Source organism: Thalassophryne amazonica, chromosome 20, assembly GCF_902500255.1.
Source record: "Thalassophryne amazonica chromosome 20, fThaAma1.1, whole genome shotgun sequence".
In the NCBI taxonomy this organism is placed as follows: domain Eukaryota; kingdom Metazoa; phylum Chordata; class Actinopteri; order Batrachoidiformes; family Batrachoididae; genus Thalassophryne; species Thalassophryne amazonica.
Genome location: NC_047122.1, coordinates 65,690,683 through 66,839,619, shown reverse-complemented (window position 1 = coordinate 66,839,619; position 1,148,937 = coordinate 65,690,683). Strand labels below are relative to the sequence as shown.

Here is a 1,148,937-nt window from a genome sequence, read left to right as displayed (position 1 = left end):
GGGCCCTTGGGCAAGGTCTTTAATCCCCTATTGCTTCCGGTGTGTAGTGAGCGCCTTGTATGGCAGCACCCTGACATCGGGGTGAATGTGAGGCATAATTTGTAAAGTGCTTTGAGCATCTGATGCAGATGGAAAAGTGCTATATAAATGCAGTCCATTTACCATTTACCATACTGTTTACAATAGTACACTTTTGCCATTTTTCATTTGCACAAATGCATAATACTGTTATACTTACACAACCTGCACTGTTTGTACTGTTTTATATTATTTTTATTTTGTAAATCAGTAATATTTAAGGTAATTTTTTTTTTACTTAGCTTAGTAGTAGTTTTTATTCTGTGCTCTGCACCGTGGGTCTGAGAGGACTGAAATTTCATTTGTGCTGTATGTCGAGCATGTATAGCATATTTGACAATAAAGCTGACTTTGACTTTGAAAATATCATGAGTCACTTTAGTGTGGATTAAAGTCACTAACTGGGACTCTTGTCTTGTTGCAGTCAAGAAACGAGAATCGCCCTCTGTTCCGTTGGCACAGCTCCAAAAACTGTGCAGCTCTCTGCTGAGACAGAGTCCAGTCGGTATTAATAACTTCAAAACGAATTGCCGCTTTAAATAAAATGACACCTCTTACAAACGTTGTAATACAAACAAGAAACTACAATCGACTAAAATGTTTTTTTCCTACCAAAATGAGACGTGCTGTATTTCTTTACAAATTCCTGAAGTGACTGCAAGAGTTCAGCTCAGATGTATGGAAAGACATTCATGCCAATAATGTCTGAAAGGAAAAGCTTTTGACAAAAACTACAGATTTTGTTTATTTCTATTTATGTCCAGAGATCAAGGATCCACCATGTAGAGTTTATTATGTCCAAAGTTTAAGGATCCAGTGACCAATTTCATATTTATTGACTTTAAGACTCAATAAAATGTTGTTCAATTTCAATTTAATCAGCTTATAAAGCGCCAAATCACAACAAAATCTAAATATACTAAAACAAATACATCACAATGTGATGTATTTGTTTTAGTATATTTAGTCATGGACATGATGAATATTGTTACCTGCTGGACTGTTTCTAATTTTGATTGGTATCAATGGAAAATGTCTTCTGTGAACTGTCTGTATCTCAATATATTATTATTAAGAATATATGCAGTCATCTTTTTATTGATTTTATCAATTGAAAAAAAAACATATATAGATTCAGGTATAATCGAAAGATTTTGGCAATAAATCTGATCCTGTTTACAGTCAATTTTTGTTATAGTGTTTGTTTGTTTTTTTTTAGGACATCATATTTATACAAATAAGAAGTGTTCACTATGGTCCATGAAGTATAATAAATATATTAAAAGAAGTGTGACAGTGTATGTTACACACGAATAAAAGAATGAAGAATATTGAATAACAATGCGCGTACAATTTTTTATTTTATCACTGGGCAAAAATGCATCTGTCAGATTTTCACTCTGGGTCCAGCCCTGAGACCGCTGTGACAAAGTTCATACCTGGGCATCGAGTCATGATGGAAAACACTGTGCTCACTTCACTTCACCTGAGAACACTTTGTGTTTTGGACAAAGAAACAAAAGTGTCACTTATAAGTTAATTGTCCCAAGAACACACAGTAAGTATAGAATGGGGACACAAAGCACACAAACGTCAACACTGTTGATTTGTCTGCGTGCGTACACACATAAATGTGCTAATAATGACATATCCTCCTGACTACCAGGACATGTATATATATATACACTCAACAAAAATATAAATGCAACACTTTTGGTTTTGCTCCCATTTTGTATGAGATGAACTCAAAGGACTAAAACTTTTTCCACATACACAATATCACCATTTCCCTCAAATATTGTTCACAAACCAGTCTAAATCTGTGATAGTGAGCACTTCTCCTTTGCTGAGATAATCCATCCCACCTCACAGGTGTGCCATACCAAGATGCTGATTAGACACCATGATTAGTGCACAGGTGTGCCTTAGACTGCCCACAATAAAAGGCCACTCTGAAAGGTGCAGTTTTATCACACAGCACAATGCCACAGATGTCGCAAGATTTGAGGGAGCGTGCAATTGGCATGCTGACAGCAGGAATGTCAACCAGAGCTGTTGCTCGTGTATTGAATGTTCATGTCTCTACCATAAGCCGTCTCCAAAGGCGTTTCAGAGAATTTGGCAGTACATCCAACCAGCCTCACAACCGCAGACCACGTGTAACCACACCAGCCCAGGACCTCCACATCCAGCATGTTCACCTCCAAGATCATCTGAGACCAGCCACTCGGACAGCTGCTGAAACAATCGGTTTGCATAACCAAAGAATTTTTGCACAAACTGTCAGAAACCGTCTCAGGGAAGCTCATCTGCATGCTCGTCGTCCTCATCGGGGTCTCGACCTGACTCCAGTTCGTCGTCGTAACCGACTTGAGTGGGCAAATGCTCACATTCGCTGGCGTTTGGCACGTTGGAGAGGTGTTCTCTTCACAGATGATGCGAAGGAGATGTGTTGCACTGCATGAGGCAAATGGTGGTCACACCAGATACTGACTGGTATCCCCCCCCCCCAATAAAACAAAACTGCACCTTTCAGAGTGGCCTTTTATTGTGGGCAGTCTAAGGCACACCTGTGCACTAATCATGGTGTCTAATCAGCATCCTGATATGGCACACCTGTGAGGTGGGATGGATTATCTCAGCAAAGGAGAAGTGCTCACTATTACAGATTTAGACTGGTTTGTGAACAATATTTGAGGGAAATGGTGATATTGTGTATGTGGAAAACGTTTTAGATCTTTGAGTTCATCTCATACAAAATGGGAGCAAAACCAAAAGTGTTGCATTTATATATATATATATATACACACACACACACACACACAACAAAAATAAATCCCTGCAAAGAAATTTCTATTCATTCTCAACAATAATGCATATGTTCCGGTGTCGCTGACCGAACGTTCCCCCTAAAAATCGGTCCCCCCTGCTGTCAGTGCGCGTGCATCATTAGCCGCGATTCACTGATTATCACATGGTTTCTGCTTCAAACTGCCTCCAGTCATCATCTACAGTGAGGAAAATAAGTATTTGAACACCCTGCGGTTTTGCAAGTTCTCCCACTTAGAAATCATGGAGGGGTCTGAATTTTCATCTTAGGTGCATGTCCACTGTGAGAGACATAATCTAAAAAAAAAAAATCTGGAAATCACAATGTATGTTTTTTTAATAATTTATTTGTATGTTACTGCTGCAAATAAGTATTTGAACACCTGTGAAAATCAATGTTAATATTTGGTACAGTAGCTTTTGTTTGCAATTACAGAGGTCAAACGTTTCCTGTAGTTTTTCACCAGGTTTTCACACATTGCAGCAGGGATTTTGGTCCACTCCTCCATACAGATCTTCTCTAGATCTTTCAGGTTTGGAGTTTCAGCTCCCTCCAAAGATTTTCTATTGAGTTCAGGTCTGGAGACTGGCCAGGCCACTCCAGGACCTTGAAATGCTTCTTACGGAGCCCCTCCTTAGTTGCCCTGGCTGTGTTTGGGGTCATTGTCATGGTGAAGACCCAGCCATGACCCATCTTCAATGCTCTGACTGAGGGAAGGAGGTTGTTTGCCAAAATCTCGCAATACATGACCCCATCCATCCTCCCTTCAATACGGTGCAGTCGTCCTGTCCCCTTTGCAGAAGAGCACCCCAGAGTATGATGTTTCCACCCCCATGCTTCACGGTTGGAATGGTTTTCTTGGGGTTGTTCTCATCATCTAAACATGGTAAGTGGAGTTGATTCCAAAAAGCTCTATTCTGGTCTCATCTGACCACATGACCTTCTCCCATGCCTCCTCTGGATCATCCAGATGGTCACTGGTGAACTTCAAACGGGCCTGGACATGTGCTGGCTTGAGCAGAGGGACCTTGCTGCCCTGCAGGATTTTAAACCATGACAGCATCATGTGTTACTAATGTAAGCTTTGTGACTGTGGTCCCAGCTCTCTTCAGGTCATTGACCAGGTCCTCCTGTGTAGTTCTGAGCTTTCTCAGAATCATCCTTACACCACAAAGTGAGATCTTGCATGGAATCCCAGACCGAGGGAGATTGACAGTCATCTTGTGTTTCTTCCACTTTCTAATAAATAATCATAACAGTTGTTGTCTTCTACCAAGCTGCTTGCCTGTTGTCCTGTAGTCCATCCCAGCCTTGTGCAGGTCTACAGTTTTGTCCCTGGTGTCCTTAGACAGCTCTTTGGTCTTGGCTATGGTGGACAGGTTGGAGTGTGATTGATTGAGTGTGTGAACAGGTGTCTTTTATACAGGTAACAAGTTCAAACAGGTGCAATTAATACAGGTAAAGAGTGCAGAATAAGAGGGCTTCTTAAAGAAGAATTAACAGGTCTGTGAGAGATAGAATTCTTGCTGGTTGGTAGGTGTTCAAATACTATTTCATGCAATAAAATGCAAATTCATTATTTAAAAATCATACATTGTGATTTCCGGATTTTTTTTTTTTTTTATTTTTTTTTTTTTTTTTTAGATTATGTCTCTCACAGTGGACATGCACCTAAGATGAAAATTCAGACCCCTCCATGATTTCTAAGTGGGAGAACTTGCAAAACTGCAGGGTGTTCAAATACTTATTTTCCTCACTGTATCTCAGCAACAGATATCTGAAGCTTTTGTACAACAATCATTTCCACATAAATTCAGCATTATTTCATAATAAAAGACAGAGGAAGCACTTAGAGCGCCGCAGCTACACAAGCTGCTAGCTGATGCTGGCATGAACCGGAAAAACATGAAGAACGTGGGAACTTGAGGGCGTAGAAAAAACATTAAGCACAGCGGTGGAATCAGCACATATGTACAGTTGTATGTCAGTTGTGCCCTCCTGATGATTTCCATGATTTTCCTTTATAAAATCACTGGTTGTTTGGATCAGCTATTTCAGTTAAATATATCATACAACAGACAAACACAGTGACATTTGAGAAGTGAAATGACATTTATAGGATTTACAGAAAGTGTGCAATAATTCTTTAAACAAAATTAAGCAGGTGCATAAATTTGGGCACCCCAACAGAAAAAATACATCAATATTTAGTAGATCCTCCTTTTGCAGAAATAACAGCCTGTAAATGCTTCCTATAGCTTCCAATGAGAGCCTGGATTTTGGTTGAAGGTATTTTGGACCATTCTTCTTTACAAAACATCTCAGGTTTGTTGGTTTCCGAGAATGGACAGCCCGCTTAAAATCACACCACAGGTTTTCAATAATATTCAGGTCTGGGGACTGAGATGACCATTCCAGAACGTTGTACTTGTTCCTCTGCATGAATGCCTTAATAGATTTTGAGCAGTGTTTAAGGTCGTTGTCTTGTTGAAAGATGCAGCCCCGGAGCAACTTCAACTTTCTCACTGATTCATAAACATTGTTCTCAAGAATCTGCTGATATTAACTGGAATCCATGTGACCCTCACCTTTAACAAGATTCCCAGTACCTGCACTGGCCACACAGCCCCACAGCATGATGGAACCGCCTCCAAATTTTGCTGTAGGTAGCAAGTGTTTTTCTTGGAATGCTGTGTTCTTTTTCAGCCATGCATACCGCCCCTTGTTATGTCCAAATAACTCAATTTTAGTTTCATCAGTCCACAGCAGCTTATTCCAAAATGAAGCTGGCTTGTCCAAATGTGCTTTAACATACCTCAAGCAACTCTGTTTGTGGCATGTACGCAGAAAAGGCTTCCTCTGCATTACAGTATCATACAGCATCTCTTTGTGCAAAGTGCGCTGTATAGTTGAACGATGCACAGAGACACTATCTGCAGCAAGATCATGTTGTAGGTCTTTGGAGTAGGTCTGTGGGTTGACTATGACTGTTCTCACCATCCTTTGCTTCAACTTATCTTAGATTTTTCTTGGCCTGCCACTTCAGGCCTTAACTAGTACTGTGCCTGTGGTCTTCCATTTCCTCACTACGTTCCGCACAGTGGAAACTGACTGCTGAAATCTCTAAGATACCTTTTTGTATATTTCCCCTAAACCGTGATGTTGAACAATCTTTGTTTTCATGTCATTTGAGAGTTGTTTAGAGGCTCCCATGTTGCCACTCATTAGAAGAAATGCAAAGAGGAGAAACATTTGCAAATGACCACCTTAAATACCCTTTCTCATGATTGGATTCACCTGTGTAAGTAGGTCAAGGGTCAGTGAGCTTACCAAACCAATTTTGTGTCCCAATAATTAGTGCTAAATGTATTCAAATCAATAAAATGACAAGGGTGTCCAAATTTATGCACCTGCCCAATTTTGTTTAATTAATTTTTTAAATAATTGTTTAAATAAATGTTTAATTAAAAAAAAAGCATTCTATTCTAATTATTGCACACTTTCTGTGCACTAGAAACGTCATTTCACTTCTCAAATATCAGTGTGTTCGTCTGCTATATGATATATTTAACTGAAATTATCAGGGGTGTCAGTATCTTTGAGCAGTTATCATCCTGCTGAAAGACATTTGACAGTTTGACTTTTCCGTGTGTTCAGTCTTTTTTGGTCCATTTTGCCTGAGATAAAGAAGCTGCCTAAAAAATTATGCACACCCTGATATCACATGGCAGTCACTTTATTGGTGGCCACCTGCTGGCTCTGCCCACTAACTGGACAATAAACAGCGCACATGCACATGTTTCTGTCATATCAACGAAACTTCAGATCACCTCAGTGCCAGTGACCTCAGTGCCAGTGACCTCAGTGTCAGTGACCTCAGTGACCTCAGTGTCACTGACCTCTGTGTCAGTGACCTCAGTGGTCTCAGTGTCACTGACCTCTGTGTCAGTGACCTCAGTGGTCTCAGTGTCAGTGACCTTAGTGACCTCAGTGTCACTGACCTCAGTGTCAGTGGTCTCAGTGTCAGTGACACTGAGGTGACACAAAAAACATAAAATCCAAGTAGAAAAAAGTTTTTTTGTTACTGTGAAAACCACAAACGTGTTTAATGAACCATTTTCATAACTTCAAATGTAAACATAAATTGTAAACTTCAAAAACGTATGTACAAATGTAGCAAAAAAACAAAGATAAATACAACGGAGTTGGAACAGTACACAAGGATGAACAACGTTATTATTACAGGAATTCATATTAAACCTCGATCCTACGCACGGGCGGTGTCACAAGACAGCGGAGGGGAGGCCAGTGAGCAGGAGGCCAGCTCAGTGGAACAACAGGTGGCTGACTTCCTGCAATCTAAAGGTATTCAAATGGACTGTAATAACATTGAAGCGTGCCACCCCCTGCCCAGGAGAGAGGATGGAGACAAGCGAGCAGTTATAATGAGGTTTGTCAACAGAAAACATAAAATGGCATTGTTAAAACAGGGACGGAAACTCAAAGGAACAAACGTATTCATCAATGAACATCTGACCAAAAGAAACGCAGACATCGCCAGGAAAGCTCGTTTCTTAAAAAAGCACGGAAAAATTCAACAGACATGGACATCCAACTGCAAAACATTTATCAAATTGAATGGAACACCAGAACAAGCGAAGGTTATGGTAATCAGGAACATCGAGGATCTGGACAAATACGATCAATAAGGTATGAGGACACAAACACATCACAACACCATGACACAGACCAGAGGAACCTATTCATCTACTACATCATCTACATCTGGAGACAAGAAGGATATAACTCAAAGGATTGCTGATCATGGAAAAGTAGAACTGAGAACATTTAAATACACAGACCACAATGTACTGGACTTGGAGCACGATATAGACCCGGACAATAATTTCTTCTCAAATATCAATGACAGTTGTTGCTATTATACAGATGAACAGTTTAATCGGATCATTAAAACAGATAACAAATTATCAATAATCCATTTCAACAGCAGAAGTCTATATGCAAACTTTAACAACATTAAAGAATATTTAAGTCAATTTAAAAAAATATTTAACATAATTGCTATATCAGAAACATGGATCAATGAAGATAAAGGAATGGATTTTGAACTGGATGGATATGAATTTAATTGTGTAAACAGAAAAAATAAGAGTGGAGGAGGAGTGGCTGTGTATGTGGATAAGAACATGGATTATAAAATAGTAGACAATATGACAACTGTGATTGATAACTTATTAGAATGTATAACTATTGAAATATGTGAAGAAAAAAGCAAAAATGTATTAGTCAGCTGTATATATAGAGCACCAGGATCTAGTATTGAAACATTCACTGACTGTATGGGAAAAATGTTCTCAAAAACTAATCAAAAAACTGTGTTCATTTGTGGTGACTTAAATATTGATCTGCTCAATCCAAATAAGCATAAAATAACAGATGAATTTATCAGTATAATGTACAGTATGAGTTTATATCCAAAAATCACCAGGCCAAGCAGAATTACATCCCATAGTGCCACCTTAATTGATAATATATTCAGCAATGATATTGAGAATAACACTGTGAGTGGATTATTAATCAATGACATTAGTGATCATCTACCAGTTTTCATCGTTTATAATAGAAACCATCGGCGGAATCAGCCAGAGGAGAAAATAAAATACAGGCGAATGCGGACAGAGGAAAACATGAACACACTAAAGAAGGATTTACAGGAGCAAAACTGGGAAAAGGTATACAGTGAAAGTGATGTTGATAGTGCATATGAAACTTTTTTACAAATATTTACATCATTATATGATAAAAATTGTCCAATTAAACAAGACTACAGAAAACAAAAAATCCAAGCTCGACCATGGATGACGAAAGGGTTACGAAATGCATGTAATAAGAAAATACACTGTATAGAGAATTCATAAAACTAAAGACTAAAGAGGCAGAAAATAGATATAAGAAATACAAAAATAGATTAACTAATATTATACGGGTATGTAGGAAGGAATATTATAGTAACATATTATATAATAACAAAAACAATATTAAAGGAATATGGGATATATTAAATAGCATTATCAAAAATGGTAATAAAAAACAGAGTTACCCTCAGTATTTCATTGATAATAATGTCAAGAAGGAAAATAAGGATGAGGTAGTCAACGGTTTTAATAATTTTTTTGTAAATATTGGACCAAGCTTGGCAGAAAAAATTCCCAATTCCCAACCTGATGATTTGGATAATAATCTCATAGAAAGAAATCCCTGTTCAATGTTCCTCACAGCAGTGGATGGAAAAGAAATTATAGACATTGTGAATAATTGTAAATATAAAACATCTACCAATTTAAATGAAATTGATATGGTGGTGGTAAAACAGGTCATTGTGTTGGGAAGGTGTCGTAGCACGGACCCACAACAGGGGGGGCAAAGGAACGGACAATGAATAAGCCAAATAGTAACAATTTAATGTTGTGACAACACACAACTAAACACACAAGATCTGTAAAGTCAATTAACACCAGGTGACGTGTGGGCAGGCTCGAAGATAGAAGACCCCCGACGAGAGATGAGCCGTGTCCCACACGGCTTCCACCACCAACGGCCTGAAGAACACCGGAGCAGCCAAGTCCCGAGTCCCCAGGTGGCCTCTGTCTTCGGCTGTCGACCCTGGTACTGCTGGCAGAAAACAAAGACAGGATGGATGAGTGTGAAGTCGCACACTCAGTAATCCACAGTCTGCACTCAGTTAGGAGGGAGCACCTCCACCTCCAATCACACACTCGTGCAGCTCCTGTTTAACCACTTATCTTGGTTTGGGGTGTGAGGCGAAGCCGTCGCTAATCACACCAAACGCCAATCCCACAGATACGGCAGACACAACAGGATAACGGCTGCAAAAGAAGTTCAGATTATCACTCAACGATTTGAGTCAGCAGAGAAAATTACCTCTTCGGTAGTTGATTTCTCGGCGAGGAGGTGGAGTTGCAGTCCGGCCTTTATGGTGATGGTGATGATGATGAATGAGTGACAGCTGGTGCTGAGGATGAGTGACAGCTGTCACTTCTTCTGGGTCTGGCGCCCTCTCGTGCTTGGAGCCCGCACTCCAAGCACGGCGCCCTCTGGTGGTGGTGGGCCAGCAGTACCTCCTCTTCAGCGGCCCACATAACACATTGAATGGATTGTAGAACCGTTAACATACATCTGTAACTTATCATTTCAAACCGGTAAATTTCCCAATCAAATGAAAATAGGTAAGGTTGTGCCGCTGTATATGACTGGGGATAGACACCACTTCACAAATTATAGACCTGTTTCTTTGCTTCCACAATTTTCCAAATTATTAGAAAAGTTATTCAATAATAGATTAGACAAATTCATAAATAAATATAAATTACTTACTGATAGTCAATATGGATTCAGAGCACATAGTTCAACATCACTTGCATTAATAGAATCAGTTGAGGAGATTACAAACGCCATAGACCACAAATTACATTCAGTTGGAATATTTATAGACCTTAAAAAGGCTTTTGATACAATCAATCATGACATATTAATCAATAAACTTGAACAGTATGGGATTAGGGGGTTGGTGTTGCACTGGGTGAGAAGCTACTTAAGTAACAGAAAACAGTTTGTGAAGTTGGGGGAATATACATCATCATGCTTGGACAATGCTTGTGGCGTCCCACAGGGGTCAGTATTGGGTCCAAAACTGTTTTTAATTTATATAAATGATATTGTCAATGTTTCCAAAATATTAAAATTAGTATTATTTGCAGATGACACAAGCATTTTTTGTTCAGGGGGAGATTTGCAGGAGTTACTGAGGAGGATCAGTATAGAAATGGGAAAATTGAAAATATGGTTTGACAGAAACAAATTATCATTAAACTTAAGTAAAACAAAATACATGTTATTTGGCTATTGTAATACAGACATACAGGTTCAGTTACAAGTCGAGGGGGTAGATATTGAAAGGGTACATGAAAATAAGTTTCTGGGGGTGATAATAGATGATAAGATAAACTGGAAGACTCATATAAAACATATACAAAGTAAACTGTCAAGAAGCATTTCAGTTCTAAACAAAGCGAAACATATTCTGGACCACAACTCACTCCGCATTCTTTACTGCTCACTGGTTTTACCATATTTACAGTACTGTGCAGAGGTATGGGGTAATACTTATAAAGGTACAACACAATCACTATCAGCAATGCAGAAAAGAGCTATAAGAATTATTCATAATACTGGCTATAGAGATCATACAAATCCACTATTTTTACAATCCAAATTCTTAAAATTCACAGACTTGGTTCATTTTCAAACAGTACAAATCGTGTATAAAGCAATAAACAATTTACTTCCAGCAAATATTAAAAATATGTTTTTTAACAGATCAGGGGATTACAGTCTGAGGGGGAAATTTAATTTAAAGCATCAGTGGGCACGAACAACATTAAAAGGTTTCTGTATTTCTGTCTGTGGGGTGAGGATGTGGAACAGATTGGGAGTGGGGCTCAAGCAATGTCCAAGCATGAACCAGTTCAAACAGCGGTACAAAAATATGGTTTTTTCTAGGTATAGGGAGGAGGAAGGGTAATGAGGGTTAGGGTGTTTTTGTTTTTTGCTTCGGCTTGTAAATATATAGTATTTTGCATGTAAGTAGGTATGTGTAGGTGTATATTTATGTTTGTGTATTTATTTATTTATTTATTTATTTATTTCATTTAAAAGAAAAAAAAAAACAAAAAACAGAAAAGCAGAAATAAAGCATCTCCATTACCAGAATGAAAAGGAGTAGAGAGAAGAACAAGTCTTATATTTTCTGCCCCTTTTTACAATACAATCTTTCAATATCCAGCGTCATTTTTCAACATTATTTAACAGATTGTATTTCTTTAACTTGTCACATACCACTGACTTATTTCATAATTATGACCATTATTAAATAGATTACATCTCTGACAGGTTACATTTTTAAACTTAAAACATTTTATACATTATTAACAAATTACATTTTTTTTTAACTTCCTTACAGCCCACTAACTTATTTTATAGTTTCATACTTACTTAATACATCTAGTTTAATACGTTTTTTAAATAATTTAAGCGACCTTAATTCTTTAATTTCTTTGTTGAGATTGTTCCATAATTTTACACCATTTACTGCAATACTCCGTTCTTTTACTCTGGTTCTGTATCTTGGTTTTCTAAAGACTTCTATTCCTTTCAGTTTATAACTACTTACTCTTTTCTCAAACATATTTTGAATGTTTGTTGGTAAAGTATTTTTATTTGCTTGGTACATTGTTTGTAATATTTTCAAATCGACCAAATCACGAAATTTAAGTACCCTGTACTTAATGAACAATGGATTAGATGGATCTCTAAAAACACTGTTGCTAATCACCCTTAAAGCCCTTTTCTGCAGAATAAACAAAGGTTGTATATAAGTTGTATATGTTGATCCCCAGATTTCTACACAATAAGTTAAATATGGGAAAATCAATGAATTGTACAATGTTAATAAACCATAACTATTTAATGAATATTTTACTTTATGCAAAACAGCAATGGCTTTCGCTATTTTTCCTTTTATGTAATTTATGTGTGACTTCCATGTAAGATCTTCATCAATTATGACTCATAAAAATTTCATTTCTTTTACCCTTTGTATATCCATTCCATCTATTTGTAATGACACGTTATTTTTTTTTGCTCTGTCATTAAACAATATGAAATTTGTCTTATTAATATTTAGTGACAGTCTGTTTATATCAAACCAATGCTTAACCTTTTCCGATTCTGTTTTTATCACTTGTGCTACTTCCTGTATATCTGATCCAGAGTAAAACAGCGTTGTATCATCAGCAAATAAAATGCTACCAAGCACATTAGATACATTCACAAAATCATTGATATACAAAATAAACAGTTTGGGTCCAAGTACTGATCCTTGTGGTACTCCATAAGCAATATTACACAATTCTGATTTGATATTATTTATCTGAACAAACTGTTTTCTGTTTTCTAAGTAGCTTTTTACCCACTGATGTGCAACACCTCTTATTCCATATTGTTGTAACTTGTGAAGCAATCTTGAGTGGTCAATAACATCAAAAGCTTTTTTCAAGTCAATAAAAATACTTACAAAATAATCCTTATTTTCTATTGTTGTTGATATTTTCTCTATTAATTCCATAATTGCCATAGCTGTCGAATGTTTTGTTCTGAATCCATACTGAGCATTATTTAAAATATGATGTTTCTCAATAAATTTATCCAATCTTGTCACAAAAACTTTTTCCATAATTTTAGAAAACTGTGGAAGCAATGATACTGGCCTGTAATTAGAGAATTTATGTTTGTCTCCATTTTTATATAATGGGACTACCTTGGCAATTTTCATTTCATCTGGAAAAATCCCTGTTGACAGAGACAGATTGCAAATATAAGTAAATGGTTCAATAACAGTTTCTATTATACTTTTTACAGTCATCATGCCTAAATCTTCATGGTCAGTTGATCTTTTGCTTACACAGTTTTTTACAATATTTCTTATTTCATCTTTTTCCACATTGTCCAGGAAAATACTATTGATCGTATTTACAAGTGTATGTAATGTATCTTCTACTATTGGTTTATTTCCCACCAGACTTGATCCTACATTTGAAAAATAATCATTAAACCCATTTGCCACTTCTTTTATGTCATATATCTCTTTATTTTCTTTGACAAAGTAATTTGGAAAAGTTGCTTTCGCTCCATCACTTTCAATCACACTTTTTATAATTCCCCATGTTGCCCTCATATTATCTTTATTCTTATTTAATTGTTCACTATAATAATCTTTTTTTGTTTCCTAATTATTGTCAATAGTTTATTTTTATATTTTTTGTATCTGTGTTCTGTTTCCTTTGTTTGCATTTTTAAAAAGCACCTGTATAAATAGTTTTTCTTTGCACAAGCATTTTTTATTCCCTTTGTCAGCCATGGTTTATTTACTCTTTTCTTACTAATTTCTATTAATTTACAGTTTTTATTATATGATTTCATCAATATTTTCATAAATGAGTTATATGCTACATTAACATTACTGACATAAACTTCTTCCCAATTTTGATTTTTAAGATCATATTTTAATGCCTCTAAGGCTTTTACTGACTTGTCTCTTTTAAAGTTTATAACAGTTTTTTTCTTGTACCTATTTTTATATTTAAATATTGAAAAGACTGGTAAATGATCACTAACATCTGTCATCAAGATCCCATTCCTGATAATTTCATCTGTTCTATTTGTAAATATATTGTCGATTACCGTTGCACTTTGCGATGTGATTCTGGTTGGTTTTGTTATCAAGTGGAATAACCCCAAACTATACATTGAATTCACAAAATCACTTATTCTTTGGCAACTGGAGCTCTCTATGTTAATGTTAAAGTCTCCACATATAAAAAGCGTTTTGTTTTTAATTTGATGGAATAGCTCTATTATTCTATCTGTAAATTTCACAACACAAGTGTCTGGTGCTCTGTATACACAACTGATTAAAATATTTTTAGATGTTTCATGTACAAGTTCCACTGTTACAATTTCTATGATGTCATCCACAGTTGTCATTTCTTCTACAATTGTACGTATCAGATCTGCCTTTATGTACAGAGCAACACCACCGCCCCTTTATCTCTTTACATATGTGTGTATGTGTATGTATGTATATATGTATATATATATATATATATGTATATATGTGTGTATATATGTATATATATGTGTATGTATGTTGATATATATATATATATATATATATATATATATATATATATATATATATATATATATATATATATATATATATATATATAGTGACTAAACAATAGCTCATCAGCAGAGTCGTCAAGGGAGCCATTAGGAGAGGGTCCGTCCCATCATTAGGAGGGACAGCTGCCCTGTCATTAGGAGGGTGCTAACTAGAGCACAATAGGTGCTAATTAGAGCTATTGTTTAGTCACTAGCCTATAGCAGTCTGCCTCTCGGTAGGAGGGGTCTGGTTAGGTTTAAAACTCCAGCTTTTGTGACTTCATGATTATTCTTCTCTACAAGAATCAAGACATAAGTCAGACCACCAGAGCAAGAATTTTAGCTGAGCAGCAGTACTGTCCTGTACAAGCGTGTGTATCATCAGCAGCGGGTTGTTCAGCAAAATGTTTTTCTGAACCTATTGATTAAGAAATGTTGGATCTTTTTCACAGAATCTGAGAAGAATTTCAGTGCACTGGAAAACAAATGTTGCCTCATCTTTAAAGGTTTGACTTTTGCAACATCCCTTGTGTCAGTTTCTGTGACGTTACAGGAACCTGATATCACAACACTGTCATTGGAAGGATGGTGGTCGTCCTCGTCCACAGTGTTGCAGTCATCGTTAGGCATGTGGTAGATACCATAAAATATGGTCCTGAAGCCCCTGGATAAGAAATTTTGGATCTTTTTGAATTGTTGGGAAAGTATTGTGAACACACGGGAAAAGAAGCTTTGGATCTTCTTCAGTGGGTGGATTTCTGTCCCCCCTCCGTCAGCAGCAGCGGGGGAATCTGTGGAAACCATGGAGTCTCGATCTTCAACAGGGATGACAAAAGACTCAGCACCTGATGCTTCATCACCGATGCCACCTGTGGACACCACACCCCCCTTTTCATCGGAGGTGAGCTCATGTGGTGTTAAATCACTTGCTGAACTCCTGTGAGAGTAACTGGTGTCCACAGTGCTGTCCTCATCGCCCGTGGGGACAGAGTCACTCGAATTATATGTCCTCTCAGAGTCCAGCTCCATGTCTTTTGTGGAATAATCCATAAGCCTCACAGCCTTCTTGGCATATGAACTGGATGTGTTCAGGTGGTCCATGGTGATAAAACTGTGATGGAGAGCCTCTGTGGGTGTTATTCTCTCTCTAGGTTCCACCTTAAGCATCTTCCTCAGCAGGTTCAAAAACTCTTTCAGGTCTCGACGCTCCCACTTATTTTTTGGCTTATAGGCAGTTTTCATCAGATGCCAGTTACTCGTCATCAAAAACCTCCAGACTTTGTGGTGTTTGGCGTAGAACTCCTTGGTGTCTTTCCCAAATGTTTGAAGGTCTGTTGGTTCATTCCCCGAGTTATATTTATCACAAACGCTGCCAATGCTTCCACCCACAAACAAGAAAGCCATTAAAATACCTAAATCCCACATATCACTGGCCTCTGTTTTTGGGAGACCCAGAAGATCCTCTGGAATCCTACAGTTATGAGACAAAGGAAACCCTGAGGTGCTGTCATTCTCTGTTGTTGGTGCAGTAATGCCATAACCAAAGTCAATTAATTTGACCCTGAATGGTTGCTCCTGGTGATTCACCAGCATGACATTGCACAGGTGCATGTCACAGTGAACCACGCCAATGTTTTTCAGACCCTGTAAGGCTTTCAGCAGCTGTTTCAAGACCGGTCTTATTTCTGCCACACGGAAAGAAGACATCTCAACCAACAAGTCCATCAGAGTCTTGTCCAGACACTCCAGCACCATACAGGACATATCACCCTGCTGGAAGCACTCATATAAGCGAACTATATTATATTCATCTGGGTCAAGTGTTTTGAGTTTCATCATGATGTCAAATTCTTTTGCAGCAAATGCGTCGCATTGAAACTTTATGGCAACAGGTTTTCCAGTACTCAAGTCAGTGCACTTAACCACTTCGCTGAAAGCACCTTGTCCTTTCACACTCCCCATCAGGTAACCGCAGGTGCTGCTGAAAATCTTGCCACCACAATAATCCTTGGTCTCCATGGAAGACCCGCTGTCCAATTTTACCACAGAATCAGTCTCACGGGAACCTTTGGTGTCGGAGGAAACGCTCCCACTGACGCGTTTCTGGCTCATATTTATCTGTTGAAACCAGCAACTCTCTTGCTCGTGTTTTCTGCAAATACAAGTGCTTACGGTAAAAAAAAAACTTTTTGCAATTCACAGATTACAAGTAAGTTGTCCTACTGGCAATGGGCACCACTATGAGTTGCTATACTGACTGTCAGCTGTTAGCCCACACACTAGCACATTTCATAAATATCTGGATATATAAAGATGAAAAGACAAAGGTACAATAATTCTAACTTTAAAGTACAGAACATCAAAGCAAGATCAGTACATTTGAAAAATATCTGGATACAATGATGAAATGACAAAGGCACAATAATTCTAACTTTAAAGTACAGGACATCAAAGCAAGAGCAATGCAACTGTACATTCATGACAGAGAACCAACGTGATGAAACCACAAGGGCACAAACCTAACCTAACCCTACTTAAAACCCGGGGTTTAGGGTTTAGGATTTGGGTTCGGGACAGAGGCTCAGTTTAACTGAGCCTCTGTCTTGAACGCCAAGACAGACAATAGACTTCATTCAGTAATATGAACACAGAAATGTTCTTACTCTGCAAAATATCAATCAATCAATCAACTTTTTTCTTATATAGCGCCAAATCACAACAAACAGTTGCCCCAAGGCGCTCCATATTGTAAGGTAAGGCCATACAATAATTATGAAAAACCCCAACGGTCAAAACGACCCCCTATGAGCAAGCACTTGGCCACAGTGGGAAGGAAAAACTCCCTTTTAACAGGAAGAAACCTCCAGCAGAACCAGGCTCAGGGAGGGGCAGTCTTCTGCTGAGACTGGTTGGGGCTGAGGGAAAAAACCAGGAAAAAGACATGCCGTGAAGGGGGGCAGAGATCGATCACTAATGATTAAATGCAGAGTGATGCATACGGAGCAAAAAGAGAAAGAAACAGTGCATCATGGGAACCCCCCCACAATCTTCGTCTAAAGCAGCATAACCAAGGGATGGTCCAGGGTCACCCGATCCAGCCCTAACTATAAGCCTTAGCGAAAAGGAAAGTTTTAAGCCTAATCTTAAAAGTAGAGAGGGTATCTGTCTCCCTGATCTGAATTGGGAGCTGGTTCCACAGGAGAGGAGCCTGAAAGCTGAAGGCTCTGCCTCCCATTCTACTCTTACAAACCCTAGGAACTACAAGTAAGCCCGCAGTCTGAGAGTGAAGCGCTCTAATGGGGTAATATGGTACTACGAGGTCCCTAAGATAAGATGGGACCTGATTATTCAAAACCTTATAAGTAAGAAGAAGAATTTTAAATTCTATTCTAGAATTAACAGGAAGCCAATGAAGAGAGGCCAACACGGGTGAGATATGCTCTCTCCTGCTAGTCCCCGTCAGTACTCTAGCTGCAGCATTCTGAACCAACTGAAGGCTTTTAGGGAACTTTTAGGACAACCTGATAATAATGAATTACAATAGTCCAGCCTAGAGGAAATAAATGCATGAATTAGTTTTTCAGCATCACTCTGAGACAAGACCTTTCTGATTTTAGAGATATTGCGTAAATGCAAAAAGGCAGTCCTACATATTTGTTTAATATGCGCTTTGAATGACATATCCTGATCAAAATGACTCCAAGATTTCTCACAGTATTACTAGAGATCAGGGAAATGCCATCCAGAGTAACGATCTGGTTAGACACCATGCTTCTAAGATTTGTGGGGCCAAGTACAATAACTTCAGTTTTATCTGAGTTTAAAAGCAGGAAATTAGAGGTCATCCATGTCTTTATGTCTGTAAGACAATCCTGCAGTTTAGCTAATTGGTGTGTATCCTCTGGCTTCATGGATAGATAAAGCTGGGTATCATCTGCGTAACAATGAAAATTTAAGCAATACCGTCTAATAATACTGCCTAAGGGAAGCATGTATAAAGTGAATAAAATTGGTCCTAGCACAGAACCTTGTGGAACTCCATAATTAACTTTAGTCTGTGAAGAAGATTCCCCATTTACATGAACAAACTGTAATCTATTAGACAAATATGATTCAACCCACCGCAGCGCAGTGCCTTTAATACCTATGACATGCTCTAATCTCTGTAATAAAATTTTATGGTCAACAGTATCAAAAGCAGCACTGAGGTCCAACAGAACAAGCACAGAGATAAGTCCACTGTCCGAAGCCATAAGAAGATCATTTGTAACCGTCACTAATGCTGTTTCTGTACTATGATGAATTCTAAAACCTGACTGAAACTCTTCAAATAGACCATTCCTCTGCAGATGATCAGTTAGCTGTTTTACAACTACCCTCTCAAGAATCTTTGAGAGAAAAGGAAGGTTGGAGATTGGCCTATAATTAGCTAAGATAGCTGGGTCAAGTGATGGCTTTTTAAGTAATGGTTTAATTACTGCCACCTTAAAGGCCTGTGGTACATAACCAACTAACAAAGATAGATTGATCATATTTAAGATTGAAGCATTAAATAATGGTAGGACTTCCTTGAGCAGCCTGGTAGGAATGGGGTCTAATAAACATGTTGATGGTTTGGATGAAGTAACTAATGAAAATAACTCAGACAGAACAATCGGAGAGAAAGAGTCTAACCAAATACCGGCATCACTGAAAGCAGCCAAAGATAACGATACATCTTTGGGATGGTTATGAGTAATTTTTTCTCTAATAGTCAAAATTTTGTTAGCAAAGAAAGTCATGAAGTCATTACTAGTTAAAGTTAATGGAATACTCAGCTCAATAGAGCTCTGACTCTTTGTCAGCCTGGCTACAGTGCTGAAAAGGAACCTGAGGTTATTCTTATTTTCTTCAATTAGTGATGAGTAGAAAGATGTCCTAGCTTTACGGAGGGCTTTTTTATAGAGCAACAAACTCTTTTTCCAGGCTAAGTGAAGATCTTCTAAATTAGTGAGACGCCATTTCCTCTCCAACTTACGGGTTATCTGCTTTAAGCTACGAGTTTGTGAGTTATACCACGGAGTCAGACACTTCTGATTTAAAGCTCTCTTTTTCAGAGGAGCTACAGCATCCAAAGTTGTCTTCAAAGAGGATGTAAAACTATTGACGAGATACTCTAACTCCCTTACAGAGTTTAGGTAGCTACTCTGCTCTGTGTTGGTATATGGCATTAGAGAACATAAAGAAGGAATCATATCCTTAAACCTAGTTACAGCGCTTTCTGAAAGACTTCTAGTGTAATGAAACTTATTCCCCACTGCTGGGTAGTCCATCAGAGTAAATGTAAATGTTATTAAAAAATGATCAGACAGAAGGGAGTTTTCAGGGAATACTGTTAAGTCTTCTATTTCCATACCATAAGTCAGAACAAGATCTAAGATATGATTAAAGTGGTGGGTGTGTTGTGAAAGTGTAGGTACACGGACCCACAACAGGGGGCGCAATGAACGGACAATGGAAAAAGGTAAGAACAAGTTTTACTGTTGTGAAATTAGCACAACTGATACAATAATTCACAATTTGGAGGTGTAAGCCGAAATCTGCTGGTGTCTTGTGGGCAGGCCCGAAGGTAGGAGACGTCCGTCCTAGTCGAACCGGAACCACCCAGATTTCCTCTGCCACCGAAACCCAGAAGTACTGGAACCGCCAAGTCCCGAATTCCCAGGTGGCCACTGCCTTCGCTCGTCGGATCCGGTACTGCTGGCGGGAAAGAACACAAACACACAGGTTGGGATGCGACCGCACCCAGTAGATGAGAGGGGCAAGCCGCCTCCACCTCTTGTCACAATAAGCAGGAAGGTGAGTACTTATCCGATCACTCGGCTTTCGGTAGTCAGCTGTCCTGAAAGGTTTAACAAGTATTATAGGATTATACTTAAATAAGCTGCAGAGAAGATTACCTTAGGCTCAAGGCGATATCTCGGCACTGAGGTGGAGACGCTGTCCTGCTGATATACCTCCGTCCTGAGTGCAGTCAGCTGTGTCCAGTAATGGGTGACAGCTGTCACCCTGGCAGCCTTCGTCGGCGGCAGCGCCCTCTGGTGCCTGGAGCCCGCACTCCAGGCAGGGCGCCCTCTGGTGGTGGTGGGCCAGCAGTACCTCCTCTTCAGCGGCCCACACAACAGGGTGGACTCATTTACTTTTTGAGCAAAGCCGATAGAGTCTAATAATAGATTAAATGCAGTGTTGAGGCTGTCATTCTCAGCATCTGTGTGGATGTTAAAATCGCCCACTATAATTATCTTATCTGAGCTAAGCACTAAGTCAGACAAAAGGTCTGAAAATTCACAGAGAAACTCACAGTAACGACCAGGTGGACGATAGATAATAACAAATAAAACTGGTTTTTGGGACTTCCAATTTGGATGGACAAGACTAAGAGACAAGCTTTCAAATGAATTAAAGCTCTGTCTGGGTTTTTGATTAATTAATAAGCTGGAATGGAAGATTGCTGCTAATCCTCCTCCTCGGCCCGTGCTACGAGCATTCTGACAGTTAGTGTGACTCGGGGGTGTTGACTCATTTAAACTAACATATTCATCCTGCTGTAACCAGGTTTCTGTTAGGCAGAATAAATCAATACGTTGATCAATTATTATATCATTTACCAACAGGGACTTAGAAGAGAGAGACCTAATGTTTAATAGACCACATTTAACTGTTTTAGTCTGTGGTGCAGTTGAAGGTGCTATATTATTTTTTCTTTTTGAATTTTTATGCTTAAATAGATTTTTGCTGGTTATTGATAGTCTGGGAGCAGGCACCGTCTCTACGGGGATGGGGTAATGAGGGGATGGCAGGGGGAGAGAAGCTGCAGAGAGGTGTGTAAGACTACAACTCTGCTTCCTGGTCCCAACCCTGGACAAAATATGTGTGCATGCACGCACACATATTTGAGTTTCACACACACATGCATACTGACACTTAAACATGATAGCAGCAGGAGGTTAAGCAGATAAAGTGAAAGTATTACTAAAAACTAGAAGCACTCAGAGAGTGCAAACCTCCGCCAAGGCCATAGGGTCACTGACGCTAAAGAGATTCCCTCCTTGGCACAGTGATCTAGTCAATAATTCAGTGTTACAACCAAAACTATGATACATACACTTTTCTTTCCTGTATATTTGACATCCTTGACCATGAAAACATACCACTAGAACTTGGAATCACTTTTATGTCTTTATTAGTTCAAAAGTTATTGTATAAAAACGATTTTTCGGTAATGGCGGTTTTCTTCTGGATCTAGCTCCATAACATTTGAAGCTACATCAAATCTGATGACACCTTACTAAATCAGTACAGATTCAGCTACAATTTGGTGTTAGTTGTCTCTAGCTTCATTTGTCACCTCACACTGACACATTTTCTATTTTCCCTATATTTTTGCATATTCTGGATCACCAGATCCAGAATTCGGATCCGATCATCACCAGACTTTGTTCTTTGATAGAACATTTGACTATGTTACACCCTAATTTTTTTTCAAGCCTTTCTGCCTTGTTTTTGTGGAGTTAGAAACTAGAATGTCAAAATTCCTCCTATCCTGCAATGGTGAAGAATCCTTTAAAAAATTCCTGGATCCGGTTCATGATCCGGATCACCACTAAAATTTAATCACTTGTTCCTCTTGTCATTTCCAACCACTCCACAAAAATTCATCAAAATCTGTTCAAAACGTTTTGAGTTATCTTGCTGACAAACGGACAAACAAACAAACTTGACCAAAAAGGTTTAAATTGTACACCTAAGGTGCAGTAGGTCGCAAAGTGTCAAGGGCACATTTTCAGAGACAGAACCGATATTCTTCTTCAGAACAGATATTGCACAGTGAATTTTTTTTCTTTCCACTGTCTCCTGTGTTCTTGCTCACGCGGGGTTGGTGAGGCCTTACTCATGAGAAACGCCTTGAGGCAGCTTTGTTGTGATTTGGTGCAATACAAAAACAAGTAAGTCCCTTCGGCTGCTCCCTTGTTTGCACTCGTGGTCGCCACAGTGGCTCCAAGGTGGATCTTCATGTTGATTTGGCACAGGTTTTACGCCGGATGCCCGTCCTGATGCAACTCCACATTACATGGAGAAATGTGGCAGGGGTGGGGTTTGAACCGGGATCCTTTTGCACTGAACCCAAGTGCGCTAACTGGTATACAAATAAAATACAATAAATTGAATTGAATAAATAGAACTTATCAATTTATGTTATTATCATCTTGTTATCTGGCAGGGGGTGCTGTGCTCTGCTTTTCCAGCACCCCCAATTCCCACAATTTGTAACTATTTGCAAGAAGTAGAGGCTAAAATCAAATATCAAGCATAAGATTCACAAATTTTTCAACATTTCTTCTTTCAGATTAAAACATCTAACTATGTGCACTCTTAGAAACTGATCTGAAATCACATGGAATTATTTTTATTATTATTTTAAGCATTAAAAAATCATGTGATTTTTTTTTTTTCAGCTGAACCACAGTTCAGAACTGCTGCAGTTCCATCTTCACTCCCTGTTATTTGCATCTGACACATTTAGTTATTGTCACTACATTCCCAGAAGATGAGATCAGCTGAGTCGGTTTTGGACCAAATCCTCCTGTGAAGGTGTTGAGTTGGAAGGAAAAAGTAGCAGCAGTCCTTTAACTTGTGAAAAACTGTGAACAAGAAGTGTTCCAGACTGAGTGAGGAGACAAGACGAGGAAACCAGATGGCTGCCACGGTCCATTACTCTATTCAATCATCTGTTTTTTATGAACTATTTAAGTTGTCAGAAACGGTACCACAACTAACTATTAGAATGTCTGGTCTCTTATTATTTTACAGCGAGTGAGTAATTCGATGTCTGTCACAAAAGAGAAGCAGCTCAAAAGTGTTGGGACAGCACAGTGACACCAAAGCCACCGAGAAAATAATAACAAAGCCATCTGTAAAAAAAAAAGTAGATGCAGGACGCGTGCAGCCTGGGACCGCCGCTATGCTACAAATATGTGCTAACCTGCACGGTGCTTTTACCAGAGTGAGGAGTTGACCCTCGGCATACAGCTGCACTAATCCACCCCACCACCACCCCCATGTAAAGCCACTACCCCCCACTGCTGCCCGCGCCGGTCAATGAAACTGTTTGCTACAATCTATACTGTATGTTAATTTTAGTCTTTAATTGTAGTCTGGCATCAAAATAACTGAGCAGTCAAATCCACATTCAGGCATTGGTTATTTACTTCAAGATTCACTGATGAAATAAGAAACAAAGGCAACTGTCAAATGAAAGTGAAAGATGCATATTATCCCTGTCTGAACACATTAAATCCTTTTCAGGATCATGATGTGTCCAAACCTCACACACGTTAGTCACGTTATCATCCTGATAGATGTTTATTTTTTGAACCAAAAAAAGTGCACAATCAGGTGTCAAAAATCAGCAGTAGACCAGCTTAACTCATCAAACAATCAAAAAAAAAAAAAGTGATTGATTCACAGATTGTGAAATAATCTTATGTGAAAGTTTAAGTTTACCTGGAGGTGCTGAAAGACAAGAAGCCACATTTAATGACAGCACAATCCCCCATACAACCACATCGGCCTCACAACCGGGAAATTCACCCGAACTGACCCTTCATGACTTTTCAATGAGCCGGGCTTCCAGGTCAACTTCTAAAGACACAATGTTGTTTCTGGGAGAATTTTCAACCTATTACAGGAAACACTTTCTGTAACTTGTTTCCTCATCCAGCTATGGTGTTTGGATTTCTTCAGAAGAATCCAGCCACCGGCGGTGACAGGTTTGTATCAGATTACAGGCCAGTTCAGGTTACCTTAGGTTTAGATTTCCAGGAAAGGTTGGGTGACAATACCTGAGTGTGTCTGTAGATCATCGTCTTGGCAGCACTGAATGCGCTCGTGCCAGTTAAAGGTTTTGGATCTTCTGTCTTGTAATTGGTGTTGTTCCAGAATGCCAAGAGCACAAAGTCACTACAGTTTGGTTTTGGATGACGATCAAATCAGATCAGCAACAGAATAAACACAAATAAACAGATCAAGTAGGCCTGTTCAGGTGAAATAAGGTAGGGACCTTGTGTTCCCCGTGGTCTTCATGGTAACCATGAAGACCCAACACGAACCCTGAACATGAAATGGTTCACGAGGTTCTGGTGAAACAAAAAGTCCTCAGTGGCGGATCAGGCGGAGGAGGTGATGGTTTGTAATCCAACAGCTTCGAATGCCGCAGAAGATCCTCAGACCCCAAATGTCATCACACTGGATGGAGATTTTCTAGCATCCACCATCTCGTCTGGGAATCAATCAAGCGACAGTCTTCTTCAGCGTGGAGGGATCAGAACTCAGAACTCAAAACTCAGTAGAAGTTTATTGCCATTGCCAGTGAACAGGATTCACAGACTAGGAATTTGCTTTGGTATAATGGTGCAACATTAAACAGAGAGCAATACAAAATGCTAAGATAAAATATGTGCTAAAATAAGATAAAATATAAGGTAAAATATGAAATGTGAAATATGAAAGGCTGTGTGCAACGACACAAACAGAACAACAGTGCAGTGGGAGGAGTGCAATTAAAAACCAAAGTACATTTGTTTAAAGTGACCCGTGATAAAATGATAAAGTGACAGAGTTAAGCTTAAGGTGACTGAGTTATGAGGTGTTCATGAGTCTAACGGCAGAGGGGAAGAAACTGTTCTTATGGCGGGAGGTTCTGGTCCGGATGGACCGTAGCCTCCTGCCCGAGGGGAGTGGTTTGAATAGACCGTGTGCAGGGTGAGAAGGGTCAGCTGTGATCCGACCTGCTCGGCCCAGAGTCCTGGAGACGTGCAGGTCGTGGAGAGATGGAAGGCTACAGCCGATCACCTTCTCAGCAGAGGCCACAATGCGCTGCAGTCTGTGTCTGTCCCTGACTGTGGCCCCGGAGTACCACACCGTGATGGAGGAGCAGAGGATGGACTCGATGATGGCCGTGTAGAACTGCACCATCAGCTATGCCACGATGAATGACGATTCAGCCCATGACGACATTAGTGTTCAAAATCAGTCCTGCACTGAATAAAATAAATTTTATCCTGAGCGAAATGATTAGAAATAAGAATAAAAAACAGGTTGATAAGAGTCGTGGTTCCCCTTTACAGAGCTTGAGGCTTCTGTCTGAACTCTAACTGATGCTGCTGTAGTTTGGTCACCTGGTGAGCGAGTGTCAATTGCTCTGAAGAAACACGTTCAAATGTTAAAAATGTTTCTTAAAGGGTCTGTGGAGTCAGAAATGTGAGCTGTCTCAGCTGGAAAGCAGCTCACCAGACATTTTTCAATAAAAATATATCAAAGGTAATTTTAAACACTTTTTTTTTTCTGCTGCACCACAAATATGAAGCAGGTTTTTTCTTCTATGTGAAGGTCTGATGTTTGCACCATGCTGAGCTCGATGGGCAGACGCGCACACGCTGAGTCTCTTACCATCGTCTTCCACCGTGCTGGACTAAATGACGAGACGAGTCCTTAAAACGCTCACTGTGCTGATTCAGACTCCGTCCTTCTGCCTTCAAACAGTCAGAACAAAAACCAGAGCGTGTTGAGATCCAGCAGGGCACCTTTGCTTTTAGTGGAGCTGATAATATCAGTTCATTCTTTTTTTTTATACTCAGCCACTTGTTTGCTTTGCCTTTATGTATTTAATTCATCCCAGTGTCTTTGGCCCACTTCCTGTTTTATTTTGATGCTCTTGTTTCTATGGTGTGTTTGTGGCTTTCTTCCTGTGCTTCCTCCCAGCTGCATCTCATTCATCTAAATCGCCCTCACCTGCCTCCTGTTTCTAATCTAATCCTAGTCTAGTTAAACCCCCGTGTGTCTCTTGTCCTTTGCTACTTTTTTCTTGCTGTTACTTCCAGTGTTTCCTTGTGACTGTTTTCTTTATTTGTCTCTTATGAGTTTTTGCTCTTGTTTGCTGTTATTGCACATCATTGCCCATTTCTCTAGTTTATTGCAGTGTTTCCACCTCTAGCTCTGTTTTTTGGACCATTCTCCTGCCAGTTCCCTCACAGAGGCTGTCACCACTTTCACACTGATAGCCTGTGTATTTATTAACCTCTCACCTCTTCCTATGTGACTCATTAAAGCCTGTGTTTTTGAATTTGCTTGTGCAATCTCTGTGATGGGGTCTGAGCTGTTCTCCACCTGTGACAACAGCATCCAATTTTTACATTAAGCACAGAAAAAACTTAATCCACCAGAGCAAAAATGGTTCCCTGAATGCTGCGGTGTGACAAACGTGGTCACGTGCCAATGAAGCAGATGTTGCCCTGCCAAAATAAACTGTTTTTACCACTTTATATGCAGCCAAGTCTGGACTAAAGATTCAGGAAGTTCAAAAAGTGTCTTTAATTATTTATCAAATGGTTTTCACAACTTTTATTATTTGTTTATTTACAGTAGTGTTCAGAATCATAGTAGTGCTTTGTGACTAAAAAGAGGAATCCAGGTTTTGAGTATATTTCTTATTGTTACCTGGGAAACAAGGTACCAGTAGATTCAGTAGATTCTCACAAATCCAACAAGACCAAGCATTCATTATATGTACACTCTTAAGGCTATGAAATTGGGTTATTAGTTAAAAAAAAAAGTAGAAAAGGGGGTGTTCACAATAATAGTAGTGTGGCATTCAGTCAGTGAGTTTGTTAATTTTGTGGAACAAACAGGTGTGAATCAGGTGTCCCCTATTTAAGGATGAAGCCAGCACCTGTTGAACATGCTTTTCTCTTTGAAAGCCTGAGGAAAATGGGACGTTCAAGACATTGTTCAGAAGAACAGCGTAGTTTGATTAAAAGTTGATTGGAGAGGGGAAAACTTATATGCAGGTGCAAAAAATTATAGGCTGTTCATCTACAATGATCTCCAATGCTTTAAAATGGACAAAAAAAAAAAAAAAAACAGAGACGCGTGGAAGAAAACAGAAAACAACCATGAAAATGGATAGAAGAATAACCAGAATGGCAAAGGCTCACCCATTGATCAGCTCCAGGATGATCAAAGACAGTCTGGAGTTACCTGTAAGTGCTGTGACAGTTAGAAGATGCCTGTGTGAAGCTAATTTATTTGCAAGAATCCCCCGCAAAGTCCCTCTGTTAAATAAAAGATGTGCAGAAGAGGTTATAATTTGCCAAAGAACACATCAACTGGCCTAAAGAGAAATGGAGGAATATTTTGTGGACTGATGAGAGTAAAATTGTTCTTTTTGGGTCCAAGGGCCGCAGACAGTTTGTGAGACGACCCCCAAACTCTGAATTCAAGCCACAGTTCACAGTGAAGACAGTGAAGCATGGTGGTGCAAGCATCATGATATGGGCATGTTTCTCCTACTATGGTGTTGGGCCTATATATCGCATACCAGGTATCATGGATCAGTTTGGATATGTCAAAATACTTGAAGAGGTCATGTTGCCTTATGCTGAAGAGGTCATGCCCTTGAAATGGGTGTTTCAACAAAACAATGACCCCAAGCACACTAGTAAACCAGCAAAATCTTGGTTCCAAACCAACAAAATTAATGCGAACTCACTGACTGAATGCCACACTACTATTATTGTGAACACCCCCTTTTCTACTTTTTTTTTTTTACTAATAGCCCAATTTCATAGCCTTAAGAGTGTGCATATCATGAATGCTTGATCTTGTTGGATTTGTGAGAATCTACTGAATCTACTGGTACCTTGTTTCCCATGTAACAATAAGAAATATACTCAAAACTCATGAAAAAGTCATGAAAGGTGTCCTAAAGTGATATTATTGCAGTTTGAGACTAAATTTGACTTTTAGAAATTGTTGCATCAAGTTACTTTTTTAAAGAAATCGTGCAGGTCATTTCAAATAATTTAGTTAAATTTTTTTAACCAAAATTTGCATTAACATTACATAACTGGTGGATATGCAGAGACCGTTTGCCCCCCACACCACATGCTCTCTACATCTGGCCTCTCTGTCATTTCTGACCTACTGACCTCCAGCCTCATACTTGGATGTGGTTCATGGACGGTGAGGTTGATGGTGCAGTGTGTTCTTCATGCTGCTCATCCTCTTATCTGTGGGATACGTCACCTTGTGCTCAGAACAGAGTCCTTCCAGTCCCAGCTAAGAGCTAAATGCTTTCCATTTGCTGCGCTGCTGTTCGCAGGCTCACCTGAGCTTCAGGCCCCCTACCTGGCTGCTTCTCCTCTTGAAGAGAACAAAGGCTCCGTGATCCTCCTCACACGCCTCGCTGAAGATTGAGCACAGATGTGAGGCCGTTTACACTCAAATCCTTCTTTTACAGCCACATAAATTCATCAGTTCGTACAGAGCTGATAAGACGTCGCCTTTGAAGTGGAGCCTTGATGAAGCTGTTTCTTGCACGGGGTCACTGGATGAAACCGTTGCTCCTGTGAGTCACTTCAGTGTGTTTCAGTGTCATGTGCACGTTCAGATGCTTTGCATGTAATCAGCTGTGGTGCATTCATTAGCCTTTTAATAAATGTCTACAATCAGGGAAAATTGGAAATGTAATAATTGCTGTGATTATGCACGTCCCTGCGTAACTCTGCCACAGTGCACCTGTGTTGAATTTGACTGAACTGCAGGGTCTTTTCAGGGGTGGTCTTCCTTCATTAAAGCTCCATACACCATCAGCACACTCTCTCGGGCCTCATGGGGTCGACGATATGTGTGTGCTGCAGGGAAAAGACCTCCCTGACAGCATGTGGTGTTGCTGTAATTACACGTCCATATTGCACATATGCATTCATTTAGTGAGTCATGGCACAAATCCAAGTGCAGCGTGCACAGAAGTTTGGAAATAATACCGAATTAAAACTGCCTTATATCTTACCTCGTCCTGGCTCCTACGCTGTTCCGTGTTTGCACAGACTGGGTTTGGGGAAACCTGTAGTTTAGGTACCTTTGATGGCAAGGACATGTCTAAGTGTCCTTGACTCTGTGGATGATGCTGCGCTCTTTGTGGAGTCGATGGACACCCTGACTGTAGCTCTGGAGAAGCTGAGTCAGGAATCCTGGCAGAGGCAGGATGAAGTCACCATCAAGTGTCAAGTCATAATGACCACCAATTGTTTGCAAGCTGACTTGAGACTTGACTTGGGAATTGCTGATTGATGACTTGACAGTGACTTCGTCCCACCTCTGAATCCTAGAGTCTGGCTTCGTGATTGTTCTGGATCAAGACAAACCCTTTTATCATATTAGTGACAAGAAACAGTGGCAAAGCGAGCAGCTGACATTCATTTTCAGAGTGGACGTTTCACAGCAATAAATGGTCATTTTACCGCCAGCTAGGTGGGGCCAAAATTAATGAAGTCTATTTTATACAAATGCTGAGCAAGGAGACTTTGTGATTGACTGGACAGCACACTGCAGTCTGCTTTTGGAATGTACTCTTCCATGAAGGCTGCTTGTGCTGTGGTCCACTGAGGACGTGATGGATGGACACTGGCCCTGCACCCCATGGTAACCACGGCAGCCAAGACGCCCTACCTGAGGCACCAGTGACTGTCTGTCTGTCTGTCTGTCTGTCTGCTCATCTCAGTAATGCACTTTTGTTTTGGTGCTATTCTGGTTTTCCTGTTTCTTCAGCTTTGTAAAAACCTTGTACAACCCCACTTCCAATGAAGTTGGGACGTTGTGTAAAATGTAAATAAAAACAGAATACAATGATCTGCAAATCCTCTTCAACTTATATTCAATTGAATACACCACAAAGACAAGATATTTAATGTTCAAACTGATAAACTTTATTGTCTTTGTGCAAATATTTTGCCTGCAACACTTTTCAAAAAAGTTGGGACGGGGCAACAAAAGACTGGGAAAGTTGATGAATGCTCAAAGAACACCTGTTTCCAAACAGGTGAGTGTCATGATTGGGTATAAAAGGAGTATCCCCAAAAGGCTCAGCCATTCACAAGCAAAGATGGGGTGAGGATCACCACTTTGAGAACAACTGCATGAAAAAATAGTCCAACAGTTTAAGAACAATGTTTCTCAATGTTCAATTGCAAGGAATTTAGGGATTCCATCATCTACAGTCCATAATATAATCAGAAGATTCAGAGAATCTGGAGAACTTTCTACATGTAAGCAGCAAAGCCAAAAACCAACATTAAATGCCCGTGACCTTTGACCCCCTCAGGCAGCACTGCATTAAAAACAGACATCATTGTGTAAAGGATTTTACCGTGTGGGCTCAGGAACACTTCAGAAAACCATTGTCAGTTAACACAGTTCGTCGCTACATCTACAAGTGCAAGTTAAAACTCTACCATGCAAAGTGAAAGTCAAACATCAACAACATCCAGAAACACCGCCGCCTTCTCTGGGCCCGAGCTCATTTGAAATGGACAGACACAAAGTGGAAAAGTGTGCTGTGGTCTGATGAGTCCAGATTTCAAATTGTTTTTGGAAATCATGGACGTCGTGTCCTCTGGACAAAAGAGGAAAAAGACCATCCAGATTGTTACCAGCACAAAGTTCAAAAGCCAGCATCTGTGAAGGTATGGGGGTGTGTTAGTGCCCATGGCACGGACAACTTCTGTGATGGCACCATCAATGCTGAAAGGTACATCCTGGTTTTGGAACAACACATGCTGCCATCCAAGCAACGTCTTTTTCAGGGACGTCCCTGCTTATTTCAGCAAGACAATGCCAAGCCACATTCTGCACGTGTTACAACAGCGTGGCTTTGTAGTAAGAGTGCAGATACTAGACTGGCCTGCCTGCAGTCCAGACCTGTCGCCCATTGAAAATGTGTGACGCATTATGAAGCGCAAAATACCACAACGGAGACCCCGGACTGTTGAACAACTGAAGTCGTACATCAAGCAAGAATGGGAAAGAATTCCACCTACAAAGCTTCAACAATTAGTGTCCTCAGTTCCCAAACGCTTATTGAGTGTTGTTAGAAGGAAAGGTGATGTAACACAGTGGTAAACATACCACTGTCCCAGCTTTTTTGAAACCTGTTGCAGGCATCCATTTCAAAATGAGCAAATATTTGCACAAAAACAATAAAGTTTATCAGTTTGAACATTAAATATCTTGTCTTTGTGGTGTATTCAATTGAATATTTTTTGAAGAGGATTTGAAAATCATTGTATTCTGTTTTTATTTACATTTTACACAACGTCCCAACATCATTGGAATTGGGGTTGTAGCTGTTAGAATAGTCTAAGCAGTGGGTCACCCCGCTGAGTCTGGTCTGCTGGAGGTTTCTTCCTCAACATCATCAGAGGGAGTTTTTCCTTACTACTGTTGCCTGTGTTCTTGCTCTGGGGGTTGGTGAGGTTAGACTTATGTGAAGTGACTTGAGGCAACTTTGTTGTGATTTGATGCTATATAAATAAAATCAATTAAACTGAAATTGACGTTTTCAATCCAGCACCAAATGAGGGTCCATGGTGTTGTGGACATGGAACCAGCATGTTCTCCCAGATCTGACCTGATCTATCTTACACCCAGCAAAAAACACTGCACTGGTCACCACAGAAGCTCCTTCTCCCTCTACCTGATGTCTTTCTGATGTAATTCCATCTTGAGTATTGTTGTATTCAGAATGGACTGTCTTTCCATAAATGTGAGAACTTTGGGAGTAGACCTCAACTCAGTGGAAATAATTATCACCAAATTCACATCTTTTTACTTTTGGCTGCATTTGCAGTTGGTGCACTAAATAAAATGGAGATTAGTGTGTTAAAATGTTTTACTCATTTACAGAATTAAAATGTTCCCAGTATGAACTTTGGAAAGGCATCTCATATTTGTGTTTTATTCATAAGTATCATGAATTTCCCCTAAAATCATTGAATTACTGAAAGACAATCGTAAAGCTTATTGAAGGTATTGTGAAGTTGCAGTGCTGTTTGCTTGTTGACCTCTGGACAGATTCTGCTATTGAGAGTATATAAATGGGCCTGAGTCTGTCAGGCCTGCTGTGTAGCCGACCATGGACCAGAAAATAAGTGACTGAAAATAGAGCAAAAGACTGCAATTCTGTCAATGAGCCGGTTTGTGGAAGTAAAAATAATCCAATGGGAAAATATAATCAAAGGGCTCTTGACTCCATATCTGCATTTGAGTAAATTCAAGTCAAAATAAAGTGAGAAGAAAGGCGGTGTTGAATTTCCCACAATGTTGTCTCCAGAGAGAAGCTAAAAACACCACCGTCTGTGCCCTGAAACCAGAGGAAGTGCTGCTCTGGTCCAAAACGTGACGAGGAACTAAAAGCAAACATAAACACAGAACGTCAAGGTAAGGTACGTAAAGTAAACTGCCTGGATCCAGACCTGGCTTATCTTCCAGAAGAGCCAAACCATGATAACAGCCGAATACCACAGTCACACTTACAATTTTGACATAAACATGAATTCTTCTGAATGTAACTCGTAACAATCCATGGAGCTTTTCCCACTGAAACTCTATTGATATACTGACTCAAGAAGATGACCATCCAGATAGTGTTTGTCAAATTCAATATTAACTTTCACTAAATGTCCAGTTAAAAGCAAACGCTGTCACAGATTTTCATTTTAATTTCCAGAACCTTACTGGCAGGAAGAGTTGGTCAGTAAGTTAGTTATTCAGGAGTGTGGTTTGAGCGGAGGAAGCGTGTAGGTATCTGGATAGAGATGAGATCACAGACACAGCTGGGGGTTTGACCATTCAGGATTTTGTAAGTCAGGAGGAGGACTCTGAATTTGATCCTGTAGTGGACGGGGAGCCAGTGGAGTCGGGCAAGTCAGGGGGTTATGTGGGCTGACTTTTTTTGAGCCAGTGAGGACTCTTGCCGTACTATTCTGGATTAGTTGAAGAGAGTTGATTTGATTTGGCTGGGAGAGCGGAGAAGAGGTTTATTGCCGTAGCAGATACATGAGAAGATCAGTGCATGGACCAGTTTTTGGGTGTCATCGGGTGAAAGTGAAGGCTTCAGTCTGGAAATATTTTTGAGGTGAAACAAGGAAATCTTGGAGATATGTTTGATATGGGCTTGGAATGAGAGAGTGGAGTCTAACTTAACACTGAGATTGATGACAATAGAGGAGAGAGAATGAGTTGACCATCAAGAGAGGGACTGATATTGGCCGCCTTGGTGAGCTGGTTGGGGGTGCTGATCAGGATTGCCTCTGTTTTGTTGCTGTTGAGCTGGTTGTAGCTGTTGTTCATCCAGGAGCGGATGTCTTCCAGGCAGGTGTTTAGGGTGGAGATGGCAGTGGTGAGGTTGGGTTGTGTTTTGATGTAAACCTGGGTGTCGTCGGCGTAACAATGGAGATTGATATTAGATAGATAGATTTTGTTGTCATTACAACAATGAGATTTCCGCATATTGTGTTGTCTGATGATAGGACCAAGTGGGAGTAAATAGATTAAAAACAGGATAGGCCCAAGCACTGACCCCTGTGGAACACCGCGTGTCACTGCGATGTCGTTTAACCTAGAACCTCCCCAGTGACACATGATGGCTCCAGTTGGTGAGGTAGGAGGAGAATTTAGTCACCATAATATAGGTATCGATGAGGTGGAGGAGAATGTTATGGGCCACAGTGTCACATGCCTCACTCAAGTCAAGTACGACCAGGATGCTGGGTGACCCAGAGTCGGCTGCCATCAAGAGGTCATTAACCACTTTTACCAGGGCTGTTTCTGTGCTGTGTGCAGGCCGGAAACTGGATTGGAGGGCTTCATAAAGTTTATTAGTATTTATTAGTTTATTATTTTTAGTATTGTGACAAAAGTGAACCAGGGTTGATGCAGTGAGGTGGGTATGGGGTTGAGGGAGCAGGTGGCAGGCTTGGGTTTATTAATGATGGCTAAAAGTGTAGATGTTGTCACCTCGTTGAAGCGGCACAGGGTGGACGGAGTCGCAGCTACTGTGGAAAGTACAATGTTGACATTAATATCTGCGACCTCGGCCTTGAAGACAGCAGAGAAACAATTGCAAAGATCTGAAGAAGCAACTGCGGGGTCCGTGTTGGTGGGGTTGAGAAGGCGGTTGATGGTGGAAAATAGGGTTCTGGGATTGCCTTTGCCACTGTCAATTATTGCAAAGTAGTAGGATGAGCGGGCAGCCTTTAGAGCAGCAGCAGCCCACGTAGTTTGATGTTCTCTGAAGGCCAGTAGATGGACAGTGAGTGCATCCTTCTTCCATGGCCTCTCCACCTGTTGGCCGTGGGTTAGAATCTGGTTTCCAGACTAATTCGGTTTTTTGACTTTAAAACGATTCAGTGAGATTCTTCTTCCATTTTCCTTGGATTCATGACAGGTGTATCAATTTGAGATCCACAAAACCAATTTTTTGGAAAAGACTGTAAACGTTTTATTTCTGCTGTGAAGTTGGATATTTTAACATTGGCTTCTATGGAAAGTGACTCTCCTTTGGAACCAGCCTCAAGTGGCTACAAAATTTTCCATTTCCATGTTGGATTATTTTATCAGGACCAGACGTTGGGATTTGATCACAAGCCATACTGCTGCTAAGAACCATTGAGGGGACAGAAGTAAGAGTGACACAAAATTGCAGGACTATTGTGTTAGCTGGCTGCATCATGCGCTATAATTTTTTGAAACATTCTGTCTTACTGAACGGTAAACTATTACAGAAACACATCATTAGAGTTTCTAGTCATGTGTAAGATAAGACTGGACAGAACAAATTAATTCCTGTACATAAATATGAGGTTATCTGAGTAGTAATGTGAAGCTAGCCTAGCTCATAAAGCAGGCTTGGCTAGTTAGCATTGATCTGTCGAGCTCATTTTCTGATTAAATAATGTATTTTTACATTAAGTCACATCAGCCTGCCAAGTTAATGTTTTATGAACCAGTTTGACCTTGACTGTATCCATTTACGGATGACGAGCTGCAAATTGCAGAGGAATAACCGAAGTAGCTCCGTGTCAGCGGCTCATTGTTTGACCGCAGAGATACAGTTTTCATTGTCAATCATTCATAGAACCTCAAGAAAACTTACATAAAAAATAAACTGAAAGCAGTCATTTTAAAATTCTGCACTCAGACAGATGGACAGAGACACGCGGGGCCGATGGTGGTGTTGATCCCTTGGAGGTCGGTCACTGGTCAATACGTCCATGGTTGATGGTACATTAGAAAATACAGTGTTTGTGCACCAAATCTTTCTCTCCACCAAAGGATTATATATCAAAGATAAAGACATGGTCTGACATTGAAATAGCACAACAGATAATAGAGGGAGAGTGTTGTGGTCGTGTCTGCGGATGAGCGCGCTCTTTGGCCTTTAATTCACAACTCGTACAAAGAACACACGGGTGAGTCAAGTTTTAATTTCTGGGTAAATGTTTTGCCGTTCCACCATAACCAAAGCCTCTCCCTAAACTCAGCCAAAACTGTTTTAGTTGCCTAAACATAACCATAGCCTGAGCCTGAACCTGAAATAAAGTTGTTTTAGTTGTCCAGCCTGAACCCAAACGTAATTATGCGTAAAGTTTGGGTTGAAGGCCGTCTTGATGTTTTTTTGTTTGTTTGTTTGTTTGTTTGTTTTTAGGGATTTCTTGTCAGATCTGTCCAGGGGGGCAGAAAAGCTGAAAAGCAGCAGGTGCTTCATGAAGTGCTTTGAGGAAAATCTACGGTAACTTTCAGCACAGATTCTTTTACATCTCGGAGGTGAATAAGTCAGAGTTGATTTGAACTCTTAAAGTTTTATTTTGACACTCTCGACCCCTGATTTATAAGGTTCCTTGTAATAAGTTGTAAACTGCATGAGCCTTCCAGAGTTTTGCTCGTTGGGTTGTTGAAGGTTTTTGTTGGTGATTTATTGAGAATAACTGACATGACAGCGGGCAGTAATGCGGCAGTGTGTTCATAAAATTCAATCCGCCACTCACAAGTACATGCGACATAAAACAAACACACACATTATGACTGAAAATGTTATTAAACATTTACCAAATCAATAATAAATGTGGTTTCCTGCCATAAAATGGGCCTGATTCTTATGAATAACTGCTTCCACAGAAATATCACCAACACTACTTTTGTAAACTGGAAAAGCAGTGATGAGGTGTTACATCATCTTCTGCTCTGGATAGAAGAAAAAAGAACTGGAAGAAAACATGAAAGAACTGGAGAAGATCAAAGAAAGTAATCCAGCAGAGGTGTGTCCCGTCCAGGGTCTACTTCACCTTTAACCCAGTGACCTCTGGGATAGGCTCCAGACCCCCACGACCCTTAACTGGAAAATTCATTCATTACAAGAGATATATATATATATATATATATATATATATCCTAAATTAACTTTTTTTTTTTATTAAACTTTCTTAAACACCCACCTGAAAATAAATTCATTTTGTGACCCATCCATCCATCAATCCATTTTCTTCCGCTTTATCCGGAGTCGGGTTGTAGGGGCAGCAGCTCAAGCAAAGCCACCCAGACCTCCCAATCCACACACACCTCCCCCAGCTCCTCCGGGGGAACCCCGAGGCGTTCCCAAGCCAGCCGAGAGACGTAGTCCCTCCAGCGTGTCCTGGGTCTTCCCCGGGGCCTCCTCCCAGTGGGACGTGCCTGGAACACCTCTCCAGCGAGGCGTCCAGGGGGCATCCAGAAAAGATGCCCCCACCTCAGCTGGCAAATTTCGACGTGAAGGAGCAGCGGTTCGACTCGGAGTCGAGCTGTTACCCCAGCACAGCATAAAAAGCAAAAAAGAGTTTTCACTTTTTTCTGGACTCTTCCATGTCTTACTTGAGACAGCGTCATCACTGTGCGCTGGAAGTCGTTGCATGACACTGATGTCAGTTTGAAAGTTTGCAGTCTGGGAGTTGATCACACAATTGTCCTAAAAGGGTTTATGTTGCCAGAGGTCAAGTTGAACCAAATTGTGCATACATGTCAGCAGGTTCTGGAATTGCTCTGGCAAGGTCAGTCAAAGGTCAATAATTCAGGTGAATGTCAAGGACACTGGGGTCAAAAATCTGTTTGAATTGCACCGTTTACCAGGAAATTCCATCTGAAACAAGGTGACCACGTCCTTTATGATGCTACAGATACGTGACCCGTCGGCCATGTCCACGGGTACCGCAGGCAGCTGACTTAGGACAAAATACTGAATAATTTAATGGTTTAAAGTCGTCTCTTCTGTCTCCAGCCACAGAAGCCTCTCAATCCTTCAGCTGTCTGGATGGCTTCACACATTAGTCTTGTTCTTGCATATTCATGCAGTTTTTGAGAACTGCAGTACCGTACAGTACCACACTATATTTCTTCATGGTGTCCGGGGATGTATCGTCAAAAGAAAACCAACTGTAAAAGTGATTATTTTAGTTGCTATACTTCATAAATTTATCTATATTTATGCATGCCATCATTTGGCTTTTAAGATTTTTATTTATGTCGACAGTTTACACTGTGGGATTAAAATACATCATTTAGAAATTAATATAAAAAGCCTGTTTGTTTTGTTTTCCATATTTGACATCATTACAAAATTCAGGTGTCTGACAGCACTTCATGCGTTGCACCTGCAGACTTTAACTGAAGTTTGTTTCAAGGACCATAAACCTTCTGACTGGTAAATAAATACACATTAGGTCACCACTGCCACCTAGTGGCCATCTGTTCATTCACATTTCTTGCAGTTAAAAAAAAAACCTTCTTATTTAGCAGCACAACATTCTCGAGGTCACTCAGGTTTCTTTATTTCATAACGTCACAGTTCAAACAAATACAGCACAGTACAGTCCTCCTCACACAGGTGTTGACATCCAGAAAGTCTTGGGGTTGATGCTCACACAGTGAAAGGTGCCACTTTTCCTCAGCAGGTGGTTTTACTGATAAGCTCCTCCCCTCTACTTAAATTCCAGGACATGAGTTTTTTGGTAACGCTAGAAGGTTTCAGGTTTTTAGACCAAGATTCCACATCAGACTAAAAAAATAACCGTGCTGTGAGCTGTTTTAAGGTTCCTGAACTCGCCAATTTGTATACAAATTAGTTGTTGAAATTTCCTGAATTTTCTCGTCCTTTAAGCACGATCAAGAACGTGCAAACACGTTGTCTCTGAGGTTTTGTTTTTGCATTGATCAGCACACATTCTGGGGATGTGAACCTCGTCTTCAAAAAAAAATCAATGAAAATGATGCAAACAAAAAGAGGGAAAAGTGAAAATTTTACCAACAGTAACATTAAATTGTTAAAATTAAGCACGAACCCCCCCCTCCCCCCACAAAATAGGTTAGTTGTGTATTGTTGAGTTAAAATAGTGTTAACAAAATACTAGTGGATTCTTATTTGTGGTACTTTAGAGAACATCATAAGGAAAATTTGACACTATGGGATGAAGTTCCAGAACCAAAAAGTAAAGTTTTAATTGCATTTTTTTTTAACCCTCTGCAAAATTTGCACGGTGATTCAGATGTCAGTTTTCTGCACTGGCAGCCTTAATGTCACATGGATGTTACTGTAACATGCAAAGAATGCATGGCGTAACGTCCCTGAAAACAGTACCAGGAGATAACCCCCCCAAAAATAAAATAAAATAGAACAGAAATGCCACAGGCGTAAGAGGTTTGAGGGAACCCTGTCAAACCTGAAGTGATTTATTATTGAAGCCCAACAATCGCTGCCATCTTGGCCTTTGACCTGAACTAAACAGGCTTAAACCACCTGAGATGGGTGGGCTACGTTTTAGACCTTTGGACTGGAGTTAGACGGGTCTAACGTCTGCTCCCAGAGTACACAACCTTTTTTAGTCTTTGACTAAAGTTTGAGTGGTAAACCTTCATCTCAGTCTGTATAACTTAATCCCTGATCAACTGCTGAGAGAAATCTGCTCCATCTTGGACCTTCATGTCCACTGCTGTTTAAGAAGAACCCCAAAGGTTTGAGAACTGCTGATTGAGCTCAACAAGTTATTGCACACGGACGGCTGTTCAGATCGTTCCGTTGGAGGACGATCATGACGTCGCTCATTCAGGTGTGGTCAAATGTTTACATACACCCATCTTGGACCTGAAGTGCAGGGCTTTTGATATTTTTGTTAGTTTTTAAAATGACAAATTACAAACAAAACCCTAACATTATTTTTGAGTCTGCCGTGCTCAGATTTTTCCCAGAGGGGAATAAATAACAAAACCCAAGATGGTCACCATGCCAATCTGAAATATCTTATACATACTGTCTTTATGATGTCATACACGTTTGTTTGTGCTAAAATCAGCACAGCTTTCGTCTGTATCAGGCGGTTACAGAAAGGTGAGTGCTGCTGATAAACGGTGTGATTCTTCTGCCAAAACCTGGAAACAGCCTCCATCTCACAGAGATGGTCAGTGTCTGAAGACATTGTGTGAGACATCAGGCAACAACTGCGCATACTGTAACATTAAAGAACCGCTGTCACAGAGCAGGAGGAGGAGGAGGAGGAGTTCCTATTTTACCAAGGTCACAGACTAGGAACTCATCTTACCTGGGAGTCAAACACACACGTCTGACTGAGGTGTGAGAAAAACAAACTGAATTCTATGTTCAGGACGGACTTTTTCTCTGATCCCATGAAATCATCAATGCTGCCATCTCACGATATTTGGTGCATCAGAAGTGCTGGTATCAGTGGAAGATCATCAGAGGATTAAATCAGCGCCTGACATGATGCAGCTTCCATAGCAAAAAGAAACAACATAGTTTCTCCTGCGGACCACAAAGTAAAAACAACAAGCACCTGCTCGCCTCTCTGACGGTCGCCCATGTGTCCGACAAACACTTCACAGGGACTGTGTCCATTACAGCATGCACGTTTCAGTCAGTGCATCACAGCGCCTGTGTGGCTCCTGGCTGTGGAGCTGAGGCGCGGCTTCAGAGAGGTAGGGGAGGCCGGTTTCCTGAGGGCCGCCGGGTTGGAAGTATGCAAAGCCGCTCGTTTCTTCCTCTTTGATTGTGCTTTGGTGTGATGGTGATGATGATGATGGTGGTGATGATGCTGTGGAGGAGGAGGGAAAGTGTCGCTTGGGGAGGTGGCAGGATGGCTGTCCTCTCTGCTGTTAGAGAGCACCGCTGAAGGGTCAGAGTTCACCGGCAGGTTGCCATCTGTCTGAGGTTTCCCCTGTGGACACGGCGTGGGCAGGAGAGGCGAGCGAGCAGCCGACTCCACCAGGCCTTTAGTTCCCTGTGTGCACTGAGGAGGAAGGACACAAAGGAGGAGAGGAAACAAGAAGTGATGACAGGAGCTAGTGGACAGAAAAGCAGAAGCAACGTGACGTGATGAAGCTAAAGAGGAAAGTCTCGAAGGGCGTTTCCTCAGAAATGGAAGTGACCGGTGAAGGCAGCCAAAGGCCCCACAGACATCAGGGTTCAGAACCTTATGACCACACAGACCCGCCGCCACGTGGCGGTAAGGCTCAGAGGATGACCCTCAGTGCGCCGCCAAACAGAAACAATGAGGTCAGTAAGTCCTCATGTACATTTCCACACTAAAAACTATCAATGTGGTTTTGTGGAACTGGCTAGTTACTTTTTGCAGCGTAAAAAGGCTAATTTTGCACCTCTTACTTTTATTTCTTATAGTTTCTCTGTAATGTTTTGGCCGTGGCAGCAGGAATAAGCCAGGGGCGGGCGCTCCAGGGGCAGGCGCGCGGGCTCTCCTTTTCTTTCTCTATACGTTTACCAAGCTCAAAGCTTCCTTTTCCTGTGCTAAGATTTTTTTTTTTTTCCTTCATCAGCCACTGCAGGACCCAGCAAAGTCCAGACATTTGTCCTCCTGGTGTTGACAGTGAGACGGCCACAGACACAGCAGATGCAGAAGGTTAAAGGTCAGACGGGGGATGTTTACCGACAGTGGGATATTTGAAAATAACAAACACACGGGGATGTGGTCGCAAAACACATGGACAAGTATTTATGAACATTTTACTTTCAAAAGCTGTGATATAGTATTTAAGATTTTGACAAAGGAAAACTACTCGTACTTAAAAAAATTAATATGTAAAAAACACACCCGATGGACAAAATGACAAATGATACAAAATGGTTTCATGGCAGCCGTTTCAAATGTGGCACTTTTTGTCGAGCAGCAGCTACTGTTTAGATACACAAATGTTTCTAAATGAACATTTCTTGGTTCAGAAATCCAAATGTATGGCAATCTGTGACTGTGTACAAAGGAGATGGCTGAGGGAAGCCACCAAAACACCCATGACAACACTGAAGTTACTACACTGAATTTTGCCTGACCAATCACAGCTTTGTGGTGCAGTGGGAAAGGGAAGCTCTTTGTCATGGCTGTCTTGGTGGCTTCCCTCACTCGTCATCTTCACATCACAACCTACTGTCACTGTAGTATCACAGATATTCTGTTCACTAAAATGTTCTTAAATCCATTTTCTGACTTGCCTAAAGTCAACTGGCTGTAAAAGTAATAATTTAGGAGAGTTATATTAAAGTGTGCGCACAATTACAGAATCCAGTATTTTGAGTTTCATTTTTTAAATTTAATTTAATTCATGTTTTAAATATGCATTTTCACCATAAGGTTCACAAGCTTAATTTACTTCCCATCTATGACAAAAATGTCACTCAAATTAGATATTAAGAGCCGAGGATTCGGCAGCTAAAGGAATAACGGTTCTATTCATCATAACGAACAAAGAAACCCAGCTCAGTTTAATGAAGTAAAAAATATATATATATACACACACATATCTCAATACCTGCAGATGTAACATTACTAAAGTTTTTTTAAATCCATCAGATGTAGTTAATTAATTCACTGATGTTATAATCATTACTCACAAAACACACCCAACTTTGTATGTTAAAGCCAAATGGGAGAAAGAGGGCGAGAAAATCATATCACAGAAACAACAGACAATGACATGAACGTTTCAGTAGAAGAACTGGATGGAGTTTAGTTGGAAACTCTAATAAGGTACTTTATTACGTCCTCTGAGGAATCCCGTTATGATTTCCCATGAAGAATCTAAATGAACATGATTATCCTGTTCTCTGGGACCGCTCTGCCACATGGCACCTTTTTTATGAGGGTACTTTCACATGTCGTGTATTCGTAGAGAACAAGTGTTTTGGAGTCATACCTGAACATTGGTTGGAAGGAGATAAATATTTATTAAATACACTGCTGCTGTTACTAAGAAACAGTACGTATTAATAAAAGGAGGACGACCTCAGCACGTTGAGCACAAACCTGAACTGTTTCTGTCATGATGGGAGACGTGAATTATCGATGTTATACAAATAATGAATGTTTATGAGTTCCCTCGTTGAGTTGAATGGTTTGTTCCAGCTTTCACCTCATGAAATATTCGTACCATTGAAAGAATGTAAAAACATTCATTATTTGTTTTATATAACAGCTAAAATAGATCATTGTCATTTGATATTTTATTAATTTATAAACAGAAAAGGGACTTACATTTTGGTGTTCCACTGTGACGTGGACAAGGATCCACTCAGCCGTTAAATAAAATGCACTGATTTTGTTTTTTTAAATGTATGTCAAGGAACAATGGGTTGTTTTTATTTTCCCTGAGTTTGGGCAAAAAAAGCTAAGAAGGGGGAACTCTGGACAAACGTTCATGGATGCTGTGTGCATGTATTTGAAACTCTGTTTTACATTAAAATGTTTGTGTCTCAAGTTTAAAATAACTAAATCTTAACTCCGTGAATGAAGACATTAAGGTGGTGGAGCTGTCTGTGTGCAAACATCATGCTGGCAGACATAAGGCTGAAGTTGCAAGAAACGGTCTCCATTTGTATTTGAAAAAGCAAAATGCTTCTGGTGCCCCCCCCCCCCCCCCCCCCCCCCCACCCAAACAGACAGACAGTGTAACACATCAGGTGCTTCACAGCCTCCACAGTCACAGTCTAAATGTCTTTGTCCCTACAGTCCTCCCAGAAAGCAGCTGATGCTTTCAAATCTTTGTAAAGAGACGTAAAAGACAAAATACTGCATGTAGATTATTTTTATGGCACTTCAGAGCGTCTTTAAAGGACTGCATTACGTGTGAATCCACTTACAGAAACGACTCCGCAGATCGTCCGTTTTATTGTTTTACGTGGCTTTTGGTGCTCTGATCACCTCAGAGGCTCATGATACAGACGCGTTCATCCGGTGCCCTTCAGTGTAATCAGCCACTGAGGTGACCGGCTGGAACAAAAACTTTGAAATGAACTGGTTTTAAAGTCTTACCCGTCGACATCAGATTAGAAATACGTAGATGTAAGATGCTGAACTTCAGTCAAAAAGTAACCCTGTCATTGGAGGGACTAACCCTCACACAACAGCCAGGCAGACGGCCGGTTAGTGGTCAGAGAACAAAGGTTCAGGCACGGGGGTGGGGGGGGGGTGTCCTGCAAGCCAAAAAACGAGTGGGAAAAGTCTTCCTACCACATTTATGTCTCTTTTAGCAGCTGGAGCAGGAAGCTCGATGTCTGCTCCTCCAGTCTGGTCTGAGTATTCAGCAGGCAGGAAACCTCGTCTGTCAATCAAACTGGGCAGAGGAGAAAGTGAAAGTCCTCCATCATTACACATGCAACTTCCTCCTTCAGGCTGACAATGAAGAATTATTGATCATGAACAGTAATCGGACAGACAAAAGTGGGAAACCATGCTGGACTGAAACAGGGCTCACACCCCCTGTTCACTCAGCTGACTGACCATGTCGAGCCGCGACTCGTAACTGTGGCCCAAAAAGTAACATGTGACACAGTCGGATTTTATTACCTCATTATGTCATCCACAAAAAACTCTCACATGGCCCCGATCTGCACCCATTCAGGTCATATCTGATTGAGTTGCAGCTCGGTGCAAATCAGTAAATTTCCCCCAACTGGGACTGAACCAGCTCTCAGACCGGACTGGTGCCAAGTTTACCATCATAGTTACATGTGGCATCACACACACACACACACACACACACACACACACACACACACACACACACACACACACAAGCAAGACAAGATGTCCAGTATACTGTGTGCTGTACACAAGGACAGGACATAAACAAAGGATCATTTTGTCAAGAGAAACTCTAAAAATGGCACGAATGGAACATCTGACACACCCTGTGAAACCAAATACACTTAATGACAGCTGCTGAAAGTCAGCTTCAGGGCTCACCTCGGAGGCATAGGGCCACACAGCACAGAACAACAGTTCCGAAAGATGTTTTTATGACTGTATGGGTTGGTGACATCTTCTCCAGTCTTCCCTGACCAAGAACCTTTAATCTGAAAAATACAAGATACATGATGGCGACTGCTAACAAAAAAAGGATTCATTTTTGTTTATTCATTTCAATATTCTCATTAGAAGTAAACCACTTAACAAAATCTTAGGATACATCTTTTTAATCAGTAAATTTTACACATAAAATGGTTGGACATAAGACTTAACTCCCTCCCATCTTATCTTCTAAAATGAAACTCAAATCTTACTATGGTTATTCTTGGCAGTCATATTATTATAAGACAATACTAACGTCTTCATTTGTGGTCAGGTTGGAAGCGACCAGGTATGTATGGAAGCCTGAGAGGCCCAAGATAGACCAGACTGAGAAGAAACAGATCACCACTTCCACTGCGGTGCAGCGGAGGTTAAGGAGCACGCCGTGGAGGAACACAGACGAAACAAATCAAACAAAAATCCTTCAAGGAACTCAGTCCACATGAAGCAAACAGGCAAGATTTCTGCTTCAAGATGCTCCTCATCTTGGGTATGCACAGTCGGTACAACATCACCCTCTGATCAGTATGCTTCATATGCTAATAATATTAATATTCTCCAAAGCATTTCTAAATACTCCGCCTCTGTGTAAGCCAGGGGGTCCTACTAGTGGTTAACTACCCAAATTACAGAGTCAAACAGTAAATATTGATTACCACAAACAGAATAACTACATTTATTATCAACTTAACTTGAAATGTCTTCAGTAGGATACTTGATTAATTTATGAGGCTATGAAGCTTGAGAAGTTTCAGTGTCTCGCTCAGGCAGTCCTTAAAGCAAAACAGTCAGGAACTGATCCAACAACCTTCGGTTAACAGACCTGAGCCACAGTCACTCCCGACAGGCAAATGAAGATTTGTAGCCCTAAAACAGGTGACTCACTGACTCTCTCTGTGTGTGTGTGTGTGTGTGTGTGTGTGTGTGTGTGTGTGTGTGTGTGTGTGTGTGTGTGTGTGTGTGTGTGTGCTTCGTAAAGACATTTTTGTGGAAAGGATATCTGCCTGGACTCTCCTGAAGAGCAGACACCAGGCCTTTTCCACCTTGAGCCCCTGAAAGAAGAAACAGTGGCAGAAAAAAAGAAATGCTGTCACAGCGTACAGATGACAGCCGAACATTCAAAATATGTCTCAGAGAAAACCGTGACATTTACTTATGTACATCAAAATGAATACCTCTTAAGACAGCGTGGAAGAGTCCAGAAATGCCTTATTTCCAGAGTAGAAGTTACAGGGTTTTGTTTTTTAACTACTTTAGGAAGCCCTGCGACTGAAACTGTTGCAGTTTATACAGTAGTGTTCAGAATAATAGTAGTGCTTTGTGACTAAAAATATTAATCCAGGTTTTGAGTATATTTCTTATTGTTACATGGGAAACAAGGTACCAGTAGATTCAGTAGATTCTCACAAATCCAACAAGACCAAGCATTCATGATATGCACACTCTTAAGGCTATGAAATTGGGCTATTAGTAAAAAAAAGTAGAAAAGGGGTTGTTCACAGTAATAGTAGCATCTGCTGTTGATGCTACAAACTCAAAACTATTATGTTCAAACTGCTTTTTTAGCAATCCTGTGAATCACTAAACTAGTATTTAGTTGTATAACCACAGTTTTTAATGATTTCTTCACATCTGCGAGGCATGGAGTCAACCAACTTGTGGCACCTTTCAGCTGTTATGCCACTCCAAGATTTTTTAACAACATTCCACAATTCATTCACATTTCTTGGTTTTGCTTCAGAAATGGCTTTTTTGATGTCACCCCACAAGTTCTCAATTGGATTTAGGCCCAGGGATTGGGCGGGGCACTCCAAAACATTAATTTTGTTGGTTTGGAACCAAGATTTTGCTGGTTTACTAGTGTGCTTGGGGTCATTGTTTTGTTGAAACACCCATTTCAAGGGCATGTCCTCTTCAGCATAAGGCAACATGACCTCTTCAAGTATTTTGACATATCCAAACTGATCCATGATACCTGGTATGCGATATATAGGCCCAACACCATAGTAGGAGAAACATGCCCATATCATGATGCTTGCACCACCATGCTTCACTGTCTTCACTGTGAACTGTGGCTTGAATTCAGAGTTTGGGGGTCGTCTCACAAACTGTCTGCGGCCCCTGGACCCAAAAAGAACAATTTTACTCTCATCAGTCCACAAAATATTCCTCCATTTCTCTTTAGGCCAGTTGATGTGTTCTTTGGCAAATTGTAACCTCTTCTGCACATGTCTTTTATTTAACAGAGGGACTTTGCGGGGGATTCTTTCAAATAAATTAGCTTCACACAGGCGTCTTCTAACACAGCACTTACAGGTAACTCCAGACTGTCTTTGATCATCCTGGAGCTGATCAATGGGTGAGCCTTTGCCATTCTGGTTATTCTTCTATCCATTTTCATGGTTGTTTTCAGTTTTCTTCCACGCGTCTCTGTTTTGTTTTGTTTTTTGTCCATTTTAAAGCATTGGAGATCATTGTAGATGAACAGCCTATAATTTTTTGCACCTGCGTATAAGTTTTCCCATCTCCAATCAACTTTTTAATCAAACTACGCTGTTCTTCTGAACAATGTCTTGAACGTCCCATTTTCCTCAGGCTTTCAAAGAGAAAAGCATGTTCAACAGGTGCTGGCTTCATCCTTAAATAGGGGACACCTGATTCACACCTGTTTGTTCCACAAAAGTGACGAACTCACTGACTGAATGCCACACTACTATTATTGTGAACACCCCCTTTTCTACTTTTTTTTTTTTTTACTAATAGCCCAATTTCATAGCCTTAAGAGTGTGCATATCATGAATGCTTGGGCTTGTTGGATTTGTGAGAATCTACTGAATCTACTGGTACCTTGTTTCCCATGTAACAATAAGAAATATACTCAAAACCTGGATTAATCTTTTTAGTCACATAGCACTACTATTATTCTGAACACTACTGTATACCCCCCCAAAAAAATCCCATATTCGTTTTTCAAAATAATAATTTTATTATTGTTATTATTATTATTATTATTCAAATTGGGCTTTCCCAACAACAAGCACTGAACAAAATAATTTCCAATAATAAAAAGCACACTACTATGCACAAAAATCCTAACTTAAAGAGCTGACAATACAGAAAAAGATGTGACGTGTTTTTCCCCTCTTTCTCTCTTCAAGAGGCATTTTTTCACAAATGCTGCTTATATGGTAAAATATGGCAATTCCATCAATTGTTTTGAATTGTCTGTGCTGTTTAAAGATGATTAATCTTTATGTATGTAAACTGGTGACGACATGAATATGTGACAAAGAATAAAAACTGGAAAAAATTCTTCTAACTCTATTACATAGTATTTTTAAATAACTTTATGTCGAAATAAAGTTGATTTTTCTAACTGGCCTAAATGGAATGTTAGATAAAATGGAATATGTGCAAAGAGGGAAAATTGACTTGCTTTTAGTCAAGGTGCATGTAAACTTACAGTATGTCCAAAACTGCAGTTACCTTCAGACAAAATGCGAATTTTAAATTTTTTAAAGCTGTACAGCTTTCAAAATTCACAAAACTGACAAAATTTAGTTTCTGCTCAAAGCTAAATATTAGAATTTCAGTTTATTATTGAAATGCATTATGAAATTACAGCTCATTTTAATCAACAGAACAAATTTATCGGGGGGGATTCCATAAAGAATAGTTAATTTGCTGTCTGCAGGAGGACGTACATATGTGCATGCATGAGGTTTTCAAGTTACCTTTGACCTCACGTGATGCACGTACAGGGGTTGTGCATGCTAACATCTGTAGGATGTCTTGTAAATCACTTCATAGGTTATATTTGGTTACAAAAATGGCATTTGTACATATAAATTATGTAGAAATGAGCTGTTTTTACACTGTTTCCACCATGTTGGAATACAGAGCAGCCAACTGATGTCACTATGCATCTGTAGCCTTGTGCTTCCCAGCATCTCTTGCACAAGTCAGGGGAAGCCCCCACATGATCTATGATAAATGGACTGCATTTATATAGCGCTTTTCCATCTGCATCAAACACTCAAAGTGCTTTACAATAATGCCTCACATTCACCCCGATGTGAGGCTGCTGCCATACAAGGTGCTCACTACACACCGGGAGCAACTAGAGGATTAAGGACCTGGCACAAGGGCCCTTAGTGATTTTCCGGTCAGTCTATGATGTCACAATCAGACTGTACAGGTTGCTGCCGTACGTCGTTCAAGGCAGTCTGTTGTTTTGAATTTTTTCCCCTTCAGGGGAATTATTTATTACTTTTTTCCTTGATAACTCATATTGTGATCATACTGGCAGTGTCATATTATGAAACCCATATTTAAAGGCTAATAAATAAAATTCTAGTGGTGCCAAAGAGAATTCTATTTATGACTTAAATCTTAAAAATTTGAAAGGCTGTACAGTCTTAAGAAAGGGAAAACAAATTTGTGTTGTGCAACATTAAAAAAATAAAGAAATATGAAATTGTGGCAACTGGACATACAAAGCTTACCATACTTTATGGCAAACAAACAGAAGACATTCTCAAAAATTTGATGCTATTTTGTGGACAGGTTTGTGCAAATTTAGTCAACCTTTAATGTAGTCATCATACAGTGGTCATAGAAAAAAAAGGTTCTAGACTGACTACAGTCACAAACGTTTCACCTTAGCAGACAGTTCTGATAGAGTAAAGCCCGGCCGTCTGGCACTCTGAGAGATAAACACTGAGAATTCCTGGCAGTCTGCAGTTGTGTTGACAGTTGCTATCGCTCAGATCCTGCCTCTTTATAACCGTCAAACATATACATGTGGAACACAGCAGTAAAACTCACTCATTGCTAGATGTGTAGTCACACAGCCGAAGATGAACGCCGTCAGGAAGGAGAGCGACACGATGAAGGTGTAGAAGAAACGATAGTTGCGCTTGCCAACACAGTTGCCCACCCAAGGGCAGTGATGATCAAATCGCTCTGCAAAGAAACCCACAGCAATGTGAGACCACAGATATTCTTCCCCATTTAAAACATCTGGCAAACATAAAATCTGAGACCTCAGTGAGGCAGCATGTCCAGGCTGTGTGGGTCTAACTGAGGTGTTTGGTTTGTGACCTTCACTCCTCAGTGATAAGTGTCAGTGTGTCCACAGCTCACCCACACAGTTGTCACACAGGCTGCAGTGGGAGGTTCGTGGAGGCCGAAACATCCTGCAGGTGAAGCAGTACTTCAGCTTCACCACCTGCTGGTTGATGAGGACTTCTTTGGTGCGTGGTGGAGGACGATAGCTGGTGTTTCCAGTGCTGTCTACAGAGGAGCAATGAGACCAAACGCACAATTCAGCTGACCTAATAAACCAAAAAATACTCATTTAATTCAGGTGACATTTAACAGAGGAGCAATGCTATGAATTACAACCACAAATCAAAAAAGTTTGGGGTGATTATAAAAAAAAAGTGGAGGGGGACCCCGCAGTGATCCTTACATGTAGTCTGACTTCTATTTAATCGCAGACCATATGAATGTAAGATATGTAGGGGTGGTGTCCAAGTGTACTTGTTTCCAGTGCGGAAGGTTCCTGGTTCAAACCCCATCCCCGCCCATTGTCTATGTAATGTGGAGTTGTGTTAAGAAGGGCATCCAGTGTAAAACTTATGCAAATCTAACTCAGATTTGCTGTAGCGACCCCGAAGGGACTTAGTTTTTATGAACCTAAGATGTTTTATGTCAACTTTTAACATTTAATTTGTTAATATCCATCCAGTCCTGCATTCAAGACCTGCAACACATTCCAAAAAAGTGGGGAGAGGATCAATTTATTCCAACTATAAGGAACAAATCATCACTTTTACAGCTAGTTTTCTTCCGATAAGTCAGTGGGTGGATACATAAACATTTCCAAGCCACAGAATACATCTTTATTTACATCAATCATTAAGAAATACAAATAGTACAGTCCTTGTATAGCATGTCAACATCTGGTAGGCAGTTCTCCTAAACTGACTGACCATCCTGGAAGGAGACTAGTGACAGACGCCACCAAGGCAACTGTGACACAATTATTTCATATTTATTTACTTATTTATTTAGCATTTTCCATATTTCTTCCAGGGAGCAGAAAACAAATCAGAAAAAGAAATAATCCAGCCCTTTTTCACTGTTTCAGATTTTAATCTAAGTACACTTAGAAAGTCAACAGGAGATGTCTGAAGAGACCTGATTAAACCACAGTAATACAGCAATAAGACTGATACAGCCACACTGGACTGGGACTCCATGTCAGAAATACAATCGTGACCTTGTCCATTTGACGGTTACGTATTCAGGACAAACTACTTCACTCACTCCCATATGAAATTAGATTAAAAGTACATCCAGAATGTTCGGTATAATTAAAGGGCTGCACAGTCCTTCACTCTCAGTCATTCTTAACGTATAACCAATTGCTTTTAATATTAATATAAGCAATCTCATGGAAACTGCTTTTTAACATTGCCTTTTTTAAAACTGTCTTTGTTTAAAAAAAAAAAAAGCTAAAATGGTTGAACAACAGCCTCAGGTGAGATTACATAAACGGCTTACATCATCCACGTTCAAGCTTCTGTCACATGTAGGCGTTTATAGAGTTCAAGCTACTGTAGATCGAGTTTAAAAGACTAAAGAAAGCTTCAGAAACCAAGGCTGGAGTGCTGCAAGCAACAGCTGATGGGCCTCTGAGTCACCGAAAAAAATAAAAAATAATTATTAGTCCATTTGCAAGCAAGAACTGTATGTGCTTCTGCAGAACCTGCCATGATTGACAGGTGTCAGTGGTCAGCAAGTGGCAGCACAGAATTTGATGTCTTCGTTTTGATATGGAAACCAGAAAAATGATTGAAACACAGGTGTCGCAAAGACTTTGAAATGTTGCAGACCAGTTTGCCATCATCCTGAGCCGCATGTTCTATCCATTCTTTAATTCCAGTATAAATGTCCTGTTCTGTGGTTTATTTCCTCTCAAAAGAGGCATCATATCCCCCACCCAAGGTTTCTAGCATCACTTGTTGGCTGACACTCACATGAAGGTGACCATCACATCCAGCAGGTGGCAGACACATCAATGGAATATTACATAGGCAAAACAAAGATGCTTTATCAAGTCCTCAGGAGCATCAAAGTTAACCACCTTCTACTTACTCCATCACCATTATCTCCTCTTTCAATATGGAAAGCTACAAGATGATAGCATTTATCATTTTTGAGTTACTGCTTATTCAAAAGTGGCTGCGATGGACTAAGATGGCAGTAACTTCATCAAGCCATGTGGAAAAAGGTCACATGATACCTGCTCAGCCATAGTAGCTGCTTGCATGCATTACAGAAAATCTTGGGTGAAAATATTTTGTGATTAAACACCCAAATTATCAAACTGGTCAACCTGTGAACGGAAGAGGCCAACAGGTCTGGTTTAGGTCCATAAGTAATTGGACATTGAAAATTTCTTTGTATTTTTGTCTCTGTACCCCCCCCACAGTGAAGCTGACATGAAACAACCCAGATGTGCTCACAGTGTCGACTTTCAACTTTAACTCAAGGAGCTTAAAAATCTCAACATTTGTTAGAATTTGTCTCATTTCTTTATAGAGATGTCAGATTTCAGACTGAGCCTGGATCCAGTTCAGACCTCAAATGGGACACAGTGTCGATGTGCTCTTGAGCAAGATGCTGAACCTTTAACCCACTCAGACATGTGCCAAACTGTCTCTGACCCAACAGCACAGAGAAAAAGAAGCACGAAGGCGCCGTCAGCTTCTTGAGATCTATTAAAGCCAGAAACTCTGATTCTTACCGATCTGTTTCTCAACTTCTGCTGCCTCGTCTGGCGTTGCTCTGGGCAGGATGCCTGGGTCGCTGAAGCTGGTGTGCAGCAGGGTGACCATCACAAACACAAACAGGACTCCTCCAATCAAAGGAATGCAGCCGGTCACATGTTTGACCAGGAAAGGACAGCTGCCATACAAAAGGAAAAAGAGAAACAATTAATTAATTAATTACCGTCTGTTTTGTTAAAGGAGCGGGGGCACCTTTGCTCAGGTACATGCATTAAAAGTGGGATCAGGTTTCAGTCCATGTTTAGTGCTTTTAATCCCTGAGGAAAAGACACATCAGAGAGAGTCTGTATATCCAAAGCAATCAAAACCTCTTAAACCATTCTAAAGTCAGTTTTAAGCAGAAATGAGACAATAATCGGTGAGTCTCTACTGATGCTTTGAAATGTCAGTGGACGCTCGTGCTCTGATCGCTTTCTCTGTCTTTTATGATGAAATAATGCTGAATTTATGTGGACACGATTGTTGTACAAAAGCTTCAAGTATCTGTCGCTGAGGTAGATGACGACTGGAGTCAGTTTGAAGCAGAAACGAGATGATAATCTCTGAACTGCGGCTAACACTCCGAAATGACGCATGTGCAGTGAAGGCAGGGCGGACCGACTTTTATGGGGGACCGTTCGGTCCGACACCGGGAACCGTACCAAGCGCACTAACCACTTGGCCACTACCCCTGCCTAAGCAGGATGGATCAGGCTGTAATCATGTTCACTTCTGCTCTAAATTTTAACATTTTAACATGAGCTTCTAGGAGAATGCTGCTGCGTTCAAAATCCTCAGACGGTTGGAGATTCCAACGTCTAGCTTGGGGAAAAATGCCTTTAACACTTCTGGGCCAGAATTTTCACTCGGAAGCTCGTGAGGATATTGAGCAGCCCCAGATATCAGAGTTGATGTCATAGCCACGGCAGTCGTGTTTACAGTTAATGAGACAACAATGTTGCTAATGTTGAAAATGCATCTTTAAAACTAATTTTTAATGTTACTGCTATATGTAATATATTCACATTCTGTGTACAAATTAGCTAAATTTCCAGCACCACACATCAGCAAAAACATCACTGGCGATTTAATTTAGGCCAAAAGCTAATGTCACCCTTGCTCTACAGCGATAGGCTAAATAGTAGGGGTGCTTGAAAAAAAAATAGATTCACATCCGAATCGCGATTCTTATTTCTTACGATTCTGAATCGATCTATAATATCCAAGAATCGATTTTTAAAAACCATTTGTTAAAACATTTTCTTGCTTACTCGCTGTGTGTACTGTTTGTCAGGCAATGGCTTCCATACTACAACGTCCCCGCGAGGGGAGGGTCCGGCGTAGAGTTCAGTGGCTGCAGCTTAGCACGGCGGACGAAGAGCTAATTCAGCCAGCACCGTCTTTGCTGAAGGCAAATGTTTTGAGCGCATTTTGGATTTTATTATTTGCTGCGTAAGAAGGAGCTTGACATGACTTATGCAGTGTGCAAAAATCTGCAAAATGAAAGTCAAGTACTTCAGAAACACTTCAAATCCGCAAGCCCACATACGACGCCATGACCCGGAGCTAAAAGAAGCGGAGCAGCAGTATCTGCTGACTACTGACCAGCGCTTCACTAAACTGCCAACCAACTCTGCACGAGCAAAGCAGATAAGTAAATTTACATCTAGAATCACTTGATTAACCTTGTAAAGCTGCATTTTCTTAAACAAACATTTTTAAGTAATATAACTATTTCTCAGAGCTCTCTGAATCAAAAATCAATTCTGAATTGAATCGTCACCCCAAGAATCGGAATCAAATTGAATCGTGAGTTGTTGGACGATTCACATCCGTACTAAATAGCTGATACATATTTGTCATTTTCTGGAAGTAAGGGCTTTTTTATGCCAGGTCTTTCCAAGCTCCCAAGGATTCTGAACACAACATGTGCTCTGTTATGGAGCCAGCCTCCAATGGCCAATCAAGGAACTGCAACTTTCTGTACTTTGGGGAGGGCCTCATCTGACGCTATTGAAGTTTACTGCTTGGTTTCAACACACCTATGTTTCAAACATTGTTCTGTAATCCACGTGACAAAAGGAATGCTGTGCCGCCACCTGCTGGATGGTTCCGGAATGTGCATCTGAGTCATATTACGGATTTCATATTTAAAGGCTACAGTCAACACAGGATCTGCTGCTTGTAACATGGCAACATAAAAAAGAGGATCTAGTGTGAATGCACTCACTCAAAAATAAAAAACAGTCCACTGGTGACCAGAATGAGGCCCACTGTGAGTGGGAGGACCCCACTCTGCCGGGCCCCGATGATCCGACCGTCGCAGTAGAAGCGGTTTTTTCCGGGGAAAACTTCCCACTTTCTCCGGGCTCTTTCCGTCTTCTTACCCTGACAGCACTCATTTCCAGGCTGAGCTGGACGGGTGGCGGCGGGTGTCGGGAGTGTCTGCGGGTCGATCTGCTGATACTCACAGCTTTTCATTCTTTATTTCTGCTTCTGTCGGACATCATCACCGACAGACAGCCGCAGTGACGTCACTCCGCCGGGGAAACGACATCATCATCCCCCCGGAATAAATAAATAAAGAGCCCGTACGGGCTTCACGGAGACGGCTGGACAAGCTGCTTCCCACCGGCACGCTTCAAGACGGGTCCTTTAAAGTCCGCGGTGTCCGTGTCCGAGTTAGCCTGTTAGCTGGAGCTGTTTAACATCAGTAAACACCGGCGCCAGGCAGCATCATGTGCACACGCCACATTTTACAAACCAGTGAGGAAATGTTCCGAAGCCCACCACGCTCATTTATAAATATAAAAATAAGAACTATATAATATTCAGGTTTACGCTTTACAATCCGTAACAGTCTCCTAGCGACGGCTAAGAGCAGCATCAAATGAGATGCCAAACACCGCGCAACAATCCGATCCATATCCGGTGATATGTCGGCTTCGAAATAAATGTTCGTTTTAGACCTTTTTTATTTTACGATGGGGAGATCCTCGTAATGGCATGTACTATATAGAAACTAACACACTCAATAAAGAATATGAATATATTTAATGCCTTGAAAGAATGATGTGTCTTTTAACTTATAAACCGTGGGTTTTATCTGGAAAAATTTCCAAGGTCAGATTTGTTGATTTCTTCCGAAATTATCACCGGAACACTTCAAAATAAAAGCGTAAAAGTAATTAATTAGGAAAATTCGAGCATAAATCAAAGGCTGAGTAACGCGGATATACATATACATATATATACATATACAGTAACGTATGTATTAGGCTAAAATGGGATGTAAAGTAAATTTTATACTTTGACTAGGGTAATACATACAATACACACACGTGTGTGTGTGTGTGTGTGTGTGTGTGTGTGTGTGTGTGTGTGTGTGTGTGTGTGTGTGTGTGTGTGTGTGTGTGTGTGTGTGTGTGTATACATATATAAAGTATGTATTTTCCTAAGCTTTGCAAAAGTCTATGCATATAGAAATAGAGAAATAGAGATGGAGATAAAGATATGGAGATATAGATAGATACCAGATAGATAGATGTGATGAGGATAAGCTGAGTAAAATGGGCAAACTTTGATTCATCAAATCACTCCAGAAAGAAACATTGTTTTGCCACTGGTTCTATGATTGGTGGATGCTTGATGGATAATTGATTTGAAGCAGGTGTGGTTTTCAGTGAGGTCATTTTTGCACAGAAAAGTAAACCGTGTGTGTGTGTGTGTGTGTGTGTGTGTGTGTGTGTGTGTGTGTGTGTGTGTGTGTGTGTGTGTGTGTGTGTGTGTACACACTGATGCACTGACTCCACCCTCAGTCCACTTGCTTGTGAAGCTCACTCAAGTTCTTCAGTCGGTTTTGCTTGACAGTCTTCCCAAAGCTGCAGTCATCCCTGTTGCTTGTGCATCTTTTCCTACCACAGTTTTTCCTTCCATGAATATGCTGTGACACAGCACTCTGTGACCAGGCCTCTGTGACTTTCTGTGGCCTCCCTGACTTGTGGAGGGTCTTCTGGACAAGTCACCAGTGTCCTCCATGATTTTGGTTGTGTGTACTGAACCGCCTGAGATATTTATGGTATTTATACTGCATAAATAGTGAGTTACTTAAACATGAAATGATATGGGTTGCGGCAACATCACTTTCAGTTTACTTCCGTGTGAAGTTCCTCACTGGCATGAAAACACACGCCTGCCGTCTTGTTATACCATAGAGATCCAGTGTATATTTGCGAGTGTCATTTGCTGTTGAATTGAAACAGTGGCTACAATGTAAGAAAATCACATCAAATTAAACTTTGCAGTACTTAAACAATCCACCCCAGTTTGACTCTTTTCTTGCCAGCCTGCGTTGTGCCCGCATGTGCAACTGACAGAATATTTTGAGATACATTAATTTGTTTGAAACATTTTAAATAATCTTTTCATTTTCTGAAATATCTTTTTCACGAAATTCAACATTTAGACGCACCTGTGTGTCTTTTTATTTTTTAATACACGTGAAACAGGAAGTTCAGGTAGGTATTGCACTTCCTTCAACTTGACGCTCAGGTAAACGATCGAAAAGTTCACTTTGGAGATTTCGAAGTGGGATTGATACTGGAGGTGTTCAAGATTAACTAAGAGTGTAAATGTTTATTCGTATGTGTAGAAGACCTCATTAAGTCGGGAGGTATCGGTGGCTGAAGCGTGCACACTGTAAGTAAAGTGTAGTCAGAAATTCGTTATTCGGCTAATGGAGGAAAGACTTGAGTTCTATGACAAGTCGCCATTAAAGTGGAAATAATTCTACCAGGACAGAAAACGAGCTGATTGAGCTTCAAACGATAAATCTTATTTAAAGTAAAGGTTAAAATGAGTAAATCTGTAAAATTATCTCATTTGAGTTTTAGTCCTGGACGTGGTTGTGCTGCTACTGTAAACAGTCTCTCTGACACGGAAAAACCAGACTCCGTTCGAGAATCTATTCATTTAAAGATCACTTGCTTTTTTGCGATTAACAACATAAGATATAAGAAAACTTTCGAATGTTTTACGGTGGAAATGATATTGTCTTCAATTCGGCCTGCGTGAAACCGCCTCATACGGACAGTAAGGTTCTTATAAATTCGGATATTTATTCGTGTTTTTGTCCTGAACCTGTCTGTCACAGCAAATATTGACAGTCTGCTCACTGTGTACATTATTCTTTGTGATTTGAAAGTTTTATTTCAGGGTAACTGGGGAAGACATGTAAAACACTATTTGTGTATCCTCCGCCCCCATGTACAGGGCCCAAAAGTAATTGGACAAAGGTTAACTCAGCTCATTATTTCAATGTCATGTCAGCAAATAAAAGATCAAGTGGAGGTGATGGTCGAGTGGTCGACTGGAAAATCACTCAGGGCCCTTGGGCAAGGGCCTTAATCCCCTACTTGCTCCCAGTGTGTAGTGAGCACCTTGTATGGCACCCTGACATCGAGGTGAATGTGAGGCATTATTGTAAAGCGCTTTGAGTGTCTGATGCAGATGGGAAAGGGCTATACATATAAATGCAGTCCATTTATCAAGATTTCATCAGAAGTATTGCACAGTAGTACATTTTGTTGACCAGAAGGCACACGGAGTACTCACCTAGATTTCAGATCCCCACTGTGTTGAAGGAGCAGATGTACACTCACTGACACTTTATTTGATACACCTGTTCAGTTACCTGTTAACACAACTTTTATTCAGCCAATCACATGGCATTAACTAAATGGATTTAGTTATCTAGCCATGCTGAAGATGACTTGCTGAAGTTCAGACCATGTGTCAGAATTAGGGATAGACCAATAATTGGCTGGGCTGATAATCTGCATCATCCGATAAATCCCTCTGGGTACTCGTAGGGATAGGCCGCTAATTGGCATTGTCTGAAAATCTCTCTGGGTGCTCTGTAGGGATAGACTGATAATCTGCTGGGTGACGGGCGATTATCGACCGATGCCGATAACTGGCATAGCCAGTACAGTCAGAAAGGGGATTTTAGTGTCTTTGAACATGGCATGGTTGTTGGTGCCAGATGGGCTGGTCTGAGTATTTCACAAACTTCTGATCTACTGGGATTTTAACACACAACCATCTCTAGAGTTTACAGAGAATGGTCCAATAAAGAGAAGATATCCAGTGGGCGGCAGTTGTGTGGATGAAAATGCCTTGTTGAGGTCAGAGGAGAATGGTCAACTGGATGAATAGATGACTGCGCGATATCATCATGTCAGTATGAACCAACAAGTCTGAGGAATGTTTCCAACACCTTGTTGAATCTATGCCACAAAGAATTAAAAGGGGGTCCAACCTGGTACTAGTAGGGTGTACCTAATAAAGAGGCCAGTGTGTGTATATGGACAATCTCTCCAATCACAGCCACTGAAGTTTGTAACTGTCAGAGTTGTCATGGTATTTTGAGGTACATTTTCACAACCTGTCTGATGCCAGTTCTCATTTTCTGCTTATGTCAGATTTTTTTTTTTTAAAGTAGCAATGTCTGCTACCTGGATTTCCATGCTTTTTATCTGAAACACCTCAAATGCAACAGTGCTGGTTTGTGCATGTACAGATTGTTTAAAGTCTTTATAAGTCCAGTATGACTTACGTTTGCAGATGGAGGTGGATAAATATGGTTTAGCACTTGTTGCATCTTGAGTGTGTAGCAGTAACTGTGCAAGTGAGGACTTGAGATGAGTCACAGTGAAAAGGAAATCCCCGTCTCTTTATAGAGATGGCAGTCACAATAGTAGATATCTGATACGTGTCTGACTTATTTCTGTTTGTGCATGTGGCCTTAATCGGATCTGAGAATATCTTTTTCACTAATTGTATACTCACAGTGGATATCTGATATGTGTCACGTGCAAACAAATGAGCTGTATCAGGTTTCTGGGTTGTAGTAGTGTAAATGTTGCTTCCCTCACCTGTTTCCTTTGTGCACAGTCAAACATGTTTTGAGAACGGCTCACTGATGGCAGATCTACCCAAGGTTGTTCTTGTGTAAAAATGCCAGTGGGCCAAAGGCTCACTCGTCATAAAAGCAATGGGCCTTTTTCACCAACATATAGGCAACAATGTGCACACGAGCAGTCTCAACACCTGTAAATAATCAGTGATTGCAGTATTTACGTACATTATCCTTTTAACATTTTCTGTTTTCATCTGCATGCATGTGCTATCCGTTCACCAGCTGAGTAAGAAGAAATGAAAACAAATATACTGTGTCCATCACAGCTGCTTAATGTTTGCACTTCTGAAGTTAACAATAAACCAGGTAAAAAAAACTAAACTTGGTTTCAAAGTCAACATGGTTCAAACTGCATTATGAATTTGTGAATATTAAAAACAGTAAATCAAATACCCACAATATGCACTGTGAACACCATTCTACAACTTTGAAAAAAATTCAAAATAGTAGAATGCTGCTGCTGCTGCTGATGATAATTATTATTCTGTGCAAAAATGTCCCTTAATATGTTTTCAAAAGTGGACCTTTACTTGTGAGCAGCAGAACAACAGACGAGAATGCGGGTGCTGTGGCTCTTTTCACTGCGTCGGCTCCACACTATGAAACAATGAGACTGACACACACTGTTGATGATCTGTGTGAATAAAATAGACTTATTGTGTGTTTAAAGTGAAGCATTGTGTTGATTTGGGTTTAAAACATGCACAGCTCCCTGTGCTCAGCAGCAGCACATGTTGTTTGCTCCTCTGTCGCCGCCCATATGAAATAGCGCCCCTCTGATATGGATTTTTTGGGGCAATGATACCATTATTACAGAGGGAAAAAAATTATGGTAAAAATATATCTGCAGATATATACATAAAAAAATTGCAATAATTCCTAACATTTCATTATCAAACCCTTATGACAAAGAAATGCAACTGAAGCTTGATATGATATAGCTGAAACATAAACTTTACTAAAATAGCAATAAATATAACCAATTAAAAAACCGAGGTACACTGTAAAACTCACTCTGATTGAAAATAAATGGTGGCTGGTCACTTTGCCTCTATGTTTTTTTAGCTAATATGACCAAGGGGTGACAGGGTCCCAGCCATGCTTGACAATATAATAAACAATGCAGTCAAAGTCCCTTTTGCTGGACAAATTTTGTAATGACAGTTTTCAACAACCAAAGTTTATTTTTGTTTTTACTTTTTCTGCATTGTTTATTTAGTAAAATAAACATTTTTAATCTCAGCAAAAATAACACTGATATTGTAGTATGTTTGTGAAAGGCTCATATCTCCAGATATTATTGTCCAACCGATGTATCAGTTGGGCTACAATGTGAAACAAAGCGAGAGGAAACACACACTGATTTAGTGAATCAGGTTTAAGTTAATCAAAAAAATGCCTTAATCAACTATATTTGGTTTAATGGAACACTGACACAATGTAAAAACAGGAAATGGGTTTACAACGAACACTTTGCTGTAATTTCTTGGTTTCTTTTTTCCAGATCTTGGGCCTCTTCTTCTGTCTCTGCTGTACCTGCATATCCTCCTTCAAATTCAGATTCAAACAACTTTATTGATCCCTGAAAGAGCAATTCATCTGCAGTTCACCAGCACATCCATTCATTATCCGAGTACCTCCTCTTGGGTCTTCCCATTTTCTTCTTTCTCAGTATCTCCATTCCTAGTGCTCTTTACCCCACATACCCAGGGTCCATCCACCTCAGGGTCTATGTGCCTCAGGGTCTCTCTGTCCCAGAGAATCTCTACTTGAGATTCTTGCTGCCTCTTATTCTTTCTGTCTCAGGGTCTTTCTACCTCAGGGGTGGGCAATCATGTGCCATGAAGGGCCGAAACACTGCAGGTTTTCTTTTCTACCAATCACTTCAGCAGGTGATTTCATTAAAGATCAGGTGTTTATTTTCAGGGGAGAAGCTCATCAGCAACTCACCTGTTGAGATGAGTGGTTGCAAGGAAAACCTGCACTGTCTCGGCCCTCGTTGCCCATGCCTGATCTAGCTCGAGGCCTCTGTGCCTCAGCGTCTCCCTGCCTCATGTGTACCCTTCCTCTCTCAGGTTTTTGCTGATCTGTCCCACGTTGATTATAGCCTGAATGCGTTTGTTGCATTTGTTGACTTTCTTTTTCATTCCAAGGTGAAATCTGAACATTATCATCTGCGTCACCTCCAAGTGTTCATTAAAGTCACCATCTCCAGCTTGTACCATTTTCCAGGCCTCACCACGGTTACATTGTTCTGTCCTGCTGCTTTCATAGAAACCTTCTTAGTGGTGCAGTGGGTCATAGTTGATCCACAGTGGGCTGCTCTCCGTGGGTCGGCACGCCTGTGGATTGCAGTTTACATAATGGTGTGAAGTGTAGATTTGTTGTCACAGTGAGTTGCTCTCAAAGTATTATAACTGCATAAATCTCAGTGCAGAGTCGCAGTTCGCGTTCATGTGAGCGGAGCCTGTTAAAGACAGACAGCCTCCTCCTGCTCCACTCGAGGCAGCGCGGTGCAGACTCGGTGCACTTCTGGTTTAAACATGAAAGAAATCTCTCTAAAGCATCAGAAATTATAACAGGGCAACGTGTCTGTTGCCTCTTCCTTGTGCTGTCATGAGCACTTCACTTGAAGCTCAGGTGGAGTCCACTGAGCTCTGAGGAAGGAAAAAAAATGACTTTTCCTGACTTTTTCCAAGTGGTGTGCTTGTTCAGGAGGGCAGATGTATTTGTGCCAAAAAAAATTTAATAATCATGATAATTGTTGTTTTCTTTTATACCATTAACAAAAAAAAACAGGGTTAATAGGTCAGGAAAAAATGTATTTTTCTTTTTTTAATTTTATTTCATGTTATATGTCTGCTGACAATGCCAACTTGACTGTTTTTACTCCAGATTCCACCAGTTCAGTGACCATCACATGATTGCGGTGATACTCCGCCGATGCTATGGTGCGTTGTAATCTGGCACAGCTTCAGATCAAATGATGGGCGGTGCTCTTTAAACTCGTGTCTCATCATATGGTGCCTCTGGGAAATGCTTCACCGTCCTTGGTACTTGCTAGTACACAGTCGTATGTTTGGACAGTAATCATTTTTTCATGTAATGTGGAGTTACGTCAGGAAGGGTATCCGGTGTAAACATGCAGATCCACCGTGGATTTGCTGTGGTGACCCCGAGTGCAAACTAGGGAGCAGCCGATTTAATCATTTTATGCACAGCTTGTGCGGATAAACACTCGCTAGCTGGTGCCATCTGTCCTCACGCTGAAACCAATAGAAGCTTTGGTTCCATGAAATTGTTGTATCAGCAAAAATGCCCGTTCTGATTGGTCATTAGCGTAGGCACCCAAAAAATAGGATTGGTTGGGTAAGCAGGAATGAGCAACTTCTTTTTAAACTTCTTTTTGCCTTATTGCAAAAGTGTTATATCGATATCATTGTAACTGTTACCTGCCCACCAGTATTTGTCTCTCTTGTTTTTTTGTGATCTGTAAAATGATCCAATCCGTGACTTAAAAACTGTGATCCAATCCCAGCAGTTGGTTTTGTGATCATTACACCCCTACTCCTTTGATCTTCGTGGCCATTCCTTGAGACTGTTGATAGCTCCAGGCCACCTTCTCCTTTCTGTATTCAGTCTGACTGTTTTGTTTTTTTTTTAAAGTTGCCTCCTCACTAATGCAGAGCTTCAGCTTTCCAACTCTGGTAGGTTTGAGTTGTTTTGCCTTTTTGCAATCCATCATGTTGGTTAAATTTGCCAAATCATGAGTAGATTTGATCTGACATCAGCGAAGTGTCTTTTTCTGCACACCTGCACATCTTCAGAGCAAACTGGCTGGGTTACTTTACATGCCACCTGGGGGCAGAAGTTTCACATTTGTTTGCAGGAAAGATTTAATGTTTTGCACGATTGATTGACTTGATAAAAACAGCACGTTGCTTTGTAATGCTTCTTCAGGCATATTAAGATGAGACTTATCTGCATTTAAAATTAACTTTGCTCAAATGCATTTCCAGAGGTTTGAGCCTAGAAGTCATGGCAGCTGGTGGCGCTGGGAGCCAAAGACACAGCACTGGTGGCAGCTCCAGACATGGACCGAGCAGGAGCAGCAGCGAGAGGTCGTCCTATGAGGAGCGCTGTGTTGACCCGGTGGAAGATCATCCCCAGGTGGTAAAGACAGCCCACAAAGCTCATCTCAAAGATGCAAATGGAAATGATTCTGAGATCACTGGCTTCATTCCTGGCTCCGCTGTCCCTGCTTCCGCGGCGCCAAATTCCTGCAGCCCTTGCACCTTTCCGAGTAGCTGTCGGACTTTTCTGTGCAGCGTGCTGACCTGTGGCCTGTACAGGGTCTGCCAGCGCTCTGTCCTCGCTCCGTGCCTGGTGCCCAGCGAGAGCTCCACAGATGAGCCGGAGAAGGTGAGCCTTCGAGCCGTGAACCCAGGAGACAACAAAGGGGAGGAGGGGACAGAGTGGCTGGAGGATGTCCACATTGCTGGAGTCAGAGTACAAAGTCCAAGAGAGTATTTGAATGATGAAGCCAAAAGTCCAGCGTTTGTCCCTGGAGGTCAGACGCAGCCCAGCCACCCCAGCTTCCACTACACCATGACATGTGATGACTGGGAGGACGGCATTGAAGATGTGGACTCGCTGATCACTAAGAAGCTGCTACAGCTCTATTCTGAATACCAGATTGAAGAGCTGGCCAGGTGCACCTCAGACTCTGTGTTTCTGAAGAAGAGCAAGGCAATCAATCATCTTATCAATTCACTTGCAGAAGAGCACCAGATGGATGAGCAAGAGGCCGAGTGTCGATTGGTGCGGGGCATCATCCGCATCAGTACGCGGAAAAGTACCAAGAAGAGGACGTTGGCAGACAGCGGTAACGAGACCATGAGGGCCAGCGAGTCTTTTCCAGTCAGCAACAACAGTAAGTCTGAACTACCTGCTTTCCCCCATCTTCTGAAAAATTTGTATCACTTTGCAGAAAATTATGTATCTGTTGCCACATGTACTTTTTTCACGAGGGTAAATTCACCTCAGATCACCAGATTAAAAAAAAAGAAGTGCCTACTGACTTTCTACAATTTGCTTCATACTTTCACAAGATAATGATATTATTTGTGCACACACACACACACACACACACATATATATATATATATATATATATATATATATATATATATATATAAAATGGGACCTCCACGCTTAGTGTATCTGGATCTGCTCACCTAACACATCATCTCTACGCTCTCGATCTTCCCATATCCTCTGTAGTTACGGACGCACGTCATGTCTCTTTCACAAATCCCCTTAATTGCCCACATTTTGCAGTTAATTAGAACCGCCTATCTGTGATATACCGCCAATTTCCGCCTGATGGTGATTTTGCCTTGCGAGTATGAATCCATCCAGCTTCCATGTCTGACATTCAGTGAATTCTCACTGAGCAATGCTTTTTATCGTCCATATTACATCAAGGTAGGTCATTGAGAATTATCTGAAGATGTTTTCTAGGGCAAAAACATCCACACATTCCAAATCTGCCATCACATTTGCGCCTGTTGTGATAGATAAATTTTATTGACGGCTCATAACATAATCGGAAAAATTAAAAGTTACATCCATTTTCAATACATGACAGTCAGCCATTTCATAATTATTATGACTTAAAAAAGATCAGGTTTAACCTAAATAAGGGCTCACTGTGTCTGTTATAGCTGCTAATTCAAAATGCTTTGAAAGCTTTCTCTTGGAAGCGAATACGCTGCCTCAGTATACTGCTGCACACTTTCACGAGGCTCGCTCACGACTCCACCACAGTGAGAATAAGTTTGAGCTTATATGGAGGAGCAAATGCGCTGGATCTATCAGACAGAACAAATTCAAGCATTTTTGTAAAATGCACACCATGAAACAAACAAAACAATGTAAAATGAAATGATAGATATGTTTCTGTCATTATATGATACATATCAGCATATTGCACAGGCCTAAAGTGAAAATACGAAGCATTTTGGAAACTGTTGAGTTCTGGTGATTTAACACGGACTGACCTTGTGAACTGGGTACACATTAGTTTGTTCATTAAAGGTGAGCGCCTTGTATGGCAGCACCCTGACATCGGGGTGAATGTGAGGCATGATTGTAAAGCGCTTTGAGCGTCTGATGCAGATGGAAAATCGCTATATAAATGCAGTCCATTTAAAGGTGCCTTCTTTCATATGTTGTGCCTACAAATCATTAGAATTGTAACGTTCTGTCGACAAGTCTTGTTTTCTTTTTCTGTTTCAAGATGACCACAAATCAAATCCAAACATCCAGATATCAGTAGAAAGCCCATCTGACAAATTTGCCAGGGAAATGTGGAAGAATAATGGAGGTAAGAATACACATCCTGTTCCATTCATCAGCCACTCTAACTGAAAATGAAATATCAAATCCTACTGATACTCACTGAGTAATACAGGTGTTTGGTGAAGCCGATATCTTTGCAGGAGAATGAAGGGCCACGTTTTTAATATCCTGGGGCTACGGCTCTTACTGTATAGTTGTAAGACTTGGACACTAACCAGTGACCTAATGACTAGATGTCTTTGGAACTCGGTGTCTTTGGAGGATCCTTGGAATGACTTTGTGTCAAATGGAGGGTTACTGAGGGTGATTCAGATATGGAGTATCACTTGGTTGGTCAGGGAACATCAGCTATGACATGTTGACCATGTGGTTGTGTGTCTCTGAACATAATCTGGCACACAGGTACCTCAGTGTTGAGGACCCCACCTACTGGAGAAGGCCGAAGGTGGCAGCTGGCTGTGTCAGATAGATGGCTACTTTCAAGAGGTGGGGATGGACCTGTTGCCTGCCTGGGTGGTTGATATGCAGGATCTGAGGGGGTTCTGTGGTGATGGTCTTCACTTGACTGACCGATAGTGAACTCTGCAGGTATTGACTCACTGACCAGGTTTTCCTAAAACAGGTTATCGAAGTCAAATGCTGCAGACATTCAGGTTTGAGGGTATTTTGTATAATCATAGATCATGATATTATTATTTTAGTCATTGCAGGCTGTGGACATCACCAGACAGTGGCCTTCTTACCTGGTGATGTGGTGTCAAGCTTCTACTGCATCTGTCTTCAGTTCAGGCCTTTTTTGGTGTGATTTTCACTGAACACTTTAAATGTTTCAGTGGATTAAGGTTAAGCTGGGTTTACACTGTGCGAGTTTTGGCCCTTTTTGAGCCGATTTTTCACTCGTGCGAGAATTTTTTGGATCGTGCCGAGTTTCATCTTAATCGCACATCCTGCATCGTGTAGTATACATGAAGTAACGAGCTACGTTTAACCTCTCACCACCACATCCTGATCGGCAGTCGTATGGTCGGATGAAAATCAAACCTGTTTGATATTCTGGTTGGCCATCGTGAGCGTATCACGCTGTTGAAGCAGCGCTACAAGCGTCCAACTGGAGAGAGCATAAACAGTGACCATGCTTTGGGAGAGCAGCTTCTGTTTCTTTTTCTCCCTTATTCTTCAACTCATGTAAAGACGTGTATTGTTTTTTGTTGTTGTTGTTAAAAATTTGATGTCTCCCATCGAGAGTTATTGTAAATAAAGTTTGGGGAAAAAAAGCTTCTGTTTACGTTTTGCTTCCAGAAACACGAGTCTGATGTGTGGTTTTTGAACGTACAATGTGAGCAGTCAGATCGCATCAGAGCATCGGGCCGTATAGTGTGAGAACATAAATCGTGCGCTCTGAACTTTTACACCATGCAGTTTTGTCGTACAGTTTGAATTGGAGCCGATTGAAAATATCGTACAGTGTCTGCCCAGCTTTAGATAATTGACTTGATTGTTGCAGAATATCCCACTCTGAAGTCCAATCTAAAATGTTTAGAGTTGCCGTCAGAGTGTCCAGGGTTTCTCGTACCGTGGCGTAGTGGTGGTGATCCACAGCACCAAAGCCTTAGGCCACTGGACCTGAAGTGTACTCTATATAATGAGAGATTGAAAGTCAGGAAGTCATTGTGACGCTGAAGCATATGTACCAACACAGCTTGACAGTAGTAGCTGCAGTTTTCCTAATAAGTGGCATCAGAAGATAATTTTCAGAGAAACACCAGGATACCTTAGTCATTATCCAACTTACCTATGTGCCAAAGCGTCTTCATTCCCTCGTGTCCTGTTGCCTAGTAACTCTATGATGTTGATCCATCTAATCTGGAAGAAGCTCCAAGTTATGAGAACACGTAAGGGCCCTGTCCCACTGGCGTTTAGGAGGATTTGCGTATGGATTGCGCACAAAATTGGCCCATATTCACCAAACATCTGCAATATCCGTGTAACATGCCTATATGAGTCGACCGTCATCCGAACATGTCCGTGATCATCCGCAGAGGCACGCATGTCCGCAGCGGACCGGGACAGTGTGTAAAACAGATATATATCGTGCCTATCATGTCCACATCACAAACTAAAATATGTTGTAGCAAATGCATACAAACTGGCCACGAATAAAGCTTTTTTATTACATCTGATTTGTGGACAATCTGTGAATGCATAACAAACATGTCACGTAAACCCAAAGTGTGGCAGAAAGCGACATACCTGCCAGTCAGTGCCGGTCCGGCTGTGTAAATCCACAAAGACGTAGCTGCTGCAATCCAGGACTTTTATTTAACACCAACAAAAGGAAGTGTTGCTGTTTAGCCACGGCTCACACTGGAGTCTGTTTTCTGTGACACTCTCAAAAAAGAAAAAAAAAAACACCATCTCACACCCCAAGCGGCTTCCCATCTCCGGCTCCCCAAACTCATGAACAGTTAACCCTCGCATGACAAAATGAACATTAACTCTGTGATCAACTTGTCCGAGTCCAGCAAATGCTCCAGAGGCTGTATTGTTGGTGTGAATAGTGATGCCGACGGCCCGAGTGCGCTTCTTTTATGACCGCAATGCAGATGCCGTGCACACGCAACACGTGCGTGATGCATTCGTAATACACCCGTAATACTGCTGTGATAATCTCAATGTGTCGGATCAGTTTCCTCACTACATGTGTTATATAACCGTGGTTGTTCATCATATATTCGCTATATATTATTAATATATCTGTAATTCATAGTGGGACATTTGTCATTTTTGGCCATTTTTGTTGCGGACAACAACGAACGCCCGCAATTTGTATACTCAATTCATGCGCAATTAATCCTCTCCCCAGTGGGACAGGGCCCTAAATGCCACAAATACACTTCTAATTGTTCCTCATCAGTTGACCAGATTGTTAAATAATGATGATTTATAAATCAAAGCGTCATATGTAAATTTGGAAGGATTCTAGGTGCAGTGAAAACATTGTGGATCTAGCAAGCAACATGAATGTTTTATGTTTGGGTTTTTTTTCCCCAGTTTAAACAGATAAGTTCAGATTAATTAACCTGTTGATACATATATACTTTTTTCTGTCCGGTTTGGTTTTTCAGGTCATAGCTCTCGTTCTCCAACGGCGAACTCGCCCTCTCACTCAAAGTCGAATTCTTCAGGTGTCCCGCTGTTTCACTCTGATGTGACAACGTGATTGGTGCTCCTCGCTGGTAATCTGTGGTCTAATCTTACACGTGGTGTCCTGAAGGTCACAAACACTGAAAGCTTGCTGCCATCGTCAGCTTCTTTGTAGCAAACACAGCTGTGCTGTGGGAAAAAAAAACAAAAAAAAAGTCACATTGTCTGAAGGAATCATTGAACTCAGGACTGTGTGTACAGATATTATAGTTGATAAATATTTAGTTGATAATTGAAGGATGGCCTGATTGAGGAGTTTCACCCTGCAGGCAGGATTCACCATCTTCTTACCTGATTAAGGGCCCCTTCACACATAGTGTAAATTTGGTTGAATTGTGCATGAAGCAGGAATCGTATGCAAAACGTGTAAAATCGTAGCTGCCTTGTACACCCTTGCCTTGTGCGACAATATTTGCGCACACCAGCAGCTGTAAGACAGGGTGTGTGCTGTGAAAGCCCATCGAACCCTCTCGCGGCAGGTGTCGGCCAAATTCCAGCTGACACATGCGAACATCTAACACCGCTCACATGGCACTTAGAAAATGTGTGGCCAGTCCGTACTATCATCATGAAAACAGTCAGCAGGCAATCACTGTCGAGCTGGATGTGAAGTCTAAGTGCCCCCAAGAGTGTGAGTTGCAAAAGCAACACACTTGTGGTACATGTCGCACACGTGTGGCGTGTGTCGCACCCCCACTTCCCCCACAACCATCTGGCGTGCCGTGGGGGGGGGGCACACATGCATAAAATGCTATATGTATGTACAGATCTGATCAGATGGCGTCCGGACAGGCAAGGTCTGATCACACACAGCACGGGGAGGGGCGTGTCAGCTGATCACAGCACACTGACAGCTGGATGACAGCTCAGTGCTCACATTACAAACACAGACCACCACCGCCAGGACAGTTATGTAAATAATTACAACAATACCTACATACGCAATTACATAACAAATAACGAAAATGGATGATCACATAACAGGGTGGGCGTGTCTGCTCACAGCCACGGCTGTAAAGATCTCTGCTCCTGGATGTCCCACATGTTCCGGAGTGCACGTTCCGTGTTTTGAAGGACATGAACTCACAACATTCCTCCGTGAGGAGCGTGTCTCTCCCTGCTGGCCTCACATGGAAATACATAAAACATCTTTTGCCTTTGCGCCGGGCTGCAGCAGCTGGACACAGCATACCTCTTTCATGTCTTTGTTGATTTCAGGCATTTTTCCGCACTACTTACAGGCCAGCGATGGTAGGGCAGTGGTAATGTTTCCATCTGGTAATCAGAGCTTATGGGTTTGAATCCCGTGTGTGACTTTTTTTTAACCAGGGTTATTTAACCGCGGGGTTCTGTATTGCGTCCCCTTTTATGTATTATTTATATGAACCCAGTGATATTCACTAATTATACAGCTGGTTTTTATTTTATTGTACTCCACATCAGCAGTGTGATGTGGTGCAGCTGCTCACACTGTGTTCCTGCTTGAAAGATAGTGTTGCATGCACGAACCGTCGCACCGGGATTGTGCACGCCTGCCCGACGGCGCAATGTTTTTGTGGTTCACTCATAAGAGCTTTTTTGCTGTGACACACCCTGAGTTGTACTTAGTCGTACTGTGTGTGAAGGGGCCCAAACTCGACATCATCCATGAAGGAAAAGTGACGCTGGGGTTTTTCTTCTTCTTCTTCTTTTTTTGTCACATAATTGGTATTATCCCCCCCACACACACACACTGTTGTGTGACGTGTTGAGCCAGACTCCCTCCAATATTCTGTCCATTTTAAGTTTGTTTTATTTTTGTGCAAATGACGGCGTCTCATAAAACGTCACTCTGTTAAAATTTGAAATCATTGTTTGCAGTGTGGGCAGCATGGTGGCTTAGTGGTTAGCACTGTTGCCTCACAGTGAGAAGGTCATGGGTTCAATTCCCACCTGTGGTCTTTCTGTGTGGAGTTTGCATGTTCTCCCATGTTTGCGTGGGTTTCCTCCGGGTGCTCCGGTTTCCTCCCGCGTCCACAGACATGTAGGTTAGGTGGATTGGAATCTTTAAATTGTCCGTAGGTGTGCATGTGGGTGTGACTGTTTGTTTGTCTGCTTGTGGCCCTGCGACAGACTGGCGTCCTGTCCTGGGTATACCCCGCCTCACGCTCTATGACTGCTGGGATAGGCTCCAACCCCCTGCGACCCTTAATTGGACTAAGCGGTTTGAAGATTTGTGTGTGTGTGTTCCGCAGTGTTGCTATTTCGGCGACCATCACATCCTGAAATTTCACCTAATTATATAAAACATCAGTTTATAGTTGGTAGTGTTTTTCTGTGTAACTCAAATGTGCACTGATCTCATTCGAGACAGTGATTCACACAAACACATATCTGTACACTTTCCTGTCAGGTCCATGTTTTGGAAGAAAAAAGGTAAATTAACCAGTTCCAGTTATGGTTCGCTGTTTTCTTCTTTTTGCCTCAGAAAACAGACAGCAGACTCGGGGGGTGTGGCCACACCTCTTGCATTGAGGGTCTGGCCACGCCTCCACAGCATGAAACTAGAGTGACACACAGTCTAATGGAAATGAGATCTATGTTTATAAAGATGTTGTATGTTTTATAACTAACTTATGATTCTTCTGCAAGAGATCGTTCTTTCTTGTAGTCGACGTTTCATGGTGTCACGATAATCATTTCAAAAACGATATGTGACAATGCAATACAGGACACAAGATATGATCATCGCAGTACCTGACGTGTTGTTCCACCCCTGTTAAATATGCTGTAGGTTTGCACATACATCCTTCATGTGTTTGCTCTTTAAAAAATAGATTGGGGGGAGTGTGTTTCTTTTTCTTTTTTTAGGTTATATTCAGTGCTTTTGGCTCGTTGAATTTGTATTATGTATTGTATATTTACTGTTAGTAATTCAAGGGTAATGTTTAAAAGTTGGGGATTGATCATTTGACATGTTCGAGTACGACTACAAGTTGGAAAATTCTGATCTCATTAATTGGAGTTTAATGCGTTTTTGTAAGTACGTTAGATTCCAAGAAGGAATAAAAATATGGTTTTAAAACAGAGGGTTTTGTTTTAATTGTGTTTTTCAGAAGCTGATTGTCAGTTGTGTGACATCATTGATGGGCTGTATCTACAGTATCACTCAAATGTCAAATAATTCACAGTTGTATCTCCTCTCAAGCACTGCATGTTGTCTAAGTTGATGAAAAGAGTATTTCCTCTTTTGGCCTTTTAAACTCATAATGAAAATACATCTCTACAACATAAAATTCACTAAAAATAGCAAAGCCGAAATGGTGACATCACATAACATCTTTGGATAAGATGAATACATGAACATGTCCAAGTCACTGAATATGTCTGTCTTCTTTTACATCCATCATAAAGAAATCAAATATTACAGTGCTAAATTTTAAATGTGTTTGAAGCAGGCAGTTGGCAAAAATTCAGCAACTTTGCAAGTGAACGTGCACAAAGCTGAATAGTGAGGGAAGCCACCAACACACTCGGACAACTGAAGGACTTTTGAGGCTGTCAGTGGAGAGCTGTTTGTCAGACCTCACAAACCTGGATGTGACCTATTTTCTTGAATGCAAATTCTTCTCTGTTGTATTTCACCATGAAGCGAAAGGTAGATTCAGTAGATTCTCACAAATCCAACAAGACCAAGCATTCATGATATGCCCACTCTTAAGGCTATGAAATTGGGCTATTAGTAAAAAAAAGTAGAAAAGGGGGTGTTCACAATAATAGTAGCATCTGCTGTTGATGCTACAAACTCAAAACTATTATGTTCAAACTGCTTTTTTAGCAATCCTGTGAATCACTAAACTAGTATTTAGTTATATAACCACAGTTTTTCATGATTTCTTCACATCTGCGAGGCATTAATTTTGTTGGTTTGGAACCAAGATTTTGCTGGTTTACTAGTGTGCTTGGGGTCATTGTCTTGTTGAAACACCCATTTCAAGGGCATGACCTCTTCAGCATAAGGCAACATGACCTCTTCAAGTATTTTGACATATCCAAACTGATCCATGACACCTGGTATGTGATATATAGGCCCAACACCATAGTAGGAGAAACATGCCCATATCATGATGCTTGCACCACCATGCTTCACTGTCTTCACTGTGAACTGTGGCTTGAATTCAGAGTTTGGGGGTCGTCTCACAAACTGTCTGCGGCCCTTGGACCCAAAAAGAACAATTTTACTCTCATCAGTCCACAAAATATTCCTCCATTTCTCTTTAGGGCCAGTTGATGTGTTCTTTGGCAAATTGTAACCTCTTCTGCACATGTCTTTTATTTAACAGACGGACTTTGCGGGGGATTCTTTCAAATAAATTAGCTTCACACAGGCGTCTTCTAACACAGCACTTACAGGTAACTCCAGACTGTCTTTGATCATCCTGGAGCTGATCAATGGGTGAGCCTTTGCCATTCTGGTTATTCTTCTATCCATTTTCATGGTTGTTTTCAGTTTTCTTCCACGCGTCTCTGTTTTTTTTTTTTTTTTGTCCATTTTAAAGCATTGGAGATCATTGTAGATGAACAGCCTATAATTTTTTGCACCTGCGTATAAGTTTTCCCCTCTCCAATCAACTTTTTAATCAAACTACGCTGTTCTTCTGAACACTGTCTTGAACGTCCCATTTTCCTCAGGCTTTCAAAGAGAAAAGCATGTTCAACAGGTGCTGGCTTCATCCTTAAATAGGGGACACCTGATTCACACCTGTTTGTTCCACAAAATTGACAAACTCACTGACTGAATGCCACACTACTATTATTGTGAACACCCCCTTTTCTACTTTTTTTTTTTACTAATAGCCCAATTTCATAGCCTTAAGAGTGTGATATCATGAATGCTTGGTCTTGTTGGATTTGTGAGAATCTACTGAATCTACTGGTACCTTGTTTCCCATGTAACAATAAGAAATATACTCAAAACCTGGATAATCTTTTTAGTCACATAGCACTACTATGATTCTGAACACTACTGTAAGACCCGTCCAAACCCAGTTAACATCAATGGAACAGAGGTGGACATTGTGGACTACTACAAGTACCTGGGTGTCCACACAGACAACAAACTGGACTGGGACTGTACGACTGTACTTCCTCAGGAGGCTCAGATCTGTCAGTGTCTGCAGAAATATCAGTGGTCTCCAGCATCATCTTCTATGCTGTAGTGTGCTGGGGCAGCAGGCTGAAGGCAGCTGACAATGAACAGACTCAACAAGCTCATCAGGAGAGCTGACTGTCCTGGGGGGTGGAGCTGGAGTCCGTGGTGAAGGTGTCAGAGGAGGATGCTGAGGAAACTGCTCACTCAGCACCTCCCACCCCTGCATGCGGCACTGACGTCCTGTCAGAGCACCTTCAGCCACAGACTGAGACCGCTGAGGTGCAGCACAGAATCAGACTGTATAACTCCTCCCCCTTCTGCAGGATGAATACATGTAGCGGCTGCACTCTGCATTGTGTTGTTATGACTCTGCCCATTCGCTCCCCTCGGGACCCGAACTCACGATCTCCTGCATGGGAGTCGGACTCTCTAACCAGAAGGCTAAAACCCAGGGCTCTGGCCTTGTGACCAGAGAATCCTTTTGAGCAGTTGCGAGTGAGGTTTTACTAACTACATCTGCACAGTGACACCTGCTGGCCTCCTTTACATACATAATGAACAGAGTTATTCAGAGTTATGTGCAATTATGTCAAACATCTTGTAGAAATGCCTTCATTTGGCATGAACTTGTACTTATGGTAAAAATAATAAATAAAAAGTGTTCACTGTTTATTTATCCAGAATGAAGTTATTTTGCCAGAGTACAGAAACAGTAAAGTTTATCTTATCTTCTATCAATATGGTATAAGAGAGATCTGTTTATTCATCCATCCATTTTCTATACCCGCTTACTCCAGTCACAGGGTGCTGGAGCCTATCCCAGTGGTCACAGGGTGTGATGTAGGGTACACCCTGGACAGGATGCCAGTCTATCTCAGGGCTAGAGAGATATATATTTATATAGACAGAGAGATGTAGTATTGATGTATATTTGTTGAACTCCTGGCATTGTTAATTTCTGGAGAGACTGCATTACGCCTTCAGAGTTGTCATGGGTGTCTTGTTGGCTTCCCTCACTTGTGTCTTCCTGCGCGGCACTTAGTTTTTGAGAAGACCCTACTCTTTATAGATTCACCACAAAGTGCTCTGGTCATTTCCCAGTTTTGCCACATTGACTAGCATGAATCTGAGCCTTGATATGGCACAAGTATACACCGGATGGTCTTCCTGACGCAGCTCCAGATGTACATGGAGAATGGAAATGGATGGCCTTGAACTGGGGACAGTCTAGAAATGAAGTCCAATACGTATTCTCTGTCCGTCTACTGACCTGTTCTCAATAAAACCAGCTGTAGACGTGATGATTTAAGTAGTTTAATACTATCGGGGCAAATCTTTATACAACACCAATTCCAGTATTTTGACTTTGATATTTTAATTTAATTTAAATCATGTTGAGATTTAATTTCATTGTGAGTTGTAAGGTATCATTTTATTATAAAGAAGCCTGAATTCCTTGTCATTAAAAGTTAAATTGTGGTAGAAGTTGACCCCCCCCAAATACCAGAACAGTAAGTGGGAAGTCGTGTCGTTTCTTGTCACTGACTATGGACGGAGCTGCCGGAAAATGTCCATCATTAACCTGAAATGTCAAGTCACTTCTCTGACATGAGTCATAAAGTGAAAGCACGTTGTTTGTTTTCAGGTTGTGATGGGACGTTTGCCAGAGTTTATTCTGCTCCTTATCAGCTCGTGGTTGCCGTTGGTAACGTTGGTGAGTCCAGTGGCTCTCTGATGGCTCTTCCACTGAGGTTATGCTTTTGGCTTTGTTGTTTGTTTGCAGAGTATCTCAAGAAACATAAATAGGAATTAACCTGAATGGATTTATTCGAGAGGTCGGCCCATGGGCGGTGCATATGGTTAGCATGCTTACCTCTCAGTAGAAAACTCAAATGGGTTTTTCCCAAATGCCGCCATCTTGGCAGTGCCTGACTACCTGACCGCACTAGTCAACCTATAAATGGGTAAAGAGGTTGAGCAAAACTGGCATGAACTAGGCGGGACAAAAGAAGCCCAAACACGCCCCATTCTGAAGTTACCAAACAGGCTAAAGCCACCAAATTTGTGCAAGTGTCAAGGTGGCTAAAGTCTAACCTAGGTTCGTTAGCTAGGGTGGGATTTTTTAAAACTGTGTTGTCTCATATGCTACATATTACCTCAATATAACCAAGGTACCTGTTAATTAGTACTAACATAATAAATAATACAAAAATTTCATTCAACAGAAATACCGGAGCACTGTCTTCTTCAGTGGCCTGTTAGTACAATTAACCATACAGCAAACCACATTATCTCAGGTATTTATAAGAACAAACACAGTCGAGTTCTCAACAGCTAGCTAGTGTCCTCCACTAGCAGGACTTTGGACATTAGCTGTCACTCAAAATGACAATGCTCCTAAATATTCATAAGCCTGTGGTTTAAAATAACTTTAACTGATGGTTTATTTGAATCAAAAAGTTCACCTGCGCCCCTACAGTTGTCATGAACTAGCTGTTGAGACCAAAGCATGTTGTTTGTTTGAACTGGGTGGGAAACATATTTCCCTCTTATTATTTTTGTTGTTTTTTTGTTGTTGTTGTTTTTTACCCCATAACTACATAAGTTATATATATAACTTTGATGAAATCCCTGTGATCAAACAAATAATGTGGATTTTTAAATTCTGACCCCTGTGTAATCCCTCAGTGACCCCTGTCTGGTTGTAGCTGCCACCCTGGATGGCCACCATACATTTTGTGTAGGGCATCATACACTGAGGCTGAAGTGTTAACCTGAAGTGGTACCAACAACTGCTTGGCTCAGGGACTTTTGGGGCCTTTGGTCAGTCGATTCTATTTTGATGCAAATTATTTTCTTAGAATCTCATTAATTTCAACATTAGGACATGAGCAGTACAGCGCCCCCTGCCTGCACTACAGCTCAGTTACAGACCGATCAGAGTGTCTGTGGGGTCGTGGCAGAGGTACGAGTGCTGTGTAGTTTCTCCACTCTGCCTTCTTGATATTTGTGCTCCACTTTTAGTGTTTTTGTACAAACTAAGTAATGAAGTCCTTTTTGTAAGTCTTGAAAAGCACATTTCGTATATACACACACACACACACTGAAGTGTGCTGGGAACTTGGTGTAACTGTGGTGGTTCATTTAAATTATTGGGAAACTGGTTGTTCTGGTTGGAACCAAAGAGTCTAAAATACAACGCGTGTGTGTGTGTGGTGTGTGTGGTGTGTGTGTGTGTGTGTGTGTGTGTGTGTGTGTGTGTGGTGTGTGTGTGTGTGTGGTGTCATAGCACAACTGTCGAGACCGCAGCCTTGTTGAACCATACAAGCTAAAGCAATAATAATATTTGACCATTTTATTTTCTGCAAAAGTGTTTTTAAACAATAAATTTGAGGCTTGGGATTTTCACTAAATGGAATGTGTTGTATTTTTTTGTCTGTTTTATGTCTTTGTCACTCTTATTTCCTTTATTCCTGAGTGTCTGCGTGCTGCTGCAAAAACAATAAAGTCAATAAAGTGAAACCACAGCAGGAGGCGTTTGTTGTTCGACACATTTTAGCCGCGTGAGGGAGTCAAAGTTCACCGTACTGAGTGACAGTGGAAGGCTCGGTGCTTTTTGCTTTTCAAAGCGCACATTACTACAATTAAAATATCTGAAGGCGTTTGCACAAAATTAATTTTTGATGTATTATGGGGCTGTAAATTTAACTTGGAGCTTTGAGCTTGATTGTTGACTGATCCTAACCAAAATCAAACCACCTGTTCTCATCCAGAGCCTCAATGCACCTGCCAGCGTTGATCAACACCAGCTCAGCCATTGTGTATTTAATTTGATGTTGACCTCGTAGGGCCTGGGGTACACATGGGGACCTGTGACCAGGCCATTTGCTTCCCTGCCTGTATCACAGTTTTTTGCAGCACCTTTTCCACACATTCCACAAGCATTCTTGACATTTGTATTCACACAGAAATCATTGCAACAATCATACAATGCCTTTTCTGTCTGTTACCCCCTGTTTAAAAAAAATAAAATAAAAATAAAGGGGCAGCAAATCAAGTCAGCTTTGTGTTGCCAGATACACCTGATGATGACTGTCTTAACTGAGAGTGACATAAACTCAGAACACGGCGCCATTTTGGTTCCAACTGCACTGAACTACTAAATGAACCTTTCATGGTTTCAACATTTTTTTAATCATTTAACCACATACAGCAACACATCCAGGTACAGGTGCTATGGAAGTAAATATAAAATAGTTAAGCTATCAAATTTACATAAATGTGCAATTTATGATTTATTTAATTATTTAAAGCCTGATTTATGCAGCTGCTGCTCTGTAACTCTGTGTCATGCAGTGACGTGTGTGACAGTTTTAAAGTTCTCAGTCTCTGGATCATGCTTTATTAATTTGACCTTCAACAGGCTTTTCTTTGTACAATCATCGCCTCTAAATCAAAGAGGCGACTAAAGTTGCAACTTTTCTGGTCCATTTTTAATCAGTTTGCACACTGTAAAGACTGTTATGATAGGAGAGAAGGAGTGAAAGCAGCAAAGTGTCAAATCACAGCCTTTTGTGTTTGATTTAACAGGTGCACGTCAGGCTGCGGGTTCCAGTCAGAACACAGCATGAAAAAAATAAACAGTCGGGCTTTTAATCACGGAAATGACTCTGGTCCCACATAATTGGGGTTTTAATGGTAATACATTGCAGTCAGATGGGACATTTTATCCGATGTGAGCGAAAACCGTTATTCAAAATCCGTTAAATATAGTGTTTATTACACGGAAAACAATACAAAAAAAAACATTGGGACTTTTTTGTCCGGTGACTGTGAATATCTGGTTTATACGATGACGGTTTAGGTGAGTTTTACTGTACATGGGACTGAACATTAAATGTACCTCTCAAAGCTTTGATGATGAAGTCACTTCCATCCCACACAGCTGACTTTATTTTCCCAAATGTGTCTTCGGTTTGGATCTGAAGGGAATCTGTACATCTTGAAGCCCTTGTTGTGTCTATTTGTGCCTCCAAATGCACATCAACCCGCCATTTTCAGTGAATAAATAACTAAAATAGCTGGATTTACATGCAGACAGATTAACAGCCAACACTATTTTGGAACCAAGATGGCACCAAGAGTCACATGACCCATCAGACTGGGTTTCGCTTCAGATTAGTTTTAAAACCTACTGGGGGAAAAAACTTTGTTGGCCTCTCCAATTCTATTTTTACACACAAAATAAAATTCAAAACCGGCCCAATCTGGCAACACTGACTGGAGCAATATAAACAAAGAGAGGGTTTAAACAACAACTACAAAAAATTGGATTACATAAACTACAATGTGAAGGCTTTAGTGCCATCTGGTGGTGAGGTTGCAGAATGCATTCTGTCAGGGGTCAATCTAAGATCATCATCGATTGGTATAAATAGGAATCAACAAAAAAGGTAAGAATGTTACATTTTATTCAGAACGCCCCTAAATCCTGCACACTGCAGCTGTAAGGTGTCTTTATATTTACATTCAACTCCAACCAGAAAAAGTTGGGACAGTATGGAAAGTACATGTAGGCAGGCATTTGAGCAGGTTTTTGTGTAATTGTAGACAAAGCTAACCCCTCGTCCACGTCGTGTCACCTGGGTGTCGGATCAAGCAGAGGATTGGCTGTGGGGGTGGAATACGGTGGGGACCTTATGTGCCCCGTGGCCGCTGTGGTAACCATGAAGACCCAACAGGAACCCTGAAGACGAGATGGCTGAAGGGACTCTGGTGAAACAAAGTCCTCAACAGCACATCAGGGGGAGGAGGTGATGGCTGAGAAGGCAGATGAAGGTCACAGCAGGTCCTTAGGCCCCAGTCATCTGGGATTTCCCAGCCACCGGACCAGACTAAGGATCTGTGAAGGACGGTGTGTCTGCGTGGAACTCCATCCCCACATTAAACAAACCCACATACAGGTGTCTCTAGATCAACCCTGGATGGAGATTTTCTCTGTGTCCACCATCCCGTCCTGGAATCGATCAAGAGATGATCTTCCTGGCTGCTGAGGGGTTGCCACGACGATGAATGAGTATGACTGCAAAGTGATGAAAGTTGTTCTTGAATTCAGTGTCCAGTTCAGATTATTTATAGACACAAAATCACAACACAAAGGCACTTCACAAGGGCAAAGTCCAAATCAGCGGACCAGAACCAGTAAGGTGACCAGTCGTCAGGCCAACTCAACAAACAGTCAACAATTAAAATAAAAACAATTAAAAACCATATATATATAAAAGACAATAAAATTAATGTTTTAAGTCTTGTTGCAGTATAAATGTCTGAAGTGTTATTTTATGTTGATCTATTGATTTAGAAAATATGTACTAATTTTTAATCATATTTCCATTAAAACAGTTATTTTGTAATATTATGTTATATCATAATTTAATATGTCTAGAAAATTCTCTTCTGTAAAGCGCCCCAATCCGGCCTTGAGCAAAAAGCTTTCATTTCATTGGATATCGTAGCTGTCATTTAAAAATCACTATCGTTGTTTGGTCGAATCAGGTGTAGGCGGGGTTTGTATCCAGGAAATGAGAAACGTGATTCCCGCAGCGCGGCCTCATATTTTTGCTTGTCATTTATACATTTTTGTGTGCATTAGTTATTTTTAATTTTTAGCAGAATGGCAGATGACGAGAAGTATGATGGCATGTTGCTCGTTATGGCGCAACAACACGAAGGAGGCGTACAAGAGGTAGGTTAGCGTGGTGCTAAATTAATGCTAATGTAGCTGAGCACAGCTCATCAAACAGCTAATGTACTACTACAAATAAATTAAGCACTTACACATACTCTAATGTTTAAACGTTATAGTTAGTCACATAAACAGTAGACGTTATAGTTAGGAAGTAAGTGTTACTCCACAACACACGTGACTCAGCTCTGTTAGCACAGTAAAAATAAAAGTAGAAAAATACATTTTCTACTTTTTAGTGGACCTACTTCTTAGTAGTTCTTACTGGAAGTGGAAGCAAAAAGTTACACTGGTGCGAGGAATAGACAAAAATTAACGTTTTAAGTCTTGTTGCAGTATAAATGTCTGAAGTGTTATTTTATGTTGATCTATTGATTTAGAAAATATGTACTAATTTTTAATCATATTTCCATTAAAACAGTTATTTTTGTAATATTATGTTATTATATCAAAGGATCCTCTGTTCAACCCTGAGTCTGACCGTCACAGTTTATCTCTATTATATTTGTAAACTGTTAACTGAGCTAATGGCTCACTCGTATTGTGTTCACAACACAAAAAAATGCACAAAAATAAACACAAAATCCCAACATGATCATCTTTATCAAAACAGCAAATCACAGAATTAATAGTCAGTTTATTGCTGTATTATATATTTATAAACTATTAATGTACCTAATGGATCACCTGTATTGCATTCACAACACAACACAAATGCACAGAAACTAATTAAATAAATAAAAAATACTGACTTTGACCTGCTTACTAGTGATGCTCAAATGAAGCAATAAGGCAGTATTGAACCACTTTGCCAATTGTATTGAGCAGCTTTAAATATCTGGGGGTCTACATCAGTAGTGACCTCACTTGGACACTCAACACCACAGGTGGTAAAGAAGGCTCAGCAGCGGCTGTACTTCCTGAGGAGGCTGAGGAAATTTGGCATGTCACCCAAGATTCTCAGCAACTTCTACAGCTGCATCATTGAGTCCATTCTCACCACCTCGATTACTACGTGGTATGGCAGCTCAACGGTGAATGACCGCAAACGCCTGCAGAGAGTAGTGAAGACCGCATCAAAGATCACGAGGACGCCACTACCATCTCTGCAGAGCATCTACCATCGGAGAGTCCACAATAGAGCTGCCGCCATTATAAAAGACCCTACACATCCCCAATACGTCTGAGATCACTGGCTTCATTCCTGGCTCCGCTGTCCCTGCTTCCGCGGCGCCAAATTCCTGCAGCCCTTGCACCTTTCCGAGTAGCTGTCGGACTTTTCTGTGCAGCGTGCTGACCTGTGGCCTGTACAGGGTCTGCCAGCGCTCTGTCCTCGCTCCGTGCCTGGTGCCCAGCGAGAGCTCCACAGAGAGCCGGAGAAGGTGAGCCTTCGAGCCGTGAACCCAGGAGACAACAAAGGGGAGGAGGGGACAGAGTGGCTGGAGGATGTCCACATTGCTGGAGTCAGAGTACAAAGTCCAAGAGAGTATTTGAATGATGAAGCCAAAAGTCCAGCGTTTGTCCCTGGAGGTCAGACGCAGCCCAGCCACCCCAGCTTCCACTACACCATGACATGTGATGACTGGGAGGACGGCATTGAAGATGTGGACTCGCTGATCACTAAGAAGCTGCTACAGCTCTATTCTGAATACCAGATTGAAGAGCTGGCCAGGTGCACCTCAGACTCTGTGTTTCTGAAGAAGAGCAAGGCAATCAATCATCTTATCAATTCACTTGCAGAAGAGCACCAGATGGATGAGCAAGAGGCCGAGTGTCGATTGGTGCGGGGCATCATCCGCATCAGTACGCGGAAAAGTACCAAGAAGAGGACGTTGGCAGACAGCGGTAACGAGACCATGAGGGCCAGCGAGTCTTTTCCAGTCAGCAACAACAGTAAGTCTGAACTACCTGCTTTCCCCCATCTTCTGAAAAATTTGTATCACTTTGCAGAAAATTATGTATCTGTTGCCACATGTACTTTTTTCACGAGGGTAAATTCACCTCAGATCACCAGATTAAAAAAAAGAAGTGCCTACTGACTTTCTACAATTTGCTTCATACTTTCACAAGATAATGATATTATTTGTGCACACACACACACACACCACACACACACATATATATATATAATATATATAATATATATATAAAATGGGACCTCCACGCTTAGTGTATCTGGATCTGCTCACCTAACACATCATCTCTACGCTCTCGATCTTCCCATATCCTCTGTAGTTACGGACGCACGTCATGTCTCTTTCACAAATCCCCTTAATTGCCCACATTTTGCAGTTAATTAGAACCGCCTATCTGTGATATACCGCCAATTTCCGCCTGATGGTGATTTTGCCTTGCGAGTATGAATCCATCCAGCTTCCATGTCTGACATTCAGTGAATTCTCACTGAGCAATGCTTTTTATCGTCCATATTACATCAAGGTAGGTCATTGAGAATTATCTGAAGATGTTTTCTAGGGCAAAAACATCCACACATTCCAAATCTGCCATCACATTTGCGCCTGTTGTGATAGATAAATTTTATTGACGGCTCATAACATAATCGGAAAAATTAAAAGTTACATCCATTTTCAATACATGACAGTCAGCCATTTCATAATTATTATGACTTAAAAAAGATCAGGTTTAACCTAAATAAGGGCTCACTGTGTCTGTTATAGCTGCTAATTCAAAATGCTTTGAAAGCTTTCTCTTGGAAGCGAATACGCTGCCTCAGTATACTGCTGCACACTTTCACGAGGCTCGCTCACGACTCCACCACAGTGAGAATAAGTTTGAGCTTATATGGAGGAGCAAATGCGCTGGATCTATCAGACAGAACAAATTCAAGCATTTTTGTAAAATGCACACCATGAAACAAACAAAACAATGTAAAATGAAATGATAGATATGTTTCTGTCATTATATGATACATATCAGCATATTGCACAGGCCTAAAGTGAAAATACGAAGCATTTTGGAAACTGTTGAGTTCTGGTGATTTAACACGGACTGACCTTGTGAACTGGGTACACATTAGTTTGTTCATTAAAGGTGAGCGCCTTGTATGGCAGCACCCTGACATCGGGGTGAATGTGAGGCATGATTGTAAAGCGCTTTGAGCGTCTGATGCAGATGGAAAATCGCTATATAAATGCAGTCCATTTAAAGGTGCCTTCTTTCATATGTTGTGCCTACAAATCATTAGAATTGTAACGTTCTGTCGACAAGTCTTGTTTTCTTTTTCTGTTTCAAGATGACCACAAATCAAATCCAAACATCCAGATATCAGTAGAAAGCCCATCTGACAAATTTGCCAGGGAAATGTGGAAGAATAATGGAGGTAAGAAATACACATCCTGTTCCATTCATCAGCCACTCTAACTGAAAATGAAATATCAAATCCTACTGATACTCACTGAGTAATACAGGTGTTTGGTGAAGCCGATATCTTTGCAGGAGAATGAAGGGCCACGTTTTTAATATCCTGGGGCTACGGCTCTTACTGTATAGTTGTAAGACTTGGACACTAACCAGTGACCTAATGACTAGATGTCTTTGGAACTCGGTGTCTTTGGAGGATCCTTGGAATGACTTTGTGTCAAATGGAGGGTTACTGAGGGTGATTCAGATATGGAGTATCACTTGGTTGGTCAGGGAACATCAGCTATGACATGTTGACCATGTGGTTGTGTGTCTCTGAACATAATCTGGCACACAGGTACCTCAGTGTTGAGGACCCCACCTACTGGAGAAGGCCGAAGGTGGCAGCTGGCTGTGTCAGATAGATGGCTACTTTCAAGAGGTGGGGATGGACCTGTTGCCTGCCTGGGTGGTTGATATGCAGGATCTGAGGGGGTTCTGTGGTGATGGTCTTCACTTGACTGACCGATAGTGAACTCTGCAGGTATTGACTCACTGACCAGGTTTTCCTAAAACAGGTTATCGAAGTCAAATGCTGCAGACATTCAGGTTTGAGGGTATTTTGTATAATCATAGATCATGATATTATTATTTTAGTCATTGCAGGCTGTGGACATCACCAGACAGTGGCCTTCTTACCTGGTGATGTGGTGTCAAGCTTCTACTGCATCTGTCTTCAGTTCAGGCCTTTTTTGGTGTGATTTTCACTGAACACTTTAAATGTTTCAGTGGATTAAGGTTAAGCTGGGTTTACACTGTGCGAGTTTTTGGCCCTTTTTGGAGCCTGATTTTCACTCGTGCTAGAATTTTTGGATCGTGCCGAGTTTCATCTTAATCGCACATCCTGCATCGTGTAGTAGTACATGAAGTACGAGTCTGACGTTTAACCTCTCACCACCACATCCCTGATCGGCAGTCGTATGGTCGGATGAAAATCAAACCTGTTTGATATTCTGGTTGGCCATCGTGAGCGTATCACGCTGTTGAAGCAGCGCTACAAGCGTCCAACTGGAGAGAGCATAAACAGTGACCATGCTTTGGGAGAGCAGCTTCTGTTCTGTTTCTCCCTTATTCTTCAACTCATGTAAAGACGTGTATTGTTTTTTTGTTGTTGTTGTTAAAAATTTGATGTCTCCCATCGAGAGTTATTGTAAATAAAGTTTGGGAAAAAAAGCTTCTGTTTACGTTTTGCTTCCAGAAACACGAGTCTGATGTGTGGTTTTGAACGTACAATGTGAGCAGTCAGATCTGCATCAGAGCATCGGGCCGATTAGTGTGAGAACATAAATCGTGCGCTCTGAACTTTACACCATGCAGTTTTGTCGTACAGTTTGAATTGGAGCCGATTGAAAATATCGTACAGTGTCTGCCCAGCTTTAGATAATTGACTTGATGTTGCAGAAATATCCCACTCTGAAGTCCAATCTAAAATGTTTAGAGTTGCCGTCAGAGTGTCCAGGGTTTCTCGTACGTGGCGTAGTGGTGTGATCCACAGCACCAAAGCCTTAGGCCACGGACCTGAAGTGTACTCTATATAATGAGAGATTGAAAGTCAGGAAGTCATTGTGACGCTGAAGCATATGTACCAACACAGCTTGACAGTAGTAGCTGCCAGTTTTCCCTAATAAGTGGCATCAGAAGATAATTTTCAGAGAAACACCAGGATACCTTAGTCATTATCCAACTTACCTATGTGCCAAAGCGTCTTCATTCCCTCGTGTCCTGTTGCCTAGTAACTCTATGATGTTGATCCATCTAATCTGGAAGAAGCTCCAAGTTATGAGAACACGTAAGGGCCCTGTCCCACTGGCGTTTAGGAGGATTTGCGTATGGATTGCGCACAAAATTGGCCCATATTCACCAAACATCTGCAATATCCGTGTAACATGCCTATATGAGTCGACCGTCATCCGAACATGTCCGTGATCATCCGCAGAGGCACGCATGTCCGCAGCGGACCGGGGACAGTGTGGTAAAACAGATATATATCGTGCCTATCATGTCCACATCACAAACTAAAAATATGTTGTAGCAAATGCATACAAACTGGCCACGAATAAGCTTTTTTATTACATCTGATTGTGGACATCTGTGAATGCATAACAAACATGTCACGTAAACCCAAAGTGTGGCAGAAAGCGACATACCTGCCAGTCAGTGCCGGTCCGGCTGTGTAAATCCACAAAGACGTAGCTGCTGCAATCCAGGACTTTTATTTAACACCAACAAAAGGAAGTGTTGCTGTTTAGCCACGGCTCACACTGGAGTCTGTTTTCTGTGACACTCTCAAAAAAGAAAAAAAAAAAACACCATCTCACACCCCAAGCGGCTTCCCATCTCCGGCTCCCCAAACTCATGAACAGTTAACCCTCGCATGACAAAATGAACATTAACTCTGTGATCAACTTGTCCGAGTCCAGCAAATGCTCCAGAGGCTGTATTGTTGGTGTGAATAGTGATGCCGACGGCCCGAGTGCGCTTCTTTATGACCGCAATGCAGATGCCGTGCACACGCAACACGTGCGTGATGCATTCGTAATACACCCGTAATACTGCTGTGATAATCTCAATGTGTCGGATCAGTTTCCTCACTACATGTGTTATATAACCGTGGTTGTTCATCATATATTCGCTATATATTATTAATATATCTGTAATTCATAGTGGGACATTTGTCATTTTTGGCCATTTTTGTTGCGGACAACAACGAACGCCCGCAATTTGTATACTCAATTCATGCGCAATTAATCCTCTCCCCAGTGGGACAGGGCCCTAAATGCCACAAATACACTTCTAATTGTTCCTCATCAGTTGACCAGATTGTTAAATAATTGATGATTTATAAATCAAAGCGTCATATGTAAATTTGGAAGGATTTCTAGGTGCAGTGAAAACATTGTGGATCTAGCAAGCAACATGAATGTTTTATGTTTTTGGTTTTTTTTCCCCAGTTTAAACAGATAAAGTTCAGATTAATTAACCTGTTGATACATATATACTTTTTTTCTGTCCGGTTTGGTTTTTCAGGTCATAGCTCTCGTTCTCCAACGGCGAACTCGCCCTCTCACTCAAAGTCGAATTCTTCAGGTGTCCCGCTGTTTCACTCTGATGTGACAACGTGATTGGTGCTCCTCGCTGGTAATCTGTGGTCTAATCTTACACGTGGTGTCCTGAAGGTCACAAACACTGAAAGCTTGCTGCCATCGTCAGCTTCTTTGTAGCAAACACAGCTGTGCTGTGGGAAAAAAAACAAAAAAAAGTCACATTGTCTGAAGGAATCATTGAACTCAGGACTGTGTGTACAGATATTTATAGTTGATAAATATTTAGTTGATAATTGAAGGATGGCCTGATTGAGGAGTTCACCCTGCAGGCAGGATTCACCATCTTCTTACCTGATTAAGGGCCCCTTCACACATAGTGTAAATTTGGTTGAATTGTGCATGAAGCAGGAATCGTATGCAAAACGTGTAAAATCGTAGCTGCCTTGTACACCCTTGCCTTGTGCGACAATATTTGCGCACACCAGCAGCTGTAAGACAGGGTGTGTGCTGTGAAAGCCCATCGAACCCTCTCGCGGCAGGTGTCGGCCAAATTCCAGCTGACACATGCGAACATCTAACACCGCTCACATGGCACTTAGAAAATGTGTGGCCAGTCGTACTATCATCATGAAAACAGTCAGCAGGCAATCACTGTCGAGCTGGATGTGAAGTCTAAGTGCCCCCAAGAGTGTGGAGTTGCAAAAAGCAACACACTTGTGGTACATGTCGCACACGTGTGCGTGTGTCGCACCCCACTTCCCCAACACATCTGGCGTGCCGTGGGGGGGGGCACACATGCATAAAATGCTTATATGTATGTACAGATCTGATCAGATGGCGTCCGGACAGCAAGGTCTGATCACACACAGCACGGGGAGGGGCGTGTCAGCTGATCACAGCACACTGACAGCTGGATGACAGCTCAGTGCTCACATTACAAACACAGACACCACCGCCAGGACAGTTATGTAAATAATTACAACAATACCTACATACGCAATTACATAACAAATAACGAAAATGGATGATCACATAACAGGGTGGGCGTGTCTGCTCACAGCCACGGCTGTAAAGATCTCTGCTCCTGGATGTCCCACATGTTCCGGAGTGCACGTTCCGTGTTTTGAAGGACATGAACTCACAACATTCCTCCGTGAGGAGCGTGTCTCTCCCTGCTGGCCTCACATGGAAATACATAAAACATCTTTTGCCTTGCGCCGGGCTGCAGCAGCTGGACACAGCATACCCTCTTTCATGTCTTTGTTGATTTCAGGCATTTTTCCGCACTACTTACAGGCCAGCGATGGTAGGGCAGTGGTAATGTTTCCATCTGGTAATCAGAGCTTATGGGTTTTGAATCCCGTGTGTGACTTTTTTTTAACCAGGGTTATTAACCGCGGGGTTCTGTATTGCGTCCCCCTTTTATGTATTATTATATGAACCCAGTGATATTCACTAATTATACAGCTGGTTTTTTATTTTATTGTACTCCACATCAGCAGTGTGATGTGGTGCAGCTGCTCACACTGTGTTCCTGCTTGAAAGATAGTGTTGCATGCACGAACCGTCGCACCGGGATTGTGCACGCCTGCCCGACGGCGCAATGTTTTTGTGGTTCACTCATAAGAGCTTTTTTGCTGTGACACACCCTGAGTTGTACTTAGTCGTACTGTGTGTGAAGGGGCCCAAACTCGACATCATCCATGAAGGAAAAGTGACGCTGGGGTTTTCTTCTTCTTCTTCTTTTTTGTCACATAATTGGTATTATCCCCCCCCACACACACACACTGTTGTGTGACGTGTTGAGCCAGACTCCCTCCAATATTCTGTCCATTTTAAGTTTGTTTTATTTTTGTGCAAATGACGGCGTCTCATAAAACGTCACTCTGTTAAAATTTGAAATCATTGTTTGCAGTGTGGGCAGCATGGTGGCTTAGTGGTTAGCACTGTTGCCTCACAGTGAGAAGGTCATGGGTTCAATTCCCACCTGTGGTCTTTCTGTGTGGAGTTTGCATGTTCTCCCATGTTTGCGTGGGTTTCCTCCGGGTGCTCCGGTTTCCTCCCGCGTCCACAGACATGTAGGTTAGGTGGATTGGAATCTTTAAATTGTCCGTAGGTGTGCATGTGGGTGTGACTGTTTGTTTGTCTGCTTGTGGCCCTGCGACAGACTGGCGTCCTGTCCTGGGTATACCCCGCCTCACGCTCTATGACTGCTGGGATAGGCTCCAACCCCCTGCGACCCTTAATTGGACTAAGCGGTTGAAGATTTGTGTGTGTGTGTTCGCAGTGTTGCTATTCGGCGACCATCACATCCATGAAATTTCACACTAATTTATATAAAACATCAGTTTATAAGTTGGTAGTGTTTTCTGTGTAAACTCAAATGTGCACTGATCTCATTCGGAGACAGTGATTCAACACAAACACATATCTGTACACTTTCACTGTCAGGTCCATGTTTTGGAAGAAAAAGGTAAATTAACCAGTTCCAGTTATGGTTCGCTGTTTCTTCTTTTTGCCTCAGAAACAGACAGCAGACTCGGGGGGTGTGGCCACACCTCTTGCATTGAGGGTCTGGCCACGCCTCCACAGCATGAAACTAGAGTGACACACAGTCTATGGAAATGAGATCTATGTTTTATAAAGATGTTGTATGTTTTATAACTAACTTATGATTCTTCTGCAAGAGATCGTTCTTTCTTGTAGTCGACGTTTCATGGTGTCACGATAATCATTTCAAAAACGATATGTGACAATGCAATACAGGACACAAGATATGATCATCGCAGTACCTGACGTGTTGTTCCACCCCTGTTAAATATGCTGTAGGTTTTGCACATACATCCTTCATGTGTTTGCTCTTTAAAAATAGATTGGGGGGAGTGTGTTTCTTTTTCTTTTTTTAGGTTATATTCAGTGCTTTTGGCTCGTTGAATTTGTATTATGTATTGTATATTTACTGTTAGTAATTCAAGGGTAATGTTAAAAGTTGGGGATTGATCATTTGACATGTTCGAGTACGACTACAGTTGGAAATTCTGATCTCATTAATTGGAGTTTAATGCGTTTTTGTAAGTAGTAGATTCCAAGAGGAATAAAAATATGGTTTTAATAACAGAGGGTTTTGTTTTAATTGTGTTTTTCAGAAGCTGATTGTCAGTGTGTGACATCATTGATGGGCTGTATCTACAGTATCACTCAAATGTCAAATAATCACAGTTGTATCTCTCTCAAGCACGCATGTGTCTAAGTTGATGAAAAGAGTATTTCCTCTTTTTGGCCTTTTTAAACTCATAATGAAAATACATCTCTACAACATAAAATTCACCTAAAACTAGCAAAGCCGAAATGGGTGACTCACATAACATCTTTGGATAAGATGAATACATGAACATGTCCAAGTCACTGAATATGTCTGTCTTCTTTTACATCCATCATAAGAAATACAATATTACAGTGCTAAATTTTAAATGTGTTTGAAGCAGGCAGTTGGCAAAAATTCAGCAACTTTGCAAGTGAACGTGCACAAAGCTGAATAGTGAGGGAGCCACCAACACACTCGGACAACTGAAGGACTTTTGAGGCTGTCAGTGGAGAGCTGTTTGTCAGACCTCACAAACCTGGATGTGACCCTATTTTCTTGAATGCAATTCTTCTCTGTTGTATTTCACCATGAAGCGAAAGGTAGATTCAGTAGATTCTCACAAATCCAACAAGACCAAGCATTCATGATATGCCCACTCTTAAGGCTATGAAATTGGGCTATTAGTAAAAAAAGTAGAAAAGGGGGTGTCTCACAATAATAGTAGCATCTGCTGTCTGATGCTACAAACTCAAAACTATTATGTTCAAACTGCTTTTTTAGCAATCCTGTGAATCACTAAACTAGTATTTAGTTATAACCACAGTTTTTCTGATTTTCTTCCACATCTGCGAGCATTAATTTTGTTGGTTTGGAACCAAGGATTTTGCTGGTTTACTAGTGTGCTTGGGGTCATTGTCTTGTTGAAACACCCATTTCAAGGGCATGACCTCTTCAGCATAAGGCAAACATGACCTCTTCAAGTATTTTGACATATCCAAACTGATCCATGACACCTGGTATGTGATATATAGGCCCAACACCATAGTAGGAGAAAACATGCCCATATCATGATGCTTGCACCACATGCTTCACTGTCTTCACTGTGAACTGTGGCTTGAATTCAGAGTTTGGGGGTCGTCTCACAAACTGTCTGCGGCCCTTGGACCCAAAAAGAACAATTTTACTCTCATCAGTCCACAAAATATTCCTCCATTTCTCTTTAGGCCAGTTGATGTGTTCTTTGGCAAATTGTAACCTCTTCTGCACATGTCTTTTATTTAACAGACGGACTTTGCGGGGGATTCTTTCAAATAAATTAGCTTCACACAGGCGTCTTCTAACACAGCACTTACAGGTAACTCCAGACTGTCTTGATCATCCTGGAGCTGATCAATGGGTGAGCCTTTGCCATTCTGGTTATTCTTCTATCCATTTTCATGGTTGTTTTCAGTTTTCTTCCACGCGTCTCTGTTTTTTTTTTTTTTTTGTCCATTTTAAAGCATTGGAGATCATTGTAGATGAACAGCCTATAATTTTTTGCACCTGCGTATAAGTTTTCCCCTCTCCAATCAACTTTTTAATCAAACTACGCTGTTCTTCTGAACAATGTCTTGAACGTCCCATTTTCCTCAGGCTTTCAAAGAGGAAAAGCATGTTCAACAGGTGCTGGCTTCATCCTTAAATAGGGGACACCTGATTCACACCTGTTGTTCCACAAAATTGACAAACTCACTGACTGAATGCCACACTACTATTATTGTGAACACCCCCTTTTCTACTTTTTTTTTTTACTAATAGCCCAATTTCATAGCCTTAAGAGTGTGATATCATGAATGCTTGGTCTTGTTGGATTTGTGAGAATCTACTGAATCTACTGGTACCTTGTTTCCCATGTAACAATAAGAAATATACTCAAAACCTGGATAATCTTTTTAGTCACATAGCACTACTATGATTCTGAACACTACTGTAAGACCCGTCCAAACCCAGTTAACATCAATGGAACAGAGGTGGACATTGTGGACTACTACAAGTACCTGGGTGTCCACACAGACAACAAACTGGACTGGACTGTACGACTGTACTTCCTCAGGAGGCTCAGATCTGTCAGTGTCTGCAGAAATATCAGTGGTCTCCAGCATCATCTTCTATGCTGTAGTGTGCTGGGGCAGCAGGCTGAAGGCAGCTGACATGAACAGACTCAACAAGCTCATCAGGAGAGCTGACTGTCCTGGGGGTGGAGCTGGAGTCCGTGGTGAAGGTGTCAGAGGAGGATGCTGAGGAAACTGCTCACTCAGCACCTCCCACCCCCTGCATGCGGCACTGACGTCCTGTCAGAGCACCTTCAGCCACAGACTGAGACCGCTGAGGTGCAGCACAGAATCAGACTGTATAACTCCTCCCCCTTCTGCAGGATGAATACATGTAGCGGCTGCACTCTGCATTGTGTTGTTATGACTCTGCCCATTCGCTCCCCTCGGGACCCGAACTCACGATCTCCTGCATGGGAGTCGGACTCTCTAACCAGAAGGCTAAAACCCAGGGCTCTGGCCTTGTGACCAGAGAATCCTTTTGAGCAGTTGCGAGTGAGGTTTTACTAACTACATCTGCACAGTGACACCTGCTGGCCTCCTTTACATACATAATGAACAGAGTTATTCAGAGTTATGTGCAATATTGTCAAACATCTTGTAGAAATGCCTTCATTTGGCATGAACTTGTACTTATGGTAAAAATAAATAAATAAAAGTGTTCACTGTTTATTTATCCAGAATGAAGTTATTTTGCCAGAGTACAGAAACAGTAAAGTTTATCTTATCTTCTATCAATATGGTATAAGAGAGATCTGTTTATTCATCCATCCATTTTCTATACCCGCTTACTCCAGTCACAGGGTGCTGGAGCCTATCCCAGTGGTCACAGGGTGTGATGTAGGGTACACCCTGGACAGGATGCCAGTCTATCTCAGGGCTAGAGAGATATATATTTATATAGACAGAGAGATGTAGTATTGATGTATATTTGTTGAACTCCTGGCATTGTTAATTTCTGGAGAGACTGCATTACGCCTTCAGAGTTGTCATGGGTGTCTTGTTGGCTTCCCTCACTTGTGTCTTCCTTGCTCGGGCACTTAGTTTTTGAGAAGACCCTACTCTTTATAGATTCACCACAAAGTGCTCTGGTCATTTCCCAGTTTTGCCACATTGAACTAGCATGAATCTGAGCCTTGATATGGCACAAGTATTACACCGGATGGTCTTCCTGACGCAGCTCCAGATGTACATGGAGAATGGAAATGGATGGCCTTGAACTGGGGACAGTCTAGAAATGAAGTCCAATACGTATTCTCTGTCCGTCTACTGACCTGTCTCAATAAAACCAGCTGTAGACGTGATGATTTAAGTAGTTTAATACTATCGGGGCAAATCTTTATACACACCAATTCCATTATTTTGACTTTGATATTTTAATTTAATTTAAATCATGTTGAGATTTAATTTCATTGTGAGTTTTAAGGTCATCATTTTATTATAAAGAAGCCTGAATTCCTTTGTCATTAAAAAGTTAAATTGTGTAGAAGTTGACCCCCCCCAAATACCAGAACAGTAAGTGGGAAGTCGTGTCGTTTCTTGTCACTGACTATGGACGGAGCTGCCGGGAAATGTCCATCATTAACCTGAAATGTCAAGTCACTTCTCTGACATGAGTCATAAAGTGAAAGCACGTTGTTTGTTTTCAGGTTGTGATGGGACGTTTGCCAGAGTTTATTCTGCTCCTTATCAGCTCGTGGTTGCCGTTGGTAACGTTGGTGAGTCCAGTGGCTCTCTGATGGCTCTTCCACTGAGGTTATGCTTTTGGCTTTGTTTGTTTGTTTGCAGAGTATCTCAGAAACATAAATAGGAATTAACCTGAATGGCATTTATTCGAGAGGTCGGCCCATGGCGGTGCATATGGTTAGCATGCTTACCTCTCAGTAGAAAACTCAAATGGGTTTTTCCCAAATGCCGCCATCTTGGCAGTGCCTGACTACCTGACCGCACTAGTCAACCTATAAATGGGTAAAGAGGTTGAGCAAAACTGGCATGAACTAGGCGGGACAAAAGAAGCCCAAACACGCCCCATTCTGAAGTTACCAAACAGGCTAAAGCCACCAAATTTGTGCAAGTGTCAAGGTGGCTAAAGTCTAACCTAGGTTCGTTAGCTAGGGTGGGATTTTTTAAAACTGTGTTGTCTCATATGCTACATATTACCTCAATATAACCAAGGTACCTGTTAATTAGTACTAACATAAAAATAAATAATACAAAAATTTCATTCAACAGAAATACCGGAGCACTGTCTTCTTCAGTGGCCTGTTAGTACAATTAACCATACAGCAAACCACATTATCTCAGGTATTTATAAGAACAAACACAGTCGAGTTCTCAACAGCTAGCTAGTGTCCTCCACTAGCAGGACTTTGGACATTAGCTGTCACTCAAAATGACAATGCTCCTAAATATTCATAAGCCTGTGGTTTAAAATAACTTTAACTGATGGTTTATTTGAATCAAAAAGTTCACCTGCGCCCCTACAGTTGTCATGAACTAGCTGTTGAGACCAAAGCATGTTGTTTGTTTGAACTGGGTGGGAAACATATTTCCCTCTTATTATTTTTGTTGTTTTTTTGTTGTTGTTGTTTTTTACCCCATAACTACATAAGTTATATATATATAACTTTGATGAAATCCCTGTGATCAAACAAATAATGTGGATTTTTAAATTCTGACCCCTGTGTAATCCCTCAGTGACCCCTGTCTGGTTGTAGCTGCCACCCTGGATGGCCACCATACATTTTGTGTAGGGCATCATACACTGAGGCTGAAGTGTTAACCTGAAGTGGTACCAACAACTGCTTGGCTCAGGGACTTTTGGGGCCTTTGGTCAGTCGATTCTATTTTGATGCAAATTATTTTCTTAGAATCTCATTAATTTCAACATTAGGACATGAGCAGTACAGCGCCCCCTGCCTGCACTACAGCTCAGTTACAGACCGATCAGAGTGTCTGTGGGGTCGTGGCAGAGGTACGAGTGCTGTGTAGTTTCTCCACTCTGCCTTCTTGATATTTGTGCTCCACTTTTAGTGTTTTTGTACAAACTAAGTAATGAAGTCCTTTTTGTAAGTCTTGAAAAGCACATTTCGTATATACACACACACACACACTGAAGTGTGCTGGGAACTTGGTGTAACTGTGGTGGTTCATTTAAATTATTGGGAAACTGGTTGTTCTGGTTGGAACCAAAGAGTCTAAAATACAACGCGTGTGTGTGTGTGTGTGTGTGTGTGTGTGTGTGTGTGTGTGTGTGTGTGTGTGTGTGTGTGTGTGTGTGTGTGTGTGTGTGTGTGTGTCATAGCACAACTGTCGAGACCGCAGCCTTGTTGAACCATACAAGCTAAAGCAATAATAATATTTGACCATTTTATTTTCTGCAAAAGTGTTTTTAAACAATAAATTTGAGGCTTGGGATTTTCACTAAATGGAATGTGTTGTATTTTTTTGTCTGTTTTATGTCTTTGTCACTCTTATTTCCTTTATTCCTGAGTGTCTGCGTGCTGCTGCAAAAACAATAAAGTCAATAAAGTGAAACCACAGCAGGAGGCGTTTGTTGTTCGACACATTTTAGCCGCGTGAGGGAGTCAAAGTTCACCGTACTGAGTGACAGTGGAAGGCTCGGTGCTTTTTGCTTTTCAAAGCGCACATTACTACAATTAAAATATCTGAAGGCGTTTGCACAAAATTAATTTTGATGTATTATGGGGCTGTAAATTTAACTTGGAGCTTTGAGCTTGATTGTTGACTGATCCTAACCAAAATCAAACCACCTGTTCTCATCCAGAGCCTCAATGCACCTGCCAGCGTTGATCAACACCAGCTCAGCCATTGTGTATTTAATTTGATGTTGACCTCGTAGGGCCTGGGGTACACATGGGGACCTGTGACCAGGCCATTTGCTTCCCTGCCTGTATCACAGTTTTAATTGCAGCACCTTTTCCACACATTCCACAAGCATTCTTGACATTTGTATTCACACAGAAATCATTGCAACAATCATACAATGCCTTTTCTGTCTGTTACCCCCTGTTTAAAAAAAATAAAATAAAAATAAAGGGGCAGCAAATCAAGTCAGCTTTGTGTTGCCAGATACACCTGATGATGACTGTCTTAACTGAGAGTGACATAAACTCAGAACACGGCGCCATTTTGGTTCCAACTGCACTGAACTACTAAATGAACCTTTCATGGTTTCAACATTTTTTTAATCATTTAACCACATACAGCAACACATCCAGGTACAGGTGCTATGGAAGTAAATATAAAAATAGTTAAGCTATCAAATTTACATAAATGTGCAATTTATGATTTATTTAATTATTTAAAGCCTGATTTATGCAGCTGCTGCTCTGTAACTCTGTGTCATGCAGTGACGTGTGTGACAGTTTTAAAGTTCTCAGTCTCTGGATCATGCTTTATTAATTTGACCTTCAACAGGCTTTTCTTTGTACAATCATCGCCTCTAAATCAAAGAGGCGACTAAAGTTGCAACTTTTCTGGTCCATTTTTAATCAGTTTGCACACTGTAAAGACTGTTATGATAGGAGAAGAAGGAGTGAAAGCAGCAAAGTGTCAAATCACAGCCTTTTGTGTTTGATTTAACAGGTGCACGTCAGGCTGCGGGTTCCAGTCAGAACACAGCATGAAAAAAATAAACAGTCGGGCTTTTAATCACGGAAATGACTCTGGTCCCACATAATTGGGGTTTTAATGGTAATACATTGCAGTCAGATGGGACATTTTATCCGATGTGAGCGAAAACCGTTATTCAAAATCCGTTAAATATAGTGTTTATTACACGGAAAACAATACAAAAAAAAACATTGGGACTTTTTTGTCCGGTGACTGTGAATATCTGGTTTATACGATGACGGTTTAGGTGAGTTTTACTGTACATGGGACTGAACATTAAATGTACCTCTCAAAGCTTTGATGATGAAGTCACTTCCATCCCACACAGCTGACTTTATTTCCCAAATGTGTCTTCGGTTTGGATCTGAAGGGAATCTGTACATCTTGAAGCCCTTGTTGTGTCTATTTGTGCCTCCAAATGCACATCAACCCGCCATTTTCAGTGAATAAATAACTAAAATAGCTGGATTTACATGCAGACAGATTAACAGCCAACACTATTTTGGAACCAAGATGGCACCAAGAGTCACATGACCCATCAGACTGGGTTTCGCTTCAGATTAGTTTTAAAACCTACTGGGGGAAAAAACTTTGTTGGCCTCTCCAATTCTATTTTTACACACAAAATAAAATTCAAAACCGGCCCAATCTGGCAACACTGACTGGAGCAATATAAACAAAGAGAGGGTTTAAACAACAACTACAAAAAATTGGATTACATAAACTACAATGTGAAGGCTTTAGTGCCATCTGGTGGTGAGGTTGCAGAATGCATTCTGTCAGGGGTCAATCTAAGATCATCATCGATTGGTATAAATAGGAATCAACAAAAAAGGTAAGAATGTTACATTTTATTCAGAACGCCCCTAAATCCTGCACACTGCAGCTGTAAGGTGTCTTTATATTTACATTCAACTCCAAACCAGAAAAAGTTGGGACAGTATGGAAAGTACATGTAGGCAGGCATTTGAGCAGGTTTTTGTGTAATTGTAGACAAAGCTAACCCCTCGTCCACGTCGTGTCACCTGGGTGTCGGATCAAGCAGAGGATTGGCTGTGGGGGTGGAATACGGTGGGGACCTTATGTGCCCCGTGGCCGCTGTGGTAACCATGAAGACCCAACAGGAACCCTGAAGACGAGATGGCTGAAGGGACTCTGGTGAAACAAAGTCCTCAACAGCACATCAGGGGGAGGAGGTGATGGCTGAGAAGGCAGATGAAGGTCACAGCAGGTCCTTAGGCCCCAGTCATCTGGGATTTCCCAGCCACCGGACCAGACTAAGGATCTGTGAAGGACGGTGTGTCTGCGTGGAACTCCATCCCCACATTAAACAAACCCACATACAGGTGTCTCTAGATCAACCCTGGATGGAGATTTTCTCTGTGTCCACCATCCCGTCCTGGAATCGATCAAGAGATGATCTTCCTGGCTGCTGAGGGGTTGCCACGACGATGAATGAGTATGACTGCAAAGTGATGAAAGTTGTTCTTGAATTCAGTGTCCAGTTCAGATTATTTATAGACACAAAATCACAACACAAAGGCACTTCACAAGGGCAAAGTCCAAATCAGCGGACCAGAACCAGTAAGGTGACCAGTCGTCAGGCCAACTCAACAAACAGTCAACAATTAAAATAAAAACAATTAAAAACCATATATATATAAAAGACAATAAAAATTAATGTTTTAAGTCTTGTTGCAGTATAAATGTCTGAAGTGTTATTTTATGTTGATCTATTGATTTAGAAAATATGTACTAATTTTTAATCATATTTCCATTAAAACAGTTATTTTTGTAATATTATGTTATATCATAAATTTTAATATGTCTAGAAAATTCTCTTCTGTAAAGCGCCCCAATCCGGCCTTGAGCAAAAAGCTTTCATTTCATTGGATATCGTAGCTGTCATTTAAAAATCACTATCGTTGTTTGGTCGAATCAGGTGTAGGCGGGGTTTGTATCCAGGAAATGAGAAACGTGATTCCCGCAGCGCGGCCTCATATTTTTGCTTGTCATTTATACATTTTTGTGTGCATTAGTTATTTTTAATTTTTAGCAGAATGGCAGATGATGACGAGAAGTATGATGGCATGTTGCTCGTTATGGCGCAACAACACGAAGGAGGCGTACAAGAGGTAGGTTAGCGTGGTGCTAAATTAATGCTAATGTAGCTGAGCACAGCTCATCAAACAGCTAATGTACTACTACAAATAAATTAAGCACTTACACATACTCTAATGTTTAAACGTTATAGTTAGTCACATAAACAGTAGACGTTATAGTTAGGAAGTAAGTGTTATAAACTCCACAACACACGTGACTCAGCTCTGTTAGCACAGTAAAAATAAAAGTAGAAAAAATACATTTTCTACTTTTTAGTGGACCTACTTCTTAGTAGTTCTTACTGGAAGTGGAAGCAAAAAGTTACACTGGTGCGAGGAATAGACAAAAATTAACGTTTTAAGTCTTGTTGCAGTATAAATGTCTGAAGTGTTATTTTATGTTGATCTATTGATTTAGAAAATATGTACTAATTTTTAATCATATTTCCATTAAAACAGTTATTTTTGTAATATTATGTTATTATATCAAAGGATCCTCTGTTCAACCCTGAGTCTGACCGTCACAGTTTATCTCTATTATATTTGTAAACTGTTAACTGAGCTAATGGCTCACTCGTATTGTGTTCACAAACACAAAAAAAATGCACAAAAAATAAACACAAAATCCCAAACATGATCATCTTTATCAAAAACAGCAAATCACAGAATTAATAGTCAGTTTATTGCTGTATTATATATTTATAAACTATTAATGTACCTAATGGATCACCTGTATTGCATTCACAAACACAACACAAATGCACAGAAACTAATTAAATAAATAAAAATACTGACTTTGACCTGCTTACTAGTGATGCTCAAATGAAGCAATAAGGCAGTATTGAACCACTTTGCCAATTGTATTGAGCAGCTTTAAATATCTGGGGGTCTACATCAGTAGTGACCTCACTTGGACACTCAACACCACAGGTGGTAAAGAAGGCTCAGCAGCGGCTGTACTTCCTGAGGAGGCTGAGGAAATTTGGCATGTCACCCAAGATTCTCAGCAACTTCTACAGCTGCATCATTGAGTCCATTCTCACCACCTCGATTACTACGTGGTATGGCAGCTCAACGGTGAATGACCGCAAACGCCTGCAGAGAGTAGTGAAGACCGCATCAAAGATCACGAGGACGCCACTACCATCTCTGCAGAGCATCTACCATCGGAGAGTCCACAATAGAGCTGCCGCCATTATAAAAGACCCTACACATCCCCAATACGGACTGTTCACACTGCTGCCTTCAGGACGGAGGTTCAGGAGTTTGAAATGCAAAACCACCTGCTTCAAAACTCTTTCTACCCCACTGCCATCAGACTGCTGAATGCTGCTAAGGACTGAGCAGACCCCCTGGGGTCACTTCACACTATTACTGCACCTTACTGTTACTTTACTGTTAACTGTTAATACTTGAATCTTGCTATTTGCACATTATTTCATTTCACTTCATACTGTAACTGCACCTTTATTGTTACTTTACTTTTTAATGCTTTTTTTTTTTTTTTAATTTTAATGCTTTTTTTTTAATGCCTATTTTGACTATTATTATAGACACCCGGTGAGAGCAGCAAAGAAGAGAATTTCATTGCACAGGGAAATACATTTCTTACTGTACATATGACAATAAACCTTTTGAACCTTGAACCACAGGTTCATTCATTCAAAGTTTCATTTCAGTGACATCTAGTGGTGAAATACTAGACAACACTGTCAAAATACGAGGTCTGTCCATAAAGTATCGTACGTTTTTATTTTTTTCAAAAACTATATGGATTTCATTCATATGTTTTTACGTCAGACATGCTTGAACCCTCGTGCGCATGCGTGAGTTTTTCCACGCCTGTCGGTGACGTCATTCGCCTGTGAGCACGCCTTGTGGAAGGAGTGGTCCCGCCCCCTCGTCGGATTTTCATTGTCTGGAAATGGCGGAATGAAAAGGACTTTTTTTCCATCAGAATTTTTTCAGAAGCTGTTAGAGACTGGCACCTGGAAACCATTCGAAAAATTTATCTGGCTTTCAGTGAAAATTTTACGGGCTTCACAGAGAATAAGGACTTTAACTACAGGTTTAAGGACCCCTTTAAGGATGGTCGGTGCGCCGCGCTGCGAGCTGCGACGATGCGACACAAACCACTGGATCATTTCTAAGCTGATGGCTCTGTGGATACGAGACCGTCGTGTGCTCTTTCTCTGGTTATCACAAGACCTGAACCTCAGCCTTTTTCCGGCAGATTTCACTTTTAACAAGAGATTTTGTCATGGAAAGCCGCGCGGAGGCTTCGCGCGTCACGACCGATTCGCTGATGAAGCGAGACAAAGGAACACCTCCGTTTCGGAGTGTTAGAGGACAAGTTGGGACATGTCCAGCTCTCCACAAGTTCTTTTATACTCACTCGACTGGTAAGCACTGAAAGCCGAGATAGGCATGTCCCAACTTGTCCTCTAACACTCCGAAACGGAGGTGTTCCTTTGTCTCGCTTCATCAGCGAATCGGTCGTGACGCGCGAAGCCTCCGCGCGGCTTTCCATGACAAAATCTCTTGTTAAAAGTGAAATCTGCCGGAAAATGGCTGAGGTTCAGGTCTTGTGATAACCAGAGAAAGAGCACACGACGGTCTCGTATCCACAGAGCCATCAGCTTAGAAATGATCCAGTGGTTTGTGTCGCATCGTCGCAGCTCGCAGCGCGGCGCACCGACCATCCTTAAAGGGGTCCTTAAACCTGTAGTTAAAGTCCTTATTCTCTGTGAAGCCCGTAAAATTTTCACTGAAAGCCAGATAAATTTTTCGAATGGTTTCCAGGTGCCAGTCTCTAACAGCTTCTGAAAAAATTCTGATGGAAAAAAAAGTCCTTTTCATTCCACCATTTCCAGACAATGAAAATCCGACGAGGGGGCGGGACCACTCCTTCCACAAGGCGTGCTCACAGGCGAATGACGTCACCGACAGGCGTGGAAAAACTCACGCATGCGCACGAGGGTTCAAGCATGTCTGACGTAAAAACATATGAATGAAATCCATATAGTTTTTGAAAAAAGTAAAAACGTACGATACTTTATGGACAGACCTCGTATTTTAAGCTGATTCAGTATATGTGCAGGGAAGGTGGTCTGTGCTTGTGTAACTCAGGACAGTCATGAATTTTTGGGATGGGAATTCAGAGATTGTTATTTAGGACACAAAATACGTAGGTGCAGGGAAAGTGGGTTGTGCTTGTGTAACAGACTGTCATGAAATTTGGGGATGGGAATTCAGAGGTTTTTATTGAGGAATAAGAGTTTTTCCACTGTTTGTGGACTCAGGCGATTTCTTTTTTTTTTTTTTTTTTTTTTTTTTTTTTTTGCTGACAACTTCTCCAGCTTTTGAAAAAACACAAGAGATCACAGGAATTATACATCGGATGCCACGATTGAAGTTCAGAGATGCATGACTGATCCCCCTTGCAAAGATCGGACGATCCTCTGGTGTACTGGAATGACCACAGAAATGTTTACCCACATTTATGCTTGTTGGCTAAACAATATTTATGCGGCCTTTATAACCACACATGCAACTGTACCTAACTTACAAACTGCTACATTACTACCTTTTAAGTTGCTTGTTTAGTAATAAAGTACTCACCTTATTAGGACTGATCAGCTCAAAGTGTTCCCACATTTGAGAACTGCTTCTCTTCCTGGTTGGCTCCATGTTGATCCAAAAGCAGTGATGATGATAGCAACAAACCCGCATGTTGTTTGTTGTGACGGGTGCCTTTAAGGTGTGTTTTGGTGCGCAGAAGCTTCCTGAAGCAAGTCTCGCGTCAACGAATTATCTCGCGATATGAAGCAATTCATTCAGGACTGAAGCAGTCACTGCTTCATACGTTCTCGCTTACGTCATTTGCTCTGCGGCAAAGCAAGCTTTAAAGCAGTGGATCAAAGAGAACGCAACTTCGAGTTTGAAGCAAGGATCGGAGCTTTGGTGTCAGACTGACATCACTACTGCTTACATACCCTTTTTGTCCACAGTGTAACTCATTTTGGCTCCTTAAGCCTTTGTGTTGCTTCAAAAACACTGTCTTCTTGCCAGCGTAGGCAGTTTGTTTTTATTGTATTGATTGTACAGTTGGTGATTTCTTATAAATCATCGTGAAATGAGAGTAATTATGACATGATTACATTAGTTCTATAAAATGGCTGAATAAAACATTGTAAAGCAAGTGTTGTAAATCAGTTTCCAAAATACTAATAATGTGCCAGTTTACCTCCTTCCTGTGACACATATTCTCTCTAGCTGCCAACCTTATGTTTTCCCATTATAAACAGTCTGTAAACAAACAAGTCTGCAATTACCAAACATTTATAGATGGTTAAAATAAGGGGTACACAGTGAGTACATGACAATTTAAATGTAAGTTTATACCAGAGCTTCTTAGTTTTCACCAGTTTTACACGTGCTAATTTGGCTAAAACTGGTTTTAGAGAGGTTTTTGTGGGCTTAAATGGTGAGTTTTAAACAAGCTGAAACCCAAAGCTGAAGTGCAATTATAAATAAAGTACACATGCACAAGATGAGAGTAGATGCCACCTGCTATGATTCCTGCAGTTTAAAAAATTATCTAAATCAGCAATGCAAAAGTAAAAACAGTCCTTTCAAAAGAACTTAATGGAACTTTGTTGCTATAAATGAGTATGACCTCATTTACAAAATGTGAATAAAATGTAATTTTTTAAACTGGTTAACTTGTACTGATTTGAATTATTTGTGTGGACAACCTGCATATTTTTTTTTTTTTTTAAAACCATCATTTATTCTTCTGCGGCTGCCGCCTGCATCCCCTTTCTATCTGATGCCGGGTTTATTCTATCCCTGAAGTCCTCTCCACCCTGCAGGAATAATTCTTAATGACAAGTGCAGAGTCTGAATGTGTGACCAGTGACCACCCATTTTTCTCTCAACAGCTAGTAAACACATTTTTCAGCTTCCTTCGACGCAAAACTGATTTCTTCACTGGTGGTGATCAAGGCGCTGCGGAGAAGGTGAGCAGCATTTTTCTTTCAACCTGCTGCAATGACTGCGTGCTCCTACTTAACATGAGTGTTGTATCTGTCAGCTGGTGAAGGACGCCTTTGCCCATCACAGTAAACTGGCACTGAAGATCCACCGAGAGAAGCAGCTGAAACAAGAGAAGGAAAAGAAAGAGAAGGCTGAAAGAGCTACCAAGCTTGCAGAGGAAGAGAAGAAGAAGAAGAAGAAAAATGCAGATGGTCCCAGAATCCAAGAGCTGACTGATGAAGAAGCAGAGAAACTTCAGTCTGAACTTAACAAGGTGAAAAATGTGGATGATTTCATGGTGTTTCCTATGTGAATAGTTTATAATATTTCATCACATTTGTCTTTTTTTTTTTTTTTTTTTTTTTTTTTTTTTTTTTTTTTTTTAGAAAAAGAAAGAAGAGGAAAAAATGGAGGGCGTAATGACAAATGATGAAAAGGCGCCTGAAAAAGAAGAAAAAGCTGAGAAGGGGGTGCGGGAAATATTTTCTACATTACTTGTCAATAATGGTGAACGTGACCTTATGTGAAATATGTCTTCATTTGCTCAGTCTGACTCAGAAGGAGAAGACGACGAGAAGGACAAAGACAAACTGAAGCCTAATGCTGGAAATGGAGCTGACCTGCCTGGTTATAAGTGGACACAGACGCTATCTGAAGTTGACGTGAGTCTTTGTTTTCAAAGGAAATTTACTTTGGGAATAGTAGCCTACATTAAAGAAGTTTGGTGTATTATTCATCACATGATCACTTGCCATTAGGGCCTGGGTTAAAGTCACCACACATGTAACTCTATCACCACACACTTGATATTTAATCACTCTGATTGGGACATTCCTATCAGAAAATCTGAACTTCTCACCAAGTCATCACTGCAGCGCCCTTTCAGACAACTAATCAGACAGTGCAAAACGTGTCACTCTCACAGAAGGTGGAGCCTGTTTTTGTCATCTCTGATTACAGTCAGTTACACAAAGTATTTCACAATAGAAACACAAAACCTTGTGTGTGAAAGTAGGTTGGACAGATGCTATGTTCCTGTTGATGGTGAGTGCTTTTATCACAGTACATATTATAACCTAGTCGTTATGTTAATCGTTTATGACATTAGTCATAGCTTTTGTTAACTTTATTTTAATAAGTTTGAAGACAGACTAGTATTGCTTTGAGCCTGATTAATATATTTTATACAGATAAATGTTTACATGAGGGCTGTCATGGATCACAATGTTTATATACATTCAACAAAAATATAAACGCAACACTTTTGGTTTTGTTCCCATTTTGTATGAGATGAACTCAAAGATCTAAAACTTTTTCCACATACACAATATCACCATTTCCCTCAAATATTGTTCACAAACCAGTCTAAATCTGTGATAGTGAGCACTTCTCCTTTGCTGAGATAATCCATCCCACCTCACAGGTGTGCCATATCAAGATGCTGATTAGACACCATGATTAGTGCACAGGTGTGCCTTAGACTGCCCACAATAAAAGGCCACTCTGAAAGGTGCAGTTTTATCACACAGCACAATGCCACAGATGTCGCAAGATTTGAGGGAGCGTGCAATTGGCATGCTGACAGCAGGAATGTCAACCAGAGCTGTTACTCGTGTATTGAATGTTCATTTCTCTACCATAAGCCGTCTCCAAAGGCGTTTCAGAGAATTTGGCAGTACATCCAACCAGCCTCACAACCGTGTAACCACACCAGCCCAGGACCTCCACATCCAGCATGTTCACCTCCAAGATCGTCTGAGACCAGCCACTCGGACAGCTGCTGAAACAATCGGTTTGCATAACCAAAGAATTTCTGCACAAACTGTCAGAAACCATCTCAGGGAAGCTCATCTGCATGCTCGTCGTCCTCATCGGGGTCTCGACCTGACTCCAGTTCGTCGTCGTAACCGACTTGAGTGGGCAAATGCTCACATTCGCTGGTGTTTGGCACGTTGGAGAGGTGTTCTCTTCACGGATGATGCGAAGGACTGTTGCACTGTATGAGGCAAATGGTGGTCACACCAGATACTGACTGGTATCCCCCCCCAATAAAACAAAACTGCACCTTTCAGAGTGGCCTTTTATTGTGGACAATCTAAGGCACACCTGTGCACTAATCATGGTGTCTAATCAGCATCTTGATATGGCACACCTGTGAGGTGGGATGGATTATCTCAGCAAAGGAGAAGTGCTCACTATCACAGATTTAGACTGGTTTGTGAACAATATTTGAGGGAAATGGTGATATTGTGTATGTGGAAAAAGTTTTAGATCTTTGAGTTCATCTCATACAAAATGGGAGCAAAACCAAAAATGTTGCGTTTATTTTTTTGTTGAGTTTGTATATATATATATATATATGTGTGTGTGTGTCATGATTGTTTTTTTTTTGTGTGCCATGTTGGCCTGCCCTCACATAACGAGGTGCATTGTGCATAAATTGTGATGCACTCAGAACTTAATAAGCTAAAGTAAAGTGATATGCATTTTATTTTGTCATTCTATCATAGTCCTGCGAAGCTTGATCACTGTTTTAAAGCATTTTTCTGTAAAATGTATCACTTTTACCCGTGAGTGGATATATCATGTAGAAAAACACATGAGCATGATGTGTGATTAAAGAATAAACAAAGATGAGGCTCACTCAGTTTCAGCATCACTAACCTCCTGCCACCAGCTACATGGGTGCAAGAAATATATTTGCCTGCTCGTAGAGTCTAATGTGCATATTTATGATCTGACTTCCAAATCAATGGATATTTATCATTTTTTTTCAGTGGTGTTATTAAAGAATAAAGAAATTCTGGCCTGGCGGGCTGCCCGGCCTGTAATACTGTGAGATAGACTCTTATTTAATGTATTTATTCTACAGTTGGCTGTGCCTTTTGATGTGACGTTCCGCATTAAGAGTAAAGACGTGGTGGTGGACATCCAGCGGCGCTCCCTCAAAGTGGGCCTGAAGGGACATCCTCCTGTGATCGATGGTCAGCTGTACAATGAGGTGAAGGTAGAAGAGAGCTCCTGGCTCATTGAAGAGGGCAAGATTGTAACCGTCCACTTAGAAAAGGTAATAAATATTTGTGCGCCACACTGTGGACTGCAGCAGGGCCATTTAACACTTTGTGTTTTTGCTTCACTTTAGATTAACAAAATGGAGTGGTGGAGCAGAATTGTTCCCACAGATCCTGAAATCAACACCAAGAAGGTTTGCCCAGAGAACTCAAAGGTAAGTCCTGAAGTTTAGATGTTGGCTTCCTGTTCCTGAGCTTTAGGAAGAGCCGTAGAATGTTTAAAATATCTTGTGTGCTGGTCCACACGGCCTCCTGCTGAGCAGCTGTCAGATCTGGATGGAGAAACCCGTGGGATGGTGGAGAAGATGATGTATGACCAAAGACAAAAGTCGATGGGCCTGCCCACCTCTGAAGAGCAGAAGAAACAGGACATTCTCAAAAAGTAGGTTTACATTGTTGCATCACTGCCCGTAATCTCCTTCAGCAAGCAGTTGATGTGTGAATGTCTTCTGGTAGTTTAAGAAAAAACACGCCCCCTCCTGGACATCTGGCTTCTCACAGCGAGCAGAGTGCTTCTGTTATTTCTCTTCTTGATACCTTGTTGGAGTCCATCCCAGCATGCGGTGGAGAGATTTAGATTTTACTGCTGACACAGACACATCATTTTATTTTAAACTATTAATATAATAAAGTAGTAATTTGGGATGTCACGATGTGATCAAAGGGATCAGAATCAGCCCTAAGCTCATGTGTCCAGGGAACATAGACGTAAATAAAATCAGAACTTCACAAACATCATTAAATTTTTACACTCTGGCTTCAGTTTAATAAAGCAACAGCGTTTATTCAGACATTTTTCATCTTTGTATTTGTTGTCAGGAAGCTGGAACTGTTTGAGGTGGGAACACTGGAGTGAGAAATTCCAGCCTTTTGCTTGGTTTGGAGTGCAGCGTAATGTCGCCATTAACTAGCAGGCAAATGTGTCCTCACGCTTTAGTTGGAGGACGTCTGCGTGTAAACGCAGCTTTGATTAAATCTTTAGCTGCTGCTCGTTGAGTTTGAGCAGCTCCTCAAACGAAACATCTTCAGAGGCTCAGATTCAGGTTAAAAGTACTGCAGACAAAACTGTCTCTGTCAGATTTACTTCAGTGATAAGTCCTACGTTTAGAAATGTTTCTCTAATGGGCCTGTTGGGGGCGCTGGGGCTGAAATCAAAACAGTCTTCATTGAGTTACACATTTAGTATAAGTAAATGAATAAAAGTGAGGAGTTCCAGTTTGAGGTGATATTGTTGATTGCTGTGGTCTTTGTGCAGATTTATGGCTCAGCATCCAGAGATGGATTTCTCCAAAGCAAAGTTCAGCTGAGGCACCGAGACGTCGGCCTCTGAGATCCATCCCATAATGCCCGGAGACAACAGTTCCTCCCTGTTAAACCTCTGTGCATGTCTGAACAATATTTAAAGATGTGTCTGGATTTCTGTCTTGTTTTTTTTTAGATAAATAACTGAAATAAAATTCTTTTGATGTTACAGCTGGTCGTCTCTTTTGTAAGACGAGTTACTTAAATGACGTAAATCTGCCTGACAGCCAGAATCATGACTTGTTCTTTAATTTAGTGTCTTGACATCAAGTGGGGCAGATTACGAAGGAGTCGGCAGAAAGTGTTTTTTAATTTATAAATGATCAATTCTGTTGATGTTTCTGAGACGGATGGAGAACCTTCAGGAAGTCGGTGCCTTCAAATGAGCATCTGAACAAAAGAATGTAGATTGTTCCCAAACGAGCTCAGAAGAAAACAAAATAAGATGGAAGAATGTGTGAAGTGATTCAGTTGAACGGGCACCTGAAGAAGCCAAAATAGTCTGAAGAGAACTGAAAGACAGATACAGATGATGTTCCAGATCCTGTGTCATCGTGTGTATTTAAACAAAAAGTTTGGAGGTGGTTGTCTTTGTTTTTGGGTCAGACTCTCTGGAGCCTGATCCGTCTGAGTCTTAAAATCATGGACCTTGAAGACGATGTTCCCATTTAGAAGTTTACTGCTTCAGAAATGAAATGTGCTGTTTATTGTGGATTTTGACTGAATTCATATGTAACAATAAAAAAGCTGAATATTTTAGGTTTTTGTATTTTATGTTGATGGAGGTTTTGTGATTAAACTGGTGTTTTCATCTTTCTTTGGTTCAATATTTCACCTGTTCAGTTTTTGTAACACTTTAAAAATCAGTTAAAGGGTTATACATTAATCATTAGTTGCATATCTTAAAAACTAGGGCCAATCAACCATTTCAGATGATTTTCATTATCAGTGGCCCAAAATAAGTATTTCGATTCAGTTTCATTTATATAGCGCTAAATCACAACGAAAAAAAACTGCCTCTGATTATTTCAGGAAGAAACTTCAAGCAGACCAGGCTCAAAGGGGCAACCGTCTGCTTGGGCCATGATACAGACAAAACGAATATACAGGAAATGCCGGTGCACAGGACAAGAGGGTTTCAGAAACACACCACTCCCATCTCTGGATGGAGCCGCACCTCAAACAGACAAAAAAAAACAATCAGGCATCAGAAAGACAACAAATGCAGTATAATTTTGTCAGAATTAAACAAGAAATACTAAGGTGATCACGGGCCACTACCCCTAAGCTTCACTAAAAGGCCGCGGCCTGCTCCGTTTCCTACAACCCCTGGCAAAAATTATGGAATCGCTGGCCTCAGAGGATGTTCATTCAGTTGTTTAATTTTGTAGAAAAAAGCAGATCACAGACATGACACAAAACTAAAGTCATTTCAAATGGCAACTTTCTGGCTTTAAGAAATCAGGAAAAAAAAAATTGTGGCAGTCAGAATCATGAAAAACGAAAGAACGCTCCAACACATCACTAGTACTTTGTTGCACCACCTCTGGCTTTTCTAACAGCTTGCAGTCTCTGAGGCATGGACTTAATGAGTGACAAACAGTACTCTTCATCAATCTGGCTCCAACTTTCTCTGATTGCTGTTGCCAGATCAGCTTTGCAGGTGGTTGGAGCCTTGTCATGGACCATTTTCTTCAACTTCCAAAGATTTTCAATTGGATTAAGATCCGGACTATTTGCAGGCCATGACATTGACCCTATGTGACTTTTTGCAAGGAATGTTTTCACAGTTTTCACTCTATGGTAAGATGCATTATCATCTTGAAAAATGATTTCATCATCCCCAAACATCCTTTCAATTGATGGGATAAGAAAAGTGTCCAAAATATCAACGTAAACTTGTGCATTTATTGATGATGTAATGACAGCCATCTCCCCAGTGCCTTTACCCAGAGGTGTCAAGTAACGAAGTAAAAATACTTCATTACTGTACTTAAGTACACTTTTTAGGTATCTATACTTTACTCCATTACTTATTTTTCTGCCTACTTCTGACTTCTACTCATTACATTTTCACTCAAGTATCTGTACTTTCTATTCCTTACATTTTTAAAACAAACAGCCTCGTTACTCTTGGCTTCAGTTTAATGTATATATATATATATATTTCACGTCATGTGCGTCTGTAATCAACTTTTCTGCAGCGCAGCTTTGCTTTGAACCGTGAACCAATCGAAGCAGTGGTTCGCAGATTGAAGCAATGCTTCGACCTATTGCTTCGTTTATTCTTTCTTTCTTTCGCTTAATTTTCCCCCGCTAAAACCCTAAAGAGCATACTTCTGTGAGTATTATTTACCTTTTCTATGTTAAACCGACCTGTTATGGTCTTCTGAAACAGTTGATAGATGTATTTTATAACTTAAAAACGGGAGCGATGCTAATGCGTTAGCATGTCTATGGCATTTTCAATGTTAAAAGTTAGCATTAAGCAATTGCAGCTCTCATAACGTTCGGGTGCATTTGTTTTCAAATTGTAATATTTCTTAAATTTATTTTTCTTTATATATTAATAATCTAATTATTATTATTATATACAATTTTAGAGAAAGAGACAAAACGAACCTGAATAGAAACACAACAGAAAATCTAAAAACAACTAACAATGAACATACATAAATAAATACATACATACATACAGAAATAAATGTTTCCTGTGAACACCTAGTGACTCTTACTCCTCCATTTCATCCCTGTCTTATTTAAGTTTAATGACAGTTTGTTTCGGTCAAACCATATTTTCAATGTTAATTTCTTCAGTGATTTCCTCCAGAACTATCTGACAAACTAGAAAACTGCTGCATCCCTGTAAGAGCAGAATACTGCTGGAATGAATTTGAATAAGGAAAGTTGTGTTTTTTGGGGTTTTTTCCCACTAAATAGATGCTGCACTCACTGCAGTTTATTGTCTGGAATAGTCCCAGATTGCATTTCAGACCTTCTAGAATTGAAACATTTTCATGCAGGTGGTGTTGGGGGTAATTTTGGGTTTTGGTTCTTGGGCCACATGTAGAAGGAATCAGATTTTAAATTAAGCTTTCAATTCATATAGTGGCATCTACCTTTTTTTTTTTTTTTTTAAAGGTTACTTTATACTTTTATACTTTAAGTAGGTTTTGGAGCACATACTTTTTCACTGTTACTTGAGTAAAGAGGTCAAGTTGATACTTCAACTTTTACCAGAGTGTTTTTAAACTGCAGTATCTATACTTCTACTTAAGTAACAAATGTGTGTACTTTTGACACCACTGCCTTTACCTGACATGCAGCCCCATATCATCAATGACTGTGGAAATTTACATGTTCTCTTCAGGCAGTCATCTTTATAAATCTCATTGGAAAGGCACCAAACAAAAGTTCCAGCATCATCACCTTGCCCAATGCAGATTCGAGATTCATCACTGAATATGACTTTCATCCAGTCATCCACAGTCCACGATTGCTTTTCCTTAGCCCATTGTAACCTTGTTTTTTTCTGTTTAGGTGTTAATGATGGCTTTCGTTTAGCTTTTCTGTATGTAAATCCCATTTCCTTTAGGCGGTTTCTTACAGTTCGGTCACAGACGTTGACTCCAGTTTCCTCCCATTCATTCCTCATTTGTTTTGTTGTGCATTTTTCAATTTTTAAGACATATTGCTTTAAGTTTTCTGTCTTGACGCTTTGATGTCTTCCTTGGTCTACCAGTATGTTTGCCTTTAACAACCTTCCCATGTTGTTTGTATTTGGTCCAGAGTTTAGACACAGCTGACTGTGAACAACCAACATCTTTTGCAACATTGCGTGATGATTTACCCTCTTTTAAGAGTTTGATAATCCTCTTCTTTGTTTCAATTGACATCTCTCATGTTGGAGCCATGATTCATGTCAGTCCACTTGGTGCAACAGCTCTCCAAGGTGTGATCACTCCTTTTTAGATGCAGACTAACGAGCAGATCTGATTTGATGCAGGTGTTAGTTTTGGGGATGAAAATTTACAGGGTGATTCCATAATTTATTCCTCAGAATTGAGTCCATATTTTTTTTTTCCCTCTGCTTGGTCTAAAAAAGTAACCGTTACTGACTGCCACAATTTTTTTTTCCTGATTTCTTATAGTGTTTCTTAAAGCCAGAAAGTTGCCATTTGAAATGACTTTAGTTTTGTGTCATGTCTGTGATCTGCTTTTTTCTACAAAATTAAACAACTGAATGAACATCCTCCAAGGCCGGTGATTCCATAATTTTTGCCAGGGGTTGTAATAAAATTAATTTAAAAGAGTAAAAAGCATAGTAACATACTATGCTACCCATACGAAAGGGAAAATAAGTGCATCTTAATCTGGTCTTGAAAGTCTCCACAGAATCTGACTGTTTTATTGATGCAGGGAGATCATTCCACAGAACAGGGGCACGATAAGAGAAAGCTCTGTGACCCGTAGACTTCTTATTCACACTAGGGACACAAAGTAGTCCTGCACCCTGAGAACACAGAGCCCAGGCCGGTACGTAAGGTTTATTTAGGTCAGCTAGGTAGGGAGGTGCCAGTCCGTGAATAATTTTATAGGTTAGTAGCAGACCTTAAAATCTGATCTCACTGGGACAGGAAGCCAGTGAAGAGACACCAGAATGGATGTAATGTGGTCAAACTTTCTGCTTTCTGTCAAAAGTCTGGCTGCAGCATTTTCAACCAATTGGAGAGCCCTAATGCTAGACTGCGGTAAACCAGAAAATAGAACATTGCAGTAGTCCAGGATGGGACAAATCATCGCTATATTTTGCAGGTGGAAAAAAGCAGTCCTGGTAATATCTCTAATGTGGAGGTCAAATGACAACATAGGATCAAAAATTACCCCAAGGTTCCTCGCTTTGTCAGTGTGATGTATGACACATGAGCCTAGGCTGAGTGTTAACTGGTCAAATTGATGCTGATGTCTCACTGGACCAAGAACCATCATTTCAGTCTGATGAGAGTTTAAAAGTAGGAAGTTGCTGGACATCCAGCTTTTCACTGATGCCTAAAATCTAATCAAAAAGTCATTCCCATTTATAAAAATGGAGATAAGCATCAGTAGATTATTACAGAGCTATTTCTTTGCTTTCACAGTTCTCAAAAATTCTATATATAGTGCTGCTTGAAAGTTTTCTAAACCGCTTGAGCTTTTACATGTGTGAATTTTTTAGGACATTAAAAAAAAATCAGGCTTTTTTATTTTAAATTTTCTAAAATTCTGCCCTTTAAAGTCACGGTGAAAACTAATCTCTACATCATGAATTAAAAGAAATAAAAATCTAAAAGCCAAAATGATGATGTGAATAAGTAAGTGTCCCCTTTAGTATCACAAACCAACACTTTTATGTTGTCTTCAGACAAGTCAGGGGATGGATACATGAACATTTCCAAGACACAGATTATGTCTTGGACTTTATGTCAGTTATGAAGAAATACAAACAGTATGGCACTCTGTGGTAAGTCTGTGTGGAGCAGACGGTTCTCAAAAACTAAAGGGACTGTGCAAGAAGACGAATGAGGAAAAACACTCAGACACTCCAGTAGAAGTTATCTGTGGCTGTGACTGGAGAAATAATTTGTGCACAGTGCAAATTCTGCATTTTGCATCAGCAAAATTCAGTCAGTGTCATAGTGGAGCAGAGAAGAATTTTCAACAGCACAGATAAACTGGGCTTTGTGCCTTCTGGAAAATTAAGTTTTCTTTAAAAAAAAAGTCCTCTAAACCACTTCATCATGAAGCTGTCTGATGGTTGATAACTGCTAAGTATTAACAGTTTATTTTTGGTACAATCTCTTAAGCAAACTAAATATATACTCATTTAATTTCAATTTAAAATAAGTATACTGCTTGTAAACATGGATGAACTTGTTTTTGAAAAGGGTTCCATATTGTTACACACTTCCAAAAAGCTAAAAAAAAAAAAAACTCTTGTGTAGAAGAGCCGAACAGGCTTTCCCTGTATGGAAGGAAGGAGTCTGCTCAGAGAACATTCGGCCCGTTTACTGCGTGTCATACTCGAGTGTCTGCTTTCACCTACTTTCACTGTCACGGCACAACGGTAACTCTGATCTGCACCATTTAAATCCGACTGCACATTTTGTGGATCATGATTTATCCCAACGTCACAAATTTTTGAAACATGTTAAAGACTTATGTGGTTGCTCGATGTTCTACAATATATCTTTTACCACCAATTACATCTGTTTTCAGGCCTGATTAAGTCATTTTATTTATTTATTTGCCCCAAAAAACATATAATCAGGTACCCAAAAAAAGCAATGGTAGATTGGACAAAAAACTGGAGAAACATTATGAAGAATTTAGTGGAGACGTCCAGAGAGCAGATGTGGATCTCCACAAAGTCATGTTCCTCCTGAGGAACCGTCTGGAACAGATTCTTGGTACCACAAGCATCTGTACAATCATCAATGATCCAAATATGAAATGTTGGGGTGTTGCCGGGTTCAGTGTTGTCCAGTCTAGCTGAAAAGAAAGGTCAGAGGTCATGCCAAAGGCCTGATGGCTTTGAGGATGGGCGGGGCCACTGTGTTCAGCTGACAGCAATGTCTCACCAAGGTAACAGAATGTCTTCATTAAGTAACGCACACATCAGAGGCACGGGGTCGTCCCGGGGGGGGGGGGGGGGGGGGCTGTGCAAACACACCTCCCATCTCCAGACCTGAAGAGTTTTTTTTTGGCAGCAGCTCCTCGTAAATCACCCACAAGGCCTTGCTCCCTGCAACTGTCATAATCTCGATGTTTGCAGAGGTGGCTCCGCCCTTTTTCTGAGGCTGATGGGTCACTTATTCCTGGAAGCAGAGGAGGGGTGGAGGTCCGCCACAGGACAGAGAGATGAAGCCGTCAGATTTATATTTTTACGGAGCCTGATTGGATGAAAACACGTCTGGATTCCTGACTGAGGACCATGTGTTTGTGTCCAGCAGGTCCTGCGTCCACACCTGGGTGCCAGGCGCTCCGCAGAGTGTACGTGGAACAAACACACACTCCCAGGGGCGGAGGCGAGGCCGGCATGCAAAACCAAACTCCAGCCGCCAATTAGCAAAGGTCAACACGAGCTGCAGATCAGGTGGACGACAAACGATTCAACCACAACCATGAGGGTGAAGACGGACCTCAGTCCAACAACCTGAAAAAAAAAACCAAAGGTTTTTATGGACTAATCAAGTGTTAAAGACTTTGAGAACAGAAACAAAAAACTTCACATTTTATAATGTTTCAGAACAGAAACCTTTACTTGAAATCACAGTAACTGGTTAAAAATGTTATTTTTGGGGGTTTTTAATATTTCAAATTAAGAATATTTTCTACTTCACTTCCTGTCTTTGAACGTCACGGCGGACAGACACTTAGCAGCGGCAGTCTATTAAAGTAAAATGTTGCAGTCTTCCTGTTTCTGACCAGAAGACGTAAATAATGTACTGTGTTCTTTACATCAACTTCATCAGTGTCTGAAGGACAAGCTAACATATAAAGAGAAATAACATTGGAAATAGTTAGCTAGCTCCAGTTAGGCTAACAGTGTGCCCAGTATAGCCTAGCTTACTAACTGCTGCTTTATTGATTTTTTTTTTTTTTTTTTTTTTTTGATTTTAACATCAAGTCACCGTGACACAAAATCACACTTATCTAATATTTGCAATTAATTCACAGTTCACACTGTGGAAAAATGTCCAGGCCTGGTTTAAACGTTAACGTGTCGATGCAGCTTTTGCACACACAAGCGGTCAGAACAATGCATTATTGATGCGGGCCGTGCTGGCTGATGAAGAACGAGATGGCAGTCATTCATGTGGAACCAAGGAGCAGTCCACAATCCTTTGCTTTTTTTTTTTTTTTTTTTTTTTTGGCATTTTGCATTTTGTTTTCACAAAAGCGGAAATCTGCATTTCTGTGGAAAACTCCTTTGGAAGCGCTCCGATAAAAATTCAGTTTAATACAGGACATAATGAAAATCTTGAAGTCACTCTTGAGTCTTGAAATTTTGGGGCGGTACAGTAAGCATTCAGCGGGAAAAAAAAATAATAAAATTTGCCCCGGGGAAATGTTTTTCATTGAATGTGCAATTTTTAGAGCCGTCAATGGATCCATAAACTGGTACATCCAATAATTATGAGCTGGTCCATGAATGTCAACTTTCGGATGACTTCCAAATCAGGTAAACATGGGAGGAATTGCAACATGTTTTCTCTGCTGTTTTCTTTTTAAGGTCCAAACGTAATTAGATGATTGTTCTGTTGTTGTTGCATGTGAGCAGATGAGACTTCAGAGTTCATGTGTTTCAAGCTTGTTGCTGTTAACTGTCAATATGAGGTCCAACAAGCCCTCACAGCCAGTGAAGAAGAACCATTCGCAACAGCTGGCCAGATCAAGAACACTCTGTTCTGTGGGTCAACAAACCTTCAGTTTGAAACCACATGGGGATGAGGACTGGTGGTGCGAACGCTCCTGAACTCACTTTTTATCTTCTCTGTGTTTGACCCCATGAGAGGTAAACTGTTGGCTGCAGGTTTTGGAAGATCTTGTTCTTCTTGAGGAGCTTTTTGTTTGTTTGTTTCCAGCTGCAGGTTTCAGTTTGAGGTGTGTTTGCATGTGATCCCGTGGCCCTGCAGCCTTCATTTACACCTTGGTGAGGATCGTCCATCACTGCTTCTGAGGTCAACACGCAGACGTGTCACATGACAAGGCGCAGTCACATCTTCAGAGAACAAACACGGTGGTTCACTCATCGAGGGTCTCAGCCGATGGGGCAGCAAAAAAAATATGGGTTCCTTAAATTTTAGGTTTTCAAACATACGTTACATCCAGATTCATCATTTTGTCCTTTTTTTTTTTTTACCACATTTAGAAAATCTGAATTCAGGCACAGGACAGATGGTGTTGTTTTGTTTGTGGTTTCTGAATGCTGTGATTGACTGTGACATCAGTTTCCTTTCAAAATATTTAATCAGCCCTCAAAATGTTCACTGTGCAGTTCTGTCAAATACATTATTTTCCTCAGTAAATCAAATACCATAATTTAAAAATGAACAAACACAAGCACTCCCCACAAATCATTACAAAAATGTAAACTACAAAAGCTTCCTTCTCTTTATTGTCAATCACTAAACTATTTGAATGTCACTCAGGACCATAATTTTTGTAATTTTGGCATAATAAGGTTTTAAAAAGTAATAGTTTGCACCATCTGTTGTGCCTAATTATGACATTACGGGTTAACATATATGTCCTAGAATCCAATTGACATCGACCTTGTTTGACCTTTACTTTGGAGAGCAAACAGTCAACATAGTTAAAATTATTCCATTTATTAATCTTATTAGCTCAACCAATAATTTTCATAAAAACTTTTTTTTTCCAAAATTGGAGCAACTTTAACCTTTGACCCCTGTACAAACTGAGACTGACCTTTGTTACCATTTTTGCTGTTTATAACTCCAGAACATTCAGTCATAGATAGTCCAAACAATACCTTTTTGGAATCTTTATGACCAGAGTAATAATATGGTTTACTTGTCAATAAGACTGGAGCATTTTAAATGTTGACCCCTGTGTAACTCTTCAGTGACCTTTACCTGGCTACAGCTACCATCCTAGTTATCATACATTTTTCTGTAGGTCATGGTCTACAGAGGCTGGATTCTTAGTGTGGTTTAGTCCCCTTTAGTGGTACCTAAAAGCTGCTTGGCCCATAAACATAATGCTGTCCTCCCATGTGCACTAAACAAGTTGCAGAACATTTAGAATGCAGCAGAATGTGATTTACCAAGTCCAGAAGGAGAATCCACAGTCACACAGAGAAGAACATCAGTTCTCAGGTCTCATCATTAGCTGCCTGTTAACTTCAGAATGGATTTTAAAATCCTTTTGTTGGTTTTTCTGAGCTCTCAGTGGCTCAGCGCATTAATACCTTTTAGGTATGATTATTCCTGTAAGATCCTTCTGATCCACAGACTCTGGTCTCATCGTTGTTCCAAAGGTGAGGACAAAGAGACACGGGCAGGCAGCTTCTAGTGACTTTGCCCCTCACCTTTGATCACACAGAGAAATCTGGACACATACATTTTAAACCTATTTATTCTTATTTTTAGTTGTTTGTTTTTTGTGTGGTCTTGTATTTGGTCATTTTCCTTTTCTTTTTTAAAGCACCTTTTATTGTTATGTGGCACAAAAGGCTTTATATGAATATAGCTTGATTGATTGATTGATAAAGCCCACCTTCAGTGTAGCAAACATCAATACCCTTGATGTGGTGAGATGTTTCTAAAATCAGTTTTCATGTTGAATTGTTACGTCCTCATTTTTGCAATGAAATCTGACCTTCGTTAGGATCAAACACCATTAATGGGTTAATCATTTTTCACATTTGCTGACTTTATACTCTAAAAATGCTTCATGGGGTTAGTTAAGATAACAAATTGAAAAGTATTTTTAAAGGTTTTTATGTACGTTCACATTTTTATTAAGTTGATAACTGACAAAATGTTGGAAGAGAATTGTTCAGTTTAAAAAAGCAGTTGGAGAAACTGCAGGTTGATTACGGCTTTAAAATAAACAGTTTGATTGTCTAAGTGGAAATCCAACAAGTCATTTAATCTCATTTAAGTGAAAAAAGTTTGTAGTTTCAAAAATAAAAATGAAAAAGGTAACAGTTTGTGTGGACATTTCTGAGTAGTAAAGTAAAACTCTTCAGCTGCTCCCTTGTTTTCACTCGGGGTCGCCACAGCAGATCCAAGGTGGGTCTGCACGTTGACTTGGCACAAGTTTTACACCGGATGCCCTTCGTGACGCAACTCCACATGACATGGAGAAATGTGGCAGGGGTGGGATTTGAACTGGGAACCTTCCTCACTAAAACCAAGCACACTAACCACATTTGTGAGTTGAATGGAGGTAAAAGCTGAGCAGTGCACCATTTTTTTTTTTTTTTAAGAGTGTAATGATGGTAAATGGGCTGCATCAGAAGCTCAAAGCACTTTACAATTATACCTCACATTCACCCATTCACACAAATGTCAGGGTGCTGCCATACAAGGCGCCGGGAGCAACTTGGTGATTGAGGACCTTGCCCAAGGGCCCTTAGTGATTTTCTGGTCTGCGGGGTTTTGAACTGAGGATCCTCTGGTCTGAAGCCCAACACTTAACCACTAGATCATCACCTCCCCTAATAAATCTCCTAAATCCAATTTGACTGTTAATAATAAACTTGTGAATAAAATTTGAGAGCTGTAACTCGTTTGTGTGAAGTGTTTTGTTTTTTGGAGACCGACAGATTAATGATCTCTGAGTTTGGACCAAAGCCATAACATTTCCGAACAGTGCCTACGCATTTATTTATTCAGTATCCAATATAGAATGTAGGCTGTAGAGTACACTGTAGCATCTGGTAGCATCTTTATCCTCGTAGCATCTTCAATATTCCATGTCATTTATCTGTCTATTGTATGTTGTGTAGGGCAGCACGGTGGCTTAGTGGTTAGCACTGTTGCCTCACAGCGAGGAGGTCATGGGTTCAATTCCCATGGCATTTCTGTGTGGAGTTTGCATGTTCTCCCCGTGTTTGCGTGGGTTTCCTCCAGGTGCTCCGGTTTCCTTCCACATCCAAAGACATGCGGGTTAGGTGGGCTGGAATCTTTAAATTGTCCGTAGGTATGCGAGTGGGTGTGTCTGTGTCTGTTTGTGGCCCTGCGACAGACTGGCGTCCTGTCCTGGGTGTACCCCGCCTTGTGCTCTATGACTGCTGGGATAGGCTCCAGTCCCCGCAACCCATAACTGGACTAAGCAGTAGAAGATGAATCACTGAATGAATGTATGTTGTGTATAATACACAGATACACAGTTATCAATAGTTTTTTTTTTTTTTTTTTCCTCCTGTTTATCACTATCACACACCTTGGACGGGTATTCTTTGCTTTATTCTGTGTTTTTATCTATTCGTGCAGAGCATCTGTATTTTATTCTGTGACAGCATCTGCTATGTTTTTTACTGAATGACAATAAAAACGAGTCTAAGTCCAAGTCGGTCACTTCTGGGTTCAAATCCTTCGAACTTCTCCTTCTAGTCTTTTAATTCAAGCCTGTGTGTTAGATTGTGTTTCCGTGTACGTTTATGAACATTGGCTGTATGTTGCACTGTCATGCAGATTGTAACAAATCGGTGTCACTGATGGAAAACGTGACGATGGATTTCTTCTCCGTCGCCACGTCGCCTCATGTCAACCAAGCGTAATCACTTAGCGTCGGTGTGCGAACGGACGCTGAGTATTTTCAGATGGTTTGTCCTGTGTGGACGAGTGTTTGAGGACTCTGGTGTGTGCGAGAGGCTAAATTTGTGTTTTCACAACAAGATGATAAGAAATGTTGCGATGGATGACGTTTATCTCGTAGCTGACATTTGGCCTTTTCACCTGAGACACCTCGTGACACACATACAAAAACATTTTTAATTTATTATTAAATGGCATAAATAAAACTCACAGCAAGTTCAAGTACAAATAGTTTATGTACACGTGTGGCAGAATGCAAAAAGGCACTTATGTCGTTCACTGGAAGCTAAATGTTTGAACTGCAACTCGTAAAAGATGAAACCGCTGAACTGCAGCGTTAATTTATTCTATATACACACATATACACGTTGATGTCAGAAAACACAAAGTTTCATCCTGATACATTTCAGCATAACAACAAAATCATCAATGATGGTTCAGATGAGTTCAGCGTGGTAAAGGTGTAATGGACATGTTGTACATGTGTAATAAGCAAGTACACGTGTGACTAAGAGCAGAGAGACGATACAGCTAACGTAAGGTTTTTTGGTCCAAAGTGAGACGTGTGAAGTTTTAGATATCGGAGATTTAATTAACTTTACAGGTGAAATATGTTTAATTTAAGGAGGGACTGAACTGGAAAATTTGAAGCTTGGTGATGTTCAGGTCCTTACAGGTCCTTAGAAGTCATGTGACATGTCAGATCAGCCCCAGGACACGGATGTGGGGCCTCAGTAGCTCTGAGCTACAGGCGTCCAGGACGCGGTCAGCCGAGCGATGGAGTTCTCAAACTGGGCATCCCCCACCGTGACCTCACTCACATTGGGGTCGTACATGGGCGAAGGCGAGGAGACGGGCAGCGAGGAGGTCAGGCCCGTGAAGGAAGAGCCCCTCAGGAACTGGGAGGTCAAACCGCCGGGGATGGAGCTGGAGGCGGAGCCTGAAGGGGCAAGGGTGGTCCCGGCCACAGACCACAGGCTGGGGTACTGACTGTGGACAAGAAGGACAAACGTTTTCTCAGTGTTCAGCACCTCCTGTGACACTTAAAGCTGCTTCCTACCTGTGCAGAGAGAAGGGAATTATGGGTAATCACATGACTGACTTGTTGATGGTTGGGGTCACCACTGTGGATTCAGTATTGGAGCTGTGGACTATTTTGGCACATGTTTAACACCGGATGCCCTTCCTTTTTTCAGGGAACGACACCTTGTGATGTAAAGGTCAAACTGCAGCTGAGGAAAGGACTGAGACACTGGACTCAATCCTAAACCATGAAGACCTGATTCCTTTACAGACGTTAAAACTATGAATACTTTTGTTTGTTTGTTTATATTTATTAATTTGTTTGTTTGTTTGTTTGTTTGTTTCTCCAGCTACTCCTGTTTGTTTGGAAGAACCAGAGTGGATCATCTGTCTCCATCTCTTCTGATCCCTTATTAGATTAGATTAGATTAAACTTTACTGAGACATTATGGATCTCTAATTTGTCCAGTGTTGTCCCTGAACACACAGAGGTCCCTCTGATGCTGCTGTCCATGTCCTGGTCCACAGAAGACAGTGAAGAGTCCCTCTGCCTCATCCTAATGTCTCTTACGGATCATGTTTGTGAGCGTGGGCTCTTCTGATTGGTCTAACTGTGATCAGACTCTGCTGGCTCTATGGATGGAACAGTGTGTTTGGATTTTTGCCTAGGATCCGTCAACGATCAAGGTCTGAGAAGGTCAGGTCAAGTCTGGGAGCACCACCAGTGTTACACTTGCAGCAAAGCCATCCAGAACCACCCAGACAGACAACTGCTCCATCCCCACCTCTCGAACATAGCCGTCTATCTGCCGCAGTCAGGTGAAACATGACCGTCCTCTTGGACTTCTCCAACCACTGGGGTCCCCATCACTAAGGCACGGCCTTACTGTGCTGGATCATACATGTAAAAATGTGTTAGTTGATGCTCCCTCATAGTATAAGTGATCCTCCTCACCTGAGTCTCCCCAAGTAACTGTCTGTGTGACACAAAGTCATTCCAGTGGTACTCGAGGATCCTCTGAGAGACCTGTAGTATCATCTCACAACCACACAGTAAGACAGGATGCACCAGTACGCTAAAGACTTGGACCTTCGTTCACCTGCAGAGGTGTCAGCATCACCAAACGCCTCGATCCAGGCACCTCATCACTCCATAAACAAGGCATCTCTTGATCTCAAAGGCCGAGGACCCTGAGACGTGTCTGTCACTGCCGAGATCAGTGAATGTCTCTACAAGTTCAACACATACAGGTACACGTCTGATGGCTGAATCCAGGAAGTCAAAGCCTAGATCTTAGTCTTCGACATTTTGGCCACATGGCCGGTTTTCTTTGTACAATCCAGCACACGTGCCTGAGTGTTGAGGACCACAGTAGCTGGAGAAGGCCAAGGACACGCCCACATTTCACCTGTCTGGCAGATAGATGGTTACTTTAGAGATGTGGAGATGGACCAGATGTCAGCCTGGGTGGTTGCCCTCCAAAACCAAGGCAGTTTTGTGGTGCTGTGATACAGTAAACGCTCCAGTACTTGACTTAACTTGACTTGGTCCTGATCAAGGACAACGGCAAACCCAGACACTCTTATTCCTCATTCAGCTTCTCAAGGCTGCAGTCAGAATGTCCACAAAGATCAGAGCATCGTCCACGAAGTCAAGGTCAGTAAACCTGTCCTCGCAAAAAAAAAAAAAAACAACAACAACCCAACATCCAGTCCATGCAGGCACTGAGCAGTGCAGGAACCAGAACACATCCCTGATGAACACATGATGGATACATGAACATTTTCTAGTCAGTGACTATTTAAATCCATCTTAATACAAACAATAACTCTGTCTGTAGGAGACACATCCCAAAAACTGAGAGACACAGGAGAAGAGTGAGGGAAGCCACCAAGACAACCCAAAAGACGTTCTGGGCATCTGTGGTTCTTATTGGAGTTCACCTTTGAACCGTTGTCTCACAGCTTCATGGTGGACTGACACAGAGGAGCATTTTCTTATAAACAAGATGTGAAATTTCAGCTACAGTTTGCCAGAAGGCACATGGGAGATGAAACCTGAGATTTGATCTGTTTTGTTGGATGATGTTCTTCTCTGCACCACTTCACTATGAAGGTGTGAGCGGAGAGACAACAGACAAAAGCTGCAACAGTTGGTGATGTTCGACTTTTGCTCAATCTTGTGCTCAATCTCGTGTGGCTGCACCCCAATCCCCATCACAAGTGGGGTTCATCGGGTTACCTACGCCTCTCTGCGAAGGGTAGGCACACGCTTTTCTCGTGTGAAGCACCTTGAGGTGGAATTGTTGCGATTTGACGCTGTGCAAATAAAATGAAGTGAAAAGTAAAAGTTGCACAATGTCTTCAATCAGAGCCACAGAAGCCTGTAGCTCCTTTGGAGCTGTCTGAGTGTCTCTCTGTGTCCTCATTCACTCACTCACTCACTCACTCACTCACTCACTAGGCTGCTTCTTGCAGGGTCACTGCCCCTCCAGACAGATTTACCTGTCAGTACTTTACTCTATATTTATTAAAGACGGCTGTAAATGAAGCTGAAGATGTATTTAGTGACTTGGACTGAACACATGACTGTTCATGTGTTCATGCCCTAACTTGTCTGAAGAAAGCTTGCTGTAAAATTCAAATTTATTCATTTATATAGCACCAAATCATGACAAGTTGCCTCAAGGCGCTTCACAAACATCATTTAAAAGGTAGAATAAAATGAAATAAGGATTAAAAACACAATAAAAAATTAAAACATAAATAAGTAAAAGGAATAAAAGAAGACACACAATTGTATAAAATGCTAATGATGAAATGGGAAAAAAGTGTCAAGTCTCTTTGTAAAAGTGATGACGTGGTTGTGTGTACTTATGTGGGCCTTTGTTTTGACCTTTATATTTTTATTTAATTAATGTCATGCTGCAGCCTGAATTATTATTATTATTATTATTACTATTATTAGTATTATTGTTGTTATTGTTATTTGGCAAATTTATGTCATTCAAAAAGTCAGATGTGTAACAGCTCAAAAGCTCACAAACGTTTGAGGATCACTGTACCTACAGGGCTGTTGTTTTTCATTTGTTTGTTTTCTTCAGGTTGCTGAACTAGCACAATTAACTGGAACAGCCAAACAGGAAATGAGGTCATATCTCAGCAATGCTTTGATGTATCAAAGCCAAATTTGCTACAAAGCTTCAGGACCCCACTGAGGACACACACAAATTGTGGTGCCGTTGAACCTTCTGGGGGGATGGGGGGTTCTAAGCCATGAGTTGACTTGTTGTTTACTAAATATATGTGCTAACGGTTTAGCTTGGTTCTTCTCTTCAAGGGTCAAGACAGAAGTCAGACTACCAGAGCAAGAATTTTAGCTGAGGAAGCTTCTGCGATTTGAAGCGAAACGTCTCCGCGTCAAGCAACCCAGACCAGTTGCTGTAAAAAGGAGTTACACCGTGGCTCATTTAAGAAGGCACTCACCTGGAGTTAGAGGAGGAGTTGGTGCTGTGGGACAGTGTTCCCATCCCAGTTGAGTTAGGGATCTGGAGAGCGGACCAGCTGTCGTGGGCCGGCAACGCCCCCGATGTGTTGTCCATGTAATTGTCTGTAAACAAAGCAGAGATTCATCAGAAATGACACTTCTTCCTTTGATGGGGGTTATGAAAGTTGTGGTCTTACTTGTGCTGGAGGATCGGTGATGGTAGTGTCCGGGGTACGGGGCGGCCCTGTGGCTCCTCAGACTGGAGTAGCGCTCACAGTAGGAGCCCGAGGAGTGTCCCGCTGTCCCGCTGAACTGAGGAGGACTGCTGCTGGGACAGATGGGACTCTGACCTGGCAGGAACCAACCTCCTACTGCCGATTCAAACACAAGTTCTTCAACACGTCATAAAGCGTGACAAGAAAGAAAATGTCAGGAAGGTTCTTCCACAATAAACGAGACTCACGCTGAGAGTATCCAGACTGCTGACTGTCTGCGCTGTGATCGGGGACGTCTTTGTGGTCACTCCTGCAACAAACACCCAAAAACAGTGACACATCACAGGTCTAACACATGGAACACGCCAATATGGTCGAGCTGAGGGTTTGATTCCACACCTTTCCTTGGCATCGAGAAAGGCTTTAGCAAAGGGATTGTGCTTTATCTTCAGAGCAGTAATCTGTGAGGAGCACAGGAACAGCTGTTAACTTTTACACTTAACATCCAACTCAGGCTTTACTGAAGTCAAACATTAAAATGTTTGGGTCACCTCTTCGTTCTGGTAAGCTGTGACAGCAATGAACTGTGTTTCAGGAAAAGACTGGCTGCTGATCATCTTCTGGATCCCTCCCACCTTCACTATGTGGATCCTCGGCTCATATTTGTGCAAAGAATTCAACATGATCTGTAAAAAAAATCAGCTATTATTACTTTTTATCACTGTGTTCTGTAAGAAGCAGGTGAGGAGCATTTTAAGGATTATTCGCCTTTTAATCTGAAATTAAATGATCAGAACAGAGAAGGTGGATCCACTTGTTTTTAGAGAAAATGAAGTGATTTATGGCGTCATTTTATTCATTTTATGGTGTTGTAACACTTGCAGATTTCATATTGTACAAGTTAATTTTTAAAGTTAAAAATAATCTTTTTACATTAAAAAAATCAAAATGTTTATATATTTAAGGCGATTTCATGAGGTCCAATGACCCGCTGCGTAAAAGCGCAAAAAAACTGGTCGCGTTTGCATTTTAAAATTAAATTCTTTGCAGATAAATAGCGCCTTTATTTGTTTTATTCTATTTTATTTTTATTATCTCACCTGTCCGCCACCGTTGAGTTTATTGGAGAGTTTGACTTTACTGAAGGAAACCGGCGCTTTCATCCAGTGCGCTCCGAAGTTTGGGGAGTCCGGATGGATGTAGACGCAGCTTGGGCTCTGCGGCTCCGGTTTCCCACCGGGGACCCACTCCCCGTTGACGTATTTCCACCGGTTGTTGTCTGCGGCCACGAAATCCAGCAGCACCGAGTACATAGCGTTCGGGTCCAGCCCGGTGACGCTTGCCCTGAGCACCGGAAACATCCTCCTGGAAAGAAGCAACACTGGATTAATGAGGGCCGGACGGTTTAAAACGCCCCAAGCGCATCATTTCTGGCTTAGCACCTGTTCCAGGAAACTTTTTTTTTAACAATCTACAAATGTCGTGCGTAAAATCCCCGGCAGGCCTGTGCGTAAAGGCCACTCCGCGGCCTCCGCTCAGCCTCCCGCTCTGCACCTACCTCCCGGTTTTGGTGACGATCATCTCGTTGGTTAACTCTTTGAACTTGTTCCATAAATCTGCGTCCTCCAGAGTCAGTTTGATGTCCCTCTCAGACGCGTCTCCTTTCTCGCTGCCCTTCTGGAACTCGATCTCCACGGCGCTGAGGAGATGCTCCAGGCGCTGATCCGGATCGGAACTAGCCATATTCCCACCACGCTCAGAGAACCGGATTCCGTTCTGAGATAAGGTCCAAAGAACACCGGCCTCAAATCCCTCAGGCCTCATCCTTTAAGGCCCTCAGGGACCACATGGGGATAAGAGGCGTGGTTTTTCACGGGTTCAACTTCTCTAAACTCCGCCCCGGACCGGGACGATTCTGTATTAGGGGACAAAAATTTAACAATCTTATCTATAACGAGAAAGTTTGCCTTTAGCATCCTCGGCTTTTGGTTTCTTTTGGGGAAAAAGTCATATTTGAGGCACCTGAAACTTTGCCTTTGAGGTTTTTCCACTTTTGAGCAGACGAACAAAAGAAGGGAAGTGAGGACGCAGAGCCGCGCCTTTGAACTCAGCTGTGTATTTGAAAAAAGTGGAATCTTTTGTTGTCTCAGACCCACGCGGGAGAAGAAGGCCTGTGTGGACTCAGGGCTCGCTCCGGGGGCCTGTTGAGCCAAAGTGTGGCTCAGCCAGAAGCCACTCCACAGTTTGCGTTGCAGGCAAATACTTCATTGATCTGCATCCATTTAAATACAACATAAATGTTGATTCAAAATTAAATGTTCAAAATTCAGGATACAAAAATGTGACACACTGTTGACCTTTGATCCTAAAACTGGATTTCAGTGTCACAGCAGTAGCAAAAATCTGGTTAAAAAACCTAAAGAAACTAGCTCCAAAGACATAAAGAGACACACCTGGACAAAGGTAAATAGCAAATATTAATAAATAAATACAAAGACGTAAAACTTGTGACCACTTTTTGCTTTTACAGATAACTTGATCATTGATGTGTTCATAACCTATTTATGAATGGTTATGTTTCATTTTATTGTCATGTTTGAGGAATGTGCTTTTTCTTTTTTGTGGGTGTTTTGTCTTTTGTTGCACGTGATGTTGTAAAGCACTTTGTAGTAATTGTTTGGAAAGTGTGATACGAATTATTATTATTATTATTATTAACTGAAAACAGAGTTTCATATTTATTTCTGTAAGTACTGGAATTTCAATATTAAATTTTGTATTGGCCCAGAGATGAAGGAATAAAAAGACCTGTTATTAAATTTTTATTAGTTATTTTAGGGGATATTTAATATGTTTGGAATATTTCAGAAAAGGTAAAATATACAAATGTACAAAGTTCCAGTTTCCTCTTTATTTTTTACTTTCTATTTACTCTCCACAGCAAAGTTACATTAAATATGAGCATTTTAACATTTTACTTTAGACTCATTTCTTCAAAACTCTCGAGCATCATAAACTGCTTCAGTATTTATTATGAGTTTAAAAATTAAACACTTTATCTTAAGATGTCACCGTTTAAAATGAACAAGCTGAAAATGTTGCATTCATAAATTTTTACTACAATAGCCTTAAATGTGTTTATTGCTGTGATATGTTGGTTATTTTGTGATTTGTTTGACTATTTTGTCCACTAAAAAAAGATGATCTCTTTGTGTTCACATTTGAGTTTGTTTGTTTTGAAGGAACTGGATTCACCAATCTTCTGTTCTTCTTCTCCTTAGTAGTAGTAATAATAATAATAATAATAATAATAATAATAATAATAATTTGGAAGAAGAAGAACTTGATTTGTAGATATTCTATATAATCTGATGTCAGATATAGTTATGGTCTTTGTTATTTTTTATTTGTTGCTTTTTGTGTCTATTTAAATGCTACTTTTGCATATTATAATTTATTGTTACTGTGTTTATTCATACAAGGACACCACATACAGTACTGAAAAAAAAACTTCCAACACAACAGTAAAAACATACCTATATGAAATAAGGAGTACAACACATTGATTTTGGAAACTGATCCTTCAGTTATGTTTGAGAAATTAAGAGTCTTTCTGCAAAATAAGTAAGAACGCTGTACCCAGTAGATACAATTTACTGGTCCAGTTGTCTTTGTGTCTTGCTCACTAATTCAACCTTACAGAATTTTGACACAAAATCTAACAACATTTACTTATGTCCACATAAAGGACAAAAGTTCAGATCCCATGCCCGTTGGTTTGGTGTCGCGGTGTCAGGTTGCCCGTGCACATCGTATCAACATGACACTATTCAGAGATCGTGGCGTCGACACAATGACACGAGCAGCACAAACATGTAACTACAGCTCAACAACAAGACCATATCCACCACCGACACTAATGACATCACTTCCTGTCCTGTTACTGTAGCAGAAGCCCGTGTTAAGTTTATAAATGTGTAAATCGACTACGCAGCAGTGATTCTGAAAGCTGAATTGGCACTAAACTGGATTAAACTGTACATATTACTGCATATCAAGTGTATAAATTTTTCAGGATACGTTTGGTGAAACTGGTATTGTGTAGAAATACATTATCTACTATTTGAATATTTGACTCTTTTACTTCTTATAGAAGTGTTTTTTCCCCTTTTCCTTTTTCTTGTTGTTTATGCACCAGCGACACCAGATCAAATCCCTTGTATGTGAGAACTTACTTGCCAATAAAACTGATTCTGAACAGATTTTTTTTTTCATTTCATGTCAAATCAACAAAGAAAACTCACATTCTCAGTGTATTTTCTTCCCAGCATTACAGAGCATCCAGAAAGTTTTCACAAAGCTTCACTTTTTCCACATTTTGTTATGTTCCAGCCTTATTCCAAAATGGATAAAATTCTTTTTTTTTTTTCCTCAAAATTCTACACACAATACCCCATAATGATAATGTGAAAAAAATGTTTTGCAAATTTATTGAAAAAAAAAAAAGAAATCACGTGTGGGCAGGCCTCATTCAGAGGAAGGACAGCTGTGGATTTAATCCAGGTTTCACATAATCCAAGCATATCCAGACGATGATCCACAATTAAGTCATTCACCAGCAATGACTTCAGAGATAATGCTCTGATGTTAATGAGACCCAAACTAAGGATCTCGGTGGGATCAGCAGGTTTTAATGAGGTCATGCGGAAGTTCTGCTCCTCAGCAGCCAGTGACGCAGCATGTTTCAGCAGCTGGAGGAGCTCAGGTGAAACGCCGCGTCTGAGAGCCTGCAGACGACAGCACCGGCGTAAAAACTCCGCAGCCCGGCGAGAGGCAGCAGCGGGACAATCGGACTCTCCCGATTGCTCAGTTGAGATGGGCGTCCAGCTCTAGGAAGAGTCCTGGTGGATCTGAAATTCTTCCATTTACAGATGATGGAGGTCACTGTGCTCATTGGGACCTTCAAAGCAGCAGAAATATTTCTGTCCCCTTCCCCAGATTTGTGTCTCCAGACAATCCTGTCTCAGAGGTCTACAGACAATTCCCTTGACTTCATGCTTGGTTTGTGCTCTGACTGTCAACTGTGGGACCTTATATGTAGACAGGTGTGTGTCTTTCCAAATCATGTCCAATCAACTGAATTTACCCCAGGTGGACTCCAATTAAGCTGTAGAAACATCTCAAGGATGATCAGTGGAAACAGGAGGCCCCTGAGCTCAATTTTGAGCTTCATGGCAAAGACTGTGAATACACTTTAGTTTCACGTGATGTGAAGAAAGGCGGGGGTGTTTTTTATTTATAAATCCAGGTTTACTTTAGTGATTGTTGGGGGTCATAAATATAATTCATTTGAGCATCTGATTCTCCATTATGCCCATGATGCTAAGTACTGTCAGGGTCATAAAACTGGAAATCAGCTATGTTATATTGTCACTGTCTATAGGCCCCCTGGCCCATATTCTGATTTTTTTAGATGAATTTGGCGCGTTCATTTCTAGTCTTTCAACTAGTGTAGACAACATTTTGATTATTGGTGACTTTAACATTCATATAAATAAGCTCTCTGATCCCCTCGGTAAATCATTTATGGAAATCATGGCTGCACTAGCATTTCGGCAGTTCATTCATGGTTCAACGCATATCAGTGGTAATACTCTGGATTTGGTTCTTGCACGTGGCCTTGCTGTCACAAATATCGACATCCTGCCTCTTGCATCAGCGGTCTCTGACCACTCGCTTGTTAGGTTTACAATTACGCTGCCGCGTTTAGTGGAGCAACAACCTTGCCTATCATTGCGGTGACAAATTAAACCTTCAACTTTGACTGAACTCGAAGCAAGACTACCAGAAATCCTAACATCAAGCTTGATGAAATTTCAGTCAGTAGACAGTCTTACAGATAGCCTGAATTTAGTGCTAAAAACCACACTTGATAAGATTGCGCCTCCTCTATTAAAGCCACGCCTTCCCAAAGCACAGACACCTTGGTTCAACAGTTATTTGCGTGACCTTAGGCAGAAGGCTAGAGGGTTGGAACGGAAATGGCGTAGTTCCAAACTAGAGGTGTTTCACCTTGCGTGGCGTGAAGCTATTTTAGATTATAAGCATGCTTTATTGGCTACGAAGCAGGCGTATTATTCTGAATTGATCAACAAAAACAAGCATAACTCAAAGTTCTTGTTTGATACGGTGGCATTTCTTATTCATGGACAGCCACCTGTTGGCTGTTCTCCTTTTTCAGCACAGGACTTTCTGGACTATTTCGAAAAGAAAATAGAACATATTAGGTTGAGCACATCTCAGCATACTTTGCCCCAATCATTGTATCCAGCTACTGAGCTGGGGACTACTACTGAGGTGCTACCTAGATTCACAGAATTTAACAGTATCTCACAAGGTGTGCTGACGAAACTCGTGATGTCTACTAGAAACACAACTTGTTTATTTGATCCTATACCAACAAAATTGTTTAAGGATCTTTGGCCCATTCTTGGGCCGACTGTGCTGGAAATTGTTAACCTTTCACTAAACTCTGGATCTGTTCCAAATTGTTTTAAAACTGCCGTGGTTAAACCACTACTCAAGAAATCTAATCTTGATCGTGGTGAATTGAAAAATTCTAGGGCGATATCAAATCTATCATTCTGCTCTAAAATTCTGGAAAAGGTGGTTTCACGGCAGCTTGTGGACTATCTTACTGAGAATGACCTTTTTGAGCCACTGCAGTCTGCTTTTAGAAGACATCACTCCACAGAAACAGCACTTATTAAAGTAGTTAACGATCTTCTGCGAGCAGTGGACTCAGATACTACTACAGCATTGGTGTTGTTGGATCTCAGTGCTGCGTTTGACACAGTTGATCATCATATTCTACTTGATAGGCTAGAAAACTGTTTCGGGATTACTGGAACTGCTCTTGTGTGGCTGACATCTTATCTGTCTGGCCGTTCCCACTGTGTTTTGTGCAATGACACTACCTCTGACTTTAAGGGCATGAAGTTCGGGGTTCCGCAGGGATCCGTTCTGGGTCCCCTGCTTTTTTCCCTGTATATGGCACCCCTTGGGAACATTTTGCGGCGTTTCGGGGTTGCTGTTCATTGTTATGCTGATGATACTCAGTTGTATATGTCGATAGCTGCTGGAAATCCTGTCCACATAAAATCTTTACAGGACTGTCTTGCAGCAGTGAGAAGTTGGATGTCTAGCAATTTTCCACTTTTGAACTCTGATAAGACTGAAATGATGGTTCTTGGTCCAGCAAGACATCGGCACCAATTTGATCAGCTGGCGCTTAACCTAGGTTCATGTGTTATACATCATACTGACAAAGTGAGGAACCTTGGGGTAATCTTTGATCCTACGTTGTCCTTTGACCTCCACATTAGGGACATTACGAGGACTGCTTTCTTTCATCTGAGAAATATAGCAAAGATTCGCCCCATCCTGTCTATGGCTGATGCTGAGACTCTGATTCATGAATTTGTCTCTTCTAGATTGGATTATTGTAATGCTTTATTTTCTGGTCTGCCGCAGTCTAGCATTCGAGGACTTCAGTTGGTGCAGAATGCTGCTGCCAGAATTTTGACACAAAGTAGAAGGTTTGACCACATTACTCCCATTCTGGCATCCCTTCATTGGCTACCGGTTTCTGCCAGATTGGATTTTAAAGTTTTATTGTTGGTTTATAAAATTGTTCATGGACTGGCGCCTTCGTACTTGGCGGACTTGGTTAAGCCCTACGTACCTGCGAGGCCTTTGTGTTCGCAGGGCGCAGGGCTTCTGTGTGTTCCGAGGATGAACAAAAAGTCTGTGGGGTATAGAGCCTTCTCCTACCGTGGTCCGGCTCTTTGGAATGATCTACCTGCTGTTATTTGGCAGTCTGACACGGTGGAGATTTTTAAATCAAGACTGAAGACCCACTTTTTTAGACTGTCTTATCATTAATTTTTTAATTTGTTTGTGTTTGCTTTGTAATTTCTTTTTATTCTACTGTGTTTTATCTTTTAACTGTGCTTTTCTTGCTTTTAATTTTGATTTTACATTAATTTGTGTTGTGAATTATGTGAAGCGCCTTGTCGTGATTTGGCGCTATATAAATTAATAAATTAAAATTGAAATTGAAATTGAAATTGAGAGAAGGACCTTAGTCAGGGAGGTGACCAAGAACCCGATGGTCACTCTGTCAGAGCTCCAGCATTCCTCTGTGGAGAGAGGAGAACCTTCCAGAAGGACAACCATCTCTGCAGCAATCCACCAATCAGGCCTGTATGGTAGAGTGTCCAGACGGAAGCCACTCCTTAGTAAAAGGCACCTGAAGGACTCTCAGACCAGGAGAAACAAAATTCTCTGGTCTGATGAGACAAAGATTGAACTCTATGGTGTCACATTTGGAGGAAACCAGGCACCATCCCTACAGTGAAGCATGGTGGTGGCAGCATCATGCTGTGGGAATGTTTTTCAGCAGCAGGAACTGGGAGACTAGTCAGGATTGAGGGAAAGATGAATGCAGCAATGTACAGAGACATCCTGGATGAAAACCTGCTCCAGAGCGCTCTTGACCTCAGACTGGGGCGACGGTTCATGTTTCAGCAGGACAATGACCCTAAACACACAGCCAAGATATCAAAGGAGTGGCTTTGTTTTAAGTTATTATCTGGACCACTTGCAAATGGTCCAGAATGTGGCTGCAAGGCTGCTTTACTAGGTCTTCCAGACGTCCCACATAACACCAATTTTGTCCTCCTTGCATTGGATCCCCATTCAGTTCAGGCTGCAGTTTAAGGTATTGGTGATGACTTCTGAGCTCTGCACGGTCAGATGCCACCCCGAAGTCCACAGAGCAGAACCTGCTGGTTGTGCTGAGGTCAAGACTGAAAACCAAGTGAGATGGTAGCTCCAACCCTATGGAATGCATGGCCTTTCTGTCTGAGGACTCTGGACTCTGTGGACTCTGTTGGAACTTTAAAGGAGAAGCTCAAGACCCACCTGCTCAGGATGACTTTTACTTGGTGTTATGTTGTTGCTTTTTTTTTTTGTCTTTATTTTAATCTTACTGTGAAGCAAAAAAAAAAAAGGTAAATGGACTGCATTTATATAGCACTTTTCCATCTGCATCAGACGCTCAAAGCGCTTTACAATTATGCCTCACATTCACCCTGATGTCAGGGTGCTGCCATACAAGGCGCTCACTACACACTGGGAGCACACCGGAAGCACTTTGTGATTGTTTCTTGAAAGGTGCTACATAAATAAACTTTACTTACTTACTTTCTGTAATTTTAAAACAAACACAAATAAACCCCATAAAATAATAAAAATACAGGGAATCTTTAAAAAAGTGGACCCGTCCTTCTTCACGGGTTCAGACTGTTGGACCTGTAAAGTTGCTATTTCTGTTTCTGTTTCTCAGTGAGAACAAAACCCGAGGACAATTCTGGCTCTTTGATGCAGAATGGTAAAAAGGTGACAAACACATCTGGACGACTGCGTTCAATCAGAAAAAAAAGAAAAAATACAACTGGACTGAGTCTTTGATGCTGTGAAAAGTGTCTCTTCATTCATGTTGTTTTGGTGTTTCTGTGATTTAATATGTTGCTCTGTTAACCCTCTGACATTGATGATGACATTTTATTGCCCCCCATCCTGACCTTCCAGTCCCGATTGGCCCCATGATCCTGAGTTGTTGTGTCTGAGATCTGAAGCCTGTGATTCTGTCTCTCATGTACTTGGAATTGAGTGAAGGCTTTGGAGTGCGACTCGGCTTTACTGCACCACTTCCTCCGTTCCTACAGAGGCCATAAATGTGGAGGGGTCCTCTCACACCTTTCAGCTGCCTCTTCCTTCTCCCTGCTGCCCTTGTTTTTAAATGATTTTGGACGCTGAGAGAAGGAGAGCGTTAAAGTGGCTGCAGACAGGACGCGTCCTCACTAACCAGTCTGTTAAACCAACCACACACAAGCTGCTTCTTTACTTCAATTTAATTTATTTAAAGTTGCCTCAAGGTGCTTCACACAAGTAAGGTCCAACCTTACCAACCCACACTAATACTAAATCCACATTTCATTCTGTGCAGCGTCTCCTGCAGCGCTTGGAAACGTCTGCCCGCTGATACCAAGCTTGTGAATATGAAGCCTCAGTACCGCCCGGCGAGACGAGGGTTAACCCGCCGGGTCCTCGCTCTGGATCCGGCACCGGCACACCTAGGTGAGAAATATTACAGAGGCCTGGTGCTTGACAAAGCCACAGTCATAACCACGCATATTTTCCACAGGACCTGGTCGACCGAAATCAGTAAACACAAAGTGAGGTGGGAAGAAGATGAGCTCGAGTGAAGACTGATGAATGATTAGTTCATGAATTACGACAGAAGATGTGAAAAACAACTTTAATTTGTCAACATGAGCCAAAGGCATCTCAAAGATACGATGTGACTGTAGATGGTGTTGGAGAAGAACAGCACCTCGTCAGAAGAACATTTCTGCACAAAACTTTCCTTTATAACAACTAATTAGATCCCAGACTGATGGGAAATATGGAAATGATCTGGATTTATGCAGAAATAAAAAACAAAACTACAGCAGTGCTCAGGAGGGTGAAATCACTCACGTTTGCACACAGATTCATGCAAATTAATTCCCTGTGATTCATTGATATCATAATATAATATTTGGTTTTCTGTGACCTCAATATGTGTCCAAAATTGAACCACTTCATATTTGATTAACGCACAAACCTTCAACCACGTTTAATCCATTTTGGCCCCAAAATGTTTACATTAGTCGGTTATGACCTTGTGTTTGACCTTTCAAGGTCATCAGATGCCATGTGACCAACAGGAGGGTGATTTGTGAATCGATGTTGGTGTTTAATATTAATCACAGGTGTATGTTGAACCCTTTCCTTGGTGAAGTCCTGCTGGCATGCTCCACAACTTCTTCTCTGTTTTTTGTGGAAGTGTTACAGCACCACATACAGGCCTGGCATATGTACTACATCATTTTCAGGCCGTTTTAGTGGATTCGTGCGGACACAGGTATTTGTTGAAATGCTGCCATGTTTATGGAACACTTTTTGAAAATGACAAAAAAAAAAAAAAAAAGTTGTACAGGGAAAGTTGTGTTTCCATGTTGACAGAAGGGATGAATACGATGAAGAGGTTTCATCAAGATCAGTGGATTAGGCTCTTTATTTATTTATTTGAGAAACTGATAGAAATGTTTGAAGAAGTCATATGTCACTGTGGGAGAAAAAAACATTTATATATATTTATATATATATATATATATATATATATATATATATATATATATATATATATATATATATATATATATATATTTCCAGTGTTTTCCTTTAGAAAAAGCCAATCCTGACTCCAGATTTCCTGCAGGTTAACTTTCTTTACAGATTCTGTGCCTTTTAATTTTCCAGTTTGCTTTTCCAGATTATTACAACAACTTGTTCTAATGGTGTAGATGCACCTGTTTATGTTGAGATAAATGAATGAAATTCAACTTATTCATTGGATCGTCATCTTACATGTATCTATAATGTTACGTAAAAGAACTACAGCATCAGTATTCGCACACAGACAAATTAAATAAGTACTGTGTTGTACTTTTGTGGGCAGTGAAACAGTAAAACAGTTAGAAACCTGCCCAGACATCAAACTCATCAATAAAGAGTCACTGTATTTAAATCAACGCGTGAAGAAGAGAGCAGCAACCACCTCATACACACACACACACACACACACACACACACACACACACACACACACACACACACACACACACACACACACACACACACACACACACACACACACACACACACACACACACACACACACAGCTCTGATGTGGATTGCACCCTGAGCTTCGTCTGTCACTTTTTTGGTTTCCACTTCAAGTTCAGGAAATCTAAACTTTCCTCTTCTAATCACTCGTCCCTTTGAAAAGGATAAAAAGAATTAGCAGGGTTAGTAATTACCCCCGTTTCTGCCCCTGGTGCCCCACAGCAGACCTCAGGGTCCTTTGGCATGCTAACGACAGGAGGCTCAGCTTGGACTGAGATTTAAGGAGCGCTGTGGGAAGAAAAACACAAAAACATTTTTGCTGCGTGTGTCTTCATTTATCAGTTTACTGCTGAAAAGCAAGTATTAGGGTTTTCTGTCTTCAATTATTTTCATACTTGTGTGAATACCATGTTTACTTTAGTTGTTTTTGAACCAACACAACACTTTATAGTTCACCCCAAAGTTACCAAAACTATAATAAATACTGTTAAACAGCAAGACGACTGTGGTATTTAGTTTAGAGTGCACGAAAAAAAACACTAATACCTTCAGGTTCTGGAACCAGTAAGTCCCTTCAGCTGCTCCCTTGTCTTGCACTTGGGTTCGTCACAGCAAAGCCGAGGTGGATCTGCATGTTAAATTGGCACAAGTTTTACACCGGATGCCCTTCCTGACCCAACTCCACATTATGGAGAAATGTGGCAGGGGTGGGGTTTGAACCAGGAACCTTCTGCATTCAAAGCAAGTACACTAACCACTTGACCACCACACTGTTTAATAACTCAAGGTACTGCAACATGCATATAAATAATGTTGCTGCACATATAATCAGAATCAGAATCAAATTTATTGCCAAGTTCTCACATACAAGGAATTTGATGTGGTGTTATTTGTGCAGAAACACCAATAACATATGACAGTAACACGTATCCTCCACATCAGGTGGGTCAGCGACCGTACCAACATCAGCATCCTGGCTGAAGCCAAACTCCAGAGCATCAAGTGCATCATCATCAGGGACCGGCTTCAGCGAGTCGTCACGTCGCAGGATGGATGACAGCCGACTTTCCAAACACATCTTCTCCTCCCAGCTGAGTGAAGGGAAACGGTGCAGAGATGCCTTTTAGCTACTGTGTAAGATTAACTTTAGTCATTAAAGTGTCACTTCATAACAGAATAACATAAATATGTGCTGAGTGAAAACATGTCTGACTGTGACTGCAGCTGTAGCTCTGCTAATGCTAACAGTCGCGCCTACAAATGGTCATAATTAATGACTAATCTAACACTGAGCATGAACCAAACTGATCACAGACGGCGAGTATTTATTGTGCATGTTTGCTGAAGCCTTTTGCTAGCTGGTGTAGCGGTGCAATAGTTTGCACTTGCAAATGAAAGCATGGAGGTGCCGTTCCAACTGAGGCCTTGGTGAATTTGCATCTTTTCCCCGTGTCTGTGTGGCATTCTTCCAGGTATTCTGGTTTCCCTCCTGCAGATTGGACTAATTGATGACTCTAAATTAGCCACAGGTGTCAACAAGCATTCAGAGAATCCATAGTCTCCGTAGTCCATAGTCTTGCCCCAAGATACATCTCTCCAAGATACACCTCCCCAAGGATGATGGTGAATACTGTATAGGAATATTCCATTATCAAATGTTCCATTCAACGAACGATGGAACATTCCAACTTTCACCTCATGAAATATTCGTATCCATTGCACAAATAAAAAACATTCATTATTTGTTTTATATAACACCTAAAATAGATCCTTGTCATTTGATGTTTCATTAATTTATAAATAAGATTTTCTGACTTTATTTTACTTTATTTTTGTCTATTTTTTCAGTGTTGTCAGATGTAAATATGTGCAGCTGAGGTCAGCAGACACCCACGTGTGAGAAAACACTGTTAAATCTCCTCACTGCACCTTCCAGCTGTGTGCACGTGCACGCACGCACAGTCGTGAGCTCACACTCGAACCCGTCTCATTTTGACATGAAGGACCATCCGCTCTGGCTGTGCTGGGAAACTGTGAGAGACATCAGCAAATATTAGCAGATATTAATCATGACTTTGGGGTGGCCGGGCCGTCTGCTCAGGAAGACGTTTTATAACCTCCTCAGTGTCTGTGCGATGACTCGGGTGGGTGAGGCCTCAATGGGCAGGAGATCAAAAGGAGCCAGGCCACTTTCCACTGACAAACAGTAAGTGTTAAAGGCAGAGGATTAATGATAGGTGCAGCCAGCATCATTATTTACCCAAAGACAGTGAACGTGTCGCTTCATCACCCTCTTCCTCCTCCACCACTTCCTCTCTATAAATGCACAATTAAAATGAGATGTTCACACAATGTGGCATCACCTTCTGATGCGTGATCACTAAGCTCTTCTTGTTCATCACCTTAAGAATATCGACGACTAATAATAGCCGACCGCCGACATCACAGGCACTCATAATAAAAATGACCCACAGAGGGAAAAGCAGTTAATAAAATGACAAAAATAAAGATGACAGTCCTCAGGGGGCACCACAGCTCCTCACGCTGGAGGTGCTGGAAAATGTTAGACTCAACAATATTTCACACAGAAACTGGTGTTATCTCTGCAGAGGAGGTTATGCTTTTATTGTGACTGGTGTTTGTTTGTTTGTTTGTTTAGCAGCAGTCCTACTCACAAACATGACAAAGAACCCATTAAACCTCGACAGTGATGTCTGTCTGTCTGGTTTTCCGTTCTTTTATTGCTAAAACAGGATATTCTTAGTTTCCTCAAACCAATACACTGACCTTAAAGGGGTCATATTATTATTGAATTATTATTATTATTATTATTATTATTATTATTCAATGAGGGTATAATTCCAGTCTCGCTTTCATGGATATGCATGCCGGAAGGTCAAGGGTGATGAAATCTTGTCCATACTTTGGAATATTTAGAAGGTCCATGAGAGTGTTCTTGATGAACTGCAATATTCCATCATTATGACACCGTCTTTTTTATCATGGGAAGATACATATTTGAAAATTAATTGTTCTCCATTGCAAACTTTGACAGGCTTCATTCATCCCTTGCATTGTTATGCAGATAACTAAATCGGACCCAAAATTCAGACAACCACACGAGGTGAAATGAGTGATTTTATTTGAATGAAATGGTAAATGGCACTTATATAGCACATATATAGCGCTTTTCCATCTTCATCAGATGCTCAAAGTTCTTTACAAAAATACCTCACATTCACCCCAATGTCAGGGTGCTGCCACACAAGGTGCTCACTACACACCGGGAGCAACTAGGGGATTAAGGACCTTGCCCAAGGGCCCTTAGTGATTTTACGGTCAGGCTTGGGTTTGAACTGAAGATCCTCTGGTCTCAAGCCCAATGCTTAACCACTAGACCAGGGGTATTCAACTTTTTCCAGAAAGGGCCCAGAGGGTGCAGGTTTTCTTTGCAAACACCCACTCCAGCAGGTGATTTCACTGATTAACGTCACTTTGAGGAGATGGAATCAGTTAATTAGTGAAATCACCTGGTGGAATGGATGGTTACAAAGAAAACCTGCACCTTCTAAGCCCTTTCTGGAACGACTTGAATACCCCTGCACTACACCATCACCTCCCCTAACCAAAAACAGAAGACTCAGAGTCCAAAAGCTAGGGATCTGTCCAAACAGTCCCAAGTGTATCAGACGTGGGTGGAGAACCAGCAGGTCTGAATGCTTGACATGAGCAAAATGGTAGAAAAGGCTGGGCGTGGCCAGCACAGGAGGTTAGTCAACAAAATAGCAAGGAGTGGATGAATAAGCAGGTCTTTTAAACTGTACCAGAATAGATGATTGATTGCAGGTCAGCCACACCCAGCCTCACAAGACTAACAAGACAAACAGAACTTCAGAAGGAGGGCAGGAATAGCAGATGATACAAACAGAAAAAGGGAACATCCTAACGTGCATTTCTGCAGAGTCTGTAACATCATACATGCTGAAACATCACCTAGAGGTTTTACAGAGCCACAAGGTTGTGCTAAAGTTATACTACAGGCGTAGTACAGTTGTTTTTGCATATGTCACATGGTATAAACCCTGTGCATTATGTCATCAAACTGCACGCTCAGACACATTTGTGGGCAACTATAACCCTCACATGCCAGTTTGCTACAGTTACTATAGGCTGCAACTTTCCTGGATGTGCTTATATTACTGTTACATGTCTTTATTAATGTAGCAGTGTTTTTTCCCATGAAAAAGAACATTTATAAAATTAAACAATGATATCCCATAAAAAAGTTTAGCATTATGCTGAGATAATATGTTATATGAGCGAAGCGCCACACAGCAGCACAAAGCTCGCTCATAGTACAGGGAATCCCAAACAGGAAGTGCCAAATTTTGAGTCCACAGTGAAACAGGAAATGTTAAATGTTGAACACTTCCTGGATCGACACTTCCTGGATTGACAGATGAGATCTTGTGGGAACTCAGTGGCAAGTTCACACTGAAACAAGAAGTGCCCAATTTTGAGTCCGCAGTGAAACAGGAAATGTCAAATGTTGAACACTTGCATGGTTAGAGCTAGAGCGGAGGCCAGGGTTTCACTTGGCTCCAGTGAAATCTGATTGGACACAGATGATTGATATGTCACAGCACCGCTGCATTTTGAAATCAGTGTCACATTAACTGCTAGGTTCCTCCTGTCCAGTAGTTGGTGCTGTGTACCACAAAAAGTCCTAATCCACTGTAGAAGAAGAAGAAAAATGTTTGATTCACGGACTCCAAGTGACACCAAAGTTATGTTGGTGAGTAAACGATATTATTTTATGCCAGAAATGAGGTCCAGGTTGCTAAAAGTGGCATTTCTCCTTTAATTTGGGTTGCCTTATATGTGTTTTCACAGTGATTTTAAACAAGCAGGCAGCTATTGTTTCATGAGATACAACGTGAAGATGCTCAGGCTGAAAGAAATACAAGTAATTTATTCTTCCTCTGTTCTGTATTAAAACTGTGTAAGTTTGCTCTCTGAAGGATTTATTTTTAAATATCTTATTTATTTATTTATTTATTTATTTTTGTATCTCTTGTATTTAAAATGGCATAAACAAATTAAAATGTGTGAAATTCCAAGTGTTCCAATACTTTTGGAGGGCACAGTATCCTAACCTTATGATGAGTGCAAAATGAGTGTGGAATTATTACTGTTTGGTTTAAGGTTTAATGTTCACTGTTGCTGCACTTTGTGTCAACTCATAGTCATATCATATATAATATTGATATGATAATATTGAGATACGATAATTTGACCATATTGTACAGCCCTACTGTCAACTAGCTGAAAACTTTGAATATTAATTTACATCTACATTTAAAAATGCTTAAAGTGGGAGGGGGTTAAGAGGGCTGTAATTAGGGGTTCTGAGGGGGGGCTCCACTCCCCCAGAAGCTGAAAGGTTTTAGCCATGCTAATGCTCCCCTGAAGCATTTGCTCAAAAAAAAGTCTGAAGGACCTCAATGACATGGTGAGATGAAATTTGGAATTTGGGTGAAATGAGTTTTTAATGCCAGATGTACTTGCTCTGGTTATTCACATTCACTTCTTGCTCACAGAAGGATGTACAGTCGATGTGAGTTACACCTCGATGGGCTGCAGAGAGTCAGCCAGCATCTGCATCCAGTCTGGAGGCCCAGCAGCACCGGGGGGGGGGGGATCCCAGCACACCATAAACTAGAAGGGGTAAACAATGGGGGCTCCTTTTACAGCCTTCCCACGCCAGGCAGCAGCAGCTGAGTGAAGAGTGTTACCTTACCTGGAATATGCCGCGTGCTCCCCCAGCCCCCCTGGCAGCAGCAGACAGTCAATCTGAATGCAGGCACAGTGACCCAGGTGTACAAACAGTGGGACCACTTCAAAGCTTCTCATTAAAAGACAATACATACGGCCCTCCTCCTCATCTCCCTTACCGCCTCTTCCATCCTGCCGAGGTCTTTTTTTCCACAGCACAGACACCCCCCACCCCCCACCCCCACTCCACAGCACCCCTCTGAGCTCAGAAGACTGCCCCCTTCTGTTCAGTGTGGGTCTAACAGTACTTTTTTGGTACATTGTATCCTTTATGTCATAATCTGTTCAAAGGTCTGATCCATCAGCATCAAGTTACAGACCAGTTCAGCCCTTGACCCACTGCAGTTTGCCTGTAGGTGTGTGAGGGGTTCTGTCAAGCACTTAGAGGACCCCAAAGCCTTAGAGGACCCCAAAGCCTACGCACGGATTTATTTGTTGATTTGAGCTCAGCATTTAATGCACTCCAGCCTCATCTGCTCATTTCAGAGCTGAAGCAAAATTTGAATCTTTTCCTAATTAAATGATATTGTTCCTTTTTAAGACATCGAAGTCGGTGCATCAATCAATGTCAGTCACGAACCCACCCGAACCCACCCGAATCACACTGTAAACACAGGGTGAGGGCAGTGTGGATTCATGCCTTGCGCTTATTGGGGGGGGTTTGCTGTTATCTGTTATTTGTACCATGTTGTCTGTGTATTAGTCTACTATGCTGATTGTTTTTTTATTGTACTCTGAAAGCAGCACGAGTCCAAGAAAAATTTCCTAATGAGACAAAAAGGGGGTATCATATCATATTGTATTGTATCATATTATATTGTATCATATCATATTGTATCCTATCATATCATATCAGATCATATCACATTGTATCATATCGTATTGTATCATATCATATTGTATCATATCGTATTGTATCATATATCGTATCATATCGTATTGTATCATATCGCATCATATCATATCATATATCATATCATATCGTATCGTATCATATCGTATTGTATCATATCATATTGTATCATATCATATCGTATCATATCATATTGTATCATATCGTATTGTATTATATCGCATCATATCGTATCATATCATATATCGGATCATATCGTATCATATCATATTGTATCATATCATATTGTATCATATCATATTGTATCATATCATATTGTATCATATTGTATTATCAGTTATCAAGTTGTTTTACCAATGAATATGGCTTTATACACCCTGAAGAAAATCATACACCCTGAGGCCAAAGGTTTTCTGAGGCCAAAGGTTTTCTTTAGGGTGTATAAAGCCATATTCATTGGTAAAACAACTTGATAACGATTTTATCATATACCTATAAATGATAATAAACACAATGCGCGTGCTCTCCCTTCGCTCACTGCCTCCAGGGGTACGGATGTGGGACCCGCAAAGAATCCATGTCATGGCCATGGAGCTCTGCGGCTGTGGTTACCGAGACCATGCAGCAGGTGCTGCACATCAAAACAGTGAGCGTAGTCTCTGGACCTGGTGCTGCACGCAGCTCGGCACAGCAGACAGGGGGGCGGTGTGAGTGGCCCGCTGCGGTGCTTACGAGCCCGCAGACTCAGTAAGCGAATTGGAGGCAGTGAGAGCAATTGCCCACCTGATAAGGATGCAGAACACAATGCGCTGTAAAGAAGAAGCATGCAAAATTGCACAAAAACAAATCTGCGAAACTGCGAGGCCGCGAAAGGCAGTTACGTTCTAAAAATAACCCACAATAGGCGAAATCAGCGAAGTAGTCAGTGTTATTTTTTACAATTATTATAGATGTTTTAAGGCTGTAAAACCCTTCACTACACACTTTATACATTTTTCAAACAGGCATTAACATTTTCTCACTTTTCTCTCCTATGTAAACACTTAAAGTTCAAACCTTAGTAGAAAAAAATAGAACGTTTTCCTATAAATAATTATGATGGCTTTTAGAACTAACAAATTTAATTTTAACGATCAACCTACGAGGTTGGACACGTAAGAAATTATTAATAGTGACTCACCAGTATTTCACAGTTCCTCTGACCACGCCTCTTCGTTGTGGCGCCGCTCTGCTGTCCGGATTGGCTGATTACTCAGGTGGTATGAAAAATATTACCCGTCCGCGAAAGGGTGTATTGCTATTTATTCTTTAGTGTTTTATCCAATCATATCGGCGTATCATTTATAGGTATATGATAACATATCATATCGCATTGTATCATATCATATCGTATTATATATCATACTGTATCATATCGCATCGAATTGTATCATATCATATCATATGATACTGTATCATATCGCATCGAATTGTATCATATCATATCATATGATACTGTATCATATCGTATCATATCGCATCGTATCTTATTGTATCGTATCGTATCAAATAAACATTAAATGTGAGCTGAACAGTTGTCTGGTGGTCAGGGAAGAGGTCAGTCAGTCTTTATAAAGACCCAGGGTGGAAACGAGTATTTTAATACAATGTCAACTGTTCCACAGAACAAATAACAATCTCTTGCACAAGAATCATAAATGATTTGTAAAATGTGCAAATAAGAAAAAAATGGCACCAAGGATTATAATTTATACTTCATAATAACTGAAGTATAGATGACTGGTTACTTTCTGCATCATTGGTGTGAATAACAATGTAATTACATATTGTGATATGTATCAATTCACGATAGCTGTATCATATTGTGTAGAAAGTGTATTATTACAGCCCAAATAAACATCTTTCTAAACATCACCAAAATGATACGTCATAACCTCAAAATTGAAGATGAATCATTTATGCTATGAATGATTTATTCAGTTCAGTTTAAATCAGTTCCTTTAGGTCTTTATTGTTATCGTACACTGAATTCAGCAGAATTCCCTTGTGAACAGTTTTGATGTTCATTTGAAACGCTGTCATCCAGATCACTCTTAAAAACTGTTCAGCTGAACCAGCAAATGAGAAGGTGGTGAAACGCACATTACATCAACCAGCTGATGGTCCGACTCGGCCCGTTATAACGCAGTCCCGGTGCAGCCTGGGAAAAGCCTGTCAGGCCTCGGCGGACAGCACAGACCTCCAGCTTTGATGGGGGACGCCTCTTTGTAGTCGGCTTGTTAGTCAGTAAAAGTGAGGGCTAAATGGCTCCCTAACAGGAAGCAGTTTACACAGCGACGCTCGGCCCGCCTGCAGCCTCCCATTGTCTCAAACCGCATGTCCCACTTCATTACCATTTCCATAAGAAAGCAGCAGTAATGACCCCTTTTCTTCTCTAGTCCCTTCATCTTCTCCCCCCCCCCTCTCTCTCTCTCTCTCTCTCTCTCTCTCTCTCTCTCTCTCTCTCTCGGTTTTCAGATACTGTATGTTAAAATTGTTTGCTAATATTTACATATTAAACTATTTGAGGAGAAACGTGTAAAAGTCCTCATTATTTTCATCAGTATACAAACGTCCCAAACCCAGTCACATATGTTGACCTTTGATCTGACCTCAGTGGCAGCACATCTGCATAACAGCACGACTAAATGTTCATGTGAATACACATAATCATTTTCTCATACATCTGCTGAATTATTGGCTCAGTGGTTAGCACTGTTACCTCAGAGTGAGAAGGTCCCGGGTTCCTTTCTGTCTGCGGTTTGGCAAATGGAATCTGTGGGACATTTGTTAAATAAAGGTTCAAATTTTCTATATATATATGTTAAAAAATGGTTGACATTTTCTTGATAGGTGTGGACAGTATTCCTGTTTTGTGCTGTGTTTTTATGTGTCATTCTTAATCTAAATCCAGCACACAGTTGTAGTGTTAAAAATGACAATGTCACTAATGCTTTCATACTTTGATCCTGCAGCTCAAATGCTATTCAGGAATGTTGGAAAAAACCTCAGTTTTGCATATATGGTATGAGATTTAAATATATATATATATATATATATATATATATATATATATATATATATATATATATATATATATATATAAATGTGTATTTAACATCAATACTCAAAACATCTTAATAACTGAGATTTAACATATCAGTAAGTACATTTCCAATCAAATTATTCACATTGTTAAGTATTCACCTTGAAATATATAAACATAAATAATGAACACTTTATAAAATTACATTAGATGAGATTAGACAGAATTTTATTGATCCCTTGGGAAAACCCCCTCAGGGGAACTGAGGATAAATATTATCATCTGTCAGCAGTGTTCCTCCACATAAAACAGAAATCCAGCCACCAAAGGTCATTTCATGAAGATATTCCACATGAACGTTTCTCCTTCTGCCTGCTTTATATGCACTTCCTGTAGGTGGCGCAGGTTGCCAAAGAAGTAATGACTTTTGTCCTTTAATCCAGTGGAAATAAACGATGTCTCTGACCAGCTATGAAATATAATGTCACTTTCTAACATTCTGCTGTTCTTAGGTACACAGTAAACTGTTCTATGAACAAATCGACACAGTCGTAAAAACAAAAACTACTGGAGAGTAAAACACACACTAACTTCCTGGTATCATTATTATTTATGTGAAGCAGCTCTGCGCCTCACAAAACAGAAAATAATGAATTTGTCTAATATGTGTTGGTGTGGTAAAGTCATGAAGATACCCAGTTTTTAATATTATTAACTTTGCAGTTTTAATGCTAATGCTGCGTGTTTTTTTGTGATTGACAACACAAACATCCAGCCCCTCCCATTCTGAATGAAAAAGTCATGTTTTCAGTGTTCCTGATGTGACAACAGCATTAAGGGGAACAATCATCTTTAACATCTCCAAGCTTCAAACATTTAGCAGCATCAGAGCTCATGTCACCGACACGTCACCACATCCTGAAAGTGCAACATTTCTTGACTTCCTTACAGTTTCTCGTAGCTCATACTGTTAGTCTCCTATTCTTCCCATCTGTGTTGCTGTTGTTTTGTCATGGCACAGCCAATAGGCGAGACATCAGTGCATGTAATCAGTCAGTTAGTCAGTCAGCCAACCAGTGGGCAAGACATCAGTACATGCAGTCAGTCAGTCAGTCAGCCAGCCAGTGGGCGAGACATCAGTACATGCAGTCAGTCAGTCAGTCAGCCAGCCAGTGGGTGAGAGATCAGTACATGCAGTCAGTCAGTCAGTCAGCCAGCCAGTGGGCGATAAATCAGTACATGCAGTCAGTTGGTCAGTCAGTGGGCGATACATCAGTACATGCAGTCAGTTGGTCAGTCAGTCAGTCAGTGGGCGATACATCAGTACATGCAGTCAGTCAGTCAGTCAGCCAGCCAGTGGGCGAGACATCAGTACATGCAGTCAGTCAGTCAGCAGCCAGTGGGCGAGACATCAGTACATGCAGTCAGTCAGTCAGCAGCAACTGGGCAAGACATCAGTACATGCAGTCAGTCAGTCAGTCAGTGGGCGATACATCAGTACATGCAGTCAGTTGGTCAGTCAGTCAGCCAGCCAGTGGGCGAGCCATCAGTACATGCAGTCAGTCAGTCAGCCAGCCAGTGGGCGAGCCATCAGTACATGCAGTCAGTCAGTCAGCCAGCCAGTGGGCGAGAGATCAGTACATGCAGATAGTCAGTCAGCCAGTGGGCGAGACATCAGTACATGCAGTCAGTCAGTCAGTCAGTCAGTGGGCAATACATCAGTACATGCAGTCAGTTAGTCAGTCAGTCAGTCATTGGGCGAGACATCAGTACATGCAGTCAGTCAGTCAGTCAGTCAGTGGGCGAGACATCAGTACATGCAGTCAGTCAGTCAGTCAGCCAACCAGTGGGCGAGACATCAGTACATGCAGTCAGTCAGTCAGCCAGCCAGCCAGTGGAGGAGACATCAGTACATGCAGTCAGTTGGTCAGTCAGTCAGCTAACCAGTGGGCGAGACATCAGTACATGCAGTCAGTCAGCCAGTGGGCGAGACATCAGTACATGCAGTCAGTCAGCCAGTCAGCCAGCCAGTGGGCGAGACATCAGTACATGCAGTCAGTCAGTCAGTCAGCCAGTCAGCCAGCCAGTGGGCGAGACATCAGTACATGCAGTCAGTCAGTCAGTGGGCGATACATCAGTACATGCAGTCAGTTGGTCAGTCAGTCAGCCAACCAGTGGGTGAGACATCAGTACATGCAGTCAGTCAGTTAGTCAGCCAGCCAGTGGGCGAGCCATCAGTACATGCAGTCAGTCAGCCAGACAGTGGGCGAGCCATCAGTACATGCAGTCAGTCAGACAGCCAGTGGGCGAGCCATCAGTACATGCAGTCAGTCAGTCAGCCAGTGCGTGATACATCAGTACATGCAGTCAGTTGGTCAGTCAGTCAGCCAACCAGTTGGCGAGACATCAGTACATGCAGTCAGTCAGTCAGTCAGCCATACAGTGGGCGAGCCATCAGTACATGCAGTCAGTCAGTCAGCCAGTGGGCGAGACATCAGTACATACAGTCAGTCAGTCAGTCAGTGGGCGATACATCAGTACATGCAGTCAGTCAGTCAGTCAGCCAGCCAGTGGGCGAGCCATCAGTACATGCAGTCAGTCAGTCAGTCAGTGGGCGATACATCAGTACATGCAGTCAGTTGGTCAGTCAGTCAGCCAACCAGTGGGCGAGACATCAGTACATGCAGTCAGTCGGTCAGTCAGTCAGCCAGCCAGTGGGCGAGACATCAGTACATGCAGTCAGTCGGTCAGTCAGTCAGCCAGCCAGTGGGCGAGCCATCAGTACATGCAGTCAGTCAGTCAGTCAGCCAGCCAGTGGGCGAGCCATCAGTACATGCAGTCAGTGGGCGATACATCAGTACATACAGTCAGTCAGTCAGTCAGTCAGTCAGTCAGTCAGCCAGCCAGTGTGCGAGACATCAGTACATGCAGTCAGTCAGTCAGTCAGTCAGCCAGCCAGTGTGCGAGACATCAGTACATGCAGTCAGTCAGTCAGCCAGCCAGCCAGTGGGGGAGACATCAGTACATGCAGTCAGTCAGTCAGTCAGCCAGCCAGTGGGTGAGACATCAGTACATGCAGTCAGTCAGTCAGCCAGCCAGTGGGCGAGACATCAGTACATGCAGTCAGTCAGTCAGTCAATCAGTGGGCAATACATCAGTACATGCAGTCAGTTGGTCAGTCAGTCAGCCAACCAGTGGGCGAGCCATCAGTACATGCAGTCAGTCAGTCAGTCAGCCAGCCAGTGGGCGAGCCATCAGTACATGCAGTCAGTCAGTCAGCCAGCCAGTGGGCGAGAGATCAGTACATGCAGTTAGTCAGTCAGCCAGTGGGCGAGACATCAGTACATGCAGTCAGTCAGTCAGTCAGCCAGCCAGTGGGCGAGACATCAGTACATGCAGTCAGTCAGTCAGTCAGCCAGCCAGTGGGCGAGACATCAGTACATGCAGTCAGTCAGTCAGCCAGCCAGTGGGTGAGACATCAGTACATGCAGTCAGTCAGTCAGCCAGCCAGTGGGCGAGACATCAGTACATGCAGTCAGTCAGTCAGTCAGTCAGTGGGCAATACATCAGTACATGCAGTCAGTTAGTCAGTCAGTCAGTCATTGGGCGAGACATCAGTACATGCAGTCAGTCAGTCAGTCAGTCAGTGGGCGAGACATCAGTACATGCAGTCAGTCAGTCAGTCAGCCAACCAGTGGGCGAGACATCAGTACATGCAGTCAGTCAGTCAGCCAGCCAGCCAGTGGAGGAGACATCAGTACATGCAGTCAGTTGGTCAGTCAGTCAGCTAACCAGTGGGCGAGACATCAGTACATGCAGTCAGTCAGCCAGTGGGCGAGACATCAGTACATGCAGTCAGTCAGTCAGTCAGCCAGCCAGTGGGCGAGACATCAGTACATGCAGTCAGTCAGTCAGTCAGCCAGTCAGCCAGCCAGTGGGCGAGACATCAGTACATGCAGTCAGTCAGTCAGTGGGCGATACATCAGTACATGCAGTCAGTTGGTCAGTCAGTCAGCCAACCAGTGGGTGAGACATCAGTACATGCAGTCAGTCAGTTAGTCAGCCAGCCAGTGGGCGAGCCATCAGTACATGCAGTCAGTCAGCCAGACAGTGGGCGAGCCATCAGTACATGCAGTCAGTCAGACAGCCAGTGGGCGAGCCATCAGTACATGCAGTCAGTCAGTCAGCCAGTGCGTGATACATCAGTACATGCAGTCAGTTGGTCAGTCAGTCAGCCAACCAGTTGGCGAGACATCAGTACATGCAGTCAGTCAGTCAGTCAGCCATACAGTGGGCGAGCCATCAGTACATGCAGTCAGTCAGTCAGCCAGTGGGCGAGACATCAGTACATACAGTCAGTCAGTCAGTCAGTGGGCGATACATCAGTACATGCAGTCAGTCAGTCAGTCAGCCAGCCAGTGGGCGAGCCATCAGTACATGCAGTCAGTCAGTCAGTCAGTGGGCGATACATCAGTACATGCAGTCAGTTGGTCAGTCAGTCAGCCAACCAGTGGGCGAGACATCAGTACATGCAGTCAGTCGGTCAGTCAGTCAGCCAGCCAGTGGGCGAGACATCAGTACATGCAGTCAGTCGGTCAGTCAGTCAGCCAGCCAGTGGGCGAGCCATCAGTACATGCAGTCAGTCAGTCAGTCAGCCAGCCAGTGGGCGAGCCATCAGTACATGCAGTCAGTGGGCGATACATCAGTACATACAGTCAGTCAGTCAGTCAGTCAGTCAGTCAGCCAGCCAGTGTGCGAGACATCAGTACATGCAGTCAGTCAGTCAGTCAGTCAGCCAGCCAGTGTGCGAGACATCAGTACATGCAGTCAGTCAGTCAGCCAGCCAGCCAGTGGGGGAGACATCAGTACATGCAGTCAGTCAGTCAGCCAGCCAGCCAGTTGGTGAGACATCAGTACATGCAGTCAGTCAGTCAGCCAGTCAGTCAGTCAGCCAGTGGGCGAGACATTAGTACAGTAGTGGGGGAGGTGATGGTCTAGTGGTTAAGGTGTTGGGCTTGAGTCCAGAAGATCATGGGTTCAAATCCCTGCCTGACTGGAAAATCACTATGGGCCCTTGGGCAAGGCCTTTAATCCCCTGATATCGGGGTGAATGTGAGGCATAATTGTAAAGCGCTTTGAGCGTCTGATGCAGATGGAAAAGCGCTATATAAATGCAGTCCATTTACCATTTACATGCAGTCAGTCAGTCAGTAAGTCAGTGAGCCAGTAGGCGAGACATCAGTACATGCAGTCAGTCAGCCAGTCAGTCAGTCAACCAGTGGGCAAGACATCAGTACATGCAGTCAGCCAACCAGTGGGCGAGACATCAGTACATGCAGTCAGTCAGCCAGTGGGCAAGACATCAGTACATGCAGTCAGTCAGTCAGCCAGTGGCTGAGACATCAGTACATGCAGTCAGTCAGTCAGTCATGTGCCATTTCAATTGTGAGCGCCATAACTTCATTTTTAACTGCCTGATTGTCACCAAACGTGGCATGTTTGTTAGGTATAATAACACCAAGAAGCTTATTGCCTTTTAGGTCAAAAAGGCAAAAGTTCAATGTCACTGAATTGCCCCTTTTAAAATTTTTGTGAGCTCAATCACACACACCTTCAATCGCTTAACCAAGATCAGGTCCCGGGGGGCTGGAATCTATCCCAGCAGTTACAGGGCGTGAGGCTGTTATGGTTAGTGGTCCGGACAGGACTGTTACAGGTGATGGACTTAAAGGCTGGGAGCAAGGAACAGAACTGGTTGTGACCAAAAAGAGATTTATTTACAATAAACAAGTGAACAATTCTGCGCTGGTTAGACAGCCTGCTGAGCCAAGACAGGCCTGCTTGTAGCAGTGGAACATCTGGGAGGTGCAGCGCACACACGCACAGAGTTGGGAGTCTGAGAACAAGCAGGAATCCTGGAGTGTAAGGTTCTGGAGCCGGGGCCAGGTGGGACGCACAGAGCTGAGAACAGGAACTAGGAGAACGGAGGAGAGTAGAGGTGAGTGACTGCACTCATAACACTGAAGCCTTTAACAACAGACAGTTCATTCCTGTTTTGAGAAGGCTCAAAACAGGAATGTCCACAGTTCTGGAAATAATGTTCACAGTCTAAGAAATAAGGTTTGTTGTGTGGGCCGCCAGAAGAGGAGGTACTGCTGGCCCACCACCAAGGGCGCCCTGCCTGAAGTGCGGGCTTCAGGCACGAGAGGGCGCTGCCGCCACGGACACAGCCGGGAGTGACAGCTGTCACTCATTAACTCCTGACAGCTGTCACTCATTCTTCATCATCGCACTCCATAAAACCCAGACGTCATCTCCACCTCATCACCGAGATATCGTACTTCATTGGAGGTAATATCCTCAGCCTTTGTGGTATTTTCTGAATCTGTCTATTGTGAGTGTTTGCAGGAGTACCGGTCCTTCGTTTGTGGAGGCTGTGCAGGACGGCACTCTTTTTCCTCTGAGGGACCGCTGCAACACATATTGAGTGAGAGGTGGAGGTGGCATTCCCACCGTTGTTGTTACTGGGTGTGCACACACCTACACTTGACTGTCTTTATTTTCGCCAGCAGTACCAGATCCGACAGTCGGGGACGGTGATCACCTGGGAATTCGGGACTTGGCGGCTCCAGTATTCACCAGGTTCTGTGGGGGCGGAAATTGTGTGGTTCCGGCTCTTCTCAGGACAGACGTCTTCTATCCTCGAGCCTGCCCACACGTCACCTTTGTGGATTGACTGTAATTATATTCTGAGATTGTCTGTATTTCGTTGTGCACATTTCACAACATTAAATTGTTACTTTTTGGCTCATCTATTGGCCGTTCATTTGCGCCCCCTGTTGTGGGTCCATGTCACTACACTTTCACAACAGGATATCTCGGCCAGCGTCATGGACTCCGAGGGGCGTCACCCGGCTGTTGAACGACCAATGGGAGAGCAGGGAGCGCAGGCGTCTGCAGGAGGAGTGATTGGTGAGCTGCAGCACATTCTCACCGCCTTTACGGCTCGGTTGGATCAAATGACCGAGCAAAACATCCTCCTGAACCGCAGGGTGGAGGCTCTCTCCGCGCAGGTGGCGGCGAGCGCTCAGGGCGCTGCTGCAGCTCCTCCTCCTGCCGACCCTGTGCAGGATATGGACGTTCCAGTGGTGGTTCAACAACCCCTCCCACCATCCCCTGAAGCATACATAAGCCCTCCTGAGCCGTATGGAGGTTGTGTGGAGACGTGCGCGGACTTTCTCATGCAGTGTTCGCTCGTCTTCGCACAACGTCCCGTCATGTACGCGTCAGATGCTAGTAAAATAGCTTATGTGATTGCTTTGCTTCGGGGTAAGGCACGCGCCTGGGCTACGGCGCTCTGGGAACAGAACTCACGGTTGTTATCAGCATACACTGGGTTTGTGGGGGAGTTCAGAACAGTGTTTGATCACCCTAACAGAGGAGAGACCGCTTCAACAATGCTGCTGTCAATGCGACAGGGGCGCCGGTGTGCAGCCGAATATGCAGTCGACTTCCGCATCGCGGCTGCGAGGTCCGGCTGGAATAACGTTGCGCTCCGCGCCGCCTTCATAAACGGACTGTCATCGGTCCTGAAGGAGCATCTGGTAGCTAAGGAGGAACCGCGGGATTTAGATGGGCTTATCGATCTCGTTATACTGTTAGACAATCGGTTGGAGGAACGCCGTCGGGAGCGAGGCGAAGGACGTGGCCGGATACGCGCCACCCCTCTCCCTTCCGGGTTCGAAAAGGGGCCGCCCTCCCCACGCTCCACAGCCGCAGCGCTCTGTGGGGCAACAGCTCCCCCTGCTGACGTTGTTAGGGAAACGCACAGGGCCAAAATGAGGAGGCTGATCCGCGGGGAGTGTTTTCTCTGCAGCTCAAAGGAGCACACACAGAAAAACTGCCCCAAACGGCCACAACAACAACCGCCCTCAGAGACTGGGCTAAGGGGGGGTCAAAACATTCACGTGAGACACACACAGATTGCCACACGACTCCCAGTTACAATCCTGAGCGTGGATTTACCCCTTCAAGCCCCAGCACTGGTGGACACGGGGTCAGAAGGGAATCTGCTAGACAGCAGATGGGCAAGGGAGGTAGGGCTCCCTCTGGTGGCGCTTCCTTCGCCATTGCAGGTGCGGGCACTAGATGGCACCCTCCTCCCTTTAATCACACACAAGACACAACCAGTAACTCTGGTGGTGTCTGGAAACCATCGGGAGGAGATTGAGTTTTTTGTAACTCCTTCTACCTCCCGCGTGATTTTGGGCTTCCCATGGATGTTGAAGCACAATCCCCGGATTGATTGGCCGTCTGGGGTGGTGGTTCAGTGGAGCGAAACCTGCCATCGGGTGTGTTTAGGATCCTCGGTTCCTCCCGGTTTACAGGCTAAGGAGGAGGTCAAAGTCCCTCCCAATCTGACGGCAGTGCCGGTTGAGTACCACGATCTTGCTGACGTCTTCAGCAAGGATCTGGCACTCACCCTTCCCCCGCACCGTCCGTACGATTGTGCCATTGATTTGGTTCCAGGCGCTGAGTTCCCGTCCAGCAGGCTGTACAACCTCTCACGACCTGAGCGCGAATCAATGGAGACCTACATCCGGGACTCATTAGCTGCCGGGCTGATCCGGAACTCCACCTCCCCGGTGGGGGCAGGTTTCTTTTTTGTGGGCAAGAAAGATGGCGGACTCCGTCCATGCATTGATTACAGGGGGCTGAATGAGATTACGGTTCACAACCGATACCCGTTGCCATTGTTGGATTCCGTGTTCACCCCCCTGCATGGAGCCAAAATCTTTACTAAGCTGGATCTTAGAAATGCGTATCACCTGGTTCGGATCCGGAAGGGAGACGGATGGAAGACGGCATTTAACACCCCATTAGGTCACTTTGAGTACCTGGTCATGCCGTTCGGCCTCACCAACGCCCCCGCGATGTTCCAAGCCTTGGTTAACGACGTCTTGCGGGACTTCCTGCACCGATTCGTCTTCGTATATCTGGACGATATTCTCATCTTTTCTCCGGATCCTGAGACCCATGTCCAGCATGTACATCAGGTCCTGCAGCGGTTATTAGAGAACCGACTGTTTGTGAAGGGCGAGAAGTGCGAGTTTCACCGCACGTCTTTGTCTTTCCTGGGGTTTATCATCTCCTCTAACTCCGTCGCCCCTGATCCGGCCAAGGTTGCGGCGGTGAGAGATTGGCCCCAACCAACAAGCCGTAGGAAGCTGCAACAGTTCCTCGGCTTCGCTGATTTCTATAGGAGGTTCATTAAGGGCTACAGTCAGGTAGTTAGCCCCCTGACAGCCCTGACCTCTCCAAAAGTCCCCTTCACCTGGTCAGATCGGTGCGAAGCCGCGTTCAAGGAGTTGAAACGACGGTTCTCTACTGCGCCAGTTTTGGTGCAGCCCGACCCTAGCCGCCAGTTCGTGGTTGAAGTGGACGCCTCTGACTCAGGGATAGGAGCCGTGCTATCCCAGAGCGGAGAGACCGATAAGGTTCTTCACCCGTGTGCCTACTTTTCTCGCAGGTTGACCCCAGCTGAACGGAACTATGACGTCGGCAATCGAGAACTCCTTGCGGTGAAAGAGGCTCTTGAGGAGTGGAGACACCTGTTGGAGGGAGCGTCTGTGCCGTTCACGGTTTTCACTGACCATCGGAACCTGGAGTATATCAGGACCGCCAAGCGGCTGAACCCCAGGCAAGCCCGCTGGTCACTGTTCTTCGGACGTTTTGACTTCCGGATCACCTATCGCCCCGGGACCAAGAACCAGAGATCGGATGCCTTGTCCCGGGTACACGAAGACGAAGTCAAAACGGTGCTGTCGGATCCACCGGTGCCCATCATTCCGGAGTCCACTATCGTGGCCACCCTCACCTGGGACGTGGAGAAGACCGTCCGGGAGGCCCTGGCACGGAGCCCGGACCCCGGAACCGGTCCGAAGAACCGTCTATACGTCCCACCAGAGGCCAGAGCTGCAGTCTTGGACTTCTGTCATGGTTCCAAGCTCTCCTGTCATCCATGGGTGCGAAGGACCGTGGCAGTTGTCCGGCAGCACTTCTGGTGGGCGTCTATGGAGGCCGACGTCCGGAAGTACATCCAGGCCTGCACCACCTGTGCCAGAGCAAGGCAGACCAAAAGAGGTCCCAAGGGCTTCTCCAGCCACTTCCTGTACCTCATCGCCCCTGGTCCCATATCGGCCTGGATTTCGTCAAGGGCCTCCCGCCGTCCCAGGGCAACACCACCATCTTCACGATAGTGGACCGGTTCTCCAAGGCGGCCCACTTCGTGGCCCTCCCGAAGCTCCCAACAGCCCAGGAGACAGCAGACCTCCTGGTCCACCACGTCTTCCGTCTGCATGGGATACCCACCAACATCGTCTCTGATTGTGGTCCCCAGTTCTCCTCACACATCTGGAGGAGCTTCTGCCGGGAACTGGGGGCCACTGTGAGCCCTTCGTCCGGGTATCACCCGCAGACCAATGGACAGGCAGAACGGGCCAATCAGGAATTGGAGCAAGCCCTGCGCTGCGTAACGTCCGCACACCCGACGGCCTGGAGTGAACATCTGGCCTGGATCGAGTATGCACATAACAGCCAGGTGTCCTCTGCCACCGGCCTCTCCCCGTTTGAGGTGTGTTTGGGGTATCAGCCCCCATTGTTTCCCGTGGTGGAGGGAGAGGTCGGTGTGCCCTCGGTCCAGGCCCACCTGCGGAAGTGCCGTCGGGTGTGGCGCTCCGCCCGTTCTGCCTTGTTGAAGGCCCGGACGAGGGCGAAGACCCATGCGGACCGCCGGCGATCCCCGGCCCCTGCTTACCAGCCCGGGCAGGAGGTGTGGCTGTCCATGAAGGACATCCCCCTCCAAGTGGACTCCCCTAAGTTGAAGGACCGTTACATTGGACCATTCAAGATCCTCAAAATCCTCAGTCCTGCCGCAGTGAAGCTCCGACTCCCAGCTTCACTGCGGATCCACCCGGTTTTTCATGTGTCCAGAATCAAGCCTCACCACACCTCACCCCTCTGTGCTCCCGGTCCGGCGCCGCCTCCTGCCCGGATCATTGACGGGGAGCCGGCTTGGACAGTGCGCCGGCTCCTGGACGTCCGTCGAATGGGCCGGGGGTTCCAGTATTTGGTGGACTGGGAGGGTATGGACCCGAAGAACGCTCCTGGGTGAAGAGGAGCTTCATCTTGGATCCGGCCCTCCTGGCTGATTTCTACCGTCGACACCCGGACAAGCCTGGTTGGGCGCCAGGAGGCGCCCGTTGAGGGGGGGGGTCCTGTTGTGTGGGCCGCCAGAAGAGGAGGTACTGCTGGCCCACCACCAAAGGGCGCCCTGCCTGAAGTGCGGGCTTCAGGCACGAGAGGGCGCTGCCGCCACGGACACAGCCGGGAGTGACAGCTGTCACTCATTAACTCCTGACAGCTGTCACTCATTCTTCATCATCGCACTCCATAAAACCCAGACATCATCTCCACCTCATCGCCGAGATATCGTACTTCATTGGAGGTAATATCCTCAGCCTTTGTGGTATTTTCTGAATCTGTCTATTGTGAGTGTTTGCAGGAGTACCGGTCCTTCGTTTGTGGAGGCTGTGCAGGACGGCACTCTTTTTCCTCTGAGGGACCGCTGCAACACATATTGAGTGAGAGGTGGAGGTGGCATTCCCACCGTTGTTGTTACTGGGTGTGCACACACCTACACTTGACTGTCTTTATTTTCGCCAGCAGTACCAGATCCGACAGTCGGGGACGGTGATCACCTGGGAATTCGGGACTTGGCGGCCCCAGTATTCACCAGGTTCAGTGGCGGCGGAAATCGTGTGGTTCCGGCTCTTCTCAGGACAGACGTCTTCTATCCTCGAGCCTGCCCACACGTCACCTTTGTGGATTGACTGTAATTATATTCTGAGATTGTCTGTATTTCGTTGTGCATATTTCACAACATTAAATTGTTACTTTTTGGCTCATCTATTGGCCGTTCATTTGCGCCCCCTGTTGTGGGTCCGTGTCACTACACTTTCACAACAAGGTTTGCTGTTCAGGAAGCGTTCACAGTTCATGAGTTATCTTGAGAGGTCAGGTGCGTCTTGTGATGCAATTCCAATTAAGCAGGACTTGACTTTAGAAATGACTTGGAAAGTTCTTAGTGGTTCAATATCAAAGTTCATACAGTTCTAAGAAAACAGTTCTTGGTACGAGTTCTTGGAAATAGTTTTTGGAACAGTTGTTGGAGACAGTTCTTGCAACTATTCTTAGTCATACACAGTCACGGACAGGAGCAGCGTGAGAGTGGAATCTTGCAGAACACGAAGGAACTTAACTGAAGTGTGGCAGAGCTACGCGAACTGTAGCTGAGAGCCGTGGTGCAGATAGTCATGGAGCCAGGAGCATTTGCGACAGAGAAAACAATGAGCTCTAATACAGGAATTAGAGTTGATCAGGTTCCCTTGAAATGAGGTGCGAAAAGCTCCAACGTCAGAAAGCATGGAAGCGGCAGGAAAGACGAGATCAAGGTCATGGAATCTCAGTGAAGTTCTGGGAAGCTCCTGGAAGAATCTAGCCTCAGGAAAAATGACCTGGCTTCATGGCACAGAAAATGAAGAATCTGGCAAAGACTGAGCTTAAAACCAGGGTTTAAGTAGCCTGCTCCTGCTGAGCCACTCATAAGCTTCAGGTGTAAGGAGAAGATGAGTTGCAGGTGTTCCTCAGCTCTGCAGCGTGCCACCTGGGGGAAAAACAGACAAACTACACACAAGGTTAAAATAGGGCAAAGGACTAGGGCAGACCATGACAGAGGTGGGTTCACCCTGGACAGGACACCCGTCTGTCACAGGGACACAGACAGACAAACAAACACATTCACACCTACGGACAGTTTAAAGTTTCCAGTCCATCTAACCTGCATGTCTTTGGATGTGGGAGGAAGCTGGAGCACCCAGAGGAAACCCACACAGACACGGGAGAACATGCAAACTCCACACAGGAAGGACACAGGTGGGAATTGATCCCGTGACCTTCTTGCTGTGAGGCAACAGTGCTAACCACTAAGCCACCATGGAGCTCAGTTACTTCATTCCTAAATTCCTGATTTTCACTGAACTGCGCGTGTGTGTGTGTGTGTGTGTGTGTGTGTGTGTGTGTGTGTGTGTGTGTGTGGAGAACAGCCAACAGTTGTCTGTGTCAGTAAACCCATGGAGAGCGGCGTGGAAACACGGCGTCTCGCACACATTTGGATGCAGACCTGATCCCACAGGAAATCCTGAATCCTGAACCTTCAGGGTGTCGTTTGTGCCTGAGCTGAATATTTCCTCCTGAGTCTCCTCAGCTCGTGGGAAGGCTGGAGGTCGTGTGGTTGTCAGGGGAAGCGGCGGGCCACCGGACCCCCTCTGTGGCCTGAACTGTTTTAATCAAAGCCCCACGTGGACCCTGACAAAGGAGCCAGGTCAGAATCACCGTCTGCTCTTTTATTGCAGGGGGAGCCGCCGAGGCCGTAAGCGGGTTGGAGGATCTCATCACCTCAGCATGTCTCCTGTTTATTTGCTTTGGAAATTGTTTTATCCCAGCTGATAGTAAATGCAGCAGCTTCCTGGATGATGTTAGACTCCGTGATCATTTTTACCAGTTGGACAGTAACTGCTGTCATCGGGGTCACCGTGGGACTCGTCCAACATCCTCCATCCACACACACGCAAATACAACAACAGCAACAAGCCAGTACAGCCGCGCTGCCGGATGGACCCCTGCAGCAGTCGACCCAGTTCAGACAAATATTAAACATGAAGATGGTTTTGGCAGAATAATGTCACATTCATGTGATCATCATGTGATGTTAGTTTATGTGTGCAGACAGCACGTCTGTCTGGGAGTGTGCGTGTGTGTGTGTGTGTGTGTGTGTGTGTGTGTGTGTGTGTGTGTGTGTGTGTGTGTGTGTGTGTGTGTGTGTGTGTGTGTGTGTGTGTGTGTGAGAGAGAGAGATTCACCACATTATTTTGTTTGATGTCGTCACATGACATTACTTATGCCAGACGTCAGCGCGTGTCCAAGACATGTCCCTGAGACGTGTCATTCATGTGTTTTGAAGACGTCCCATATTTAACATGTTTATTAACCTCCCATCAGAAAACCACTTTTCAAAAATCTTACCCATTGTAGTTACTGAGATACAAACATGAACGTGTTTTAGATGATGACCTCTGATTTGATTTTGACCTTTGATTGAAATAATAGTAAAAAAAAAAATTGTGGTTTTGGTGTAAAAATATACTGTCCTATGAAATGTGTTATATTGTATGTAGATAAAGTGACGTAGCAGTTTAATCTCCTGGTTTGGGTTCATGGTGGTTTGTGTCCATTGCTCCTTTTTGTGTCACAAACCTTTCTGCTGTGTTTGCTGTACTTCAGCTAACAGATAGTGAATTTGTCGATGTTGCTCTCAAAGTCTGTTTGGGTGTTTGTGATCTGTGTCTCTGTTTGTGTCTCTGATGTCTTCGGGCAGGTGGTCAGGAAGTGCAGCTTGCTCTCCACCTGGTGTTGTGAGCAGTGGGTGCACAGTTTGTCTTCTCTGGAGAGCCAGGTCTGTCTGTGGTGGCCTTTCTCCACGGCCAGGCTGTGCTCACCGAGTCTGTCTCTGCCTGTCTTTCTCTGTTTCAAATGTCTCCCTGAATTTTCATCTGAACATTTGTCTTCTGTGGACAGTGTCTCATTTGTACTCTGTGTTTATCTTCAGTGATTTTGATTTCTTCAACACAAATGGTTTGTAAATGTCTGTCTGTCTGCACCATTAAACCCCGTGGACACATTTTAAAGGTGGAATCTGCTGATGCACTGAAGACAAATCCAGCAGATACAGCAGTGATGGCAAGGACAGTGAATGTGGACGAGTCCTCTCTGTTCACAGCTGCAGGTTCTTGTTTGAGGTTTTCATTGATCCCTGTGGTAATCTGTGTATAAATGGCCTCCTGGTGCTTATTGCCAAAAAAGGCAGCTTGGAAAGCATCTGACAAGATGGAGCGTTTGGACAGGAGGGGACTGGAGCTCAGACACCACTGGATGAAGTGTGCTGGGAACAGAAAGGTCACACTGTCTGTCAGAGAGGTCAGACAACATCCAGACAATGAGCTGTGATCGCCCTCTGGTGGCCACAATATGTTACTGTGTGTTAATGTTGGATAAATAAAATGAGTGCAGTTACTTAAAAATCAAAGAGCACACCCAAAACTGACAATAAAAATGACAGAAATTACATCATGAGGCATAAAAACACAAAAGAAGCACATTTCTCTATACAGAAATTAGTTTCTGGCCTGTTACGTTGTCACGCTGAAAATCAAATGACAGTGAATTTGTGAAGGATTGATGCCATGCAGCGGCGTGCAGCAGGAAGCAGCAAGATGTTTTATTCATGAGAGCAGCAGATACATTACCTTCTTAAGTCATCCTTCATTCTCACTGTAAACACGTGCAAACATGAAAATTCCACTTCTGAATGTTGTTTTCATTCTGACGTCAGCAGCAGGCGGTTACACGACGTCGCTCTTTGCTTTCACGATAATTAAAGGGCCATTTTGCACAAATCCCATCGCTTTTTAATGCAATGCATCTTTTATGTTCGTCCTCTTTTCCCACATACTTTAAATCAAATCCTTTTCCTTCTCGCCACCGTTTTGCCAAACTGTGACAGAGGCGTTAGCGCCCTAATTGCTGAGGTTACCAATGAGATTTCTCATGAGTTACCGCCCTAGAAATGAAAGCTCAGGCCAATTTTCAGGGGAGGTAATTGACTCACCTGCAGTGATGGAGACGGGGGACGTGCTGCACATTACAGCCGGGCGGCTTCTCTGAGAGCAAGACGTGAAAAGCCATTTTGGAGCAGCAGAAGCCGAGGGTTTGCTCTCTCATTCATGTGGAGTCCACCTCTCGGGGCCTTTCCATCCACTCTGCCGTTTCTCCGGCCCGGGTGACGGCTTATTGAATGGGATGCATTTAGGGGCCCTCACTCTTTTGGGAAAATAACCAATCACTCCTCCATCTGGAAGACCTGACAAATTCAAAATTGGTGAAGTGGAGGAATAAGATGGGGTTGAAAAATGCACTGGGACAGTATCAGGACACACGTGTCATAGGTTATATTTATGTGCAAATGGAATGAGCTGATAAATTGAAGTATTTTTTTGCACCATTTTTGTCTTTGCATCAGTGAAAGTTGCATTATTTTCCCATCATCTTATAAAGACATAAACATTAAAAGCCATGTGTTGATCTATACCCGCAGATTGTTTATAGTTAGTTTTACAAGTTGCAATCTTCACGCAATAAATGAGTAAAGAGGCGGAGCCTAGGCACGGCAGCGTGACCTGGGCGGGACAAATGAAGCCCGAATATGAACATCTCATAGTTACCAAACAAGGCTAACAGGCTAAATTTGGTTCAGGTGTTTGATTGCTGTGTATTTTTGTGAACTTTGCGGTGGTTCTTGGGTGCGAGTATTAAAAATAAGACCAGCATCCTGCTGCCTCAGTAACTGTGGCATCATCAGAGGAACTAGCATCACCATGCTAGCAGTAGCTGCTAATTAGTACTAACAGTGCTAACATACAAATTTCATTCAATGGAAATACCGGAAATCCTGATACCTGAACTGGAAAAAAAAAAAAAGAAAAACAGTTGTGTTGACTGCCGGGATTGGCTCCAGCCTCCCACGACACTTGATTGGACTAATCGTCTGAAGATATGAGTTGTGTTGTTAACTTAAATATGCGACCACATCAGGATTTGGGCCAATACAATTTTGACAGTTCTGCTTTCAAAATTTAAAGCTAGAATGTTTATAATTTATGTTGACCAAATAATATGCATATGCCGCGGACATAAATGAGTGAAGCTCGTCAGCATCTCTGCATGGCATTTAGGTTCTTCGGACTTTATATTGAGTAAATGCTTCAGGGGAGCATTAGCATGGCAAAAACCTTTCCCCGCCTTTTTAAGGATTTTACTTATTTTGCCTTTCAGTTTCTGGAGAGGCTCTGCCCTCCATACTCTCCACCTTTTTAAGCATTTTTCTTTTTCCTTTTCAGCTGACGCCCCTCATTACAGCCCTCTTAACCTCCTGCACTTTAAGCATTTTTTTTAATGTAGATGTAAATTAATATTCAAAGTGTTCAGCGAGTTGACAGTAGGGCTGTACAATATGGCCAAATTATTGTATCTCAGTATTGTCATATAAATTGTCACATAAATGTCACTTATATACATGCTGTCCATATTCTTAGGCCGCTTAGGTGGGTAGGGAGAGTTCCCATGGGATAAAAAGCTTTTCAACCGACCATCCCTGGTTCTCGAGAACAGGCACCTATCAAGACTGGAAAACGGGTGTGACAGGATGCAAATGCTGGACTCAAACTCAAGGCTTGGTAGGCAAAAACAGTTTACTTGGGCAAAAAGCAGGGTCTGGTACACGGGCAGGCAATCCAACAAAGCGAACAAGAGCAAATACATCAGGCAGGTGCATGGTCGAAAATACAAGCAAGAGGTCAAAGCACACGTGAAGCAAGCAGGTCGAGAACAAGACAAAGAAGGCTGGAGAGAAGGCATAGAGCGCATCAATCTGGCGGGGTAACAGAACAAAAAGATGATCTTAAATACACCCAAGTGATGAAGTGTAGATTGGGAGCACGTGTGCATGGAACTCACCAGAATGCAGGTGTGGCCAGAGAGAGGGAAACACCCACCACCAAGAGACAGGAGATACAACCAAGAGAGACAGGGACAGAAAAACCCAAGGAAGGAAAAACCCAGACAAGAGAATAAGACTACAGCGAGGCAAACATAGCAAAAGCATGAAAACACAACCAGGCAGAACCTCACATCCTGACAGCACCTAAGTGGCTGTACTCTCTTTTTTTATTTTTTAAAGATATTTAGGTGTACTTTAGTAAACACTAGTAGAGTTCCACCCTAGATTTGGAATGTATAATAGAATTACTGAATTTTCATATCAGTATGATAAACGATATGACTATGAGTTGACACAAAGTGCAGCAACAGTGAAAATTAAACCTTCTTAAACAAAACAGTAATAATATCACACTCATTTTTCACTCATCATAAGGTTAGGATACTGTGCCCTCCAAAAGTATTGGAACACTTGAAATTTCACACATTTTAATTTGTTTATGTCATTTCAAATAGAAGAAATCAAGTTCAGAACCTCCATGACCAGTGAAAGATCAAGGACCGAGACGTCGCCCGGTATGGCGGAGCCGGGGTCCCACCCTGGAGCCAGGCCTGGGGTTGGGGCTCGCGCGCGAGCGCCTGGTGGTCGGCCCTTAGCCCATGGGGCCCGGCCGGGCTCAGCCCAAAGGAGCAACGTGGGCCCGCCCTCCTGTGGGTTCACCACCTGCAGAGGGGGCCATGGGGGTCGGATGCAGAGAGGATTGGGTGGCGGTCGAGGGCGGGTGGCCCAGCAGCCCGGTCCATGCTCACAGCCCCTGGCTGTTGGGACGTGGAATGTCACCTCGCTGGGGGGCAAGGAGCCTGAGCTTGTGCAGGAGGTTGAGAGATACCGACTAGAGATAGTCGGGCTCACCTCCACGCACAGCATGGGCTCTGGTACCCAACTCCTGGAGAGGGGCTGGACACTTCATTTTTCTGACGTTGCCCACGGGGAGAGGCGGAGAGCTGGGGTTGCATTGCTTATTGCTCCCCAGCTCAGTCACCATGTGTTGGAGTTCACTCCGGTGAACGAGAGGGTCGCGTCCCTACGCCTTCGGGTCAGGGACAGGTCTCTCACCATTGTCTCGGCCTACGGGCCGAGCGGCAGTGCAGAGTACCCGACCTTCCTGGAGTCCCTGGGAGGGGTACTAGATAGCGCTCCGACTGGGGACTCGTTGTTCTCCTGGGGGATTTCAACGCCCACGTGGGCAGCGACAGTGAGACCTGGAGGGGGGTGATCGGGAAGCACGGCCTCCCTGATCTGAACCCGAGTGGTGTTCAGTTGTTGGACTTCTGTGCTAGTCACAGTTTGTCCATCACGAACACCATGTTTTAACTATTAGAGAAAAAATTACTCATAACCATCCCAAAGACATATCGTTATCTTTGGCTGCTTTCAGTGATGCCGGTATTTGGTTAGACTCTTTCTCTCCGATTGTTCTGTCTGAGTTATTTTCATTAGTTACTTCATCCAAACCATCAACATGTCTATTAGACCCCATTCCTACCAGGCTGCTCAAGGAAGCCCTACCATTATTTAATGCTTCGATCTTAAATATGATCAATCTATCTTTGTTAGTTGGCTATGTACCACAGGCTTTTAAGGTGGCAGTAATTAAAGCATTACTTAAAAAGCCATCACTTGACCCAGCTATCTTAGCTAATTATAGGCCAATCTCCAACCTTCCTTTTCTCTCAAAAATTCTTGAAAGGGTAGTTGTAAAACAGCTAACTGATCATCTGCAGAGGAATGGTCTATTTGAAGAGTTTCAGTCAGGTTTTAGAATTCATCATAGCACAGAAACAGCATTAGTGAAGGTTACAAATGATCTTCTTATGGCCTCAGACAGTGGACTCATCTCTGTGCTTGTTCTGTTAGACCTCAGTGCTGCTTTTGATACTGTTGACCATAAAATTTTATTACAGAGATTAGAGCATGCCATAGGTATTAAAGGCACTGCGCTGCGGTGGTTTGAATCATATTTGTCTAATAGATTACAATTTGTTCATGTAAATGGGGAATCTTCTTCACAGACTAAAGTTAATTATGGAGTTCCACAAGGTTCTGTGCTAGGACCAATTTTATTCACTTTATACATGCTTCCCTTAGGCAGTATTATTAGATGGTATTGCTTAAATTTTCAGTTACGCAGATGATACCCAGCTTTATCTATCCATGAAGCCAGAGGACACACAACAATTAGCTAAACTGCAGGATTGTCTTACAGACATAAAGACATGGATGACCTCTAATTTCCTGCTTTTAAACTCAGATAAAACTGAAGTTATTGTACTTGGCCCCACAAATCTTAGATCTTAATCTTTGTAAGAGTAGAATGGGAGGCAGAGCCTTCAGCTTTCAGGCTCCTCTCCTGTGGAACCAGCTCCCAATTCAGATCAGGGAGACAGACACCCTCTCTACTTTTAAGATTAGGCTTAAAACTTTCCTTTTTGCTAAAGCTTATAGTTAGGGCTGGATCAGGTGACCCTGAACCATCCCTTAGTTATGCTGCTATAGATGTAGACTGCCTGGGGGTTCCCATGATGCACTGTTTCTTTCTCTTTTTGCTCTGTATGCACCACTCTGCATTTAATCATTAGTGATCGATCTCTGCTCCCCTCCACAGCATGTCTTTTTCCTGGTTCTCTCCCTCAGCCCCAACCAGTCCCAGCAGAAGACTGCCCTTCCCTGAGCCTGGTTCTGCTGGAGGTTTCTTCCTGTTAAAAGGGAGTTTTTCCTTCCCACTGTAGCCAAGTGCTTGCTCACAGGGGGTCGTTTTGACCGTTGGGGTTTTACATAATTATTGTATGGCCTTGCCTTACAATATAAAGTGCCTTGGGGCAACTGTTTGTTATGATTTGGCGCTATATATTGATTGATGTTCGAGCATAAGGGTGTCCATAAGTGCACGTGACACCAGGACACCCTGAGCCAGAGGTCGATGATCGACTTTGTAGTCGTATCATCTGACCTTCGGCCACGTGTCTCGGACACTCGGGTAAAGAGAGGGGCAGAGCTGTCGACCGATCACTACCTGGTGGTGAGTTGGATCCGCTGGGAGGGGAGGAAGCCGGTCAGACCTGGCAGGCCCAAACGTATCGTGAGGGTCTGCTGGGAATGACTGGCGGAACCCTCTGTCAGGGAGGTCTTCAACTCCCACCTCCGGGAGAGCTTCTCCCAGATCCCGGGGGAGGTTGGAGACATGGAGTCCGAGTGGACCATGTTCTCCACCTCCATTGTTGATGCGGCCGCTCGTAGCTGTGGTCGCAAGGTCTCTGGTGCCTGTCGCGGCGGCAATCCCCGAACCCAGTGTCTTGGCTGACACTCCTCTGCAACATCGCGTGGCGATCGGGGACAGTGCCTCTGGGTTGGCAGACCGGGGTGGTGGTCCCTCTGTTTAAGGGGGACTGGAGGGTGTGTTCCAACTATAGGGGGATCACAGTCCTCAGCCTCCCCGATAAGGTGTATTCCAGGGTACTGGAGAGGAGAATTCGACTGATGGTCGAACTTCGGATTCAGGAGGAGCAGTGTGGTTTTCGTCCTGGTCGCAGCACACTGGACCAGCTCTACACGCTCCATCGGGTGCTCGAGGGTTCATGGGAGTTTGCCCAACCAGTCCACATGTTTTGTGGATCTGGAGAAGGCGTTCGACCGTGTCCCTCGGGGCACCCTGTGGGGAGTGCTCCGGGAGTACGGTGTCCGGGGTCCTTTGCTAAGGGCTATCCGGCCCCTGTACGACCGCAGCAGGAGCTTGGTTCGCATTGCCGGTAGTAAGTCAAACCTGTTTCCAGTGCACGCTGGCCTCCGCCAGGGCTGCCCTTTGTCACCGGTTCTGTTCATTATTTTTATGGACAGAATTTCTAGGCGCAGCCAGGGTGTAGAGGGGGTCTGGTTTGGGAACCACAGAATCTCGTCTCTGCTGTTTGCGGACGATGTGGTTCTGTTGGCTTCGTCAAATCAGGACCTTCAGCATGCACTGGGGCGGTTTGCAGCCGAGTGTGAGACGTCCGGGATGAAAATCATCAGCACCTCCAAATCCGAGGCCATGGTTCTCGACCGGAAAAAGGTGCTTTGCCCTCTTCAGGTCGGTGGAGTGTCCTTGCCTCAAGTGGAGGAGTTTAAGTATCTCGGATTCTTGTTCACGAGTGAGGGACGGATGGAGCGTGAGATCGATAGACTGATCGGTGCAGCATCTGCAGTGATGCGGTCGCTGTATCGGACCGTCGTGGTGAAGCGAGAGCTGAGTAGGGGGGCAAAGCTCTCGATTTACAATTGATCTACGTTCCAATCCTCACCTATGGTCATGAGATTTGGCTCATGACCGAAAGAATGAGATCACGAGTACAAGCGGCTGAGATGAGTTTCCTCCGCAGGGTGGCTGGGCGCTCCCTTAGAGATAGGGTGAGGAGCTCGGTCACTCAGGAGGAGCTCGGAGTCGAGCTGCTGCTCCTCCACATCGAAAGGAGTCAATTGAGGTGGCTCGGGCATCTTTTTCGGATGCCCCCTGGACGCCTCGCTGGAGAGGTATTCCGGGCACGTCCCATTGGGAGGAGGCCCCGGGGAAGACCCAGGACACGCTGGAGGGACTACATCTCTCGGCTGGCTTGGGAATGCCTTGGGGTTCCCCCGGAGGAGCTGGGGGAGGTGTGTGTGGATCGGGAGGTCTGGGCGGCTTTGCTTGAGCTGCTGCCCCCGCGACCCGACTCCGGATAAAGCAGAAGAAAATGGATGGAAGTTGGAGAGATTTTCTTTCAGTTTGCATTAAAGGAGATAATTTTAGAAAAAAATGTATTTGAAATGGAATAAGCAAATTAAAATGTGTGAAATACCAAGTGTTCCAATACTTTTGAGGGCAACTGAGAAACACTGAGGTGCAACATCTTACATCTCATATATAGTGCAGCAGATAAGAGAATATTTAGAGTGGAATCCTGCAAATGGTGATACAAACATCACATTCAGCACCAATAATCCATAGACATGAACTCTTTAAAAAAACTGATTGTCCATTTGAATTTTCAATAGGGTCAATTGAAGAATCACACAGAGGTCAAAATCAGGGGTGGGCAACTTGTTCCAGAAAGGACCAAGAGGGTGCAGGTTTCTTTGCAGCCACTGACTCCACCAGGTGATTTCACTGATTAACATCACTTTGAGCAGATGGAATCAGTTAATCAGTGAAATCACCCTCTTGGTCCTTTCTGGAACAAGTTGCCCACCTCTGGTCTAAATTAAAAGATGCTCCAATCATATAGAAAACTACACCACATTATTTTCCTGACCATAAAGATTCTAAAAAGGTACAGTTTGGACAATCTGTGACTGAATGTTATGGAGTTATGAAGTAAAAGCAGTAAGAATGGTGACAAAGGTCAGTTTCAGTTTGTACAGGGGTCAGAAGTTAAAGTTGCTCCGTTAATTTAGCTCCAGCTGTATTTGTGCTGAATTTGATGCTTGTATCACCATTTGAAGGATTGTTTCAGTTATCTGCTGCACTAATAAGTCAACAACAATAAGCCACCTGATTTAAAAGAGAAATGCTGCTTTTAACAACCTGGACCTCATTTCTGACATAAAATACGGTCGTTTACTCACCAATACAAGTTTGGTGTGATTAGAAGTCCACAGTTCAAACGACGTGTTCAATTCAAATCTGGAGCAAACATTTTTCTTCTTCCACTAAGGTGGATTAGAACATTTTGTGGTACACAGCACCAACTACTGAACAGGAGGAACGTAGCAGTCAATGTGACTCACTGATTTCAAAATGCAGCTCTTTCATCCAGACGTGTGGTGCTGTGACATGTCAATCATCTGTGTCCAGTCAGATTTCAGGAGAGTCCAGTGAAACCCCAGCCTCCACTCAAGCTCCACCCATGCTGGGAAGTGTTTGACATTTGAACATTTCCTGTTTCACTGTGACTGATAAATTGGCACTTCCTGTTTGAATGTGAGTTTACCACGGAGTTACCACGAGATTCCATGGGATCTCATCTGTCAATCCAGGAAGTGTTTGACATTTGAACATTTCCTGTTTCACTGTGACTGATAAACTGGCACTTCCTGTTTGAATGTGAGTTTACCACGGAGTTACCACGAGATTCCATGGGATCTCATCTGTCAATCCAGGAAGTGTCTGACATTTGAACATTTCCTGTTTTACTGTGGACCTGAATTTCGGCACTTCTTGTTTAGGACGCCCTGTACCATGAGTGAGCTTTGCGCCGCTGCGCGACACTTCACTCATAATATTTATTTCTGGTGGGGGGGGGGGGGGGGGGGGGTGTTTGTTTGTCTGTCTGCTTGTTTGTTTGTTTGTTTTTTATCCTGTGCGCCGGGTATTGTAATCAGTCCTATGTGTGTCCATCTGTCTGTCTGTGAACAAGATAACTAACAAAACAACTGGACAGATTTTCACTTTTTTTAGTTATCTCGGAATGATTAACTGCTGGAGAGGACTGGACAAAGGTCAACATCAAGGTCAACAAAAGCATGGTGGGAAAACATGGTTTCTGTTGTGTCTCCACAACCAAGAGGGCTGCAGAGATGATCTAAAGTTCATACTGATCAACAAAATATTTGTGATTGATTGATAAAAGTAGTGTCGTGGTGAAACCAGAAGGAAGTGGAAGTCATAATAGGAAATCATGTTTTTTAATGAAATTAAGTTTTTCGTCATCACAGAAAAAGTCCTCATTAGTGTGAGCTGGTTCTCTTTGAGGTCACCATGTTCCCTGCTTATAAATGAGTCTGGTTTGGAAGTGAGAGAATAATACGGTTTTGCTCAATTGCTAAGACACATTTCTCGAAAGCTGCTCCCTTTTTCCCTAAACTGAACACAAAACCCAGTTTTCAAGCTACATTCACAAAACCCCAGACTGTTCTTGGAAAAGCAAACTTTCACCTCAAAACAGTTCAATCTGTGCTCAGAACTGAACTATGTTGTCAAATTGAGCCCTGAGTCAATCAAAATTAAAAACCACTACTGAGCAGCCTCTAAACACGACATAGAGAAATAGAAACTACAATGTTGAGGACATGAAGCTGTAGAAATAAAGGTTTATTGTTCACTGGAGGCTAAAGGCAGGTTGCAAAACAAAACAAAAAAACCCTGTGCATTTAGCACTTGTATACAGTAAGCCTACATAAAAATAAAGTACAAAAATATACAAATGAGAAGAACACGGTCAATCACAGTAGCTCTGATTTCATCAGATGTTACTGTTCTTTGTCTTCGTTGACCACCATCTCCTCCTCTCAGATTTCTAACCGTTGTCGTGCCTCACAAACCAGTGCTCTCTGAACTGGATTATACGAGGACTGTCAATAAAGTTACGGTCCTTTTTATTTTTTCAAAAACTATATGAATTTCATTCATATGTTTTTACGTCAGACATGCTTGAACCCTCGTGCGCATGCGTGAGTTTTTCCACGCCTGTCGGTGACGTCATTCGCCTGTGAGCACTCCTTGTGGGAGGAGTCGTCCAGCCCCTCGTCGGAATTCCTTTGTCTGAGAAGTTGCTGAGAGACTGGCGCGTTGTTTGATCAAAATTTTTTCTAAACCTGTGAGACACATCGAAGTGGACACGGTTCGAAAAATTAAGCTGGTTTTCAGTGAAAATTTTAACGGCTGATGAGAGATTTTGAGGTGATTCTGTCGCTTTAAGGACTTCCCACGGTGCGAGACGTCGCTCAGCGCTCTCAGCCGCCGTCGTCAGCCTGTTTCAAGCTGAAAACCTCCACATTTCAGGCTCTATTGATCCAGGATGTCGTGAGAGAACAGAGAAGTTTCAGAAGAAGTCGGTTTCAGCATTTTATCCGGATATTCCACTGTTAAAGGAGATTTTTTTAATGAAAGACGTGCGGACGGGTCCGCACGTCGGCTCGCAGCCACCGCGACGCTCCGCCACAGGAAAAACACCTCTGCTGGAAGCCTTAAGGACAAGTTGGAACATGTCCTGCTGTTAAACAATTTCTCATATACTCACTCCACTGAAAGCCATCAAAAGCCGCCTGGATTTTACAAATGGTTATCAACACAGAGGTGTTTTTCCTGTGCCGCCGCACCGCGTCGGCTGCGTCCCGACGCGCGGATCCGTCCGCACGTCTTCCATTAAAAAAATCTCCTTTAACAGTGGAATATCCGGATAAAATGCTGAAACCGACTTCTTCTGAAACTTCTCTGTTCTCTCACGATGTCCTGGATCAATAGAGCCTGAAATGTGGAGGTTTTCAGCTTGAAACAGGCTGATGACGCCGCCTGAGAGCGCTGAGCGACGTCTCGCACCGTGAAAAGTCCTTAAAGCGACAGAATCACCTCAAAATCTCTCATCAGCCGTTAAAATTTTCACTGAAAACCAGCTTAATTTTTCGAACCGTGTCCACTTCGATGTGTCTCACAGGTTTAGAAAACATTTTGATCAAACAAAGCGCCAGTCTCTCAGCAACTTCTCAGACAAAGGAATTCCGACGAGGGGCTGGACGACTCCTCCCACAAGGAGTGCTCACAGGCGAATGACGTCACCGACAGGCGTGGAAAAACTCACGCATGCGCACGAGGGTTCAAGCATGTCTGACGTAAAAACATATGAATGAAATCCATATAGTTTTTGAAAAAAATAAAAAGGACCCTTACTTTATTGACAGCCCTCGTATATGTTCCCTCACATCACTGGACACGTGTGATCAGTTTTGAGTTGTTGTGTTCAACCGGTGACACCAGCGCTTTAACTGGGTTTGACTTTTGCCACCTGTGTTCACCATTATGTAACAGGTGCATCACAATGAAAATGTGATGGGAAGTTGTGTCTAAACAGGTGAAAAGTGCTGATGGTTTTGACAAAACAGTGACTGATTCAATCAGTGGGTTCAGACGACAGTTTAGTGTTTTAGCACCTGAGAAAAACTGTAAATACAGAAAGTTGTGTGATCTTTCAACAAAATGTTGACGGATTCAAAGAAACAAATTATCACCAGAGGGTTTTGTAATTAAGACGTTGTGCACATGGACATGGATCCCAGCGTGCAGAGCGTGTGCAGGGTTCACACTGACCCTCCAATGCCTGTCATCTGTTCTTGTCGCTGTTGGAGGGGTAGCGGTACCAAAAACAGCTGAGTCAGAGGGGCAAAACTGTGGAGATATAATAGATTTCAATAATCAATACTTTGTTCAGTGAAGTAGTTTTGGTGAAACACTATCAGGCTCAAACTCTGACTGGTCTGAGACGTCTCATTTAGAATGTCCAGTACAAATTTGGTGGAAATCAGAAACATTTATTACAGACAAAAGAAGCAGTGCTCCGTGTGGTTAAAGGAGGTGGACCTTGGAGCGTTTTGGTGAAACCTGATTGTGCTCAAATTCAAATTTATTTGTGATCCCATCATCTGGGACGTCCCACTTAAACTGAGTGAAAATCCTATTAATTTGTGTGGAAGAAAGTGTGACTGACACACAGACGGAGGGTATTTCTGTGTTACCGCCAGCAGGGAATAAAAACTAAACTATTAATTCGACTCAACGCACCAGCAGAGACACGACAACACTTAAGATAAATGTTAATTTCCAGAGATGCCTGTGAGTTATTGTGATCCGACGGCACACGCGGCTCTGTGTGCGTACAGTTCGCTGTCTGTGCTTCTCTTGTCATCTGACCACTTCAAAGGAAACAAACCCACTTTTTATTTTTATCAAATGGGAATGAAGCCGATAACACATCCGAAGATTGACAATTTTATGCTGCCAAATTAAAAGAAGCCTCTGAATTAGTGAGATAATTGCATGCAATCTCCCTTTAATGGCCTGTCAGTGATTACTGGCTGCCTCAGCGGCGGCAGAGGGGACGGCGCCCAAATGAAATGTCAATCATATTAGCATAAATGAGTAAATTAGAGCAGGCAGCTCATTGTCAGAGCGAATCAGCAATGACGTGCCACCCTTTGACCCACGGTGGGAATAACGCTGTGAGGGAGGAAGGGTGAAGAAGAAAACGCAGGGAGAAGGAGGCCAATGGGAGACAAAGAAATTACATGTGAGCATTGTGGTGCCGACAGCACGCGAGATCTACAATTATTATTGTAGGAGCAATAATAGAGGAGCACGTTACTGTGACAAAGAGCAGCTGATAGTACCTTCTTCTCTTCATCCTCTCTGAGGGTTTGTATTTACCCTGCAGGAATCAGAGAAGCTTCAGAGAAAGTCTTATTTCCCGTTTTTAAGGAAGATTTAACTCCTTCTCGTTCAGACACATCTTTGTTTCAGGTGTCATTTCTCAAACACAACCTACAATCACAAAGTCAACATAGAGTTGGGTTTGTGAAGCCATTTCTTTGAAATTTTGTGGAAATTAGTAAAACTATACATTTTTGGAGTGTGTATACTGTAACTCATTTTTACGTCTGTCAAGAACATAATAAAACTAGAAGCACTCGAAGAGCACAAACCTCCAGCAAGGCCATAGGGTCACTGACGTCACATGGAATAGCCTTTTGCAAAGAGACTTATTCCACGTTGTTTCACGCATCTACCGTCATGTTTCAAATTCAGATTCATCTTCAGCAAATGTATTTATAAAGAGAAACTGCATGAACTACACGTTTTTTATTTTCTAATAAGTTTATTCAATGAGGAGAAACAAATGCTAAATTATTGTTGTGTCATAACTTAATTTCTGTTTAGCCTTTGTGACCCGTCTTCATGAAGTTAGATGCAAAAATGTTGAAAGTGGCCCTATCCTGCAATGATAAAGAATCCTTTAAAAAATTACTGGATCAGGATCGTGTTCCAGATCATTACCAAAATTTAATGACTTCTAAGTTAGGCCAAGATACACCCCTGGTAAAAATTTCATTGAAATCTGTTGAGGATTTTTTGAGTAATCCTGCTAACAAACAAACAAAAAAAACAAAAAACAAACGGATGCGACTGAAAACATAACCTCCTTGGCAGAGGCAAAAAATCATCTCTGTTTATTTATTTATTTGTCTGTCTGTTAGTAGGATTACGTCAAAACTGCTGCATGCATTTTGACAAAATTTTCACCACAGATAGATGTTAGACCAAGTAAGAACCTGTTAAACTTTGTAAGTGCTAAAAATCCAGATTCTGGATCAAGATTTCACTTTATATAGGTTTGAAGGATTACATTAAAAACCTACTTCACAGATTCTCACCAAATTTGCACCACAGATGGACATTAGGACACAGAAAACTTGTGGTTTACTACTTTGTGAATTATCACATTGCAACATCTTGATCAGTTGGACCATTCTGGATCATTCATTCATTCACCTTCTACCGCTTAGCCCAATTAAGGGTCACGGGGGGACTGGAGCCTATCCCAGCAGTCATAGAGCGTGAGGCGGAGTACACCCAGGACAGGACGCCAGTCTGTCACAGGTCCACAAACAGACAAACACAGACACACAAACACACACACCTATGGACAATTTAAAGACTCCAATCCACCTAACCCGCCTGTCTTTGGATGTGGGAGGAAACCGGAGCACCCAGAGGAAACCCACGCACACACGGGGAGAACATGCAAACTCCACACAGAAATGCCACAGGAATTGAACCCACGACCTTCTTACCTGTGAGGCAACAGTGCTAACCACTAAGCCACCGTGCTGCCCCATTCTGGATCAGTCTGCAGTTATTGCACTGTGTTGTGGAATCTGGATCCAGGTGAAGTCCAGGTCACAATGTGAATCACATATCGTTTATTTTGAGTCCTCATCAACACTTGGCGGACGTCAAAAATCTCAGATTGGTCTTGTTTGTAATTAGCACCACTGAATTCCTTTGCCCTGAAAATCAGTATTTAGCCAGTGGAATCAAGATCGTAGGTCATCTAGAAGCTGAGATATTGCAAAACTCCCATTTTAAGCTGCCAATTTTACAAATTCAAGATGGCCAGAGTGGCTTACAGGAAAATGGAATCATCCTTTTTTTTTTTTTTTTTTTTTTGATTGGCTAATGCATGCACTTTTCCCCCAAAACATGAGCAGTTTTGTAAATCTCTGCAGAATTCCAGCAAAAGCTCATTTCTACCAGAAGACTCAGCTGCTCATAGAAAAGGAGTTTGTTACAATAAGTTGCTATAAAATTCAGTGTTTGGTTTTGCCTCAGTCCCTGTCATTGTAACGGAATGAACAGAGTGTCTCTCAAATCCCAACAATGAAGGAGGCGGGGAGTGTAGCCGATCCTCCGAGGGGAGCAGGGACCGACTGGTGGCAGTGGGGTGGTGGAGGGAATTTCAGGTGGCAAACTGCAAACATAAAGAGTTAAATAAGACAGTGAACTTTTAATGGTGGATCCTGCGCGGTGTTGGTTTCAAGGCGATGTTAATGTGCAACAACTGCTTAGGATTAGGGTGGATTTGATTAGGTGATCCAGTTGGATGCTGAATTGTGAGACTTCTGCCAGAACGAATGCTATGCTTCAGTTCCTGAACATAGTGAATGTGAAAAATGAATAAAAATACAGATTCTTCATGCAGCTTATCCATATATGATTATCCTCAGGAGACGAATCCAGGCTCCTACCACACGCCTCACACTAGACTGAACCCAGGCTTCTACCACAAACCTCACACTAGACTGAATCCAGGCTTCTACCACACGCCTCACACTAGACTGAATCCAGGCTTCTACCACAAACCTCACACTAGACTGAATCCAGGCTGGTGCCACACACCTCACACTAGACTGAATCCAGGCTTCTACCACACACCTCACACTAGACTGAATCCAGGCTGGTGCCACACACCTCACACTAGACTGAATCCAGGCTTCTACCACACGCCTCACACTAGACTGAATCCAGGCTGGTGCCACACACCTCACACTAGACTGAATCCAGGCTTCTACCACACACCTCACACTAGACTGAATCCAGGCTTCTGCCACACACCTCACACTAGACTGAATCCAGGCTTCTGCCACACACCTCACACTAGACTGAATCCAGGCTTCTGCCACACACCTCACACTAGACTGAACCCAGGCTTCTACCACAAACCTCACACTAGACTGAATCCAGGCTTCTACCACACGCCTCACACTAGACTGAATCCAGGCTTCTACCACAAACCTCACACTAGACTGAATCCAGGCTGGTGCCACACACCTCACACTAGACTGAATCCAGGCTTCTACCACACACCTCACACTAGACTGAATCCAGGCTGGTGCCACACACCTCACACTAGACTGAATCCAGGCTTCTACCACACGCCTCACACTAGACTGAATCCAGGCTGGTGCCACACACCTCACACTAGACTGAATCCAGGCTTCTACCACACACCTCACACTAGACTGAATCCAGGCTTCTGCCACACACCTCACACTAGACTGAATCCAGGCTTCTGCCACACACCTCACACTAGACTGAACCCAGGCTTCTACCACACGCCTCACACTAGACTGAATCCAGGTTTCTACCACACACCTCACACTAGACTGAATCCAGGCTTCTGCCACACACCTCACACTAGACTGAACCCAGGCTTCTACCACACGCCTCACACTAGACTGAATCCAGGCTTCTGCCACACACCTCACACTAGACTGAACCCAGGCTTCTACCACACGCCTCACACTAGACTGAACCCAGGCTTCTGCCACACACCTCACACTAGACTGAATCCAGGTTTCTACCACATGCCTCACACTAGACTGAACCCAGGCTTCTGCCACACACCTCACACTAGACTGAATCCAGGTTTCTACCACACACCTCACACTAGACTGAATCCAGGCTGATGCCACACACCTCACACTAGACTGAATCCAGGTTTCTACCACATGCCTCACACTAGACTGAACCCAGGCTTCTGCCACACACCTCACACTAGACTGAATCCAGGTTTCTACCACATGCCTCACACTAGACTGAACCCAGGCTTCTGCCACACACCTCACACTAGACTGAATCCAGGTTTCTACCACACACCTCACACTAGACTGAATCCAGGCTGGTGCCACACACCTCACACTAGACTGAATCCAGGTTTCTACCACATGCCTCACACTAGACTGAACCCAGGCTTCTGCCACACACCTCACACTAGACTGAATCCAGGTTTCTACCACATGCCTCACACTAGACTGAACCCAGGCTTCTGCCACACACCTCACACTAGACTGAATCCAGGTTTCTACCACACGCCTCACACTAGACTGAACCCAGGCTTCTACCACACGCCTCACACTAGACTGAATCCAGGCTTCTACCACACACCTCACACTAGACTGAATCCAGGCTTCTGCCACACGCCTCACACTAGACTGAATCCAGGCTCCTACCACACACCTCACACTAGACTGAATCCAGGCTTCTGCCACATGCCTCACACTAGACTGAACCCAGGCTTCTGCCACACGCCTCACACTAGACTGAATCCAGGCTTCTGCCACACACCTCACACTAGACTGAATCCAGGCTTCTGCCACATGCCTCACACTAGACTGAATCCAGGCTTCTGCCACACGCCTCACACTAGACTGAATCCAGGCTTCTACCACACACCTCACACTAGACTGAATCCAGGCTTCTGCCACATGCCTCACACTAGACTGAACCCAGGCTTCTGCCACATGCCTCACACTAGACTGAATCCAGGCTTCTGCCACACACCTCACACTAGACTGAATCCAGGTTTCTACCACACGCCTCACACTAGACTGAACCCAGGCTTCTGCCACACACCTCACACTAGACTGAACCCAGGCTTCTGCCACACACCTCACACTAGACTGAATCCAGGTTTCTACCACATGCCTCACACTAGACTGAATCCAGGCTTCTACCACACACCTCACACTAGACTGAATCCAGGCTTCTACCACACACCTCACACTAGACTGAATCCAGGCTTCTACCACACGCCTCACACTAGACTGAAACCAGGCTTCTACCACACGCCTCACACTAGACTGAAACCAGGCTTCTACCACACACCTCACACTAGACTGAATCCAGGCTTCTACCACACGCCTCACACTAGACTGAATCCAGGCTTCTACCACACACCTCACACTAGACTGAATCCAGGCTTCTACCACATGCCTCACACTAGACTGAACCCAGGCTTCTGCCACACACCTCACACTAGACTGAATCCAGGTTTCTACCACATGCCTCACACTAGACTGAACCCAGGCTTCTGCCACACACCTCACACTAGACTGAATCCAGGTTTCTACCACACACCTCACACTAGACTGAATCCAGGCTGGTGCCACACACCTCACACTAGACTGAATCCAGGTTTCTACCACACGCCTCACACTAGACTGAACCCAGGCTTCTACCACACGCCTCACACTAGACTGAACCCAGGCTTCTACCACACACCTCACACTAGACTGAACCCAGGCTTCTACCACACGCCTCACACTAGACTGAATCCAGGCTTCTACCACACACCTCACACTAGACTGAATCCAGGCTTCTGCCACAGGCCTCACACTAGACTGAACCCAGGCTTCTGCCACACGCCTCACACTAGACTGAATCCAGGCTTCTGCCACACACCTCACACTAGACTGAATCCAGGCTTCTGCCACACGCCTCACACTAGACTGAATCCAGGCTTCTGCCACACGCCTCACACTAGACTGAATCCAGGCTTCTACCACACACCTCACACTAGACTGAATCCAGGCTTCTGCCACACGCCTCACACTAGACTGAACCCAGGCTTCTGCCACACGCCTCACACTAGACTGAATCCAGGCTTCTGCCACACACCTCACACTAGACTGAATCCAGGTTTCTACCACACGCCTCACACTAGACTGAATCCAGGCTTCTACCACACACCTCACACTAGACTGAATCCAGGCTTCTGCCACACGCCTCACACTAGACTGAACCCAGGCTTCTGCCACACGCCTCACACTAGACTGAATCCAGGCTTCTGCCACACACCTCACACTAGACTGAATCCAGGTTTCTACCACACGCCTCACACTAGACTGAACCCAGGCTTCTGCCACACACCTCACACTAGACTGAACCCAGGCTTCTGCCACACACCTCACACTAGACTGAATCCAGGTTTCTACCACATGCCTCACACTAGACTGAATCCAGGCTTCTACCACACACCTCACACTAGACTGAATCCAGGCTTCTACCACACACCTCACACTAGACTGAATCCAGGCTTCTACCACACGCCTCACACTAGACTGAAACCAGGCTTCTACCACACGCCTCACACTAGACTGAAACCAGGCTTCTACCACACGCCTCACACTAGACTGAATCCAGGCTTCTACCACACGCCTCACACTAGACTGAATCCAGGCTTCTACCACACGCCTCACACTAGACTGAATCCAGGCTTCTACCACACACCTCACACTAGACTGAATCCAGGCTGGTGCCACGCGCCTCACACTAGACTGAACCCAGGCTTCTACCACAGGCCTCACACTAGACTGAAACCAGGCTTCTACCACACACCTCACACTAGACTGAAACCAGGCTGGTGCCACGCGCCTCACACTAGACTGAACCCAGGCTTCTACCACGCGCCTCACACTAGACTGAAACCAGGCTTCTACCACACACCTCACACTAGACTGAATCCAGGCTGGTGCCACGCGCCTCACACTAGACTGAACCCAGGCTTCTACCACGCGCCTCACACTAGACTGAACCCAGGCTTCTACCACACACCTCACACTAGACTGAAACCAGGCTTCTACCACACGCCTCACACTAGACTGAACCCAGGCTTCTACCACAGGCCTCACACTAGACTGAACCCAGGCTTCTACCACACACCTCACACTAGACTGAATCCAGGCTGGTGCCACGCGCCTCACACTAGACTGAACCCAGGCTTCTACCACACACCTCACACTAGACTGAATCCAGGCTGGTGCCACGCGCCTCACACTAGACTGAACCCAGGCTTCTACCACAGGCCTCACACTAGACTGAACCCAGGCTTCTACCACAGGCCTCACACTAGACTGAACCCAGGCTGGTGCCACACACCTCACACTAGACTGAATCCAGGCTGGTGCCACGCGCCTCACACTAGACTGAATCCAGGCTTCTAACACACACCTCACACTAGACTGAACCCAGGCTTCTACCACACACCTCACACTAGACTGAACCCAGGCTTCTGCCACACACCTCACACTAGACTGAATCCAGGCTGGTGCCACGCGCCTCACACTAGACTGAATCCAGGCTTCTAACACACACCTCACACTAGACTGAATCCAGGCTTCTACCACACACCTCACACTAGACTGAACCCAGGCTTCTACCACACACCTCACACTAGACTGAATCCAGGCTGGTGCCACGCGCCTCACACTAGACTGAACCCAGGCTTCTACCACAGGCCTCACACTAGACTGAACCCAGGCTTCTACCACAGGCCTCACACTAGACTGAACCCAGGCTGGTGCCACACACCTCACACTAGACTGAATCCAGGCTGGTGCCACGCGCCTCACACTAGACTGAATCCAGGCTTCTAACACACACCTCACACTAGACTGAACCCAGGCTTCTACCACACACCTCACACTAGACTGAACCCAGGCTTCTGCCACACACCTCACACTAGACTGAATCCAGGCTGGTGCCACGCGCCTCACACTAGACTGAATCCAGGCTTCTAACACACACCTCACACTAGACTGAACCCAGGCTTCTACCACACACCTCACACTAGACTGAACCCAGGCTTCTGCCACACACCTCACACTAGACTGAATCCAGGCTGGTGCCACGCGCCTCACACTAGACTGAATCCAGGCTTCTAACACACACCTCACACTAGACTGAATCCAGGCTTCTACCACACACCTCACACTAGACTGAACCCAGGCTTCTACCACACACCTCACACTAGACTGAACCCAGGCTTCTACCACACACCTCACACTAGACTGAACCCAGGCTTCTACCACACACCTCACACTAGACTGAATCCAGGCTTCTACCACACACCTCACACTAGACTGAACCCAGGCTTCTACCACACACCTCACACTAGACTGAATCCAGGCTTCTACCACACACCTCACACTAGACTGAACCCAGGCTTCTACCACACACCTCACACTAGACTGAATCCAGGCTTCTAACACACACCTCACACTAGACTGAATCCAGGCTTCTACCACACACCTCACACTAGACTGAACCCAGGCTTCTACCACACACCTCACACTAGACTGAATCCAGGCTGGTGCCACGCGCCTCACACTAGACTGAACCCAGGCTTCTACCACACACCTCACACTAGACTGAACCCAGGCTGGTGCCACGTGCCTCGCACCTTCCATGAAATAAAAGACAAATCATTTTCAAGGCACACTCTTGTTTGATTTGGTAAATGATCAACAAAAACTATTTTGAGTTGAAATATGTGTTTGTCTTATTTTGTGCAAACTTACAAGTAGTTGACTGAACGTCATTAACACACATAAAAACTTCTCTTACACACTGCTGTCCACCACCTGCTCTCATTTGTGCACTTATTCTTAGTAAATCAGGCAGCAAACCAATGTGCAAAATTTTAGAACACCAACACCATTTAATACTTGGAATATTAGTTAATCAGAGCCTTAGAGGAGGAAAATACAGAACCTGATGACTTCCCATCATGCATTACGTAAAATAAAAAGAAAGTATTGCTTTGCTTACTTTTTTCTGAAGAATTGTGAATCTGAGAAGTTTTTGTCTTTCTTCTTACTGAAAAGCACTTCTATTGCTTTTCTGTTATCCCAAGTTTCCCCCAGGTTTTCCCGGCCTCACTCTCTTTCCCCAACTGTGTCCCACAGCCACCAGGAACTGAGCGTAAATCAAGGCAAAATTCCTTGGCTTCAACAATTCATTTGTCCACAGGCTTGTTAGGCGGGAGGACGGACTGTGTGCCAATAAATCATCTGACGCCCGGCTATATTTATGCCTGCAGCAAAGAGTTAAACAAGGCGAACAGTCCTTGAAGCAATATCCTAAGTGGCACTTCATCCCTCCTGTCTCCTTCCACTCCTCCACCACCATCCATCCTTCCCCCTCATCTTGCACCATCATCCCTAAGGAGGCGTGTGATTGTGAAGCGGAGGAAGATTCTCCAGCCGCTCACGGACAGAGCGAAAGAGAACGACAGGCCGAGACACCTGCAGGTGTCGCTTGGCTAAAATTATCCCATGAGCCAAAGATCTGGAGAAGTTCATTTCCTTGTTCTTAATTAAACTTCTTCACCTTAATCTGACCCAGTCGTTCTCCTGCTGCAGCTGAGCTGAAGCTTCCTGCAGAGCTTATTGAGTCCTGATTATTACACGGGATCAGAATCTATCCTCCACTTCAGCTGCCGAGTGCAGGTCGCTCTATTCAATTATATTTTCTGTCCTTGCTTTAAGAGATGAGAGAACCCACAGATCCTGCCGCTGGAGGGAGTGCAAGCTCTGCTCTGCCGGGTTCAGCAAAGGTACACAAACTCCCCCATCGTGCACAAGGTGCCGTCGCTGCACAACTCCTTTCTATGCATCCATCCTTCCCCCTCATCTTGCACCATCATCCCTAAGGAGGTGTGTGATTGTGAAGCGGAGGAAGATTCTCCAGCCGCTCACGGACAGAGCGAAAGAGAACGACAGGCCGAGACACCTGCAGGTGTCGCTTGGCTAAAATTATCCCATGAGCCAAAGATCTGGAGAAGTTCATTTCCTTGTTCTTAATTAAACTTCTCCACCTTAATCTGACCCAGTCGTTCTCCTGCTGCAGCTGAGCTGAAGCTTCCTGCAGAGCTTATTGAGTCCTGATTATTACACGGGATCAGAATCTATCCTCCACTTCAGCTGCCGAGTGCAGGTCGCCCTATTCAATTATATTTTCTGTCCTTGCTTTAAGAGATGAGAGAACCCACAGATCCTGCCGCTGGAGGGAGTGCAAGCTCTGCCGGGTTCAGCAAAGGTACACAAACTCCCCCATCGTGCACAAGGTGCCGTCGCTGCACAACTCCTTTCTATGCATACATCAACCAGAAGGACACTCAGCGGAGTGTATATGTTGGCCATACAGCACAACGGGCCGATCCACATGGTGACTACAAACTGTACCACACCCGCGGCAACGTCTGAACCTGCAGTCAGAGTCACAGGACGTACAGGATTTACAACATCCTCTTGAAATGATAACAAATGCTGTATAATCAGAATATCGTACTATAATTTGAGCCACGTTTGTCTATTCTTTTAGTTCCCTGACTCCACTCGGGAATGCCAACTCTAGAGTCGCCCCTAAAGCATTGACTTTGGCAAAGGCAAAGGTTCGGATGGGGGTCAAACATCAAACGTTTGACTTTTCACTCCAGTTTGTATCAAACTGGGAAAATGTTGGTGGGTCCAAGAACTGAGCAGGTGAGCTCAAATTTACCCAAACGTCACTCTTTGGGGTTCAGCTCAAGGTCATGTCTGTCTGTCTGTCAGCATACTTCCCTCAGGTTCTTTGGCCAATTTATACCAAAACCTGGCATGTATGTTAATGTCCACCACAGAAGTTTGCTTAAAATGGATTATTTTAGCAAAGGTCAAGGTCACTTGGGTCAAGGTCAGTGAATTGGATTTTAAACCAGATTGGGATCTAATGTGGTGCACATATGTAAGTGGGATTGCGTTGGCAAGATCAGCCAAAGGTCAGTTATGTCTGTCTGCCTGTCAAAGTCACTGAAGTCAAAGGTTAGATTTTAACAAGGTAATAAAACATGTTGTTTGTCTGGACATTCTGTCCTTAACAAGGTGTCCACATCCTGACTGATGCTTCTCTTTGACCTGACCGAACTGCCTCAGAGACGTCATGGACACACGTACTGTGACCTGGTTTATACAAATTCATGAGCAATTTCAGCAATAACAAAGAAACATTAATATAATTAAATAAAAACTAAGATCAGAATGTAGAAGGTACGTTTGACACAACTTTTAACAGCCTTTGTTAAACTGAGAGTAGATCTTTCTCAGCCAGTTGTCTTGAGACAAGTAAGAAATTCAAACTGTATGATGTTGTGTGGAAAATATGTAAAGAAGAGTTTATGAAGTCATGAGGTCACTGGACAGAGGTGTCCTAGTGCTACCTGGCTTATTGTATGGTTGTGAAGTGGCCTAAGGCGGCAACTTTAGTACTAGATCTAGGTCTAATTCTTTGGTACTAGATCTAAAAATCCTTGAGGACCAATGGATTGACTTTGAGTCAAACTAGAAATTACATCAAAAGACTCAGACTGAGGACTTCCACTTGCATAGTGAGGGAAAGTCAGGTTGTGTTGATGATTATTTTTGTGTACTATCTGTCACACGGTCCTATCTTGGCTCCGCCCAGGATATGTATTGTAAGTAAGTTCTTTCAGCTTCTTCCTTTTTGCTTGAGCTCACCACAGCAGATCGGGTATGGATCTGTATATTGATTTGGCACAGGTTTTACATCAGATGTCCTTCTTGACACATCTCCACATTACATGGAGAGAATAACAACCAGAGGAAAAGAAGACATGGTCAGCTTTGATCATGAGGTAACCTCAGATCGGTAGGTAGCTCAGTGGATAAGGACCTGGCCTGTTGATATGTAGGTGTAGGTTTGAATCGCACTCACGCTACCTGTCTGTGTTCTTGGATAAGATACTTAATCTATGTTGTCTCAGCTGTAAACGGTTGCTGGCCTTGGCAGGAGAAGTAGCCTCCATTGGACTGACGTTGTATCCAAGGACAGTTGGAGGCCCTCATTCGCTTGACACTGCAGAATCCAGAGCTAAGCACCAGCACCAACGTGTCTCAGGCCCTGGATAGGGCTTACTTCTACTTCAGAACTTTGCTGGAACCTTATATACCCCAAAGCCCTTGTATGTGTGATTAGTGTTTTTGGTTTTGTACCAGTGTAGGTAGAGTATGTAGCGGTGTTGTTTTTGGTCCTGTATGTCCGTCTATGTGTGAATATAAAAATCAAAGAGTTTAGATCTGGGTTAGACCACACTTGCTGAAATATTTGAGGGTCAACTAAGCACAAAGTGATTTTATTTTACAAAAAAAAAAAAAAAGATTAAAAGTCACATTAACAGACCAAGGTCAACGTCTGGACCCAATACATCTATATAGGGGATATTTAGAATGGCTAGTTTGAGGAACTGGTTAAAGATATGCCTGTGGTTATTGCTGAAGACTAATAGGAAGTCACACATCACCTTTCTATTGGCCACATGACTTTTGACCTTGGGTGACATGGAAAAGGCAAACTCATGGCCATAACTGTTTAACTCAAACTATTTACAGATACTTCATTTGTCATTGTAACACAAAGTAAAACAAAAGGTAAGGGTGCCCATATGGACTAATGATGGTGGAAGGGCTGTATGTTAGTTGAGCGTAAAATGGTTCCGTTTTGGACAGTACTAGTGAAATGTCCATATATTATTGAAAGCATGAATCTGATTGAATTGATGAATTTGATTGATTCTTTGTTGAGATATTTCCATTATTTTGTGAGAATGTTGTGGGTCTGTCCTTGAATCTCAATCTACCCAAACATTCTACAGGTTCTTTTTCAAGCCATGTTGCTCCCGTCCACCATGTTTTGTTAAAATTGCTCTTTACATTTATGAGCGACTATCAAACAAACCAGTAAACTTAAGTTAAAATAACATTATTTTTCAGGTAAAGGTTTGAAGGAGAGCTCAGCATGCTCGTTCCTGTAATGTTCTGGAGTGACCACTAGGTGTCAGTCCTGAGCTGGCGGTGTGTTGTTGGTTTCTCACACTCTTCCACCCAGTGCTGCTTTAATTACTGTCATAAACGATGAGCTGTTTGTTCTGTTTGCTCCTCATCATGACGATAGACTCTCTTGTTTTGCTGTCAAAGCATTTTCCAAATGAAGAACGAGGCTCGGCTTAATCGTTAAAAGGCAGCTTGCAGGAAATCGTCGCTGAAAATAGCAGCTGCCCCTTCCTCCTGACTCTGTCTGCCAATTATCTCATTTCAAACTGATCTCATGAAGAAGAAAACAAGGAAGTCAAACACGTATCTGTTGGTTTTCCCTCTTGAATAAAACAGCTCTTAATTATCTCGGTTTTTGCACCAATCTAGAGATAGAAGAACAGCATCTTATGAGGCGCCATTAAATTCACAGGTAGGTAAAGGTGTCATAATCACTGACGGCTGAACCCTGCGACCTACGGTGGCAGATGTCTCAGGCGGAGGGAACTGTGTAGGTTATCGGGCGTCTTCAGCAGCTGTGACAGCCTGGACGTGTCTCTGACACCGTGTCTGTGTCAGTGGATTTCTCAGTGTCAGTCCCGGTCACCCGGCATCGCTTTAAGACCCCTGAAATAACAAAAGTGCACGTCATCGCAGCTAACCATCCAACTGTGTGTGGGAGGGAAGTGAAACGGGCACCGCAGCCAGATGATCTGCTGTGTTTCCATTGTGGTGCCGCCTTTATGGAGCTGATTTAGTGTCAGCTCAGAAGTGTGTCCTGTGCTCGCCTACATGATTTTAGTGAGGGTGGAGAATGGGATACAAGCTTGGCTCCATACAAAAGCCCTGCACTGGGGTCGTGGCGGTGAGCCTCTGACCTCTCCGGCTCAATGAGTATTGTGCTGCTGCATGGACTGCAGAGGACCGCCGCCCGTAGGATTAACAGGCATGAAGGAAGACAGCTAAAGAGACACTGCAAGGAAAAATCGTCATCCAAGCAAAAGGTTTACGACCTCAGCCTGCTGCAGGCGTAAAGGTCACTGATGTGGAGAAAGGATGGAGGTTGAAGCCCATTTACCTGGATTACAGCTCTGAACACCTTTAAACTTCTACAGGGTCCCTAATCTCAATTTTAGGAGACAAACCCTGTGTGACATCACCTATAGGTTTTCTATAGAGACCTGGAAGAACTGTTTAGAAGCCCAAAAATTGCTCCTATGGGAGTGTCTACGTCACGATGAAGCCATAAGTGAATAAAGAGGTGGAGCCTGTTGTGAAAGTGTCGTGACACGGACCCACAACAGGGGGCGTTAATGAACGGACAATGGATAAGCCAAAAGTAACAATTTAATGTTGTGAATCACACAACGACGTACAGACAATAACATATAGTGACTGTCAATCATACACCAGGTGACGTGTGGGCAGGCTCGACAATAGAAGACGCCTGGCGAGAGAAGAGCCGGATCCACACAGCTTCCACCGCCAACGGAGCTGAAGAACACCGGAGCCGCCAAGCCCTGCGCCCCAGGTGGCCGCTGTCTTCAGCAGTCAGACCCGGTACTGCTGGCAGAGAACAGAGACAGTCCAGATGAGTGTGAGTTCGCACACTCAGTAATCCCACAGTCTGTATTCAGTAAGGAGGGAGAACCTCCACCTCCAATCACACACTCGTGCAGCTCCTGTCTAACCACTTATCTGGTTGGGGTGTGAAGCGAAGCCGTCGCTGATCACACCAAATGCCAATCCCACAGACAAGGACACACCACAGGAAAACGGCTGCAAAGAAGTTCAGATTATTACTCAATGTTTTTGAGTCAGCAGAGACAATTACCTGATTGGTAGTTGATTTCTCGGCAAGGAGGTGGAGTCGCAGTCCGGCCTTTATGGAGATGGTGATGAGTTGGCTGAGTGACAGCTGGTGCTGATGAAGAGTGACAGCTGTCACTCCCAGTGGCTCCGGCGCCCTCTCATGCTTGAAGCCCGCACTCCAAGCAGGGCGCCATCTGGTGGTGGTGGGCCAGCAGTACCTCCTCTTCAGCGGCCCACACAACAGAGCCTGGGCCAAAGCCTATGAGACCTGGGCAGGATGAGCTAACAGGCTAAGGCTAACAGGCTAACCTTGTTCAGGTGTTCATTAAATCGTGTTTTTTGGGACTGGGCATTGTCTTCGTAATGGTTTTGTTGGGTGTGGGCATTAAAAATTAGGACCCACTTCTTCCCCTGCAATCATGAATAACTGGACCGAACATCAACAAGCTGCTGTTACGGCACTAAGCTAGTCTCTTGATTACTGTTGACCCCCACCAGTCCTAACTCACCCATAAACTTGAGTCTTTCCCATGGGAGTGACCTAATCTTCCCCTACATTGAGTCAGTCTCACCTACCTGTCCACTGTCCCCAGGACCAGCTCACTCACTTGGCCACAAACTCCCAGACATGCTCTCCACAGCCGCACACAGCACCACCTGCTGGCCAAGATGAGATTTATCATTTTCATTAATCAACCGTGTGTTTTGGGCAGAACGAGGTTGAAAAATGGCCGTTTGTGCAGTGACGCCAACTTCCTGGACTCAGCCAGTCACAGGGGTAGAGGTCAGGTCAGGTTTGGGACCATGAGGTGATGCTGCACGCTGCCACATCTATGACAAAACTGCCTGGATCCTGAATGGCAACAACGCAGGCAAACAACCAGTCCGGCTGCCCTCTCAGAGGTAACCGTGTCTCGTGGGCGTTTCCTTGGCATCAACACGGTCAAAACCATCCCACAGAGTGCAGGTGAAAACCCTCCTCCAAGTTTCCCAAAGTGCCTATTTGTTTGACACAAAGCATTCCATCAGAATCCAAGAACCCGCAAGACCAAAAACACCAGGGGGACGTGTCTCCTGTCTGAGGTGGACACTCTTGGGGGTGTTTTATGTATTTTGGACTGTTCATCATGAAAATCACCTCACGTTTTTTCTTGTCAGACAACATTTTATTTTTATTTGTCTGTGGGTCACGTTTGTGCCTCCTTAAATTTATTTACGGCACCAAATGTTTTAAAAAAAACCCTGTCTTCCTTTTACTGTGTTTTCTAAAATGACGCCCTTTAAACTCACAGTGAAAACAAATTTCCACACTATGAAATAATTTCATTACAAAATGTCACAACCAAACCAACAGTGTTCATAAGTGCATATAACATAACTAAATCATATAATATCATATATCATAATAATAATATAATAATAATAATAATAACAATTATATATATATATATATATATATAATCATATAAATCATCACTTTTACAGCCGGCACGTCAAGGGATGAATACATGAACAAGCTCCCCGTCACCTTTAACTTACTTTCACAAAAGTGTAACATTTCGTGTCACACTTTCGTGATAGTATCAGGAACTAATAGATTCACTTTTTGTGTTGCCATCACGAACTGTCCTGAGATCACGCTGAAAACCTCATATATAAGTCAAACTGAAGTATAAGTCGCACCTTTTTTCCGTAATATCATTGCTTTAAATAGAAAAAAATACCTTGCATTTTGTTGTAATAGAAATCTTTTAGCTTTGGTAAAAATTCTAAATCAAACACCAAATTTTAAACAAAATTCTACTTTGGCTATAACATTTTTTCACAGATTGCAATTAGTGTTGTTAAAGTTACCTTGATACCATATTTTCTGTACTATAAGTAGCATTTTTTAATATATATTCAGAAAAATCACACTTTTGTTATTAATAATAATTACAGTGACTAGTTATATAAAACTTTCACAGGAATCAACTAACACAAAACAAAATCAACTCTAATAATAATTAAAGAATAAATGACAATAATAAAAAATATGCTACAACAATGCACAAAAATCCCTAATTAAATAAAGGGACTGACTTGCAAAGGATTTTTTTTTTTACTTTCTTTGTAGGTGTATTACCTTGTTGTCAAAGATCCCTCAATAATCAAATGGTTGTAAAAACCTGATTAAATTCAAGTTTTTTTAATTGCAGAAGACCTCCTAAAATAAACTAAAATAAATGTGTTTTATATAATAAAGTGAAGATGTTGAAAGTGTGTGCAAAATAAGCTTTTATTTCAGGTGCTTTCAGTCGTGTTAATCATGAATTTGTGTTGATAATTATTATATTTTTTACATGTTTTACACGTTAATCTATAAATTTGCCTCGATGTGTGTTTCCACAGTTAGTTATTAGGTCAGACAGGAAGTTGTTTTATTAACGTGAAGGTTGAACTTAAGAGTGTTTGTTTAATTGTTTTGTCAGGACATTGGATGTTAATAGTGTGAAATAAAGTCTGAGGCACATAAAATGTGAATAAACATTTGTCAACAAGGAAATAAATCACAACAGAAGCACTTTAAGAGCCCTTTGGGTCCATAAGGTTTAATTATTAAAGCTTCACACAGCATGTAGCAGCAGCTCCAGGTCGGCTCCAGGCACCCCGTCACCGTGTCCACCACCCGACTCAACCAACCTGAAGTCTGGATGACAACCACCCAAAAACAAATCCATCCCGACCTACCAAACATACCCACCTGTCTGCTGCAGTAAGATGAAACAGATATTACAGTGCTTATTATTGACTGGTTTGGGAAACGCTGGTCTAATATGATGATTTTCTCGGTTTTGATTAGTTTATGTTCATCTCTGCTGTGGTGGTGTTTTCACCCACGTCTGTTTGTTTGATTTTGCTAGAACGATAACTCAAATGTTCTTCAGCCAGTCAGTATGAAAGTTGTTAGAATGATCAAGCGGAACATGAGGAAGAACCCAATAAATTTTGGTGTTGATTGGGACTCGGATGTGGATTCTGGATCACTTTATTTACACTCTTTTACTGAGTAAAAGTGGATATTAATTTTTCAAAGAGTTTTCACAAATCTCGGTGGAAGAATGACACTAATCATGAGCAGCAATGCATTAAATGTTGGTGACGATCAGGACCGTTGTAGATTCGGGTTTTTTTGTCCTGGATGGCAACCACTAAGGATGAGAATTTTTGAGATTTTATCGATATCTGTACCATTATCAGTTTTGATTATTGGCCAAATACTTTATTAATTCCCTAACCAATTACTGATCAGTTTTCTGTGAAAATGAAAAATGCAGATCTACACAAATTTTCAGCATCAATGTAATAATTTTCCTTCCTAGATTCAGAGTTTGCCGTCATGACTGTGCGTGCAGAAAAAAACATGTCGACATTGACATGGATAATTGATAGTCTGAGGCATGTGAGTCAATGTATTTAAAAAATTTGGAAGTAGTTATCGATTCCCATCCCTAGTAATCACTCAGGCAGACATCTGCTCCATCCCCACCTCTCCAAAGTAAGCATGTAGCCCCCACAGCGAGTAGATTAAGACAGGATGCATGAGCATCCAAAAGACTTGAACCGTCATTCTTTTGCAAAGGTATCCGTATCACCAAACACCTCTGCTCTGTGACGTCATGATTCCATAAGGTCTTCCCGGGTGTCTCCAATCTCCAAGGCTGAAGACCCAGAGGCTTGAATGTCACTGCTGAAATAAGTGAATGTTAATTCAATGCTTTCACCACACGCAGAAATAATTCCAATGAAGTTGGGACATTGTGTAAAATGTAAATAAAAACAGAATACAATGATTTGCAAATCCTCTTCAACCTATATTCAATTGAATACACCACAAAGACAAGATATTTAACGTTCAAACTGATAAACTTTATTGTTTTTGTGCAAATTTTTGGTCATTTTGAAATGGATGCCTGCAACAGGTTTCAAAAAAGTTGGGATGGGGCAACAAAAGACTGGAAGAGTTGATGAATGCTCAAAGAACAGCTAATTGAAAACAGGTGAGTGTCATGATTGGGTATAAAAGGAGCATCCCCAAAAGTCTCAGCCATTCACAAGCAAAGATGGGGCAAGGATCACCACTTTGTGAACAACTGCTTGAAAAATACTCCAACAGATTAAGAACAATGTTTCTCAACATTCAATTGCAAGGAATTTAGGGATTCCATCATCTACAGTTCCTAAAATAATCAGAAGATTCAGAGAATCTGGAGAACTTTCTACAAGTAAGCAGCAAGGTCAAAAACCAACATTGAATGTCCGTGACCTTTGATCCCTCAGGCTGCACTGCATTAAAAACTGACATCACTGTGTAAAGATCTTACTGGGTGGGCTCTGGAACACTTCAGAAAACCACTGTCAGTTAACACAGTTCGTCGCTACATCTACAAGTGCAAGTTAAATCAACAACATCCAGAAATGCCGCCGCCTTCTCTGGGCCCGAGCTCATTTGAAATGGACAGACGCCAAGTGGAAAAGTGTGCTGTGGTCTGATGAGTCCAGATTTCAAACTGTTTTTGGAAATCATGGACGTTGTGTCCTCTGGACAAAAGAGTAAAAAGATCATCCAGATTGTTACCAGCACAAAGCTCAAAAGCCAGCATCTGTGATGGTATGGGGTGTGTTAGTGCCCATGGCATGGACAACTTACACATCTGTGATGGCATCATCAATGCTGAAAGGTACATCCAGGTTTTGGAGCAACACATGCTGCCATCCAAGTAACGTCTTTTTCAGGGACGTCCCTGCTTATTTCAGCAAGACAATGCCAAGCCACATTCTGCACATGTTACAACAGCGTGGCTTCGTAGTGAAAGGGTGCAGGTACTAGGCTGGCCTGCCTGCAGTCCAGACCTGTCGCTCATTGAAAATGTGCAACGCATTATGAAGCGCAAAATACGACAACGGAGACCCCGGACTGTTGAACAACTGAAGTCGTACATCAAGCAAGAATGTGAAAGAATTCCACCTACAAAGCTTCAACAATTAGTGTCCTCAGTTCCCAAACACTTATTGAGTGTTGTTAGAAGGAAAGGTGATGTAACACAGTGGTAAACATACCACTGTCCCAGCTTTTTTGAAACGTGTTGCAGGCATCCATTTCAAAATGAGCAAATATTTGCACAAAAACAATAAAGTTTATCAGTTTGAACATTAAATATCTTGTCTTTGTGGTGTATTTGAAAACTCATTGTAGTCTGTTTTTATTTACATTTTACACAACGTCCCAACTTCATTGGAATTGGGGTTGTACCTGAACTATCGGGGTTTTTTCTCCTCTACACCACTTCATCAGGAAGCTGTATTTTATATTTTTAATTAATTTATGTCAAGTTGTAGACATTTGCTTTCAGTTTGAGTTTAAGGAAGATAACTTTAGATTTATTTATTTATTTATTTGTATTTGAAATGGCATAAACAAATTAAAATGTGTGAAATGCCAAGTGTTGCAATACTTTTGAGTACACTTGAGAAACACTCCGTGGCATGTGTTTTTTAAATGAAATGCATCATCCTGGTGTCACTCAGAGAGCAAAATTAAGAGGTTATTTAATCAACAGCTGCCTGCTCATTTAAAAATCACTGGAGACACACTCATATATAAGACAACCCGAATTAAAGGAGAAATGCCGGTTTTAACAACCTGGACCTCATTTATGGCATAAAATCGTTTACTCACTGATATAACTTTGGTGTCATTATTAGTCCATGGTTCAAACAACGTGTTCAGTGCAAATCTGAGTCAAACATTTTATTCCTCTTCTAAGGTGGATTAGAACTTTTTGTGGTACACAGCACCAACTACTGGACAGGAGGAACCTAGCAGTCAATATGTGTCACTGATTTCAAAATGCAGCTCTTTTTAGCCAGATGTGCTGTGCCTTGACATGTCAATTGTCTGTGTCCAATCAGATTTCAGGGGAGTCCAGTGAAACCCTGGCCTCCGCTCTACCTCCACCCATGCCAGGAAATGTTCAACATTTGACATTTCCTGTTTCACTGTGGACTCAAAAGTTGGCACTTCCTGTTTCAGTGTGAACTTGCCACTGAGTTCCTGCAAGATTCCATTGGATCTCGTCTGTCAATCCAGGAAGTGTTGATCCAGGAAGTATTTTACCTTTTATATTTCCTGTTTCAATGTGGACTCAAAATTTGGCACTTCCTGTTTGGGACTCCCTGTGCCATGAGGGAGCTTCATGCTGCTGCACGGCGCTTCGCTCGTATTAGATCGTTGTTTAGCAGCCAGTCCGCTCTGGGTGACCCTGATCCCATCAGATCTTGAAGGATAACTGTGTCCTGGTTAGTACTTGGATGGGAGACCTCTTGGTTGAGTTGCTTCAGTAAGGTGCACCTAGCGTAAAACGTGTGCCAAATCCCAAAGCGGATCTGTACTAGATCTGCTGTGGCGACCCTGAACAAATGGGAGGCGGGAGCAGCCGCAAGCCCAAAAACAACATTAGATCCTTGTTCAGTCATTCTAAAGTTTCCTGGTTGTTAATACATGCCTTTTTTTTGTGGAAAATTACCACTCAGCAGCAGGAGCGTTGGTTTTGTGTTGGCACTTACATAACGTTCAGTGAGAAGTAGATGAGTCGATACGTCGACAGTTATTTTGGGTGAACTGATATTTCTCCACCACACTGTGTGAGACATTATTGTATTATATGATTACTGTGTTCATTAAAGCCAACAAACTTGATGTGCTATAATGGAATATGAACTCCAGCTTGTTTTAGGGTTTTTCCTCTCTCTCTCTCTCTCTCTCTCTCTCTCTCTCTCTCTCTCTCTCTCTCTCTCTCTCTCTCCTCCATTCTGTCTCTATGTCTCTCGCCCCCTCTCGCGCTCATTGAGTCAAGGCGGGAGTTTACAGGAACAGCAGGCAGGCAGGCAGGGCCTCATCACACCGCGGAGCAACACAGGAATGTATTGTATGCGATAGAAAGACAGAACAGCTCGGGCAAAATAGTGCCTCAAGTTCCTCAAACCCACCCCACCGACGTAGAAACGCCTGACGTTTGTTATCCCGTGAAATAAGGATCAAAATGAACTATGACAATTAATTGAAAATGGCGTGCCGGCAGAAAACTCGGTCGTTTAGTGCTGTAAAACAAGATTCATACACGCACACAGAAGTGAGCCGCGGAGGAATCGCGGAGGTTGCCAGTGAGTGGTTCGGCGCTGAAAGCACACACAGTAAATTGAGGCAGCGGCTGAAGGTAAAACCCGGAGTGGAGTTTCAGTTCATCTCGGCCAAAAATACCGTGTAAAAGTAAAGACGTCTAACGAGAAAAGTATGATTATGACCCACAAAATGCTGTTCTAACGTGTATGTGTGAAATCTTTGCTAACTGTTCTGTTTTGCCGTGTGTATTTTGTAGTTGCTGTGGTGCTCGACGATGACCTCTGTCTGAGAATCTGTGTGAGAACCAGACAGCAGCAACAAAGGCACTGGAACTGGTTTAACTGGTGGTCAGTAAACTGGGACAGCAGTTTGTGTCACCACAATAGGTGAGTTAGCATGTCAACAGAATGTCCCACAGATCCAAACTATCCCCATCAAATAAAGGGCCTTTAGACGACAATAAGTTTGATTGATTGGAGGAAGATGTTTCCTATTTTGATGATTGAGCCAAATGGACACAATAAGCAAATGTTGCACGTTCTCAGAATTCGTTGTCCAACGCATACAGCTGGAATGATGAAGTTAAAAACACTTTCACAGTCCCTTTGGGTTCAGATTATTCTGGGATCTCGTTAAGGTCATCCTGCTGATACACAATTTTTTTTTTCTTAAACAAAATCATCATTATGCACAGACATCCCTTATGTTTGTTTTTTGTGTTAAGCCTGTCCTCACATTTATGCCTATGAATCTGGGAAGGTCACAGTTTGAATCCTTGTCGATATCTTGGAAAACCTTGGAGGGTTCCTTGATCGTATTCCATCACTGCGCCTTATTGGCCGTGTTTAAACCATGGAGGTGTTTTGAATGTGTTCAAAAATTCCCTTTTTCCATGTCAAACTTTGACATGTTTGATAAATGCCAACATCACTGAGGTTTACCAAGAGTGCCAATAAAGCACCATTGTTGTACTAAAGCTTTTCTACAGGCATCTTTCAGTAGTTTTTGGTACAAGTACTGCATGTTACTTCAACCAACGTGCTACATCACATTCATAGATAACCATGCTGCTTGCACGCTGATTTGTCACAGTTATAGACCACATTCTTCCAGAATGCATATAAATGTGAAAATGGGCTTTATGTATTCAACAGCAACAGTTATAGTGCTTTAATAACTAGATGAATAATTGAATAATTTCACTGTGAATATTACATTATTTTGACAACTGAGTTGAAATAAGTGAAAAATGCCAAACATATCATCATGGTTATAATCTGTAGTACTGAGGGCTGACCCTCATTTACAGTTTAGCCAAGTATAAAGTGCAGGAAAAAAATAGCAGTACAGTACAATAACGTGGACAGGTGACACAGTACAGGACATTTTTGAATAAATAAGCAAAGAAACAACATCTCCAAAGAGGTGCACTGCATGGAACAGTAAAGCAGTTAACATCCAATCATGCTCCGTGGCATTTATAATAACGCATCTCGAATCAGCTGAAGACTGATGGGAAATTTTGGACCAACTTCTTAGACAGCACTATCTACCACCATCATCAAAACACAAAATGAGAAAATATCTTTTGGAAGAATGGTGTTCTCTCCCTCCAGCAGTTATCTGTCTATCTACACACACACACACACACACACACACACACACACACACACACACACACACACACACACACACACACACACACACACACACACACACACACACACACACATATGCACTCTTTATTTCTGATGATGATGATGCTATCAGTTGAAATTGCCACATCTACCACAGCTGCCATTTTCTGCTCCTCGTCAGCCACCACTACATCTGGTTGATTGACCATCACCTGTTTGTGAGAGTAAAACCTGAAGTCCCTCAGCATCTTGGCTCTCCTGTTCTCTGCTACCTTTAGTGGTGCTCCCCACTCAGGCTGTTACACGTCCTGTCTGTATTTGGCACAGATGTTACTGTACACTGTACTGGTGCCTCTCAAACTGAAAGCACATCTCTAACACTTGATAAAACCTGTAAATAATAATCAGTTTTATTGTCGGTTTTCTTCAGACAAGTCAGGGGATGGAAACATGAACATTTCCAAGACAATGAATATGTCTTTGACTTTATTTACATCAATTATGAACAAATACAAATGTTTCTTTCACCAAAACATCAACTCTAGGTTTTCATGTCAGATTTCCTGCTCAGATTTGCATTGAGTCATAGGCTTTCTTGTAGGCAGCCAAATGGTGCTTTGATGCACTGGTGTTCTTCCTGATGCTGTTGTGGGCTTTGGTGATATCTACTACTACTTGTATAAGCAACAAGTGTTATGTGTCGGACGCAGCCCGGAGAACCGACCAGCGTTTGAAGGACCCAGTATAAAATAAGCAGAGCACGGTACAAAGGATAACAGAGTTTAATGAACATAACAGTGCTGTGGAAAATATAAAAGTGCACGGTCTGGCGTGGTGGATTGCGGTGCGCTCCCAGCAGCGCTAACGGTCCGGAGCCAGAACTGGTTCGGACCCAAGGACCCCGCCGACACCCCCCAGGTGGCCGCGACAAACCGAGTCTGTGAAAGAAGGAATCATTATGTGAGTCCACACTCAACACACAGAGAGAACGCTCAAAGGTGTACAAACAGCAAACACTTCCTGGCTTAATTGCAAATCAGCTTCCCACCCTGCAGGCATAGAACACCCTGTTCACAAAACTCCACTGCAGTGGAAGCTGATTTAAACGACCAACATACAGCTCAATATAATAAGGTGTGAGGGACACCACATTTACTGACTGTATAAATGTTAGTCACAAAATCTAACGTACCTCAGGAAGTGTGCTGACGAGCGTGAGACCTCACCCTCTCCTCTTTCACAGACCGTGCATCAAACCTGGACGTTCTCTGCATCCACTGATGATGAGATGGCTTCCGAGACAACAATCTCACCCGTCTGGTCACAAGGTCGAGTCTCTGGCAAATACACACTGTGTACTCCAGTCTTAAATGCCACCATGTTCCAATCCATGTAGATGCACCACAGCTGTGAGTCCTGATGAGCTGCAGGTGATCAGCCTCAGGTGATCAGGGTGAGGTCCTGATAAACTCAGCTACACAGCCACTCAGTCCCAAATGCAAGCCACCTGGAAGGAAAAACAAAAGACAGGACAGAAAACAGAAACAAAAGGCAGCCAGGCCCCCCCAGCCATACAACAACAAGTTTGTCATCATGTCTCATAGCAGCCTGTACTCAAGGTTCTTGAAATGCAGTAAGATCTCTACCTGGTGGGCATTTACCATTCATGCAGGTACAATAAAATTTTGCCAAGAGCTCTAGTATGTATAAATTTCTTGTGTTCATGATAAGGAATATACGTCATCAAATTTATCTAACTTTCACAAAAATCGAACTCGATCTCAGACATGTTGAGCATCACTGTCTTTCACCCAAAGCCACTCAGGCATGTGTGTGTGTGTGTGTGTGTGTGTGTGTGTGTGTGTGTGTGTGTGTGTGTGTGTGTGTGTGTGTGTGTGTGTGTGTGTGTGTGTGTGTGTGTGTGTTTCTCAGTATCAGTGGGCTCTTTCTTACATCTACCTGAACCAATCAGCCACAAAAAAAATAATACACTGTAGAATTAACATTTCATCAAAAACTGAAGCAAGTATTTAAATGAAAAAATGATTACAAGACGTGTGTATTTTATTTTGATTGTCCACAATTTGATGTTTGGATGATATGTGTGCTTTAATGAGAGCTGCTCAGATTTGCATGTTATTGTCAGGCATTTGGCTTAAATTTGACTCATGTCCACTTAATTTCTCTCTTTGTTCTGGTGCAACAATCTAATTTCCTGTGGTTTTAACATCATTAGCAAGTTTATGGACTAACAGTCCTCTTTTAGTTGTTAATTTTGGGTGTTATGAACAAATCACAAAATAAGTTATGAGTAAGTTCTCGAGGTCACCCACCATGTGAGCGAGCACATTGACAATGCAAGGAAAAACTTCTGCAGTGGTTTTTTTCTTTTTGACTAAAGGAAGAAACCTCAACCAAGCAATCTTTTCCTGAAGAGCACAAAGGTTATGTCTATGTGACCACAGACATGTTTCGATGTACAGGCGCCGCTCATCCTGTACAATCTCTTCAGTCTGTCTGCCCTGGAATGCCGCCACTGACAGCAATTCTTCCCTGGAACAACAGGGAATTATTTGGAAAGTGTGGCAAAATCAACACACCGCCTGTCGTTTATCCCCTGCTATTCTGGGTCCTTTGGCTCTGATGTGTGTTCAGAGCATCAAAGACTCTTTGGAGATGTCAGTGTAAAGGGGGCTATTCATTTTAATCAAACATTTGGGAACCTCCATGTCCAAGTGTCATGTGCCACCATTTCAAAGAAATGACATTATGAAAAACAACGGTGGAAAATGACCCCTGTAGGTGCCACGAGACTTCAAACACATGATTGCTCCCAGTCGAGAACAGTTTTGAGTGTACGTCAGACAGAACAGTCCTCTTGTCCTCTATGGTACAGATAACAATCATTTCTGTTACTCCAAGCAAGAACTGTGTTACCATATCCAAGGAAATGCACAGCTGATATTACTTGCATTAGTATTACACCATGGCCCTGCACTTGTAATCAGGTGTCACAGTGACAGAGCAGCTTCCATGTGTGGGAAAGGTTCGCGCCGCGCTGCGTTGGTTTGGACTGTATTCCGCTGCCTGGCCTGATAATACCCTTCCTCTACCCAGGCCCTTTCTTGACAGTCACGTCTGGCTGACACAAAGTGCGTCCACACGGATGGGGGTCACCCCTCCCTTGAAAGCCCAGCTGTCAGCAGTTACATAATAGCAGAGTCTTGTTGGCTTGTCAGATGTCTTTGTGTGCCTGTCACTGAATGTGATTGTGGGTAAGATTAAGCAGTGGGTAATAAGTCACACTTTTATGGGGTTCCTACCTGGTAGAGAGGCCAAATGCAATCAGACATTTGGAGAGTGCATAAACGCGGCTCGCTTATAACTATTCCCCCTTTTCAAGTGGCGCACTGCGCTGACGAACAAGGTTTCTCGCTCACAGGCTCGATGCTGTACGGCCAAAGTGAGAACCTCCAAGGGAGACGCTCAGCTGCGTGACTGACTGCTCAGAAGAGATGTGCTTGAACAATAGTAATTACCCAGATGCTTGTTTAAAAAAAAAAAAAAAACATAGTACACATTATAATGCACCTCTTCATGTAAACCGAAGATGATGATTTTCTATCACACAGTAAATTTATGCTACAAAATGTTGGAGGCATCCAGCTTATGTTCCAGTTTGTGGTGCTGTGTGGAAAATGGAACACATTCACCTCTGGTGTGACGTCATTCTCAGTCGTGACTTACGACTTCAGAGGAAAATGGAATGCAGCATTATAGCCATTTGTTATGGGTGGTTGCCATCCAAGACCCAGTACGGTTCTGTGGTGTGAACGCAGTGATGTGCAGTACCACAGCATGTTCACAGACTTGACTTTCTGTTCACTCCCTCCTTTTCTGGAGGCCATAACTACTGAGATAAACTAAATATAAGTTATTTTATGAAGAAATCATCACTTTTTCAGAAAATTTTACTCAGATTTTTCTGTGCTGCTTTTACTTTGTTGTGTGTGTGTTTTATTTTTAGTTTTGTGAATCTGTGTTTTCCTGTAAAGCACTTTGGACACTGTCTGGCTGCTTTATAAATAAATTGTGATTGATTGATTGAGATAAATTGGGATGGATACACAAACTTTTCCAGATCACTGAATATGTCTTAGTAAATTTGCCTGGGGTGTGCAGTTCTACTATTAAGACTCAGGAGACTAGAGACTGTTAATTTGTTCCATAGATATGTGTTTTACAAGAGAAAGTCAGTCTTTGAGGCCAGTCCTGCTCCTGACAGTATCAGAGTACATTGAGCTCAAATCCTACTGTCAGAAGAAGGCAGGGGTGGAGCTTACCCCGGGTGTCAGACAGGGACCAACTGATGGCAGCAGGGTAGAGGAGGGTGTGGGCCTGGCCAGCAACCTGGACATTCCACAGGTTGCGGAGCGGAGGAGGCAGAGTCCCAGTCAGCAACTACAATCAGAGGTGATTGCAGAAGTAATTGCACCTGCTTGATTCTGGTTGAACATCTGGTAACTTGCTGCTGGACGGATTGCTGGCCCAAATGATGCTGTTCTAATCATTTCTTCTATTTCTGTTTAACACTTCTTTTAGTTTTTAAGTGCATCTGCTGTGAATTTTATCTAACTAATTTTCTCCTGTGTGAGTCTTAGGAGTGGTTAGCATTTCTGTTAGCAGTTAGCTTGTGCTAGCTTGGTTACACGCTTGGATTTTTTGGTGCACCAAAGTACTTTACACTCTACATTAACCTTGCGTGATGCTGGCAGATGGGGTGGCTCTTTTTGTGAGTCGTGCCCGTAAGTTAGAGCAGCTTCTTAGTTTAGTGCAGTTAGATATTATGGGCACTCCAGACGAGGTTAGTGTTGGGCCAGCTAGCGTGCCCGTTAGCATTAGCTTAGAAATGCCGGCTGTGGACAATGGCTTTCAGACAGTCCTGAGGTGGAGAAAGTCACGTAGGGCTTGTGGTACCCTGATCACACTCTCCACTGCAAACTGAACTGGTCTGTTGGTTGCATTCTTCTCTATGGAGCTCCCCCTACAGTTCTGGAGTACATATGTCACAAAGCTGTCTTTAAAAATCACTACTGCCCATCCCCACATTTTGTTTTCAAAGAAGTCGGTGAACGCAATCCTTGGAGTGACAGTACACGGAAATGCATCGAGAACAGAGTTACTTACTTACAGCAGGGAGAATGCCAGGTCTGCATCCATTTTGCACATTACTTTATCTTTCAGCTCTTGCTTTTTTCTTTTTCACAGGCTGTGCCATGACAATGAACATGGAAGAAATAAAGCTTTTGTTGGATTGTTCTTACAGCTGCTAGCTCGCTGGTGCTGTAAAGTAGTTTGTGTTTCTTGTGAGACCCAGGCTTTCATTCCAAGGACACTGGGTCGGCGTCCCTACATGCACTACGAGCACACGTATTGTTTAATACATACAGTCATAGGATTGTGTGACTTTGGGGATGTTTAAAGGGACATAAAGACAGACTTTTCACATTATTGTGCTTTTAATAACAAGAGTGTTATTACCAAGAATCATTAAAAAAGGAGGATAGTGGGTGGTAATGTCAGTTTAAAGCGGGAAGCCTTGATTTCCCGTGTGGTCTGGTGCTGTTTATGCAGGAGACGCCTCAGTCAGGCTGACATCCTTCTGACAGGTGGAGGAAAACGGTCCACTGGACTCTGGGCCGCTGATTTCTCAGATTGGACTGAAACCTTTGAAAAGCTGCACTGAGTGAAGAGTCCATCTATGGACAATGTCCCTGAGCTGCTAGATGGGACAGTGGCTCCCCTGCGTTGTCCTCTACTTCCCCCTCTTCCTGCCAATCCAGACCAGCTTTTTCCTCTCTCCCCCGCTTATATCAGAGCCGAGCCTTACATTAAATCTGTGTTTCTGCATAACCGGCCTTGTATGTTCCCCCACCCGCCCAGTCTGCTGGGCCTGCTCTCTTTCTCTCTTTCTCTCTCTCTCTCTCTGTCGCTCTTCTTTCTCTTGCAGTGGGAGTCGTGCACGCCGAGCCTCCTGGTGCCTCACTATCAGTCAGCACTGTGCTCTTTTTTGCACAATCTGAGTTGTTGCACAGGCCGACACTGTGCACAGCGCTCTGTGGAAACCCCTCCATCTCTGTGTTTACATTACCGCCTTTGACTGACAGATAAAGGCACATTGGGGGAAGAACCTCCTTTAAAATTCATTGTCTTCAGCACCTCCTCCCTCTTTTTATTTTCTCTTAAAATAGGTTTCTCCAGCAGGTTAAAATGAGCCCGAATAAATTACTGAAGCTTTATTTTGCCCCTATTTTCCTAAACATCTTGGACAGTCTCAGGACAGAAATTTCTCTCCCTGGTGCCTGAAGTTAAGCATTACTGTTGCCTCTCTTTGGAAATGCCTTTTTATTGTAACAGTCTCACTGAAGATTACGTCTGTGGCGCCTGCTGCTATCAAAAGCAGGATATCAAAATTTCTTGGACAGGCAATCTGATATATCCTCCAGCAAGGAAATTCACAAAAAACACTTTACCACCCCTTTAAACGTACAGTGTCACTTTAATTGTGGACAGTGTGGCAATGTGCAAAATCTATTTAACATTTGCAGTTGAACAAGAATACGGTTTCAGAACATCCTCAACAACCTACAATTCTGTTTCTGTGCTCCAAGCAGTATTTAGTCCTGGAACAGCTTGTTTTGGACGTATGATACAGAGGTCCGCCTTTGGATTCCTGCTTGTCCTGTTGGTTAGACTTGATGAAACTTGTGCCAGTTGTGAAAGTGATAAATAATTTTGAGATCTCAGATGAACTCTGGGCTACCTTGCACTTATCTTAAGGCCAGGTTCACACGGCAGGATAATTAGGCCGATATCGGACCCGATCTTTCCCTTCCGACAATCTTAAGGATGCCCCGACAATCGTGATGATGCTAAAGATAATCTTATCAGATATTCCTGCCGTGTGTGGTGTGTTCAGAGCACTCTGATCTGCTTGGAAGGACGTCAGGAGCGCTCCGATCTCAAATCGGGGCTATTCAACATGTTGGATTTTTGTGGCCCGATATCGCAGCATGCATTGTGTCCCTCCGACCAAAACGAACACGCAGCCTGCTGAATGTGATGTGCAGCCAATCAGAAAGCGAGGTGACGGACGCACGGAGCAGAAAATAAAATCAAAACAGCTGTTCTGACTTACGAGAAAGTCCGGTGGTCGCGCTGTCTCCACTTCTTTAAAGAACGCCTTTTCTTTTTCTTTCTGTATTGTTTTTTCCTTCTGTTTTAAATAGTCCACAAAGTACCTCTGTTTGTTTACTCTGAAGTCACATTTAATCTCGAGAGATTTTGCGAGATTTCCTGTCTGAGCTGTGAATGTTCATGTGTGAAATCTGTTCGACTGTACAACCAAACCTGTTAGATCCATGATTTTTTATCTTCACATGTGTGGTCTCTCAGGTTTTGGAAACCTAAAGATAATTTTAAAATCCTGCCATGTGAACCAGGCTTAAGACAGCCCCGTACAGGCTGGACAACCCAGAGGTATCGAGAGTTGGGCGATCTGTAGGGAACGTGGACTTTGCTGACTTGGTCTTCGGAGTGAGATTGCATCAGAATTTTGGCTCTCTGTTGGGACTGTTTACACAGAGACTGCTACCTGCTGCTTTGGACTTGAACTAACAGTCTTTTTCAAGACTTTTTTACTTTTTTACCTTTTTACTTTTTTTTTACTTTTTTGCTGTGCTCCAGCGCCTAAGGAAGACCTCTAACGGTCGAAACATCGCGACGGAGCACTTTTATCAGCTAACTTTCATTAGCGTTGGCAAGCTAACTAGCTTGCTAACGCTTTTGTTTTTATTTTTTTATTTTTTTTATTTTTATTTTATTTTAGCACCGTTGTCGTGCGTTCGCTGTTGTCGTGCGTTGCCTGTGCTGCTTCATGGCCTGTTTGGTGCCTTGATTGGGGCACTCCTTCTGCTGAATCACCTCTGGATTATTTGCACATTATTCACTTTGTGTGTTTTTGGGAATCCGCTAGCTTAGCGCAGCTACTAGCTCTTAGCCGGTTTAGCATGGCGGCTTCTCCTGTCTCTCCCGTACTTTTCTGCTCTGGGTGTGAAATGTTTAGTTATTCCTCGGCCTCCTTTAGCAGTAACGGTACTTGTAATAAGTGCAGCTTATTCGTAGCTTTGGAGGCCAGGCTGGGCGAATTGGAGGCTCGGCTCCGCACCGTGGAAAATTCTACAGCTAGCCAGGCCCCTGTAGTCGGTGCGGACCAAGGTAGCTTAGCCGCCGTTGGTTCCCCCCTGGCAGATCCCGTGCAGTCGGGAAAGCAGGCTGACTGGGTGACTGTGAGGAGGAAGCGTAGCCCTAAACAGAAGCCCCGTGTACACCGTCAACCCGTTCACATCTCTAACCGTTTTTTCCCCACTCGACGATACACTCGCCGAGGATCAAACTCTGGTTATTGGCGACTCTGTTTTGAGAAATGTGAAGTTAGCGACACCAGCAACCATAGTCAATTGTCTTCCGGGGGCCAGAGCAGGCGACATCGAAGGACATTTGAAATTGCTGGCTAAGGCTAAGCGTAAATTTGGTAAGATTGTAATTCACGTCGGCAGTAATGACACTCGGTTACGCCAATCGGAGGTCACTAAAATTAACATTAAATCGGTGTGTAACTTTGCAAAAACAATGTCGGACTCTGTTGTTTTCTCTGGGCCCCTCCCCAATCAGACCGGGAGTGACATGTTTAGCCGCATGTTCTCCTTGAATTGCTGGCTGTCTGAGTGGTGTCCAAAAAATGAGGTGGGCTTCATTGATAATTGGCAAATCTTCTGGGGAAAACCTGGTCTTGTTAGGAGAGACGGCATCCATCCCACTTTAGAGGGAGCAGCTCTCATTTCTAGAAATCTGGCCAATTTTTTTGGATCCTCCAAACTGTGACTGTCTAGCGTTGGGACCAGGAGGCAGAGCTGTGGTCTTATACACCTCTCTGCAGCTTCTCTCCCCCTGCCATCCCCTCAATACCCCATCCCCGTAGAGACGGTGCCTGCTCCCAGACCACCAATAACCAGCAAAAATCTATTTAAGCATAAAAATTCAAAAGAAAAAATAATATAGCACCTTCAATTGCACCACAGACTAAAACAGTTAAATGTGGTCTATTAAACATTAGGTCTCTCTCTTCTAAGTCCCTGTTGGTAATGATATAATAATTGATCAACGTATTGATTTATTCTGCCTAACAGAAACCTGGTTACAGCAGGATGAATATGTTAGTTTAAATGAGTCAACACCCCCGAGTCACACTGTCAGAATGCTCGTAGCACGGGCCGGGGCGGAGGATTAGCAGCAATCTTCCATTCCAGCTTATTAATTAATCAAAAACCTAGACAGAGCTTTAATTCATTTGAAAGCTTGTCTCTTAGTCTTGTCCATCCAAATTGGAAGTCCCAAAAACCAGTTTTATTTGTTATTATCTATCGTCCACCTGGTCGTTACTGTGAGTTCTCTGTGAATTTTCAGACCTTTTGTCTGACTTAGTGCTTAGCTCAGTTAAGATAATTATAGTGGGCGATTTTAACATCCACACAGATGCTGAGAATGACAGCCTCAACACTGCATTTAATCTATTATTAGACTCTATCGGCTTTGCTCAAAAAGTAAATGAGTCCACCCACCACTTTAATCATATTTTAGATCTTGTTCTGACTTATGGTATGGAAATAGAAGACTTAACAGTATTCCCTGAAAACTCCCTTCTGTCTGATCATTTTTTAATAACATTTACATTTACCCTGATGGACTACCCTGCAGTGGGGAATAAGTTTCATTACACTAGAAGTCTTTCAGAAAGCGCTGTAACTAGGTTTAAGGATATGATTCCTTCTTTATGTTCTCTAATGTCATATACCAACACAGAGCAGAGTAGCTACCTAAACTCTGTAAGGGAGTTAGAGTATCTCGTCAATAGTTTTACATCCTCATTGAAGACAACTTTGGATGCTGTAGCTCCTCTGAAAAAGAGAGCTTTAAATCAGAAGTGTCTGACTCCGTGGTATAACTCACAAACTCGTAGCTTAAAGCAGATAACCCGTAAGTTGGAGAGGAATGGCGTCTCACTAATTTAGAAGATCTTCACTTAGCCTGGAAAAAGAGTTTGTTGCTCTATAAAAAAGCCCTCCGTAAAGCTAGGACATCTTTCTACTCATCACTAATTGAAGAAAATAAGAACAACCCCAGGTTTCTTTTCAGCACTGTAGCCAGGCTGACAAAGAGTCAGAGCTGTATTGAGCTGAGTATTCCATTAACTTTAACTAGTAATGACTTCATGACTTTCTTTGCTAACAAAATTTTGACTATTAGAGAAAAAATTACTCATAACCATCCCAAAGATGTATCGTTATCTTTGGCTGCTTCAGTGATGCCGGTATTTGGTTAGACTGTTTCTCTCCGATTGTTCTGTCTGAGTTATTTTCATTAGTTACTTCATCCAAACCATCAACATGTTTATTAGACCCCATTCCTGCCAGGCTGCTCAAGGAAGTCCTACCATTATTTAATGTTTCAATCTTAAATATGATCAATCTATCTTTGTTAGTTGGTTATGTACCACAGGCCTTTAAGGTGGCAGTAATTAAACCATTACTTAAAAAGCCATCACTTGACCCAGCTATCTTAGCTAATTATAGGCCAATCTCCAACCTTCCTTTTCTCTCAAAAATTCTTGAAAGGGTAGTTGTAAAACAGCTAACTGATCACCTGCAGAGGAATGGTCTATTTGAAGAGTTTCAGTCAGGTTTTAGAATTCATCATAGTACAGAAACAGCATTAGTGAAGGTTACAAATGATCTTCTTATGGCTTCGGACAGTGGACTTATCTCTGTGCTTGTTCTGTTGGACCTCAGTGCTGCTTTTGATACTGCTGACCATAAAATTTTATTACAGAGATTAGAGCATGTCATAGGTATTAAAGGCACTGCGCTGCGGTGGGTTGAATCATATTTGTCTAATAGATTACAGTTTGTTCATGTAAATGGGGAATCTTCTTCACAGACTAAAGTTAATTATGGAGTTCCACAAGGTTCTGTGCTAGGACCAATTTTATTCACTTTATACATGCTTCCCTTAGGCAGTATTATTAGACAGTATTGCTTAAATTTTCATTGTTACGCAGATGATACCCAGCTTTATCTATCCATGAAGCCAGAGGATACACACCAATTAGCTAAACTGCAGGATTGTCTTACAGACATAAAGACATGGATGACCTCTAATTTCCTGCTTTTAAACTCAGATAAAACTGAAGTTATTGTACTTGGCCCCACAAATCTTAGAAGCATGGTGTCTAACCAGATCCTTACTCTGGATGGCATTTCCCTGATCTCTAGTAATACTGTGAGAAATCTTGGAGTCATTTTTGATCAGGATATGTCATTCAAAGCGCATATTAAACAAATATGTAGGACTGCCTTTTTGCATTTACGCAATATCTCTAAAATCAGAAAGGTCTTGTCTCAGAGTCATGCTGAAAAACTAATTCATGCATTTATTTCCTCTAGGCTGGACTACTGTAATTCATTATTATCAGGTTGTCCTAAAAGTTCCCTAAAAAGCCTTCAGTTGGTTCAGAATGCTGCAGCTAGAGTACTGACGGGGACTAGCAGGAGAGAGCATATCTCACCCGTGTTGGCCTCTCTTCATTGGCTTCCTGTTAATTCTAGAATAGAATTTAAAATTCTTCTTCTTACTTATAAGGTTTTGAATAATCAGGTCCCATCTTATCTTAGGGACCTCATAGTACCATAGTACCCCATTAGAGCGCTTCGCTCTCAGACTGCGGGCTTACTTGTAGTTCCTAGGGTTTGTAAGAGTAGAATGGGAGGCAGAGCCTTCAGCTTTCAGGCTCCTCTCCTGTGGAACCAGCTCCCAATTCAGATCAGGGAGACAGATACCCTCTCTACTTTTAAGATTAGGCTTAAAACTTTCGTTTTCGCTAAGGCTTATAGTTAGGGCTGGATCAGGTGACCCTGGACCATCCCTTGGTTATGTTGCTTTAGACGTAGACTGTGGGGGGGGGTTCCCATGATGCACTGTTTCTTTCTCTTTTGCTCCGTATGCATCACTCTGCATTTAATCATTAGTGATCGATCTCTGCCCCCCTTCTCGGCATGTCTTTTTCCTGGTTCTTTCCCTCAGCCCCAACCAGTCTCAGCAGAAGACTGCCCCTCCCTGAGCCTGGTTCTGCTGGAGGTTTCTTCCTGTTAAAAGGGAGTTTTTTCCTTCCCACTGTGGCCAAGTGCTTGCTCATAGGGGGTCGTTTTGACCGTTGGGGTTTTTCATAATTATTGTATGGCCTTGCCTTACAATATGGAGCGCCTTGGGGCAACTGTTTGTTGTGATTTGGCGCTATATAAGAAAAAAGTTGATTGATTGATTGAGTTGAGGACACAGTGTACATCAGGTTCAACTGGAGTTACATTCAAATCAAATCAAATCAATTTTATTTATATAGCGCCAAATCACAACAAACAGCTGCCCCAAGGTGCTTTAAATTGTAAGGCAAGGCCATACAATAATTACGGAAAAACCCCAACGGTCAAAACGACCCCCTGTGAGCAAGCACTTGGCGACAGTGGGAAGGAAAAACTCCCTTTTAACAGGAAGAAACCTCCAGCAGAACCAGGCTCAGGGAGGGGCAGTCTTCTGCTGGGACTGGTTGGGGCTGAGGGAGAGAACCAGGAAAAAGACATGCTGTGGAGGGGAGCAGAGATCAATCACTAATGATTAAATGCAGAGTGGTGCATACAGAGCAAAAAGAGAAAGAAACACTCAGTGCATCATGGGAAACCCCCAGCAGTCTAAGTCTATAGCAGCATAACTAAGGGATGGTTCAGGGTCACCTGATCCAGCCCTAACTATAAGCTTTAGCAAAAAGGAAGGTTTTAAGCCTAATCTTAAAAGTAGAGAGGGTGTCTGTCTCCCTGATCTGAATTGGGAGCTGGTTCCACAGGAGAGGAGCCTGAAAGCTGAAGGCTCTGCCTCCCATTCTACTCTTACAAACCCTAGGAACTATAAGTAAGCCTGCAGTCTGAGAGCGAAGCGCTCTATTGGGGTGATATGGTACTAAGAGGTCCCTAAGATAAGATAGGACCTGATTATTCAAGACCTTATAACTAAGAAGAAGAATTTTAAATTTAATTCTAGAATTAACAGGAAGCCAATGAAGAGAGGCCAATATGGGTGAGGTATGCTCTCTCCTTCTAGTCCCTGTCAGTACTCTAGCTGCAGCATTTTGAATTAACTGAAGTGTTGTGTGTTGGGTGGTTTGGCTGGACATTTGGGTGCTGTTTTCTTTTCTTTGCTCTCCAGGTGGTATGCAAACTGTTTTTTTCTGTGGAGAAGGTGCTGGCGGAGGAGTCCTTCACCCTCATCAGAACTATTGGCTGCACCTGTGGAGGATGTTCACGTGCAGGCCTAACAACTTGCAGCACCTGTGGATGATGCTCACGTGCAGACTTAAAGACTTTCAGCTGAAGCAGATAATGAGATGGCGTTCTGCATTTAAGCCATGAGTGATTTGAGCAGAATTGCCGGGAACTCGACCTTGTGACGTTCGGTTGTGAGACGCTGAGGACCGCGCCAGGGTTTGACACATCGTGCCTGTGAAGGAGGACGGGTGAGGGACACATGCTGTCAGCACACATCGGAGGTGATTATCGTCTGAATAATCGTTAATAGTAATTTGGCGTTTTGTTACGCAGTATATTTGAACATTGATGAGAATTGTGCAGTTTGCTTCTCACTGCCGTGGCGTACGGATTGATGATCCTCCAACTGTTGTGAGAAGCTGCTCATTTACATAAAGCTTAAATTCAGACCTGAATGTGTTGCTGATAGTGTGTGCCTCTGAAGGATATTTGTTGTAGCTCTGTTGACTTACCTCACCTTTTCCGTCCTTCACAGAGTCAGTTTGTCGTATCCACCTGGGGGGTGTTCGGCGGTGAATCTGAGTCCAGAAGTGCCGGGCTTTGATCCATTTGGGCGCTGGAGAGCGCGCCGTCCTTCACCTTGCCCATACAGCTGAATATTTATGTTATACACGAATTATCGCACATGAGGGGGAATAAATTTGTTTCTTGGAACCGCTTTCTGGTTATTTAGCGCTGGGCCATTGTCAGATGCTGGTTCGGTTCTCTGACCCGCGTCAGCACATAACATGAAGGCTTTTCAGGGAACTTTTAGGACAACCTGATAATAATGAACTGCAATAGTCCAGCCTAGAAGAAATAAATGCATGAATTAGTTTTTCAGCATCACTCTGAGACAAGACCTTTCTAATTTTAGAGATATTGCGTAAATGCAAAAAAGCAGTCCTACATATTTGTTTAATATGCGCATTGAATGACATATCCTGATCATAAATGACTCCAAGATTTCTCACAGTATTACTAGAGGTCAGGGTAATGCCATCCAGAGTAAGGATCTGGTTAGACACCATGTTTCTAAGATTTGTGGGGCCAAGTACAATAACTTCAGTTTTATCTGAGTTTAAAAGCAGGAAATTAGAGGTCATCCATGTCTTTATGTCTGTAAGACAGTCCTGCAGTTTAGCTAATTGGTGTGTGTCCTCTGGCTTCATGGATAGATAAAGCTGGGTATCATCTGCGTAACAATGAAAATTTAAGCAATGCTGTCTAATAATACTGCCTAAGGGAAGCATGTATAAAGTGAATAAAATTGGTCCTAGCACAGAACCTTGTGGAACTCCATAATTAACCTTAGTCTGTGAAGAAGATTCCCCATTTACATGAACAAATTGTAATCTATTAGATAAATATGATTCAGTCCACTGCAGTGCAGTGCCTTTAATACCTATGGCATGCTCTAATCTCTGTAATAAAATTTTATGGTCAACAGTATCAAAAGCAGCATTAAGGTCTAACAGAACAAGCACAGAGATGAGTCCACTGTCTGAGGCCATAAGAAGATCATTTGTAACCTTCACTAATGCTGTTTCTGTACTATGATGGATTCTAAAACCTGACTGAAACTCTTCAAATAGACCATTCCTCTGCAGATGATCAGTTAGCTGTTTTACAACTACCCTTTCAAGAATTTTTGAGAGAAAAGGAAGGTTGGAGATTGGCCTATAATTAGCTTAGATAGCTGGGTCAAGTGATGGCTTTTTAAGTAATGGTTTAATTACTGCCACCTTAAAAGCCTGTGGTACCTAGCCAACTAATAAAGATAGATTGATCATATTTAACATCGAAGCATTAATTAATGGTAGGGCTTCCTTGAGCAGCCTGGTAGGAATGGGGTCTAATAGACATGTTGATGGTTTGGAGGAAGTAACTAATGAAAATAACTCAGACAGAACAATCGGAGAGAAAGAGTCTAACCAAATACTGGCATCACTGAAAGCAGCCAAAGATAACGATATGTCTTTGGGATGGTTATGAGTAATTTTTTCTCTAATAGTTAGAATTTTATTAGCAAAGAAAGTCATGAAATCATTACCAGTTAAAGTTAATGGAATACTCGGCTCAATAGAGCTCTGAGTCTTTGTCAGCCTGGCTACAGTGCTAAAAAGAAACCTGGGGTTGTTCTTATTTTCTTCAATTAGTGATGAGTAGTAAGATGTCCTAGCTTTACGGAGGGCTTTTTATAGAGCAACAGACTCTTTTTCCAGGCTAAGTGAAGATCTTCTAAATTAGTGAGACGCCATTTCCTCTCCAACTTACGGGTTATCTGCTTTAAGCTGCGAGTTTGTGAGTTATACCACGGAGTCAGGTACTTCTGATTTAAGGCTCTCTTTTTCAGAGGAGCTACAGCATCCAAAGTTGTCTTCAATGAGGATGTAAAACTATTGACGAGATACTCTATCTCACTCATGGAGTTTAGGTAGCTACTCTGCACTGTGTTGGTATATGGCATTAGAGAACATAAAGAAGGAATCATATCCTTAAACCTAGTTACAGCGCTTTCTGAAAGACTTCTAGTGTAATGAAACTTATTCCCCACTGCTGGGTAGTCCATCAGGGTAAATGTAAATGTTATTAAGAAATGATCAGACAGAAGGGAGTTTTCAGGGAATACTGTTAAGTCTTCAATTTCCATACCATAAGTCAGAACAAGATCTAAGATATGATTAAAGTGGTGGGTGGACTCATTTACATTTTGAGCAAAGCCAATTGAGTCTAATAATAGATTAAATGCAGCGTTGAGGCTGTCATTCTCAGCATCTGTGTGGATGTTAAAATCGCCCACTATAATTATCTTATCTGAGCTAAGCACTAAGTCAGACAAAAGGTCTGAAAATTCACAGAGAAACTCACAGTAACGACCAGGTGGACGATAGATAATAAATAAAATTGGTTTTTGGGACTTCCAATTTGGATGGACAAGACTAAGAGTCAAGCTTTCAAATGAATTAAAGCTCTGTCTGGGTTTTGGATTAATTAATAAGCTGGAATGGAAGATTGCTGCTAATCCTCCGCCTCGGCCCGTGCTACGAGCGTTCTGGCAGTTAGTGTGACTCGGGGGTATTGACTCATTTAAACTAACATATTCATCCTGCTGTAACCAGGTTTCTGTAAGGCAGAATAAATCAATATGTTGATCAATTATTATATCATTTACTAACAGGGACTTAGAAGAGAGAGACCTAAGGTTTAATAGACCACATTTAATTGTTTTAGTCTGTGGTGCAGTTGAAGGTGCTATATTATTTTTTCTTTTTGAATTTTTATGCTTAAATAGATTTTTACTGGTTATTGGTAGTCTGGGAGCAGGCACCGTCTCTACGGGGATGGGGTAATGAGGGGATGGCAGGGGGAGAGAAGCTGCAGAGAGGTGTGTAAGACTACAACTCTGCTTCCTGGTCCCAACCCTGGATAGTCACGGTTTGGAGGATTTAAGAAAATTGGCCAGATTTCTAGAAATGAGAGCTGCTCCATCCAAAGTGGGATGGATGCCGTCTCTCCTAACAAGACCAGGTTTTCCCCAGAAGCTTTGCCAATTATCTATGAAGCCCACCTCATTTTTTGGACACCACTCAGACAGCCAGCAATTCAAGGAGAACATGCGGCTAAACATGTCACTCCCGGTCCGATTGGGGAGGGTCCCAGAGAAAACTACAGAGTCCGACATTGTTTTTGCAAAGTTACACACCGATTCAATGTTAATTTTAGTGACCTCCGATTGGCGTAACCGGGTGTCATTACTGCCGACGTGAATTACAATCTTACAAATTTACGCTTAGCCTTAGCCAGCAGTTTCAAATTTCCTTCGATGTCGCCTGCTCTGGCCCCCGGAAGACAATTGACTATGGTTGCTGGTGTCGCTAACTTCACATTTCTCAAAACAGAGTCGCCAATAACCAGAGTTTGATCCTCGGCGGGCGTGTCGCCGAGTAGGGAAAAAGGGTTAGAATTGTGAACGGGTTGGCAGTGTACACGGGGCTTCTGTTTAGGGCTACGCTTCCTCCTCACAGTCACCCAGTCGGCCTGCTTTCCCGGCTGCTCGGGATCTGCCAGAGGTAAACTAACGGCGGCTAAGCTACCTTGGTCCGCACCGACTACAGGGGCCTGGCTAGCTGTAGAATTTTCCACGGTGCGGAGCCGAGTCTCCAATTCGCCCAGCCTGGCCTCCAAAGCTACGAATAAGCTACACTTATTACAAGTACCATTACTGCTAAAGGAGGCCGAGGAATAACTAAACATTTCACACCCAGAGCAGAAAAGTGTGGGAGAGACAGGAGAAGCCGCCATGCTAAATCGGCTAAGAGCTAGTAGCTGCGCTAAGCTAGCGGATTCCTAAAAACACACAAAGTGAATAATGTGTAAATAATTTAGAGGTGATTCAGCAGACGGAGTGCTTTAGTTAAGGCACGTGAAGATTACACTGTGAAACAAATCGTTATCTAGATCAATCTAACTGCGCAGATTAAACAGCTAACAGATACAGCAAAATACAGCTGTGCTCCGGAACAGGAAGTGATACAATACCGCAGTGAGAGCCAACCATTGAGCTGCCCAGGCCATCCTGACCTGAGCGCAGGCAGAGTGGCTGTGAGTCCACTGAGCTCTGGGATTTTTTCTAGGTGTTGTGTCTGCTCGGGAAGGCTCGGCGCTAAACGCAGACATGCAAGAGCTGGACTGAGTTATAGCCAGAAATTATATACACTGGACAAACCCTCCGTGAAGTCGCCTATACGTTTCCTGAAGAGGCCTGGAACAGCCATTTTAAAGCACAAAAAGTTCTGCTCACCATGTTGACAGTGTTTACACCACCTACATCCTGGCTAACCTATAAATGGGTAAAGAGGTGGAGCCTGGGGGAGACCCTGTATGATCTGGGCAGGATGAATGAAGCCCAAAAACACCCCATCTCAGAGTTACCGAACTAAGAGCTAACAGGGTAACCTTGGTTTTGTTGTTTTTCTTAAAGCACATTTTAAGGAACTGGGCGTGATTTCCATAGCGTGTGACTTATTGACGGCTTATTTCATTAGTCATTATTAACTGGACCTAACCTCATCGAGCTATCAGTAGCTGCTAAAAGTGTGAACACGATTTACATACAAAATTAAATAATACAAAAATTTCACTTTTTGGAAATACTGGAGCACAGACATCTTAGATGACCTGCTAGTTCAGTTAACATGGCCTTCTATGGAAAACTACTGGCTTTTGAAGCCAGCTTCAAGTGGTCATTCAAGGAACTACAACTTTTTTTTGCTTCCTGGTGTGCCTCATTTTTGATGGTTGGAGATAGAGGCGTGGTTAGAACCTGTACTCAGTCAGGTATACGAGCAACTTTAGACACTATAAAATAATACGTGTGAAGCAAATGAGCAAAATATTTTTGTTTGAATAGTAATTTTCAAGTTATTAAAATTCAAACCAAATACAAAGTAGCAGATTGACATGAGTGCAGAGTGATTGTGAATCTCAGATGCTGCTAAAACCCTGTCGACAGTAAGAAATGCACAATATTTTATATTTTTGGGATGTGTTTATTTATTGATCTGGTTTCCTGCAACGTTCAACTCACACACATGCTGAAAAAACACTTTGAGTCTGCAGTGCTTCTGTTGCTTCACGCTAAATAAGTTGTGTTTGGGCCAGTTGTCTGGAGGAGACAGCCGTACTACAGAGGCACATGCCAAACAAAACCCTCGGTTGGCGCTATGATGTGGGCAACATGCCTTTGCCAGCCTTCACTCTGTAGGGCCTGTGCCAGCCTTTTATAAATGCCCTATTTGGCATAGCTGTGCCCAGCAGTGTCTGTTAAGGTTCTGGTTCAAATACCATCTTCAATTGTGAAGCCTGTCCAAATCTTAAATGATCCAAATAATGTGTTCCAAATTGCAAGCACTCCTGTCATATTCTGAGGAAATCGTGGATTACGTTTTATCAAGTCGACTGGGGGAAAAACTGGAAAGCCATATGTACGGCCTTGTTTTACTTTACTGTCACACAGTATAGTGGATTTTTGTTGATTCATCTCAGCAACCTGCTCCTTTTTACTCTGCGCTGAGGAAAAGGTGGCAGCATTCACGGCTTTTTTTTTTTTTTTTGTATTCAGCTGGAGGTGTTTCAGCAGGCATGACAGCAAAAGAGCAGTTAACGCTGAATGTCGTCTCTTTCATCACCATTTTAATGCACTGATTTGAAATCCTACCCCCAGTGCCGCCCCCACCTTCATGTTGCCCTGCAGCCCTCAGGGCACTAATCAGCCCTGTAGAATTGTTTCTGCCCTCAAAAGCCACGTAGCCCCACTATCTGAGAGCCTCCCCACAGAGTTCAGATAAAGTTTTGTTTTCACAGTTGACTGGTGGGTGGAGTGGGATCCACGGCAAACCCCTAACTTTTGTCCTAACATGGAAAAGGTCATTCTCGAAGTGTGCCGCCCATCCTAGCAGCACCTCTCCCAGGGAGGGAGGCACCCCAGGAACCAATGCCATGTAATCCCTAAAGCCACCAATATCTTCAAAAGAAATCAAAGCATAGGTTTAAAGTACTTGTAGTAGCTAGCAGAGGTACCTGTTTTCATATAAAAAAATAAATAACATTTGAGTGATTTATGATTGTGCTAAAGCTATCAAACGTCTGCTGTTTTCTCATAGTGTTAACATAGATATTGTACATTTGGATTATATTATTATTCATTTTATTGTTTGATCTGGTCTCGGTCACGATCAAACTGAGCTTTGGTCCAATTTGTTTGCAGTGTGGAAAAAAACCCTAAAACAAAACAAAACTTTTTGAATAGTTGAGACCCTTGGACCAGCTACAGGAAGTTGAGGAATTTGTAACAATGAGTGCATGGAGGAGATGAAGTTTTAATTGCAATTTCGTCTGAAGAAGTAAAAGTCACGTTGAATAGATGCATCAAAATGATCTCTGTTCAAACGGAACCCGACACATTGAAAACAAGCCAACATCGGATGCCTGCACGTCATGGAAACTTCTTTGGTGCAAACATTAAATTACAGTGTGAAACCAAACTAACTGACCCAAAGATACACTCACCGGCCACTTTATTAGGTACACCTTGCTGGTACTGGGTTGGACCCCTTTTGCCTTCAGAACTAAGCAGAAAGGATGAGTTCATCAGTGAAATCAGCTGGTAGAGTTGGTGATTACAAAGAAAGCTGCACCCTATTTGCCCTTTCTGGAGTCAGATTGACACCTATGGAAACATTCCTCATGTTGGTCCATATTGGCATGATGGCATCATGCAGTCGCCAATTCAACCAGTCTGTCCATTCAACCAGTCTGCCCATTCAACCAGTCTGTCCATTCAACCAGTCTGCCCATTCAACCAGTCTGTCCATACAACCAGTCTGTCCATTCAACCAGTCTGCCCATTCTCCTCTGACCTCTGACATCAACAAGGCATTTTCATCCACACAACTGCCGCTCACTGGATATCTTCTCTTTTTCGGACCATTCCCTGTAAACCATAGAAATGGTTGTGTGTTAAAATCCCAGTAGATCAGTAGTTTGTTACAGTTTGTCAGTTTGTTACAACCATGCCACGTTCAAAGACACTTAAATCCCTTTTCTTCCCATTCTGATGCTCAGTTTGAACTTCAGCACGTTGTCTTCATCACGTCTAGATGCCTAAATGAGGTGCTGCCACGTGTTTGGGTGATTAGTTATTTGTGTTAAGTAATTGAACGGGTGTACCTATTATAAATATAAACCATTACAAGTATAAAAACATGAACATTGGATATTCCAGACTTTCTGGTGTGAAAAGGCCCTGACTAAGATGGCTAAGTTGTGGACAGTGTTGACGGTGACATGACATTTGACATATGACATTCCGATGTCAGCACAAGTTTTTTCTTTCATGAGTTTTATACATAGAATAATCTTGTCATGAGGTATTTAACGGTCTCATAGACCACCTCTGTCTATGCCGCTGCCGAGGGTATGTCTCTTTTGTAGTATGTACATTATTACGACTTCTTAAGGCATAAATAAGCCTTAAGTGTCCTCTTCGTACTGCAGATTTTGTCATGTATGACCTGGTTCATTTTGAGAGTCAAAAGCTGGAAGTCTATTAGATCGACTGTCTCAGGCAGCCTGTCTGAGGTCCAATACAACAGCCTTAATACTCTTGGCTTTAAATCTCACCTCAGTTGGATGGTGAGGGTGCATCAGTTATGACATTTTGGGCATGAAGTGTGTTTCTCTGGGCATGATCCAGCATGCAGTGGTCTGAGTGTTGAGGAACCCACATATATATATATATATATATATATATATATATATATATATATATATATATATATATATATATATATATATATATATATATATATATATATATATATATTCAATGTCCCATCATCGACATTGTCAGTTGAGGCCCCCATGTTTGAAAAAATCTGTAAAAGGCAGTCGCCCTTCGGAGAGAATAGTTCAGGCACAACAAAAGGCGCATCTGTAAACAGTAGACTCAAAGAGCAGGACAAGAAAGTGATTCTGTCGGTAACAGCTGAAATACATCCAATTTCAGTATATGAAAAGATTGGTCTCTTGAGCATATCAAGGCCCACGGAGTGAATTACACCAGCCGTTTTTCAATATAATGCCTGGTATCAACACACTGATATTACACGCAAAGAATGCTTTCTCCATAAAATGCTCCTTTGGTTTCTCCATAGACTCTATTTTCCACGCTGGGTAAGTACAGCTGCTTGCCAATCTGTTTTCACATTCATTCATTCACGTCCAATTCATCTTCACAGCCTGCCACACTTGGTATTGATATTTACTCTGGGGCTGTTCTGTAACAGGTAACTTAATCACTCACTTTTCAGCGTGTCACTTTTATCCGTCGCTCTGCTCGCCCGCTCTGCTGTTCATCATATCTTTACTGCACTTCACTATTTCAGCTCAAAACAAATGCAGTCCCTCGACTGCCATCATTGATTGCAAATCTATGACTTCTGAATCATGTGATCAAATGTGCATATTTGGCTCAATTACCGTTTTAAATATTTATAGCCTCGTCTAACTTTCTGCCTTGAATCGGTTGCATGAGCAGAATTTAAAGGCCCAAATTCAAAGCAGCTACCATAAACAGAGATATAAATACAAATGCATAGATTTTATATAAGTGTATTTTCATTTATAAAAATTTAAATTCTACTCTGGTAAGTATTCATATGCGGGATAAGGTATATAAAATCATAACTTATGAACATCTTGATATGCATAATCATAGACTATGTTTTCATTCAGGATTTTTACAACAGAACCGCTTCAGTCACTGTGGATTTTCTGCATTAGACCAGTGTTGAACAATGTGGATATACTCTGATTGGTTCCAAAATGTATATGCATTGTAATGAATCAAGGCAAAGACCCCAGTGCAGAGAACCACAATGTCTGACAGTTTGATCAGGTTTTATTATCCCACAAGAAGTGACTTGCCAGCTACAGCAGCAAAGAGCAGGCAGGTATGGTTGTTATAGTGGGTTGGGTTTGGTACACAGTAATCAGTCCAAAATAGCCTCATCTTCTCTGAGGAGGGGGAACACAAAACTGTAATCCAATGCCAGGCAGAGTCCAGTAACCAGAGTTTAATTAAAGACAGCAGTATTTCAAGGAGATGATGGGAAATTGCTTTTCATTGGTCACAGGACCTTGAAAGGTCAAACTCAAAGTCATTTTTTAACTCAAACTTTTTGGATCCACTTTGGATTTAACATGGTAGAAGGGTTGTGTGTTAGTTGCGGATTTTGGTGAAGAACATCAAGGCCACGCCTGGTTTTTCAGAGTCACAAATAATTCATTTGCATCAGTTGACATCAAACCTGGAAGAAGCAGCTGTCACACTCTCTGAGTACCGTCGTGTTGTTATTATTAAAGGTGAAGAACCTCGTTCTTACTGACGTGCCACAAAGCATGTAGACAGAGTTGCCAGGTGCGCCTCGCCAAACGAAACCCTTAAAACATGAGCCTCTGTGGTGTTATCCACGACTGAAACAAGACCTTTTTGTTATGTTTCGGACGTGGTCGGAGGACCGACCCAGCGTTTGAAAGGACCCAGCATAAAATAAGCAGAGCACGGTTCAAAGGATAACAGAATTTAATAAACATAACCGTGAGTGACGTGCTAAACAACCAAAACGTCCGCGGTCTGGTGAGGTGGAAACACGGCGCGCTCTCAACAGCGCAAACGGTCCAGAGCCACAGCAGTTCGGACCCAGGGACCCCGCCGACACCCCCCAGGTGGCCGCGACAAACCAAGTCTGTGAAGAAAGAAAACATGGAGGTGAGTCCAACTCCACACAGAGAGACACAACTCAAAGGTGCACGCAATCAGCAAACACTTCCTGGCTTAAATCTATACATCAGCTTCTTACCCTGCAGGCACGGAACAACTCAGTTCAAATCTCCACTGCAGCAGAAGCTGATTAGACAATTAGCATAACGTGACAGCTCACTAACACAAGGTGTGAGGGACACCAAATCCACTGTCATTACTTCATAAAAGTCACCAAAACCAAATTACCTCAGGAAGTGTGCTGAAGAGCGTGAGACCTCACCCAATCCTCCTTCACAGACTGTGGCGTCAAACCTGGAGCGGTCTCTGCGTCCGTGATGGTGAGATTGTTCTCCTGACGTCGATCTCACACGTCTGCTCACAAGGTCGAGTCTCTGGCAATCACACACTGTGCATTCAAGGTTTAAATGCAGCAATCTCTGATTAAGACAAAATACACCACAGCTGTGAGTCCTGATGACCTGCACGTGATAACAAGCCTCAGGTGTTCAGGGTGAGGTCCTGATGCTCAGCCACTCAGTCCTGAATGCATACCACCTGGTGGGAGAAACAGAAAACAAAAACCAAGCCAGCCAAACACCCCAGCCCACAACACTTTTGGGGTGAAGGCTGGTCTCCCATTGCTGATTTTTGATGCTGTATTATGTATGTTTCTGGTGCAAAACCCCCCACTTGCAACCCCAGTCAGGCCCTGAAAACAGGTGTAATGGTGGTAAAAGTAGTGCTGTAGAACACTGAGCAATCAGGAACATGTTTAAAAAATATACATGATGTTTGGAACAATTGTGATCCACAAAGCCTGAATAGTCTGATTGAACTCGTGCAGTCCAGTGATACTCGTGCAAAAGTAGCTGAAAGTGGACAAGTGGGTACAATATGTAAGAATAGTGACCTAGCATTAAAAATGCAGAAGTCTTCTGATACTTCTCCGCAACATGATACTAAGGAAAAGCATGTCACGCCCTTCAGCAGATGTTGAGATTTAATAGAAACACTTTAGTTTTATGGAAAAGTGTTCCCAAGATGCAGAATTCACATTTAGCACGTGTGATGGTAATGCTTGGGTAATGGGAATCATGCGTGCTCAGGTGTATTCTGCAATATTTGGTTACACTTTTATGCAATCGGATATGAAGCCACATAAAATATAAATTTTGCCTACTGTTTAAACATTTGGTCCTGATGTCATCAATTTTGAAATGGGATGGACATGGGATGGAAATGGGTGGCTAACATAGACATAGTGGTGAAAAAGGCTCAGCAGAGGATGTAATTCCTGAGGCAGCTCAGGAAGTTCAACCTGCCACAGGAGCTGCTGCACAGGAACAGACTGCAGAGGACAATCAGGGCCATGGAAAGGATCACTGGTGCCAACCTGCCCTCCATCCAGGACCTGTACTCCTCCAGAGTGAGGAAGCGGGCAGGTGGCATCATCCAGGATTCACCCTCTTCTCACTCTTCCCCCCTCTGGATCACTGTACGTCAAAACCACCAGGCTAAGAAAGAGTTTCTTTCCTCAAGCCGTCAGTATGTTGAACAAACATGTTCGAAGCTCATAATGGACAAACCTGCACAAAAAACCTGTGAATTTCTCTTCTGTGAGATCAATAAAGTTTATCTTTAATACACACTGTAAATAAAATGTAAAGGTATCTGTAAAACTGTGTACATTTAGGCTTTCCTTTTTCCTCTAGTGTTTGTTGTTATTTGTGATTTCTCATGCCTGGTTTGTTTTTCTGGTGGTGTCTACCCATGTTCATTCTGCAGCAGGAGCAAAGAGAGTCTGGAGACAAATTCCCTGTATGTGCATTCATACTTGGCCAATTAAATCTGATTCTGATTCTGGCATTGGGACCAAAAATAGGCGAAGGCAGACTGAGCTGAGTTTTCTGAGAGTTGCAGAGTTTCTACACACAGAATTGTGGCACTTTGAGGATATTTATCATCAAATCACAGCCGCATTTAACTGTCAGGTTTCATCCACAGTCTGACTGCTTTACTACTGAAAAGCACATTTATTTTTCTGGACTTGCCACATCCATTTTTCCATGTGAGTTTGTTGCACAGCCTCCTTCTCCTTGTCATTGTGCCTGTGCTCTGCTGCTGAGATGATGACAGCAGCTCTGTGTGATTTACAGGACTGGAGCTGTGCCGCTTCAAGCTCACGCTGTGGGCACTGTGACCCACAATGGAGCAGTTCCTGGTACTTGCAGTAACAAGTTCTCACTGCACAAACAATTCCCCTCATGGTTTCTTTTCATCTCCGCTGAAAGGAGAAGAAGTACTTCTCCATCCTTGCAGACTGGACACTATAATTCTAAGTGTTCTTAACCTTGGCCGGCTTTGGTGAGCTTGCAGGTCCTTTGTTCAGAAACTGTGACTGTGTGGACTTCATCAATTCAGGGGATTTTCCGAAATGCTCATAAAATGCCTCCTAGCAAATTATCCTCCCCCCGAAAAAAGGCACTCTGATATGAAAGTGCTCCAGTGTAATCTCAATGTGTCCAATCAGCTTTGATTTGAAAGCCTGTGGAAGGCCGCTGAGGTCTGTTTCCACCTGAGGAACAGAGGATTTCACCGTTTGGTAAGACGAGGAGAGAGGAGCCACTGACTGGATGTCAGATCAGCGTGAAGCACTGCTGGGGCTTCTAGAAGTCTGATCCCATTTTGGTCAAATCAGGTAAGAACAACAGCTGAGAGATTAATCTAAAACATGACCGTATAAGGCAACGGAATAATTCCACAAGTGCTTTTTAATATCTTTTCATCTATCAAAGGTGTACATTTGAATTAAATTTAAATCGAAGCAGCCAATATCAAATCCGCCGTCCAGTTATTAGGAGGCCCAGGAGAAAACCTGACGGGACCATTTTGGGAATTCATTATTCCTGTGCTGTTCAGCGGTCGTGAGGTGCGCCAGTACGGCAGCTTCTGTCTGGGAATGAGCCGGATGCCTATTGCACACAGCAAAGTAGCACTTCCTTCCTCTACACACTCTAGGCTACATCTTGAACCGCTGCCTGGCAACCATCTGGACATGACCCGACTGTTGTGATTGTACGTGTGTGGCCGGGACGGCCTCACTGTGGGACCGCCGCTAATGTTTGGTGCAAGTGCGCCTTAATGACAGACTCTTGACGGTCATAAATTCTCAGTGTGTAAATTATTGTCAGGTATGTGCTTGTGTTTGGCTGGATTGTGTGTGTATCTGAATTCAGCTCCACACTTGTTAGGAAATTCCACGCCACATTATTAGGTTGTCTTGGTGATTGCATGGTTCCATTCCCAGACTGGATCCCAAGGGATTAAAATAAAAGGAAAACTCCTGAGGGGTCGTCACTATAAACGGCTCAGCAGGAGTGACACTTTAACTGTCTGATGCTGAGATTCATTTACGAAAGTTTCTTCATTAAAAATGTATATTTAAGAATATCACAGGCTTACATGAATTTAAAGGAATTGAATATTTTGGCTTTGTTAATTCAGTGAAATATTTATGGCCTGAGCCTGTCCGGTGGAATTTGTGTTTTTCATTTATAATGAGTCTGATTGGATGACATGAATAATGAGCACTTTTCAACACTGAGCTGCTTATTTGTTCTTTATATGTGCAGCTTTCCAGCTTGTCAATTGTTTCTTCATTTTGACTGCTTTTAATCGGGCTCTGATATCAGTTTAATAGTGATTAAAGGAGTAAACGGGTCCCTGGCTGCGGTCCAAGACGCTGCGGCGGCAACTCCAGGGGGAAGCCACAGCGCTGGTACAAAGGTGATGCATCATGATCATCGTCACAGGGAGGAGCCGGTGGGGCGCAAATAAACATTCTTAAATCATCATCCTGGGACAGAATGTGTTCCACCTGCCTTTCTCTCAGGACACACACCACATGCAACAAAGAGACCAGGAATCATTTGTGCACAAATTTGAACAAAAATAATATTTTTTGTCAGCGGCTAAGGTGGATCAGTGGAGTTCTTGGATCTCAGCAAGGTCCCCGGTTCAAGCTCAGCTGTGCCCTAAACTCCATGCACATCTGGTGACATCAAGAAGGTCTTCTGCAGTTTTGGGGAGGTTAGATTTGAAATGTCAGAGTATAAATTGCAGTGTAATAATCCAAAACTGATTTTTGATGGAGCACAGAGTCATGATGAGTAAGTAATTAGACAGTAACAAACATTTGGTGATTTTTCGGTGTTTGTTGTGTCAACTGTCAGCTTTAATTCAAGGTTTTTCAAAACTATCACATTTACTATTTAGGAATTACGGCCATTTGTGCCAGAAGTAATTGAAAAACTAAATGTAATGATTATTGATCATACAAATCATGACTTTAATACAAATCATCAGTTTTAAAGCCAGTTTTCTTTAGACAAGTTGCGGAATGTTTTACATCAACATTTTCAAATGACTGAATACTGTAAGTCTAATCATTAATAAATACAAACATTATGGTACTGTGTGTTTAATCTGTCTGCAGTACGCAGTTCCAGCGAGTTGACTCAGGAAACTAGAAACGGTTAAAGATTTAATCCATAGTGATATTGTCTGTGATGTTTAGATAGATAGATAGATAGATAGATAGATAGATAGATAGATAGATAGATAGATAGATAGATAGATAGATAGATAGATAGATAGATAGATAGATAGATAGATAGATAGATAGATAGATAGATAGATAGATAGATAGATAGATAGATAGATAGATAGATAGATAGATAGATAGATAGATAGATAGATAGATAGATATTGTTACATGGTATTGTTATATGGAGTGCAACAGATAAATCGGAAATAGCAAAGGCTTTTTAGTCTCGTTCAGAGACCACAGGTCCAGCAGAGACAGATATATTAAAGAGTCTGATGGCACTTGGCATGAACGAGCTCCTGTACCATTCACTTAGGCAGCGTGGTTGTATGAGTCTGTTGCTGACAGTCCGATCTTGACTGCGAAGGGATGTGTTGATCTCAAATCCTGCTGCCAGATGAAGGCAGGGGTGGAGCTAACCCTCAGCCTTTGACAGGGACCAAATGGTGACAGCAGGGTGGCGGAGGTAGCGTTTCAGGCCAGCAACTGCAAACAGCAGAGAGGTGAGTTAGAAGTGACATTTTAAAATAATATGCACATTTTCTATTGGTTGTGTTGATGACCAGCTGCTTCATATTGGATAAACAGCTGTTACTGATTGAGTGACTCGGAATGAAAGCTTTGAAATATGAGTCTTCCTGGTAGAATGTGTGCTACACAACATTTCTTTAAAAACTGCGCAAGCAGGAGATGAGTGAGGGAAGCCACCAAGACAGCCAGATGACTCTGAAGGAGACTTGTGTGGCTGTGAATGGGGATAGGAGGACAGGACCCTGTACAAGGAAGCCAGAAACACACTGAGGGGAGATCAAAGACACCAAAAGAAGCTGAAAAACCAGTTTTCAGCCAGTGATCCTATATCAGTGTGGAGACACCAACAGAACATCACAAACTAAAAGAGGCTATCCCCTCATCTGAGGCAAAGAAAGTCCTGGCTGATGACCTGAATGCCTTCTACTGTAGATTTGAGAAGGACAAATCCACACTCCTCACCCACCCCTGGTAACCTCAGGAGAGCACCACACCCTCCCTAAAGGCCTATGGTAACCAACCAGCTCCTATCTTCACACAGCTCTTCAACAGATCCCTGAAGTGGTATGATATTCCCTCCTGCTTCAAACACTCCATCACCATCCCAGTCCCCAGGAAACTCTCCATCACAGGACTGAAAGATGACAAGCCTGTTGCTCTGACATTCGAATGCCCAGTGCTGGCCGACCTGAAGGACATCACAGGACACCTTGTGGACCCCCTGCATTTTGTCTACTGGGCAAACAGGTCTGTAGATGATACAGTCAACATGAGACAGTAACATGTACGCCATCCAGGTACCGATGGAAGGATCCTTTTTGTGGACTTCAGCTGGACATTCAATGCCATAATTCCTGAAATCGTCTCCAATTAACCTGTTCACCTGTGGAATGTTCCAAACAGATGTTCTTTGAGCATTCATCAACTTTCTCAGGCTTTTGTTGCATCATCCCAACTTTTTTGAAACACATTGCAGGCATCCATTTCAAAATGAGCAAATATTTGCACAAAATAAAGTTTATCAGCTTGAACATTAAATATCTTCTCTTTGTGGTGTATTCAATTGAATATAGGTTGAAGAGGATTTGCAGATCATTGTATTGTGTTTTTATTTACATTTCACACAATGTCCCAACTTCATTGGAATTGGGGTTGTAGATTACAGCCCCTCATTCTTCCACCAGCCCCCCGTGGAGTGTGGAAACCTGCAGGTTCCTAGTAAAGAACAACTCTCACAACATGAAGTATCTGTTGTGTGTGGGCCGCTGAAGAGGAGGTACTGCTGGCCCATCACCACCAGAGGGCGCCCTGCCTGGAGTGCGGGCTCCAGGCACCAGAGGGCACCGCCGCCTGATGAGAGCAGCCAGGGTGACAGCTGTCACCCATTACTGGACACAGCTGACTTCACTCAGTACGGAGGTATATCAGCAGGACAGCGTCTCCACCTCAGTGCCGAGATATCACCTTGAGTTTAAGGTAATCACCTCTGCAACAGATACTGTATCTTTGTGACGATACTTTATAAACTGTTCAGGACAGCGGAAGGCCAAGTGTTCGGATAAGTACTCACCTTTCCTGCTTCAGTGTGACAAGAGGTGGAGGCGGCTTTGCCCCTCTCATCTACTGGGTGCGGTCGCATCCCAACCTGTGTGTTTGTGTTCTTTCCCGCCAGCAGTACCGGATCCGACGAGCGGAGGCAGTGGCCACCTGGGAATTCGGGACTTGGCGGTTCCAGTACTTCTGGGTTTCGGTGGCAGAGGAGATCTGGGTGGTTCCGGTTCAACTAGGACGGACGTCTCCTACCTTCGGGCCTGCCCACAAGACACCAGCAGATTTCGGCTTACACCTCCAAATTGCTAATTGTTGTATCAGTTGTGCTATTTTCACAACAGTAAAACTTGTTCTTACTTTTCTCCATTGTCCGTTCATTGCGCCCCCTGTTGTGGGTCCGTGTACCTACACTTTCACAACAGTATCTGCTCCATTCTCAAAAAGGCCCAGCAGAGAGTCTCCTTTCTGCAGCAACTCAGGAAGTAATGATCTGCCACAGGAGCTGCTGATCCAATTCTACACAGCAGTCATCGGATCAGTCCTGTGCACATCCATCACAATCTGGTTCTGAGCCGCCACAACACGGGACAGAAACAGACTACAGCGAAATGTAAGATCAGCAGAAAAGATGGTTGGAGTTCCCCTGCCTACCTTCCAGAAGAAGAAGAAAAAAATTATTGAGGATCCCACAACCTTTTCAGCTCCTCCCCTCCGGAAGATGCAACAGTGTTCACAAGAACTGGTCGACGCGGAAACACTTTGCTTCTCCACGTCATCACCTTCATCCACAGCTGACCACAAACACATCTCCTTCTACGCACCACACACTTTATTGTTGGTCTGCACCTTTTGTGCGTTGTTCATCCTTTATTTACACTCACCAGCCACTTTATTAGGTACACCTGCTCAACTGCTTGTTAACACAAATAACTATTCAGTCAATCGCATGGCAGCAACAGAATCACCCATGTGCCTTCTGGCAAACTTGTAGGAATTTCACATATTCTTTTGAAGTGAAATATTCAACTCCATGATGAATCTGTGTAATTGCATTAAACATGAGGATTATTTCGTAAAACAAAAGTGCTGGAGAAATATTTAAAAAGCTTGAACAGTAAACACACACACAAATAAATAAGAGTAATAAACTAACAAGAAGGCACTCAGACACCACCTACCTCCTCCAAGGCCCCACACATTTCCCACCACCAACATAGATCCATCATAAAGTTCTTTTCATGGGTCCCAAAATCCCTGGTGGCACCCCTGCACACAAAACACACTCACTCAAACACACATACACAAACAAAAATCCTCACACTGTCACACTATATTTTGATCATTTCAATTTATTTTCAGTTCAATTTATTTTCATTTATATAGCACCAAATCACAACAAAGCTGCCTCAAGGCGCTTCACACAAGTAAGGTCTAACCTTACTAACCCCCAGACCAAGAACACAGGCGACAGTGGTAAGAAAAAAAACCCCTCTGATGATTTGAGGAAGAAACCTCAAGCAGACCAGACTCAGAGGGGCGACCCTCTGCTTGGGCCATGCTAACAGAAGGTTTTTACAAAGTCTTACAAAACAGAACATAACACAACAAAAGAAGATGCATTTGATGAGGAGTTCATGCAGGCATCCAGACCACAGGCAGGAGCAAAAACTCACATGGTCACACCATACTCTGATACACAACTATTCAGAACACACATACACACACACCAAATTTTCTCTCTCTCTCTCTCTCTCTCACACACACACACAAGAAGATGTTTGTATGGAAAACTACATGAAATTGCATTTAAAAAAAAATATACGTATAAAAATCTTTTTTTGGTACAAAATAAAAGTAAGTCCCTTCGTTTGCACTCTGGGTCACCACAACAAATCCAAGGTGGATCTGCATGTTGAATTGGTACAGGTTTTAAGCCGGATGCCCTTCCTGACACAACTCCACATTACATGGAGAAATGTGGCAGGGGTGGGATTTGAACTCAGAACAAAATGAGCATGTCTATTTTGTGGAACAGGGGAAACAATAGTCCCATAACTGTTTTATTCCCAGTTCCTTCAGTAATTCCAGATATTTTTTGCATTTACAGTTTACATATTTAGCAACATCACAAAAGTTAATCCAATAATCTGGTTTATTAATTACAATTTCCTCTTCCCCCCAATTTTTTTAAATGTATTTTTATCATCATTGTTGAGGCTGAGAACGCCAAACGTTGTCAACTTATTTTTCCTTAAATTTTAAAAGGTTTTCTGTCAGTTGTGATTAAATAAATAACTCCTGTTCATGATAAGCTTTTACTTATGGATACGAGGTCTGTCAATAAAGTTACGGTCCTTTTTATTTTTTTCAAAAACTATATGGATTTCATTCATATGTTTTTACGTCAGACATGCTTGAACCCTCGTGCGCATGCGTGAGTTTTTCCACGCCGGTCGGTGACGTCATTCGCCTGTGAGCACTCCTTGTGGGAGGAGTCGTCCAGCCCCTCGTCGGAATTCCTTTGTCTGAGAAGTTGCTGAGAGACTGGCGCTTTGTTTGATCAAAATTTTTTCTAAACCTGTGAGACACATCGAAGTGGACACGGTTCGAAAAATTAAGCTGGTTTTCCGTGAAAATTTTAACGGCTGATGAGAGATTTTGAGGTGATTCTGTCGCTTTAAGGACTTCCCACGGTGCGAGACGTCGTGCAGCGCTCCGAAGCACCATCATCAGCCTGTTTCAAGCTGAAAACCTCCACATTTCAGGCTCTGTTGATCCAGGACGTCGTGAGAGAACAGAGAAGTTTCAGAAGAAGTCGGTTTCAGCATTTTATCCGGATATTCCACTGTTAAAGGAGATTTTTTTAATCATTTTCTTCTTTTGAAAATTAGTGAAAAACATCCATGCCAACACATTTTTTTTATTTTTTTTATTTACCAACCATTTTGTCTTAAAACAAACAAACAAACAAAAGCAAAACTGCAATGACTCTTGGGATTTTTTGAGCCTTGAATGGCACGCCTGTTGTATTTTTTTGGGAGTAAGAAGGCCGCATTCCAAGAAGCCTTCGAACTGAGACGGACTGGTCACACTACGATGAAGTATGTGGTCGAGGAATGCATCCTTCGAAGGATGCGGTCCTGAATGGGGGCACAGCCGTTGTGTATGTGATGGCTTCAGCAACTTGGGGCTCAAAATCACCAAAAAACAAATAAACAAAAAAAAACCTCAAACATGTTTAATATCCGGTGCATCCAGTTCTAAATGTGACCAACAGGGTGCAGACTTTCTGAAACCTAATGCGAGAGCAGCTCCACACAGTCTTCATTGATCGTGATCAAACGTACTAATGGAGATTATCTTTTATATACTAAGAGACAACTCTGTGTGTGTGTGTGTGTGTGTGTGTGTGTGTGTGTGTGTGTGTGTGTGTGTGTGTTTGTCCCTCTCCTGTACAAACGACACCTCAGACTTGAGCCAAACCTGATACACATATACTTAGACATAGGGAATGACATTGGGTATTGAGCATTTTAGTAGTAGTAGTAGTAGAAGTAGCAGTATAGTAAAGGGGAGATTGTTGGGAAGGTGTCGTGACACGGACCCTCAACAGGGGGCGCTAAGGAACGGACAATGGATAAGCCAACGAGTAACAATTTAATGTTGTGAAAACACACAACGGAATACAGACAGAAATATGGATTGCCAATAATACACCAGGTGACGTGTGGGCAGGCTCGAAGATAGAAGACCTCTGGCGAGAGAAGAGCTGATTCCCACACAGCTTCCACCACCAAAGGGCCTGAAGGCCCTGGTACTGCTGGCAGAGAATAGAGAAAGTCCAGGTGAGTGTGAGCCCGCACACTCAGTAGTCCACTCACAGTTAATGTTCTTTTTAGGAGGGGGATTCCTCCACCTCCAAACACACACTCGTGCAGCTCCTGTTACCACTTATCTGAGATGAGCGTGATGCGAAGTCGTCACGGTCACGCCTTTACGCCAAGCTCCGATAAGGACACCACAGGGCAAACGGCTGCAAAGAAGAGTTCAGTTGTAGTTTAGCAGAGAAATCACAATAGAGACAGGTTACCTCTTGGTTGCTGATTTCTCGGTGGGGAGGTGGAGTGGTTTTTAAGGGTGAAGAGGTGATGAAAGACAGCTGGTGTGTAGGAGTGACAGCTGTCACGGCCGGTGGTTCCAGCACCCTCTCGTGCTTGAAGCCCGCACTTCAAGCAGGGCGCCATCTTGTGGTGGTGGGCCAGCAGTACCTCCTCTTCAGCGGCCCACACAACAGGACCCCCCCCTCAACGGGCGCCTCCTGGCGCCCGACCAGGCTTGTCCAGATGATGGTGGTAAAACTCAGCCAGGAGGGCCGGGTCCAGGATGAAGCTCCTCTTCACCCAGGAGCGTTCCTCGGGTCCGTACCCCTCCCAGTCCACCAGGTATTGGAAACCCCAGCCCTTCCGACGGACGTCCAGGAGCCGACATACGGTCCATACCGGCTCCCCGTCGATGATCCGGGCAGGAGGCGGTGCAGGTCCAGGGGTGCAAAGTGGTGAGGTATGATGAGGTTTCAGACGGGACACATGGAAGACGGGGTGGATCCGCAGTGAAGCTGAAGCTACCAGCTTCACTGTGGCCGGGCTGAGGACCTTGAGGACGGTGAACGGTCCGATGAAGCGGTCTTTCAGTTTAGGTGATTTGACCTGGAGCGGTATGTCCTTGGTGGATAACCAAGCCTGGGCTGGTAGGCAGGGGCTGGGGAACACCGGCGATCCACATGGGCCTTGGCCCTCGTCCGGGCCTTCAACAGGGCAGAACGGGCGGTCCGCCACACCCGGCGGCACCTCCTGAAGTGGGCCTGGACCGAGGGCACTCAGACCTCTCCCTCCACAAGCGGAAACAATGGAGGCTGGTACCCCAAACACGCCTCAAATGGGGAGAGGCCGGTAGCAGACGAGACCTGGCTGTTATGGGCATACTCGATCCAGGCCAGATGGTTACTCCAGGCCGCTGGGTGCGCGGAGGTTACGCAGTGAAGGGCCCGCTAAAGCTCCTGGTTAGCCCGTTCTGCGTGGCCATTCGTCTGAGGGTGGTACCTGGACGAGAGACTCACGGTGGCCCCCAGCTCCCTACAGAAACTCCTCCAGACCTGCAAGGAGAACTGGGGACCACGATCCGATACGATGTCCGATGGTATCCCATGCAGATGCACGACGTGGTGGACCAGGAGGTCTGCCGTCTCCTGGGCCGTCGGGAGCTTCGGGAGGGCCACGAAGTGGGCCGCCTTGGAGAACCGGTCCACTATCGTGAGGACGGTGGTGTTGCCCTGGGACGGCGGGAGGCCCGTGATGAAGTCCAGGCCGATGTGGGACCAGGGGCGATGAGGCACCGGCAGGGGCTGGAGGAGGCCCGTGCTCCTCCTATGGTCTGCCTTGCCCCTCGCACAGGTGGTACAGGCCTGGACGTAGTCCCGGACGTCGGCTTCCAGGGATGCCCACCAGAAGCGCTGCTGGACAACTGCCACGGTCCTACGCACTCCAGGATGACAGGAGAGCTTGGACCCGTGACAGAAGTCCAAGACGGCAGCTCTGGCTTCCGGTGGGACGTACAATCTGTTCTTAGGGCCGATCCCCGGGTCCGGGTTCCTTGCCAGGGCCTCCCGGATGGTCTTCTCCACGTCCCAGGTGAGGGTGGCCACGACAGTGGACTCAGGGATGATGGTCTCGGTTGGGTCTGACAGCTCAGCCTTGGCTTCCTCTTCGTGCACCCGGGACAGCGCATCCGATCGTTGGTTCTTAGTCCCGGGGCGGTATGTGATCTGGAAGTCAAAGCGCCCGAAGAACAGAGACCAGCGGGCTTGCCTGGGGTTCAGCCGCTTGGCGGTCCGGATGTACTCCAGGTTCCGATGGTCCGTGAAAACCGTGAAGGGCAACGCCGCTCCCTCCAACAGGTGTCTCCACTCTTCAAGAGCCTCCTTCACCGTGAGGAGTTCCCGATTGCCCACGTCATAGTTGCGCTCGGCTGGGGTCAACCTGTGGGAAAAATAGGCACAAGGATGGAGAACCTTGTCGGCCTCCACGCTCTGGGACAGCACGGCTCCTATCCCTGAGTCAGAGGCGTCCACCTCCACTATGAACTGGCGATTAGGATCAGGCTGCACCAGAACTGGCGCAGACGAGAACCGGCGTTTCAACTCCCTGAACGCGGCTTCGCACTGATCCGACCAGGTGAAAGGGACTTTAGTGGAGGTCAGGGCAGTCAGGGGGCTAACTACCTGACTGTAACCCTTAATGAACCTCCGGTAGAAATTCGCAAAGCCGAGGAACTGTTGCAGCTTCCTACGGCTTGTTGGTTGGGGCCAATCTCTCACCGCCGCAACCTTGGCCGGATCAGGGGCAACGGAGTTGGAGGAGATGATGAACCCCAAGAAGGACAAAGACGTACAGTGGAACTCGCACTTCTCGCCCTTCACGAACAACCGGTTCTCTAACAACCGCTGAAGGACCTGACGTACATGCTGGACATGAGTCTCAGGGTCCGGAGAAAAGATGAGTATATCGTCCAGATATACGAAGACAAACCGATGCAGGAAGTCCCGCAAGACGTCATTTACCAAAGCTTGGAACGTCGCGGGGGCGTTCGTGAGGCCGAACGGCATGACCAGGTACTCAAAGTGACCTAACGGGGTGTTAAATGCCGTCTTCCATTCGTCTCCCTTCCGGATCCGAACTAGGTGGTACGCATTCCTAAGATCGAGTTTAGTGAAGATTTTGGCTCCATGCAGGGGCGTGAACACCGAATCCAACAGAGGTAATGGGTATCGGTTGCGAACCGTGATCTCGTTCAGCCCTCTGTAATCGATGCATGGACGGAGTCCGCCATCCTTTTTGCCCACGAAAAAGAAACCTGCACCCATCGGGGAGGTGGAGTTCCGGATCAGCCCGACAGCTAAGGAGTCCCGGATGTAGGTCTCCATCGATTCGCGTTCCGGACGTGAGAGGTTGTACAGCCTGCTGGACGGGTACTCAGCGCCCGGGATCAAATCGATGGCACAATCGTACGGTCGGTGCGGGGGAAGAGTGAGTGCCAGATCTTTGCTGAAGACGTCAGCAAGATCGTGGTACTCCTTTGGCACCGCCGACAGATTGGGGGGGACTTTGACCTCCTCATTAGCCGTCATGCCGGGTGGAACTGAGGATCCTAAACACTCCCGGTGGCAGGTTTCGCTCCACTGCGTCACAACCCCAGACGGCCAATCAATCCGGGGATTGTGCTTCACCATCCATGGGAACCCCAAAATCACTCGGGAGGTAGAAGGTGTTACATGAAACACGATCTCCTCCCTGTGATTCCCAGACACAACCAAGGTCACGGGCTGTGTCTGATGTGTGATTAATGGAAGTAGGGTGCCATCTAGTGCCCGCACCTGCAACGGTGACGGCAGAGCCACCAGAGGGAGCCCTACTTCTCTTGCCCATCTGCTGTCCAGCAGATTCCCTTCCGTTAAATCCCCACTCAGGATTGTTACTGGGATTCGTGCAGATTTGCGGGGCTTCCCCGCGTGTGTGTTATGGCCCACCCTTAGCCCAGTTTCTAAGGACGGGCGTTGTAGTTTGACCGTTTGGGGCAGTCTTTTTGCATGTGCTCACAAGAGCCACAGAAAAAACACCACCCGCGGGCCAGCCTCCTTTGTCTGATGTTTGCTTTCACTTTGGCCCTACTCGTGTCCATAGCTTCATCAGCAGGGGGAGCTGTTGCCACACGGAGCCCTCTGGCAGTGAAGCGTGGGGACGACGGCACCCTTTCGGAACCGGAAGGGAGAGGGACGGCTCGTGCCCAGCCACGCCCCCCGGCCTGCTCCCGACGGTGTTCATCCAAACGGTTGTCTAAGCGTATAACCAAATCGACAAGCCCATCAAAATCCCGCGGTTCCTCCTTAGCCAGCAGATGCTCCTTCAGGACCGGAGACAGTCCGTTTATGAAGGCGGCGCGGAGCACAACGTTATTCCAGCCGGACCTCGCTGCCGTGATACGGAAGTCGACTGCATATTCAGCTGCACTCCGGCGCCCCTGTCTCATTGACAGTAGCACGCTCGAAGCAGTCTCGCCTCTGTTGGGATGATCAAAAACCTGTTTGAACTCCCGCACAAACCCAGCGTAAGACGTTAGGAGCCGTGAGTTCTGCTCCCAGAGCACCGTAGCCCATGCGCGTGCCTCTCCTCGAAGCAAATTGATCACATAAGCCACCCGGCTAGCGTCTGATGCGTACATAATTGGACGCTGTGCAAAAACGAGCGAACACTGCATGAGGAAGTCTGCGCACGTCTCGACACAACCTCCGTATGGTTCCGGAGGGCTTATGTATGCTTCAGGGGACGGTGGGGGGGGGTCGTTGAACGACCAGTGGAATGTCTGTGTCGGGCCCAGGACCAGCAAGAGGAGGGACTGCAGCAGCGCCCTGATTGCGCGCTTCCACCCTGGCGGTGAGAGCCTCCATCCTCCGATTAAGGAGTACATTCTGCTCGGTCACCAAATCCAACCGAGCCGTGAAAGCGGTTAGAATATGCTGCAGATCACTCAACATGCCTCCTGCTGACGCCTGCGCCTCTTGCTCTTCTATTGGCCGTTCAAGCTCTGGTTGACGCCCCTCAGGATCCATGACGATTGGCCGAGAAATCCTGTTGGGAAGGTGTCATGACACGGACCCACAACAGGGGGCACTAAGGAACGGACAATGGATAAGCCAACAAGTAACAATTTAATGTTGTGAAAACACACAACGGAATACAGACAGAAATATGGATTGCCAATAATACACCAGGTGACGTGTGGGCAGGCTCGAAGATAGAAGACCTCTGGCGAGAGAAGAGCTGATTCCCACACAGCTTCCACCACCAACGGGCCTGAAGAACACCGGAGCCGCCAAGTCCCGAGTCCCCAGGTGGCCTCTGCCTTCGGCTGTCGACCCTGGTACTGCTGGCAGAGAATAGAGAAAGTCCAGGTGAGTGTGAGCCTGCACACTCAGTAGTCCACTCACAGTTAATGTTCTTTTTAGGAGCGGGATTCCTCCACCTCCAAACACACACTCGTGCAGCTCCTGTTACCACTTATCTGAGATGAGCGTGATGCGAAGTCGTCGCAGTCACGCCTTTACGCCAAGCTCCGATAAGGACACCACAGGGCAAACGGCTGCAAAGAAGAGTTCAGTTGTAGTTTAGCAGAGAAATCACAATAGAGACAGGTTACCTCTTGGTTGCTGATTTCTCGGCGGGGAGGTGGAGTGGTTTTTAAGGGTGAAGAGGTGATGAAAGACAGCTGGTGTGTAGGAGTGACAGCTGTCACGGCCAGTGGTTCCGGCGCCCTCTCGTGCTTGAAGCCCGCACTTCAAGCAGGGCGCCATCTTGTGGTGGTGGGCCAGCAGTACCTCCTCTTCAGCGGCCCACACAACAGAGATACAGTTTTGTGTGCATCATCAGCAAGTGTGCTAAAAGGTTACATACTTGTCTATTGCAAGGTTGTATACTTTTCTATTCTCTTTATTCCTTTGAACTTTTTACCTCTTCATTTTTGCAAGTAGTACTAGTACTAGTAGCTGTCTGTTCTTGAGGTAGCTTTAGTCTCACCCTAACAGTTCTGTGGAATTTGGGTTAGGTGGGAGGTGATAGCTTTGTTGGTGAAGATGAAGTTTTCATTTCAGTCTGAATGAAACCCGTCCTGAGGCGAGTCATCAGGTTGTACCTCGACAAAACCTCTGCAGAAATTCAATGGCAGGTTTGGCAGTGCAGATTTGGGTCAGTATTGTTGCCCTTTGTAAATTCAAATTTTGATACGTCTAATTTGGTTTAAATGAAAAAAGGAAAAAGGAAAAAAAGGAAAAAACCCACCAAATCCCACTGATACAAAAACATGAGGGTGTCTGAGACGTGTCACAGTATTACACGTAACATTTCGATGTCGCTTGTAGAAAACCCGTAAGAAAAGAGTACAGAAAGTGTCCTGCTGTGGTCTTTCCTCTTTTTATATCAGGGAAAGAGGTTTGAAAAAATATATGTGGAAAAAAGAGCCTTGTACCTGGTAATAAACAGCAAGTTTATGCTAAAAAGCAAAAGAAGCTCCCTCCCCCTCTTTCTCTGCCTGGTCTCTTTCTGCTGCTCTCTCTCTCTCTCACACACACACACACAGCACACAGACACACACACCTCCCTCAGACAGCAGCTGAGCTGACCCCTCCACCCTCATTTAAATACACAAAAGCTGCCTTTGCAGCTATAAAATGCACTGGGATGTGTTTGTTGGCTTATGAGTAAAACTTAAAGTAAAAGCGGATCTTTCAGTGTGTGTGTGTGTGTGTTTTTCCGCGGACTCAGGCAGCAAAAAGTCCGCATTCTGAGGAGGCGGAGCCGCCGCCCGCGGCCCATCCCCCACACTCACAGAGCAAAGTTCTGCTGCTTCTGCACGCGGGCTGCTGCGTTCACAGGCACCCGGCGAGCTCGGCAAAACGCGTTGTTAATGCACAAGAAAAGAAAAGAAAAATAAATACTGGTTCTGATTGGAAGTAATTAAAGATCATGTGTAAAATTTCTCAGCAGGGGTATTTTTATGGCTTAATCAGATAGATTAATTAAGCTTCATGAAGTAAATAGATAATATAAAGCACATTCCTGTGACAGGCCACAGTGGGGACAAACTGACCTGTTTACACTGCACTTATTAAAAGCTGTGCAAACGCTCATATTTGGTGCATTTACTGTCAGTAAATTCTAATTTATAATAGCTGCCTCATCTGTGTGAGTGAGTGTGTGTTAGGTGTTTTCATGAGTTTCTTTCACTGCAGAAAAATGAAATTCTGAGAGTGGTACAATAAAGACTATCTATCTTAGTACATTAAGGCCTCATATGCGCTGTAACAAAAATCTTGACGTTAATTTTTCCTACTCTGCAGCTGCATACAGCGCACGTGTATGTGTGTGACACACTCAGCGTGCGACCGCAATAATTCTGACGGTACATGAAGGCAGCACACAGGTTGCTGCGAGGAGAGAGCGAAGCAGCAGAGAACGAAGGGAAGGGGGTGGGGAGGGAGAGAGGGAGGAGAGGGGGAGAGAGAGAGGGAGGAAAAGAGAGGGGGAGGGGGACAGAGGGAGGAAAAGAGAGGGGGAGAGAGAGAGAGTGGGAGGGAGAGAGGAAGGAAAAGAGAGAGGGGGAGAGAGAGGAGGAGGGAGAGAGGGGGAGGGAGAGAGAGAAGGAGGGAAAGAGGGAGGAAAACAGAGGGAGAGAGAGGGGGAGGAAAAGAGAGGGGGGGAGGAAAAGAGAGGGAGGGAGAGGGGGGAGAGAGAGAGGGAGAGACGGAGAGAGAGAGGCAGGGGGAGAGAGGGGGGAGTGAAAGGGAGGGGGGAGGAAGAGAGAGGGAGAGAGGGGGAGGGAGAGAGGGAGGGAGACAGAGGGAGGAAAAGAGAGAGGGGGAGAGAGAGAGAGTGGGAGAGAGAGGGGGAGGAAGAGAGGGAGGGAGGGAGAGGGGGAGACGGAGAGAGAGCGAGAGGCAGGGGGAGAGAGGGGGGAGTGAAAGGGAGGGGGGAGGAAGAGAGAGGGAGAGGGAGAGAGAGGGGGAGGAAAAGAGAGGCAGGGAGGGAGAGGGGGAGGAAAAGAGAGGGGGAGAGAGGGGGGAGGAAGAGAGGGAGGGAGGGAGAGGGGGAGACGGAGAGAGAGCGAGAGGCAGGGGGAGAGAGGGGGGAGAGAAAGGGAGGGGGGAGGGAGAGAGGGTGGGAGGGAGAGGAAGGAAAAGAGAGAGGGAGGGGAGAGACAGAGGGGGAGGGAGAGAGAGGGAAAGAGAGGGGGAGGGAGGGAGAGAAAGGGAGAGAGAGCAAGAGGCAGGGAGGGAGAGGGGGAGGGAGAGAGAGAGAGAGAGGGGAGGAAAAGAGAGAGAGGGAGGGAGAGAGAAAGGGAGGAAAGTAGAGAGGGAGGGAGAGAGAGGGAGAGGGAGCGAGAGAAGGAGGGAAAGAGAGAGGAAAACAGAGGGAGAGAGAGGGGGAGGAAAGGAGAGGGGGAGGAAAAGAGAGGGGGGGAGGAAGAGAGAGGGAGGGAGAGGGGGGGAGAGAGAGAGGGAGAGACAGAGAGAGAGAGGCAGGGGGAGAGAGGGGGGAGTGAAAGGGAGGGGGGAGGAAGAGAGAGGGAGGGAGGGAGAGAGGGGGAGGGAGAGAGGGAGGAAAAGAGAGAGGGGGAGAGAGAGAGTGGGAGGGAGAGAGGAAGGAAAAGAGAGAGGGGGAGAGAGAGAGGTGTAGGGAGAGGGGGAGGGGAGAGAGAGGGGGAGAGAGAGGTGTAGGGAGAGGGGGAGGGGAGAGAGAGAGGAGGAGGGAGAGAGAGGGGGAGGGAGAGAGGAGGAGAGGGAGAGGGAGAGAGAGGGGGAGGAAAAGAGAGACAGGGAGGAAGAGGGGGAGAGAGGGGGGAGGAAGAGAGAGGGAGAGGGGGAGACGGAGAGAGAGCGAGAGGCAGGGGGAGAGAGGGGGGAGAGAAAGGGAGGGGGAGGGAGAGAGGTGGGAGGGAGAGGGAGGAAAAGAGAGAGGGAGGGAGAGACAGAGGGGGAGGGAGAGAGAGGGAAAGAGAGGGGGAGGGAGGGGAGAGAAAGGGAGAGAGAGCAAGAGGCAGGGAGGGAGAGGGGAGGGAGAGAGAGAGAGAGAGGGAGGAAAAGAGAGAGAGGGAGGGAGAGAGAAAGGGAGGAAAGTAGAGAGGGAGGGAGAGAGAGGGGAGAGGCAGGGAGAGAGAGGGGGGAGGGAGAGAGAGAGGGAGTAAAAGAGAGAGGGGGAGGGAGCGAGAGGCAGGGAGAGAGAGGGGGAGGGAGAGAGAGGGAGTAAAAGAGAGAGGGGGAGGGAGCGAGGGAGGGGGAGGAAAAGACAGAGGGGGGAGATAGAGAGAGGGAGAGGGAGGGAGAGGAGGAAAAGAGAGAGGGGGAGGGGAGAGAGGGAGGGAGAGAGAGAGGGAGGAAACGAGAGGGGGGGAGAGAGAGAGAGGGAGGAAAAGAGAGAGGGGAGGGAGAGTGAGGGGCAGGGAGAGAGAGGGAGGAAAAGAGAGAGAAAAAGGAAAAGAGAGAAGGAGGGAGGGAGGGAGAGAGGGAGGGAGAGAGAGAGAGGGCGGAGGGAGAGAGAGGGAGGTGGGAGGGAGAGAGAGAGGGGGGAGAGAGATGGAGAGAGAGATAGAGGGGGAGGGAAAGAGAGAGAGAGGGAGGAGAGAGATGGGGAGAGATAGAGAGAGGGGGAGGGAGCAAGGGAGGGGGAGGAAAAGACAGAGGGGGAGATAGAGAGGGGGAGAGAGGGAGGGAGGGAGATGGGGAAAAGAGAGGGGGAGGAAAAGAGAGAGGGGGAGGGGGAGAGAAGGAGGGAGAGAGGGTGGGAGAGAGAGGGGGGAGAGAGAAGGAAGGGGAGAGAGGGAGGAAAAGAGAGGGGAGGGAGAGAGAGGGAGGAAAAGAGAGAGAGAAGGAAAAGAGAGAAGGAGGGAGAGAGAGAGGGAGGGAGAGAGAGAGGGGGGAGGGAAAGAGAGGGAGGAGAGAGATGGGGAGAGATAGAGAGAGGGGGAGGGAGCGAGGGAGGGGGAGGAAAAGATAGAGGGGGGAGATAGAGAGGGGGAGAGGGAGGGAGAGGGGGAAAAGAGAGGGGGAGGAAAAGAGAGGGGGGGAGGGGGGGAGGGGGGGGGGAGAGAGGGGGGGAGAGAGAGAGAAGGAAGGGGAGAGAGGGAGGGAAAGAGAGAGAGAAAAAGGAAAAGAGAGAAGGAGGGAGGGAGAGAGGGGAGGGGAGGAGAGAGAGAGAGGGGGAGGGAGAGAGAGGGAGGTGGGAGAGATAGAGAGAGGGGGAGGGAGCGAGGGAGGGGGAGGAAAAGAGAGGGGGGAGATAGAGAGGGGGAGAGGGGGAAAAGAGAGGGGGAGGGGGAGAGAGGGAGGGAGAGAGGGGGGGAGAGAAAGAGAAGGAAGGGGAGAGAGGGAGGAAAACAGAGAGGGGAGGGAGAGAGGAGGAGGGAGAGAGGGGGAGGGAGAGAGAGAAGGAGGGAAAGGGAGGAAAACAGAGGGAGAGAGAGGGGGAGGAAAAGAGAGACGGAGGGAGAGGGGGAGGAAAAGGGGGGGGGAGGAAGAGAGAGGGAGGGAGAGAGAGAGGGGAGGAAACGAGAGGGGGGAGAGAGAGAAGGAAGGGGAGAGAGGGAGGAAAGAGAGAGGGGAGGGAGAGTGAGAGGGAGGAAAAGAGAGAGAAAAAGGAAAAGAGAGAAGGAGGGAGGGAGAGAGGGAGGGAGAGAGAGAGAGGGGGGAGGGAGAGAGAGGGAGGTGGGAGGGAGAGAGAGAGGGGGAGAGAGATTGAGAGAGAGGGGGGAGGGAAAGAGAGAGAGATGGAGAGAGAGGGGGGAGGGAGCAAGGGAGGGGGAGAGATAGAGAGAGGGGGAGGGAGAGGGAGGGAGGGAGATGGGGAAAAGACAGAGGGGGAGGAAAAGAGAGAGGGGGAGGGAGAGAGAAGGAGGGAGAGAGGGTGGGAGAGAGAGAGGGGGGAGAGAGAGAGAAGGAAGGGGAGAGAGGGAGGGAGAGAGAGAGAAGAAGGAAAAGAGAGAAGGAGGGAGAGAGAGGGAGGTGGGAGGGAGAGAGAGAGGGGGAGAGAGGGGGGAGGGAGATAGAGGGGGAGGGAAAGAGAGAGAGAGGGAGGAGAGAGATGGGGAGAGATAGAGAGAGGGGGAGGGAGCGAGGGAGGGGGAGGAAAAGACAGAGGGGGGAGATAGAGAGGTGGAGAGGGAGGGAGAGAGAGGGAGGGAGGGAGAGGGGGAAAAAGAGAGGGGGAGGAAAAGAGAGAGGGGGAGGGGGAGAGGGTGGGAGAGAGAGGGGGGAGAGAGAGAGAAGGAAGGGGAGAGAGGGAGGAAAAGAGAGAGAGAAAAACGAAAAAAGAGAAGGAGGGAGGGAGAGAGGGAGGGGAGAGAGAGAGAGGGGGGGGAGGGAGAGAGAGGGAGGTGGGAGAGATAGAGAGAGGGGGAGGGAGCGAGGGAGGGGGAGGAAAAGAGAGGGGGGAGATAGAGAGGGGGAGAGGGAGGGAGGGAGAGGGGGAATAGAGAGGGCGTGGAGAGAGAGAAGGAAGGGGAGAGAGGGAGGAAAAGAGAGAGGGGAGGGAGAGTGAGGGGCAGGGAGAGAGAGGGAGGAAAAGAGAGAGAGAAGAAGGAAAAGAGAGAAGGAGGGAGAGAGAGAGGGGAGAGAGGGGGTGGAGGGAGAGAGAGGGAGGTGGGAGGGAGAGAGAGAGAGGGGGAGAGAGATGGGGAGAGAGAGAGGGGGAGGGAGATAGAGGGGGAGGGAAAGAGAGAGAGAGGGAGGAGAGAGAGAGGGGGAGAGGGAGGGAGGGAGAAATGGTGCCTATATTAATTTCTTGTTCTGCATGTTGTGGTGAGATTTGACTTTGACAGATAACGTTTAATGTTTGGTGTCACTTTTCTTGTGTCACTGTTTCTCTCTCTGACTCTCTGACTCTTTTTTTTTTTGTATCCAGAGTTCCTACTCTGGCTGTCTCAGTCCATCCTCCATCCCCGTTAATTTCTAACCTCTCTCTCTCTCTCTCTGTCTCTCTCTCTGTGTCTCTGTCTCTCTCAAATTAAATTTCAGTTGATCTTTATTGACAGGGGAAACATATGTTTACATTGTCAAAGCAAGTGTTACATAGAGCAAAAAATTAAGAAGATGTACATACAGTTAACAATATTCTACAGTAAATAAATGTGTAAACAGTAGATGTGGGATTGAAATAATAGTAAAAATTGTGCTTTCAGTGTAAAAATATACTATCCTATAAAATCACACTCACTCATCTTCAACTGCTTATCTGAGATCGGGTCACAGGGGCAACAGCTCCAGCAGGGGACCCCAGACTTCCCTTTCCCGGGCCACATTGACCACCTCTGACTGGTGGATCCCGAGGCGTTCCCAGGCCAGTGTAGCGATATAATCTCTCCACCTAGTCCTGGGTCTTCCCCAGGTTCTCCTCCCAGATGGATGGCCTGGAACACCTCCCTAGGGAAACGCCCAGGGGGCATCCTTACCAGATGCCCAAACCACCTCAGCTGACTCCTCTCAATGCGAAAGAGGAGCGGCTGTACTCTGAACTCCTCACGGATGACCGAGCTTCTCACCCTTTCTCTTGTGGAGACACCAGCCACCCTCCTAAGGAAGCCCATTTTGGTCACTTGTACTCGTGATCTAGTTCTTTCGGTCATGACCCAACCCTCATGACCATAGGTGAGAGTAGGAATGAAGACTGACCAGTAAATCGAGAGCTTCCCTTTTTGGCTCAGCTCCCTTTTTGTCACAACAGTACGGTAAGCGAATGCAACACCACCCCTGCTGCACTGATTCTCCGGCCAATCTCACGCTCCATTGTCCCTTCATTCGTGAACAAGACCCCGAGGTACTTGGAACTCCTTCACTTGGGGCAAGACCAAATTCCCTACCCAGAGTAGGCAATGCATGGGTTTCCTGCTGAGAACCATGGCCTCAGATTTAGAGGTGCTGATCCTCATCCCAGCCGCTTCACACTCAGCTGTGAACCGATGCAGTGAGTGTTGTGGTGTGTCACAGGTCGATGAAGCCAACAGCACCACATCATCTGCAAAAAGCAGCGATGAGACCCTGAGCCCACCAAACTGGAAACCCTCCTCCGCCCTACTACACCTCGATATCCTGTCCATGAATATCACAAACAGGATTGCTGACAAGGCGCAGCCCTGGCGGAGGCCAATCCCCACAGGAAACGAGTCAGACTTACTGCAGAGCACCCGAACACAGCTCTTGCTTTGTGAGTACAGATTGGATGGCCCTGAGAAGGGACCCCCTCACTCCATACATACTCGATACAACACCGCCCACAGTATCTCCCGGGGTACCCGATCATACGCCTTCTCCAAGTCACATGTAGACTGGATGGGTATACTCCCAGGCCCCCTCCAGGATCCTTGTGAGAGTGAAGAGCTGGGTGGTTGTTCCACCTCCAGGATGGAACCCACATTGTTCCTCTTCAATCAGAGGTTTGACTATCAGCTGAACCCTCCTTTCCAGCACCCTGGAGTTGACTTTACCAGGGACACTGAGTAGTGTGAAGCACCTGTGGTTGGCACACACTCTTTGGTCCCCTGTTTTAAATATGGGGATCACCACCCCAGTTTGCCCCTCCTTAGGCACTGTCCCAGACCTCATTGCAATGTTGGAGAGACATCTCATCCAAGACAGTCCCTCCACACCCAGAGCCTTCAGCATTTCTGGACGGATCTCATCAACCCCCGGAGCCTTGCCACTGCAGAGTTGTTTGACTGCCTCAGTGATTTCCACCAGGGAAATTGATGATAATCCTCCATCAGCTTCCAGTTCTGCACCTACTATAGAGGGCACTACGGTCTGATGCAGGAGTTCCTCAAAGTGTTCCTTCCAGTTGTGGATTACATCCTCAGTTGAGGCCAACAGAGTCCCGTCCTTACTGAAAACAGCTTGGATGGTTCCCCGTTTTCCCCTCCTGAGGTGCCTCACAGTCCGTCAAAAGCACCTCGGTGCCGACCGAAAGTCCTTCTCCATGGTTGCTCCTAACTCCTCCTACATCTGCTGCTTTGCCTCCCCCACAGCAGAGGCTGCTGCCCTTTGGGCCTGTTGGTACCTTGCAATTGCCTGCGGAGTTCTCAGAGATAACATATCCCAGAAGAACTCCTTCTTCAGTCCGACCACCATGGTGTTTGATGGTTGCTGCCCCTTGAGGCACCTAAAACCTTCAGGCCATAGCTCCCCACTGCAGCTTCAGCAATGAAACTTTGAACATTGCCCATTCTGGTTCAGTGCCCCCAAACTCCACAGGGATGCCAGAAAAGCTCCGCCGGAGGTGTGAGTTAAAGATCTGTCGGACAGTGGGCTCCTCCAGATGTTCCCAGTTCACCCGTACCTTCCGTTTGGGCTTATCAGGTCTGTCCAAAGTCCTCCTCCACCCTCTGGTCCAACTCACCAGCAGATGGTGATAGCTCTGCCCCTCTTTTCACCCAAGTGTCCAGAACATGCAGCCTCAGATCAGATGATATGGTCACAAAATTGATCATCAATCTTCGGTCTAGGGTGCTGTGGTACCATGTACACTTATGAGCATCCTTATGTTTGAACACTGTGTTCATTATGGACAGTCCGTGACGAGCACAGAAGTACAATAAGAAACAACTGATCGGATTTAGATCAGGGAGCCGTTCCTCCCAATCACGCCTCTCCAAGTGTCTCTGTCATTGCCCATGTGTGCTTTACAGGACTCCTTTCGGGGACTCCAAGAAGGCTGAATACTCCAAACTGCTATTTGGTGCAAACGCACAAACAACAGTCACAGTTTTCCTATAAAATGTGTTATATTATACATAGATGAAGTGACATAGCAGTTTAGTCTCCTGTTTTGAGTTTACGGTGGTTTGTGTCTGTTGTTCCTTCTTTTGGTGTTGCAGCGGCTCACAAACCTTGCTGCAGTGCTTGCACATTGTTGTACTTCACCCATCAAATAGTGACATTTGTTTGTCATGCTCTCAAAGTCTTTTTGGGTGTTTATAATATGTGGGAAGTTCGTGTCTCTGATGTCTTGGTGCAGCGGGCAGGTGGTTAGGAAGTGTAGCTCACTCTCCACCTGGTGTTGTGGGCAGTGGGTGCACAGTCTGTCTTCTCTGGGGAGCCAGGTCTGTCTGCGGTGGCCTTTCTCCACTGCGAGGCTGTGCTCACTGAGTTTGTACATGGAAAATGGAATGTTCCATTCAACAAGATGAAGCTTTTCCAATGTATAAATGTAAAACAGTCATTATTTGTTTCATATGACACCTAATTTGAACCTGATGTTGTATGGCTGGGGTGCCTGGCTGCCTTTTGTTTCTGTCTTCTGTTCTCTGTCTTTTGTTTTTCCTTCCAGGTGGCATGCGTTCAGGACTGAGTGGCTGTGTGGCTGAGTTATCAGGACCTCACCCTGATCACCTGAGGCTGGTCATGTGCAGCTCGTCAGGACTCACAGCTGTGGTGCATCTTTATGGATTGGGGCATGGTTGCATTTAAGTCTGGAGTACACAGTGTGTATTTGCCAGAGACTCGACCTTGTGACCAGACGGGCGAGATCGACGTTTGGAGAACCATCTCATCATCATGGACGCAGAGACCGTACCAGGTTTGATGCCATGGTCTGTGAAAGAGGAGGGGGTGAGGTCTCACGCTCGTCAGCACACTTCCTGAGGTACTTTAGGTTTTGTGACTAACATGAGTACAGTCAGTAAATGCGGTGTCCCTCACACCTTATTATATTGAGCTGTTATGTTAGTCGTTTAATCAGCTTCCACTGTAGTGGAGAATTGAACTGGGTGTTCCATGCCTGCAGGGTGGGAAGCTGATTGGTGATTAAGCCAGGAAGTGTTTGCTGTTTATGTACACCTTTGAGTGGTCTCTCTGTGTGTGGAGTGGTGGACTCACATGATGGTTTCTTCTTTCACAGACTCGGTTGGTCGCGGCCACCTGGGGGGTGTCGGCGGGGTCCTTGGGTCCGAACTGTTCTGGCTCCGGACTGTTTGTGCTGCTGGGAGCGCACCGTTATTCCACCTCGCCAGACCGCGCATTCATTTGTTATTATTCAACACTCACTGTTATGTTATTAAATTCTGTTATCCTTTGTACCGTGCTCTGCTTATTTTATACTGGGTCCTGTCAAACGCTGGTCGGTTCTCCGCCCGCGTCCGACACATAACACCTGATAGTGCATCACTGATGTGTTTTTATCAGAGGCGTCAAATCCAGCTTCAGAAAGTAAAAACCTTCCCATGTGTTGCTTCTTCCTGTGCACCTAAAACAGGTGATCTCAATAATTAGTTCATCCACCTGCCTGAACAGCTGAACTAATTACAATCAGCTGGTTTATTGGGAAGATGGAACAAATATGTGGCTGGACTTTTACTTTCTGAAGCTGGATTTGACACCGCCGGTTTTTATGAAAAGGTAGTGAAGATGTTTAATGGAGTGAAATATATGGAACTAAAATGAACAGTAAATGGAACCAAATTGCACAAAAACACTGCATAAATCATACAATGGGAAAAATAATGAATCCCACATAATGTACAATCCACCAAACAAATAAGGATCTATTTAAGTGTTATATAACATAGCCTCTATATATATTTGACAAATCTGTGACACATAGAGGTTTTCTGAAAAATGGGTTTGAAGCTCATCTGGGATGGTTTAGATATCACCATTTTGGCAGTGCCTGACTCCGCCTACCTGTCAGGCAAACCATCAAAGTGTAAAGAGGTGAATCCTGGGCATGACGGGGTGATAACTGAAGCTAGAACATCTCTCCTTATCTTGAAATTGCCAAGCTAGATAAGCCTGTGTCAAATTGGGTTTGCATGATTGATTGATTGATTCAGTCATTCATTGATACATATTTCTGCAGATTAGGTGGTGGTGGCCAAGCAGTTAAGTGCACTCGTTTCCCGTATGGAAAGTTCCCTGTTCCAGGCCACTCTTGTGACATTTCTCCATGTAATGTGGACTTGGGTCAGTAAGAGCGTCCGGGGTAAAACTTGTGTCAGATCAACATGCAGATCCATCTCAGCCCCCCCCCACTGAGATAAGGCAGAAGCTGAAGGGACTTATACTTACTTAGGTGGTGGCTGTAATAACAGGTGATGTTAAAAATCTATTACTGGCAAATGAATAGCTTCAATAACCTTGACAATAGCTGACAATATGCAGCAATTGATACCTGCGAGCTTGCGCTAACGAGGCTAACATACCAATGAAATAATACTAAAGTTTGACTCACCAAAAATACTGTAGCATAATCATATGATCTCATATCTATATTAAAATGTTCAGGAAAGGAGCTAGTGACCTGTCTTTTAGTGGTCGCTTGTACCTGTCATTCAAATTGAATATGTTCTTAAATATGATTAACTTTCTGGCTTAAAATGATGTAAATAATCTTATATTCTCCAAATTCACCTTAAATGATCATGAACAGGCAAACTAGTGATAGCGAGCAAAACCATTTTTTGGACCAGGTTATGAACATGTTGATTTCTGCTGTAAAGTTGGACATTTTAACATGGAGCTCTGTGGGGATTGATGCATCTTTGGAGCCAGACTCAAGTGGCCATTCGAGGAACTGCAGGTTTTAACACGTCCATGTTGACTTCATACGTTTTTTTAGCACTGAAGGTGGCTGCTTGGTGACTGTGCAAGAAGCAGAGTAGTGAGGGAAGCCACCAAGACACCCATAACAGCTCTGAAGAAGCTACAGGCTTCTGTGGATGTGATAGGCGAAACTGGAGATTCTGCAACATTTGTCTGTTGTATCACACGTCACAGCTTGGCAGTGAAGTGGAGCCGCAGCTTTAATACAAGAGATTCTAGCTTTGAGTCTCCCATGTGCCTTCTGGCAATCTGTAACTGAAATGTCACCTCTTTTAAAGAACCTCATGCAATATTTTTGTTAAACCACTTAAATTAAAGCTAAAAGTCTCCACTTCAAGCACATTTGATTGTTTTATTCACACTGCTGTAGTGATGTATGGAGGCAAAATGACAAAAACTGCATCTGTCCAACGACTTATGGGCCTGACTGTAAGTCCGGCTTGATGATGACATTTCTATTATTTTACTTTTCTTTCTATCGCAGTATATTAAAGTTTAAATCAAATCATGAAACAAGCTTGAATAACATCCAAATCTGCTTAACAGTGTAGAAGTTACAGTTTTGTGTGTGTGTGTGTGTCTGTGTGTGTGAGTGTGCGTGCGTGTGCCTGAGTGCGTCACAGCCGGTGTGTTGCTCTGATTGTTTCATTGACTATTCAGCAGATAAAAGTTGTAAAGTTGATTTAAATTGTGTCATATGGAGTTGAGTTAAATTAGTTGTTAAGAAATATAAACTTTGTGGCAAAGTGCCATCTAAACTGACATCTTCATAAACCGAGTGAACGTGCACAAAACACTACTGAGACAACTGTGAAAGGGTTATAAGGTTTAGTGGCTGTGACTGGAGAGAGTGTGTGTAAAAATAAAAATAAAAACCCTGTTAGACCTTTATGGTAAAATCTGACTGTTAAAAACTAAACTTATCAAACAAATGAGAGATTCCAGCCTCGGCTTTGTACATTTCGCTCCATGAAGCTGTGACTTTCTGTTCCTTGGATCTGTTTGCTGAGTTCTGTATTAATTGTAAATTCCTGCTTTAGTTCAATGTTCTCTCATTTCTATAAAAAGCTGCAAAAAACTTCCAGCATTGATTCAACAGAGAGTCAAATGATGAGTTGTGGCTTTTTGTGCCAGTCAGACTATAATGTAGCTCGATGAACACGTGACTGCAGGAGAATACTCAGTCATTTTTCATTCTCTTGAAACATTTTTATTGAGACTTGTTGAGTCACAAAGCAAACTTCATTAGTCACAGAGATATTTTTGTGAAAAAGCAAAATGAGGAAAAAGTATTATTGGTTGTTGCCAATAGTAATACGAGCGAAGTGCTGGGCAGCGGCTCTAAGCTCGCTCAATGGTAGACACAAATAGGACAACATTGTCACAAAGAAAAAAAAGAATCCTAATGACAGTTGTGAAGTAGCCTATCATTACTTTGAGGTTCTGCAAGAATTATTCAATTTTAAATTATTGTTTGATGATATATAGACAGATAGTGAAGAGCTTCACTCATTAATGTCAGTGACATCGAACAGATAATGTGTGAAATTCCAAGTGTTCCAATACTTTTGGAGGGCACAGTATCCTAACCTTATGATGAGTGTAAAATGAGTGTGGTATTATTACTGTTTTGTTTAAGAATGTTTAATTTTCACTGTTGCTGCACTTTGTGTGAAAAAACATTCATATCTTATACAACCCCTGGCAAAAATTATGGAATCACCGGCCTCAGAGGATGTTCATTCAGTTGTTTAATTTTGTAGAAAAAAAGCAGATCACAGACATGACACAAAACTAAAGTCATTTCAAATGGCAACTTTCTGGCTTTAAGAAACACTATAAGAAATCAAGAAAAAAAGATTGTGGCAGTCAGTAACGGTTACTTTTTTAGACCAAGCAGAGGAAAAAAATATGGACTCACTCAATTCTGAGGAATAAATTATGGAATCACCCTGTAAATTTCCATCCCCAAAACTAACACCTGCATCATATCAGATCTGCTTGTTGACATTGACCCTATGCCATGACATTGACCCTATGTGTCTTTTTGCAAGGAATGTTTTCACAGTTTTTGCTCTATGGCAAGATGCATTATCTTCTTGAAAAATGATTTCATCATCCTTAAACATCAGAAAAGTGTCCAAAATATCAACGTAAACTTGTGCATTTATTGATGATGTAATGACAGCCATCTCCCCAGTGCCTTTACCTGACATGCAGCCCCATATCATCAATGACTGTGGAAATTTACATGTTCTCTTCAGGCAGTCATCTTTATAAATCTCATTGGAACGGCACCAAACAAAAGTTCCAGCATCATCACCTTGCCCAATGCAGATTCGAGATTCATCACTGAATATGACTTTCATCCAGTCATCCACAGTCCACGATTGCTTTTCCTTAGCCCATTGTAACCTTGTTTTTTTCTGTTTAGGTGTTAATGATGGCTTTCGTTTAGCTTTTCTGTATGTAAATCCCATTTCCTTTAGGCGGTTTCTTACAGTTCGGTCACAGACGTTGACTCCAGTTTCCTCCCATTCGTTCCAAGATTTTTCAACTTGGACTCAATTTTTAGATGTTTTTAAGTTGAACTTTACACTTGGGACTAAAGCGATGATAACTGGTCCAGTACCAAGTTATAATCCCAACACCATCAGCAGCTAAACAGCTATACAATGTAAACCTCTGGGGCAAGCTAAAAGTCATTACAAGTGTCTGATAGCATGGATGGGATCCCTCCAGAGGTTCAGGTGTGTATGTTTACCTCTGCAAATATAAAGAATTTTTTTAAATGACAGATTATACAGGAAGCTATTTAATTAGCCTTACTATTTGGCGATGCAACTCTCGACCAACCCAATACAAGTTGCTCCTTCCTGTTGTAAGGATGAGATTGAACCCCTCATCGGCAGTCAACTGCAATCACACGTGAGATTTTGTTTACTCCATGTGCTGGGAAGACTGAACAGACCCTACAACATTGATGGGTCTCTGAGATAATCCCAGTCAGTTTCTTTAAGCAAGACATCAGACACCACAAAATGTGGTCATTTTTTACATCTCCATCTTAAAAATGTACATAATGAAGACAAACTGGTTGAAATCTGGTTAACTGGTTAACTTTGATCCACCTGATCAATCACAAATTTGTTTAGCCTGTGTAATATTCTAAAGATGTACTGCCACCTGCTGCCCACTCTGTTGCTAAATATGTGCCAAAATAGACAACAAATCGGGAATGTTAAGCTGGATGGAAATGATGGACAAAACAGGGATGATCCCAAAACTCCTCATCTGTCCTACAAATTACTGACAGCAGACTTGACATACTGATCTGAAACCTTTGAAACACATGGGTTTTAAACATCGTTCAGGGTCCGTATCAAAAGGAAACCATCACGCGTTCTGCTGCTCCTGGGGACAGTCTGGGGGAATTTTTGAGTTGGTGGATTTTTATGTTTTGTACTTTAAACTGTTTTGTAGGGATGGTAGCCAAGTGGTTTAATGTGCTTGTTTCCAGTGTGGAAGGTTTCAGGTTCAAAACCACCCCGGCTCATTCTCCATCTGACGTGGAGTTGTGTCAGGAAGGGAATCTGGTGTAAAACCAACATGCAGGTCCACCTCAGATCTGCTGTGGCGGCCCCGAGTGAAAACAAGGGAGAAGCTGAAGGGATGGATGGATGGATGGACGGACGGACGGACGGACGGACGTGCTTTAAACTGTTTTTCATCAGCTGGTCACCATGAACCCAAAGTCATGCAGCCAAATATCTCCATGGTAACGCATCTCAAGTAATTTTTAATCAGCTGATGCGAGATGTTCCACACAAACTGGTCAGTTTGTAAATAAAAAATTATAAAAAGTTACAAAAACAAACAAACAACAACAAAAAACAAACCTAAATTACGGCAATATATTCCCCACCAACCTCCATCAAAAAACAAACAAAAACTTCAAGAGAACAGAATGCAGCGTGGCAATAAATACGTAAACACAAAAATCTTGCCAGGAGTCGATATTGGCTCTCTGAAATGTCACTCAAAGTCACTTGATTACATAGTCACATAATTTGAATATGGTGGGAACCTGAGCGGCATCTTTTTCTCTTAAAGGTTGTATTTTTTTGCTGATTTATTTTTAGGTGGTGTGGAGGTGGACAGACGGGGACTGTACAGTGGGCATTTATTTATTCTTGCTGTTTTTGTAATTTATTAGATTCATCTCATGGAGCACTATGGTGGCTCAGCGGTTAGTGTGCTCATTTGCAGACCTGAAGGTTCCTGTTTCAAGACCACCTGCACCCTTTCTCTGTGTAATGTGCATCAACAAAAATGTGCCAGTAACATATCCGATTTATTGTGGAGACCCAGAGTGAAAAAAGGTGAAGTGAAAAGAACTTATCAGATTCAAATGGTAAATGGACTGCAGTTATATAGCGCTTTTCCATCTGCATCAGACTTTCAAAGCACTTTACAATTATGCTTCACATTCATCCATTCACACAGACACACTCACACACCGATGTCAGGGTGCTGCCATGCAAGACGCTCACTACACACTGGTGTCGCCGACTGAACGGTCCCCCATAAAAATCGGTCCACCCTGCCTTCACTGCACATGCGTCATTAGCTACGGTTCACCAATTATCACCTCTAACTGCCTCCAGTCATCATCTACAGTAGTGTTCAGAATAATAGTAGTGCTATGTGACTAAAGATTAATCCAGGTTTTGAGTATACGAGTATTTCTTATTGTTACATGGGAAACAAGGTACCAGTAGATTCTCACAAATCCAACAACACCAAGCATTCATGATATACACACTCTTAAGGCTAGAAATTGGGCTATTAGTAAAAAAAAAAGTAGAAAAGAGGGTGTTTGTGGCATTCAGTCAGTGAGTTCGTCAATTTTGTGGAACAAACAGGTGTGAATCAGGTGTCCCCTATTTAAGGATGAAGCCAGCACCTGTTGAACATGCTTTTCTCTTTGAAAGCCTGAGGAAAATGGGACGTTCAAGACATTGTTCAGAAGAACAGCGTAGTTTGATTAAAAAGTTGATTGGAGAGGGGAAAACTTATACGCAGGTGCAAAAAATTATAGGCTGTTCATCGACAATGATCTCCAATGCTTTAAAATGGACAAAAAAAAACAGAGACACATGGAAGAAAACAACCATTAAAATGGATAGAAGAATAACCAGAATGGCAAAGGCTCACCCACTGATCAGCTCCAGGATGATCAAAGACAGTCTGGAGTTACCTGTAAGTGCTGTGACAGTTAGAAGACGCCTGTGTGAAGCTAATTTATTTGCAAGAATCCCCCGCAAAGTCCGTCTGTTAAATAAAAGACATCTGCAGAAGAGGTTACAATTTGCCAAAGAACACATCAACTGGCCTAAAGAGAAATGGAGGAATATTTTGTGGACTGATGAGAGTAAAATTGTTCTTTTTGGGTCCAAGGGCCGCAGACAGTTTGTGAGACGACCCCCAAACTCTGAATTCAAACCACAGTTCACAGTGAAGACAGTGAAGCATGGTGGTGCAAGCATCATGATATGGGCATGTTTCTCCTACTATGGTGTTGGGCCTATATATCACATACCAGGTATCATGGATCAGTTTGGATATGTCAAAATACTTGAAGAGGTCATGTTGCCTTATGCTGAAGAGGACATGCCCTTGAAATGGGTGTTTCAACAAAACAATGACCCCAAGCACACTAGTAAACCAGCAAAATCTTGGTTCCAAACCAATAAAATTAATGCCTTGCAGATGTGAGGAAATCATGAAAAACTGTGGTTATACAACTAAATACTAATTTAGTGATTCACTGTATTGCTAAAAAAGCAGTTTTAACATAATAGTTTTGAGTTTGTAGCGTCAACAGCAGATGCTACTATTATTGTGAACACCCCCTTTTCTACTTTTTTTTTTTTACTAATAGCCCAATTTCATAGCCTTAAGAGTGTGCATATCATGAACGCTTGGTCTTGTTGGATTTGTGAGAATCTACTGAATCTACTGGTACTTTGTTTCCCATGTAACAATAAGAAATATACTCAAAACCTGGATTAATCTTTTTAGTCACATAGCACTACTATTATTCTGAACACTACTGTATCTCAGGGACAGATATCTGAAGCTTTTGTACAACAATCATTTCCACATAAATTCAGCATTATTTCATCATAAAAGATGGAGGAAGTGATCAGAGCTGCTAGCTAATGCGTTTACTGCACGTTGGTCATTTCAAAGCGTCACAGAGTTTCACTGAGTTTCTGCTTAAAACTGACTTTAGAATGATTTAAGAGGTTTTACTTTGTCATCTGGTGTTTAATAATCTCATTAATCCATTTGATTGCTTTGAGTGAAGAGACTCCATCTAAGATGTGCTGCTGTGTTCCCAAATGATGAATGCTCAGTGGAGGCAGGATGGACCAATTTTTAGTGGGGGACCATTTGGTCTGCGACACTCGGTGAACTCGGGGATTAAGGACCTTGCCCAAGGGCCCTTAGTGATTTTCCGGTCAGGCTGGGGTTTCAACCGAGGAGCCTCCGGTCTGAAGCCCAGCACTTAACCACTACACCATCAACGCTTTTCAAACTGATGAGTTTATGTGGAGTACAAGTTGCCAGATTTGTCATTAGTCAGTAGGGAAAGTCAAGAAAAATCACCAAAGCCAGTTGCAAATCTGGCAAAACTGGGGGGGCTGTTGCCCCCACTTCCACCGCCTATGTTTAACTGTAAATATACTTCGAAGCTCCGGATCTGCTCTGTGTCAGCCTGATCCCGTCAGATCTCAGAAGCTAAGCAGTACGGGACCTGGTTAGTACTTGGATGGGAGACCTCTTTGGAACACCAGCGGCTGTGTGTGTTTCTCCAGGTAACACTGGAGTTGCGTCAGGAAGGGCATCCGGCGTAAAACCTGTGCCAAATATCAATGCAGATCTGGTTGTATATGCTGTAGCGACCCCGAACACAAAAAAGCCGAGCAGCCGAATGGACAACCATACTTCGATGCTCCAGAACTGGTGCTGTGAGCTCAAATCCTCAAGTCAAAACAATAAAAAGTCTGAATTGATGGCCGCCGCGTGTTTTGGCGCTCACACGCTCACACTTTAGCGTCGCAGCGTTTAGACACTAAATAACGGCGCTTATTAGCTCGAAATAACGTCCTCACGCACTCCGGTTCCGCGCGCGAGGGCGCTCCACTCCGGGTTTTGGTTTTCTCGCGAGAGGTCGCTAAGATGGCTGTGTCTCGCGAAGCCTCGTGCTGGTTCGGTTGATTTGGAGCTCGTGCTGTGTAACAGAAGCCCCCCTCCGCCGCGTGCACACACGCACACACACGGTGTGGGTGAAGTCCAGCTCCCCGGGTCTCTATTTACATGTTTTTCTCTCTGACAAACTTTCCCCTCCGTCTTTTAACTTGGCGCGGAGTCGCGGAGGGTTACCGGCCACCGGGTCCGGGCGGAGCGCGACGGTGGGAATGAACCGGAACAACGACGGCTGCGCTTTCTTCTGCCGCTTCCAGTTGTATTTACACTCGATGTGGATTCGGAACCGGACTGCTGAGTGAGTCGCCGTTCTGAGAAGGAGCGAGTGAGAGCGAGAGGGAGCGCGAGGAGGCAGCGAGGAGCCGAGGGGCAGCGCGAGGAGGAGGGATATCATGGCCGCTCAGGTCGCCGCTCTCACCACCAGCCCGCCATCCGAACTCAAAAAGCCCGAGCGGGACCCGCAGGAGGAGTCGGTACCGGCAGAGAAGCAGCATGAAAATAAGGAGCAGGGACCTGACGGCGGATCTCCGGGACAGAAGGAGCTGCAGGACGGGAGCGATGCTGGGGGAGGAGGCGGAGGAGATCCTGACATGAAGAACGGCAACGGGAATCTAGTCCGGGTAAATAACAATAATCAGAACGATACAGGCGGGCCTGAAGGGAATAACCACCCCGGACTGGGACACCACCACCCGGGCGGCTTCCCTCCTCCACCTTACGGCTACAACCACCACTACAGCCGGGCCCCTTTTCATCAACATGGCGGACAACAAAGCCCTGGCATGGCAGCTGCATCGGGGCCGGGCATGATGGACCCTTACCCCCCTAATTCACACGAACACGGCTACCCCAACCATTACAACAACTACGGCCCCTTCCCGAACAGGACTTCCTATCAGGGCCAGGCCTACGGGGCCATGAGCTCCCCCCGTACCAGCCAGGCTCCGGCGGCTGGGGGGCAGTCAGGCAAGCAGCAGGCAGCCGGAGCCCCCACAGCCATGGCTGCCTCCTATAACAACCAGCGGTACAACATGGCAAACCAACAGCCCACCTCCACACCAACTTTAAACCAGCTCCTCACCTCTCCCAGCTCCACCAGGAGCTACCCCACGTACCCCCAAGGAGACTACAACAATCAGGAAGGGGCCAGCAAGGGAGCAGGAGGAGATCTGGGCAGCAGCCAGTATGGTGGGGGCCATCCTGGCTGGCAACAAAGGAGCCACCATCCTTCCCCCATGAGCCCGGGGAACACCGGACAACCTCTGAACAGAAATCAGGTAAAGTTCACTCACAGCACCGCAGACTTTGCGTTTAGCAGCCATTGTCTAGGTAGTAAGAGCTGTAAAATGGCTGCCTGTGCTTCTCCCAACACCTACCCCCCCGCAAGAGTCTTTAGACCGACAAAAAGAGGAGACACATTCTGTCAGGAGCAACTTTTCTGTGTGTGTTTGACACCAAGCTCAGTGGAGTCAGTCTGGAGAAAGTGCACGCCGACAGATCAGGTGTCATTTCTGTGATTCCTCCCTCTCAGTGCGGAAGGAAAGTGCAGGAATCCGGTCTGAAGCCAAAAGTTACCGGCGCCACTCGACACAGATCGACAAACAACAGCCATCTGTAGCTGTAAAGTCCAGCAAAGATGTTGGCAACAGTCACATCTGCATCGTGTTTACTTCTGTCAAAGTCTGATCAGTCCATCTTCTTCCGTTTCGGTGTTCCTGCCCGTTTTTGTGCCGCCTGGTAAACGCCAGCCGCCAGCAGGAGCAGGCAGAGTGCAGATTGCCTTTGCTTTGGGATTTGAATTATGGAGGTAAAATCCTGCTGTCAGAGCCAGGAGACAGTTGGTCTTAGGTTGACATGCGAGCTGAGATCTGATTGGCTCCCCGTCCCTCTCTGCTCTTGGGCATTTATAATTGCTTCTAATGGCAGGCTGCAGAAAAACAGCCCCCCCACCCCCGCCCCCTCGTGTTCTTCCACCGTGCCAAAACAGCACAAGTGTCCTCATGGTAAATATCTTCATTTTGAACCATAGCACATGCATTTGTATCAAATGAAAACATTTGCTTTTAATCCAAGTTCATATTGTCTCATTGTCAGACGGGTACATCACAAGCCACAGTGTTGTTTGGAGTTTAATGCTGGACTCGTCTCTTCTGTTTATTAAATTCATCTTCAGATCACATTTTGTTCTGTTCCCCTGTACTGCAGTAATTTGCATGTTAAGTAGATGTGTTATTGTTTTTTTTGTTTGTTATTAAACCGTGTATGTTCAGTCATGCTGAGTCACATCTATGCTGTCACTTTATTTTAGCCGTTGACCTCAGCCATGTGACCTGAACTTTTGTTTTTTTTTTGTTATTTTGCTTTTTGGGAACACTTTGCACTGCTTGTACAAGTCGGCTGACTCTGGTACAGCAGAAAGGGTAGGTGTGGTCATGGGGCCCCGTTGTACAACCATGATTTCCACTGTTTCCAGATCAGACGTACAGGCCGTGGTTTTCCCACAGCACGTGAGAGCCTTCAGGGCTGCAAGTTGTGTTTACAAGCAACCAGGGTGTCAGCCAAGTGTCAGTTTTGTTTCTTTTTTAAAGCAGGTTTCCCGTGAACTAATTTGCTGTCACATGCAGAGTATAATCAAGTCAGCAGAGCTTAACGGCATCCTTGACTTCAGTGATGACAGCACAGTGGTGTAACCTGGTTTATTCTTAGTGTACAGTCACATGAAAACTGTTATGTTTGCTACTCTTATGAGCCCCTCCAGTGGTTAAAATGACGTGTATTCACATTTGAGTTATCAAAGGGGGGAAAAACCCAACAACAAACAGTTTAAAATATCTCACAGTGATAAAAGAGGATGTTGCAGTTAACTCCAAGATCAATAGAAAGATTCAGAGTACCTCAGAAATTAAATTTTTCCTTTTCAGAATGGTTTTAAAGAAAAAAGATGACAAACTGAAAAACTACAAGATTTATTTTCTACCAAACTGTAGGCTGTATGCAGTTTAAGATGTTTTTAATGTGATTATTAGGGGTGTGCTGCAACTTCTTATAAAATGATGCATATGATATGTATCTAGAAATACATGAGTTATGATACGATTTAGGAACAATACTTTTTGTTGTGGAAGAACTAGATTCGGTGTAGGGGTGCAGCTGCCGAATATTTTGGGACTCGAGTATTCTGTTGATTTTATTGAGTAATCAGATAAAAAGGACTTTTGTGTTTTTAAAGAGCATCAGTTGTGCCAGGACTCTGCCTAAGCAATGGCATAATGTCACTGTGCCATCATGTAGATTTTGAAATTTAGGGTGTACCCTCTGTTTTCCTGGGTAATAAGGCAAGTGCAGTCTCGTTTGAACCCCTGCGTCATATCACAGGATTTGACCACATCCGGGGACAGTCTGCACAGATACGGGAGAGACTAATGCCCAGTCAGAGTGTTGGAGTTTCAGCACAAACTGTTCGTCCCGGCTCAGTAAACATAAAAGCATACTCGCCGCCACCTAGTGGACGTGCCAGTTTAAGATGTGCCGGTTTAAAATGCTTTCCGCTGAAACCCCAATCCTCCGAATGGTTTGTGCTGACACTTCCACACTCCAGCTGGGGATTAGTCTCACCCCACAAACAGCATTTTCTCTAATGGAAAAATGGTGTACGGTTTGGTTTTTGGCCGCAGTCACCAAAGCAGTCGCGAAAAGTGCAGTTTTTTTCAGTTCCCAGTGGAGAAGGGAAGACGAGGCAAATGGGAGACGTCGTGCTGATAAGTGTTAGCACATACAGCTAACCAGAGTAGCTGCGTTCTCTCGCCTGTACAACTGCCTCAAGATGTTTGAGCTCCGGGTCATAAACAAACTGCAACACATGTCCACTTTCCACTGCATTGTCACTTTTTCCTTTGCATTTTCACTTTGTTTGCCATGTAATTTGCCCAAAAACTCAGAGAAACTGCCATGTTTCTGATGGGGACAGATTAGGGCTGTCCCCGGATGTATAAAAAAATGCATCTTATGTGTCATATGTTATCCCTTTAGCGCCCGCCCTCAAACGAGACTGCAGTGCCCAATTATTGTCACAGCGTTACGTGTTTTGGAGCTTTCCCAGGCAGTTGCTGAAATCCTCAATCAGCGGCCAGACTACATGTGAACATGAACGCAGCCTGTCCCGCAAAACCTGCATTGTAAATCCACTGTGCGCCGTGTCGATGAAAACTCAGATCAAACCCAGGTAAAGGCATGTTTTTGAATAGTTAAACTTGATTCATTTAAAGCGAGCATCCTTTCATTTCTTCTACGAGGTGGAGAGTGACCACAGCGCTGTTTAAGAAAAAAAAACACAAACACACTGCTTCGCTTTAAATATGCAGTAAGTCTATTTTAGATGATCATTGCAAACCCTTGTTTTACTCAATGTGCTGCTTTGCACAGTTGTAGCACCTGCTGCTACATTGATTAGCTTCTTATGGCCCTGTTACACCTTGACAATTTAACCTGTGTATGTCGACATATTAAAAATATGCTGGCATACGTCTAACAAGTTTCAGGTAAGATAAGAACATGTTGAAGCATACATCGTAGAACAGCAAGGTCATTGAAAATATAAATTTTCAACGCGTACTGGCGTATGGCTCGTATGTCACAGGTCATAGGTTGTAGGTAACACACCTTACTTGCAAATTTCTCATAAATCGCAATATGTCGAGATAATGTCTGTCTTACCAGAAACTTATTTCTAATCTACGAGTAATTTGCTTTGAACCTATGTGTACCTTATATTGAAGTTATCTTCAACGCATATTGACATATGTAGACGTATTTGACGTGTTCCGGTGTCACAGACCGAACAGTCCGCTTTGCCTCCATTACGCATGCATCATTTGGGACCACAGCAGCTCTTCTGAGTCCGACTCTCTTCACCCAAAGCAATCAAATGGATTAATGGGATTATTAACCATCAGATGATAAAGGTAAAACCTCTTAAATCATTCTAAAGTCAGTTTTAAGCAGAAACAAGGCGATACTTGGTGACGCTTTGAAATGACTGACGCGCAGTGAACACATCAGGTAGCAGCTTGTGTAGCTGCGACGCTCTGATGGCTTCCTCCATCTTTTACGATGACATAATGCTGAATTTATGTGGACATGATTGTTGTGCAACAGTTTCAGATATCTGTCGCTGAGATGGATGATGACTGGAGGCAGTTTGAAGCAGAAATGAGGCAACAAGCAGTGAACTGCGGCTAATGATACATGTACAGTGAAGGCAGGGCGGACTGATTTTTAGGGGGGGGGGGGGGGGGCGTTCGGTCAGCGACACCGGACGACCGCAGAACTTACTGAATGTGACAGCTACCGTATAATGGTGTGTTGGCAGCATTGTTGATACGTTAACATACGCAGTGGCTAAATTGTCATGGTGTAACAAATGCATAACTTATTCGACGTAGCCAGTGTATTCGCCAAATTTTTGATAAATTGGCATGTGCTAGCTAAATTGTCAAGGTGTGACAGGCCCATTACACCGGTTATAGGCATGCTCCATGTCTTCTTCGCTGTCTTTTGTAAGAGTGCTACAGCGCCACATACAGGCCTGGTATATGCTGTGTTTTCTGTGGTGCCATGTTTACGGAGCACTTTAGTGACAGGAATTAACAAAAGTCTTGAGGCAAAGAAATTGCGCAAACATTTTTGTAATTGAGTTATTCGAGTTACTTGAGTAATTGTTTCATCCCTAATTCGGCGTGACACGATGCAGTCCGATACAGTTCTTTGCTTAACAGAGACATTTTCCTTGATAACTCGGAGTCTGAATGTGGCGTTGCTTGCCTTCAAATGCATATTTCATGAAAAACCAAGATGCTATTCGGGTTTTTACTAGAACATGTTAGCATATCGGCACTGCTTCTGCTTGTCTTTTTTCACCACTGGGGGCAACACCACATACAGTTGTAGAAAGTGCAGCATACAAAAAGCCCAGAAGAAGAAGCTAGCTATTGTTAGCATAGCTTAAATAGCATAGATGATCTTTCCCATTTTGTGCTGGTAGGACAGTGTTGATGAATTGTGAAGTGAACATAAAGTTCAAATGGATGCATTTATCAGTGACACCGCCCACCTCTATCGGACGTGCTGAGTTTGTTTTTACCTCATAAAGTTACTTTTCTTGCAAGAGCCTCACGCCAACCTTTGAACTTTCAAGAGAGATTGAAAACACGGAGGTAGCAGTGAAACAAACTTAACTCAGCTGATTCATAACTTTAAAGCTGAGCCATCACCTAGTTCATAGTATTTTTAGATTGATTCAGTATACCTGCCAACATCTGAATTCACAAATACTGGACACCCATGCGTGGCCGCAAGTGCCAAGAGCGCAAATTGTAATTAGGGAGGTCCATGGGTGTGCCTGGACCCCCCCACACACACTCATGATTTACGTGGGACATGGAGGTAAATACTGGAACTGTCCTACCCAGTGTGGGACGGTTGACAGCGCTGATTCAGCTGTCAGTGTATCGATCTTCACGTTTTCATTTTCTGTACATCATGAATCCAGCATTCATCTGATTCTTAATCAACATGCAACATTTCAATGACAAAATACATACTTTAGGCTAGGCCAGATGACTCCAAATCAATATCATGGTTATTTCAACGTTTTAGCTCTTTTGCAATTAATGAATGATACTTTTTGTTTTGTTTAACACTTCCCTTATCTTAAGTCATCACTGGTATATTGCCAGCCCCTTTTTTCTTGAAAAATGAACTCCATGCATCAGATTAACGATCTCCTGTCCATCTCTTACTAGAAAATCACAGCTTGGTTCACATTAAAGATTGAATTATTATAGTTTTATTTGTCCCACACAGCACTAACACTCGCATGAAAATGACTTCAGCAATACGGCTGTCATGTTCACACAATGCTGTGCAGCAGGTGTTTATTGAGAAGGCATAAATGCCGCGCCGATGTGTGACTTTCAGTAGCACCTTGTATCAAGCAATCAACGAGGGAGCATTTCATGGGTAAAGATGTCGGCAGAACAAAAATATGTTCTGGGAGGGAGAGGTGGTAGTTACTTGTTTATTTGGGGGTGGGGTGGGGGGGTGATGTCTGACTTTTATCTCAATGGGCATCAAAATTTAGATATTGGATACTGATGCCTTCTGTTTAAAGCCCTAAAGTGTTTCAGCCACATTAACAGACATGCACAGCATTAAGTCAGTGAGAGGTTCATATCACTTATGATTAATGTTCAGTTAATTTTCCAGTTCTAAAAGTACAGAAAAATAATTTACACATGCCATCATTATGAATAAACACAAAAGGATTTGACTCCTTGTTGTTGAAATTTTTACTAGAAAGTTGCTTGTACACTTCATGTGTTACTAGGTAAGTTTTCTGACTATGACGATTTCCCACGTGGCCTCACAACATGTCTGCAAGTGCAGTTTGGTTAGGAACCATTTCTGGTGGAATATGGATTCTTTATCGATGTATGCGGTTGTTTTTTAAGGTATGCCTTTTAAGTGACAACAACAACAAACCTCACCCCCAACATAATTGCTGTGCTTGTTACTGTGTAGGGGTTGTACAGCAAAAATGCAATTGAGTGGGTGGGTTCATCCATCCCAGCCAGATAATGCAGGGGTGGCCAAGTTCGGTCCTCGAGAGCTACATTCCTGACACTCTTAGTTGTCTCTCTGCCCAAACACACCTGAATCCAATGAAAGACTCGTTAGCAGACTTTTAATGAGCCTTTCATTGGATTCAGGTGTGTTGGAGCAGGGAGACAACTAATAGTGTCAGGAATGTGGCTCTTGAGGACCGAACTTGGCCACCCCTGAGCTAATGCAAGCAATAACTCAAAAAGAACTACTGTCATCTTATAACTCACCAACTTAAAAGAACAGATAATGAGGCTGAAGAGGTGGTTGGTAGTTCGATGGTGGTACTTTGATGCATTAGATCAGTTGAAAAAGCATCTTTGTTTTGCCTTTGGAATATCTCATAGTTGTACCTGCCACCTGCTGGATGTGGTGCCTGCCTTCATGTGAGCATCAGCTCACAAATGAAGCTAGCAACTGTGGGCAAAAAGATGATGACCAACCCACTATGTGGCCAAATACAGGACAAAATACACAGCAGACTGTGAAAGTAAAATAGGAATTAAGCAATGGATAGAATGTGTGGCTGGAAATGATACCATTATTGGGATTTTCTTTGAGCTGGCAGCATTATTAAGTTATACATCTTTATGAGGATCAGTCAGTATGGAAATAAGCTTATCCTTTTTGCCAGCTCTACTGGAATGCAATCGTCACATAATGGCAGAGGTGGTGTCATAATGTCTGTAGCAGGATTTGATAGTCAGGGCAGGTTGTGGGTCAGTTTCTTCTGAGACGTTATCAACATCCTTAATGTTCAGTGAATAATGAGATAAAGTGCTGGACTGAAGTTGTTGCACAATTTTAGATTTATAGAATTACTGGATGTACAGCATACAAAGGGAGAAAATGTATGTACAAATATGAGAATTATTGTAGTTGTGGTCAGAGTCAGGTGTGTATAAAAATAAGAAAGAACTTTATTAATTCTGATGGAAATTGTTTACACAAAATTGTGTAAACAGTTTTGTGTATTGTGTATACGCATTACACTGATTAACCATAACATTGGTACCACTGACAGATGAAATGAATACACATTGATTATCTCTTTACAATGGCACTTCTCAGTTGATGGGATATATTAGGCAGCAAGTTATCATTTTGTCCCTGGAAGGTGGTGTGGTGGAAGCAGTTAAAATGGGGACACATAAAGATTTGACTGACTTTGACAAAAGGCCAAATTGTGATTGCTAGATGAATGGGCCAGAGCATCTCTAAAACTGGGGCTCTTGTCATCTGTACTGACCAGAAGTGATCCAGGGAATGTAAACCAGTGAACCGGTGACATGGTCATGTGGAATACTGGACAAATAAGTCATCTTAGATAATTTTAAAGATCTTCTGCCAACTTCTTGGTGCCAGATGCCACAGCACACCTTCAGCGGTCTCGTCGAGTCCATGTGCCAAAAGCTTAGGGCTGTTTTGCTGGCAAAAATGAACCTATACAATATTAGCCTAGCTAATATCTGTAGTTTCTCCAAAAATATTAGTTCTATCAACTTTACGTTTTGGTGGCATTCATCGTTGACCCAAAATACATTAGCATACCAAACGGCTAATATCAGCTCTTCCCAGTTTCTCTGTGATCAGAGACACACACACACACACACACACACACACACACACACACACACACACACACACACACACACACACACACACACACACACACACACCACTTGGCAAATTATAACAGATGGTGCTGTACATCTGGGGAGGGTGCAAAGCACCTGAGGTGGTGCTCGAAAACATATCAGTGGTCTTTTAAAATAACATGTATTTTTGCTATGACTTTCCCCTTAATGTTTGAAGCTTTTTTTTTTTTTTTTCTTGGAATAGAAGTTTTATTTTCAAAGTGTTTGGGTGCAAACAGCACTGTGTCCAGTACCATGTCCACCTGTAGGACTTAATCACTTCCAGCCGTATGGTGTAAAGCAGACCTGGGCAAACTGCGGCCCGGGGGCCACATGCGGCCCTTTGCATGTCTCTGTCTGGCCCTCATGAGGTCTGTGATTATTATTACATATATTAAAAATGTCAAGCTTGTGTGTTGCAAATCATTAAAGAGGTTTATTTAGGTATATTTAAATATTTACATATTATTACAATAATAAAAATTACCTATAAAAGCTATTAAATAGGTAATTTTTTGTAAAATTTGTAATGGGAGACAGCCGAGTTATCGATGGCGTGGCCCTCGGACATAATTCAGGTTCCCTATGTGGCCCCTTGTAAAAATTAATTGCCCACCCCTGGTGTAAAGGATTGAGAGGATGCAGGGTTTTGTTTGGGCCACACACTCTGTCAGCTGGTTGAGTTCAGCTCAACAGGCAGGTAGATGAGCTAATCAGAGAAATCACCTGTTTTAGGTACAAAGGTAGAAGCATTACTCTCTGAAGCTGTGGTTCCTCACCTCAGCGTTCATAAATACAAGCAACTCCTTGTGGGAAAAGAGCTCATAAGTGATGATGGAGAACATAATGTGACAGAAAGGATTTCTAATCAGCTCAGGCTCAGGTGGTTTGTATGTGTCCCACTCCTCATCAGTTGATGGATGTGATCCACAACTTTGTCGTTTGCTGTCGAACAGAGAGGGAGAAGATATTTAGCACTTTCCTGACTGGTTGTTTCAGTGTTTACAAAAGACTGCACCTATTATTTTCAGAATTAAGTATTCTAGCGGTCATTATTATGACAGTCAATTATGTCTTCAAAGAAGTGACAACAAAAAACAGTTTTTATTTGGGTTAATCTGGGTGGAGATAACTGAGCTGTGGTCAGTCATGTGTCTAGCTTTTTACAATTAGAAGTTGCGATTGTCAAGAGAAATTGCTCTCCTTCTGTCCGTCCGTATCAATCAATCAATCAATCAACATTTATTTATAAAGCGCTTTACAGCACCGACTGGTGTCCAAAGTGCTTAACATTAAAAACACAAATTTACAAAAATAAAACACATATAAAATAAAATTTTTAAAACAACCCATAAAAAAGAACATAAAAATAACAGAACATGTCACCTCTGTATGGCAAAACCTTCCACGTCCTAAAACTCATGAACCACTAAAGTGTGAGATTTAAATTTTTGCTTGAGGAATATTGTGGACTAAAGATATGCGTGCTAAATGTTCATTCATTTCTGATTTTTTTCAGTCATATTTTTGTTGTTTCATTATACAGAATTAGTACAGAGTTCTATAGAAATGAATGTCACTGTTTTCATGGTAAAACGTACTGCTTATTCTTAAATAAATAATGTTTATTTCTTACACTAATGTTTTAGCATGGGTTAGGGGCTGACAGTCAATGTATCAACTTACAGTTGTGTTCTTCGCCCTTAGGGGTGACTTACTTAGCAGATTGTAGAATTAAAACAGGCTACAAAGTCCAACGAAAGGATAATCCACATTAACACTGTCCCAAAGGCTAGTGTGTTTCAAATGTTTGTATGTTGTCACATCGGGAAGACTGGAAAAAGGTCTGACCCAGCGTTTGTGTTTGTAAAGGTTTGGTCCGGTTTGAACTAAAGAACTTTTCATTCTGTACTTATGGTCTGACATGATTTCTGTCAGCTACGTCTCTCTGTACTTGACACTCTTTGGTTTGTAGATGTACATGTGTCTGACGTTAGCTTGTTGATAATTTGGAGGATAGTTCTGCTTGAATGAGAAAAAACTTCATTTTTAACAAAGAAAAATGAGTTAAAAGAATCCTTTTGTTGTAGCTACGCTGTTACTGTTGTGGTATTTTTACCAGTAGCATGTGGCTTACTTGCTGTCAAAAGTTAAAAATCTTCAAGTTTTAATGCGTGCCACAGTGTCAAGGACAAAAGGAGGTGTTGTTTTATCTCTGAGGAGGAAAGACAGACAGCAAGAGGTGGACTATTTTAAGTGCAGAGAGTTTTAATCTGATAAACGTGAATAATGTTTGTGATATTGCAGAGAGGACTTCAGCTATAACCTCACAATATGTTAACCCCTTCAGAACCGGCACATCATGTTTTTACGCTGTGCTAAACATCAAAAATCTTCCTATTTTTTGAATGAATCATATTATTGTCAATTTCTTTTCTTCCTCTGCTGTTTCTGATGGGTGATAATGACCTCCCTGAACTTTCTGTAATTGTCCATGAAGTGTTCTTACACTGCAAATAAACCAGGCCATGGTTCAGTTTGAAACAGACTGAGACAGACTACTGGTTGAAGCAAATTTGGATGGACCATGATCCCGATCAGAGTCATGTAATATTGAGTATCTGCTGAAACTGACTCCTGATCTGGCATTTGTGTTTTCTTAGATAATACACTTGCACAGGCTACACTGCAGTCACATTCAGGTCAGTCCATTGTATATGCTTGACAGTTGAACAGTTCTGCATTTCATTTGAAAAAGAAAAAAGTATGTGCAACCCAAACTTGTAATTTGTAAAAAAAACAACAAAACAAAACCAAAAACATACAAAAATAAAGAAAGTGAACACATACAGTTTTTATGGGGCTGTTATCAGTCCACTTAGTATGTCATTGTAGCAGTAAAACTAGAACAATCAGACTGTTTTCACATGTTGGCTGTAAGCAGCAGACACTACACTGGGTGTTTCATTCATTTCAGTTAGCGGGGCAGCCATGCTCCGCAATGACACTTGCCCTCAAAAGTTAAGAATTTTTATCTTTTGCCACTTACCGCAGTAACAAGACCAAACTGGATGATGTTTTATATTTATACAGGTAGAAAAACAGACAGCAGGAGATAGATTATTTAAGTGCAGAGAGTCACCTGGTTTTAATCAAGTAAATGTGAATAATTTGTGTGATATTACAAAGAGGAATTAATCTATAACCTTACCAAAAGTCAATTTTTTTTAAAGCTGCTGTAAGGACCAGGGCTTCTTGTTTATTATAACGATGTGCAAAATGCTAAAAACCTGTTGTATCTTTCGGTTAAGTAAATTATTATCCGTGTTGTTAGCAAATGAAATTTGGCTGTGGCTCACATCCTCACCTGCAGTCTGCCGTTGCACGTGATAGAAATTCCGCTGTAACAGCTGCTGCGATGGTTTTTCTGCTGCCGACGTGAATGCAGCATCAGAATAACTGATTGAACAACATGAATCAAAGCCTGTTGGCTGTTGTAGTTGTTAAAAATATGTTCATCTTCATAATATTAATAATAATGTACGAATTATTATTATTGATATACAAAATGTCTTTAAATAGGTCTTCAAAAGTGGACTTTCATAGTTGACGTTAAAGCTGTTTGTCAAATAAACTAATTATTAAAGTGATTGCATTGTGTGAAATCTTCATATGTTTGATGTTGCACATCTTCAAAGCTTTGTGATTTTATAGCAGTGCATACTGACATTTTAATGCTCCAAGCATAATTTAGGCATAAAAAGGTTAGTTTTAGACTTCTGTGACATATGTACAGAAGTCCAGATCTGGACCCCTGTTATTCAAGGGGTGATTGAGAGGATTTGAGCCTGATCCAGGAAATGTAGGTCGTAGTTCTCCATCTTTTGCGTTCTGAGAAACAGACATTTCTCCAGTGTGAAGGTTTGACTCACTGGGTGCAATGTAGAGAAATGTTGGTTTCTCAGAATGCAAAAGATGGAGAACTACGACCTAAATTTTCTGGGTCAGGCTCAGAACCCCTCAATCACCCTTCGTATTTGAGTGATTTGCTCCATGTGGTAGTTTGTGCTCTGATACATTCATGTTGTGGGTGCAAGAGTAGTAGAGACACCCACAGTGACTCGATTAATCTAAATTTTCTCTCCATATTTTGGATTGGGTATTGCCTTTATAATTGTTATGTAGTTATGGATTAGCTTCTGGGTCAGTTTTGGATCAGGTACTTCACTATAGCGTACCTCAGTGTGGTGATACACTGCATGTACATGGATGTACTCTGTTTGTAGTATCTAATACTTTCTAGGTTATTTTGTGACTACACTAGATTGTTATTAATATTGGGTTTCATATTGAAGTGGGTCATATGAGTGGGTTGTTTTGTGGCGTGTACTAAAAAGGTCTTCTTTCTTATTATTGAAGATTGGAAAAGTAATTGGGCACTGCAGTCTTGTTTGAGGGCGGATGCTAAAGGGGTAAAATATGACGCATATGACATCATTTCTCTACTTCCAAGGATGGAAACACAGCATTTTCTGAGTTTTTGAGCAGATTACATGCAAACAAAGTAAAAATGCAAAGAAAAAGTGATGCAGTGGAAAGTGGATATGTGTTGCAGTTTGTTTCTGACCTGGAGCTCAAACGTGTTGAGGCGGTTTTGCAGGCGAGAGAACGTAGCTACTCTGGTTAGCTGTGTAGGCTAACACTTACCAACACGATGTCTCTCATTCGCCTCGTCTTCCCTTCTCCACTGGGAACCAAAAAAAACAAAACGCTTTTCGTAACTGCTTCGGTGATTGCGGCCGAAAACAAAACGGTACACCATTTTTCTGTCTAAAGGTATGCTGTGTATATAGTGCACAACGGCAGCGGTGGTCCCCATAAGTCGTCAAATCCAACAATATCATGCAGGGTTCAAACGATACTTTGGTGCCCTGTTGGACATTTTGGATGATGAGCATACTTAAAACTGTTTTGCAAAAGGACTATTTATAAAATCTCGATGGTGTCAGTGGTTTTGGAACAGTGTGCACCATTTTATTTCACAGCATCACAGCAGCTGATCCTCGGTGAAGTTTGGTGTGCAGCAAATGCATCACACTGGGTGGCATATTGTTGTAGACAGTCCACACAAATGGGCAGAAAGGTGATGTGTTCAGCTATTTTTGTGACATTTACTGAGATTGTGGCATCTTGAAAAAGGAGGACTGCATTTCTATACCGCTTTCATCTAACACAAGTTCAGATCACTTTACAGCGGTGGCATGGTGGTGTTACACAAGGCCGGTGCAGTATGTGTGTTACGCTCAGTCAGAGAACTTGTTGTGTGTTTGATGTTTGACTGCTGTGCTTGATGTGGCAACCAGGAGACCAAAGTTCAACTTGAGAGTTTTTCACAGGTAGTACGCTGCGTGAGCTGCCCGTGATGAGTGCTGCTGGCTGTATTATGCTGGAGTATATTAACATTCATTAACAGCAGCACGACTGGCCGTTTAATTGGCTGCTAATGAATCCGTGGATGGGTTTTATGGAGGCATTCACCTGCCTTGAGCCACCTGCTGAAGAAGAATGTGTTAACTGAGTGGCGGGTGATGTCTAATATAATGGGCTTCTAAATGTAATGAAGTAGATTGTTGTTGTGTAAGTTTGAATACAGTGCCAGGTGTTTTCCCAAATTACAACTAAAATAAGCCATAAGGAATGTCCCATTCTTTTGCAAGCTCCAAAATTCAGTTTAATCACCACTGAAGGCACATAAATATTTTCTAAAGAATTTGCACAGTTGGGGGAAGAAAACACAAGAGTATTTATTTCACTTACTGTCACCGTGAAATAATGCAAAGTATCTTACAAATCAGAAATTTTAACGATGATATTTTGTCCTGGTGTGTCCTGTCTAACTGTCTAACTTTGCTAAACTGGACCCAAGTCGGTTCCTTGTGTGGTGGAGGTGGTAGCGTGGGTCATTTAACATGGTCATCTCAACTGGTAAACACATGTACATGTGCAAATACCAACAGATTACTCAACATCCCTAAAATACCTCAAATTATAAAAATGCTTTGGCAAATAATGGTTGATAATCACTGACTCTGATATAAGAGGCAAAAAGAGAAATTAATTATGCTATAAAAAAGCAATTTAATGAATTGATTATTTTAAATTGACGGTAAGGTGTATGTGCAAGTGTGTCTATATGTGGCATCCTGATACACTGGCATCCTGTCCAGGGTGAGCCACACCTCCCGCCCTGTGTCTGTTGGGATAAGCTCCAGCTCCCCCCGTGATTGGAGTAAACTGGTATAGAAAATGAAAGAATGTTTTTCATGTGTGTATAACTACATTTGTAAAATGACACATTTAGGGTAGAAATAAACATAAACATTGTCATCTTGTGTGTTTGCAAGTTGGCAGTTACAGAGTAATGGGTTAATTCTGGTCCAGAGGAGAATTGATGTTATTCTCTTCAGTGCCATAAAAACGATGTGGAGATAAGTTTGAAAATATCAGCATTTTCAGTATTGAAAGAAATCTAACATTGTGCACTCACTCGCTCATTCAGTCATCTTCAACCGTTTACTCCAATTAAGGGTCGTGGGGGGGCTGGAGCCTATACCAGCAGTCATAGGTGTGAGGCGGGTTCACCCTGGACGGGACACCAGTCTGTCACAGGGACACATACAGACAAACACGTTCACACCTACAGACAATTTAAAGTTTCCAGTCCATCTAATCTGTGTGTCTGTGGGAGGAAGCCGGAGCACCTGCAGGCAACCCACACAAACAAGGGGAGAACATGCAAACTCCACACAGAAAGGCCACAGATGGGAATCGATCCCATGACCTTGCTGTGAGGCAACAGTGCTAACCACTAAGCCAACATGCTGCCCTAACATTGTGCATTCCTCATTAAAATGTAAAAAAAAAAAAAAAAGCTCACCCTGATTACTGTTGACAGTCGACAGGCTGTTCACACCACAAACGTACAGAGCTCAGAGTTTGCCTCCTAAATTAAGCTCAGCACTAACTAGTGAAAGACCAGTGGTGTAGGAGTGCAGGAGGCTTCACTCTGTTGGTTTCTGGAACAGAAAAAGCTGTCTTCTGTGTAGACATCCATTCCTCTTTTCAAACCGCACAGATGAACAGAGTGGTGCATCATTTGCCATTGACCATCTTTGTCTAAGCCACAGACACCACCAGACAGAGACACGGAGCACACAGACATCAGGCAGTGATTTATTTGTCCTTTGAAGAGTTGGACAATCATGAATAGTCATGGATATTTTGTTTTGAAAATCACACTCTTTGCAATCATGATTTAAACCAGCAGCTGCTTTGACTCTCGTATGTGGAGGTTTGTGCTGTTCAGAAGAGGAAGACTGAACATTCAAAGAGGAAGTTCTCTCTCGCCTCTTTAGCCTACATTGCTGAGTAATGACTCTCTACAGGCCACATGGGCAGCATGCTGCCTCCCGGCTGGCTGTGCGTATGTGCGTGCTTGTGTGAGACTGGATGGTGCATGAGGCAGAAATGGTGTCAGTGATACCCAGAGGAGGGAGGAGGGTGTTTTGTGAATGATCCTCCTCTGCCCCTGACAGCTGTGTATTTGTGTATGAAGTGCACATGTTACTCAGTGGGCGTTGCGTGCGTGCGTGTGTGTGTATGTCACTGACTCAGGAGTCTCTGACCTGTTCTTCCTCCACGTGTCACCAGACCTCCGTCTTTCTTTAGCACCATGTCGGCCTTTTTCATCCATCTGACAACCCCAGTGTTTCCCAAATCAGACTTTTTCCACGTTATTCTCCTTCCATCCTCGGTTCGGATTAATTTTCCTTAAAGGTGTTTGATGATCACAGTAGCAGATTAGATACATTTGAAATATATTTTGCTTCACCACATTTAGTAGTGAAACATAAAGTCAACATTTGCTGAGCCAGCTGTGAACTGGAGTGAGGGGTATCATCATATTTCAAATATCTGCCAGTCTACTGGTGTATATTAAAAAAATAAGTCAATAAGGGGGAGGTCATGGTCTAGTGGTTAAGCGTTGGGCTTGAGAATAGAGGATCCTCGGTTCAAACCCCAGTCTAACCGGAAAATCACTAAGGGCCCTCAGCCAAGGTCCTTAATCCTTAAGTGGGCACCTTGCATGGCAGCAGCCTGACATTGGGGTGAATGTGAGGCATTATTTGTGAAGTGCTTTGAGTGTCTGATGCACATGGAAAAGTGCTATATATATGCAGCCCATTTACCAATAAAATCTAACTTTACCATAGTCTGCTTATGAAGTTTGACTCTGTCCAGTTTGGAGTGGGTGGGTCGTGGTATGGTTAAGGTACGATAAGAACACAGATTGAACCAGTGGACCAAATCCAAATTGCATGTCAGTTCCACAGATTTTTTTGTTGTAAGAAGACACCTCAGAAGAAGCATGGGCTGAAGGTCAATCAACTTCAATCAATCAACTTTTTTCTTATATAGCGCCAAATCACAACAAACAGTTGCCCCAAGGCGCTCCACATTGCAAGGCAAGGCCATACAATAATTATGAAACACAGTCTACGTCTAAAGCAACATAACCAAGGGATGGTCCAGGGTCACCCGATCCAGCCCTAACTATAAGCCTTAGCGAAAAGGAAAGTTTTAAGCCTAATCTTAAAAGTAGAGAGGGTATCTGTCTCCCTGATCTGAATTGGGAGCTGGTTCCACAGGAGAGGAGCCTGAAAGCTGAAGGCTCTGCCTCCCATTCTACTCTTACAAACCCTAGGAACTACAAGTAAGCCCGCAGTCTGAGAGCGAAGCGCTCTAATGGGGTAATATGGTACTACGAGGTCCCTAAGATAAGATGGGACCTGATTATTCAAAACCTTATAAGTAAGAAGAAGAATTTTAAATTCTATTCTAGCATTAACAGGAAGCCAATGAAGGGAGGCCAACACGGGTGAGATATGCTCTCTCCTGCTAGTCCCCGTCAGTACTCTAGCTGCAGCATTCTGAACCAACTGAAGGCTTTTTAGGGAACTTTTAGGACAACCTGATAATAATGAATTACAATAGTCCAGCCTAGAGGAAACAAATGCATGAATTAGTTTTTCAGCATCACTCTGAGACAAGACCTTTCTGATTTTAGAGATATTGCGTAAATGCAAAAAGGCAGTCCTACATATTTGTTTAATATGCGCTTTGAATGACATATCCTGATCAAAAATAACTCCAAGATTTCTCACAGTATTACTAGAGATCAGGGAAATGCCATCCAGAGTAACGATCTGGTTAGACACCATGCTTCTAAGATTTGTGGGGCCAAGTACAATAACTTCAGTTTTATCTGAGTTTAAAAGCAGGAAATTAGAGGTCATCCATGTCTTTATGTCTGTAAGACAATCCTGCAGTTTAGCTAATTGGTGTGTATCCTCTGGCTTCATGGATAGATAAAGCTGGGTATCATCTGCGTAACAATGAAAATTTAAGCAATACCGTCTAATAATACTGCCCAAGGGAAGCATGTATAAAGTGAATAAAATTGGTCCTAGCACAGAACCTTGTGGAACTCCATAATTAACTTTAGTCTGTGAAGAAGATTCCCCATTTACAAGGTCTGATGACCTTTGACAGAAATGGTGCTTATGTTATCGCACACCTCTGTGGAAACATTGCTTCAGTGTTCTCTTTTGCTTTAGCCACAAATACTCAGTTTGCTACTTGTGTAGAGCATTGTCTTTATTTTTTACACTGATGTTTACGCTGAGTCTTGGTGATAACCCCTGTTAGTTAAAATTAAACACAAAGCATCATGGAGCAGCACATCTTTCATGTTGAACTTCATTGCACATTGGATGGAAAGCATTTTCCACAGGCAAATTAAAGGAGCCTTTGACAGTTCAACAGTGTCATAGATTTTTTTTAATGACGAGAGGTGGGGGGGGGGGGTCTTATTGATGTTGATCTGTTATACCTGCCTGGTTACTGATGGTGATGATGAAAGTATTTATTTCATTATTGTAGCTGTGCTTTACTAACTTTTTGATGACAGTTTTACAATAATGTGACCTTGAATTCAGCAGATGTCTTTTTTAGTCACTCTTCAAAAATGCGATTTGGGTGTTTGGTGGCTTTACTCATTTTAGCTTTGGGTAAGCAAAATATTCCCTGACTCCTTCAGCTATAACACTTAGTTTTTTGTGCAAGGCTCACTGACGTTAGGGTTGTTTACAGAGTTAATGATTTAGAACAGGAAATTATTGCAGTTTTGGAACAGTTCTTTTTTCAAACAGTATACCGTCAAATGGCAAAGTGAATTCTTTTTCCCAGAAGATACAGCCTTTACATAAAGGTTATAAAAACCATAAAAATGCAAACCCACCCACACTGATTTAAAAATTTATTTTATTGGTGAAGTGGACAATATCAAAGAGCTACTTTGATTCAAGTGTATTCGGTTCAGGGAAAAGAACTTTGCAACAAAATAATAGGAATAGGAGTAGGTCTTTATTGTCATTGTCATATGTACAACGAAATTTAAAGTGCTCTCCAGTCAGTGCAACATTCCTATGTATATAAATATTAGTATGTATATTATAAAAACAATTTAAACACTTAAATTACTACTTCACATGCATACATACATAATACATACATACACACCACACACACCTCCACATACATAGTTGGCACAGTCACACTGTTATTAAAACAAAATAAATAAAACTGATTTCTCAGCCAGTCAACCCATGCACCCGAATTCAAAAATGATTCAAAAAAGTTAGTGTTCTGCCAGTGAAAATACTGTGGTTTAAGTCATTATGAGGTACACTGTGTCCGATGTTGCACCTTGAAAACACTTGGAAAAACAAGTCCCTCTTGCGGGCCAATGTCAGCCACAGGCCATTGCATCAGGGCAGGCTACAAAGTAAAGGTAATTCATTTCTTTTGACATTTACCTTCTAAAATGGACCAGATTAGCATAGTAATATCTTTCTGTGAGTCTACAGAGTTCATTTACATGACATATAGTGCGTGTGTTTTATGGAATAAAATTGTTAACCTTTAAATGAGTGCAGTTGTTGATACTGAAAGGTAGAGAATGATGCTTACTCCCAGCTCTCACACAGAACTCACCTTTGCTCTCTGCAAAATAAGCCAATGGCTCATATAAATTGAAGAAAAAAATGGGATGGGGGGTTTAAGTACATATACTGTATAAAAGGAGCAGTTGGGTTTCTTTCTGTGGACAACTGTTTTGGAGAATAAAGGCCCCCTGACATTTGCATGACTTTGATGCACGCACTTGCGTTCCCTGTGTGGAGCAGGAGAGTAAACTCGTCGTAAACGCGTGTAGACTGAACGTGAGAAGGGCGCCAGCGCATGCAATTGTGCAAAGAGAATTTTGACATGTTCAAAAAATCTTTCATGCATGAATGTCATGCAGTGTTGCGTGATCTACTTTCCAACACTACGTGAAGTGAACAGAGCGAGTGATTGCGTCAGCACACCGCTTCAGAGTGCAGCTTGTCTGAAAGATTATAATGTGATGTTAAATCTGTCACAAACATACTTTTACAGGTACACACAAGAAGGAAAGAACATGCAACTGTTTTACCACGCTATGACAATGTAAACATGACAGTTACCTTTTTAGACGGCTCCAAATGCTTTCTCCACATCATTCAGCATCTACTAACTTCCTACTTTTAACTCTTATAAGACTGAATTGATGGTTCTTGGTCCAGTGAGACATCAGCATCAATTTGACAAGCTAATGCTTAGCCTAGGCTCTTGTGTCATACATCACACTGACAAAGTGAGGAACCTTGGGGTAATTTTTGATCCTGTGTTGTCCTTTGACCTCCACATTAGAAATATAACAGTGACTGCTTTCTTTCACCTGCGAAATATAGCGATGATTTGTTCCATCCTGTCTATAGCTGATGCTGAGACCCTGATCCATGTGTTTATCTCTTCTAGATTGGACGACTGCAATGTTCTATTTTCTGGTTTCAGCATTAGGGCTCTCCAATTAGTTCAAAATGCTGCAGCCAGACTTATGACACGAAGCAGAAAGTTCGACCACATTACACCCATTTTGGCGTCTCTTGACTGGCTTCCTGTCCCAGTGAGATCAGATTTTAAGGTTCTGCTACTAGTCTATACAATTGTTCACGGACTGGCACCTCCCTACCTAGGTGACCTAATTAAACCCTATGTACCGGCCCGGGCTTTGCGTTCTCAGGGTGTAGGACTACTCTGTGTCCCTAGGGTGAATAAGAAGTCTGCGGGTCACAGAGCTTTCTCTTATCATGCCCCTGTTCTGTGGAATGATCTCCCTGTGTCAATAAAACAGTCAGATTCTGTGGAGACTTTCAAGTCCAGACTTAAGATGCACTTATTTTCCCTTTCGTTTTGCTAGCATACTGGCATAGTTTTGTTTTAGGCTTTTTACTCTTTTAATTCATTTTATTTGTAAACGGAGCGTGCCGCGGCCTCAACTTTATCTAAATTCTGGGTCTTTCAGTGAAGTTTAGGGATAGTGGCTGGCGATCACTTTAGTATTTCTTCTGTTTTTCTTGTTGTTTAATGCTGACAAATTATACTGTATTTGTTGTCTTTCTGATGCCTGATTCTGTTTTTTCTCTCTGTTTAAGGTGCAGCTCCATCCAGAGATGGGAGCTGTATTTGTGCTGGAGGCCCTCCTGTCCTGTGCACCAACAGCATTTCCTGTATATTCGTTTTGTGAATTGTTTCTGTGAATTGCTCTGTAATTTATTCTGTATTATGGCCCAAGCAGAGGTTCACCCCTTTGAGTCTGGTCTGCTTGAGGTTTCTTCCTCAGAGGGCAATTTTCTTACCACTGTTGCTCTGGGAGTTAGTAAGGTTAGACCTTACTTGTGTGAAGCACCTTGAAGCATCTCTGTTGTGATTTGGCGCTATATAAATGAAAATAAATTGAAATTGGAACAAAGCACTGTTGGGTATTTTCTCCTCCAAACATTCTTAAAACCTTTGATAAGACAAACAGAGTCAAGAACCACCAGTGAGACAGAAAGTCAAATTTTACGCGCGGAGTGCGGCCAGGCTGTACACCAAGGCTACACTAAAGTCTGGCCTGCGCTTCGCTCTTTTTATTAGTGAATCCCTCATCACATAAACAAAAACTTGTCCTAAGGGTGGGGGGAATGACGCAAGACAAGTTTCTTCCCGTAACATAAACACACACGTCAATAAGTGCAGCTGTAACATATATATATATATAAAATCCTTAACAAGCACGGCGTCCAGCTGGGAGCACAGTGGGTGGGATCGTCATGCCGATGTGCATGCATCCAAGTCGTGCAAGTGTCAGGGCAGGGGGCCTTTACAGTTCACTTAAAAATGAAAGTGAGCTTTGCTTTTCATTTGGTGGTCACTGTGCAGGGCTTAGAACCAGGCCATTAACTAGGGATCAACACACGTTGGGTTCTATGCGTGGAAATATCAGGAACTGAGGAATAAATGCAAAGGACTGGGAGCAGTTGGAAATCCACTGAGCTCAGGAAAAATAAGAATTTTTCAGACTTTTGATGTCTTCTATGCCTGCTCAAGCAAATATTTAATGTATCCTGAAAGTAGCATATTAAAGGATTATTAACTGGGCACGAGGTCTCTCCGGGAAAATATCGGAGGAGGTTCTGACAGTACGGGCCGAGCAAGAGAGGTTAATAATTGTTTATTATATGGCTAATATTTAAATACACATGCAAATTCTGATATCACCGAATATGAAAACTGCTGGCAGTTTTGGGCTCGTAATCCAACCTGTTTGCTTCACCTCCATGAGGAACTTACTAACAGATGGTCCGGTCGGTAGCTGGTAAACTTTCAATCTCTTATGTTTTTTTCCGATGCTGTTTAGATATTTGAGTATGTTCCCCTCTGACTTGGTTTTTATAATCATGTTTTTAGCTTTTTGGTTTATAACAAATGTGATGCGTGATCTGGTCTGATTGTCATGATAATGCTCTGATATGGGAAATATCAGACTGGAAATCAGCCAATCAGAGCGTGTGTAGATTAAAGTTATTTCCATCTTCCTGCAGTGCCTATTAGAATTGAGGAAAACGAGTAAAATGATATTAAAATGATATTATAATTTAATTATCAACTGCAGTGAATTCTCCAAAAATCTACAGTTGATGAATGTTCAGTGCCATTAGACAAATTTTGGATGCACTTGAACCTTAAGAAGATGGAGTCTGTTTAGTGTGTTTTAAGTATTTCAGATGTTTTCCACAATTCTTCAGAAGTGTTTAAATTGCAAACAATTGAATGGGTTTGCGATTCACTCAGTCAGTACAGTTGAATTTGTCATTAAATAAATAAATGACACTGCTCTTCAAACATTCCCACTCCGTATGAAAGAAGTAAAAGTGAGATTGGTTATGCTGTACTTAGGATGGTGCTGAATGGAGGCGCTGTGCATCATGGAGGTGTAAGTCATCGTGTAAACAGGAGACAGTCTCAGATAAGAATAATAAATTGACAGACACCATTAAAGAAGTGTGAAAGTGGCAGAGATGGCAGTGCCCACTTTGGTATAATGTACCTATTTCAATGTGAATCCAGTGTTTTTTGTTGAATATTTTTATTTATTTGCTTTTACGTGAAGATGTTTTATTATATATTTATTTATTTTACGGGGGGCAGAGAAGCATTGGATATTGGGCTACCCAATCTTTGCTTATAAAAGTCCAAAGAAAGCCATACGGAAGGTGTTGCAGTGAACATTTGCTCTGCTTGAGTGCAGCACAGTCTCACCGTCCAACTCGGTCTGCTGCTCATTGTGTTTCACCGGGGCCTGACAGCAATTACGGTTTGGAAGCAACCCTTCACTGCAACCCAAAAGCAATTCTCCTCGTTTTGTAGTTTGAACAGTGTAATTAAAAGTGGATGGTTGCTCTCCACTGCTGCGCTTGTCTTACGACCAACAGTGTTTTATTTAAATTACCATTTCCCACTAGTCTGTGATTCAGATTATGACCAGGCATGTTTTCCCTTGTCCGTGTGTGTGTGTGTGCGCGCGCGCACTGAGAGCCTTGTCTGACGTCACCGTCAGAGTTGTGACTCTGACCATGAGACAGGCACTGACCCAGCCAGGTCCTTAAGTGGCTTTGCCTCATTCAGTAGCCAGGGTATTTTTGGCAGAGTACTGAGGGACGCACTGATTGTAGTGGGTCATCCAGGATGCCAGTGGTCAGCCTGAATAAGCATCTTTCTCAGCACTGCACATCGAGCCTCGGTAACATGATGTAACCGATCAGTGCCTGCCTGCAGTGCTGAATGAGGGCTAACTGCTGTTTTTGTGTCAACAGCCCTTTTCAGTCCAGAAGAAGAAGGTTATTTTTTGTATTCTTTTGCACTGTTTGTTGTAGTGCCTCTTTGATTTGAGGAAGGCTGCGAAAGGAACGATTGCTCCTTTTGACCTTGGTTCTATCAGTGCTGTAGCCGTGCACAGTTTGCACTCTGACCAACTCTTGCAGGAATCAGCTTGTATTCCTGATAATTTGGAAGCTGAACGACTTCAGAGACTTTCAGAGAACTGAGTGCATTGAGTCTGAATCCATACTTATTTGGTCTGTTGTGACGTCCACACCAGCTTTTTTCCAGCTCATCTCTCATTTGAGTGCGGGTGATGTGAACACAGTAATGTGTTTATTGGACGGTTGTGTTGTTTTGGGGAGTTTCCATTGTTAACCAGTTTACTGAAATGCAGCTGTTTGTCATTGTTTGTTGTGTTGAAATACATGACATTAATGATGCACAGGTGTGCAAGGTGTTAGGGTCAGTAAAAGCATCATAGTAACTAGTTTGGCTCCAACAGCTGAAGGGACTTTTTTTTTTAGTAGCTTTTACTTGTTTCAGCTATATTTTAGAGTTTTTAGTTTTTTATTTTATCCTATTACAGTACTATTTTAATTCCTGTTCTATGTTCTTTTAGTTTGGTTTTATCTGTTTTATTTGTTTTATTTTTATCTTTTTGTGTTATCCTCAGACTTTTACTTGCACTGTTACATGTATGGTGTTTGGTTGGTCACATTAGACTTTACTTTTGTGAAGCACCTTAAAGCAGCTTTGTTTTGATTTGGAAAGTGTAAAAAAACAAACAAACCAAAAAAAACCCCCACAAACAAATAGATAAAATGATAACAAAAAAAAAAAACTGAACTCGACACCATTGTCTCCCACAGACAGACGGATGCCAGGAGGGATGGTGTTTTTATATTTCGCATTTAAGTACATGTTGAATTTCAGATCAATTATCAATCAGTTATCTGTTCAGCTGAATCACAATCAAGTTGACCAACTGTGGTGCATCCAGATCCAGGTGTGTATCCAGAGCTCAATGCCTGAAAATATTTTTGAATTAACTGCCTTCATTGCAAAATTATAGTGCATTGAACTAAACGTTAAATATTGAAATTGGCTATGTACGGACACTACATGCTATTGTAATAGCTCTCTTGTACGTGATTATATTATCAGTTTTTAGGTTGTGATTGTAGTGTTCTTTGTTTGTATTGTCAGAGATACATGTGACTATAGTTCTTGGTATGGAATGCAATCAGCATATGAGGGCTGTCAATAAAGTATAGGTCCTTTTTATTTTTTTCAAAAACTATATGGATTTCATTCATATGTTTTTACGTCAGACATGCTTGAACCCTCATGCGCATGCATGAGTTTTTCCACGCCTGTCGGTGACGTCATTTGCCTGTGAGCACTCCTTGTGGGAGGAGTCGTCCAGCCCCTCGTCGGAATTCCTTTGTCTGAGAAGTTGCTGAGAAACTGGCGCTTTGTTTGATCAAAATTTTTCTAAACCTGTGAGACACATCGAAGTGGACACGGTTCGAAAAATTAAGCTGGTTTTCGGTGAAAATTTTAACGGCTGATGAGAGATTTTGAGGTGATACTGTCGCTTTAAGGACTTCCCATGGAGCGAGACGTCACGCAGCGGTCCCAGGCGCTGTCGTCAGCCTATTTCAAGCTGAAAACCTCCACATTTCAGGCTCTATTGATCCAGGACGTCTTGAGAGAACAGAGAAGTTTCAGAAGAAGTCGGTTTCAGCATTTTATCCGGATATTCCACTATTAAAGGAGATTTTTTTAATGAAAGACGTGCGGACGGATTGCAGCATCGGCTCGCAGCCGCCGCGACGCTCCGCCACAGGAAAAACACCTCCATTGGAAGCCTTAAGGACAAGTTGGAACATGTCCAGCTGTTAAACAATTTCTCATATACTCACTCCACTGAAAGCCATCAAAAGCCGCCTGGATTTTACAAATGGTTATCAACACGGAGGTGTTTTTCCTGTGCCACCGCGCCGGCTGCGTCCCGACGCGCGGACCCGTCCGCACGTCTTTCATTAAAAAAATCTCCTTTAACAGTGGAATATCCGGATAAAATGCTGAAACCGACTTCTTCTGAAACTTCTCTGTTCTCTCACGACGTCCTGGATCAATAGAGCCTGAAATGTGGAGGTTTTCAGCTTGAAACAGGCTGACGACGGCGCCTGAGAGCGCTGCACGACGTCTCGCTCCGTGGAAAGTCCTTAAAGCGACAGTATCACCTCAAAATCTCTCATCAGCCATTAAAATTTTCACTGAAAACCAGCTTAATTTTTCGAACCGTGTCCACTTCGATGTGTCTTACAGGTTTAGAAAAAATTTTGATCAAACAAAGCGCCAGTCTCTCAGCAGCTTCTCAGACAAAGGAATTCCGACGAGGGGCTGGACGACTCCTCCCACAAGGAGTGCTCACAGGCGAATGAAGCCATCGACAGGCGTGGAAAAACTCACGCATGCGCACGAGGGTTCAAGCATGTCTGACGTAAAAACATATGAATGAAATCCGTATAGTTTTTGAAAAAAATAAAAAGGACCTATACTTTATTGACAGACCTCGTATAAGGAATTATTCATCTCACACCTCCGGGAGAGCTTCTTCCAGATCCCGGAGGAGGTTGGAGACATGGAGTCCGAGTGGACCATGTTCTCCACCTCCATTGTCAATGTGGCCGCTCGTAGCTGTCGTCACAGCAGCAATCCCCGAACCTGGTGGTGGACGTTGGAAGTAAGGGATGCCGTCAGGCTGAAGAAGGAGTCCTACTTGTCTTTTTTGGTAAGTGGGACCCCGGAGGCAGCTGACAGGTACCGGCAGGCCAAGTGTGCTGCAGCCCGTGCGTCGCAGAGGCAAAAACTCGGGTCTGGGAGGAGTTTGGGGAGGCCATGGAGGAGGACTATCGGTCGGCCTCAAAGAAATTCTGGCAAACCGTCCGACGCCTCAGGAGGCGGAAGCAGCTCTCCACCAGCACTGTCTACGGTGTGGGTGGGGAGCTGTTGACCCTGACTGGGGATGTTGTCAGGCGGTGGAAGGAATACTTCGAGGATCTCCTCAATCCCATCGTCACGTCTTCCGAAGAGGAAGCAGAGACTGGGGACTCGGTGCATCCAGCCTTGTTGTTTTTGCATCAGGACGGTGTAAGCATGAATGGTGTCTATGGTAGAGTTACATAAAGATAGACACAATTTTTATTGATCTTGGTCTTGAGCTAGTGACCTGGCACTCAGTTTGGTCCTGCAGCCATGGTTTGACTCCTGTCTTTCACAGTTTGACTGCTTAGATTCTTCTTCTTTTTAAATTTAAAGCCCTCTAATGTAAATGTGTGTGTGTGTGTGTGATCACTTCAAAACCACAATGCAGACACACGTTGGAAGTACATTTCCCATTTAGATGGACACTCAATTACCTATTATTTATTTATTTATTTTTTTAGGTATACATGATTAAACTATCATCCCTTTGATGCAGTGCATCTGGAAAGTATTCACAGCGCGTCACTTTTTCCACATTTTGTTATGTTACAGCCTTATTCCTAAATGGATGAAATTTGTTTTTCCCCCTCAAAGTTCTACTCACAACACCCCATAATGACAACATGAAAACGTTTTTGTTTATTTTTGCAAATTTATGGAAAAAAAAACAACTAAAAAGTCACATGTACATAGGTATTCACATCATTTGCTCAATACTTTATTGATGCACCTTTGGCAGCAATTCCAGTCTCAAATCTTCTTGAATATGATGCCTCAAGCTTGGTGCACCTATCTTTGCCCATTCCTCTTTGCAGCACCTCTCAAGCTCCATCAGGTTGGATGGGGAGCGTCGGTGCACATAAATTTTCAGGTCTGGGTTCTGGCTGGACCACTCAAGGACATTCACAGAGTTGTCCTGAAGCCACTCCTTTGATATCTTGGCTGTCTGCTTAGGGTCATTGTCCTGCTGAAAGATGAACTGTCGCCCCAGTCTGAGGTCCAGAGCGCTCTGGAGCAGGTTTTCATCCAGGATGTCTCTGTACATTGCTGCATTCATCTTTCCCTCAATCCTGACTAGTCTCCCAGTTCCTGCTGCTGAAAAACATCCTCACAGCATGATGCTGCCACCACCATGCTTCACTTTAGAGATGGTGCCTGGTTTCCTCCAAACATGACGCCAGAGAGTTCAATCTTTGTTTCATCAGACCAGAGAATTTTGTTTCTCCTGGTCTGAGAGTCCTTCGGTGTCTTTTACTAAGGAGTGGCTTCCGTCTGGACACTCTACCATACAGGCCTGATTGGTGGATTGCTGCAGAGATGGTTGTCCTTCTGGAAGGTTCTCCTCTCTCCACAGAGGAATGCTGGCGCTCTGACAGAGTGACCATCAGGTTCTTGGTCACCTCTCTGACTAAGGTCCCTCTCTTCCAATCGCTCAGTTTAGACGGTTGCCCAGCTCTAGGAAGAGTCCTGGTGGATCTGAACTTCTTCCATTTACAGATGATGGAGGTCACTGTGCTCTTTGGGGCCTTCAAAGCAGCAGAAATGTTTCTGTACCCTTCCCCAGATTTGTGCCTCCAGACAATCCTGTCTCAGAGGTCTACAGACAATTCCCTTGACTTCAAGTTTGGTTTGTGCTCTGACTGTCAACTGTGGGACCTTATATGTAGACAGGTGTGTGTCTTTCCAAATCATGTCCATTCAATTGAATTGACCCCAGGTGGACTCCAGTTAAGTTGTAGAAACATCTCAAGGATGATCAGCGGAAACAGGAGGCCCCTGAGCTCAATTTTGAGCCTCGTGGCAAAGACTGTGAATACTTAAGTACATGCAATTTCTTTGTCTTTTTATTTTTAATAAATTTGAAAATTTTCAAAAAACATTTTTTTCACATTGCCATTATGGGGTGTTGTGTGTAGAAGTTTGAGGAAAAAATTACTTTCATCCATTTTGGAATAAGGCTGTAACATCATAAAATGTGGGAAAAGTGAACCTCTGTGAATATTTTCTGGGTGCACAGTTCATCCTCTTTTCATAAGGATTGTAATGTTCAGTTTTGACTTGGTCTGTTTCAGACAGGTGTTGACTTATGTTGAGGTCATTTTGGAGGCTGTAATTTGTGGTTTTGCTGAACTGTTCTGTAACAGTCCTCAGCCAAACTCTGGAGACGAGCGGTACTGCCACAGTCGTGGGGTTCCAGGAGCTGGGTGAAGCAGTAACAAATGTCATTATGTAAAACAACATCAGCTGATGGTCCGTGGAAATGCGTGTGTTGAGTAAATGTTACGGTATGTACAAACTGAACATGTCTTGTCAACTAATTAACTTGATGTGAGTCACGAATGTCATTAGTGGACATTCAAAGTGTGTGCTATTTGTCTTAGCATCCTGAAATTTAGTAAAGGGGACCTATTGGACATTTACAGTTGGGATTTCCCAATCCAATTGAAGCTGTCATTGTCGACCTGATCAAGGCTTTTTTTTTTTTCTTTTTTTAAACATTGATTGGTGTTGGATGGGTTGAACCCAAGTCACCAAATGAGTGTCGCTTTATAAGTGTAGTGTCAGCAGATCAAAGAAGTAGTCATGGCCTTTGCTGCTTCACTACAGCGTTGTGGTGCACATTTCATAATCACATTAACACACTCCTTTCTTTAAATATGCAACAAATCTATTTTATTCACACAAATCATCAGTGGTGTGCTCTGTTTCATGAGCACGGAGTAATAGTGGGTAGCACTGGGTGCTGCCACTGTGCCAGTTCTAAAAAATCTATTTCACTCTCCTTCACGTAAAGTACACACCAAGTCAGTTTCTGAAGGATGAAGGATGGTGCTTGTGATATGACCTTCTTACCAGCCAATCATAAGAGTGAAATTTTTTTTTCAAAGTCCAAGCTGTCTTCCGCCAGTTTACAGAGACAGTACAATGCATGTAGTCCACCACCCCCCACCCCTTACAGCAAAGGAACGCTTTGGAAGACATTTTTGCATTTTTGAGACTTTTTCCCAATAATACAACAATCTGAAAGAATGTATTGTAATTGCTGAACCATGCAAAAAAGGAAAAACAATCTTCTTAATTAAAAAATTAATTCATTATTTAATGAAAACACAAAGGAACAGCTTGGATTGAAGGTGTTTTTTGTTTTATTTTGTTTTTTTAACACATGCCAGAGCTGTTAAAGTGACAAACATGTAGAATGGATTGACTTTAAGATGATTGCATTCTGCTCTGTGCAAGTGCTATATCATGCATAATACAATACAATACAGTGGTTCGCAGATTGAAGCAATGCTTCGATCTATTGCTTCGTTTATTCTTTCTTTCTTTCGCTTAATTTTCCCCCGCTAAAACCCTAAAGAGCATACGTCTGTGAGTATTATTTACCTTTTCTATGTTAAACTGACCTGTTATGGTCTTCTGAAACAGTTGATAGATGTATTTTATAACTTAAAAACGGGAACGATGCTAATGCGTTTTCAATGTTAAAAGTTAGCATTAAGCAGTTGCAGCTGTCATCACGTTCGGGTGCATTTGTTTTCAAATTGTAATATTTCTTAAATTTATTTTTGTTTATATATTAATAATCTAATGATTATTATATACAATTTTAGAGAAAGAGACAAAAAGAACCTGAATAGAAACACAACAGAAAATCTAAAAACAACTAACAATGAACATACATAAATAAATACATACATACATACAGAAATAAGTGTTTCCTGTGAACACCTAGTGACTCTTACACCTCCACTTCATCCCTGTCTTATTTAAGTTTAATGACAGTTTGTTTCGGTCAAACCATATTTTCAATGTTAATTCCTTCAGTGATTTCCTCCAGAACTATCTGCCAAACTAGAAAACTGCTGCATCCTAGTAAGAGCAGAATACTACTGGAATGAATCTGAATAAGGAAAGTTGTTTTTTTCTCACCTAAATGGATGCTGCACTCACTGCAGTTTATCGTCTGGAATAGTCCCAGATTGAAATTCAGAGCTTCTAGAATTCAAACATTTTCGTGTGGGTGGTGTTGGGTTTCAGCTTTTTTTGTTTTTCCACCGCTTTCATCCCTGAATATGTCAATTGTGAGTCACGTTTGTGCAGATTAAAGTTACTAACTGGGACTCCTGTCTTGTTGTGAGAAAGAAATGAGAATTGTCCTCCGCTCTGTTCACACAGCTCCAAACATTGCGCGGCTCTCTGCTGAGTCGAGTTAGAACGATAGAATGCAGTCTGAATTAATAACTTCAAAACGAAACACAGTTTTGTTTATTTTTATTTATGTCCAGAGATCAAGGATACAGTGACCAATTTCATATTTATTTACTTTAAGACTCAATGAAATACATAGAAAACCTGTAAAGCCTACTTTTAGTACAAAATTCATGAGGTATCGATAAGGGAATTGATAAGCAGTCGGATTGATAAGCAGAATCGATAATGGCATCGATATCGATAAAATCTTATCAATACCCATCCCTAATGTGGACTCATCAGACCACAGCACACTTTTCCACTTTGTGTCTGTCCATTTCAAATGAGCTCGGGCCCAAAGAAGGTGGTGGTGTTTCTGGATGTTGTTGATGTTTGTTTTCACTTTGCATGGTAGAGTTTTAACTTGCACTTGTAGATGTAGCAATGAACTGTGTTAACTGGCAATGGTTTTCTGAAGTGTTCCTGATCCCACGCGGTAAGATCCTTTACACAGTGATGTCGCTTTTTAATGCAGTGCTGCCTGAGGGATCGAAGGTCACGGGCATTCAATGTTGGTTTTTGGCCCTGCCGCTTATGTGTAGAAAGTTCTCCAGATTCTCTGAATCTTCTGATTATATTATGGACTGTAGATGATGGAATCCCTAAATTCTTTGCAGTTGAATGTTGAGAAACATTGTTCTTAAAGTAGACCTGCATTGAAATAAATGCAGTCAGATCTTTGGAACAAAAAATGACTTATATTTACACATAAGATCCTTCTGAATGTAGTAAAGTAAATCTGCAAGCCCAGATCTGTCATTCAACGGAGAAATCTTCATTTAAAAATGACAAATTTACAGCTAAAATTTTGCCCTCCGCAGAACTGTCATCACATCCGGGACGCTGCCGAGATGTCAGGGAAAAGATCCTCTCCCAGCATGCATTGCGCACGCCAACTGTAATTTGTGGATTTACATCAGTTTGCATCTGCACCTTTTTCTTGTCTCATACAGAAGGATGTACTTTTTTAAAAACTTCATATTGTTTTGCGGCACGTTTGATGAGTACACATTTCTTTTATTTGTGCTTGAAAATTATTTTGGGGGACTTTTCATACGCCCGTTTGATTGAGTGGTGTCGCATTGAAAATCTACTGTCTTTCGCAAATTTGTCATTTTTAAACGAAGATTTCTCCTTTGAATTTCTGTGTAGGCTCTCAGTTGTCCAGGTGGTTTCCATAGTAGAGAAGCTTGAATCTTCGACTGGACTGGGTTGCTTGATGCGAGGACGTTACGCTTCAAATCGCAGAAGCTTCCTCAGCTAAAATTCTTGCTCTAGTGGTCTGACTTCTGTCTTGACTCTTGTAGAGAAGAATAATCAAGAAGTCACAAAAGCTGGAGTTTTAAACCTAACCAGACCCCTCCTACCGAGAGGCAGACTGCTATAGGCTGGTGACTAAACAATAGCTCTAATTAGCACCTATTGTGCTCTAGTTAACACCCTCCTAATGACAGGGCAGCTGTCCCTCTCCTGATGGCTCCCTTGACGACTCTGCTGATGACGTGAATGACTCATTACCATGAACAAAAGACTGAAACTGCTTTGACCTGAGTACCCCATTGTAAACAGGGGATAAAGCGTGTCTCAGACCCCCTCCCCGGTTAAGGCTGGGTTTCAAATGTTTCACAAGGAATGCCGCCTTGACCCCTCTCTCAAACCATTTCTTCTCTCTGGCTAATATTTTAACTTCCTTGTCCTCAAACGTGTGGTTAGTGTCTTTAAGGTGGAGATGAACTGCAGACTGAGGTCCACTGGCACCCTCTCTGCGGTGCTGGTATAGCCTTTTGTGTAAAGGTTGCTTAGTCTCACCTATGTAGTGTTCATTACAGTTTTCCTGACATCTGATAGAATACACTACATTGCTCTGTTTGTAACTAGGGATCCTGTCCTTAGGGTGAACTAATTTCTGTCTCAAGGTGTTAACAGGTTTAAAGTAAACTGGGATTTTGTGCTGTCTGAAGATCCTCTGTAGTTTTTCCCCTACTCCTGCTAAATAAGGGAGAGACACTCCTCTTCTTTTTGTCTCTGTCTCCTGTCTATCTGGTCTCTTTGTTCTCTGGGACTTCTGCACTTTGTCCAGGGACCATCGTGGGTACCCACATACTGTGAGGGCTTTCCAGACAAGTTGTTCTTTAGCCCTTCCCTCTGCAGTTGTGGGCACCTGTAGGGCTCTGTGTTGAAGCGTCGTGATCACCCTAAGCTTGTGTTCAAGGGGGTGGTTTGAGCCAAAGAGCAGATATTGGTCAGTGTGAGTTGGTTTTCTGTAAACCCCTGTCTGGAGCTGCCTGTTCTCTCCAATCGTAACATCACAGTCCAAGAAGGCTAAATGGTTGTTTCTGGCATCCTCACGTGTGAACTTGATATTGGCGTCCACCGAGTTGATGTGTTCTGTAAAGTCATCAACTTCCTGTTGCTTGATTTTAACCCATGTGTCATCAACATATATGAACCAGTGACTGGGAGAGATGCCCGTGAAAGACGTCAAGGCTGTCTTCTCCACTCGCTCCATGTACAGATTGGCCACAATGGGGGATACCGGAGACCCCATTGCACAGCCATGAATCTGCCTGTAGTAATTCCCCCTAAACAGGAAATACGTGGTGTTAAGACAGATCTCCAACAGCTGGCAGATGTGGTCTGGTGTGAGTTTGGTCCTTTCAAGTAGAGACACATCCTCCAGCAGACTCTGCCTCACAGCTGAGACAGCCTCAGCGGTGGGGATGCAGGTGAACAACGAAATCACATTAAAAGACACAATTGTTTCATCTGCCTCCAGCTGCAGGTCCTTGATCTTGTTCACAAAATCTTTTGTGTTCTCCACATGGTGTTCTGAGTTACCCACTAGAGGAGCCAAAATCCACTTGAGGTGCTTGGCCACATTGTACGTGATGGAATCTGTGCTACATACAATAGGCCTGAGTGGCACGTCCTGTTTGTGGATTTTGGGCAGTCCATAGATGCACGGAGTGGCGTCCCCAGGGTACAGTCTGTAGTATGTCTGCCTGTTGATGAGTCCCTCTTTCTCCAGGTTTTGGAGGTAGCTAATGATTTTCTTCTTATAGCCACTCGTGGGGTCTCTCTTCAGACGTTCGTATGTATTGGAGTCACTGAGCAAGTTGTTGATCTTGGCCTCGTAGTCTGATGTGTTCAGGACCACCGTGCATCTGCCTTTATCCGCTGGCAGGATAAGGATGCTTTGGTCCTTTTGCAGTGCTGACAAAGCTTTCCGATCTTCTCCTGTGATGTTGGACGGAGGAGGCTTAGCACTGTTCAGCACTGCTGTGACTCTTAGTCGGAGGTCCCCAGCTTCTGACTCTGACAAGCTGTTATGTTTAATGGCTGACTCTACTGCAGTGATGTAATCTACTGTCAGTATATGTTTAGGGGTCACTGAGAAATTTAGTCCTTTAGCGAGCACATCCTTTTCTGTCTGTGTAAGAACCCTGTTGGAGAGATTCTTTACCCAATTTTCCCCGTTGTCACTAATTTGTCTGGGTGTATCTTTAAAAATACTCCCACTGAAAGTACGCCTTTTCTGCACTAAAAGGTTGTGAAACTTCCTGATTTGCTGCTCCTTACTTTTTTAAATGCTCAGCCATTTGAATTTTAACTATGAACTTTGTGATCTTATTATGGGCCTCTTCCTCCACTAAAGTTTCTAACATTTTGTGCAGACTATCAAGATTATTTTGGAGGTCTAATATTTTAAAATGAAGCCTTCTAATTCTAAGACCCAAAATCCTCCTACGGTAACTGTGCTGGATCTTTTCTGCTGTGTGACCTTCTTCTAGTGCCTTTTGCTTCATGCATTTGGGAATAACATTGTTTTGTTTGCATCTCAGGTTAAATCTTAAGTGGTTTCTAAAGTTAGCTATCTTTTTAGCAGTCTTTTCCAGCTTACGTACCAGTGCCAGGGCCTCATGCCCACAGTTGGTCGCAATGTTTCTGTGTAGGCTCTCAGTTGTCCAGGTGGTTTCCATAGTAGAGAAGCTTGAATCTTCGACTGGACTGGGTTGCTTGACGCGAGGACATTTTGCTTCAAATCGCAGAAGCTTCCTCAGCTAAAATTCTTGCTCTGGTGGTCTGACTTCTGTCTTGACTCTTGTAGAGAAGAATAATCAAGAAGTCACAAAAGCTGGAGTTTTAAACCTAACCAGACTCCTCCTACCGAGAGGCAGACTGCTATAGGCTGGTGACTAAACAATAGCTCTAATTAGCACCTATTGTGCTCTAGTTAACACCCTCCTAATGACAGGGCAGCTGTCCCTCTCGTGATGGCTCCCTTGACGACTCTGCTGATGACGTGAATAACTCATTACCATGAACAAAAGACTGAAACTGCTTTGACCTGAGTACCCCATTGTAAACAGGGGATAAAGCGTGTCTCAGACCCCCTCCCCGGTTAAGGCTAGGTTTCAAACGTTTCACAAAGAATGCCTCCTTGACCCCTCTCTCAAACCATTTCTTCTCTCTGGCTAATATTTTAACTTCCTTGTCCTCAAACGTGTGGTTAGTGTCTTTAAGGTGGAGATGAACTGCAGACTGAGGTCCACTGGCGCCCTCTCTGCGGTGCTGGTATAGCCTTTTGTGTAAAGGTTGCTTAGTCTCACCTATGTAGTGTTTGTTACAGTTTTCCTGACATCTGATAGAATACACTACATTGCTCTGTTTGTAACTAGGGATCCTGTCCTTAGGGTGAACTAATTTCTGTCTCAAGGTGTTAACCGGTTTAAAATAAACTGGGATTTTGTGCTGTCTGAAGATTCTCTGTAGTTTTTCCCCTACTCCTGCTAAATAAGGGAGAGACACTCCTCTTCTTCTTGTCTCCGTCTCCTGTCTTTCTGGTCTCTTTGTTCTCTGGGACTTCTGCACTTTGTCCAGGGACCATCGTGGGTACCCACATACTGTGAGGGCTTTCTGGACAAGTTTTTGTTCTTTAGCCCTTCCCTCTGCAGTTGTGGGCACCTGTAGGGCTCTGTGTTGAAGCGTCCTGATCCCCCCAAGCTTGTGTTCAAGGGGGTGGTTTGAGCCAAAGAGCAGATATTGGTCAGTGTGAGTTGGTTTTCTGTAAACCCCTGTCTGGAGCTGCCTGTTCTCTCCAATCGTAACATCACAGTCCAAGAAGGCTAAATGGTTGTTTCTGGCATCCTCACGTGTGAACTTGATATTGTCGTACACCGAGTTGATGTGTTCTGTAAAGTCCTCAACTTCCTGTTGCTTGATTTTAAGACGTCAAGACTCTCCTCCTGCCTCTCGGTAGGAGGGGTCTGGTTAGGTTTAAAACTCCAGCTTTTGTGACTTCTTGATTATTCTTCTCTACAAGAATCAAGACAGAAGTCAGACCACCAGAGCAAGAATTTTAGCTGAGGAAGCTTCTGCGATTTGAAGCGAAACGTCCTCGCGTCAAGCAACCCAGTCCAGTCGAAGATTCAAGCTTCTCTACTCTCCTTTGAATTACAAATTTGGGCTTGCAGATTTACTTTACTGCATTTATAAGGGTCTTATAAATACATATCAGCTATTTCTTTCTGAGATCTGACCACATTTATTTCAATGCAGGTCTACTTTAAACTGTTGGACTATTTTTTCATGCAGTTGTTCACAAAGTGGTGATCCTCACCCCATCTTTGCTTGTGAATGCTGGGACTTTTGGCGATGCTCCTTTTATACCCAATCATGACACTCACCTGTTTCCAGTTAGGAACTTTTGCTCTGTCCCACCTTTCAGTTGAAACCTATATTCAATTGAATATAGGTTGAAGAGGATTTTCAGATCATTGTATTCTGTTTTTATTTATATTTTACACAACGTCCCAACTTCACTGTTATTGGGGTTGTTATATATATTATTTGGTAATGTGAGTTTGCAATTTGCGTTTTCCCTAATTATGTATTTTGCTCTACTGTGCATTTTACTTGTGGTTGAAAGCATTTTAATGTAATGCACATGGTGTTTAGCTGTAATTAAATGTACTATTTAAATAAGTCAAAATAAAAGGGACTTGAATTGGACTTCTTATTCTTCAGAACAAAAGGTTTCCAGTTTGCTAGTATTTTATCACAAACAATTTACTACTACATAGATACAGTACATGGAAGCAACTGCTCCCAGGTGTGTTATATTGTGAGCTTGCTCAAAGATCCAAAGTTTTATTCCAAAAAGTCCTCACATAAAGTAGTAATGTCATTTGTTGAAGAGCTCACAGTGCCAAATACCTTTAATACCAGCCATTTACAATGTACTATTAGCAAATTCAGATTGACAGGTGCTTCTCTGTGTCGGCTGATGTTCTGACTGTGTGACTGTCTTGTACAGTACTGTGGAAGCTTTGGGCTGTAGGGAGAATATTTCCCATAGCCACATCATTATTACTATTAATTAATTAATTAGTTTATGTTTGTACTCCAGTGCAGCACGGTGGATTATTGGTTAGCACTGGTGCCTCACAGCAAGAAGGTCATGGGATCGATTCCCACCTGTGGCCTTTCAGTGTGTGGAGTTTGCGTGTTCTGCCTGTGTATGTGTGTGTGTTCCCTCCGGATGCTCCGGCTTCCTCCCACATCCAAAGACATGCAGGTTAGGTGGATTGGAAGCTTTAAATTGTATGTGTGGGTGTGAATGTGTTTGTTTGTCTATATGTGGTCCTCCGACAGACTGGTGTCCTGTCCAGGGTGTACCCCGCTTCACACCCTGTGACCTTTCCTTGGAGTAAGCGGTTGATGACGAGTGAGTGAGTGATGTTTGTTTTAAGGATGCAACCGATCTGATCCAGTATTGGGATCGGCTTCCGATACCGACGTCATTCATGTATGGGAAAATACAGATACAACCTGTTTTCCAATACTGGAGAGGAGCCACTGTGAAACCTCTCAACTGCTGCTCCATGCTCTCTGCTTTGGTTGCTGCCGAGCATGAGGAGAGGTGGGGGAAGGTTTCTGAAGCCGAGCTGTTTGAGAAAGCTCTCTTCTGCAGTGTTCTAAGCCACGGGTAGTGGCAAATTTCTGCTTGGCTCCCGTGTTCAAATTGTCTGTGCCGCCGAGCATGGATTTTTCCGAAAAATTAACTGAATTGTTGCTGAAAATGTGTGCTGAAAAGTTAGCCACTTCAGCGTCCCAAGGCTGTGAAGTGCTATGAAACGCCAGCTCAAAGTGCAGCTGAGGACAGCTGAACAGAGATTCTGTCCACTAAAAGGGGAAAAATCTCCATAAAAAAAAATTCAGTATTAATCAAGATTTTTTTCGCATGAACACTGCTGATGATACATTTAGAAATTTACGGTTTATTTTACACTTGAAAGCCTTCATGTTTCCAAAAATGCCAAGTTTGCTCAGCAGGAAACCAGTGAGAGAGAGAGCAAATGAGAGTGTGAGAGAGAGGACTGAATTTTAATTTTTCACTTTTAACACTTGCTTTGACAATGTAAACATATGTCTCCCATGTCTTTAAAGCTCGATCTAGGCTTGCACCTTCCGGCAAATTGTAGCTGAACTTTCAGGTCTCCTTTTTAAGAATAATATTAAAGCAAACAGAGTTCTGGTATCGGAGTTATATTGGTATCGGCAGATAGCCAAATTCAGGTATTGGGATCAGCTGGGAATTGAAAAATGTGTATCAGTGCATCGAAACTCCAAACCAAAACTCGTGGTTTTCCATCAGCCCAGGTTCCAGTTGTAGTTTCAGTTACAGTTTTCGACTTTCTGGTCGCTGTTTGACACGTACGACTTTAAAGACCCAACAGGAACATGGGAACGGGGCTGCTAGCCTGGTTATTGCTGACTGGCTGCGCACTTGTTCATTTCACAAAAGAGTTGCACTGGTGATCACTACTATTTGCCCCTCTTGTGAACAGTACTTCCTCCTTCGTGCCCCCTCAAAAGACGACAATAACACAGTGATGTGTTTGTCTGATGAGTGAGTTAAACAGAATTCCACATTAGGACGTGTTTGGAGGACAGTATATTTATGGAAGTATGACAGAGGTGCAGTACAAGATTGATGCTGAAAAATGCTGCCCAACAATAAAACAAATAAACAGATTTAATGCTCTATGTGCTTGAGCAGTGTGCACCACAGCTCAAACAGTGCACCGAAGCTGGTGGTAAAGCAAACCTTAACTAGAACGAGCATCAGTACTGACAGAGCATGATTATGGTTTCTAGTTGTAGTTACTGTTGCACTGCAGTGGCAAAGTGCTGTGAGATGAACTTCATCCCACTGCTGTACTATTGCATCAAATCACCTCACTCCTGAGGACAATATCAGAGCAGATCGTGTTTCAGTTGAGCTGTAGTTAGCGTTAGCAGCAAAGTGACTCTGGCTGGATTCCATATAAAAAGCCACATCGGGGTTGGCTGTGCTACACTGATGCTATGCTGTTCATTATTTACAACACATTGACCACGAAACTTAATAAGCTTCAGCTTTAGCCAGGATAGGTGGGTCTCAGGGATAGGAGTTTGACAACCAGTATCTATCTATCTATCTATACACAGATGTTTCAATTCCAGGTGTGTCCTTTGACAAAACATTTCATCTGCATTATCTTGGTCCACCCAGCTTTAAATGGGAGCTTCACGTGCAGGTAACCTGGGTTTGACTGACATCCGGTTCATGTGGACTTGATGACTCATGCCCTTCATGTTTTGGTATCCTGGGATTGAAGTACTGGCCCAATGTGCCTCAGGGCCTGTACGGGACTCACCTCTTGTCCTTTAGATACATTTAGTGTATAAAGGGATGATAAATGTGTTTGTTAAATTTCACCTGCAATAAATTAAAATATCCATGTTTGATAGAGAACACATCAACAGTCACGTGTATCAGCTGTGCTTTTCTCTCTAAACCATAGGTTGTCCTTGCTTTTGTAAACACCTAGACACATACCAGACCTGACTGCAGCTCCCTTTCTGTTCTCATGCAGAAGATCCAAGTCCTAGGCAGGTCTTGAAGGATGTTGTTGTCTGGGCTTATCCCCAGATTCTGTTGTGTGAAATACATGAAAATCTATAGCCCTGTTCAGACAGGATTAATTTAAATACAGCAGGTGGGGTCAAGTAATTATTAAGCACCGCAGTCTCATTTGAGGGCGGGCGCTAAAGGGGTAAAATATGACGCATATGATGTAATTTCTCTACTATTCTCTAAGATTTTGGGCAAACTACATTCAAACAAAGTGACAATGCAAAGAAAACGTGAGGATGCGGTGGAAAGTGGACATGTGTTTCGGTTTGTTTCTGACCCGGAGCGCAAACATGTTGAGGCGGTTGTGCAGGCGAGAGAACGTAGCTACTCTGGTTAGCTGTGTAGCCGTGTAGACACAACGTCACCCTTTCGCCTCATCTTCCCTTCTCCACTGGGAACCAAAAAAAAAAAAAACCTGCACTTTTTGCAACTCCTTTGGTGATTGTAGCCGAAAACTAAACGGTACACCGTTTTCCCGTGTCAAGTTATATTGTGTATATACTGCAAAATGGGAGCAGCTGTCCCCATAAGCGGTCAAATCCCACAATATTGCACAGGGTTTAAACAAGCCTGCCTGCCATATTGCCAGAGTTCATCAGTGATTTTTATTCAGCCACTTTTACTCAGTGCACATCCACGTGTCATTAAAGATTCCTGTGTGTGTGTGTGTGTATATCTTTTGAGAATCAGTCATAAATGTTACAGACGTCCTTAGTTAAATGACATTACTCCACCTTCCCACGCCAGATTAATCATGTCCAAATGGGGCTTAAGACTTCGCCTGGATGGGATGCCAGTCTGTCACAGGTCCCTTCCCCAGCCAAATCCAATACCCATTAATAGCTGGATGTACTGGGACAATGCAGACAAGTGCCTTGTCTGAGGACATGGACATGTACCAAGGACAGCATATTGCTTGACCAACTCATATCCCATTGAGCATCCTGCTCTGCTACTGTGAAGATGAACCTAAATAGTTCTTATTTATTTTTGTGCACTTGATTTTCATGAAACATTATAACAGTACTAGGATGTTGTCTGTGGGGATCCACGGGTTCTAGATTGGGTAGCTTTTATAAAATAGGTACCTGACATTTTTCGAGGGTGGTAATAAATTAAGCGATGAGTTGGAATGGTGTGTGAGTTCATAATGTTTTAAGGCCCTTATGCTGCGTTCACACCGGGCGCAATCAGACGCTACAAATTCACGGGGGTCGCGTGGTGACAGATGCGCCACCATCGCCCGGTGTGTCGCTCTGCTTTTGCTGCGAAAATTTGCCCTGGTGCGTCATCAAATAGGAGGAGCTTCCATTCCGCTCACCGGCTCCGGTTGTCAGTCAAGTTAACATGACGGACCTTGATCACATGGGGGGCGAGTTGTTGTGGAAAGCTGACAAACGTCATGAGACGTTCCCAATTCAGGGAGTATAATTATTTGCTTCGGGAGCTGCGTCTGGATGACGGCCGCTTTCAGCGGTCCTTCCGCCTCTGCGGGACCCAGTTTGAGGACCTCCTGTCTCATTCACGCGCGCACATGTAAACAATAAAAAAAAAAAAAAAAAAAGAAACTCTGCTGCCTGCTGTGGGGCTGCTCCTCGCTCTTCCCCCAAAACTCTGTCATAATTGTACTTAGAAACCAGTCACCATTTGTTTTATTATACATCTGTGTAGTTAATTAATAAAATATTCTCCACAGATGATTCAGTCATGCGTGCATGTAAAAAAAAAAAAAAAAAAAAACTCCGCTCCCCCTGCTGTGGGGCTGCTGCTCACTCCAAAAACTCTGTTATAATTGTGTTTAGAAACCAGTCACCATTTGTTTTATTATACATCTGTGTAGTTAATAAGTAGCTAAAATAATCTCCATGGATGATTTGCTCGCGCGCGCACTTAAAATAAAAATAAAAAGAAACTCCGCTCCCCCTGCTGTCATAATTGTAAAATAAAGGACAAAAGAGACATAAGTCCTGCTCACAGGCTGCTACCAGAGACAGGACATGTTCACATCTTCAGTCAAACTCCAGACATCTCCACGTCACTACATATTCAGTCCCTGATTGGTCATCGCAGCACGATGAGACGAGACGAAAAAGTTCTGATTTTTCAACTTGGGGAGGAGGGCAACGCAACGTGACGTGAAGCAATATTGCGCCACAAACGCGCCAATCGTGCAAAATCGCTTCACTCGCGTCGCTTCTTTCGCGTCGCTTCTTTCGTGTCGCGCTGCGTGACTTGGCGCCAAAACGCGTTGTTCCATATGGATTACATGGCAGCCTGTCGCTCACGTCGCGCCCGGTGTGTACACAGCATTAGACCTAAGAGGACCGCAATCCTGAACTGAATGAACATCCTCCGAGGCCGGTAATTTTTACCAGGGGTTGTACAATGATTTTCAAATCCTCTTCAGCCTGTATTCAATTGAATACACCACAAAGACAAGATATTTAATGTTCAAACTGATAAACTTTATTGTTTTTGTGCAAATATTTGCTCATTTTGAAATGGATGCCTGCAACACGTTTCAAAAAAGCTGGGACAGTGGTATGTTTACGTTTAGCCTTAGCTGCTTGTCAAATGACTGTGCTACAGAGCAGCGCTTTATGCTGTTTCTTTCGTTGTCTTTCTGTTGTTCCCTTGAAGCTGAAATAGCTCCAGAAAGGCTGTTTCTTCCCTCGCAGATGCGAAAGCTGAATTTGTCATCTGAATTTGCATCTTTTGAATTGTATGGAACAGCTGGAGGAGCATCTGGGTGAGTAGGGTGGCGTTGTCACTCAGTGATCAGATGAACTTCCAAAGCTCATGCATTGTTTCAGGCAGATTAGTCTCTTAATGGACCTTTGCTTTTTTGTCTCCCTCACCCCCAAGTGTTGTTTGTGTTTTTGGTAAGTGTGTGTACCTTAAAATTGATATTGTAGTAATTGTACCCCTGCAGTGGTCATGTTGAGGTGTTACTCGTGTTGTGGTGTAGTCACAACCCTATTTTCCATAGTGTATGTTGCACCTGTTTAAAAAATGGCTTTTGAAGAGGAAACCCCTGGAGTATAAGTCGCACCTTTTTTCTTTATTTCCAGCTCTTTAATTTGGGATTTTTGTGCATTATTGTAGTCTAATTATTGTTTGAACACCTATTTTTTTTAAATGTGATGAAGCTTTGTCCACACAGACCCTGTCCTCTCATAACAGCACAAAGTTTACCATTCTGTTTGAAGTTACGCCACTTTATCTTTACTTTGGTGAATTTTTGGCAACATGACTGTAACAGCTCAGAGAATGTGAAAGGAGAAAGTAAACGTAGAGCGCTGTCCCTTGCAGCGCACCGCCTCGCGTCTGCTGATACAGCGGTAGGGTCGTGATTCCCCCACCACGTTAATCACTTAGACTAAAACTAAAGTTTCCATTCAGGGTAAGGTGTATGTTCCTCTTTGATGTGTTGTCTGTGTGATGTCATCACCATCATATGTGGGAGGACATCGGTGGTGTGTGTGTTGGTCCTGTGGAGATGCATGTTGAAGGGCATTATGGGAGAACAATGGTGTGTGCGCTGGGCTGAGGCCACGTGGCAGATTAAATTAGCAGCAGTTGTTTATCGTCTGTCCCCCTCCACCTCTCTCCCGTCCATCTGCTCTCCTCGGTCCTGCCGACTCCATCTCTGCTCTCAGGCACAGCTCCAGCCCCCCCACCACACGCGCGCACACACACACACACACACACACACACACACACACACACACACACACACACACACACACACACACACACACACACACACACAATTGCCGTCCCCACGTCTCACACAGACGCACACAGTTTTGAACACTTGCAGTATCCACCAGCCGCCCAGTCATGACACAATATCCTCAGTGTCACCTCTCCTGCCAAGTGTGCTCTGGCTTTCCTCTATGTAGATTAGCCACGTGCTAATTCTGTGGCTTTTTTTTTTTTTTTTTTTTTTATGGAAGAGAGAAAACAAACAGAGAGGAGGCGTTTCCTCCCCAAATTGATTTGATGACTGAGCAGAAAGCAGCTGGTGTTGTGGCTTGAATTACCGTCCAGTCTGTATAGTTCAGATAGCTGTCGAGTGAACACAGTAGTTGCTGCTTTTGAAGCTGAATTTAGCCGATAAAGACACAGTTTCTTAGAAAAATGTTTAATTAAAAAAAAAAAAAGATTTTTACCCGTCACTCACAGTCACCTTTTGTCAGCGGGGCAAACATTGTGTTCAGTACTACAATTGAAGATAAACTGATGAGATAATTTAAAGTGTTGATAATGGATAAAATAGTGGGACACATATTTGGTTTTCCACATTGTGAAATCTTAATTGCCTGTATTAATGTCAGCCGTCATCACGCTCCTCATCTTTAGGATTGTCTTTTCAGCTTGAGCTGTTTGAGACATGCGTCAGTGGGCTGGTATGCAGCTTTTCTGCCTACGTCTTCCTCTGTGTGTGTTGTGGAATCTCCCTCTAAAATCTGACGCTCTTCTGTCACATGTGTTTATGGCGGCATGTCAAAGAGGCGTTCATACTGTCGTCACGTTGTGTTTGATGGTTGAGCAGTAATGTGATGCACGGTGTCTGTGTGTAGCACTCTGCACAGATTTAAGGCACCCTACATTTCAAAAATATTCTATAGCTGCAGCCCTAAATAAATTTAATTGAAGCTTAAAAAAAATGGTTTTAAGCAAGAAAGGTGGTCAACCATTTTACTTGAAATATTCGCTATTTACTGCTTGTCAATTGTTTTTGTAAAGGCTTTAGGTCAGTGGTGTCCAAACTATTATAGAAAGGGCCGAGGGGGTGCAGGTTTTCTTTGCAGCCACTGACTCCAGCAGGTGACTTCACTGATGAACTCATCCCACTTGCTCAAAGGGATGTTAATCAGTGAAGTCACCTGCTGGAGTCAGTGGCTGCAAAGAAAACCTGTACCCCCTCGGCCCTTTCTGGAATAGTTTGGACACCATTGCTTTCGTCATATCAGAACCATCTGTACTATGTTTATCATCGCAGCAGGTGACTCATGGTCCATGTTCTAGTGATCCTGTAGCACCATGTTCTTCCAAACCTGCACCTTGTTCTGTTGCAGTCGTGGCAAGATGACTCTGCTGCACTGTGCCATTGGGCCAGATACTTTGAGCAGATCCATAAGGCTGACTCCCCCCCCCCCACCCCCCATTGGAATATCTGACATCTCCTATGATAGTGTCCTGATGGCTGATCCTCCTCAGCATCTCTAGTTTCAGTGATAAAGAGAGTTTTACATACTTAATATCCCTTGTTTATTGTTTCAACATTCTAAAGAGATGGAAGGAGGGAGAGAGAGAGCGCTTCATGTACTGTTTTGAGAATGGAGTTCATTTCCGAAAATAAATAAAAGCACTTCATTTAGTCATTTGGGGTCCGTTTGGGTAAATTGTTGGAGTCAGTTTGGATCAGTTTGGGTAAATCGTTGCACCCCTCCAAGGGACAAGTTTTTCACAGCCTGTGCACACGTTCACGTGCAGCGTGACTGACTGAGGATTACACCGGCCGCCTGTGCTTACGGTCCGGTGTCAGTAAGCTCCTGATACCAGGAAAGATCCAAAACTTGTAAAGACGTGAAAAAATAAGTAATTACCCAGGAAAACAGAAAGGGACACACTAAATTTGACAATCTACGTGACGGCGTAGCGCCATTTTGCCACTGCTTAGGGAGAGACCTGGACTACGTATTGATGTTGTTTAAAAACGCAAAAGTACTTTTTATCCAATTACTTGATTAATCGCCAAAATAATCAATAGCATACTCAATTTCTAAAATAATGGATAGCTGTAGCCCTAGACCCAAAGGCAACCTTGTGTTTAAAAAAACCCAAAACAAAACAAAGAAAAGCACCTTTATTCTTTCCTGACTGGCCATATCAGGCCTCATATGGCTCACAACAGCCGCAACTGTACAAATGCAGACAGGCAAACCCGTGTGCACAGCGTGAAACTTGGGACGTCACACTGCACGCTGAGCCACACAATGTCTCCCTGTGGGACATTTGACCAGCGTGTGCTCGGAGTGTCCACTTGTTTCAGGATGTGCACGGCTCACAGACTGCCTGGCAGAGACAGTGGAATTAGTGTGAGTGTGGCTCCACATCGTGATGCCAGTCAGTCATTGGTGATGGATGATGGAATCATTCAGCTGCTCAACCCTAGTCCAGTACCAACGTCGAAATGTTCACTCACAGTAATATCTCTGCACTGTTTGCTGTTTGTGTTGCACTTTGAAGTAAAAGGTGCGACAGATTGGGCTGTTGGAGGAACTATAAAGTGATGCTGTCTTTATGAAGGCTTGCAGCATGGTGGCCACAGGGGCAACCTACATGAGCTATGTGGTGGCCACAGAGTAATGTTTTGTGGCCACAGGCCATCGGTCCATTAATGTCAAACCTTCTTTGATCTTTAGACATAAATCTCTGGGTGATTACAGGTTTGACTTGAATACCCATGAAAGTGTTTTTGTTTGGCTAGTGCCTCATTGTGTCCTTTGGAGATTAGCCATAGTCAATAAAGCCAAACAAATGTGCTGGTTATGTGTCCAGTTGTTACTTTTACCAAGAAAAAGCAGAAAAAACAACACTGTACTACACTCACTATGGTATGTGATGTACTTCCTGTTTTAAATTATACTGGTTGGTTGTTTCCCATCTAGCCCTTGATAACTTTATTTATGCTGTTTCAGCATGAGCTTGCGCAGGAAAGCATTTAAAAACTGGGCAAAGAAATACTCGGAGCATTGTAGTTTCCCACTTTGTTGGGCTTCACCCAAATTTAACTTCTCCACCAGGTAAAATAGTCTCTGTTAGCAGTAGCGTATAGTTTCTTTTCTGTTTGGGGATGTGATGGTCTAGTGGTTAAGCAGTGGGCTTTACATCAGAGGATCCTTGGTTCAAGCCCCCATCTGGCTGGAAAATCACTGTGGGCACGGCCACCAATCTCCAAGTTGTTCGCACTGTGTCGTGAGCGCCTTGCATGGCAGCAGCCTGACATTGGTGTGTGAGTGTGTGGGTGAATGTGAGGCATTACTGTAAAGAGCTTTGAACTTTTGATATAGATGGAAAAGCGCTATATAAATGCAGTCCATTTTTCTGAGTCAAACAGCCGCTATAAGTGGCTCCAGGGATTTTCTCTCTCTGGTCAAACAGGCTCTGCAAGCAGCAGCACAGCGTTAGCGGCAGTTTACACATCACATTTTAATTTAGTTATGTTTTTGAGAATTTTGAGTATTTGACGTTAATTAACGTTACTTATTGTTGTAGCTATGTATATGGTGAAACGTGATTTAAATCCAGAATTTCATTTGCTGGCTGGAGCTGTCATAGTCCTGGAAATCCGATGAACACTGGTGACGTTACATTTTGAAAACAGTTGTAGAATGTTGACCAGAAACAACAGAGCGGTATTAAAGTCGAACACATTTGTGCAAGTAGCCATTTCTTCTTGGTGGGTCCCTGCAGAGTGAACACAGAATTTACTGGATATTGTAGCGGCTTGAGTAATAAAAAGTTTCATTTCTTCTTGAAGATTCTACTGAAATGTACCACAGCCTTTATCCTTGCTGTCTGATCACATCGCCAAATGAAAGATTAGTGAGACATGATTTGGACTGTTAGCAGAGATTGTCTATGTGGCTCAGGATTCAACTGCTGGGAATCCTGACAGCAGCTCAGTCCATGGTGATGGAGCCGGAGCTTCCAGACGTCTTAATGAAAAGGATGTGTAGAAATATTTTCAATGCCATAAAGCTAGCACCTGAAATTGGTTGTGACCACTCATCACTGGAAACCTTGTATGAAATTGGAACAGACTTTTGTGATACTGTTGGTAGATTCCAGTGTGGTGTTTGGAGGATGCTGATTGCACACTGTGTATGACACGGACTCATCGGGAGAGAGCTATAGCATAGCAGGCTTACTGTTCCCTTCAGCTCTGTTTTGTTTGTGAGAATTTTGAAAAGTGTTTTCATTGTTCTTGCCTTAATTGGGCAAATATCTCTGTCTGAACGGGCTGAGAACAGGCAGCACTGATGGCGTTTGCTCCTCAGTTGACCACCAGGCTGAAAGCAGTGTGATGATGTGGTGTGCTGAGGGGAGGTGGCAGGTGTGCGGAGCGGTTTGGGCCTGGCTCCTTCATCTACACAGGGGTTAAAAGTGCATTAGAGGTCACAGGAGAGTGCCTACTGGGGCCTGTTACTATTCCCCCTGTGGTGCTGCTGGTAATGGCCCTGGGGAGTCTAGTGACACCCCCCCCCCCCCCCCCCCCCCCCCCACACACACACACACACACACACACACACACACACACACACGCCACATAACACACCTACTCTCCTGAACCTGGAGGAGCTCAGGCCAGAGGGAAAACCTGGAGTGGAATTTGATATTGTGCATAATGTTGGTTGACCGCCACAGCGACCTGTTGATCTCCCCACCGCTACCCAACACCTACATAACAGCACAGCCGCTTCCTGCCGAGTGGCCCCGCTCTCCACCCTGTCCCCCTTCCCTCACAGCAGCACTGTCATTCATAGAGTGCCAAAGCCTGCTGCTTTATTAAAGCCCAGGAAGAGCACGGCCTGGCCCGGGTTCAAACAGCAGTGCAGCTGGGACCTGTTACATTTTCGGCAGACTGCCCTCTCCGTCTCGCAGGCTAAAAATAGCGCTGGTGGTTGTCTGCCTTAACCAAGGAAAAGAGATTTTTGAGGGAGGGGAAAACACACACACACACACACAGATTAATAACCGTGGGAAGCAATGAAAGCTTTGTGTCTGCTGCCTGAGGTCAGAAGACCAGAAAGTGTTGCTACTTCAAAGCTTTTATTGCAGCTTTCACTTTTAGATGCTGCTGTTATGGGTGTGATGGAAATACAGAGGAGCTGCCAGCGGTCTGATGAGTTCATGATATCTGAATGTGCCGACCAGACAAATGCTGGCTCCAAAGAATGATTTAGATTTTATTTTATTTGGAACTATGTGGTCATAGTTCAGTCGAGGTGAGGTTTGTGTGGTTGATGTAGTGGTTTTGTTAACTCTGGAGATGTGTTGTATTTTGGGGGGATTCCACTGGGCTCATCTACTATGCACACACACACACACACACACACACACACAGCGTGACACACTTTATGACCTTGGCTCCAGCTGTTGACAGCTGAGCGTTCCTCATTACGATCCCGCCCTCCCACCTTCACTTCCTCCTTGGCTCTCCAGCCAGAAAAGGCCTTTTTCCAAGTACTACCGCCTGCCTGAGCCATGTGGATCCAAACTGGCCACGGTCTGTCCCACAGCCCACCACCACCCCCCATACTGACGTAGCTCCAGCTGAGGAGTGGGCGCAGCTCCAGGCACCGCACACACTTCCATTTCCTTAAGCTTGTTTCTCCCCAACGTCTCTGCCGTAACAGTATCCGCCCACTGGCACAATGATCTCCTGGGCAGGGAAAACCTCCTGGTGGATATAGTGGCCTCATTCATTCATTCATTCATTCATAGCCAGTTTCCCCTCTTTCTAGTAGGACATTTAAATCCAGTACTGGTTTTGTTTCTTGCCCTTTGTGCTTTTTATTTTGCATTTGCTTAATTATATTATTTTATGAGATTATGCTTTTACAGCATATTGCAAAGGAACTGTAAACATTTGTTGATAAGAATGCTTTAGATTTATCTTTCAAGGAACCCAGCTGATGTAACTGTTTCATTGTATGCTGTCACCCACTGACTCATCAGTAGCTTATTAATGTCTTTCAAGAAATTTTCGTCTTTCTCCACGAGATCATCATTTTAACGCCAGCACACAAACCAGCAAAACCCCAACACATTTACCTCTAAACTTTCACCTTTCTGTGAAAGATCTCCACTTACTGCCGTGTGATTAAAAAGACATTCCTACACCATCATAACATCAAGCACAGCAGTGTGCTATGATGACTGTACCATCGCTGACCAAATGGCCTGCAGTGGCTATTAGAAGCTGCTACTATGTTCCACCAAAGACATCCACCAAAAACGCTGTATCCAGCATGGATGGAGCATCACCCATGACCACACTCACCCTTGCAAGTAGCCTGTCTGATCCCCATCCAAGTTTGAAAGTGTACCGATGTCCTGGGGATTGGACCAGACGGCTCAGGAACAGCTTCCCCCGCCCACCCCGAGCTGTAAATCTGTTGAATAATGTCTCTATGCCCATATGCTTTTAAGCACTTATCAAATGCACTTTACTGAATGCACTGTCATGCACTGTCACTTTATCACTTCACAGAATGACACAGTGACAGGATCAGGGGCTGCTGTGCACGGGCACTTTTATCCATAATAACAGACTACTAATGAGCTCACTTATCTGATTTTATCTTGCCGTATATTGTGTGGTATTGTATTTTATTGCATTGCCTTTTCTGTCTGATTGTCTTCTGAATGCTGCACGTTGTTGTGCTGCTCGGGCTGATACTGCACATTTTGTTGTGCTGACTTTTCTCTGTTTAATCACAATAAACTGGATTGAAATGAAAACATCTCACTTCTGAATTTGCCATCTAAATAGCAGTCTGCTTGCTGGTTGGATCTGTCTCCTAAAGGCTGTTACAGACGGCGTTCTATTTCCTGTTAAGCTCAAAATGTACCTGTGACTAATTACGTGATGAAACGTGACTCTTTTGCACTTTTCACCCTATTTTGCATTCAGATTGCACAATGTGTAAGTAGCTGAGTGGAGTTGGACAAGTTCCAAATATACATTTGCTGTATTTTAGCCTGTGGCTGTAGATCATCGCGGTAGGATCCCATGTCTGCTTTTAGAGCATTGCAACAAAGATAGTGACATATGTTAGATTGCACAACTGCAACATGTCACCAATCTGTGTCTTCCAGCCTCCAAACCCGATTGACCAGGTAGGGAAGATGCGCGGTCAACCATATGGAGGAGCCAACCCCTATTCACAACAGCAACAAGGACCTCCTGCAGGGCCTGGACCTCAGCAGGGGGGCTCTTATCCAGGGCCGGGCTATGGTCCTCCGGGACCTCAGAGATATCCTATGGGGATGCAGGGCCGATCACCAGGTGCTATGGGAGGCATGCAGTATGGACAACAGGTCAGTTATTATTAACCTCAAGGATTTTTGCTGGGTTTCTCTTTGCAACGTTGGAAACTTGCCCCAGTTTTTTTTTTTTTTTTTTAAAGATTCCATTGTCTCACTGTCTGTGGGGTGTTTTTGGCTCCAAGCATTAATATCTGTTTTGACATACCTGACTGTTCATCTTATCTTTACTGAAAAGGTGTAATTTGACCTCTTTAAAACAGGAAATACAAAACTCTGCCAGAACACTAATAAAAATGTGAAATTCACACTGATATTTTGAAGAGAGGAAGCCAGTTTAGCAATTTGAAAACAAATATAATGTGTTTTTAGGGTCAACAGCAATTTATGAATTTAAAATCAAAGTTATGGTTTGAAATTTTGAAATTTCAAAAACTGTACTTCTCTACTGCACTATAAATTATGACCCTTTCAGACAGACACAGTAATGCAGGTCGAAGCCATGTCTGCTGTCACTCAAAATACCAACATCCATCAGGTGATTTTCATTCAATGAGTAATGCAATTCGGGGTTGACAGCGGACCCTCATCAGCTCAGGACTCATGACATTGTCCTTTTAGAATTCATCTGGGACATTGTGGCCTATCAGATCTTCAGATTACTTCATTTTTCATTTTCTATTCTTATCTGGATAGGCATTTCCTGCTGCATGTGTCCACTTTATAGATGGCAAGTGACCAGATCTGAGCTGTGTTTCAGTGTTGCAGTCCTCATCTGACATCCTTTCAACTTTAGTGGCTATAAGTAATGAGTCGCACACAGGGAGAAAGTCACATGGCTGCTGTCCAAATGCCATCAAATCCACACAGAGCTCTGTGACTCAGTGGATATGGATTAGAATAATAATCAAAGGCAATGCAACTTTTGAGTTCAGACTTGCAATCAGATTCAAATGAAATATGCACATGAATCAGATTTTTACTGGCAGTCTGATCAAGGCTCAAAGGTCTTTGGGATCCATTTTAATTAACAACAACAACAAAAATCTCATCCTCTGATATATTTAATTCTGCTGTAATTATAGAACAATTGTGCCTAATGTGTTCTTGCCACAGTGTGTCAAAGTGTTCCAGTGGATGTTTTTGAAGTGTAGAGACAACTGATGGACCCATATGCACAAATTCTATGATTCTGATTGGCTTCATGATTTTTTTTACAAGCGAAAATCACACATTCTGCTCCACCTCACACAGTGGCACACTATCAGCTCCACAAACAAGTGTCTAGTGTGTCCTTCTGTTATTATTCTGCAGTGCTGTAAAGATATCCATGCAGTATTTTGGACTGACATACATGTACAAGCAGAAAACCTTTTTTTGTTTTCTTTGCTGTGATGTCTTTGAAGTAACTGTGTGCAGCGACCGCTTCTGTCAGGACAGTTAACCAAAACTGTGTTTTATTCTGCATGTCCTATGTTCAAATTTACCAAATAATTTGCAGATTTTTTTTCATAAAAATCTAGTATTCTGTGTCCCTCTGCAGAACTGTGAGGCATTAAACAGACACATGACAAAGTTCAGCAAGTCATTGACTGAAGTGCAGGCTGGAGGGCAGAGCAGAAACCAGTTGAGGAAAATAAAAATAAAACACACACACACTTTTTGGCAGGGTGTGATATGTACCTGGTGCCACAAAGCACCTGTACGGGGATACGTTCTGATCTGATACTTTGTGCGATGCATTGTAATACTCTACATAAATTTACGCCAAATTTAAAATCGTAATGGAGAATGCAGCTTGTTATGTACCACGATTTTCCTCTAATACTCACATTAAATTGACGTTCACTCAAAATAATTTCATTTCACATTTCTTCTGTTTTCATCATTCAGTTACACAAGCATAGACTGTTCCATGGCAAACGCTTTTTTTTCTTGCTACATCATTTCAGAAACAAGAAATTAAAAAAGGTAACTGGGCAACAACCAGATGTTCTGTTTTATGTGATTGTTTTTATCATGAAACAGGATTATGAGGGAATAATGATGGAGGCAACAGTTGTTTAATACTGTGGAGAATCTTTCTTCCTTTATTTATTTGTAAAGGGACCATGTACAATGTACAGTAAAGAACATAAATGTTTCCATTTGATGCATTGTACCAGAGTTAGCTTAAAGCTAATTTACATCTGCTGTCCCTTGGCAGGTCACAATTACAACATAAACATAAAAAAAACTTTATTTCAAAGCTGCAGAGCTGTAAATCATCCACACATTCATATACGCTCACATACACACAAACACATTCACACAGTCATATTTTACACAGTGTTTCTAAAATCAGTGGTTACAGAGTTGAGTAGCTTTCAGTAAATTTTTCAGTTTGTTCTTGAAGCTTCCACTAGAATCAGAGTTCTTAATGCTGTCAGGGAGAGTGTTCCACTGAGTCGTGGCTTTCACAGAGAAAGCTGACTGACCAAAAGCAGTACGACAGAAAGGCACAGAACGGGCTCTGATTGACGATATTCTGGTAGATCTTATAGACTGTTCCAGATGAATATTAATAAATAGACGTAATGGGGAAGGAGCCATGCCATTTAACATCTTAAACATAAGACACAAATTAGAAAACAGTTTCTAATTCTCAAAACTAAGCAGATGAAGCTTTTCTAGAATCCTGCAGTGGTGATATTGCATAGACTTTTTCATCTAGAGTTTTTAAAGTTTGTTTATACACAGATTCCAGTGGTGTAATAGTTGTTTCTCCAGCCTGCCCCCAACATATGACACAATATGACAAATGAGAAAGGATCTTAGCGTGCATGAAGGTTACAGCATCCATTGAAAGGCTGCCCTAAAATATATCACATTATATCTGATGGTTTTGGTAATTTTTTTTCAAATGTGACTTAAAGTTAAGATTTGAATCAGTTACTACACCAAGATATTTAGACTCCTTCACGATCTCAATCCTCTCCGCTTTTATAACAGTTTCATCACTCGCAAACTGGTTGGTTTTAGAAAAGATCATACCTTTTGTCTTATGTTAAGGCTGAGACATGACTGGTCAAGCCACTCTGCGATACTTTCCATAGCAGCTCTCAGCTTGCTAGCTGCTAGTTTTTGCATGTGTATATAAAACAGTATCATCGGCATACGTTTGCAGTTCCATGCCTTGACATACCTGTGGCAGATCATTAATCTGGAGACTAAATAGGAGGGGGCCCAAAACACAACTTTATGGCACACCCATTGTACACTTAATATTATCAGAAAAACATCAATAACTTTAACACATTGCATCCTACCAGATAAATTAAGAAGCCATCCATTGCAGCTTTTCTGATGAAATATTAATATTTTGAAAGTTTTGAGATAAGAATATTATGAGTTACTGTATCAAATGCTTTTCTTAAGTCTAAAAATACAGCACCAACTCCGCTTTTATAACAGTTTCATCACTCGCAAACTGGTTGGATTTAGAAAAGATCATACCCTTTGTCTTATGTTAAGGCTGAGACATGACTGGTCAAGCCACTCTGCGATACTTTCCATAGCAGCTCTCAGCTTGCTAGCTGCTAGTTCAGCAGTTTTTGCATGTGTATATAAAACAGTATCATCGGCATACGTTTGCAGATCCATGCCTTGACATACCTGTGGCAGATAATTAATCTGGAGACTAAATAGGAGGGGGCCCAAAACAGAACTTTGTGGCACACCCATTGTACACTTAATATCAGAAAAACATCAATAACTTTAACACATTGCATCCTACCAGATAAATTAAGAAGCCATCCATTGCAGCGTTTCTGATGAAATATTAATTTTTGAAAGTTTTGAGATAAGAACATTGAGTTACTGTATCAGATGCTTTTCTTAAATCTAAAAATACAACACCAGCTACCCCCCCCCTTGTCTAGTTTAAATTTTATCTGCTTCGAACAGCTGTTTCAGTGGAGTGATTGGGCCTAAAGCCAAACTGCAGTGGATGTAAACAAAATTTACTATCTGCGAGATATGCAGTCAGTTGTTTAATTACAACCTTCTCAGCAACTTTTGAAAGCACAGGAAGTATAATTATTGGTCTGAAATTACTGGCTTCATGACGGTCACCAGACTTAAAGATAGGAGTCGCTTCCATGCACTTGGAAAAGCATTATGTTTTATTGATAAATTGATTAAGTGAGTGATTGGTGCCACTAGCGTGGTTTGGTGTTTCTTAATAAACATGGTATCGAGCTGAAAAACATCCCTACATTTTGAGTTTGTTAAAGAGCTGATGATTTTATTCACTTCTGTGACATCTGTTTGAGCCAGAACAAAGGTTTCATCAGGAGAAGTACTGGGTGCAAAATCCAATTCCCTTTCAATGAACTTTCTCCTATTAATTGAATCAATAAAATAATGATTAAAAATTTGAGCAATAGTAGACTTGTCATCTGTCAAAATTCCATCAATTTTCAGTTGAATATCTTCTGAGACAAGTGGCTCATTCCTCACTAGATTATTGATGTCCTGCCATATTAGTTTGCTATTTCCTTTGGCATTATGTAGAATATTAAGATAAAATTGAGATTTAGCCTGCCTCAGTTCATAAATAACCTTATTCCCCAGGCCTTTAAAAACCAGCATGCCTGTGTTCACTTTAGAGTTAATGGCTTTTTTTTTAGTGCAGCATCCCTTTCCTTCATGAGTTTCCACACATTTTCATTTAACCATTGTAGATGTTTTACATTTTTTATGGATTTTTAACAGTTAAACATTCTCTTACAGAGTCAATTTTATTAATAAATATATTGCAACTGCTCTCCAGATCATCAGAGGTTGTTACATCATCCCAACCTAGTTCAGTGATGTCACTGTGGAACACAGCTTGTCTACTTTTGGGTATGCAGAAGAAATGTTTTTGAGTTTTTGAAATAAATTTAAACCTGTTTTTAGTGAGCTTCCTGACCACCAAGGTCAGATTATGATCAGATAACCCAGTAATCAGGTTCTTTCTGGTTTATTGGTAAAGATTAGGTCAATGTTGTGTGCTAGATTTTTTGGCAGTTCTTGTTGCACCTTTATGAGCTGATATAAATTATATTTATGTGCTAAGCCTTTCTACTTTTTCTTCTTACATTATCTGGGGTCTGTACACTCCGATAATAGTAAAAGATATTTGCTGGGATAGAATAATTTTCAATCTGACATATACCAGTGTGTTAACAACTTTAAAAACAACCCGTTCACATTTAATGTCATTTCTTACATATATTAACACCCTCATCCCGACCCACAGGTCTGTCCCGTCTGAAACGCTGATAACCTGCCACCATGAATACATGAGAGGGAGTGGAGGGCTGTAGCCACGTTTCAGAAATACAAAGTCCAGATTAGAATCTGACAATAAATGGATTAACTGATCACTTTTTGCAACAATACTCCTGATGTTTAAATGTCCACCAAAAAGTCCCCTTGGTTTTAACTTCAGGTCCCAAAGGACCTTTGCGTGATTGACAGTTTGAAAAGTTTTGTACAGCCTCTGTTTCCTCACAGCGGTTTGCCGACACGATGTAGCACTAGATGAGTTATTTATATAGTCCACAGGTTCTCTTAGATTCCCAACAAGTAGCTTCGGTGGTTCATTAAAATAATTACTCCCCGCGTTGATCAGGTTTGCACCGATAACGGTGAAGCCACACAAAAAAGGAATCTGAATGCTCACCTCCTCAGGGGAATTACTCAGGTGGAGCCCCGTGCTGGTGTCCTGCACCTGCGGTGTGCCAACTCCAGGTCCAGGATTTACATGTACATCTCCAGAAAGCAGGGGCAACACAAGCAGGAAACCAGGTAGTGCACGTGATGAAATGGCTCGCCGCTGTCCGACAGTAGTTTTGCCCACCGCGGCCCGTCCATGTTGTAGGACAGAAGAATAAATTGTGTAATATCCAAAAAGGTTGTGATGAAAGCTTTCAGAATGACCACTTGGCACTGACGTTAACACCTGGTATTCCAGCAGCAAACAGTCTCGCTGTGTCGTGATCCTGCTGGCGTTCACGGCACAGGTGAGTGACACTAATTGCTCCAGATAAGCAGATGCGCACAGGTGGTGCAACAGTGAGCTGTATTTATGTTGACACTGCAATTGCAAAAAAATAAAATGTTTTTCCTTTGAGTCGAGTGAGCAGCTCTTTCAGACAGTTGTGGAATTGAGAACAAACATGAAATTTGTCATAGCCACGTATTTAAAGCCAAGAGTAAGACCCTTGTTGAACCTTCTCAGTCAGGCACTGCAACTTAACAGATGGGAATTCCACAGAGGGAAGTCTTTCCTTTCACGTCCGCTGTCCGCGGTCTCGTGCCCATTGTGTGGTGTTATTATCTCATACTGGCCGCCTGGTGTCTGACCGTGGACTCCATAAGTGCCCTGCAGAGAAGAAAAAGGCTTCCCTTCCTTCCCCTTGTCAGACACATACAATACAACCACTTGATGTTGTTTTAAACCTGTGGCAGTTCTGCACTATCTCCTCATTTTCTTTGAATTCTTGAGCAGCTAAGCACGCTGCCAAAACAACACATGCCCCTTTTCTTCCTCTTTTTTACATTACAGTGTTTCCTCACAAGGTCAGCTCTTTCTCCTTGCACGCTCCTTGAGGGTAATGAAATGAAAAGGCTGTATTGAAAGGCTTTCATCTGCACTATCAGCTAGAATATGAAAAGCCTCATATTGAAGTTCAAAGCAATGAAGTCAAAACTCAGTATTTTATTTTTTTATGGTTCTAATGTAGAACGGTACACTGAGAATTCCACCAACTTGCAGGGCTGTGAACACTCTGGATCCAAGGAATTCCATGGATTTCATCATGGGGTGGGTGCTAGTGTTGTACTCTGTAATTGTGTTTTTAAAATGCCTCTGTCAAAGCATGGCTGTTGCGACAGTTGTGTAGCGGGACTGGTTGGTTGCTATGGCGATGCTGTGCAGCTGCTCCAAGCTAAACGTAGTATGTGGACATTGCAAACTTTAAGAGCCATCGAGTTTTTAAAAGGATAATTTTGCAGCATGTCTGTGTCACGGTGCAACATCCGAAAGAGGGAAGATGGTGAGAAACACGGTAGAAAAAGTTTAATAAGGACAAGAATTCGTGGAATTGGCGCTGGGTCGAATTTCAACTTTGTCATCATGAACACAGATAAAAGAAATGGGAAAAGTAAACTGCATCTTGTGGCCTGAAGAAACACGGTAAGAAGTTTTTTTTTTTTTTTTTTTTTTTTTTTTGGTCTTTGGAAAATAAACATTGTGCTGTTCAAACAGGATTTCAGACCAGATTAAGTGACTTTTTTAATTAATGTAGACTTTCAGTCATTGGAGGAAAAAAAAGACATTGTGGCTTTGAATGGATTTACAGGAATTTACACAAGGATATAAGTGACTTTTTTATTATAAGGTGTGTTATTGATATTTTACCCTGATTTTCAAAATATTCTAACAAGCTTTAGCTGTGGTTTTTGAAATGGTTCAACAGTCTTTTCAGTCTTCATGAATTTCATGTAATTTAATTGTTCTGAGTTAATGCATAATTTGGTTTACAGTTAAAAGGAAAATCATTCCAGGTCCTACTTCCACGTCATATTCTGTTATTTCAACATCATCATTGACAGGTCAAATAAAAGTCCCCAGACTCCCTGCAAATTTTCCTTGGATTTCACAGCCCTGAACTTGGTGTTTCATGGGCACATTGGCTCATCAGCTTATAGGGGGTGGTGGCCAAGTGGTTAATGCGCTTGGTTTCAGTTCAGAAGGTTCCGGGTTCAAGTCCCACCCCTGCCACATTTCTCCATGTAATGTGGAGTTGCGTCAGGAAGGGCATCCGGCGTAAAACCTGTGCCAATTCAACATGCAGATCCACCTTGGATTTGCTCCCCAAGTGCAAACAAGGGAGCAGCCGAAGGGACTTACTATTGGCCCATCAGCTTATAGTGAGAAATATACCTGCAGCCACACATACATGTTGTTTTATTGCTTGGATATCAGGGGTTGGTTGGAAAAATTTAATGTTAGATTTATCGTGACATGGATTATTCTAAATCGATTCACACATGCCAATAATTGATTTTATAGACATTAATTGTGTGGGGTGCTAATGAACACTTTTCTCCTTCCTTATGTAAACCTGTGTTTCTTCCTTTACTCAAGTCATTTTTTGAACTGGTAATGTACTTTTTATGTAAATACATTTGCCACATGGCTTTGTTACAGTCTTTCTCCGTAAAAGATGGTGCACCGAGTAGCTGCAAAAAAAAAAAAAAAAAAATGTTTTTGGACTGTATGTGACACACCACATGACAGTTTTAACTTCAAAATAAAAAAAAAAAAAAAAAAAAAAAAAAAAAAAAAAAACGAGTAGATTTCAGCTTTTGTCTCCACCCCCTGTAAGCAGGTTAAAGGCTCAGCTGGCAGCAGACTCATTCTGTTGTTTCATAAAGAGCTAATAAAGAATCCAAAACAATTATTTGTCTTAACATCATGGCTGATCATTTCTACCAGCGTTTCCATTTTAATATGTGCTCTGCAGCGCGTTGTGGTGACACAACCAGTGTGCATGTGCATTGCGATGAGGCGCTCATAAAGGCAGAAGGAAGCTGCAGATGTGAGTGTAACCTTTTTTGCTGCTGTGGTAATAATCCAAACATGAGTCAGTCTGAAGCCACACCTACACGGGTGGTTTTAGCAGGTGGGATGTGAGGCAACACAGGGTTTTAGAATTTGGAATCAGTGAATGAGAGCCACACAGGTGCAAATGTGGCTGAGCTGTTAAAGAATGTATTGAAATAAAATAATAAAAGTTAAAAAAGTAGAAAAACTTTGATTTGATAAGTACAAAGTAGTCACACAGTGAGGGGAAAAAATCCTGTTTAGAAAAATAGATGGCATCAAGATTCATTAATACTTATTTTTATAATTGAATCACAGTCCTCTAAATTGTATTCTGAACAAATCTTGAAGTACCTTAAGATTCCCATCCCTGTTACTTAATCACTGTCATTACACAAGCAAGAAACAGCAATGATGCACGATGGCTTACTGGTGAGCACTGTTGCTTCACGGTAAGAAGGTCGTGGGATCGATTCCCACCTGGGACCTTTCTGTGTGGAGTTTGCGTGTTCTCCCTGTGTTTGTGTGGGTTCCCTCCGGGTACTCCGGCTTCCTCCCACATCCAAAGACATGCAGGTTAGGTGAATTGTAGACTTTAAATTGTCCGTAGGTGTGCGTGTGGGTTTGAATGTGTCTCTGTGACAGACTGGCGTCCTGTCCAGGGTGAACCCCGCCTCACACCCTGTGACTGCTGAAATTTTGGGTTGTCATAGAGACAAGTAAACGTTAATCTCTTTTAAGGTTGTCATAGAGACAAGTAAACGTTAATCTCTTTTAAGATAGTTTGCAGTTCTTTGATTTATATATTATATAATGTTGACACAGTGGAATGTGTCTCGCTTTTTCATGCAGTAACTAAGAGTTACTTTGCTGAGTACTCTATCTTAAAAATAACCAAGTTAGATTACTAGTTACCTTATTAGTTACATTCGCAGCTGCTGACAAGTTGTCTGCAGCTGCGAATGAAGCAACTGTAAAGTGTAACTGTATAAACTATCTGATAAAGTAACTTGTCAAAGTTACTGTGGCAACACTGGTCACAGACGTGGAAAATATAAATACAAACTAAAAAAAAAAAAAACATTTCAGTGATTAAAAAAGGCCAAATGACTGCTGTTGGGTTCCAAGACACCACTTTCTGCTTTGCAGTTTTACCGAACGCTCTGTTTTACCAGAGCTCTGTTACATGGATTATACCAAAGGAAAAGCTGATGGTAATTAATATTCTAAAGTTTATAGTATAAAACATTTGACAGGAGCTGTAGCTGATGACCTGTTTCAGCTACTAGTCAAATAAAAATAAAATAAAATATGCATGTCACGCACACACAGAAACACACCAAAAAAGCCTAAATTGAATGTGCTCTGTCAAAAAATACCCCCCCCCAACACAAATAAATGTTGTCACAGAAGATAAGATACAGAGTGTGAAATAAAACCTACACAGCTGTGACTGCAGCCCTGATGCACAGCAGCTCCGTGTTTACCTGCAGAAAAAAAAAACCTTCACTCCTGGAGATAAGAAATGCAGCCGATTATAAGATCATATTTGTTATTGGTGTGAGACGATGCACATTGTGTGACTGTCAGGTTGTCCACCGTATATGCATTAGATCGAGAAAACTGCAGAGTACTCAAACGAGGATATGTCTGATTCATAACACTGATTATGATTGATTGATTGATTATAATTGATTGTATGACATAATCACTCCTGGCTGTTCACCTTTTAACTTCCCAGTTATTAGATAGTCAGTGCCCAAAACTGCAGCTGCCTCCTACGATCAAAGGAAACTGCTTTGATAACATTTGCATCACATTCAGTAGGAACTTGTTGTGATCCTTTTAGAACCCCCACATTGAAAGAAACGCTGGTGTTCAGCAATAGTTTGTCAAAGAAACATTCGTTGGTGGAGTTCCCCTCCTCGTTGACCTCATGGACAGTGAGGCTTCAGGGGCTCTGCAGTTCCAGACCTCATGTCAGCAGCGACACCACAGCACTGGACTTTACTAGGCAGCTCTTCCAGTCTTCCCATGTACACCTGGTGCAGTGCAGAGATGGGAATTGATAAAATATCTGCCCGTGGATGCCAGTATTCTGATTATTGGTTCCATTCTTTAATTAGGTTTCAGTGGGGGAAGAAAAATGTAGCTCTGCACAGGTTCTCAGTGTCAGCTCAGCCAGCCGGGCCAGAGATCTTCAGTTTTATTAGCTGTTTAAATAGTTTCCTTCTTGTGCTGAAATGGAAGCTACAGTCTGCTGTCGCTTGCTGATAGACTGGAGTGACATGGTCATAGTCCTACCAAATATCATTCATTGCACACAGATCGATCAGATTTGACCGGACCCCAGACACTGTATCAAAAACAGACTGGTCATCAAATTGATGTTGCCACATTCTTAAATCCTGATTGTCTTTTTTGGTGGTGTTTTTGTTTTGCTTTGTTTTGTTTTGTTTTTAAATCAAGAAATCATCCATCCCCAGCAAAAATGACAGTGTGACCAGTCACTCACATCTTAAAATGCAAATGATTCCCAATGCAGGTATGTGTCCTAATGAGCCTAATCCTCCTTCTTCCATGTTTAGATGTCAGCCTATGGACAGCAGGGACCAGGTGGCTACAGCCAGCAGAGTCAAGGCTACTATGGTCAACACGGACCCCCGCCACACCCTGGCCAGCAGCAGACACCTTATCCTGGCCAGCCTCAAGGCAGCTCTGGACCCCCTTATTCCCAACAGGGCCACCCTTCACAGTCCCCTAACCAACTTGGGCAGTCAGGACCACCTTACCCACAATCCCAAGGTTCTCATGGCCCTCCTGCAGGTCAGCCCCCCTATAGTCAACCCCCACAGTCTCAGCCAGGGCAGCCACCCTACGTCCCTCCACAGCAGCAACAGCCTCAGCAACAGCAGGCTCCAGGTTCTCAGAGTCAGCAGGCCCCTCAGGGTCAAGCTGGCTACCTACAGTCCAGTGGGCCAGGGCAACCGTCACAACCACAAACCCCACAGCAACAACAGCAAGGACCTGCACAACAGCAACAAACAGGAGGAGGTCCCCCTCCTCAAGCCCAGCAACCTCCAGGTCACGGGCAACAAGGACAACCATCACCGTACTCCCAAACACCCCCCCTGCAACAGCAACCACAGCAGCAACAGCAACAATCTCCGTATCAGAGGTTCCCACCTCCTCCACAGGTGAGACACCACTGCTGTCTGCACGCACGTGTTTAGCACACGTTAGCTGTGACACCCATCTGTTTCACTATTACTATTAACAGCAGCAGGTTCTGACACATGCTCTTTACGTTCCGCTCGTGACTTAATGATTTTACCATTTAGCTCACAGATGTTTTTTTTTTTTGTTTTTTTTTCTGTTCCCCAGTAATTTGTCACCCCTCTAATAAACTTAATTCCCCCATGATAATATGAAACTGAACTACAAGCTCATGCACTGTAAATACAGTTATTTGGCTATTTTTCTTTATATTTGAATTTGACATTCATGAAGGAACTAAATTTTCACACATCAGTAAGGTGAGTAGGCGGCTGTAGTGGTTTGAAACAGGGACTTCGAACTGTAAAACTGTTTAGTGGGAAGGATCAGAATAGACCAGGTTAGTCACACGTCATGTCATTCGAGGCGCTGACGTCTGGCTCCAGATATTCATATTAGTGAGCTGATAAAGGCACTAACTTGACTTGGTAGATGAGCTGAGAGCCTGAGGGCGTCACCGGCATGCTGACACTGGATGAGTGTGATATGGAATGTATTTCTGCAGCACTTTTCCATCTGAAGCAGATGATGCTTAGAGCACTTTACAATGATGCATCACATTCATTCATCCATTCACCCACACACACACTCAAAGTGCTCAAATGCACACCGGGACCTTGCCCAAGGGACCTTTGTGATTTTCCAGTTTGACGGGGATTTGCACCGAGGACTCTCTGATCCACTGCGTTAACCTGTAAACCATTTCCTTGTGGGTTTTTTTTTTTTGTACATTTGTTCTCCTGTCAGAGTGCTTTCAGATTGATAAGACACTCATCAAAGAGAGTCTTATTGCTTCTTAATTAAAGACAGTCTAGATCTACTTTTCTCAGGTCAGTTAATTGATCGTTTTGATAAATACTTGTGGAGGGATGGACTTTTCCACTGAGACAGTCTTACAGATCAGGAAACAATCATTTTCTCTTTTCTTTGAGAACACTGACAGGAAAAAGAAGCTGCAGTCATGAGAATTCCCAGCAGATCCTTGGATAACCAGGTTTGCTCGGAGACTGATGTCCAGCTGTAATTACCATGATTGATAAGATGCAGCAGTGTCACAGTTCCCCATGCTGGATAAGATGCATGACCTTCTTGGTCGTCCTATTTCAGCCAATCAGCATATCTGTACCAGTCGATGACTGCATCATCTAAGCACCCCAATTTCAGATGACATGGTGGAAGATATTCTTAAAATGATGTTGATTGGCTGAAATCTCACTTGCTCGACCATTAAAATTTAGCATGTTTTCCAGAAATGGAAATTGCTACACTAGTTCCCATAATAGAGACGCGTGATTATACTGAGAGTATTGACTGATAAAAGCTTAAAAAGTTCATTTTTGTGTCCACAGATATTCAAATTTGTGTGAATAAAACTAATACTGACACGTGCAGAAAGCAGCATCTGTGATTCTTCTTTCGGAGCAATGTCAGAGGACTGTCATTGTTTTCAAGACCCGTGACCGATAGGAGACGTGCAAATGCATTATGGGAGGCATTGTTTTAGCTTGCAGAAAAGTTTTATTGGCTATCTGAGCGATGGAGAGCAACTTAAATCAGTGATTCATGATGAATTTATTGGTTTATGTCTCTTGAAAACGGTGTTATTTTTCAGAGCTAAATCATGTCTCTAACAGACTAGTCAGTTAGCATGTGGTGCATGACTGTGTTGGATCTGAAGTGAGACGCAGAAAAAAATTGACTGGGAACTGAGGACACTAATTGTGAGTGTCATGATTGGGTATAAAACGAGCAACCCCAAAAGTCTCAGCTGTTCACAAGCAAAGATGGGGTGAGGTAGGGATGGGCGATATGGCCAAAAATTCATATCACGATATACACTGCAACCTCTTGCGATAACGATATTATCACGATACATAAATTATATAATAAATCATTTCAGAACAGGTTACATAGACCCTGAGGAAAGCCAAACGGCTAAATATATTGAAAGAAAGATAGAACATAGAATGTAGGCATACAACATGTATTATGCCCCCACTGTAATAATACAGAAAGCTGTAGACATAATGTTGATATAAATAAAAACAAAAACAAAAGAGGTGTCTTTTTAAAGAACAGACACTGTACTGAAAATCCTTTCAACATAGTTAAATTTAGTTACCTGAACTGGTACTGTGAAGTAAGTTAATACTTCCAGTATTAGGAATAGCCTTTTTAAATGTATCAGTGTAGTATACTTCAAATAAAACCATTAAAGTGCAAAATGAAAACACAATTGGAATACTTACAGTATAAGGCACATATGTAAACTAAACAGCATTTTTTCAAGTATAAAGGTTTAGTTGCAGTAGTGCCATACCATTAACAGCAAAAAAGTGCAAACAGTATAGAAGGCATAAAGTGGCGAAGAACAGAAAATTTGGTGTCTTCTCTGTAAAAAAAAAAAAAACATACTGAAATCCTTAAGACCATATGAATAATATAAATTTCACACCACATTTAAAACTTTTGATCTCAGCTGTTGTATAGTAAGATACAACATAAATGTTAAAGCCGGGAACTCACTGAGACTTGCTTACATCATGTGACATTTGTTACGCTCTAAAGATTATTCGCCAGAAATACAAGCTTGTCTACAGTCTCTGGCTTCAACAGAGATCGGTGGCGTGTAACTATGTTGCCCCCTGTGCTAAATGCCCTTTCAGAAGGGGCACTTGTGGCCGGGATGCAGAGATATTTCTGGGCCAGTCTTGCCACCCTGGGAAAATTAACTTGGTGCAGCCGCCACCAGCCCAGGGGGTCAGTCTCTCCATCAAACGGCATGGTCCTCAGGTAACGTTTTAGCTCCCCTTCGATGGCCTCTCTGTCAGCGAGAGCACCTGTGCCATCAGAGGCCTTTTTGAAAAAGCTTCCCAGGCTCCGTTTGACTTTCTTCGATTCTGTCTCAACAGCAGCTTCAGCAGCTTCAACACCAGCAGCTGCAGCTTCTATGCTTGTGTGTGGCTCTGTGACCATTACAGCTTTCACCGCCAACAGTGACTGAATTTCTGCTACTGCTCTGGTCTTGATGAACATCTTGCGGTCATCAGCTATATATGTATCTTTAAACCGTGGGTCGATCAGTGAGGCCATATCAAGCAGGTCAAAAGTTTCTGGGTCTGAGTACTTCTCATTTAAGTTCTCTAGGATGATCCTTTTCATGTCCTTGGTCAGCTCTGCATCATCATCAGCTGCAGTAAGAACAGTGTTATTGAAAAGGTGGAGAATGGGTTTAATGTATGACACGCTGACATACTGTTCCCCAGACAGCGCGTCTGTGAACTCAAGCAGTGGGCCAAGGGTCTTGCTCATGTATTCCAGGACATCTGTATCTTGCCACGTGGGTACCAGGTGTCTGGTTTTCTTGTCTGCTTTCAGTACCTGTGATAGGGCCTTCTCTTGCTCAAGCACCCTCTGGATCATCATCTGTCGTGACCCCCACCTTGTGGGCGTTTCTGTGATGAGACGCTGTAAGGGAAGATTGTGCTCAACCTGGGCTTTCTTCAGTGCTTTTCTTCTTTTCCAAGAGTGGGAAAAGGAACTTACAATCTTCTTGCATAAGGCAACAGCACGGTCGATTCGGGGGTCCTTCACACTTTTTTCTGTTGATAAGATACTATTTGTTAATTAAATCTCACTCTCCATCTCTCTCATGCATGCACACACACACACACACATGCGCGCACACACACCCGCATACCCACACACACACACTTCACTTAACACAAATGCCACAAATAAAGAGCATTTGCTATACATCTCTAAACAAATGCAACATTACTATGCCGTATTACATGCACATTTGACTCTTACGACAACAAACGCTTGACAGCTGCAACTGCTTATTGCTAACATTAACATTGAAAATGCCATACACATGCTAACGTGTTAGCATCAGTCCTGTTTTTAAGTTATAAAATACATCTATTAACTGTTTCAGAAGAACATAACAGGTCGCTTTAACATAAAAAGGTAAATAATACTCACAACCATATGCTCTTTATGGGTTTAGTGGGGGAAAGCGAAATAAAAAAATTAATCAACGAAGCAATGATCGAAGCACTGGTTCGATCTGCGAATCACTGCTTCGATTGGTTCAAGGTTGAAAGCAAAGCCGCTCTGCAGAAAAGTTGATTACATACCCGCTGCAGGGTCTGTAATCAATGTAGAGAAATCATAATTTTCCTGACAAACACCCCCAAAAACAACGGCCACTCTGAAGGACCGATAAGGGAATCATTAAGTAAAAAGGTTATTGATGTCGGTGGATTGAATCATTTCTTAACGATACCCGAAAGGAACCGGTTCTCGATATCCATCCCTACTACAGCAGGATGTTAAAATATTATAACATTATGCACTAAATATTTAACCTACTGATGGCGAGGTGCAGCCTATGTCCAAAGCACTGCAGCCTGGTCCAGTCATTCAGAGACGCTGCTTTGACCACGTTCGCTCCATTATCAGTGGTGATGCACACTTGGCTTTCTTCCTTAAAACCCCATGACTCGAGCGCGTCTTTGAGTCCTTGTGCTATCTCCTCGGCCGTATGTTCAGTAGGGAAGTACGATGTCTGCAAACACCGGCTGCCAAGATTCCAGTCGTCCGTTATATAGTGAATGGTCAGGCTGAGGAAAGGGTCCATGGTTTGGCTCGACCAAAGGTCCGCTGTAGTGGCAAAGTACTTCAAACCACAAAGCTCTCTTTCAACCTTTTCGCGAAGCTCGGAATATAATCTTGGCATCTCTGTTTCTGTAAAGTATTTGCGGCTTGGCAGCTCGTATCGTGGCTCAATAGCTCCGATCATGGTTTTAAAGCCGCGTCTCTCTACGGTTTGAAAGGGTACCATGTCCTTACACAAGTAAACAATTATAGCCCTCGTAACGTCGTTCCATCGCGGGCTTTTCCGATTGTAAGGAGTACCTTTTGAAAATGATTGTTCAATGGAGGACTGGTAGCTTGGGGCCGCCTGCATTCGCTGGCACTCTTGGTATTCAATGGCGTGTTTTGCAGATTAGTTGTATTGCCGGTCTTAGCTAAAACTGTTGCCCCATACATTCTGCAGAGTATTGTTTTCTGCTCCAAACCAATTCCAAATAATGGAAGTTGCACCGGTCTTTTTCACGAGTTCTTGTCGCTCCGTTTCGCCTTCCACCATGTTGTTTGATGCATGCCGCAGCGGGTCGCGGGTAGTTGACGTCATCAACATGCGTTACCGCGATAGAGCATGTAATTAAAATCTCTATCATAGACCATTTTTATATCGTTTATATCGTATATCGTTTATATCGCGCATTACTAGGGTGAGGATCACCACTTTGTGAACAACTGCATGAAAAAATAGTCCAACAGTTTAAGAACAATGTTTCTCAATTTTCAATTGCAAAGAATTTGGGGATTCCATCATCTACAGTCCATAATATAATCAGAAGATTCAGAGAATCTGGAGAACTTTCTACACGTAAGCGGCATCTGCAGCATCTGTGATGGTATGGGGGGGTGTTAGTGCCCATGTCATGGGCAACTTACACATCTGTGATGGCACTATCAATGCTGAAAGGTACATCCAGGTTTTGGAGCAACACATGCTGCCATCCAAGCAACGTCTTTTTCAGGGACGTCCCTGCTTATTTCAGCAAGACAATGCCAAGCCACATTCTGCACGTGTTCCAACAGTGTGGCTTCATAGTAAAAGAGTGCGGGTACTAGACAGGCCTGCCTGCAGTCCAGACCTGTCGCCCATTGAAAATGTGTGGCGCATTATGAAGCGCAAAATACGACAACGGAGACCCCGGACTGTTGAACAACTGAAGTCGTACATCAAGCAAGAATGGGAAAGAATTCCACCTACAAAGCTTCAACAGTTATGGACCTTTCACACCGAACACGTCAGAAGCGTTAAAAATCGGTCTAAAAAGCATTATTTTCAATGAGACCCGTTGCTTTTTAGACGCGTCAGAAGCGTCGCGTCAAAAGCCGAGCTAAAATGACGCTTCTGACGGGAGCGCGCATTGCCGCTTGTCGGCAGGCTGACGGAGTCAAAGTTCAATCCAATCCAACTTTCGACACTCTGAGCTGTGACGTACCTTCGCATTGTCCAATAGGAACGACGCGTCGGGCCAAAACACGGAGGACGAGTGGCAGAAACCACTGATCTCTACAAAATGGATCGGTGCAGAAACCACTTATCTGTACAAAACATTAACGTGTGACAGGACTGCTCATTTATAGAGCAGTTTTCTGAAGAAAAATCATTGGAAATGTTTTTTGTTGTTGTTTGTTACATCAAAATTTCTGATTACTGTTAAAAAAAAAGGTTTAGAACACTTGTAATTAAAATAGCTAAATAAATCAGTAAATGGTTCTTTAGAAACCTTTCATCTGTAAATTAAAACCACCTGTTATTTCAGATTAGATAATTTCTTGTTTAACATAAGGAACCTTGGACATTTATGTTTAGACAAATAAAATAACATGGAAACTTGTACATTTTTAAAAGTCTGGTAGATTATTTATATCTCATTTCAACCAGAAAAAGACACTAAATAAATACAAATGTTTATTATAAATGCAACAGGAAATAATTTAACAATGACTGCAGTGTGATTGTAAAGTAGGATTTTTGTGACATAAACCTCATAATGATTTTTTTTTATAGTCATTTAAACTTGTAATTTTGTCAAAATATGTAATTGCCCTTAATGTTGTTACTAGGACAGAGTCATTTCTAAAATATGAATTTGAGCACAATAAGTGGAGAGCTTCTACCTGTGCAAATGTCTTTTGACTTTGATTTGTGGACATTTTTAATGATCCGTTCATTTATTGATAAAATATAAAATGAAACAGCTTTTTAAAAAATAATAAAATAGTTGCAGTTGAAAGAGCCTTTTATTTAGAAGCAGGTGATGTTCTGCTGGATTCTTGGGACCAGATGAAGGTCTCTTCTGCAGCTTTGAACTCTGGTGGTTTTGCTTTAGAGCAGAGATATTTTCTTTCGACTGGACTTCGTGGTGTTCAGCTCATCAATAGAAGTTTGGTTGTCTGCACAACAAATGTTCCTGATTGGGACAAATAAAAATATTTTTTTAAATATAAAGAAACACTAAACAGTTTATATATAAAAAGGGGAAAAAAAAAACGGTGGAAAAAAAAAACGCCTGAAAAAATAAGTTATTTAAAGTTGAGCTTTTGTGGTGTCTGAAAAAAGCTGTAGCTTTATTTGGTAAAAAATAAGAGACTGAACCATTTACAAATTAAAGCGTTCACTCCGATCAACTGTGCTAAAAAGCTAAGCTAACGTTAGCCGATCAATAAACATTCACAGCATTGCAGAAACGTCACGTTTTACTTTTATTTTATCCTCACCTCGATAAAGCTGCAGAACTAACCTCCGTTGTGTAAACTGGGACTTCGCATATATCCAAAAAGTGGGAGATTTCGGACTGAGTGGGTTTGCTCCATCACCCCGGCGGCCTGGATCGCTCTGCCCAGTGATGATGCCTGAAGGCCGTCTTCTCCGTGCGGGTCGGCCTGCTGTCGCGGTTCGATCGATATCCCACCAAGTTGTCAGTCCTCCCTCGGTCGGCGTCACTCTGACAAGTAGCTGAAAAAAAAAAAAGCTTCTCCCAGCAGGGTGATGGGAGAATCGTTCTGCTGTTTTTTTTAAAGCTTTTTTTGTGGTTCAGGTGACGCAAATTCAAGATGGCGATTGCTGAACTTTTTTCAGAGTGTGAAACAGGCAGAGTGTGACGTAGCCGCAATCTCCGCCCCCTTGCTGCTTCCAAAGCGACGCGTCTGATGTCACGACGCGTTGGAAAGCATCGGCCTGATGCGCTAGGGGCGTTAAAGCGTCACATTAAAGTGGAGATGACACCTCAAAAAAATAAGGAAAATTGATATAAGTAGCAAAATATACATATTTTATAGTAAGTTGAAAGTAATTATACTCATTATCACTGAAAAATAAAGTTTGTACAGCTTCTCAAAAGTATGTTAATTGGACAGCGGGCTTTCAGCGCGCCTTCAGCGGTCACATGATGCCGTGACGACACAGGCTGGAGAGTCCCGTCTTTGTTCGATCGACAACAGGAACAGATGGACCTCAGACTGTGACAAGATCAAGAACTTTTCTGACTCCTCTTCAAGTGTGGAGGATGTTGCAGCAGTGATTAGACCCTACAGATTGGAGCCGTATCTTTCGGACGAACATTCAAGCCAGGAGTATTCTGGCAGCGAAAATAATGCCGACAGTGTTTATGGCAGAGCCGAAGCAGAGGCAAGAGACGTGCCAGTTCCAATGGATTTTGAAAGGCTGCAGAATATGGAATGGTAAGGGAGGCTTTGATTTTTGTTGCTGCTGTTTATAACACACTAATTACTCTAATTATGTCATGTTTACATGCCGCCGCCGTGTTTACCCTCCGCCGCCGTCTTGCCGCCGCCGTCTTGCCGCCGTCGTGTTTACATGCCGCTGCCCTGTTTTCATGCTGGTGCCGTGTTTACGCCGCCGTGTTTTCATGCCGCTGCCGTGTTTACGCCGCCGCGTTTTCATGCCGCTGCCGTGTTTACTCCGCCGTGTTTGCATGCTGCTGCCGTGTTTACATGCCGCTGCCCTGTTTGCATGCCGCTGCCGTGTTTACATGCCGCTGCCATGTTGCCACCGTCGTGTTTACATGCTGCTGCCCTGTTTACATGCCGCCGCCGTGTTTGCATGCCGCCGCCGTGTTTACATGCCGCTGCCGTGTTGCCGCCGTCGTGTTTACGTGCCACTGCCCTGTTTTCATGCCACCACCATGTTTACGCCGCCGTGTTTACATGCCGCTGCCGTGTTTACGCCGCCGTGTTTACATGCCGCTGCCGTGTTTACGCCGCTGTGTTTTCATGCTGCTGCCGTGTTTACACCACCGTGTTTTCATGCCGCTGCCGTGTTTACACCGCCGTGTTTACATGCCGCTGCCCTGTTTACGCTGCCGTGTTTACATGCCGCTGCCGTGTTTACGCCGCCGTGTTTACATGCCGCTGCCGTGTTTACGCCGCTGTGTTTTCATGCCGCTGACGTGTTTACACCGCCGTGTTTTCATGCCGCTGCCGTGTTTACACCGCCATGTTTACATGCCGCCGCCGTGTTTACCCTCCGCCGCCATCTTGCCGCCGCCGTCGTGTTTACATGCCGCTGCCCTGTTTTCATGCTGGTGCCGTGTTTACGCCGCCGTGTTTTCATGCCGCTGCCGTGTTTACGCCGCCGTGTTTTCATGCCGCTGCCGTGTTTACTCCGCCGTGTTTGCATGCTGCTGCCGTGTTTACATGCCGCTGCCCTGTTTGCATGCCGCTGCCGTGTTTACATGCCGCTGCCATGTTGCCACCGTCGTGTTTACATGCTGCTGCCCTGTTTACATGCCGCTGCCATGTTTACGCCGCCGTGTTTACATGCCGCTGCCGTGTTTATGCCGCCGTGTTTGCATGCCGCCGCCGTGTTTGCATGCCGCCGCCGTGTTTGCATGCCGCCGCCGTGTTTACATGCCGCCGCCCTGTTTTCATGCGCCGCCATGTTTACATGCCGCCACCGTGTTTACGCCGCCGTGTTTTCATGCCTCTGCCGTGTTTACGCCGCCGTGTTTACATGCCGCCGCCGTGTTTGCATGCCGCCGCCGTGTTTGCATGCCGCTGCCGTGTTGCCGCCGTCGTGTTTACGTGCCACTGCCCTGTTTTCATGCCGCCGTCGTGTTTACGTGCCACTGCCCTGTTTTCATGCCACCACCATGTTTACATGCCGCTGCCGTGTTTACGCCACCGTGTTTACATGCCGCTGCTGTGTTTACGCCGCTGTGTTTACGCCGCCGTGTTTTCATGCCGCTGCCGTGTTTACGCCGCCGTGTTTTCATGCCGCTGCCATGTTTACGCCGCCGTGTTTGCATGCCGCTGCCGTGTTTACGCCGCCGTGTTTTCATGCCGCTGCCCTGTTTACGCCGTCGCGTTTACATGCCGCTGCCGTGTTGCCGCCGTCGTGTTTACATGCCACTGCCCTGTTTTCATGCCGCTGCCGTGTTTACGCTGCCGTGTTTGCATGCCGCTGCCGTGTTTACGCCGCCGTGTTTTCATGCCGCTACCCTGTTTGCATGTCGCTGCAGTGTTGCCGCCGTCGTGTTTACATGCCGCTGCCCTGTTTTCATGCTGCCGCCGTGTTTACGCCGTCGTGTTTACATGCCGCTGCCGTGTTTACGCCGCCGTGTTTTCATGCCGCTGCCGTGTTTATGCCACCGTGTTTGCATGCCGCTGCCGTGTTTACGCTGCCGTGTTTGCATGCCGCTGCCGTGTTTACATGCCGCCGTCGTGTTTACATGCTGCAAGATTATTGTGAACATATTATTTGGGGTTGACATTTTATGTGTTCCTGTGAGCAGTGAGAACATGGAGACGGTAGAGGAAAGTGTCTGCTGTCTGGAGCAAATGTGGGTGTGCGAGCAGCAGCCGGACATTTCGTGCATCACACAACACCGCAGCTTTCGATCAATCTGCCTGGACATGAAAAGGCTAAAACCTTTCGCCCTTGTGTTTGTGTAATATGCTGCTACACACTGGTCAGGCATATCGACAAACAAGTCCCTGAGAGCTGTGTTTAATCAAAGTTTCTGCCGCAAAAAAAAAAAAAAGTGTAAACAACGGCCGCCAGGCGCGCAAGCCGATACGGTCTACAGCCTGTGACGTATTTTCGGCTTGGTGCTCAGTGGGAAGCTGTTCAGGGGGTGTGCACATTTTTCAGTGGCGGGACGTTCAAATGTTTTATATAACGGGAGAACTGCGTCCATTTTCCCAAAACGCTTAGGTTGACCGAATTATATAACCTTTGTTACATGTAATAAGACTATGTTGTCTTTAAAGTATCATATCCACTTTAAAGCCTGCAGTGTGAAAGGCCCTTTAGTGTCCTCAGTTCCCAAATGCTTATTGAGTGTTGTTAGAAGGAAAGGTGATGTAACACAGTGGGAAACATACCACTGTCCCAGCTTTTTTGAAACGTGTTGCAGGCATCCATTTCAAAATGAGCAAATATTTGCACAAAAACAAAAAATATCAGTTTGAACATTAAATATCTTGTCTTTGTGGTGTATTCAATTGAATATAGGTTGAAGAAGATTTGAAAATCAATGTATTCTGTTTTTATTTACATTTTACACAACACCCCAACTTCATTGGAATTGAGGTTGTATTGTGTTGTGTCGGTCAGAATGAGTTTGAACATATCGGCAGAAATTCCGTATCATGCGTCTGTGCTACATAACTGTCACCATGATTGTGGTTTAATACCACTGTCAGCACAGACTAGGACGCTTGAGGGGAATTCTTGTGTCTGAAGTTGAACGTTGGCTTTTGGACGTGCACGATATCCTTAAAAAGTGTAATCTCTTTTCTGTCATTGTTATTAGGAACTCTCCCAGGATTCCTTTAGCTCCCAGTCCAACGCTCCCCCCTCCAGTCAGCCCAACAAGAATCAAGAAGACAGCATGCAGGGCCGGCCGTCTAGTTTACCGGTGAGCTCCCTACCTTCAATCCTTATCCTCAATCTTTCTCTCTGGTTGTTTTATTGATAGAGAATTGGAAACAGGCTTGAATTATAATTTGTCAACTCATTTGTTTCTCTCCATTTTTTAATCTGTGCAGATTTTATAGAACATCAGTTTTCAGACTGAAAAAACTTGAGTGATAACAGAATGTCATAGTACGCAGGTCTCATCACAGCATCATTTACAGTGAGCTCCATAAGTATTTGGACAGTGATGCAGTTTTTGTAATTTTGCCATCTTGAAGTTGAAATCAGACAATATGTGCTTGTTGTTGGAAACTTTTTAGAAAAATGTCACCATAATCATTTAGAAATTACAACCATTTGTTATACACAGTCTTTCTACTTTCAAAGCCCATAAATAATTGGTAGTTTTATTACAACTCATCACTTTTACAGACAGTTTTTTTTTTCTCCTGACGAGTCAGGGGTCGGATACAGGAACATTTCTAAGTTCATGAATATGTCTTGGACTTCATTTACACCAACCATGAAGAAATACACATAATATGATACTGTACGCTAACTCTTCCTGGGGTAGGTAGTTCTTAAAAACTGAGTGACCATGCAAGGAGGAGACCAGTGAGGGAAGCCACCAAGACACCCAGGCAACTCTGAAGCAGTTATTGGCTTCCACCGCTGTGATTACAGGAAATGTGCAACATGCAAGTTGTACGTTTTGTGTGGATGAGCTGCAGAAGAACGTCTTTAAAAGAAGCCATGTATTTATGGCTAGTTTGCTAAAAGGCACATGGGAGACTCCAGTCTAAACAGTACGACTGTGATGCAACTGGGAAAGGTTTCACTATTCCCAATTTCTCCAGAAACATCCACAGAAGCCTGTGACTATAATCTGTTATAAATATAATAATCTTTATATTTCTTTTGGCAAATTATTCATAGCCTCTAATAATGTATAAAAATGGTTAAAGCATCATTCTTTTCTGAAACCCATTAAATTATAACAGTTTACAGTTGAAGCGCATATTGTTTTATGTGAATTCTGTTGTGGTGCATCAAGGCAAAATAATTTTTGTTTTTAAAAACTTTCCGTTGTCCAAATACTTATGGACCAAACTGTCTTGGCTCTTTCTCAGGCCAGAAAAAAGGAACATTTCAGAGCTGGAATTTGTTGGCAGTCGGAGCAAATTCAAAGCAAGCAGTGTTGCATCAGTGCAGTACAGAGAAGAAGTGAGGTGTGTGGGAAAAACTGCAGTTTTGTCTGTTAATGTGATGCGGCGCCAATCACAGAACGTTCTAGCTTACATTAGTTATCAAAAAGAATATGCCAACATTTCTTCTGTTCCTGCTAACTGTTAATCCTCCACTTCAAAGAATTATAGTGTCATTTACCTTTAAATTTAAAACAAATTGAAATAAAGTAAATAGTTATGTGTCTCCATGCCAGTCACACAGTGGGCGATCCACTGTGTGACTGATGACACCGTGGACCATTGTCTCGGTTTCATACTGCAAATGCTTCGTTTCAGAAGTTGTTAGCAGCACATTATGGTAATAAACTGGGTAAATCAACATTGTAGTGTGACCACAGCGCACTCAGTGAGAATGTTACACTGAATTAGAGGGTTAATGTTGGATTTTTGGGACCACAGTGCAACAGTTTGGCTAGAAGCTCTCACTCAGCTCCACAATCCTTTTAGAGAAATTTAATGGAGGTTTTATGCTTTAGAAAGCCATATGACTGGATAATTTTTGTCATTTCCCATCTTGGCCATATTTTTCCTGCCTTCTGCCAGCATGGCAATTCACTGAGAGCCAGATTTAATTACTTAAGTTTATTTTTAGAGGTTTATGTATTGTGCTTGTTGCCAGGAGTACTCCCATCTAGTGAAATATGCAGGGAAATGTTTTCCAAATTGGCACAGATGTCTCAAATATTGGAATGTTGTCTCAAATATATTGGAATATTGCAGATGCAGTGTCTCACGTCAGGTATATGTTGATATTGGATCACTTGATGCATCCACAAGATGTTTTTAATCCATGTTTTTGAAATCAGAAACATTTAATTCAAACATTCATGCAATATTGGCGGCATGGTGGCTTAGGCCACTTTCACACTGGGCTTGCATACAGTTGCGCTAAAATGCATATGGAGTACGCTGGAAAATTGCGCACATTTGGCGTACTCCCTGTGTAGGCTGGTGTGTGATGGCGCATGGTTGCGTTCCTATAGTTGCTCTGTCAAACCATTTATTAAAAACGCTGGCATAAATTAATGCAGCTGTCACACCTTGACGACCAGCGTATGCTGATGGCCCCGTTTCCACTGAGTGGTTCGGGTTGGTACTGCACGGTGTGCAAGTCAGAAAGAGTCATTTAACATTATTTTGTTTTATTTTTATTTTTTGTCTTGGTGGATCATTTTCATTGTGTACAGACTGTGGCTGCACACTGCCCCTAGCGGTTGGGTTGTGTCTGAATGTAATTAGGATGGCTAAATGCAGAGGACAGATTTCATTGCATGTATGTACAATGACAGTAAAGGCTCTATTCTATATTACGCTATAGTCTTGTGATTTTTCATTGACTGCCAGAGTCCATCCTAGTCCTTTTTTCTTGTTGTACCTCACCAGTCTTTTTGGATAAATCTTGAAGACCTTGGCAACAATACCTGCATTGTGAATGTACATTAAACATTCCAGTGAATGAAGTCATAACCTGTAGAAAACAACCATCACGATGACAAAACATAAAGTAATAATAGTCTTTAAAGCTGGAGGTTGTCAAATGTATTTGTCATCTGTTTGGGACCGCGTCTCCTTCATGTGTGTGTTCATGTTAGGAAAAGTAACCCAACATTCTTTGCAACCACTTCCTGGGGATTTCCAAGACATTTCCACGATAGGTGGGATAAAGTCTCCAGGTTGTTCTTGGGTTTGTTCTCAGTTGGACATGCCTAAATTGTCCACACAAGGATACATCTGGGAGATGTCTTAATCAGAGCCTCAAGTTCCTCAGTTGACTCCTTAAAATGTGAAAATGTGGTGTTTCTTCAAGTTCCTTCCAGGTATCCAAACCCTTTCCCTTTCAACATTATCCCGCAAGCAGCAGGCTTGGAGATCTCTTGCCTCTACTGGTGGTTGGCTCTCACTGCGGTATTGTATCACTTCCTGTTCCGGAGCACAGCGGTGTTTTTCTGTATCTGTTAGCTGTTTAATCTGCGTAGTTAGATTGATCTAGTTAACTAGATAACAATTTGTTTCACAGTGTAATCTTCACGTGCCTTAACTAAAGCACTCCCTCTGCTGAATCACCTCTAAATTATTTACACATTATTCACTTTGTGTGTTTTTAGGAATCCGCTAGCTTAGTGCAGCTACTAGCTCTTAGCCAGTTTAGCATGGCGGCTTCTTCTGTCTCTCCTGCACTTTTCTGCTCTGGGTGTGAAATGTTTAGTTATTCCTCGGCCTCTTTTAGCAGTAATGGTACTTGTAATAAGTGTAGCTTATTCGTAGCTTTGGAGGCCAGGCTGGGCGAATTGGAGACTCGGCTCCGCACCGTGGAAAATTCTACAGCTAGCCAGGCCCCTGTAGTCGGTGCGGACCAAGGTAGCTTAGGCGCCGTTAGTTTCCCTCTGGCAGATCCCGAGCAGCCGGGAAAGCAGGCCGACTGGGTGACTGTGAGGAGGAAGCGTAGTTCTAAACAGAAGCCCCGTGTACACCACCAACCCGTTCACATTTCTAACCGTTTTTCCCCACTCGACGACACACCCGCCGAGGATCAAACTCTGGTTATTGGCGACTCTGTTTTGAGAAATGTGAAGTTAGCGACACCAGCAACCATAGTCAATTGTCTTCCGGGAGCCAGAGCAGGTGACATTGAAGGACATTTGAAACTGCTGGCTAAGGCTAAGCGTAAATTTGGTAAGATTGTAATTCACGTCGGCAGTAATGACACCCAGTTACGCCAATTGGAGGTCACTAAAATTAACATTGAATCGGTGTGTAACTTTGCAAAAACAATGTCGGACTCTGTAGTTTTCTCTGGGCCCCTCCCCAATCGGACCGGGAGTGACATGTTTAGCCGCATGTTCTCCTTGAATTGCTGGCTGTCTGAGTGGTGTCCAAAAAAAAAATGAGGTGGGCTTCATAGATAATTGGCAAAGCTTCTGGGGAAAACCTGGTCTTGTTAGGAGAGACGGCATCCATCCACTTTGGATGGAGCAGCTCTCATTTCTAGAAATCTGGCCAGTTTTCTTAAATCCTCCAAACCGTGACTATCCAGGGTTGGGACCAGGAAGCAGAGTTGTAGTCTTACACACCTCTCTGCAGCTTCTCTCCCCCTGCCATCCCCTCATTACCCCATCCCCGTAGAGACGGTGCCTGCTCCCAGACCACCAATAACCAGCAAAAATCTATTTAAGCATAAAAATTCAAAAAGAAAAAATAATATAGCACCTTCAACTGCACCACAGACTAAAACAGTTAAATGTGGTCTATTAAACATTAGGTCTCTCTCTTCTAAGTCTCTGTTAGTAAATGATATAAATCAACATATTGATTTATTCTGCCTTACAGAACCTGGTTACAGCAGGATGAATATGTTAGTTTAAATGAGTCAACACCCCCGAGTCACACTAACTGCCAGAACGCTTGTAGCACGGGCCGAGGCGGAGGATTAGCAGCAATCTTCCACTCCAGCTTATTAATTAATCAAAAACCCAGACAGAGCTTTAATTCATTTGAAAGCTTGACTCTTAGTCTTGTCCATACAAATTGGAAGTCCCAAAAACCAGTTTTATTTGTTATTATCTATCGTCCACCTGGTCGTTACTGTGAGTTACTCTGTGAATTTTCAGACCTTTTGTCTGACTTAGTGCTTAGCTCAGATAAGATAATTATAGTCGGCGATTTTAACATCCACACAGATGCTGAGAATGACAGCCTCAACACTGCATTTAATCTATTATTAGACTCAATTGGCTTTGCTCAAAATGTAAATGAGTCCACCCACCACTTTAATCATATCTTAGATCTTGTTCTGACTTACGGTATGGAAATTGAAGACTTAACAGTATTCCCTGAAAACTCCCTTCTGTCTGATCATTTCTTAATAACATTTACATTTACTCTGATGGACTACCCAGCAGTGGGGAATAAGTTTCATTACACTAGAAGTCTTTCAGAAAGCGCTGTAACTAGGTTTAAGGATATGATTCCTTCTTTATGTTCTCTAATGCCATATACCAGCACAGTGCAGAGTAGCTACCTAAACTCTGTAAGTGAGATAGAGTATCTCGTCAGTAGTTTTACATCCTCATTGAAGACAACTCTGGATGCTGTAGCTCCTCTGAAAAAGAGAGCTTTAAATCAGAAGTGCCTGACTCCGTGGTATAACTCACAAACTCGCAGCTTAAAGCAGATAACCCATAAGTTGGAGAGGAAATGGCGTCTCACTAATTTAGAAGATTTTCACTTAGCCTGGAAAAAGAGTCTGTTGCTCTATAAAAAAGCCCTCCGTAAAGCTAGGACATCTTACTACTCATCACTAATTGAAGAAAATAAGAACAACCCCAGGTTTCTTTTCAGCATTGTAGCCAGGCTGACAAAGAGTCAGAGCTCTATTGAGCTGAGTATTCCTTTAACTTTAACTAGTAATGACTTCATGAATTTCTTTGCTAATAAAATTTTAACTATTAGAGAAAAAATTACTCATAACCATCCCAAAGATGTATCGTTATCTTTAGCTGCTTTCAGTGATGCCGGTATTTGGTTAGACTCTTTCTCTCCGATTGTTCTGTCTGAGTTATTTTCATTAGTTACTTCATCCAAACCATCAACATGTCTATTAGACCCCATTCCAACCAGGCTGCTCAAGGAAGCCCTACCATTATTTAATGCTTCGATCTTAAATATGATCAATCTGTCTTTATTAGTTGGCTATGTACCACAGGCTTTTAAGGTGGCAGTAATTAAACCATTACTTAAAAAGCCATCACTTGACCCAGCTATCTTAGCTAATTATAAGCCAATCTCCAACCTTCCTTTTCTCTCAAAAATTCTTGAAAGGGTAGTTGTAAAACAGCTAACTGATCATCTGCAGAGGAATGGTCTATTTGAAGAGTTTCAGTCAGGTTTTAGAATTCATCATAGTACAGAAACAGCATTAGTGAAGGTTACAAATGATCTTCTTATGGTCTCAGACAGTGGACTTATCTCTGTGCTTGTTCTGTTAGACCTCAGTGCTGCTTTTGATACTGTTGACCATAAAATTTGATTACAGAGATTAGAGCATGCCATAGGTATTAAAGGCACTGCACTGCGGTGGTTTGAATCATATTTATCTAATAGATTACAATTTGTTCATGTAAATGGGGAATCTTCTTCACAGACTAAGGTTAATTATGGCAATCCACAAGGTTCTGTGCTAGGACCAATTTTATTCACTTTATACATGCTTCCCTTAGGCAGTATTATTAGACGGCATTGCTTAAATTTTCATTGTTACGCAGATGATACCCAGCTTTATCTATCCATGAAGCCAGAGGGCACACACCAATTAGCTAAACTGCAGGATTGTCTTACAGACATAAAGACATGGATGACCTCTAATTTCCTGCTTTTAAACTCAGATAAAACTGAAGTTATTGTACTTGGCCCCACAAATCTTAGAAACATGGTGTCTAACCAGATCCTTACTCTGGATGGCATTACCCTGACCTCTAGTAATACTGTGAGAAATCTTGGAGTTATTTTTGATCAGGATATGTCATTCAATGCACATATTAAACAAATATGTAGGACTGCTTTTTTGCATTTACGCAATATCTCTAAAATTAGAAAGGTCTTGTTTCAGAGTGATGCTGAAAAACTAATTCATGCATTTATTTCCTCTAGGCTGGACTATTGTAATTCATTATTATCAGGTTGTCCTAAAAGTTCCCTGAAAAGCCTTCAGTTAATTCAAAATGCTGCAGCTAGAGTACTGACAGGGACTAGAAGGAGAGAGCATATCTCACCCATATTGGCCTCTCTTCATTGGCTTGCAGCTTCAGTGAGACCCCCAGTTGTTCTTTGTCTTTTCTGCCTCTCACTTGGAACATGTTGGGTATCAGTAAGCTTTTGCTGCAGCAGAGTTGATATGTTCATGCAATCCAGAGCTCTATTTCTGAAATGCATCTTAAGTCCAGGATGATCTCTGTGCTTTCATGTGTCCATGGTGTAAGATCTTCTTAACCTTAAGATGCTTTTGGGAAACGGGACCCAGGTTTGTGCAGAATTGCTTGAAAATAAATGGAAAAGCATTTCTGCCAGCCAAAGAGTTTCTGAAGGTGAAGTGTGGCTTCTGGTAGCCTCTGGCTAAGATAATGGTGACAGAGCCCCTTACCACCGCGCACCTTATCCTCCCGTTAAAGAGGTGTCTCGCTGTAGCACGCTGCTGTTTCCATGGCAGTGTTTATAGGTCACACTGCGGAGCTAACCTCATTCTGGGCCTTGGGGAAGGCGAGTGAGAAATGAGATCATTAATGAGAGAGAATGAAAGTGGGAGAGAGGAGTCGGCGAGAAAGAGAGGAGGTGCCGGATTGAGGGAGTGCAAACAAATAACTTCAAATGGTGTGAGTGATTGGAGAGAGAGACAGACAGAGAGAGAGAGAGAGAGATATGTGGATTAGAGGCAGTGCTGTCTTTGCCAGTAGGGGATGCCCTCAGGATGTGGTTCCCTCGTCTTTTATTTATTTCTCTTGTTTATTTATACATCTCTCTGTGGGCTCAGCGATTGGCCAAGAAGGCCAGGCCTGGTATGTTCTTATTTATTTCTTTTCTCCCCCTGACTTCTTGGGGATTCCCTAACAGCACTGTCCGATTGGCTGTGAAAGCTGTTAATCTGCCTAAGGTGTGGACGAACTGATCCTTCCCCCCGCCCACCAGGGGGCCTCTTTTTCTCCCTCTCCTGCTCCTCACCCCTGTGGAGTGCAGATGACACTGTGTAGGTTAGACATGCCAGCTGAGACGAACCTAACAGCCGAGAGACTCCAAGTGCACCGGTGGCTTCGGTATTATCTGTAAATTTAGCCGTTCTGATGTTCACGGTGGAGCATCCTGGGATTCTGATGGAATGACTTTATGTGAAGTAAGTGGTTGCTCTGGGAAACTCAGTGACAGTGTGTGTCATATTCAGCGCTACAGACTTGTGGCGTGTTTGGTTGCGTGTGATTCAGCACCGAGGTGCCTTTCTGCTTAGGACTCCATGGTGACCTTAAAACTATTTTGGAAATTACTGAAGATTACAACCTAACTATGCCCCTCTGTTTAAAAAAAAAAAAAAAAAAAAATGCAAAAAGAACAGCAGACTATTTGGCAGACTATTTATCATGATTCATTTTCAAGTTTGAGTTTCAAGTTTGAGTTTTACGACCATTTTCTCAGTTGTTGACGTAACAAATAAACTCTTTCCCTCATTAAAAAAATCAACAAACAAAACTCTAAAGGCCGAAACCATTTTGGCCAAAGTACCATTTTGAAAAGATATAAATTATGTGCAAAGTTTGAACATTCAGCAAAAGCATTGACATGGTTTGAGTTGTATTTTAGTTAAAAAAAAAAAAAAAAAGCTACAACATGTGTAAAACATGGTAAATTTCACAAAATGGTAATACACCATATACTGATGGCCACTTTATTAGGTACACCTATTAAATTGCGCGTTAACGATATCTAATCAACCAATCACGTGGTTGGGGGGGGGGGGGGGGGGGGTCACAGATCTCTAGTTCACTTTAGTGTTTCTGAAGCTTGGTGGAGGTTTAGTAGTCACGTGGTTAGGGGATGTGTTCAGTTACATTCCAACATTCTGGTGGTGTCTGTCATGTGTCCATCCAGTGTTACTGCACCCAAACATCAAAGTAGGATGATTGAAGTTCTATTTATCTCCTGTTGTAAGAAAAGAATATAATGGGGGCGGGGCGTGTATGATAATCAACAAAGTGTATTTTCTGTTTTTGTAGCATTTAACCTGATTTATTAACAGAAATCTAACAACAAGAAAAACCAGGTCTACCTTTTTGTAAGGTCTCTTTTTAGATTTGTATGGATTCAGATGTTTTAATCTGCCTCAGAACTTGTTTGAGTCCCAGTTCAATATCTGCTGATGTTAATTTAGCTACTTCAGTAGCATTTGTTGAGTGGCTGCCAGACATCATCTGATCCAGAGCACAGATGGGTCTGATTGAGCCAGGTGCTAAAAACCCAGCGTCTGTTAGCTCCGTGCTGAGGTGGGAATAAAGGAGTGCAGGTAGGAAACAGGCTGTCGGTGAGTGGGGGAGGAGGCAAGAACCAACAGTCGGACCAGCTGAACAGGTCGAGCTTGTTCCTGGTTTGTTTTCTCACAGCCTCCAGGACACACATGCGCACTTTACCTGTTGAGTATTTGTCATACTGTCTGTTCCCTGGAATGAGTAACTGTCTCTCTGGAAGTCTTTATTTATTGTTACAAATAAGAGTTCAGGCATATATCTCACGCTTGTCTGCACAGCAGTTCATAGACTGTTTACACAATCAACGGCACACTTTAGTCAGCTCGCCTATTGACATTATAATAGAAAACTGACCTTCGCCGTGCTGATTTGATCCATGCAATTATTTTCCATTACTAAACAATCAAAACCTGGGCTCAGCATCATCTCTGAAACCCATTAGCCGTGCTCACGTTATGTAAACACTGTGCATGTACATTACTGCCCCTAGTGGAGGAGTGTAAGTATCTTTGGGTCTTGTTCACGAGTGGTGGTAAGTTGGAGTGTGGCATTGATAGACAGATGGGGGCAGCGTCTGATGTTGTACCGGACTATCATGGTGGAAAAAGGAGCTGAGCTGCAAAGCGAGACTCTCAATTTCACCCATGGTCATCAATTTTGGGTCATCAACGAAAGAATATGATCGCGAATACAAGTGATGCAAATGGGATTCCTCTTTCTGATATCTGGGCTTACACTCCTGGACAGGGTGAAAAGCTCGACTATCTGGGAGGGACTCTTGAGTAGAGCCGCTACTTCTTCACATCAAAAGGAGCCAGGTGAGGTGGTTTGAGCATCTGGTGAGGATGCCCCCTGGTGGTCTCCCTAGAGAGGTCTTCCAGACACATCCAACTGACAGGAGACCCTGGACACATTGAAGTGATTATATTTCCCAGCTGGCTTGGGAAACTTCAGGAAAAGCTATAGGACTTGGCTGAGGATAGGGAAGTGTGGGATGAGCTGCTTGGTGTGTTGCCACGGTGACTCAGATAAGCGTCAGAAAATGAATGAATCGATAAATCGAAAGTTGGGCCAGAGATTCAAGGCCAAACTGTGACTACATGTACATCCAGCCAATAACCCTTTCATAATCAGAATATTAGCAATAACCCGGTTCCGCACGGCCATGTAAACACCCGCAAAAATCCGAATATGCTCATATTCCGGTTTTTAAAAACCCGAATATGACCCCTGGGTTACTCCTTTTCTAACCCGAATATCAGGTCATATAAACCCGCATTGGGATATCCCCATAGAAAGGAACATTATTTTGTGTTCTGCGCAAGTCCTGTCCGCAAGGAATCTTGGTCTTTTGAGTACGGCAACTACTTGTATGTGGTGCGTGCAACCCACCGGACACCACAGAAGCAGAGGTAAACAAGTATGGGGAAATCCAGATGCAGCAGCACAGCACCACACTTTTGGAGTGAGGAGGAAACCGAGTACTTCATTAGTATCGTGAAAGACATGAATATAATGTCTTTTATTGACGGTAGAAAGTACCGAGATAGCGACATTTACAAGAAGGTGGCCGAAAAGTTACGTGAAGCAGGATTTGCACGAACGTCAGACCAAATCAAGCACCGGTGGAAGACGTGTGTCTCTGTTTAGATGGGGATATTCCAAATGATACCAATGACCATGTATACAGGAGTAACTCTGTCTGCTTAAGCATGTAAACGGGTTGTTCCTAATGATTCAGAAACCAGAATATTGACCTTATCCTGAATATTAACGGCATGTAAACGTAGCCTGTGATTGTAGCATTGCCACGTTTATGCCACTATATCAGTTTTTTTCCTTTGGGTTTTTTTTTGTTGTTGTTGTTGTTGTTTTTTAAATTAGAATAAGATTTTATTGATAACCGCACATGAACATTTCTTCTCATCAGTTTAATTCCCGATTCCCATAATGATTTCTGATCTTTTTGTGTGTGTGTGGGTGTAAAACAGTAGGTTTACACAGGTGAAGTGCAACTGTTTATATCTGCTTAATGACATTCAGACATGTTAAACTAATTAAAATGTTCCTTAAAGAAAAGATAATAATTTGGACTTGTTGAGATTCTGGTTCTCCTGTTGAGAAGTTGTGCAAATTTTTCACTTTGCCTTTGGTGACTGTGTGGTGATGATCACAGTGACATACAAGTCTCTGGGTCCTGGACCTTTGAGATCAAGAGACACCTGAGAGGTTTATGGAGGAACTAGATCCGTGGACAGACAAAGACCATTTTCAGAAATACTGAGGTGAAGATCTACAGGTTCTTGGTGTTTCCTCTTCAGCGACGATGCTAACCGGTGACTTAAGGTGATGACTGAATGTCTGTGGTGCTACGTCTCTTCTGAGGATCCTTTGGCACTGGTGGAATGACTGTGTCAAATGAAGAGGTGGTTATAGAGATTTCTGATGAGGAGTAGTATCCCGTGCACTGTGAGAAAACATTGGCTCTGACATGTGGGCCTTCTGGCCTATTTCTCGACACAGTGCGCCAGCACCTTTATGTTGACCATCCCAGCAACTGGAAAAGGCCAAGAAGATGAGCGTGTTTCATCTGACTGTAGCCAGAGTACCTACTAGCCAGGACCCAAGATGTTTCCATACTCTGGTGGATGCAGTGATGCAGGGCACCAGTGCCTGTTCCCAGACCTGACCTCACCTGGGAGAACGAGCATTTTTTCAGTTTGTTTTCCTTCCCTGTGCAGAAAGTCTGAAAGTGGTTTTGCTCGCAGTAATCCAGTGGGAGAGCTGTAGCTTCAGAGCGACATTCTGACATCATCAAAAGAAGTGTTGTTATATGAGGATCTTTACCCTCAGTAGTGGACGTGCTGCCTGTTTGGGAAGCAGTAGAACGAGTGGTGTTTCCACCAAAATCCTTTTACAAACCGGACAAGTTGTGCTGTTGTTGCGGTGGTCAGCAGTTAATGCGCTTGTTTCCAGTGTGGAAGGTTCCCGTTTCAAGACCACCCTTTCCAATTGTCCATGTGATATGGAGTTGCATCAGGAAGGGCATCCGGCGTAAAACTTGTGCCAACTCTGCATGCAGATCTGCTGTGGCAACCTGGAGTGAAAACGAGGGAGAAGCTGAAGGGACTTAGGAGTCGCACTGTTGTCATCTTTTTTCATGGAATGAAGCTACGCCTTGGAGTGCTTCACACCCTGTGATTTCTGGGATGGGCTCCAGTCCCCCTGTCACCATTAACTGGAGTCAGCGGGTAAATAAAATGGATGGATGAAGCCACACCTTGGACCACTTTGTTCTCTCAACTACGACTCCGCTTTGTTGTTTCCAACAGCAGCAGACTCGGCTTGCTGTTGTGACACATTTTGGTAAACGTAGAACTGACGAAAAGCCCATCAGTGTTGACTTAAACTGATCTGTTCAGAGGCATACTATCACGATAGTTGGAACTGGTTCCTGGTTCCCATCCCTGTTGTTGTGATAGTGGGACTAGACAGATGGATCGAGTGAAATAACGGGAGGGTCAGTAAAAAGCTCCCGTCCTCCTTAGGAGTCCATGTTTACCATTGAACTTGGGGAATGTGGACTCCTGGCTCAGTGGGAGATCTGGGAGGAGGAGGAGGAGGAGGAGGAGGCCAAAGTCTTTGCTGTCATCATCGGCTTTTATACTCCTTGGAAGTGACACTTCCTCTTTGTGTCAGCCAACAGGAATGGCAATAGCAGGACCACCACCAGTTCTCTCCCTCCCACACTGCATCTCCTTTAAAGAAAGGAAAAAGTGCTCCTCACCCTCTCCCAGGTCTTTTGTAAGTCCGTTCCCAGCAGTGGGACTAATCCCGTGCGGCCCCGCCCACTGCTCGTGGTGCTCGTTTTTCCTGATGCGTCTGAATGTGCTCCGGACTTCAGAGGAAGGTCACATGTTGGTCACACGTTCGCTCTGCTTGTTTGTTTTTCTTTCTTCTGCGTTTCTCTCGGATTCCTGAATAAGAGGTTTCACCTGAAGTTGTTATATTTTAACCGGTAAAGGGTTAAAGGGTCACGCTGTTTATTTGCGATGGCAACGGACAAGAAATGAGAAATAAACTCTGTAAATGAGCCAGAACACATGTAACAGCGTGTGAGCATCTTCAAACTGAAGTCATTTTATTGAAACAAACACCAACGTGTTTATATTTTTCTGACGCTCTCGATAGGTCAGAGGTCGTACTTTAAACGGCTTTTGATCAGAACTCCTCCCTCAGTGTTTGGAAAGCCGAGGGACCACCCACATCACCATAACACTCCTCTCACGACCTTTAATGTACGTGCCAAAGCTCCTGAGCTGGAACCAGGGGCCTTCCGATCCATGTGCCGATCCGTCCTCCGAGGCTCCTCCCCCCGTTCCCCGCTCAGCCCAGCCCAGCTCTCCTGCGGCAGCTAAGCTTGTTTTTGCGACATAGCTCTGGAGCAATCAGCCTGACAAGGCCGGCCCACTTTTTCCTCTCCTACGCCGCCCAACCCCCCTCTCTGCTCTTCTCAGTGTTACACTGCGTTTGTGCTGCATTTCTCTCTTTTTTACTGCTTTTATTTCACTCCAGTCCCCCTTTTTCTCCTTAAATTCTTATGTATATATATTATTATTTTCCCTCCGCCTCCTCGTGTCTTCTCTCTCTCTCTCTGTAAACCAGCTTTCATAACGCCGCCGTGCAGCACAGCCTTGTTTTGCGAGGCTCTGACGGTACAACATTCAGAGTCTGGGGCCAGTTTCCTGTTGCTATTCTGGGGCCTTTGCTTCCTGTGCGGACGTGTCTTATTCAGATTCCAGGGTGCGTTTTGTGCTCTCACCCCCTCCTAGCTCGCTCTCGTTTGTTTCTCTCCCCTGCTCAGTCTCTCTCCCCCCTTTTTTCTCTGTGATTTTTAATTAATGTACTTGAACAAATTCAATCTGCTGACAAAGTGTGTTGTTTTGCGTTTGCTTTAGTGAATTGTTTTTTTTTTTCTTCCAGCCTGTAAAACCCGGGCCTTGTTTTGCGCGCACACACACACACACACACACACACACACTCGGCCCCTCCCCTCTGCTGAGCTAGTTTTGCAGCACAAAGACTGACTGCAGTAATGTCCGTCCTCTACCTTCGCCTGCTCTCATTGGAACACGCTGCTCAGCCTCGATGGATGAACGCAGCCTCGCTCTCATATTAACTCTCTCGCAATGAAATAACCTCGAATATCTTTATTTTCTCTCCTTAGTTAATTTACTGGTGGTGTCAGTTGCTGTGCTTGCAGCCCCTAGAGAGGGTATGATGAAAAGAGGAGGGTGTTGCTCTGTTAGAAAGCAGGCAGACTGACTGTAGGGGCCTGGAGCCTCCTCACCGCCCCTCAGCTCAGGCAGGGCAGCTGCCTGCCTTACTTGGGCATCTGCGCGGTGCTCTGGGACTCCCTGCTTCCATTGTGATCAGTACAAAAGGGCCTCCCCACGCACATACACCATCTCCCCAATTATTCAGTGCAATCAGACCCCCACCACCCCCCACTCTATATTATGACCTACACACGCCTGCAGTATTTGTGCGTTGCACATCACTGTATTCAACCCCGCAGAGTAGCTCAATTAGGGAAATGGGAAGTGTTTAGTGTAAAATTGCTTACTGATGAAGACTTAAAGGTGGACTTAATCTTTTTAACTGCAGGCCTGTCAGTAATGTTAAAAGGGTCATTTTATACAAAATTATTTTATCTACTTTTGCATTTAATGGAATATTAAACCTCTTAATAATGGCAGTTATTTGTCTGCACATGTAGCAAATCTCCTGATGTGAAGAGGCTTTAGGCCTGAAACAGCTTGTTTTCAACTTGTGTGACATATGTAACAGAAGTCCCTATCTGGAATTCTGTTTTGTTGTTTGTTTGTTTGGGTTTTTTTTTTGTTTGTTTGTTTTCCCCTGTATCATGCCCAGACAGTCTGTGATTAAAAAATAGATACCACATTCTATTTCATTTAATGCAACAGACAATGAAAAGGTTCGATTGATAGATCTGAAATTGTATGTATTTTTGTTGTCTGTCTGTGGGGTAGTTTAGTTTGATAACTGTAATATCCATTTTTAAGACACCTGTTTTCCTATATTAGAGTACAGCTCATATGATCTCTTTAGGTTTACTGCCATTAATCAAAGTATTTTTCCCTCTTGCTCTTTTACAATTTTGTTATTTTTCTGTTTTTGCAGGTTATATTTTTGCCTGCATTTTTTGTATGGATTTGTTAACAGTTTTAATCAAAATTCAATGGCCCAGTTATTATAAATGATAGTAAAAGGTTGGGCCTGGCACAGAATAGAAACTGTGAAATAGCGTAGTAGCTGTAGATTTAGGAATCATAGTTGGTGATCATTTCCATATATAATTTTGATTTTCATACTTACTGGTCAAAAAGCAAAACGACAGCACATCAATTTGGAAATGTTTTCATATTATTCTGGGATGTTTTAGGAAACTTTAGTTTCCAAACATGATCAAAAACCAATATGTATTGACTGTTTAGCAACTTGAGCAGAGAGGTTTAAAGCTAGGTTAGCTAAAGCTACAAAGGGCTGTGCATTGTTAAAAGTCTTTATTTGGGGGGGGGGGCACAGGGGTTGGTTGGAGAGTGATAGTCAAGAGGAATGAATTAAAAAATGATGGAGCCACAGTCAGATGAAACAGTTTGTGAAAGTGTAAGGTTGGTAAAGGGCATCAGCACCTCATGCTCGGCAGCATTTTGTGTTGAGTTCTTCCAAACAGGCACACACCTAAGTCGGGAAAAGACCCCTTTTTTGTAGCTCTATGGACTCCCAGACACTTTGGCCCCGTCCATTCTAAGTCAGGACAGGGTGCGGCAGAATCAGCACAACTCGATGTAACTTTGGGCAAGCTTGGTGTGCGCTCTGTTCTTACCGTTTGATATCTCTGTGGAATTCTTTCTGTGCTCACTGTGAAAATCAGGTGCAGTGAGCGCGCACCAGGCCGTCGGGAGCCGAGCAAGAGGTGGCTGACATCGTCAGGACTTGGGCCATGCTCTTGAAAATTTTCAACATGGTCAAAACTGGCACAAGTTTGACCAGCGTTTCCTTTATTTTGATCGTGAAAACTGCACCAAACTCAGCTCCATGTAAGAGCCAACTTAAAGACAGATAAGCTTTTTAGTTTGGACAAAAGGTCAAATTTTTAACTATATTAGACATGTTATATCATTTACATGGGCAGCACGGTGGCTTAGTGTTTAGCACTGTTGCCTCACAGCAAGAAGGTCGTGGGATCGATTCCCACCTGTGGCCTTTCTGTGTGGAGTTTGCGTGTTCTCTCCATGTTTGTGTGGGTTTCCTCCGGGTGCTCCAGTTTCCCCCCACATCCAGAGACATGCTGGTTAGTTGGACTGGAAACATTATAACTGTCCAGGTCTTCCTTGTAAAAGAGATCTTGATCTCAGTGGGACTAACCTGGTTAGAGAATTAAAAATTCTAGAATTAAACTACATTGTTGGTGTGTGAATGAGAAGTGATTTGTAGTACTGAAGTATTAAAGTGATGTAGTACTTGGAAAATAAAAGTTGGTTCCACATAATGAGCTGTTCAGATTATAAATGTTTGTTTGAAAAATGTCTCCCATCATCAGACTCGTGCTGGCAGAGCTGGATAACTATTTTTAACGTTCTTTCCTCACAAGGCCCAGTGTTCAGGTGCATTTTTGTTAGTAGTGAGATCGTGGGGATCGTTTCAGTCATGCTTGAGTGGCCTTGTCGGGTGTGTGATGTGGGCGGGATCAGGGGTCACAGCGCACCTGTGGAGCGCTGAGTGTGTGTGGCATTTGTAGTTAGTTGGTGCTGTGTGTGAAGCCCTGTAATGGCTGCTGCTGTGTGAGGCAGGGGCCTCGTTTCTCCTCCTTCCTCCAGTTCTCCTGTCATAGTGGGATGGGAGCGCCCCCTTATGGCTGAGCTCAGTCCTGCAAACCTCCAGCTGGGGCTGGAGTTTCCTTCTTAAAAAGCCTTTGCTGGACTTTCCAGAAGCTTCTTCTCGCTCAGCGATGCTCCTGGATGCAGGTGAGACTCCTGCCAGGTGCTTGGACGTGGCATCAGGATGATACTGGACATCTGCTGCTCCTGTCCAATCACGATTTAGCACAGAGTGATGAAAGGCGGAGCCACAAACTCCACAGAGTATGTTCAGTCTGACATGTGCCGTGATTGCAGTCTGGGTATGATAAGATTCTGTGCTTATTTATGTCAGTGATGGAGCAGGTAGAAGAGAAACACGGTGAGTAAATGTGGAGAAGAATCTCTTTATGTTGGGCTTTGAAGAGAAAGACGACCTTTCTGCTGATTGGTTGTCCTGAACGGGGCGTGAACAGGAGTGCTGTCAACACGAGGTCAACAGAAACCCCGCTGACGGCGAGCAGCGCGGCCTGTCATCACCTGCGTGTGTCCGCCCTGTGCCCTCGTCTCTCGGGCCTCGTCGTCGCCGAGCCCCAGAGGCGAGCGCGTAATTAAAGCGGCCGCGGGCAGAACGAAGGGAGGACCTGCGGATTTGGTGTGTCTGTGTTTCCTGCAACAATGACGGGCTTCTTCTTTTGTAGTAGCTGACTGCGCTGTGACCTCACTGGGGGGGTTGTGTGGTCTAATGTGCCAACCACGTGGATCTTAGTAACCATGGCAACCCCGGGGATGCAGTAACCCCCCCTCCTCCTTACTCTCTAAGGTATTATCTCTTTATAGAGGATGTGGGGGCATGTATGTATGCCCCCCCCCGGTGTGTTTAGACCTTAGCCGTCCTGAGCGTAAGGAACCCTGCCAACTAGGCTGTGAAAGACAGTCTGAGGATGAGAGAGAGTGTGACTGAAGGATGAACTGTGCCCCCCCCCCAACAACACCAGATCTACTTCCCTGCCTCCTGGGTCACACATTCCAGCTCTGTTTCATTATCTCAGGCCTGATGTGCTGCTCCTCTTCCACTTTCTGTTTTTCGTACGCTACAAAGAAGAAGAAGGCCGGCCGGTCTGACAGACTAATGGCTCTGGTCGGGCCTGATTGATTCAGTGAAGTAATCTGCAAATGGAATACATTAGGGCAGCGGAGAGGAGAGCAGATGAGTCAGAGACGGCACAGCTTCACTCAAAAGAGCAAACAGGAGAGTTTGAGGATGAAGGAATACTGAAGGAGGAGCAGCATTCCTGACATTTTTACACATTCATCAACAAAAACTGCATGTTTGCTTCATGACTTTGTTTTAGTTGCTTTTTAAAATTCCTTTGCTTCCATGCAGCCTGTTGTCGTTCGTTCTCTGTGTGTTTTGCACTTTGAGCTGTTCTGCAGTTCTCAGCTCTGAAGTTCCATGTTAGGCAGCGCTGGGAAGCACAAAATGGCTGCCGTACAGGGAAGCTCAGAGCTCCACAGAAACGGCTGCAGCTCCCTCACACGACCCGTCCCGCCGCTCGGCCGGCTCTGTTTTTTTTTTGTTTTTTTTCCTGCACCCATGTTTGTATTTTTTCAATAATCATATTTTTAGCTGTTTACATCTATCCCAGATAAGAACACCGGAGCTCGTGAGCCCACAGCCGTGTGATCTGTGCCCACTTAATCGTTTGTCTCCTGTAATGATTGGTTAGCCTGCTGCACAGCAGCGTCAGTATCACCAGCGCCGCGCCCCCGATCCTTCCACTCCTCTCGCTGTCCGGTCTGTGCAGTCAGCAGAACCGGCTGGTGCTGTGCAGTACTGAGCCCAGAAAAATCAATGCCTGCAGAGCGGGAGTCCTTACAGCCCGCGTGTTTGGAAACGTGTGCCAAGCCTCTGCCCGTGCAGCCTGAAGGATCAGAGCTGTCAATCATCACTTATTGAGGGCTTTTATTTCTTGTGTGTTGCAGATGTGCTGATTGAGCAAATATAAATGTTCAGCTGTGTTTAGGTTGAACACTTTTGTCTTTTTTCGGTTCATCAGATATTGTGATAGAGCTTTGACCTTAAGACCTCTTATACAGACACACGGGACTATTTTGGGCTGTTGTCTGGTGTTAAATTGTAAGAATTTCTGTCCAGTACAAAATAAGATTCTTTTGGCTTCTTCAGTTTTTTGCTTCTTCTCAGCAGATCCAGGATGGATCCATGTATTGATTTGGCACAAGTTACACACCAGCTGCCCTTTCTGGACCCCCCCCCCCCCCCCCCCCCCCCCCAAAAAAAAAAACACACATATTAAAAAAATGTTAAAAAGAATGTTAGAACCAAGTACCTTGTGGTCCCATAAGGAAATTAACATTTAATTAGGTCTTTTATGTAACTTTACTCTTTGAATTCCCTGAAATTCTGAGCCTCTGTTTTGTATCAGGGTGAATCATGGACCATAAAACGTGGTGGATGATGTTTCATGTCCTGAAAACTGAAGCCAAAATGTCTTTGTCAGTTCCTCATGAAGGAACACATTTTAGTCCACGTTCTGGGTGTTTTTGGCTCCAGTGGAGGTGCTGGAGAGGCATGTACTTCTTTCTCTTATTCATTTGGTTCTTTGTAAATTCTGTTTCTTTGTCTTAGTTACCAGTCAGGATTACAGGATCAACACATGCCCTGGTTGGGGCACTTGAGATCATGCTGAGTAAAGAGTCTGAATTTCTGGCTTTGTGAATATCCTGGATTAGGATTAAGACCTGGCCTTTCAAAGGCTTCCAGGCCATCAGATGTTTGTATCCAGTGAAACTGTCAAAGTTGTAAAGAAGTTCATTTATCTTGGCAGTAGTGTTCCTGTCTTTTGGTTCTGAGGTTTTGAGGTAGAAGGGTACTTGGGAGAAACTTATAGATTTGCTGTACAGTGTTTGGCAAAGCCAATACGATACCTTTGCAGGAAATCGAATGTCCAAGACTTTAGGGTCCTGGTGCGTCATTTCTTACTGGATAGTTGTGAGACTTGAATGCTAACCAGTCACCTAAAGCAACAACTGGATGTCTTTGGTACTCTGTTTCTTCGGTGGATTCTTTGGTACCATTTGAATGACCATGTTTCAAATCACTGGCCGCCTGGGAAACTCAGATGAGGTGTACTTCTTACATTGTGAGGGAATGTCAGCTGTGACATTTTGACCATGTGGCGCATTTCTCTGAGCATGATCCGGCACACACAGGTGCATCAGTGTTGAGGACCCCAGCAGCTGGAAAAGGCCAAGTGGATGCCCATGTTTCACCTGCCTGCAGCAGATGGCTGTTTTCAAGCAGGGGGAATGGACCAGTTGTTTGCCTTAGCAGTTACATCCAGGACCCAATGTGGTTTGGTGGTGTGGTGGATATACCAACGCACTGCACCAGCACACACTCCCAGATCTGATCTTTACTAGAAGAAATTGTATAGACAACACCAGAGTTTAATACCCGACTGAGACCCCTCATGTACTCTGGTTCTGTTTGACCCTGCTGAGCTCGACTCGGTACGAGCCAACTTCAGACCCAAGTGGAATAAGTGCCATTTTGCCTTGCCTTCATTCAGCATACTGAACTTGTACAGTTATACAAGTTAACAATTCCATGTCTGCCTGAAGCTCAATATGGGAGACTTAAAAGGAACAACTCTTTGGAATGTGTTGTGACCAGTTCAGGTAGCCCTTAGCCACCTGTACACAGGATATCTGCCGAGCCCTTTGGTGGCTTCACAGAAATCTTTGTTGGTCATGCCCCGAGGAAATGTCCAGAGGCTTTCAAACACAATGGAACTATGTTTCTGTGTTTGTGCCAGAGTCAATGGTGGTGACTCACATGGACAGTGTGCTCAGGAAGTGTTTCATATTAAAGGATTATTAACTGAGTGGGAGGTCTGTACGGTCCGTACAAAAACCACAGAGGTCTAATACTTTCCCGTACAGGTACCCCGTACGAGGTTAATAATTTGTTCGGAGCTGTGTTTCCATCTTGTTGGTCTACATGTCCACTTAGAGCTCATTTGCTGTTAACTCTTCCAGTTCAAATTCGTCACTGTAATAAAAATGAAATCAGCCAGTCAGAGCACACATGCTATCATAGCCATATAATAATTGGTTTTATTGGTTTAAAATACACTGAAATTTCTCACCTCCCTTGTTTGTCTGTCTGGGACAAGCCCACCTCAGCCTGTCTGATAGCTGGCACTCTTAATCTTAATGAATAGCAATTATTTTATTTTATTTTTTAGAAATAACCATATTGTATTTTGTATGAGCTAATACTTACTAAGTGATGTTTTTGGGATCAGGGGCCAAACATGATTGGCTGTCATTCTGAAATGACTTTCTTTTGGTGTCTCCCATTTAAAGCCAGTCTCCCAGTGGATAAGTAGCTGGGCTAATAATACGTAGACCTGGGTTTGGTTCTGGCTCGTGTGACCCACCTGTGTCCCACCTGTGTCCTTGGACAGTTCACTTTATCTGCATTGTCTCAGCCCACCCAGCTGTAAATGGGTACCAGCCTTGGACGGGAAGTAACCTGAGTTGGTTCCAGCATTCCAACCAAGAGGAGTCATCAGCTCTGTTCCTGGAATAACCCCAGGCCTCAGGGCCTGTATAGGACTTACTTCATTCTCCTGTTTTTCTTGCATCATGATTTGGCACAGGTTTTATGCCGGATGCCCTTCCTGACACAGGTGCAGGTGTATGCGGAGAAGAGGGTATGAGTAGCCTTGAACCATTAGCATGGTTGCTTCCCAAGTTGTCCATCTTTGATCATTTGGTTTTTCATAGGGCTGTGAATCAGCGTAAAACCATGACGAGCTATTTACAGGGAGGTGATGGTCAAGAGGACCCTCTGTTCAAATCTCTGTCAGTCCGAAAGATCACTAAAGGATCTTGGGTAATATTCCACAAGTTGCTCCCAGTATGAAGTTGAGCGCCTTGGGGTGTGTGTGTGTGTGTGTGTGTGTGTGTGTGTGTGTGTGTGTGTGTGTGTGTGTGTGTGTGTGTGTGTGTGTGTGTGTGTGTGTGTGTGTGAAGGGTGGGGGGGATTGAAGATATTGTAAAATGCTTTGAGCATTAAGGTTTTAGTCTTATTTCATCTGAGTCACTCTGGTCCTTCAGTTTGACTCCAGCTTTACGGCTGCCGACAAATTAGCAAATGCTTGCTTTGTGTTTGTCTAAAACTGCTTTACATGACTTGAAAAAGGAGACTTTGCTGCATTTGATGGTGTGGGTCCAGACTGCAGTGTCCTCTGAGCTGAATCTGATTCCAGTTGACATCACTGAGACAAAATAGCCACAGACGTCCTCGTGGTGTTTGGCTTCATTTTACTACATTATTATATGTATGGAATGTTACTCTGTTTTGTCCAGATGTCCTCAGTGACCTGCTGAGGCGTGACTACGGGGATCGAGTGCGTCTCTTTTTGCCCTGTGTTTGGGGAACGCAGAGGGCGGGGACAGCGGTGTGGGTGTCCGCGGTTAGATGACCGGTCTTGTCGTGTCTGAGGAGAGGTGGCGTGGGCAGGGCAGCAGCAGTGCTGGTCAGCTGATGATGCCCTCTCTCGGCCAATGAGATGCTGCCGTGGCAACAGATGGCGTGCTGTTTGATCTTTTGCATCAGGACTTCTCTGGCCCACACAGCTATTTAAAAAATAAATCAAAAAACAAAAACCTGGTCTGTTTCAAATGTTAACATGAATTTCTTTGAACTCGGTGCGTGTGATCCGAGCCGTGCTTTGCGTAGTCACACAGCGTGCGGTGTTGTCGCTGCCACATCTCACACACAGGTCAGAAAGGCCGGATTTTGTGGACTCGCATACGTGAGAGAGCGGGGAAACTGTGGATGGAGGGCACAGGGAGCTGGGTGGGGGTGGTGTGCGGAGTCTGATTCAGCGTTCTGCTCCTGTCACTCCCTCTGGGGTTCCTCCATCAGGTCACATCCCAAAAATAGCAACGGGCGCTGTTTCAAGTGCAAAACCACCGGCTTCGGGGCTGCAGCCAGCCTGTAAGTGTGAGATTTCTATGGGAATAGTTGGCCACCTTCCAGTAAGTGCAACCCCCCCCCGCGCACGCTTACCCCCCTCCTCCAATGTGACTGGCAGATGAGCTTGCATTTCTGAGCAGCACATGGGCTCCACGTGAGCGGCCAGTGTGTAAACATTCACCTTCCCACAAACATGATCACCGCCAGCTGCCTTGTTAGCATCCTGCCTGCCTGGCGATCTTTGTGTCACAGCCAGCGAGGCTCAGTGATGCCGCTGCCGCATGGCACTAATAGTGCCCAGTGACAGGTATTTCAAATCTGTGTCCTCTTTTCTCATTACGCGCCTCAGAAAAGGTCTGCTGGAGTGGATTGTTATCAGTATCAAGGAGGTGATCTGGAGGTGGAAACGCCCCCTGAAGGTGTTTGTGCTCATTAACATAACACCAACTGAAACACATCAGTGGCCAAATGGATTTACCCATGTTTGGTTTGATATATTTAAATTAGTCACATAAAAAAACAGCCTGTGAAATTGGGCTCTAAATCGCTGACTCTTGCCATGTTTAAAGCACGCGGGGGGGGGGGGGTGGACATTTAGAGACCTGAAATATAAATCGGCAACTGATGTGAACAGTATAAATGTGCTTACCAGGAATCTGAATAAGACAGCAGTATTTTCTTGTCATAGTCCACATTTGTCCACTTTTTTTGGGTTGTCCTTCCGATGACTTGCTTGTTGCTTGTAGAAGTATGAGTCCATCAAAATACAGTGAACTTCATGTGGATAAATTTGCCATATTTTTCTTCCTGATGACCCCAGAATGGACTGTCATCACACACATCCTTCATCTTAAAATGTTTAGGAGGTGGAGGTGAATCCAAAATAACTGGATTTGTTGTTTAGAAACAGCAGATGTGTATTAGTGTCTAATGTCCACTTTGTGCGTCATACCTCATGTTGTAAAATGTGTCTCAGATTTTATTAATTTCTGTGTATGTTTTTCTGTGGTTTTAATAAATCGCTATGATTGATGGGTCTGTAATCAGCCTCCTCCTCGGTCATTGTGCAGCTCTCACTCACTTGCACACTTCATCTGCTGACACGCAGACATTCTTCCAGAGGTCTTCCCCTTCACAGGAACGTTATCGCTGCTGTTTACCCCGAAGTCTCTGTGCAACACAAAGCCGCTTGAGTTGAACGCAGTGCAAATGTTGGGCAGTTTGCACCTTAATGTTGTTGAAGGAACAATGCAGCAGTTTCTGTCAAAAACAAGACAAACGGCACACTGAAAAAAGGACTTAAAGCACAAAAGAAACTAAAACATCTCTGGTTACATCACAGTAGGGCTGCTTGATTATGGCAAAAATCATAATTGCGATTGTTTTGGCCAACATTTAAATTGCAGTTAATTAACACAACTATCCATTGACTTTCAAACATATTTGCATTTTCATAAAACTTCTTTAAGAAACCATGTGTTGTATTAATTACATTTATCTGATTAGTCGACTCCCATTAACCGTCCATAATATAATTCAGAAATTATATTATGGGAAAGGGAAGTCTGGGGTCCCCTGCTGGAGCCCCCGCAACCCGATCCTGGTGTAGCCAACCTGGTGTGGAGATGATTGTTGTACAAAAGCTTCAGATATCTGTCGCTGAGATAGATGATGACTGGAGGCAGTTTGAAGCAGAAACAAGGTGATAATCAGTGAACCGCTGCTAATGATGCATGCGCAGTGAAGGCAGGGTGGACCGATTTTTGGGGGGGACCATTTGGTCGGCAACACCGGATAACTGGTTGAAGATGAGTGATGAGTGATTTATATTATTATTTCAAGGAGACTTTATTGATCGACAGGCTTTAGATAAAATTATGTCTAAAATATACACAGTAAAACTCACATATAATGAATTCAGGTGCACCAGCAAATTTTTGTCCATTATAATCGAAATCCGTTATGTATGTAACGTATTAGTAACAGTCAGGCGACGCTGAACGATCTAAAGGGAATCCCCAGCACCAATTAGACTTACGCATTTCCTTGATTAAAAGCCTGACCTTGAATCAGGATCTGCCACAGGAACAGCGGCCTTTTCTGGATTAATTTGTCCCTCAACGAGCTCCACTTCTTCATACAAACATCAATCTCCAAACCAACAGTCTGTGTAATTTCCCTCCATGAACTGTGGGTCATTTGAGCATCTTTTTCTGACTTTGTGTTGTAAAGTTGGTCATGTTTGCGGACTTTCTTTTCAAACATATTGGATCCATGATGGAAATGTAATTAGTGTGTACACTGCAAAAACTGTTAAAATATGACAGGAGAGGAATGAGTGAAACAGGAAAAGTAACAAATGACAGCTTTTTGTGGTGTCCATCATTTAGCAGGTGTGTAGGTTCACAGCCCTGCAGTGGGCTCTGATCTAAAGTGGTTTGGTTTGTAACACCCAGGGATATGTGTGAAACTTAACACCATATTACAATGAAGGCAGCATGAAGGAGCGTTTTGTTAATAATCACCGACCTTGACTTACACCCTGCCTTGTTTAGGCGCTGTGTCTGAGCACGGTTTGAATCAAATAAATCGCCGGGCTTTTGATCACGTAAATACGGTCCCACGTTCCACGAATCGGTGAGTGTCGGTGCTGACCTTCAGTTCGTACCTCTGTTACTGGGCACGTCCAGACTGCTTTGTCCGGTACATGAGAGGGGTTTTTAATGGAAATACATTATGATGGGATGGGACGTTTTGTCCGATGTGAGTGAAAATCCGCTATTACGAAAACAGTTATATACAGTGTTTATTACATGGAAAACCAGACAAAAGCATTGGGACTTTTGTCTTTGTCCGGTGAACATGAATATCTGGTTCATACGATGACAGTTTAGGTGAGTTTATAATAATTTTGATTATTCTGAAGTTTGCTGGTCTGTGCAGTGAGTGGTTTGGTATGTTTAGTGCAAATACTTTTGTACTTTTATTTAAATATTTTCAATGGAGAGTGTTTTTACAGTGTGGTATTAATACCTGTATTCAAGAAAAGCATCTGAATCTTTTCTCCATGACTGGGTGTACACCTGCAGCTACACCTCTGTGTTCATCATCACCTCATTACGTCACAGACTGCATACAACGTTCATATCGTATCATTGTTTAATGTCCTGTCGCCTTAATTTATCAGAATTAACTTGAATGCCTCAATTTGTGCTGTGTTCATGCTACTAACTGTTTGTGTACTCTGGTTTTATTCTTTTAACCATCTCCTCTGCAGCAAAAAAATTTGTTTCTGTGTGTGATTGTGATAGAGTGAGCGAGAGAGAAATGTGACTCGACACAGCTTGTACCCATTTTAAATAGTTAAAAACAAACAAACTAGAATATCAGAGTGTAGTGGGCTCCTACAAATAAATCAGTGTTGTGCTGCACATGACAGAATCACAGAATGTGTATGAAAGAACTGTCCAATTGCAGCCATGCACCATATCTCTGCACTGAGCAACAAGCTGTTTTTTCCACTTATCACCTTGGCTGCTGTCGTCAAAGATTTCCGAGCCCGTCCGTTATCTCCTGGGTGCTTCATCACACACATGCAGTAGATTAGTCCAAGCAAATGAAGCCAGAAGTTAAAATTCGTACATGCTGCTAATGAGCGTTTCATGTCGTTTTCATGGCATTTGGTGCAGACTGGACATTCTTTATACACATAATGTTATTCTGCAGACAGATGTGAAACTGTTCCTAAACCAGGGTGCATGAACAGTTTCAATAACCTGTGTTCCATTCAGCCAAAGAAGGGGATGTATTGACTCCTAAAAATGCATTTTCCTATTTTTTTAAGAGATGATGTCAGAATGTCCATGCAGGCCTCTTTTGTTGTCTTTGAAATAATACATTTGTTGTCATCTCTTGTTGCCTGTCTTATCGTAGGATTTGTCCGGCTCCATAGACGACTTGCCCACGGGTAATGAGGGAGCCTTAAGTCCGGGCGTCAGCACGTCGGGGGTGTCCAGCAGTCAGGGTGAGCAGAGTAACCCTGCCCAGTCACCGTTCTCACCGCACACCTCTCCACACCTGTCAGGCATACGTGGACCCTCACCATCACCTGTTGGTTCCCCTGCCAGCGTCACCCCTTCCCGCACCGGTCCTCTGTCCCCCACTGCTGTCCCAGGTAAAAACCTGTTACAGGTTTGATTTGACAGGTAGTTTTACTTGACTGCATCATAGAATGTTTGTTTCTGTTTCCCAAAAAATGATAAATGCAATCATCTTGAAGCTTGCTAAATGAAAAAGACAACACACTGTGACGCACGATTCTTAGTCCCAGACTCCAGAGCAGAAGCCCACATCAGCTGAAACAGCAAAATAGATTTATTAAGAGCCAATATATAAAAACAGTTCACAGGACACCAGAGAAGAAGCCCGTACACCGTTATTATCCGGGTGGAAACTGAACAAGGTGAACGGTGTATGAAAGCTAAGGGCCTGGCAACAGACAGGCAGTCCAGAGAGCAAGAACGTCTGTCAGGGGGTTAGCCCTGACAGACTAACCAGAAAAACAGGCTGAAGGTCAGAATACAGGTGATCAACATACCAAGCAAACAGTCCAACAGACAGCAGGTGAGGCTGGAGGGGCTCAGAAAAACACAAGATAATTATCATAATACACCAGAGGAAATGCTTAGAGAAAGAAACCCAGAGATCAGAATAAAACACCAGAAACAAGAACCGTGACCATAAGGATGGGCTGGTTAGTTAAATAGCATCTGCAAGTTCAAACGTCACACACACTCAGGGCTTTTGACTCACGTGGTGAATGTTTCCAGGCTATTTTTGACAACATACACCAGATTCCATTCACTTAGTGCATCTCAGTTCCGTGCCCAAACAGTTGGTGGCAGTAATGCACCGTGTTGGTTTGCAAACTGCCAATAATTTCCAAAAAAGAAGGGTTATTTTGTTTTGGTTTTGAAAGTATATTAAATCATATTTTGCGACACTGCGCAGTGGTTTTTCTAACAGTTTACTTTGTTGTGGACATTAAAAGTTATGAGCTGTGTTTTTCCTCCAGTAATCATACATTAATTTGAGATTTTCAGCAGCTCTCAGCTGCTAAAAATGCTAACGCCATTAGCATACAGACGTGAGGTAAACTCTGTCTGCGAGTCAAAACCACAAGATTAATGAGGTTGAGCAACGGACAGAAATTTGTCTTGAGGTGAGTGAGTGAAAATAATGTGACGTGCTGACGTTTTTCAGCTAAATTAGCTTTTTAGCTGCAGCTGATGTGGAATCAGTCACTGAAAAGCTGAGTGTTCAAACTATTTTTATTTTGTACCAAATAAAACTACACTGTCTTTAAATTGTTACTGACGTAACTACAAGAAAAGTCTCAAGTTTAAATGGCTTAGATTTTTTTTATCTTTTTAAGTCGTTTAACTATCAAGTAATCAAAGAAAATAGCACAGTGCTGTTTCATATTTCTTTATATTTTAAGAAATATATTTCTTGTTCCACATCAGAAATTTAAACATTTGCTGAATGAATGAATCTACCATTAATACATGTAAACATTACTTTTCATGCTATTTCATTTGTCTAAAAATAGTTTTTTAATGTAAGAAAAGTTTTTTTTTTTTTTTACTTGTAATGTACAGTAATCAAATTAATCTTGACGGTAAAACACATTTGTAAGGATTTTAAGGTGGCCAAGAATTTGAAAACAGAGATTATCAATAGCTCCAAAGCACCTGCCAAAACTAGGAAAACCCATAAGTCATTGAAGGTTGAACAAGTTTGTACAATAAATACTCATATTGTTCCATTTGAATTGAAACTGAGAATCATTATTATTTTTTGAATTCTTTGAATTGTCATTTCTTTTGTCTTTCTGTTCTTTTTCTGAACCACAGTATATGTTTTTTGGATTAAAGGCTGGTAGCACAAAAAAGTGTTCTTGTTATTGTTTTTTTTTTCTTTTCTTTTCTTTTTTTGTTTGTTTTTTACATTATTTGGTAGGTAAATAGACCAGAAGGTGCACCAAAATGCATCTGCCGTCTGGTGCACAATTTAATTGAATAGCATTATTGATGATCAGGTCAACCATGACGAATCCCCCCCCCCAACAATATATATATACTCGTATGTATGTATATATATATATATATATATATATATATATATATATATATATATATATATTGTGGGGGTGATTAGGACAGTAACCATCAATTACCTTTATAATCAAGTATCGTAATGACTTGCAGTTAACCACCTATAAGCTGCAACTCTGTGGTCAACTTTAAAACACGTGTTGAGGAAAACATGCTCATGAGTGCAGCGGACAGAACACCCTGGTTGGTGGATTGCAGTGAAGCGTCACATCATGGCAGCACTCCATTTGAAGACGTGTGAAGAAAATGAACGCCAATCTGACTTCATTGTGGAATTGGGAAAAAGTGCCACATCAACATGTTGGCTATTGTGACCCTGTGCAAAAAAAGGGGAGCAACCTAATGAGGTTACTGACTGCTTCATCAGAGGATTTACCACAGATAAATAATACATGCAGGGGTGGAACTTTCTTAGCTTGCTCACAGAACTCTACTTTACATCTGTTAAACTGATAGCATTAATGATACTTGACGTGATAGATGTGGGCTCCTAATTTTTGTTAACGTGTAATCACACTGTGCGATGGAATGAGTGAACTGAGTAGCAACGATTCAAAATTCACTCCTCGCAAGTATTAAAGGAGCAGGTATGCTTTTGTACTGTTGACAGGATTATCAGGAGTACACTAAATCTATGCCAGGAGTGTAAATGCAGGAAGGGGGTTCACATCTTATTGATTAATGTTTAACTTTGGTTTAATAAATGTTTTGTTGGTATACTGAGCTGTTTTGTTGAGGGTTAATTTTCATACTTGATTGATTTTGGGTCATTTTGTGGATTTTAATCACAAGAAAAACTGCCATACCACACAAGAATACTCATAAGTATTGACACAAACAAATTTATACGAAATTTATGTCCATTCACTTGTAATTATATAACATAACCTAAAATTTGTACCTGCTCCTTTAATAAATGTGAGTCATGTAATTTGTCTGGTAGCAAAAATCATTAATCCATCAGTCTCTGGTGGATTTGAGGCTCTGATGGAGTGAGTGGACAGCCGCCAAATGTGGGTGCGCAGCGCTTCTAGACGTGAACAGAAGACAAATAGATAACAAATGAATAAAACGAATGTCTGCTGGACATTCACTGGTAAGCTATGTACAAATAGAGGACAAAACAGTAAACCAACGTGCAACCACTGTGAAGGTCTCCATCTGACACCAAGTTTTGAGCGTGTACAAAACTCCCCGACAGACTTATGTCGACTGACAAGGAACGCGTGTAACGAATGAGAAAAGGATGTTTACAGGACAAAAATGGACACGAACTAATACCTAAATTTCTTATACGTTTACTCCTACATTTCCTCCATCCATCCATCACGGTGTGACGTAGGCTTTCATCTCAGTGTGACACAAACAGCAATATATGCTTCAAGAAAGGTGAAAATGGGGGTAAATATTTATACAGAGGAAGATAAATTATGAAGTAGGGTGAAAGGTTCATGTTAGCCACCATAGGTTAGTGCCAGATGCTGGCAGGCATGTTTCCAACTTCAGTTACTTTCAAGTGTTCTGAGAAAATGCTCCTCAAGAGTCTCACTGTTTTTATCACTCGTTCAATCACTGCTCCAATATGTAATCGTCCCATTAATAAAATGAAGCCTATTGGTGGAAAATTTACCTTTAAGAGTTTTACTTTTCTAATTCCTCAAGTTCCTTCAGTGTTTGCTTCAGCGCAGCCATCTGTCATGAAAGTTGGTTTGCCACAATATGTTTGGTAATTTTAAACCCTTGATATAAAATATTCAGGTATTGACAAAGCTTCAGGAACACGATAGTCGTCATATTGTAAATGAGTATTGGAAGTTGTCTTAGTTTCTTATTTCTAATTTGTGTATTTAGGAACAAGATGTACAGTGCAGTCTGGCTCAGGTACATAGTCATTATAAGAATCAATGCCTTGTAGGTAATCAGATGCCTCCCCGGCCACCCAGCGTCCAATCAGACAGCATCATGCACTCTTCCATGAACCAGTCAGCCATGGGCCAGGACAGGGGTAAGTCCCCAGACATCACATGGTCAAATCATTCTAGAGGTGCTCTTGAACTAAAAGAAAAAAAACAAACCCTAACAACTGTATTCCTGTATGGTACTTATGATTTTACAAGAACGTGTAATGTTCTCTCTTCCTTCCACCTCAACCTCTGGCTCTCCAGTCTATATGCGTAACCCCCAGATGCCTCCTTACGGGTCTCCTGGTCAACCTGGCTCTGCCTTATCTCCGCGTCAGTCTTCAGGAGGTCAGATACATGGTGGGATGGGACCCTACCCCCAGAACAACTCCCTGGGAAACTATGGACCTCAAGGGGGCCAGTATGGCCCACAAGGTGAGGATTCATAGCTCCAGCCAGCAACACAAGCTCCGGGGCTGATGGCATTGGTTCTTTAAGGACATTAACCAAATAATAGAGTGAGAGGACAGTGTTGAGGGGTGACCTGTGCTCCATCACACTGCTGGATAAGAAATATTCAAAATATTGTGATGTACAGCTGTTGTCCTGCAGCATTAGAGTTTCATAAATAGCCCCAATTTAAAAAGGCTTTGAAATTGTCTCTCATTTCATGTATTTATGAAATTCTGTCACTTCACTTTGAAGCCTCAGATGGTTTCTGTGGGCTTTGTGAGTCATAGCAGTGAACAGTAAGGCAACTGCTTCATCAGGCTGCTTGTCAGAACAGGCAGCAGAGAGGTAAATTTAGACAGGACCGCTGAAACTGTCTCTTCAGGGAGAAATGACTAGAAGTTCTTTCACTGATTCCACTGTTTGATAATGAAATGCGATGAACACTGCAGGCTGGCATAAAGAGACTCTTCTTTTTTTTAAATAGATACAAGTCTTATTGTTTGTTGTCTTTGGCACTTCTAGGTTACCCCCGGCAGCCCGGCTACACAGGGCTGCCCAATGCTAACTACCCCAGTGGACCTGGCATGGGTGGTTCCATGAATCCTATGCCTGGACAAGGCAGCGGGACCCCTTATGGAAGCATGCCACCTGGCAGAATAGGACCAGGACAGATGGCTGCTCGGCCCTACGGTCCGGGGATGGGTGCTAACATAGGCGGCATGCCCCCTCAGGTGGGGTCTGGGATGTGCCCTCCCCCAGGCATGAACAGGAAAGAGAGTGGCCCCTCCATGCACCATGGGCCCTCCAACTCCATACACAACAGGTGGGTTGTTCCAGCTGTGGGCTGCATCAATGTTTCCGTGAGACATGAGGGAATATTTGCCTGTCAAGGGTCAACACACCTCATTGAATGAGTTAAGACGCTTGAGCCTGGAGAGTTTTCTTTGAGCAGAATGTCTGTATGTCCTTGCCAGTGACCATTAAAAAAAAAAGTGTTTCTTCCCACACACAACTGAGTTTTTGTATAGTTGGATGCCTGAGTGGGCTTTGGAGTAGATCACAATGGACTAAACACTTATCAATGAGAGAAAAACAAAGTTTAGTGAATGAGAGCGCTAGAGATAGTTCCCTGAGATGAAAGAATCATATCCAAACTCCAGAGAGGAGACCAACTCAGCTCAGAGAGAGCCAGTTATGGGCAGCGTCAACCAAGTGATGTGAAGTCTTGTTTTCTTAGGTGAGGGGCTCAAACAGTAAACACTAGGAGGGCACTCGGAGTGCAAACCTCTGAGATCTAAAAAATGTCATTTTGCATTATCTGAAACACAAACAACCAACCAACTAAGAACCCTTCTCTGAATGTCTTTTCTCCACAGACCAACACAAACAATTTCTAAAAATCTTCTAGAAAAAAGGGAAGAAGTGATCCTTGTCTGATTTGTTTCTTTGACAACAATAAAGAGCTAACGTGTAGCTGATAACGTACAGTAATAAAAAGCACTCACCCTCACCAGGAGCATACCATCTGTCCAATTTGCTGTCACAGATGAGATTTTTTTTCAATTTTGAGTGTCAAATCAGCTGATTGTCTTCTTCTTCAGTCAGCCTGTCAAATATGGCTTTTCTGATTGGTTGTATATGCTTTGTTTTCATTTAGGGCAATTAAAAAATGATGCTGGCGCTCAGAAAAAAATACTGTATCAACACGTAGCCTTATGCTATAGATTAAAAAAACAACAACAACAGTTTTTTATTTCCTGGCTTCAGTTATCTGCATGGAATTGCCCCAAAAGTAATGGTTTCCTTCTGGGCCACAGTTGAGTCTTTTACTGGGTCTAATTATAATTTTGTGTAAATTTACCATTGAGACAGTTAACAGGTACAAGATGTCTTCCTCTGCAGTAATGTGGCACGCTAACATTTTATAATGTAACAGTGTGATACAGTTGTGGACTGTAAGGTGCATTTGAAGATGATACGTTTTTGTTACCCCCCCACAGGCCACCTGGATACCCTAACATGTCCCAGGGCATGATGGGAGCAGGCTCTCCATACGGTCCTGGCATAAACAGCATGCACGGCATGATGAACCAGGGAGGGCCGGGGCCGTACCCAATGGGAGCAAACAGCACCCCTGGTGAGTGACGGCTGTGTTTGCTCACTGGTCTGGTGATCTGGTCCAGTCTGAGCACAGAGGTTTAGTCCATGAATGCCCCTTTAGATTGGTAGTGTTGTTTATGTCACGCTCTCCTCTCATTACCCCTGAATTCCCAGGAATGACACCCAGTCCGGAGTTTGGCATGGACAAAGTAAATCCAGCACAGAAAATAAACAACAAAGTGGATGGCACCCCCAAAACAGAATCTAAAAAGGTAAGTGTTGAAAGTTTTTTTTTTTTTTTTTTATTCTTCCTGTCATTGTTCATGCCACAGACATTCATTTATCTAGGTAGTGACATTCATGTGTCTTGGTCCTCTGGCTCCTAGAGGTCAGGAGACACCTGTGAAGAGCTCATGGAGTCATACGGTTGTTGGGCAGAAGTGTTTGATGATGTCAGCATCACTAGAATGAAGGTTCTTCCTGTCTTAGTGTATGGTGGATGTGGACGCTAACCAGTGACCTCAAGTATCAGCTGGATGTCTTTGGTACTTGGTCTGCTTGGAAGATATTTGGGGACTGCTGGAGTCACTGTATCAAATGAGTGGTTACTGAGGGAGACTAATTTGCATGGTGAGGGAGTGCAAACTGACACTTTGGCCATGTGGCACGTTCCTCTGAGTGCCGTTATGTCAGTGTCGCACACCCCATCAACTGGGGAAGGCCGAGGACGCACCCACATTTCACCAGGCTCCTGCAGATCGATGGTTACTTTCAAGAGATGGGGCCGGGCCGGTGCTCTGCCTGAGTGTCTGCTGCCGATTAGCATGAACATGAGAACTTAAAAACAATACAGGGTGGACATTTGATACTTACACAGTCGATACCACCTGAGGAGCAGATGAGCTGATTAGAATTTCAGGTGTTTTGAAGATACATTTGCGTATAATTTAGGAGGAAGTGGTTTGTTTTATGTTAATTTATTTTTTAATGTTTTGTGGTGAAGTCTTTGACTTAAGCATGTGTTTGTGATATGACAATATAAGCAAATATGCTAATGCTAGCCAGGATGCTAATTTTTGTTGCCATCTTTCCAACAGCCTGAACATAAGATTGATAAGAAACTTCATAGTGTGTGTGTGTGTGTGTGTGTGTGTGTGTGTGTGTGTGTGTGTGTGTGTGTGTGTGTGTGTGTGTGTGTGTGTGTGTGTGTGTGTGTGTGTGTGTGTGTGTGTGTGTGTGTGTGTGTGTGTGTGTGTGTGTATTTGTAGATATTGATGAAGATGCTGATTTGTAAATTATTTCTGTGGAGCTTAAAACTTAGTGAGATGTTCAGCATTATAAGTACTTCTTGTTTTTTGTTTTACACTCGTAGAAGTCGACCTCGTCCACCATCACCAGTGAGAAGATCACTCGTCTGTACGAACTAGGCCCAGAGCCAGAGCGGAAGATGTGGGTGGACCGGTACCTGGCTTTCGCTGAGGAGAAGGCCATGGGTATGAGCAACTTGCCTGCTGTGGGACGTAAACCTCTCGATCTCTTCAGGCTTTACGTATCCGTCAAAGAGATTGGTGGCCTCACGCAGGTATCTCTGACTGACACCAGACTTTAACGGGTTCTGGTTTTGCATGTAGCTGCTGCTGTTAACATTCTCAGCCTCCTCCTGCCTTTCACCCACCAGGTGAATAAGAACAAGAAGTGGAGGGAGCTGGCCACCAATTTGAATGTGGGCACATCAAGCAGCGCAGCCAGTTCACTAAAGAAACAGTACATCCAGTGTTTGTACGCCTTCGAGTGCAAGATCGAGCGCGGCGAAGACCCGCCCCCAGACTTCTTCAACACAGACACTAATAAAAAGAACCAGCCTAAGATCCAGCCCCCCAGCCCAGGTGAGCTCGTCAGTGCCGCCACACGAAAAACAAATCAACGCACACTTACATGGAATGAATGAAAGCTTCATTTTTATTTTCCCTCTCTGGGGTGAAGTGTCATTTACACGCCGTTCATCACAGCCTCCTGTGCGTCTCTTAATCTGCCTGTAAACTAGTCGACTTTACTGTATTCTGTTAATTGTCACGTTAAAAGACGATCTTATATCATTGTTTGTCATCTCCTGTGCCGTTCTGTCATAAATCACTGCTGCTTCGGTTGATGGTGGAGAAGCTGTAAATAACAGCGCTGCAGCTGTACGTTACTGAAGTTCATTTTGTCCTCAGGACAGTTTGACGAATGTCCTCCAGGGAAAGTACTTCCTGGCATTTGCACAGGACGTGAGGAGAGGCTTGTCCTTTTCCGGAGTCTCTTGTCAATTTCTGGGAGAGGAGCGACACCCGCAGCGTGCCAAATGTGCTCTTGAGCTCTGAGTGTTGCTTCATGGGAAACTCTTAAGTGTGTAAACTGAGTCTCATCCTGCTGATAAAGGAGCAGGTAGAACGCTGACTTTGGATCACAGGAGCACGTTTTCACCTGGAAGCTGCTTGTTTCCCCCCAGGAGCAGTAACGTAGTGCGTAAGCTTGGACCAGCGTTCAGACTGTTTCAGCCATGTGACCATAAAAAGACCAAGCACACACATTTAATTAGCAAATCACAAAGCAAATGTTCAAACAGAGAACAAACGGCTGCAGTACTCTGCCCCCCATCCACCAAAAGCACTCCCCCCCCGGCAATATTGTGATGCCATAATAAAAAATACTGGGCATTCTTTACGTTTTAAAAGTCTTTTAGTTTTCCACTGTCGTTATTTATGTAGGTGTTTACACAGAAACCAGTCAGAACGCAGGGGAAAAGAACATTAAAAACTAGAGCTCCAAAATGTTCCATTTCTTTCTCCTAGACAATTGTGAGATCTGTGTGAAACCAAAAGGAGACTATGGGCGTGATTTACTAAATGTACAAATGTGTGGAAACATCTTAGTGCTTGCCAAAAAACAAGCAAAACAAAAAACTAAAGCACATTACTAAGCATACCATTATATCTTTCCAGTGCACAAAACGAAACATTCTGTCCGTTTAACATGAATTCTTGAAAGGGTAGTTGTAAAACAGCTAACTGATCATCTGCAGAGGAATGGTCTATTTGAAGAGTTTCAGTCAGGTTTTAGAATTCATCATAGTACAGAAACAGCATTAGTGAAGGTTACAAATGATCTTCTTATGGCCTCAGACAGTGGACTCATCTCTGTGCTTGTTCTGTTAGACCTCAGTGCTGCTTTTGATACTGTTGACCATAAAATTTTATTACAGAGATTAGAGCATGCCATAGGTATTAAAGGCACTGCGCTGCGGTGGTTTGAATCATATTTATCTAATAGATTACAATTTGTTCATGTAAATGGGGAATCTTCTTCACAGACTAAGGTTAATTATGGAGTTCCACAAGGTTCTGTGCTAGGACCAATTTTATTCACTTTATACATGCTTCCCCAAGGCAGTATTATTAGACGGCATTGCTTAAATTTTCATTGTTATGCAGATGATACCCAGCTTTATCTATCCATGAAGCCAGAGGACACACACCATTTAGCTAAACTGCAGGATTGTCTTACACACATAAAGACATGGATGACCTCTAATTTCCTGCTTTTAAACTCAGATAAAACTGAAGTTATTGTACTTGGCCCCACAAATCTTAGAAACATGGTGTCTAACCAGATCCTTACTCTGGATGGCATTACCCTGACCTCTAGTAATACTATGAGAAATCTTGGAGTCATTTTTGATCAGGATATGTCATTCAATGCGCATATTAAACAAATATGTAGGACTGCTTTTTTGCATTTACGCAATATCTCTAAAATTAGAAAGGTCTTGTCTCAGAGTGATGCTGAAAAACTAATTCATGCATTTATTTCCTCTAGGCTGGACTATTGTAATTCATTATTATCAGGTTGTCCTAAAAGTTCCCTGAAAAGCCTTCAGTTAATTCAAAATGCTGCAACTAGAGTACTAACAGGGGACTAGAAGGAGAGAGCATATCTCACCCATATTGGCCTCTCTTCATTGGCTTTTAAAATTCTTCTTCTTACTTATAAGGTTTTGAATAATCAGGTCCCATCTTATCTTAGGGACCTCATAGTACCATATCACCCCAATAGAGCAGACTGCAGGCTTACTTGTAGTTCCTAGGGTTTGTAAGAGTAGAATGGGAGGCAGAGCCTTCAGCTTTCAGGCTCCTCTCCTGTGGAACCAGCTCCCAATTCGGATCAGGGAGACAGACACCCTCTCTACTTTTAAGATTAGGCTTAAAACTTTCCTTTTTGCTAAAGCTTATAGTTAGGGCTGGATCGGGTGACCCTGAACCATCCCTTAGTTATGCTGCTATAGACTTAGACTGCTGGGGGGTTCCCATGATGCACTGAGTGTTTCTTTCTCTTTTTGCTCTGTATGCACCACTCTGCATTTAATCATTAGTGATTGATCTCTGTTCCCCTCCACAGCATGTCTTTTTCTTGGTTCTCTCCCTCAGCCCCAAGCAGTCCCAGCAGAAGACTGCCCCTCCCTGAGCCTGGTTCTGCTGGAGGTTTCTTCCTGTTAAAAGGGAGTTTTTCCTTCCCACTGTCGCCAAGTGCTTGCTCACAGGGGGTCGTTTTGACCGTTGGGGTTTTTACGTAATTATTGTATGGCCTTGCCTTACAATATAAAGCGCCTTGGGGCAACTGTTTGTTGTGATTTGGCGCTATATAAATAAAATTGATGAAAATTGATGATGAACATGTTTGCCTTTGAGTATGCAATTTGGGATGTGTGTACCCGAGTGCACATGAACACATGAATAGGTAAACTTAGCAGACGCAATAAGATTTATCGAGCTCAAAAGGAGATTTAGTGGTCAGATCGAGTCTGTATGTTCCATAGTTTAAAATCTGGGTGTTAGTTAACCTGTTTCACCTGATAGACTAACACGATGATGCCTCCTCATAGACCAGATAAAATAAAGAAAATCATTCATTTTAAATGTCGGTAGAGAGTTTACGGTTTAGATTGTGCTTGTTTTGTGAAGAACAAATGTCTCCGTGTGTAACAGGTAGACCATAGTTCTGTGCTTTTTAGTACATTTTACTGTGACTCCTTGATCGTCACAGTTATTACTGTACTTCCGCATCTTTCACATGATGGCTGCAGTATATTTCATGAAAACTAGTATAAAAATGTGTTTTTCTCAGGTGAGCTGTATTATAGTTTTGTGGTGCACAGAACTAAATGGACTGCATTTATATAGTGCTTTTCTATCTGCATCAGATGCTCATAGCGCTTTACAATTATGCCTCACATTCACCCCGATGTCAGGGTGCTGCCATACAAGTCTCTCGCTACACATCGGGAGCAATAGGGGATTAAGACCTTGCCCAAGGGCCTTTAGTGATTTTCCAGTCAGGCGGGGATTTGAACCCATGATCTTCTGGACTCAAGCCCAACACCTTAACCATGAGACCACTAGACCTCCCCTAACTAAAATAAAGCAGCAATCAAGTTCCCTTTAACACAAACACATAACAAACATTTTTAGCTACATGTGATGGGCCGATTTGGAGCCAATTCCTTAATTTCGATTAAGATTCCATACATGGTGATTTAAGTCTTCATTTTACATCACTTTCTTTTATTTCACAACTGATATTTAGAACAGTTGATATTACATAAAACCCCTTTGAATTTTTTATTATTTAAGTCAGATATTTTCTTTATCACTGTTATAACTTTGTTTCATCATATTGAAATAAATGTTTGACCGTCTTAAATTGCCAAAATGAGCCAAATTTGCCATTTGTGGACACGACTTTAAGTTTTCAATGGCATCAGTAAAAACTCTGTTTCACATCAAAGGTCACTGCTGCGCTACATATTATTATATGCAAAAGTTTGGGCACCACTGATAATTTTCATGATTTTCCTTTATAAATCATTGGTTGTCTGGATCAGAAATTTCAGTTAAATATATCATATAGCAGACAAACACACTGATATTTGAGAAGTGAAATGAAGTTCAGAGGATTTACAGAAAGTGTGTAATAATTATTTAAACAAAATTGGGCAGGTGCATAAATTTGGGCACCCTTGTCATTTTATTGATTTTAATACATTTAGCATTATTTATTGTAACGTTTCTGTGAAGGCTCTCAGTTGTCCAGGTGGTTTCCATAGTAGAGAATCTTGAATCTTCGACTGGACTGGGTTGCTTGACGCGAGGACGTTTCGCTTCAAATCGCAGAAGCTTCCTCAGCTAAAATTCTTGCTCTGGTAGTCTGACTTCTGCCTTGACTCTTGTGGAGAAGAACAAACAGAAGCCACAAAAGCTGGAGTTTTAAACCTAACCAGACCCCTCCTACTGAGAGGCACACTGCTATTGGCTAGTGACTAAACAATTGCTTTAATTAGCACCCTCCTAATGACAGGGTAACTGTCCCTCCTAACGATGGGACTGACGCCTCTCCTGACGCGTCTCCTGATGAGTCTCCTGATTTGTTCATTACCATGAACAAAAGCCTGAAACTGCTTTGACCTGAGTAGCCCATTGTAAACAGGGGACAAAGCGTGTCTCAGATCCCCTCCCCGGTTAAGGCTGGGTTTAACACAAAATTGGTTTTGTAAGCTCATTGACCCTTGACCTCCTTACAGAGATGAATCCAATCATGAGAAAGGGTATTTAAGGTGGTCATTTGCAAATGTATCTCCTCTTTGCATTTCTTATAATGAGTGGCAACATGGGAGCCACATGGGAACTCTCAAATGTCATGAAAACAAAGATTGTTCAACATCACGGTTTAGGGGAAATATACAAAAAGGTATCTCAGAGATTTCAGCAGTCAGTTTCCACTGTGCGGAACGTAGTGAGGAAATGGAAGACCACAGGCACAGTACTAGTTAAGGCCTGAAGTGGCAGTCCAAGAAAAATCTCAGATAAGCTGAAGCGAAGGATGGTGAGAACAGTCATAGTCAACCCACAGACCTGCTCCAAAGACCTACAACATGATCTTGCTGCAGATAGTGTCTCTGTGCATCGTTCAACTATACAGCGCATTTTGCACAGAGAGATGCTGTATGATGCTGTAATGCAGAGGAAGCCTTTTCTGCGTACACGCCACAACCAGAGTTGCTTGAGGTATGCTAAAGCTCATTTGGACAAGCCCACTTCATTTTTGAATGAGGTGCCGTGAACTGATGAAACTAAAATTGAGTTAATGGGACATAACAAGGGGCGGTATGCATGGTTGAAAAAGAACACAGCATTCCAAGAAAAACACTTGCTACCTACAGTAAAATTCGGAGGTGGTTCCATCATGCTGTGTGTCAGTGTGGCCAGTGCAGGTACTGGGAATCTTGTTAAAGTTGAGGGTCACGTGGATTCCAGTCAATATCAGCAGATTCTTGAGAACAATGATGAATCAGTGACAAAGTTGAAGTTGCGCCGGGGCTGGATCTTTCAACAAGACAATGACCCTAAACACTGCTCAAAATCTATTAAGGTATTCATGCAGAGGAACAAGTACAACGTTCTGGAATCCAATCCAGTTTATAGAGCACATTTAAAATGGAATGGCCATCTCACTCCCCAGACCCAAAATTTTACATACCACTGTACGCTATTATTAGCTTTCATGGAACTGATTAAATGTGGTAGACCATGAATTGTGACTGAAAGTGCAAAAATAGATTAATTAATTTAAAAAATTAATAATTAAATAAAATATTTTAAATCAAATAAATAAATACATGCAAACGGGCAACAGCAGACTGCTGGTATACATAGACCCTGACATCAATGTGTCTGTGTGAATGTGAGGCATCATTATAAAGCACTTTGCGCTTCTGATATAGATGAAAAAGCACTTTATGAATGCAGTCCTCCATTTACCACCAGAGATCCCGTTGGGACAAGCTTTGGGTAAAATCTGGACGTTTCACATGAGCCTATTGCTGGATGTCTGCAGGACTGAGATAAGACGGTGCTCACAGACCTGCTGTGTCAGTTATCAGCACCAATGCTAGCTGCAATTACAAAGTTTTCCCCTGGTTTGCCAGTATGTGCCACTGTTGACAGTAAAGTTTTATCGTAGCTTTATTAAAACTATTTTTCCTCATTGTATCTCGGAAATTCTGAAATTCCAGTTTCCATTGAATGCAGCATGAACTTTGAACCTTTTCCCCTACAAGCTGTAAAATCTCACTGAGCAACTAAACAATATGATTGAAAATAATCTACCAGCAATGAAATTGGCAGCAGTTTATTTTGTGGTTCAGCACAGACGTGAGGGGACTTTATAATAAACAGAGCTCAACATGAACAAAATTTAATCACTTTTGTGAAAAAAAGCTAAAGTTTCTACACCTTTAAGAAACAAGAAGTTTGCAGCTGTCTGTTGAACAATTTAATTATCTTACTGTCATCAAAAAGTGGTTCTAATCCATAGGTCCTGTAAGATTGGTTTTAAAAAAAGGAAAATATTTATCCATTTACCACAAATTATACTCATATTCATAAATATCACATTAAATAAACAAATTACACTTAGAGTAAAATGTTCAGTTTCAAATGAAATGAAAAAATAACAAATTTTCCAAAATTTTCATTAAAGGTTTTACAGAGAAACATGTATTTTACAGACTTGATGATGAGAAAAATGTAGTTTGTCATTATCTCCATAGCACCTAAAGTAAGTTAAATATTAATTACTTTGTATTAAATTAGGATTTTATTTTAATTCATGTATTTATTAATTTATTTCTCTAGACTGCGTAGGTGAATGCTGGTACAGGACTGAGTGAAATTAAATGTAAAAAACAACCAAACCACAAAGCCCCATGTTTATCGTATAAGTCAAAACGAGTTTGAAAATGTCGGCATACTGAATATTGGCAAAAATCCAATATTGTGCATTTGTTTGTTTTTAACAGTTTAGATCATAAGTTTTTTTATGATCTAAACTGGTGCTTTGAATTCATGAGCATTAGAGCAGTCTGGCTGATTCAGACGGTGTCGACGCTCATGTTTTCAGTTAGTGGTTCGCGTCCATCCTGCTGTGCGCGGGTTTGCCTGATGCCTGGCCCAAGGGCTGCAGAGGCACGGCGCCACTCCTCCAGTTCACAGCTGAACTACAAATGATGAATGGGGTGCAAGAGGCGCGCGCTTGTGTGTGTGTGTGTGTGTGTGTGTGTGTGTGTGTGTGTGTGTGTGTGTGTGTGTGTGTAAAAGTCAGACATTCCTCTCCATCACTGCTTCTGCAAAGCATTTTTCCCCTCATCCTCACAAGATCCTCCCCCTACTGCGCTTCCTCCCTCCGCCTTCAGCAGAGGGAAATCCCTGCCCAGAGGAAGGCAGTGGGAGGCGGTGTGTGTGTGTGTCTCTGTGTGCATGCGTGCTTGTGCGCATGATGGGCGACGTGAGAAAATGTGAATAAGTGTGACCTGGCGGTGACCCTGGTGTTGTGTGTGAGTGCCAGATTAATGAATGGGAACCTGTGAGTCATCAGACTGACGGTCCTGAGCTGAAGTTGAGGACGAGCAGCAGCGCCGCATCTCACACAAACACAACACAAACTTCACTCACGTCTCATTATCACTTCAGCTCGTCATTAGTTTTATGACTAATTGCTGAACTCAGAAGGTTTTAAAATAATCATTTGAAACATGACATTTATCTTGTTTTTAGTCAGATTAATCTAGTTTACTCTAGATTGTGTGTAATTGGATTAAGGTCAGTTTAAGACATTTTACCGTTTGCTTGGGAGCTTTTGAAAACCATCTTATAAAACATACGTTTCCAACCTGCTTTAAATGTCTGGTAAAGAACTTTAAAGAATGCATGTTGGTGTTTAAAGCTTGTGATAAATAGACATCTGGTTTGAATTTAAGTGTTTAAAACAAAGTTGTTTCTGTGCACCTCCTCATTAAGAACAACAGGCTTTCATGTGAAACCTTCTCAAAGTCCTGGAGATGTTTTTTTAATGTACAAAGAGCCCTGTTTAATCTGAGGTCATGTTTGCTGAACATGATCCACTGAGGCAGCCTTCACCCAGTGCCACCTTCATGTTGCTCAGGGGTGCCAATTTCCCATTGATCTGCAGTTTCCCACGGTTTTTTTTTTTTTCCTCTCACCAGGAAATGTTTTTGAGATCAGTGTAAATCAGATATAAAATTCAGTGGGCAAATTCCCAGTCTGGTAGGTCTTTGATCTTGTCATATCATGTTTTTGATATAATGGAGCAGCACAGCCTCATTTGAACCCCTGTGTGATGTCGCGGGATTTGACCACAGCATCCCTTCTAACAGTACAATGTGAATATGGGGTTTTATGGAATAGTAATAACACCATGTGACAGACTGTGGAATATAGTTCTGTCATCTTGACAATATGAGAAAATATGTTTTTTATGACTAAAATGAGCAAGAAAATGTGACTGAGAAACAGCTCTCATTTAGCTTATTAATTGCACCAAATTGCATGTAATATTTCAAAATCTTCTGGGGGAGGGGCCCCAGATTCCCCACTTGAGCCCTGACATCATGAAAAATTATTTGTCTTGGGCCACTCACATCACTGTTCATGGTGTTTTTGATATCAACGTTGCTATAAACCACAAACTCCAAACAAAATTGACCTGTTTTGCCAGCGTTTTGTCATTATCCGCAAGATTTGGTCCTGGAACATCCTATTTAATGAAATTTTCTTGGGGGAGGCTCCAAGAAAATTCCTCCTGTTACTGATCTCCAGATGGAGGGTGGACTCACACCATCTCAGAAGAAGAAGTCATTTCTCAGAACTGCTGCCGGAGTAGCAAACCACTGTCCACACTGACTGTTGCCCCCAAAGGGAAGAAGACCAACCGGAGAGGTGCTCCTGGTTTGAAAAAACTCTGTCTTGAAGACAGGAGCAAAAAGAACACCGTGCCTCAAGTCCACTCTGCTTGAATGTGTGACACTGGCACATCCAGACGTCAGCCACCCCTTCATCCTGTGCACAGACACATCATTCTGCACCGTCCCAGGTTCCCGAGAGTGAACCAAGACTCATCCCATCGTCTTTGCTAAACGTTCACTCGTGCCTACAGTATCATCCTCCCCACCATCTAGAATCCCTGGTGCTCCAGTGGGCCGTCTGTGACATGCAACTACAACATACAGTACATCTCTGGAGGCAAGAGTGTGGTTTTAGATGTACTGAGCAGACGGCCGTGTCAGTCAGAGGTCAGTGAACGAACACTTTCCTTCAACATGCGTTCCATCTGAGAAGCAAGTGCCAAAGTGTGGAACTTGTAGATGATGGCCAAGAGCTGACGTGCTGTTGGCTTGCTTCTGATGCAGTGTCAGCGGTGCTGAATGGTCACACTGAGTGGAACATGGACACGAAAGACACAGATGTCTTGTGGCTGATGCAAGATGTACAGAACTTACTGCCAGTAGGGCAAAGTCCACTGCACGAGCTTCACAGTAAGCAGCAAGAAGACCCACTACGTTGTCAGGTTCTGTTCTACACTGTGCGTGATAGGAGTCCATCAAGATGAGAGACGCCAGAAGAGACACTGTGGAGATTTGGGGATTCTTTGAACTTTAAGTGAAAGAATTGGGGCTTAAGTTTCCTGGTTGATGCTTCATTTATTTTTATTTTGTTATTTTTCCTCACAGTGTATTTTCTTGTTTTACAGCTGGTTCCGGATCCTTGCAAGGCCCACAAACACCTCAGTCCACAAGCAGTTCGATGGCAGAGGGGGGAGACCTGAAACCCCCCACCCCGGCCTCCACCCCCCACACACAAATGCCTCCGATGGCTGGCGTCAGGTACGAGTTAGAGGCCAGACTCATGTTTCTGTGATGTTTACACCATCTGGTAAAACCATCGTACAGCAGGCATGAAGACTCTAAGGTTTATTTTGTCATGTCATGTAGGGATACATTCTTAGGCGCACACACACACGCGCAGATGGACAGTGAAGTGAAGGCAACATTTTTTTTCAGTGCTAACAAGGAATTTTATTTGATTTTTTTTTTTTTTTCTTCATCATAATTTCTGCATAATTTCAACCAGAATGTTTAGATGAACTTTGTTTCAAAGCTGCACTGTGGGAATGTTTTGGCTTCAACAAACGAATGCAAGTGTTTCTCAGCTCTCGGCCTCTTTAAGTCCAGTTTTTGCTAACGGAGCCTGAGAGTAGATTTTATCCGTTACTTGTTTATATTGTATTTATTTATTCTATTTTAATATCACAGTTAGCGCTGTAGCGTGTTGTGTACATGCATCAACCTGGAGGTACTTGGATTAACAACCGGGCGCCCAGACAGGTCCAGTCTGAGCTAAACAACAGACCCCCACCGAGCCGTGATGTCATTACTGGGCCTTAAAGTATTTTTAGGGGGATCTCACACAGCTTACCCTGACAGCCTGCTGATTGCATTTTGCCATCTTCAGAAATGGAAATCACACCTCATAGGGTCATTTACACACAGATTTTTCCTCCTGCAGGTTGACTTCCTGTGGCAGAATGTTTAGCTGTTAGCCTTATTCCCAAACACCTCAGTCTGCCTTTTTGTAATTACTGGTCATGATATCTTTTACCTTCAAGTACCCCTGAATGACTTTCAGGATCCATCTCTGTGTCATAAATGTTTGCATATATTGTGACATAGCCAGCTTGTGTTGTTCATCCGGGTATCTCCAGATTGATGCATGCCCTCCACGTGCTGTAACCCAAACTGTGATCAGGTCTATTGTAATGTCTGAATATTCTTAAGAATTAAAAGTGAATTACTCTTTAAAAGGATGTACTTGCATTATCAGTTGTAACGGTGACCTCAAGATGACAGTACTGTTTATTGTAATTATTCTCTGGGCGATATGTCATCTAACAAAAATGGTTGTCATCACAGGCCTAAACACAGTAACACCAAAAGAGGAAATGTTGTAACCAGATTGAAAGGTCATATAACAAGGACGATCTCATTAACATTTGGTAAACTTGGTCTTAACCTTAGTAATATCCTATAGGCATGTCTGCCACCTGCTGGATGGTTAGTGTTTGTTTGTTTCTTTGGATAGCATAACAGGGCATAAAAATGTGTTTCTCCTGTGGCCAGTGTATTCTGGAGTGATGACGGATTAGTATCAGGTGTGGTTGGACTCTTTCAGCACAGAAACGTAACCTATCAGAGGAGTAAACATGCTGTAATGGCAGGAAGTAACAGAAAGCATGATGTAAGTAAAAAATAAATAAATAAATAATAAATGTAAGTAATTTCCTTTGGCTGCTCCCTTGTCTTTCACTTGGGGTCGCCACAGCAAATCTGAGGTGGATCTGCATGTTGAGTTGGCACACATCTTTACACCGGATGCCCTTCCTATTGCAACTCCACAGTACATGGAGAAATGTGGCAGAACTGGGATTTGAACCGAGAATCTTCCGCACCGAAACCAAGTGCACTAGTCACTTGACCACTACTAATAAGCTTCTTTTTTTGCATGTAGGAGTAGTGTCAACGTGCAGGACCCCTTTGCTGATGGTGGTGATCCAGCGTTTCCTAGAAGGAATGCAATGACTCCGAACTCACAGGGTTACCAGCCTGGCATCGGAGGCCCAGAGATGATGGGGCGCATGGGTCCCTATGAATCCAGCAAGGACCCCTTTGGCGGCATGAGAAAAGGTCAATTTCTGTGGAGCCATCAGCTCCTCACGTGCTGCAGCTGTGTTAGCTATGAATTGACAGTAGACTCTGACTGTGCTTGTTCTTCCTCAGCTGGAGAGCAGTTCATGTCCCCGGGTCCCAACAGTGGGATGGCAGAGCAGTATAACCGGGCACCGTCAGGCCCTATGGGCAACATACAGATGGGTCAAAGGCAACAGTACCCTTACGGATACGAACGCAGGTGAACACTTAGCTCGTTATCATTTTATAACGTCTGTCTTTTGAATGGAATTAATGTAGTTCAGATGAGTCCACTGGTCCCCAAGTATGGACCATGAAGACCAAAAAAAAAAAAAAAAAAAAGGGGTGCTAATCAGTGAAATCAGCAGCCAAGTCCAGTAATCACTGTGATTTGTTGGATTTACAGACAGGAGCCGGGTTTGGGCCCTGAAGGCAGCATGGGACCAGGAGCTCCTCAGCCCAACATGATGCCCTCTGGAGCCGAGGCAGGGATGTATTCACCCAGCCGGCCTCCACCGCAGCAACGGTGAGGAACATTCACCTTCCACCATCAGTGCTGAAGAAAAAGGCTTCTTCATTTCACTTCATCCAACCCAAAGTGGAGCGTCTTAAAGATTTGTAATCATAAATGTTTATGTCCGTACGCTTAAAGGAAGTAAATAATCTGAATGCTTTTTCCTGTTTTCAGGCATGAGGCTTATGCTAATCAGTACCCTGGCCAAGGGGCTCCCCCTGGTGGTCCGTACCCAAATCAACAGGCAGGAATGTATCCGCAGCAGCAGCCCGTAAGAAGAGTTTGTCAGCCTGATGGCCATTTTTAAAACACTCCTTTTAAGATGTGCTGCACAAGCAGTTGTACGTCTGATTGATTGCTGACTTACAACTTCAGGCCTAAAATCTCACCCTTACTGTCACTGTGTGCCAATAATCTGTGGTCACCAGTAGGGCTGGACAATTCATTTGTTGTTACCATCAGTCATTGACATGATAAATCCATCATGGGGACCGCGGGCAGATTCCAGCACTGACATGCACTTTCCTTTTCTGGGAGCTTAGCAGTTTTTGGCCTTATACTGCGTTTGGCTATGTTCTTGTCACCTCAAAGGAATAAACAAATCTACATTGCAACTGCACTGCAACAACTATAATAGCATTACACGGCTCTCTGTGCCAGGAAAAGAGCTCACAAGTAACATTCAGACCAGGTTTCAGTCCCAGTGATGATCTGCCCAGTGACCAGAAGAGTCTGGCTTAATGAAGTCAACCATCAGCCGCGATTTGTCTCTGCAAGTACTCAGTGAATGTGAGCACAAAGATAGTCAGTGCTTCAAAACTACAAGTCAGACAACCGGGGTGCTCTCTGGGACACTGAGAGAATCTGTGGGATCCCCAGTAAGTTTCTGGATATCGTGTCTGGTTTGCACCCAGGTTCTGTGAGTACTGTATTCTGACATTCGTCAGTGATGTGCCTTGGCTCCTGCTCTGTTCAGTATTCGTATGGACGAGGTGTTGGTAAGGGTTGTGGAGACCAGCAACTCAGTTCTTTTGTCTTTGAGGAGTGGTAAATGGACTGCATTTATATACTGCGTTTCTATCTGCATCAGACACTCAAAGCGCTTTACAATAATGCCTCACATTCACCGCGATGTCAGGGAAGAATTGTCCTCGTACTTGCGGACACTGTGGTCTTTGTGGCGTTGGTGGATCCTCTGTTTGCAGCACTTGAGAAGCTGAGTGAAGAATGGGAGTGTGTCTGTTTGTGAATGTTCTTCATCAAGACTAAGAGCCATAACTTCACTGACTTCCTGTACTCGGTGAGAAATTCAATTACTCCAGCAGTGACATTGAAGTCTCCGGATCCTCTGCCTTTGAAACTGAGTGATGCCAGGGAAGAACCCGAGATTCCTAGATAGACGTGTTCGTCCCTGCAGAGACCATTGTAGGAGAATGAAGGTGTCCACGTCTTCAGGATCCTCGTTCTTCTTGTCTTACATGGTTGAGACTTCACTGCCAAACCACTGATTTTTAAGGTGATAAGTGGGAGTCTTTGGTAGTAGGTCTCTTCAGACAACCCTTTGGTACTGTTGGAATGAAACGAATTGTTCCTTGGGGAGACACAGATGAAGCATTCCACCTGCACAGTGAGGGACGTCAACTGTGACATTTTGACCATGTGGCATGTGTTTCTGCATGTGATCCATCTGAGCTAGTGGAAGAGCCAAGAGGACACCAACATTTCCCTTGGTTCTGGAAGACCGATGGCTACTTTTGGGAGGTGATGGACCAGTTGTTTGCCTAAGTTGCTCCTGTCAGGGACCCAAGGTGTTGCCAGAGTGTAGTGGATACAGCAACATACGGTCTGACCTGAGACCTGACCTGAGACCTGGTGTCCACCAACATAAATCACTTTATTGTGAATACAAGAATGTTTCGTGATAATCTGGAAAGTTGTTCTAAAATGCTGTAACTCCGTTACGGACACAGAAGCATCTTGGAGCAACATGCTGCCTTCAGGTCAGCTGGTTATTTAAATGCTTATTAAACAGCATCAAACATTTGATAACATCAGAAAGATTTCACTTTAAAAAATTTATACACCATAATGAATGTGAGGAACTCGTCCAGAGCTCTTCATTCAGAACATTTGGATTTGGTCCTTAACGGGATCAGAGGAACCCAACCCGATACAAGCGTCCATCACTGTCTGTGTGCTTTGTCTCAATTCTCTGTGTTCCACAAACAGCATAACTGTCTGCTTCAATGTCATTTTTAAAACATTAATGAAATGTCTGAAGTTACTGATTTTAGTCAGAATTCAGTCTTCTTAAAATCAATCTGTTTTGTTTGTTTGTTTGTTTTTTCTTGACAGAACTACAAGCGTCTTATAGACGGAGGCTACGGCCCGCCTGCCAAACGCCACGAGGGAGAAATGTACAGCGTCCCCTACAGTAGTCAGCAACAGCCAGGACCCCAATCTTCAGGACCCCAGGGCCAACAGGACATGTATAACCAGTATAATGCATATCCTGGCGGAGACCGCAGACCACCGGGCCCACAAAACCAGTTCCCCTTCCCCTTTGGAAGAGACCGAGGACCATCTTCAGCAGGTCCCAATTCTCAGTCTCCAATGCCTCCACAGATGATTGGAAGCTCTATGCCTTCAGCTCCTGATACCCCCCAGGGCTCAATGTGGCAGGGTCGAAATGAGATGGGGTACCCCAACTATCCCAATCGACAGGGTCCTCCTGTACCAGGTCAGGGTCCTGCATACCATGGCATGAATCGTTCAGAGGACATGATTCCATCAGATCAGCGCATGAATCATGAGGGTCAATGGCCTGGACATGTCAATCAGCGGCAGCCACCATTTGGCCCCGGTGGCTCTGGACCACCCATGTCTAGACCCCTTCCATCCAACTACCAGACTTCCCAGAACCACATTCCTCAGGTGTCAAGCCCAGCGCCCATGCCCCGGCCCATAGAAAGCAGGACGTCGCCCAGCAAGACCTACATGCATTCAGGCATCAAAGTGCAAAAAGCTGGACCCCCAGTGCCTGCCTCCCACATCGGCCAAGCCCCTGTGCAGCCCCCACCAATGAGGCGAGATGTAGCTTTCCCACCCGGGTCGGTTGAGGCCTCCCAACCCCACCTTAAGCCCCGAAGACGGCTCACCATGAAAGATATTGGTAGATAACATTTTTCTTCCCCAAACCATCAATTTGAATACTCACTATTTAAGCACTGAACCAAGTACACTTAGGGATTACTCAAAAACTAACTATATGTCTTTTCCAGCAGTAGTGATTATATTGAATAGTGTGAAGAACCTCTACACAGCTTATAATGTATATATGCTGAACAATTAGTTGTCAGTAATAATATTAATAATAATAAGAGGCTTCCTGTCCTTTATGATTGATTTTTACATTTTCACAGGCACTCCCGAGGCTTGGAGAGTGATGATGTCCTTAAAATCAGGCTTACTGGCTGAAAGCACCTGGGCGTTGGATACCATTAACATTTTGTTGTATGATGACAACAGCATTTCTACTTTTAACTTATGCCAGGTCAGTTAATCCACCTCTGTAACGTGTATAAAATGGTCCACGGAGATAGTTGTCTTGATTTGTGGGATTGTTTTGGTAACTCTGCGCTTTGGTTCCTCAGCTCCCTGGATTTCTGGAGCTGGTTGTGGAATACTTCAGACGATGCCTCATCGAAATCTTTGGCATCTTAAAAGAGTACGAAGTAGGAGACTTTGGACAGCGCACCCTAATTGACCCCAGTGCAGCCGAGGAGGACAATTCTGATGAGGAATTTCTGATGCTGGAAGGGGAGGTCATGGACACGGATGAAGAAGAAGATGAAGATGACGAGGAAGTAGAAGAAACACAGGTCAACCCTGAACCTTTGTCATTGGTCCAGGTGAAGCAGGAGGAGGAAAGCTCCCAGCAAGACAAGGGTTCAGAGGACGAGGAAGAGGAGCAAGAAGGGGAGTCGTCTCTAAAGGAATCCAGTACCTCTACCTCAGGCTCTGCCCAGGACTCCAACCTCCACTTGGAAAAGCCCAAGCAGGCCAGCAAATTTGACAAACTTCCCATCAAGATGGTGCGGAAAAGAAATCCCTTCCTGTTGAACCACTTGTCCAGGTTTGGGCAGCGGCAGAACTTTGACAGTGGTCTGATACACTGGAGCATTGGTGGTGGTGACACTACCGAACATATTCAGACCCACTTTGAGAGCCAAATGGACATCCTCAAGCAGCGAAAATGCACCTCAACACCCACTGAGCGCCACAAGAAAGTTCACATGACTGAAAAACCATCAGAAAAGTCGACGTCCATTGGGGAGCACAAGCCTCAGCAGCAACAGCTCCAAGCGTCAGAGTCTCAAAAGTCTCCTGCAGACAAGACCCTTCCTCCTCTTCCCATTGGCACACCGGTGACTGCCACCATTGACGATGTGTTGTCCGCTCGTCCAGGGTCAGTTACAGAAGAAGTGGTTCGTGGAGGTGCCGAGGAGCAAAAGGAGAATGGAAAGTATTTGTTCAGCATCAACCCCGATCTGCAGAGCCGCCGCAACGTCAGGATCCTGGAGGACGAGCCGCACAGTAAGGACGAGGCGCCGCTCAGCACTCTGTCGGACTGGCAGGACTCACTAGCTCGCCGCTGCGTCTGCGTTTCCAACATAGTGCGGAGCCTCTCCTTTGTCCCTGGGAATGACCTGGAGATGTCTAAACACCCGGGCCTGCTGCTGCTTCTGGGTCGTTTGCTGCTGCTTCATCACAGGCATCCTGAACGCAAGCAAGCACCGGTCACCTATGAAAAGGAGGAAGAGGAAGATGAAAGTGTGAGCTGTCAGAGAGATGAGTGGTGGTGGGACTGCCTTGAGGTTTTGAGGGAAAATTGTCTGGTCACACTGGCAAACATCTCGGGCCAGTTGGACCTTTCTATTTATGCAGAGAGTATATGCCTGCCACTGCTGGATGGCCTGCTCCACTGGGCAGTCTGCCCCTCGGCGGAGGCCCTGGACCCCTTCCCCACGCTGGGGCCACACGGTTCACTTTCTCCTCAGAGACTGGTCCTCGAGACCCTCAGCAAGCTCAGCATCCAGGACAACAACGTTGACCTCATTCTGGCCACGCCGCCATTCAGCCGCTTGGAGAAGCTCTATGGTTCTCTGGTGCGCCTTGTTGGTGAACGCAAGGTGGCCGTCTGCCGGGAAATGGCGGTCGTCCTGTTGGCCAACCTGGCCCAGGGCGACAGTCTTGCAGCGCGGGCTATCGCTGTGCAGAAAGGCAGCGTGGGTAATCTACTGGGATTTCTGGAAGACAGCCTAGCAGCGACACAGTACCAGCAAAGCCAGAGCTCCCTGCTCCAAATGCAGGGTGCGCCCCAGTTCGAGCCCACCAGTGTGGACATGATGCGGCGGGCGGCCCGGGCCCTGCACGCCCTGGCGAAGGTGGAAGAGAACCACTCAGAGTTCACGTTGTATGAGTCGCGGCTACTGGACATCTCGGTGTCCCCACTTATGAACTCTCTGGTGTCCCAAGTGATCTGTGACGTACTGTTTCTAATTGGCCAGTCATGACAGCCGTGGGAGGTGTCGGATCCACCTCTTTCTGTTCCCCGCCCCCTTTTATTCCTTTGTGTGAGTGAAAAGACCTAAGAGAAATACTGTTTTTGTTTTTGTTTTGTTTTTAATTTATGCAAAAATCACCTCGATTCCACTGTCTTTTTAGCCCCGCTTCTCACAAAAGGAAGGAGTTTCATGAAGTCTCTGGATTTTTTTTAAAAGTTGAAAGATACAGGCAAGACGTCGGGACTTGGGCGTAGGATGGAGTGCGCTGCAGAAAGACTTTTTTTTTTTTTAATAAAAGTAAAAAACTTCAGGAAAAAAAAACTGTAACCAAAGTTGCTGTCTCGTTTACAGTGAGTTTGGGAGACACGTGCCTGCTCCGCCCCCTCGGGGGTGTCGCCCGCGTGGGGGGGTGCGGTTTGTGTGTGGAGGCTAAACGGACCGGCGGGTTCTGGTGTGGTATAATTGCTGTAACTCTGATGCTACATTCGCAGCCCCACAGGAATCAGATTATTGGCTGTGAACAGACGTGTCATGGGGGGGGTCTGTGCAGTAGATTGTAGAACTTTTCTGTACTGTACACCTTAAAAACTGTAAACATACTGTAATAATACTGTTTCACACTGAGATATGCTGGCTTGGCAGCAAACTGTAGTTTTTAAAAACAGTTTTAGTTCATGTGGAGAAAGAAAAACGGCTTTTCCCCCAAAGTACGGTGAACCTACAACACCCCGACCTCTTTGTCCCTTGATTGTATGACTTGACCCCAATATGAAAGTCACCTCTGAAGACTGGTCCTCGGCTCCAGACGCAGTGTGAGCTGCCGTGTATATAATGATCTTGTACATTACACCTTCTCTCTCAACTTCTGTTGCTCTTCGCTATTTTTATTCTTTGATGATGACCCGTTCAGGCCCCCCCCCCCCCCCCCCCCCCAAAAATCCCGTGTCAAGTACACCATGTGATTACTTGAGGCCCGCCCTCTATTTTGGCGTCACACCTGCCCTGACGGCACTCCGGGGACGTTCAGCTGCTGTCCAACACCACCACAAAATGACACAAAGTTTCAGTTTGTCTTCAGACCAGGTGTAAAATATATTATGACATCATGTCCACGGTTCCGTTTGAGCAACTTCACAATGACAAACTAGACCTTGATGAAGAAACTGTTTTAATTTTATTTTTTCCAGTGATGCGGATTCTGCATATTTGTATTTCAGATGATGTAGCTAAAAACTTGATGTAAATTCCTTTTTTTTTTTTTTCCTTTTTTTTTTTTGGGCTTAATATCATTTATTCAGTATGAAATCTTTATACTATATGTTCCACGTGTTAAGAATAAATGTACATTAAATCTTCCTAAGACGTTTGCTGTGGGTTTATTTATTATTGTTTGTTGTCCTGACATGTCTCTGCACATCACACACACGGACACATTTCCATCAGTCCACTGGACATTTTTGGACAATAGGATTGTTGAGCTGTGACGTCCACCAGCGTTCTCACTTCACCCTGAAGTTCTCAGATGGCTGCCATCATTTCACCTTTTCGTGTTCTTTGGTTTGTCAGATGTTTGGCATTAAACTTTTCATACAGCTTCATGATGAAGAGGTCTGGAGGAGGATTTTCTTTCACCAAAATATCAAATCTAGGCCTGCACCTCAGATGTACCTTCTGGCAAATTGTAGCTGAACTTTCAGGTCTTCTTTTAAACAAAATGCTTCTCTGTACCACTTCACAGAAATCATACTTCAGGTTATGTTAATCTTTTGTAAACTGAAATGTTGGTAGGAAAGCAGTTTTCTGAAATTTATCTCAAGCATAGAGGTGTAACACACCGCATATTTGGATTCAGAACAGTGCGGATGACTGACAGCTGTGTGTCTGGTATGTTTAATACGTAGCCACACCCATATCTGTTTTATATCAAGCTTTCTTATCACTTGCAGCTTTAGGCATAAAAAATTATGAATTAACCCCTTAATGCCCGAATTTATATAGCTGTATATAAAAAAATGTTTTGTGTGTGTTTTTGCCTTTAAGTAGATAGTAAATAATGTTGAGATTATTAATTTCACTTTTGCACAAAAACTACATACTAATATTGGGTATTCTGGTAATGACTTTATGTTATAATAATGATGATGGTATGTTGCAGATTTGCGACAACAGGCATACAGGTCAATTTGGTAAATTGCATATTTGAGAGATTGTAGCATATATGCGACGATGGGCGTTAAGGGGTTAACTTCATCTCCTTATGTAGAACAATCAGCTCGGCCTGAACATGGAGTGCAGTGTGAGTGCAGACCAGCAGGGGGAGCTCATTCCGGCACAGTCCAATTTGATCAATTTTGAGAAGCTCATTAACTTTTAACCAGGTTGCTGTTGGTGTCTGATACATTGTGGTCTGGTGTATTTTTAGATATCATAATTATAACACCACATTGTAATAAAATACACTCAACAAAAATATAAAAACACTTTTGGTTTTGCTCCCATTTTGTATGAGATGAACTCAAAGATCTAAAACTTTTTCCACATACACAATATCACCATTTCCCTCAAATATTGTTCACAAACCAGTCTAAATCTGTGATAGTGAGCACTTCTCCTTTGCTGAGATAATCCATCCCACCTCACAGGTGTGCCATATCAAGATGCTGATTAGACACCATGATTAGTGCACAGGTGTGCCTTAGACTGCCCACAATAAAAGGCCACTCTGAAAGGTGCAGTTTTATCACACAGCACAATGCCACAGATGTCGCAAGATTTGAGGGAGCGTGCAATTGGCATGCTGACAGCAGGAATGTCAATCAGAGCTGTTGCTCGTGTATTGAATGTTCATTTCTCTACCATAAGCCGTCTCCAAAGGCGTTTCAGAGAATTTGGCAGTACATCCAACCAGCCTCACAACCGCAGACCACGTGTAACCACACCAGCCCAGGACCTCCACATCCAGCATGTTCACCTCCAAGATCGTCTGAGACCAGCCACTCGGACAGCTGCTGAAACAATCGGTTTGCATAACCAAAGAATTTCTGCACAAACTGTCAGAAACCGTCTCAGGGAAGCTCATCTGCATGCTCGTCGTCCTCATCGGGGTCTCAACCTGACTCCAGTTCGTCATCGTAACCGACTTGAGTGGGCAAATGCTCACATTCGCTGGCGTTTGGCACGTTGGAGAGGTGTTCTCTTCATGGATGAATCCCGGTTCACACTGTTCAGGGCAGATGGCAGACAGCGTGTGTGGCGTCGTGTGGGTGAGCAGTTTTCTGATGTCAATGTTGTGGATCGAGTGGCCCATGGTGGCGGTGGGGTTATGGTATGGGCAGGCGTCTGTTATGGACGAAGAACACAGGTGCATTTTATTGATGGCATTTTGAATGCACAGAGATACCGTGACGAGATCCTGAGGCCCATTGTTGTGCCATACATCCAAGAACATCACCTCATGTTGCAGCAGGATAATGCACGGCCCCATGTTGCAAGGATCTGTACACAATTCTTGGAAGCTGAAAATGTCCCAGTTCTTGCATGGCCGGCATACTCACCGGACATGTCACCCATTGAGCATGTTTGGGATGCTCTGGACCGGCGTATACGACAGCGTGTACCAGTTCCTGCCAATATCCAGCAACTTCGCACAGCCATTGAAGAGGAGTGGACCAACATTCCACAGGCCACAATTGACAACCTGATCAACTCTATGCGAAGGAGATGTGTTGCACTGCATGAGGCAAATGGTGGTCACACCAGATACTGACTGGTATCCCCCCCCAATAAAACAAAACTGGACCTTTCAGAGTGGCCTTTTATTGTGGGCAGTCTAAGGCACACCTGTGCACTAATCATGGTGTCTAATCAGCATCTTGGTATGGCACACCTGTGAGGTGGGATGGATTATCTCAGCAAAGGAGAAGTGCTCACTATCACAGATTTAGACTGGTTTGTGAACAATATTTGAGGGAAATGGTGATATTGTGTATGTGGAAAAAGTTTTAGATCTTTGAGTTCATCTCATACAAAATGGGAGCAAAACCAAAAGTGTTGCGTTTATATTTTTGTTGAGTGTATTACAGTTCTGATTATAAGACTTAATTCCTTTCATAATAAAGTAGCTTTCTAGTCACAAAACATTTCTTGAAATATGTTTCTCATTGTGCTTCTTGTTTCTTGAGCTTTTTAATTTTTTTACGCAAGATTTTTGGAATTCTTCACATTTTTTCTGGAGAGGCTTGTCTAAACATCTGCAGTTTTATCTGAACCATCTGAAGCATAAATCAGTGGGATCGTTTTGGCAGGGTGCACCTTCACTTCTAGCCCACTATATGGCAGCCCTTTTGTAATAGACACTGCCATCTATTGGCTTCAGAAAATATCAGTTTCAGAGTCTATCAATGAGAGACTAAACATTGGAACCTTTGACCTTCCTCGGCTGGCAGATTTTTGACCGACTTCACCATGTTGAACTCTACAAACTGCAGGACGGTGGTTCTGATTCCATTCAAACTGAACAGAGAAAAGTTATATAAAGCTCGAAAAAAGTTTTTAGATATGTTTAGTTTTCTCAGCTGTTCGACCTTCTGGGCAGCTCAAACTTTGCAGGCTGCTTATTCAGCCCACGTACAGTAGTGTTCAGAATAATAGTAGTGCTTTGTGACTAAAAAGATTAATCCAGGTTTTGAGTATATTTCTTATTGTTACATGGTAAACAAAGTACCAGTAGATTCAGTAGATTCTCACAAATCCAACAAGACCAAGCATTCATGATATGCACACTCTTAAGGCTATGAAATTGGGCTATTAGTAAAAAAAAAAAGTAGAAAAGGGGGTGTTCACAATAATAGTAGCATCTGCTGTTGATGCTACAAACTCAAAACTATTATGTTCAAACTGCTTTTTTATCAATCCTGTGAATCACTAAACTAGTATTTAGTTGTATAACCACAATTTTTCATGATTTCTTCACATCTGCAAGGCATTAATTTTGTTGGTTTGGAACCAAGATTTTGCTTGTTTACTAGTGTGCTTGGGGTCATTGTCTTGTTGAAACACCCATTTCAAGGGCATGACCTCTTCAGCATAAGGCAACATGACCTCTTCAAGTATTTTGACATATCCAAACTGATCCATGATACCTGGTATGCGATATATAGGCCCAACACCATAGTAGGAGAAACATGCCCATATCATGATGTTTGCACCACCATGCTTCACTGTCTTCACTGTGAACTGTGGCTTGAATTCAGAGTTTGGGGGTCGTCTCACAAACTGTCTGCGGCCCTTGGACCCAAAAAGAACAATTTTACTCTCATCAGTCCACAAAATATTCCTCCATTTCTCTTTAGGCCAGTTGATGTGTTCTTTGGCAAATTGTAACCTCTTCTGCACGTCTTTTATTTAACAGACGGACTTTGTGGGGGATTCTTGCAAATAAATTAGCTTCACACAGGCGTCTTCTGTCACAGCACTTACAGGTAACTCCAGACTGTCTTTGATCATCCTGGAGCTGATCAATGGGTGAGCCTTTGCCATTCTGGTTATTCTTCTATCCATTTTGATGGTTGTTTTCCGTTTTCTTCCACGTGTCTCTGTTTTTTGGGGTTTTTTTTTTTCCCATTTTAAAGCATTGGAGATCATTGTAGATGAACAGCCTATAATTTTCTGCACCTGTGTATAAGTTTTCCCCTCTCCAGTCAACTTTTTAACCAAACTACGCTGTTCTTCTGAACAGTGTCTTGAACGTCCCATTTTCCTCAGGCTTTCAAAGAGAAAAGCATGTTCAACAGGTGCTGGCTTCATCCTTAAATAGGGGACACCTGATTCACACCTGTTTGTTCCACAAAATTGACAAACTCACTGACTGAATGCCACACTATTATTGTGAACGCCCCCTTTTCTACTTTTTTTTTTTTTACTAATAGCCCATATCATGAATGCTTGGTCTTGTTGGATTTGTGAGAATCTACTGGTACCTTGTTTCCCATGTAACAATAAGAAATATACTCAAAACCTAGATTAATCTTTTTAGTCACATAGCACTATTATTCTGAACACTACTGTATGTATGTAGATTGCAAAATGTCAGATACATCAAGCCTCAGAATTTCACCATTTCCACAGGATTATTCACCAAAATTATAGCAAATAATTATGTCTGCCAAGGATGTAATAAAATCATTATTTACTTGTCTGTTAGCAAGACTATTGATGTCACAGTGGAGAAATTATGGATCCAAAACTGATTTTCTACCAGTTCTAAAAGCTCCCTCTATTTTTATGTATTTTATAACCAATACACGTTATATCTGCTTTAAAAGAAACTTTAATTTTGGAAGTTTGCAGACAAATCGGAAGGAAAATGTTTTAAGAGGGAAAGAATAAAAAGTCATTCAAAAACTGGTGAACTAGTGCAGGATGAAGGAGAAAGGGCGTCCAAACTGGGGAAAGAAAAGTTGAAGCCAAGTATCAAAGCTGCCAATGTTTTTTTTTGTGAAAAATTAGTATGGTAGTAAATCTGTGCCATCAGTTTGAAATTTAATTTTTAAGGTGAATATTTGTTTTAGCATCAAAAGCGGAGTTTGAAGTTGAATTTGAGAATTTATCAAAATATTCAGCCTCAAAAATTCCAACCAAAAAAAAAAAAAAGAAACTGATGGTACAGATTTACTTCCATTGTTTTTCTGATCTAGTGGTTATTTAAAAATCATAATTGCCAGTCATATATACACACACACACACACACAATTGTTACACATCTAACAAATCGGTGTGCGTTTCCTCCCACAGTCAAAAACAGACGTCTTTTGGGGTCTGCCTGACCAAGGGAGCATCTCTACATCTGGAGTTGGCCCCCGGACGGTGGCTGCACACTGCCCCTAGTGATCGGATTGTGTCTCTAATTAGGAGGTTTTGTTATATCTATGCATGTTCAATGACAAAGGCTCCATTCTGGTGTTTGTGACTTCTGATGCTGGCAGTGCCCGTGCCCAGTTACAGCTGGGTGGACAGACACAATCCAGATTAAGAGTCTCATTGACTGCCAGAGGACAAATTAAAACTTCATTTTTGTGCACTGTTCAGATCAACTTTGAAAACCCTCAAAAGATGACAATTGTGTGTAGGAGTATTTTTTAAATACCTACAACTTAAATCTCACTGGGTGCCTGTTTTGTCTTCCGAGAGTCTCATATGACCTCAGAAACAGTCACATGGGAGACTTTAGTACAGCAAACCTGTTCAACACCTCTGATGGAAATATGTGCAGTGGCTCACAGTCAACACATGTCAAAGAACTAAACTCACTCATGTCTGTTGTACTTTCCCATTTTATTTTAAAATTCATAAAGGATACTTTCAAATTCTACATGACAGGCTGGTGATCTTAATCTGTACACGTTGGACCGACCACTTATAACGGTGTTTGAAGCCCCATTTGTTCCCCAATCTGCCACTTTGACGCCCCGGCCCGCTGCAGGTTTGTATCCCGCCCACTGCCTTGGGGGAACAGTGTGGGTCTGAGGCCTCGTGACACCAGCTGTGTCCCACTCAGGCTGCTTTAGCCTGTGAATGGCGCCGCTACCGAAGTGTGCCGGGATGTTGTGGTTCATCGTCCGGGTGAGGGGCCAAGCTTGAGTACGTCTGCTGCTCTGGAATGGAACCCGACTTTTTACCGTGTTCAGACTGCGAGATGCCTGAAGGTCAACAGGAACACTGTCAGTGTTCATGCACAAAGACACACAAGACCTTCAGAAGTAGACCAGCTTACCTGACTCATTCCACACTTAACATTTCCTGGAGGGTGGCTAAAGCCAGCGGAGGTCTTCTGAGAAGAAACCTTTCTTCCGATGGGGCTGGCTGAGGTTCTTCATTTGGACATCTCTACACCATGTTGCCGCATCAGACTGAAGACTCTGCTCTGGGTGTGAACAGGTAGCTTCCACTAGAAGCTCTTTCACTCTTGGACAGGCGTGCTGCTCCTTGCTGAGCAGGTCTCGTCGTCTTCCTCTCATCAGTAAAGTCGTACGTTTGACTGGACTCACGAGAAGTAGAAACTCAACAGCTTCTGTGGTGGATTCATCACGTAGGAGTTACGTCATGTAGGAGGCCTGGACGCTGAGCCGCTCTGCACAAACGTCACTGAAGCTGGTCTGGTCATGTAGCCGCTGTGTGTCGGACTGTGAAGGCAGCTACTCTGAGCAGAACCAGAGGCGTGTTTGAGTTTATCCCAGGGATATTTAACAAGTGTCGTCCCATCACCATGTGAGATTAATGTTTGAGAGCCAATGTGTTGACCTGCAAGAACAAAGATTCAGCAAGACAACGAATTAAAAGCAGGTCAGAAACCATCAGATCCCCCAGAGAGTCAAACTGAGTCCAGAAAACTCCAAGAGGGTGCAGGTTCTTCTTAGTAACTACCAACTTCACCAGGTGATTATTGATCTCATCCCAGCTGCTTAAAGTGTTAAATCACCTGAATGAGTTGGTGGATAAAGAAAACCTGAGTTTTCTGGAGTCAGTTTGACACCTAAATGCCTTAGAGCCACTAAAACATGTTAGTTAATGACAGGTCTTATTAAAAAAAAAAATTTATGAACATCCAGGCGCGATGTGCATCGTCTCCTGTTAGTCTGAAAGTTGTACATTCATGACATTCTTTCTAGAGGATTTTCTGCATTTAAAGATGAGGCATCAGCAATAAACACGTGTTAGTGTGTTTACATTAAAACAAGAAGCCCAATTTGTTCAGATTCCAATTATTTTGACGAACCTGAGAAACTCACCCAGTTCATTTGTAAACCCTTAAGACTTTCACTCAGATTAAACTCCTTTAAATGTTTGAGTTCTCCTGCAGTAGCTGCATTTATCCACTATGAGGCAGCATCTCAGTACAGCAGATAATTACAACATCTGCTCATCACTCACCTTCTCCACCCCAGAAAGTGCTCACAGCCTCAACTTCAAACAAATCACCAAGATCCTGCACACACACAAAAAACTGCATGAGTTAGAAACACAAAAAAAAGAAACTTACCCCAAATAAACTCCACAAACCATCTCTGTGCAGCAACTCGTCACAGAAATAAAAATAAAAATCAGGAGCTTCTGTGAAGGAGCCGAGTTCGAGCCTTTAAAGGAGGAGCTGCGGCCGGCAGCCAATCACAGCCTGACAAAGTCATCGTCTGCAGGTGCAGCTTCATGCCGTGACCTCTGACCCCCCCGGTTCATCAAACAGGTGAGAAAGTGCAAAGGTGAGTTAGAACATTAAACCAGTAACCAGAATGTTTGTTTTTCAGACGTCTGCGAGAGAAACTGGTCACGTGATGAACAAACGTGCACCTGCTGCTTTGTGACCTCAGACTTTGCTTCGGTTGTTGGTGTGAACTCACCTGTGGCTTCCCTCCAGGTGCTCCGGCTTCCTCCCACAATCCACAGACATGCAGGTTAGATGGTCTGGAAACTTTAAATTGTCCGTAGGTGTGACTGTTTGTTTGTCTGTATGTCACCCTGTGACAGACTGGCATCCTGTCCAGGGTGAATCCGCCTCACAGCCTGTGACAGACTGGGATAGGATGTGTTTGTAACAGCATCACATCTGAATATTCCACAGTGACGTATGGGGCACCCCAAGGTTCTGTTTAAGCTCCACTGCTAGTTTCTCTTTTTGTAGCACCTCTTGTGCAAATTATACATAATGTGATCCAGTGAGATATCTTTGTGGCTAGTGTGGTGTTCAAACACTAGATTGCTTGTACATGAGACCAAAGTTCCACCAGGTCAGCCAAAGGGGAGTTAGTTCCCCATGAGCCACGCCAGGAAGAACATCTGCTCAGTCGGACCTCGCCTTCTTACAGTTGTTGTGATCATAGTGTCCCGCAGAGGTTAATCCTGTTCATTCAGGTAGGTGTTTCTCAGCTAAATCTGGAGGCGGGGCTGGCTGCAGGTTAAAGTAGGACGTCTTCTAATTTTTTACTTATGAATTTGGAGAAATTGGTTCTGCTGGACAAAGACAATTCTTCATGATCAACTAAATCTGTCACTGGTAACTGTGATTTATCAAAGTCAAAAACTTAAAAATCTTGGTTTGATCTTTGATCCTTTGACCTGCATATCAAAGAGGGTGATCAGACCCCCTCTTGTCATTTATGGAGAACTACAGGTTTTCGACCCGTCGTGTCCACAGCTGGTGTTCATACACAGATCCATGGTTTTGTGGCTGTCAGCATTCACGGCTGTAACATTTTATGTTCTAGTTCATCTGAAAGCTATGAGATGTCTTCAGATGACTCAGAATACAAAACCTGGACATGTGCTCATACACTCAACAAAAATATAAACGCAACACTTTTGGTTTTGCTCCCATTTTGTATGAGATGAACTCAAAGATCTAAAACTTTTTCCACATGCACAATATCACCATTTCCCTCAAATATTGTTCACAAACCAGTCTAAATCTGTGATAGTGAGCACTTCTCCTTTGCTGAGATAATCCATCCCACCTCACAGGTGTGCCATATCAAGATGCTGATTAGACACCATGATTAGTGCACAGGTGTGCCTTAGACTGCCCACAATAAAAGGCCACTCTGAAAGGTGCAGTTTTGTTTTATTGGGGGGGATACCAGTCAGTATCTGGTGTGACCACCATTTGCCTCATGCAGTGCAACACATCTCCTTCGCATAGAGTTGATCAGGTTGTCAATTGTGGCCTGTGGAATGTTGGTCCACTCCTCTTCAATGGCTGTGCGAAGTTGCTGGATATTGGCAGGAACTGGTACACGCTGTCGTATACGCCGGTCCAGAGCATCCCAAACATGCTCAATGGGTGACATGTCCGGTGAGTATGCCGGCCATGCAAGAACTGGGACATTTTCAGCTTCCAAGAATTGTGTACAGATCCTTGCAACATGGGGCCGTGCATTATCCTGCTGCAACATGAGGTGATGTTCTTGGATGTATGGCACAACAATGGGCCTCAGGATCTCGTCACGGTATCTCTGTGCATTCAAAATGCCATCAATAAAATGCACCTGTGTTCTTTGTCCATAACAGACGCCTGCCCATACCATAACCCCACCGCCACCATGGGCCACTCGATCCACAACATTGACATCAGAAAACCGCTCACCCACACGACACCACACACTCTGTCTGCCATCTGCCCTGGACAGTGTGAACCAGGATTCATCCGTGAAGAGAACACCTCTCCAACGTGCCAAACACCAGCGAATGTGAGCATTTGCCCACTCAAGTCGGTTACGACGACGAACTGGAGTCAGGTCGAGACCCCGATGAGGACGACGAGCATGCAGATGAGCTTCCCTGAGACGGTTTCTGACAGTTTGTGCAGAAATTCTTTGGTTATGCAAACTGATTGTTACAGCAGCTGTCCGAGTGGCTGGTCTCAGACGATCTTGGAGGTGAACATGCTGGATGTGGAGGTCCTGGGCTGGTGTGGTTACACGTGGTCTGCGGTTGTGAGGCTGGTTGGATGTACTGCCAAATTCTCTGAAACGCCTTTGGAGACGACTTATGGTAGAGAAATGAACATTCAATACACGAGCAACAGCTCTGGTTGACATTCCTGCTGTCAGCATGCCAATTGCACGCACCCTCAAATCTTGCGACATCTGTGGCATTGTGCTGTGTGATAAAACTGCACCTTTCAGAGTGGCCTTTTATTGTGGGCAGTCTAAGGCACACCTGTGCACTAATCATGGTGTCTAATCAGCATCTTGATATGGCACACCTGTGAGGTGGGATGGATTATCTCAGCAAAGGAGAAGTGCTCACTATCACAGATTTAGACTGGTTTGTGAACAATATTTGAGGGAAATGGTGATATTGTGTATGTGGAAAAAGTTTTAGATCTTTGAGTTCATCTCATACAAAATGGGAGCAAAACCAAAAGTGTTGCGTTTATATTTTTGTTGAGTGTATGTTCATTTCTCTTCTTTAGCTGCTTGTTCGGGGCAGAGTTTAAAGTTAAGGTGTTTAACGGTTGCGTCCCATTTTACTCGGCTGAGTTCATGCAGGCCCCGCCCCCTGAGGTCACAGGGGGCGGGGCCTGCTGTGTGTGCCCAATGTTAGGAGGTAACAGGAGGTCACAGAGTGGTGTGGGTTCATGCACCCAGGATGCTGATGTTTTAAAACTAGATTAAATTTTAGTTTTTTAAATTTGTTTTTGTTGTTTCTATTTCTTGTATTTTATTATTTTCTTTTAAATGATGGTGTTTTATATGCGTCGTCGTTTATTCATTCATTTTCTGTACCGGCTGACTGGGCGAGAGGCAGGTTGACCCTGGACAGGACGCCTGTCTGCCACAGGCCTCGTCTCAGACATTTATCACGGAAATGTTCTTTTGTTTGTTCTGTGAGCGTCTGACACATTGTCTTTTGGCGAGAGATGGAGAGATGTCCAGATCTCATCAAGCAGTACATCAAAAATATTTTTAAAAAATGTACATGTGGCTAAAAAGGGTTTAATATGATTTTGAGTTCATATCAAACCCCGACCGCCTCCGTGCGTCTGAACTGAAGTAAACGTTGCACATAAAAACAGTTTTGTTCTCTACAGCTGGTTGCCTCCTCAATAAAAGTCTGAATAATTAGGGGCGGGGTTGCTTTGATTGACAGTTAACGTGTGCTGTGAGGTCACGGCCCGCTAACCACGGCTACTAACTGTGTCCTTTCTGAACTTTTTATTAAAAAATATCTGTAACAATACGGCTCGTTGTGCAGTTATTTATCCTGACGGACCATCTGAGACGTTTGTGCTCCAGTGTTTCCGTCACATCGAATCTTCATGTTATTTAATTTGTACGTTATCACTGTTAGCTTTGGCTGGTAGTTTGGTGACGTTAGCGTCTCTTTTACAGTTACTGAGATAATAAACCGATCAGAATTTTTCATACCCTTATTCAAGCTGCCCTTCATGAAAACCACCACCCAGTCCGCGAAAATAGGCTTTAATAAAACACCCGATCCAAGGTTAGCCTGTTAGCTTTAGCTTGGTGAGTAACTCACACATACAAAACAACATCTGTATGATGTCAGGTTTTCTACAGAGACTGAACGGTTGATATGAAGTCAATATCTGGGCATCGCCGTGTTGGCAGCAGCGGCACTGATTCTGTCTATGTCACGATGAACTCATGAATGCATAAAGGGGTGGAGTCTGGGTGACTCGGTGTGTGACAAACGCCTGAAAACGCCCTCTCTTTCAAGTCTGAACTGGCTAAGCTAACAAGCTAACTTCAGTTTGGGTGTTTATTAAATCCTATTTTTTGGGGACTGCGCATTGATGCACCTGGCGGTTTGGTTTGGTGTGGACATTAAAAGCTATGGGCTGGTTATTTTCTCAGTAATTGTGTATTAAAGGGACCTAATGCATACCAGTAGCTGCTAAAAGTGCTAATGCCGTTAGCATACAACATCAAATCTGAGAGCTTCACTAACTCTGAATATTACAGCAGAGACGTCTTAGATGATCCTTTAGGCCAAACGCCAATCCCACAGACAAGGAAAACCACCAGGAAAACGGCTGCAACAGAAGTTCAGGTTATTATACAACGTATGTGTCAGCAGAGAAATTACCTCTTCAGTATTCGATTTCTCGGCGAGGAGGTGGAGCTGCAGTCCGGCCTTTATGGTGATGATGAACGAGTGACAGCTGGTGCAGAGGATGAATGACAGCTGTCACTTCTTCTGGGTCTGGCGCCCTCTCGTGCTTGGAGCCCACACTCCAAGCAGGGCGCCCTCTGGTGGTGGTGGGCCAGCAGTACCTCCTCTTCAGCGGCCCACATAACAGTTTCACCACAACAAGACAGATTATTCCCGGTGTTTGTAACAAAATACTCCAAAAGCAACAGCACTGAGCTAACAGCCGCATCGAGCTGATGCTTATTAGCTAATTATAGGCCAATCTCCAACCTTCCTTTTCTCTCAAAAATTCTTGAAAGGGTAGTTGTAAAACAGCTAACTGATCATCTGCAGAGGAATGGTCTATTTGAAGAGTTTCAGTCAGGTTTTAGAATTCATCATAGTACAGAAACAGCATTAGTGAAGGTTACAAATGATCTTCTTATGGCCTCGGACAGTGGACTCATCTCTGTGCTTGTTCTGTTAGACCTCAGTGCTGCTTTTGATACTGTTGACCATAAAATTTTATTACAGAGATTAGAGCATGCCATAGGTATTAAAGGCACTGCACTGCGGTGGTTTGAATCATATTTATCTAATAGATTACAATTTGTTCATGTAAATGGGGAATCTTCGTCACAGACTAAAGTTAATTATGGAGTTCCACAAGGTTCTGTGCTAGGACCAGTTTTATTCACTTTATACATGCTTCCCTTAGGCAGTATTATATAAAGCGCCTTGGGGCAACTGTTTGTCGTGATTTGGCGCTATATAAAAAATTGATTGATTGATTGATTGATGCTTAGCTCAGCCGCTGTCACTCAAACTGGCCACACCCCCAATTATACAGAACTTTATGTCTTGAAACGTCTTAAACTAAGAAGTAGAACAGTTGTCATGGAGGAGAAAACTGTTTATTTTTGCTCTAAAGTTGGAAATTTTAACATGGAATTCAGTGGAAAGTTGTTCTATTTTTATTTCTTTCAGCCAAACTGGACGGTCACAGGTGTCGTTTGTCCCCAAATTTTTTGCTGTTTTTCTGCTCGTGCATTGATCCCAATCCTGCTGATGCTCTGATTAATACCATTGGCTCCTCCCCCTGATGTATACATGCGGCGCGCCGCACGCCTCAGTGATGATGCAGACGACACTAACTGTGACAAACTGTACGAGTCCCACAGAGTGACACCTCACTGCTGGCAACAGTGAGCGAACATCCACGCCCACTATGCATGATGTCACAGCAGCATGTGTGAGTGTGATGTCACATTATTTAAATGGGTCACATGGTTCTGAATCAAATCAAATCAATTTTATTTATATAGCGCCAAATCACAACAAACAGTTGCCCCAAGGCGCTTTATATTGTAAGGCAAGGCCATACAATAATTATGTAAAACCCCAACGGTCAAAACGACCCCCTGTGAGCAAGCACTTGGCGACAGTGGGAAGGAAAAACTCCCTTTTAACAGGAAGAAACCTCCAGCAGAACCAGGCTCAGGGAGGGGCAGTCTTCTGCTGGGACTGGTTGGGGCTGAGGGAGAGAACCAGGAAAAAGACATGCTGTGGAGGGGAGCAGAGATCGATCACTAATGATTAAATGCAGAGTGGTGCATACAGAGCAAAAAGAGAAAGAAACAGTGCATCATGGGAACCCCCCAGCAGTCTACGTCTATAGCAGCATAACTAAGGGATGGTTCAGGGTAGGAAAACAGAATGTTGCTGTTAATTTGTCTTTTCAGTTTTTCACCACGATATGAGCCACATTTGAACCCAATGATTATTAACCACTTTCCTCTCAGAACACAAGCCTAATCTTAAAAGTAGAGAGGGTGTCTGTCTCCCTGATCTGAATTGGGAGCTGGTTCCACGGGAGAGGAGCCTGAAAGCTGAAGGCTCTGCCTCCCATTCTACTCTTACAAACCCTAGGAACTACAAGTAAGCCTGCAGTCTGAGAGCGAAGCGCTCTAATGGGGTGATATGGTACTATGAGGTCCCTAAGATAAGATGGGACCTGATTATTCAAAACCGTATAAGTAAGAAGAAGAATTTTAAATTCTATTCTAGAATTAACAGGAAGCCAATGAAGCGAGGCCAATATGGGTGAGATATGCTCTCTCCTTCTAGTCCCCGTCAGTACTCTAGCTGCAGCATTTTGAATTAACTGAAGGCTTTTCAGGGAACTTTTAGGACAACCTGATAATGAATTACAATAGTCCAGCCTAGAGGAATTAAATGCATGAATTAGTTTTTCAGCATCACTCTGAGACAAGACCTTTCTAATTTTAGAGATATTGCATAAATGCAAAAAAGCAGTCCTACATATTTGTTTAATATGCGCTTTGAATGACATATCCTGATCAAAAATGACTCCAAGATTTCTCACAGTATTACTAGAGGTCAGGGTAATGCCATCCAGAGTAAGGATCTGGTTAGACACCATGTTTCTAAGATTTGTGGGGCCAAGTACAATAACTTCAGTTTTATCTGAGTTTAAAAGCAGGAAATTAGAGGTCATCCATGTCTTTATGTCTGTAAGACAATCCTGCAGTTTAACTAATTGGTGTGTGTCCTCTGGCTTCATGGATAGATAAAGCTGGGTATCATCTGCATAACAATGAAAATTTAAGCAATGCTGTCTAATAATACTGCCTAAGGGAAGCATGTATAAAGTGAATAAAATTGGTCCTAGCACAGAACCTTGTGGAACTCCATAATTAACCTTAGTCTGTGAAGAAGATTCCCCATTTACATGAACAAATTGTAATCTATTAGATAAATATGATTCAAACCACCGCAGCGCAGTGCCTTTAATACCTATGGCATGCTCTAATCTCTGTAATAAAATTTTATGGTCAACAGTATCAAAAGCAGCACTGAGGTCTAACAGAACAAGCACAGAGATGAGTCCACTGTCTGAGGCCATAAGAAGATCATTTGTAACCTTCACTAATGCTGTTTCTGTACTATGATGAATTCTAAAACCTGACTGAAACTCTTCAAATAGACCATTCCTCTGCAGATGATCAGTTAGCTGTTTTACAACTACCCTTTCAAGAATTTTTGAGAGAAAAGGAAGGTTGGAGATTGGCCTATAATTAGCTAAGATAGCTGGGTCAAGTGATGGCTTTTTAAGTAATGGTTTAATTACTGCCACCTTAAAAGCCTGTGGTACATAGCCAACTAATAAAGACAGATTGATCATATTTAAGATCGAAGCATTAAATAATGGTAGGGCTTCCTTGAACAGCCTGGTAGGAATGGGGTCTAATAGACATGTTGATGGTTTGGAGGAAGTAACTAATGAAAATAACTCAGACAGAACAATCGGAGAGAAAGAGTCTAACCAAATACCGGCATCACTGAAAGCAGCCAAAGATAACAATATGTCTTTGGGATGGTTATGAGTAATTTTTTCTCTAATAGTTAGAATTTTATTAGCAAAGAAAGTCATGAAGTCATTACTAGTTAAAGTTAAAGGAATACCTTGCTCAATAGAGCTCTGACTCTTTGTCAACCCCTCTACAGTGCCCAAAAGAAACCTGGGGTTGTTCTTATTTTCTTCAATTAGTGATGAGTAGTAAGATGTCCTAGCTTTACGGAGGGCTTTTTTTATAGAGCAACAGACTCTTTTTCCAGGCTAAGTGAAGATCTTCTAAATTAGTGAGACGCCATTTCCTCTCCAACTTACGGGTTATCTGCTTTAAGCTGCGAGTTTGTGAGTTATACCACGGAGTCAGGCACTTCTGATTTAAAGCTCTCTTTTTCAGAGGAGCTACAGCATCCAAAGTTGTCTTCAATGATGATGTAAAACTATTGATGAGATACTCTATCTCACTTACAGAGTTTAGGTAGCTACTCTGCACTGTGTTGGTATATGGCATTAGAGAACATAAAGAAGGAATCATATCCTTAAACCTAGTTACAGCGCTTTCTGAAAGACTTCTAGTGTAATGAAACTTATTCCCCACTGCTGGGTAGTCCATCAGAGTAAATGTAAATGTTATTAAGAAATGATCAGACAGAAGGGAGTTTTCAGGGAATACTGTTAAGTCTTCAATTTCCATACCATAAGTCAGAACAAGATCTAAAGTATGATTAAAGTGGTGGATGGACTCATTTACATTTTGAGCAAAGCCAATTGAGTCTAATAATAGATTAAATGCAGTGTTGAGGCTGTCATTCTCAGCATCTGTGTGGATGTTAAAATCACCCACTATAATTATCTTATCTGAGCTAAGCACTAAGTCAGACAAAAGGTCTGAAAATTCACAGAGAAACTCACAGTAACGACCAGGTGGATGATAGATAATAACAAATAAAACTGGTTTTTGGGACTTCCAATTTGGATGGACAAGACTAAGAGTCAAGCTTTCAAATGAATTAAAGCTCTGTCTGGGTTTTTGATTAATTAATAAGCTGGAATGGAAGATTGCTGCTAATCCTCTGCCTCGGCCCGTGCTACGAGCGTTCTGGCAGTTAGTGTGACTCGGGGGTGTTGACTCATTTACACTAACATATTCATCCTGCTGTAACCAGGTTTCTGTAAGGCTGAATAAATCAATATGTTGATCAATTATTATATCATTTACCAACAGGGACTTAGAAGAGAGAGACCTAATGTTTAATAGACCACATTTAACTGTTTTAGTCTGTGGTGCAGTTGAAGGTGCTATATTATTTTTTCTTTTTGAATTTTTATGCTTAAATAGATTTTTACTGGTTATTGGTGGTCTGGGAGCAGGCACCGTCTCTACGGGGATGGGGTAATGAGGGGATGGCAGGGGGAGAGAAGCTGCAGAGAGGTGTGTAAGACTACAACTCTGCTTCCTGGTTCCAACCCTGGATAGTCACGGTTTGGGGGATTTAAGAAAATTGGCCAGATTTCTAGAAATGAGAGCTGCTCCATCCAAAGTGGGATGGATGCCGTCTCTCCTAAGAAGACCAGGTTTTCCCCAGAAGCTTTGCCAATTATCTATGAAGCCCACCTCATTTTTTGGACACCACTCAGACAGCCAGCAATTCAAGGAGAACATGCAGCTAAACATGTCACTCCCGGTCTGATTGGGGAGGGGCCGGGGAGGAGTTCTGAATGCTGCTACTGGAGTTCTAACCTGGAAAACAAACAACCCCCCCAAAAATTTATATGATCCTGATTTTAGCCTCCTGTTCTTGTGAGGTTAGAATTTAAAGTGTAACTGATGCGGTTTGTCATAATTTACATAAGATTGTACGTAGTGTACAAAGTCACAAATAATACATAAAACATGCAGTAAAGGCACAATTTGATGCTTGTATAAGATTTAAAATTTCCCATGTGAATTCTTCATTACTACTTCCCATTGAAGTTGTGACGGATTTGTGACATCACTCCAGGAACTTTTTGCTTTGCTGTTGCTTAAAACCGTGGACTCATAGTTATGTTGTGCTTGAATGTGCATGAAGTTGTACTGATATGTGCACAGTCTAATTTGGACTTTTTGGTGGATGATGGACCATCTTGGGAAGGGTTTCATGGATTTGTTGCTATTTGAGTAGTCCACCTGATTAGCAAGAACACCGGTCTCGGCCAGCGGATGATGGACTTCTAGGAGTCTTAATAACGCTTTGTTGATCCTCACAACAAACTGGCATCCTGTTCCCCAAATCTTAAAATCTGGACTATGATAAAAATGTTTTTGAATGACTAACCCTACGGCCAGATTAGCTACAAATGAGAGTGACGGGCAGTTTGCGTTTATCACTTGATGGGCGTTCCTGGGGCGTGGCCAGCTTGTGGTTAGTGGACATTATTGTGCACAATGTTTAATGATAGATTAATAAGGATGCGACTTCCCGACACGGTCTCTGTGAATCTTTCCTCCTGTATCGCCTTTGCTGCTGTGTCGCAAATTAGCATGCTAGTGTCTCTTCAGAAGTATAATCTGGTTATAAAAATGGGTTTTTAGATTTAAGTGCTTATTTCTCACCAACATTTACATTCATTCATTCATCTTCTACTGCTTAGTCCAATTAAGGGTCACGGAGAGCTGGAGCCTATCCCAGCAGTCATAGAGTGCGAGGCAGGGTTCACCCAGGACAGGACGCCAGTCCGTCGCAGGGCCACAAACAGACAAACAAACACAGACACACCCACTCACACACCTACGGACAATTTTTAAAGATTCCAATCCACCTAACCCGCATGTCTTTGGATGTGGGAGGAAACCAGAGCACCCGGAGGAAACCCATGCAAACACGGGGAGAACATGCAAACTCCACACAGAAAGGCCACAGGAATTGAACCCACGACCTTCTCACTGTGAGGCAGCAGTGCTAACCACTAAGCCACCGTGCTGCCCCAACATTTACAAAATATGAAAAAAATGCCAAACATTTCAGGTTTATACAGAAATACCACTGTCTTAGATTATTTTGTCTGAGCAACCAAACAGCATTTGTCATGCTGTCATTCACTCAGATTGGAAGTCGTCCTGTCGTGTTGCTTAGCATTGGTATAACATAGATTTCTTGTCTGTTTTGGCTCCACCTATCTGTCAACATAGCAGCCTGTCACTGCTCCTGTCACTGTAAAACGCCCACTCTGATTGAACATGAATGGCAGCTTGTCGCTTTGCCTCTGGTTCTTGTTAGTCCATGAGCCAGTTATCAATTTTGACCTAATCAGTACCGCTTAAGGGAACTAAATGACATGTACAATCCAGCTTCAGTGTACCGTGAACTACCCAAAAATGTATGATACCCATCCCAGGGTGGTAGCTGTAGCTAGGTAGGGGTCAATGAAGAGTTACACGAGGTCAAAATTTAAAAATGCTACAATCATATTGAAAAATATATCACATTATTTGTCTGCATATAATGATTCTAAAAAGATATAGTTTGGACTATCTGTGAATGAATGTTTTGGAGTGAAAATAGCAAAAATGATGACAAAGGTCAGTTTCAGTTTGTACAGGGGTCAAAAGTTAAAGTTGCTCCAGTTTCACTGAAAAATTATGCAAATTATTGATTGAACTAATAGGATTAATAAATGGAATAGTTTTGACTGTGTTGAATGTTTGGTCTCCAAAGTAAAGGTCAAACAAGGTCGATGTCCATTGTATTCTATGACATGTGACATATGTTACCCTGTAACATGATAACTAAACATGACAGGTGGTGAAAACGATTTCTTTTCTACCCTAACCCTATTAACTCAACTAATAATTTACACCACTTCTTACCAAAATTGGAGCACCTTTAACTTTTGACCCCTGTACAAACTGAAACTGACCTTTATCACCATTTTTGCTGTTTTTACCCCATAACTCCAGAACATTCAGTCATAGCTTGTCCAAACTATACGATCAAACAAATAATGCAGTGTATTTCTCACCATGATTGGAGCATTTTTAAATTTTGTCCTCTGTGTAATTCTTTCACTACCACCCTGGGATGGCTGTAATACATTTTTGTGTAGTTCACAGTACACAGAGGATTCTGGATTCTAAGTGTTGTTTCATCCCCTTAAGTGGTACAGAAAACCTGCTTGGTCCATGGACTATGTAGCTAATGTGACCCGGGGTAGATCAGGCTGTGGCTTACCTTAGCCTTGTTCCTGTTTTTACTGATGCTGCTCTCTACTAACGGCATACGAGTTCACTCTCTATGAGGGGCTAATTATTGTGCTTACAGCAAGAATGTGCCCCCCCCCACCCCCCCACTGTCAATGTGGGTTTAGATGAGTGGGGGGGCTAAAGCCCCACTACTCCCAAAAGTAGAGCCACTGAGAGTTTCTTTCTTTGCCTGCTAGTAGATCTGTTCCTACAGATTGCGTAGCTGTATGAATACTGTAACTCAAGCTAACTTGATCTTCAATCCGCTCGCGTATTCAGTTGAATTTTTGCTGTTTTCTCCGTCCGTATGAATCTGTTTCATTCACCTTTAGGTGACTTAGAATTCCCAGCCTGAGTCATCCTCCTCCAGTTTGAGAACCTCAAACTGGAGGAGGATGGTGTCTCTTGTGTGACCATATGGGCGGCGCCACACGAACACGACCCCTCACGCTGTCAGTGCAGATGACGCACACGCGCTTCCTGGCAGGAGTGACTCCTCATCCCAAACTGTGATTGGCCAGCAGTGTTCATTAGCGCGGCTCTCCTGCTGACAGCAGGAACCGTCTGTCTGCAAACGAGTGAACGTGACATTCTGTTCCAGTCTGACTTGTTAACGTCTCCGATCTCATTTAGAATTTTTCAGGCAGTTCACCACCCGTCAGGCGTCGGACATTCACACAGTGTGAGAGCTGATAGCAAATTTCCTTTTTCACTTCAGTGGCTTCGATCTTTATATTTTCACGTCAAAGGAAATGGAGCAGAGGGATGTTTTTGGACCAGTTACAATACAATTATAACTGAACAGTGATAAGAGTAAAAAAAAAAAAAGAAAAAAAAAAGAAAAATGTGAAGGTCCTGTTTATGACACAAGATGCACCTGTGTTTTGAAGCGACTCGGCTAACAATGGCACTAATTAAATAAGCTCCTTGATGGAGATAATTATGATGATTTAACACCCAAACCTTCCTCAGCTGTGATGTTTGTGCTGTCACCTCGAACGTAACAACTTTCAGCCATTTACATCAGCAGCAGCTGTTCAAAAGACCACCAGAGGGGGCGATATAATGATGTTGTTACAGGTTATGCTGATGCCCGTCTGTCTGCAGATGTGACGACTCAAAAAGTGTCAGACTGATCTTTTTTGCTTGCAAAGGATCTGTTTAATATTCTTTCTTTATGATGTCATAAAGGTCTGTTGTGATAAAAGTCATAGTTATGAGTGATTTATTTTCTCATTCGGCTGACATACTGTGATCACGGCATATTGATCTCAGGCTATCACATGGTCACCACATGATGCGTCAAAGACTCACAAACCAACAGGCGACACGAGCTGTTCAGAGATGAAGATTTTCGGCCATCTGATGTTTCTCCACATGCACGACTTCATTTTTCTGTCATTCACCTGCTTTAAATGGGTAAAAAACCCATGTAGGACATTGGGTCAGCCCCAATCACTCTAACACTTAATCTGTCTGCTGAATATATGTGCAAATACAATCTTCATTTAATACAGTGTTGCAGGAAAATTTACAGATAAGACGGGAAAAGATACGGACAGTGAAATGGTTTGCAATCCAGGTTCACTTCCTGATCACACCCAAGTTCCCAACTGGTCCTTTGAACAGAGGTACTCAGGAGGTGGAACCTTCTGGGAATAAGCTCAGTGCTTTCGTTGGCTACACACATTAAATAAAGACCTCTTCTTCAAAGGATCATCACGATGTCTGACTGTTAATTAATATTCGGACTGCTGGAGTTCACAAACTTTTCTCAAATTTTCTGAAGAAAGTCTTTGTGAATTTCTTGGTCTAAATACAGGAGAATGCATTTAGAGCATCTAGAACCCTTCAGCTTCCAGGGTCCTGGACGGGTCCCGGACCCCAGCCTGAGGGTTTTATCTGTTACTGAATCACACCTCTGTCACAAACGTTTGCTGCCAAAGTGCATCAGAATGCATCTTTAGATTAGATAGAACTTTATTAATCCCTTGGGAAGACTCCCTCAGGGAAATGACGTCCCAGCAGCATTGTATAGCAGCACACAGGGTAAGAAGCACACAGAGTATCAAAAGTGAAATTTAACCCCCCCTCCCCCCCCCCCAAAAAATTGCAAATATAAATACAGCCGAGGTTCAGCACCCACAAATATCTTCAAATTAATTTCAAATTAATTTAATTAATGAATGTCCAGACTTTGCTTTCATCACTGGCTGTTACACAAACTACTGTCTCTCCACAGAGTTTTATTTAGAAATGTTGCTGATGGCCATTGAGAGAAAAATGGACTGTTGTGGAAACTGTTGTTGCATTTTTCATCAGGGAACATCAATATGAAAATGTTACTTACGTCAGTCAGATGGAACAGTTTGCAGCTCCATCAGTTTGGTGCTTTTTAAGACATAAAGTTATGCATAATTAGGGGTGTGGTCACTTTGAGTGACAGCGGCTGAGCCAAGTGCTGTCGACTGACATTGCGTCGGCAGCTGTGAGGCTGCTGGCCGTCGCTGTCATTTTGTCAACATAGACCCCACTGATATTTGGTTAAATGTCCCTTAGCAAGCTGCACTCTGAGCAGATCCTTTTGGTCGCATCAACAAGCTTCTGGCAGAATTGACAGAGTTCATTTACATTTATTGGTTTCTTGGCACAGACCAGGCTTTTAAATGTAGTCCACAAATTTTCAATAGGGTTGAGGTCAGGGCTTTGGGAGACAGAAAAGCTCAGAGCACAGAGCGAGTGTTGCTTCATTCTCTCCACACGACACCATCACACCACTGAACTGTCACATAGAAAATACTTGCTGGCAGCTATATTAAAGTTTAAAATGCCATTTGCAGTACCTTTTTTAAAACCCTCCTAAAGTAGTGAGAATGCAGTCAGCAGGATCGGCCTCATTACGTTTGATTGGGACACACTCGCTGTCTGCTGGCTAACAAGTTTGAGATGCCATATTTTTGGGAAATGGAGGATTGCACATATGTGAAGAGATGACATAATGAAATCTGCAATCTCACCACTAGTTGGCACTAAATCTTACACACTGTAGCTTTAAACCAAGTGTGACACTAATTTACCAGTGTGTCATCTGCATATAAACAAAAATAAAGAGAACAAAAAACCTGAGTCCAGTTAAGTTCCATTTTGTACAAACATTTGTAGCTTTTGTTGTTGGTGTGTGTGTGTGTGTGTGTGTGTGTGTGTGTGTGTGTGTGTGTGTGTGTGTGTGTGTGTGTGTGTGTGTGTGTGTGTGTGTGTGTGTGTGTGTGTGTGTGTGTGTGTGTGTGTGTGTGTGAGAGAGAGAGAGTGAGTGAAATAAACCCAGGTATAATTTTATAGCTCTGTCTTACACATCCTCCTCGTCTCATCGTCCTTAATGCAGCAGGACAGTGTAAAGTCAAGGAGACACTGAGGAGACGGACAGTCAGCAGATGGCATCTCCTCTCTGGAAGAATCTACCCTTTGGCCATCTGAACAGTCTTTCTTCTCCCGACCAATCAGGTAGCTCGGGGCCCTGTTGGGTGGGGAGGGCCCCCTCCCGCTTTGGCATCTGGTCCAACATGAAGAGAATAATAATGAGCTTCAGTCTCCCCCCTTTGGGAAAGGAAGAGGTCAAACTACCTGTGGACAGTTCACATGCATCTTCATCATCTTCATCATCATCACCACAGACTGTTTCTGTTCCAGTGTTCGCGCTCTGTGATTATTTTAACTCGGTTGTTTTCTCATTGATGTCATTTCATAAAATTCTTAATACCTTTAGTAGAAAAAATAGTGACATCCTTTGTATCAAAATTATAATGAAAAAAACAAAACAAAACACAGTCTCTCAATTCAACAAGTAAAGAAAACCTTCATTATTACGCTGCCAAGAACATAATAAAATCATTGGCATTTATTTATTTATTTATTTGTCTGTCTCTTAGCAGGATTACGTCAAAACTACTGCACAGATTTTGTCAAAGTTTTCACCACAGATAGATATTAGACCACTGAAGACTCCACTGAATTTTGGAGGTGATCCAGATCCGGTATCTGGATCAGGATTTCAGTTTGTACGCTTCACTTTGTTGGATTTTGAGGATTATGTCAAAACTACTTAACGGATTTTCACCACACATTGGTGTTAGGCCGTGGAAGAGGAAGACTCCATGAAATTTTGGAGGTGATCTGGATCCAGATCCGGAGCCGGATACTGGATCAGGTTTTCACTTTGTAGACTTTTAAGGATTACGTCAAAACTACTTAATGGATACGACATCACAATGTAAAACCAAGATCAGGAAGACACTGTTTTGTTTCATCTTATGAATTAAATATCAGATTGCAACATCTGTATCAGTCGGACCGTTCTGGATCAGGATGCAGTTATTGCATTGTGTTTAATCAGGATCCAGGTGAAGTCTGGGTCACGGGGGAGGCTTGAGACAAGAAGATCCTTGGTTCAAATCATAGCCTGACTGGAAAATCATTAAGGGCAAGGTCTTTAATCCCCTAGTTGCTCCCGGTGTGTAGTGAGCGCCTTGTATGGCAGCAGCCTGACATCGGGGTGAATGTGAGGCATTATTGTAAAGCACTTTGAGCGTCTGATGCAGATGGAAAAGCGCTATATAAATGCAGTCCATTTACGATGTGAATCACATATGTTGTTATGTTGAGTCCTCGTCAACACTTGGCGGACGTCAGAAATCTCGTCTTGCTCTTGTTAAGACTGCATTCATGAATTATGATTGTAATGAGACAATAATGAGCCAGTAAGCTGCTGACTATTTGAGATTTCTGCAAATGTTCTGCAGCTGTTGGTTTTCAAAGAAGAACATGAATAAAACCATCAGTTACAGACGTCATCCACACTGATAAAGAGTTACAACGCTCACAGGTATATGAACTACAAGGACAACTGGGCAGCGCAGTCTCGTTTGTGGGCGGGCGCTAAAGGGTTAAAATACGATGTATATGACGCAATTTCTCTACTTCCACGGACAGAAACACGGCACTTTATTTGAGATTTTGGGCAAATTACATGCAAACAAAGTGAAAATACAAAGAAAAGGTGAGGATGCTGTGGAAAGTGGACATGTGTTGCAGTTTTTTTCTGACCCGAAGCTTAAACGTGTTGAAGTGGTTTTGCAGACGAGAGAACGTAACTACTCTGGTTAGCTGTGTAGGCATCTCCCATTCGCCTCATCTTCCCTTCTCCAGTGGGAACCAAAAAACCCCACTTTTCGTGACTGCTACTGAGTGCAGCCAAAAATAAAACAGTTCACCATTTTCCCGTGTGAAGTTATGCTGTGTACGAGGTCTGTCCGTAAAGTATAGGTCCTTTTTATTTTTTTCAAAAACTATATGGATTTCATTCATATGTTTTTACGTCAGACATGCTTGAACCCTCGTGCGCATGCGTGAGTTTTTCCACGCCTGTCGGTGACGTCATTCGCCTGTGAGCACTCCTTGTGGGAGGAGTCGTCCAGCCCCTCGTCGGAATTCCTTTGTCTGAGAAGTTGCTGAGAGACTGGCGCTTTGTTTGATCAAAATTTTTTCTAAACCTGTGAGACACATCGAAGTGGACATGGTTCGAAAAATGAAGCTGGTCTTCAGTGAAAATTTTAACAGCTGATGAGAGATTTTGAGGTGATTCTGTCGCTTTAAGGACTTTTCACGGTGCGAGACGTCGCGCAGCGCTCTCAGGCAGCGTCATCAGCCTGTTTCAAGCTTAAAACCTCAACATTTCAGGCTCTATTGATCCAGGACGTCGTGAGAGAACAGAGAAGTTTCAGAAGAAGTCGGTTTCAGCATTTTATCCGGATATTCCACTGTTAAAGGAGATTTTTTTAATGAAAGACGTGCGGGCGGATTACAGCGTCGGCTGGCAGCCGCCGCGACGCTCCGCCACAGGAGAAACACCTCTGTTGGAAGCCTTGAGGACAAGTTGGAACATCTCCAGCTGATAAACAATTTCTCATATACTCACTCCACTGAAAGCCATCAAAAGCCAACTGGATTTTAACAAATGGTTATCAACACGGAGGTGTTTTTCCTGTGCCGCCGCGCCGCGTCGGCTGCGTCCCGACGCGCGGACCCGTCCGCACGTCTTTCATTAAAAAAATCTCCTTTAACAGTGGAATATCCGGATAAAATGCTGAAACCGAATTCTTCTGAAACTTCTCTGTTCTCTCACGACGTCCTGGATCAATAGAGCCTGAAATGTGGAGGTTTTCAGCTTGAAACAGGCTGATGACGCCGCCTGAGAGCGCTGAGCGACGTCTCGCACCGTGAAAAGTCCTTAAAGCGACAGAATCACCTCAAAATCTCTCATCAGCCGTTAAAATTTTCACTGAAAACCAGCTTAATTTTTCGAACCGTGTCCACTTCGATGTGTCTCACAGGTTTAGAAAAAATTTTGATCAAACAAAGCGCCAGTCTCTCAGCAACTTCTCAGACAAAGGAATTCCGACGAGGGGCTGGACGACTCCTCCCACAAGGAGTGTTCACAGGCGAATGACGTCACCGACAGGCATGGAAAAACTCACGCATGCGCACGAGGGTGCAAGCATGTCTGACGTAAAAACATATGAATGAAATCCATATAGTTTTTGAAAAAAATAAAAAGGACCTATACTTTACGGACAGCCCTCGTATATGTTTAAAACAAAACTGCATATTAATAGAAAATACTAAACTTTGATTGTTCTGGTTGGTACTTGTCATGGTGTGGGGTTTATAGGGGATTTTGTTAGGGTTTTTTAAGTAGTTATTTCTTGTGTGGGGTTTTTCTGCTGTGCACTCTCTTGTCTTTCGGTGTGTCTTGGTTTTGGTGTGTCTGGTCCCTTTTGTTTGCCTTCTTCCTGCTTTTTCTTCCAAACCTGCGTCTCATTATCTCCTGTTATTTCCAGCTCTCATGTCCCAGTGTCCTTGTTCCTTGTTTTTGTCCAGCCGTGTACCGACCGCCTGCCTGTCTATCGACCTCGCTTTTTGTCTCGTGCTTGGACACTGCCACTTAGTGCTGGTTGTTGGAAACAGACTAAAGCCTTTTGAAGAACCATTCTTGTGTGTGACTCCTGTGTTTGTGTCTTGCCTTGTTCAGTCTGAAACCATGACAGTGCTGGATTTTCATGCTGGTTTTCTTCTTCCTCCTCATGATTGCTGCAGTAAGATAGGAATTACAGGAGCCTAAACACTTGGACCTTTGTGGACATCGACAAACACCTTTGTCAAGTGACTCCAGAAGCTCTTCCCAGGCGTCTCTAGATCTCAAGGACCAAAGACCCGGACAAATCAATGTCACTATAATTTCAACACTTTTGCCATATACAGATACATGTCTGACGGCCGAATCCAGCCAGTCCTGGAAAGCCTGGGTCTTAGTCTTGAACCCAAACAGTCCGATTCCCCAAAGAGAAAAAGAGTCCCAAGTGTTAAAATCAACCCTGACATTTTCACAGACCAGTTTTTGTTGTGTAGTTTCCACCACTAGCTGTTGTAACTGCAGATTAAAAGCTGGCAACATGTAAACATCAGAACGTGACTCATTGTGGGTCTGTCATACAGTCCAGAACAGGGATTTGGTCCCAAATGTCTTCAAACGACTTCCGCTTCCAGCCGGGCCGACGAGGCGGCGGCTCAGTTCAAACATTGATGCATGAAGCAGATGATGAAGTAGTGCAGCTCTGAGCAGCAACGTGTCCTTTCTGAAAGCAGGTCAAGGCCATTTATAACCGAGCAGCACCATGGACCTGGTGCAGGTCCTGGGAGAGGACCAGACCAATGCATCTTTAATGAATCACACCATTAATCTGCCGCTAATCAATCGAAGGGCTTCATTAAATTTGAACAATTCATCTTTATGTGGACCTTCTCCTTTGAGAGCGTCTGCAGGCTCGCGGAGACGCACCTTTTGTTTCAGCGCTTCAGCCTCGGCTGCAGAGGCAGAAGGAAGGAAACGTGTCTCTTTAACCGAAATCTCCCAACGCTCATCCTCCTACGAACAACGGCAGCAACAACAAAACAAAACTTCTGACGGGCCGCACGGACACACAGACCGATTTGTGGCTCGCCGGAGGACAGCGGCGCCCTTCAGGATGAGGAGAGGAAGGCGTGGGCTCCATTTACAGTTTGAGTCAATTCAAAGATCAATGCAGACGCAGTCACAAGACTTCAGAGAGGAGCTGCATTGTTGCGGTCGAGCCTTTCTCTCACATGAGACGGGACTTTGTTGGCCGCATTTGTTTCTCATTTTCCTCGGCTCGGCTGATCCGCTGCGGTCAGGAGTCTGATCCGCCAAGATGGTTTAGTTTAAATTTCAAGAGCATAAAAATCTTATTATGAGATGTGGATGAATACTGGAACAACATGTTGTACAAGCACGCAGGAGTGAGAGAGATTATACAGCATCAAAGTTCATTTTAAGATTTAAAGATAATGTCGAGGAAGATTCACATCTGCTGCATTTTCAGGACCTAAAAAAGGAGGAATTTATAGTTTCAGGATACATGCATAGTGACACCCAAAGAACCGTTTGACACATTTTACATAATGAATAATAAAAAAAGACCTCAGAATGTTCCAGCATTAAACAACTCACACATAACTGGATAAAAACAGTGAAATATCAGCATAAACATGTGTTCTGAGAGGAAAGTGGTTAATAATCATTGGGTTCAAATGTGGCTCATATCGTGGTGAAAAACTGAAAAGACAAATTAACAGCAACATTCTGTTTTCCTACCCTGAACCATCCCTTAGTTATGCTGCTATAGACGTAGACTGCTGGGGGGTTCCCATGATGCACTGTTTCTTTCTCTTTTTGCTCTGTATGCACCACTCTGCATTTAATCATTAGTGATCGATCTCTGCTCCCCTCCACAGCATGTCTTTTTCCTGGTTCTCTCCTTCAGCCCCAACCAGTCCCAGCAGAAGACTGCCCCTCCCTGAGCCTGGTTCTGCTGGAGGTTTCTTCCTGTTAAAAGGGAGTTTTTCCTTCCCACTGTAGCCAAGTGCTTGCTCACAGGGGGTCGTTTTGACCGTTGGGGTTTTTACGTAATTATTGTATGGCCTTGCCTTACAATATAAAGCACCTTGGGGCAACTGTTTGTTGTGATTTGGCGCTATATAAATTGATTGACTATTGATTGACTTCATGTTGCACAATATTTCAATCTGCAAAATCTGTGTATCTCTAAAGTGAAATACTGCATTAATATGATGACATATCATATGGAGGTCTTGTGTTCTTATGCAACACATTTTGTGATCATTCAAACTGACCCGTCACAAAGTGTGAAATGATGCGATGTGATTGGTCGGGTGTCAGACTTCCGAACCAAAAGGCCTTTGGTTCAAATCATAATCACAGTCAGTATTGTGCCTTTTTTTCTACTTCAGGTTTAAAATGCATATATGATAATAATTCATTCACTTTCTATACCTGCTTACGTCAATCAAGGGTCAGGAGGAGTCTGGAGCGTATGCCAGCAGACATTGGGTGAGAGGCAGGGGACACCCTGGACAGGATGCCAGTCTGTTGCCGGGACCACATACAGACAATTTAAAGTTCCTAATCTGCATGTCTTTGAGACAAGGAGGAAGCCGGAGGAACTCCCCCAGACATGGGGAGAACATGCAAACTCCACACAGAAAGGACTGGGAGGGAAGCGATCCCACAACCTCCTCACTGTGAGGCAACAGAGTGCTAACCACTAATCTGCCATAACCATAAATAATGATGAATAATATGGAACCAGAGGAAGTGTTTTAGATTGTCATATATGGATAGAAAACAAAAGGAAAGGTTCGTAGCCTCATAATCACGTGACCGAGATCCAGGGTTAGGTAGGATTACTTTGAAATGTAATCCAAAAGTAATCAGATTACAAGTAATCCAAATGTATGTACATACATACATGTAATCCACATGTATTCTTTCAAAGTAATCCTACCCAACCTTGCCGAGATCGACCAATCAGAAGCATTATCTATGAGTGGAATTGTGTATTATCAATACGGGTAAGTACAGACAGCCACCACTAAAATTTAAAGCAAGGATAAGATAAAAGTTGTTAATGTAAATCTTTAAAAATTAGAGTATTTAATAAACTCATGAACAGGGAATCAGCTTAATGTTACCTGATGAACACAACAAAGCACGATTAGTTTTTAAATTAGTTCAATAAGCTGAATTCCAAGCCAGCGATTTACCAGCTCACAAGCACGTCTGCTGCTTTCATAATAAATTAACAACTGAGCTATTTGAATGGGATTAGTTTCAATTATTAACACGGTTTCTCAGTGACTTTAATCCTGTTTAATGCGTCAGTTCAGTTATTTCCTACAGATCCAGTGTCGGTAAGGATTTCAGTGATTTTTACGTTCTATAGAACTTGAAGAATTTACTTTAGGTTATACTAATCCTGCGCAAATACACCTTTGTAAATATTTTTGACATATCCTATGGAAAAGGAGTTTTCCACAGTTTATCTCAAACATGAAAAATTTCAGAGGCTTTGGAAAAGCCAAAGTATGTACCTACTTGAAGACCAATAAATGGATCTGCCCCCCCCCCCCCCCCCCCCCCCCCCTTGGATAAACTGGTCTCTCAAAAACAATTAAAGCTATCATCTTGTAACTCACCAAATCAGCAAGGCATATAACAAAGACAAAATCATTCACAGGTTGTTAACTTTGATGCACCATGTCAGTCCAAAAAGCAGATTTGTTGTGCCTTATCCCATCATCGTGTCTGCCACCTGCTGGATGGTTTGTGGAAGCTGCACAGATGAGCAGGTGCAGTTGTCAGTGAGAGAGAGCGACTGTTTCTGCAGAGAAGTGATGTTCAGAGAAGTTCATTTTTGATTGTTTCGCAGTAGTTACTTTCTAAAAGTCAAATAACAGTCAAACCGCTGCACAACCCAGTGGAAAAGATCTTGTATGAATTTAGCCGTGATGCAGAAAGAAAGCAGAAGAAATGGTCAAGAGGAACACGCAGCGAATGAAGTCCGTGAGAGAGAGAGCGCGTGACAGCGTGCCACACAGAAAAGAACTGTTATTGTCTCCTGGATTAAAAGAAGTCGCTCACACAACCCTGCAGGAAGGATCTGTGTGTCATGTTTTGACCCTGGCTCGGCCCTGATCTTTGATTTTCTGTTTTTACCACATTAGTCATTCTTTAGCCACATGCTGAGTTCTGTTCTAGTTTAGTCGCTGCCTTTTATTTTTTTTGTGGTTCTTTCATTCTGCCTTTCATTCTTGTCCTCTGTCTATTGATGTCTATTGTCCTTGTGTTATACGGAGCTGCTGAACAGGCGAAACAAATTTCAGATCCATGATCTGACAGTAAAGTTCATATCTATCTATCTATCTATCTATCTATCTATCTATCTATCTATCTATCTATCTATCTATCTATCTATCTATCTATCTATCTATCTATCTATCTATCTATCTATCTATCTATCTATCTATCTATCTATCTATCTATCTATCTATCTATCTATCTATCTATCTATCTGTTGTACTTTTGCCACATTGTAGTGCCGTCCTAGTTTGTCTTAACCTTCCATTTTCTGTTGATCTTGTTTCAGTTACATTTGGTCGCTGGTTTTGATTCTTTGTGGTTTGTCTTACTGCACTCTCTTGCTTCCTGTCTTCACTCTTCTTTGATTCATTCGACCACGCCCCCTTTCCTGAACTCTCTACACCTGTGTCTAGTTTTCCCTGATTGCCACCAGTATATTTAAACTCTGTCTCATGTTCTCTACCAGTTCATTGTGCTTCCTGCTGTGTGTGTTTGCTCTCATTCCAGCCGTTTCCTGTTTGCCTTAGTTCTGTAGCCTCTCTGTTTATGAACCCTGCTTGTTTTTGGACCACACCTCTGCCTCTTGGTTGTCTGTACCTCACCCCGTGTGATTGACTTCCTGAGTGTTCACCTCCTTCTGTGCCAGGCCTCCTCAGATCCTGGCACTGCGTGAATGCAACTGAAGAAGGCGCTTCTTCTTTTTCTCTCTGGCTCTCTCAACATACTTATGTTTGTGAAGTCACACGTAGCTTGAAATGAGCTTGTCAGTTTCCTTTACTTCTAAAGCCGAGGCTGAAGTAACCAGAAACATCTGTTCTGACCCAGTGCGATTACTGCTCGATAACAAACGTCTTCCGCTGAAGACATAAACAAAGTATAAATAATCACACGTCTGTCTTTCATTTGATGATGACGTGATGCAGAAGGGGGACGTTTCTAGATGTTGGGAATATTCTGACACTAAAATCAACCAGTCCAGGAGTTCTACCTGGTTCCTGTAGACTTCAACAACTGCTGTGTTTTTGTTTCAGGTGTGTGTGTGTGTGTGTGTGTGTGTGTGTGTGTGTGTGTGTGTGTGTGTGTGTGTGTGTGTGTGTGTGTGTGCATCAGTGATAAATGGTCCAGTTGGCTTTAATGGAGTGCGGTCCAACTGCACCAAACTGCGCAAACCCAATTAGTGGCATTGATCCGGTGAGCAGCGGAACAATGGGTGGAACCACTTGTGAGGTTTAGTCCCCACCTTCAGACACTGGGCTGAGTGGACATGATGGATAGAGAACACAGAGGAAACGACAAACTCATTGTTGATGAAAAGAAAAGGGAAGGAGGACTGGGTTTGCTTTTGTTTGCAAAGTTGCTTGTGTTCACGTCAGCCGACGTCCAAACGTAAAGAAGAACGTCTCCGGTGACTTTAGCAGCTTAACGATGACGTGGTTTTGTTTTTTTTTCCTGACCCAAGTCGATGCCACTTTGTCGTCACGCTGCAGACTGTTGTGGTCTCTTTTGAACGTGTTCAATCCCTCACAGATGTGGTCTTCACTATAAAGTCTTGATGTCTCTCACCGCCTTTAAACCCGTGTAATGGCACCAAGATGTCCCCGCAGACACGACTCGCATATCAAATAAAAGTCCTGCTTTGCTCCAAACGTTTTTGAACTTTAAACAAATGTGTATTCGATGTTTCCGACAGCAAAAACCGCTGCACAGACACAAGAATGCAGAACACTCGCGCAAAGTGAGAAACATGCAGGTCGGTCCAGATATGTTTGGACGGTTTTATTCTTGGGATTTTCTTAAAGTTACAGTGTGTATGATTTTGGGCACTTATTAAAAGAAATGGAACCATCTGTTTATTAGTGTATAAATTACCAGCAAGAATGATTTCTTGTGTTTTCATGAACATAGAATGAGTCCTTCATATGTACGAGGGAGCGCCCCCTCACCGAAGTCACCATGGTGCTGATACAGTAGCCCAAATTGGACATATTTACTCTGTTCTTTACATTTTGCAGTGTTTGAAAAACAAAATAAGAAGAGGAATCGAAGTTCATGACCATAGGTGTTGACAGGAGAGTAAACCGACTGGTAATTTGAGTCTGTCATTCTGGCTCAGGTCTTTCTTCACCATGATGGTCAAGTAGAGTGTCTGCTGAATCTCTGGCGCTCAACCATCCATCTGTAAATCTCACACTCATGAACAAGACCCCAATATACTTAAACTTTTTTGGAAAATGGTGCAGATAAAAAGTGTGATACACCCATGGGGCTTCATCTGGCTCAGCCTGAAGGAACAACAATGGTGTCACCTCCATCTGAGTTCTCTGTCTGCAGAGAGAACAGAGGTCTGGTGTGCTGTCCTACTGTCAGTTCATGGGGGCAAAGGTCCTATTTTTTGTTGTCTTTCACTACCAGATTAGCTCCATGAAGGAGGAAATGTTTTCATTACCATCTGATGGCAGTGTGGACCACATGTTGGTGACGGGGCTCTGTATGTGAGCGGCTCCTCTGTGTGTCTGAGAATTCAATTTAATTAAGTCACAACAAAGTGGCCCCAAGGAGCTTCACAGCTTCTCAAGCGAGCACACGGGTAACGGTGGGAAGTGGGGGGGATCAAGTCCCAACTGATGGTGTGAATACTTTTGCCAGTTGCCTCACCCGTTGCAGGAACACCGTTGTTGTTTCTAAAAACATGTGAAGGTCTGATTCTCCCACATGCTGTCCAACAAACTCAATCCCAGATTTTCCGCAATCTCCTCTTTACACCAGCATGACAACACAACAGGCGGCGTAGTTTCCAACTGCCCCTTGCAGACGCACTCGCAGCAACAATAACCTCCGCGTCCACACTTTAATGAGGGCAAACAGGAGTAATGGCATGTCTGGAAAATTCTTTCTTCTTTCTGCTCCTCCGGTTGATACCGCGAACCCGCGGCCGGCTTAACGCCCTCTTTCTGACACATGGTGTAATAGCAAATGAAAACTTGTCTCAGGATTTCCTCCCACAGGCAATTATGAAGAATGATGACACTTTAAGCACAGCTGGATCAGAGCACCCGACTTTGTCATCATCAGTGAATCCGATTATGGGCCGACACAATGGCCCCCCGTGACAACAGACAGACGACGAGCATCACGAGGCGCCTTTGTATCGGAAAACAAAGCCCGTTTGAGGCATCTTCAAGTCTCAATTGTTTTCTCCTCAGCGAGTAAATGCCCGGCTTAATGTGGTTCTATGACACCACGGCACAAACCCAGAGTCCAGCTCAAATGTTTGGCGTGGATTTGTTTCCGCTTCTTTGTTGCACGCGCATGTCGTGCATTTTGCAAGACTAAATGAGCCACCAGACACAAAAATCAGTGGCGTTCCTCATGTTTTATTTTGAATTACACACGCAGATAAACGGTTCCACATCAGAGCACTTCAGAGGGCATCTCACAGACATGAAGACTTTAGCACGAGCAAGATCAACTCCAAAACTGTGTTTTCCTTCTAGTTTTACCTCTCCTGAAGGGGGCGGGGTTATTTCCAAGGAAGATTCTCATCAGTGCAGATCACTTTATTACATCACAAATGTTAACAGGCCAATGACAGCGGCAGTGGGCGGGGTTTCTTGATAAAATAGTCATTTTTTATTTGAAAAACATCTTTAAAAATGGTTGTTAAACTCATATATATTTGGGCACGGACAAACCTTTCCCTATTAACTGTCAGTCCCACTCAAATTAATAAGTATTAAAAGAAAATTTAACCATTTGACTGTAACATTAAAAATCCGGTGAACAGTTCAAAATTTTTTGTGGCGTGTGTGAGATCCCTTTTTGGAAAAAGGCCAAATGTAACCGCATAGGGAAAAACAAAGTCTTGTTCTTCCCTCTGCTCCTTTTCATTCAATGCCTTGTAATATATTCATTTCTGCTTTTCTGTTTTTCTTTTAAATGAATGAAATAAATATTGAAGAAAGAAGAAAGAAATATGTAACTGTATGTATGTAACTGTATGTGGTATGTATGTAACTGTATATATGTAACTGTATGTGATATGTATAGAACTGTATGTATGTAACTGTATATATGTAACTGTATGTATGTAACTGTATGTGGTATGTATGTAACTGTATATATGTAACTGTATGAATGTAACTGTATGTGGTATGTATGTAACTGTATGTGATATGTATGTAACTGTATGTGATATGTATAGAACTGTATGTATGTAACTGTAAGTGGTATGTATGTAACTGTATGAATGTAACTGTATGTGATATGTATAGAACTGTATGTATGTAACTGTATGTGGTATGTATGTAACTGTATGTATGTAACTGTATGTGGTATGTATGTAACTGTATATATGTAACTGTATGAATGTAACTGTATGTGATATGTATAGAACTGTATGTATGTAACTGTAAGTGGTATGTATGTAACTGTATGAATGTAACTGTATGTGGTATGTATGTAACTGTATATATGTAACTGTATGAATGTAACTGTATGTGATATGTATAGAACTGTATATATGTAACTGTATTTTGTATTTAACTTTATGAATGTAACTGTATGTGGTATGTATGTAACTGTATGAATGTAACTGTATGTGGTATGTATGTAACTGTATGTATGTAAGTGTATGAATGTAACTGTATGTGGTATGAAAGTAACTGTATATATGTAACTGTATTTTGTATTTCACTTTATGAATGTAATTGTATGCGGTATGTATGTAACTGTATGTATGTAAGTGTATGAATGTAACTGTATGTGGTATGAAAGTAACTGTATATATGTAACTGTATGTGGTATGTACACTCAACAAAAATATAAACGCAACACTTTTGGTTTTGCTCCCATTTTGTATGTGATGAACTCAAAGATCTAAAACTTTTTCCACATACACAATATCACCATTTCCCTCAAATATTGTTCACAAACCAGTCTAAATCTGTGATAGTGAGCACTTCTCCTTTGCTGAGATAATCCATCCCACCTCACAGGTGTGCCATATCAAGATGCTGATTAGACACCATGATTAGTGCACAGGTGTGCCTTAGACTGCCCACAATAAAAGGCCACTCTGAAAGGTGCAGTTTTATCACACAGCACAATGCCACAGATGTCGCAAGATTTGAGGGAGCGTGCAATTGGCATGCTGACAGCAGGAATGTCAACCAGAGCTGTTGCTTGTGTATTGAATGTTCATTTCTCTACCATAAGTCGTCTCCAAAGGCATTTCAGAGAATTTGGCAGTACATCCAACCAGCCTCACAACCGCAGACCACGTGTAACCACACCAGCCCAGGACCTCCACATCCAGCATGTTCACCTCCAAGATCGTCTGAGACCAGCCACTCGGACAGCTGCTGAAACAATCGGTTTGCATAACCAAAGAATTTCTGCACAAACTGTCAGAAACCGTCTCAGGGAAGCTCATCTGCATGCTCGTCGTCCTCATCGGGGTCTCGACCTGACTCCAGTTCGTCACCGACTTGAGTGGGCAAATGCTCACATTCGCTGGCATTTGGCACATTGGAGAGGTGTTCTCTTCATGGATGAATCCCGGTTCACACTGTCCAGTGCAGATGGCAGACAGCGTGTGTGGCGTCGTGTGGGTGAGCGGTTTTCTGATGTCAATGTTGTGGATCGAGTGGCCCATGGTGGTGGTGGGGTTATGGTATGGGCAGGCGTCTGTTATGGACGAAGAACACAGGTGCATTTTATTGATGGCATTTTGAATGCACAGAGATACCGTGACGAGATCCTGAGGCCCATTGTTGTGCCATACATCCAAGAACATCACCTCATGTTGCAGCAGGATAATGCACAGCCCCATGTTGCAAGGATCTGTACACAATTCTTGGAAGCTGAAAATGTCCCAGTTCTTGCATGGCCGGCATACTCACCGGACATGTCACCCATTGAGCATGTTTGGGAGGCTCTGGACCGGCGTATACGACAGCGTGTACCAGTTCCTGCCAATATCCAGCAACTTCGCACAGCCATTGAAGAGGAGTGGACCAACATTCCACAGGCCACAATTGACAACCTGATCAACTCTATGCGAAAGAGAAGTGTTGCACTGCATGAGGCAAATGGTGGTCACACCAGATACTGACTGGTATCCCCCCAATAAAACAAAACTGCACCTTTCAGAGTGGCCTTTTATTGTGGGCAGTCTAAGGCACACCTGTGCACTAATCATGGTGTCTAATCAGCATCTTGATATGGCACACCTGTGAGGTGGGATGGATTATCTCAGCAAAGGAGAAGTGCTCACTATCACAGATTTAGACTGGTTTGTGAACAATATTTGAGGGAAATGGTGATATTGTGTATGTGGAAAAAGTTTTAGATCTTTGAGTTCATCTCATACAAAATGGGAGCAAAACCAAAAGTGTTGCGTTTATATTTTTGTTGAGTGTATGTAACTGTATCAATATAACTATGTGGTATGTATGTAACTATGAATTTAACTGTATGTGGTATGTATGTAACTGTATGTATGTAACTGTATGTGGTATGTATGTAACTGTATGTATGTAACTGTATGTATGTAACTGTATGTGGTATGTAACTGTATGAATGTAACTGTATGTGATATGTATAGAACTGTATGTAACTGTAAGTGGTATGTATGTAACTGTATGTGATATGTATAACTGTATGTGATATGTATAGAACTGTATGTATGTAACTGTAAGTGTATATATGTAACTGTATGTGATATGTATAACTGTATGTGATATGTATAGAACTGTATGTATGTAACTGTAAGTGTATATATGTAACTGTATGTGATATGTATACAACTGTATGTGATATGTATGTAACTGTATATATGTAACTATGTGGTATGTATGTAACTGTATGTGGTTTGTATGTAAGTGGTTGTTTCGGTTTGGAGGTATTGCCTCCACCACCGAGAGAATATTTTCTAACCTAACTTGCTGTTTGTTTGTAGGATTCCTCACAATCATGAACCATTGGGGAAAAGTGGAATATGTCCTACATAGGTTCTGAGGACCACTAGTACCAGTACTTATCTTCAGTTTCTGTTGTGTGAAGTGGATACGAGTTACTGACTCTCACTGGATGGAAACCAGTCTGATGTAGGTTACGTACCCCTTTACAGCTGGATGCACTGGGACTAAACACATGACGTGTCTTGTCTGAGGATGTAGGTAGTGACCAGGAATCAAACCCAAGTTGACATATCCCATATACACTTACCGGCCATTTTACTAGGTACACCTTGCTAGTACTGGGTTGGACCCATTTTGCCTTCAGAACTGTCTTAATTCTGGCATAGATTCAACAAGGTGTTAAAAACGTTCCTCACAGATGTTGGTCCATATTGACATTATGACATCACACAGTTTGTCCATTCACCTCTGACCTCTGACATCAATAAGGCATTTTCATCCACACAGCTGCCGCTCACTGGATATCATTTGGATCATTCCCTGTAAACCCTAGAGATGGTTGTGGGATAAAATCCCAGTAGATCAGCAGCTTGTGAATCACTCAGACCAGCCCGTCTGGTACCAACAGCCATGCCACATTCAAAGTCACTTAAATCCTCTTTCTTCCCCATTCTGAGGCTCAGTTTGAACTTCAGTTAGTCGTCTTCAACATGTCTAGATGTTTAAATGCACTGAGTTGCTGCCATGTGATTGGCTGATTAGTTATTTGTGTTAAACATTTGAACAGGTGTACCTAATAAAGTGGCCGGTGAGTGTTCCATACACACTACGTAATCCAAATCCTAATCCCACTGATACCTGGAACATATTCATGCCATCGCAGGATGTCTCACAAAGACATCAACTGTTTTCTACCATAATTTAGTAAAGATGTGTTTTTGTCCAAGAAAGAGTTGATTTTCAGTCAGATGAGTATATTTTTGATGGAACAGCACCGTCACTTTGAAGAAACGTGGAGGTATTTGGTCTCCAAGGACCCTTTAGTTCACTCTATTATTCTAATGGCAAACCAACACATACAACTCTGTGTAGCGGTGAGAACTCTGTGTTGTGATTTGTTAGCTCCTCCCACTCGCTCCCCTCAGGATGTGAACACTTTCCAGTATGGGAGGTGGACACTCTGTCCAGTGGGCTAGAACTCGGTGTCACAGAACGAACGGTCCCCCCTAAAAATCAGTCCGCCCTGCCATCACTGCGCATGTGTCATTAGCTGCGGTTCACGGATTATCACCTGGTTTCTGCTTCAAACTGCCTCCAGTCATCATGTATCTCAGCGACAGATATCTGAAGCTTTTGTACAACAATCATTTCCACATAAATTCAGCATCATTTCATCATAAAAGACAGAGGACGCGATCAGAGCGCTGCAGCTACACGAGCTGCTAGCTGATGCGTTCACTGCGGATCGGTCATTTCAAAGCATCACAGAGTATCACCTCATTTATGCTTAAAACTGACTTTACAATGATTTAAGAGGTTTTACTTTGTCATCTGATGGTTAATTATCACATTAATCCATTTGATCGCTTTGGGTGAAGAGAGTCAGACTCAGACAAGCTGCTGAGCTCCGAAATAACGCATGTGCAGCGAAGGCAGGGCGGGTCGATTTTTAGAGGCGGACCATTCGGTCTGCGTCTGGAGAAGGTCGATGCCCACGTTTCACCTGGTTGCAACAGATAGATGGTTACTTTCCGGAGGCGGGGCCAGAGTGGTCGTCTGGCTGGTTGGTTGCCGTTCAGACCCCATGGCTCCGTTGCGCCATGGATATGGCAACGTGTAGCACCAGTCCCAACTCCCAAACCTGACATGACCTTGTTGCAGCTCAAAGTCTGCCATGCAGCAAAGCCAGTGTGCCGTCAAAGACCTTCTGCATCCCTTCAGCGCCCATGATTCTCTTATTTCTATCAGTCAGACGACTCGCAGCAGAAAAACAACTGACTGACGTTTGGCCTTGAAGATACGGACGCTGAGGATGTATTTAGGATTCACTCAGGGGCTATAAAGTAATAAAACATGCATCAAACGCTCGTGCTGAATGAGAATTACACGCTGAGAAATACTGTCAGAAACTAACCCCCCCCCCCCCCCCGTACCAAGAACAATTTAAAACACGTTGGTCACATTTTTCCATATCGAAAAGCACAAAAACGAGAAATGACGTTAAGAACATAAATGTTTAGTTTTGTAACACAGACTCTGTGTTTGAGTAAAACATTGAAGGAAACTGGTGTTTGAGAATCATCTGTGTCTTATCACCGGCACAAAACACACACACACACACACACACACACACACACACACACACACACACACACACACACACACACACACACACACAAAAAAAAAACCCTTAAACAGAAAAATGTGGAAGAGCAGATTTTCCTCCGGAGCGTTCTGTGCTCTCAGCCTGCGACTGGTTCTCATCATTCTGACAATAAAACTCACCAAGTTGAAACAAAGCGACGTTTCACCTCCTAAAAAAGGGGGGTAGAAGTGAGGAGGGGGCGCGCCAAGATTTCTGCCGGTCCGCATTAAATTTGTCTGCTTCCAATCCATCAGGACGAGCTGCCTTATTTTTTTTACTTTCTTCTCTTTTCGTCTGCTGTGGCTGCAGAACGGACAGCGAAAGGGTTCGACAAATAAGATGAATGAGTGGTTGTACTTCCTGTCCCCAGAAGTTTTAGTGTTTAGCTTTTAGCTGCATCACGTGGACTCAATGTGAACTCGAGATCCAAAGGAGAATTTCTGGGGTGATCGAAGAGGTGAAGACACCTCAGAGACATCAGCCACTGAACCGTGAAGGTTCTTACTGTGGCTATGACACCAACCAAAAACAGGCAGGAATACCGCATGGGCTCAAATATAAGCCGGCCCTGATTATAAGACAACCCCCCCTTTTACAAAACTATGTTTTGTAAAAATACTTTCTAAAGACCAAACCTAAAGAAGGGATTTTTGTTGGTAAATAATGCTAATAAAAGCTCACTGAGTGCAGCACACTGTCGTGAAGTCCACAGTGACCTGCCTCAGCTTCATGGACCAAGTGGAACTTTCTGTGCATGCAGGACGTTTTAGATGGGTAAATCTAAAAAAACGTCCTCACACATTCTCATGAAGGAATGAGAATGGAAAATACAACGATTTTAAGATTTTAAAAAATACCTTTAGCTATTGTGATTACCAGAAACTTACAGAAAAAAATCCCAACAAATACATCAACCTCAACCCACCCCGGGTACTGGTTGGTACCTGGTTGGTGCTCAGACCCAAACTAGGAGCTGTGACATAACATGCATGAAGTCTGCAGAACTGCTGCCTACTGTTCGGGACAATAAAGACAAACATAAAAATGCACATCATGGTGTGATTCTACTGCTCTGTTTATTATAATAAAATCTCTCTCCTGATGCAGTTTGAGCAGCAAAAATAAAAGTAAGTCCCTTCAGCTGCTCTCTTGTTTGCACTCAGGATTGCCACAGCAAATCTGAGGTGGATCTACATGCTGAATTGACACAGGTTTTACACCGACTGCCCTTCCTGATGTCACTTCACATTACATGGAGAAATGTGGCAGGGGTGGGGTTTAAACCGGGAACCTTCCACACTGAAACCAAGTGCACTAACCACTTGGCCACCACCCCTTTGAGCAGCAAAAATAACTGGTCCATTTTAGAAATAAAACCACCGGAGGGACACAGAAGCTGCTTTGCACCAGCAGCAGTAGTTGGTTAGAGTTCACAGCAGAAGCGATTCTGGGAGAACTGCAGCGGCAAATAATTTAGACATACTTTGTGATTTGAGGATGTTTTCTGCTGGTTCTTGTTGTGATCTTGTTAAAGTTGCATAGAAAAGTGATTAGATGGTAAAATGAAGATACACCATTAGTGTCAACTGTATCTCATAGACCGACTTCACCCTGTTTGTTTCTAGTAGGTGGTTGTGAATAAAAAGTAAGATTTTTTTTTTTGTGATGCCACCTACTGTTGCATATGTAGATATAACATGTCAATGTTTTCTCTGTGATTATAAAACGACCCAGATGTTTCTTCTAGAAAAACGGTACGATAATACAGGATGTTTGTTATCAGAACTCCCAATGTGATGTTTGTCAACAAACAAATCCAGGAATTTGTGCATTAAAAGCATCTATTAGTTGCGTGTTCATCCGATGAGCGGCGCATGCTTTGACCCACACATTCACACACGTAGATATTTACAGACATGGCTGTACATTGTTAGAAAAAAAGAGTCTGTTTCATAAGAAAAAGGGGGCGTGTCCTCTCTCACATGTCGGCACTGGTGGAGACCTGTGATAACCTGGGGTCCGAGTCGATCTCAAAGCGGTAGTGGTAGCCTTCCCACACCTCCCTGCAGGCGTCGCGCATGTCATAGATCCTCTTCTTGATGCCTCTGCGGTTGAGATAAAGCACAAAGAGGAAGACGAGGCCGACAATGCCCAGGACGATACCCAGGAAGACGTAGGAGGTCTGCAGAGCAAAGTCTGCCCCCGGGTCTCTCTGGTAACACCCCAGGGTCAGCTTCCCCACAGCCAGCAGCGAGGTGTTTCTCATGCTGGCGGGGAAGGAGCACACCAGGTCCTCCACATCTCCGAGCCGTCCCTGTGATCTGTTGAGCCACGACACGAAGGCTTCGATTCCACACGTGCAGGAGAACGGGTTCTCCCCCAGCAGGAGCGTGGCTCTGGGCAAGGAGTCCAGTTCCTGCAGACCCTCCTCGGGCACCATCTTGAGGCAGTTGAGCGTCAGGTCGAGCTCCTCCAGGTGCTCCAGCCCTGACAAGGTGGAATTGTGGATGGCCACCAGGGAGTTGTTGGAAAGCTGGAGCCGCCGCAGGCTGGACAGGTGGGAGAAAATATGTGCAGGTAAAAAGATGAGGTTGTTGTCACACAGATCCAGGACCTCCAGGGTTCTCAGGGGGCTCCAGCGGAAAGAAGTGGCCAGGTCGGTCACCGCCGAGCGGTTGTAGAGCGCCCGGCTCAGGTTGAGCTCCCGCAGAGACTGGTTCTGCACGGTGAAGGCCTCGGGGTGAATGACGGCCAGCTGGTTGTTGCTCAGGTCCAGAGAGCGAAGGCTGCAAAGCGTGGCAAAGGTGTGGGACTCCACCTCCGAAATCCTGGATTGAAGGAGATCCAAAAGGTTTCACTCACACAATGCAAACAGAGAAATGTAGAAATATGTTCATATATTTAGACAGTGAGAGTTTTTACTATCCAGCGGTGTACGTGTGTGTGGTCATCTTGATCTCAATGAATGTTAGCAAGATATCTTGAAAATGCTTAATCCCATTTTGATCAAACGTGGCAGGTAGATCAGGTCTGTGAATATGAAGAAGTTATTTAATTTGGGTTAGGATCAGTCAACCAACACGGCCAGAGTTTAAGGTCAAATTTCCAGCCGCATGCAAATATTTACTAGGAAAATGGCTAATTTTGTGGAAATAGATTTTGTTTAACTATTTAAAAGGACATAATATTTTCATCACACGCCTGATACTTTGAAATGTTACTATGCTCAACAGTTTTGACGCAGTTAGCAAGTGAGTATGCGCTAGTACTGCAGACTGACTGCTTTAATTTGAGTACAGCTGCATCCCTGTTGGGGATAAATGTCAAAAAATTACAACAGTTTTATTTGTGATCCCTAATTTTTCAAAAAAAAAAAAAAAAAAAAAACTTGGTTGCTGATGTGTTTTGCATCCAGGTGTGTTAATCATCACCATTTCATTGACAAGTAAACATAAAGTTGATGTAAAGTTTTAGTTGTTAAAAATATATAATGATAATGATGATAATAATAATAATAATAATAATAATAATCATAATGTGCAAAAAAGGTGTTTAAATTGACTTCAAAAGAGTACCTTTAATCTTAGGGGGTTGGGGAGCCGTTCGGACCCCTTGCCCCTTTGACTACGCACCTGCACAGTCTGTGTGATCATTAAGAAAACAGGCATGACAAGAAGAAAAACGTGTTTGTGTGGAAAGCGCTGTCTGATTGACTTACATCACGTGTGCTATCTGTCAGAAAGACTTGCGGCATATTTCAAGCAAAGGAAAGAATAAATATGTTTTTAAAACTTGCACCATGGGTGCGCTGGCAGATGTGGCTGCGTTGGCACTGTGCTATGAAACAGAGTGAGACTGTTGATGGTTTGTGTGAATAAAACAGACTTGTGTTTAAAGTGAAGGATAATGTTAATATCCTCTGGTTACTGCCTGTTCACTCCGCTGACAATGTGTTTAGGAAACAACGCGAAAGTAAATACACATTGATTTAGTGAATTGGGTTTAATGTATTCAATACAATCAAGCAAAAAAATGTCTTGATCGGCGCGAATTCCAATCACTTCTATTCAACATTATTCTGATCACACACAATGTTAAATGGATCTAATTACCAACATTACGCTGAAAAAAAGAGAAACCTAATTAAATAGTTTCATTTTGAGTAAATATGACTTATTAAATTAATGTGGCTCAACTTAATGCATTTGAATGTTAGCAGTTGAAGCATTTTATTAGGTTCGTCCAACAAATTAGAGCTAAAGCAATAATTAATTGTTTAATTGAAGATTAATAATCCATTCATCATTTTCAGTTTTAAAATCTAAAATGTGAATATTTTCTGGTGTGTTATATCTGGCAAGAAAGAAATGAATATCTGGTCTGTTGACAAAACAAGACATTTAAAAGCATCATGTTTGGCTCTGGATGACACTGACAGACACTTTTCAAACGTATTTGATATTTTATGGTTCGAACAACTAAAGTGACTAATAGGAACAAATACTCCATTGATTAAATGACTGAAAATAATCAATCACCAGTTGCAGCTTCTCTTTTTATTTGTCTGGTATATTATGTTACAGCAACTCATAACATTTGCCACTTTAAAGACTGACTTAAATGAATCAATGAGTTTATTATTATTATTTCTTTATTTTGCAGTGTGTTTAATTAAGGGCTGCTGTTTCTTGGTGCACATGCTGCAGAACTGAAGTGAATTTAAATCAAGCTTTAATCTGATGAGCTGTGAATGTTAAAGTGAGAAGAAAAGGCATGTGATCAGTTTTATGGAGCAGAATCCACATGTTGTGATTCCTACAAAACTCACCTGTAATTACATGAAATGAATTCAATAAAATCAAATTCAAACTGACAGTCACGTTCACTCTTTACTTTAACATTCTGTGAAAACTTTCCAGGGACCGACGAGAAACACAAATACACAAAAATAGGTCGAAATAAATAAAAAAAATCACAAAGAAACGGGCGGGATGTAAACTGCCGTTAACGGCCAGCCGTTGGTCTCTTACCTGTTGTTGCTCAGAGACAGGTTGGTCACGTTGTCCAGACCCTTGAAGGACTCCGGACCGAGCCGCCGGATCTGGTTCCCGGTGATGAAGAGGTTCCGGGTGTACCCGGGGATCCCACTCGGGACGCTCCGCAGGTCTTTGGACACGCACTTCACGGTGTGCGCGGCCTCCGAACACTCGCAGCGCGGCGGGCATGACGACGCGTACACGCCGCCGCCGAGTGCGCGAAGGCGGAGGAGGAGGAGGAGGAGGAGGAGGAGGAGGAGGCGCAGCGGCGAACCGGGCATGATGACGGACAGAAACGTGCACGGCGACCACGGACACTCGCGGGAGACGAACCGGTCAGCCGGTCCGAGGTATCACGTGCCGTTCGGTCTTCAACTTGCGCACAAAGTGCGTCTGGAGGCGGCGGGTCTGAAGAGTGGGGGGTCGCAGCGATCAGACGGGGGGTGGGGGTGGGGGGATCAGAGGGGCGTCGCTTCTTCTCCAACAATGAAGTTAAAAAGGACTGTCGCCTCCTGCAGTGAGGAGGAGCTCCTCCTCCTCCGGATCCAGATGTTCCAGCAGCGAGCTCCGGGCCTGAGAACATGGATCAGCAACTTTTTTCTTCCCGTTTTTTAATGCATTCGTTTTTTTCTTTTCATTCGGTGTGATGACTGACAAAAATCACACACCCCCAGCCCAGGTGGTGGAGGGGCCTGAGCCCTTTGATCCCTGCAGGGTAACGCCCACTCATAGCGGGTTACAGAGACCTGACAGCAGTTTATCCAAGGTGATGTTGATTCTGACAAAAGGTTTGTACGAGTCATTCATTCACTTTCCACGGTCACAGGAGGCTCATTATTTCACTTTTTAGAGTTTTTGGAGTTCTACTTAAACAACCTGAAATTCCAACAAATTCACACATATGCATAGGCGGCTCCAGAGTTAGGTTTGATGGGGCCGACCCCCCTCCCCCCCAAAAAATCACTGCTGCTTTGTTCAGACTGCCACTTCAAATCAGCTTTACTGAATATCTGATTTAAATCTGATGACTTTGACTGACTGTCCACAGTATACACAAGCAACCAGACCTGATCTGTGTGTCCGATTGGCAGTCCTGGAAGACAAACAGGTGCGGATTAGTGGTTAGCACTGTTGCCTCACAGAAAGAAAGTCATAGGTTTGATTTCCACCTGTGGCCTTTCTGTGTGGAGTTTGCATGTTCTCCCCGTGTTTGTGTGGATTCCCTCCTGGTGCTCTGGTTCACCTCAATGACAAATATGAGAGTGATTGGGGCACATTTGATTAAGATATAATGTAAAATATACATATTGTACGTGTGTGTAAATGGGCTGCATTTATATAGCGCTTTTCCATCTGCATCAGAAGCTCAAAGCACTTTACAATTATGCCTCACATTCACCCCGATGTCAGGGTGCTGCCATACAAGGCGCTTGCTACACACCAGCAGCAATAGGGGATTAAGGACCTTGCCCAATGGCCCTTAGTAATGTTCCAGTCAGGCGGGGATTTGAACCAAGGATCTTCTGGTCTCAAGCCCAACACCTTAACCCTAATGAGCCTTTCATTGGATTCAGGTGTGTTGGAGCAGGGAGACAACTAAGAGCGTCAGGAAGGTGGCTCTCGAGGACCGAACTTGGCCACCCCTGCACTAGACCACCTCCCAGTCACAGAAAAACTGGGGAGAGCTGACATTTGCCGTTTGGTATGCTTATGTATTTTTGGTCAATCTTGAGTCTGTGGATCCCCCGGGGTGCTGTGCTAATATACATTAAATGGGGTTTTCAATATTAAAATGACCACAAAATCTATAATCTGGATCAAATCCAGATCAAACTTTGTCAATTGATAAAGGATACCATCGTACATAACGCTGTCAAATATGAAAGAAATTCATAGTAACCCTAAACCTTTTTACAGGGTTATGAATTTGGGAAAATTTGTTCAATGTTAAAGGATAGCGATTTTTCCTGAAAATTGCAGTTCTTGACTATCAGGATATGAATCCTCTGTAAAAATTTCATAATATATTTAAAATGGTGGGCTAAACAAAAACACACAAGGGTGTAAAAACAACCCGAAACCATCTTCAACAAAGCTGTCACCTCCCACCTATCCTGGATTCCAAAGAACTTTTAGGGTGTGACTAAAGCCACCTCAAGAAGCAACAGCTGCTATTGCAAAAATGAAGAGAAAAAAGTTTAAAGGAAAAAGACGACAAGAAAGAATATGACACTAATCTTTTCGCACACTTGCTGATGATGATGCAGCAGCACAAAAGTGTCTCTCTCCTTATCTACTACTACCACTACAGTCTTCAACAGCCTATGTCAGTCCCCGTATGTTAGAGTAGGTGTGCACAGTTTGGCTCAATTCTGAGCCTGTGTCTGGACAAGAGAGGGACACACACACATAGTTGTCTCAGTATACAGAAGTGACCAGATCTGATCTGTGTGTCCATTTGGCAGTCCTCATCTATCGTCATATCCACATCAGTTGTTATAGTAGTGAGACACACACACACACACACACACACACACACACACACACACACACACACACACACACACACACACACACACACACACACACACACACACACACACACGTGACTGCTGTCCGGAGTCCAAACACTCATAACAGTCGTAACAGAAATTGAAGAAAAACTCCCACCAACTGTTACAATAATAAACATCTTTATTGGCACTGCAGCTGTAAGTCACAAACACAATCACAGCTCACAGAATTGCTTGAAGGAGTCCAAAAAATGACCTGTAGGCTCAATGATCTGCAGCATAGAAGATTATTTCAGGATTCCAGGAACAAAAAAGCAGAGGTTTTGGATTTGCAGAAGGGTATTTATGGAAAACAGCACTCATAACAGCAGTCCAAGTGTCCTTTGTTAACAGAGTGAATTGCTGGAACTGCAGGTCTCCACATTCCTGAACCTGGCTCTTAGATACAACAAGGCACCGCAGCAGGAAACATCTGAGGCCCTTTCAAACCAGCACCACAGAATATCACATTCTTACACGCAAATAGCTTTGGTGCCGTCTTAGTCATCGCATTGTCCATTTTCCTAAGTTATAATAATATATGGAGAGTAAAAATCAAAACAACGCAAAGGTGCCGAAGTCAAAGGGGCATTCATTCATTCATTCAGTCACTTAAAATATAATCAGTGAGCTGTTTCACGGCAGAACAAGGCTCCAATTCAAGAGCCGCCAATCCAAGCTGGTCTCCAATATACTACATTTACCAAGAAAAAAAAAGATGTTTTCCTCTTGCACAGTAACTTGTCACTGCAGACTCAGCCTGCTGTCCTCCTCATTCTAACCTGCAGCACATTTAAGTTCAAAATCATCACATCCAAGTAACTTAACGTACGGAGTTGTGCAAAAATCTACGACGCCACCGATTTGCTTTTCTAGAAACACATGAATATAAACAAACTTAAAATAATCAGATGTTTAAGCATTAAAGTCTGTAAGATATTTGATCTAATTTGGCGGGTACGCAGGAATAAGTTTTAAGTTGGTTTGGGGTCAGTACATATATATCGGAAAATTGTTAATTGTGTAGAAATAAGTTAAACTAATTTGTGAAACTGTCTGTTTAAACGCCCATTCAGCCTTCTCTCTACAGACCTGGTACTTGTGGGTGTGGCCTCTGGTCTCTGAGTCCATGTTGTCATTTACATATTCATTATTATTACCTTGAATCAGGGTTCTTACAGCTGAAGGCAAGTTGGACTTAAACATTACAGTAACCAAAAATACACGTTTGTGTGTGTGTGTGGGGGTGAGAATATAAATGACTGGGTGTTAGGGACAAATTCAATCAAATGTTTATTGTTATACAGCACATTTAAGTCACGCTGCAAAATCTTTCCTGAAAAGTCAATTTTCACTCAGTTTAGACTTCCCTCTGTCGTCACATACGTCTATCTATAGCCCACGGGCCAAGCAGGTTTTGGTACTACTTAAAAGTGATGAAACGACACTTAGAATCCAGCCTCAGTGTATCATGGCCTACACACAAATGTATGATATCCATCCCAGGGTGGTAGCTGTAACCAGCTAGGGGTCAATGAAGAATTACACAGAGGTCAAAATGGAAAAATGCTTCAATCATGTTAAAAACTATACCACATTATTTATCTGATCATGATTCCAAAAAGGTATAGTTTGGACTGTGACTGAATATCCTGGAGTTATGGGGTAAAAACAGCAAAAATGGTGACAAAGGTCAATTTCAGTTTGTACAGGGGTCAAAAGTTAAAGTTGCTCGAATGATGCAAATTATTGTTTGGGTTAATAGAGTTCTAAAACAGAATAGTTTGCGCCATGTGTCATGCTTAGTTATGTTACAGGATAACATACGTCACAAGTCACAGAATCCAATGAACGTCGACCTTGTTTGACCTTTACTTTGGAGACCAAACATTCAATGCCCCTATTATTCTGTTAGTTGGAAACTTTTATGGTGGGTGTTGCTGTGAGGGTGAGAAATCTTCTTACAGCTCATTAAAATGTCTAATTTGTTGGTCCAAATTAAGAAACAGCATGACATCATGAGTGAATGACCCTATCAATTGGCTTCATTCTGTTCTATGCACGCATTAAACACACACACACACTTGAGCAGTGTCAGACACAGGTCTGCATACAGGTGTCAAAAACACAGAAAAAGTGTGTGTGAGATCAAACTTGGCAAAGTACACAAACAGCACCTGGTGAATCTTGCACGTTCCAGTATCTGCACGCGCGATGAGGTCAGATGCACACGGACTTAGAATTGTCCCCAAAGAGGAGCCGAGTCTAGAGAAGTGGCACTGCTGCAGCTCCAGGGAAAAACCAAAACTGTGGAGCTTTATTTAAAAAACAAAGCAACATACCTCAACGACAACTGGCGTGGAAGTCAGGCCGCATATGAAAGCTTTGTGAAGCAACAGCAGCGACATTTCACACGGAGCATCGACTGATCTGCAGAAGCGGGAAAACACCAGGAGTGACAGCGGTCAGTCGCTCAGGGAAACTGGATATTCAAGAGGGTTCGGTGAGCGTGAAAACCTGAGAATCTCGGCTACCTGCTGCTTCTGGCAGCGCTGCGGACAAAGAGAGCGCTCAACACTTTGTGTGCGACCGCAAACAATGAGGGGATTTAAATCTTCTCATGACAACCATGGCAACCCATTTCAAGTGCCGCCAGGAATTAATGTTAAAACAACAAAAAAAAAAACAATTCAGGTGAAGTGTAAAAAAAAAAAAAAAAAAAAAATTCAGGAAGTAATTTTTAGGCACCGACTCATAAAAAAATGATTTAAACAAAAAAGCTTCAAAAAACTGAGGATTTTACTCCTCCAACAGATAAAGTGTCCGTTACTGAAGATTTCACCAAAGTACAAGTTCCATTTTTTAGGAGAGTTCGACTTGACCAATTTTCCTACATTCAGCATCAATATAAACCCCAAAAGTTCTATTTCATTGGTTTCTCCAAACAACTTCCTACAGCCACATTCAGGAAGGTTGCAACAATCTTCACGTCAATTATAGAAGAAAAGTTTTGAACTTAAGGTAGTACTATGAAGAGATACATGTGAAAACAATGCAAACATCTGAGAAAAATAGTTCTTTTAAGAACACAGCTTTTATCCCGTGGCGTTACGCTGGATAACATGCAGTAAGAAAACACCGGATTACAATCCACTCTGCTTATTTAAAGGTCACTTTCACAGCACTTTCAACCTGACCACAGTCTGTTATCTCAGACAGTTCAGTGTCTTTGACGAGATGTGAACACGCATTTGTTTTCTGGTGTTGAATAAGCAAATGGACCGTGGCGCTCTTTAAAAGGTGGGACTCTGTTTTAGAGTCATGGTTTTATTCCAAACACTGCAGTGTGAAGTGATACAAAACATATTTGGTGAACAACTGTATTAAAAACAAATTATTACCACCACCGACGTTCAGGAGTCCTGAAGCTGCAGCTGTGACATAAACGCAGTACTGACACGTGGTTTTTCCTTCCATGCTTTGGGCCGTTTAGAAATATTGCCATCAGAAAGAAAACTGGTCAAAGGGAAAAGTACAGCACTGTGCCATTTTGGACCCTGGTCCAAGACCAGACAAACTGTAAGGGTGAAACTGACCTAAAGACAGCAGAAGAGTGACATCAAATCAAGCATGTGAGGCAATAAATTTTCTAAAAAAGATGCATCAATTCTCTGCAGTTCTGCTCTCCAGTATAAAAAGGACATTGAGGAAGCACTTAATGGTGGATTGATGCAGTCAGTCTATTACAGATCTTCAAAATCTTAAAGACAGACATGGAGGACTTCCTCACAGAGAGATCTACACTGCTGTTGTCCTTACAACAGCTCAGCCACTGATGGTGTAAAACCGCTGCTTTCAATAATCACATTCCATTAACTGTTTGTGTCAGACGCTCACTCTGAGCTCTTCAATCAAATTACTGTATAGAAATTAATTTCTGTAGATTTTGGGTGCTCCATCTTCACTTCAGGAATGACTCCAGTAACAGGCCACCAAGAATGTGGTGGACGTTTGGCTTTCCTGCTGAACATTCCTGTCTTGGAGACGAGTTGTCTGTCTTTCCTCTGTTAGAGGTCAATCATACGGCCAACCTGCAGGGGGTCTCCTGTGTGCATAAACCTTCTCCCGGGTCACCGGAGGTTAAAGGCGAGTGCCACCGTAAGGACGATACCCATCAGCATGAGGAAAGGCAGCCATGTTTTCAAGAAGCCTGCACAGCTGGCACATCAACAGAGACGAGAGACAAATGAGGACAGGCATGAAGGAGGTGACAAACAAGACAACAGGACAATGTCATTTTCTCTGATAAAGAAACGCAGACGTTTACTTGACTGCAGTAAATCTGGGCCATCTGGATGTTTTAAAAAAAAGAGTTTTTTGTTTTGTTTTGCGTAAAAGCGCAGCCTTCTTTTACTGTGCGACAATTTACCTAAACTGACCCCAAATATGAGCGAATTAAGTACTTCTATTTATGGTTTGGTGATTTATGCACTCTGTTCTCAAAACGGTACATGAAAAGCAAATGGCACTCACCTTTCCAAACGCTCAGAGGAACGCACTGCTGCCTTGTCAGTGCTCTTAATGTCAAATCGCAAAGTTCAGAGAGTCGTCGTGTGTTCCAAAAAAAAAAGAATTGCCAGGACTCACAAGCGTACTGAAACATCACTCGTTTGTCGTTTCAGCATTCTAAAGGTCTATACGGCTGTGGCAGAAGTTTTCATAACATGAAAAACAACCAAGCACTTGATTTTTTTTTTTTTCCCTACAGCCAGATGCATTACTGGTGGCTGCACTGGGACAAATAATGTAGGATGAGTACATTTAAATGACCATAATACTCATAACTTTCACTAATCCAATAGCTGCAAGAACTGATCTGACGTTTCAAGCGCTGACGAGGCAGCAGTGCGTCCCACTGTATGTTTGGAAGGGTGAGTGCCGTTTGCTTTTCATGTACCATTTTGAGAACGGAGCACATAAATCACCAAAACATAAATAAAAATACTTAATTCCCCCCATATTTGGGGTCAGTTTGGGTAAATCGTCGCACCCTTCTTTTACGCACGCGGCCAATATCTCTTGCAATCCCAGCTTACTTTCACCCCTGTAACAGGTGAATACAACACTTGCGTTTTGTTTTGATTTTAACAGGCTGCGTTTATGACTAATAGCATGCAGGTTCATTAAATCATCTCACGGCTGCTGCTTTTACCGTGACTGCATCAAAATGAACAGTTACCACTTAAAAATGTCATCACAACACAACATCACACTTGTGTAAACTTTGGAATTAATTCATGCCTCAGTTCTTAACGTTAGCAGAAACGTCCATTGAAGTGTGCGTTGGGACACTTCTAACAGTTACGTCACCTGTCGGAGAAACACAAATACAAATACTTTGTTTTCGGAAGTCTCTGTAGCTGTTTGCTGTGAATGCCGTATATTTTGAAACCAGTCAGGGAAGTGCACAAAGTAATCCCGGTGGATCATCAGTTGATCACGAACAGCCTAAATCTAAATTATGATTTTGGTGTGACATGTTCTTTAAAAGCCCAAGGATGGGGCTTGAAAATAGAACTCTTGGCTTCTTCTACTCTGCTCTTTATGGTACTGTATATGTTGCTGCCCCCTGTGGCAAACAAACGCCTGTGCACAATACTGATACAGACATAAATACAGTGTAATGTGGACTTTTGGCCACACCTGGAAAAAGAGTTTGTTGCTCTATAAGAAAGCCCTTCGTGAAGCTAGGACATCTTTCTACTCATCACTAATTGAAGAAAATAAGAACAACCCCAAGTTTCTTTTCAGCACTGTAGCCAGGCTGACAAAGAGTCAGAGCTCTATTGAGCTGAGTATTCCATTAACTTTAACTAGTAATGACTTCATGACTTTCTTTGCTAACAAAATTTTGACTATTAGAGAAAAAATTACTCATAACCATCCCAAAGATGTATCGTTATCTTTGGCTGCTTTCAGTGATGCCGGTATTTGGTTAGACTCTTTCTCTCCGATTGTTCTGTCTGAGTTATTTTCATTAGTTACTTCATCCAAACCATCAACATGCTTATTAGACCCCATTCCTGCCAGGCTGCTCAAGGAAGTCCTACCATTATTTAATGCTTCAATCTTAAATATGATCAATCTATCTTTGTTAGTTGGTTATGTACCACAGGCCTTTAAGGTGGCAGTAATTAAACCATTACTTAAAAAGCCATCACTTGACCCAGCTATCTTAGCTAATTATAGGCCAATCTCCAACCTTCCTTTTCTCTCAAAGATTCTTGAGAGGGTAGTTGTAAAACAGCTAACTGATCACCTGCAGAGGAATGGTCTATTTGAAGAGTTTCAGTCAGGTTTTAGAATTCATCATAGTACAGAAACAGCATTAGTGAAGGTTACAAATGATCTTCTTATGGCTTCGGACAGTGGACTTATCTCTGTGCTTGTTCTGTTGGACCTCAGTGCTGCTTTTGATACTGTTGACCATAAAATTTTATTACAGAGATTAGAGCATGTCATAGGTATTAAAGGCATTGCGCTGCGGTGGTTTGAATCATATTTGTCTAATAGATTACAGTTTGTTCATGTAAATGGGGAATCTTCTTCACAGACTAAAGTTAATTATGGAGTTCCACAAGGTTCTGTGCTAGGACCAATTTTATTCACTTTATACATGCTTCCCTTGGGCAGTATTATTAGACGGTATTGCTTAAATTTTCATTGTTACGCAGATGATACCCAGCTTTATCTATCCATGAAGCCAGAGGATACGCACCAATTAGCTAAACTGCAGGATTGTCTTACAGACATAAAGACATGGATGACCTCTAATTTCCTGCTTTTAAACTCAGATAAAACTGAAGTTATTGTACTTGGCCCCACAAATCTTAGAAGCATGGTGTCTAACCAGATCGTTACTCTGGATGGCATTTCCCTGATCTCTGGTAATACTGTGAGAAATCTTGGAGTTATTTTTGATCAGGATATGTCATTCAAAGCGCATATTAAACAAATATGTAGGACTGCCTTTTTGCATTTACGCAATATCTCTAAAATCAGAAAGGTCTTGTCTCAGAGTGATGCTGAAAAACTAATTCATGCATTTGTTTCCTCTAGGCTGGACTATTGTAATTCATTATTATCAGGTTGTCCTAAAAGTTCCCTAAAAAGCCTTCAGTTGGTTCAGAATGCTGCAGCTAGAGTACTGACGGGGACTAGCAGGAGAGAGCATATCTCACCCGTGTTGGCCTCCCTTCATTGGCTTCCTGTTAATGCTAGAATAGAATTTAAAATTCTTCTTCTTACTTATAAGGTTTTGAATAATCAGGTCCCATCTTATCTTAGGGACCTCATAGTACCATATTACCCCATTAGAGCGCTTCGCTCTCAGACTGCGGGCTTACTTGTAGTTCCTAGGGTTTGTAAGAGTAGAATGGGAGGCAGAGCCTTCAGCTTTCAGGCTCCTCTCCTGTGGAACCAGCTCCCAATTCAGATCAGGGAGACAGATACCCTCTCTACTTTTAAGATTAGGCTTAAAACTTTCCTTTTCGCTAAGGCTTATAGTTAGGGCTGGATCGGGTGACCCTGGACCATCCCTTGGTTATGTTGCTTTAGACGTAGACTGTGTTTCATAATTATTGTATGGCCTTGCCTTGCAATGTGGAGCGCCTTGGGGCAACTGTTTGTTGTGATTTGGCGCTATACAAGAAAAAAGTTGATTGATTGATTGAACACCTTGGCAATGAATTTAAGGTTTCAAGTCCAACTCAAATAATCAACAGGGTGCACCTGTCCTTGTATACGAGGTCTGTGAGAAAAGTATCCAACCTTTTTATTTTTTTCAAAAACCATATGGATTTAAATCATGTGTGATTGCATCAGCCAAGCTTGAACCTTCGTGCGCATGTGTGAGTTTTTTCACGCCTGTCGTTTGTGTCATTCGCCTGTGAGTAGGCTTTGTGTGAGCATTGGTCCACCCCTCTCGCCGTTTTTTTATTGCGAATAAATGTCTGAACGATTTGGAGCTTTGCTGCATCAATTTTTTTCCAGAAACTGTGAGAGACCTCCAGGTGGACACCGTTCGAAAAATTAATATGGCTTTCAGGGACGATTTTGTGGGGATTACACAGATTAAGGAGTGTTACTGCCGCTTTAAGGACGGCCCACAGCGTCTGAGAGCGCACCGCGCTCCGAGCGCCGATCGACAAGCTCACACCCCGCTGAAATAACCAGATCATTTCCAACGTGAAGGCTTTGTTGATCCGGGACGTCGTCTAACTTTCACAAAAAGGCAGAAGGCGTGAACATCAGCACTTTTTCAGCACATTCCACTGTTACAGGAGTTTTTTTCATGGAAAGAAAAGTGGAGGGACGCGCCACGGAGCCGTTCATTATGCAGCACAAAACTACCTCCGTGTTGGTCTCACAGGACGGCTTTCAGGTGGATTTCAGACGGCTGTCGGTTGCTTTTCAGTCGTGTGAGTATCTGGGAAATTGAGCATGAGCTGGACATGCCCCAACATGTCCTGTGAGGCTTCATCACGGCGTTGCTTTGCGCCATGCGGCTCCACCGCGACGCGCGGAACTCCTCCACACGTCTGTCTCAATGTGCCGAAAAAGTGCTGATGTCCACGTCTTTTCACAATTCCTGTACTCCTTAATCTGTGTAATCCCCACAAAATCGTCCCTGAAAGCCATATTAATTTTCCGAACGGTGTCCACCTGGAGGTCTCTCAGAGTTTCTGGAAAAAAATTGATGCAGCAAAGCTCCAAATCATTCAGACATTTATTCGCAATAAAAAAAAAAAACGACCAGAGGGGTGGACCAGTGCTCACACAAAGCCTGCTCACAGGCGAACGCCGCAACCGACAGGCGTGAAAAAACTCACGCATGCGCACGAAGGTTCAAGCTTGGCTGATGCAATCACACGTGATTTAAATCCATATGGTTTTTGAAAAAAAAAAAAAAAAATAAAAAGGTCGGATACTTTTCTCACAGACCTCGTAGTCTGAATCCCAGCAAACATTCTCATTTTACTCTTTCCTACCTGACGTGCTTTCCATGGATGAGAGACAGCAGGCAAAGTTTGACCATGTTCCAGGAGCTGCTGTTTTCATATCGCATCAGATTGAGAGCCATGGCCACATGGGAGTGACAGTTGTCACAGCAGAGGTTGTGCTTCAGACAAAAGAAGAGGAAATGTCACTAATGTTGTGTTCTGTAAAATAAAACAAATAAGGATCTTGTCCAAAAAACATTAATGTACCATCCTGTGTTTATACTCTTCTGAGGCCTCGTGGACTGCTCTGTCCCACGCGTTGGAGCCACCAGCATAGACTTTACTAACATCAAGCATCCAGTACCTACATTTAAGAGAAAAAATAAAGTGTGCTGTTGGACACGTAAGGTTCTATGTTTCTCTCCAGCATCATCTAGAATCAAGATACCATCAAGATTTCACTTACTTTGTTGGCCGTCCAAAAGCCATGTTATCTTCCTGCAAAACATACAAACAAACACTTCACCACCTTCGTTTGAAGCTCAGAATGTCTTGCGTAAAACTTACAACACCCAACTCATTACCCACCGACACAAAGTAAGGACCAGCAAAATCCCGAATGATACCCGTCGAAGTGCAGATTCCCATGTGACCAATGAAGGGAAACAACCATCTGAATTTATTTGGGAAAACAAGAAAAAAGTATGAAAGAATAACATTAATAAATACTTTCAGATCAAACCACAGTAAGATTAACATAACTTTACCTTTATCCAAGCAAACTGTGATAATCATTTCTGCCCTGTTCACTGGAGGAGATCCACAAAATACACAGTACCTCCAAAATTACTGTGGCTAAAAGTTTTAACAAAAGCACTAACATTAACTTCCTGAGTAACATTCGCTTGTCCATCTGAGTCGTCAACTCAATCTGAGACAACGAACATTTGACAAGCTCAGTAAAGCCAAATCATTGACATCTAGGGTAGAGCCCGTGTAAGATGAGGTTGCTGGGATTCAGTGACTTTAGGGCATTTATTAAATATCCCGAGCAACATGCCACAGTAAAAACAGGTCTACATATTGGGCAAGGTATACGACGCAGTACACTGTCAACCATTAGTACACTGTTGCAACTGACTGGTGACAATATGTGCAGGCAAGCAGAATGTAGGTGGATAGTGAATCTTCTCATGTCGGGCAAATTTCAGTAATTCAGCATTACTGGACAAGAAGAAGAAAAAGGAAGTCCTACAGAGGCCCTGAGGCTCACTGGCTTTAGTGCTTTTCTTGAGATTCCACCGCGTCAATCGGCTGAGTCGACAGGTCTGTTTACACCAAACCGGCAGTCGGCCATCTGGCCTCATCAGGAGATGATGACCCAAGACGCTTCAGTGTGTCCCGTACCACTGCCTAGTTTGCACTCGACAGCGATTTTGCCACCAGTGTCGTAAGAGTGCAAAAGCTGACTGACTGTTCAGTGTTAGCATATAAAAAGGACACGTTTTAAACATCTCTCATGCCCTGGGACGTGTAATCGCTCCACAGACATAATCAACAAAGTCAACACACATCTACAGACACAAATAGACTTTTTATCTTCTTCAATTTTTGAAGAGTGCATTCTTCAGTGCTTCGTATGACCCCTCAAAGGGACAGCTAGTCACGCTGCCACAGTAATAAAGTTACAGAGCACTGTTAGACTGTTTTGTGTCGAAGCAAAGTTGTTTGGTGAAAGCTTCAATACTTGCATCATACTAGCACCTTCTTCAGTGTGTGTTGTTGCTACAGCAGCTTATCACCACTCTGACATCTAGTGGACAAATAGTTTAGAGCATAATATTATACTATACAGATTAAGGATAAGGACAAGAAGCTGAAGTCATGGTACAGGGTGAGCCCCCCCCCCCCCCCCCCCCCCGGTTGGCAGAACCAGAATGATAATACAACTGTCGGAATGATTGACAGAACAGCACCCTGCTATGCCCCCTACCTCCCAAGCTCTGTGTATTGATAACAAATCTCAAGATAATGTAATAAAATTTTATCATACAAAGTAGAAAGTCTCCCAGTCATGTTCAAAGCACAAACTTATCTCTTTTGGAATCATCGGAATAACAGATCACCATATTGGAAAATTTACCCTCACCAACACTAGATGACAGCACACAAGCTCCCATTCTGCCATTCAATCACTGTTCTGTCAACTCTGGGGCTTCTAATGCCGACATACAGCTTTATGGCTAAATAACTTGATGTTTTAATGGTGAGACCTGACCATCTAATCAATACTTGTTTTGGGTGTAACATAAGCAAAAATGACCCATTCTGCAATTGTCATCCATTCCGCTAATTACCAGCTGTTCTGGTTCCATTTCACTTGTAGTTCCAGTATCAGTAGCTCCCAATATTTACAGTCAGTATGCATGTGGTATGCTGGACAATAGAGGTAACTTGGACACCAAGTACAACAGTTCCAAGGTGAGTTTTTCCTCGTCCACTTCTTCATCTCGGTTGTTCCGGCTTCTTGGTCCGGCCGACCTCTTAGAATAGTTGGATGACATCTCTATTTTGTGGAGTTTAATCAAATACTATTGCAGAGCTGTGAGGCTGGTTATTTAGTATTTGTGTCTTATAAGTAAGTGGTTAAGTTGCAAGTGGATATTTTGTTCTCTGCTTCTAAGAAAGAAAAAAAAACCCGCCCTCCCTCATCACTTTTGTCTGATGTCAAGGACGATAAATTAATGTTTGTTTGTGTCTGCAACAAATATTTTCTGTATTCTTTTCGTGGAGACAGAGTTAAAGTTGACTTCTCACAAGTTGTATTTGTGATGGCATTTAGTCAACCTCGACTCAACTTTCATAATATAAATTAATCTGAAGTGGCCCAGCGGCCGAGATCAACTTCCTGAAGTTCCACTGATTTAAACACAAAGTAGTGTTTCAATTTTTATCTCTCTGCCTGTTCAACCAGCAAGCTACATTTCAGTTAAAAACAAACTTACTAATAAAGTACGGCATTCTGAAGACTTTCTTAAAGTTGTTAATATATTTCGTGTTTAGGAATCAGACAGGTAGTTTTAGGTGCTAGCTAGCCCGCTAGCTGCTACAACCGCCGTCACTTCGCTGCCTGAGGTTTTATGAGAATTTGATCACAAGTTGACAGACAAACATTCGGCTACAACTCACGATAACACGGGAATAGGAGTCCACACGATGCAGTAAGGATAACGACTCGTCACAGGGTCGATTTTCTCCGACGCTAAGTGATAATTCTTCATGCTATCATTCTCACCAACATCCGCCATCACAGCTGTGGGAAACCAACTTCATCTGTCCCACAAGCTACAGCCGCGTCAAGTCACACACAATCCAACATGGAGGAAGTGTTCATGTAAGCGGCAAAATAAATGTCATATATTTCCGGTTTTGAAACGATAATCTCACACACACACACACACACACACACACACACACACACACACACACACACACACACACACATATATATATATATATATATATATATATATATATATATATATATATATATATATATATATATATATATATATATATATATATATATATATATATATATATATCAGAATCAAATTTATTGCTGAGTAAGTTCTTTTAAGTAAGGAATTTGATCTGGTATCATTGGTGCATAAACATAAACAACCATAAAAGAAGTTGTCAGAATAGAAGGAGTCAAATAGACAAATGGACAAATGGACAAAACTATGTTTACTGTCAAATAAATACAGTGGAATGGGGCTGTGCAAGGATGCAGATGTACCGTACCTTTCAGTCCGTAGTTTGTGGGAATGGGGGAATATACACACATGCATATATACTAGCGTGTTACCCGTAGGGATCCACGGGCTCTAGATTGGGTCGTGTTTATAAAGTATGTAGCTGACATTTTTCAAGGGTGGTAATAAATTAAGCAAAGTTTCTATAATGAGTTGAAATGATGCATGAGTTCAGAATGTTTTTAGAACCTTAGACCTCAACAGTTTTTAGAAGAACTCAACCCTTTTATTTCCTTTTAATTGTGTAATTTTTTTTATGTTAATTTGCTGTCTTAATGTATTTATAGATTTATTTGGTTCTTGTTATCATATACACACTATTATTAATTTTTATTTATTTATTTTATGATTACTTCTGTTTTGTCATTTGAATTTTAAATGGACCACAATGGAAATAAATGTTTTCACTTTCTTGTGTCATCCATGTATTTTTAATATATTTACAATTATATTATGTACTTACATTGAACTTACTAAATAAAATCACACACATACGCTTTTAATATATAGATGATTTACCACCCCCTGCTGGACTGATATATGACTGACTAATATATGTAGCTTCTCTAAAAATATTACTCCTATTAATGTTCATTTTTGGTGCTGTTCATCCTTGACCCAAAATATATAAACATACCAAATGGCAAATATCAGCTCTCATGTTTCTCCAGCTTGTCTTTTCTGCATTCTCCTGTAAGCAGATGCTTTTAATTTAACAAACCTGTAATATGTATATATATATATATATATATATATATATATATATATATATATATATATATATATATATATATACATATATGTACGTATTCTTCTTCTTGTATATTAGCCAACTGCCGTTTGCATGTGTGTGTGTGTGTGTGTGTGTGTGCGCGCGCATGCGTGTGTTCGATCACACAAAAACCGGGGAGAGCTGACATTTGCTGTTTGATGTGTTTATGCATTATGTATTTGGGTCAAGGATGAATGGCACCAAAACAGAACACTGATAGGACAATGGTTTGGAGAAGCTAAGAATATTAGCCAAATCAACATGCAGGTCCACCTTGAATCTGCTGCGGTGCCCCCAAGTGAAAACAAGGGAGCAGCTGAAGGGTCTTGTGTGTGTGTGTGTGTGTGTGTGTGTGTGTGTGTGAAGTTCTCCAGATTTAAAAATGTTTGTCATTGTTTCATGAAATTTAAATCTTACGAGATGATAGCATTTATTATATTTCCGTTTTTTTGATCGAATTGATCAAATCAAAGTGATCGAACTGAATTTATTAGACACCAATGCAACAAAATTTCACTCAGATACAACAAAAATCAAACAAAATAGTCAAAGAAAAAAGACAGTAAGAAAAAAAAAAGAACAATAAACTTCCTTCTTTTTGTGTTAACAAACTGGAGGGGACGGACTTGTCTACGGGTGTCCATTCACTAACTGCATTTCTACTTTTGTAAAACTTAGAAATACGTTAACGTTGTTCGAATTGAGTGTTTTATTGGGATGTCCTCACAGTTTATCGCCAAAGAGACTATTAATTTTCACGGCAGCAAAGAGTTCTCCAGAGATGAAGGAGTTATCTATGGCTGTGGAAATAGTAATGAAGATGGACCCACAGGACCTTCTGGTGCCCCGTGCGCTCCACACCGGCTCCCATTAGATGTGACAGATGATATACTGTGTGAAGGCCAAAAACAAACTACTCAGCAAAAGCAGGCAGAGCCTGAGAAAGGAAGGCACATCGGGCTCATCATCAGAGCCCTGAGGGAATCGAGCTACCTCCATATCTGGCTGGACCACTCCACCCAATTAGGCCAGAAGATGTGCGCTTTAGGGACTGTAACTCTCTGACACCGTGTCCTTTTTAGTCAAGAGGTTTAAAAAGGAAAATGCCAAGTGTTCGCTGGTTTCAAGCTCAGCTCCCTGGACTGCGATGATCCCACCCAGAAATGAAATGAGGCTCTAATTTTACAGACTGTCAGTGTGACTTCAGCAGAAAGGTCGCATCAAAGCGGGGAGAAAGTTTCAGAAGTACAAAGATGGACTGTTCTTGTTAAATTAAGGCACATGTTCAAGAAAATGTAACCTTTGTCAAATACACGTGTAACTACAAAATACACAAACAAACAAATGAGTGGATGAATTCAAAGTAATGCGTTAAAACTATGATATAGTCAAAATCAAGCTGTGAGTGAGACCAGCTCATTCTACAGTCTGAAGAATGTACGTTTGGTTTCAATTGTCATGATGTAGAAGAAAACACTGCCCCCTGGTGGACAGATGGAAGAGTCACTTGCTTTGAAAGAAAACAGCTTTTAGCTGAAGGATGATTATTACTTATTATTAACCAACCTCTTTGCTTTGGTTTTGTCGAGTTCTGACATTTTTTAATTATTGACCTGTGACCTGGATTTTCGGCATTTACCCAGGTTTCTACTAACAACAAACAAAAAAACAAAACAAAAAATAATAATAATAATAAATCAACTTTCTACGTTATACGAATGAGGGGAACAAAAATATCAGTTTTATTTTTCCTTTTAAATTTTTCATGCGTTGTTTATCTCAGTTTCAACTTTCAGCTTTTTGTCAACTTCCATACACAGGATTAATCAGACGACAATAGCAGTAACATTTTGTCCACTTTCACAGAACTGATCTTTTTTGTGTCCCGCCTTATGTTGTCTTAATGTTGACGCCCAAATATCAAGTTTTTCCTCTGAAAAACCTCCTTCTTCCTGATCTAACATAAGATGTCGAGCACGACACAAGTCAAACAAAACTGCTTTTCCACTACGTTTTCAAAATAAAATTTCTGAGAAAACAAAACAAAACAAAGAAAAGCAGAAATATTATTTGCCTCCAATGTCTAAAAATCCAACTCTGGAGACTAAACGACTGAGTAACATGTAACACAATTACCACACATAAGATCATATCAATATTTTTAAGTGATTAATTTGCATACACATGTCTATACAGCCTAAAGAACGATGACTGAACACTGAACACCTACTGAACAAAACTTCGAAATAGTTAGGGTTTAAAGTTTTTTTTCATGATTTCATATATGTCCAATTTAAATACTTCGATCTAAGTGTAAAAATTAGAATTTTATTTGTTCAAGCGGGTTTTAACTTCCATTGCGTTGCTTTTATTCTCAAGTCGAAGTCATAACACTTCTGGTTCTGTGGAGATTTCGAGGAGCTTGATGTGAGTGTCGCTTTCGTAAACGACCGACTTTACTATAAGATTTTTCAATTGGGTAATTTTCTTTTTCTTTTCATTTCTTTTACTTTTCTTTTTAATCCAGGCGTCTGAGGTGCAAAAAAAAGCAGAAACTACAAGGTGAGAGATTATCATTTTCCTTAAGAGAAACTAAAGTGAAAGTGAGGCGACTTGTTTGGGTTATCAGACGGTGTCTTTCTCTCTTTTTCCCCCTTTTCCTTCTTTTTCTTGGTTTTATTTTATTGTCCGAACTTCAGAGCAGTTTGACAGATTGACCTGTAGATAAATTAACCAGCCTGAGTGACCAAACCTCCTAAAGTCATTTTAATGTAGAGCGCTCTGTCTCATCAGGGGCGGCAACAGAAAAAAGATCAAGGGGGCCGTGAGGGCCACCGGAAAACAAAACCACACGTATTCGTGTTTAACCACTACAGGGTTTTCAGTGGTGAGTGCTGCTGGGAAGGAAAAACTCCCTTTTAACAAGAAGAAACCTCCAGCAGAACCAGGCTCAGGGAGGGGCAGTCTTCTGCTGGGACTGGTTGGGGCTGAGGGAGAGAACCAGGAAAAAGACATGCTGTGGAGGGGAGCAGAGATCAATCACTAATGATTAAATGCAGAGTGGTGCATACAGAGCAAAAAGAGAAAGAAACAGTGCATCATGGGAACCCCCCAGCAGTCTACGTCTATAGCAGCATAACTAAGGGATGGTTCAGGGTCACCTGATCCAGCCCTAACTATAAGCTTTAGCAAAAAGGAAAGTTTTAAGCCTAATCTTAAAAGTAGAGAGGGTGTCTGTCTCCCTGATCTGAATTGGGAGCTGGTTCCACAGGAGAGGAGCCTGAAAGCTGAAGGCTCTGCCTCCCATTCTACTCTTACAAACCCTAGGAACTACAAGTAAGCCTGCAGTCTGAGAGCGAAGCGCTCTATTGGGGTGATATGGTACTACGAGGTCCCTAAGATAAGATGGGACCTGATTATTCAAAACCTTATAAGTAAGAAGAAGAATTTTAAATTCTATTTTAGAATTAACAGGAAGCCAATGAAGAGAGGCCAATATGGGTGAGATATGCTCTCTCCTTCTAGTCCCCGTCAGTACTCTAGCTGCAGCATTTTGAATTAACTGAAGGCTTTTTAGGGAACTTTTAGGACAACCTGATAATAATGAATTACAATAGTCCAGCCTAGAGGAAATAAATGCATGAATTAGTTTTTCAGCATCACTCTGAGACAAGACCTTTCTGATTTTAGAGATATTGCGTAAATGCAAAAAAGCAGTCCTACATATTTGTTTAATATGCGCTTTGAATGACATATCCTGATCAAAATGACTCCAAGATTTCTCACAGTATTACTAGAGGTCAGGGTAATGCCATCCAGAGTAAGGATCTGGTTAGACACCATGTTTCTAAGATTTGTGGGGCCAAGTACAATAACTTCAGTTTTATCTGAGTTTAAAAGCAGGAAATTAGAGGTCATCCATGTCTTTATGTCTGTAAGACAATCCTGCAGTTTAGCTAATTGGTGTGTGTCCTCTGGCTTCATGGATAGATAAAGCTGGGTATCATCTGCATAACAATGAAAATTTAAGCAATACCGTCTAATAATACTGCCTAAGGGAAGCATGTATAAAGTGAATAAAATTGGTCCTAGCACAGAACCTTCTGGAACTCCATAATTAACTTTAGTCTGTGAAGAAGATTCCCCATTTACATGAACAAATTGTAATCTATTAGACAAATATGATTCAAACCACCGCAGCGCAGTGCCTTTAATACCTATGGCATGCTCTAATCTCTGTAATAAAATTTTATGGTCAACAGTATCAAAAGCAGCACTGAGGTCTAACAGAACAAGCACAGAGACGAGTCCACTGTCCGAGGCCATAAGAAGATCATTTGTAACCTTCACTAATGCTGTTTCTGTACTATGATGAATTCTAAAACCTGACTGAAACTCTTCAAATAGACCATTCCTCTGCAGATGATCAGTTAGCTGTTTTACAACTACCCTTTCAAGAATTTTTGAGAGAAAAGGAAGGTTGGAGATTGGCCTATAATTAGCTAAGATAGCTGGGTCAAGTGATGGCTTTTTAAGTAATGGTTTAATTACTGCCACCTTAAAAGCCTGTGGTACATAGCCAACTAACAAAGATAGATTGATCATATTTAAGATCGAAGCATTAAATAATGGTAGGGCTTCCTTGAGCAGCCTGGTAGGAATGGGGTCTAATAAACATGTTGATGGTTTGGATGAAGTAACTAATGAAAATAACTCAGACAGAACAATCGGAGAGAAAGAGTCTAACCAAATACCGGCATCACTGAAAGCAGCCAAAGATAACGATACGTCTTTGGGATGGTTATGAGTAATTTTTTCTCTAATAGTTAAAGTTTTGTTAGCAAAGAAAGTCATGAAGTCATTACTAGTTAAAGTTAATGGAATACTCAGCTCAATAGAGCTCTGACTCTTTGTCAGCCTGGCTACAGTGCTGAAAAGAAACCTGGGGTTGTTCTTATTTTCTTCAATTAGTGATGAGTAGAAAGATGTCCTAGCTTTACGGAGGGCTTTTTTATAGAGCAACAGACTCTTTTTCCAGGCTAAGTGAAGATCTTCTAAATTAGTGAGACGCCATTTCCTCTCCAACTTACGGGTTATCTGCTTTAAGCTACGAGTTTGTGAGTTATACCACGGAGTCAGGCACTTCTGATTTAATGCTCTCTTTTTTAGAGGAGCTACAGCATCCAAAGTTGTCTTCAATGAGGATGTAAAACTATTGACGAGATACTCTATCTCACTTACAGAGTTTAGGTAGCTACTCTGCACTGTGTTGGTATATGGCATTAGAGAACATAAAGAAGGAATCATATCCTTAAACCTAGTTACAGCGCTTTCTGAAAGACTTCTAGTGTAATGAAACTTATTCCCCACTGCTGGGTAGTCCATCAGAGTAAATGTAAATGTTATTAAGAAATGATCAGACAGAAGGGAGTTTTCAGGGAATACTGTTAAGTCTTCTATTTCCATACCATAAGTCAGAACAAGATCTAAGATATAATTAAAGTGGTGGGTGGACTCATTTACTTTTTGAGCAAAGCATCTGTGTGGATGTTAAAATCGCCCACTATAATTATCTTATCTGAGCTAAGCACTAAGTCAGACAAAAGGTCTGAAAATTCACAGAGAAACTCACAGTAACGACCAGGTGGACGATAGATAATAACAAATAAAACTGGTTTTTGGGACTTCCAATTTGGATGGACAAGACTAAGAGTCAAGCTTTCAAATGAATTAAAGCTCTGTCTGGATTTTTGATTAATTAATAAGCTGGAATGGAAGATTGCTGCTAATCCTCCGCCCCGGCCCGTGCTACGAGCATTCTGACAGTTAGTGTGACTCGGGGGTGTTGACTCATTTAAACTAACATATTCATCCTGCTGTAACCAGGTTTCTGTAAGGCAGAATAAATCAATATGTTGATCAATTATTATATCATTTACCAACAGGGACTTAGAAGAGAGAGACCTAATGTTTAATAGACCACATTTAACTGTTTTAGTCTGTGGTGCAGTTGAAGGTGCTATATTATTTTTCTTTTTGAATTTTTATGCTTAAATAGATTTTTGCTGGTTATTGGTAGTCTGGGAGCAGGCACCGTCTCTACGGGGATGGGGTAATGAGGGGATGGCAGGGGGAGAGAAGCTGCAGAGAGGTGTGTAAGACTACAACTCTGCTTCCTGGTCCCAACAATGGTTAGTCACGGTTTGGAGGATTTAAGAAAATTGGCCAGATTTCTAGAAATGAGAGCTGCTCCATCCAAAGTGGGATGGATGCCGTCTCTCCTAACAAGACCAGGTTTTCCCCAGAAGCTTTGCCAATTATCTATGAAGCCCACCTCATTTTTTGGACACCACTCAGACAGCCAGCAATTCAAGGAGAACATGCGGCTAAACATGTCACTCCCGGTCTGATTGGGGAGGGGCCCAGAGAAAACTACAGAGGTCCGACATTGTTTTTGCAAAGTTACACACCGATTTAATGTTAATTTTAGTGACCTCCGATTGGCGTAACCGGGTGTCATTACTGCCGACGTGAATTACAATCTTACCAAATTTACGCTTAGCCTTAGCCAGCAGTTTCAAATTTCCTTCAATGTCGCCTGCTCTGGCCCCCGGAAGACAATTGACTATGGTTGCTGGTGTCGCTAACTTCACATTTCGCAAAACAGAGTCGCCAATAACCAGAGTTTGATCCTCAGCGGGTGTGTCGTCGAGTGGGGAAAACGGTTAGAAATGTGAACGGGTTGGCGGTGTACACGGGGCTTCTGTTTAGGGCTACGCTTCCTCCTCACAGTCACCCAGTCGGCCTGCTTTCCCGGCTGCTCGGGATCTGCCAGGGGGTAACTAACGGCGGCTAAGCTACCTTGGTCCGCACCGACTACAGGGGCCTGGCTAGCTGTAGAATTTTCCACGGTGCGGAGCCGAGTCTCCAATTCGCCCAGCCTGGCCTCCAAAGCTACGAATAAGCTACACTTATTACAAGTACCGTTACTGCTAAAGGAGGCCGAGGAATAACTAAACATTTCACACCCAGAGCAGAAAAGTGCGGGAGAGACAGGAGAAGCCGCCATGCTAAATCGGCTAAGAGCTAGTAGCTACGCTAAGCTAGCGGATTCCTAAAAACACGCAAAGTGAATAATGTGTAAATAATTTAGAGGTGATTCAGCAGAAGGAGTGCTTTAGTTAAGGCACGTAAAGATTACACTGGGAAACAAATCGTAATCTAGATAACTAGATCAATCTAACTGCGCAGATTAAACAGCTAACAGATACAGAAAAACACCGCTGTGCTCCGGAACAGGAAGTGATACAATACCGCAGTGAGAGCCAACCACCAGTAGAGGCAAGCAAGAGAGCTGTCTATGTCTATAACAATGAACATACATAAATAAATACATACATACATACAGAAATAAATGTTTCCTGTGAACACCTAGTGACTCTTACACCTCCACTTCATCCCTGTCTTATTTAAGTTTAATGGCAGTTTGTTTCGGTCAAACCATATTTTCTATTGAGGCTTTTTAGGTTTCAAATCCTACAAAACTTTGGAGAGGTCGCCGCGCTGCGAGATCTCAGTAACATTGAGAACTGCATTGAGACGCTCTGATCACGCTGCACTTTAACCGCTGCACACAGACAACACCATTAACATCGCAACATAAAACTATTTTTATTTTGTGCCTAAAACTCTTGTGAATATATTCTCTGGGTTTATAGACGTTGTTATTGTGTTTGTTTTATGTAAACGTGAGAATCACAGTCTGTCTCTCCGTTATTTTTAAAGGGAGCTGCTGTGAGCTACAATCGCTTCCTGTTCATGTCGTTCTGGGGGAAAGTGAAGTTTGCTCTTTAACGTCTTGATTATTGTTCTTTACAACACTGTTTGTCCTCTTTGTTCCAGACTAATATATATGTCTGAAATTCGGTTTGCGTTTATTAAATTCCACGCAGATTAAACGTAGCAGACACGGATTATTTGTTATAATTGTTTTAGCAAGTTTTTAGGGTATCATGCAGCAGTCTCTTATTAGCGTGATGAAAAGCATAAAAAAATTACATTTTTGTAGTATAATATTAATTTACAATTGTCATCATGTTGATTCTCTATGTTGTTTTGACTGCAGCGACTCTGGTGTGCAAGGGATTATGGGATACATGAAAACCCAGAATGTGTTAATTTCTTCAGTGATTTCCTCCAGAACTATCTGCAAAGCTAGAAAACTGCTGCATCCTAGTAAGAGCAGAATACTACTGGAATGAATCTGAATAAGAAAGTTTTTTTTTTTTTTTCCTCACTAAATGGATGCTGCACTCACTGCAGTTTATCGTCTGGAATAGTCCCAGATTGCATTTCAGAGCTTCTAGTATTCAAACATTTTCATGCAGGTGGTGTTGGGGATTAATTTTGTGTTTCAGCTTTTTTGTTTTTCACCACTTTCATCCCTGAATATGTCAATTGTGAGTCACTTTTGTGCGGATTAAAGTCACTAACTGGGACTCCTGTATTGTAAAGAGACGAGAATCGTCGTCCGTTCTGTTCACACAGCTCCAAATGCTGCGCGGCTCTCTGCCGAGTCAAGTTAGAACGATAGAGTCCAGTCTGAATTAATAACTTCAAAGCGAAACACCGTTTTGTTTATTTTTATTTATGTCCAGAGATCAAGGATACAGTGACCAATTTCATATTTATTTACTTTAAGACAATTAAATACATAGAAAACCTGTAAAGCCTACTTTTAGTGCAAAATTCACGAGGTATCGATAAGGGAATTGATAAGCAGTCAGATCGATAAGCAGAATCGATAATGGCATCAATATCGATAAAATCTTATCAATACCCATCCCTACTTGCATTGTTGACGTATTAATTTAAAAACACATCCTAAAGCTCTCAAACATGATAACTTACATTTAACCTAAAAGAATACAGATCCACATTTGTATTGAAGTGCTATCGCAGTAATTAGCCGCCGAATCACAGCAGGATGCGACACCACTGAGCTAATTGCAAGAGTTGACATTTAAATGAATTAGTATGAGATTTCACAGATTGGATGTTGGCCTACGATGATTTTAAATCTATTCATTCATTTTCTGAACCTTTTTTTTCCCATTAAGGGTCACGAGGGCTGGAGCCTATGCTAGCAGTCATTAGCGAAGAGGCCAAAAGAATGTTTAGATGTTCATATTGTCATGCAGTAGAAAAAGTCACATGACATAGTTCAGCTCTGCGCCTGCTTCACTCAACGAGTTGTGAAGGTGAAGAACTTTATGTGAGAACCAGTTCTTTTGTCCCGACCCTGGTTAATGTATTTGCCGATTAGCAGACAAATAATGCCCTAGTTTAATGACACATCAATCAATTTTGCATTTACTCATCAAGATTTTTTAAAAACTTTTTAAATTTGCTGATCTTGACATTATATTTATTTATTAATTGCCACTTTTACTGATCAAGATTTTTGTTTGTTTGCTTGTTTTTGCTGCATTTAAACTGCAGCTAAACTGCAGGATTGTCTTACAGACATAAAGACATGGATAACCTCTAATTTCCTGCTTTAAAACTCAGATAAAACTGAAGTTATTGTACTTGGCCCCACAAATCTTAGAAACATGGTGTCTAACCAGATCCTTACTCTGGATGGCATTACCCTGACCTCTAGTAATACTGTGAGAAATCTTGGAGTCATTTTTGATCAGGATATGTCCTTCAATGCGCATATTAAACAAATATGTAGGACTGCTTTTTTGCATTTGCGCAATATCTCTAAAATTAGAAAGGTCTTGTCTCAGAGTGATGCTGAAAAACTAATTCATGTATTTATTTCCTCTAGGCTGGACTATTGTAATTCATTATTATCAGGTTGTCCTAAAAGCTCCCTGAAAAGCCTTCAGTTAATTCAAAATGCTGCAGCTAGAGTACTAACGGGGACTAGAAGGAGAGAGCATATCTCACCCATATTGGCCTCTCTTCATTGGCTCCCTGTTAATTCTAGAATAGAATTTAAAATTCTTCTTCTTACTTATAAGCTTTTGAATAATCAGGTACCATATCACCCCAATAGAGCGCTTCGCTCTCAGACTGCAGGCTTACTTCTAGTTCCTAGGGTTTGTAAGAGTAGAATGGGAGGCAGAGCCTTCAGCTTTCAGGCTCCTCTCCTGTGGAACCAGCTCCCAATTCAGATCAGGGAGACAGACACCCTCTCTACTTTTAAGATTAAGCTTAAAACTTTCCTTTTTGCTAAAGCTTATACAACGCCTGGCAAAAATTATGGAATCACCGGCCTCGGAGGATGTTCATTCAGTTGTTTAATTTTGTAGAAAAAAAGCAGATCACAGACATGACACAAAACTAAAGTAATTTCAAATGGCAACTTTCTGGCTTTAAGAAACACTATAAGAAATCAAGAAAAAAAGATTGTGGCAGTCAGTAACGGTTACTTTTTTAGACCAAGCAGAGGAAAAAAATATGGAATCACTCAATTCTGAGGAAAAAAATATGGAATCACCCCCAAAACTAACACCTGCATCATATCAGATCTGCTCGTTAGTCTGCATCTAAAAAGGAGTGAACACACCTTGGAGAGCTGTTGCACCAAGTGGACTGACATGAATCATGGCTCCAACACGAGAGATGTCAATTGAAACAAAGGAGAGGATTATCAAACTCTTAAAAGAGGGTAAATCATCACGCAATGTTGCAAAAGATGTTGGTTGTTCACAGTCAGCTGTGTCTAAACTCTGGACCAAATACAAACAACATGGGAAGGTTGTTAAAGGCAAACATACTGGTAGACCAAGGAAGACATCAAAGCGTCAAGACAGAAAACTTAAAGCCATATGTCGCAAAAATCGAAAAATGTACAACAAAACAAATGAGGAACGAATGGGAGGAAACTGGAGTCAACGTCTGTGACCGAACTGTATGAAACCGCCTAAAGGAAATGGGATTTACATACAGAAAAGCTAAACGAAAGGCATCATTAACACCTAAAGAGAAAAAAACAAGGTTACAATGGGCTAAGGAAAAGCAGTTGTGGACTGTGGATGACTGGATGAAAGTCATATTCAGTGATGAATCTCGAATCTGCATTGGGCAAGGTGATGATGCTGGAACTTTTGTTTGGTGCCTTTCCAATGAGATTTATAAAGATGACTGCCTGAAGAGAACATGTAAATTTCCACAGTCATTGATGATATGGGGCTGCATGTCAGGTAAAGGCACTGGGGAGATGGCTGTCATTACATCATCAATAAATGCACAAGTTTATGTTGATATTTTGGACAATTGAAAGGATGTTTGGGGATGATGAAATCATTTTTCAAGATGATAATGCATCTTGTCATAGAGCAAAAACTGCAAAAACATTCCTTGCAAAAAGACACATAGGGTCAATGTCATGGGGTCAATGTCAACAAGCAGATCTGATTTGATGCAGGTGTTAATTTGGGGGATGAAAATTTACAGGGTGATTCCATAATTTTTTCCTCAGAATTGAGTGACTCCATATTTTTTTCCTCTGCTTGGTCTAAAAAAGTAACCGTTACTGACTGCCACAATCTTTTTTTCTTGATTTCTTATAGTGTTTCTTAAAGCCAGAAAGTTGCCATTTGAAATGACTTTAGTTTTGTGTCATGTCTGTGATCTGCTTTTTTTTCTACAAAATTAAACAACTGAATGAACATCCTCTGAGGCCGGTGATTCCATAATTTTTGCCAGGGGTTGTAGTTAGGGCTGGATCAGGTGACCCTGAACCATCCCTTAGTTATGCTGCTATAGACTTAGACTGCTGGGGGGGTTCCCATGATGCACTGAGTGTTTCTTTCTCTTTTTGCTCTGTATGCATCACTCTGCATTTAATCATTAGTGATTGATCTCTGCTCCCCTCCACAGCATGTCTTTTTCCTGGTTCTCTCCCTCAGCCCCAACCAGTCCCAGCAGAAGACTGCCCCTCCCTGAGCCTGGTTCTGCTGGAGGTTTCTTCCTGTTAAAAGGGAGTTTTTCCTTCCCACTGTCGCCAAGTGCATGCTCACAGGGGGTCGTTTTGACCGTTGGGGTTTTTCCGTAATTATTGTGTGGCTTTTGCCTTACAATATAAAGCGCCTTGGGGCAACTGTTTGTTGTGATTTGGTGCTATATAAATAAAATTGATTTGATTTGATTTACTGATCAATATATTTTTTTTGTTTTTTTAAATTTACTGATTAACAATTATTGTATTATTATTATATTGTACTTTTTTGGATTCATTGTTAAATAATTTTAGGTTATTTGTTTGTTTGTTCCACTTCTGCAAACTCTTTGGTGATGTGTGTGACATCATTTTGTTTAAAACAGATTTTAAACTGAAGAATAGTTTCAATTACTTTTTAAACAATCTCTCTAATTATGCCAGAAACTGGTTTATTCGAGAAATAGTTTATTTATTTAAAATGGTGACAAACGGAATTTACCATATTTTCCCAAGTGTAAGTCCTGTTTTTTGTTTGTTTGTTTTTCTTTGGGAGGCAGTAGTAGTTTGAAGGTCTTGCAACTTACATACTGAAAAAAAAATCTTGTGTTTGTTATTAATAATTATAATAACTACTTTTATAGGGCTTTCCCAGGATTCAAGGTAGTAAATGCACTTGTCCTGATAATATTAAAGTACTTGGTACCTTAGTTGGCTTTACAAAGGCTTTACAAAAATAATAAAATGACTTATAGTTTGAAAAATTAGCTTTACTCATTTTGTTTTTGGGTTTGTTCATTGTGCACTATTGTTTGTCTGGTTGTGTTTTGAAATTTTAGTTCATTGATTAATTTATATTGTTCATGCATGCTTCTTTTGTATTTGTTTTTATGAGTGTGTGTATGTATGTATATATATATATATTATATATATAGTGTGTGTGTGTATACATTCTTTATTTTTATAGTAAAAAGGGATGGGTATTTATAAGCTTTGCTTCTGCCTCCACCCTTTGGATCACACGGGTATACTGTTAAGTTGTTCTTTTTATGAGTTTTTGTTATTGTTGATTTTTGTGCCGAATAAATAAATTCATTTGTTCATAAACAAAATCATTTCCAATAATAAAACAGTAAATACCAACAGTGCAAAAAGATCCCCAAATAAAGAGTTGATGACACAGAATAAAAGTTGCGACTTATACTCCAGTGCAACTTGTATGGTCCACCCCACCCCACTCCAAAAGAGGATTTTTCTGCCCAGTGCGACTTATACTCCAGAAAATTCCTTCCTTGGCTTGTTTGTCTTTCTGAACATCCACTCTTTTGACAGGAACTACCCCAGTGGTGTCAGTCAGCCGGTAGCCATGACGACGATGGTAATGGAGAGAATTGGACGGCTGTTCATCAGCCTGCAGCAGATCCGACAGGTTCCGCGGATGCTGACCGAGGCGGCGCCCTCCATGCCCAGCACTGTGAGAGACACAGAGGTTCCCTGCCACTTCAGGGAGCAATGCGTCTACACCGGCTATCGACCGCTCCACCAGAATTGGCGCTACTACTTCCTGTCATTGTTCCAGTGCCACAATGAGACCATAAACATCTGGACACACCTGCTGGGGTTTTTAGTCATCTTGGTGAAATTCTGCCAGCTTGCTGAGACTGTGGACTTTGTCACAGATCATCACTCTTGGCCGCTCTTCATGCTGCTGACGTCCTCCTTGATCTACACTTCGTGCAGCACGGCAGCTCACCTGCTTGGGAGTAAGTCTGAGCTCTCTCACTATGTCTTCTACTCTGTGGATTACATCGGGGTGGCACTTTACCAGTATGGCAGCGCCGTGGCTCATTTCTACTACAGCATAGAAGGGAGCTGGCACAGCTATGTGCAAGACATCTTCATGCCGACTGCCGCCGTCCTCAGCTGCCTCTCATGCTTCGGTTGCTGCTACGGAAAATACTGCAACTGCACTTCATCAATGTGGGTGCGTAAGGTGCACCAGGTGGTGCCCGCGACCCTCGCCTATGCCTGGGACATCAGTCCCGTGTTCCACAGATTCTTATCCTGGTCTGCGTCCAGCACAGATCCTGCGATTTCCTTCCACTTTGGCCAAGTAGCTCTCTTTCTCAGCAGTGCCTTCTTCTTCACGTCTCATGTCGTGGAGCGCTGTTTTCCCGGACGGTGTGATTTTGTGGGACAAAGCCATCAGGTATTCCACGTTCTCTTAATTTGTTGCACCCTGGCTCAGATTCATGCAACACACCTGGATTACTTGGGTCGGATGACGGTGTACTCAGGTCTGCACAGGAGCGGCGATGCGGCTCTCTTTGTGGGATTATATGTGATCACTGCGGTTGTGTGTACGAGCATTGCTGTCTTCATATTTAGGAAAGTTAAACGAGTACTCGACTGCAAAGCCAAGTCGAAATAACAGCTTGTGTGCTGAACTGGGAAAAGGGACTTTTTTCTGTAGATTTGTGTTCTATATGCCGACGATATGCACTTTCTCAGAATCATTGTTGCTGACAAGCACAAATGAGCTGGATGTTCTGCATCAGAAATTGATGTGGCCAATCACAAAGTTGAAAATTGAATGACTCAATCACGTGGCTGTGTGTGGGGTTTGGGGACTGGTTCAGTTTTCCTAAAACGGGCTGATAACAGGACTATTCCGCAAGGTACCCTTCTACTACGATCACCCATGATCCTAAAAAGTTAAAAAAACGAGGTGAAACAGCTTAGTCTGGTTTGCCTCCTAACATGCTGCCTTATAAAGTGCAGACCTGGCAACCTGCCCTATAATGAAAGAAAGGAGCTGCACCCTCGGCCAGACGTGATCAAAACTGCAACAAACGCTGGTGTTGCTTCACATTTTTACCCCGATGGAGCACGATCAAGAAGTTACTACGATGCTTCAAAACGTGCCCTGATGTGCTATTTTGAATTAAATGGGATGGAACGGTGCTCTGTGGAATAACCCCGTAATCGAAAGGTTCTACACATGAGTTACATTTTTAGGTGGATCTGGATAAATATAGAATGGATAAGTAACTCACTGGTTTATGCTATTTTAAGCCATAAAATTGTGAATAATTAGGGGCGTGGTTACCTTGAATGACAGCCAGTGTGCCAGATTGAGGACCCGCCACCAGAGGCAGCTAGCTGCTGTTGACCGCGTTTATCGTTTGTGAGTATTTATATCTGGGATAATATGGCTTGATATGTGGGAAACTGTATTAATGGACCATCATAGAAGTATTTGAGGGAAGTTAGTATTTTATTTAAACATTTGTATGTTTGCAATAATTAGCAGTTTGAAGATGTTGGATAAGTGACATTATCACAGCTACTGATACAATATGCAGGTCAAAATTTTTGTTATTCACACGACCCAATCCAGTCGTTATAACAACCAGAGGTCAGTGATTTAAAAAAAACAAAAAAAAACACGAAAAACAAAATGCACTAATCAGTCATCTTAATTCAGGTGATCTCACATGCTAGCCTTGGCCAGCTTCCAAACTTGGAAAAAAGTGGGCTAGTGGAAGCAATATTCTTCGTGCCCACATTCTTCCTCTTTACCCATTTATGGTTGGGCTGGGAGGAGTCATTGCCAAGATGATGACAGCTGGCACTGCTCCTTTAGATTTCCAACCTGCTCTTCAGAAAACCTCCAGGTGATGTCATGGAGGGTTTGTCCAGTACATTATGTGTGTGTGTGTGTCTGTATGTGTGTGTATATATGTATATATATATATATATATATATATATATATATATATATATATATATATATACACGCAACACTTTTGGTTTTGCTCCCATTTTGTATGAGATGAACTCAAAGATCTAAAACTTTTTCCACATACACAATATCACCATTTCCCTCAAATATTGTTCACAAACCAGTCTAAATCTGTGATAGTGAGCACTTCTCCTTTGCTGAGATAATCCATCCCACCTCACAGGTGTGCCATATCAAGATGCTGATTAGACACCATGATTAGTGCACAGGTGTGCCTTAGACTGCCCACAATAAAAGGCCACTCTGAAAGGTGCAGTTTTATCACACAGCACAATGCCACAGATGTCGCAAGATTTGAGGGAGCGTGCAATTGGCATGCTGACAGCAGGAATGTCAACCAGAGCTGTTGCTCGTGTATTGAATGTTCATTTCTCTACCATAAGCCGTCTCCAAAGGCGTTTCACAGAATTTGGCAGTACATACAACCAGCCTCACAACCGCAGACCACGTGTAACCACACCAGCCCAGGACCTCCACATCCAGCATGTTCACCTCCAAGATCGTCTGAGACCAGCCACTCGGACAGCTGCTGAAACAATCGATTTGCATAACCAAAGAATTTCTGCACAAACTGTCAGAAACCGTCTCAGGGAAGCTCATCTGCATGCTCGTCGTCCTCATCGGGATCTCGACCTGACACCAGTTCGTCATCGTAACCGACTTGAGTGGGCAAATGCTCACATTCACTGGCGTTTGGCACGTTGGAGAGGTGTTCTCTTCACGGATGAATCCCGGTTCACACTGTTCAGGGCAGATGGCAGACAGCGTGTGTGGCGTCGTGTGGGTGAGCGGTTTTCTGATGTCAGTGTTGTGGATCGAGTGGCCCATGGTGGCGGTGGGGTTATGGTATGGGCAGGCGTTTGTTATGGACGAACAACACAGGTGCATTTTATTGATGGCATTTTGAATGCACAGAGATACCGTGACGAGATCCTGAGGCCCATTGTTGTGCCATACATCCAAGAACATCACCTCATGTTGCAGCAGGATAATGCACGGCCCCATGTTGCAAGGATCTGTACACAATTCTTGGAAGCTGAAAATGTCCCAGTTCTTGCATGGCCGGCATACTCACCGGACATGTCACCCATTGAGCATGTTTGGGAGGCTCTGGACCGGCGTATACGACAGCGTGTACCAGTTCCTGCCAATATCCAGCAACTTCGCACAGCCATTGAAGAGGAGTGGACCAACATTCCACAGGCCACAATTGACAACCTGATCAACTCTATGCGAAGGAGATGTGTTGCACTGCATGAGGCAAATGGTGGTCACACCAGATACTGACTGGTATCCCCCCCCAATAAAACAAAACTGCACCTTTCAGAGTGGCCTTTTATTGTGGGCAATCTAAGGCACACCTGTGCACTAATCATGGTGTCTAATCAGCATCTTGATATGGCACACCTGTGAGGTGGGATGGATTATCTCAGCAAAGGAGAAGTGCTCACTATCACAGATTTAGACTGGTTTGTGAACAATATTTGAGGGAAATGGTGATATTGTGTATGTGGAAAAAGTTTTAGATCTTTGAGTTCATCTCATACAAAATGCGAGCAAAACCAAAAGTGTTGCGTTTATATTTTTGTTGAGTGTATATATATATATATATTGTATAGAAACACTGGTAGCACTGGAGCCTCTGAGTGCGTTTATCACTTTTGACAATTGCGTGACATGAGAGAAATTTCTTGACACCAAATTGTTTCAAAGGAATAGTGTGGAAATCACCAGGGCACCTGTCGAGGAACTTTAAAGGAATTCACACTAGAGTTTTAAAAAATTGACACGGAATTCATGCATTTTAAGATGAATAAGAACATATGCTGCTGAGGATATTGTTCAATTCCGGCAGGGATTATTTACCCGCTGGTGGAACTCGCACTATTAACTTCAATAAAAGATGCAACCCTCACCGTTGTCGTTCAATGACGTTTTAAAAAGAGAACACATCAGACAAAAGTCGCACTATGGAGTTTCTCTAATCGAGGCCACTTCAGTCTACTTGCCCAAAATACTTCTTTGCCTAAAGTTTGTGTTTCTTCTCACAGAGTTTATCTTCACTGACAGTTTGAACTGACAAATCTGACACAGTCTGGTGGGATGATTATTTTTTAAAATGTGATGAAATGAAATTGAATAATAATCGTGATATGTGAGAAATATTTTAATTGTTTGTTGAGATTATAAAAGTGTGTGTGTGTTTGGGGGGATCAAGGGTTCTGAAAACTTTTTGTGCCACTACATTTTGTATTTATTTCCTGTTGTATGCTGCACTGACTGTTCAGTATGTTATTAATTAGTCTTTTTTGTTTAAAGTATTTTCAAGGCAACAGCTGCCAGTCATGAAGAAACTAAGTTCACCTCTAACACTGGTGAAGTGTTGATTATAATCTGATATATGAGATCGAGTTGGTCTCATTTCTACTGTCAGTGTTGAAGTGCCTCAAAGCTCGACCTCGACCTTAAGTGTGTTTTCACACAGACGTGAAGTGGTCCACATAGAGGATTCTCAAAAGTCTGTGTGAAACACGATTTGCTCCAGGGGTCCAAACTTCCTGTCTTCAACGCAGGTTGACATAACTTAGTGGAGGGTGACATCGTACTGGCAGAGCTCGAAGTTTGGCATTGGTAGCGCACTCCGTGGAGCAGTAGCATAGAGTCGGTGTTTGAAATGTCACGTGTAGTCTATATAAACTCTATCTGTGATTTTGTCACTTGCCACGGGTGCACCATCAAGACAGGTTCTACATAGTCCTTCATGCTCAAGATCCAGACTAGGTGGTGCGTCCAGTCAAGACTCTGGCGTTGGACAGCAGAGGCCGGCGGAAGCAAACAGAGCACTAACGGCTAGAAGTCGACCAATTATTGCCACCGATAATCAGCCAGGCCGATAATTGGTCCATATAATATGAAACTATCAGTCTGCGGTTGAACCCTTATTGGCACTGATTATAATCAGTGCCAATAGTCGGTTGAGCCCTAGTATCCAAAATGGTGACGTACTGGTGGCGGCAAAGCTAAACTCTAGCTAGCGTTTTAACATGAACATCAAAGATTTTAAACTTGTTGAAAATTTTTCTGGGACCACAAGGAACATCAGCTTTGCCCAACTGACATCAATGTAACTCCTACAGAGTCTAGCAGATCTCAGCACTGGTCAACATTAATCAAATTTTCAGTCTCTGTCGGCAAACGCTGAACTAATCGTCAGATAGTGACTGCAGCATAAGGCACTTTAACCCCCCCCCCCAGGCCTTACCTGTTGTCTTCAATGGCTCAGCTTTGACCTTGGTTTTGGTCATGTCATGAAAAATCAAAGTATTTTCGAGTTTTGCTGTTTAAAAATATTATCTTCACAAACAACTTGCACAATATAACGTATTTACATTTTCTTGAATTTCCTTTGATAATACACCATATTTTTGGATATAAAAGTGCTTTTTCTTAGACTTTCTGTGAACATCTGTCTTTCTTTCTTTCTTTTTTTTTTTTAAGTCTTGACCTTGGCCTTGAGTTTCTGGGGCTTGACTACAACACTCTTCCACTAGTGTACCGACAACTACAGAACAGGTCGCTCACATTATTTTGTTGCTTTTTTTGAGCATAGAGGGAGTTTGTGTGTCTCCACGGTGGGTGCCCCATTCACGGACCCTCATTTCTTCCTAATTTACAAAAAGGAGAGAAAGAGATGGATCTGGAAAACTACTAGAGATGTAGCACCTACCCAATGAACAATGCCTATAGAGATAGACCCGTCCTGAACAGTCAGACATCTGGATCAACTTCGAGGAAGCAGATTTACCATTTATCAGCCAATCTGTCAAACACCACCCACAACTTTTACGCTGTGCTGGACATTTTGTAAAATTACAAACTGTTTTATTGCCCTTAAGTAATACTGCAGTTTGGAATAATCCTGAGTGTCTACTTAATATTTAAAAAAATCTTTCTTTTTTTAAGCTTGGATTAACAAAGGAGTATCTCATCCAGATGGACACTTGTTCATACTCTTCACAAGGAGATGTGACGTGTTCCGTGCTGTCTGGAGTGGCACAGCCCGTAAAACACTTCTGGGAAATGTTATCAGTCTTTGTGAAGCTGTTGGTTGCACCATCCCATGCTCCTCTACACTTATCCTGTCAGGAGGAGATCCACCTGTTTTCACCTAATAATCAGCTGTAAGTTACTCCTCATCACTCAAGCTATTGCCAAGAAAATGATCCTTGTGCACTGGAAAACAAATGTGTAAAGATTATGGCCTGGAAGAATCTTCTTGTTGATTACTAATCCATAGAAGAAAATGTCTGCAGTCAAGGAGAACATGAAGACCTCAGAACATCAAGTCCCCTAATTGCATTGCTCCTGCTTATTAAGTAGTGCCAGCGTGCTGCAGCACAGTAGCGCAAACTTGAAGAAGGTTCCTGGTCTTTCATGAAAGATGTATTTGAAAATGAGCAATGCCACTTTTGACTTATTACAGTTACAACTAGAAGCACTCAGAGAGTGCTTCTGAGAGTGCCAATATTACAATTTGAAAATAAATGCACCCGAACGTGATGACAGCTGCAACTGCTTAATGCTAACTTTTAACATTGAAAATGCCATAGACATGCTAACGCGTTAGCATTGTGATTTGGATCACCACTAAAATTTAATCACTTGTTCCTTTTGTCATTTCCAACCACTCCACAAAGTTTCTATAAACAAAAATAAATTTAAGAAATATTACAATTTGAAAATAAATGCACCCGAACGTGATGACAGCTGCAACTGCTTAATGCTAACTTTTAACATTGAAAATGCCATAGACATGCTAACGCGTTAGCATTGTGACCTGGATCACCACTAAAATTTAATCACTTGTTCCTTTTGTCATTTCCAACCACTCCACAAAAAGTTTCTATAAACAAAAATAAATTTAAGAAATATTACAATTTGAAAACAAATGCACCTGAACGTGATGACAGATGCAACTGCTTAATGCTAACTTTTAACATTGAAAATGCCATAGACATGCTAACGCGTTAGCATCAGGATCCAGATCGTGATCCGGATCACCACTAAAATTTAATCACTTGTTCTTCTTGTCATTTCATTTCCAACCACTCCACAAAATTTCATCAAAGTCCGTTCAAAACTTTTTGAGTTATCCTGCTGACAGACAGACAGACAAACAAACCTGACCGAAAACATAACCTCCTTGTCGGCGGTAATTACAATTTATTATGGAATGTGAATGTTTACATTACACAAAGAGTGTACTCCATTACATCGTATCGTTCCATATGAAAAAGTATTCCTGAATTAGTGCAGCAGATAAGAGAATATTTAGAGCAGAATCCTGCAAATGGTGATAAAAGCATCAAACTTGGCAGAAATTGTCCTCAGTCTTCTTTAAAAAAAACCCGATTGGCCACTTCAATTTTCAGTTGGCGTTCAGGTAGAGGTCAATTGAAGGATTATACAGGAGTCAAAATTAAAAGATGCTCCAATCATATTGAAACCTATACCACATTATTTGCCTGATCATAAAGATTCCAAAAAGGTATAGTTTGGACTATCTGTGACTGAATTCTATGGAGTTATGGGATTAAAAACAGCAAGAATGTTGACAAAGGTCAGTGTCAGTTTGTACAGGGGTCAAAAGTTAAAGTTGTTCCAATTTTGGTAAAAATGATGCAAATTACTAGTTGAGTTAACATGGTTCTAAAAAGGAATAGTTTGGACCATGTATCATCCTTATTTATCACGTTATGGGGTAACATATGTCACATGTCATAGAATCCAATAGACGTAGACCTTGTTTGATCTTTTCTTTGGAGACCAAGCATTAAACACTGTCAAAACTATTCCATTTATTAATCCTATTAGCTCAACCAATAATTTCCATCACTTTTTACCAAAATTGGAGCAACTTTAACTTTAGACCCCTGTATAAAATTAAACTGAGCTTTGTCACCATTCTTGCTGTTTTTATCCCGTAACTCCATAGAATTCAGTCACAGATAGTCCAAACCAGGGGTGGGCAATCATGTGCCATGAAGGGCCAAAGCACTGCAGGTTTTCCTTGCTACCAGTCACCTCAGCAGGTGATTTCATTAATGATCAGGTGTTTCAGCAGGTAATTTCAAGACGACCAGGTGTTTATGTTCAAGGTAGAAGCTCATCAGCAACCCACCTGCTGAGGTGATTGGTTGCAAGGAAAACCTGCAGTGTCTCGGCCCTCGTTGCCCACCCCTGGTCCAAACTATACCTTTTTGGAATCTTTATGATCAGGCAAATAATGTGGAATATTTTTCAATATGATTGGATCTTTTAATTTTGACCTCTGTGTAATTCTTCAATTGACCCCTACCTGACCACCAATTGAAAATTCAAGTGGCCAATCGGTTTTTTCAAAAGATGAGGGTCTAAGGAGTATTTCTGCCGAATTTGATGCTTTTATCACCATTTTCATGATTGTTTCAGTAATCTGCTGCACTAGATGTATTGCAACATGTATCAAGATACGTATCATTTTGTGAGGAAGAGATGTACACCGACATACTCCCTAAGATTTTATACCCTATTGTTGACGTGTGTGTGTGTGTCTATCTGGCTGTGGACAAGATAAATCCAGACGGACTTCCTTCATACTTGCTGGGAATATTTCTTGAATGATATCTCGTGGGAATTAGATTTTGGTTAAAAGTCACAGAAAACATGGTCTGAAAAACACCTCTAAAAAAACAAAAAAACAAGCCTAGATGGATGATCTAAAGCATATATTGATCAGCAAAATGTTTGTGATTGATCAGGATGAGTGATGAAGTCACACAGAAGCCATATGATGATGTCATACATACAGATATAAATACAGTATTTACGTGTACATTTGTATGGTGATGTTTACAGCTCACAGAACCTCTGATGTCTTGTATCTTTGCGTCCAACAACAGGTTTTTCATGTTTTTTGAGGTAGTACTGTAGCCGATGCTTGCTGCCTGCGTCTACGGTCGGGATCCAGTTCTATGGATGTGTTCTGATACAAAGTGCACGGCTCAGTGACTCTGAATTCACTGAATCAGCTGAATTTTCTCGGATGCTCTCCGACATTCCTCCACTGTGACTCACTGCAGACCGAGCCGGCCTCATGTTGATGCCAAATTAAATTTATCAGCTCATTAAACTTAACTGACCTCAAAGTGTTGATGATCATATCGGTTGGCTCGGGATGAACTCCATCACTTTCCATTTGGTCAACCTCGCTGGACCAGTAAGTCACGTCTGGACTTCAGGAAAACATCACCAGCATGTTCTTTTCTCCTGATGTTGGTCATTTGAGGAGCAAACATGATTTGAATGTTCTTGGTGTCCAAAATGAGATCCTTTAGACACTCTAGGGGTCATAATGTTAAAACAAATAAACTGGCTTCATATGTGGACGTTTTCCAGTTTTGGTTTGAAAGATCAGGAACCCTCACACCGCCGTGTCCCTAAGGAATGACCTCTGATTGGACTGATGCCATCCTCACATCCTCATCCTTTGTTTTAGACGGGACACCTCAAACAACCCGTAAGGGTGGCCACATTGTATATCCTCTATGAAACCTGTAGGGGGCAAAAGAAGCCCTTTGGCTGAACTGGACACAACAACTGAGTGAAAAATCTGCAAAAATAAATAACTAAATAAAACCTCTCCTCTCGTTTGCTCAAAAAGTCGCTGCAGTGACATCACAGCATCTTGCTGAAAAGGCAGGGTTTTTCAACTTAAAAGAAGCTGGATGATGCAGTTTTTAGGGTTTGTTTTTTCTTTCTTTGTTTCTTTCTTCTTTCCCTGGAAGAAACTGCACGAGGCCACAAATGATCAATTCCCATGCTGAGCGATTAAAAAATAAGAAGTTGAGTGCCTTCTTTTTGGGTTGAGGGGGAAATGGTGCTTTAATTTCTTTTTTGGGGGTGGGGTGGAAATGGTGCTTTAATTTTGAAGGAAGCCCCACCCTGCTTTAATGTTCCAGCTTTACAGAAACGACAGAAAGGTGCTCGGCAGAGACACAAAGACGGTGCACGGACCTGCAGCGATGGGAATCAAACTCTATTACACGACTGTCGCGGCCTCACGCACGGTGAGTTACTATTCCGGGGTGTATTTTTTAATAATCAACGTTTCGGTTTTGATTCCAGAGTTTGTCGACATTCTTTAACGATGTTCCGTCAAAGACACACCCAGCGACAGATTCGCTTCTTTCTGACAGGCCCGAGTGACTGTCTGATGGTTTGTCTCATCCTGTTTAATCACATTATACTAAACTACAGGTGTACAAAAAATAAAAAAAAATTATTTGCTTGTTTTGTCAATTTCTGGTGAATGACCTGCGCATTCGGAATAATTACTTCCGCTTCCTTTGCTTAATCGTGTAATAAATACCCCATCGGTCATGATTAGATTATTATTCTTTACAAATAATAAATTTCCATAACTTAAAAATGAGTAATGTCACAATGTCGTGGTGATAAATAATGTTAGTGTTGAATAAATGTAGCGGATACAAGCTTCTGTTTGACAGAAGTTCGCACCAAACTTCATTCAAAAATCAGTCACTTTAAGGTTTTGTGGTAATCTAAATTCATGTTATTGAATTCAGAAGGGCTTTCAGAAAACTTAGACTTCTGCCAAGACTGAACAGCCCATGAACAGAATTGTTACAATTATTCTATTTCTTGTAAGTGCGTTGATTTTCATTTCAATAACCCCTTAGTCCAGCCAAGTTATTAAATTTAAGACTCCAATTAATAATCAGTATGACTGGACCACCTGATGAAGGTGCAGCCATATGCAGCACCGCACATTTGCATCATGAAAAAGAACATTTTTAACCTTTGACAGCAAGTGCTATCACGGTGTGCAGCTGCCGCATTCACAGCTAGAGGTAGCGGAATTCTGCCATCTCTGGATGTGTTTTGTCTTTAACAAGGAGGAAAAATGGACCGTGAGAGCTGGATTATTAAGTGCAGAGAATCGCCTGGTTTCAAACAGGTAAACGTGAGTAACTTGTGAGACCATTCAGAAAGGAATTAATTTATAATCTTATAAAAAGTTAACTTTTTAAGCTGCCATCAGAGGCAGAGCTTCCTGTTTTTAATGTAACACTGTTGTGCAAAATGCTAAAACTCTTATGTCTTTCACTTAAGTAAATCTTTGTCTCGTTATCAGTGGAAAAATTTGCATGCCTCATGTACCTGCAGTCTGCTGCTGCAGACACTAGAAATTCTTCTGTGACAACTGTGTATTTTTCTGACGCCGACATCTGAACGCAGCGTGAGTCCAGATACCCACACATGCGGATTGAATTTGGCTGGAGCCGGCTTGAGTTTGGATGTGTGTGTAGGATGAGCCGGATTTTAAAAACAGGTCTGAATGCTATCGGGCGAGCAGTCTCAGTCTGAACAGGATCTTGGCTGATACAGCATCTCAGTGAAAGCACACCTCATGTCGAACGTTTTATGACATATAAACTTTAAAAAACATCAATACATGTAGACTCGCAATCAGCTTTTTTTTTTTTTGTTAGTTTATTTTTACAATCCAGGTTCTGAGTCACAGAGGTCCACCTGGGTGTAGTTGGAGTGTTCAGAAAAGTAAAGAGCAGAAAGTGACTTCTTGTATCCAGACAGCAGTCATTTAACTTCTTCAATCATAGAAATAGTTAAAAAAAAATGTATTTCTGTTTTTTATTTTAATTGACTTCTTTTCCAGTCATAGAAACGCCATTAAAAGGTGTTCATTTTTACGTCTGCCAAGGATGTAAGAAAATTATTGCCATTTATTTATTTATTTGTCTGTCTGTTAGCAAGATTACGTCAAAATTACTGCATGGATTTTGCCAACATTTGCACCACAGATAGATTTTTGGGCATGGAAGACGCTACTGAATTTTGGAGGCGATCTGGCTTGGCGGATGTCAGAAATCTCAGATTGCTCTTGTGTAATATTGCTGTTCCTTGCTGTGTGGCCTTGTCCACACGGAAGCTAAATTTTCCATTTACGATCTTTTTTTTTGTCTTTTTCAAAAAGTGGCCCATAAACACAGCACCTTTTCAAGAAATATCGCTGTCCACACAAAAACAGTCAGACTGCTTGAAGATGCTGTGGTGCATATGCCAGTCCTGTATAAGCGCTGTAATGCTCCCAGAAGACATGGAGTGTGCACATAACTGGTGTAAGAAGCTAATTAATGTAGCAGCAGATGCGAGAACTTTGCAAAGCGGTACACAGAGTAAATATAAAGTCTTTTTATCTGACCTGTTGCATGCTTTCAACTGGATTCATCATCACATATGAAAATTGTTGTCCATATAAGATGCCCTTGTTTTGGAAGATGACATCTGGAAATACTTTAATTTCCTGTCATGGAAATTACTTGCGAATAAACAGTGTTTTTAAAGAAGTCCCTCGGTGTTTGTTCTGCCTGCGTTTCTCAGCCTGAACCTGGATGGCGATGCTTTGTCGCACTTCCAACAAGAAGAAAAAATAGCTTATTTTAAAAGGTGAAAGTCCTTTCTGCAATTATTTTATTAGTCACAACGATCCCTTTATTCACATTCAGTGTTCATTCATCTCTTCAGCATTCTGCTAGCAATGAAAATAAATCCCATTAAGGATCCACCAAGACAAAAAAGTATGTTAAATTACTCCATCAGCAACATTATGTTATTCGTTATTTGTGACTGAGCGTAGAGATATGCGGCTATGACATTATTTCAGAAAAGTTTCATATTTCTTGTCCACATATAGATGCAAATTCGACATTTTCAGATTTATCCACTCTGGGGCCTGTTTTCAAAAAGTGTTATTTTAGGCCAATGAAAATGCCAGTTCCATGTGAATACAAAATGTTAGTGGGTATGCCTGAACCCGTCTCTGTGTGGACGGGGCACTGGAGCAGTGCGGTACATGCGTCTGCGACATGTTGCTCACATTAGTGCGCAATGTTTTCAATCTTTTAACTTGGACAACTAAATAGAAATTACCACACGCTGACGTGCATGTGGCACTTGGGGTGTGCTCCAGGCCTTCAGGTCGTCTTTAATAAAACCTTGCTTTGGCTCCCCTCCTGGGCACGTTGGCACAGGTTTGATGCTCTTGTTGAGGCAGTTCCAGATCGATAAGGAGCAAGTTGTTGACTCCAGCCAAATTTAACTCGAGTGTTACAAACAAAATAATTTAACCTGCCTTTTTCTTAACGAGTCTGGAGTCTGTTTCTGTCATCCTGCACTAAAGCAGTCAGACTTCATGAAGAATCAGTTAACTGTTTTTGCCATATTTACTGAAAAAAACAAAACTATCTGCTGTATCTTGTTTGTGTGAGGAATTCTTGCACTGTAAGAGCTTAGTGAGATGTTTTTAATCCTCTCATAAGTAATGTGTTCATTTTTACCCGGTGGGTAAAAAAGTGGTGCTGACCCTGACGCTGCGTGTTAAATGTTGTTGCTCGGTTAACACTTTGTGGTTGAAGCGTCTTTCACTGTTTGTGAGAAAGAAGCAAGAAAAACATGTTTAAGTGTTTGAGTTTGGCAGCTCGCCGGCTGACAGGAAGAGCGTTGCTGAGGTGTGGTCGCATTACAAACAGGCCCTCCCAGCGTCCTCGGCGGCTTGAGAAAGATTGCGAAAGGTCTGTTAATAATCACTCCTGAAGGCCGATAAAGCTGACCTTTTTTTTAAAGGAACAGTCGCTGAACTTCCTGTGCAAACTGGATGTTGAATCTTCTTTTGTGCCTTTGTTTTAAACCCAGAGGAGGCAGCCAGATGTTTTCTGTAGCTAATCATAACCGTAGGAACTTACATTTGTGTTTTTGCGTATTCCGTGCAGCCAGGTTCATAAGTATTTGGACAATGACCTGAATTTTGGTAGTTTTGGCTGAATTTTCAGCCAAATTCAAGAGGATTAACAGAAATGCCACATTACCATTAATGCGCTCTTAAGTCTTTTGTTTGAATGCTTCCTTTCACAGTGACGTGTTCACTGCTGATATCATTAAACTCAATAAGACCAGCAATAACTACCTTTTTCATAAATTTCTCACAGGTTTATCTTGCATGCTTTAGTGCAGTCAACGCATACGCTTGTTTGCCAGATTATTGCTAACAGTTTTTCTCAGTTGCTAAAACACTAAACTCTGTTCTCTGAACCCACTGATGGAATCAGTCACTCTTTTGTCAAAACCATCAGCACTTTTCACCTGTTTAGACACAACTTGTCAACACATTTTCATTGTGATGCACCTGTTACATAATGGTGAACACAGGTGGCAAAAGTCAAACCCAGTTAAAGCGCTGGTGTCACCTGTTGAACACAACTCAAAACTGAACACACTTGTGTCCAGTGATGTGAGGGAACATATATAATCCAGTTCAGAGAGCACTGGTTTGTGAGGCACGACAACGGTTAGAAATCTGAGAAGAGGAGATGGTGGTCAACGAAGACAAAGAACAGTAACATCTGATGAAATCAGAGCTACTGTGATTGACCGTGTTCTTGTCCACGGTATGAGCCTGAAGGAGGACGGACAAAGGGTCCAACCAAACATCAGTAGATTCATTGTGTCCACCAGAATCCCAAGATTTAGAGAAGAGAACAGGTCATGACCTTTTCTGACATTATAGTATGTAAATGTTGACAGGAATTACTGTATGACTGTACTATATACTGTACCACAGTATACTGTAAGGAAATACGTTTCAGTACATCACTGAGCCAGTGTATTGTAATGGAGGGTCAGTCTAACTAGTATTGCATGTATATTTTTCTACTTTATTTTTACATAGGCTTACTGTATACAGGTGCTAAATACACATGAGTTCTGTTAGTTTTTGTTCTGTACAAGTGCTACATGTAAATGCACAGGATTTCTGTTATTTGTACTTTTTTGTATACTATGTATAAGTGCTAAATGCACAGGTTTTTTGTTTGTTTTGCAACCTGCATTTAGCCTACAGTGAACAATAAATATTATTTTCTACAGCTTCATGTCCTGAACATTGTATTTTCTATTTTTCTGTGTAGTGTTTAGAGACTCATCAGTAGTAGTTTTTAGTTGTGATCAACTCAGGGTACGATTTGACAACGTAGTTTGTTTTTCCAAGAAGAGTCTGGGGTTTTGTGAATGTAGCTTGAAAATTGGGTTTTGTGTTTACAGTTTAGAGAAAAAGAGAGCAGCTTTCGAGAAATGTGTCTTAGCAATTGAGAAAAACGGTAATGTGTCATTGTTGAACTCCACTTGTTTGTGTGAACCCAAATCCAAGGACTGTTTGTAGTAGATGGTGAGTTAGCGTAAAGAATTTAACCAGAAAACGATGGTTGATACAGTCCTGTTGCTTTCACAGCACTAATAGCTAAGAGGCTTACTTTACTCAGATGGAAAAATAGAACTCCAATATTTGACCTCCGGATTAAAGATCTTCTGAGCTATCTGGTAAACAGGGTTTTAGCCACGGTTGGCAGCGCCAAGCGGCAGGGCTACAGCTAATTTCCTTTTGTAATTGGTTAATTCTTAAAATGGTGAAAAATATACAGCAGTGTTCCCCAGAGCCCAAGATGATGCATTCAAATGTCTTGTTTTTGTCCACAATCCAAAGATATTTGGTTCACCAACAGATGGGCGTAAAGAGAGTAGTGACATAAACCAGGAAGTATTCACATTTAAGAAGTTGGAATCAGAATTTGGATTTAAAAGAACCCGTATTGATTAATGGGTTATACAAATGGTTGTCTTTTATCAGTCCTGTGATAATTATTAATCCTTGTAGCTTTTTTAAAAGATGCAAACGTTAGTTTTTATGTTTGATAACTAGTGAAATTCAAATTATTATAGTTGTAGTATAAAGAATTTTCTTTCTGGAGAACAGTAAGTCTTTGGGAGCACCCCTAATTTTTGTTGCCCCCCTGGTACAATGACAGACTATTCTATCTGAAGGATTGGAAATCATGAGTTTTCACCTTGGTCTTTTTCTCTTCCCTTTTACACATGGAAATTACTCTGGATTCCTTAAAGCGTTTAATGATACAAGGGGATGTCAAAAAGTTTTGAGCCTTGCACATTTTTCCCAGTTGGATATTACAATGCATCACACCTGATCTACATCAATGCTTTAGCTACTTATTTCATGTAGGATCATATTGCCCACTTCAGTTGTTGAGTCATAACACTGTGGGGGGGGGGGAAACATACTCTCCAGTGTCAGTTGTGGCATTCTGCTTCACCAGGATAACGCACCAGTCCACACCACCAGTGTCGTCGACCGAACGGTCCCCCTAGAAATCGGTCCCCCCGATGATGCGGTTCACGAATTATCCAGTCATCTGTTTCAGTGACAGATATCTGAAGCTTTTGTACAACAATCATTTCCACATAAATTCAGAATTATTTCATCATAAAAGGTGGCGGAATCGATCAGAGCGCCACGGCTAAATGAGCTGCTAGCTGATGCGTTCACTGTGCGTCGGCCATTTCAAAGTGTCATGGAATTTCATTGAGTTTCTGCTTAAAACTGACTTTAGAATGATTTAAGTGGGTTTACCTTTATCATCTGATGGTTAATAATAACATTAATCCATTTGATTGCTTTGGGTGAAGAGACTCCGTCTCAGACATGCTGCTGTGGTCCGAAATGACGCATGCACAGATGCAATCGGTGGGATGATTTTTAGGAGCAGAGTGTTCAGTTTGCGACACCGGGTTGCCATGGACTCTCTGCGTGAGTGTGGTTATGAACTTCTTCCTCACCCACCCTATTCTCCAGACCTAGCCCCTAGCGACTTCCACTGCTTTTCCAGGCTGGAAAAATACCTTCAGGCCAGAGATTTGAGGATGACGAGCTGAGTGCTGCAGCAGAGGGCTGGTTAGGGGACCAAGATGTTGAGTTCTACCGATCGGGCATCAATGACTGGCAAACTAGAAGGAACAAGTGTATGGAGTTGGAAGGGGACTATGTTGAAAAATGAAATATTAGAAATCCAAATATCTTGCTCTAGCTGTTTGAGGCTCAAAACTTTTTGATATCTCCTCGTATTTTGCATGGTAGAGGGGGAAATGTGCAAATCCCTTCCAGTCATTTTTTTTGAGGAACATTTTAATACATTTCTCAGACATTTGTTGACATCCCGTCTTCACTCCTCAAAGACTCAGCGTTTCATGGATGCTGCTTGTGTACCTAATCTTGATAGCCTGTTTGAAATATCTATTTTTAAAATGGCCCATTATTAGCCCTAACTTGGTTGAATTGTTTCTCGGTATGTGATTGCTCACATTTCTAACTGAAGCCAATTTTGTTTTTGTTTGCTTTTCTCAGGTGAAGTCTCAGCAAACAGAAATTATGCGAATCCTCGATAGTAAGGGCATCGACTATGAGCTCATTGATATTTCTGTGAGCAGTGAACTTCGTGATGAAATGAGAAGAAAAGTAGGAGACTCCTTAGCCGCCCCTCCCCAGCTCTGCAATGAAGACCAGTACTGTGGGGTGAGTGCACCACATCTGATTATTATTCAGTTTACATTTAATTATTACATCAAGAATCCACGACCTTCTTTGACAGCTCAGCTATTTACAGTGGTGGGCACAGCTAGCCAAAAAGTTAGCTTCATAACCTTTCAGTTAGCAGATTAACGGTTAACTTTTATAAAGCTAAACCGATAAATACTTAAAAAATTTAGCAGAAGTTACAGATAAAAGTTAAACCGGTAACTTCCAGTATTGACTTCAGTACGCTGGCAGCTACTGACACAAGAACGAGTCAGCACTTCTGTCTTAGATCAGTTTTCTTTCAGCAAAAGAGACCTGGTGACCAGAAACAAAGGAGAGAAGAAGAAAAGATAATTTATCTTTACACCGTACGGACCTGCCAACATATCACTGGAGTCATGCACAGGCAGACAGTTTTGACTTATGGTTAATTTTAAACAAACTAATTCCAGACAACTTATTGAAATTAACGTCACGTCTGTCGTTTTACAAAGTTAAAATATCAGCTGTATGCTTTAGTTGTAAAGTAATGCACTAATTTGGAAGGTTTTAGCATTTAGACACACATGCCGCAATGCATTATTGGAACATTAGTTTCCTGATGTCAGCAGTGGTTGGTTGGTCGGTATAACTGTTAGATATATTTGTGTTCATTTGTGGTTTTCTTTATTTGTTTTCTGTACTTGTTTTGGTATTAAGGTAGTTATATCATTTAGGGTTATACTTTTACTTTCTTATTCTCATTTTCCTTTGTTCTCTCTTGGTATGTGCATGTAGAACTGGATTTAACCAGTTTGTACCACTTAAGATAAAGACAGTTAAGTTACAATTATAAATCATATGTCTCCCCCGTTATTGCTCGGGCCTGGGGCAGGGGGATGGACCTTCCTTGAGTGCCCATGGGGGCCACTAAGAGAAGGATTTTGCGAAATAAGGTCTGCCTCTGTCACACGTATGTAATCCTGTATTAAAAACTGCTTGTATCCATTGTTCTGGGTTCTGTAAGAGTGGATCTTGTCTGTAAGAGAGGTTCTTGCAGGGCCCAGGCCTGATTAGCTTTGATGTGACTTTGAATAAATTTAAAAGTGCAGAATAGTTCAAGTTTGTACTTTGTAAGGGACAGTGTTACAGAAAGAACTGGGGGAAGAAATAACATAACCATATACTGAAACGTGTGGTGGGTTTTACAGATAAATCTGTATTTGTAAATATGTCATTTTTTTCATTTGTAAAAAAAAAAATAAAGGAAATTTGAAAACTGAAAATTCTGTTTGCTAAGTGATTCATCATGTTTAAAATCATAACCATAAGTCAAAACTGTCTGCCTGTGCATGACTCCAGTGATATGCCGGGAGGTATGTACTATGATGTGAAGATAAATTAAACACCCCCCCCCCCCCCCCCCCCCCCCCCGCTCTTCCATTCTCTCTGGTCGTCAGCGCTCTTCTGACTGCAGAGGATAAAGCTCTACCATTCATGGCTGTCTGTCCGCTACAAAACATGTAACAGGTAGGCACTGAAATCTTTGATTTCAGACTTTACAAATGTTTAACCGTTAAGCTTTATTCACTATGCCCACAAAAATATGTTAGCGGTCAAAAAAAGATCAGAACTAAATTTATCAGAAACTAATTGGTCCGCTGATGGTTTTCAAAGTTATCTGGAAAACTAAAATGCTAATGAAAGCATTAGCTTTGATAATTAACGGTTAGCAGATTAGTGGAACTGTGCCTACCACTGGCTATTTAATTATAATATCAGCTTGTCTGAAGATGAGGTTACAGAGACGATAAATAACATCCTCAGGTTAATGTCCTAATTCCAACATATTCCTCTCTATGTGAAATCGGCAGTGTCAAAGGTCAGTCCCTGTTCTGTTTATTTTCTTTTTCACAGAACTACGAAATGTTTTCTGAGGCGGTGGAAGCAGATACAGTGGAACAGTTTCTGAAAATGGTGTGAAAAGGGCAGAGCGAGATCCTCAATCATTACTACGTCACCAGACACCAACCTACCTGCCTTGTGTTCCTTCAGTTTCTGCCCCATCTGCAGGAAGCAACAATTTTCAATGCCGTGAAGAAAAATGCCAAATATGTATCCAACTCATTAGAAGACACACATTCCCTCTACTGCACAATCTGACTGCAATTATGTCTTAATTGATTTTATTTTTACATGTCTTTTTTTTTCAATCCTTGTCGTATCACTAGGTGCTTCTTGTCATAACCAATGGGTTAAATGTGCGAGAATTAGGTTGACTAATTTAGGTTGTAGGCAAATGATCATTGCAGATTAAACTAATCAACTGGAAGATGACATTCAAATAGCATCATCACTCAGTCTTAACTTCTGTGTTGTCTTTTTCTACAACCTTCTTCAGATTCCCATCTCATATGCAAATACACTTGGGCGTAGCAGGGACAACAATGCCATTAACCCCAGCAGTTTAAGCTTTCTTTTTTTTGGTGGGGGACAAGAACCTTTGTTACATTGGTAGCCTTATTCAGGTTTGGACCCTGAGATGGGACCACATCATAGATGTAATAATCCTTAGATATCAGATGCCACTTGCATTGGATGAATTTAGCCATTTCTCAAACATTTCTCAATAGATTTACAAAATTTAAGGGTTTTAAAAAAATGCACACTTGTATGTCCGTCGACAGACAGACATACTCACAAGTGTGCATTTTTGTCTGTAGAGACATAGTCACAAATGTGCATGGATTTCAAGATCTAGTCCCTTTCAGTTTAATACATTTGTTGAATTCTCATTATTTTAATGTACCTTTTTATTTTGGTGGTATACTGCAAAATGAAAGTGAACTTTGATGGTAAAGTACTTACTTCTGGGGGGATTCCATGGTGAGTTTGCACTGTAAGATCTTGCACTTCACATGGAGGAGGAAGCCCATGTACAAGGTTCAACAATCATGCTGCAATCAGTGAGAACTGGTTACTCTGAATTCTATGTCTTATAACTAGAAAAAAATTGCGAAGCTGCGATAAAACAGTCTCCCCATCAACTACTTTTGGCAAACTAAGTAAGACTGTTGTAGCGTTAATATTGATAGCCGACACAGACCTGTGTGAGTGTTGTCTTACCTGCCCAGCAGATATCCAGCAAAACCTTCATGTAAATCTGTCAAGATTTTAATCCAGCATACTTCTCAGCGGGGTCTGTAGTGATGGATGTTTTCTGTTTACATTTTCTGTTCTTTTTGGCACTGTCTAACAGTTGAAAGGGCACCACGTTTCTTCAACTCCATGAAACTAAAATTGTCGCATGTAGCGTAGGGAAAGGGCCATTTTGATTATATTGGTGACCCAAGTTTATGAATCTTCTATTAGAATACCAAGGGACAAAATAATAGTTGTGTCAAAGAAAATTCCTTTTGTGACACAAATGATGGGGGAAAAATTGAAAGGGTCTTTAAATGAAGAAATATTAGTAACACCTGGTATAAAACTGTTACTTCAATTATTTATGGTGTTGTCTTCACAAATATCTTCCTGTGTTGGAACAAAATTTTGTAAAATTCTATTTAGAATTATTTGGGAAATAACCTACTTTTGGCAATCCTATGAGATGGTCGCGTCCATTACTGCTTTCAGTTTTCCTGCTGTGATCTAGCCTTCCAAGAGAATTCTTATTCTCAAAAGGATGAAGAAATACTGGACTAAACATAATTCTTTGGGACACCTAGATCACAGCAGGACTATTGAAAGCCGCGATGGGCCTGGCTGTCGTGGAATTGGCCATTTATTCCAAGGAGACCTGCAGATGTGCATTTTTTTTTTTTTTTTTTTAAGTCTGAGTTTAAGTCATGGTTTCAATTGTGTTCTAATATGGCGGTGTGACGCATTCCTAACTGTTGACTTTTAAATGGGGTGTGAAGCGTCTTTACCCACTGAGGTCCTCTTCTGATGCCGTTTGTTTGGATGAGCGACAGTCCTGATATTTTTTTTCTGCGCCACAGGCACAACATGATAATTGCATAGTTTGTCATCCTTTGGAACCAAAAAGTGATACGTGACTGAACATAATTTTTTGGGATAGATTCTTGTGGTTACCAGGGAAACAGAAGAGCTGAAGAAGCTTTTTTTTTTTTTTTTTTTTACATGTAGTCTGTAGGTACAAAATTAAATCTCTGCTACAAACCTGACATGGTAAACTGCGGCGTCAGCGTGTACACATGGCGGAGGAACATCAAGATACAACATGGAGCCAATGTTCTTAATAGATCTAATTGGCCAAATTGTAAAAGCTGTTGTACTCCTCCAAAACACATTTGGATGAACATTTCTCTAAGTAGATGGTGAGGTTTAGTATAGAGTAGATTATAAACGCACAGTATTTACTAATCCCGCATTTAGTGCCAATACTCATCTGTAACATGCAAACATTTGCGTGTCGTGTTTTCACTGATTTGTCTCTTGTTTCGTAATTGTAAAGCTTAACTTGAAAGTTTCATTCCTAGCACTGACGTGAGATTAATATTGACTGACAAGTCAAAAGATCTCCCAAACATTCCGGGGTGGGGGTTTAGTAATGTGAATACTGTTGTTGCAATTGCAAAGCTAATTTTGTCTGTTTGTTGCGTCACGTATTTTCCTGATTATCTGGAACATGAAGATGCAGCAGTGTGACTATGTCCTGAACCCCTTCCTCAGTCTTTTAGCCTTAGCAAGCGCTAAGCACGTGGAGAAAATTAAGGCATTACTTATGTAATAGTTTTTGGACTTACCAGTTTCCATCTCTGACTGGTAATATCTATAAGGTGCCTCCTGTTCTTCAGAATTGCGTTGTTGCGCTCTGCGGTTTGAGATCCCAAATGTCGGCATTCAGACAGCTTGAGTTTTGTTCTGGAAGTTGATGGTTATCTGTTATGGCTCATTATCGATGCGTGTTATTCACTCTGAACCATGTTTTAGACATTCCATGTCGCTGTGAACTCCTGCTTTGTTTTGGACCAATTACCCTTGGCCAAAAAAAAAAAAGAAAAGAAAATGGGAATTAAAATGCTGTTGTCTTCCAAGAAGATTGTGAAAAGTGATTTATGGGTATAAAATAAATAAATGGATGATTCAGGCATTTTGCTTTATTTTAGTGGTGCTTTTGGAGGCAGACACTCTTGTGATCACTTTGGTCTCTGTGTACTGTAATTATGTTTGTATAGTCCACAGGTATTTTGACAGTGAAGCAGTTTTAGACCTTTTTGCTTCTACGCAAAAATAATGGAGTTGGAAGGAAACTGATGTGCTAGTAGTGAAGACTTTAGTGCAAGAGGTTAAACAAATTTGCCACATTTATTTGGGGAATTGTGGTCCCTCTGTTTAAGAGCCCATAGGTAACTAGCCAAAGTGTGAGAATTATTCATACAATTAATCAATTTTACAACCAGTTTTCTTTGTCTGTGTCAGGGAATGGATACATGAACATTTCCAAGTCGCTGCATGTTTTCCATGTGATTTTAGAGCAATCTTTTGACTGTGGTAGTAGGCTGTTCTCAATCACCTTTTCCAGAGTGAGACACACAAAGTCTGTGTTTCCATTCTGTCATATTATCAACTATAACACTAACTGTGTTCCCTGCAGGTTCTACATCTAATGCACTTGGAATTTTTCTCTACTTTGGAAAAGTTGGTGAAAAAATGAACACTTTCAAATCTTAAAAGTTTTTGTAGCCAGATATTACATGTGATTTTCAGTATAAGTAAGGCAGGGTTTACTAATGCAACAAAGCTCCCAAAATTAGCAACTCGGTACCTTCCTTCATAGGCCAGAATTAATGAATACCTTAATTTATGCAGTCCATAGATACTGATCTAATGGAAGTATTCATCAGTGATATGTCCTTGGATACATTTTGCTCAATAAAGACAGTCATTTTTTTTAAATCCCCAATGAAGTAGTAAATCAACAGATTTTAATCTTTTAATTTGCCCTGAGGAAACTATTAGTGGTTTCCTGGTTACCACTATAAGGATTCAAAAGAATTTTATTGTCATATGCACAAAGGAACATGTTCCCTGCACAATGAAATGTGTTTACTGCATTTAACCCATCCTAATTGCCAGTTAGGAGCAGAAGTTACCTTTAGGCGCCCGGGGAAGGCAAATATTGTAGAAATTCTAAGTTAAACAACTGTCCTTGGACCACTGATTTTTCACAGTTCATTATATAATAGTATCTGTAAATATATATAGTAGATATATTGGTAATATATATTTTGATGTGTTTGGGTACTGTGCTGCCCAAGCAGTTGGTGTGCTTGCTTCAGACCGCCTTGCCCATAGTTGCATCTGGTGAAAATCTTGTCAAATCAGCAAGTGCTCTGCATGATCTTTTCTTCACATTACTTGTCTTTTGATATTAGCTCGATCTCTAACATTTCCAATCAATAACTAGGTATTGTAGCTTAATCTACAGTCATCTTTTTTTGAAGTAGGCTTACAAAAAGCTTCAGTTCAAAGGGTCAAAGTGCATTGAAGATTCCAAAGAGTGTTTCACTACAGTCTTTGCTTTGACTTGTGTGACACGCAAAAGCGCACAGACAAAATAAGAAAAAAGTAGCTGTAGCTGTTTTCACACACTGCAGCAAGGATTTTGTTCCACTCCTCTACAGATCTTCTCTAGATCTTTCAGGTTTGGAGTTTCAGCTCCCTCCAAAGATTTTCTATCGAGTTCAGGTCTGGAGACTGGCCAGTCCACTCCAGGACCTTGAAATGCTTCTTACGGAGCCCCTCCTTAGTTGCCCTGGCTGTGTGTTTGGGGTCATTGTCATGGTGAAGACCCAGCCATGACCCATCTTCAATGCTCTCACTGAGGGAAGGAGGTTGTTTGCCAAAATCTCGCAATACATGACCCCATCCATCCTCCCTTCAATATGGTGCAGTCGTCCTGTCCCCTTTGCAGAAGAGCACCCCCAGAGTATGATGTTTCCACCCCCATGCTTCACGGTTGGGATGGTTTTCTTGGGGTTGTTCTCATCCTCTAAACATGGTAAGTGGAGTTGATTCCAAAAAGCTATTTTGGTCTCATCTGACCACATGACCTTCTCCCATGCCTCCTCTGGATCATCCAGATGGTCACGGGTGAACGTCAAACGGGCCTGGACATGTGCTGGCTTGAGCAGGGGGACTTTGCTGCCCTGCAGGACTTTAAACCATGACAGCATCATGTGTTACTAATGTAATCTTTGTGACTGTGGTCCCAGCTCTCTTCAGGTCATTGACCAGGTCCTCCTGTGTAGTTCTGAGCTTTCTCAGAATCATCAAGTGAGATCTTGCATGGAAACCCAGACCGAGGGAGATTGACAGTCATCTTGTGTTTCTTCCACTTTCTAATAAATAATCATAACAGTTGTTGTCTTCTACCAAGCTGCTTGCCTGTTGTCCTGTAGTCCATCCCAGCCTTGTGCAGGTCTACAGTTTTGTCCCTGGTGGCCTTAGACAGCTCTTTGGTCTTGGCTATGGTGGACAGGTTGGAGTGTGATTGATTGTGTGAACAGGTGTCTTTTATACAGGTAAGTTCAAACAGGTGCAATTAATACAGGTAAAGAGTGCAGAATAAGAGGGCTTCTTAAAGAAAAATTAACAGCTCTGTGAGAGACAGAATTCTTGCTGGTTGGTAGGTGTTCAAATACTTATTTGCAGCAGTAACATACAAATAAATTATTAAAAAAATCATACATTGTGATTTCTGGATTTTTATTTATTTATTTATTTTTAGATTGTCTCTCACAGTGGACATGCACCTAAGATGAAAATGTCAGACCCCTCCATGATTTCTAAGTGGGAGAACTTGCAAAACCGCAGGGGGTTCAAATACTTATTTTCCTCACTGTACATTATCTATCTATATAGATAGATAGATTACTTGCTGTAGGTTACCATAAATTAAACTTTGGAATTAACAAAAAAATAATTAAATATAAAAAAAGTTGGTGATGCTTAGTGGTATTGATATATTGAGATTATGATTGTTCTTGATTAGATTTTTCATGTTTAATGATCAGTCTCTATTCCTTGATTGGTGTTAATAAAAAGCAAAGAGTCCTACAAATAATTAAATAATAATAATGGTAAGGTTGGTAAGGACAGACCTACTAGTGTGAAGCACCTCGAGGCAGTACTGCTGTGATTTGGTGCTATACAAATAAAAAAATAATAATGCTATCAGTAACCATAGTGTTATTGTAAAGATATGATAAGACTTTTAATTATTTTAAGAAAATTATTTTGAATGAGAAGCCCTTCATGCAGTTTCTCATCCTTCAGGGAGCCCTCAGCTCCAGAAAGGTTGGAGACCCCTGTTCTGCATGGGTACAGTGCAGTTTTAACAGATGTATGTGACGCAATGACTCATAAAGGGGAAGAGTGCAGATGCACAGTGTATGCTTTTGTTTTTTACTCATTTCTTTAAAGTGTTTACAAAAAGCTAAAGAGAGATACGAGGAAAATGTTTTCAAAATAAGAGCTGGGGCCAGAAATAATGGTCATATAATGTGCATATGTCAAAATAACAAAAATGACATGTCACATGCAATTCTACTAATATCGAAAATACAAACTAAACACTTTGAAATATTAATTCTATGAATTATTAATATTAAGATATAGATTTTAAATTTAATTTTAGTAGAACAATTTCTAGTGCCGGGTATGAATTCTTTCTTTTCTCAGTGCAAAACTGACGTTGTGTGCTGGTCGTTGTTTTATTTTGAAGGGCATAACACCTTAGAAAAACACCGGTGTAAAAGACGGAAGCTGTGAAATTTGACAGGCTTTGCTCAGGTACTGAAATGTTTTATGTCGAACATGTTTGTGTGTCCGGTAAAGCACGTACAGAGAATATATGTTCAAAAACGACCCGTTTATTAACGTTTCGGACCTGTCTCAATACAGCTAATTCGTAGGATAACTGTTCAGGCTAAGCTAGCTGCTGGACACCACCTGAGCTAAACGTAATTGAGGCTTTTGGCGTTTTTTTCCAAACTGAACAAAATTAAAAATGCTGAACGCTCTTGTTTTAGATTCGTCGAGTTTCCACACTTCAATAGCCTTATCGGCCTCATTTTTTCGCTTATGTTGTTGCTGTTTTGTTTGGCCAGTCGTCTCTGATTAATGTCTCTCATCTCATTTGTCTCAGCTAAATGATTCTCATCTCATTTATCTCAGCTGAGTGTCTCTCATTTGTCTCAGCTAAATGGTTCTCATCTCATTTATCTTAGCTGAATATCTCTCATCTCATTTATCTCAGCTGAATTTCTCTCATTTGTCTCAGCTAAATGATTCTCATCTCATTTATCTCAGCTGAATGCCTCATTTATCTCAGCTGAAGGTCTCTCATCTCATTTGTCTTAGCTGAATGTCTCTCATACTGTATCTCAGGTAAATTACTTGCTCATTTAGCTCAGTTAATTATGTAATAAATCTCTGATGCAGCCCTGAACAGAAAAATGAAGTTAATTTAAAAAAAGTCATTAACATCAGCACAGTGTCAATATGCTGCATAGCAAACTGAGATTAATTTCACGAGATAGTCCAAGATTTCAAGAAACTGATGATACTTTTGACTGATCCTGTTAGGGGTCGGCTATGCAGATAACCTGTGTTCATCAGTGGATCCTAAAACCTGGAAACATTCGTTTTATGATATTTCTGTGTATAATTCATTGTAATATTGTAGAAGATGTTTTAAATGGGGTAATATAGTGGAGTTTTTGGAACAATTTATGGAGACATCTCACAAACAAATCTTCATAAAACAATATCAATCAATCAATCAATCAATTTTTTTATATAGCACCAAATCACAACAAACAGTTGCCCCAAGGCGCTTTATATTGTAAGGCAAGGCCATACAATAATTATGTAAAACCCCAACGGTCAAAACGACCCCCTGTGAGCAAGCACTTGGCTACAGTGGGAAGGAAAAACTCCCTTTTAACAGGAAGAAACCTCCAGCAGAACCAGGCTCAGGGAGGGGCAGTCTTCTGCTGGGACTGGTTGGGGCTGAGGGAGAGAACCAGGAAAAAGACATGCTGTGGAGGGGAGCAGAGATCGATCACTAATGATTAAATGCAGAGTGGTGCATACAGAGCAAAAAGAGAAAGAAACAGTGCATCATGGGAACCCCCCAGCAGTCTACATCTATAGCAGCATAACTAAGGGATGGTTCAGGGTCACCTGATCCAGCCCTAACTATAAGCTTTAGCAAAAAGGAAAGTTTTAAGCCTAATCTTAAAAGTAGAGAGGGTGTCTGTCTCCCTGATCTGAATTGGGAGCTGGTTCCACAGGAGAGAAGCCTGAAAGCTGAAGGCTCTGCCTCCCATTCTACTCTTACAAACCCTAGGAACTACAAGTAAGCCTGCAGTCTGAGAGCGAAGCGCTCTATTGGGGTGATATGGTACTACGAGGTCCCTAAGATAAGATGGGACCTGATTATTCAAAACCTTATAAGTAAGAAGAAGAATTTTAAATTCTATTCTAGAATTAACAGGAAGCCAATGAAGAGAGGCCAATATGGGTGAGATATGCTCTCTCCTTCTAGTGCTGTCAGTACTCTAGCTGCAGCATTTTGAATTAACTGAAGGCTTTTTAGGGAACTTTTAGGACAACCTGATAATAATGAATTACAATAGTCCAGCCTAGAGGAAATAAATGCATGAATTAGTTTTTCAGCATCACTCTGAGACAAGACCTTTCTGATTTTAGAGATATTGCGTAAATGCAAAAAAGCAGTCCTACATATTTGTTTAATATGCGCTTTGAATGACATATCCTGATCAAAAATGACTCCAAGATTTCTCACAGTATTACTAGAGGTCAGGGTAATGCCACCCAGAGTAAGGATCTGGTTAGACACCATGTTTCTAAGATTTGTGGGGCCAAGTACAATAACTTCAGTTTTATCTGAGTTTAAAAGCAGGAAATTAGAGGTCATCCATGTCTTTATGTCTGTAAGACAATCCTGCAGTTTAGCTAATTGGTGTGTGTCCTCTGGCTTCATGGATAGATAAAGCTGGGTATCATCTGCATAACAATGAAAATTTAAGCAATACCGTCTAATAATACTGCCTAAGGGAAGCATGTATAAAGTGAATAAAATTGGTCCTAGCACAGAACCTTGTGGAACTCCATAATTAACTTTAGTCTGTGAAGAAGATGCCCCATTTACATGAACAAATTGTAATCTATTAGACAAATATGATTCAAACCACCGCAGCGCAGTGCCTTTAATACCTATGGCATGCTCTAATCTCTGTAATAAAATTTTATGGTCAACAGTATCAAAAGCAGCACTGAGGTCTAACAGAACAAGCACAGAGATGAGTCCACTGTCCGAGGCCATAAGAAGATCATTTGTAACCTTCACTAATGCTGTTTCTGTACTATGATGAATTCTAAAACCTGACTGAAACTCTTCAAATAGACCATTCCTCTGCAGATGATCAGTTAGCTGTTTTACAACTACCCTTTCAAGAATTTTTGAGAGAAAAGGAAGGTTGGAGATTGGCCTATAATTAGCTAAGATAGCTGGGTCAAGTGATGGCTTTTTAAGTAATGGTTTAATTACTGCCACCTTAAAAGCCTGTGGTACATAGCCAACTAACAAAGATAGATTGATCATATTTAAGATCGAAGCATTAAATAATGGTAGGGCTTCCTTGAGCAGCCTGGTAGGAATGGGGTCTAATAAACATGTTGATGGTTTGGATGAAGTAACTAATGAAAATAACTCAGACAGAACAATCGGAGAGAAAGAGTCTAACCAAATACCGGCATCACTGAAAGCAGCCAAAGATAACGATACGTCTTTGGGATGGTTATGAGTAATTTTTTCTCTAATAGTTAAAATTTTGTTAGCAAAGAAAGTCATGAAGTCATTACTAGTTAAAGTTAATGGAATACTCAGCTCAATAGAGCTCTGACTCTTTGTCAGCCTGGCTACAGTGCTGAAAAGAAACCTGGGGTTGTTCTTATTTTCTTCAATTAGTGATGAGTAGAAAGATGTCCTAGCTTTACGGAGGGCTTTTTTATAGAGCAACAGACTCTTTTTCCAGGCTAAGTGAAGATCTTCTAAATCAGTGAGACGCCATTTCCTCTCCAACTTACGGGTTATCTGCTTTAAGCTACGAGTTTGTGAGTTATACCACGGAGTCAGGCACTTCTGATTTAAAGCTTTCTTTTTTAGAGGAGCTACAGCATCCAAAGTTGTCTTCAATGAGGATGTAAAACTATTGACGAGATACTCTATCTCACTTACAGAGTTTAGGTAGCTACTCTGCACTGTGTTGGTATATGGCATTAGAGAACATAAAGAAGGAATCATATCCTTAAACCTAGTTACAGCGCTTTCTGAAAGACTTCTAGTGTAATGAAACTTATTCCCCACTGCTGGGTAGTCCATCAGAGTAAATGTAAATGTTATTAAGAAATGATCAGACAGAAGGGAGTTTTCAGGGAATACTGTTAAGTCTTCTATTTCCATACCATAAGTCAGAACAAGATCTAAGATATGATTAAAGTGGTGGGTGGACTCATTTACTTTTTGAGCAAAGCCAATAGAGTCTAATAATAGATTAAATGCAGTGTTGAGGCTGTCATTCTCAGCATCTGTGTGGATGTTAAAATCGCCCACTATAATTATCTTATCTGAGCTAAGCACTAAGTCAGACAAAAGGTCTGAAAATTCACAGAGAAACTCACAGTAACGACCATGTGGACGATAGATAATAACAAATAAAACTGGTTTTTGGGACTTCCAATTTGGATGGACAAGACTAAGAGTCAAGCTTTCAAATGAATTAAAGCTCTGTCTGGGTTTTTGATTAATTAATAAGCTGGAATGGAAGATTGCTGCTAATCCTCTGCCCCGGCCCGTGCTACGAGCATTCTGACAGTTAGTTTGACTCGGGGGTGTTGACTCATTTAAACTAACATATTCATCCTGCTGTAACCAGGTTTCTGTAAGGCAGAATAAATCAATATGTTGATCAATTATTATATCATTTACCAACAGGGACTTAGAAGAGAGAGACCTAATGTTTAATAGACCACATTTAACTGTTTTAGTCTGTGGTGCAGTTGAAGGTGCTATATTATTTTTTCTTTTTGAATTTTTATGCTTAAATAGATTTTTGCTGGTTATTGGTAGTCTGGGAGCAGGCACCGTCTCTACGGGGATGGGGTAATGAGGGGATGGCAGGGGGAGAGAAGCTGCAGAGAGGTGTGTAAGACTAGTGGGATGGATGCCGTCTCTCCTAACAAGACCAGGTTTTCCCCAGAAGCTTTGCCAATTATCTATGAAGCCCACCTCATTTTTTGGACACCACTCAGACAGCCAGCAATTCAAGGAGAACATGCGGCTAAACATGTCACTCCCGGTCTGATTGGGGAGGGGCCCAGAGAAAACTACAGAGTCCGACATTGTTTTTGCAAAGTTACACACCGATTTAATGTTAATTTTAGTGACCTCCGATTGGCGTAACCGGGTGTCATTACTGCCGGCGTGAATTACAATCTTACCAAATTTACGCTTAGCCTTAGCCAGCAGTTTCAAATTTCCTTCAATGTCGCCTGCTCTGGCCCCCGGAAGACAATTGACTATGGTTGCTGGTGTCGCTAACTTCACATTTCGCAAAACAGAGTCGCCAATAACCAGAGTTTGATCCTCGGCGGGTGTGTCGTCGAGTGGGGAAAAACGGTTAGAAATGTGAACGGGTTGGCGGTGTACACGGGGCTTCTGTTTAGGGCTACGCTTCCTCCTCACAGTCACCCAGTCAGCCTGCTTTCCCGGCTGCTCGGGATCTGCCAGGGGGTAACTAACGGCGGCTAAGCTACCTTGGTCCGCACCGACTACAGGGGCCTGGCTAGCTGTAGAATTTTCCACGGTGCGGAGCCGAGTCTCCAATTTGCCCAGCCTGGCCTCCAAAGCTACGAATAAGCTACACTTATTACAAGTACCGTTACTGCTAAAGGAGGCCGAGGAATAACTAAACATTTCACACCCAGAGTAGAAAAGTGCGGTAGAGACAAGAGAAGCCGCCATGCTAAATCGGCTAAAAGCTAGTAGCTACGCTAAGCTAGCGGATTCCTAAAAACACACAAAGTGAATAATGTGTAAATAATTTAGAGGTGATTCAGCAGAAGGAGTGCTTTAGTTAAGGCACGTAAAGATTACACTGGGAAACAAATCGTAATCTAGATAACTAGATCAATCTAACTGCGCAGATTAAACAGCTAACAGATACAGAAAAACACCGCTGTGCTCCGGAACAGGAAGTGATACAATACCGCAGTGAGAGCCAACCACCAGTAGAGGCAAGCAAGAATATGAAATGTACAACTCCATATTTTCATAAATTTGGATTTGTTTTATTTGATTTTATTTGAAATTAAACCAGTAGCAGCAAAAAAAGTATCTGGTAAAATAGCAAAGTTAAATATAATATAATCTGCCCAAGATGTCTGAAGGCAGGGTGATGTCTGAGGGATGTATGTTGGTAGGTGAATCAAACAAAGTAATCCATTATGGCTGAATATGTTCTGAGACAGCTGTGTTTCTGTATAGATCTGTACGTTTGACATTTTTTATATTATATTTTGTAAAAGTTGAGATACATTTTTAAATCTGAAAACACTGATTTGTAACCAGATAATACGTCTGAGGTGACGCTTTATGGAGATGTCATTATGCTAACTGGAGATACAGCAATGTAACTGAAAAATGTTGTACTGAAACAAATCAATCCATCTTTGGTTTCCTCAGGCACAGAGGAAAAGTTGACAGTAAAACAGGATGTTAATTGTTTGATGCTCGTCTAATGTCAGTGATAATGAGATGATTTCATTCAGGGTCTTATGGCTTGGACTCACACTGAATGAAACAGGCCACTAACCATAGATGGAGGGCCAATTTTTTGTATTAAAAAAGTTCATAAGTGTGTTACAGTGATCAATTGAGTAGAAGTGCAAGGGAAAAGAGGCTGGTGGGTGGAAGGAGTTATTAATTAAGAGAACAAAGTCCAAGAATTGCCATCATCAGCGCTAATGAGACCCGCATAATACTGTGATTTGGCTGAATTGATTGAGTCCTTATAATGAAGAATATGGTGATGGTACATTTCTTTGTGATTGGGTAGACCAGTTTTATTGTAGAGTCTTTCCAGTTGTCACCATTTAGTTTTGAGGAGGCGGAGCTGAGGTGTAAACCATGGTGCAGAGTGTGTGAATGAAACAGTCCGGGTTTTTAAGGGAGCAAGTGAGTCCAGCAGGGTGTGGAGACTGTTGTTGGAGTAAATAAAAAACAGTTCATCTGTGGTAGACGAAATGCTGGTGTTGAGAAGTGTTTCGATACCTGAAGTGAGAGTTGCCGAATCAGTGTTCTACTGAATGAGATGCTACGTGGCACATGTAAGGTAGTTGATGAATGTTCTCTCATGAATTGAGTGTTGTTATAACAAATACATGGTGTACAGCATCTGTGTTGCTCTGTCCTGTGAAGCCACATAAAGATGAGCGTCCCAGACTACATGCAGTGTGCAGAGGACCATCAGATGGTGCTTGTGGTGGTCCAGCCTGTGGGAATTGTACCAGAAGACCAGTTCTTCAGGATCTATAAGCGCATCGCCAACGTGACCCAGTTGAGCATCAGGGACTCGCAGCGCTTCCTCTACATTCGTTACCGCCACCACTACCTGCCTGAAAACAATGAGTGGGGAGACTTCCAGACGCACCGCAAAGTGGTTGGGCTCATCGCCATCACGACCTGTGCCACGGCCAAGGAGTGGCCACAGACCGTGGAGCGCTTCCATGGCCAGAAGGAGATCTACGGCTCCACGCTATATGACTCACGTTTGTTCGTGTTTGGGCTTCAAGGGGAGATTGCAGAGCAGCAGCGCACTGACGTAGCCTTTTACTCCAGCTTTGATCAGTGTGCTGACGTGGAGAAGAGAGTTGAGGACTTTGTGGAGTCCATATTTATTGTGTTGGATTCTAAAAGGCTTGATCGGGCCACAGATAAATCTGGTGACAAGATCCCGCTGCTGTGTGTGCCCTTTGAGAAGAAGGACTTTGTTGGTTTGGACACGGACAGCAGGTGAGCTTTAACGTTTGCTTCAAACTCAATTTTTTTTCCTCCTTAAGCGTATTTAGAGGAATTCATGTTAACAACGTCTCTCTCTTCGTCTCTCTGTAACGCACAGCACGACTTGGCAACCAGTGAGTCGCTACATTGCCATATTGGAATATCGGCCGTTATAAATGGCCGATATTCTGTGCTGAATATTGGTGCTGAATATAATCAGTCAACCCCTCCTATTTATATATGTCTTTCACAGGAATCAAAGCACTAACCAAAATAAACTCCAATAATAAAATAATAAATGGCAATAATAAAATAATCAAATGCAGTAATAAGAAGAACAGTACAGCAATGCACAAAATCCAAAATTGAGCCGACAACAGACAAAAGGTGCGACCTATACTCCAATGCGACTTGTATACAGTTTTTTCATTTTTAAGAGGCATTTTTTTAACAGGTGAGACTTATGCTATTGTCTCTTTCTTTTGTTTTGAGGTAGCTTTTAGTTCTTGTATTGAAAAGGCACCTGAATCAGAGTTTATAAAAAAAGGGGGGAAAGCGCATATTATACAGTTATGTTGTTATCACGATACACCCGTTGCAATTTGATGCATATCATGATACACCATTCCATCACGGTTCACACTAATTATGTAGAAAATAATCATGAATCTTTAACTGTAAAGAAACAAATTATTCTGATGTTTAAATTAGAATATTTGACGTTATCATTTTCCTATATTGATACAGGCTCCACAATACAGTTGTCACGATTCACGATGTACCGTTACACCCCTATATGCAGTAATTACAGTAGTCTCACTGAAATCTCCTTGTTGCTGGAACACAGCTCTTTATTCTAGTTGAAATAAACATGTACACACATGAAATTCAAATGGCTCATCTGCACATTCAAAATGATCAAAGCAGTTGGTCATGACTTTGTAAATGGACGTTTCTAAACAGACCCTCCAGAAGTTTGCAGTGCCAGAATATCAGTAATTCAATCAATATACATGTACATATATAGATATACAGTGAGGAAAATAAGTATTTGAACACCCTGCGATTTTGCAAGTTCTCCCACTTAGAAATCATGGAGGGGTCTGAAATTTTCATCTTAGGTGCATGTCCACTGTGAGAGACATAATCTAAAAAAAAAAAAAATCCGGAAATCACAATGTATGATTTTTTTAATAATTTATTTGTATTTTACTGCTGCAAATAAGTATTTGAACACCTACCAATCAGCAAGAATTCTGGCTCACACAGACCTGTTAATTTTTCTTTAAGAAGCCCTCTTATTCTGCACTCTTTACCTGTATTAATTGCACCTGTTTGAACTTGTTACCTGTATAAAACACACCTATTCACACAATCAATCACACTCCAACCTGTCCACCATAGCAAGACCAAAGAGCTGTCTAAGGACACCAGGGACAAAACTGTAGACCTGCACAAGGCTGGGATGGACTACAGGACAACAGGCAAGCAGCTTGGTAGAAGACAACAACTGTTATGATTATTTATTAGAAAGTGGAAGAAACACAAGATGACTGTCAATCTCCCTCGGTCTAGGATTCCATGCAAGATCTCACTTTTTGGGGTAAGGATGATTCTGAGAAAGCACAGAACTACACAGGAGGACCTGGTCAATGACCTGAAGAGAGCTGGGACTACAGTCACAAAGATTACATTAGTAACACATGATGCTGTCATGGTTTAAAATCCTGCAGGGCAGCAAGGTCCCCCTGCTCAAGCCAGCACATGTCCAGGCCTGTTTGAAGTTCACCAGTGACCATCTGGATGATCCAGAGGAGGCATGGGAGAAGGTCATGTGGTCAGATGAGACCAGAATAGAGCTTTTTGGAATCAACTCCACTTACCATGTTTAGAGGATGAGAACAACCCCAGAAAACCATCCCAACCGTGAAGCATGGGGGTGGAAACATCATACTCTGGGGGTGGTCTTCTGCAAAGGGGACAGGACGACTGCACCGTATTGAAGGGAGGATGGATGGGGTCATGTATTACGAGATTTTGGCAAACAACCTCCTTCCCTCAGTAAGAGCATTGAAGATGGTTCATGGCTGGGTCTTCCAGCATAACAATGACCCCAAACACACAGCCAGGGCAACTAAGGAATGGCTCCGTAAGAAACATTTCAAGGTCCTGGAGTGGCCTGGCCAGTCTCCAGACCTGCACTCAATAGAAAATCTTTGGAGGGAGCTGAAACTCCAAACCTGAAAGATCTAGAGAAGATCTGTATGGAGGAGTGGACCAAAATCCCTGCTGCAATGTGCAAACCTGGTGAAAAACTACAGGAAACGTTTGACCTCTGTAATTGCAAACAAAGGCTACTGTACCAAATATTAACATTGATTTTCACAGGTGTTCAAATACTTATTTGCACCAGTAACATACAAATAAATTATTAAAAAATCATACATTGTGATTTCCGGATTTTTTTTTTTTTTTTTTTTTTAGATTATGTCTCTCACAGTGGACATGCACCTAAGATGAAAATTCAGACCCCTCCATGATTTCTAAGTGGGAGAACCTGCAAAATCGCAGGGTGTTCAAATACTTATTTTCCTCACTGTATGTCTAAGAATATAGATGTTTTTAGCCTATTTTCTGGCAACAAGAAGCATTTTACTGTGGCTTTTTTTTTAGCTTTGATATTGTGTGCTTAATAATTGTTTAGCCCGTCAAAGTTCCCCTTTAATGTTTTTATTTTTCCAGTGAGCTAGCTAGCCTGTGCTAACATGGCATGGCAAAAATAAAACCTAACACATAAAGTTACACAAAATACATAAAGGAACACACTATCTATGAAATACTGTCTGCAGACTCTTGATAATTTTTTTCTTGAGAATGTGAGGAACAATATCTTCTGGTTTTTGGCATAACTTAGAAGTGTCTTAAACGGAATCTGATGTTTTCAGGATGATGAAAATCTTTAATTGTAGAGCACGTAAGAGTGGACTGTGTGTTGGTAATGAAAGATGTGCAGACTGAAATGCCGACTTGAATTGGTCATCAATTCCACAACTCCTCATGTCTTAAAATTTGATTTATGACCTGTTTTAGAGCTTTGACAATGTCTTCTAAATGTCTCCTTTAAGTTTGCCACATGTCAAACCTTTGCTCCAAAATGCTGTTTGCAAGAATCTATCCATTATTTTGGATTTGTCATTTTTATTTTGTTTACTTTGATTTATTTGTCTTCTTTTTTCTTTCATACTGTCCTGTGAGTTTGTTGTTGGGTACGAAAAGGTGAGATGCCTGACTAAAAACCTGAGTTAAACCATACCGATACCATCAGCTTTAGCTTTCCCCGAAAAAAAAAAAAAAAATAGACAGAGGAACTCTTGTACTGTTCTTAACTCCAAACTTACCGCTCCTCCATGTTTCAGTTTAAACACTAATTTGAAAAGGTGGAACAAAGTTTTCAGGCCACAAATATCTACTGATCTTAATATACATGACATAAAATACATGCGAATTACGTTGGTTTCAGCACCCGATACAGATACTGGATTGATACTGGACGTAACGTTAATTTCTCCTCTGTGAGATCAATAAAGTTTATCTTATATTATCTTATCTTGATGTTACATGATGATGACAGTCAACGTCTAACAAACTGTCTGCTAGATGTTTGTTTATACAGGGTCCTGCAGAGCCTTAAAAACTTTGAAACATTGAATTTGTTGATCTCGAAACAAGGCCTTAATTTCTTTTAAAATGCCTTAAATCAGTTTTTCAAGTCTTAAATGCCATGACATAGAAAGTATTTTACTAATGTTTTCTTCTGACATTGCAATTAAAAATATCAAAATAAATGGCAATATCTATTTTTAAAAAATAATTTAGTGAAAGCCTCTCATAGCACTGTGCAACGCAGACAGCAGAATCAACCAATCTCTTGCTTGCTGCCGAAACACTTGGAGCAGAATCGCTTTCAACTAGCTAGATGTCACATGATGAGATTGTTGATTATTTTTTAAACCAGTAGCCATGTTCTATGTTACAATTTTGTATTATTTTTTGGTTATTGTAATTTTGGTCTTAAATTTCATTACGGCAAGCACTAAAAAGCCTTACGGCATCTTAAACTGTTGGAACACTGGCGGTAGTGATACTCGAGTTATAGTCCTAGTAAAGATATACACGTTTATTTCAGTGTTAAGGGTGAAAAAAGTAAATCCAAGCTTTCTTGACTTGTAATAATATGCAGATTTAAATGATGTAAAGGTAGGCATTTTTCACCGTGCTGTAGTGCAAGGCTCATATACCAAATATTAAAACTGTTTCTGCATTTGTCCATCCAGCCAACCGTTGGGACCTTTCTACAACTGTCGAGTGGTTTCCTTCATATTTGGGCTTTTGTTGTCTATCTCTGCCGTAATGTGCACTGCAAATTTATGGCCATGCAATGTTCAAATTTCATGCTGTAAATTATAGAGTGGACATTTTTTAACTATCCTACTATGAATCTGGTCTGGTTCAACTTATCATGAAGAAGGTTGTCCCTTAGTTCTGACACTGATATTTTTCAGTGACACTTGTCCAGTCTCAAGCATGCACCTTGTATCTGCAAATAGATTTTCATGCCCCACTAGAAAAGAGAATTTGTCTGGAGTTAAATGCACTGAAACATGAAAAACTAGGAGGAGCTGAGGATTTGGACTTGGAACACAGTATGAAATAGTACTTATGAAAGTTTATCCCAGCAGGATTTGAATTGGGAAGGTTTAGTTTCACATTTTGTCTGTATTGCTCCATAAAAAGATGAATTTGAAATGATAGATGGGTGCTGGTTTGTGTTCCTGATTAAAAATGATAGAGAATTTTGTTTTTTGGGTTTTTTTTTTGCCTTGATTCCTTTTTCACCCGCTGAGCCATTAACTTTCTTAGCCCTGTTCAAATCAGATTCATCTTTTCCTCGAAGCACTTTTATCCCTTGCACCCTTTTTGAATGTCAGTCATTTTGTGCACAACCGTCATGTAGCACACCAGCTCCTACTTTGTCCCTGATGACGATATTTTCCTTTGCTTGTGCTGCACCACCTCATACATACGTTTGGTAGCTGAGTGATAAGACTTAGCCGAGTCTCCTCTCCTGACACCCTGGTAAAATAATAAATAACAGTAGAAGAATGTTGGTAATCAAACCCAGCAATGTATTTCTGTTAGCTGCTGTTTTTCTTGGGGAAAAATATCTCTCTCACCCTGCTGCATTTCCCCAGGCATTACAAGAAGCGCTGCCAGGGACGGATGAGGAAGCATGTTGGAGACTTGTGTCTCCAGGCAGGCATGCTGCAGGATGCCCTGGTCCACTACCACATGGCAGTAGAGTTGCTCAGGGGGGTTAATGACTTCCTCTGGCTGGGTGGTAAGTCTGAAGGATGGCAGATGTTGTGAGTGTTTTACAATGAACAGTATAACTTTGGTCATGTCTCCAATTCTTTATTTTGCATTTTTACATCCACTATCACTGGGTTGAATGTGTCTTCTACAGCTGAATCAGAATCAATCTGAATTGTTCAGAAAAAGAAGCAAAAAGGTGAAGGAGAGGCTTTTATTACACTGGTCTACAGCCAAAATCTTTCTGAAATAAAGATACTCAAACTTTATTAATTTTGGGCCACTGAGAATGAAAGTGTTGTTTGAAATTGTTGATTGGCTGTAGTTTTAAGAAATGCTACTGCTGTGCTACTATGGGTGAATATATAACCCTTTTGCTGATTTTTTTTTTTTTTTTTTTTTTTTTTAAGTGTTACAAAAAGAGAACAGGTGAAAAATTATATAAACAATCAGAGAAACATAAAAAAGACCTATGTTTATGATTTTTCAATATAATTATGTAGCCTTATATATCTTGGAAACAGTAGCCAATTAGCCATTGTTATTGTTATATTTGAATTCAACACGCCAAAATCCATAATCAGTAGCACATTTTATTTCTGAAGCAGGCAACTTCTACATATTTGTATGTCAGTGTTAATGCTGTATTCCCCCCCACAGCTGCATTAGAGGGTTTATGTTCAGCCTCTGTCATATTCCACTACCCTGGAGGCACGGCAGGAAAAATGGCAGGACGCAAGCAAAGCATCTCCCAGCCAGCAGATGCAGGGAAACGCCACAGACCAGGTAAGACAGACTGACAAAAAAATAAAAAAAATAAATCTCCAAATTGTCTTGTTGGAACTGGCTGCATCAATAGACAAACAGTTTTCTTCACATTTTGTGTGTGTGTGTGTGTGTGTGAGAGAAATCATGAACGGTTAAAATAATGTGTGAATTGGAATGACAGCCTGCTGCAGAGAAGTAGTACCTCCGATGTAGTCTTCGAGGTGCATTAGTACTTTTGCTTATCTATGGATTCTGTAACATGACACAGATGAGCTTCCATGAACTGACATCATGAACTCAGCACGAAGAGTCCTGGTGGATCCAAACTTATTCCATTTACAGTTGATGGAGGCCACTGTGCTCATTGGGACCTTCAAAGCAGCAGAAATGTTTTGTACCCTTCCCCAGATTTGGGCCTCCAGACAATCCTGTCTTCATCCATTTTAGAATAAGACTGTAACATAACAAAATATGGAAAAAGTGAAGTTCTGTGAATACTTTCTGGATCAGGGGTAGGCAACCTGTTCCAGAAAGAGCCATGAGGGTGCAGGTTTTCTTTGCAGCCACTGACTCCACCAGGTGATTTCACTGATTAATATCACTTTGAGCAGATGGAATCAGTTAATCAGTGAAATCACCTGGTGGAGTCAGTGGCTGCAAAGAAAACCTGCACCCTCATGGCTCTTTCTGGAACAGGTTGCCTACCCCTGTTCTGGATGCTCTGTACATATGTTTGGCTGTGGAACATTTGCAGCAGCTTCACTGCAGTCTAAATGATTTCTTCCACTTGACCCCCTGACTGCTCCCCAGACTCCTCTTCCATCACCTCGGGGGAGTTGATGGTCTAGTGGTTAAGACGTTGAGCTTGAGACCAGAAGATCCTTGGTTCAAATCCCAGCCTGACTGGAAAATCACTAAGGGCCCTTGGTGCCTCAATTTGCTCCCGGTGTGTAGTGAGCGCCTTGTATGGCACCACCCTCACGTCGGGGTGAATGTGAGGCATTATTGTAAAGCACTTTGACCGCCTGATGCAGATGGAAAAGCGCTATATAAATACAGTACATTTACCATTTATTTCCTCTTCATCTTCTTCCTCTTCTTCAAGACCTGTCGCTTCTTGTTTAGTGACAAACTAAACCCAATGCCAAACTTTTTAAACTGCTGTTTAAACTAATCAGACTCTGCTTCTGTGCACCCGTCTCACTGCAGTCACCATTCAAACAGCAAACAGAACACTTGTGTTTTATGAAAGATGATCCTGAGCAAAGCTGTTGAGAGGAAAAGAGGAACCAAAAAAAGGAAGCTGGTAGTCACTTCAAGGTGTACACGACTCTCCTGCTCTGCCGCTCGATGCAGTCCTCCGTCCACGTAAGACTCCGCCTCAGTCACACTCTACCAAGCATGTGGTAGAGGAAGAGGGCATTTCACTTCCACGTTACTCTGCTCCAGTGTTAGATGTTGCAGAAGTCGTCCAGCTGTTACGATACTTGGACGGACGTGGTAAGAAACAGTGATTTCCCCACACCGATGACTTTGTTGTCTTTTCCCACAGAACGCTGGAAAGCCACATTGTCAGATGTTAAACATCTTTCACTGAAAGTGGGGAAAAGAGTCTTAAGTGGTAGATGAAATATGACAGAATGTCAGTGGAAACATAAACTAAACTGTTGGGAAAGTGTAGGAGCACGGACCCACAACAGGGGGCGCAAATGAACGAACAATGGATAAAGCCAAATACAACACTTTACTGTTGTGAAAATGCACAACAACAACAGATTACAATAGTGAATGAAGTCAAATACAAGATGTCATGTGGGCAGGCTCGAAGATAGGAGACATCAGTCCGAAGTCGAACCGGAACCACACGATTTCCTCCGCCACCGAACCCCGGGAATACTGGAGCCGCGAAGTCCCGAACTCCCAGGTGGCCACTGCCTCCGCGTGTCGGATCTGGTACTGCTGGCGAGGAGCAAACACAGTTAGAAGTGGGCGCGTGTGCACCCAGCAACACGTATGGTGGGAAACCACCTCCACCTCTTGTCGAAAAAAGGAACAGAATGAATACTGTCCAACTCACACAAGTAACAGATATTCCTGTCAACAAACACAGTCAGCTGAGAATATTACCTCCTTAGTAGAGCGATATCTCGGCAATGAGGTGGAGATGCCGTCTTGCTGATATACCTCTGTAGATCTGGTGATAAGTGACAGCTGTCACCCCGGCTGCTCCTGTGAGGCGGCAGCGCCCTCTGGTGCCTGGAGCCCGCACTCCAGGCAGGGCGCCCTCTGGTGGTGGTGGGCCAGCAGTACCTCCTCTTCAGCGGCCCACACAACACTAAACTGCATGCTTTGTGTGTCAGACCTGCTGACCTGCTGAAGCTTCTTTTGCTTAACAAGACCCATTTTAATATTTTTTTTTCTTCAAACAATTAACATTGTTGAAGCTGCCTCTTGGCTATTAACATGGTTTTATTTTAACACTGCTTTGTGTGTTGTGAAAGTGTAGTGACACGGACCCACAACAGGGGGCGCAAATGAACGGTCAATAGATGAGCCAAAAATTAACAATTTAATGTTGTGAAGGTGCACAACGAACATACAGACAATCTCAGAATATAATTACAGTCAATCCACAAAGGTGACGTGTGGGCAGGCTCGAGGATAGAAGACGTCTGTCCTGAGAAGAGCCGGAACCACACGATTTCCGCCGCCACTGAACCTGGTGAATACTGGAGCCGCCAAGTCCCGAATTCCCAGGTGATCACCGTCCCCGACTGTCGGATCTGGTACTGCTGGCGAGAACAAAGACAGTCAAGTGTGGGTGTGTGTACACCAGTAACAACAACGGTGGGAATGCCACCTCCACCTCTCACTCAATATGTTGCAGAGTACCGCAGTGATTCCTCAGGGGAAAAGAGTGCCGTCCTGCACTCACTCAGCCTCCACAGAAAGAGGGACCGGTACCCTGCAAACACTCACAATGTACAGATTATAAGTTAACACAAATGGCTGAGGATATTACCTCCAACGAAGTACGATATCTCGGCAACGAGGTGGAGATGACGTCTGGTCTTTATGGAGTGAGATGATGTTGAGTAGATGGGTGACAGCTGTCAAGAGATAATGAGTGACAGCTGTCACCCCCGGCTGTGTCCGTGGCGGCAGCGCCCTCTCGTGCCTGAAGCCCGCACTTCAGGCAGGGCGCCCACTGGTGGTGGGCCAGCAGTACCTCCTCTTCTGGCGACCCACAAAACATTGTGTACAGTTTAACTTTATTAAAATTCTTGTGATATACATTTCAGTGTCCAATCTGCAGAAAATTCTACTTTAGCAATTTTAATATAAATCTCGAAGAAGTAGATAAATAAAGTATTGCTTAATCTATTGTCTTTTTTTAATGAGTATTTATTCCTTCAACTATCACAAATAATTCAAATATGGAATTTGATTTATGACATGAAATTGAGAGTGAGTAAACAGTGGAAAATGCATGTGTGTCATCTGTCTGTTGGTTGTCTCCAACTCCATCAGAGTTGAGTTAGAAACCATGAGAGTGCAGACTGGTTCATGGAAGCACACACTTCTTGATCTTGAAATAAATTTACAAAATATAAATAACCTACAAATGCAGTATTTTCCGGAGGATGTTGTGTTGTTTGTTTATTTTTTTAAGTTTGCAAAACCCTGCGAATTAAACTTTGGTGTGACTTATGTACTACTAATTCACAAGTTTATTAATAATAGTAATTAATGACTTTTTATACAGAACTTTCCTAAGAATCAAAGCACTAAACAAAATTAATTGCAGTAATAAAAGAATAAATGGCAGTAAATACACTACAACAATGTACAAAAATCCTAAATTAAAGAGCTCTTAACACAGAAAATGGCTGATGGGCCGGTGTGACTTATGTATGTTTTTTTTTTTCCTGTTCAAAAAGCAGTTTTTGATGGGTGCGACTAATACTCTGGAAAATATGGTAGATAGATTTTTTTTTTTTTTTTAATCTTGGGGTGGGGGTGGGGATCAGCATATTGTCCAGCTGTTCACTTTGTTCTGGCGAAAACATGCTTAAAATTTTGTCAGAGCTGGTGGCAAACCTCAGCCTGCTTTGAAGCAGAGGTGAGCAGCTTGTTGGGACTAACACTGCTAACTTCATGTTGTGAATGTGCGTTCTTTGTCTCCGTCTGTAGGGGCACAGGAGGTTCTCATTGACCCAGGTATGATACGACTAACCAGCAACACTCTTTTCAAAATTCCTGATTGCTTGTGGCTTACTTGAGGGTATATTTGTCCAAAATACTTACATTACTTTGTCATTTTCACACTCCGTCATTAGCGTATCAAATTCTGCGCTTTATTTCATTGTATTAGAACGTTTTGGTTTGACTCTTCCTCAAAATGAGCTGTGTCATACCACAGGAGTTGGCCTCACTTGTCATTTTAGCACCTACTGTTCAGCCCTATCCAAAGTGTTAGTTTTATTTTATTTTTTATAACCACCTCTTCAAACAAAAAATAACACAGTGTAACTCCTGTTGTGCAGCAGCAGGTGGCAGTCCAGCATCATTGCTGCATACTTTAATTTCACAAATGTGGAGAACTCAGTTGAGCTGAACATGCCATTATGTTCTGCAAAGAAAAATAAAAGATATTGTGTATTTATAGCCCGTAATGTGGATTTCTCAGCAATTACGCTTTATGTAGCTCTGTGCAATTTGTGCCTGAAGCATTTCTCCGTGCCACTTGGCCAAGAAATTGTACAGTGCGACATCTCATTATTCACACATTTTTACACTGACAGTGCCTCATTGTTGCTATGGACACAGCTCCGTTGCTAGGCAATGGGGTCTCAATTGATATTTGTATTCTAATCAGATTTGGTTGCGAGATGCACCTTGTGATTGCTTTTTAAATAGTTGTAACTACCCTGGAAACATTATTTTATTCACTTCTTAGAAACACCAAAGGCAGAAGACTGCTCGTTACTGTGTATTACGTGTTATTGCTTTAAAACACAGTGAGGATAAGAGCTGGACTTGCATTTACAGTGGCTTGCAAAAACATGTGGCCCCTTGGTATTTCATGCATTTTAATTTATTTATTCCATTTCAAACACAAAAAGTAAATCAGGTTTCTCAATATAAAAAATTGGAAAATTACGTATGTTCCTTAAACTGAAAGCAAATCTCTACAACTTGATATAAATTAATAAAAAATATATAAGCCAAGATGATGGGTTGCATAAGTAATCAGCCCCTTTGGTATAATACCTGTATAATTACCAGCTTTCTTCAGACAAGTCAGGGGATGGATACATGAACATTTCCAAGTCACTGACTATGTCTTGAACTTTATTTACACCAGTTATGAAGAAATACAAACAGCATGACACTCTGTGGTAAATCTGTGTGGAGTAGACAGTTCTCACAAACTGAGTTCTCACAAACCTTTTCACTGTATATGATGCCACTTGGCACCATATTCAGAAAATACAACTTGACCCTTCATTTTTATGCCGATGACCTGCAAATCTATCTCCCACTTAAGCTCCCATCAAATTCTTTTACTAACCTGGTAAATTGTCTGCAGGAAGTGAAAACTTGGTTGGCCCAAAACTTTGTAATTCTCAGAGAAAAACACTGAAATAGTTGGTTTTGGCCCTGCATGGTCATCTGGTTAATATGATGTGCTTGGTCCTTTGTCTTCCTGTGTGCATGATTCTGTCAGAAATCTGGGGGTTATTTTTTACAGCTCCTTCAAAATGGACAAGCAAATTAATTCTGTGGTAAAGGCCAGTTTCCACCAACTCAGAATCTTGAGAAAAGTGAAAGCTTACCTCCCAGCATGTGATTTTGAGCGAGTTATTCATTTGTTTATAACATCCCGTCTAAATTATTGTAACTCACTCTACTGTGGACTGGACCAGTTGTCTCTAAAGCGTCTGCAGCAGGTCCAGAACGCTGCTGCACGACTGCTCACAGGGACGAGGAAGCGAGAGCATATCACCCCTGTGTTAGCCTCACTCCATTGGCTCCCAGTCACATTTAGGATTGACTTTAAGATTCTGTTGCTTGTGTTCAAGTGTTTAAATGGTTTGGCTCCCGAATACCTCTCTGAGCATTTTGACTCCTTATGTTCCGGTCAGATCAGTGAGGTCAGAAAGCCAGTTTTTATTAAATGTGCCCAGATCTTGATTAAAAACTTGAGGTGATGGGGCTTTTTCGGTGGTTGCGCCTAAACTTTGGAACAGTTTGCCTTTGCACATCAGAGCTGCTCCATCTCTAGAGTCTTTTAAATCTGTTCTTAAGACTCATTTTTATGCTTTGGCTTTTAATACAATTTAAGCTGTGTGTGTCTGGTCTTACGTGTTTTTGGATATTTTGGAATTTTAATTTTTTGGTATGGTTTTTGATATTGTTTTTACTGTGAAGCACTTTGGGCAGCTGCTGCTGTTGTAAATGTGCTATATAAATAAAATTGACATTGAGTGACTATGCAAGAAGGAGAAAAGTGAGGAAAGCCACCAAGACACCCAGAGAACCCAGAAGTTGTTACTGGCTTATGTGGCTGTGATTGGAGAAATTGTGCACAGTGCATGTTTTGCATTTTGTATCCCCAGTTATACAGCTTCATGATGAAGTGGTACAGAGGAGGGTTTTCTTTCACCAAAAACATCAAATCTAGTCTTGCATCTCAGATGTACCATCTGGCAAATTGTAGCTGAACTTTTAGGTCTTTTTTAAAATGAAACTCTCCTCTGTACCACTTCATCATGAAGCTGTATAACTGGGGATATAAAATGCAAAACATGCACTGTGCACAATTTCTCCAATCACAGCCATAGCAGCCTGTAACTTCTTCTGGGTTGTCTGAGTGTCTTGGTAGCTTTCCTCACTCTTCTCCTTCTTGCACAGTCACTCAGTTTTTGAGAACTGTCTACTCCACACAGATTTACCATAGAGTGTCATACTGTTTGTATTTCTTCATAAGTGTTGTTGTCCATTCGGCTGCTCCCGTTTTTTTTGTTTGTTTTTTTTTTGTCCGGGGTCACCACAGTGGATACAGCCAGATCCGCATTGGTATTTGGCACAAGTTTTATGCTGGATGCCCTTCCTAACGCAACTCCAGTGCAACCTGGAGAAACACAGACAGCCGCTGGTGTTCCAAAGAGGTCTCCCATCCAAGTACTAACCAGGTCTCGCACTGCTTTTGAGATCTGATGAGATCAGGCTGACATTCTTCATAACTGATGTAAATAAAGTCCAAGACGTATTCAGTGACTTGGAAATGTTCATGTATCCATCCCCTGACTTGTCTGAAGAAAACTGGAAATAAAGCTGATTATTTACAGGTATTATACGAAAGGGGCTGATTACTTATGCAACTCATCATCTTGGCTTATATATTTTTTATTAATTTATATCAAATTGCAGAGATTTGCTTTGAGTTTGAGTTTAAGGAAGAAAATTTTAGATTTTTTTTTAATATTGAGAAGCCTGATTTACTCTTTGTATTTGAAATATCATAAACAAATTAAAATGCGTGAAATACCAAGGGGCCAAATACTTTTGCAAGCCACTGTAATTTAGTGAAGAGAACCTTGGTCTCAAATACAAACACGATGATACAGAATGTCAAAGGTCAAAATAGTTTGGTATTGTCTAGTTTAATATTTGCGCCAGTAGGTGGTTTATATCGCATTCTGTGGCTGTTGGTAAAGGGTAAGTAATTTCTTTGTCTTTGTTTTTCATGCCTGTTTTACTTTTTCTTTCGAAATCTGTCAGAACAGATCGATGGGTCACTCCAGCAAGTAATCCTCACTCATCCTGTTTTGGGTGCAGGTGCCCTCACAACCAACGGTATTAGTGCAGACACCAGCACTGAGATTGGACGAGCGAAGAACTGCTTGAGTCCTGAGGACATTATTGAGAAATACAAAGAGGCTATCTCATACTATGGAAAGGTACTGAATGAAAACTACAGAGATAGACTCATTTGAATATCAGCCTTGTTGAAAGTACAGAATGCTTTCTCTAGGATTTATTTTTGTACTCCTCTGCCCCCCGCCCTCCCCCCAGGAACCTGTAAATTGTCTGTAGTAATGTATTTGTACAGAATATCTGGTCAATATGTCTGCCTGAAATCCTGTGTGGTCGAGGCTTTCACAGACAGCCAGAATAGTTTTATCACTTGCATTAATCAGTTATATGATTAATCAGATTAACATAATATGAATGTTGTCGAGGACTGGCTAAAGCCTTCTAAGGGTTCAATAATTTTTTATCCCACAGAAAAGCTGTGCAACTTCTGCTACAACTCCTGGCAGTCTTAATGGGTGTGATTCAGATTTGGCAAAATATTCTTTTGCAGGATGGGCCAGCACTCACTTCAGTTTCATAGTGAACTTACCACAACTAGAATCGCTCTTCACTCCTTTGTCTAGTTTCACCTAAGCCTTGGCTAATGCATGCCTTATTTACATTTCATCCCAACCGCAGTCCTAAAAGTATTTTGGGTCAAAGAAAAATGCCCTTCTACCTATTGGACAGCTCCTCTTTAATTTTTGTCATGCACTTACAGCTCGGCCTGCATTATTGCACGCAGCAGGTTTATCCTGCGTTATTATTGTTGTTTAAATATGTTAATCCTAAAAACAAACATGTCCTCTGTCATCATCCTCCAGTGTTGTCATTGTGTGTCATTCTTCTTGTATTGAATCAGTAATTTGATTTGATGGTGTCGGTGGACGTTGTGATGGTTTTATTAACCAGGCTTTCAATGCAGAATGCTTTGAAGACAGTAAAGTGTTATTTTCCATTTAAATTTTTGTCATGCCAAAATGAATATTTCACATTTAAAGACCTGCTTCTTCTGAAGTTACCTGAAGACGGGTTGTGAAGTGCCCAGCATGTGATAATGTTCCAACTCACAAGGGGGCGGTATTCAGTTTTGTTTCTTAGAGTGTGTGTGTCGTGGGGTAGCATACCAGCACATGCTGACCACCGTTGTTTCACATTGAATGCCACGTGTTTAAAAAGAAAAATGAGCAAGAACGACTGTAAAAACAGGAGTCCAGACAGTTTAAAAGGACAGTAGCTATTGTGTAATTGCTTATAAGAGAATATGCATGGAGGCTGGCAGATGTCCTTTGACCACTTTTGCTTGATCAAAGTAAAAAAGAATAAGTATTAAGGTATCTTTAATGCTTAGTGAAAGCTGAAGAGACTCATTATGCCACTAAGGTATTCAGACGCAATGCTGTGCTTTATCTTCATTTATATAATTACCGCTTAGCACTGACCTCCAACAGCCCTTTTACCTGTAAGTAGTTCTTTCAAAATTAAATTACCTCGCAACATGTCGCCATTCAGCTATTAATTGAATTTTAATGAGGAGACAGTGAGGGTAGAAGTGTTGGGTATTTGGGGGACAGCAAGATAAAAAGTACATGCACTTTACCTGCACACGATATAAAGTGCCATGTCCAGTGGGAACGCAAATGAGGCTGGGAATCCCTTAAAAAAAAGAAGTCAACGAGACGTTATCACATTTTCCTGTCACTCTCCTCCTGCAGTGACGGATGAGCATGATAACATGTTACTGAATAAAACATTCTTTCTGATTGCCAGGCTGGTTGTAGTAGTCAAGGCAACCCTCATTGCTTATTCATTTTGTATTAACAGCAGGACTTTCCATTCTTCTTATCTCTGGCAGTATAAGAACGCAGGTGTGATTGAGCTGGAGGCCTGTGTGAAAGCTGTCAGAGTGCTCGCCATTCAGAAGAGGGCGAGGGAGGCCTCAGACTTTCTGCAGAATGCTGTTTACATCAACTTGGGTCAGGTATCTATCCAACTGCCAAGTAAAAACTTTTTTTCTCTTTAGTGTACTATTGTTATTACTACTGTATTGTCCGGCGTATAAGTCACGCTGGACTATAAGTTGCACCTGTTAAAAAAAGGACAAACCCATATGTACTCAACAAAAATATAAACGCAACACTTTTGGTTTTGCTCCCATTTTGTATGAGATGAACTCAAAGACCTAAAACTTTTTCCACATACACAATTTCACCATTTCCCTCAAATGTTGTTCACAAACCAGGCTAAATCTGTGATAGTGAGCACTTCTCCTTTGCTGAGATAATTCATCCCACCTCACAGGTGTGCCATATGAAGATGCTGATTAGACACCATGATTAGTGCACAGGTGTGCCTTAGACTGCCCACACTAAAAGGCCACTCTGAAAGGTGCAGTTTTATCACACAGCACAATGCCACAGATGTCGCAAGATTTGAGGGAGCGTGCATTTGGCATGCTGACAGCAGGAATGTCAACCAGAGCTGTTGCTCATATATTGAATGTTCATTTCTCTACCATAAGCCGTCTCCAAAGGCGTTTCAGAGAATTTGGCAGTACATCCAACCAGCCTCACAACTGCAGACCACGTGTAACCACACCAGCCCAGGACCTCCACATCCAGCATGTTCACCTCCAAGATCTTCTGAGACCAGCCACTCGGACAGCTGCTGAAACAATCGGTTTGCATAACCAAAGAATTTCAGCACAAACTGTCAGAAACCATCTCAGGGAAGCTCATCTGCATGCTCGTCATCTTCATCGGGGTCTCGACCTGACTCCAGTTCGTCGTCGTAACCGACTTGAGTGGGCAAATGCTCACATTCGCTGGCATTTGGCACGTTGGAGAGGTGTTCTCTTCACGGATGAATCCCGGTTCACACTGTCCAGGGCAGATGACAGACAGCGTGTGTGGCATCGTGTGGGTGAGCGGTTTTCTGATGTCAATGTTGTGGATCGAGTGGCCCATGGTGGCGGTGGGGTTATGGTATGAGCAGGTGTCTGTTATGGACGAAGAACACAGGTGCATTTTATTGATGGCATTTTGAATGCACAGAGATACCGTGACAAGATCCTGAGGCCCATTGTTGTGCCATACATCCAAGAACATCACCTCACGTTGCAGCAGGATAATGCACGGCCCCATGTTGCAAGGATCTGTACACAGTTCTTGGAAGCTGAAAATGTCCCAGTTCTTGCATGGCCGGCATACTCACCGGACATGTCACCCATTGAGCATGTTTGGGATGCTCTGGACCGGCGTATACGACAGTGTGTACCAGTTCCTGCCAATATCCAGCAACTTCGCACAGCCATTGAAGAGGAGTGGACCAACATTCCACAGGCCACAATTGACAACCTGATCAACTCTATGTGAAGGAGATGTGTTGCACTGCATGAGGCAAATGGTGGTTACACCAGATACTGACTGGTATCCCCCCCAATAAAACAAAACTGCACCTTTCAGAGTGGCCTTTTATTGTGGGCAGTCTAAGGCACACCTGTGCACTAATCATGGTGTCTAATCAGCATCTTGATATGGCACACCTGTGAGGTGGGATGGATTATCTCAGCAAAGGAGAAGTGCTCACTATCACAGATTTAGACTGGTTTGTGAACAATATTTGAGGGAAATGGTGATATTGTGTATGTGGAAAAAGTTTTAGATCTTTGAGTTCATCTCATACAAAATGGGAGCAAAACCAAAAGTGTTGCGTTTATATTTTTGTTGAGTATATAAGTGGCACTGGAGTATAAGTCGCACCACAGTATAAGTCACACTTTTTTTTCTCAATTATCAACTCATTAATTTGGGGTTTTAGTACGTTGTTGTCGTGTACTTTTTATTATTTGAATTTGTTCTGTTACCATTAGAGTTTATTTTGTTTCAGGCTTTGATTTCTGTGAATAACTGTTTTGCTGTTGTTGAGAATTAGATAATTGCTGTTTTTTTTTGTTTTGTTTTTTTTAAAAAAACAACAACAACAAAAAAAAAACAAACAAACAGTGACTTATACTCTGGAAAATATGGTATTATGACCACTAGCATCATGTGGTTTACATTTGAAAAAGGGAAGCTACAGAATAAATTGATTTTTTTTTCTTTTTTTTTTAGGTGCATAATCAAATAAATAGTTTGACATGTTATACCTTGAGAGTTTATTGTATTGTTACATTTTTATTCTCGCTGGTGTAGTTATGTCACAATGCTGAGTTACTTTAACTACCCTCATGTCTTGTAGTAATAATGCATTCACGGTGTTTCTCTGCGTGGCTATGCAGATGTTTCACTTTGAGCATGATAACTAATGAATACTTCCACTGAATGTCCATAAATGTTCTGAGTAATCCAGGGTAGGACATATCTAGAAGATCACTTAACAGCATCTGGACTTGTTCTTGGCCTTAAAGACATTTTGTCCATCATCCAAGTGACTGCTCCAGTTTTAAAAAGTAAGATTGTGTCATCTCCAGTATATAGCTTTAACCCTTAAAGCTCTAATGAAGCTGTCCTGCATCCCGATCAACTCTTCACCATATATCTATTCATAGATTATCTTTGCCCAGTATTCTAAACAAATATATGCCTCAGTCAGGAAGCTGAGACTGTTCTAAACATTTTGATATGCACCACATGGGCATTATACTAAATGAAAGTACCTTAAAATGGAAATTTATTAAGGTATGGAGAACTTGTGAAAATAGTTTGAGGGCTCTATGGGTTAAAGGAAAAGAAAACCCACTGATAAAATACAGCTGGGAAGATGGACTGTGCTATAAACTAACGATTGATGCGTATCAATGAAAATGAGCTCTTACAACTGAAATATCCACCTCTGAAAGTCGGCATTTAAGCAGAATTCATCTATCATTGATGATTTCATAAATGCTGCCATTGACACAATTTTAACCAATCAGAAAAAAACCCAGATCGAGTGCAGTACTGCTGTAATGTAGCATGAGCACCGAAAGCTACACATGACGAACATGCGCTGATATAAACCCCTCTCTTTCTCTGTCTCTCTCTCTCTCTCTCTCTCTCTCTCTCTCTCTCTCTCTCTCTCTCTCAATCAGTCTCTCTCTCTCTCACTCTCTTTCCCTTTCTCTCGCTCTCTCTGCCTCGCTCGCTGTTTTCCTGATGAGCAAACATGAAGCCTTTCAGCTGTAAAATAAACAAAATTTCTAAATGTATCATCAGCGGCACTCACTGGGAGTAACTCTGGGTAAACACTGAACGATTTTGGTGTTTGTTTTTTTTCCCCCCATTCAGCGGAGAGAAAGTGAATTTCTCTTTGGCTGTCCTCAGTTGTGCTCTGAGCTGCTGTTAAAGCGTTTCACAGCCTCGGGATGTTGAAGTGGCTGATTTTTCAGTAACGATTCAATTAATTTTTCGGAAAATCTGTGCTTGGCGGCACAGACCACGCGGAAATTTGCTGAACCGGTGGTTTAAAACTCGTCTCGGCTGTGGTGCGCGAAAGAAACAGCTCAGCTTCTGCTTAGAAACCTCCCCCTCCTCTCCTCCCGCCCGTTCAGCAGTAAACAGCAGAGAGCAGGCAGCACGAGAGAGGTTTCATGTGTTTCCTCTCCAGTATGGGAAAATTCCGCAGGTTGGATCGGGAAATTCTGATCCGCAAATTATGTCGGTATCAGAACCCGATATCGATCCGGGACCTGGTATGTTGATTGCTGCATACGTGCTGTGCCCCTTCTATACTGAAGAGCAACACTGACGGAGTTGTGAACCTCCGTTCCCATGTGATGTCACACATGACTGTTATAGCTGCCGGCATGGCTGCAAGCTGGTGGCTTTAGACCAGCCATACAAAAACGCTCATACGTTTAACAGAAATGATCCCACATGCCTAAAACTTTTCATATGGGCTCTCAATATCATAATCTACCAACCCAATCATAAATTATGTTACCTTTTCCATTCCTTTAAGGGAAGAGAGTTTCTGCTGTAGTATAAATAACGTCATTTTGTAACAGTTTCTCTTGAGTTGTGAGTCTGCATGTTTCCAGAGGATCATTGGATGTGTGAAGTATCCTTAGGGTGTACTAGTGCTTTGCTCTGGACAGTGCCCGAGTGCGTTACACTCATAAAATCCAGTTTGTTTGACTTGTGTGAGTGCTCTGGGTTGGGGGCCGGCCCGCTGGTGTGGGTCTGGCTTGACTTGTGGAGGTGGTGTAGGGTGTGGTTTAGGGTGCGGTCCAGCTGTGTTGGGCAGCGGCCACATGTAGTGTGAGCACAAGCAATGCTGGAGCACAAACATCCGAATGACTGAAGCTGTCATTTGGATGAGCGAAACACCTCAAACACTGACAAGACTGGCTCCTGTCAAGTAAACTTTGACATGTTGTAATTAATGCTTCTTGAAGTTTAATGCACAGATATGAGTAGTATTTTGGGTAAATACTACTTACAGGTACATTACCTGGTACTGGATCATGAGTAGTATATGGCAATTAATTTTCATATAATTTGCTACACATCTTTCCAGTTGTATTTTAGAACATGAGCTTGAAATGTTCAGATAACTTTTTTTTCATCATGTGAACTCTACAGCCAGTGGACAACTTTTCAACCTCTTTATCTGACTAACTCCTTCACTTTTGTAATTCGTGCATGAATGCCTGTTTACTCACCTGTGGACTGTGTGGAAGTGTGAGTGTTAGTACTGGGAGTATTATTCTCAGTCCACTAGGATTTCACAGTCTGCACAATTTGTCTTCATAACTGCAGCTGTCTGAGGAGGAGAAGATCCAGCGCTACAGTATCCTGTCAGAACTGTACGAACTCATCGGATTCCATCGTAAGTCGGCTTTCTTCAAGCGTGTTGCAGCCATGCAGTGTGTGGCTCCCACCATCCCAGAGCCGGGCTGGAGGGCCTGCTACAAGCTGCTGCTGGAGACGTTACCTGGATACAGTCTTTCCCTTGATCCCAAGGACTTCAGCAAAGGTAGGCAGGCTATGTGGATTTATTTTTTCCCCCTTCTTTTGATTTTCTACTTTGTGAGGAATTGGAGATGAACGGTTTCTTCTATAATTTATGAAGATCTCAGTTTATTGCATTTGACATTTGACAGTAATTTTTCCAACTAAATCAGTGGGTTTTTGGGAAGATGCCTGCCTTCTTCTTTCGACTGCTCCCGTTAGGGGTCGCCACAGCGGATCAATTGTTTCCATCTCACCTTGTCCTGTGTATCTTCCTCTGTCTCACCAACCACCTGCATGTCCTCCCTGTACACCCCGTGAGGCTGAGAACATGGTTGTATTTTATGGTTATAGTGTGTGATCGTCAGGCTTCTGCAAACTTTATAGCACAGGTGTTTTCCGAGCTTTGTTTTTTTGGCTCTTCCTTGGGTACTCAAGGGTAACAAGTCTATTCTTTTATTTGATGATTTGATGGTCCACTGTAAAAAAAAATAGTCTGGCTCTACCTTTTTTTTATTTTTGTGATGTAATGCTCTTCTCTGAAGTAGTTAAAGAAATGTGGTGTAACATACATGAGGAGTAGCAGTGTCTAAACACTAAGTTTAAAAAATGGTGTCTTTAAGAGCATTTCTTCAGGGTGTTTTGAATTCAAACCACCACTTGGCTCAAAAGGAAGCACAGCTGGGACTTGACTGAGGTGTCTGTAGACCAGAGGTCTCTGATTAACATCACTTTGAGCAGATGGAATCAGTTAATCAGTGAAATCAGCTGGTGGAGTGGGTGGTTGCAAAGAAAGCCTGCACCCTCTCAGCCCTTTCTGGAGCGAGTTAGAGACCTCCGCTGTACACTGTGGTGAGATCATCACAATAAACCTGTTGGTTCTGCTGTCCATTGCTCATTGCACCCACTCGAAGGTAAACATCAGCAGCACCAAAGATTGTGGATATTAGAGCTTAGGGACATCTTATGATCTTCATTCCAGAGTGTTTTTCTCAGCGATGCTGTTAAGCTCTGTCTAGGTTGTTGATGTCAGAATAGATTTTCTCAACAGTAAAAAGTAGTTTAACTGGAATTTGAGATACTTGAATACGATGAATGCACTTTGCAAAAAAAAAAAAAAAAAATCTATGTTGTCCCAGTTAGTTAGGAGCCGTCACAGAGGACACACACACAGTTCATCAGGAAGTGAGAAATATATGTACTTAATGCGGTGGTTGTTTTTAAATTCTATGAAACAAAAGGAGACTGAAGATTGAAAATACTTTGTTGTGGCTCTAGTGCCATTTGCTCCACCTGTGACAAGACAAAGTCTGGGATCTATCCAAAAATGATGGCATGTTGTCATGTGGGACTGGGGCTCACGAGTGTGACAGCTGTAATTTTCCTAGTGCTTCAAAAATGAGCAGGTCAGGACTTGTACAGTTATGTTCAAAAGTTTACATACCCCGACAGAAATTTTGGTTGTTTGGCCATTTTTCTGAGAATATGAATGATAACACAAAACCTTTTTTTCACTCATGATTAGTGGTTGGGTGAAGCCATTTATTGTCAAACAACTGTTTCCTCTTTTAAATCATAATGACAACAGAAACTGCCCAAATGACGCTGATCAAAAGTTTACATCCTCCTGTTCTTAATATGTGTGTTTCCCTCTTTAACATCACTGACAGCTTGGAGTCTTTTGTGGTCATTGTGGATGAGGCTCTCTGATGGTAATACTGCCACTGAGTATGTCTTGGACTTTATTTACATTAATTACGAAGAAATACAAACAGTATGGCACTCTATGGTAAGAGTGAACACAGTTGTTTGACAATAAATGGCTTCACCCAACCACTAACCATGAGTGGAAAAAAAAGTTTTTGTTATCATTCATATGCTCTAAAAAAATGGCCAAAAAACCCAAAAACATTTCAGAGTGGCCTTTTATTGCGGCCAGCCAAAGGCACACCTGTGCTATAATCATGCTGTCTGATCAGCATCTTGATATGTCACACCTGTGAGGTGTGATGGATTGTCTCGGCAAAGGAGTAGTGCTCACTAACACAGATGTAGACAGATTTTTGAACAATATTTCAGAGAAATACGTCTTTTGTGTATATAGAAAATGTTTTGGATGTGTGAGTTCAGCTCATGAAAAATGGGGGCAAAAACAAAAGTGTTGCATTTGTATTTTTGTTCAGTGTATGACACAAAAAAAAAAAAACCTAAATAAAAACCACTAGTAACAGCTGGTGTCATTCAGGCTGTTTTCGATTAAAAGTTGTGTGTTTTATTCCTCTGATTTGTGTGGTTGCTGTGGCAGTCAGCTGGAAATGCTGTCTGCCTGGCAGCTCGGGCAGCGGTGGGGAAAAAGCCGTGTGTGTTCCTGTGAAAAGCAGCCGCCCTGCCTCTGCAGTCCTCAGCGACAGCAGCAGCAGTGTGGCCGCAGCAGACACAGCAGAGGCGGTGGGAGGTCTCTGAACTCGCTGTGGCAAGTCTTTGATCAGGCAGCATCAGGTGGTTGCTCATCGAGCTACAGATAGGTTTGAGAAATTTCACTACCGTCTGTTTTTACTGCTTCCTGTTGCCTTCTTTCTTCCTCGACACATCAACCTCTTTTCAACATGTTCTCTGCTGTTTTTCCGTCTCAAACATTGAGGGTGTTTCTTTTCTTCTGGTAATTTAAATGAGAATAGCCCTCGTGTGTAACATCACCGCAGCCTACACAGTAGTATCATTTCTCCTATTTCATCAGAGCAGCGCGCTGCGTTTTTGTTGAGCATCTGTCTGCGTGACTGGGCGATTATTCAGTCCTGGCGCCACGGCCATTATCTTAGCGGTGTGTTCGACCCTACTTCCTGCTTGAAAATACCACAAATGAAGTCCATTTTTTCTTTTTTCCCTCCTTCCCTGAATGCGCTGCAGTGACATCCACAGAAAATCCCAAGTGTTCTTTGGATTACTGCCCTCCAGATAAGTGCTGGTTTTGGCAGACAGGTGGAAGTCAGCTATTTTTAGTCTGCTTAGTGGGTGCACATTCATTGCAGGGGAAAAACAGCTTTTGAAGGAATAGAATTTTCATTTTATTTCAGAAGGTAGAAGAAGTCAGAATGAATAATAACCGTGGCAGAAAAAATGCTGATAAGTGAGAAGCGTCGTGCCCTTGAGATGACCTTTCTGGAGGAAGTTTCTAAAATGAAGAAACAACTTTACTGAATCCCCTCATCCCTTGGTCCCCTCTCCAGCACATCTCTCCTCCAGTGTTGTTTCCCACACAGTGAGTCAACAGTCGACAGCTGTGACTGGAGTAAAGGATCTTGTTTTTTTGGGGGGTGAGGGACTTAAGTAACACTTGGTGTCACGCTACAGTGATATTGCGATGTCTTATGGTGCTACATATGAAGAATAAATGACACAGAGGGTCCTGTCTTCCACCCTATCATGTTCATGTCTATCATCAACATTATTGTTCCAAACAGAAATTTGGGTGGATTGGTGGTAATATAGGAATCGCCCTGTCTGTTTGTCCATCTGTTCACAAGTCCCCGAAGTGAAATTCCTTAGAAACTCTACAGTCTGTTTCAGTGCAGTTTCATTTAATGTAGCACACCTTGTGAAATAAAAATACAATAGAAAATAATTCTCTCTGTGTGTGTAAAATATTGTAATATTAGGGATGTCACGGATCACAAAACCACAGTTTGTATTGGATGTTTTCTTTTAAATGTATGGATCGGATCAATTTTGCAGATAAACACCCCCCCCCCGCCCCCCTCCAAAAAAATAACAAAAATGCATACTATTTTTATTTTTTAAGAATAACGCGTGATGAAAATGACATTTTGCCCGTGGTCCCAAACAGGGTTCTAGTTGCCATAGTGGGGGTCAAGGGGTCAGAGCCCCTTGAAGCTATAGGGTTTTAAACCTCTAAAACGTCATTGGCGAGCCCTGTTTTAACTAATTTTGAGTGGTTTTAGATGCGTTGAAAGAACAATATACATAAAAATGACATTTATGTTATAATATTCGTAATACCAAAGTTCTTTTTTAAATGTTTCTGTCAAAGTCTTAAGTTAAAAAAATAATGTGGAAAAGGTTGAAAACACATTAATATTTGATGTGCATATAGCATTTGCTCTCTTCTTGAAAAATGACACACTGTACCTTTTAATCCTGTGAAGAATTTTTCTGTCATGACTGTTTTTTTTCTCAACATGTTTGAGTGGGATAGCATTACTTTTTTAAACAATATAGCCTCGAATTGTCTTGTTTGAACAAGAGCTGAACCTAGACTGATTTGTCAGTTTTTCACTTTCTCTGATTCGCTGAGGCTTCTCCCCCACTCCTCTCCTCTTGCTCTCCCTCCTCTGCCCCCCTCACACTCTCGCCGTCTCCGATCTTTTTGGAAACAAGCTTGAAACTATAAAATAAACCGTAAACTTCTGAGTGTATTATCAGCATCTGCCAACACAAAAGCAACTCTGGATTATAAAACATTTTTCTGGAGGATTTTTTTTTTCCTTTAAGTCAGAGCGGAGTGTGTCTTTCAGCACTCTGTGAAGCCATAGAGCTTCACAGCAGCTGACTCCAGCAGCTTCACAGCAGAGCAGCTGACTGCTGATCTCTTTGCTGTTTGTGGCTTAGATAAATGAGAAATATATTTCTTTAATTATTTGGTTGAAATTGCAAAATAAAACAAAAGTACGACTCTATAAGTTTGAAATTCGATCAAATTAGTAGATTTTTCAGCAGCATTTCACTTCATTTTTTTTGGAAAATCTGTGCTGGGTGGGACAGCTAATTTGAACTCTAGAGCCGGGTGGAAATTTGCAGTACTGGGCGATACTACCTGGCGCTGCTCACCATAGCTAGAACCCTGGTCCTGAATGAAAACATGGTGTCCAATGTTTTACGTAATATGTTAAAATAAAATAACTTAATTCTTGTATTAAATTGCAATTTAATTTAAAAGCACTTTATTTAAAAAAGCATTTTATAATCTAGCACATAACTTTTTGATGGTTGTGTACTGTGTATGTTTTTTTTTGTTTGTTTGTTTGTTTTTAAGTCCTTCAAGCTGTCATGCCTTTTTTAAAATTGCCCCTTGGGGATAAATGAAGTGATTTGAATTTTGAATTTGAACTGTATCAGTGAATAAAAATAGCCTTTGTCAAAATCATGAAAAGGAGCAAAACTGATCTGAGTTTATAACTTTTTCCCGTCACAAAAAGTAAGGATGTCTGTATTATCTAACGGGAAGTTAACAGTAATCATTTTATTCATCACCCTTTTCATATAAATACATTCATCCTACCCACAAGGTCATGTTTTTTCCAGAGCTCTCAACTTTGTCACCTCGGCTTTGAATGCACTTCAAGTGCGACGCTTGGTTCAGTGTGCTCACAGTTGCACAGGGAAGAGACGACGGATACTTTCTCCTCAGACCCTTTAATGAGAATGAAGGTTTTTAAAAATGATTATTATTATTTTTTTTTTTCCAGAAGTGTTTGCACCAACTCGGTTGTCATTAGTGGACAATGAGGCTAAAGACTGTTAAAACATGCAGCAACAGCGGGAGCGCCAGTCTCTCCGTGAGGCTTTTTTTTTATTATATATATATAACAGATTGTGTGAGCGCGGAGCAGCTGCATTTCTTCCACTCAGACTGTGACTCTTCTTGTTTACTGTAAAACTGTGATCCATTACACCACTTATATATATACTTATTTCTTCATTAGGCCTTGGTCCGTCTGTGATGACTGTGGATGATGTGTCCTGGTGTTGTGTCCTCTGGGACAATGTTGGCTGTGGCTGTGGCTCTCGCTTCTGAATTTGCCTTCGAATTGTTTCTTACTAAAGGCAATAACAGATGTCACTCATTGTTTTTTCATGCTAAGCCCAAAACGTAACCATGACCATTTAAGTCATAAATACAACTCCTTTCTGCCCTGAATCCTACTTTGCGCTCAAGACTGTGCCATGTAAATACGAAAGAGGATTTACAAATGGGGATGCTAAAATGAAAATGTGTGTGTGTGTGTGTGTGTGTGTGTGTGTGTGTGTGTGTGTGTGTGTGTGTGTGTGTGTGTGTGTGTGTGAGAATGGTTTGACACATGCCAAAATCAGTACAAATTACTGACGGTTCCTCACATAATAGCTGAACTGTTTGAACAATATATATGTAATTTTTATTAGAAAATGCACTCAAAGCCATAATTACGTAGGTGTAATTGGACTGCGTTTGTACTGAGGGTTGACTGCGATGTCAAATGTTCTGCCTCATTTTGGTTTCTGAAGATAAGGTGCTGAAAGCCATTTCCAAGTGGCTCTCATTAGAAAGGCATTTTGTGACAGCTGTTGTATCATAAAACCATTACGGGATTGAATCCTGCAATTGTTTAATTATGTATGTCATCATTTGATGGAATGCCACTGTGGCTTTTTCTCCCTTGAGCTTTTATTCATTTTCACTGGCTTAAAAACTTTTTCTTTACACAAAAACGATAAACTTCCCCACATCTATTTATTAGAATTTAGTGAAATCAGTAAGTCAGGTTTGAGCAAATTCTGAAAAGAGGAGTGTCTGTGCACAAAGAAGTGCCAGACTTCAGTGGCTGTTGCTGGATGAACTGTATATGCAACGACTTTTGCATGTTTTTTTTCTTCTTCTTCTTACTTGATACACTTGATACAGAACATGCCTCTCTCTTTGAGACTGAACCACCTAAGCTAACAGGCTAACCTTAGATCAGGTGTTTTTTAAATGACTGCACGGTGGTTGTTCTAATGATGTACTTTTTGTGGACCTTTGAAGTTATGAGCCGCTTAATTTTTCAATGGGTTAACAGGGCTTAATGGATTAGGCTACCGATAGCTGTTAAAAGTGCTAACACTGCTAGCGTACAGCATTAAAGCTGAGTTTCACTCAGTGTGAATATTGCAGCAGGGGTGTCTTAGATGATCCGTTATGCTGTTTCACCACACAAAAATCCCTATTATTCCAGGTGTTTGGCATAAAACACTCCAAACAAAATGCAGTCCTCCACAACAGCTAGCAGGTGCATCGAGTGAAATCTGAGTTACGGTCACAGTGGGAGGCGGAGACACTGGGCTCAGCCGCTGTCACTCAGAGCAACCACTCCTGCAATTATCTTCTTCTTTGTCTTTCGGCTGTTCCCGTTAGGAGTCGCCACAGCAGATCAATCGTTTCCATCTCACCCTGTCCTCTGTATCTTCCTCTGTCACACCAACCACCTGCATGTCGTCTCTCAGCACATCCATGAACCTCCTCTTTGGTCTCCCTCTTCTCCTCCTGCCTGGTGGCTCCATCCTCAGCATCCTTCTCCCTATATACCCTGGGTCCCTCCTCTGCACATGTCCAAACCATCTCAATCTCGCCTCTCTGACTTTGTCTCTAAACCGTCCCACCTGAGCTGTCCCTCTGATATGTTCATTCCTAATCTTGTCCATTCTTGTCACTCCCAAAGAGAATCTCAACATCTTCAGCTCTGCCACCTCCAGCTCTGCCTCCTGTCTTTTTGTTAGTGCCACTGTCTGTAAACCATACAACATAGCTGGTCTCACTACTGTTTTGTAAACTTTCCCCTTCACTCTTGCTGATATTCTTCGGTCACAAATCACTCCTGCCACCTTTCTCCACCCACTCCACCCTGCCTGCACTCTCTTCTTCACCTCTCTACCACACTCTCCATTACTTTGAACAGTTGACCCCAAATATTTAAACTCATCTACTTTCACCACTTCTACTCCTTGTAACTGCACTATTCCACTGGGCTCCCTCTCATTCACACACATGTACTCAGTCTTGCTTCTACTGACTTTCATTCCCCTTCTCTCCAAAGCATATCTCCACTTCTCCAGACTAGACTCAACTTGCTCTCTACTCTCACTACAGATCACAATGTCATCTGCAAACGTCATAGTCCATGGGGACTCCTGTCTGATCTCATCTGTCAACCTGTCCATCACCACTGCAAACAAGAAAGGACTCAGAGCTGATCCTTGGTGTAATCCCACCTCCACCTTGAATGAGTCTGTCATTCCGACTGCGCATCTCACCGCTCTCACACTATTCTTGTACATGTCCTGCACTACCCTAACATACTTCTCTGCCACTCCAGACTTCCTCATACAATACCACAACTCTTCTCTTGGCACCCTATCATAAGTTTTTTCTAAGTACACAAACACACAATGTAACTCTTTCTGTCCTTCTCTGTACTTTTCCAACAGTATTCTCAGAGCAAACATTGCATCTGTAGTGCTCTTTCTCGGCATGAAACCATATTGCTGCTCACAGATCTTCACCTGTTTTCTAAGCCTAGCTTCTACTAGTCTTTCCCATAACTTCATGCTGTGGCTGATAAGCTTTATGCCTCTGTAGTTACTGCAGCTCCGTTGGAAGCCTTAAGGACAAGTTGGAACATGCCCTGCTGTTAAACAATTTCTCAGATACTCACTCAACTGAAAGCCACCAAAAGCCGCCTGGATTTTACAAATGGTTATCAACACGGAGGTGTTTTTCCTGTGGCGGGCGTGCTGCGTGACGCGCCAATCCGTCCGCACATCTTTCATTAAAAAAAATCTCCTTTAACAGTGGAATGTCCGGATAAACTGCTGATTCCGACCTCTTCTGAAAGTTCTCTGTTCTCTCACAACGTCCTGGGTCAACAGAGGCTTAAATTTGGAGGTTTTCAGCTTGAAACAGGATGACGACGTCGCCTCAGAGCACTGCGCAGCGTCCCGCTCCGTGGGAAGTCCTTACAGCGATAGAAACAATCCAAAATCTCTCATCAGCCGTTAAAATTTTCAACGAAAACCAGCTTAATTTGTCGAATGGTATCCACTCAGATGTGCCTCACAGTTTTGGAAAACATTTTGATGAAGCACAGCGCCAGTCTCTCAGCAACTTCTCAGACAATGAAAATCCGACGAGGGGGCTGGACCACTCCTCCCACAAGGCGTGCTCACAGGCGAATGACGTCACCGACAGGCGTGGAAAAACTCACACATGCGCACGAAGGTTCAAGCTTGGCTGACGTAAAAACATATGAATCAAATCCATATAGGTTTTTTTAAAAATAAAAAGCTAGGATACTTTTCTAATAGACCTCTTATATGTATATATATATGTATATGTATGTGTGTATATATATATATATATATATATATATATATATATATATAAAATGTGTGTGTGTGTATGTATGAACAGTAGTGTTCAGAATAATAGTAGTGCTATGTGACTAAAAAGATTCATCCAGGTTTGGAGCATATTTCTTATTGTTACATGGGAAACAAGGTACCAGTAGATTCTCACAAATCCAACAAGACCAAGCATTCATGATATGCACACTCTTAAGCCTATGAAATTGGGCTATTAGTAAAAAAAAAAAAAAGTAGAAAAGGGGGTGTTCACAATAATAGTAGCATCTGCTGTTGACGCTACAAACTCAAAACTATTATGTTCAAACTGCTTTTTTAGCAATCCTGTGAATCAGTAAACTAGTATTTAGTTGTATAACCACAGTTTTTCATGATTTCGTCACATCTGCAAGGCATTAATTTTGTTGGTTTGGAACCAAGATTTTGCTTGTTTACTAGTGTGCTTGGGGTCATTGTTTTGTTGAAACACCCATTTCAAGGGCATGTCCTCTTCAGCATAAGGCAACATGACCTCTTCAAGTATTTTGACATATCAAAACTGTTCCATGATACCTGGTATGTGATATATAGGCCCAACACCATAGTAGGAGAAACATGCCCATATCATGATGCTTGCACCACCATGCTTCACTGTCTTCACTGTGAACTGTGGCTTGAATTCAGAGTTTGGGGGTCGTCTCACTAACTGTCTGCGGCCCTTGGACCCAAAAAGAACAATTTTACTCTCATCAATCCACAAAATATTCCTCCATTTCTGTTTAGGCCAGTTGATGTGTTCTTTGGCAAATTGTAACCTCTTCTGCACGTCTTTTATTTAACAGAGGGACTTTGCGGGGGATTCTTGCAAATAAATTAGCTTCACACAGGCATCTTCTAACTGTTACAGCACTTACAGGTAACTCCAGACTGTCTTTGATCATCCTGGAGCTGATCAATGGGTGAGCCTTTGCCATTCTGGTTATTCTTCTATCCATTTTGATGGTTGTTGTCCGTTTTCTTCCACGCGTCTCTGTTTTTTTTATTTGTCTATTTTAAAGCATTGGAGATCATTGTAGATGAACAGCCTATAATTTTTTGCACCTGCATATAAGTTTTCCCCTCTCCAATCAACTTTTTAATCAAACTACGCTGTTCTTCTGAACAATGTCTTGAACGTCCCATTTTCCTCAGGCTTTCAAAGAGAAAAGCATGTTCAACAGGTGCTGGCTTCATCCTTAAATAGGGGACACCTGATTCACACCTGTTTGTTCCACAAAATTAACAAACTCACTGACTGAATGCCACACTACTATTATTGTGAACACCCCCTTTTCTACTTTTTTTTTTTACAAATAGCCCAATTTCATAACCTTAAGAGTGTGCATATCATGAATGCTTGGTCTTGTTGGGTTTGTGAGAATCTACTGAATCTGCTGGTTCCTTGTTTCCCATGTAACAATAAGAAATATACTCAAAACCTGGATTTATCTTTTTAGTCAGATAGCACTACTATTATTCTGAACACTACTGTACATACAGTGGGGGAAATAAGTATTTGATCCACTCTCAGTTTTGCAGGTTTTCCCACCTACAAAGAATGTAGAGGTCTGTAATTTTTATCGTAGGTTCACTTCAACTGGGAGAGACAGAATCAAAAAAAAAAAAAAAAAAAAGAAAATCACATTGTATGATTTTTAAATAATTAATTTGCATTTTATTGCATGAAATAGTATTTGAACACCTACCAACCAGCAAGAATTCTGTCTCTCACAGACCTGTTAGTTTTTCTTTAAGAAGCCCTCTTATTCTTCACTCTTTACCTGTATTAATTGCACCTGTTTGAACTTGTTACCTGTATAAAAGACACCTGTTCACACACTCAATCAATCACACTCCAACCTGTCCACCATGGCCAAGACCAAAGAGCTGTCTAAGGACATCAGGGACAAAACTGTAGACCTGCACAAGGCTGGGATGGACTACAGGACAACAGGCAAGCAGCTTGGTAGAAGACAACAACTGTTATGATTATTTATTAGAAAGTGGAAGAAACACAAGATGACTGTCAATCTCCCTTGGTCTGGGATTCCATGCAAGATCTCACTTTGTGGGGTAAGGATGATTCTGAGAAAGCTCAGAACTACACAGGAGGACGTGGTCAATGACCTGAAGAGAGCTGGGACCACAGTTACAAAGATTACATTAGTAACACATGATGCTGTCATGGTTTAAAATCCTGCAGGACAGCAAGGTCCCACTGCTCAAGCCAGCACATGTCCAGGCCCGTTTGAAGTTCACCATTGACCATCTGGATGATCCATAGGAGGCATGGGAGAAGGTCATGTGGTCAGATGAGACCAGAATAGAGCTTTTTGGAATCAACTCCACTTACCATGTTTAGAGGATGAGAACAACCCCAAGAAAATCATCCCAACTGTGAAGCATGGGGGTGGAAATGTCATACTCTGGGGATGCTCTTCTGCAAAGGGGACAGGATGACTGCACCGTATTGAAGGGAGGATGGATGGGGTCATGTATTGCGAGATTTTGGCAACAACCTCCTTCCCTCAGTGAGAGCATTGAAGATGGGTCATGGCTGAGTCTTCCAGCATGACAATGACCCCAAACACACAGCCAGGGCAACTAAGGAGGGGCTCCGTAAGAAGCATTTCAAGGTCCTGGAGTGGCCTGGCCAGTCTCCAGACCTGAACTCAATAGAAAATCTTTGGAGGGAGCTGAAACTCCAAACCTGAAAGATCTAGAGAAGATCTGTATGGAGGAGTGGACCAAAATCCCTGCTGCAGTGTGTGAAAACCTGGAACTACAGGAAACGTCTGAGCTCTGTAATGGCAGATGAATATTTCTGTACCAATTGTTAAGGTCTGTTTTTCTAGGGCATCAAATACTTATTTCATGCAATAAAATGCCAATTAATTATTTAAAAATCATATAATGTGATTTTCTGGATCATTTTTTTTAGATTCTGTCTCTCACAGTTGAAGTGTACCTATGATTAAAAAATACAGATCTCTATTCTTTATAGGTGGGAAAACCTGCAAAACTGACAGTGGATCAAATACTTATTTCCCCACTGTGTATGCACACACACACACACACACACACACATATATATATATATATATATATATATATATATATATATAGGGAGAGAGAGAGAGAGAGAGAGAGAGAGAGAGATACGAGGTCTGTTAGAAAAGTATCTGACCTTATTATTTTTTTCAAAAACCATATGGATTTGAATCATGTGTGATTGCGTCAGCCAAGCTTGAACCCTCGTGCGCATGCGTGAGTTTTTTCATGCCTGTCGGTTGCTTCATTCACCTGTGAGCAGGCTTTGAGTGAGGTGTGGTCCACCCCTCTCGTCTATTTTTTATTGCGAATAAATGTCTGAACGATTAGATCTTTGCTGCATCAATTTTTTTCCAGAAACTGTGAGAGACCTCCAGGTGGACACCGTTCGAAAAATTAATATGGCTTTCAGGGACGATTTTATGGGGATTAAACAGATTAAGGAGTGATCCAGACGGTTTAAAGACCGCCCACAACTGCTGAGAGCGCAGCGCGCTCCCAGCGTCGATGGACAGGCTGACACCCCGCACACACAACCAGATCATTTCCAACGTGAAAGCTTTGTTAATCCGGGACCTCGTCTGACTTTCACAAAAAGGCAGAAGATGTGGACATCAGCACTTTTTCCGGCACATTCCACCATTACAGGAGTTTTTTTTTTCATGGAAAAAGAAGCCAAGGGATGCTCCACGGAGCCATATGCGGGACAAAACCACCTCACTGTTGGTCTCACAGGACGGCTTAAAGGTGGATTTCAGATGGATTCCGGTTGCTTTCCAGTCGTGTGAATATCCGATTGTGATTGTGCATGAGCTGGACATGCCAGAACATGTCCCGTGAGGCTTCATCATGGCGTTTCTTTGTGCTGAGCGGCTGCACCACGACGCACCGAACTCCTCCGCCTTTGTTCCTCTTTCCATGACAAAAACTCCTGTAACAGTGAAATGTGCCATTCATTTCTAAACTGGATGCTGTCTTGATCCGGTATGTCCTCTGAGTAGCACAGGAATTGTGAAAAGACGTGGACATCTGCACTTTTCCGGCACATTAAGACAGACGTGCGGAGGAGTTCGGCGCGTCGTGGTGCAGCCGCTCGGCGCAAAGAAACGCCATGATGAAGCCTTACGGGACATGTTCTGGCATGTCCAGCTCATGCACAATCACAATCGGATATTCACACAACTAGAAAGCAGCAAGACATTTATTCGCAATAAAAAATAGACGAGAGGGGTGGACCACACCTCACTCAAAGCCTGCTCACAGGCGAATGACGCAACCGACAGGCATGAAAAAACTCACGCATGCACACGAGGGTTCAAGCTTGGCTGACGCAATCACACGTGATTCAAATCCACATGGTTTTTGAAAAAAATAATAACGTCGGATACTTTTCTAACAGATCTCGTGTAGAGAGAGAGAGAGAGAGAGAGAGAGAGATGAACCTCAGGATCATGTGATTGGCAACAAGGCTTCATAAATAACGTACAAACAAAAGACCTACTTTACAGATACCAGACACTGTGAGTAGTAACAAGACACTGAAGTGGTCTGTCTGTCTTTATTTTTTTTTTTGCATTTTGAAAATGCCAACATCAGCCAAAATAGGAGGTTCGCTGGTCCTCACCTGTTTATATCAGAGCCCGAAATCTCAGAGATGAATATGTAGTAGTTTTTGTTTAAAGAAATCTTGTGGACCCACTCACTGAGTCCATTATGTCCATGATTACCTGACTAATCACAGCAAATGTACACCCTTGCTTTCATTTATTTCCATATTTAGTGTTTCATTAAAAAATAAATAAATAAAATTAAATAAGATTGTTCACAGAGACCCCTGACACTGTTCACTATAATTGCTTTAGTGTAGGGAGGCGGACTGGAACGGCTCCCCAATACAGAACATGTCAGCGGGTACAATTTGCCTGATAAAATACAAAAAAGAAACTGTTTTAAGTTTATTTTTTAAAATTGATTTTCTGTATGAATGTGGTTGTTTCAGAGAGTATAATTTTGTTCATAGTCTTGCTCCATCGAGCATAAATTTCTTTGTTTCTCTCTCAGGGACACATCGAGGCTGGGCTGCTGTTCAGATGCGTCTCCTACATGAACTGGTCTACGCGTCCCGTCGTATGGGCAACCCGGGCCTGTCTGTTCGCCACCTGTCCTTCCTTCTTCAGACCATGCTGGACTTCTTGTCTGATCAAGGTCAGCTCACAGGAAACGCTGAAGAAAATGCCATTAGGCTTTTTCTGTTTTGTAACATGTAGACGTTGTGAAGCGTGTCCAGCTTCATGTCCACGTCTCAAACATCAGACAACATTCATGCTGTCTGTTTGGGTATTAGGAGAAAAATACGTTCAGAGTAATAGTTTGTATTGGACAGTGAAGTCAGATTATTCTAAGCAGGAGTGCGTCTTTGTGTTCAGACAGAAGAAATGCCTAATGTGTGTGTGTGTGTGTGTGTGTGTGTGTGTGTGTGTGTGTGTGTGTGTGTGTGTGAGATGAGCAGCATAAGCCACACAGTAGAGATGTGTGTAATCTTTTGTAAGCAACACAGCATTAAAATGGGGAAAGAAGTAAAAAAAGGTTGTCACAGCTGTGCCTGCACCACAAACAGCTACAGTCTTCGAGTGCATAAATCATCACTTTATGCACAGCGGGCGGGTATTGGGTAATGGGTGGGTATTGGGATACCCGCCCATTACCCAATACCTGCCCGCTACTGGACAGGTAGCGTAAATGTAAATGTGTGCTACCGGCCCAGCAACGCCTCAGTAAGTGATAATAATCCTCAATACCAAATGGGGGCATGTTTTGAAGCACCATAGTAGGTTCTTGGTCCATCTTTGTTTATTTATGCCATTTCAAATACAAAAAGTAAATCACGCTTCTCTATATAAAAAAAAATATAAAAAAGCTGTCATCAGTTCCACTTAATAATAATAAAAATAATTTCCTTTATTTGTCATTGTACATGCAGCGAAATCTATCCTATGCATTTAACCATCCTAATTACAGTTAGACACAGTCCAACCACTAGGGGCAGTGTACAGCCACAGTCTGATGCTCGGGGACAAACTCCAGATGGGGAGACTCTGCCTTTGGGCAGAGAAAGGATCAGACCCTAAATAAGCATGTTTTTGATTGTGTGAGGAAACCAGAGTGCCCGGACAGACACAGGAAGAACATGCAAACTCCACACAGAAAGGGGGTGGAAATGATCCCACGGCCTTCTTGCTGTGAGGCAACAGTGCTAATCACTAATTCACCATGCCACTGTACACAGTTGTCATAAATCTAAGGTACAGAGTAAAACTGAATAAATATTTTCGTTGTTAAAATTATTATAGTAGTAGTATTGTTATTATTAGTGTGGTTGTTATTAATTATATTATTGCAAGAAATGTCTTCAGAAGTAATGTCTATGGTATTGTCGATGCCTGTTCAGTCCTCTTTCCCCTCTGATTGTGCCCCTGCCCTGCACAGTGAAGAAACAATGGAGAACCTGTGCATTTTTGTAGAAAGAGCTACCTGATTGACAAGTCAGAAGGTTTTATCCTTAATTTTATCTTGTGCTGCCCTCAGAAAGAGACTTTGTGCGTATTTGAAAGGAACGCAAAATGCAAATATGTTAAACTAATCTTTGTGTGGTGTGCTTATTCATTGTGTTGCCTCCATGCTGTGAGGCACAGTGAGACAGTGTGAACTCTTTTTGCAGCTTGAAGCAGTCTGAGCTGCTGAACTATCTGCTCACCACATCGAGCATTGATGGATTGAAAACATGGGGACGAGATTACTGGTAAAAAGTTCCTCCAGCTGCTCCCTTGTTTTCACTTGGGTCGCCACAGCAAATCCAAGGTGGATCTGCATGTTGAATTGGCACAGGTTTTACACCGGATGCCCTTCCTGATGCAACTCCACATTACATGGAGAAATATGGCAGGGGTGGCGTTTGAACTGGGAGCCATCCGCATTGAAACCGAGCACACTAACCACATGGCCACACGTACCAAATGTCATACTGGTGCTTTGATATTATGGGACCCAGTATAGACACACCCCTACCCCAAACTCACATAGTATGGAGTGCATTTTGGGGCCTAGTACAGATGTTAAAATTGTGAGCAGCAGTATGGTGTCAGGTTGAGAGAGAGCGCCACTGATGTAGGGTTTGCTTTGAGAGTGTTGATGAAGTGTAAGTAAGGCTGGAAGAGTTGCATTGTGTGATTGTGGCTTTTAAGAACACTTATGACAGGGAGCTGCGGGAGGAGTTGTGGTGTTGTACGAGGAAGATGAGTTGGGTAGAGAAACACATGAGGGTGGGCCATATTATATTTGAGGACATGGGACAGTGATAAAGTCCACTTTAACCCCTGGTGGACATGGCTCCTCACCTGCCTGTTCTCTGTGGTGTGTTTAAAAAAAAAAATCTAGAATCCAGGGGAGAAATTTCAACCAACAGAACGGACTCGCACTCACTCAGCCCCGTCTCTGTGAGCGCTATAAAATCCAGGTGGTGCGATTGCAAAAGTCTGTCGAAGCAACATGTTGCGTTTACAATAAATTTGAGAAAATCAGTGCAGATTTCACATAAATACAAAAGCTTGTAGGACTCAGACGAGCTCCATAAAACTGAATGTATGGAATGTTTGTGGGTTGATATCGCTCTCTGCTTGATGGGCACTCGAGATGTTTGCAGCAGCAAAACAATTTCCACAGCTGGATGAGCAGTAATGTTATCTCAGAAGCTATTGATGGTACTATAAAACTTACAATTTAAAGTGAAGGCTGAGGCTTTTATGGCTGAGACAGACATCTCACTGCTCATTAATGTCTGGTTAATTTATGTTTTCCACTAAAATAAAACCCGTGTGGCAGAGATTAACGGCAATTTATGCAGGAGTAATTAGGAGTATTAATAGTATTATGGAGTAAAAGAATTGTTTGCTCTTTTTGACTAATTGCCTCTTTCGGTTTCTTTTCTGGCTACGTGCTCATGTACTTGTCTTCTCTTGTATGCTTTCAACAGAGAAGAAAGAAGTAACTCAGAGTCTGGACAACTACACCTCAAAGTGCCCCGGTGGAATGGAGGTCATCACACTTCCTGACGGCCTGAAGCTCCCTCCGGTGCCCTTCACAAAACTTCCCATTGTTCGGTAAGTCAGGAGTGTATTATTGTTGTTTTCCAGTCTCTTGCTACCTTCACTCTGGTGGGTGACCAAAAAGAAATGAACGTTCCCCCCATTTGTTCACCCTATGAAGCCAGGCCACCGTACGTCTGAAGTTTCATTAAATTATTACTTTTGTTAATAATATCTGTGCCAGTGCTGCTGATGTACCTTGAGTTTTTACACGGTTGAACTGAAAAATAATCTCGCCAACACGACATCAATGAAATAAAAATGTAAAAGCCTAAACAAAGGCATGCATAAGTGTACATACCATGAAGTATAACGCAACTGAATCATAGTTTATGCAGCCAGCTTTCTTCAGATAAGTCTGGGGGGTGTGTCTTAATTTACATCAACGGGTGTGGCCTGACCAGATTTTGTGGTTCTAGTCTAAACTTTAGCAGCTATACGTTGAATCAGCTGAAGACATCTCAAACTCTTTGTGGTGAACCAGAAAATAAAACAAGACAATTCAAAACAAACAAACAACAACAAAAAAACAAGTTAATTCTGCAGGATACAAAAGCATGAATCATTACTTTGGTGTCTGCCATTAGTGCAGCAGATAACAGAATATTTAAGAGGAATCCTTCAAATGGTGAAACAAGCACCAAATTTGGCAAAAGTACACCTTAGATATTACTCTTTTGAAAAAAAAAACGACGGGCCACTTGAATTTCAATAGGCGGCCACGTACGGGTCAGTTGAAGACTTACATAGGGGTCAAAATATAAAAATGCTCCAGTCATATTGAAAATTATACCACATTATTTGTCTGATTGTAAAGATTCCAAAAAGGTATAGTTTGGACTATCTATGACTGAATGCTATAGAGTTATGGGGTAAAAACAACAAGAATGGTGACAAAGTTCAGTTTGTACAGGGGTCAAAAGTTAGAGTTGATTCAATTTTGTTCAAAGGTGATGCCTATTATTGGTTGAGTTAATAGGGTTTCATAACGGAATAGTTTGCACCATGTATCATGCTTAGTTATCATGTTACGGGGTAACATATGTCACATGTCATAGAATTCAATGGATGTCAACATTATTTGACCTTTACTTTAGAGACCAAGCATTTAACACAGTCAAAACTATTCCATTTATTAATCCAAGTAGCTCAATCAACAATTTGCACCATTTTTTACTAGAATTAGAGCAACTTTAACTTTTGACCCCTGTACAAACTGAAATTGTCCTTTGTCACCATTCTTAAGGTTTTTACCCCATAACTCCATAACAGTCAGTCACAGATTGTCCAAACTATACCTTTTAGGAATCTTTATGATCAGACAAATAATGTGATATAGTTTTCAATATGATTGGAGGATTTTTATATTTTAACCCCTGTGTAATTCTTCAATTGACTCCTATGTTGCCGCCTATTGAAAATTCAAGTGGCCCATCATTTTTTTCAAAAGAGCAATGTCTAAGGAGAATTTGTGCTGGATTTGGTGTTTGTATCACCATGTGAAGTATTGTTTCAGTTATTTGCTGCACTACATAGAGAGGATGGGTCTGTTCATTGTAATGTTACACAGATGCCAGTAGGTGGTCTTAGGCACCTCAAAAAACAGTGTTGAAGCCATGCTGAATCAAAAGCAACACCAAGATCTTTAATTCTTCATCTGTGACGAAGCACACAGTCTCCCAGTGATGGTGTTAATTGATCGTGAAGACCTCTCTGCCTAGCAAGACCAACCACAGTCACCTATGTCTTCTATGAGTTGAAAAGTAGAAAACTGCAGGAAATCCAGTTTTTTATAGCACCACCTGACAATCCTCCAGTTTTCTGCAGAAACAGACATATCATCAGCATAACAGTAAAAACCAGCCCCATGGTTATGTAGAATCTGATCAAGAGGTGCAAAATACCAAGAAAACAACAGTGGATATAAAACCGAACCTTGAGGTACCCCATACTTTGCCTTTTTTCATTCAGATGTTGTGCAGTTCATGTGTCCATAGCAGTTGAATGTGTTTTCTTCTCAATCAGCTTTTTTTTTTTTTTTTTTTGTATAGCAGAGACAATACCCTGTTGATTGCTACTTTTTTTTTTTTTTTTACGAGTAGATAATGAGTGAATTCTTGTTGTGGGTATCACTGTTTACGACATAAAGATAATGTCATGTCGCTCGTGTTCTTTCCTGTGTAATGTGTGAAACAGGTCGGTGACGCTCCTCCCTCTGCCTGTCAGTTTGCGCCCCCCACAAAGTGAAAGGCCTGCTGGGACAGAGTATGTCCACTGCCAGCCCTTTTATATACTCGCCAATCATCATGCACAACAGAGATGAACGCTGTAAGAAGATAGGTAAGTTTCACATGATTTTTTTCAGACAGCGAATAGCTTTTACGATTCAGCTGCATAGTCGACTGACAGTGATTTATGTAAAAAAGAGACTCGTCTAATATATAATTTTCAGGTAGTTGAATGACAACACTGGGTAGTACAAAGAGATGTCACCCATTTAATTAAGTTGGTAGCAGTTGTGCTAGTTACGTGTGATTCATACTAACAGTACAGTAACCGTGGCACGGAGCTTGCAGTCACTCCTGTTTTAAAATAACAAGCTGATAATATTCAGGTTGTAAACCCTGAAAAGTTAAACACCTTAACTTTTAGAGTGCCCAACCCTAATCCTTTGTCAATGTTGAGGTCAAGGACACAGCTCGACTTTGGGAGTATAGTCTTTCAGTACATGGAGTACATGTAGCTGATTTTACCAACAGTCAGCCGACTACTCCAGTGTTTAAGAACTCCTGTTAAATCAAGTGCTGTGTAGCATCAATGAAAGTTGCCAGTCAGACCTTTCTGGAGACCTTTCAAACCTCAAATGTCAGAATCTGATATCTACATCACAGATTTTGACTGCTATTGACAGAACATCCTGGACTATATTTTGTGATGTTTTTTCCCCCTCCTATGAGACGCTCTCACTGTTTGTGTGATATAAGGTGCCTTTGAAACACCTCACCTAATGCCTAGTTCACACCAAACAGCTGAATAACTAAAGTCATTGTCATGAAAAAAGCTCTAAAACTTTACGATTGTTTAATGTGATCTGTGTGATGGTTTTGTCAGACAGCAGCTAATTTGTGCTCCGTGGGCCACATTAGGCCCGGCCTCCGTAGGGTACCTGAACTTAAACGTTCAAGAAAATAGTGGGTGCATGTGCACACGGAGACCTTGCAGTGCTGGCTGGACAGCATGTTGAATTTTGATGGGAGTCAAGTCTCTGGACGTCCTTTAATATTCTTTTGTGATTGTTCTGTCATATACTCACTGGTAAAGGTCATACACTTCACAAAATGTATCAATCTTTACAGAACTATGGCAGCTTTTTTTTTTTTTGGGCTGTGCACCTCATGAGTTGAAGGCTTTTTTTAAAGAAGTTGTACTTGAAATTAAATGATCTGGATGAAGTGATTAATCTGCAAGAGATGAGCAGAAATACATGCTTGTCTGGAGGCTTTCTTATTTGTTAAACACACACTTGTGTGATGAACTGGGGAACTGATCAGCAGGGTGGCTGTTTGAATCTGTGATTGTAATGTGCAGGGTTTTCTGAGGACAGTGCAACTTTACGCACGACTAAAGATGATCGCGTATTCATCAATAAATAAAAGGTGCAACTTTTAAAAGGTGCAGCTTTTTCCCTCCCATGGCCGTCATGTAAAAAGAAAACCGTGCCGGTCAATGAAAAATCACTTGTTGTTACAACCCCAATTCCAGAGAAGTTGGGACGTTGGTAAAATGTAAATAAAAAGAGAATACAATGATTTTCAACTCCTCTTGCAACCTATATTCAACTGAATACACCACAAAGACAAGATATTAATGTTCAAACTGATAAACTTTATTGTTTTTGTGCAAATATTTGCTCATTTGAAATGGATGCCTGCAACAGGTTTCCAAAAAGCTGGGACAATGGTATGTTTACCACTGTGTTACATCACCTTTCCTTCTAACAACACTCAATAAGCGTTTGGGAACTGAGGACACTAATTGTTGAAGCTTTGTAGGTGGAATTCTTTCCTGCTTGATGTATGACTTCAGTTGTTCAACAGTCCGGGGTCTCCATTGTCGTATTTTGCGCTTCATAATGTGCCACACATTTTCAATGGGCGACAGGTCTGGACTGCAGGCAGGCCAGTCTAGTACCCACACTCTTTTACTACGAAGCCACGCTGTTGTAACACGTGCAGAATGTGGCTTGGCATTGTCTTGCTGAAATAAGCAGGGACGTCCCTGAAAAAGATGTTGCTTGGATGGCAGCATGTGTTGCTCCAAAACTTGGATGTACCTTTCAGCATTGATGGTGCCATCACAGATGTGTAAGTTGTCCATGCCATGGGCACTAACACACCCCCATACCATCACAGATGTTGGCTTTTGAACTTTGCGCTGTTAACAGTCTGGATGATCTTTTTCCTCTTTTGTCCAGACGACACGACATCCATGATTTCCAAAAACAATTTGAAATGTGGACTCATCAGACCACAGCACACTTTTCCACTTTGCGTCTGTCCATTTCAAATGAGCTCGGGCCCAGAGAAGGTGGCGGCGTTTCTAGATGTTGATGTTTGGCTTTCGTTTTGCACGGTAGAGTTTTAACTTGCACTTGTAGATGTAGCGACGAACTGTGACTGTTAACTGACAGTGGTTTTCTGAAGTGTTCCTGAGCCCACACGGTAAGATCCTTTACACAATGATGTCAGTTTTTAATGCAGTGCTAACAGGCTGGAATGGCTGGACACAAATGCAGGGCTCACAAAGATAGCTCTTGTTGCAGACGGGTTTTAATGAGAGAAGCAGAGGTCGGTACACGGGAAGGCAGTCCAGAACACACAGCAGCAGTACAATAATCATCAGGCTTAATCGTGGTCGAAACAGGCAGGCAGGAGGTCGAGAACACACAAAGCAGGCAGGACAAGGAAACATGGGCACAAGAGCTGGATAGAAGGCACAGGGCGCATCAATCTGGCGAGGAACAGACACAAGCCATGAGCATATATACTCCTGAGACCTAATCAGGAAATCTAGGACAGGTGTGCATGGAAAGAGCCGGAAACAGGGTGTGGCCAGAGACAGAGTGCAACAAAAAAAACAGCAGACACCTTCCACAAGGAAAAGCATACATGAACAAAGCTAAGCAGAAAACCAAACCCCCCCGTGAGACCCCGACAGTACCCCCCTGCCACGGCGACCCCCGGCGGCACAGGGGAAGAGGGATGAGCAGCATGGAAGTCGCGGATCAGACCAGGGTCCAAAACAAAACGGGAGGGAACCCACGACCGCTCCTCGGGACCATACCCCTCCCAATCGACCAGATGCTGAAAACCGCGACGGCGAGAACCCAAAAGCCGGCGCACCGAAAAAACGGGACCACCATCCACAAACTGGGCGGGCGGCGGGAGGACGGCAGGAGGGCACAACACACTAGACCGCACAGGCTTCAACTGACTGACGTGAAACGTGGGGTGAACACGCATGGACCGCGGGAGACGGAGACGAACAGAAACCGGATTAACGACCTTGGACACAGGAAAGGGACCAATGAACCTGGGCCCCAACTTCTTCGGTACACCCCTAAGGGTAAGATGACACGTTGACAGCCAAACCCTCTGGCCTGGAGAGTAAGACGGGGCTGTAGACCGACGACAATCAGCTGCGGACTTGTACGCCGCAGCGGAACGCAACAAAGCAGCACAAGCCCGATCCCAGGTCCGCTGGCAACGGAGGATCAAACTAAGGGCAGAGGGAACCGTGGAATCACGGCTAACAGAGGGAAACAGCGTGGGTTGGTGACCAAAAACGACATGGAACGGGGCGAAACCAGTGGAACTAGAAGGCAAACAATTATGTGCCAGTTCGATCCACGGAAGCTGTTTCGACCATGTTGAGGGATGGCGAGACGCAAGAATGCGGAGTCCCTTCTCTAGGTCCTGGTTAAGTCTTTCCGATTGCCCATTGGCTTGTGGATGATAGCCCGAAGTAAGACTACTTGACACCCCGAGGAGACGGCAAAACTCCCTCCAAAAATGAGCCATGAACTGTGGACCCCGGTCAGACACTATATCTTGTGGCAAACCGTGTAACTTGAAAACGTGGTCAAGCATAACTTCAGCTGTTTCCTTGGCAGATAGTAATTTTTTCAACGGTATGAAATGAACCATCTTGGAAAGACGATCTACTACAGTCAGCACAACAGTGTGCCCTTCAGAAGATGGAAAACCTGTCACAAAATCTAACGTGATGTGGGTCCAGGGCCGAGTTGGAATCGGTAGTGGAAATGAGGCCCCAGCCGGCGGACGGTTGGACGATTTGTGCATGGCGCATACTTGGCAGTCCGAGACATAATCTTTGACATCCCTCACAAGCCCCGGCCACCAGAATCTTTGTTGTACTAAGTATATGGTCTTCTTAATACCAGGATGGCAAACAATACGATTATCATGGCACCACTTAATTGTCTCTCCCCTAAGGGATACCGGAACGAAGAGCTTGTCATGAGGACAACCCGAGGGAACCGGTGCATCACCTAAAGCGGACCGTATTTGGATTTGATATCCCAGGTGAGCGCCACCACAAAACATGATTTGGGAAGAATGGTATCCTGATCTGCGCTCTCTTCTACTGTGTCCTCCCGACGGGAAAGTGCATCCAGCTTACCGTTCTTTGTGCCCGGACGATAGGACAGGGTAAAATCAAAATGGCTAAAAAATATGGCCCACCGAGCTTGACGTGAGTTGAGTCGTCTAGTTGTTTTTAGGTATTCTAGATTCTTATGGTCAGTATAAACGATGAAAGGTAGCTGTGCCCCCTCCAACCAGTGCCGCCACTCCTCCAGGGCCACTTTTACTGCCAACAGTTCGCGGTCGCCGATGCTGTAATTGCGTTCAGCTGCGGACAGCTTCTTAGACAGGAAGGCACACGGATGAAGCCTATTATTCGAGGCACCCCTCTGGGACAGGACCGCCCCTACTCCCACATTGGAGGCATCAACCTCAACCACGAACTGTCGAGCGGGGTCAGGGAGGAGCAGCACGGGGGCCGTGGTAAAATGATTCTTTAGAAGATTGAATGCCTCGTCACACTCCAGTGTCCACGCGAATGGCCTGTGGGACGAGGTGGCATTGTGCAAAGGAGCCGCAATAGTACTGAAATTCCGAACAAACTTGCGATAAAAGTTTGCAAACCCAAAAATCACTGTAATGCCTTACAGGATGTGGGGACAGCCCAGTCCCGAACTGCCACAATCTTCTCTGGGTCCATCCTGATTTCCCCTTTAGAAAGAATGAAACCTAAAAAGGATACTGTGGATTTATGGAATTCACATTTTTCAGCTTTCACGTAGAGATTATTCTGGAGCAGTGTCTGCAGTATGGAGCGAACATGTTGGGTGTGAGTGGCCAAATCTGGAGAAAAAATGAGAATGCCATCGAGATACACAAACCTGTTAAGAAAGCCCCGCAATACGCCATTAACATTAAGTTTTGGAATACAGCGGGTGCATTAGTCAGTCCAAACGGCATGACTAGATATTCGTAGTGTCCGGTGGGCGTATTAAACGCTGTTTTCCATTCGTCCCCCTCCCTAATCCGGACTAAATGATACGCGTTTCGGAGGTCAAGCTTGGTAAAGATGGCGGCACCCTCTAATAATTCAAAAGCAGATAGTAAGATAGTGTCCTGACTGTCCGCAGTAATAACAGAGGTTGTCCACCCGGCGGCGCTGCTGCTCTGCTGGAGTCAGGCGCATACGCCCCAACTGCATTGGCTCGTCTGTGTGGTGGAGGGTCGGGTCGGGAGTGAGTGAAGGAGGTGGGGCGATTGGTAGGGGTGCTGGTCCGGTGATCAGGACGACATCCGCGGCGAGGACGATCCTGCAGTCTTCGGTCGGTGCGGATGGCTAGAGCGACAATTCGTCCAGATCTTCGGCAGGTCGACGGCGATCAATTGTTCTTGGATCTCCGCGAAAGGCCCTGGAATAACACGTCGAGTAGCCGCTGCCGGATTCCATTCAACTCTTTGCCGCCAGGATCGAAAGTCTATGGCGAAGTCAGTAACTCGGCGGTTTTGCCCTGCCTCAGCTTCATCAAGGAGCGCACCGCCTCACGTCCCGGAGCCGTGTGCTGGAATACTGTTTGAGGGCCGTGGTGAACGCTGAAGGGATGAACAGGATGGCGCATGACGTTCCCATTGGCTGTGGCCCCAGGCAGGGCTCGTCCAGGACAGGTGAGTGATTATGTAAGCGATCTTTGTTCTGTCGGTCGAGAACATGGCAGACATTAATTCAAAATGTAGCTCACACTGGGTGATAAATGGTCTTACGTCTCCTGATTCGCCTGAAAAGTGTTCAGGGCGCGACAGCTGGTTACAGACAACAGGGGAGGTTACAGAAGCTGACACGGCGGCTGGCAGTGCCGGCGGAGCATTAGAACTCCCGGCAGCCGCGCCCGACACAGCCTGAGGATCCAGCCGGGACAGTACTTGGTTCATCTGGGTGCTCACTGACGACATAAACGCGTCCTGGCATTTTGTTAGTTCGCTCAACCCGGCACTGAGCGTTGAAAGCTGGTCTTCCTGGTGGGCAAGCCGCTGACTATGGTGGCGTACCGCCAACTGAAACGGATCTGAGCCCGCTGTGTCCATTGTTGGCCAGATTGATCTGACAGGCTGGAATGGCTGGACACAAATGCAGGGCTCACAAAGATAGCTCTTGTTGCAGACGGGTTTTAATGAGAGAAGCAGAGGTCGGTACATGGGAAGGCAGTCCAGAACACACAGCAGCAGTACAATAATCATCAGGCTTAATTGTGGTTAAAACAGGCAGGCAGGAGGTCGAGAACACACAAAGCAGGCAGGACAAGGAAACATGGGCACAAGAGCTGGATAGAAGGCACAGGGCGCATCAGTCTGGCGAGGAACAGACACAAGCCGTAAGCATATATACTCCTGAGACCTAATCAGGAAATCTAGGACAGGTGTGCATGGAACGAGCCGGAAACAGGGCGTGGCCAGAGACGGAGTGCAAAAAAAACAGCAGACACCTTCCACAAGGAAAAGCATACATGAACAAAGCTAAGCAGAAAACCAAACCCCCCCGTCAGACCCCGACAAGTGCCGCCTGAGGGATCAAAGGTCACGGGTATTCAGTGTTGGTTTTCGGCCTTGCCGCTTACATGTAGAAAGTTCTCCAGATTCTCTAAATATTCTGACTATATTATGGACTGTAGATGATGGAATCCCTAAATTCCTTGCAATTGAACATTGAGAAACATTGTTCTTAAACTGTTGGACTATTTTTTCATGCACTTGTTCACAAAGTGGTGATCCTCACCCCATCTTTGCTTGGGAATGGCTGAGCCTTTTGGGGATGCTCCTTTTATACTCAATCATGACACTCATCTGTTTCCAATTAACCTGTTCACCTGTGGAATGTTCCAAACAGGTGTTCTTTATTCATTCATCAACTTTCCCAGTCTTTTGTTGCCCTGTCCCAACTTTTTTGAAACGTGTTGCAGGCATCCATTTCAAAATGAGCAAATATTTGCACAAAACCAATAAAGTTTATCAGTTTGAACATTAAATATCTTGTCTTTGTGGTGTATTCAATTGAATATAGGTTGAAGAGGATTTGTAAATCGTATTCTGTTTTTATTTACATTTCACACAACATCCCAACTTCATTGGAATTGGGGTTGTAGATTATTGATTTACAGAGTGACTCTTGATTCTTGACTACATCAGGATGCCCTTGTAAACAAAGCTTCATCTTTAGTTGGTTGTATTTTGATGTGCGTTTCTGTTGAAATGCCCGAATGTCTCAGAAACTTAAGTGTGTAAACTGCAGCAGCTGGCTGAAGGCTGCGCTCACTGCTATCTGAATCTGGTGCATGATACAGCACCTCCTGCTGTGGCATTCTGGAGTGCATCAGTTTCAATATTCTGTCTGGGTGTTAGATGCACATTCGTCAACAAAGCCGACTCTGCTTCATGCTCTGCTAGAGTCATGATGCTGATTGTCATCTGTAGGATTCCTGGTGTGCTTAGTGACTGAGTTGGTTTTTGTTTTGAGTAAACTTGTTGGCACTGTTGACACACCCAAGGTGATAACTACATTTTGCAAAGTACGTGTGAGGGTAGCCAGCAAATATAAAGTTCAGGACAAAGCCTCTCAAATCCTTCAATATTTGCAACTGCTTTAGGACTACAGTGTCCTCCAAAAGTAGTGGACTACTTAGTATTTCACACATTTTAATCTGTTTGTGCCAATTCAAATACAAAAAGTAAATCAGACTTCTAAAACCATCTCCCTTAAACTCAAAGTAAATCTCTACAACTTGATATAAATTAATTAAAAATCTAAAAGCCAAGATGAGCCAGCATAAGTAATGGGCCCCTTTGGCATAATACTTGTAAATAATCAGTTTTATTGCCAGTTTTCTTCAGACAAGTCAGGGGATGGATACATGAACATTTCCAAGACACTGAATATGTCTTGGACTTTATTTACATCAGTTATGTAGAAATACAAACAGTATGACACTCTGTGGTAAATCTTTGTGGAGGAGACAGTTCTCAAAAACTGAGTGACTGTGCAAGAAGGAGAAGAGTGAGAAGTTACAGGCTTTGGCTGTGATTGGAGAAATTGTGCACAGTGCATGTTTTGCATTTTGTATCCCCAGTTATACAGCTTCATGATGAAAGCGTACAGAGGAGGGTTTTATTAAAAAGAAGACCTGAATCTTCAGCTTCTATGTTGCAGAAGGTACATTTGAGATACAAGCCTAGATTTGATGTTTTTGGGTGAAAGAAAGTTCCTCTGATTCACTGCTTGGTGTGCACATTGAAGATTATGTCATGCCAGTTTCATGCTACATCACTAGGATGAGTTTGGGGTACTACCATCGGCAGTAGGGGAACGAAGTACCCTGTACCAGAAACGAGTAGAGTTCAGTTGAGCTGTTGCCATGTGGTGGAAACGCATCAGAAGTTTGGTCCAACGCAGACCAAACCAAAAGCCTCATTTCACTGAGCAGTCCGAGTCGGTTCGGTTCAGAATGGTTCAGCACGGCTTGCATTTCCATGGCCAGCAGTACTCTTTGTTGGAAGAGGAGCATGGTGGACGTCGACATGCACATCATTGAGATGTGCAGCGTGATGTCATATTGTTATTCTTCCACAACGATCACCAGGAAAGTCTGCACCTCCTTGTCTGACCAAGCTTGGCTGCTTTCATTGACGTTCCACACAATGATGGAACATGTTATAGACAGAGGACACAAAGGTTAACAACTACCGGAATGATGGGGAAAGAGCAGCATGAAATAGTCAGGAAACTGCTCACAATACATCTCTGAAGCACGGCGGAGATACAGAGTTATGTTGTGGGCATGACAGTATGACTGCCATATGAAAACGGTTTTGAGAGTATTTATGATTGATGTGACTGCTAACAAAAGCAGCGTATGTGCATTCTGCTGGGTACGGGGCTGTGGTGTCTCACATTCAGCCATGTGCTTCACAGCGTCAAGGATGGATGCAAAAAAAAAAAAAGAAGAAGCAGCAAAATAGTCTATGATCCATGTAAATAAAATATTGTTGTGTAACACCTTTCACAGTACTTCACTGTTATGTATCAATAACAATTAAACAAATGTAACAAATGCTGCAACTCCCACACAGTTTACCCGAATTGGATTTAAGCACCAACGAAAGAAAGCTGAAAGTGTTCCCTTTGAAATCATATTACTGTCTTTAACTCTGATGTGCTTTGGCAGGACAGCTCATATTCCATCCTGTTCAGTGTTTTATACTGTATTTACGACCGAGCTCTGTTTTCTGCTCTTTAAAGTCACGTGTTGTCATGCAGATTGATACGCGACCATAAAGTACAGCGGTGTCCACTGAGGTTTATATTCTCTGTACAGCTGTGAGACTGTTTTGGGAAGTCTGTTGTTTGCCGCCGTCCTCTCCCCCTGATGTGAGTGATGTTCTCTTACAGTGGTTATGATCATCTAAGAGGGTGAATTTAACTCGGAGGAATCCTCAGGGAAATTAGGTATTGTGGTCTGGTCTGTGTTGTGGACCGCAGTACCTCTTTTTTTTGTTCATGTTCTCAGTGTATTTGAAATGAAACACTGGCTGCAAAGATGAAATTCTGAGTTTATTCTCATTGTAGTCATATCCAAAAAATCTCAAGGAATGCTATATTTCTTAAAAGAATAGATATAATATATATGTGTGTGTGTTGTGTTGGTGTGTGTTCTATGAATTGTCCATTTACCTTTCATATATAGTCTACTACAACCCCTGGCAAAAATTATCGACTCACCGGCCTTGGAGGTGTTCGTTCGTTATTTAATTTTGTAGAAAAAAAGCAGATCACAGACATGACCTAAAACTAAAGTCATTTCAAATGGCAACTTTCTGGCTTTAAGAAACACTATAGAAATCAAGAAAAAAAATTGTGGCAGTCAGTAACGGTTTGTTGTGTGTGGGCTGCCAGAAGAGGAGGTACTGCTGGCCCACCACCAGTGGGCTTTCTGCCTGAAGTGCGGGCTTCAGGCACGAGAGGGCGCTGCCGCCATGGACACAGCCGGGGGTGACAGCTGTCGCTCATTACCTCTTGACAGCTGTCACCCATCTGCTCAACATCATCTCACTCCATAAAGACCAGACGTCATCTCCACCTCGTTGCCGAGATATCATACTTCATTGGAGGTAATATCCTCAGCCTTTTGTAAATCTGTTTATTGTGAGTGTTTGCAGGAGAACCAGTCGTTTTTGAGGAGGCTGTGCAAGACGGCGCTCCTTTTCAGCTGAGACCGCTGCAACGCGCTGAGTGTGAGGTGGAGGTGGCATTCCCACCGTTATTGTTACTGGGTGTACACACACCCACACTTGACTGTCTTTGTTCTTCGCCAGCAGTACCAGATCCGACAGTCGGGGACGGTGATCACTGGGAATTCGGACTTGGCGGCTCCAGTATTCACCAGGTTCTGGGGCGGCGGAAATCGTGTGGTTCCGACTCTCCTCAGGACAGACGTCTTCTGTCCTCGAGCCTGCCCACACGTCACCTTTGTGTATTGACTGTTGTGATATTCTGAGATTGTCTGTATGTTCGTTGTGCACATTCACAACATTAAATTGTTATTTTGGCTCATCTATTGACCGTTCATTTGCGCCCCCTGTTGTGGGTCCGTGTCACTACACTTTCCCAACAGGATATCTCGGCCAGCGTCATGGACTCCAAGGGGCGTCACCCGGCTGTTGAACGACCAATGGGAGAGCAGGAGCGCAGGCGTCTGCAGGAGATGTGATTGGTGAGCTGCAGCACATTCTCACCGCCTTTACGGCTCGGTTGGATCAAATGGACTGAGCAAAAACATCCTCCTGAACCGCAGGGTGAGGCTCTCTCCGCGCAGGTGGCGGCGAGCGCTCAGGGCGCTGCTGCAGCTTGTCCTCCTGCGACCCTGTGCAGGATATAAATGTTCCAGTGGTGGTTCAACAACCCTCCCACCATCCCCCTGAAGCATACATAAGCCCTCCTGAGCCGTACGGAGGTTGTGTGGAGACGTGCGCGGACTTTCTATATGCAGTGTTCGCTCGTCTTCCGCACAACGTCCCGTCATGTACGCGTCAGATGCTAGTAAAATAGCTTATGTGATTGCTCTGCTTCGGGGTAAAGTACGCGCCTGGGCTACGGCGCTCTGGGAACAGAACTCACGGTTGTTATCAGCATACACTGGGTTTGTGGGGGAGTTCAGAACAGTTTTGATCACCCTAACAGAGGAGAGACCGCTTCAACAGTGCTGCTGTCAATGAGACAGGGGACGCGAGAGCCCAGCCGCTTATGCAGTCAACTTCCGCATCGCGGCTGCGAGGTCCGGCTGGAATACGTTGCGCTCCGCGCCGCCTTCATAAACGGACTGTCGTTGGTTCTGAAGGAGCAGCTGGTAGCTAAGGAGGAACCGCGGGATTTAGATGGGCTTATCGATCTCGTTATACGGTTAGACCATCGGTTGGAGGAACGCCGCCGGGAGCGAGGCGAAGGACGTGACCAGGATACGCGCCGCCCCTCTCCCTTCCGGGTTCGAAAAGGGGCTGCCCTCCCCACGCTCCCACAGCCGCAGCGCTTTGTGGGGCAACAGCTCCCCCTGCTGACGTTGTTAGGGAAATGCACAGGGCCAAAATGGGGAGGCTGATCCGTGGAGAGTGTTTTCTCTGCAGCACAACTGAGCACACACAGAGAAACTGCCCCAAACGGCCAAAACGACAACACTCGCCCTTAGAGACTGGGCTAAGGGGGGGTCAAAACATTCAAGTAAGACAACCACAAATTGCCACACGACTCCCAGTCACAATCCTGAGCGGGGATTTAACCTTCAAGCCCGAGCACTGGTGGACACGGGGTCAGAAGGGAATCTGCTAGACAGCAGATGGGCAAGGGAGGTAGGGCTCCCTCTGGTGGCGCTTCCTTCGCCATTGCAGGTGCGGGCACTAGATGGCACCCTCCTCCCTTACTCACACACAAGACACAACCAGTAACTCTGGTGGTGTCTGGAAACCATCGGGAGGAGATTGAGTTTTTTGTAACTCCTTCTACCTCCCGCGTGATTTTGGGCATCCATGGATGTTGAAGCACAATCCCGGATGATTGGCCGTCTGGGGTGGTGGTTCAGTGGAGCGAAACCTGCCATCGGGGGTGTTTAGGATCCTCGGTTCCTCCCGGTTCACAGGCTAAGGAGGAGGTCAAAGTCCCTCCCAATCTGACGGCAGTGCCGGTTGAGTACCACGATCTTGCTGACGTCTCAGCAAGGATCTGGCACTCACCCTTTCCCCCGCACCGTCCGTACGATTGTGCCATTGATTGGTTCCAGGCGCTGAGTTCCCGTCCAGCCGGCTGTACAACCTCTCACGACCTGAGCAGCGAATCAATGGAGACCTACATCCGGGACTCATTAGCTGCCGGGCTGATCCGGAACTCCCCCTCCCCGATGGGGGCAGGTTTCTTTTTTGTGGGCAAGAAAGATGGCGGACTCCGTCCATGCATTGATTACAGGGGCTGAATGAGATTACGGTTCGCAACCGATACCCGTTGCCATTGTTAGATTCCGTGTTCACCCCCCTGCATGGAGCCAAAATCTTTTACTACCTGGATCTTAGAAATGCGTATCACCTGGTTCGGATCCGGAAGGGAGACGAATGGAAGACGGCATTTAACACCCCGTTAGGTCACTTTGAGTACCTGGTCATGCCGTTCGGCCTCACCCAACGCCCCCGCGACGTTCCAAGCCTTGGTTAACGACGTCTTGCGGGACTTCCTGCACCGATTCGTCTCGTATATCTGGACGATATTCTCATCTTTTCTCATATCCTGAGACCCATGTCCAGCATGTACGTCAGATCCTGCAGCGGTTGTTAGAGAACCGACTGTTTGTGAAGGGCGAGAAGTGCGAGTTTCACCGCACGTCTTTGTCCTTCCTGGGGTTTATAATCTCCTCCAACTCCGTCGCCCCTGATCCGGCCAAGGTTGCGGCGGTGAGAGATTGGCCCCAACCAACAAGCCGTAGGAAGCTGCAACAGTTCCTCGGTTTCGCTAATTTCTATAGGAGGTTCGTTAAGGGCTACAGTCAGGTAGTTAGCCCCCTGACAGCCCTGACCTCTCCAAAAGTCCCCTTCACCTGGTCGGATCGGTGCGAAGCCGCGTTCAAGGAGTTGAAACGACGGTTCTCTACTGCGCCAGTTTTGGTGCAGCCCGACCCTAGCCGCCAGTTCATGCTTGAAGTGGACGCCTCTGACTCAGGGATAGGAGCCGTGCTTTCCCAGAGCGGAGAGACCGATAAGGTTCTTCACCCGTGTGCCTACTTTTCACGCAGGTTGACCCCGGCTGAACGGAACTATGACGTCGGCAATCGAGAACTCCTTGCGGTGAAAGAGGCTCTTGAGGAGTGGAGACACCTGTTGGAGGGAGCGTCCTGTGCCGTTCACGGTTTTCACTGACCATCGGAACCTGGAGTATATCAGGACCGCCAAGCGGCTGAACCCCAGGCAAGCCCGCTGGTCACTGTTCTTCGGGCGTTTTGACTTCCGGATCACCTATCGCCCCGGGACCAAGAACCAGAGGTCGGATGCCTTGTCCCGGGTACACAAAGAGGAGGTCAAAACTGCACTGTCGGATCCACCGGAGCCCATCCTGCCTGAGTCCACTATCGTGGCCACCCTCACCTGGGACGTGGAGAAGACCGTCCGGGAGGCCCTGGCACGGAGCCCGGACCCAAGAACAGGTCCAAAGAACCGTCTGTACGTCCCACCAGAGGCCAGAGCTGCAGTCTTGGACTTCTGTCACGGTTCCAAGCTCTCCTGTCATCCAGGGGTGCGAAGGACCGTGGCAGTTGTCCGGCAGCGCTTCTGGTGGGCGTCTATGGAGGCAGACGTCCGGGAATATATCCAGGCCTGCACCACCTGTGCCAGGGGCAAGGCAGTACACACGAAGGCCCAAGGACTCCTCCAGCTGCTGCCGGTGCCTCATCGCCCCTGGTCCCACATCGGCCTGGATTTCGTCACGGGCCTCCCGCCGTCCCAGGGCAACACCACCATCTTCACGATAGTGGACCGTTTCTCCAAGGCGGCCCACTTCGTGGCCCTCCTGAAGCTCCCAACAGCCCAGGAGACAGCAGACCTCCTGGTCCACCACGTTGTCCGTCTGCATGGGATACCCTCCGACATCGTCTCAGATCGTGGTCCCCAGTTCTCCTCACACGTCTTGAGGAGCTTCTGCAGGGAACTGGGGGCCACCGTGAGCCTCTCGTCCGGGTACCATCCACAGACGAACGGACAGGCAGAGCGGGTCAACCAGGAACTGGAACAGACCCTCCGCTGCGTCACATCCGCGCACCCGACGGCCTGGAGTAACCATCTGTCCTGGATCGAGTATTCGCATAACAGCCAGGTATCTTCGGCCACCGGCCTCTCCCCATTTGAGGTGTGTTTGGGGTATCAGCCCCCGTTGTTTCCCGTGGTGGAGGGAGAGGTCGGTGTGCCCTCGGTCCAGGCCCACCTGCGGGAAGTGCCGTCGGGTGTGGCGCTACGCCCGTTCTGCCTTGTTGAAGGCCCGGACGAGGGCGAAGACCATGCAGACCGCCGGCAATCCCCGGCCCCTGCTTACCAGCCCGGGCAGGAGGTGTGGCTTTCCACGAAGGACTCCCCCTCCAGGTGGACTCCCCGAAACTTCAGGACAGGTACATTGGCCCCTTCAAAATCCTCAAAGTCCTCAGTCCTGCCGCAGTGAAGCTCCAACTCCCGGCTTCACTGCGGATCCATCCGGTTTTCCACGTGTCACGTATCAAACCTCATCACACCTCACCCCTCTGTGCTCCCGGAACGGCGCCCCCTCCTGCTCGGATCATCGATGGGGGGCCGGCTTGGACGGTGCGCCGGCTCCTGGACGTCCGTCGGATGGGTCGGGGGTTACCAGTACTTGGTGGACTGGGAGGGGTATGGACCCGAAGAACGCTCCTGGGTGAAGAGGAGCTTCATCCTGGATCCGGCCCTCCTGGCCGACTTCTACCGTCGACACCCCAACAAGCCGGGTCGGGCTCCAGGAGGCGCCCGTTGAGGGGGGGGTCCTGTTGTGTGTGGGCCGCCAGAAGAGGAGGTACTGCTGGCCCACCACCAGTGGGCGCCTCTGCCTGAAGTGCGGGCTTCAGGCACGAGAGGGCGCTGCCGCCATGGACACAGCCTGGGGTGACAGCTGTCGCTCATTACCTCTTGACAGCTGTCACCCATCTACTCAACATCATCTCACTCCATAAAGATCAGACGTCATCTCCACCTCGTTGCCGAGATATCATACTTCATTGGAGGTAATATCCTCAGCCTTTTGTAAATCTGTTTATTGTGAGTGTTTGCAGGAGAACCAGTCGTTTTTGAGGAGGCTGTGCAATACGGCGCTCCTTTTCAGCTGAGACCGCTGCAACGTGCTGAGTGTGAGGTGGAGGTGGCATTCCCACTGTTATTGTTACTGGGTGTACACACACCACACTTGACTGTCTTTGTTCTTCGCCAGCAGTACCAGATCCGACAGTCGGGACGGTGATCACCTGGGAATTCGGGACTTGGCGGCTCCAGTATTCACCAGGTTCTGGGGCGGCGGAAATCGTGTGGTTCGGCTCTCCTCAGGACAGACGTCTTCTATCCTCGAGCCTGCCCACACGTCACCTTTGTGTATTGACTGTTGTGATATTCTGAGATTGTCTGTATGTTCGTTGTGCACATTCACAACATTAAATTGTTATTTTGGCTCATCTATTGACCGTTCATTTGCGCCCTCTGTTGTGGGTCTGTGTCACTACACTTTCCCAACACGGTTACTTTTTTAGACCAAGCAGAGGGAAAAAAATATGGAATCACTCAATTCTGAGGAAAAAATTATGGAATCATGAAAACAAAAGAACGCTCCAACACAGTATTTTGTTGCACCACCTCTGGCTTTTATAACAGCTTGCAGTCTCTGAGGGCATGGACTTAATGAGTGACAAACAGTACTCTTCATCAATCTGGCTCCAACTTTCTCTGATTGCTGTTGCCAGATAGCTTTGCAGGTTGGAGCCTTGTCATGGACAATTTTCTTCAACTTCCACCAAAGATTTTCAATTGGATTAGATCCGGACTATTTGCAGGCCATGACATTGACCCTATGTGTCTTTTTGCAAGGAATGTTTTCACAGTTTTTGCTCTATGGCAGAGCATTATCATCTTGAAAAATGATTTCATCATCCCCAAACATCCTTTCAATTGACGGGATAAGAAAGTGTCCAAAATATCACGTAAACTTGTGCATTTATTGATGATGTAATGACAGCCATCTCCCCAGTGCCTTTACCTGACATGCAGCCCCATATCATCAATGACTGTGGAAATTTACATGTTCTCTTCAGGCAGTCATCTTTATAAATCTCATTGGAACGGCACCAAACAAAGTTCCAGCATCATCACCTTGCCCAATGCAGATCGAGATTCATCACTGAATATGACTTTCATCCAGTCATCCACAGTCCATGATTGCTTTTCTTAGCCCATTGTAACCTTGTTTTTTTCTGTTTAGGTGTTAATGATGGCTTTCGTTTAGTTTTTCTGTATGTAAATCCCATTTCCTTTAGGCGGTTTCTTACAGTTCGGTCACAGACGTTGACTCCAGTTTCCTCCCATTCGTTCCTCATTTGTTTTGTTGTGCTTTAAGTTTCTGTCTTGACGCTTTGATGTCTTCCTTGGTCTACCAGTATGTTGCCTTTAACAACCTTCCCATGTTGTTTGTATTTGGTCCAGAGTTTAGACACAGCTGACTGTGAACAACCAACATCTTTTGCAACATTGCGTGATGATTTACCCTCTTTTAAGAGTTTGATAATCCTCTTCTTTGTTTCAATTGACATCTCTCGTGTTGGAGCCATGATTCATATCAGTCCAGTCAGTTTTAGATGCAGACTAACGAGCAGATCTGATTTGATGCAGGTGTTAGTTTTGGGGATGAAAATTTACAGGGTGATTCCATAATTTATTCCTTATAATTGAGTGAGTCCATATTTTTTTCCCTCTGCTTGGTCTAAAAAAGTAACCGTTACTGACTGGCACAATTTTTTTTCTTGATTTCTTAAAGTGTTTCTTAAAGCCAGAAAGTTGCCATTTGAAATGACTTTAGTGTTGTGTCATGTCTGTGATCTGCTTTTTTCTACAAAATTAAACAACTGAATGAACATCCTCCGAGGCCGGTGATTCCATAATTACTGCCAGGGGTTGTATAAGAAAAGGATCTATACACTGCTTTAAACAGGGATTTTCCACCTTAGTTCTCTAATTACATCCTGCCTGTCTTAAAATATATATAATAATTTTATATATATATATATATATACCTGTTCAGAATGTAAAATGTTACAAAATCTTTTGAGCCACATGTTGTTCTTGTTCCATTAATAAAATAAAAGATCTGTGACAAATGTTGTTGTAATCAGACATTGTTTAGGGGTCCCCCAAAAAGTAACAATTTTCCCAAACAAGCAAAAAGAGAAGACAACTTCCAGTAATGTTCTCCTCTGGGTGACCAATCAACCACCACTTTTTGCTATTAGAAGCATCACATGTACCTGTAAAAAAAAATAATGGCACCAGAGTCTTCTCCCGTTAGGGTATCATTGCCTTGCCAGTGGCGGGAGAGGAAAATGTGTCACTCTGGGGGGCCTCTAAAACTGATTGAGTTCAAATTTGGTCTGCACCATAAAACTGTATAGAGTTACAAAAAAAGGTAGAGAGGGGGCATGTCATCTGGCATATGGCATACCTTCAGGCTGTCAACGCAGCTTTTGTTCATATATATTAATGAATGAATGAATGAATGAATTTTATTCAGCACACACGGGTCCAGAACAACAAAAACTTGCAACAAAAGAGAGAAATAATAAAATAGTCCAACAATGCACCCATGTGCCCGAAAGGGTGTAGGCAGAAACACAAGCTTGTAAATGCCTACATATAACCAAAATCACGAAGTATACATTGATCCATGAATTTGAATTACAAGAAAACACAAACATGCAAGCAGCAGTGCACAACAAAATCAGAACACAACCAATCACGTCACAACAGAATCAGTAAACCTAATTTAACATGCCATAGCAAGTAATCAAATCATTTTTACAGAGCCTTTTGAAACCAACCAAACTACCAAGTGATTTTATATTATCCGGGCAATTATTCCAAATATTTACACCTTTAACAGAAATACAATGACTTTTTACAGCAGCAATCTTATTCGTAAATTTCTACATGCGTTCCTGGGCTTATTACCAATTATGATGTACTTTGTTTTACCAAAGTGATGCAACAATTTGTTAGAATCAAACCATTCCTTAAACCTCTGTAGTTCCCTCTCCGTCGTGTTACCCCGTAATGTGATAACTAAGCATGGCAAATGGTGCAAATTATTCTGTTTTAACAACCTTATTCATTAAACAGGCATCACTTTTTACCAGAATGGCAGAAACTTTAACTTTAGACCCCTGTACAAACAGAAATGGACCTTGGTCACCATTTTTACAGTTCATACCAAATAACTCTATAACATTTTGTGATAGATAGTCAAAACTTTATGTTTTTGTCATTGTTACCGTCAGACAATAATGTGGTCTAGTTTTTTAATACGGCTGGCACATTTTTAAATGTTGACCAGTGTGTAATCCTACAGTGACCCCGGGCTGGCTGTAGCTGCCACCCTGGGTTGGGCTGTCATACATCTTTGTATAGACCATGCAGTGGTGGGCACAGTTCCGATAACCGATAATTATCGAAGATAATGTTATCATGATCGGATTATCTTTTCAGATAACTTTGAAAACCATTATCGGACTAATTATCTTCCGATAAATTTTTGTCTGATAATTTTTAGGCCGTTAACGTGGTAAACAAAGCTGAACAGCTACAAACACTTATAAAATTTAAAATCAGTTGAGCACCTACCTGTTAAATGTTTTGTAGCAGAGGAGAGCTGCTTCGAGAAGAAACCGCTCTATCCTCTGCAATCAAAGGGGAACTGGTCACAAAAAAAAAAAAACTAATTTATTTTAACCCCATACTGATACGGGGGCAGTATCACCCAAGTCAGCCAGAGGCATACATTTTTAACTTATGGTTCAAATTTTAACCAAACTAATTTCAATCAAGTTATTTAAATTAATGTCACATCTGAAGTTTTATAGAGTGAAAATATCAGATATATGTTTTAGTTTTAAAGTAATGCGCTAATTTTTAAGGTTTTATTGTGGACATGCTGTGTCCAGGTGCATTATGTGTAGGATAGTGTGTAGGTAATCTCAGTATGTTCACGACATGAGAAATGCATTTGAGACACTCTGATCAGGCTCCACGGACAACAGCATTAAACTATAGTGCCTAAAACTACTCGGTTCCAGCTCAAACTGTACCACAGAACCGCACGGTGTAAAAGTTCAGAGCACACCATTTATGTTCTCACACACATTGTACGTTCAAAAACCACACGTCGGACTCGTGTTTCCAGAAGCAAAACATAAACAGAAGCTTTTTTTCAAACTTAATTTACAAAAACTCTTGATGGGAGACATCAAAGTTTAAAAAAAAATAATTACAAGACAGGTCTGCTGTGTTTGCACAGGCACAGTGCGAGAGGTTGGACGTGTGTAGCGCTTCAGCAGCGAGATACCCTCACGACGGCCAGCCAGAATATCAAACAGGTTTGATTTTCATCTGAACATATGATCGCCAGTCAGGAGGTGGTTGTGAGATGTTAAATGCAGCTCGTTACTCCATGTATACTAAATGATGCAGGACGAGCAATTAACCTGAAACTCAGTGTGATCCAAAAAATTCTCGCAGGAATGAAAAATCAGCTGAAAAATGGCCAAAACTCGCACTGGCACTAGTAGATCATGGCACTGTTCTATTTAGTTTGACACCTGTTATATCAGGTGGTTATCTAATTACAACTTGGCTTTTTTTTTTTTGAAAATGCCTTTTTTTTTTTTTTACAAATAAAAAATGGCATATTTTACAAAAGCAAATTTATCTGTAAACACCAACACACGACACACCTCGCATTAACGTGTTGGTTTACATAGAATGAATGAGTCAACTAATCAGTGTTAGCCGAGGCACATTTTACCCAGAATGCCATCTGTCTGTGTTTGTTACAAAACTTCAGATTTAGTGCATTATTCAACGTTAAAAGATATATGTTATATCTTAACTTTGCACAAATGACAGAATTGACATTAATGGAGTTATTCTATCAGTATTCATTTTATTTACGCCAAACCATAACTCAGCATTGCTTTATTTTCCAAGACCTTTGCCTGACAGCAGCATTGTGATTGGGTAGAGAGCTGGGCTTTGTGGCTCCTCTCAGCTTGCTTCTGTGCTGGAAGCCATGTAGTAAACTGGAGCTTCCAGCAGGGGGCAGGACGCTCAAAGACAGAAGTGCTGACTCATTGTTTGGGTCTGTTGTCGCTTTTGATGCTTCCAGAAGTGATCATGGTATTAGAACTCAAAATCAGCTTGTTAGTAGTTGCAAGTGTACCGGAGACGATACTGCAATTTATCGGTTATCTGTAACTTCCGATACATTTTTGGGTGGTTTATCGTTTTAGCTTTATCAAAGGTAACTTTTCAGTTATCTGATTATCTGTTATCAAAGTTAATTTTTTGGTTATCTGTGCCCACCACTGAGACTATGGTATACTGAGGCTGGATTGTAAGCCTGGTTTGTGCACCTCATGTGGTTTCAAAAACCTGCTTAGCCCATGGAATATTTCACTTATTTCCACTTTCTTAAGTGTAGCATGCTATGCACCTGGTGCACTCCAGAGGGATTGATATCACACACTCTGACTGATTCAGTTCATGTTGTACCATGAACATGCTCAGAACCAGTGATGAGGATTAGTCCACCCTCAATGCACTTTGCACTCAACTTTTTTACTGCGTGTGCAGTAGATCACCAAGGAAGGACATGTGTAAACTAACACCTGATCATCAGACAGAACTCACAGTAATCAAGATTTAAACCTCAATTGGGCAAATATAAGTTATTTATTTTAACTTAAAATGTCTAAGAATATACTTGAAGTCAACATCCGAAGTTCTACAGCATCTTAATTTAATTTGAATTGTACTACTTACATTACGAGGGAACATCAGCTTTGACATTTTGTCCAGTGTTTTTTGGACCCGAGCAATTGGAAAAGGATAAAGGGGGGGATGCCCAAGTATTTCCTGACTGGTGCGGACAGGTGGCTACATTCATGAGTGGATAGATTGGGCGCTGTGCCTGGGTGGTTGCCATCCAGAACCCAGTTGTGCTTTGGATGCAGTGACGCATGACAACATAATCTCAAGAGCTTGGATTTACCTCTGTTGGAATAAATTCTCTCCTGCTCTGTGGTTGCTTTCATACACTGGGTCGTGCACCGATGACCAGATGTGTTATTCAGTATGGCAGATAAATGTTGCTGATAGTTTTATAGAATTTCTCTATAGTACATTGTAATGTCAGTAAGCGTCCTTCAGTGCAATAAAACAGTGCAGGCAAGATGTATTTCAGCAACATAATTTACCATTTAGGAAAACAGTGTGCAGTGTTTAAATGTGCAGCAGTTCATCGAATGATGGCATTTTATTGCACTTTTAAGACCTCTCTGCATACTGTGCATCCGGAGAGTGCTTGCATTACTTCACTTTTTCCACGTTTTATGTTACAGCCTTATTTCAAAATGGATGAAATTATTATTTTTTGGTCAGATTTTTACATACAATACACCATAATGATAATGTGAAAAGTAATGTGTGTGTGTGTGTGTGTGTGTGTATATATATATATATATATATATATATATATATATATATATATATATATATATTTTTTGCTAACTTATTAAATAAAAAAATAAAAAAATCACACGTATTCATAGCCTTTGTCATGAAGCTCAAAATTGAGCTCTCATCATTGAGATGTTTCTACAGGTTGATTGGAGTCCACCTGGGATAAAGTCAGTTGATTGGACATGATTTGGAAAGACACACACCTGTCTACATATAAGGTCCCACAGTTGACAGTCAGAGCACAAACCAAGCATGAAGTCAAAGGAATTGTCTGTAGACCTCTGAGAATCAGAATCAGACAATCAGAAAAGTTTTATTGTCATATGAGTGAACAAGTTCACAACATTAGGAAATTAAGATAAATAAATGGTGATGATAAATGGTGATAGCAACAATCTAGAGTTGTAAAGGTTCTTGTTGATGAGGCTAACAGCAGAGGGGAAAAAACTGTTCTTATGGCAGGAGGTTCTGGTCCGAAGGGACCGTAGCCTCCTACCTGAGGGGAGGAGGTCAAAAAGGCTATATCCAGGGTGAGAAGGATCGGCTCTGATCCGACCTGGACGCCCCAGTGTCCTGGAGGTGTACAGGTCCTGAAGAGATGGAAGGTTGCAGCCAGTCACTTTCTCGGCAGAGCGTATAATGCGCTGTAGTCTCTGTATGTCCCTGGTGGTGGCTCCAGCATACCATACGGTGATGGAGGTGGTGAGGATGGACTCGATGATGGCAGTGTAAAACTGCACCATGATCCTTGCTGGCAGGTTGAATTTCTTCAACTGCCGCAGGAAGTACATCCTCTGCTGGGCCTTCTTGACAACAGAAATAATGGTGGACTCCCACCTGAGGTCCTGGGTTAGAGTGATTCCCAGGAAACAGAAGGTGTCCACTATGGTGATGGGGGTGTCTGCCAGGGTAATGATGGGGAGAGGGACAGGATGGAGGGATGGGGGGACAGAGAGAGGGATGGGGAGAGAGAGACAGGATTGTCTGGAGGCACAAATCTGGGGAAAGGTACAGAAACATTTCTGCTGCTTTGAAGGTCCCAATGCGCACAGTGGCCTCCAACATCTGTAAATGGAAGAAGTTCAGATCCACCAGGACTCTTCCTAGAGCTGGACACCCGTCTAAACTGAGCAATCGGGGGAGAAGGACCTTAGTCAGGGAGGTGACCAAGAACCTGATGGTCACTCTGTCAGAGATCCAGCATTCCTCTGTGGAGAGAGGAGAACCTTCCAGAAGGACAACCATCTCTGCAGCAATCCACCAATCAAGCCTGTATGATAGAGTGGCCAGATGGAAGCCACTCCTTAGTAAAAGGCACATGGCAGCCCACCTGGAGTTTGACAAAAGACACCTGAAGGACTCTCAGACCAGGAGAAACAAAATTCTTTGGTCTGATCAGACAAAGATTGAACTCTTTGGTGTCATGTTTGGAGGAAACCAGGCACCATCCCTACAGTGAAGCATGGTGGTGGCAGCATCATGCTGTGGGGATGTTTTTCAGCACAAGGAACTGGGAGACTAGTCAGGATTGAGGGAAAGATGAATGCACCAATGCACAGAGACATCCTGGATGAAAACCTGCTCCAGAGCGCTCTTGACCTCAGACTGGGGCGACGGTTCATCTTTCAGCAGGACAATGACCCTAAACACACAGCCAAGATATCAAAGGAGTGGCTTCAGGACAACTCTGTGAATGTCCTTGAGTGGTCCAGCCAGAGCCCAGACCTGAATCCGATTGAACATCTCTGGAGAGATCTGGAAATGGCTGTGCACTGATGCTCCCCATTCAACTTGATGGATGCTGCAAAGAGGAATGGGCCAAACTGCCCAAAGATAGGTGCACCAAGCTTGTGGCATCATATTCAAGCAGACTTGAGGCTGTAATTGCTGCCAAAGATGCATCAACAAAGTATTGAGCAAAGGCTGTGAATACTTATGTAGTACATGTGATTTCTTAGTTGTTTATTTTTCAATAATATGCAAAAATTTCAAAAACCTTTTCATGTTGTTAGTATGGGGTGTTGTGAGTAGAATTTTGAGGGGAAAAAAAATGAATTTACTCCATTTTGGAATAAGGCTGTAACATAAAGTGTGGAAAATGTGAAGCGCTGTGAATACTCTCTGGATGTAGTGTAGTCCCTATCACTGTGAGTGGAGGTGGGATTGAGGCAAGATGAAATAAAAATAGTCTGCTTTTTGGGGGGGTCTGTTACACATTTGTGTGGCTGTCAGAGTGTGGATGAGAGTCTGGCTGGAGGTTGTTTGGGCTTTTGTAGTCTTTCACCTTATAGATATTATTCTTTTGACTGACTTAATTTCCCAAGGTGCATGACTTGGAGTTTGCTTTCCATAAATCCCTCTTCCATGGCCTGTGCTTGGATTTTCTGGCCTTTTTTTTTTTTTTTTTTTTTGCAAGCCTATTTCCAGCAATAGTTTCTGTAAATGGACTGCAATGTATTTCATTTCAAAAATAGAAGCAGGCATGTCTGCATTGCCACTGAATTAGCTTCTCAATGAAACAAAAGTATTCAACACTCACTGAGAAATGATGAATGCCGCGTTACCATTTACAATGTGCTGCTTTATTAATAAAAGGAGGAGTAGGATTGTGCTGTTAAAGTCCAAGTTTTTTCCTCAGCACATCAATGATTCCTGCTTATTCCTGAATACCCCCTGAAAATCCATGAGATGGTGTCAGTGTTTTCTACACTATTTGCAGAAAGTTAATTAAAAAAAGTATTTCTCCCATCTCTTGGGTATATCTGCAATGCCGTTGAGTGGATGTGTCACTTTGGATACCACACATGCTCTACGGTCAACTGATGAACACAGGCTGTAGATGAGCAGCAGAACATTCACCATTCATTATGCCAGTAGAATACATGATTCATTAGCTATCTCTCTATAATTTCTCAAAACTCAATGCAATACGTATCCTTCGATACTTTGTATGTTTCATGATATCAGTACATGTGCTTAATACTGCTTATATAAATTTTGTTTAAATTAGAATTAGAAATTTTAGTGTATGGTGTTAGTGTGTCACCCACCTTTTTTTAATACCTTAGCTTCACTGTTTAATGTGTGTTTTATTAAAATTTTGTTTTGCGCATTTTCACCTTTTCTTTGCCTTTATCCCAAATTGACATCACAACCTGCATCTTTGTTTGATAAGATTACTAACACCAAGAGCCGTCATCATCTTCATATTTATCATATTTATGGCTTCCCTCACCCTAGCTCATCTGAGTTTATAGCTAAAAACCCCAAACAGATGCAGTTGTGCCTTAGACAGCACTTAAAGATATATTCACATCCCATTTTAGTTATGCAGAAAAGTTCAATTAAATAAACATATTCTTACATCAAATCAAATCAAATCAATTTTATTTATATAGCGCCAAATCACAACATACAGTTGCCCCAAGACGCTTTATATTGTAAGGCAAGGCCATACAATAATTACGTAAAAACCCCAACGGTCAAAACGACCCCCTGTGAGCAAGCACTTGGCGACAGTGGGAAGGAAAAACTCCCTTTTAACAGGAAGAAACCTCCAGCAGAACCAGGCTCAGGGAGGGGCAGTCTTCTGCTGGTTGGGGCTGAGGGAGAGAACCAGGAAAAAGACATGCTGTGGAAGAGAGCAGAGATCAATCACTAATGATTAAATGCAGAGTGGTGCATACAGAGCAAAAAGAGAAAGAAACACTCAGTGCATCATGGGAACCCCCCAGCAGTCTAAGTCTATAGCAGCATAACTAAGGGATGGTTCAGGGTCACCTGATCCAGCCCTAACTATAAGCTTTAGCAAAAAGGAAAGTTTTAAGCTTAATCTTAAAAGAACACTCATCAGTTCCACTCAGTGTAGAACTGTATTCAAACATAGAGTAATAGGAAACATTTTAGTTGTTAAAAATATTATTGTTGTTGTTGTTGTTATTATTATGAGCAGTAGTAGTGCCAAAAAATGTCAGAAGTGGACATTCCGTCCTCTTTCTTCTCTGGCTAAGTCCCTGACCTGTACAGTCTGAGCAGGAAGAATGAAGAACTCATATATTTATGTAGAAAGTGTCGCCTGATTGACAAGAAGGTTTTATCTGTTCTTTTTTCTTATGCCATCCTCACAGAGAGACTTTGTGCATGTTTGGGGAAAAGAGAGCAAAGTGTTAATATTTTTTTAACCCACAGTTAATGTGCTGCTGTTCTGTTTTTAGCTGCTTCATCCTTACAGCCAGATGATGCATTTTGATTACTAATGTTGACTATTGCTGTATCATTTAAATGAAACTCTAGTGATTGTAGCACTCCTGACTTCTTAATCTGTGCCTTTTTAAAAAAATAGATTTCCAGTGGGTTCAAGGAGATGTTTGTGAGGTGCAGCTAATGGTCTACAACCCAATGCCTTATGAACTTCGTGTGGAGAACATGGTGGGTGATTTTGCATTTATTTATTTATTTATTTTAACGTATAGGTTTTTGATATACAGTCACTTAGTACAATATTTGCTTAAACAAAATTTGCACTGTGCAGTTTGAACATTTTGCCATCATTTTCTCAAAGTGTGTGTTTGCTGACATGGTTTTCTTCCCTCTGCACCTCTTCAGGAACACAACGTTGTAATGATAGTGTTCTTTGATAGGCCAATTAAGACTGCTTAAAACATTTTTTTGACAGTTTACTGCCATAATGATCATATAGGATGGTTAGAATAAACTCCTGTCTACTGCTGGTGAGAACATGCCTCTGGGGAAGGTGAACACACACCCGCTGCCATTAAATTTTATGGTTTCCACTTACCTTTGTGTCAGACCAGATGAGTCTCTGCAGATATAAATGAGAGACAATTTGCTTGCTTTTTTTCTCTCTAAAATAAAGCTCGGATGCCATCAGACATCAGTGAGTACCATTACAGTGTATTGTTCAAGAACCCTGGTAACTGCAGCTTTTTAAGATCAGAACTTTTCCTTATTGAAACACGATGTTCCTACACACTACATCACCACTACCTCTCTATTTCTTACAAAATATTTTGCTTTTCTTCCTGCATGCTGATTTGTATGTTCATGAATATACTGATGTGGGGTTTTGTCAGGGCAGTTTTACTGTGTGTGTGTGTGTGTGTGTGTGTGTGTGTGTGTGTGTGTGTGTGTGTGTGTGTGTGTGTGTGTGTGTGTGTGTGTGTGTGTGTGTGTGTGTGTGTGTGTGTGGTACTACTCTAGCTCCTGATTAGCAACCTTCCAGCCAGGCCACCAGTCCATCCCCACCTCCCAAAAGTAGCTATTTTTCTGCCGCATTCAGGTGACAAATTGGTGTCCCCTTGTTCTTTTCCATTTACTGGGCTCTAAAGATCTGAGGCACCTGTGTGCTGGATCATGTTCAGGGAGGTATGTCATGTGGCTGTAGTGTCAGTTTCTGTTCCTTCACAATCCAAGTACTGCATATTCTGGACTAGAAGTTGTCATGATGAACAACATAAGTTGTACCAGTTAATAAATACCATTTATTTTTGAAACATGGTGCTACAGCTTCACGCAACAAGATGCAAAATGAATTGATGTACTTGTATAATGCAAACACTGTGTTGGTGAACAGAAGCTAATGAGCTACTTAATGTTATTGTACAAGGCACAAAATGCAAGTAAACTGCTTCTTTCGTCCACTCAGACGAACATAGGTGAAGGAAACATTCAGTGTAACTAAACACAGGAAAACAAATGTCGGTATCTGCCACAAAGATACCTGACCAATATTTATATTGTTCTTGTTGCTCACTTGCAAGCAGCTGGCACCGAATCCTGTTGAGACTTTGGTTGAACTCTCCACTTTACCCACTTTCAGTGAACTGCGAGCTTTTCCTCCGCTGTGCTCTGAGTTGAGAAACAGTTTTCTCTCAAAGCGTTCAGAGCTGTGGCTTTACAAAGACATGTTTAAGCTTTTTTTTCCCCTTTTATTTAAAACTCTGTGCCACTCTGTGTCTCCTCGCTAAAAACAGCTGATCCACAACACGTTATCTACAAATACACTCAACAAAAATATAAATGCAACACTTTTGGTTTTGCTCCCATTTTGTATGAGATGAACTCAAAGATCTAAACCTTTGTCCACATACACAATATCACCATTTCCCTCAAATATTGTTCACAAACCAGTCTAAATCTGTGATAGTGAGCACTTCTCCTTTGCTGAGATAATCCATCCCACCTCACAGGTGTGCCATATCAAGATGCTGATTAGACACCATGATTAGTGCACAGGTGTGCCTTAGACTGTCCACAATAAAAGGCCACTCTGAAAGGTGCAGTTTTATCACACAGCACAATGCCATAGATGTCGCAAGATTTGAGGGAGCGTGCAATTTGCATGCTGACAGCAGGAATGTCAACCAGAGCTGTTGCTCGTGTATTGAATGTTCATTTCTCTACCATAAGCCGTCTCCAAAGGCGTTTCAGAGAATTTGGCAGTACATCCAACCAGCCTCACAACCGCAGACCACGTGTAACCACACCAGCCCAGGACCTCCACATCCAGCATGTTCACCTCCAAGATCGTCTGAGACCAGCCACTCGGACAGCTGCTGAAACAATTGGTTTGCATAACCAAAGAATTTCTGCACAAACTGTCAGAAACCGTCTCAGAGAAGCTCATCTGCATGCTCGTCGTCCTCATCGGGGTCTCGGCCTGACTCCAGTTCGTCATCGTAACCGACTTGAGTGGGCAAATGCTCACATTCGCTGGCGTTTGGCACATTGGAGAGGTGTTCTCTTCACGGATGAATCCCGGTTCACACTGTTCAGGGGAGATGGCAGACAGCGTGTGTGGCGTCATGTGGGTGAGCGGTTTTCTGATGTCAATGTTGTGGATCGAGTGGCCCATGGTGGCGGTGGGTTTATGGTATGGGCAGGCGTCTGTTATGGACGAAGAACACGTGCATTTTATTGATGGCATTTTGAATGCACAGAGATACCGTGACGAGATCCTGAGGCCCATTGTTGTGCCATACATCCAAGAACATCACCTCATGTTGCAGCAGGATAATGCACGGCCCCATGTTGCAAGGATCTGTACACAATTCTTGGAAGCTGAAAATGTCCCAGTTCTTGCATGGCCGGCATACTCACCGGACATGTCACCCATTGAGCATGTTTGGGATACTCTGGACCGCCGTATACGACAGCGTGTACCAGTTCCTGCCAATATCCAGCAACTTCGCACAGCCATTGAAGAGGAGTGGACCAACATTCCACAGGCCACAATTGACAACCTGATCAACTCTATGCGAAGGAGATGTGTTGCACTGCATGAGGCAAATGGTGGTCACACCAGATACTGACTGGTATCTCCCCCCCCCCCCCAATAAAACAAAACTGCACCTTTCAGAGTGGCCTTTTATTGTGGGAAGTCTAAGGCACACCTGTGCACTAATCATGGTGTCTAATCAGCATCTTGATATGGCACACCTGTGAGGTGGGATGGATTATCTCAGCAAAGGAGAAGTGCTCACTATCACAGATTTAGACTGGTTTGTGAACAATATTTGAGGGAAATGGTGATATTGTGTATGTGGAAAAAGTTTTAGATCTTTGAGTTCATCTAATACAAAATGGGAGCAAAACCAAAAGTGTTGCATTTATATTTTTGTTGAGTGTACTAACCCAAATGCGCTTAAAGTCTCTTTCTGAGGACGACATGATATATATATATATAAAAAAAGAAGCTGATAAAACTTTACCTGTCAATGTGATCGTGTTTTCTGCATAAATAAACGTTATTCATTCTTCTGATTAGACAGCAAGTTAGGGGCGAATCCACGCAGGAAGGCGACGTGGGTGGGGGGACGGTGGCTTCCCACAACAGCCTTAGATTAAAGGTCCACTTTTGAAGACATTTTTTCATACTATTACTACTTATAATAATAATAATAATAATTTCAACAACTAAAATGTTTAAAAATAATTTAAATGTTAAAAAAGTGTTAAAGAATTTAATCGTTACATTTATATACAATGTTGGTTAGAAATTGTACGTTTTACTGTTATGTTGTTGTCACCAGTTAAATATGAGGTCAAGAAAGATGTCTTTATTTACTTTTTATAAAAACAAGTATTTATGTTCATTGAAAGAAAGGAGGCTATAAAGTGAGTATTGGCAAAATGGGTTATCATTTTCATGTTGAGGTGGTGGGGGGTTGTTCATGGCAGCTGCTGAAAGTAACTAATAACTAGTAATCTAACTTGGTCCCTTTTAAAATTGTGTAATCAGTGAAGTAACAGTTACTTTTTCAAGGAGTAATCAGTAATTGGACTACTTTTTCAAAGTCAATCAATTAATTTATTTTTTATTTATATAGCGCCAAATCACAACAAACAGTTGCCCCAAGGTGCTTTATATTGTAAGGCAAGGCCATACAATAATTACGTAAAAACCCCAATGGTCAAAACGACCCCCTGTGAGCAAGCACTTGGCGACAGTGGGAAGGAAAAACTCCCTTTTAACAGGAAGAAACCTCCAGCAGAACCAGGCTCAGGGAGGGGCAGTCTTCTGCTGGGACTGGTTGGGGCTGAGGGAGAGAACCAGGAAAAAGACATGCTGTGGAGGGGAGCAGAGATCAATCACTAATGATTAAATGCAGAGTGGTGCATACAGAGCAAAAAGAGAAAGAAACACTCAGTGCATCATGGGAACCCCCCAGCAGTCTAAGTCTATGGATGGTTCAGGGTCACCCGATCCAGCCCTAACTATAAGCTTTAGCAAAAAGGAAAGTTTTAAGCCTAATCTTAAAAGTAGAGAGGGTGTCTGTCTCCCTGATCTGAATTGGGAGCTGGTTCCACAGGACAGGAGCCTGAAAGCTGAAGGCTCTGCCTCCCATTCTACTCTTACAAACCCTAGGAACTACACATAAGCCTGCAGTCTGAGAGCGAAGCGCTCTATTGGGGTGATATGGTACTATGAGGTCCCTAAGATAAGATGGGACCTGATTATTCAAAACCTTATAAGTAAGAAGAAGAATTTTAAATTCTGTTCTAGAATTAACAGGAAGCCAATGAAGAGAGGCCAATATGGGTGAGATATGCTCTCTCCTTCTAGTCCCCGTCAGTACTCTAGCTGCAGCATTTTGAATTAACTGAAGGCTTTTCAGGGAACTTTTAGGACAACCTGATAATAATGAATTACAATAGTCCAGCCTAGAGGAAATAAATGCATGAATTAGTTTTTCAGCATCACTCTGAGACAAGACCTTTCTAATTTTAGAGATATTGCATAAATGCAAAAAAGCAGTCTTACATATTTGTTTAATATGCGCTTTGAATGACATATCCTGATCAAAAATGACTCCAAGATTTCTCACAGTATTAGTAGAAGTCAGGGTAATGCCATCCAGAGTAAGGATCTGGTTAGACACCATGTTTCTAAGATTTGTGGGGCCAAGTACAATAACTTCAGTTTTATCTGAGTTTAAAAGCAGGAAATTAGAGGTCATCCATGTCCTTATGTCTGTAAGACAATCCTGCAGTTTAGCTAATTGGTGTGTGTCCTGTTGTGTGGGCCGCTGAAGAGGAGGTACTGCTGGCCCACCACCACCAGAGGGCGCCCTGTCTGGAGTGCGGGCTCCAGGCACCAGAGGGCGCTGCCGCCTCACAGGAGCAGCCGGGGTGACAGCTGTCACTTCTCGCCTACGACAGCTGTCACCAATCATCTGATCAGCAGTGGTATATCAGCAAGACGACATCTCCACCTCTTTGCCGAGATATCGCTCTACCTAGGAGGTACAGTACTCAGCCGACTGTGTTGTCTTTTTGACATTAACACTTTGTTACTTTTGTGCGTTAAATAGCAGACATTCTTCCGACGAGAGGTGGAGGTGGTTTTCCCGCCATACGGGTTGCTGGGTGCAAACGCACCCACATTTAACTGTTTTTGTTCCTCGCCAGCAGTACCAGATCCGACACGCGGAGGCAGTGGCCACCTGGGAGTTCGGGACTTGGCGGCTCCAGTATTCCCGGGGTTCGGTGGCGGAGGAAATCGTGTGGTTCCGGTTCTGCTTTGGACAGACGTCTCTTATCTTCGAGCCTGCCCACGTGACACATTTTGTGAATTGACTTCTTTGTCTATTGTTGTAATCTGTTGTGTTTGTTGTGCTTATTCACAACAGTAAAGTGTTGTTATTTGACTTCCTCCATTGTCCGTTCATTTGCGCCCCCTGTTGTGGGTCCGTGTTCCTACACTTTCCCAACATGTCCTCTGGCTTCATGGATAGATAAAGCTGGGTATCATCTGTGTAACAATGAAAATTTAAGCAGTGCCATCTAATAATACTGCCTAAGGGAAGCATGTATAAAGTGAATAAAATTGGTCCTAGCACAGAACCTTGTGGAACTCCATAATTAACCTTAGTCTGTGAAGAAGATTCCCCATTTACATGAACAAATTGTAATCTATTAGATAAATATGATTCAAACCACCGCAGCGCCTTTAATACCTATGGCATGCTCTAAACTCTGTAATAAAATTTTATGGTCAGCAGTATCAAAAGCAGCACTGAGGTCTAACAGAACAAGCACAGAGATGAGTCCACTGTCTGAGGCCATAAGAAGATCATTTGTAACCTTCACTAATGCTGTTTCTGTACTATGATGAATTCTAAAACCTGACTGAAACTCTTCAAATAGACCATTCCTCTGCAGATGATCAGTTAGCTGTTTTACAACTACCCTTTCAAGAATTTTTGAGAGAAAAGGAAGGTTGGAGATTGGCCTGTAATTAGCTAAGATAGCTGGGTCAAGTGATGGCTTTTTAAGTAATGGTTTAATTACTGCCACCTTAAAAGCCTGTGGTACATAGCCAACTAATAAAGATAGATTGATCATATTTAAGATCGAAGCATTAAATAATGGTAGGGCTTCCTTGAGCAGCCTGGTAGGAATGGGGTCTAATAGACATGTTGATGGTTTGGATGAAGTAACTAATGAAAATAACTCAGACAGAACAATCTGAGAGAAAGAGTCTAACCAAATACCGGCATCACTGAAAGCATTCAAAGATAACGATACGTCTTTGGGATGATTATGAGTAATTTTTTCTCTAATAGTTAAAATTTTATTAGCAAAGAAAGTCATGAAGTCATTACTAGTTAAAGGAATACTCAGCTCAATAGAGCTCTGACTCTTTGTCAGCCTGGCTATTTTCTTCAGTCAGTGATGAGTAGTAAGATGTCCTAGCTTTACGGAGGGCTTTTTTATAGAGCAACAGACTCTTTTTCCAGGCTAAGTGAAGATCTTCTAAATTAGTGAGACACCATTTCCTCTCCAACTTACGGGTTATCTGCTTTAAGCTGCGAGTTTGTGAGTTATACCACGGAGTCAGGCACTTCTGATTTAAAGCTCTCTTTTTCAGAGGAGCTATAGCGTCCAAAGTTGTCTTCAATGAGGATGTAAAACTATTGACGAGATACTCTATCTCACTTACAGAGTTTAGTAGCTACTCTGCACTGTGTTGGTATATGGCATTAGAGAACATAAAGAAGGAATCATATCCTTAAACCTAGTTACAGCGCTTTGTGAAAGACTTCTAGTGTAATGAAACTTATTCCCTACTGCTGGGTGAATCATCAGAGTAAATGTAAATGTTATTAAGAAATGATCAGACAGAAGGGAGTTTTCAGGGAATACTGTTAAGTCTTCAATTTCCATACCATAAGTCAGAACAAGATCTAAGATATGATTAAAGTGGTGGGTGGACTCATTTACATTTTGAGCAAAGTCAATTGAGTCTAATAATAGATTAAATGCAGTGTTGAGGCTGTCATTCTCAGCATCTGTGTGGATGTTAAAATCGCCCACTATAATTATCTTATCTGAGCTAAGCACTAACTCAGACAAAAGTTCTGAAAATTCACAGAGAAACTCACAGTAACGACCAGGAGGACGATAGATAACAACAAATAAAACTGGTTTGTGGGACTTACAGTTTAGATGGACAAGACTAAGAGTCAAGCTTTCAAATGAATTAAAGCTCTCTCTGGGTTTTTGATTAATTAATAAGCTGGAATGGAAGATTGCTGCTAATCCTCCGCCTCGGCCCCGTGCTACGAGCGTTATGGCAGTTAGTGTGACTCGGGGGTGTTGACTCATTTAAACTAACATATTCATCCTGCTGTAACCAGGTTTCTGTAAGGCAGAATAAATCAATATGTTGATCAATTATTATATCATTTACTAACAGGGACTTAGAAGAGAGAGACCTAATGTTTATTAGACCACATTTAACTGTTTTAGTCTGTGGTGCAGTTGAAGGTGCTATATTATTTTTTCTTTTTGAATTTTTATGCTTAAATAGATTTTTGCTGGTTATTGGTGGTCTGGGAGCAGGCACCGTCTCTACGGGGATGGGGTAATGAGGGGATGGCAGGGGGAGAGAAGCTGCAGAGAGGTGTGTAAGACTACAACTCTGCTTCCTGGTCCCAACCCTGGATAGTCACGGTTTGGAGGATTTAAGAAAATTGGCCAGATTTCTAGAAATGAGAGCTGCTCCATCCAAAGTGGGATGGATGCCGTCTCTCCTAACAAGACCAGGTTTTCCCCAGAAGCTTTGCCAATTATCTATGAAGCCCACCTCATTTTTTGGACACCACTCAGACAGCCAGCAATTCAGGGAGAACATGCAGCTAAACATGTCACTCCCGGTCTGATTGGGGAGGGGCCCAGAGAAAACTACAGAGTCCGACGTTGTTTTTGCAAAGTTACACACCGATTCAATGTTAATTTTAGTGACCTCCGATTGGCGTAACCGGGTGTCATTACTGCCGACGTGAATTACAGTCTTACCAAATTTACGCTTAGCCTTAGCCAGCAGTTTCAAATTTCCTTCAGTGTCGCCTGCTCTGGCCCCCGGAAGACAATTGACTATGGTTGCTGGTGTCGCTACCTTCACATTTCTCAAAACAGAGTCGCCAAGTTTGATCCTCGGCGGGTGTGTCGCCGAGTGGGGAAAAACGGTTAGAAATGTGAACGGGTTGGCGGTGTACACGGGGCTTCTGTTTAGGGCTACGCTTCCTCCTCACAGTCACCTAGTCGGCCTGCTTTCCCGGCTGCTCGGGATCTGCCAGAGGGAAACTAACGGCAGCTAAGCTACCTTGGTCCGCACCGACTACAGGGGCCTGGCTAGCTGTAGAATTTTCCACGGTGCGGAGCCGAGTCTCCAATTCGCCCAGCCTGGCCACCAAAGCTACGAATAAGCTACACTTATTACAAGTACCATTACTGCTAAAGGAGGCCGAGGAATAACTAAACATTTCACACCCAGAGTAGAAAAGTGCGGGAGAGACAGGAGAAGCCGCCATGCTAAATCGGCTAAGAGCTAGTAGCTGCGCTAAGCTAGCGGATTCCTAAAAACACACAAAGTGAATAATGTGTAAATAATTTAGAGGTGATTCAGCAGAGGGAGTGCTTTAGTTAAGGCACGTGAAGATTACACTGTGAAACAAATCGTTATCTAGTTAACTAGATCAATCTAACTGCGCAGATTAAACAGCTAACAGATACAGAAAAACACCGCTGTGCTGCGGAACAGGAAGTGATACAATACCGCAGTGAGAGCCAACCACTGCTGACACATGAGTGAGGCCAATCTTTTTAAAGTAGGGATGCACTGATCCACATTTTTTCACTTCAAAAACCTTTTGAATTTGAATATCTGCTGATACGATACTATTCTGACACCACAGCTCTGTTTGCTTTAATATTGTTATTATTATGATTGTTGATTTTATATGAGGATATTCTGTATCCCCAGTTATACAGCTTCATGATGAAGTGGTGTAGAGGAGGATTTTCTTAAAAAGAAGACCTGAAAGTTCAGCTACAATTCGTCATAAGGTTCATCTAAGATACAAGCCGAGATTTGATGTTTTGGTGAAACAATTAAGTGTGAATTAAGTTTATTTATTTTTTGGTGGTTTCTTGTGGCGTTTTGGAAATGCAGAAATGCACTCCTTCCTCAAAACGATACATGTAGTTTGACACAATTTTTGGGATGCCCCTGTGAAAAGAATCAAATCAAATCCATCAAATCTTGATTGATGAGAAATGGCAGGTCTTGGAAAAAAAGCATAGACTTTGTAGAGAAAAGACATCTCTCTCTCTCTCTCTCTCTCTCTCTCTCTCTCTCTCTCTCTCTCCAAGAAATTTGCTCTTTAGAATTCTGAAACACACAAATGTAAAGGAACAAAATAAATCTGATTAATAGTATACATGTTTATATACATGCGGGCCATTGTTGGGTCACTGGTTGAAGTTTCATCTCTTGATCACCAGATGGCACACCTGCCCCGAGTACATGTACTGTTTTGAGGTAGGAGCGCATGTCTGCATTTCCAAAATGCACAAGAAACCACCAAAAATAAATAAAAACACTTAATTTACTCATATTTGGAGTCAGTCTTAGTAAATCGTCACACCCGGCCGGCTGCTTTCGTCTTTCTGTTCCTGGCTAAAACAAATCCTTGTGCCTTTTAATGTGGTGCTTTTTCAAATGTTTAAGTTTTCTGTATTGTAGGTCACCATGGAGCTTCCGCCTCTCGGTACAACGGCTTTCCAAACTTTGCACGTTGCTGCCGTGCTTTGTGGCGTTTCTAGCGTAAGATATTGTCACATAGCGAGCATGTTGTGATGAAAAGTTGGACAGCAACAGTACTCCTCAGTTGCCTGCTGGCTGGCTGCAAACTGCGGAAAGGGATTTCCTAAACCAAAGTGTATCTCATTAATCCGTGTCTCATTGAGACACGCCTCCATTCAGGCACCCCCCCCCCCCCCCCCCCCCCCCCCAAACGCACTTTGCACCTGGTTACCAGAGCAGCCAACAATATGTTTCAGCACACAGACACGCGTGTGCTGAAACATATTGAATATTGCTCCTGGATCAGAAAACGCCGCAGGTTGTTTCCGAAATTTCCTATTTGTGAATTACATTGCTATCGGAACCTTATGCCGATATCGGATTGGATCGGCTCTGTCCCAATTTTCAAGACTTGGCACCCAGTGCAGCACTTTAATCCACATCATGAAGCTAAGCTAATGAACCACATGACAAAACCGTAAACAAACATGCAGCCACCAGGGAAGCTCTCCATCTGATGTCTGGTCAAAGTTTTGGGTGTGCATAAAACTTTCCGACGGATTTATCAGACATCTGCTGACAAGAAATGCATTTCACAAGGATTTGTACAGGACAAAACCGGATGCAAACATATATCTCAATTTCATACCCATTACTCAGTTGGTCACTATGTGACTTTGGCTTGACAGATGGTGCATGTGACACGGTGCGCTTAACACACACACACAGACAGTACAGGTGTGTGTAGCCAGAGTAACGATTAACTGTTAAGAACATTTTAAAGACATTTTTTCCATAATAATGAGAATATATTTTTAACAACTAAAACATCATTCAGTCATTGTTACTCGGAGTGTCCTATTTTTACCACTACAATACTACACTAAAAGGAATTGATGAGCCATGAAAACATAAATCTGTTTACTTATTACTTTTTAAACTAAATAAACTAACAAATAAAGGAGGACTTTGGATTGAAGATGTTCTTTTTTTAGTGCATGGCAGAGATGTTGCACTGTCACTGCACATTGGATTAACTTTAACATTGTACTCGGTGCAAGTACAGTATCTCAGAAAATACAAGTACTTGATCAGGGTTTCATATCGGTATTGACAGTTTGCAATGAATAAATAAATAAATAAGACGGGTTCACGTTGCGCTGAGAAAATCATCGGCGTCCTCCATACCTCAGGTGAGCTGATCAGGTCCAGGTAAGAGGCTGAAGTCTCAGTGCCATGTGGACGCTGTGATCTTCAGGTGGTGGCGTTGTGTCGTGTAGATGGAGATGCACTCAGTGACTTCAGAGCTCATCTGTACCTGAACGCTGTTAAATGGAAGACGTATAAACCAGCTCCAGACATAGAAAGATGATGTTAACTCGAGCAACCGTTCAGACAGAAGGTCACCTTGCTGTCTTTCATCAAAAAGAGGTGACCTTGTAAGTTGGCGAGACAGGCTCCCATTCATAGTCAACACACGGTTTCCACATTAGTACACAACTTTGCTTTGCCCTATTGATTTTCTGTTGAAGAGGTCACTTTTTACTCCGCTCCCTAACCCCCACCCTGTGATTACCTCTGCCAAGGAGATTACACGCTTGGTCTCTTTTGGTGGTTAGTTCACAGGATTACTCTTAAAAAAAAAAAAAAAGGAACAGATTGTTTTTTTTAATTATTTTAAATGAAAATTGATTGCAGTATTGATTGTGATAAGAACTGAAACGACTATGGTTAGGATCTGGATGTGGATCCTAGAGACAAGTACCATTTTCTGCTCTCTTTATCGTTGCTCAGTGGGCTGTTTTTAAATCTGAGGTATACTCTTTATTCTGTGTTACTCCACCCTCACCGGCCACTTTATTAGGTACACCTGTTCAACTGCTTGTTAACACAAATGGCTAATCAGCCAATCACATGGCAGCAATTCAATGAATTTAAGGATGCAGACGACTTGCTGAATTTCAAACTGAGCATCAGAATGGGGACGAACGTGGATTTAAGTGACTTTGAACGTGGTATGATTGTTGGTTCCAGACAGGTTGGTCTGAGTTTTTCACAAACTGCTGAGCTACTGGGATTTTCACCCACAACCATCTCTAGGGTTTACAGAGAATGATCCGAAAACGAGAAGATATCCAGTGAGCAGCAGTTGTGGAGATGAAAATGCCTTGTTGATGTCAGAGGAGAATGGACAGACTGGGTGAATGGGCGACTGTGTGATGTCATCATGTCATTGTGGACCAACATCTCTGAGGAATGGTAAATAAATAGACTGCATTTATATAGCACTTTTCCGTCTGCGTCAGACTCTCAAAGCACTTTACAATGATGCCTCACATTCAACCATTCACGCAAACACACTTGCCCACCAATGTCAGGGTGCTGCTATGCAAGGTGCTCACTACACACCGCCAGCAACTAGGGGATTAAGGATCTTGCCCAAGGGCCCTTAGTGATTTTCCAGTCAGGCTGGGGTTTGAACTGAGGATCCTCTGGTCTCAAGCCCAACGCTTAAACCACTAGATCATCACCTCACCACCCAGTATCTCTGAGGATTGTTTCCAACACCTTGTTGAATCTAGGCCACAAAGAATTAAAGCAGTTCTGAAGACAAAAGGGGTGCAGCCCAGTACTAGCAAGGTGTACCTAATAAAGTGGCCGGCGAATGGCGTATTGTTTTAAAAGTAGTGAAAATTTGTGCTTTATTCATTACATATACACTGTATATATTCAATGGGAAGAACACACATACACACACACGCACAAGGGTCGGCTGAAAAGTTCTTCTTCCTACACAATTATTTCAGTAACAAGCAACATCTTCACATGAATCATATCAGCTTAAAGCTTGGGATGTCCTCTATCCGGCGGTGTCCTCACATAGTCACCCTTCTTTTCCAATGCTGCACAAGTTTTTGCATCCCGTCAGTGTAGAAATCTGGTATCTTCTCTGACAACCAGCAACACACAGCTGCTTGTACCTCTGCATCGTTAGTGTGACGTGTCCCCTCAGGTGTTCTTTCAGCTGGAGAACAAGGAAAAAGTTGAAGGGCGCGAAATCCAAACTGTGCTCTGTGTGTGTGTGTGTGTGTGTGTGTGTGTCTGTGTGTGTGTGTGTGTGGTAAGATTTGAGCCGCTGCAGTGCATCCTGTGCTTGTCAACTCGTGTTTTGCTTCTTTTCCAAGATAAACCACCTTCACGTATGCACAGGCCTTTTGCAAAGTGTCCACATATTGGTCAGAGCTTATCTGGATGTTGTGGAGCGCCCCCTATGGGCCTGCTCACGCAGACTCGTCGTGGCTGAATTTTCGCCCTTCAAACTCCGCTCCACGGCCTGACTGTACTGACACCCACACAGGCATCACCAGAAGCAGCACTCATTTCCTGTTGAATGTCCCCAGATGAACAGCCCCCCACCGTGAGAAATTCATTCACAGAAAATCGTTTCAAACGCACGTCCATCTACGTCGCCACTTTTTTTTTTTTTTTACCAATTACTGTGTGCATGATATTACGATTCTGCACATGCTTAAAACTGTGATAGTCGATAAGTAAATTATTATTCCCGTATCAGTTTTCACTCCGATATTTTGGCTGTTAATGAAATACACTCAACAAAAATATAAATGCAACACTTTTGGTTTTGTTCCCATTTTGTATGAGATGAACTCAAAGATCTAAAACTTTTTCCACATACACAATATCACCATTTCCCTCAAATATTGTTCACAAACCAGTCTAAGTCTGTGATAGTGAGCACTTCTCCTTTGCTGAGATAATCCATCCCACCTCACAGGTGTGCCATATCAAGATGCTGATTAGACACCATGATTAGTGCACAGGTGTGCCTTAGACTGTCCACAATAAAAGGCCACTCTGATAGGTGCAGTTTTATCACACAGCACAATGCCACAGATGTCGCAAGAGTTGAGGGAGCGTGCAATTGGCATGCTGACAGCAGGAATGTCAACCAGAGCTGTTGCTCGTGTACTGAATGTTCATTTCTTTACCATAAGCCGTCTCCAAAGGCGTTTCAGAGAATTTGGCAGTACATCCAACCAGCCTCACAACCGCAGACCACGTGTAACCACACCAGCCCAGGACCTCCACATCCAGCATGTTCACCTCCAAGATCGTCTGAGACCAGCCACTCGGACAGCTGCTGAAACAATCGGTTTGCATAACCAAAGAATTTCTGCACAAACTGTCAGAAACCATCTCAGGGAAGCTCATCTGCATGCTCGTCGTCCTCATCGGGGTCTCGACCTGACTCCAGTTCGTCATCGTAACCGACTTGAGTGGGCAAATGCTCACATTCGCTGGCGTTTGGCCCGTTGGAGAGGTGTTCTCTTCACGGATGAATCCCGGTTCACACTGTTCAGGGCAGATGGCAGACAGCGTGTGTGGTGTCGTGTGGGTGAGAGGTTTTCTGATGTCAATGTTGTGGATCGAGTGGCCCATGGTGGCGGTGGAGTTATGGTATGGGCAGGCGTCTGTTATGGATGAAGAACACAGGTGCATTTTATTGATGGTATTTTGAATGCACAGAGATACTGTGACGAGATCCTGAGGCCCATTGTTGTGCCATACATCCAAGAACATCACCTCATGTTGCAGCAGGATAATGCACGGCCCCATGTTGCAAGGATCTGTACACAATTCTTGGAAGCTGAAAATGTCCCAGTTCTTGCATGGCCGGCATACTCACCGGACATGTCATCCATTGAGCATGTTTGGGATGCTCTGGACCGGCGTATACGACAGCGTGTACCAGTTCCTGCCAATATCCAGCAACTTCGCACAGCCATTGAAGAGGAGTGGACCAACATTCCACAGGCCACAATTGACAACCTGATCAACTCTATGTGAAGGAGATGTGTTGCACTGCATGAGGCAAATGGTGGTCACATCAGATACTGACTGGTATCCCCCCCCAATAAAACAAAACTGCACCTTTCAGAGTGGCCTTTTATTGTGGGCAGTCTAAGGCACACCTGTGCACTAATCATGGTGTCTAATCAGCATCTTGATATGGCACACCTGTGAGGTGGGATGGATTATCTCAGCAAAGGAGAAGTGCTCACTATCACAGATTTAGACTGGTTTGTGAACAATATTTGAGGGAAATGGTGATATTGTGTATGTGGAAAAAGTTTTAGATCTTTGAGTTCATCTCATACAAAATGGGAGCAAAACCAAAAGTGTTGCGTTTATATTTTTGTTGAGTGTAATTGTGTTGAATGCAAAACCTTTCAGTCAACCTTCATAGTTGATTTGGCCCAATACATCATACTGCAAAGCATATTATTATTTATTTATTTTCATTTTACCCCAAAATCACCTTGACATGTACAGTAGTGATGTCACAATGGCAAAGTGTTACTTCTCTCTCAGCTCTCTTACACAGATAAAATCACCAAATATCAAAATTCTTTCCAGTAGAGTCCCAATTAAACTGAATGGGCTTCACCTTACAGCCTGTTAGATAAAATGCCGTGTGACTGGGATTAATTAGTTAAATTAATTGGGTGACTTGGTAAAAGGACTTTTGTCCACTCTGCTTGGAATACGTTGCAAGAGTACTTGAGGCCAACTCCACAATGTGCACCTGTTTTTACAATATACTTTTAATTTTTATATATAATATTTTTTATATTTTTATTTGTCTTTTATTTGTGTCTGTCTAATTGGGTAACTGTTTGCTGCAGCCTGTCTTGAGCAGGTCTCCCTTGAAAAAGAGGTTCTTAATCTCAGCTGGAATTTACTGGTTAAATAACACATTTCTGAACCAGTTAGAGAAGTTGAAGTTTCCAGTGTTCTTGTGTTTTGGGGTAGTTGAAAAAATATAAACAGCTGCTGCTGCACGATGCTTGGCTTTAAATTCAGTTACTTTCTTTGCATAAGTCCAGAGTATGAAACTTGTTCGGTTTCATACTTTCATTTTTAACTGATTGTATTTTTTTTTCTCTGTACATCACATTCGTGAACTTGAATCAGAAACACTTTCTGATGCCATTTACTTATATACCGTCTCACACTGGCGAGAATAAAATTAAAATGCTCCTTTCTGAGTGATGCTGAGACCCCATTGCAGAGCACTACTAATTTAACTTTGTGTCATTCTACACGACCCAATCTGCTTTATTTGCTTTTCAATATAAAGATAACCTAAGTGGGGAAAAATGCTAAATACACAGAGCTTTGTACGAGTATATAAAATGAAGTGGCTGCACAGTAGCTTAAACATAATGGTCCGTGTTGCACAGCCGTCTAGTGTAACGGCCTCGTTAACCTTTTCAAGGCTGAATGCAAATGAGCTCGTTCCAGTTGGTGAACACTGATATTTCTGTAAATCTGCTGTAGTGCGACCAAGGAGAATTTAAATCACGTTCTTGGCACCTCGGCTCAGCTCTTCGGCAGCCGTCCCTCCAGTGAGGTAGCGTCTGCAGTTTGGGGATTGATGCAGTCATTACGTCACCTCAGTCTGCCTCGCTCAACCAGCCGTTATGTACGGGGAATGTAAACACAGTTGGTCATCGGGGGCAGGATTATGAATTTAATGAAACCTCTGAAGCCAAGTGGATGATTTTTCTGACTCAGATGAGTCCAAGGTGACCTGTCCTGCTATTCTCTCAGTAACTGTGCACTAATGGTTTGCTTTCATATTTTTGATGGCCGTCAGACTGACAGCATGTTGTCTGGTTTAGCACACTTTAACACTCACCAGTGGTCTTGCATATGTTCCTCAGATCACTTGTGAGACTGATGCTGAGTCTGTATGAAGCTGTTTGGGAGTTTAAACCCTTTCTGATCATTCTTCTGTGTTTGATTGTGGGTGATTTGGTTTTAATCTGTTCACGGCTCAACACGACTCGAGACCCTCGAGAACATTTATGCTGCGTAGAACCATTTTTTCCCCTGGAAATGTTCCTGTCATCCTGACATTCTTAAATTTCACAACATCATGACTGGATCACAATGATGGATTGATGACACAGCTGGCAAGAGACTTCACACGGAACTCAAACTGTGAATCAGACAGCTGGGCATTATTCTTTTTTCATTTCAGAAAATGAATTGAAGCCTCGTCTGCAAAGTGTCAAATAAGACCCGAAGGACTCAATTGCAGAAATTCACTTTTAATTTTGTTTTAAACTAGATGGGCACTTGGAATACATTTCTCCATTAAGGCACAAAAGATACCTGCAGTGTTGATGAAAGCCAACTGGATCTGTCTCTGCACCAAGTTTCAGAAAACACACATCTCACCAGTCAAAAAGTTACATTCATTATTTTAAATGTGGTGCTACTACTTAATGCAATAAGAATTTAATTGGCACATTATTTATTAACCTCATTAAATGTAATTCAATCTTTTAAACAGAGCACATTAGTTATGAAGCAAATACTTCGTTAATGAGCGGAAGCTAACAAGCTAATTTGCATGAGGAACAAGAACTCGAGTAAACTGCTTCTTGTCGCCGCTGACATCTGTTCAGAGCTCAGGTTGTGCATGTTTACATTTCACAGTGCCTCTTTCAGGTTAGTATACAGGAGCAGCTCGTTATATTTGTAGATGGTGCCATCTTGTGGCCACAGATGATAATGTTTCTTTCATGTAAAGTGTGTTTTTCAGTGTGTGTGTTGCACCTGTCAAAAAATGTCTCTTGAAGGGGAAAAACATTTGCTGGAGTATAAGTCCCACCTTTTTCTGTATTATCAGATATTTAATTTAGGATTTTTTTTTTTTGCCTTGTTGGAGAGTACTTTTTATTATTGCCATTTATTCTGTTATTATTGGACTTTACTTTGTTTCGTGCTTTGAAAAGCCCTCGAAAAGCCCTACATAAATGCTGTATTTTCCATAGTATAAGTTGTGCTTGTTAAAAATCTCTATTGAAAAGAAAGGACCCATATATAAATTGCACTGGAGTATAAGTCGCAGCTTTTTTCTGTATTATCAGCTCTTTAATTTGGGATGTTTGGACGTTATTGTAGTGTAATGTTTATTATTGGGATTTATGCTTTTATTATCAGTTTTTAAATGGTTATTATGATAATAATAATAATAAATAAAGTGTGTGAATTTTTTTTTTCTTTCAGTATATAAGTTGTAGGACCCTCAAAGCTAGTAAAAAAAACAAAACCTCGCATCATACTCTGGAAAATATGCTGTATCACTTTTAAATATATCAAAGGACCAGCAAAAGAAGTAAAAAAAAAAAAAAAAAAAAAAATTCATAAAATAAAAATGACCACAACTTACAATCTGTAAGGTGTGGAAACAAAGATGAGGTGTACCAGTTGCAATCTGAGGGAGCCCAGGACCCGGAGCTGATCTGTAGTCTGCTGGGTGTGGTGAAGTGCAGCACCACCACGTGAACTTTGATAATTAATTCAAAAATACAATTGGATATATTTCTCTCCTTTTGATAAACGGCCTGTGACATCACATAAAATCATAAAATCACATAAAAGTAAAATGTGACATCATCTAACTTATGCATCTCCTCCTTGATTTTTGGTCTTTTCAAATTTACATGATCAGGACTTTTTTGTTTTTAAAATGAAGGCTGGAGGTTGGGAATAGTATTTTTTTTTTAATATATGAAATGCACTTTCTTTTCAGTTTTCTTCCTGTGTTACTGATAATGTTCCATCTTCTGTTCAGGGTTTGCTGACATCTGGAGTAGAATTTGAATCCCTCCCTGCGGCGCTGTCGCTGCCTGCAGAGTCTGGCCTGTACCCCGTCACTCTGGTCGGTGTCCCACGTACAGCTGGCAACATCACTGTCAACGGTGAGGCCTGCTGAGAACTTATTCAGTCATGCTGATCTCAGCTGTAACAATAAATCAAATCTGTTGTGATTTCTGCTCAATGCAGTTTAATTTGTGTCCTATAATTTTAGAGCTGTTCAGTTTATATAATGTTTTTCCACTCGTCACTCATATTAGGTGTCTCTAAAATAGCTGTGCCACCTAGTGTGCATTATGGCAAAAAATATTTCACTTACCAAAAAGCTGGTTATTTCAGAAGTAGGAGGGGACCTGATCCAATCCTGTGTCAGTACAGGGCCGATTCACTTACCAATCCAAGTCCTTGAAATGTCACATATGGCAAATTAATTAATTTGGCTCAACTTAAAAAATCACACATAATGAGCGCTGAATTGTGTGAGCAATCCAAACTTTTGCATGTTGGGGCAGAGACAGTTTTGGAATTTATTTACTAAGACTAAATGTGGGTGGTAACGTGATGTAGGTGTTGTGAAAGTGTAGTGACACGGACCCACAACAGGGGGCGCAAATGAACGGTCAATAGATGAGCCAAAAAGTAACAATTTAATGTTGTGAAATGTGCACAACGAATATACAGACAATCTCAGAATATGATTACAGTCAAATTACAAAGGTGACGTGTGGGCAGGCTCGAGGATAGAAGACGTCTGTCCTGAGAAGGGCCGGAACCACACGATTTCTGCCACCACCGAACCTGGTAAATACTGGAGCCGCCAAGTCCCGAATTCCCAGGTGATCACCGTCTCCGACTGTCGGATCTGGTACTGCTGGCGAGAACAAAGACAGTCAAGTGTGGGTGTGTGTACACCCAGTAACAACAACGGTGGGAATGCCACCTCCACCTCTCACTCAGTATGTGATGAGTACCGCAGAGATTCCTCAGGGGAAAAGAGTGCCGTCCTGCACTCACTCAGCTTCCACAGATAGAGGAACCGGTACTCCTGCAAACACTCACAATATACAGATATATTGTAACACAAAACGGCTGAGGATATTACCTTCAATGAAGTACGATATCTCGGCGATTAGGTGGAGATGACGTCTGGGTTTTATGGAGTGAGGTGATGAAGAATGAGTGACAGCTGTCAGGAAGTAATGAGTAACAGCTGTCACTCCCGGCTGTGTCCGTGGCGGCAGCGCCCTCTCGTGCCTGAAGCCCGCACTTCAGGCAGGGCGCCCTCTGGTGGTGGGCCAGCAGTACCTCCTCTTCTGGCGGCCCACACAACAGTAGGCAGCAGTATGTCAAGGATTTTGTGTGTGTTAACGGCTGTAAGTCCACTTCAAGATATGTGCCTTTGTTACATACAAACTCTGCTACAACTGTGTTCATGCACTCGCAGTAAAAAAAAAAAAAAGAAAAGAAAAAAAATCTCCATTAACATTCAGGACAAAGTGTCCGTCGTCTCAAAATGTGTACGTAGCCAAACTGGCTGAAAGTTCACAGCTCTGGAAAACAAGTTATTTCCAACAGTTGCCGAGTGTGTGCTCATTCTCACTAGACAATGTGGACATCCTCGTCTCTTGTTTAAAAAAGAAAGAAAGAAAAAGTTATAAACTCAGATCAGTTTTGCTCCTTTTCTCTTTTTTTGTACTTTTCATGGTTTTGACAAAGGGATTTTTATTATTCACTCATACTGTTCATGTTGAAATTGAATCCAACTTTTAATTATTTTATGATATTCTGTAAAACATTGTACACAGTGTTCTCATTCAGGACCGCAGAGAAAGGATCCTAATTTTTTTCATGACTCATTAAGTTATTGTTAATGGCATCTTTATTCTCGGTACAATATCTCAGAATAACTAACTTGTGCTGATATTATTTCATGTCGACTTTATTTCTCTGTTCAAATACTGAACATTACTGTAGAAACATGACTTATAACTGTTTTAATTGCTAAGTCAAACTGTGTTTTCCATTAGTGCAGCCTGAATTAGTGCCTGAAAAATCTTAAGTACTACGGACACTTTTACTGCTGTGCACATAATCGTCCTACCGTTGGTGACGGATGTGTATTCTTTACTGGATTGTCACCACGTGCACCAATTCTAATAAAGACTCGGACTGCTGTATTTCACAAAATTTTCAAAATCACCTCATGAAATTCTCATGGAATTTCTTAAATTTCTTGCTCCAATGTGTTGGAAAATTTCATAGCATCCAGAACCCTTTGTGCCTCCGGCCTCAGGGTTTACTTTTCCTCTGATGTCACCGTTACTGAGTCACATCCCTGCAACACGACCATCATCACATCTCAACAAAATGTTAACTCAACTATACTGGAAGCACGGGCGATTTAAAACGTTAATGCTAACACTTGGCCCATAAGCTGGGAGCTGAGATACGATGCAGGAATAATGGGAATGTGTGCATCACCAGCCCTAACCGGAATGTAAAAATATAGTTAAAACCCAAATGCAAACACAGAGCCGAAGTGTTAACACTCACCATCTGTCACCGTGTTCCACACAACAGAAGCTGCGTCTGTTATCTTTTTCCTCTTAAAATGTTCCAAAGCATTTGTTTTTCTTTTTACTGTCTCCTTTATGCTTCCTGTCAGATGGTCTGTTTAACAGCAGTTCAACATGGAAACATGTTAATACAACAAACTACAGTAAAAGATTTAACAGTGTTTGTTGTTACAATTTCCTTTTTAAATTAAACAATTATAATGGTATAAAAGTGTACAACCTTTAGGTTAAGATTTAAGTCATCAAAAAAAATTCTTTGGCACCACTATAATTTTATTTATTAATTAGCCTTTAATAAATACTCATATGGGGCAATTTTTTTTTCTTCCTGGTTATTTGCTTACATTTATATTTAGCCATGAGTGTTTCACAAGATATTTCTATGGCCTTCACCAAATGATATTGAATCTTTGTTGATTTGTGAAGTCAAATTCCTCACAAGCTTCTAAACTTTAGATTTGTCTTTTGTACGTTCCTCTTTCTTCCATTTAACCCCAGGTTACCACACGTCGGTGTTTGGCGTGACCAGTGAGTGTCTCCTTGATAGCCTTCCGATTGTGAAGACTGGGGGCTGTTTGGTGGAGGTGGTCCCGGCCCTTCCTCGTCTGCAGCTCAGCACCTCACTCCCCCGGTGAGAACCCGTCTGACACAGTTACAGGAACATCTCATCTGAATTTAATCTGCTGTGTCTTTGGATAGTTGTTCCTTATGCTTGATCACAGCTCAATGAAAGAAACAGTCAATCATGTAAATTCACCTGAAATTCAAGTTATTTTCAGTTCCTTTTTAAGTTTTGCACAGTTCAAGGTGATTCAGCTTTTCAGGAAATGACCAGACTAAAAGGTTGGGGATGAATTACTGTTTCTAAGTGACAGAGTAACAGACACCATGTCACCCTAACAAGGACGATGACGGCAGCCATCAGCAGTCAGCATCAAAACACACAGTTGATGAAGATCTTTTTGTTGTTTGTTGCTGGCAGAAGTTTTGTATTCCGTGTAAAAATGGATTGAAGGTTTTTAGTGTCATGTTTGCAGTTGGATCTGTGCAAGACGCACAAGGCGTGGCGCCTTCCAAGATGGCGCCACGTGAAGGCACCCTGGTATTCTGGTGCTCCCTGTTTTGTCTGTTTTTGTGCGTGAATCGTGTGTCATTGTGTCCCTACACCCGCGAGGAGCTTCTAAACATCAAATCATCAACACCCATGGACATTACGGCAGTTTTTTAGTGCCTGCAGCTGAACTGGTTCGCTTTTTGGCCAAAAAAGTGAGACGACGGCGGAGAGGAAAACGAGCTGGAGCTCTCGTGCGCCTCAGACGAAGGGGCACTCGCACGCCCCTACCTGGGATATTTCTCTCCTACGTCCACTCACTCCACAACAAGATGGATGAGCTGGCACTGCTGATGAAGAAGAATAGAGATTTCTCCTCATCTTGTGTACTGTGCTTCACGGAGACGTGGTTAAATGCACAGACACCGGACTGCGCGCTCCAACTAGAGGGATTCCGACTCCTCCGTGCAGACAGAGACCGAGCACTCTCTGGTGGAAAAACAAGAGGGGGTGGACTCTGGTTCTATATCAACAACACTGCTGTCCCTCTCTGGAATATCTCTTCATAAACTGCAGACCGTTCTACTCTCCACGCGAGTTTAACTCTTTCATACTTTGCTCTGTGTATATTCCACCGAGCGCAGACGTGCACGAGGCCGAGCGCGCGCTCACGGATCAGATTATGAGCGTGGAGAGAGACTTTCCGGACTCTCTTGTTATAATTCTTGGTAATTTTAACAAAGGGAATCTCAGTCAGGAATTACCAAAATACAAACAGTTTGTTAAATGCCTGACCACAGAAGGGAGCACGTTAGATCATTGTTACACGACAGTGAGCGGCGCCTACCACGCGGTGGCCCGTGCAGCTTTGGGACTCTCAGATCACGTGATGGTCCACTTGATCCCCACGTACAGACAGAGACTTAAACTCTCTAAACCTGTTGTGAGGACGTCTAAAGTGTGGAGCAATGAAGCTGTAGAGGAGCTACACGCGTGCTTGGCCACCACGGATTGGAACAGACAGTCTAGATGACTACACGGACACTGTGACGTCATATATTCATTTCTGTGAAGACAGCATCATCCCACAGCGTACCAGGGTGAGATATAACAATGACAAGCCCTGGTTCACACCTAAACTCCAGCAGCTCCGTCAGCAGAAAGAGGTGGCTTTCAGAGAAGGAGGCAGAGACAGCTATAGAGGTGCAAAGTACAGATTTAGCAAGGAGGTGGCAAAGGCTAAATCCATGTACAGTTCACGTCTGCAGCAAAGGTTCTCTACCAATGACTCGGCCTCTGTGTGGAGGGGGTTGAAAGAGATCACCAACTACAAGCCCAAAGCACCTCGTTCTATTGACGACCTGAAGCTGGCCATCGACCTGAACGTCTTCTATTCATGCTTTGAAGACAAGGACTCACACCTCCCCACCCCCCACACAACTGGATATTCAAACACTCTGGACCTCCCCCCTCTCACTGCTGCCCTCTCCACTCCCCCTGTTGCCCTCTCGGTCCAAGAGGAGGACGTGAGGAGACATTTCAAAAGGCTGAATCCACGTAAGACCCCGGGCCCAGACTGTGTCTCTCCTGCCACCCTGAGACACTGTGCTGATGAGCTGGCCCCAGTCTTCACGGGGATCTTCAACACCTCCCTGGAGTCATGCCATGTTCCAGTCTGTTTCAAGTCCTCAATCATAGTTCCAGTCCCCAAGAAACCACGCATCACTGGACTTAATGACTACCGTCCTGTGGCTCTCACGTCTGTAGTCATGAAGACCTTCGAACGCCTGATTTTATCCCACCTGAAGTCCATCACCGACCCCCTCCTGGACCCCCTGCAGTTTGCCTACAGAGCCAACAGGTCTGTAGATGACGCCATAAACCTAGCCCTGCACTCCATCCTGCAGCACCTGAACTCCCCAGGAACCTATGCTAGGATCCTGTTTGTGGACTTCAGCTCTGCATTCAACACCATCCTTCCAGCTTTACTCCAGGACAAGCTTTCTCTGCTCCACGTACCCAATTCCACCTGCAGGTGGATCACAGACTTCCTGACGGACCGGAGTCAGCATGTGAGGCTGGGAAAAAATGTCTCGAACACTCAGGCTCTCAGCACAGGATCTCCACAGGGCTGTGTCCTTTCCCCGCTGCTCTTCTCCCTGTACACTAACTGCTGCACCTCCAGCCACGACTCTGTAAAGCTCATTAAGTTTGCGGACGACACCACCCTCATCGGACTCATTTCGGATGGGGATGAGTCTGCCTACAGGAGGGAGGTGGACCAGCTGGTGACCTGGTGCAGCAGCAACAACTTGGAGCTCAACGCCCAGAAAACAGTGGAGATGATCGTGGACTTCAGGAAAGCCACAGAACGCCCCCACCAACAGCCCCATCACCACTGTGGTCTGTCACTGCTTCCTCGGCACCACCATCACCCAGGACCTCAAGTGGGAGTCAACCATCAGCTCCCTCATCAAGAAGGCCTAGCAGAGGATGTACTTCTTGCGGCAGCTGAAGAAGGCCAAGCTGCCTGTCCAGCTGATGGTGCAGTTCTACACGGCCATCATCGAGTCCATCCTCTGCTCCTCCATCACGGTGTGGTACTCCGGGGCCACAGCCAGGGACAGACACAGACTGCAGCGCATTGTGGCCTCTGCTGAGAAGGTGATCGGCTGTAGCCTTCCATCTCTCCACGACCTGCACGTCTCCAGGACTCTGGGCCGAGCAGGTCGGATCACAGCTGACCCTTCTCACCCTGCACATGGTCTATTCAAACCACTCCCCTCGGGCAGGAGGCTACGGTCCATCTGGACCAGAACCGCCCGCCATAAGAACAGTTTCTTCCCCTCTGCCGTTAGACTCATGAACTCCTCATAACTCAGCCACCTTAAGCTTAACTCTGTCACTTTATCATTTTATCACGGGTCACTTTAGACAGTGTACTTTGGTTTTTAATTGCACTCCTCCCACTGCACTGTTTTTTCTGTTTCTCTATTTTTCTGTTGCACACAGCCTTTCATATTTCATATTTCTTTTTTTTTAATCTTATATTTTATCTTATTTTGACACATATGTTATATTTTATCCTAGCATTTTATCTCTTCTTAATGTTGCACCATTGTACCGAAGCAAATTCCTAGTCTGTGAATCCTGTTCACTAGCAATGGCAGTAAACTTCTTCTGATTCTTCTGATTCTGAAAGTCCGAAAGGAGTTCTGAGATAACAAGAAAGAGGAGCTGCTATGACGAGAATTTGGGCTGAGCATTATGTATTTTAGCATGATGTATTTTAGTGTGTTGTCACTTTGAACCAGTGGTGGGTGATAGTTTAGCATAAAGATATCACTTTTTATTATGTTCTGTTTTCAAGACTATTTACCAAAATATTGAAGAGGAAAGAAGGGGGACCGGAGGGTGTGTTCCAACTATAGGGGGATCACACTCCTCAGCCTCCCCGGTAAGGTCTATTCCAGAGTACTGGGGAGGAGAATTCGAACGATGGTCGAACCTCGGATTCAGGAGGAGCAGTGTGGTTTTCATCCTGGTCACGGTACACTGGACCAGCTCTACACGCTCCATCGGGTGCTCGAGGGTTCATGGGAGTTCGCCCAACCAGTCCACATGTGTTTTGTGGATCTGGAGATGGCGTTTGACCGTGTCCCTCGGGGCACCCTGTGGGGGGTGCTCCGGGAGTACGGGGTCCGGGGCCCTTTGCTAAGGGCTATCCGGTCCCTGTATTGACTTACTACCGGCATTGCTGGTAGTAAGTCAAACCTGTTTCCTGTGCACATTGGCGTCCGCCAGGGCTGCCCTTTGTCACCGGTTCTGTTCATTATTTTTATGGACAGAATTTCTAGGCGCAGCCAGGGTGTAGAGGGGGTCTGGTTTGGGAACCACAGAATCTCGTCTCTGCTGTTTGCGGACGATGTGGTTCTGTTGGCTTCGTCAAATCAGGACCTTCAGCGTGCAATGGGGCGGTTTGCAGCCGAGTGTGAAGCGTCTGGGATGAGAATCAGCACCTCCAAATCCGAGGCCATGGTTCTCGACCAGAAAAAGGTGCTTTGCCCTCTTCAGGTTGGTGGAGTGTCCTTGCCTCAAGTGGAGGAGTTTAAGTATCTTGGGGTCTTGTTCATGAGTGAGGGACGGATGGAGCGTGAGATCGATAGACGGATTGGTGCACCAGATATAGCATCTGGTGCAGCATCTGCTGTGATGCGGTCGCTGTATCGGACCGTCGTGGTGAAGAGAGAGCTGAATAGGGGGCAAAGCTCTCGATTTACTGATCGATCTACGTTCCAATCCTCACCTATGGTCATGAGATTTGGCTCATGACCGAAAGAATGAGATCACGAGTACAAGCGGCTGAGCTGAGTTTTCTCCGCAGGGTGGCTGGGCGCTCCCTTAGAGATTGGGTGAGGAGCTCGGTCACTTGGGAGGCTGCTCCTCCACGTCGAAAGGAGTCAGTTGAGGTGGCTCGGGCATCTTTTCCGGATGCCCCCTGGACGCCTCGCTGGAGAGGTGTTCCGGGCACGTCCCATTGGGACGAGGCCCCGGGGAAGACCCAGGACACGCTGGAGGAACTACATCTCTCGACTGGCTTGGGAACGCCTCAGGGTTCCCCCGGAGGAGCTGGGGGAGGTGTGTGTGGATTGGGAGGTCTGGGCGGCTTTGCTTGAGCTGCTGCCCCCGTGACCCGACTCTGGATAAAGCAGAAGAAAATGGATGGATGGATGGATGGATTGAAGAGGAAAACCAAACTGTTATCGCTATTTTTAAAATGTAAGTCTGTAACTCTACTTAAAAAAATGCAGAGCTCGAAATAGTACGTGCTTGTGCTAGTTTGTGCACATATTATTCGAGCAGTGCACGTAATTTTATACTACACTAACACTGGTGCAAGTAACTTTATCCAAGTTTTATCAACTATAAGCACCAGTAGAATGAACCAATAAAGGAATAAATAAGGAAAAAACAATTTCCAGTGTGTTGTCTTTGTCTTCCCTGCGTTTAATGACTCTCATACGTGGAGCGAGTTGCTGTGACGATTTGTTTGCGTGCGCATGTGAAAAAAACTGTCTGGCTGCAGGCTGCTAGTTTCCTTGCTCTCCACTCAAACTCTCTCATCACTGTGTTTAAAAAAAAAAAGGACATAAGTCCTGCTCACAGACTGATTGCCAGAGACAGGACATGTCCACATCAAGTATATCTCCAGACATCTCCACATTTACTCATATATACACATATACATATATACACATATATATACACAAACATAAATATACACCTACACATACCTACTTACATACAAAATACTATATATTTACAAGCCGAAGCAAAAAACAAAAACACCCTAACCCTCATTACCCTTCCTCCTCCCTATACCCAGAAAAAAACATATTTTTGTACCACTGTTTGAACTGGTTCATGCTTGGACATTGCTTGAGCCCCACTCCCAATCTGTTCCACATCCTCACCCCACAGACAGAAATACAGAAACCTTTTAATGTTGTTCGTGCCCACTGATGCTTTAAATTAAATTTCCCCCTCAGACTGTAATCCCCTGATCTGTTAAAAAACATATTTTTAATATTTGCTGGAAGTAAATTGTTTATTGCTTTATACACAATTTGTACTGTTTGAAAATTAACCAAGTCTGTGAATTTTAAGAATTTGGATTGTAAAAATAGTGGATTTGTATGATCTCTATATCCAGTATTATGAATAATTCTTATAGCTCTTTTCTGCATTACTGATAGTGATTGTGTTGTACCTTTATAAGTATTACCCCATACCTCTGCACAGTACTGTAAATATGGTAAAACCAGTGAGCAGTAAAGAATGCGGAGTGAGTTGTGGTCCAGAATATGTTTCGCTTTGTTTAGAACTGAAATGCTTCTTGACAGTTTACTTTGTATATGTTTTATATGAGTCTTCCAGTTTATCTTATCATCTATTATCACCCCCAGAAACTTATTTTCATGTACCCTTTCAATATCTACCCCCTCGACTTGTAACTGAACCTGTATGTCTGTATTACAGTAGCCAAATAACATGTATTTTGTTTTACTTAAGTTTAATGATAATTTGTTTCTGTCAAACCATATTTTCAATTTTCCCATTTTTATACTGATCCTCCTCAGTAACTCCTGCAAATCCCCCCCTGAACAAAAAATGCTTGTGTCATCTGCAAATAATACTAATTTTAATATTTTGGAAACATTGACAATATCATTTATATAAATTAGAAACAGTTTTTGACCCAATACTGACCCCTGTGGGACGCCACAAGCATTGTCCAAGCATGATGATGTATATTCCCCCAACTTCACAAACTGTTTTCTGTTACTTAAGTAGCTTCTCACCCAGTGCAACACCAACCCCCTAATCCCATACTGTTCAAGTTTATTGATTAATATGTCATGATTGATTGTATCAAAAGCCTTTTTAAGGTCTATAAATATTCCAACTGAATGTAATTTGTGGTCTATGGCGTTTGTAATCTCCTCAACTGATTCTATTAATGCAAGTGATGTTGAACTATGTGCTCTGAATCCATATTGACTATCAGTAAGTAATTTATGTTTATTTATGAATTTGTCTAATCTATTATTGAATAACTTTTCTAATAATTTGGAAAATTGTGGAAGCAAAGAAACAGGTCTATAATTTGTGAAGTGGTGTCTATCCCCAATCTTATACAGCGGCACAACCTTAGCTATTTTCATTTGATTGGGAAATTTACCGGTTTGAAATGATAAGTTACAGATGTATGTTAATGGTTCTACAATCCATTCAATGACCTGTTTTACCACCACCATATCAATTTCATTTAAATCGGTAGATGTTTTATATTTACAATTATTCACAATGTCTATAATTTCATTTCCATCCACTGCTGTGAGGAACATTGAACAGGGATTTCTTTCTATGAGATTATTATCCCAATCCTCAGGTTGGGAATCGTGATTTTTTTCTGCCAAGCTTGGTCCAATATTTACAAAAAAATTATTAAAACCGTTGACTACCTCATCCTTATTTTCCTTCTTGACATTATTATCAATGAAATACTGAGGGTAACTCTGTTTTTTATTACCATTTTTGATAATGCTATTTAATATATCCCATATTCCTTTAATATTGTTTTTGTTATTATATAATATGTTACTATAATATTCCTTCCTACATACCCGTATAATATTAGTTAATCTATTTTTGTATTTCTTATATCTATTTTCTGCCTCTTTAGTCTTTAGTTTTATGAATTCTCTATACAGTGTATTTTTCTTATTACATGCATTTCGTAACCCTTTCGTCATCCATGGTCGAGCTTGGATTTTTTGTTTTCTGTAGTCTTGTTTAATTGGACAATTTTTATCATATAATGATGTAAATATTTGTAAAAAAGTTTCATATGCACTATCAACATCACTTTCACTGTATACCTTTTCCCAGTTTTGCTCCTGTAAATCCTTCTTTAGTGTGTTCATGTTTTCCTCTGTCCGCATTCGCCTGTATTTTATTTTCTCCTCTGGCTGATTCCGCCGATGGTTTCTATTATAAACAATGAAAACTGGTAGATGATCACTAATGTCATTGATTAATAATCCACTCACAGTGTTATTCTCAATATCATTGCTGAATATATTATCAATTAAGGTGGCACTATGGGATGTAATTCTGCTTGGCCTGGTGATTTTTGGATATAAACTCATACTGTACATTATACTGATAAATTCATCTGTTATTTTATGCTTATTTGGATTGAGCAGATCAATATTTAAGTCACCACAAATGAACACAGTTTTTTGATTAGTTTTTGAGAACATTTTTTCCATACAGTCAGTGAATGTTTCAATACTAGATCCTGGTGCTCTATATATACAGCTGACTAATACATTTTTGCTTTTTTCTTCACATATTTCAATAGTTATACATTCTAATAAGTTATCAATCACAGTTGTCATATTGTCTACTATTTTATAATCCATGTTCTTATCCACATACACAGCCACTCCTCCTCCACTCTTATTTTTTCTGTTTACACAATTAAATTCATATCCATCCAGTTCAAAATCCATTCCTTTATCTTCATTGATCCATGTTTCTGATATAGCAATTATGTTAAATATTTTTTTAAACTGACTTAAATATTCTTTAATGTTGTTAAAGTTTGCATATAGACTTCTGCTGTTGAAATGGATTATTGATAATTTGTTATCCGTTCTAATGATCCGATTAAACTGTTCATCTGTATAATAGCAACAACTGTCATTGATATTTGAGAAGAAATTATTGTCCGGGTCTATATCGTGCTCCAAGTCCAGTACATTGTGGTCTGTGTATTTAAATGTTCTCAGTTCTACTTTTCCATGATCAGCAATCCTTTGAGTTATATCCTTCTTGTCTCCAGATGTAGATGAATAGGTAGTAGATGAATAGGTTCCTCTGGTCTGTGTCATGGTGTTGTGATGTGTTTGTGTCCTCATACCTTATTGGTCATATTTGTCCAGATCCTCGCTTTAAGAAACACTATTGTTCATATTTGTCCAGCTCCTCGATGTTCCTTATTGCCATGACCTTTGCTTGTTCTGGTGATCCGTTCAGTTTGATGAATATTTTACAGTTTTAAGTCCATGTGTGCTGGATTTTTCCCTGTTTCTTCAAGAAGCGTGCTTTCCTGGCGATGTCGGCATTCCGTTTGGTGAGATGTTCATTGATGAATACGTTTGTCCCTTTCAGTTTTCTTCCTTGTTTTAACAGTGCTGTTTTGTGTTTTCTGTTGATGAATCTCATGATGACGGTTCGTTTATTACCGTCATTTCTCCGGGGCAGAGGGTGGCACGCTTCAATGTTATTTAAATCCATTTCTATACCTTTAGATAGGAGGAAATCAGCAACCTGTTTTTCCACAGAGCTGACCTCCTGTTCACTGGGCTCCCCTCCGCTCTCATCTGTTACCGCCCGTGCGTAGGACCGTGGTTTGATATGAAGACCTGTGATGATGACGTAGTTAATTCTGGTGTACTGCTCCAATTCAGCCACTCTATTTTCCAGCTGCACCAGATGCCGGTCTTTCTCGGCATTCTGGAGCTGTAATGCCTTCACCTCCTCCACCAGATCCATAATTGATTTCTGTTGCTGCTTCACAACAGAAATCTCCTCTGATAGAAAGTCCAGAGATTTTTTAATATCGTCACCTTCCTCCGCTGTCAGAACCTTCTTAGGCCCCATGGTCGGCTTATGAGCAGCTTGTCGATCGCCGATGTTAACAGCCTGCGTTGTTTGTCACCGGGATGGATCTGCACTGCGCTGGTGCCGCGCGGCCTCGGTGTTTCCGCGCTGATGGATCCGCGGTGGCTGCACGAGGCCTCGGGGAAGCGGCACTCGTGACGCGCGGCTCTAATGACGCAGCGGGCGGCCTCAGTGAATTCACCACGTTGGGCGGGCCTCGGACGTTGTTGCTGTCCAGTCGCGGGGCTAAGTTGCCGGTTGAGGTGGTATTCCCACTGTCCGGGTTGGCAAACACCGGCGTGGCAGATGGCAACTACAAACACCACCTCTGAAAACTCAGGTACAAACTTTTTGCAGCTCGCTCTGACGACACGCAGCTCTGACTGACTGTGACTGACACAGCTCTGACTCTGACTCTGTTCTGTGGAAATACTACATTTATCTCAGGCAGAGATCAAAACACTGGTTCTGTAGACCTCTCTAGACATCAGTCTACATCACAGTGCTCGTTTTTGTTTGCCATTGTTTTTTGTAGCACTGGGTCAACATTAATTGAGTTTCAATTTATTTTATTTATAATAAGGAAGAAACCTCAAGCAGTCCAGACTCAGCGGGGTGACCCACTGCTTAGGCCATTCTAACACTTCCAAGGGTTTTTTTTAAATAAAAGATGAATTTAAAAATGAAACAAAACAGAGTCAGTTATTAAAGTTCAAATGGTCCATCTTGGTGCAGAGTCTCTAGTTTCAGCTCTTGAATACTTCTGCTAGCAGAACTCAAATGCTGATCCCAGATTCCAGGTCTTCTGGAAACCCAGGGACAGCGCCCCGGCCAGAGAGACTAAGAGTGGAATCAGTTGGCTGGAGATAACGGCACCTACTAAGACTTTAGCTCACCAGCAGTAACTCAACAGGGAAGCAGAGAGGTTACTGAAGTGGATGCCAGCAGCTGGACCTGTGCTTCAGACCCAGAATGTAGATATAGTGAGGCTGAGACCCTTTCTGTCACTCTTTTTTCTCCCACACACAAAATTAGAGATGCAGTGATGCATTTAACTCTGGATTTGATATAATTCCTGTCCAGGTGCACAGTGCAGGAATTAATTGGATCGTTTTTTTGTGAAAGCGACGTGTTAAAGCCACTCTTCCACATCTGGGACTCCTCATGACCAGGAACATCTCTGAACATCTGTCTGAAGTTCAACCTCTAACTTCACAGAGTTTGTGAAAACTGGTTCATTAACTTATGTGCTGATATTTTTTGTTTTTCAGCTATCAGACAATGAAACTGTCCAGGTCGGAGACCATCAAAGACCTGTCCTAGGCAGAGGTCATTAATGGGACAACAAAACACAGCCAGCACTATGTCTTGATCTTTTTTACTCACAAAAGAAAATGTCTTAAAGTAAATGTCCCGTTTCTGCATTCCTGCACAGATCGGCCCACACGCCACAGCCCATGTCCAAAGAGGAGCTGTCCAGCGCTGTGTCCCTTCAGCTTTTCAACGGCGAAACCCAGCAGCTGATGCTCACCTTGGCCAACATTGGCTCAGAAGATATCGAGACGCTGGAGCTTACCTCTAAAGTTGTCAGCACAAAAGGTTAGCCCATATATTTTCATTACAGATCTGTGAAAAGCTTCACACTCAGGATGTTTCTGTTTTTCTCTCTCTCTTTTATTTCAGTCTTTGCAACAACCCTTAATCTCTGTTTCTATCAGTGACTAAAACAAACATCTGATTTTTTTTATTCGATCACTCAACCAGGTTTTATGATCCCAGTCTGTGGTACATAAGAATTTGGACACTGACACAATTTAAATTTGTTTTTCCCCTTCTGTACAACACCACATTGCCGTTGAAATGAAAGGATTAATGTGTGCTCATGCTGCAGATTGTCATTGTTAGTTCAAGGAGTTTAACACATGATCGCATTAATCATTTAGGAGTTACAGCCAGTTTTATACACAGTCCCAACACTTACAGAAGACACGAGGACAAACAAAATATCAAAATTATTGTCAATACAAATAATCACTTTTACAGCCAGTTGTCTTGTGACAAGTCGGGATGGATACATGAACATTTCAAAGTCACTGAATATGTCTTTGATGTGATTTACATCAGTCACTAAGAAATACAAGCAGCGTGTTACTGTGTGGTAAATCAAAACCTGAGTGACTGTGCATGCAGGAGATTAGTGAGGGAAGCCACCAAGAGACCCACACAACTCAGTTACAGGCTTCTGTAGCAGGAGAAACGATGCATAGTGCCTTTGAACTTAATTTAGTTTTAACATTACAGATTGTGAAAAAAGATGCAATTACAATAAGTAAGCAATAAAACAAACAAACTTGAAATAAAAAAAAAAAATGCACATTAAACTAATCGTTATCAGAAGTATGTGACACTGTTATTTCCATAGGGGACCTTTTAAGGTGCACTTTTGTTTGTTTTAAGGTTTTTATCTGACTGAGTGGCCCCAATATGGTATGGTATGATTTTATTTCTCAGGGACAGTGCACAATAATACATTGACCTAAAAAACAGGAAAGATGCATTGTGCCAGGTTATAGCAAAAAATACTAATTTCCACCTGTAGTCCTTGGACAGGTTGATGTCTAATTATAAATAACAGCATTTGTAAATGAAAAGAAAATCCATTTGGCACAAAGACTATTGATACTGTAAACATATAATACCTCACCCCTCAAGTATACCATTCATAAAAACTTTCAACATTTTATCAATTCAAAAACATATACAAAAGATACTACTTTGTTCACACTCACACTCATCATATATACATATATATACACACACACACACACACACACACACACACACACACACACACACACACATATATATATATATATATATATATATATATATATATATATATATATATATATATACATACATGCACACATACACAGTCACACTTTTCAAACATCATCACACTATATTCTCACGCTTACATCATATATACAAATCATATTTTCAGACACCTGCACTCTGTGCTCTCACGTGCACACGCTCTCATACACACGCATTCATCAGTGGTGGGTACAAACTTGCTTTGATAAAAGCTATTTCTTTGTCAGATGTGCAAACATTGGAAAAGATGTACATATTATACATATTTAGACCGATGTTCAAGTCCAGTTGTGTGCCACTCTTCATCTACATTGTGCCAGCTCACCCGGGCTTTAATAAGTACCAGCCTTGTTTGGGGAAGTAACCTGCAGTGGACTGGCGTCCTTTGCCTGGGGACTCTGGGGAATTTGTTTCACTGATGAGCACCCGTACAGTCCCTGCACTTCAATCACATCTTCATTGTATAATTTCAGCTCCATTGAGGTCGTGTCGAGAGCCAAAACCAAATATTTAGATAAACCTGGATTTTTGTACAACTGCATTTTTTTTTTTTTTTTTTTTACTTTTTAGCTGCCTTTATATTTGTGTGATGTTTGAATGAGAAAGAAAAAAAAAAGTTCTTGTTCAAATCAGCTTCAGAATTGAATAGTGTCTTTTTCATAATTTTTTCCAATAAAAAAAACATTGTCAGTTGACACTATAATGCTTTTGCTTTCATTCATTCATTTTCTGCCACTTTTCGGGGTCTGGGTCATAATGGCAGCAGCTGTGCTTGATCATAATAACTAGAAGGGCACTCGGTAGAGCGCATTCCTCCACCACACCACATAGAGTTGCCTTGGGGCAACTGTTTGTTGTGATTTGGCGCTATATAAAAAAAAATTGATTGATTGATTGATTGATTGATATCAATATCGAAGGATGCGGATACACAAAAGGGCAAACTAATACATTATGCTATATTCCAGAGTTTAATCCGGATCATCACCAAATTTTAATCAATTGATCCTGGACATATTCCTCATCATTCCACCAAATTTGATTCAAATGCGTTCAAAACTTTTTGAGTTATCTTGTTAAAAGTCAAGCAGACAGACAAACACCAGTGAAAACATAACCTCCTCGGCGGAGGTAATAAACTTTATTTAACCAGATAGCCCATTGAGATTAAAACCTCTTTTACAACGTGACCTGGCCAAGAAAGACAGCAGCACACGTCATCATGAGAACATTAATGACAAATAAACTGCAAAAATACAATCAGCTTGGTCACAGGAAAGAGGAACGATGGATCGTCTAACATAAATTTGAATTTAGAAACACGAGCATTGTGCAAAAGAATTCCATTCCCGATCTCTTAATATGGAGCGGAAGATGTTCAATGACGTCAACCCAGACAGTTTCAAATGGGATTGGAGAACATTCCAGTCAGATGGAGCAGAAAAACGAAAAGATTTCTTTCCCGCTTCAAGTGCGGACATGAGGTACACAAAAGCACAACATGTCATTTAAGCGCAAAGCATAACAGCTTTCAGATCTCCGAAGTAAACTGGATAAATAGGTCAGAACCAGACCAATAAGAGTTTTGTAAACCAGAGTCATCCAATGTGTATATGGTCTAACTGTCAAAGAGGTCACGCCAGCTTTGGCATCCAACTCACAGTGGTGGGTGAGGCGGCTACAACCAGTGATGAATCTCATGGCGCAGTGATACAGCCGGGTTACGGACTGTAGACAACTGGTGGAAGTGCACATATACACGACATCGCCATAGTCCAGTAAGGGCAATTATGAGGGGCTTCTGAGCACTTTCGGAAAAAACGTGACTTATCTCTGTAGAGGAAGCCGAGCTTCACCCTCAGTTTGGAGATCAAGTGTGTAAGGTGAACTTTGAAAGAAAGTGCCATGTCAATAGCTAATCCCAAATACTTGTAACTTCTTTAATTGATGGTACGTTCTCCAAGGAAACAGGTGATTTTGAGAAAAACATTATTTTGGATTTTTCAGCATTCAAGACGAGTTTGACTTTCTCCAGATGGTTCTGTACCACATCAAAAGTGAACTGCAAAATAATAATAATGTCATGGTGGTGTTTCTAGTGATTATGAATGGTCTGATTTTAACAAAAGCTATATATTGGAGCTGTTTTATATAATTTATCACTTCTTTTGATCGGTTTTTAACATTAATATTTCTGAGACAGATTTGTTTGTCTTACAGTTTTTACCGTAACATCATCTTTATAGGTGAAATATTCAGCAGCAAAAATAAAACTTCCCAACAGTCGGAGTCGATAGAGACCAGAGGAAACTGCGCAGTGCCCTCTCAAGGACAACACACCTACTGCATGTTTGCTGCAGAACGGTGCCTTTGTGTCTGTTGGTGCTGATCAGCAGCAGTTTTATCCTGTGGGTTTGTGTACACATTTTTTTTAACACAGCTTCTCTCTCTTTGTTAAACCAGCCCTCCTTTCATGTATAAAATGCATACAGATATACTCCACACTGTCACTCTTACGTGCTCTTCAAATGTTTTGTGAGCTCTCCAGCTCACTAATGACGCTGTGCATTTCCATTTTAATGCTGTGCATTGGGGCATTAAAAACAAACCCCACACAGGCACACTTCGGGAATCACTGCATTAAGATGGTACGATGTGATGCTGCCATATAATAGATGCATCCACAGAGCGCAGAAGCACATCGCAAAAGACCCACAGAATAACAGCCTACACATTACAGCCTGTACTGTAAATTGCTTGAGTGACATTATGTGTTTATGTATAATGGCGTATCCAGTGAACCCCAACGTAGAGAACCACGGCAATGATTGGACAAAGCTGGTTTATTGTCCGACAGGCTCTTTGGCAACGGTTTGTAAACATAAGGCCAAAGGCATGGTTGTTACTACAGGCTGAGGTCAAGCACACGGGTAATCAGTTCAACATGCAACAGTCTTTCAGCAGGAGCACCAGAAGGGTTATCCAAAATTTAAGCAGAAAGTCAGTGCAGAATTCGATCATAGCAAGCAAATCCAATCCAGAAATGACAAGCAAACTCAGTTTCCTCGGAATGGCACTGTGGGTCTACAACGGAAGTAATGCAAGAGAGCAAGAATGAGCCTAGACAATCTGGCGATGGGGTAATATTGACAGTAGTTAGAAAGGCAACCAAACAATTCCACAAAGAAGTGCCAAAACCCTTGAACTTTGATGATCAGAAACAGGAAGCGATGCTCTATGGAGGGAACACAGAAGAGACTTCAAAGTAAAAGCACCAGGCATAGTCTAATATGGGAGAGAAATAACCAGAGAACATGGAGAGTTGATACGCAGAGAACAATACCAGATTTAGAATTGTGTGGTGATTGGAAACATATTCCAAAAATGTGACCCATGACATTATGTGGGTAACAAAACAAATACATTTATGGGCAAGACCCATGACATGAAATCACACTGATGTGAATTTTGTCATTATTCAGCAGTTCACATGCATCCTGAACCATGGTGGGGTGGGCCATATGGATCAGGGATCAACTGTGATCCATTACTCCACTACCTGAGACAGCCCAGCACTTAGTGGGAGAGTGCAGCATGCAGGCACTGTACACTGAGACACACAACCAGGTCATTACAGTGGCGCACAGGAACATCTGCTGAATACGGAATGAAAATAGGACTGCAGCTATCGATTATTTGAGTAATTGAGTATTCTATCGATTATTCTGGTGATTAATCGAGTAATCGGATGAAAAGTACTTTTGCGTTTTTAATCATCAATAGTCCAGGGCTCTCCCTAAGCAATGGCACAATGTCACTGCACCGAAGCCTTGACATTTTGGTGAACTGGTGATGGGATGTGGCTTTGTTTTGATTTTTTTCCCCCCAGCTTGTAGAATTTAACCATTTTTTGGTTTGTTTGTTTTTCTTAAAGGTTTGTGGACTGGGTCCCTGCGTAATTTATTTATTTATCCATCTTTCTCTGCGATTCAGCAGATGCATTTCAGCTGGAGGTTGAACATGGAAGCCTTGCAGTCAGTTTTTTTTTTTTAATTTACCGTGTTTGTGAAGTGTTTCCCAAAAAAGTGAAATTAAAAAGCGAAACACTCACTGTGAGTCTGAGCAAAACACAGACGAAAGAGTGGACTTCTGCTGAGAGGATCTTCTTTCAGAGACTGTTCTTCAGTGTGGCCGGACGGAGCTGTGGGTGGAGTGCTGACCCCTCACACCGGGCAGAGAGAGACAGCAGCCAGCCGCCAGGTGAATAGTTACCCCCATGTAGAGCAGACCGTGTGTTTTTTAAAAATAGACAAACACACTGCTTCTCTTTAAATACACAGTAAGTCTATTTCAGATGATCAGTCTTTCTCTTAGTAAGTCCCTTCGGCTGCTCCCTTTTTTGCACTCGGGGCGGCCACAGCAAATCCAAGGTGGATCTGCATGTTGAATTGGCACAGGTTTTACGCTGGATGCCCTTCCTGACGCAACTCCACATTACATGGAGAAATGTGGCAGGGGTGGGATTTGAACCTGGAACCTTCTGCGCTGAAACCAAGCGCATTAACCACTTGGCCACCAGTCTTTCTCTTAAAAGGCTTTATTTTACTCTGTGTCGCGTTGGAAAGAAGTAGCTTTTAGTGCTAAATTGGTCTAGTCTTCTGCTTTTTTTTCTGGGGACGTTACAGCGCCACACACAGGCCTGGCATATGGACTACAACATTTATTGTAATCCAATTTTAATGAGTTACTCGACTAATCGTTTCAGCCCGAATTGAAAGTAGTAAAGTCCACGTGGGGAACACCGCCAAAGGCTGTTGAGTCGAGCAGATCAAGGTGCTAAGATAAGAAGATGCTGGCCACCCAAGCATACATAGTGGTGGCTGAGAAGGAACTGAAAATATCAGTTGTGGTGGATGTGGATCAAAACATCAGACAGAGCGTGAGAAGGTCCAGGGACCTGAGGAAGAAGAAAAGATTTGTTCATTCATTCATTAGTTTTGTACCACTTGTCTGGGTCCATGTCATGGTGGCAGTACACCAAGCAGCTCATTCCACACTTCCCTCTCTCACATGGGGTAGCTAAGTGTGGGATGCTGTTATTCTACGGGCAGTGGATCAGGGCAAATGCCCACACTGAGGGGAGAAGATGTTTAAGGTAAATTAGTGGTCCCACTTGTAGAATGTACTCTATGCTCAGTCTCTCCAATCACAGTAAGTGAAGCTTTTAACTCCTTCAGAGTTGTGAGGGACATCGTGGTGACTCGTTGAGAATGTCATCTAGATGTATTCACTGTACTGCACCAAGCTGTTTTCATTTTTGTAATGACTGAGTTAGTTGAATTCTAAGGGATATATAACACTTGAAATCAACTTCAGACATTTTCTGCTAACTTAGACTCTAAACAGTGGCAACTCTCAGGACCCCGTCACACTTAGCATGAATGAGCAGGAATCAAGTCAAATCAGCCAGAATGGGGGGAAAAAAAGCCAAACTTTGAGTTGCAGTCGGGAGGGACAGACATTCGTACAGCCGCGTACAAATACCATTCCACTACTTAGAATGTGGGCGGATCCTACTTTGACTAATTCGTGCACATCCTGTGCATATGCTTATGATTGCAGATCAACTGTAGTTGGAACACAGTACAATACCCAGAATGCTGTCAGAGTAAAGTAAAAATAACAAGAATGCACTTGAATGCCATGCGGGTGAGGTCCGATCGCCACCAGAAGTCTGGGTGGAAGTCAAGCAAGGGGAGGGGCGTGGCTGATTGAGCACTGTGGTCTGCTATCTGCTGGATGTCGGACGATGACAATCGCATACCTGTAGTGCATATAACCTCATGTATTAAGAGTATTATGGCCATCAGAACACCAACGTGCACACCCAAAACCATTATTACCGCTGCAGCCACCAGTAATAGACACCAGTCCGCGATGTATTACAACAAACCCACAATCTCAGGGGACCCTGGATGACATATATCAGCGCAGATATTGGATGACGTACATGATCCAGATGGGAGGTAAGGCAGGTCTTGACAGTAAAGCATTACACAACAGCTGCACGCCCCGCCTTGCACACGTGCTCTCGCTCTCTCGCTCTCTCTCCCCCTCCCCAGAAAATCAGCTGGAGATTGCACACCCCAAATGGGATCCATTGAACATGCACATGCAGTGGGGCACAGCGATCAGATGACCCAGCATCACGCACGCTCAGTAGGGTGATCAGATGAAATGATCTCACACATGCGCGGTGGGACGATCAGATGATTCAGCCTCATGCCTTTCTTTTCTCCAGGATTAGGTCCATGAGATGGACGCACCATGGTTCACACGTGTGTCCTGCCAATCAGTTAATGCCTCACATGACATACCATCTGGACTTTGTGATTGCGTGTCACAAGCCCTGATGAGCAGCAGGCATCCCACTGTCTGGCTGGATAGTGTGTCATATAGGATATATATTTTGTGGTGGATGAAGCATGTGCCGTCGGCACTTGGCTGATGTGACTGTCTCCTGGTCTTCCCAAGATGACAGGGATCTTATCACAGGCTGAAGACGCATTGATTTGCCCTGGGGCAGCGGCACGGTGCATCTGCTCAAGGTGTTACAGCTATGATGATCATATTATTTAACCTACATTGTCTCAACCCGTGTGGGGGTGGGGTGGGGTGGATGACAGTGTATGGCTCATCCGTGGCACAATCAGGACATGCCAGCAGGATTTGACTTGCCTGATCATGGCGAACGTCTCGCGAGCATGATCTGTCTGTTCCGAATGCTGTTTTGACACTGAGAATGTTTTGAGGATGCAGTCAGATTGCGGTCAGACGGCACTTTGACTGCCGTTCGATATATTTAGACTTTGACTGCGCCGCGATTGTTTTGAACATGGGCAAAACATTCAGGGTGGCCTCATGACTGTATCCGACTGTTCAGACTGTGCTCAAAATGCTGTCCGATGGCTGTGAATGCACCTTGACACTTCCTGAATGTGCTCATTCGGCTCATTTGGCCTTTAGTATGATGAGCGTATCAGCAACTGTCCAATCATTTTTTTGCCCTTTAAAATGGTGGACAGCACTCAAAAACTGCTGTCATTATGGCACCATTTACCTAATTTGGTGTCATTGTAGACATTTGACACTGAGCTCATGCCCATTATTTCCTTTCAAACCTAATATCCTGTAATTGCGATCATGTTCAAATCATATATAATTTCTGTTTCTCATATCTTCATAGCAGGATCTGTTTTATGCAAATCACAGTTTGCCATACAGGCTGCACTAAGTGCCAGTGAATCATATTCTAATTGCAAGCGATTGTTTTGAGTTTAAGATGAAGGTAATCTGTGCATACTCATGTACATCTTTGCACACTGCAAACTGATTTCTACTTTGATTCTGTTCTCACATCTCTCGCGTTCATGAAAGTACAAAAATGGTCGTGAAGTTTTCTTTGTCTTTCCACTGGTCACAAACAAGAATGCTGTTTTAAAGGGTAGCAGCGGCGCCTTTTATAAAATATGGCAGCCCCTCCTTGATTGTCTTCCCGCTGATCTTGTCAATCTGTTGCAGAAAGGGCGCCTGCAATTTGTCTTCATCAATAAGTCACAGGCTGTTAAATTTCTACCTTTGACATGATCCTTATGCAGTCAGTCATGTCTGTGAGCCAAATGTGCCTTGACGTAACCATGTACATTATTACTCTTGTGTAATTTGTTAAGATCTGTGCTGTGTTTGTTTTGTTTATACAAAGTCAATAAGATATATTATTGGGGGGAAAAATGAACAGTGCACCCAAAACGTGCATAGTTTGAAAAGAAGAACGGCCCCGTCAGGGTGCACAATACAGTGCAATCCCTCTTGCTAATTGCTTTGCAGTGTAATTGATCATTCTCTTTTTGCCCCCCCCAATCCCCAATTGTTTGGGAACCAATGCAACAACAGTGCATTATTTTAGTGGACATTTGAATATTTTAATATATTTTCCCAATTTTACTGCATACTTTGAGAAGTTTGCTGGACATAATGCCCCACACACAGGTACTGTTGGAGCTGTGCAGAATGTGTCATGGCACCTTACTTACACTGGTGTTGTGGAGTGTTTTGGAGTCTCTGGAGTGCATTTATGGTTGTGGAATGTTTCATTTTGACCTTTTTGCTGTGATTTTTATGGAGCCAGCATATGCGTTAGTACTCGTGATGCTGAGGAGTTGCAGTGTTTGAGTTTGTGACTTTGATAGATGAAGACTGAACTCTGATCTATGTTTGGCTTCTTAAAAATAGCTTTGGTCCCTGCAGATTTAAAACGTAGAAACAACCCAATCATAGTGACAGATCAATAATATACAGCATAGTGGGCCCAAGTGTAGCCCATAGGTCCTCAAACCGTTTAGTTGGTATCAGGGCAAGTAGACAAGTTGTGCTTTCAGCAGAATTCACAAGTTGTCACGGCATAACCAGGGAAATAGTGTCAAAATTAGTACGTTTCGGCTTCTGAGCAGAGATGGTTCCTGCATTAGTTACAGGATTTAGAAGTGGTTGCCCTGGAATAAATGTCGCCACAGTGTCAAACAGAAATTTTAAATTGTGCTTGTTTTTGGTAGTTAAGTCAGAGTAGTAGGCCGTCTTTGTAGCCAGTAATGTATGCTTATATTCAAGAATAGCGTTGCACCAAGCAAGATGAAAAACCTCTGGTTTCAAGCTACTCAATGTACTCTCAAGACTCCTGCACTTATGCATGCTTGAGATCACGTAGATAATCATTAAACCAAGGTGTGTGCAGTCTAGGGTGACAAGATTTGTCTATTGTGTCGCAGAGTGTCGCCCCCTTGAGTCTGGTCTGCTTGAGGTTTCTTCCTCAAATCATCAGAGGGAGTTTTCCTTACCACTGTCGCCTGTGTTCTTGTTCTAGGAGTTGGTAAGGTTAGACCTTACTTGTGTGAAGCACCTTGAGGCAACTTTGTTGTGATTTGGTGCTACATAAAAAATTTAAGTGAAATCTAATAGACTTGAGAGTGCTGAATTTAAGCTCTCCACAAGGCTACCACCTGTCCAGAAAGTGTTGCTATAATACCAAGCAGTCAAAGTGAAGATAAGCGTGTACACATTTACCTCAGTAAATGTAAATAAAACATAGTTGATCATGCTTTTTTAAACATGACACTGTTGTTAGCCTTACCTTATCCTGTCCATCCTCCTCTTTGTCCTCTGGCTATCCCACAAAATGGAAACAATTAGAATCCTGAGTATGAAGGGTATCCCCTCTCTTTATTGAAGAACACATGCTAATCATTCCCCTCATTATTCTACAGTGTTTTTTCCAGTGTGAGAGCATGATTTAATAATTTTGCTTGTTCTTGAAAACCTTGGATGTCCACTTCATTCATACACTGCTCGATGTTACTAAATCCTACACAGTTATCCACGCTGTAGCGTTAACTTCAAATAGGTGATGTGACTGCAGATTGAATATTTTCCTGATCCTCCTGTGGAAATCGTTTTAAAGGGGCACCTTTCTCATGTATTTACAGAGCTGAAATCCAAAACACTTGTGGTAAAGTATTGAGCCCAGCTGCATATTAATTAATGCAGACTGTTGATTCAGTATTCATTACCTCAGTGGGTTTCAACCACAGCACTTTGTTCTCTAATTAGTTTTTGACTTAATGTGAGATTGGGCTGTATGTATCAATCGTGGCCACAAATGCAAGCTCACATGACTGATAGAGTTCAAAAAGGTTTAATAAGTGCAACAGGCAGGGGGTTGGTACACGGGTAGCCAAGCAGCAAGGCAAAGGTGAGAGGCTGAGATGTAGCTCAGTAAACAGGCACAGGTCAAAAAACACGGCGTATGGGCTGTCGAATGTAAAGGCAAACTCGGGGTCAAAAACAAAGCAGTCAGAATGCAGGCAGACAATAACAGGGCAAAACGGAGCAAGGTACGAAGGCTGGAAAGTGAAGCAAAATCAACAATCTGGAAGTGAGCAGTGGCACTGTGAGGGCTTAAATAGGAAGCGGGTTAATCAAGGTGTAATGAGGGGCAGGTGTGTGGAAGGGGGCGTGACCTGGGATGACAAGGTAAGTGCAAGAGAGTGCAGTGAGACAAAAGCAAAGCAAACTGGTGCAAGATAAAAAAAAAAAGTGTCAGAAAAACCAATGGTGCAAAACGTGACGTTCTCGACAAACAATAATTAACACGAACAAAAAAAAGGGGGAAAAACTAGGAAATAACGTGACTAATCTAAAAATTTGGAAACAAGAAGATCAATGATTATAATCGAAACAAGAACAGAACTGATACTGATTGAAGTCTAAAAGTAAATGTAGTAACCGATAATAAGATAAATTATCAACACCAAGATAAATGATCTGGACCCTGAGTCTGTAAATAAAGTTTGTTTATATATATATATATATATATATATATATTATATATATATATATATATATATATATATATATATATATATATCACTACACCGAAAATAAATGAACAGAACGACAAAACAAGAGACTACAGAATAATGCAGTAAATAAAACAAAATAACGGATAAACAGAGAATGCAATAAATAACAAACGGAACATAATCAGTTAAGAAATGTTGAAGATAAATAATAACCAAAACCTGTGACTAAAGCTTAATACAATAAATGTGATAAACAGAACTAAACAAAAACTAAAGTAACTTAAAGGACCAAGAGTGAAAGAATATGATAAACAACTACTGAAACTAAGGCAGAACTGCACAAATGGCAAAATGAGATAAACAGAAGATAAATGAAACAAAACCAATAATAGAGTAAGCATGACCAAGAAGACATGACATGAATAAAACACAGAAGACTCGGAAGTGGAAAAGAGTCCAGAACTGTAACAACTGGCCCTAAAGGGCCTGATCATGACAGTATGGAGCATTTAGTTGCATTTAACCGTGTGCCATTTTCATTTTATTGCACTCTTTATGGGTGAGAGCATATCTCACCCATATTGTCCTCTCTTCATTGGCTTCCTGTTAATTCTAGAATAGAATTTAAAATTCTTCTTCTTATAAGGTTTTGAATAATCAGGTCCCATCTTATCTTAGGGACCTCATAGTACCATATCACCCCAATAGAGCGCTTCGCTCTCAGACTGCAGGCTTACTTGTAGTTCCTAGGGTTTGTAAGAGTAGAATGGGAGGCAGAGCCTTCAGCTTTCAGGCTCCTGTCCTGTGGAACCAGCTCCCAATTCAGATCAGGGAGACAGACACCCTCTCTACTTTTAAGATTAGGCTTAAAACTTTCGTTTTTGCTAAAGCTTATAGTTAGGGCTGGATCAGGTGACCCTGAACCATCCCTTAGTTATGCTGCTATAGACTTAGACTGCTGGGGGGTTCCCATGATGCACTGAGTGTTTCTTTCTCTTTTTCCTCTGTATGCACCACTCTGCATTTAATCATTAGTGATTGATCTCTGCTCCCCTCCACAGCATGTCTTTTTCCTGGTTCTCTCCCTCAGCCCCAACCAGTCTCAGCAGAAGACTGCCCCTCCCTGAGCCTGGTTCTGCTGGAGGTTTCTTCCTGTTAAAAGGGAGTTTTTCCTTCCCACTGTCGCCAAGTGCTTGCTCACAGGGGGTCGTTTTGACCGTTGGGGTTTTTACGTAATTATTGTATGGCCTTGCCTTACAATATAAAGCGCCTTGGGGCAACTGTTTGTTGTGATTTGGCGCTATATAAATAAAATTGATTGAATTGATTGATTGATTTACTTTATGTTCCAGGATTTTTTTTTTCCTCAGACAAAAATTTGGGCACTGCCAGTGGTGAGGGATGTAGAAATTGGGCATTCTGTCTCTTTCTCCCACTGACCCGCCACACATTGCACAGTGTGCAGACAGCTCTTTGGTCAGTTCTCACAGATAAAGTCAGCACGTTTTATAAATAAAAGTTAAAACTTAAATGAAAATAAAACATTCCTTTGAGTAATTTCACTTATACTTGAAATCCCTTCTGTCATTTTTGAAACACTTAGATTTGGAATAAATCTAACCTCTGCTACTCTGTATTATGGGACACACATAAATTTTAATTTATTCACATCCAGTTCAATTTACTTTTTCTCATTATGCAGTTGTTCCAGATATTACACTCATGAGTACTATCCTTCTCACTCACAGCTCTGACAGATTGTTACACAGCTATATTTTATTCAAAGGAATATATTATTTACACAGTATCACAAGTTCAAATACCAAATTAGCTACTGCACGGAGCTAATGAGCTGGGTGGGAACCTGTTCTCACAGGTGCAGCTGCCCATTACCACGTAACCTCAGCGACAAAGACCACCTCTGTGGTTCGTGTACATCCAGGGTAAGAACAGCAATCAGCTTTACACATTTCACTGTATGCTGTAGTAGCGGGACAGTATAGGGTGTATATACTCGTACAGTCCTTCACCAGATGTATTTTCTGGAATATGTTTTTGGTTAGTTTGTTTTTAGTAGTTTGGGATGCCATGTGACTTATACTCCAGTCAGGCTTATACTCTGGTATACAAATGTGATTTATATCCTGAAAATATCTATTTATGTTGGGCTTTTCCAGGAATCAAAGCACAAAACAAAATAAACTCCAACAAGAGCAGTCAGAGATTTCTGACATCCAATAATCTGGATCCAGATCACCTCCAAAATTCAGTGGAGTCTTCCAGGCCCTAATATCCATCTGTAGGGCAAATTTGGTGAGAATCCGTAAAGTAGTTTTGACATAATCCAGCTAACAGTAATCCTTCAAAGCCTATACAAAGTGAAACTTGATCCAGAATCCGGATCCAGATTCGGATCACTTTCATGTTCTAACATCTATCTGTTGTGAAAATTTCGGCAAAATCCGTGCAGTAGTTTTGATGTAATCTTGCTAACAGACAGATAAATAAATAAATGAACAATGATTTTATTATGTCCTTGGTGGATGTAATAATAAAATGAATGCCAACAAATACAGTACATTGCAACAATGCAAAAAAAATCCCAATTAAAGAGCAGACAATATAAAAAATAAAAAGAAAAAAACTTGTACTCTCGTGCAACTTATGACCCGTAAAATATAATAACTACAAACAACTCTAATTCACTTTTTCCTTCTTATTTTAGTAGAAGCCTGGTTCAAAATGGACTGACATGTGATTTTGCCACCTGCCTAATTTTTTTTAAAAGACCCTGGATAATGATATTTTTAGAGTTCTTACAGGTATCAACAGTTGCAAACATGAATTTGCGGGCAATTTGTCTAAAAACCTTTAAAGCCCAATTTCAACCAAATGCATATTTTCCATTTTATCATTCAATGTTAAATCAGTTCGATTGCTAATTTTTTCCCTGCATAAAGCTGTTTTAAGAATAACAGCTAAAAATTAATAAAATAATTATAATTTTTTCCTGTTTATTTGCACTTTTATTGGCATTGGGGTTCATTGGGGAAACTTGGGCTGTGTTTATGGATATACCTGAGCAACCAGTGTCTTATGTTTAAGAGCAGGTCAATCATAAAACCCTGAAAAATTAAGGCAAGGCTTCCAGAACACAATTCTGGGTCTCACAAGTCAGGTTCCCTCTTAGGAACGGTGTCTAAAGCAATCATGGTACCATTGGCAACTGTATAACCCTTCATACATTGATGATTGTGGCCCAAACTAACACTCAGAAATGAACAATCTTTTGTTTCAAAGGTCCACCAGAACTTCAGAATCACAGCTGAAGGATTGATGGCATTGGTGGCATAAGATACAAATGTAACATTGTCCACTTATTTGAGCACTCTATCGCTCCATCACCATGGCCTGAAAGACTACCAACCCAAAACAAGTCAATACTTTGTGATGTACAGTATCTATAAATTCTAGGAAAAAAAATTATAGTTGATCACAACAAAGACTGAGCCTTTTTCATTGTTAGTGTCAGTTTTAGATGAATAAAGGTATTGCTATCACTAATGCATGCAACAGCCCCATAGACATTTAGGAGATTGTATACAATTATTTAATTAGACTAAAGCAGTAATTTGATGGTACTTTTTAAAATGACTTTGCAGAGAAAATATCCTGGATGGGTGGTAGTTGAGGTCATTGCTCAGCCTCGGGCGTAAGTGCTCCCTGCAGATGATATTGATGGGAACACATTTCATGCAGCTACTGCATATATTTGCCAGGAAGATGGTTTGTTAACATTGAAGCTTCATTAGGTTTTTATTATTATGAACCGGAGTCACCAAATTATAGTGTATACCAATGGAAATGCTTAGGGAGATGATGTAAAAATGAGCAAAAATTGTGTGATTGCAGCAGTATGACAGTGGCGAGTTTGTGTTACTTCCTTTGAGCACAGCAAATAAATAAACAAACAACTGGATGGGCAGAATTTGTTCCAACACAGAGAGCGAGAAATCCAAACAGTCACTGCGTTTGCCATTTTATTGTGACTAATTGCTGTCACACCACCCTAGGGCAAGAACACGCTCTTCTGAGCGGTCTGGTTTTTCCGTGTCAGTTAAATTCAGCTTTATTCATCCCTTCAGGGGCAGTGGTATGAAACTGCACCGTAGACACTAGTTACAGCATGCATACCAATGAAGTATTAAAAAAGCATGTCTGAATGTGCAAACCAGTTGAATGACAACACCAACAAATGTGTTTAAGGGCAATCGGCGAGTGCAGATCGGCCCAAGGCCGAAGTGCGCTGCAGAGCATTTCGTTCTGTGGCGTAAGTAGGAGTGGATCTGTTAACTTATAGACCTGGGGTTCGATATACCAGGTACGTACTTCAGAGTACCCGTGTCTGTTGTCCTTCAACAAGACTCCTCATCTGCACCCAGTCCACCCACCTGTAAGTTGGTACTGACCTCAGCAGGGCAGGAACTTAGGAATGACTGGTGCCCCATCCAGAGGAACGTGTAGTGAAGCGGATAATGGAAAACCTGTGCCTTTGGTGGTGCAAGCACCAAATTTGGCACAGTGATTCTCATGATATTACTCAGCATATCTAGTCAATTGGCCACTTGAAAATTTAAGATGGTGACCAGTTTCCAAGATGGTGACCTCTTGAAAATCACTGCTTGCATAGAAATGCTCCTATTTAATAGATTAAAAATATTGATTGTTTTATTTTATTTGCTATTCATGGTATTTATATTTTAATTTACTTATGTGCCAAATTAGAGTGAGGTTTATTACATTTAGTATTAATTGTTTCCACCCATCATGTTTTGAAAGTGTTCATCTCTTGAAACTGCTGCACGTCGGCCAATTAAAAGATGTTTAGTGCTGAATATATTGTGTTGTAATGTTTAATATCTGCAGTCAACATGGTCAAACAGCAATTTATGGCACTAAGAGTGTCATAATGTTCTTGGAACATGGAAAATTACATCCAGCATGCCTGAAAATCTACAATTTCACACCAAGATCACACAAATCAAATAAGTAACGGCATTTTAGTGGGGTGAGGAAACAAAAGACTTTTGGGTTAATTTGGCAGCCACCCTGAAATTAGACACTATCTTGGATTTCAGTGGTGCTGTAAAAGAGATACATTGTGATCAGAGCGTTTTGTGTGCAAAACGTAATTTTAGTAGGTTATTTTGGCAGCCCTCTTAGATTTTCAAGTGGCCAGTCAACCAGATTCGGTACGTACTACTTTTGGGAATCATCATGGCAAATTTGGTGTTTGTGCCAGCATTCGAAAGATATCGCTGTAAAATTGAAGTTATTTGTTCCATGATTGTAGATTCTCACCTGCTTCATGCTACAGAATGTGGAGTCTATCCAGTTTGCCACACTTGGTCATAAATGTTTATCTGAATCTGCTACACATTCATAGATAACATCCCGATGACAGACACCCCCCCCCCCCCCCCCCCCGCCGCCGTATTTTTACAGTGTTAAAGTTGAGGAAAAATATTGGATTTACTTTCAAATTGGTTCTTTTTTGTCTCATGCCCCACCCTTTGGGTTTTCTGAATATCACAGTTGGTTTTTCTCTCCCCTCCTCGACCCACATTTCTGCTCAATGAATTTTGTTTCCCTGGCTGTTAAACTGTGATCTGGGATTGCTCTTGTTAAGCTGTGTGATACTACCATCCACACAGTCTGTCCTTGAATTCACTGAAGGTAGCTCCAGGTTTATGACTCCTTAAGTGGATCTTTATTCACAGGCTCTTTATTTAATGCCATCGACATTGAAGATTTTAAATTATGGATCGAGCAGGTTCACGGTGGATAAAAGCAGCCCGAATTCTGTTCCGGCGGTCTGTTCGAGCAGGTGTACTTGTTGGCTTGCGTAGACCGAGGATTCAGCCAATGTCTGTGGCGTGCACCGTCACCACTCGATATCAGCTTATTGCGCTTTTTAAGAATCTAATTTGTGTTTAAACTTGCTGTCGTGTCCCTTTTGTGTGCAGAAAAAGTGTTTGGAGAGTTTCTGAGCTGGGAGCTGGACAGCGTTTTGTCTCAGCTGCCTCTGAGGCCTGGTCAGTCTGTGACACTGACGCTCACTATTAGAGTTAACCTGGACTTCTCTGGCCAGGAGAACCTGCTCCAGGACCTGAATGACGGTGAGAGCACACCGACATGCTCATCATAATCCCAGTCAACATCCACAGCCTGGAGGTCTGAATGATGCCACGAGTAGCTGCTCTGCAGAGGCGTTCATACCATCACCAGAGCATTCATATCGCTGCTTCCATGACACAACACCAGAGAGCGAGTGGAAAGTCACAGCACTGACACTGCACATGTTAAAATCTGTTACCGCAAAACATTTTAGTTTCCTTATAAATAAGTCTGAAATGCAAGATCTAACAGAAGGTTATCGTTGTGTGTGATACTTAACAGCAGGATGACAAACTAGAGGTGTAGACTCTCCGATGTGAGAATTGAGATTCGCAAAATCACAGTGAAGCAACGTCTGCCCTGGCCTTTCACAATAAAAGCTCCACACATACAGTGCTACTACCACAGACATACTGTCGTCATAATATTTATTTATGTAGCACTTTCTTAACCACATGCAGGACACAAAGTGCATCCCAAAATAAATTACAGTAAAAGACAAATTTTATTCTTGAAGACTCTAGTTTCCTCATCTTTCACTCATTAATAGGATCCTCTTCAAATGGGCAACATTAAATTCTGTCTTCATAAACATTGATAATGATCACTGTGGTGAAAAAATATCATGATATTTTTTGCTGTATTGCTGTACCAGCCCCACTTTACTGTCTTCACGGTGCACAATCAGAGGACACGGGTGGGTGGTGCAAAGCGATCGACTTTCGTCTTTTTAATAGTCATGGGTGGGTTTTGGGCTTAACATGAAATAAAGAAAGCAGGTTGTCATGTGTCTTTCCCTTTAAGGCGCTAGTGTCTGCTGCTTTGCTTTTTAGATGGTGAACTCGGAAGTAATTTTTCTAGCACTGAAACAAACCTGCACATAAAGTGTCAAAGCATGCAGGTGGATCATTTATGAGAAGAGGGGTCATCCACCCCAGCTCCCTGAGGTGAAGCATTTGAGCACCTTGTTTCACAACACCTCCCTCCTCCGACTAACCAATCTCCTTCATACCGCACCCGCCGGTGTAGAGAGAGTCAGCTCCTCCTCCGTAAATTTTAGCTGTAGTTTGTGTTAGTGGTTGTTTCTGTGAGTACAATTCAAGGAGATGTGTGCTTAATTTGAATGTTGAAAACCAGACAAACTTGAATTCCAAACACTTTGTTCGTCTTTTGTGACGGTTGTGTTCTGCCTTGCGATAGCAGCGTGTAGGTACAGTGTTTGGCCACACCTCGTTTTAAGACAAACACACCCATGGGTGCACAAATGAGGGCAATTACCGTACAGGACATCAATGCAGGGCAATAAAATGAGAACAGTGTCCATTGTAAACTCACGACAACTTTGTCCCAAGTGGAAGATGCGGTTCTCCGTCTTCCACACAGCCTGATCCACACCACTGCAGCTGTTCCTTACGCTTAGTCTTTGACTTTGGGAAAGGAATAAATACAAAATGGCTCTTTTTAGATTAGTGGTTCCAGACTTGTTCCTGTCACACCCCTTTTTTCAACACTATAAAAATCTTATTACATTCAAATTTAATAATAACTTTGTTTTTGTGTGTGTTTTTTAAACCCTACAGCAAAACAAAAGGGATACCCGCCTGTCACAGCGACTGATGATTAAAACAAACCCTTTTCTGTTTTGGTTGAGATTTACAGTTTTATTTGATGTGCGTTTAACCTGATAGCACTGCAGCATCACATCAGATTACTTCTAGAAGCTTAAACTAAATCAGCAGAGCTTCTTCGGACAGCATGAAAATTACCGTTAATCACTGTGTTTGCAAGTTAAAATTGATTGCTATTTTGATTTTAAAAATAGTTCGTCCCTCAGTCTGAAGAGCAGCTGTCAAATATCTTTGCTTGTCCAACAGTCAGAACAGTTATGGAAATTTCCTACCCAAATGTCCAACTTCTCTGCCTCGGAGCCGTCTGACAGTTGTTAATAATGAGCCCGGTATATGACGGTGATCGCGGACTCATGAGTTTAAAATGGCTCTATTTCAGTGGCATTTTCACAAAGAGCATTTTAACAGAGAGAAAATGTCCAGGATTTGGAAAATGATAGCAAATGAAAAAGCTGATTATATAATTTATCTTTATATAGTACTTTTTCTCTCTTCTTTTGGTCAGAAGTGCAATTTTTTGGATGTATTCATGTTGTTACATTACAACGGATCCTGTACACATTTTGGATGCAGAGTTCTCACACTGTTCCAGGTGTTGTAGCGGCTTTAATTTAAGATTCAACAGTAATGGGGGGGGGTTGAAATTACAAAACCTTTTTTTCCTTGTAGCTTCTGCTTTCCTCGCTCTTAAACCTCTCACTTACTTTGAAGTTCATTAATTGAAGTATTTTTCGTTAGTTCCTGCTCCCCCGCTGTTATTGACTTGTTCATACGTTTAAGAATCTCCATCATTTACACGTAACGTGATAAATATTAATGAACCCTTGAAGTGGGCGTGTGCACAGACATTATGTGTTTATGTCGGGGGGGGGGGGGGGGGGGGTGACCAAGTGAAGACGAGCAGGTCTTCGTGTTTGTTTGGGCTGCAGTACCGCTGTGGTGGTGAGGTCATTTCAGCAGTTTTATTTGAATGCTATAATTAGTTGAACAGTAGTTGAGGCCCCGAATTGAGGAGATAATATATTTTTGCATACAAACAACAGCCCCTGATGGAGTTATTATGGTGACATTATGGAATGTGGTTTCACTGCACACGTGACGCTATCTTGCACTGTAACACAATGTCAACACATTCATAATGTTGTCTCATGCATGTATGAGTCTATTTGCATAAATGTTGACATTAGGTTTGTTTTGTGTACTCGTGTTTGTGTTGCATTTCTTCTATCTTTACTAATTTAATTTCTAATTTAAAGGGGTTTTGAGGGAAGCGGGATTCTTAAGGCATATTAACCCTCTGGGGTCTGAGGACATTTTGTGGACAGTTCACTCGCGTGGCATAAATGTTTTATTATTGCTGTTAACAGCTCTCCCTGCATCCCACAATCAAGTTTTATGTCTCTTTTTTCAGAATATATATGTTTTTGTTGTGTCTTATAAGTGTAATAAAGGTTTACAATCAAAAATAGGCAAGCAAAAAATTAAGCGAAAAATAATTTTCCACACACATTTATTCAAAACACATAGCAACTAAAATAAACAAGTGTTTTGACACTTTATAAAGGTAATTTGAGGTTGGACTGTACAACCAAAAGGTTCAAACAATAAACAGAAATGCGCATTTTGAACAATATATACAAAATGGTCTATGCGTTTTGTTGTCCATTGATATGGTAAACAGTGCTTTACGCAGAGAAAGCAACAGAGTTATCCAGTAACATTCACATGCAAACTAGTGGAGCAATCCTGATAGTTACACACTCTTTGTTTGAGCACGGGAGATTGTCATCAGAGGCTCTCCATGTGCTCCTGCTTTCACTGATCGCTGTGCGTAATGGTGCAGGGCACACTGAGTATGTACTAATAGTATGTACTCATTGCAGCACCCAGGGGGCTATTCAAACGGGCCAACTAGTAACACATCACTCCTGAAAACGATCTTTGGCGTTTCACGTGAGGTAAATCTGCCCTACGATTGGATTTTGGAAAACCATGTGACGGTGAACCAATTCCGATTGGACACTCACATTGCGCACGTCATCACACAGCTTCTATAAGGAGTACAAAGATGGCCGATGGCTGGCTCGAAAGTCCGCGGAGTTAACTTTTCAGCAAAAAAAAAAAAAGCAAGTTTCTATCTCATATCATTCAAAAATGATTTATAATTTAGTAAAGCTTGGTCTTAGCCGTCGTGTACGACGGCGTCGACCCCAGAGGGTTAAACATCGGAACATTTTGTTTTTGTTTTTCCTGTAGCTGCTTTACAACTGGCATTTATTTGATATACACACAGCTATAAGAATTTTCTTTGGCCTGAGGAATGTACCCAGTAAAATAACAGTGAGTTCTTTTGGATACACAGCTAACTAGAGAGATGAGTCCATCGCCTCCAGCTCAACATGATATTTCAAAGATGTTAATTCTTCATTCTCTGTGCAGGATATGACTACACCTTTGCATTCGAAACGCTTGTTAGCTGCTATGGTAATGCTTAAAGTTTCATTTGTAGGTCCATTAGAAAAGTCTGTTTAAGTTATGATTCAGGTCGATAACCGTGTAATAACTCCATTCCCACTGCCATTCAGTAGATGGGTCAAAATGCATAGAACACTGCCATCTACTGGGACCCCGTTATATCACATGGTTGTTGAATCACAACTAGTCCATGAGCCACTCATCAATTTTGACCAAATCGGTACCATTTAAGGGGAATAAACAACACTTTGAATCCAGCCTCAGTGTATCATGGCCTACACAAAAATGCATGATAGCCATCCCAGGGTGGTAGCTCTAGCCAGGTAGGGGTCAATGAAGAATTACACAGAAGTCAAACTTTAAAAATGCTCCAGTCATGCTGAAAACTATATGACATTACTTGTCTGATCATAACGATTCCAAAAAGGTATCGTTTGGACTATCTGTGATGGAATGGTCTGGAGTTACGGGGTAAAAACAGCAAAAATGGTGACAAAGGTCAGTTTCAGTTTGTACAGGAGTCAAAAGTTTAAGTTGCTAAAATTCATTAAAAAATGATGCAAATTATTGTTTGGGTTAATAGGGTTCTAATAAGGAATAGTTTACACCATCTGTCATGCTTAGTTTCATGTTACAGGGCAATATATGTCACACGTCATAGAATCCAATAGATGTTAAACTTGTTTGACCTTTACCTTGGAGACCAAACATTCAACACCGTCAAAACTATTCCATTTATTAATCCTTTTATTTCAACCAATAATTTACATCATTTTGTACTGAAATTGGAGCAACTTTAGCTTTTGACCCCTGTACAAGCTGAAACTGACCTTTGTCACCATTTGTGCTGTTTTTACCCCATAACTCCAAAACATTCCATCACAGATAGTCCCAACTATACCTTTTTGGAATCGTTATGACCAGACAAGTAATGTGATATAGTTTTCAACCTGATTTTGAAAGTTTGACCTCTGTGTAATTCTTCACTGACCCCTACCTGGCTACAGCTACCACCCTGGGATGGCTATCATACATTTTTGTGTAGGCCATGACACACTGAGGCTGGATTCAAAGTTTTCTTTATTCCCCAAAAGTGGTACCACAAACCTGCTTGGCTCATGGACTAAACTTAACAAACAAACGTTTTGGTTTTGCAATTTTTTTTTAACAAATTAAAAATATGGCATATTTTACAAAAGCACATTTATTAGTAAACACCAACACACACATTACATTAACTTGTTTTGCTTTTTACATAGAATGAATGAGTCAACCAATCAGTGTGAGCGGAGGCACAGTTTACCCATAATCCCTTTGGGAATCTGTGTCTGTTAATGTTCAAAATTTCAGAATTAGTGCATTATTTCAAAATTCACAGATCTGTGTTATATTTTCACTTTGTCCAAATTACAGAGTTGACATTAATATAGTTATTCTGTCCGTATTAGTTTGATTTATAAATCAAAACCATAAGTCAAACCTGCTTTCCTTTTCAAAATGTCTGCCTCATGGCTGGACTGCTGCATGCTGTGAAGGATAATGACTCTTCCCTACAGCAGTGGGCAGGGTGCATCAAGACATAAGTGCTGACTCATTGGCTGTGTTTGGGTTTGTGATCGCCTTTGATTCTATCAGAAGCTTTGGCGATATTTAAACTCAAAATTGGCTTGTAAGTAGCTGAGAGTGTACCGGAGACAATACTGAAAGTTATCAGTTAGCTGTAGCTTCTGATAAATTTTTTGGTGGTTTATTGGTTTTGCGTTATCAAAGATAACTTTTCAGTTTGCTGATTAGCGGTTATTGAAGCTAACATTTTGGCTAGCTGTCCCTACCACTGGTTTAGTGATGATGATATCTTTACACGAGAATGAAGCTTCAAGTCTTTATGGTTCGAGTGCTACCTGTCTTACTGTATAGATGTGAGAGTTGCATAGAAACCAGTTTGCTAAAGTGACAGATGTCTTTTGTACTTGGTCTGATCAGAGAATCCTTATAAAAAGGGAGACTAAGATGAAGGGTATCGCTTGCATTGTGAGAAAGCCTCAGCTTTGACATTTTGGACTTTGGTGCATTCTTCTATGGATGATTCATCAGCTATGTGCTTGAGTGTTGAGGACTGCGGGAAGCCCACGCTTCATCTGGCTGTGGCAGATAGATGGTTACGTTGGAGGTGTGGAGGTGGACCAGTTGTCGGCCTAGTTTGTGGCCATCCATGGTTCTGTGGTGTTGTGGATGCAGCAATGCCACATTGATGGCAGCTGTTGGGGGGGTTCCCTGAAGAATGGAAAAAGAGATTCAGGAGCTGGAGTGAGCCATCACCAAACCCAACATGGTAGAAGACCAAACCTGCAAGAGGCAAGTGCACTTGTTTACAAAACAGAAGGTTCCTGGTTCAACTCTACCTGTGTCCATTCTCCATGTAATGTGGAGGTGTGTCGAGAAGGTCATGTGGTGTTAAGATTGTGCCAAATCAACATGCAGATTCATGCCAGATCTGCTGTGGCAATCCTAGAGGAAGAAGCCAAACTCACATCCTAATATCTGCCATGACAGACTGTCACTCTTCACCTCCAGTCTGTCACATCCTGCAGCAGCAAATAGAAAAATAGTCAAACTGCCCAAATGCAATGGGACAACAAAGCTCGAGCTGTACTTCTTGCAGCTGGAACAATACGAAAGCTACCATTCATCTCACCCTGACATTGCAGGGGAAAGGTGTTGTAGGAAGGGTTAGAAGAACTCCATCTGTTGCAACACCAGCCTCCACCGTCCCATGACATCCATCCCAGCTAACGGACAACTGTTAATGGTGTGATGAGCCTGAATACATAGCCCACCACTGCTGAAAGTACAAAAAAAGGTCAAACAGCCAGTAAGGAGATGAGGGTGAAGTGTTGCAATGAGGTGACCATTGCTCCAGGCTCCAACCCCATTACCCTGGTGCAGACTAACATCTTTCCAAGCACCACTTCACAAGATGCTCCTCCATCTCAGATGAATGTTCTGATGTCCTGGCTGTCAGCAAAATGTGGAGCTTCACACTTGGGGAGATGATGGTCTAGTTGGGGAAGTGATGGTCTAGTGGTTAAGGTCTTGGGCTTGAGAGCAGAGGATCCTCGGTTTAAATCCCAGCCTGATCGGAAAATCACTAAGGGCCCTTGGGCAAGGTCCTTAATCCCCCAGTTGCTCTCTGTGTGTAGTGAGTACATTGTATGGCAGCAGCCTGACATCGGGGTGAATGTGAGGCATTATTGTAAAGCGCTTTGAGCGTCTGATGGAGATGGAAGAGCGCTATATAAATGCAGTCCATTTATGTAGTGTTGTGACTCCTACCACAGCAGTGGACCACCTACAGCAAGTCCAGCTGCCAGGCCGGTGTGCAAGAGGGCGGACCAAGTCAACCGGTAGAGGCCTGTGGGATACCTGGTGGTGCGGCGCCAGGACATGCTTTCAACAAACCACCCACTGTTGTGGAATGGACTGCAGCACACCGTCTCTTAATCAGAAGGAGTCTTCTCCAGTTGTGCCTCTTGTGGATTCTCAGGGACTATGTGTTTGGTGACACGGTTCCTGAGGACGACTGACTGTGTCTGAGTAAAACAGCAGCTCTCGTGGTGTTGATTGTCTTTGTGACATGGTATTTGCCAAGAAAACTGAACCTGCGTCATTCTTTGTTCTTCCAGCTAATGTCACCAGAGTTTTATGGGCAGCATGTTGTGTGTTTTATTAGAGTTTAATATTTCAGAATTTGTTCAGCGTGAGTCAAGAAAATATAACGTCACTAGCAGCCAACCTTCGTATTGCTAGCTGGTTTCCTGATGTCGCCGTGTCTTTTGGGGTTACCTGGTTTCTTCAGACTAACACCAGTGATGCTGGGGATCCAGTATCATGACATTGGCTGTCACTCATCTCTGTGAACATTGGGTTTTCCAGCTATGAGCCATTGAGGCAGGTTTTTGGTCTTGACACTTCTGAGAGCTGCTTCAGACTGCTCAATCCACACTTCTTGTCAATAATTTAAAATATTTCAGCACAGGTTCTCAGAATGGTGAGTGTGAACGTTGAGGGGAAGGAAGGTCATTCATTGAAGAAATTCAAAGCCTTTTATGTTTTCTGTGATAGTGAAATGATGCGTGTTCATATTGAAGTTGGAAGAATGATTTTGGGTTTTAACAGAGAGAAGTCTGTAACTTGTGGAAACTTTGAGAACTTCACATCTTCTGATTTGAACCTGTACAAATCTGATTTACTACAACAGACTTTTAACTGTTTCTGAACATCATTTCACACCATCTGCTCAGAAAATTTTAGAAGTGCTGCTAACAACTGGGAAAGCAAATCAATACCGTAATCACCTGAATTGTATTGGCAGCTGAACAGCACGTTTTGAAATATTATCACAACTAAATATTTCATGTTGGAATTTTAGTGTCTGAATTTATTTTGCTGAAATGTTTGACTTTGAAAGTCACCTTTCTGAATTCATTGGGTCTGAATACAGATGGAGAATTCACATTCCATCCATCCTTTATGCTCAGATAAGGAATTTTACAGATTTGAGCAACCATACGTACTAACCAAGACTTCTTATACAACCCCTGGCAATAATTATGGAATCACCGGCCTCAGAGGATGTTCATTCAGTTGTTTAATTTTGTAGAAAAAAAAGCAGATCACAGACATGACACAAAACTAAAGTCATTTCAAATGGCAACTTTCTGGCTTTAAGAAACACTATAAGAAATCAGGAAAAATAATTGTGGCAGTCAGTAACGGTTACTTTTTTAGACCAAGCAGAGGGAAAAAAATATGGACTCACTCAATTCTGAGGAATAAATTATGGAATCACCCTGTAAATTTTCATCCCCAAAATTAACACCTGCATCAAATCAGATCTGCTCGTTAGTCTGCATCTAAAAAGGAGTGAACACACCTTGGAGAGCTGTTGCACCAAGTGGACTGACATGAATCATGGCTCCAACACGAGAGATGTCAATTGAAACAAAGGAGAGGATTATCAAACTCTTAAAAGAGAGTAAATCATCACGCAATGTTGCAAAAGATGTTGGTTGTTCACAGTCAGCTGTGTCTAATCTATGGACCAAATACAAACAACATGGGAAGGTTGTTAAAGGCAAACATACTGGTAGACCAAGGAAGACATCAGAGCGTCAAGACAGAAAACTTAAAGCAGTATGTCTCAAAAATGGAAAATGCACAACAAAACAAATGAGGAACGAATGGGAGGAAACTGGAGTCAACGTCTGTGACCGAACTGTAAGAAACCGCCTAAAGGAAATGGGATTTACATACAGAAAAGCTAAACGAAAGCCATCATTAACACCTAAACAGAAAAAAACAAGGTTACAATGGGCTAAGGAAAAGCAATCATGGACTGTGGATGACTGGATGAAAGTCATATTCAGTGATGAATCTCGAATCTGCATTGGGCAAGGTGATGATGCTGGAACTTTTGGTGCCGTTCCAATGAGATTTATAAAGATGACTGCCTGAAGAGAACATGTAAATTTCCACAGTCATTGATGATATGGGGCTGCATGTCAGGTAAAGGCACTGGGGAGATGGCTGTCATTACATCATCAGTAAATGCACAAGTTTACGTTGATATTTTGGACACTTTTCTTATCCCATCAATTGAAAGGATGTTTGGGGATGATGAAATCATTTTTCAAGATGATAATGCATCTTGCCATAGAGCAAAAACTGTGAAAACATTCCTTGCAAAAAGACACATAGGGTCAATGTCATGGCCTGCAAATAGTCCGGATCTTAATCCAATTGAAAATCTTTGGTGGAAGTTGAAGAAAATGGTCCATGACAAGGCTCCAACCTGCAAAGCTGATCTGGCAACAGCAATCAGAGAAAGTTGGAGCCAGATTGATGAAGAGTACTGTTTGTCACTCATTAAGTCCATGCCTCAGAGACTGCAAGCTGTTATAAAAGCCAGAGGTGGTGCAACAAAATACTAGTGATGTGTTGGAGCGTTCTTTTGTTTTTCATGATTCCATAATTTTTTCCTCAGAATTGAGTGATTCCGGATTTTTTCCCTCTGCTTGGTCTAAAAAAGTAACCGTTACTGACTGCCACGATTTTTTTTCTTGATTTCTTATAGTGTTTCTTAAAGCCAGAAAGTTGCCATTTGAAATGACTTTAGTTTTGTGTCATGTGTGTGATCTGCTTTTTTTCTACAAAATTAAACAACTGAATGAACATCCTCCGAGGCCGGTGATTCCATAATTTTTGCCAGGGTTGTATTCATGAGTTATTCAGTGTCAGAATTTGTCAGTAGCTGATGGTAAGACGGATATCAGCTGATGGTAAGAGTGGTATCAGCATCCCTGGAGAAGGGCAGTGGCTCTGGAGCTGTATCAGGAAGGGCAACTTGCAAATTTGTGATTCCCCATATTCACCCACACACCAGTGTCAGGGTGTTGCCATGCACGGTGCTCACTACGTACCAGGAACAACTTCAGGATTAAGGATCTTGACCGAGAGCCCCTGAGTGATTTTCCACTCTGACAGGCATTTGAACTGAGGATCCTCTGAGGAGCCCACTGATTTAACCACTTGACCGCCACCTGGTGGTTCAGATTTTTATTAAAATTGAATATTCATTGTTCTGCAGGAGGTAGCGTGCAGTTTGTGTTAATACTAATACCTCATTAATGAATCAAAGTAATAATCGCAACTTTACACCCCGTCACAAAATGGATCAATTAGAAATGAATGAATTTCTGCACTCTGTGTAGGTGATGATGTGTCAGCCCTTAGACTTCCACCCTGTCTCCCACGTTGCTGCCTTCTTCTTTGTCTTCTTTCTTTCCTGGTCCAGCCTGAGGACAGATGCTGGCTCACAGCTTCTGGAGCACGTTGGAAGCCGCCTGTGTATTTGTTAACCTCGGCTAACCTGTTTATTAAGTGTATCTTGAAGCTCAGAGGTGTCAGAACACGCTTATGAACAAGGTTTAGGTTCTGCAGCAGTTCACGGTGTATTTCAGCATATGAAGGAGATGTGAGCTGTTAGTAAAATGTGTTGAAGAATGTTAAGGATGGCCAGCGACATCTGCATATCACTCATATGTTCTTAGCGTTATCTGCACACTGCAGTTAAAAGGTCAAGCTGCTGTCTTTAATTGTGAAGTTGATGGTCCCCCCACCAGCACATCCACAATTTGTGGCTCTGGTGAAACCCATCATTTTTATTCACTTATTTGTTCCATTAACGATTACACCGACTGACGGAGCTAAAAACTGTAGTGTGTTGGAGTTCAAAGAAAAGCATCACCTTACAAATTGTTAATTAATTATGTTTGTTTTTTTCTTTAAGGGAAAAAAAATCACACTTGTTCATCAGACAGAAATAATTTTCCACCTTCAGATTAGAGGAATCCTTTCATCATTCAAAAGCCTCATACAATTTGCTGGTTTTGGGGTGTTTTGCTTTGAGTTGTGACCAAAGTGAGTGACGGGGAGACCGCGCTGATGTTAGCTCGCTAATTAGCCATTTTATCTGCCTCGTTGGTGAAAATGTGTTTATTTCACCAACGCAGCAACTCCCTACCCAACTAATTTCAAAATAATCTTACTTTGAAGTTCAGCAAGTGTCTGGTGTTTGTACTCTTTAGTCTTCACAGACTCCTGTACAGGCTTTGAGGCCTGTTTGTGCCAGAGTTTATCTCCAGATTGTGTAGCATGAAGCAGGTTTGACTTACAACTTAGCCAACTCAATTCGACAAAGGTTACTTCCCCAACACCCATTGTCTTTATTTGTTATTTAATTGTAGGATTGCAGTGTTGAGAAGACTAAATAGTAAGTCCCTTCGGCTGCTCCCTTGTTTTGTACTCAGGGTTGCCACAGCAAATCCAAGGTGGATCTGCATGTTGAATTGGCACAAATTTTACGCTGGATGCCCTTCCTGACGCAACTCCACATTACATGGAGAAATGTGGTAGGGGTGGGATTCGAACCGGGAACCTTCCGCACTGAAACCAAGTGCATTAACCACTTGGCCACCACCCCTCATTGAGAAGAGTAAATATGCTTTAATTTAAGTACAAGTTGCACACAAATCCGGTCTGCACACAAACAGGACGGCTACACGGGACAGTATGTTATTCAGATTCATTATATCCTGAAAGAATGTTGTCCAGAGGGTGTCGTACACTCTGATCCACTTCACATTACGGTATCCTGGAATGCGTACCAGGACCCCGAGGACCGTGAGGACATGTAATGCATGGTAATACAAACTCTTAAGCCTCTTCAGCCCAGGCAAAATTATAATTTTTTTTCTTTACACATTTTACAATCTTCATGTCTTGACAGTAGCAAGGCTCCCATTTTGACTTGGGAATTGGTCTGTAATTGATGCAGATACAGTTTGTCCACAGTAGGTTCTGTGATGAATGATATGTGCACAACTTAATCATTGGTCTTATCAGACGGTTTCACCGTGCAGCAAAGTACAGAAGAGTTTGGAGGGAAAGGATTATTAATATAGCTGTATTTCATAAAATTTTTGATTGCAACGTTCTTTCCAATATGACGTCTGTCTTCAAACAACAATTCAGTGAATCTTTTGTCCCCGAGTCGCGGGTGTAGTATAGTATTCATTGCTTTTGGCAGTCTGAGCCACTGTTGTTGTTGATGCTTGATGTCCCGTGTCAGCTTTTCTTTTTGTGCCGGTTTTTAATGCTTGTCCTGCTAAAACTGCACTGTTTCGTGGTGGTTTAATTCTGTGGGTATTCGGGTCCTGACAGATTTTCTCTCTCCTCCTCGAGAGTTTAGATCATTGCAGGACCTCATCCTTCACCTGTAGGTCCTTATCAGTTCAGCTCTTCAGTTTCCCAGAAGCCTCTTGTGGTGTTGTCACCTTCTCGTGCACGAATTCGACCAGTCAGCATTGAGCACCAGGCCAGTGTTTGTACCCTGGCTCACAGTGGTGGGCACAGATAACCAAAAAATTAACTTTGATAACAGATAATAAGATAACTGAAAAGTTATTTTTGATAAAGATAAACCGATAAACCACCCAAAAATGTATCGGAAGTTACAGATAATCGATAACCGATAAATTCCGGTGTTGTCTATGGGACATTTGCAGTTACTAAAGAGCTGAAATTGATTTTTAACACGATCGCTTTTGAAAGCATCAAAAGCGGTAAAAGACCTAAAGAATAAGCAAGAATGTTTGACCATGCTGCCCCCTGCAGGAAGCAGCACAGACAAATCCTGAGAGCACCCACGAAATCAACTCTTTGCTAATCATAATCATTTTTCTTTCAACATTCTGCCCCTGCTGGAAGCTCTTGTTTACAACAGCGCTCTCACCACAGAGACACACTGAGAACAGCCATAAGGCCAGCTCCCTATCAATTCCAACACTCCGGTCAGGCGGAGGTCTTGAAAAATAAAGTCATACTAACTTATGGTTTTTTGAAAATACTGATAGAATAACTCCATTAATGTCAATTCTGTCATTTGTACAAAGTTAAAATATAACATATATCTTTTAATGTTGAATAAGGCACTAATTCTGAGGTTTTGTAACAAACACAGACCGCAAAGCATTCTGGGTAAAAGTGCTAAACAGTGATTGGTTCAGTAATCCATTATGTAAACCAACACGTTAATGTGACGTGTGTCGTGTGTTGGTTTAAAGATAAATGTGCTTTTGTAAAATATTCCATTTTTATTTGTAAAAACAGGCATTTTTACGGAGCCCTGGAAGTGTCATCGCAGTTGCATGTTTTAAAACTGTTATGATGTTGTAAAACATGCACTCAATATTAGTAAGTAAGTAAGTAAATTTATTTATATAGTGCCTTTCACAGACATAAGGCCATGTACGCACGTTGTCGGGTATTTGTAAAACCGAATATCTTACCCTTTCAGTTTGGGGAAAAAACTTCATCCACACTACGTCGTTTAAAAAAAAACATCCATCCACATCTAACTGTATAAATGTGTTGTAATTAGTCTGCCAAACCTTTGGGTGGCGGTACTGATTAAAATTCTATCCAATCAGGAGCCTTATTCTCTTGTCATCACTTCCACAAAAACTAAAAACATGGCGCCAACCTCGTTCGTGTGGACCGATAAGGAGTCGGAATTACTTCTAACCGTAGTTTTAGAATACAAAGTTAACAAATATATGCACACAAAAAGCGCCTGGACAATGGACAATACCAACACTTTGAGAGCAGCCATGTACCCAGACGTTTAATACTGCCATGAACACTCCTGGCCAGTAGATGGCAGTAGCGGCCTTGAAAAAATGTCCAACAAAATTCCAGATAATCCGTGTCTGCTACATTTAAGATGCGTGGAATTGAACAAACGCAAATACACTAATGTCTATAAACCCAGAGAATATATTCACGAGAGTTTTAGGCACTAGAGTTTAATGCTGTTATCTGTGGACCCTGAACAGAGTGTCTGAAATGCATTTGTCCTGTCGTGAACGTCTGAGATTACCTTATGCTACCCATAATGCATTGCTGCCTGGCACAGCATGTGCTCACAAAACCTTAAAAATTAGCACATTGCTTTAAAACGAAAACATATATCTGATATTTTCACTTTATAAACTTCAGACATGACAATAATTTTAAATAACTTGTCTAAAATGAGTGGTTAAAATTTGAACCATAAGTTAAACATGTATGCCTCTGGATGACTTGGTGACATTGTTATTATATTAGTATGGTGTTAAAGGAAATGACTTTTTTTTGGTCACCAGTTCTCCTTTGCTTACAGACGATAGAGTGGTTTCTGTTTGCAGAGGGTAGAACAACATGCCTATTAGGAAACTTTTAACAGGTACATCTCAACAGCTTTAACAGTTTTAAAAATATTTTTCACTGTTCAGCTTAGTTTAGTACGTTATCGGTCTAAAAGTTATCGGACGGTAATTCATCGGAAGATAATTAGTCCGATGATGGTTTTTAAATTTATCTAAAAAGATAATCCGATAATGAAAACATTATCTTCGATAATTATCTGTTATCGGATTATCGGAACTGTGCCCACCACTGCTGGCTCAGCATTTTGTACCCTGACACTGCAGGGACTTGCTTGACCCTGAATATGGTTCAGAAAAAATCACAGCACTCGGCCCTGTACACGTGGCTGAGGTCGAGGTGAGCACTGCAGAACGTTTAGGAGGCTGATGTTTCCTTGTGGGCTGTTTAAATTACCTGAAGAATTGTCCTAATGAGCATTAAAAAATAGGAAATGCTATAGTTCACAGAAAACTAAAATGTAATGGTTTAATCTCTCAGGGTTTATCCCATAATCTTAAAATAAATAGTAGTTATATTTCTAGTTGAACACAGTGAGAATCACTTCATTTGTTACTAATGTGGTAAAACAGAGCGGCTGTTCCTTTTGTTTCTAATGGAGCATCCAGGCAGATGGTAATCCCTTGTTCAGATCCTTCTCTGTCTCATGCAGATTTATTTGACAGATTTCTGCTCATCACTGTCCTGTTGCACTTTTTCAGTCTTTGCACTTGTCTGAAAGACTGATAGAGCGCTGAAGATGATCTTACACGGTCAGTCTTGCATGTCGACTCAGAATCACAGCTTCATTTATTTATTTGTTTCTTTTCTTTAAAGAGGAATTATAATGTAACCAGTGATGAGATGTTTGTCCTGACCCAGGCTGGGGGTGCTGGTGAGGGGGTTAGACAGTGTGCTGGTTCCTCATGGTTACTTTCATGGCATATTTGTCTCATGTGCTATAATGGGCACAGATGTTATGCATGACAGAACACATCAATCAGATTTTGGCATCCATTCATTTTTTTTAGAGCTGTTAACTCCAAGTATCCCAGCAGTCACAGGGTGTGAGGCGGGGTTCACCCTGGACAGGACGCCAGTGTGTTTCAGGCCACATATAGACAAACAAACACATTCACACCCACATACACACTTATAATCAATTTAAAGTTTCCAGTCCATCTAACCTGCATGTCTTTGGATGTGGGAGGAAGCTGGAGGCTCCGGAGAGAACCCACACAAACGCGGGGAGAACATGCAGACTCCACACAGAGAGGCCGCTAAGTCATGGTGCTGCCCCAGAGTGTGCCAAAACGATTAAATGTTTCTAAATGCCAAATTATTCCCAATAAAAAGTGCTCAGCATTAAACAAGATAAAATATTTTGTGTGACTCCCATTTAGCTTAAAAACCAAATAATTTTTGGTGAACTCCCCATTTTTTTTATTATTGTAATAAAGTTCATTATTTATTGAGTATTATTCTCTCTCTGTTGTCTTTTTGAAATCATGAATCGGGCTGTTAAAACCCGCTGACCTCACTCTGCTTAAATTTTACTTCACCTTCTTAAAGCTACAACGTCCACATTTGATTTGGTGTTACAACATGGGCTAAAAAGCTACATTTGTCATGAAAAAAAAGACGACTTCCCTTCGGGAAATGAATCCGGAGCGACTGATTCATATATTCTCTTGTAACTACACTATAAACTAGCTTTAAATGTGTTGTTCCTTTTGATTTTCCACAAATTTAAAATATTTGCTTCAACTTGAAATCCAGCTTTTTTTTAAAAAGTGCATTTTCTTCTGTGGAATATCACAGACAAACCATATTTATGCGGTAGAGCTGCTGTGTACGTAGTCATATGATAAATGAGCTGCAGCTTTAGCAGCGTTTGTTTGCCTGGTATTTTTATCCCCATTTTTATGTTTCTTCAGCAGGATATTGAAGTGAGTTTTTAATGTTTACACACTAACGCATCACATTTTCCATGTTTAATAGATGCACCTATTTTCCCGGTAGGGGGCTCATGTAAAGTTTAACTGACAGTGATTATATTGGCCATATGTGAATGACATGTCTGCTCATATTATCACAAACACAATTACACTTATTTCAAGAGAGACGCACTCACTGTTTGCACTTTAATCAAAAGGGAGTGAGGTAGCCGGTGATTAAAGAATGCTGATTTGACTGATTGTCTCTGAGGCCTTCAGACATATAATTAGAGAGATTCTGATTGAAAGTCGAGTGTAAAAGAGAGACCGACTGTGAGCGATGCCAGTATTAGTCACTCCGCTCGTTACTCAGTCTGTATGTCGTAGCGCACAACACCCGGCACCATGATGGAGGATGCCGTCCACCTCTGTATTTCTGCTCGGATGGGGACGAATTTTTCACAGGAGAAGTCAAAACATTCACAGAGTTCTATACGGCATGTAGTCTGCAGCATTCATTGAACAGAATCAAAAAAGGTCCATTTTTTTCTTTCTTTAAATTTGCTGTCAAAACTAAATCAACATGGCCAATAGCCATAGGGAGTATGCTGTCCCCGTGTGAACTTTACGTTTGATTCATAATACGCATTCAGAATTGAAAAGTTCTACTGTACTATTTAATCTACGCTAATAACGGTTGGCTTCTTCTTCTGGGCTTCTTCTTTGGTGCACTGCACGGTTTGCTATTGTATGTGGTGCTGCCCCCAGTGGTGAACAAAAAGCGGTGCAGCACAGTAGTAACACCTGTACAAAGTAGAAAAACCTGTAGAAGGACTCTATTTTTGTATGAAATATGTATTTGAAAGTAAACGGTGGCACTTTTGTCTTGGAAAATGAATGTTTGCGTTAAACAAAGATTTGTATCTGATTGCATCGTATCATTCAAAATCAAATCGTATTGAAGCGACTCATTCCATAATAAAATAATCCTTGTCGCCTGTGCATCTAGACAGGTGTCATATTGTTTTGTAAGTGACAGATGGGCACACCTCCCTTTTAGAAACAGCCATTTGCATACATTGTCCTTTAGGCTCCTGTGGATGTGACTGCAGAAACACTGCAACACATCTGGTGTGACGCACATCCAACACTTTGTAACTGCATCTCCTGCACAGGAGCATCTTCCTCCAGTCTTACACATCAGCTGTGCTCCTCCTCTTCATCCTTCTTAAAATACATATTCACCACAGCCATTTCAATCCTTTTCACAAATTCAATCACCATCCACCCTCCGTGTTCCTCTCCTCGACACTGTATGGACCTAGAATGTGAATCTGAGAGCTCGTCTTAAATTTACTCTGTTAGATTAGTCTGCTGTCTTCCACAGAAAGCGATTTCCACCCGTCCAAGCTCTTCTGTGAGGGTTTTCAATTTTTGAAGTCATATGCTGCATGTTGTGTACAACTTTAACATGTGATGGCTCAAAAATTGCTGCAGTGAAACCATTTAAAAATCATCACAGATATGTTGACCATATTAAAGATTTTTTTAAAAAAAATTTTTTTTATTGAATTATGTACATCTGCTTATGCAGCCTTAAACAGCTTATTGTTGTGCTTTGGCATCATGAATTATGAACTGATTATTTAAATATATTCCAGTGTCACTGCATCCCAAGGAAATAATTTGCATGAGTATGTGTCAAACACGGAAGACACGACTGTTTTTAAGATGCCCATCAGTAACACACACAAAATTCAGATTGTTCACTGTGAGAAATTTGAAAAATACTAATAATAAAAAAAGAATCTCAGTTTAGCTTGATTTATGAAAAGTGTAAAGCAGATTCCTGAATATAATCCATTTTGTAGTCTCAGTTTGCACCTGTAATGTATTCTCACACATTAAGAAATCACTTCTCAGTGGAAAGAATTAACAAGGCAGATGTTGTTTGAAGAAGTTAATGAAGAAATTGATTGCGAGTGGAATGTTTGTCCATAAATATCGTCTTCATGAGTTACTGTAGCTACAGACTTGAACTGCCTGTAATTGCTTTATTTTTCCACACACAGGAGTTTGCATCCAATTCCTGACATTTTCAATTAAAATAAACAGAATTATGATCACAATTCTTGAATACTGACCTACAAAATCTCATGCATCTTATCGGATACAAATGCTAATAAATGACAGTTGTTAGCAGCTTGTTTTTGCCTGAGGGAAGAAACCAGCTCATTAATTTGTATTTCTGGATACAAACACATTTGTGCTTTAATTGAATAAAGCAGTTTTGCTTATCAGTGGGTGCAGACAGCAAAGCGCTGTCATTTTTCTCCCAAGTCCTTATTCAGTCATTTTTATCAGTTTAAAGTCAGATACCATCTTGAACAATTGCACAGTTGGAAAAAGGGAATGCTGTTGTTATAGTTACGCCTTTGCGCGCTGAGTGTGTTGTGAACCCAACAGCCCGAGCTGCTGCAGAGCCCAGTAATTTCTCCTTTCTGTGGGGGAATTGGTTTGGATTGGACTGACGTCAGAGCATGAGACGGCTCCTTTGACGTCAGCACGTGGGCTCAGGGCGTCATGTTTGAGTGCTGTCTGAGTGGGTTGAAAGCTGCTGGCCCCGTGGTGCTGCTGATCGTGCAGCTGCTCCTGTGTGTCTGGAATGTTGCTGTCAAGGTCGGAGATGGAGTTTTATTGTGTTTTTTTGTAACCATGCTCATGCAAACACAGTCAGCCCCACCAGTGTGAGGGTTTCTGGTATTAAATTTTGTTTAAACTTTTTTTTAAGGTGTGCATCTTCAGAGGGAGATAATTGGACTTTTCTGTTTAATTGATGCATCTCACAGTATCGAACTTGTAGGCACAGCTCTTCAGAAACCATTTAGCAGATTTTAATTGAACTTCACACAATAGCAGTACACCATAAGCAGATGTGCATGAAGGAACATAATTCTATTCTGATATCTTCAAGGAGACATAATTGATCTTTTGTGTTTAATTGATCTATCATAGTGTACATTGACTTTGTAAGTGCCAAGCCTCCTCAGGCAAATCACAATACAAGTCGCCCCAAGGCGCCTCACAAGCGTAAGGTCTAACCTTACCCGCCCCTGAGCAAGCACATCGGCAACAGTCGATAAATATTACCATTTTATGCATTGCACCAGAGTTAGCCTTAGGCTAATTTGCATCTGCAGTCCCTAGATACAGATAAATGTAGCACATATACAACAACAGTGTCAGTATCCATGTTGTATTATGTATTGTATTATGTATATGTCAGTTGCATATACAAATGTTGACCTTGTTCATTCATGGAGGTGATGGTCTAGTGGTTAAGTAGTGGGCTTGAGACCAGAGGATTCTTTGTTCAAACCCTGCCAGACTGGAAAATCAGTAAGGGCCCTTGGGCAAGGTCCTTAATCCTCAATCTGCTCCTGTTGTGCAGTTGAGTGCCTTACATGTTTGCGCCCTGACATTGGTGTGGGTGGGTGAATGTGAAGCATCAGTGTAAAGCGCGCCGACCTTCTGATTCAGATGGAAAAGCGTTATGTAAATGCACTCCATTTATTTAAATATTTAATCACAAAATAATTATGAGGGGTGATTGAGAGTTTTTGAGCTTGACTCAGTAAAAGTCAAGCATTGGTTCTCTGTCGTCTACATTTTGAGACACCAACATTTCTCAAGAATGTGTGAAGTTTTGACTCGCTGGTTGCAGTGTTGAAGAAATGTTGGTTTCCGGCGTGAATCAACACACAGTTCCCCCTCAGACCTGCTGTGGGGACCCCGAATGAAACAAGGGAGAAGCTGAAGGGACTTATTTGCTTACTGTGATACAATGAAAGCTGAGTCCATGCAGTCATGTCCAGGTGTGTTTAGACAGTGACACAATTTTTGTAATTTTGCCTCAACACATCTCCACAACGGAGTTGAAATAAAGCAGCTAACATGCTTGTAGTGTAGATTGTTCTCTATATTTTAAGGTTTTTAACCAAAAATATGTGTTAACCATTTTGATATGACTCCTATTTCTATACCCAACCCCTTTATTTTCATAATAATTAGATAAGCTAAACTTAAAGATTATTGTTCATTAGGTAGGGTTAATATGGAGCAACAATCTTAATGTGCTATTTTTAAGTATCGATATTTTATATGAAAAGAGTTAAATATTCAGTTTTATTGTAATTCATTATTATCAGGTTGTCCTAAAAGTTCCCTAAAAAGCCTTCAGTTGGTTCAGAATGCTGCAGCTAGAGTACTGACGGGGACTAGCAGGAGAGAGCATATCTCACCCGTGTTGGCCTCTCTTCATTGGCTTCCTGTTAATTCTAGAATAGAATTTAAAATTCTTCTTCTTACTTATAAGGTTTTGAATAATCAGGTCCCATCCTATCTTAGGGACCTCGTAGTACCATATTACCCCATTAGAGCGCTTCGCTCTCAGACTGCGGGCTTACTTGTAGTTCCTAGGGTTTGTAAGAGTAGAATGGGAGGCAGAGCCTTTAGCTTTCAGGCTCCTCTCCTGTGGAACCAGCTCCCAATTCAGATCAGGGAGACAGATACCCTCTCTACTTTTAAGATTAGGCTTAAAACTTTCCTTTTCGCTAAGGCTTATAGTTAGGGCTGGATCGGGTGACCCTGGACCATCCCTTAGTTATGTTGCTTTAGACGTAGACAGTGGGGGGGTTCCCATGATGCACTGTTTCTTTCTTTTTTTGCTCCGTATGCATCACTCTGCATTTAATCATTAGTGATCGATCTCTGCCCCCCTTCTCGGCATGTCTTTTTCCTGGTTCTTTCCCTCAGCCCCAACCAGTCTCAGCAGAAGACTGCCCCTCCCTGAGCCTGGTTCTGCTGGAGGTTTCTTCCTGTTAAAAGGGAGTTTTTCCTTCCCACTGTGGCCAAGTGCTTGCTCATAGGGGGTCGTTTTGACCGTTGGGGTTTTTCATGGTTATTGTATGGCCTTGCCTTGCAATATGGAGCGCCTTGGGGCAACTGTTTGTTGTGATCTGGTGCTATATAAGAAAAAAGTTGATTGATTGATTGATTTTACCTCGATGCCACACATGTGATGTTACCTTTACTGTGCTTTGCCCAGCAAAGCACAGCTGTGCAAATAACAAAATAGTAAGTATGTGGAAGGCTGCCACCGCTCGTTTGTGTTTACAGCTGTGTATTTACTGTGTATTTAAAATCCACCTTTTTTATATTGATTGCACGTTTGTGCGCAGAGAGATGGTCTTAATTCAAACTCTGCCACCTCGTTGTTTGAGGAAGAGCTCTGTATGCAGATGCAGGTAGCGGGCAGTGTGGAGCGGGTGAGGGCTGCCTGCCTAATTTCTATGGACTCGAGAAGAGCCAGTCACCTTTAAGGGGTCAGGGGGTCATAACGCAGCAAAAGATTTATTGGTATTACAGGGTTGTCCCATCTACATATCTCCTTGTAAAATATATCTATCTCCCAGCCTAATTGTGCCACAATTGTTCATGCAAATCATCAAATTTTCAGCCAGTTGTGTTTAGACGCGTCAGGGTTTGGGTGCATGAACTTTCAAAGTCAGTGAGTTTGTTCTGGACTTCACTGAACATCAGTCATTCATAAATACAAACAGTATGTACTCTGTGGAGTAGTAGCCAGTTCTCAAAAAGTGAGTGAATGTACAAGAAGGAGAACATTGAGGGAAGCCACCACATTATAAGCACACCTTCATGGTGTCACTTCACCTCCATTATGGTGACGCATAGAGCCAAAATTAGGAATTGTCACTGTCCAACTATTTATGGACCGGACTGGCCTGAAACTTCAGTTTTCTTCTGTTTCACAATTGTTTCAGCTGTGATTTGCTGCAGTTTTGTTCTGTCACTCATCTATTTATAGAAACATGACAAAAAATAGAGTTGGACTTTTAAGAATCAGTTTTATTGTTTGAATTAGATCTTGTTTCGTAGATAAACTGAAATAAATTGAGGTTTGCTTCATCCTTTTTGGCCTCTTTTTTATTATTTTAATTAACCTCAGCACATTTACATTGAAATTAGATGAATGTTGCTTAATATGGCCTCTCCAGTGTGAGGAAACAAAATCAGGTTATTATTCCAGGGTATTCAGGTTTGACAGAGTTTTTAAACAAATCTGTGGTGTTTTTGTCCATCTGCTGAATATTTGGCGATATGATGTCGTTTCAGATGGGATCAGTGTGACAGGTCTGCCAATCTCCAGTCCGCTTCGCCAAGTCCTCAAACCCAGGTCTGAGAACAAGACTGTCAGCGGTGAATCGGGCAAGACGGAGTACAGCCACATTAAGGTGAATCAAGTCCTTCCTAAAGTTTGTCAAAACAGTTTCCTGCCATTATTAAGGTGGGAAAAGTTTTCCTGCAGATAAAACTGGTTTATTTCAGATTTCACAAAGAAAGTATTTTTTTTTCTGCCATTCATAATAAAACTTTTTCTGCAGTTTTTTTTTTCCTTATGTGACACTTATTTTGCCTTACTTTTCAGTCATGCATGGGGAATGTGCATGACTTTGCAGATTTTTACTCCTGCCTATATAGCATTAATTGCCACCAAACTGCCTTCCGGCACTGTACTGTATGTCGGGAGCATAAATAGTTTATATGGAAGTATGATTGAGTTTGAATGGCTGGGTTAAGTTTTGCTGCAGGTGTTGTCGTCAGTAGCATAGACAGAAAATAGCCAATCTACCAGGAACAGGGGGTTAAAAGGTTTGTGTGGAAAGAGAATCAGCTTCAGTCCAGTGACCTGAGGCCTTGTCCACACAGAAACATCACTTTTCTTATACGATCTTTTTCCTTTGTCGTTTTCTTTGTCGTGTTCTTTAAATACGGCACCGTTTCAGGATTGCCTCCACACGAAGCCGCTGAAACTTCTGAAAATGCTGTAGTACATATGCCAGGCCTGTAGGTGGTGTTGTAAGGCTTCCACAAAAACAGAGAAGAAGATGTGGAACATGCGCATAACCGGTGTACAGAACTAATCAATTCATCAGCAGAAGTGAGACCTTTACAAAGCAGCAAGAGAGTAAATATAAAGTCTTTTATATTTAAGCTGGATCGATTATAATATGTAACACAGTTTTGTTCCTGGCTTCTAAGTGTTATATTTCAACTGCTTATGTCTAAAGTCTATGGAAAAATGACTACATTCAGCACAAACTTTGATTTTATTTTTTTAATGTTCTAGAAAGTTCTAAAAGTTTCTTGAAATTTCTAGATAATTCTGAAAACTTCTAGAAAATTCTGGACAGTTCTAGCAGTTAAAGTATATTCTAGAAGACCACTCAGTAGTAATGAAGGCGAATTGAGAATATTCTTGAAAACAGACAAATTTCAAAATATCATTGTCCTGATCACAGAAGCAAAGTTTCTGTGGAATAACAGCTATTTTCTATTTATTTAAGGCATAACAGGTTAGGAAAACACACTGTGTACCCAGGAACAAAACAAAAATAAAAATTTGTTACATAGTGTTATCACAGCCAAAAACTGTTGTCCACATAAGACGTGATGTCTAGAAATGCCTTAATTCCTTATCGTGGAAGTTGCTTGTCAATAAATGGCAGCATTTATTAAGGATGTCCCTTGGTGTTTGCCTTGTGTCAGTGTCTCAGCCGGAGGACACCGTCGCTTTGTCCCACCACAGACAAGAAGAAAAATAACTTATTTTAAAAGCTGAAAGTCCTTTCTGAATTTATTGTATTAGTGTTAGTTTCATTTATTCATGCTCAGCGTTCACCACAGCTATCATTCATCTCTTCAGCATCCTGCTCATGAGGAAAATAAATCCCATTAGTGATCCACGAAGACAAAAAAAAAGTGTTAAATTACACTGTTAACAACAACAACATGTCATTCATCATGAGTGCCTGAGCTTAGATAGGCGGGGCTGACATCATCGTTATAGAAAAGTTCTGTATTGCTTGTCCACATGAATCTGGCGTTTTCAGATTTATCCACTCTGGGACCTATTTTGAAAAAGTAGCAGTTTTTGGGCTCTGAAAATGCCGGTTCCATGTGGATGAAACACCAGTATGATTTCTTTTTTTTTTCTTCAACTTTTGTGGATATGCCTGAACCCATCTCTGTGTGAACGGGACCTGAAACTCAAATTACTCATGTAAAATAACTGTCTGATTATCAGATTGTAATTTGCTTCAGTTTATGAGGTGTGATGGGGGTCAGCTGCTGACGAAGTAGATTGGATGCTTTTTTGTTTCCTGTATGTATGAACCCCAAAGTTGAAAACATGTAAAAACTGTCCAACATTTTTCATTTTCTTCTTTAATTTATTCCTCTGTCAATTCTGTTCAAATAGTAGAGAAGCTTGAATCTTCGACTGGACTGGGTTGCTTGACGTGAGGACGTTTCGCTTCAAATCGCAGAAGTTTCCTCAGCTAAAATTCTTGCTCTGGTGGTCTGACTTCTGTCTTGACTCTCGTCGAGAAGAATGACTCGGCTCTTGTCGAGAAGAATTTCTTCTCGACAAGAGTCAAGACAGAAGTCAGACCACCAGAGCAAGAATTTTAGCTGAGGAAGCTTCTGCGATTTGAAGCGAAATGTCCTTGCGTCAAGCAACCCAGTCCAGTCGAAGATTCAAGCTTCTCTACTATGGAAACCACCTGGACAACTGAGAGCCTACACAGAAAAATTCTGTTCAAATCTTTCACACGTTCATGTAGGGTTGAGCAGTTTTAGCAGCTCTGGGCTTCAGTGTTTTACACTCTGATGACTAGAAGAGCACCCAGAGAATGTGTACCTCTGCCAAACCCACACAGTCCCCAGTCCTATGGTCCACCTTTGTTGGCCACTCTTGAAACTGGCTGAGTTTGTGATTGTCTTGAATCAGGATGAAGAATTAAGCTTTCAGTGACTTACTGGAGTCGGCCGTCAGACATCCGTCTGTACGTAATAAATGTATCAAACATGAGCTGCTTATCTGGACGGTGTCTCCGGGACTTTGGGCCTTTGAAATTGGGAGATGCTTTACAGCAGAATGAAGGTCCAAGTCTCTGGGGTCCTGATGCATCTGACTTTACTGTATGATTGTGAGACCTGGACTCTTACCAGTCACCTGAGGTGACAGCTGGGTGGGTAAGGTTAGATCTATTCCTTGTGAAGCACCTTGGAGCGACTTATATTGTAATTTGGCATCATATAAATAAAGTAAGTTGAGTTGAACTAGATGTCTTTGGTCCAAGGTCTGTCCAGCGAGTCCTTGGGTGCCGCTGGAAGGACTTTGTGTCAGATAGTTGACACTCTGAAGTGTACTGCTTGCCTTTTGAGGGTGCTTTCAACTGTGAGATCATGACCATGTGGCATGCTACCCTGAGACTGATCCAGCATGAGGATGTTTTACTACTGAAGACCAATACAACTACTAAAGACAAAAGAGACTCCCACATTTAACCAGGCTGCAGCAAATAGATGGATGTTTTTGGGAAGGTAGAAATGGACAAGTTGTCTCCCTCGGTGACTGTGGACCAGGACCCAGGTTGATTCCACAGGGTAGTGGATTCAGTGACACGCTGCACAAATAAAAGCTCCTAGACTCCGTATCTTGTTTTGTTTTTTGTTTTTTTCTTTACTGACATCATACTGCAAAATGTCTACTTCCTGGGTTTGATTTAATGTCATCACTCTATACAAAAAGCACAACAAATAAAAAAAAATGATGCAGATTTTACAAACACGTACCGTCTTGTCATGTTTAAGTCGTTACTGTAAGACCATCTCATGGAGCATAATTTCATCACAGGAGTTTGCCTACATTTTTTTCCCACAACTGCAGAGAAAATGTTTCAGTCAGAGCGATTGAAGGAGCGTTGAGACACGGAGTGCAGCGATCAGACGGTGTGACCGTCTTCACTCATACAAAACTGTTAATCAGACAAATGTTATTTCTTGTTTGTTTTGCAGTGATTAAGGTGTGCAAACAAAAAATGCAAACAAACTTGATGAAGGGGCAACTAAAGTTTGTTCCTTTCTGTGGCTGGCCATGTGAGTGGAGTGTGTGTGTGCAGTAGAGCACGAATGATAGGGATTTTTTGGGAAGCTGAAACCGTATTGTCAGTTGTGTCTGTATCATGGCCCAAGCAGAGGGTCGCCCCTTTGAGTCTGGTCTGCTTGAGGTTTCTTCCTCAAATCATCAAAGGCAGTTTTTCCTTACCACTGTCACCTGTGTTCTTGCTCTGGGGGTTGGTAAGGTTAGACCTTACTTGTGTAAGCGCCTTGAGGCAACTTTGTTGTGATTTGGCGCTACATAAATGAAATAAATTGAAAAATTGCATTTTATTTTTATTTTTTTTTAGAAAAGCTGCCATGACATAACATACTAAGACATTGCAGCATCTTATTGTAAAAAGAAGCAAAGAAGTGGAAAAATAATAAGTTGTGCATAACATGCAGGAAAGGTAAATGGGTTGTGTTCAATTGTACATCACATTTCAACACTATAATTCATTGATTCAAGTGTCAAGGGGGCTCCCCATGTTTTTACCCCATGGACTCCCAGGGTCTCCAGAATTTCAAATCATAAATTGAATCCTGTACTTTTTATGGCATAAACAACTCCATAAAGCCTGATATGAGTGGTATTGGGTAGTCGGCATTGTATTGTTTTACATTTGTAGAAAAGCATTTTAATCAGTGAATAAACCTGTTAGCAGTCTGTATTCCTTGGAGGATTCTACTCAAATACTCTGCTTAAGTAATCCTGTTGCACGCTGTGTATAGATTTTTGTTTCGCTGGAAGTTACCATGAAGCCGGTTGTCAGGACAATTAATTTTGCAGATATAGCAGTGGATACATAATACATACCCAGCATGATGCATTACTTTTCACAGTTTGGCCTGCACGCTGTAGAAAATGTATTCTGGTTTGCAGCATGACTCATTCTCTGTGGGCAATATTGTTTTCTTTAGTTTTACTCAAACTCTTAGTGCCCAGCAAGCATTTGACATATGTTCAAGTATAAACAGTGGATGTAAATGAATCCGAACATGCTCTACATTGTAATTTGGAGACTATTTCTGTCGATGCAGTGTGAAGAAATGATTTGGTCTATATTCATAAAACAGTACAGATAAGGACCTTTACTGATAGAGTGTTGATGTCAGTTTAGTGTTTGAACACTCGGTTTTATTATTATAGATTCAATACAGATTTGGACTTCTATGATTGCAAATATAAGTTGTCAGTGTGACGGTGATTACTTAAAGGTATAGTGCCACAGTTTTTTTTGTTTTTTTTTAAAGATTTGAGTTATAGAAAGAAATTTTTGGCACCACTATAATTTTGTTCTTTAGCATTTAGCTCATAATATGATGCCAATATGAACAGAATTCATGCTATCTAGAAACAATGTAGAATTTCAACCCCTGAGGGGGATAAATTCAAGGGATCAGATGCTATGACCAACATTTGGTACATTTGGAAGTGATTTGCAAGAAATCTTATGGGTGTTAACGTAAGATGGGTCAGAGGTGATCACAAAACCTCACACATACACAAACGCGCTTCCTCCTGTAGTTAGTCTGCATAACGGCGATGAAGGAAAAGACAATGTTCATTGTGGAATTTTCCCCAAGATAAATATGTGTCAGGACCTGCCCCAGCCTGGGGTTCATGTATGGGTTTTCCCCTTATTTGGTCTAGGCTTCCACTGAGGGTTTTATACGTAGTTTTACTTTTCATATTATTATATGTGGTCATGTGTAAGTCTTGGTTTGGTTCTGTTCGTTTCTGTACTTTGTGTAATGCTTCTGTTACCGGTTTTATTCCGTGCATCATTTATTTATGGTTTAGTCATTCATTGTATTACCTAGTCCCTGGTTTTGATTTGTTCATCATTTATTTCCTATTTTGTCAATAGTTTGTTTTGTCATGTTTAGTGTATTCACTTCCTGTGTCACGTCCTCTCTTTTTAGTTATCACTGGTCTGTCACTCCTCGACTTGCCACCTTAGTTTTAGTTTTGCCCCTCTGTTTTGTTCGTCTTTATTATGGTTAATCAAGCATGTCACATTTTGCACCGTTGGTTTTTCTGTCATTTAATTATCTTGCCCCAGTTCATGTTGCTTTTGCCTTACTGCACTCTCTTGCACTTACCTTTGTCTTCCCTGGTCACGCCCCCTTCCAGCACTCTCTGCACACCTGTTCCTCATTTCACACTCTGATTCTTCCACTAGTATTTAAGCCCTCACAGTCTCACAGTCCCTCGCCAGATTGTTGCATGTTGCACTTTCCAGCCTCACGCCTTTGTCCTGTTTTGCCTTGTAATATTTCTGACCTTGCCTGTGTTACGGACTTCCGCCTCGTCTTATCCCTGAACTCTGCTTGTTTTTTGACTTTGCCTCTGCCTCAGGCCTGTGAACTCCTGTTGCCGTGTATTTGGAACTGTGCTTGTTTTTTGGACTCCGCCTCAGCTTGCTACCTGCCTGTACCTCCACTACGTTGACTGATTTCCTGTGTACCGAACCAATTGCCAGTTTACCAGATAAAGTTACTTTTTCCTTACTCCAACACCTGTATCTGTGAGTCTGCATTTGCCTCCTACAACTTTCAGGGTCAAGCCACCACGAACCATGACAGAACAATCTGGCCAGTACCAGTAGGCAGCGGACTCAGATCTTGAGCTGAACTTAACCAGAATTAAAGAGATCTTCGCTGATATAAGATTTTTTTTCACCTGTTTCCGTCACACCTACACCTTGTGGGAGAAGTTTGACTACCTGGAGCAAGCTTGGGAAATCATAGAAGCAAATTCCTGGCTCTACAGCTTCTTCCCTGACTTAGAAGATCTGGACAATTTGTTTTCTGCAGAGAGGCTGCCTGACTGGGTGAAGCAACCTGAGCTATATCTGCAGTCCACTTGCCTGCCATGCGATGATGACGACACTGAGTGGGTTGACTTGGATGAGGATTCTTCATCTGAGACAGAGGAGTCATCACTCCAGCAGATGGCAGAATTTCTCTTCAAGATACAGGACTTATTTTTTGAATTCAGAGACAGTTCAGGTGAGCGGAACAAGCAGCATATTCTTTCTGCTTTAGAACTCCTTCTACACACTGCACCCGAAATGGTAACTGCCTTCCCAGAGTTAAAACATATCAAAACTCTTTTTAAGCAAGGTCGGCTTCCTACCTGTGTCGAAGATCCGATGGACTACTTGTTTGAATCAGAGATCTATGACTCCTGTCTGGACACGCCCCGCTTCATCACACTGTCGGCCGAAGCAGTCACGCCTCCTCAGCCGTCCACGCCTTCCTCGTCCTGCCTGCCTCCAGTTCCTGCTCCACGAAGGCTGTTCAGACGGGAACCCACGGAGATGAATCTATCCAAAGAACCAGATCCGCGATTTTATGCGGCACCAGTTCCGTTCCCGCCTCATCTGGCCCACGTGCCCGCACCTCGGAAGCTCCCGGTGCCATCGCGCGTGCCTGTTGCCACCACGACTTCCTCGCCCACGGGAATGAAGGTTCCCATCTTGCCCGACCTCTCTGGTGAGGACATGTTTCTCCTGGTGCCCACAGAGCCATCGGGCAAGACCACATCACCTCAGCCCTCGGCCGCACCAGTCGTGACTTCACCGGAGCAAGCGGAGAGACACACGCCCCCAGTTTCTCTGATGCACACACTCCAGAAGCCTGCTGAACAACCCGCGTCACCACAGCTCGTCACGCCTCAGTTTCAAACAATTGTGCCAACATCACTGGCGTCAAATATGGCGCGCACTCTGCTCCAGACTCAACCAGCGACGTCCGAAGTTTTCACGGTGCGCTCGCTGCCACCATCAACGGCCACGTTTCTCCAGGAAGCAGCAGTACACCCTATTCCTCAGCCTTCAGCAAAAACAGCTGATTCTGCCGCCGTGCGCACCAGGCCACGTTGTCCAGTCCCGTCAGTCCAGCATGCAGCAGCGCGCACAGCTTCTCAGCCTTCAGCGAAAACAGCTGATTCTGCCGCCATGCGTGCCAGGCCACGATCTCCAGTCCCATCAGTCCAACATGCAGCAGCGCGCACAGCTTCTCAGCTTTCAGCGAAGCCAGCTGCATCTGACAAGTTGTGCGCTTTTCCACGCACAACTGCAGAGCCAGCCGGGTCGACAATGGCGCGTCCCACGCAGGACATCCCTTCATCACCTCCATTGCTATTCAGATCTTCGGAGGTCTTCACAACAAGAACTGTTGCTGCCGTAATCAGCGGAACTGTGAGTCTTTTATTTTTCCTAATCATGCTTTCCCATTTTCAGGGCCCGTTAGGAGGACTGCTTAGTGTCTCGGTTCTGGACAACATGCGGCTCCTGCATTTCTTTGGTGCTCAGCTAGTTCTTGGCTTATCAGTTGTCATTTGTTTCATAATTTGCTTAAAACATGAGTTCTCTCAATATCTGTATTTCTGTTGGGAATTGGTTAGCATCCCACGACTTGATTTACTGAAGTTCTCTTTCTGGATCCATAAAGTGGTATTGAACTGGGTTAACTCCCCACGTGAATCTGCTTTACTGTCACTTTTTCATGGTTCCACTTTTTGCTATACTCAACAAAAATATAAACGCAACACTTTTGGTTTTGCTCCCATTTTGTATGAGATGAACTCAAAGATCTAAAACTTTTTCCACATACACAATATCACCATTTCCCTCAAATATTGTTCACAAACCAGTCTAAATCTGTGATAGTGAGCACTTCTCCTTTGCTGAGATAATCCATCCCACCTCACAGGTGTGCCATATCAAGATGCTGATTAGACACCATGATTAGTGCACAGGTGTGCCTTAGACTGCCCACAATAAAAGGCCACTCTGAAAGGTGCAGTTTTATCACACAGCACAATGCCACAGATGTTGCAAGATTTGAGGGAGCATGCAATTGGCATGCTGACAGCAGGAATGTCAACCAGAGCTGTTGCTCGTGTATTGAATGTTCATTTCTCTACCATTAGCCGTCTCCAAAGGCGTTTCAGAGAATTTGGCAGTACATCCAACCAGCCTCACAACCGCAGACCACGTGTAACCACACCAGCCCAGGACCTCCACATCCAGCATGTTCACCTCCAAGATCGTCTGAGACCAGCCACTCGGACAGCTGCTGAAACAATCAGTTTGCATAAGCAAAGAATGAATCCCGGTTCACACTGTTCAGGGCAGATGGCAGACAGCGTGTGTGGCGTCGTGTGGGTGAGCGGTTTTCTGATGTCAATGTTGTGGATCGAGTGGCCCATGGTGGCGGTGGGGTTATGGTATGGGCAGGCGTCTGTTATGGATGAAGAACACAGGTGCATTTTATTGATGGCATTTTTAATGCACAGAGATACCGGGACGAGATCCTGAGGCCCATTGTTGTGCCATACATCCAAGAACATCACCTCATGTTGCAGCAGGATAATGCACGGCCCCATGTTGCAAGGATCTGTACACAATTCTTGGAAGCTGAAAATGTCCCAGTTCTTGCATGGCCGGCATACTCACCGGACATGTCACCCATTGAGCATGTTTGGGATGCTCTGGACCGGCGTATATGACAGCGTGTACCAGTTCCTGCCAATATCCAGCAACTTCGCACAGCCATTGAAGAGGAGTGGACCAACATTCCACAGGCCACAATTGACAACCTGATCAACTCTATGCGAAAGAGAAGTGTTGCACTGCATGAGGCAAATGGTGGTCACACCAGATACTGACTGGTATCCCCCCCCCCAATAAAACAAAACTGCACCTTTCAGAGTGGCCTTTTATTGTGGGCAGTCTAAGGCACACCTGTGCACTAATCGTGGTGTCTAATCAGCATCTTGATATGGCACACCTGTGAGGTGGGATGGCTTATCTCAGCAAAGGAGAAGTGCTCACTATCACAGATTTAGACTGGTTTGTGAACAATATTTGAGGGAAATGGTGATATTGTGTATGTGGAAAAAGTTTTAGATCTTTGAGTTCATCTCATACAAAATGGGAGCAAAACCAAAAGTGTTGCATTTATATTTTTGTTGAGTGTATTTTTGGCAAGTTTCTCTGTTCATTAGGTTCCCTTTTCTGGCAAGTAATGCTCTTCTGGTTGTTTTGGTTTGGTAAACAGTTTTGTGTTTTGAATCTCGTTCCGGATTGGTCCCTATTTGCTAACATTACCCTGCTAGTAGCAAACATGCTATTTTTGTGGTGGTTTCTGGAACTCATGTCTCCCTGGTCCCCACTCGGTTCTCGTTTGACATGGGTCATCCCTCCAGGTCCCTTTGCATTGAATACCACTCTCTGTTCTATTCATCAAGGTTCAATTTTTGATTACCCTCTATGTCAGTTTGGTTCCTTTTTGTACCTTTTACCTTTTATTTATTTATGTAGCAGTATTTTGTGTTTGTATCCTCTCCACAGTTCCCATAAAATTTCTGTCTGATGGTTGTTTCATGTGTTGTTTGTCCTTATTTCACAGTGTTCCTCTACATGTAGTTCCCTTCTTGGTTCCCCCACTTTCCTTGGTCCGTGTAGAAGTTTTGTTCAGTGGCTTTTCTTTTTATTTTGTTCCTCCCTTCATTTTTTTTGTCAGGATTTTCACTTTTGGCAATCCTTCCATTTTGTGGTTTTGGTTTTCCAGCATAGTTGTTATTGGTGGTATTTGGGTTCTATTTTTGGTGTCCGTCATCTGTTTTTCTCTCCCTCCTGTTGTGAAAGTGTCGTGACACGGACCCACAACAGGGGGCGTAAATGAACGGACAATGGATAAGCCAAAAGAAACAATTTAATGTTGGGAATCACACAACAATGTACAGACAATAACAATATAGTGACTGTCAATCATACACCAGGTGACGTGTGGGCAGGCTCGACGATAGAAGACGCCTGGCGAGAGAAGAGCCAGATCCACACAGCTTCCACTGCCAACGGAGCTGAAGAACACCGGAGCCGCCAAGCACTGCGCCCCAGGTGGCCGCTGTCTTCAGCAGTCAGACCCGGTACTGCTGGCAGAGAACAGAGACAGTCCTGATGAGTGTGAGGTCGCACACTCAGTAATCCCACAGTCTGTATTCAGTTAGGAGGGAGCACCTCCACCTCCAATCACACACTCGTGCAGCTCCTGTCTAACCACTTATCTGGTTGGGGTGTGAAGCGAAGCCGTCGCTGATCACACCAAACGCCAATCCCACAGATAAGGACACACCACAGGAAAACGGCTGCAAAGAAGTTCAGATTATTACTCAATGTTTTGAGTCAGCAGAGAAAATTACCTGATTGGTAGTTGATTTCTCGGCGGGGAGGTGGAGTTGCAGTCCGGCCTTTATGGTGGTGGTGATGAGTAGTGGATGAGTGACAGCTGGTACGGATGATGTGTGACAGCTGTCACTCCTGGTCGCTCCGACGCCCTCTCGTGCTTGAAGCCCGCACTTCAAGCAGGGCGCCATCTTGTGGTGGTGGGCCAGCAGTACCTCCTCTTCGGCGGCCCACACAACACCTCCATTCTTTCCTTGGTTTGTCTGGTTGTTACTGACTGCTTTTTCTTCTTGTTGTATTCTTGGGATTGTGCGGAGAGTGGCCACGCAGGTCCTCCGTCCCCTTCGTTCATTGCTCAGGTTTGTTGGTCTCTCCCGTTTGCTCACTGCTGTGATGCCGGGGAAATTTTGTCCCACTTCCATGCCCTGCCCTGTCCCAGGTTCTGGTTTCATCTCTGTTCCCGTCCATCCCTCGGGGAACCTCCTGTCGCACGCTTGCCTCTTGTTGGGCATAATGGTCGCCCTCCTGACTCTCCCGTGGGCTGCTGTGTACCCCAGGACTGGACTCTTGGGGTTCCTTGGTCCCTAGTTCAGCCCTGTTGTCGTCCATTTGGGGGTCTCTCTGGGTTTGGTCACCCGTTCGGGCTCAGGCACTCTGTTCCCCGTGTTGAGGGTTGTTGGTTGTCCATCATGCCGCCTCCTGCCTCAGGTTTTTCTGCCGGTTTCCCATGGTTTTGTGTCCCTCCTCCAATCCCCCACCTGCCCGCCCCTGGTTGGATGGGTGCCTGGTGGCCGCTCTCTGGGTTTTGGGGTGGTGTTTCTGACAGCCGTCGGTGCCGGCTGCCTTGGTGGGGGAGTGATGTCAGGACCTGCCCTAGCCTGGAGTTCATGTCTGGGTTTTCCCCTTATTTGGTCTAGGCTTCCACTGAGGGTTTTATAGTTTTACTTTTCATATTATTATATGTGGTCATGTGTAAATCTTGGTTTGGTTCTGTTCATTTCTGTACTTTGTGTAATGCTTCTGTTACCGGTTTTATTCCATGCATCATTTATTTATGGTTTAGTCATTCATTGTATTACCTAGTCCCTGTTTCTGTGTAGGCTCTCAGTTGTCCAGGTGGTTTCCATAGTAGAGAAGCTTGAATCTTCGACTGGACTGGGTTGCTTGATGTTGTTTTATTCTTCTCTACAAGAGTCAGACAGAAGTCAGACTTCCAGAGCAAGAATTTTAGCTGAGGAAGCTTCTGTGATTTGAAGCGAAACGTCCTCGCGTCAAGCAACCCAGTCCAGTCAACGATTCAAGCTTCTCTACTATACCTAGGCCCTGGTTTTGATTTGTTCATCATTTATTTCCTATTTTGTCAATCGTTTGTTTTGTCATGTTTAGTGTATTCACTTCCTGTGTCACGTCCTCTCTTTTTAGTTATCACTGGTCTGTCACTCCTCGACTTGCCACCTTAGTTTTAGTTTTGCCCCTCTGTTTTGTTCGTGTTTATTATGATTAATCAAGCATGTCACATTTTGCACCGTTGGTTTTTCTGTCATTTAATTATCTTGCCCCAGTTCATGTTGCTTTTGCCTTACTGCACTCTCTTGCACTTACCTTTGTCTTCCCTGGTCACGCCCCCTTCCAGCACTCTCTGCACACCTGTTCCTCATTTCCCACTCTGATTCTTCCACTAGTATTTAAGCCCTCACAGTCTCACAGTCCCTCACCAGATTGTTGCATGTTGCACTTTCCAGCCTCACGCCTTTGTCTTGTTTTGCCTTGTAATATTTCTGACTTTGCCTGTGTTACGGGCTTCCACCTCGTCTTATCCCTGAACTCTGCTCGTTTTTTGAGTTTGCCTCTGCCTCAGCCCTGTGAACTCCTGTTGCCGTGTATTTGGAACTGTGCTTGTTTTTTGGACTCCGCCTCAGCTTGCTACCTGCCTGTACCTCCACTACGTTGACTGATTTCCTGTGTACCGAACCAATTGCCAGTTTACCAGATAAAGTTACTTTTTCCTTACTCCAACAACTGTATCTGTGAGTCTGCATTTGCCTCCTATAACTTTCAGGGTCAAGCCACCACGAACCATGACATTATGTCCTCTTCATTAAAATGAGCTGTAATTTTTCATCATGTTACAAAAGTAAACCTACATTCTAATGCTTGGATTTCAGTAGAAACTAAATTTTCTCAGTTTTGTGAAATTTGAAAGGCCCTCGAGCTTTAATGTTTCATGGAAACCTCCCTGGACATTAGTGCCAAGAGTGAATTTCTTTGCCGTTATAAGCAAGAAGTTAATTTGTTCTTTTTTGCTAATCTGTGTTCTGTGTTGATCACCAGGCAAAATATTCAACCAACTCTGTTTAGTGAGGAGGACATTTTTCGCATGGATGCCTCTGAAAGTACCTCGAACTTTGTGCAGATTTTTCCGAGTATTAGAAATATTTTCTTCAACAAAAGTCATGAAATTTCAGGTCCAGCTTCATAATTGATGAACCTGAAATTCAAGACACGTTCAGGGTTCATGACTGAAACTGGCTGTAAAATCAACGATTTGTTTTAATAATCCTTATGTTTACTTTGTCCAGTGATGGTGTATGATTTTTCTGAGTTTACTCACAGATCTTTAGTTTTTACCAATCATATATTCAAGTTTTTGTGAGATGTTTGATGCTTGCTCAGTAGTCGACATTAACAGCGGAATAACATTCAGATGTGTGGAGAGTGCGGTAAGAGGGTTTTTATTTTTCTTTATTTTCTGCAGAAGAGTTTTGGCATCTACTGGAACAGACAGTTAAATGCATCTTGTCAATGCACGTCTTGTTATTGTGAGGCTGTGACAGTATGGCAGAGTTAGTTTATCTATTTTTGTCCCGGAGCCAGAGTGGACAGGATGGACGGTAAATTCAGCCTTGCACTCCCCCCCCCCCCCCCATCATATGTGACATACACTCACTAGCCACTTTATTAGGTACACCTTTCTAGTAGCAGTTGGACCCACGTTTGCCTTCAGAACTGCCTTAATTTTTCATTCCATAGATTTAACAAGGTGTTGGAAACGTTCCTCAGAGATGTTGGTCCATATCAACACGATGATATCACGCGTTCACCCATTCAACCAGTCTGGCCATTCTCCTCTGACCTCTGACATCAACAAGGCATTTTCATCCACACAGCTGCTGCTCAGTCACTTAATTCCTCTTTCTTCCCCATTCGGATGCTCAGTTTGAACTTCAGCAAGTCGTTTTCGCCACGTCTAGATGACTAAATGCATTGAGTTGCTGCGATGTGATTGGCTGATTACTTATTAATGTTAATAAGCAGTTGAACAGGTGTATCTAATAAAGTGGCTGGTAAGTGTGTTTTCACAGTAATCCACGTGGATAGGGTGACTTATATTTTGCTTTGAAATAGTTGAGTGGAGATGTTAATAAATGACTGGGACATGTTTAACTACTTTTGTGAGCAGATTAGTGCAGAGAGCCGTTGCACGGCTCGGTGGGAGTCAGTAATCAGTTACCAGCCACAAACTACCAAATCCACCACGGTCAGTAAAGCTCAGTCACACAGGGATGTAATATTTTCAGAGGATAGGAATCTGTATCTTACCGCCTACTTAAATCTCAATCTTAACTGCGTCCCAGTCCTCCAGCCAAATGCTGGCACCTGTAGACTTCAAAAATGTGCTGTGGTTGTAGTTGGATTCACCTCACAGACCTGTTTTCTCAGGTACTTATCTCACTGAAATCACCTACACTTTCTGAGTGTTTGTCATCTGCTGACCTCTTCCAGCTTTCTTATTCTTTGCCTGTAGTGTTGGACCTCTGGCATTGAAACGTTTGGAGAATTGCTATGAAGGTGGGACTGTAATAGAGCAGGGATTGTATATTTTTATTTTCCTGGGGATTTGGACCCCCAGACTCCATCTGCTGGGGATTTAGGTGAGAGGTGAGCTGAGTGACATGGTGGGTTACAGCAGCCTCACCTTGGTGTTTGTCGGTGAGTTGCTGCAGTGCTGACTGCTGTGATTCAGAGTTCATTCAGTCGTCCTGTCAGCCTATCTCCACCAAACAGATGGCACTGAGGCCATTCCACAAACGCTAACCCATTATCTTCAACAGAACCAAATGTCTGGGGTATCGAAGCGCTGTGTCCCGCGCTGCATTGACTTGCTGTCATGCCATTTTGTTGCATTATAGAGATTGTTGATAGTATATAGATATATGTATATTTCTGATGGGTTATTGCAAAAAGAAAAAGAAGTGAGGCTGAGCAGAGTCTTTGTGCAGTTCTGCTACCAGCATCGGTGGTCTTGGAGTGCACAGTTTTCTATATGACTTGCACCTCTTAACCCAGCAAAATATGAAATGAAATCATTCCATTACAGGTAGCCATTTGGAAGATATTACTGCAGTGTTCACTGCCAGAATATCTTTGAGAGTCACTTTTGGATTAAGTTTCACGGATGCCCAGAGGGGCTCCAACGTATGACGTTTCTTGGCAAATTGAGGAATAGTTATTTTTGTTTGAATTCTTATCATTTAAATAATTCATATGAAAGTCATCACACTGTAGACGGTGAGGTCAGCTCAACCTGAATTCAAAATCAGTCCAACAAGTACACTGGCAAAATTTGCGAAAGTTCTCAGGGAGCCAGTGAGGGGAAGGGGTGAGGGATGATTGAGCACACAGTGCACCGTATGTTTCAATAAAATGGCAGAATCACAGATAATTCACCATTTAGTGCCGGGCGACGCAAGATCCATTCAACCTTTTGCAAACTATGTGCATTTGTACAATTAATAAATAATTTTTTTTTTTTTTTAATTGTCATGTAAAACAAAAGTTATTGTTGGGTCATCCGGTACATTTACAGAACTTGGGAAAGACCAGTGAACACTGATGATGTAGTCACAGGTAAGGCGTGGAAACGAAGGGGAAAAACCTCATTAAAACTCATTATTTTTGCTTTTTACAATGGGTTGGGGTCACAAAATGAACTCAGTTTTGAGTGGTTGAAAAAAAGGGGGGGGGGGGGTGTTCCAGTTCACAGAAACATCAAGTTCAAGTTTAGTGTGGGAACCTGCGCTGGTGCAGTGCATCACTGCATGTTGCCAGATCCACCACACCACAGAGTGTCCCTGGTCCCTGGTAGGCAAACACCCAAGCAGACGAGTACATCTTGAAAGGAACCACGTGGATCTTGCTGTTTTTTATTCGGGATTTTCTTGCTGTGGTGTCTCTGAATGCAGACTGCTCCTATTAACCATCAACACCCCAAGATGTTTTGGTGGTGGTGGTGGTGGGGGTATCTCCTAACACTTTTTTGTTTGTTTGTTTGTTTTTAAGAAAACATGCCTTTGAGACCTACCATAGGTTGGGGCATTTAAACAGTAAAGACAGTGCAACCTGCTTCATTACATCCCAACCAGAGCCTTAAGGTCTTCTGACCAACTGTTGCTGGAGCTGCCAAAAACTAGACAAAAGACTAGAGGTAACAGGGCCTTTGCTACATTCTCCCCTTCCATATTAGATCAACCCTGACCCCAGATACCTTTAAATCCTCCCTAAAAACCCACATCTCCCTGGCGTTTCCTAAATGAGCAAATGCATCTATGTGTTTTATTGTTTTTATTGCCTGCTGTAATTTTATCCATCCATCCATCCATCCATATATATATATATATATACTTATTATTGGCACAACCTGGTGGCCCCTTTGTAACGGCACTTTGGTTGACGGCTGTCATTTTAAATGTGCTTTAGAAATAAAGTTTGAGTTGAATTGCTACCTGTGTGTAGCTGTAGCATATGCATTTATAACTATGGCTAATGCTAACAGTTACCAGAAGTCATGGTAGTGTTACTCAAGGTTAATGGTAACTGCTTATGCTAAAGCTAACTGCAAACACATGTTCACATGTAGTGACGCTAACCGCAGTGTTTTTAATACATCCCATCCGTAATGAAATATACCATGGGAATGTAACAATTTCCAATGTAAAGTGCGGTATGTCTTTATCTCTGCTATATAGCTCTTATTATTATTGTCTATAGTATAATTGCCAAGTGAGCTCTGTGTGTGTGTTTGGCTTTGATCACTGAGAAACTGGAGAGACCTGACAGTAGCTGTTTGGTATGCTTATGTATTTTGGGTCAGGTATGAACGCTGCGAAAACAGTTGATAAGACTAATATTTTTGGAGAAATTAGTAATATTAGCTAACAACAGTGAACAATGGACATCGTGGTACAATGCACCGTGGGAGTTTTTGGTTTTGAGGTTTTAAATGTTATGGTTCATGTTAAACAGTGGTGTTAGTGTTGTTGATTTATTGTCTTTGTGGTTCAATTGGTTTAGTCAGTTTAGTTAAGTGTCATGTTGCCAATACCATGATTGAAAACTGTACTGCATTTAATGTCTTTTGCCACCGTCTCTGTTTGTGGGTGTGTAAAATTAAAACCACTTGCTTGTGGCAGAATACAGAGAAGACAAAAAGCTCTGCGTGTGTGTATAACTTTGATGATGGACAAATGAGGGAGAGCTGATATTTGCTGTTTGCGGTGCTTAATGCTGCCAAAATGGAACATTAATAGGACTAATATTTCTGGAAAAACTACGGATATTAGCTAACACTGAACGATGGATGTTGCTAACTACATTCTGGACTAACATGCCATTCCAACAGGGGCCATATATCATCTTTATATTAGCGGTGTGAGTGCGTGCGTCATTTTATTTAATAAGTTCAGTGTAAGTACATAATGTAATTGTAAATAGGTTGAAAATACATGGATGACTCAAGAAACTGAAAACACTTATTTCCATTGTGGTCCATTTAAAAATCAAATGACAAAATAGAAGTAATAATAAAATAAAACAAGAGCAGTCAGGGATTTCTGACATTTGCCAATCCAGATCCGGATCACTGGTGATTATGATTGTTTCTGGACATCGTTGATGGTTGTTTCTCTGGAGCTTGTTAGAATGAGCTTTACCAAGAAATTAAGCTATTTTTACCTTTCACAAAATGTGCAACTTAAGTTCGCGAGCACATCTGCTGTTAAAATGTTTGGAGTGACACTCAACAGTCTGAGATCGAGCATTTTAGGTGAAGGCATTAAAGGAAGGTTAACGGAATATTTACTCATTGAGTTGGAAAAAGATTTGATGAGTAAAATACATGAATGATGGCACAAGAGCTGCTGTCACACACAGACACGTGCACACAGCACACGACTCAAGTAAGGCTCCATTAAATCCAGTGCAGCTTATCAGCTTGATCAGAAGGTTATATGTTCGGCTCCTGAAACAGAACAGTCTGTTCTGCCAACACAACGCGTTGTGATGTAAAAATACAATACTTTCTCTCAGCATATTCAAGTGTTACTGCTGTTAAGATTCCACGTCTGCAGGTTTTATGTTCTCGTCTGTTTTCAGGTCCAGAAATGCAGAATCTGTCACAATTTAATTTAATTTCAGTTTGCCACAAATGAAAGACCTTCACATTCTAAGTATGTTGAAGAGTAGCTGTTTGGTTGGATTGCACTGAGAAGAGCGCAGGCGTCCAAGCAAGACACACACACACACACACAGTGGGCAGAGTTTCTCGGGGCTAATCAAATCCAGTTGAGACGGAGGCAGTGTCGACTGCCTGCCTGCTATTTTTAGATGCCAGCCCTGCCGGTGGCAGTTCAGCTCTCCATACGGATACAGATTCCAGCTCATGATAAAGATATTTATAACTGCCACTGCTGTCTACCCGAGTACCAGTCTCCAGCTGGACAACTAAATGATTGTCTGTGGTCACAGGGTCAGCTCCTTATCTGATACAGATACATGTATATATGGACACACACAAACGACACCGAGCACTCCACTATTACTGAAAAAAATAAAAAGAGGAGGCCGGCCCCAGTGATGAGGTGGCAGAGTGACGATGGGGGTCTGACCGTGCCCCCCCCACCCCGAAAAATGTGGACGTAATGGGTGTGTCTGGTGATTTCTGGTGCGTTCTCACTGTCGTATTTAAAGTTTTATTTGCTCGTGTATCAGCACTTTTCCCAGTTGCACTTACCTGAAATAAAACTATGCAGCATTTTCTGAGGGTGCATTTGTAACCAAGCGTAGAAACGGTCTCCCTTCACCAGATGTCCAGATGTGTGGCTTCTCTGTAATCCTCTGCAGAATGCCACCTGACTTTCTAACATACAAGGGGCAACTGAAAGGATTTGAGCCTGATTCAGAAAAAGGGCGTGGGTCTCCGTCTTCTGCATTCTGAGAAAACAACATTTCTCAAGAATGTGTGAAGTTTTGACTCACTGGGTGCAACATTGAGGAGACCCACGCCCTGCCCTTTGTCTTACACCATCCAAGTGTTCTGTCTGATCTCGTGTGGGGTCATTAGGTCATAAGCACCTTCTTTGCATGTTTTCTGCCAGCAGCTGTGACGCAGGTTGGCACCCGGGGAGCAGTAAGTGCCGACACGGTGTCTGTGGCCTTCCTCAGCACCATCCTCCAGACACTCGGCTCATCAGGGCCTTCTGCTGGAGGTCCAGTCACAGGGACAAAGGGGAGGGCGGGGGTCCTCCCTGCCTGAGTTTCTGTATGTGAGAGTGAACCAGAGTAAAAATTTGAGTATGTGTCTCTCTCTCTATCTCTCTCTCTCTCAATGTGTCAGAGGTAGATAAAGCTTTCTTTCTTTCTTTCTTTCTTTCTTTCTTTCTTTCTTTCTTTCTTTCTTTCTTTCTTTCTTTCTTTTCTTCTTATGTGTGATCATACAGCGCTCAGGGAGCTTTAACATGAGCATATCTCTTCATATATGTCACAACCTATTTCTCAGAAATGATAGCTCAATATTTTTGTGACTTGGACAATGATGATAATTAGATATTCTTTAAAATTGGACTGGTTCCTCTCTATTCTTCTCTATCCAAAATTGGTTCTTCTCTACAAGGGTCAAGACAGAAGTCAGACTACCAGAGCAAGAATTTTAGCTGAGGAAGCTTTTGCGATTTGAAGCGAAATGTCCTCGCGTCAAGCAACCCAGTCTAGTTAGAGATTCAAGCTTCTCTGCTATATTCTTTAGAAGTGTGTTTGTAAGACTCTTAGTACTCTTTGGCAGCAGTTGTTACTTACTAATGACCACCCTCACTAATGAGGTTGATCCATATCAAGCAATTTAATCTCCTCAGGTAGATTAGGAGGCTGGAGGTGTCTGCATGGTCTCCCCCACACTTTTTTCCCTTCAATCAACCTAAGAGCTAACCTGTGTTGATGATGCTAATGAGAGATCATGTGGCTGTGAATCTCTGCTCTGCAATGTTGCCAGATACAGTTGCTGATTTCCAGTCTGAAAGCTGTTCAATAACCACCTTCAGTTACAATTATAATTTAAAACTACCCAATGTGACATTATTCTGCTGTAGCCAGGGGCTCAAATACTCAGTAACGGCAGATTGCATTGTTAAAACAACAACTGCGATATAGATGAAATACATCACACACTCCTAGTCGTGCTGTGCAAGTGTCCATGATTGAGTTTTTTGTTTGTTTGTTTGGTTTCTCAGAATGCAAAAGATGGAGATCCCTGCCCTACCCTTTGGTTTCATCACATTTTCTCTTCTCATCTAGTAATTCTCTAAAGCTGAACAGCCAGTCAGAGTGCAGTCTCTCACTGACTGGCACCAGTGTGCCACACTGAGCCAACTTGTGCCATGAGGCCAGTTTCCATCAATTTATTTGATTTATATAACACCAAATCACAACAAAGTTGCCTCAAGGCACTTCACACAAGTAAGGTCTAACCTTTGGAACCCCTAGAGCAAGAACACGGGTGACAGTGGTAAGAAAAAAACTTCCTCTCATGATTTGACGAAGAAACCTCAAGTGCGTCTTAAGTCTGGACTTGAAAGTCTCCACAGAATCTGACTGTTTTATTGATGCAGAGAGATCATTCCACAGAACAGGGGCATGATAACAGAAAGTTCTGTGACCTGCAGACTTCTTATTCACCAAGAGACAAAGTAGTCCTGCACCTTGAGAACGCAAAGCCCGGGCCGGTACATAGGGTTTAATTAGGTCAGCTAAGCAGGGAGGTGCCAGTCCATGAACAGTTTTATAGATTAGTAGCAGAACCTTAAAATCTGATCTCACTGGGACAGGAAGCCAGTGAAGAGACGCCAAAATGGGTGTAATGTGGTCAAACGTTCTGCTTCCTGTCACAAGTCTGACTGCAGCATTCTGAACCAGTTGGAGAGCCCTAATGCTGGACTGTGGTAAACCAGAAAATAGAACATTGCAGTAGTCCAATCTGGAAGAGATAAATACATGGATCAGGGTCTCAGCATCAGCCATAGACAGGATGGGACGGATCTTCGCTAGATTTCACAGGTGGAAGAAAGCAGTCCTAGTAATATCTCTAATGTGGAGGTCAAAGGACACACAATCATTGGCTAAATGTTAGCTGGTCAAATTGATTTCCATCGCAGGAACACCCCAGACAGCAAACAACCTTTAACCTTAACATTAGATGAATGGCAACATAAAGTTTGTTTGATAGCTTTCGTTAGGAGCCAACATTATTGCATTGCCATAAGGCAACAACAGGAGTAATTTATCCCCCCCCCACACACACACACACACACTAGATAGCTGGGAAAGGTAAACTCTTAAAACATCTACATTTCATGAGTTGTTTAACTGCAGACTTCTTGACTTGTGTCTTTTCTAATGTGATGTCTGCCATCAAACAAGAAAGCAGCAAGTCTTTTGTCACGCGTGTCACCACGACATGAAGGTCTGTGGCGTGGTATTCTATTGGTTTTGTGATCCAGGTGCTGCGACATAGATTTTCTTATTCATCCTCGATGATTTGGATCCTCGCTGAACTTCATTCATTTCTGTCAGTCCATCAGCTTTTCTCCTTTTTGCAGCTCTTCTGCTCGTGTGTACTTTCACTTTAACATATGCTGCTCGGTGGTGTTGTCGCCTTTGCGTGCGCAATTCTGACTAGTCAGCTTTGAGTCGTGCCCAACAGCATTTCAGGGGTGCTCAAAAGCACATAACTTGCAGCAAGGACTTACCTGGGCCCTGAAAGAGGTTCCAAAAAGGGTGCGGTGGACACGTGCTTATCAAGTCCCGTGTAGAGTCCAGGTCCGTGACTAAGTCTAGTCCCCTTGCCCTGTTCTGTGCTGAGATTTAACCCTACGTAAATAGGGTGTGGATGGACACATCTCAGATGCACCTGCACTTTGTGTTTCAGACCCTGTGCCATACACGATCCAGATAGGACGGGTCAGGTCTGGATGCGTACACTGATGTGTCGCACATTGCTGCATCCATCACACCACAGAACCACCTTGCATCCCAGATGGCACTTTAGTCTTTTATCTCCAGTTGCTGAGGTCCTCAACACTGAGGCACCTCCATCCTGGATCTTTCACAGACAGACATGACAAAATGACAAAATAGAGCCCCTAGGGCCTGATTTAGTGTGCCAGTATCCCTGATACCAGGTACACTCTGTGCTGTCAGTAACTCCTCTGGGAGGCTGTTGTTCCATGGATCCACCACTCTTATCCTCTAATCCAGACATGACCTTTTAAATAATTTCTTAGATCAGGAGCACGTTCACTTGCACTTCATTGCACACAAACTCTGACACATAACTGCATTCATGTGCTGGCAGCTAAAGAGAAAGAAGGAAAGAAAAAAACAATCTCTGCTGCTGATGGCGTCTGCAGTTTGCGAGTTTGAAACTTTGGCGTTAAGTGATTGTATTTGACAGATTGCTGTTCCAGCACAGAGGCTGCACAGAATAAAATAAATGAGTAAATCATTCATTATGAATGTTGGTTGTACTTAACTTTATTTTGTGCTTGTTTCTTTCAGAATAAATGTGTCCATGTATAATGGGCAGAGCAAAAACAGGCACACTTACCAGAATCTGCACAAAGAATGCACTCAGACGCTATATAAAACACAATAAACATAGAAAATGCATTAAAAAACAGTTTAGCTAAAAGCTTGTCTGTATAAAAATGTCTTTAACTGCTTTTCAAAAGTCAGTGGAGTCCATGCATCATGAAGACAGAGGGTGAGCATTCCAGAGTCTTGGTGCAACTGCTTGAAACAATCAATCCCCACCAAGTTTTAAAACAAATGTTTGGGACCGTCAGCAACCTCTGACCTGATGACCTCAGGGCCCAGGAAGAAGAACAAGGTTTCAGTAGGTCTGTGATGTACTGGGGAGCTCGTCCATGTAGGGCCCTCAAAGTTCAAACGAAAAATAATTCTGAAATTTACTGCCAGTCAATCGAGAGTGATGTGAGCTCTTCTGTTTGTGCCAGTTAAAAGTCTGACAGCAACATTCTGTACAGTGTGAAACTGTTCCAAACCTGATTTGTTAAGACAACTTAAAAAAAGTTACAATAATCCAAACAAGAAGAGACAAAAACATGAATAATCATGTCCAATTCAGTCTTTTACACCAGCAGGCTGAGTTTTGAAATATTCCTTAATGGAAAAGAACAATTTAAAACCAGCTGTTTGAATGATGCTTGAGGGACACTGAACTGTCAAAGACAACATCCAGGTTTCTAAGAGTCGACTGAACAGAGGAGCCTAAGAAGCTAATGTGTTACTTAATTTCAGGAATGTTGTTGAGTTAGGGTTAGGGAATGCTAAATCAGTTTCCTTTCTTTTTTCATGTCCGCCAAGGACATAAAAAAAAGAAGCATTTATTTATTTATTTATTTGTCTGTCTGTCTGTTAGTTAGCAGGATTACCTCAAAACTACGTACTGTGTGGATTTTGATGAAATTTGCACCACAGATAGATTTTCGGTCATGGAAGACTCCACTGAATTTTGGAGGTGGTCTGGATCCGGATTGGCAGACGTCAGAAATCAATCAATCAATCATTTTTTTTTATATAGCGCCAAATCACAACAAACAGTTGCCCCAAGGCGCTTTATATTGTAAGGCAAGGCCATACAATAATTATGTAAAACCCCAACGGTCAAAACGACCCCCTGTGAGCAAGCACTTGGCTACAGTGGGAAGGAAAAACTCCCTTTTAACAGTAAGAAACCTCCAGCAGAACCAGGCTCAGGGAGGGGCAGTCTTCTGCTGGGACTGGTTGGGGCTGAGGGAGAGAACCAGGAAAAAGACATGCTGTGGAGGGGAGCAGAGATCGATCACTAATGATTAAATGCAGAGTGGTGCATACAGAGCAAAAAGAGAAAGATACAGTGCATCATGGGAACCCCCCAGCAGTCTACGTCTATAGCAGCATAACTAAGGGATGGTTCAGGGTCACCTGATCCAGCCCTAACTATAAGCTTTAGCAAAAAGGAAAGTTTTAAGCCTAATCTTAAAAGTAGAGAGGGTGTCTGTCTCCCTGATCTGAATTGGGAGCTGGTTCCACAGGAGAGGAGCCTGAAAGCTGAAGGCTCTGCCTCCCATTCTACTCTTACAAACCCTAGGAACTACAAGTAAGCCTGCAGTCTGAGAGCGAAGCGCTCTATTGGGGTGATATGGTACTACGAGGTCCCTAAGATAAGATGGGACCTGATTATTCAAAACCTTATAAGTAAGAAGAAGAATTTTAAATTCTATTCTAGAATTAACAGGAAGCCAATGAAGAGAGGCCAATATGGGTGAGATATGCTCTCTCCTTCTAGTCCCCGTCAGTACTCTAGCTGCAGCATTTTGAATTAACTGAAGGCTTTTTAGAGAACTTTTAGGACAACCTGATAATAATGAATTACAATAGTCCAGCCTAGAGGAAATAAATGCATGAATTAGTTTTTCAGCATCACTCTGAGACAAGACCTTTCTGATTTTAGAGATATTGCGTAAATGCAAAAAAGCAGTCCTACATATTTGTTTAATATGCGCTTTGAATGACATATCCTGATCAAAAATGACTCCAAGATTTCTCACAGTATTACTAGAGGTCAGGGTAATGCCATCCAGAGTAAGGATCTGGTTAGACACCATGTTTCTAAGATTTGTGGGGCCAAGTACAATAACTTCAGTTTTATCTGAGTTTAAAAGCAGGAAATTAGAGGTCATCCATGTCTTTATGTCTGTAAGACAATCCTGCAGTTTAGCTAATTGGTGTGTGTCCTCTGGCTTCATGGATAGATAAAGCTGGGTATCATCTGCGTAACAATGAAAATTTAAGCAATACCATCTAATAATACTGCCTAAGGGAAGCATGTATAAAGTGAATAAAATTGGTCCTAGCACAGAACCTTGTGGAACTCCATAATTAACTTTAGTCTGTGAAGAAGATTCCCCATTTACATGAACAAATTGTAATCTATTAGACAAATATGATTCAAACCACCGCAGCGCAGTGCCTTTAATACCTATGGCATGCTCTAATCTCTGTAATAAAATTTTATGGTCAACTGTATCAAAAGCAGCACTGAGGTCTAACAGAACAAGCACAGAGATGAGTCCACTGTCCGAGGCCATAAGAAGATCATTTATAACCTTCACTAATGCTGTTTCTGTACTATGATGAATTCTAAAACCTGACTGAAACTCTTGAAGAAATGTGTCTTTGCGCTTGTTTCTTTCTGCGTTTAACTTCAGAAAACTATCATTTAACCATTGCTTGATTTCAGTCTGGCAATCAGTTAAACTAGACAATTTATGAAACTCAGAAACCTTAAAAGAACAATACAGCTGAATGTTATCAGCATAGAGATAAAAAATATTAATGTAACATTTAACAGTCTATCCAAGTGGGATTATATGTAGAAAAAAGGTCATACATGACCATATTCACACAAACGGTAAAAGATCACTCAGCCAAGTACGACATGAACCATTTTAAATCACACCGAGTAATTCAAAATGAATCCCTTAGCATATGTATCATGATCCTGTTATCATGTGTACAATGAAGTTTTCTTTATTTATTTTATTTTTCATTTGTTTTTAGATTCTGTGCAACGTAAGTGCTGTCACGTCAGTGCTGTCACGCACAATCAGTTAACGCCAACGTTTCAATCTTGCAAACTACTGACACTAGCAGCACCTGTTAGATTTCCTTTTCTTCTTCTTCTTTTCCTAAGCCTGTATTCCCGCTTTTGCGGTTTTCCTGTCCTGGGCCTCCTCCGGTCTCACTCCGAAGTGGGTCATATCTTCCTTGATGCAATCCATCCATCTCTTACGAGGTCGTCCTCGGGGTCTCCTTCCCGGTATGCTTGCTTCCCATACCTTCTTAACTGGGTTCTCCTCTTTCGTCCTGGCTACATGGCCACCTTAACTGTATCTCTCTAACTTTCTCATTTATGGTGTTTGTTTGTAGCTCTCTTCTGATGTCTTCACTCCTCTCTCGATCTCTCAATGTCACCCCCTTGATTCTCCTAAGCATTCTCATCTCAGTTGACTCTAGGATTCTCTCTTCCTTTTCTCCCATGGTCCAGACCTCCACTCCATACAGTAGTACTGGTCTTATGATGGTGTTGTACAGTTTGACCTTTAGTTAGATTTCCTTTTGACCTTGATAAATTGTGTTGTGTTGTCTTGTTTCCTCTCACAACTTTGTGCGCTCGGCTGGACAAACCCCAAGTTGAATATTCATGAAGGCGAGCATGCTAAGTTGACACTACGTGCTATTTTGCGATCTTGTTGTGCGTTGTTCGTAACAAAACATGCAGGTGACTTGCGAGTGCATTTGCATGTGCAAAACCTGTAGTAAATCAGGCTGTTGGTCTTTAGTTCCACCACAGAATGACTTATATTTGGTGAAAATGTGGAGTAAACGTCCACTTTGGTGGCTAACACTACAATTTGTGGGTATAATTTATTGGATTGGCTGTTGAAGTCGAACGCCACTTTGGCTACAAACAAGTTGGTCATAATTTATTTCTGTTGATTCTTATTGAGCCAAAAGGAGTCAAGTTGGAGTAAAAGCAGTGATCAGCCTGCGATTAGACTTAAAGTGTATCAAAACATCTTGGCTTTTGCTGGTGCTTTTTTTTATGCCTACTGTCAGTTGTTTTAAGGCTTTAATCTCCTTTAATTTGACTCTTTGGACTATTTAACACAACTGTCGACAGGCGCCAAATGGCGGAGTTGTGTGTTCTGTCGTATGTAGGTACTAATTGTAAGTGTCAGTCTGTGTTTGTATACTTTAGTTTAATCTTTGGCAGCAGGTCGTGGGACGTTCTCTGCTGCGCTGTGTCTGTCGTTTGGTTGGAAGGTGAGATAATATTGATAATAAAGGTCGGTGTCAACGTTTGGCAGGCTCCTCCACACGCTCGCCATGTCCCTGCTCCTCCAAGCTTTTTAGTGTGTTCACCTTTGCTGGAGGTTTACTTATTGTACCAACGATACTTTCAGACAGGGATTTGCTGCTGCAGAGGAACCCCGGACTTTAAAGCGCAGCAGTGCGCTGTGCACGTCTGAGTTTATCTGCGTACACACACCCGCTGTGCCTCCAGGTGACGCGCTCTGTGTCTTGGTGATAGGTGCACGGAGGAAACAAGAGTGAGGAGGAGGAAGATGGATGAGGTTTATGTGGGGAATGTGTACCTGAGAAGGGGCATGGATTTTTGGATGGAACCCCCACGGGGATCTGTGGATCACTATTAGATATGTGCAAGTCACGTATCAGAACTGAGTCCTGGCGACCTTGTGGAGGCTGCGTCCGCTCCCGTTCCTCATCACATCATGCTCCGGCAGAGATGCAGTCAAGCCTGCTGGCTCATCTCGCCCCCTGGTAGTGTTTTGTTAATCCCAAATGGTTATTTGACAGAAGGGTGTCGTTCCAGTCATCAATAAGCGCGTAGGATCCTCTGCGTTTTCTTCCTGGAAGTCTGCCACAAACGTTGAGCGGTATGATTTACGTCTGAGCCTTTGATTATTTGTCTTCTGATTAGCAGCTTGCTGCTGGGTATACATTACTCATGCATTAGTCACGCTGTCAGACATTTTGGGAAGTACACGCTTTATTTCCTTTGAGACACAGCAGAAACTGCAGATCTGCCTTGAGCATTTAGTACCTGTTTCCTGGATCCACTTACACAAGAGACGAAGGAGATAAGTCCGTCCCTGATGACCTGTTGCTGCTGTCAGCGCTCTGATGTGCCCCTGCAGTCCTTCCATCTCAAATCACCTGCTCCATTATGAACCTAACCCCAGGCACAGCACGATTTGTATTCGGCTTTCTAATTATCGTTCATGTAAAATGCAGACTTTGTCTGAGCTCCCAGGCAGCTTTTTATGAGCTGCAGTGAGACAGACAGATCAAGAGCGCAACCACTGGACTTGTTTGCCTCTTGGTTCTTTCAGATACAGTGAGATTTCTACCGATGTTTGTCTGTAGTCGTGGTATAGACTATAGAAACAGGTCAACTTGGCTTCAGCTTTTTAGCAGTTATCTGAAAAGTAAATATATGGATTTATTATTATTTTTTAGCCTTGACAGGAAGTCTGTGTTTTTGTCTTTTTGGCCGTATCTGCAAAACACAATCTGAAGAATCGCCTGCGGTGATATCTTTAATTTGGAAAGATTAATTTCATTCAGAATTGCTGGGTATACTCAGTGGAGTGTTTTCTTGGAACACAGATCTTGTCAAGGTCAAATGTCAAAGTTTGTCAGCGGTCATAATTTTCAGCCCACTGGTATAATCTTCAAAAACCCAAACAGACTTTCAAAGTTGTTGGCTGAATTCAGGGAACCTTCCTCTCACAGCACAGATCATATCAACCTCGTAGGTCAAAGCTCAAGGTATAATCAAAGACGATCTCCTACTGTCTGCAGTGATACGTTCAGAATGCCAAGAACAGCGTCAACACACGGGTCACGTTAAGGTTCATTGGAGGTGATAATTCACAGCCCACTGCTGTAATCCTCAAAACTCTTAAAAGCAGTTTCAGTCAGAACTGGACTATGGACTGTCCTCTTGCAACACTGGTTACGTTGATGTCAAAGGTCAATGTTAAATTGGATCACATAGTCTAAAATATATGAGTAACTTTATCTGAGGTTGAGATGAGATGTTGAAACATGGTTTTCTGCATAGACCTCTGCGCTACTGGGACTGACAAATGTATCGAACTGCTGATGTCAATGACGTTTTGTGATAGCATGAGGCAATGTCTGGTGAGTTAACATCTTCAGTAAAAGGTCACACACACACAGTGATTTCCCAAAAGACCTTCCAAATTTTGTTAGCAGTGAGGAAAAACTCCTTCTGGCATTTTTGAGGAAGAAACCTCAAGCAGACAGACACAGAGGAGTGACCCACTGCTTAGTCTGTTCTATCAATTCACAGACAATAAAAAACCCCCAAAAAGAAATACACACAAAAAAATTAATAGGGTGCAGCTGGCGCCATCGTATCAATGTCAATTAAAAGTTAATAATTACATCATTCCAACAAAGGCCAAATCTTCAGATTTTACAGACAACAATATTCTGTGTTGCCCCGGTTCTCGTTCTCATCTGCATGGTGTGGGTATGACCCCATTCATTCATTCAGCATGCTTACTCAAGCCAAGGCCCTGTTCTCGACAAAAATGCCTCAAGCAGAGAGTGAAAGAGAGCAGAATCAATCGGATGGAAGTACCAGCACCGAAGGTATTAGTATCACTAACAGTAAATCAACAGAGAAGTAGAGAGGGTACTAATGTGGTCAACAGCAGCTGACCCCAATGCTTCACTCATGAACCCAGAATTTAGATATAATGAGGCCGAGACCTGCAGAAAAAGAAGGAGAAAGCTGGTTAGATGCTACTCACATATGTTAGTCATATGAAAGGGAAAACAGGTGAGTTTGTAGTCTAGATTTGAAAGAATCCATAGAATCAGACTGTTTTATCTGAGCAGGCAGATTGTTCCATAGAACAGGTGCACGATAAAGAGAACGTTCTATGGCCTGCTGACTTCTTTTTAACCTTAGGGACACATAGTAATCCTGCATCCTGAGAACACAGAACACGGACCAGTACATAAGGTTTAATTAGATCGGCCAGGTAGGAAGGCGCTAGTCCGTGAATGATTTTGGAATTGTGTCAGACTTGTTTTTTTTTTTTTTTTTTTTGAATGAATGAATCAATCAATCAATTTATTCAGCACACACAGTCCAAAACAACAACAACAACAACAACAAACTTACAACAAAGAAAGAAAATGGATTAACAATGCATCCGTGTGACTGAAAGGGCATAGGCAGAAGCAAACACCTACCCCTTTAACCAAAAATAAAATTTTCTAGTCCAAAAGGAGTGAGGGGAAGTAAAAAACCCATCTATTCCCACTCTCATTTTCAACCACTTAAAACTATTCAGCATAAAGGACACAATCCACAGAGATAACAATACTCATTACTCATTACTCATCTTCAACCGCTTTTCCGGGTTCAGGTCGCAGGGGCAACAGCTCCAGCAGGGGACCCCAGACTTCCCTTTCCTGTGCCACATTGACCACCTCTGATTGGGGGATCCTGAGGCGTTCCCAGGCCAATGTGGAGATATAATCTCTCCACCTAGTCCTGGGTCTTCCCCAGGGTCTCCTCCCCAATGGACGTGCCTGGAACACCTCCCTTGGGAGGCGCCCAAGTGGCATCCTTACCAGATGCCCAAACCACCTAAGCTGGCTCCTTTCAAGGCGAAAGAGCAGCGACGCTACAACGAGCCTCCCACGGATGCCCAAACATCGCACCTTATCTCTAAGGGAGACACCAGCCACCCTCCTGAGGAAGCCCATTTCAGCCACTTGTACGCGCGATCTAGTTCTTTTGGTCATGACCCAACACTCATGACCATAGGTGAGAGTAGGAACGAAGATTGACCACTAGATCGAGAGCTTCTCCTTTTGGGTCAGCTCCCTTTTTGTCACAACAGTACGGTACAGCGAATTCAGTAGTGCCCCTGCTGTGCCGATTCTCCGGCCAATCTCACGCTCCATCGTCCCCTCACTCGTGAACAAGACCCCGAGGTACTTGAACTCCTTCATTTGGGGCAAGGCCGTATTCCCTACCCGGAGTAGGCAATCCATCGGTTTCCTGCTGAGAACCATGGCCTCAGATTTAGAGGTGCTGATCCTCATCCCGGCCACTTTAAATTCGGCTGCGAACCGCTCCAGGGAGTGTTGGAGGTCACTGGCCGATGAAGCCAACAGGACCACATCATCTGCAAAAAGCAGTGATGAGACCCTGAGCCCACCAAACCGGAAACCCTCCTTCCCCCGACTGCCTCGATATCCTGTCCATGAATATCACAAACAGGATTGTGACAAGGCGCAGCCCTGGCAGTGGCCAACCTGGGTGGGCATACTCCCAGGCACCCTCCAGGATCCTTGTGAGAGTAAAGAGCTGGTCGGTTGTTCCATGACCAGGACGGAACCCGCATTGTTCCTCTTCAGTCAGAGCTTCGACTATCGGCTGAACACTCCTTTCCAGCACCCTGGAGTAGACTTTACCAGAGAGGCTGAGTAGTGTGATGCCCCTGTAGTTGGCATACACTCTCTGGTCCCCCTTTTTAAATATGGGGACCACCACCCCAGTTTGCCACTCCTTAGGCACTGTCCCAGACCTCAACGCAGTGTTGAAGAGACGTCTCATCCAAGACAATCCCTCCACACCCAGAGCCTTCAGCATCTCTGGACGGATCTCATCAACCTCCAGGGCCTTGCCACTGCGGAGTTGTTTGACTACCCCAATGACTTCCACCAGGGAAATTGATGAAAATCCTCCATCAGCTTCCAGTTCTGCCTCTACTATAGAGGTTGCTCCGGTCTGATGCAGAAGTTCCTCAAAGTGTTCCTTCCAGCGCCGGATTACATCCTCAGTTGAGGTCAACAGAGTCCCATCATTACTGTAGACTTGTAGCTTGGATGGTTCCCCGTTTTCCCCTCCTGAGGTGCCTCACGGTCCGCCAGAAGTACTTTGGTGCTGACTGAAAGTCCTTCTCCATGGTTGCTTCGAACTCCTCCCCCACAACAGAGGCTGCTGCCCTTCGGGCCTTTCAGTACCTAGCCAGAAGAGGCCACCAGTGGCCTCTACTGGTGGTTGGCTCTCACTGCGGTATTGTATCACTTCCTGTTCCGGAGCATAGCAGTGTTTTGCTGTATCTGTTAGCTGTTTAATCTGCGCAGTTAGATTGATCTAGTTAACTAGATAACGATTTGTTTCACAGTGTAATCTTCACATGCCTTAACTAAATCACTCCCTCTGCTGAATCACCTCTAAATTATTTACACATTATTCACTTTGTGTGTTTTTAGGAATCTGCTAGCTTAGCGCAGCTACTAGCTCTTAGCTGGTTTAGCATGGCGGCTTCTCCTGTCTCTCCCGCACTTTTCTGCTCTGGGTGTGAAATGTTTAGTTATTCCTCGGCCTCCTTTAGCAGTAATGGTACTTGTAATAAGTGTAGCTTATTTGTAGCTTTGGAGGCCAAGCTGGGCGAATTGGAGACTCGGCTCCGCACCTTGGAAAATCCTACAGCTAGCCAGGCCCCTGTAGTCGGTGCGGACCAAGGTAGCTTAGCCACCGTTAGTTCCCCTCCAGCAGATCCCGAGCAGCCGGGAAAGCAGGCCAACTGGGTGACTGTGAGGAGGAAGCTTAGTTCTAAACAGAAGCCCCGTGTACACCGCCAACCCGTTCACATTTCTAACCGTTTTTCCCCTCTCGGCGACACACCCGCCGAGGAACAAACTCTGGTTATTGGCGACTCTGTTTTGATTAATGTGAAGTTAGCAACACCAGCAGCCATAGTCAGTTGTCTTCCGGGGGCCAGAGCAGGCGACATTGAAGGAAATTTGAAACTGCTGGCTAAGGCTAAGTGTAAATTTGGTAACATTGTAATTCACGTCGGCAGTAATGACACCCGGTTACGCCAATCGGAGGTCACTAAAATGAATATTGAATCGGTGTGTAACTTTGCAAAAACAATGTCGGACTCTGTAGTTTTCTCTGGGCCCCTCCCCAATCGGACCGGGAGTGACATGTTTAGCCGCATGGTCTCCTTGAATTGCTGGCTGTCTGAGTGGTGTCCAAAAAATGAGGTGGGCTTCATAGATAATTGGCAAAGCTTCTGGGGAAAACCTGGTCTTGTTAGGAGAGACGGCATCCATCCCACTTTGGATGGAGCAGCTCTCATTTCTAGAAATCTAGCCAATTTTGTTAAATCCTCCAAACCGTGACTACCCAGGGTTGGGACCAGGAAGCAGAGTTGTAGTCTTCCACACCTCTCTGCAGCTTCTCTCCCCCTGCCATCCCCTCATTACCCCATCCCCGTAGAGACGGTGCCTGCTCCCAGACCCCCAATAACCAGCAAAAATCTATTTAAGCATAAAAATTCAAAAAGAAAAAATAATATAGCACCTTCAACTGCACCACAGACTAAAACAGTTAACAGTTTTAACAGTTGTGGTCTGTTAAACATTAGGTCTCTCTCTTCTAAGTCCCTGTTAGTAAATTATATAATAATTGATCAACATATTGATTTATTCTGCCTTACAGAAACCTGGTTACAGCAGGATGAATATGTTAGTTTAAATGAGTCAACACCCCCGAGTCACACTAACTGCCAGAGCGCTCGTAGCACGGGCCGAGGCGGAGGATTAGAAGCAATCTTCCACTCCAGCTTATTAATTAATCAAAAACCCAGACAGAGCTTTAATTCATTTGAAAGCTTGACTCTTAGTCTTGTCCATCCAAACTGGAAGTCCCAAAAACCAGTTTTATTTGTTGTTATCTATCGTCCACCTGGTCGTTACTGTGAGTTTCTCTGTGAATTTTCAGACCTTTTGTCTGACTTAGTGCTTAGCTCAGATAAGATAATTATAGTGGGCGATTTTAACATCCACACAGATGCTGAGAATGACAGCCTCAACACTGCATTTAATCTATTGTTAGACTCGATTGGCTTTGCTCAAAATGTAAATGAGTCCACCCACCACTTTAATCATACCTTAGATCTTGTTCTGACTTATGGTATGGAAATTGAAGACTTAACAGTATTCCCTGAAAACCCCCTTCTGTCTGATCATTTCTTAATAACATTTACATTTACTCTGATGGACTACCCAGCAGTGGGGAATAAGTTTCATTACAGTAGAAGTCTTTCAGAAAGCGCTGTAACTAGGTTTAAGGATATGATTCCTTCATGTTCTCCAAGGATATGATTCCTTCATGTTCTCCAATGCCATATACCAACACAGGGCAGAGTAGCTACCTAAACTCTGTGAGTGAGATAGATTATCTTGTCAATAGTTTTACATCCTCATTGAAGACAACTTTGGATGCTGTAGCTCCTCTGAAAAAGAGAGCCTTAAATCAGAAGTGCCTGACTCCGTGGTATAACTCACAAACTTGCAGCCCTAAAGCAGATAACCCGTAAGTTGGAGAGGAAATGGCGTCTCACTAATTTAGAAGATGAATGAATGAATAAATGAATGAATGAATGAATGAATGAATGAAAACTGTTTATTTCGAACATTTGATACAACAACAATTAGAAGATAGATCAGTAAAGACAACAACAAAAAAGTTCCTACTGTTTACCCAACATGTCCAAAAAGGGGTAGGGTGAAGCATCAGCTTATTTATCCCTACCCCTTCTTCCCCACAACCAGTAATACCCTTTGCCACATATACACATAGATTCCTACACACCTAAACCGATATCTATCTATATATATATATATATATATATATATATATATATATATATATATATATACATACACATATATACACATATATATACACATATATATACACAAACATAAATATACACCTACACATACCTACTTACATACAAAATACTATATATTTACAAGCCGAAGCAAAAAACAAAAACACCCTAACCCTCATTACCCTTCCTCCTCCCTATACCTAGAAAAAACCATATTTTTGTACCACTGTTTGAACTGGTTCATGCTTGGACATTGCTTGAGCCCCACTCCCAATCTGTTCCACATCCTCACCCCACAGACAGAAATACAGAAACCTTTTAATGTTGTTCGTGCCCACTGATGCTTTAAATTAAATTTCCCCCTCAGACTGTAATCCCCTGATCTGTTAAAAAACATATTTTTAATATTTGCTGAAAGTAAATTGTTTATTGCTTTATACACAATTTGTACTGTTTGAAAATGAACCAAGTCTGTGAATTTTAAGAATTTGGATTGTAAAAATAGTGGATTTGTATGATCTCTATAGCCAGTATTATGAATAATTCTTATAGCTCTTTTCTGCATTACTGATAGTGATTGTGTTGTACCTTTATAAGTATTACCCCATACCTCTGCACAGTACTGTAAATATGGTAAAACCAGTGAGCAGTAAAGAATGCGGAGTGAGTTGTGGTCCAGAATATGTTTCGCTTTGTTTAGAACTGAAATGCTTCTTGACAGTTTACTTTGTATATGTTTTATATGAGTCTTCCAGTTTATCTTATCATCTATTATCACCCCCAGAAACTTATTTTCATGTACCCTTTCAATATCTACCCCCTCGACTTGTAACTGAACCTGTATGTCTGTATTACAATAGCCAAATAACATGTATTTTGTTTTACTTAAGTTTAATGATAATTTGTTTCTGTCAAACCATATTTTCAATTTTCCCATTTCTATACTGATCCTCCTCAGTAACTCCTGCAAATCCCCCCCTGAACAAAAAATGCTTGTGTCATCTGCAAATAATACTAATTTTAATATTTTGGAAACATTGACAATATCATTTATATAAATTAGAAACAGTTTTGGACCCAATACTGACCCCTGTGGGACACCACAAGGATTGTCCAAGCATGATGATGTATATTCCCCCAACTTCACAAACTGTTTTCTGTTACTTAAGTAGCTTCTCACCCAGTGCAACACCAACCCCCTAATCCCATACTGTTCAAGTTTATTGATTAATATGTCATGATTGATTGTATCAAAAGCCTTTTTAAGGTCTATAAATATTCCAACTGAATGTAATTTGTGGTCTATGGCGTTTGTAATCTCCTCAACTGATTCTATTAATGCAAGTGATGTTGAACTATGTGCTCTGAATCCATATTGACTATCAGTAAGTAATTTATGTTTATTTATGAATTTGTCTAATCTATTATTGAATAACTTTTCTAATAATTTGGAAAATTGTGGAAGCAAAGAAACAGGTCTATAATTTGTGAAGTGGTGTCTATCCCCAATCTTATACAGCGGCACAACCTTAGCTATTTTCATTTGATTGGGAAATTTACCGGTTTGAAATGATAAGTTACAGATGTATGTTAATGGTTCTACAATCCATTCAATGACCTGTTTTACCACCACCATATCAATTTCATTTAAATCGGTAGATGTTTTATATTTACAATTATTCACAATGTCTATAATTTCTTTTCCATCCACTGCTGTGAGGAACATTGAACAGGGATTTCTTTCTATGAGATTATTATCCCAATCCTCAGGTTGGGAATCGTGAATTTTTTCTGCCAAGCTTGGTCCAATATTTACAAAAAAATTATTAAAACCGTTGACTACCTCATCCTTATTTTCCTTCTTGACATTATTATCAATGAAATACTGAGGGTAACTGTTTTTTATTACCATTTTTGATAATGCTATTTAATATATCCCATATTCCTTTAATACTGTTTTTGTTATTATATAATATGTTACTATAATATTCCTTCCTACATACCCGTATAATATTAGTTAATCTATTTTTGTATTTCTTATATCTATTTTCTGCCTCTTTAGTCTTTAGTTTTATGAATTCTCTATACAGTGTATTTTTCTTATTACATGCATTTCGTAACCCTTTCGTCATCCATGGTCGAGCTTGGATTTTTTGTTTTCTGTAGTCTTGTTTAATTGGACAATTTTTATCATATAATGATGTAAATATTTGTAAAAAAGTTTCATATGCACTATCAACATCACTTTCACTGTATACCTTTTCCCAGTTTTGCTCCTGTAAATCCTTCTTTAGTGTGTTCATGTTTTCCTCTGTCCGCACTCGCCTGTATTTTATTTTCTCCTCTGGCTGATTCCGCCGATGGTTTCTATTATAAACGATGAAAACTGGTAGATGATCACTAATGTCATTGATTAATAATCCACTCACAGTGTTATTCTCAATATCATTGCTGAATATATTATCAATTAAGGTAGCACTATGGGATGTAATTCTGCTTGGCCTGGTGATTTTTGGATATAAACTCATACTGTACATTATACTGATAAATTCATCTGTTATTTTATGCTTATTTGGATTGAGCAGATCGATATTTAAGTCACCACAAATGAACACAGTTTTTTGATTAGTTTTTGAGAACATTTTTCCCATACAGTCAGTGAATGTTTCAATACGTTTGTTCCTTTGAGTTTCCGTCCCTGTTTTAACAATGCCATTTTATGTTTTCTGTTGACAAACCTCATTATAACTGCTCGCTTGTCTCCATCCTCTCTCCTGGGCAGGGGTGGCACGCTTCAATGTTATTACAGTCCATTTGAGTACCTTTAGATTGCAGGAAGTCAGCCACCTGTTGTTCCACTGAGCTGGCCTCCTGCTCGTTGGCCTCCCCTCCGCTGTCTTCTGACACCGCCCGTGCGTAGGATCGAGGTTTAATATGAATTCCTGTAATAATAACGTCGTTCATCCTTGTGTACTGTTCCAACTCCGCAACACGGTTCTCCAGGTACACCAAGATCTTCACTTAGCCTGGAAAAAGAGTCTGTTGCTCTTTAAAAAGCCCTCCGTAAAGCTAGGACATCTTACTACTCATCACTAATTGAAGAAAATAAGAACAACCCCAGGTTTCTTTTCAGCACTGTAGCCAGGCTGACAAAGAGTCAGAGTATTCCTTTAACTTTAACTAGTAATGACTTTATGACTTTTTTTGCTAATAAAATTTTAACTATTAGAGAAAAAATTACTCATAACCATCCCAAAGACATATCGTTATCTTTGGCTGCTTTCAGTGATGCCGGTATTTGGTTAGACTCTTTCTCTCCGATTGTTCTGTCTGAGTTATTTTCATTAGTTACTTCCTCCAAACCATCAACATGTCTGTTAGACCCCATTCCTACCAGGCTGCTCAAGGAAGCCCTACCATTAATTAATGCTTCGATCTTAAATATGATCAATCTATCGTTATTAGCCATCACTTGACCCACCTATCTTAGCTAATTATAGGCCAATCTCCAACCTTCCTTTTCTCTCAAAAATTCTTGAAAGGGTAGTTGTAAAACAGCTAACTGATCATCTGCACAGGAATGGTCTATTTGAAGAGTTTCAGTCAGGGTTTAGAATTCATCATAGTACAGAAACAGCATTAGTGAAGGTTACAAATGATCTTCTTATGGCCTCAGACAGTGGACTCATCTCTTTGCTTGTTCTGTTAGACCTCAGTGCTGCTTTTGATACTGTTGACCATAAAATTTTATTACAGAGATTAGAGCATGCCATAGGTATTAAAGGCACTGCACTGCAGTGGTTTGAATCATATTTATCTAATAGATTACAGTTTGTTCATGTAAATGGGGAATCTTCTTCACAGACTAAGGTTAATTATGGAGTTCCACAAGGTTCTGTGCTAGGACCAATTTTATTCACTTTATACATGCTTCCCTTAGGCAGTATTATTAGAAAGCATTGCTTAAATTTTCATTGTTACGCAGATGATACCCAGCTTTATCTATCCATGAAGCCAGAGGACACACACCAATTAGCTAAATTGCAGGATTGTCTTACAGACATAAAGACATGGATGACCTCTAATTTCCTGCTTTTAAACTCAGATAAAACTGAAGTTATAGTACTTGGCCCCACAAATCTTAGAAACATGGTGTCTAACCAGATCCTTACTCTGGATGGCATTACCCTGACCTCTAGTAATACTGTGAGAAATCCTGGAGTCATTTTTGATCAGGATATGTCATTCAAAGCGCATATTAAACAAATATGTAGGACTGCTTTTTTGCATTTAGGCAATATCTCTAAAATGAGAAAGGTCTTGTCTCAGAGTGATGCTGAAAAACTAAAAACTAATTCATGCATTTATTTCCTCTAGGCTGGACTATTGTAATTCATTATTATCAGGTTGTCCTAAAAGTTCCCTGAAAAGTCTTCAGTTAATTCAAAATGCTGCAGCTGGAGTACTAACGGGGACTAGAAGGAGACAGCATATCTCACCCATATTGGCCTCTCTTCATTGGCTTCCTGTTAATTCTAGAACAGAATTTCAAATTCTTCTTCTTACTTATAAGGTTTTGAATAATCAGGTCCCATCTTATCTTAGGGACCTCATAGTACCATATCACCCCAATAGAGCGCTTCGCTGTCAGACTGCAGGCTTACTTGTAGTTCCTAGGGTTTGTAAGAGTAGAATGGGAGGCAGAGCCTTCAGCTTTCAGGCTCCTCTCCTGTGGAACCAGCTCCCAATTCAGATCAGGGAGACAGACACCCTCTCTACTTTTAAGATTAGGCTTAAAGCTTTCCTTTTTGCTAAAGCTTATAGTTAGGGCTGGATCAGGTGACCCTGAACCATCCCTTAGTTAGACTGCTGGGGGGTTCCCATGATGCACTGAGTGTTTCTTTCTCCTTTTGCTCTGTATGCACCACTCTGCATTTAATCATTAGTGATCGATCTCTGCTCCCCTCCACAGCATGTCTTTTTCCTGGTTCTCTCCCTCAGCCCCAACCAGTCCCAGCAGAAGACTGCCCCTCCCTGAGCCTGGTTCTGCTGGAGGTTTCTTCCTGTTAAAAGGGAGTTTTTCCTTCCCACTGTCGCCAAGTGCTTGCTCACAGGGGGTCGTTTTGACCGTTGGGGTTTTTCCGTAATTATTGTATGGCTTTGCCTTACAATATAAAGCACCTTGGGGCAACTCTTTGTTGTGATTTGGCGCTATATAATTAAAATTGATTTGATTTGATTTGATTTACCTTGCAACTGTCTCTGGAGTCCTCCAAGTAACATATCCCGGAAGGACTCCTTCTTCAGTCTGACGGCTTCGTTGACCACCTGTGTCCACCACGGTGTTCGAGCGTTGCCGCCCCTTTAGGCACCTAAGACCTTCAGGCCACAGCTCCCGGCTGCAGCGTCAGCAGTGGAAGCTTTGAACATTGCCCATTCTGGTTCAATGCCCCCAATCTCCACAGGGATGCTAGAGAAGCTCTGCCGGAGGATTGAGTTGAAGATCTGTTGGACAGTGGGCTTCTCTAGATGCTTCCAGTTCACCCGCACTATCCGTTTAGGCTTACCAGGTCTGTCCAAAGTCCTCCCCCACCCACTGATCCTACTCACCACCCTGTGGTGATCAGTTGACAGCTCTGCCCCTCTCTTCACCTGAGTGTCCAGAACATGCGTCCTCAAATCAGATTATACGATCACAAAATCGATTATCAATCGTCGGCCTAGGCTGCTCTGGTACCATCTACACTTATGAGCATCTTTATGTTCGAACATAGTGTTCGTTATGGACAGTCCGTGACTAGCACAGAAGTCCAGTAACAAACGACCATTCGGGTTTCGATCAGTTAGGCCGTTCCTCCCAATCACACCTCTCCAGTTGTCTCTGTCATTGTCCATGTGTGAGTTGAAGTCCCCCAGCAGAACAATGGAGTCCCCCACCGGAGCCCCATACCGGACTCCATTCAGGGACTCCAAAACCAGCTGGTCATTAGTGGTAGGTGGCACATTTCTTTATGGTGGCATGACTCCAAATGCCCTCATTTTGTGAGATGCCATTTCCCTCCCCAGGGGCAGAAAATGGAAGAGAGAAAAACAGAGTGACTCACCTCAAAGAGCACAGTTCTTGACTCGTAACAACCCAGTATGGAGATGGTTCCAGGTAGCAGAGGCAAAATTACAAAAATTGTCTCTGCACAAGTATTTATGTACCTGACTTTATGTCCTTTTAATTTGGTGAGTTACAAGATGATAGTATTTATTGTTTTTGAGTTATTGTGTTAACCAATGGGATACAATGGATTCACCTGTCCATCAGTTCACTGCATTATACAGTAGACGCCTGGTCTTTTCTCCAACTGGTGCCACCAGCATGAAAAATACATCCAGTAAGTATAAACCAGACTGGTGCATAGCAGTCATTGAGAATATCACCCTGCCGTATGATGCTGCTTCAGTCTGGACAGGGCTTCGTCATCGTCGATATTTCAGAATGCCAGAAGTTCCATAATGACACTCATTCAACATCTGATTGCCATCGTCACCTTTGTATTGTTTGATTCTTTCATTTGTCCAGCCACAGTCAGTAAGCTGGTACGTTTAGACACTGGTAACAACTAGCAGTGCTAACTGCTTCAACGTCCCATGTCCACACCTCAGCTGTCCTGTTGAGGTCACGAACCCGATGTCACACACTTGCTAAAGCGGATACACTTGCATGGCTTTCTTGTAGATGCATGTAAAAATGCAACGTGGACAGCAAGCATTATTATTGGACAGTAAGCATTATAGCATACTGGGGTGGGATGGACGCTGATGGATGTTGGGTTGATTATTCCTATATGGGGTAGGGAGAATCACTGAAATTAGCCAGGTCTCTGTCACGGCCAGGTGAAACGTGGACTTCCCTTTGACCTTTTTCTGTGGTACTCAACACTAAGGCACCTGTGTGCATTACTCAAGGATTTCTCCAAACAACTGCAAAGACAGTTGTTGCCTTACGTCATTGGTTAGCATTGAGGTGTCAACTGTTTGGTAGGACTGAAACCACTAGGACCCTAAAGACACAGTCCTTTACTCTCCTGCAGAGGTATTGGCATCACCAAACACCTCTGTCCAAGGCAGTGGTGGACACAGCAAACCAAAAAGTTAGCTTTCATAACCATTAATCCCATAACTGAAAAGTTATCTTTTATGACGCTAAACTGATAAGCTGCCAAAAAAAAAAATGTATCTTTATTACAGATAACTGATAACATTTAGTATTGATTCGGAAGCGGTCACATCAGGTTACACTGTCGGCTTCTGATAAACCAGTTTCACTTTCACTTTTCGCTGCTGGGTAAATTCAAGGATCACAAACACATAAGAACACACGATAAATGAATGAATAAAAAAATAAAACCCCAAACAATGTCATCATCTTTCAAAAGCAGTAAAACACAGTATTTGAAGTCACAGTTTATCTCGGTATTAGATACACCATCATCCATCCATCCATCCATTTTCTTCCGCTTTATCCGGAGTCAGGTCATGGGGGCAGCAGCTCAAGCAAAGCCGCCCAGACCTCCCGATCCACACACACCTCCCCCAGCTTCTCTGGGGGAACCCCAAGGCGTTCCCAAGCCAGCCGAGAAAGGTAGTCCCTCCAGCATGTCCTGGGTCTTCCCTGGGACCTCCTCTCGATGGGACGTGCCGGGAACACCTCTCCAGCGAGGCGTCCAGGGGGCATCCGGAAAAGATGCCCGAGCCACCTCAACTGGCTCCTTTTGACATGGAGGAGCAGCGGCTCGATTCCGAGCTCCTCCCAAGTGACCGAGCTCCTCACCCTATCTCTAAGGGAGCGCCCAGCCACCCTGTGGAGGAAACTCATCTCTACCGCTTGTACTCGCGATCTTGTTCTTTCGGTCATGAGCCAAATCTCATGACCATAGGTGAGGATCGGAATGTAGATTGATCGGTAAATCAAGAGCTTTGCCCCCCTACTCAGATACACTGTCATTTACGAACTAAAAAGTGCCATTATGTCCATTAATGCATTGATTGGCAGAGTAAAAGACATGTAGTAAATATAAATTCTTACCTGTTAGTTTCAGTGGGATTCATCTGAATAAATAATCCACATAAAGCGTCCTTTTAAAAAAAAAAAATCCAAAACAGTGTCTAAACGGTGAAGAAAAGTCCCCTGCGCCGTGACAGCTCCACTCCCTCACCGAGTCTTGGCGATTAAAGTATCCTGTCAGCCACAAAGAAATAAAATAAAATCTTAAAATGAGTCTGTTTTGTTTTTGTGTCGAGCGGACGGTAACAGTGTAACGTCCAAAGTGAACCTGAATTACACTCCCCACAATGCTCCCTGCATCGACCAACCAATCACGTTTTGCGCTTAATGATGATGTCATCAGCAAGCAACAGGCAGCCAGTCTGCCACAAACACAAAACAGATGGACTAAAATGTTTGATTTTAGGGTTTACAAATGTTTTTGACTTAAACTTTGCTCACTTTACCAGCCAAAAAAAAATGTTATTGAACTGAAAGTTATCAGAATTACATTTATCGGAAGATAATGGTCTGATGATGGCTTTAAAACTTATCTGAAAAGATAATCCGCAAGCAAAAACATTAGCTTTGATAATTATCTGCTATCGGGTTAGCTGAACTGTTCCCACCACTGGTCCAAGGACCTCGTGATTTCAGAAGCTTTTCCCATGTGACTGTCGATCTCAAAGGCTGAGTACCCGCAGACATGAGCATCACTGTAAAGACTGAATCACTCCACAAATTCAGTCCTAATTTGTTAATTTGCCAGTGAAAATGTTAATTAGGTTTTGTTGAATCATTTGGGTTTAAACGTAACTAAGTTGTATCTATAGTTTCAACAGATCTTCCATTCTTACTTCTCTTATGGAGTTCTTTCCACTGCAGCATGACTGCTTTTTGATAAAAAAAAAAAAAAAACCCAAAAACCCCCCAAAAAAAACAAAAATCTGAGAACCACTGTGTCCTCTTACTATGAAATTCCACAGTGACAGATTTGACAGATTAAGTCTGTAATGCCTCCACAGATGGGAATTTGAGTAGTCAGACAAACGCTCTTGATGTGTCACATGATGTGTCAATATCTTTCTCACACATTACCGTCTCTGGTCCCTTGTTCTTGACATCCTGCGGTGTGTTTTGTCACAGATTCCTCTCAGTTTTGCCAGTTGCCTCTACAAAACCTCTCCCATCTAATTGCCACCTCAGAGCTCAACCCCGACTGCGAGGGGATGCAGAGTGTGACATTATACGTAAACGCTGTTGGCAGAAATGTCAGGATCATCATTTGGACACTTTGACCTTAAGAAGAAAAACCTTTTCCTCTGTACAGGCGTTGTGGTTTACCTTCAGTTTTGGTGTTATAGAACAGCCTCACGTGCTATAACCTCTATCGGCCATGTTGATAAAACCGTCGACCAGCGTCATGCGTTGATTGCCGTTGAGTCATCACATCGCAGAACTGATGGAGCAGTTCAGTAGAACTGTCATCGTGAGCTGCCTTCAAGCATAACGGAGCCGCAAATACAACAAGACGGCTTCCTTCCAAGTAAAACAAAAGATGGACCCTGAACCGGCTAAAGGATGATGTTGGTTATTGATGGATGAGGTAAATGTTGCACAGTGATGTCTGTCCGTGTCATGGGGCGAGCTGTGTTTTGTGCCGTTAGCAGGTTACCGCACGCCTCCACTCATGAACACATCCACAGGGGAAATTGTTTTAATGCTGTTTTAGGGAGACAGCAGGAAACTTTGTCGTGCTCAATATTGGATTTGGAATTATCATACTTGCTGTGGAGTTAACACTCTATTGAGAGTGCTGGCTTCCTTCACACCGCCTCCCCGTGGTTGGCTGTGATGGCCGGTTAGAACCCCGGGGTGCTTAACTGATTGCCTGGATGACTGACAGCAGGTGGACACGGGAGAGCTCGCCCCGGCACCACTCCATCTGAATGCCCTGAAGTCATTTTCCAGTTTCCTTTACCTCTGCAGAAGCCACTGGGTGATGAAATGGCTTCCCTGGCTGACGCCTGGTTCCCTGGTGCATCCTAAACAAGCACTGAGGATCAATTTAATGACTTAAGGCCACAGACTCTGAATTCATTAAAGTACTCTGTGTCCGTTTTTATGTCTGCCCGTCGTCTGACTCAATTATGAGCAAAAAGCCAGGATTGCGTCTTTAGATAATCCTACTATAATTAGTTTGTGCGCGTCTGCGCCCGGCGAACATAGACTCTGGAGGCGTACAGTATGTTTTTCCTGGGAATTGCCCTTACAGGGGGTTTGCTCTTAATCCTTTTTTGTTACACGTTTTATTTGGCTGCCTTTTCCTGAATATTCAAAGCTCCAATTGTGAAGCTTTATTTTGCAGTGAGAAGTGATTTGAATATGTTAGTTGTAGACATTAAATTATGGCTGCACTGATAACTTACATTGTTTGCGTGCTTTTATGTGTATACACACCTCGGCTAAAGTCTTTGACACTCAGTTTTAAATACTGCACATGTTACGTTTTATCAAGCTATGTGCCAAGTCACTGAGAACATCTACTTCTGTATGAAGTTATTTCATATGATGTCAGATTTCCAGACGATCATCTGTATGCATCCACACACTGGCCACTTTATTATGTACACCTGTTCAGTTCTTTAACACAAATTGCTGAACATCAGAATGGGGAAGAAAGAGGATTTAAGTGACTTTGACCATGGCATGGTTGTTGGTGGCTGGTTTAAGTGTTTCACAAACTGCTGATCTACTGGGATTTACACACACAACCATCTCTAGGGTTTACAGAGAATGGACCAAAACAGAGACGATATCCAGTGAGCAGCTGTTGTGTGGATGAAAATGCCTTGTTGATGTCAGAGGAGAATGGACAGACTGGTTGAATAGACAGACTGTGTGATGTCATCATGTCAGTATGGACCAACATCTCTGAGGAATGTTTCCAACACCTTGTTGAATTTATGCCACAAAGAATCAAGGCAGTTCTGAAGGCAAGGTATTTTTGGTATGAAAGTAATATAGTATAATAACAGTGGCAGTTGCTAGGGTTTTACAGTTAAATTATATGAATCATGAATCAATTTTACAGTTATAGCTTTGACTGGATCGATACATGGACACCTGAATTGATCTAAATGTTCTAAGAACCAGTCAGTGGCTCAATTTTTAACATTAGGAATCGGTTAAGCTTGTTTCACTGCTACTTTAACATCTTCAAGCTCTTATAAAAGTTGAAAGGTGGGTGTGGTGCACTCACAAGATTTATCATAGGAATGTTTAATTCTGCAGAAGGTATTCATACCAGTTCAGAAGTGGAAATGTGTACTGTGCTATTTATTATATGCTAATGACAGCTGGGTTCTTCTTTTGGGCTTCTGTTGTGCTGTGTTCTCTGCTGCTGTATGTGCTGCTCCTCCCAGTGGTGAGCAATAGGTTTGCAGCAGTAGTGCCACAATGCTGCATCACAGTAGTAAAAAATCTGGAAAAGGTTCCCGTTTTTGTATATTTAAAGGTAAGCAACACCAGTTGTGGCTTAGTCTAATTTTTCATGGAAAATTAATGTCTCTGTTAAAGAATTGTATTGATCACATCATATTGCATTAAATAGAATCATTACATAATGAAATATACCCATCTTGAATCAGTTTGTAGCCAATGTATCCAGATACGTATCATTTTATGAGAGATACACACCCCTAGCAATAACTAATAAAAGCAGTTTTTATTGCTATAAAATAACTATGGGAAATTGGATTTGTATTCATCAAATTCTTGCCACTTAACCTCAAATTAAGTTAAGAGGGTCGGACGCATAATGACCTGTTAAATTGTGGATTTGTGCAGATATAATTCTTTTTCCCCTGTAAAAGTAATACAGGTAATGGAACATCATCTTGTGCCCTGATACAGTTCAAAGTCTTTCATAGAACTTACTACACTAAATCTAAACTCTCAAGAATTTATGACAACATTGATGACAGGTGTGAGCGCTGCAATTCTGCTCCAGCAAATATGACCCATATGTTTTGGAATTGCCCTAAGTTAACTGAATTTTGGTCATCTATCTGTAAAACACTAAATGATGATGCATTTAACACCAAAGTCAAACCGTCTGCTCTTGCTTGCCTCTACTGGTGGTTGGCTCTCACTGCGGTATTTTATCACTTCCTGTTCCCGAGCACTGCGGTGTTTTTCTGTATCTGTTAGCTGTTTAATCTGCGCAGTTAGATTGATCTAGTTATCCAGATTACGATTTGTTTCCCAGTGTCATCTTTACGTGCCTTAACTAAAGCACTCCTTCTGCTGAATCACCTCTAAATTATTTACACATTATTCACTTTGCGTGTTTTTAGGAATCCGCTAGCTTAGCGTAGCTACTAGCTCTTAGCCGATTTAGCATGGCGGCTTCTCCTGTCTCTCCCGCACTTTTCTGCTCTGGGTGTGAAATGTTTAGTTATTCCTCGGCCTCCTTTAGCAGTAACGGTACTTGTAATAAGTGTAGCTTATTCATAGCTTTGGAGGCCAGGCTGGGCGAATTGGAGACTCGGCTCAGCACCGTGGAAAATTCTACAGCTAGCCAGGCCCCTGTAGTCGGTGCGGACCAAGGTAGCTTAGCCGCCGTTAGTTACCCCCTGGCAGATCCCGAGCAGCCGGGAAAGCAGGCTGACTGGGTGACTGTGAGGAGGAAGCGTAGCCCTAAACAGAAGCCCCGTGTACACCGCCAACCCGTTCACATCTCTAACCGTTTTTCCCCACTCGACGACACACCCGCCGAGGATCAAACTCTGGTTATTGGCGACTCTGTTTTGTGAAATGTGAAGTTAGCGACACCAGCAACCATAGTCAATTGTCTTCCGGGGGCCAGAGCAGGCGACATTGAAGGAAATTTGAAACTGCTGGCTAAGGCTAAGCGTAAATTTGGTAAGATTGTAATTCACGTCGGCAGTAATGACACCCGGTTACACCAATCGGAGGTCACTAAAATGAATATTGAATCGGTGTGTAACTTTGCAAAAACAATGTCGGACTCTGTAGTTTTCTCTGGGCCCCTCCCCAATCAGACCGGGAGTGACATGTTTAGCCGCATGTTCTCCTTGAATTGCTGGCTGGCTGAGTGGTGTCCAAAAAATGAGGTGGGCTTCATAGATAATTGGCAAAGCTTCTGGGGAAAACCTGGTCTTGTTAGGAGAGACGGCATCCATCCCACTTTGGATGGAGCAGCTCTCATTTCTAGAAATCTGGCCAATTTTCTTAAATCCTCCAAACCGTGACTATCCAGGGTTGGGACCAGGAAGCAGAGTTGTAGTCTTACACACCTCTCTGCAGCTTCTCTCCCCCTGCCATCCCCTCATTACCCATCCCCTGTAGAGACGGTGCCTGCTCCCAGACTACCAATAACCAGCAAAATCTATTTAAGCATAAAAATTCAAAAAGAAAAAATAATATAGCACCTTCAACTGCACCACAGACTAAAACAGTTAAATGTGGTCTATTAAACATTAGGTCTCTCTCTTCTAAGTCCCTGTTGGTAAATGATATAATAATTGATCAACATATTGATTTATTCTGCCTTACAGAAACCTGGTTACAGCAGGATGAATATGTTAGTTTAAATGAGTCAACACCCCCGAGTCACACTAACTGTCAGAATGCTCGTAGGACGGGCCGGGGCAGAGGATTAGCAGCAATCTTCCATTCCAGCTTATTAATTAATCAAAAACCCAGACAGAGATTTAATTCATTTGAAAGCTTGACTCTTAGTCTTGTCCATCCAAACTGGAAGTCCCAAAAACCAGTTTTATTTGTTGTTATCTATCGTCCACCTGGTCGTTACTGTGAGTTTCTCTGTGAATTTTCAGACCTTTTGTCTGACTTAGTGCTTAGCTCAGATAAGATAATTATAGTGGGCGATTTTAACATCCACACAGATGCTGAGAATGACAGCCTCAACACTGCATTTAATCTATTATTAGACTCTATTGGCTTAGCTCAAAAAGTAAATGAGTCCACCCACCACTTTAATCATACCTTAGATCTTGTTCTGACTTATGGTATGGAAATAGAAGACTTAACAGTATTCCCTGAAAACTCCCTTCTGTCTGATCATTTCTTAATAACATTTACATTTACTCTGATGGACTACCCAGCAGTGGGGAATAAGTTTCATTACACTAGAAGTCTTTCAGAAAGCGCTGTAACTAGGTTTAAGGATATGATTCCTTCTTTATGTTCTCTAATGCCATATACCAACACAGTGCAGAGTAGCTACCTAAACTCTGTAAGTGAGATAGAGTATCTCGTCAATAGTTTTACATCCTCATTGAAGACAACTTTGGATGCTGTAGCTCCTCTAAAAAAGAGAGCTTTAAATCAGAAGTGCCTGACTCCGTGGTATAACTCACAAACTCGTAGCTTAAAGCAGATAACCCGTAAGTTGGAGAGGAAATGGCGTCTCACTGATTTAGAAGATCTTCACTTAGCCTGGAAAAAGAGTCTGTTGCTCTATAAAAAAGCCCTCCGTAAAGCTAGGACATCTTTCTACTCATCACTAATTGAAGAAAATAAGAACAACCCCAGGTTTCTTTTCAGCACTGTAGCCAGGCTGACAAAGAGTCAGAGCTCTATTGAGCTGAGTATTCCATTAACTTTAACTAGTAATGACTTCATGACTTTCTTTGCTAACAAAATTTTAACTATTAGAGAAAAAATTACTCATAACCATCCCAAAGACGTATCGTTATCTTTGGCTGCTTTCAGTGATGCCAGTATTTGGTTAGACTCTTTCTCTCCGATTGTTCTGTCTGAGTTATTTTCATTAGTTACTTCATCCAAACCATCAACATGTTTATTAGACCCCATTCCTACCAGGCTGCTCAAGGAAGCCCTACCATTATTTAATGCTTCCATCTTAAATATGATCAATCTATCTTTGTTAGTTGGCTATGTACCACAGGCTTTTAAGGTGGCAGTAATTAAACCATTACTTAAAAAGCCATCACTTGACCCAGCTATCTTAGCTAATTATAGGCCAATCTCCAACCTTCCTTTTCTCTCAAAAATTCTTGAAAGGGTAGTTGTAAAACAGCTAACTGATCATCTGCAGAGGAATGGTCTATTTGAAGAGTTTCAGTCAGGTTTTAGAATTCATCATAGTACAGAAACAGCATTAGTGAAGGTTACAAATGATCTTCTTATGGCCTCGGACAGTGGACTCATCTCTGTGCTTGTTCTGTTAGACCTAAGTGCTGCTTTTGATACTGTTGACCATAAAATTTTATTACAGAGATTAGAGCATGCCATAGGTATTAAAGGCACTGCGCTGCGGTGGTTTGAATCATATTTGTCTAATAGATTACAATTTGTTCATGTAAATGAGGAATCTTCTTCACAGACTAAAGTTAATTATGGAGTTCCACAAGGTTCTGTGCTAGGACCAATTTTATTCACTTTATACATGCTTCCCTTAGGCAGTATTATTAGACGGTATTGCTTAAATTTTCATTGTTACGCAGATGATACCCAGCTTTATCTATCCATGAAGCCAGAGGACACACAGCAATTAGCTAAACTGCAGGATTGTCTTACAGACATAAAGACATGGATGACCTCTAATTTCCTGCTTTTAAGCTCAGATAAAACTGAAGTTATTGTACTTGGCCCCACAAATCTTAGAAACATGGTGTCTAACCAGATCCTTACTCTGGATGGCATTACCCTGACCTCTAGTAATACTGTGAGAAATCTTGGAGTCATTTTTGATCAGGATATATCATTCAAAGTGCATATTAAACAAATATGTAGGACTGCTTTTTTGCATTTACGCAATATCTCTAAAATCAGAAAGGTCTTGTCTCAGAGTGATGCTGAAAAACTAATTCATGCATTTATTTCCTCTAGGCTGGACTATTGTAATTCATTATTATCAGGTTGTCCTAAAAGTTCCCTAAAAAGCCTTCAGTTAATTCAAAATGCTGCAGCTAGAGTACTGACGGGGACTAGAAGGAGAGAGCATATCTCACCCATATTGGCCTCTCTTCATTGGCTTCCTGTTAATTCTAGAATAGAATTTAAAATTCTTCTTCTTACTTATAAGGTTTTGAATAATCAGGTCCCATCTTATCTTAGGGACCTCGTAGTACCATATCACCCCAATAGAGCGCTTCGCTCTCAGACTGCAGGCTTACTTGTAGTTCCTAGGGTTTGTAAGAGTAGAATGGGAGGCAGAGCCTTCAGCTTTCAGGCTCCTCTCCTGTGGAACCAGCTCCCAATTCAGATCAGGGAGACAGACACCCTCTCTACTTTTAAGATTAGGCTTAAAACTTTCCTTTTTGCTAAAGCTTATAGTTAGGGCTGGATCAGGTGACCCTGAACCATCCCTTAGTTATGCTGCTATAGACGTAGACTGCTGGGGGGTTCCCATGATGCACTGTTTCTTTCTCTTTTTGCTCTGTATGCACCACTCTGCATTTAATCATTAGAATAGAATAGAGTAGAATTTATTTCAGCAACAACACAGCAGCATAAAGACAACATATCAAACAAATAAAAAAAACAAGACCAAATTAAACACCGTGTGCCTGAAAAGGGGGTGGGAAGAAGCAAAGCTTATAAATTACCCACCCCTCATACCCCATCCCAAAAGTCCAAGTCCAACATATAATTACACTTATGCTCACACTCCTATATATACAAATAAGCAAATTAAATACATACATCCACAAATTTATACATCTTTTTTTTTTATGATTTTCTTTATATCCAGAAATTATTAATTTCTTATAATGTTTCTTAAAACAGACAAAAGAACTACATAATCTAATTTCCACAGGACATTTGTTCCAAATCTTCACCCCTTTAACTGAAACACAAAAACCCTTGACATTAGTACGTACGGGAGGCTTCTTAAAAACCATGCATCCTCGTAAACTGTATTCAGATTTCCTGATCTTGAACAGGCTCTGGACATAAAGTGGCAAGGCCTTGTTATTAGCTTTGTACAAAGTTTGTATGGTGATATAATCCACTAAATCTCTAAATTTCAGTAAATTTAAAGTCATAAACAGAGAATGCGTTGGCTCAAGATAAGGTTTATTACAGATGATTCTGATGGCATGTTTTTGTAAAAGAAATACATGATTGGTATTTGATTTGTAAGTATTACCCCAGAGTTCGATACAATATGTCATGTATGGTACAATTAAAGAATAATATAATCTAAGTAGCCCATCCTGGGACAATATGTCCTTGACCCTGTACATGATAGCGATAGATTTTGACATTTTAAATTTTATATAATTTATATGAGGTTTCCAGCTGAGTTTATTGTCAATTATAACACCTAGAAATTTGTTCTCAGTTACTATCTGTATTTCCATATTGTTAATGGTTACACTTTTACATTTAGGCACAAATTTATTTCCAAAAATCATACATTTGGTTTTCCCAAGATGAAGTGACAATTTATTAGCATCAAACCAAGCCTTAAATTTATCCAGTTCGTTTACCACCGTGTCAAGAAGCTGTTCAAGATTATCACCACTGCAAAATACAGTTGTGTCATCTGCAAAAAGAATACACCTCAGTACCCGTGACACATAACATATATCATTTATATATAAAATAAATAACAAAGGACCTAAGACCGAACCCTGGGGCACCCCACACGTAATTTCCCGAAGTTCAGAATCAATGTTATTGTATTGAACATACTGATACCGACCATGTAAATAACTATTTATCCAGTCATATGCTAATCCTCTGATTCCATATTTCTGTAATTTAGTTAGCAATATTTCATGATTTACAGTGTCAAACGCTTTCTGTAAATAAAAAAAAATACCTACTGTATATTGCTTGTTATCGACTGCAGTCGCTATATTTTCCACGAAATCCATCAATGCATGTGAAATAGTCCTAGATTTTCTAAATCCATATTGTTCTTCACAGAGTATCTCATACTTTAGTAAGTAATTATCCAGTCTTTTTACAAAAAATTTTTCTAGTATTTTAGAAAATTGGGGTAAAAGTGAAATAGGTCTATAATTTGAAAAAGTGTGTTTGTCACCAGTTTTAAACAAAGGTATTACTTTGGCTATCTTCATCTGTGAAGGGAATTTACCAAAACTTAATGATATATTACAAATATAAGTAAAAGGTTTTACTATACAATCAATGATTTTTTTCAACAAAGCCATATCCAAATTATTGAAGTCCTTTGATTTCTTACTTTTAGAATTCTGCACCAGATCAATTATTTCTTTTTCATTTGTTCCACCAACAAACATTGACACAGATTTATTAAATGTTATCTTATTTTCAAAAGATTTAACGCTCAATGAATCAATATTACTGGCAAGAGTTTTACCTACATTGACAAAATATTCATTAAAATGGTCAGCAATAGTCTCATTATCTTCTATCACAGTATTATTGGAAAGAAAAAAAGAAGGATAATCTCTACCATTTTTGTTCTTTTTTATTACTTCATTTAAAATATTCCATGTATTTTTTATATTATTCTTATTTTTAACAAGTAAGTCACTATAATATCTTTTCTTACTAAATCTCATAATATGAATTAATTTATTCTTATATATTTTATATTTACTTTCAGCTTCCTTTGATCTCGATTTTATAAATTGTTTATACAGTAAGTTCTTCTTTTTACATGCCCTCTGAAGACCCTTGGTTATCCATGGTTTATTGCTGTATCGGTTAGTATATATCTTGTTAACAAGAGGACAGTGTTTATCGTATAACTTAGAAATGATAGAAATAAAACCATCCTAAGATTCATCAACATCATCAACATAAACATCATTCCAATTCTGGCATAATAAATCCACCCTTAAATTATCAACAGTTATTGGTGTGACATTTCTACTCAATCTATTACAATACTTTTGAAACACTCGATCATGTGATGCAAAAACAGTAAATACTGGCAGGTGATCACTAATATCATTTACCAGCAATCCCGCACTGAGATTACCAGATATGACATTAGTTAAAATATTGTCAATAAGGGTTGTTGAATTCACAGTTATTCTACTTGGATGAATGATGGTCGGAAATACTCCCAAACAATATAAAGAATTTATAAATGAAGTGGTTTGTGGATGATTGTGAGGATTTAGAAAATCGATATTAAAATCACCACAGATAAATAAATGTGAATTCTTATTTATTTTGTTGTACATTCCCATAATTACTTGTTCAAAAGTATCAATATTTGCTCCGGGAGCTCTGTATAAACAACTAACAACCGTATTTTTTGAATTTATGGATGTAATTTTAACCGTAACACATTCCATGATATTATCAACTGTGAATGACATATTGTGAACTAATTTACAGTTGTAATCAGACCTTACATATAATGCCACACCCCCGCCTCTTCTCTTCTGTCGATTTACCTGAAACAATTGATAACCTTCCAACTGTACAAGATCTTGATTGACATCAGTTAACCATGTTTCTGATATAGCAATCACTGAAAAACTTTTTCTAAATGTATCTAAACAATCATTTATCCTTGAAAAATTCCGAGAAAGACTTCTACTATTAAAATGTATTATTGAAAAATCTCCATCTTTAATTTTATAATCATTAAATTGTTCTTCTGTAAAATAATTACATTGTCACTCGATATTGTCACTAAAAAAGAATCTGGATCTGATTCAAGTTCAAAATGGCGAGAGGCAGGATGACTATAATTAAATGTTTCCAAACAGAGCTCCTTGGCAGAAATAAACTGATTAACCGTGTTCATTATATTATATACAGATTTTCCTCCATCATCACAATCAACCAGTACATTTCTTTATGTATTACTTCACAACTTACATCAGTTAAACTTACTAAGATCATGTTCATCTTTAATCCATAAGGTTTTAGCTTCTTCAGGTGTTCCATTTAATTTAATATAAACTTTACAGTTAAATGTCCATGTAGCCTGTATCTTGTTTTGTTTTCTTAAAAATCGTGCCTGTCTTGCTAAATCTGAATTTTTCTTGGTCAAGTATTCATTTATATATACATTCGTTCCTTTTAAATTCTTTGCTTGTTTTAGAATTGCAAACTTCTGTTTCCTGTTTGTAAGCCTCAATAATATGACTTTAGGTTGATTTTGACCTCTCCGCGGTAAAAGGTGACTACTATCGATATCATTAGGGTTTATTAAAATTCCTTTGTCCTTCAAAAGTGAAATCACCTGTTCCTCTACAGAGAGGTTGTCCATTTCAGAGGGCTTCCTTCCTGAAGCCACCGCTCTTGCATAACTTCGAGGCTTAATGTCCAAACCTGTAATGAGAAGGTCATTTGACCTAGTCTGTTGTTCAAGTTCTGCAATTCGATTTTCCATAAGTTTTAATGATTATATCATTAGTGATCGATCTCTGCTTCCCTCCACAGCATGTCTTTTTCCTGGTTCTCTCCCTCAGCCCCAACCAGTCCCAGCAGAAGACTGCCCCTCCCTGAGCCTGGTTCTGCTGGAGGTTTCTTCCTGTTAAAAGGGAGTTTTTCCTTCCCACTGTAGCCAAGTGCTTGCTCACAGGGGGTCGTTTTGACCGTTGGGGTTTTACATAATTATTGTATGGCCTTGCCTTACAATATAAAGCGCCTTGGGGCAACTGTTTGTTGTGATTTGGCGCTATATAAAAAAATTGATTGATTGATTGATTGATATGGCCATCTTTGGAGTGTTGGTTGATGAGCACATGCTACCCATTGACAAGATGAACGCTTTTGCCTTTGCATTTTTGATAGCCCGTAGAAATATAGTTTTACATTGGAAATCCCCTGAATCACCCAAAGTGTCTGTCTGGCTCACTGAATTAATGTTTTTTTTTTTTAAATTAGAGAAAATTAAATACGTTACTAGAGGCTCAACAAGACAATTTCACAAGATGTGGGACCCTCTGATTGAGTACTTTAAAAATCTCAAGACCCTTCCATAAGCCTATGGAGCCCTGAGATATATATTTGATCTTGCCCAATTATTGACATGTACTTGAATATGTAATGCCCCCATTGTCTGTCATTAATTTTTTTTATCCCTCAACTTTATCACTGTATGGACAATTCAACTCTTACTAGCATTGCTATTATCATTATTATTGTTTTTCCCTTTAGTTATTTATTTAATCTATTTATTATTTATTGTATTGTTCATTTATTTAACTTTGCTATCTATGCTTATATGTGGTTTGGTTTTTTTTTGTTTTTGTTTTTTTTTCTCCCTTTATAGCAGTATATGGGTGTTGTGGGTGGGTGGGTTTTGTTTGTTAAAAAGAAAATCCAATTCAAGATATTGTATTTAAATGCATCTTACTTTGTGCTTTCTTGAATAAAAATATACATAAAAAAAAGAAAGTAATGCAGGTAGTAGTTTCATACTTCAACATGATGTTCCAAAAAAACCCCTCCAATATTTTCTCACATGGATGAAAAGCAGACAAACAAAGCCCAGTGACCATTATCTTCCTGACAGTTATTAAAACAGGCTCGATGTTTGACAGTCCGTTCATGTTAAGTTGAAAATCACTTGTAACCAGGTCTTACTGAATAATCAGGAAAATAAACTGGATGCATTAGCTTCTATCTTTGCCATCAAACTGCTTAATTTCACATTTGTTGTCTTGTGTTATCTAACATTTAGACAAGTGAACCATTACAACTAGAATGTTTTAGATTGGAGTGTAATTATATTAATGAGGTAGTAATGCCCCCCCCAACACACACACCATCATACTCCTGCAGTCGCTGCCTGCACATATTTGCCAAGAAATTTTACAAATTTCTGTGCAGTGCAGAGACAGTGATAACATGACTGGACTTTTATGTAGATACAAGAATTCAACTTTGCAAATGTAAACTACCGATCTCTAGCTGTATGTGGGGTAAACAAAACCTTTAAATGTTCATCTGAAACATGTAGTTGAAGTCATAAATGTGCAGCAGTAGCACATTCAACCATTTAGGTTCAAACTCTGGTTCATGTACCTGTAAGTACTCTTTGTACACCTCCAGCTGAATCACCTTCACTCTGGGCGAATCTTGGATGAATTCACACGTAACCTCTGTGACTCTTGCAACCGAGTTAGAAGTAGATCCCAATCACCACCTGGTCACGAGGGCCGACAAGAAAATGAATGCCGATATGAGTTGCTTGCAAATAAATCAGTCTATATGTTAATAACGTCTGGTAAGACATTTAAAAAGTAACTGAGAGATGAAACATCAACGATGGCATATAGAGAGTCACATATTTAAAAAAAAAAAAGAAGAGGGCAAGGGGCGAAGAAGGGGAACTCAGCTAAGAAGTGCACGTTAATGGTTAATGAACTAATGGGTGCAACTAAGGGTTAGGGTTGGATGTTGGTGGGTGTGATTGATTGCTGAGAAGATATATTTGGAAGACAGACTTCTAAAACAGAGACAAGCAGGACAGGACCAAAACATGTGGGTGAGATGAACTGGTCCTCAGTGGGTGAGATGATCTGGTCCTCAGTGGGTGAGTCCCACATGATGATCATGTTGTATAGTTCTGAGATATTACCTTTGAGATGGGGATTATTATTGAGAGTACTGCCTACCAGGTGGAGGGGTTTTGTAAGAGGGACACTAGGGAGAAGGGTTTACAAGACATTCCCTCAGTCTGCAGCCATGGAGGCAGTTGACTCTTCAGGTGGCACCATTACAATAAACTACGAACATTTGCAGCCCAATAATAAAATAAAAAGTTAGCCAATGCAAACTGTCCAGGTCTTTCGACTTTTGTAAAACATTCTTACGAGTTCTAGAGACACAGAACAAAAACAAACATTAACCACACAACACCCCGCAAACCCTGCTGCTGGGAAGAGACACCAGTGGGTGACACTCTGATCCACACTGAACAGCACAACTTGATCTAAACATAACACTGTAACGAAAACTATAAACACACAGAGTGAACCTTTTTAAATCCCTTGTGTGAGGTGAGGTGGAACATTTGTAACAGAAATATATACAGTGACAGTGAGAGGCCTGGGACAAGAGTGGATTAATATTAATATGTCAGAGGAAGGAGGGAAAAAAGTGTCTTTGCCTGAAAAGTCGACTTTGTCACACAACAGAAGCGTATAAATATCCACTCTGGACCGTCAACTGGCAGGGAGATTATCAAACGATACGATGAACAAAGGAGCATGAAAACAGACGAACCACTGCCGTTGAGAAAAGACTGAGAAACGAAGTCCATCAAAAACAAGTCATTAAAAACATTATGAGCACATATGCAGTTAGATGCAGACAACCAGAGGTTTTTTTCCTCCTTTCCCTCCTCCTCCTTTTTTAAAATCTTACCGGCATCTTAGGTCTTCCCCAGCTGGGCGTTGTTGCCTGCCATAGGTATTAAAGGCACTGCGCTGCGGTGGTTTGAATCATATTTGTCTAATAGATTACAATTTGTTCATGTAAATGGGGAATCTTCTTCACAGACTAAAGTTAATTATGGAGTTCCACAAGGTTCTGTGCTAGGACCAATTTTATTCACTTTATACATGCTTCCCTTAAGCAGTATTATTAGACGGTATTGCTTAAATTTTCATTGTTATGCAGATGATACCCAGCTTTATCTATCCATGAAGCCAGAGGACACACACCAATTAGCTAAACTGCAGGATTGTCTTACAGACATAAAGACATGGATGACCTCTAATTTCCTGCTTTTAAACTCAGATAAAACTGAAGTTATTGTACTTGGCCCCACAAATCTTAGAAACATGATGTCTAACCAGATCCTTACTCTGGATGGCATTACCCTGACCTCTAGTAATACTGTGAGAAATCTTGGAGTCATTTTTGATCAGGACTTGTCATTCAAAGCGCATATTAAACAAATATGTAGGACTGCTTTTTTGCATTTACGCAATATCTCTAAAATTAGAAAGGTCTTGTCTCAGAGTGATGCTGAAAAACTAATTCATGCATTTATTTCCTCTAGGCTGGACTATTGTAATTCATTATTATCAGGTTGTCCTAAAAGTTCCCTAAAAAGCCTTCAGTTAATTCAAAATGCTGCAGCTAGAGTACTAACGGGGACTAGAAGGAGAGAACATATCTCACCCATATTGGCCTCTCTTCATTAGCTTCCTGTTAATTCTAGAATAGAATTTAAAATTCTTCTTCTTACTTATAAGGTTTTGAATAATCAGGTCCCATCTTATCTTAGGGACCTCATAGTACCATATCACGCCAATAGAGTGCTTCGCTCTCAGACTGCAGGCTTACTTGTAGTTCCTAGGGTTTGTAAGAGTAGAATGGGAGGCAGAGCCTTCAGCTTTCAGGCTCCTCTCCTGTGGAACCAGCTCCCAATTCAGATCAGGGAGACAGACACCCTCTCTACTTTTAAGATTAGGCTTAAAACTTTCCTTTTTGCTAAAGCTTATAGTTAGGGCTGGATCAGGTGACCCTGAACCATCCCTTAGTTATGCTGCTATAGACGTAGACTGCTGGGGGGTTCCCATGATGCACTGTATCTTTCTCTTTTTGCTCTGTATGCACCACTCTGCATTTAATCATTAGTGATCGATCTCTGCTCCCCTCCACAGCATGTCTTTTTCCTGGTTCTCTCCCTCAGCCCCAACCAGTCCCAGCAGAAGACTGCCCCTCCCTGAGCCTGGTTCTGCTGGAGGTTTCTTCCTGTTAAAAGGGAGTTTTTCCTTCCCACTGTAGCCAAGTGCTTGCTCACAGGGGGTCGTTTTGACTGTTGGGGTTTTACATAATTATTGTATGGCCTTGCCTTACAATATAAAGCGCCTTGGGGCAACTGTTTGTTGTGATTTGGCGCTATATAAAAAAAAAAAATTGATTGATTGATTGTCAGGAACATCTTCTTCTCCACATATCACGGTCCAGGATGACAACTTCTAATTTGTTCAGTTTGCCATTTCTGTATTTTGTGAGAATTTCTTGGATATTTTGTCATGCCATCTTTTCCTAGGTCTGCCTGGTGGGCGTTTCCCTTCTGGTCTAATGGAAAAAGCAATTTTGGGAATTCTTGTCCTCCTTCGTTCTTTCCACATGCCCAACCCACAAAGGGACGCTCTTTCAGTGTCTTCAGCAACTGATGCTATGCCCATCATTTTCCTTGTATGGGTGTTATGGATTTTGTTCAGTCTGCTTTTTCATAGTATTGTACAGACAACTTTCATTTCTGCTGCCTCTAATGTACTCATGTCCTTTTTTGTTCGTATTCATGATTCTGAACCATACAACAGAATTAGTTTTAGAATGGTGTTGGGTAAACGTTGCTGCCTACTCCCTAAACTTGTTAATTCCTTCTTGTAATCTCGACACCATGTCCAGCTTCTTTCGATACAGTTGCCCCGAGGTATTTAGCTTGCTCTACTTTTCCGATGGTGTCGCCACTCACTGTGATTTCAGCATCTGTTTCCTTCCGAAGAATAGAATTTCTGTTTTGCCACTGTCTTTGTTCATTTTCATGCCCGCTCTGTTAAATTCATCATCATCTTATCTGTAGAGCTGCTTGTACTGATTCTGCACTCCTCTACATGGCAACCATCATCTTTTTAATTAGGAAGAGTTAAAACGAACCCACCTCTGACACTCTTCGCCTGACTTCCCTTCCACTTGGTTTCCAGACACATTCTTGGCCTCTTCCTTTTCACCTGAGAGCAGCCCAATTTCCGTCAGCACCCTGGTGGGCAGTGGCACCGGTGGCAGTCGTTGCTCACCTGGGTCTCAGCCAATCCGGTGTTGCAGACTGAACTGTCCCCCTAAAAATTGGTGTCCCCCCCCGATGATGCGGTTCACGGATTAACACCTTGTTTCTGCTTCAAACTGCCTCCAGTCATCATCTGTCTCAGCGACAGATAGCTGAAGCTTTTGTACAATTACTCCCACATATATTCAGCATTATTTCATCATAAAAGGCGGCAGAAGCAATCAGAGTGCCGCAGCTAAACGAGCCGCTAGCTGATGCGTTGACTGCATGTCGGACATTTCAAAGCGTCACAGAATTTCATCTCGTTTCTGCTTAAAACTGACTTTAGAATGATTTAAGAGGTTTTACCTTTATCATCTGATGGTTAATAATCCAATTAATCCATTTGATCACTTTGGGTGAACAGACTCCGTCTCAGACGAGCTGCTGTGGTCCCAAATGACACATGCACAGATGCAAAAGGCGGCCCAATTGTTAGGGGTGGACCGTTTGGTCTGTGACACCGGTATGAATTTAGATTTGTGATGTGTGTGGTTGGTTTGGAAAAACGTACAGCTGATGCCCTTCCTGATGCAACCCTTTTGATTATTTGGCCTAGGGACTGGCACTCCGAGTGCTGAGGCTTGTTCCCCAATGTGGCTAAGACAAGTTGGGCAACGAGGGCCAAGACAGTGCAGGTTTTCCTTGCAATCAATCACCTTAGCAGGTTTGTTTGCTGATGAGCTTCTCACCTGATCATCAATGAAATCACCTGCTGAGGTGATTGGTAGTAAGGACAATCTACAGTGTCTTGGCCCTTCATGGCACATGATTGCCCACCCCTGGGCTAAGATTTGGCCCTCCTCATTTAACTGGGCTTGGGACTGGCACCGCATATACGGGCTGTGAAAAGGTTGAAAAAGAAAAAAAAAGGTCTTGCCGTGGTTTAAGAAATAATAATTGTCGTATTTGATCAAGCACTAGTCATTAAGATGTTCCATCAGTGTATCTGCATGAAAAATACACCACCTACAAATTGTCTCCATTTTCCTGTTGTCTTGTGCGTTTGTGGGCCTCAGTTGGAACATCAAACGGCTCGTTCCCTCTCTGGTTATTGCACGTTGTGAACAGCCTGGTTGGATGTTGACGGTAATGAAGTTGTTTGTATGTATGTGAAAGTAATGTATGTGATCAGGCTGCATGTTGCTGCCGCCCGTCTGCTAATTCCAGCAGTGTGTATTTTTAGTTGCGGGTGATTGACGAAGCATCTCGAGACAGAGAGACTGTATTGATCAGAGGAGATGATCAGGGTCAGACCCTGCCTGAACAGAATCGGGTCCTCACCCAGTGTCTGCTGAGCTCAGGGATACTAATTATATAATGCAGGATCTTATTTACACTTTTCAAAATATTATTAAATGTACAAACCTTGACTGCAAAAAAAAGAAAAAACAAAAAACCTTTGGACCAGTGTGTGAGGTGCAAAATATAATTGGAGCACACAACTTCAGCTGTGCCTGCTTCTAACATCTGTCACACATATCAGATTGTTACCTGCAACGAGCACAGACATGTCCAGTAGGTGGCATTGTTCAGCAAAAGCCTGGACGTGTACCCTGTAAAATGCAGTGACAAAATGATTAGATAGATGAATTGAGTCCAATCCATCCAGGTAGTTAACATTATTACTCAAAAACAATAAGTCCTGATCTCCTCTGGTCTCAGATGGGAAGCAGAGTAGGTCCTGATTAGTATTTAAATGGGAGGCCGCATGAGAAGATCATCAAGTAGAACTGGAGTTACATCAACCGGTGTAAATCTTGTGCCAAATCCCAGTGTGGAACTGTACCGGATATTCTGTGATGACCATAATGGAGTTAAAATTGAATAATCAAGATGTGAGTGTAGTCTGGGGATGGATATCATAACATTTCTGTGTAAAGCACAAGACGTCCTCTCCCATTAGTTACTTTACATCATTCATTACTTGCTCCATATGTGACCTGTTGCATTGAGGTTTGGGGAAATCCAAATAAATCCAGTAATTTTATTACAAAAGAAAGCTACAAGAATTATCAGTAATAAACCATATTTTGAGCCAACAAACCCACAATTTGCCTGTTTACATATTTTGAAATTCTGGGACTTGGTTGATTATATCATGATACAAATCATGTATAAAGTTAAAAATAATCTTTTACCTTTACATGTTTAAAATAGAGAGCTGTTAAATCCACATCGAGAGTACTTGGGGCCAACATGCACTTGTTTTTTTTAATTATAATATGCTTGTAATTTTTATGTTTTTTCCATCTTTTTATTTGTTGTTTGTTGGTGTCTGTGTAATTGTGTAGCTGTGTTTTTGTATTTTCTGCTGCCTGTCTTATCCAGGTCTCCCTTGAAAAAGAGGTTCTTAAGTTCAGTGGGATTTTCCTGGTTAAATAAAGGTTAAATAAGAAGTTACAGGAGAATGAAGGTCTGTGTCTCCAGGCTCCTGGTCTTACTGTGTGTTTTGTTATATTGGTTGTGAGCCTTGAACGCTAACCAGTGACAGTTGGAAGTCTCACAGGACAAGTTGCGACATGCCCAGCTGTTACACAATTTCTCAGATACTCACTCGACTGAAAAGCCACCGAAAGCCATCTGAATCTTCCGAATGGTTTCCAACACGGACGTGCTTTTTGTTGTGCGCCATTACGCGGCTCCGTCCCGACACGCGAATTCCTCAGCACGTCTTTCATTACAAAATCTCCTGTAACAGTGGAATGTGCCGCAAAAGTGCTGATGTCCACCTCTTCTGCAATTTCTCTGGTAGTCAGACGACGTCCCGGATCAACACAGCGTTCACTTTGGAAATGATCTGGTCGTTTCAGCCTGTCGATGGCCACTCGGAGTGGGGCGCGCCCTCCATCGCTGTGGGCTGTCTTTAATCCGGTTGTAATGCTCCTTAATCTGTGTGATGCCCAGAGTATCCTCACCGAAAGCCGTCTGAATCTTCTGAATGGTTTTCACCTGGCTGTCTCTCGCAGTTTCTGGAAAAATTTGATTCAGCGCTGCTCCAGTCGCTCAGCCATTTCCCTGACAATGAAAATCCGACGAGGGGGGTGGACCAGTGCTCACTCAAAGCTTGCCCACAGGCAAATGACGCAACCAACAGGCGTGAAAAAACTCACGCATGCGCACGAAGGTTCAAGCTTGGCTGATGCAATCACACATGATTCAAATCCATATAGTTTTTAAAAAAAATAAAAAGGTCGGATAGTTTTCTAACAGACCTCGTATATGGCTTAGTAAGGTAATACAACCCCTGGCAAAAATTATGGAATCACCGGCCTCGGAGAAAGTTCATTCAGTTGTTTAATTTTGTAGAAGACATGACACAAAACTAAAGTCATTTCAAATGGTACTTTCTGGCTTTAAGAAACACTATAAGAAATCAAGAAAAAAAATTGTGGCAGTCAGTAATAGTTACTTTTTTAGACCAAGCAGAGGGAAAAAAAATATGGAATCACTCAATTCTGAGGAAAAAATTATGGAATCACCCTGTAAATTTTCATCCCCAAAACTAACACCTGCATCAAATCAGATCTGCTCATTAGTCTGCATCTAAAAAGGAGTGATCACACCTTGGAGAGCTGTTGCACCAAGTGGACTGACATGAATCATGGCTCCAACACGAGAGATGTTAATTGAAACAAAGGAGAGGATTATCAAACTCTTAAAAGAGGGTAAATCATCACGCAATGTTGCAGAAGATGTTGGTTGTTCACAGTCAGCTGTGTCTAAACTCTGGACCAAATACAGACAACATGGGAAGGTTGTTAAAGGCAAACATACTGGTAGACACAGGAAGACATCAAACGAAAACTTAAAGCAATATGTCTCAAAAATCGAAAATGCACAACAAAACAAATGAGGAACGAATGGGAGGAAACTGGAGTCAACGTCTGTGACCGAACTGTAAGAAACCACCTAAAGGAAATGGGATTTTCATACATAAAAGCTAAACGAAAGCATCATTAACACCTAAACAGGAAAAAACAAGGTTACAATGGGCTAAGGAAAAGCAATCGTGGACTGTGGATGACTGGATGAAAATCATATTCAGTGATGAATCTCGAATCTGCATTGGGCAAGGTGATGATGCTGGAACTTTTGTTTGGTGCCGTTCCAATGAGATTTATAAAGATGACTGCCTGAAGAGAACATGTAAATTTCCACAGTCATTGATGATATGGGGCTGCATGTCAGGTAAAGGCACTGGGGAGATGGCTGTCATTACATCATCAATAAATGCACAAGTTTACGTTGATATTTTGGACACTTTTCTTATCCCATCAATTGAAAGGATGTTTGGGGATGATGAAATCATTTTTCAAGATGATAATGCATCTTGCCATAGAGCAAAAACTGTGAAAACATTCCTTGCAAAAAGACACATAGGGTCAATGTCATGGCCTGCAAATAGTTCGGATCTTAATCCAATTGAAAATCTTTGGTGGAAGTTGAAGAAAATGGTCTGTGACAAGGCTCCAACCTGCAAAGCTGATCTGGCAACAGCAATCAGAGAAAGTTGGAGCCAGATTGATGAAGAGTACTGTTTGTCACTCATTAAGTCCATGCCTCAGAGACTGCAACCTGTTATAAAAGCCAGAGGTGGTGCAACAAAATACTAGTGATGTGTTGGAGCGTTCTTTTGTTTTTCATGATTCCACAATTTTTTTTTTCCTGATTTCTTATAGTGTTTCTTAAAGCCAAAAAGTTGCCATTTGAAATGACTTTAGTTTTGTGTCATGTCTGTGATCTGCTTTTTTTCTACAAAATTAAACAACTGAATGAACATCCTCCGAGGCCGGTGATTCCATAATTTTTGCCAGGGGTTGTACAGCGAAAAAACAGCCACCACGGAACACCAGAGTTTTTTTTTTTTTTTTAATTGGGGCAACATGGAGCGCAGAGCATGCCGTCAGTCTGAACCAAACAGTGAGGATTCTGATGAGGAGATGATCCCTCTGTTGTTCTGGATGAGTAACCAGAGCAGGTGGATCCACCGTCGTGCACACAGATCTCCACAGTGGGTCAGATCACATGCTTCTGTTTGCAGTTTCTTCAGGACTCAGGTGCTACAGAGCTCCGTCCACACGCTGAGTCCTGGAACTCAGAGATGCAGACACACACTGCTGCAGCAGTGGCTCCAGGCACATTTCGTTTGAAGTGTCAAGATCAACATTCGCTTCAGTTTCATTTTGTTCTTTTTTGCGCTCTTGATTTGCAGGCTATTCAGTGATAAACCTCGTTCGTCCGCCTTTTCTTGATGATTTGTGACTTTTTTTGCTTTTTTCTCTTCGTTCAGGAATCATCATGTGCCGTGTGACCGGGCCATAAATCCCTAATTTCGTTCTTTTTTCTTTTTAGGACAAAATTCTAGGTGGAGAGATTATATCTCCACACTGGCTTGGGAATGCCTCTGTATCTCCTAGTCCAGTGGTGTGCAACGTATTCCAGAAAGGGTCCAGATGGGGCAGGTTTTCTTTGCAGCCACTGACTCCCACAGGTGATTTCACTGATGGGACAAGTTCATCAGAGGGGGCAGAAAACCTGCCCCCTCTTGGCTGTTTCTGGAATATGGGCCCCTCCCCAATCGGACCGGGAGTGACATGTTTAGCCGCATGTTCTCCTTGAATTGCTGGCTGGCTGAGTGGTGTCCAAAAAATGAGGTGGGCTTCATAGATAATTGGCAAAGCTTCTGGGGAAAACCTGGTCTTGTTAGGAGAGACGGCATCCATCCCACTTTGGATGGAGCAGCTCTCATTTCTAGAAATCTGGCCAATTTTCTTAAATCCTCCAAACCGTGACTATCCAGGGTTGGGACCAGGAAGCAGAGTTGTAGTCTTACACACCTCTCTGCAGCTTCTCTCCGCCTGCCATCCCCTCATTACCCCATCCCCGTAGAGACGGTGCCTGCTCCCAGACCACCAATAACCAGCAAAAATCTATTTAAGCATAAAAATTAAAAAAGAAAAAATAATATAGCACCTTCAACTGCACCACAGACTAAAACAGTTAAATGTGGTCTATTAAACATTAGGTCTCTCTCTTCTAAGTCCCTGTTAGTAAATGATATAATAATTGATCAACATATTGAAAATGTCTGTCACTGCTCATTTCTGTTAAAGTGGGCTCTCCTGATAAATTTGAAGTTGCAGGTTTCAAGTTGTTACTCCACAAGCTGATCTAGCATGATTTTTGGTGCCCTTTTTTTTTTAGTATTCCAGATTTTCCACTCTTATTATTGCCCCCTTCCTGAATTGCCACCTTATTGTGGTGGAGGGTGGACTTTTTTCTGGTTCCGGAGCACAGCGGTGTTCTGCTGTATCTGTTAGCTGTTTGAACTGAGCTGTTTGAGTTCTTTGAATTAACAGTCTTTTTCAAGACTTTTTTACTTTTTTTTACTTTTTCACCGTGCTCCAACGCCTAAAGAAGACCTCTAACGGTCGAAGCATCGCGACGGAGCTCTTTTATCAGCTAACCTTCATCAGCGTTGGCAAGCTAACTAGCTTGCTAACGCTTTCGTTTTTATTTTTATTTTATTTTTTAGCACTGTTGTCGTGCTGCTCCACAGCCTGCCTAGTGGATTTTTATTTTATTTTAGCACTGTTGTCGTGCGTTACCTGTGCTGCTCCACAGCCTGTCCAGTGGATTTTTATTTTATTTTTAGCACTGTTGTCGTGCGTTGCCTGTGCTGCTCCACAGCCTGTCCAGTGGATTTTTATTTTATTTTTTACCACTGTTGTCGTGTGTTACCTGTGCTGCTCCACAGCCTGTTCAGTGGATTTTTATTTTATTTTTTAGCACTGTTGTCGTGCGTTACCTGTGCTGTTCCACAGCCTGTCCAGTGGATTTTTATTTTATTTTTACCACTGTTGTCGTGTGTTACCTGTGCTGCTCCACAGCCTGTTCAGTGGATTTTTGTTTTGTTTTTTGCACTGTTGTCGTGTGTTACCTGTGCTGCTCCACAGCCTGTACAGTGGATTTTTATTTTATTTTTTACCACTGTTGTCGTTTGTTACCTGTGCTGCTCCACAGCCTGTTCAGTGGATTTTTATTTTATTTTTTAGCACTGTTGTCGTGCGTTACCTGTGCTGTTCCACAGCCTGTCCAGTGGATTTTTATTTTATTTTTTACCACTGTTGTCGTGTGTTACCTGTGCTGCTCCACAGCCTGTTCAGTGGATTTTTGTTTTGTTTTTTGCACTGTTGTCGTGTGTTACCTGTGCTGCTCCACAGCCTGTACAGTGGATTTTTATTTTATTTTTTACCACTGTTGTCGTGTGTTACCTGTGCTGCTCCGCAGCCTGTCCAGTGGATTTTTATTTTATTTATTTATTTATTTATTTTATTTTTTTATTTATTTATTTATTTTTTTTTTTTTTAGCACTGTTGTCGTGCGTTACCTGTGCTGCTCCACAGCCTGTCCAGTGGATTTTGATTTTGATTTTATTTTTTTGGGCGCTGTTGTCGTGCGTTACCTGTGCTGCTCCACAGCCTGTCCAGTGGATTTTTATTTAGCGCTGTTGTCGTGCGTTACCTGTGCTGCTCCACAGCCTGTCTAGTGGATTTTTATTTTGTTTTAGCACTGTTGTCGTGCGTTGCCTGTGCTGCTCCACAGCCTGTCCAGTGGATTTTTATTTTATTTTATTTTTTAGCACTGTTGTTGTGCGTTACCTGTGCTGCTCCACAGCCTGTCCAGTGGATTTTTATTTTTATTTTATTTTATTTTTTAGCACTGTTGTTGTGCGTTACCTGTGCTGCTCCACAGCCTGTCTAGTGGATTTTTATTTTATTTTAGCACTGTTGTCGTGCGTTACCTGTGCTGCTCCACAGCCTGTCTAGTGGATTTTTATTTTGTTTTAGCACTGTTGTCGTGCGTTGCCTGTGCTGCTCCACAGCCTGTCCAGTGGATTTTGATTTTGATTTTATTTTTTTTGGCACTGTTGTCGTGTGTTACCTGTGCTGCTCCACAGCCTGTCTAGTGGATTTTTATTTTATTTTTTACCACTGTTGTCGTGTGTTACCTGTGCTGCTCCGCAGCCTGTCCAGTGGATTTTTATTTTATTATTTTATTTTATTTATTTATTTATTTATTTTTTTTTTAGCACTGTTGTCGTGCGTTACCTGTGCTGCTCCACAGCCTGTCCAGTGGATTTTTATTTTATTTTTTAGCACTGTTGTCGTGCGTTACCTGTGCTGCTCCACAGCCTGTCCAGTGGATTTTTATTTTATTTTTTACCACTGTTGTCGTGCGTTACCTGTGCTGCTCCACAGCCTGTCCAGTGGATTTTGATTTTTATTTTATTTTTTTTGGGCGCTGTTGTCGTGCGTTGCCTGTGCTGCTCCACAGCCTGTCCAGTGGATTTTTATTTAGCGCTGTTGTCGTGCGTTACCTGTGCTGCTCCACAGCCTGTCTAGTGGATTTTTATTTTGTTTTAGCACTGTTGTCGTGCGTTGCCTGTGCTGCTCCACAGCCTGTCCAGTGGATTTTTATTTTTATTTTATTTTATTTTTTAGCACTGTTGTTGTGCGTTACCTGTGCTGCTCCACAGCCTGTCCAGTGGATTTTTATTTTGTTTTAGCACTGTTGTTGTGCGTTACCTGTGCTGCTCCACAGCCTGTCTAGTGGATTTTTATTTTGTTTTAGCACTGTTGTCGTGCGTTACCTGTGCTGCTCCACAGCCTGTCTAGTGGATTTTTATTTTGTTTTAGCACTGTTGTTGTGCGTTACCTGTGCTGCTCCACAGCCTGTCTAGTGGATTTTTATTTTGTTTTAGCACTGTTGTTGTGCGTTACCTGTGCTGCTCCACAGCCTGTCTAGTGGATTTCTATTTTGTTTTAGCACTGTTGTCGTGCGTTACCTGTGCTGCTCCACAGCCTGTCTAGTGGATTTTTATTTTGTTTTAGCACTGTTGTCGTGCGTTGCCTGTGCTGCTCCACAGCCTGTCCAGTGGATTTTTATTTTTATTTTATTTTATTTTTTAGCACTGTTGTTGTGCGTTACCTGTGCTGCTCCACAGCCTGTCCAGTGGATTTTTATTTTTATTTTATTTTATTTTTTAGCACTGTTGTTGTGCGTTACCTGTGCTGCTCCACAGCCTGTCTAGTGGATTTTTATTTTATTTTAGCACTGTTGTCGTGCGTTACCTGTGCTGCTCCACAGCCTGTCTAGTGGATTTTTATTTTGTTTTAGCACTGTTGTCGTGCGTTGCCTGTGCTGCTCCACAGCCTGTCCAGTGGATTTTTATTTTTATTTTATTTTATTTTTTAGCACTGTTGTTGTGCGTTACCTGTGCTGCTCCACAGCCTGTCTAGTGGATTTTTATTTTATTTTAGCACTGTTGTCGTGCGTTACCTGTGCTGCTCCACAGCCTGTCTAGTGTCGGATTCCCTGTTTGGGAATCCGCTAGCTTAGCGTAGCTACTAGCTCTTAGCCGTTTTAGCATGGCGGCTTCTCCTGTCTCTCCCGTACTTTTCTGCTCTGGGTGTGAAATGTTTAGTTATTCCTCGGCCTCTTTTAGCAGTAACGGTACATGTAATAAGTGCAGCTTATTCGTAGCTTTGGAGGCCAGGCTGGGCGAATTGGAGGCTCGGCTCCGCACCGTGGAAAATTCTACAGCTAGCCAGGCCCCTGTAGTCGGTGCGGACCAAGGTAGCTTAGCCGCCGTTAGTTCCCCCCTGGCAGACCCCGTGCAGTCGGGAAGGCAGGCTGACTGGGTGACTGTGAGGAGGAAGCGTAGCCCTAAACAGAAGCCCCGTGTACACCGTCAACCCGTTCACATCTCTAACCGTTTTTCCCCACTCGACGATACACTCGCCGAGGATCAAACTCTGGTTATTGGCGACTCTGTTTTGAGAAATGTGAAGTTAGCGACACCAGCAACCATTGTCAATTGTCTTCCGGGGGCCAGAGCAGGCGACATCGAAGGACATTTGAAATTGCTGGCTAAGGCTAAGCGTAAATTTGGTAAGATTGTAATTCACGTCGGCAGTAATGACACTCGGTTACGCCAATCGGAGGTCACTAAAATTAACATTGAATCGGTGTGTAACTTTGCAAAAACAATGTCGGACTCTGTTGTTTTCTCTGGGCCCCTCCCCAATCAGACTGGGAGTGACATGTTTAGCCGCATGTTCTCCTTGAATTGCTGGCTGTCTGAGTGGTGTCCAAAAAATGAGGTGGGCTTCATTGATAATTGGCAAAGCTTCTGGGGAAAACCTGGTCTTGTTAGGAGAGACGGCATCCATCCCACTTTAGAGGGAGCAGCTCTCATTTCTAGAAATCTGGCCAATTTTTTGGGATCCTCCAAACTGTGACTGTCTAGCGTTGGGACCAGGAGGCAGAGCTGTGGTCTTATACACCTCTCTGCAGCTTCTCTCCCCCTGCCATCCCCCTATTACCCCATCCCCGTAGAGACGGTGCCTGCTCCCAGACCACCAATAACTAGCAAAAATCTATTTAAGCATAAAAATTCAAAAAGAAAAAATAATATAGCACCTTCAATTGCACCACAGACTAAAACAGTTAAATGTGGTCTATTAAACATTAGGTCTCTTTCTTCTAAGTCCCTGTTGGTAAATGATATAATAATTGATCAACGTATTGATTTATTCTGCCTAACAGAAACTTGGTTACAGCAGGATGAATATGTTAGTTTAAATGAGTCAACACCCCCGAGTCACACTAACTGTCAGAATGCTCGTAGCACGGGCCGGGGCGGAGGATTAGCAGCAATCTTCCATTCCAGCTTATTAATTAATCAAAAACCTAGACAGAGCTTTAATTCATTTGAAAGCTTGTATCTTAGTCTTGTCCATCCAAATTGGAAGTCCCAAAAACCAGTTTTATTTGTTATTATCTATCGTCCACCTGGTCGTTACTGTGAGTTTCTCTGTGAATTTTCAGACCTTTTGTCTGACTTAGTGCTTAGCTCAGATAAGATAATTATAGTGGGCGATTTTAACATCCACACAGATGCTGAGAATGACAGCCTCAACACTGCATTTAATCTATTATTAGACTCTATCGGCTTTGCTCAAAAAGTAAATGAGTCCACCCACCACTTTAATCATATTTTAGATCTTGTTCTGACTTATGGTATGGAAATAGAAGACTTAACAGTATTCCCTGAAAACTCCCTTTTGTCTGATCATTTCTTAATAACATTTACATTTACCCTGATGGACTACCCTGCAGTGGGGAATAAGTTTCATTACACTAGAAGTCTTTCAGAAAGCGCTGTAACTAGGTTTAAGGATATGATTCCTTCTTTATGTTCTCTAATGTCATATACCAACACAGAGCAGAGTAGCTACCTAAACTCTGTAAGGGAGTTAGAGTATCTTGTCAATAGTTTTACATCCTCATTGAAGACAACTTTGGATGCTGTAGCTCCTCTGAAAAAGAGAGCTTTAAATCAGAAGTGTCTGACTCCGTGGTATAACTCACAAACTCGTAGCTTAAAGCAGATAACCCGTAAGTTGGAGAGGAAATGGCGTCTCACTAATTTAGAAGATCTTCACTTAGCCTGGAAAAAGAGTTTGTTGCTCTATAAGAAAGCCCTTCGTGAAGCTAGGACATCTTTCTACTCATCACTAATTGAAGAAAATAAGAACAACCCCAGGTTTCTTTTCAGCACTGTAGCCAGGCTGACAAAGAGTCAGAGCTCTATTGAGCTGAGTATTCCATTAACTTTAACTAGTAATGACTTCATGACTTTCTTTGCTAACAAAATTTTGACTATTAGAGAAAAAATTACTCATAACCATCCCAAAGATGTATCGTTATCTTTGGCTGCTTTCAGTGATGCCGGTATTTGGTTAGACTCTTTCTCTCCGATTGTTCTGTCTGAGTTATTTTCATTAGTTACTTCATCCAAACCATCAACATGCTTATTAGACCCCATTCCTGCCAGACTGCTCAAGGAAGTCCTACCATTATTTAATGCTTCAATCTTAAATATGATCAATCTATCTTTGTTAGTTGGTTATGTACCACAGGCCTTTAAGGTGGCAGTAATTAAACCATTACTTAAAAAGCCATCACTTGACCCAGCTATCTTAGCTAATTATAGGCCAATCTCCAACCTTCCTTTTCTCTCAAAGATTCTTGAGAGGGTAGTTGTAAAACAGCTAACTGATCACCTGCAGAGGAATGGTCTATTTGAAGAGTTTCAGTCAGGTTTTAGAATTCATCATAGTACAGAAACAGCATTAGTGAAGGTTACAAATGATCTTCTTATGGCTTCGGACAGTGGACTTATCTCTGTGCTTGTTCTGTTGGACCTCAGTGCTGCTTTTGATACTGTTGACCATAAAATTTTATTACAGAGATTAGAGCATGTCATAGGTATTAAAGGCATTGCGCTGCGGTGGTTTGAATCATATTTGTCTAATAGATTACAGTTTGTTCATGTAAATGGGGAATCTTCTTCACAGACTAAAGTTAATTATGGAGTTCCACAAGGTTCTGTGCTAGGACCAATTTTATTCACTTTATACATGCTTCCCTTGGGCAGTATTATTAGACGGTATTGCTTAAATTTTCATTGTTACGCAGATGATACCCAGCTTTATCTATCCATGAAGCCAGAGGATACGCACCAATTAGCTAAACTGCAGGATTGTCTTACAGACATAAAGACATGGATGACCTCTAATTTCCTGCTTTTAAACTCAGATAAAACTGAAGTTATTGTACTTGGCCCCACAAATCTTAGAAGCATGGTGTCTAACCAGATCGTTACTCTGGATGGCATTTCCCTGATCTCTAGTAATACTGTGAGAAATCTTGGAGTTATTTTTGATCAGGATATGTCATTCAAAGCGCATATTAAACAAATATGTAGGACTGCCTTTTTGCATTTACGCAATATCTCTAAAATCAGAAAGGTCTTGTCTCAGAGTGGTGCTGAAAAACTAATTCATGCATTTGTTTCCTCTAGGCTGGACTATTGTAATTCATTATTATCAGGTTGTCCTAAAAGTTCCCTAAAAAGCCTTCAGTTGGTTCAGAATGCTGCAGCTAGAGTACTGACGGGGACTAGCAGGAGAGAGCATATCTCACCCGTGTTGGCCTCCCTTCATTGGCTTCCTGTTAATGCTAGAATAGAATTTAAAATTCTTCTTCTTACTTATAAGGTTTTGAATAATCAGGTCCCATCTTATCTTAGGGACCTCATAGTACCATATTACCCCATTAGAGCGCTTCGCTCTCAGACTGCGGGCTTACTTGTAGTTCCTAGGGTTTGTAAGAGTAGAATGGGAGGCAGAGCCTTCAGCTTTCAGGCTCCTCTCCTGTGGAACCAGCTCCCAATTCAGATCAGGGAGACAGATACCCTCTCTACTTTTAAGATTAGGCTTAAAACTTTCCTTTTCGCTAAGGCTTATAGTTAGGGCTGGATCGGGTGACCCTGGACCATCCCTTGGTTATGTTGCTTTAGACGTAGACTGTGTTTCATAATTATTGTATGGCCTTGCCTTGCAATGTGGAGCGCCTTGGGGCAACTGTTTGTTGTGATTTGGCGCTATACAAGAAAAAAGTTGATTGATTGATTGATATTGATTTATTCTGCCTTACAGAAACCTGGTTACAGCAGGATGAATATGTTAGTTTAAATGAGTCAACACCCCCGAGTCACACTAACTGCCAGAATGCTCGTAGCACGGGCCGAGGCGGAGGATTAGCAGCAATCTTCCATTCCAGCTTATTAATTAATCAAAAACCCAGACAGAGCTTTAATACATTGGAAAGCTTGACTCTTAGTCTTGTCCATCCAAATTGGAAGTCCTAAAAACCAGTTTTATTTGTTATTATCTATCGTCCACCTGGTCTTTACTGTGAGTTTCTCTCTGAATTTTCAGACCTTTTGTCTGACTTAGTGCTTAGCTCAGATAAGATAATTATAGTGGGCGATTTTAACATCCACACAGATGCTGAGAATGACTGCCTCAACACTGCATTTAATCTATTATTAGACTCAATTGGCTTTGCTCAAAATGTAAATGAGTCCACCCACCACTTTAATCATATCTTAGATCTTGTTCTGACTTATGGTATGGAAATTGAAGACTTAACAGTATTCCCTGAAAACTCCCTTCTGTCTGATCATTTCTTAATAACATTTACATTTACTCTGGTTGACTACACCCAGCAGTGGGGAATAAGTTTCATTACACTAGAAGTCTTTCAGAAAGCGCTGTAACTAGGTTTAAGGATATGATTCCTTCTTTATGTTCTCTAATGCCATATACCAACACAGTGCAGAGTAGCTACCTAAACTCTGTAAGTGAGATAGAGTATCTCGTCAATAGTTTTACATCCTCATTGAAGACAACTTTGGATGCTGTAGCTCCTCTGAAAAAGAGAGCTTTAAATCAGAAGTGCCTGACTCCGTGGTATAACTCACAAACTCGCAGCTTAAAGCAGATAACCCGTAAGTTGGAGAGGAAATGGCGTCTCACTAATTTAGAAGATCTTCACTTAGCCTGGAAAAAGAGTCTGTTGCTCTATAAAAAAAGCCCTCTGTAAAGCTAGGACATCTTACTACTCATCACTAATTGAAGAAAATAAGAACAACCCCAGGTTTCTTTTCAGCACTGTAGCCAGGCTGACAAAGAGTCAGAGCTCTATTGAGCTGAGTATTCCTTTAACTTTAACTAGTAATGACTTCATGACTTTCTTTGCTAATAAAATAACTATTAGAGAAAAAATTACTCATAACCATCCCAAAGACGTATCGTTATCTGTGGCTACTTTCACTGATGCCGGTATTTGGTTAGACTCTTTCTCTCAGATTGTTCTGTCTGAGTTATTTTCATTAGTTACTTCATCCAAACCATCAACATGTTTATTAGACCCCATTCCTACCAGGCTGCTCAAGGAAACCCTACCATTATTTAATGCTTCCATCTTAAATATGATCAATCTATCTTTATTAGTTGGCTATGTACCACAGGCTTTTAAGGTGGCAGTAATTAAACCATTACTTAAAAAGCCATCACTTGACCCAGCTATCTTAGCTAATTATAGGCCAATCTCCAACCTTCCTTTTCTCTCAAAAATTCTTGAAAGGGTAGTTGTAAAACAGCTAACTGATCATCTGCAGAGGAATGGTCTATTTGAAGAGTTTCAGTCAGGTTTTAGAATTCATCATAGTACAGAAACAGCATTAGTGAAGGTTACAAATGATCTTCTTATGGCCTCAGACAGTGGACTCATCTCTGTGCTTGTTCTGTTAGACCTCAGTGCTGCTTTTGATACTGTTGACCATAAAATTTTATTACAGAGTTTAGAGCATGCCATAGGTATTAAAGGCACTGCGCTGCGGTGGTTTGAATCATATTTATCTAATAGATTACAATTTGTTCATGTAAATGGGGAATCTTCTTCACAGACTAAGGTTAATTATGGAGTTCCACAAGGTTCTGTGCTAGGACCAATTTTATTCACTTTATACATGCTTCCCTTAGGCAGTATTATTAGACGGCATTGCTTAAATTTTCATTGTTACGCAGATGATACCCAGCTTTATCTATCCATGAAGCCAGAGGACACACACCAATTAGCTAAACTGCAGGATTGTCTTACAGACATAAAGACATGGATGACCTCTAATTTCCTGCTTTTAAACTCAGATAAAACTGAAGTTATTATACTTGGCCCCACAAATCTTAGAAACATGGTGTCTAACCAGATCCTTACTCTGGATGGCATTACCCTGACCTCTAGTAATACTGTGAGAAATCTTGGAGTCATTTTTGATCAGGATATGTCATTCAAAGCGCATATTAAACAAATATGTAGGACTGCTTTTTTGCATTTACGCAATATCTCTAAAATTAGAAAGGTCTTGTCTCAGAGTGATGCTGAAAAAACTAATTCATGCATTTATTTCCTCTAGGCTGGACTGTTGTAATTCATTATTATCAGGTTGTCCTAAAAGTTCCCTGAAAAGCCTTCAGTTAATTCAAAATGCTGCAGCTAGAGTACTAACGGGGACTAGAAGGAGAGAGCATATCTTACCCATATTGGCCTCTCTTCATTGGCTTCCTGTTAATTCTAGAATAGAATTTAAAATTCTTCTTCTTACTTATAAGGTTTTGAATAATCAGGTCCCATCTTATCTTAGGGACCTCATAGTACCATATCACCCCAATAGAGCGCTTCGCTCTCAGACTGCAGGCTTACTTGTAGTTCCTAGGGTTTGTAAGAGTAGAATGGGAGGCAGAGCCTTCAGCTTTCAGGCTCCTCTCCTGTGGAACCAGCTCCCAATTCAGATCAGGGAGACAGACACCCTCTCTACTTTTAAGATTAGGCTTAAAACTTTCCTTTTTGCTAAAGCTTATAGTTAGGGCTGGATCAGGTGACCCTGAACCATCCCTTAGTTATGCTGCTATAGACTTAGACTGCTGGGGGGTTCCCATGATGCACTCTTTCTTTTTCTTTTTGCTCTGTATGCACCACTCTGCATTTAATCATTAGTGATTGATCTCTGCTCCCCTCCACAGCATGTCTTTTTCCTGGTTCTCTCCCTCAGCCCCAACCAGTCCCAGCAGAAGACTGCCCCTCCCAGAGCCTGGTTCTGCTGGAGGTTTCTTCCTGTTAAAAGGGAGTTTTTCCTTCCCACTGTCGCCAAGTGCTTGCTCACAGGGGGTCGTTTTGACCATTGGGGTTTTTACGTAATTATTGTATGGCCTTGCCTTACAATATATAGCGCCTTGGGGCAACTGTTTGTTGTGATTTGGTGCTATATAAATAAATAAATAAAATTGATTGATTGATTGATATGTTGGACACCAGTGCTCTAGTCAGAGGTGGTTAAAGTGGCCCTGAAAGGGAACTGGAGCTGCTGTCACCGGATCTGATCCTGGATAAGCAGTTGAAGATGAGTGATGAGAGGTCGACTTACTACAATAACAGTTTTTATGCTGCCTTGACCAGGCCTCTTGAAAGAAAAAAAAAACGCTGAGATTTTAATCTCAAAGTTTAAATGATAAAGAAACCTGAAAAGAAAAAAACCTGCATATCAGGATTTGAATTTACATGCTGTATTTAAAGTTCCATTGTGGCAGATCTGTTTGTATTTTGAACATGAGAATTCTGTGGATCAGTTGTTCTACATTTATGCAGCCTGAATCTGTCAGTATGATACAGTCAGAAACCACTTTGGTGAGCTGTGAATATTTATGAATGAAGTACTGGAGTAAAATATGTGAATATACTTACATGTACGATCGACGTGAAACATCATGTGTCTGATTTTTAGTGATAGAATGGAGGTCCGATGGTTGGTGGTCTCGTGTCTCATGTTTTCGTCTCTGTGTGTATTCAGTGTCCTGTGGTCTTGTCATTGGATTGCAGTGAACTAGAAATCTCACCAACAGTATTCAGATGGTTCTGCTTTGGCTCTCCGCTCAGACAGAGGGGATAAAAACTAAACGTAATCAAAGGATCAGTAAAATTTGTTCTGGAAAGGCACAGCCAGCACCTCTATCAGCAATTTGTGGAGAGATGATGTATACTACAGAAAAAGAAAAGCGGGACCTCGGATGCTCCATCTACCCCGCTTCGGCCCATTGCCTGAGTCAGCTAGTGCTCCTTCACCATAAAATGCCACTTTTAATTTCCCCATCCTTCACCCGCTTGGCTGGTTGTCCCGTTCACCTCCTCCACAGAGGAAGACCAGTACTCTGTTTTTCCTCTGATAGTGGAACGTGGCCAGCGTGTCCCTCTTACCAACACTCCTCTGTCCAGGACACACGTCGGTTCTGAATCGTCTGGTTTAAGATGCCGTTCATCTTCAGCCATCAGCCTTTCTCAGCGTCATTCCCCCCCGGTAACTCTGCTGTGGTGACTTCATTATTTTGCCGTAGTGACTTTTGATCCCAAAAACAGACGTGTTACTGCCTGAGGACAATGCATCATGCTTACTCTGACTTCTGACCCCAATCACACGTTGCCACTCATACAGATGTAACCTTGTAACGCAGCAGCAGAGCGCAGTATTTATTGCCTTTGAGAGATGTTATAGTTTAGTTTTTTCCTTTATGTTGGTTTGTTTGTTCCACTACCAACCAACAAAGTGGAAAAATGGGATGAATTGGCTCACTCCTCCATGTACTAGCAGCTGCCGGATTGCCTCCTCTACCCTTGTGCCCTCGGCTAGACATGATCGAGCTGTTCAACTTTGAGCAAAAACCCAACAAATGTTTTTCAGAGCTGCTTCTACTTCAGATTTTTACCCCGATGGAGCAAAAACAGACAAAAATCAAGCCGAAGTCGTTTAGTCATTCGAATACCCCATTTAAAGCAGTTCAAAAAGGACTGAAGGTCTTATGACTATACATACCCAGAAACTACCATGTGCTGTTCATGAGTTTTAGAATTGGGATCATATTTTTTGAATTGTTCAACAAAATCGTATCCTGATTTCAAATCTGGTGCTGATGATGGGCATGACTAGTACGTATACCAAGTTTGTTCAAGATTGACAACGATAGATGAAGATGTTACTATAATGCTTCAAAACATGCTCTGATTTGCTCGTCGGGATTAAACGGGCAGGAACAGTCCTCTGTGGAATCACCCCATTAGCTGGATGAATCCAAAAGGTAACTTATTGTTATCAATGTGAGCAAAATGGCAAGTCTGGCAAGGACCATTGAGAATCAAAATTTGAGGTGAACATAAAATATTTTTAACCTTCGTAGGTAAGTGTTTTGGGGCCTTGATGAACTTGTGGACTTCATTCGTTCTCTGAAAGCACTTGGATTTAAATTTGTTCCTTCCTTTGCATTTTTTCAGTCTTTGGAAGCCGTGCTGAGCGTCAAGTACTCGGGAGGAGTCGGTAAAGTGGAGGGCTACTACAGGGATCTGTCTCTGGGAGTCCGCGTGGACGTGGAGCCCTCCGTGTTCTTCACCAGGGTCAGCACCCTCCCCGCGACCAGGTAAAATATATATAGAAAAAAAATCAACTTTTTCAAAGGGATTAAAAGTCTTTTTTGAATGTCAAAAGGTAGTTGCATTTGTACTACATCATAATTTTGACTTTTTGTCATTTTCTTCCCCCCACATCAGTCCAAAATGATCAGCTTTTACATTGTGGAATCTTTCTTCTATACTATACCTGCAACCAAACTAGGAGGTGTGTCTCCATTCTCTGTGTTGGACTCCACCAGGACGTCCCTGTTCACCAGTCCTGCTTGACACTGTTTAATCCTGTGACATCTTGCTGATAAAATAAATAAAACCCATTAGGCAATAAGTACTTCCAGCACAATTCCAGTATGCATTACACACACTTAACCCCCCACCAAACCCCTCCTCCATGCATCTCTGTTCCTCCCCCAGAGGGTTCAGCTCCCCAACCGAAGCAAAACCTCAACCAAGGGAGACGGATTGTAGGCGGGTAATGGCCACTTGAGGTGAGTCATTAGCTGTAATAATGTCTGTGGTTTGAGTAATCCATCATAGCGCCCTCATCCTCTCAAACCTCAACGCTTCCTCCATCAGCAGCTCGATGCCGATATTTAAAGGTAAAGCTTTGGGGGGAAAAAAACCAAAGTCTTAAAAGTAAAGTGGATTCCTGCCTGTCAAGGAAATGCTCCGTGTGCTCGCCTCCACATTGATGCATCCGCAATTGTGTTTCACGGTTATTAAAGAAATCAGTCACTCGACGTTGACTTCATTTTTAACCTCTTAAACCCTAGAGTCCCCAAATTTGGGGACTTGCCCTGTTTTGGAATATTTGAACACTCATAACTAACCAATGCTGACACCAACATACACTTATTATACATCAAAATGTCAAGCGATGTCTCCTCTACAAAAGTATCCACTTCAATCACTTATCAACTAACTACAGCTGAAACGCCAAGCAAATAAAGACATAAATCGGAATTAATTTTTTTTGAAAAAAAAAAAAAACTCATTTACTCCTACCAAGTATTATTTACTTTAAATTTTTTTTTGCATCCACAACATCCCCTAGGACCTGTCTTTTAGCTTTTAGCTTTTTTTTTTTTTTTACATTTTTGACCTTGTACAAGCTGAGAAATGAATCACAGTGTGTGGGTATGTGAGTTTGTTGAAATAGGCTCTAGAGCTTAAGGGGTTAACTTTGTTTTTTTGGGGGGGCGGGGGGAGTTGATTCAATATAAACACTCCTAAAGAATCATTTTGAGAAATAAATTTGCCTGGTTTTGTTCCAGTGACATCACTCCAGTGTGAAGTTCTCTGGCACTGTATAATTTAGACTTTCTATTTTTAAATCTTTTTATCACATCAGGGATTGATGTTAATGTCATTTTGCGTGTAAAACACTGTGTTTACGACGTACTCTTGAATGTCTCCGTGCAGTCTGAGTAAGAAGTGACTTTGGACTTGGTTCTCTGACACTGAAATAATAATGTGTTTGTGTTTGTTTGTGTATTTTTTTTTCTCTCTGGAGTGCTGCATCCTCACTTTGTCCATGAGATGAAACTGATAAATGCAAATTCTCATGCACCGTTTAAATGTTTTTCCACCGCCGTCTCCCTCGTTCTTTTCCTTCTCTAATTATCGTTCTCTAAAATGCTTCTTTAATTGTTTCTCCATCTCCTTTCGTCCGCTGTTTTCTTTATTTGTAGTCATGTGTGTTTTCTGTCAGATGAAGGCGGGTAGAAAGCAGTCTCAAATGTCTCAAATGTCAGACGCAAAATTCACAAAAATGACTGATGTCCCAATACTTATGGACATGATGATATAGCATTTGGCTGCCAAAACCACAACGTGACTGATGTAGTTATCATCCATATAAAATCATTCAGTTCCATGACAGATGGGAAAACTTTAAAAACAAAAATAATGCAGCAATGAACAAATAAATGCAACATTTTAATCTCAATCTTAATCTCATTTGGCAGATGGAAACTGCCCGGTTTGATGTGCACTTAGAGTGTTGTGCGGCCGTTTAGCAGCAGACTGGTGTGGAGTGCAGATGATTTAATCGTGCATCTGGTGTGCATAATCACATCTTTCAATTTGCAGGCTGCAGATGAAACACATAGCTGCTGTCTTCAGATGGCTATAAATGGAGTTAATCAGCAGAGTGGGGAGGTGATCGCAGGTAACAGCTTCTGGAACAAGAGATTCTGGTGCCACTCACATAATTATCTTCATTTTCCTGGTATTGCTACTGTAATGAGGAAAAAAAAAAGGCTTGTGCAATTAGAAGTACTGATGATGGTCAAATACCTGAACAAAACCTGAGTCAGAAATGGTTTGTGTTTTGAAAAGAGCTTATTTTTGTATCCGTGCCAACAATTTTCATAAAAATGACAGAAAATGATGTGCCCACTGCAGACTTGCACTGATTAGACGTGTGGCAAAAAAAAGAAAAAAGGTCAGTTTCTACACCAAAACATACCCTGCTGGATCAGCAGTGACACGCCTCCTGCAGCATCTCATTCAGCTGCATCAGACAGAAAACAACCAAAAACAATTATTTCCACATGTCACTTTTTCTTGCTTTCTACCTTCCTTTATCTGCACATTTGTTTTGTTGTCCCTGCTTCTTCTCCTGTTTTTCACCGTTTCCCTGGACTTCTTCGGTTAATTTTACATGTCTGAAAACACGACAATTTGTTTTTTATTTTATTTTGAGTTTACACACACACACACACACACACACACACACACACACACACACACACACACACACACACACACACACACACACACACCGTATTTTCCAGAGTAGAGGTGGCGTTTTTATTTATTTATTTTTTTACGAGTTTGGGAGGCCCTGCGACTTATACTCCAGTGTGACTTACATACAGAAAATTTCTTTGTTACTAATAATAGTAACTATAAGGACTGTTTATATAGAATTTTCCCAAGAATCAAAGCACTGGACAAAATAAACTCCAATAATAAAAGAATAAATGCCAGTAATAAAAATACATGCACAATAATGCATAAAAGTGCCAAATTAAAAAGCTGATAACACAGGAGGGGGTGCGCCTTATACTCTACTGTGATTTATATATATATATTTTTTTCTCTTCAAGGCATTTTTTAAAAACATTTATTTATAATTTTTTAATCAAAAGACAAGAAACCTGCTCATCACTAACAAAGTGCAGACATGAAGTACAAACAAAATGCATAAATGTGCCACAACCCAAACCTTCATAACTGCCCAACAACAATATACCAACCATAGGCCCTCCATGAAAATAATTAAAATAAATAACAGCAATAATAATAAAAACACACCCCCACGGCGATCATTTCAGTCAGGTCCAATATTTTTCAAGGATCTAAGATCAATCAATCAATCAACATTTATTTATAAAGCGCTTTACATTAAACATTAAAAACACAAAATAAAACACATATAAAATAAAATTTTAAAACAACACATAAAAAAAGAACATAAAAATAACAGAACATGTCACCTCCCCACTAAGTGTTAAAAGCCAGTTTAAATAAATAAGTCTTTAACTTAGATTTAAAAAGTGCTAGGTCAGGAATAGTACGTAACTCAAGAGGTAGCTCATTCCACAGTCTGGGGCCAGCTACAGTGTTTATATCTTAACCTTGGAACATCTAAGTAAAGCTGGCCAGACGCCCTTAATGTCCTACTGTAGGTGCGCAAAGTTAAAATTTCAGACAAGTAGGGAGGTGCAAGGCCATAAATAGCTTTAAAAACAAACATTAAAATTTTAAAATCAATTCTAAAACGAACTGGAAGCCAGTGGAGTGAGTACAGGACGGGTGTAATATGCTCACGTCTAAAAGTGTTTGTCAAAAGACGAGCAGCAGCATTCTGCACCAACTGGAGACGTGCAAGAGACGACTGATTAATGCCCGAATAAAGTGCATTACAATAATCAAGTCTGGAGCTGATGAAAGCATGAATGGCGTCTCAAGATCACGTCTACTGAGAAAGTGCTTTATTTTAGCCAAAAGGCGAAGTTGGAAAAAACTAGCTTTGACAACAGAATTTAGATAAAAAAAAATACAATGTTGCCACACTTTCAGAAACTCATCAGCCCTCCCTCTAAGACTAAATTAAATTTTTTTTTCAGCTTTTAAGAAAAAAATGAAATCTTTTAAGCATAAAAAATAGATGGACTTGAAGTTTTCCAGGATAATAATATTCTGTGACATTCTAGCATTGAGGTGAAGGCAGTTACATCCAACTGCGAGTTAGTAACGGACACAGTGGGGACTCCAGGACCTCCAAAAACAGCAATCAGCAGACAAAGCTCCAGCCTGACACCAAGAATGTGAGATATAATATCAAAGTACGAAATCTATTATGACTGAAGTTTGGGGCAAAGAAAAAAAACACAAGACTTAAATCATAGTGGGAGGAGTTACATCTACACAGATCTTAAACATTGGGATAAATTTTGGATAATTTGGACTTTGGTAAGTGAAACCTGTGTACTACTTTAAACTGAATAACGGAAAGTCTTGCACAAAGATGATGACGTACAGATTCTATCAACGGCCTTATCCCAGAAACCGTCCCTGAACTCCAGACCCAACTCTTGTTTCCAATTACAGATAATTTTATTGACTGGATGATTGATTGAAAGAACAAGATTATATATATCTGTGATATAAGTACTTTCTTATGGGACATCAGTTCAAAGAGGTCCTCCCAAGGATGTTTAAAGGGCTGAGAGGGAAGCACCCGAAAAATAGTAGATGCACAATGTCTAATTAGAAAAAAATAACAAATGAATGAAAAATAAATGAGATGGAAAATATGGTATATAAAATCCAAAAACCACACATAGTTAGATTGTCACGTTTTCAGGCAACATGTAAAATTAGCTGAAGTCCAATAAGTACATTATAAATCCCGTTTCTCATACTGGAGGCACTCATGTAATGTTAGCCTGTTAGCATTATGTGACACAAGCAACTTTTCTTGCTAACATTAATTAGCCTTTTAACATCACGTTATGTGACGCAAGTGAATCACTGCTTCAAAGTGCTCCCCTCGCGCAGGTCCTCAGCCGCTACAAGTATGTATGTTTTTTTTTAAAGCACATGATAAATCCTCTTGCTCACAATCCAGGCACCCAACTCTTGCTGAGTGGAGGGGAGGTGATGGTCTAGTGGTTAAGACATTGGGTTTGAGACCAGAAGATCCTCAGTTCAAATCCCAGCCTGACTGGAAAATTACTAAGGACCCTTAGGCAAGATCCTTAATCCCCTATTGCTCCCGGCGTGTAGTGAGCGCCCTCACATCGGGGTGAATCTGAGGCATTATTTGTAAAGTGCTTTGAGCATTTGTTGCAGATGGAAAAGCACTATATAAATGCAGTCCATTTACCATTTTTGCTAATGTTAGGTGCAACACAAGTGCCTTGACATCGCTCTTAATGCCAAGCTAGCAAAAGTTTACTAAAATAAGGAAACAGTGATGCAACACAATCATAGCATTTTCCAGTTATGAACCATAACTTGGTTAGATGTTTCCCAGCATGTAATGTCCATAGTCCAGACCTTTAGAAGTCAATGTTCAAGACTTTTAGTCAAAGTGTACACCAGTACTGAATGACAAATGCTCCTAGAGATGGTGTGCACAGCAGAATATGGCCACTGCAGTTGATTCCTTTATTATTTGATAAAGTTGCACAGTACCGTAACCACTGCGCACATGCCAACAACAGACAACACAAACTGGTACATCCTCTTGTCGTGGTAGATCTAACCCTCTTGGGTTGTCCCTTGTGACTCTGGTTTAACTGGTTTCCTCTCAGTCTCTTTATCACACCAGGACATTAATCCGAACGAACGCATTCCTCATCCAAGCATCCAAAGGGGTTATCATCTAATATATTTATTTAAAAGTATAATCTTTACACTGGGTAGCCCTTAGGAGGTCCCACTGAGGGGAAAGGGCAGCTGGTGCTGGAGGACGCATGCGAGAGCTTCTTCTTATCGTGCTGCCTTGAACTTGAACTACATGAGAGACTGTGGTTTGAATCAGAAGTCTTGAACTTCTCAGTGACTTTGTGAGAAAACAGATCATGACTTTTCACATCCCTCAACATTAATTTTCTTTTCAAAAGTAGCTCCAACATCAAAACTGCCCAAAGAAAACCAAAACTGTTCTCGTAGGGTGCCGAGTGCAGACAGATCTCAGAATGAAGCCGCAAATCACAAGCCGGCTTTTTAAGAATTCATTTATATGGGGCGATTTGGTCCGAGAGCCGAGCTGTTTATTGGCGGGTTAGCCGTGTTTACATTCATGCATTTACACACATTCACGCCCACAGGTTTTCTCGTACCGCTGCAGTCTGCTCTGTTTTCTGTGTACTTAAACTCTGCAGGTCAGTCTGACCTGCTGCAACATTTTCTCAACATAAAAGGAGAATTAAACTCATTATTTCACTGAATACATGCTCAGTAGCTTTAAATGTTCACATGAAAGCAGCCTTAACTGTCAGCTACTGGCTTTCATATCCCAGAATAACCCATCACTGGCACGTCCATAAATCCAGCTATGCTAATTAAGGCTGTTACACTTTGTGTGCAGGGACTGTGGTCGCTCCTTCTGTACGCGAGTCGAGCTCCAAAATCGCCACCGATTGATTGCAGGTCTGTAGAACTGACTGATGTGTGGATCTGGTTCTATTGATTTAAGGATATTTTTCCCCTCCCACTACGGGGCGTGGCATTTTGCCGTCCATCACTTCACAATAACGGCATCTCCTCTAAAGCTCGGACAGGGCTCCAGTAAATTGAGTTATTCTGGAGTTGGTATGGAGGTGAGCTGTCCTCTTTCCTTTGATTTCACGCCCGTTCTGCTGCTCTTACTGTATATATCGTACATGAGCTCTCAGATTTATCTTCTCCACTGCAACAGCATCAAAGTCCACAAAATGTTGAACTCGTGTGACATTTATTTTCCTGGCGCAGTCCTCAGAAATAGAAAGTGGCGTTCATTATCTCATTCTTTATTCCTTACATTTATTTTCTGTTTGCGGAGCGGCCGCTGTAGCTGGAAGCATGAGTTATGAAGGTCTCTTTGGAGCTCACGACGGCCGCCTTATAATTAATTTCTACTTTTACACGATGGGATGGAGACTCCACTTTGTTGCACATATTACTTTCATCGTGGCGATGAAAGTAAAACAAACATGCTGATACACAAACTGAAGTTATTTAGTTTATTAAATGTATACAGTATTTGTGTTTCATTCACTGGCCACTTTATTAGGTATACCTTGCTAGTACAGGTTGGGCCCTCTTTTGTCTTCAGAACTGCTTTAATTCTTTGTGGCATAGACTCAACAAGGTGTTGGAAACATTGCTCAGAGATGTATAAGCTTTTGCTTCCACATACACCCTTTAAGTTATTTAGTTTAACTGAGAAATTGGTTTTGTTTTATTTTGTATTGAAAAGTTTCTCTTTTTCTTTGTACTGAAATAAAGTTATTCATTCATTCATTCATTCATTCATTCATTCATGTCGGTCCATATTGACATGATGGCATCACACATTCAACCAGTCTGTCCGGTTGTGGGTGTAAATCCCAGTAGATCAGCAGTTTGAGAAAAACTCAGACCAGCTCGTCTGGCACCAACAGCCATGTTCAAAGTCACTTAAATCCTCTTTCTTCCCCGTTCTGATGCTTGGTTTGAACTTCAACAAGTTGCCATCACCACGTCTAGATGTTTAAATGCTTTGAGTTGCTGCCATGTGATTGGCTGATTAGCTATTTGTGTTAACACGAAGTTGAACAGGTGTACCTAATAAAGTGGCCGGTGAGTGTATGCCATTTTAAAAGTGTGCTGACTTCCAAACACCGGAGATCATTTGGTTCCACAGCACTGTACTCCCACAGAGGAATTTAAAAATGCACAGGCTGAAAATTGAGACAAATGATATGAAAGGCTTTTGGTGGTTTTGAATTATTTATTCAGCTTAGGCTTTGAGCTCACCAGAATACTTATCATACTGATTTGGTGTTATAACTCTATCCCGTGTACTTTCCTGCTGTTCCGGTGACAACCTTTGCATGAACTTGTCCGGCACAGTTGAGCATTATTTCAGGTTAATACCTTCAACTTTAAACTCTAATCAGTAGATGTATGTCCTCACCATCTCTGCTTATATCCTTGGCTGTTTTTCCCTTTGGTTTATCTTGGGCCACTTATTGGATGAGTCTGTTTCCTAACTCTGCCTTCTGATTGATCACCTCAGCTAAACCCGCAACCAATAAATCAGTACCTTTCCCCACTCAGTCCATTAATCATGCCTGCTAACCAAGACAGCGAGACAATTAAGGAAACAAGGGTAGGCTTTAAAAAATATGCTCCTTTAATTGCCACCACAGTTTATTAAGGACTTGGCAAGCTCAACTTAAGCCTCCATTAACCCGGAGATTTAAGAGGCAAGCAGCGAGCTGATGGGGGCGTTTTGTGTGATGGGAGAGAAGAGCGGCTGATGGCCACCACTTCATTTACACAAAGCATATATTTAAATGTGTTTGTAGCATTTTATATGACTTCATTTTACATTGTAGCATCTTATCCTGTTTGCTCAAACATAAAAATCTCCATTATGTGTCTCCTATAATGATCTAGATGTAACTATACTGTGCATAGTCATCACTTTACAGATCAAATGACAAAACTCATCAATTAACACACTTTTTGAACATTAAATGATGGAAACCTTTTTTAAATTATACTTTTTATATTTAAATCCTAAATGTTTGACTCACTCTAAAATTTTAATGTATTGAGCTTCTAGTTCTCTAAGTCCATGCATGGTTCAGCTTTTAAAATTGAATGTGTTGCATAATATTATCATCATCTTAACAGTCACAGTGATTTCTGTCTTAGTTGTTATAAAGTATTTGATATTTGAAATTTCTTCTTTTTGGGATTCATCATGATTAAAAAAATCACATGTGATATATGTTAAATTAATTAATTAATTTCATTTTTATGTTAAAACACAGACACACACACACACACATATAATATATATACACACACTCAACAAAAATATAAATGCAACACTTTTGGTTTTGCTCCCATTTTGTATGAGATGAACTCAAAGATCTAAAACTTTTTCCACATACACAATATCACCATTTCCCTCAAATATTGTTCACAAACCAGTCTAAATCTGTGATAGTGAGCACTTCTCCTTTGCTGAGATAATCCATCCCACCTCACAGGTGTGCCATATCAAGATGCTGATTAGACACCATGATTAGTGCACAGGTGTGCCTTAGACTGCCCACAATAAAAGGCCACTCTGAAAGGTGCAGTTTTGTTTTATTGGGGGGGATACCAGTCAGTATCTGGTGTGACCACCATTTGCCTCATGCAGTGCAACACATCTCCTTCACATAGAGTTGATCAGGTTGTCAGTTGTGGCCTGTGGAATGTTGGTCCACTCCTCTTCAATGGCTGTGCGAAGTTGCTGGATATTGGCAGGAACTGGTACACGCTGTCGTATACGCCGGTCCAGAGCCTCCCAAACATGCTCAATGGGTGACATGTCCGGTGAGTATGCCGGCCATGCAAGAACTGGGACATTTTCAGCTTCCAAGAATTGTGTACAGATCCTTGCAACATGGGGCCGTGCATTATCCTGCTGCAACATGAGGTGATGTTCTTGGATGTATGGCACAACAATGGGCCTCAGGATCTCGTCACGGTATCTCTGTGCATTCAAAATGCCATCAATAAAATGCACCTGTGTTCTTCGTCCATAACAGATGCCTGCCCATACCATAACCCCACCGCCACCATGGGCCCACTCGATCCACAACATTGACATCAGAAAACCTCTCACCCACACGATGCCACACACACTGTCTGCCACCTGCCCTGAACAGTGTGAACCGGGATTCATCCGTGAAGAGAACACCTCTCCAACATGCCAAACGCCAGTGAATGTGAGCATTTGCCCACTCAAGTCGGTTACGACGACGAACTGGAGTCAGGTCGAGACCCCGATGAGGACGACGAGCATGCAGATGAGCTTCCCTGAGACGGTTTCTGACAGTTTGTGCAGAAATTCTTTGGTTATGCAAACCGATTGTTTCAGCAGCTGTCCGAGTGGCTGGTCTCAGACGATCTTGGAGGTGAACATGCTGGATGTGGAGGTCCTGGGCTGGTGTGGTTACACGTGGTCTGCGGTTGTGAGGCTGGTTGGATGTACTGCCAAATTCTCTGAAACACCTTTGGAGACGGCTTATGGTAGAGAAATGAACATTCAATACACGAGCAACAGCTCTGGTTGACATTCCTGCTGTCAGCATGCCAACTGCACGCTCCCTCAAATCTTGCGACATCTGTGGCATTGTGCTGTGTGATAAAACTGCACCTTTCAGAGTGGCCTTTTATTGTGGGCAGTCTAAGGCACACCTGTGCACTAATCATGGTGTCTAATCAGCATCTTGATATGGCACACCTGTGAGGTGGGATGGATTATCTCAGCAAAGGAGAAGTGCTCACTATCACAGATTTAGACTGGTTTGTGAACAATATTTAAGGGAAATGGTGATATTGTGTATGTGGAAAAAGTTTTAGATCTTTGAGTTCATCTCATACAAAATGGGAGCAAAACCAAAAGTGTTGCGTTTATATTTTTGTTGAGTGTATATATATATATATATATATATATATATATATATATATATATATATATATATATATATATATATATATATATATATATATATATATATATATATATATATGACATTTTTTTTCTGCCCACCATCCATTCCTGAAAGTTGTAACTTGATTTTTATCTAAAATAAATGTTGGCTGGTTGAGATGATGTCATACGTTAAACTGGGTAATGGCAGCATATGCAGCCAATAAAAAAACTACCAAGTATTTATCTATGGGTTAAGCAGAATGAGTGAGCAGCTGATTAATACACAAAACCAGAGTAGTGACCTTTTATTGCGTGTATGTTGCACTTGTATCCAAGAAAATTGCTCAGCAATAGGCTGGTAGGTTTTCTGGTAGGTGGTTTGGTAGGTAGGTAGGTACGTTTTTTGGTTGGTTGTAGGTGGGTTGGTTGGTTGGTTGGTTGGTTGGTTGGTTGGTTGGTTGGTTGGTTGGTAGGTAGGTAGGTGGTTTGGTTGGTTGGTTGGTTGGTAGATAGGTTGGTTGGTTGGTAGGTGGTTTGGTTGGTTGGTTGGGCGGTTGGTAGGTAGATGGTTTGGTTGGTTGGTTGGTAGGTAGGTGGTTTGGTTGGTTGGTTGGTTGTTGGCCGGTAGGTAGGTAGGTGGTTTGGGCGGTTGGTAGGTAGGTGGTTTGGTTGGTTGGTTGGTAGATAGGTAGGTAGGTTGGTTGGTTGGTAGGTGGTTTGGTTGGTTGGTTGGGCGGTTGGTAGGTAGATGGTTTGGTTGGTTGGTTGGTAGGTAGGTGGTTTGGTTGGTTGGTTGGTTGTTGGCTAGTAGGTAGGTAGGTGGTTTGGTTGGTTGGTAGGTAGGTGGTTTGGTTGGTTGGTTGGTTGTTGGCTGGTAGGTAGGTAGGTGGTTTGGTTGGTTGGTAGATAGTTTGGTTGGTTGGTTGGTTGGTTGTTGGCTGGTAGGTAGGTGGTTTGGTTGGTTGGTTGGTTGTTGGCTGGTAGGTAGTTGGTTTGGTTGGTTGGTTGTTGGCTGGTAGGTAGGTGGTTTGGTTGGTTGGTAGGTAGGTAGGTAGGTAGATAGTTTGGTTGGTTGGTTGTTGGCTGGTAGGTAGGTGGTTTGGTTGGTTGGTAGGTAGGTAGGTAGGTAGATAGTTTGGTTGGTTGGTGGTGGGCTGGTAGGTAGGTGGTTTGGTTGGTTGGTAGGTAGGTAGGTAGGTAGGTGGTTGGCTGGCTGGTAGGTAGGTAGGTGGTTTGGTTGGTTGGTAGGTAGGTAGGTAGGTGGTTGGTTGGTTGTTGGCTGGTAGGTAGGTAGGTGGTTTGGTTGGTTGGTAGGTAGGTAGGTGGTTTGGTTGGTAGGTAGGTAGGTAGGTGGTTTGGTAGGTAGGTGGTTTAACACCAATGTTTGGTATTAAAGGTTATGTATTCTTGTACTGACTTTGAGTTGGTCCTTCGGTGTCTGTCTTTGCAGTGTTGTCTTCCTAAAGTAATTGTTTTTGATTGTTCAAGAGGAAACATTGTACTTGTTACTCATCATCAAACCCCACTGGGCCAGAAATACTTTTAAATCATACAAATGAAAAATAACACTGTTAAAATAATTAAAATTAATACCTAATATCCATTAATTTGTAAATCAAAAATCATTCATTTGCTGCACCCTGATCAGCACTGTTCAAATCACACAGCTGCTAGTTTTTTCCTCTCATTGTGTTCGACTCCACACGTGAGTTAATCAATCAATCAATCAATCAACTTTTTTTTTATATAGCGCCAAATCACAACAAACAGTTGCCCCAAGGCGCTTTATATTGTAAGGCAAGGCCATACAATAATTATGAAAAACCCCAACGGTCAAAACGACCGTTAAGACACCAGTTAACCACTTTCCTTGTAGCTCGAACTTGCTGCTAAGTGATTTTCCCATGAACTTCGTGGGAATAGGATTTGCAATCTTTTTCTGTTGTGTGATCCAGCTGACGTTTGCCATGATGAGTTCATGCTCGTTTCAGCCTTTACAACCTAAAAACTCTAAAATTCCATGTTTTTTCATCCCGGTTTTTAACTTTCATGAAGCAGTTTTGAAAATTTAATTTGCCTTGATCGACTTAGATAATTACTTAATACAAAATCACCTTTTCTCTACTTTTTACATTCTCATGTGTTTGAGGTTTTGATGTTGCTTGAATTCCCAGAATTCTGTGTGTTTTCATATATTTTGCTGCCATAAACACGATTTAGTCCTGACCGTTTGTTCAGAATCATTTCACATTAAAGCGACTGCAGATGCATAAGCTCACTTTTGTTCTGTGCTGTGCCTGTGTTCATCTTTCCAATTAATATTTTCAGTCATCTCACATCGTATTTCTTTCCTCCTTGCACCTGTTCTGCTTTTCTTACATATAAATCTTATATATTAGCGTTACCGTCATTCAGCGTGCAGTTTGCACCATGAAGTCTGACCGTGGTTAATCAAGTTTTTCTCAGAGATCTTAATGCAGGTGTCACACCGTCATTGTTTATGTTTAAAGACTAGACGTTTAGTACTGAAGCTGCTGGGATCCAGGTTCCACTAATGAACTGTCTTTCACAGCCGTCTGTGCTCGATTTGATCCAAAGTCAACATCAGCCAGGTCTTTGAAATGTTTTCTGTGCGGTCGCACAGCTTATCACCTGCGTCTTCGGGGGCCAGCGTTCCTGTTTATTGCTTCTCCATCTACGTCTAAATAGCCGAAGGTTCATCATGGAGATTCCACCTTTTAATTAAAAAACAAAAACAAAAAAAAAACCCTGTATTTAGTTAATCAGGTAGTTACGACAAATGTAAAAACATGCCAGACATCGGCCCCCAGTGAAAAGGTTTTGGAACCCCTACTGTAGAGGGTCAGATGTTCAGGTCTTAATTTTTTAAGTGCATTTATCAAATCATCTGCACTTGTGAAACTTCTAATTCTTGACTAATTTCTTCATATTTTTGCTTAGATTTGTCACCGAGCTCAATAGTGCAGCAGATAACAGAATATTTACAGAGGAATCCTTCAAATGGTGATACTCTTTAGGCATTACTCTTAAAAAACAAACAAACAAACAAACAAAGAGTGGCCACTTGAATTTTCAATAGGCAGCCAGGTAGGGATCAATTAAACAATTACACAGGGGTCACAATTTAAAAATGCTATAATGCTATGCTATGATTGAATGTTACGGGGTAAAAACAGCAAAATGGTGACAAAGGTCAGTTTCAGTTAGTACAAGGGTCAGAAGTTAAGGTTGCTCCAAATATTGTAAAAAGTGATGCAAATTAATGTTTGAGATAATTTGGTTTTAAAAAGGAACAGTTTGCATCATGTGTTGTGCTTAGTTATCACGTTACAGGCTAACATATGTCACACAATCCCTTGGACATCGACCTTGTTTGACCTTTACTTTGGAGACTGAACATTCAACACAGTCAGAACTATTCCATTTATTAATCCTGTTAGCTCAAGCAATAATTTGCATCACTTTTTACCAAAATTGGAGCAACTTTAACTGAAAGTGATCTTTGTCACCTTTCTTGCTGTTTTTACCCCATAACTCCAGAACATTCAGTCACAGATAGTCAAAACTATACCTTTTTGGAATCTTTATGATCAGACAAATGCAAATAATGTGTTGTAGTTTTCAATATGATTGAAATTTTGATTTAAATTTTGACCCCTGTGTAATTCTTCAGTTGACCCCTATGGAAAATTCAAGTGACCAGTCAATTTTTTCAAAAGACGAATGTCTAAGGAGTTTTTGTGCTGAATTTGGTGCTCGTATCACCATATGAAGGATTGTTTCACATATCTGCTGCTCTTTATTATAGTGCTACTCAAGTGGCTTGTGTTATTTATTCATTCTTTTTGTATCACATTAATTGGAAAGTTTCAGTGAAGGCGGCTTCACAGTTGCCCTGTTGCCATTTGTCTCATTTAGTTGATTTGTGTCCCACTTATACCAATCGTTTGGTGTGTTTGGAGGCGTGTGAATGCCAGGCCTAACGTCTGGAACACATTGAGGTGATTTATATTATGAATTGGTGATCTGGCACACCAAAATATCTGACCCATACATGAATTACATTGATTGTGTGGTTTTTCTTCTTCATCTAAAGTCATTACAGAACGATTTCTGGGTTAGCATGGTGTATCGCCAATATTTATTAAAACGGTCACAAATCTACACAGCTAGCAAAAATAGATGCATAAAGGTTTTGGTGAACTTTTTACAAGGAAGTGTTTTGTGTAGTCTGAGGTCGTGGAGATGCTGTACCAGACTTTGATGGTGAAGAAAGAACAGCGCCAGAAGATGAGATTCTTGATTTACTGGTGGAGCTACGCGCTTTCTCACCCAGAGTCATGAGCTTTGAAAGAACAAGATGGCAGAAAAATGTGATGGATATGAGGTTCTTCTGTCAGCTGTCTGGGCTAATGCTCAGGGACAGGGTAAGAAGGTCAAACATCTGGGAGGAACTCTGAGAGAGCCGCCGCTCTGTCACATCGAAAGGATCCAACTGAGGCAATTCTGGAATCTGCTGAGGTTCCCACCTGCTCATCACCCTCAGGAAGTATTCCAGGCAAGTCCAGCTGAGAGGACACCCTGGGGAAGCCCCAGGACATGCTGGCAAGATTACATTCCCAGACTGGTTTGGAGATGCCCAGGGTCCCCCAGGAAACATTAAACTGCCTGGCTGAGGATGGGGAAGTGGTGGATGAGCTACTTCGTCTGCTACCACTGTGACCTGGACCTCGATAAGCAGTAACAAAAACAACAACAACAAAAAAAAGCCTGAATGGATGTTTAACATGCTGCATGTGCCACATATGGGTTTTTGTCTTTTCTCAATGAGCAAAATAATCTACAGTTCTGGAAGCATCATAAGTACAGATATAATCTGACACTTTAAACTAGAGATAGTTTTGTAGATTTTTGTTATTAAGTTTTTATTGCAACTTTCCCATAAAATTAATATTGAAAGATATTAATTTGGCTCTTGTCTGGCTGCAGCCACAGTCTGTGTTTCCTTTCATCAGTCATTACTAAGTGGAAAAACACCATCTACTTGGGGAGGAAATTAACCCTTTGAAAATGCTCCGTCATTTTTCCTTTCTTGATCTAAATGACAAATTGGTCCTCTTATGATCTGCATGAGAAAAGCAGAGCCGGTGTGATGTGGAGATGGTCTGCTCCTGCCAGACCTGTGGACCTGATAAAAGCTCCAGCACCTTTGATGTTGTGACAAGGACTGATGAGTACTTTAGGCTGCGTCTTCTCTTGATCTCCTGGACTGTGTGTGTGTGGCTGGGTATTTTTAGAAAGTCATTGTAGCCTCATGTATAAAGTATGAGCACCTAAACACATAAATCATTACAGAAAGCAAACCGTCCTCTCTGCCTTATGGGCAGCAGCTGACTGTAGGTTTGTTGACTCCTATTTTTATTGTTGTAATTTTCAACCACATCTCACCGACATCATTGAGAATTAATGTTGTTGTTGATTGAAGGAAAATCATCATGGAAAGTTTAGCCTGTTTAAGTGGAGATAGCCGTACTTAACAGTTTAGCGCGTTACCTTTTTGTAGTTTTGAGACAAAACTAGTTGCTCGTTACCTGGGATTGTACAGAACACGTATTGCAACATGTGCAGAGCAACGTGACCGTAACACTGCAGTTGGAGCAGGTTCATTGTGAAAACCAGCGAGTTTTTGTTGTTGAGGAAAAGTTTACTGACCTTGACTCTGCAAGCGATACTGTGATTTATTTATTTATTTGTTTGTTTTGCTGAATCAATAGATACCCTGATTGCAGCACTTGAGAAGCTGAGTAAGAATCACAGTGTCTGGATTTGCAATTGTCTTGGATCAAGACTAAGATCCATTTTTTCAGGAACCAGGTCATCAGAAGTGTGTCTGACAGCAGTGACAGTGTTGACGTTGTCGGGATTTGGCCTGTCCTGATAATTACTACAACTCCTGGCAATAATTATGGAATCACCGGCCTCGGAGGATGTTCATTCAGTTGTTTAATTTTGTAGAAAAAAATCAGATCACAGACATGACACAAAACTAAAGTCATGTCAAATGACAACTTTCTGGCTTTAAGAAACACTATAAAAAATCAGGAAAAATAATTGTGGCAGTCAGTAACAGTTACTTTTTTAGACCAAGCAGAGGGAAAAAAATGGACTCACTCAATTCTGAGGAATAAATTATGGAATCACCCTGTAAATTTTCATCCCCAAAATTAACACCTGCATCAAATCAGATCTGCTCGTTAGTCTGCATCTTAAAAGGAGTGAACACACCTTGGAGAGCTGTTGCATTTCATCATCCCCAAACATCCCAAGGATGTTTGGGGATGATGAAATCATTTTTCAAGATGATAATGCATCTTGCCATAGAGCAAAAACTGTGAAAAAATTCCTTGCAAAAAGACACATAGGGTCAATGTCATGGCCTGCAAATAGTCCGGATCTTAATCCAACTGAAAATGTTTGGTGGAAGTTGAAGAAAATGGTCTGTGACAAGGCTCCAACCTGCAAAGCTGATCTGGCAACAGCAGTCAGAGAAAGTTAGAGCCAGATTGATGAAGAGTACTGTTTGTCACTCATTAAGTCCATGCCTCAGAGACTGCAAGCTGTTATAAAAGCCAGAGGTGGTGCAACAAAATACTAGTGATGTGTTGGAGCGTCCTTTTGTTTTTCATGATTCCATTATTTTTTCTCAGAAGTGAGTGAGTCCATATTTTTTTTCCCCCTGCTTGGTCTAAAAAAGTAACCGTTACTGACTGCCACAATTTTTTTCCTGATTTCTTATAGTGTTTCTTAAAGCCAGAAAGTTGCCATTTGAAATGACTTTAGTTTTGTGTCATGTTTGTGATCTGCTTTTTTTCTACAAAATTAAACAACTGAATGAACATCCTCTGAGGCCGGTGATTCCATAATTATTGCCAGGGGTTGTACTGTTCATTATGTAAAGATGAACATGGTTATTTTCCTGGCCTGATATATCGCCCTTTGTGTGCGTATCTGTTTCCATAAGTCATCTAGATTTCAGCGAGTCACAGCTGCTTCTGTCCCTCTCCTCTCCTGCCTACAGAAGGCGGGGCTAGCCAGGTCCGCCCGCTGTGCCTGCTCTCTCCATGTGAGGGCTCATATAGCAACAACAGTGAGCCACCCAGTTAAAAAGAAGCGACTGCATCACTCCATCTAGAAGAATAAGTGGAACCGGCTAATTTTGCTTTGTCTTCCAAAATATGAACCTAAAAGCCAAAGTGTAGCAATCCACCGTCCCTGCAGGGAATCACTTTGCACTGCATGTGAGTTTAGGTAAACAAACTAAGTACAAATTTGACATTTTATATGAATTGGTTAAAGATTTCTTGGACGGGATGGTAGCAGAATAGTGAATATGATTTTTAATGGTACATAGTGAGGTTTATGAGATTCTGTAAATAAGACCCTTCGGCTGCTCCCTTGTTTGCACTCAGGATTGCCACAGCAGATCCAAGCTGGATCTGGATGTTGATTTGGCACAAGTTTTACACCGAATGCCCTTCTTGATGCAACTCCACCTTACGTGGGGTGGGGTTTGAACTGGGAACCTTCTGCACTGAACCCAAGCACACTAACTCTTTGGCCACCATCCATGCTTTTATGAGCTTCTGTCATTTGGCCAAAAATCAAAGAAACTTAAAATGAACAAAATATTGAAGGCGGGCTGGCACAACTTTAAAAACACCACTTAAAACGCTGCAAATTCATGTGATCAATCAATCAATCAACTTTTTTCTTATATAGCGCCAAATCACAACAAACAGCTGCCCCAAGGCGCTCATGTGATGTGAATGGCGAGATGTAATCGAATTAAAAAAACTTGAACGAACAATGACAGTTTACATTTACACTTTGTCACACGGTGTTAAAGTGGCGGACGGAGCTCGCTGCCTTACAAGGTAAAAGCTACTGTATGTAAGGTTTGAACATGGGAGTAAACACTATACTTTAATTAAATATTAATATGTTATTAACTTTTTAAATATTATTTATGATCTATGCATAACATCAAATGACATGAAATATAACACAAAATAATGAAATTTGCATCATATTTAAGTTTTGCTTCCGTTGGTTCAAGTTATGGCTCTTACATTTAAAAAGCATGATAAATCTTGAATTATTTTATCTTATGTCACTTTGCATCAGTCCATTGATGTCTGAGAAGGGCCCATCATATGGAGAAAATGGTCCATTATTTCAGGCACTAAACTGCAATCAGCCCATATCACCCCTTTGAAATATCAATCAGTGATTTAGGATATTTTATTTGTTTTTTCACATTTATATTCCAGTATTGAATAGTCTTGAGAATTAAAATTTCATTGCTCTTTGAAAGGATGTGCTTGTTTATATGCTGTATTATCAGTATTTGAATGTCATAAAATAGGCTTAAAACCATGTTGACAATAATATTGTGATATTATCGTTTATCGTGATATTTTCTGAGGCAAGATATCCACGAAAATTATTGTTAAACAAATGTCACAAATAATTGTAATTAATTGTGACAGACATAGAGACATTCGCTTATCTTGGTTGTGACATTCATGTCTCTCTGTCCACTGCCTTTGACATTAAGAGATATCTGGAGGAGCTTATGGAGTCCTGAGGTAGCTGAACAAAGATGTTTGGCTATGCTGATATTTTTGCAGGAGACTGAAGGACCAAGTCTTTCAGGTCCTGGTCCTGCCTGCCTTACTGTAGGATCCATTGGTACTACTAGAATAACTTTCTATCAAACAAACAGTTGCTTAGGGGGACTAAGATGAGGAGTGTCATTTGCATTGTGAAGGAGCATCAGTTTCAACATTTTGGCAATGTGGCGCGTCGCTCCACGCATAATCCAGCATGTAGTCCTAGCTGCCTGACAGTTGATGTCCTCAATGACTTGAGAAGGCCAAGGGCACAGCCACACTAACCTGGCTGCTGCAGACAGATGATTACTTTCAAGGGGTGGAGATGGAACTGTTGTCTGTCTGGGTGGTTGCTATGCAGGACCCACTGTGAGAAGCATCCCCAGTGTGGATGCAACAGGAAGGTCCTCTCCTGTACTAACTTCACAGTTGTTGTCGTTGAATGTGGAATGGTTAAGTCAAAGTGACAAGAACACCTGAACCCTCAGCACCCTAAGGATATTTTCTAGATTTTACCCAGCCTTGAGAAATGCCCCTTTTAAGGTGCATTCTTTAGAGCCATGCCCATCTGTTGCATATCAAAGTGTTGCTGACAGTCTCAGCTTTCTGAATGTGAGACATGTATTTGTTTGGGACGCTTTGTAGAGATGTGATCTGTTCATGGGTGCATGACAAGAAGTTGGCCAGGACGCAGGAGAGCATCATTTGGGCTCTAAGGCTTCAAACTGAGCAGCAAAACTACTTGCTGGTCCAGCTCAGTGATGCCTGCAGCCTCTACAGCCGCAAGGATTTTAACAACAACAACACTTGTCAAGTGATATGAATCACTGGTTTGAATTGGTCGAAAGTCTGCCTATAAAATCTGTTCCTGTTAGTAGTATGATACCCGTCTTTGCTATTGTAAAGCTACTGAAGTGTCACTGCTCTTGTAATTTACACAGTGGTGTTGTTGACCCCTGAAGGCAAAACAAGAGTAACAGTGCTGTAAAAATGTAGTTCCTCTCATCCTTTCTGTTTGTGCAGAGGACGAGGAGGCTCTGTGGGATAGTGGTTGGAGTATCACTAGACAACGGTTTGATTTACGTGTGCGCTCCAGGCTACCTGCCGATGACAGACACCCCGTCTGCGTTGTCCCAGTTCACCCAGGTGTGAATGGGACCTGAATGGGCAAGACACCTGCAGTCTACTGGCTTCCTGTCCAGGGGGAGTCTTAGACTGATCCGCTTCTTGCTTTGGTACCTGGAGTTCGGCATGGGTACACTGGTCCTCTGGGCTTCTGTAGGACTTTGTTCTTTCTATTATTTATTTATTTTATTTATTTATTCAATGTTTTACCAGGTAAGGCAATTGAGAACACTTTCTCATTTACAATGATGACCTGGACAAGAGGCAACACAACAGCAGGAGAGAATAACAGATTCACAATCTCCACTTACAACAGTGAAAAACATACAGTAAAACAACTGCAGAAACAACAACAATAAAACAGAAAATGTTAAGCATTAAGATATACAATATTAAAAACGTGCAATGGTCCTGTAAAATGTTAGAAATTAAGTTTTTAAAAGTAGATAGAGGTAAAAACAAACTAAGCTTTAGAGACTGTTGTAAATTATTCCAGTCACTTGCTGCAGAAAACTGGAAAGAGGAGCGACCAAAGACTGTGCGAACTTTTGGGACCACCAGACTGATGTAAGTGCTGGAGCGGAGAGCACGACTAGAAGTGTGGATGTTTAATAAAGAGCTCAAATAGGACGGAGCCAAGCCAATCAAACATTTGTAAATACACAATAGCCAATGGATTTGTCTACGCGTGTGGAGAAAGGGCCACTTCACCATTGAGTACAAATCACAGTGGTGCGTGGTGAAAGGTGCACCTGTAACAAAGCGTATGGCAGCATGATATACAACATCAAGTTTGTGGAGTCTTTGGTGCCATTCTGTAAACTAAGTCTCCATAATCAAGGATGGGGAGAACTGTAGTTTTTATCAAAAGCTCTCTTACTGGGCGAGTGAAAGTATTTTTGTGGCGGTATAAAAAGCCAATTCTCGCCTTTGCTTTGGTGAGTAGGTTAATGATGTGGGTTTCAAAAACTAGAGAGTTATCAAGCCATACACCTAGATACTTATAGTGCGAGACAGTCTGAATTTCTTATCCGTCCAGGGATACAATTTTACCTGGACTCTCAGGGAGCGGGAGGTTTCTGTTAAAGAACATACATTTGGTTTTTCAACTCAATCAATCAATCAACTTTTTTCTTGTATAGCGCCAAATCACAACAAACAGTTGCCCCAAGGCGCTCCACATTGCAAGGCAAGGCCATACAATAATTATGAAACACAGTCTACGTCTAAAGCAACATAACCAAGGGATGGTCCAGGGTCACCCGATCCAGCCCTAACTATAAGCCTTAGCGAAAAGGAAAGTTTTAAGCCTAATCTTAAAAGTAGAGAGGGTATCTGTCTCCCTGATCTGAATTGGGAGCTGGTTCCACAGGAGAGGAGCCTGAAAGCTGAAGGCTCTGCCTCCCATTCTACTCTTACAAACCCTAGGAACTACAAGTAAGCCCGCAGTCTGAGAGCGAAGCGCTCTAATGGGGTAATATGGTACTACGAGGTCCCTAAGATAAGATGGGACCTGATTATTCAAAACCTTATAAGTAAGAAGAAGAATTTTAAATTCTATTCTAGCATTAACAGGAAGCCAATGAAGAGAGGCCAACACGGGTGAGATATGCTCTCTCCTGCTAGTCCCCGTCAGTACTCTAGCTGCAGCATTCTGAACCAACTGAAGGCTTTTTAGGGAACTTTTAGGACAACCTGATAATAATGAATTACAATAGTCCAGCCTAGAGGAAACAAATGCATGAATTAGTTTTTCAGCATCACTCTGAGAGAAGACCTTTCTGATTTTAGAGATATTGCGTAAATGCAAAAAGGCAGTCCTACATATTTGTTTAATATGCGCTTTGAATGACATATCCTGATCAAAAATAACTCCAAGATTTCTCACAGTATTACTAGAGATCAGGGAAATGCCATCCAGAGTAACGATCTGGTTAGACACCATGCTTCTAAGATTTGTGGGGCCAAGTACAATAACTTCAGTTTTATCTGAGTTTAAAAGCAGGAAATTAGAGGTCATCCATGTCTTTTTCTTGTATTTAACGTAAGTCGAAGCTCAGAAAAGGCATGTTGAAGTGAAATGAAGCTGTCTTGGAGCAAAGACAGACTAGTGTTGAAACAGGGACTGTGCGCATACAGGATAGTGTCATCTGCATACAAATGCATTTGACACTGACCTGCAGCATATGTGATATTTATGTAAATATTGAACAGGGTGGGGCCTAGGATGGATCCTTGAGGCAGGCATTTGTGAAGAGGTAGGGGTTCTGAGAGGAGCCCTTCAACTCTCATCGCCTGCATACGCCCAGAGCAAAAGCTTTTAAACCATGTAATGGAGTTGTCTGAAAAACCTGTCTCCCGTAGCCTATCCATCAAGATGTTTAAGTCCACAGAATCAAAAGCTTTGGCTAAGTCAACAAACATAGCCACACAGTACTCCTTATTGTCAACAGCATTGATAATATCATTGAGGACCTTCAATGAGGCAGTCAGGTTCAAAGGTTCAAAAAGGTTCAAAAAGGTTTATTGTCATATGTACAGTAAGAAACGTATTTCCCTGTGCAATGAAATTCTCTTCTTTGCTGCTCTCACCGGGTGTCTATAATAATAGTCAAAATAGGCATAAAAAAAAAAGTGCAAATAGCAAGATTCAAGTATTAACAGTTAACAGTAAGGTAACAGTAAGGTGCAGTAACAGTGTAAAGTGACCTCAGGGGGTCTGCTCAGTCCTTAGCAGCATTCAGCAGTCTGATGGCAGTGGGGTAGAAAGAGTTTTTGAAGCGGGTGGTTTTGCATTTCACACTCCTGAACCTCCGTCCTGAAGGCAGCAGTGTGAACAGTCCGTGTTGGGGATGTGTAGGGTCTTTTATGATGGTGGCAGCTCTATTGTGGACTCTCCGATGGTAGATGCTCTGCAGAGATGGTAGTGGCGTCCTCGTGATCTTTGATGCGGTCTTCACTACTCTCTGCAGGCGTTTGCGGTCATTCACCGTTGAGCTGCCATACCATGCAGTAATCGAGGTGGTGAGAATGGACTCAATAATGCAGCTGTAGAAGTTGCTGAGAATCTTGGGTGACATGCCAAATTTCCTCAGCCTCCTCAGGAAGTACAGCCGCTGCTGAGCCTTCTTTACCACCTGTGTGGTGTTGAGTGTCCAAGTGAGGTCACTACTGATGTGGACCCCCAGATATTTAAAGCTGCTCACTCTCTCCACCTCGCGGCCTTGGATAGACAGTGGCTGATGAGGTTCCCTCTCCCTCATCATGTCCACTATCATTTCCTTGGTTTTATCTGTGTTCAGGGTGAGGTTGTTGACTCCACACCATGTCACCAGGCCTTCCACCTCCCTCCTGTAAGCTGCTTCGTCTCCGCCGGTGATACGTCCAATCACAGCAGTGTAGTCAGCAAACTTTATGATGGTGTTATCGGGGTGAGAGGCGGCACAGTCGTAGGTGAAGAGGGTGTAGAGAATAGGGCTGAGGACGCAGCCCTGCGGGGTACCGATGTTGGTGGTGATGCTGGCTGAGGTCCTATTCCCAATCTTGACAGACTGTGGTCTGCCAGTCAGAAAGTCCAGGAGCCAGTCACAGAGGGTGGGATGGAGTCCAAGGGCAGACAGTTTGTAAGTGAGTTTGTGAGGGATGACCGTGTTGAAAGCAGAGCTGTAGTCAATGAAAAGTACTCTGATGTAAGAGTCTTTATTTTCCAGGTGGGAGAGGGAGGCGTGCAGGGCGGCGGCAATGGCATCCGAGGTTGACCTGTTGTGCCTGTAAGCGTGCTGCAGGGGGTCTGTGATGTCCGGTATGCAGTCCTGAATGTATGACAGTACCACTCTCTCGAAACACTTCATAATGATTGGAGTGAGTGCTACTGGCCTATAGTCATTCAGGCAAGATGGGAGGTTCTTCTTGGAGAGGGGGATGATGGTGGTGGTCTTGTAGTAGGTGGGAACAGTGCATTGACTGAGGGAAAGGTTGAAGATGGAGGTAAGAACGTCAGTCAGCTCGTTGGCACATGCTCTGAGGGCACGACCAGGTATGTTATCCGGGCCAACAGCTTTCCGGAGCCGAATACTCCTCAGTGCTCTGTGTACCTGGGCTGGTGTGATAACGAGAGGGGAGGAGGGAGGTTGGACAGCCGAGGTGTGTGTATGATCTATGGATGTGGTACAGGTGGAGGTGGAGCTCTCAAAGCGTGAGTAGAACACATTGAGGTCTTCCAGGAGGCTGTCTGAAGAGCTGATGGTGGTGGTCCTGGAACCGGTTCTGAAGTCTGAGATGTGGTTCAGACCTTGCCACATCCTCCTGGGGTCAGCATTGGAGTAGAAGTTCTCTGTCTTCTCTCTATGCTGCCTCTTGGCCGCTCTTATGGCCTTCTTCAGTCTATATTGTGCGGCTTTGCGCTCAGCCTCGTTGCCAGATTTAAATGCAGCAGTGCGAGCACGCAGTAAGCGCAGTACCTCGGTATTAATCCAGGGCTTCTGGTCAGACAGCTGTGCATGGCTCTAAACCCAGACTGCAATGGATTATAGATCTGATAAGACTCCAGGAAATCTATCAGCTGTAAGTTGACAATTTTTTCAAAGATTTTCGAAAGACAGGGCAAGATGGAAATTGGCCTGAAGCAGTTCATGTCACTGTTGTCTCCTCCTTTAAATAGAGGAGTGACCGCAGCAGATTTCCGATCTTTTGGAAAAACCCCAGTCTGTAAGGAAAGATTGAATAGTCTACAGATGGGGGCTGCTAAGATGTGGGCTGCTACTTTCAAAAAGAAAGGCTCTAGTGAATCGAGTCCGGCAGATTTGGAAGTGTCCAGTCTCAGCAGTTCTCTGAGCACTTCAGATTCCAGGATGGAATGGATAGAGAAGACAGGTCTATCAGGGGCTGATTGGGGTTGTGGCCTGAGATAAAAGGTCTGTGTGGCCAGCCTGAGCAAAGTGTTTATTAAAATTGTCCATACTTTTTGCCTTATCAGTGATAACCACACCATCAGCTTTGATCATGATTGGCAGACAGGGACTTATTTTCTTATTTTCCATAGACTTAATTGAACTCCAAAATTTTTTAGGGTCAGCACTACTAGCGAGTAATTGCTCTTTAAAATGAGTAACTTTTGCCCTTCTAATTGTCTGAGTGCATTTGTTTCGGACAGCTCTATAGGTCTGCCAGTCTGATTGTTTATTAGAGAATTTAGCTTTTTGCCAAAGATGGTGTTTCTGACAGATGAGCTCAGCTAAATCTGGTCTAAACCAAGGACTATATCGATTTTTTACTCTTATTTTTCTTAGGGGAGCATGTTTGTTTAAAATTGAAGTGAACAAACTTTTGAAATGTGACCAGGCAACTTCAACATCAGGGATAAAATCAGTGCTGCTCCAAATAACTTGGGATAGATCATGTAGGAAGGCCTGCTCGTCAAAATGTTTTGTTAGCCGTTTGAATATAATCATCGGTGGGGTTTGTGGAGTAATGCTCTTGCAAACACAGGCTATGATACAGTGATCACTTAGACTTTGACAGAATACACATGAGACATATTTATCAGGTCTGTTAGTAAGTATAACATCAGTCAGTGTCCCAATGTTCATAGACCTGGAGTTATACCTGGTGGGGCTTGACACAGTCTGGAACAAGCCAAGTGCATCTAATTGTAACTGCACTGATGGTAGAGGGTTAAGCATGTCCCAGTTCAGGTCCCCAAGCAAGATGAATTCTGAAGTAACATAAGGAGCAGTAAGCTCACTGATAGCAGGGAGAGCACAGGCAGGTGCTGAGGGTGGTCTGTAACAACCAGCAACAATGATAGAGAAGTTTGTAGACAGGTTAATCTTCATGATGACCAACTCAAATTGCTTTGCAACAGATTTAGATGTTAACACTGAGCAGTGTAAATTTGCCTTGGAATAAATGGCTACTCCACCCCCCTTGGAACTTCTGTCCTGGCGAAATATATTATATCCAGGGATGGCGACTGCAGAATCAGGGGTGGATTTTTTGAGCCAGGTCTCAGAGATAACCAGAACATCAGGGTTTGAAGTGTGGACATAAGCAGTCAACTCAGCCATTTTTGGGATCAGGCTGCGGGTGTTTAGATGTAAAACACCTAGGTGCTTTCTAGTGCAGAAGGAGTCAAAAGTTAATTGATGTTCACTGGGGGGTCTGAATGTAGGGACATTAGTCAGCAAACTGTGATCAGGACCTGGATTAGGTTGAATGTTTCCTGAAATAAGCAGCAGAAGGGCAATGAGGCACCTCTGCTTGAATAGTCTGTAAGTGACATCCACCTTGGTCTGATGTCTAGCAGAGAGGTGGAGTGATGATAAAATGCACTCCTTCAAAACCAGAATACTTATGTGTGGAAGCAGAGTTGGGGAGTCATAGCTGATTGGAGGCGGTGTGGGTGACAATGATGCTGGATCCCAATCAGCTGGACGCGTCCCCCTGGCAGGCAACATAGGCACAGCACCAAGCGCGCTGCAGTAGGGGGAACGCTCAAAGCAGACTGTCAGTAAACACAGCAGGGCGAGACGCACAGGAAAAAACAGCCCCATAGTCCGCGAAGGATCCGCTGGTCCCGCTGCGTGTTGGCTCCGGATCCGCCCCATGATAAAATCCAGCCCATGATTTTTCCACTATGAGGAGCCAGCTGAGCGGTGATGCGGTGAGCCGCTGACAGCAGGTGGAGAGCAGCTAGCAGCAGGGCAGGCAAGCCCAGGTGGAAAGCAGCTAGCAGCAGGGCGGGCAGCTAGAAAGCTGCCTAGCTAGCCAGATAGAGTCAGTAATTATGGTAGGGAAATTGCAGTCACGAAATAGCAGCCAGCCAAGTGTGGAACAGTTAGCAGGCAAGCCCAGGTGTAGAGCAGCTAGCAGCTGGGCATACAGGCCCAGGTGTAAAGCGACTAGCAGCCAGGCCCAGCTGGAGAAAAGTTAGCAGGCAGGCCCAGGTGGAGAAAAGCTAGCAGGCAGGCCCAGGTGGAGAGCAGCTAGCAGGCAGGCCCAGGTGGAGTGCAGCTAGCAGGCTAGTAACACATCTCCATTGTCCAATTTAAAGTCCAGAATGTTTTAAAACTGAAATATTAAAACCTCAAAAAGGTTTTGGATTTTGCAGCTTAAAAGACACTATTTTGCAGTCTAAAATCACATAACAGCACATTAAAACAAGATATACTTCTCAGAGCAGCACAGCACTCTGGTGACCTGCCACCATCTTGGACTATCTCATATATATTATACGTAAACATACAACTTTTGTTGTCAAAATTTAAATTCATCATGAAATTTAACAATGGTTTTCAAAATGATTATTCACAGAAACAGCACACATCTGTAGGAGAAGTTACCAGATACCAACTGGGCCAGTGTGAGAAGTCTTAGCCCTTTGGCTGCTAATTGATAAATCTACCATCTACATTGTAAACTGGATTCAGATACACTAGAATCAAAATCAGAAAACTATGTCTGTCATAACGGAAAATCATCTCCAGTGTAGCTCAACATAAGAAGCAAAACCCAGACAATAACATAAAAGAATAAATACCCCCCCAGAAATCCACGCAGAACAGAATAAAATCCTAAAATATGTAAAATACTACTGTGTGCAAATTAGTGTTGTACTTAAATGATATTGACAGGGGAATCTTAAAAGTGATACGTGCATCCCTAACGTTTTCCTCGGGGTCTGTGATCTGTATCTTGTTGTTCTGTTTCATCATGAGACCTAATGTTAACATTTTACTGTTTATAGTGCTTTGAGATAACTTACATTGTCATTTGGTGCTGTATAAATAATTTGTTTTAAATTGAAATCGGTCGGAGTCCATTCAGGATGTTTCCAAATTTCATGCACTGATATGGGAGCAAAGCAAACTCTATCTCAGATTGTCTGTGTGCTACCCTTAACCTGGTTTAGCCCAAAAAGCCAATGTGGTTGACTGGGGTCTGGCTATTGCCAAACCCAAGCAACTACTTGAACCCATAGGTAAGAGTTAGATAATCAGTGACAACTAGTGTTCATCCAAAGGACATTGTTGACTTTAAAAGCAAAAGAAACTACCTTTTCTACTAAACCCTCACATTGCAAAAACTGTCACATGTTCTACAGCATGTATGTACACTTATTAAAAACACATACTACCCGTCTGTGTCATAGCTGGCATTCTCTTACTTGCATGGGAGAGTGGTAAGATGAATGCTGTTACATTTGGGCTCATTTGAATTTAGCCTTGATGACCCTTCAGGCATTTGGCATTTATTCAATTAATCTGTGCACAGATTAATTGAATATGGAATACCATATTGTTACAATTATAGAACGGCCCCCATTTTTCAAGACACATTTTTGTTAAAAAAAAAAAAAAAAAAAATATATATATATATATATATATATATATATATATATATATATATATATATATATATATATATATATATACACACACACACACACACACACAGAGTTGAGCTCAAAAGTTTACATACCCTGGTGGATTTTTTTTTTTTTTGGCCATTTTTCAGAGAATATGAATGATAACACAAAACTTTTTTTTTCCACTCATGGTTAGTGGTTGGGTGAAGCCATTTATTGTCAAACAACCAGGTTTACTCTTTTAAATCATAATGACAACACAAACTGAATATGTTTCAGACTTTATTTACATCTTTTACAAAGAAATACAAACAATATGGCACTCTATGGTAAATCTGCATGGAGTAGACAGTTCTCAGTTCTCTACTCTTAGCTTCATAGTGGAGTAGAGCCGAGAAGGATTTTCTTTCATCAAAACAGATCAAATCCAGGCATCTCAGATGTACCTTCTGGCAAATTCTAGCTAAACTTTCAGGTCTTCTTTTTAAGAAAATCCTCCTCTAGATGGATAACTGTTGATACAAAATGCAAAGCTTTCACTGTGCATAGTTTCTGCAATCACAGCCACGTAAGCCTATAACTTCTTCTGGGTTGTCTGGGTGTCTTGGTGGCTTTCCTCACTCTTCTACTTCTTGCACAGTCACTCACTTTTTGTGAACTGTCTACTCCATGTAGATTTACAATAGAGTGCCATATTGTTTGTATTTCTTTGTAATTGATGTAAATAAAGTCCGAAACATATTCAGTGGCAGCTTCACTATCAGAGAGCCTCGTCCACAACCACCACAAAAGACTCCAAGCTGTCAGTGATGTTAAAGGGGGCAATACACAGTTTTAAGAATAAGGGTATTTTAAACTTTTGCTCAGAGTAATTTGGGTAGTTTGTGTTGTCATTATGATTTAAAAAGAGCAAACCTGGTTGTTTGACAATAAATGGCTTCACCTAGCCACTAACTATATATATATATATATATATATATATATATATATATATATATTTCTGAAGACCAAATCTTTTGTTAGTTTTTTTCTTGCGTAGAAAAAGCCTTTATCTGGAAAATAATGACAATAATATCATATTTTATGGGCAGCTCCTTCATTTCTTTGTTCAGCCACGTACTGACAAACTTGCCTGTCAGTCTCTTAGACACGGCTGCTGTCAGGACCACAGTAAACATTCTCGTCTTTTTTGGGATCACCATCTTCGAGGAACATTACTCTGCTGCATTCATCAAGTTTCATCATGCTGTTTTCCACAGTTGCTGATTAATTCACCCTACTTACCTACTGTTGTTAGTGGATATGACACATAAAAGTCTAGACCCTGAATCTAAGACATCCCTATCTTTTTCTGATGTTAAATTTGAGGAGATTTGGAAATTTGTGGTCAAATCAGTGATGTTGGTGCTGGTTTTTCATGACATTATAAATGACTTCATGGCTTCCTTTGGGTGCCTTCCTGTGAGGTCCCCTATGGATAACAGAGCTGTATACACGTCCACACTTTGGTCCTGTTTGCAGTTTGTTCTGAACTGTACAGGGCGAACAGAGTAATGGGTGTTTCAATTTCTGCAAATGCGGTTGTTTAACAGAAACTGTCCTTTGTTTCAGCACTGCACTTGTTTGAGACTTACTGAGTGTGCAGAGATATTTCAGATCTACCTTTACCATGTGTGACTTTGTCTGTCTACAGCACCCGTCAGTGTCATCTGCTGCTCGACATCTTCAACCCAACAGAGCACGAGCTTACGGTCAGCGCCAAGAACAACCAGAACCTGGTGCTTCATGCCAGCGAGTGTCAGAGGTGAGCACAAAGCTTCTCTTTTGTCAGGGATGAGCTCTGGCTCCTGTGCTGTTCAGTGTTTGCATGGACTGCACCTTGGGTAGGGTTGTGGAAGCCAGTAACCTAGGTATGTTTGTTGGAAAGAAAATGTTTACTGACCTTGACCTTTGTGGAATCAATGATACCCAGACTGCAGCACTTGGAAAGCTGAGTGGGGAATGTAACTGTCTGAGTTTGCCTGGATCAAGACTAAGATTCAAGCTTTCAATGACTTTCTGGGCTCGATAATCAGAAGTGTATCTGTAGGAGGTGAAACTGTTAACCTTGTAGAAACATTCACCTATCTTGGCACTTCGTGTCTCTGGGTCCTCTGCCTTTGAGATCAAAGGATGCCTGATGGTCCGGTCACATGGCGATCACTGAACAAAGGAAAAAAAGTCCCAAAGTCACAAATCGTCGAGAAAAAGTGGACGAATGAGCCCGCACTTCTCCAATCACCAAAAAGCCTGCGAGTCCAGAGCGCATAAAAGAACGAAACAAACTTCAAAAACTGTTTTAAGAAAAATCTGACTTAATGAATAATTGTGTTTTACAATCATTTTAATATTGCATGATTATATGCAACTGTTTGTGTGATATTCTGCTGGTAGTACACTTAAAAAGAAATTATTATTATGGAATAAAAAACTATTGCTCACATATTCATATTTTGTTGGAACTGATTTTGTGTTGACTCGCCAATAAAAAAGGGGGAGGGGCATCAAATGCTACCTTTATTGTAATTCTGGGATGCCTAAAACATTTGCACAGTACTGTATATTTGTTTTGATATTTGAAGTCACTGTATAGCTCCAAAATGGACTTGATCCATCTTTCACTGAAAAGTGCATGAAGTCTCTGTTTTTAGTGAAGGTCAGATTGGAAAATTTCCGCTTGTGTAATTGATTTAAAAAAAGAAGGAAAGAGCTTCTTTAGAAACAGATCCAACATGACACGTTGTGTCATGACAGGCAGAAAATGTCAAGTCTGGTAATGAAAGTGATGTATATTTAGACTCCCGTCTCTTTCTCCCCTTTGACTGACATTCCCTGTGGACACAGCCGCCATTCCTGTATTTGGCTCCGTGCTGTCGATTTCTCTCCGACAGAAACATAAATTCATTATCAACACATTAGCGTCATTTTTCGCATCTTTTCCCGCTGTTTCTGAAGTGGCTCTGCCGTGGCGCTGGGAGTTGGATGCAGCCTCACTCATCCTCTCTCTTGGCATCACACTGATCATTTCCTTTGACTCGCACCCAGAACATGTTCAGATTATTCAGAGTGGGACAGAATTTTGCACACTGAGGGAAGCAGTACCGTGGACTTGTAGATCACCGTCTGCTCAACCATATTGTGTTTGTCTCTGCAGCTCATCCTCTCTTGACATCAGATGGCCCTGTCATTTCATATTTCTTTTGTGTTGTGTGGTGAATGAGGTGTCAGACAGAAGATGTTTGCTGGAGACTCCACCCAGGAGCACTGGCTAATCTTCACTGCAGCAGACGCAGAAATGATTCTGCCTTCTTTTCCACGCTCGCCACTCTGTTAAAAACTCATTTTTTAAATTGTTTCTTTGTTGTTCACACAGCGCAGGCAGACATCCCTGCGTGCACAGAGTCAGTCAGCAGTACTCACCCAGTTCTCCCCAGACATGGGGTCTACGTTACACATAATGACCGCAAGACCCCTGTTGATTTTGGGTTCAAAAGGTCAAAGTCAATGCAGCGTGCATTGTAAATACACATATAATGTAGCTTATGAAAAGCCACTTCTAACAGCACTTTGACCTTGAAAAGTTTTTCAAGGTAAAATTTTGTGGATTTGGACACTAGTGTTGGCGGAGGCTTGCGCTCTGTGGGCGCGGTGCGCTAGCTGTAGTTTGAAACTCCTTGCTCCGTTGCCTGTCTTCTGTTCCTGTTAACTACAAATCCAATGCCTTTGTAGTATGAATCACCACTTTTGTAGTAGAAGTTGTGGCTGTAGTTTTGGATTCATGGCTTCCTCCTTATTGGACCGTGGAGGCCGTGGAGATGGAGTGTTACCTTAAAGGTGGACAATACTGCATTTGTATGCAACACTACACTCTCCTTCATCACTTCTGGCATTCAGTGATCCTGACGTACTGTTGATGGAAATTAATTCCGTCAATTTCTAGATTCATTGATGCTGTTTAGAGACATTAATCATGGTGTGTCTATACTTTTGACCCATTGTCAGTCTGATGTTGTGAAGAAAAACTGAAATAAATCTATCTTGTATTATTTTAAAATGTCACAATATGGCAACAAAGAAAGACAGTTTATCAAATTTAACTGTCAGATATATTGTTTGATAAAATGTAATATATGCGGTTTGGGTCAAATTGAGGTTGAAAGTTTTATTGAAGGTGTTTAAACTTCCATCGATCAGTCACATCATTATGACCACTGACAGGTGAAGTGGAGATCATTGATTCTTGTGACAGTGTTACCTGTCAGTGGGTGGAATATGTTAGGCAGCAAGTTAACATTTTTTCTTCAGTGTTGATGCGATGGAAGCAGGAAAAATGGGGATGTTTAAAGATTTGAGTGACTTTGACAAGGGCCAAGTTGTGATGGCTAGAAGACTGGGCTAGAGCATCTCCAAAACTGCTCCGCTTGCGGGATGTTCTTGGTCTGAATGATCTGTAGTGTCAGGAAGGAGACTGGTGAAACATTGACAGGATTGTACGTGGCCAAGGCGCACTGATGCACGTGAGGAGTGAAGCCTGGCTCATGTGGTCTGATCCAGCAGAACGTGTTCCTCCTAACATCTTGTTGCCCGTTACCTGTTGTGGTTCACGTCTCTGCTGCTGTTTTCTGCCCTTTTTGTTATTTTTTTTTTATGATATCTTTCGCACATTATGTTTATTCCGCAGTGAATTCTCCTCTGTGATGCTTTTATTCTGACACACCTGTTCCTTTTATACTTTGTTGGCTTTACCACCTGTTTCACAGGTGCTCATGCTTCTGTTTGATTGTGCATCCTCATTTATCCATTGATTGAGTCACACACTCTCTAGTGGTCCACAGCCCCTCACTCTTATGCCAGATTGTCTCAATCCTTTCTTGTTACTTGATCTACTACCTCCATAAATTGCTCTCTCATGGTGATCCTTTGTGTTTGAGTTCTAGTTGCTGACCACAGACAGTGTTGCCTCTTGGACTTTGTTCTTTTTGCTGGACTCTTTGCTCTTGTCAACAGTAATCCAGCTCCCTATTCATACGTAGACAGTATCTGAACAAACTATTGCTGTCCTTTGAAATTGTCGGCTGAAAATAATGGCTGCTTGGTTTTTATGGCTGTGTGGTTCTCTGCTTAGGGGTGTCCTGACACAACACACATTCAGTGGTCTCGTGGAATCTAGGAAGGCCTTTACATTAGGCAAGTGGTCACTATGTTATGGCTGATTGGTGCGTGTGTGTGTGTGTGTGTGTGTGTGTGTGTGTGTGTGTGTGTGTGTGTGTGTGTGTGTGTGTGTGTGTGTGTGTGGATGTTGTGGGCGAAAAGAGAATCTTTACCACCATTCTCAATTGGTGGACTGATAATAATGGAGTTTACCAATATTTTTCACTTGTCCAAGTGCGAGCTATGTATCTACTCTTCTGGTTGAGTGGTGGTCTTTTAGAAAGTGTCCTTAATGGTTGTGTTATTAGCCATGTGTATCTGTTTGAGCTTTGAAATCAGAAAAACTTCAAAATGCTCCTTTGATCTTCTGATATTAGTCACAGGCGCATCTTTTTTTGTCCCTTATGCTATTGTTGGTATCTTTAATGGTGATGGACAAAGGTGAAATCCCTCACACTGTGAATGTCCACTTTGATGTTCAGGGGTGTCTGTGAGGACCACTGAGACAAAAATACAATAATGACCAAAGTTTTGTTAAAAAAAAAAGTTGTAAAGCTTTGAAGAGCAAGAGTGCAGGCTGGAGGCGGCATGCTTGTTTTCCTGCTTGGTCTTGGATTAATGCAGTCAGATGCCTTACGTATTTGGTTAGTCAGTGTCTCTCTCTCTTTCTGTCTCTCTCTCTCTCTCTCTCTCTCTCTCTCCATCTCTCGCTCTCTCGCTCTCACTCTCACTAGAAGAGTGATTGACAGGCTATTTCCTTTTCCGTGTATGTATGTATATATGTCAAAGCTGGCACTCCCTCACAATACAAGTGATGCGCCTCATCTTAGTCTCTCTTACTAACCGTTTGTTTGATACAAAGTCAGTCCAGCCCTACTCAAAGATCCTCCAAAGACATGGAGTACCAAAGACGTCCAGTCATCATCTTTGATCATTGGTTAGCGCCCAAGTCTCACAACCATACAGCAAGACAGGTTGCACCAGGGCACTAAAGACTTGGATCTTCGTTCTCCTGTGAAGATATCTGCATCACCAAATGCCTCTGTCCAGTGACCACATGACTCCATGAGCTCTCCCCAGCACCTCTTGATGTCAAAGGCTGAGGACCCAGAGACATGTGCATCACGGTGAAGGTAAGTGGAATGTTTCTACAAGTTCAACACTTTCACCTCATACAGAGGTGTGAGTCCAGGAAGTCATTAAATCCTGGATCTCAGTTTTGATCCCTGACAATCGCAAACTCAGACACCAATTTCTCACTCAACGTCTCCAGTGCTGCACTTAGAGTATCTGTTGATTCCACAAAGATCATAGATCTGTGAAGTCAATGTCAGGAAATCTTTCTTTGCTAACAAAAACACCCAAGTCACTGGTTTCTGCAACCCAACACTTAGTCCATGCAACCATTGAACAGTATAGGAACCAAAACACATCCATGAGGAATGCCAGTTTTCACTGGGGAAAAACTCAGAGTTTCTGCCTCCATACAACCCTCACAGTATCTATCTATAGGCTGACTGTGATGTTCAGTAACTTCTTGGGGATCTCAAGATTTTTCAGGATGTCTCAGAGAGCAGTCTGATCAACTCAGTCAAATGCTTTGTGAAACGAAGAAGCACTGCCAGTATTCATGCTTGCACTCTGAGTACTTGCAGGGCTAGAATCTGGTCAAAAATAGCTTCTTGGACATGAAGACAAACTCTTCCAGCCACTGGAACTGAATCCTGTTACAAATCAATAAATTCATAATAAATTAGGGGCTCCTAATTTATCGGGAGGAGCTCGGAGTCGAGCCGCTGCTCCTCTACGTCAGTTGAGGTGGCTCGGGCATCTTTTCCGGATGCCCCCTGGATGCCTCGCTGGAGAGGTGTTCCGGGCACGTCCCATTGGGAGGAGGCCCCGGGGAAGACCCAGGACACGCTGGAGGGACTACATCTCTCAGCTGGCTTGGGAACGCCTTGTGGTTCCCCCGGAGGAGCTGGGGGAGGTGTGTGTGGATCGGGAGGTCTGGGCAGCTTTGCTTGAGCTGCTGCCCCCGCGACCTGACTCCGGATAAAGCGGAAGAAAATGGATGGATGGATGGATTGATTGATTGATTGATTAGGGGCATGGTTGTTTTGGTGGCAGATATTTTCCCGTGAGCCGAATCCAGGGCCCCATGAGCAAAGGCAGCTAGCCGCTGTACACTCAACCATATTAATCCTTATGTCGATCCTATTTTTTTCTTCTTTCACAACCTTAGAAAATTGTGCCAAGTTCTTTAAATACACACTTAAATCAGTGCTTTGTTGCTATGACACCACGTGGCTGTATTGTCATTTATAGCTGAGACCTGATCGTCCAGATGATATCAGCATGAGCTCCACTGTAATGATGTCTTCTGTAGATCTACTTCTCTGAAGGTTTTTTTTTGTTTCCTTTTCTTATGTGCTGTCAGTCTTTGGACATTTTTTTCTGAACTGAAATTATTGATGCAATGTGCAAATTATGCTTTAAGATGAGCAAAATTTATTTATAAATATAAACATTTCCAGCTTATGAGTCCTTTATATTTCATAAATGTCTGGAACATTTTAATTACACAGATTTAGTGGTGAGTCAGCCGAGCCTTTTTTGACGGAACTATTTGAACAAGATCTAATTGTCGGTACTGAAGAACTGAGGCACTTTTCCGTTGCTGTCAGCTGTCTAAAGAAGGTATTCCAGGTTGACAAGCAATGAGGGAGCTGGCGTGGAGCTGATGTTAACAGCCAATGACAAAGCAATGACCTGCTGCCTGCCTTTGAAATGAATTAAGTTAACAGTGTCCAAAGTAGTATTGGCCGTGATATTAGCAGATCAAATCTAGAAGCATGAATGGATGTTGCACATTGCCACATGCAGGAAACTATCCAGGGTTCCTACTGCTGACAACCTAGACAGACCTCCAGTTCATTCCTGTAGCTCAAAAGTCTCCAGGTATCTGTCACAGCCAGATGTTAGGTAGATGTTCCCTTGGCCTTCTGGTAAGAGGGAGTTTTTCCTTCCCACCGTTGCCTGTATCCTTGCTCTTGGGGTTGGTAAAGTTAGACATTACTTATGCGTTGTGCCTGAGGCAGCTTTGTTGTGATTTGGTGCTATGTAAATGAACTTTTTACACTTTATCTTACTTTGTCTTTTATTTGTTTTATTGCCTTTTGTAATTTTATTGTTATTTTTAATTCATTTATTTGTGATTGGGGGTAACTTGGTGCCCTTTTTTATTATGTACAGCACTTTGGTCGACTGTTGTCGTTTTAAATGTGCTTTAGAAGTAAAGGTTGAGTTGAGTTGAATTGGCCTCCTGTCACTAATGTCCTCAGCAATGTGGTACTTGCATACTGCTGGATTGTGTTCAGGAATTTGCACCGTAGTGTCACAGTTCACACTCCTTTACAGTGTAGATAGTATTCCTACCTGGGGACTCCTTACACAATCAGTGATTTGACACCAAGTCATTCCAAAGATTCTCTGGAAAGATCTCTTGTCCAGTCTAACACGTATCACACAGTAGAGCACACCACAAGTGTTATTTCTAGTTTCGGACTGACAGTTATTTGTTCAGTGTTGAAGCAGCACACGTAGTTCAGCTCATCTGTTCACCCATGGCAGTGTTGTTGGTCACCTCAGGGAGCACTGGTGTATGACATCTGATCATGTAAATGATCTGCTCACATGTGATCCCTTTCCTTGCCAGAAACCCTCTTACTTCTGCTACCTACTGACTCCACTATCTAAATAGCAACGCACCACTTTCAAGCACACGTGGCCCTCAAAGGCAGCGACAGATGACACTGATTGGTGGAATTCATGCAGCAGCCAAAACACGCCCCTTATTCATTAGAGTTAATACCACCACTTTCTCCAAACGGATGTTGTGCTCACATTATGCACAGTGTAAATAGCAAAGTGGACTTTGACCACGCCCACTTGCACTTGGGTAGTGCACTTTAGACCATCAAGACAGGGTCCTAACTATTAAAAGCATCCAGAGTGACCAGAGCTCACAATAATGTGGTAAAAATCAAAGCAAAAACATATAAAGAATTGGATTTTTTGTTTGCAGGATCTTGATGGGTTGTCTGATACAGAAGGTGCTGTGTTCCATGTTCTTGATATGTTGTTTAAAGCTATAGTACATTAGACGTCCATTTGTGAGTGCACAGAGAACCTTATAAGAAGACATAAGACCTCCTTAAAGCAAATCTACAGATTGTCTTTATGTAGAAGCTGGTAGGTCATTTATGTTAGTGCAGTTTTTGTCAACAAAATATATATTACCTGTGGCCACTTGTCAGCTCTGACAACATAAGCAGGTGTCCAAGCAGCTCTGGGGTCATTGCATGCAGAGTCCACAGTAGCTGTAGCTGGGGATCTGAAAACATGCATAGACATTCAAACTGACAGTGTGCCAGAGCTTTGCAGCTTGAGAAATGAGCGAGCAAGTGTTTGAGGTGCAGAGCCACCTGCTTCTGTGTTAGCTTAGATGACATTGTGTTCTGGACAGGCAGAGCCGTGCATGTTAATCTCCATCTCCACTTTGCAGTCGCACCACAGCTGGGTCAGTTAAGATGCATTCACATGTTGATGGTAGAAAAACTGGTTTTCGAGGAGTCACAGTTGATTAGATGGTGACCTGCGCTGCCGGCATGTTGCAGTGTTAAGAAGTCGGACAGGCATTTACTGAAGTGGAAGATGCCACACTGTTTTAGCATTTTGCACATTGTTACATTAAAACAGGATGTTCTGTCTGTTGCTTAAAATATCAGCTGTTTTTACTTACTGCTTCAGATAATACCTTGCTAAAACCTTGCACAAGTTTGGGGATGAGCTTGGTGGCACAGGTTGGGATAATATTGTTCTTATTTTTTTCCTTGTCACACTTTTTTTCTGAAATATATACCCTACATGCAGCTTTAGCACTTTTTGCCAACTATAAGCTGGTTAAGGTCCTGTGTTTTTGTTTTTTTCCTTGACACCAGTAGCTTTTTCAGTTAGTCTCAATGAGAATGCTGCGTATGCACCTACATTCAGTCACCTTCAGTAAGAGTGCCACACCCAGCATCTTTTTTCACTGTGCCCTGCTTTTTTATGCAGCTGCTCACAGCGTATTAACTTTTATGAAAGGCACTGTGATGTCACCTTTTCAGGCAACCAATCAGGTTGTTGAAAAAGAGAACTTATCATTTCTGTTTGTATTCAGCTGATTTGTCAGAAGCTCTATCACGATATAGACAAAAAAAAAAAAAGACAAACCTTCATCTGTAATTGCAGATTGGACAGACACTGTGTTCCCCCTGAGAGTGAGTACTTTTGACCAGGTTGCATTATGAGGTAGTTGTTAGCTGTTTATTTTTGTCATGCAAACAGATTCCTGGAGGAGGGCCTTTTCTTTTTAAGAAAGCATTGAGTTGGGTTGCAGGGATGAAACATTTCACAGTGCCCTCTGTGCACATTTATGTAAAAAACAAACAAACAAACAAAAAAAAAACATGGGCCTGATTTAATAAGATCCCAGATAAGGAGTGATAAGTTGTGTGGTCAGTTCAAACTTTTGTATGTTGGAGTGGAGACAGTTTTGTGGGTGATTTATTCAGAGTAAATGCACAATAATGTGACCTGGACATCAGCATGTAACTGAGGATTTTGTGTTAATGGCTTTAAGTGCAAAATTAAATTAAGTCATCCACTGAAGTTACTGGATGCAGGTTCAAGAAACCTCTTTATCTACATCTAGTATACATGGAAGATAACTCATTACTCAAATAACAGTGTACTTTTGATTTATCTAATCCTGTCTATATTAAATTTACAATCATTATTTCTCTGATTGTCTAATCTACTTTTAAAACTGAATACAGTCTCTGTTGTTATTGTAAATGAGAATTTCCTCAGATCCAGACATGACCTTCTTTTAAATCATTTCTTCCTTTGACCCCCTTCTGTTGTCTGCTAGTAATTGGAGGTCAGAAGTACAGTCCCTTGAAGTATGCACCTTGTGCTTTGTTACAAATGCATTCTGACACTTTGTTTACACGCTGGCAATAAAAAATAAAGAAAAGAAAACAATCTCCTGTTTCAGACATTCAACTCCTGCTCCATCATGCCACTGCAATAAACCAGCGACCAATCACAATGCACGCCATCTGTGAAACACACACAGAACCATGCACACAGTTCTCAGTACGTGCCACTTGCAGAATGCACCGGAACCACCCACCAGCCTGCCATAAAACTGCAGACAAGAACTAAATGTCTCAAACCGGAAACTGCTTTTATACATTTGTTTTTTTTGTTGTAATAGCCACTGTGCATCCTTTGCGCACAACCATGATTTCTCACACAGACTCTGATGTGCGTGGCTGTTTTTGGTCCACCTCTTACACATGGAGACGTTTATTAAAGAATCCAGCACAAAATGAACAAACTCACGAAATTCAGATTTTGACAGCATCTGCTACATTTCCTTTTGGCCTTGATCAATTGTATTACGTGTGCAAACCTCACCTATTTGCATGTTTCCTCCCACAACTTTGCACTGTTAGGTGGACAAACCCCAGATTGCATATTCATGAAAACAGACCTGCTACATGCTATTTTGTGCATTTACGAGACGCAGTCCTTGTTCTGCACTGTTAGTAAAGCAGCATGCAGGTGTATGTGTGAGTGCACTGGCATTTATAGACCGTCGGGTCTAGAACTTATTAAAGTGATCAGATGCTGGGCTGTCACTGGAATCAGCCTGTTCATTTAAAAGAATTCTCTGTCCACAAACTGAGGACAGATGTCCAAAGCAAACAGAGAAAATAGAAAGGTTGTTGCATATTGCACTAGAAATAAAAATAGCTCAGACAGTTAACCTCAGTAATAGTCTACAACACCTCAGTATCAGACATCTATTAGAGGATGTAACACCTGCAGCTGTGCAGCAACTGGCTTTGAAATGATTTTTTTTTTCTTCCCAGCAGCTCATCATACTGAGTGAGACTCTGCTGTCTCCGTAGCTATTGGAAACAAAGTGTTACGCAGAGTCAGCTGCAGTCTAAATATAGTCTGTTGCTCTCTCCTGCCTCTGCACAGGCCTCTCTGGAGCTCCGCCCTTAAGCGTTTGCACGTGAGCTAAAAATAACTCGCTTGGTGAGAGCGATAAGATATGGACACACACTGTGTGTTCTTCACGCTCGGCTACGACCCAGCGGCTTAGCACATTAGGTAGCTGTTAAAAAGATGCACAAAGCTCTCGATAAAGGTTTTGTTGTGAGTGATTTGGTTGTCTGTAAGAGGCTGTTAATCCAGTGATTCACGACTCTGCCGCGGACAAAATGGAATGCATGCATTTAATGCAGCCGTAACATCCTTTTTGGTTTGAGGCAACTTGTTATAAAGAAGAAGGCCTGTTGCTGTGACCAGATCAGTCAAAGCCGTTGTAGTTGCTGCTGTTCAAACCCTTTACACAGGATGAAGTTCGTTGTACTTCCCTTGTGCATCCACCAAATGTGCGAGGACGCCGTCAGAAGCTCAAGGGAGGCACAAGGGACACTCAGTGGAAGCACAGAGAACACTATGAGCGCTATGGTCACCATAAATTATTGCACATGTTCACAACAAATGCTCAGCAGACACCGAGGGTGAAGGATGTTGAAAGAAGGCACAAGAGAGGCACAGGGAATGCCTAGGTTGTTAAGGGATTGCTCATGGACACTCTATGTTTGGTGTCATTTTCCTGCATTGTTTGGTCACCTATGATTGCCGATGGATGCACAGAAGAAGCACAAAGCAAGCTCAGTGGATGTATCGGTCGCTCATAGAATGACAAAAAAATTTACCCAAAATACAATGTTAATCAGCCCCCCAAAGGATGCTGGAGCATTTACACAGAAATGTGTTTTTCACCCCTTCTGCATCCCTTATGCATCCCGATTGTTTTTAGGATGCTCAAGGTGGTGCTCAACAGACGCCATCAAGGGTAAAGGGGGCTTCACAGAGTCTTGAGGGTCCTGGTGCTTCCTATCTTTCTGTACGGTCGTGAGATTTTTGACACGGATCAGATTTGACATGTTTGGCACTCTGTCCCTCTGGAGGATCCTTGGGTGCCACTGGAATGATGTTGTCAAATGAGCCATTTCGGGTGACTCAGGTGAGGCGTACCAATTGCATTGTGAAGCGCCGTCTGCTATGCCATCATGGCCAAGTATGACATTTTTCTGGTGTCTTGGTGTTGAGGACCCCAGCCTGTAAAGGACAAACAGATGCTGACGTGTCAGCTAGCTGCAGCAGATAGAAGTCTAGTTTTGAGAATCAGGGTTGGACAGGTTCTTTGCCTCCCACAGTTGTCAACAGGGATTTATACAAGCGAATTTAGATTTCAGTTCATTTTGAAGGCTTCAGAGAAACATGTAGACCAGTAAGGGAAGACTTTTATGCAAAACCAAAAGCAATGGGCAAGCATGTCCTCAGCAGTGTCATAAGGACAAATCTTGATCCTGCAGTAGTATAGACAATGTGGTGTTTTAAATTTGTACTTAGTTATGTCTGACATTAACTGAACAGTCATTTATGTTGGTCAGACTTTATTTTTTTTCAGCACAAGTGCAGTGAGACAAGCTCTCATAGACTACATTTGCATGAAGTCTTTCAATCGAAATGGAATCCAGTAAAAATAGAATGATTCCAAACAGTTATATTATTTACATCCAGATAATATAAATCAGGAGATTCAGTTGATCCATGTGTTTATTTGTATTGATGTGTAGGAAGCAGCTCCTGTTGCTCTGTAATTTTATTTCACATATTGTATTTCCTGCTGCTCAAACTGCACCAGGAGAGACACTCAAGAGAACAAGAGAAGTATAACAACAAAATCACATCATCTTGTTCTGTGCTCTTGTACTCTTTCCTGACAACACAAACACAATATATGAATACTGTGCAGGAGAGAGATAGAAGCCAAAGAGGCTTATCGGAAACCCAGACAAAAAGAAAAACAAAAATATCACAACAATAAACAAGAGAATTAAATCAATTCATGAAGTATAAGATGTTTGAATCAGTTAAAACCAGGTAATATATTAACATTATAAATACTCATACAGGAGGGGTGGTGGCCAAGTGGTTAATGCGCTTGGTTTCATTTCAGAAGGTTGCGGGTTCAAATCCCACCCCTGCCACATTTCTCCATGTAATGTGGAGTTGCGTCAGGAAGGGCATCCGGCGTAAAACTTGTGCCAATTCAACATGCAGATCCACCTTGGATTTGCTGTTGCGACCCCAAGTGCAAACAAGGGAGCAGCCGAAGGGACTTACTATAAATACTCATACAGGAGCTCTTCTTTTAATCCACTTTTATATCTGTATAAAGTGATAAGTGGATTTAGAAGATGACCTATTATTCCAAGATTTAATACCATGATGTCTAACGTGACGCTGATAATGAGTCGTTCTGTGCAAAAATAAATGCAAATATGAGGTCTGCCTTGTCGGATAATTATGAATTTGATGGTTATGTACAAAATAATATTTAATAAAAAAGGCCAACTATTATCCTGAAGAGCTCTGAAGACAAATATACAGGTCAGGAAAATATTTATATGATAGATATTTAAGAGCTGCAATTTAAAAAACAAAGGTGCACTAGGAGTGCTAGGTTTCGAAAAGGTAGCTATTCGAACAAATTTTTTCTGTAAGAGAAAAATTTTGTTTATATAAGTTAGAAAGGTGCTTCCCCATACAATATTGCAATAAGTTAAATACAGATAAACTAAACTGTAATATAATGTTAAAAGACATTTGTGATGTACAAAATATCTTATTTTGCTTATGATTCCTATTGATTTAGTTATTTTTTACAAACATGTTAAATATGTTCTTTCCAACACTATTTGTCATCCATCCATACACCCAAAAACATGTAGAAGAGACCCTTGATATTTCTTTGTCTATGTAAATTTTAATTTGATCATGATTACACTTTTTATTGCCAGCAAATAACATAAAATTAGACTTTTTTTTTATATTTAACGATAATTTATTAACTTTGAATCACATTGAATAATTCAAGAGATCATTATTTAACCTTTTAACCAAACCATCTATATCTTCCCAAAATCGAACCTTGAGGAACTCCACAGTCTATAGAATTCATTTCAGATTCCAAATTCAGAAGAACATACTGTTTTCTCTCTAATAAATAATTACTAAACCATTTATGGACAGTTGCTTTAGATCCATATTTATGTAACTTAGAAAGCAAAATTTCATGATTTACTGTATCAAACGCTTTCAAAAGGTCTAAAAACACACCAATTCCAAATTCACTGTTGTCTAAAGCTGCATGAATTCTATCCATGCATGATAATCTGTGACATACTTACAAGTCATCAGAGTACATGACCAATCTTGTATCACTGCGTAAGTGATGACCATTACATAAAGTTTGTTTGCATAGCTAGGAGGTGCTAACATTGACTTACGTCATAGCTTCTTAAAGGATTTCACTGCTCTTGTGATTTTGATTTGGTCTGATCAGATTCAAGTATTGTTTCTGATTGAAAAGTTCAAATTCTCAGTCATTGAAGTGATTAAAGGGTTTGTTTTGTTCTGTGTGGATGTAGTTTGTGACATGAACATTTTATATTGACAGAGTGTTTTTATGAGGAAAGATAGACCAGGTAAATCTGACTGATTAGTATCTCGCTTATTAAATATTTTAACTGGTGTTTCTTCATGTCACTGTTTGTAAAATTCTTGTCACGCTTTCATGATTTTGCCAGCAATGAATACTGACAGGCGCTGAGTTGCCAAAATCCTGCCACTTTGTGGTTGTTCCAAATGGTGCAGTGAAATTGTAAAACAGTTGCGAAATGACATTTCATGACGACTCCTCCATCATGTTTGTTGATGTTGTGTTTGGCTTGTTGTCGTGCTTAACTACTCTTGGCTTACCCGTAGCCATTCTTGGTGCATTGTGGGAAATTTGCGGCTATGAGTGGAGTACGACTCTGCCCCGACCTGTCACAGGCTCTCTACGAGGTGCTGTGCATAGGCAGTGGGAAAGTGTGTTCAAACTGTTGGCTAGTGGAACTGTGTGACAATGGATAAATGGGCTCTTGTTTTTATTGTAGTGTTGGCCAACAGTCTGTGTCCATCTGATCATTTCTTTTGTACAAACTGTCCCCAGTAGAAGCCAATATGTTCTCCACAACATGTTTATTTCTCTGTCTTACTTGTTTTTGGAGTTCAACAGTCCTTATGTTAAGTAACAGCATCGCCTTTGGTGTGCACATGTGCTAAAAAATGAGTCCCACATACAGAAAAAAAAACAAAAAAAAAACGGTCTATTTATACACCACTGTGACACGTGCTCTAGAGAATATTATTGAATTCAGTGTTAAATGAGATTGGGGATATTGACATCAGGTTTTGTTTCATCAAAAATCTCTTGTTGTAAGCAATTGAAAAGATACTTGTAGCTCACAGGTCACTTTCATTTATTTTCAGGTGAGAGTTTATCTTTGTGAGGAGTTTAATTTGTTAAGTGAGTGAAACATTCACCCAACTGAAAAATGTACTGTTTGGCTTGAAATAATAGAAATTAACAGCCACCAAAGACTCAGATTTAACCTGCATTTATTCACATTGGAAACAGACCTGATGTTCAACATGTTTCAGACACATGGTAGCTGTGAATTATGTGCATGCTGCGTCATTTATTAAGTCAGTCTTAGTATGCTAACAGCCCCGGGGAGACCACATCTAATACAACACATGCCACGTAGCTATAATTAACGTTGATTGCGTTTAAACACTGCGTGCACTGTTTTGACACCAGTAGCTGGTCAGGTCCATGTCTTTGAACACTGACCCAGTTTTTGTGTTTTTGTCTTTGTACACAATGTTAGATTGGCTACAACTTTATTGATCCCTTGGGAAGACTCCCTCAGGGAAATTGAGGTTCCAGCAGCATTAGGCAGCAGCACACAGGGTCAAGGCCCCCTGACACTTGCATGACTTTGAACCGCGCATTTGCATGCACTTTGCCGTGCACAAGCGTAAACTCCTCTCAGACTCGTTGTAAACCATTGTAAATTGTGCGGGACTTCGTGCGCAGAGAAAATTTTGAAATGTTTCAAATCTGTCAAGCATTAATGACATCAACTTCAAGTGAACATTGCGCAAGCAAGTCAAAAACACTGCGTGCGAGTGCGTCAGTGTACCACATCAGAGCGCAGCTCATCTGAACCATTATAACGAGATGTTAAATCTATCATAAACATACTTTTACAGCTGCTCTTAAGAAGGAAAGAACATACAACTGTTTTACCAAGCTATTACAATATAAACATGAGAAATAATTACCTTCTAGATGGCTCCAGTGTGTTCTCCGCTTCATTAAGCGCATGAGTGCAAGAGAGAGAAAAAAGCAGCAGCTGGAATACTCCTCTGTGATTCCGGAAGTGATTAGAGGTGTTTTCAATAGAAAACTCGGAGAGAAAATGATTAATCCACTAAGAAAATATTTTATATTTGCGGTGTCCAGCACACAACAACAAAGCGCGGCATCCAGCTGGGAACACAGCGGGTGGGATTGTCATAACGAGGTGCACGGATCAAAGTCGTGCAAGTGTCAGGGCGCCTTAAGAAGCACACAGAGTATCAAAAGTGAAAGTAAGAAAGAAAAACATTTTGTCAATATAAATACAAAATGAAACATTCGAGATGTCCTTGTAGTTCAAACTTTCAATTTGAATTAAAGGTGTTTAACAACAAGATTGCATTAAAATTTCATTAAAATATGACATTAATTGGAGCAGGTAACTCAGTGGGATGAGGAGTTCAGCCAGCAGTATGAAGACTTGGATTCGATTCACGTCCGCTCCACATGTCTGTGTCCTTGGACAAACGGTTTCATTTGCACTGTCCCAGTCCACCCAGCTGTACAGTGGTACTGACCCTGGTAATCCTGGCAAGTTACAGTAGTCATCCCAGTAACCAGGGATAAGCACAAGCTTCAGTGCGTTTCAGGGACTGTGTCGGATGTATGTCTTTTCTTCTTCAAGGGGTTTAACAAAACTATTGTATTAACTATTTAGGAATTACAGCCATTTTACACACAGTTCCTCCATTTTTAGAGTCCACAAGTAGTTGGACAAACTATATGAGGAATACTGTGAAGACAAATCACTTTTATTGCCAGTTTTCTTTACACAAGTGAGGAAATGGACACATGAACCTTTCCAAATCACAGAATATATCTTACATTTCATTTAGAACATGTACTAATACGAGGTCTGTTAGAAAAGTATCCGACCTTTTTATTTTTTTCAAAAACCTGATGAATTTGAATCACGTGTGCTTGCATGAGCCAACCTTGAACTTTCGTGCGCATGCGTGAATTTTTCACGCCTGTCGAGTGCGTCATTTGCTTGTAAGCAGCCTTTGTGTGAGGATGGGTGTAGTCTCTCGTCATTTTTTCTTTGCAAGGAAATGGCGGAACAACTGGAGCAGCACAACTGCATCAAATTTTGCCAGAAACTGGGCGACAGCCAGGTGGAAACCATTCGGATTATTCAGACAGGTTTCGGTGACGATCCTATGGGCATCACACAGATTAAGGAGTGGTACAAACGGTTTAAAGACGGCCGCACAACGGTGGAGAGTGAGCCGCGCTCCGGGCGACCATCAACATGCTGAAATGACCAGATCATTTCCAAAGTGAATGCTGTGGTGATGTGGGACCGTTGTGTGACTATCCGAGAAATTGTGGAAGAGGTGGACATCAGCACTTTTTCGGCACATTCCACTGAGACAGAAGATTTGACCATGAAAACAGTTGCAGCAAAATTCATGCCGATGGTTTGGGCACGAAGCTGATGGCGGAACAAAAGTGCCACTGTGTTGAAGTCTCACAGGACATGTTGTGACATGCCCAGCTCTTCCACAATTTCTCGGATAGTCACACGACTGAAAAGCCACCGAAAGCCGTCTGAATCTTCCGAATGGTGGAAGAGGTGAGACTTCAACACAACGAGAGACTCCACCCATCCTCACACAAAGGCTGCTTACAAGCAAATGACGCAACCGACAGGCGTGAAAAAATTCACGCATGTGCACAAAGGTTCAAGGTTGGCTCATGCAATCACATGTGATTCAAATCCATCAGGTTTTTGAAAAAAATTAAAAGGTGGGATACTTTGCTAACAGACCTCGTATAAACAACCTGTACGATGCTTCACAATGAATCTGTAATGTACAGTAGGCAGTTCTCAAAAACCATGAAAGAACAAGAGTAGATGTCTGAACTTGACAGCCGGACAACTGGGCAGGAGTCGGGTTTCTGTGGAGAAACTGTGCAAAGTGCAACTTTTTGTCTGTTACATCAACATTTATACAGATCCACGTTGTAGCGGATCCGAGACTGATTTCTTAAAAAGGTGATGTGAAATTTCAGCTGAAGTTGCCAGAAGGATTGTGGGAGGTTTGAGCCTAAATTTGATGTTTTGTTATATTAAAATTTGTTCTCTGTTCTGCTCCACCGTGAAGCTGTGATCCAGCCACATAAGATTACGATTGTACAACTACAGCTGATCTACGTCAGTGTTTCCCCTCAGATTTTCATCATGCAAAGTGATATTCATCAAAAAACAAACAAACAACAAAACAAAGAAACTCAAATTGAGGTGCGTAATGTGGAAAAATACAAGGACTGAGACGCACAAACTCTAAAGTGGTGTACTGATTATTCATGTAATCCTCCCATAGTCCAGCTATTACATATGCATTTTTCTGTGACATGCAAGTTTTACCAATGAGTGTGTGTGTCACGTAGAAAAATCATGAGTATATTAAAGACTTCCCAAAGACTAGGATCACTCAGTTTCAGCATCACTCACCTCTGCACCGCCAACTGCATGGATGGAAACAATATATTTGAGTATACGCAAAATTTAGTGTGCATATTTATTGGTAGGATCCATCTGCTCATCATTGGCAGATGTCAGGATGGCACGATTTATTTATTTTTTTAAAGTTTAACTCCAGGCACCCTGGCAAAGAATGTCAAAACAAAAGCAGGCCATGTCAAATTGTCTGTTAGCCGTAAATGATCAGTCCTGATTAAGGTGCTGCACAGCTGCTGACATCATGAGCCCCTGTGCACCCATCACTAAAAACAATCAGCATGCAGACACACTGAGGAATTACAAAGGTTTAGCACTGTTTTTATGACACGTTGTCTTCAGTAACACAGCTGTCTGGTGTGAAACAGACGTTATTGACAAAAGGCTTCTACAGCAGTGGATTGTGTGAACAGTGAGGGAACGTTTCATGAGAAAATACATCTGCAGTGTAAAATATATTTCAGGTGGGTCAGTGTCAAGACTTTTGCCATCTTGCACCTTGTTCAACCTCTTTGTTAAAAACTGTTAAAACCCCAGAAGATTCTGAATGTGCGTAAAAACTACAATCACGGTGCTACGGATGTGCCAAAAAGATTGCTGATTTACAATTGAATAGATATTTGATGTTATTTTTTGTTATTTTGTCAGTATTATTTTATGTTGCTGTTATTTTATTTAATTTTTTTTCTGGTCCAGCGTGGATCCAACAATATTACAAAGGAAATGCTGTCCTTGCCTATTCAGAGTTTGACACTGCAACACACTGGAAATATTCATGCATTCATCCCCTGAAAACTGGCTATAAAAGATGTGATTTGGATTAAAATTAAGCCTTATATTTACTTTGTCCAATGACTTACACAATGGGCTCCGAAAATGGAAGGACTATGTGTAACAATGATCAAATTCTTAAATATTGTCATCCAAGGTTTTCTTGAATTGAAATGTCCACTCGAAGCACATCTTGATGATGTACAGAAGCACCGTTACAAACGTTGTCACTGTGTCAGTACTGATGTACCTGACTGTAAATCAGACTTTGGGCTTCGTTATAGACGGGTTTGAGACTCAGGAGGGCTACCTCAGACATTAACCTTTTTTATTTTATTTTTTTCTGAGACCCTCTGAGACCAAGGTGAAATAATTTCATGGTGTAATTTAATGGCACAGAAAATGACTGTGTTTGGGGTTTGAAATGCTCTGGGCAATCAAGAGACTCCGCTTCAGCCCATCGCCCCCTTAGACTAATTACGAGTTATGAAAAATGTCACATAGGTGAAGCCGACATCAAATACCACTTGGGGGGAAAAAATAAAATAAAAAAATAGAACAGCCGTGCTGACTGACACATGCTGACAGTAAAATTGACCCTCTAATTTATATGCTGTACGTGAACGTGAATAGCACCACTTACGTCTGTCGTTCTCATCTTCAGCAGTGGTGAGTTCACAGGCATTATTTGAATGAAGGTTTTTCACACCTCACAGACCAACAAATGGATGAAATCTGTCCATCATCCATCTGTCTTTCTACTCACACGATCTTGCAATTATACAAGCTTCCTTTTTCAGCCTAAGCAGGCTGTTAGCTGGTGGCTGAATGGAAGCAGACAGGTGGAACAAGTTGGGGAGTTATGCGTTGAGATGTTCCACGGTGGCCTCGGCTCAGCTCACAGCTTGTTATTAAAAGTCGTGTAATAGGCCAGATAAGTGTCCAGATACGGCTTAATCCTTACAAGACCACACAAGGAAATCAATAGAAGAAGAAAGCACTGAGAGTGTCGGCAGAGCTTAACTCCTATTAGCACTTTGCCACAGGGTCTGTGAATAATCATTTCTTTGGGAGGGTGGATCTATGTTAGGATAGGCTGTGAAATAGTTGCCATTCCTTTTCTCCTTTGAGGTGTGTGTCTCTGGAGTGGTTAAGAAACCTGTTCGTCTGCCATAATTTCACCAATGACTTATAATATTGTAAGGCTGCAGATCCTCTTTTATGAGTCTGACATAGAGCCATAAGTATTTGGATAGTGACACAGTAATTTTTTTTTTTTTTCTTCTTCATTTTTCTTCTAAACTCAACCACAGTTGACCAATGCTACTATACAGTATACCTGCTAGGGTGGAAGGTAACATTTGGTGGCCAGCTACTGAATGACTGGTAAAGGCAACGCCATCTGAGTACTGGAGGTCACTCCTGGTTATCGTCTTGGTACTGAGTCGCTACAGATAGTATGGTTGATATAAAATGTTGAGACCACTGGACTGAAGTCAGGGACACTGACTGAGTGAACTAATCTGTTTTGTTCTCGTTACCTTCCCTGTCCCCACACAGCATGTCACAGCATCAGCTCTTTGTTCAGCGGGAGTTTGCGCTGTCAGTGAAATAATGTGTCTCACTGTTGTGTAGTTGTTGAATGGAAACCCTGATTGGTGTGGTTTAACTGGAGGAAGGCAACACTTTGACACCTGGATGTGACACATCAGCATCAGGTGATAATCAGCCTGGTTTCTGTTAGTAAACTCCAAATAAGTACAGTATGTTGGTAGAAGTTTGAGTGCTGAGGGCATGTGTTCAAACTCTAAATAATTTATCAATGCCAGCTCTCACTTGACAAACCGCATAGTTCAGTTTGTTTGTTTGTATCAGACAAAAATGTAAGATCAGAAAGTACACACGGTATCTCTGCTTTACTGAAGGACAAAGTAACACTGTGTATGGAGTCTGTTGTTTTTAAACTGGAGCTAATTATCCTGATCTTTAGGATGTGTCCAAAACAAATTCTCATCTTTTTAAGTATTTTTGTACAGAGAAAAGATACGAGTGCACATTGTGGATATTTCTGTCTCCCATTGCAGGATGGCCATTCAGGTCGACAAGTTTGACTTTGAGACTCTGCCACAGCCTGATCAGGAGAAAGTTCGCTTCACTAACCTGAAGCAGTTGGAGGAAGAGCGACAGCATGTCCAGGGCTGCCGGATCAACAGCAAGCTGGGCATCTGTTGGAGCATCATATCCTTTTACAGACCACATGTCCGGCAGAGCTTCAGAGAGAGCCGTCTGTGTTGAGGTGACGGTATAAGTTGGCATTCTTGAACAGCACCATGTTTTGACCCACACAGGCAGTGAAGTGATGGAATTGAATGCAAGGCCTTTATTTATTAAACTGTGCATAGAAAACATTCTAAATGCTGTTGTACAAGCGAAATGTATTAATCAAGCAGGCCCACTTCAGTCATATGCACATCAGTACCACCTGTTGATAAATCCTACATGATGTAAACCTTTGTACTCCTGCATGTTCATAGTCATTTGCCTTCAGAAACGCCCCCAATTAACTTTCTGGTAACAAAATATCCTTTTGTTGCTTGTGCTCCTTGCCGGAATGGCGGAATATGAGAGCGAAGAAAATACATTTTTGTGAAACAGAGATTGAGGTGTTTGTGGGTGGTGACAGCAGTGAGATGACACAAATAAATGCAGCAAGTGGCAACACGAGGTGGCAGCAGTGAGTCCATAAGTAGTTTTGAACCCAACCATTGGTAACTACTTTTCACTCATAATGCTAGGCTGGTTCTTAATTTAGAAATCACAATCACTTGTGGATATACTTTTTAACAAGTTCACCACAAGAACCAGCTTAAGACATTCCAGTTAGCAGAATGAGTGGACAATTATTTATTGTTACAGCTGTTCCAGAATCCTTTGCGCTCATGTGATGAAGATAGAATGTCCCCTGATGAAAATTGAACAGTGGAAATAACGTGGTTGGAGGCGGAGATTGAGGTTCTTATTGATGAAGTCAAAAGCTGCTGTTTTTGTAGGTTTTGACACAATGAGGCTACCTCTCTATTTCAACATAATTATGAGATATGTACTGTGATTTTAAGACATAAATAGTGTACGTGGGCAGGGCTTTGAACCGGTTCAAGGAACGAAAACGAAAACCGGGAACTTTTCCTGTTTTACATGGAGCAGAAATGAAACCAGAAACTTTATTATTTTTTATGTTCCGGAACAGAAAAACGTATTAAAAATAATGGTAACTGGTTAATACCGGTTTTTATTTCTTTTCTCAAAGTTTCTGTAGCCTACAAATAAAAAAAAAAGTCATTCTTCTCCTGCGCAAGTTTCTATGACCCGCTGGGGTTCACTTCCTGTGTGACGTCGTTCGCTGACTGAATGGAGAGAGCAGGAAGGTGGACTACTATCACGTCTCCACATCTTAAATAAGAGGTAAATATTGCAGTCTATCGTTATTCAAAAACCTGATGACTGAATGGGCTGAGGGATTTTGTGGTTGCCCACCAAGTGGCATAGCCACGTGACTTTATAATGTCGTTGATGTTTGTGTTGACAATCCTTCGGTTAACAATAAACAACACATTTGAAATAATAATTGTTTTGAATTATTTCTTATCTAATTTAATGAAGGTTGTAATAGAATTTGCCTACATTTGGCTTAAGCTGGATGAGACAGAGGCATAATTTTATAGCCATTTGTTAAACAGCTGATGGAACGTAATTAACTGTTCTGGGAACTAAATGTTTTTGTTCTAACCGGTTCGGGAACGTCTATTTAATGGTGGAACCCAAAACCAGAAACGTTAAAATTCCGTTTCTGTTCGGAACAACCAGTTGGAAGAAAAATGTGGTTCAAAGCCCTGTACGTCAGTCAGGTTGCATGCTGTGTAGTTGTGGTTTCCCTGCTGTGTGTATAGTCACACATGTTTCTACATATAAGTAGAAGTTGATAAATTCCACACTTTGTGTAGAAATGTTTGTTTGCACAGTTGAAGCACAAACAGGTTGATAAATGATTGTCCAGGAACTTGCAGTGAGGTTTGTGCTGTCCCGTGTTTTTGTGTGGTCAGTCAGGTATAGTCAACACGAGTGTCTTTTGCACGCTGTTTGTTGACATCACTCAACTCGGTGAAGCAGGACATGTGAGTCCTACATCTGGAGGCCCTCTGGCCAGCAGCGAGTGTGCCTGACAGATGGGAGAGCATATGGCAAAGCACTTGCCTCTGTGACACTGTGAAATAAAGTGTTAGTGTGTATGTGTGGGTTTGCTGTAATACTTCACACTGCAACTGCAGAAAGTGATGATCTGAACATTTTCCCACTAGTCCTTGTTTGTGCACAAGTATCATGTTCCATCCAAGGTAACCTTTGACACTGTGGCTGTCAACACGCTGCTCTCAGAGTTTAAAGTCTCCACAGAGAGACAACCTTGTTTTTTTTTTTCAGCTGGATACACTTTTGTGTATCCAGCTGTGTGGTGTTTGTTTTCTATGGAATATGCATGTGGAAGGAATTAGTTCCCTTTCTGCATAATCCCTGTGTAAACTCTGGTATTTACCATCTCTGGGGGAGATCGGTAGTGTACAGAATTCCAGCACTTCTAGGATCATTTCAGTTATTTTTACAACCCTAGTCACATTAAAATTTTCTTCTCAGCCGACCACTCAGACTGAGTGGTCGGCTCACTTTCTGAGATTGCTTTCTTTGCAGAGAAATTTCTTTAAAAAAAAAAACAAAAAAAAAACAAAATCAAGTTTTGGAAGGACTTACAAAAATTCCACGTGTAACCAATGCAGCAACAAAATAAAGCCTGCAACCTCATAACCTCTGCCCAACTTTATTGGCGGAGGTTATGTTTTCACCCCTATTTGTTTGTCTGTTTGTTTGTCTGCTTGTGAACAGTCTATAACCCACAATTTTTGATATATCGCTGTTACATTTATAAAGAGGATTCATATCCTAATAGTCAAGAACTGATTCAATTCAGAAAAATCTTGGAAAATTGGAAAAATCCCTATCCTTTAACATTGAACAAATGTTCAAAAATTCATAATTCTGTTGTTATGTAGGATGGTATACAAATAAAGAATGTTTATGAGTTCAATGGTATGAATATTTCATGAGGTGAAAGCTGAACATTCAAGCTTTCACCAAAATTCCAGCTTTCACAGCTTACAGTGTAGTGGATTTGTTTTGTGTGTGTTAGAAGAATTAGCACTGTCAATTAGCTTGTTCACATTCCGTCAGCAAAACAAACAAACAAACAAACAAACCATTTTTAGCTAAACGCCGGCCCCACTAGTGTGTGTGTGGGCAGGGTTCGCACTGTGCAATGTACAAAACGTACAGAACCAAATTGCGCTCTACATGGAGTGAATAATCCATGTCACGTGACATACAAAGCACCAATCATATGAGAAGGATCCATTCAGCTGTTATATAATACACCATAAGAAGATGTGTGTGAATGACAATAGTTCCAGTCCAGTGTCTGAGATAAAAATAGATTTTTTTTCTTTCTCATATTTATAATATTTGTCAATTACATGTTCAGAGGTTGACCTGTTTGATAATTTGGGTATTTTTGTTCAGAAATGATTTATTGTCACTAATGTGCTTATGAATCCAAACAGCTTGTATGGTGGGCAACATCACTTTCTGAGCTCAGGTTTTGTTTTTTGCTGTATTCTTGTCACCATTGAGGACTACAAGTGTCACTTAAATATTAATCTGGTATTTAATTAATACGACTTTACAAATGGATATAAAGGATTTTTTCACAAATTACTTTCATAATATATGCAGTAAATTTTCCCCTCTATACACACCAAAATACTCTTGATCTCCTATGCAGAGGTCCCATAGACATAAATATCATTGCCAATAGAAGGGAATCGACCAGTTTTACAGTTTAACATCAAACATTCACTTCTGGTATTTGAGTTCATGCATTCACTGAAAGTCTGTCCATTGATCCCACTTGAATGAAAATTCTCCCTCACTGAAATATCACTCACCACAGTCAGACCGTAAACTAAGACAGCAGGCAGGACACATAACGTATGCTTGAATCTCATAATACTCTTCTGGACAGGAGACATATCAGACACTACCAGAAGGAGCCTAATCCATGTGGCAAAACACTTATTATAACACTTTTAAATAAAAACCTGAAGAAAGTTGAAAGTTACCACATTACAGGTTAACTTCACTGGACAGCACTGCTGTCAGTCTGTGGATTTGGCTCACCTTTAACAGACAGGAGGTTTGTCTGTCTGTCTGTCTCTCTCTCTCGCACTCGCTCTTATTTTTTTAAGGTTTCACACCGTTAACTGCATTCTTGGTGATTTCACATGTTTGTAAAATTCACTTTAGGTCTATTTCTTTACCCATAATGTATCTCACTGCACAAATTCATTAAAATCTGTAGAGAAATAAATATAACTCAATGCTAAAATACCCTCGGCCGTATGACCATAACAATAGGCAACAGAATGTGACCTTGTGACCTCTTAAAATAGGTCAAGGTTCACCATCTTTGAACTTACCCAGGCTGTGTCCCAAGAATGATCCCTGTGAATTTGAAGATCCTGGCAGTAACAGGACTGGACACAGACAAACGGACGAAAAGCCTTTGCAGTACCCGATGGCCATATTTTGGCTTCGGATAAAAATGGGTTCACTGAGGGGTTAAAATGTACTACATGTAGCAGAATACATTATTCCCAGTTTTCCCAGTATTCCCAATCCTGGTGTTTGGCCAGCCTTTGCTGCATGTCTCCCTGCCTTTGATTCCCTGTTTCTTGTCTGTGTTTCACTGCCTCTGTAATAAAAACTGAAAAATAAATAAAGGCAAACAGAAGAATAGAATGCTCATTATGCCCACTAGTCGGATTAACATTAGCAGATGGATGGATTTTCCAGTCATATCAAACATATTGTCAGCATGTAGTCAGTTTCATTATATAATTTTGTTGGGATTTTTGGTGAGGATTAGTAAAATTATACAGTACATATACAGACAGAAGATTGCATTTTCCTGAAATCCACCATGGCAGCCATGTGGGATTTATAATAATCTCATGTTAAACTTAGAGGTTTATAATTACAAAAATGTGCAACTATGTAGTCCCATTTATGGGTGTCAGTCTTGGATTAACTTGCACTACTGGATTTCTTGGTCCCATGTATCTACGTAGCCACTGGACGCAAGCTCCAAGGTTATCTCAAAGCTGCAACTTTACAAAACCCCTGTTTTAAGATGTCATTTTCATAAATCCAAGATGATCACAATGGAGGCCTCCTGGAAAATGGAATTATCCATTTTTCTTATTGGCTATTGTCTGGACTTTTCAAAAATGTATTGTTTTGCAAATTTCCACAAAATTTCAATGAACTCTACTACCTGAACGCAGTGAACCAGATTAAAGTGTTTTTAATTTTTTTTGCTGGGATTCAGATTGGTTCACCTGAATGTCTGTGGAGTCAGTAAATGGTAGAAAGAGTTCACCCAGTCTTGACGTACTTAGTTGAATTGGCTGATTGCACATGAGGTTCCCTGTAAAATCAGGACCAGAAACGATGACTGCAGCTGCTCGCCGGATCAACCGGAGGTAGAGACGCCGTCACTGTATCTACCACAGTCTGTCACGGTGCTTCTCAGTGGTCAAGTACTGTTGCTTAGTTTGGAGAAACTCTGCACACTGTATGCTGGTTGATGTCCAGCAGAATGAAATAGTTTCTGGCTCCATCTACTACTTGACGTTGCTCCTTCTGACTTTTGAAGTGACCAGCTATTCTACACAAAGTGGAATACATTTACAGTCTTTCACTCATGACAGATGTCAAATATGCACTTGCCCCAAGACTTCATTCTGGAAATGTTGTGGAGTGAAGCACTCCTCATCTGTCTTTCTGTGTCAGATCCGCTTTAAGACACTGGTGGACTGCAGGGTTGTGCAACAATCAGAATTTTAAGGTTCAGGGTTAACTTTATTGTCCCAAGGGAAATTTGTCTTGGGTTTGCAATGCTGTGGTTAGAATAATAAAAACACATACAACAACAACAACAGCAACACAATTACAATACAATTACAATACAATACAATACAATTACAGGAACACAGGAAACAGTTAAAATTAGATAGTCTTCAGTGAGACCCCTCATTGTCCAGTAATGCGTCTGTATGTGCTATCCAGATTTATTCAAAAGAATAATAGACAAAAGAACAAAAGAATTTTTAAATCTGTTACTCTTATACCCGACAGCCCGATGCTGTCTCCCTAATGGCAAGAGCTCGCATTCGCTGAAAAGCATGTGGGAAGGCTCCTTAAGAACTTAAGAATGTTTTTAGCTTGTGCCAGGACCGAGGTTTCGAAAATAGTTTTTAAAGAGGGATACTCTCTCTTGCCAATAATTTTCATGGCGTATCAAACTAGTTTCTCAATTTTGGATTTGCTCTGGACAGTAAGAGAGCCAAACCAGGCTACCATGCCATATCTTATTAGGCTCTCCAGCACAGCATTGTAAAAAAGAAACCAGTATTGTTGAGCTCACACCAAACAGTCTGAAGCCTCTGAAGCCAAGGACTAAAAAAAATTTAGCCTTTGTAATGAATGAAGGCCAATTCTGAATTCTGCACAGTCCTGGTGGGTCGCTGTGTGTACATTCCAGACAAGGTTCGAACCAAACTGAACTGGATCTTCAACCACCTGGAGTCAAAGTTTGATCGTGACAGTGAGCTCACCTGGTCTACTTCAGTTGTAATGCTGGACTGTGTCACTACACACTGCATCGTAATCTCCTCCTGTTTGACTGCAGCAGAAAAGAAACAAAGATGGAATCACAACTCTCAACAATGCAGACGGTGACACCCAGTGATGACTAAAACATCAAGTCAAGCCAAGAAATACACGCTATAAAATCTCTTTGAAATGGCTTGAAAAGAAGAGTTTTGATTTCGGTACCTGCAGATAAAGCCGTCTGCCCAACTCTTGCTTTGCAGAGATTCAGTGGGAGATTAGTGTCTTCTTCAGCATTATATCCCTGATTTGAAGCTTTCTAATCCCCCCCAAGTGTAATTGTCAAGATGGCTGAGGATCTCCTCATTGAACATTTCCTTCTTCCAGTTGTCACAGTTCCATTCCTAGAACTTCTTGTGAAGAAAAAAAAAAATACTGGCAGGTCCAACAGGTTGTCCTGCAGGTTGACATGATACCAGACCAGTCCATCTCCGTCTCTGCTGCAAATGGTCCATTTAGTGTGTTTTCAGAGTGTGTTGAAAGGTATAAATGTGCAGCACTTACATGAGATGACTTGGCTATCGTCACAATTTTCCTGTCATCACTGTCCGTAAAAAGACGACATCACAGCCTGTAAAGGAATCGTGGTTGTTCCTGTTGTATGTTTCATGCACCGTTCCCAGAGCAGTAAATGGCAATGATAAGCTTTTCAATAGATCAGACTTTTACCTCTGATATCTGCAGTCTGGACTCATTTGACACAGTGCTACTAAAATAAATATATAAATATTGTCAGATTAATACAGTTATGGAGCAGGTTTGAAATGATTACTCAAAGCGCTTTACAGTAATGCCTCACATTCACCCCGATGTCAGGGTGTTGCTATACAAGGTGCTCACTACACACCGGGAGCAACTAGGGGATTAAGGACCTTGCCCAAGGGCCCTTAGTGATTTTTCGGTCAGGCTGGGATTTGAACCGGGGAACCTCTGGTCCCAAGCCCAATGCTTAACCACTAGACCATCACCTCCCCCAACTAATGTGGGGTTATCATTTAAATAATAATTTTACAGGTATTTTGCATGTTTTTTTTACTTAATCATAAAAGGACACACCCTTCCCGTAATGGAAAGAAGTCCGGTTTATAAACACTAGTTAGCTAACCTAATTTTTCAACAATGGCTTATTTGGCTATTTTAGCAAAGTTAGCTGCTAAGGTGTTGTTTGTGGGTAATTCTATAGTACCAGAGTTAAAATGACAACAAGGTATGACCATATTTTAGCTCGCCTTTAACAAAAATTCTGATTTGTAGTTTCATTACCAGAGAATTTCCTTTGTTTCATCCATATTTTGGAAAAACACTACCATTTCACGTTGGACCCATTAATCCAAACTGTGTAAAATTCTTGAGTTTAGCTGAAGGTGTAGACTGTTTCATGGTCTTGTTTTCTTATTTGAAGCTGTCTGATCATAATTTGTATGCTGTTTTTGAGTATTACTGATAATCTTTTTTCCTATATGTTCCTAAAACTTTTCTATGGATGACTTTGACATACGTCTGATTCCTTTGTAGCCTCCAAAGAGCTGAATAGGGCTTAAAATGTTCATTTTATTTTGCTTATAATGGTGTGAAATGATGGTAGGACATTAGTTGAAAGTCTTCACAAAGAATCCGTTGAGCATTATGGACTCATCGCTTGATAAATCGTTGTGTAAGTGTTTTATGCTGTTTTTAACAGACTCACCACCCTGCTGTATAAGCAGCTTAGGCCTCTTCACTTCTTATGAAAATAAAGTTGACAGTTAACGTCGGCTTCAGACCAAATGCTTCTTTCTCTAGTCAACTTTAGCTTTTTGTTTTCCTCATAACTGTAAAATATTGGGGAAACTGCTAATATTGATTCATGTGTTTACCAGCGAGCCTGGCATGGGTTTCTTTCTTTCTGTTGACAGTGTGATTACTTTGATGGAAAATGTTTTGACTGTGAATAGAGTTTATGTGATTGTTCAACTCTGTAGGAAAAGAATTGAGTTTTTGATGGGAACGCATTGTGGTCTTAAACATACAAATGAGTGCATAAATTTACATACACTTTATCTGAAAACTTTGAAACAAAATTTCATCCAACTTAAGGCACTTGATTTTACCAAACAGTGCAGTATTTAGTCAGCGTGTCAACTTCATTTCCACATAGTTCCTTATAGATAATAGTTACATGAGTAGTTTTAAGGTTTAACTCATCTGGCAGATGTTTCAGTTGGTCAGAGGTTTACATATACCAACTATACCATCACTTTAAATGCTGTGAAAGATTTCAGAAGAATAAGAGATTGATTTAATCAGCTAAAAAATGCATTACCAATTAGTATAACTTGGTATTAATGAAGCCACCTGTGATATATTTAACTGTATTGTTCTATTTAATTTCTTGTGATTTGGTAATGCCATCATATCTGGTTCTGTATAGTATTGACATTTGAATAATTTTGTCCAAAGTTGAAATGGTTTATCTTTGACAAACACTCAAACTGTGTTTTAGCTAAATTGGCTCTAAACTGTTTGAGTTAAATAGTTATGATCTTGAGTTTGACTTTTCAGTGCCACCCATCATCACAGAACATGACCTGCAGAAAGGTGATCTGTGATTCATGTTAGTGTTTAATTGTAACTGTACGTGTATCTTTCCTTGTAATAATGGTATCTCGTATGTGTAAGCACTGGGCCCAGACTTTGACCTCAGTCTGCCACTTTCTCTTGAATGACCCTCCATCATTCCGCCAGTTTTGGTCTCAATCAGATCAGATTTTTATTTTATTGCTGAACTAATGGATGCTCATACACACAGGATCAGTAACGACACTTGCACATGCACTACCACTGCCATAGGTGCAAAATGCTATTCCAAACATTCCAACCAGAATTTTGACCTATTTTTAAAAATATGTTGAAAAAAGGGGTTCATCGTACAATTCAGGCCAATATGATAATTTATATTTTTCAGCCTGATACGTAATTCCATAAATACAACTGCAATAATAATCAATCAACATGATGCTCTTGCAAAACAATGGGCTAATTCACCCAAAATAATGTAGCTTTGTGCAGTATCCATCCATCCATCTATCCATCTATCCATCCATTTTCTTCTGCTTTAACCAAAGTCGGGTTGCGGGGGCAGCAGCTCAAGCAAAGCCGCCCAGACCTCCCGATCCACACACACCTCCCCCAGCTCCTCCGGGGGAACCCCAAGGCGTTCCCAAGCCAGCCGAGAGATGTAGTCCCTCCAGCGTGTCCTGGGTCTTCCCCAGGGCCTCCTCCCAATGGGACGTGCTCGGAACACCTCTCCAGCGAGGCGTCCAGGGGGCATCTGGAAAAGATGCCCGTGCTTTGTGCGGTAATCATTGATTATTGCTTTGCACTATTTATGTTAAAGTATTGGATGTGTAGAAGCCATTCATGATAGTTACAGAATTTTTGCCTTATAATTTCTTAAATCTCATGACTGTAATTTTTCTAGCGCCCTGTAAATGTGTCTGCATGCTTGCTGTAATAGATGTGTTGAAGTGTTGGAGACAGTTACCTGTAGAGGTGTAATTCAAACCACTTAACATCACAACACAAATGCTGTGTTCAGAGAAGAGTGAACTTACAGTGACTTTCGAAAATCTTCGTCAGCTTCATCCACACAGACATCACCGTGCTGTCTGCCTTTGATGTGTTTTATACCAGAAGTTAACAAAGTTCTTTATAATGATGATTTTCAAGCCTTCTGTTCTTGTAGGTGAAATAGTGTTATAGCCACATTGGTTCTATAGCTCACCATTTGATGAAATGATTGAAAGATGAATGCTGTACACCTGTTTGGCCTTGACATCATGCACCCATCCCTGCAGCGAAGTGGTGAGGCCAGTGTGGAAGGAGTCCTGAACCAGCTCGTCCTGGAGCACCTGCAGCTGGCTCCTTTGCAGTGGGGTGAGTTTTTGTGCATCTCTGCACACTTGGACGACCCTATTTGTTTTCTCGCGTTTGGCTCTTTGAGGATTGTATGACTGCGACCCTCCTTTATGTCATTTACTGCGTAAACTTCCAGAATTGGTCACGAGCCCTGTTTTTATTTGCATCTGTTAAGGACTACAGGCTATTTTGGAGAAATGTGCAAATCACTGGAGAAACACAATCTGCAGGAGCACGCTTCGCTCACACCATCTGTGATCATTTTCTGAAATTCCTTTTGATTTACTGCCGGTGTTTTTCTGAGATTCTAGGTCTCGGTTATGGCGCAGCCAGCATTTTGATTAGTCAGCTGTGGCTGTCTTGAATGTTTTTCACAGTGAAACTAAGCTGCAAAATGAGGTGACACAGGAACTTTCAAATGGGCTTGTAAGAAGTATGAGACAGAAATGGAAGAACTGAAAGCAAATTTACTGGGTTCAGTGTTTTGTTGGGACATGACGAGCGCCTCGCTCAGCCGGGAAACGTTTTTGGAAATAAAGCCGTCGAGACGATGGATGAGATGTAGCGAGATAAATGCTTTTAGGAAGTACAGCCTGTAGGCTGACGGTGTACAGTGTGTGTGTGTGTGTGTGTGTGTGTGTGTGACTTATCGTAGTGATGTGCAGTGATTGTGTATAGTTGCAGTTATTGCTGACAGCCCTTTACAAACCTTCTGATTATCAGGTGGATGATTGGCGTTGAACCCTTAGGAAGCTTTTTTTTCAGGGTTGCCAAGATCGTCACCAGCCCCTTTTTAGGGTATAGTTCAATAATTAACCCTGGTGTCAAGTCATTAGACTGATTGGATGCATTTGCTGCACTGAAACCACAGTGTGCTTCACATTTACAGAGAAATGTGTAAATTCTTATGAAAAGTATCAGTTGTAAGAGATCTCATTGTCTTGATGTCACCATTTATGATCAGCAAAATACGCACCTGTGTAAGACTGTTAGGATGGACAGGGTGGGGGACAGGGTGTTCTAGTTTGTGCCACCTCAGTACCTGTGGGCTATTTTGGCTACCAGTCTTCAGGTTGACAGATTGCAAATGTCTAGAAACAATTTAAGATTGTTTTATTTTTAATACATCTTCTCATTGTGGATGTAAAAAAAAATCTCTGAAAGACATCCTGAACAGAAACTGCTGTGGGTCTGTTCAGTCAGACTCTTTACATTGTAATCACACTCTTAAATACTCAACTTTAATTTTAAAGATCCACTAATGTTTGTGCATATGCCCGTGATGTCTTACTGATTAGTGTAATGCTGCTTAACTCTCTGGATCAAAGCATAAGAAGGAGATAAACCCCAGTTACATCAGTGCTGATGTGTGATGTCAGGATGCTTGTGTATTTTAAAAAGTATCTTAAAAATGAAGAAGGTTATGTTTTCAGCTGTAATGCAGGAGTCCACAGTCGGCGCATGTCTGCCTCCAACCCAGATTTCAGGAACAGGTTCCGGAACGACCCATTAATTGGCCTTCTCAGCTTTTTGGTTCTTCACTGTCGTGAAGAATTACCAGCTCGCAGTGACAACAGACATGTAGTAGCAGGTCTATTCCACAGGGCGCCATCCTAATATGATTGCCCATGATCCAAAAAAGTGCAAAAATGGGATGAAACATCTTAATCCAATTTGCCTCCTAATTGGCTGTCTTATAAAGTGCAGACCTGGCAACTGGCTGTCCTATAAAGTGCAGACCTGGCAACCCACCCAAAAACTGAAGAAAGGCGTTGTGCTGTCGGCCAAAAACCGTAACAAATGCTGCATGGGCTTCAAACTTTTACACTGCTGGAACACAATAAAACCAGTTTCAAGCTGTAGTCACTACAAATACCCCGTTTAACAAAGTTCAAACATGACTGAAGCCGTTAAGACTGCAAATACCGGGAAGTTATGATATACAGTCAATGATTTTGAGAATCGGGATGAAATTTTTGAACAGTTCAAAAGCTGGATCCCTGATTCAAATATGGTGCTGATGATGATGGCTGTAACTACTATGTACACCAAGTTTGTTGAAGACTGACAAAGACGTTGCTTCCAAACTTGCCCCAGTTTGCTATTCGGGATGAAATGGGAAGGAATGGCCCTCTTGGAATCACCCCATAAACAAACTTTAACCTTAGCATCAGGTGCAACATCAGAAAACAAGTTTTGTTGCTAGCTGTCGTTAGCATGCTAGTCAGAAGGCAAAAGCAGGAGTAATTTAAATTTTTTTTTTGCCTTCCCACTCCACTGTTAAGTAATACAAACTCTTAATTACACTTTGACCTATATGTGGACTTCTTGATTGCAACGTTCTTTCCACTGCAAAGTTTATCATGAAACAAAAAAGCAGCGAGTTATTTGTCCCCACGTCGCCAGAAGACAGACGTCTGTGGTGTGCGATTCTGTTGGTTTTGTTTATTGAACCACTTTTAGGCCTTGTTCATGTAACCACTCAGCATCATAATTGTAGCATATTAAGACTGCATGTAGCTTTATTTTTTTTATTTTTTTTAAGCTGTCTGGACAGAGAAAAATCACATCCCATCCAATTTTTCCAAAGCGGATTCAAACCACATATGGAGGTGATTCGAAATGCAATTCAAATGGCATTTTAGCAAATCCGTTTCAATCAGAATGTCTCAGTCCCTGAAATAGGGTTTCAAATTGTCCTCTGCTTCACTTACAGTGCGACACAAATGACGATGATGTAGTCAACTGAAATTGATTTGCGGAGCCTTACCTTGGATTTGGAATAAGTGGGGGAAAAACTGCCTGTTAGCTATCAGGGCTCCACTGAACCCTTTCACACAGAAACAGGCACAGTTCACTGTTACCCATGTTTATCCTGGGTGTAGTCTGTTACCATAGCAATCAGCATGGATCAGACGATGTCAGTGTGGACACACAGATCAGATCTGGTCACTTGCTGTATGTAACGTAGATTCTCAATCAGTGATTGCAATAAATCCAATTTGAACCAGCAGTGTGAACACAGCCTTCTTGCTTTCACTCAGAAGCTGCGAAAACTTTACTCTCTGCACTGTTTCATGGTGTGTTCAATTCCGTGAGAATCCAGGCCCTCTGACGTAGATTTTCTCAGTCCTTGCCGTACCCCCCGTCAGTCTGTCTATTGTCTTTTGCTACTTTCTGTTTTCTTGCACTTTCACAGATGTTACTTTGTGTTGTTGTCAAGTTCCTGTTTGTGAGTGTTGGACCAATCAGCGTTGAGTCACACTAGGAAGTCGGCATTTGTGGATCTGTGAGCGTTTCATGTTGGCATGACACCTGTCGAGCTCATTGTACTCAAACAAGGAACGAAAAATTTAATAGATGTTCACGAAATTGTTCTTGCTTGAGAGTAGTTGTTTCTAGAGGACCTCTCTAAAGCACAGCTGATATTGCACATTTGACTGTGCTTCTTGTATACTGTTGGACTTTTTGTTCATTCCTTGGGAACAAGGTGAAGTCTGTAGAGTCCCAAGATTCAACTCCACAGTTGCTCTCGGAACTTTAAATCACTTTAAAGTGGCTCCAAAACTGGAACCTGACCTGTGAAGATCCAAAGTCTTGGCTTGGCCTTGGCTTCATTCTTCTGCTGGACGTGATCCATTGGTTGATGACAGTATTCGTGTACGGTGACTCCGTTGTTTACGATTGGCCCGTTTCGACTCGTGCGTTCTCTCGTCCTCCTGTGTGTGTTTTGGTTCCCTCCCTGTGTGGGTGACGGAAGCGGTCGCTCTGCTCTCAGTTCTCGCCGACTTTGCACTGTGATGTCATTTGTAAATCACTTCTCCAGGAGAGGTGTGTGAGTTCATGATGAGCATTTGTATTCAGGACAAAGTCCTGCCGGGGGGGTCTGTCTGTGCATCACATACCTCCGTCTGCTCTGGAGGGTTTATTTTTTTGTTTTTTCCTCCCCTACAAGTCACAGCGTTTTCTCTGTCTATTAACATGTAAGACAGGACGCTTCCCCTGAAATCCCCACGACTCAACTGACGTCAGTGTTTAAAAAAAATCTCAATAAAAAAAAAATCATCTCCAGTAGCTTTGCTAGTTTTGACTTTATCTTTGCAGGCCTGCTCATGTCAAAGTGTAGAGAAGCTAAAACGCCGAAATTCCTGTCATGTTTTGTTGAGCAGTGTCCAAAGTCAGTGTTATTACATGGTAACATATACTACAGTCTCCTTATTAAAATACAGGAAACAGGGGGTGGGGGGGCATTTCTAGTATTCAGGAACAGGTACCAGTAATATGTGTCGTCCACATCACAGTCATCACAGCCATCACAGCTGCTGTAACTTGAGTTGCCAAGTTACTCAAGTTAACTTGAGTAACTCTGAGTTGTGATGGGTACCTTGGTGGCTTCTCTCACAAGTGTTCTTTAGGGGTGGGACTCACGATTACATTCAGTTACGATTCAGCGGGCTGAGATTTGATTATAAAACAGTTATCGATGCATCTTTTTTCTATAGAGGATATTTTTTTCTTCCTCACAGTGTGACTACTCGTTACTTTTCAAATCAAAGTGTTTGTAATGATCCATAATGAATTCATTTCCAATATGTTGTTGAACAACTCAGCCATATTTGCACCTGTGTGGTTCTCAAAGATTCTAAATTCTAAAACCCACGGGGGACTATTGCCCCCCCCCCCAATCCGACCTGTTTAATACCCAGTTGTTGAAAAGATTCAAAGTGTTTTCAGGTTCTGTGTGTGTCTCAGTGAGTGGTGGGCACAGTTCCACTAATCTGCTAACTGATAATTAGCGAAGCTAACTTTTTTGTTAGCTGATTAGCTTTTCAGGTAACTTTGAAACCATCAGCAGACCAATTGACTTCCACTAACGGTCCCTTCACACGTAGTATGAATGTGGCTGAATTGCGCATGAAGCAGGAATCATGTGCAAAACATGTAATTACGTAGCTACCTCCAATGCCTCATACACCTGTTGCTACAACTATGTGCGCACACCAGCGGCTGACAGACAGAGTGTGCCCTGTGAGAGCCCATCGAACCCTCTCGTGGCATGTGTCGGCCAAATTCCAAGTGACACACATGAATATCCAACACCACTCATTTGGCACTTAGAAAATGTGTGACCGTTCGCACTGTTAACACAAAAACAGTCAGCAAATGATCACTGTTGAGCTGGATGTGAAATTTATCTAAGTGCCCCCACGAGTGTGGCGTTGCAAAAAGCAACACATATGTGGTGCATGGTATTCACACTGCCATGGCAGTGTGAATACCAATTGCCACACATTCGCCAAAGGTGTTGAATCACTTAACAAACAGAATTTTCAGTGTTCAAATTACCCCTTTTTTTTTACAAATGAAAAAATAACATATTTACAGATACAGATTGATTTGTAAAAACCAACACACACATTACAGTAACTTGTTTGTTGTTGTTGTTTTATTTTACATATACCAACCAACCACCGATTGACAGGAAACAATTTTTCCCATAATGCTTTTTGGCATGTGTGTCTGTAAAACGCTAAAACCTCCTAAATTAGTGCATTACTTTAAAAGTAAAACATATAGCTGATATTTTCACTTTATAAAACAACAGACGTGATGTTAATTTCAATAACTTGTCTGGAATTAGTTTGTGTAAAATTTTAACTCTAAGTCGAAACTGTCTTACTGTTCGTGACTCCTGTGATACGTCTTCAAGTCTGTATGGCTGTGAAAATAAATGTTTTTTTTTTTTTGCTCCCCTTTCCTTTCTCTCTGGTCACCAGGTCTCTTTTGCTGATCGGACACAGAAGCGCTGACTCGTTGTTGTGTCATTAGCTGCCAGTGTACTGGAGTCAATAGTAGAAGTTATCGGTTTAACTTTTAGCTGTCACTTCTGCTACATTTTTTAGGGGTTTATTGGTTTAACTTTATAAAAGTTAACTTTTCACTGAGCAGATTAACGGTTATCGAAGCTAACGTTTTTGGTTAGCTGTGCCCACCACTGGTCTCACTGCATCAATCTGAAGTGTTTCTGTTTTTGTGTGTGATTTCACAAAAGCCTCATTTTAGTTTTTAATTTTATTGTTATTTTTGGGGGGGTGAATGAGACTTATAATCAGCTCAAACGTGTCACCACTCAGTGTGCAGTGTCATTGATTTGTTGGCAGGTTTTATAACTTCAACATGATTATTGTAAACACACTCGGGCGCAGTCTGCTCCCAGGCTTTAATACACAGTATTTGTGTTAGTATCTATTGTTTCTCCAGGCAATCTACAACTTTTGATTTTTTCTTTTTTCTTTTTTTTTTTTTTTTACTGCTTATTTACCATTTACAAGCCTCCACAGTAAAAACCTGTTGGGAAGCTCTTCTGACATACTTAAATATAAGTCAACCAAACCTGGTGTATTGATCATGGATTTCATAGCTCTGCTGAAAGGTGGAGACAGTTTCACCAGCAGTTTAAATGTCAGCAGAGTGATGTTCAAGATCATCTGCTGTCACTTTTCCAAAGGCTGCCTGCTGGCTGTTTTAATTTTCTGAGACAAATTTTTTGTTGTCCTCAGAAAAAACCTCAAGGGCTGTTCATCATCCTCAAAACTGGAGAACTTGAAGAGAGGCTGTCTGGGATGGAATGTGCTGACACATCAAAGAAAATGTTTTACCACCCTTAAAGAAATGATGCTATTCATGCATTTGGAAGTCGGCATGTTTTGGGTTCTGTTACGCTCACCGGCCACTTTATTAGGTACACCTGTTCAATTGCTTGTTAATTGCTTGTTAACACAAATAGCTAATCAGCCAATCACATGGCAGCATTTAGGCATCTAGACGTGGTGAAGACGACTTGCTGAAGTTCAAACTGAGCATCAGAATGGGGAAGAAAGAGGATTTTAGTGACTTTGAATGTGGTTGTTGGTGCCAGACAGTCTGAGAGTTTCAGAAATTGCTGATCTACTGGGATTTTCACCCACAACCATCTCTAGGGTTTACAGAGAATGGACCAAAAAAGAGACGATATCCAGTGAGCGGCAGCTGTGTGAGCCAAAATGCCTTGTTGATGTCAGAGGATGATGGACAGACTGATTGAATGGACAGACTGTGATGTCATCATGTCAGTATGGACCAGCATCTCTGAGGAATGTTTCCAGCACCTTGTTGAATCTATGATAACTAGAATTAAGGTGGTTCTGAAGGCAAAATGGGTCCAACATGGTAGTAGCAAGGTGTGCCTAATAAAGTGGCCAGTGAATATATCTTTTACTGTCTGCAGTGCATTGTTGATATTAAAGAGGGGTGTGAATATTTGGGGCACTTTTTTTCTAAATGTACAGAAGGAGCTGTCATAGTTCCTTTGTGGATTGAGGTTCCATCTCATTGACTGAATGTGAAAGTTGCAGAGGTCTGTGGCATTCGTGGAGATGCTGTTCTCCAGGTGCTGTAAGCAATGTGTCCTTCCATCTTGACGTCTGGTATCATGACACTGCTCAGTGTGGCAGCGAAGGTACTTGCATGGGTCATTCTAAACTAGATTAGTCCCATCTACTTGCCGCTTGGCAGCTAGCACAATCTAGCTTCATGCCAAAAATATCAGCCTTTGCCCAGATCTGAGCTGTGCAACATCTAACTGAAAACAAGTGTGAATATCAGCAGTGGTTGTTTGCAGCCAATTTGATTTTTTCAAACCATTTGATTCAGTTGATCTTTGGGGCATCCTGAGAATTCTTGGGATGCTCAGTGTCATCATAATATCATAATAACCAGCTGATACATAGGTACTGCTAGTGCTGCACAGTGTGGGCACGGAGTCTCTGGTTTCTTCAGTGAATTCTGGTGTTCATCAAGGTTGTGTTTTGTCTTTTACTCTATTCAGTGCTTGCATGGGCTGGGTGTTGAGTAGGGTCATGGAGTCATCAATCTGAGATGCCTTTGCTGGTCGTACCGCTGTTTCCTGGTCCACCAGTCTGTATTTAACACCCGTGTTTTGTTTCTGTATGTGCATGGGCTAGAAATCCAGTATACCGCATTCATATGATCGTCACAATTCGATAAGCTAATGAGGGGTTATTCTTTTTAAATTGTGAGTATTTGTGGTGAGTTTCATGAAGTTGAAGTCTGCTTTAAGCTATTTTGAGCAGGTTTTGTTTTCAGTCCTGTTTCTATGTAAAGTGCCGTAGTGGTGAGATGGAAAAGTGCAGGCTTGAATATGGACTTTGGACCAATTCTGTCCCTCTCCACCATCAGCCTGCCACCAGGAAGCATCTCAATGGAATACAAATTCACCCCTGAATGGAAAGACAAATGTTTAGTCGGCGAGAGTAATGGAAAGAGAAGGGTGGGGGCCATGCTGTAAAAGGCAAAGAGATAATTTAATAAGGCAGCGCCTCAGAGCGGCACCCTATCGCAACACCCCCCTCCCTCCGTGCTCAAATGGACATTGAGAGTAATCACTGCTGGTGGTTTTTCCACTCGCTGGAGACACCTGATGGAGTAATACGCCTTTAAGCTTTTGTCATGTGCCCAGTGAGTGCTACAGGGTTGATAAATGGTGCTGCCAGGCAGCGCAGACCCACCTCAGACTGAAGTCCTGTTGTAAAGAAAATGATGATGAGAAGCACTGACCTGAGAGAGAAGACGGGAACGAATACTCAGGACCCCGAAATGAGAGCAAAGTCTTCTGACTGCACCTGTAACTGCACAAATGTCACATCTGTGAGCGTTTGTCAACTCCAAGCTCTGCTGCACTTATCTGCGGAGTACCGATATCACCTGTGGGAGAGAGGAGTGCACGTGGCTCTCACACACACACACACACACACACACACACACACACACACACACACACACACACACACTGAGGAAAACAGTTCATGCACAGCACACATGGTGTGCACACACCTATGATTGTATCTGTGAATGCTTCGAGAGCAGGAATTTGGGGTAGGTTCAGGTCAGGACTTGGAGCCCGGCTTGGTGCCGTGCGTTGCTGCTTCTGCCACACTCCGAATGGGCAATTTTGACTTCAAATGATATCATGATATTTCGTGGTATTTTTGGCTGCTACGATATAAATATGAAGTAGTACCAGTCCTCACACTTACCCAAAGAATTTGTGTAAGAAGGCAAAGGAGGATGATGGTGATGATGCTGCCAGCAGATCATCTGTTCCCTGCATGGCCTCCCTCGGCATGTCCAAAAACATCCTCTTTGACCTCCCTTTTCTCCTCCTGCCTGGTGGTTCCATCCTCAGCATCCTTCTCCCTATGTACCCCGTGTCCCTCCTCTGTATGTCCTTTGTCTCCAAACTGTCCCACCTGTGCTTTTTTGCAATTGCTAGGTTTCTCAACACTGGGACATGTGCACACACCTTCCTCTGTGATATGTTGTCTGAAACCATGTCTGTTCTCCACAGTTTATGGTTATAGAATTTCTAATACTAGTGGTCGCTCTGTTGTTGTTTGTTTGTTTGTTTATGATTGTCCTGTGAAGGATTTGCAGGTGAAGATTTTAACATCAAGGCAAAAAAAAAAAAAAAAAAGGTTGCTCAACACAGTGTGTTTTTTGGCTGCTCTATTCTGTAATTTGCCACCTCAGTATTCAGCAATGCATGTTCCTGTATGTTACAAACTGTTACTTCAGCATTGTAGATCACAGGGGTCACAGTAGAGAGCTGGTTCTGAATTTTTCAATCCATGGGAATCATACGTCTCAGAAATTTATCAGTATCTCTTATCAGTGCTGGAATGTTTTTTTTTCTGATAGTTCTGTGTTGTACAGATAAATGTGTAATGATGTAACATTTGTTGTCATGACATTTGTTGTCATTGTTAGTGTAGCAACAAGGGAAACGGCTGCATTGATGGTGAAAAACCTGTGCATTTCTCAGTTTTTCCACACAGAATATGTGAAAGGGAATCAATGAAGAATCAGGCCAGCAAGCAGAGTTGATAATGGGATCGATATAGATTTAAAATCTCACCAATTCCCATAGTAGGAAATTGGAAGTTGTTGTGGAAATTCTTTAAGATTTGATATCTTGTCCCCCTCGGCTGCATCAGTGTCGTAGCCTGGACATATCTGGACGTGTCCCGTCTGGTGTGACCTTCGCTCCTCGTGATGAGAGAATTATCTGTAGTGTCAACTTCGTAAAGCATATTTAATAGAAGAATGCCAGGAAATCAGGTCCATGAGGGAATAAATGTAACACTTTGTGTTCCTGTGGGGCAAAAGTATAGAAAGTGAGCACACCTGTGAAACCTGAGTCCACCAAATCAGCTCCTCATTAAATCCATTAGTGCCATCAACACCGTGGCGCATGTTGCAGCTGTGCAAAGCTCATTTTTGACTGAACCGCCCACAACACAACCAAAAGGCAACTTGTTTTCATGTGTGCACGGAGCACAGAGTCCGCTGTCAGGTGACTTCAGGCCGTAACAGGTGGTTGAAGTCTTTGCATTATGAAAGAGGAGGAAGTCACAGTTTGGTCTCACTTTTCAAAGCCGCTCTTCCCAAAAACACTGTACCAATAGTATCACGTTCTGACGCATTATGAGCCTCTGTTGTAATAATAATACAGTAATAATGTAATTACGCTATTAATACTAATGCACCTCTCTCCTTTATAAGACCATCCACTGTGCATCCAGATATGAGCTTTATTTTACAATTTAGTGCAGTGCAAGTTGCACTCCGATACAATTCTTTATGTAATGTAGACCTTCTTTTTCCATGATAAATTATAATCCTCCAAAAGTGGCAATGCTTAGGTTCAAATACGTATTTCGTAAAAGACCAGGAAATCTCAAGTGATTTTGCCACTTTAAGACACAGTGAAAAATTCCAAATATATAATTTCAGGACTACATGTCATATACCATAAAATGGGCTGCAGATGGCGTAATTACCATTAACTGTGTGTGCAATGTGCTTTTGTATCAAAGCACGACTTGTTATACATCTTCAAGATGTGTTATCAGCATGTTATTTGTATTTTCGGTATTTTTGTGTTTTTAATCATCATAGTTGAACTTGAGAATGTTTAAAATAGCAACCAGGTAATATTTCTGAAATTTTACCTAATTTCTGTCAGTTGACACACAAAAAAGGCTACACACTTATGTTTTCAGAAAGTTGCAGGTTTTTTTTTTTTTTTTTTTACTAGTTTGGAAAGTCTGGTGAATAATACTCCGGTGCAAGTTATATACTGAAAAATCACGTGCTCATTATGGATAGTAATAATATAATAATAATGACTGTTTATATAGAGCTTTCCCAGAAATCAATACACTAAACAACAGATACTCTAATACTAAAAGTACACTCCAACAATGCACAGAAATCTTAAAGAGCTGATTAAAAAAAATACACAGACTCACATTTTTGTTGTAGTGTTTCCAACACTGTGGGTCAGCAATCTGTATTCATTTGCATCAAATAGCATCTCATACCATATGCTGTCCATTCCATGTTTATTTGTCAATGTTATTTTTGTAGTTTAAAAGCCCTTAGGTTAAGTGACGGCACACACTGTGGTGTGCACATGTTACACTGAGCTCCTGCCTGCTGTTAAGCCCACCCCCAGAATCACTGTTAAAACATGACTTCCACATACAGAAAAAAAGCTGTGATCTATAATCTGGTGTGATTTATATGCATATTATGACAGGTGCGACTTATACTCAGGAAAATGTTATAAGAAGGTTTTAATTTTGGAAATAACATTTAGGTAGAATTGGGGTCATAAGGGCTTAAGGATAACTTGTGGCACACTTTAAGATGTGGTGTAATTAGCCAGCTATAAAAAAGTAATAAGTATTTAAACTTGACTATTATTTCTGTGGTTGGTCCAATATAGTCGATCATCTCATACCAATTTGTTATGTGTCGACGCGGGTTGAGGAGCGGACCTGCGTCAGACGGAACCCAGCGCTACAAACAACCAGAAAAGCGGTTCCAAAAACAATATATTTATTTCACCCACTGGTGCATAAAAAGTGTAAAAACAGAAATAGCGTCCTTCTGGTGGAGTGAAGGCTGGCACGCTCTCCAGCGCCCAAAAGGATCGAAGCCCGGCGCTCCTGGACCCACTACCACCCCCAAACACCCCCCAGGTGGACACGACAAACCGACTCTCTGCGAAGCATAGAAGAGGTGAGGTAAGTTAGCAGTTACAACTAATATCCTTCAAAAGACACACACTATCAGCAACACATACAGGTCTGTATTTTAAGCTTTATGCAAATAAGCAGCTTCTCACAACAGGTGGAGGACCACTTGTCCGCATGCCACAGCAGTGAGAAGCGAGCTGCACAATCCTCATCACAATTCAAGTATACTGCGTAACAAAATACCAAGTTACTATCAACAATTAGTCAAACACTTAATCACCTTTGATGTGTGCTGACAGCATGTGTCCCTCACCCTTCCTTGCTTCACGGGCTCGATGTGTCAAACCCAGGCGCGGTCCTCAGCGTCTCACAAACGAACATCACAAGGTCGAGTTCCCGGCAGTTCTGCTTGAATCACACATGACTTAAATGCAGAACGCCATCCAATTATCTGCTTCAGCTGAAAGTCTTTAAGGTTGCATGTGAGCACCAGTCACAGGTGCTACACATGATGTTGATAAGGGTGAAGGATTCTTCAGCCAGCACCTTCTCCACAGACAAATCAGTTCTCATGCCACCTGAAGAGCAAAGAAAAGAAAAGAACACCAAAATATCCAGCCACACCCCCCAACACACAACACCAATTCCCTCCATTTTCAGCTTTGATACATAGTTACCTCCGCCAAGGAGGTTATGTTTTCGGTTGCGTTCGTTTGTTGGTTGGTTGGTTGGATTGTTAGCAGGATTACTCAAAAAAATCCTCAATGCATTTCAATGAAATTTTTACCAGGGGTGTATCTTGGCCTAACTTAGAAGTCATTAAATTTTGGTAATGATCCGGAACACGATCTGGATCCAGTAATTTTTTTAAGGATTCTTTATCATTGCAGGATAGGGCCACTTTCAACGTTTTTGCATCTAACTTCATGAAGACGGGTCACAAAGGCTGAACAAAAATTAAGTTACGACACAACAATAATTTAGCGTTTGTTTCTCCTCATTGAATAAACTTATTAGAAAATGTAAAAAAAAACTTGTGTAGTTCATGCAGTTTCTCTTTATAAATACATTTGCTGAAGATCTAACGGTTTAACCACTGAATCTGAAACATGACAGTAGATGCATGAAGCGACGTGGAATAAGTCTCTTTGCCAAAGGGTATTCCATGTGACGTCAGTGACCCTATGGCCTTGGCTGAGGTTTGTGCTCTCCGAGCGCTTCTAGTTGTAAATTTAATCATTGCTCTTATCAGAATGTTTCAGCCAGAACCACACAAACAGGTTTTATTGTAGCCTTTAGCAAACAGTAATATATCACATTATTTGTCAAGCTTTTGAACAGAAGGAATTTTCTTGTGGGCTTCTGTTAGTCTGCATTAGATAACCTTGCTTAAAAATGTGGAATAATTTTGCCATCATATGACACTTTAAAATGCCTGTTTTGAGTGGTATTTTAGATTTATGCAGTCTCCCACTCTACCCTGCTCAGATCTGTGTATATTTTTGCACGTTGACTGTAGGCCAAAATGTTGGAATATTTCCGTTGCCTCCAGTCCATACGCTACTGAGATTAAATTTATGCCAAGTGAAGCCCATTTGTCTGAGTGATGGGTGCAATGAGCAGCACCAGCTAGGCTCAAGCTGATTTATTGGCCTGTTTTTCAGCCCCGTCATTCAGTCACGATCAGCCAGCCATGCTTTAGGTTTCCTGTAGGAGGCAGTAGAAAGAGAGATGGAGAGAAATAACGCTAGAGTGAGATTAGAGAATAACACCAATCTTTCTTTTTCTTCTGAGGCTCACTGTTTCCTGGGCCAACACCTAAAATTTACAGCAGAGTGGTGACTCAATTCGATAAAGATGGTTGTGTGGACACACACACAGGTATCTGCTCGAATGCTAAATACACAATGAAGAGGGTAGTACAGCAATGAAAAACTAGGATTCCAGACTTAATCTTCTTCTACGACTCTGCAGAGATGACCAAAGCTATGTTATTTATATTTGCTCAGAGTGCACAGCTGCCTGTATGCAGAACGCGGCACAGTTATTCACCAGTTTGCTTACATACAGTCAGTGGAAGAATAATTAAATCTCTGGAAGGGGGGGGGGGGGGGGGGTTAAATTGCCAGTGTGAACACACTCAGTTATGTGTCAGAGTTTGTGAATAAGGAGACAAGTTAATGTGCTATAGATTTGCCATTATAGCAACATAACAGAAGGGGTCATAGGAAGAAATTTTTTAAAACAAGGTCACGTCTGGATTTGAGTAAATTCTCATTTACAGTGAGAGTGGTAGATACATGGAACTGTATGTCGTAACAGGGCTGAGTGTAAAACTGTTTTAAAATAGATTAGACACACAGTGAGGTAAAAAAGTATTTAGTCGGTCCCTGATTGTGCAAGTTTTCCTACTTAGAAAGATGAGAGAGGTCTGTAATTTTCATCATAGGTACACTTCAACTATGAGAGACAAAATGAGAAAAAAAAAAACAGTGAACAGAAATCCCAGAACTACACAGAGGAATCTGATGAATGACCTGCAGAGAGCTGGGACCAAAGTAACAAAGGCTACACACTATGCAGAGAGGGACTCAAATCCTGCAGTGCCAGGCGTGTCCCCCTGCTTAAGACAGTACATGTCCAGGCCTGTCTGAAGTTTGCCAGAGAGCATATGGATGATCCAGAAGAGGATTGGGAGAATATCATGTGGTCAGTTGAAGAAAGGTGGTCAGACTGTGTAATTCTGTGCATGATTCTCTTTGTCAGTACTTCTTTTGTTTTTCTTTTATTGTAATAAAGGAGAAAGTGTTGAGAGATAATTTACTCTGGCTGTAAGAAATGTCCTTCTCCTTTAATGTGAAAACACGACTGGAAGGCAGCTTCCGACTGCTTTTTTTTTTTTGCCTGGTTTGGTCTGGATCCAGTGTCATGCACATCTCATAGGCTCAAAGCACCTATTCGCACGACGTTTGTCAAAACTACAGAACAGTCGGACAATCAGCGTGAGCTTTTGATGAGCTATGGCAACAAATCACAACTCCTGTCATCTGATGGCATCCACACAGCTGCCCATTTATTTACAGTAGTGATAAGGAAAAAATAGAAAAGAAATTAAAATCAGGTTAAGGGAGCAGGATATATAGAAAAAAGTTAAACAGAAGAAAAAGTTTCATAGATTTTCATAGAGTTGTAAATTATGTGAAGCGCCTTGGGGCAACTTTGTCGTGATTTGGCGCTATATAAATTAATAAATTGAAATTGAATTGAGATTTTAGACTTGTTTTTGTCTCTTTAGTTTGTTTCCTTTGTTTGCAATTGGCCGTTCAGTGAATTAATGTGTGAAACATGTTTGATTTACTTCAACCATTTCAGCTGATGCTTTTTCACAATTTTCTTCAGCTCTCTCTCTCTCTCTATCAAATAAAACCTCCTGTTTCATTGATTTTCTTCAGAGGAAACGAGCGTATCCCCGACGGCTGCCTTTTCATCCCTGAAAGACAGATTACCTGACATTTCTAAATGCAACCAAGTCCAGCCTCTGGTTTCAATTTGAGCCAGTTGAGATCATCTTGCCACATTATTTCCAGAGCTACTCATGGGGGGGATATCAGGACACAGCTGCTTCACCTGCCGGAGCACACGAAGCTGAAAATTTCCTTCCATCAACTTGGGAACATTAGCATATAGCATTACAATTATTATCATTATATAATTAGTATTTTAATGGAAAAGAAATCATCTGTCAGTGTCAAAGTCTGTACAAAGGAGCCTTTGTCTTCTCCAGCCAATGGGCTCCTCAGCGCTCAGGCGCCTGTGTGCTGGATGGATCGTGCTCAGAGAAACACGCTACATGGTCAAAATGTCAAAACTGGCACCCTCTCACAGGGCCATGATGTTCAGGAACATCATGATTTTATTGCTGATTGACACGCTGAAGAAAGCATAGTAGCTTGTGTGAGATTGTTTGTTCTGGAACTAGTCAGACTAATTTGTGACAATCTGCCTTGCTAGCTTTGTGAGCTGCTGTCCCACTTGAACCACAACAGTCGACCCGCCATCCGGTGAGCGACAGACAGATGCCACAGAGGTCACAGGTTTGAGTTGGTCTTTCTTGGTGCAAGGAATAGAGCAGGTGGCTGTAGCCAAGTAAGGAAAAGACATCTTGGGAATTGATGTCCTTAAATTCAAAATCAAAGGATGGCTGTCAAAAGTATCTCCTAGTTCACCAAACTGGCAAACTACCTTTAATGACTGAGTCACGGCTACATACCTTTGTTAGAAAAACACCAGACTGAAGATCAGAAAGCACTTCTACTCTACTCTACTTCTACTGCTGAGCTTCACAGCTTCTTAATGTGAAGATTGGAATGGAAGTGTTGTACTTGCAAAGATTTAATTTAAATGAAGCTGCTTTAGTTTCTGTTTTGAAATAAAACTACACTGAGTTTATTGAACTCGAGCATTGTAAATGGATTCAAATTACTATTTAGTTGTTACTTATGAAATAAAGTGGTTTCTGTCTAATATGTCCATCCCAAGACACACAGCAAGAGGTCGTCCAGGCGAGGACTGGAACCTCACTGCAAAAACTGTCCCTCTCAAAATAAGATAAATAATCTGAAATCTAGCCAAACTGTCTTGTATTAAGCAAAAAAAAAAAATATGTGCCAGTGGGGTAAGAAAAAATTACTTGGTTAGAATTCTCAAAACTAGCAAAATGTCTGGGCACTGAATAATCAAAATTTGCCTTAAAACTAGACATAATTCTTATTTTAAGATTAATCTCTATATTAAAATAAGGAACACAGTCTTGTTCCTTTGCTTGAATGATTTGAAATCTGTTGCCTTTCCTTGTTCCTGGTTAAATACAGCTGCATATTAGAAAAAGTGAGATACTTTTCCCCAAAATAAGACATTTTTTCTTTTGTAAAAAATGCTGGACAAGATTATTTTTCTATTTAGACAAGTCTTTTTTTTAACTTTCTTAGATATGAGTTTTTGCAGTGCTGGGGCTGTCCAGCCCAGGATTGGAACCTGGGGTTGCTGCAGAAGTCATTCTGCTGCATGTGCTGTTTGGAGCCTTACATAGACAGCCTATGTTTGTTCTCTTGGTTATCACATTTGTCACTGAACATATAAGAAATTAACTCTTAAAACAAGATAAATTATCTAACATTTCTATATTGGAAGTTTTTTATTTTGAAAGAACCAGTAGAAATGTTAGATAATTTATCTTGTTTTAACAGTTAATGTCCTATTTTAAATGTTGATGTGCTTATTTCTAGATTTAACAATCTTAATTCAGAATATCTAGTATCGAGTGAAATGATCTGTCCATGCAGCAAGATAATTTTCCTCAGATTTAGTGTTTTTATCTTGTTTTTAGATGCCCTTTTTTTTCAGTAATTACTACAGGAGCTCACTTCATCTTAAACTTGGCCTTTGGTGACATGGGTCATGTGTTTTACCTGTAGATCTGTTCTTTACCACATAGGGTTCTTTACCACAAGCAGGATTTGAGGTCTACCTCAAACTGGGTGGACATCTCTAGTACCTGCCAGGCACTTTGGTCGACGCAGAAACTGACATTGCTTTACTGCACTCCTCTGTCTCTATTGATTCTCTTCACAGAGGCCATAGACTCATAATAAGATCTTCTCCCACATGAGTGAAGCAATCTTTGAAGACAGTAAATGTCTTTGTCTCCTAGAATGAAATCATGGATGCCGAGTTTAGTTCACCTGACTTCTTATTTGGGCCTCTGTCACCGTGCACTGTGTAAACAGTGAATGTCGCTCCATATAAATGGCAGGTCACTAGGACGCCAGAGCAAAGCTTTAAGTTGCTCTGTTCTCCCCAAGGAGTTTGCTGCACTTACAGAGCAACAGCAATCAAATGAACATGCTGTTGTCCTTAATAGTGAAACCCTGTGACACTGAATTGTTGCATTAATAATCAGGATATATTGGCTTTACCTATCATTGCAGAGTGTTTTTGAAGTCCTTTCAGTGCTCCACTTCCTGACTCGCTAGCCGTCTTTTTCTGCTCGACTGCTAAAAAGACGTAGCAGGTGATCCATCATGTTTGAACGTGGTTAATGTCAGTTGCTGGCCAGCTTGAGTGCCTCAGAAGCAGCGGCCTGTTTACAGATCTGTGTCAACCCTGTGGCAACTGACGCGTATCCGTACTCGATATACTCATCACGTTTATATTTCTGTCAGGTTTCTGGCTGTGACACATAATGGCCATCAGTGCAGCAGGACACCTGCTGAGAAGCAGTGAGCACGTCCTGTTGCCCTGCCAGCCTGCTCGGCTCTGGAACACCAGGCGTGCACCCCCCCAGAGCAAGAGCAGCGTGTGCACAGGGCTTGCTGTAAGGAAAATATGTGACTACTTAACAGCAAATTATAGGCAGACATGGCCCTGGAAACTCTGAGGATGACAGAGCTTGATGTCAGCAGCCTAGTCTGGTAAAAGTGCAGAAAAGCATACCAGAGGTTTTTTGGGTAACACTTGATGAGGATGCTTTGTCACATTGTCACATTACATCTTTCCTTGTGTTTGTGTTCCTGTCGCTTCATTTCTGAAGGAGTCAAAGTGCTCAGCTTGGTGAGAATTCCAGGCAGTATAATTATACAGCTCTTTAACAGGTTGAGAGAGCGGGCTGTCGTGGGCTTCAGGGTGGACAACCAGGTATCTTTTTTTTGCAGTCTGAGAGCGGGTGACACTGTGTGTTCAATTTACCCTTAGTGGATTTGAAACATGGCGTTCCTCCAAACCTGCACCTTGTCCCATCACAGCCGTGGTAAGTGATGGAATGAACAGGATTTAAGACTGTATCCAGGAGTTTCACTGTCAACTACAGTAGTGTTCAGAATAATAGTAGTGCTATGTGACTAAAAAGATGAATCCAGGTTTTGAATATATTTCTTATTGTTACATGGGAAACAAGGTACCAGTAGATTCAGTAGATTCTCACAAATCCAACAAGACCAAGCATTCATGATATGCACACTCTTAAGGCTATATAGATAAAACTGAAGTTATTGTACTTGGCCCCACAAATCTTAGAAACATGGTGTCTAACCAGATCCTTACTCTGGATGGCATTACCCTGACCTCCAGTAATACTGTGAGAAATCTTGGAGTCATTTTTGATCAGGATATGTCCTTCAATGGGCATATTAAACAAATATGTAGGACTGCTTTTTTGCATTTGCTCAGTATCTTTAAAATTAGAAAGGTCTTGTCTCAGAGTGATGCTGAAAAACTAATTCATGCATTTATTTCCTCTAGGCTGGACTATTGTAATTCATTATTATCAGGTTGTCCTAAAAGTTCCCTGAAAAGCCTTCAGTTAATTCAAAATGCTGCAGCTAGAGTACTAACGGGGACTAGAAGGAGAGAGCATATCTCACCCATATTGGCTTCTCTTCATTGGCTCCCTGTTAATTCCAGAATAGAATTTAAAATTCTTCTTCTTACACTCAACAAAAATATAAACGCAACACTTTTGGTTTTGCTCCCATTTTGTATGAGATGAACTCAAAGATCTAAAACTTTTTCCACATACACAATATCACCATTTCCCTCAAATATTGTTCACAAACCAGTCTAAATCTGTGATAGTGAGCACTTCTCCTTTGCTGAGATAATCCATCCCACCTCACAGGTGTGCCATATCAAGATGCTGATTAGACACCATGATTAGTGCACAGGTGTGCCTTAGACTGCCCACAATAAAAGGCCACTCTGAAAGGTGCAGTTTTGTTTTATTGGGGGGGGGATACCAGTCAGTATCTGGTGTGACCACCATTTGCCTCATGTAGTGCAACACATCTCCTTCGCATAGAGTTGATCAGGTTGTCAATTGTGGCCTTTGGAATGTTGGTCCACTCCTCTTCAATGGCTGTGCGAAGTTGCTGGATATTGGCAGGAACTGGTACACGCTGTCGTATACGCCGGTCCAGAGCATCCCAAACATGCTCAATGGGTGACATGTCCGGTGAGTATGCCGGCCATGCAAGAACTGGGACATTTTCAGCTTCCAGGAATTGTGTACAGATCCTTGCAACATGGGGCCGTGCATTATCCTGCTGCAACATGAGGTGATGTTCTTGGATTTATGGCACAACAATGGGCCTCAGGATCTCGTCACGGTATCTCTGTGCATTCAAAATTCCATCAATAAAATGCACCTGTGTTCTTCATCCATAACAGACGCCTGCCCATACCATAACCCCACCGCCACCATGGGCCACTCGATCCACAACATTGACATCAGAAAACCGCTCACCCACATGACACCACACATGCTGTCTGCCATCTGCCCTGAACAGTGTGAACCGGGATTCATCCGTGAAGAGAACACCTCTCCAACGTGCCAAACGCCAGCGAATGTGAGCATTTGCCCACTCAAGTCGGTTACGACGACGAACTGGAGTCAGGTCGAGACCCCGATGAGGACGACGAGCATGCAGATGAGCTTCCCTGAGACGGTTTCTGACAGTTTGTTTCTTTGGTTATGCAAACCGATTGTTTCAGCAGCTGTCCGAGTGGCTGGTCTCAGACGATCTTGGAGGTGAACATGCTGGATGTGGAGGTCCTGGGCTGGTGTGGTTACACGTGGTCTGTGGTTGTGAGGCTGGTTGGATGTACTGGCAAATTCTCTGAAACACCTTTGGAGATGGCTTATGGTAGAGAAATGAACATTCAATACACGAGCAACAGCTCTGGTTGACATTCCTGCTGTCAGCATGACAACTGCACGCTCCCTCAAATCTTGCGACATCTGTGGCATTGTGCTGTGTGATAAAACTGCACCTTTCAGAGTGGCCTTTTATTGTGGGCAGTCTAAGGCACACCTGTGCACTAATCATGGTGTCTAATCAGCATCTTGATATGGCACACCTGTGAGGTGGGATGGATTATCTCAGCAAAGGAGAAGTGCTCACTATCACAGATTTAGACTGGTTTGTGAACAATATTTGAGGGAAATGGTGATATTGTGTATGTGGAAAAAGTTTTAGATCTTTGAGTTCATCTCATACAAAATGGGAGCAAAACCAAAAGTGTTGCGTTTATATTTTTGTTGAGTATACTTACAAGGTTTTGAATAATCAGGTCCCATCTTATCTTAGGGACCTCATAGTACCATATCACCCCAATAGAGCTCTTCGCTCTCAGACTGCAGGCTTACTTGTAGTTCCTAGGGTTTGTAAGAGTAGAATGGGAGGCAGAGCCTTCAGCTTTCAGGCTCCTCTCCTGTGGAACCAGCTCCCAATTCAGATCAGGGAGACAGACACCCTCTCTACTTTAAGATTAAGCTTAAAACTTTCCTTTTTGCTAAAGCTTATAGTTAGGGCTGGATCAGGTGACCCTGAACCATCCCTTAGTTATGCTGCTATAGACTTAGACTGCTGGGGGGTTCCCATGATGCACTGAGTGTTTCTTTCTGTTTTTGCTCTGTATGCACCACTCTGCATTTAATCATTAGTGATTGATCTCTGCTCCCCTCCACAGCATGTCTTTTTCCTGGTTCTCTCCCTCAGCCCCAACCAGTCCCAGCAGAAGACTGCCCCTCCCTGAGCCTGGTTCTGCTGGAGGTTTCTTCCTGTTAAAAGGGAGTTTTCCTTCCCACTGTCGCCAAGTGCTTGCTCATAGGGGGTCGTTTTGACCGTTGGGGTTTTTCTGTAATTATTATATGGCTTTTGCCTTACAATATAAAGCGCCTTGGGGTGACTGTTTGTTGTGATTTGGCGCTATATAAATAAAATTGATTTGATTTGATTTGATTATTCTGAACACTACTGTATGTGCCACTCCAGAGAATTCTCAGGATCCCCAGAAAGTTGAGCAGGTGGAAGAGAACCTGTCTGTGTCACTGGACACTTAATCTACATGGTCTCAGTCCACCCAGCTCTAATTGGGTACCAGCTTTGGCCAAAGAAGTAACCTGTGTAGGACTGCGGTCCTGTCCAGGGGTGGTTGTAGACCCTCATCCACTTGATGCTACGGAATCAGGAGATAACCACCCTCACCTGCAGGTCTCAGGGCCTAATTAGGACTTACTTCTGGTAATTTGCTGGACATTATAGCCAGTGTATACAGTGATACTCTGAGTGTTGTCAAGAGGTACTGCCTCTGATTTCTGAGGTACTGACTCTGGCATTCATCTGGGATGTGTTTTGGATCTTATTCTGTTCAGTTCTTGCATTGACTTCTTGTTGAGTACAGGCGTAGAGTCGAGCAATTTAGGTGCCTTTTTGGGTGAAGAAAGGCATCCAAAAAGGTAGTCAAGGTGTGGATACGTGAACATTTACAAGCCACTGATTCTGTCTTGGACTTAAATTACATGGATCATTGAGCCAACAGTCTTCAGATGCACCTTGTAGTTTATGGGTAATCTGTTTGGAGTATTAAAGTTTGCAAAAACTGACTGCAGACATCAATGTGGAAAGTTAGCAAATCAATTTCAATTTATTTTCATTTATATAGCGCCAAATCACAGCAGAGTTGCCTCAAGGTGCTTCACACAAGTAAGGTCTAACCTTACCAACCCCCAGTGCAGCAGTGGTAAGGAAAAACTCCCTCTGAGGAAGAAACCTCAAGCAGACCAGACTCAAAGGGGTGACCTTCTGCTTGGGCCATGATACAGACATAAATTATAGAACAATAAAGACTAAATTCAGATATTCTATCAATCTGTTATGGTGTTGAACAAAAAAAAACTTTTGAAATAAATAAATGTTGAGAATGTAGAAAAAACTGATATTAATCTGTAAAACATCTTAAAGTTGTAAAGCTCTTTAAATGTTTGACTTTAACAGACTTTATGAAGAAATTTGATTTAGTTACATTTTTATCACCTCCTTTTCACAAGAGCTTCATGTTGCTGTTGTTCTTTTCATAAAAGCGAGACCTTTGTTATGTGTCGACGCGGGTTGAGGAGCAAACCTGCGTCTGACGGAACCCAGCGCTAAAATAACCAGAAAGCGGTTCCAATAACAAAACAATTTATTAATTCACCCTCTGGTGCATAATAAAGTGAATGAACAAGAGATGCGTCAGTCTGGTGGAGTGAAGGCTGGCACGCTCTCCAGCGCCTAAAAGGATCGAAGCCCGGCGCTTCTGGACTCACTTTACCGCCAAACACCCCGGACACGACAAACCGACTCTCTGCGAAGGATAGAAGAGGTGAGGTAAGTCAGCAGTTACAAGCAATATCCTTCAAAAGGCACACACTATCAGCAACACATTCAGGTCTGTATTTAAGCTTTATGTAAATGAGCAGCTTCTCACAACAGGTGGAGGATCAGTTGTCCGCACGCCACAGCAGTGAGAAGCGAGCTGCACAGTTCTCATCACAATTCAAATATACTGCGTAACAAACTACCAAGTTACTATCAACAAGTAGTTAAACAATCACCTCTGATGTGTGCTGACAGCATGTGTCCCTCACCCTTCCTGCTTCACAGGCACGATGTGTCAAACCCAGGCGCGGTCCTCAGCATCTCACAAACGAACATCACAAGGTCGAGTTCCCGGCAATTCTGCTTGAATCACACATGGCTTCAGCTGAAAGTCTTTAAGGCTGCACGTGAGCACCATCCACAGGTGCTGCACATACTGTTGATGAGGGTGAAGGACTCTTCTGCCAGCACCTTCTCCACAGACAAATCAGTTTTCATATCACCTGGAGAGCAAAGAAAAGAAAAGAACACCAAAATGTCCAGCCACACCCCCCCAACACACAACAACCTTGATTGACTGATTGCTGTCTGCAAGCTTACAGAGTATGAATGTGTGAAATTTCAAGCACTGTTACCTGTACAGCAGACACAACTTAGATCACATATCGATGCAAAAAATGTGCACATACTTTAGGGTACATGAATATTTGTACAGCGACACCACTTTTTTTTTGTAATTTTGAAACAATGAAAAACGTAAAATGTCCACATACCGTAGACTTCTAGCATTAATTTGAGGAGTTTAACAAAAATACTGCTTTATGCGTTTAGAAATTACAACTATTTTTACACATAATATCTCCATTTTCAGAGGCCATAAGTAATTGGACTATATATATATACACGGTCAGTTTAAAGTTTCCATGTCGCCTAACCTACATGTCTTTGGAAGTAGGAGGAAGTAGGAGGAAGCAAGAACAACCGGAGGGAAGTCACATAAACTCGCAAGGACAATGCAAACTCCACACAAAGAATCAGGCAGGAATTGAACCTGGTAGCTTGTCACTGTGAGGCAACAGTTTTAACCATTAAGCCACCGAGCTGTCTCAAAGTGTGGCCAATTATTTTATGGACAGTTAAGCAGCTCAAACATCTGGACGTAGGTCCATGTTTTAAATTGCAAATTACAGCCATGCTGTTCATTGGGGACTCTTTATTGAGGTCCAAAGAGGTGTTGATGCATGTGAAGAAGGCAGGGAACTTAGGAGCATCAAAAGCCTGGTGTACCACGGAAGACAACTAAAGTGGATGATGGCAAAATTCATTCCTTGGTGATGGAGAACCCCTGTACCTTGTACAACATTATCAATTATCATTATCAAAGTGTACAATCAAGAGATGCCTTCATGAACGTGAATACAAAGGGTTCATGACAAGGTGCATACCGCTGGTAACACTCAAGAACAGCTTGGCCAGATTAGACTTTGCAATAAAATGTCTTTGAAAAGCTCAGTCAGTTCTGGAAAAAGAGTCTTTGGATCGCTAAACCAAAATGGAAAGAGTGTGGAGAGAGAAAGGAATGGTTCATGAAGTCTACCACATCTCTCAGACATGATGGGAAGGTAGTTTTTTGGCATTGCCATGGGTCACTGGGTCACTGATGATGTATCTGCTGGTGGAAGTATCATAATGACTTCTGGTGTGTATGGGGTACACTGTCCGCTCAGATTAAGACCGACGCTGTTAAACCAAACTTCCAGTATCATGTTTCTTTCCGCAGTTGTTTCAGTGTTCGCCCGTGCTGGATCACCTGTGCTCGCTGCTCATACTTAAAACGACTGACAGGTGATTGGTTGATATTATGGTCAGACTACAACGCACCCATGAATAACGAACCAGATAAGCCCATCCTGTGTGTGTGCGTTGCCCAAGTTGGATCTGATCCTGTGCACCCACAAGACAGTGACAGGGACCTGGACATTATCCTGTCTTTATCATAGCTCTGCAAGGTGGAGCTCATAGAGGAAGGAAATGAAATCTTGCTGTAATTCCTACATTTAGCTCTGGTTCATAATGAGAAATGAGGGAAATTACTATGAAATATGGCACCGTCTGGTATCAATGCCAACAGATTTCTGTTTGTTCTGCTTTTTCATTATTGTTGAGATGTTTTACAACCTAAGTAAAGAGTTTTAGATTAAAATCCAGCCATTGGAAGAAAGAAGCTGCCACATAAGTGCAGTGTATTATTTGTAACACAGTACGATGTGGACATCGGAGCAGAACATTGCTCCATGAATTTAGATAATCAGTCACAATAAAAGAAGATAAAATTCTGATTTGTTAGTGTCATATTGGAGCCAAACAGCAAATGTCATGACTGTGATTATCTGGCCACACACACACGCACACAGACACACCCGTAGCTTGTTGTTATTGGCGTATTCACTGTGTATCCTTTGATCAAACCCGGATGGCCTTTTGTTTGTCTCTTTTGTCTGGACATCCCATTGTTCTGCTCGCCTGGTGAAGACAATGTCAGTACATCTGATAATTGGTTCTCCAGATCTTGCTTGTTGGTTTGCTGTCATATTTGACATTCTCTGCAAACACAATACAGTGGTCCCTCGTTTATCGCGGGAGTTACGTTCTAAAAATAGCCCGCGATAGGTGAAATCCGCAAAGTAGTCAGCGTTATTTTTTACAATTATTATAGATGTTTTAAGGCTGTAAAACCCCTCACTACACACTTTATACACTTTTCTCTCCTGTGTAAACACTCTCAAAGTTCAAACCTTAGTAGAAAAATAAGACCAGTATTATAGAATGAAACCAAAGATCAAAACCTGTTTTCAGGCCCAAACATTTGTTTGAGAAATAAAAATAGAACGTTTTCCTATAAATAATTATGATGGCTTTTAGAACTAACAGATTTAATTTTAACGATCAACCTACGAGGTTGGACACATAAGAAATTATTAATAGTGACTGACCAGTATTTCACAGTTCCTCTGACCGCGCCTCTTCGTCCTGGCACCGCTCGGCAGCGTGTTTTTCCACTGAGAGACACCTCGGTGCAGGTGTCTTTTTCCAAGTGAAGAACACAGTTATGGGTAGTTATTGGCACTCATTTTTTCTTCTGGGCGAGAAGATTCTTATAAACAGACACACGCAGAACACAATGTGCATGCTCTCCCTTCGCTCACTGCCTCCGGTGTTACCGTTGCGGGACGGATGCGGGACCCGCAAAGAATCCAAGTCATTAAAAAGATACAAACTTCTCTCAGTGGCCACGGAGCTCTGCGGCTGCGGTTACCGAGACCATGCAGCGCTGCTGAATTCTCTCCTTGCGGGCTGCTGGAGCGCTCTGCATCAAAACAGCGAGCGTAGTCTCTGGACCTGTTGCCAGATTTTGCTGCAGCCAGGGTGAGCCTCCATCGTTGCCAATGGTCTGAGGAGAGCTAAATGGTTTACAGGCTTTACAGGCAGGTGGAGAAGGTTCAGGAAAAGCAGCAAAATCACCCACATCCAAGCAAACAAAAAAATCCAAACCAGAGGAGATGTAGAAATCCCGCAAGATAACTAACCTTTCAGCAAGTTTCCTGGCGTTTAACAGCCATCCAGATTTTGAGGATGTCATCTACTGGTTGACGTGAAATCCTGAAGTAAAGATTCATGAAGTGCCTGCTAAAACTCTTCTTCTGATGTTGTCAGTGTAGCTTTGGGAAAACAGGTTCAACAGGACATATGTTCCGGTATCTAAGCTGCCAAAGGTGAAAGCTATAAAAATAATACACACTATCACAGCGATCATAGGATGAGAGGCGGAGTAAACCCTGAATCCACACACTCGCATCGAGGGTCAGTTTAGAGTTTCCAATGCTCAAAACCTGCCTGTGTTTGTAGGAGGACCAGGTCGAACTCAAACCCGGGATCTTGTGGCTCAGAGGCACCAGTGCTAACCACTAAGCCAGCATGCCGCCACAGTCAAAATCAATGGTTTCAAGTTAGGTTTTCTGCAGAATCACTTCTGGAAAGAAAACCAACAAATACGACATTATCGCAGTTTTGGCTTACATAAAACTTGAAGTCCTAAAGAAGACGTAAAGAAGTGAAAGACCAGCATTCAGACAGAAAGTTTGTACAGCTACAAAGGTTGTTATATTTCTTGTGTTTTACTTTAATGAAAATGAGCCTGTGAAGTTCTTCTTCGAAGAAAGAGTTGACCCTAGATTTTGTGCCAAAGTTTGGTAAGATTGTCTTCAGCTGAGAGGTGCTGAGATGTTCCTGAAATAGGTTTAGGGTGGAATTTTGTGGGTTAACTTGCAAGCCTGTTCAGTGTGAACCCGAGCAGTGTCGTTGAACACTTGTTTAGAAATTATATGACTTTGACAACATTTAATCTAGATTTCAGGAGACTTTTTTGTTTCTTCAAGTCTAGACATTTTGTCCAGATTCCATTTTTAGTTGTGTTTCACACGTGTCTTTGTTCTTCTCTGATTGTCTGATCGGCCCGTGGGTCTTTTAGGTTCATTCAAAAACTATTGAACTGTTTGTAACAAAACTGTGGAAAAAGAGAATAAAAAGAATAAAAATCCTGTTGCATAGGGATGGAATCCGTTCTGTGTCCTTTCTGCAACCAGTAAATCAGGCAGGATCTCACAGGACGCCAAAGGAATATACAGTGCAAGCCAAGATCATACAAGGCACGTTCAGTGGAAGCCCACAGGATGCCATGGTCACCATGAAATATGGAGCATGTTCCAAACAAACAAACAAGGGACACTGAGGCTGGAGGAAGCTCAAAGGACACTATGGTCAGCCATCAGACACTGAGTGAATGCAGAATGATTGGGCTGGTTTTTATGAATAAAGTTAATTTTATGACACACTCTTATAAAGCGCAAAATGGGTTCTTTGTCAGTTGATATCCACTGAATCCTTCAAAGTTCTGTGCATGTTCAAAACTTTGGGCAGAGATCGGGGGAGAGATTTGTCTTTGACTTTTCCTGCGGCTATCTGATGAATCATTCTGGGCTTCTGTTTGGCCAAAGCTCTGGTATTTATTCAGCACAACTGGACATGGAGGGCAGCAGATCTCTCTCTCTCTCTCTCTCTCTCTCTCTCTCTCTCTCTCTCTGCGCGGTGGAGTTGTTTGATGTCCTGGCACACTAACGGTGAGTAAATATGATGTGACCACTGCAAATTCCGGTCAAATCCAGCAGTCAGAAAATCCTTCTGCTCAGTGTAAATCTCCATAAAAATGTGAAGTCATCTGTAACGCCTCAACTCTATGGGAGACAATGATGTACAAGGGACACTGAAGCATTTACACAGAAAGGTGTTTTTGCTTCCCTTCTGCATCCTGGCAAATTTTTAGGACACAAAACGGACTCTCAAAGGATGCAGTCCTGTGTAACACTGCCTTAAAGAGGCTGACAGTATAAAAAAGCCTTTGTTGAACGTTTACAATCTTTGGCTTTCCGCCTCATACTAACTCGCTAGTTCCTCATGCTTCTGATTGGAAAAAACACTCATGGGCCTTTAGTTTGAACTTGTTTATATTTGACGTTGGCTAACATCCGAAGATTAATTTGGAAAAGGCACATTTCAGCATGTTTTGACAATCTTTTGCCTGAGAAGTGCTGTTTGTGGAAAAGTTTGGTGTTTTTATTGCTTGTTTGTTAAAGCATAAGAAAGGAGAATTGCTCAGAATTTTTTTTTTTTTTTATGTTTGCCATCAGTAAGTGGAGCTTTGGTGTGGGCAGTAAGGTTCAAAATAAAGCTGTACAGGGTTGTTGAAGGAAGTCGAACTTCGTTATGAGATGACGGCAGAGACGGAGCTGTACAGGTATCCGGTCTGTGCAAAACACCACATGAGGAGGAACGACGCCCCGCCCATATATAACCGTGTGTCTTGAGGTCTGGAGATTAAAATTCTAACTGGATGTGATGTATTCCAACAAAGCGTTTTATCAGCTAAAATTTCAAATGGCCTAAAAGTAGAATGTTGAATGAAGGTTCTTACAGTTAGGATCTGATAATTGTTTTACTTTACTCCGGAGCTGAAAGAGTTAATGGACTACTAAATTTTTTGCTAAGCATTTTTATAATTGATTTGTCTTTTGGTGGGAGTGGAGTACAAATTTGTTGATTTAAGCATCTGAAATTGGAATATTTTTAATGGTTTCTTTACTAGTTTTGTCAAGACATTTGAGACTTTGGGAAGCTATCAACCTTTGTTTTGCCATCTCCTGACATTTTATGGACCAAAACAGTAAATCAATTAATCAAGTACATAACTGACAGATTAATTAAACATGAAAATAACTGTTAGTTGCTGAGTTGTTACTTTACACATAGAAGAAGAAGAAGTAGTGTTAACCAGTCTTATCATCGGCCGAGTTTGGGTATCGTGTGATATTTTGTAGATGAATCGACCTGCAGCACTGTTCATAAACAGGTATCGTTCCAAACCTCGGTAAAATCAGGCAGGCAGCAGGTTGTGTTTACGTATAACTAGCAGCATTCGTCATAGGTGTTTTTAAAATCAGTTAACCAGTATCTGAACATGTTACCCAGTACTTGTATTGATCAAAGTTAATCACGTCATCTCTTCCTTACCAACATGTGACACGATGATGGTGGCATTCTTAGCTTTGGAATTATCGTGTCTGAAGGAATGTGCAGAGACTCACTGACTCAGTGACTCATGCAGATTAATGGCATACAAGCCACGCTAGAGAGATTCATCATCAAGAGCAGCCATATTGTCACCCGTTAGCTGCGAGACCGGGGTCGAGGATAAGAGGTAAAACCAATAAAACACAACACAAAAGCCTGGATAATAAGTACCAGATATGATTGAGTATTTCTTAGGCATCTTAAGACATTTGAATTAATTTTTTAATTGATTTATGATGTCTCTTAATGAAAGGCCTGAATAATATGTTGCCCATAAAATGAACAATACTGATTTGTTGTTGTTGTTGTTGTTTTATTGCTTCACTGTTTCAAGCCCAGTACATTTGTAACCCTGTGCTTCTATAAGGAGAGATTTAAAATCCTTTATGAAGGTCTCATTCCTGGGTTGAATATAGCGAGAGATGAAATACGGCAAAAGATGAGCAGATTGATTAAATTTCAGATTGATGGATGCAAGAAGGCTGTAAAACCTTAAAAAATACCATCATTCACAACTTTCATACTGTATCCTTCTTACTGTTAAATTCACGGGCATGACTCTTTGTATTCCATAAAACACTCTTATAACCCCTGGAACCTTGAGTGGGTGTACACACACTTTTTCTTCTATCTCAAAAAGCAATTCCCAGCAATCGCAAGATATGAAATTGTAATTCTGAGACAAATGGTACGCGGCGGTGCTATGGATTATAAATGAAAGCAGAAGGGCCCGTTTCAGCCTTCTTGCGTGATTCAGACAGTCTGCTGTGAGCAGGACACGGTCAAATAACAGGTGGAGACACACACACACACTCAATCTGTGAATCTCATGAACTCCAGTTTGTAAAAATCAAGGGTTCCCATAAAGTTACACTGATGTACTACTTTTTTTAATGATCCTAACTGATTTTTTAATGACCCTAACTTTAACTTTTGACCCCTGTACAAGTTGACCTTTGTCACCATCTTTGCTGTTTTTACCTCATAACTCCATAACATTCAGTCAGTCCAAACTATACCTTTTTGGAATCTTTATGAACAGATAATGTGTTTTACTTCTTAATGTGATTGGAGCATCTTTCAGTTCTGACTCCTGCGTAGTTCTGTGACCCTCTGCCTGGTTACAGCTACCAAAACCCAAAACCTGCTTGTTCCGTGAACTATTTGGTACGTGTTCTTTTTTGCGGATACTTAGGTACTGCTGGAATGACTGTGTCAAACCAGCGGTTACTTAGGGAGACTAAGACAAGAAGTATTACTTGCGCGGTGAGGGAGCCTCAACTGTGACACTTTGGCCATATGACACACTTCTCTAGGTGTGATCCAGCATGCATGTGGCTCAGTGTAGAGTTGTCCTGCACTTGAAGAAGGCCAATGGAATGCTCACATTTCTCTTGCCTGTAGCAGATAGTCTGCTTGTTGACATGGGTGGTTGCTATCCAGCTTGAGCACAGCCGCGGCTGATTAGCTTTATAATGTTACTTGCTGTCTGTTCCTGTATGTAGCGCTGCCCCCAGTGATGATGTGCTTCTTCAAAAGCAAGCAAACATGCAAGCGTTTGCACATATACATCAGTTAAGATGGTGCAGATGTGCAGCATTGCACAAGTAAAAACCAGGCTTGATCCAGTGAGACTGTGAGAGTGAGCTCGAGCAGCAGCAAGAATGAACCAGTATGACTGAGGGAAAAACGAGAGTGAGATCTCTTAGCTGGACACTGTGGTGGTTTAATTTATTTTCTGTCAATAAACAATGGCATACCTTCAGTTAATTCTGCATCTGTCTGCCTGCCCCATCACACTGAACCTGTTAAATCACACCATCCTCTGCTGGTTGGCAAAGGAAACAAAGATATACGACTACAACGTCTGCTGTAAATATTTCTTTTGGACTGGAGTAAGTCTCAAACAGGCATTCAGTCTAGAATAGACAAAACAGATGCCGTCACAGATTTCGCTGCTCTCAGACAAATGCACAGTAGAGATGTGGATTAGCATTAATGAAACTATGAATCCTTTCTGACTTTAATCCAGATATGAGACAAATGAAATTAAATGTAAATCAACTTTAAGCCTCGTCTGACAATCAAATATTTTTCAATCTTTTGTCAGCATTGAGCAGGAAACACGGGCTAGTTTCAGTGTCATTTCTGGTTCATACTTTGAAAACAAACATTAACTCAGTTCTCCTGTCCGCCCACTGTTCTGTGTGTGCTGCATTTCATGGTTGCTTCATATAGGAAACCAGATGGCCTGTTGTGCTACATACAACCATTTGGTTCATCCAGATAACAGGATCCCTTGAATGGAATATTGGTTTCATCTGACATCACACAACTCCTGTTGGTATATCTTAACAATTGACAACAATGCTAGAGCTTCCCCCAAGCCCCTTTCCATCTCTCTCCCCCACGTATTAAATTCATCAGTATTCAGTTTTGCAGTAGAATTTCATCTTTGTTCATGTCCAGAGCGGTCATCAACAGATTTGCCAGGCCTGCATTTTTTGCACAGAATTAGGTTACGTCTGATTTGTTGGCAGTATGGGTGGGTATCTCGCATCCGCTATTAAACAAGCGGCAGTGTTAAATTATTAAAGACTGGAGTATCTTAAGCTCCTCCCATTAGAGGTACTGCTTTCAGTACTGAAGAAATTAAGGAAAAAATTTAGAGCTGTCTGCTCTCCTTTGCAGCCTCCTGTAAAGCTGAAGGCAGGTCTTCTTGTCAAACATTATGCCTTGTTATGCCTTGTGTGTGTTTCTCTGTGTGTTTGTATGTCTGCCTCTGAATCAGCTAGCTCAACTCTCTGTGTGTCTCTCGCTGGGAGTGTGTGTGTGTCTCTTGCGTGAGCACAGACGTACATACGCAGAACTGACAAAGAGAATTAAGTGTTCAAAAGAGTGGTTGTACTTGAGTTTGTTAAATGGTGTATAGAAAATAAAGCATTGCCAATTCTCTTCTTAATTTGATCCTTTTTTGCTCCAAAAATACGGATAAGGATACTGTTAAATTACCGGACCGATAAGCAGTATCGCTGAGAGTAGTGGCACCATTAAAATCTTAATACCCATCTCTTGTTGACACCGGATGTAGTCTTTGTGGTTGCTGGTTTGGTGCGATGATAATGCAGATGGGTTTCAAAAGCAGTGTATATAGTTTCCAGGAATGTTCATTTCAGTTCTGGTATTGGGCTGATTTTGTTGCAGACCTGGCAACTCTGGTTGTAGACTCGATGTCAGATTATGCACAACAGGATTTACTCTGGATTTAAGACAGATTTACAACAGGGTTAGGGGACTGCACTTGAAATAATTGGCAAAATGCTGAAGGAGCTCCCATTTCTTACTACTCATCACTAATTGAAGAAAATAAGAACAACCTGTTAAAAGGGAGTTTTTCCTTCCCACTGTCGCCAAGTGCTTGCTCACAGGGGGTCGTTTTGACCGTTGGGGTTTTTCCGTAATTATTGTATGGCTTTTGCCTTACAATATAAAGCGCCTTGGGGCAACTGTTTGTTGTGATTTGGCGCTATATAAATAAAATTGATTGATTGATTGATTGATTTCTTGAGGGGGCTTGCCCCCCTCCCCCAGTAATTAATGTATAAATGATCAGTTTGGCAACGGAATTTCAACTTACTTAGGGCCCTAAGTATAAGCAGACTGCATGAAGTTCTCAAAACATCCTAAACCTGGTTTACACTTGTTTTTATGATACTTGTATGTATTAAATATATTTCCCGCCACATACACACCCCAGCGCCACCAAAATGTCCAAAGGACAAAGACCTTCATCACAACTACAAGAGAATATATTATATTCACCAAGACAAGACCTGTTGCTCTCTCTCTCTATATATATATATATATATATATGTATATATATATATATATATATATATATATATATATAAAAGATGACATAAGATCATCCTTTATTAGTCCTGCGATGAGGAAATCTTCAATACTACAGCAGTAAGTAGATAGTTATAGTCTGCAGCATGAGAAATTTTCTCCGTCTGGTTGATAGGTGGACAACAGACTGCAGAAAGTCTGTGGCTTGGTGGTGTTGGGTTGGAGGAAAGACGGGCATCCAGACTGCTGCCAACTGGACCCTCCAGAACAATTTCAGCACGTGTGACAGATAACTCTGTTTATGTGCTCACATGGAGGGTTATGAACGTAAGAAAACATGGGGATTATTTCTCTTTGTGTGCAAAGGGAAAACAGAAAAAGTCCAAAATAATTACAGACGTCTGTGAGTCATGTCTGCGGGCCTGTTTAGTTCTGTGTGGGCGAATTATTGGAGAACATTAGAAACAAGTCAGGAGGTACTGTACTGCTGTGTAAATGTGTCTTTGCTGCCTCTCCGAGCTCCTCAGACTCCCCCGTATTGGTACGATGACCAGTGTGAAAGACATTTTGGTGTCATTCTGACCTTTGTGACCTTTTACTGAATGCCCTCTACCCATCTGTCAGAGTGAGTTAGTCATCACTGTCACGGCATACGGCGCTGACTGACACTCACCCGTCCTTATGGAGCTTCTGATATGTTTTGGACACATGACACACGTGGTACCCGTTTGGATGGAGGAGCTTTATTGCAGATTTGCTGGCCAATCTGTACTCAAAGACGGGGTTCTCAAACCTTTCTACTTTAAAGTCCACCTGTTCATACTTGTAACAAATCAGGAATCATGAACAATGACCACCAATTATTTTAGCTAATCTATTCTGATCTAATAATCTACTGTAAAGTGTACAAATGGAATGCAACATCACTCCCAGTTACAGATGGTAGCCCAAGAATCAAAAGGGATTAATTATCCAAAAGTGGAGTCTGGTCTGTTATCATGTTTGTGTTCAGCAAATAAGAAAGTTATGAGAACCAAGAAATACACTGAAACAAAGGCTTATTGGCTTGCCTCTACTGGTGGTTGGCTCTCACTGCGGTATTGTATCACTTCCTGTTCCGGAGCACAGCAGTGTTTTTCTGTATCTGTTAGCTGTTTAATCTGTGCAGTTAGATTGATCTAGTTATCTAGATTACGATTTGTTTCCCAGTGTAATCTTTACGTGCCTTAACTAAAGCACTCCTTCTGCTGAATCACCTCTAAATTATTTACACATTATTCACTTTGCGTGTTTTTAGGAATCCGCTAGCTTAGCGTAGCTACTAGCTCTTAGCCGATTTAGCATGGCGGCTTCTCCTGTCTCTCCCGCACTTTTCTGCTCTGGGTGTGAAATGTTTAGTTGTTCCTCGGCCTCCTTTAGCAGTAATGGTACTTGTAATAAGTGTAGCTTATTCGTAGCTTTGGAGGCCAGGCTGGGCGAATTGGAGACTCGGCTCCGCACCGTGGAAAATTCTACAGCTAGCAAGGCCCCTGTAGTCGGTGCGGACCAAGGTAGCTTAGCCGCCGTTAGTTCCCCCCTGGCAGATCCCGAGCAGCCGGGAAAGCAGGCTGACTGGGTGACTGTGAGGAGGAAGCGTAGCCCTAAACAGAAGCCCCGTGTACACCGCCAACCCGTTCACATCTCTAACCGTTTTTTCCCACTCGACGACACACCCGCCGAGGATCAAACTCTGGTTATTGGCGACTCTGTTTTGAGAAATGTGAAGTTAGCGACACCAGCAACCATAGTCAATTGTCTTCCGGGGGCCAGAGCAGGCGACATTGAAGGAAATTTGAAACTGCTGGCTAAGGCTAAGCGTAAATTTGGTAAGATTGTAATTCACGTCGGCAGTAATGACACCCGGTTACGCCAATCGGAGGTCACTAAAATTAACATTAAATCGGTGTGTAACTTTGCAAAAACAATGTCGGACTCTGTAGTTTTCTCTGGGCCCCTCCCCAATCGGACCGGGAGTGACATGTTTAGCCGCATGTTCTCCTTGAATTGCTGGCTGTCTGAGTGGTGTCCAAAAAATGAGGTGGGCTTCATAGATAATTGGCAAAGCTTCTGGGGAAAACCTGGTCTTGTTAGGAGAGACGGCATCCATCCCACTTTGGATGGAGCAGCTCTCATTTCTAGAAATCTGGCCAATTTTCTTAAATCCTCCAAACCGTGACTATCCAGGGTTGGGACCAGGAAGCAGAGTTGTAGTCTTACACACCTCTCTGCAGCTTCTCTCCCCCTGCCATCCCCTCATTACCCCATCCCCGTAGAGACGGTGCCTGCTCCCAGACTACCAATAACCAGCAAAAATCTATTTAAGCATAAAAATTCAAAAAGAAAAAATAATATAGCACCTTCAACTGCACCACAGACTAAAACAGTTAAATGTGGTCTATTAAACATTAGGTCTCTCTCTTCTAAGTCCCTGTTGGTAAATGATATAATAATTGATCAACATATTGATTTATTCTGCCTAACAGAAACCTGGTTACAGCAGGATGAATATGTTAGTTTAAATGAGTCAACACCCCCGAGTCACACTAACTGTCAGAATGCTCGTAGCACGGGCCGGGGCGGAGGATTAGCAGCAATCTTCCATTCCAGCTTATTAATTAATCCAAAACCCAGACAGAGCTTTAATTCATTTGAAAGCTTGTCTCTTAGTCTTGTCCATCCAAATTGGAAGTCCCAAAAACCAGTTTTATTTGTTATTATCTATCGTCCACCTGGTCGTTACTGTGAGTTTCTCTGTGAATTTTCAGACCTTTTGTCTGACTTAGTGCTTAGCTCAGATAAGATAATTATAGTGGGCGATTTTAACATCCACACAGATGCTGAGAATGACAGCCTCAACACTGCATTTAATCTATTATTAGACTCTATTGGCTTTGCTCAAAAAGTAAATGAGTCCACCCACCACTTTAATCATATCTTAGATCTTGTTCTGACTTATGGTATGGAAATAGAAGACTTAACAGTATTCCCTGAAAACTCCCTTCTGTCTGATCATTTCTTAATAACATTTACATTTACTCTGATGGACTACCCAGCAGTGGGGAATAAGTTTCATTACACTAGAAGTCTTTCAGAAAGCGCTGTAACTAGGTTTAAGGATATGATTCCTTCTTTATGTTCTCTAATGCCATATACCAACACAGTGCAGAGTAGCTACCTAAACTCTGTAAGGGAGATAGAGTATCTCGTCAATAGTTTTACATCCTCATTGAAGACAACTTTGGATGCTGTAGCTCCTCTGAAAAAGAGAGCTTTAAATCAGAAGTGTCTGACTCCGTGGTATAACTCACAAACTCGTAGCTTAAAGCAGATAACCCGTAAGTTGGAGAGGAAATGGCGTCTCACTAATTTAGAAGATCTTCACTTAGCCTGGAAAAAGAGTCTGTTGCTCTATAAAAAAGCCCTCCGTAAAGCTAGGACATCTTTCTACTCATCACTAATTGAAGAAAATAAGAACAACCCCAGGTTTCTTTTCAGCACTGTAGCCAGGCTGACAAAGAGTCAGAGCTCTATTGAGCTGAGTATTCCATTAACTTTAACTAGTAATGACTTCATGACTTTCTTTGCTAACAAAATTTTAACTATTAGAGAAAAAATTACTCATAACCATCCCAAAGACGTATCGTTATCTTTGGCTGCTTTCAGTGATGCCGGTATTTGGTTAGACTCTTTCTCTCCGATTGTTCTGTCTGAGTTATTCTCATTAGTTACTTCATCCAAACCATCAACATGTTTATTAGACCCCATTCCTACCAGGCTGCTCAAGGAAGCCCTACCATTATTTAATGCTTCGATCTTAAATATGATCAATCTATCTTTGTTAGTTGGCTATGTACCACAGGCTTTTAAGGTGGCAGTAATTAAACCATTACTTAAAAAGCCATCACTTGACCCAGCTATCTTAGCTAATTATAGGCCAATCTCCAACCTTCCTTTTCTCTCAAAAATTCTTGAAAGGGTAGTTGTAAAACAGCTAACTGATCATCTGCAGAGGAATGGTCTATTTGAAGAGTTTCAGTCAGGTTTTAGAATTCATCATAGTACAGAAACAGCATTAGTGAAGGTTACAAATGATCTTCTTATGGCCTCGGACAGTGGACTCATCTCTGTGCTTGTTCTGTTAGACCTCAGTGCTGCTTTTGATACTGTTGACCATAAAATTTTATTACAGAGATTAGAGCATGCCATAGGTATTAAAGGCACTGTGCTGTGGTGGTTTGAATCATATTTGTCTAATAGATTACAATTTGTTCATGTAAATGGTGAATCTTCTTCACAGACTAAAGTTAATTATGGAGTTCCACAAGGTTCTGTGCTAGGACCAATTTTATTTACTTTATACATGCTTCCCTTAGGCAGTATTATTAGACGGTATTGCTTAAATTTTCATTGTTACGCAGATGATACCCAGCTTTATCTATCCATGAAGCCAGAGGACACACACCAATTAGCTAAACTGCAGGATTGTCTTACAGACATAAAGACATGGATGACCTCTAATTTCCTGCTTTTAAACTCAGATAAAACTGAAGTTATTGTACTTGGCCCCACAAATCTTAGAAACATGGTGTCTAACCAGATCCTTACTCTGGATGGCATTACCCTGACCTCTAGTAATACTGTGAGAAATCTTGGAGTCATTTTTGATCAGGATATGTCATTCAAAGCGCATATTAAACAAATATGTAGGACTGCTTTTTTGCATTTACGCAATATCTCTAAAATCAGAAAGGTCTTGTCTCAGAGTGATGCTGAAAAACTAATTCATGCATTTATTTCCTCTAGGCTGGACTATTGTAATTCATTATTATCAGGTTGTCCTAAAAGTTCCCTAAAAAGCCTTCAGTTAATTCAAAATGCTGCAGCTAGAGTACTGACGGGGACTAGAAGGAGAGAGCATATCTCACCCATATTGGCCTCTCTTCATTGGCTTCCTGTTAATTCTAGAATAGAATTTAAAATTCTTCTTCTTACTTATAAGGTTTTGAATAATCAGGTCCCATCTTATCTTAGGGACCTCGTAGTACCATATCACCCCAATAGAGCGCTTCGCTCTCAGACTGCAGGCTTACTTGTAGTTCCTAGGGTTTGTAAGAGTAGAATGGGAGGCAGAGCCTTCAGCTTTCAGGCTCCTCTCCTGTGGAACCAGCTCCCAATTCAGATCAGGGAGACAGACACCCTCTCTACTTTTAAGATTAGGCTTAAAACTTTCCTTTTTGCTAAAGCTTATAGTTAGGGCTGGACCAGGTGACCCTGAACCATCCCTTAGTTATGCTGCTATAGACGTAGACTGCTGGGGGGTTCCCATGATGCACTGTTTCTTTCTCTTTTTGCTCTGTATGCACCACTCTGCATTTAATCATTAGTGATCGATCTCTGCTCCCCTCCACAGCATGTCTTTTTCTTGGTTCTCTCCCTCAGCCCCAACCAGTCCCAGCAGAAGACTGCCCCTCCCTGAGCCTGGTTCTGCTGGAGGTTTCTTCCTGTTAAAAGGGAGTTTTTCCTTCCCACTGTAGCCAAGTGCTTGCTCACAGGGGGTCGTTTTGACCGTTGGGGTTTTTACATAATTATTGTATGGCCTTGCCTTACAATATAAAGCGCCTTGGGGCAACTGTTTGTTGTGATTTGGCGCTATATAAAAAAATTGATTGATTGATTGAAAGTGGATTTAGACCCATTCAATGAAACATGCAAATAAGATCACAGGGAATCTCTTCATGCTTGTTGTCAGCAGTCAAAGAGATGAGGACTCTGTGGGTGGCCTCCAGGGTTGCTCAGTCTGGGTTATGACCACAGTTGAGAGTCCTGATACACACAGCTCTTGGACAAGGGTAGTCATTTGAAACATCTATCCTGGAAGAGGGAGCTTCTATGTTGGTTCTTGTAATTTCAAGATGCTGTCTGATGAAACTTCTAGGAGCTCTGACTCTAACTCTCCGGCCGTGGCGGGATCAGAATTCCCTTCCATGAGGTCCTTGAGGAAGCAGTCTTTGAACCTTTCTGCCAGTGAGAGGTGCTGAGACCCTCATCAGTGATGTTCAGACAGTTGGGGTTTTTCTGTAATTATTGTATGGCTTTGCCTTGCAATATGAAGCGCCTTGGGGCAACTGTTTGTTGTGATTTGGCGCTATATAAATGAAATTGATTTGATTTGATTTGATGTTCATGTGTGGGACATTCTCAGGTAGTAGTTCACTGAATCATCCTCTCCTCCCAGCTCTCTTCCACAGTTGTAGCACTAGTTCTTTTACTCTTGTGAAGGCGTTCTTGCTTTGTGTCATTATAAAAGCATAAATCAGAAACAGAAACATAACTCAAGTGTATCACAGCATCAATTATTTTTCAGACCTGGATTTTTCAATTTCAGTTTATTTTCATTTATATAGCGCCAAATCACAACAGAGTTGCCTCAAAGCACTTCACACAGGTAAGGTCTAACCTTACCAACCCCCAGAGCAACAGTGGTAAGGAAAAACTCCCTCTGAGGAGGAAACCTCAAGCAGACCAGGCCCAAAGGGGTGACTCTCTGCTTGGGCCATGATACAGACATAAATTATAGAACAATAAAGACTAAATTCAGATATTCTACCAATCTATTATGGTGTTGAACAAAAAAAACTTTTGAAATAAATAAATGTTGAGAATGTAGAAAAAACTGATATTAATCTGTAAAACATCTTAAAGTTGTAAAGCTCTTTAAAGGAAAAAGTCCCTCTGAGGAAGAAACCTCAAGCAGACCAGGCCCAAAGGGGTGACTCTCTGTTTGGGCCATGATACCGACAAAGACACAGAACAACACAGAACAGTTCACGGACAAATATACAAGAAATGCTGTTGGCGCACAGGACAGGAGGTTCGGCAAAACGAATACAACTCCCATCTCTGGATGGAGCTGCACCTTAAACAGAGAGAAAAAAACAGAATCAGGCATCAGAAAGGCAAAAAATACTGTATAATTTGTCAGCATTAAACAACAAGAAAAACAGAAGAAATACTAAGGTGATCGCCGGCCACTAGCCCTAAACTTCACTAAAAGACCCAGAATTTAGGTAACGTTGAGGCCGCGGCCCGCTCCAAACTGTACCAGTATGCTAGCCATATGAAAGGGAAAATAAGTGCGTCTTAAGTCTGGACTTGAAAGTCTCCACAGAATCTGACTGTTTTATTGACACAGGGAGATCATTCCACAGAACAGGGGCACGATAAGAGAAAGCTCTGTGACCCGCAGACTTCTTTTTCACCCTAGGGACACAAAGTAGTCCTGCACCCTGAGAACGTAAACCCCGGGCCGGTATGTAAGGTTTAATTAGGTCAGCTAGGTAGGGAGGTGCCAGTCTGTGAACAATTTTATAGGTTAGTAGCAGAACCTTAAAATCTGATCTCACTGGGACAGGAAGCCAGTGAAGAGACGCCAAAATGGGTGTAATGTGGTTGTACTTTCTGCTTCGTGGCAAAAGTCTGGCTGCAGGATTTTGAACCAATTGCAGAGCCCTAATGCTAGACTGTGGTAAACCAGAAAATAGAACATTGCAGTAGTCCAATCTAGAAGAGATAAATGCATGGATCAGGGTCTCAGCATCAGCCATAGACAGGATGGGACGAATCTTCGCTATATTTTGCAGGTGGAAGAAAGCAGTCCTAGTAATATTTCTAATGTGGAGGTCAAAGGACAATGAAGGATCAAAAATTACCCCAAGGTTCCTCACTTTGTCAGTGTGATGTATGACACCCGAGCCGAGGTTGAGCATTAACTGGTCAAATTGATGCCGATGTGCATCATAGGACCATGATGCTCCATTGAACACGAAAATGAGCAATGAAATAAAAGTAGTAATGAATGGAATAATAAACAAATTAATTGCTCTAATTTGTACCATATTTCTGCAGGGGTTTTTTTTCTCCCCACGGCTTGGGAAGGAGGATAAACCTAAGATATTAAGTTTTCGCACAATTTGAGATGAAAATATGATAAAATGAGCCCATATCACAAAAAAGTTGGGAAAAAAAATGGAAAATAGAAATGAAAAAAAAAAAACTGAGCTGCAGTTGTTGTTGAGAAATTGCAAACGGCATTCATGAGGGATTTTCCAAAAGGTCTCTAAGCATTCTCGGGGGTTCTCAATTTCCTCAGGTGAGTTGCAGGGTCTTGCTCTCATATCGCTGGAATTTTGGACATGTTCAAAAATTTCCACAACACATTTTCTCTCAGAATAGTCAGAATCTTTCCAACCTTCCTGAATTTAATTTCTGTGACTAAGAAAAGTGTGAAAAACACGAGACACCTTGCTGAGAGATTTGTGTACCTATGAAACTAAACTGTGACTGATTGGAAACAAAAATGAAAATCTCACATTCTGGGCATGAACTGCACTGGGACCTCTCGGAGCTTCACCAAGTTGTGAAATGATCTGTCCATGCAACACGGTGATTTCCCTCAGATTTAATGTTTTTATCTTGATTTTAGATGCCCTCTTTTTTTTTTCTTTTTTTTTTGGCAGTGTATAAGGTGCTGTGAGTTCATAGATGCATATCTACACTTATGAATGCTTATTGCACTTTGGAACACTTGTGTAGAGGGATGGCTGTTTTAGGGGGTCTGTGTGATGTCAGGAGTCAATGTGAGGACTGGAAGGGGGTTCAGCAGTGAGACAGCCCTGTGTCTAAACTGTTACTGCCTCTGGTCATACGTGTGTACGGTCCTGTAAAGCGCTTTCCAGACAGCTGGATGGTGACAATGTTGTGGCCAGGGTGTGAAGTGTTTGTGATAGTCACTGCAACTTTTTGGGAACATCAGATCCTGCAGATATCCTCCAGTCTGGGGAACTGAGTTCATCCGATGAGTCTCGGTGCTGCTTGATGATGTGCAGGAGAGTCTGTTGTCTGAGGCACAGCCCGAGTACCACGCTCAGGTTTTTCTTCCGCAACGGCTCTCCAGGTTCTTAACATCTGCTCTCTTGGCTGAATCATTATTGTTATTGATTCTGTCGTCTACAGTCTTGTCATTTGTAAGCTCAACTATGGTGTTGGTCTCGTAGGAGGGTTTGCAGTCGTGTGTGTCGAGGGAGAACAGGAGAGGGTACAGTACACATCCCTGCGGTGCACCGATGTTGAGTGTGATGAGGGGAGACATGCGTGCTCATGTGCACCGTCTGCAGTCTGTTTTGCGATCAGGTCAGGGGGGGGACTGATGATATTGAAATTAGGGCTACAGTCAGTGAACAGCATCTGCACATAGCTGTCCCACCGGTCTAGGTGAGTCCAGTGAGTCTTCAGGTGAGCTGTTTGCTGTGTCAGTAATCTAGTGTAGGTCCGAGGAGGATGGGCTGTTACTCTTGATGTTTTTGTCTGAACAAGTCGCTCAAGACACTTCATCACTACCCGGGTCAAGGCCCCTGGTTGATAGTCCTTCAGCCACCTGATTGCTGTGTGTTTGGCACACGGGGTGATTGGAGGCCGGTTGGGATGGTGGTCTGTTCCAACGAGATATTAAAGTGGCTGTTAGTTCTCCTGTCTTACAGCCCCCATCTGGCCCAGCAGCCTTGTTGGGGGTTGACGCAGTTCACAACCCGTCTCACCTCTTGGGGGCTCAGCAATTAAGTTCAAATCGTCACCTACCTTTTATCAGTGGTTTGGTGTCCATCAGTCTCTGGCTAAAATGAAAGCGGGCTGTTGTTCAGACTCTTGAGCCTGAATCTAATTGTCCACTAAGCGAACAGGCTGCACAAACAAATGAACTAAAAGCTGTTCAGAGCTCCAGTGATGGATGTTAATTATCAGTGATGTCTGGAGTGCAGCCAACACATCAGATTTATTCATTCATGGGCCATTTATAAAGTTCTAATTATTTTGGTCTAATTTGGCGTCTTTGCATTCTGTGTGTTGCATTGCAAAAGTAAAAAAATTAATAAATTCCTCAGACGCACACTTACACCCGTTCACACACAAACCTGTGCCGCTCAGCACGTGCATTCATAAAGGACGCGTTCTGTGTTTGAGAGATCCGCCAACGTCAGTTGAAGAATGATGCAAATCCCGTTCACCGGCCTGATGGATAAAATAAAATGGTTCTGCAGGGAGCACTGACAAGACATGGAGTGTTAGCTGGATTAGCACGCCATGCGTAAATAAAATGCTAATGCTTGCTAGTTAATGAGCCCCAATGGAATATGTGCTTTCAGTCTCAAACATATGATTTTACATAATTTAACTACAAGCCAACATGTGTGAGGCTACATTTTTATCTCAATAAAGAAGCCTGTTTAACCATTTATAGAAATGAGAGTGTGTTTCCGAGAACCCAGTCACAGGTATTCCTGGATGGTAACCCAGCTGATTTTCTTGCTGTGCATTTTAAGCATCAGATGGAAATATTCACTCATCTTTTGAGTGTTCAGGGGAAGGAAAAAAAAAAAAAAACCCAAACATGAATAATGCAGTAGCACTCAGTGGCTGTGCTGGGCCGTAATGAGATTTTGGGGGGATTGTGCTTATTGACTCATCGCGAGTGAGATGAGAGTTGGAAAAGGAGCAAAAGAAGGTTAGCGGGGGTGGTTTCAGGTGTGTCTTCTCCTTCTAATTCAAGTCATGACGGGGTCAAAATGTAATTATTGACGGGAATTTGGGCTGACACATGGGCCGAATCACTTGGTCGTCTCTTTATGTAGGGCATCACTTCAAAAACTGGAGGCCGTCAATCCCAGATGATTTTTATAGAGAGAGACTATCAAACAAGTTTTATACCTAGAATGTGTTCAGAGGTCTGCTGTTAGCATCTCTTTAATGGAATTACAGATCATCATGTTATGTTACAGCCTTATTCCAAAATGGAGTAAATACAGTTTTTTGCCTCAAAATTCTACTCACAACATCTCATAATAGCATGAAAAAAGGTGTGGGTTTTTTTTGCTAATTTATTTAAAAAATGCTAAGAAATCACATGTACATAAGTATTCACAGCTTTTGCTCAGTACTTTGTTGATGCATCTTCTTGGTTCTTGGTCACCTCCCTGATTAAGGTCCTTCTCCCCCGATCACTCAGTTCAGACAGGTGTCCAGCTCTAGGAAGAGTCCTGGTGGATCTGAACTTCTTCCATTTACAGATGATGGAGGCCACTGTGCTCATTGGGACCTTCAAAGCAGCAGAAATGTTTCTGTACCCTTCCCCAGATTCGTGCCTCCAGACAATCCTGTCTTGGAGGTCTACAGACAATTCCTTTGACTTCATGCTTGGTTTGTGCTCTGACTGTCAACTGTGGGACCTTATATGTAGACAGGTGTGTGTCTTTCCAAATCATGTCCAATCAGCTGAATTTACCCCAGGTGGACTCCAATTAAGCTGTAGAAACATCTCAAGGATGATCAGTTGAAACAAGATGCACAATTTTGAGCTTCATGGCAAAGACTGAGAATACTTATGTACATGTGGTTTCTTAGTTTATTCATTTTTAATACATTTGCACAAATGTGTGTAGAATTTTGAGGAAAGAAAATGAATTTCATCCATTTTTGGAATAAGGCTGTAACATAACAAAATGTGTAAAGACTGAAGGGCTGTAAATTCTTTCCAGATGCACTGTAACTCATTTCTGACTGACTGTGAAAAAAAAAAATAGTTGAAAAACTTGGCAACAAGACCTTCAGTATTCTTTTGAGTGTTGTGTTTGCTGTAATACTTAATGTTTAAGTGTTTCTATAAAAATTCAATGTGTTGTATTCATTAATTATTCTATAACATGTCAAGCATGAATATTGCTGCTTGTGTAAGTTAACACAGTCATTGTCATTTTATCTGCAAAATTTCACTCTGCTTTCCATTTTAGTTAATTATACTGATGACAGTTTATCTTACATTGAGATAAATCACCGTCATTATCTGCAGAGGTCTGTCTTACCTTTGAATAAACATCAGATTAAATGTCCCTCTTAGTGGTTCTGATGTCGAGTGCATCTCTTTCATGCTACTTGATTTGCTACAGGCAAATTTCCAAGTTGCACTCTGGCTTCAGGGAATCAACAAAAGTCACTCTGTCCTCTGAATGGTCAGTGTAACATGGACCTCTTATATTTTCACCAACAGTAGCTTTTCAGAGATACTGCCCAAAGTTAAAGCAAAGCTCCCAGCGCCAGCTGGTCTTGTCCAGCAGTAATAGCTGAGGTAGATGCCTGAGTACCAAGGCCGGTAAGACTAAGCATCTAAAAACTGTAGTACTTGCTGTGTTATCTTGATAGAAACCAGAGTACTGTGGCAATGAACACATTTCATACACTTTTTTCTTTTTTTTAAACTATAATTTCCTGCCATAAGGTGGAACATCTTTTTGATTAACATGTAAATATAAATCAGTTTGACTGTTGGCTGGCACTAGCTGAATTAAGCATCATTATCCAAAGAAGAGGCTCCTTTATTGCTATTTTACACAGTGGCGGGCACAGCTAACCAAAAAAGTTAGCCGTTATTGAAGCTGATAACTGCTAATCCGCTGACTGAAAACTTAACTTTTATAACACTGAACCGATAAACCACTACAAACAGTTAGGGGAAGCTACAGCTAACCGCTAACTTTCAGTATTGACTCCGGTACACTGTCAGCTACTGACAAGCCAGTTTTGAGTTTAAGCGCTGCCAATGCTTCTGATTAGAATCAAAGACGATGACAAACCCAACACAAACAACGAGTCAGAGCTTCTGTCTTTGTGCGCCCTGCCCACTGCTGTAAGGAAGAGTCAACATACTGTACCCCAGATGTGAGGCAGAAGTCATGAAATGCAAAGCAGGTTTGACTTATGGTTTTGATTTAGAAAACAAATTAATCCAGATAGTTTATCTACATTAATGTCAGCTGTCATTTTTACAAAGTGAAAATATAACACATCTCTTTTAATTTTAAAATAATTTGATAACTCTGAAGGTTTGAACATTAACACACACAGATGCCAAAAGGCATTGTGGGAAAATGAGCCTCTGCTCATCACTGGTTGGTTGGTTTATTATTTGTAAAAACCAACACACAAGTTACTGTAATGTGTGTGTTGGTTTTTACAAATAAAAGTGTATTTGTACGTCATTTTTTTTCATTTGCATTTGCAAAAACGTGATTAAGCATGTGTGATATGCCATCCAATAGATGGGTCAAAATGCATTGAACTCTGCCATCTACTGGATGTCTGTGTGAATAGCGCCTGCCCAAATATCACACGGTCGTTGTGCTGAATCACACTTAACAAACAGGATTTTCAGTTTCTTTTGGGGACCAACTTCAGATGTAGAGACACTGCTTTGAGGCACCCATGCTGAAGTGACGTACAAGTTTCACTATTGCATGGTGAATTTCCTGATCCTGTGTGCACGTCACACATACAGCATCGTTTGCCTGTTTGGCCCCAGATCAATCAATCAATCAATCAATTTTATTTATATAGCGCCAAATCACAACAAACAGTTGCCCCAAGGCGCTTTATATTGTAAGGCAAGGCCATACAATAATTATGTAAAAACCCCAACGGTCAAAACGACCCCCTGTGAGCAAGCACTTGGCGACAGTGGGAAGGAAAAACTCCCTTTTAACAGGAAGAAACCTCCAGCAGAACCAGGCTCAGGGAGGGGCAGTCTTCTGCTGGGACTGGTTGGGGCTGAGGGAGAGAACCAGGAAAAAGACATGCTGTGGAGGGGAGCAGAGATCAATCACTAATGATTAAATGCAGAGTGGTGCATACAGAGCAAAAAGAGAAAGAAACACTCAGTGCATCATGGGAACCCCCCAGCAGTCTACGTCTATAGCAGCATAACTAAGGGATGGTTCAGGGTAGTAAGGATCTGGTTAGACACCATGTTTCTAAGATTTGTGGGGCCAAGTACAATAACTTCAGTTTTATCTGAGTTTAAAAGCAGGAAATTAGAGGTCATCCATGTCTTTATGTCTGTAAGACAATCCTGCAGTTTAGCTAATTGGTGTGTGTCCTCTGGCTTCATGGATAGATAAAGCTGGGTATCATCTGCGTAACAATGAAAATTTAAGCAATGCTGTCTAATAATACTGCCTAAGGGAAGCATGTGTAAAGTGAATAAAATTGGTCCTAGCACAGAACCTTGTGGAACTCCATAATTAACCTTAGTCTGTGAAGAAGATTCCCCATTTACATGAACAAATTGTAATCTATTAGATAAATATGATTCAAACCACCGCAGCGCAGTGCCTTTAATACCTATGGCATGCTCTAATCTCTGTAATAAAATTTTATGGTCAACAGTATCAAAAGCAGCACTAAGGTCTAACAGAACAAGCACAGAGATGAGTCCACTGTCTGAGGCCATAAGAAGATCATTTGTAACCTTCACTAATGCTGTTTCTGTACTATGATGAATTCTAAAACCTGACTGAAACTCTTCAAATAGACCATTCCTCTGCAGATGATCAGTTAGCTGTTTTACAACTACCCTTTCAAGAATTTTTGAGAGAAAAGGAAGGTTGGAGATTGGCCTATAATTAGCTAAGATAGCTGGGTCAAGTGATGGCTTTTTAAGTAATGGTTTAATTACTGCCACCTTAAAAGCCTGTGGTACATAGCCAACTAACAAAGATAGATTGATCATATTTAAGATCGAAGCATTAAATAATGGTAGGGCTTCCTTGAGCAGCCTGGTAGGAATGGGGCCTAATAAACATGTTGATGGTTTGGATGAAGTAACTAATGAAATGATGAGTGAGTGTCCAAAGTGTTACAGTGCTGTAATTTTCCCTTTGTTCAGTTTATTTTCACATGGTGAACTTTCCAACTGGATGAAAACATCAAATAAAGGACTTATTTGACCACATTGTTCCCTCATTGGTCAGAAGTGCTGCTTTTATAGTGACAACCTCATAAACGTGATACATGCAGGTGCTAATATCAGAGCTATGGCTAACCTGGAGTGGTTTAGTCCCAATCAAGTAGTGTTTTTCTTCTTTTGTTTTACAAGACTGTAATACAGACTGCTGAAATAAATATCTTCTTCCTAAGTAGTTTGCTGAACACTTTGTGTAACTCTGAATGTTTTTTTTCTGTCTTATTCGTAAGGTGTCCAGAATTGTAGCCGCCAAACCAAATTAAATGAGCCACCATGTCATTGCTCGACTTACTGTCCATTATTTCTTTGTTTGTTTAATAGCAAAACATACTACACGCAAAGCAGAATTCATAAATGGCTTGGATATTTCTTTTTTTTGTTCAGTTTACATATTCACTTCAAGTGACCAGTATGACACTCTTTCAACACAATCACACGCCAGTTTGTGATAGCATCACAAAAAGTCAGCTAATCCATTTTTGTGATGGCAGGGTCTGTGGGGGTTAGGGTTGGGGGTAGGATTACAAATAGCAAAATAAAAAAAAAATCACATCACAGAAATGTGACCGGAGCACAAAAAAGATAGAGAAAAATCCCATAACCATCCTTGGAAACACACTGAAAGTCTGCATGTGTCCTCATTGGGCTTTTAATTTAATGTCCACTTCAGCTGTTTGGTAGAGGATATTGATATCTATACATTCTATTGAAAAATGTGAGGCTGTTAAAGGGTTAAAGTCCAAAAATGGTTTTTAGTAATATCTTAAACTAAATGAGACTGCTTCAAAGTCAAACAGATCTTACTGTGTATTACGACATCAAATAGATCTTCTGACTTTGTGATGTCATGACACCATCATGTGTCTTCTTTGAACTTCTTACTTGATTTTTCTTTTATGTTTCATAGTGTCAGGACACTTTTTTCCCCCCCAGCAGATGTCAAGAAGTGAAGAGTGAGAAACTGAATCTGTCTGATGAGGTTTTTGTACATTCTGATGAAAGTCACTTCACCAGCAAGTGAAAATTTCTGAAAGCTATTATATCTAATAAATACTACATGTTGGAACCACAGTGCATTAAGATGTCCAGCTCCAAAAAGTCAGGTAGAGGTCCAAGCCCAGACTGTATAACATGACACTTTTATAGTGTTATCTGTTTTTCAACATTCCATTCAAAGTCCTTATTGCTTGACTGTGAAGACATTGAACACAATTTCATCTATTTATGACATCATAAAGGAGGTTATAACATTATGATCTCATACTCTTGTCTATATCATGGCACTGTTGAGTCAAACATAATCAAATATAATCTCTCTCTGTCTCTCTCTGGTGCCTTGTCTGTTTTGGCCGTTTGTGTGTATGTTTCCACACAGACGTGTCTCTTGCAGCCATGGATTTTCTTGCACCCATCCACTAATGATGTTGAGATAGGTCTGTCTCTGCTGGTCTCTACTTCTTTGTCCTTCAGTCTTTCAGAATGTTTTCTAATCCCTGCTTTTTGGTGATATGTCCTCGAAATTTCAACTGTTGTTGTCTTCTAATTGTGGTGACATGTTGTGTCCAACTGATTTTTAATGTCTTCCTAAAAAAGCAGATCTCTGCTGCTTTATGTCACTTCCCCATGTACGATGAGTTGGTCCAACACTCACTGCCATGTAGTAGTACAAAATGTAAACCTCATCAAAATCCTCTTCTTTGTCTCTCGGTTAAATCTGCCATATACAAGTACTGTCTTGAGTGTCTTGAATGCTTCCTTAGCCATACCTATTCAGACCTTTATTTTCCATTCTGTTGAATGGGAAAGTAGATCCAAACTTTTGACTGGTAATATATGCTGTCATTGGTAAGACGTCAAAAAGGGCACTACCTAAATGGCCACAAATCAGAATGGTCCTTTGCCAGAACACCTCCTGACCTAAACGGCCACAAAACAAATTTTAGTATTGTTCTACTTCTTGGTTCTGAAGGACAGTCTCCAATTTGAAGGTGTGCCAAGTCCATCCAGCCATCTCACAAAATGTTTAGTGTTAGGGATAAGGGTTAAGGTTACCCTAAATAGGGTATACTAGGGCTATAGTGCTGTTACACTAACACCCCATTAAAACAACAAAAAAAAAAAACCCAACTTTACTTCATCATCCCCGCCCACATGCCAAAATTGGCTCGCATCAATTTATTTTATTTTATTTTTAAATTTTTGGCGAATTTCATTGATAGCAGTACAGCTGATGCAAGAACCGGAACATCTGCTGGTGGCGAGTACGCTTTGGACGAAGACAGTCGAAGTTTACCGAGCCGGGCCCGGAACTTAACGTTTGTCATTGACAACCACACAGTCTGTTGCTCCGTCTTACTCACACACAGTGTGCATGTTTATCATGCTGCTAGTGTGCAGCACACTGACCATATTCAACATGGAAACAACTTTTATTTTAAAAATAGCTGATATTTCACTTCTGTATGTTTCCTTTTTCAGGTTTGAAATGACATAGTATGTACTTGTTTCTAAAAATAAAAAAAATAGTTGAAAAGATCTGCCTGCCCTCATCACTTTTTTTGTTGTCAAGGATGATTAATGCTTTTTTATGAGGTCTAACTCATTTCTTTTATATCTGACACTGAGTTTATATTTGGAATGATGCTCAAAGTCTTTTTAGTTGGTATAAAACAATTATAAATAATGCAAATATAAAATTAATTCAGTGGCCGTTTAGGTCAGGGGCCATGCTGACTTTGACATGCTGACATGCTTGACTGACTGGGTCCTTTTTGACTAGGGGTCAGTGCGGCCTGTATCCTTCTCTGTATATGTAGTATGATTTTAATGACATGACTCATGAGACTGATCTGGTATGATGGTTTTCACCTTCTGCAGCTCCTGGCTTTTTTAGTGAATTCATGGAGTTTCATGGTGGTCTGCAGTGGCCTTCAGTTGATGTTTTGCTTGACCTCTGCGGCAACGTGTTGAAATAATTGTGCATTGACGGATGCACAGTTTGAAACACACAGATACATTTACTCATAAAAATCGAGCGTAAATGAGCCTTTAAACCCGCCGTCACACAGAAAACATGTTTGTGGCACTGAGAGGTGCATGTAGCATGCGCCACCCAACTTGCCACTGTCTGTCACAAACATGCCACAAACTCGTCACAGAGCGCCACATGCGCATGGAGCACGCACAGTATTATCCTGTAATACTGACAGCTGCTGGCTCATCAAAGCCATTTTGTTCCAAATGCTTTCACCTTTGTCGCTTTTAGCATAAACGGAACAAATATAGTGCTGTTATTTATTTACTTACTTTTTTTTAGATTGTAAAACATTTTTGATGGTGCCCCCTGTACTTGAGGCACACGTGTTATTTCAGTCAAGAAAATGCTGTTTGGTTGAGCAGGTAACCCGTCATAACACAAAAACACACTTCTCTCCTGTCAGCCCACTGAGGCACTAAAACTGCTGTCAGGAATTGTAGGTTTGTATTTGGGAACCTGCTGACAAAATTGTTAGTTGGACTTACTGAAGTGTCAGGGACCTGAGCTGGAGAGGCTGAACAGTGGACATGAGAGGGGCGTTTCTCCATGTGTGCTATGCCCCGCCCACTTTCAGGGTTTTTAGTTAAAATAGGTAGAATTTGAATGGGGGGGGATTTCACTTGGAATATGGACAGCTGGGATGACCTGGGAGATTGTCCTCAGGATGCAGACAGAATGACATCAGGAGTATGTCAGATTTAAAGTTGCATTTGGGATGATGTTCTTTTCCTGTTTCTTCTGCGTGTTTTGTTCTCCTCATCCTGGTCGAGGTGTAAAATGTCAACCCACTGAGACATTCTGTGCTTTTCAGCAGCATAAATAACACTGAATGAAAAATATGTGCAGTTAAAGATAAGTAGTTTTGTGCGGAGGTCCGGCCTTCTGTATTAATCTCAGCTATCTCTATGTTTTGCTTTTAAGACTTTGCACACAGCGGCTGATTTATTGAAGTGTGCCGGTGAAGAAAAGTGATCGATGGGCTGCAAACTGTTCTCAGGCTTTTGCTGCCCCGTGTCTCTGAACACTGAAACCAGGCAGGTATTTGTTAAATAAAATACTTCATCACACCACTGTTACTGCACCTGCCCTCTAGTTTTCTCTCCATTGAACGTATTCATAAATTGGATTTCCTGCTTTGCCTGTGTATCCGTGGCGATGTGTAGCTGTGTGACATCTCATGAGCGTCATCAGATATCACACCGTGTGCATGTTGAGCTTCTACCTCTTCTTTCTGTGAGCTTGTTGGGTTTTTGTTTTTGGTGAAATGGTTTTGGTGCCTGTTCTGCAGATACGTTTTATTTTTTTGTGTCTGCATATTGTTTGCTTTCAGACCTGCTTTTATTCTTTGATTTTATTCAAGCAACGTGACGCAACCTGGCACATTCTGCAGTGTTGCACAGCGAAGCCTTTCAGAATTCTGCTTGGAGGCAGGTGTAGAGTCCATGTGTGCTTTATAATACGAAAAGACAGGTTTTTCTTATTGCAAATGAAGCAAAGGGGTAACTTCAGACATAACCTTAAAGATGTATGGCCTCTGGGTTCATAAAAAAAATTTCTTTGGAACCACTATAATTGTATTTATTAGCATTTAAAATAGGGATTCATAATGTTATTTTGCCAGTACGATCAAAATTCACATGAACTGGAAAAATCTTGAATTTCTCTCCTGGAAGGGAAGAAATTCAAGTGATCAGACGCCATGACATACATTTCGTAGCAAGGGTTACTCCAATAAGTACCAGGGATACCGGGAAGCACACGGCAACAGCCAGTCGAAAAAAAAGAAAGGCAGTATAACATCAGCTGGCTGCTCACTTGAACAGAAAAAAAAAACCAAACACTCCAAATAGCTTATTTATGTTTTAATCGATTTCTCATATATTTTGTAAAAGTTAGTGAGAAACAAACACTTCTAAATCTTAAAAAATGCCATTTTTTAAACTGCGTAACACCACTGAAGCGATTTACAAGACATTTTACGGATGTTAGCGTGCACACCCCGGGAACGCGCCTCAAGCAAGTAGGTCAGGTTACAGGTCATCTCAAAAGGTCACACGTGCACTTGACAGAGACAAAGGAAAAAAAAATATATGCAATGGAATCCTTTCATGGCGTTCAGTGGAAACTAAATTTTGTTAGTTTTGTGGAAGTTGAATGGTTTTGAGGTGAGCTGATCTTCTCTCTTATGTACTAGAAATACTTGCCACCTTTTCTTTTGGTGTTTCAATTTGTGCCTTCTGTTCGTTAAATATTCTAGAAGATGTTTGGGTTCTAGATTGATTCTAGATGATGTTATATGGTTCATTTGAGCAGATTTGTTTATATAATAATAATTATATATATAAAATTATTATTATTATTCATATTCATAGCAGTGTTTTGCTTTGTCAGTTTAATGCATGTTTGTGTCCACTTTATTCTGAGCCTTTTATTCCCTGATATCTTTGTAGAATGGTCAGAATAAATGGTCATTCCTGAGAATCTGCTTCTCCATCATAAGTGGCACATAGAAATACTGAGTTACTCATTTAAAAGTACAGTTGATTTCCATTATCTTGTAGCGGGTTAAATCCAAGTGTTACACTCATGAAGACCTCTGTACTTGTCACTTGGGTTGGGGGTGGAGGTCTTTGGAGTTGTTATGCATAGTTTTAAGGCTGTATCTTATAAACATCTGGCCTTCAGAGACAGTGGAAACCATTCGGAAATGGTTTTCACCCCCTTGTCGCCTGGCAGTCTTGACGGCTACAGGAAAAAAGCTAGCGTAGTCGATGTAACCTGTAGTTTAGTAACCATGTTTTTCAGTACTTATTTATACTTTTCTTGTCCCTATGGATCCCAACATCATCTTTTTTTCTTTTTTCTTATTTGTTTTCCACACATGCATCCGAACGCAGCCTTCAGAGGTCGCAGCCCCTGAATCTGGACACAGCATGATGTTTTTAATTTAACAACGCCCTATTTTGAAGGTAATGTTTCCTCCTCGGCCCACACTCCATCCTTCCATCAAGTTTCTAGAAAATCATTTGAGTGCTTTACTTGATCCTGATAACAGACAGACAGCACTGAAAACTTTACCTCCTTCAGTAATATCGAGGAACCAGTGGTTTGTTGGCTCAGGACTGGGCTCTGACTGCCATTCTAGTTTTAGTGGTCCTTTTTTTGTTGTGCTGTGTTTATCCAGTTATAACAAATAATATCAACTTCTAATTGTAGTTTATTCTGCTTGTTGTTGGTTTTTTGTTTGGGTTTTTTTTAGATGTAACTGCCCTCCAGTACCTTCGTTATTGCACGAGGCACTGATGCATTTAATACATGCAAAGGTCTTGGAACGCGTCTTATTGCTGACATGGTCATGTTTTTGCTTTTGTTAAGTTTTGTTAAGTTTTTTTTTCCTCCCTTCTTAATCTACAAAAATCTTATTATGCTTATTCTATGGTGATGTTTTGTTTGTTAAGAAACGCAGGGTGCCAGGGGATCTGTGCACGAATCTGATTCAGTGCCTGGACAATCTGATGGATTTAGGCAGAGAAATGAAAATGGTAACTGGCACAGTGAGTGCACCTCATAAGAATCGGTGTTCTGGCCATGAGAGAGTGAGGCCGTGCTAAGCCGTGAACATGTACGGCATGTAAGACAGCTTAAAGTAGTTGTAGCGACGACTCAACAAAGACAGTCTGAGACATTTAAGAGGCTGAGTGCTTCGTCTGAAACGGGAGAGAAAAAAAAAGTTCTTTCATTGAAAGTGTCTGTTGGCTTTCCAGCTTCACAGCATCAAGGTCGTATTACTTGAACAGACTTTAATTTCAGAGAGAAAAAAAGTGAAAATAAAGACATGTTGCATGATATTAGTGGAAATTAGCAGAACAGGCCCACCGGGTCAGCACTTAGCTCCTGATTCTGTGGCGTGTTGTGCATGTGAATCTATGACTCACCCTAGATGGGATGCCGGTCCACCACAGGTTACGTCCCAGCAAAGGCCAGTGCCCATTTACAGCTGGGTGGACTGAGACGGTACAGATTAAGTGCCTTGTCCAAGGACACAGATGGGTAGTTTCAGTGCGACTCAAACCGAGATCTACATATTGGCAGGCCAGCTCCTTATCCACTGAGCTACCTGCTCGATTACAGTTTATCCTTAAAGTGTCTAAAAATAATGAAAACCACTGTCTCATATTTAGAAATACAAGTGCAACTCAGAAAATCAGAATATTTGTGCAATATTTGCACTTGTGCATGTGCAAATGAGTGTATTGGGCATCGTGCAATACAACTTAGTACTGTAATGTGCAATTGCAACCAGGCACTGAAGCACTTTTGCACTTAGCAGTTGTCACTTTAATACAGTACTTTTGCACTTCATCACCCATCATGAAACTCTTTTGGTTCCTCCACGTGTTGGCTACTTATTATCTATCAATTACTGTTACTCTGAATTGTAAATATCTGTATGTGTATTTTGTTTTAATTGTTTTTCTGTCATGATTAATTTACTTTGGTATGTTGTGTGGTCTTAGTCTGTTTTTATGTGACTGGGACTACGGATGGAAATTAGCACCTTGCTATAATCTGGTGTATTTACATGTAACTATGTCCATTAATATGCATTGTCCCATTTCAAATAAATAAACAAACAAACAGTCACTGCGCTGGAAAATGATTTGACCTTTCTGTAAAAATGTGTTAATGACCCCGCAGCGTTTCTTATCTGATGAGAAATATTTGTCAATATTTGTGCGACCTGCACACCTTCACCTTATTATATCACATGTGCATATGGTCTAAGGCGTTGACATTACTGATAATGGCACTTTTAAACAGCGGCGCCATTTGTAGGGTACCATGGCAAAAATGTTCCACCAACATGGAGAAATGTTTGTCCCTGAGCTACTCCGGTTCAGACAGACACCAGTCCGCAGCAGCCTTGTGCTGTATTTGCCGGTTGCAGCCGTTTAGTTTGCAGCTTGTGTCAGACTCACTGCTTTATATGCAAATTGATTTAATCCACAAACTAGCAGGCTTCTTTTATTCCAGTCTATCTAAAGGATCCACCTAAACACCAAAAACATGTTTTGTGCTGCCTCATTCAAATCAAACTCCTACGTTTGTGTTCCTCCTCCCACCTCTGCACTGTCAGGAAGATACCAAATGTTGGAGATGCACAAAGCACGTCAGTGTGTGGAAAACTCCAACTTGACTCTGTGCTGGCTGCCCTGATCATGAAAATGGAGCACATGGTGGATTAACAGTTTAAAGACTGAGTCATTTTCACATTTACACCTCGACAAAGTTCCTCCTGTGAGGAATCATGTAAATCTGGTCAGGTCTGGGAGCACGTGCCGGTGCCACGCATCACTGCATCCACCACACTGGAGAACTGCATTGGTTCTGGGATGGCAACCACCAAGGCAGACAAGTGGTTCATCCTCACCTTTTGAAAATAGCCATCTGTTTCCTGCAGCCAAGTGAAACGTGCTGCATGGCCAGAATGTTGACCCAAAGTCAATGCTGCAGTATCCAGGCATCTTCTTAAGAGACCTCGTCAAAGGTCAAAATGTTGTTCTCTATATACCTGTATACACCAGGGGTCACCAACTCTGCTGCTAAACACCAGCTGCTTTGCATATTTTACAGTTATCTCTGCTCCACCCACTGCTAAGTAAGTAAGTCAGGGCTGGCCAACCAATCAACAGGTAGGCAACACCAGACTTGACTAATCAGCACAGGGCAAGTGAAGCCCAGGAGCAGGGTTGGTGACCCCAGGTATACACTACAGTAAGAGCAATATTTGTAACAGAGGTCACAAGTTCTGCTCCTGGACTTCACCTTCCCTGCATGTTTTCCACGTCTACCTACTCAAGTCACACCTGATTTTGTTTTGTTTTTTAAAAGTGGTGTTTTTCAGCTCTTGGTTGGCTAAACACACCTGATAGGGTTCATCACCTGGAAGTGGAACAGGGTTGGTGACCTTGAGTATAGGCTGCTGTGGGACACCTCCACCGACGACCAACCTGCTGCTTAATAGTAGATGCCTATTCCAAGGAACTGGTTCAGGATACATCTGTGGTTTCTCTTAAACACGAATATGAAGTCATGTCTCACCTTTGTATTCGTCACATGAAATTTGATTTTGGGTGATAGTTAGAGGTGTTTGTAGCCCATATGAATTAAACATATTGGGCAGACCACACTGAACCACCTAATTTGGTACCTCTGAATCACAAAGAACACATACGTAGCCTGAATGGTTTCACTCTCGAGTTCCCTTTCTTGTTTATTTTAAAATGTGAGCAAACTGCTCACTTCTCCACAATGCTGTCGCCCTGCCCATCCGCCGCATGGCTGATTAGTAAAGTTACATGAGACAGTGTCTGAATTGAATACCTGAGTCCAGCATTATTCAGAGCCTTTAAAACTTTCAACACTAACTTGCTTCCACCTTTGGCTGTTGATGGCAGTGGTTCAACTTGCTGAACTTTTGTCTGGTTACTTTCAACTAAAGTGCAGAGGATGTCGGTATTCTTCCTTATTTTTCTGGCCGTCTTTGACCATATTACTATGTGACTCTTTATGAAACACTGAAGAGAACTGTATCTAACTCTGGTGTTTTTGTTATCGCTGTAGTATCTTTTTTGTCTCTTAACTGAATACAGTCCTAAACCCCAGGGGGTTAGGTTTTGGCAGGGAACTAGCTGTAGCTACAGGTAAAGAATAATGAATCCTGCTTTCCTTCAGCACCACCAACAGAAATCTGGACATCTTGGGAACAAAACTAGACAAGCCGGCAACCCGTCGTCACCGCCTACAGTCACACTGCAAATTGCGCTATGTTGAGAATCACACCACGAGGGTGCTAATGATGATAGTGATCGGAGCCCATCACTAGGGGCAAGTGCAGCTATTCTTAGAAGCAGCACTTTTTATTTAGGAGCGGAACGTGTCGTTGTCAGCAGCTCAGAGCCGCCTGTTCTTTTTTCCCACTTCATTAATCTGTTCATTTATTCAGTGGACTACTTCTAATCGTATTCCCGTCTCACTCATTCATCATCCTAGATGCAGTGGCTGCCTCTCGTTCTCTGTCTGTACTCTGGTTAAAGGGCAGTCCCTGATACCATTCACCGCTAATGATGATGGCTCTAGTTCGTTCATTTGCAGCTCCTTCCATCACTCGTGCCTGGCTGCTTACCTTTCATCTGGTAGATTTCAAAAATATGGTGAGATTAATCATTTTGATCATGGATACACTCAAAAAAACACATTCCTACTTATATTTGCCAATATGTTTAATTTGAATTAATTCACATTCAGTAAGTATTTATACTGTAGAATTTGGTAAATATGGGCCTTTGACCAGAATTCAGTATCAGCAGGCGAGGTTCCTTACCTCTTCAATAAGTTTTAGAGTAGATGGAGAAACCAAACTAGTAGATGGCAGGGTCAACTTTATACCAGAGCACTGCACCAATACAACACGACGATTATGGTGTCAAGGTGGAAATAGATAAAAATTCTGACAAATACTATGAAAATTGTGTAATTGGGTACATTCTGTGAGAACATCAGTCATATTGTGATGGTGAGTGTGTGTTTCACAAATAAATATCAGTCAGTAACCTTATTTTTCTGTTTAAATATCAGTTACGACATTTTGGCCATGTGGTGCGTTTCTCAGTGTTGAGGATCGAGAAGTTCAAGGGGATGCTCATGTTTCACCTGGACGCAGCAGATTGATTATTACTTTCAAGAGGTGGCCATTGGGGTGGGGTGGGGAGGGGGTAGACCAGCTGTCTACCTGGGTGATTGGTGTCCGGGACACAGATTGGTTTTGCAATGTGTTGGCACCAATATATGCTCCTTGACCCCGCCTAGCCCTGACCTTTCTATTGTTAGGTTCAGCTAATATTAATTTAAAAACAGAAAAATTGTCTGTGTTTTGTTTACAAAGAGCAGCTTTAATGAATAAGTATACAAATAAGAAACTACGAATGGTAATCTTTCAGGCTTTAAAGTTTATAGCAGTGAGAAATGTTGTTTTTATTTTTTACATTACCATGACATCGAAGCAAAATAAATGCAGTTATACTTTACCCACCCCCTTGAGCAGGTATACGGTGGTAAGGAAAAACTCCCTCAGGTGTTTTTGATTGAATGACTAAACATCAAGCAGACCAGACTAAGTGGGGAGACCATCTGCTTTGGCCATAGTAAAAATAGTAAAACCAACAAAATGAAACAAAAGCATGACGACTTGTCAAACATGTAGAGACAGAAACTGTTGCTGCAGTGAACCACACAGAAATGGCAAAGGTTTTAAAACTTTTTAAAATTAAAGTACATGAATTAAATGCTGAATAATAATAATAATAATAATAATGATGATGATGATAAGAAAAGTCTTATAGAGAGGCCTGAGACTCATTGAGCCAGCGCTGATCTCTGGATAATGTAACATGAAGTGGATGGGCTGCCAGTCCATTATCCAGTTACTTACCCAGTCAAGACCGATACTTATTTACAGGACTGGGACAATTTAGAAGTGTCTTGTTCAAGGACATAGAGAGGTATCATGATTGTGACTCAAACCCCATATCTACGAGGTCTATTAGAAAAGTATCCGACCTTATTATTTTTTTCAAAAACCATATGGATTTGAATCACGTGTGATTGCGTCAGACAAGCTTGAACCCTCGTGCGCATGCGTGAGTTTTTCCACGCCTGTCAGTTGCGTCATTCACCTGTGAGCAGGCTTTGAGTGAGGAGTGGTCCACCCCCTCGTCGTTGTTTCATTGCCAGGAAATGGCGGAATGATTTGGGCTTTTTTTCCCATCAGAATTTTTTCAGAAACTGTTAGAGACTGGCAGTTGGAAACCATTAGAAAAATTTATCTGGCTTTCGGTGAAAATGTTACGGGCTTGGTAGAGAATAAGGAGTGTTACTGTCGCTTTAAGGACGGCCCCCAGCGGCTGTGGGGCATGCCACGCTCCGAAGCCGCCATCGACAGGCTGAACGACCATTTCATTTCTAAATGGATGGCTGTCTGGATCCGTGACCATCGTGTGCAATTTCTCTGGTTATCACAAGAGCTGGACATCAACCATTTTCTGGCAGATTTCACTTTTAACAAGAGATTTTGTCATGGAAAGCCGAGCAGAGGCTTCGCGCGTCACAATGGATTCGCTACTGGAGCGAGACAAAACCACCTCCGTTTTGGTCTCACAGGACGGCTTTGAGATGGCGTTCAGACAGCTGTCGGTGGTTTTTCCATCGAGTGATTATCCGAGAAATTGTGGATGTGCCTGGACATGCCAGAACATGTCCTGTGAGGCTTCATCACGGCGTTGCCTTGCGCCATGCGGCACCGCCGCGACGTGCGAAGCCTCCACTCCTCTTTCCATGACAAAAACTCCTGTAACAGTGGAATTTGCCATTCATTTCCAAACTGGACGCTGTGTTTTATCCGGGACGTCGTCTGACTAGCACAGGAATTGTGAAAAGACGTGGATATCAGCACTTTTTCGTCGCGGCGGTGCCGCATGGCGCACAGCAATGCCGTGATGAAGCCTCACAAGACATGTTCTGGCATGTTCGATCTGTCAGTGTGATTTGGGGTAAACACGTTTCCCAGTGCACCTGTTTAACTTTTATTCTTCACAAAGTTGTGATCTTTGCGCCTCTTCTACCTCGGGACCCCCCACGCACAAACCAAAGAGATTTTCGTGTTTTTTCCCACATTAAGGGAAACTGCTTAAAGTTTTGACGTTTTAAAAAAATAAATAAGAAGATCGAATTGCATTTTTCCGCCCTTCACACATTTTGGACATGATGTCATCGCGTTGTGTTTGGAGGGTGCACAGAGAACTGCAGCAGCCAGGCGGTAACCGGCGGCTGAGGAAAGTCCAGAAAATCAGGTGCAAAGTGCTAGTCCATGTCACCCACAGGAGCCAGCGTGGGTGCGGTCATGATACACACTGGCACGCTGCCTTGCCTTTCGCTGACCCCCCAGAGCTCCCGTCTCCAGCTCACAGTTTCCTCCATCAGCCAGTGCAGCGAGCTCACCTCCAACAGCGCCGCCCTGCCTCTGCCCCATGGGGACTAAATCTGACTCCTGCTCCTGTCTGCCTGAGGACAGACACGCAACCCTGTTCTTTTTCTCATAAGAATTAATTTTGGAGACTTTACGCACAAGATTATGTATCTGTCCACGTGGGCAGGTATCCCACTGGGGGTCAACAAGGTGGCCTGGAGTTGTGGACGCGCAGCACTTCTCCCTTCTGCTTCCCCACCAACACCGCGCCTGCTGGACTCTCCACCATGTTCTGGACAGATGTCCCAGGTTGAGAATAATAACTGCAAATTCTTTAGTAAGTAATATACATGTAAGTAATATACATAAAGTATATTACTTACTGAATAAATCTGCACATGATCACTTACATGTATGTTTGCAAGGCTAAATACTTGAACACTTTGTTCTGTGTTTACAAAGTTCAGTGCAGTGTTCAGTCTACTGTGGTTGCACAAATAATTTTTTTTAAAATAATGATGGTGGTATTTATTTATTTGAAATTTTATGTTTATTTGTCATGTTTTGTGCCATTGTTAATGCAAAATTATTTATTTGCAGCTGTTTTGAAAAACATTAATGAATTATTATTAAAATAATAACTCAATATTAATTTAATATTGAATATTGAGAAGTTATTTTGGAAATAAAGAAAACCACACTGACAAATTCTGAATTGTTGTTCATTTCGGGAGGGGAGCACCACAAAGCATGTGTGCGTAGGGCACCCAGATGTCTAGTACCGGCCCTGGTGGGACCTGTATCGTGCTTATCGTGCTGTGGCTTTGTGTTTTTCTGAGCAGTTTTGACCACAGCACTTTGGATCAATTAAATCTTATGTTACAGAACATTTTGCTTTTTCCACTCCCAAGCAACATCATGGTCTATTGACTGTGAAAAGAAAGCAGTACAGACAGTCATACTCAGTGGGCAGGAGCCCAGATGTGCCACTGTGATAAAACATTTTTGTTTTTCTGGAGCATCACCGTGACCCTGATGCACTGAGGTCAACGTGTGAGCTTTCATCAGAAACAACAGACGAGGTTTTTGATGGCTGGTGGTCACAACCAGTGTGTGTTGTTCTTAACTCACCTTAACGCACAACTTTAAACCTGGACAGTTGAAATGCTGCTGCAGAGGTTTGAAGTGGTGAGTGTAAGAAGTTTTCACATTCATAGTTTTTGAATGATTAGTACTGAGATATTGCGAAGCAAATGCAAAAACATCAGTTCAACCTGGAGTCTCTGTGCTATGAGCCACTGCTGGTTTGTGAGAGCCCATCAGGAAACTGATTTGAGCTGCATGCAGTGTTGGCCTGTTGCACTTCAAGAGTGCTGTCACAAATTTGCAGTACTGACAAAAAGTTTTGTTATCTAAACCCAGCCATACATTCTGTGCATTCTTTGTTCTAATTTTACTTTCCCATTCTGTTGTATTGTCCATCCTGTATTTGCCCATGTAGTTGTCGTCATATTTCTCTACGCCACTGCTAGCTTAGCTGCTTAGCTGTTGTTCATATAAAGCAGCCGCCAATGTGTGCATCAAAGTTAAACAACCGTCTAATCCCATCATCCTCATTATGTGCTCTTTTAATATGGTGAGTCACCAGATAGTAACATTTGTTGTTGTTTTTTTTGCTGGGATGGACTAACACCCACCCACCTACCTACATTTTTTGCTGTACAAGCCCTCCTTTGTTACCATTGGTGGGACTAACCACTAAATCACTACAGCACTGTAACCATAATGTCATTCACTGATAATTGCTGTAATGGTTGTTGCACATCTGGAGACCTTTGAGCAGAAAACAACATTGATGAAAATTTAAATAGTCTTCATTGGAGCCAAGTAGCACTGAACTCGAAACGGCGAAAGCAGTCCATGAAACGGTGATGTCCCGGTGGGAACAGACGATGAATGAATGAATGAATGGATTTATTCGGCACACACACAAATCCGAAAGAACAGAAACATACCAATAATATGAATGTTATATAAACAAGAATGAGTCCAACAATTATAACAGTCATAACAACATATACACAAATTCACAACACACTACATATCAACACAGACATACACTTCAATATTCAATTACATTTCAATTCATGTATAAGTATGTTATGTATAAAGCACCAAATCACAGCAAACTTGGCCCAAGTCACTCCATATTAACCCTGCCGACCCCCAGAGCAAGCACTAGGCAACTGTGGTGAGGGAAAACTCCCTCTTAGGAAGAAACCTCAAGCAGACCAGGCTCTAGGGGGTGACCCTCTGCTTGGGCCGTGCATATATAACTGTATACGTACATACATACACACACATTATATACATATATACACTTATACACACACATATACACACTCACATATATACCTATATACATACCCACTAACACATAAATAAATATACACTACATATATACACATACATACATTTATACCTACACGTACATATACATACCTCTACACATATACACATATATATACACACACACATATACATACATACACACACACATGTATACATATATACACATACATACTGCATATATGCATATACATATATACACACACATATACACGTACATATACATACATATTGACTGATCATTTATTTTGAATTTTACAAAATAAGCATTTCTTTGACATCTACATTTACCCACATTGGGTTGAAAAGAACAGGAGATACAAACATACACACATACATACCCGCGCACTTAACCCGAAAAGGGGTGGGATGAAGACGAACTTATTTAATCCCACCCCCAAATACCCATACGTTATTATGACTACCGAGTGTGACCAATATTCCTTTTTTATTACTATGTAATTGATATCATATATTAGTGATGAGTATCTATAATAATAATAATGATAAAAACAATTCCCACCATAATAGACAGTAATAATGACAATTATTGTCAATCAAAAAAAATTTTTTTTAAATTTCTATTATTATTACTACCATTTTTTTTAATTGCTATTAATATATTTTTTTTTTAATATTTATTTCATTCATTTAAAAGAAAAACAGAAAAGCAAAAAACAAAAGCACCACAATACCAGAATGAAAAGGAGCAGAAAGAAGAACAAGTCTTATGATTTCTGCCCCTTTTAACAATACAATCTTTCAATATACAGCATCATAGTCAACATTATTTAACAGATTGCATTTCTTTAACTTGTCACATACCACTGACCCATTTCATAATTATGACCATTAATTAATAGATTACATCACTGACAGGTTACATTTAAACTTAAGACACTCCAAACATTATTAACAGTTTACTTTTTTTTTTTTTTTGACTTTCTTGCAGCCCACTGACTTACTTCATAGTTTCATACTTACTTAATACATCTAATTTAATGTTTTTAAAATAATTTAAGCGACCTTAATTCTTTAATTTCTTTATTAAGATTGTTCCATAATTTGACACCATTTACTGCAATACTCCTTTCCTTTACTTTGGTTCTAAATCTTGGTTTTTTAAAGACTTCTATTCCTTTCAATTTATAACTACTTACTCTTTTTTCAAACATATTTTGAATGTTTGTTGGTAAAGTATTTTTATTAACTTGGTACATCGTTTGTAATATTTTCAAATCAACTAAATCATGAAATTTAAGTACCCTATACTTAATAAACAATGGATTAGATGGATCTCTAAAACCACTGTTACTAATCACTTTTAAAGCTCTTTTCTGCAAAATAAATAAAGGTTGTATATAGGTTGTATATGTTGATCCCCAGATTTCTACACAGTAAGTTAAATATGGGACAATCAATGAATTGTACAATGTTAATAAACCATAACTATTTAATGAATATTTTACTTTATGCAAAACAGCAATGGCTTTCGCTATTTTTCCTTTTATGTAATTTATGTGTGACTTCCATGTAAGATCTTCATCAATCATGACTCCTAAAAATTTCATTTCTTTTACCCTTTGTATATCCATTCCATCTATTTGTAATGACACATTATTTTCTTTCGCTCTATCATTAAACAATATGAAATTTGTCTTATTAATATTTAGTGACAATCTGTTTATATCAAACCAATGTTTAACTTTTTCCAACTCTGTATTTATCACTTGTGCTACTTCCTGTATATCTGATCCAGAGTAAAACAGCGTTGTATCATCAGCAAATAAAATGCTGCCAAGCACATTGGATACATTCACAAAATCATTGATATACAAAATAAACAGTTTGGGTCCAAGTACCGATCCTTGTGGTACTCCATAAATAATGTTACACAATTCTGATTTGGTATTATTTATCTGAACAAACTGTTTTCTATTTTTTAAGTAGCTTTTTACCCACTGATGTGCAACACCTCTTATTCCATATTGTTGTAACTTGTGGAGCAATCTTGAGTGGTCTATAACATCAAAAGCCTTTTTCAGGTCAATAAAAATACTTACAAAATAATCCTTATTATCTATTGTTGTTGATATTTTCTCTATTAGTTCCATAATTGCCATAGCTGTCGAATGTTTTGTTCTGAATCCATACTGAGCATTATTTAAAATATGATGTTTCTCAATAAATTTATTCAATCTTGTTACAAAAACTTTTTCCATAATTTTAGAAAACTGTGGAAGCAATGATACTGGCCTGTAATTAGAGAAATTATGTTTGTCTCCATTTTTATATAATGGGACTACCTTAGCAATTTTCATTTCATCTGGAAAAACCCCAGTTGACAGAGACAGATTACAAATATAAGTAAATGGTTCAATAACAATTTCTATTATACTTTTTACAGTCATCATGTCTAAATCTTCATGGTCAGTTGATCTTTTGCTTACACAGTTTTTTACAATATTTCTTATTTCATCTTTTTCCACATTGTCCAGGAAAATACTATTGACCGTATTTACCAATGTACATAATTTATCTTCTATTATTGGTTTATTTCCCACCAGACTTGACCCTACATTTGAAAAATAATCATTAAACCCATTTGCAACTTCTTTTATATCATATATCTCTTTATTTTCCTTAACAAAGTAATTTGGAATAGTTTCTTTCGTTCCATCACTATCAATCACACTTTTTATCATTCCCCATGTTATCCTCATATTATCTTTACTCTTATTTAGTTTTTCACTGTAATAATCTTTTTTTTGTTTCCTAATTATTGTTAATAGTTTATTTTTATATTTTTTGTATTTATGTTCTGATTCCTTTGTTTGCAATTTTAAAAAGCACCTGTATAAATAGTTTTTCTTTGCACAAGCATTTTTTATTCCCTTTGTCAGCCATGGTTTATTTACTCTTTTCTTACTAATTTCAATTAATTTACAATTTTTATTGTATGATTTCATCAATATTTTCATAAATGAGTTATATGCTACATTAACATCACTGACATAAACTTCTTCCCAGTTTTGATTTTTAAGGTCATATTTTAATGCCTCTAAGGCTTTTACTGACTTATCTCTTTTAAAGTTTATATCAGTTTTTTTGTTGTACCTATTTTTATATTTAAATATTGAAAAAATTGGTAAATGGTCGCTAATATCTGTCATGAAGATCCCATTCTTGATAATTTCATCTGTTCTGTTTGTAAATATATTATCAATTACCGTTGCACTTTGCGATGTAATTCTGGTTGGTTTTGTTATCAAGGGGAATAACCCCAAACTATACATTGTATTCACAAAATCACTTAATCTTTGGCAGCTGGAGCTTTCTATGTTAATATTAAAGTCCCCACACATAAAAAGCGTTTTGTTTTTAATTTGATGGAATAATTCAATTATTTTATCTGTAAATTTCACAACACAAGAATCTGGTGCTCTGTATACACAACTAATTAAAATATTCTTAGATGTTTCATGTACAAGTTCCACTGTTACAATTTCTATGACATCATTCATAATTGTCATTTCTTCAACAATTGTACACATCAGATCTGTTTTTGTATACAGAGCAATACCACCGCCTTTTTTATATCTTCTGTTTACAAAATACAGCTCATATCCCTCCATTTGAACTTCATCCATAAGATCATCTTTAAGCCAAGATTCAGTGATTGCAACAATACTAAATCTATTTTTAAACTGATTTAAATAATCTTTTATTTGTGACATTTTACAATACAAGCTTCGACTGTTTATATGTAAGAGTGACAGGGTATCTTCTGCAATTTTTTCACTATTCAGCTGTTCTACTGTATAATACTCACAACCAATCGTTTTTAAGTCAAATATACTTTCATCAATATTAGTGTCTATGTCATATATTTTATCCTCTGTTTCCATGTTTGATCTGATTTTTTGTTGGTCCAATTACCAACAGATGTTATATTTGATTGTCTATTCAGGTCTGTATTTCGTAAGGTCCTCCATGTTTTTGATTTGTATACCGTTTGTTCCTTCTTTCACTCTAATCCCCACCCTACAATTCCAGACCCATGTAGCAACAATATGCTTCTGTTTTCTTAGTAGTCTTGCTTCCCTAGCAATATCTGCATTTTTTTTTTGTTAGATGCTCATTTATATAGACACTCGTTCCTTTCAAATTCTTTGCCTGTCTTAATAACTCATATTTATATTTTCTGCTTGTAAATCGTATAACAATGTTAGATAGTTTATTTTTTCTATCTTTAGTTGGAATAGTATAACAGTTTGATATTGTATCTTGATGGATGACAACACCTTTTTGATATAAAAAGTTTGTAACTTGTTATTGCTGGTGTCATTCCTTAAGCCATTTTCATATGTCAATAAATTCCCCACATTTACTCAGAAAATGACTATTTAAAAGGACTATTTGTTGTGAAAGTGTAGGAACACGGACCCACAACAGCGGGCGCAAATGAACGGACAATGGAGGAAGTCAAATAGCACTTTTACTGTTGTGAAATAAGCACAACAAACACAACCGATTACAATAATAGACAATAAAGTCGAATCACAAAGGTGTCATGTGGGCAGGCTCGAAGATAGGAGACGTCTGTCCAAAGCAGAATCGGAAGCACACGATTTCCTCCGCCACCGAACCCCGGGAATACTGGAGCCGCCAAGTCCCGAACTCCCAGGTGGCCACTGCCTCCGCTTGTCGGATCTGGTACTGCTGGCGAGGAACAGAAACAGTCAGATGTGGGTGCGCCTGCACCCAGCAACACGTATGGTGGAAAAACCACCTCCACCTCTCGTCAGGAAAACACTGTTAGTGCAGGAATGTGAGTACTTATCCAAAGGGTCCAATACAGTCTCCTGCTGTTCTACTCACTATCTGCGTGAAGGCAAAAAAGTATTTATGGTCAAATGACAACACGATTGGCTGGATACGTTACCTCCTCGGTAGAGCGATATCTCGGCAAAGAAGTGGAGATGACGTCTTGCTGATATACCGCTGCGGATCAGATGATTGGTAACAGCTGTCGTAGGTGACAGCTGTCACCCCGGCTGCTCCTGTGAGGTGGCAGCGCCCTCTGGTGCCTGGAGCCCGCACTCCAGGCAGGGTGCCCTCTGGTGGTGGTGGGCCAGCAGTACCTCCTCTTCAGCGGCCCACACAACAGGACCCCCCCTCAACGGGCGCCTCCTGGCGCCCGACCAGGCTTGTCCGGGTGGCGGCAGTAGAAATCGGCCAGGAGGGCCGGGTCCAGGATGAAGCTCCTCTTCACCCAGGAGCGTTCTTCGGGTCCGTACCCCTCCCAGTCCACCAAATACTGGAAGCCCCGGCCCATCCTATGGACATCCAAGAGCCGGCACACAGTCCAAGCCGGCTCGCCATCGATGATCCGGGCAGGAGGTGGTGCCGGACCCGGAGTACAGAGGGGTGAGGTGTGATGTGGCTTAATCCGGGACACATGGAAAACGGGATGGATCCGCAGTGAGGCCGGAAGCTGAAGCCTCACCGCGGCTGGACTGATGACCTTGAGGATTTTAAATGGACCGACGTACCGCTCCTGCAGTTTAGGTGAGTCCACTTGGAGGGGAATGTCCTTTGTTGACAACCACACTTCCTGCCCTGGCCGATACGTAGGGGCCGGGGTCCGCCGACGGTCTGCATGGGCTTTCGTCCTCATCCGGGCCCTCAGCAAAGCAGAACGGGCGGCACGCCACACCCGACGGCACTTCCGCAGGTGGGCCTGGACCGAGGGCACACCGACCTCTCCCTCAACCACCGGAAACAAAGGAGGCTGGTACCCCAGACACACCTCAAAAGGGGAGAGGCCGGTGGCTGACGACACCTGGCTGTTATGGGCATACTCGATCCAGGCCAAATGGGTACTCCAGGCCGCCGGGTGCGCGGCCGTCACGCAACGCAGGGCCTGTTCCACCTCCTGATTGGCCCGTTCTGCTTGCCCGTTGGTCTGGGGATGATACCCGGATGAGAGACTCACCGTGGCCCCCAGTTCCCGGCAAAAGCTCCTCCAGACTTGCGAGGAGAACTGGGGACCGCGATCGGAGACGATGTCTGTTGGAATCCCATGCAGCCGGACGACGTGGTGGACCAGGAGGTCCGCTGTCTCCTGGGCAGTCGGAAGCTTCGGGAGGGCCACGAAGTGGGCCGCCTTGGAGAATCGGTCCACTATCGTGAGGATGGTGGTGTTGCCCTGGGACGGCGGGAGGCCCGTGACAAAATCCAGGCCGATGTGGGACCAGGGGCGATGAGGCACGGGCAGCGGCTGGAGCAGTCCCGAAGCCCTGCGATGATCAGCCTTGCCCCTGGCGCAGGTGGTGCAGGCCTGGATATAATCCCGGACGTCGGCCTCTAGGGACACCCACCAGAAGCGCTGCCGGACAACTGCCACGGTTCTTCGCACCCCTGGATGACAGGAGAGCTTGGAGCCGTGACAGAAGTCCAGGACTGCAGCCCTGGCCTCTGGTGGGACGTAGAGTCTGTTCTTCGGCCCAGTTCCGGGGTCCGGGCTTCGTGCCAGGGCCTCCCGGACGGTTCTCTCTACGTCCCAGGTGAGGGTGGCCACGATAGCGGATGATGGGTTCCGGTGGATCCGACAACTCCGCTTTGACTTCATCTTCATGTACCCGGGACAAGGCATCCGATCTCTGGTTTTTGGTCCCGGGACGGTAGGTGATCCGGAAGTCAAAACGGCCGAAGAACAGTGACCAGCGGGCTTGCCTGGGGTTCAGCCGCTTGGCGGTCCTGATATACTCCAGGTTCCGGTGGTCAGTGAAAACCGTGAATGGCACGGACGTTCCCTCCAACAGATGTCTCCACTCTTCAAGAGCCTCTTTCACCGCAAGGAGTTCTCGATTGCCGACGTCATAGTTCCGTTCGGCCGGGGTCAACCTGCGGGAAAAATAGGCACACGGGTGAAGGACCTTATCGGTCTTCCCGCTCTGGGAAAGCACAGCTCCTATCCCTGAGTCCGAGGCGTCCACTTCAACCACTAACTGGCGACTAGGATCGGGCTGCACCAGAACGGGTGCAGACGAGAAGCGCCGTTTCAACTCCTTGAACGCGGCATCGCAACGATCCGACCAGGTGAAGGGGACTTTTGGTGAGGTCAGGGCTGTCAGGGGGCTAACTACCTGACTGTAGCCCTTAATGAACCTCCTGTAGAAATTCGCAAAGCCGAGGAACTGTTGCAGTTTCCTACGGCTGGTAGGTTGGGGCCAGTCTCTCACCGCCGCGACCTTGGCCGGATCAGGAGCGACGGAGTTAGGGGAGATGATAAACCCCAGGAAGGACAAAGAAGTGCGGTGGAACTCGCACTTCTCGCCCTTCACAAACAGCCGGTTCTCCAACAACCGCTGCAGGACCTGACGTACATGCCGGACATGGGTCTCAGGATCCGGAGAAAAGATGAGTATATCGTCCAGATATACGAAGACGAATCGGTGCAGGAAATCCCGCAAGACATCATTAACCAATGCTTGGAACGTCGCGGGGGCGTTTGTAAGACCGAACGGCATGACCAGGTACTCAAAGTGACCTAAGGGGGTGTTAAATGCCGTCTTCCACTCGTCTCCCTTCCGGATCCGAACCAGGTGATACGCATTTCTAAGATCTAGCTTAGTGAACATTTGGGCTCCATGCAGGGGCGTGAACACTGAATCCAACAAGGGCAATGGGTATCGGTTACGAACCGTGATTTCGTTCAGCCCCCTGTAATCAATGCATGGACGTAGTCCGCCATCCTTTTTCCCCACAAAAAAGAAACCTGCACCCATCGGGGAGGTGGAATTCCGGATCAACCCGGCAGCTAAAGAGTCCCGGATGTAGGTCTCCATTGATTCGCGCTCAGGTCGTGAGAGGTTGTACAGCCTGCTGGACGGAAACTCAACGCCTGGAACCAAATCAATGGCACAATCGTACGGGCGGTGCGGGGGAAGGGTGAGCGCCAGATCCTTGCTGAACACGTCCACAAGGTCATGGTACTCCACCGGCACTGTCTCGAGATTGGGCGGGACTCTGACCTCCTCCTTAACCTGGAAACTGGGAGGAACCGAGGAACCTAAACATACCCGATGGCAGGTCTCGCTCCACTGAACCACTACCCCGGACGGCCAATCGATCCGGGGATTGTGTTTTAACATCCAGGGGAACCCGAGAATCACGCGGGAGGTGGCAGGAGTCACAAAAAACCCGATCTCCTCCCGGTGGTTCCCTGACACCACCAGAGTTACTGGAGGTGTCTTATGTGTGATTAAAGGGAGTAGGGAGCCATCTAGTGCCCGTACTTGCACAGGTGAAGTAAGTGCCACCAGAGGGAGCCCTGCCTCCCTGGCCCATTTGCTGTCTAGCAAATTCCCTTCAGAGCCCGTGTCCACCAGTGCTGGGGCCTGAAGGGTTAAATCCTCATAAAGGATTGTAACCGGGAGTCGTGTGGCAATATGGGTGTGTCCCACGTGAATGTCTTGGCCCACCTCTAGCCCAGTTTCTAGGGGCGGGCGTTGGTGTTTAACCGCTCGGGGCAGTCCCTCACCTGATGCTCTATCGAGCCACAAACAAAGCACGCTCCGCGGACCAGCCTCCTCTGTCTATCCGGGGGTCTAAATGTGTCCATAGCTTCATCAGCAGGGGGAGCTGTAACCACACGGAGCGTAGGGGCCGTGGAGCGTGGGGAGGGCGGAGCTCGGTCGGAGCTGGAAGGGAGAGGGACGGCGCGTGCCCGGCCACGCCCTTCGTCTCGTTCCCGACGGCGTTCTTCTAACCGATTGTCTAATCGTATAACGAGATCAATAAGCCCATCTAAATCCCGCGGTTCGTCCTTAGCCACCAGGTGCTCCTTCAGGACCAACGACAGTCTGTTTACGAAGGCGGCGCGGAGGGCAGTGCTATTCCAGCCGGACCTCGCAGCCGCGATGCGGAAGTCGACTGCATAAGCAGCTGCGCTCCGGCGCCCCTGTCTCATTGACAGCAGCACGGCTGAAGCGGTCTCTCCTCTATTTGGGTGATCGAACACTGTTCTGAACTCCCTCACAAACCCATCATATGTCTGAAGGAGCCGTGAATTTTGCTCCCAGAGTGCTGTAGCCCAAGCGCGTGCCTCACAACGAAGCAGATTTATCACATAAGCTATTTTACTGGCATCAGTCGCGTACATGACGGGACGTTGTGCGAAGACGAGCGAACACTGCATAAGAAAGTCCGTGCACGTCTCCACACAACCCCCGTACGGCTCTGGAGGGCTTATGTATGCTTCCGGGGAAGGTGGGAGGGGTCGTTGAATGACCTGTGGAACGTCACTGTTACGCACAGGGTCGACAGGAGGGAGAGCCGCAGCAGCGCCCTGAGGGCGCGCTTCCACCTGCGCGGCGAGAGCCTCCACCCTGCGGTTAAGGAGGACGTTCTGCTTGGTCATTAGATCCAACCGAGCCGTGAAAGCGGTGAGGATTCGCTGCAACTCACCGATCATTCCTCCTGCGGACGCCTGTGCGCCCTGTTCTTCCATTGGCCGTTCAACAGCCGGTTGACTCCCCTCGGGATCCATGACGTTGGCCGAGATATCCTGTTGTGAAAGTGTAGGAACACGGACCCACAACAGGGGGCGCAAATGAACGGACAATGGAGGAAGTCAAATAGCACTTTTACTGTTGTGAAATAAGCACAACAAACACAACCGATTACAATAATAGACAATAAAGTCGAATCACAAAGGTGTCATGTGGGCAGGCTCGAAGATAGGAGACGTCTGTCCAAAGCAGAACCGGAACCACACGATTTCCTCCGCCACCGAACCCCGGGAATACTGGAGCCGCCAAGTCCCGAACTCCCAGGTGGCCACTGCCTCCGCTTGTCGGATCTTGCACTGCTGGCGAGGAACAGAAACAGTCAGATGTGGGTGCGCCTGCACCCAGCAACACGTATGGTGGAAAAACCACCTCCACCTCTCGTCAGGAAAACACTGTTAGTGCAGGAATGTGAGTACTTATCCAAAGGGTCCAATACAGTCTCCTGCTGTTCTACTCACTATCTGCGTGAAGGCAAAAAAGTATTTATGGTCAAAAGACAACACGATTGGCTGGATACGTTACTTCCTCGGTAGAGCGATATCTCGGCAAAGAAGTGGAGATGACGTCTTGCTGATATACCGCTGTGGATCAGATGATTGGTAACAGCTGTCGTAGGTGACAGCTGTCACCCCGGCTGCTCCTGTGAGGTGGCAGCGCCCTCTGGTGCCTGGAGCCCGCACTCCAGGCAGGGTGCCCTCTGGTGGTGGTGGGCCAGCAGTACCTCCTCTTCAGCGGCCCACACAACACTATTCTTGTGTGTGTCGATGATAATTCTGTCTCGATATATACATATATACACACATATATATCATACATGCGAACATACATACACAAAATACACACATACATCACCTATACACACATGTATACACATAATACATATACATATATACAATTATGCTACATTCATTTTATTATTTTATTAATTTAATTACCTTAACTTTTTTATTAATTTATCATTATTATTATTTTCTTCCCCTCCTTCCCCATTTGTCATGAGTGTGGTGCATTAAAAGATGCAAAGTATTTTGTAAACCTGCTGCCAGAGAGGGGTCGCCCCCTGACACAGGTCCACCCTTTGCTGAATGTCCTAGGCTCTGCATTAAAAGACAAGGTTTTGGAGTCTGCTGGCAGAAGGGGGAGACCTTTGAGCAACAGACCCCCACTTGCCGACCCTGATCTGGAGATAATGATGTAAGTGATGTAAGAGGGGGAAACAAGGATGAAAGAAAAGGAAAAGTCTTTTTATGTATCAATAAACTTACATATGTACATATTTATATAAATGTAAACATAAATATACATATACATACATAGTATACATATATATATATATATATATATATATATATATATATATATATATATATACGTACATACATACACACACGCATACACATATATATACGCATACATATATACATACATACATATACATGTTTCCCTCTCTCTCTAAGTCATTACCATCATCACCATAATTCTATTTGACTAGCATTTCAACTACAGGATCATGATGTATAAAAATAATACTTTTGACCATGGTTACGACACCGGCAATAACATTATGCAAATATGTTAACATCTATTATATTAACAAACATATAGTAAGATTTTATTATCATTATTATCATTTTTTTATAATATAGTTTACAATTATGGCTATGATATATATAATTAAATTGATGTACAGGATAATTCCAGGTATTTTATGAAAGTTTGTGTGTCCTAGCGAGACCCCTTTTATTGCTGACAAGGCAAAAAAGCAAAGGTAAATTAACTAGAAATAAGTTAAAAAGACGTGACGATCACGCACCTCTCTCCTCATTCATGTATTTCAACAGAACCATTTCTTTGTATCTTTTTTTGAATTGATGGATGTTAGGACATCGCTTGAGCTGAGGTGCCAAACTATTCCACAGCTTAATGCCACACACGGACACACAGAAACCTTTCCTGGTAGTTCTCACTGCCTTGACTTTAAAGTTACCACATCCCCTCAAGTTATAGCTTTCTTCTCTCTGGGTGAAGAGACTCAGAATATTACTGGGTAATGAGTTTTTACTGGCTTTATATAATAATTGTGCAGTGTGAAAATTAACCAGATCTGGCATTTTCAACAATTTGGATTGCAAAAGTAGACTATTTGTGTGATCAAGATATCCTACCTTATAGATGATTCTTATTGCCCGCTTTTGGATTATACAGAGGGGATGTAGCAAACTTTTGTAATTGTTACCCCAGATTTCTATACAATATGTTAAGTAAGGAGAGATTAAAGAACACTACAATAAATATAATGCATTATGATCCAGAAAATATTTTGCTTTGTACATAACAGAGACATTCTTGGAAACTTTTTTATGTATGTGGCTGATATGAGACTTCCAGCTTAATTTACTATCGATGGTTATCCCTAAAAATTTGACTTCTGACACTTAATCTATTTCGACACCGTCTCTATTTATTGGTAAATTAGAATTGACATTATGATTTCCAAAAAACATGACTTTAGTCTTTTTTATATTTAGGGATAATTTATTAATATTCAACCAAGTTTTCAGCTTAATTAATTCACTATTTACCACATTAACAAGTTTGCTATAGTTATCACTGGAATAAAATATATTGGTATCATCTGCAAATAATAATAATTTTAATAATTGTGACACATTAAATATGTCATTTATATAAAGATTAAAAAAATGTGGACCCAGTATGGATCCCTGTGGGACCCCACAAGGGATGCCCAAACACCCAGATTTAAATGCACCCTTCTGCACAAACTGTCTCTCCGTTAAATAGCTTTGAATCCAGTTCCAAGCCACTCCCCTGATACCGTATCTTTCCAATTTATTGAGTAGAATTGAGTGATTAAGTGTGTCAAACGCTTTCTTTAAATCAATGACTATTCCAACTATATAGTTTTTACTATCTAAGGTGTTTGTAATCTCTTCTATTGCTTCAATTATTGCAAGTGAAGTTGACCTACCAGACCTAAACCCATATTGACATTCGTTAATTATGTTATATTTTTCTATAAAGGATCCTAACCTGTTGTTAAAAAGCTTTTCTAAAATTTTGGAAAATTGTGGAAGTAGAGAGACCGGTCTGTAGTTTGTGAAGATATGTTTATTTCCATTTTTGTATAGTGGAATAACTTTTGCCATCTTCATTTTGTTCGGGAATGTCCCAGTTTGAAATGACAAGTTACATATGAGTCAGGGGTTTTGATATGCTTTTGATTATTGTTTTTACTAGCTTCATATCTATGTCATAACAGTCAGTTGATTTTTTATTTTTACATTTATTAACAATATCTATTCGGCTTCACTAACACTGGAGAGAAACATTGTGTTTGGATTGATTTTTATGAGTGATTCCTGCTCCTTTTTACAACCATTGGGAATTTTTGCTGTCAAGTTGGGTCCAATATTAACAAAGAAGTTATTAAACCATTAACTATGTTATACATATTATAGATGTCCTTGTTCTTATCAATAAAATAATTTGGATAAGAATTACCTCTTACCTTATTTTTGATTATAGTGTTAAGAATTTCCCAGATTCTCTTGGTGTCATTTTTATTATTATTTAATAGTTTGGTATAATATAATTTCTTGCTGGCTCTGATTATATTAGTTTGTTTTTATATAATTTATATCTATGTTCAGATTCTTTTGTCCTTAGTCTAACAAATTGTCGTATAATGTATTCTTCTTTTTACAAGCATTTTGTAGACCTTTTGTTAACCATGGACTTTTGGCGACAGTACTGTTTTTGTTGACTTGGCGTATTGGACAGTTTATCTCATATAATGAATTGAAAATGTCTAGAAATTTATTGAAGGCACAATCCACATCATTCTCCCTATACACAGTGCGCCAGTCCTGTTTTGTTAAGTTATTATTGAGGTGATCTATTGCTTTTTGGGTTCTTACTCATTTAAATGCAAAGTATTGGGGGTTTTACCTGAAAATTACAATTGAATTACAGTGAACACAGGAAGATGGTCAGTTATGTCACAAATCAATAAACCACTTATATTTTTAGTTTCTATGTTGTTTGTGAAGATGTTATCTATTAGAGTTGCACTATTCAGTGTAATTCTGCTTGGCCTGGTGATAACTGGGTATAAGCTCATGCTGTACATTGTGTTTATAAATTCGTCAGTTGATGTGTGTCTATTGGGGTTTATTAAATCAATGTTATAATCTCCACATATAAATATTTTTTTGTTATTTATTGATGAAAACATTCTATCCACCCAGTTTGTAAATGTAGCCATATTTGAGCCTGGCGCCCTAAATAAACAACTTATAATAATGTTTTTCTTGTTTCCATTATAAATTTCTATTGATATACATTCTAACACATCTTTTATTGTTAACGTCATACTTTCTATTTCCTTAAATTTAATATTTTTCCGCACATATATAGCAACACCTCCACCTCCTTTATTCACTCTGTTGATGTAGTTTAGATCATAACCATCCAACTCAAATTGTATTCCTTTTTGCGCATTGAACCACGTTTCTGAAATTGTTATTATACTAAAGGGTTTTGTAAACTGCTGAAGAAATTCTTTGATACTGTTAAAGTTTGTGTACATACTTCTGCTGTTAAAGTGGATAATTGATAATTTACCTTCTGTTTTAACTGTATTATTGTAATCCTGTTCCGTATAGTAGTTGCAATGAATGGTATCAGTCGAAAAAAACATATTATCCGGGTCTACTTCGTTTTCCAAATCCATTATCTTATGTTCGGTGTACTCAGTTGCTTTTAATTCCAATAATTCCTGGTTTATTATCCTCTGTTGTATTATTTCATCTCCTGAAGTAGAGATTATGGGTTTTGATTCAATGGTTTGTGAAGTAGAACTAGTTTGTTTGTTTTTTTTTACTTTTTTATTTCTCCATATATTATTGACTCATATTTCATATTTTTCCAGCTCTTTTATGTCCTTAATAACCAGCACCTTAGCTACTTCAGGAGACCCATTCAGTTTAATGAAGACTTTACAATTCCTGACCCATGTATTCTGAATTTTGTTTGTTTTCCTTAAGTATCTGGCTTTTTTTTAGCAACGTCTGCATTTGTTTTTGTCAAGTGATCATTCAAACAATAACATCATCAATAACACAGCAGTGGGTTCAGAACACAGTTAATCAGTTCAATTTACTGTGGCTTTCCATCACAGATTTGCACAAAAGTTAAGCAATATTTTCAGAATGTTGGCAGAACACAATAGCAGAATGACGGTGTTTCCACTGAGTGATAAGATGTGACTGCTGGGTTTTTCTTCTGTCATTTGAGCGAGGTGCTCGTCAGAACTGTAATTCCAGTAGTCATGGTGATAGAAGGGTAAATCCTGCTAAATATTTCATTGTTTTTATTTTCCTTCATTCAGTATTGCCATAACAAAATCTCCTATAACATTTAACAAGCGCTCCATTTCTCACACATCACATGTACGGTCTCATGTATTTTAGAAGGTCCCATGACTTTCTTTGTGGACAGGAGTCATACCATACCATGCAGGAAGTCCAACAGATGGCAGGCTAAACTTGGCAACGAGGTCGGCAGCTGGAGATCAAACACTAGAAGAGACAATCTGGTGCCAGAGTGCAGAATTTGTGATCGTTAAATGTTATATAACTCGATTAACATGAAAGCAAACGTGCATGTAAAACCAGAAACCTGTGTGCCGAGGAAGTAATGCCAGCTGGAATACGCTAGGAGCAAATTTGTAGAAATAAGATCTCTAGGAGATTCATAACATGGAGGAGATACCACAAAGAGACGAACCACAGGATAAGTATGACATAAACATATAACACACAGGAAACAACACTAGAAGGAATAGAAAACCAGAGGTCAGAAACCTAATCCCAGCACTGCAAAAACAGTCCCTCTCAAAACAAGCCAAATAATCCGAAATCTAGCCAAACTGTCTTGTATGAAGCAAAAAAATCTGACAATTTGGGTAAGAAAAATTTACTTGGTTAGAATTCTCAAAACTAGCGAAATGTCTGAATAATCAAAATGTGCCTTAAAACTAGATTTGAAATCTGTTGCCTTTTCTTGTTACTGGTTAAATACAGCTGGATATTAGTTGGGAAAATTTATTAAGAAAAAGTGAGATGCATTTTCCCAAAATAAGACATTTTTTTCTTATGTAAAAAAATGCTTGACAAGATCATTTTTTCTATTTAGACAAAAATTAAGTTTAATTTTCTTTAAACAAGTCTTTTTTTTTTTTTACTTTCTTAGACTTTAGTTTTTGCAGTGAGGACTTGAACCACTACAGTAACATATTTTCTGTGTGTTCCATGTTTCATTGGTGCTGGTATTTTGTGGGCATCCTCAGAAAAAAAAAAATAGTGTGAATAAAGTTTCACTTCAGCCTGGACAAAAACCAAACAAAAACACTTGAGTGGTCAAAATTGAAGACTGGTGCAGCTGTCAAAGCTGGAAAGTTACCTGTCTTTTTGGAGCATCCCCATTTGGACATCAGACATGAGGATTTAAACTCTTCTGCTGTCCAACAGTCTGTCTAATGAGGTGACTTCTCCCTTCTTGTGTCAGTGTTTAAATAATGCAAACAGTAATCAGCCATGACTGAGACTCTTGGGGTAGTATTATTGTAGTTGTCGCATTCGAGGCGTCATAGCACCAGATTAGAAGATCAGATGCTTTCAGTAGAAACTAAACTGTCACATAATTTGCCACTTAGAGCCACAGGACACATAGAAACACAGCACATGTGAAATAAACGCCATGGCCACACTGAAAAATGTGGTCCAGGTTGTACAGCGAGTCCTCTGTACACCATCAGACGGTGTGTTGTTCTCACACCTCAGCCCCCCCCTCTGGCAGATGCTGTCTGGGCAGAAGCATCCTTGCAGATGCTAATATGCTTTGCCAGTCTCAGTTCTCACAGACAGCGCGCGTGTCTGAGAAGTGGACGGTATGAAAGAAGGATGCAAATGTAAATGGTGCCCACTTTATGCAAGAAATGAGTCATCATCTCCCCTGTTGTTTGTTTACACGCTGAAATGGGCTCACCTGGTGACTGAAATGTCTGAGATGACTTTGGATAAATCTCAAACTAACTAATCCATGGCTGTACTTTTTTTTTGCTCCCCCACTCCACTGAGGTTCTTCTCACTTCTCAGTATGATTTATTTACTTGCCTTTGTCCTTGCTTATGTTATTTATTTATTTTCCTCAAAGCTAAATATCTCATGGAACTATTTCATTGCACTCACAAATTCACAAACTCGATATCTGTATTAAATAGGTTGCAGATTCATGTCAGAAGTACAGTACTGCAAATGTTTTAGGCATCCCAGAGTTAGAATAAAAGTAGTTTGATGCCCCTCCCCCTTTTTATTGGCACATCAACACAAAATCAGTTGAGATAATTTTTTATGTCATAATAATAATAATTTCTTTGTTAGTGTACTGGCCAGTAGAATACCACACACACACACACACACACACAGACGCAAATGATCATGCACTATTAAAATGAGCATAAAACACAATTACTCATACTTAAGTTGTGTTTTTCTTAAAATAGTTTCTGAGGTCCTGCAATTCATAATCTGGTACAATTTATATACCAAAAAAAATAAATAAAAAAAATTAACACATAAATAGAGCCCACTTTTTATATTGGTTATCATAAAGTTCAAATTCATCACACATTTTATTTATTCATGAATATTAGTGCTAAGATACCCAAAGTGCTTAAAGGTGCATTATTATTCATTCCTTCACACATTGGTGGTGGTGAGCTGCTCGTGTAGCCACAGCTGCCCTGGGGCAGACTGACGGAAACGTGTCTGTCATTCTGCTCCTCTGGCCCCTCTGACCACCACCTCATTCAATATAAGTCAGAAGACTTAGAGACAGAAAAATGAAACAAACAAAAAATAATGAAGCAAATTCCTAAGTGGGTTTGATTGACCTGCAGTGGTGAACAGGTGTTTGATGATGTGGTTTTTGGATGCACAGAGGGAGCCAGTGTCTTTGATAGTACATTCCAAAGATAACAGAGGAAAAAGGATCTGTCGCTGCCGTGCTATCAGCCGCGTCTTTGTGGGCAGAGGAGCTGCTCGGAGTCCACAATCTGCAGATCTCAGGTGATGTGGTTCTGGAATTGGGTTCTGATAAGGAGCCAGGCTACAGAGTTCAGAACATAATGTCTTTTATTTTTGGGGAGTTTGCAAATTATGTTCTTAAGAAATTCACAACTTTCAAGGGAGTGTAGATAATGAAGGCGCTGCTAACATCTGTGCATGAGAAAAGTCGAGCTGGTTTTCAGAGGTGAAAGGCATTGTGGGGATGCTTTTAACATGAGCACTTGGTCAAAGTGAACACTTCAAAACTTGACCTGTTTGACAGGTTTGACATGGAGCTGCTTTTTTTCTGTGCAGGTCTTATCAAACCTCTGTAGTTTAATCTTTATTATGTCATCATTGTCAAGAATCATCAAAGAAAATAGTCTCCGTGACATCATAGAAGCACTTGTAGTAATGCTGAAGGAGTTGCTTGACTCTGTGTGTGTGTGTGTGTGTGTGTGTGTGTGTGTGTGTGTGTGTGTGTGTGTGTGTGTGTGTGTGTGTGTGTGTGTGTGTGTGTGTGTGTGTGTGTGCGCACGCGCCCCCGTGCATTTCCTTGTGTTTCTATCTTGACAAACACTTTGTGTATCAAGGTTAAAGTTTATGCAGGACGTTGACTTTGGCTGCGTTTCCATTTTAACTGTGGCCACCACGGAGCTGAGTCTCTGAAAGCTTGTGTATATATCTTGAAAAATCCTGTGTGTCTAGTTGAGTCTTGGTACAGAGTCACCTCAGGAGGACCTCTCGCATGTTCAACATTGAGTGTTTTGATTGTAACTGTCACCACCAGGGGGCCATGTCTTTAAAACCTTGCATGAGTTGTGAAATCTTGAGGATTATTTTAGCTCACCATCAGGATGTCAATCTGTCTAAAGGTTTCAGTCCAAGAACACGCTACTCAGCAGCACTACAGAATAAATGTTGAGTTTCAATTGGGTATTTATACATTCATCATAATTGTTTCATCACTTGACCGAGAGCAACTGCGTGGACGTTTTATCTGATTCAGCTGCAGGTTGGAAGCAGTTCACAGGTCACTGAATTTAAATACTGATGCAGGAAGGGCATCTGGCTCCTCATTTAGACTGAAAAAGGATTTAGTGTGTATTCATCGTGATGCCACACATTCACATTATTGGATTTCTCACATTACTGTTTGGATTTATTTGGATATTTTGGATTTATCATTGAACTGGACTGAGCATTTGACATGATCCCTTAAAGAAATCTGCATGTGAAGAGTTTTGTTTGATAGAACTGAGGATTTTAATGGCTGAGACACTCCATTAAAGGTGTAGGGGGTGTGATGACCTGAGGGTTTACACTAAAACCACATCTGTAACAGTGTGGTGATTACCGCCCACCACTACATAGTCCCTGTGAACAAATGTGTTTAAAAATCCATCTGGCTGTAATATTCATAGAAATGTGTTCAGTACTGTGACACCAGAGCAAGCAGGGGTGGTGGCCAAGTCGTCCCCGGTGTCGCTGACCAAAGATCCACCTCAGACCTGCTGTTGCGACCCTGAGTGAAAACAAAGGAGCAGCCACAGGGTCTTACTTTTACTTTGATACCAGAGCCGCCTGCAGGTGGGTCCAGAACACTACAAGTCAGGTTCATGGCATTTTGAGATTTTGAGATGACCGTATTTACATGCTGATGGGAAAACTTACTTCTCTGGAGCAAAATGAGGCCAAAGCAAGCACAACCTTTTTTGACACTACAGTTCTGATTAAAATCCAAATAAAGCAAAAAATCCGGGCTAAAACATAGACTGCGTCCTTTGTTTTTAATGCCGCCACATCTGGGAGACCTTTAAATTTTAATGTCGTTCACTGTAATTTTAAAGTGAGCAGAGAATTTAATTGGTTGTTCAGTGGGCCTCTCAGCTTTTGTTGAGACGTGGCAACAGGCACATCTTCACTTGCATAAAATGACAGGAAAAGGTGCAAGTCAAGACAGCTTTTTTTAATGACTGAAAAACACTCAATTTTCAAGTTAATTTTTCTTTTTCTTTGTACTAAAAATGTTTTGCACAAAACTGACACTATAGCCATTTTATGTTGCCAAAACAACAGGGAACAGCAATGTTTTTTCTCCAGTAATTCCAAATTTTTCTACTTTCTATACATATTTTGTAATGTCACAAAGGTTGCTTGCTTGTGTAGCACCCTGACCACCACTCTGTACTACTCACTCTTCAGAATGGGAGAGTGCTTTTGGTCCAATCTCCAGGTAAGGGTATTAGGCCCTTCCCAACATGCCGTGTGGAATGCCATCCTGGTAAGTGAGCTTTGATTCAGAAGGAAGCGTTTGTTGCCAACATGTAAATTCCTTTATTTAATTTCATAACACCAAAAAAAACTGTTTCAAATCCCACGTTTGGTAAAACGCAAACCCATCACAGTAATAAAAACAAACCCACACTGATTGATTCCCAACTCTAAAAATGACATCCCCAGTGTTTCTAACTCCCCTTGAACGCACCACACCCCAGGCCCACGCACACACACATTCACACTGTTCAGTCTTGTACTCACGCTGTCCAGGCGAGAGGAACTGATGAAAACTTAGCGCCTCCTCCGCTACCACCATTGTGGCGACCAGTGCCAAGTTCGTGTCCGGGGTAAGCGTTCTCTGTGCGGCGTCGAAACTGCTCTCAGTCCGCTCAGTGTCCTGAGCGAGAGTTTCTCTCCTCGACGGAGCCTCCCCGTCAAAGCGCCTCATGTCCACTTCCGCGTCCCACTCTTCTGTCGGCGCCAAGCACCGAAACCCCGTCTCAGTCATACACTCCACCAATCACTCTGTGCCACACACCCTCAAACCAGCCAATCAAAACCCACCAGCTGGTACACCAGCAGGTTCATTTCACAGTGATTCTCCTGATCCCAATCTTCCAATCAAATATTATTACTGATAGCTGAAACACAATTAACCTGGTGCAAACTCTTACATTAGTGCACTCGTACAGTTTACATCAAACAGGAAAAGATACACACATTTCCTTCCTTCATAACTCTGACTTTCCACCAGGCTACAATGGATGTGTTCTTGAAATTACATTTTTGAAAAATCACAAGCTTGAAATATTAATAAAGTCATCGTTGACAAATGTGAATGTCTCAACTAGAAGCCAACACATTTTAATAACGTTATCAACTGTTTTCTGTCACTTGTTAGAAAATAAAATACTACTTTATATTAAATTAATTTTGTGTGTCCTTCAGTAACAAATTCCTCAAAAACACCTATAAATCATTATTGTGAGAAAAAAATCCCACATCAGATGTGATCCATCTTCATGGTGGAGGGAAACAGAGGAGAACTTTCTTGAAGAGATGATGTGAAATTTCAGCCACAGTTTTTCAAAAAGCCACAAGGAAAACTTGAGGCCACAAAAGTCTAATGGATTCTACTGGATCGTGTGTTTGCTGTGGCTTTGGTTCCATTTTTTGGCAGAGAAAGGTTTACTGCCCTTGACTTCACAAACGATGCTGTGATCTTTGCAGAATCAGTGGATTCTCCGATTGCAGCACTTGATCTGAGTGAGGAATCAGAGTGTCTGGATTTCCAAATGTCCTGGCTTTCAGTTACTTCCTGGGCTCGGCCGTCAGGAATGTATCTGTTTGAGGAGAATGTGTTGAACTTGTGAAGACATGCACTTATCTCTCATGTCTTTGGCTCCTCAGCCTTTGAGATTGGGAGGTGCCTGGGAAGTGTTTGGCAAAGCCGGTATCATAAAAAAGTCCAAGTAGTTACATTCCTGGTGCTCTTACTGTATGGTTGGGAGATGTGGATGCTAACCAGTGATTTTAAGCGTCATCTATATGCATTTGGCATGAGGTATCTTTGGATCCTTGAGTACTGCTGCTGTGACTGTATGTCAAATGAACGTTTACATTTTGACCATGTGGCATTTTTCTCTATGCATGATCCAGCACAAAGGCACCTCAGTCTCGAGTACTCCAGTGTCTGGAGAAGGGTTCAGGCTTGGTCACGTTTCACCTGGTTGTGTGGCTGTCAGTCCTGAGCCAGCTGTGAATAGTTGAGAATGTTCAGTCATACCAGTAAGGACCAAAGAGACAAAATCTTCTTTATCTTTCTTGTAAAATAGATGAGATTCTTTTGACGCCTCCTTTGATTTATCAAATGCTGTCATCCATAGTAACATCTTACATGGGGACGTGCACATCCTACGTTAAACCTAACTTTAGTTTCTGTCTTTAAAAAAATTCCCTGTTTGTTCCAAAAGCTTTGTGTTGTGTAACATGTTGCTCTTAGAGGATGCGAGCTTTGGTCTGCGATAAACGTTCAACGGGTCGGTTTGTTCTGAGCATAATTACAACATGGCACACGCAGCATTGCAGCGTGTCACATAAGCTGCTGGAGAAACATCAAGCAGCGACAGACGTGGTGCCGTGGCACATTTTGTGTGGGTGAGTAGGCAGAGCTTTGTTGTGCTCCTCGTTTTGCACAAGACACGACATTCCCTTGAACAAAACCCCTTTGGTTCTTGCCTGGGAAATCCTCTTTCTGTCAGCTGCCGGTGCTTCTGCATCATCAGCAGCAACATTTCCAGCTCTCTGCCTCCCACATGATGGCAAGCTTGAAGTATAATGTGAAGGCGGTGAGCGAAGGTGCCTTCCCTGCCTTCTGAAACGCAGCAAACGTCAGACAGGCTTCCTCTTCTGTCACGGCCCCGTCTGCCCGATCCTTAAAATTAGAATTTAAAATGACTCTAATCCTTCATAGCTTGAAGTGTGTTGTGTCGTTGTTGCGTTTGCTCATGTACATTTTTAAGTATGTCACATTTCCTGACAAAATCCATGCTTGTAGCTCCTTCAGTGATCAAGCTGGAACACTTGTTTTAAAAAGAATTTTTTAAACCTTTATTTAACTAGGTTCTTCCCATTGAGCTTGAGATCTCTTTTACAAGGAAGACCTGGACAGTGTTTAAAGTTTCCAGTCCATCTAACCAGCATGTCTTTGGATGTGGGAGGACGCTGGAGCACCCGGAGGAGAACATGCAAACTCCACACAGAAAGGCCACAGGTGGGAATTGAACCCATGACCTTCTAGCTGTGAGGCAACAGTGCTAACCACTAAGCCACCGTGCTGCCTGAATAATAAGAATAATTTATATTTGGTTATTTACCTGCCACAACATGACTGATGAGCAGCACTGGGCACATGGTGTCCAATTAAAGATTCAGAGATCAGTCCGGTGTCACAACAAATGCCTTAAAAGGCTTTTTGTTTCCACTACTAACTATACTTTGTGTTGGTGGAAGAATTAATGCTTTGTACTCTGACATCATAAGTGCAGCTGATCTTTAACTGCTTTATGGAGTTCAATGAAAGTTCACACAACCGTAGCTGTGAGTCAGTCATCAATCAGTCAGTTTTATTATCATTCTGCAACATGCGATATGGAGAATGAGGAAAGAAATGAGTTGCACAGGTCTGAGTCAGTACAGCTCAATTAAGTAGTTAAAAAAAATTAATATCTAACATGAATAGACTAATATTTGTCAATTAGATGTGCAAACGTTGGCCAGTTTGTTAGTTCAGGTCCAAAAAGATTTACAACTGCAAGTCACTAAAAGAGTAATCTGGAAAATGCAAATCAACAAATGCAGTGATTCTTACATTGACTTCTGGTTCTTTGCAGACAATATGCCCGAAATACCCAAGATAGTTCATGTTTTGTGTGGTATACTTTATTTAATTCTTTTCATATAGATCCACTCCTGCATTTGAGGCGTGCAACACCTTCCAAAAATCTCCACTCTCCTCACCCTGGCTTCCTCCCTGCCACCCTGGAGGCAGCGCGTTTTTTTTTTGTTTTTTTTTTACTGCTACAGCCTTCAACTCCCCAAGCTAGGCGGTGCGGGTCCCTCCTGCTGCAGCCTTCACCCACTTGCCTCAATTCTGATGACAGACTGCTTCAGGTTTAATGCACATAAACAATGTCAAATGTATATGTGTTGTCTTTAATTCTGATGTGTGCCGTTATTACGGTAAACAAGTAATAATTGTGGATTAATTGCTGTATCTTGTCTGAGGTAATTGGATTGTAAACTTAATTTCGTTGTTGCACTTGTGTAATGACAATGACAATAAATCTCATCTAATCTAATCTAAAGGACAATTTATTCTCAATAGCAGCATTAAATCCTCACTTTTTCACAGGATGAATACGTGAACATTTCCAAGTCACAGAGCCTGTCTTTAGTTAACAAATACAGACATTGTGGTGCTGTGTGGTAAAACTGTGTCAACTGTGCTGGAAGGATGTGAGTGAGGGACGCCACCAAGAAACTGTGCATAGAGAACTGTGCATGAGGATTTTCTTAAAAAGAACATGCAAAAATTAAGACGCACTTTACCAGAAGGCACATGGGAAACCTGAGCCTGGATTTGATCTCGTTTCCTGTTTTTAATCCTGCTGTCCTCCACCTCAACATGAAGCTGTGTACAGGGACGCGACAGGCGCAGGACCCAAAAGGTAGAAGATGACACATCACACACGTTCCACAAGGACTGAAGAAGATTCAATCCAGAATAACTGTGGTCTACCCTGTCAGCCCAGTGCACTGTGGAAATTAAAAATAGTCAACTGATGTTTCTCCAAATTGATGTGAAAGGTTTTGTCCTTGAGGCTACAGCGAGGCTGTGGTGTCCAGACCCGCTCGGTGAAACCCGTTTAAGCTGAATTAGGATTTATTGGGGTCTGACTGAGGTCAAGAGGAGGGTCATGATCATTTTTATAGGTCACCCAGCCTATTTTCTGGAGGAATGCGGGTCGATGTCAGGTGCCGCCCCTTCAGACGCTGCGGCAGCTTCAGACAAACGTCTCCCATGTCCACGGCCGAGATGACACTTAAGACCTGTTCTCTCTACCGCGCTGCTGTGAACCCACGCTGTCTCTGCCCCGCCTCTACGTCTGTTCTCCTTCACTATTCGCCACTGGAGGCGAAGCTTGAAGTTTTGCGCCGTTTGATGACCCATGATTCCACGTTGTCGTGCACTCCTGTCATTATGGTGTGAGCTTGTTGAAGGACTAGTGACTAATTTGTGTGACTTCCAAGTCATCACGTTTCAGGTCAAACAGAACAGCTGCATTTTAGTTCCACTGTTCTACTTTAAAACCCCTGAAGAATGAATCATAAACGCTGCACATTCAGAATTACCGGATCATAATGAAGCTTCAGGTCCTCCTTTTATAAGTTCTTCATAAAGAAGCTTTTGAGCTTAATGCACATTATCTTGTATATTCTGTGAGATTAGTGAAATTGCCGCAGCTTTTACAGTAATTATGCAGAGTTTGTTTATGCAATCTTGTAAATGACTCAGTCGTACTTTTCACATCATTTATAAAAGTCGCATTATTGCAGGACACAACACACGCGGTGTTGGAGCATGTGCCTTGAGATAATGTTGGACATTTTTTTCTTTATTTTGTGCGATTGCACGGTTATTTGTACTCTGCAGAACACGACACAATTGACAAGCAATTTGCTTCCGTGTTGCATCTGTCAGTAATCAGAGCGTTGGGTTTCAGAAGTCAAAAGGACAGAATAACCTCAATTTTGAATATTTTTTTTCTTTTTGCTGTGCCATTTTAGCATTCGCAGCGCAACAAATAGGCCTGTTGTCTGGCTGTGATGAGGAAGATCTCATTCCAGCCAAGATTCAACTCTCAGCCTTTTGGCTTTTTCCTCTTTTATAATTAAAGATCAATGTGGATACCAGAGCAACAGAAATATTTTTTTTTCACCCCCTCTCTCACTCACACACACACACACACATACACACACACACACACACTTGTCCTTTCTGGCCTCAGGCGAAAACTCAGGAACTCTACCACGGCGCCTGAAGCTATGGACGCATTTTAGGGCGTCGGTGTTAAAGGTAAGGCAGCTTAATTTGCATAATTAGTGTTGGAACAGACGAGCTGGGGAGGCAGAGCAAAGTAATGAGGCGGGAAAATGGGAATAAGTGCGCAGCGTGACATATGACAGCAAACCGTGTTTAGACCCTACTGCTGTGAATCTCTTGGGGGACACTTACTAATGACTTTTATTTTGTTTTATTTATTTATTTCGAGATTGTGCCTCCTTGCCGTCCGAGTCTGTCTTCGCAAACAAGCACCTGCTCGTCTTTGTGGCAGCGTGCACCGAGCGGTTGACACGGCAGGTTATTGTATGGCGACCTGTTTTCTTTTCCATTTGTTCAGATGATGTCACCTGAGGAGAAGGTGGATACTCGGTGGCACGCCAGCCCACTGAGCAAATATTTGAAGGAGGCAGGAAGCTTTGTTTAGCAAGACGGAGGAGACAAGATGGCGCCTGTGTTTGTTTTGGCTGCTGCTCGTCTGTTGCCGCGTCAAATTTTTGTTTTGGTTCTGATCGTGTGTGCTGTTATATTAGCTTTGACAGGCAGCGGTTGTGTTTGTGCTGTAAGGACTTACGACCGCAGCTCTCTTTTCAAAATTAAAGAGTCAATGGAATGCCTCTTTAATGACTGGGATCGCTACAAACAAACTTTTCCTCCCCCGTTCGTCTGCCCTCCTTCCTCCCAGGAATACCTGATGTTGCTGCGATGTCCAGGTAAATCTAAAAGGAGGAGAAGAAGAGGCTGCAGAGCAGGTGTCCAGGTTCGGGTCAGGCGTGAAGTATGAGCGGCGGCCCGTATACATCCGAGGTGTAGATGGCTGCGCCCGGTCCTCCTGCAGGATATGGCTGGCTGTGCTGCCCTGTTTACACATCCCACCACCCATCTGCATAACGAGGTTCGGCCTGTACGTCCCTGGATTCCTGATGGATGTGCCTGGACTTCTGGTTCATCTTGGCTCTCTGTGTGTACATCCACGGAGCAACGTCGGTCCTGCTGTTACAGCTGGGCGTCACGTGATCGTGAGAGATGTCTGCAGGCAATCCCGCTGCGCCCTGTCGGCTCGACAGATTCGTTAACGTTGAGTCGGATTGGACTACTGAATGCCCGCTCCATAGCAAATAAAGCGCTCTCTATTAATGAGCTTTTCGTCAGGAAAAACCTGGATTTTCTTTACCTCACAGAAACGTGGCAGAGGGAAAATTAGTTAATTCATTTAAATGAGCTCTGTCCTGTGGGTTGCTTGGCTGTTGGGAAGCCCCGCCCCTGCCGCCGTGGTGGAGGACTGGCTGCGGTGTACCGGGACAGGTACACATGCAGACTCACGAGCGCAGAACACGCCCCCTCTTTTGAGGCGCTTATGATGGAAGTTGGTTCCTCTAATAAATTTTATTGCATATTGATTTATCGCCCTCCAGGTCATGCTGGGACTTTTCTTAAGGATTTTACTGATTTTTTTAACATCTATAATTTGTCTGGAAAAGGTTTTGATTATTGGTGATTTTAATTTACACATTGATGATGACACTTCCAGCCCAGCTAGGGAACTTATATCAATGGTTGAGGCTTTTAATTTTAAGCAGTACGTGTCAGGCCCCACCCACACTAAAGGTCACACTTTGGATTTAGTTTTTGCATTGGGCTTGCATATTGCCAATGTGTGTGTGGAGGATGTTTTTCTGAGTGACCATTGCTGTGTTTTCTTTGATCTGATGGCCCCACCTGAGCCTAGATCAGTACTTACTAGGGTGGAGAGGAGGATTATCACAGACGCAGTCGCTATGCAGTTCTGTGATAAATTTGACCCTTTACTTTTTAGTGAATTTACTGAAATTGATGGCTTTATGCACTGTTTTAACAGCCATTGTGCTATTATTTTGGATCAAATAGCACCACTTAAAGCTAATAAGGTTTCCTGTGGCCGATTCTGTCCTTGGATCAATGATGTGATTATGAATCAAAGGAGATTATGTCGCCAGATTGAACGTTTATGGAAATCAACAAAATTGGAGGTCCACAGGCTACATTTAAGAGATCTAATATCCTCCTTAAATAAGATGTTAGAGGAGGCCAGGGAAAGCTATTTTTATCGGCTGATTGCCTCAAATAAGAGAAATCCCAAAGTGCTCTTTGACACAATCAGCTCTATTGTGTCACCTGCTGCTGCTGTAACTCCTGTTCGTCCTAAAACAAGTAGTGATGAGTTCCTTAATTTCTTCATTGACAAAGTCAGAGTCATAAAAGATAGTTTGCTGCTCTCATTGCCCTCTTGTTGTGATTCCCGGTATTTGGGACCTCCCACTCAATGCTGGACCTCTTTTAAGCTTGTTACAATTGAGGACATTCTATCTGTCATCAACATTATGAAACCAACCTCTGGTATTTTGGATGTAGTTCCTTTTAGATTGTTTATGAATGTTTTTGACTCTATTGGGCCTTGTATTGTTAAAATTTTCAACATGTCCTTGTCGACTGGTGTGTTTCCTTGTTCTTGTAAACATGCTGTTGTGGAACCACGGCTAAAGAAAGCAGGATTGGACTCTATGGAACTGAAGAACTTTAGGCCAATATCAAAGACCCCCTTTTTGGCTAAAGTCTTGGAAAAGGTGGTCTGTGTCCAACTTAAATCATTTTTGCAGACTAACAGCATCTATGACACATTTCAGTCCGGGTACCGTGAGTTTCATTCCACTGAAACTGCCCTGTTGAAGGTGGCTAGTGACATTATGATGGCCGCTGATAGTGGTAAATGTTCTGTGCTGGTTTTATTGGATCTGTCATCTGCATTCGATACCGTTGACCATGGCATTTTGATTAATAGATTGCGGGATATGGTTGGCATGTCAGGTCCTGTATTGGAGTGGTTTAGCTCTTACTTGGTTGGTAGAACTTTTAGTGTTTCTGTGAACAATGTGATGTCTGAATCTGCTGATCTTTTGTGGGGTGTCCCGCAGGGCTCAGTCCTGGGTCCGATTTTGTTCCTGCTGTATATCCTTCCTCTTGGTAAGCTGATCCAGCAGTTCTGCGATGTGTCCTACCATTTGTATGCCGATGACTTGCAGCTGTACTGTTCTTTTAAGACAACTGAAGCACAGAAAATTTGTTCTCTCATTAGTTGGCTCACTAAAATTACAGAATGGCTTACTGAAAACAGCCTGCAGTTGAATTCTAATAAGACTGAGACATTGATTGTAGCTCCAGATAGTGCTATGTCTGTTATTAAGAATCACCTTGGTAATCTGAGCAGCTCTGTTAAAGGCAGCCTGCGTAACCTGGGTGTCATTTTGGATGGAGGGATGTCTTTGGAACATCACACTAGGCAGCTCGTTAAGAACTGTTTTTTCCAAATTTGAAACATTTCCAAATTACGCAAAATGGTGGCTTTTAATGAGCTAGAGATGATTGTGCATGCATTTGTTTCTTCACGACTTGATTATTGTAACAGTCTCTTTACATGCCTCAATAAGAAAGAGCTGGCCCACCTGCAGGTAGTGCAAAATTCTGCTGCACGACTTCTTACCCGCACCCACAGGAGAATGCATATTACTCCTGTCCTCAAGTCCTTACATTGGCTCCCTGTTTTTTACAGGATAAATTACAAAATCCTCGTGCTGACCTTTAGAGCTCTACATGGGCAGGCACCAGAATACATTAAGGACCTGATCCAGCCTTATGTTTCCAGCAGGAGTTTGAGGTCTTCCAATCAGAACCTGCTGATGGTTCCCCGAACTTGTTTTAAAACTCGAGGGGACAGATCTTTTAAAGCTGTGGCACCTCGCCTCTGGAATGAGCTTCCCTGTTCTCTTCGCTCACTAGATTCTGTGGATGTTTTTAGACAGCAACTAAAGACACATTTTTTTAAACTGGCATTTTAGTGTCAATTTATTTTATTGTTCTATATTTATATGTGTTGGTTTTATTGTCTATTTCTATCGTGTGAAGCACTTTGTGACCTTGGTCTGTGAAAAGTGCTATATAAATAAAGCTTACATACTTACTTACTTACACTGAAGTGACTCTGAAGTGCTGAAGAGTTCACGTGTGCACACTTTCAGTTTGTTGTTGTGCCGTCACTGTTTGTTTCCCCAACTGGAGCTTTCACCTCCATGTGCACGTTGTTCCTAAACGGCCAAAGATCTCATCTGTCTGTCATGGGTTCAAATTGGCCCACACAACTTATGTTCTGTATTGCAATTATTGCGGGAAATATTGTGATTGTATTCTGTTAAATTGTAGTTCTGTTCTGCAGTTCCATTACAGAGTTCATTATATTTACTTATGAATAAATGCCGACATAAAAGTACGCTAAAAGAAAGCATAGAAATCCCAAATTATAGCTTTGCAGATACAGAAAAAAGGCGCAACTTTTACTCCAGTGTGAGTTATATGTGCTTTTCCTCCATTTCTTTTTTATGTGTGATTTATACTCCAGAAAATACAGTATTCATGATACAAGTACTGAGTCAACATAATCAGAACTGTGCAAACACTTTAGGCACGATAAACGAGTCTTCACCGAGCTCGTGATTCAGTTCTGTCAAGATTCACCAGTTAAATAACTTTGAAATGCTCAAAGATTCTCAATGCATCAGGTTTTTTTTTTTTTTTTACTATAATGTTTTCCAAGTCTGCAGTTTGATTGTTTGAAAAGTGGATCAACATCTGAAGCCAGAATGCGGTCTCTGTCTTTCTGCACCTCGCCACAGTCTCCGAGCGCACGTCCACAACCCAGCCATGATCAGAGCAACACATCTAGTTTTATTATTGTTGATGTTCCAACAATATCAGACACACATGTCCAGAGTCTGTGTGAAAAAGCGCAAGTGATCAACAGAGGAGACAAACGTGTGCCCATCGACATGGAGACCTCCAGGGGGCGTCCTCACCAGGTGCCTGAACCAGCTCAACTGGCTCCTCAACTGGCTTTACCTTTGGTTCACTTTGCGAGGGCAAAGTGTGACATACGTGTCACACAAGTTTGGTCCAAGTCAGGGTGAGACTAAAACTCCTTGAACTTCACCTCATTTGCCAAAGTGACCCTTTTAAGTTTGGTAGAAATCAGTTAAAGGACCTCTAGGCAAACAAAGAGCCAGACTGTTTTGTCTCTGACATTAACGATTGTCTTTTGACCAATTTGATCTTGTTTTGGGGTCTCAATTAACACCACTGTTTATCTTCGGTAAATTTGACCTCTCCTGCTAAAGTCTGGACCCCACATAGATATTTGAAAAGTTTGGTACAAATCAGGGCAAGAGAGACATCAAAATCTTGACTTTTGTCCCCAATGATTCACTATTGGCAATTTTGACACACACACACACACACACACCGCCCAAACAGACAATTCAGAAAGCCACCAAGATAGTGGTGAAAAGTGGACCTTCATCCAAGCAGAAAATACCAGTAGGCGTGGGAGGAGGGACGGGGAACAAACACGGGCAAATATTGCTCATGTTTTAATCTGGAATATGTTTGTAACAAATATGCAAATGTACCATTTTTATAGAGAAAACAAAACCTCACATCTGCATTTAGTCCAGCAGCTGTTAGTTAAAAACGACCTGCTTGCCTGGTGAGTCTGTTCATCAGGTCAGCTGAGATACAGAGACGTCTCTCCATATCTCATTCAGGATGATTTTGTTTGATTTCATTTCTACATTAAAGATTCCCAAATTGTAATGCAGCAAAATTATCTTTGTATTTGCCTGCGTTATATCACTCACAGGTGCGTTGTTCAGTCTTTCTCAGTTTAAAGATGAGTTAAAGATGGTTTATCGACTGTACGAGCGACCAGAGAAAATACAGCAGTAGAAATAACAACAACAAACAATGCATGTGCTTGTGAACGTACAGACCGTCCACTAAATTTGGAGAGAGTGCATGCACTGGTCGAGTTAACTTCTAGTTGTCACATACACTCATCGGCCACTTCATTAGGTACACGTGTTTAATTGTTTGTTGACACAAATAACTAATCAACTCAACGCATTTAATCATCTAGACATGGTGAAGACGACTTGCTGAAGTTCAAAATGAACATCAGAATGGGGAAGAAAGAGGATTTAAGTGGCTCTGAATGTGGCATGGTTGTTGGTACCAGATGGGCTGGTCTGAGTGTTTCACAAACTGCTGATCTACTGGGATTTTCACCCACAAACATCTCTAGGGTTTACAGAGAATGTGACAAAAAAGAGAAGATATCCAGTGAGCAGCAGTTGTGTGGATGAAAATGCCTTGTTGATGTCAGAGGATGATGGACAGACTGGTTGAATGGGCGACTTTGTGATGCCATCATGCCAGTATGGACCAACATCTCTGAGGAATGTTTCCAACACCTTTTTGAATCTAGGCCACCAAGAATTAAGGCAGTTCTGAAGGCAAAAGGGGGTCGAACCTGGTATCAGCAAGGTGTACCTAATAAAGTGGCCAGTGAGTGTACATCCAGTGGTTGTCTTTGCATGTTGGTGTTAAATTCCTGTCAGTTTTTATTTTTCTCAAACTGTGCAGCGCTAGCTCTTCCTTGACTTTAGGTCGAGCTCTTCTTGAAATTTCAGTGAAATTGATTCCGGCCCTTTTGAGATGTCCTGCTGACAGTCAAACAGAGGACCATTCGGCTCTGATCATCCCGAACAAACGCTGAATTACAGCAAATACAAACATGGGTTGGTGATTAATTTGAGCTCAAAATCTGCTCTCTCACTTTAGTGGTGTCTAAGATCTGAGTGCTAATTTTGTTGTCCTGGTTTGTTACTATGATAATGAAATTAGAACAATAGAAACCTTAATCTTGATCAGAATTAAGACTGCGTGACCAATTATTCCTAAAATAAGGCACAACATCACGGAATAGCGATCAGACAGGTAGAATTTAATGCAGCTCAGTTTGTCATCTGACACTGTTATCTTAATTACTTATGTTATCATTCATACATGTTTTTATTTTTTTATCACAGTTTTTCCCTGTCCTCCTTGTGAGTAAAATGTGATATAATTGAGTCAGGCGGTGTTATTTCCAGATAGGAATCAGATATCCTCCCTTTTGCATAAGATAAAAATCCACAAATTAAAATGATCTCTTTGATCCCCGACAGTACTTTGGTCGGCTCCGTGGTCACTGACCGTGGTGTGGGATTGGTTTTTTCAACCGTGATTAAATCAACACGCCAGATTATAAAATGAGATTTATTCCATCAGCTCTTTCTCCTGCTTCAATACTCTTGCTTGTCTACTGGGGGCCTGTAGTCCTAATTATTTTTCATCCACATGTGATTAACAGAGATTTGCCTCTAAATGCTCTGTACACAGAAGGATGAGAAGCCCCTGCTGTTGCTCGCCTGCCGTCTGTTGTGGCTCAGATCCTGGGCAGTTGCTCCAAGCGTGACCTCCCTGATCTCACCCCTGACTGTGCTTCAACCCCACATTCAGAATTAGGAATTTTAATACCAACTGTCTTTAGCTGTAACATGAACAACATTTGTTTGGTCACTTGTAATGAGATCCAGAACGTGTTGGAAAATACCTCAAAGCAGATCAAATACTGAAGGCTTGGCTTGATTTCCGATTGCAAATAAATGTCAAAGTGGTTTAGAGCAAGATTACAAACTCTTAAAGTTCTTAAGCTTGGACCATGTTACATCTTTGGACCCCACAGAAATATCTGAAAAATACGAAGAGAAAGAATACGAAGGTTGCAGAGAAATGTAACCCATTAAAACTGGAGTAGGTCCAAGGAGATGCCACCACATGACCATTTTGGGCATTTTGGGTGGTGGCATAATGATTTGCACGTTGGACTGGGATGCCAGTGAATCCAGGTTCGCTTCCCGATCGCAGCCAAGCCCCCAGTTGGCACCTTGAATAGATGTGCTGGGGAGGGATGAGAGACGCGTGCCTTGGAGCCTTCTGGAAATAAGCTGCTGAAAAAGTGTTTGAACCTCTTCTTCTTCTTCTCCTGCAACTAAACAAAAGTCGAGAGTTGTGAATAATTTGCACAAAGTGTCACTAAAGTACATTTGCAACATCCAAAAAAGAACATCGTTATGAGTGTAATGCTGTGTAATTTCAGGTTCAGGACTGTTGGGAAGGGAGCAACATACAAATGAATACCAAAACCCTCAGCTGGTGACATATAATTATGTTTATTAGAGAAGGATGCAGAGTGTGAATAAAAATTCAAAAGGAGTAGAATTGTGTTGTTGTTGTAAATCCTCAGAATTAAAGCTGCAAAAGGTTTAGATTTTATGTATCTTTGTTGTTTTAATTTATTAAGGAACTTGTAGTTTTTTTTTTTGTTTGTTTTTTTTTACTATAAATTTTGAATGAATGCCTGGTGTTAGCTCCACTGTCTCAGGCATTAGTGAATCAATACCACTTCCTAGCATCTTGCATTTACAAACCTCTATCCACATCAGAAAGAAAGCTAAACTCACCAGTCAAAAGCTGCTGCTGAAATGTTTTCTTCATTCAGTTTGCCTCGCACAAAAGATAATTTATGGAATATTGAAAGTCTCCTGCTGCCAAAGTATTACTTGCATTTCCAGCTTTACTGTATTATTAAATTTCTGACATGGGTGGATGAATTTGTCCAACCCCAGACTAAGGAGGTAAATGTGGGAGGGGGGTGTTGGTCTTTTTATCTGTCAAAAACAGAGCCGCTAAACTAGTAAATTAAGAGGTTTTTGAAATTCCTTCTAGAAATTATGACCTTTGCAGGCTCTATATTTGCCTGACATCCCACAGGCATGATTTCCACTGCCAAGATGACACATTTGACACTTGTTTGAGTTCAGCAAGTCATCGAAAGCCTGGGTCATCTGTATCTAGTAAATCACAAACAAATATACTCCTCACTCTCACAAGGGCTGCAGTCAGAGCATCCATTGATTTTACAAAATCATATCAATATCCACAAAGTTAAGATCAGGGAACCTTTCCTTCATTTCAAGGGTGCTGAAGTCACCAGACTCTATAACCTGACCTGACCCCCAGTCCATTCAAGCACTGAACATAGCAGGGACCAGAACACGCCCCTGTTGAACACCAAAATTCACTGAGAACAATTCTGACCATCTCTCCACTCGGCACAGCATTCACGGTGTCTTTGTTTTGGCCAGGTGTGGCGTACAGCAACATATTGGTGTTCCTGTAAATTCTCGAGATTTCCCACAAAGCAACCCAGGGCAAGTCAAGCACTTTGAGAAATTCAGCATAGGCTGCAAAAAAAATAAAAAAATCTTCACATAGTTCAATGAGTACTTGTAGAGTTATGATATGGTTAATAGTTGACTTCTTGGGTGTGAAACCAGACTGTTGAGATCACTGAGCAGCAAGGACCTGCCAGGGAATGCTTTTGAGAATGACCCTTGGAACTACAGTACCGGGCTCCATATATAGGACAGTGTGCTGTCACTGTGGTTGTTGCAATCTCTGCGATCACCCTTTCTGTTTCAAGAGAGGGACAAGAAGTCTTTTCTTGTAGTCTGTCGGCACGATACCTCTCTCCAAAATTCAATCTTGGTTCCAAAACGAGGGGAATGGAATGTCCACCCACTTGAAGGTCACCCCCAATTGTAGAGACCCCTGCAGCTTTACCTGCCCTCAGTTGTTTCAGCAATTGTGCAGGTGATGGTCTAGTGGTTAAGCATTGGGCTTGAGACCAGAGGATCCTCGGTTTAAATCCCAGCCTGACCAGAAAATCACTAATGGCCCTTGGGCAAGGTCCTTAATCCCCTAGTTGCTCCTGGTGTGTAGTGAGTACCTTTTATGGCAGCAGCCTGACTTTGGGGTGAATGTGAATTTACCATTCACCTGTGCAGCTGAGTTTCACCGATTTGCATGTGATTGACAGATCAGCCACCAGGACCCTGGAACCAAAGATGACTATCATACTAGTAGGAGAATTAGTCTCATAAAACTCCTTAAAATAACCGGCCCAATGGGACAGGACAGCAGAATTTTCTGTCAGGACTGTGCCATCACTGGCCAGTCCAACATTGGGACAGGTTTTTGATGGAACACAGGGCTTCAGTTCCTCTGAAAACATTCCAAGGACCAACAGATGGTGTGTCACCTGTGCAAAGATTCCTCAAATAAATGCCTCCTTGTCTACCCTCAGTGCCATCACAGCCCACTTTCTCAGCTCCTTGTCCAGCCTGGAAGCTGTGCACGATGACTCTGGATGGCACTCCGGAGATGAAACACCTCCTCTTGGCAACACTGATACAATGGGTTGGCAGCTTTCAGGTTCTTGTCACAAAAGAACTACCACATTCAGTTGGGGTCAGTTCTCATGTCTATGTTTAGACAGTGAAACTTGGCAACACTGAAAATAGGTTCATGTGTTTGGAGTTTTATTTATTTTTAACACTGATCACTGGTGTTTTTGTCCAGTGTTAGAACAGTAGTTGGGGTGCGTTACCTCACTTATTCACAGCTTGGTCAAGTCTAAGTAATGGGGTGGGGAGTGGTATTAAACCTAAGAGGGTGCACTTGTTCCATAGGTAGGTAACTGAGTTTGCGTGAGATAACCTGCTTTAAGGTGTTACAACAACACTGTCTGAGACACTAATGTGCTCGAGCAAATAATGATAGACGTTTTGTAGCTGGTGAAATTTTTGTCCATTACCTTTTAAATCAGATTTAGTGGACATTGATTTGATCTTTTGGGGATCTTTGGAAACATCTTTTCTTCAGATCCCACTGTTACTGTTGCTGTGTTAATCATACCTCAGTTCTTTTTCCTACTTTGTATTCAAACATTTGAGTCACATGACCACATCAGCGTGATGATAATATTGTGATTGTGTCCCCAGCAGACTGAACATTTAAAGTTCAGAGGAAGTGTTTAGTGTTCCAGGAAATGCATCACTTTTATTACTTATGTTTCACCAGTACATATACTGTGTTGTGTGCAAGACATCATTGTGTTTGTATTTGTTGGTCTGTCTGTCTGTGTGTGTGTGTGTGTGTGTGTGTGTGTGTGTGTGTATGTTCGTAGGCACTCATTCTCATGAACATAACAAATCAATAGCAGTACACGCTCGCCGCCTGATACTTGCACCATATTTTGGTGTCATTTCATGTACATAGTTTCATATTGAGGAGAATGAAGGGATTTTTCTCGATGACATTATAACCAAGTAACATCTCGTTGTAGGCAGGGATGCTTGTACCATACTTACCACCTGATCCGAGTTTAATTTTGATGATTTGGTGTATGTACATTTGCATATTAATGAGGACAAAGTGTTTTAGTTTATTTATTTGTAGCCATTATTTGAGAATCCTTCATGATAAAGACTTTATCATTATTCAGAATGTGTGTGTTTGTTGTGGTAAAACAAACAGTGGAACATACAGTGACGTGACTAAGGAAGCTAATACACATCATTTATTCCAAAAGCATAAAAAAGAATGCTTTTTAACTCAAGAATACTGATAAGAGCCATCACACTGTGAATGATGTGTGTGTTATTTGGACACAGATATGATGATACATGATTGTGTTGTGTTGATTTGTAGATGCTACATTTTTATAAAAATTCTAAAGTGCTTCATGTGATTTCTGCTTCTGAACATCACTGCAGAATTTCTCCACATCAGATTTTTTATTTTTACCATGTTTCTGTGTGATTTTTATTCAGCACATTTATCTCCAATTTTAAATTAATTTTGGTGATTTCTTTTTTTTGTCTGTCTGTGATGATGGTTAATGCATAAATTGCCATCAGTGTTATCTCATAAATTTTGCATAATTGAATCCAGCACCTCCTGCTGGTGACACATCGTGTCAGTGCAGTCTGTACCGTGTCAGTAGTGAAAGTAGAGCGAGCGATAAGGCGACTCTACACTTTTGTTTTTTGATATGTTTTTCCGAACATGTCACTCTGCACGCTGGCTAAAATCCTTCCTGTCTGCTCCATGCTCACAGTGTTGCCACAGTTACTTTGAAAAAGTAATCCAATTACTGATTACTGGTTACTCCTTGAAAAAGTAACTTAGTTACTTTACTGATTACTCAATTGGAAAAATAACTAAGTTAGATTACTAGTTACTTTTTTAGTTACTTTCCCCAGCTGCCAACAACAACCCTCTGCCACCTCAACATGACAGTGATACCTGTTTTTGCCAAAACTCACTTCATAGTCACCCTTTCTTGACTTCAATGAAAATAAATACTTGTTCTATAAAAAGTAAAATAAAGACCTCTTTCTTGACCTCATATTTAACTGTTGACAGCACTGTAACAGTAAAACTTGCAATTTCTAACCTACATTGTTTATAAATGTAACTATTAAATTCTTTGTAACATTTTTCTAACATTTAAATTCTCTCTAAACATTTTACTTGTTGAAATTATTATTATTATAAGTAGTATTAGTAGTGGTAGTTAAAAAAAAAAGATTCAAAACTGGACCTTTAATCTAGGGGTGTTGTGGGGGGGGGGGGGGGGGGGAGACACATCTTTGCCCCACGCCCCCATTTCATCTGGATTCGCCCCTGCTTTGGTGTTTGAGCACAAAGAATGGATAACATTTATTTATGCAGAAAACATGAGCAGATTTACAGGTCAGATTGTTTTATTGCGTTTTCACATCATGTGGTCCTCAGAAAGAGAGTTTAGGTGCATTTCAGTGGAAAATAGTGTTAGTTGTTGACACGTCGTGGAGGATCAGCTGTTTTTAGCGAGCAGATACGGAGCGGCTCTGCTCAGAATTCTAAATAAAGGAGGAAAAAAGCATAAAAATGTCTTTGTAAAGCTCAGTGCAGTTGTGCTGTTGTCACCGTGCTTTAAGAGGTGAGGACGAGTCGTTGCTGCTGCAGAAAACCGTGGATGAAAAGCTCACAGCTCGCTTAAAGTGGGCAGTTCAGTCGAACCCCGACCTCCTGCCCATGGACCAAGTTTAATGATGCAATCAACCCACAATGCAAAAATAATAGTAACGCACAGTGACTTGGAGAAGTAACTTTAATCTGATTACTGATTTGGAAAGATTAACACGTTAGATTACTTGTTACTGAAAAAAGTGGTTAGATTAGAGTAACACGTTACTAAGTAATGCGTTACTAAGTACTGCGTTACTGAGTAACGCGTTACCGGCATCACTGTATGCTCACACTGTCTCACATTCACTGATGTTCTCACTCTTCCTCAGCAGAATCTGTGTCCAAAATCAAAGATCTGAGCTCGGAGTAGAGCCACTGCTCCTTCACGTTGAAAGGAGCCAGCTGAGGTGGTTCAGGCATCTGGTAAGGATGCCCCTGGGCGCCTCCCTAGGGAGGTGTTCCAGGCACATCCACCTAGGAGGCGACCCCAGGGAAGACTAGGTGGAGAGATTATATCTCCAACCTGGCCTGGGAACACCTCAGGATCCCCCCAGTCAGAGGTGGTCAATGTAGCCCCATGGAAGGGAAGTTTGGGGTCCCCCCTTTTTTTGTGCCTTGTACAGTAACATTAATTAGCCTGTTAGCTTCTGCTTCCTAATGTGGTGTTTGCATTAAAAGTAAATAATGCACTTAATCAATTAATTTTGCTTCTTGCTGCATGAAGCGACAGCACAAGGTTTATAAAATAAGTGTGACAGACTGATGCAACTTATAATTATTAAGACCCTTTGGCTGTTGCCTTGTTTTCACTCAGGGTCGCCACAGCAAATCCGAGTTGGATCTGCATATTGAAGTGGCACAAGTTTTACGCTGGATGCCCTTCCTGACGCAACTCCACATTACATGGAAAAATTTGGCAGGGGTGGGGTTTGAACGGGGAACCTTGCGCACTGAAACCAAGTGCACTAACCACTTTTTCCACCACCTCTTTGTTTTTTATTCTTCATGGTGCATTTTTAATGGTGGGAAGTGATCCTGGGACCTTCTTACTCTAGGCAATAATCCTAACCACAAATCCACCAACATGCTATATTGATTGTGGAATTTAAAAATGGATTATAATATTGCTTTATTTATTTAAAAAAAAAAGTCATGTTACTACAGTCATTGTTTGACAGAGTCTGTTAGTGAAGATTTTATAACATTTATGGGGTTGAGATTTAAAAAAGGGAAAAAAACAGCAGCATGTTAAAAATCTAAGCATACACCAGAAATGGAATGATATTTAGCCATTGTGTTGCAGCACAGCAGGAAGTCTCCGGTCTCAACTGATGTGTCCATATGGGGTCATTAAATTGTAATGGCATCCGGCCTCCATTCTGCTGTATTGATTTATTCTATTTTCAGAGGTTGCTTTACAGAAATCACAGTAATCCTGCACTGGTTTTTATATTTAATTATTTTAAATCAATAACCTATCAAAACAAAAGCTTATAAAAAAACCTCTTTAAATTATTATTTTGCTAAAGTTTATACTTTGGAATAACATCATGCTACTATTTAACTCCTTTAAAAATGTATTTTTTTCATATTAAATGAAGGCCTGAAAATGTCATTATTAGTGTTCATTTGAACAGACACTGTGAGAGAATAAATTCTGACCTTTCAAGATATTTGGTGTTACCAGTGTAGGAAAAATTAGAAATATCTATGTCACTATAAATCCTAGATGAAAAAGAAGAGAGAAGTCCCATATAGGCCTTGAGGCCTGTTGGTTCTGGTACTTATCCCCAGATTCTGCAATGTGAAATACATGAGTCTTCAACACCCTGTGGATGGGACTTCAATCCAATGAAGGTTACTTACCAAGTCAAAGACCACACCCAAGGCAGATGAAGCATCTTGTCCAAGAACACAGACAGGTACTATAACCAGGAATCAAACCCAAGTCTCTATATTGGTAGCCCAACTGAGCCACCTGCTCTCCAAGCTTACAATATACCACCTGGTGTTCAGATGAGCATGACAAAGGTAGATGTGAACAAACCCTATTACATGCTTTGTGTGGAAGCATCCGCCATGCTAATATGTCCATGTGGTACTTTTTCCTGAGCCTTCAGCATTCAGGTGCCTTGTGGGGACTCTCACGTTTCACCATAATGCCGCCCATTGATAGTTACATTCAGGACTTAACTATGGACTGTGGCTGTTTCTTGATGGTTAAAGGAGCAGCCCCAGTGCTCACTCCTACATCACAGCTGACCCGAGATCCATTTGTGGTTATACCACCCAAATTTGAATAACCTTGGCAGCACGTCCTTCTGTCAGTGAGTCTTACAACTGCAACGCCTCCTAAGCTGTTTGGTGGAATTCAATAAAAGTTTGCACACCATGTGAGGTTATCCATGAAGGAAAATAATTCCGGTCCAGTGTATTCACGGGGAGATAATTGAACTTTTGTTGTTGTTTTGTCAGTACACAGGTTGACCTGTTTGTTAATTCAACTGTTTCACCACAAAAGATTTACCATCACTGATTTATGGTACATGCAGCAATGGCAGAGCGGAGTGTGTCATTTTTGTGAGCTTGCTCACAAATCTCTGCTTTTGTTTGTGTGCCATTTTTCTGGCCGCTGTTCATTGTGGTGAAGTTAGCAGACGCTGGAGGTGGGACTGTAGTCATGTTTAGCTCTGATTCATCAGACAACTGAAATGCAAACTGTGATTGGTGATTGTTGTATTGCAGATGTTCTATTTTGTGTTTCTCATTGTTGTTGCTTGTGCAGTGCAAAAGTGCAACATTATGATCCAATACCTTCAGTACTTCTACTGTACATCTGTCAGATCAACCTTTAGGTTGCAGTAAACATCAGGTGGTGAAGTGTTGCCCGACAACAGATGTTGATGTTGGTATCGTGGATCCGTGAAGTGATTTGGACTTTTGATTCTTTAAGTTACCCTTTGAATGAAGTGTAACGTCGGGAGCAAGGAGTATTTTGGACTCCGTCAAACTTTGTTTGATGCTAAACGGTGTTAGATGCGGGGCACAACATCTGTTATCGCTGCTTGTTCTCTCTTTCTGAACTTTTTGCACCCAGTCTGTAAGCAGGACTCGAGGTCGGCGCCTGTTTGTCAGAACATGATGGAAATTGCTGTTTTCAGTACATTTCTTAGATACCTCTTCAGCAGAGCTTAATGATATCAGCAACATTGGATTGAACAATTTGTGTTTCTCCAGCAAGAGCCAGTCATCACTCCAGACTTGATTATCGTGTGAGCTGTAATTTGTGTTCATTCACTGTCATTCATTTTGCTTTTTATTCAAGAGATTCTCAGACTCAGTGTTTTTTTTGTTTTTTTTTGTAGCTCTGCGGAGTGCACTCGTCTCCACTTGTTGACATAATAAATTGTTCTGTCGCGTGTCGATGTCTGAGTAAGCCCGTGTAAGCGTCTTTATCACCGACGTCCTTAACGCGGTTCTGCGTGTGGTTAATAGGCGGGTTGAAGAGCCCTGCTGCTGAAGGATAAGGATGCGCTAAGCATTGCTCACCTCAGTTGGTGCTATTCAGACAGCGAGGCAACACGCACGTTCCTCATCCTCAGAACAACAATCGAGTGATTGAATGAAATGGGAAAGAAAAAAACCCCACAGAAAGTAACACAAAAATAACCTGCAGTCAGTTGTTGGGTGGGAAATATTTGATGATTAGCATCGTGTTGGTCTGTAAGTTAAAGGGGAACTCCAGACTTTTTCCAACCTGGGACATAATTTAGGATGTTTTCAATTGAGGACAGACTGAGCCAAAACGGCCTAAACAGATAAAGCTAAAAACATCACTGTGAAATGCTTCATGTTGCGACTGAACAGCCTGAAGTGTCGTTAGACGTGTCAGGAACAAATATCATGTTCGAGCTGCAGAGGTGCACGTGTGCATGTTTGACAAAAAAAAAAAAAAGTTAAAAGGACTGATTATGCAGGCAGTTTGTGCTCGTCTCCTGTCCACACAAGACATTTGAGGATGAGCAGCTTCTTCTTGTTGTTTACCAGCAAAGTTGTAAAATCTGTTTACAAGGTCAAAGTCGTGACACATACACATATATACACACACACACATATATATGTGTGTGTGTGTGTGTGTGTGTGTGTGTGTGTGTGTATACACACACACACACACACTCAACAAAAATATAAACCCAACACTTTTGGTTTTGCTCCCATTTTGTATGAGATGAACTCAAAGATCTAAAACTTTTTCCACATACACAATATCACCATTTCCCTCAAATATTGTTCACAAACCAGTCTAAATCTGTGATAGTGAGCACTTCTCCTTTGCTGAGATAATCCATCCCACCTCACAGGTGTGCCATATCAAGATGCTGATTAGACACCATGATTAGTGCACAGGTGTGCCTTAGACTGCCCACAATAAAAGGCCACTCTGAAAGGTGCAGTTTTGTTTTATTGGGGGGGGGGATACCAGTCAGTATCTGGTGTGACCACCATTTGCCTCATGCAGTGCAACACATCTCCTTCGCATAGAGTTGATCAGGTTGTCAATTGTGGCCTGTGGAATGTTGGTCCACTCCTCTTCAATGGCTGTGCGAAGTTGCTGGATATTGGCAGGAACTGGTACACGCTGTCGTATACGCCGGTCCAGAGCATCCCAAACATGCTGCAACATGAGGTGATGTTCTTGGATGTATGGCACAACAATGGGCCTCAGGATCTTGTCACGGTATCTCTGTGCATTCAAAATGCCATCAATAAAATGCACCTGTGTTCTTCATCCATAACAGACGCCTGCCCATACCATAACCCCACCGCCACCATGGGCCACTCGATCCACAACACTGACATCAGAAAACCGCTCACCCACACGACGCCACACACGCTGTCTGCCATCTGCCCTGGACAGTGTGAACCGGGATTCATCCATGAAGAGAACACCTCTCCAACGTGCCAAACGCCAGCGAATGTGAGCATTTGCCCACTCAAGTCGGTTACGACGACAAACTGGAGTCAGGTAGAGACCCCGATGAGGACGACGAGCATGCAGATGAGCTTCCCTGAGACGGTTTCTGACAGTTTGTGCAGAAATTCTTTGGTTATGCAAACCGATTGTTTCAGCAGCTGTCCGAGTGGCTGGTCTCAGACGATCTTGGAGGTGAACATGCTGGATGTGGAGGTCCTGGGCTGGTGTGGTTACACGTGGTCTGCGGTTGTGAGGCTGGTTGGATGTACTGCCAAATTCTCTGAAACGCCTTTGGAGACGGCTTATGGTAGAGACATGAACATTCAATACACGAGCAACAGCTCTGGTTGACATTCCTGCTGTCAGCATGCCAATTGCACGCTCCCTCAAATCTTGCGACATCTGTTGCATTGTGCTGTGTGATAAAACTGCACCTTTCAGAGTGGCCTTTTATTGTGGGCAGTCTAAGGCACACCTGTGCACTGATCATGGTGTCTAATCAGCATCTTGATATGGCACACCTGTGAGGTGGGATGGATTATCCCAGCAAAGGAGAAGTGCTCACTATCACAGATTTAGACTGGTTTGTGAACAATATTTGAGGGACATGGTGATATTGTGTATGTGGAAAAAGTTTTAGATCTTTGAGTTCATCTCATACAAAATGGGAGCAAAACCAAAAGTGTTGCGTTTATATTTTTGTTGAGTGTATATATATATATATATATATATATATATATATATATATATATATATATATATATAAACACACACAGACACATCAGAATATTTGGCTTCAGGTGTGACATTCTCAACTTCAGTAATGATAAAACCCTAAAATATTTTGAAGTAAAATCCTCTGGACTCCTAAATATTTTAGTGTTATTGGTCATGATTGAACTTCAGAATGTCAAAACCTTAACCAAACTCATTTTCCTCAAAGTTCAAAAAATATTTTTGTCTGCCAATAAATGGAAAATAACTCCATTATCATATTACTTTTGGCATGGTCATTTATTCAGAAATTGCTCAAAAGCAGCTGCAGATTAATAGATAAATGGTTAAAATGGTTTAAAATCAGAATAGGATTAAGATGGACACGTCTTCTGGCCAAGGCCTTTAATTGTGCAAATGGTACCATCATGTCAGAATAATATGGAAAGTAATCAGTCATCATCCTGGTGTTTATTTGCAAGAACAGGTGGAATTAAAAAACAAAAGAAACAAAACAAAAAAAACTGTGATGAAGGAAAGGACAAGATATCAAAAGAGCAGTTGTCATGGGGATAATTCTAAAAGGTCCAGATGGCTCAGGGGGATATTAGAGAGAGTTTATTTTTAGTCTTACTGTAGCACACCTCAGCCTTCTCAGTGTTCTCTGCTCACTGACATAGACCAGGATGTGCCGTGAGTTTGACCTGCTCATCTGGACTCGGCTCAAAACCTCTACGGTTACCACAGTCACTGCCGGGTTTTTTAACTAGAGCGCCGCAATCCTAGAGCACAAACTTCCGCCAACACTAGTTTCTAATTCCACAAATTTTTACCTTGGAAACATTTTCAAGGTCAAAGTCCTGTTAGAAGAGACTTTTCATAAGCGAAATTTTAATACAAAATATTGATCAAAAGGGCTTTTTAATGTTAAAATCAAATATCTGCTAAATCTAAACCTGCAATACAGATCAGATGCGGATCAAACTTATGGCCGGTCACACGGCATACGACGATTCCTGAACGAAGGGGAAAAAAACTAAAAAAAAGTCACAAATCATTGAGAAAAGGTGAAAATGAGCTTTTGACTTTTCCCATCACCAATGGCCAATAGCCTGTGAATCAAGAGCACATAAGGAACAAAAAAGGAACAAAATGAAACTGAAGCTAACGGTGATCTCCAAGCTTTAAATGAAACGCACCTGGAGCCACAGCTGGAGCAGTGTGTGTCTGCATCCTGCTCTGCGTTCCAGGACAATGCTGGGATGGAGCTCTGTAGTGCCTGAGTCCTGGAGAAGCTGCAAACAGAAGCTTGTGATGTGACCCACTGTGGAGATCTGTGCGCACGTCGATGGATCCACCTTCTCTGGTTCCTCATCCAGAACAAAAAAGGGATCATCTCCTTCATCATCAGAATCCTCACTGTCTGGTTCAGACTGATGATGTGCTGTGCGCTCCATCTTGCTCCAATTAAAAAAGAAAACTCTGGTGTGCCGTGGTGGCTGCTGTATTGCATTACTAAGCCATATATATTGATTTATAACAGAAAACTGTCAAAAGGAGGAATAAATATAAGTGTAAAGATAGCTGAATGTATCAGAGCAGTAAATTGATCAGTCCGTGTGAATGCGCATTGACTTCCCATGTGTGTTTATTTCCAACAGCTGCTGCTGATCCACAACGTGAATTCTGCCTTCCAGAACAGCTCTTTATATAATCATCTGAATCATCTACCTGTTGCCACATGTACATAAGGGCTGGATTGTCATTCCTACACTCATATTATTATACTTAATAAATGATTAGCGCACGCAGGAGCGGCTGCTGTCGCTGATGCTTCTTTCAAGTACCATCGGAAATGACACAACTTTTTTGTTGTTTCATATTCAACTGTTCTTGTGGCAGGAGCGCAGTTTTCATTTTATTTTTGGTAAAATAATTCATTGTATCCACACAAAACATTCATTCTTGTTGCCTGAGCCCAGTGAAGCTGACCCCCCACCCAGATAAAAAAAAAAAAAAAAAAAATCCAAGCAACAGGCTGAGTTTGCCCTGTAATTTCCGACATTACATGAGCACAGTGGCAGTAACAGCACTCACAAACCGGCTTCTGCACTGTATGAAAACATCCAGCTGGTCGAATGAAGTCAAACTAAACGCTAATGTTACAAAAACAAAGCAAACGCTAAAAAACCATCAACTACAGCAAAATGAAATACAGATAAATTGAAGTTTTCAAATTTTTAGACAGAAAGTCAAACTGAAGCGCCAGCTGCAGGAACGAAGCTGCATGAAGATTACACGATGCCAATGAAAGTCAATGAAAGTCCAGATGTCTTGTTTCGTTTGGGCTTCGTTGCCCTTCCTTAAGTGCCGTGTGACCGAGCCTTTAGTCTATTCATTGAGAGCACCAGTTTGCACTCATGGTCACAAATAAGAGTGATTGAGGGACTTTGACTGAGATTTAATGCAAAATGTCCACAAAATCCACAATCTGGATCAGATCCAGATCAAACTTTGTCAGTCAATAAAGGATACCATCCTACATAACGCTGTCAAATATGAAAGAAATTTGATTTTTTTTTTGACAGAGTTATGAATTTTTGAAAATGAATTCAATGTTAAAGATAGGGATTTTTCCTATTTTCCAAGATTTTTCTGGACTTTGCCCTTTGACCTATGACCTTGAAAATGTAATCAGTTCTTGCCTATTTGGATATGAATCTTCAGTAAAACTTTCCTAACGATGTATGAAATATTGTGGGCTCCAGGCTGTTCACAAACAGACAAACAAACAAACAAACAGGTGAAAACATAACCACCTCCAAATTTGTTGGCAGAGGTAAAAACAACCTGTTTACTTTCTTTTTTTGCCATCCACAGACTATCCTGAGTGATGATGCTGGTTATTTTCTTCCCCTCGTCATACTGTGCATAAAGTTTTGATTTGTAGTTCTATTGACAGCTGTTTTCCAAATGACTGTGGGACACGTATCTTCTCTTGACGTGTGTGTGTGTGTGTGTGTGTGTGTGTGTGTGTGTGTGTGTGTGTGTGTGTGTGTGTGTGTGTGTGTGTGTGTGTGTGTGTGTGTGTGTGTGTGTGTCCTCGTTAGCAGACTGTTGAAGAGGTGAAGGATACTTGTGGTGAATGGTGTTCATGAATAAATGGAACGCTGTGACACAAGTTAAATTATTGCAGAGAGGACTTTCAGCTTTTAAAATTACTTATTTTTTCTTCTTGCTGGTGGGGCCGAGCGACGGCGTCCTCCAGCTCAGGCTAAGAAACACACCCTGAGCAAATGTGAAAACAACTGTAACCCAGAAAGATGCCATCAGAAACCATCTCAACGTTTACTGAACACAACATGAAAGCCAGCAGAAACTGCCACGACACAGCCAAGATCATATAACAGCAGGTATTTTGCTTCTTCAGCTGCAGCTTGTAGGAGCATCCCTCATTCATAATCATTATCCATATTTCATAATGACAAAAATATGTACCAGCTTATATTAGTTGGAGAGTTTGGTGCAGATTGATGCTGTGATTTGTGATCTGCTCTTCTTGACCGTCATTATTGGCATTGTGCAAGTGTTCTTGCTGGCGTTTTGTTCGGTCTTGCGGCCGTGCTGTGATGTAGCAGTAGTACGGTAGCAGTGCCGTGAGGGCAGTGGGGTTTTTTGAACCAAATGCTGAAGAAGCGTCAAACTGCTTTTTCTGATCATTGTGCTTGTAGATTCTGAAAAGTTGTGAAATTGGAAACCCCACTTAAATAATTTACTCATGCCATCCTATCATCCATAAAACTAAATGTGGAGACAAGCGAACAGCTTAAACAAAAAAAAAAATTAAATTTTTGAACCTTCCATCCATTCAGTGCATGAAAATTGTGATATTATATAATTTTTTTTCTCACGGTGCAGCCAGTGGGTTGGACGTCACGCTGTCCATCAGCATTTCACTAGTGTGTGTGATATCTTTCAGTTGTGTTATGCACAGGGACCCCAAGACACCTTGAAGCTCTGGGATCTGGACTGTAATTTGTTAAATATTTTTGAGCACAGTAACTTCTTTCCTAAGTGCCTGATTGTCACCAAACAAACATGAATGTGAACCGGACGTGTCTAAAAACCCGAGCGCTGGCTTAGGGGCAGCTAACTGACAAAATAATATTTAATAGTTTATAAAAGGTTATAGATTAGTTAACTTTACCAGATTACATTTTTTATCCCCTTCATATCCAATCCAATTTATTTATAAAGCGCTTTAAAATCACCCACACGGTCCAAAGTGCTGTACAATAAGACAATAAAATACATAAAAAATGCAATAAATACATTAAAATACAAAATATATTTAAAATGCACAGTATTTCACTTAGTGTTAAAAGCCAATGAAAAGAGATGAGTTTTTAAAAGTGATTTGAAATGCACGTGATGACGCCTGTCTAACATGCAGTGGCAGATCATTCCAAAGATTTGGTGCTGCCACGGCAAAAGCCCTCTGAGCTCATACACAAATATTAGTGTGCACAAAGAAAAAAAGTACTTCATGAATGCTTCAGAAATATTATCACTGAATTTTACTGCAACCTTTTACCATTATTTGTTCACTGTGATTGGCTGCTTTCTTTTGCGCTGCATGACATTTGCTAACGTTAATGAGCTCAGCGGACGCTGGTGTGACACGCTCCATACTTTCAGCATGTCAGCCGCTGTCTTTATCTTTTCCTCTAAGCGGAGGGGCGGCGAAGCGGCTTTAATTTCCGCGCTGCAGTCTGCTGTGTGGATTTCATGCTGCAGGGAGGTGTTCTCTGTCTGCCACTCGCTCTCTGTCCCACCTGGTTGCTGTGGCGACACGGCGCCTGCTGCAGGCCTCTGTGTCTGCAGACGGCAGCTTCTCCAGCGGCGTCTGGGCACAGCTGTATGCGTGCGTCATGTATAAAGCAAAAGCAGCCTGCGGAACAGCTGTGGGGGAGAGGAATTAATAAACTTATCGATTCTTCTTTTTCTAATTTGATTGTGTTGTTGCGTGCAATGAGCGAGGTTGGCATGATGACTGGGTTCTTCCTGACTTCCTGAAATACACACACACACACACCAAAGGATGTACCTGTGTCCTATGCACCGTGTGTTACAGAAGCTAATCAAGCTGTTATTGAAATGATATTTCTTCCTTTAAGTCCTCGTTCTCCTTGCAGGCAGTCTGCTGACATTTAACTATTCTGTGTTTTGGTGCCTTTATGTTTAATTACTTTTGCAGGCCACTGCTGAAACATGCAGACTTTTTCATTTTCTTCTCTGCTATACAACATTCCCCTTTTATTGTCCTCACCCAAATTCAAGCCCCACCCTCTGGCAATCTAAAATGAAGCCACCAGGAAGAAGGAAAACATTCCCTGAGTGGCGGCTTGAGGCTGGATCCAAGAGGATCAGATACCCATAGAATCCCATGTTAAAATGTCTAAATTTCAAGAAGAAATAAATTTCTTAACAGCCTGGTACCAAAAAACCCCCAAAACACTTTAGTGTTGATAGCTCGCTTCTCCCTCCATGACAACTGTATATGAAGGGGGGGGTTAAGGTTTTAACCTATAAAGTTGTGAATGATGTTAGTGCATCATGCTGCCTTCAAGCTTTGATATTTTCCAGTGACGTTCACGCATTTTCAACAAGACAAAGAAAAAACACATTCCGCACACATTACAAAGTCATGGCTGCAGAAGAAGAGGGTACAGATTTTGGAGAATGTGTAGAGAATGTTTGATCAAAACAACATTGACCCTCTACTGTTTGAGAACTTATAACATGTTTGCAGGAAGAATGCAACAAAGTAACACGAGTCGTTTCATCAGTCGGTGTCCTCAGAGCCAGAACATCTTTGTGCCAGAGGCAACATTAGGATGTAGTAAAGGCTTTAGCATACCAATGTTTTTTGTTATGTGTCGCAGGCCATAAATGTAGGAGTGAAATATATTAACTAATAAAATGAAGTCGACCACACAAAATATGAAATAGCATGGGTTCAAAACTTGATGCTTGCTTCAGTACTGAAGACTTGGTTTAGACCCCGAAACAATCAAGTCTCCATTGTGAGTCCTAAGACTTGAGACTTTATGTCTCAGACTTATAATTTGCAACTCATAAAAAGCACCTTACAGACCGCGGGTGTGAAAATGGGCAACATGTTTGCATGGAAGTTAATTGGCTCTTTGCAGACTAACCATCCTCTTTTGTTTGTTTTTAATGCAAAAGAATGTATTTCCAGTTTTAGAAACAATGTAACCTACTTATCATTTGTGCATCTCCTAGCAACATCACTAAGCGCTAACTAAATATAACTACTTGCCAAATTGTCACTCGTCTCAGATACTTGTTGTGCAGCGATTGTATGTGTGTTGGTGAGTTTTATATAACCGCTCGAGCATTTCCAAATAAATCTCACAGATACGTTCATGTATAGAATTTTGACCTCTGCAGTGGAAGAAGTAACAAAGTCAGGATTTCAATGACTTTTTAACTCCAAGCAATGACAGAAAATTAAGACAGATATCTTGATACTGTGATTTCCAATGATATTGTCAGGATACCTCAGAAATAGCCCCAAAATAAAAGAGAAGGGTTGTCGAACAGTATGTGCTATAAATATTATCTTTTTTCCTTTGACCTTTTCCTGATATTTGCTTTTATTATGGATTACTCCATTCAATAAAGAAATACAGCATCATGTATTGAAACAGGCTTAGTTCATTTTTAGTCATCTGAAAGTATCAACATCTTCATTGAACACTCCCTGTCTCTGAACTTGATGTTCTACCTCCTCGGGTGGTTTGAGTTCATCTTAGAGGGTTATTCCACAGAGCACTGTTCCTTTTCGTTTAATCCCAAATAGGAAATCGGTGCACATTTTGAAGCATCACAGTAACTTCTTGATCCATCTTTGTCAGTCTTGAACAAACTTGATATACGTAGTAGTTACGGCCGTCATCAGCACCAGATTTGAAATCAGGTTCTAATTTTTGGACTGTTCAAAACTTTAATCCTGATTCTCGAAATTGTTGATAGCACATGGTACCTTCTGGGTATTTGTAGTCTTAACGGCTTCAATCATGTTTGAACTTCTTTAAAAAGGGTATTCGTAGTGACTATGGCTTGAAACGTGTTTGATCGCGCTCCATCAGCGTAAAAACTTGAAGCTGAAGCAACGTTTGTTGTGGTTCTGCCCGAGGGCGCAGCTCCTTTCTTTCATTTTTGGACAGGTTGCCAGGTTTGCACTTCATAATACCTGCCAGTTTGCACTTCATAAACCAGCCTGTTAGGATTCAAACCGGATTAAAATAATAACCTTTATTTAACCAGATCAATAAAAAAAACCATTGAGATCGAAATCTCTTTTTCAGGGGTGACCTGGCCAAGAAAGGCAGCAGCACGTCATAATGGACAGATTAACATCAACATGAAAACATAAGTAGTAAATAAAATATAATTCTCTTGGTCATAGAAACATAGCAATGTAAAGTCTCAAACAGATTAGAATTTAGAAACATAGGCATTGCACAAAAGAACCCTGTTTGCAATCTCTTAAAATAGACCAGAAAGTGTTCAAAGAAGTCAATCCAGACAGTTTCAAACTGGATTAAGTTGTTTCATCCCTTTTTTGCACTTTTGTTGGATCGTGAATGATCGTAGTAGAACGGCGCCCTGTGGAATAGGTGTGTTAGTTCAGGTTTCCTCCTCCATCTTGCTGTTTATTTCATTGCGCAATATTTAAAAATTGGTGAAAAGGTTTTTGTGCTCTGAGTATACGTGGCCTCATTGGACTGGAGTTCATTGACTTTTGAGCTACACATGTGCAGAACATATGCGAAGTACATATTTTAACCTCGACCATGAAAAAGACATCATAAAAATACTCAAATCAGTTACATATTTTAGTTTTCACGTAGATTGACATTATTATACACAAGTTTATTTGAGGTACAAGAATAATCCAGTGAGAAGTGAAAAGTTACAAAGAGCATATGCAACAAATTGTAATATGTGGACATACAATGTTTGGCAAACCTAAGTAAAACTGCATTCCTATCCGACATTTACAACCATGGATTGTTGACTAGTATTGTGGCATTTTTACCCGAGGCCAAAATATGTCCATCGGGTATTGTGAAGAGTTTGCGTCTGTCCATCTGTCACACAAGTCCAGTCCTGTTACTGTCAGAGTCTTCAAATTTACAGGGAACATTCTTGGGCACAGACCTTGGACAAGTTCAAAGATGGCTAACCTTGACCTATTTTAAGAGGTCAAAAGGTCACATTCTGCTTCCTATTTTTCTGCTCATACGGCTCAGGGCATTTTGGCATGTGTTATATTTTCTAGTTTGCAAAAGATTTACACTACTGCTCTGCTTTGAAAGACAAATAAGGTAGAAATGTTCTACTTTTGGAGTCAGACTTTGTCAGTTACAGCAATAAGATGTGACTTTGAAATTGATCAGTAGATACAATAAAATGAAGGGGGTTCCTATCACTATGGAATCTAGTCAGAACAGAAGAGTCATCTGTTGACTCCACTAGTGGAGTAATGGACTGTAGTTGATCTGTGACGTGTACGGCCAACACCCACGGTTCAGCACTCATAGGAATCCTGGATTACTTGTAAAGTTTATGTAACATAATGCGTTTGAAGCACATACACAGAGTTAAGAAGTGTTTTATAGTTATGAAACTTCTTCAGGGTGAATCCAGACAGCTCTGGTTGCTCACCATCAAGCAGCTGGCACTGATTACGATTAAGAATGAGCCTTCCAGGTACCTTACCCACTATGAGTACCCATGTAATACCCCTCTGGTTGGTGCAGTCCAGTCGTCCGTTCCTTTCCAGACAAAATGCTGTCGCTCATCTTTTAACATACGCTTCCAGATGTGAGCATATTACATCTGTGCTTTAACCACTGGCTTCCAGTTCATTTTAGAATCGAGTTTAAGATTTTAATTGTTTGATTTTAAAGTCATTAATGGCATTTCCACACCTTATTTTTTGGAGCTTTTAACTCCCCATAACTACAACAGGATGTGACTGTCACCTGGTCAACGTTACTTGACCTCCGTTCAGATACTCCCAGACTCAGGCTGCTGTTCTGTTACAACGACTGCTGTGGTGATTTTTCTGACGGTGACATCTGAATGAGCGTGTGTGTGTGTGTGTGGGGGGGGGGGGGCACTGCAGAGAAGGTTGTTTGCTTTATTGAGCACGGGCACAGTGGAGGAGACTCGGTGGGCGCACAGACGTAGTGAAGAAATTTGACGTCATGATCTCCAAGCTAGCTGGAATCTAGCCACATTTGTGTTCCGACCTCAATGAATCCCAGATTTGCTCAACCCACCTCTGACAGTTGAGTTGAGCCAGATAGAGAACAATCCGGTTTAAATCCAATTTGCGTTTTTCAGATTCAGAAAAAACAAAAATTCTCCGACTTAAGCCAACCCCCTTCTAAACGGGATCTTACAAGTCCCACGGGCAAAACACAAACTTTGGAGTGATCAAGCAATAGCTGCCTTAAATTATGGAACAAGTTGACCCCATTATACATACTATTACTGACTTATTTATTCAAAATAGCTTTTTATGCTTCATAGCACTGTGACATTTTTGCTTTTAGGTCTCTTTTTTGTTGTATGTTATGCTCTTATTCCCATTAATTTTATTTCTTGATTTTACTGAAAAGCACTTTGGTTACCATGTGGTTGTTTAAAGGTCTGTATCAATAAATGTTGATTGAATGATTGACCGCAAATTGACTTTTTTCATGAAATCATGACAAAGGTCAAATTAATGTCATTAATGTCATCATCAATCTCAGAATTGATGGTTATGCAAACCCAGATGACCAGGGACAAAAAGTACCAAACTTTAATTCCAGTTTGAGTGGTTCTGACACTTTTACAGTGAGTTGGCTTTAAGTGAGTCGGGGGATGATATAGGAAAGGATTTATTGCACAGTGTGCCTCAGAGTTCACATTAATCAGTCCTACCTCCGCTCTGCTTAATTGAGGCAAAGGCGGAGCTGAAAAATTTTGCTTTTCATTGAATGGCTTCTTGAGGCTGGTTCCAACAGCGAGCCATTCCCCGTAGAGCCACATGTTAAATTGCCCAATGTTATAGCAGAAATAAACGTTTGCAGCATGGTACAAAAACTATTTGGTCTCTATAGCTAGTTTTGTTACTATGCAGGGAGTCAGTTTTCTTAAATAACTTATTGGTTTAAGTTCTTTTAAGTCAGAAAGTTTGTTTGATTTGATTTATTTAGAAATTCCACATAAGGCGTATAACAAAATACCATGTGTTAAAACATATGCATATATATATATATATATGTAATACATTTTTCATGGCTTTTCAAGGATGACACAAAAACATTTCCATTGTGGTCATTAGCCAGTTTTGAATAATTGGGGGAGTGGTTGCTTTGAGTGACAGCTATGTGCAGCAACCAGAACTTGACTGCTGTCGAGTTGGCTGTTTGTCCTTTCTGAGCATTTTATTACAAATATCTGAGATCATATGGCTAAGTGCAAATAATTGTAATAACAGACCATAAAAGCAGTTGGCGCTCCGGTATTTCTGCTGAGTGACAGTCATTGCCTATTGAGCAATGAAGACAATGGCAGAAGTCCTCTCCAAAGTCATTTCTGACACAGGTTGGATTTCAGCACCAGCTTTGTGTCCGTCTTTCACCTCCTTTGGGTGAGACTGAGTACCATTGAGACGTTCCTCTTCACATCCTTGTTGCTGCTAGCAATACTCACCGCATTCAGTCTTAGCCACCACACAACCCACAAGTTGTGACATCACCACCACAAAAACTCAAGATAAGCAACAGCATTGAGGTGTTTGCCAACACACACACAAAAAAAAGAAATTCTAAAAATAACATCCAAACAAGCCGTCCGGGAGTGCCGGCGGGTGTCTGTGTTGAGTGAAGTACGGTTAGAACACACGGCTGAATGTCACCCTTCTGTCGCGTCGGCCTCCTGAGGCCCCTGACTGACTGTGACAGCGCCAGTTGAACGGCCCCCACCCACTCGCCTTCCTCCCAGTGGTCTTTCTGTCTGTCTCTCCACCGCTCTCATAACCCCACCCCTAACTACACGCAAAGGACGGGAGTACTCGTGGCATATTGGCTTTTTCATCAGCCTGTCACGCCGTCTCGGCCGCTCTGACTCACAGCGTTTATCACAGCCACAGGCGTGACGTTAGAAAGCCTATGACAAGCGGTTTGCGCGCCTGCGCTTCTGGGTATGTCACTGTTATTCTCGGAGGATTCAGTGCTTGGATGATCTCTTTGGGTGCTCCTGAATTCCCAGTGTTTCGAGTGTCTCATATTCGCAGGCCTCCAGGGGTGTAAGGGGCCTCAGTTCAAAACAAATCATGACGTGTGTGTCTCTCTCTTGCCGTCTGCGCTGGCTAAAGACCACTTCAGAAGTGACTGGACAAACATTAGCAGCATTGAATTGATCTCAGTGTCCCTCAGTTGTCGGCGCCGGTGAGCAGTGAGATGTCGCTGTGTCAGAGAACGAGGAGATGCTGTGAGGTGGCACGTTTAGGGAGCAGTGGGATTGTACCAACCACCTCATTCATCCTTCCTTGACTGGAATTAGTCATGCATGTGATTAACAGGATACCTATAGAATTCAGCCTAATACCCACAGCTCCTGCATTTGCCACTGAGGTCAATAAAATACATTTCAGGCCTGAAAAAAGCCTGTTGATCTTTCAGAAGAAACGGTGTGATCGGCCATTAATGGTCGGGTCGTGTTTGGATGAATACAAATGCGATTGGATAGAAACGACCGAGCAGTAAATGTTGGGTCCAGAGCTTTTAATTCTTGAGTTTGAGTTCATTTTTTTGCAGAGTCGGCTACAAACAAAACCCCTGTTCTCTCCACACTTGTTGATCTCTTGTTTTTCTTTCTCCTTGCAGATGTGTTGGTGAATGAGAAGCCGTGCGACTGCGATGTAATTGCCGAATGTAAAGTTGGTGACGCCGTGAACCTGGAGGTGAAACTGACCAATCTCAGCAAGAGCTCTGTGGGCCCCTTGGCCCTGACTGTGGTGCCGTACCAGGACTACCAGAACGGAGTCCAGAATTACGATCTGGAGGATGCCGTCACCTTCATCGGCGCCAACACTTTCTACATTGGCACGGTCAGTCTCTGCTTGAGTAACTGTGGCTTGTGAACTGATGCATTTAAGACACATCACATATCTGCAGTGGAAATAATGCTACATGTTGTCAAGTGTCCATCTTTGAAGAAGCATGCCTTTGTTTTCACACACTTACTTACATGCACTATATTGGCTGTAGCTTCTTGTCTGGCAGATGTAGGTTTGGCCTGAATGCGTGTACACTGGCTGTTATGAGTTCCCAATGCAGCAGTCCGCAGGTCAGGATTGAAAACCTTCATTGGGTAATTGGACCTGAGTTAATTTGACAATACAAGTATGTAGCAGAGGTGGGACGAAGTCACTGTCAAGTCGTGAATCGGCAAGTCTCAAGTCACAAGTCTCAACTCAAATCAACTTGCACCAATTGATGGTCATTATGACTTGAGACTTGTCTTGGGATTTGTGACTTGCCAATTCATGACTTGAGAGTGACTTACTGGTGAATTTGTCTCACCTCTGGTATCTAGTCCTCAAATTGAATTGGTATCTCCAAATATTAGATTTTGATTTGATTTGATTCAGCAATAAAATTACATAAGAATACATAAAAATACTGCCGAGGATAATACAAGAACACTTCCAATACGGATGCTTATTTACATTGTGATCCTCGAAATCACAATTTACTTGTAATTTCTTGAAAAACACAACAGCCGGATTACAATCCACATGGACATGATTTTGAACTTCCTGATCTTAAATGACTCCAGCTGCCTTTGCTGCGACCAAGACATGAATTATCTTTCTGCTATATTCTCCCAAGTTCTTTCATTCATTCATTCATTTTCTGTACCTGCTTAATCCAATTGATGGTCAAGTGGGGATGGAGCCTATCCCAGCAGTCAATGGGCGAGAGGTGGGGTTCACCCTGGACAGGCTTCCAAACACTCACACTCATTCACAAGCTCACTTACACGTAGTTTCCAGTTCACCTAATCTGCATGTCTTTGGAAGTGAAGTTGGATCACCTGGCAGCAACACACGAAAAAAATGAGGACAACATGCAAACTCACAGGACCAGGTGAGAAGTGGTTACTGTGTCATTGTGAAGCCACAGTGCTAACTGCTAAGCCATCACGCTGACCTTAACCCTTTAATATCCTCACATTTTTCAATAGAATGAAGTAGATATCAATATGCTCTACCAAACAATTGAGTTGACCATTTAATGAATTAATAATTTATTCATAATATAATCATTTCCCACTCAAGCACTGTAGAGTTTTTATAAGCAAGTTATCGACCAAACTCGAGCAAAGGATGCAAACAGACCAACAGTGTGACAGTCCGGAGATGACATGAATTGTCAGGTGTTATATTGATGTCTGACACCAGTAAGAAAACCAGTAAGAAATATAATCTTCTCTTGAGGAGTAAAAGTGAGGTTCCCCCTGTGGAGGTCATGTTTTATGTCTGTTTTAGGCTAGAGCGATAGGTGCAGGGGATTCTGTAGAGGGGCGCCGTGCACGTGATGCAACACACACATCTGGGACACTTTGCTCATGTTGGCAATCTGCAAGGTTTTATCTGTTAGCACGTACACCTAAACGAAAACCAACACGCAACGTAACCACAAAGTGTTGGTGTCACTCACAGTTTGTTTTCAGGCCTGTAGGTCCACCTCTGTCCGGTTTTATGGTGCATATACTTTACTTGCATATTTCCATTGTAGATCCTCTGTATAATTCAGCACATCCTCATTTCAGTGGGTAATATTGTGCGTTTTGTCCACTACATTTACCTGAGACCAGCGATAATTAATTACTTGGTGATCTACAGACAAAATAATGGTCTTAAATAAAGCACACCCTCAAGAGACTGTGTAGGATCATTTATGACCCCGGGCATATATTGCTGTGCATCATTTCTCTAATTTTAATCGGCAAAAAGTTTCCTGAATTTGTGATTCTATTTGTCCTGCATTTGTTTAGAGAATTTTGCAAGGATCGGCCGATCCGTGTGGCAAGTATAAACCAAACTTGTGCAGAATCACTTACGACCCCAGGAAGAGCTTTGAGATTTTTGACGTTATAGCTTCAGATAGTGTTGTAATTTATACTCTCGAATCATTATATGCTACTGTTTTGCAGGGAAGCCAACAGATGTAGAATAGCAAGATTTACAGCTGCACAAGCATTGAGATTGATTCTTGATGCCCAGAGTGAGGAGAATAAATATTAAGAACCCTAAAACAGTTATTTATATACACGTATTCCAATATAAAGTCAATGGGCTCATAAATAACCGCGCTCGGACATATTACTCACTAAAATACCTTGGTCACTTGAGGGTTAATTTACGTGTACATAATAAACACATAAAATATTCCAGACTTGCTTCACCTCAAAGAGGCAAAACACTAAAATCTGAATAACATCTTCTAATGAGGCGCACTTTATAAGCCTATCAATAACTGTCAGTAAAGAATAATACATCATTTTTTATGGCATTAATGGGAGGAATCTGCTTTTCTTGTGCTTTCCATCCTCCTGAATGACTTTTTATATTTTAACCTAGTCATCACTTTCATACTGACAGCTACTTATGAATGACAGCTAAAGGATGTCATGATGAAGACTAAATATTTGAGAAAAGTATTTTCTAATTTCTTCCTTATTTGTTTTTTTGCACCATTCCACGAGAACAGCACTCGCTAAAGTGGTGGATAACTGTTTTAGCTATGACTGCAGACTCCTGCAGATCTGACTGCTGTATTAGACTGAGTTCATCATTGTGTGTTGTGGGACGGTGTGAGTCTTCGTTCAACTGTTGTCTTTGCGTGCACGCATGTGTGTGTGTGTCATTCTGATCACAGACATCTGGTTTCTTCTCATGTGAATTATGACACTGTAACTGTTTTACACTGTGCAAAGAACATTTTTGAGTGATACCTAATTGAGGCCATGATTGCTCTGTTTCCGTAGAGGTGCAAGACTTGCAGGTGCAGTGAAAAACTGAAAGCTTGCCTTCTGCTCTGTCACACTAGTTACTGCATGAATTATATATGAAATATTTTCATCTTCTATTAAACAGGTCAAAGAGCCTGTTTATACAGTAGTGTTCAGAATAATAGTACTGCTATGTGACTAAAAAGATTAATCCAGGTTTTGAGTATATTTCTCATTGTTACATGGGAAACAAGGTACCAGTAGATTCTCACAAATCCAACAAGACCAAGCATTCATGATATGCACACTCTTAAGGCCATGAAATTGAGCTATTAGTAGAAAAAAGTAGAAAAGGGGGTGTGAATCAGGTGTCCCCTATTTAAGGATGAAGCCAGCACCTGTTGAACATGCTTTTCTCTTTGAAAGCCTGAGGAAAATGGGGCGTTCAAGACATTGTTCAGAAGAACAGTGTAGTTTGATTAAAAAGTTGATTGGAGAGGGGAAAACTTATATGCAGGTGCAAAATTTATAGGCTTTTCATTTACAATGATCTCCAATGCTTTAAAATGGACAAAAAACCAGAGACGCGTGGACCAAACGGAATACAGCCATCAAAATGGATAGAATAACCAGAATGGCAAAGGCTGACCCATTGATCAGCTCCAGGATGATCAAAGACAGTCTGGAGTTACCTGTAAGTGCTGTGACAGTTAGAAGACGCCTGTGTGAAGCTAATTTATTCGCAAAGTCCCTCTGTTAAATAAAAGACATGTGTAGAAGAGGTTACAATTTGCCAAAGAACATATCAACGGGCCTAAAGAGAAATGGAGGAATATTTTGTGGACTGATGAGAGTAAAATTGTTCTTTTTGGGTCCAAGGGCCGCAGACAGTTTGTGAGACGACCCCCAAACTCTGAATTCAAGCCACAGTTCACAGTGAAGACAGTGAAGCATGGTGGTGCAAGCATCATGATATGAGCATGTTTCTCCTACTATGGTGTTGGGCCTATATATCGCATACCAGGTATCATGGATCAGTTTGGATATGTCAGAATTCTTGAAGAGGTCATGTTGCCTTATGCTGAAGAGGACATGCCCTTGAAATGGGTGTTTCAACAAGACAATGACCCCAAGCACACTAGTAAATGAGCAAAATCTTGGTTCCAAACCAACAAAATTAATGCCTCGCAGATGTGAAGAAATCATGAAAAACTGTATATTATACAACTAAATACTAGTTTAGTGATTCACAGGATTGCTAAAAAAAAAAGTTTGAACATAATAGTTTTGAGTTTGTAGCGTCAACAGCAGATGCTACTGTTATTGTGAACACCCCCTTTTCTACTTTTTTTTTTTACTAATAGCCCAATTTCATAGCCTCAAGAGTGTACATATCATGAAAGCTTGGTCTTGTTGGATTTGTGAGAATCTACTGAATCTACTGGTACCTTTTTTCCCATGTAACAATAAGAAATATACTCAAAACTTGGATTTATCTTTTTAGTCACAAAGCACTACTATTATTCTGAACACTACTGTACATGTAATTGACAAATATAATAGCTTTTTTTAAACAGCAACAAAAGTCCAGTTATTGTTGGGAAAGTGTAGTGACACGGACCCACAACAGGGGGCGTAAATGAACGGACAATGGAAGAAGTCAAATTATAACACTTTACTGTTGTGAATGTCACAACCAAACACAGCAGATTCAGAATGTGCAACAGTCAATTAATAAAGGTGTCGTGTGGGCAGGCTCGACGATAGGAGACGCCCGTCTGGAAACGAACCGGAACCACACGATTTCCACCGCCACCTGAACCCGAGGAATACTGGAGCCGCCAAGTCCCGGAGTCCCCAGGTGGCCACCTTCCCGGCGTGTCGGATCTGGTACTGCTGGCAGAAAGCAAAAGACAGTCAAAGGGTGGGTGTGTGAACACCCAGTAACAATGGTGGGAATGCCACCTCCACCTCTCACTCAACACGTTGCAGCGGTCTCAGATGAAAAGGAGCGCCGTCTTGCACAGCCTCCGCAAAAACGACCGGTTCTCCTGCAAACACTCACAATAACAGCTTTATAAATCTCACAAAAAGGGCTGAGGTATTACCTCCAGATGAAGATGATATCTCGGCAGTTTGGTGGAGGTGTCTTCCTGCTTTTATACCAGATGTGTTGATTAGTGACAGCTGTCACGGATGATGGGTGACAGCTGTCACCACGGCTTGTTCCTGAGGCGGCAGCGCCCTCTCGTGCCTGAAGCCCGCACTTCAGGCAGGGCGCCTTCTGGTGGTGGGCCAGCAGTACCTCCTCTTCAGCGGCCCACACAACAGTTATCTCCTCTCAAAAGTATTTTGCAAAAGTATTTTGCTTGTCGTGGGTGTAATATAATGTGGTACAGTGAATTAGTCTGGTACTTCTACGTTTTACGTTCACGTTTCATTTCCAGGGGGCAGTATTACTGGATGCAGACAAAACTGCTTCTGGATTCTTTTGGCTATACAGAACCAGTCAGACCAAGGAAGCATGTGACCAGCAGGGAACTGTTCCACTCGGGAATAGCTAAGGAAAACTCATCTTACTTATAAACGACGGCTTTTAGAGCCGTTCAATATTCGTCTCTTACAGACTTGATATTGTTGCAGTTGTCCACATTGGAAGCGAGAGCTGTTTCAAATAATCGTTCCACATCAGCGGCGCTCCTCAAAGAGTCATCACATAAAGCCGGCCTCTTATGTGATAAATGGTCGTGATTGGCCCGGCCTGTTTTTGGCTGAGAGTAAACAGCTTTGAATGGGAGGCGAACCAGAGCCTTTTGCAACGCGAATTCACTGGCAAAGTGAATTATGGGTGAAGACTGACGTCCTTCGACTGCTGAATATATGATTCAAGCAGGAGCACCCCAAGACTGTCTCTGAAGCCACGGGGGAACAATGATGATGATGCTCTGGTTTTACCAGGCTTGGTGCAAAAATAAACCACGACACTTAGGGTTCAAATATATGTAAAATAACAACAACCTGCAAATTACAGTGTCCTTTTTAAAATAATTACTGGTGAAGAAAACTAAGTGGAACAACGTGTCTTTTGGTGTTTGTGCTAAATTGTACTCGCCGGCTGTTGAACAAACTGTAGGTGGGTAAAGATTCCAACATGAGAACAGAGTTCATCGCCTCAAAAGCAGATGAAAGCCTGAAATGATTTCCTCGTGTTTTAAGCAAATACAAATATTTTAATTTGCCAACTTGTTCTCAAGTAAAACTTTCTGTCATTATCCTTCATTATCATCATTTGATCCCCAGGTGGTTCACAGTGTAACAGCTCGATATATTCAGTGGAGCCTTTGAATGGCTGTTTTTGTTCCATCTCCAGGTTCAACCCAAAGCCTGCGCCATGTGCGTGGGCGCGCTGCTCTTCCTCTACACTGGGGACTTCTACCTCAACATCAAGTTCCAGGATGACAGCGCTGGACGAGAGCTTCCTTTAGCCTGGTTCACTCTGCCCAGCGTCCACATCAGAGCTCTGGACACCCCGCTGCAGGCCGGAGCCTAGAGGCCGCGAACACGGACGCTCCAGAGGTTTTCTTGTTGTCTCTAAATACAGGAACCCCATGAATCAAATGTAAATGTTGTGTCTCTGACAGCTTTGTGGGCGACCGTCCCATGATTCAGAATCTGTCCATTACCTCAAAGACAATTAGGAGCATACATGTTATTACAGGCAGGTTAAAGACCTCGCAGAGCTTCACGTGGACACTGGACACTCGGATCAGACGCAGTCTGCTCGTCCACCTTTAGATCATTTATCACGGCTGATGTGTGGACATGTTCCTTAAACCCTACAGGTGTAAATAAATCAAATTCAAAATGTTTCCTTTGATCACTTTGACTTTTAAAAAAATATCCAGTCTTACTGGTAGATTTGTTTTTTCTTCATAACCTTCTCAGCAGTTACTTGAGAAGTATCGTCTTCTGACACTCACATGTTTGTAAATCAATAAGGTGATCGTTATCAGGGAATCAGCTGAGTAATAATCACTGGATGTCCATTAATACGTCCAGTCAGTGATCCCGTCCACGCCTCTGCAGACAAACACCCGGATCTGTCCTTGGAGTATTACATTAACTTGATTAGTGTGACTAATATGTGGAAAATATGTTTCTGTGAACCAAACCCAGATGATTCACTTGATTCAAAGGATTTCACGGACATTAGTGAGAAGATGCACTCTGTGCTTTGAATATCACTGGAAGTCTTCTCTCAGTTGTTCTCATCAGGGCCTCTGTTATGATGCATATTGTCACCGGTGACAATATAAACCGTAACATCCTCCGTCACCACATCCACAAACCTCTTTGGTCTCCCTCGCCTCCTCTTGCCTGGTGGCAGTCAGCGGATAGATACATGAACATTTATAAGTTAGTGAATGTGTTGAACTTCACTGACATCCATCATTAAGAAATACAAACAGTTTGGTGCTGCACTCTGTGTGTCAAGTGGGCAGTTCTCAAAAATGCTGGAGGGAGACTAGTGAGGGAAGCCACCAAGACACCGCAACAATCTGTAGGAGTTAAAGGTGTCTGTGGTCGTGGTTGTAGAAACTGTGCGTAGTGGAACTTTGGTCTGTTGTATCACCGGTTATACAGCTTCATGATGAAGTCCTATAGAGCAGGATTTTTTTTAAAAGAACTTGTGAAATTTCAGCTGAAGTTTGCCAGAAGGCACATGGGAAACCGGAACCTTCAGTTGATGTAGTCTCCTGATTTTCCATCTCTGCTCTACAGGATATTCTTTTGACTAAAATCTTATATTCAGTCATTAAAAAGTAAAACACTTCAAATGATTAAAACTAAATGACATGTTAGTGAAGACTGCGGCTAAAACTAAACCAAAGTAAGCCGTCAGAATTAACACTGCCTGGTCATGTTAGTGGTCTGTCTCCTTGGACAAGACACTTTGTTTGTGTTGTCCCAGTCCACCCTGCTTTAAGCTGATGAAGGAGCTTACAGCATACCGTCTAACGGTAGCAGTTTGTGCTACAGAATCTCAGGATTGGCACCGCCACCAGTGATTTTGGACTGTTTGTCAACGTGTTGCTCCTCACAGGGTCTCACCATGGGAACGGTTCCTTTCCTCCAGGTGACCTTGGACCCCAGCAGGAGTCGATAGCAATGGAGGATGTAAACTCACTGATGGAATGTGGAGATGAAGAGGGAAGATGAGGACCAGAACAGGATGAACTACCAATAAGAGACTTCAGCTGAATTGTTCCCCGGTGGGGGTCAGATATCATCTCAAATAGGAGATGCCATTTTGGCGTCTCTTCACTGGCTTCCTGTCTCTGTGAAATCAGATTTTAAGGTTCTATTGCTGGCCCATAAAATTGTTCACAGGCTGGCACCTCCCTACCTGGCTGACCTGGTTGGGTGCAGGACGTCTCTGTTCCTAGAGTGAATAAAAAGTCTGTGGGTCACAGAGCTTAATCTTATTGTGTTCCTGCTCTGTGGAACGATCTCCCTGCACAGGTAAAGCAGTCAGATTCTGTGGAGACTTTTAAATTAAGAATTAAGACTCATTTGTTTTCCCTGTTTTATCATTGTATAAGTATGAGGTGCCTTCAATAAGTTTTGAGACTTTTTTCGTAGGGACACTTTTTTCCCTCGGATAAGCACAAAACTCTAGTCCCCTTCAAAGTACTCCCCTCCAGATGCAATGCACTTGTTGTATCGTTCCAACAACTTCTGGAAGGCCCCCTGGAAGTCCTCTGGTGTGAACGTGTCCATGACCCTTGTCACAGCCTCTTTCATCTCCTCAGTGGTTTCAAAACAACTGCCTCTAAGGTTTTCCTTGAGCTTGGGGAACAACCAAAAGTCACAGGGAGCAAGGTTTGGACTGTAGGGAGGGTGAGGAACTGTCTTGATGCCCATCTCGCTCAAATAGTTGGAAACACAGATGGAGTTGTGGACTGGTGCATTGTCCTGAACTTCGCACAAATCTTCTGCATGTTCAGTTCATCATGAATAATCGTGTGCACAGTTCCCACACTCACTTCAAACTCTACACTTATTGTCTCTGTTGACACTCGACGGTCCTCATCCATAAAAGTACGAATTTTCCCCACCAGCTCCGGGGGTCTGATTTCCCTCCCCTCCCACACCTCTCATCGTCTCTCACAGGCTCTGTGCCACCCTTAAACTTTTTGTGCCAATGAAACACCGATGCTCTGCCCGTGCAATTTAATCCATAAGCAGTCTGAAGCAGTTCATAAGTCTGCGTAGTGTTCTTTCCGAGCTTAACACAAAATCTTATAGCGTATCGCTCTTCCAAAGTGTCCTCCCGTCCCAACTGCATTTTGCAAAAAAGTCAGCTGTGACGAGCGTGATTTAGTAGGCTCCGCTTAACGTCCACATACAGCTGTCTCTTTCAACCTGGAATAACAAAAATTGGTAGATTATCTCCTTAGACATATGGTAATGACATATCAAAATTACAAGAGTGTGGGATGATTATAACTGCCTCTACGAAAAAAGTCTCAAAACTTATTGAAGGCACCTCATATATTTTGTTATTATGTGTTTTTTTTTTTATTATTCTATTTGCTCTTTTATGGTTTTGCTCTTTTATTGAGGCGACCTTGTCATGAGTTGGCACTATATAAATTAAGAAATTTGATTGGATTTAAAATTGTTTCTTCTTAATGTGTTTTTCAGGCTGTTAAAGCTGCTCTTTAAGGGAAAGTTCACCTTTTAACAACCTTTGTCATATTAAAACATTTTTAGTGACGGCGCCTCTGAGTGCTCCGCTCACCTTTAACTGTTGATGCGTTTGTGAGAAATCAGTTTTTTTGGGGGAGAAATTAGTTTAGAACATGGAATGAGAGTGAGAGGGGCAACTGAAAAATTAAAAATATCCACTGTCCTCTGAGTACAGCAGCAAAATCAACGCAATCAACAGCGTTCGTCTTTGGTTCATTAATGGTACGACAGCGTCTGAGGAAAACTGTCCAGCTCAGTCTGTTATTGTCATGTATCACTTAATATCAACCATACAGCCATCTTAGAAGATATCATCAGTCAGGATCTTATGTGTGGATCTGCCCCACATCCTAGAGCCACCTCGGTAGATATCTGGTCCATCTCCACTTTTCAAAAGTACCCATCTGTCTGCTGCAGCCACGTGAAGTGTGAGCGTCCCCTTGGTCTTTTCCAGTTGCTTCAGTCCTCAACACTGAGGCAAAGAAGCACCTCATGCATATAATATCACCCATCTCTCCCTAAGAAACTGTTCATTTAACTCAGTAAATCAAAACTAAGTAAACCCAGCGGTACCCCAGGGTTCCCCCAAGATACTGAGCACCAAAGGCATCTAGTCGTTGCATTAAGTCACTAGACGGCATATGAATCTCATTACCATCCAGTAAGATGGGAAGCACCAGAACCAGGATTTGAACCTTAATTTTCCTGGTATTGTCATTGCCAAACACCTGAGTCTGGCAACCTCATGACTACATAACCTCATCCCAGGTGTAGACGTAATGTTGGTTAGTACATGCGACCCAACCTTTACTTTGCGCACCTCTCTGGTAAGATAGCCAATGCAATGTACAGCAAAGGTGTACGTTGACTAGACTTACAGTACAAGTCGGTATATAGCCCCTGTAATATTTAATAATAATCATTTATAATAATTATTGTCAACAAGTAGGTTGGAGGTTCAAGTCGGTGCCCTGTTCTATTTGTACATCTGGAGTTGTGTCAAGTCAACATGTGGCTCCATCCTGGATCTGTTGTGGTGACTGTGAGCAAAATTGAAAGGATCCAAAAGGAAGAAACCAGCAGTACGTGTTGTAATTCATTAACCGTCATCAGTACACATCATGAAACTTACTCATCTGTACAACCCCAGAACATCTTGTTTTTAATGCTATTAACGTGTTTATTATCCATATTATTCTTGCAGGTGACTGTACAATAACTAAAGATTGTCACTTTGCAACTATTTTAGAAAAACAAAAAAGACTTTTGAGTATCTGGCTGATGAACCATGTTTCATTCTGAAATACTTATAATACATTTTTTCCTCTCTGAATCTGACTCTTCAATACTTCCCTGTAGTTGCTCTGATGCAGATAATCTGAAAACAAAACGGCTCTGACAGTTCACTAGTTATGATAAATTGAGAAAAATGACATTTTCACAATATTTACTCAAAGTGGGTCAAATTAAGCTAAACTGAAGACAACTTATACAGGTGACAGTTACAAAAAATTGCAGCTGAAGAAGTACGACAGTTGAAAAGTATATTAAAAACAAAGCCCCCGAGGTTTACTGCTGGTGAGGGTTAATGACACTATACAGGTTCAAAGTTTGAAAAACAAAAATGCAGCTCGATCTCGTTTGCAGCTCTGCAGCCGGAGTTCCATTGATACATGTATTTCCTTTTCAGCATTGTATGGAAAACAGGATTTTCCTCATCCAACACAACAGGCAAAGGTCAGTCGAGTCTTTATTAACACGGCTTTAATATGACCGAAATTGTAAAACAGTGAACTAATGCCAGTTTATTTTATAGAGGAGTGAATGTTTGAATATCGTGCTTTTAATCAGATTTGTACTCTTTGCATGTAATGGATTCAACACTTTCGGGACATTGTTAAAATTTTAATGTTAAAAATTTTATATGTATATATAATTTTAGATTATTGCACATAATTTGACTTGTGTTGAACTTGCAGAAACAGTCACACTGTGGCAGTGAATTACTTTTTTATGGTAAAGACACCAAATTTTGCACAGTGTTTAGCACATATTTTTTTTTAAAATAGATGCGTATCATGCCATTTGTGTCTGTGTGAAATATGATGTGTAGTTTTCTGTTTTCTTACACACTGAATCTATTTCACCCCCAATTACAATGGAAAAAAAGAAAAACAAATATTGGCATGATATCTAATTTCTTTTTAAAATGCATCAAACGGTGTCTGCACAATTTATTGTCTTCAGCGTAAAACACACATCAAAGTGATATTTTTACACATATTTGTCTGTTGGTCCTCCACATTTTAGATTGAAAGACTCCTTGGTAAAGGTTCTTGGGTATTGAGGTTGCTGGATGCAGTTTAATTTCAATTGAATTTATTTTCATTCGTATAGCACCAAATCACAACAAAGTTGCCTCAAGGCGCTTCACACAAGTTCTAACCTTACTAACCCCCAGAGCAAGAACACACACGACAGTGGTAAGGAAAAAGTTATTTGGCTGCACCAATGTTGTTAAAGCTGAACGAAGGTCCAGGTTTGTGTGGTCCTGGTGCTGCCTGTCTCACTGAATGGTTGTGAGATTTGGATGCTAATGACTGACCTAAGGCTCTGACTAGAGTAGGTTAAGTCTTTGTTATGACATCTCTTTGGGTAATACTGGAAAGAGTTTGTGCAAAGTGAAGAGTTACTTTAATGGACTCGGATGAGAAGTATCACTCATATTGTGAGGGAATGTCAGCTCTAACATTATGTCCATGTGACAGGTTTCTCTGGGCTCAGTCCAGCACACAGGTGCCTCAGTGTTGAGGACTGCAGTGGCTGGAAAAAGCCAGGGGGTGTCCATGTTTCACCTGTCTGGAGAAGATAGTTACTTTTGAGAGGTGGACACGGTCCGGCTGTTTGCTTCGGTGGTTGTTTCCAGGGCCCAAATTGGTTCCGTGATGTCAGTGGATGTGGCACCAGTGCACGCTCCTGGACTTGACCTGACCACTTGCTGATTATATGACTGAGCATAGTCAAAGGGGTTAAAATCTGGGAGTGATTTTTGACTAAATGTCCTTTGTCATGTTGCTAAGATTAGACCGACTGAGTCTTTGGCTGATGCACAGACTATGATTCAGGCCTTTGTGTCTTCCAGAACTGATGACTGTACTGGACTCTTCTCTGGTTTACCTCATCATATAATAATATGTCTGCAGAAGATTCACAATTTGGCTGCTAGAATTATGGCCAGAACTGGGACATGTGATCACGCTACTCCAGCGTTGGCCTCCCTATACTGGCTCCCAGTTTGTGTGACAGCAGATTTCAATATGCTAATATACAAAATACTAAATGGTTGTGCACCAACGATATCTGATGGAACTTTGATTGATTGAATAAACTTTATTGTCCCCAAGGGGCAATTTGTCTTGGGCAAAGTACTACCGAGTTGCATTAAAAGACATTGACAAAGACAAAGACAAATAACACAAACACAAACATTAAAAAAAAAAAACTTGAGTCTTTATACGACGTCATCTTCTTTCTCACGTGCTGCCTTGGTACACCATCCCAGCGTAAGGAACATGCTCTCGTGTTGTTGAAAAAACTGGTTGGTGAAATTCATAATCTGCCTTTAGTTGAGGTGTTTAAGATTTAAAGCTCATCTTTTCTTTTGCCTCTGTTCTGTTTCTCTGTTCAATTATTTGTGTTTTCTGTTTGTCAGTGAGACAGTTGTCATTTTTATGCCCAGTGCTTGCTGTATGGCGTGAAGACAGACAGTATGAGTTTGTCCTGGTGTTCCTCAGGGATGTGTTCTGGCTCCTGCACTGTTCAGTGCTTCTGGACTGGGTGTTGGGTTGGGTTGTGGAAACCAGGTGTTTTTGTTGGTGAGGAATGATTGACATGTAACTTTGAGTTTGTGGACAATGCTGTGGTCTTTGGTGAGTCAATGGACACTCTGATTGCAGCACTTGAAGCTGAGTAAGGAATCGGAATGTCTGTGTTTGCAATTGTCCTGGGTCAAGACTAAGATCCAGGCTTTTAATGAGTTCGTGGAGTTGTGGTGAAAGTGCTGAACTTGTAGAGATGTTCTCTGATCTCAGCAGTGACATTCATGTCTCTGGGTGCTCAGCCTTTGAGATCAAGAGACTCCTGGGAGGAGCTTATGGAGTCATGACGTTGCTGGACAGATGTGTTTGGCAATGCAATAACTTTGCAGGGGAACAAAGGTCCAAGTCATTATGGTCCTTGTGCTTCCTGTCTTATTGTATGGCTGTGAGACTTGGACTCTAACCAGTGGCCTAAAATGTTGAGCAGATGTCTTTGGTACTAGGTCTCTTTAGCCAATGCTTTGGTAACACTGGAATGACTTTGTATCAAATGAGTGATTACTTCTGGAGACTCAGATGAGGAGGATCATTTGCATTGGGGGCATTGACATTTTGTCAACATGGCGTGTTTCTCTGTGCATGATCCATCACATAGGTGCCCAGGTGTTGAGGACCCCAGTCACTAGAGAAGGCCAAGGGAACACCCATACTTGACCTGGATGAAACAGATAGATGGTTTCGAGATAAAGGGGTGGACCCGTTGTTTGCCTTGGTGGTTGGCTTCCAGAGCTCAAGACAGTTCTTTGGTGTTGTGGTTGCAGTGAAGCATGGCACCACTGTGTGCTCCCAGATGTGACTTGGACCTTTGTCTTACAAATACAAATGACACCTGCACTCCTGTGGGAACGTTGACCTAAACATGTGATATGTTCCTGCATAGATATCATCTGTCACCTGTAAGTGTTTGAGCGTTTTAATCAGTAAAAAGTGGGCTAAAGTCTAGTGCTGTCCAAGGGGTCCAATAAATAATTTGATGTGTCTTCACAAATCATGTCCACTCCACTTGCCTGCACATGTAACCAGTCACCTGCAACAATGTGATATTAATCCATCCATTTTCAAAATCGGATTATTCAAATTAAGAGACACGTGGGTCCTGGAGACGACAATGTGCTTGTGACTTTTACTTGGTGAACGTGAACTCCAACATAGCCAAGAGAAATATGCAACAGTGTAAAATTTTCAACTCTGGTTCCAAACCAAACAAATTCGATTTAAGATGTTTGCAGTTCAAAAGACAATCTGGCACCAGCAGCAGCATCTGCACTTTAATTCCATTTCTGTCCATCTCTTATGATCCAGCCTCTCAAAACGGTGAACTGACCTCCACCAAAATGATAGAACAGACTCTTATCTTTGAGTTCAGTTGAGGATTCTTATCAAAAAATCAGCAGCACATTATTAGTCAGCAGCCTCTATTATGTTGCAGAGTACGCAAACGTCTGATGGTAATCACGCAGCAGCCATCAATCTGGGCTAATGTACTTCCTCCCTGCCTCATATTAGCTCCTCACCACGGCACAGAAAAGGAGTTTTAGAGCAAACCTGAAGTGTTCATTAAGAGCAAAAAAAAAAGGAGCAGCAACTCAGAGAGACCCCTGAAGGGTGTGATCAGGTACGTGAAATCCCCAAGAAGACCCGGTTCAATTAAATCCGCTTTAGCTGTCTTTCAGCGCTGTGTGATGGTTCGTGTCCATTTACGTATCTGTAACCCCAGTATGTAAATGATGTGTGGAGCCACGCAGTGAGGTTTGGGAGGGATTAAGGTTTCTGCTGAAGAAAAATGTAGAGATTTGACACCAGTGCTGAAGAGGGGGGAAAAAAGAAACCTGCTGGATGTTCCCACATCCACTGTGACTTTCTGATTTAATTAATGTGCTGCAGCACACAAGCCGGAATGTGTGACCTGAACTCCAAACTGTGGAAGTGATCTTACTCACAGCAAAAACTAAATCTTCTTATATTTTCTGTTCCTAATTTGAGAATGAATCCTGGATTTTAATTCAACCGTCTTTACATGATTAATGGCAGGAGGTCTGGATGGACTGTAGATCAGCCCACGTGGTCAATCATCAGGACTCTGAGAAGTTTAATAAGGTGGTGGATGTGCTAAAGGAACAGCAACTTCAAAGCCTCAGAATGTTTCCACATATTTGCTGCACTCGACAGGAGCAGCTGTGGACGTGAAGACTTGAAGGACTACAGCAGGTAGTTGGGTCGAGTAAGTACATCATCAGTGATGTTAACTTCTTTAGCATTGAATTTCCTGGTAATACACACCACCCACCTCCTGGTGGACATTTGACTTACTACCACATTGACCTTGATCCAAATTGCCTTGACCTTTACCTTAATGATTGACAATTGGCTGATATACACTCATCTGCCACTTTATAAGGTACACCTGGTCAATTTCTTGTTAACACAAATAGATAATCAGCCAATCACATAGCAGCAGCTCAATGCATTTAGGGATGCAGACGTGGTGAAGACAACTTGCTGAAGTTCAAACTGAGCATCAGAATGGGGCACAAAGAGGATTTAAGTGACTCTGAATGTGGCATGGTTGTTGGTTCCAGACGGGCTGGTCTGAGTGTTTCACAAACTGCTGATCTACTGGGATTTTCACCCATAACCATCTCTAGAGTTTACAGGGAATGGACCAAAAAAGAGAAGATATCCAGTGAGCACCAGTTGTGTGGTCAAAAATGCCTTGTTGATGTCAGAGGTCAGAGGAGAATGGACAGACTGGTTGAATGGACAGACTGCATGATGTCATCATGTCAATATGGACCAACATCTCTGAGGAATGTTTCGAACACCTTGTTGAATCTATGACATGAAGAATTAAGGCAGTTCTTGGAAGTGGGAGGAAGCCGGTGCACCCGGAGAGAACCCACACATACATGAGGAGAACATGCAAACTCCTCACATAAAGGTGCAGGTGGGAATCGATCCCACGACTTTCATGATATCATCATGTCAGTATGGACCAACATCTCTGAGGAATGTTTCCAACACCTTGTTGAATCTATGACATGAAGAATTAAGGCAGTTCTTGGAAGTGGGAGGAAGCCGGTGCACCCGGAGAGAACCCACACATACATGAGGAGAACATGCAAACTCCTCACATAAAGGTGCAGGTGGGAATCGATCCCACGACTTTCATGATATCATCATGTCAGTATGGACCAACATCTCTGAGGAATGTTTCCAACACCTTGTTGAATCTATGACATGAAGAATTAAGGCAGTTCTTGGAAGTGGGAGGAAGCCGGTGCACCCGGAGAGAACCCACACATACATGAGGAGAACATGCAAACTCCTCACATAAAGGTGCAGGTGGGAATCGATCCCACGACTTTCATGATATCATCATGTCAGTATGGACCAACATCTCTGAGGAATGTTTCCAACACCTTGTTGAATTTACGCCACCAAGAATTAAGGCAGTTCTGAAGGCAAAAGGAGGTCAAACCTCGTACTGGCAAGGTGTACCTAATAAAGTGGCCTGTGAATAAATAAATAAATATATATATATAAGTTGTATTTTTTAGGTGTCCATTTCTTTTTCCAAATGGGATTTCAAGGCTAATTTAGGGTGAGTGTAAGTGTTTTAAATTCCTGAATTGTAGGTTTTGCAGTGTTCACCCTCTATACCATGTATTTATGTTCTGAACATGACATTACTCTTCCTCAGTGACTGTAGGTGATCCACACATAACCCCCTTTTTAGTTGTCTTCAGGATTGGCACTTCAGCTGCCATAAAAACACTTCATAAAGCTCTTGTTTCCACACACTATGAGAGTAACTCTGCTGCTGCCTTCCACCAGAGTAGCACATGATATGAAGGAGATGTGTGGAAAACCATCTGGACCTTTACCTCTGGAAAAAAAGTAAACCACAGGAGAGCACCAACGGTGCTGTTATTGGAGGGCGGAAGCTGATGTTCTGCTGAGGTTTTGTCCACTGTACGTAATGTCCAAGTCCAAACCTGAGATGGTTAATGCAGGTGAGCACCTTAAACATCTTCAGCAAGGATGGACCATCTTCTGCTCAGTTTAAACTTTGTGAAAATCTGCTGAATTTTGATGACATTGTCTTGGACCCAAGAAATGTTGACTGACACACAAGGCCAAATTGCTTCAAGTCCGAGACAGCAGAAATCTGAATTTGATCTTTTATCCCAGTTAAGGGGTCATCTCAGGTGAAGGGTCACTTATAAACACACCCACTGAACCACCTGGACATTTCCAAGGGTGCAGGTGGCTCGCAATGACCAGTTACCTTTAGTTTGATTTGGTTGAGTGGTCGCCAGCATAACGACGAATGCAGTCACCAGGGCCCTCATGTACAAAGCGTGCGCACGCACAAAAACCTGGCGTTTGCCCGTCTCTACATCTACGTGCAAATATATGAAAAGTGACGTGAGCGTGGAAATGTGCGGTGCGTCACGCAAAACTCTGGGTGCAGTTAATAGCTCTGATTACATTTGGGAAACCTGCTCTCGCTGCAAAATGCGCTGTAATGTTGGAATGTACCTGATGACATTTGGATGATAGCGGCTCGGCGCAAAGTTGACTGGCGCACTCCTGACCGATCAGCCAGCTCACGCTGGAATGCCCCTGATGCCAGGATGCCCAGCGTAGTCAGCACTTGTGTGGGCACAGACAACCCCTGGGTCCTCACCGTATTGCGCTCTGGGCCAACCGCAGTTCTGTGCGCAACTCCAGTAACTGGCCTTACGTTGGATTGCACCATTTATAAGGTCCTCTGACAACACCACTGTTAGTGCTGTTTTATGCATCACTTTGCATATGCTTTTATATCGATTCATATAACTGCAAACATGTGGGTGTGTTAAATGTTCATCAGTGTGTCTCTGATGTGCACATCACTCTGATGACTTCTTGTTTTCACACGGTTAACGGTTCCCAGCATCACTTTTACATGTCCACAGTGGAACAATAACTGTAGAAACGTGCGTACGCCAGTCTGGATTTTTGCATGATGCACTGCACATTCCCACGCTCACGTCACTTTTGATACGTCTGCACGTGGATGTGGTGACATGATGGCTTGGCTGTGAGCGATAAAACTTCATCTCATGAAGATGTGCTTGAAGGAAAATATTTCCAGTCTAACTTCTTCAGGAGAGATCATCAGATTTTTGTAGTTTCTATATATGAAAAGCCAAGAGGCCTCTGTGTGTGTGCATGTGTGCATGCATGTGTGTAACTTCAATCATGGACAAACTGGGGAGAGCTGACATTTGTCGTTTGGTATGTTTATGTGTTTTTGATCAAGGATGAACACTGCCAAAACGGAACGTCGATAGGTCTAATATTTTTGGAGAAACTACGGATATTAGCTAACAACAGTGAACAATGGATATTAATATTTACATTCTGGACTCACACGCCATTCCAAATCCAAATTATAGAAACTTAAACTTTGCATAATTTATTACCAACCTTGAATAATGTCAGCTACCTATTTGCCCAATCTAGAGCCCATGGATCCTCACGGGGAGAAACATAGTTTTTTTTTTTTATGTACTTGTCAAATACATGAACAGAAGTTGAATAGTTTGTTAATTCAAGTATTTCATCACATAAAATTTACAGTGAAAGGCACCAGAGGGCTGATGTACACCCTGTACATGCAACACACCAAGAATATAAAGACAGAAGTAGATATACATCTATGTGTATTGGTGTTTATAACTATGTTTGATTTCATCATGTCATTATTCACACCAATCAAAAACGGAGAAGAGCAGGTGGATGATCTAAACCATATGCTGACCAGCAAAATGTTTGTGATTGAAATATATTTTAAAAAAAAAAGGTATTTTCAGACTGTTTTCCTTGACCTTTGACCAATCTAGGCACCCCTAGAACCCCTATCCAGGTGTTTTTGAGGTATCTTGTCCACAGACCCACCAGTGAAAACAGAAACCTGCTGTCGCTGCTTTTCTGACACGCAGCAGAACAGACCATAGATACATAATACAAACAACTAGTACAGCTGTGTGTGTGTGTGGGGGGGGTTGCTGACAGATCTCAAGTCGTATCAAGTTTGATCCAAAAAGGATCAAAACTGTTTTTTGTTTTGTGTAAATTGTAGTTGTTGTTTTGTAGTTTTGTGTAAATTGATATAAATAAAACTGTTTTTTAACACACACTGTTTTATGATTAGAATCAGGGGAACTCTCATCCTGGAATGTTTTATTCACTTTATTTAAAGTGATAATATCGGACGCTGGTCCTCGGACTCTGCATTTGGAAGTGGAACGAACGTAATGGATGAGACCTTTTAAAATACGAGGTTTTGGCCCACGCACCAAGGACACGGTAAGGATTCATGGATTCATTCTCTGTGTGTCTGCCGTAAAAATACATTACCATCAGGTGGAAAAAGGTTCAAAGGTGACTATTTGCTGTAATTAAATATGGATAGAGAGGATTGCTGAACAGGTGAGAGTCACTTTCAGGGTTTAGTCAGTAACTTTATGGAATAAACAGCCCCTGGAGGGGAAAACTGCTTTTACAATCAAGACCAGAGTGAAAGTTTGGAGTTTTATTTCTTTATTTTACAAATAAGAACTTTTTACAGTGTTGTACTGAAACTGATGCTGTGAATAGAAAGTAGAAATCAAAGTGTTTTTCTCCTCCCTGTGCTGCTGAGGCTTCACACACAACTGGAGCTAAAAACAGTGAAGACAAAAGCGACACTCAGCAGAGTGCACACCTCAGACACCTCCAGACGGCTCAGCACCTAATTAGACAAACTCAATATAAGGATTATTACCTCCACCAATGAAGCTGGAGGAGGTAATGTTTTTGCCCCTATTTGTTTGTCTGTTTGTGAACAGCCTGGAGCCCACAGTTTTTCATATATCATTAAGAAATTATTACTGAATATTCATATGCTGAAGGCAAGAGGTGATTCAAATTTCAAAGGGCAAAGTCAGGAAAAATCCCTATCTTCAGTATTGAAGGAATTTTTAAAAATTCAGAACTCCGTCAAAAAAGATCAAATTTCTTTCATATTTGAGAGCATTATGTAGGGTGGTATCCTTTATCGACTGACAAAGTGTGATTCACATCTGATCCAGATTACAGATTTTGTGGCCATATAAATTTGCCATTAAAAACCCCATTTAATGTATATTTACAATATATCTTAATCAAACATGCCCCAGTCACTCTCATATTTGAAAGTGAGGTGCAGACTGACACTATCACCTGACAAAGTTTGATCCAGATCTGATCCGGATTGTGGATTTTGTGGACATTTGAATTAATATTAAAAAGCCCATGTAGTGTACATTTTGCTTTATACCTCATTCAAAAGTGCCTCAATCACACTCATTTTTCTGTTATGGAAATTTTTCTGTTTACCTACACCACCAAAACTGGATGGAGGTTCCAATTTTATGCCTGTTTGTTTGTCTTCTAGTTATCAGTTGGAAACCAAGTGCCAAAAAGTAACGACAAATTGTGCACAGCAGAGACAACCAATTATCTGGAAAAGAATTCAGAACATAAAAAAAGTTGAAAAAAACAAACAAAACAAAAACCAGACAACACCACAATAAAAGCAAAAAACAACAAACAAACAAACATTGATTCAAGTACATGAACGAAATACATCCTTGTGATATTTCATTACATCTACAACCCCGATTCCACTGAAGTTGGGACGTTGTGTAAAATGTAAATATAAACAGAATACAATGATTTTCAAATCCTCTTCAACCTATATTCAACTGAATACACCACAAAGACGAGGTATTTAATGTTCAAACTGATAAACCTTATTGTTTTTGTGTAAATATTTGTTCATTTTGAAATGGATACCTGCAACACGTTTCAATAAAGCTGGGACAGTGGTATGTTTACCACTGTGTTACATCACCTTTCCTTCTAACAACACTCAATAAGCATTTGGGAACTGAGGATGCTAATTGTTTATCATATGAAAAGTAACTTCTAACAGGACTTTGACCTTGAAAATTTTTCCAAGGTAAAATTTTGTGAAATTGGAAACTAGTGTTGGCAGAGGTTTGCGCTCTACCAGGACAATGCTCTACTTCATAGAGTTGTGTCCAGCTTCAGCAGATCTATGATGTGTTTGTACATTTTTTTTCTATATTTTTTAGTGATCAATGACCAGTTATAAACCCTGAAGAAGCTTGATAGTCTGACATTCAAATATTTTTTTCTGAGCTAATAGAAATGTGGTTTTAACTTTATTTTAATTTAAAACATCCTCATAAACTATATAGGGCTACATCTGTCTGTCTGTCTATTTGGGACAAACTCCCAAACTATAATATGTAGCCCTAAAAACTATATATATTCTGAATCCTCATGACATGGGGAACAAACTGGTACCATTTTTTAAAAAGCTGAACTGAAAATTACCCCCAAAATAGCTGGCTGTGTGACCAGGCATATTCAAATTTCCAGCCCTGTATATGTGTTGGCCATCTAGCAGCCGGTCTGCTCTGTGTCAGCCTGATCCCGTCAGATGTCAGAAGCTAAGCAGAGCAGGATCTAGTTAGTACTTGGATGGGAGACCTCTTTGGGATAGCCATTTGGAACACCAGTGGCTGTGTGTGTTTCTCCAGGTAAAACTGGAGTTGCGCCAGGAAGGGCATCCAACATAAAACTTGTGCCAATTACTAATGTGGATCTGGCTGTATCCGCTGTGGTGACTCCGAACAAAACCGAGAGCAGCCGAATGAGCAACAACAACATATGTGTTGGCCATCTCTGTTTATTTAATCCCTTTCTTCAGCTACTTTATGTTCTCAACTGTTAAGCACCTGACTGTCCTGTACAACCCAGTTTGCCTTCCTGTCTGAATACATTCATTTTATGTTTGTAAAATTGCAATGTAAAAACACTGAAATACACCACGACCTCAGTTTTTATTCATTGATATTTACATTTACTGTTACCTACCTTTTGTGTGTAATTTTGTTATACACTCAACAAAAATATAAATGCAACACTTTTGGTTTTGCTCCCATTTTGTATGAGATGAACTCAAAGATCTAAAACTTTTTCCACATACACAATATCACCATTTCCCTCAAATATTGTTCACAAACCAGTCTAAATCTGTGATAGTGAGCACTTCTCCTTTGCTGAGATAATCCATCCCACCTCACAGGTGTGCCATATCAAGATGCTGATTAGTGCACAGGTGTGCCTTAGACTTTCCACAATAAAGGCCACTCTGAAAGGTGCAGTTTTATCACACAGCACAATGCCACAGATGTCGCAAGATTTGAGGGAGCGTGCAATTGGCATGCTGACAGCAGGAATGTCAACCAGAGCTGTTGCTCGTGTATTGAATGTTCATTTCTCTACCATAAGCCGTCTCCAAAGGCGTTTCAGAGAATTTGGCAGTACATCCAACCAGCCTCACAACCGCAGACCACGTGTAACCACACCAGCCCAGGACCTCCACATCCAGCATGTTCACCTCCAAGATCGTCTGAGACCAGCCACTCGGACAGCTGCTGGAACAATCGGTTTGCATAACCAAAGAATTTCTGCACAAACTGTCAGAAACCGTCTCAGGGAAGCTCATCTGCATGCTCGTCGTCCTCATTGGGGTCTCGACCTGACTCCAGTTCGTCATCGTAACCGACTTGAGTGGGCAAATGCTCACATTCGCTGGCGTTTGGCACGTTGGAGAGGTGTTCTCTTCACGGATGAATCCCGGTTCACACTGTTCAGGGCAGATGGCAGACAGCGTGTGTGGCGTCGTGTGGGTGAGCAGTTTTCTGATGTCAATGTTGTGGATCGAGTGGCCCATGGTGGCGGTGGGGTTATGGTATGGGCAGGCGTCTGTTATGGACGAAGAACACAGGTGCATTTTATTGTTGGCATTTTGAATGCACAGAGATACCGTGACGAGATCCTGAGGCCCATTGTTGTGCCATACATCCAAGAACATCACCTCATGTTGCAGCAGGATAATGCACGGCCCCATGTTGCAAGGATCTGTACACAATTCTTGGAAGCTGAAAATGTCCCAGTTCTTGCATGGCCGGCATACTCACCGGACATGTCACCCATTGAGCATGTTTGGGATGCTCTGGACCGGCGTATACGACAGCGTGTACCAGTTCCTGCCAATATCCAGCAACTTCGCACAGCCATTGAAGAGGAGTGGACCAACATTCCACAGGCCACAATTGACAACCTGATCAGCTCTATGTGAAGGAGATGTGTTGCACTGCATGAGGCAAATGGTGGTCACACCAGATACTGACTGGTATCCCCCCCAATAAAACAAAACTGCACCTTTCAGAGTGGCCTTTTATTGTGGGCAGTCTAAGGCACACCTGTGCACTAATCATGGTGTCTAATCAGCATCTTGATATGGCACACCTGTGAGGTGGGATGGATTATCTCAGCAAAGGAGAAGTGCTCACTATCACAGATTTAGACTGGTTTGTGAACAATATTTGAGGGAAATGGTGATATTGTGTATGTGGAAAAAGTTTAGGTCTTTGAGTTCATCTCATACAAAATGGGAGCAAAACCAAAAGTGTGGCATTTATATTTTGTTGAGTGTAAATTTGATTGCAAAACAAAGTCTGCATGAAGGACTTCAAATGTGTTTGTCTTTTAACCAAGTGTTTCCACGTAGTTTGGGGAGTCGACCTCTTATAGTTCTGCTGGACAAACTTTAGCCCATTAAATACGAGTATTATATTATAAGACATCAGCATTACAAAAATAAATGTTGGGCAATTGTTTTGATTAAAATGATTGGCATTTGGCTTATGTCTAAAACAGGTTAACCCGAGCAGCGCTGGCTACCCCAGCTAGTTAATGAAATAAACAAAATTATACACTCAGTGCTTGGCTGAAGGTTTTTGGTGTAAATGGTGTGTGTTATAACACTCCTGGGTGTGTCCCCACTGATGCATATGATTCCTGGGGTCAGAAGGGGTTTGGGGTCTTATGACATGACGGTTTCTCACCAGGCAACTGGAGCACAGCTGACCAGACACCCCCCCCCCCCCCCCCCCCCCACACACACACACACTCTGGTGTCCTTCCTGTCCTCAAACCCACTGTGACAGAAGGGTTTTAATACAACATGCCCTTTCTCCAGTTTCTATCCATTTTAACGATCACTAGCAGCTGTTTTTATGATGTCATACCAGGCAACAAATCTACTATTTCTTTATAATGTTGTTTTATATAAATTCTGATTGGGCATTTCAGGTATGATTTTCTGTTCACACAGTGATAGACTTCAAAAACTACACTGTTGTCAGATTCGTCAGACGTCAAAAACCTTTGCACAATACTCTGTGTCCCTGGTTCCCAACATGTAGTCCTTGAGGTGGGAGGTGGAGGGGGGGGGGGGGGCATCAAGATTATAGGTGCAAATGTTATATAAAGTCATAATAACACACTCACTGGTCAATAAAAATGAATACAGAATTTTTTTTCCCCTTTACATGAACCAAAAGGAGTGTAATAACTCTAAGTAAAGCCACAGTACAGTAGTGTTCAGAATAATAGTAGTGCTATGTGACTAAAAAGATTAATCCAGGTTTTGAGTATATTTCTTATTGTTACATGGGAAACAAGGTACCAGTAGATTCAGTAGATTCTCACAAATCCAACAAGACCAAGCATTCATGATATGCACACTCTTAAGGCTATGAAATTGGGCTATTAGTAAAAAAAAAAAAAAAAAAAAAAGTAGAAAAGGGGGTGTTCACAATAATAGTAGCATCTGCTGTTGACGCTACAAACTCAAAACTATTATGTTCAAACTGCTTTTTTATCAATCCTGTGAATCACTAAACTAGTATTTAGTTGTATAACCACAGTTTTTCATGATTTTTTCACATCTGCGAGGCATTAATTTTGTTGGTTTGGAACCAAGATTTTGCTCATTTACTAGTGTGCTTGGGGTCATTGTCTTGCTGAAACACCCATTTCAAGGGCATGACCTCTTCAGCATAAGGCAACATGACCTCTTCAAGTATTTTGACATATCCAAACTGATCCATGATACCTGGTATGCGATATATGGCAGGTCCCATATAGATACGCAGGACCATTATAAGCTCATGAAAACGTGATTTGTTGATGCAGGAAATTTATACACTAATGCACAAATGGTTATGAAGGCTTTTTCCTATTTCTGCTGATAAGTGCATACTGGGCACGTCAGGTTGCTGACTGCGGCAGCGACACGGGAGTTTGTCGTCCTGCCGCGCATCACCGCGCAGCCTTCAGCACCTTGGACAGCACAGCAAAGTTGTGCACGCGAGGCGACCGAGCGGCCAAACTCACTCACGTGACCATATGAGCTCGCGTTGAGTGGGCGTGGTTACGGTAGGGGACGAGCGAGGTGCCGACCGATCAGAAGGAAAACCTTCCAAGTGGAGGCAGATCCACATGAATCGTGACACTTGGAGAAAACACAGAGACGGCACACGCAACGCTCACCCGTCACAGCGCGTGCACGCGCAAAGTGCGCAGCCTTCAAAAATAGGAGCAGTTCTTACACACGCGTGATTAAACCCCCGCGCGAGGAGAGAAAAAACTATTTTTTAAGAGCATCTCCGCATCGATGTGCGCAACAGTGTGCCAACTGCGCGCGTAAAGTTGATCAATTTTGGGAGTTAAATCAGCCTTTTTTCTTTCTCTTCCCGCCAAACTAACGTGCCCGCATCATTCCACGAACCCAGAACACTTGGAAGTCATTGTTTTCTGATGGAACTTGTTGACTTGGTTCTGCGTTACGCGGTGGATGAGTCCTTTACGCATCGCGCACGGACGTGTTTGACGTGAACCTCCAGTAACGTTTGGCAACTTTCCCGCGTGCACCGACCGCCACGCTGACTCAGCACATCTGTGAGGAGGATGTCTGCTGTTTTAAGGATTTCACGGAGAGAAAATCGATTTGTTTCTTTTTATTGTAGTCATATGTGTGACGAGGCGACCGCGAACAGGTTGGCGCGCAGCTGAAACTTGAAGACGTGTGGGAAACATGGCCAGTTTTAGGAAACTTTAATCTTCTCTGCCCGTCACCATCAAAGCGAAAAAAGATAAGATTTTCCTCATCTGTTTAAAGAAAAAGAAGTTCAGAGGAGTTGGTTTGAGGAGGACGCAGAACGGGAGGAGATCTTTGGAGCTGTTTGTTGATGGCACTGCGCACCGGGAGGACTTGGTTTGGGCAGGTTTTGCGCAGGGTCTCCCGGCTGCAGGGCTCCTGGTCCAGGCGATCCAGCAGTCTCTTGTGTCTCTCTGTGAACCAGGAGCAGGATCCAGGAGTGTGTCAGCAGCACAAGGCGGGGGGTCTCCACCGCTGCTCCGAGCCCGGCGGCTGCCGACACCGGAGCGCACCTTTCTGCGCCTCCGCCTGCAGGAGCTGTCCGTACGGCTTTCCCCACGCTTGCTGCGCCTTCCCGAAGAACTCGAGGGGACATGAGCCCCTCGGTCGCCGCTTCCTGTTGGCCATGAAGCGGCAAAACGTGCGGACCTTGTCCCTGATCATTTGCACGTTACATACCTGCTGGTAGGCGCCGCCGTGTTTGACGCCCTGGAGTCCGACTTCGAGATGCGGGAAAAGGAGCAGTTGGAAGCCGAGGAGAAGCGTCTCCAGGGGAAATATAACATTAGCGAGGATGATTACCGCAAACTGGAGACCATCATCATGGAGGCAGAGCCCCACAGAGCCGGGGTGCAGTGGAAATTCGCAGGCTCGTTTTACTTTGCCATCACGGTTATAACCACCATAGGTGAGTGTCACACAGCTGAACGCACAGTTACATGTTCAAGGCCCAGACTGGGCTGTACGCCAAACCAGCGCTCAGACCTTCGTGTGAAGTTTTCGAGCAACATGTTGCAGCAGCGCCACAGAGTCCGACTCCGTGAGCGCGCACCGTGCGTACTTGTGTCCACCTCACACTGGAGGCTTTAAGGTTTTTCCTTGTGGGATTTGAACTGTGCATTTGGGAGGTCAGCACTTTGCTGCAGGAACGTGGTGCTGAAAAGGACAGCTCCTCTGTCACTCCACAGCCGCTGCGCAGGCTTTTATTCTGAAATGATCCCCGGGTCACAACACGGGCGTGTGAGTGGATAGAATACTTCTTTTCACGTTTCCCCTCTTCGTTCCTCCCAGTTCCGGCAGCGTGACGCCGTTTTGGATGATGCATTTGCATCACAAGAGGATGGATGGAAAAGCAGCTCCTCCGGTTTAAGCTCCACCCTGATCCCATTGAATCCAAATGATATCAAATCACTTTAGGCTGTAATTCTAACCATTATAAGAGTTTGAATTCATTCTTTAAGGCGAGTGCAAAACTCCTTGTGCACCGCGCAAATGGCATTTAAATTTATGTGGGACAACGCAAAAGTAAATGAATCAGGATTCACGATACAAACTTGTTTTAAATTATGGACTTTTATCGAAAACACAAAGCAAATATTTGTAATATGACTGAGTGGAATTAAACTATGAAACACCAAATAATGAATTGCAGGCAGTCCACCAACTGCTTCATTAAATGATCACTTTTACAGCCAGTCAGTGAACACCACATAAGTATAGAGCTCAGTGTGTTTGACATTCAGGTCATGTGGGTTTATTTTTACTTTGTGATCAAAGGGAATAATTTTTAAAGAAAGGAGCCAGTTTCTGTTTCTTTCTTTCTTTCTTTCTTTCTACATTTTCGTTTTTTCCTAGTTGTTGTATATGCAGTACTTTATACGGAGGTAATGCACAACAGCCCCCCCCCCAAAAAAAAGCCCAGAAAAAAAAAAAAAGATGATTTTTAAGTTAAATGAACTCTGTGTTTCTCAGGTGTCTCAGTGTCACTCTGTCTTTCTCTCTCTTTGTAAGAAGTCACCAGGTTTGTTCAGGAGTTTTGGACAGTTTCTAGGTTACTGCAACACGATCTTCAATACTGTAATATTCACTTTCTCTGAAGTGCTCTGATGTACTGCAGCTGATCACGAACATGACTAAAAAAACAATCAATGCTTCATAGTCGTGTTAACAAATAATGATAAAAAACTAGAAATGTTCTGAAAAGTAGAAGACCAGTTTTAAACCAACTGACGCCCCCCAATCCCCCCCCCCCCCCCTCCACACACACAGAGAGGAGGGAGGAGGTCATGTGACCACTCTGTCGATGATTTTGACAAAATCTTGATGGGAGCAAATACATGTGTCGGGAAAGAGATAAATTTCAGAGAGAAAAACAGATCTGCCTGAAAAAAAAAGTTTATTTATTTATTTATGAACAAGAATCCACCTTATGATGTCAGAGAGATTTATGGTTTTGGCTCTGTGATGTTTTCTAAGTCCAGCAGCACACATGGCAGCAGATTCTTCAGAGTTAATTTAAATCACATATAAACTTTTTAATTGTATCACATTTTGGACACTTGCAGCTTTATTTTATGACATGTTAAATTGGATTTTACTTTCAACACTATTCAGATTTAAAGTTTGCTGTATTTTCCGGAGTATAAGTCACATTTGTTAAAAATTCCTCTTAAAGAGGAAAAGCCCACGTTTAAGTGGTATTGAGTATAAGTCACACATTTTTTAAAGTATTATCAGCTCATTAATTTGAGATTTTTGTGCCTTGGTGTTGTGGACTTTTCATTATCAGCATTTATTCTTTTATTATTGGAGTTTCTTTTATTTATTGCTTTGATTCCTGTGAAATAAAAAGTTACTATATATGACAAAAGTTACGATAATTATTATTATGAATAATAATCACGTGATTTTTCAGTATATAAGTCACACCTGAGTATAATTTGCAGGACCTCCCAAAGTTGTAAAAAACACTTACTTATTCTCCAGAAAATATAGTAATTGTTTGGGTGTTACTTATACAACCCCAATTCCAATGAAGTTGGGATGTTGTGTAAAATGTAAATAAAAACAGAATACAATGAATTTTCAAATCCTCTTCAACCTATATTCAACTGAATACACCACAAAGACAAGATATTTAATGTTCAAACTGATAAACTTTATTGTTTTTGTGCAAATATTTGCTCATTTTCAAATGGATGCCTGCAACAGGTTTCAAAAAAGCTGGGACAATGGTATGTTTACCACTGTGTTACACTAATAGGACACTAATTGTTGAAGCTTTTTAGGTGGAATTCTTTCCCATTCTTGCTTGATGTATGACTTCAGTTGTTCAACAGTCCGGGGTCTCCATTGTATTTTGCGCTTCATAATGCGCCACACATTTTCAGTGGGCAACAGGTCTGGACTGCAGGCAGGCCAGTCTAGTACCTGCACTCTTTTACTACGAAGCCACGCTGTTGTAACACGTGCAGAATGTGGCTTGGCATTGTCTTGCTGAAATAAGCAGGGACGTCCCTGAAAAAGACGTTACTTGGATGGCAGCATGTGTTGCTCCAAAACCTGGATGTACCTTTCAGCATTAATGGTGCCATCACAGATGTGTAAGTTGTCCATGCCATGGGCACTAACACACCCCATACCATCACAGATGCTGGCTTTGAACTTTGCGCTGGTAACAATCTGGATGGTATTTTTCCGCTTTTGTCCGGAGGACACGACATCCATGATTTCCAAAAACAATTTGAAATGTGGACTCATCAGACCACAGCGCACTTTTCCACTTTGCGTCTGTCCATTTCAAATGAGCTCGGGCCAAGAGAAGGCGGCAGTGTTTCTAGATGTTGTTGATGTCTGGCTTTCGCTTTGCATGGTAGAGTTTTAACTTGAACTTGTAGATATAGCGACGAACTGTGTTAACTGACAATGGTTTTCTGAAGTGTTCCTGAGCCCACGCGGTAAGATCCTTTACACAGTGATGTCGTTTTTTAATTCAGTGCCGCCTGAGGGAATGAAGGTCATGGGCATTCAGTGTTGGTTTTCGGCCTTGCCACTTACGTGTAGAAAGTTGTCCAGATTTTCTGAATATTCTGATTATATTATGGACTGTAGATGATGGAATCCTTAAATTCCTTGCAACTGAACGTTGAGAAACATTGTTCTTAAACTGTTGGACTATTTTTTTCATGCAGTTGTTCACAAAGTGGTGATCCTCACCCCATCTTTGCTTGTGAATGGCTGAGCCTTTTGGGGATGCTCCTTTTATACACAATCATGACACTCACCTGTTTCCAAGCAGGTGTTCTTTGAGCATTCATCAACTTTCCCAGTCTTTGTTGCCCCATCCCAACTTTTTTGAAACATGTGCAGGCATCCATTTCAAAATGAGCAAATATTTGCACAAAACAATAAAGTTTATTAGTTTGAACATTAAGTATCTTGTCTTTGTGGTGTATTCAGTTGAATATAGGTTGAAGAAGATTTGCAAATCATTGTATTCTGTTTTTATTTACATTTTACACAACGTCCCAACTTCATTGGAACTGGCGTTGTAGGAATACCACAAACAGAGCCTTGAGGTTGGGTTTGAACCCACAACTTTCTGGTTAAAGCATATTGCAGCACAGACACTGTGAACTCTCAGACAACAGAGAATTTTTGTTTCTCACTTAACTCCACATGTGGAGTTAAAAATTACACTTCCAGACAATTAAATTACACTCATAGAGAGTTGAATCAACACTGATACGTCAAGTCTGGGAAACAAACTCCAACACAGTGGGCACAGTTTCATACTGAGAGTGTTAAGATAACACTGGTAGAGTAAACCACTCCACGTTTTGCTGTCTGGTTAGAAACAGGCAAAATTTGGCAAACTGGATAACAACGATGACGACAACAACAACAATAATAATAATACAAGCAAAGCGACATGCAGCAGCGCAAAGCTCGCTCATGGTACAGGGAGTCCCAAAAAGGAAGTGCCAAATTTTGAGTCCACAGTGAAACAGGAAATGTCAAACACTTCCTGGATCGACACTTCCTGGATTGACAGATGAGATCTTGTGGAATCTCACGGGAACTCAGTGGCAAGTTCACACTGAAACAGGAAGTGCCAAATTTGGAGTCCACAGTGAAACAGGAAATGTCAAACACTTCCTGGATTGACAGATGAGATCTTGTGGAATCTCACGGGAACTCAGTGGCAAGTTCACACTGAAACAGGAAGTGCCAAATTTTGAGTCCACAATGAAACAGGAAATGTCAAATGTTGAACACTTCCTGGCATGGGTGGAGCTAGAGCGGAGGCCAAGGTTGCACTGGACTCCCCTGGAATGTGATTGGACACAGATGATTGACATGTCATGGGACCGCACGTCTGTTTGAAAAGAGCTGCATTTTGAAATCAGTGACACATATTGACTGCTAGGTTCCTCCTGTACAGTAGTTGGTGCTGTGTACCACAAAAGTTCTAATCCACCTTAGTAGAAGAAGAAAAATATTTGACTAAGATTTGAACTGAACACGTCATTTGAACCATGGACTTCTAATGACACCAAAGTTATATTGGTGAGTAAACGACCATATTTTATGCCAGAAATGAGGTTCAGGTTGTTAAAAGCAGCATTTCTCCTTTAATTTGGATTGTCTTATATATACACGTGTTTCTCCAGTGATTATAAATGAGCAGGCAGTTGTTGATTCATGAGATATAGCGTGAAGACACTCAGGTTGAAAGAAATACAGGTAAATACAGGTAATTTACTCCTCCTCTGTTCTGTATAAAACCTGTGTAACCTCTTAATTTTGCTGTCTGAATGACACACCAGTGACACAACTTTAGATAAATAAATCTAAAGTTATCTTCCTTAAACTCAAACTGAAAGAAAATCTCTCCAACTTGATATAAATTAATTAAAAATATAAAATCCAGCTTCCCGATGAAGTGGTGTAGAGGAGGATTTGAAAGTTAGCTAAAATTTGACAGAAAGTACATTTGAGATGAAAGACTAGATTTGATGTTTTAGTGAAAGAAACTTTTGTATTTATTCATAATTGATGTAAATAAAATCCAAGACATATTCAGTGACTTGGAAATGTTCATGTTTCCATCCCCTGACTTGTCTGAAGAAAACTGGTAATAAAACTGATTATTATTTACAGGTTTTATTAAGTTTTAGGGATTTGCTTTCAGTTTGCGTTTGAGGAAGATAATTTTAGAATTTTTTTATTGTTTATATTTTTTGTATTTCTTGTATTTGAAATGGCATAAACAAATTAAAATGTGTGAAATTCCAAGTGTTTCAATACTTTTGGAGGGCACAGTATCCTAACCTTATGATGAGTGCAAATGAGGGTGGTATTATTACTGTTTTGTTTAAGAAGGTTTAATTTTCATTTGCTGCACTTTGTGTCAAATCATAGTCATATCGTATATCAGATTGATATGACAATACTGAGATACGATAATTTGGCCATATTGTACAGCCCTACTGTCAACTAGCTGAAAACTTTGAACATTAATTTCCATCTACATTTAAAAACAAAACAAATGCTGAAAGTGGCAGGGGGTTAAGAGGGCTGTAATTACGGTGAAGGTAAAATAGGAGGAAAAATGCTTAAAATGGTGGGGGACTGAAAGGTTTAAGCCATGCTAATGCTCCCCTGAAGCATTTGCACAAAAAAAGTGTGAAGGACCTAAATGACATGGTGAGATGCTGAATTGCTTCACTCATTCATGTTTGAGACATATACATATTAATAATAAATAAATAATTAACAGATACTCAATATTGAAACAACAGAGAGGCAGAGGAAGCAGAAAACATTAAAGCTGTATGGCCTTTCAAATAAAAAAAAAAAAACTGACCAAACTGAGTTCCTACTGAAATCCAAGCATAATAATGTCAGCTTATTTTTGAAACATGTTGCGAAATCACAGCTCATTTTAATGAAGAGAACATCTTTATTGGGGGGGGTTCCACAGTGCTTTGGACAGCAGGAGGAAACGTGTGTGTGCATGCATGAGGTTTTGAGAGGACCTTTGACCTGACCCACTTGCTTGATGCATATTCATGCGGCATGCACACTAACATCTGTAAGAAGTCTGCAAATAATTTCAGAGGTGTTATCTGGTTTAACAAACAGTGTTTTTAGATTTAAAAGTGCTTATTTCCCCCAAAGTTTTACAAAATATATGAGAAATATGTTAGATTTCTCCAAAAATAAGCTGTTTTTGAGCATTTTCACCATCTTTGTTTATTTTGTTGGAGCGAGCAGTCAGCTGACATCACATTGCCTTTCTTTGCTCTGATTAGCTGTCTTTCCCAGCATCCCTCCTGCAGATCAGGGGAAGCCCCCACATGATCTATGACATCGCTACCAAATATAGCGCACGGTGTCTGATCGCCTGAATTTCTCCCCTTCAGGGGGCGAAATTCAAAATTGTTTCCAGACGGCTCAAATTTTGATCATATTGGCAAAATCATATTATGACTTGCTTATTTAAATGCTAATAAATACAAGTATTGTGGTGCCAAAGAAAATTCTGTTTATGACTGAAATCTGAAAAGAAATCCAGAGGCTGTATAGCTTTAAGACTACTTTAAGAAATGTGCAAAGTCAGTAATATAATATATAGATCATGTAAGGATAGTTAAAAAAAAAAAAAAGTGAAAACACCATCTAAATATTCTTTAACTCCAAATAGGTTCCCACAGATGTTGAGAAATATTCATAGGTATGATTTAACTGAGGAAACACAATTTTACTTTGATTAGTTCAGCAGACGATTTGGAGTTCAAACTTTAAATCTTTGAGATGAATCATGCTGCCGTGCTCCCAACTTCTTTTCCTCAGATGGAACATTTCCTCCAAAAATAATGAAACTTTTATTTATTTATTTATTGCCTTCGTGCACACATAACAATAGATTTTCAATTGATTATTTTGCCAACAAAAACCAAAAAGCGGTTAATCCAGCTTTGTGCAAAATGAAACTCGGCTGCAAAGATAAGGAAACAGCCTGTCCCATGTCAACTCAGAGCTGTTTGTGGAAACTAATTAAATTTAGTGTCATCACACGGGGACTGTAAAAATAAGGCACACAGATAAGTATTAAGATACGCTGTGCCACGCTTCCTTTTTTTTCTGTTAACAGCACACTATAACACAAGAACAGCCAAATACTCCAGAAATAAATGTGGCAGCACAGTCAAACACACAGAGGAGCATTAAATGACTTTGAATCTGAACAGATGACTTCACTTTGACACCGTTTGGACAAATAATAACACGTTCAGTGTCAATTACTATTAGTGGAAGCATCGGCAGTGGAGCAGAAATTATAGAAGTACTAGTGTATTGTTCGTGGGGATCCACGGGCTCTAGATTGGGTTGTGTTTATAAAACTGGTAGCTGACATTTTTCAAGGGTGGGAATATGTTAGGTAAAAGTTTCTATAAAGAGTTGGAATGGAGTGTGAGTCCAGAATGTAAATATCAATGTCCATTGTTAACTGTTGTTAGCTAATAGCTGTAGTTTCTCCAAAAATATTACTCCTATCAACTTCCTGTTTTGGCGGCATTCATCCTTGACCCAAAATACATAAACATATCAAACAGCAAATGTCAGCTCTCCCCGGTTTGTCCGTGATTGAAGTTATGCACATGTAAGCACACACACACACATACACTTGCCTTTTAATATATAGATTACTGCCTCCTGCTGGAATAGTGTGCGAGTCCAGAATTGATCAATGTCCACTGTTCACTGTTGTTAGCTAATACCGCTAATTTCTCCAAACATGTTCGTCCTATCAACGTTCCGTTTTAACAGTGTTCATCCTTGAACCAAAATACACTGAAAAAAATATAAATTCAACACTTTTCTTTCAGCTCCAGTTTTTCATGAGCTGAACTCAAAGATTTAAAACATTTTCTATATACACAAAATACCTATTTGTCTCAAATATTGTTCACAAATCTGTCTAAATTTGTGTTAGTGAGCACTTCTCCTTTGCTGAGATAATCCGTCCCACCTCACAGGTGTGTCAGATCAAGATGCTGAGTAGACAGCATGATTATTGCACAGGTGTGCCTTAGGCTGGCCACAACAAAAGGCCACTTTGAAATATATATATATATATATATATATATATATATAATGTTTTAGGTCTTTGAGTTCAGCTCATGAAAAATGGGAGCAAAAACAAAAGTGTTGCATTTATATTTTTGTTCAGTGTACATAAACATACTAAACAGTGAATGTCAGCTCTCCTCAGTTAATTCATGATCAAAGTTATAGGCAAGCGCGCGCACACACGCACACACACACACACACACACACACACACACACACACACACACACACACACACACACACACACACACACACACACACACACACACACACACACACACACACACACACACAGAGGCCGCTTGGATATTAAAGGTGATAGAGAGAGGTTGAATAGGGCATTAATCCTTGTTCTGTGATGTGATATGTAGCCCAAAAAAAAAATTGGTTGGGACTGTAATGGCTCAGAACCTTCCTAAAAGGCTCTCTGAAACAGCTGTTACTATGCTGGGTTTAGAATGCCTCATTTGCTTTTAATGGCGTCGTTTCGGAGCTTATTTGGCAACCTCATTATGAAATGCAGGTAGGTGTTGGCACTGATCGGTTGCCGTTGTTTGATTGGCTGGCCTTGCTCTCACTGAAAATGCCGCTAAGAGGATTAGGAAAGTCTCTGGTTCAACTCAGAACAGAATGAAAATGATCACTGATTCGCTCATTTCGCTGTCAATTAAAAATGGATTCAGCCTCAGACAGATCATCCAATCATCATGCAGAAGCTGAGCGTCCGGGCCAGCCGAGGCCCGCCCACTGCCCCATAGACCCCCAGACACGCAGAGCCTCCGATGGGCGGGACAAAGCCCAGCATTTATCCAATGACTCGTCTCATTTTGCTGCACTTGTGTCGCTATTGAAGTCTGTGGACGACGGTTTAAAGCACTGTGAAGCTGCGGGTTTGAGTGAGAGGAAATCCGCGTCGTTACCAGTGATAAGAAGCTGATTCTGAACAAAAGTTGAGCGCGTTGGAGCGAAAACGAGACGACAGTAATCTTCACTAACTTATTTAACAGATCACGTTTCAACATTGCTGTTGAGTGATAAATCTTGTTCCTCGCCCACCAACATGAAGTCATCCAGAGGCTGACTGTGACATAAAGTCCAGTCACAAAATAATGATAATAAAAAAACGATCTGAAATAAATTTAAAAGAAAAGAAAATGTGATACTTACAGGCTGTACCGTTTGCTGGGGTTGATTTTGTCGCAGAGTCGGAACTGACCCTCTGAGTAAAATGCAGACTGAAGCCAGCTCGAAATCGTGCAAGGATTGTGAAACAGTCCTCCGTGAAATGCGCAAAGAAATAGTCGGCGGTTGTATGTACTGGGGATGCGGTTAAAAATGAATAAAAGCCAGTGATCGCGTACATTGCTTTCTGTGGGAAGAATATGTAAAGATCGTAGTCCGCTATGACAGCCTGGGAAGGTACACCTGGAGCTCGCCACTGCTCCTCTTCCAGTGGTAGGAGTGGGTGGGCACAACCTTATGAATAATTAATTTCGAAGGGGGGTGTGTGTGGGGGGGCTATTGGTGAAAAAGTGACGTAACTTTTCTCTCAAACACGGATTGGCCTGTTTTCTAGGAGCAATTCAAAAAAGGAGAAATACTTGAAATAGAGGTTCTGAAACTTGCTGGCACTTCGTGTGTTTTCCCCACAGCGGGGAGACTCTGAACTAACACCAAAAACATGAAAAAGATGATTTTGATTCTTTATCCCCTTTAATATATAGATTTGTGACATTAATGGTAAAAACATCAGGACTATAAGGGGTTTGTGGGAAAAACAGAAACAGACACTATCGTTCATGAAAGTCATGGTAATATTCTTATTAGTGGTAACAATGGTAGTAATATTCAGTGGTATGTAATACTTCTGATGCTTCACTTTAAAGTATCAATGGCACTATATATATATATATATATATATATATATATATATATAGCAGGCGACATTGAAGGAAATTTGAAACTGCTGGCTAAGGCTAAGCGTAAATTTGTAAGGATTGTAATTCACGTCGGCAGTAATGACACTCGGTTACGCCAATCGGAGGTCACTAAAATTAACATTGAATCGGTGTGTACTTTGCAAAAACAATGTCGGACTCTGTAGTTTTCTCTGGGCCCTCCCCAATCGGACCGGGAGTGACATGTTTAGCCGCATGTTCTCCTTGAATTGCTGGCTGTCTGAGTGGTATCCAAAAAATGAGGTGGGCTTCATAGATAATTGGCAAAGCTTCTGGGGAAAACCTGGTCTTGTTAGGAGAGACGGCATCCATCCCACTTTAGATGGAGCAGCTCTCATTTCTAGAAATCTGGCCAATTTTCTTAAATCCTCCAAACCGTGACTATCCAGGGTTGGGACCAGGAAGCAGGAGTTGTAGTCTTACACACCTCTCTGCAGCTTCTCTCCCCCTGCCATCCCCTCATTACCCCCATCCCCGTAGAGACGGTGCCTGCTCCCAGACCACCAATAACCAGCAAAAATCTATTTAAGCATAAAATTCAAAAGAAAAAATAATATAGCACCTTCAACTGCACCACAGACTAAAACAGTTAAATGTGGTCTATTAAACATTAGGTCTCTCTCTTCTAAGTCCCTGTTGGTAAATGATATAATAATTGATCACATAGTGATTTATTCTGCCTTACAGAAACCTGGTTACAGCAGGATGAATATGTTAGTTTAAATGAGTCAACACCCCCGAGTCCACACTAACTGTCAGAATGCTCGTAGCACGGGCCGGGGCAGAGGATTAGCAGCAATCTTCCATTCCAGCTTATTAATTAATCAAAAACCCAGACAGAGCTTTAATTCATTTGAAAGCTTGACTCTTAGTCTTGTCCATCCAATTGGAAGTCCCAAAAACCAGTTTTATTTGTTATTATCTATCTCCACCTGGTCGTTACTGTGAGTTTCTCTGTGAATTTTCAGACCTTTTGTCTGACTTAGTGCTTAGCTCAGATAAGATAATTATAGTGGGCGATTTTAACATCCACACAGATGCTGAGAATGACAGCCTCAACACTGCATTAATCTATTATTAGACTCAATTGGCTTTGCTCAAAATGTAAATGAGTCCACCCACCACTTTAATCATATCTTAGATCTTGTTCTGACTTATGGTATGGAAATTGAAGACTTAACAGTATTCCCTGAAAACTCCCTTCTGTCTGATCATTTCTTAATAACATTTACATTTACTCTGATGGACTACCCAGCAGTGGGGAATAAGTTTCATTACACTAGAAGTCTTTCAGAAAGTGCTGTAACTAGGTTTAAGGATATGATTCCTTCTTTATGTTCTCTAATGCCATATACCAACACAGGGCAGAGTAGCTACCTAAACTCTGTAAGTGAGATAGAGTATCTCGTCAATAGTTTTACATCCTCATTGAAGACAACTTTGGATGCTGTAGCTCCTCTGAAAAAGAGAGCCTTAAATCAGAAGTGCCTGACTCCGTGGTATAACTCACAAACTCGCAGCTTAAAGCAGATAACCCGTAAGTTGGAGAGGAAATGGCATCTCACTAATTTAGAAGATCTTCACTTAGCCTGGAAAAAGAGTCTGTTGCTCTATAAAAAAGCCCTCCGTAAAGGTAGGACATCTTACTACTCATCACTAATTGAAGAAAAATAAGAACAACCCAGGTTTCTTTTCAGCACTGTAGCCAGGCTGACAAAGAGTCCAGAGCTCTATTGAGCCGAGTATTCCTTTAACTTTAACTAGTAATGACTTCATGACTTTCTTTGCTAATAAAATTTTAACTATTAGAGAAAAAATTACTCATAACCATCCCAAAGACGTATCGTTATCTTTGACTGCTTTCAGTGATGCCGGTATTTGGTTAGACTCTTTCTCTCCGATTGTTCTGTCTGAGTTATTTTCATTAGTTACTTCCTCCAAACCATCAACCATGTCTATTAGACCCCATTCCTACCAGGCTGCTCAAGGAAGCCCTACCATTAATTAATGCTTCGATCTTAAATATGATCAATCTATCTTAATTAGTTGGCTATGTACCACAGGCTTTTAAGGTGGCAGTAATTAAACCATTACTTAAAAGCCATCACTTGACCCAGCTATCTTAGCTAATTATAGGCCAATCTCCAACCTTCCTTTTCTCTCAAAAATTCTTGAAAGGGTAGTTGTAAAACAGCTAACTGATCGTCTGCAGAGGAATGGTCTATTTGAGAGTTTCAGTCAGGTTTCAGAATTCATCATAGTACAGAAACAGCATTAGTGAAGGTTACAAATGATCTTCTTATGGCCTCAGACAGTGGACTCATCTCTGTGCTTGTTCTGTTAGACCTCAGTGCTGCTTTTGATACTGTTGACCATAAAATTTTATTACAGAGATTAGAGCATGCCATAGGTATTAAAGGCACTGCGCTGCGGTGGTTTGAATCATATTTATCTAATAGATTACAATTTGTTGATGTAAATGGGGAATCTTCTTCACAGACTAAGGTTAATTATGGAGTTCCACAAGGTTCTGTGCTAGGACCAATTTTATTCACTTTATACATGTTTCCCTTAGGCAGTATTATTAGACAGCATTGCTTAAATTTTCATTGTTACGCAGATGATACCCGGCTTTATCTATCCATGAAGCCAGAGGACACACACCAATTAGCTAAACTGCAGGATTGTCTTACAGACATAAAGACATGGATGACCTCTAATTTCCTGCTTTTAAACTCAAATAAAACTGAAGTTATTGTAGTTGGCCCCACAAATCTTAGAAACATGGTGTCTAACCAGATCCTTACTCTGGATGGCATTACCCTGACCTCTAGTAATACTGTGAGAAATCTTGGAGTCATTTTTGATCAAGATATGTTATTCAGTGGCATATTAACAATATGTAGGACTGCTTTTTTGTATTTGCGCAATATCTCTAAAATTAGAAAGGTCTTGTCTCAGAGTGATGCTGAAAAACTAATTCATGCATTTATTTCCTCTAGGCTGGACTATTGTAATTCATTATTATCAGGTTGTCCTAAAAGTTCCCTGAAAAGCCTTCAGTTAATTCAAAATGCTGCAGCTAGAGCTGACGGGGACTAGAAGGAGAGAGCATATCTCACCCATATTGGCCTCTCTTCATTGGCTTCCTGTTAATTCTAGAATAGAATTTAAAATTCTTCTTCTTACTTATAAGGTTTTTTGAATAATCAGGTCCCATCTTATCTTAGGGACCTCGTAGTACCATATCACCCCAATAGAGCGCTTCGCTCTCAGACTGCAGGCTTACTTGTAGTTCCTAGGGTTTGTAAGAGTAGAATGGGAGGCAGAGCCTTCAGCTTTCAGGCTCCTCTCCTGTGGAACCAGCTCCCAATTCAGATCAGGGAGACAGACACCCTCTCTACTTTTAAGATTAGGCTTAAAACTTTCCTTTTTGCTAAAGCTTATAGTTAGGGCTGGATCAGTGGCCCCTGAACCATCCCTTAGTTATGCTGCTATAGACTTAGACTGCTGGGGGGTTCCCATGATGCACTGTTTCTTTCTCTTTTTGCGCTGTATGCACCACTCTGCATTACTCATTAGTGATTGATCTCTGCTCCCTCCACAGCATGTCTTTTTCCTGGTTCTCTCCCTCAGCCCCAACCAGTCCCAGCAGAAGACTGCCCCTCCCTGAGCCTGGTTTCTGCTGGAGGTTTCTTCCTGTTAAAAGGGAGTTTTTCCTTCCCACTGTTGCCAAGTGCTTGCTCACAGGGGGTCGTTTTGACCGTTGGGGTTTTTCCGTAATTATTGTATGGCCTTGCCTTGCAATATAAAGCGCCTTGGGGCAACTTTTTGTTGTGATTTGGCGCTATATAAATAAAATTGATTTGATTTGATTTGATTAATCGTCGATCGTCTGTCGACCATCACCATTTCATGAACAAGGTCAATGTTTTTCTAGGTTGTGGCTGTTGCCAGGCCGCCAGACCTTGGGTCGTCTTCAAGGCTCTCTTGCCCCTCTTAAATTCAGCTGCCCACTTCTGCACTGTAGATATGGAGGGAGCTTCATCCCCTAATGTAGCAACCATATCCGCATGAATGTCCTTGGGCTTTATCCCCTTCTTACGCAGGTACTTAATCACACCGAGATGCCAGATTTTGTCCATTTTTGCCGTTTCCCTCTACCACGAACTTTCAAAACTTGGCTATGAACCACAAGCTACCTCACAACCTGGAAGGAAAAAAACACAGTTAGTCATCAGAAAGAGTTGAACTTATTGCATGCCAAGTTTCATTGAAATGGCATTTCTCCTTCTTGGTGAGCCTTAGAACTTTTCAGCCTACCTTCGTACAATAATTTCAGCTTCCCTCAAAAACAACCTGGTCTACTACAGTCCACTGCTGATGACATACTAGTAGACATATTGGTGTGTGAGTCATAACTTCCCAGGCATCTGTCGATCTCAAAGGCCGAGGACCCAGAAACACGAATGTCACTGCTGAGATCAGTAAATGTTTCTATTCACCATATACAGATCCACTTCTGATGGCTGAGTCCAGGAAGTCATTAAAAACCCGGATCTTACTCTTGATACAGGGAAACCACAAAACCAGACTCTGATTCTTCACTCAGCTTCTCAAGTGGTACCATCAGGGCATCTGTTGTTCTTGCTATGACCACAGCATGGTTGCCAAAATAAACAGCGGTAAACTTGGACTCCACCACCCTGCCTGCCACCCAGTCCATAGAAGCATTGAACAGTGTAGGTGTTGGAACACATCCATGTTGAAAATTTGGTTTTTTTCCCCCGGCTCTTTACAGTACCTGGGGATACTACACTCACTGGGATGAATAACAACAACATCTTGGGGATCAGAGCCCAACAAATTCTCAGGTTGTCCCAGAGAACAGATTGATCAATTAAATCAAACAGTTTTGCATAAATCAACATAGGCTGTGAAGAAGCTCCATGAGTTCTTGCAGGGCTAGAACGCAGTAGATGGTTGACGTCTTGGGTGTGAAGCCCAACTATTCTGGTCACTGAGAAGCAAATAACTGGGACTGAATCCTGTTCAGAATGATCCTTGCAAGAACCTTTCCTGGCACAGAGAGCAGTGTAATACTTCTGTAGATGTCCTTTTCCCCATCAGTGGGGACGATCCCTGTCTCCTAGACTGAAACTGAGATTGTTTTCAGAACATAGAGAGCAGCATCTCCATGCACTTGGATGAGCTCAGCTGTGATACCGCAGACCTCTGTAGCTTTCACTGCTATCAGTTGTTTCACTGTCTTTGTGGTCTTGTGTATTTGGTGGCTCCCAGCTGACTGAAGAATCAGCCACAAGAACCCTGGCAATAGAAACGTCCACAATACTCAAAGCAACCAGTCCAATGGGGCAGTAGAGTTATCTGCTAGGACCGAGCTGTTGCCCACCATGACTGCAATGGTACAAGGTGGAGGTCTGGGAGAATGAAGTGCTTTGATTCCTTTGTAAGCAGACTGGGCATCACAAGACCACAGATGATAAGTCATCTCACAGATTCCGCCAATGAATGCCTCCTTGTCAACCCAGACTTCTCTGGATGATATTCAGAGCCATCAAATACCACCTCCCATGCACATTGCTGATTCTAATGCAAGCCCTGGCAACTACTCCCACTTGAGTCATTTGTTGTGTCCAAGTCTGGAAGTTCTCCAACCAGACTGCAGTCAAACCCCTGAGAACTAATTATTTATATATGGACCTAAAAAAGTTAAAACATCATACCATCATTTGGGAAAATGTTTGCATGTCCCTGTTGGTTCCCCGGCAACAAACCTGGTATGTGGATGAATGGTGAACCTGAAAGGTTACCCTTAAAGGGTTTATTTTTTCACAGAGGTCAAGGTCATTAGGGTTAAAAGGTCAAAATTTAGATTTTTTTCTTTAGATTTTTTTGCTTTGCACAAAACTACACACTCTCTCTCTTTCACACTCACACAACACACACACACACACCACACACACACACACACACACACACACACACACACCACACACACACACACACACACACACACACACACAGAGGTAGGCTCTGGAACTACCCATGCAAGGACAGTTTTGCGAAAGGTCAATTAGTGGGGCCAAGAAATTTACAGTGAAAGGCACCAGAGGGCTGATGTACACCCTGTACATGCAACACACCAAGAATATAAAGACAGAAGTAGATATACATCTATGTGTATTGGTGTTTATAACTATGTTTGATTTCATCATGTCATTATTCACACCAATCAAAAACGGAGAAGAGCAGGTGGATGATCTAAACCATATGCTGACCAGCAAAATGTTTGTGATTGAAATATATTTTAAAAAAAAAAGGTATTTTCAGACTGTTTTCCTTGACCTTTGACCAATCTAGGCACCCCTAGAACCCCTATCCAGGTGTTTTGAGGTATCTTGTCCACAGACCCACCAGTGAAAACAGAAACCTGCTGTCGCTGCTTTTCTGACACGCAGCAGAACAGACCATAGATACATAATACAAACAACTAGTACAGCTGTGTGTGTGTGTGGGGGGGGTTGCTGACAGATCTCAAGTCGTATCAAGTTTGATCCAAAAAGGATCAAAACTGTTTTTTGTTTTGTGTAAATTGTAGTTGTTGTTTTGTAGTTTTGTGTAAATTGATATAAATAAAACTGTTTTTTACACACACTGTTTTATGATTAGAATCAGGGGAACTCTCATCCTGGAATGTTTTATTCACTTTATTTAAAGTGATAATATCGGACGCTGGTCCTCGGACTCTGCATTTGGAAGTGGAACGAACGTAATGGATGAGACCTTTTAAAATACGAGGTTTTGGCCCACGCACCAAGGACACGGTAAGGATTCATGGATTCATTCTCTGTGTGTCTGCCGTAAAATACATTACCATCAGGTGGAAAAAGGTTCAAAGGTGACTATTTGCTGTAATTAAATATGGATAGAGAGGATTGCTGAACAGGTGAGAGTCACTTTCAGGGTTTAGTCAGTAACTTTATGGAATAAACCCTGGAGGGGAAAACTGCTTTTACAATCAAGACCAGAGTGAAAGTTTGGAGTTTTATTTCTTTATTTTACAAATAAGAACTTTTTACAGTGTTGTACTGAAACTGATGCTGTGAATAGAAAGTAGAAATCAAAGTGTTTTTCTCCTCCCTGTGCTGCTGAGGCTTCACACACAACTGGAGCTAAAAACAGTGAAGACAAAAGCGACACTCAGCAGAGTGCACACCTCAGACACCTCCAGACGGCTCAGCACCTAATTAGACAAACTCAATATAAGGATTATTACCTCCACCAATGAAGCTGGAGGAGGTAATGTTTTTGCCCCTATTTGTTTGTCTGTTTGTGAACAGCCTGGAGCCCACAGTTTTTCATATATCATTAAGAAATTATTACTGAATATTCATATGCTGAAGGCAAGAGGTGATTCAAATTTCAAAGGGCAAAGTCAGGAAAAATCCCTATCTTCAGTATTGAAGGAATTTTTAAAAATTCAGAACTCCGTCAAAAAAGATCAAATTTCTTTCATATTTGAGAGCATTATGTAGGGTGGTATCCTTTATCGACTGACAAAGTGTGATTCACATCTGATCCAGATTACAGATTTTGTGGCCATATAAATTTGCCATTAAAAACCCCATTTAATGTATATTTTACAATATATCTTAATCAAACATGCCCCAGTCACTCTCATATTTGAAAGTGAGGTGCAGACTGACACTATCACCTGACAAAGTTTGATCCAGATCTGATCCGGATTGTGGATTTTGTGGACATTTGAATTTAATATTAAAAAGCCCATGTAGTGTACATTTTGCTTTATACCTCATTCAAAAGTGCCTCAATCACACTCATTTTTCTGTTATGGAAATTTTTCTGTTTACCTACACCACCAAAACTGGATGGAGGTTCCAATTTTATGCCTGTTTGTTTGTCTTCTAGTTATCAGTTGGAAACCAAGTGCCAAAAAGTAACGACAAATTGTGCACAGCAGAGACAACCAATTATCTGGAAAAGAATTCAGAACATAAAAAAAGTTGAAAAAAACAAACAAAACAAAAACCAGACAACACCACAATAAAAGCAAAAAACAACAAACAAACAAACATTGATTCAAGTACATGAACGAAATACATCCTTGTGATATTTCATTACATCTACAACCCCGATTCCACTGAAGTTGGGACGTTGTGTAAAATGTAAATATAAACAGAATACAATGATTTTCAAATCCTCTTCAACCTATATTCAACTGAATACACCACAAAGACGAGGTATTTAATGTTCAAACTGATAAACCTTATTGTTTTTGTGTAAATATTTGCTCATTTTGAAATGGATACCTGCAACACGTTTCAATAAAGCTGGGACAGTGGTATGTTTACCACTGTGTTACATCACCTTTCCTTCTAACAACACTCAATAAGCATTTGGGAACTGAGGATGCTAATTGTTTATCATATGAAAAGTAACTTCTAACAGGACTTTGACCTTGAAAATTTTTCCAAGGTAAAATTTTGTGAAATTGGAAACTAGTGTTGGCAGAGGTTTGCGCTCTACCAGGACAATGCTCTACTTCATAGAGTTGTGTCCAGCTTCAGCAGATCTATGATGTGTTTGTACATTTTTTTTCTATATTTTTTAGTGATCAATGACCAGTTATAAACCCTGAAGAAGCTTGATAGTCTGACATTCAAATATTTTTTTCTGAGCTAATAGAAATGTGGTTTTAACTTTATTTTAATTTAAAACATCCTCATAAACTATATAGGGCTACATCTGTCTGTCTGTCTATTTGGGACAAACTCCCAAACTATAATATGTAGCCCTAAAAACTATATATATTCTGAATCCTCATGACATGGGGAACAAACTGGTACCATTTTTTAAAAAGCTGAACTGAAAATTACCCCCAAATAGCTGGCTGTGTGACCAGGCATATTCAAATTTCCAGCCCTGTATATGTGTTGGCCATCTAGCAGCCGGTCTGCTCTGTGTCAGCCTGATCCCGTCAGATGTCAGAAGCTAAGCAGAGCAGGATCTAGTTAGTACTTGGATGGGAGACCTCTTTGGGATAGCCATTTGGAACACCAGTGGCTGTGTGTGTTTCTCCAGGTAAAACTGGAGTTGCGCCAGGAAGGGCATCCAACATAAAACTTGTGCCAATTACTAATGTGGATCTGGCTGTATCCGCTGTGGTGACTCCGAACAAAACCGAGAGCAGCCGAATGAGCAACAACAACATATGTGTTGGCCATCTCTGTTTATTTAATCCCTTTCTTCAGCTACTTTATGTTCTCAACTGTTAAGCACCTGACTGTCCTGTACAACCCAGTTTGCCTTCCTGTCTGAATACATTCTTTTATGTTTGTAAAATTGCAATGTAAAAACACTGAAATACACCACGACCTCAGTTTTTATTCATTGATATTTACATTTACTGTTACCTACCTTTTGTGTGTAATTTTGTTATACACTCAACAAAAATATAAATGCAACACTTTTGGTTTTGCTCCCATTTTGTATGAGATGAACTCAAAGATCTAAAACTTTTTCCACATACACAATATCACCATTTCCCTCAAATATTGTTCACAAACCAGTCTAAATCTGTGATAGTGAGCACTTCTCCTTTGCTGAGATAATCCATCCCACCTCACAGGTGTGCCATATCAAGATGCTGATTAGTGCACAGGTGTGCCTTAGACTTTCCACAATAAAAGGCCACTCTGAAAGGTGCAGTTTTATCACACAGCACAATGCCACAGATGTCGCAAGATTTGAGGGAGCGTGCAATTGGCATGCTGACAGCAGGAATGTCAACCAGAGCTGTTGCTCGTGTATTGAATGTTCATTTCTCTACCATAAGCCGTCTCCAAAGGCGTTTCAGAGAATTTGGCAGTACATCCAACCAGCCTCACAACCGCAGACCACGTGTAACCACACCAGCCCAGGACCTCCACATCCAGCATGTTCACCTCCAAGATCGTCTGAGACCAGCCACTCGGACAGCTGCTGGAACAATCGGTTTGCATAACCAAAGAATTTCTGCACAAACTGTCAGAAACCGTCTCAGGGAAGCTCATCTGCATGCTCGTCGTCCTCATTGGGGTCTCGACCTGACTCCAGTTCGTCATCGTAACCGACTTGAGTGGGCAAATGCTCACATTCGCTGGCGTTTGGCACGTTGGAGAGGTGTTCTCTTCACGGATGAATCCCGGTTCACACTGTTCAGGGCAGATGGCAGACAGCGTGTGTGGCGTCGTGTGGGTGAGCAGTTTTCTGATGTCAATGTTGTGGATCGAGTGGCCCATGGTGGCGGTGGGGTTATGGTATGGGCAGGCGTCTGTTATGGACGAAGAACACAGGTGCATTTTATTGTTGGCATTTTGAATGCACAGAGATACCGTGACGAGATCCTGAGGCCCATTGTTGTGCCATACATCCAAGAACATCACCTCATGTTGCAGCAGGATAATGCACGGCCCCATGTTGCAAGGATCTGTACACAATTCTTGGAAGCTGAAAATGTCCCAGTTCTTGCATGGCCGGCATACTCACCGGACATGTCACCCATTGAGCATGTTTGGGATGCTCTGGACCGGCGTATACGACAGCGTGTACCAGTTCCTGCCAATATCCAGCAACTTCGCACAGCCATTGAAGAGGAGTGGACCAACATTCCACAGGCCACAATTGACAACCTGATCAGCTCTATGTGAAGGAGATGTGTTGCACTGCATGAGGCAAATGGTGGTCACACCAGATACTGACTGGTATCCCCCCCAATAAAACAAAACTGCACCTTTCAGAGTGGCCTTTTATTGTGGGCAGTCTAAGGCACACCTGTGCACTAATCATGGTGTCTAATCAGCATCTTGATATGGCACACCTGTGAGGTGGGATGGATTATCTCAGCAAAGGAGAAGTGCTCACTATCACAGATTTAGACTGGTTTGTGAACAATATTTGAGGGAAATGGTGATATTGTGTATGTGGAAAAAGTTTTAGGTCTTTGAGTTCATCTCATACAAAATGGGAGCAAAACCAAAAGTGTGGCATTTATATTTTGTTGAGTGTAAATTTGATTGCAAAACAAAGTCTGCATGAAGGACTTCAAATGTGTTTGTCTTTTAACCAAGTGTTTCCACGTAGTTTGGGGAGTCGACCTCTTATAGTTCTGCTGGACAAACTTTAGCCCATTAAATACGAGTATTATATTTATAAGACATCAGCATTACAAAAATAAATGTTGGGCAATTGTTTTGATTAAAATGATTGGCATTTGGCTTATGTCTAAAACAGGTTAACCCGAGCAGCGCTGGCTACCCCAGCTAGTTAATGAAATAAACAAAATTATACACTCAGTGCTTGGCTGAAGGTTTTTGGTGTAAATGGTGTGTGTTATAACACTCCTGGGTGTGTCCCCACTGATGCATATGATTCCTGGGGTCAGAAGGGGTTTGGGGTCTTATGACATGACGGTTTCTCACCAGGCAACTGGAGCACAGCTGACCAGACACCCCCCCCCCCCCCCCACACACACACACACACACTCTGGTGTCCTTCCTGTCCTCAAACCCACTGTGACAGAAGGGTTTTAATACAACATGCCCTTTCTCCAGTTTCTATCCATTTTAACGATCACTAGCAGCTGTTTTTATGATGTCATACCAGGCAACAAATCTACTATTTCTTTATAATGTTGTTTTATATAAATTCTGATTGGGCATTTCAGGTATGATTTTCTGTTCACACAGTGATAGACTTCAAAAACTACACTGTTGTCAGATTCGTCAGACGTCAAAAACCTTTGCACAATACTCTGTGTCCCTGGTTCCCAACATGTAGTCCTTGAGGTGGGAGGTGGAGGGGGGGGGGGGGCATCAAGATTATAGGTGCAAATGTTATATAAAGTCATAATAACACACTCACTGGTCAATAAAAATGAATACAGAATTTTTTTTCCCCTTTACATGAACCAAAAGGAGTGTAATAACTCTAAGTAAAGCCACAGTACAGTAGTGTTCAGAATAATAGTAGTGCTATGTGACTAAAAAGATTAATCCAGGTTTTGAGTTATTTCTTATTGTTACATGGGAAACAAGGTACCAGTAGATTCAGTAGATTCTCACAAATCCAACAAGACCAAGCATTCATGATATGCACACTCTTAAGGCTATGAAATTGGGCTATTAGTAAAAAAAAAAAAAAAAAAAAAAGTAGAAAGGGGGTGTTCACAATAATAGTAGCATCTGCTGTTGACGCTACAAACTCAAAACTATTATGTTCAAACTGCTTTTTTATCAATCCTGTGAATCACTCAACTAGTATTTAGTTGTATAACCACAGTTTTTCATGATTTTTTCACATCTGCGAGGCATTAATTTTTGGTTTGGAACCAAGATTTTGCTCATTTACTAGTGTGCTTGGGGTCATTGTCTTGCTGAAACACCCATTTCAAGGGCATGACCTCTTCAGCATAAGGCAACATGACCTCTTCAAGTATTTTGACATATCCAACTGATCCATGATACCTGGTATGCGATATATGGCAGGTCCCATATAGATACGCAGGACCATTATAAGCTCATGAAAACGTGATTTGTTGATGCAGGAAATTTATACACTAATGCACAAATGGTTATGAAGGCTTTTTCCTATTTCTGCTGATAAGTGCATACTGGGCACGTCAGGTTGCTGACTGCGGCAGCGACACGGGAGTTTGTCGTCCTGCCGCGCATCACCGCGCAGCCTTCAGCACCTTGGACAGCACAGCAAAGTTGTGCACGCGAGGCGACCGAGCGGCCAAACTCACTCACGTGACCATATGAGCTCGCGTTGAGTGGGCGTGGTTACGGTAGGGGACGAGCGAGGTGCCGACCGATCAGAAGAAAACCTTCCAAGTGGAGGCAGATCCACATGAATCGTGACACTTGGAGAAAACACAGAGACGGCACACGCAACGCTCACCCGTCACAGCGCGTGCACGCGCAAAGTGCGCAGCCTTCAAAAATAGGAGCAGTTCTTACACACGCGTGATTAAACCCCCGCGCGAGGAGAGAAAAAACTATTTTTAAGAGCATCTCCGCATCGATGTGCGCAACAGTGTGCCAACTGCGCGCGTAAAGTTGATCAATTTTGGGAGTTAAATCAGCCTTTTTTCTTTCTCTTCCCGCCAAACTAACGTGCCCGCATCATTCCACGAACCCAGAACACTTGGAAGTCATTGTTTTCTGATGGAACTTGTTGACTTGGTTCTGCGTTACGCGGTGGATGAGTCCTTTACGCATCGCGCACGGACGTGTTTGACGTGAACCTCCAGTAACGTTTGGCAACTTTCCCGCGTGCACCGACCGCCACGCTGACTCAGCACATCTGTGAGGAGGATGTCTGCTGTTTTAAGGATTTCACGGAGAGAAAATCGATTTGTTTCTTTTTATTGTAGTCATATGTGTGACGAGGCGACCGCGAACAGGTTGGCGCGCAGCTGAAACTTGAAGACGTGTGGAAACATGGCCAGTTTTAGGAAACTTTAATCTTCTCTGCCCGTCACCATCAAAGCGAAAAAAGATAAGATTTTCCTCATCTGTTTAAAGAAAAAGAAGTTCAGAGGAGTTGGTTTGAGGAGGACGCAGAACGGGAGGAGATCTTTGGAGCTGTTTGTTGATGGCACTGCGCACCGGGAGGACTTGGTTTGGGCAGGTTTTGCGCAGGGTCTCCCGGCTGCAGGGCTCCTGGTCCAGGCGATCCAGCAGTCTCTTGTGTCTCTCTGTGAACCAGGAGCAGGATCCAGGAGTGTGTCAGCAGCACAAGGCGGGGGGTCTCCACCGCTGCTCCGAGCCCGGCGGCTGCCGACACCGGAGCGCACCTTTCTGCGCCTCCGCCTGCAGGAGCTGTCCGTACGGCTTTCCCCACGCTTGCTGCGCCTTCCCGAAGAACTCGAGGGGACATGAGCCCCTCGGTCGCCGCTTCCTGTTGGCCATGAAGCGGCAAAACGTGCGGACCTTGTCCCTGATCATTTGCACGTTTACATACCTGCTGGTAGGCGCCGCCGTGTTTGACGCCCTGGAGTCCGACTTCGAGATGCGGGAAAAGGAGCAGTTGGAAGCCGAGGAGAAGCGTCTCCAGGGGAAATATAACATTAGCGAGGATGATTACCGCAAACTGGAGACCATCATCATGGAGGCAGAGCCCCACAGAGCCGGGGTGCAGTGGAAATTCGCAGGCTCGTTTTACTTTGCCATCACGGTTATAACCACCATAGGTGAGTGTCACACAGCTGAACGCACAGTTACATGTTCAAGGCCCAGACTGGGCTGTACGCCAAACCAGCGCTCAGACCTTCGTGTGAAGTTTTCGAGCAACATGTTGCAGCAGCGCCACAGAGTCCGACTCCGTGAGCGCGCACCGTGCGTACTTGTGTCCACCTCACACTGGAGGCTTTAAGGTTTTTCCTTGTGGGATTTGAACTGTGCATTTGGGAGGTCAGCACTTTGCTGCAGGAACGTGGTGCTGAAAAGGACAGCTCCTCTGTCACTCCACAGCCGCTGCGCAGGCTTTTATTCTGAAATGATCCCCGGGTCACAACACGGGCGTGTGAGTGGATAGAATACTTCTTTTCACGTTTCCCCTCTTCGTTCCTCCCAGTTCCGGCAGCGTGACGCCGTTTTGGATGATGCATTTGCATCACAAGAGGATGGATGGAAAAGCAGCTCCTCCGGGTTTAAGCTCCACCCTGATCCCATTGAATCCAAATGATATCAAATCACTTTAGGCTGTAATTCTAACCATTATAAGAGTTTGAATTCATTCTTTAAGGCGAGTGCAAAACTCCTTGTGCACCGCGCAAATGGCATTTAAATTTATGTGGGACAACGCAAAAGTAAATGAATCAGGATTCACGATACAAACTTGTTTTAAATTATGGACTTTTATCGAAAACACAAAGCAAATATTTGTAATATGACTGAGTGGAATTAAACTATGAAACACCAAATAATGAATTGCAGGCAGTCCACCAACTGCTTCATTAAATGATCACTTTTACAGCCAGTCAGTGAACACCACATAAGTATAGAGCTCAGTGTGTTTGACATTCAGGTCATGTGGGTTTATTTTAACTTTGTGATCAAAGGGAATAATTTTTAAAGAAAGGAGCCAGTTTCTGTTTCTTTCTTTCTTTCTTCTTTCTTTCTTTTTTTTTTCCTAGTTGTTGTATATGCAGTACTTTATACGGAGGTAATGCACAACAGCCCCCCCCCCAAAAAAAAGCCCAGAAAAAAAAAAAGATGATTTTTAAGTTAAATGAACTCTGTGTTTCTCAGGTGTCTCAGTGTCACTCTGTCTTTCTCTCTCTCTTTGTAAGAAGTCACCAGGTTTGTTCAGGAGTTTTGGACAGTTTCTAGGTTACTGCAACACGATCTTCAATACTGTAATATTCACTTTCTCTGAAGTGCTCTGATGTACTGCAGCTGATCACGAACATGACTAAAAAACAATCAATGCTTCATAGTCGTGTTAACAAATAATGATAAAAAACTAGAAATGTTCTGAAAAGTAGAAGACCAGTTTTAAACCAACTGACGCCCCCCAATCCCCCCCCCCCCCCCCTCCACACACACAGAGGAGGGAGGAGGTCATGTGACCACTCTGTCGATGATTTTGACAAAATCTTGATGGGAGCAAATACATGTGTCGGGAAAGAGATAAATTTCAGAGAGAAAAACAGATCTGCCTGAAAAAAAAAGTTTATTTATTTATTTATGAACAAGAATCCACCTTATGATGTCAGAGAGATTTATGGTTTTTGGCTCTGTGATGTTTTCTAAGTCCAGCAGCACACATGGCAGCAGATTCTTCAGAGTTAATTTAAATCACATATAAACTTTTTAATTGTATCACATTTTGGACACTTGCAGCTTTATTTTATGACATGTTAAATTGGATTTTACTTTCAACACTATTCAGATTTAAAGTTTGCTGTATTTTCCGGAGTATAAGTCACATTTGTTAAAAATTCCTCTTAAAGAGGAAAAGCCCACGTTTAAGTGGTATTGAGTATAAGTCACACATTTTTTAAAGTATTATCAGCTCATTAATTTGAGATTTTTGTGCCTTGGTGTTGTGGACTTTTCATTATCAGCATTTATTCTTTTATTATTGGAGTTTCTTTTATTTATTGCTTTGATTCCTGTGAAATAAAAAGTTACTATATATGACAAAAGTTACGATAATTATTATTATGAATAATAATCACGTGATTTTTCAGTATATAAGTCACACCTGAGTATAATTTGCAGGACCTCCCAAAGTTGTAAAAAACTTACTTATTCTCCAGAAAATATAGTAATTGTTTGGGTGTTACTTATACAACCCCAATTCCAATGAAGTTGGGATGTTGTGTAAAATGTAAATAAAAACAGAATACAATGAATTTTCAAATCCTCTTCAACCTATATTCAACTGAATACACCACAAAGACAAGATTTAATGTTCAAACTGATAAACTTTATTGTTTTTGTGCAAATATTGCTCATTTTCAAATGGATGCCTGCAACAGGTTTCAAAAAAGCTGGGACAATGGTATGTTTACCACTGTGTTACACTAATAGGACACTAATTGTTGAAGCTTTTTAGGTGGAATTCTTTCCCATTCTTGCTTGATGTATGACTTCAGTTGTTCAACAGTCCGGGGTCTCCATTGTATTTTGCGCTTCATAATGCGCCACACATTTTCAGTGGGCAACAGGTCTGGACTGCAGGCAGGCCAGTCTAGTACCTGCACTCTTTTACTACGAAGCCACGCTGTTGTAACACGTGCAGAATGTGGCTTGGCATTGTCTTGCTGAAATAAGCAGGGACGTCCCTGAAAAAGACGTTACTTGGATGGCAGCATGTGTTGCTCCAAAACCTGGATGTACCTTTCAGCATTAATGGTGCCATCACAGATGTGTAAGTTGTCCATGCCATGGGCACTAACACACCCCCATACCATCACAGATGCTGGCTTTTGAACTTTGCGCTGGTAACAATCTGGATGGTATTTTTCCGCTTTTGTCCGGAGGACACGACATCCATGATTTCCAAAAACAATTTGAAATGTGGACTCATCAGACCACAGCGCACTTTTCCACTTTGCGTCTGTCCATTTCAAATGAGCTCGGGCCAAGAGAAGGCGGCAGTGTTTCTAGATGTTGTTGATGTCTGGCTTTCGCTTTGCATGGTAGAGTTTTAACTTGAACTTGTAGATATAGCGACGAACTGTGTTAACTGACAATGGTTTTCTGAAGTGTTCCTGAGCCCACGCGGTAAGATCCTTTACACAGTGATGTCGTTTTTTAATTCAGTGCCGCCTGAGGGAATGAAGGTCATGGGCATTCAGTGTTGGTTTTCGGCCTTGCCACTTACGTGTAGAAAGTTGTCCAGATTTTCTGAATATTCTGATTATATTATGGACTGTAGATGATGGAATCCTTAAATTCCTTGCAACTGAACGTTGAGAAACATTGTTCTTAAACTGTTGGACTATTTTTTTCATGCAGTTGTTCACAAAGTGGTGATCCTCACCCCATCTTTGCTTGTGAATGGCTGAGCCTTTTGGGGATGCTCCTTTTATACACAATCATGACACTCACCTGTTTCCAAGCAGGTGTTCTTTGAGCATTCATCAACTTTCCCAGTCTTTTGTTGCCCCATCCCAACTTTTTTGAAACATGTTGCAGGCATCCATTTCAAAATGAGCAAATATTTGCACAAAACAATAAAGTTTATTAGTTTGAACATTAAGTATCTTGTCTTTGTGGTGTATTCAGTTGAATATAGGTTGAAGAAGATTTGCAAATCATTGTATTCTGTTTTTATTTACATTTTACACAACGTCCCAACTTCATTGGAACTGGCGTTGTAGGAATACCACAAACAGAGCCTTGAGGTTGGGTTTGAACCCACAACTTTCTGGTTAAAGCATATTGCAGCACAGACACTGTGAACTCTCAGACAACAGAGAATTTTTGTTTCTCACCTTAACTCCACATGTGGAGTTAAAAATTACACTTCCAGACAATTAAATTACACTCATAGAGAGTTGAATCAACACTGATACGTCAAGTCTGGGAAACAAACTCCAACACAGTGGGCACAGTTTCATACTGAGAGTGTTAAGATAACACTGGTAGAGTAAACCACTCCACGTTTTGCTGTCTGGTTAGAAACAGGCAAAATTTGGCAAACTGGATAACAACGATGACGACAACAACAACAATAATAATAATACAAGCAAAGCGACATGCAGCAGCGCAAAGCTCGCTCATGGTACAGGGAGTCCCAAAAAGGAAGTGCCAAATTTTGAGTCCACAGTGAAACAGGAAATGTCAAACACTTCCTGGATCGACACTTCCTGGATTGACAGATGAGATCTTGTGGAATCTCACGGGAACTCAGTGGCAAGTTCACACTGAAACAGGAAGTGCCAAATTTGGAGTCCACAGTGAAACAGGAAATGTCAACACTTCCTGGATTGACAGATGATCTTGTGGAATCTCACGGGAACTCAGTGGCAAGTTCACACTGAAACAGGAAGTGCCAAATTTTGAGTCCACAATGAAACAGGAAATGTCAAATGTTGAACACTTCCTGGCATGGGTGGAGCTAGAGCGGAGGCCAAGGTTGCACTGGACTCCCCTGGAATGTGATTGGACACAGATGATTGACATGTCATGGGACCGCACGTCTGTTTGAAAAGAGCTGCATTTTGAAATCAGTGACACATATTGACTGCTAGGTTCCTCCTGTACAGTAGTTGGTGCTGTGTACCACAAAAGTTCTAATCCACCTTAGTAGAAGAAGAAAATATTTGACTAAGATTTGAACTGAACACGTCATTTGAACCATGGACTTCTAATGACACCAAAGTTATATTGGTGAGTCGACCATATTTTATGCCAGAAATGAGGTTCAGGTTGTTAAAAGCAGCATTTCTCCTTTAATTTGGATTGTCTTATATATACACGTGTTTCTCCAGTGATTATAAATGAGCAGGCAGTTGTTGATTCATGAGATATAGCGTGAAGACACTCAGGTTGAAAGAAATACAGGTAAATACAGGTAATTTACTCCTCCTCTGTTCTGTATAAAACCTGTGTAACCTCTTAATTTTGCTGTCTGAATGACACACCAGTGACACAACTTTAGATAAATAAATCTAAAGTTATCTTCCTTAAACTCAAACTGAAAGAAAATCTCTCCAACTTGATATAAATTAATTAAAAATATAAAATCCAGCTTCCCGATGAAGTGGTGTAGAGGAGGATTTGAAAGTTAGCTAAAATTTGACAGAAAGTACATTTGAGATGAAAGACTAGATTTGATGTTTTAGTGAAAGAAACTTTTGTATTTATTCATAATTGATGTAAATAAAATCCAAGACATATTCAGTGACTTGGAAATGTTCATGTTTCCATCCCCTGACTTGTCTGAAGAAAACTGGTAATAAAACTGATTATTATTTACAGGTTTTATTAAGTTTTAGGGATTTGCTTTCAGTTTGCGTTTGAGGAAGATAATTTTAGAATTTTTTTATTGTTTATATTTTTGTATTTCTTGTATTTGAAATGGCATAAACAAATTAAAATGTGTGAAATTCCAAGTGTTTCAATACTTTTGGAGGGCACAGTATCCTAACCTTATGATGAGTGCAAATGAGGGTGGTATTATTACTGTTTTGTTTAAGAAGGTTTAATTTTCATTTGCTGCACTTTGTGTCAAATCATAGTCATATCGTATATCAGATTGATATGACAATACTGAGATACGATAATTTGGCCATATTGTACAGCCCTACTGTCAACTAGCTGAAAACTTTGAACATTAATTTCCATCTACATTTAAAAACAAAACAAATGCTGAAAGTGGCAGGGGTTAAGAGGGCTGTAATTACGGTGAAGGTAAAATAGGAGGAAAAATGCTTAAAATGGTGGGGGACTGAAAGGTTTAAGCCATGCTAATGCTCCCCTGAAGCATTTGCACAAAAAAAGTGTGAAGGACCTAAATGACATGGTGAGATGCTGAATTGCTTCACTCATTCATGTTTGAGACATATACATATTAATAATAAATAAATTTAACAGATACTCAATATTGAAACAACAGAGAGGCAGAGGAAGCAGAAAACATTAAAGCTGTATGGCCTTTCAAATAAAAAAAAAAACTGACCAAACTGAGTTCCTACTGAAATCCAAGCATAATAATGTCAGCTTATTTTTGAAACATGTTGCGAAATCACAGCTCATTTTAATGAAGAGAACATCTTTATTGGGGGGGGTTCCACAGTGCTTTGGACAGCAGGAGGAAACGTGTGTGTGCATGCATGAGGTTTTGAGAGGACCTTTGACCTGACCCACTTGCTTGATGCATATTCATGCGGCATGCACACTAACATCTGTAAGAATCTGCAAATAATTTCAGAGGTGTTATCTGGTTTAACAAACAGTGTTTTTAGATTTAAAAGTGCTTATTTCCCCCAAAGTTTTACAAAATATGAGAAATATGTTAGATTTCTCCAAAAATAAGCTGTTTTTGAGCATTTTCACCATCTTTGTTTATTTTGTTGGAGCGAGCAGTCAGCTGACATCACATTGCCTTTCTTTGCTCTGATTAGCTGTCTTTCCCAGCATCCCTCCTGCAGATCAGGGAAGCCCCCCACATGATCTATGACATCGCTACCAATATAGCGCACGGTGTCTGATCGCCTGATTTCTCTCCCCTTCAAGGGGGCGAAATTCAAAATTGTTTCCAGACGCTCAAATTTTGATCATATTGGCAAAATCATATTATGACTTGCTTATTTAAATGCTAATAAATACAAGTATTGTGGGTGCCAAAGAAAATTCTGTTTATGACTGAATCTGAAAAGAAATCCAGAGGCTGTATAGCTTTAAGACTACTTTAAGAATGTGCAAAGTCAGTAATATAATATATAGATCATGTAAGGAGAGTTAAAAAAAAAAAAAAGTGAAAACACCATCTAAATATTCTTTAACTCCAAATAGGTTCCCACAGATGTTGAGAAATATCATAGGTATGATTTAACTGAGGAAACACAATTTTACTTTGATTAGTTCAGCAGACGATTGGAGTTCAAACTTTAAATCTTTGAGATGAATCATGCTGCCGTGCTCCCAACTTCCTTTTCCTCAGATGGAACATTTCCTCCAAAAATAATGAAACTTTTATTTATTTATTTATTGCCTTCGTGCACACATAACAATAGATTTTCAATTGATTATTTTTGCCAACAAAAACCAAAAAGCGGTTAATCCAGCTTTGTGCAAAATGAAACTCGGCTGCAAAGATAAGGAAACAGCCTGTCCCATGTCAACTCAGAGCTGTTTGTGGAAACTAATTAAATTTAGTGTCATCACAACGGGGACTGTAAAAATAAGGCACACAGATAAGTATTAAGATACGCTGTGCCACGCTTCCTTTTTTTTCTGTTAACAGCACACTATAACACAAGAACAGCCAAATACTCCAGAAATAATGTGGCAGCACAGTCAAACACACAGAGGAGCATTAAATGACTTTGAATCTGAACAGATGACTTCACTTTGACACCGTTTTGGACAAATAATAACACGTTCAGTGTCAATTACTATTAGTGGAAGCTCGGCAGTGGAGCAGAAATTATAGAAGTACTAGTTTATTGTTCGTGGGGATCCACGGGCTCTAGATTGGGTGTGTTTATAAAACTGGTAGCTGACATTTTTCAAGGGTGGGAAGATGTTAGGTAAAGTTTCTATAAAGAGTTGGAATGGAGTGTGAGTCCAGAATGTAAATATCAATGTCCATTGTTAACTGTTTTAGCTAATAGCTGTAGTTTCTCCAAAAATATTACTCCTATCAACTTCCTGTTTTGGCGGCATTCATCCTTGACCCAAAATACATAAACATATCAAACAGCAAATGTCAGCTCTCCCCGGTTTGTCCGTGATTGAAGTTATGCACATGTAAGCACAACCACACCACTACACTTGCCTTTTAATATATAGATTACTGCCTCCTGCTGGAATAGTGTGCGAGTCCAGAATTGATCAATGTCCACCTGTTCACTGTTGTTAGCTAATACCGCTAATTTCTCCAAACATGTTCGTCCTATCAACGTTCCGTTTTAACAGTGTTCATCCTTGAACCAAAATACACTGAAAAAATATAAATTCAACACTTTCTTTCAGCTCCAGTTTTCATGAGCTGAACTCAAAGATTTAAAACATTTTCTATATCACAAAATACCTATTTGTCTCAAATATTGTTCACAAATCTGTCTAAATTTGTGTTAGTGAGCACTTCTCCTTGCTGAGATAATCCGTCCCACCTCACAGGTGTGTCAGATCAAGATGCTGAGTAGACAGCATGATTATTGCACAGGTGTGCCTTAGGCTGGCCACAACAAAAGGCCACTTTGAAATATATATATATATATATATATATATATATATATATAATGTTTAGGTCTTTGAGTTCAGCTCATGAAAAATGGGAGCAAAAACAAAAGTGTTGCATTTATATTTTTGTTCAGTGTACATAAACATACTAAACAGTGAATGTCAGCTCTCCTCAGTTAATTCATGATCAAAGTTATAGGCAAGCGCGCGCACACACGCACACACACACACAACACACACACCACACACACACCACACACACACACACACACACCACACACACACACACACACACACACACACACACACACACACACCACACACACACAGAGGGGCCGCTTGGATATTAAAGGTGATAGAGAGAGGTTGAATAGGGCATTAATCCTTGTTCTGTGATGTGATATGTAGCCCAAAAAAAAAATTGGTTGGGACTGTAATGGCTCAGAACCTTTCCTAAAAGGCTCTCTGAAACAGCTGTTACTATGCTGGGTTTAGAATGCCTCATTTGCTTTTAATGGCGTCGTTTCGGAGCTTATTTGGCAACCTCATTATGAAATGCAGGTAGGTGTTGGCACTGATCGTTGCCGTTGTTTGATTGGCTGGCCTTGCTCTCACTGAAAATGCCGCTAAGAGGATTAGGAAAGTCTCTGGTTCAACTCAGACAGAATGAAAATGATCACTGATTCGCTCATTCGCTGTCAATTAAAAATGGATTCAGCCTCAGACAGATCATCCAATCATCATGCAGAAGCTGAGCGTCCGGGCCAGCCGAGGCCCGCCCACTGCCCCATAGACCCCAGACACGCAGAGCCTCCGATGGGCGGGACAAAGCCCAGCATTTATCCAATGACTCGTCTCATTTGCTGCACTTGGTCGCTATTGAAGTCTGTGGACGACGGTTTAAAGCACTGTGAAGCTGCGGGTTTGAGTGAGAGGAAATCCGCGTCGTTACCAGTGATAAGAAGCTGATTCTGAACAAAAGTTGAGCGCGTTGGAGCGAAAACGAGACGACAGTAATCTTCACTAACTTATTTAACAGATCACGTTTCAACATTGCTGTTGAGTGATAAATCTTGTTCCTCGCCCACCAACATGAAGTCATCCAGAGGCTGACTGTGACATAAAGTCCAGTCACAAAATAATGGATAATAAAAAAACGATCTGAAATAATTTAAAAGAAAAGAAAATGTGATACTTACAGGCTGTACCGTTTGCTGGGGTTGATTTTGTCGCAGAGTCGAACTGACCCGTCTGAGTAAAATGCAGACTGAAGCCAGCTCGAAATCGTGCAGGATTGTGAAACAGTCCTCCGTGAAATGCGCAAAGAAATAGTCGGGCGGTTGTATGTACTGGGGATGCGGTTAAAAATGAATAAAAGCCAGTGATCGCGTACATTGCTTTCTGTGGGAAGAATATGTAAGATCGTAGTCCGCTATGACAGCCTGGGAAGGTACACCTGGAGCTCGCCACTGCTCCTCTTCCAGTGGTAGGAGTGGGTGGGCACAACCTTATGAATAATTAATTTCGAAGGGGGGGTGTGTGTGGGGGGGCCTATTGGTGAAAAAGTGACGTAACTTTTCTCTCAAAACACGGATTGGCCTGTTTTCTAGGAGCAATTCAAAAAAGGAGAAATACTTGAAATAGAGGTTCTGAACTTGCTGGCACTATCGTGTGTTTTCCCCACAGCGGGGAGACTCTGAACTAACACCAAAACATGAAAAAGATGATTTTGATTCTTTATCCCCTTTAATATATAGATTTGTGACATTAATGGTAAAAACATCAGGACTATAAGGGGTTTGTGGGAAAAACAGAAACAGACACTATCGTTCATGAAAGTCATGGTAATATCTTATTAGTGGTAACAATGGTAGTAATATTCAGTGGTATGTAATACTTCTGATGCTTCACTTTAAAGTATCAATGGCACTATATATATATATATATATATATATATATATATATATATAGCAGGCGACATTGAAGGAAATTTGAAACTGCTGGCTAAGGCTAAGCGTAAATTTGTAAGATTGTAATTCACGTCGGCAGTAATGACACTCGGTTACGCCAATCGGAGGTCACTAAAATTAACATTGAATCGGTGTGTACTTTGCAAAAACAATGTCGGACTCTGTAGTTTTCTCTGGGCCCCTCCCCAATCGGACCGGGAGTGACATGTTTAGCCGCATGTTCTCCTTGAATTGCTGGCTGTCTGAGTGGTATCCAAAAATGAGGTGGGCTTCATAGATAATTGGCAAAGCTTCTGGGGAAAACCTGGTCTTGTTAGGAGAGACGGCATCCATCCCACTTTAGATGGAGCAGCTCTCATTTCTAGAAATCTGGCCAATTTTCTTAAATCCTCCAAAACCGTGACTATCCAGGGTTGGGACCAGGAAGCAGAGTTGTAGTCTTACACACCTCTCTGCAGCTTCTCTCCCCCTGCCATCCCCTCATTACCCCATCCCCGTAGAGACGGTGGCCTGCTCCCAGACCACCAATAACCAGCAAAAATCTATTTAAGCATAAAAATTCAAAAAGAAAAATATATAGCACCTTCAACTGCACCACAGACTAAAACCAGTTAAATGTGGTCTATTAAACATTAGGTCCTCTCTCTAAGTCCCTGTTGGTAAATGCATATAAAATTGATCAACATATTGATTTATTCCTGCCTTACAGAACCTGGTTACAGGCAGGATGATATGTTAGTTTAAATGAGTCAACACCCCCCGAGTCACACTAACTGTCAGAAATGCTCGTAGCACGGGCCGGGGCAGAGGAATTAGCAGCAATCTTCCATTCCAGCTTATTAATTAATCAAAAACCCAGACAGAGCTTTAAATTCATTTGAAGCTTGACTCTTAGTCTTGTCCATACCAAATTGGAAGTCCCAAAAAACCAGTTTTATTTGTTATTATCTATCATCCACCTGGTCGTTACTGTGAGTTTCTCTGTGAATTTTCAGACCTTTTGTCTGACTTAGTGCTTAGCTCAGATAAGATAATTATAGGGGCGATTTTAACATCCCACAGATGCTGAGAATGCAGCCTCAACACTGCATTATCTATTATTAGACTCAATTGGCTTTGCTCAAAATGTAAATGAGTCCACCCACCACTTAATCATATCTTAGATCTTGTTCTGACTTATGGTATGGAAATTGAAGACTTAACAGTATTCCCTGAAAACTCCCTTCTGTCTGATCATTTCTTAATAACATTTACATTTACTCTGATGGACTACCCAGCAGTGGGGAATAAGTTTCATTACACTAGAAGTCTTTCAGAAAGTGCTGTAACTAGGTTTAAGGATATGATTCCTTCTTATGTTCTCTAATGCCATATACCAACACAGGGCAGAGAGCTACCTAACTCTGTAAGTGAGATAGAGTATCTCGTCAATAGTTTTACATCCTCATTGAAGACAACTTTGGATGCTGTAGCTCCTCTGAAAAAGAGAGCCTTAAATCAGAAGTGCCTGACTCCGTGGTATAACTCACAAACTCGCAGCTTAAAGCAGATAACCCGTAAGTTGGAGAGGAAATGGCATCTCACTAATTTAGAAGATCTTCACTTAGCCTGGAAAAAGAGTCTGTTGCTCTATAAAAAAGCCCTCCGTAAAGGTAGGACATCTTACTACTCATCACTAATTGAAGAAAATAAGAAACAACCCCAGGTTTCTTTTCAGCACTGTAGCCAGGCTGACAAAGAGTCAGAGCTCTATTGAGCCGAGTATTCCTTTAACTTTAACTAGTAATGACTTCATGACTTTCTTTGCTAATAAAATTTAACTATTAGAGAAAAAATTACTCATAACCATCCCAAAGACGTATCGTTATCTTTGACTGCTTTCAGTGATGCCGGTATTTGGTTAGACCTCTTCTCTCCGATTGTTCTGTCTGAGTTATTTTCATTAGTTACTTCCTCCAAACCATCAACATGTCTATTAGACCCCATTCCTACCAGGCTGCTCAGGAAGCCCTACCATTAATTAATGCTTCGATCTTAATATGATCAATTCTATCTTTATTAGTTGGCTATGTACCACAGGCTTTAAGGTGGCAGTAATTAAACCATTACTTAAAAAAGCCATCACTGACCCAGCTATCTTAGCTAATTATAGCCAATCTCCAACCTTCCCTTTCTCTCAAAAATTCTTGAAAGGGTAGTTGTAAAAACAGCTAACTGATCGTCTGCAGAGGAATGGTCTATTTGAAAGAGTTTCAGTCAGGTTTCAGAATTCATCATAGTACAGAAACAGCATTAGTGAAGGTTACAAATGATCTTCTTATGGCCTCAGACAGTGGACTCATCTCTGTGCTTGTTCTGTTAGACCTCAGTGCTGCTTTGATACTGTTGACCATAAAATTTTATTACAGAGATTAGAGCATGCCATAGGTATTAAAGGCACTGCGCTGCGGTGGTTTGAATCATATTTATCTAATAGATTACAATTTGTTGATGTAAATGGGGGAATCTTCTTCACAGACTAAGGTTAATTATGGAGTTCCACAAGGTTCTGTGCTAGGACCAATTTATTCACTTTATACATGTTTCCTTAGGCAGTATATTAGACAGCATTGCTTAAATTTTCATTGTTACGCAGATGATACCCGGCTTTATCTATCCATGAAGCCAGAGGACACACACCAATTAGCTAAACTGCAGGATTGTCTACAGACATAAAGACATGGATGACCTCTAATTTCCTGCTTTAAACTCAAATAAAACTGAAGTTATTGTAGTTGGCCCCACAAATCTTAGAAAACATGGGTGTCTAACCAGATCCTTACTCTGGATGGCATTACCCTGACCTCTAGTATACTGTGAGAAATCTTGGAGTCATTTTTGATCAAGATATGTTATTCAGTGCGCATATTAAACAAATATGTAGGACTGCTTTTTGTATTTGCGCAATATCTCTAAAATTAGAAAGGTCTTGTCCTCAGAGTGATGCTGAAAAACTAATTCATGCATTTATTTCCTCTAGGCTGGACTATTGTAATTCATTATTATCAGGTTGTCCTAAAAGTTCCCTGAAAAAGCCTTCAGTTAATTCAAAATGCTGCAGCTAGAGCTGACGGGGACTAGAAGGAGAGAGCATATCTCACCCATATTGGCCTCTCTTCATTGGCTTCCTGTTAATTCTAGAATAGAATTAAAATTCTTCTTCTTACTTATAAGGTTTGAATAATCAGGTCCCATCTTATCTTAGGGACCTCGTAGTACCATATCACCCCAATAGAGCGCTTCGCTCTCAGACTGCAGGCTTACTTGTAGTTCCTAGGGTTTGTAAGAGTAGAATGGGAGGCAGAGCCTTCAGCTTTCAGGCTCCTCTCCTGTGGAACCAGCTCCCAATTCAGATCAGGGAGACAGACACCCCTCTCTACTTTTAAGATTAGGCTTAAAACTTTCCTTTTTGCTAAGCTTATAGTTAGGGCTGGATCAGGTGACCCTGAACCATCCCTTAGTTATGCTGCTATAGACTTAGACTGCTGGGGGGGTTCCATGATGCACTGTTTCTTTCTCTTTTTGCTCTGTATGCACCACTCTGCATTTAATCATTAGTGATTGATCTCTGCTCCCCTCCACAGCATGTCTTTTTCCTGGTTCTCTCCCTCAGGCCCCAACCAGTCCCAGCAGAAGACTGCCCCTCCCTGAGCCTGGTTCTGCTGGAGGTTTCTTCCTGTTAAAAGGGAGTTTTTCCTTCCCACTGTTGCCAAGTGCTTGCTCACAGGGGGTCGTTTTGACCGTTGGGGTTTTTCCGTAATTATTGTATGGCCTTGCCTTGCAATATAAAGCGCCTTGGGCAACTTTTTGTTGTGATTGGCGCTATATAAATAAAATTGATTTGATTTGATTTGATTAATCGTCGATCGTCTGTCGACCATCACCATTTCATGAACAAGGTCAATGTTTTTCTAGGTTGTGGCTGTTGCAGGCCGCCCAGACCTTGGGTCGTCTTCAAGGCTCTCTCTGCCCCTCTTAAATTCAGCTGCCCACTTCTGCACTGTAGATATGGAGGGAGCTTCATCCCCTAATGTAGCAACCATATCCCATGAAGTCCTTGGGCTTTATCCCCCTTCTTACGCAGGTACTTAATCACACCGAGATGCCAGATTTTTGTCCATTTTTTGGGGCCGTTTCCCTCTACCACGAACTTTCAAACTTGGCTATGAACCACAAGCTACCTCACAACCTGGAAGAAAAAAACACAGTTAGTCATCAGAAGAGTTGAACTTATTGCATGCCAAGTTTCATTGAAATGGCATTTCTCCTTCTTGGTGAGCCTTAGAACTTTTCAGCCTACCTTCGTACAATAATTTCAGCTTCCCTCAAAAACAACCTGGTCTACTACAGTCCACTGCTGATGACATACTAGTAGACATATTGGTGTGTGAGTCATAACTTCCCAGGCATCTGTCGATCTCAAGGCCGAGGACCCAGAAACACGAATGTCACTGCTGAGATCAGTAAATGTTTCTATTCACCATATAACAGATCCACTTCTGATGGCTGAGTCCAGGAGTCATTAAAAACCCGGATCTTACTCTTGATACAGGGAAACCAACAAAACCAGACTCTGAGTCTTCCCTCAGCTTCTCAAGTGGTCCATCAGGGCATCTGTTGTTCTTGCTATGACCACAGCATGGTTGCCAAAATAAACAGCGGTAAACTTGGACTCCACCACCCTGCCTGCCACCCAGTCCTAGAAGCATTGAACAGTGTAGGTGTTGGAACAACATCCATAGTTGAAAATTGTTTTTTTCCCCGGCTCTTTACATTACCTGGGGATACTACACTCACTGGATGAATAACAACAACTCTTGGGGATCCAGAGCCCCACAAATTCTCAGGTTGTCCCAGAGAACAGATTGATCAATTAATCAAACAGTTTTGCATAAATCAACATAGGCTGTGAAGAAGCTCCATGAGTTCTTGCAGGGCTAGAACGCAGTAGATGGTTGACGTCTTGGGGTGTGAAGCCCAACTATTCTGGTCACTGAGAAGCAAATACTGGGACTGAATCCTGTTCAGAATGATCCTTGCAAGAACCTTTCCTGGCACAGAGAGCAGTGTATACTTCTGTAGATGTCCTTTTCCCCATCAGTGGGGGACGATCCCTGTCTCCTAGACTGAAACTGAGATTGTTTTCAGAACATAGAGAGCAGCATCTCCATGCACTTGGATGAGCTCAGCTGTGATACCGCAGACCTCTGTAGCTTTCACTGCTATCAGTTGTTTCACTGTCTTTGTGGTCTTGTGTATTTGGTGGCTCCCAGCTGACTGAAGAATCAGCCACAAAGAACCCTGGCAATAGAACGTCCACAATACTCAAAGCAACCAGTCCAATGGGGGCAGTAGAGTTATCTGCTAGGACCGAGCTGTTGCCCACCATGACTGCAATGGTACAAGGTGGATGTCTGGGAGAGATGAAGTGCTTTGATTCCTTGTAAGCAGACTGGGCATCACAAGCCACAGATGATAAGTCATCTCACAGATTCCGCCAATGATGCCTCCTTGTCACCCAGACTTCTCTGGATGATATTCAGAGCCATCAAATACCCGCCTCCCATGCACATTGCTGATTCTAATGCAAGCCCTGGCAACTACTCCCACTTGAGGTCATTTGTTGTGTCCAAGTCTGGAAGTTCTCCAACCAGACTGCAGTCAAACCCCCTGATAACTAAGTTAATGTTATATATGGACCTAAAAAGTTAAAACATCATACCATCATTTGGGAAAAATGTGTGCATGTCCCTGTGGTTCCCCGGCAACAAACCGTGGTATGTGGATGAATGGTGAACCTGAAAGGTTACCCTTAAAGGGTTTATTTTTTCACAGAGGTCAAGGTCATTAGGGTTAAAAGGTCAAAATTTAGATTTTTTTTCTTTAGATTTTTTTGCTTTGCACAAAACTACACACTCTCTCTCTCTTTCACACTCACACAACACACACACACACACACACACACACACACACACACACACACACACACACACACACACAACACACACACACACACACACACACACACACACACACAGAGGTAGGCTCTGGAACTACCCATGCAAGGACAGTTTTGCGAAAGGTCAATTAGTGGGGCCAAGGTCATTTGGGTCAATGAGTAAAAATGAACAATGAAGTTTTTCACTCTGATTTGCACTAACCTTGGCATACATATTGGAAATATGTTCTAGAACTGCCCAGGGAAGGTCAAGTTTGCCAAAAGTCAATCATTGGGGTCAAAGGTGAAAACTGACCCTTTTCGCACTGACTTGTAGAAAATCCAGCACACATATGGAGGTGGTTTCTTCAATTGCCCATGCAAGGTCAATTTTGCCAAAGGTCAATATTTGGGGTCAAGGTCATTGGGGTCAAAAGGTGAGGATTTTAAGTTTTTTCACATTACACCAAATGTGGCACACATTTGGACGTGGATTCCACAGTTCCCTGGCCTACTCCTCCCAGGTCCTTCTGTCAATTTCTATGACACTTAATATGTCATTGAAGGTTGACTCCAAAACTGCCCTCAATGAATTCATTTTGACAAAGGTCAATGTCAAGGAGTTTAATTTTCGATTTGTTTTGGACCAAATGTTGTACACACTTGGGCAAATTCTGGAATTGTGTCAGCAAGGTCAGCCAGAGGTCAATCACTCTGTTGAAGATCAAGGTCACTGAGGTCAAATAACAGGTTGACAGAGCCCTTACTGTCTTCAGTGCCACGATAACTATGACTTTGTGCCGATAGATTGAATTGAACGTTCTCATGCTTCCTTGTGTGTGCACTTTCAGTGCCCCCCCCCCCGAGCACAATATTGATTATGAGTAATTGGTTGAAGATGCACCTGTGGTTACTATTAAATACTAATAAAGTCTTTCTCTTGCTCACGTGACCTTTTACCTTGCTTGAAAAGACTTAACATGCAGGAGTCAGTTTCAGATAAGTTGCTCCTTCTCATGCTTCCAGGTTTTGGATTTATGAGTTGCTCTAATTCTCTTTAATACTGGATGAATTTTGCTTCTTTCCTCGTCTCGACAAAAAGAAGTTAACACGTGGTCTGACGGGTGCTTACTGGAAAGTGGTTGGAGGCATCTGCCCTCATTGGTTGTTGTCGATTTTTTTCGCTTTTAAGGAGCGTCCCCCCAGTGGGAACTTGACGGAGGTCTCGGTGGATCAATGTGAATGTGGTGCCGTTGCTCTGCAGGAGTCACCGGCGGTTGTGAAGCTGACTGCTCTGTTTTCATTCTTTACACTCCACTCAAAAGTCCTGTAATGCGACAGGAAGTAAACCAGAATAGTACTTAGATTGCTCTTCCAGCAGGTGCCATCACTATCCCCACCCGCTGATGGAGGGTGGCTGTCAGAATGTTGACACCTTTGATTTCATTTGGATTTTGATTCAAACAGTGTGTGACTTACTCTACTGTGGACTACACAGACACAGTATATCTTTACGATGTTTTGTGCATGTGTCTTGCTCTGTGAAACTGTTGCATCTCCTTATATTTATAAAGTGATGACAGTACTCACGACTCAAAGTATATCTGATGAATTTTCACCATGGTGGTTGAAAGCTGCTTTCCAGAAATATGACCAAAAACAAAAAAGCAGATTTAGAAGCTAAACATTCCTCTAAACAAGAACATAGCTGGACTAGAATCCACAAACATCTGGTGTTTCCCACATAGAGAGCTGATAAAGGACTACTGTTATTCCCAAAATTTAAAGGAAGCCTTTTGTTCCCGGTGCTACCTGGTTACTTAATGGACCACTTATTACGGACCACTTGTTATTGGCCATGTTATTTTGTAGGATTTCTCTCTGACATGATTTATACTCATCTATTACTATATGTCTGTTTGCACTATTGTATGCTGTATATCATGTTTTTAACAGTGTGCAATGTCTAGGATAAATGTCAGTGAGAAGCCAAATAGACACATTTCCGCTAAGTGGACAATAAGGTCTGCTCCCTTAGCTACCTAGTTATTGTACTTATGTATCCTGAAATGTTGCGTTAGTGTGACAAATATTGGTAGAAAAACTACATACAGCTACTTTAAGATTGCATAATGCTGTAATTCCAGGTGCAACCACCTGCTAGCCATTAGCATTGGCCGCTAGCTGCTGTGGATTTGCCCAGGTTTGTCCTTTCTGAGCTTTTTATTCCAAATACCTGAGACAACATGGCTCAATTAATTGTACTAACAGACCATCATAAAAGTCAGCGCTTCAGTATTTCCTTTGAGTGACTTTTTAGAATTCTTTAATTTGCATGTTAGCACCATTAGTACTAGTTAGCAGGCATCGCTAGCTTGTGGCGTTCACTCCACTAAAGGCGCCTCGGTTAATCTGCCTTTATTCTGGTCATGGCTTTTAATTCCAGCACTCAAGTCCACCTGATGTGAAAATCACTGTCCAGTCTGCAAAACTATGCGTTAAACACCTGAGCTTCTATTCAAGTTTTTACAAATCCTGTAGGTGGCATCGCAGAGGTGTTTTTCATTTATACAGTCTGTGTTTCTTGCAAAGAAAATAGCTACTAAAAGTGTCAGTAGATTGTTGTCAGTGTTTTAATATGACTACAGTTGTAATAAATAAATAAATAATTTGTACTTATTGTTTTAAAAATAGATGTTTTCAATTAGTCTATGCTGCCCCCTATTGGAACCACTGGAAATGCAATGGTACCCCCCCCCCCCCCGATGATTTTAAATTGACATGAAAAAAGTCACAATGAAAAATCATTAGTACCACGATGAAAAAGTGAAAGTTCAAAGTTCAGTTTGGAACACTGCAGCCGCAGGAAGAGACGCTTGTTTCACGCAGATGCAGTTTAGTTCCAATAACGACTGCGTGCAGACGTTTGATTGACACGTTCAAGTGTTCATCCACATCAGTCAAGAGAAGCTGCACGTCCTAAAGCTGAGAATCATGGAACTTTAGGGAAAAACACGTCAGTGAGCGAAACACATATGTCTGATTCCACCCAGAAAGCTGCCGTACCTCCTCCAAAAAAAAACAAAAAAAAACAACAACAAATGTATTTAAACATTGTTTAAATTTTTAATCTCTTAGCAATTAAAGTGCACAAGCTTGGAGTTCTGATTTTTCTTTGCAGCGTTGATGGCATGCGGTTTTCTTCCCTTTTTTTTTTTTTAACAAAATTGGACTTTCATCTGTGTGTAGCGGTGGTGACTAAGTGGTTAGTGCACTTGGCTTCAGTGTGGAAGGTTCCTAGTTCAAACCCCACCCTGCCACATTTTTCCATGTAATGTGGCATTGCATCAGGAAGGGCGGTTGGCGTAAAACTTGTGCCAAATCACCATGCAGATCCACCTCGGTTCTACTGGGGCGACCCCAAGTGAAAACAAGGGAACAGCCGAGGGGTTTTACTGTTGGACTATCATCTGTATGAAGAGCCGAAACTGCACCGTAGAGATTAATGTGCCCAAATACCCAGAGGGCAGCAAGAGGCTTTGTTTGGCCCTCAGAGGTTCTTAGAGGACTGAAGTGGCCTCAGAGCGTGCAGAGCAGCGGCCTCGTCGGGGCTGGAGTGGCCTCAGAGCAGTGGCCTGTTTTTTGATGAAGCACGGCAGCTCTTTGTAGTCGGAGGCTTGGGGCTAGGTGGTGTCCTTCTCAAATAGCTTCCAGCCAGCAGCCATGTCAGACAAACACTGAGGCAGAAAATGGGTGCAGAATGCAGCCAGAAAGATGAGGACAGTGGGAATGATTCCTCACAAGCCAGGAGTTTATCATAAAGACTTAAACATGTTCATATTATTTGGTCTATGAAAGACAGAGATTCAGATTTATTCAAAACCCACAAACATCTGCAGTTACACCCAGGCATGGTAGCTCATGTGTGGGCATTGTTTTTTTTTCTCCTGTGTGTCTGTTTGTCCATGTGCGAACAAGAAAACACAGAATTTTAATATGATTTGGATCAAACTTGATAGACTGACTGTACGTCAGCTCATGACAAAGTGATTGGATTGAGCAAAAAATCTGATCAAAAGTCACGGTCACAGGCCAAAGTCAAAATTTGGACCTCATGCTTATATAGGACATAGGAGATACTGAGAGTGGCTATTTCATGGAATGTATAGCTACTATTAAAAATTAATATTAAGTCATATATCACCTTCAGTTGGTGACATGATCTTTGACGTTGGGTCACACTGAAAAATAAAAAAATTGCATACACCACTTTAACATAAAACAGTACATTTTTTTTTTTGGTCATGCAGTTAATCGAATACTTGTTTCAAGTGTTAACCAGCACACCTGAGCTTTGAATCAAACTGACAGACACTCATTCCACCTGACAGGGAACATCAAACCCACATGTGTTCAGAGAGAGAGTGAAGAAGTGTCTGCTGTGGCTACAGTCACACCTTATCCTTCCCTCAGGGTTGTGTGGAATTGTGATTTTGTTGTTTGAGTTTTAAAATGTAACCGGCACATGAATAAAATACTGCACAGAGATGACAGATAAATCATTTTATGTTGAAATTTAGTTTTATATTTCAAATGTTTCTATAAAATGTGATGTAACGTACTTTGACATAATATTAAACTACATCTTTTTAGGAATTTGGGAACCCCTGATCTAAAGAATATCAGCAAAATATTTGTGATTGATTGGTAGGAATTACTTCATAATGATGTCATACAGAAGTCATATGATGATGATGTCACACATAGTAAAAACAAAACAAAACAAAAACAACACAATTACAGACATACACTCACCCGACACTTTATTACATACACCTGTTCAATTGCTTTTAACACAAATAGCTAATCAGCCAATCACATGACAGCAACCCAATGCATTTTTTGTAGACGTGGTGAAAACAACTTGCTGAAGTTCAAACTGAGCATCAGAATGGGGAAGAAAGAGGATTTAAGTGACTTTGAACGTGGTGTGACTGTTGGTGCCAGATGGGCTGGTCTGAGTGTTTCACAAACTGCTGATCTACTGGGATTTTCACTGACAGACTGGTTGAATGGGCGACGGTGTGATGATATCATGTCAATATGGACCAGCATCTCTGAGGAATGTTTCCAACACCTTGTTGAATCTAAGCCACAAAGAAATGGCTGCAAAAGGGGATCCAACCCTGTACAAACAAGGTGTACCCAATAAAGCGGCCGGTCAGTGTGCTTGGTTATGCACCTCTGGCGTCTTGGAATGTAGTATATGAAGCCTGGTTGTCAGTAGCAACATCCTGGTGTCAATGTTTGTTTATTAACTTTTGTAAAATGTGCTCACCTCAGAGCAGAATGAACCAAACAGGTCGGCACGTAAACTCTTCACTTTTTGAAATAGTGCTTCTTGTGGTGGTGGAATGAACAGTGTAAAAACTTTACCCTATTCTTTCCAAAAAGTAACGTAACAGCATTTACCTAGTGTCATCCTTTGGTTATGTTTTGATCGGCTGTGGTTCACCGGTGCCGTCTCCCACACAAACCTCCTGCTTATTTGATGAGTGTTATCTTAAATCTTTGCGCTCATGCGTGTGCAGCTGCAGTCTTTTTCCTGCACATTTCATGTTGATTGCCAAAGACTAGTGTTAGGCTTTTCACTCCGACAGTCACCTCTTATCTGCACGCGTGCGCTGTAACGCACTCCCACGTGGTCGTGTCACAGCCACTTTCTTCCACGTGTAGAAGGCGTGGGAGTGTGTGGACTCCCGTTTGAGTTACTGCTGCAGAACAGCAGCACCAAATCAGTGTTGGTGGCTCGTGCACAGCATGTGGTTCGCCAGCGTGTGTGATGCACAAGCAGTGTCTCTGATACTAAATGCAGTACCCCTGCAGGGTGGAAGACAAATAGTGTGGGAGCACAGTGACAATAGAATTACACAGAGCAAAGGGAACAAAACAAACAAACCGCACAACTCTCACAGCACCACCTGCAGTTTGCATCATAAAACGGCTTTGTCCTGTGTGCATGAGAACAAGCACTTCTCCCTTAATTGGCTGCAGAATAATGCATCATGAAAGGAATCCGATCAGCGAGAACGTGAGGGTGAATGATTATGAAACATGATATGCAACATGTGCTTTTGCAGGCTGTTTACTTGCATAATTGCTGCACTATTATGAGTGCAGGTGTTCAGTTCAATCAATGACATCAGAACCATGAAGCCGGATTAGTTTCACAACACACCGTGTACATTATGAGCCTTGCTGCAGAGTTAATATTTACAGGGGAGCCTGCGTGCGGTTTGAGGCCCACGTGACTGACGGGCAGAACCGGCGGAGCCAGGATGCGACGAGCCGGCCATTAGCGATGGCTGCCTGGCTGCTGTGTTCAAACACAATCAGAGCGCTCTGGGGAGCAGCAGGTGCACGTCTCCTCTTGGAAAAACACCCAAGACGTAGGTTTTGACATGACCTCCTGACTGCGGCAAAACATCCCTTTTCCAAGTGTATTGGCAGAGAGGCGGCGGGGGTCACAGCAGGCCAAGTGGTGTCGGTTCCTCCAGGGAGCTGATTTTAGTGGGAACACTGTGAGTGCTTGTTGCTTAGCAGCACTCGATGGCCATATTTCCTGATGCCGGGCATTGAGCTTCACGAGATGGAGCCTGTAACAGAGCGACACCTGGGACAGCTGCGGGATGCGAACTGAGCTTATTCACTGTCACGACTGCGTGGACCGTGACGGGACGGGACTCCTGCAGAGCGCGCACGCAGTTTTGTGCTCTCCACAGTGACATCTGAGAGGAAGTGCACAGATTATCTGGCATTTAATCTGACCTGCATCAGATTAACTCATTTGGATCTCTATTAATGAAGCTGGGGGGCGAACCCTCACACTCCCTTCATTCCTCAATAAGATGATTCATCTCGTTCAGATGCATCATGCAGTCTGAGATTATGTTGATTAGGACAGAAATAGAATACATATTTAATCATTATGATTATGATGACTGCAAATGTGTCTTCCTTCCTGTGTAACTGACGCCGCCGTCCTCTGTTACAACAACAACACAGCAGATTATTACCCTGTGTGCCAGTTATTGTCGCTGCAAAATTCAGAAATGTATAACTGTAATTCTGCACTGTTTGGTGCCTCAGTTCAAAAGTCAACTGGAATTTAAGATTTGAACTGAAATTTAAGAGTTATTTTCAATCCAGTACTGGTGTTGTTGAAGCAGTGATACTGTGGTATTATTAAACCTGGTGGAAGTGTTACCTGGATAGTTGTCTAAAAGTGATTAGAAAAAAAAACACCTTTGTTTTTTTGTATATCTCAATAATCAAGAAGACCAGATGGGTGCTCTAAGATCTAAAACATGTGTTGTGAATGAACTTAAGTTCATAGTATGTGTATATTTACTTGATCATGTATATATCATTGTGTGTAGCGTGCACAGAGTAAGTCTTAGCCCTCCGATGCCTTCCATTAAAAATCTGCACCCACAGCGATGTGTTTTTGCACGTTGTGTTTGTGCACGTTGTCTCCGGTGGTCGTGGCATGTGCAGTTGGTAATCCAGCTCCATAACGAGCGCCTGAAGAATGTCGAGGATAAATCATGTGGCTCGACACACAGTTGTCACCTTTAAACAAGTAAGCCTCCTGGCACAGTATTAATGGCTGACCTTCACTATATCGACAGGCCATTGGCATTTTGTCAGGACAGTTTATTGTTGAAATAACTTTAAAGCTTGGGCAGTTGTAACCACTGCACCACCCAACCCGCACTGTCCCCTTTGTCTGTGTATAATATATACAGTGAGGAAAATAAGTATTTGAACACCCTGCGGTTTTGCAAGTGCTCCCACTTAGAAATCATGGAGGGGTCTGAAATTTTCATCTTAGGTGCATGTCCACTGAGAGAGACATAATCTAAAAAAAAAAAAAAAAAAATCCGGAAATCACAATGTATGATTTTTTAAAATAATTTATTTGTATGTTACTGCTGCAAATAAGTATTTGAACACCTGTGAAAATCAATGTTAATATTTGGTACAGTAGCCTTTGTTTGCAGTTTCAGAGGTCAAACGTTTGCTGTAGTTTTTCACCAGGTTTGCACACACTGCAGCAGGGATTTTGGTCCACTCCTCCATACAGATCTTCTCTAGATCTTTCAGGTTTGGAGTTTCAGCTCCCTCCAAAGATTTTCTATTGAGTTCAGGTCTGGAGACTGGCCAGGCCACTCCAGGACCTTGAAATGCTTCTTACAGAGCCCCTCCTTAGTTGCCCTGGCTGTGTGTTTGGGGTCATTGTTATGCTGAAGACCCAGCCATGACCCATCTTCAATGCTCTCACTGAGGGAAGGAGGTTGTTTGCCAAAATCTCGCAATACATGACCCCATCCATCCTCCCTTCAATACGGTGCAGTCGTCCTGTCCCCTTTGCAGAAGACCACCCCCAGAGTATGATGTTTCCACCCCCATGCTTCACGGTTGGGATGGTTTTCTTGGGGTTGTTCTCATCCTCTAAACATGGTAAGTGGAGTTGATTCCAAAAAGCTCTATTCTGGTCTCATCTGACCACATGACCTTCTCCCATGCCTCCTCTGGATCATCCAGATGGTCACTGGTGAACTTCAAACAGGCCTGGACATGTGCTGGCTTGAGCAGGGGGACCTTGCTGCCCTGCAGGATTTTAAACCATGACAGCATCATGTGTTACTAATGTAATCTTTGTGACTGTGGTCCCAGCTCTCTTCAGGTCATTGACCAGGTCCTCCTTTGTAGTTCTGAGCTTTCTCAGAATCATCCTTACCCCACAAAGTGAGATCTTGCATGGAATCTCAGACCGAGGGAGATTGACAGTCATCTTGTGGTTCTTCCACTTTCTAATAAATAATCATAACAGTTGTTGTCTTCTACCAAGCTGCTTGCCTGTTGTCCTGTAGTCCATCCCAGCCTTGTGCAGGTCTACAGTTTTGTCCCTGGTGTCCTTAGACAGCTCTTTGGTCTTGGCTATGGTGGACAGGTTGGAGTGTGATTGATTGATTGTGTGAACAGGTGTCTTTTATACAGGTAACAAGTTCAAACAGGTGCAATTAATACAGGTAAAGAGTGCAGAATAAGAGGGCTTCTTAAAGAAAAATTAACAGGTCTGTGTGAGCCAGAATTCTTGCTGGTTGGTAGGTGGTCAAATACTTATTTGCAGCAGTAACATACAAATAAATTATTTAAAAAAATCATACATTGTGATTTCCGGATTTATTTTTTTTTTTTAGATTATGTCTCTCACAGTGGACATGCACCTAAGATGAAAATGTCAGACCCCTCCATGATTTCTAAGTGGGAGAACTTGCAAAACCGCAGGGTGTTCAAATACTTATTTTCCTCACTGTATATGTTGCATACATGAACGAGCGAAGTCTTTAGCATCTCACCATATCATGAGCAAATGCGTCAGGGGAGCATTAGCATGGCTAAAACCTTTCAGCATATGGGGGGTGCTCCGCCCCAGCCCTCCCTTGCTTTTTAAGCGTTTTTCTTTTTTTGCCTTTCAGCTCTTTTTTTATGTGCTGTGACATGTCAATCATTTGTGTACAATCAGATTTCAGGGGAGTCTGTTGCAACCCTGGCCTCTGCTCTAGCTCCACCCATGCCAGGAAGTGTTCAATATTTGACATTTCCTGTTTCACTGTGGACTCCAAATTTGGCACTTCCTGTTTCAGTGTGAACTTGCCACTGAGTTCCCGTGAGATTCCACAAGATCTTGTCTGTCAATCCAGGAAGTGTTCAACATTTGACATTTCCTGTTTCACTGTGGACTCAAAATTTGGCACTTCCTGTTTGGGACTTCCTGTATCATGAGCGGGCTTCACGCCACTGCATGTCGCTATGCTCGTAATATTTTAATATGACACACAGCAGGTTCATACCTTTAAGAATATGTGCAATTTAAATTCTGCACCAGATTAAGTCAAAGGGATTAGACCTGGGTTCGATTCCCGCTCTACCTTTCTGTCTTTGAGTACAACACTTCATAGGTTCTGGCCTTGGCTGAGGAAGTGACCTGAGTCAGACCTGCATCCTGTCCAGCAGCCAGTCAGAAACTCTAATCCGGTTCATGCTGCAGAATCCAAACAAGACGTCATCAAGGAACCAAACAGTTCCAGTGCACTTAACCTACTTAGATATCAAAAAACACAAATAGGAGAGCAATTTCACAGGTTTTGTTGTTTGATGTGTTCAATGCCAACCTCAGTCAGTTTTACTGTGTAACAGAGACAAATATAACTGTTACATATCGGCCACCATCATGAAGACAACAAACTGTAAAAAAATTTGACCAGTGTTTACTCAAAACAATTGTGGCAACAAAGTAACACATATAATTTAACAGATTTTAAGTTCTACAATTTTGATTAAAAAGTACTGAATACATTAACTAAACCTAAACAAAAAATTAAGTCCATGTTAATGAAAGCAACTACGGAACCCGGGAGAGGTCACTTAAAGTGATATTTTTTTCTGACCATGATAATTTGTGCTCACGTTTTCCTTTAATTGAGCCCATGAATAAAATGTACTCTCAAATTAATAAAACATGCGCACGTTGTCCTGGCCGTGATAATTCGTGCGCACGTTTTCCTTTAATCAAGCCCTCAAATTAATAAAACGTGCACACGTTTTCCTTTCGTTCAAAATGAAATTCATAATATGACCTAAATTGTCATCCTCACGACGGGGAGACGCTTCGCCCTCAGCATCCTTTTTAATGTGCTTAAACTCCAGATGATGTCATGCTGGGCAGCTGGAGTTCTCTATGTCCTTGTGCGCCCAAACCATGATGATACACTCTGACCAGATCCATTTCTAAAGGGGAAATGTATTACACTGTCTGCTGGTTTGTTGGCTAAATTATGTGTCACGACAATATTGAATGCACGTTTGTGCACACAATGTAATAAAACGAGCGCACAATATAATAAAACGTGTGCACAACATAATAAAATGTGCACACAATGTAATAGAACGAGCGCACAATATAACAAAAGGAGCACACAATATAACAAAACGTGCACACAATATAACAAAACGTGCGCATAATATAATAAAATGTGTACACAATGTAATAAAACGAGCGCACAATATAACAAAACGTGTGCACAATATAACAAAACGTGCGCATAATATAATAAAATGTGCACACAATGTAATAAAACAAGCGCACAATATAACAAAACGTGCACAATATAACAAAACGTGCGCACAATATAATAAAACATGCACACAATGTAATTAAAACGAGCGCACAATATAACAAAACGTGCGCACAATATAATAAAACGTGCGCACGTTCTCTCCACATGCAAAACATTTTGCAATGACACTTCCGGGGCTCCATAAGCAACAGTTGAAATGTGTTGGATTTAGTAATATAATATCAATAAATAAATAAATAATAAAAATATAATATAATATAAATGTTGGATAGTGTCATTCTTCAATTGACCCCTAACTGGCTGCCTATTGAAAATTCAAGTGGCCAATCAGTTTTTTTTAAAGAGTTCATGTCTATGGATTATTTGTGCTGAATGTGATGTTTATATCACCATTTGCAGGATTCCACTCTAAATATTCTCTTATCTGCTGCACTATATATGCGATGTAAGATGCTGCTCCTCACAGTTTCTCAGTTGCCCTCAAAAGTATTGGAACATTTGGTATTTCACACATTTGAATTTGTTTATTCCATTTCAAATACATTTTTTTTCTAAAATTATCTCCCTTAATGCAAACTGAAAGAAAATTTCTCAAACTTGATATAAATGATTTAAAAATATAAAATCCAGCTTCCTGATGAAGTGGTGTAGATGAGGATTTTCTTAAAAAGAAGACCTGAAAGTTCAGCTACAGTTTGACAGAAAGTACATTTGAGATGAAAGAAACTTATTTCTTTCTGTATTTCTTCATAATTGATGTAAATAAAGTTCAAGACATATTGTTCATGTTTCCATCCCCTGACTTGTCTAAACAAAACTGGCAATAAATTATTTACAGGTTTTATCAAGTTTTAGAGATTTGCTTTCAGTTTGAGTTTGAGGAGGATAATTTTACAAATTTTTATTCTTTATTTTATTTTGATTTTTTATTTTTGTATTTCTTGTGTTTAAGATGGCATAAACAAATTAAAAGTGTGAAATACCAAGTGTTCCAATACTTTTGGAGGGCACAGTATCCTAACCTTATGATGAGTGCAAAATGAGTGTGATATTATTACTGTTTTGTTTAAGAAGGTTTAACGTTCACTGTTGCTGCACTTTGTGTCAACTCATAGTCATATCGTATATCAGATTGATATGACAATACTGAGATACGATAATTTGGCCATATTGTACAGCCCTACTGTCAACTAGCTGAAAACTGTGAATATTAATTTACATCTACATTTAAAAAAATGCTTAAAGTGGCAGGGGGTTAAGAGGGCTGTAATTAGGGGGAGGGGGTCAGCTGAAAAGCAAAACAAGAAAAATGCTTAAAAAGGTGGGGGTTATGTGGGGCAGAGCTCCTCCAGAAGATGAAAGGCAAAATGAGGTTTTAGTCATGCTCATGCTCCCAAGAACCATTTTACTGAAAAAAGTCTGAAGGACCTAAAGGACATGGTTAGATGGCAAAGAGTGTTTCCAGGCATGTGAGAGGCAAATAAAGAAAAATGCTTAACAAGGCAGGGGGTCTGGGGGGTGGAGCCCCCCCCAGAAGCTGAAAGGTTTTTGCCATGCTAATGCTCCCCTGAAGCATTTACTCAAAATAAAGTCTGAAGGACCTAAATGACATGGTGAGATGCTGACGAGCTTCGCTTCTTCATGTCCACGACATATGCATATTATTTATGAATTATAAAGGTGAAATTGATTCCCATTTACTACATATCTGCATAAAAATGATTTGGATTAGGTAGATAAAATCGTATCAACTCATATTCTAGCACAACAGTAAGTAAGTCCTTTCAGCTGTTTTGTACCCGGGATCACCACAGCAAGTCCACCTGTTCATATATATATATATATATGAACTATGCACAAATGTTTGCAGAGAATGGTGTGTATACTATGTTCTTTGTGATGTCATAAAAATGCACAAAGTGGATTTGAGTGCAAGTTAAATATCTACATGTCATGTGCAGGTCAATGTGCTGGTGTGAAAACAAAACACTTCAAGGGTGGTTTCTGGTCACTTTTCTCCAAAGAGCTTCAACAGATGCTATTCAGTAAAACACTGGCAGATCTTTTATGACTTTGAAGAGACAAAATCGAATAACATAACAATGTCTGAGAGTTAATGTTTCACTTCTTCATTCCAACATCAAACCACAACATTCCATCCTGGCTCGTTGCTGAGCGTTACATTTGGCGACCTGCTGTGAAACTCGCACAATCAGTGCAGCGAGGCGCTGACGCCTCAGTGTCTCATTGTCGACTCGGGTTTGTCAGCGCAACTCGCTCGCGGTCTGCTGGCAAAGGACAGACACCGTCTGCAGCAGGGAGACTTCAAAGGCAGCTTTTACAAAGGAGAAAATTAGTGAAACATCCTTTTAGCAGAAACACTGAATTATGATTTGCCTTGAAGGTTGCAGAAGCATGAGTCACCTTTGTTAATGCTCATTGCCCCCCCTGGTGTTTCAGTGCTGAAATATTGGTCCCAGGCTGTGCAGCGATGGGAGCCAAAGGGAAACACATAAGTTTGAAGTGCAGCGCTATAATGACTGTGATAAGGTGCAGGGTGACTCATCAGTGTTTAGTAGTCCTCACGCGACAGTCCAGCCTCAAACCCAGAGCACGTCTGTGTGAGACTTTTTGGTGGCAGCATGTGCGAAAAGAGCAATACCGAAAAAAAAGAACAATTTGCCAAAAGTCCACATTGCACCGTGTCATAAAAAATGTATTATCAAGTGAAAGTGATTATAGGGACACTTATTTTTGTCCCTCGTGCACCGACATCATGAGACAGCAGAAAGTGACGGCTCCATAGATCACCAAAAACCTGGTCTGAAGATGAGAGCAGAGTCTTTCTGCTGGTTTTGTGGTGCAGTTTTCAGACACGATATTTTCTGGAGTACATGTCATAGTACGTGTCTGTCTGTATGTGGAACTTCACGCTACCACACGTTTCCCTGGAGGCAAATTTATCATCAGACAGGAACTCAGTGAAGCACATGTGCACATCACAGCCGCAGCTGTTACTTAACACAAGGACTGTTAAATTACAAAATTAAGCAAAATGGACAAAGTCTGCACTGTGCAACATACCGGATGTCATTTTTTGCGGTTTGGACAAAAGAAATCGTCATATTGACACCGATTGCTGGCCCACAGCAACATAGTATAGAAGTAAATATTGAATGGACTGCATTTATATAGCACTTTTCCATCTACGTCAGATGCTCAAAGCGCTTTACAATTATGCCTCATATTCACCTTCTTCACACAAACACACTCACACACTGATGTCAGGGTGCTGCCATGCAAGGTACTCACTACACATTTTCCGTTCAGGTTGGGGTGTGAACTGAGGATCCTCTGGTCTCAAGCCCAATGCTTAACCACTAGACCATCACCTCCCCAAGTGGTGAATAGTGGATTTATGATAGGAAGCCCACAGGTTGTGGTGTGTACGATGAGGACTGTTAAATTCCAAATATAAACAAGATAGACAAATAAATGTGCAATGGACAATACATTGGATGCATTTTGATGCAGCTTGGAGAAATAGTCCGATGGATGTGGATTGCTGACACACAACAACATAGTGAACAGTAGATATATGCATGAAGCCCACAGCTTGTGGTGTGTGCCATAAGGACTGTTGAATTCAAAATATAAGCCAGATAGATAAATCCAATTGACTTTTATTAGCTCATTAATTTGGTATGTGTGTGTTGTTGGAGTGTTTTATTATTTGGTACCTTAATATTTACCATAATCCCCCTGGCACCCCCCCCCACGCTTCCCATAATGCTCTGTGGTGCCAACAGAGTTCTGCCATCTCACAGCCCATGTAAAGAATGGCAAAGTGAGGATGTGGATGGGATTGATCCAGTGAGTTCACGGGCGATTATGATGATTATACGCTCTCCCAAGTTGAGAGGGTTATCTAGAGGAGATGTAGCACCTGTGATGGATGTCTGCTGTGCCCAGATGTTGTCTTATTGTCCACACTTCACGAGGTTTCTTTAGACTGTGAGTGCTGAGCTCCTGACACCGGAACTCTGCTGAAACTGACGTCTCGCGTGAGTCATGGATCCTGAGACACCGCGAGATTCACAACTGTGAAATTGCCATTTATTGTTCATTGTTAAAGTTTGTTTTGTTTGTGCTTTTATTCCTGGGAAACCCTACATAAATACTACTACTACTACTACTACTACTTGTGACTATCCCTCAGTGGTGAAGAAGATGGTCTCTTGATCGGTTTCTGTACAGTATGGTGGATGTGGAGATGACTGAACAGACCCAGTCTTGACTGTTTCTTACAGATGCTGCACACGGCAGCTGCAAGAAGCTTCTGCCGGTCAGGATCTTGCTCTCTCTCTTTCCTCCTTGTCCTCTTCTCTTGGTAACTGCTACATTAAGTTGACTCAAATCTGGATATTTCTTCATCAAATTTCAAAAGGACTGGCCAACGAGCAATACACAAACACAAGCAAACTAGTAAATTGTCAAAACTGTGAAAATCACCAGCAGTATTTCCTTGCTAAAGAAAGAAAAGCTCATAAGCATTTCCAATACATACGGAAGGAATCACGATCTAAAATCAATGCCCAGTCGACAGAGTAAAATCTTCTGTCTTATTGGCCACTTTGCAGCCAGGTCATTGGTTTACACTGAGATTTTGGACTACTTCAATAATATAAAAGGACCCTGACACACCCAAGAAGTATTTGTATTACGCCTTATACTAGACTTCAAGAGTTAAAATCAACCCTAAAAAATTGGACACACTAGTTTTCATTGCATATACTCACATATCGCTGTAGCTGTGTTGGATGTTTTTCTCAGTATTATTTGCAAACCACAGGAAGAACTCTTGAGGAAGTCCAAGAAATCACCAATTAAGTGCAATAATTACATTGAGAGCTCTGCTACTCATGGAAGGCTGGAGATATGCAATGCATCATGGGAAACAAAGAGCAGTCATAAGTATTGAAAACCCATCGATAATGTTTCACTGTAAGAAAACTTAGTCCTTCTTGAATAAAGCCAAGACGTCACTGGTGGGACCTTGGTGGAGCTTTGCTGTGTTCATGCTGGTCATTGTTGGTCGTGTACGGTTGCATATGCCCATCAACATGTCCCCTGGAACCAGATAGTACTCATTCCTAATGAGAGAGCAGTGGGGGAAGGTATGAAGTTCAGCTTCCAGCAGGAGATGGGTCGGTGTTCCTTGATGAAGATGATATTATAATGTAGGCTCAGCTGGCAGGGACGCATCCAGTGACACAACTCTGCATTCTTTATCCAAGATAACTCCAGCAAACAGGCTGGAAAAGCATCTGTATCTATACTTCAGTCACCCAAAACCTAAAACTTCTTGTCGTCATGGACTTATTGGATAACTAGCTGATTACCCGCTGCATGGTAGGTTTGATTTGATTCAGAGACTGAAATGAAAACTTCAACTTCATCAACAAAGCTCTTGCCTCCCACCTGTTCTGGATTCCAGACAACTGTTAGGGTATGACTAAAAAGCTGACTAAAAAGATTAATCCAGGTTTTGAGTATATTTCTTATTGTTAAATGGGAACCAAGGTACCAGTAGATTCAGTAGATTAGTAGTAGGCTATGAAATTGGGCTATTAGTAAAAAAAAAGTAGAAAAGGGGGTGTTTACAATAATAGTAGTGTGGCATTCAGTCAGTGAGTTTGTCAATTTTGGGGAACAAACAGGTGTGAATCAGGTGTCCCCTATTTAAGGATGAAGCCAGCACCTGTTGAACATGCTTTTCTCTTTGAAAGCCTGAGGAAAATGGGACGCTCAAGACATTGTTCAGAAGAACAGCGTAGTTTGATTAAAAAGTTGATTGGTGAGGGGAAAACTTATACGCAGGTTCCAAAAATTATAGGCTGTTCATCTACAATGTTCTCCAATGCTTTAAAATGGACAAAAAAAACAGAGACGCGTGGAAGAAAACAGAAAACAACCATCAAAATGGATAGAAGAATAACCAGAATGGCAAAGGCTCACCCATTGATCAGCTCCAGGATGATCAAAGACAGTCTGGAGTTACCTGTAAGTGCTGTGACAGTTAGAAGACGCCTGTGTGAAGCTAATTTATTCGCAAAGTCCCTCTGTTAAATAAAAGACATGTGCAGAAGAGGTTACAATTTGCCAAAGAACACATCAACTGGCCTAAAGAGAAATGGAGGAATATTTTGTGGACTGATGAGAGTAAAATTGTTCTTTTTGGGTCCAAGGGCCGCAGACAGTTTGTGAGACGACCCCCAAACTCTGAATTCAAGCTACAGTTCACAGTGAAGACAGTGAAGCATGGTGGTGCAAGCATCATGATATGGGCATGTTTCTCCTACTATGGTGTTGGGCCTATATATCGCATACCAGGTATCATGGATCAGTTTGGATATGTCAAAATACTTGAAGAGGTCATGTTGCCTTATGCTGAAGAGGACATGCCCTTGAAATGGGTGTTTCAACAAGACAATCAATCAATCAATTCAATCAATTTTATTTATATAGCGCCAAATCACAACAAACAGTTGCCCCAAGGCGCCTTATATTGTAAGGCAAGGCCATACAATAATTACGTAAAAACCCCAACGGTCAAACGACCCCCTGTGAGCAAGCACTTGGCGACAGTGGGAAGGAAAAACTCCCTTTTAACAGGAAGAAACCTCCAGCAGAACCAGGCTCAGGGAGGGGCAGTCTTCTGCTGGGACTCGTTGGGGCTGAGGGAGAGAACCAGGAAAAAGACAGTGACCCCAAGCACACTAGTAAACCAGCAAAATCATGGTTCCAAACCAACAAAATTAATGCCTCGTAGATGTGAAGAAATCATGAAAAACTGTGGTTATACAACTAATACTAGTTTAGTGATTCACAGGATTGCTAAAAAAAAAGTTTGAACATAATAGTTTTGAGTTTGTAGCATCAACAGCAGATGCTACTATTATTGTGAACACCCCTTTTCAACTTTTTTTTACTAATAGCCCAATTTTATAGCCTTAAGAGTGTGCATATCATGAATGTTTGGTCTTGTTGGAGTTGTGAGAATCTACTGAAACTACTGGTACCTTGTTTCCCATGTAACAATAAGAAATATACTCAAAACCTGGATTAATCTTTTTAGTCACATAGCACTACTATTATTCTGAACACTACTGTATGTCACTCCCTGTGTGTTAAAGTATATATGTGCCAGGTTTGGCTCAATTCCGAGGTGCGTTTTGGACAGGAGAGGGACACATACACATACTCACACACATACACACAGTCTTAAGCAGAGTTGGCAAATTTTTCCTCTGTTCTTCCACTTTACCCATCAGGCTTTGTCTGCGGAGTCAAACCTGCAACTCTTCAGTCACAATGCCATTTTGTCTAAACTTTAACACACCACCAGCGTGGATGTTTTTTTTAGTTTTTGTCTTGTAGACATTCATGGAAAGTAAAGTGGAAAAAGTTCAGCAGTGATGTGGAATAAAACTGTGCTGTCCGTGCCGTCTGTGCGCTGAGGCTGTGCCAGAGTTAGAGCGTTATGAGGTTTGTCAGGTGCACAACCTTTCTGTTTTTTACTTTGAAACAAGGCTTTCATCTCGGATTGAAACGGCCCTCTTTTCTCAGTCAGGTTTTTTTTTGTCCAGTCTTACATTCCACAGTCCCCCACAGCAGGTCTTTAACACTGACAGACAGATCTGTGTTCAGCTTTCTGCTTTGGATCCTTGCAATCTATTTCCCAAATGAAAAGACTAATACCTTCCAAACTGCATGAAATAACCCAAATCTAACAGTTCATCCAGAACTGGCTGCTACAGATACATTTCCATAGACATCAGAAATTGATTCGTCGTTGTTGGATTTTTGAAATCATTTATTTCTTCTCAGCATGTTGCTGCATCCAACAGACCAAGAACTAAAGATGAAACTGTTTAATAAGTTCACTGTGTGTGTTAACAGAGTGAGTGTTATTTGCCTTCAAACAAAAACTTTTCTCAGGCTCCCTTCTGACACAGCGAGCTACGTGCTAACCAGAGAAGCTAGCAAGAAGAGCTACTGTTGTGGCTGTAGCTATGTAGCACGGCTGCTAGCTGAGTAGAAATTATGCTAACATATTGTATCGTCTAACACCCATCTGCAAGTTGATTCAACTGGTTTTTCAAACAGTTCATACTTTGGTTGGGAGAATTTTATAAAACAAGATGCTGTATCATTGGCTAGTTTAGCCCTCGCAGCGCTAGTTTATTACATATGCCGGATGGACGCTTGTTTGCTTCTGGCTTGTCAGCTTGCTGCATATTTACTAGCTTTTAGCCTTAGTGCCAGATTCCAGTTTCCACTTTTCCCCTGTAGGCTCCGCCCACCACCTGATTTCTGCCCCACCCCCGCTCACCTGTTTCTTATTTGTGAGTCGTAAACGCTCAGTGTAGATGGCAGCCACTTAAAAATAAATAAATCACCTGGCATTTCTCAGCTTAAGAATTTAAAAGTTTAATTTAACCGGGTTAGTCCCATTGAGATCAAGATCTCTTTACAAAGGAGACCTGGACAGTTATAAAGTTTCCAGTCCAACCAGCCTGCGTGTCTTTGGATGTGGGAGGAAACTGGAGCACCCGGAGGGAACCCACACAAACACGGGGAGAACATGCAAACTCCACACAGAAAGACCACAGGTGGGAATCAAACCCACAACCTTCTTGCTGTGAGGCAACAGTGCAAACCACTAAGCCACCGTGCTGCCCTATAGTTACTCTGTAAGCGGCAATAATGCACTGAATGGTTTGGATCTACCAATAAACCGAAGGAGATAATGAAGAAGAAACATCCAATTTTACAAGATCATCTTAAAGTTTGTGCCGACTGGTGAAGTAACTCAGGATCTAATATGAGAATGTTCAACAACTTTTAAGTTACTGACATGAAGTTGCCCTGTGACAGACTGGCGTCCTGTCAAGAGTGAACCCCCCCCCCCCCCCCCCCCCGCCCTATGACTGCTGGGATAGCCCCCCTCCCCCCGTGACCCTTGATCGTAGTATGCGGGTATGCGAGAATGAATGAATGAATGATTTGATGCACAGAATTTTGTCAGAATAAAAAGGTGATGGTTGGACTGAATATTTGATGTTGCTGTGTTCAAACCTTGAGGTTTTGAACATTTTCAGAACGGCTCGATCTTCGGTGGGGGTTGAAGCTGACGTCCCTGTGGTCTACATGCCTGCCCCGTTGTGTTTTGGGCTGAGCTCATGTTGCACTTTGCTCTCTACTCATTCCCCACACGGTCGTGATTGTTGTTGCCTGCAGCCAAATGCGCATATCCCTGAAGATTCATAAAAAACAAGTATTCACGTCAGCTAGATCCTCCACGACGCTCCACAGATGTGTGTGTCGCTTCATTCGACTGAATCATTGTGAGACTGTGTCCAGGCCTGATTTGCACACACAGATTTATGGACGTAGATGCCATTAATCAGCTGTTTGAATATGAATGTATCTTTCTGCTCCACCGCCGGCCCGGCGGCACGACGAGCGGCGATTCCAGAGCACGGTGCCTTTGTGTACGGCTGCCGCTATTTGCAGCACCTGTCTTATAAATAATTCATTCATTCATTATGACAAAAGTATTAAAAGAAAACACATGGGTCTGAAGAAAATCAATGAATAACAAAGTGCATGTTGAATTAAACACATTGTTATTGTGATAGTTTTTTAAACTGACCTTGGGTACGTGAGAGGAATGAGTTCTGGAAAAAGTCTGAAAAATCACATCTTATATATGAAAATCCAAGTGGCCTGTGTGTGTGTGTGTGTGTGTGTGTGTGTGTGTGTGTGTAAGTGTGTGTAACTACGATCACATTTGCCATTTGGTATGTTTATGTATTTTGGGTCAAGGATGAACACTGCAAAAATGGAATGTTGATAGGACTAATAATTTTGTAGAAATTGGGGATATTAGGTACCAACAGTGAACAATGGATGTTAGTATCACCATGAATCAGTCCCTGGTAACCAGACCAGCTCATCTCAACCTTACCAGTTGTAAAACATGACATCCAGTAAAGGAGCCAAATAATAAACACAGTTATTCACAAAACGTTCTCATTTTAATTTCCTGTACTTTCAGTTAAAATCAAGCTTTACTTAATTTATTACCACACTTGTCAGCTACCTATTTTATAAACACAACCCAGTCTAGAGCCCGTGGATCCCCACGGGCAACACACCGGTATACTGTAAATGGCTAACCCATCAAAGCCTCCCCAACAAAAAGAAGTTTATCTAGCAGTATTAATGAATACACCTTCAGTTTGTTATGGATTTATCAGATATATACATAACAAGTATACGTAGCTTATAATTACAAGTATACCAAAAAAATCTAAGTATACTTGGCATGTACTGACACGTATTGTACTAAAAAGTATAGCGGAATGCCTAGCATACCTGGTTATACTGACAGTACACAGGAAAGTGTAAGTCTTCTTGGGAAACTGAAAATGATACTTGTCATGGTTTGTCCTTGTAAGTATAAGAATCAAGTGTCTTCAGGTAACACATATATCACTGACTGCAAAACTGGAGCTCATTGGTCTTATTTCAAATCCTGATCAGACTCGAAAATCACAAAGGTCTGTTGGGTAAAGTCGTGAACTAAAACATGAATTACAAGTATATAATAAATACTACTTATAAACTCACTTGCACTGTAAAATAAAATACTTTTATGAACTAAAAAGTACTTCAAGAAGTATTGAAATAATATACTTACAAGTATAACATAAAGTATACTTAGGAAATAAACCAGAGTTTTCTGAAAGGAGCTTTTCTGTCATGATTGGGGACCTTTCCTCATCAACTGCTCCTCTGTGCTGTGGAGTGCCGCAGGGATCTGTCCTTGGGCCGATTCTATTTTCTTTGTACATTCTGCCATTGGGGTCAATTATAACCCAGCACAACCTGTCCTTTCATTGTTATGCAGATGATCTGCAAATCTATCTGCCTGTGAGGACTAATGGGGGTGATGCTTTGTCATCATTATTTAATTGTATTCGTGATGTAAAGCAGTGGCTGTCCCAAAACTTCCTTTACCTGAATGATGGTAAAACTGAGATCATGGTGTTTGAGCGCACTGGCATACCAAATGTGGTAACACCAAATTTTGGTGCTTTGGCTAACTATGTAAAACCAGCTGTCAAGAATTTGGGAGTGATATTTGACAGCTGTTTGAGGTTCGATCAACAGATAAATTCTGTTGTCAAAGCTAGTTTTTTCCAACTTCGCCTTTTGGCTAAAATAAAGCACTTTCTCAGTAGACGTGATCTTGAGACACCATTCATGCTTTCATCAGCTCCAGACTTGATTATTGTAATGCACTTTATTCGGGCATTAATCAGTCGTCTCTTGCACGTCTCCAGTTGGTGCAGAATGCTGCTGCTCGTCTTTTGACAAACACTTTTAGACGTGAGCATATTACACCCGTCCTGTACTCACTCCACTGGCTTCCAGTTTGTTTTAGAATTGATTTTAAAATTTTAATGTTTGTTTTTAAAGCTATTTATGGCCTTGCACCTCCCTACTTGTCTGAAATTTTAACTTTGCGCACCTACAGTAGGACATTAAGGGCGTCTGGCCAGCTTTACTTAGATGTTCCAAGGTTAAGATATAAACGCTGAGGTGATCATGCTTTCGCGGTAGCCGGCCCCAGACTGTGGAATGAGCTACCTCTTGAGTTACGTACTATTCCTGACCTAGCACTTTTTAAATCTAAGTTAAAGACTTATTTATTTAAACTGGCTTTTAACACTTAGTGGGGAGGTGACATGTTCTGTTATTTTTATGTTCTTTTTTATGTGTTTTAAAATTTTATTTTATATGTGTTTTATTTTTGTAAATTTGTGTTTTTAATGTTAAGCACTTTGGACACCAGTCGGTGCTGTAAAGTGCTTTATAAATAAATGTTGACTGATTGATTAATGAAATAAATGAAATAAAGTTTAAATCTACTTTTTTGTAACAGAAAACAAGAAAAGCACATTTACTGTCACATTCAGTCCACCCAAGAAAATGTATATGTTCACTGTAGTAGGTTTTATTGTAGTATGTGTTGTTATTATCATTATTCTTTTGTTTCCAGTCTTTTTCTACATCTTGTGTTTCTTTGGTGGGACCTCCATCATTGTAACTGGTGGCAAAGGTGCTCTTTGGTTATCACCATAATTCTTTGATTTATTCTAAAAACTGTTACATTATCTTGAATTGTGGCATCACAATTTTCTTTTATACAGCCTGCTGTTGTTCTTCTTTTCTTATTACTTATTGCTTCTTTGATCTGTTTGTGCATAATTCAGCTTTTTTTCACCTTCCTCTTGGAAAGAACATAAAAAATGCTGTGTATGAGGAAGCCACAATAGCTGAATTCTTCTTTGACTGATGAGTTACAAAAAGGATTTCAAGTATTAAGAGCATTTTGAAGCCAGTGGGACAAAGTAGCGGGTCCGATATGTGTAAAATGCCAATACAATTGTGCATTTTACAGTAAAAACTACCAAATTTTGCACAGAATTTGTTTGAGATATACCTTTTTTCATTATTTTTATCAAATTAATTGTGGTTACAAATAATTCAGCATGGCAGGTCCTTCCTTCCTTCTGCTGTTAGAGTGTACAGTCTTCATTGCCTCAAGTAAGTGTATATATTTACTTATGTATATCCCAGGTCACCAAACTGTAATACCTTTGTTAAGTCTTTACTGTATGCACACAGTACTTACCCTACCTACTGCATGTACTGTATTTCAAGAATTGCAATTGAATTTATTTTAGATCTTCTCTAATCCACACAAAGTCAGAATTATACATACAGGCTCAAATATAGACTTACAACCCAGTAGTGGTGGGCACAGTTCCGCTAATCAGCTAACTGCTAATTAGCGAAGCTAAATTTTTGTTCACGGATTAGCTTTTCAGCTAACTTCAAAAGCCATCAGTGGACCAATTAACTATGCTAAATTGAGTTCCGCTAACTTAGTCCACTAGCATTTTTTGCTGGGATAGTTAGTGACGGTCAGCGGTTAGCAATGGTGGGCACAGTTCCAATAATCCGATAATTATTGAAGATAATGTTTTCATTATTGGATTATCTTTTTAGATAACTTTAAAAACCATTATTGGACTAATTATCTTGTGATAAACTTTTGTCCGATAATTTTTAGACCGATAACGTGGTAAACAAAGCTGAACAGCTACAAACATTTATAAAATTTAAAATCTGGTGAGCACCTACCTGTTAAATGTTTCGTAGCAGATGTGTAGTTCTACCCTCTGCAAACAGACGAGATCTGCTTCTAGAACCACTCTATCCTCTGCAATCAAAGGAGAACTGGTCTCACACACACACACACACACACACACACACACACACACACACACACACACACACACACACACACACACACACACACACACACACACACACACACACACACACACACACACACACACACACACACACACACACACACACACACACACACACACACACACACACACACACACACACACACACACACACACACACATTTCTTTTAACCCCATACTGATATGCGTGCAGTATTACCCAAGTCATCCAGATGCATACATTTTTAACTTATGGTTCAAATTTTAACAAACGAATTTCGAACAAGTTATTTAAATTAACGTCATGTCTGAAGTTTTATAAAGTTAAAATATCAGATATATGTTTTAGCTTTAAAGTAATGCGCTAATTTTTAAGGTTTTAGTGAGGACATGCTATGCCCAGTGCATTATGGGTATGATAGGGTAATCTCAGTACGTTCACGACAGAAGACCCTGTTCAGGGTCCACGGACAACAGCATTAAACTCTAGTGCCTAAAACTCTTGTGAATATATTCTCTGGGTTTATAGACGTTGTTATTGTGTTTGTGTTTATTAAATTCCACGCATCATAATGTAGCAGACACGGATTATCTGGAATTTTGTTTTTGGCTGGGCTGATATTTTCAATCACTGTACTCGGTTCCAGCTCAAACTGTACGACAGAACCGCACGGTTTAAAAGTTCAGAGCGGCCAATTTATGTTCTCACACACATTGTACGTTCAAAAACCACACCTCGGACTCGTGTTTCCAGAAGCAAAACATAAACAGAAGCTTTTTTTTTCCAAATTTAATTTACATTTCTTATTTTTTACAAAAACTCTTGATGGGAGACATCAAAGTTTAAAAAAATTACAAGACAGTTCTGCGGTGTTTGCACAGACACAGTGCGAGAGGTTGGATGCTTGTAGTGCTTCAGCAGCGTGATACCCTCACAATGGCCAGCCAGAATATCAAACAGGTTTGATTTTCATCTGACCATATGATCGCCAATCAGGAGGTGGTTGTGAGATGTTAAACGCAGCTCGTTACTCCATGTATACTAACCGATGCAGGATGCACGATTAACCTGAAACTCGGTGCGATCCAAAAAATTCTTGCACAAATGAAAAATCAGCTGAAAAAGGGCCAAAACTCACACAGTGTAAACCCAGCTTAAGTACTGAACGTCTGGCACCAGTAGATCATGGCAGTGTTCTATTTATTTTTGACAGTAGTTATATCAGATGGTTATCCTATTACAACTCGGCTTTTTTGTGTTTTTTTAATGCCTCTTTTTACAAATAAAAAATGGAATATTTTACAAAAGCACATTTATCTGTAAACACCAACACACGACACACGTCACATTAACGTGTTGGTTTACATAATGAATGACAACCAATCAGTGTTTAGTGGAGGCACATTTTACCCAGAATCCTTTGCGATATGTCTGTGTTTGTTACAAAACCTCAGAATTAGTGCATTATTCAACATTAAAATATATATGTTATATGTTAACTTTGTACAAATGACAGAATTGACATTAATGGAGTTATTGTATCAGTATTAATTTTATTTATACACCAAACCATAACTCAGCATTGCTTTATTTTCCAAGACCTCTGCCTAACGGGAGCATTGTGATTGAGTAGAGTTGAGCTTCATGGCTCCTCTCAGTTTGCTTCTGTGCTGGAAGCCATGTAGTAAACTACAGCTTCCAGCAGGAGCCAGGATGCTCAAAGATAGAAGTGCTGGCTCATTGTTTGGTCTGTTGTCACTTTTTGATGCTACCAGAAATGATTTTGGTGTTAAAAGTCACAATCAGCTTGTTAGTAGTTGTAAGTGTAACAGAGACAATACTGGAATTTATCGGTTATCTGTAACTTCCGATAAATTTTTGGGTGGTTTATCATTTTATCTTTATCAAAGATGACTTTTCAGTTATTTGATTATCTGTTATCGAAGTTAATTTTTTTGGTTATCTGTGCCCACCACTGGTGGTTAGTATTGGTTCCTGTCTGCTATGTATTTTGCAGCAGGCTGCTACAAAAAAACAAAAGTCATTTATATTCAACATACAATGGTCCATACGCGAGGCAGAAGTCATGAGAACCAAAGCAGGTTTGACTTATTGTTCTGATTTATAAACCAAATTTATCTGGATAATTTATCTATATTAATGTCATCTCTGTCATTTTTGCAAATTGAAAATATAACAATCTTTTAATTTTAAAATAATGCACTAATTCTGAAGGTTTAAATATTAAACACACAGAGATGCCAAAAGGCATTATATGTCACTGATTGGTTGATTTTACTATATGTAAAAACCAACATACAAGTTACTGTAATGTGTGTGTTGGTTTTTACAGTAAATGTGTATTTGTAAAATGTGTAATTTCTTTCATTTGTAAAAAAAAAAAAAAAAAAAAAATGCAATTGCAAAACTGAAAATTCTGTTTGTTAAGTTGTGATTCAGCTCAACGGCTATGCGATATTTGGGCGGGTGCGATTCACACTGCCAACCAGTAGATGGGTCAAAATGCATAGAACACTACCATCTACCACAAAACAATAAAATAAAATAAAATAATGTGAAAATACTCAGTTTTGCCACCATGTCGAGTGGAGAAGCCGCAGACACCGTGCATACACGCTTGTTCCTCTTGCCAATCAAAAGGATTCTGCCGGCGAGAATTAACTGTTCTGACACCAAAAACCACCTTGCAGTACCGACCCAAACCACTTGGTGGAAACAGAGCTTTCAATAGCCTGTAAAATCCATAAATTAAGGGGACTATTAAGATAATAGTTCTTGTGCTGATGTCACTTCCTCCTTCTCCAATGTCGGGACTCACCAGGAAGTTCCAGGTTTTTAGTGGCGCACAGTTCAAAATCCAAATAATTATCTCTTCAGTAACTGTGCACCAAAAAAGGATACATTTCAAACTGTTGTTTAATTTTATTCTTAAATACTCAAAAAAAACAACATTACATATCGTGTCGCCTACACTGTAAGTGAATGTATGTATATATTTGAGCCTGTTTTTTTTTTTTTTTTTTTTTAAAGTCATTAATGATGTTTGCTGTAAGGTGCAGTAGACAAATGTTAGGGCCCTGTCCCACTGGCGTTTAGGAGGATTTGCGTATGGATTGCGCACAAAATTGGCCCATATTCACCAAACATCCGCAATATCCGTGTAACATGCCTGTATGAGTCGGCCGTCATCCGAACACGTCCGTGATCATCCACAGAGGCACGCATGTCTGCAGCCAGGATTTTTGAGCTGCTCAAAAATCTGGATGCGGATGACATCCGCCTTACATACTCCATATATACTCAATTCATACACAATACATACTCACTCTATGCACTGTATATCTGCCGTTAACTGCTGATATCCGCAACTGACAGGGATTTGCGGCTTGGCAGCGGACTGGGACAGTGTGTGAAACAGATTATATCGTGCCCATCATGTCCACATCACAAACTAAAATATGTTGTAGCGAATGCATACAAACTGGCCATGAATAAAGCGTTATTACATCTGCTTTGCAGCTGATTTGTGGACAATCTGTGAATGCATAACAAACACGTCACGTAAACCCAAAGTACTATATGTGGCAGAAAGCAACATACCTGTGAGTCAGTGCCAGTCCGGCTGTGTAGATCCACAAAGATGTAGCTGCTGCAATCCAGGACTTTTATTTAACACCAACAAAAGGAAAAGTTGCTGTTTAGCCACAACTCACACTGAAGTCTGTTTTCTGAAGTCTGTTTGTTTTGAAAACAAAACAAACAAACAAAAAAAAAAAACACAGTCTCACACCCCGAGCGGCTTCCCCCCTCCTGCTCCCCAAACTCATGAACAGTTAACCCTTGCATGACAACATGAACATTAACTCTGTGATCAACTTGTCCGAGTCCAGCAAATGCTCCAGAGGCTGTATTGTTGGTGTGAATAGTGATGCCGACGGCCCGAGTGCGCTTATTTTATGACCACAATGCAGATGCCGTGCACACGCAACACGTGCGTGATGCATTCATAATACACCCGTAATACTGCCGTGATAATCCCAATGTGTCGGATCAGTTTCCTCACTACATGCGTTATATAACCGTGATTGTTCATCATATATTCGCTATATATTATTAATATATCCATAATTCATACTGGGACATTTGTCATTTTTGGCCATTTTTGTTGCAAACGACAACGAACGCCCACAATTTGTATACTCAATTCATGCGCAATTGATCTTCTCCCCAGTGGGACAGGGCTCTTACTGTGCTTGGTTTCGGTGCAGAAAGTTCCTGGTTCAAACCTAATTCTCCACGTAATGTAGAGTTGCATCAGGTGTAAAACTTATGCCAAAGTCAACATGCAGATCCACTTTACATCTTCCAAATGCAAAACAAGGGACTTCCTGACAAAGGAACAGTTCAGATACTTCATTCAAAGCCTAAATCACCACAACATTCATGCCCATGACAAGTGTATGTAAACCTTTGACTGTACATAGTATTTCTTTAGTTCTCATTCTGTTGATTTGCCAGACGTCAGTATTTGTGTTTACCTTGTTCTGTTATCAGTGCTGCCGTGACACTACAAATCTCCCTGCGCTGAACTAACAAAGTAACATCTTATCTCATTTGTGACTTACCGGAACAAAGACACAGCATTTAGAAAATATTCCAGAACAGCATGTTGGATTTTTCTTTTCTTTCTTTTTTTTTTTTGCTATTTATGATCTTGAGTGTGATTTGATATTGATTTTCTGTTTAAATTAAAACAATTAAAACAATGTTTGCATAATTTGGTGCTTTACCATAAAACACACAATCATTTCATGTGTTTGTGCTGCTAAAAGAAAGGCCCAAGTGTGCTTCCTTCTCAGCAGCTGGTAGCTCAGTGGGATAAGGAATTGGGTAACCAATATTGTAGACCTGGTTTGATTCCTGCTCATGCTACCTGGCTGTGTCCTTGAACAAGACACTTAATCTGCATTGTCTTAGCGCAGCTGGCTATAAATGAGTGTCAGCTTTGGCTGGAGGAGGAGTATCCTGTCATCTTGGTGTCCTGTCCAGGGGAAGTCGAAGACTCTCATTTGATTCATGCAATGGAAACCAGGGATAAGCAAATATATATATATATAAAATATAAAACAAATACTGCGTTTGACACTGGCCTCATTGAAAAATACTGATGTTATGCTCTTGTCATGTTAGAACACGAAGCATGGTGTCACGTCAGCGCTGATGCCACAGTTACAGTGGTGTAAAAAAGTATTTAGTCAGTCCCTGATTGTGCAAGTGCTCCTACTTAGAAAGATGAGAGGTCTGTAATTTTCATCATAGGTACACTTCAACTATGAGAGACAAAATGAAAAAAAAAAAATCCAGGAAATCACATTGTAGGATTTTTAAAGAATTTATTTGTAAATTATGGTGGAAAATAAGTATTTGGTCAATAATAAAAGTTCAACTCAGTACTTTGTAACATAATCTTTGTTGCAATGACAGAGGTCAAATGTTTCCTGTAAGTCTTCACCAGGTTTGCACACACTGTAGCTGGTATTTTGACCCATTCCTCCATGCAGATCTCCTCTAGAGCAGTGATGTTTTGGGACTTTTCTATTTTCTATGGGTTTGAGGTCTGGAGACTGGCTAGGCCACTCCAGGACCTTGAAATGCTTTTTATGGAGCCACTCCTTTGTTGCCCGAGCGTTGTATTTGAGATCATTGTCACCCAGCCACGTTGCATCTTCAATGCTCTCACTGATGGAAGGAGGTTTTGGCTTAAAATCTCATGATACATGGCCCCGTTCATTCTTCCCTTAATACGGATCAGTCGTCCTGTCCCCTTTGCAGAAAAACAGCCCCAAAGCATAATGTTTCCACCCCCATGCTTCACAGTAGATATGGTGTTCTTGGAATGCAGCTCAGCATTCTTCTTCCTCCAAACACAACGAGTTGAGTTTTGACCAAAAAGTTCTATTTTGGTTTCATCTGACCACATGATATTCTCGCAATCCTCTTCTGGATCATCCATATGCTCTCTAGCGAACTTCAGACGGGCCTGGACATGTACTGTCTTAAGCAGGGGGACACACCTGGCACTGCAGGATTTGAGTCCCTCTCTGCGTAGTGTGTAGCCTTTGTTAATTTGGTCCCAGCTCTCTGCAGGTCATTCATCAGGTCCCTCTGTGTTCACTGTTCTCATGATCATTTTGACCCCACAGGATGACATCTTGTGTGGAGCCCCAGATCGAGGGAGATTATCAATGGTCTTGTATGGCTTCCATTTTCTTGCAATTGCTCCCACGGTTGATTTATTCACACCGACCTGCTTGACTATTGTAGATTCACTCTTCCCAGCCTGGTGAACATCTGCAATGTTCTTCCTGGTGTCCTTTGACAGCTCTTTGGTCTTGGCCATGGTTGAGTTTGGAGTCTGACTGTTTGAGGCTGTGGACAGCTGTCTTTTATACAGATAACAAGTTCCACCAGGTGGCATTAATACAGGTAACAAGTGGAGGACAGAAGACCTTCTTAAAGACGTTACCGGTCTGTGAGAGCCAGAAATCTTGCTTGTTTGTGGGTGACCAAATACTTATTTCCCACCATAATTTACAAAGAAATTCTTTAAAAATCCTACAATGTGATTTCCTGGATTTTTTTTTCTCATTTTGTCTCTCATAGTTGAAGTGTACCTATGATGAAAATTACAGACCTCTCTCATCTTTCTAAGTAGGAGAACTTGCACAATCAGGGGCTGACAAAATATTTTTTTTACCCCATTGTATATCACATTTCAATCAGATGATGCACAGATTCAATCACACAAAAACGCTTCACCAAACTGTTTCATCTTTGACCTGATTTTAAATTCAATTTCAATTTAGTCATTTTATATAGCGCCAGTGTCACCTTCAAGGAACTTCACACAAAACAAAGAACAAAATAAAATGAATTAAAATATTAAAAAGCACAATTAAAAGACTAAAAAAATAAAAAGCATAATAACACAATATGCTAGCCATAAGAAATAGAAAACATGTGCATCTTAAGTCTGGACTTAAAAGTCTCCACAGAATCTGACTGCTTTATTCACACAGTGAGATCATTCCACAGAACAGGGCCACGATAAGAGAAAGCTCTGTGACCCGCAGAAAAATGTGAAAGCTCCTCTGTTGCTGATTGAATGTGATTTTGGATCTCTTGCACACAGATTCTAGATTCACATTAACCGTGGTGTGTCTTCTCATATCTCAGTGATGTCTGTTGTGTTTATGTTGCTGGTCAGGATGGACTTAACACATCTGGTGGTCTGGGAGCAGACGGTGTCTGCTCCCAGACCACCAATAACCAGCAAAAATCTATTTAAGCATAAAAATTCAAAAAGAAAAAATAATATAGCACCTTCAACTGCACCACAGACTAAAACAGTTAAATGTGGTCTATTAAACATTAGGTCTCTCTCTTCTAAGTCCCTGTTGGTAAATGATATAATAATTGATCAACATATTGATTTATTCTGCCTTACAGAAACCTGGTTACAGCAGGATGAATATGTTAGTTTAAATGAGTCAACACCCCCGAGTCACACTAACTGTCAGAATGCTCGTAGCACGGGCCGAGGGGGAGGATTAGCAGCAATCTTCCATTCCAGCTTATTAATTAATCAAAAACCCAGACAGAGCTTTAATTCATTTGAAAGCTTGACTCTTAGTCTTGTCCATCCAAATTGGAAGTCCCAAAAACCAGTTTTATTTGTTATTATCTATCGTCCACCTGGTCGTTACTGTGAGTTTCTCTGTGAATTTTCAGACCTTTTGTCTGACTTATTGCTTAGCTCAGATAATTATAGTGGGCGATTTTAACATCCACACAGATGCTGAGAATGACAGCCTCAACACTGCATTTAATCTATTATTAGACTCTATTGGCTTTGCTCAAAAAGTAAATGAGTCCACCCACCACTTTAATCATATCTTAGATCTTGTTCTGACTTATGGTATGGAAATAGAAGACTTAACAGTATTCCCTGAAAACTCCCTTCTGTCTGATCATTTCTTAATAACATTTACATTTACTCTGATGGACTACCCAGCAGTGGGGAATAAGTTTCATTACACTAGACGTCTTTCAGAAAGCGCTGTAACTAGGTTTAAGGATATGATTCCTTCTTTATGTTCTCTAATGCCATATACCAACACAGTGCAGAGTAGCTACCTAAACTCTGTAAGTGAGATAGAGTATCTCGTCAATAGTTTTACATCCTCATTGAAGACAACTTTGGATGCTGTAGCTCCTCTGAAAAAGAGAGCTTTAAATCAGAAGTGCCTGACTCCGTGGTATAACTTACAAACTCGTAGTTTAAAGCAGATAACCCGTAAGTTGGAGAGGAAATGGCGTCTCACTAATTTAGAAGATCTTCACTTAGCCTGGAAAAAGAGTCTGTTGCTCTATAAAAAAGCCCTCCGTAAAGCTAGGACATCTTTCTACTCATCACTAATTGAAGAAAATAAGAACAACCCCAGGTTTCTTTTCAGCACTGTAGCCAGGCTGACAAAGAGTCAGCGCTCTATTGAGCTGAGTATTCCTTTAACTTTAACTAGTAATGACTTCATGACTTTCTTTGCTAACAAAATTTTAACTATTAGAGTAAAAATTACTCATAACCATCCCAAAGACTCTTTGGCTGCTTTCAGTGATGCCGGTATTTGGTTAGACTCTTTCTCTCCGATTGTTCTGTCTGAGTTATTTTCATTAGTTACTTCATCCAAGCCATCAACATGTTTATTAGACCCCATTCCTACCAGGCTGCTCAAGGAAGCCCTACCATTATTTAATGCTTCGATCTTAAATATGATCAATCTATCTTTGTTAGTTGGCTATGTACCACAGGCTTTTAAGGTGGCAGTAATTAAACCATTACTTAAAAAGCCATCACTTGACCCAGCTATCTTAGCTAATTATAGGCCAATCTCCAACCTTCCTTTTCTCTCAAAAATTCTTGAAAGGGTAGTTGTAATACAGCTAACTGATCATCTGCAGAGGAATGGTCTATTTGAAGAGTTTCAGTCAGGTTTTAGAATTCATCAAAGTACAGAAACAGCATTAGTGAAGGTTACAAATGATCTTCTTATGGCCTCGGACAGTGGACTCATCTCTGTGCTTGTTCTGTTAGACCTCAGTGCTGCTTTTGATACTGTTGACCATAAAATTTTATTACAGAGATTAGAGCATGCCATAGGCATTAAAGGCACTGCGCTGTGGTGGTTTGAATCATATTTGTCTAATAGATTACAATTTGTTCATGTAAATGGGGAATCTTCTTCACAGACTAAAGTTAATTATGGAGTTCCACAAGGTTCTGTGCTAGGACCAATTTTATTCACTTTATACATGCTTCCCTTAGGTAGTATTATTAGACGGTATTGCTTAAATTTTCATTGTTACGCAGATGATACCCAGCTTTATCTATCCATGAAGCCAGAGGACACACACCAATTAGCTAAACTGCAGGATTGTCTTACAGACATAAAGACATGGATGACCTCTAATTTCCTGCTTTTAAACTCAGATAAAACTGAAGTTATTGTACTTGGCCCCACAAATCTTAGAAACATGGTGTCTAACCAGATCCTTACTCTGGATGGCATTACCCTGACCTCTAGTAATACTGTGAGAAATCTTGGAGTCATTTTTGATCAGGATATGTCATTCAAAGCGCATATTAAACAAATATGTAGGACTGCTTTTTTGCATTTACACAATATCTCTAAAATCAGAAAGGTCTTGTCTCAGAGTGATGCTGAAAAACTAATTCATGCATTTATTTCCTCTAGGCTGGACTATTGTAATTCATTATTATCAGGTTGTCCTAAAAGTTCCCTAAAAAGCCTTCAGTTAATTCAAAATGCTGCAGCTAGAGTACTGACGGGGACTAGAAGGACAGAGCATATCTCACCCATATTGGCCTCTCTTCATTGGCTTCCTGTTAATTCTAGAATAGAATTTAAAATTCTTCTTCTTACTTATAAGGTTTTGAATAATCAGGTCCCATCTTATCTTAGGGACCTCGTAGTACCATATCACCCCAATAGAGCGCTTCGCTCTCAGACTGCAGGCTTACTTGTAGTTCCTAGGGTTTGTAAGAGTAGAATGGGAGGCAGAGCCTTCAGCTTTCAGGCTCCTCTCCTGTGGAACCAGCTCCCAATTCAGATCAGGGAGACAGACACCCTCTCTACTTTTAAGATTAGGCTTAAAACTTTCCTTTTTGCTAAAGCTTATAGTTAGGGCTGGATCAGGTGACCCTGAACCATCCCTTAGTTATGCTGCTATAGACGTAGACTGCTGGGGGGTTCCCATGATGCACTGTTTCTTTCTCTTTTTGCTCTGTATGCACCACTCTGCATTTAATCATTAGTGATCGATCTCTGCTCCCCTCCACAGCATGTCTTTTTCCTGGTTCTCTCCCTCAGCCCCAACCAGTCCCAGTAGAGGACTGCCCCTCCCTGAGCCTGGTTCTGCTGGAGGTTTCTTCCTGTTAAAAGGGAGTTTTTCCTTCCCACTGTAGCCAAGTGCTTGCTCACAGGGGGTCATTTTGACCGTTGGGGTTTTACATAATTATTGTATGGCCTTGCCTTACAATATAAAATGCATTGGGGCAACTGTTTGTTGTGATTTGGCGCTATATAAAAAAATTGATTGATTGAATTGATTGATTGATCTCACTCATGGGTTTAATTTCATGACGTGATATAAAGAATCTGAGACACTCCGAACAGCCAGTCAGCTGGTTTGAGATAAATTCCACTTCCGCTTTAAAGTGGAGGAAGGAGAAGCTGCCGTCACCACTGGATACAGCTGTATGCAAAGGTTTGTGCACAAAATTTAGCAAATATTTTAAATATTCTGACATTTCTGCATGTTAAAAAACACAACATTAGGGAATTCAAATAAAATGCCACACATCCTTATTGAGTGTACTTATGCATGTGTTTTATTACCCTTTGCGTGTGTGTGTGTGTGTATGTGTGACATAAGATAACTCAAAAACAGCTGGATGGACTTTTCTCAAACTTGGTGGGAATATTACTTGGATACATATCTAGAGGTGATTAGATTTTGGAGTAGTTTGGTCAAAGGTCAAGGTCAGGGAAAACATGATCCAAAAAACATTTTTTCTATATCTCTACAACCAACCGACCTACATGGATGATCTGAAGCACACATTTATCAGCATAATATTTTTGATTGATCGCTATGATTGTGATACTATAATTGATTGATTACATAATTAAGTCGCACAGAAGTCATATGATGAAGTCATACATAGTCAAAAACACCATGAGACACACGTACAGTGCCAGTCAAGAGTCTGAATGTGCTTTCCTATTCAACTGAACATACATATGTACTTATACGTACATACATACATGTGTATGCATCAGCCTTCTGATGCCCTTCATATTGTTATTTAGATCATTTTGTAGACATTTTTTCACTTTGTGAAAAAAGCACAATTTAAAATTTTATATATTTTTTTCGTATAAAAACAAAGGAGCAGCCGAAGGGTCTTACTTTTGTATAAGAATACATGAATGTTGTAATTTTGACTTCAGAAAAAAAAAAAATCCCAGGTTTCAATGGTAAATGGGCTGCATTTACATAGTGCTTTTACATCTGCATCAGACACTCAAAGCGCTTTACAGTTATGCTTCACATTCACCCTGATGCCAGGGTGCTGCCATACAAGGCGCTCACTACACACTGGGAGCAATAGGGGATTAAAGGTCTTGCCCAAGGGCCCTTAGTGATTTTCCAGTCAGGTGGGGATTTGAACCCATGATCTTCTGGACTCAAGCACCAACACCTTACCCACTAGATCATCACCTCCCCTCATCATCTTTAATGATAAAAAAAATTGAATGAAATATAACATTCCAGGTTTCCCAGGCTTAAATGATAAATTATATGCAAATAAATAAATAAACAAATAAATATAAAAAAATCTCGATTTCCCAGGCTTAATTGTTAAATAAATTAAATGAAAAAAAACAATCCATTTTCTCGGGCTTAAATGATAAATAAATTAAATGTTAAAATGAATGAATGAATTAATGAATAAATAAATAAATAAATAAAGATTCCCTTTTCAAGAATCTTAGATTTTGGTGAGCCACAAACCCATTACAATCCCTCTGCCTGGATGATGGATAAAAACATTGCAGAAAGGATTTTTGACGTCACCTTTGGTATTTATTCATCTCCATGTTGGAATGTTACCAACAAGTAAACGGAGAAGTAGAGCATAAGTAACATCGAATGTGTTTCCTGCAAAGGTTTATAATTTATTCTAATAACACATATGCTTGAAAAGCACCTTATTTTATGATTTTAATAAATACTTTATTTATTTACATTATTTAGTAGCAAAATTGCCAATAGCCACCCCTTCAGCAGTGCACATCTTCATGCTTCTTTCTTTAATGCCATCCAGCCTTCCTCGAGCTCACACTCAGAATGTCGAGGGAGAACAAACTCTCGCAGGTTTTCTCTTCAAGCATTTTGAAATCTTTAGTTGCTCTTTCATCTCTGTTCAACTCTTTGACCTTGAGAAGGACAAACTTCACTTCAGTTTACTGTACAGGCTGACAAAGTGCAGTCACTGCCTTTGATTGAGCTCTTTATATTGTGTGTGTGTGTGTGTGTGTGTTGGGGGGGGGTAGTTGTTTTTCAGCTTTCATCAGCCCATCACATCCCTTCACTGAATGGACTCTTGGTGCTCGACCCAGCTACCTAAAATGACTTATCTGACATATCACAGATGCCCAAGAAGAGATAATTGGAAGCTTTGATTGATCAGCATGAAATACACTGAACTAATTACCATCAAACTCACGATCATACATTAACACCTCTGCCGCAAATTCTCCAAAGTAAGGAGCTGGAAGTAATGGCTCAACCAGATGGAGAGCAGAAAAAATGATTTCCTCATTACATCACATTTACATAATGTGTAGAGCATAAATCAGTGCACGTCAGGCAAAGACAGAAAAGTCATCGACATCATGTGGTTCAACATAGGAAAGAAAACTAACATCACCCGTCCAGTTTACGTAGAAGAACTGGAACTGAGTCTTGTAACAGCAGTGATACCTGTGTGGCACAGACAGTGAATTCTGGAGTTTGTCTGCTGTGTCTTCTGGCTTTTGCTCACCGAAGGCAGTGACTTGATGTCTTTGGTACCGGGTATTTTCGGAGGCTCCTTGAGTATCGTTGCAATGACTTAGTGTCAAATGACCAGGAGACTTGGGTGAGGAGCATCACCTGTGACAGTTTGGCCATGTGACCCATTCCTCTGAGTATGATCCAGAACATGTACCCCAGTGTTGAGGACCAGAAGACCTGGAAAAGGCCAACGAGATGCCCACGTTTCACCTGGTTGTGGCAGATAGAAGTTTCCCAGATCCTGACCTAACAAGGATGGCAGAATGCATGTTTGATTGGTTGAATTCCCTCAACTGGCATGTAAGGGGAATGTTATTGTTATGTGTCGACGCGGGTTGAGGAGCGGACCTGCGTCAGACGGAACCCAGCGCTAAAAATAACCAGAAAGCGGTTCCAATAACAAAACAATGTATTTATTACACCCATTAGTGCATAATAAAGTGCAAGAACTTAAAAAGCGTCCCTCTGGTGGAGTGACTGTTGGCACGCTGTCCAGCGCCCGTAAGGATCAAAGCCCGGCGCTCCTGGACCCACTACCACCGCCAAACACCCCCCAGGTGGACACGACAAACTGACTCTCTGTGAAGCAAAGAAGAGGTGAGGTAAGTCAGCAGTTACAACAATATCTTTCAAAAGACACACGCTATCAGCAACACATTCAGGTCTGTATATTTTTTAACTTTATGCAAATGAGCAGCTTCTCACAACAGGTGGAAGATCAATTATCCGCACGCCACAGCAGTGAGAAGCAAACTGCACAATTCTCATCACAATTCAAGTATACTGTGTAACAAAACACCAAGTTACTATCAACAATTAGTCAAATACTTAATCACCTTTGATGTGTGCTGACAGCATGTGTCCTCACCCTTCCTTGCTTCACGGGCTCGATGTGTCAAACCCAGGCGCGGTCCTCAGCATCTCACAAACGAACATCACAAGGTCGAGTTCCCGGCAGTTCTGCTTGAATCACACATGACTTAAATGCAGAACGCCATCCAATTATCTGCTTCAGCTGAAAGTCTTTAAGGTTGCATGTGAGCACCATTCACAGGTGCTGCACATGATGTTGATGAGGGTGAGGACTCTTCAGCCAGCACCTTCTCCACAGACAAATCAGTTTCCATGCCACCTGAAGAGCAAAGAAAAGAAAAGAACACCAAAATATCCAGCCACACCCCCCAACACACAACAGTACCCCCCCCATCAACGGGAAGCCTCCCGGCGACCGAGCAGACCAGGCCCGAGAACAGCCCCTCCCTCCGGGGTCCTCGTCAGGAAGCAGACAGCACCACGCTCCTAAGGTCCACCACAGACAGCAGGACAGGCACCGCAGCTGGAAGGCCGGCTGGCATCAACAAAAGCCCCAAAACATTCCCCAGTACAATTCAACACACAGAAAAAAACATAAAACCCACCCAAAACCTCCCCAGGGAACCGTCCCATCAAACCCCGGGAAGAAAAGAAAAACACCCAAATGCAAAAACCCAACACAGCCCCACAAACACAATACAAACGTAAATGCATAAATAAAATAACAAACAACCCCCCAGAATGACCTGCAGAGCCCAACCCCCCCCAGAAGGCCTTCATCGCCAGTTCCAGGAGGAACAGCCAGAACCATAATCCCACAAAGGTCCCCAGGTGTATATGGAGCAAACGGCGCCCCCCAGAGGACCGTACCATCAACCCCAGGAGGAACCCTCCCCACAACCCCGGAACCCCAGACCCGGTCACACTTGGCTAGTTGGCCCCAAGCCAATTCCCCCCCAGAGGACCGTCCCATCAACCCTGGAGGTGGAACCCGGAAGGAAACAGAACAAAATCAAAAATCAACCCCCGGAGGACTACAAAAACAACCCCGGGGGGATATAAAACGACCGTAAACCTTGTTACCCTCCCCGGCACCCCGAAAGACCCCAGGTCCCTCCCAGAGCCCCTCGGCGGATCAATTTTGGCGAACGGCTAAAAACATTAAGCCGGGGAAGGGAACAGGAAAAACTAACCCAGCCCCAACCCCAAGGCGCAGCGGAGAACCGGAAATACGTCTGGTGCCCCAACTCGACCATACCCCAGCCTCTCGGGAGGGGTGGAACTACCGAAATGGCGAACGGCAACAGATCGGCCCACCCCTCAGACTGAGGTATGTCTCCGCTGCACCACACCCCGGCAACACCAATGACGAACGGTACAAAGGCTCACCGAGGCTGGAGTGGAACCGGGCCCTAACCAAACCAAGAAAAACGCCTCTAACACCCCCCCCCCCCCCTAGGTGCAGAGGTCTTCTGAGAATGCTCAGCGTGACCAACCTGCACCACCCCACAACCCACAAGACTAACGGTCTTGGGACAAGTGAGGTTGGGGTTAGGGATGTAGAGAAATAAAAAACAACAAAATAAAACGACCCAATAACCCAAACAGAAAATACCTAAAAACACAAAATTAACAATGACGTGAGCCCAGGCGGACTTCTAACCGCCTAACAGTCACTCCACCAGATACGCCTCTGACTCCCCATATGATTATAACCCCTATTTAAAGAAAACAAAACATTTACCCGTGCTAGATTTTTTTTTTATTTTTTTTATGTGTGTTATTTTGCCTGTCCCAGAACACTTGGAGATACGTCACCATTATTTCTCTTGCCGCTTACATGTCGGGCAATACAGTAATCTCTGCTGGTCCGAGCTGCATGGGCTCGTCAACAGGAGGAGCCAGAGGTCCCGTCGGAGGAGCTTCAGTGGGGCGAAGAAGAGGCGGCCCAGATCTGTGTCTGGGAAAGCCCTGAGACGAAAAAACCCGCTCTGATGGGCGTCCTCTCTCGCGTCCACGCTCCCTCATCCGATCATCTAGACGAATCACCAACGATATTAGCTCATCTAAATCGTTTGGCTCGTCACGGACTGCCGGCTCATCTTTTAATGACTCATTTAACCCAACTACAAACATTCCTCATAAAGCTGCGGCGCTCCAACCTGACTGAGCAGAAACCAGAGAACATTGCATCACCACACAAGGCTCCGGACGACAAACAATCGGTTCGGACGCCGAATCTCTGGGTGACAGAGTTATCTGTACTAGTATTGATGGTGCCGCAGCTGGAGCAGCAGGAAGCAGAACGGCTTGCGCTGCAAGCTCCGTAACACGGGCGTCTGTTTGTTTAATTTGGTTTGCGAGATGCTGTAATTGCTCCCATATTTTCTCCAAGTGTTCTTGAACTTTTTCGGCAAAAGGAACCGCCTCTGCCGCTGGGTCCATTATGGAATGGCCGGGAACTACTGTTATGTGTCTACGCGGGTTGAGGAGCGGACCTGCGTCAGACGGAACCCAGCGCTAAAAATAACCAGAAAGCGGTTCCAATAACAAAACAATGTATTTATTACACCCATTAGTGCATAATAAAGTGCAAGAACTTAAAAAGCGTCCCTCTGGTGGAGTGACTGTTGGCATGCTCTCCAGCGCCCGTAAGGATCAAAGCCCGGCGCTCCTGGACCCACTACCACCGCCAAACACCCCCCAGGTGGACACGACAAACTGACTCTCTGTGAAGCAAAGAAGAGGTGAGGTAAGTCAGCAGTTACAACAATATCTTTCAAAAGACACACGCTATCAGCAACACATTCAGGTCTGTATCTTTTTTAACTTTATGCAAATGAGCAGCTTCTCACAACAGGTGGAAGATCAATTATCCGCACGCCACAGCAGTGAGAAGCAAGCTGCACAATTCTCATCACAATTCAAGTATACTGTGTAACAAAACACCAAGTTACTATCAACAATTAGTCAAATACTTAATCACCTTTGATGTGTGCTGACAGCATGTGTCCTCACCCTTCCTTGCTTCACGGGCTCGATGTGTCAAACCCAGGCGCGGTCCTCAGCGTCTCACAAACGAACATCACAAGGTCGAGTTCCCGGCAGTTCTGCTTGAATCACACATGACTTAAATGCAGAACGCCATCCAATTATCTGCTTCAGCTGAAAGTCTTTAAGGTTGCATGTGAGCACCAGTCACAGGTGCTACACATGATGTTGATGAGGGTGAGGACTCTTCAGCCAGCACCTTCTCCACAGACAAATCAGTTTCCATGCCACCTGAAGAGCAAAGAAAAGAAAAGAACACCAAAATATCCAGCCACACCCCCCAACACACAACAGTTATTCTTAGTTGCTGTGATGCAGCAACAAAGAATATCATTTCACCTGGGCTTGTGACCAGAGGCTCTTCAGTTTGAGTCTCCATCAGACAGGAGATCCACTAAGGTGCCCTTTAGCAAGGTCCTTAGTCCCCAAGTTGCTGCCAGTGTGCAGCACACTAAGCATCGGTGTGTGTGACTGGGTGAATGTGAGGCATCATTGTAGAGTGTTTTGAGCATCTGTGTTGTGTGGGCCGCTGAAGAGGAGGTACTGCTGGCCCACCACCACTAGAGGGCGCCCTGCCTGGAGTGCGGGCTCCAGGCACTGGAGGGCGCTGCTGCCTTACAGGAGCAGCCAGGATGACAGCTGTCACCCATCACTGGAGACAGCTGATTCCAATCAACAGGGAGGTATATCAGCAGGACGGCATCTCCACCTCATTTGCCGAGATATCGCCTTATCAAAGAGGTAACAATCTCCGCCCAAACATACGTGTGACTATAGTTGTAATTCTTGTGGATTATTTGTAGGACAGCTGACTACCGGACAACATTTGGATAAATACTCACCTTCCTACACTTCTTGATTGTTGTTGACGAGAGGTGGAGGTGGACTCTCCACCCTCCGTGTTGCTGGGTGCAGCCGCATCCACACCTGACTGTTTCTGTTCCTTGCCAGCAGTACCGGATCCGACGAGCGGAGGCAGTGGCCACCTGGGAATTCGGGACTTGGCGGCTCCAGTATTCCCGGGGTTCAGTGGCAGAGGAAATCGGGTTGGTTCCGGTTTGACTTGGACAGACGTCTCCTATCGTCGAGCCTGCCCACACGACACCGTTGTAATGGAACTCAGTCTCAATATTGTAATCGGTTGTGTTTGTTGTGCCTGTTCCACAACAGTAAAAACAGTGTTATTTGACTCCTCCATTGTCCGTTCATTTGCGCCCCCTGTTGTGGGTCCGTGTTCCTACACTTTCACAACAATCTGCACTGGATGGAAAAGCATTATGTTAACAGTCCTTTTAGTTCGAATTAATCCTGTAATTGGATTGGGTAGTACTTTTGCAAACATGCTAACAATGCCCTTGTCACTGGTGATGCCAATATGTGCAAATTCCATCTTGGTGAAAAACAAGCTAACTCACTAGCTTAGTGATGGGTTTATTTTTCCCCACTAACTCATGATTTTGTCAATGTTTATTGGGAAAACATTGATGTTAGCTCATTATTCATGTCATCAGAGTGGGTGGAACACCCATGATAACAAAGCCTGCCCAATTTAGAGGGCAGATCTACTTGCTCTGCAGTTTCAAAGACCACCACATTTATCACATGTGACAACCCATCATGTCACATGAATAGACATTTAACAGTGGACAACACCAATTTACATATTACCCAGTAGATACAAAATACAATCAATCAATCAACTTTTTTCTTATATAGCGCCAAATCACAACAAACAGTTGCCCCAAGGCGCTCCATATTGTAAGGCAAGGCCATACAATAATTATGAAAAACCCCAACGGTCAAAACGACCCCCTATGAGCAAGCACTTGGCAACAGTGGGAAGGAATACAGACAGATACAGTAGAGATGGTAGATACAGTAGATACCAAATGTCATCATTAATTGGGTAAGGTGAGCTCTACTACTCTACCGCCCAATCATTGGTGTGGTGAGTTAATATCAGGAGGCTTCAGACATATGGAGGGAGATCAGGCTTCTTAGGGTAATAATATATGGGTCACCTGAGCCAAATTCAAAATGTCCCAATGTCCAAAGGGTTAAGACTGGATTATGGAACCGAAACAGAGACTGCTAAACGTCCCTGTTTCTGACTGTCCTCTAAAGTAATGGAGACCTCCAATTTTGTCTCTGCAGTGCTCTCACTAGAGGTCCTTGGCACAAAATTGGCCACTAGTCAGTACGTGTTCCTGCTCTTGACCAGACAATGGTATGTGAGAACACGTACTTGAAGCAGAATGCAGGAAAAGTGGTCATGACATTTACCTTGTCAGAAACTTTCCCAGTAGAAGGGAAATGGGAGCAGTATAGAAAAAATTCTGTGAAGCTTCCATTCTTCATGCTGTTGTTACCCATGTGTAGAGCTTCTATTTTGTTTTAGCATGGGGGGGGGGGGGGGGGGGGGGGTATGAGAAGAAACTGCAAAGCAGCTGGTTATGAAGCTGACACAACTTTGGTTCTGTGCTGCACAGAGTTTTTCACAGGAGATAAATGTCACGTAACAGCCTGAACAGTGGTAATATGAGGAGAGAGGATCACACAATTAGGGAATAACCCTGTTGTGTCTGATGATTTGCGGACGTTAATGCTGGATTTTATGGTCGCAAAATGAGTTTTACTGGCACGTTACTACATGTTAGTAAATCGTCCACAAATCATCAGGCACATGGGGGTTACTCCCATTCTAATCCAATTTCATCATTTGCACAGTTTATTTTTCTGTAAGTAATTCAGTCAGCGAAGCTTACGTAGCTACAGCATCTTCATGCTAAACTGGAAATTCTGTGAGCAGACCCACAGATTTCTCCATCTTCTCAACCGCATTGAGTAATTCTCTATCAGAATCCACATCAGTACTTTTGTATGATAGATTAAATTCACCCATTTCAGCATCGTTGTCACTCCACTAGGTTCTCTTGTTCTCAGCTGACAGCACCAACGTGGTCAGGGCGCAGAGTAATACAGCAAATGTGAAACATTGAATATTTTGCCATCGTCAACGCGATATTTAATGGTCTGAAATCTCACACGATTAACCAATCAGATTTGCAGAACAAATGTAATTGGATTAGAATGTAGTATTTAGGATCATTAAATAAATACTGTCTCTGCAAACGGGGCGTGACAGCAACTAATGACTCTAGATGAGGCGCCAACAAAGTCAGTTTTCTCCACACTCCAGGATCTCCATGAGTATGTCCAAACCCTGCAATGGTCCATTTCCCTGCTGCTGTCCACCTCGTTCTTCCTCAGTCTCATAGATGTGTGAAAGCTTGCCTGTCTTTAGTGGCACCTTCTGACAAACTGTCAGAATGAGACTGGGCTGGTGTGAGTATTGCACATGCACATCTCCATGATAGTCCAAACCCTGTGCACACGGCAAAGTATAGAAATAACCAGGAGAAAGTTGACTGTTGATCTGTCCGAGCTTGATGGTGCGATTTTGTGTTTGTGGTAGTAAAAGTAGATTTTATACGATTGCGAAATTTAATGGTTTCCGGTGCTGAACTTACAAAGCTCAGGATCTTTGTTTTCATTACGAGTGTTGGTTAAAATCTCTTCTGTTCCTACTGGTTCAAATTTATATTCTCACTGCTTCTACCTAAAACCGTGACGTATTCTTTTCATCTGACAACATGCCTGTTTATGATGCGCTTTTGTCGTGGTATTGATTAAAATCATGGAAATGCTGATACAAACTTTCTGTGATGCTTAAATTGCATTTTCAATTTTAGTCGGTGAAGATTATGAGCAACTTGCTATAATGTAGCTAATATCAGTAAAGATTCATGGGTTTTTGTTACCCGTCCTCTTTTTCACTTGTTGACTAGTTTGAGTCGTCTTGGCTGGATTCAGTAGTCGTCCTTTGTCTTGAGTCAAAATCTTGTAATTCACAAAAATTTGGTCATGTTTGGTTGTTTTGTTGTAAAGGTTTGTGAGAGCAGATTCTCATTCTCGCCCCTCAAAAAATCCTTGAAAGTACCGTCATCACTGTCCACCTTCTGAACTTACCCAACATATTTTCTGACTCCTCCGTTACTCCTGACGTACCACAGAGTCATCAAAAAATACAAAACTTGAACTCCTGCTGGCTTCCAACTCTGCTCACGATAAAAACAATGAGCTTGAGGAATTCCGGTTCATATGTTACCTCTCGAATGGACCTCGCATCATGGAACGTGTAAATACAAGGGGTGATTGAGAACTTTTGAGCCCGACCCAGAAAAAAGAGGCTGTAGTTCTCCATCTATCACATTCTGACAAAACATTTTTTGAGAACGTGTGAAGTTGTGACTCACTGGGTTCAAGGTTGAGGAACGTTGGTGTCTCAGAATGTAAAAGATGAAGAACCACACCCTGTTTATTCTGGGTCAGGCTCAAATCTTCTCAATCAGCCCTTATATGTTAATAATTTTCAACATTTTATTATCGTGATTTTAAGCCGTCTTCATCATCGCCCGGGCTCACATTGCAATGAGGATGAAAACTCTAACTGTGCAACACGACTGGAAATGTGAAGAGACAAGGAGCTGAACGTAGTGACTTTTCAAATGAACAATTTATAAATGGACCTTCTGTAATGTCAGCAAAGTTTTTCATCACTTCTTTTACATGTGGTCAAAAGGAATGAAGTGGTGTCAACATCTTTCCTGTTTGAATTTTCTTTTTATGAAAGGCATCAGAGGGCTGCTGCAGACCAACACGCTCCAAACACCAGGAGATAAATGTAGTAAAGTAAATACACATTTTGACTAAGTATGAATTCATCACGTAACTTCTCTGTGAGGTCATTATGACATCACTCACTCATCTTCAACTGCTTACTCCAATTAAGTGTCACGGGGCATCAATCAGTCAATCAAATAAATTGCTCACATCAATCAATCATTCAGTATATGTTTTAGATCATCCAGATCATCCATCTGGGCTTCTTGGTTATTTGAATATACAAAAATGTTGTTTTCATTGATTTTCTTTGACTTTGATGTTTGACTTTTAACTAAACTGCTCCAAAACCGAATCACCTTTAAGCAATAATATTCCAACCGCGTTTGTTCCATCTGGCCTTCTTGGTTGTTGAGATATACAAAGAAGGTATTTTTCAGACTACGTTTTCCTTGACTTTTGACCTTTCACCAAACTACTCTAAAATCTACTCAACTCTAGATATCTATTCAAGTAATATTCCAACCAGGTTTGAACACACATGATTGTTGGGAAAGGGTCGTAACACGGACCCGCAACAGGGGGCGCAAATGAACGGACAATGGATAAGACAAAGAGTAACAATTTAATGTTGTGAATCGCACAACTAAATACAGATACAGATAATGCCAATTGTACACAAGGTGACGTGCGGGCAGGCTTGAAGATAGGAGACCTCTGGCGATCGGAGAGCCGGGACCCACACAGCTTCCACCACCAACGGCCTGAAGAACACCGGAGCCACCAAGTCCTGAGTCCCCAGGTGGTGACCGTCTTCGGTTGCAGACCCTGGTACTGCTGGCAGAAGATGACAAAACAGTTATGGTGAGTGTGTATCCACACACCCAGTAATCCTTGGAACTAGTTCCTTCGGGAGGGAGAACCTCCACCTCCAGATACGTTATCACTCGTGCAGCTCCTGTTTGTCTTCCTTCTGGATGGAGTGAGAGACGAAGACCGTCGTCCTCTCACTATCCGCTAATCCAGTCTTCCACAGACTTCACAGGTACGCGGCTGCACACAGATCACAGTTTAGATACACTGAATAACAACAGCAGAGAAGAATTACCTTCGACGGTAGTTGATTTCTCGGCGAGGAGGTGGAGTAATGATCCGGCTTTTGTAGAGGTGGTGGTGATTGGTGACAGCTGGTGTAAACGAGTGACAGCTGTCACTCTTTGTCTCGGCGCCCTCTCATGCTTGAAGCCCGCACTCCAAGCAGGGCGCCGACTGGTGGTGGTGGGCCAGCAGTACCTCCTCTTCAGCGGCCCACACAACAATGATAGTGAAAACAATACCCTGCTGTTGCCGCTTTGCTGATGAGGAAGAAAATAAAGGTTTGGTTACTATGTGTGGTTTTCTGTCCATCCTTGGTAGATATGCTTAAATGATCCATTCATATCACCATGTTGGATAGTCACTCTAAGCAAAATCCACCTTTATCAGTAATTTTCTTGCCGCTCCATCACGTCTCGCACTCAGTGTAGGTCACGCTGGATAAAAGCGAGAAGGCAAAACACTTAAAATGTAAATGTGATCTTTCAACGCTGGTGGCAGGTGTCTTTGATAACAGCAGAATTGACTCTTTGCCAGCGTGGAATTTAGTGATTGACATTTCCCCCTTTACAGCAGCATTAAGGGGACGATCTCCAAAAAGTATTCTTGCGTAAGAACAAAGCTGAGTTGTGGAGTGAATTTGTGTTTCTAAAAGCTTCAATAGTAAGCTTTCCTACCTCCAAGCAGGTCCTGCACCCTCCAAGGTCCCACATCCTCAGAGGTCCAGCACCCTCCGAGGTCCAGCACCCTCCGAGGTCCAGCACCCTCCGAGGTCCTGCTTCCCAGATGCATTAAGTTCCTGTGGGCGGCGTGGCGGAGAGCTGAACAAGGTGTTATCACCTCTGTGCTCTCTGCTCGTCTTGACCTTCATTAAAAAGCAGCGGCCTGCTGTAATTATTGCCACCGGGGAGCCTGAAACAATATGAGGTGGATTAACCTGCAGATCAAATTTACAAAGGCTGCTGTGTTTAAGGAGCTGCTCGACACTGGTAGATTAACGGCCCGGCGTATGTGTGAGTGCTAATGAAGGAGTACCTTATTATGTTTATGAATAATGGATGCTGCATATTGTACTACCAGCACGGCATTTAAAATAAACAACTGAAGGAAGTTCTCCACTGTTCTGACTCCACTGGATCACCTGTGTTTCTACTTCATTTACAAAGTTTACCTGCAGAGTGTCTATGTTATTACCGCCGCCAACGAACTTGGAGGAGGTTATGTTTTTGCCCCTGTTTGTCTGATTTTGAACAGCCTGGAACCCACAATTTTTCATATATCGTTATGAAATTTTTACTGATGATTCGTATCCTGATAGGCAAGAAGTGATTCAATTTTCAAGGCCATAGATCAAAGGGCAAAGTCAGAAAAAATCTTAAATTGGAAAAATCTCTATATGTAACATCGAAGGAATTTTCAAACACTCATAACTATCAAAAAAGATCTTATTTCTTTCATATGCACATGAGAGTGTTATGTAGGATGGTATCCTTTATTGACTGACAAAGTTTGATCCAGATCTGATCCAGATTACAGATTTTGTGACCATTTAAATTTAATATTGAAAACCCCATTTAATGTATATTTTACATTATATCTTAATCAAATGTGCTCCAATCACTCTCATTCTCAATATGATCCGGATTGTGGATTTTGTGGACACTTAATTTAATATTGAAAAGACCATTTTTTTGAGATATTTTAAGACATAAAGTTATTAATAATTGTGTTCTCATCCTATCTCTAAGGGAGACTTCAGCCCTCCTCCTGAAGAAACCCATTTCTGCCGGTTGTACCTGTGATCTAGTTATTTTGGTCATGACCCAAACCTCATGACCATAAGGGAGACGAGGAATGAAGATTGACCAGAAGATCAACAGCTTCGCCTTTTGGCTCAGCTATCACTTAGAACAAAATATTCAACCTTTACTTGTGAGGATGTTATTTTGGTGGAACTTTCTGAAAAAATACTCGTAGATCAGCTGAGCTTGTTCTTTAGTTTTGAGACCGATGACTGGACCATCTCCCCATTATACACCAGTGTGTGCACTTGAGGGGCGATTGGGACCTATACACGGTATTGTAGAGCTACACCTACAGACCGACTACCACACGGGCAACCTCTGATTCACCCAACCTGCATGCCTTCAGATTGTGGGATGAACACCAGAGCAGGTGGAGGGAAAGCCTCGGGTGGATTTCAAACCCAGGATAGTCTTGGTGCAGGACAGCTGCGCCAACCCGGTGATGACTGAGCTGGAGATATAAAGCATTTAAATATTATGGTAGAAGGGTTTAATCATGAGATTCCGATTGCCAGGTCTGTCAATTTTTAGTTTGCTCAACAATGATTCATGCTGACTCACACAAGCAGAGATGGACTGAGCTTTTATTGTGGGCAGACTTTCCAATAAAGTGAGTAGTAGTAAAGTGGAGTGGAGCCAAACACCGGCTGAGTCATCCTGATCATCACAAGTACTATCTCAGTATTCCTAAATCCAATTGTGTAATGTATTAGAGACAATCTGGACATCATTGCGGAGACACACATGGAGTGACTCTCCTACTTTTTCCTTTCTAAATTAAATGTTGTGACTTTTTTGCGGAAATATTATGATTTAAAGGGGTTCTACTACGTTTTCTTGTATACTCCAGTGGTTTTTATGCTGTGATAGTTATGCAAATGCCGGTTGTGCCTGGAGCTGAAACATCTGCATGTTTATAATCCTAAAGCCTCTTGAGCTGAAGTGTTTTTGTAGTAACTCAGGTTGTAGAAAATGTACAATTATGGCTGTGCTATGGTTTTTACCTCCTCCTACTCCAGGAACACTATAAATATTTTCCGGAGGCACCTTTGTGTCAACGTGTTATCACACTTCCTGCTCCGGTTTCTTCAGACATTTACAGGGTAAATCAGGAGATGTGCTGAGAAACCAAATGTGTTCTTTTTTTAAGTGTTCCATGAAATAGCACACTTGTAGGTGATACCCACGAGATGCACAACTCCACACACACACACACACACACACACACACACACACACACACACACACACACACACACACACACACACACACACACACACACACACAGTTCAGAAATGTCATGCAAACTCCATGTGAATGGCTACAGGTAAAGTTAAAATGGTCTGCGTTTATATAGCACTTTTCCATCTGCATCAGATGCTCAAAGTGCTTTACAATAATGCCTCACATTCACCCGGATGTCAGGCTGCTACCATGCAAGGTGCCCACTGCACACTGTGAGCAACTAGGGGATTAAGGACCTTGCCCAACGGCCCTTAGTGATTTTTCAGTCAGACTGGGATTTGAACAGAGGATCCTATGGTCTCAAGCCCAATGGTTAACCACTAAACAATCACCTCCAAACCACTAGATCATCACCCTCTTAAAACCCAAGAAAGACAAAAAAAAAAGCAAACCTCCACCAACACTACTTTCCAATTCCACAAATTTTTACCTTTGGAAAATTTTTCAAGGTCAAACTACTGTTAGAAGTGATTGTTCAAAAGCTAAAATATAATACAAAATATAGCTCAAAAGGGCTTTTCAGTGTTAATACCAGCGACCCTTAATTGGAGTAAGTGGTTGACAATGTTAAAATCAAATATCAAAGATCAAACTCAGTCTATTCATTGAGAGCCAGTTTGCACCTCGTTATCACAAATGAGAGTGACTGAGGCACGTTTGATGGTGATATAATGCAAAATGTACACCAAATTGGCTTTTCAATATTAAATTCAAATGTCCACAAAATTCACAATCCGGATCAGATCCAGATCAAACTTTGTCAATCAATCAATCAATCAATTTTTTTTTTATATAGCGCCAAATCACAACAAACAGTTGCCCCAAGGCGCTTTATATTGTAAGGCAAGGCCATACAATAATGATGTAAAACCCCAACGGTCAAAACGACCCCCTGTGAGCAAGCACTTGGCTACAGTGGGAAGGAAAAACTCCCTTTTAACAGGAAGAAACCTCCAGCAGAACCAGGCTCAGGGAGGGGCAGTCTTCTGCTGGGACTGGTTGGGGCTGAGGGAGAGAACCAGGAAAAAGACATGCTGTGGAGGGGAGCAGAGATCGATCACTAATGATTAAATGCAGAGTGGTGCATACAGAGCAAAAAGAGAAAGAAACAGTGCATCATGGGAACCCCCCAGCAGTCTACGTCTATAGCAGCATAACTAAGGGATGGTTCAGGGTCACCTGATCCAGCCCTAACTATAAGCTTTAGCAAAAAGGAAAGTTTTAAGCCTAATCTTAAAAGTAGAGAGGGTGTCTGTCTCCCTGATCTGAATTGGGAGCTGGTTCCACAGGAGAGGAGCCTGAAAGCTGAAGGCTCTGCTTCCCATTCTACTCTTACAAACCCTAGGAACTACAAGTAAGCCTGCAGTCTGAGAGCGAAGCGCTCTATTGGGGTGATATGGTACTACGAGGTCCCTAAGATAAGATGGGACCTGATTATTCAAAACCTTATAAGTAAGAAGAAGAATTTTAAATTCTATTCTAGAATTAACAGGAAGCCAATGAAGAGAGGCCAATATGGGTGAGATATGCTCTCTCCTTCTAGTCCCCGTCAGCACTCTAGCTGCAGCATTTTGAATTAACTGAAGGCTTTTTAGGGAACTTTTAGGACAACCTGATAATAATGAATTACAATAGTCCAGCCTAGAGGAAATAAATGCATGAATTAGTTTTTCAGCATCACTCTGAGACAAGACCTTTCTGATTTTAGAGATATTGCGTAAATGCAAAAAAGCAGTCCTACATATTTGTTTAATATGCGCTTTGAATGACATATCCTGATCAAAAATGACTCCAAGATTTCTCACAGTATTACTAGAGGTCAGGGTAATGCCATCCAGAGTAAGGATCGGGTTAGACACCATGTTTCTAAGATTTGTGGGGCCAAGAACAATAACTTCAGTTTTATCTGAGTTTAAAAGCAGGAAATTAGAGGTCATCCATGTCTTTATGTCTGTAAGACAATCCTGCAGTTTAGCTAATTGGTGTGTGTCCTCTGGCTTCATGGATAGATAAAGCTGGGTATCATCTGCGTAACAATGAAAATTTAAGCAATAACGTCTAATAATACTGCCTAAGGGAAGCATATATAAAGTGAATAAAATTGGTCCTAGCACAGAACCTTGTGGAACTCCATAATTAACTTTAGTCTGTGAAGAAGATTCCCCATTTACATGAACAAATTGTAATCTATTAGACAAATATGATTCAAACCACCGCAGCGCAGTGCCTTTAATACCTATGGCATGCTCTAATCTCTGTAATAAAATTTTATGGTCAACAGTATCAAAAGCAGCACTGAGGTCTAACAGAACAAGCACAGAGATGAGTCCACTGTCCGAGGCCATAAGAAGATCATTTGTAACCTTCACTAATGCTGTTTCTGTACTATGATGAATTCTAAAACCTGACTGAAACTCTTCAAATAGACCATTCCTCTGCAGATGATCAGTTAGCTGTTTTACAACTACCCTTTCAAGAATTTTTGAGAGAAAAGGAAGGTTGGAGATTGGCCTATAATTAGCTAAGATAGCTGGGTCAAGTGATGGCTTTTTAAGTAATGGTTTAATTACTGCCACCTTAAAAGCCTGTGGTACATAGCCAACTAACAAAGATAGATTGATCATATTTAAGATCGAAGCATTAAATAATGGTAGGGCTTCCTTGAGCAGCCTGGTAGGAATGGGGTCTAATAAACATGTTGATGGTTTGGATGAAGTAACTAATGAAAATAACTCAGACAGAACAATCGGAGAGAAAGAGTCTAACCAAATACCGGCATCACTGAAAGCAGCCAAAGATAACGATACGTCTTTGGGATGGTTATGAGTAATTTTTTCTCTAATAGTTAAAATTTTGTTAGCAAAGAAAGTCATGAACTCATTACTAGTTAAAGATAATGGAATACTCAGCTCAATAGAGCTCTGACTCTTTGTCAGCCTGGCTACAGTGCTGAAAAGAAACCTAGGGTTGTTCTTATTTCTTCAATTAGTGATGAGTAGAAAGATGTCCTAGCTTTACGGAGGGCTTTTTTATAGAGCAACAGACTCTTTTTCCAGGCTAAGTGAAGATCTTCTAAATTAGTGAGACGCCATTTCCTCTCCAACTTACGGGTTATCTGCTTTAAGCTACGAGTTTGAGAGTTATACCATGGAGTCAGACACTTCTGATTTAAAGCTCTCTTTTTCAGAGGAGCTACAGCATCCAAAGTTGTCTTCAATGAGGATGTAAAACTATTGACGAGATACTCTATCTCCCTTACAGAGTTTAGGTAGCTACTCTGCACTGTGTTGTTATATGGCATTAGAGAACATAAAGAAGGAATCATATCCTTAAACCTAGTTACAGCGCTTTCTGAAAGACTTCTAGTGTAATGAAACTTATTCCCTACTGCTGGGTAGTCCATCAGAGTAAATGTAAATGTTATTAAAAATGATCAGACAGAAGGGAGTTTTCAGGGAATACTGTTAAGTCTTCTATTTCCATACCATAAGTCAGAACAAGATCTAAGATATGATTAAAGTGGTGGGTGGACTCATTTACTTTTTGAGCAAAGCCAATAGAGTCTAATAATAGATTAAATGCAGTGTTGAGGCTGTCATTCTCAGCATCTGTGTGGATGTTAAAATCGCCCACTATAATTATCTTATCTGAGCTAAGCACTAAGTCAGACAAAAGGTCTGAAAATTCACAGAGAAACTCACAGTAACGACCAGGTGGACGATAGATAATAACAAATAAAACTGGTTTTTGGGACTTCCAATTTGGATGGACAAGACTAAGAGACAAGCTTTCAAATGAATTAAAGCTCTGTCTGGGTTTTTGATTAATTAATAAGCTGGAATGGAAGATTGCTGCTAATCCACCGCCCCGGCCCGTGCTACGAGCATTCTGACAGTTAGTGTGACTCGGGGGTGTTGACTCATTTAAACTAACATATTCATCCTGCTGTAACCAGGTTTCTGTTAGGCAGAATAAATCAATATGTGATCAATTATTATATCATTTACCAACAGGGACTTAGAAGAGAGAGACCTAATGTTTAATAGACCACATTTAACTGTTTTAGTCTGTGGTGCAGTAGAAGGTGCTATATTATTTTTTCTTTTTGAATTTTATGCTTAATAGATTTTGCTGGTTATTGGTAGTCTGGGAGCAGGCACCGTCTCTACGGGGATGGGGTAATGAGGGGATGGCAGGGGGAGAGAAGCTGCAGAGAGGTGTGTAAGACTACAACTCTGCTTCCTGGTCCCAACCCTGGATAGTCACGGTTTGGAGGATTTAAGAAAATTAGCCAGATTTCTAGAAATGAGAGCTGCTCCATCCAAAGTGGGATGGATGCCGTCTCTCCTAACAAGACCAGGTTTTCCCCAGAAGCTTTGCCAATTATCTATGAAGCCCACTGTCAGGTGATAGTGAGTGCCAGTCTGCACCTCACTTTCGAAATATGAGAGTGATTGGGACACGTTTGATTAAGATATAATGTTAAATATACATTCAGTGGGGTTTTCAATATTATGAGCGAAGTGGCGCGAAGCTCACTCATGGTACAGGGCGTCCTAAACAGGAAGTGCCAATTTTCAAATCCACAGTAAAACAGGAAATGTTCAAATGTCAAACACTTCCTGGATTGACAGATGAGATCCCATGGAATCTTGCGGGAACTCCGTGGTAAACTCACATTCAAACAGGAAGTGCCAGTTTATCAGTCACAGTGAAACAGGAAATGTTCAAATGTCAAACACTTCCTGGCATGGGTGGAGCTAGAGCGGAGGCCAGGGTTTCACTGGACTCCACTGAAATCTGATTGGACACAGATGATTGACATGTCACAGCACCACACGTCTAGTTGAAGAGCTGCATTTGAAATCAGTGAGTCACATTGACTGCTACGTTCCTCCTGTCCAGTAGTTGGTGCTGTGTACCACAAAAAGTTCTAATCCACTTTAGTAGAAGAAGAAAAATGTTTCTTTCAGATTTGAATTGAACACGTTGTTTGAACTATGGACTTCTAATCACACCAAACTTGTATTGGTGAGTAAACGACCGTATTTTATGTCAGAAATGAGGTCCAGGTTGTTAAAAGCAGCATTTCTCTTTTAAATCAGGTGGCTTATTGTTGTTGACTTATTAGTGCAGCAGATAACTGAAACAATCCTTCAAATGGTGATACAAGCATCAAATTCAGCACAAATACAGCTGGAGCTAAATTAACGGAGCAACTTTAACTTCTGACCCCTGTACAAACTGAAACTGACCTTTGTCACCATTCTTACTGCTTTTACCTCATAACTCCATAACATTCAGTCACAGATTGTCCAAACTGTACCTTTTTAGAATCTTTATGATCAGGAAAATAATGTGGTGTAGTTTTCTATATGATTGGGGCATCTTTTAATTTAGACCAGAGGTGGGCAACTTGTTCCAGAAAGGACCAAGAGGGTGATTTTACTGATTAACTGATTCCATCTGCTCAAAGTGATGTTAATCAGTGAAATCACCCTCTTTGTCCTTTGTGGAACAAGATGCCCACCCCTGATTTTGACCCCTGTGTGATTCTTCAATTGACCCTATTGAAAATTCAAATGGCCAATCAGTTTTTTTTAAAGAGTTCATGTCTATGGATTATTTGTGCTGAATGTGATGTTTGTATCATCATTTGCAGGATTCCACTCTAAATATTCTCTTATCTGCTGCACTATATATGAGATGTAAGATGTTGCACCTCAGTGTTTCTCAATTGTCCTCAAAAGTATTGGAACACTTGGTATTTCACAAATTTTAATTTGTTTATTCCATTTCAAATTAGTTTTTTTTCTAAAATTATCTTCCTTAAACTCAAACTGAAAGCAAATTTCTACAACTTGATATAAATTAATTAAAAATATAAAATCCATCTTCCTGGTGAAGTGGTGTAGAGGAGGATTTTCTTAAAAAGAAGACCTGAAAGTTCAGCTACAATTTGACAGAAAGTACATTTGAGATGAAAGACTAGATTTGATGTTTTAGTGAAAGAAACTTTTTTATTTCTTCATAATTGATGTAAATAAAGTCCAAGACATATTCAGTGACTTGGAAATGTTCATGTTTCCATCCCCTGACTTTCTGAATAAAACTGGCAATAAAACTGATTATTATTTACAGGTTTTATCAAGTTTTAGAGATTTGCTTTCAGTTTGAGTTTGAGGAAGATAATTTTAGAAATTTTGTTTATTATTTTTTTTATTTCTTGCATTTAAAATGGCATAAACAAATTAAAATGTGTGAAATTCCAAGTGTTCCAATACTTTTGGAGGGAACAGTATCCTAACTTTATGATGAGTGTAAAATGAGTGTGATATTATTACTTTTTTGTTTAAGAAGGTTTAATTTTCACTGTTGCTGCACTTTGCGTCAAATCATATCATATATCATAGTCATATGACAATTCAGTAAGGTATATCTTCTATTATACATTCCATCTAAAGTGGAACTCTACTAGTGTTTACTAAGGTACACCGAAATATCTTTAAAGAAAAAAAAAAGAGAGAGAGAGTAGAGCCACTTAGGTGCCTGGTCTTGAGAACCAGGGATGGTAGGTTGAAAAGCTTTTTTATCTCATGGGAACTCTCCCTACCCACCTAAGCGGCTCAAGAATATGGACAGCATGTATATAAGTGACATTTACATGACAATTTATGTGACAATATTGAGATACAATAATTTGTCCATATTGTACAGCCCTACTGTCAACTCGCTGAACACTTTGAATATTAATTTACATCTACATTAAAAAAAAAATGCTTAAAGTGCAGGGGGTTAAGAGGGCTGTAATGAGATGCGTCAGCTGAAAAGCAAAAAAAGAAAAAAACTTTAAAAAGGTGGAGAGTATGGGGGACAGAGCCCCTCCAGAAGCTTAAAGGCAAAATAAGGAAAATACTTAAAAGGGGGGGGAAGCCCCCCAGAAGCTAAAAGGTTTTAGTCATGCTCATGCTCCCAAGAACCATTTTACTGAAAAAAGTCTGAAGTAGCTAAAGGACATGGTCAGATGGCGAGAAGCTTTTCCAAGTATGTGAGAGGTGTCAGATCCCACTTTTTAGATACACGGCACACGCTCACCCTCCGATGAGTGTGTTTGTGTAAAAACCAGCTCTCCGTCTCTGGGGTCCGACCTTCGTGTCACCACGGGTATTACCCGGCAGGGCTGCACAAAGGCTGTTCAAGCTGGTGGCGAGGAGATTCGTCTAGCTGCTCACTGCCTCCATCCGGACGTCCACCCCGCTGAAGCTGATCTTGCACCCCGGTCGAATAGCCTTCTCAGGAACCAGGATACGAACCGGCCACGCCCGTTAACGGCAGCTCTCTTATGGATCAGGGCTCATGGAATGTTGCTAGATTTTGAATTTAGTGACTCGTACAGCGAGTCCCCAGGATGTGTTATTTTCATTAAAAAACCAGACTAACCTTTTAGAGCCTTTTTGATGTTGTACACCCAATAAACTTTAACTTTTACACCTTAAGAAGCATCAATAATCCAATGTCCGAGCCTTAACACTAACTGCATGCTTGGAAATTTATTGCAGGTTTTGCAAGTGCCAATAACATAATCAACATAGATTATTTGGTGATAATTTCACAATAGTAATTCAAATATAATTAGAATAATGATTGGCAGAGATTTTTGTTTTTAATTCAATAATTCTGACTGATCTTACTTTGACTGGGACTGGATTGACTTCTGAACAATTTTTTCTAGGAGTGAGGGAAGGAGGTTTTTGAGGTTAGGGTCCCCAGCTCGATGAACTTGATTTCCTCTTCATCAGCTATTAATCGTTAGCTGACCACGATCCTTGTGTGATGTTGTAATCCTTCAGGAAGTTAATCCACATAAGAATTTATTCCGTCTTCAATCAACCAAAAGTTGATCTAATCCATTCTGGTATGCGGTGATGTTCCTTGAGAGAGAAATCGTTGAACATTCCCCACTCAGACTTAAGGCCAGTGGTTATTCTCCATTGTTCTGCTACTCCGTGACTGGACGGCCTGAGTGGGAGTTGAAATCTCTCTCAAATGATCTTTTATGGCTCCAGTCCTCTCACTCCACGATTCCAGTTGCTGCTCACAAGATGGTCAAGTCTTGTGATCTCCTCGTAGCAGGGGAGTAGTGGCAACAGCACCTCTCCCTGGAAGAATAACCCCGTTTTCTGGTGTTTCAACAGGTTATATATGTTCTTGACTCTTGTCGTCCTCAGATGATCTTGGTTACCATGGGGACGCTGTTGACTCAAAACCTCCTCCCTTCTCCTTCTGCTTTACTGGAAATCCCCGCAGCCCCTACCAGTAACTTATTTCTCAAGTTCCTCTTTTCTGTTAACACTTCAGCTTTTCTGAGAACTCATTCTTTTAAATCATTTCTTTAGAATCACATCAATCATATTCAATCATTTCATTAATCAATCAATCAATCAATCAATCAATCAATTTTTTTATATAGCGCCAAATCACAACAAACAGTTGCCCCAAGGCGCTTTATATTGTAAGGCAAGGCCATACAATAATTATGTAAAACCCCAACGGTCAAAACGACCCCCTGTGAGCAAGCACTTGGCTACAATGGGAAGGAAAAACTCCCTTTTAACAGGAAGAAACCTTCAGCAGAACCAGGCTCAGGGATTACAACTCTCTTTCACATAAAATCAATTCATATGATCATATACAAACATTTTCATTCCTTATTATTCATTTAATTTTTACCAACATCTTAATCATTTGATCAGTTGTTTAACATCAGCTTTTCTTGCCCTGCTTGCGACATCTTCTTCACTTCCTCTTTTTCTCTGACTCTGCACTCTTTATGAAAAACAACTCATATAATCATTAATTTCACTTATTTGTAACATACTTTTTCTAATCAACTCTTAATTTTAACACATTAATACTTCATTTGATCATACTTGTCATGTTAGAATCATTCTTAGACATATTCCATCGTCTTCACCACCGAGTTCATTCCGTGGGCCTCCCCATTTGCAATGGAAAAGTCCGGTATGACCTCACTTACTCCTGGAAGGTACCAAAAACTGTGCAGTTTAATCCAACAGCATGTATATTAATTCCATGGCTCGTATTATATTCCAAGATGAAAACAAGCTGAAAGCAAGCTTAAAGTCATCTTTCCTGACACCCCCTCCATGACTTGAAGCTCCGCCGATCTCTCTATACTTCCATAAAAACATCCTCGTCGTCATCGACAGGGTGAAGGGTGAGCACTTCTTTTTCATCCACCATTGGAGACAGAACAGGAGGAGCTGGAGTTGAACGACACTCATCCAGCACCACGTACTCCTCTCCGCCCACCTGTAGATTGCCGTCGCCGTCAGAAGGCTGCTCGTCCAGTAATGGTGATTGTGGCGGTAATCCCAATGGAGATGGATTTGCCTCTTATTCCTGAGATGATAATCCGTCAGGGAACGATGGTGCGCATGGTGAAGTGGGGGTGACGGGTGTATAACACGATGTAACTGGTGTAGATGGCTGCGGTGATGTATCCTTCGTTCGAGGTGAAGCTTCAGCGAGAATATCCTCAGGCTCGGGCTGTTGAAGGTGTTCATCCAGGAACACCTGCGTGAGGGCCTCCAAACACCAGTTCATGTCCTCGGTTTGCACCCCAACCTCTGTAGTGCGCTGTGGAGATGAACGTGGAACTGGTGGTAATGAAGGACCAATGGCCACAATCCGGCCATCGGCAAGATGAGCTGTGGAGAATCTTATTCCCGTAGGATACAGACACATTTTGGTAAACACGGGGCAGTACATATATCCCTCTGGAGACACTATGGTGTCAGCTCGTAATTGATCAATCAAGAGAGAATGCCAGATCATGTCTGCCTCAATCTCAATTTTTAAGTATACTTCTGATGGTACCTGGGGCAGAAAAGAAGTACCCTTCCGTCCCACTATTCCCTGTGCCACTTGAACAGGGAAGTTGTTGCCATAACACGTCGGGCACCACAGAGTCGGTGTTGCCATAACACGTCGGGCACCACAGAGTCGGTGTTATCTCCCAGAAGTAGAGCGCTTGTTCCAGGGTGGCTTGACAATGAATACATCTTATATCCCCCTATGGTGTAAGAGGAAACATTAGTCTTTTAACTATTATATTGCAAGCAAGCAAAATTGTTCGTCGGGATTATTCAGATGTATGCCAGAGCCGCCTCATGATTACCGTAGGAGAGTGGGACTGTAGTGACGTTGTCATTCCCGCTGTAGCTGAAGGAGCCGTATGCGGGAAGCAAGCATCATAGGTCGTAAACCATAACAGCAGGAGTAGTTGACTAACCATGGACAGCCAGTATAAAGCTGATAACATTCCCCATCCTAAGGCCCAAATTATGATAAGTCCAAGTTTGTAGAGCCAGGGTTTCCTGCGTTGTACGGCTCCAGTTAACGTAGCTATGTACGCCAATAGGGTCAAGGCCATCACAGCTTCGCACACAATGTCAGCTATCACTGCCAGGGCGTAAAAGATTGCTGTCATATCTATCACCATCCAAATTGTAATTGATGTGTACTGCCATATTCCCCAACAGTCAAACTGGAGAGTAAAGCGACCGAGGACGTGAGTGATGAATAAAGACAACCCTAAGTCACTCTGACCGTAGTGCAGATTGATGATCGCCAATCTGACACATCCATGTAGTAGCATTACTATTCGCAGTGGTTGTCGTAAGTCCCAATGGCCGACACAGCAGTATAGCAGCCATATTAACAGTAGTGCAATAAACTCCACTCTACTCACTTTGAAGATGGTGCCATTTACGCCGTCAGTATTGTTGGACATTGTGCTCTCTTATTCTTTTTACTTATCGCCTTAAGTTTGTACGCTGTTATGTAGATGCTTCTTCTTCCTTCAGTCCCCCAAGTTAGAATGAACAGGGCGTGTCTCGGCGTCGGGCTTTGTAGGCTTCATCGCTCCTCCCCTAACGGAGGAGGGGCTCCATATCACTGCGTTGTGTGCTCCTCCCACACAAGCGCAGGGCTTTAACAAAACATATCCAATCACTGCAGCAATAATAAGTCCTATTATGATTAACAGATAGGGCCAAAGATATCCAAACAAATGTCCAATCCAACCAGTCACCACTTCGAGACCTTCTTTAATGACTTCTCCGGTCTCTGCAGCGAAAGTGGTGATTATTCCTCCAGCTATTATTTGCGTTCTTTCCCACCAAGAACATTCATGCCAACCTCTTCCTTTTCCGCAGCTCAACCATTGTTCTGCAGGCGTTTCACACGTACCATTATTGTAAATCCGATTGGGTCCCAACCATTCGTAACCGACAATTTCTCGTCCTTCCTGCTTCCTTTTCGACATTCCATGTCCCAGGACAGCCTTGGCACATCCAACGTTGGGTGGAAAAGCTCTTATCCATTCGCCAGCTCTGTTCTTCTCCCAAACTGTTTGATGGCCGTAAGTGTCATACTCGCCGTCATAGTAAGCGTCACAATATTCTTCCCAGCCAGGAACATTTCTACAATTTTGGCGGGCAAGGCTTATCGTGCATGTGGTATTACGTCTATTACAAATCATTTTCCAGGGCCGTGGCATAACATAAGGGTTTGGTCTCCAGAGTACACTGGACCAAGTAGCTCTGTTTCTGGAGTAAACCATGGCGATGTATTGATATTTAACCCAATAATTATTACTTTGATCCAAACAGGGGAATACCCAATCTTCAACTTCATATTTCTCCATTCCCCACCAGGTGACGTCCTTACTACGTCTAACACCTTCCTGCCATGCTTGAAGGGTCCCCTTAATGGTTGGAATCTGTAACAACTGTGTACAGTTATATACCCATCTTAGCCAATTCCCTGTCTTAATTTGGTCTATGGGACATCGGGGGGATTTACCAGAACCTTCAGCCAAATTATTATGGTATTCTGTGTCATGTAAGCTTTCATAAATTCTATTCTCCACACATTGATCAATTTTGCTAAAATCTTCCTGAGGTACTGACCTTAGCTCATCAGGCTTTGGTAGTTTTTGCACATAGAATTTTGCTTTATGTGGACCCCGCAAACTATGCCCAGTCCACGTGTATCCCTTTGGAAAATTCCCCTCAAAATGTATCAGTGGAATGCTCCAGACCCACGGAAAGGTGTCGTTAAGCCATTCATCATGTTTTGCCTCCTGTTTTTGTTTCCAAGTAATCCTGTCTATCAAATCGATGACTGGTGCAAGCACCATGTAATTTTGAGATTTACATCCAATAGGTCGATTCCAATAACATCTATCTAATTTTGCCACTTTTTCTTTTACACAATAATCATGAATCTTCTTCCATCTTTTTTTTAGCCGTGTTGGCGATGTAGGGAGTGATTTGGTTTTTCCCTGTGTTAGTGATATCTTTGTGGATCCCACCAATGCTGCTGGTGAGATGGCGGTTGGTTTGGAATATAGTATTCCTGTTCCCATGCCGGTAGCGTTGTTCAACGGAGGGACTATTGTAGATTTAATATCCACTTTCGTCACTCTGCTGCGGGTGTTGTCACAGGTGAGGTTATAATTACCCCAATGTTTCCAGGTAGGCATTATCATTCTGCAAACATCATGTCTTGGTAATGCTGGAAAAACAGCTTCTTTTTCCCAATATCCTGCTCGATAGCCCAGCAGTACTCTGCATCCCCATGAGCAATACCAGGCTGGCTCGCCAGGTTCAGGTCTTATCCAAGTGCAGCCTACGTCTCTTCGCTCTCTTTGTTTTAACCGTAAGATGGTTGCCACGGTAATCTCTTGATCCCTCACTTGTAGGTTTTGAAGGATGTCTGCTCTGGTGGTCAGGTTGTAATTGGTGGTGACGGTTGGAAATTCCCCACTGTCGTTCAAGTATTGCAGCCACTTATTCTTTAGCATCTGCTGGGTTAGGTTCTTCATATTTGCCCATTTCTCTGTAGAATTCTGGTCCCATATCATGTAGATGTTTCTTGATTCAACTCCCCAACATGTCTGTTGGAAAGTTTTAGTTGTTGCGTACTGGACCCTGATATGGGTTAAGGTCCAGGGCGTACTACCATAGTGGTACAGGATAGCTAGAAGTACAGCAACGCCGACTAATAATGCTGTAATTCTGGCCATCCAACTCCAACATTGGAGGCACTTTTTCTTTTGCATCTGGCTTTGTTGCTGCTGCTTTCTTCCAACATTTTCGTAGTAGAATTCACTTGGTACTGGTGGCAGCGGCTCCATCTTTTGGGGTTGTTGCAGTAGTGGCATTTCTATGCCAAACTCCTCTTCTCTTGGTCTTTCGTTGGTTCTTTGAGGTTGCGTGGTGATCACGCTGTCTTCCCGTGGTTCTTCCATCTCGGAGATAGATGATCTTAGGTGCTGTTGTTTGTCTCGTGCTCCCAACAGAAACGCTTGATGCTCATTGCTGAAGAAGGGTGACTAACAAGGGAGATGGCCATGGGAGTCTAATATCTAGTCCTCGCCACGCCCATTTCCAAGTGACGACTGTCACCTCCTTCATTTCAGGCGGTGGTCCCTGTGTAGAAACACAGTGAAGATGCAGGATTCAATTCTCTACGTAGGTGCAAGATATCCTCATAGGCGTCCCAATATGCCGTTCCACTGTAGACATACTGCGCCATCACAGAGTACAGAGGAGTTGATCTCCGGAATAGTCCTCTTCCCGACTTTATGCTAAGTCGTATCAGTATAGACCTTGGGGGTTGCCAAAGCCCCACTAGTACTCTGGTTCGCCATCCACTTCTAATAGGTGGGAGACTTCCGCCTTTCTCGATGTCAAGGTACTGTACCGTCGTGCATATTGGCAAAGTTTGGTTCTCAATCAAATAAAAAGTTGAACGTGCCTCTTGTAGTTGAAGTCTTTTAAACATATAGGGACTGCTGGTCCAATCTGGAAGATCCAAGCCAAATACCCACATACACTCCTGTAATGGATCAACATAATTAGGTCCCCACCTTATTTTAAACCTGTAGCCCCTTTTCTGTACATGCACTACGTTCAAGATGCAGGGGTATGAGTCTGGACACCGGGGAATTGGGTAAAACTTCCATCCGACCCCAGGGCAACACCAGTGTTGTCCAACTTTGTTCACAATAGCTTCCAGAGGAGTGTATATTCCAGGCTCTGCAAGGTCAGCAGTCCTTTTATATGAATCATTATCTACAAAGTATCCTCCTGTTCCCAGCAACCATCCTTTCTCTTTGTAATCCTTTTGTGGCCAGTTTAAACATATTTTCTTGTAGGGTAATTCCAAGTATGGTGTAAGTCCTCCATGCCCGGATCATATACTATTTACATTATTTTCATCCAGTTTGAAGGTCCGCAGCATGATTCAGAGTGAGTTGACACTCCGCCATCGGTCTCCTTCTCTTTCTGCCAAGATGCACCACCATAGGGAATAGTCGTCTCTTAAAGAGATGAGTGTATATGGGAGATGGGTGCTTACGTTCTGAATCCATTCCTTTCCACGCCCACTTCCACATCGTAACAATTATTCTGTCAGGTTTAGGGAGGGGTCCCTCAGGGATCCTCTGTACCTGATGTGGGGGTACATAGTTCCATAGATCTTGCCAATGCTGCCAAAACTGTTTTCCAGAATACCTGGTCTGTGATAAGGCTAGATAAAGGGGAACTATAGGCTTCTCTTCTTGATCCTTAGGCTCAATTTGAAGCTGAATCTTCCTTGCTTGACAACAGTTTCAGACTCCTTTTTTGTACAGGTAGAAGAAGTCTTGATGTACAAAAATTGTTGGTATGGTTGGGGGCAGGCAGCTCACACAGGCCCGAGGTTGATCGATAACTCTCAAATTTAATGTCTGATTATTTAAAACGTGATATCTTGGGTCTTGCAGTCGTCTGTACATTTGACGTCGCATGTTGGGGCTTGTCGTCCAGATCAAGCACTGGTTAAGGTATATTTCAACATAGACTCCTTGGAGTGGCTCAACGTAATTAATCCCCCATCTCAATGTGAATCTCAGGCCGTTGAGTCGTAGGTAAACCACATTTAATATCCAGGGGTAGGTATCTGGACATCTTGGAACCGATTGGGGTATTCTTCGGCGTCCTATTATGTACCAATGCCGCAGACTTTCCTCGCTAAGCACTCGTTCAGCAAGTAATTTTTGTCCTGTTGTCTCTGTTAAGTCGGCATCTCTTTTATATTCATAATTTGAGACATAATATCCGTTAGATGCTAGTTCCCAATCTTCTTCCTCAAAGTCTTTTTCTGGCCAATTTAAGTATAGTTTCTCAGCACCAATGCCACTTTGTATATAGGGTCCAAGTCTTCCTCGATTATTGATAATGGGTACTCTATTTACATCTGGTCCTTGTGACATTTTGCAAACAGCCGCTTCTTTTTACTTCTTCCTTATCCCGTGGAAAATGGAGGGAAACATCCAGTGACTCTGAGGCTTTCCTGATTTTTCCTCACCTTGAGTCGGTTGGTGTAACGATTGCTGCTGTTCCTCCAGGAGGTCAACATGTGCCCCGACAGAGTAAACCCCCACATAGGGGACCAACAACATCAGCACTGTGAGCCGCACCTTAATTGTTTGGTCCGGCCTACTAGGAGTGTCCGCTCTGCTAGCCACTCCCCCCATAGATTGTATCCTCCACTTTCTCACCCATTCTTCAGCTATCACGTGGTACTCGGCTGACTTCTTCTTCGGTTTTGCCGCTTTATTTCCCCAGGCGTCTAGTCCAGTGGTAAAATAATACGTGAGGGTTTCTCTGCCCCCTTTTTCTTGTGGCACCTCTTCTGCATCTTCCAGTGGAATTTCTGGGTTTTTTAGAACTTCTTCTATCAATTTGGCCCAAGTTGTCAATTCCCAAGGGCCGATCCATCCTTCTTCTTGGGCTTTTTGCTGTTGATCATCGGTCAGTCCTCCCATCATGTCTGTATATCCGGGTCGCTCCGGATCTCTATACACTCTGAACACCAGTGGAATTTGCACTGTGTCTATTGGAGGGTCATAAGTTTGCCCATACTCTGAACCATGGGACCAACTTTGATGTATAGCGTTATGCAACAAAGACGGCTTTCGCTCACCACCTCCTGCAGCTTGGTCAAATCCTCCTGCTCTAGTTGTTTCCAACATCAAAAAGACACTTGGTGCCTTTGGACTCATGTCACCGCTGCCTTGATTCCCTTCAGCTTGATCAAGTGCAACTGTTGCTGCAGGATTAGCCCAACAGGCTTCATCGGTGTGAAAGGTCCTCAGGGGGTCCAAAAACCTTCTCACTTGCCATCCTTCTGCTCTTGCCACATGCAGTAGTCTTCCCATATGAGTTCTTGCTTTACACACCAGGCAATACTCGATCGCATGTCCATTCCAATAGCATGAACACACCTGCATATCCACATTGTCTCCACGTATGTCCCACTGGGTGTAAAAGACCATTCATGGCAACTGGGTTAGTCGGCATAACCCACATACAAGTGCATCCAAAACCTTCACCGGCTTGTGAAGTATTTGCTTGAACTCATGTTTTGCCCCACTTGGAATTGGGGGTTTTCTAACCCCAGGTCCCGACCATTGGACCGTCAGCGGTACGTCTTCGCTGCAAATCACATAGTGATTCTCAACTTTTTTCCATTGTAATATCTCCTTTTCATGAGATAAAAATCCTTTCTTTGCATGATATAGTTTCCTCAGGGCTCTGCCTGCCCAGAGGTCATTTTTTGTTCTTCTTAAGGCAACCACCCCATTGACAGTGGCCACTCTGACGAAGGGTGGAAGATCTTGGGTGTTTTTGGCCATGTTTAGCTCCTGATTTCGTCTAGTTAGGAGTTGGCTTCAGCTGCTCCACTCCTTGGATTCTCTTCTTCTTCAATTCTACTGTGTTGCTGTCCAGTATCTTCACTACTGTATCTGTGGTCTCATACTTAGGTTTAACAGCAGTGTTGGTTAGGTGATCTCGAGCTCTCACCCACACCTTCTGCCCAACCCTAAATGGGATCTTTGGTTCTGGTTCTCCATCCTTTTTAGTCTGACTCCGCCCCACGTCTGGTGTCAAAAATTGGCGTTGGTTCAGTTCTTGCGAAGGGGTGGGCCTGCTGGCATGATGGCGGTCATTCAGGGCCTGTCCAATTTCCAGGGCCTTAGTACTCCATTCCCTCGTGTTAGCATTTTTCCCAATCCAGTTTTTCACCAGTCCCATAGCCCTTTCCACAACTCCATTTGCTTGAGCGGTGTATGGGGGCGAGTAAATTCTCATTACTCCATTTTCCTGGCACCACTGGTCAACCTGAGCATTACGAAAATGTGTCCCATTGTCCGTTCTCAGCTCCCTAGGTATCCCCAGATTTGAACACACTTGATCCAACATGCTGATTACACTGCTGCCGTTGGCTTTTCTCACAGGCGTAACAGTCACATAGCCCGACATAGAGTCCACAAGGACCAACAGATACTTTTCTCCTTTCTTACCGGTCACCCCCATGGGCCCGGCAACATCCATGCATACTGATCCCCATGGAACAGTACTCTTTATGGTGAAACCATCCACCCTTTGTCCTTGTCGTCCTGCATTGTATCGACCACATACTTCACAGTCTTGAGGACTCGGCAGACTTGGTTTCTCGGAATCCTTATCTTGATACTTCAGATTATAGCCCCAATAAGCTATATTGTCTGTACCCTTCTTCGACCCATCAGTGTACATAGTCCAGTCGTATGGCTCCATAGGGAGTTGCCTCTCCTTCGGCAACTTTTTTGTCGCCGACTGTTTTGGCCCAATTTCCAGCGCAGGGTCTAGCAGGATGTCCTCCCACCTTCCCCATCTGGCATTTGTGGCTTTAGTACTCTCAATAGTTCCTTTTCTTAGGAATCGGTGGACTTGGCTTTGAGTGATAACTTTTATTCCCTGACCTTGTGCAAGTTCTTTTAACGCACTCCAATATCTAGCCAGGACTGCCAGTTCTTTTTCTTCCGGTGGATATTTTCTCTCAATCGAAGACAGAGTATAGCTCCACAATGTTACCATAGCCCTTCCTTCGTTGCTCACTTTTACCACCGAATCCTCTTCTTCACAGCTTATTTCGGCTAACAGACGAGTAGTCAGACTACGCGGCTCCAGCCTAACTGCGTCTTGAATGGCTTTATTTAACTTTTCCAAGCAATCCTGATCTGTAGCTGTCCAAATCCATTGCTTTTGCTCTTGTCCACTAGGTTTCTTCTTGAGACGAGCATAAAGGGGCTTTGCGTATCTCTGATAGTGTGGAACGTGATCTCTCACATAGTTACATAATCCCAATATTTTCTGTAGGTCATTCTCAGATTGCGGTGGTTTAATCTGACTCAATTTTTCTCGGTATGCTTCTGAGAGTCCCAGGTCTGATGATACCTGGAATCCCAAATAGTTAACCTTGAATTGTCCAAACTGACATTTCTTCAGGTTGAGTTTTAATCCAGCTTCTGTGAGCTTCTGAATCACCTTTTGCAGCCGCATTAGGTGTTCATTTTCATCATCATCTGCGATAAACACATCATCGATGTAGACTGTTACTCCTAGATCTTTTAATATTTCCATTACTGCTGCTTGGAACACATTTGGTGAATTTCTGTATCCCTGCGGGAGTCGTTGCCACACATAACTTTTCCCCTTATGTGTGAATGCTGTTTTCCCTTGTGACTGTTTTGCTAATCGCAGGGAAAAGAATCCATTTGCCAGATCAATGCATGATTTGTATCTCTTAATTTGGATCATTTTCAGTGCTCCTTGGGGATTCATCAAACTCGCTCTATTAGCTATTGTTCGTCGATTGAGAGCCTTGAAGTTGATTACTGGTCTCCAGCCTCCTCCTGCCGACTCTGGCTTCTTAACTGCTTGGATGGGGCTGTTAGTGATTGGATTCAATTTCACTCGAATGATCCCCAAAGCTTCCAATTCTTTTACTATTTTATCCATTTCCTCAACCGCTCCAGGGTTCAAGGGATATTGTCGGACCGGTGGATGTACTCCTCCTTCGATGACATGAATGTATTTAGCCCCCAAATCTCCACAATCATTTTTAAATCGTGCTACTTTAGCTTTGGAGATAATTTCCCTCAATTTTTCTTTCCCTGCTTCAGAGAAATCACTTTCTTCAATCTTTTCTTCTGTGACAGCTGGTACAATCCACTTCTTTGTACCAGCTTACCGGACTCTTTCCAATTGGAGTCATATCCATTCGTACAACTCTTGCCTGTAATTTTTTCACTCGTCGTCTTATCAGATTTCGAAGCCTTTGGGCCGATGCAATTCTCTCAATCCTTGGCTGTTATCAAATTAAAGGGGCCTTTTATCCAAACTACCCCTTTCCATATTCCAATGGTCTTTTCTCCGTTGCCGCATTTGCATACTGGATCAGTAGGTATCCCTTGGTCTCGAGGCTTCTGCGGGTCATGGACACCTCTGCTCCCATGTCCACCAGGTACGGTTCTCCATCCACATCAGTGTAGATATTGTCCCCCTCCCAGTAGGCATGGTCTAGCGTGACCCGTGCCTCCAAAGCCATTACTTATTCTGCCCTCCAGCCGCCGCTGAGGCTTGGCGGACTTCCTGGAGGGCTTTCCTTTGTTCTGGAGTTAATTTGTCGTACTCCTCTTTAGGGAGCTAGCCACCACTACAAGGTGCAGGTGTAGGTCGTGATTGTGGTGGTGGAGGTGGTGGACCTCTCGGCCGAGAGCTCCATTGTCCAGCTAGAGGCCTTTGATTATTCCTCTGTGGTGTTTGATGCGGCTGAGGAGGTGGTGGTTTAGGCACTGAATTTTTTTTCTCCACTCCCACCAGTTTTTGTCCTGATCTCGGTGTGCTCTCCTTCTTCCTCTTTTCCTCATAGAACTGCTGCTCCAGATCCCAGCTCTTCACCACCGCGTCCATTTGTGGGACTGTAGTGCCGTCTATGGGCATTTTCACAAAGGTTATCTCCCCTCTTCTTCCCTTAGTGACCTCTCTCAGTGCCCTAACATAGCGTTGTGGCAAAATCGTCTGTTTTAGCCCATGCCACACTTGAACTAATGTTTGACCTTTGTCTAGTCCAGCTTTAGCTCGAGCAATATGGGAATCTTCATCATTGGGATCTTCCAACACTAACCTGGCATAATGGTTTCGTGCTGGTTCACCCCGACTGATGGGTTGACTGGTAACTTGGGCCAGCCACATAGATTTACCCTCTTCGCTGTTAGAAGCTCTGTCAATAAGGGGCCACTCTTCTTTCAAATAGTCCTTTAGGTCTTCATTTGGTTCTTTCTCTCTCACCAGCATCTTTAATTTCTTGAATTCCCGGAATTCCCTGCCGTCTGCTTGAATTTCAGCTTGAATTGCTGGCAGACTTTGCTCTCTAGATCCAGCCTGATTTGGGAGGCTCGCTTGTAATCCTGATGATGGTGGAATTGTTTCTCCTTCATCATCCAGATTTTCTTCATTGGTTTCTCTCAACACTTGCCGTGACCAGCGTAAAGCTGCTGTTTTTAGTTTTCTCAACATCACATCATGGGCAACGCCTAAATAGGCGACTCTGAAGTTATTTGTTAACTCTTTACAGGCAGTCAGTGTAGGATAGAAGGGCCACATTAGTATATTAGCCCACTCTCCAACAGTTGCTGTTACCTCGAGAGTTTTCTTTTCATCTTGTCGCTCAATCCACTCTTCTGGGATGTCATACCCAGTTTGCCCAACTTCTGGAGCATAGGTTTGTCGCTTATCTCGGGTCTCCACTGGTTTGACCCTGACATCTCTTGCAATTCTCTCTGATGCTACACACACATTATACACCCCAACTTCTTTCTTTCATCCTCTGTAGCGTCCAGTTCGTAGTTCTGGGCGTGAGACTTCTCTTTCCCCTACCACAGATAGCGGTTCATCCTCTTCCGAGTCTTGTGGATTGATCTCCTCTTCAGACTCTCTTTCCTGGTCCTCATCCATATCAGATTCATGGGAAGGACGTGGGTCTTGTGGTTGTGGGTGTCTGTTTTGTTCTGACCTTCGGGGTGACCCAGTTGCTTCGGTATTTCCGACAGGTAGAGGAATGAGTATAGGATCCTCTTCTCCATTATCGGGTGGAGGAGCCTGGAAAGGCTCTCTCATCCGAGATTGGGAGCTTGTGGGGTGTATGATAGTCTGGAGCCCACTTGTAACTCGTTTTAATGTTGGTCGTGGGGTTTTAATCCTTAACTGCTGCACTCCCACAGCATGAACTGATCTTTTCTCACTTGTCGCCGTGGGGATGGACTGCATCACTAGCGGGGGACTAGTTGCCACTCCACTTGCTCCAACTGCACCCTTCCTTGGACCTGCTCTATTTGGTCCTAGGTTCACCACTTGAAGTGCCCTTCTCACTCGATCTTGCACCTGCTCATTGCTAGTGACCACCACAATTTCTCTCATTGATCCCCATGCTCCTGGGGTATGCATGTGTAGGTTCACGGCTGCCACGGCAACCTTTTCTGCCTCTTCCCATGTCATATGTCCAGATCGTAATTCGTCCACACATATCACTACCCGCCGATGCTGGCGTTCTTTGGCCAAATCAATAGCTGTTCCCAGAGTTTTCAGCATTTCCTGCATGTATTCAATCAAATTTTCTCTCCCTGGGTAGCTTTCAAAGGGCACATGTATAAGTGCATGATAAGCCATTCGCGGTGCGCTTGTTATCACCATCGATCTTCCGTCCAGATCTCTCCCCTTTATATTCTTAAGCTCTTCTTGGTATTCTCTGCCTGCCCGCTCCTTGAGCTTTGCTTGGAATTTTCGGTTGGCAATTTTCAGTCTGGGATTTGTGAAGACAATGAGACTATCTCCATCTATATCCCAAGGACTGCCAAAATAATGATATGCCCGTCTTCCGTCTTGGGCCACCATTTTTTTAGTTCCTTCGGGCATAGGGTCCAATTCCTCCATGTAGTCAGATTCAGTGTATACATTGTGGGTTTTTGCCTTAGATTTTCTAAAGATCTCCTGCGAACGCCCTTCCTCTTTAATATGGTAACCCGGTCCGGCAACACATTCTTCAGCTTTAAGCTGTCCCAAGCTTCTGGGCCCACATTCCAGTGATTGATGGAATATCTGTCCAGACACTCCCTGAAGGCTTCTTCGTCTTTTATCCTCCTCAACCAGGCGTTCTGTCTGTTTTCTAACTGTTGAGGTTGTTCCTCTCACACTTCCTAGGGGCAATTGTGGCCACTCTGGGTCAAAGCTTGTGTGGAGCTGGTCCGGGCTTTTATATTCTTGACCATTTCCCCCAGGATTAGGACCTCCCGGGGATATCGATTCATCTCCACTTCCCTCTGGCTTGTGTTCCTCATCACTTTGTTCGGATTCGGCCTGGGAGTCTATCTTGCCTTCGTCTTCATTATCGAGGATCTGACTTCCGCTCATATCTTCCATTATAGGATATTGCTCCTTAAGCATTCTTCCTAACCCTTTTAGCCATTCTGCCATGGACTTAAACTCAGCATATACGGACGCTGATTTTGCTTTAACATCAATGTCTCTACTTCCAACAACCCAGCTGTCATTTTTACTACGGAGTCATAACTTTTCTCGGGGCTTATTAAGGTGGTTATTTGTCCTCTTTTCCACTCTTCTTCGTGAAGTTTACACCACCATACAAGCCAATCTCTGGTCCCCATCTTGTCCTTTGGGACTGGTGGGCTCCCCAAAACGGCCAGGATCGGCCCCTCCTTATGCTTACCTGGATAATATATCCCTAATGTGTGTATAGTTTCTGCCATGTCTTCTTTGAAACATTCTTCATCAGTTTCCACACTTTGATCTGTGACATATTTTTGAACTGTTTCTGCCCAAGTATCATATCCTTGTCCATACAATACCACTCTGTGAGGCCGGAAATCCACTTCTTTTCCCCCGTCGTGTTCGGATTCAGGGTTTGCTACGGGTCCTGGCTCTCCTTCAGCCATATTTTCACTGCTTATTCTTAATACTAACCTTACTGTTTCGTAATGATTGTCCTCCCTTTATTCTCTTGATTGCTGAGATTGTCAATTCCACCACTGTCATCTCCTTGACTTCAGCTATGGTCCTTGTCTTCTCGAGTCGTCTGCCTCCCAAAGCCTCTCTTGGCGCCTTGAGTCAGGGATGAGTGACAGACTACTTGGCTATTCAGCGCTAATTCCAGAGGTTAATTCCAAATCAGCTGCTCCTTTTTCCGCTTCTCTCCTCAGGAACCTCACGGGTTGATGATCCTATTCTCTCTTGTAGATCACCATTTTGCATGGTATACTCTCATACCTGCTTTCTTGATGATCCGATCCAGCAGGCTCCCTCGCTTGCTTCCCTTCCTCGTCGTTTCGTGATGATCCAGCAGGCTATCCCCGTCTGCTTCTCGTCCCAGTCCAGACGATCCAGCAGTGACACATCTGCTTCTCGTCCTTGATCCCAGCTCCCTGGGATACTTACTCCTGTTGACTTTACTTCGTCCTTCTGGTGGTCGCCTCCAAATTTTCACACCTCTGGAGGACAGATATGTTTCAAGCCGTTACTGGACCTATACAGGCCATCAGCCGACACTCTCCACAACACTGTCTCCTTTGGTGATCTACTCAGAAGCTTTCCACCTGCCCAATGGCAAAGACTCTCCTTTGGCCAGGATTCTTCCTCGGACCCGACTACACTTTGTCAGGTCCCTGTTCGGGCGCCACGTGTCAGATCCCGCTTTTTAGATACACGGCACACGCTCACCCTCCGATGAGTGTGTTTGTGTAAAAACCAGCTCTCCGTCTCTGGGGTCCGACCTTCGTGTCTCCACGGGTATTACCCGGCAGGGCTGCACAAAGGCTGTTCAAGCTGGTGGCGAGGAGATTCATCTAGCTGCTCACTGCCTCCATCCGGACGTCCACCCCGCTGAAGCTGATCTCGCACCTCGGTCGAATAGCCTTCTCAGGAACCAGGATACGAACCGGCCACGCCCGTTAACGGCAGCTCTCCTCTTATGGATCAGGGCTCTTGGAATGTTGCTAGATTTTGAATTTAGTGACTCGTACAGCGAGTCCCCAGGATGTGTTATTTTCATTAAAAAACCAGACTAACCTTTTAGAGCCTTTTTGATGTTGTACACCCAATAAACTTTAACTTTTACACCTTAAGAAGCATCAATAATCCAATGTCCGAGCCTTAACACTTTAACTGCATGCTTGGAAATTTATTGCAGGTTTTGCAAGTGCCAATAACATAATCAACATAGATTATATGGTGATAATTTCACAATAGTAATTCAAATATAATTAGAATAATGATTGGCAGAGATTTTTGTTTTTAATTCAATAATTCTGACTGATCTTACTTTGACTGGGACTGGATTGACTTCTTAACAATTTTTTCTAGGGGTGAGGGAAGGAGGTTTTTGAGGTTAGGGTCCCCAGCTCGATGAACTTGATTTCCTCTTCATCAGCTATTAATCATTAGCTGACCACGATCCTTGTGTGATGTTGTAATCCTTCAGGAAGTTAATCCACATAAGAATTTATTCCGTCTTCAATCAACCAAAAGTTGATGTAATCCATTCTGGTATGCGGTGATGTTCCTTGAGAGAGAAATCGTTGAACATTCCCCACTCAGACTTAAGGCCAGTGGTTATTCTCCATTGTTCTGCTACTCCGTGACTGGACGGCCTGAGTGGGAGTTGAAATCTCTCTCAAATGATCTTTTATGGCTCCAGTCCTCTCACTCCATGATTCCAATTGCTGCTCACAAGATGGTCAAGTCTTGTGATCTCCTCGTAGCAGGGGAGTAGTGGCAACAGCACCTCTCCCTGGAAGAATAACCCCGTTTTCTGGTGTTTCCACAAGTTATATATGTTCTTGACTCCAGTCGTCCTCAGATGATCTTGGTTACCATGGGGACGCTGTTGACTCAAAACCTCCTCCTTTCTCCTTCTGCTTTACTGGAAATCCCCGCAGCCCCTACCAGTAACTTATTTCTCAAGTTCCTCTTTTCTGTTAACACTTCAGCTTTTCTGAGAATTCATTCTTTTAAATCATTTCTTTAGAATCACATCAATCATATTCAATCATTTCATTACAACTCTCTTTCACATAAAAACAATTCATATGATCATATACATTTTCATTCCTTATTATTCATTTAATTTTTACCAACATCTTAATCATTTGATCAGTTGTTTAACATCAGCTTTTCTTGCCCTGCTTGTGACATCTTCTTCACTTCCTCTTTTTCTCTGACTCTGCACTCTTTATGAAAAACAACTCATATAATCATTCATTTCACTTATTTGTAACATACTTTTTTCTAATCAACTCTTAATTGTAACACATTAATACCTCATTTGATCATACTTGTCATGTTAGAATCATTCTTAGACATATTCCATCATCTTCACCACTGAGTTCATTCCATGGGCCTCCCCATTTGCAATGGAAAAGTCCGGTATGACCTCACTTACTCCTGGAAGGTACCAAAAACTGTGCAGTTTAATCCAACAGCATGTATATTAATTCCATGGCTCGTATTATATTCCAAGATGATAACAAGCTGAAAGCAAGCTTAAAGTCATCTTTCCTGACAGAGGCAAATAAAGAAAAATGCTTAGAAAGGCGGGGGGTCTGGGGGTTTAAGAAGCTGAAAGGTTTTTGCCATGCTAATGCTCCCCTGAAGCATTTACTCAAAATAAACTCTGAAGAACCTAATGAGATGGTGAGATGCTGACGAGCTTCGCTCGTTCATGTCCGTGACATATGTAGCGGCTGCACTCTGCATTGTGTTGTTATGACTCCGCCCATTAGCTCCCCTCGGGACGTGAACTCATGATCCTCAACATGGAAGTCGCACTCTCTAATCAGAAGGCTAAAACCCAGGGCTCTGGCCTTGTGACCAGAGAATCCTTTTGAGCTGTTGGGAGTGAGATTTACTAACTACATCTGCACAGCGACACTCGCTGGCCTCCGTTACACATATACATATTAAATTTAAATGGGCACAAAATCTGTAATCTGGATCAGATCTGGATCAACCTTTGTCAGTCAATAAAGGATACCATCCTACATAATACTCACAAATATTAAAGAAATTTGATCTTTTATGACACAGTTATGAATTTTGAAAAGTCGTTCAGTGTTAAATATAGTTTTTTCCCCTATTTTCTAATTATTTAACAAAACTCCTTATTGTCAGTGCTTCAGTATTTGTGGACATTCGGTTGTGTTCACATTATTATGGTAAAACACATGTGCTTCTTCCTTGTTAAGTAGATCACATAGCTGTGGGATAGGAGTTGGACTACTGGTATATAGAACAGGGTATAATTCAGGCTACCTGTTTGTGTCATTGGTTAAAACCCATCACCTGCTTAGTCCATCCAGCTGAAAATGGGCACCAACCTTGGCTGGTGAAGTTCCTTGGGACAACGCTCATCCACTACATCCACTATATGTGACGTGTTTGGGGATAAACACGGACCTGATGGGCTTCAGAGTCTGTTGGAATGGTGAATTGTGTATGTGATGTGTTGGGGCCGTCTGTGACAGGCTCCCCTGAGAAGCACATCATCAATGGTTCAAATCTGCGCTACCAAAAAGTGAAGTCAAATGACGCTAACAGAAGCAAAGAGGAACAAGTGTTGCATGGTGCCACCAGCAGTCCTGGGTGGTAAGAGATCTGCATGGACCAATGTGGTGCAGAGAAAGTAAGACTGTGATAACGTGAACACAAGGTGCTTGTAGAGGATTTACACAATATCAATACCAAGCACACTAACCACTTGGCCACCACTGCTGCACGATGCCACTGTACTCTGAAATATACGTGGTCTATTAGACAATAAACCGACCCTTTTATTTATTTTTTTAACTATATGGATTTGAATGACGTGCGATTCCACCAATCACCAATCTTGAACCCTCGTGCGCATGCGTGAGTTTTTTCACGCGTGTCGGTGATGTCATTTCCCTGTAGGCAGGCCTTGAGTGAGATGTGGTCCCGCCCTCTCGGCTGAATTCCTTTGTTTCACACGCTGCTCCAGATGGCGCGCGTTGCTTTATCAAAATTTTTTCTGGATCTGTGAGGAATATCCGAGTGGACACTATTCGAGAAATTAAGCTGGTTTTCGGTGAAAAGTTTAACAGCTGATGAGAGATTATGGGGTGTTTCTGTCGGTGTAAGGACTTCCCACACAGCAGGACGTCCTGCAGCTCTTCCAGGCGCCGGCGTCGGCCTGTTTCGACCTGAAAACATCCTAATTTAAGGCTTAATTCACCCAGGACATCGTGAGAGAACAGAGAAGATTCAGAAGAGGCCGGCATGAGGACTTTATGCGGACATTCCACTGTTTAAGGACATTTTTTAATGAAAGACGTGCGCGCAAATTCGCCGAGTCGTTTCCGTGATGACTCTGCGAATCTGTGTGTGCCGCGACAGGAAAAACACCTCCGTGTTGAAAACCATTTGTAAAATTCAGGCGGGTTTTGATGGCTTTCAACAAGTGAGTAACTGAGAAATTGTTTAACGGCTTGGGCATGTTCCAACTTGCCCGTTAAGGTTTCCAACGGAGGTGTTTTTCCTGTGGCGACCCCCCGCGGTCGGGTCTGGCCTGACATGCGACTCTGCCCGCACGTTCTTTCATTACAAAATGTCCGTTAACAATGGAATGTCCGAATAAACTCCTCATGCCGACTTCTTCTGAAAGTTCTCTGTTCTCTGACGATGACCTGGGTCAACAGAGCCTGAAATGTGGAAGTTTTCAACTTGAAACGGCGAGACGCTGCCGCCTCGAAGCGCAGATCGCCGTCAGGCACCGTGGGCCGTCCTTAAAGCGACACTTACAGACCAAAATCTCTCATCAGCCATTAAAATTTTTACCGAAAACCAGCTGAATTTATCAAATAGTGCCCACTCAGTTGTGCCTTACAGCTTTGAAAAAATTTTGATCAAACAAAGCAGCAGTCTCTGAGCCATTCCTAAACAATGAAAAAATCGACGAGAGGGTGGGCGACTCCTCACTCAAAGACTGCCCACAGGCGAATGACGTAACCGACAGGCGTGAAAAAACTCTCGCATGCCCACGAGGGTTCAAGCATGTCTGATGTAATCACACGTGATTCAAATCCATATGGTTTTTGAAAAAAATAATAAGGTCGGATACTTTTCTAATAGACCTCGTATATTTCCACAATATCTGCAACCAACAGGCCTTGGCCGGCTGGATACCGGTCAAGGCTACTACTGGTACTACTACTGAACTCCTCCTGTATTGTGTACGCGTGCACAGGATGTGTCCTTTTTAATTTCACCTGCTGTACTGCAGCATAAAATTCATGTCAGTTGTCTTTTAGTGTGGGCTGCGTGCAGGGTTTGATTAATTGATAATATTAATAAAAACGCCTGCACCTTTACTTCCTCTTGATTAATCAGCTGTAGTCATCATGCAGCAGCAGGTGTGCCCCCCCACCCCCCGAGTCCCTAATTACAGCGAGAGCCATGTGTGAATTAAACACCATTATCTCTATCAAAGCCTTTTAGTCTTCCACGTAGTCGTACAAATGGTTCTGCGCTCAGGCTGGAAGATGTTTCACCTTCGGTCCAGGAGGCTCCTTCAGGTAGTGACCACGTCACCTGATGACCACCGTGGTCACATGTGAGTCACAAGGCCGTCATGTGAGTCTCATGACTCGGTGCAAATCTGTGTGAAACTAAACGTGTATATTTTGTACAGGGCTGACAGATGGTTTGAGAAAGTAGTGAAGGAGATCATCCGTGTCAAACGGGTACAACCACCCGTGAACGCAGGAGGCCACTTAGCTACTTTTAATGCTGTCCATCCCTTCTCAGGTGGTTTTACGCTAACATGCACCCAAACTCGTGACTTAACAACACACATGACCTTAATGACCCTTGGGTGACATCATCAGTGTTTGAGTGAGCCAAGAGATGAACTTGTCTGGGACTCCTCGGTAATCTAGGAGGACTGACCAGAACTCTGGGTTGAGGGATGAAACATTTTCAAGAACAGCAACAAATTCATTTGACTTGAACTGATGACTTCAGGTGGAGCAGGTAGCTGAGTGGACGAGGAGCTGACCTGCCAGGAATGTAGACCTGGGTTCAAATCATGCTCATGCTACCTGCCTGTGTTCTTGGACAAAACACTTCAGTCCACCCAGCTGTAACATGGATACCAACCTTGGCTGGAGAAGCAACCTGCGATTGATGAGATTGCAGGTCATGGAATCTCATTTGCTTCATGCCATGGAAACTGGAGATGGACATGTAAGGACTTTACTTAATGACCTCTACCACATGGCAACCTATGGTCAAGGTGATATTGTTTTTCTGGTGATTTGTCTTTGAATATGTTTTAAGCCTTTCTTGTGCCACATGGGGACATTTAAAATGTGAACTATATTGCATTGTTATATATACTAGTAGAGGTACCTGTCTTTACCCTGGTGAAGAACACTTGACAATTTTTAAGCATTTTTCACAAAAACTTTAAAAATTAGCACTCAGTGGTTTCAGACTATAAAAAAAAACAACAGTCAGAGTGCTCATGTTCAGTCTTTTCAGAGTGTGGCCTGATTGTGCTGAAACTAATCAAACGTGTGCTGTTTCTTAATAATGTTGAGATATTTAACATTTTGATTGTTGTGTTTTTCATTTCATAATGTCAAGTTCTGTATTGTACTGACTTAGAAGAATTAATGCCATGATTCAACACACTCTGATACAGCAGGTGGCGATGTCTGCCGATAAGCACAAAGAAGAAGTAGTTTCATATGTATTTATTTGTAAATGTTACGTTGATTTTTAGACGGTGGCTGATGGCGTGACTCTGGTGAGTGTCTTACAGCAGTGATCCATGATGGATTTAATTGGTCACGTGTTGAAAACATGTTTTAGAAGCTAGCAGCATCACACGGCCCGATATGAACGCCAAACATTAGCATGACCCAACGGCTCCTTTGTGAGCATTTTATCATAAGTATGTGTAATAATATGGATGTTGTATTGGTTTGGTGTAACAGATCATGTTCAACATGTGTGCGCTCCAGTTTTTGGTGGCAGCTAACACACACAGAAAGACACAACACCAAAAGTGTCGCCTTCGCTGTGGACACAAAGGCACAGAGAAAAGGCCGGGTATTGTCCATGTATGTCTTGGTCCAATAGCCCATTTCCCATGGTTCCTGAACAAAAGACACAGACCTTCTTAAATGTCTGAGTCGGTATGGCTCCATTTATGTCATGCACTGATGTTCTGATGTAGGCTGGGGGAGTAGAATGGGGCTCTGACTGGATGTGTGTCCTGACCGGGTTTGAATCCCAGATCTGTTGTTTCAACGTCAATTGTTGACTACAAGAAAGCCTATAACTCAATGCCTCACACACCCTAACCCTAACAGTGCACTTCATCAGGAGCTCAGTGGGACTGTGGGGTGTCGAAAAACAAGATAAAAACAGTAAATCTGAGAGAAGATTTCTTGAATTAAGATTAAGTCTAGAAATGAGCATGTCAAACACTTAAAATAAGAAATTAACTCTTAAAACAAGATAAATTCAATCAATTTGTTATTATTATTTTGGTAAGAACCAACTAATTTGCAGCGCTTCAACTGCAGAATATAGTAACAGTGCAAGTTTTGCATTTCGGAGGATTTCTTTTTTAAGTTTCTATATTCTGTGTGTTTTTTCTTTTTAATCTGTCCGATCACATGCCGTATGTATACTTATGGACCTTGAATCTGCCAATAAAAGCTTCAATCAATTAATAAAATAAAACTTGAAAGTTCAGTTGCAGTCTGCCAAAAGGCACATGGGAGATGCAAGCCTAGATTTGATCTGTTCTGTTGTCTAAAAATCCTTCTTTTCTCTGCTAAACTATCGAGCTGTGGGCAAAGAGGCAAAATGCAACACTCGCACGATGTCCAATTCCTCCAATCACAGCCACAGGAGCCTATAACATCTTCAGGGTGGTCTGGGTGGCTTTCCTCAGAAGTCTTCATCTTGCACACTCACTCAGTTTTTGAGACGTTCTTCATACTGTTAACTACACCTGCTCCTAATCCATCATCAACCCAGCATTCGCTAACCCATCCAGCAGAGGGCAGCCACGTCTGTGGGCTCTTACATAAACAAAACAAAGAATTCTGATTGCTTCCTTTCAAGCATCCATGTGAGTTACTGTTTGACAAACAAAGCAAGCGTTTTCTCCCATTTCGGTCTCAGCGGACGCTTGGCCAGTAATCCGGAAAATAAATGCCCATCTTTTTGTAAAATGTTTCTCTTTATGTACTTTGCCTTCCGTGTGCTGACATCATGGATTAAAAAGTGCGACCTGATTCCTGTGGTGCTCCGCACGTCCTTCTACACAAACACATGTTCGCCCGTGCACAACAAGTCTCTGAGTGCAAAGTCCAAAATACGTGTGTTCCCAAGACAGCAGCAGGCAACCGAGTCACTACAGAGGACAAACAGATTATACAGCACACAAAACCTCACATCCCACCAACAGCATCAAAGAAATACTTTAAGAAACTGGATCAGAAAAAAAAAGCATTCATGAAGTTGACAATTTGTGGTTAAACTGGTGGTTTGTCCATATTCCCAATCATGTTGGCATCATAGATGCATATGCTGTGCATCCTCAAGACATACTTCAGAAATTTGTCCATTTTGCTACCCGGCAGTTATTTCAGATGTTGAGCAACATGAGTGCATCCCCGGCTTTGTATGTTATATCATTCCAAAAACTTCAAATTCCCGGCATTTGAAGCTCTGAAGTTCTGGTTTCCATGTTGCTTATGCAGCTGCAATGCCTCATATTTCAGCATCTTCCCTGTCACATGGATTCCTGCTGTTCTTCTTTCCAGGAACCATTTTATCAGCTAATCAATTTATCAGCTACTCAGCTATTCAGTGTCCTCATAACACACTTTCCTCCCCACACCAGGCAGCCATTTTGCTGTTTTGGCCAGGGTTGCAAGCTTATCCTTGTTACTACACCACTCCTGGATGCCTTTCCTATCGACTCGGAAAATCTAAGCGGCATTGTGCTTCCCCTTCAACTCCCCTTCTTTTAACTTGAACACTGCCGAGTAACAACGTTTGTGCAGAACCTTTTTATGTAATTGTGTAGCAGCTACTACATGCAGAAAAACATTCATATTCAGTCTGCGCTGCTTCTCTTACATGCAGCACGCATGTCCGTATGTACTGTAAGGCCATACTGTGTACGGCATGGATGTAAGCATGCACATGCAAACGACTGTCAATAAATGCCCCCTTCATGAAAATTGCAGCCCCCCGGGGTGTTTAATAGAGTAAATATGGTATACACATACACAACCCCAGGTTTCTTTTCAGCACTGTAGCCAGGCTGGCAAAGAGTCAGAGCTCTATTGAGCTGAGTATTCCATTAATTTTAACTAGTAATGACTTCATGACTTTCTTTGCTAACAAAATTTTAACTATTAGAGAAAAAATTACTCATAACCATCCCAAAGACGTATCGTTATCTTTGGCTGCTTTCAGTGATGCCGGTATTTGGTTAGACTCTTTCTCTCCGATTGTTCTGTCTGAGTTATTTTCATTAGTTACTTCATCCAAACCATCAACATGATTATTAGACCCCATTCCTACCAGGCTGCTCAAGGAAGCCCTACCATTATTTAATGCTTCGATCTTAAATATGATCAATCTATCTTTGTTAGTTGGCTATGTACCACAGGCTTTTAAGGTGGCAGTAATTAAACCATTACTTAAAAAGCCATCACTTGACCCAGCTATCTTAGCTAATTATAGGCCAATCTCCAACCTTCCTTTTCTCTCAAAAATTCTTGAAAGGGTAGTTGTAAAACAGCTAACTGATCATCTGCAGAGGAATGGTCTATTTGAAGAGTTTCAGTCAGGTTTTAGAATTCATCATAGTACAGAAACAGCATTAGTGAAGGTTACAAATGATCTTCTTATGGCCTCGGACAGTGGACTCATCTCTGTGCTTGTTCTGTTAGACCTCAGTGCTGCTTTTGATACTGTTGACCATAAAATTTTATTACAGAGATTAAAGCATGCCATAGGTATTAAAGGCACTGCGCTGCGGTGGTTTGAATCATATTTGTCTAATAGATTACAATTTGTTCATGTAAATGGGGAATCTTCTTCACAGACTAAAGTTAATTATGGAGTTCCACAAGGTTCTGTGCTAGGACCAATTTTATTCACTTTATACATGCTTCCCTTAGGCAGTATTATTAGACGGTATTGCTTAAATTTTCATTGTTACGCAGATGATACCCAGCTTTATCTATCCATGAAGCCAGAGGACACACACCAATTAGCTAAACTGCAGGATTGTCTTACAGACATAAAGACATGGTTGACCTCTAATTTCCTGCTTTTAAACTCAGATACAACTGAAGTTATTGTACTTGGCCCCACAAATCTTAGAAACATGGTGTCTAACCAGATCCTTACTCTGGATGGCATTACCCTGACCTCTAGTAATACTGTGAGAAATCTTGGAGTCATTTTTGATCAGGATATGTCATTCAAAGCGCATATTAAACAAATATGTAGGACTGCTTTTTTGCATTTACGCAATATCTCTAAAATCAGAAAGGTCTTGTCTCAGAGTGATGCTGAAAAACTAATTCATGCATTTATTTCCTCTAGGCTGGACTATTGTAATTCATTATTATCAGGTTGTCCTAAAGTTCCCTAAAAAGCCTTCAGTTAATTCAAAATGCTGCAGCTAGAGTACTGACGGGGACTAGAAGGAGAGAGCATATCTCACCCATATTGGCCTCTCTTCATTGGCTTCCTGTTAATTCTATAATAGAATTTAAAATTCTTCTTCTTACTTATAAGGTTTTGAATAATCAGGTCCCATCTTATCTTAGGGACCTCGTAGTACCATATCACCCCAATAGAGCGCTTCGCTCTCAGACTGCAGGCTTACTTGTAGTTCCTAGGGTTTGTAAGAGTAGAATGGGAGGCAGAGCCTTCAGCTTTCAGGCTCCTCTCCTGTGGAACCAGCTCCCAATTCAGATCAGGGAGACAGACACCCTCTCTACTTTTAAGATTAGGCTTAAAACTTTCCTTTTTGCTAAAGCTTATAGTTAGGGCTGGATCAGGTGACCCTGAACCATCCCTTAGTTATGCTGCTATAGACGTAGACTGCTGGGGGGTTCCCATGATGCATTGTTTCTTTCTCTTTTTGCTCTGTATGCACCACTCTGCATTTAATCATTAGTGATCGATCTCTGCTCCCCTCCACAGCATGTCTTTTTCCTGGTTCTCTCCCTCAGCCCCAACCAGTCCCAGCAGAAGACTGCCCCTCCCTGAGCCTGGTTCTGCTGGAGGTTTCTTCCTGTTAAAAGGGAGTTTTTCCTTCCCACTGTAGCCAAGTGCTTGCTCACAGGGGGTCGTTTTGACCGTTGGGGTTTTACATAATTATTGTATGGCCTTGCCTTACAATATAAAGCGCCTTGGGGCAACTGTTTGTTGTGATTTGGCGCTATATAAAAAAATTGATTGATTGACTGATTTTATTTGGCCAAATGCTACAATAAGCTACGATTTGTTCTTGTTGTTTTTAAACTGAACAAATGTCGTGTTGCACAATTGAGAACAGACAACAGCAAAGTGGACATTAACTGACACAGTTACATTTACAAGTTAATAACTGTGCTGTACATCCCGGCAAAATGCCATCTGCTGCTTAATGCCTTGGAAATGCTTTGACATTAATGCACGTTAAAAGTGAAACATGAGCGTGAGTATTCAAAAGAATATCTCATCAGTGTTTACATAATTTCATTACCTCTTTCTTTATTACATTAATGGTCTGACTGTGGAAGAAGTAAGTGTTACAGATCTAGACTTTAGCCATTACGGCATTATCTTCTGGCATCACACTGATGCTCAGACGTTCAAGCAGTTTACTCTTGAATGTAACAAGACTTCTGCAACCAAGTTAAAAAAAAATGCTTCACCCCACTATGTCATACTTGCTGCTTGCACATATTTATATGTCAGAGGTAATGAGTAAATACCTGAATTAACAGATGGGTAATGTGGATGTGTAACTGACCAAAAAAAAAAAAAAAAAAATCTATCTACTCATCTACCTTAATGACCTTGATTCATTGTAACTGCACTATCAATCAATCAACTTTTTTTTTATATAGCGCCAAATCACAACAAACAGTTGCCCCAAGGCGCTTTATATTGTAAGGCAAGGCCATACAATAATTATGAAAAACCCCAACGGTCAAAACGACCCCCTGTGAGCAAGCACTTGGCAACAGTGGGAAGGAAAAACTCCCTCTTAACAGGAAGAAACCTCCAGCAGAACCAGGCTCAGGGAGGGGCAGTCTTCTGCTGAGACTGGTTGGGGCTGAGGGAAAGAACCAGGAAAAAGACATGCTGTGGAGGGGGGCAGAGATCGATCACTAATGATTAAATGCGGAGTGATGCATACAGAGCAAAAAGAGAAAGAAACAGTGCATCATGGGAACCCCCCCACAGTCTACGTCTAAAGCAGCATAACCAAGGGATAGTCCAGGGTCACCCGATCCAGCCCTAACTATAAGCCTTAGCGAAAAGGAAAGTTTTAAGCCTAATCTTAAAAGTAGAGAGGGTATCTGTCTACCTGATCTGAATTGGGAGCTGGTTCCACAGGAGAGGAGCCTGAAAGCTGAAGGCTCTGCCTCCCATTCTACTCTTACAAACCCTAGGAACTACAAGTAAGCCTGCAGTCTGAGAGCGAAGCGCTCTATTAGGGTGATATGGTACTACGAGGTCCCTAAGATAAGATGGGACCTGATTATTCAAAACCTTATAAGTAAGAAGAAGAATTTTAAATTCTATTCTAGAATTAACAGGAAGCCAATGAAGAGAGGCCAACACGGGTGAGATATGCTCTCTCCTGCTAGTCCCCGTCAGTACTCTAGCTGCAGCATTTTGAATTAACTGAAGGCTTTTTAGGGAACTTTTAGGACAACCTGATAATAAAGAATTACAATAGTCCAGCCTAGAGGAAATAAATGCATGAATTAGTTTTTCAGCATCACTCTGAGACAAGACCTTTCTGATTTTAGAGATATTGCGTAAATGCAAAAAGGCAGTCCTACATATTTGTTTAATATGCGCTTTGAATGACATATCCTGATCAAAAATGACTCCAAGATTTCTCACAGTATTACTAGAGGTCAGGGAAATGCCATCCAGAGTAAAGATCTGGTTAGACACCATGCTTCTAAGATTTGTGGGGCCAAGTACAATAACTTCAGTTTTATCTGAGTTTAAAAGCAGGAAATTAGAGGTCATCCATGTCTTTATGTCTGTAAGACAATCCTGCAGTTTAGCTAATTGGTGTGTGTCCTCTGGCTTCATGGATAGATAAAGCTGGGTATCATCTGCGTAACAATGAAAATTTAAGCAATACCGTCTAATAATACTGCCTAAGGGAAGCATGTATAAAGTGAATAAAATTGGTCCTAGCACAGAACCTTGTGGAACTCCATAATTAACTTTAGTCTGTGAAGAAGATTCCCCATTTACATGAACAAACTGTAATCTATTAGACAATATGATTCAAACCACCGCAGCGCAGTGCCTTTAATACCTATGACATGCTCTAATCTCTGTAATAAAATTTTATGGTCAACAGTATCAAAAGCAGCACTGAGGTCCAACAGAACAAGCACAGAGATAAGTCCACTGTCCTGAAGCCATAAGAAGATCATTTGTAACCTTCACTAATGCTGTTTCTGTACTATGATGAATTCTAAAACCTGACTGAACCTCTTCAAATAGACCATTCCTCTGCAGGTGATCAGTTAGCTGTTTTACAACTACCCTCTCAAGAATCTTTGAGAGAAAAGGAAGGTTGGAGATTGGCCTATAATTAGCTAAAATAGCTGGGTCAAGTGATGGCTTTTTAAGTAATGGTTTAATTACTGCCACCTTAAAAGCCTGTGGTACATAGCCAACTAACAAAGATAAGTTGATCATATTTAAGATTGAAGCATTAAATAATGGTAGGACTTCCTTAAGCAGCCTGGCAGGAATGGGGTCTAATAAACATGTTGATGGTTTGGATGAAGTAACTAATGAAAATAACTCAGACAGAACAATCGGAGAGAAAGAGTCTAACCAAATACCGGCATCACTGAAAGCAGCCAAAGATAACGATACATCTTTGGGATGGTTATGAGTAATTTTTTCTCTAATAGTCAAAATTTTGTTAGCAAAGAAAGTCATGAAGTCATTACTAGTTAAAGTTAATGGAATACTCAGCTCAATAGAGCTCTGACTCTTTGTCAGCCTGGCTACAGTGCTGAAAAGAAACCTGAGGTTGTTCTTATTTTCTTCAATTAGTGATGAGTAGAAAGATGTCCTAGCTTTACGGAGGGCTTTTTTATAGAGCAACAAACTCTTTTTCCAGGCTAAGTGAAGATCTTCTAAATTAGTGAGACGCCATTTCCTCTCCAACTTACGGGTTATCTGCTTTAAGCTACGAGTTTGTGAGTTATACCACGGAGTCAGACACTTCTGATTTAAAGCTCTCTTTTTCAGAGGAGCTACAGCATCCAAAGTTGTCTTCAATGAGGATGTAAAACTATTGACGAGATACTCTAACTCTCTTACAGAGTTTAGGTAGCTACTCTGCTCTGTGTTGGTATATGACAATAGAGAACATAAAGAAGGAATCATATCCTTAAACCTAGTTACAGCGCTTTCTGAAAGACTTCTAGTGTAATGAAACTTATTCCCCACTGCAGGGTAGTCCATCAGGGTAAATGTAAATGTTATTAAAAAATGATCAGACAGAAGGGAGTTTTCAGGGAATACTGTTAAGTCTTCTATTTCCATACCATAAGTCAAAACAAGATCTAAGATATGATTAAAGTGGTGGGTGGACGCATTTACTTTTTGAGCAAAGCCAGTAGAGTCTAATAATAGATTAAATGCAGTGTTGAGGCTGTCATTCTCAGCATCTGTGTGGATGTTAAAATCGCCCACTATAAGTATCTTATCTGAGCTAAGCACTAAGTCAGACAGAAGGTCTGAAAATTCACAGAGAAACTCACAGTAACGACCAGGTGGACGATAGATAATAACAAATAAAACTGGTTTTTGGGACTTCCAATTTGGATGGAAAAGACTAAGAGACAAGCTTTCAAATGAATTAAAGCTCTGTCTAGGTTTTTGATTAATTAATAAGCTGGAATGGAAGATTGCTGCTAATCCTCCGCCCCGGCCCGTACTACGAGCATTCTGACAGTTAGTGTGACTCGGGGGTGTTGACTCATTTAAACTAACATATTCATCCTGCTGTAACCAGGTTTCTGTTAGGCAGAATAAATCAATACGTTGATCAATTATTATATCATTTACCAACAGGGACTTAGAAGAGAGAGACCTAATGTTTAATAGACCACATTTAACTGTTTTAGTCTGTGGTGCAGTTGAAGGTGCTATATTATTTTTTCTTTTTGAATTTTTTTGCTTAAATAGATTTTTGCTGGTTATTGGTGGTCTGGAAGCAGGCACCGTCTCTACGGGGATGGGGTAATGAGGGGATGGCAGGGGGAGAGAAGCTGCAGAAAGGTGTATAAGACCACAGCTCTGCCTCCTGGTCCCAACGCTAGACAGTCACAGTTTGGAAGATCCAAGAAAATTGGCCAGATTTCTAGAAATGAGAGCTGCTCCATCTAAAGTGGGATGGATGCCGTCTCTCCTAACAAGACCAGGTTTTCCCCAGAAGCTTTGCCAATTATCAATGAAGCCCACCTCATTTTTTGGACACCACTCAGACAGCCAGCAATTCAAGGAGAACATGCGGCTAAACATGTCACTCCCGGTCTGATTGGGGAGGGGCCCAGAGAAAACAACAGAGTCCGACATTGTTTTTGCAAAGTTACACACCGATTTAATGTTAATTTTAGTGACCTCCGATTGGCGTAACCGAGTGTCATTACTGCCGACGTGAATTACAATCTTACCAAATTTACGCTTAGCCTTAGCCAGCAATTTCAAATTTCCTTCAATGTCACCTGCTCTGGCCCCCGGAAGACAATTGACAATGGTTGCTGGTGTCGCTAACTTCACATTTCTCAAAACAGAGTCGCCAATAACCAGAGTTTGATCCTCGGCGAGTGTGTCGTCGAGTGGGGAAAAACGGTTAGAGATGTGCACGGGTTGACGGTGTACACGGGGCTTCTGTTTAGGGCTACGCTTCCTCCTCACAGTCACCCAGTCGGCCTGCTTTCCCGACTGCACGGGATCTGCCAGGAGGGAACTAACGGTGGCTAAGCCACCTTGGTCCGCACCGACTACAGGGGCCTGGCTAGCTGTAGAATTTTCCACGGTGCGGAGCCGAGTCTCCAATTCGCCCAGCCTGGCCTCCAAAGCTACGAATAAGCTGCACTTATTACAAGTACCGTTACTGCTAAAGGAAGCCGAGGAACAACTAAACATTTCACAACCAGAGCAGAAAAGTGCAGGAGAGACAGGAGAAGCCGCCATGCTAAATCGGCTAAAAGCTAGTAGCTACGCAACCTAGTGGATTCCTAAAAACACGCAAAGTGAATAATGTGTAAATAACTTAGAGGTGATTCAGCAGAAGGAGTGCTTTAGTTAAGGCACCAGACAGGCCATGAAGCAGCACAAGTAACGCACGGCAACAGCGAACGCACGACAACGGTGCAAAAATAAAATAAAAATCCACTAGACAGGCTGTGGAGCAGCACAGGTAACGCACGACAATGGCGGCAAAAAATAAAATAAAAATCCACTAGACAGGCTGCGGAGCAGCACAGGCAACGCACGACAACGGTGGCAAAAAACAAAATAAAAATCCACTAGACAGGCTGTGGAGCAGCACAGGTAACGCACGACAACAGTGGTAAAAAATAAAATAAAAATCCACTAGACAGGCTGTGGAGCAGCACAGGTAACGCACGACAACAGTGGTAAAAAATAAAATAAAAATCCACTAGACAGGCCGCGGAGCAGCACAGGTAACGCACGACAACGGTGGTAAAAAAATAAATAAAATAAAAATCCACTAGACAGGCCGTGGAACAGCACAGGTAACGCACGACAACAGTGGTAAAAAATAAAATAAAAATCCACTAGACAGGCTGTGGAGCAGCACAGGTAACGCACGACAACGGCGGCAAAAAATAAAATAAAAATCCACTAGACAGGCTGCGGAGCAGCACAGGCAACGCACGACAACGGTGGCAAAAAATAAAATAAAAATCCACTAGACAGGCTGCGGAGCAGCACAGGCAACGCACGACAACGGTGGCAAAAAACAAAATAAAAATCCACTAGACAGGCTGCGGAGCAGCACAGGTAACGCACGACAACAGTGGTAAAAAATAAAATAAAAATCCACTAGACAGACTGCGGAGCAGCACAGGTAACGCACGACAACAGTGGTAAAAAATAAAATAAAAATCCACTAGACAGACTGCTGGAGCAGCACAGGTAACGCACGACAACAGTGGTAAAAAATAAAATAAAAATCCACTGGACAGGCTGCGGAGCAGCACAGGTAACGCACGACAACAGTGGTAAAAAATAAAATAAAAATCCACTGGACAGGCTGCGGAGCAGCACAGGTAACGCACGACAACAGTGGTAAAAAATAAAATAAAAATCCACTGGACAGGCTGCGGAGCAGCACAGGTAACGCACGACAACGGTGCAAAAATAAAATAAAAATCCACTGGACAGGCTGTGGAGCAGCACAGGTAACGCACGACAACGGTGCTAAAATAAAATAAAAATCCACTGGACAGGCTGTGGAGCAGCACAGGTAACACACGACAACAGTGGTAAAAAATAAAATAAAAATCCACTGGACAGGCTGTGGAGCAGCACAGGTAACACACGACAACGGTGCTAAAATAAAATAAAAATCCACTGGACAGGCTGTGGAGCAGCACAGGTAACACACGACAACGGTGCTAAAATAAAATAAAAATCCACTGGACAGGCTGTGGAGCAGCACAGGTACGACAACAGTGCTAAAAAATAAAATAAAAATCCACTGGACAGGCTGTGGAGCAGCACAGGTAACACACGACAACAGTGCTAAAATAAAATAAAAATCCACTAGGCAGGCTGTGGAGCAGCACAGGTAACGCACAACAACAGTGCTAAAAAATAAAATAAAAATCCACTGAACAGGCTGTGGAGCAGCACAGGTAACGCACGACAACAGTGCTAAAAAATAAAATAAAAATCCACTAGACAGGCTGTGGAGCAGCACAGATAACACACGACAACAGTGCTAAAAAATAAAATAAAAATAAAAACGAAAGCGTTAGCAAGCTAGTTAGCTTGCCAACGCTGATGAAAGTTAGCTGATAAAAGTGCTCCGTCGCGATGTTTCGACCGTTAGAGGTCTTCTTTAGGCGTTGGAGCACGGTGAAAAAGTAAAAAAAAAAAAAAAAAAAAAAAAAAAAAAAAGTAAAAAGTAAAAAAGTCTTGAAAAAGACTGTTAATTCAAAGAACTCAAACAGCTCAGTTCAAACAGCTAACAGATACAGCAGAACACCGCTGTGCTCCGGAACAGGAAGTCACAGGAAGTCAGGAATATCTCTCTACTCTCTCTATTCCACCGGCGTCCCTCTCATTCACACACATGGACTCAGTATTGCTCCTATTGACTTTCATTCCTCTTCTCTCCAGAGCGTATCACCATTTCTCCGGGCTCAATGTACAATAAGTAAAAACCTGTAAATTTTGCTGTATAATTCTGTTGTAACTTACAAAAATGTACATTTTAAACCAGAAAAATTAACATTAAACTGCTAAATTAACATTATAATGCTGTTTTTAAACTGTAATTATTTCTGTAAATTTTAAATTCAGTTTTAATTTTGAATGTACATTAAGTGGGCAGCACAGTGTTCCCACCTGTGTCCTTTATGGGTGGAGTTTGCGTGTCCTCCCCGTGTTTGTGTGGGTGCTCTCGCTTCCCTCACATCCAAAGACATGTAGGTTAGGTAGAGTGGAAACTTTAAGTTGTCTGTAAGTGTGTGAATGTGTTTGTTTGTCTATATGTGGCCCTGCTACAGACTGGTGTCCTGTCCAGGGTGAACCTCGCCTCTCGCCCCGTGACTGCTGGGATAGGCTCCAGCCCCCTGTGACTCTTAATTGGCATAAGCGGGTATAGAAAATGGATGGAATCTTGCATTGTGAAGCCTCTGCAGAGCCTCATATTGTGTTGTTATGTGAATGTTTCTTCTCCTGCCTACATACAAAAGAGGTCAGTGGTTTGAGACGGAGAAGGATGTCGGATCAATACCTAATGCACACGGCTGGGAGAGATTGTTGAAAGCAACCACATTATGCATCGCTCAGGAAAGAATAATAAAAAATATCACAAATATACCGCAGTCCAGCATTAGGGCTCTCCAATTGGTTCAAAATGCTGCAGCCAGACTTTTGACACGAAGCAGAAAGTACAACCACATAACACCCATTTTGGCATCTCTTCACTGGCTTCCTGTCCCAGTGAGATCAGATTTTAAGGTTCTGTTACTAACCTATAGAATTGTTCACGGACTGGTACCTCCGTACCTAGCTGACCTAATTAAACCTTACGTACTGGCCTGGGCTTTGCATTCAGGACTACTTTGTGTCCCTAGGGTGAATAAAAAGTCTGCGGGTCATAGAGCTTTCTCTTATCGGGCCCCTGTTCTGTGTTTAAGGTGCAGCTCCATCCAGAGATGGGAGTTGTATTTCTGTTGCTCTGGGGGTTAGTAAGGTTAGACCTTACTTGCGTGAAGCGTCATGAGACAACTCTCTTGTGATTTGGCGCTATATAAATGAAAATAAATTGAAATTGAAAAAAAAAATCACTAGTTGCTGGTGTAGTGTCTTCTTACAACATGTTGAAAGATTCTCTTCAGATATGTTCCAATTTCTCTCCAATCCCAAATGAAAATCATCATTCAATTTCAAATAATTTCCTAACTTTTTCTATGGCATCAGGAACATGGAGGGCTGGCTGGAATACAACTGTTTCCTGAGATTTGACCAGGATTGATTTTAACCATGTTTATAAGCATTCTACATGCATCCATTGACTGGATTGTTGAGTCCAGAAGGCAGATCTCACGAATGGAATACTGATTTCGTCTGGCGTCACACACTGCCCCGGCTGCTACTTTTTAAACATTGTCAATTTTGTGTTAGTGTGTAATAGTGAGAAATGTTGGGCTCATTATGTTACATCATAACATAGTACAAGGTATAACATCTTCATGACAGTTTGACAGCCTTACAGGGTTATACAACTCTGAAGTGTGATGTCACGTATCCATGACAATAGCCAAGAAAATTTAGCGCCATCGTTTCAAAATGGCTGTTTTGTGTTTTGAAGACAAATCTAAGTGCATTTTCAGCCTTATGTACAGTGTTGAAGGATTAACCAAGTAAAGTGAGGTATTTATGTAAATTTAATGTATAAATCATCAGTTTTGAGGTTGAAGTTTAACACAGTTTGCACCCAGAGCACTAGTACAATCCATGCTATGCTCAAACCTTCGTACACTGGATTTCTAATGGTTTTCCAGCAAAAAAGTAAATGAAGACCAGGTTACTTGGAAACATTCATGTATCCATATATATATATATATATATATATATATATATATATATATATATATATATATATATATATATATATATTCCCCCCCCCCACCCAATTACTTATGGGCTCTGAAAATAGAGGCATAATGCATACAAAAGGCTGTAATTCCTAAAAGATTAATGGGATAATTTTGTAAGCTAAAACGCTTCCCTACAAGCATGTGCTGATTGTTTTGAGTTCCAATGTGTGTGTGCAGAGGGAAGATTAAAAATAAAAGAGAACGTTGATGTCCAAATACTTATGGACCTGACTGTAAATATGTTGAATAGATAAGAATCCATTCTGAGGGGATTCGCTCGTATCTGCTATCATGACAAACTCACGTCAGTTCATGTTTATCTCATGTCCACATTACCAGTGATATGAACAAGAGAACAATGAAGATGTGCGAGCTCTTGATATTTTTTAATAAGGTCTTTGTGCAAACTGAATTTGATAATCATGACTGTTCAGTCAGCACACAGTAACAGGACTGTGCCACGATTTCTGCTTGTTCTGACACGGCTGTCTTCCATTACTGTTTATTGATGTTCTTTCGTACTTTGTGACCAGCTTCTATTCATTTCATGGTGAAAATTATAAAGCTTCACGAGATTGAAATACTGAAGACAACCAGGGTAATATTAGGGTGGATATTGCTTGACCACTGCTTATTTGAATGTTTTGGAGTATTGTGTATATGTGTGTGTGTGGGGGGGGCACCCAAAGTATTACCATATTTTCTAGAGTCGAAGTCACATTTTTTTAACAAGTTTGGGAAGTCCTGTGATTTATACTCCAGTGGGACTTACGTATATACACTCATAAGACACTTTATTAGTTACACCTTGCTAGTACCAGGTTGGACCCCCTTTTGCCCTCAGAACTGCCTTAATTCTTTGTGGCATAGATTCAACAAGGTGTTGGAAACATTCCTCAGAGATGTTGATCCATATTGACATGATGGCATCACACAGTCATCCATTCAACTAGTATGTCCATTCTCCTCTGACCTCTGACATCAATAAGGCAATAAGACGCAACTGCTGCTCACTGGATATCTTCTCTTTTTTTGGACCATTCTCTGTAAACCCTTATTTGGACATAACAAGAGGCGGTATGCATGGCTGTAAAAGAACACAGCATTCTAAGAAAAACACTTGCTACCTATAGTAAAATTTGGAGGTGGTTCCCTCATGCTGTGGGGCTGTGTGGCCAGCGCAGGTACTGGGAATCTTGTTAAAGTTGAGGGTCACATGGATTCCAGTCATTATCAGCAGATTCTTGAGAACAATGTGTGAATCAGTGACAAAGTTGAAGTTGTGTCGGGGCTGGATCTTTCAACAAGACAACAATCCAAAACACTGCTCAAAATCTACTAAAGCATTCATGCAGAGAAACAAGTACAACGTTCTGGAATGGTCATCTCAGTCCCCAGACCTGAATATTACTGAAAACCTGTGGTGTGATTTTAAGCGGGCTGTCCATGCTCAGAAACCAACAAACCTGAGATGTTTTGTAAAGAAGAATGGTCCAAAATACCTTCAGCCAGAATCCAGACTCTCATTTTAAGATAGAGGAAGAGTTTAGAGGCTGTTATTTCTGCAAAAGGAGGATCTACTAAATACTGATGTATTTTTTTCTGTTGGGATAACCAAATTTATGCACCTGCCTAATTTTCTTTAAAGAATTATTGCACACTTTCTGTAAACCCTATAAACTTCATTTCACTTCTCAAATATCAGTGTGTTTGTCTGCTATATGATATACTTAACTGAAATTGCTGATCCAAACAACCAGTCATTTATAACGGAAAATCATGGAAATCATCAGGGGGGCACAAACTTTTACAGACAACTGTATAGACTAAACTTAATTATGGAGTTCCACAAGGTTCTGTGCTAGGACCAATTTTATTCACTTTATACATGCTTCCCTTAGGCAGTATTATTAGACGGTATTGCTTAAATTTTCATTGTTACGCAGATGATACCCAGCTTTATCTATCCATGAAGCCAGAGGACACACACCAATTACCTAAACTGCAGGATTGTCTTACAGACATAAAGACATGGATGACCTCTAATTTCCTGCTTTTAAACTCAGATAAAACTGAAGTTATTGTACTTGGCCCCACAAATCTTAGAAACATGGTGTCTAACCAGATCCTTACTCTGGATGGCATTACCCTGAGCTCTAGTAATACTGTGAGAAATCTTGGAGTCATTTTTGATCAGGATATGTCATTCAAAGCGCATATTAAACAAATATGTAGGACTGCTTTTTTGCATTTACGCAATATCTCTAAAATCAGAAAGGTCTTGTCTCAGAGTGATGCTGAAAAACTAATTCATGCATTTATTTCCTCTAGGCTGGACTATTGTAATTCATTATTATCAGGTTGTCCTAAAAGTTCCCTAAAAAGCCTTCAGTTAATTCAAAATGCTGCAGCTAGAGTACTGACGGGGACTAGAAGGAGAGAGCATATCTCACCCATATTGGCCTCTCTTCATTGGCTTCCTGTTAATTCTAGAATAGAATTTAAAATTCTTCTTCTTACTTATAAGGTTTTGAATAATCAGGTCCCATCTTATCTTAGGGACCTCGTAGTACCATATCACCCCAATAGAGCGCTTCGCTCTCAGACTGCAGGCTTACTTGTAGTTCCTAGGGTTTGTAAGAGTAGAATGGGAGGCAGAGCCTTCAGCTTTCAGGCTCCTCTCCTGTGGAACCAGCTCCCAATTCAGATCAGGGAGACAGACACCCTCTCTACTTTTAAGATTAGGCTTAAAACTTTCCTTTTTGCTAAAGCTTATAGTTAGGGCTGGATCAGGTGACCCTGAACCATCCCTTAGTTATGCTGCTATAGACGTAGACTGCTGGGGGGTTCCCATGATGCATTGTTTCTTTCTCTTTTTGCTCTGTATGCACCACTCTGCATTTAATCATTAGTGATCGATCTCTGCTCCCCTCCACAGCATGTCTTTTTCCTGGTTCTCTCCCTCAGCCCCAACCAGTCCCAGCAGAAGACTGCCCCTCCCTGAGCCTGGTTCTGCTGGAGGTTTCTTCCTGTTAAAAGGGAGTTTTTCCTTCCCACTGTAGCCAAGTGCTTGCTCACAGGGGGTCGTTTTGACCGTTGGGGTTTTACATAATTATTGTATGGCCTTGCCTTACAATATAAAGGGCCTTGGGGCAACTGTTTGTTGTGATTTGGCGCTATATAAAAAAAAAAATTGATTGATTGATTGAACTGTATATAGGAATTTTCCAGGAATCAAAGCACTACACAAAATAAACTCAGAAAGAAAGAGAATAAATGTCAATCATAAAAGTACTTGACAAGAAGGCACGAAAATCCCAAATCAAAGAGCTGGTAATGCGTAAGAACTCTGACTAATACTTCAGTGAGATGAGCATATGCACTGTAAATAAATAAATAAATTCCTTGTTCTTACAGAACAATTCCAGCGGCTGTGGTTACCAGGGGTATTCTATAAAAATTACAGTGAATATGGATTTTTTTTTTACATAAAATATGTAAATGTTACAGTGTAAACATGTTCTAATTTTATTGTCTATTTAGAAGATAAAATCTCTGCAAAATGGTCACCTTATGTTTAAATATCCTCAAAATGTAGTTTAAACAGACACATAACCTCTTTTTTCAAACCCGTAATTTTCATTATTTGACCCTATTTGTGAAAACTCTCATCTGTAAAGTCTAACTGTATTGTACAGTTTTTGTGATTAGTTTTCTGTGTTTATACAACAGTCATTTGTAAATTCCACATTATAATTATTTTAACATATTTGTACTCTTAAATTCACAGTTCAGTTTCATTTCACATTTTACACATTATTGTTGCAAATTAAACACTACTCCACTGTTTCTTTTTACAGTTTTTAAGTGGTTATTTTACAGGATTTCCCTGTTAATTTCACAGATTTTTTTTTTATTGCATGTTTTTCCCCTCTTCAAAAGGCATCTTTTAACAGGTGCAACCGGAACATATAGCACCTGCTTCGAGCTCTGAACTGTTATAATATCATCTTGAATCAACAAATGAATAAGTGTTAATAAACTGGACTTTGCTGAAGTTGGAACCAAAGCGGCAGTGAAAGGAAGCCGTCCAACCCCACGCCCAATTAACCAATCACAGATTAACGACAGTTACTATGCATTATAGCACCAACTAGCCAACACGGTGATAGTGTGTGTATGTGCAAAATACCTCAAATAACATGTTAGCAACCAATTTGCTGATGTCTCATCATAACACTGCACTTCCACTACATTTATGATCATTTAAAGTTGTTCAGGAGGCTCAAGCTGCAGAAAATAGTTTATGTGCTTCTAAAATCATACATAAGCCACAAGAGCAGCTCGTTAATATGATGCTGGACTCTTAAGAGGAGAAGTTGACAGAATTATTAACAGTGGTGTCAAAAGTACACACATTTGTTACTTAAGTAGAAGTATAGATACTGCAGTTTAAAAACACTCTGGTAAAAGTTGAAGTATCAACTTGACCTCTTTACTCAAGTAAAAGTGAAAAAGTATGTGCTCCAAAACCTACTTAAAGTATAAAAGTATAAAGTAACCTTTAAAAAAAACAAAAGAAAAAAAAAAGGTAGATGCCACTATATGAATTGAAAGCTTAATTTAAAATCTGATTCGTTCTACATGTGGTCCAAGACCCAAAACCCAAAATTACCCCCCAACACCACCTGCATGAAAATGTTTCAATTCTAGAAGGTCTGAAATGCAATCTGGGACTATTCCAGACAATAAACTGCAGTGAGTGCAGCAGCTATTTAGTGAAGGAAAAAAAAACAACAACAAAAAACAACACAACTTTCCTTATTCAGATTCATTCCAGCAGTATTCTGCTCTTACAGGGATGCAGCAGTTTTCTAGTTTGGCAGATAGTTCTGGAGGAAATCACTGAAGAAATTAACACATTGAAAATATGGTTTGACCATCATTAAATAAGACAGGGATGAAGTGGAGGTGTAAGAGTCACTAGGTGTTCACAGGAAACATTTATGTATGTATTTATTTATGTACAGTGGTGTCAAAAGTATACACATTTGTTACTTAAGTAGAAGTATAGATACTGCAGTTTAAAAACACTGGTAAAAGTTGAAGTATCAACTTGACCTCTTTACTCAAGTAAAAGTGAAAAAGTATGTGCTCCAAAACCTACTTAAAGTATAAAAGTATAAAGTAACCTTTAAAAAAAAAAAAAAAAAAAAAAAAGGTAGATGCCACTATATGAATTGAAAGATTAATTTAAAATCTGATTCGTTCTACATGTGGCCCAAGACCCAAAACCCAAAATTACCCCCCAACACCACCTGCATGAAAATGTTTCAATTCTAGAAGCTCTGAAATGCAATCTGGGACTATTCCAGACAATAAACTGCAGTGAGTGCAGCATCCATTTAGTGAAGGAAAAAAAAACAACAACAAAAAACAACACAACTTTCCTTATTCAGATTCATTCCAGCAGTATTCTGCTCTTACAAGGATGCAGCTGTTTTCTAGTTTGTCAGATAGTTCTGGAGGAAATCACTGAAGAAATTAACATTGAAAATATGGTTTGACCGAAACAAACTATCATTAAACTTAAATAAAACAGGGATGAAATGGAGGTGGAAGAGTCACTAGGTGTTCACAGGAAACACTTATTTCTGTATGTATGTATGTATGTTCATTGTTAGTTGCTTTTATATTTTCTGTTGTGTTTCTATTCAGGTTCTTTTTCCCTCTTTCTCTAAAATTATATATAATAATCATTAGATTATTGACATATAAACAAAAATACATTTAAGAAATATTCCAATTTGAAAACAAATGCACCCGAACGTGAAGGCAGCTGGAACTGCTTCATGCTAACTTTTAACATTGAAAATGCCATAGACATGCTAACGTGTTAGCGTCGCTCCCGTTTTTAAGTTATAAAATACATCTATCAACTGTTTCAGAAGACCATAACAGGTCGGTTTAACGTAGAAAAGGTAAATAATACTCACAGAAGTATGCTCTTTAGGGTTTTAGGGGGGGAAAATTAAGCGAAAGAAAGAAAGAATAAACGAAGCAATAGGTCGAAGCATTCAATCTGCGAACCACTGGTTCGATTGGTTCACGGTTCAAAGCAAAGCCGCGCTGCAGAAAAGTTGATTACAGGCGCACATGACGTGAAATATATATATATATATATATATATATATATATATATATATATATATATATATATATATATATATATATATATATATATTAAACTGAAGCCAAGAGTAACGAGGCTGTTTGTTTTAAAAATGTAAGGAATAGAAAGTACAGATACTTGTGTGAAAATGTAATGAGTAGAAGTCAGAAGTAGGCAGAAAAATAAGTAAAGGAGTAAAGTACAGATACCTAAAAAGTGTACTTAAGTACGGTGCGGTGGTTTGAATCATATTTGTCTAATAGATTACAGTTTGTTCATGTAAATGGGGAATCTTCTTCACAGACTAAAGTTAATTATGGAGTTCCACAAGGTTCTGTGCTAGGACCAATTTTATTCACTTTATACATGCTTCCCTTAGGCAGTATTATTAGACGGTATTGCTTAAATTTTCATTGTTACGCAGATGATACCCAGCTTTATCTATCCATGAAGCCAGAGGATACACACCAATTAGCTAAACTGCAGGATTGTCTTACAGACATAAAGACATGGATGACCTCTAATTTCCTGCTTTTAAACTCAGATAAAACTGAAGTTATTGTACTTGGCCCCACAAATCTTAGAAGCATGGTGTCTAACCAGATCCTTACTCTGGATGGCATTACCCTGACCTCTAGTAATACTGTGAGAAATCTTGGAGTCATTTTTTATCAGGATATGTCATTCAAAGCGCATATTAAACAAATATGTAGGACTGCCTTTTTGCATTTACGCAATATCTCTAAAATCAGAAAGGTCTTGTCTCAGAGTGATGCTGAAAAACTAATTCATGCATTTATTTCCTCTAGGCTGGACTATTGTAATTCATTATTATCAGGTTGTCCTAAAAGTTCCCTAAAAAGCCTTCAGTTGGTTCAGAATGCTGCAGCTAGAGTACTGACGGGGACTAGCAGGAGAGAGCATATCTCACCCATATTGGCCTCTCTTCATTGGCTTCCTGTTAATTCTAGAATAGAATTTAAAATTCTTCTTCTTTCTTATAAGGTTTTGAATAATCAGGTCCCATCTTATCTTAGGGACCTTGTAGTACCATATTACCCCATTAGAGCGCTTCGCTCTCAGACTGCGGGCTTACTTGTAGTTCCTAGGGTTTGTAAGAGTAAAATGGGAGGCAGAGCCTTCAGCTTTCAGGCTCCTCTCCTGTGGAACCAGCTCCCAATTCAGATCAGGGAGACAGACACCCTCTCTACTTTTAAGATTAGGCTTAAAACTTTCCTTTTCGCTAAGGCTTATAGTTAGGGCTGGATCGGGTGACCCTGGACCATCCCTTGGTTATGTTGCTTTAGACGTAGACTGTGGGGGGGTTCCCATGATGCACTGTTTCTTTCTCTTTTTGCTCCGTATGCATCACTCTGCATTTAATCATTAGTGATCGATCTCTGCCCCCCTTCTCGGCATGTCTTTTTCCTGGTTCTTTCCCTCAGCCCCAACCAGTCTCAGCAGAAGACTGCCCCTCCCTGAGCCTGGTTCTGCTGGAGGTTTCTTCCTGTTAAAAGGGAGTTTTTCCTTCCCACTGTGGCCAAGTGCTTGCTCACAGGGGGTCGTTTTGACCGTTGGGGTTTTTCATAATTATTGTATGGCCTTGCCTTACAATATGGAGCGCCTTGGGGCAACTGTTTGTTGTGATTTGGCGCTATATAAGAAAAAAGTTGATTGATTGATTGATTGAAGTATAGTAACGAAGTATTTGTACTTCGTTACTTGACACCTCTGATTATTAATGACCTGCTGCATCCACTGTACAGAGACTTTGACCTTTTACCATCAAGAGACGTTATAGATTAAAGACAGCAAATAGAAATAACTTCAAGAAATCCTTTGAAGCGAGGTTTCTGTGGACTCTTCTGTCTGTGCAGTAGGTCAGTGTGATATGTGATTTATTTTTTATTTTTTTTATAGGAATGTGTGCTGGACCTATGAACTGTTATTTAGAGGTATTTTTATGGCTGTTTGTTGTGATGATGTGCAGCATTTTATAAAATGTTTTGATGGTGAAACCAAAGGCAAATTTTCATATTATGTACAAAAATGTTTGGTATGTTTGTATTCTATTGTATCATATGAACAACAGCCAAGGTGAACTCCATTAAAAAAAATTTAAATGGGACACATTTGTTTCCAGTTTAAATGACATGACTGATATAATCTGCATCTTTCTTTTGGATTTTCTGTTCACGTTGTCCTCCAGAAAACTATGAGCCACTCACAATCCACCAGGTTCATGCCACATGTTATATTTCTCATGAACTACCCTGTGTGTTGGTGAAAGCAGGGTATTGTTTTCACTGGTGTGTGTGTCTGTTTGTCTGTGGACAACATAACTCAAAAACAGCTGGATGAATTTCCTTCAAATGTGGTGGGAATGTTACTTGGATAGATATCTAGAGGTGCTTAGATTTTGCAGTAATTTGGTCAAAAGTCAAGGAAAGCAGGGCCAAAAGCAAAACTTTTATTTTTTTTGTATTTGTCACAAACCAAGAAGCCTACATGGCTGATATATTGATCAGCAGTTTATTTGTGATTGATCAGTATGAATGACACATATTCAAAAGCACCATCGCAAACGTATATATTTATTTGTACATTTATATTATGATCTATGTATCAGCTCTTTGATACCTTTCATTAGGAGTCTTTGATGATTAAATTTAATTACCAGTAGCTGCCAGAAACTTAACTTAACTTCTGTGTGTAAATGGACCAAACAGTTAACATGCTGTTTTGCATCTGAGGACGAATGTCCAATGTGGTGGTCTTGAGAGTGAGATAAGTGCATTTCACCTTCTCCACGAACAAGTTTCATCATCAGAAGACTGAAGCAGTTCATGAAAAAAAAGAAAGAAAATACAGTCATTACACAGTACATTAATGGTGATTTGTGTTGTTGTGTTCGCTGCCTTTTCTTCTCTCACCAGTCTATTGTTGCTCTCGTCCATTTCACATCATGTGTATTACTCTCTAAAGAACCCTGGAAGCCCTGGTGCCCACTTCCTGGTGATGGATTGTTTTCCTTGTTGCCAAAACGATCAGTGATTCTGCCCATTAATTCATTAAATTGGATGGTCGTCACTAAAATTCACACACACACACACACACACACACACACACACACACACACACACACACACACACACACACACACACACACACACACACACACACACACACACACACACACACACACACACACACACACACACACACACACACACACTACAGTCCTGCACTGTTATGAATTGACACTGTCAGCATGACAGAGTCTGGCCAAGAATCTGAAGCTGCTAGTGATGGGAAGGGCCTCCGTAGGAATTATTTTTAGAGCTTGGTTTGCACTCCCTCAGAATAAATCTTAAATAAAGAGAATGCACACAGACAGCTGTGCGCACCATTTTCTGCCAGTGGAATGTGCAGAGAGAACTATGCACATTCTACTGGCAGATGGCAGTATAATTATTCACCAATTTGCTCCAACACCATGGAACAATGATTAAATGTCTAAAATATAATTTTATTAGATGTTTTGTTTTTGTAAATACCAGTGACTCTTTCAGCTCCCCGTTCACGTGAGCGTGCATTTCAAAGTATTACTACTAAGATAAACAATTCTAAATGGTTGTGCACCACTTATCTTGTAGAACTGGTTGAGCCTTATGTGCCAACACGTCCTGAGGTCTCAGGGTGCTTTTTTATTGTGCGTTCCTAAGGTGAAGAAGAACTCAGTAGTCTTCCTGTTAAAGTTAGACAGTTAAACGCAGATGAAGCATTTAAATCTCGTCTTAAAAACTCACATCAACTCAAAGGGAGTCACAGGTCTCCACCTGTGACTCCCTTTGAGTTGTTTGGTCTTCAGTATGAGTATGAAACAATCAGCTCTTCAGACATAGGTGGATCCTGACTGGCAGCTCCTCCTGAGGAACGTCCTCTTTAGAAGCTGACAAAGCCTCAAGAGTGACCATATGTTCCATATAGTGTGTGAATGTGGAAAATTCTGAAATTGTACCTAGGCTATGTTGGAATTCTGGCGCTGCCCAAGACTTGTGTGAGTGCACGAAGCTGTGGTCCTCATGTGGAATTATTGTTCATATTCCCAAACTTTTTATGCATCTGAGTGGTAACTCAAATCTGTTTAAGAAAAAGTAATTTGCAAGGTTGCTAGATAGTTGGGAGATCATGAACCATTCATTTTAGGAAAAGTAAAATCTTCTGAGTTTGTTCATATTCACATAATGCATAGAAGACAAAACACCGGTGCTACTGTTCCTGTTGATGTGCTTCTTCTTTTTTTTCTTTTTTTTTAGATTAAAAACTCATGATGCTGCCAACTCCAGATGTAGAGACTCTGCCTTGGTCAGGGGCAGAGAAAGAAGCAGACCCTAAGTATGCATGTTTTTGATTGTGGAAGGAAACTAGAGAAATCCCACGCAGACAAGCGACCCCATGACCTTCTTGCTGTGAGGCATCAGTGCTAACCACTAAGCCACCGTGCCAGCCTCACCCCCCCAGGCCAAAAGATGTCGTAGTAACAGACACTAGAGCACTGGGTTGTAGCCTCGTGGTTAGAGTGCTGCCTCCCATCCTTGTGACTATGTGTTTGACCACAGTCAGGGTAGATTAATGTTAATCAACCCCTGAATTGTCCGTAAAGACTTTGTTTAGGAAAAGGTCAAAATTTTGATTTCTCAGGCGAATGTCCACCAACCTGACTTCAGAAAATGGATGGATGGGTGTACAAAAGATAGAATTTAAGTTCCTCACGCCAATTTGCACCAAACATTGCACACAGTCGGTAGGTTCAGAATTGCCCAAGGCCAAATTTGCCAAAGGTCAAAGGTTGTGCAGAAGGTCGTGTCTTCCTGTCGGTTTGTTGCCCTACTACATCAGTGAAGGCTGCCCAAAACTGCCCTTAAATATCAGGACTCTTCAACACAGAGTCCTACAGGTGCCCACAACTGCAGAGGGAAAGGCTAAAGAACAACAACTTGTCCGGAAAGCCCTCACATTATGTGGGTACCCACGATGGTCCCTGGACAAAGTGCAGAAGTCCCAGAGAACAAAGAGACCAGATAGACAGGAGACAGAGACAAGAAGAAGAGGAGTGTCTCTCCCTTATTTAGCAGGAGTAGGGGAAAAACTACAGAGGATCTTCAGACAGCACAAAATCCCAGTTTACTTTAAACCAGTTAACACCTTGAGACAGAAATTCCCTAGTTACAAACAGAGCAATGTAGTGTATTCTATCAGATGTCTGGAAAACTGTAACAAACACTACATAGGTGAGACTAAGCAACCTTTACACAAAAGGCTATACCAGCACCGCAGAGAGGGCGCCAGTGGACCTCAGTCTGCAGTTCATCTCCACCTTAAAGACACTAATCACATGTTTGAGGACAAGGAAGTTAAAATATTAGCCAGAGAGAAGAAATGGTTTGAGAGAGGGGTCAAGGAAGCATTCTTAGTGAAACGTTTGAAACCCAGCCTTAACAGGGGAGGGGGTCTGAGACACTTTATCCCCTGTTTACAGTGGGGTACTCAGGTCAAAGCAGTTTCAGTCTTTTGTTCATGGTAATGAGTCATTTACGTCATCAGCAGAGTCGTCAAGGGAGCCATTAGGAGATGGTCCGTCCCATCATGAGGAGGGACAGCTGCCCTGTCATTAGGAGGGTGCTAACTAGAGCACAATAGGTGCTAATTAGAGCAATTATTTAGTCACTAGCCAATAGCAGTCTGCCTCTCGGTAGGAGGGGTCTAGTTAGGTTTAAAACTCCAGCTTTTGTGACTTCTTGATTATTCTTCTCTACAAGAGTCTAGACAGAAGTCAGACTACCAGAGCAAGAATTTTAGCTGAGGAAGCTTCTGCGATTTGAAGCGAAACGTCCTCGCGTCAAGCAACCCAGTCCAGTCGAAGATTCAAGCTTCTCTACTCTGCCCTTAAAGAATTTATTTAATTTTCAACCCAGATTGAAACAAATGTGGCACCAATTTAGGTGGATTCCAGAACTGCCCTGGCAAGGTCAGCCAGAGGTAAAATCAATTGGGTGAAGTTACAGGTCATTGGGGCCTAATGTCAGATTGTTGTGGCCCTTACTGTGTTCATACCCAGGGGTACTGTTACATCGTAACTGAAATAATAATAATAATAATAGTAATAATAATAATAATATTACTTACTTGTCAAAGGTGGAGTCGAACTAATAAATACCAAAGAGTCTATAGCTTTGAAAATGTTTTTGATGATGCAATGCTTCACATTCAAATGAAGCATTGCATCATCTCTGAGGAGAAAAAGTGCAGATCCTGCACATGTTCTGGCTGCAAGAACAAATCAGACCACTGAAATAAACAAATAGAGGCGTGAGTGGGTGAGGAGCCATATAGGAAACACGGAATCGATGTTTGAGAGGAGAAAGTGCAGCCCTTTCTTAGAAGATGTCTAAAAATAAAAAAAAAAAGCAAAAAATTTCTCTCCATCCAAAATATACTGTCTCCATTTGGAAGGTAGCTGACACACACCAGCTAATGGTAGGCGTTTCTTGGCTTCACCGTTGGTGATTAACGCTCACAGTTACGAAATCTGTTCGAGGGGAGACCATCAATAACGCTTTCTTTTCATCCTCACATGTTCCACAAATGTCAACCTCATTCCTCTTATGCGTTCATATTCTGAAGTGCACGTAATGATTAAATTACGTTAGAAACATAAAGCCAATATACTGTATAAATCCTATTGTTAGGCCGCAGGTTGATTTTTGAAAATTCTGTGTGTGAGTCAGCAGCTTGTGGACTAAAGATAAAGTTTAATTAAGCTAAAAGCTTCACTGGCTCCCCTGTGACTCCTTTCCAATCCCTCCTCAAAACTCTTCAACCTCACCGGAAACTTTGGACTAATTGGACGCCCATAATCTTTGAGCCCAAATAAGATTAATGAGCAGATGCATCTCTGTGACACGCACCTATTCAATATCCCTTTTGGCAGCACTTGCATGGTCTTGGAGAGCTTTCCTGCTTGATCATGATTCTAAACAAAAGCTGGACTGGGACTTTTCGGAATGATGGCCGAGGATGGCTGTGTCACACGTCCTGCTGTGGGAGGGTTTCTGATGGAATTGTTTTGGGTTGCATGTGCAGCCAGCAACGTATGTGCTTGAGTAATGTGTGTAAACTGTCGGCTCTGAACTCTACGTTATTTGACTTTGATCTCTGCATTGGCTTTGAAACGGTCAACATGGGGCTGATGACCAATCACAAGCCCTCCTGCAAATCCCCAACATCCAAAATGATGGAAGGAAATAAACATCTGAAATGGCAGTGGTTATCATGTTAAACTGGTGGGGGGTTGACCCCTCCAACTAAAACTTGGAACCCCCCAAAAGAGGCAGAAATCAATGTGTATTTTAAATAAATGTGCATATATCAATTTTTTAACCTGCAGTAGTAAATATAACAACATATTTGTGTGGTACCATGCCATAGGTATTAAAGGCACTGCGCTGCGGTGGTTTGAATCATATTTATCTAATACATTACAATTTGTTCATGTAAATGGGGAATCTTCTTCACAGACTAAGGTTAATTATGGAGTTCCACAAGGTTCTGTGCTAGGACCAATTTTATTCACTTTATACATGCTTCCCTTAGGCAGTATTATTAGACAGCATTGCTTAAATTTTCATTGTTACGCAGATGATACCCAGCTTTATCTATCCATGAAGCCAGAGGACACACACCAATTAGCTAAACTGCAGGATTGTCTTACAGACATAAGGACATGGATGACCTCTAATTTCCTGCTTTTAAACTCAGATAAAACTGAAGTTATTGTACTTGGCCCCACAAATCTTAGAAACATGGTGTCTAACCAGATCCTTACTCTGGATGGCATTACACTGACCTCTAGTAATACTGTGAGAAATCTTGGAGTCATTTTTGATCAGGATATGTCATTCAAAGCGCATATTAAACAAATATGTAAGACTGCTTTTTTGCATTTACGCAATATCTCTAAAGTTAGAAAGGTCTTGTCTCAGAGTGATGCTGAAAAACTAATTCATGCATTTATTTCCTCTAGGCTGGACTATTGTAATTCATTATTATCAGCTTGTCCTAAAAGTTCCCTGAAAAGCCTTCAGTTAATTCAAAATGCTGCAGCTAGAGTACTGACGGGGACTAGAAGGAGAGAGCATATCTCACCCATATTGGCCTCTCTTCATTGGCTTCCTGTTAATTCTAGAATAGAATTTAAAATTCTTCTTCTTACTTATAAGGTTTTGAATAATCAGGTCCCTTCTTATCTTAGGGACCTCATAGTACCATATCACCCCAATAGAGCGCTTCGCTCTCAGACTGCAGGCTTACTTGTAGTTCCTAGGGTTTGTAAGAGTAGAATGGGAGGCAGAGCCTTCAGCTTTCAGGCTCCTCTCCTGTGGAACCAGCTCCCAATTCAGATCAGGGAGACAGACACCCTCTCTACTTTTAAGATTAGGCTTAAAACTTTCCTTTTTGCTAAAACTTATAGTTAGGGCTGGATCAGGTGACCCTGAACCATCCCTTAGTTATGCTGCTATAGACTTAGACTGCTGGGGGGTTCCCATGATGCACTGAGTGTTTCTTTCTCTTTTTGCTCTGTATGCACCACTCTGCATTTAATCATTAGTGATTGATCTCTGCTCCCCTCCACAGCATGTCTTTTTCCTGGTTCTCTCCCTCAGCCCCAACCAGTCCCAGCAGAAGACTGCCCCTCCCTGAGCCTGGTTCTGCTGGAGGTTTCTTCCTGTTAAAAGGGAGTTTTTCCTTCCCACTGTCGCCAAGTGCTTGCTCACAGGGGGGTCGTTTTGACCATTGGGGTTTTTACGTAATTATTGTATGGCTTTGCCTTACAATATAAAGTGCCTTGGGGCAACTGTTTGTTGTGATTTGGTGCTATATAAATAAAATTGATTGATTGATTGATTGGTTTGTCTGAAATCGTCCCTGTAATTCGAAGAGTAGTTGGAAAACCACGCTGGATAGTACAAAAAACAAAAAAACAAAAAACAAAATAGTATATTCCTTTGAAGTGAATAATTTACCAACCCAATCTCACGCCAGTTCGCGATGGCGTCATGAAAAGTGATTTAATCTGTTAGTTCATGATGCCATTACAAAATTTGGAGTGACATGGAGTGGGAGTGGGGGGGTGTGGGTTATTGTTAGTGTTAAGAACAGTGGAATAACATATATATATTCATATATATATGTGTGTGTGTGTGTGTGTGTATTTATTTGAAATGGGACAATGCATATTAATGAACACAGTTACATGTAAATATGCCGGATTATAGCAAGATGCTAATTTCCATCCGTAGTCCCAGTAACATAGAAACAGACTAAGACCACACAACATAACAAAATAAATTAATCATGACAGAAAAACAAATTAAAACATAATACACATAGAAATATCTACAATTCAAAGTAACAATAACTGATAGATAATAAGCAGCCGACAGGTGGAGGAACCAAAAGAGTTTCATGATGGGTGTTGAAGTGCAAAAGTACTGTATTAAAGTGACAACTGCTATGACATATGGTCCCACTCTGGCCAGTGTAGGACCACATGTACACTGGCAGTGTTAATTTAACACTCTCAGTGTTAGTTTTACACTGGTGGGTTTACTGTGTGTCATGAAGAAAGCGTGAGACTGGGCTGTAGTTTACATGAGTGATTACTGTGCTGACTAGCTGCCTTTGCACAGTCAGTACAGTCGCTTATTAACAGGGTAGTTAGCAAAGAGCTGTTATGCAGCTAAGCTTAGTATACTCATAGACATCTATTCTGCAATAATCAGATAATGTCCGGCTACATGCAGCTGCTGAGTTTACAGCACAATTTAACTTTGCAATTCGCTCTATACTGATAAAACAACTGCTGGAGTAAACCGTTTCTCTCACCTCCTGTTTTGCTAAACCACAATGGTGACAAAAATACAAAAAACGTTGCCAATCCTGAATGTCTTACGTCAGAAACTCCACATTTTTTGCACAGCACTAATTGCTCTTTTTTTCTTTCTCCCCAGGCTACGGACACGCAGCTCCAGGGACAGACGCAGGCAAAGCCTTTTGCATGTTTTACGCTGTCCTGGGAATCCCTTTGACTCTCGTCATGTTCCAAAGTCTGGGTGAGAGGATGAACACTTTCGTCAAGTACCTCCTGAAGCGCATCAAGAAGTGCTGCGGCATGAGCATCACTGATGTCTCCATGGAGAACATGGTGACTGTGGGCTTCTTCTCCTGCATAGGAACCCTCTGCATAGGAGCTGCTGCTTTCTCGCATTACGAGGACTGGAGCTTCTTCCAGTCCTACTATTACTGCTTCATCACATTAACGACTATAGGTTTTGGGGACTTTGTGGCCCTTCAAAAGAATCGGGCCCTGCAGAAGAAGCCCCTGTATGTAGCTTTTAGCTTCATGTACATCCTGGTGGGTTTGACAGTGATTGGAGCCTTCCTCAACCTGGTGGTGCTCCGGTTCCTCACTATGAACAGCGAGGACGAACGGCGGGATGCCGAGGAACGTGCATCTCTCGCCGGCAATCGAAACAGCATGATCATCCACATTCAGGACGAGTCGATACAGCGCGGCCGGCGGCGGCGCGAGGCGCACCCGTACCACTCAGAGGTGACGGATTTGCAGTCGGTCTGCTCCTGTATGCACTACCACCCACATGACTTCTGCAGCTCTGGAGGAGGGGTGACAGGGATGGGCTGCACCTTCTCCCACCAGAACTCCTTCTGCTCACAGCTGAAACCCAATCAGTACTTTCACTCGGTTTCCTACAGGATCGAGGAGATCTCGCCTAGCACCTTGAAGAACAGCTTCTTCCCTTCACCCATCAGTTCCGTGTCTCCAGGCCTTCACAGCTTCACGGACAATCACCAGCTCATGAGGAGACGGAAATCGATCTAAGCCCGACACGCAGGACAGACAGCAGAGTCTTCATGTTTTATACGCAAACGTTCTAATGCTGCTCTTTACCAAATTACGTCAGCACTTTCTTCCTGTTGGATTGATACTGTATGTAATATAAAAACATGTATTCCTGGGAGCAGGGGAAGAACATTTCACAGAACAGCAACGGACACAACAGGATGCAAAGCATGAAGCATGGATGTCTATTTTTTCAACATTTACAACACAGAAGAAAAACATAAAGACTTTCCTTATTGCAGATTTACAGTACAAATTGATATATTAACTTTGGTTACATAGCAGCAGATGCACACTTGGGGGGAAATGCTATTTTTCAAAGGGAGAATGCTTGTTTCACTTTAACTTGAAGAAACTCTTACCGTTTTCCCATCACCTCACTGCAGACAGCAAATTTAACATGACTTAAAGCATCAGGTATTGTTTTTGAGAAGCAATCATGGATTTCAATGGTTTTACCACACCAAGCCAAAATATTGTCATCAATATTGCTATGTGCATTGGATGTCTTTTTTAAAAATTTATTTATTTTTTAGTGTGCCATGGATACATGACATTTATTATGAAAGCAGCCATATGAAGGGTATGTATTTGGATTCAAAGGATCCTACTGCTGTTGATATTTTCTTTTATTTTCACTGTTTTGTGCTGACCTTCACATAACATGCACCAATCTGGAAGAGATAAAGATAATTTCTTACAGTTACCTCAAAGGGGTCATATTGTACAGCTTCTCTGCTGTACAGTATGTATGTAAATCACCAAGTTTCTTAAAACCCAGTATTAAAGCCTCATAGACGATGAGGTTGTGTGACCAAATAAATAAATAAATTTCAGCCTGCTTCTGTTGCTGTCATTTGACAAATGACAAAAAATGGCAAGGAGCTGCTGCTGGCCACACCCCTTCTCTAATAGGAGGAGGGAGCAGCAGCAGTGTCATGGTTTCTCTCAATCAGGCCATATGGGCGTGTCATACATAGCTCAAATTAACTAAGGCCCTGTGCCCAGTCATCATTTTCATCTGGGCGCCAGTGTTTTTTTTTTTTTCAGTTGCTATAAAATGAGAATGAAGTATTTGCAGCCGCTCTGATTAAGTTGAAGCTGGAAATCTCTCAACTCAGAAAGATGTTGTGATGTCACTGACTTTCAGGCAACACAGCACAAAAGTTTATTTTTGCTAATTTTTAACTCATAATCTTACAAAATAGAGACAAAAACTCACCTGTGATAGCAGATTGGACAGGTGCCATGTTCCTGCTGAGGGTGAGTACTTTTTATGACCATGTATTATAAGATAGTCATTATCTGTTTATTGTTGTCATAACAACAAAACAAATCCCACAAACAGACTTTTTTCCCACTGAAAATGCTGAAACCACTGATGTGAAGCATTTCTTGGCACACTTACTTTTCCACCAGAAAAAAAAACACTATATGGACATAGGGGCTACGTGGGTATGTCTCACTGAGCCAGCAAGGGTCCTGATATGCACTTGTGTGACATGAATGTTTAGCATGGATCTTGACCATATGTAACTATAAATGGCAGTTAGAAACAGAGTTTGTGCAATATGACCCCTTTCTCAGACCAGAATGCAACGTAACCAAAGTATTATGTTTCAATTAAAGCAGTGCAGCTATGATTGGGTGAAACCTCATGCTGCTCCTCCACACTCTGAATCAACTACATACAGGAGTATTGGTGTTTCTTGAAGTTCTGCTTTTCAGTTATTGTTGGAAAACTAAAGCCAAACACACCTAAAAATCAAAATTTGGCAGCTCAGATAGGTTCTGTCAACCCCAAACTCCAGCATTCAACATCTGGCCATGATCAAATGCTGCATGTGGTACATATACAGATCAGAGAAATAGCTAATCAGGGTTGAAACATTGTCCTATGCGTTGCTGTGCAGACTGGGAAAGTATTACATGTTGAATGTTGTAAAAACTATGAAAAGATTCCACTCATCTTTACTTAGCCACTACATGTTTGCTTCGTTCCACCTTTTGCTTTCCGTTGTCTAACAAATGAAGTAGAACCTGCTACAATATAACCCTACATATTTTAACCAAATCCTGACACTCCACATTCACCGCATTGACTGGCGGATGTAAAGTCGTCAGCCATGTTGGTAGAGAATCGTCTATGTTATAAACAAAGGCACCTCACAGAGAAAATGGCTCTTCTCTATTATCCCGTCACAAAATGTTCTATAAGAATCCTATGAGAATCCTTTAAAATCTTTCAGAAATGGGTATCCTACAGGAAAATGAAAGCTAGTATCTCACGGAGTGGCGGATGCTGACGAACACTGCAATTTTTGGATTCCCCAACTTTTCCCCTCTTGGTGGCATTTAGTGACAGTTATTAACATTTGCTTGAATTTTTGTGAAAGTGTTTGTGGAAAACACTTGGCGAACATTAGCTACTGTTAACAAATGTTAGCAACAGTGTTTGCAATGATTAGCAACGATTTGCCACTCTTGTGTTTGGAACCTCTTGCCGCCTCCTGGTAAAATACGATCCGAATATCAGGCAAATCTTTGAATTGAGCCACCCTTACCCCTAGTGATAGATCCAACCCTATAAAAAGGGTTATGTTAGGGCATTCACATTTTTCTTGACCGCAGTGGAAGACAGAGCTCAGAAGACTTGCCTGTAGAAGCTTAGAAGATATAGAAGATGGATTTCCAGAATATGGAAATGAATTTCTGTCAGAAAGAAACCCAACGTGCTGCTGCCAATGCAGACGAATTGCTTTGTCTGGCTGCTGCTGTAACTATCCTGCAGCAGAAAAGAAGGAAAGAACCAAAAAGAACTTTAGCGACATGTGCAGACACTCACAAATGTTTTGCAAACATTTGCAACTGTTTGCAGAAAGATAAATTCTGTTTGTGACCCAAAAAATTGTTTGTGAACTGTTTTGCAACCTTTTATGAACACAGATGAAACCCAAAATTCACAGCAGTTGTTGCTCTGTGAGATACTAACTTTCACAATTTCTGTGAGAATTAAAACAAATTTCTATAAAAATCCCATAGGAGTCTTGTGAGATGCCTATGTGACTCCAATAGAAAAACTTTTAGAAACCTATGCTGTATAAATGGTAAAATCCCTATCGGAATCCTGTAGGATTATGAATTCCTGTGCAATTTTATTTTCTTATGTGATTCCTATAGGATTCTTGCTTTCTTCTGAATTCCTATGCTGTTTGATTTTCCTGTATGACCGTTACAGCATTTTGAATTTCTCTTTGATATTAATATCCTGTCCAGGGTGTGCCCTGACATTTGCCCAAACATTGCTGCGATGGGCTCCAACTCCTCAGTGTCCCTTAATTGGAATGCGATTTTAATTTTCTGTAGGATTCTTATAGTATGTTTTGAGTATGTATGTTATATAACAAAAACAAACACCTGATTTTCATTAAATTTGGCTGATTTATATGCTAAATAATTAAACTGTATTTGAAGTTGTCAGTACAACTTGCAAACATTAAATTTTATGAAAATAATGTTATTTCAACTTCAAATGTATCAAGAAATATTTTGTTGAAATATGAACATATTGCCTGCGTGGTCACATCCTCATTGAAGACAACTTTGGATGCTGTAGCTCCTCTGAAAAAGAGAGCTTTAAATCAGAAGTGTCTGACTCCGTGGTATAACTCACAAACTCGTAGCTTAAAGCAGATAACCCGTAAGTTGGAGAGGAAATGGCGTCTCACTAATTTAGAAGATCTTCACTTAGCCTGGAAAAAGAGTCTGTTGCTCTATAAAAAAGCCCTCCGTAAAGCTAGGACATCTTTCTACTCATCACTAATTGAAGAAAATAAGAACAACCCCAGGTTTCTTTTCAGCACTGTAGCCAGGCTGACAAAGAGTCAGAGCTCTATTGAGCTGAGTATTCCATTAACTTTAACTAGTAATGACTTCATGACTTTCTTTGCTAACAAAATTTTAACTATTAGAGAAAAAATTACTCATAACCATCCCAAAGACGTATCGTTATCTTTGGCTGCTTTCAGTGATGCCGGTATTTGGTTAGACTCTTTCTCTCCGATTGTTCTGTCTGAGTTATTTTCATTAGTTACTTCCTCCAAACCATCAACATGTTTATTAGACCCCATTCCTACCAGGCTGCTCAAGGAAGCCCTACCATTATTTAATGCTTCGATCTTAAATATGATCAATCTATCTTTGTTAGTTGGCTATGTACCACAGGCTTTTAAGGTGGCAGTAATTAAACCATTACTTAAAAAGCCATCACTTGACCCAGCTATCTTAGCTAATTATAGGCCAATCTCCAACCTTCCTTTTCTCTCAAAAATTCTTGAAAGGGTAGTTGTAAAACAGCTAACTGATCATCTGCAGAGGAATGGTCTATTTGAAGAGTTTCAGTCAGGTTTTAGAATTCATCATAGTACAGAAACAGCATTAGTGAAGGTTACAAATGATCTTCTTATGGCCTCGGACAGTGGACTCATCTCTGTGCTTGTTCTGTTAGACCTCAGTGCTGCTTTTGATACTGTTGACCATAAAATTTTATTACAGAGATTAGAGCATGCCATAGGTATTAAAGGCACTGCGCTGCGGTGGTTTGAATCATATTTGTCTAATAGATTACAATTTGTTCATGTAAATGGGGAATCTTCTTCACAGACTAAAGTTAATTATGGAGTTCCACAAGGTTCTGTGCTAGGACCAATTTTATTCACTTTATATATGCTTCCCTTAGGCAGTATTATTAGACGGTATTGCTTAAATTTTCATTGTTACGCAGATGATACCCAGCTTTATCTATCCATGAAGCCAGAGGACACACACCAATTAGCTAAACTGCAGGATTGTCTTACAGACATAAAGACATGGATGACCTCTAATTTCCTGCTTTTAAACTCAGATAAAACTGAAGTTATTGTACTTGGCCCCACAAATCTTAGAAACATGGTGTCTAACCAGATCCTTACTCTGGATGGCATTACCCTGACCTCTAGTAATACTGTGAGAAATCTTGGAGTCATTTTTGATCAGGATATGTCATTCAAAGCGCATATTAAACAAATATGTAGGACTGCTTTTTTGCATTTATGCAATATCTCTAAAATTAGAAAGGTCTTGTCTCAGAGTGATGCTGAAAAACTAATTCATGCATTTATTTCCTCTAGGCTGGACTATTGTAATTCATTATTATCAGGTTGTCCTAAAAGTTCCCTAAAAAGCCTTCAGTTAATTCAAAATGCTGCAGCTAGAGTACTGACGGGGACTAGAAGGAGAGAGCATATCTCACCCATATTGGCCTCTCTTCATTGGCTTCCTGTTAATTCTAGAATAGAATTTAAAATTCTTCTTCTTACTTATAAGGTTTTGAATAATCAGGTCCCATCTTATCTTAGGGACCTCATAGTACCATATCACCCCAATAGAGCGCTTCGCTCTCAGACTGCAGGCTTACTTGTAGTTCCTAGGGTTTGTAAGAGTAGAATGGGAGGCAGAGCCTTCAGCTTTCAGGCTCCTCTCCTGTGGAACCAGCTCCCAATTCAGATCAGGGAGACAGACACCCTCTCTACTTTTAAGATTAGGCTTAAAACTTTCCTTTTTGCTAAAGCTTATAGTTAGGGCTGGATCAGGTGACCCTGAACCATCCCTTAGTTATGCTGCTATAGACGTAGACTGCTGGGGGGTTCCCATGATGCACTGTTTCTTTCTCTTTTTGCTCTGTATGCACCACTCTGCATTTAATCATTAGTGATCGATCTCTGCTCCCTTCCACAGCATGTCTTTTTCCTGGTTCTCTCCCTCAGCCCCAACCAGTCCCAGCAGAAGACTGCCCCTCCCTGAGCCTGGTTCTGCTGGAGGTTTCTTCCTGTTAAAAGGGAGTTTTTCCTTCCCACTGTAGCCAAGTGCTTGCTCACAGGGGGTCGTTTTGACCGTTGGGGTTTTACATAATTATTGTATGGCCTTGCCTTACAATATAAAGCGCCTTGGGGCAACTGTTTGTTGTGATTTGGCGCTATATAAAAAAATTGATTGATTGATTGATTGACTTTTAGTCAGTAATTAAGTTGAATCAGCATTTACATTCTGAAAAATGACACTTTAATTTAGTCTGACAAATATGACTGTATTTACTGATCTCAACTGAGTTGTTGATTATAACAATAATATATCTAATGTCATAAGTTGCAATTTATACTTGATGCATAGTTAATAATTCATAATTATGATGTGTTACTCGTTTATTATAATGTCACATCACATTTTTTTCAGTAAATATTTTACATTTTGATAACACTGTCCCACACCTCAAATTATACTATTTGGTCTTAGTGAGCTATTTAGAAAGAACAAAATGTGTGCCACAACACGTCCAATTACATTTGAATGTAAGACCTCCTAATGACTTTACAAAATCAGCTTCCTAATTAATTCATTTTCTAAGGATTTGTCTGGAATTAGGTTCAAATGGAAGCAGCTCAATAATGTCATCAGTATAATAACTACACACTTGTAGTTATAACATTTAAATCTAATATGCTGAAATTTACCTTGTTCAAAACAACCCTTGCCTATTCCTCGTGTAATGTGCCATTGTGTCAAGAAGGGAATCCAGAGTAAAACTTGTGCAAAATCAACATACAGAGCTTTCTCAGATCAGCTATAAAATAAAAGATCACAGAAGTAAAATACAATGGGAAGCAATACTTTAGAATTTTATCAGAGGTATTATATTAGTCCGTGAATTGTTCTGTGAATTGTTCTGTAATTTATGTTTGTAGCATGGCCCAAGCAGAGGGTCACCCCTTTGAGTCTGGTCTGCTTGAGGTTTCTTCCTCAGAGGGAGTTTTTCCTTACCACTGTTGCTCTGGGGGTTGGTAAGGTTAGACCTTACCTGTGTGAAGCGCCTTGAGGCAACTCTGTTGTGATTTGGTGCTATATAAATGAAAATAAATTGAAAAAAATTGAAAATTGGTATTCCTTTAGACCACAAAGGTCCTGGTCATTCATAGTTTTTGTTAACGGCAAACAAAGAAACTTCTTGTGAAATAAACTTCTTGTGACGTGTGCGTGTGTGTGTGGGTTGCGGGGTTGCACGTGCACGAACACAGTGCGAGCAGCTGGAATGTGTTGTGCCACATTGTTCCGCTGATGTGGAGGAAAATAAAATAAAAACCAGCTGTATAATTGCTGAATATCACTGGGTTGATATAAATAATAAATAAAAGGGGACACAATACAGAACCCTGCGGTAAATAACCCTGGTAAAAAAAAAAAAAAATGCCACTCACCTGCAATTTACAAAAGCTCTGATTACCAGATGGAAACTTTACCACTGTGGTACAATCACTGTCTTATAACAGGAGCATAAAATGGCTAAAATCAACAACTAGATAAACATATTTTTTTTAAAAGAGAAAAAAAGCGGCGTAAATAACTGAAAAAAAAAACACCATTAGTTACAACGTATTTTTGGTGATACGTAACTGAAAGTGGCGTATTTGTGGCACTGCTGGTTTGTCATGTTGTCAGACAACATTCAGATCGCCTGCTGCATGATCTGATTGTTTCACATGCAGCAGCCTGCCGACGTGCGCTGTGTGTGGCCGCTGCAGCCCGGCCATGTGCGCTGAGACGTGGCTGTCTGGCCCCATATGATCATGTATGTAAAAACATATCAGCATGTCATGCAAGCAACCCAGTCTCACGGCATGTCGTGATTCAGCAGCACGAAATATACATTAATCTATTGGTTTGTCATATTGTCACAAAAAGTGCAAAATTTTCGTCATGGGAGCACAAATTAATTCTAACTTATTCCATGACAACTGCACATAATTAAAAGTGCAGTGGGGGTGGGGGGGGGGGGGAGTGTTGTGGTTAGGGTTATGGGAAGGAGTAGGGCTAGGTTAGGTTATGGTTAAGGTTAGGGTTGGGGGTAGGAGTAGGGTTAGCAATGGTCAGTTAAAAAAACTCCGTCATGAAAATTTGAATCACTTCATGACGGACGAAAAAAAAGTGAGACTGGGCTGCATGCAAGTGTGCTCTCCCCCTGCATGCCACGTGTGTGGGGGGGTGCGACACACGTACACGTGCAATACACATGCACGCCAAATGTGTGCTGCTTTTTGCAAACGCCACACTTGTGGGAGCACTTAGACAAATGTCACATCCAGCTCGAAAGTGATCGTGCGCTAGTCGGCTTCAGTCATTTATGTGTGAAGGGCCCTAAAGGATGCAAACTGTAGTCTCAAGACTCCGCCCACTAAAAAGAGGGTTTGGACTTAAACATGCTTGTTGATGTTGGCAGGGTAGTGATGGGCTGCGAGCTCATACATCATCATCATGAATACATTGTCGCAGAGGTTGGAAAACATTGGTGGAAACAATCCTCAAAAACTCTACCATTTAAAATTAAACGACTGCGTCATCATTATCGCAGCGCCCTCTAATGGTCACAATCAAAAAGGCATGAGTGTCAACAGTCTTGTCTGTTGCATCCATGAAAGTGAGAGTGGGCCTTAACCTGATGACCCACTGAAAAATCTGACATAGTGAATAAAAAGGGACATAAATCTATCTTATAACTATTATATCTGAAAATAACTTCATATGGAAGTAAAGTAGATATTCTAAATGACTTTGATAAAATGGAACCTGTGTCATTGGGAGAAGATGATGTGTATTTAAAAATATCCACAACGCAGCAGCTGATCCTGAGTCTGACTTTGACCCCCCCACCCCCCACCCTTAGATCTGACTTTGCTTCACTGACAGAAAAACTGTTCAGAGTGATGGAAAAGAATGAGGATATAAAGTGACAGCTTGTGAGGCTTCTGTGCACTTTGGGTCCATTAGGGACACGTGACCTGATGAATTCATCATGTGTGGCGTTCACACATGCCAGGTTCAGTTAATGTGAGCAGACAGCTGAATATTAGGAAAAAAAATATAACTTCATAACACCAATATGATCCTTTGAGTTTCTGCAAAATATGAATAAATATGGGACGCTTTTAAGAAACAGTTGATAAGTGCAGGTACTTTGTGTGCTGAATGAGGACATCATCTCCTATTAACTTTAAAAATGGAATGAAGAGCTTTGGGCAAATTGTCCACTGAGCGCTTTACGGAAAAGATATTTCTTCAGACAAAGTTTATCAGGTTGAAAAGAAGGTACATTTTATGTCTTTTAATTTTCATTCATACAAATTGTACAATAATGTTTGCTCTCAGGTTTGAATGAATCTTTTTTTTTCTTTTTGTTGTTCGATCCTATAATAATCTGAGTTGCATCTGACAAACAACACAGTGAGTATATCAAATCCTCATGACAAACATTAGGAATTTTCCGAAATAAGGCAACTGAGATGCATCATCTCACTGACACTGTCAGTTTGTATTACGGGAATCACACAGCTGGAACATATTACTGCACTTTAGGATTTTTATTTTGATTACAGGCCTTTTTTTAACAGCTGGATCTGTAGTATTTTTCCCCGTCACGACTCGCCCAATGCTACATTTTTAAAGACAGCAGTGTGACTGTGATTCTGAATTGATCACTTATAGATTCCAACAGATAAACGTGGTCTTTCTTTAATGCATTTAAGGCTGTAATTGTATGTAAATCTCCTATAGACTTTTATTCATTCACGAGAAATTTTTATTGTCAAAATCCTGTCCATCAGATCTGCCTCCCATTGCCAATTTCTGGCCTCAAATTCCACCCTGATTGCAAAATTGAAGAAATCAGGCCTGATTAGGCAACATTCATAGTATGTTATATCTGCTTACATACTGCTAAGTGATTACTGCAGAATACACAGAATTACAGATGATTCCCATGATGTCATTGTTTTTGCCCGTGTGCCGGCGCATATGCAAAACACTACTGTGTTTTTATCCCGTTTTCTGAAAAGGTAAAATGTCTCTGTTACCATCTCAAAACTGTCTTTTGCTGAAGAGTGCACCATGCTTGTCATGGGTTTGGTACTGTGCAGGAGGATCAGACAGAGGCTGTTACATTTTATTGTAACCGAGTGTCCACTTTCACCGACTTTTACACGAAATTGCCAGCGATCTGTACAAATTAAATCAGATTATTCGCTTCTTTTTTCTAAAATCATGATTTATCCCAGTGTCACAAAATTTTTGTGATTGCACACAGTGATCCACAACATTACTTTGATCACGTGATTTAAGGCCCTGATTGGGCATCCAAATTTATTTATTTATTTATTTTTGTCAAAAACATCAAATCAATTTCCAAAAATTGGCAATGGCAGACTGCCCTTACTCTAACGTCCTTTGTATTAAATGCTCACAGAGTAGATGTCACCCTGTTTGGAAAATGGCAAAATTCCATGGATCTTATTCAGTCATGGTTACATGAGCAGACATGGGATTGGAGGTGAGCCCAAAAGGTACTGTTTCATTACTGGAACTACACTGGCTGAAGTCAGTTTACTGTATCATATGTTTATAATGACCTTTGGAATAAAAAGGCCTTTTCATGGCTGAGATGCAGATGTATTTTTACACATTAGCATTTGTGCCTTGAAGAAGCATCTGTTGTTTCTGCATATGCGGGCACTGAAATATCCTGGCTGAGGATCTGCTTTAGCTTTCACAAAGCCATTTACCGATTCCCCCGAGTCCGATTTATAGGGTAATGAATCAGCAGGCCTCATTAATGTGGAGACAGGTCGGATTCAAGTTACACAGGTACATAAGTCGAGATGAAGAGCCAACATCTGCGGTCGGACTCACAAAACATCTTTCATTACGGTCACGCTACTAAAGTTTGGAGATATTAAGAATCTTCTTCCTTTCAGCATCTGTATGAAGATGTTTACCAGGTCCACTAACTCTGGTATGGTCTGCACAGATAAAACAGCATCTTTTTTGAGAGGATAGAGCATTTGGAAGGTCCGCACCGTGGAAAATTCTACAGCTAGCCAGGCCCCTGTAGTCGGTGCGGACCAAGGTAGCTTAGCCGCCGTTAGTTCCCCCCTGGCAGATCCCGAGCAGCTGGGAAAGCAGGCTGACTGGGTGACTGTGAGGAGGAAGCGTAGCCCTAAACAGAAGCCCCGTGTACACCGCCAACCCGTTCACATTTCTAACCGTTTTTCCCCACTCGACGACACACCCGCCGAGGATCAAACTCTGGTTATTGGCGACTCTGTTTTGAGAAATGTGAAGTTAGCGACACCAGCAACCATAGTCAATTGTCTTCCGGGGGCCAGAGCAGGCGACATTGAAGGAAATTTGAAACTGCTGGTTAAGGCTAAGCGTAAATTTGGTAAGATTGTAATTCACGTCGGCAGTAATGACACCCGGTTACGCCAATCGGAGGTCACTAAAATTAACATTAAATCGGTGTGTAACTTTGCAAAAACAATGTCGGACTCTGTAGTTTTCTCTGGGCCCCTCCCCAATCAGACCGGGAGTGACATGTTTAGCCGCATGTTCTCCTTGAATTGCTGGCTGTCTGAGTGGTGTCCAAAAAATGAGGTGGGCTTCATAGATAATTGGCAAAGCTTCTGGGGAAAACCTGGTCTTGTTAGGAGAGACGGCATCCATCCCACTTTGGATGGAGCAGCTCTCATTTCTAGAAATCTGGCTAATTTTCTTAAATCCTCCAAACCGTGACTATCCAGGGTTGGGACCAGGAAGCAGAGTTGTAGTCTTACACACCTCTCTGCAGCTTCTCTCCCCCTGCCATCCCCTCATTACCCCATCCCCGTAGAGACGGTGCCTGCTCCCAGACTACCAATAACCAGCAAAAATCTATTTAAGCATAAAAATTCAAAAAGAAAAAATAATATAGCACCTTCAACTGCACCACAGACTAAAACAGTTAAATGTGGTCTATTAAACATTAGGTCTCTCTCTTCTAAGTCCCTGTTGGTAAATGATATAATAATTGATCAACATATTGATTTATTCTGCCTAACAGAAACCTGGTTACAGCAGGATGAATATGTTAGTTTAAATGAGTCAACACCCCCGAGTCACACTAACTGTCAGAATGCTCGTAGCACGGGCCGAGGAGGAGGATTAGCAGCAATCTTCCATTCCAGCTTATTAATTAATCAAAAACCCAGACAGAGCTTTAATTCATTTGAAAGCTTGTCTCTTAGTCTTGTCCATCCAAATTGGAAGTCCCAAAAACCAGTTTTATTTGTTATTATCTATCGTCCACCTGGTCGTTACTGTGAGTTTCTCTGTGAATTTTCAGACCTTTTGTCTGACTTAGTGCTTAGCTCAGATAAGATAATTATAGTGGGCGATTTTAACATCCACACAGATGCTGAGAATGACAGCCTCAACACTGCATTTAATCTATTATTAGACTCTATTGGCTTTGCTCAAAAAGTAAATGAGTCCACCCACCACTTTAATCATATCTTAGATCTTGTTCTGACTTATGGTATGGAAATAGAAGACTTAACAGTATTCCCTGAAAACTCCCTTCTGTCTGATCATTTTTTAATAACATTTACATTTACTCTGATGGACTACCCAGCAGTAGGGAATAAGTTTCATTACACTAGAAGTCTTTCAGAAAGCGCTGTAACTAGGTTTAAGGATATGATTCCTTCTTTATGTTCTCTAATGCCATATAACAACACAGTGCAGAGTAGCTACCTAAACTCTGTAAGGGAGATAGAGTATCTCGTCAATAGTTTTACATCCTCATTGAAGACAACTTTGGATGCTGTAGCTCCTCTGAAAAAGAGAGCTTTAAATCAGAAGTGTCTGACTCCATGGTATAACTCTCAAACTCGTAGCTTAAAGCAGATAACCCGTAAGTTGGAGAGGAAATGGCGTCTCACTAATTTAGAAGATCTTCACTTAGCCTGGAAAAAGAGTCTGTTGCTCTATAAAAAAGCCCTCCGTAAAGCTAGGACATCTTTCTACTCATCACTAATTGAAGAAAATAAGAACAACCCCAGGTTTCTTTTCAGCACTGTAGCCAGGCTGACAAAGAGTCAGAGCTCTATTGAGCTGAGTATTCCATTATCTTTAACTAGTAATGAGTTCATGACTTTCTTTGCTAACAAAATTTTAACTATTAGAGAAAAAATTACTCATAACCATCCCAAAGACGTATCGTTATCTTTGGCTGCTTTCAGTGATGCCGGTATTTGGTTAGACTCTTTCTCTCCGATTGTTCTGTCTGAGTTATTTTCATTAGTTACTTCATCCAAACCATCAACATGTTTATTAGACCCCATTCCTACCAGGCTGCTCAAGGAAGCCCTACCATTATTTAATGCTTCGATCTTAAATATGATCAATCTATCTTTGTTAGTTGGCTATGTACCTCAGGCTTTTAAGGTGGCAGTAATTAAACCATTACTTAAAAAGCCATCACTTGACCCAGCTATCTTAGCTAATTATAGGCCAATCTCCTACCTTCCTTTTCTCTCAAAAATTCTTGAAAGGGTAGTTGTAAAACAGCTAACTGATCATCTGCAGAGGAATGGTCTATTTGAAGAGTTTCAGTCAGGTTTTAGAATTCATCATAGTACAGAAACAGCATTAGTGAAGGTTACAAATGATCTTCTTATGGCCTCGGACAGTGGACTCATCTCTGTGCTTGTTCTGTTAGACCTCAGTGCTGCTTTTGATACTGTTGACCATAAAATTTTATTACAGAGATTAGAGCATGCCATAGGTATTAAAGGCACTGCGCTGCGGTGGTTTGAATCATATTTGTCTAATAGATTACAATTTGTTCATGTAAATGGGGAATCTTCTTCACAGACTAAAGTTAATTATGGAGTTCCACAAGGTTCTGTGCTAGGACCAATTTTATTCACTTTATATATGCTTCCCTTAGGCAGTATTATTAGACGGTATTGCTTAAATTTTCATTGTTACGCAGATGATACCCAGCTTTATCTATCCATGAAGCCAGAGGACACACACCAATTAGCTAAACTGCAGGATTGTCTTACAGACATAAAGACATGGATGACCTCTAATTTCCTGCTTTTAAACTCAGATAAAACTGAAGTTATTGTACTTGGCCCCACAAATCTTAGAAACATGGTGTCTAACCAGATCCTTACTCTGGATGGCATTACCCTGACCTCTAGTAATACTGTGAGAAATCTTGGAGTCATTTTTGATCAGGATATGTCATTCAAAGCGCATATTAAACAAATATGTAGGACTGCTTTTTTGCATTTACGCAATATCTCTAAAATCAGAAAGGTCTTGTCTCAGAGTGATGCTGAAAAACTATTTCATGCATTTATTTCCTCTAGGCTGGACTATTGTAATTCATTATTATCAGGTTGTCCTAAAAGTTCCCTAAAAAGCCTTCAGTTAATTCAAAATGCTGCAGCTAGAGTGCTGACGGGGACTAGAAGGAGAGAGCATATCTCACCCATATTGGCCTCTCTTCATTGGCTTCCTGTTAATTCTAGAATAGAATTTAAAATTCTTCTTCTTACTTATAAGGTTTTGAATAATCAGGTCCCATCTTATCTTAGGGACCTCGTAGTACCATATCACCCCAATAGAGCGCTTCGCTCTCAGACTGCAGGCTTACTTGTAGTTCCTAGGGTTTGTAAGAGTAGAATGGGAGGCAGAGCCTTCAGCTTTCAGGCTCCTCTCCTGTGGAACCAGCTCCCAATTCAGATCAGGGAGACAGACACCCTCTCTACTTTTAAGATTAGGCTTAAAACTTTCCTTTTTGCTAAAGCTTATAGTTAGGGCTGGATCAGGTGACCCTGAACCATCCCTTAGTTATGCTGCTATAGACTTAGACTGCTGGGGGGTTCCCATGATGCACTGAGTGTTCTTTCTCTTTTTGCTCTGTATGCACCACTCTGCATTTAATCATTAGTGATCGATCTCTGCTCCCCTCCACAGCATATCTTTTTCCTGGTTCTCTCCCTCAGCCCCAACCAGTCCCAGCAGAAGACTGCCCCTCCCTGAGCCTGGTTCTGCTGGAGGTTTCTTCCTGTTAAAAGGGAGTTTTTCCTTCCCACTGTAGCCAAGTGCTTGCTCACAGGGGGTCGTTTTGACCGTTGGGGTTTTACATCATTATTGTATGGCCTTGCCTTACAATATAAAGCGCCTTGGGGCAACTGTTTGTTGTGATTTGGCGCTATATAAAAAAAAAAATTGATTGATTGATTGATTGATTTGTATGAGGGGTGATTGACAAGTTAGAGAACCTAGAGTTTGCTTATCCATCTTTTGCATTCTGAGGAACCAACATTTCTTGAGAATTTGTGAAATTTTGTCTCACTGGGTGCAATGTTAAGAAACGTTCTCAGAATGCAAAAGGTGTAAAACCGTACCTGACTTTTTCTGTGACAGGTTCAAAACTTCTCAAAACACCCCTTGTAACTAGAAAGCCATCTTGGAGGAATCTGAGCTCAGAGAAAGTTGGTATCTTAAAAAAAAACTTGTTGAGGTTATGCTGTCAAATTCACTGAATCATCACTTCAAACCATAAATGTAGCAATTTTTAAAATGTTTCCTCTGCGCTCCATCCTACACACAGGTTTGGGTTTTTGGGACTCTCACAAAGTCACAGGTGCTGAAATGTGATCCTGACCACAACTCATAGAGGGGTAGACAATGCCCCTTCAACGGGACGAGAGTACGACCTCCAACCAAACCTGTACAATGCTGTTGTAAACCACCTTCCCTGCATGTGTGTGTGAAGATTCTCGGCCCTCCAGTTTGTGGTATTCAAGTAGGTTGAGTCACGTTCACTAGACTTGCTTAGTTTCTTGAAAAAGTTTCACTTTTCATCCAGAAATGCTTCATCAGTTCTAAGTTACAGTAGTGAAGGATGATTTTTGGATGAAGATCAAAGCTTTTTGAGGAATTAAAGATGTCCAGTTGACCTGACTCAGCCTATCTGAATACCTTGCATGTGTTCATGAATGACCTTTGCAATCACGGCTAATTTAGTTAGATGTTGTCTTAACTGACTGAGCAAACATGACATAGTTAATTAGCAGTAGGTGGACCAGGGTTAGTTGGGAAACGTGCAGGGCAGGTGCTCTCCTGGAGCAGGGTTGGTAACTCTTGAGGTGGACCATCTATACTCCTCTCCAACACACACCCCACATAGCAAACTGGCAGGTGTAGAACTGATGCCCACTAATCCTGATGTAATCTGCATTTATCATACAAAGCCACCACCAGTGGGTGTGGTTATGTGTACACCTCCAGCTCGTTTCCCAACGCAGTAGTGGAGCCATTTGCCTCTCCAACTCCGGTATTGTCCATAGACTGTATGTATACACTTGACAAGCCTGCGTGTCATCAACTATAGATTTTCTATAGAGACCCAGAACAGCTGATATGAAGCCCGTATTGGCGTGTCGCCATGTTGGCAGCACTGATTCCGGCTACATGCCTTTGGTGTGGACAGTAAACACTATGAGCTGCTTATTTTCTCAGTAACTGTACATTAGAGGGACCTAAAATATCAGGCTACTGATAGGTGCTAAAACTGCAAATTCCATTAGCATACAAAATTAAATCCGACTGATTCACTCAGTGTGAATGTTGCAGTAGAGACACATTAGATGATCCATTAGGACGTTTCACCATGCAACAAGACAGATTATTCCAGGGGTTTGTCAGAAAATACTCCAAAATGACAAACACCCTCCACAATTACTAGCAGCTGCAGCGAGCGAACACTAAGTTACGGTCACAGTGAGAGGCGGAGACACTCCGCTCAGCTGCTGTCACTCAAACTGACCAGGCTCCCAATTATACAGAACTTTACGGCTTAAACTGTCTGAAAGGAACAAGTTAGAAAAACATTAACTACGTCTACTGCCACCTTTTGTGATTTATTACATGCACATCTGTGCAATAATGTTACATACTTATACTCACTTATATTCTATTTTCATGTAATCTGTTCATATCAGTATTTATGCACCCACAGCAAACATTACAGTATACTTTTAGCCACCTTTCTTTAATGTAATTTTTTTTTTATCTTATTCACCCCGTACAGCTGTCGTGGAAGTTTTTTTTTGTGTACCATTTCTGCTCTAAATTTGAACATTTTAACATGGGGTTGAACGGGAATCTGTCAATGCGGTAAACTTTGACAGACTTAGAATTTTTATTACAAGTGTCAGTATTATGTAATTTGTATATTGGCACCATTAGCAGGTGTTGAGATCTTAGTGAGGATATCTCCACAGTTACTAAGGCAATAAAGTGGTCATAATGTTTAATACCCAGACACAGGATATGCATTAAGAAAAGACCCAAACCAGATTTAGCCTGTTTTGCAATTCAAAGATACATTGAAAAAAGTGAAATTTTGAATGAATTAACAAAATGACTTAAATTTATTTGATTTTCCTTAGAATATAAATTTACTGTGAGAGAATCTAAATTTAGGTGTAAGAAATTATATCTGTCTATCTATCTATCTATCTATCTATCTATCTATCTATCTATCTATCTATCTATCTATCTATCTATCTATCTATCTATCTATCTATCTATCTATCTATCTATCTATCTATCTATCTATCTATCTATCTATCTATCTATCTATCTATCTATCTATCTATCTATCTATATATATAGATGGCTGGGAGATAGGCGGAGACATGTACTGCCAAGATGGTGACATTTGGAAAACGCCCAGTTTGAGCTTCAAAGCAGGTTTCTTGAAAACCTCACAGAGACTTTGTTACATCTACAGTCTGTGAATTTCTCTGAAACCAGCCGCTGGGACTCATTGATGTCTTGTGAACACAACATTCCTAATCCTGTCTTCAGACTGAAGTACGCACTCAACACCAGAGTAACCGGTTCACATTTCCACTTTCTTTCTGTCCATATATAACCATGTCTTCTGTTCACGTGTAGGTTTGCAGTTTTTTGTTTTCGCTCTGGTCACACTGTGTGTGTCTGTACAATACGTGTCGCTGATGTCAGTCGGTCTTTCTAAAAAACACTTTTGGGGAATGTATCAGCCATAATTGATTTTGAACGGAAACAACAAATAAACAAAGTCATTTGCTCTTGTTAGATCATTGTTCATACCCCTCCCACACCGAAAACAATTGCTCAGATTTGTCTGCCATCATGCCACGTCTCACTTGCCTGAATGTTGCCCCATAACAGATGGCACAGATGGCACAGACGCCAAACTGTGTGACGTTTTGTTTTCTCGTGTTTTCCTGTCACGTGGCATCAAATGACACGGCGGTGAATTCGATGCTGATGGTTTTATGTGCTCTCATTTGTATTTCTTACGTAGCTGTGTTTGGCTTCGGGGCATCGATTACTGCATGTGGCAGTACAGTATATGTGCCAGACATTTTTAGATCAGCAGCAGTGTGTTTTCTGTCTGTTAAATATCCTTTTGCAGTAGGTCTGATGAACAAACACCATGTACCATATTCATGAGCAGATATTTTATTCCAACTCTGAGGTTTGCCTTTTAAAGCAGCTTCTGATTTGTGTACAGTACCTGCAGCCCTCCACGACGGGCCGCTTCACTTAAACACAAAGAAGAGATTATTCAGAGAGAAATGAACATTTTATAGAGCATTTTCTATCTCTTTCTTTGTTTCTTTCTGTCATTTTTGGTGCGTGTGTGTGCATGATCTGGTTGTGGTTGACTCACTGGCTGACGCAGCCTCAGTGAAGCCATATCACACTTCAAATAAATTTCAAAAAGAGTCTTCTTCTCTGTCTTTCTGTTGTCTTTTTTGTGTGACAGTCTTCAGGTTCAAAGTACCAGTAATTTAAGTGATGAACACGTGGAGGGCAGCAGCAGCACCATTACACCATCTTGATCAAGCGACAACCTCTTGTGTTGATTAATGAAGCCAGTGTGGAAATGCTAAAAGTTGCAGTTCCTCGAATGACCACTTGAAGCTGGATCCAAAAACGAGTTACTCCCCATATAAGCCTATGTTGAAATGCATAATTTTACAGAAATACAGCCTTGTACTAAACCAGTTTTGAGCTCTATCGCGATTTTCCTCATTCATGACACCTGCACAGGAGTGAATTTCTACAACCCCTGGCAAAAATTATGGAATCACCGGCCTCGGAGGATGTTCATTCAGTTGTTTAATTTTGTAGAAAAAAAGCAGATCACAGACATGACACAAAACTAAAGTCATTTCAAATGGCAACTTTCTGGCTTTAAGAAACACTACAAGAAATCAAGAAAAAAAAATTGTGGCAGTCAGTAACGGTTACTTTTTTAGACCAAGCAGAGGGGAAAAAAAAAAATGGAATCACTCAATTCTGTAGAATTAATTATGAAATCACCCTGTAAATTTTCATCCCCAAAACTAACACCTGCATCAAATCAGATCTGCTTGTTAGTCTGCATCTAAAAAGGAGTGATCACACCTTGGAGAGCTGTTGCACCAAGTGGACTGACATGAATCATGGCTCCAACACGAGAGATGTCAATTAAAACAAAGGAGAGGCTTATCAAACTCTTAAAAGAGGGTAAATCATCACGCAATGTTGCAAAAGATGTTGGTTGATCACAGTCAGCTGTGTCTAAACTCTGGACCAAATACAAACAACATGGGAAGGTTGTTAAAGGCAAACATACTGGTAGACCAAGGAAGACATCAAAGCTTCAAGACAGAAAACTTAAAGCAATATGTCTCAAAAATCGAAAATGCACAACAAAACAAATGAGGAACGAATGGGAGGAAACTGGAGTCAACGTCTGTGACCGAACTGTAAGAAACTGCCTAAAGGAAATGGGATTTACATACAGAAAAGCTAAACGAAAGGCATCATTAACACCTAAACAGAAAAAAACAAGGTTACAATGGGCTAAGGAAAAGCAATCATGGACTGTGGATGACTGGATGAAAGTCATATTCAGTGATGAATCTCGAATCTGCATTGGGCAAGGTGATGATGCTGGAACTTTTGGTGCCGTTCCAATGAGATTTATAAAGATGACTGCCTGAAGAGAACATGTAAATTTCCACAGTCATTGATGATATGGGGCTGCATGTCAGGTAAAGGCACTGGGGAGATGGCTGTCATTACATCATCAATAAATGCACAAGTTTATGTTGATATTTTGGACACTTTTCTTATCCCATCAATTGAAAGGATGTTTGGGGATGATGAAATCATTTTTCAAGATGATAATGCATCTTGCCATAAAGCAAAAACTGTGAAAACATTCCTTGCAAAAAGACACATAGGGTCAATGTCATGGCCTGCAAATAGTCTGGATCTTAATCCAATTGAAAATCTTTGGTGGAAGTTGAAGAAAATGGTCCATGACAAGGCTCCAACCTGCAAAGCTGATCTGGCAACAGCAATCAGAGAAAGTTGGAGCCAGATTGATGAAGAGTACTGTTTGTCACTCATTAAGTCCATGCCTCAGAGACTGCAAGCTGTTATAAAAGCCAGAGGTGGTGCAACAAAATACTAGTGATGTGTTGGAGCGTTCTTTTGTTTTTCATGATTCCATAATTTTTTCCTCGGAATTGAGTGAGTCCATATTTTTTTCCTCTGCTTGGTCTAAAAAAGTAACTGTTACTGACTGCCACAATTTTTTTTCCTGATTTCTTATAGTGTTTCTTAAAGCCAGAAAGTTGCGATTTGAAATGACTTTAGTTTTGTGTCATGTCTGTGATCTGCTTTTTTTCTACAAAATTAAACAACTGAATGAACATCCTCCGAGGCCGGTGATTCCACAATTTTTGCCAGGGGTTGTATATAACGTGTCAGTTTATGATGTTTATTTACAAAAGTTCAGGCAATGTTGTGTCAAAGCAATTAGTAGCTACAGTTCATTCAGGGGAAAAGTTTTCAGAATAGGAGCTGATACAATTAGTTGCTTCGGCCCCGTGTCCATACAGCAATATAAATACTTCATCCCAGCGATTACCTCCACTGTTACACTGCAGTTACTGAGAGGAATATGTCAGTTATAGTTTTTAAAGACACCTGTGCCAAAAATGTAGCTAAATTAACATATGATTTTGACAGACATAGGTCATGCATGCACGTGTGTCTATGCAATATTGTGCAAAAGTTGTAGGCACCCCAGAGTTATAATAAAAGTAACATTTGATTCCCCCTTCCCGTTTTATTGGCATGTCAACACAAAATCAGTTCCAACAAAAGTGAATATGTGAGCAATATTTTTTATTCCATAACAATATTAATAATAATTTATTTCTAAGTGTGCTGCCCAGTTGAATATCACACAAACACAAATGAAAATCAACAGGCAAAATTAAAATGATTTTAAACCACAATCCCTTAAATCAAATCAAATCAAATCAATTTTATTTATATAGCGCCAAATCACAACAAACAGTTGCCCCAAGGCACTTTATATTGTAACCCCAACGGTCAAAACGACCCCCTGTGAGCAAGCACTTGGCGACAGTGGGAAGGAAAAACTCCCTTTTAACAGGAAGAAACCTCCAGCAGAACCAGGCTCAGGGAGGGGCAGTCTTCTGCTGGGACTGGTTGGGGCTGAGGGAGAGAACCAGGAAAAAGACATGCTGTGGAGGGGAGCAGAGATCAATCACTAATGATTAAATGCAGAGTGGTGCATACAGAGCAAAAAGAGAAAGAAACACTCAGTGCATCATGGGAACCCCCCAGCAGTCTACGTCTATAGCAGCATAACTAAGGGATGGTTCAGGGTCACCTGATCCAGCCCTAACTATAAGCTTTAGCAAAAAGGAAAGTTTTAAGCCTAATCTTAAAAGTAGAGAGGGTGTCTGTCTCCCTGATCTGAATTGGGAGCTGGTTCCACAGGAGAGGAGCCTGAAAGCTGAAGGCTCTGCCTCCCATTCTACTCTTACAAACCCTAGGAACTACAAGTAAGCCTGCAGTCTGAGAGCAAAGCGCTCTAATGGGGTGATATGGTACTATGAGGTCCCTAAGATAAGATGGGACCTGATTATTCAAAACCTTATAAGTAAGAAGAAGAATTTTAAATTCTATTCTAGAATTACCGGAAGCCAATGAAGAGAGGCCAATATGGGTGAGATATGCTCTCTCCTTCTAGTCCCTGTTAGTACTCTAGCTGCAGCATTTTGAATTAACTGAAGGCTTTTCAGGGAACTTTTAGGACAACCTGATAATAATGAATTACAATAGTCCAACCTAGAGGAAATAAATGCATGAATTAGTTTTTCAGCATCACTCTGAGACAAGACCTTTCTGATTTTAAGTCATGTTTTTCTTAAAACAGTTTTTGAGGTCCTACGACTTATACTCTGGTGTGACTTATATACACACACACAAAAAAAAAATCACACACAAATTGATCAATTATCATTAAAGTTGAAATTCATCACACATTTACTTATGAATATTTGTCAGATTTTTAGCATTTTTAAATACATTTATGATGCATTAACTGTGCCTAAAAAATATGCACAGTACTGTATACATGGTAAATGGACTGCATTTTCTCTCGCGCTTTCCATCTGCATCGACGCTCAAAGTGCTTTACAATAATGCCTCACATTCACCCCGATGTCAGGGTGCTACCATGCAAAGTGCCCACTACACACCAGGAGCAACTAGAGGATTAAGGACCTTGCCCAAGGGCCCTTAGTGATTTTCCTTTCAGGCTGGGATTTGAACCAAGTTGCATTTGAAGTTTGCTGAGTAAACGTGTGTAAAATCAGTGTTAGTGCATTTCACAGCTCCACTGTGTGATAAAATGCCCTGATGAGGTCTGAGGTCCAGGATCTTTCCTCCGAGTAGCCTGTCCAGTGCAGCTGGATGTTCAGTAGGTGGGAAAATGAGCAGGCAACGTCCTTTTTTTTATCTCATCACACTCCACAGTAATTACACAGTCAGCAGCGGACGTCAGAGAAAGCAGAGGAGAGCACAATAAGAGCGGTGGCAGAGGGGCGTTCAGGCCTTCTCCTGGCATCAAGCCTGTAATTTTGCATCTGAAATGATCATGTTGCAGAGCCAAGTTGTTCTGCAGTGGGACCATCTCCAACATATCAATGATATGATGAAGATTTTGCAATAAGCAGGTTCTGACAGGCTGCCGTTTTTTTTTTTTTTTTTTTTTTTTTTTTTTAGGGGGGGGGGGGGGGGGTGAAGGAGGCCTGATGCCAGAGAACAAGAGATTTCTGACGCTGACTGAGTCTGGCTATCTGATGAAAAATGGATGTACCATAAAAAGACTCAGCGGCACACTGAAAAGAGTTTCATCTGTCCTACGGAGGCTCTGTGGCAGTCTGCCTCGAAATACAGTAAACGAGTCAGACACCGGTGTAATGAAACGCAAAGTAAAAAAAGAAAGAAAAAAACAACAATGTTGTGTGGGCCGCTGAAGAGGAGGTACTGCTGGCCCACCACCACCAGAGGGCGCCCTGCTTGGAGTGCGGGCTCCAAGCACGAGAGGGCGCCAGATCCCGAAGAAGTGACAGCTGTCATTCTCTCCCTGCACCAGCTGTCACTCGTTTATCCTCATCAACATCACACCATAAAAGCCGGACTGCAACTCCACCTCCTTGCCGAGAAATCGACTACCATTCCTGAGGTAATCCTTCTCTGCAGTATTTGGATTAATCCACGTTTTGATCTCTGTTTGCAGCCGTTTATTCCTGTGGGACAGTTTTGTTGGAGCGGCGTATTGTGGGAACCGCAACGTCTTCGCCTCCCACTCCCTCCAGATAAGTGACTGACAGGAGCTGCTTAAGTGTATGATTGGAGGTGGAGGTGCTCCCTCCCATCAGTGTTGGACTGTGTATTACTGAGTGTGCGGACTCACACTCACACATCCTGTTTTTGCTCTCTGCCAGCAGTACCAGGGTCGACAGCCGGGAACAGAGGCCACCTGGGGACTCGGGACTTGGCGGCTCCGGTGTTCTTCAGGCCGTTGGTGGTGGAAGCCGTGTGGAGTACGGCTTCTCTCTCGTCGGGGGGGGGTCTCCTATCTTTGAGCCTGCCACACGTCACCTGGTGCTAATTGACTGTGCATATTTTCTGTATCTTTTCGTTGTGTAGTGTCACAACATTAAATTGTTACCTTTTGGTTTATTCATTGTCCGTTCATTTGCGCCCCCTGTTGTGGGTCCGTGCTACGACACCTTCCCAACAGGATTTCTCGGCCATCGTCATGGATTCCGAGGGGCGTCAACCCGAGCTTGAACGGCCAATGGAAGAACCAGGAGCACAGGCGTCAGCAGGAGGCGTGTTGAGTGAGCAGCAGCAGATCTTAACCGCCTTCACGGCTCGGTTAGATTTAGTGACCGAGCAGAATGTCCTCCTTAATCGGAGGGTGGAGGCTCTCACCGCCAGGGTGGAAGCGCACGATCAGGGCGCTGCTGCAGCCGCTCCTCTGGCTGGTCCTGGGCCTGTATCCAACGTTCCACTGGTCGTCCAACGAACCCCCCCCACCGTCCCCTGAAGCATACATAAGCCCTCCGGAACCGTACGGGGGCTGTGTCGAGACGTGCGCGGACTTCCTCATGCAGTGTTCGCTCGTCTTTTCACAGCGCCCTGTCATGTACGCATCAGACGCTAGCCGGGTGGCTTATGTTATTAATTTGCTTCGAGGAGAGGCACGCGCATGGGCTACGGCGCTTTGGGAGCAGAATTCACGGCTCCTAACGTCTTATACTGGGTTTGTACGGGAGTTCAAACAAGTGTTTGATCATCCCAACAGAGGCGAGACCGCTTCGAACGTGCTGCTGTCGAAGAGACAGGGGCGCCGTAGCACAGCCGAGTATGCAGTCGACTTCCGCATCGCGGCAGCGAGGTCCGGCTGGAATAACGTTGCGCTCCGCGCCGCCTTTGTAAATGGACTGTCACCGGTCCTTAAGGAGCACCTACTGGCTAAGGAGGAACCACGGGATTTTGACGGGCTTATTGATTTAGTTATACGCTTAGACAACCGTTTAAACGAGCATCGTCGGGAGCAGGCCGGGGGGCGTGACCGGGCATGAGCCGTCCCTCCTCCTTCCGTTCCGACAAAGTGACGTCGTCCCCACGCTTCACTGCCAGAGAGCTCCGTGTGGCTACAGCTCCCCCTGCTGAGGAGGCTATGGACACGAGCAGGGCCAAAGTAAAAACAAACATCAGACAAAGGAGACTGGCCCGCGGGGAGTGTTTTATCTGCGGCTCATGTGAGCACATGCAGAGGGACTGCCCTAAACGGTCAAACTACAACGCCCGTCCTTAGAAACTGGGCTAAGGGTGGGCCATAATACGCACGCGGGAAAACCCCGCAAATCTGCACGAATCCCAGTAACAATCCTGAGTGGGGATTTAACCCTTCATGCCCCAGCACTATTAGACACAGGGTCGGAAGGGAATCTGCTGGACAGCAGATGGGCAAAGGAAGTAGGGCTCCCCCTGGTGGCTCTGCTGGCACCATTGCAGGTGCAAGCACTAGACAGCACCCTGCTTCCATTAATCACACATCAGACTCAACCAGTGACTTTGGTTGTGTCTGGGAATCACAGGGAGGAGATAGTGTTCCATGTCACACCATCTACCTCCCGAGTGATTTTGGGCTTTCCATGGATGGTGAAGCACAATCCCCGGATTGATTGGCCGTCTGGGGTTGTGACGCAGTGGAGCGAAACCTGCCACCGGGAGTGCTTAGGATCCTCGGTTCCTCCCGGCACTACGGCTAATGAGGAGGTCAAAGTCCCCCCCAATCTATCGGCGGTGCCAAAGGAGTACCATGATCTTGCTGACGTTTTCAGCAAAGATCTGGTGCTCACTCTTCCCCCGCACCGACCGTATGATTGTGCCATCGATTTGGTCCCGGGCGCTGAGTACCCGTCCAGTAGACTGTACAACCTCTCACGTCCGGAACGCGAATCAATGGAGACCTACATCCGGGACTCCTTAGCTGCCGGGCTGATCCGAAACTCCACCTCCCCGATGGGTGCTGGTTTCTTTTTTGTGGGCAAGAAAGACGGCGGACTCCGTCCATGCATTGATTACAGAGGGCTGAACGAGATCACGGTTCGCAACCGATACCCGTTGCCCCTGTTGGATTCTGTGTTTATGCCCCTGCATGGAGCCCAAATTTTCACTAAATTGGATCTTAGAAACGCGTACCACCTGGTTCGGATCCGGGAGGGAGACGAATGGAAGACGGCGTTTAACACCCCGTTAGGTCATTTTGAGTACCTGGTCATGCCGTTCGGCCTCACCAACGCCCCTGCGACGTTCCAAGCTTTGGTAAACGACGTCTTGCGGGACTTCCTGCATCGGTTCGTCTTCGTATATCTGGACGATATACTCATCTTCTCCCCGGACCCTGAGACCCATGTCCAGCATGTACGTCAGGTCCTACAGCGGTTGTTGGAGAATCGGCTGTTTGTGAAGGGCGAGAAGTGCGAGTTCCACCGCACTAATGTGTCCTTCCTGGGGTTTATAATCTCCTCCAACTCCGTCGCCCCTGATCCGGCCAAGGTTGCGGCGGTGAGAGATTGGCCCCAACCGATAAGCCGCAGGAAACTACAGCAGTTCCTCGGCTTTGCAAATTTCTATAGGAGGTTCATCAAGGGTTACGGTCAGGTAGTTAGCCCCCTGACTGCCCTGACCTCCACCAAAGTCCCCTTCACCTGGTCGGATCGGTGCGAAGCCGCGTTCCAGGAGTTGAAACGCCGGTTCTCGACTGCACCTGTTCTGGTGCAGCCTGATCCTGATCGCCAGTACGTAGTTGAAGTTGACGCCTCTGACTCAGGGATAGGAGCTGTGCTGTCCCAGAGTGTGGAGGCTGATAAAGTTCTCCATCCTTGTGCCTTTTATTCCCGCAGGTTGACCCCAGCTGAACGGAACTATGACGTCAGCAATCGGGAACTCCTCGCGGTGAAGGAGGCTCTTGAAGAGTGGAGACACCTGCTGGAGGGGGCGTCATTGCCCTTCACGGTTTTCACGGACCATCGGAACCTGGAGTACATCCGGACCGCCAAGCGGCTGAACCCCAGGCAAGCCCGCTGGTCTCTGTTCTTCGGGCACTTTGACTTCCAGATCACGTACCGCCGGGACCAAGAACCAAAAACCAGATGCATTGTCCCGGGTGCATGAAGAAGAAGCCAAAGCGGAGCTGTCGAACCCCACCGAGACCATCATCCCCGAGTCCACTGTCGTGGCCACCCTCACCTGGGACGTGGAGAAGACCGTCCGGGAGGCCCTGACAAGAAGCCCGGACCCGGGGACTGGCCCCAAGAACAGACTATACATCCCACCAGAGGCAAGAGCTGCCGTCTTGGACTTCTGTCACGGGTCCAAGTTGTCCTGTCATCCCGGAGTGCGCAGGACCGTGGCAGTAGTCCAGCAGCGCTTCTGGTGGGCGTCCCTGGAAACCGACGTCCGGGACTACGTCCAGGCCTGTACCATCTGCGCCAGGGGTAAGGAAGACCATCGGAGGACGACGGGACTCCTCCATCCCCTGCCAGTGCCTCATCACCCCTGGTCTCACATCGGCCTGGACTTCGTCACGGGCCTCCCGCCGTCCCAGGGCAACACCGTGATTCTCACGATAGTGGACTGGTTCTCCAAGGAGGCCCACTTCGTGGCCCTCCTGAAGCTCCCGACGGCCCAGGAGACGGCAGACCTCCTGGTCCACCACGTCATGCGGCTGCATGGGATACCGTCAAACGTCGTCTCGGATCGGGGTCCCCAGTTCTCTTCACAGGTGTGGAAGAGTTTCTGTAAGGAGCTGGGGGCCACCGTAAGTCTCTCGTCCGGGTACCACCCCCAGACCAACGGCCAGGCAGAGCGGGCTAACCAGGAGTTAGAGCAAGCCCTCCGATGTGTCACCTCCGCGCATCCGGCGGCCTGGAGTCACCATCTGGCCTGGATCGAGTATGCCCACAACAGCCAAGTTTGGTCTGCTACCGGCCTCTCCCCTTTTGAGGCATGTTTGGGGTACCAGCCCCCATTGTTCCCGTTGGTGGAGGGAGAGGTCAGTGTGCCCTCGGTCCAGGCCCACCTCAGGAGGTGCCGCCGGGTGTGGCGGGCCGCCCGCTCTGCATTGGTAAAGGCCCGGACGAGGGCTATGGCCCATGCGGTCCGCCTGCGTTCCCCGGCCCCCACATACCAGCCTGGGCAGGAGGTGTGGCTTTCGACCAAGGACGTCCCTCTGTGTGTCGACTCCCCTAAATTGAAAGACAGATTCATCGGACCATTCAAGATCCTCAAGGTCATCAACCCGGCCGCAGTGAAGCTTCGACTCCCGGCTTCACTGCGGATTCACCCCGTCTTTCATGTTTCCCATCTCAAGCCACACCACACCTCGCCCCTCTGTACTCCGGGACCGACGCCGCCTCCTGCCCGGCTCATCGACGGGGAGCCTGCCTGGACAGTCCACAGGCTCCTGGACAGTCCACAGGCTCCTGGACGTCCGTCGTAAGGGCCGGGGTTTCCAATATCTGGTGGACTGGGAGGGGTATGGACCTGAGGAACGCTCCTGGGTGAAGAGGAGCTTCATCCTGGACCCGGCCCTCCTGGCCGAATTCTACGCACGACATCCGGACAAGCCTGGTCGGACGCCAGGAGGCGCCCGTTGAGGGGGGGGTCCTGTTGTGTGGGCCGCTGAAGAGGAGGTACTGCTGGCCCACCACCACCAGAGGGCGCCCTGCTTGGAGTGCGGGCTCCAAGCACGAGAGGGCGCCAGATCCCGAAGAAGTGACAGCTGTCATTCTCTCCCTGCACCAGCTGTCACTCGTTTATCATCATCAACATCACACCATAAAAGCCGGACTGCAACTCCACCTCCTTGCCGAGAAATCGACTACCATTCCTGAGGTAATCCTTCTCTGCAGTATTTGGATTAATCCACGTTTTGATCTCTGTTTGCAGCCGTTTATTCTTGTGGGACAGTTTTGTTGGAGCGGCGTATTGTGGGAACCGCGACGTCTTCGCCTCCCACTCCCTCCAGATAAGTGACTGACAGGAGCTGCTTAAGTGTATGATTGGAGGTGGAGGTGCAGTACCAGGGTCGACAGCCGGGAACAGAGGCCACCTGGGGACTCGGGACTTGGCGGCTCCGGTGTTCTTCAGGTCGTTGGTGGTGGAAGCCGTGTGGAGTACGGCTTCTCTCTCGTCGGGGGGGGGGTCTCCTATCTTCGAGCCTGCCACACGTCACCTGGTGCTAATTGACTGTGCATATTTTCTGTATCTTTTCGTTGTGTAGTGTCACAACATTAAATTGTTACCTTTTGGTTTATTCATTGTCCGTTCATTTGCGCCCCCTGTTGTGGGTCCGTGCTACGACACCTTCCCAACAAACAAGCTGTCATCGTCGTATCTGGGCCATCTAAAGATATTTACAGTGAAAAACCATCACTGGCACAACAGCTCAGTAGAGATCTTAATCAAAGTGAAACTCCAGTGAATGCAGACAATATTAAAGTGATTTTTCTGTGATGGAGCTGCAGAACATTTATCAATGGCTCAGACATCTCAATGGCTGCAGATTTTTCTATGACATTTTTTTTTTATTAAAAATTCACAAATTAATGAACTGTGTTCTGGGTCCTACACTGTTCAGTTCATTTTGCTTCGTTGTTGTTATTTGCCAACTTTGGACATTTTAAAAAGTATTTTCATTATTCAACATTAAGTCATTTACATTTGCTTCTCAACATATTTTGAATTTTGTACTTAACATATAATGTTGCAAAGACTTTTTACGTCTGATCATAGTCCAATCAATTAACAAGATTTTGTTGTCAGTCATCAAAGACAAATGTCTAATATTTAAAGTTACTGTATTTTTGTAGAGATGCACAGGGGGACAGTGGGTTTTTTTCTCTATGTGACATATGAAGAGGGTGATAATCTGACAGAATACAGTGAAACAGCTGCACAGGCTGCAGGTTCCAAATCACACAGATCACATCCTCTGCTCTCCTCCTGCTCAGTGACATCCGGCTGGTTCCCTTTTCCACATCAGCAGGAAGATGACGTCACTCAGCTCCACTCAGCATGCAAACAGGGAAAAGATCTCTGGCGCCATCTGTTGGCAGATTCCTCAGACATGTGAGAAGGAACAAGCTGTTTATTTGATGGAACAGATGATGAAAACAAAGTGATGCTAATAGACGGCTGCTGAGGTTTACGTCATCATTCTGCCGCTGTGTTACCTTTATCTTCTTAATTACATCAAAGCCATTAAGACCGATTGTAACCGTGGTGACAAACAGAGCACCTGCACCAAATGATTCAACAGATGATCAGTCCTTGTCACCCTTCTGTCATCTGTCTTTGCAGCTGTTTGTGACTGACAGCAGTGTTTGATTGAATGTGTCACGTTTGTTTGCTTGTGAGGCACATGGGGAAACCTGAACCTGAGCCTAGGTCTGATCTGTTTTCCCCTCCTCCTCTCCAACGTGAAGCTGTGGATGGGGATGAAGCAGGCAAATGTTGACCCATTCCAAGTTTCTCCACTCACAACCACAGCATCCTGTTACTCCTTCAGATCTGTACGCGTGTCTTGGTGGCTTCCCTCACCAATGTCCTTGCAGTGCAGTCACTCAATTTTTGAGAACTGCCAACTTCAGATTTACGATACAGTAACATACCATTTGTGTTTCTTAGTGAATGATGTAAATGAAGTTCAAGACACATTCAGTGACTTGGCAGTGTTTATGTATCCATCAATCAATCCATCCTCTGAAGAAGACCATTTTTCCACACAGCCCCAACTTTATCTGATTTGGGAATGTAGAAGTGGTGTTGCATCAGGAAAGACATACAGCCTAATGTGAATTTAGGCACTTTGGGAATCAACCTTTATTGATATAGCAAGTTTGGTAGAAAACAGCAAAAGCACCTGGATGTTAAAGGCCAACAAACACACAGGCACGACCTTGACCCCGATGATTGACCTTTTGCAGATTTGACCTTGCTGGGAAATTCTGGAACCCAACCTCCATACTGTATGTGTGACAAGTTTGGTGCAAATTGCAGTGAAAAGCCTAAATTTTGAGTGTTTTTACACCAGTTGTAGATCAGGTAGCTGAGTAGATAAGGAGACAGAAAGCCAAAATGTAGACCTTGAGTCTGTGTCCTGGGACAAGTGACTCAAGCTGCATTGTCTCAGTCCACTTTTAGTGCAGCAGATAACTGAAACAATCCTGCAAATGATGATACAAGCACCAAAGCCAGCACAAATACTCCTTAGACATTATTCTTTTGAAGAAACCAACTAGCCACTTGAATTTTCAATAGGCGGCCAGGTAGGGGTCAATTGAAGAATTACACAGGGGTCAAAATTAAAAATAGTCCAATCAAATTGAAAACTACACTCCATCATTTGTCTGATCATACCGATTCCAAAAAGGTATAGTTTGGACTATCTATGACTGAATGTTCTGGAGTTATGGGGTAAAAACAGCAAAAATGGTAACAAAGGTCAGTCTCAGTTTGTACAGGGGTCAAAAGTTAACGTTCCTTCAATTTTGGTAAAAAGTGATGCAAATTATTGGTTGAGCTAATAGGATTAATAAATGAAATAGTTTTGACTGTGTTGAATGTTTGGTCTCCAAAGTAAAGGTCAAACAAGGTCAGGTCCATTGGATTCTATGACATGTGACATATGTTACCCTGTAACATGACAACTAAACATGACACATGGTCCAAACTATTCCTTTTTAAAACCCTGTTAACTCAACTACCAAGGGGATGAATACTGTTGCAAATCACAATATGTGTACCAAATTCAAAGCTTTGATCACAAAATGCTCAGTTCTTATGGAATTTTTAGCTCAGCTGGACCACAAATAAGTCTTACAATCTTCAAACGGGGGGGGGGGGGGGGGGGGGAATATTGCAGTCAATAAAATCAAAGAATGGTGAGCTTATTTGAACACAGACTCATAAATCATCTTGAACAAAAATATATTTATTTTGTACATGCTTTTGTGATTGTTGATAACATCCATGTTTCTGCTTTTAAACAGCAGAAAAATTGTAAAATAAATAAATAAAATGATGGTTTGACTCCAGTTGAATTTTAGTGGATTTTCTTTTCAACACGTCCTCCAGATGAACTGCTGTGTTACTGCTGCCTCCTAAACAACAAAAACACACAAATTACTCACACACATTATATGCAGTCATATACGAGTTTTTATAAATAGATAATATAAATATAATATTATATAATAATTAATATATTATTAATTATTATAATTATATATAATAATTTTATTTCCTATAAAGGAAAAAAAGAAAGAACCCCCCCCCCCCCCCCCCACACAGAAAACCCTGCCTTATTGTTATTGTAATAATAATTTTAGTTCTGGTTCATCAGTGGTGTTGATCGCTTCTCCATTTTGATTACGTCTGAATGTCATGTTTTAAAGTGTAGGGTTCCAGCCCTGCGGGGCTTCGACCCCTAACTGCACCAGACACCATTAATGTATCGAACCTTTTCATGAAAATGACGTTAAAGCTGTTCATACGCACACGAATATGATGTTCAGAATTTAGCATCACCAAACGGGGAAGACGTTTGATAATGAAGCTTTTCAATCAATCAATCAATTTTATTTATATTGCGCCAAATCACAACAAACAGTTACCCCATGGCGCTTTATATTGTAAGGCAAGGCCATACAATAATTACGTAAAAACCCCAACGGTCAAAACGACCCCCTGTGAGCAAGCACTTGGCAACAGTGGGAAGGAAAAACTCCCTTTTAACAGGAAGAAACCTACAGCAGAACCAGGCTCAGGGAGGGGCAGTCTTCTGCTGGGACTGGTTGGGGCTGAGGGAGAGAACCAGGAAAAAGACATGCTGTGGAGGGGAGCAGAGATCGATCACTAATGATTAAATGCAGAGTGGTGCATACAGATCAAAAAGAGAAAGAAACACTCAGTGCATCATGGGAACCCCCCAGCAGTCTAAGTCTATAGAGCATAACTAAGGGATGGGTCAGGGTCACCTGATCCATCCCTAACTATAAGCTTTAGCAAAAAGGAAAGTTTTAAGCCTAATCTTAAAAGTAGAGAGGGTGTCTGTCTCCCTGATCTGAATTGGGAGCTGGTTCCACAGGAGAGGAGCCTGAAAGCTGAAGGCTCTGCCTCCCATTCTACTCTTACAAACCCTAGGAACTACAAGTAAGCCTGCAGTCTGAGAGCAAAGCGCTCTATTGGGGTGATATGGTACTACGAGGTCCCTAAGATAAGATGGGACCTGATTATTCAAAACCTTATAAGTAAGAAGAAGAATTTTAAATTCTATTCTAGAATTAACAGGAAGCCAATGAAGAGAGGCCAATATGGGTGAGATATGCTCTCTCCTTCTAGTCCCCGTCAGTACTCTAGCTGCAGCATTTTGAATTAACTGAAGGCTTTTCAGGGAACTTTTAGGACAACCTGATAATAATGAATTACAATAGTCCAACCTAGAGGAAATAAATGCATGAATTAGTTTTTCAGCATCACTCTGAGACAAGACCTTTCTGATTTTAGAGATATTGCGCAAATGCAAAAAAGCAGTCCTACATATTTGTTTAATATGCGCATCGAATGACATATCCTGATCAAAAATGACTCCAAGATTTCTCACAGTATTACTAGAGGTCAGGGTAATGCCATCCAGAGTAACGATCTGGTTAGACACCATGTTTCTAAGATTTGTGGGGCCAAGTACAATAACTTCAGTTTTATCTGAGTTTAAAAGCAGGAAATCAGAGGTCATCCATGTCTTTATGTCTGTAAGACAATCCTGCAGTTTAGCTAATTGGTGTGTGTCCTCTGGCTTCATGGATAGATAAAGCTGGGTATCATCTGCGTAACAATGAAAATGTAAGCAATACCGTCTAATAATACTGCCTAAGGGAAGCATGTATAAAGTGAATAAAATTGGTCCTAGCACAGAACCTTGTGGAACTCCATAATTAACTTTAGTCTGTGAAGAAGATTCCCCATTTACATGAACAAATTGTAATCTATTAGACAAATATGATTCAAACCACCGCAGCGCAGTGCCTTTAATACCTATGGCATGCTCTAATCTCTGTAATAAAATTTTATGGTCAACAGTATCAAAAGCAGCACTGAGGTCTAACAGAACAAGCACAGAGATGAGTCCACTGTCCGAGGCCATAAGAAGATCATTTGTAACCTTCACTAATGCTGTTTCTGTACTATGATGAATTCTGAAACCTGACTGAAACTCTTCAAATAGACCATTCCTCTGCAGATGATCAGTTAGCTGTTTTACAACTACCCTTTCAAGAATTTTTGAGAGAAAAGGAAGGTTGGAGATTGGCCTATAATTAGCTAAGATAGCTGGGTCAAGTGATGGCTTTTTAAGTTATGGTTTAATTACTGCCACCTTAAAAGCCTGTGGTACATAGCCAACTAACAAAGATAGATTGATCATATTTAAGATCGAAGCATTAAATAATGGTAGGGCTTCCTTGAGCAGCCTGGTAGGAATGGGGTCTAATAAACATGTTGATGGTTTGGATGAAGTAACTAATGAAAATAACTCAGACAGAACAATCGGAGAGAAAGAGTCTAACCAAATACCGGCATCACTGAAAGCAGCCAAAGATAACGATACGTCTTTGGGATGGTTATGAGTAATTTTTTCTCTAATAGTTAAAATTTTGTTAGCAAAGAAAGTCATGAAGTCATTACTAGTTAAAGTTAATGGAATACTCAGCTCAATAGAGCTCTGACTCTTTGTCAGCCTGGCTACAGTGCTGAAAAGAAACCTGGGGTTGTTCTTATTTTCTTCAATTAGTGATGAGTAGAAAGATGTCCTAGCTTTACGGAGGGCTTTTTTATAGAGCAACAGACTCTTTTTCCAGGCTAAGTGAAGATCTTCTAAATTAGTGAGACGCCATTTCCTCTCCAACTTACGGGTTATCTGCTTTAAGCTACGAGTTTGTGAGTTATACCACGGAGTCAGACACTTCTGATTTAAAGCTCTCTTTTTCAGAGGAGCTACAGCATCCAAAGTTGTCTTCAATGAGGATGTAAAACTATTGACGAGATACTCTATCTCCCTTACAGAGTTTAGGTAGCTACTCTGCACTGTGTTGGTATATGGCATTAGAGAACATAAAGAAGGAATCATATCCTTAAACCTAGTTACAGCGCTTTCTGAAAGACTTCTAGTGTAATGAAACTTATTCCCCACTGCTGGGTAGTCCATCAGAGTAAATGTAAATGTTATTAAGAAATGATCAGACAGAAGGGAGTTTTCAGGGAATACTGTTAAGTCTTCTATTTCCATACCATAAGTCAAAACAAGATCTAAGATATGATTAAAGTGGTGGGTGGACTCATTTACTTTTTGAGCAAAGCCAATAGAGTCTAATAATAGATTAAATGCAGTGTTGAGGCTGTCATTCTCAGCATCTGTGTGGATGTTAAAATCGCCCACTATAATTATCTTATCTGAGCTAAGCACTAAGTCAGACAAAAGGTCTGAAAATTCACAGAGAAACTCACAGTAACGACCAGGTGGACGATAGATAATAACAAATAAAACTGGTTTTTGGGACTTCCAATTTGGATGGACAAGACTAAGAGACAAGCTTTCAAATGAATTAAAGCTCTGTCTGGGTTTTTGATTAATTAATAAGATGGAATGGAAGATTGCTGCTAATCCTCCGCCCCGGCCCGTGCTACGAGCATTCTGACAGTTAGTGTGACTCGGGGGTGTTGACTCATTTAAACTAACATATTCATCCTGCTGTAACCAGGTTTCTGTTAGGCAGAATAAATTAATATGTTGATCAATTATTATATCATTTACCAACAGGGACTTAGAAGAGAGAGACCTAATGTTTAATAGACCACATTTAACTGTTTTAGTCTGTGGTGCAGTTGAAGGTGCTATATTATTTTTTCTTTTTGAATTTTTATGCTTAAATAGATTTTTGCTGGTTATTGGTGGTCTGGGAGCAGGCACCGTCTCTACCGGGATGGGGTAATGAGGGGATGGCAGGGGGAGAGAAGCTGCAGAGAGGTGTGTAAGACTACAACTCTGCTTCCTGGTCCCAACCCTGGATAGTCACGGTTTGGAGGATTTAAGAAAATTGGCCAGATTTCTAGAAATGAGAGCTGCTCCATCCAAAGTGGGATGGATGCCGTCTCTCCTAACAAGACCAGGTTTTCCCCAGAAGCTTTGCCAATTATCTATGAAGCCCACCTCATTTTTTGGACACCACTCAGACAGCCAGCAATTCAAGGAGAACATGCGGCTAAACATGTCACTCCCGGTCCGATTGGGGAGGGGCCCAGAGAAAACTACAGAGTCCGACATTGTTTTTGCAAAGTTACACACCGATTTAATGTTAATTTTAGTGACCTCCGATTGGCGTAACCGGGTGTCATTACTGCCGACGTGAATTACAATCTTACCAAATTTACGCTTAGCCTTAGCCAGCAGTTTCAAATTTCCTTCAATGTCGCCTGCTCTGGCCCCCGGAAGACAATTGACTATGGTTGCTGGTGTCGCTAACTTCACATTTCTCAAAACAGAGTCGCCAATAACCAGAGTTTGATCCTCGGCGGGTGTGTCGTCGAGTGGGGAAAAACAGTTAGAGATGTGAACGGGTTGGCGGTGTACACGGGGCTTCTGTTTAGGGCTACGCTTCCTCCTCACAGTCACCCAGTCAGCCTGCTTTCCCGGCTGCTCGGGATCTGCCAGGGGGGAACTAATGGCGGCTAAGCTACCTTGGTCCGCACCGACTACAGGGGCCTGGCTAGCTGTAGAATTTTCCACGGTGCGGAGCCGAGTCTCCAATTCGCCCAGCCTGGCCTCCAAAGCTACGAATAAGCTACACTTATTACAAGTACCGTTACTGCTAAAGGAGGCCGAGGAATAACTAAACATTTCACACCCAGAGCAGAAAAGTGCGGGAGAGACAGGAGAAGCCGCCATGCTAAATCGGCTAAGAGCTAGTAGCTACGCTAACCTAGCGGATTCCTAAAAACACGCAAAGTGAATAATGTGTAAATAATTTAGAGGTGATTCAGCAGAAGGAGTGCTTTAGTTAAGGCACGTAAAGATTACACTGGGAAACAAATCGTAATCTAGATAACTAGATCAATCTAACTGCGCAGATTAAACAGCTAACAGATACAGAAAAACACCGCTGTGCTCCGGAACAGGAAGTGATACAATACCGCAGTGAGAGCCAACCTCAAGCCAAGTCACGAGATATGGTTTGAAGAGGGACACATGGAAGGGAGTCCCAGTCCTATGTAATCTCTGAATTTCTGGAGGAACATGAGACCGCAATTGCAGCTCTATTTTTCCCATCATGGTAAATACAGTCTGCTACTGCAGATGTTGGGGTTACTTCCTCCAAGAGGCTCTCATAGTTACCGTCCGGTCCTGGAGTACCCTTGAACCACAATGTGACATGGAGATCTTCCGGTTCATGTGTTTGTTCAGGATGAGACAACAATGTTTTAGCAAACGACAGAACAGATGCACCAAAAGAGGTGGGGCTAGCATCTCGTAGTTTCAGAAAATAATAATAGTAGCAGTTTAGGGCGTAATTTGAGCCTAAAGTAAAGACCTGCAGCTGATGTTGTCGTTTTACTCGCAACAGTCCATTGTCCGACACTAGAGACAGTCCCAATGCAGTTAGACCATCTCGTCCGAGAAGATTAACCGGACATTGGGGCATCATCAATACAGAGATGCAACATGACTTCCCTTCTGGGTCCCGAATCCACACGGGTTGGGACACAGGGACAGCACATGTCTTCCCATTGGCTGCTCTTACCCAAAATGTTTCATCACTGGGCTGTAACCCTACCGGCCATGAGCAACATGTTGTTTTACATGCACCCGAATCGCATAGGAAAACAACATGCTTCCCATTCATCATTAAAGTCACTTCCGGTTTAGGTACATCACTCATCAGCCGATCTTGAAGGTTTAGATCTGCCTCAGGGACTAAAGGTCCCGTTGATGTTGCTTGTTGGGCGGTTAGTCATTGCGGATTCTGTGTTCTTTGTGGGCAGTCCTTGGCGAAATGTCCTAATTTGCCGCAAACCCAACACTCATTTGACCTTCCAGCCCAGGGCTTTGGGGGAGCTGACTGGCCTTGGCCCTGCCAATTTCCTTGCCTGTCCTGCTTCCATTGCCTCTGTGGGTTTGATTGAAAACGTCCTCGGGGTGGGCCTCTAAAACGGCCCCGCCCACGAGGTGGTCCGAATTTTCTGCCTTGAAAAAAGACTTGGCCTTCCTGCCATTCAGACTCATCAGAATAGAAGGTAGTCACCTGTTTCCTTTTTGGGGCTGCCTTTTTTGTTTTCAGATTTCTTTCTGCGTGTATGGCGTGGTCTACATACTCTTGTAACCCAGCTGTTGGGAGCGTTATCATGTGTTTGTCTACCCATGCTCGGATATCTGATCTGGAGTTGGCATGGAGTGCATTTTTCAATTGTTGTTCATACACGCTATCATTTTTCAGTGGTAGAAGACCACTGTGCACTTTAAAAACTTTTTCCATTCGATGTCGATAGTCTTCGAATGGTTCATCATCTTTCTGTTTTGTGCGATTTATTTCTGTGTAATTTGACTTCTGCTGGTATTTCTGCTTAATTCTCAGCAGTAGTGCGGCCAATCGATCTTCCAATTCCTGACTATCATGGGCTAATGGAGTGTGGTCTGCCTCTGCAGGATCCCAATCTCCTTTTACATCAGCCCAATCCTTTGTCACAGTTGCCATTATGACTTGTTGAACTTCATCCCCTCTAAGATTGTAGGATTTAACCAAAGCGGTTATGTCAATAATGTACTGGGCTACATCTTCTCGTGGGGGAGTTACACCTTCCACAGCTGGCTTAACGTCTGCTTGTGTCCAAGTTCGGTACACAAGAATAGTTCTTGGTCCTGACGTATGTGGATTTGCCACATGAATCATTGGATAGACTCCTGATCCACCTGGTTCCTGATCAGCCGGTGGGGCTGATGGTCCAGGTTGATTTTCTTCATCTTTTGGTGTTTTGGATCGTGTTCTCATGACGTGTTGTGTAGGGTCTACATATGATGGGGGTTGCCCCTGCGGTAAATCTGGATAGAGTTTATTCTCCTTTATTTCAGCTTCTGGCTGACTGTGTTTTGTAGTATCCAATTTTACTACCATTTCTACTTTTGGAGCCGCAGGCCCTGTCTCATTATCTTCTTGTCTGTGAAACATCACGTTCCCCTGCTCCTTCTTATCATTTACTGTTTCTTTCTGTCTTTCCTTTGCTTCTCTAAGGCCCTTCTTTCGTTTCTCAACTTCTCTTTCCCATGCTACAATTTCACCTTGACCTTCTTTTTCTTTCTTTTTCTCACTTGTTCCACACTTTTTCTCAATACTGTTCTTTAGTTTAGTTAATAACTCTTTCTGCAGGCGTCCATCAAATCCATGATCTTTTATCCACTTATCTAAGTGTTTTGTTGAATTTGAATCAATTTTATTCATGTATATCCAATCTTTTGTTTTTAGATCGTCCCGGGACTTAGGTCTCTCATTTTTACTGTTAGATTTTCCCATTTTGTGTTTTCAGAACGTTTTAGACCAGTGATGGTTTTGCCCCTACAGGGTCCTAATCCACTGGTGTTGTTACAATCACAGGGTAGTAATCAACTATTCTGAGAAGTGCGTTCCCTTTCGCCACCCCGGAGGGCACGGGAAGGCCTTGCCTTTGCTTCTTCTCAAAACTTACTACTTACTTTCCTGTGAGATTTTCATAGAGGGGAGTCGAAGTGACTCCACACTCTCACTCAGTCACTTTTATTACACTCACACACAGTTATTTTATTTACACAAATACATAGAAACACTTTTAATAACCGTACGCGTATTCTTAGGTCAGGGGAGCTCGCCCTCCCGTGGAATTTAACTAATGTCCTGCATTAGGGGACTCCACCATCCCTGTGAGGTTTAACTGCCTTTTCACTGTGCACTTATTTCCCTGTTTAACCGTGACTTTCTGTCACTATTTCACTATTTCAACATTTCTATTTTACGCAGCCTACTGCCACCATTCACAACAACAATTTTATCAGAATCAAATTCTGTACTCACACTCCGTCGGTCTCTTTCCCTCTCGGTGATCCCGTCAACCTTTCAGATCCCAGCCAACGGATTGAGCCAGTCCCGTTAAAGGGTCTGAGTTACCTTGGCCAAGGATTTCTCTGGTGTCGATCACGCTCGCTGGATCCGTCAGGTCTGTTGGGATCCCGGACGAGCCCCCAGTCTTTGTCGGGTTTAGAATACTGTACCTTTGATAAGAGGAAGAGACAACCAGGCAATAAAACAAGTGAGAGATAGAATTCAATTTAAGCTCGCGAGGAGTGCAGTCAGGCTGTACACCAAAGCTACACTAAAGTCTGGCCTGCGCTCCCGCTCTTTTTATTTAGGACTTCCCTACATTCATGGGCGGTACAGCTCCTGAGGGGAAGAGTGATAGCGCGTGAGCTGTTGCCGCAGAACTGCTGATTGCACAATACATTCAGGATGTTCAGAACCTTTTTAATCTTGGGCTCGGTTAAGATGTGTTTAAGACATCCAACGATTAATCACACTTCTTCTGACAAAAGGACTGATGTATCACAATCACACTGTGGTTGGAACATTCAATTCTCTATTCTTTATCTTACTGCTCAGCTTCGGCTGCGTCCTGCATGAGTCATCTTCACATGTCCTAAAAAGAGCTTAGCGTGCACACAGAGATACCACAACTTGCAGAAACACGTCATGTCACATATCTTAAGTAACCTTCACCCATCACATCAGTACAATACACTTTATCAGAGCAGACAGAACTACATTCTACCAGAGCAGAGAACACAAAACATGCATGATAAAATAAAACAGTGTATCTACAGAATAACTCCAACACACCCCTAGCAGCATGTTATTCAGATCAGGGCCGCTGAGGAGTACATTATTCAGGCTGGTGCCTTCACATTTGGTGCTCGAGTCGAACACTACTCTAACCTGACCTGGCTTCTTTGGGTGGTACACACCGAACATGGGCAGGTACCAATGTTCTTTACCTGGCTCCAGAGGTGGCGTACGCTCAGCTTGGTCATTGTCCAGCATTCTCTGCATGAACTCGGTGTAGTGACTTCATTTCTGGCTTTTTCTCCAGTGTCTTCCTGAGTGAGGCTCGACATTTCACTGCTTGTTTCCGGTTGCTGGGGAGGAGTCGTCGTGGCGACCAGAACGGCAGAGGTGCTACCCAGCTGTGGCCATCATCCTGGTAGACCTCTTTGTCCATGATGGTCAGGAACGCTTTGTCATCCATCGACAGCGCTGGTTTGTTTTCGTCTCTTGAGCTCTCAAAGATGGAGTTCCCCAGCCTATCTGTGTTCGCTGCCTGCTCCGGATCATCCTACTGGGTGGAGGAGGTGACCCTGAACCATCCCTTAGTTATGCTGCTATAGACTTAGACTGCTGGGGGGTTCCCATGATGCACTGAGTGTTTCTTTCTGTTTTTGCTCTGTATGCACCACTCTGCATTTAATCATTAGTGACTGATCTCTGCTCCCCTCCACAGCATGTCTTTTTCCTGGTTCTCTCCCTCAGCCCCAACCAGTCCCAGCAGAAGACTGCCCCTCGCTGAGCCTGGTTCTGCTGGAGGTTTCTTCCTGTTAAAAGGGAGTTTTTCCTTCCCACTGTCGCCAAGTGCTTGCTCACAGGGGGTCGTTTTGACCGTTGGGGTTTTTACGTAATTATTGTATGGCCTTGCCTTACAATATAAAGCGCCTTGGGGCAACTCTTTGTTGTGATTTGGCACTATATAAATTGATTGACTATTGACCATATACTGGGTTTGTGCGGGAATTCAAACAAGTGTTTGATCACCCCAATAGAGGCGAGACCACTTCGAACGTGCTGCTGTCGATGAGACAGGGGCGTCGGAGCGCAGCCGAATATGCAGTCGACTTCCGCATTGTGGCAGCGAGGTCCGGCTGGAATAATGTTGCGCTCCGCGCCGCCTTCGTAAGCGGACTGTCCCCGGTCCTGAAGGAGCATTTGCTGGCGAAGGACGAGCCGCAGGATTTCGATGGGCTTATTGATCTCGTTATACGACTAGACAACCGACTAGAAGAACATCGCCGGCAGCGAGGTGAGGGGCGTGGCCGGGCACGAGCCGTCCCTCTTCCTTCCGGGTCTGAACGGATGTCGTCGTCCCCCCGCTCCACTGCCAGAGTCCTCCATGAGGCAACAGCTCCCCCTGCTGACGAAGCTATGGACACGAGCAGGGCTAAAGTAAAATCAGAAGACAGACAACGGAGGCTGGCCCGTGGGGAGTGTTTTTTCTGCGGCTCGAGTGAGCACATACAGAGAAATTGCCCCAAACGGTCAAACTACAATGCCCGCCCTTAGAGACTGGGCTAAGGGTGGGCCATAACACTCACGAGGGGAAAATCCGCAAATCCGCACGAATCCCAGTTACGATCCTAAGCGGGGATCTTACCCTTCATGCCCCAGCACTGGTGGACATGGGGTCGTCACCGTCACCATTGTCGGTGCGGGCACTAGATGGCACCCTATTTCCACTAATAACACATCAGACACAGCCAGTGACAATGGTTGTGTCTGGAAATCACAGGGAGGAGATAGCGTTTTATGTAACACCTTCTACCTCCCAAGTGATTCTGGGTTTTCCATGGATGTGTAAACACAATCCCTGGATTGATTGGCCATCTGGGGTTGTTACGCAGTGGAGCAAAACCTGCCACCGGGAGTGTTTAGGATTCTCGGTTCCACCCGGTGTGACAGCTAAGGAGGAGTTTTTAGTCCCCCCCAATCTGGCGGCGGTACCAGCTGAGTACCATGATCTTGCTGACGTCTTCAGCAAAGATCTGGCGCTCACGTTGCCCCCGCACCATCTGTACGATTGTGCCATTAATTTTGATACGCTGAGTACCCGTCCAGCAGGCTGTACAACCTCTCACGTCCGGAACACGAATCAATGGAGACCTACATCCGGGACTCGTTAGCTGCCGGGTTGATCCGGAACTCCACCTCCCCGATGGGTGCTGGTTTCTTTTTCGTGGGCAAGAAGGACGGCGGACTCCGTCCATGCATTGATTACAGAGGGTTGAACGAGATCACGGTTCGCAACTGATACCCGTTACCCCTACTGGATTCAGTGTTCACGCCCCTGCATGGAGCCAAAATTTTCACTAAGTTGGATCTTAGAAACGCATATCACCTGGTTCGGATCCAGAAGGGAGACGAGTGGAAGATGGCGTTTAACACCTCATTAGGTCATTTTGAATACCTGGTCATGCCGTTCGGTCTCACCAATGCGCCCGCGACGTTCCAAGCCTTGGTTAATGACGTCTTGCGGGACTTCCTGCATTGGTTCGTCTTCGTGTATCTGGACGATATTCTCATCTTCTCCCCGGATCCTGAGACCCATGTCAAGCATGTACGTCACGTCCTTCAGCGGTTGTTGGAGAACTGGCTGTTTGTGAAGGGCGAGAAGTGTGAATTCCACCGCACTTCTTTGTCCTTCCTGGGGTTTATAATCTCCTCCAACTCTGTCGCCCCTGATCCGGCCAAGGTTGCGGCGGTGAGAGATTGGCCCCAACCAACAAGCCGTAGGAAGCTGCAACAGTTCCTCGGTTTTGCAAACTTCTATCGGAGGTTCATTAAGGGCTACAGTCAGGTTGTTGGCCCCCTGACAGCCCTGACCTCCACTAAAGTCCCCTTTCACCTGGTCGGATCAGTGCGAAGCCGCGTTCAAGGAGTTGAAACATCGGTTCTCGACTGCACCAGTTCTGGTGCAGCCTAACCCTGATCGCCAGTTTATTGTCGAAGTGGATGCCTCTGACTCAGGGATAGGGGCTGTGCTGTCCCAGAGTGAGGAGTCCGATAAGGTACTCCATCCTTGTGCCTACTATTCGCGCAGGTTGACCCCGGCTGAAAGGAACTATGATGCTGGCAATCGGGAACGTCTGGCGGTGAAAGAGGCTCTTGAGGGGTGGAGACACATTCTGGAGGGAGCCATGGTTCCCTTCATGGTTTTCACGGACCGTCGGAACCTGGAGTACATCCGGACCGCCAAGCGTCTGAACTCCAGACAAACCCGTTGGTCACTTTTCTTTGGTCGGTTTGACTTCCAGATCACATATCGCCCTGGGACTAAGAACCAACGTTCCGATGCACTGTCCCGGGTGCATGAAGAGGAAGTCAGGCCAGAGCTGTTGGATCCACCGGACACAATCATCCCCGAGTCCACTGTCGTCGCAACCCTCACCTGGGACATGGAGAAGACTGTCCAGGAGGCCCTGACACGACACCCGGACCCCGGAGATGGACCTAAAAACAGGCTGTACATCCCACCAGAGGCCAGGGCTGCGGTCCTATACTTCTGTCACGGTTCGAAGCTCGCCTGTCACCCAGGGGTGCGTAAAACCGTGGCAGTGGTCCGGCAGCGCTTCTGGTGGGCGTCGATGGAAACCGACATCCAGGAGTACGTCCAGGCCTGCACCACCTGTGCCAGGGGCAAGGCTGATCATAAAAAGGCCCAAGGACTCCTCCAGCCGCTGCCGGTGCCTCGTCGCCCCTGGTCCCACATAGGCCTGGACTTCGTCACGGGTCTCCCTGCGTCCCAGGGTATGACGACCATCCTGACGATAGTGGACCGGTTCTCCAAGGCGGCCCACTTCGTGGCCCTCCCGAAGCTCCCGACGGCCCAGGAGACTGCAGACCTCCTGGTCCACCATGTCGTGCATCTGCATGGTATCCCCACGAACGTAGTCTCGGATCGCGGTCCCCAGTTCTCCTCGCAAGTCTGGAGGAGTTTCTGTAGGGAACTGGGGGCCACCGTGAGCCTCTCGTCCGGGTACCACCCTCAAACCAATGGACAGGCGGAGCGGACGAACCAAGACCTGGAGCAGACTCTGCGGTGTGTCACCTCCGCACACCCGACAGACTGGAATCAACACCTGGCCTGGATCGAGTACGCCCATAACAGTCAGGTCTCATCTGCCACCGGCCTCTCCCCCTTTGAGGCGTGTTTGGTGTACCAGCCCCTGTTGTTTCCAGCCGTGGGGGGAGAGGTTGAGGTCCCCTCAGTCCAGGCCCACCTCAGGAGATGCCGTCGGGTATGGCGCACTGTCTGCTCTGCCCTTCTGACAGCCCGGACAAGGGCCAAGGACCATGCAGACCGCCGGCGTTCCCTGGCCCTTGCATACCAGCCCGGGCAGGAGGTTTGGCTGTCAACTAAGGACATCCCTCTGCAGGTGGACTCCCATAAACTGAAGGACAGATACATCGGACCTTTTCCTATCATCAAAGTCTTCAATCCACAGTGAAGCTGGCAGCCGCAGCTTCACTGCGGATTCATCCAGTCTTTCACGTGTCCCGGATTAAACTGTATCACACCTCCTCCCTCTGCACTCCTGGACCTGCACCGCCTCCTGCCCGGATCATTGATGGTGAGCCTGCATGGACCGTCCGCAGGCTTCTGGACGTCCGTCGATGGGGCCGGGGGTTCCAGTATCTGGTGGACTGGGAGGGGTACGGACCCGAAGAACACTCCTGGGTGAAGAGGAGCTTCATTCTGGACCCGGCCATCCTGACCGACTTCTACGCCCGACACCCCAACAAGCCTGGTCGGGCGCCAGGAGGCGCCCGTTGAGGGGGGGGGTCCTGTTGTGTGGGCCGCCGAAGAGGAAGTACTGCTGGCCAACACCAGAGGGCGCTCTGCCTGTAGACGGGCTTCAGGCACCAGAGGGTGCAGTTCGCCGCCAGGAGCTACAGGCGCCCTGACAGCTGTCACTCATCATCTCATCTAGTCATCCATAAAAGCCGGGAGAAGACACCACACCCTTGCCGAGACATCTTCTGAGGTACTCAGGTAAAACTCTCAGCCGTCTTGTGTCTTATTCACCTAAGCTTATTGTCGCAACGTACTTTGCTGCTAAGCTCGAAAAGCTGTAATCTATATTCTGAGTTGCAGACGTATCTCAGTACACTTGCAGCTGGTCAGGAGGAGTTGGCGTTCCCGCTCGTCAGCTGTTAAGTGTGATTTGGGATCTGCATGACTGTGGATATTGTGAGAGTGGGAGGTGGTGTTTTTCTCCCTTATTCATCTGAACTCTGCTGACTGTTTACTGGGTGTGTGCACACACCCACCCTTGACTGTTTCTGCTTCCTGCCAGCAGTACCCGATCTGACAGCTGGAGACGGTGGCCACCTGGGGACTCTGGACTTGGCGGCTCCGGTGTGCTCCAGATCCGTTGGCGGTGGAAGTCGTGTGGGTCCCGACTCCTATCTGGACAGGTGTCACCTATCCTCGAGCCTGTCCACACGACACCAACTGTATAAATTGACTTTAGTATTGAATTGTATCTGTATCCGTTGTGCACATTTCACAACATTAAAAGTGTTACTCTTTATTTCCATTGACCGTTCATTTACGCCCCCTGTTGTGGGTCCGTGTCATTACACTTTCACACAACACACACAAATATATATATATACGAGGTCTGTGATGAAAAAAGCGGTCCTTTTTATTTTTTTCAAAAAATAAATGGATTTGATTCATATGTTTTTACATCAGACATGCTTGAACCCTCGTGCACATGCGTGAGTTTTTTCACGCGTGTCGGTGATGTCATTCGCCTGTGGGCAGGCCTTGAGTGAGGAGTGCTCCACCCCGCCCGTCGGAATCTCTTTGTCTGAATAGCCGCTGCGGACGGCGCGCATTGCTTTATCAACATTTTTTCTGGACCTGTGAGGAATATCCGAGTGGACACTATTCGAGAAATTAAGCTGGTTTTCGGTGAAAAGTTTAACGGCTGATGAGAGATTATGGGGTGTTTCTGTGGCTGTAAGGACTTCCCACAGAGCAGGAGGTTGTGCAGCGCTTCCAGGCGCTGTCGTCGGCCTGTTTCGACCTGAAAACATCCTAATTTAAGGCTTAATTCACCCAGGACGTCGTGAGAGAACAGAGAAGATTCAGAAGAGGCCGGCATGAGGACTTTATGCGGACATTCCACTGTTTAAGGACATTTTTTAATGAAAGACGTGCGCGCAAATTCGCCGAGTCGTTTCCGTGACGACTTGGCGAATCTGTGTGCGCCGCGACAGGAAAAACACCTCCATGTTGAAAACCATTTGTAAAATTCAGGCGGCTTTTGATGGCTTTCAACAAGTGAGTAACTGAGAAATTGTTTACCAACTTGGGCATGTTCCAACTCGCCCGTTAAGGTTTCCAACGGAGGTGTTTTTCCTGTTGCGACCCCCCGTGGTCGGGTCTGGCCCGACATGCGACTCTGCCCGCACGTTCTTTCATTACAAAATGTCCGTTAACAATGAAATGTCTGAATAAACTCCTCATGCCGACTTCTTTTGAAAGTTCTCTGTTCTCTGAGGACTTACTGGATCAACAGAGCCTGAAATGTGGAAGTTTTCAACTTGAAACGGCGAGACGCTGCTGCCTCGAAGCGCAGATCGCAGTCAGGCGCCGTGGGCCGTCCTTACAGCGACACTCCCAGACCAAAATCTCTCATCAGCCGTTAAAGTTTTTACCGAAAACCAGCTGAATTTATCGAATGGTGTCCACTCAGTTGTGCCTTACAGTTTTTGAAAAAATTTTTATCAAACAAAGCAGCAGTCTCTGAGCCATTCCTAAACAATGAAAAAAATCGACGAGCGGGTGGACGACTCCTCACTCAAAGACTGCCCACAGGCGAATGACGTAACCGACAGGCGTGAAAAAACTCTCGCATGCCCACAAGGGTTCAAGCATGTCTGATGTAATCACACGTGATTCAAATCCATATGGTTTATGAAAAAAATAATAAGGTCCTTTACTTTTATCACAGACCTCGTATATATATATATATATATATATATAGAGAGAGAGAGAGAGAGAGAGAGGAGAGAGAGAGAGAGAGAGGAGGAGAGAGAGAGGAGAGAGAGAGAGAGAGAGAGAGAGCCCAGAATTGCACCCTGTTTCTTTTTTGTGATTTTAAAATTACCAACTATTTTGTCTTGGTTTGGGTGGAATCTTGCAATGACTGTTGAGACTGTTTGGTCCAAGGCGGATACACCTGTTGTATCCTTGTTTTTTTTGGGGGGGGGGGGGAAGTAGGTTGCATTGAAATGAGAGAGCCTCGTTGCGCCACTGTGACACATGCAGTCTCAGAATGCAGCCTCTGTAGGATGCGCCCCCTGAATTGAGACTACAGATCCAAAACAACAGGCTGACCTGCTGTACATGTTTCTTGCAGCGCCCTCTGCTGTCAGAGAGCATGACCACACTTCAGAACATCAGCTTGTTTCTTTTCCTTTTTTTTTAAATAATATTTACATATGTAACACATAGATGAAGAAGAAGATGATGGATTTATTTGAATATGTGTATTGCACACAAGACAAGACAAAACACTGTCATTACTACATAAAGAAAGTACAAATTCAAAAAGGAATGGGAAGAAGTATAGACTTATTAGTCCCATCCCTTTACTCTGAACTTACAATACAACTTATATCATCATTTGGTTCCTGGGTTACAGTGTTGTTCCTGCTTCTACAATTTATATATTTCAAAAGCTTCAAGCTACTTATAACAATTTATACTCACTTATTTGGAAACATTTCTTGTTGCTTTCACAATTTCAGTCAACTTTTCTATAATTTACACATAAGAAATTCCAACATTCATTTGCATCATTTAATAAGACAAGTGCAACGGAGTTTCTTCTATTGCTCAACTCTCAAAAATGTATTAGTTCTAAGTTGCTTCGCTGTATCGTGACAAAATCACCTCTTTAAACTTCTTTTTAAACCTTCTCATGTCTGGACACCCTCTCAGCTCTTCACTGATTGAGTTCCAGAGCTTCACACCACAGACCGAGACACAAACTCTTTCTGGTAGTGAGAGCTCTGGCATGTTTAAATTTTAGTGCACCTCTCAGATTGTATCCCCCTTCTCTCTCCATAAACTGTTTTTGAACATTATCAGGCAAACACTTATTTTTGCTTTATAAATTATAATTACAGTTAAGTATTCTACCAAATCCCAGTTGTTTTAGTATTTTAGATTAAAGAAACAGGTGATTTGTGTGGCTCCTGAAGCTGACATTATGCATAATCCTAATGGCTCTTTTTTGAAGACATACCAAGGGCTGTAAAGTCGTTTTATAGTTGTTCCCCCACACTTCAGCACAGTAACTTAAATAGGGTAAAACCAATGAACAATACAATAGATTAAATTATTTTTTTTTAATCAAGCACATATCTTGCTTTAGTTAACACAATGATGCTTCTTGCAAGTTTCGATTGCACATATTTGATGTGTGCTTTCCAAGAAAGCTTTTCATCGACCAATACTCCTAAGAACTTTTTTCTTTAACCCACTCTATATTGCAGCCATCTAACACAACCTTTATCTTCTTATTACCAAATATCATCATAGTTGTTTTGCTTAAATTTAGAGATAATTTGTTCTTGTTAAACCAAGTTTGTAATTTTTTAATTTTTGATGCAACATTCTTCAATAAATTTTGTAAATTACCATCTGATTAAAAAAAATATTTGTGTCATCTGCAAACAACACTAGCTTCAATAATTTAGATACACTACACAAGTCATAGATGTACAAGATGAAAAATCTTGGTCCTGATACTGACCCCTGTGGGATACCACAGGGAATGTCCAGACATGAGGAGCAATTCTCACCCAGCTTCACCAACTGTTGCCTGTTTCTTAAATAGCTTCCAACCCACCGTGAAGCCACACCTCTAATACAAGTACCATACCTCTGTAATTTGTATATTAAAATTTGATGATCAATAGTGTCAAATGCTTTTGTTAGATTGATAAATATCCCAACTGCATATTTTTTATTATCTAGAAAATTAGTTATATCCTCTATAGTGTTAATTAAAGCAAGTGAGGTTGATCTTTTGGCTCTAAAGCCGTATTGACTCTCTGAGAGTACATAAAATATACACTGAACAACAACATAAAGGCAACACTTTTATTTTGCCCCCATTTTTCATGAGCTGAACTCAAAGATCTAAAACACTTTCTATGTCCACAAAAGAACTTTTTCGCTCAAATATTGTTCACAAATCTGTTAGTGAGCACTTCTCCTTTGCTGAGATAATCCATCCCACCACCTCACAGCTGTTACATATCAACACGCTGATTAGACAGCATGATGTCACTGTATTTTTATGGTCATTTAATTTTTCTTGTGCTGTAACTTTATTCCTGTTCTAATATTCCAATGATCTTTCAGATGATGTATATATTTGTGTTTTAGCTCATGTCTGCATTGTAGAACTAATTAAAATATTTACAGCATCTTCACACAAAACATTTCAAACCCCGATAAATTAAAACTTTTTTTTTTATTACTTTAATTATTTTTAATTACTGTTACTTGTTGCAGTTTCTCACTTTCTGATGTGACTGACTGAAAACTATTTGGAAACTTGTACATCTGTATGTGTTTGAGTTCATGTGTGTATTATGTTAAATATAGTTATTCTTGTTCATGTGTCCATCCTCTGTTGTGTCTCAAGAAAACTACCCGTCAAAGTGATTATTTATTAAGGATTTATTGTCAGCCAGGAGCTCGGTCACTCAGGAGGAGCTCGGACTCAAGCCGCTGCTCCTCCACGTCGAAAGGAGTCAGTTGAGGTGGCTCGGGCATCTTTTCCAGATGCCCCCTGGACGCCTCACTGGAGAGGTGTTCTGGGCACGTCCCATTGGGAGGAGGCCCCGGGGAAGACCCAGGACATGCTGGAGGGACTACATCTCTCGGCTGGCTTGGGAACGCCTTGGGGTTCCCCCGGAGGAGCTGTGGGAGGTGTGTGTGGATCGGGAGGTCTGGGCGGCTTTGCTTGAGCTGCTGCCCCCGCGACCCGACTCCGGATAAAGCGGAAGAAAATGGATGGATGGATGGATGGATGGATATATTGTCAAGTCATCAAAATGTGTTAATAATTGTGTGATGTGTAATTAATTCCTGTATTTTTGTTCTTATTGGTATCATTATTTCACAGTAAAGTCTGTTAACGTTCTTGCTCAATAACTTTGAACATCCTATTAAACGGTCTGGTTCATTTGAGCATGTTTTAATCTCAGGGCTAATCATGATCGGGATTTTTCACAAGAGTGCACATTTGGAAATATTTCATAACCTGAGTATAAGTCACCGAGCTTTGCTGAGTCATTTCAAATCAGAGCTGAAAGCAGCAGTGTTCTATAATCATTTCCACAGCTTAAATACAGCCTTCCTCCATCAGTCTGTGTCTGGTGGAGGCGAGCCCGGCCCGGCCCGGCCCACCACGGGCCTCAGGGCGGCTCCGTTGTGGGTATCGCAGTGGTGAAGGCTGGACAGCTGAGGCCGCGCCAAGAAGCTGTGCCTCTCTTTGAGTGCTGCACTTCAGATGGGTGCAGCCATAAAAGAAAGAGAGGAAAAAAAAGGACAAAAATATCCAGAAAGTTGGTTCTATAATTGGCTGAGTGAGCACGGTCCAATCGAAGCCACCAGTGAAACTCTACACTTTGCCTCTGACAGATCCTCCCACTCTGTAGCGTTCACTCATCCACAAGGTTTTGAGGATCACCTCAGTTTTTCAAACACCGCTCCACCCTGAAGTGTCACCCTGGATTCTAAAACCGTCCCGTCTCGGTCTGTGGAGCCCTGAAGACAGAACATTCTGGATTATTATCAGCAGCTAATGATGCTGCCGTGGTGCTGATTCAGGGGGAGAGCTGGAGGCAGAAAGTGAGACACCTCCAAGTGACAGGACCAGGTAAGAGCAAAAAAAAAAAAAAAAAGAAAAGAAAAAAAAAACAGCATGGGGTCACTTCTCTGCTTCAACTAGAACTTCTTGTTGCTTTGCAGTTTGGAGCTTCTGTCTCAGGCAGTTCAGACGCTCTATCAGAAAATCAAAACAATAATGGACCCGCTTTCTTTTTAGGGGGGTTAAGATGCTGTTTCTGGTTTTTCCATTTGGGGAATGATAAACGGTGCTTCTGTTAGAGACATCTACCTCGCAGTCCCTGGTCTACCATCGAGACAGGAAGTGGAAATGGGCCTGATGGTGCAGACCCAAGGTGTGGAAGAAATCAGGCCTCAGGTTCACATAATGAGAGAAACAAAGCACCTTGTTTTTAGTTTCACCTTATTTTGTGAAAAAACCTCCTAAAGGTGGTTTAATAATAATAATAAAAACATCAAAACACCAAAATGTTTCAAAATATCCAAAATATGAAAAGTTGGAGAAAGGACATTCAGATCATGAATGCAGATCTTGTTGAGCTGCAATTTTATTTGGGGTTTTGCTGAAATTAATGGCACAGATTGTAAATTTAGACTAATTGGGGGAAATTAAGGTGACTTAATGCCCCTTTTTTAAACTTAATAGCTCCACTGAAGGAGCAGAAATAGCTCAATCAGATAAGACTGCAGCCTGCAGTCTACATTAAGTGATGTTCTGTGTATTTCAGACCAACTCCCATTCAACAATTTGCTATTTTCCTCTAAAACAGTGGCGGATCTAGATGGGGGCAGGGATTGGGGGGTGCAAGCCCCAGATTTAACCTGTTCCCAAAGGTTTCTTCGTATACTGTGGCTGTGGTTGGAGAAACTACATTGCGCAACTTCGGTCTGTTGTGTCACCAATTACATAGCATCAAGGAGAATGATTTTTTTAAAAAGGAAAATGTGAAATTTCATCTCCAGTTTGCCAGAAGACACATGGGAGGACTTGAGCCTTGCTGTGATTAGCAATCCTGCCTGCCAGCATGAAGGTTTGGTGTTCAAAACCCACCAATGAGGATTCTTCTTGTACATCTGGAGTCGTGTCTGGAAGGTCTTCTAGCACAAACCCTGTGCCAAATCATAGCAAGAGCCAACAGAAAGATATGTAGCAGCAGTGCTCAGAGTGAACCTGATCCCAGCGTAGCTCAGATGTGACGTAGAGCAGGTCTGGTATGCTCATCGTGGAGACTGCTTGGGAACACCAGGAGCTGTGAGCGTGTTCACCTCATGTAGACCTGGAATTGCATCACGAAGAGTAAAAATGGTGCTAAAACCCTATGTTGATTTGAGCTAATTTCACTCTAGTGACTTGGAGAAGCTGAAAAAAATACATCAATAAAAGCTTACTTTCAACCAAGCATACAGCTGGGCGATTCCATAAAATCCTCTTCTCCTATTGGCTGTCAAAAGTATTTGCCTTGTTTGAACCAGAGATGGTCTCTGCCCTGGACAAACCCTCTATGATGTCACCAGCAGGTTTTTTTGATGAACAAGTTTGAAGCTCAAATTGGGCATTATCAAAAGTTGTCAAATGTTGTGGCCATGGACAACTCCACCTAACTCCCAGCCAGCCCGCAAATGGGTAAACAGGTTGACCATGGGCATGACTGGCTTGGCAATTACTGCTGTACACATCTTGGCTAAAGCTAACAGGTTAATATTGGTTTTGGTGTTTTATTAATGCATATTTTTGTGGACTGGGTGGTAGCTTTTATAACAAGTGGTTTGGGGTGCAGGTGCTAAAAATTATGACCAGCTGATTGTCTCAGTAACTGGAGAGTAACTGGACATAACCTCATCAAGCTATCAATTCCTGCTAATTAGTCCTAAAAGTGCTAATGTACAAATTCAGTAATACTAAAATTTTACTGAATGGAATTAAGGGAACACATACTTCTTAGATGGTACGTTAATATATTTAACGGCACAACCATCTCAGGTATTTGTAATAAAATGCTCAGAAAAGTATAACATGCTCTAGTTAGCAGCAACTAGCATTCACTGCCTGCTACCTTTGCCAGCAGGTGGCTGCCTGGACCTGTCAGCACGAGTTGTCAGTCAAAACGACCACACCTGTAATTTTTCAAAACTTTATGGCTTAAGGAATTGTGACAGACTGGTGTCCTGTCCAGGGTGAACCACACCACAAACCCTATGACTGCTGGGATAGCTCCCCCACCCCCACCCCCCATGACCCTTATTTTGAGTTAAGCAGGCTTAGAAAATGACTTAATTAGAAAATTCAAAGTTTGGACTAACAAAAACCCAAACAAATTAATTCAATGTATAGATCCCAAATAAAATTCTAAAATTTAAAATTATTATTTAAAATTTTAGATTAAATTGGATTTTCTATTTTAAACTGATTAATTATGTAAAAATTCATTCATGTACAGTTGTCATGAACCACAAAGTCATTGTTTGTACGAGACTGTAAACATGTTTATTTCTGCTATTGTAGATTGGACATTGTAATATGGGCAACACAGAATAATTGGAAAAAAAAAAAAAAACCTGCCAGATTTGGCACTTCCAGGTTGGCTTCATTTTTCACCTCCTGAGGTTGCTGATTCTGGTTTTGATGATGCGACATTAAGGACTTAGTTGAGCCCAGTGGAGTAAATTGTAGTACCTGATAGTTAACCTACACACTGGAGGATGTACTCTCGCCAAAGGGTTGTGGATCAAATCCTTTTGACGCATGGTCTGTGACTCTGGAAGGCAAAATTGCACTCAAGCAAGACTCCAAATCTCCGAGTGTAATGTTAATCTGTGTCGAGTCTTTGTTGTGAGATTAGTACGTTCAGTTTGAAACCACATGGCGGTGGTGCTCACGTGTCATCTGCTTTAAAACGCTTTAAAATCCCCTTTAAAACGTGCCCGCTGAGTCTGTGAGCACAGAGCTAGGGTTTGATGAATTTACACAGTCAAGAAATGCAAAAGACATATCAGAGCGAAGAGTGTATGTCTGAAACATGGATGGCTTTCCCAGTCATCCCTAAACCAGATGTTCCCCGTGACCCCCTGTGACCTCCCGAGGCGATGGTCTCGTGTTATGGCTGCTGTCAGTGACACATCGGCTCCAACGGCCGCCATCACAACCGCAAGAGGTGTAAGAATAGTTCAGTGTTTATAAGTCAAGTTTCCGTCCACTCAGAGGTGGCGGATCCACAGGAAACTGAACGATACCTGCACCATAGTACTCTAAAACCTTTAAAGGTGTCATTGTGGTGAAATGATGCACTGCAACATCAGCAAACTGAACACTTGTTTTTTTCTCCTCCTGGCTGGTGGATGAAGACGCTAAAAAAGAAAGAAAAACATGTTTGTCAATCAGGTTCAAGACTCTCTGGTGCATCTGATTTTCTGTTCAGTTCCTGCTGAACAAAAAATTTACAGAGCCGTCAATGATCTTAAATAATATCTCTGCACCAGACGTCTGGTGCAGAGATATTATTTAAGATACACAAAACAACACAGTACTGAATTTAGAGAAATTCAATTCATAGCATTCAAATATTCTTTAGCTACACTTTGATTTAAATATGCAGGAATATGGAGATGTGGGTATTATTGTTCTACTTCTTATATAAAGCATATGTGTATATTTTTTAGTTATTTATTGAGCCCAGTGTGTTATAACCCCCTGTAGCATCATGCGAGCAGAATGTTCTAATCGTCCCTGTGTGTATTTGTGTGTTTGAACAAATAGCTAAAAGAAATGACTGGACATATTTTCACCTAACCTGGTTTGTATATTACGATTATGATTAACTTATGGTTAAAGGTCAAAGTCAAGGACAAGTGAAAGTGTATCTCAAAAACACTTTTAACCATAATATCTCCAATAAAAGTGGACAGATTTGATCAAAAGTTCATACTGATGAGTCAAATATTTGTACAGTTCAGTTTAACGCTATATACGAGGTCTATTAGAAAAGTATCCTAACCCTAACCTTATTATTTTTTTCAAAAACCATATGGATTTGAATCACGTGTGATTACATCAGACATGCTTGAACCCTCGTGGGCATGCAAGAGTTTTTTCACGCCTGTCGGTTACGTCATTCGCCTGTGGGCAGTCTGAGTGAGGAGTTGCCCACCCTCTCGTCGATTTTTTCATTGTTTAGGAATGGCTCAGAGACTGCTGCTTTGTTTGATCAAAATTTTTTCAAAACTGTAAGGCACAACTGAGTGGACACCATTCGATAAATTCAGCTGGTTTTCGGTAAAAATTTTAACAGCTGATGAGAGATTTTGGTCTGGTAGTGTCACCGTAAGGACGGCCCACGGCGCCTGATGGCGATCTGCACTTCGAGGCGGCAGCGTCTCGCCGTTTCAAGTTGAAAACTTTCACATTTCAGGCTCTGTTGACCCAGTAAGTCGTCAGAGAACAGAGAACTTTCAGAAGAAGTCGGCATGAGGAGTTTATTTGGACATTTTGTAATGAAAGAACGTGCGGGCAGAGTCGCATGTCGGGCCGCGGTGGGTCGCGACAGGAAAAACACCTCTGTTGGAAACCTTAACGGACAAGTTGGAACATGCCCAAGCTGTTAAACAATTTCTCAGTTACTCACTTGTTGAAAGCCATCAAAAGCCGCCTGAATTTTACAAATGGTTTTCAACACGGAGGTGTTTTTCCTGTTGCGGCGCACACAGATTCGCCGAGTCGTTTCCGTGACGACTCGGCGAATTTGCGCGCACGTCTTTCATTAAAAAATGTCCTTAAACAGTGGAATGTCCACATAAAGTCCTCATGCCGGCCTCTTCTGAATCTTCTCTGTTCTCTCACGACGTCCTGGGTGAATTAAGCCTTAAATTAGGATGTTTTCAGCTCGAAACAGGCCGACAACGGCGCCTGGAAGCGCTGCACGACGTCCCGCTCTGTGGGAAGTCCTTACAGCGACAGAAACACCCCATAATCTCTCATCAGCCATTAAACTTTTCACCGAAAACCAACTTAATTTCTCGAATAGTGTCCACTCGGATATTCCTCACAGGTCCAGAAAAATGTTGATAAAGCAACGCGCGCCGTCCGCAGCGGCTATTCAGACAAAGAGATTCCAACGGGCGGGGTGGAGCACTCCTCACTCAAGGCCTGCCCACAGGCGAATGACGTCACCGACACGCATGAAAAAACTCACGCATGCGCACGAGGGTTCAAGCTTGTCTGACGTAAAAACATATGAATCAAATCCATTTATTTTTTTGAAAAAAATAAAAGGATTGCTTTTTTCATCACAGACCTCGTATAGTTTAGTATTATTCATAATAATACTAACTTATACTTAGTGTGCAGACTCTGATGCCTTTTATTGTCATTTTTGTGAAGCACTTTGTAGGCAGGTGAAAGTTCTCTATAAGTAAATAAATTGCTGTTATTAATATTATTATTATTATTATTATATCCATACACTACATCCAATTTAATGTTTCAGCTGAAGACAACACACAAAATATAAACTTAGAATTTTATATACTTAGAATTTTAGTTTAGTGTTTTTTCTTTTTCAGTTCATCAATCTCCCCCCCCCACCCCCCCACTCAGCCTTTAAAGTACAAAACTCTTGAAAAAAGAAAACCAATAATAAATAAAAGTAAATTAAACTTTGCAGGTATATGGAGACATATATGGCAGCATGACTGCAGTTTCAGATATTAACAAATTAACAAACAAAAATTGCAAAAACACAAGTCAATACAATCCCGTTTTAAAATGAAAAAAAAAGCAAAAAAAACAAAACAATAAATGATATCATCTTGTGAGTCTCTAAAGGAAAAAGATATACAATAATGATAATCTGATTAAAATATAGTTAACTTTGACACTATAGATTTATAGGAAAAGTGAGCTGCTGCACCCGTCTGCCACCTGCTGGACATGTCTGGTTTTACTGCAGGGAATAACGTTATCACGGCACGCATGATGGAAATTTGGAGCAGGTGTGATTGTAGCTACAGTACCAGTCGTTCAGTTTCAACACACACCAACAAGCCCGCCCCACATCACTGGACGGCACGTGGCTAGCAGCAACTCTTATTTAAAGTGACAGACACAGAAACACATCTGTAATTGGGGCCTTTAAAAAAAAAATTATCACCTTCATGTCCATCAAGACTTTTGCATTTAAGACATCTGGTGACCTACAATAGGTTGCTGAAAGGCATAAAATGACCCCTTTAAATGCATTTGTTTTGCAATACAAATTGAAAGAAATAAAAATACTGTGGGACCACAAAGTTATTTGAAGGACTTGAACTGTTTTTAACCTTTGACCCACTGATCTTTGCAGACTGGACAGCTTGATGGTGGTAATTTGCTGAACACACCCACAAAAAAGAAAAGAAAAAGAGGCTGAAATGGGATTACAGCTGGGACTCAGGATCATCGTCGTCTTGGTCATTTTGGCCTTGACTCTTTCTGGAGAGAGAGTAGATGCACAGAGAGCAGGTAGGACGAAGCCTTTGGGACAGTCTGATCTCGTAGTACTTTCACGATGAGTAACTTTAGTAATCCTGCTGTACCCACACGTTATAGGGTGTAAAAATGTCCACTATGACTTGGCTTTTATCCTGGATACGTCGTCCAGTGTCGGAAAGGAGAACTTTGGGAAGATTCGGCAGTGGGTGGCCAACCTGGTGGAGTCTTTCGACGTCTCCCCTGACAAGACGAGAGTTGCCGTGGTTCGCTACAGTGACAGACCCACCACTGAGTTCAACCTGGGGAGGTACACAACTCTGGAAGATGTGAAGAGAGCCGCCCATAACATCCGCTACCTCGGTGGAAACACAATGACTGGGGATGCCATCAACTACACCACCAACAACATCTTCACGGAGCAGAACGGGGCGAGGCCCACGGCCAGAGGCTTCCAGAGAGTAGCCATCCTTCTCACGGATGGAAGAAGTCAGGATTATGTTCTGGAGCCCTCAAATACGGCTGCCAAAGCGGGTATCAGGATGTTCGCTGTCGGCATCGGGGAGGCGCTAAAGGTGGAACTGGAGGAGATCGCGGCCGAGCCAAAGAATGCCCACGTTTTCCACGTGACGGACTTTAACGCCATTGACAAGATCAGGGGCAGGCTGAGGAGGAGACTGTGCGAGAGTAAGTCAGAAACCGGTCCCAGTGCCGGTACTCCACTCACAGTGCATGACAGCAGCCTCACTTTGAAACGTGCACCTCACCCAAAACATGCACTCAGTCACATTAGACTCTTATTTTAACCTTTAACCACACGCAGAGACAAACGGCCTGCACCACAAAACCCCACCCCGACCACAAGGACCTGCTCCACATGCAGGCCGCACCATCACACGGCATCCTCTGAACTCATCCTGACACGTGAGGGGGCTGGTGCAGAAATTGGCTTGTAAATGACAGATTTCAAAGCAGGACATTTCTGTGGTCCAGCTGCCTTTTGGACTGCTGCTTCTGTGCAAACATGTTTCGGAGCAGAATGCCTGTCTTATTCTGAAACTGAATGAGCTTTGGCAAAATATTGCAACAAAATCTTGGAAGATAATGAAACAGGATTTTACATGACCAAGTACCAAGTACACTTTAACTAACAATGTATTTTGTCATTGCAGAGGAAGTCTGCAGGGAAAAGTATCTGAGCATGTGTGGTTTGGTGGGTGGGTGGGGGGGACTTTGCATTTGCAGCAGCACTTGGAACTCTGACCTAAATTTAGCCAGGAAAAGGATGCCTTTAAGTCTTTGCTGCAAACATCAAATAGAACAAGAATGCCCACTTGCACGCCAAACATCCCCCGCTGCTACTTTGTACCAAAGCATTCAACCTAACCCCAACCAGTCCTGTTAAATGAAGCAAACGCGGAAATGGCAAATTTTGCAATTCTTGAATGGCAGTCCGCTTGAGGCTAGCTCAAAAAGGGAGTCACTTCACATAGAAGCCTAATTGAGTGGATAAATAAACATGTTTTGGCCCTAGTACAAAACACGGGTTTGGTATCTACAGCTTCATGATAACAGTGCATGTTTTTTTATAACACAAAAGCTGAAGATATTTTAATCCACAAAGTTATGAATAATTAGCAACAGGGTCATTCTGAGTTGCAGCCATGTGCCGGTGAGCTGCGTCCAGAGGAAGTGGTTGGCTTTAATGGCCTATTGGAAGAAGAAAAATTTGCAGTTCCATGACTGGCCACTTGGGGCTGGCTCCGTAAAGGGAACACATTCCCATAGGAGTCCATGTTAAAATGTTAAATGTAATGGTCACTTTGAGTGACAGCGGTTCAGCCGGGCATCTCCACCTCTCAGAATGTCCGACCGTAGCTTAGAGTTGACGGCAGTAGCTGCTAGCTGTTGTGGACAGCTGTTTCGATTTTATTTGGATTATTTTATTACAAACACGTGGAATAAACTGGCTTGTTGTGGTGAAAAATCCTAACAGATCGTCTAATATCTCTCTGCTGTGGTATTCACGCTTAGTGAAATTCTCATGGCATTTGGTGTTGTACACTATGACATTAGCACATTTAGCAGCTATTGGTAGCCTGATCTGTTAAACCTCGTTAATGGTTTATATGGATGATTACTGAGAAAATAAGCGGCTCACAACTTATAATGCCCACACCAAAGGACAACCACTGCACAGTCCCCAGAAATATGATTTAATAAAGCCTGAACCGAGGTGAGCCTGTTAGCTTAACTGGTCTGGACTCAAACAGAGGGACACACACACACACACACACACACACACACACACACACACACACACACACACACACACACACACACACACACACACACACACACACACACACACACACACACACACACACACACACAGTTAGTATATAGATGTTACAGCATAAAACCAGAAGGAAGTGTTACTTTTTTTTGTCAAAGGCAAAACTACACTGGATTTCTTCAGCTGCAAAGTCACTGAACTTTGACATTCTTTTCATAGATTTTTCACGCCGACCCTTCCATTCGAGCAGACCAAAGGTGATAACATATGTTGAGGAGCTAAATTCAGAGCCGAATGCAACGGACAACTAAAAAAACCAAACAAACACACACACACACACACCTGTCACGGGTCTACGTTTAGGGGGACATCAGGGCGACCCTGCGACCGACCCCGGGATTCACACATCTCAGACTCATGTCACATCTTTATTTTGTGATCTCTGACCTCACCATAGGGCTCTAAGTATATCATTGGTCAGAACAACTGGTCCACTGAGCGATGGAAGCTATTTTCACCAAGAAAATTATAGCTGTAACGCTTCAAGTGGGTCGGCAGCAGCCGCTCCACTGTCCACGTGAAAACGTCTTTTCCCCTTTAATCTACAGGTTTAAAAACAGAGGCTTTGTTTATTCTGCGCCACAATGATGATCCAGACGCGCGCAGCCACAATTCCAGTGGAAAAATCCTATTATTAAATAATAGGATTTAGAAATTAAAACACAAACGCTGAATATGTTGGAGATGTTCGTTTTGAGAAGGACAGATTTTGCTTTGCTTCCTTTTTAGCTCTCACTTGGATCCCAAAATTATGGCTTTAATGCCACAAGTACAGGCAGTAGCTCAGCTAACTAGTGTGCTATGTCACTTTTGGTTTATAAGCAGTATAATCCAAGAGTTCCTTCAGGATTTAAAGTCCTGCTCCCATCAGCAGGACTTTAAGACAGACAAGAACATGCTCCTGCAGGTCAACTTTGACACAAACAAGCATGAAAGCAAGCAGCTAGAAGAAGCCAAGTAAGAGTTCCGAGCACACACTGCATTATGGGATACAAGAGAGACAAAGACGCCGTTACAACATGGCGTCTGCTTGCACGTTACATGATTTCTGTCACTGGAAACGGGACAAACTTGTTAAATATTTGATTGATCGAAATATCCCAGTGGTTGGAAAGACAAATTAGTTAATTCATTCACTCATTTTTAACTGCGTATCCAGGTCTGCATCATGGTGGCAGCAGAACAAGCAGCTCATCCCTCACTTCCCTGTCCTCGGCCAAGTCCTCTCCATCATGTCCTGGTTCTTCCCTGGGGCCTCCTCCCGGTTGGACGTGCCTGGAAGACATCCCTATAGGGAGATGACTGGGATGCATCCTCACCGGGTTCCCGAACCACCTTAACTGCCTCCTTTAGATGCAAAGAAGCAGCGACTCTACTGAGAGTTTGCTTATGAGATGAGATATACTTTATTGATCTCACAGTGGAGAAATTGTGTTTACACTCCAGTTACCTCAATCAATCAATTCAATCAATCAATTTTATTTATATAGCACCAAATCACAACAAACAGTTGCCCCAAGGCACTTTATATTGTAAGGCAAGGCCATACAATAATTACGGAAAAACCCCAACGGTCAAAACGACCCCCTGTGAGCAAGCACTTGGCGACAGTGGGAAGGAAAAACTCCCTTTTAAACAGGAAGAAACCTCCAGCAGAACCAGGCTCAGGGAGGGGCAGTCTTCTGCTGGGACTGGTTGGGGCTGAGGGAGAGAACCAGGAAAAAGACATGCTGTGGAGGGGAGCAGAGATCAATCACTAATGATTAAATGCAGAGTGGTGCATACAGAGCAAAAAGAGAAAGAAACAGTGCATCATGGGAACCCCCCAGCAGTCTAAGTCTATAGCAGCATAACTAAGGGATGGTTCAGGGTCACCTGATCCAGCCCTAACTATAAGCTTTAGCAAAAAGGAAAGTTTTAAGCCTAATCTTAAAAGTAGAGAGGGTGTCTGTCTCCCTGATCTGAATTGGGAGCTGGTTCCACAGGAGAGGAGCCTGAAAGCTGAAGGCTCTGCCTCCCATTCTACTCTTACAAACCCTAGGAACTACAAGTAAGCCTGCAGTCTGAGAGCGAAGCGCTCTATTGGGGTGATATGGTACTATGAGGTCCATAAGATAAGATGGGACCTGATTATTCAAAACCTTATAAGTAAGAAGAAGAATTTTAAATTCTATTCTAGAATTAACAGGAAGCCAATGAAGAGAGGCCAGCCTCAGACAGCAATTAGTCTACAGTTATTACTTGTTTATTGTAATAATGGCACACATCAGAATTAAAGGCAGCACATACACATTTGACATTGTTTATGTGCACTAAATTTGAAGAAGTCCGTTATCCGAATTGAGGTAAGTGGGTGAAGGTCTTGCAGCAACCCTGAGTTGCGCCACCATCAGCTTGGGGGAGGGGACACAGGGACCTGCTGCAGCTAAAACCACACCGCCCCCACAGAAGGGAAGGGATGACGTGAGCAGAAGCCGGAGTGAGGGGTGTGTGATGGGGGGTAGGAGGGGGAGTGGAGCATGCTTCAGTCCTGTGAAACAGCTTATTGTCTTTGTGAGTTGAGATAAGAAACAGCCAAATGTTCACCAAGGCCAAAGACATTCCTCTGGAGGAAAACAGCAGGGCAATTTGTCCTTCAGGCTGATAAGTCTGCTGTGTTGGTTTGAGCAGTGAAAAACACTTTTTACAGCTTCACTTGAACAACCAAATCCCAATTATGAATTAAGAATATTCCCCGGCCTCCGAAATCTTCATCATCATCTTCATCTTCATCTGCAAGGCGCGCATTAGCTCCAAGATGTCATCCAATTTTTGTAAAATTGTTGCTGCTGCTGCCTTACAACAAGAAGGTCATGGGATCACTCCCCACCTGTGGTCTTTCTGTGTGGAGTTTGCATGTTCTCATGGGTTCCTGAAGGATTCTCCAGCTTCCTCCCACATCCAGAACATGTAGGTTAGGTGGATGAGGAACTTTAATTTGACTATATTTGTCTGTCTGTGTGTGGCCCTGCAACAGACTGGCATCTGGTCAAAGGTGTACTCTGCCTCTTGCCCCATGGCTGCTGGGATAGACTCCAGCCCCCATGACCCTTAATTACGAGGAAAACATTCACACCAGCACACACTCATAGCATCAATTTTAGAGCCACCAGTTCTTCTAACCTGCATGTCTTTGGATGTGGAAAGAAGCCGGAGATCATGGGGAGAACATGCAAACTCCACACAGAAAGGATCAAGGGGAAGTAAACCCAGGACCTTCCTCCTGTGAGAGAACAGTGCTAACCACTAAGCCACCGTGACGCCAAATTTATTGTTTGGGCTTTTTTCCTTGTACTTGTGTAACGGCAGAATTGTTCAGCTTTATTGAGTCATGTTTGTTTTAGTCAAATAAAGTAAAAATTCCTAATAAATGTTTAAACAGTTTGCCACAGGCAATGTGTTGATATATCAGTCTGAAACAAACAAACAATCTCAAAACAATGTCCCACAGGTCCTTCACCAAACTCAGTATCGCCTCCCAGTGGCTGCTTCTTGTATGACACTTTAATAGATCAAACATGATTATTTGATCCAGAGTGAGAAGTATCACATCCTGTCCTTCTCGAACTAAACCACCCGTATCTTCTCCCCTCAGATGTTCTGTGTCCAAACATGAAGGTCCAGCCTGACCGCTTTAAGCCCAACAGCACCAGTTCTGGTCTTCAAGAGGTTCCAGGTACGTGCACAGATCTGGCAACACATCTGCAGGATCAAGTTTTTATTTTTCAGAACATGTTCAAAACTTCACCTGTGTTTTTATACGTGGTCAAATAAAAGTTCTACATCAGTGACATCAATTTTAAGGCAAAATCATGCAAATGCTGATACAAGCACCATATTTTGCACAGTGATTCCCAAAGTAGTTCTTACCAAAATCTGGTCGATTAATCACTTGAAAATCCAGATGGCTGTCATTTTCCAAAATGGCTGCCAAAATGACCTACCCCCCCCCCCCCACACCCCCAAACTACTTTTTGTGTATAAATCTTCCGATCACAGTGGATCTGTTTTACAGCATGAATGAAATCCAAAAGTTGTAGGTTTTTAGGCATGTTGGATTTAATTTTTCATGTTCCAACAACAACAACATGGTTCTGCAGATATAAAAAATAACAACACAATATATTCAACACCTTTTCATCGACCAACATGCAGAAGATTCAAGACATGAACGCTTTAAAAACATGCTGCATGGAAACCATGAATACTAAATGTACTAAATGCAATAAACTTCACTAATTTGGCACATAAGCAAAATAAGACTTAATAAATGCAATAAATAGCAAATAACATGTAATATATAACAAAATAGAATTTGACATAAATATAATTTTAATCTATCAAATAGGAGCATTTTCAACAGGTCATTTTGGTGGCCATGTTGGAAAATGGCCGCCATCTTGGATTTTTACGTGGCCAGTTGACCAGATATTCTAAGTAATATCATAAGAATCACACTGCAGAATTTGGTGCAGTTTTTGCATAATCTGCTCCACTACTCTGCTACATTGTTTTGCTAATTTTCAGTTTTGAATAAAAACTGTACTACGTGATGCTCTCTGGACGATCGAGTCCCAAAGTGTAGATTTGTAAAGCTGAAAACATTTTCCCAACCTTTCAGGGATGAGACTTGGTTCACTTCATTCTGGAACATAATTAAAATCAAGTTGCTGCTGTATGAAACCATGCAGTTATTTTTAAAATTTTAAACTTATAATAGTACCTGTGGACATGAAGACAGTATACTGCAGTCTGACATTAGACCTTCACCCAAATTTTTGACCTGTGGCTGACCTTTTTGTAATAACTGCTACAAACTGAGCATTGTAATTGATACAGGTGAGGACCAGTGACCCTCTTATTTTGGGCTTTGTTGGAATTTTGTCACATACGTACAAAAGAAAATAAAGACTGACAGCTTATGAAGCATCAACATACTTAAAGTGTCCTGGAGGCCACTGGAGGCCATTGATGGTTTTTACTATAGTAGTGCAGTGAATCAAAACAGCCCAGCACGAAAATAGAGGAAAAAGTGTGAAAACGTGTTTGTAATTGATAAACATAAGAAAAATATTATTTAGACACATTCTGATCAAGTGCAACAGATATACATATTTAAGTCACGTTTCACTTTTTTTTTTTGTACAGTTTGGGAAATAGTTGCCAATAATATGATTTGCAAAAAGGCTAATTTTTGCCTCAAACATCTAAATGTCCTGTGCCTCCCTTTAAAGTGACAACCATTAATCGAAATGCACAGAGTCACTGAAGAACAAACAAAGGTTTGGAACCTCTTAACACTCCGAAATTAATTTAAAAGATGTTTGATGAACATGAAGCGAACCGTCAGATATATTTACCAGTTGTTGAGTATTTGTTTTCACCAGACAGCCAAAGAAAAGCCCCTTTAAAAGTTCTCAGTCAGTTGGATTGCAGTGTGTTACTAATGTTCCTTCATCTGATGATTTTATTTCATAGATTCCAACCTGCTGTGTGTTAAGAGAAGGTTTCTCAGAACTCTTGAATAGCGTTTAAACCCAACAGGTCAGATGCTGTTTCAAGAGCCTCTTTTGGGGATCTGACTTCCTGTCTGTCTCCCACACACATCCATCAGACTGAGAGAAAAAACAGATGCACCAGCACTGTGAAACGTCTCGCAACGAGAAAATGCAGTGATTTACAGATTCTACTAAACAAGCAGCGTCCTTCTGTCCAGCGTCCATCCTTTCTGTAGAGTTGTTCTAACTCATAATTTGTGTTATTTGAGGATTTAGTACATAAGCACTGAGAAACGGCCAGTATACAATGGTTCATTTGTCTAATTTAGTAAAGTATATTCCCATTAATTGTACTCGTTGTTGGTGTTGATGGCTTTTGGCTGACCCGCCCCAACAGATCCTTTATTTTGTCCAGTAACAAATGTTTTCTGATCATGTATAAAACTGGTCATGTTTCCTAAAAGGATCATGTGATGTTCTTTTGCTTAATTTGACCTCCACTGTGGTGGTGAAACAAAATGACTAAAATCATGCCACTGTTAAATAACTGTAATTTTCAAAAATTATGTTTTCAAACACCAATAAAAGTGTAATTATTTCCCTTTCAGGGTGTTGGGCCAGAATTACAGTCATTCATGCACATCCTCATGGGGTCTGCTTCCAGCGTGTGAAGGTTTATTGAAAACCGTGAACCGGTTTAGGGGAGTTGTGCTTATAAACTCATTAACATACGAGGAGCCAAACACCCACAAAAGTCCACTTATCTCCACTTAAAGACATTGGACAAATTTCTTTTCCTTCATGCACATCTTTACCATTTTGTAAAGTTTCAATGAAATCCACCAACTGGTGTCAGAAGATTTGTTCAAGACTCACAGACGGATGGAAGAAGGCGGTGTGAACTATGGTGCATCTCAAAAAATTAGAGTATCATGAAAAGTTTGATATGATTTAGGAGGTATTTCAGAAAGTTATATTCTAGACTCTTTACATATCAACTAAAATGATTCAGGTATGCTTTGTTTTAACTGTTTTGATAATTATCACCTTTCACTCCAAAAAACAGAAACTGTGAATCTCAAAATATTAGAATATTTCATAAGATCAATCAAAAAACTCCTTACTTGGTTTGGGCTCCTTATAAATGAATTATTGCATCAGTATTATGAGGCATAAGTTATGAGATCCTGTTCTCACAACCTGAATTGGCACAAGACCCCAAGAATCCCCTAAATATCGATTTTTGTGACCAACTAAAGGCCACTCTTCTTTGCTGCAACATCGGCCATGACAACTGGGAGACCCTCACCAAGAACTGCTATGAGTAGAAGTGCACCATCTGAACGACACCACAGAAGCCAAGACACAACACAAAGAACGGTTTCTTCTTCACCACTCACCAACTATCCTTCCCTGCAAAAAGTGTCCACGTCTCCTCCGCTCTGCCCTGGGCTTGAACAACCACATCAGGTACTGTCACCCCCGAACGTTGACCGCGTGGCATGGAGTCCATCAGCCTGTGGCACCGCTGACGTGTTATGGAAGCCCAGGTTGCTTTGATAGCAGCCTTCATCTGAAGATGATCAGCGCTCATCTTCATCTTGACAATAATCTCTGATGTATTGTCTATGGAGACAATCATGTACAGTGATTCCATGGTCATCAAACCAGTTATAAGCAGGTTTGTCACTGTCGGAAAAAGGAATCAACCTCTCCATAAAGCTTGTCAGCAAACAGAAGCATGAAGTGATTTGAAATCTCCTTTTAGACGGTTGTGTTGACTTTATATTTGATGAAACAAAATGGACCAACACCAGCAGATGACATGGGACTCAAATCATCACCAACTGTGGAAACTTCACACCTGACTTCAAGGAATTTTGATTGTGTGCCTCTCTGCTCTTCCTCCATAGTCTGGGACCTTGATTTCCGAATGAAATGCAAAATTTACTCATCTGAAAAGAAGACTTTGGATCACTGAGCAACGTTCTAGTTATCTTTCTTCTTAGCCCAGATTAGATGCTTCTGACATTGTCTCTGGTTTAGGATTGAGTTGATACTAGGAATGTGACACTTGTGGCCCATTTCCTTGACATGTCTGTGCATGGTGGTGCCAGCCTCAGTCTGCTCCTTGTGAAGCTTCCTCAAGTTCTTGAGTCAGTTTTGTTCACAATTTTCTCAAGACTGTGGTCATCCCTGTTGTTTGTGCATTTTTTCCTACCACACTTTTACTTCTGTACCTGACCCTCCTTGTGTGAGGTGTCAGTGAGTGTCTTCTGGAGAACTGTCAACATTAACAGTCTTCCCTGTGGTTTAACTGTGTGTTCTGAACCAAACTGACTGCGTATGCTGCATAAATAGTAGTTCTCTCAATCTTGAAATTAAATATTCTAAAATGTTGAGATGCATTTGAGATATATTTTTTAAATTATTATCTGGCACCATAGGCTATAATTAATAAGAAAAAAGATTGACACTAATAAAAGCAAAATTTCCTAAATTTTCAGTTTCTGAAATTCCTGACAAAAATTATTGAATTTTTGGGATGCACACACCCCCCACCCCCAAAACATTTGTTTGTGCTGGGTTTAAATCCTACAAGTACTAGATAAAAAAAAAAAAAAAAAAAATGTAGATAGTTTTGTTCTTTACTTCATTTTAGGTTAGAATCCACCTCATTTGATACGAGGTCTGTCCATAAAATATCGTACCTTTTTATTTTTTTTTAACTATATGGATTTGATTCATATGTTTTCACGTCAGACATGCTTGAACCCTTGTGCGCATGCGTGAGTTTTTCCACGCCTGTCGGTGACGTCATTCGCTTGTGAGCACGCCTTGTGGAAGGAGTGGTCCCGCCCCGTTGTCGGATTTTCATTGTCTGGAAATGGTGGAATGATTTGGGGTTTTTTTTCCATC

The 1,148,937-nt window shown here is 42.1% G+C and overlaps 12 protein-coding genes, 4 long non-coding RNA genes and 1 pseudogene across 23 annotated transcripts in view; 10 read left to right on the top strand and 7 right to left on the bottom strand.

Annotated features, from left to right (window-relative positions):
- Positions 1–39,163: 39,163 nt before the first annotated feature.
- zdhhc18b (zinc finger DHHC-type palmitoyltransferase 18b) lies at positions 39,164–55,743 on the bottom strand. The gene is made up of 9 exons (XM_034161260.1): positions 55,069–55,743; positions 52,817–52,977; positions 50,146–50,295; positions 49,828–49,965; positions 46,001–46,052; positions 45,257–45,359; positions 44,896–45,005; positions 44,161–44,263; positions 39,164–40,932 (listed from the first exon to the last, which is right to left on the bottom strand). The coding sequence occupies exons 1-9, from the start codon at positions 55,317–55,319 to the stop codon at positions 40,561–40,563; spliced, it is 1,440 nt and encodes a 479-aa protein (XP_034017151.1). The 5' UTR covers positions 55,320–55,743; the 3' UTR covers positions 39,164–40,560.
- Positions 55,744–57,321: 1,578 nt separating this feature from the next.
- LOC117501862 (keratinocyte differentiation factor 1-like) lies at positions 57,322–69,518 on the top strand. The gene is made up of 4 exons (XM_034160827.1): positions 57,322–57,536; positions 63,837–64,750; positions 66,119–66,205; positions 69,306–69,518. The coding sequence occupies exons 2-4, from the start codon at positions 63,856–63,858 to the stop codon at positions 69,398–69,400; spliced, it is 1,077 nt and encodes a 358-aa protein (XP_034016718.1). The 5' UTR covers positions 57,322–57,536; positions 63,837–63,855; the 3' UTR covers positions 69,401–69,518.
- Positions 69,519–81,122: 11,604 nt separating this feature from the next.
- Positions 81,123–109,214, top strand: nudc (nudC nuclear distribution protein). Of its 5 annotated transcripts, XM_034160783.1 has the most exons (11): positions 81,123–81,160; positions 96,111–96,122; positions 99,574–99,669; positions 104,580–104,657; positions 104,732–104,947; positions 105,060–105,143; positions 105,222–105,335; positions 107,546–107,740; positions 107,816–107,899; positions 108,008–108,126; positions 109,000–109,214. In XM_034160783.1, exons 3-11 carry the CDS (start codon positions 99,595–99,597, stop codon positions 109,049–109,051), a joined length of 1,017 nt encoding a protein of 338 aa, XP_034016674.1. In that variant the 5' UTR covers positions 81,123–81,160; positions 96,111–96,122; positions 99,574–99,594; the 3' UTR covers positions 109,052–109,214. The 5 variants fall into 5 exon arrangements, with proteins under 5 accessions (XP_034016674.1, XP_034016671.1, XP_034016669.1 ...); XM_034160780.1 differs by lacking the exon at positions 81,123–81,160 and having other exon boundaries at positions 96,109–96,130; positions 99,569–99,669; XM_034160778.1 differs by lacking the exon at positions 81,123–81,160 and having other exon boundaries at positions 96,111–96,124.
- Positions 81,189–87,920, top strand: LOC117501534 (annotated as a pseudogene).
- Positions 97,574–104,239, bottom strand: LOC117501823. The gene is made up of 3 exons (XR_004558096.1): positions 103,492–104,239; positions 99,726–99,735; positions 97,574–97,585 (listed from the first exon to the last, which is right to left on the bottom strand). It is a non-coding gene; the product is annotated as an uncharacterized LOC117501823 (long non-coding RNA).
- A 12,892-nt stretch (positions 109,215–122,106) lies between the features above and the next one.
- Positions 122,107–127,843, bottom strand: tbxta (T-box transcription factor Ta). Its single transcript, XM_034160983.1, has 8 exons — positions 127,659–127,843; positions 127,201–127,465; positions 126,652–126,786; positions 126,500–126,561; positions 126,349–126,410; positions 126,083–126,256; positions 125,885–126,008; positions 122,107–122,365 (listed from the first exon to the last, which is right to left on the bottom strand). The coding sequence occupies exons 1-8, from the start codon at positions 127,841–127,843 to the stop codon at positions 122,107–122,109; spliced, it is 1,266 nt and encodes a 421-aa protein (XP_034016874.1).
- Positions 127,844–257,584: 129,741 nt separating this feature from the next.
- arid1ab (AT rich interactive domain 1Ab (SWI-like)) lies at positions 257,585–387,194 on the top strand. Of its 2 annotated transcripts, XM_034161400.1 has the most exons (20): positions 258,052–258,936; positions 309,410–309,631; positions 320,804–321,412; positions 332,918–333,022; positions 360,101–360,341; positions 364,259–364,348; positions 364,509–364,679; positions 365,220–365,520; positions 366,698–366,834; positions 366,972–367,069; positions 368,170–368,379; positions 368,476–368,683; positions 378,435–378,567; positions 380,249–380,424; positions 380,518–380,647; positions 380,834–380,953; positions 381,116–381,212; positions 383,297–384,113; positions 384,364–384,494; positions 384,595–387,194. In XM_034161400.1, exons 1-20 carry the CDS (start codon positions 258,052–258,054, stop codon positions 386,515–386,517), a joined length of 6,804 nt encoding a protein of 2,267 aa, XP_034017291.1. In that variant the 3' UTR covers positions 386,518–387,194. The 2 variants fall into 2 exon arrangements, with proteins under 2 accessions (XP_034017292.1, XP_034017291.1); XM_034161401.1 differs by lacking the exon at positions 309,410–309,631 and having other exon boundaries at positions 257,585–258,936; positions 384,595–386,517.
- A 42,412-nt stretch (positions 387,195–429,606) lies between these two features.
- tpbga (trophoblast glycoprotein a) lies at positions 429,607–433,742 on the bottom strand. The gene is made up of 2 exons (XM_034161422.1): positions 433,353–433,742; positions 429,607–431,150 (listed from the first exon to the last, which is right to left on the bottom strand). The coding sequence occupies exons 1-2, from the start codon at positions 433,637–433,639 to the stop codon at positions 430,301–430,303; spliced, it is 1,137 nt and encodes a 378-aa protein (XP_034017313.1). The 5' UTR covers positions 433,640–433,742; the 3' UTR covers positions 429,607–430,300.
- A 3,920-nt stretch (positions 433,743–437,662) lies between these two features.
- Positions 437,663–448,290, bottom strand: tmem222b (transmembrane protein 222b). Its single transcript, XM_034161337.1, has 6 exons — positions 448,102–448,290; positions 445,501–445,585; positions 445,379–445,410; positions 445,180–445,276; positions 444,961–445,091; positions 437,663–440,128 (listed from the first exon to the last, which is right to left on the bottom strand). Exons 1-6 carry the CDS (start codon positions 448,218–448,220, stop codon positions 440,041–440,043), a joined length of 552 nt encoding a protein of 183 aa, XP_034017228.1. The 5' UTR covers positions 448,221–448,290; the 3' UTR covers positions 437,663–440,040.
- LOC117502290 lies at positions 447,129–448,221 on the top strand. Its single transcript, XR_004558258.1, has 2 exons — positions 447,129–447,428; positions 447,492–448,221. It is a non-coding gene; the product is annotated as an uncharacterized LOC117502290 (long non-coding RNA).
- Positions 448,291–451,926: 3,636 nt separating the features above from the next.
- Positions 451,927–469,434, top strand: paqr7a (progestin and adipoQ receptor family member VII, a). 3 transcript variants are annotated; one of them, XR_004558253.1, is made up of 2 exons: positions 451,927–452,064; positions 469,224–469,434. XR_004558253.1 is itself a non-coding variant. In XM_034161305.1 (2 exons), the coding sequence occupies exon 2, from the start codon at positions 462,822–462,824 to the stop codon at positions 463,884–463,886; it is 1,065 nt and encodes a 354-aa protein (XP_034017196.1). In that variant the 5' UTR covers positions 451,927–452,064; positions 462,788–462,821; the 3' UTR covers positions 463,887–464,852. The 3 variants fall into 3 exon arrangements, 2 of the variants coding, with proteins under 2 accessions (XP_034017196.1, XP_034017197.1); XM_034161305.1 differs by lacking the exon at positions 469,224–469,434 and adding an exon at positions 462,788–464,852; XM_034161306.1 differs by lacking the exons at positions 451,927–452,064; positions 469,224–469,434 and adding exons at positions 458,692–458,762; positions 462,788–464,852.
- A 3,783-nt stretch (positions 469,435–473,217) lies between these two features.
- On the top strand, positions 473,218–485,854 carry sh3bgrl3 (SH3 domain binding glutamate-rich protein like 3). The gene is made up of 3 exons (XM_034160138.1): positions 473,218–473,368; positions 480,592–480,759; positions 482,659–485,854. Exons 1-3 carry the CDS (start codon positions 473,252–473,254, stop codon positions 482,722–482,724), a joined length of 351 nt encoding a protein of 116 aa, XP_034016029.1. The 5' UTR covers positions 473,218–473,251; the 3' UTR covers positions 482,725–485,854.
- Positions 485,855–489,508: 3,654 nt separating this feature from the next.
- Positions 489,509–907,196, top strand: trappc9 (trafficking protein particle complex 9). Its single transcript, XM_034160137.1, is given in 24 exon segments — positions 489,509–489,561; positions 496,277–496,870; positions 502,111–502,256; positions 502,889–503,014; positions 507,191–507,217; positions 510,842–510,963; positions 512,715–512,840; positions 517,600–517,816; positions 532,090–532,233; positions 535,058–535,184; positions 537,366–537,402; positions 537,404–537,509; positions 563,958–564,043; positions 582,898–583,024; positions 585,995–586,127; positions 597,214–597,377; positions 615,097–615,249; positions 638,286–638,404; positions 717,576–717,718; positions 748,283–748,393; positions 769,547–769,700; positions 780,119–780,209; positions 900,468–900,691; positions 906,971–907,196. Coding segments are annotated over 23 exon segments (3,447 nt in total). The 5' UTR covers positions 489,509–489,561; positions 496,277–496,286; the 3' UTR covers positions 907,151–907,196.
- LOC117501291 lies at positions 516,157–523,225 on the bottom strand. The gene is made up of 3 exons (XR_004557998.1): positions 523,146–523,225; positions 518,449–518,455; positions 516,157–516,167 (listed from the first exon to the last, which is right to left on the bottom strand). It is a non-coding gene; the product is annotated as an uncharacterized LOC117501291 (long non-coding RNA).
- LOC117501290 lies at positions 656,272–664,022 on the bottom strand. The gene is made up of 3 exons (XR_004557997.1): positions 663,918–664,022; positions 657,794–657,798; positions 656,272–656,284 (listed from the first exon to the last, which is right to left on the bottom strand). It is a non-coding gene; the product is annotated as an uncharacterized LOC117501290 (long non-coding RNA).
- Positions 907,197–951,816: 44,620 nt separating the features above from the next.
- On the top strand, positions 951,817–1,080,536 carry kcnk9 (potassium channel, subfamily K, member 9). Its single transcript, XM_034161393.1, has 2 exons — positions 951,817–952,497; positions 1,079,041–1,080,536. The coding sequence occupies exons 1-2, from the start codon at positions 951,900–951,902 to the stop codon at positions 1,079,928–1,079,930; spliced, it is 1,488 nt and encodes a 495-aa protein (XP_034017284.1). The 5' UTR covers positions 951,817–951,899; the 3' UTR covers positions 1,079,931–1,080,536.
- Positions 1,080,537–1,138,067: 57,531 nt separating this feature from the next.
- Positions 1,138,068–1,148,937, top strand: part of col22a1 (collagen, type XXII, alpha 1) — a 100,580-nt gene continuing 89,710 nt past the window's right edge. Inside the window, 3 exon segments of the mRNA XM_034160422.1 lie at positions 1,138,068–1,138,158; positions 1,138,246–1,138,812; positions 1,144,116–1,144,196. Of these exon segments, the coding sequence (XP_034016313.1) occupies positions 1,138,068–1,138,158; positions 1,138,246–1,138,812; positions 1,144,116–1,144,196 (739 nt within the window).

Bases quoted from the DNA above. Each gene is read 5' to 3' on its own strand.
- zdhhc18b (XM_034161260.1), bottom strand. From the start codon at position 55,319: ATGAAAAGCTGTGAGTATCAGCAGATCGACCCGCAGACACTCCCGACA. The intron at 52,978-55,068 runs GTGAGTGCATTC...TTTGTATGGCAG, and splicing joins GGACTGTTTTTTATTTTTGA to CTGTCCTTTCCTGGTCAAAC. The intron at 45,006-45,256 runs GTTAGTATTGTC...TGTATTTTTCAG, and splicing joins ACCTGACCACAAATGAAGAC to ATTAAAGGTTCTTGGTCAGG.
- LOC117501862 (XM_034160827.1), top strand. From the start codon at position 63,856: ATGGCAGCTGGTGGCGCTGGGAGCCAAAGACACAGCACTGGTGGCAGC. The intron at 64,751-66,118 runs GTAAGTCTGAAC...TTCTGTTTCAAG, and splicing joins TTTTCCAGTCAGCAACAACA to ATGACCACAAATCAAATCCA. The intron at 66,206-69,305 runs GTAAGAATACAC...TTGGTTTTTCAG, and splicing joins AATGTGGAAGAATAATGGAG to GTCATAGCTCTCGTTCTCCA.
- nudc (XM_034160783.1), top strand. From the start codon at position 99,595: ATGGCAGATGATGACGAGAAGTATGATGGCATGTTGCTCGTTATGGCG. The intron at 105,144-105,221 runs GTGCGGGAAATA...TCATTTGCTCAG, and splicing joins AAGAAAAAGCTGAGAAGGGG to TCTGACTCAGAAGGAGAAGA. The intron at 108,127-108,999 runs GTAGGTTTACAT...GTCTTTGTGCAG, and splicing joins AAACAGGACATTCTCAAAAA to ATTTATGGCTCAGCATCCAG.
- tbxta (XM_034160983.1), bottom strand. From the start codon at position 127,843: ATGGCTAGTTCCGATCCGGATCAGCGCCTGGAGCATCTCCTCAGCGCC. The intron at 127,466-127,658 runs GTAGGTGCAGAG...GCTTCTTTCCAG, and splicing joins ATCGTCACCAAAACCGGGAG to GAGGATGTTTCCGGTGCTCA. The intron at 126,562-126,651 runs GTGACCCAAACA...TGCTCCTCACAG, and splicing joins CAGCTTACCAGAACGAAGAG to ATTACTGCTCTGAAGATAAA.
- arid1ab (XM_034161400.1), top strand. From the start codon at position 258,052: ATGGCCGCTCAGGTCGCCGCTCTCACCACCAGCCCGCCATCCGAACTC. The intron at 364,349-364,508 runs GTAAGTCCCCAG...CTGGCTCTCCAG, and splicing joins AGCCATGGGCCAGGACAGGG to TCTATATGCGTAACCCCCAG. The intron at 380,648-380,833 runs GTGAACACTTAG...TTGGATTTACAG, and splicing joins CCTTACGGATACGAACGCAG to ACAGGAGCCGGGTTTGGGCC.
- tpbga (XM_034161422.1), bottom strand. From the start codon at position 433,639: ATGCCCGGTTCGCCGCTGCGCCTCCTCCTCCTCCTCCTCCTCCTCCTC. The intron at 431,151-433,352 runs GTAAGAGACCAA...CCTTCAATCCAG, and splicing joins CTGTCTCTGAGCAACAACAG to GATTTCGGAGGTGGAGTCCC.
- tmem222b (XM_034161337.1), bottom strand. From the start codon at position 448,220: ATGGCGGATGTTGGTGAGAATGATAGCATGAAGAATTATCACTTAGCG. The intron at 445,277-445,378 runs GTAAGTGAAATC...TCTTAAATGTAG, and splicing joins GCTTTTGGACGGCCAACAAA to GTACTGGATGCTTGATGTTA. The intron at 440,129-444,960 runs GTAGGAAAGAGT...TTGATGTGCCAG, and splicing joins ATCCATGGAAAGCACGTCAG to CTGTGCAGGCTTCTTGAAAA.
- paqr7a (XM_034161305.1), top strand. From the start codon at position 462,822: ATGACGACGATGGTAATGGAGAGAATTGGACGGCTGTTCATCAGCCTG.
- sh3bgrl3 (XM_034160138.1), top strand. From the start codon at position 473,252: ATGTTCCAGCTTTACAGAAACGACAGAAAGGTGCTCGGCAGAGACACA. The intron at 473,369-480,591 runs GTGAGTTACTAT...TGCTTTTCTCAG, and splicing joins CTGTCGCGGCCTCACGCACG to GTGAAGTCTCAGCAAACAGA. The intron at 480,760-482,658 runs GTGAGTGCACCA...TCTTTTTCACAG, and splicing joins ATGAAGACCAGTACTGTGGG to AACTACGAAATGTTTTCTGA.
- kcnk9 (XM_034161393.1), top strand. From the start codon at position 951,900: ATGGCACTGCGCACCGGGAGGACTTGGTTTGGGCAGGTTTTGCGCAGG. The intron at 952,498-1,079,040 runs GTGAGTGTCACA...CTTTCTCCCCAG, and splicing joins CACGGTTATAACCACCATAG to GCTACGGACACGCAGCTCCA.